Consider the following 1,115,061-nt stretch of genomic DNA (forward strand, 5'->3'; position numbering starts at 1 on the left):
TGACTCCATCATGTTTAGAAAATCCTAGAAAATAAATGTAGCAGATCTTGCTTTTTAAAATATTTCCATAATGAGCATATGTACAATAAATAGCAACAATAAGGGTATTTTAAAAAAAAATCTATAACCTTTTATAAAATGGAAGTATAGTTGATTTACAGTGTTGTGTTAGTTTCTGGTGTACAGCAAACTGATTGTTATACATGTATATGCATGTTATTTTTTCGTATTCTTTTCCATTATGGTTTATTACAGGATATTGAATATAGTTCCCTGTGCTATGTACAAAAGGACCTTGTTGTTTATTCCAGTTTTTAATTTAATTTTTATTTTAGAGTATAGTTGATTTACAATGTTGTGTTAGTTTCACTTTATGTATAGCAAAGTGATTCAGTTATCTATTTTAGGTATAGTAGTGTGTATCTGAAGAAGGAAATGGCAACCCACTCCAGGATCCTTGCCTGGAGAATCCTACTGATAGAGGAGGCTGGTGGGCTACAGTCCATAGGGTCACAAAGAGTCGGACACAACTGAAGTGACTTAGCAGCAGCAGCAGTGTGTATCTGCTAATCCCAAACTTCTAATTTATCCCTTCTCCACACTCCCGTTTGGTAACCATAAGTTTGTTTTCTCTGTCTGTGATTCTGTTTTGTAAATAAGGTTTTTTGAAAATCATTAACAATAAGGGTTTTTTAAATGACCTGTTGGCTAACACATAACAAGATATAGAAACTTTGATGCTGTGTGTTCTAGTTGAATTGAAACTGGTGTGAGTCTAGGTCATCAGCTCAAACCAAAAGTGGCCACAGGCAAGTCTTTCCCAGAATGAAAAAAGTCAAAGGAAACTGGGATAGAGGATGAGTTTCAGGTTCAAGTCATTATGGGGTAAATCTTCTTCATAGTTAAGATGCAGCTAATATGATTGTCTTCTACCAAAATAAGAAAAAAATTCACTGTCTGTGGTTACTTATCTCTGTCACTACCCACTGGATGTCTGCGTGGAAGATAGGGGAAGCAGCAGGACTAAGAGAGAGGTTCCCAAAAGCATATATTTATAATCGCAGCTATGTTCTAATGGTTCTGGCTGTTTCTCTCTGCATGTATGACCAAAAGAACAGGCTTGCATCACAGGCTAGCATTTAGGGTGTCATTGTATTAATTTTCACTAGTGCTAAGGTATAAGCTTGGACTTCCCTGGTGGTCCAGTGGTTAAGAGTTCGCCTTCCAGTGCAGGAGACAGACAGAGGTTTGATCCTGGTCAGGCAACTAAGATCCCATATGCTGCAAGGCAACTAAGCCCAAGCTCTGGAGCCTGTGCCCTACAGGAAGAGAAGCCTGTGCACCACGACGAAGACCTAGTGCAGCCAAAAAAAAAGATATGAGAAATCTAATGTTTGGGCTCCAAAACATTAAACCCTGACGATGAGCGATCCCTGTCCAATTCCAGTGCTGATAGTGTGCCAGGTGCTAGGAATACAATGGTGAATAAGATACTGTTCTTACCCTTAAGGAGCCAGGGTAGGGGTAATACCTAGTGAGAAGAGAAATGAGAAAACAGATTATAACAAAATATGGGACTTCCCTGGCAGTCCAGTGGTAGAGTATCTGCCTGCCCATGCAGGGGACACAGGTTCAATCCTTTCTCCAGGAGGATTCCACATGCCGCAGAGCAACTAAGCCAGTGCATCGCAACTACTGAAGCCCATATGCCTCGAGTCCGTGTTCTGCAGCAAGAGGAGCCTCCACAGTAAGAAACCTGTGCACTGCAACTAGAGAGCAGCCCCTGCTCCTCGCAACCAGAGAAAGCCTGTGTGCAGCAGCTAAGACCCAGCATAGCCAAAAATAGATAAATAATTTAACCTGTATTAACATTAGAAAAACACAATATAGATGACAGTTACATGGTGCTATGGCAATATAGAAAGGTAGCACATTCCAGCCTGAAAGGGTGGGGGGATTAGAGCCAGGGAATGCTTTCCAAAGACAAGCCTTGAGCCATGTAGCAGTTGTATGAACAAAGCTGGGATAGTGAGGTTGAGAGGAAGGTAAAAGAGGCAGCACCAAGAGTCTGAACAGTAAGAGCGCTGTAAGTGGCAGAATGGAAGCGTGTGGACCCAGGTGGACCTTCTTTATAACTGGGATGTCAACAGACAGAGAAGATATGGCGGGGGGGTGCAGTTTGTGAGGTACACAGTGTCAGATTCTAGCTGTATGAAGAAGCAGCTAATGGAAGAATTACATCATATGTATAATAAATATTAATAGAAAAAAATGAAAATCAGAAAAAAGCAAGACAATGGAGAAAGTGATGGCAAAGTTTTTTTCCTCCCTAGGTTGCTGATGTATCCAGGAATAAGAGAGAACAGTTTTGCTAACTTTTCCTGAGATCCAGTTCAGTTTAGTTCAGTCACGCAGTTGTGCCCGACTCTTTGCGACCCCGTGGACTGCAGCATGCCAGGCCTCCCTGTCCATCACCAATTCCCAGAGCTTACTCAAACTCATGTCCGTCAAGTCAGTGATGCCATCCAACCATCTCATCCTCTGTCATCCCCTTCTCCTTCTGCCTTCAATCTTTCCCAGCATCAGGGTCTTTTCCAGTGAGTCAGTTCTTTGCATCAGGTGGCCAAAGTATTGGAGTTTCAGCTTCAGCATCAGTCCTTCCGATAAATATTCAGGACTGATTTCCTTTACAATTGACTGGTTTGATCTCCTTGCAGTCAAAGGGACTTTCCTGAGATAGCAAGTTTAAATGTGAATCAGAGATTGAGGCTCTTTTCATTGGAAAATCCTAAAAATGTGGACAAAGATCAGGAAATGAGAAAAGCTGTATGTAGTGTAATATCCTAAAAATCATTATTATTACAATTTATTTCTCCATCTTAGTCTTCCAATTAGGTGACAAATGACTTTTCACATAAATATTAGGGCAAGGTCTTTCCTCTCCCTCTATTAAACTTACTTAGAGAGTTCCACACCAAGTCATGCCCAGTGAAGCATCAGCACATCCTAGGAAGATCCTGTGTTTATGCGCTCCCAAGCATATTTAATTGCACATTCCTACTCCCTCAGATTAGCCTTTTGGCAAAGTGAGCTCATTTCATTTCCAATGAATAAGATTACCATGGTCCATTGTTGAGCAAAAAGGGATGAAGATCAGCTGGAAACTCAGTCAAGAAGTTTCAAGAGTACTCTGCAAATCTAGGAGTAACACAAGGAAGTCTACTACCATTACCCAGGTCAAGGCAGATGAATTTTAAACAGAGGGTGTTTAAAACTTGAATGCCTTCCAACAACACATGGTGATTAAAGGAATTCTGACATCTGCTTGTACACGGTAGGCACAATGGTAATATTCAATAAATTTATAAAATTTATTCAAATATGAGTGTCAGATTGGACCAACAAGTATTTATTGAGTATCTACTATGTTGGAAATAGAGAAGTGAAATAGACATAATTCTTTCTCTTTGTCAAAGAATTCCCACTTTGGGACCAGGTACTTAAGATCATTGTCCAAGAAAGATAAGTGAGAAGACTTATAACTAAACCATGGAATGATAGAACTTGTTTGTGTACATAATTATTGACATCCAAGGAAATCTCAGCCTACCCTAAAGCTGATTATAATTTTCATAATTTCTGCTCTATATATTCTTTTTCTCTCTTTAAACATCAAATCCAAATATGATTAGTAAGGTCATAAATAACCTCCAAAATCACTGCAGATGGTGACTGCAGCCATGAAATTAAAAGACGCTTGCTCCTTGGAAGAAAAGCTATGAACATCCTAGACAGCATATTAAAAAGCAGAGACATTACTTTACCAACAAAGGTCTGTCTAGTCAAAGCTATGGTTTTTCCAGTAGTCATGTATGGATGTGAGAATTGGACTATAAGGAAAGCTGAGCACCAAAGAATTGATGCTTTTGAACTGTGGTGTTGGAGAAGACTCTTGAGAGTCTCTTGGACTGCAAAGAGATCCAACCATTCCATCCTAAAGGAAATTAGTCCTGAATATTCACTGGAAGGACTGATGCTGAAGCTGAAACTCCAATACTTTGGCCACCTGATGCAAAGAACTGACTCATTGGAAAAGACCCTGATGCTGGGAAAGATTGAAGGTGGGAGGAGAAGGGGACGACAGAGGATGAGATGGTTGGATGGCATCACCGACTCAACGGACATGAGTTTGAGTAAACTCTGGGAGTTGGTGATGGACAGGGAGGCCTGGCATGCTGCAGTCCATGGGGTCACAAATAGTCGGACACAACTGAGCAACTGAACTCAACTTGCCAGCCTAATGCTATTTTATAGCCCTTTCTTCATCACTGCAGTCAAAAAGCTTACTTAGTTTTAATGTCACACTGGACATCATTGGATGGTCCCTGTGATTAAGAACTTACCTGTAACTAGTTCTTCTCTTAATCACCATACTGTCCAAAGAGCACAGGCTCCTCTCTCACAGGAAGACAGTGATTGATTACATCTGGGGCTCACATACAGGAGTATTTTCCAGAAGATATCTAGTAGGATGGGTCCTAGAGTAGGTATGAGTTGTTGGAGGGTGAATTTAGGATCACAACATGAATACAGAATAAAGCAAGACTTCAAGGTCTGAGATCACTGAAAGAGAAGGACATGCAGTGCCTGGGCACTGGAACACGTCTCTTACATGTCAACTTCCTAATATCAATAAGGAGGTTTAAATCTGCAGAATGATGAAAATGGACATTCCATGGCAAAATCTAGAAAACACAAGGAAGTGATAGTCCTGGCCTTTGAGGAACATATCTTACAAGAGTTGTTCTTAACCTCATTTTCATATCCTCACTAGTATGTAGTGTTTTTGAGACCCTGACAGAGCAGAGATGCAAAATAAGAAATTCCCTTCCTCCTTTAACTAGTTTTTCTGGTCTAAAAAGAAGCAATCATTAAATGAGGATAAGGGCTTTTACTAACTCTCATAATTACCCCAGTGTCTCCATACCAGAATATTCAAAGGTGAAATGGAGAAGCAAAAAGTACAGTCCACAACTTCAGTTCTTAATCTGACCCACATCTCTAACCACTGCAGATTTCTCTTATGAAACTAGGATCCAGCACTACTGAGTGCTGCTCCAAAGGCACAGAATTAATGTTACTGACAAAACTCTTAAGTGTTCTAATGACTAGAGCTTGAGAAATGAGTAAGTCCTTAACTGAGTATGATGCATGTATAGGGTCAGAGGTGGAGGGCATGCTTAATCTGATAATCACACAGAAAATGTGGATAATTCCTCTGGGGAGAACAAGCCCAATTACTCATAATGCGCCATACTGGGTAGCGCTTGAGGGACTAGGCATCACTGGTAATTTTGGTCTGGCACACAGCCATGTTTTCCTGACATCCCCCCACTCCAACACTCCCCGCTCCCCCAGAGCTCTGTATTGCCCAAAAGTGATGGTAATAATGATGGTTGATTGGTACCATCTAAAAGGCAGCATAATGGAAGGCATTTCTGGGACTTTGGCGTTATTTCTAGTTTCAAATTCTGGTACTAACTGCTACATAGCTGAGAACAATTTCATCAATGTTCTGCTTTGACCTGCTTCTGAAAGCTGGAGTTAGGCTTGTGGCGAACTTAGAAATAGTAAATACACAGCAGCCTTTTCCCTTTCTGGTCACAGTCCTGCCAAGTTATTAACACTAGTACCCAGTCCACCGACAGCCTTGTCAGATGCCTAGCCATGGTAAGCCCTTTGTTTCTCAGGACTCACTAGTAACTTCCCCTGAAAGGGCTCTGCAGTCTCAGGGAAGCTGAAGTTAGAAGATAACACTTTCTTCAGCTTGTCTTCTCCTGAGAGCCTTCATGTAACAGAGCCGACAATGCCCTCTGTGCACTAGGCTTGTGTTTGCTAGTTGGTTCTCATAGATTACTTTATATATGAAGTTGTTAATAGAAATATTTAGGGGAAAAGGATTGTAGGTCATACTAAGTCCATCAAGATGTTAACATTGATAGTACTTGTAGAATCTCAAGTTAAATTATTAAGATTTCAAAGATTGAAGACAAACAATACTGAAGTGGTATTTTTGAGACATGAATTCACAAGGTATACACAATTTTGATGACAAACTAAGGCTCAAGTTTTAAGAATGAATACCTAAGATGTTCTACGGATCTCAGAAGGCTCACCGGGAAAAATGGTTCATCTAAAGGAGGAAATTGAGGAGAGTTTAATGAAGATACTAATTAAAAAGGGATGAGCAGGGTTAGGTAAACCAAGTCAAAATGGTGAAGTACCTCAGTGGAGTCCAGATCTTTCTGCAGTGATGGAAATGTTCTACATCTGCAGTCGAATTCTCTAACAATTAGTCACATGTGGCTATTGGACACTTAGGATGTGGTTAATGCAACAAAGATGCTGAATTCTTTGGAGGGATGCCAAGTCAACTTATGGCTGTGGCTTTTGACTGAAGAATGCAGCTGCTGCCAACTTACAGCCTGGGAGGGGAAACACTGGGAATACCCTCACTCTTCCTGTCGAACCATCCTTCTCTGGTACTTCTGACTGATGGAACTCTCCAGGAACCAGAGAACAAGAAAACTCATTGATGCAGTTCGGAAAGGTTGACCTCCTGGGGCACAGAACATAGTGAAGCATAGATATGGAGCAAATCATTTTCATACCCATGTACAAACTGAGAAATAAACCGTTTTATTATCATTTATAAATATAAATAAGTATGGAACTAGTGGCAAAAAAAATTGAACAAAGCATGTGTCTCAATAAAGTCATATAAATGTCTTATTAAAGCTATCTGAAGCTCTCTGCTGAGCTAAGTGCTACAGTGCTTTAATCAAACTGCAACTGGGTTCATTTCAGGTTTTGTACATGAAGAATGAGGTCAAAACCATGCCCCTTCACCTATATTCAACCTTATGTTCTTAGCAAGGATCTATGTGAAACTTTTTCCAAGGTCCCATCTAAAATCATAAACCCTGGGAGTGGGAAATTTTTCACTTTACTTAGGTGAAAGGTCATTGTAACTCTGTAACTGGGTAAACTCAGATTAGAAAGTGGGAAGAATACCAAGAAATTAAGATACAGGGACCCAAAGGCCCCCAAATTCGACTCTAGAACTATATGACCACTCTGTTTTTGTACTATCCCTTGGAATTTTGGTGTGTTTAAAAAACATTTTTTTTTTCCACTTTCTGCACTGAATAGCAGTACTAAGGAAAAACCAAAAACAAATAAAGGAGTGGGAAGGGGGAGTGGTACTATCCAAAGCCAGAGTCAAATCCTATTTTGGAAAGCTTCACTGTCCATTCTAGTGGGTCCTGAATATATAGGAAGTCCAGTCTTTAAGTACCAGTCTTTACTGTCTAGCACTTAAAGGAGAAAGGTCTAATGCCACTGTATGGGGGTTGAAGTAGGTGCCAAAGGAAAAGCAGTTCCCACCACCTCCAAGGAGCAGGAGCTGTTGCTCTTCAGGGAAGAGGATGCTGGTATGATTGTGTAACATTAATGGCCATGGCACACGTGTTGTGTCAATCTGATACTCAAAGCTCAATCCTGTAGACAAATCAATAACTGTCACTCCAGGAACTGCAGCGGAATGAATCCAGACGCCTCCAACCAACAAAAGCTTCCCATTGACTACATGAGCTGTGTGGGAGTACCTTGGGGTAATGGGAGGCTGGATGGCTATGGATTCCCAGAGGAATCCACTAGTGATTGGTTTCAGAAAGAATACAGAGCTCAGTGGCTCCTCAGAAGCACCCAGACCTCCAGCAATGAGGGCTCCCCCTTGCCAGCTGCAGGCACTGTGGGAATGCCGACCTTCAGGTCCTTCTCCCTCCACTGGGATCGTAACCCAAGTCATTTTCCCCACATGAAGGAAATGCCAGTCACTTAGTACAGGTTCTGTCACACTGCGGCCCCCATACACAACCAAATATTTCTGATTCTCACAGGACACTTCTGTTGTTGAATGGCGCCAACGTGACAAGGTGGAATCTTCTGGACCAAACTTCGTGACTGTTACATTTGGGTCCTCAGCGCTATTATCCTCATTTTCATAAGAAAGTTGGAGTATCCCCAAGGCTGGAGTTACTGGGGACAGTCTCCCTCCTAGAACCAGAACCTGAGTATCTGAAAGTCTTGTCATGGTGTGATAAAGGCGTCCATCCCATTGGGCTTCAGTTCCCCAACTGCCTATCTGGTTGCCTTTCCATTCAAAGTCACCGTATCTTAACAGCATGTGAAACTTGCTCACTCGGCAATGTCGCCCCTCCTGCTCTCCAAATCCTCCTGCACTGAGAATAACGCCTGGGCTCAAAAGGACAGAGGCGTGGCCATATCGCTTAAGGCCCAGGCCCTGGGTGTCCCCAGTGACTACACTGGCAGGGAAGACTCCTGAAGGGGAAGCAGGATCTATCCGAGGAAACGTCTCTGAGGGTGGAAACACGAGAGTCTGGGACAAGCTGTCTCCCTGAGAAGCGGCTAGAATAAAATAGTGGGCACACTTCAGATGCCACTCCTCAAACTCATCAAAAGGTTCAAGATTTTCCATGCGTCGGCGTTCTTCTGCGGGGAGAAAGCAGCGATAGAATTCATTCAGGTCCATGGCGCGACAGGCAGTCCAGCCAGCCTGAAGGAAGCGCTGCTGCTGGGCCTCCGCGTCGGGAAAGCGGTCCAAGCCATGAAGGGGAGAATTCAGGTGCCGAAAATGTTGCTGCATGAACTCGCCAAAGGCGTCCTGAGGCCTCATCTGCTCGTAGACGACGAAAATGGCATTAGAAAACCGCTGGGCGGCCCAGGAGATGAGGGCCGCGGCATCATCCGGCTCGAGGTAGGTGAGCACGGCCTCAGCCAGGAGCAGAGTCGGGGCGGCCGCGTCAAGACCCGCGGCGGCAAGGGCCTGGTCCAGCTGCTGCAGCTGCCGCAGGTCCAGGCCCAGGATGCGGTAGTCCGAGCTCTCAAAGCACAGCGTGGACCCGGGGTCTCCGCTCTGGAAAGGCCGGGTTAACGCGCACAGATCCGGCGTATCTCGAATCCTCTGCGCTTTGCGCTCGGCCACGTCCGGAAAATCCACCTCCCAGACAGCAGCCCCGGCCAGGCGGCCCGCAGTTTTGAGGCGAAAATACAGTGAGTCTGAGCCGGCGCCCAACGACAGAATCTGCGAGGGCGGGGTGCCGGGGGCCGCGCACGTCCGCTCTACGAAGGCGCGCACGCAGTGCCGCACGGCGCGTGCGCGCACGTAGTAGCCGCGGTGGATGAGCGGCGCACGGCGCGCCGTCCCCGGAACCAGCAAGGCAGCGAAGGCGTCGTGCACGTACCCGCGCGCGGCCAGGGAGCTCTTGCTGAGCGCGCTGCTGTCGTTGGTGCTCTGCACTGCCTCAGCCCGACGTTCACGGTTGCGTGAGCCCATGGTCAGGGGAGTCAGGAGCGGCGGTCCGTCGGGGTGGTGAGCTGCCCTCCGGTCCCGTAGTATCCTGTACCCGCAAGTACAGCTCCCGGACTCGGTACTGGGTGGGGCGGGAGGGGGTGGGAAACTACGCTTCGTTACATCTCTTCCTCGGATAGGCAGGCGTCACTTCCGGGAAGGGCGCGCCTCGCCAATCAGGTTTGAGTAGGCTGCAGCTGGCGTTGACAGTCGGCTGTGATTGACATTTCTTTGATTTTCTATGACCGAGGTTTCGCGGGAGGACTGACGGCTGCGGCTTTTTGTGGACACGTGGACTGTGTCGGGGAAGCGCGGATTGTCACTTTTCTACAAACCTTCCTGGCTGAAACGAAAATTTATCTCAAGTTTTCATAAGCTGACTCACTGTTGACAGAAATCTTTCAGAGGTGAGTGTGTGGGTACTGACAACCCAGAACTCCTTGGACTGCAGCGCCTGCATTGAGTGTCTGATAGGGACAAAACAGGATTAGGACCACTAATTTTAGGGGGCAAGGAGAAGGAACGGTCTTTCCTTGGATGCTAACTACGAATACTTACGAAGAGATCCCATTTAAGTCTGAAAACAAATCAGTGAGGCCAGGTACAAAATGAAGAAACCTTTACAGAAGTTGTGACTCACTCAGTCAGTGTTTCCCCACAAATGTATAATGTTGATTCCCTTGTATCCCAGGCTCTGTGCTAAGCTTACAGTAAGTAAACCATTCAGCCTCTTTCTCAGCTGTAAAGTGATACTCCCCTCCACGTTCAAAGTTCTGTCTTCTTGGATTGAATTGAATATGTCTGCGAAAGAGGGAATCACAGAAGAGAGGTGATTATTCTTTCTGAGTCTTGGCAGTTTAAAAGAATCATCAAATTTCTGCTTTGAGTGTTTGGGAGTCATCACCAGTAGGAAATCACTTGCAAAGATACTTGGATTTGTAACTTATTAATTGGAATTTGGTGACTGTGGGAGCCTAGATGGAGAAGGAAATCAGGATGACTCTTAAGTATGGTTACCTTGAAGCAGTATGGCATAATGGTGAAGGGCATGAGTTTTGGAGTCCAGCTGATTTGGATACTGGAACTGTGTCATTTAGATTTGGTGTTAAAGAGCTCTTAGTGACTTTCACTTCAGTTCAGTCGCTCAGTGTCCGACTCTTTGTGACCTCATGGACTGCAGCACGCCAGGCCTCCCTGTCCATCAACAACTCCCAGAGTTGACTCAGACTCATGTCCTTGGAGTCAGTGATGCCATCCAGCCATCTCATCCTCTGTCGTCCCCTTCTTCTCCCACCTTCAATCTTTCCCAGCATCAGGGTCTTTTCAAATGAGTCAGCCCTTCCCATCAAGTGGCCAAAGTATTGGAGTTTCAGCTTCAGCATCAGTCCTTCCAATGAATATTCAGGATTGATTTTCTTTAGGATGGACTGGTTGGCTCTCCTTGTAGTCCAAGAGACTCTCAAGAGTCTTCTCCAACACCATAGTTCAAAAGCATCAATTCTTCAGCGCTCGGCTTTCTTTATAGTCCAACTCTCACATCCATACATGACTACTGGAAAAACCATAGCTATGACTAGACGGACCTTTGTTGGCAAAGTAACATCTCTGCTTTTTAATATGCTGTCTAGGTTGGTCATAACTTTTCTCCCAAGAAGTAAGCGTCTTAATTCCATGGCTGCAGTCACCATCTGCAGTGATTTTGGAGCCCAAAAAAATAAAGTCTGACACTGTTTCCACTGTTTCCCCATCTATTTCCCATGAAGTGATGGGACCAGATGCCATGATCTTCGTTTTCTGAATGTTGAGCTTTAAGCCAACTTTTTCACTCTCCTCTTTCACTTTCATCAAGAGGCTCTTTAGTTTTTCTTCACTTTCTGCCATAAGGATTGTGTCATCTGCATATCTGAGGTTATTGATATTTCTCCTGGCAATCTTGATTCCAGCTTGTGCTTCATCCAGCCCAGTGTTTCTCATGATGTACTCTGCATATAAGTTAAATAAGCAGGGTGACAATATACAGCCTTGACATACTCCTTTTCCTATTTGGAACCAGTCTGTTGTTCCATGTCCAGTTCTAACTGTTGCTTCCTGGCCTTCATACAGGTTTCTCAAGAGGCAGGTCAGGTGGTCTGGTATTCCCATCTCTCAGAATTTTCCACAGTTGATTGTGATCCACACAGTCAAAGGCTTTGGCATAGTCAACAAAGCAGAAATAGATGTTTTTCTGGAACTCTCTTGCTTTTTCCATGATCCAGCGGATATTGGCAATTTGATCTCTGGTTCCTCTGCCTTTTCTAAAACCAGCTTGAACATCTGGAAGTTCACGGTTCACGTATTGTTGAAGCCTGGCTTGCAGAATTTTGAGCATTGCTTCACTAGCGTGTGAGACTTAGTGACTTTAGGGAGAGCAATTTCTTTGAAAACGTAAGGGCAGAATCCATGTTTCGGTGAATGGGAGATAAGTAAATGGAGGCAGCTCAAGGAGTGTAGCTTGGAAGGAAAGAAGAGATGGGTCAGTAAAGAAGAATGGGGGATAACAGAAAGTTTTTTGTTTTGTTTTTTTAAGATGGAAGCAAGTACTGTAGTTGCGTGGTGGTTCCCTAGGAGAAATTAGCAAGTGGAGAGAGGTTGACTTGCAGAAAAGTGAGAAGATTAACTAGTGAAATAATGACTTGGAATAGATAAGAAGGAATGGAATATTGGGTATAGATTAGTCTTGGGAACAGGAGACTGAATCCTCTTTCTCTGACTCATGGAGGAAGAAGGGGTATAGATACAGATAAGATTAAGTGTGAGGGAGGGCAGAGAGAAATACAGGAAATTCATGCATAAAGGCTTTTGTTGTCTCTGTAAAGCTAGTGACTGAGTTGTAAAGTTGAGTGTGAGGCAGCTGGGTCTAGCTCTTGAGGAGTTTAAAATTGCCCCTGAAGGAAATGGGAGAAGGACTTCCCTGAGGTTGCTGGGCTTTGAGATGTTCATTTCTAAAATGAGTGCATTATGTGAAGTGTCTCAGGGTTGACTGAGAGAAAAAAAGAGGAATGTTGGACTTTGGACAACATGTATAGCACTGTAGAAATAAATTTTTATATGACAAGTTAATCAATGTGCATGATATATTAGAAATACTATATTTTTGGTGAAGAACATATCAAAAAAAGTGATTTAAGAAGAAAGAGAATGGAGCAGAATTTGTGAATTGGGTACCTCACAGTTGTTTTCTGGTGTGTGTGTATGTTTCAGCTGCACCGCAGGTGTCTCCTGGAATCTTAGTTCCCTGGCCAGGGATTGAACCCATGCCCTTGCAGTGAAAGCACAGAGAATTCCCTCCAGTTATTTTTCCCCCCCTCAGGTTATTTTTTAAAAATCTGTATATTTTTCTGTAAAATGGGACAGTAATATCTCATAGATTTAATGAGAATTAAGTACAGCTGCCAATTAAGACATTTAGCAGAACATCTGGCTCATACTGAGTGCTTAAATAGTAGCGAGTGTTTTTATCCTGAGTTCCCTTTGGGGGGCAAGGACAGAGGGTGGAGAGGAAAAAAATTCCCTGGGAAAAGAGAAGATCTGATTCTGGCTCTGCTCTAATTTGATAAAATATTATCACAAATGGATTCTGAACCACTGGACCGCAAGGAATGTCTGCATTGTGATTTTCTCAGGGTATATGCCCAGTAGTGGAATTGCTGGATCATATGGTAGTGATCCAGGTAAGCTGCTTACCTGGTGTTAGGATTTACTGACGCTCAGGTCCTTTTGTCTCATTGCAGAAAGATTTCAGCGAGAGGCAGAGTGGCAGGCAAAAAATGAGTGTATTTCTCACACTTGTGAGAAATGCAAATGGGCGGATGAAAAGGCTCTGCTCCAGGACCACCTTCTTCCTCATTCATGGGCAGATGTCAAGACTTACATCATTAGTTTCTCCTTTGGTTTTCTATGGTCTAAATGGGACCGTCATGGTGTTTAAATCATATGTGTATTAGCAGAAGGGTGGTGACATATACTAAAATATGGTAATGCAGCTCAGGTTTCAGTGTAATGTCTCCTCTCACCTGGTTCGTTTCTCCTTTCACCTATGTTTCTGTCTTGGCTGTGTGCAGAAATGCTGTTCTCCAAGGACTATTAACTGCCTGACTTTGTATAACAAGATTCAGACCCCAGGTCTATGGTCTTGTGTTTGTAACTGTCAGGGTCTCTGGCTTGAGTGTGTCCGGCACTTGGATGCCCCTAGTCTTCCTTCAAGGTAGATTGTTACCAGGTTACTGGATTCTTTTCTTGAGTGGTCTTTAGCTTACAACAGTCTCCCAAACTCCCTTAAAATTCCCTTTCTGTTTTTAATAATCCCCTAGTGGGATTTTTTGAAGAAGGCAATGGCACCCCACTCCAGTACTCTTGCCTGGAAAATCCCATGGATGGGGGAGCCTGGTAGGCTGCAGTACATGGGGTCCCTGAGAGTTGGACGCCACTCAGTGACTTCACTTTCACTTTTCACTTTCATGCATTGGAGAAGGAAATGGCAACCCACTCCAGTGTTCTTGCTTGGAGAATCCCAGCGACGGTGGAGCCTGGTGGGCTGCCGTCTGTGGGGTCGCACAGAGTCGGACACGACTGAAGAAACTTAGCAGTGGGATTTTTAAACTATTTAATTATCCTGCTCTATCCCTGGAGCGTCCCAGGTGATGGCACTGGCAAAGAATCCGCCTGCCAATGCCGATGATACAGGAGACACAGGTTTGATCCCTGGATCGGGAAGATCCCCTCAAGGAGGAAATGACAACCTTCTTCAGTATTCCTTCCTGGAAAATCCCATGGACAGAGGAGCCTGGCGGGCTGCAGAACATGGGGTCGCAAAGAGTCAGACATGACTGAGCATGCACGCACTCACCATATCCCCTATCAGGTGCTGGGGAGGTAGTATAAGCCATAGTCCCTGTTTTTAGGAAGTTTATGTAGTTCTGGTGAGGGAGACAGACAAATCAGTGATGTAGATACAGTGTGATAAAATGCTGACTTAGACATGCTCACTGGGTTCTCTAGGAGGATAGAGGAGGTGAGTTTAAGTTACTTTATTAATCCTCACAGCTACTCTGCTTTCTTTCTTTCTTTCTTTTTTTTTTTGAAGGATAATTACTTTACAACGTTGTGGCGGTCTCAGACTTACATCACTGTGAATCTGTCATAATTGTATATATATCTCCTCTCCTCTTGAGCCTCCCTCCCCCAACACCATCCTAGTCCCTTGAAGTCTTCACAGAGCGCCAGGCTGGGCTCCCTGTGTTATGGAGCAGCTTCCTGCTGGTTATCTATTTCACACATGATAGTGTATATATCCTGAGTGTTCATTGGAAGGACTGATGTTAAAGCTGAAACTCCAAATCTTTGGCCACTTGATGTGAAGAGCTGAGTCATTTGAAAAGACCCTGATGCTGGGAAAGACTGAAGGCGGGAGAAGGGGACGACAGAGGATGAGATGGTTGGATGGCATCACTGACTCAATGGAGATGAGTCAGCTCTGGGAGTTGTTGATGGACAGGGAGGCCTGGCGTGCTGTGCTCCATGGGGTCGCGAAGAGTCAGACACGACAGAGCAACTGAACTGAACTGAAGTGTATATATGGCAGTGCTACTTTCTCAGCTTCTCCTAGCCTCTCCTTTCCCCAGCTGTGTCCACAAGGTCTTTCTCTACATCTGTGTCTCCATTTCTTCAGTGTAAATAGGTTCATCAGTACTGTGTTTCTGGATTCCGTATATATGCATTAATACATGATGTTTGTTCTTCTCTTTCTGACTGACTTCACTCTGTGTAACAGGCTCTAGATTCATCTACTCTGCATTTTTATTGAATTTTTATCCCATTTTTTAATCCCGTTTCTACAGTTAAGGAAACTGAAGCCTGGAGTTGAAAGTGACTCAGGAGAAAAAAAAAAAAGTGACTCAGGACCACACACCTACTAAAGGGCAGAACTGGTACAAGGATTATCCTAGGTCCATCTGATTCCGTTGCCTCTATTCTTACTTTATATATTTTAAACAGTTTGAAAATGTGAACGTTTGAACCCAAAGTAGATCTTATAAATTTCTAGTTTTAGAGATAGTTTTGTAGAAAGTGCTAATAGGTAAAAGTATATACCCTATTTGTAAAGGTATACATCTTCCTGGGTCGGGAAGGTCCCCTGGAGAAGGAAGTGGCAACCCACTCCAGTATTCTTGGCTGGAGAGTCCCTGGACAGAAGAACCTGGCGGGTACAGTCCATGGGGTCACAAAGAGTTGGACACGACTGAGTGAGTAATCCTTAATCCTAAACACCCTACTAAATTTCAGATTTTAATTTCCCTCTTATCAGCTTGAAGACTTCTTATTTCTAATTCAGGTTGTCGGGTCACTTAAATTATTAATAGCTTTGGAGAGCTTTTGTCTTTAGAGGAATAAATGAACAGAACCTGTTTCTTTGCTTTTGTGTCAACATCTAAACATGTCCACATTTGTTTACATAGGTGAAACTGAGCCCAGAACTACGTATACTGTTAATCTTATCAAAACGGGTGGAAATAAAGCAGTCTGAAGGAAATTCAAGGCCACCAAACTTACTGACTGAACTGCTTTTAGTATTCATGCTGAGAATAAGTGGCTGGGGAAAGACCTTGCTATTCTGCTAAATGATGATGGAGGCAGAAGAACAGCCCCGGAAGACAGCCTTTTACTCAAAATTACCTAAAGTGGTAAGAATTCAACCACAAAATTCTGGAGTGTTGCTAAGTATAATGACTTCTGTGTTGTTTCTTTTCATAAAAAGAGAAATAAATTTTATACGTAGAATTTGTAAACTTTGTACATTTTAAAAGTTACATAGCTGCATCTGTTAGGCCGTTTGCCTAGCGCAGTCTACCAACATCAAGCACCTGCTACAATGCTGTGACTCTCGTGGACTTGAGAAGATTTTTACTGATTGTATTCTCTTATTTTAGGAACTTCATGCCCACTTGAATGGATCCATTAGTTCCAATACCATAAAGAAATTAATAGCCAAGAAACCAGATCTTAAAATCCACGGTCAGATGACTATGATTGACAAAGGAAAGAAAAGAACTTTAGAAGAGTGAGTTCGGGGGAGTTTGTGGACACACTTCTTTTTTTTTCTCTATTTTGCAATTGTAAATAGTATGTAAGGATTCAGATTTTTGTAGTTAAAGGAATAAGGTAGCCGTCTGGTATGGAGAGTATAACTTGGCAAACAGTATTTTTTCCAGCTGTCAGACTGTTGACAAATTTTAGTGATTTGTATTGTTCGTGAAATTATACTATATTGGAATATTCTTTAGACTTGGAAATATAGACTTCTTGATTTTTTTTCCCCCTGTTTCCTACTTCCACTTGAGATAGGGGTTGTGGAGGTGAAGAAGGGAAACTGTTGTTTTCCACTTAAAAGTAACATTTAATTTTCAGTCATTTGATGATCTGTCCAGATCAGTGTAATTTTTGAGAAGCCTGTTCTGTTGTTCCTTATAAATATATAATTACTACTAGCCTAAAATCAATTAATTTAGTGAAGTTTTTGATGACTGAAGTATGTTAAAACTTTTCATATTGCAGGTGCCTCCACATGTTTCAAATAATTCATCTACTTACTACTAGCCCTGAAGATGTTCTAATGGTGAGAAATGAAGCATTTTTAGACTGGTTTAAACATTAGTAAGTAATTGATGCCCTTCTGTTGTTGCACATGACTCAAGAGTCTAATGAAAATTATTTTTTTGCTTTTTTTATGGTAACTTGAAAAACAATCTTGAGACATTTGCCTAACAGCTAATAGACTCTATTAATTGTAAACTATATGAGGAAAGAACCAAGATCAAAATCTTCTGTTAGGTAGAAAATTGGACAGTGCGGAGGAGAAAAGCTTGTCCTTTTTTCATATATGTATAAACTCTGTATACAAACGTATCATATGAAATATCTGACCACAGGCTTTACCTGAATTGCTCGGGATACTTTGAAGTTTCTGGGTGGACAGTATAGAGAATGAAGACGTTCAAGAGCTGCTTAGAGATTGAATGATTAATCCTTAGGGAAACTGCCTTCCCTCTGGAGATGAAGGGCTAGAGGACTCCACTGTGTTCCCTTAGCTGGATGACTGGCTTTATATCAGATTTGTATCATTGATCTGATTAGGATGGCATTTTTAAATGTTCTCTTTCTAATTGGAGAGAAGCAGAATCCTATCAGTGTTTTTAACCCTTAGGGAAAAAGTGCAAAGTAAGACGTATAATGTGTTTTTGGAGAGGTGACATTTGACTGGTCAAGAAAGAATTTTCTCCTTGGCTGAGACTGATCTTCTTGATAATTATTAAGTAAATTAATCACCTTTTGGAGGAAGGTTAACTCTTAAGAGTTTAGTTTAGCAGAAGTTGACAGAGTGTCCCCAGTGTTCCAGGCACTCTGCTAGGACCGAGAGATAAAAAGATCGACATGGTCCCTGCCCCTCAGGAATCCATAGTCAGGTTGGAGAGACAGACCCATAAGAGGATAAATCCAACATCAAGAGGTAAGCTCTGTGTTGGAGACATGGACAGGGGTTTTTAGGAACCCTAGGGAGCATTTGTTGTCTTATCAGCCACTCAGCAGGTCCTGTTGAACCCTGCTAGGGACATCCACCACAGGAGGCTTTGTCTCATTTTCTGTTGTTGAGTGGAACAGAGCAAAACTGATTACATTTTAGATTCTGAGAGTTCTGTGGGTATAATATGCCATACTCATTGTTTCTTTTTTTTTAAAGTTGCTAAGAAGCTTTAATAAATGAACCTTGTGTGGGAATAAGTCAAGGGATTGTTTATAGATATGGGACTGAGTGTATTAGGATCGCTTAACAGTCTCATCAGAGTAACTGAGTGTAATCTCAAAAAGACAAGATTGAAATGTATCTGAAAAAAACATTAACTATTGCATGTGCTAGATTCTGTGCTCATCATGACTTTTCTGAAGTGGTCATTTTTATTGCTCCCTTTTTGCAGATGAAAAAAGCTGAGGCCTAAAGAGGTTAAATATAACTTGTTCAAGGTCACTCACCATGAGTAAAGTGGCGGAATTGGCCGTTTTGTCTGATTCCAGAGTCCTTGTCCTTTCTTATTTGAGATGTGCAGTCTTACCATCCCTGGAGTAAGCGGGAACTTAATTGTGAGGTACTCTTATCTGAAGACAGAACTTGAGTCGATTATCTCAGTCCAGAGCGTAGGAGAACAAAGCCCAAAGAGCCAGGAGCTGACTGCAGTACCTGTTGCTGCCTGGAGCAGAAAGGACTGAATCTGGTTGACACGGGAAGGGAAGTCACTCCCTAGAGAAGTGTTCTTGGATATGAGCTAGAGATGATTCCACAGGTCTCACTGTGGCCTAGGAAGTCTTCCTTCCACTGCTTTCAATCAGTACTTGCCAGCAACCTTCTGTTGTTCCTTTAGGTTTCACAGGTGCCTCACCGCCAGGAAAAGGGATGCCCTGGATAGTAGATATGCTCACTTCACACCTTCCCTTCACCCTCGTCGTCAGTCCACACATTATAGGCGGGCTTCTGCATTAGTCTCCTGTGAGCTGGGGTAGGAGGAGTCGGTCTTTCTGGATCTGCTTAGTTAAGGAGTGAAGATAAGATCTGAGTTCCTCACACCTGCAGAGACAAGGACTGTGCTGTGGTAATGGCAGTGGCAGCAACGTGGGGTTTCTGGAACACCAGCGCTACAGGGTGGTCTAGCGCCTTTGATGATAGTACAGAGGCTGCAGGCTCGTGCCTAGTGGTGGAGGAAGCAATAGTGTCTTGCTTGGTCCAAGGGTGTCACGTGATTTTGAATGCTTTTGTGTCATCCTTGTTACTGAGGCCAACCTCTCTCTGCTTGCCACACAGCAGGCCAATAAATTCAAGAGATGAGGTGTTGAGGCAAGGAATATGACTTTATTGGGAAAGCTGGCAGATGGAGAAGATGGCAGACTAACGTCTCAAAATAACCATCTTATTGGAGTCTGGATGCCAGTTTCTTTTACAGAAAAAAGATGGGGAGAGGTGAGGGATTAAGGTTAAAGATGCTGTTAATCTTACAAATGTCTTCTGGAATGGCCAGCCTCCACAAGAGGATATATTAATTTTTTCCTTCCTGTAGCCATCCACAGGTGGACAAAGTCCTGAACAAAGGCATTTTGGTTTGACATTAAGGCAGAGGGGAGCAGGGTTCTCCGAGGCAGGCCATTTTGTACGCTTATAATGATAAAAGCAACAGAAAGCAAAGGTTAAAGTCAAAGAAACAGATCCAGCATGGAGTCAAAATTGAGTCTTGCCTATAACATCCTGAGCTATGTGATCTCTAAGGCTGATTCTTCAGACCTCCTGGTGAATCTGAGCCACCTGTTATATGCATGTTGTAATAAGTTCCATTTTGGCTTTAGTATGAAGAAAAAAGATGAGGCCCAGACCTTAGCTTGCAGTGAATCCACCAAGGTGGTGCCTCCCTGTTAAGCACTGTCTGTACAGCCAGCCAGCCTTGTTTCTCTGCCAGGACACTGCATCTGTGTGCCCATGTGCATGTGGGCAAAGCACACAGATGCAAGAGTCGGATACCAACTGTAAGAACTAACTAGGGCTGGTTGTCACAGCATTTCTAACCTGGTCCTTTTTCCTCCTAGGTTTTTACATTTTAGGTAATGGCAATGAGGGAAAACATGCCTTCAGCCTTTAGATATCATTTATCTTGGTCGTTGAGTAATGTTTGGATTGTTGAGTTTTCTATTAGATTGAATACAGTTTTCTAACTCAAATTTATCACCCATTTTCTTTGCCTAAAAGAATCTTCCTAAGTACATTTGGGGAGAGTTTAAACCTGCCAAAAGAAATTCTTGCAAAGTTCAACTTATCCCTAAATAACGTGAATAAGAACCTTAAGCCATGACTCTATTTTTTAATATATATTTTTCATTGAAGGATTGTTGCTTTACAATATTGTTTTGGTTTCTGCCATACATAAACATGAATCAGCCATCAGCATACATATGTCCCCTCCCTCTTGGGCTTCCCTCCCACCTCCCACCTCATCCCACCCCTCTAGCTTGTTACAGAGCTCTGGTTTGAGTTCCCTGAGTCACACAGCCAATTCCCATTGGCAGTATATTTTATATATGGCAATGTATACGTCTCTTTGCTACTCTCCCCATTCGACCCACCCTCTCCTCCTCCCCACTCCCCCACCCCGTGTCCATAAATCTTGTTCTTTATGTCTGCATCTCCATTGCTGGCCTGCAAATAGGTTCATCAGTACCATCTTTCAGGATACCACATATATGCATAAATACATGATATTTGTTTTAGTTCCAGACTTACTTCATTCTGTATAATAGGCGCTAGGGTCATCCACCTCATTAGAACTGACTCAGATGCATTCCTTTTTATGTCTGAGTAATATTCCATTGTATATATGTTCCACAACTTCTTTATCCCTTCATCTGTCAACAGACATATAGGCTGCTTCCATGCCCTGGCTATTGTAAATAGCACTGCATTGAACATTGGGGTGCATGTGTCTTTTTCAGTTTGGGTTTCCTCAGGGTGTATGCCTGCTAGTGGGATTGCTGGGTCATGTGCTAGTTTTATTTCCTAGTTTTTTAAGGACTCTCCATACTGTCTTCCATAGTGACTGTATCAGTTTACATTCCCACCAGCAGTACAAGAGGGTTCCTTTTTCTCCACACCCTCTCCAGCATTTATTGTTTGGTAGATTTTTTGATGATGATGGCCATTCTGACTGGTTTGAGGTAATATCTCATTGTAGTTTTGATTTACGTTTCTCTAATAATGAGTGATGTTGAGCATCTTTTTGTTGGTTTATTAGCCGTCTGTATGTCTTCATTGGAGAAATGTCTGTTTAGGTCTTTTGCTCACTTTTGGTTTGGGTTGTTTGTTTTTCTTATATTGAGTTGTATGATCTGCTTATATATTTTGGAAATTAGTCCTTTATCAGTTGTTTCATTTGCTATTATTTTCTCCCATTATGAGGGTTGTCTTTTCACCTTGTCTAGTTTCCTTTGGTGTGCAAAAGCTTTCCAGTTTAATTAGGTCCCACGTGTTTATTTTTGTTTTTATTTCCATTACTCTGGGAGGTGGGTCTTAGAGGGTCTTGCTGTGATTTATATCACACACTGTTCTGCCGATGTTTTCCTCTATGAGAAGCCATGGCATTAAATGGTACATCAGTACTGCCTAATCATTTTACCTGCTTATTTCTATATGTAACTTTCCAGTACTATACACTCATAGATGGTTTACTGGTTTTAGTTTTGCCTCATTTCTCTGTTTTATCAGTCTGCTGTTCTCTAGGAAATAGAGAAATGGTTAAAAGGGAAGAAGAGAAACAAAAGGTGGCGGGGGGTTGTGCAGACTTGGATTTAATGTGACAGTGAGGGGGGTAAGGGGAGCTGTTGGAAACATGGTAGTTTTGTCACAGCTGTCACTAGGGGTGTGAAAAGCAGGGCGCTTCACCATGTGGGAGACTCCCCCACTCCTTGCGAGTCATTTAACGCGTGGAATAGAGCTATAGCAGGTGGCATTTTCATGGAGCCCCTTACACTAATGTTATCAGTATTGTGAGCATTGCTTTCATTATCAGGTGACGAAAGATGTCATTAAAGAATTTGCAGATGACGGTGTCAAGTATCTGGAACTAAGGAGCACACCCAGAGGAGAAAATACTACAGGTAAAATCTAACTCCTGATACTTCTCAGCATATGTCTATCTTTTTCCTCACGTGCTTTGATCATCCATATGCCTGCAAAGTTGAGACTATGCAGCATTTACCATTACACTGTTGTAAAAGTAGGGTCAAAGGTCCATATCTTCCGATGTACTTTAATGACATGTTATTAATGAGTCAGTCAATTATTTATAAGTTAAAATACCAGGTCAGGTATTATCTGTTGAAGGGAAATTAAAAGGGCTGCAAAAATTTCATTTATTCTTGTTTGCTCTTCTCTGAAAAAAGAACACTTGTTCCCTATAGCTGTGTTCTTAAATAGACATTAGTTCATGTTCCCTGCATCAAGTGCTTGTGACACAGTGCTCCTGAGTGGATGTGGAATCGCGTTTCATGACAGTCACTGAAATGAAGTTATTCAGTCTCTTCTCGGGGACTGATGGTGTCAGGCCAGGAGCCAGCTGTGATGTGGTTAAACCTCTCTGGATGGAGATGAGCAGATCTGGATATGGTCTGGAGAAGCTTCCTAGGGCCCTCTTTCTGCTGATAAGAGCAGCATCAGGAGGTATTCTATGATGTGCTTGGGTCCTGCTTAGCATTTTGTGACCAGATCATCTTGTGCCTGGATAACGTGTAGCCAGCATCATTCAGGGGGTGAAATTTTAAACTACATATAGTAAAGTACGTGTTGAAATGAGATAAGCAGGAGATTCTTTTTTTGTTTTTGATTTTTATTAGAACATAGTTGACTTACAATGTCATGTTAGTTCTGCTGAACAGCAAAGTGAATCAGTTATACATATATATCCACCCTTTTTTAGATTCTTTCCCATGCAGGTCATTACAGAGTATTGAGAAGAGCTCCCTTTGCTGTATAGTGGGTCCTTTTTAGTTATCTACTTTATATATAATCGTGTGTATGTGTCAATCCCAATCTCCCAATTATCCCTCCCCCTGAACAGAAGATTCTCATTTCACATTTTTAAACTTTAGGATCAGTTCCAAGTTATGCTGGTGAGGATAGTGAAAGGGAAGGAGAAAAGCAATCTGTAGATTATTAGTGCTAGTTGACCCTTCAAATGGAGATTCAAAGGGAAATGCTAACTTAAGTGTGCAGAATAGGGGAATAGTTAAAGTTTAATGGAATATTTGGTAACCATTAAAAATATTTGCAAAGACACTTTAATGACATGAAGACATGCTCAGAGTACAGTGTTAAATGAATGACTGTGATACACATACACCTAGCATCTCATCTGTTCAGAATTGTATTTTTGTTGTTGTTCGGTCGCCAAGTCATATCACTCTGTGTGTGTGTGTGTGAATTTGTTGTTGTTCAGCTGCTCAGTTGTGTCTCTTTGCTACCCCATGGACTACAGCACACCAGACTTCCCTGTCTTTCACCAACTCCCAGAAGTCTGCTCAAACTCATGTCTGTTGAGTCAGTGATGCCATGCAACTATCTCATCCTCTCTTGCCCCCTTCCCCTGAACCAGGGTCGAACTCAGGTCTCCTGCATTGCAGGCAGATTCCTTACCGTCTGAGCTGCCAGGGAAGCTCCTTAAGTACAAATGGCATTTACTAAAGCCTGCATATGCAAGAGGTACAGATTCGACCCCTGTGTCAGGAAGATCCCTGGAAGAGGAATCCACCCACTCCAGTATTCTTGCCTAGAGAATCCCATGGACATAGGAGCGTGGCGGGCTGCAGTCCATGGGGTTGCAGAGTCTGACATGACTGAGTGTGCACACACATCCATAACTCATCTGTAACCATACACTTATCACACAGAAAGCGAAGTGTAATTGTTCATATAGGAATATGATTGTTGAAGGATGAAGTTGTTGATGATCTCTTTACAGATGTTTTATTTGTGTCCTTTCCAGGAATGACTAAAAAGACTTATGTGGAATCTATACTTGAGGGTATAAAACAGTCCAAAGAAGAAAACGTAGACATTGATGTTAGGTAAGAAACATTGTGCCTTAGTGGTCACCACTGAAAATACTAGAAGGTGACAGTTTTACTCTTTTGAGCATGAGTATAACAGATTCTTATAAATCAACCAATAACTGACTTTTATTTTATAATAGAAAAAAGGTCAAGAACTTCATTGTTTAAAGTTGAGAATACAGTTTTGAATATTTTTTTCCTGTGGCAGTAAAGTTCTGAGTCCTGTTGCTGTAGTGAAGTGTGGCTTCCCATGGCTCTTAAACAAAAATCCAGACTTCTTCTTGGGGCCTGCAAGGTCACATGTGCGGCCTTTCTCACTTCAGCAGCCTCGTGTGTTCCACTGGTCACTCACCACGCACTGACCTTCCCCCTATTCCTCAAATAGGCCAAGACTGTCGTCCCACGTCAGCACTTTTGTGCTTCCTGTTGCTTCTGCCTAGAGCACTCTGCCATATCCTCGCATGGCTGGCTGCTTGTTACTCAGGTCTCATGTGCCTGTCACTTCCTCAGAGAGGCCTTCCTTGACCACCTTATCTAATATGCCTCCCCACATCTTCTAGTTACTCCATTTATTTCCTTTATGACACTCCTCTTAACAAAATCAGAAATTTTCTTGTTTTATTTATACATATACACATTCACCCACTAGAGTGTAAGTTCAGTGAGGCCAGGGACGTTGTCTTTTGATTCTCAGCACTTAGAGCTGGCACATAATTAGGGCTCAGTAAGTCCTTGATGGAGGAAAATAAAGAAAGCTAGCTGGCTTTCTGGCTATAAAATCTGTCTATAACGTCTCTCAGTTATGCTTAACTGGACTGATACCCTAATTAAAAAACAAAAACAGGCAAAAGACAAGGATTCAGAAGAGAAAACATAGAAATGGCCAATAAATGTATAGAAAACTGTTTAACGTCAATAATCAGATAATTTTGTTTATTTTTTAATATGTTAATAAAATTTGTATCAGCTTTGGGTACATGTTAGAATATTACCAGTCTTGTAACCCTCAAATAGCTATGAAAAGAAGAGAGGTGAAAAGCAAAGGAGAAAAGGAAAGATATAAGTATCTTAATGCAGAGTTCCAAAGAATAGCAAGAAGAGGTAAGAAAGCCTTCTTCAGCGATCAATGCAGAGAAATAGAGGAAAACAACAGAATGGGAAAGACTAGAGAGCTCTTCAAGAAAATTAGAGATACCAAGGGAACATTTCATGCAAGGATGGGCTCGATAAAGGACAGAAATGGTCTGGACCTAACAGAAGCAGAAGATATTAAGAAGAGGTGGCAAGAATACATGGAAGAACTGTACAAAAAAGATCTTCACGACCCAGATAATCATGATGATGTGATCACTCATCTAGAGCCAGACATCTTGGAATGTGAAGTCAAGTGGGCCTTAGAAAACATCATTCCAGTTGAGCTGTTTCAAATCCTGAAAGATGATGCTGTGAAAGTGCTGCACTCAATATGCCAGCAAATTTGGAAAACTCAGCAGTGGCCACAGGACTGGAAAAGGTCAGTTTTCATTCCAATTCCAAAGAAAGGCAATGCAAAAGAATGATCAAACTACCACACAATTGCACTCATCTCACATGCTAGTAAAGTAATGCTCCAAATTCTCCAAGCCAGGCTTCAGCAATATGTGAACCATGAACTCCCTGATGTTCAAGCTGGTTTTAGAAAAGGCAGAGGAACCAGAGATCAAATTGCCAACATCCGCTGGATCATGGAAAAAGCAAGAGAGTTCCAGAAAAACATCTATTTCTGCTTTATTGACTATGCCAAAGCCTTTGATTGTGTGGATCACAATAAACTGTGGACAATTTTGAAAAAGATGGAAATACCAGACCACCTAACCTGCCTCTTGAGAAATCTGTATGCAGGTCAGGAAGCAACAGTTAGAACTGGACATGGAACAACAGACTGGTTCCAAATAGGAAAAGGAGTATGTCAAGGCTGTATATTGTCACCCTGCTTATTTAACTTATATGCAGAGTACATCATGAGAAACGCTGGACTGGAAGAAACACGAGCTGGAATCAAGATTGCTGGGAGAAATATCAGTAACCTCAGATATGCAGATGACACCACCCTTATGGCAGAAAGTGAAGAGGAGCTGAAAAGCCTCTTGATGAAAGTGAAAGAGGAGAGTGAAAAAGTTGGCTTAAAGCTCAACATTCAGAAAACGAAGATCATGGCATCTGGTCCCATCACTGCATAGGAAATAGATGGGGAAACAGTGGAAAGAGTGTCAGACTTTATTTTGGGGGCTCCAAAATCACTGCAGATGGTGATTGCAGCCATAGAATTAAAAGACGCTTACTCCTTGGAAGAAAAGTTATGACCAACCTAGATAGTATATTCAAAAGCAGAGACATTACTTTGCCAACTAAGGTCCATCTAGTCAAGGCTATGGTTTTTCCTGTGGTCATGTATGGATGTGAGAGTTGGACTGTGAAGAAAGCTGAGCGCCGAAGAATTGATGCTTTTGAACTGTGGTGTTGGAGAAGACTCTTGAGAGTCCCTTGGACTGCAAGGCGATCCAACCAGTCCATTCTGCAGGAGATCAGCCCTGGGATTTCTTTGGAAGGAATGATGCTAAAGCTGAAACTCCAGTATTTTGGCCACCTCATGCTAAGAGTTGACTCATTGGAAAAGACTCTGATGCTGGGAGGGATTGGGGGCAGGAAGAGAAGGGGATGACAGAGGATGAGATGGCTGGATGGCATCACTGACTCGATGGACATGAGTCTGAGTGAACTCCGGGAGTTGGTGATGGACAGGGAGGCCTGGTGTGCTGCGATTCATGGGGTCACAAAGAGTCGGACACAACTGAGCGACTGAACTGAACTGAACCCTTAATGAAATAACAGATCTAAGCCTTCTGATGAAGGAACCACCACCTATTAATTCCTCTTGCCTCAGTATTGAATCTGATGTGACTAAGCCTCTAGACTGGATCCAGTTTCCAATTCGTAGGAAATACAAGAGACAGGAGAACAGGTTAGCAACATAGGGATTCAGTCAGCAAAATCAAACTGTGGGAAACTCTACAGAACAAATGATCTGGTTTCTTCAACAAATAAATTCAAGAAAAGAGGCTGGGGAGAGGTGTGAGGTAGAGGGTGGGAGAGAGGGGCGGGAAGTAGCTGTAGATTAAAAGCAACTTGAGACACATTGACCAAAACAATGTGTGGACCTTAGTTTGATTCTGAACCAAACAGACTAAAAACCAAATACATGAACAACAACAAAATAAAGCCATGAAATAATCAGAAGTTTGAGCAGTAACTAGATATCTGGTGGTGTTGAGAAATTTATGTTTCCCTCCCTCTGGCAAAGTAAGCTGTCAAGTCAGTCAGGCTGTACTTCTGCAGTAAGATACATCGCAAGTAGCTTGCCATACGTCTCTGGCCTTCCCCAGAGTTGTCTTTTTCATCTTTACAATCTGCATTCGTTTTCAACTGTGTTCTTCTTGCATTGAAGGTATTTGATATCAATTGACAGAAGAGGTGGCCCTTCAGCAGCCAAGGAGGCTGTTAAACTTGCTGAAGAGTTCTTCCTTTCTGCAGAGGATACAGTTCTTGGCCTTGACCTCAGTGGAGACCCTGCAGTAAGTTATTTTTCCAAAATATGTTTTATTTCTAAAAGGTAGAATCAGTTTGTGGGATAAGGATTAGGTTGGGGCACCTTGCGTTCTCCAGAGGTTCAGCAGACACCCTGTGTGTACAAAGCCCTATTCTGCCCTGGATGACCAGAATGTCCACAGCAACTGCTCTCCAGGTTTCAGTGAAAGAGTTAAACCCTCTAAAAAAAAAAGAAAAAAAAAAAGATTTGTATGACAGTATGATTATTTTCTTCATTTTTCTAAAGATGGTACCCAACTAGTACCATTCCACATACATAGAGAGAATTGATTTATTACAGTCCATGTCTAATGCTTTGACTTGACTAGACGTATCAAATCAAAGCTCCAGGAGATGGTGATGGACAGGGAGGCCTGGCGTGCTGTGATTCAGGGGCTCGCAAAGAGTCGGACACGACTGAGCGACTGATCTGAACTGAACTGAACTGATGTCTAATGCTTAATTAATGCTTAACTGTGGGTAGGGCTTAATTATCTCACAGAAGCCCCATTTGAAAAAGGCTGGCCTAGAGCTTCTTGAAGGTCATATTCAAACAGGGTGTCTCAGCTGTGGCACTACTGACATCTTGGGCCAAAGAATTTTTATTGTAGGAGAATGTCATGTGTATTTTAAGATGTTTAGCAGCATCCCTGACCTCTTCCCAATAGATCCCAGCACCTTGTTAGTTGTAACAACCAAAAATGTTTGTAGACATCACCACATGTCCCTTGAGGGGCAGAATCACCTCTGTTGAAAATCATTGAATTAGAGTCCTATGAACCTGGTTCTTTACAGCTTTAATGAAACCGGGGCTGTTCTGGCCTTGTTTCATCATCCGTTTGATAGAAGCTTTCTTTACCCGTCATACTTATTCCTAAAGCTCTAGATACCTAGATAACCGTCTAGAAATAAAATTTGGTGACTGTTATATCTAGCTTAGCTGATTCACCTGAGGTTCACTGATACTTGAGATTGTCGAGGGCAAGGACAGTGGCTTTTCCAGCTTTGAATTCCCTAATTTTGCTTTATAAACAAAATGTACAAATGAGTCCATCTGCCACTTTATTTCCTGCCATTATTCCTTTGTTATTGAGACAGAGTACTCAGTTCTTCAGTTTGCCTAGACTCATATATCCTCATCTTAACTTTTATCTTCAAGGCAGGACAAGCAAAAGACTTCTTAGAACCTCTTTTAGAAGCTAAAAAATCTGGTCTGAAGTTGGCACTTCATCTTTCAGAGGTAAATAATACTGTAAAATTAGGCTGGAGAGGGTAGATTACATGGAAAATCATTAACAGAAAATAATAAGCACTTGTACAGGGCTAAAGATAAACCTGGCTTGGGAAAACACGTTTAGAGAGAAAATGGAAATATTTTTGTGTAAGTTATAATGATAAAGGCATAACTTGCCATAGGCCCTGGAGTTTTGGTTTCTATGTTGTTATAGTTCCTGGGCTTGGCTGTTGACTTGCGCCACAGTTGTATCCTTAGAACAGTTCGACAACAGCTTGTTGGAGAAAATGCATGAATTTTAGTCAGCAGCCTTGTTATCAGCAAACCAACACTGAGAAAAGCCTGAGTTTGCCTCTCTTGTCCTTGCAGGGAGGGGATCGGAATATATCACATACCCTGGCAAGAAAGAAAGTAGCTCATCATCGTGTTATAAGGCCCAGAGGGAGATCGGGTGCCCCTGTGGGCCCCAACTTGACAGCAAGAGCGCAGGGCAGTTCATGCATGGAAGTAGCTGGAGAACAGTCACTTCCCTGGTCGGCACGTCCCTGAGAGGCAAACGAGGGCTCTTCTGCACTTTTCCATTTTATGGATAGATTTGCTGTCTTACCTCAGTACTTCTACCTCCTTAATGCTTTCTTTTATTAACATACGAAAAGCTGTAAATAATAATTAAGGTATGCAACTTGATAAATTTGGATTTAATTGTTTCTTGAATGCAGGAAATATCACCTGCTTACTGCACATGATTATTTTGAGTATTAGATGAGGTCATGATATAAAAATTGAGGCAAAAATTGGAGCTTCTTGTCAGTACTGAGTGTTTTTCATGTCTACAAACAGAGAGTCAGTCATCTAGTAGCAGAACTTAAGGTCTAGGATCTATGTTTCCACTCGGATCCAAAAGACCCTTCACACACAGGACACCCTCTAGTTGACCTAACCGATGCCAGACTGAGGCCGTCGGGCAGGGTAACAGAACAGCCAGCGTGAGGCCGGTTACCTCTGGTCTCTGCACAGCATAAGAACCTGCCCTTTAGTTTCTGTTCTCTTATTTGATCCGTGGGGTGGGAAACATTTCATTTCGACGTGTTATGGTCGTTTGTCTTTTAGTCTGTCTAAGAGATGGAGAGCACAGCCTGACACACGCTTTCGTGGTGCTTGCGGCATGCTCATAGGCAGCCTTGTCAAGACAGAACATGAATGCCCTGTGTGTGGGTGGAGTCTAGGCCCCAGAGTCAGACAGAGCCAGGTTTCACCCTCATCTCTACGATTATGCTAGCTCTGTGAGCTTGGACAGCTTTTCTTTAAAATGCTTTATATTTTTAGCTACGAAAGTTTTATGTACCTGAAGAAAATGGAAGAGTAGAGAAATAGTATAAAGTAGAAGTAAATAAATAAAAAATGGAAGGTCCCCTTCAGTTCTGCTCCTGAGTTGATCCTGTTAAGTTTTGCATTTATGTTTTCCCAGTTCTTTTTCTAATATGTGTGAAGACATGTACACAACACAGAAGACACGTATGCATACAGAGTTGTGGGATTTTGTTATTGAGCACTTACTTTTTCAGTTTTGATTTCTTTGTCTTAATACTTTGTATAATTCTTGTGAAGTTTAAAGCAGAATGTATGTGAAAAGTCAGTAACTGTTGGCTCTCTAGTTATTATTATCATTGAAAGGAATCCAGAAGAATATTGGGAAATGAACGGGAAGATCAAAGGCAAAGAAGTACTTTTAAGAATCACTGAAGGAGGTTATTGATGCCCTCTTCTCCCCTTCTTTTTTTTGAGATTCCAAACCGAAAAACAGAAACACAAGTACTCCTGAACCTGTTTCCTGACCGAATCGGGCATGGGACATTTCTCAGCTCCTCCGAGGAAGGATCCTCGGATCTGGTGGACTTTGTGAGGCAACATCAGATACCGCTCGGTAAGGCGTCAGGTCCTCCAGGCAACTGTCTGACCCTTCCTCCCCGCCTGCAGCTTGCCACCCGTATATAGAGAAGCACTGTTCTAAATACATAGATATCATTTAGAAATGAAGTGATGCTTTCTCAACCTTATTGAAGGAACAGGAAAGTTTATTAATAGCTCCCATTAGAGTATAAAAGCTCCATGAGAGCAGGGCCCTCATCTGTCTTGCTCACTGCTGCATTCCCCAGTTCCTGGAACTCAGTATTATATTGAAGTAATAGGGTCATCTATCATTTTGGAATTACTTTAACCTGTTTACTTATGAAAATGTATAACATATATTTAGAGATTAAGACATCTGCAGAATTTCAAGTGTACTTTTATATGTCTGTTAACATCACATACTTGTCTACATATATATACCAGGAGCTATTTTTATTTAGCAACAAATATTTATGAAGTGCCTACTCTCTTCCAGTCGCTATTCCAATTGCTGGGAATAGAGCAGTAAAAAAATAGACAATGTTTCTTTCTCAAGGAACTTATATTCTAGCATGGGTAAGAGAGACAGTAAGCAAATACACAAGAAAATATCAGTGATAAGTTCTTTTCAGAAAATTAAACAGGCTGGTAGAATAGTGATAAGCTAACCACTTTTGATTGGATGGTTGGGGAAGGCCTTTTTGATGAGAGGAAAAAGCGGGTGGCTGAAAACCTTTTTACTGAATGATGAATTCACCGAACTTACAAATTTAACAGTTTGTAGTAACACTTTTGTGGGTGTGCTTTTTTGACTAATTTATAGAGTTTTTCAGCAATTCATAATGGGTGAGATTTTTTTTTCTTTTTAATAAAGAAATGTTTAAACAGCCACAAAAGTAAAGAATCTAGGAAACCACTTGCCTAGTGGTCTTACTTGGAGTGGTGTCCTGGCTCCGCAGTCAGCAGGGGCAGGTTGGGTTTGCCATTCCTGGGACTGCGTGGCCTGGCTTGCAGCCGCCTCACTCAGAGGAACGGATGCCATCAGTCAAGTCAGCGAAGCATTTCACTCTGGCTGGAGAGCCGGGCATAGCATCTCAGGCAGGGGTTTTGTAATCATAGAAGTCATTCTTAAGATAGACTTCTTTGCAGGAGGCAGTGAATGGAAGGAGTTGAGACATTTTCCTTCTTTTCATGGAAAAGGTCCATTTCCACTCTTGGAGTTTTATAACATGCAGCCCTCAAGCATTGCTCCTGTTTCCTAAGCTTTGCTTCAGCCTGTGGAAGAAGTGCAGCAGCCCTGTGAAGATTCCGTCTACTCCCCTCTCACGCTTCCCTGTGCTTGTCACGGTGACTGGCTTATCATTCTCCTCTTTCCTCTCCTTTTTCGTAAAAGAAAGAGGGAAGCACATGATTGTGAAGGGGACACTAATTCCCCGCCTGGTACAGTCGCTGCTGTAAACCGCAGCACATGGCAGTTTTCGCATGTAAGAAAAGGCCAACTACTAAAAATGAGCATAGCTTGGAAAGATTTCCCATGTATCTACTAATAGGTCTTTTAATTAGAAGCTTCTTCCTTTCCCCCCTCGTTCTAGAACTTTGTTTGACCTCGAACATCAAAAGTCAGACAGTTCCATCTTACGACCAACATCACTTTGGATTCTGGTACAGCATTGCCCATCCTGCCGTGATCTGTGTAAGGCGTTTTGCTCCCTTTTAGTCCCAGAGTTGCCGTAGGTCAGACGTTCACTGTCTAGCTGGCTGCGTTGCACACCAGGGGTGGTGCCCAAGTGGAGGAGTGAGAGAGGAGAGGAGTGTGAGAGGCTGCAAAGGTGTGACTGTGGTTTGGCTCTGGAGGGGAAGGTCCTGGACAGGACCTGGGGAACGACAATACCGATGCCCAACACCCACCTCTTGAGATAATGCTTTCATTGATCAGGGCTGAGCCCTGGGCACAGATGCATTTTAAAAGCTCCCTTGGTGATTTGCACGTGCAGCCATGGTTGAGAGCCACTACTCTGGTGGTTTATGTTCTTAAAAAGGATAAACAAGACTGTTCAGTAACAAATGTGCCTGGATATATTTGTAGGCCCCCGTTTAGACTCTTAAAAGCATGGTAAATAAGAAAATACTCTCAGCAAAAGTTGAGAGTTGTTATTTTCTTTTAAACAGTCATTTCCTCGTTCATTTTGAAACTTTCTTACGTTGACAGACTGATGATAAGGGTGTTTTTGCAACACGCCTTTCTCAAGAGTACCAGCTGGCGGCTGAAACATTTCATCTGACCCAGTCTCAGGTGTGGGATCTGTCTTATGAGTCCATCAACTACATCTTTGCTTCTGACAGCACCAAGGCTGACCTGAGGAAGAAGTGGAGTCATCTGAAGCCCCATTTTTAAGCTGTAACGAGGTGAACTACTTTTGAGTATGTATTACAACCTAGATCTCCTCGCCACATCCCGGTTAGTAAGCCGCTCCTCCCTTGGAACCATAGCAGCCGAGTGCTGCGGACTCCGACCGCAGCACCTTTCCCATGGTGGGTGCTCAGTAAGTCTGTCTTAAACCGCCTGAAGGCTCTGAGGTCGTCCATGGCTTACCTCCATGCTGCTTTCAGGAAGGGACCTGAATGCCGCTGCACACTGAGCTCCCCATTCTAGCGGTGGTTTTGCCTTAACAGTCCCTCTTCGCTAGAGATCATGAAACTGCAAGAAAATCAAAGTCGGTTCTCATCAGGAAAAGTTTTGGAATTGCTAGTCTAAATAAGGTGAGAAGGGAATACAGATTGTTACCAAAGCCTTTAACCTGTCTAGCTTGTGATGACAGCTCTGTTTTGTTGTGCCTACTTTAATCAGACTCCCTGAAGTATTCCCCAGGACTGTGGCCTCCAGGCTGCACTGCATACCATGTATTTTTGTGAATCCCAGTAGCCAGGATGAACCTCCTCTGGGTGACGCTCGTGACAGATCAAGCTAGCTGCTGAGATCTGCCTTTGCCCTTCTCATGATTAATCCTTCTGGAGTCAAGATACATTTTAGATTTTGAGTTGAATAATGGCGAGAGAATTGATCCATTTTTGTGCTCATATCTCATCTTCCCTTCCTTCCTTTGTCACCATAAAAAATAGTTCTTTATAGAGCTGACAGGACAGCCATATACTCGGGTTACAGTAAGAGAGAAATGGCAGTGTTCTCTATATATATGTATGTATACACACACATTTATGTATATATGTATATATATGAACCTATGTATGAAGTGAAGTCACTCAGTCGTGTCCGACTCTTTGCGACCCCATGGACGGTAGCCTACCAGGCTCCTCCCTCCATGGGATTCTCCAGGCAAGAGTACTGAAGTGGGTTGCCATTTCCTTCTCCAGGGGATCTTCCCGACCCAGGGATCGAACCCGGGTCTCCCTCATTCCAGGCAGAAGCTTTAACCTCTGAGCCACCGGGGAACCTATGTATATGTGTGTATTAAGTTGTATGGCACTGGCCATAGAGAATAAACAATAAAGGGAAGAAGGGAGAGCATGGGGAGAAAAAAAGAATAGCATTAGGAAAACAACTGATGAGAACAGACATGACTGTCCAGCTCCTGCCAAGATATTCTTGCTTTCTCTGCTGCACGTGCCACCCAGTCTGTCCTCAAGGTCTTACAGGAATTAAAGGGAGGGGTGCACAGATCCTCTTGCTCCCCCAGCAGCAGGCTTGGCTTCTCTTAGAATGTCAGAAGGCTATGTATTATTTCTTGCTTCTTCCATCCCCAGGAGTGGCAGACAATGGTTTGTGAGTTAGTTTGAGATACGGTTGGGTTTTCCCAGGGAAGAATTCTGCTTTTGTCTTATTCATTTTGCACATTTTCTTCATCTGGAGATTGGAGGGCTGGTCCTGGGTCTTTTAAGATAGACTCATTCTCCATGCCCAATTATAATGGGTCCCAATGGATTGTCCTAAAGGATATGGATACAGATACTAAGGAAGAATTTTCATTCTGATTGGTCTTTTACCAATTCTGATTTGTTTTTCAGCCTGGAACATAAAGATTTAGACAGGCATACTTGTAGCAGCCCCACACAGGGAGCCAAAAAAAGCAAGTAAAGATTTATCTTTTCTTCCCAGGAATGACTTAATCATAATTTGCATATATACATTTAAAGAAAAAGCACTTGAAGAACCACTGGGCACTTTATAATTTTTATTAACTTGGTATCCCTGAGAGGCAAATTAAGGTGTAAACATTGTTCTGCTTTACACAAAGGGAAATGGAGGCAGGGTGACTTACATGTAAGACATCTGGAACCAGAATTCATATCTGTTGATACCACAACCAGTGCTTTTTCCACAAGACTATACACAGATATACTGAACACAGTACTCTCATGTTTTAAAAACATTACAGCACACTGCCTAAATTATCTCAGATCCTGAGGCATTGCTTTACACTGGTATTTCTTGTTATCTCCCTGTCTGTTTAGGCAACATAACTGAGATACCACCTCCCCTTAATTCCTAAGACTTAGGAAATTCCCTCAGCACCAGAACTCCAGTTCATCATTGGTAGACATCATTACTGTCTATCATTGCTTTACACTGGTATTTCTTGTTATCTCCCTGTCTGTTTAGGCAACATAACTGAGATACCACCTCCCCTTAATTCCTAAGACTTAGGAAATTCCCTCAGCACCAGAACTCCAGTTCATCATTGGTAGACATCATTACTGTCTATCACAGTAAGCTGTGGATTTTAGAATATCCTATCTCCCCATTTCTCTCCCAGATCTCATTCCTATCTGAGCGCTCATTAATGTGACTGTGACACGGCTACTTATCTCAGACCTTAGCCATTGGGCATCTTCTTTCCTTTGACCTGCCATTCGAAATATCTTCTCTCAGGATACTGGTTCCCGACCTTTGTCTCCCATAGGAGCTAGTCCCCTAAAACTGCTCATCTTTCTTACCCAGTGCCACTCAGCAAGTGCAGCACAGGCCCTGATATACTAATATTCTGGCGTATGGAAGCCCGTCTGTGGTGTTCCTGGCCCTCCACGTTTCAGCTGAAGCAAGTCCCTCTCTGCCCCCTGCACAGCCTTACTGTGCCCCCTCAAATTTGTGCTCCTCTGAGCATTGGCTCACCTTCCTTACAGTCTGTCCTTTGCCCTCTGCTCCCTTGCTCCCCAGTTTTCCCATTTCTCACCCATTCAGCATGCAGTTTTACAGTTTTGGAAAGTTCATCTTGCCCAGTAAACCTTCCCTCTGAGCACTTCCTGCTTCATGAAATCTTCATGATTAAAGAGAAGAAAATACCTCTCATTTTTTCCCCAAACTCTAATGCTTTAGACCTTAACTTTTATGCCTAGTGTTACTACCTAGCTTTCTAAATTTCTCTAAAATCATTGTAGCTGTACGTATTTGTTCATGTCAGTGTCATCTGTTGTAGGTTGTAAGGACAAGGATGGGGTCTGTTTAACTTGTGCTGTACAGGCTCATACTACTGCGAATATGTGGGCAGTTAATTCAATACCATCTCTATGATATCAGAATCACACTTGTTTGAAGAGCTGCTTTTAAAAATAGATGTATACAGTTGAATGTGTGTGCGTGTGTGTAAGTATTGTAAGCTCCACTGACCAAAGATAGTTTGTCCCCTTACCATTAGGGTAAAGAGTTGCTGGCACAAAGTGGTCTGTTTTCCCAGTCTGTGGGAGCATGGCCAGTGGCTTCTGCTCATCGCACGTTAGTATTGTGTCCACAGGGTGTGTGACACTCACCCCGGTGTTAGGGTGTGTGGATTATGGCAGTCCCTCTGGCAGTTCTAACTGCTTTCCGTATTACTGCATCCCCTTGCCTTCCTCTTTGGGCTTCTGGACAAGGGACAGACAAAATTTAGATGAGACAGACCAGAAAAAAAATCACAATAGATGCTGTAAATACAGTGTTACTCTATTCCAAAGCTTCTGGGGCTTTGAAGACAGTAAGAAATCCACCTCACCGTTTATATGAGGTTTACACTGTTCCCCCATATAAGCACACCTAGATTCCTGACAAAATGGTTTATAGGTCAGAACCAGACTGGACACTTAAAGGCTCCTTAAGGTAAAGGAGTGTGTGTGATAAGTATATCATTCTGAGCACAGACTTAAGTGAGCAGGAAAAAAAAATCATTTTTTGCATTTCCATTACTGTACAAAGAGCTAGACCCATTCAGTGAGAATCCTCACTACTTCTCCATGAAACGCTGCAGTGTGGGTTTTTCTAGTTGAAATGCAACTGAGTAATGTGATGAGTAAAGGGAACACATCAAATTTCACAGGATCTGCTACTGTGTCCTCTCTGTTAGCGGAAACAACACAGGCTCTGAGAGGAAAGGGTGTTACCGTCAACACAAGCAAGGAGAGGGAACGAATCTTCCTTTCATTCTTACTCTAGATCCAAGAGAAACACAGGAACAAGCAGTGGGGTAAATTCTAGACTGTTTCCTTTACTAGTTGGGCACAGATTAGAAGATGGATCTCACTACTGGAGAACTATTTCCAAACAATCTCAATACATGTAATGAGGCTGGTTTTCTCATAGATCCTCAAGGGCTTACTTAGGTGCTGGCTGTGACAGAAGTTTCTCTCGTGTGTGGATCTCTCGGTGCTTATTAAGAGCGGAACTTTTACTGAAGCACTTGCCACAGTCCTGACACCCGTAGGGCTTCTCTCCAGTGTGGGTTCTGTGGTGTGCACGTAAGTCAGAACTCTTGCTGAAGCTCTTCCCACAGTCGGGACACACGTGGGGTCTCTCTCCTGTGTGTATCCTCCGATGTGCACTGAAATGAGAGCTGTTATTGAAACTCTTCCCGCACTCTTCACACTGATAGGGCTTTTCTCCTGTGTGGGTTCTCTGGTGAATGATAAGGCTTGAGCTCTGATTGAAGCGTTTTCCACACTCACCACACTCATATGGTTTCTCTCCTGTGTGGATTCTTCTGTGGGTGATGAAATTTGAGCTGTCACGGAAACTTTTCCCACAGTCAAGACATTGGTAAGGTTTCTCTCCAGTGTGGATCCTCCGGTGTCTAATGAGGCGAGCGCTCCGACTGAAGCTTTTCCCGCAATCAGCACATTTATATGGATTTTCCACTTGATGGGCTAGCTGATGCATAGGGTGGGAGTTTGGACCAAAGCTTTTGCCGTATCTCAGATATTTATAGGGTCTCTCTCCCAAGTAAGGTCTCTGATGACTTGGAACTTTACCTAAACTCCTTTCAGGGAATGTTGGTTTTCCTTTTTTCTCACCCGGGGTGTTTTCCCACTGTCTTCCAGATCTGCATTCACTCTCACTGCCTTTACTTTGATTAAGATGCTGGGGAATTTTCCTTTCAGACCTTGCAAGTAATGTCTTATGTAGTTTTACTTCCTCAGAAATATCCCGTTTTAGATTTGCTTCATTCTCAAATCCAGCCTCAAAACCTAACATAAGAATAGAAATTTAAAAGTTACCCATTTTCTCAGTTATTATGTGTGAGTATAAAGTATCACATTAGATGACTTAACATAAAAATCAGGGAGCTCTAGATCCTAAATAACTACTGTCTATTAAAACCTTCTATTTCGTAATCTGTCACATGCTTCTCATCTACAGGGGATCTGATGAATATGTTCTTTTAACTCTTTTTCCTGGATATCTGGGATCTTCAGAAAATCCTCTCAGTATACCAAGAAAAAACCTGCCAGATTTAAGATAAAACCATCACTATGATTATCCAGGAAAGACACTTTCTAATGCTGTATTTTAGCCTCATCTCAGGCCTGTCACGGTTTACATTCCTTGCCAGTAACTAAAGGGATAAGAAAGGAATGCCCAGGGAAACTGGGGAACTTCTATATTGAGGAAGAACGACATGAGTCCTTTTCACTCTCAAATTCCATGTGTTGAGAATAAAAACAGGGTAGAAAGATTCCTGTTGTCTTTCAAAGAACAAAAGGCCTTCTGAGAGAAATTTTGGTAGGTGCTATCTCTTTCAAACTTTCTTTGCCCATGGACAAATAACCACTAGATGTTCCAAAGCACTACTCTAATGCCCAAACTAAGCTTTAATATTCTTCTAAGAGCCAAATGCCAGGCTTCCCAGGCCTAGGCTATGAGAATTTGTAGATACTTGGAAAGTTTCAGTTTGCAAATTTAGTTTGAATTTGTAGAATTTTCAGGTTTCAGATAAACTCTGGATCCCAGCTCCCTGGACTAAATTTGAGAACATGTACCCCTTAAATCTACCCAGAAGTCGTGTTAGGATTAGACCCATGAAATGGAGGTTCATTATATTAACTGAAATCTCAGAAACTTAAATATATGACTATAAATTATGAGCCTCTGAAAGGGGTACTTAGCATTTCCTAAACCTAGAAGCTGTTATCTAGCAGAATGTGTTAACAGCTTCACGGAGTTGATGCTCTGTGGAGCACACTTGGAGAATGCAGATCTAAAGAATATTTTGGAAAAGAAAACTGCTGTTTATCAAATGCCCAAGTAGTGTGCTAGGTGCCTCACTGTGGTACTTCAGTTACATCAATCTTGTGAGGCCGGTCTTAATATATAAGCAAAATTACAGGGCTAAGTAACTTGCTTTAAGGTACTCAACTAGTAACACAGTGCATATTCATATACATATATATGTATGACTCCAAAAACAGAATTCTTCGTGCAAGGAGGGAAGCCATAATGATTTTTTTTTTTCCCTTTCTTAAACAGTAAATAAGATTGAAAGGGTCAATTCCCTCAGAAATTTCAGACTTTGGGTAAGTGTGTCTGAAGAAAGATTATCAGGTTTTCATATATATGAATAAAGCAGGCATACAGATAATATATAAGCTGAAACTAGAAGAAAACAGCAGAAATGAGAATGAACTTTAAAAAACCAACTTCATGTACCATGTGTACATGACATACTGTTTGGGAAATGTTAGCTTTCAGAGTCCCTGCTAGGTATGTGGGCTAGTAACTGAGCAGCTCACGTGCAGATGATGGCACATTTACAAAGTCTGCAGCCATCTCAGATTGATGCTATAGTGTGAGGAAGCAAGTCAAGTGGAAAGCTGCCTACACAGACAGGAAACCTGGAGAAAAGAGAAGAATCCCTGAGTACTGGGTGTACAGGCCAGTTCTCCTGGTTCTCAATCTGATAATTTTTCTCCTAGATGCCACTGCCTTCCCTTTGCTATTTCTACCTAAGAAGAGGACCTTACCACTGGGGCTCTGAAATAAGACTGGAGCACGGGTCAGTGCCTCTGGAGGTATCTCGGGATCCTCTTCATCATCTTCAGAATCATCTTCTATGGCCTCGACTGCCTGCTCGGCTTGCTTTTCAGCTTCAGCCTCACTGGTCTCCTGCATGGGGCATAAGGCTATCTCTTCTTCCTGGCCGTTACTAGGCCGGGCAGCCACCCGGGCATTCACCAAAGCGTCCATCTCTTCAAAGAAGGGACAGGTCTCTGGTGCTTGGCCATTCTTGACTTTCCGATAGCTGGTCTGTAGGCTCTTAAACTTGGTCCGACACTGCTCCGGTGTCCTGAGGAAGCCATATTCCCATAACCGTTCAGCCACAGCTCCATACAACTGGCTGTTGCGGTGACAGTTCCGAAGGGCTTCGTAAAACTGAGTCTCACTAAGAATTGCAAGGTAGGTCTTTGTCTCTTCATAGCCCCAGTGCACACCTGCCACCAGAAGAGAAGTTTTAACAGCACTTAATGCAGGGCTTTATAGCTGCAATCCCTCAGTCCTAGCATTTGCATCATGAAAAGTCACCTAAGCTTGAGCTCCAGGTGAGAAGGCATGAACAGCTCATGTTTCCAAATCAATGCAGACTCTCAGGATGTTCTGCTTCTCTGACCCATATCAGTTTCAGAGACCTTGATTCCCACATTCAATTTAAAAGGCCTTTTCACCTGATCACAGTCGTGATCATTATGCACACTGAGGCAAGTGTACAGAAGGCATTTCCCCATTCTTCTAGCAGTTCTGGAGTTCTGATCCTAACTGGAAAATAACTGGTTAGAAAACCTACAGTCAGTCACTGTCAGCCAGGAGCCATCCTTACATTCTCTGATCAATCTTTTCCTACCAGCCCTACTTCCTTATAAATTAAGTCTCCCAAAGAATGTCTCAAAATCCCAAGGAACAGTCTCTTTCAGATTCATACTGCTGCCTAATGCACTCCCTTTTATGGCCCTTCTTCACCTGGCCACAGTCTCAAAAAGCCAGCCCAACAATAGCAAAGCCTGAAGGGTACAAGATAAGAACCTGTGGTCATGCACCTTCTCCTTAGTAGCAGAGGACTGGCAGAGCCAGGAGGAAGGAAGCAGAGCATAAAGCACCTCCTGGTCCCCAACATGGGCAGAACTTCATCAGGATGACTGGAGACTCTGCTCCCTGAAGGTCCCTCAAGCTAAAGGGAAGGGAGATTCCAAGAGCCTTCCTCCCACTTGAGAGCCAGGTGGCGATGACATTGCTTCCATTATCCTCCACTCTCTGCCAGGGAAGCAAAAGGGAAATAATTGGAAGACAGAGAAAAAGCAGTGGAAAAAGACAAAAAGAACAGAGATAAAGTAATAGCAGGTAACACATGGGCCATGTTTGTGATTTACCTAAATTTATTCAGTGATAAAAAGGGAAAGAGAATTATTTTTTTTTAAAGGAAAAAGTGCAAGACAAGAAGACCAGAACAGAAGTAACAACACATAATAAAACATGGACAGAACAGATAACTGTTCCCAGTAGAACTGCAGCTTTGGAGTTAGCTCTGTCTGTACCTTACAGTTGAAGACACAAACTGAGAAATGTTCCCTAGCTGATGAGTGGGCAGGATTAGAAACAAAGCCTCCTGCTTCATATGTGGTGTTTTTCCCATAACAGCATAGTTGTATAGATTACATCAGTAATAACATGATATTTAAAGATGGTTCCATAGGCAAATAATATTTCAATGGAGTGTTAAGATTTCTTGCTGCAAAACTGGGTCCTGTTAAAATGCCAATATGTGATGCAAATCTCATAGAGGAAACATAGAAAATGTTTTCCCAACTTGAGGCAGTCCTTCACTATGCTCTTTTAAGTAAAAAGGAACACATAATAAACTGAGTTTGGAGGGTAAAAATAAAACACCAGTTCATATAAGGCACTCAACAGATAAACTGTTTCTCCTTAAAGATACTATACTGCCAAGATTTTCTCAGCCTTCAGTGATTTTATAATCAGGAAAATATATTTTAAGAAAGAAACGGAATGGTACTCCTTTCCAGGACTCACCTGAATTTTGAGTGTATTTCTTTATAATATCTAATATCTTTCTTTACTTACTATTAACTCACTGGTTTTCCCACAAGAGAATGAAATACATAAAGAACTGAGAAATGCCTCTGTTCTCTTAAGTGACAAAGCTGGCAAGTGACAGTAAGTTTACTGACTCCACACCCAACCTCATAATTTGTCAGTCTAATCCTAAAATGCCAAGAAGAAAAGCTTACCACTTGGGCTACGGAAAAGGACAGGTGTGGTGGAGCTGTCAGGGTCCTGGGGGGTGGCCTCTTGGCCCACTTCGTCACTGTCGGACTCTTCAGCTGTGGCCTCCTCTCCCTCTTCATGGTGCCAGCCCTCTTGCTCTGGCTCCTCGGTCTCAGCATCACTGCCTCCCAGGCCAGAGTGAGAGGCTGCCTCCTCCAGGCCATTACTGGGCAGGGCAATGACCTGGGCACTCATCAGGGCTTCCATCTCTTCAAAAAAGGGACAGGTCTCAGGTGGGTGGCCACTCTTGACTTTTCGATAGTTCTTCTGGAGACCTTTGAACTTGGTCCTACACTGCTCCAGGGTCCGGAGGAACCCAAACTCCCGGAGCCGCTCTGCCACAGCCCCATACACTTGGCTGTTCCGATGACAGTTTCGGAGAGCTTCATAAAACTCAGGCTGACTGAGAATTGCAAGGAGAGTTCTGGTCTCTTCATGGCCCCAGTGCACACCTGCCACCTTCTCATCTTCAAAGCCCCGGTGATCCTGGTCCACCCAGCTGCTTCTCTCTCTTCTGGACAGTAACAGATCAGCAGGCATTCGTCTGTCTTCTGTGTGACTGCCTCTTGGGAGTTCCTTCTCCTTGGAGCCCAGATCTGGGATCCATGGCTCTCCTTGCTCCAAGCTGGAGACCATGCTGGATTTAGAACATGGAAATCCTGCTTGCAGGGAAGCAAACAAAGGATATCATAGTTTGGAATCATCATAAAAAAGTATCTCTGAGTTCAGACTTGCTTTTTTTTAATCCAAGAAGCTTATAAAGAAAAGTAAGAAAATGTTTTCAGAAAGATCAGTGGGTTGAAGAATGTGAGGAAAATACATAAAACCTCAAACAATGAGAAATACTTTCCAGAGCAGGGTGACAGAGGAAAGCATCCTCTTGTGTGTTCAGAGCAGATAATTCTGCTCCAAGTTACTGCTTAGCTCTCCTGACTACTTGTATGCAGGTCCTGGCACTGCTGAAAACAGTCACTTCCTGCCTCCTAGAGAGCTGACTCTTCAACGACGGGGGCGGGGAGGGGGGGGTGTTAATCCGAGTAGAGCTCACAGTAGGCCCTCTGTATCCACGTTCCTCCACATCTGTAGACTTAACCAACTACAGTACTGTAGTAATTACTATGAAAAGATAGCTGTGTATAAGTGGACCTGTGCAGTTCAAACTTATGTTGTTCAAGGGTCAGCTGTGGTTCTCTACTTGGGACTAGAGAATTAAACTCAAGAGTGATTGCAAGGAAGAGACTGTCTTCAGCTGTTTCATTTCTCTCACACTTGGTCAGTAACTTCTAGAGGCTTTTCCCTCAGTATATCCTTTATTCCTACTGCCACCATCTAAGTCTAGACCTCTTATTTTCCTTCACCTGGGTTATGCAGCAGTCACTGCTCTACCTAACTCCGGGCTCTTGCTTCATCAGCTCACATGCTATTTGTACTGCCAAACCTTAACCTGAGTGCCTGACAGGCACAGCACATTCAGACCAGACTCCTCTCTCCAGAACGCAGCACACATTCACCACTCTGCCTTGCCTTGCCTTTAACTCCCTCCTTTCTATGCAAATTTAACCCATTAGTGCCCCCCCCAAGCCTTCCATACAGCCCTCCCTCATCTCCTACTCTACCAACCCCTATTGTACTCACACAACTAACAAGTCATGGTTTGGCACTGTTTGAATACAGTTCAATTCACATATTTATGTTAACTCTAATATTCTCAATCATATTGTAGACTCTTTGAGAGGCACCGTTCCTCGTTCCAAGGACCCTGCATGATGTTGAGCATGTTGGTAGGTGTTCAAAAACAGATCAGTTTTGCAAGTGGGATTGAGGGACTGCATCTGGATGATTAGACAGAGACCACTACCAGCCTGGCTGAGAAGGCTGGTGTCTGGGATGATAACATCAGAATTCAAAACCACCTCAACAAGTTAAAGAAGTGTTCAAGGAAAACAACATACAACATGGAGCTCAGCAGAGCACAAAGAAGAAGAACAAGTCCCACAAAACCAAGTTTAAGAACCAGGCACAAAGACAATCAGGAAGAGACCTGGGAGTATCAAGTGAATGATAATCATTAGTTGAGTTATACTGAAAGAAAGTATAATGAAATTCTGAAGTAAAATTCTTAGTCTGCCTCTACCTGCCAGACCCTCACTGGAATAATATATATAATTTAATTCTCCACAATTAATGTGATGTTTGAAGAATTTTCCAAAGGAGAGTAACAAAAACTTAGTAGGTCTGAAGAATGGAGCTTCTGGGGAAAAGCTTAAAGAAACAAATCTAGTTTAATATGGAGAAAGAAAATGACTAAAGGGAAGATAAGCCAAGTATAGAAAAGAATTTTTATCTAGAAAATTCAAACTTAGTGTCATTACCAGGAGAAAAGAAATTCCAAGTCCTGGTAAAAACTATAGAGAGCCATTCTCTGGCAGACTTATCAAAAGAGGAAGTATAAGAATACTTATTGCAACAGAGAGCTAAGCTACTTGCCTTCAGGAGGTCCCCAACAGCTGCATGCTCCATTTCCACTCATTCCTGAAATCCCTTTCCCACTCACTGCTCCCAACCCTACTTCCCAACTTAGAACGGCATCCTATCTTCCCAGATGAATCTACTCCTCACCGCTCCTTTGAAAAGGTCTGAGCTTCTCCTTTGGGTTCATCTGCTCCTGTGGTCCCAGGTCTGGGCTTCTTGCCCTCTCTTTCTTGGGTACACCCCTGGGCTGGGGTTCCACTGACTCCTGCCGAATACTTAATAACTCTCGTGATGATTTCAGGGGTGTCATCTTCTCCAAGCGCACTTCCTGCCCCTTCACAGAGACTGTGACCTGGAAACAACCCCCATGAATTGTCACTGCAAGGTCATAATGAGGGGTATTCCCAGAGGAGTCTAGTTAATATCCCAAAAGAGATCATCCTTTTGGGACATGGCTAGGGTTGGGGTGGTGGTGGGGGGCTGGTTAATAGAACAAGGGTCTTTCTTACTCCATTACTGTTAGCTTAGAGCAGCTGGAACTCCAGAACAAAATAGTAAACCCAATTCCACACTAAAAAAGAATTCCCCTCTCATTATGTCAAAAAGTTACATTCAGGTGGCATCTCCCAATAAGCTGTCTGAAAAAGTTACCTTTTGTAGGAGCTTTGCTAATAGAGACTGTGCCTTAATTTGGCCTTTTATCTTGCCCCTTCCCAGTCACATACTTCTGAATTCCCCCTCCCTGCTCACCGAACGTCCAGGTCTTCCAGGCTCTCTTTCTAAGTCTTCCACCAGAGTCACTGCCTCCTCTCCACTTTCTGGACATTGCTTTTGTACCCAGTTCTGGATCTCCCCAGGTAAGACGGTCAGGAACTGCTCTAGCACCAACAATTCTACAATCTGCTCCTTGGTGCGCACCTCTGGCCTTAGCCAACGACAGCAGAGTTCCCAGAGTTGGCTGAAAGCCTCCCGGGGCCCAGCCACCTCCTGATAATGAAACTTCCTGAAGCGCTGTCGGAAGGCCTCAGAGTTAGAGCCATTCCCTCTCAGGGTGGGTTTGGCCATGGTTCACAGCAGGAAGCAGCTTCCCTTCACTTAAAGGTCTAGGTTCCAGGGCTTACGCCCATCTTCCCACGTCCTTGGGGAATCACCTGCAGATGAGTCTGTCTCTGTAAGCAGTCTCCTCCTAGGGCAGAGAGAGATGGCACTATCAGAAGGAATATATGTCTAGGGTCTTGCCAGAGCTGGCCTGACTGCCCATATGCTCCAAGTGGTCATCTAAGGTAGCACCAGCTTCAGGTCAGGAAGTCAAAACAGCGTGAAGGTGAGAGGCCATTCAAAGGCTGCATCCCTGGCCGACATCCAGGACAGCCCGGAGAAGCAGCAAAGGATAAAAGTACTGTCTACTCGTCCGCCGCCCCCAAATCTGACCCATTGAGCTCCCCTAACCAGTGAGTTCGAACCATTTGGGAGACCTGGAGCTCGGAAGGTTCTAAAGGCAGGTCACCATTCTGCTGAAGGTAACAAAGCCTCTGTCCAGCGGGTAGCAAGCTGCTCTCCACTGTCCTTCCCCAGGCCCTCACAGCCCGCCCCGCTCCCTGAGACTCCACCACTACCAATTCCCACCCCAAACAAAAATCAAGTGCTAAATACTGGGTCTCTGTTTTCCCTCACAGCAGAAGTAAGCGCTCAGTAAACATCCGGGAACTACTGACGGGAAACCTCGCGCACTGAGAGAAGTTGATTTTGGCTCCTGAAGCGAGGTCCGAGTGGGTTTGGGGAGAGTCACACTGAGTTGGTGGAGAGAGGAATTCCGAAGGGGCAGTAGTCATGGGTCTCCTGAGGACGAGTTCGGGTGGTGGGCAGGCGCTCCGAGGCCTGCGAGGTTCGCGAGCGCGGAGCTCAGGTCTAGGAGCGGCGGGTGCGGGGTTCCGGCCTCTTTGTCTTCGTTCCCTCCGGCCAGGTCACTCGGAGCCGTCATGAATCCCTCCGGAGGCCTCCGACCGGACTAAGGCGCCCTGAGAGCACCCTGTGGCCCACACCTGAGAGCTTCTCCCACTCAGGCTATCGCTCAACCCGCTCGCATCTCTGCCCACCGGCCAGCCTCACCCAGTCAGGGTCTGGCTCCAGCCCGGGCTCGCCAGCCTCCCAGTCCAGCTTCCAAACCGGAAGTCCGAGCGGGTGCCTCGGGAGCCAAAGGCGCATGCGCAAGGGCAGCTCCCGCGACTCTTGCGGGGCACCGGCTGCAGCCGGCAAGGGGGCCCAGCCGAGCGCGGCGCACTTCCGGGACGCGGCGCGCCGGCTGCTTTCCGTCCGGTCTCCCCTGCAGTTGTCTCGGCGGGTAAAGTCAAGAGGAACAGTGCGTCCCGGAGACCTGTGCGCGCATAGAGAAGGGAGCGCTCGCCTCCTTGGTCGCCAGCTGAGGCCCTGGAGGAGGGCGCGACGGATATAGGGACTTGAGGTCCGCCGTGGGAATGATCCACGAACTGCTCTTGGCTCTGAGCGGGTACCCAGGGTCCATTTTCACCTGGAACAAGCGGAGTGGCCTCCAGGTACTGTCCGGCTCGGAGCGCGGGAACTGGCGAGCTCGGAATGGGTGGACCCGAGCCAGCCCTTGGGAGGAGGAGTCTGAGGGAGCAAGAAGGCGGGGCTGGCAAGGACCAAGGCGGGGAGGGGGGGCGTATCCCTGGACGGGTAACCTGAGGGCTGTGCCCTAGGGGCTTAGGGATGGTTTAGACACCTGGAGAGGGTTGGGCCTAGGCGGAAAGCGAAGGGTGGATCCGTATTGGTTCTGCCTTAGGGGAGGAGGGAATCCCGACCAGGCCTAAGGTTGAAGTGTCTGGGCGAGAGTTGCTAGAGAACTAGCTGTAAAACTGAGAGAGACCCTTTCTCCCATCTTCATGCTTGCACAACGTTTTAAACTGAGTTTTGAAAGCTAGACCAAATACACAGTGCCTAATATACAATCAGTTCAGTTCAGTCGCTCAGTCGTGTCCGACTCTGCGATCCCATGAATCGCACCACGCCAGGCCACCCTGTTCATCACCATCTCCCGGAGTTCACTCAGACTCACGTCCATCGAGTCCGTGATGCCATCCAGCCATCACATCCTCGGTCGTCCCCTTCTCCTCCTGCCCCCAATCCCTCCCAGCATCAGAGTCTTTTCCAATGAGTCAACTCTTCGCATGAGGTGGCCAAAGTACTGGAGTTTCAGCTTGAGCATCATTCCTTCCAAAGAAATCCCAGGGTTGATCTTCAGAATGGACTGGTTGGATCTCCTTGCAGTCCAAGGGACTCTCAAGAGTCTTCTCCAACACCACAGTTCAAAAGCATCAATTCTTCCGCGCTCAGCCTTCTTCACAGTCCAACTCTCACATCCATATATGACCACAGGAAAAACCATAGCCTTGACTAGACGGACCTTAGTTGGCAAAGTAATGTCTCTGCTTTTGAATATACTCTCTAGGTTGCTCATAACTTTTCTTCCAAGGAGTAAGCGTCTTTTAATTTCATAGCTGCAGTCACCATCCGCAGTGATTTTGGAGCCCAAAAGATAAAGTCTGACACTCTTTCCACTGTTTCCCCATCTATTTCCCATGGAGTGATGGGACCGGATGCCATGATCTTTGTTTTCTGAATGTTGAGCTTTAAGCCAACTTTTTCACTCTCCTCTTTCACTTTCATCAAGAGGCTTTTTAGCTCCTCTTCACTTTCTGCCATAAGGGTGGTGTCATCTACATATCTGAGGTTATTGATATTTCTCCCAGCAATCTTGATTCCAGCTTGTGTTTCTTCCAGCCCAGCGTTTGTCATGATGTACTCTGCATATAAGTTAAATAAGCAGGGTGACAATATACAGCCTTGACATACTCCTTTTCCTGTTTGGAACCAGTCTGTTGTTCCATGTCCAGTTCTAACTGTTGCTTCCTGACCTGCATACAGATTTCTCAAGAGGCAGGTTAGGTGGTCTGGTATTCCCATCTCTTTCAGAATTTTCCACAGTTTATTGTGATCCACACAATCAAAGGCTTTGGCATAGTCAATAAAGCAGAAACATGTTTTTCTGGAACTCTCTTGCTTTTTCCATTATCCAGCGGATGTTGGCAATTTGATCTCTGGTTCCTCTGACTTTTCTAAAACCAGCTTGAACATCAGGGAGTTCACGGTTCACATATTGCTGAAGCCTGGCTTTGAGTATTTTGAGCATTACTTTACTAGCATGTGAGATGAGTGCAATTGTGTGGTAGTTTGAGCATTCTTTTGCATTTCCTTTCTTTGGAATTGGAATGAAAACTGACCTTTTCCAGTCCTGTGGCCACTGCTGAGTTTTCCAAATTTGCTGGCATATTGAGTGCAGCACTTTCACAGCATCATCTTTCAGGATTGGAAACAGCTCAACTGGAATTCCATCATCTCCACTAGCTTTGTTTGTAGTGATGCTTTCTAAGGCCCACTTGACTTCACATTCCAAGATGTCTGGCTCTAGATGAGTGATCACATCATCATGATTATCTGGGTCGTGAAGATCTTTTTTGTATAGTTCTTCCGTGTATTCTTGCCACCTCTTCTTAATATCTTCTGCTTCTGTTAGGTCCAGACCATTTCTGTCCTTTATCGAGCCCATCCTTGCATGAAATGTTCCCTTGGTATCTCTAATTTTCTTGAATAGATTTCTAGTCTTTCCCAATCTGTTGTTATCCTCTATTTCTTTGCATTGATCGCTGAAGAAGGCTTTCTTACCTCTTCTTGCTATTCTTTGGAACTCTGCATTCAGATGCTTATATCTTTCCTTTTCTCCTTTGCTTTTCGCCTCTCTTCTTTTCACAGCTATTTGTAAGGGCTCCCCAGACAGCCATTTTGCTTTTTTGTATTTCTTTTCCATGGGGATGGTCTTGATCCCTGTTTCCTGTACAGAGTCACGAACCTCATTCCATAGTTCATCAGGCACTCTATCTATCAGATCTAGGCCCTTAAATCTATTTCTCATTTCCACTGTATAATCATAAGGGATTTGATTTAGGTCATACCTGAATGGTCTTGCGTTTTCCCTACTTTCAATTTAAGTCTGAATTTGGCAATAAGGAGTTCATGATCTGAGCCACAGTCAGCTCCTGGTCTTGTTTTTGTTGACTGTATAGAGCTTCTCCATCTTTGGCTGCATAGAATATAATCAATCTGATTTCGGTGTCGACCATCTGGTGATGTCCATGTGTAGAGTCTTCTCTTGTGTTGTTGGAAGAGGGTGTTTGCTATGACCAGTGCATTTTCTTGGCAAAACTCTATTAGTCTTTGCCCTGCTTCATTCCGCATTCCATGGCCAAATTTGCCTGTTACTCCAGGTGTTTCTTGACTTCCTACTTTTGCATTCCAGTCTCCTAGAATGAAAAGGATATCTTTTTTGGGTGTTAGTTCTAAAAGGTCTTGTAGGTCTTCATAAAACCGTTCAACTTCAGCTTCTTTAGCATTGCTGGTTGGTATAGACTTGGATAACTGTGATATTGAATGGTTTGCCTTGGAGACGAACAGAGATCATTCTGTCGTTTTTGAGATTGCATCCAGGTACTGCATTTCGGACTCTTTTATTGACCATGAGGGCTACTCCATTTCTTCTGAGGGATTCCTGCCTGCAGTAGTAGATATGATGGTCATCTGAGTTAAATTCACCCATTCCAGTCCATTTTAGTTCGCTGATTCCTAGAATGTCGACGTTCACCCTTGCCATCTCTTGGCCAATTTGCCTTGATTCATGGACCTGACATTCCAGGTTCCTATGCAATATTGCTCTTTACAGCATCGGATCTTGCTTCTATCACCAGTCACATCCACAACTGGGTATTGTTTTTGCTTTCGCTCCATCCCTTCATTCTATCTGGAGTTATTTCTCCACTGATCTCCAGTAGCATATTGGGCACCTAATGACCTGGGGAGTTCCTCTTTTGGTATCCTATCATTTTGCCTTTTTATACTGTTCATGGGGTTCTCATGGCAGGAATACTGAAGTGGCTTGCCATTCCCTTCTCCAGTGGAACACGCTCTGTCAGACCTCTCCACCATGACCTGCCCGTCTTGGGTTGCCCCGCAGGCATGGCAATACACAATATGGAGAAGGAAATGGCAACCCACTCCAGTATTCTTGCCTGGAGAATCCCGTGGATGGAGACTGGTAGGCTGCAGTCCACGGGGTCGTAGAGCCGGGCACGACTGAGACTTCATTTTCACTTTACAATAAGGATTCAGCCAGTTTTGTTGAATGAAAAAGTGGGTGTGTTCCTTATTATTCCTTGCCGGAAAATTTTCTGCACTCAGAGAAGTTGGAGCAGGGGAGGCCTTTCGTGTATCCAGGGATGTTCAAGGGGGTTATGTATACACTATATATATGGTTTACCTGTATGCTTTGATCTTCACAACCACCTATCTTCATATCAGAGATTAATTCCCGGTGTCAGGGATTAATAGAGAATAATAAGTTTAGGATCTTGAACCCAGGTCTGACTGACTTCAGTGTTTGAACCACTCTTTTCTACTTCTGCTTCCAGTAATATTATCTAATCATTTCCATAACTTAGTAACTTATGTATTGTTGGCCCCAGTTTACAAAAGAGCAAACTGGAACTCAGAGGACTTTATGGTGGCTAGTCTTAAAAAGGCAAGATTTGAATCTAGCTCTGTCTGATCACAAAGTCATGCCTGTTTGTGTGAGAATCGGTAGTATGAGCTGTGGAGGAGCAGAAGAATTACATTCTTGGTTTTTACAACTTATAAGTCAAACAGATTCCTTCTATTGTTTATTTGCACCTGTAAAACTAGCACAGTGCAGGCATGTAGAAGGAAAAGGCTCAGGAAGCGATTGCGTGCGCTCGACTATGAGGCAGAAAGAGACAACAGAAGATGGGAACAGTAGCTGTGTTCCTGTTTTTCTTAAAAAAAGCCTCATTTGGATATTTTCCTCTTTAAGTTCTCAGTTTTAAAGTTACCGTCTAAGAAAAACTTTAACCACCTCTTTAAGTATACTTCTAATGCCTTTATTTTCCATCACAGCAACTTATTTCCCTTGGAGGACATCATAATTCATATGATTGATTGTTGTTACCTACATATATAGTCTTTCTCTCACATAGGTTGCCGATGGGGGCAAAGGCCCTAGTGGTCTTCACAGATGTTGCAGAAGCACCTAACAGTTTCTGCCACATACTGGTATTAAGATATTTGTGAGGGACTTCCCTGATGGTCCATGCAGGGAGCCTGGGTTCAATCCATGGTCAGGGAACTCTATCCCACATGCCACAACTAAGAGTTTGCATGTCGAAGCTAAGATCCAGCACAGCCAAATACATTTTTTTTTTTTATTAAAAAGACACTTACGAAAGAAAAAAATTTACCCAAACCAGCAAATATTGCATACTTTCTTCAGAACAGTGTTTTTCACATTTGGATAAAGGGTAAAATTGTCATGAATGTTCTGTGTTGATAAAAATAATTTTATTGTAATATAGAATATGTTCACACATTAAGCTAAGTATAAACTCAAGCATATTGTTCTTGAATAACTGTAAACCCAATTATTTTTACAAAGTAAATAATGCTACCAAATTGATAAATTCACATTGACAATCTGACGCAGCCTCTCAGTGTTGGCACTGTTGACATTTTGGACTGGATAATTCTTTGTTGTGGGGACTGTCCTGTGCATTATAGAATGTTCAGCAGCATCTGTGATCTGTACTCACTAGATGCCGATAAGGACCCCTGACAACCAAAAATACCTCCAGACATTACCCTATCCCTCGGGGGCAAAATTGCCCCAATTGAGAACCATTGAGCTAATGCAGCATATACTTTTGTTTTGCTAAACCTAAATTGTCAACACTTGAGTTTAATAGTAGAATGATTTTGCTGCAGATCTGGCTATTTCCTGTTTTGACTTCAGTAACTCTGTTCATATAAGTAGGTTATACTAAACAGTACCAATAACTTTAAGGTATCATTTGCTGTTTCAGAATAACCAGACCTTGAACTTTTCTAAAATTCCTGCAACATTGCACAAATGCCAATTTTAATAGTAATATCACTTAATAACTGAATAGAGCTCTCCTAATAATAAAAAATATTACTCATTTGAAAAGACCCTGATGCTAGGAAAGATTGAGGGCAGGAGGAGAAGGGGACGACAGAGGATGAGATAGATGGATGGCTTCACCAACTCAATGGACATGGGTTTGAGTGGACTCTGGGAGTTGGTGATGGACAGGGAGGCCTGGTGCGCTGTGGTTCATGGGGTCGCAAAGAGTTGGACACGACTGAGTGACTGAAATGAATAATAAGAAATTGTTGACATGTATTGAGCACTTGGCTATGTGCTTGGCACATGTGATTTACATATTTAATTCTCAAAATTATTATCTCTACTTTATAGGTATGAAAGATGAGGCACAGAGGGGTATTGCTTGCCTAAGATTTCAAGGAAGTAAGAGGTGACTCAGGGATTCAAACCCAAGCATTCTGACTCCAGAGACCAGGTTCTTAAGCACTATGTCATGCTGCCTCTTAAAGTTATTAACTTGAAGATATGGTTAACATTGTGTCATTAAGTCTGCTTTAAATGGATTCTTAATCAAATTATTGTGGAATCAATAACAGAAAAGTTCTTTTTTGCCTATTTATTACATTTACTATCATATAAAAATGGCTTCCACAAAATATAATACATTATGAATATGAAATATTCTGAGTTCCTTGTGAGTAGTAAATATATCTGACTTTGCTCCTTATTTATGGAAAGTTAGCACAGTGCCTGGGATAAGTAGGTGGTCACTAAAAGTTGGTTGATTCTCCAAAGAAAATATTCAATGGCCAATAAACAAATGAAAAGATGATCAGTAGCATGATTCTTTAGGAAAATGCACAATGCAATATCATTTTATATCCTTTAGGATGGTTATTACCAAAAGAACAGAAAATAACAAGTGTTGGTGGGAATGTAGAGAAATTAGAACCTTCGTGCATTGCTGGTGGAAATGTAAAATGGTGAGGTCCCTGAGGAAAAAGATATGGCAACTCCCCCAAAACTTAAACAGAGAATTACCAAATGATCCAGCAGTTTTATTCCTAGGTATATAACCAAAAGAAGTGAAAGCAGAGACTCTGGTAGATATTTCTACACCATGTACATAGCAGCATTATTCACAATAGCCAAAAGGTAGAAGCAGTTTGTCCGTAGACAAAGGAAGTGATTAAACAAAGTGCAACACATATCAATGGAATGTTGTTGTTTAGTCTGAGTTGTGTTTGACTCTTTTTGCGACCCCGTGGACTGTAGCTCACCAGGCTCCCCTATCCATGGGACTTCCCAGGCAAGAATACTGGAGTGGGTTGCCATTCCCTCCTCTAGGGAATCTTCCCAGCCCAGGGATGCAACCTGCATCTCAGCATTGGCAGGCGGATCCTTTAACACTGAGCCACCTGGGAAGCCCACAGTGAAATATGATTCCAGCTTAAAAAGGAGAGAGATTCCAACATGTGCTACAACGTAGATGAACCTTGACAACACTATGCTAAGTGAAATAAGCTAGTCACAAAAGAATCAAGATTGTAAAGCAGTCAGATTCATGGAGACAGAATCGGAAGGGCACTTGGCAGGGTCTGCGGGTTAAGGAACAATGGAGAGTCATAGGCACAGAGTTTTCATCTGGAAGGATGAAAGTTCTGGAGATGCTGGTGGTGATGGCTGCCCAACAGTGTGAATGCAGGTAATGCCACCAGACTGTACACTGGATAATGGCTGAACTGATAACTTTTGTGCATATTTTGCCATGAATTTCTTTTTAGGTTGATTGAATGAATATATTCTCTCACTACTATTTTTCTGCTTGAACTGCTGTGAAATCTTTGTATACCATACTAAGTTATCATTTGGCCATGATTTAAATTAAAAATATGAATGAAAATATGGACTGTAAATTATATGTCAAGTTTTAAGGTGCTCTTGTAGATTATAATATGCTACATTAACTTTCCTTTTTTGTTCTTTTCTTTTAAGCTTTACATTTTTACTGAAATGAAAACAAAATTTAAAATTTCAGAGAGAATTTTTAAATCCTCTGAGTATGTTTGAGAAACCTCTGGAGTGTGCAGATCCAAGTTAGAGCAGTATTGCTCAAGAGACTTTGTTGCAACCAGGTCAAAAACCCCTAGTATCCTTATAGATCATCCCAGGAAGAAACATTTCATGAGAAATAGGTAACATGCTCAGCCACGAAAAAGAATGAAATCTTGCCGTTTGTGACAGCGTGGATGAGCCTGGGGTATTATGCGTAGTGAAATCAGGCAAAGACAAATACTGTATGAAATCACTTACATATGGAATATAGAAAACAAAATGAACCAACATAGCAAGACAGAAACAGATGCGTAGATACAGAGAACAAAAGGCCATTTCCAAAAGGAAGAGGGGTAGGGTGAGGGATGAGATAGGTGAAGGGTATTAAGTACAAACTACCAATTATAAATAAGTCACAGGCTTGTAATGTACAGCACAGGAATATAGTCAGCCTTTTGTAATAACTTTGTACAGTGTGTAGTCTTTCAAAATACTGAATCACTACATGGTACATCTGAAACCAATATAATATTTATACTTCAATTAGCAAAAAAAGAAATAGGTGGTAGTGGCTGCCTCTGAGGAGATTGACTTATTTTTCATGTACACCATTTTGTATTGTTCAAATCTTCACCATGCGTTACCCCCCTTTTGTTATCCAGAACTTATCGCTCTTAAACAGGCATCTGTGAAGGGAGACAGCAGTTGCAGCGAGCAGTGAGTAGCAGGCATCAGCGTTCTCAGCATTGTTCTCCTCCTCCAGGTGTCACAGGACTTCCCGTTTCTTCATCCCAGTGAAACCAGTGTCTTGAATCGCCTCTGCCGGCTGGGCACGGACTACATTCGCTTCACCGAGTTCATTGAACAGTACACGGGCCATGTGCAGCAGCAGGTAGGTTTCTGTTTTCTGAGAATCTACACCTCCTGTGGGCAGGGGCTAAGTCAAACTTTCAGTGATTTCCATTGGTAATTCATGTGACATAAGTGTTAAGAAGTAATGAATGTCTCACCACTGGAATTATTCAAGAGAAGGGTAAGGTGACTCTACCGCCAACAAGGGGAAAATATACGTGGGGACCAATTTAGGCAGATTGAGAAAGTATGCTTTGCCCAAGTTTTAGGAACCTAAATTAAATCAGTTTGAATTGGATCAGAGTTCCAATTCCAGAGGTGAAAACACAAAGCATCATTTCCAATTCCTTTGTTGCTTTGCTTCTTCTAACTACAGTAGTCACATCGAGGCAGGCAATTCAAATCTTCAGGCTTCAGTTTTTTTATTTGTAAATAAAGTTAAACTGGAGAAGGTTCTTGGCATGTGGTGAAACTTAATAAATATTGTTCATTAATATGAATTGGAAGTCAATGCTTTATAGTGTAGAAGCCAAAGATTCATGTCCTTTCCATCCCTTACTGACCATAGACTGCTCAGCAGCAACCTGAGGCTCAGTTTCCTCACCTATAAAATGGGGATAATAGATGGTACCTATCTCACTGGGTTGTGGGGATTCAACAAGGTAGTTCATGTGAAGTGCCTAGTGTACAGCAGACCCACAAATAATCTTTAAGAGAAGTTTTAAAGTTCTCTCTTATTTTTAACAGTCTGCAGTTCTGTCAGTGATGAGTAACAAGATTGCTGCATTGTGTGACTGATTCAGTGATGACTGTTTCCCAGTGGAAAGATTGATTCTGGTCGAAGAGAACGGCTTCTCTTCTAGAATGGGAAAGGAAGGGTGCTTTTCTGAAACAAATGCAGTCAGTACCATCTGCCTCTTCTTCTGTAAGCACTTGTCAGGCCCTTGGTGGTTTTCTATGGGGCAAAGATGTTGGAGGATAATGCCTGTAAATGTTCATTTCTGGGACAGGGATTCTGGTTCTATCAAAGAGATTTTGTTGAGAGAAAGTACATAAGCTAAACTTGAATTCAAAATCTAATCAATGCTAGTTTGCTATGAAGACATAATAAAAATAAGACAACAATTAAATTTGAAACCTGTGTATATCCTGATATAGATGAAAAGGGCTCTAATTTTAAGTGTTTGTAACTTTGGGGTTTCTGTAGTGGCTCAGCAATAAACAATCTGCCTATAATGCAGGAGAGTGAAAAAGTTGGCTTAAAACTCAGCATTCAGAAAACTAAGATCATGGCATCCGGTCCCATCACTTCATGGCAAGTAGATGGGGAAACAATGGAAACAGTGACAGACTTTATTTTGGGGGGCTCCAAAATCACTGAAGATGGTGACTGCAGCCATAAAATTAAAAGACACTTGCTCCTTGGAAGAAACGTTATGACCAAGCTAGATAACGTATTAAAAAGCAGAGACATTACTTTGCCAACAAAGGTCTGTCTAGTCAAGGCTATGGTTTTTCCTGTGGTCATGTATGGATGTGAGAGTTGGACTGTGAAGAAAGCTGAGCACCAAAGAATTGATGCTTTCGAACTGTGGTGTTGGAGAAGACTTGAGAGTTCCTTGGACAGCAAAGAGATCCAACCTGTCCATCCTAAGGGAAATCAGTCCTGAATATTCATTGGAAGGACTGATGCTAAAGCAGAAGCGCCAACACTTTGGCCACCTGATGCAAAGAACTGACTCATTTGAAAAGACCCTGATGCTGGGAAAGATTGAAGGTGGGAGGAGAAGGGGATGACAGAGGATGAGATGGTTGGATGGCATCACCGACTCGGAGGGGCATGAGTTTGAGTAAACTCCAGGCGTTGGTGATGGACAGGGAGGCCTGGCATGCTGCAGTCCATGGGGTTACAAAGAGTTGGACATGACTGAGTGATTGAACTCAACTCACAATGCAGGAGACGCAGATTCCATCCCTGGGTTGGGTAGATCCCCTAGAGAGGAAATGGTGGCCTGCTTCAATATTTTTGACCCGGGAAATCCCATGGACAGAGGAGCCTTGCAGGCTACAATCCATGGGGTCGCAAAAGAGTCAGACATGACTTAGTGACTAACAACAACAATAGATCACTTTAAGAAAAGCTAACCTCTTCTATATTCATGTGACTGCATGGATTTTATATGTGAATTCCTACTTCTCCAGTTGCTAAAGCTATTTGCAGTACCATTTATTTATTTATTTATTTATTTTTGAAAAATAAAAAGCAATTTCTCTTTCATTTTGTGATAAATGAAGACATTCTGTTCTCTGGAATGATACAAGATAGAAAAAAAAAAACAACTGCCTGCTTGTAAGCCAGTCTGGTCTGTTTCACCCTATGCCCATGTTCTTATTAGAGCTGTGAACATTTATCTCCAGGAACTGCTAGTATCCTTTGTGGCATCCTCTGGCTACACTGTGCCTTATAACCCCTGAGCCCAAGCTTCCTACCACATTTTTTGCTTAATTCTCCTATGGTATCTACTGCTGCCAGAGCCTGACCACCCAGAAAGGCTAGTCATCATGGCCTCTAGTCAGCTGTTAGTTGCAATTCCCCCATGTAAAAGAAGAAGAATGCTTTTATAGAAAAACTGCAGCTTTCTTGAAAGATAAGCCATATTTGTGAATAGCCTCTTGGTGAGCATCTTCTAACTTCCCGTGTTGACTATCAGATTTGCTAATGAATTGCCACGTGAGATAGGAGAAGGGTTGTTAGGAGGAGAACTGAGGTCATTTTATTTATTCAGTAAATAGTCACCCTCTCTTCAAAGAACTGTGCTAGGAAATGAAATGCAAAGATGGGCAAAGTGTGAGCCCTTGCTTCTTGAAGCTGTTGGTCTAGTGAGGGAACAAATAATCAAAAGTTCAATTCCAGCACTGAATAGAGATGTTATAAAAGCAACAGAGGGGAGCTATTAATTCTCTGGGGAGAGTTAGAAAGGGCTTTGCAGGGAAAAGATGCTTGAGTTGGGTCCCGCAGGAAGAGTAGGTTTTGTCACAAGCATGGGCACACAGTTATAAGCAGAAGACACTCAGATTCATGGAGGTGCGCGATAGAAATAAGGCACATTCGGGGAATGTTGATTAATTTGGAAATGATGATGTGAAGTTGAAAGCAGTGAAAGATAATTTTGGAGAGAGGGTAAGGGCCAGAATACAGAAGTCACTGTATGCTGTGTAGAGGAGTTTAGATATTATTCTTGGGTAAGAGGAAGCCACCAAAGGAATTTAAGCCAGAAGTTACAAGGTTAGAACTGAGTTACTGAAAAATCTCTAAGGGTCAGTGTGGAAGAATACCCAGTTTGTAAAATCTCAGCCACTTGGAAAATTAAAACATTATCACATTTTAAAAGGTCAGGACTCAAAATCTGTCTCTTCAGTCAGATTTTCCTCTCATGGAAACACTACTTTGATCGGAAATTATTTAAGCAAAAATAATGCCATTAATAAAGGATAATGTCTTCCTCGGGTTTCAGGCTGTGAGCTGAAAAGCTGACCTCTCTTTGTTGATTTCAGGATCACCATCCATCTCAGCAGGGCCAAGGTGGGTCACATGGAATCTACCTCAGGGCCTTCTGCACGGGGCTGGATTCAGTTTTGCAGCCTTACCGCCAAGCTCTACTTGATTTGGAACAAGAGGTGAGAAGAGACGTGGGAAGCCACACCTCTGGGGCTGCAGATGAGGGCACATTCGTGATCTGAAATGCCCTCTGATATGATCAGGTCGCTAAGAGTGAGCTATTTGCTGCGTGGCTGGAGGGTAAGTTTGCTCTCTGTGACTGTCCAAGCCATGGTCAGAGTGGCAGGTGGATCACGGCCGAGGTTCCTGAGTGAGTTTAGAAGAGCCCTAGCTTTGGTTTTGTTATCGTCGAAAAATCAGAATTAATTATCTTCTGTAAATGATCAATTCTCAGTACCCTAAAATGAACCCTAAGCCTCCTCTCAGATTCCCTTCTAGTTTTCACAGATGAAATAGACTCAAGATATTATATATGGAGCCCTAATCACAGTGTTTTTTGTTGCAGTTCCTGGCTGACCCCCATCTCTCCATATCACATGTCAATTACTCCTTAGATCAGGTAACAAAATGCTTTGGAATCTGTTGATATCATTGGAATACTCTAACTCAGGATACTATTTTTGAGAACTTTTTTCATTCTGGTTTCAGAGCCCAGCATTTGTTATTTCATATGTTTTCCTAGATCAGAACTGTTTGAAGAGTTCCACATTTAATGAAAACTTACTGTCTGATGTTAATGCTCTCCATTGGCCTCAGTATTAACAATTATGTGCCTCAGACATGGAAACTGCTTGTGTCTGCCGATCTCTTTCTATCTACAGCCAACCCCCACATCAGATTGCCTTAGGATCTTGGCTCTTCTGTGGTATTGCCATCTTTATAATAAATGGGACTGGTTAGAAACAAAGGCATTTCCTGAGTTAATTTTTTTTCCTTGTGCTTGGATATATACCATCCTAATCATTCTCTACTTTGTAGTTCCAGCTCCTTTTCCCCTCTGTGATGGTTGTAGTAGAACAAATTAAAAGTCAAAAGGTGAGTCCTTATTCCTTTTGCTGGGGTGAGCACCAAGGACATAATCATAATTCATTTTCCTTTACATTCCTTTTTGAAGACCCTAGTTTTCAGTAGTTTTTATTAATTAATTCATTCATTCATTCAGCAATATCTGCTTGGGTATCATGCTAAGTATCAGCAAAGCAAAAGTAAGTTATGACCCTGCCCTTAAGCACCTCCTGGTCCAAAAGCTGGGGGAAATAGTAACAGATGTCCCCAAGAATGCTGCTGGGTAGAGGATAAAGCTATGGATACTTGAAAGTGAGAGTTTTGTACACTAAGGATTCAGAATTTTTGGATATGGAACTTGAGGAGATGTAGAAAGTTAATCCTTAGAAAGAAGGTAATAGGTTTATTATTAGGGTGTCGGCAGCTTTCTGAGCATTGTTTAGTCATTGGGTGAAACCCAGCTGTTCATTAGTTAAATATGCCTCTTATCACAAGCTTTTATCATATGCATGAGAAGAGGGTCTCCAGTGTCCAGAGAATGTCTTTTCTGAGTAGTATTAATAATTCTGAGATGCTTTGAGATTTTACATTAGAGAATCTGCTGGTTCATAATTGGATCAGAAAGGACAAGTGGATTAAATATGTTTAGTTAATTCCTGTTTTTAAGCTGGTATATTTGTGCCTTGAATATAACTAGTTAACTAGTCAGTTTGCCAGATTGCTACTTCTCTTTTTTTTTTTTTGCTGTATGCGTCTAGAAACTTACACTCTGCTGCATTCATTCTGTGGCAGCAAAGTCAGTGGGGACGGTGCCCTCTGACCCTGCAAAGCTAGTTGCCCTCATCAGATAACATCAAGCTTTGTTGTGCACTTGTTGTATACCAGGCACTGTGCTTCACATGTGCTTCACATGTATTATCAAGGTCAGTCTCCTAAGGAATCAAGTAGGCTAAGGAATGTAATTAGTCACACGTGCATGCGTGCATGCATGCTCAGTTGCTCAGTCACGTCCAACTCTTCGTAACCCCATGGACTGTAGCCTGCCAGGCTCCTCTGTCCATGAAATTTCCCAGGCACGAATACTGGAGTGGGTTGCCATTTCCTCCACCAGGGGACCTTCCCAACCCAGGGATCAAACCTGTCTCTTGCTTTTCCTACATTGGCCGTCAGATTCTTTACCTCTGCACCACCTGGGAAGCCCCTTAGGATCATACAGAAGGTAATAAACGATACAACTAGGATATAAACCCAGGGCTGTGCTCTTAACTACTCTACTAAACTGTCTCCCAAAGCTAGAGGGGACCTTCTAGGTAAGTGGGGTTAGCGCAAGAGTCCATGCCTGGCTGCACATCTCAGTTGACCCTGAGCTTCCACTGGCCCCAGGAAGGAGAGTGGAAAACGAGTAGAGGGATTGCAGATGGGCGAACCTTCCTTCCTGCCGGGGAGGGGGTAGGAGGCTGAGTGCTGAGGCTCTAAATAAATGAGGCTGTGGGTGAGAACGGGAGTGCACAGAGGCACAGGGGGTCCTTTTAGAGTGCTGGGAATGTTATAGCCCTGGATCATGTTGATGGTTGCACAGTGCTGTAAATTTACTAAAAGTTGTTGAAAGTACACTTAAATTAGATGAATTTTATGGTGTATAACGTATACCTCAGTAAAGCTGTTTAAAAAAAATAGAGGCAAAAGGACATTGAGAGAGGAAGCAGGTTTTTAGAAAAGTGTGTACCTTATAAGTAGTCTGAATTAGGCCTTAATCTGAAGTAAAGAGCTTTCTTTTACTTATTTTCTTGGAATTTCGAAATGATTCTGGTTTCCATAGTGCAGTAGTTCTCAAACTTCATTGTGCATTAGAATCACCTGGAGCTGATTGTTAAAAACAGATTGCTGGGCCGCACCCCAGAGATCCTGATTCAGCAGGTCTGGAACAAGGTCCAAGAATTTGTAGCTCTTAAAAGTTTCCAGATGATGCAGATGCTGCTGGGGGATGGTGTGGGCTAGGAAAGGACAGGGAGGTGGAGGGTCCGTACTTAAGAACAACTATTGTGATGATGTGATTTATAATAAGAAAAATAGATTTGGTCTTTGTACCATTTCTGGCGCAGAGCTCCTAACACTCAGAATTTCCTAAGTAATAAGAGCAATAAAGACATCTTGATATGCATAGCAAACCCCTATTTACCACACCTGAGCTTGTTAACCAGGTGATTTTGGGAAAACACTGAAATATGGGCTGGTTGCCAGGGGAACCAACCCTGTGATTGGAAGGTTAGAACTTGCAGTCCCACGTTTCCCACCTGACCTTTGGCAAGAAAAGTGGGCAGAGGGCAGAGAGCTGGGAAGGCTCCATAGAAACCCGAAAGGATGGAGTTTGGAGAGCTTCCAGATTGGTGAATCAGAGTGCTTGTGTGTGTCACTGTGCCCCGCAGAAGCTCGTTTGTTTGGGACCTCGCTGTATGTATCCTTTCATCTGGGTGTTGATTCGTATCCTGGCGTATCCTTCCTAATAAATTGATAATCTAGTGGATAAATGGGTTTCCTGAGTTCTGTGAGCTGCTTTAGCAAATTAGTGGAACCCAGGGATTGAGTTAGATTGCAGGACCCCCAGCTGGTGTCAGAGAGTTGCTTGGTGGTGTGGGGGAACACACCACCCCCCGACACACACTGGAATTGGAGTCAGAAGTGGAACTGTGCATAGATCCTAAGAGTTTATCCTCACTCTCTGTGGATTTTGCCCTCTGGATTGAATATAGAATATGAGATTGTGTTACCTGAACTATTAAAATGGAATTCAGCTTGACAAGGCTGTATTTTCCACAGGTTCATGGTTGTCAAGTCCTGGAAACAGTATACAAACACAGCTGTGGGGGGTTGCCTCCTGTCCGCAGCGCACTAGAAAGGTAAGTCATGGCTTCACTGGCGTAGTGGGGGAGGGGGTGGCCAAGTGGCCTGACTTGGCCCACGTGCTGTTTCTAGGTTATCTCGGGTTTCCCTCTGTGGACAGTTGTCCTGTGAGTACAGGAGCCCGTGTCAGCCTTACAGTGACTCAGAAACCACAGAAAAGGGGATTCTAGGGTGTTGAGCGTCCAGGCTAGGACCTAGCTGCCTAGATGATCTTGAGGCAATCCTTCATTTTTGAATCTCATTATCCTTGGAGAATTTCCATGAAATATTCCAGATTATGCTTAGCTGTGTCTAAACATGTGTATTTTGAGTAGCTTTATAATCCTCTTAAGAATTTAACTGTAACAAAATTATCCAAAAGAAGAAAATAACCATATACACAATCATTATTCATTGCAATGTTGTCTGCTATATTAAGAGCAATAAAGACATCTTGATATGCATAGGAAACCCATATTTACCACACCTGAGCTTGTTAATCAGGTGATTTTTAGAAAATTACCAGTAATAGAATGCTGAATAAAGATATATTCACTTGATAGACTATAAAGCAATTAAAATTACAAATTCTGAAACATGTAAAAATATTTTTATAATACTAACTGAAAAAAGGACACAAAATTATATGTATCTTATGATTGCAACTATTAAATGTGAAATATGATCAAAGGCTTCTTGGAGAATACTCTGCAGTCTGGATTTTTCTGATTATTTCCTCATGAGTAGATTCAGATTGAACATTTTTGGCAAGGATACTGCCTAGGTCATATTATTTCGTGTTAGAGCATATCAGAATGCACACAGAGCAAGTCTGTCCCATTCTGGTGTAAAGGTTCGTCACTAGGGTTAGGTGTTTCCCACCAGATCTGTTTTAGAGGAACATTTTCCACTTTGTCATTGATATGTTTTCTGAGGTGTGATCCCTTGAGACTGTGTAACTATCCCATTCTCCAACAACCTTTCTGCATTTTGTTGGATAATACTTTTTCAGGTATATCTGCCTCTGACATACTGGATCTACTCTCCTTATGTGATTCCAACAAAAGCAAAAAGTTAATACTGTGTTAGCCAAAAAGAGACTCCTATAAGTCCATTTAATTTTAACAGGAATCATCCAGTTTGAAACTTATTTTACTCAAAAGGAGGGAAGAAGTGTGCTTCTTCTAAAAGATGATCAGAACCTTTACTGAGCATTTCAGACTACAGGTTTGGAAATCTAACCACTTAGTTCATCTGCAGAGATTGAAGTTAAAATAGCACAATAATTTTTACCTTAATTGGGCCTTTCCCTCCTGACTGACCAAACTCTCAGGCCTCTGTTTATCCAGTTTAAAGCACACCCTCTGCGCTGTTGTCCTCTGAGTGAACTTCTAAGGCTCTTGCTGTCCTCTCCACTCAGGATCCTGGCCGTGTGTCACGGGGTCATGTATAAGCAGCTCTCAGCCTGGATGTTACATGGACTCCTCTTGGATCAGCACGAAGAGTTCTTTATCAAACAGGGTCCATCTTCCGGGAATGTCAGCGCCCAGCCAGAAGAGGATGAGGAGGATCTGGGCATTGGGGGACTGACAGGAAAACAACTGAGAGAACTCCAGGACTTGGTGAGAGCCCAGCAAGAAGCCTAGCCCACTCCTGGCAGAAGCTGGGCAAGTCGACATCTAGACGACCTTCCGGTGACTTGCCCCCAGCTCCTCAAGGCCTGGGCATGTTCCATAAATTCTGTAGATGTAGACAGTTGGCTTAGCTTAATACTCAAGCTTAATGCCCAACAGTGAGACTCTAAAGTAGAAATAAATTTGTAAGATTCCTTTTGTTTCCCCTTTTCCTGGTATATGCATTGAGGAGAGTAATAATAAGTCTTATCCCTTTAGGTAGTCTTGTGGGTACCCAGAGCTTTTACATTACAGGTTAGTTTTGATTAGGCTCCCCAAAGTCCTGTGTTGTTCTTATCCATTCATTTATCCTATTACATTTTATTGAATGCCTGTTATATGCCAGGCACAACTGTTCCAGGTGCCACAATGCATAAACAAATAAAAGGTAGTAGTCCCTGTCCTTAATTAGCTTACAGTTAGTGGAAGACATATTACAATATACTAAGTGCTCTGGACCAGTGAGTCTGGGTATTCTGGGGACATGAACTAGAGTGGAATATATATCTTAAGTGCAAAGAGTTTGGGAGAATGACTTTCCTGGTGGTTCAGTTGTTAAGACTGAGCTTCCAATGCAGGGGGTGGAGGTTTGATCCCTAGTCCGGGAGCTTGGATCCCATATGCCACACGGCCCCCAAAAAAAAAAAATTCCAGGCAGAGGGAAGGACTGTGTACGGTACAGAGGCCATGACGGACATGGATCATTTGGAGAACCATTAGTAATTCAGTTGAGATGATCAAGTAAGTAAAGACTGAAATATAGAGTGTAAGGGACAGCTGGAGGGGACGTGGGAAGTGGCAGTCAGTGAAGCTTTTGAGATGAGCAGAGGTAAGATCATGAAAGCCCTTGTAAATAATGGGAAGGAATTTGGACTTGAGCTTGGAAAGAGCTGGGAACCACAAAGAATTTTAGGCAACAGGTTAACACACCTCTGTATGTTATGACTTTATGATAGATCACTCTAGAAACTGCAGGAAAACGTTTTTTAAAAAATTAAGATTAGCCGCAAGTACAATAGTTAGGAGACTATTTGGGACATTATATATGCTCAGTTGCTTCAGTCGTGTCCTACTCTTTGTGACCCCCATGGACTGTAGCCTGCAAGGCTTCTCTGTCCATGGGATTCTCCAGACAAGAATACTGGAGTGAGTTGCCATTTCCTCCTCCAGGGGAGTTTCCTGACCCAGGGATCAAACCCAAGGCTCCAGCGTCTCTTGCATTGCAAGCAGATTCTTTACTGTTTGAGCCATCGGTGAAGCCTTTTGGGGACATTAGCTGAAAAATAATGGTGGCCTGCACCAAGGATGGGAACAGTAAATATGGTGAAGAAGAAAGAGGCTTCAGTGATATTTAGGAGGTGGAACAGGCAGGTCGTGGTGATTGATTGGCTAAGGGCCCAGAGGGAAGCATCAAGGATGATGCCCAAGTCTCTGCCTTTAGTGACAGGCGAATGGTGATGATAAGGAATGTGGGCTGCTGATGGGAGAGGGTGGGGGGAGAAGATGTATCTAACTCTGGACACACTGAGATGCTTGTAGGAAATAACCAGTGGGCTGAGCCTGGAGCTGATGAGAGCAGTCTGGGTTAAAGATAAAAGTTTTAGGAGTTATCAGCATATGAAAGTTTTTAATCTTGGGGTTCCTTATCTATACCCTGGATAAGGGTCAAATTAGCAGCAAGTCAGGGACCTGGTTGGCTAGACGGCAAGAATCTGGGGCTTCACGGTCTAGATTAGTGGTTGTCAGACTGTAGAGTGCCCAGAATCGCCTGGAGAGCTTATTAAAACATGGACTGCTGGACCTCACCCCCCAGGTTTTCTGTAGCTCTGGGGACAGGCTTGAAATTTTGCATTTCTAACAAGCTCCCATGTGAGGCCAATGGTGCTGGCCCAGGAGTCAGGTTATGAGAACCACATGGCAATATGACTCAGGCCTCTGTAAAGAGCTGGGCAGAGCAGACATGCCCAAGATAGTAAATTATAGATATGCAGACCTGGAAACAAAACAGATCGGTTATTCCACGGTACAAACAAGAAAACTGAGTTCCAGACCTACTGCACAAGTTTTTACACAGTGGTCAAGGCAGAGTGAGAATGAAAATCCTAATGTTAATAAAACCACTGTTATTTCCACCGTGCTATCTTTCTGTCTAAAAATGGAATGTCTTTCTCTAGCGCTGGTGATTTAATAATTATGCAAGTTCAGATTTAAAGTCCCTGCTTCCAGAAACTGTAAATCGTGGGTTGGGAGAGCTGCCGGATATTCCCTTGTTTCCCCTTTCTCACTTCATACGTTATCTCTGATGTGGGTTTTTTCCTTGCCCAGCGCCTGATAGAGGAGGAGAACATGCTGGCGCCATCTCTCAAACAGTTTTCTCTGCGAGTGGAGATTTTGCCATCCTACATTCCAGTGAGGGTTGCTGAAAAAATCCTCTTTGTGGGAGAATCTGTCCAGATGTTCGAAAATCAAAATGTAAACCTGACCAGAAAAGGTAGGAATATCCTTGCCTGGGGTAACCCCATCCTCAAAGGCATATTTGACATCATGCTGGCCCCAAAGTCAGCCTGGGCAGAGTGGGTGGCTAGGGACCTTCATGTTCCCAGCAGCCCCAGAAAGAGAGCCCCTTGCCTGTGCGGGTTTCCTGTCTCCTGCTGACCGTGAGTGCTTTCCTGTCCTACAGGATCCATTCTGAAGAACCAGGAGGACACTTTTGCAGCAGAGTTGCATCGTCTCAAGCAGCAGCCCCTCTTCAGCCTGGTGGACTTTGAGCAGGTGGTGGATCGTATTCGCAGTACGGTGGCTGAGGTTCGTCTTTCTCAATATACATATAGTTTATTTTATTTATTTAATTGACTGCACTCGGTCGTCGTCGTGATGCATGAGTTCTTCGTTGCTGCACTCGGGCTTTCTCTAGCTGCGGTGAGCAGGGAGTACTTTCTTGTGGAGCCCAGGCTCTGGGGCTCTTGGGCTTCAATAGTTGTGGCTACCTAGGGGCACACAGCTAGTCAGGGGCTTCGTTGCCCCGATGCCAGTGGCATCTTCGTTCCTTGCATTGGCAGGCAGATTCTTAACCACTGGGCCACCAGGGAGGCCCCTCGTAGTATATTTTCTTTGGAAGAAAATAGACTAGTTTCCTAGAAATTGAGTACTTGATTTATTTCCTCTTGGTGTGATTAGAACTTAACTTGCAGGGAAGTGTTTGAGAGAGTTGAAGGGCAGGAAGTAGAAAATAAAAGCATTCCGTTCTAATAATAGAGGCGGAACTGCCTTAGCCTTTTCCCACCTGACAGGAGTTTGATTGTTAGCTAGTCAGTTAATTAGTAATAAAGGAAGATTTTGGTTTATTTCAGATAGACAGCCTTTTGAGTCCATTGTGTAGTTGGCAGTGACTCCAGGGGACCCACTGTTTCTGACTAAGTTTAGTGCCTTACTTATGATTTTAGTAACAGCCTTAGGATAATCGATCGTAGGAAGGCAGAACAAATAATATTTTTCCATTCCTTTTTTTTTTTTGCACTCCAGCATTTAAAAAAATTTTTAATTGGAAGATAATTGCTCTACAATGTTGTGTGAGTTTCTGTCCTATAACAGCAAGAATCAGCCATAATTGTATACATCCCTTCCCCCTTGAGCCGCTCTCTCGGCCTCCTCTCCCGCTCGCCAGGCGATGGCAGAGCGCCAGGCTGGGCTCCCTGTGTCATGTGGCAGCTTCCCACTAGCTCTGTTTTACACGTGGTGCTGTGTGCACGTCGGTGCTTCTTCCTCACTTCGTCCTACCCTCTCCGTTCCCCACTGTGTCCCCAAGTCCATGCTCTCTGTCTGGGTCTCCATTTCTTCTCTAAAAATAGGTTCATCAGTGCTGCTTTTCTAGATTCCATATATATGCATTAATACATATTTTTCTCTTTCTGACTCACTTCAACCTGTATAACGGGCTCTAGGCTCATCCACTTCAATACAGCTGACTCAAACTCATTCTTTTTATGGCTGAGGAATATTCCATTGTATATATGTACTATATCTTCTTTATTCATTCATCTGTCGATGGACATCTAGGTTGCTTCCATGTCCTGAAAATTGTAAATAGTGCTTCTATAAACATTGGGACAACTGTGTCATTTAGAATCATGGTTTTCTCAGGGTATATGCCCAGTAGTAGGATTGCTGGGTCATGTGGTAGCTTTATTCCTAGATTTTTAAGGAATCTCCATAGTGTTCGCCATAGTGGCTGTATCAATTTACATTCCCATCAACAGTGCATTAGGGCTTGTTTTTCTCTACACCTTCTTCATTTCAGTAGTTCAGTCGCTCAGTCGTGTCTGACTCTTTGTAACCCCATGGGCTGCAGCATGCTAGGCCTCCCTGTCCATCACCAACTCCTAGAATTTACTCAAAACTCCTGTCCATTGAATTGGTGACACCATAGAACCATCTCATCCTCTGTCATCCCCTTCTCCTCCTGCCTTCAATCTTTCCCAGCATCAGGGTCTTTTCCAATGAGTCAGTTCTTCGCATCAAGTAGCCAAAGTTTTGGAGTTTCAGCTTCAGCATGAATCCTTCCAATGAATATTTAGGACCGATTTCCTTTAGGATGTACTGGTTGGATCTCCTTGCAGTCCAAGGAACTCTCGAGAGTCTTCTCCAACACCACAGTTCAAAAGCATCAATTCTTTGGAGCTCAGCTTTCTTTATAGTCCAACTCTCACATCCATGCATGACTATTGGAGAAACCATAGCTTTGACTAGACAAACCTTTGTTGGCAGAGTACTGTCTCTGCTTTTTAATATGCTGTCTAGGTTGGTCACAGCTTTCCTTCCAAGCAGCAACCGTCTTTTAATTTCATGGCTGCAGTCACCATCTGCAGTGATTTTGGAGCCCCGCAAAATAAAGTCTCTCACTGTTTCCATTGTTTCCCATCTATTTGCCATGAAGTGATGGGACTGGATGCCATGATCTTAGGTTTCTGAATGTTGAGTTTTAAGCCAGCTTTTCCACTCTCCTCTTTCACTTTCATCAAGAGGCTCTTTAGTTCTTTGCTTTCTGTCATAAGGGTGGCGTCATCTGCATGTCTGAGATTATTGATATTTCTCCCAGCAATCTTGATTCCAGCTTATGCTTCATCCAGCCCAGCATTTCTCATGATGTACTCTGCATATAAGTTAAATAAGCACGGTGACAATACACAGCCTTGACATACTCCTTTTCCTATTTGGAATCAGTCTGTTGTTCCATGTCCAGTTCTAACTTGCTTCTTGATATGTGTACAGATTTCTCAGGAGGCAGGTCAGGTGGTCTGATATTCCCATCTGTTGAAGAATTTTCCACAGTTTGTTGTGATCCACACAGTGAAAGGCTTTGGTGTAGTCAATAAAGCAGAAGTAGATGTTTTTTTGGAATTCTCTTGCTTTTTCAATGATCCAGTGGATTTTGGCAATTTGATCTCTGGTTCCTCTGCCTTTTGAAATCCAGCTTGAACATCTGGAAGTTCATGGTTCACATACTGTTGAAGCCTGGCTTGGAGAATTTTGAGCATTACTTTGCTAGCATGTGAGATGAGTGCAATTGTGCAGTAGTTTGAACATTCTCTGGCATTGCCTTTCTTTGGGATTGCAATGAAAACTGACCTTTTCCAGTCCTGTGGCCACTGCTGAGTCTTCCAAATATGCTGGCATATTGAGTGCAGCACTTTCACAGCATCATCTTTCAGGATTTGAACTGGCTCAACTGGCATTCATCACCTTCCACTAGCTTTGTTTGTAGTGATGCTTCCTAAGGCCCACTTGACTTCGCATTCTAGGATGTCTGGCTGTAGGTGAGTGATCACACCATCATGATTATCTGGGTCATGAAGATCTTTTTAGTATAGTTCTTCTGTGTATTCTTGCCACCTCTTCTTAATATCGTCTTCTGTTAGGTCTATACCATTTCTGTCCTTTATTGTGCCCATCTTTGCATGAAATGTTCCCTTGGTATCTCTAATTTTCTTGAAGAGATCTCTGGTCTTTCCCATTCTATTGTTTTCCTGTTTCTTTGCATTGATCACTGAGGAATGCTTTCTTATCTCTTCTTGCTGTTCTTTGGAACTCTAGATTCAAATGGGTATATCTTTCCTTTTCTCCTTTGCCTTTAGCTTCTCTTCTTTTCTCAGCTATTTGTAAGGCCTCCTCAGACAACCACTTTTCTTTTTGCATTTCTCTTTCTTGGGGATGGCCTTGATCACTGCCTCCTGTACAATGTCACAAACCTCCGTCCATGGTTCTTCAGGCACTTTGTCTATCAGATCTAATCCCTTAAATCTATTTCTCACTTCTACTGTATAATTGTAAGGGATTTGATTTAGGTCATATTTGAATGGTCTAGTGGTTTTTTCCCTACTTTCTTCAATGTAAGTCTGAATTTGGCAATAAGGAGTTCATGATCTGAGCCACAGTCAGGTCCTGGTCTTGTTTTTGCTGACTGTATAGAGCTTCTCCATCTTTGGCTGCAAAGAATATAATCAGTCTGATTTCTGTATTGACCATCTGGTGATGTCCACGTGTAGAGTCTTCTCTTGTGTTGTTGGAAGAGGGTGATTTGTTTGAAAGAGGGTGTTCTGTAGGTAAGTTCATTTGTATCATTTCTTTTTAGACTCCACATATGATGGATATCATATGGCGTTTCTCCTTCTCTGACCTCCTGCACTCAGTGTGACACACTCTGGGCCCATCCATGCTGCTTTGGATGGCCTCACCTCACTCTTCTTAACGGCTGAGTAATCGTCCCGTGTGTGTGTGTGCCACATCTGTATCCATTCCTGCCGACAGACATCTAGGTTGCTTCCATGTCTTGTCTATTGTAAACAGTGCCACAGTGAACACTGGGGTGCGTGTATTCTGGGGGCCATGCTTTTCTCTGGATATATGCCCAGGAGTGGGATTGCACAGTCATATGGCAACTCTCTTCTTGGTGTTCTAAGGAACTGCCATACTGTTCTCCATAGTGGCTGTACCGACTTGCATTCCCACCAACAGTGCAGGAGCGTTCCCGTCTCTCTACTCCCTCTCCAATGTTCATTGTTTGTGGATTTTTTGAGGATTGCCATCCTGACTGGTGTGAGGTCATATCTAATTATAGTTTTGGTTTGCGTCTCTCTAATAACTCATCATGCTGGACCTGTTGACCACCTGTGTGTCCTCTTCGCGATGTCTCTTCTGGTCTTCTGCCCATTTTTTGAGTGGGTTGTTTTTATTCTATTAAGTGTCATAAGCTGTTTGGAAATTTTGGAGACTAATCCTTTATCAGTCATATCATTTGAAAAATATTTTTCCCAGTCTGTGGGTTGTCTTTTGTTTTTTGTTTCCTTCGCTGTGCAAACGCTTTTTGAGTTTAAGTAGGTCCCATTTTGTTTCTTTTTGCTTTTATTTCCACAATTCTGGGAGATAGATTAAAAAAGATGTTGCTGTGATTTATGTCAGAGAGTGTTCTGCATATGTTTTCTTGTAAGAGTTTGATAGTGTCCAGTCTAACATTTAGGTCTTTAATTCATTTTGAGCTTATTCTTATGTATGGAATTAAGGAATGGTCTAACTTCTTTTTTTTTAACATGTGGCTGTCCAGTTTTCCCAGCACCATTTGCTGAAGAGACTGTCTTTCCAGCATTGCGTGGTCTTGCCTCCTTTGTCATAGATTAACTGCCTATAGGTGCATGGGCTTATTTCGGGGTTTTCTATCTGTTCTATGGATCTGTATTTCTATTTTTGTGCCACTACCATTCTGTTTTGATGACTGTAGCTTTGTAGTATAGTGTGAAGTCAAGGAGCCTGATTCCTACAGCTCTGGTTTTATCAAAATTGTTTTGGCTGTTTGGGGTATATTTGGCTATTTTGTGTCTCCATATAAGTTTTGAAAATTTTTTGTTCTAGTTCTGTGAAAAATACCATTGGTAATTTGAAAGGGATTACATTGAATCTGTAGATTACCTTGGGTAGTAGAGTCATTTTGACAATATTGATTCTTCCGATTCACAAACATGGTATATCTTTCCATCTGTTTATGTCTTCTTTGATTTCTTTCATCAGCATCTTATAGCAAAAGAGGAATACATGTCTTTTGTCTCCTTAGGTAAGTTTGTTCCTATGTATTTTATTCTTTTTTGATGCAGTGATAAATGGAATTGCTTCTTGAATTTTTTTTTTAATCGTTTGTTGTTAGCGTATAGAAATGCAACTGACTTCTGTGTTTGATTTTGTTACCTGCAACTTCACCAAATTCATTTATGAGCTCTAGTAGTTTTCTGGTAACATCTTTAGGATCTTCAGTGTATAGTGTAATGTCATCTGCAAACAGTGGCAGTTTAACTTCTTTTCTAATTTGGATTCCCTTTACTTTTTTTCTTCTTTGATTGCTGTAGCTAGGACTTCCAAAATTATGTTAAATAAAAGTGGTCAGTGGGCATCCTTATCTTGTGACTTTCTCCATTTGAGTGTGACACCAGCTGTAGGTCTGTTATACATGGCCCTTTTATTTTTAATATATGTATTTTATTGGGGTAGAGTTGACAGTATTTCAGGTGCACAGCAAGGTTATTCAGTTACACAAATACACACGTATTCATGTAGTATTTGGGAAATTATTTTCTACCATAGGTAATTACAACATACTGACTATAGTCCCAGTGCTATACAGTGAACCTTTTTTGCTTGTTGCAATCTGATTTTTAATTAGAAATCTGGCATTCTATTCATACTAAGTCAAGTAGAATCAAAATGTCATAATTTTTTTAGTTAGGCAAAAATTCATAAGTTTTCTAAAATATATATATATCATACATATTTATATATATGTACACAAAAGCTTCTACTACACTTGATGAAGGCTTGAGAAAGAACATAAAAAAAAAGAGATGGAGAAATTTAAGTACATAAACTGAATGAAATGAGAGCACTGAGTATGAAATATAAAAAGTGAAACCAACTAGATAAAAGTAAAAGATCATCACTTGTTTTTAAACATGACTGCTCATTAGAAATCTATCTAGACCTCTGGAGAAAAAAAAATTTTTTTCCAAAAATTCCAAGATAATTCTGATATGCATCTGGATTTTAAAAAGTGATTATAGGTTTTTCTATTAGATCCTAGTTTTGGTGATATAGAGTTCTATTATTTTTCTCTTACCAATCATGATACAATGGTATTAAGTGAGTAACAGTTCAGTTCAGTTCAGTCACTCAGTTGTGTCCAACTCTTTGCAACCCCATGAACTGCAGCACACCAGGCCTCCCTGTCCATTGCCAACTCCCGGAGTTTACTCAAATTCATGTCCATAGACTTGGTGATGCCATGCAACCATCTCATCCTCTGTCATCCCCTTCTCTTCCCACCTTCAATCTTTCCCAGCATCAGGGTCTTTTCCAATGAGTCAGTTCTTCACATCAAGTGGCCAAAGTTTTGGAGTTTCAGCTTCAGCATCAGTCCTTCCAATGAATATTCAGGACTGGTTTCCTTTAGGATGGAATGGTTGGATCTCCTTGCAGTCCAAGAGACTCTCAAGAGTCCTCTCCAACACTACAGTTCAAAAGCATCAATTCTTTGGTGCTCAGCTTTCTTTATAGTCCAACTCTCACATCCATGCATGACTACTGGAAAAACCATAGCTTTGACTAGACAGACCTTTGACAGACCTTTGTTGGCAGAGTAATGTCTCTGCTTTTTAATATGCTGTCTAGGTTGGTCATAGCTTTCCTTCCAAGCAGCAACTGTCTTTTAATTTCATGGCTGCAGTCACCATCTGCAGTGATTTTGGAGCCCCGCAAAATAAAGTCTCTCACTGTTTCCATTGTTTCCCATCTATTTGCCATGAAGTGATGGGACTGGATGCCATGATCTTAGGTTTCTGAATGTTGAGTTTTAAGCCAGCTTTTCCACTCTCCTCTTTCACTTTCATCAAGAGGCTTTTTTAGTTCTTCTTCGCTTTCTGTCATAAGGGTGGCGTCATCTGCATGTCTGAGATTATTGATATTTCTCCCAGCAATCTTGATTCCAGCTTACGCTTCATCCAGCCCAGCATTTCTCATGATGTACTCTGCATATAAGTTAAATAAGCATGGTGACAATACACAGCCTTGACATACTCCTTTTCCTATTTGGAACCAGTCTGTTGTTCCACGTCCAGTTCTAAGTGTTGCTTCTTGACCTGCATACAGATTTCTCAGGAGGCAGGTCGGGTGGTCTGGTATTCCCATCTGTTGAAGAATTTTCCACAGTTTGTTGTGATCCACACAGTCAAAGGCTTTGGTGTAGTCAATAATGGAGATGTTTTTCTGGAACTTTCTTGGTTTTTCGATGTCACCATAGTAAAAATGTTTATTGATTTTCACAATCAATAGCCATAGAAAAAATAAAAGATAATTACAATTTCAAGCCATAATGAAAACATGATTAATTTAACAATATAAAATAATTATATACAACCTGTGGGGGTCAAGCAGGGTGATGCAGTAAGTAGAAGTGCAGACATACATGTTTTCATCCACCCAACCAGTCTGTGTCTCTGGTGCGTTTAATCCATTTACATTTAAGGTAATTATCAGTATGTATGATCCTAAAGCATCTGCCTACAATGCAGGAAACCCAGGTTCAATCCCTGGGTCAGGAAGATCTCCTGGAGAAGGAAATGGCAACCCACTCCAGTATTCTTCCCTGGAAAATCCCATGGACAGAGGAGCCTGGTAGGCTATACAGTCCATGGGGTTGCAAAGAGTCGGATACGACTGAGCGACTTCACTATGATCCTATTACCATTTTCTTAATTGTTCGGGGTTTATTTTCTGTAGGTCTTTTCCTTTTCTTGTGTTTCTTGCCTATAGTTCTTTTAGCATGTGTTGTAAAACTGGTTTGGTGGTGCTGAATTCTCTTAACTTTTGCTTGTCTGGAAAGCCTTTGATTTCTCCATCAAATCTGAAGGAGAGTCTTGCTGGGTAGAGTATTCTTGATTGTACGTTTTCCCCCTTCATCACTTTATTTTTTATTTTTTTAAATCATTTTATCATAGTTAAAGTGAAAGTCACTCAGTCGCGTCTGACTCTTTGTGACCCAATTCTCCAGGCCAGAATTCTGGAGTGGCTAGCCTTTCCCTTCTCCAGGGGATCTTCCCAACCCAGGGATTGAACCCAGGTCTCCCGCACTGCAGGCAGATTCTTTACCAGCTGAACCCCAAGGGATGCCCCCCCTCATCACTTTAAATATGTCATGGCATTCCCTTCTGGCTTGGAGTTTCTGTTGAGAAATCAGCTGGCAGCCTGATGGGAGTTCCCTTTTATGTTGGCATTCCCCTTGTTGTTTTTATGTTATCTCTATCTTTAATTTTTGTCAGTTTGATTACTATGTGTGTTTGGTGTGTTCCTTCTTGGTTTTATCCTGCCTGGGACTCTGCTTCCTGGACGTAGTTGACTATTTCCTTTCCCATGTTAGGGAAGTTTTCAGCTATTATTTCTTCAAGTATTTTCCTCTGTCCTTTCTCTCTCTTCTCATTCTGGGACCTGTATAATGCAAATACTGTTGTGTTTAATGTTGTCCCAGAGGTCTCTTAGGCTGTCTTCATTTCTTTTCATCCTTTTTTCTATATTCTGTTCTGCAGCAGTGATTGCCACTATTCTGCCCTCCAGGTCATTTGTTCATTCTTCTGCCTCAGTTATTCTGCTGTTGATTCCTTCGAGTGTATTATTCATGTTTGTTTTTTCTTTAGTTATTCTAGGTCTTTAGTAAACATTTCTTTCATCTTTCTCAGTCTTTGCCTCCATTCTTTTTCCGAGATCCTTGATCATCTTCCCTGTCATTATTCTGAATCATTTTTCTGGAAGGTTGCCTAGCTCCGTTTCATCTAGCTGTTTTTCTGGGGTTTTATCTTGTCCCTTCATCTGGGACGTAACTTTCCGTTTTTTCATCGTGATTAACTTTCTGTAATGTGGTTTTTGTTTTAGCCACTGTGAGACTGTGCTGCTGCTTGCTTCTTCTGTCTGCCCTCTGACGGAGGAGACTAAATGGCTTCTACAGTCTTCCTGATGGGAGGGACTGGTGGTGGGGAAACCTGGGTCTTGCTCTGGTTGGCTGGGCCTCACTCAGCAAAGCTCTGACCCAGCTGTGTGCTGACTGACTGGGCCGCACCCCCTCCCTGGTACCCTGGTAGTTGTGTGGCCCGAGGCGGCCCTGCCCTGGGGTCTGCAGGCGCTATGGTAGGGGCAATGGCGAGCTCCGAGAGTATTTTCGCCCAGGGGGACCTTCCAGTGCCCCTGTCCCTGTGGTGAGGCCCTGCCGGCTGACCCTGCACAGGAGGCCCTCCACGACTGGAGTCTGTTTCCCCTAGTCCTTTGGAAGTTCTATAATCAAATCCCCCTGGCCCTCAAGGCCAGATTCCCTGGGGATTCCCAGTCCCTTTGTTGGATCCCCAGGCTGGGAAGCCTGACGTCATAAACTTCACAACAGTGGGAGAACTTCTTTGATACCACTGTTCTCCAGTTTGTGGGTCAGCTACCCAGTGGATGTGGGGTTTGATTTTATCGTGACTGTGCCCCTCCTACTGTCTCTCTGCGGCTTGTCTTTGGACGTGGGGTATCTTTTCCTGGTGGGCTCCAGCATCCTCCTGTGGATCGCTGTTCAACAGCTAGGTGCAGTTTTGGTGCTCTCGCAGGAGATGAGCTCCCATCCTTCTACTCCACCATCTTGAACTGGAAGCCTGAAATTTTTTTCATTTCTCTATTTGTCATCCATATATTTTCTTGGAAGTCTCCAAACCTTTTTTCCATTTTTTATTGGAAAAACTTTACTTTTTTACTATTGAGTTTTGAGTCATTTTGGATTTGTAAGTCCTTTATCAGATACGTGACTTACAAATATTTTTTCCCTGTGACTTGTCTTTTCATTTTCTTAACAGAGTCTTTCAAAGAGCAAAAGGTGTTGATTTTGATTAAGTCTAGTTTATCAATTTCTGTGTATTTTGTGGTTCATGCTTCTGGTGGTGTGACTGAGAAAACTTTGCATAACCCAGTGTCACAAAAATTTTCTATTTTCTTTTAGAAAACTTATAGTTTTTAGTTTCAATTAGGTTCATAATCATTTCTAATTAATTTTGTATGTGGTACAAGGTATAGATCAAGTTTTAAATTTTTGTGTATGGATATTCAGTTGATCCAACATCTTGGTTCTTTTTATGATTTATTTTTATTTATATTCCTGTTATCCTTGCCTCTTAAACATATTTATAAAGAGTATTTTAAATTTGGGGGAAAAGCAAGAGGAGGGTTGCTGGAGACCTAGTGGTTAGGATTCCAGAGCAAATAAACTGTGATGCAGTGGCAGCAGAAGCCTTGGCCAGTCTTATGGAGAGTTCTGAAGCTAGAGTGGCCCTTCCAGAGATGTCCCAAATTGAGACTAGAGGGCTAGGCCATTGTACCTCCACATCTATCAGAAATTGGTTCCTCAGGAGGGAACCATGGGCACAGTAGCTCCCTTTAGCCAAAAGCACCAGTAACAGATAGTACTCTGAACAGCTGGCGTACGGAATGTCTCGGTCTTACTGGGGAGATCTGGGCGGCTAACTATGCTACCCCCTGAGGCAGTTCTGAAACTTCCCCAGTGTTACCTGCTGCTGCTGTTTAGTCGCTCAGTCGTGTCCAGCTCTTTGTGACCCTCTGAACTGTAGCCCACCAGTCTCCTCTGTCCATGGGACTCTCCAGGCAAGAATATTGGAGTGGGTTGCCATTTCTTTGTTCAAGGGATCTCCTGACCCGGGGATTGAAGCCACGTCTTCTGCATTAGCAGGCAGATTCTTTACAACTGAGCCACCTGGGAAGGCCGTGTATATCTAGTCTGTTGAACCTCTTTTACACCTCCCATGCCTAATTATTTTGACCTGTGTGCTTACATTCCCCTGGGGAGGTCAGCTGTTTTGTCTAGCATCGTGTATTGGAGAAGGGCCAAAGGCCAGTTCCTAGTCTGTGTCAATTCCTGAGAGAGGGCAGAGAGTAGGAACACCCAGGTAGAGATTCCAGGCACACTGAATCAACACCGATCACTTCACTGGGCAAATCCTAGTCAGGATCCTTTGATGCGGTAATGGCTATGTAGTGGATTTTTTTATATTCATCATCAAGCTTGCCAAATTCTCTTGCTAGTTCTAATAGTTTATGTCAGTTCTCTTGGACTTTCTGTGCAGGTAGTGATATTATCTGACAATAGTAACAGTTTTGTTTCTTCCTTTGCAATTATTATTTTTTTTCCCCATATTGGCAAGTCTTTAGTACAATGTTGAATGACTTTAAAGGAATTTCTTCTAATGTTTTGCTGTGAAATAGGTTGTTTGCTGTGGGATTTTGGTATATACCCTTTATCAGAATAAAAAGATTTCCTTCTAATCTTTGCTTTCTAGAATCATTAACAGATGTTTTATCAGATGCTTTTTCTGCATCTATTGAGGCAATCATGGTTTTTCTTTTTTAATCTTTAATATAGTTATTAAAGTTATTAACTTTAATAAGTTATATTCATATTAAATTTTTTTGAGATTGAAAACACACATCAAAGTTAAACATTTGAGCCATTTAAAAATAGGCAGGTTCACTTTTTTTTTTTAATGTTCACAGTGTTGTACAACCATCACCACTGTCTAATTCCAGAGTATTTCCATCTCGTATTTTCTTACCTTTTAAACATTTATTCCTGGGATTAACCCAGTGTGGTCATGTATACCTTTTTCAATACATTGCTGGATTTTCACAGAACCGTTCTTTGTAATGAACCTTTGACCCTGTATTGTTGGTCCTTCTCACAGCATCTCTGGAAGCTGATGGTGGAAGAGTCAGATTTACTGGGTCAGCTGAAGGTAATAGCTTACCTCTTCTTTTACCTCTTAAAATGATGCTGGTGGACAATGCCTTTACTCTCCAGCCTCTCCTGAGGGCGCTGGTTGCCTATCCCGACTTCTAGAGTGGCTTTTTATGTCCTCATCCAGGTGGGCAAACTCCATCTAACACTACAGATTTACTCTAGCACAAAGCTTTGGCTGTTTACTTTCTTCTGGCATAATTGTGTTTTTGTTGAATAAATAATATCAAAGACATGCCAGTCACCCATTACCAAGTATGCTCCTTTAAAATGCCAAAACCCTATTTCCTTTTGTAAGCTGGACTGAAACAGATGAAATTATATGCCTAAATCTCTTAGGATAGTGAAGAGCTCCTGGCCTTGCTGGTTTACTGAATTAAAAATTGAAATTCTTTCTGCAGATCATTAAAGACTTTTACCTTCTGGGACGTGGAGAACTGTTTCAGGCCTTCATTGATACAGCCCAACACATGTTAAAAACACCACCCACTGCAGTAACTGAACATGGTAATCACCCTGGGGCCTGAGAATTAACCAGCTTACTGAAGTCCCAGGGCTGTAGGGATGGCTTGGCCTGCTGCTGAACCATTTAGACCTGGTCCACATTTAAAGTAGCCTGGTTAGTTAGAGTGTTTCCAAAGACAGAAGGCTGCTCAGGTATGCTCACAGTGTTGTCACTGGGAACAGCCTCAGCTTGTGACTCTTCCTGGAAGAGGTAGTAGAAGCCTTCAAACGAGTTGTTTATCTCATCAGATTATAGCCATATATTTCGTTAAGTCTGTATTGAATTTGTGACAATATTGCTTCTGTTTACGTTTTAGTTTTTTGGCCAGGAGGCATATGGGATCTGAGCTCCCTGACTGGGGATCAAACCTGCATCCCCTGCATTGGAAGATAAAGTCTTAACCACTGGGCCACTGGGGAAGTCCCTGTAGCCATATCTCTCTTAAGGGATATATTAGGACGTTTTGTTTTGTTTTGGCTGAGCCATGCAGCATGCTGAAACTTAGTTCCCTGACCAAGGACTGATTGAACCCCTTGGTCCCTTCACTGGGAATGCACAGTCTTAACCACTGAACCACCCGGGAAGTCTCCATATTGGGACTTATTGCCCCTTGTTGTATTAGAACTCTATAGGTTGTCAATGATGGAAAACCACCTCAGTAGAAGGGGGGAATTTATTTGCTACTGTATCTGTAACTCCAGTGGGATAGGGATATTTGTTGTTTTAATTGCTAAGTCATGTCTCTTTTGAGACTCCATGAACTGTAGCCCACCAGGTTCCTCTGTCCAAGGGATTTTCCAGGCAGGAATACTGGAGTGGGTTGCCATTTCCTTCTCCAGGGGATCTATCTGACCCAGGGCTCAAACCAGCATCTCCTGCATTGAAAGGCACATTCTTTACTGCCAGGCCAATGGGGAAGCCCATGGGGATGTAGCTGGGCCTAAGAACCAGGGACTGCTAGGGTCCTCTCACTGCTAGGGTCCTCTCACTGCTAGGGTCCTCTCACTGCTGGGACCCTCTCACTGCTAGGATTCTCTCACTGCTAGGATCGTCTGTGCCTCTTGTGTGTTCTTTGGTGGCCGTCCAGTCCCATTTGGCCACATGGCCACCAGCAGCTCCCAGGAACATACCTCACAGCATCTGCTGGGGGAGTCAACCCTGGTCTCTCTGGTAGCAGGTTAAAGGATTCCAGGGAAGGGGTTTTGATTAGTCCAACTAGATTGTATACCTGTCCCTGTATCAAAGAGGTCAGACATGAAGAGCTGTTTATTTGGGGACTTCCCTGCGGTCCAGTGGTTAGGATTCCAAGCTTCCACTGCAGGGCTTACTGGTTTGATCCCTGGGGAACTAAAATCCCACATGGCTCACGGTGCAGCCAAAGAAAATGCCTACTTCAATTAAGTGTTCACCCTTGACTAACAGGAAGGATAACCATTCCCATCCGAACTACATGAGAGTTAGGTAAGGCGGAGTGTCAACAAAGGTGTGGGAGAGGTAGGAGAGAAAATAGTTACCATTTTTCTAGCTCTATGAAACAGTAGATGTCCACTGTACTTACATAGGACTTTCTAGGTTGCAGATGTCAGAAAACTAAATTCAAATCCCATCCACTTCCAATTCAAATTCACTTAAGCAAAGGGAAAAAGATAATTGAAAAGGCCACAGGTATGATGGCTCTAGGCAGTTTGCTCCAAGGCTCACCTGACGCCTTCAGGGCTTGGTGTCATTCCATCTTTCGCCTCTGCCTTTTCTTCTGAGCAGGCCTCCTGTATGGTAGCAAGATGGCCTGTAACCAAGTTCACATCTTACTGACTCCATTTATCTAAAAAAAAAAGAAAAGAGCTGCCCTCTTTCAGAATCTGAATAGAACCTCTGGATTGGGTCATATTCATATCCCTAAACAATATAATGTAACAAGGTAGATCACTCCTGGGTCACCAGCCCCTGGTGGAACTACATGGATTGTTCTGGGCCGGGGTGATTCTCCAGGGAAAACCAGGATGCTCTTATTAGCGAGAAGGAATGCTTGCTAGTCAGGCAAAAGCAACTGCTGTTGGAGATGGGCGGGCTGGGGAGAGGTGAAAAGCCAGAGGAGCTGGGATGTGTGGCAGAGCCAGGCCTCCACTCGGCCCGTGTGTCCTCCTCCGCAGACGTGAACGTGGCCTTCCAGCAGTCAGCGCACAAGGTGCTGCTGGATGACGACAACCTGCTCCCTCTGCTGCACCTGACGATCGAGTATCACGGCAAGGAGCACAAAGGTCTGCCTTGCTTTCACGTGTCTTCTCTGCTGCTGCTGGTTGCTGTCTCTTCTGCTTCCATCTACTTCTGCAGAAACCATATAAGTTTGTACCTCAGAAATCACCTAAACCAGCGCCCTAATTTTACACAAAAGGGAGGTCAAGAGATGCTAAGAGACAGCCAGGCCAAGGTTTTGTTTTCGTCATGCTGCTGGAATGGTCTGTTTATTTATAGCCGCCATTCTTTGCGGCTGAAAAAATAACCTCTGACAGATCTGCGAGAACCCCGCACGGGCGTCTCCTTGCCTCCAAGTCCTTTTGTGTCCCCTTTCTGCTTCTCACACTGTCGGCTCAAGTGAACGCTCATCTCATGACTGTTCTCACCTTGTTGAAACCCTGGTTCTAGATGAGCAAAGTCATCTTCTCTGTTCTTAACAGATGCTACTCAGGCAAGAGAAGGGCCTTCTCGGGAAACTTCTCCGCGAGAAGCCCCTGCATCCGGCTGGGCGGCCCTGGGTCTTTCCTACAAAGTGCAGTGGCCACTACACATTCTCTTCACCCCTGCTGTCCTGGAAAAGTGAGTATTTCTGAGTTTCTCATAGGTAATGATTATCCAACTTACTTCCACGGAAGAAAGTATCAGGAGTAGAAGACTCTTCTGATTTACAGAACAGTCTGTAAATCAGAGGCTGCGAACTCGGATGCCTTCAGGGGCCAGAGACAACACTAGTAAGTGAAGCTGTGCGTGTGAGACGGCAGTGAATGCTGCAATGACTGGGAGGGTCAAACCCTTAAAACCTTTTTTTTTTCAATTGCAAAGGAGCAATTTGGGCTTCCCAGGTAGTGCAGTGATAAAAGAATTCACCTGCCAAAGCAGGAGACATGGGTTCAATCCTGGGTTGGGAAGATCCCCTGGATGAGGAAATGGCAGCCCACTCTGGTATTCTTGCCAGGGAAATCCCATGAACGGAGGAGCCTGGCAGGCAACAGCCCACAGGGTCACAAAGAGTCAGACATGACTGAGCACGCACACAAGGAGCAATTTACAGGCTGTCAGTATGTGGCCTCTCCTCCCCATCCCTGTACACAAGCCTCAACTTTTGGGGGCAGAGCAGCCTAGGGTATGAGACACTATAGACATACACTGCAAAGACAGAGCTGGTTCAGGGAGAAGACAGAGCCACAGCCCACCTAAGTGAGCTGCCCGGACTCTGAGAGCATCTGTAGGTCCCAGTCCACTCTTCTCCTCACTTCATAGGCTCCTAACACCCTTGAAGAAACCAAGCTCAGAAGTATTTCTTAAACATTTTATTATGAAAATTCCCAAATGTAAACAAAAGTATGGACTGTAACCAACTCCCAGGGACACAGCGTCCGTCTCCAGTAACCAGCCATGTCATGCTGTTGGGTTCATTGCCTCTTTCTGGCCAGAGCCTCCTAAAGCAGATCCCAGTCATTTCACTCCACCACTAAGCAATTCGAAAAAGGAACATTTTTAAACACAACTACAATGCCATTATTACACCCAGTAAAAGTAACAATATTCCATATTGAAGTTTCCCGTATTACCTAAAAGATATCTATGGTTGGATTTGTTCAAATCAGAATCCAAACAAGGTGTATGTACTATTTTCAGTACATTGTTCCATTAGAAATAAACTTTTTTTAAAGCCAGATGGAATCAGGTCCTTACGCAAGCCTCCCTAAGAATAGGTAAATAAGCCTGTTTCCACCAGGAACTGGCTGCTCTTCCCATGCGTCTTCTCAATACAGGACTCAACATCAGGCAGCTACTTTGAGCTCAGTGAGGGGAGGCCTTGTTTTTTTTTCAACTGAAGTATGGTTGGTTTACAATGTTGTGTTAGTTGCAAATGTACAGCAGTGATTCATATTTTTCATACTTTCCCAGTATAGGTTTTTAAGATACTGAATGTAGTCTCCTGTACTATACAGGAGGACCTTGTTGTCTATTTTATATACAGTAGTGAGTATCTGTTAATCCTAACCTCCTAATTTATTCCCCCCTCCCCAGGGAGCCCTTAATTTTCTCTCTGGTCTTCAGGGAGAGAGAATCACAGTAACCAAAATCCTTGGTTCCCAACATGTTCTTATTGGTCCATGCAAGGCCCTCCTGCCCTCCTTCTTATACACACACCATAAAACCACTTCTAGACCCTAATGTCTACCTACCTGTGTGAACCTTCTCAGCCCTGCTCCCTTGCCTCCCTCAGCCCTAAGTGACCACTATCCTAAATCCCATTTTTATAACATCTAAATATGTTCCCCCAGAGTATTCTTTTTTCTACTTAGTTGTTTTAAGCATTACCAAAAAGATATCAGGCTATATGTAGTCTTTGCAGTTTCCCTTTTTTATTCACGATCACATCACTTGGAGTCATTTTGTAATATTGTACAGCTAAAGTTTTTTTCATGATGGCTGTGCAATTTTCCATCATAGAAATAAACCAGCTTACCTGTTCACATTTCTAGCCATTCTGATGTCCTTCCTGCCTTTTAGGGGACAGGTGGGTGGCACACAGTCCTAGGGTCTGTCGTGGGCGGAGGTGGGGGGGGTGACGTTTTATCTTGAATGGTCTGGTGTCCCTGTCCAGGTACAATGTTGTTTTCAAGTACTTGCTGAGCGTGCGCCGGGTGCAAGCTGAGCTGCAGCACTGCTGGGCCCTACAGATGCAGCGCAAGCACCTCAAGTCCAACCAGAGCGATGCAGTCAAGTGGCGCCTCAGAAACCGCATGGCATTCTTAGTGGATAACCTGCAGTACTACCTCCAGGTCTGTGTGGCGGGAGAAGGAAGGGGTAAGGAAAAAACCCAGGTTGGCAGGAGTCACTGAAGAATCCTGCAGTTGGTGAAAAACTGGAGTCTGAAAATCCATGGATTATATCACTAGGTCTGTTTCTTGGGCAGCATTTTAGAGGAAAGTAGAAATAAGGACCTTGAGTCCTCCTTCTCCTTCATCCACTCAGCAGTCATGCTGTACATGCCCATGGAACCTAGTTTGCTGTAACTTCTGGGATCAGGACTTAACCAAGTCAATCAGTGGAAGGAATGAGCGATAGGAGGGATCTGCCAAGACACTGGAGGTTGGTAGGGACAAAGGATTTCCATTTCATCGCTCAGGCACCTTAATGTCCTTGAGTCCCTAGACTGAGCAAGGTACTAAAATGATTTGTGTAACTGTCTCAAGGTAGATGTGCTGGAGTCTCAGTTCTCACAGCTGCTTCATCAAATCAATTCAACCCGAGACTTTGAAAGCATCCGATTGGCTCACGACCACTTCCTGAGCAATCTGCTGGCCCAGTCCTTTATCTTGTTGAAACCTGTAAGTAGAGCTGGCTGCTTCCTCAGACTGCTTCTAGCCTGACTGATCACTTAGACACTCTGACTTCGCCAGGATAGGGGGAACTATCGTTCAGCAGCTATTCGGTCTGTCTTTAAACATTTTTAACAATCTACAATGGACAAAAACTAACGGAATACTAAAAAGGAACTTAAAATGTCTTTGAATTTCTGAAATATTATACCATAGGACCTGGTGAGCAGCTATAGATAATATATGCTTACCCCTCAGAAGGAAGGATTTTTGTTTCTTGTGGCATGTGGGATCTTAGTTCCCCAACCAGAGATCAAACCTGTGCCCCCACTGTGGTGGAAGTGCAAAGTCCTAACCACTGGCCTGCCAGGGAAGTCCCAAGAAAGAAGAATTTAAAGAAATTTTTAAAAAGCTTTTATGATACCATAGAAAGACTAATGGAAAGCACATAGTTTACTTTCTTAGCAATCTTTCGGATCAGGATGGACCAGTTTGGAACTTGTTTTCAGATAGCTAGTGTCGTGTCTCCTATGTATGTGTCTGTGTGCCTGTGTACATACATATATCGTATATCTCCTTTAGGGAGGTTATTCTCAACCTTGGCTCCACATGAGAATCATCTGGGAGCTTTTAAAAAGAAATCTAGGCCCCAGAGCACTTACATTAGTAGAACCCAGGCTCCAGTTGGCACCAGTCTTAGCGCACAAACTGATTCCAGTTCAAGGATAAAAAAGGCAAAATGATTAAAAGGACCCCTGGTAGTGTTTTGTTTTGTTGTTTTCCTAGTACTTTCTGATAGCATAGTTATGCCTTATCTCTGACAGGAGCTAATCGTTACTCCTCAGTCACACTCTTTTGTTCTGGCATTTGGGGCCATTTCTAAAGGAGAGTGAGCTCTATAGATAGATGCCACTCTGGAGGGTTCTGTGAGTTGGAAACACCGAGAACCCCTGTGACAGGGAGACTGTCCTTACGCGGTATGAGCGTCCTTGCGGAAAAGCAGAGTATCGGAGCAGGTGCTCATCAACAAATATTTATTGAGTGCTTACTGTATGCAAGGCACTGGGGATACAAAGAGGTATAAGTCATGGCTCTGCCCTTAAGGAGCTCACAATCTAGTTGGAGAAACAGGACTTACATACATCACAGATCATTACCACCACACAGGGCCTGAACAAATGCCAAGTGAACAGTACACACAATACAGAGAGGGAGGCAAGGGGTTGCTCAAGGCTCCAGTGGGGAAGGGGGCACCGCGGGGACAGGTACAAGGAAAGTGCCCCAGGCACAGGGAGCAGCACCGAAAGCGAAGCTCAGCGTGGGCGCACTTGGTGGGTCCGAGAGACGACGACTGTTTATTGTGGCGCGGGTGGAGGTTTTGTGCAGGGCCTTTGCCCACAAGGTGGGAACAGGTTAGCTCTTACTTTCCCGAATCTTTCACAGATGTGTCTTCCTTTTTCTCCTAATGCCAACTGTTTCCTGGGTAGGTGTTTCACTGCCTGAATGAAATCTTAGATCTCTGCCACGGCTTCTGCTCACTGGTCAGTCAGAACCTGGGCCCACTGGATGAACGTGGGGCTGCCCAGCTCAGCATCCTGGTAAAGGTGAGTCAGCCTGGCCACTGGCCGGGTGCAGCCCCATCCAAGGGACACAGGTGGTTCTGCACGTGGGGGATCATGGTCTTTTCCCCAGTACACATACACACAAATAACAAGATACAAAGGTAAAAAATGTTTTATCAGTTTTTGAAGCAGGTAAGTATGTGCTGCTTTGGTGTTCAAATGCAGTTAAGCCCCAAATGGTTTACTAAGCCAGCAAATACACACTGGCTTTGTTCCTGCTTTCTAACATCCAACCTCCTAACTTCCTTGAACTGAACCCCCTATTTCACCGAGATTATAATTATCTGCCTGTAACACAGGCAGGTCTATGTTATCTGAAAACACAGGTTCTCGCCAGCCCAGTACACAGCAGAATATACTCATTAAAAGCTGGCTGCTAAATTCCTACTGAGAATAAGAGTACTTTCATGGGAAATTCTGTGTTCTGTGGACTCGGTACAAAGAAGTCATTTTTGGAGTCAGGAGAAATGGGACTGTCGGAAGGCCAGTTGGTGCTGTGGAATTTTCAGGGAGACTTTCCCCTCTGCCCCTTCCCTCCACATGGGTAGCTGGCAGATCTAAGAGGAATGACACAGCCTGAGTCCTCCTTTCTGCAGGGCTTTAGCCGTCAGTCGTCCCTCCTATTCAAGATCCTCTCCAGTGTTCGCAATCATCAGATCAACTCGGATTTGGCTCAGCTACTCCTACGACTAGATTATAACAAATATTACACCCAGGCTGGTGGCACTCTGGGCAGGTAAGAACAACCGCCTCTAGGGCGTTCAATGGATTGTGTGTGGCTATTTAACAAATTGTAGAATTCCAGAGTTGGAAGGAGACTTTAGCCATCATCTAGTCCAAACAAAGAAAGCAAGGCTTGGAGAAGAAAAAGGCTGTGTCTGATCATCAGCGAAGATTATTTTCCAGTAGAAGTTTAAGTAAATACTTAAATTCCTGACGCCGAGATGGACTTTAAATTCTTGGCTAAGTTGCGCACTGCTCTGCTGGGAGGCAGCATGGCTTCAGTTCCCAGTTCTGACATGAGCCAGCTGCTCAGCCTTAATGCCCCTTACCCCCAGCCTCCTTGACCCTCAGAGCTTTTGCTTCTGAAAGGAGGGAACCACTGCTTCACACTCTAAACTTTTAAAAAATCTAATAGTGTTAAAAAAAATCTAATAGATTCAGTCGTAGGTGGCTTCTCCAATGTCTGTCTCATTCAAAAAAGCACTTACTCTTCTTTTGCTCTCTGAAATGTCAGGCAGAGTCCTCCTAAGTGATTTTAGCAAAAAGAGTTTTAATGAGATTGTCTAGATCACAGGTGGCCCCAATTCGTACTTTTTTGAAGAAAATCTCGGGAATGCATGATATTTTGATCCAGCTCTTTTTTTCTTTCTGTAGTTTCGGGATGTGAGAATTTCTGGTCCACAACCTGAAATAATCCCACTGCATTGTGACAGAAGATTCAAAACAAACATCCCCTTTCTCTCGCCGGCCTCCGTACATCTGCAGCTACTGGAAAAGCTCTGACTTCTCTCCAGAAGCCATTACTGAACATCCACGGGTACAAGTCCTTCCCCTGGTTCCTGTGTGGGAGGGGCCTCTGCCCCACCCCCGCAGAGTTCTCAACTCACCACGGAGGACTTGTTGCTTCGGCCCACCGCCGACCAGGCAAGGTCTGTTACGTTGGGAACATTTGTTGGAGGTTACCTACTACATGCCTAAGTACTGTTCAAGCTTCGAGAGACACAGCTGTAAGTTACACAGCTCAGAACATTATATGGCTCATGTGAGAAAGGAATTATAAACAGGTCGAATGCTGGATGTTACCACTGAGCAAGAAAAACACCAGGTAAGCTAGGTTTGCCCACAGACCTCCTTTCCTCTTTCAGAAATTGAAATGGAGAGTCTCCCATCCTTAAGGGTCTTCAACTGTGACTGAAGAATTCTACCAGTAACTTCCAGTTATTTCAGACTGTTAAGAATGTATTTTCTTTTTAACAAAGAGAAAAGGGTCCTTATGGGGGAAAAAACAAAAAACTTAAGATTTCAAATACTCAAAGATGCAGGTCTGATTATCCCTTATTAGATGAACCACAGGAGTAATATGCCCAGCCATCACTGATAACCATCAATCTTCATATCAGTATGAGCCAAAATAAAATATGCATTGGACAACTGCCTCCAAACTGAAAGATAATTCTGGCTTCACTCAATCTGGCCCTTGTCCATCCTACCACATATAGACGTCTATCCCCTGTAATTGTTAGCTAAAGATGACCCTTCCACTGCTGCCTCTGAAGCAGAGGTTAGCATTACTATGGCCAGCCTGTTTTTGTAAATAAAGTTTTATTGGCACACAGCCACACTCATTTGCTTACCTATTGTCTACGGTTGCTCTCATGCCATCATAGCAAAGATGAGTAGTAGTGACACACCAAATGGCCCACAAAGCCTAAAATATTTACTATTTGGCAGGAGGAAAAGAAGGTATTAGAGATTTAAGCCTTGATTTAGAGAATGAGAGGACATTTAACAGGGATGATGCTAGGAGTAGAAAAGGAACAGCTTCCGACTGTGACAGTAATAAAATTCTGACCTCTGACTAGAGCTGCTAACATTTTCAAGTGTTATCACTGTTTCTCATGTTTATCCTTGCAGCAAGTCATCAAGTTTACAGTCACCAGCCATTCACAACAACTGGTCCTTTTTAGCTCTGAGAGTATAGCACCCACAAGTCAGCTGTAAGTTCAACTCTAAAGAGATTTGTTTTTCACTGCCAGAAAACTAAGATATGTGCCCAATTCGACTCAGCTTTTGGGACAACTATAATCTGGGCCTATTATAAAATCAGATTTTGCGAAGTACTGAATTTTAGACAACCCAGATTAATCTTCTGACAGTGATACCACAGAAAACTATAAAAAATTCACTGTCTTACTTTCCTTGGCCCCGCTGTCCTACAGCAACCAAGTCCACTGAAAACTGCAGAGAACTTACTGTGTTTGTCTTGCTATTTGTTCTGAGATTAAGCTCAAAGAAATGGATGAAGAAATCCCAGTTACTACAACCAAAGAGATTCAACATTTATTTTATCATAAAAGTCCAGCAAATAAAACTATATACAAGATCCATGCAAGGAATCCAGTTACACACAAGACACATTTAAAACCTGGTTAAAACACAATCGCCACAACAGCAGGGAATAAAACCGGTAAGACCAAGTATCCTTAATGAGAAACATAATCGTGTTTATATTTTGGATGCTGCTTGAATCCAATCCTCTCCCCAACAATGAGGCACTGGATCACCCACTCTTGTGACACCACAGGCAGCTGCAACGCTTCAGCACACTTCAGCACAGAGGCTGGGCACGAGGGGTCCGTCACCACCACGTCAAACACCCCTAAAGCAATATCTGCAGGGGAAGGTGGACGAGGAAAGGAGACTCCATTTAGCCCTCCAGTAAAAAGACAGGTAAGCCTTCTCACCAGTATATCCCACTCTGCCCAAATTAAAGCCCTTCAAGTCAAACACAGTGCCACTGATCACAAGCAAAGTGGAAAGCTGTGCTCACTATATGCTGGCCTTCTATTCAGCAAGTACCCAGCGGACACCGAGAGAAGCACAGACAGCCCACTACTTCACTCATGGTGGCTCACCTTGTGAAAGCACCATTTTTCTTCTCTTAGACTGACCTTATGTGTGTTTCTATCAGGCCTGAGACTTAGAGCGCCAGGCCTAAGAGCTACGGACATCCTTGGCTCAGTAACACCACACACACTTTCCAGGTACCTTTGTTATGGGCACTTGAATGGTGCTGCTTCACAGAGGCTGCCCCCCCAGTCATGAGGATCTCGGACCAGAGCTCCAGGAAATTCTGCTGTTGGTCTGATACCAAAAGTACCTTCAGATTCTGGAAAGGGTTTTCACGGGGTTGCCTACGGAGGAGTCAGAAAAACAGCATGATAAATAATATCCAACAACAGCCTTTCTGCAGAGAGACTCGGGTACATCTGAATGCTTTCAAAAGCACTGCTGAGGGCATCACCCCCTTCCCTCTTTCTTTGAATGAGGTGTCTTCTCTGGGATCCTGACCTCCTAATCTGCCCCTTCTGATTTCCAGATTTATCCTGAGCCCCCAAATCAGTCAAATCACATTCCTGGGTCTATATTTTTAAATGTCTTGCTTAAACCTTAGTCCCCTCACCTGACAAGTTGAGAATATTGAATCTACATGAAAATCTCACACGTTTTTAGAAAGGTCCCTAACCATAGGTCCGTAACTCTAGGAGAACAAACTAAATTGCAAAAATAATCTCAAACCCAAATTCTGTCATGTATCCCATGACTGTTCCAGCTTCTAGAAATACTTACTCTCCCACTGAGATTCTTTCCCTCTGGAAGCTTGCTGTCTTCCTGTCTGCTGTTCTAGACAGGCGCTCAACTACTCACCAATCCAGAATCCTTTGCTCCTCAAGGCTATACCCAGCTGGCAGCAGGTAATTGCGGTAATTCTGGAGCTGGTTGGCATGGCAGCTGTCATGGACCCAGACATGAGACACACAAGGAATCCCACTGGCAAGGCACAGGAAGTATTTCCGGGTTCGACAATGCTGATCCGCAATTAGGAGACACTGGTAGGCTGTGTTACACTGGAAGAAAAGGCACAAAACCAGTGGGTCTGGTGATGACTATGGAAAGCTGCTTAATAGCTTCCTTAATGAGTCACAGGAAACAGTTGAACACCTCCAGATACTATCCAAAACGTGACTGAGTCCGTTGTCCTACCCAAAGCCTCTTCTCTCACCCAAGCAGCTTCCCTAGATCATCTCCCTGCCTCACCTGCAGCTTTCTGGGGGTCTAAGTCCTCAAGGGACAACCACACCCCATGCATTTAGCCAGTACCGTGAAAAAGATTTCCGTTAAACACAAATTTTAATCTGCTTTTGTCCCAGCAACAGAACCAATCCTCTTAAATGTAACCCAAGGTTCTGACTTCTCTTCCTTGTACATAGTAAAAGTTCTATTTTATGCAACAACATTTTGGCAGCGTCTCAGTTCCCAAAATCTCTACCAACTCTATCCAGCCGTTTCTTGGTCCAGCAAGTGGACTTGCATTACTGCCTCCCCTGGGAAGCTACACAAAAGAACGCCTTACCTGGGCTTCATTGAAGTCTTCAAGAATGTAGCCAGCTCCTGCTCGAAGCTGGCATTCTGTGTACTGCTTGTTGAAAGGAGGAATTTCTAAATATTCTATTAAAAAACATAACCAAGTTAATAATCACTACCAGTTGGTTCATTTGCCACTTTATGCCTGCTTCTTACTGTTCTCTTTCCTACTCCCCAGTTATCTCCAAAATACTGTATCCCCAAAACAGTATTCCCCATGGGCCAGAAAGATCTGTCACGAGGCCTATGAAATGCTGCCCAAAAAGGGATAGGAGGAGGAAGGGTGGGGAAGATGAGAAATGGAGGCAGATCCTAGGCCCGAGAACAGCGGAGGTTTCTGCACTGAGAACGTGCCCAGGGCCTGCGCCCGGGGACTGACGCACCCACTTCCCAAACTGCAGCCCTCCAGCCTGAGTAGCCCTTACCATCTGCCCTAATCCTTCTATCTGCCCTAATCTCTCTTGCAGACTAAGCCTATTCCTCTAATTCTGCCTTCTGTGTAGATGAAGAATGGCCAATTAGCACTAATAAAGCCTTCAAATGTGCCCTTCATCCGCATTTTACTCCCTATCCAGTAAAACTCTGATAAACCAAAATGCTCAAAGAAAATGGGGTTTCTAAAATATAATTAACTGGAGGTTAGCCAGAAGGCCCTAACTCAACCTTTTACTGCAAACTATCTACCTTTGACGATCGTGAAGTAGCTCAGGACACTGAACATCAGTGACTGCTCTACATTCTTGAGGGTGAAGCAGAAGTTATGAGAGATGAGGCTGAAGCTGTAATGACCCTAGGCAATTAGAAATTGCTTCTTTTGACCAATATCTAATTTGAGACGTCTCTTGTCATCTGCTCCTCTCATATATAAATAACACATTTTTTAAAAAAAAGAAAAAAGACATTAGAGATTTTACTGAATTAGGAGAGTTCGGAGAAATTAAGTTCTAATGGACTTATCACAAAAAACCCCAGAAAGTTCAGTGCCAGGACCACTCCCTCCCCTCACTCATACCCAAAGGAGAACCTGCTGGAACAGACCCTCCCCCACAAGGCCGCCCCCACCGTTTGGCGCCCTCCCTGCCGGAGCTGCTTAGACAATGTTGGGGCCCCAAACCCAAGCCTCTGCTCAGGTCTGACTGATCAGCCTATGTGCTTTCATTGCTCTTTTCTTGATTCAGCATTCTCTATATTCTTCTCAGAATGAAAACTCAAACTAGAAACTAACTGGCCCTAAGAAACTCAGAATCCAGCAAGACTGTTCCTCAGTTTTGCCCTGGCATCCTTGGCCCTTATCAATCATGTCACACTTTTTGGCACCAACACTCTACTGCTGAGTCACTGCCAAGACCCCCAAGGTCCTTTATTTTTCTCAAGACTCCTATTTTATGTCTACTTATCCAGAACTGTTTCTAGTCCTGACCTATTTAGCTTTTAATCCCCATCTATATTTCCTGCATTTGTGTAATCAAATATTACCCTACCTCGGCAGTCCATGTCTAACTTTTCTCAGTTTGGATTTAATTTCATTTCTGACTTCATGAGTGGCCCTGGTCAATCAGAGGCTAAAATGAACAGATGCAGTCATCGTTTAAATCAAGGATGAAGGGACCTAACTCTGAAGTCAATCCCTGTGGCTGATGGGCCCCTGATAATGTGCCACCTAACGAGATCAGATGCCATATTCTTAATTCATTACTAAACATGTCTCACACGATGGATTGAAATATTTTACTGAGCTCCTGATACAAATAAAAGAGATTCCTGGCTATCTGCAAGACATCACATCGTTTCTTAAAAGCTAATTAGTAAAGGACAGTTCTAATACAAATGTCCCCTGCTTCCTGAGATCGTGGAACCTCTAAAATATACTATATACCAAAAATATCAAAGATTCTGGTACTGCTGGAGCAACGTGCAAGGATGAAGGAGCAACATAAAGCAGACATTCATCGTAACTACATCTGCCACAATGAACATGGCCTGCTCCCTCTAAAAAAAAGGTCCAAATTCCTCCTCACTTGAGACAAAACCTATCCCTCACTCATGCTTATAAGAATGAGATTAAAAATATTTGATATATCTGCAAGAGGGGATGGAAGGAATTCTCAGGTTTGTAAGCTCTCACACAGGCTCACAGATTTTTAAGGAATCTGACAATCTCATCTCATACCAAAACAAGTTTTCTTAGGCATTCTGTATCAACAAAACATCTAGAGAGCTGCACTGTGAAGTCCTAGTCTAGGAAAGGGCTAGGAGCGTACTGGAGAATGAAGACTAGAGTCCAGCAATATTGTGAAAACAAAAGAAACTAAGACCACAACATGGTTCTGATACCTTTATACCCAATCACTTATGACCCAAATCAAGCTACATCCTTGGCTAGGAAACCCCTCACATACCTGAATTCTTTCTGAAAAACTAGACCTGGATCACACTTACTCTTGAAACCCCTCCACTGAACACCTGCTCCCACACCTTAAAGCCTCAATATTGATAACCATTTATGTATCTCCAATAGGATACACTTCAACCGCAATTCCCTGACCACCCTCCCCATGTCCCCATACAGATCTCCACAGAGCTGTGGCTGGTGAGATACAGTTTTGGTTAATTAGGAAAATCAGCCACACACCTGAAGTGCCAATCCCAGATCTGCTGGTGCTGTTTTCTGATAACCATGTGCCCCAATTCGATTTCCCTCCTGCGAGGCCCCGCGTTAGTGAGAGGGCTGACTTGTAGAGCATCCTTCCACTTGGAGTGGGCCTCAGCAGGCACACATGGACACTGCGCTGCTGTGGCTTAATTACAAGGTATGTTTGTACCTGCCCAGTTTTCTCACCTAGATCACATACTCTTGAGACAGTTTAAATAATTTTTACCTCTCCCCACTGCAGCCTTCACTCAGACCCTAAGAGACAACACAGAAATGCAATATATAAGGTTGAAGAGACGTACAAGAGGTGAAAAGGCCTAGAGGCTGCTTCTCTGAAATCAGCCGGGACCCTGAGCCCAGCCTTCCTGGTCTGACACACAGACTCAAGAGAAGGAACTTCATTCCCACGTATGTCGTCTTGGGCCCAGAGAACAGCAATGAGAAGCGGGGCAGGGCATTCAGAAACCTGACTGTACTGGACAAAATGGAGTTCTAAGTCCCAAGTCCACCATTACTGTCGATAAAAAGCAATTATTTGACCGCTCCTAGCTTGTTTTCTCATCTGTAAAATGGATAAGACCTATCTCCCATCTGTCTCACAAGGACTATTTTGAGGAAATGCTAACAGAAATTCTGTGAGAGTAGTCTGTAAACCACAAAGCAAGCAGGGCTGAACTAGCTCTCCCTGACCCTGACTCCAGCTGCCACAGGCCCTGCCTCCTCGACATGGTTCATAAAGTGAACGGAAAGGGCACATGGGTGTGAGAGCCCCCAGGGCTTCTTAGGGCCTTACCCTCCTCTTCCTCGCTGCTTCCTGTAGGACCATCTGGCAATTTGGAGCGGCTAGCCAACTTGTCGCTTGTTGTGGCCATGGTGAGGAGGAAGGCATAGCCCAGAAACAAGGTCTTGTTGAGGGGCAGAGGCCCTCTCTGCTCTTCCAGGGCAGAGGGCTCACCCAGGTTGTCGCCACTCTCACAGGGGCTCACAAACTCTCCTGCGCCCACCGCACCTGGGAAGGACAGAGGCACAGGGTACAGACCATGGCCTGGGCACAACAGGGTGGGCAGGCAATGTCCTGCGGAACTTTTCTGAGCTATTAACCAAAGACCCATCCTATGGGCAACCACCACTGGCAGTCCAGTGGTTAGGACTCCACGACTTCACTGCCAAGAGCCAGGTTTCAATCCCTGGTTGGGGAACTAAGATCCCGCAAGCCATGCCACTTGGCTCAGAAAAAAAAAAAAAATTTTTTTTAACAGTGCAGAGGAAGTCTATATATTTAAATTTTACAGTCATAATGTATACACTGTTTTCACAACTAGCATTGTTTTTATAAAACCAAATCAAAAATTTCTGAAGTCACCTGAAGAAAAGGTGATTCTAACACAAAGTAAAAGTGAAAAATGATTGGAAACCTTCAGCCCACATTCCCAGCCTAGTGCTATTTTGAGGCAGCCTTTAAAAAAGTGGGTTCACCAAGAAATGTCCCCAGCAGATACTTTCCCCGTCCCTGACCCTCACCAGAACAGTGCACAGAATCCTTGGTAATAAAGTGCTTTTACGTGTTGACAGAACCATATCGAAACAGCCTGCTTCACCTGCCCCAGTTTCCAACACCTGGGAGTGGGAAGTGAACCAGCCAGTCCAGGACTCCCAGAACACCCATGCTTGGAGTGGCCCAGTAAGTCCTTGAGGAAAAAAGCAAATACCTGGCATGGAGAAGCTGAATCCTGGCTCATTGGGAGGCTAAGATGACAGTCAGGTTATGCCTCCCTAAAATAAAACCAGCAGCAAGAGAACAGTCTGATGTAGCATGCACAAGCCTGGACTTCACAGTCAGAATGCCTAAGTCTGATTTCTGGATGACTGTGTCACCTTGGGAAGTAAACCAACATTCTGCCTTAGATTCTTCAACTAGAAAACAAATTCTAGCACCTGTAACTCACAGAGACTGTATAAGGTAAAATGTATGAAGCACTGAATTCCATGCTTTACATACCCTGAAACACAGCAGAGATATTAAACAGATACGGAGAAGACACAGGAAACAAAAGTGCCAGGTGCCAGGACATGCGACGACAACCAACTTCCTCAGTTTGCTAGACTAAGACAGCGCCCTGGGGCAGACAGCGAAGACTCTGCCTGTGTCTTCGGCATCCACAGAGGCCGCGGCTGGGTCACAGCATGGACCCAGTAAACAACAGATGGACGGAACCTCTATAAACATGCAGCCTGAGGGACCGGAAAGGGGCTGTTTGGGGGTCAGTATGGAAAGGGGAGATACAGGCTAAGGTACCAGTTTTCAACAGGACATGTGGGAAAGCCAAGGGGTCCTGAGCACAAGGGAGGGGGCAGCAGAGCTTCCAGAGGAAGACGGTGCCAGATAAAGGAAGAAGTCCAAGAAAAACTGCACCTTCTGTGAGTCTGCCTAAAATCCATTACATTTCCTCCCTCCCAGAACCGACACAGGCATTGAGGGATGTTTCCCATCAAAGCCTGCCTTCCTTCCTGGCACCCGACTGGGCTCTGCTGGGAGATGGAGAGGTGGGCTTGTGCGGGCGCCAACTCAGTAATCAGGAAGGAGCCCCCGCTCATGCCAGGCTCCACCTCTCCAGCAGCTAACCGTGCATTCCGCCGAGGTCTGGGGGAGAAGGGGGTAAAAGGGAGCACTCACCAGGTTTCACAGTGGCAGATTTCCGGCCTCGCTTGGCAGGGGACCGCTCCTCTTCAGAAGTGACAAGCTTTCTTTTACCCGAGGGGACCCCCGTGGCGGCACGAGGGCTCTCTGTGACCTTTCGGGTCGGGGTTGTACTGCTGCTGCTGGAAGTGGTGGGGGTGGCTGGGGAGCTGATGTTACTTCGCCGTTTCCGTTTCCCTTCCACCAAATTGTCTGCGATACAATGAGCCAAAGGCAAGTCATCTCCCATGGTCTGAGGCCCTGGCCTCTAAGAAGCTGATCACAGCCTGATTTAAAAACCGCCACACCCTCTCCTTCACTTCCCACATGGGCAGGAAGCCTCTTCCAAGGCCACCATATCTTCTGTTTCAGCTTCTGCCATGACTAAAGTGTGTTTGGTCCTTTATACAACTGGGGAGGCCAGAAAAATCTGAGGACTTACTATTGGGTCCTGGCAAGAAAACAAGAGACATGCAGTGGCTCCTGATATATGGGAGTTCATTTCCATCTCATAAACCACAAAGGAGTAAGACTGAGGGAAGCTTTACTAACTACTCTAAAGGCACCACTCTGCCCACAAGCAGGCCAGGGGTCCGCTGGCAGTAGTTCAGGAAGCCAAGGTCTTACCTAAGCTGATATCTGCTGCCTTGGTGAGAGGCGTTACTGCCTCATACGGGCCCAGGCCATACTGCTCTCTCAGCCTGTTTCCTTGCTCCAAGGACAGGATGACAGCCATCCGCTTATACCACTTCCTTTGGCCTTCCTTTTCAATGCTGTAGTACAGCTCTCCAGACTCCTTCCTGTGCCCTTTTACCACTCCTGGGTGGGGAAAAACACACATGAAAGCAGCTTCTTTAGGCTGCTCGACATCTACTGAGAGCAGGCCTGAATCAGGGAGTTATAGGAGGTCCAAGAGAGGACGGAGGTTAGGACTGAGCAAACTCCTAGCCATCAGGCCCACACACCACCACCACACAGGATGCATGCAGACACCATCCAGGGATTGGAACATGAAGGTTCCCGGCAGCAGGGACCCTCTAGTTATAAAATTAAGCTTCCTAAAGCCAGCCTTTATGGCTTGTTAGCAATTCAAATGGTTCTCAAAATGAAATGCATGTGGTTTCTTAATGGTCCCATTATAACTTACTAAACCTTCCCTTCTTCGTTTGTTTGGAGGCTGGATGATAATTCTTAAGTCACACATGAAAGATGACATCATTTCAAGAGAAAGCATGTCTGTGCAGCAAAAGCGAAGCAGAAATACAGAGCAGAGAAAGGAAGGAAATAAATCCTGCCTCTCCCCGCTAAGCTTCCCTCTGTATTATCTGCTTCTCTGATCTCACTCTGATTCAGGACCTAAAGACAAGGCCTCCAGATTAAAAGGAATTCAGTGTGGGGCACAAAAGCACACTGGGCTAAAATTCAGGAGATCTGAGTCTAGGCTGGATTCTGTTGCCACCAAGCTGTGTAATCGTGGGCAAGACCTGTTTCCAATGCTATGAAAAAGATGCCTATGTAAAGATAAATACAAATATAAAAACAGGGCACTAATGGGAATACTTTCTCATTTGTATGAAAAGAAAAATCAATGTATTCTTTCCTGTTGGCCAGTGCTTGAAAGAAGGGCTAATAGAAACCCAGAACATGTACCAAGGGGAAAAAAAAAGGAGAAAGCAGGCCTTGGTTCTCTCTTTATCTCTGCCAGAGTCACTCTCTCTCCCCTTGCTTGTTCATCTCCTGGCTTAAATCTCTATCACCACACTAAATCCTCAAGAGCACAAAGAAGGCCAAGGTCAAGAATACCCTTCACACTAATGAAGAGGTCTAGTCTAACATCAGTAGACAGCCTCAATAAATGGGACCCAGAGTCCCCTTCCCCTGAATGCCACAATTCACGGAGGGTAGAAAACCAGCTCTGTCTTAAGAGGGAAAGAGGAACAAATGCATTTGACACAAACAATCTAAGTCACAGGTCATAAAAGATCTCAATCCATGTGTCACTGATGCTAAGTGAAGCTAAGTGTTACCCAGAACTAGAAGGGGAGGTGGTTCATTTAACAATAAATAAAGCGGCAGACAGCAAACTACTGAGGAGTCCAAACACAACAAAGTCTGAAGAGGCTTCAACTGATGCATTTTTGCCTACTGTGCCCCATCACTATTCCCCAAAACCCCATTAAAGAAGCTTTTAAATGGCGAACTCAATGAAACATGTATCTCCAAATCACCTCACAGAAAAGAGGCAATACATTCAAAGAATGGACACATGAGACAGTCGTGACAGACAGAAATCTCTCACCATCACCAGTACAGGGTACTGGATGGTTTAGTTTAAAAAAAAAAGCATGATTTTTCCAAACCAGAGAGTAAGTGGTGAGTGTGCAGACATACAAATGCAGCACTAACAACATTTTCCCAAGCACAAAGATCTTAATATATCTGCCGCTCTCACCAACTTAAGGTTCCCACCAAGAAAGGCAGGAAGTTTACAAGTCAGAGTTGAAAGAACAGAAAATGGCAAAGGAAAAACACTAACTGGAGAAAGCTGGCGAACGTCACCCTCACCGCCGATGAAGGTGGACATCGCCAGAGGTGCCCTGGCCGTCGCCTACCCCCTCCCACACACAGTGCCGTGAGAGGAGCCTGCACTGCTGCAGCATGCTTTCCAGAAACTCACTAACGCCAACCTAGCCAAGAGAAAACAGGAGACAAACCCAAACTGAAGGACAGGCAAAAAATACCTGGCCAGTATGTACTCCTCAAAACCATCAGGGTCATGAAAAACAAGAAAAGGTTCAGAGAGTGTTACAGATCCGAAACCAAGAGACGTGTGAGGGCTAAAGGCAGTACAGAAATCCTGAACTGGATCCTGGAACAGAAAAAGGACGCGGAAAAGCTGCAGAAATCCACGTCAGGAACTGAGTTACTGGTAAAGTGCCAAGGCAGATTCTCATCCTGACACAGGTCCCAGGCTAACGTAAAATGTTGACAATAGCTGGCTGAGGGGCACAGGGGCCGTCTCTATGCTATCAGTACTCTGCGTGTTGCAGATGCTGTGTGTCTATACATTCTTTCCAAACTAAGAAGTTTATTCAAAAATTAACAAGGGGAACAAAGAACAGCAAAGCAGCCAGGGGTGAGAGCGTACAGTGTCGGGAATGAAATTCCTGACTAGAGGGCACAGGAGAGCAGAGGCTGGAGGGAGTGCTGCTGGTGGTGGAGGGCCGCGGAGATGCTAGGAGGGCTCTGGCTGCTTCCAGTACCTGCACTGAAATACTCATCCTCCGAGAGGGCGGTCACTTCCGTGTCCAGGGGGATAGGGTCACACAGCAGGATGTCTTTGCCCAATACGTCACACTCGTACCCATCGTCAAAGAGCAACTTATACTTCCCAGCTCCGACATCTCGTGTGATTTTTCCAGAGTAAAAATAGCCATTGGATGACCACTTGGCTACAACACGGAGCCCTACAAAGCTGTTCCCTGGAGAGGAGGCATCTAAGCCATCTGAAGGGCCAGCAGCAGTCTGGAATGGAATCTCAGGAGAGTCGCTTCGACGCAAAGCACCAGCACCCGTGTCTGCCCGTCTGCTGGAGTCTGGCGCTCGAGGCACGATACGGGTGAAGGATTTATCGTCCGGTGACATGCTAGGTGAAATGTCCTCTATGCCCAAGGGGCCAGGCACAGCTGTTTCCCTAAAGTGAGATAAGAGACAGGCGAAGGCAGTGAGAAGGAGCCAAGAGCAGTACAGATCTATCAATCTTCCCACTCCCCTGGCCATGAGTGCCCAGCCCGTTCGCTGCTAACCCCATCGCAGGCAGAAGCCTGGTGTCTCAGGGGCCTCACTCTGATCCCGGCCCACTCCCCAGTCAGTGTGGGCCCCTCTTCTCCCTCCTGACACCCCACATACTCTCTGCTCCCCTCTCTTCTCGCTACTCCCTTTTTTCTGAACAAGTCACAGACTAGTGTATCTCACACTACCCGGGTACCTGGTTCCAGTGGTCCGAGAAGGCGGGCGGCCCCTTCGCCCGCGCCCACGAGGCGTGACTGGAGCCTTCCCTGCCTGTCTGATGCCAAGGCCCGCATCACCATCCTCCTCACACACTGGCGTCCCTGTCTGACTGACCCCTTTTCTAGGACTAGAGAATGAAGACAGGTTAGTCTGAGAGCGCTTGCTACTGGATCCTTTCTTCACAGCCTCCCCTTGGTCCTCAGACTACGTGCCAGGCCACCGAGGGCTGAGCCTCCAGGGCAGCAGGAAGCTGGTCCACACACCCACCACCAAATGAGCTGGGAGCGGGAGTTAGGACAACAAGTAAAGGGCGTCCTTCTACATGCCAGTCTAGACCCTCCTGACAAAGCTTCCTACTGCTGCCCTCAAAGACAGCACATCCACTCCTGCCCTGCCTTCGCTTGTACTTCAGGCTCTGGGTACCTGTAGAGGAAAACAAAAAGCTAGGGAACGTGTCAGGTTGGGGCCACTACCCCGAACTTCCTGTGCTCCCAACCAAAGCACCCACAGGCTGCAGAAAGTGGGGGGCGAGGGGCAGGAGCCTGGGCCAGCATTCCCAAGGTCCCCTCACCTGTTTTCCAGTTGCTCAGGAAGTCTACCTCCCACAGGGCTCCACCCTACCTCCCATGCAAACCCCAAACAGGAGAGGAATGAAAAGGGGAGGAAGAGGAGCTGATCGATCCTAGGAGGATGGGGGGGACTTCCGGTGACTCCCCTTTTCCCGTGATATTAACACGTCAGCAACCCTGCCCCTGCAGTGGCTCTCTCTCTGGAGACCCTGTCTGCACCTCAGCTTTCCTGGGCCTCCTCGGGAGCTGGGCAAGGCAAACTCGGCAGGTTCTGTCCCGCTGGTTTTCCCTTTGAGTTGTCCGGCTCCTCTCCCCGAGCTGCCGCTGCTGTGCATGGCAGACAGGCTCGTCCCACTTGACGTGCGGTGTAAGCTGGAGGCCTTGGAGGAGAAGGAGCTGACGTCCCCCAGGTCACCCGAGGAGCCGCCAGTCTGTGAAGGGGAGACTTCCGTCTCACACTCCTGACACTCTACGATCGGCTCTTCGGTCTCCTGCAAGGAAGAAAGGGTACAACGGCTTAGAAACGCCACAAGAACATAATGCTACTGTGATGACTGGACAGTCCTAGAGGGCGAGAAATTTCAGTTTAGAGTTGGGAATTAGGAAGGAACTTTCTGGAATAATGGAAATGTTCTGTATCTTGCTTTCAGTAGTGGTGACACTGTCAAAACCACTGAACTGAACATTTAAGACCTGTGCATTCTATAGGGAATATATACTTCAACAGAATAAGTAAATGAAGGTGGTACTAGATCAGGAGGAGGGGACCTCTATTACTGGAGCTAAGTTAAATTATCTTTTTACTGGACAAGTTCACAACCTTTGGCTGCTGAGATGCCAGCAAGGATTCCAACACAGAGAAGAGAGGTAACGCTCTAGGTGAAGGAAGGCAGGGAAGCAGGCAGGTTAGAGGGGGAGAAAAAGTGGACAGGAGCCCTATGGGTACCTGATTACAGCAGTGGGTGGCCTGACAAGCTGTTTGAAATTAGGTATTTCAATACACGATTAAGGAAATGAAAAATCACAGGCAAAAACTGATATATAATGGTATTACTGTTTATAAAAATGAAGACCAAAAAGATAGTAAGCAAAATATTTGAATTTCTGATACCTACAGAGGAGAGGAATATCAAACTGACTCTATCTCACTCCCGTGCCTGCTTTGATGGACTGGTAGTGATTGCCTGGAGCTCAGTCTGAAGCACCCTCTGAAGCTAATGCCCAGGCTTAATAAGGAAAGGTTCTAGAATTGACCAGCAGTGTCCTCTCTGGGCACAGAACTGAGAGATTACAGGGCAGCTGCTGCCCATCTGCCTTCCTTCTCTAGACTGTCCGTGCAGGACCATGCTGGCTGCCAGAGAGAAGATGGGAGAGACAAGCAGAGGACAGACCCCCGCTCAGAGAGTGCACTTTCTCTCTGGGAGACGGTACTCAACGTGCACAGGCACACACATTTAAATACTACTGCTGATTAAATGATGATGTTTGACTCCTCCTTTCTTGAAAATCTCTTCTCTAAAATCTATAAAGTCACTCTTCCTTCTTTTCATTCTACCTGTTTGGCTAGCTCTACTTATACTTGTTTTTGGCTCCTCTTCCTCAGCCTATTCATTTTAAATTAGTATTTCCCAGGAGTCTGTTCTCACTTCTCTCCTCACTCTTCGTGTTTTCCTTGGCCAGTCTTACACGACTTATTCTGACCTGTCTACCAACAACACAATGATGACTCAGCTCTAAGCTCTCAGATACAAATGCCTACTGAACTCTTACCCTTGGATATACCAGGGACACATGTATCTTAACCCTTCTAAAACTCAAACTCCTCTCCACTTCCTTGCCTTCAATGAATCCTGGACATCCCCAGTGCCTCTCTCATCCCTTGCAGCTCTCTTTAGCAGGGGCTGATTTTCCTTAACCAAACCTCAACCCCTGATTGGGGAACTGGATCCCACACACCGCAGCTAAGAGTTCACATGCCACAGCTAAAGATCCTGTGTGCAGCAACTAAGACTCAGCACAGCTAAACAGATAAATAGAAATAAATATTCAAAAAAAAAAAGAATTTGGAGATGAGAGGCCTCCTTGCTCCCCATTGCCATTAACAGATCATTTCTACCTCCCTACTTCTTGCTCCTACCAAACAAACCATTATCTGTCGTTCCATTAAACTCTCTCCTTAGCTCACCCACACCCTCCCAATCCCTCTCATGCATGAATACCTTACACCTGGTTCACAGCCTCCCTGTCTCCCCCTATTTTCATGATCATTTTTGAGGCTAACCACCAACAGATGACCCATCCAGCAACAAGCTTTCCCGATCTAATCACACCATCAACCTTTTCCTCTCGTCTACCCCAGCATCTTCATTCACCAGCGTTATTACCAGAACCTGCACCATCTCCAGAAATCTCACCCCTCTCCACTCACCATCTCCTATAATTTATCTCCTACTCTAGCCAGATCTGAATCAGCATCATCTGCCAAGGTCACTGAACTAAAGCATGTGTTGGGAGCCCAGAACTTAAGTCAACTCCTCGTGAACATAGCAAGCGAGCAGGGGCAAGACCAGCCCAGTGGGCTGGGACTCCAGGTGGCTTCTCAGTTGGAAAAGAGACCCAAAGAGCAGCAGCGACCTACACCTGCTTTTGCAACTGTTTAGTGTTAGGTAAAGACGACCAGGACCCTGAAAAGAGTGTCTAACAGGCTTTTTAATGGCGAAGCAATCCCGGGTGGGGTTCCCGGACCCGAACGAGGCAGGTCGAGGAAGTCCACGCCCAGACCGTGTTGTGGGTGGCTTTTATATGCTCGTTGGAGGGATGGTCAGGCTAGATGGACGGGGGTTCGGATAGGTCGCGGGCTGACAGGTCCTTCTACGTGGCTGGGGTGGGGCGGCTTTAGCTGGCAAAGTGTGCTGTCATTGGTCCCCGAGATCTGGGAGGCGCCTTCCGTTAGAGACCTCCCCCCCGCCCACCCCTGGTGGGGGAGAGAAAGGGCGGCCCATCATGACCCCCCGGGGTCCGACCTTACATTTAGAAGTTCAGGCCTTGTTCTTATAATGACTTGGGTCCAGGCTCCAAGTTGGCCTGTTAAGATCTTTTTAATGTATTTGCTTATTCTTTTTCCTATGTGTCCTTCTTCCTAAATACACAGGCCACAGTAAGACAGAGTAGCAACCATCTTCTTTCCTGGATTTATCCTCCAAATAGCACAGTGCCTGCCACAAAAGTTGCTCTAAATAAATATTTACTGAAGGAAGGATCTTCTCTCATAAACCTGTGTCCTATTTATATTCTCCCAGTAAATGGTACCAGGAGAAGGCAATGGCACCCTACTCCAGTGCTCTTGCCTGGAAAATCCCATGGACGGCGGAGCCTGGAAAGCTGCGGTCCATGGGGTTGCTGAGGGTTGGACACGACTGAGTAACTTCACTTTCATGCATTGGAGAAGGAAATGGCAACCCACTCCAGTGTTCTTGCCTGGAGAATCCTACAGACAGGGGAGCCTGGTGGGCTGTCGTCTACGGGGTCGCAGAGTCGGACACGACTGAAGTGACTTAGCAGTAGCAGTAGCAGTAAATGGTACCACCATCTATCTGGCTTCCCTAATGGTTCAGTGGGTGAAGAATCTGCCTACAATGCAGGAGACAGAGGAGACGTGGGTTCGATCCCTGGTCAGGCAGGTTCCTGGAAGCGGAAATGGCAACCCACTCCTGTATTCTTGCCAAAAAAATCCCACGGACAGAGGAGCCTGGTGGGCTACAGTCCAAATGGCTGCAAAGAGTAGGACGTGACTGAGCAACTGAGCACACATCTATCTGCCCTAGCAGAAAGCCCAGGCATCATATATGGTCCCTCCCTCTGCCATAATCCCTGCGGTCAGGAATTCAGCAGCCCATCAATTTCACCTTCTGTATGTTCTTTATGTATTTTACATCTGCTTCACTCCTCTCAATCCCTGCTGCTACTGCCCAAATTCGACACTCGCTGCCTCTGGTCTGAACTTTGCCTCTAACCTCTCCTGTTCCAATCAACTGTTCCACTGCTCCAATCAGACCTTCCCAGGATGCAAATCTGAGTATATCATTCCTTTCCCCCAAATTTTTTAAAGGCTCTCCATCACATAAAAGATAAAAATCTTAAAAAAAAAAAAAATCAAAGATAAAAATCGAAACTCTGGTATACAACCATGGTATACAAAGCCTTGTGCTCTGGACCCTGAGCAACCTTAAGAGCATCCTCTCTCCTCAGTCCCCACCCTTTTGTTCTCGCTGCATCCTGAATACTCATTAAGCACGCCACGGAGTCTACAACACGGGCAAGCGTCTTCACTCTGCCTGCAGCATCCTCCGCCCCTGCCCCTTCTCTGCCCCACTCCTGAGCACACATCTGCTGTGAGGCCTCTCAGCCGCCTTCAGGTCCACTCACAGGCTCTACGCCCTCTTTCTAACACAGCTTTCCCACCTCTCTACTGCAGCGACCACAGTTCTGGATTGCTTGCACGCCAAGTGTAAGCTCCTAAGAGAATAGGGACCCTGTCTTTTAATCTTCATAGTAGTGCTAGGAACACAGCAACAGAGAAGTTGCTGGTAAATAAATGAATAAAAGATGATAATCAAAGGCTACAAGAGATGAGGGTAAGTTCCCAGAATCCTCTGACCTCGACCTGTCCACCTTCACATCTTTAGCCTGGCTACCAACTGGACTGTTCCCACCTGTGTTCTCTTTACTTTCTGCCTCTATGCCTTTGCCCGCCAAGGCTTCTTTTTAAATGGAATGTCCTTTTCCCTGAATCTCTCAATATCTAAAACCTTCAATGTTGAACTAAATTACTTTCTGGTCCTTACCCAAAGGATTTGTCAAAATTCCCTTCAAATGAGTTTCTTCCTCTTCTCAACTCCTACACAGACCTTCTTTTTGACACACGCCCCTTTCACTCTTAAGAGACTGCACATTGCAGCAGTCAGGAAGGCAGGCTCTGGAATCACTGCCGGGAATAAATGCCACTTCCTCTGTTCATTAGCTATATAGCATTAAGCAAGTGAGTTTAACTTGCTATGCCTCAGTTTCTTGAATGTAAAATGAGAATAATATCTACTTCATACCTTAGTTGTGAGAATTAAATTAAGGTAAATCACTTAAAAGTCCTTAGAATAGTGCCAGGCATATAGCCAGTGACCAATAAATGTTCAGTTCAGTTAGTTCAGTCACTCAGTCGTGTCCGATTCTTTGTGACCCCATGGACTGCAGCATACCAGGCCTCCCTGTCCATCACCAACTGCAATAAATGTTAGCTGCTATTATTATTTTATTTAATTACAGCAGTGTTTCCCAAACTATGTAACACAGGGATATAACAAACATTACTGTAAAAAGTGTTCAATGGTCAAGTAAGTTTGGGAAGTTCTAGGTTACACAATAAAATAAGTATCTTTACTGTAAGACTTCTTAAGGTCTTTAATGTAATATGCATTGTGAATTCCCACAATGGGGGAAGGGATGGTTACAGTTCTTGGTGTTTTCTCAAACTTAATATTTACGACCATGGAATTTTTTTCCCTCTCAGAATATCTAACAAGCCTACTGTTTCCAGATATATACTTTAAAAAGCCTCATAAATGAAATAATGAAGTAATATGTGTAACACTTAAAACAGCACCTGGCACAGACTTCAGAGTAGACTACAACAGCTACAAAACCTTGTCATGAAAGCAAACTGTTTTTCTGTAAAGCTGCTAAGTTAGTAATTTCTCCAAAATGGTAATAACATTGAAAACAATTTTGTAAACATAAAATTGAAGGTAGTGTTCCAGTTCAAGATGGTGGAGTAGAGGAACATGCACTCATCTCCTGCAAGAGCACCAAAATCACAACTAGCTGTTGAACAACCATAGACAGGAGGACGCTGGAACCCACCAGAAAAAGATACCCCATGTCCAAAGACAACGAAGAAGCCGCAAAGAGACGGTAGGAGGGGCACACTCACTAAAAAATCAAACCTCATACCCACCGGGTAGGTGACCCACAGACTGCAGAATGGTAATACCAGAGAAGTTCTCCCACTGTTGTGAAATTTCTGAACCCCACGTCAGGCTTCCCAGCCTGGGGATCCAACAAAGGGACTGAGAATCCCCAGGGAATCTGACCTTGAAGGCCAGTGGCACTTGATTATAAAGACTTCCACAGGACTGGAGGAAACAGACACTCCAGCCTTAGAGAGCACAAACAAACCCTTCTGTGCATCAAGGCTCAGAGCAAAGGAGCAGTGAGCCCACAGGAAACTGAACCAAAGCTACCTGTTAGTGTGGTAGGGTCTCCTGTGGAGGTGTGGGTCAGCAGGGGCTCACCACAGGGACAGGGGGGACTGGCAGCAGCTGTCTGGGAAGGTCCCCTTTGGTATAAACCCTCTTGGAGGTCGCCATTAATCCTACTACCATAGAGCCCAAGGCTGGGTCACCTCAGGCCAAACACCTATCAAGGACTCAACCCCACCCATCAGCAGATAACTGGATTAAAGCTTTACTGAGCAAGGCACTGCCCACCAGAGCAAGACCCAAGTGTTTCCATCACCAGTCCCTCCCATCAGGAAGCTTACACAAGCCTCTTAGCCTCCTCCGTCAGAGGACAGACAGAAAGGCAAGAATAACCACAATCACACAGTGAGTAAAACAAAACCACATTACAGAAAGTTAATCAGCATGAAAAAGCAGAAAGTTATGTCCCAGATGAAGGGACAAGATAAAACCCCAGAAAAACAAATAAATGAAGTGGAGATAGGCAAGGCTCCAGAAAAAGAACTCAGAATAATGATAGTGAATATGATTCAGGATCTCAGAAAAAGAATGGAGGCAAAGCTTGAAGAGATGCAAAAAACATTTACCAAAGACCTAGAAAGAAACAAAGTGAAGTCGCTCAGTCGTGTCCGACTCTTTGCGACCCCACGGACTGCAGCCCACCAGGCTCCTCCGTCCATGGGATTTTCCAGGCAAGAGTACTGGAGTGGGTTGCCATTTCCTTCTCCAGGGGATCTTCCTGACCCAGGGATCGAACCTGGGTCTCCCACATTGTAGACAGAGACGCTTTACCATCTGAGCCACCGGGGAAGCCTAAAGACCTAGAAGAACTAAAGAAAAAACAAACAGATGAATAATACACCAGAAGGAATCGACAGCAGAATAACTAAGGCAGAAGAACAGATAAATGATCTGGAGGACAGAAAGGTGGGAATCACTGCCACAGAACAGAATACAGAAAAAGGAATGAAAAGAAATGAAGACAGCCTAAGAGACCTCTGGGACAACATTAAATGCACCAATATTCTCATTATACAGATCCCAGAAGGAGAAGAGAGAGAAAGGATCAGAGGAAAATATTTGAAGAAATAATAGCTGAAAACTTCCCAAACATGGAAAAGGAAACAAACAAACCAAGTCCAAGAAGCAGACTCCCAGGCAGGATAAACCCAAGGAGGAACACACTGAGACACACAGTAATCAAACTGACAAAAATTAAAGACAGATAAATATTAAAAGCAACAATAGAAAAATGACAATATACAAGGGAACTCCCACCAGGCTATCAGCTGGTTTCTCAACAGAAACTCTACAAGCCAGAAGGGAAAGGCATGATATATTTAAAGTGATGAAGGGGAAAAACCTACAACCAAGACGACTCCACCCAGCAAGACTCTCTTTCAGATTTGATGGAGAAATCAAAAGCTTTCCAGACAAGCAAAGTTAAGAAAATCCAGCACCACCAAACCAGCTTTATAACAAATGCTAAAGGAATTTCTCTAGGCAAGAAACACAGAAGAAGGAAAAGACCTACAGAAAATAAACCCCAAACAATTAAGAAAATGGTAATAGGATCATACATATTGATAATTACCTTAATTGTAAATGGATTAAATGCAACAACCAAAGACACAGACTGGCTGAGCAGATGAAAACATGTGCCTGTATGCATTTCCACTTACTTACACATCACTCTGCTTGACCTCCCCCCCAAACTGTATGTAATTATTTTATATTTACAGTTACTCATGTTCCCATTGGAGAAGGCAATGACAACCCACTCCATTACTCTTGCCTGGAAAATCCCATGGACAGAGGAGCCTGGTAGGCTGCATGGTCCATGGGGTCACGAAGAGTCAGACATGACTGAGAGACTTAACTCTCACTTTTCACTTTCCTGCATTGGAGAAGGAAATGACAACCCACTCCAGTGTTCTTGCCTGGAGAATCTCAGGGACAAGGGAGCCTGGTGAGCTGCCGTCTATGGAGTCGCACAGAGTCGGACACGACTGAAGCGACTTAGCAGCAGCCATGTTACCATTATGGCTTTCAACTGTAATTATATTTTATTTTTTATAATTATCTTTTGATTATGAAAAATGATAAACATCTTTTACTACTGTGATTATGTAACTATTACTCATCTAATACCACTGTATCATGATTGGTCAACAGAAAAATTATGTAATTCTGTATCACCTAAACTACCATTTAATAGAAAAACCTATAATCACTTTTTAAGATCCATATGCATATCAGAATTACCTTGAACTATTTTGAAAACTACAAATATCCAGGTATTGCTTTTTTTTTTTTTTTTGCCAGAGGTCCAGATATGTTTCTAATGGGCAGCCACATTTAAAAATGACTGGACTATATGAGGATCTTTTATCTAGTTTGTTTCACTTTTTCTGTTTCATATTTCGTGCTCTTATTTCATCCAGTTTATGTTTTCCAATTTCTCCATCTCCATTTTTTGATGTTCTTTCTCAAGCCTTTATCAAGCACAGCAGAAAAGCTTTTGTATACATATATGTAATATATATATTTTATAAAACGTATGAATTTTTGCCTAACTAAAAACTTTATGACATTTTGATTCCACCTGTTTGATTTAGCATGACTAGAATGCTAGATTTCTAATTTTAAAAAACAGATATACAACAAGCAACAAAGGTTTACTTTATAGCACAGGGAACCTAGTCAATATCTTGCAATAACCTATAACGGAAAATAATTTCAAAAATGACAAATGTGTATAAGTGAATCACACACACAAAAAAGAATTCTACTTTCTGAAATTTAGTAATGTTTATCTTGTCAATTTTTCTAAATGTCCTATGGACATCTAAATAACAATGCATGAGATACAAAATTTTAAATATATTTCTGTAGGACATGCTTAATATAAATTATATTTAAATTATTGACATCAAAGATGCTCTTATTTTTTCTGCATATGTCTATGATTATGTATTTTTTCTTTTCCCTTATATTTCTTCTGATATTTGCTTTATGTATCTTTCTTTCTTATTAAAAGTGTCTAATGGTTTATGATGTCTATCTTCTTTGTGAAACTGTACCTTTTATCATTAAAAATATTCATCTTTGTTTCATTTAAAATAAATTTTTTAAAAATTGAAGGTAAACCAGCATTTTAAAAGAAATATTTCTGTCATCTGGTGTATAATAAAGAATATAAGACAATTTCTCAAACTAAAATTAAATACTTTCTGACATGAGGGCCATAATGGCCCATTAATGAACAGCAGCAATAATATGTTCCACTTAAACTATTTACCAGTTTAATTCTCCCAGAGCGCAATCGCCTATATGGCCAGCTGCCAGAATTAAAAAAGTGCTTGACTAAGGAATAAAATAGCTATGTCTCTTGTCAATTAGTAAAATGGTTCCTGCAGGAACTTCCCCAGTGTTTCAGGGGTTAAGAATCCACCTGCCAGTGCAGGGGACCCGGGTTCCAACCCTGATCCTGGAGGATCCCACATGCTACAGAGCAACAAAGCCTGCAAGCCACAACTGAGACCGCACTGTAGAGCCCTAAGCTGCAACTGCTAAAGCCCACATGCCCTAGGGCCCATGCTCTGCAGTAAGAGAAACCGCAACATCTAAGAGTAGCCTCCACATGCCACAACCAGAGAAAGCCCACGAGCAGCAACAAAGGCCCCGTGCATCACATAAATGAACACTGAAAACGTAAAATATAATATTTTATCAGCGTATGCACCAAGATATTAACATATGTGGGCTTCCCTGGTAGCTTAGTGGTAAAAAAATCCACCTGCCAACACAGATGGGTTCGATCCCTGGATCAAGAAGACCCCCTGGGGAAGGAAATTTCAACCCACTCCAATATTCTTGCCTGGGAAATTTCATGGATAGAGGAGCCTGGCGGGCTACAGTCCATGGGGTTGCACAAGAGTCAGACATAAGTAAGCGATTAAATAAGAACATTAACATATGTACCGGATATCAACATATGTACCAAGAAAAAAAGTGCCAGATCTTTAATTCTAGAAAATCTAACCTCAGCCACTGTTGGAGAAGGCAATGGCACCCCACTCCAGTACTCTTGCCTGGAAAATCCCATGGACGAAGGAGCCTGGTGGGCTGCAGTCCATGGGGTCACTAAGAGTCGACACGACTGAGCGACTTCACTTTGACTTTTCACTTTCATGCATTGGAGAAGGAAATGGCAACCCACTCCAGTGTTCTTGCCTGGAGAATCCCAGGGATGGGGGAGCCTGGTGGGCTGCCGTCTCTGGGGTCCCACAGAGTCGGACACGACTGAAGTGACTTAGCAGCAGCAGCCACTGTTAGATCTAAACAAAGTAGCATACAACACTGTCCACTGTACCAGTCAATAAACATCAATATTCCACTGACACTGGGAATGAGTTCATAGTGAATCCTACTAAAAAATAAAGGTACACTTCCTACTATAGGCTCATAACCACACATGGATGGAGACCAAGATCAATGAGTAAAAAATGATAACATGTGAGAAAACAGTAAGAAACAATGAGAAAATACATGCTGCTAAGCTGGAGATTCTAAACTTCATTAGTTTCCAAGAATTAAAAATAACACATAAAATCTTTATACCTGACAGACTCACCACTGTTCTGGGACTGGTTAAATAACTGACCAAAGGTCAGACAGCAAACCCATGGTTGGGAAAAACAGAACTCTAACCCAGTTCTTAAATCTTTCTCACAGGAGGAGGAAGGAAAACGAAGCGTTAGCAGCTAGCTGCATAGGGAAGAGGGATGGAGGCGGAAAACCAGGGTAATTTTTCTACGGAAAGAAATCTGCCACATAGACCCCAGTATGTATTACCTCAGTTACTTTTCTTTCTACTTCTGTCCCGTCCACATAATACACATCTGTGATGACACGAGTGACAAGCGTGCGGACCTCACGGATCGTTCTCATATGGCGATGCAAGACGTGGCCGTGCGGGGGCTGAGGCATATCAAACTCTTCCTCTCCCTACAACAGAAAACAGAGAGCACAGGCATGAGCCTCCCTGCAAACTGGCAGACTCACAAGTCAACTTCTTCACGGTGAGCACTGTTCAGAGGTTCCATGAATCTCGAGTGATGGAATTTTCCAGCTGCTGTTTCTATTCACTTATGGGTAACACTAGAGATGGGCCAGCTGTCTAGTGAGAGGAGTTTTTATCAGTTTCACCTAAAAACCTATTTCAGTCTAAATCAAAATCATAACATCTAGCACTTATATCTAGGATTTTTAAGTGAAATGTTGATCCCCTAAAAGCACATTAGAGATTATAATTCTTCTGATTCTGTTGCTGACTTATCAATCAGCATAAAATTTACACTTGCAAGAGGTCTTCAGATAAAAGGAAGGCATTTTTTAGAACTTTATATAAAACAGAATAAGATCTGAAAATCTCAGTGCAGTCTGTTTTTCTTGCATTCGTAAGTGAAAACTATGGTATATTTATTCCTGGAGCAAGACACATTGATTTCTCCCAGAATTAAATATGAAATAGTTAATGTATTTCAAATAATAGACTGTAACTAAAGAGTTGAGCTAGTGTCCAGAAATAGAGGACATTAGCAAATTAGGATTTTGTATCTAGCTGTATCATAAAGAATAGTCAGTTACATAGTTTAAATCAGACCCTACATTTTTATGACAACTATTACATACATGTTTTCTCATAACATCTGTATCATATTTATCCACATCCACAACCCCACCCCTTCTGCCCCACAGCTCTATAACTGTGAAAGGAAACGCATGCTTTTTTCTCCCACCTGATTTCCCCTACAGTAGACAGATACTACTTTCTGCAATCAGTGTCAAGGTCAGTGACAGTGTCAAGCATCTTTCAGAAGAGTTATATGTATCACCGCAATAATGGTGAGCCTGGTTTTTCATTACAGTGTGGCAATATTTACCTAAAGTAATTTACCTGAAGAATTCCCAGCCCAACTTCATGTTAGGGTGAAATATCTACGAAAATTATGTGAATAAATACAAATAAAGTGCATGGAAACTTATTCAACCAATTCCTTACAATAACTCTGTCTATGCAAACAACTCTGGTTAATGAATGGTCAAGGTACTCGTCTGTCACACACCAGTTACCAGGGTGCCCCTGCCTAAGAACCACAGCAGCCTGGACCTGCTAGCTGCACACACGGTGATCAGATCCTCAGTCACAGAAGTCTAAAAGCTTTTGGTGTGCTTTACGTATATCCTTAAAATGCAGCCAAAAGCCTCCCTGTAGTCTTCCATTACAACAGCCAGGTAAATGATCACAAAAAAAATACCTAAATAAACATCTCTGATAGAGTAAGAAAGAAGAGAAGGGAAAGAAGGCAGATAAAAACAAAGTTAGGCTTACTCTCTTCAAGCAGTATTCTGAAAGGAGGTTTCTGTAAAGATACGTAACTTGAGGATCTTGTTATAATTAAGGGAAGATAAAATGAAAATAAAGCCACACTTTCACTTCACAGAAAACCTGGCTCCAGGCCCACCTGACACACAAATGGAAATTTATGGAATGTCAAAGGTAGGCTGCCTATGCTTTTTCTCTGAGCCTGACCTGAGTCCTACCCAGACTGCAGGAGATAAAAAAGCACCAACATTCAGAAGATGTCCATAGAGCCTTATCATTTTCTAATCACTCTTCAAAAGATGGCATACCAATCCCAATTTCTGTTACAGTACCCATCATTTATATTTTTTTTATTGTGGTAAAATATACTTAACATAAAAATTACTGACTTTAACCACTTTTAAATAGACAGTTGGTAGCATTATGTACATTCACACTCTCATAAACATCACTGTACTCACTTCTCTATAGCTCTTTTCATCTTTCCCAACTGAAACTCTGTGCCCGTTCACTCTTTACTCTTTTGAGCACTTTTCTTTCCTTGGCAGGAGGAACTAGCTTTTAAATGTGCTATTTCACTCTGCATGACATAGCAGTAGTGCAGCGTAAGTGATGGCTGTGTTGCTAACAGCTGCAGTAGTGGCATTTAAAACAATAATCAATAGGTCGCAACAGCAGCCAGTATATACTGAGCATTTACTGTGTGTCACACCCAGCACTAAGGGCTTTGCAAACTTCATCTCATTCAACTTTCAAGACATCTAGATGACGTCTGACTCCAAAGCCTGGGCCTTAACTAACATTCTGGCTCACTCACTGGCTCCTCATCGTCACGACACAGGAGCAGGAATTATTTCCCTAGTTGACAGAGGGAGAATATGAGGGAGTAAAGCAAGACACAATCTAGTGGCATTCAAGTGACTGCTGTCTTTAAGATACAAGTTTTAACCCTTGTTATAAAGGCAGAGAAACCAAATTATTATGTGGCAGAATACAAGCACTTTAAGAGTAAAATAAACAGCTGCAAAATAGGGTCTGATGTGCTACAGCTCCTATATCCAAAAGGCTGTTATTTTGAATCTGTATGAATTGATAAGGTCCTAGGTCTCAGAGAGTGTTAGTATAAAAGGCTAATATAAACAGAATTTTTGGAGAGGCATGGATAAACAGAACAAGACTACACAAGCTATGATTAAAAAATAGAAAAGCAACATAGCATAATGAAAAGAATACCGATTCTGAAGTCAGATATGCTGAGTTCAAATTCCAGTTCTGCCACCTACTGATGGCAAAATCTTGGGCAAGTTACTTAACCTCTCTTCAGCTTGGTTTCTTTACCTGTGAAATGGGAATAACAATACCAACCTCATGGGTTGTCTTGAGCACAGTGCTGATATACTGTAGGTGTTCAATAAATAGGAACTATATTATTTTTATAAAACAAACAACCTGGACCATTCAAATGAGAGGTACATCACTAGGTAAAGCTTTCCTAGGCAGATTTCAAGTGATGATGCTTTACTGAAAAGGCAATTTAACCACGGTTACTAATGAAATTTTATGAACTTCCTCTTGTTAGCATGTACATTTACCCCCTCAATTTTCACTAGTTCCTACACATCCCTACTCTATTTCTAAAAACCTGGTCTTCCAGCCTCACATTCATCAGCCCCAAAACTCTTCTTCCCACTGTATCTACTCTCGGCCTCTTTCTGCAGTCCCTGGTTACCTGGGAACTCTCCCTGTTACTGCTGTTTCCAATGCTGTGATACACTATCCTTCACACTTCTACTCCTGCTGGGAACCATAGTGAAGTCAACTTGCGGGAGAAGCAATTGGCTCTGATGGTTATAAAGGAGAATGAAAAATGGCGGCAGAAGACTGAATGCAGAAAAGCACCACAGGACCCAAACCGCACTCCTGGCTTTCTCATCCAGTGACGACCTACTGGACAAACTTAGCACCGAAGACTGTAGAAACAGCCTTTCGCTATAGCTATTCAGGATTTCCACCACCCTGTCTCTTATCCTGGATAAACTGTTTTTGTCTTTTAACCACTGGTCTGTATAAAACGGTCAAGAATTACTGTTAAGTAGAAGCAGCACAACTTAAATCCTCTGGGAATCCAGAAAGGTGAAAACAGGGCCCCTGAGGTACCCTACGTGCTCGCTCACCTGGCTATGGAGCGACTCTGTATCATCCCCAGGAGCACTGACTGCTCTCTCACCAGTCCCCTTCTCAGTCTGAACTGTGGCATCTTGTCTTCCAGAGTTCTGGTCCACTGTACTGGTCCCTTGTTCACACACATTCTGTACAGTCTGAGTTGCTGCTGAAACAGTTTCTGGGACCCACAAGGAATGTTCTATGGTCTGGATCCCTACGTTATTTTGGCTGGGCCTTTCAATCAAGGCCTTACTAGGTTTCTCCTGACTGGTACTCCACTCTCCTTTCTGGCCTTCTGGCATATCTATCTCCATTGCTTCCCCTTGAGGACTGGATGGCTCCTGTGTGGCCATCTGCTGGGAGGTAGGAGCAGCAGGCTCTTTGACAGGACTACTGGGCTTCATGGGCTGTTGACTCTGCCTGGTCCCTTGGTCACCTTCGAACTTTCCCTTCTCCTCATCGTCTTGAGTACTCGGAAAATGGAGCAAGCTTCCCCTGCGAATGAAGCACATAAAGAAACCATGTTAAAAAAAAAAAAAAAAACACAAAAAAACCTATCAAGTAAGTATGTGTGTGTCAAGTGGGAAATCATAATTTGATGATCTGAGAAATGTGGGGAAGGGTGAAAATAAGGTGACTAGGTATATCACCTTACAAGATTTCTCATCATAATTTCCTTCCTGTGAAAAAATAATGGTACACAGGATTAGTCCACTACGACAGTAGAATAGCCACAAAACTTCTCCTCTCCATTAGCTATGAACTCTGAAACCTGACAGGAAAATAAGGTCAACAAAAGATGTAAACCATTATTGAAGCCATAGACAATGACGGCAATTTAGGGATCTACTTTAAAAGAGATCACCTAGGTCGAGACGTCTCATTTGGCTTTATTAATGGTTCTAACATTCCTTTAATGACTCCCAGCATTCTAGATACTGTTCATTACCCTCTTGACTAATAATTTTAGGAAAAGAAACCCAATTTTTGAAGGAAAGAGTTGTACGTGAGATTCTAGTTTTGCTAGCTATATGGGCAGTATCTACAACAAACCATTTCAGAATGATTTGGTTCTTCAGAGTATTCCTTTTCATTAATCTTCCCATTTGGCTATCAGTGATTTATTTATGTGTCCCACAAGCATTTGATAAATGTCTCCTACAAACCAGATACCATGAAGCCCTGAGGTGTAAAGTAAGTGCTTAATAAATTCACTTTCAACAAAAGAATGTTCTTGCAATCAGTTAATTGCAAAAATCTACTTACAGACTAAATAAACTAATTATATTTAATGTAACTGTGTTCATGTAGAAAATGTACATGTCTTTTTAATAAATCCTAAGTTCAGACTCTATGACATAAATAACAGCAAGAACCTCTATGATCGACCTCCTAGAGTAATGGAAATGAAAACAAAAATAAATAAGTGGGGCCTAATTAAACTTAAAAGCTTTTGCACAGCAAAGAAAACTATAAACAAGGTAAAAAGACAACCTTCAGAATGGGAAAAAATAATAGTAAATGAAACAACTGACAAAGGATTTACAAAATATATAAGCAACTCATACAACTCATATCAGAAAACCAAACAACCCAATCAAAAAGTAGGAAAAAGACCCAAGCAGACATTTCTCCAAAGAAGACATACAGATGGCTAATGAACACCTGAAAAGATGCTCAACATTACTCATTACTAGAGAAATGCAAATCAAAACTACAATGAGATATCACCTCACACCAGTCAGAATGGCCAACATCAAAAAATCTACAAACAATATATGCTGGAGAGGATGTGGAGAAATGGGAACCCTCTTTTGCACTGTTGGTGGGAAAGATATAGCCACTATGGAGAACAGTGTGGAGATTCCTTAGAAAATTAGGAATAAAACTACCATATGGACCCAGCAGTCCCTCTAAGGCATACACCCTGAGGAAGCCAAAACTAAAAAAGAAACGTGTACCCCAATGTTCACTGCAGCACTATCTACAATAGCTAGAACATGGAAGCAACCTAGATGCCCAAAGACAGATGAATGGCTAAAGAGGCTGTGGTACATACGTACAATAGAATATTACTCAGCCATAAAAAGGAACACATTTGAGTCAGTTCTAATGAGGTCGATGAACCTAGAGCCTATTATACAGAGTGAATTAAGTTAGAAAGAGAAAAATAAATATTGTATATTAACGCATATACATGGAATCCAGAACGGTGGTACTGATGAAATTATTTGCAGGGCAGCAATGGAGATGCAGACATAGAGAACAGACTTATGGACACGGGGTGCAGGGAGGGAGGAGAGGATGGGATGTACAGAGACAGCAACATGGAAACTTTCGTTACCACATGTAAAATAGATAGCCAGTGGAATTTGCTGTATGACTCAGGGAACTCAAATTGGGGCTCTGTGACAACCTAGAGGGGTGGGGTGGGGAGGCAGGTGGAAGGGACGGGACATATGTATACCTATGGCTGATTCAAGTTGATGTTAGGCAGAAACTAACACAATTCTGTAAAGCAGTTATCCTTCAATTAAAACATAAATTTAAAATCAAAAAATAATAAATCATAAGTCCAGTGAGTTACTGTACCATGAAAAACTACATACTGATGTATTTTTAGATTGCATTCAATATACAGTAACCACAGGCTTCCCTGGTGGCTCAGTGGTAAAGAATCCCCCTGCCAATGCAGGGGACACAGTTTCTATTCCTGGTCCAGAAAGATCCCACATGCCATGCAGCAACTAAACCCATGAGCCCCATGCTCCGCAACTAGAGAAGCCACTGCAGTAAGAAGCCCACACGTAAGAGCAGCCCCTGCTGACTGCACCTAGAGAAAGCCCGTGAGCAGCAACAAGGACCATACGCGCACACACACACGCACACGTGTGAGCACATACACCAGATTAAGGGCTTTCCTCGTGGCTCAGACAATAAGAACCTGCTTGCAATGCAGGAGACCTGGGTTCAGTCTTTGGGTTGGGAAGATCCACTGCCAGCACAAAGACAAAAAGAATCCATTCTGAACTAATCATGGAAAGACATCTGGAATGTTTCAGGCTGCCATGTCTGACAAAGCATAAACTGAGATATACCCAGAAGATAAATTCAGGGTGACAAACAGTCTAGAAACTATGTATCTTGCTGCTCTAAGTGTTTGGCCACAGAAAGACAGAGCTAGCCATTTGGAAAGAAAAAGCTGTCTCCAACTTGGGAGGCGCTCTCACCCTAAGAAGCTGAACAGACCTGGGCAGACAGAAAAAGGAAGTATGAAGAGTTCTTTAGTGCTTGCTCTGCATCTTGGAGAAGGGAAAAGGAGACATTTCTGAAGTTTCTATCTTGTATAGCACAGCTTACCACAACAGGAGACTAAAGCACAGTTTACAAGAGAGTTCTGGCCAAAGAGAGCCTGGTATATTCAATGCAAATGGTTAAGAGCTTGGGTCCTATCTGTCAGGAACCTCAACTCAATGAGGATATAGGTAAGAGGAAAGAACAGGTAAGAGTAAAATCACCAGAAGACTAATGAGGAACACCAACCTGGTTTATAAGTGATCATACATACAAATTACTTAGCAGAGTACTAGATACACAGCAGATGCTCCATCAGTATTACTTGCATAAGACAAAGCATGGACTGAATACACATTTGAATCTTTAAGAATCTAACGTATCAACACCTAAGCAATAATAAAAGTGAGACAAAAGCTAGAAGGGACAGGATTTGATTTACCATTTTAAGAATTGTTCCCACCCTTAAACAAGCCTAGACATTTTACCTCAGTTCAGTTCAGTTCACTCACTCAGTCACGTCTGACTCTTTGCAACCCCATGAACCACAGCACACCAGGCTTCCCTGTCCATCACCAACTCCCGGAGTCCACCCAAACCCATGTCCATTGAGTTGGTGATGCCATCCAACCATCTCATCCTCTGTCATCCCCTTCTCCTCCTGCCTTCAATCTTTCCCAGCATTTGGCATCAGGTGACCAAAGTATTGGAGTTTCAGCTTCAACAACAGTCCTAACAATGAACACCCAGGACTGATCTCCTTTAGGATGGACTGGTTGGATCTCCTTGCAGTCCAAGGGACTCTCCAACACCACAGTTCAAAAGCATCAATTCTTTGGCGCTCAGCTTTCTTTATAGCCCAACTCTCACATCCATACAAGACTACTGGAAAAACCATTTACCTCATAAACTATTTAGGGCATAACTTCTGAATGGAATTTCAGTTTTAAAACAAAATTTCATTTTATTTTTTACTTTTTAATTCCTAATTTGACAAATAACAGGCTGCCTTTTCCCCCAAAACTGTTTTCAGAACAATTCCTATCTCTCTAAAGACCAAAGGTATCTCATTGCAACAGCAGCAACATTCAGCAAGTTCCAGTCAAATATCAGAATTTTGCTACTTCTCTTTCTCCTGTTAGCATCAAATAAAGGATATGCAAATCACACTTTGCTCCAAGAAACATCTATCACAAAGATGTGTACATTAAATCTCTCACAAAGCAATAAAGAAGGAAATTTTAGCACCAGAAAAGAGACAGACAAAAGAAATTCAATAATTTTAAGAAGGACCATACTTCCCTTTCTTCATTAGTTTAGGCTACACAATTCTACTCTGGTCACTATACGTTAGGTTTAGAAACTCATGCCAAAAAAAGCAAATATTAGCAGAAAAAGCCTGGGTAAAATTAATCCAAAGTGAAATGTGGAAGAATAAACCTCCATATTTAATAAATGTCTAACCACTCTGTTCTGAGCGTAGGTAGGTCTGTCTGAGGGGGAACTGGAATCAACATCACCGGAATTCTCAGGCCCTTCTTCCATTAAGGTTAAACAAAAATCACCAGCATCCTAGTCTATTATAAACCATCTGATAAAATAGGAAGGCAATACAATGCAATCAATAAATTTCCTAATTGCTTGGCCAAGACCACACTACTTTTGAAAACATACAAGGTGGTACTTCACCTAACAGGTTTCCTGATACAACAAAGGATGTGGTCTGGACTACCTGATTCCCAAGAATACCAACAAGTTCACATGCTATCATCAGAATGTTTAGTAAAAGCACTGATGTGCTTCTGTTAAATATTTCTACCAATAAGGAACACAGAAATTATCTTGCAGGGTATTAGGACTCGAGTGCCAAGAGTCTAGGTTCAATCCCTGGTTGGAGAACTGAGACCCCTCGGCAAGTTAAGACAGCCAAAAAAAAAAATTATGTTGCAAATAACACTATTAAGAATATACCTGATGACAAAACATTATTCTATTCCCTAATTACAAATTACTGAATTCTAGAGATATAAGATTCCTAATGAAGATATAAACTTATTCCACTGCCATTACTTATTTCTCCTACACTAATATAAGAATCACATATTCCAAACAAGATACTTTTCTAATACAGAGGAAATACTTTGTAACTCAAAAAATTTTTCCAAACTTCACAGTTGTTCTAAGAGATAACGGAGTAAAGAAATTACTGGAAAACTTAACCTGCATCAAGTCTGATAAATTTTAAATTTAAGCTGTCAAACATCTCATTTTGCTGTATGGGAAACTAATGGAAAATAAAAATTCTGTTAAAAGTAAACATGTCCAAAACTAAGCAAAAGAGAATAATCTTAGAAATTCAGGATGATATATTTTTATAAGTTATGAAGACTGAATCATTTTAAATTGATAGAACTGGCAGAGAAAGACAAAAATCTATAAAATATTTAATAAAACTTCTCATGACATCTCATTTATAAATCTACCTAGAATATGTCACAGTCCCTCAAATAAAACAGTAAGCTCAAGCTCACAAAACAGTAACAGTATATTCTAGATTTTGTTACCAATCATTTTGTGAATCCATATAGCCCAAAAGATGCTATGAAAATAATGCTCGCCTGATGGGTGCAGAGGAAGAATTCTGACTTCGAGCCTCATCCTCTTGCCCAGCTTCACAGACACAGCTAAACACAGACATGGTCTTCTGGGAACTAAGAAATAAATTAAAGCAATACACTGTTAATTGTGAAAGGAAAAGTACCTCTGAAAATTATCCTTTTAGGTACAGAGAGGATAACATTCTTTCTCTGAATATGAAAAATCGGAATACCAAATATTTGATGACATTAGGAATCAATGCCAATTTTAAAAGCATGGTAATAGCTATGAAAGTGAAGTCACTCAGTCGTGTCCAACCCTTTGCGACCCCACGGACCCCAGGCTCCTCCGTCCATGGGATTTTCTAGGCAAGAGTACTGAAGTGGATTGCCATTTCCTTCTCCAAGGAACTTCCCAACCCAGGTCTCCCACATTGTAGACAGACACTTTACTGTCTGAGCCACCAGGGAAGTCAATAGTACTGTGGTTAAGTTGAAATTAAAGAATTCTTATCTTTTAGAGATAGCACTGAAATATTTAAAGATAAAAATGATACAATACTAGAATTAGCTTTAAAAAAATTGAGTGGAGTAGAGAGTGTGGGCAGCATTTATAAATGAATCAAGACTAGCTGTAAGTTGGTAATTTTTGACCCTGGGTGATGAATACATGGCAGTTCACAATACTATTCTCTTTACTTTTGTATATTCATGAAATCTTCAATAATGAAATGTATGAGAGAGACAAGACGGAAGCAAGTAATCTGAACAGTGTCCAGCTACAGACAACACTTAAAAACAGTGGTACTGCTTCACCTAAACACAGAGAGAGCATTTAAACTACTCTAACAGGGTCCATCACCAACTCGGACATGAGTTTGAGCAAGCTCTGGGAGTTGGTGATGGACAGGGAAGCTTGGCGTGCTACAGTCCATGGGGTCGCAAAGAGTCGGACACAACTGAATGATTGAACTGAACTGAACAGCGCTTACTTTAAACGATTACCTATGGTGAACCCAATGGTAAAGTCAAAGATTCTTGAAATCTGGATTCTCCTATATAAAATTTGTTTCACAACAGTATCAGTGAATCTCATTCTGTGATCCTCCAATCCAACCCTCTGCTTCAGGTTTTTCCCTATTTTTCTATCCCTACATTCCATCCAAAGGGTCCAGAAAGTTTCAGCAGCATATACTGTTCCCTCTTAACAAGTACATGTACAAAGTGATAACAGGTTGTGCTGGATTTTAACAATTTTGTTTAAACCGAAAGATCAAGTATAAACTCCATTTTCTCCAACACAACATTAAAGAGTTTTCAACTAATAAGGAATCAAAGGTACTTATCTTTCAAATTAAATATGTAAAAAAAGAGAAAATAATTAACTTCTCTAGACATAGCTTGACACAAATCAAAGGATTTAGATGGATCACTTACAACTGAGGATCAAATTTAGTCCAAAGACAACTTAGTCAACAACAATTTTAGATGACCCACCAAGCAGGAAATTTTATTTTTAAAAATTCAGATTTCTCTTTAAAAATTTTAAAGATTTCGCAACAGTAAGTCTGCATGGTAATGACTGGCTGGAAATGAATACTGGCTACCCTCCTTTAAAACGAGACACACGATCAGTTGGCCATCGTCGTCAACATTTCACACTCTTGCACCTAGACTGCTTTACTTATTTATAGCACCTGTCTAGACTGATTTAAGAATCCTCACCTATACTTCAACAACCACTGCTAGTATTTTCATACTGGATGACTCACACAAGAAACCAATGAACAATTCTATTCTCATGGCCACCAGATGGCAAAGCTTACCACCAGAGCCTCAGGATGGGGTCATATTCAAACTATGACAGCATTCGTGACAAAGCAAAAACAACAGGACTGTAGCTAATTTGGCAGCAGAAGAGAATACGGCCTGAGGCTAGGGCTGGCAAGCGCAGACCTCAGGAAGAATAAGGTCCATGGCTACCTCTGTTAACTTCCGTTTCCTCACCAAAGAAAAAAGGCACTCTCACATCAATGAAAGGAAGAAAGGGAAACACCATTAAATATCTTAGTTCTAAATACAGCAAAAGCTTTATTAAAGTATTAATAAGAAAGCCGACGGTTAGATTCAACACACTGCTACACGGTTTCTGCTCAAGTTTCATTTCAAATTTTTTTCCTTTCTTGATGAATTATCCTCCCCTTATTACCAGTGGCTTTGTATATTAAACTCCTCTAAATAGCAACCAGCTCTGGTTACCTGGCAACAGCCTCAGCAACAGCAGTAGATCCATTTTTCCTTTCACCAGTTGCTGGCTCTGAATAAAAACAAAAGAAAGGAAAGAGAAACAGAACTCAGTATCACACCTTAAGACCTCTTAAAAACCTGCTCAGCCCCAATGATACTCTAAAATAATGCTTGAATTTCTGAAGCTATTGAAGGCCTCTTTTCACCATGACATTTTTAAAAATGTAAAAATAAAACCCTGATCTACTAGTATTTGCAACAAATAATAAAAAAGGAAATAAGAATAAAAAGTGAACATGAAAAGATTTATCATTTAATGACATGTCCTTCTCACTTCCACCGATTTTCTTTCAAACTCCCTACAGAAGACTATTCAGTTTCTCCAGAAATACAATATAATGAATTACTAAGAAAATTTAAAAGTGAAAGTGAAATTTCTGAATTTCAATTCACCTCTTCTCATACAAGTAAAAAAATCATGTAGTAAAAAAAAATTCTATTTAAAAATTTCAAAACAAATTTAAAGAAACTTCTGAGAAAGTTTATAAATGTGAAACTAACACAACATTGTAATTCATCTCTATTTCAATAAAATGTTTTTTAAAAGAAAAAACTTTAGTAATTATGCAGGAAAATTGCACAAATTTTAAATAGTGTTACGAGAACCCACACACAGAAGATACTCAAATTCTTTCCAAAGAGCTTTTGGGACAGATATTTGAAAAATAAAACACATTTTCAAGAAAGAACCGGTAGTAAAAAATTAAAGGTCATACTGAAAAGAATTCCATATTCTCAAAGCAATGCCACAGGATTAAAATGTGTTCATTTACCATTAATTCTAGCCTTAGAAAAAATGAAAAATACTTTAAAACATTTCTAAAACATTCATAACCCAATGTAATTTGAACAGTTCATCAAGGAGGCAGCTGAAGCTTGGTGGTCAGAGGCCTGGCTCTGAAACAGAGAAACCTGGCTGAGGCCCCGGCTCCAGCACTTAAAGGTCCAAGCTGGGGATAAACTTCATCTTGAGTCAGTTTCCTCATCTATAAAATAAAGACAAAATAGAACCAACCCAGGGACTCCCTAGGCGTCTAGTGGTTAAGACTGCACTTCCACTGCTGTGGACTGGGGTTCAACCCATGGTCTGGAAACTAAGATCCCACAAGCTACATGACCAACCCTCATAGGTTTGTTGTGAGGACAAAATGGGGAAAACTATTAGTATGGTGCCCGATTATCAGGAAAGGTAGTAAAATTTAGTAATACGGTCATCTTTTAACATTTAGCTCCATTTAAGGTCTTCCCAATTTTAACTTCAAATCTAAAGATTCAAAGCTATCGTGTACTCTCTTGCTAAGAGAAGATGACAATAATGATGAAAATATGTTATACTTTATTTCTACTGAGGTTCTAAATTTTCAAATCAATAACCACTGAGAAGCAGAACTGACCAGACTTCTGGCTCTTGGAACTACTTTGAATTCAGGCTGCTTCATTTACTAGCTGTGTGACTCTCGGGAACATGCTCAACCTTTCTGTGCTTCAGTTTCCTTACCTATAAAACGAGGATAACAACTGGATCTACTTTACAGGTTTTGTTATCAGATTTAATGAGTTTTACATGTATGGCATATATATGTGGCATATAGTAAGAACTCAAAATACATAGCTGAAATTTCTTTTCTTCAATCTCATAGAATCAGAGTTCTTATCAGCTCCACCCACTCTATCTGCAGTCTTTGAAAACTCCCCTTTCATCCCTCTTTCTCAAGAATCTCATTTTTAACCCATTTCCCCTTTGGAGATTTCCTTTTAATCTCTAAACCTCCTTAGGTATCCCTCAGCCTGGGGAAAAAAAAAAAAAAAACTTCAGTTCTATATTCCCCTCTAACCTGTTATTTTCTCTTCCTTTCTTACCTAAACTTCTCAAAAGTAGAATACATTTGCTGCCTCTTCTCCCCTTTACTCCCCAGTTACCATCAGTACAGGTCCCACCCAAACCACTGTACTGAAATAGTTCTTTCTAGAGTCACCCAATGGATCCTAACTGCCAAGTCTAATGTACATTTCCAGATACATCTTTCTAGACCTCACTTCTGCATGTGACATTTTCTTTTAACTCTCCTCCTCACAGGCTTCCATGGCTTTATACTCTCCTAGCCCTCTTATCTCGGAGAAGGCAATGGCACCCCACTCCAGTACTCTTGCCTGGAAAATCCCATGGACGGAGGAGCCTGGTAGGCTGCAGTCCATGGGGTCGCTAAGAGTCAGATACGACTGAGCGACTTCACTTTCACTTTTCACTTTTCTGCATTGGAGAAGGAAATGGCAACCCACTCCAGTGTTCTTGCCTGGAGAATCCCAGGGACGGGAGAGCCTGGTGGGCTGCCATCTATGGGGTCGCACAGAGTCGGACTGAAGCAACTTAGCAGCTTAGCAGCAGCCTTCTTATCTAGGAATATTCCTAAGGAATATTCTCCTTATCTAGAGGAATATTCCTTTACAATCTCCTTGATAAAACTTTTTCCTCTCCTAACTCCATTAAACCCCGTTTACAAACTTACTAGTGGACGAATTACAAGCTTCAAAGTCAGATGGATCTGATTCAAACTCCTGCTCCACCTCTTACCAATTACTCTAACAGTAGGTTTAAAACCTCTCTTAGTCTCAGTTTTCTCATCAACAAAATGGAAACAAGATTTACTACAGAGTGCTATCATGAAAACAAAATGTGGATGTAAAGTCATTCTATATTTTTTCTTGTATTATTTCCATAGTTAACTGGTCCCAAGATCCCCTCTATGCCACTATTCATCTCTCAAATTCATCCCCTCATCTCTGTCCCACTACTAATGATCCCACTTCCTGGTTAAAGACTGCATTTGCCAGGCAGCAGAACAGAAAATGGGCAAGGAAAGGAATGATGCACAAATTTTTCAATCAATCAACTGATCCTTTAAAAGAAGCAAATCTGACCATATCACTCCCCAGCTTAAAATTCTTCAGCTTTTCAGCATGATGTAAAAGGCCTTTCAGAATCCAGTCCTGACTTTGCAGCCATTCCCTTGCACTTTCTCTGTATTCCAGCTATACCAAACAACTTGCAATTAATGTGGGAAAGTCAACTTAAACCTACAACCTGAATCCACAATCCTACATTTTCTAGTCACTTCTGAACTCAGACATTTCTGACTATGAAAACCAATTACTTTATATAGGCACAAGTTTAATACAGAGATACAAGCAGCACCATAGAGATTATAAAATGGAGCATCTTCAGGAACATGACAGTGACTAGCAAAAATGAAGAATTAAAATTCATGAGAATAAGACTTTACAAATAACATTTCTAAAAGTTTCAATCATTAAAACCAGAAGAAAATAAATAATTCCAGAAGATCTGGAGCCACTAGTTACCCAAGATTAACATAAATAAAACTTACTTTCCAGGCTAAACTGCAAAGACTCTTCACTTGCCTCAGTCTCAGGACTGACCAATTTCATTCTCAGACACAACTGATCACCCACTTCTGGGGCAGCCCCAGAATCTCCTTTTTCATTCCCAGGTATGGGATCGTTGGTCTCCACCATGCTTTCTGACATGACATCACTGGTTGTTATGGTGCTTTCTGGATAGTTGCTAATACCTGAAAGAAGGGAGGCAGGGGGAAGAAAGAACACTAAAATACAAACATGAAAAATAACAATTCAAAGTCATCAATTTGTCTGTTTGGCTCCACAGCTCTGCAGGATTGAAGAGGATTCCTAGGATAGATCCTGTCACAAGTATCAACAACTACACACTAGTACTGACACCTGGTCTTAAGAAGAGCAACAGGATTCAGTTCCACTTCTGCATCTGGACAAAGGATGCTGCATGAGCCCTCAGCCAACCCACATCTGCCAGCATCAGGCATAGGTAGCAGGAGACTCCAGACGGCATGACTGTTACCTCCCAGCACTGACTGGAGAAAACAAATAGGTTAATGTAGAAGACTACTAGCTGCTTCAGGGAAGGAGGATCTAAATTTTCTTGCCCTGTCAAGCAGCAGCAGACTGATTAGCCAGGGTCCTGAGTAAACAGTGCTCCTACCCTACCTGCTCTCCCTTCCTTATAATAACAGCTCTAAACCACTGTTTAACACCCAGGTACTAGGGCCTTGCAAGTAACAGAATAAAATCTTCATAGATATTCTTCCTTCCTTCCTTCACTGTCTCCTTTCTTTCCTTCCTCTCATCACTGCTCACATTTCCTGGGAGTTATCTCATGGAATCAAACACCATAACCCTATTCTTCTTAAGACAAAAATCAATCTCATCAGCAGGCCCAACTCCTCAGATATAAAAGAATCACTGGCATACAGAATGGTATCTCAGAAATTCTGCTTTAAACATCATTACATTTAATCACTCACCAATAGGAGTACTGTGTCTCTTGGGCTCCAATTTTAGGTGCCCAATAAGAGGTGGAGTTGCACCAGTCAATGGTGGAATAATATCACCTTCTTTAGGCAAAGTAAAATGAAATGGAGTTTCTGGAGAAAGCAAGAAACAAACAAACAAACAACAACAAAAAAAAACCAATGATAAACAAAAAGGAAATCAAAACATAAGTACAAGGCAAAAGTGAGGAGAACTGCAAGAAATATCTCAATTATTCTTTTCCTTTGCTCCCCAATTCTGCCTCATTCCCAACCCCCCTCCCTCATCAGGCCTCTCAGCCAACATCCTACTGTTCTCTCTCGCTCATCAACAGAACTGGCACAAAGCAGACAACTAGGGAACAGGCAAACAGAGGAAGCCCTGAAGTTCAGAGGCCCTGAGGAACATGGGGTCACAAGGAACACAGACACATCTGAGCCCCAAGACAGCAGTAAGCTGGATAGTTTCAAATCTAGACATCTTAATTTTATGTAATGTTATCTCAAGGAGTTCATTTATAAGCTTTAGCAATCTGTAGGATTTCTCTATGTTAAAGTTTAAGAGCAGACAAAGGATTTCATGAGCTAAAAGGACTTCAAAATACTCATTGGTTCTAGAAGAAATACACAGGTTTCACAATTCAGCAGTACTGACCAGTTCTAGGCCACAGCAGTGCAATGGTAAATCTCACATATATGAGCATTCCCATCGTAGACATATTGGTCATTAACGAACATTTGTCTAGAAACAAAACCTTATTTTTTAACTAGGTCTCCATTCCAAATTTCTAATCAGAATTAGCAAATGGCCAAAATCATATTTTCCGAATTCCTATTTATCTCTTTTCATAAAGTGACTAAGTTTGGGGAAAAAAAAAGAATTATGCCAAACTGCTGTTCTTAAATCTGACATGTGAAAAGTTGTATTTAAGTTTCCTGGAATGGCTCAGAATAACTGTAATATGGCTTACCCAGTCACTATTCCTTATGAAAATTGTCTAATGTCCTTTCCACATCACCAAGCAATTCTCTGATTCCCAGGGGACATTTAGGGGGTGCCGTACAAAGGTAATTCTGACACTGTCTACCCAGTTAGTGTTAGTCACTCAGTTGTGTCTGACTCTTTGCAGCCCCATGGACTATGGCCCACCAGGCTTCTACGCATGGAATTCTCCAGGGAAGAACGCTGGAGTGGGTAGCCATTCCCTTCTCCAGGGGATCTTCCCGACCCAGGAATCCAACCCAGGTCTTCTGCATTGCAGGCAAATTCTTTACCAACTGAGCCAACAGGGAAACACAGAGATAGCATCAAATCCCACAAATTAAAGGCTCAGGCCCACAAGACTGCCCCCACTTCAGACACCAATCAGCAGTCCAGGCTTCTAAGCAACCAGCTCTGCATCACAGGTTCCCACAAGGATGGAAAGTTCCCATGTGCTGCTAAACTGTGAAGAGCAGAAGTGGAAAGTCTCAACGTCCCATCTAACTGGCCAAGAATTCCACCATAGTTACAGCAAAATGAAATGGGCTGGTAGGTAAGCATTCATTCTCTGGCAACTCTTTAAAAAGTAAGTCCTTCAAATTAATAAAGAACTTATAGAAATTAAAAAACAAATATACCTCACAAAGCGTCATACACTCTGAAGACTATTTTACATAATTTTCATTCCCAGAACCACCATCTGATCTCCCTCTTGACAGGAACTATCCTTCACATTATGATCAACCATTCAGACTTTTTGAAAATCTGTATAAAATTTTTAAGTAGAGCCTTCTACATGACAAACCACAATATGCGAATATAATATGCAAGCATTAATTACAGAAAATTATTTATAAACTTAACTTAGCACTACTGATCCAAAGCATCACTACAACCTAACAGATATTGGCTTATATGGGTAGCAGTGCCATTATCTGGTCTTCAAAGCCTCATTTCTGGATTATTACAAGAGCCTATCAATTACTTTGCCTGCCTGAAGTCTTCCTCTTTCCCCAACCCACAATTCTTTCTGTACAACAACTAAAGCACCCTTCCTACAAAACATGACTTAGATTGATAACAGTACTTAGAAAGGAAACTATAAAAGTCTTTAATAATGTAGAATACTAGGTCTTCAGACAGTTCTTTGCCATAACTCAGCAGAATTAGAGAAACGGTATCATACAGTTTGAGGCTTCCCTGGTGGCTCAGACGGTAAACAAGTTGCCTGCAATGCGGGAGACCTGGGTTCCATCCCTGGGTTGGGAAAATTCCTCTAGAGGAGAAAATGGCACCACTCCAGTATTCTTGCCTGGAGAATCTCCATGGACAAGAGGAGCCTGGCAGGCTACAGTCCATGGGGTCTCAGAGTTGGACACGACTGAACGACGAAGGAACTATCATACGGTTTTTACAGGAAGAGCACAGACTTAGGAATCAGGAGACCGAGGTTCTAGTCCCACTTCAATCATTAACTAACCACATGACTTTAGGAAGAAGAGACTGAACCCAACACCCCCTAACCTCCTTTTCAGCTCCTTTTCATTTCTTGTTCTAAAATGGAAAAAAAAAAAAAATGAACATCAAATCTAATAAAAGGGAGCAATTTTGAGATGAAAAAAGTACTAACAATCACTCCTAGACAAGAGGTATAAATTAGAACCAGGAACATCAAAAGGTATCATCACCCATACTAGCAGCCATGATGCTACCTAAACATTGCTTATCATTTCCATTATCTTTAGAAACTTGCTTTCTTAAGTCTGTATTTTGGTTTTTTGGTTTGTTTTGTTTTTAAATTATACTGACTTCGGGCATTCAGAAAGTTTGAATTCTTTTCAGCTAATGTCAGACATGATATTCTAGAAATATTTCAAAAATAAGCTATTATTCTCATTCTAGACTGTATAAAATAGATAAAGGGACTTCCCTGGTGGTCCAGCGGTTAAGAATCTGCCTGCAATGCAGGGGACACGGGTTCAATCCCGGGTCTGGGAAGATTCCACATGCTGCGGAGCAACTAGGCCCATGCAACACAACTATTGAGCCCACGGGCCAAAACTACTGAAACCCAAGTAACCTAGAGCCAGTGCTTTGCAACAAGAGAAGCCGCCACAATGAGAAGCCTGCTCACCACAACTACAGAAAGCCCAGCAAAGCAACAAAGACCCAGCACAGCCAAAAGTAAATGAAACTTTTAAAAAATAAAATAGATAAAGCACACAAACTAAAACTTTCCCAGTTAAAGGTTTAAGATGTATATACGTTGAACCAATGGTAGAAACTGAATCTCCATAAGAAGAGACCACCACACTTTTTTTGAACATGATTTAACTGCATAAGGTAATCAAAAAAGGTCCCTGTACTTCAAGGCCACTGTCCAAATATAAAAACACGGAGCAAGGCTGAGACTTAAGTAGAAAATACCAGATTGGTACAATTTTCTAAATACTTAGAAAATTCATGCTAGTTACACCTGAGTTCTAAAGCTGATAAAAACCTCAAATGAGCTCTGATTCCACAAATAATTAAAGCTACAGAAGAAAAAAACCCATATTTTAATTATTGGCTGCTCACAAACATAAATCCAAATTCATTTTCAGCCCTGATGTAACAAGTATGCAGTTCTCCCCTACCTTCCATTCCAAATCATACTTTGGTTGGAAACATAGAACAATTTACAATCACACTTACCACTAGAGCTTTCACAGAAGCTTTGTGAAGCCTGGGCAGAGGCTTTCTCCAGTTGCTGGGCCTCTACACCTGAGTCCACGTGCTCTGCATTAGCCACTTTTGAGTCTTCCCTTAATGTGCTATCGGTTCTCTCTCGTGGTTGGGTCTGCTGCATTTCCTGCTCAGGTCCTGGAGTACCAGCTGCTCTCACTAAGGTCAAAGGAGGCTGTGGAGAGTCTGCCTCTACAGGTTCTTTTTCTGCAGTCACTGATTTCCGATCTCCTTCACACTCTGCACTCTTTTCTTCTTGGATATCTGCTCTATTCTCAGCACATGGTTCTATTTCTGGAGCATCATCCTCCCATGACTGAGAATCTGAGCATTTCTCCACTCCCTCTAAAGGTTCAGAAGAGACATCAACTCTGGGAGATGGTTCCTTCACATCTACGATGACAACACTCGAGTCCTCTGAAGTAGCTTCTTCCCATGCTTCCTGATCCTTATGTTCCAATTCCTGTTCAAGCACTGGAAGCTTCTGGGGAGAATCAATACTTATCACACTGGTTTCCACTTCCATAGCTTCCTGGCATTCTTGTTTGGGGACTTCCTTCCGAAGACCCAGCCCTTGCGACTGAGTCTCAGTCAGAGAGAGATGCAATGTGACACTCTCCAGGTTTTCTTCTTTGGGCTCCTCTCCTTGACTTTCACAAGGAGTCTCAGGGATTTCTTCCACCTCAGACCCTGAAGACCCCTCCTCTGGATGATGTTCCTTAATTTCTATAGCTTCCTCCTGATCTAACACACTTGAGAGTGCCTCAGATCGAGTAGCTGGAGAGGGCACTGCCTGACTACCTGAATCACAAGTGAGATCAATACAAACGTCTTCCGCTACAGGTTCTTCTCTGCCTTTGCAACCAGCAGATAAAATACTAATGTCATCCCTGGTTCCTGTGTTGTCCCCCTTTGCTTTATCATCATTCTGATTCAGTTCTACTTGGCCCTCTTGTGCAGGATCAATCAGGATACTATCATTTTCAGCAGGAACAAGTTTAGAATTGAGAACAGGAGACATGGGCTCAGTATCCTCAATCTGTGTGTTCTCTCCATCTTCATCAAGCCTGTGAGAACTCAAGCTCTCTATCTTTGGGGACTGGCTATACTCACTTGTAGACAGCATTAACTTACAAGAATCCCCTGTCAAAGAAAGTCCCAGATCCTCAGTGGAATTCTTTGGTTCAGTCTCTGAAGCTTTAGAACACTCAACAGTCAAAGATGAACTATGCAAATCTCTACCTTTCTTCTCATCATTTGATCGTTCTTCCAAACTTGGAGATGGAATGAAGATATCCTTAAGAACAAAAACAGACAAATAATCATTTCTTCATAATCATATTTCTTTTATATCTAGTCCTTCAATTCTAAAATTTCTAAATCAATTACACAAGAATTTTAAAACTCCAGGGCCATAACCTCAGAAATACAAGCCATAACCATCACTTTTTTCATCAATACAAGTCAATATTTAATGCTTTTCTTGTGAATCACTGATCTAGAATAAGCACAATCCAAACAAAAACCTCTAAGTATTCAAGTAGGTACAAAAACACTTAAATTTACTGCATATCACTACTTAAATCATGTCATACGCTGCATGATGGGCCGTCAATTATACAAGAATCACATGAACATAAGCCCACACAGTCCACTTCAGTTCTCACAAAGTGGGAACACATACAGGCATAACTCAGAGATACTGCAGGTTCAGTTCCAGATCACCACAATAAAGCAAGTCACACAAGTTTTTAGGTTTCTCAGTGTACGTAAATGCTTAAACTATGTAGTCTAAGTGTGCAATAGCACTGTGTCTTTAAAAGATGTACATACCTTAATTAAAAAAAAAATTTTTTTTTTAATCCTAAACATTGACTGACAATTCTGGATTGCCACAACTCTATCTGTAAAAAAAACAAATTATCTGCACAACACAATGAAATAAGGTATGCCTGTTCTTATTTCATGTTCCACTATTTCAAAACGTGCTGGCACTCACAAAGCAAATGTTAAAATTCAAAGTTTATGATAATCACATTAGTCAACAGATACCACTACACACCAATATGAAAGGCTGAAGGCTTAGTAGGAAGATTACATCATGTTGGTAAAGACGTGGAACAACTACAACTGTCATAAACTGCTGGTGGCAATGCAAAAGCTACCACCACTTAGGAAGACAGTCTGGTTCTATCTTACAAAGCATACATTAGTGTTACAATAGGATCCAGAAATGTATTTGTAGATATTAACCCAAAAGAAATAAAATCATAAGTCCACACAAAGATGTGTACGCAAATATTCACAGCAGTATCAAACATCCAAAAACTAGAAGCAACCCAAATGTTCATCAAGAGGTGAATAAGTATCCTTATCACAGAATAGTACTCAACAATAAAAAGGATTGAAATATTAATACATGCCAGAATGTGAATGAACCTCAAAAATTAGCTAGGCTAAAATAGTCAAACACAAAACATCATACACTTATCATTCCAACTGTAAGAAATTCTTGAAAAGATAAAACTGTAGTGACAGAAGGCAGATGACTGGTTGCCCAGGGTAGAAGGCGGGGTGGGGGGGTGTGAGAGGTGAGGAGGGATCAATTGTAAAGGATTATGAAGAAGCTTTTTAGGGTGACGAAACTGCTCCATACTTCGATGGTGATGATGGTTATACATTTGTATACAACTACCAAAATTCATCAAACTATACACTTAAAATGGCAGTCTCATTTTATGTAAATAACATCTTAAAAAAATTTAACTCAAAGTTTAATGTTTTTATGTAAGAATTTACATTTAGGGTGTTGTTTTGCTCAACATAAATTCTATAAAGCTCTAGACATAGCTGGTAAGGCATTCATTTCCTATGATTTTTAAGAGAATGAGGAATCAATATGTTGCCAAACATTCTGTGCATTCATTAACTTCTAATATTTCAATGTTTGGTCTTACTGTTTACCCTTTCAGATTATAAAAACAGTAATAAATTTTATCTGCTCATATACTCCCAGGCATGACTGCATAAAATTGGTTCAACATTTCTAATGGCAATTTGACAATACACAACAGCCTTATGTATTCCTTAGTCAAATAATTCCATTTCCAGGAAATTATTTGATGAAAATACACTGAGATTTAGCTACAATGCTGTTCAATACTAAAACTATTTAGAAAAGGAAACAATATGATATATCCTAAATATCTAAAGATAGGAGATTCATTTAAAAATTACGATATACCTAACACAATGGAAGACTTTATAACTGACATATAATTGTGCATGAGTATTAAAAAAATTATAGAAAAACAGGCTATGCATTAAATAAACATTTTCTAGTTAAAGAAGTTTATGAATATATATTTCATTGTGGTCTATACATTTTTACATAAATTTCCATGTTTTTTAAGTTATTAATAATACATAAATACCATTACAAAGTTACAAGCAGTTATTTGAGATAGGATAACTGATAACCTTAGTCTCACTTATTTGTATGTTACATACATTTTATAAGAAATTATGTATTTTTTAATAAAAAGTAAGTCAATTCACAAAGGCTTATAGATAAGACATTGCTAATAAAATTATAAGTAACAGTTGTTTTTTAAAGTCAAACTCATATAAAAATAACCACCTCAAAGTGAGCATTTACAATGTGCAACCACCACCTCTATCTACTCTGAAAACATCTTCATTACTCCAAAAGGAAATCTCATACCCATTAAGCAGTTGCCCCATTCTGAATATGCTGTAAGAGTTATCAAGGTAAATATTTATATGATTTTTTACAGAATTTTTTCAATATATATATAATTTCTGTCAGCAAAATAAAATTTCAGGGGCTAACCAGCCTAACAATAAACTTTATTTCTTAAAAGGCTTCCTGGCTCTAGTATCTGGCCCCTAATAATCTCTGAAGGCTTAGTCAGAATAATAAAGTTAAGTGGGGGAAAAAAAAAACCCTCAGGGCTCTGGATAAAGACTAATGAAGAATTATCAGGACTTCCATCAATGAGTCAACCAGTCTAGACTCAATACAGACCTAAATCCATAGTATTCAAGGAGTCAAAAACTGGTCTCACACACAGTTTAAAAGCCACTAATAAAATCATCTATATGTGTATCAAGAATGAGAAAGTTTTAAATATCAAACTATTTTCTACTAATCCTCTCCTCAGCCCTCACACCCTGGTGAAGGATCAAAAAGGCTATGCAATTAACAAATATATTAGGGAAAAAAAGAAAGAAATACATGAAGTTACCTTTATCTTAGTTTTCTCTTGATTAGTAATGATTTTATTATAAATAAACAGATCTCACAACATCAAAATTAGGTTGACTTGGACTCCCGTAACCAATGTAAAGAAAAAAAAAAAAAAAACACACAGATGTACAAAGGTGAGCCATTAAGAATAACATAAGGAGTTTGTTACACAATGAAAAAGTATGGAGATTCCAAATAAAAACAACAGATTTAATAGACACATTTACTTTAACTTTTTTCCAAAATCCCACTAAGGAATGGTACAGCAATTAAAACAAAAAGTGAATTTTCAAGAAAAAGAACACAAAGAAAAGATAACCACAATAAAATTTCAGAAGAGTGGTCATCTATTCAGCAGACTAGTGAAAACTGAATTCCTAAGACAGCAGTGGAGAAAGCCAAGATGTAACCCAAATTACACCTCAGAATCACCATGCCCCAAAAAAGATTCAGGACTTGGCAGCAGCCCAGGTAACTCCGGAAGTGGTGATGAGGGCAGAGTTAAAATCAGGAGGATTGACTGGCTGGAAATCTATTTCAGAAGCAGTTTAATCCCCAGATCCTCTCTCCCTGACCCTCCGTCCTCCCTGGAGAGAGTAAAACATAACATCCCTGAACTGGAGGACAGGGGGCACAGTTACCAGAAAGTACCATATTGGAAATAGGGAGATTAAATGAACATTTACATTGAATAGAACCTGCCCCTGTCTCTCAACACCCACAGTCCTCTTTCAGCATAGATTTCTAAAGTAATGGCAGACAAGAGGGAACCTGAACAAGATGAGATAAATCAAGATACTGACATTAGGAGACCCCAGGAATGGCCCTACATATCATATCACAGTAAATACCAGAAACAAGAAGCACCAACCACTAATTCAGAACTTCTAATCTGTTTTCTAGGATTTCTCCTCTTAAAGGAGGCAGGCAATCAAGGATTTACCATCACACTCTTAAATTAGAGGAAAGCCTCTAATTCAAAAGTGAAACACACAACTAACAAAACTAAAACGTATTTGAAGAAATACTGACCATTACAGGGAGAAAACGTTCTCAAAAACTAATATTAATATTATTAGGGACATAAGATAGTATTTGGAAAACTCAGCAGTGGCCACAGGACTGGAAAAGATCAGTCTCCATTCCAATCCCAAAGAAAGGCAATGCCAAAGAATGCTTAAACTACCGCACAACTGCACTCATCTCACACGCTAGTAAAGTAATGCTCAAAATTCTCCAAGCCAGGCTTCAGCAATACGTGAATCATGAACTTCCAGATGTTCAAGCTGGTTTTAGAAAAGGCAAAGGAACCAGAGATCAAATTGCCAACATCCACTGGATCATCAAAAAAGCAAGAGAGTTCCAGAAAAAGAATTTCTGCTTTACTGACTATGCCAAAACCTTTGTCTGTGTGGATCACAATAAACTGACCACCTGACCTACCTCTTGAGAAACCTATATGCAGTTCAGGATGCAACAGTTAGAACTGGACATGGAACAACAGACTGGTTCCAAATAGGAAAAGGAGTACGTCAAGGCTGTATATTGTCACCCTGCTTATTTAACTTACATGAGACACGCTGGGCTGGAAGAAGCACAAGCTGGAATCAAGATTGCCGGAAGAAATATAAAAAACCTCAGGTATGCAGATGACACCACCCTTATGGCAGAAAGTGAAGAGGAACTAAAAAGCCTCTTGATGAAAGTGAAAGAGGAGAGTGAAAAAGTTGGCTTAAAGCTCAACATTCAGAAAACTAAGATCATGGCATCCGGTCCTATCACTCCATGGGAAATAGATGGGGAAACAGTGGAAACAGTGTCAGACTTTATTTTGGGGGGCTCTAAAATCACTGCAGATGGTGACTGCAGCCATGAAATTAAAAGACACTTACTCCTTGGAAGAAAAGTTATGACCAACCTAGATAGTATATTCAAAAGCAGAGACATTACTTTGCCAACTAAGGTCCGTCTAGTCAAGGCTATGGTTTTTCCAATGGTCATGTATGGATGTGAGAGGTGGACTGTGAAGAAAGCTGAGCACCAAAGAATTGATGCTTTTGAACTGTGGTGTTGGAGAAGATTCTTGAGAGTCCCCCGGACTACAAGGAGATCCAACCAGTCCATCCTAAAAGAGATCAGTCCTGGGTGTTCATTGGAAGGACTGATACTAAACCTGAAACTCCAATACTTTGGCCACCTCATGTGAAGAGTTGACTCATTGGAAAAGACTCTGATGCTGGGAGGGATTGGGGCCAAGAGGAGAAGGGGACGACAGAGGATGAGATGGCTGGATGGCATCACCAACTCGATGGACGTGAGTCTGAGTGAACTCCGGGAGTTGGTGATGGACAGGGAGGCCTGGCTTGCTGCAATTCATGGGGTCGCAAAGAGTCAGACACGACTGAGCAACTGAACTGAAGATAGTATACCTATAAAATGACAAAATGCTGATCTTTTTTTAAAAGGGAGAACATTTGAGAAAAAAAAAGTATAGAAATTTAAAACCCAAGAGTAGAAATTAATAGCTCAGAGAAAGGTTAAAAGATGGTTAAACCTAGTAATTGCACTCCTAATTATATATAATGAGAGAAATAAATTATGATTACATATAATAGATATAACACACATTCACAGAGAAACTTGTGCATGAATGTACACAGCATTATTTATAATAACCAAAAAGGGGGGAAATAACCCAAATGTCCATCAACCGATAAATGGATAAATAAAATATAATATGTACACGCACAGTATTATTCAAAATAAAGAGGAATAAAGTTCTAATACATACCACAACATACATGAGCTGTGAAAACATTCCACTGAAGAACCAATCACAAATTGTATAATTCCACTTACTGTATATGAAATACCCAGAACAGGCAAAATCATGAAGAGACAAGGTAGATTAGTGATTGACTAGGGCTGAGAGTAGGGGAAATGGAAATGTCGGTTAATAAGCATGGGGTCTTTTGATTGGAGGGGCTGTGTGTGATGAAAATGTTCTAAAATTGGACTGTCATGAATAACTACACAATTTATACTAAAAGCCACCTGACCGTACACTTTAAAAGGCTGAACAATATGGTGCGTGAGTTAAACCTCAATAAAGTGGAGCTTTTTAATTAAAAAAAAAAAAGTTGAGGAAATCATCCAGTAAGTTAAACAAGAGGAGAGAGAGAGATGGAAGTAGGGCACAAAACAATAAAAATAAAACTACAAGACTATTCTAGGAGTTTGAATATCCAAAACAATAGGTATTCCATTAAAAAAAGAAGAACAAAGAGGAAGAAATTAAATAATTGAATGTCCCTGAACTGAACAACTTGACTTTCTAGATTGAGAGAACCAACGAATACAAAATAAAAACAGACTTATGTCAAGGATCTGGAAGTTTCAGAACACTGAGGATAAAGAGAAAATTCTACAAGATTCCAGTAAGGAAAAATAACAGCTCACATATTAAGGATCAAAATCAAGGACAGGGACATGGCTGGTGGTTGAGTGATTAAGAATCTTCCTTGTAATGCAGGGGATTCAAGTTCAATCCCTGGTTGGAGAACTAAGATGCCATATGCTGCAGGGCAACTAAACTCATGTGCCACCATATAGATCCCATGTGCAACTAAGACCCAATGCAGTCAAATAAATCAATAAATACTAAAAAATCAAACTGGCCACACTTCTCAACAGCAACATTGGAACTTTGAAGATGGTGAAGCTATGCTTTCAAGAAGTTTAAAGGAAAATTATTTCCAACATAAAATTCTATACTCCTACAAACTATGAATCAAGTATGAGAGTAGAAAGTCTGCCACTAAAGAATGTCCTCCACCAAAATGAGGGCATAAATCAAGCACGAAGACATGGAGCCCAAGAGGAATCCAACACAAAGACAGGTAAGGACCATCTCCAGACAGTGAAAGGGAGGTGACAATTCTACACCGGGAATAGAAGGCAATAGCACAGATTAGAAATCAGGAGGCTCCCAAAAGTGGGTTCTCCAAAAAGAAGTTTGAGGCCCTTAAACATCTTGAAAAGAAATTTTCATTAATAACAACTGGTAGAAAGCCTAGGGTTGATTTAGTGAGAAGTTCGTGGCGTTAAGGTAGAATAATGATTAATGCTGCCTTTCAATTTCAAAGTAACATTTCAAGAAGTTTAAAGACATAGTACAAAATTTAAACATAAACAGTACATCAGACATGAGGTGACTCTGGACAGGTTCTAAAACCAGACCATGACAGGCGCCCAAGTCCACTGCTATTGTTCAGTCACTCAGCTGCGTCTGACTCTGCAACCCCATGCACTGCAGCATGCCAGGCTTCCCTGTCCTTCACCACCTTCCACAAGCATATAAATTTACTAAAATATCACTAAACCGCACACAAAATGGGTGAGTTTTACGGTTTGTAAATTATACCTTAATGCTGCTGCTAAGTCGCTTCAGTCGTGTCCGACTCTGTGCGACCCCACAGATGGCAGCCCACCAGGCTCCCCCGTCCCTGGGATTCTCCAGGCAAGAACACTGGAGTGGGTTGCCATTTCCTTCTCCAATGCATGAAAGCAAAAAGCGAAAGTGAAGTCGCTCAGTCGTGTCTGACTCTTAGTGACCCCATAGACTGCAGCCTTCCAGGCTCCTCTGTCCATGGAATTTTCCAGGCAAGAGTACTGGAGTGGGGGGCCATTGCCTTCTCCATACCTCAATACAGTTGCTTAAAAAAAAAAAAAGACATTAGGAGGAAAAAACTTATTCTACAATACTCACATGAGAAAACTCAGGCTGGGACGGAATATGAAGTGAACCAGGAGTGAAGACTGGTGTGCTCTGAGATACTGGTGTCGAGGCTTGTGGTGATATACTGGGCTCAGCAGGGAGAGGGGGGTTTTCCATCTCTGCTGGCTCATCACCTTGGAGTTTCTTCTGAAAAGACTCTCCTCCTTCAGATAACACTGACATATCCATTGGCTCATCTAGTTTAAAATAGGGAAAACAAATTGAGAAAGAAGCACTCATCAGTACTATTCATGTTCCAATACCACTAATCATATTCAGAGATTTTCATTCCTAAAAAAAAAAAAAAAAAAAACAGTGACTTGATTTTTAGAAAAATTGATAGGTTAATAGAAGACTGGGTCCTAGAAATCTAGCAATACTTTATTCCCCTAAGGGAGGGAAGTCCACACTCCTAAAATACTCAGATATAAATTAAAACAGGGTTCATCTAGGGACACCCATCCATCTACATGAGAGCAACTTAACTTGGTTCTTCTGAGCCCCTTTCCTGATTATAGCTCGGTTTTCATACTTTGCTCAGCAACACCCAGATTAATGGCATCTAATTTAACCACAGGCCTTGAAAGGCAGTGAACTTGCTCACCACTCTAAGTACACATCGAGAGAGGTATGAACTCATTTTACTTGTATTAACAACTGTTAACTGCAGCGGTGGATGCTATGACAAATAAAGGAGGGGAAAAAAAATATATTAATGTCAGTCAGTAATGATTTATCAAAGAACTAAATACAGGACACTAAGCCTGGGACAAACTGCTCAGGAGGGAGGGAAACGAAACACAAATACTGCCTTCCCACAGCATTCTATCCACCTATAGGCTAACAGGACCTTCCTCAGAGTTAGCCTAGCCAGCTAGGCATTTGATTCATCAACGCTTTTTCCCCTACCTTACAACTTGAAGCCCCCAAGCAGGCTTCCCTTTAGACCACTCTCACATACTACCCACACCATTTAGTTTTTCCCTATAATCAAGCTACCAGCTCCCCACAACCTCAATGCCTATCTATCCCGGCTGCTTCGCTTGGTGTCACACGCACACTCCAATCTAGACAAGTTTGGGAACGGGTGCTATAGACCTTTATTACACTACCACAGCTGTGTTAATCAATTTCTTTGTATCTTTTGATCTTTATCACCATGACAAAGCACTTATATAAGGACTGTTTTAAGCGCTACATATAAAAAGGCTTTAGGTTAATATTCCTAGACATTAAAAACAAATACAAAAAGCATACACAGTCCCACAATTATTCACATATTAAGCAAATACATTAAATCTAAAATATAATTGACAAGGGAGAATACAATATGTTACATGAAAAAAAAGAACACAGAATCATATACGTAACATTATCCCAACTGTGTAAACATACTTCTTTATATTCATGTATAGAAAAACTCTGAAAGGAAATAAGCATATCAAATACTAATTACACCTGGGTTGTGGTATCACAGGTGATTTTTATTCTCTTCTCATTACTTTCCCATATGCTTTCCAAACTTTCTACTGTAAGTAGTATGTTTACAGTCAGGGAGAAAGCATTTTTAATATATTTTTTATGTATCTTCAGTGTTCACACTACAGATAGAAAAAAATAAGATCAAGGATAAACCAAATTTAATTTGCATTAACAGTATTTTTTGCATCAACAGAATGGATTCACTTTTATTTTTCACTGATCTAATCCCATTATACTTAGAATGGTATTAGTACCCTTGGATACACCTACATTGATTTCAAGAGAAACTAACCAGACACAAACTCTTTGACAGAAGAAAAGTCTATGATTAAATTTTGTCACAGGTAAATTAAAACCCATTAACACAGGCTTTGGTGGTAGGTGCCCAAGTTCAAATCCTGCCTCTGTGACTTAGCTGTGAAATCTCTCTGTGCCTCCATTTTGTCATCTATAAAATGGGGATAAAAGTAACACCTACTTCTCAGAACTGTTGTGAGAATTTTTTAAAAAAAACACAAAGAGAAGCACCTAGAACTGAAGAGAAACACAAAGAACAGTGCCTGGCATAAAGTAAGCATTCAGTAAATATTAGCTATTGTGCTATTACTGCTATGTGAAAGAAGGGGAAGGGAAAAAATCAAGGAATTCACTGGAAAAGGCTTTGTATAGCAGGAGGAATTTGAAATATCTTGAGTGACTAGAACAGGGCAAAAGAGGTTTAGATAATGACACAGGTAAAAAGGAAATCTCTCCTATCAATAAAGTAATATAAAATCACTAGGTCCTCAAAGGAGGAAAGGAATGAAATCAAAATTTCTACCACCTGCCCCTAATCACTCTGGCTAAAACTGCTTTGATAATAGCAAAATAACCTATAAGGAACAAAAGAAACAACTTTTGGGTCCCTCTGACTAGGAACATGTGACCATGTTGTTGGAAACCAGTAGGCCAATAGTAACAAAATTCTTCACTATATTAATTCATCTGAGTTCAACTTTAATAATTTTCCCTTAAGGGTCTTTTCAAAAATTAAGTTGTCAATACAGAACTCAGAAAAAATCAGTGCGAGAAGAGCAAAAAACTGAGGCGAGCACTTCCCACTAGGCCACAACGTGGAAGGTTAGACTTGAGTCCTAGTGAAGTTCCGGTCTCAGTGTTCTGACACAGAAAGACACACACGCTGCAGGGCAGAGATGCTGCTCCACTGCTAATCAGAGATCGACAGAGAGATCAAGAGAGCTCACCTTTTCTCCCTTCTTGCTCTGTCGGACTGCTAGGGACGATAAAGGGGGTGGATCGGAAAGCATCCGGGGAAGGAGATACAAGATCTGAGGAATTCCTTTATGTAAAGAGAATCACAGGTTATTTCACCAGAGCCACAGTTTTCCATTTGTTTTCTACTTCTCGATAACAAAAATATCTAAGTCAGTCAAACAATACTTATTAGTATTTCTCTCAAACAGCTGAGATTGGTAAAAGAGCCATGGGTAATACTTCAGTAACTATTTCTCATACCAGACACATCCAAACTGAGACTAAAAAAATTAAAAAAAGATTATGGGAAAAGCCATATAATTACAAAAGAAAGTAACTGATTGGATACAAGGACGTTATGACTGAAAAGCACGATGAGAAAGTGCTAAAAAAAAAAAAAAACACCATTCAACTGCAGATGTGAGATAAATATTCACTCCTGCACACAGATAAAGAAATCCACTTATTATCAACTCTAGCATAACCCCTTCTACACCCCTATTCCATTAAATGGGAAGAACTGTTAGTCAAATGGAGCAGCAAGCAGCTTATTTTAGACATGTAAGAGTCTCTAAATAACTGGGCGATTTCTTCCCTGGTGAAACCTTTGGGCTCCAAATGGGAAAGCAGATCTACCTGTCTTCAATAATTCCACTAAGTTCTTATTCACCCAAATTCTTAACCCTAGAGTTTACTTCTTTGCTTCAAAAGACTTCTGGACTACCAATTTTAGCTCTTTCAATCTTAGCCTTACGACCATAAGGCCCATGTTTCCCTGAAAGGACTATTTTCAGCTTACTCACGTGGAAAGACTCTCCTGAACAAGGGATCTCTGACCAGAGAGCTGCAGGAGGTGCAAAGTGGTAGCAGGTGTGGAGGCCAGAGAACATGCACCTTCCTCCCTTAAAGGAGCACAGCAACCATCAGAAGACACTGAGAAAAAAAAATCCAGTTGCATTTACTTCTCATATTGACATTACTGAACTGCCAAAAAACAAAAAACACTCAGTACTACAAAAAGAGTAATATTCATATATCCACCCATGTGGATAGGTGGCTGCCACAAAGGCAACAACTATTTTCTAACTGCAGTCCAATTAATGAATGCAAAGAATCTGCCTGCAATGCAGACCAGGGTTCAATCCCTGAGTGGCGAAGATTCCCCTGGAGACGGGAATGGCTACCAACTCCGGTATTCTTGCCTGGAGAATTCCATGGACAGAGGAGCCTGGTGGGCTACAGCCCGTGGGGCCACAGAGTCAGACACAACTGAGCAACTGACAAAACGGAATGGCATTCTAACATAAATCTTGAGTAACCATTAAACACCCGCCTCCCTAATAAATTATGAATTTCCTTAAAAAAGAATTGACAAAAAGAACTCCTTAGTCCTTTCCATCATGATCGAAGCTTGAAGAGGAAAAGCCAGAACCCTTAAACCTCTCCTTGGCTGCTCTTTCTTGTGACATTTCTATTGCAGTAAGCAAGTCTTCTATTTCAAGTTCTACCTAAGGTGAAGTAAAGTTCATGCCATGATGCAGATGAGAGAAATCAGAACAATACGCATGATACCTGATAATATGAATGCAGCAATTTTCATGATTAGAACCTGAGCTCCTCAAAGGAGAGAAAAAATGCTAATGCCTAAGTAAAAGGATATATGAGCAGCTATTAGTGATTTATACTATGAAGAGTCTCCTGCGGGTCCCTTCTCTTTAGCAATAAATTGCGTATCTGCTGTTTTAATTGCAAAAATAAAGAAATTTCTTAAACACAACCTTGTAACTTTAGTGAAAGACCAGAAAAGGCTTCATGGTAACCCTCTGTATGTCCTGCACACATTCACAACACAGTAAAGGAACATAACCTTCTCTTCTTTCCTACTTACAACCAATACATCATAATTTGCTGATTGTGACTAAAGCTTTTTGGCCCTGTGAAGTTGCAGAACAGGGCATTGGTGGGGGTTAACAAAATCTGAAACAAATACCAGTCTACTTCTGAAAGTATTATGTTCTTTCTGCTAGATCATAACTTCCTATTTGTGGTATATGAACTAATAAACAGATGAATAAGTAGACTGTTACCCAGGTGAATATAAAAATCTTCACTTAATTATCATATTAAGATTTGAAGACTTATGATAACAGAAATAGCTACTCAGTCCGTAACATTAAATCTGCTATATTATTATAATTCAATATCTCCATTTCCAAAAGAGAAAGAAAATTATGCTAAAATGTTAAATAGCAATCATTTCCAAAAAAGCCCTTCTCATTAATCAGCTAGAAATATACTTTCCTTCTGTTATCACAAACAAGTCTGCATACCTACAAAGTGCCTAACTTAAAATCAGTAGCCTCAGAACAGAAATAAAACTTCAGACCTTCAGAAAAGAAGAGCTACAGCAACTAATTATTCTTTGTACCTGTTTTATTGCTCTGATCAAACAAGTCTTCCTGAGTTGACAATATCTCAGGCTCCGGTGACTTCTGAACCTGCATCCCACCTTCTGGAAGTTCTTGAGCAGATGTCTGTTCTTTTGCTTCCACAGCAGCAGACACTTTGGGACTAGAAGGCATGTCCTCTGACCTAGGAAATCGTATCACCAGAAGAAATTTCAAAGGCTTTCATCTTTGAACTAAGAAGCTTTTCCTATTCTGTTTTCCTTTATTAATTTCAAAACCTTCAAAAACTATCTGTTAAAAGTGAAATAAGCTACTCTTTATAATGATGCAAAGCTCTCAGCCTCTTTCAGAGTGTGTCTCAGTCTCTCACACAGCCAAATCTCTTTCTCCACGCTGCTCACTGCAGCGCTGCATGCTGTCCAAGATTTCTGATCAGTGGTTTAGGGATTTCTACTACTCGTGTTGTTAGCTAGATGTGCATGAAGGTGTGTGATCAAGGGCACAACAATGCCAGAAGGAACAACAACATTCCACAGAAAGGGCCTGAATGTAAATTATCCTCTGTATCATCCACACACGTTATCTTCTGCTGACCTTTTTCTCTTTTTTAGTATTTGTTTGCTTGTGTCAGGCCTTTGTTGCGTCATGAAGAATCTTTAGCTGCAGCATGTAGGATCTAGTTCCCTGACTAGGGATCAAACCCAGGCCCCCTGCATTGGGAGCATGGAGTCTTAGCCAATGGACCATCAGGAAGCCTCTGCTGACCTTTTTGATTTGATCTACTCAACCTAGGGCCCAAATCAAAACTCTCACCACAAATACTACTTACATGTGTAAGACACTCACTGCTGGCTCCTTTCCAGAGACTTACGAGGTTTACCTACTCAGCCATTCCCCAGAGTAAATAGGATAGCAAAATGAGCTAAAAAGCAATTTCCTAAAGAAGAGTGGGAAAAGTCAGCTGCAGTTTAGCTGGGTGTTTTGCATTAGAAAGCTGACCTCTCTTTATTTTTTTTAAACATAAATCTGTTTATTTTAATTGGAGGTTAATTACTTTACAATATTGTATTGGTTTTGCCCTACATCAGCATGAATCTGCCACAGAAAGCTGACCTCTCTTTATATTCAACTTTCCCTAACCCTAACCCGTATTTCCCACTGTTTCTAACTGAAGGAAGAAACAACAGGATACTAAATCTTTATTCATTCCCTCCTCCAAAATGGAAACATCCCACTTGTCCTCTGCCATATCTAAACCTGAACTACTGACCAGAGATAATGCTGTTTGGGATACAGCACTCACCACAGGCAGAACAGAGATCAACTGGTCATTCCTACCAAGTTAAGAGACTAAAGGACATGCGGAAAGAACACTTCCCTATTTATCTTATACATAAACTACAGGATGCAGGATACCTGAGGACACAGAGCAATCTGGGTATTCCCCAGGTATAAAAACAGTGGACTTTCAATACAATAGTCCTGTTACTCCTATAATAGAGACGCTAGAAAGACATCCCACAGAGACATGGTGCCTCTGCAGACAAAGAACAGAGAGGAGTAACAACCAAGAATAAAGGGGTCATCCTCACAATTACAACAGCAATAAATTGGATTTTTAATTGCCTAAAGATAAGGACATAATAAAAATTCATAAACAATAAATGTTTCTACTGAACCAAAAATATGCCCAGGGAAAGGGGGAAAAAAAGAAAATCAAGAATTTCTAAAAATGTTTCCCCCTGGCCAAGTGAAATAAGTACAACTCGATAGTAAATGCCCAAAAACACTTTCTAGGAAGCAGCTGGTTTACCTTGCAGGTGGTGAATTTTGCTCTTCCACCACAGGGACATCCTTGCTGGGCTGTTCTGCCATGGGGATATCTTCATTAGACTGTTCTTCATGCTTCATTGCTTCAAGTTTTAGAAGAAGATAGGACGGAGATATTTAATTTTTCAAAATACTAGAAGTAGTCCCAGATGCTTTTTAAAGGGCAAAGATTTTAAAGAAAGAAATACAAACTGAAAATATAGACAGGTATATCATTCCAAAAAGGAAAACAGCCTTTACCCACTTACCAAAAACCTTAGCACGCAAGCCATCAACTGACACGTATTTGCCAGACAACTCTGCAACTTTACTATACTTAGATTACCTTAACTTAGATAGCCAGAAAATACATCAAGGAAAACACAACTAGCATGGGGGAAAATACTTATAAACAATTCTAAATGCCAGAACACACATTACATACCAATATTAGCATCCACATCAGGTAGCCGACTATATCCAGAGTTGGTGGTTACTGAGTGTAGAGGCTCTCTGTCTATTTCATATGGCACAGTTTGTTCTTCAATATCCTGGCTCTGGGAGAGTTCCAGAACCCCAAAGCCCAACTGTGATGAGGCAGGATCTAGGAAGAAAACCCCAAGAAATCAGGAATCATCCCATATTATGCGCTATGCAAGGTGCTACCCTTCAGCAAAAGAAGCCCATACTAAGTCCTTCACATCAAAGCCCTGCCCCACCTCTGCAAGTTTTTTCAAAATAAAACTAAGAATAAAAGCACTGAAAGCAAAGGGGAGAAATGCATAATGAAGCAAAAACCTGTGTACTATAAAACCTTACAAATACCTAATAAAGGCAGACTATGTCTACTTTCTAAAGAAATACGTAAGCGCCACACACACACACACACACACTCACACACACACACTCACACACTCACACACTCACACGGCAGTGCAGTTCAGACTGTGATTCCACCCTACCAGGCATACAGCTCCCAGATACCTGAAAAACGAATGAATACAAAAGGAGGAGGAAGCAATATGCAGAAAGGAAGCCAAACAATGAGCTAAAAACTCCTGAACAACAAATTAGGTGGAATATCTTAGACTACTAGCAAATTTCCTAATGACTATACTTACTTTAATGATGAGATATCTACAGCCTGATAAGGAGAATTTGAGGCATTTGCAATGTTCATGTTAAAGGGGCTAGACCACTCTACTATTCTGAAAAAGGCATAAAGCTACCTTCAGCACTAAGGGAGTGTGTGGTATCATCTGGAATATCTTCTTCCTTTTCCTCCTTCTCCTTCTCTTCCACCTCTTCTTCCTTCTCTTCACTTACAGGAGGGGCAGATTCCACTGACATTCCCAAAACACTACACAGCAAAAAGACACAATCATGTATTCCCAGATAGGATGGGATACCCTGCTCAAAGAACTCTGAATTTTTCTGTGACTCCCCACACATCATACCACTTTTTAAGTAAATGTGAAAAAGTTAAAAAACCTCACCCCATTACTGCTTCTTTCTACAGAAAGCACCTAAAAGGTTGACAACTCAAAACACTGTACAGAATTAATACAAACATGAGTCAGAAGGAGGAAACAAACATACTTCATTTTTATCTTTCTCTGAAAAAAACATGAGCAGGGACAGAAAAATCTCACACTCAAGAGAATTAATGACAAAGAAGATGCGCATTAGATGTGCAGAGAAGGGGCTCTAAAATACAGCTGTTAAACAGAACACAATTAACAAAGGCATTTTTGCAAAAATTTTTACAAGACATAACATAGACCCACACAGCGTTTGAGGAAAAAATTCAGGTTAACATCACAGGTCAAAAAATGATAAATAAAAGTATAAGACATAAACAATCAGGAAAAAATATCTGCAACAATATAACAAAAGAATCATCTTCATAAAATACAGGGAATTTATAAGAAGCCTAAGATATAAATGCACAACGAAAGAGACAACTCACCAAAAAAACAGAAATACAAGTATCTTTAAACATGTAAGAAGTCAGAGAAACCATTAGTTGCCAATCAAATTAGGAAAAAAAAAAAGTAAATATTGTCCTACTATTCAGTGCTGTTGAAGTAAGATTAGCATTATTACATACTCTTCATGAGAGTATAAACTAAATAGAACTTTCTGAAGAACTAGAAAATATGTATCAAGAGCTCTAAAAAATTTTCATACCTAGTAATTTCAATTATAAGAAATAGCTTAAAATATGAAAAGATCCTTGTACAAACTCACTTTCAAAGTTCACTGTGACTAATAACCCACTGTAAGCCCAACAGTAGGTAAATAACTAATTTCATAATCCATAAAATGGAATTTATGCAGCTGCTAAATATGTTCAAAACCACCAAATACAATGTGTAAATTGTATATCTGGACTAGATACTGGACAAAACAGATACATATAATCCAAACAAAACAAAAAATTTATGTATATACAATAAAGACATCTTTGAGACAACTGGGAAAATATGAACACAAACTATATTATTAGGTATTATGGAATCGATATTAGGTGTGCTAAGGGTATTATGATTATATAGGATAATGTATTTTTCTTAAGGGATGAATTCTAAAGTATTTGAGGGGAACTATGATTTCTGCAACTTAGTTTCAAATAATCCAGCCCCCCAAAACAGTATATTTTATACACACACAGAAAAAAATGCATAACTTTTACAACAAAAATCATGGGGCAAATGTTAGTAAAAGCTTTAATTGTCAGGGAAAATTAACTGCTCGTGTTGACAAGCAAAAAGGTCAAGAAACACAAACTTTCACCTTCCACATCTCAACTATGTAAATCAAGTGCACACACACAAAAAGAGAGAAAATAAGCCAAATATTTACAGGAATTAGCCTCTGGGTGGCAGAATTACAGATGACATTTTTTGTTTCCTTTTAACTTTCTATCCATTTAACATTTCACATGAAGACCATTAAACGTAAGTTTAAGAAGCATGAAAGAGATGAAAACATGGATTTGCAAAGTTGGGAACCATGATCCAAGGAAAAGAAGAAGGACTGAGTAAAGACTTTCACAAAATAAAATAGAACATTACCTACACAACTGGGAGGACCAGATGCAAGACCATGGGAAACAGGGAAAGAAAGTCAAGAGCGTGTATGACAAAAAAGTAGAAGAGCGAAAAAAAAAAAAAGACAGCACTAATCACACACCCTGGATCTTCTTCAGCCTCTTTTGGTGGTTTTCTTCACATCCCTAACCTCTAAATGCTGCTGGGCACAATGAGTCCTTGAACCTCTTCTTCACCTATACTCATCCCTTTAGTGATCTTATCCATACTCATGGCCTTGAATACCATCCATACGCTTATGACTCCACAATTTTTAATCTCCAGCTTAGATCTTCCTCCTGAGCTCTAGACTTTCACATCATCAACTGCCTCCAACTGGCAACTGAAAAGGCAACTCAACTAACAAGCCTGTAAGTGACCTTCCTGTTCGATCTTCTCCATCTCAATCAACAGCAACTCCATTCTTCTAGTTCCCAAACCAAAAATGTGGAACCACCATTACCTCCTTCATTTCCCTCATATTTAACATCCAATCTGACTTTGAATCCTAATTTCAAAAACCCAGAAGCTCACACTTCTCATCCTACTTCTACACTGGTCCAGCCACTGTCACATTTCGCCTAAATTATTTCAAGAGTCTCCTAGTTGGTCTTTCTGCCTCTGCCCTTGCTCTCCCTTCAGATTTTATTTTTAAATTTAACTTGAATAGCTTAATTTTTATTTTTCCCAGCTTTATCCAGGTATTAGTCTATTCTTGATCCAGCAGCCAGAGTGATGCTGTTCAAATCTAAGTAACAGCATGTCATTCCTCTGATCAAAGCTATTAAACACCTTCCTATCTCACTAAGGAGAAGGCAATGGCACCCCACTCCAGTATTCTTGCCTGGAAAGTCCCATGGACGGAGGAGCCTGGTAGGCTGCAGTCCATGGGATCGCCAAGAGTCGGCAGGACTAAGCGACTTCACTTTCGCTTTTCACTTTCATGCACTGGAGAAGGCAATGGCACCCCACTCCAGTATTCTTGCCTGGAGAATCCCAGGGATGGGGGAGCCTAGTGGGCTGCCATCTATGGGGTCGCACAGAGTCGGACACGACTGCAACGACTTAGCAGTAGCAGTATCTCACTAAAAGTAACAGCCAAATGCCTCACAATGATCCATAAGGGCCTTATATATTCTGGAAAGGGCCTTATATATTCTGGTTCCCCCCTTACTTCTCTGACCTCTTTTCCCACTCCTCTCCAGCACTCCAAGGCAGCCACACTAACCCTGTCATCATTTCTCAAATATTCCAACATACTCTTCCCTCAGGGCCTTTGCATTTGCTGTTCTCTATGTGCAGATTACATTTATCCAAATAACAGCAGAGATCACTTACTCAAGATTTTTAGTCAAATGTCACATCAGGGAAGCACCCCCTAAGTCACCTTGTCTAAACTTGCAACTGCACTGATGTTTTCCATCCAATTCTCCACTTTATTTTTCTCTGTGGCCCTATCAGAGTGTAAGACACTATAGATTTTTACATATTTATCAGATAACTGCTATATCCCATAAAAGAACATAAGCTACATTAAGGTGTAAAGTTTCTTATCTCTTCTGATCACTCTGTATCTCCAAAACTCAAAAGTGATTGGCATATAGGAAATACGCAATAAATATTTGTAGAATGATTAGGTGAATCAGAGCAGATCTGAAATAAATCAGATTTTGTCCACTATCCAAAACTGATGGAAAAAGAAAACAAATGTTTAAATATACCATTTAGAAATATAAATCTAGCCAATAAAAAAACTAACACAATTATTATCAAAAGTTAGAGGAGTATGCTGGGATTTCCCTGGTGGTACAACGGTTAGGAATCCGCCTCCCAATGCATGGGGTGCACGTTCAATCCTCACCAGGGAACTAAGATTCCATACGCCACAACTACAGAGCCCACACCAGAACAAAGGCCCTACGCAGCCATACATAAATAAATATTTATTTTTTTAAATTAGAAAAGTGTTGTTGTGAGTTAAACCCTCATCTTTCATTACAGAACTCAAATGTCTTAATCTGATTAAACAAGAAATGGCAATACTGTAGTGTTACTTAGTTTTACAACAATATTAAAAGCTAAAAAGATAACCTCCCAGAGAAGTAAAAACACAGACACTTAAAAAGGGTTACCTCTTTGGTAGAAAGGATTACTTCTGTGAAAGGGAGCCAACAGTGGGAATGGACTCTGATTTTTATTATAAGTTGTTTTTAAAATAATCTATGCATTTATATTTCTCTGTTAAAAGCATTTAACAGACCTCATCAAAATTAAAAACATGCTCCATGAAAAAAAACCTCTTAACGAAAAGATAAGCCAGAGAGAAAAAAATATTTGCAAACCACATATCCTACCAAGAACTAGTACACAGAATATAAGAATTCTCAAAACACAAAATAAAACCCAATTACAAAACAGGCAAAAGATATGAGTAGACATTTCCTTGAAGAGGATGTACAGATGCAAAGAAGCATGTGAAAAGATGTTCAACATCATTAGCCACTACGGAAACGCAAACTGAAACCACAATGAGGGCTTCCCTGGTGGCTCAGTGGTAAAGAATCCACCTGCCAATGCAGGAGTGAAGTTGCTCAGTCGGGTCCGACTCTTTGCGACCCCATGGACTGTAGCCTATCAGGCTCCTCCGTCCGTGGGATTTTCCAGGCAAGAGTGCCGGAGTAGATTGCCATTTCCTTCTCCAGGGGATCTTCCCGACCCAGGAATTGAACCCGGTCTCCTGCATTGCAGGCAGACGCTTTACTGTCTGAGCCACCAGGGAAGCCCAAGTTCAATCCCTGATCCGGGAAGATCCCACGTGCCTCGGAGCAACTAATGCCCTGTGCCACAACTACTGAGCCTGTGCTCTAGAGCTCTGGAACCACAACTACTGAAGCCTGCGCGCCTAGAGTCCAGGCTCTGCAACGAGAAGCCCACTCACCGCAACTAGAGAAAGCCTGCACAGCAACAAAGATCCAGCACAGCCAAAAATACGTAAATAAATAAAATTGTTTAAAAAAACAAACACACACACAATAAGAGATCACCACACACTATCAGAATGGCTAAAAGAGTGACAACACCAAATGCTGGTGAGAATGGACAGAAACTGGATGTCTCATACACTGCCAGTGGGACTGTAAAATGATACAACCACTCTAGAAAACAGATCAGCATTTTCTTAAAACAAAAACAAACTAAACGTGCAACTACCATGTGACCTAGCAACTGTCCCCCTGGCCAGTTATCCTAGAGATATGAAGACTTATAAAAACCTGTAGGCAAATGTTCATAGCAGCTTTATTTATTCTAGCCAAAAACTAAAATCAACCCAGATTTCCTTCAATGGGTAAATGGTTAAACAAATTGTGGTACATCCATACCATGAAACACTACTCAGCAATAAAACAAACCACTGATACATGCAACAACTCAGACAGATCTCTAGTATGTAGTTTGAAAAAATCCAACCTTCAAAGATTATATAGTATATGATCTTATTTATTTTAAGTGACGAAAGTGTACCAATAGAGGATGGTCTTTAATTTTTTTTGGCTGCTCCTTGCAGCACGTAGGATCTCAGTTTCCCGACTAGAGATCAAACTTGTAGCCCCAGGATTGAAAGCACGGAGTTTTAACCGCTGGACCACCAGGGAAATCCCGAGGATGGTGCTAATTACTGGTTGCCAGGGGTTCAAGTGCAGGTGAAGGGGATGGATGTGGTTGTAAAAGGGCAACACTAGAGCTCCTTGGAGGGTTGGAACTGTTAGCATCTTGGTCACAGTGGTGGATAAACCTATACAGACAATTGAGCAGTATAAAAATTATACACACATGAGTACAAGTAGAACTAGAGAACTCTGGATAATTTCACTGAATTTTAGCAATGCTGATATTCTGGTTGTGAAATTATACTATAGTTCTACAAAATGGTACCACTGGGGAAAACTGGGAAAAGTATACAAAAAAAAATCTCTGCACTATTTCTTACAAAAGCACATGAATCTACACTCATCCTGGGAATTCTCTGGCGGTCCAATGGCTATGACTCCACACTCCCAATGCAGCGGACCCAGGTCCACTCCTTGGTCAGGGAACTGGGTCCCGCAAGCTGCAACTGAGAGCTTGCACACCACAACTAAAGATCCCGCACACCACCACAAAGATCGAAGATCCTGCGTGCCACAGCCCTGACGCAACCAAGACCCAGCGTGCCCGAATAAATATAAATAAATATTCATCATCATCTCAATTTTTTAAGCGTTTAACAGAAATAAAAATATATTCGGCATATTTTACAACGCTTCATGTTTAGGACCAAAGGTTTACATCAGCAAGACAACAGATAAAGAGAGGAAGATCTTTTGGAATTTTATGATGTATAAAACTCACAAGCAGCTTTTCAAAATGTCTGCTGTAACGAATAAAGACAACATAAAGAGATCAGTACACATGTGTTTTCTAGAGTTTTCATTCTTTTGTAATCAACCCCACATTCTTTGCAGTTTCGTGGCCTTTTCACATGCTGTTCCCTGTGTCTGGAAAGTTCCTCCTCCCACATGCCACACTTCTCCCCATCCCTTCAACTATGCCTAACAAATGTGTATTTATAATTTACATCATCTTCTCAAAAAGGTTTTCCCTTATCCCCAAGATTAGGTCATATATCCTATTTTTTCCCCTCTTTACAATGATCACAATTTCCACTGAATAACTATTTATGTAATTATTCAACATATGTCTCTCCTATTAAAGTGTAAGCTCTATGATGGCAAAGATGATTTAAAACACCCGCCACAGTGCTTGCACGTTTACTGAATGTAAGCATTCAAGTTTTGTTTTTTTTTTTTTTAAGAAAAAGCAACATGTTCATGCAAAAAGGGAAAAGAAGTAGCATGAGAATTCTCAAAACAGTACCATCCATTTATAACAACGGGTACGCACGCATTCTGTCCCCAGTGGTTCAAACCCGGGTCCTGAGCCACAAAAACATAGATAAGCCTGGCACGTGGATCCTAAAGAGGTATCAGAAAAACTTAAACGCCTACAAAAAGCAAAGAAAGGTAACATAAATGATTGAAGTGGTTGGGTTTAAGAACAAAAGCACAAACCTTAGGAAAATGAAAAAAAAAGAACAGCTGGCCTCAGTGTCCAGGTACAACAGTGAGTTACAGGCACTATGACAGACCACAGCACTCATGTCCCATCTAAGCAGAGATTGGCTGCTACTCACAGCTCTAGCCAACTGTTGCCAATAATACAGCAGTTGCATTACTTCTTAACTAGTAATCCCAGAAACAGGAAACTTAAGTTCCATGTGAAATGTCTCTATTTTTAAATTCTATCAATTAATTCAAATATATTTTAACAACCATGTATGGGCCAACTAGAACCCACCTGCAGGCCAAAGTAACTCCACCAATTTGCGGATTGTTCTAAAGTGTCCAATTGATGATTTGAGAGAAAAATTTTGAGTGCAAACACAGAGTATTAAATAGAACACATACACACACAAAAAATATTTATTTTTGAGATAAAAATCATAGTCTTTCACCCCAAACTAACATTCTCCTAACAACCTCCCTTTTCTATTCCGCCACTCTAAGACTCCTGCGTTCTTCCTTGATCTTAGAAGAATTTGGGCGCTGAATAATCATAGAGAGGCACTTGAGTTACAAGGACTCAAAACCCAGGTCTGCCACTTGCTAGCAATGTATTCTAGTGTAAGGTTTTTAACTTTTTTGCCTGTCACTCCCCCCTACTAAGTAACATGAATGATTGAAGTGGTTGGGTCTAAGAACAAAAGCACTAAGTAACAGAAGTAATGTAATGTGTTCATTATACAGCTTCTTTAAGGATGAAATTAAATGGCAGTATATATCAAACAACCGATCTAGTACCTAACAGAGAAGATAAATTCACAGACGGGCAATGTTAAAGATTTACAAGAGACAAAGTAAAAAGTGAATACTGTTAAGAGTATGAATTAAACATTCTGGGTCTAAAACTGGTGAAGATTCTTTGGTTGGTAGGTAGAAACCATGCCTAACTTTTGATAACGTATCTTAATATTTTTTATTTTTCCTATTAATAAGTCATATCCAAGCTAAGAATGAGGAATTCTTATTTTGTTTCACACGCACAAGACAGATCACAATTTAAATAATATGGGTGCAAAAAAGTTGCTATCTTCACAAAAGAGATTCCAGCTTAAGTACCAATAGAATGCTAGTTAAAACAATCCTCACATCAAATTTCCTGCTCCACAAAAATAAATCCTTTTATCCTTAGGGCAAGACAACAGGCACAGATAAAAGAACTGATCCATTAATACATTTAAATAAATTCCTCCGAACACTAATATACCTGCTTTTCCTATTTGGCTGAGGTAACTGTTCAATGACCTGACTGATGGAACCACGTGTGTCCAAATGAGAAGAATCCATAGAGTCTGAAAAAAAAACCTGGATATTAGCACAAAAGGCATTTACCATCAAACTTTAATACAAATTCAGGAATGTGGACAATACCAATCTAATCAGCTGTATTAGAAAACCAACCTTTTGCATACCTACTACACACCAGACATTGTGCTAGACTTCCTTACATACCTCACCACAATTACATAATATTTAAATCTACCCAACTCCAATAAGAGCACCCTTGCAAAAGAGTCTCACCTGCGGCTTTGTTTTCTTTCCGATGCTCATTGACGCCACTATTATTGTCTCCTTGTTCTTCTTCAGCTGTTTGCTCGGTATTGGACTCAACATCCTAAAAAATATACATGCACAATATACCCACTATGTATGAGATAATCCAAAATGAGATATATTTTTGTGAAAATACAGATTTCATTTTCCAACCAACTTTACTCAAAGATAGTGATCTCCTAAGTACTTACCTTTGCAGGCTGGTCTAGATTAGGGGTGGGGTGGGGAATCATTTCCAAGCACTCACTCACTCACCAACACAGGGTTCTCTTTGTGTGTCTGAAGATTAGGCAGGTGTCGAGCTAGCACACTGAAGTGAGAACCAGAATCATCTTCTAGAACCTGGCTTTCAGGCTGAGAATCTTCAATTATCAGGCAAGGAGTGTCTTGCTGAGAGAAATCTGAATCCAACTGACTTCCTGTAGGGTCCATCTGCTCCCCTGGAATGGAATAACAAAAGATCAGTTCCGTGTAACCTACTAGCCTTCCTCACGCAGTCTGAGCTGAAAATAATGAGGCAGTTAAGTACGAGACTTGGAAAGGGGGACGAGTGTAGGACTCTTCCTATTACAACACTGTACCTAAGCACTTTTCTGTCATACCTGCCACGGCCCGATTTCCTCCTGCTTACAATCAGCCTGCCTATCCTTCTCTCCCCTTCCATCACCTTCGCGTAGACACCCTTTCCCCTCCTTCCTAACCTCTACTCTCCCCGCCCCTTTTTTCCATCCCCCACAACTCTCCCTACGTCCTTCAGGCGCCTCTACCGCTCTCCAAAAAGCACCTTTGGAAAACCTCTGATCGTCTGAACCCCTACAGCCGTTCCTGCTTCCTCACGACCACCCGGGTCTTCCTAGCGAGTGCTACCCCACCCCCTCCTTGGGGCCCTCCAACCCTTCCCCCGTCACCGCCGCCATGCTTGCCACCCCGCCCCCTCCGGTTTGCCACCCCTTCAGACGCGAAGCCCAAGCCCTCAGAGGCGACTACTCCCCCACTTTTCCCCACACGGTACCAGGCATCCCGGCGGGAGGTCCCTCGCGCTCGTCCTAGAGGTTTCCGCACGCTCCCCAGGTCCCTCCAGCTCTATCCCCAGGTCGCCGCTGTAGCCACCGCCGCCACCGGCCGCGAACTCCCCCTTTCCCATCGCGTCACGCAGCATCGGCTCGCTCATTCGCTGCTGCTGCCCGCCACTCAAGAAAGGCTGTGGGTAACTGGCGACTGAGTCGGAGTGCCCCGCCCCACGTAAGAAAAAGGAACACGGCGGCGTGTTTCCATGGCAGCCTGGACTTTGCAGGCCCTCCCTCTAGTATAGCTGGAGAATGACAGTATCCTTGAACCGAAGGGACCTTGAGAGGGCATGAAATATAGTCCGCTGCCTCTCCAGGACGGTTGTCTGTACCACTGCTCAGACATAAGATAACAGACAATTTTTTTTGTTGTTCAAGTACCATAAGGCCCTACTCTCACCCTCTTCCGTGGAAAAGGTTTCCTGGCTTTCTAATAAAAGGGCAAAGAAGGAAGGCTAGAATTTCAGAGCTCGTGAAACTGAAGAGAGAGAGGACTCTTCGGGGTTTGCCAGGTCAACCAGGATTCCCTTCTTAGGCCTCTACTTGAATTCAAGGGCACACATTAAATACGTCTCCGCCAGTTCTTAATTTTTTTTTTTTTTCTATTTACATTGTCAGAGGGCCCTCGTAAGCCATATTTTCCCCCCATTGCCCTTTCCAGTCTGGGACGTAGTTCAAGCTTCACGTTGCGTATCGGTGACCTATCTTTTGTGGAATTGCAGCCTACACAGACCATGGCCCCAGACATTTTTTGCACCTCCGTTTGAGATAACTGAGCACAGTAACTGTCGGTGGTGAAGAGAACAGCTGCTGCCCTTTAACTAAATGACCTCAAAGATCCCTCCAAGCCCTGAGAGTCTATTATCCTAATTATGGTGCCAGGGTCTTATAGAGGGTGTGGCAGCTGTGACTTGTATTATTGAAGGAGGTCCCATGAGGAATATATTGTTTTGGGGAGGGTATTTTTGTTTTTTGTTTTTAATTTAAAAGGTGGTTGGATCTGAGATGGAATTCTAGCCAGAGCATCTGTCAATAGGGAAAGCACCCAGCACCCTGCCAGGTATATACATAGTAGGTATTCAATAGGAAGTAGTTTTCTCTCTCTCTACCCCAGACTCAGAATGACTTAAGCACAGTCCAACCATGATTCTCTAATTCTGGAAAATACCCAACACTTGATATAGGCTAAGCTGAAGTGGAGCTTCATATCAACCAATCGTCTCCCCGCTGTTATAAATTACATTGATCGTATTTTCCAAACAAAAATCAAAGCATGTCATCTGAGTATATGTTACTTGTGGGAACAAAAGGACAGACTCTTTGTAATGAAACTGTCCTGAAAAATCTAGAATCTACTGTTGCTATAACTATAATATAATTAGGGTCCCCAGAATGTTTTATTAGTGGAACAAAAATGGAAAGGAGCATACAGAGACATATCTCACTTCTTAATCCTCAAATCCTTTATAACCGACTCTTGTCTTCCCTCCTACTCCTAGTGTAGCAGAAGACCAGTGACCAAATAACTGCAGTCCTACAAGAACCAGGTAAGGTCAATATTGACTACACTAGATAGACAAAGTGAATTCATCTGCTTGATTTGAGAGGACACAAACAATCATGTCCTGTTGTATGCAAATTTTGACCGTGATTCCCATAAAAATTCTCCATAGTCACTATATTTTGGGTCTTTTCTGTCCTGCTGTTGCATCTTCCATCTCCAAGCAGGACCTAAATAGGTAGACTTTCTTGATTATTTGACAAACAACTGTATGTGTTTGTCAAAACTTACAAAACTGTACTAAAAAGGGTAAATTAAACTTCAATAAGCATGGCTTCTCAGGTGACCCAGTGGTAAAGAATTTGCCTGCCAATGAAGGAGATGCAAGAGATATGGGTGTGATCCCTGCAGAAGGAAATGGAACCCCACTCCAGTATTCTTGCCTATAAAATTCCATGAACAAGGAGCCTCCTGGGCTACACCCCATGTGGTTGCAAAGAGTCTAACACAACTGAGCACAAACATGGCTAAAAATAGATAGATAAATGAGCCTGAGCCATTCCCATTACTAAATAAAACAAGAGCTTTTTTAAAAGAGAACTGTGAATTCCTTGTTAAGCAGGAAGATAATTAAATTAATCATTAAATTGCCCAAACAGATCAGAAAATGCAGGCAGGATGATTACCCACTGAGGCTGTGACTGATCACAGTTAGGTGAGCCAAAGGCCTTTATTGACTCTCAGGACCATCAGCATATCTGCCTGTCTACAGGTACATCTTTACCTAAGCTACCCCCAAGAAATCTAATCTACTAAAGTTCTCCCAGACAAGAAAATTCCATCAAACCCCATGTTAGCTCACTTTGAAGTTTAACAAACCTCATTGTCAGAAATTTTTCTTGTAATCATCAATCTAAATTCTTTATTCTAGAACTTGGAGCCATTTTCACTCATATTGTCCTTAAGTGGTAATTTTAAAACCCGAACAAATTCTCCTAAGACTAGGATCATCTTAGCTCTCCCAATAATTCTATCAATCAAACAATGAACATAAATGCTACATAATGAGCTCGATAGTCTTTTCCTGAGGTCTCCTCACAGACTTCTCTAAGCAAAAGAACCCTAGATGGTTTAATCCTACCTCACAGACACTATTCACCAGCCTTTATATTTGCCTCATGGTTTTCCCTGAAGCTCAGCAGCAAAGAACTTTACTGAAGATGAGTAAATTTAATGATAAACTAAAACATATCCCTTTTAAGCTGCAATATTAAATTATTACAAACTTACATTTAACATGTAATTGATTCTGACCTCTAGGCTGTCTTCTGTTGCACGTGGACCTATACAATCATACCCAGGCATAGACCAATAATATTGATATAATTAATAACTGTATTACATTTTTACTGTGTGTCAGGTATGTGCTCTGTTTTACATTCACTATCTCACCTAAAAGCTTCATAACTCTGAGGGTTACAGATGAGGACACTCAGAATTAGAGAGATAACATAATTTGCACGATGTCTCACAATCTGTGAGAACCCAGTCTAACCTCAGAGGTTTTATATATCTGATTTACATATATATATTTTATATATGTCTGATTTATATATACATGATTGAGGAGGAACAATTAACAGAGAAATGGCAAAAGAGTTGATATAAAACTTTTTCATTTTAGAATGTATTTTTGAGTGCTAAATATGGGTGTCCCTAGTGTCCTAGAAATTCATAATAATTAAAATAATATGAAGAGAAAAATAATATGGAGAAAAATGAAAAGTTGTCAACTCCTCACCCTTATGAAGAAATTAAGTCAACAAAGAGGTGATGATCAAAATGTGAAAGCAAATTGCCTAAAGTAGTCAATAATTGCCTCTGATATATTAACTTCTTAACAGCAGGCTGATATGCTTAGTAGGGCCCTGCAACCCCTGCAGTGGAAGCAATCTTAACTGGTCTGTATCATCTCTACAGAAAGTCCTCCTGTTAATTTTAAGGAAGGTTTTGTTTTTTTTTTTTAAGTTTAGACCAGCAGAAAAGTTACAAAAAGAGTATAATTGAAAAATAACAGTATAATGGTCTCTCATAAACCCTTTCACCTAGATTCACATTTTGTAAATATTTTGCCACATGGCTCCTATTTATTTTTTTAATTGTTAAAATATGCATAGCATGAAATTTACCACTTTAACCACTTTTAAAGGTACAGTTTAGTGACATTAAGTACACTGATGTACAACCATCACCACCATCCATCTCCAGAACTTCTTTAGCCTCCCAAACTGAAACTCTTATCCATCCAACACTTATTTCCCCCTTCCCCTCTCCCTCCAGCCCTTGGCAACCACCATTCTACTTTCTGTCTCTATGAATCTGACTACTCTAGATACCTCATACAAATGGAATCATACAATATTTGTCTTTTTCTGTCTTATTTCACTTAGCAAAATATCCTCAATGTATATCCATGTTGTAATTTTAATAGCAGGTGTTAGAATTTCCTTCCTTCTTAAGCCTGAATAATATTCCATTGTAGGTATGTATAACATTTTATCTTCCTTGTTCATTTTAAGCCACTTTTCAAACTTTTCCAGAACTCCAACTTTGCCACACCCAAGTACAGATGATGCCCTGAAGGCACATTAGCAGACTCTCACCAAGGCAGCCACCTCTTCCAGGTTGCTTAATTTTCCCGCTGACCAGTTAGCTGTAGGCGCTCGTACTGGCCTGAATCTCTCAAACACACAATATTAAGCACACTTGTGACTTCAGAATTAGCTGCAATTTCCTCCCTTCCACCTTTTCAAATGTTTAACCCAAAATGCCTAATTCCACCAGAAGCTGCTTACCTGGAAACAGAGAGGTAGCTGTGGGAAACAGGAAGCTGTGGGATGAGGGGGGAACAAAATGGAATCCTCGCCTACTTGAACACTGACAGGGCTTGCCATGCTCCCTTCTCTGGCCTATTCCCTCTCCTTATAGAAGTATTCAAATCACCACATCCTGGAAGCACCTCCCCTCTACTCTTCTATCAAGCTCCAGACTTTTCTTCTCTCCTTTCCCTCCAAATTCCACTTTCACCATACTTATGACTCCATAATCCTTTACAATCTGGGTTTAATCCCCACAGATCTAGTGCCTGGAACAAAGCAGTTACTCTAAAACTGTGAATAACTGATTCTGAAATTTTCTTGTCAAGTCACCTCATTAGCTTTGGTCTCTATCATGTTTGATGGTGTTGCTGATTCCCTCCTCTTTAAAATTCTCATCCTGTAAACAACCTAAATGCAAACTAACAATGGATGGATGGATAATTTTAAAAAAAAAGTGAGGTAGACAGAGAGAGAGAATGGAGTACTACTCAGCCACTGAAGAAAAGATGCAATCTTGCCATTTAAGACTACAAGGATAGACCTTGAGGGTATTATGATAAGTGAAGTAAGTCAGATGAAGAAAGACAAATACCATATGATTTTAGTCATATGTGGGATAAATAAAAAATAAGTGAACAAATTAACAAATCAAACAAACACGTAAATACAGAGAACAGAATAGTGGTCACCACAGGGGAAGGGATTGGGTGAAGACAGAGTGGCTAAGAGGGTCATCTCTATAATGATAGATGGAAACTAGCTTCCCTGGTGGCTCAGACAGTGAAGAATCTGCCTGCAGTGCAGGAGACCTGTGTTTGATCCCTGGGTTGGGAAGATCCCCTTGGAGGAGGCCATGGCAACCCACTTCAGTATTCTTGCCTGGAGAATCGCCATGGACAGAGGAGCCCAGGAAATAGTCTCTGTTCATGGGATTTCCCAGACAAGAATACTGGAGTGGGTTGCCATGCCCTCCTCCAGGGGATCTTTCCAACCCAGGGATTGAACCCAGGTCTTTCACACTGCATGCAGATTCTTTACCATCTGAGCCACCAGGGAAGCCCAAATTAACTATTTTCAAAAGCAAGTTACTACAGCAAAAACCGAAGCCCCAAAATGGCAGAATGCTAAATGTTGTCTTATCCTAAAGAGCTCAATAACTATGGTGAAGTGAAGTGAAGTCGCTCAGTCGTGTCTGACTCTTTGCGACCCCGTGGACTGTAGCCCACCAGGCTCCTCCATCCATGGGATTCTCCAGGCAAGAATACTGGAGTGGGTTGCCATTTCCTTCTCCAGGGGATCTTCCCAACCCAGGGATCGAACCCGGGTCTCCAGCATTGCAGGCAGACGCTTTAACCTCTGAACTACCAGGGAAGCCCATCAATAACTATAAGACACAATAAAAGTGCCATAGGAAGGCATAGGAAGGAGAAATCAAAAGAAAGAATTTTAGTCATTTGGTTATAATGAAGATTTAGTGAGCATTTACTGTATTCTAGGAGCCTGGCAGGCTATGGTCCATGGGGTTGCAAAGAGTCAGACACAAATGAAGCGACAGCACACACACACAAGCTCTGTTTATTCTCACTCCTTGCTTTATTTCATCCAGTCTCATAGTGTAACTACCATTTATATACCAATGACTCTCAAGTTTATATCTCCAGCCCAGACCTCTTTCCCAAATCCTGAACCTACACCTAACAGCCTAGTCAATATCTCCATTTAGATTCCAATTGACTCTACATGCTTAAACTGAATGCTTAAACTCGACATGCTTAAAACTGAATTCATCGTTGATGACATTTGGGTTGCTTCCATGTCTTTACTATTGTACATAGTGCAGCAGTGAACATTGAGGTTCATGTGTCTTTTTGAATTATAGTTTTGTGCAGATATATGCCCAGGAGTGAGACTGCAGGATCATATGGCAACTCTACTTTTAGTTTTTTGAGGAAACTCCATACTGTTTTTCATAGTGGCTTCCACACTTTATATTTCCACCAACAGTGTAGGAGGGTTCCCTTTTCTCCACGCCCTCTCCAGCAATAAATGCTCAATCTTTTCAACTATATCCCCACCCACTTATGCCCCAAAATTTCATGCATAAATATTTGTATGTGTGTTACAGAGAATCTTTTAAACATAACAACATAATTAACATACCCAAAGAAAATTAACAGTAATTTTTTAATGTTATCAAATATATAGTGTTTAAGTTTCTCCAATTGTCTCATAATCTTTTTTTTACAATTCCAAGCAAGATTTGTACATTGCATTTGGATGACACTACCTTAGGCCTCTTTTAATCTGTATGTTTTTCTCTTTCTTATTTCCTGCAATTTATTTGTTGATGAAACCATATCATTTGTTCTATAAACTTTCCAACTTTGTGGATTTTTCTTAATCCCTGTGATGTCATTTACAGTCTTTTTTCTTTTTTATAAATGGGCAGAGAGGTATGCCTGTTCATATTTATGTTCCTTTTTTGGCAAGAATAACTGGTATTATAAACTTCCTATTGCATCTCATCAAGAAGTATATATTAATAACATTTGGTTTAATGTATTTTTGTTCTGTTACAATTGACCATCAGGTTCAAATATTACCACCTTTTTAGGATAGTTTAACAGTCATTGATAATTATAACCAAGGTGAATTATTTCACTAGGGGCTGTAAAAAAGTGATATTCTAATATTAACATACTACCTTCATTTATTAGCTGGAATTCTTCTATAATAAGAACTTATAGAATAGTCAAGTATTTGAACATTTACAATAGTCAAGTATTTGATTAGTGAGGGAAAGGCAGGGCTTCCCTCATAGCTCAGTTGATAAAGAATCTGCCTGCAATGCAGGAGACCCCGGTTTGATTCCTGAATCAGGAAGATTCCCTGGAAAAGGGATAGGATACCTGCTCCAGTATTCTTAGGCTTCTCTTGTGGCTCAGCTGGTAAAGAATCTGCCCACAACGTGGGAGACCTGAGTTTGATCCCTGGGTTGGGAAGATACCCCGGAGAAGGGAAAGGCTACCTACTCTAGTATTTTGGCCTGGAGAATTCCATGGACTACAGTCCATGGGGTCACAAAGAGTCGGACATGACTGAGCGACTCACTTCACTTCAGGGAAAGGCAGGACAAATGTTTCTTTCCTTTGATTTACTAAATAGTAAGTTGAGATTCTTCATATAACACAGAATAGTTCTCTAAATAATGGGGTTCTCCAGCATACCCCACAGATTACTTCAGAGTTTTGTTTTTAGTATCACTATGAACTGTGGGTTTTAACACATTTGGTGTGCTTCAAACCACTGCAATTATTGTTCATTTTGAAATGCATACTGTCCCATCTATGGACCATGTAAGTCCTCTCAGATTAGCTCCGAAGTTCTTTTGACACGATTTCAGTACTCTTGGATGGCTTTGTTGCTTTCTGGTATAACAAGATGTTCCAGGTTCACCTTGTTTATTTCCTGCCACAAATCTAGAATCAGATGTTTCTCTAAGAAGCCTTGGATCATTTAGTAAATGGTATTTAAAGACTACAATTTGGATAGTTGGAATACTTACTGCTACTGAGTTGATCATTGTTTGGCTTTATCTAACTAAATCTTAGGGTTTCAGGGATTTTATCAACTCTTTTGATTCTATATCTGTATCTCTTTTTAGCATAATCAACAACTTGATTACTAATAACATTCAGTTCAGTTCAGTTCAGTCGCTCAGTTGGATCCGACTCTTTGTGACCCCATGAATCGCAGCACGCCAGGCCTCCCTGTCCATCACTAACTCCCAGAGTTCACTCAAACTTACTTTCTTTGAGTCGGTGATGCGATCCAGCCATCTCATCCTCGGTTGTCCCCTTCTCCTCCTGCCCCCAGTCCCTCCCAGCATCAGAGTCTTTTCCAATGAGTCAACTCTTCACATGAGGTGGCCAAAGTACTGGAGTTTCAGCTTTAGCATCATTCCTTCCAAAGAAATCCCAGAGTTTATCTCCTTCAGAATGGACTGGTTGGATCTCCTTGCAGTCCAAGGAACTCTCAAGAGTCTTCTCCAACACCATAGTTCAAAAGCATCAATTCTTTGGTGCTCCGCTTTCTTCACAGTCCAACTCTCACATCCATACATGACCACTGGAAAAACCATAGCCTTGACGAGACAGACCTTTTTTGCCAAAGTAATGTCTCTGCTTTTCAATATGGTATCTAAATGTCTCTGCTTTTCAATATGGTATCTAGGTTGGCCATACCTTTCCTTCCAAAGAGTAAGCGTCTTTTAATTTCATGGCTGCAATCACCATCTGCAGTGATTTTGGAGCCCAAAAAAATAAAGTCTGACACTGTTTCCACTGTTTCCCCATCTATTTCCCATTAAGTGATGGGACCAGATGCCATGATCTTCGTTTTCTGAATGTTGAGCTTTAAGCCAACTTTCTCACTCTCCACTTTCACTTTCATCAGGAGGCTTTTTAGTTCCTCTTCACTTTCTGCCATAAGGGTGGTGCCATCTGCATATCTGAGGTTACTGATATTTCCCCTGGCAATCTTGATTCCAGCTTGTGCTTCTTCCAGCCCAGTGTTTCTCATGATGTACTCTGCATATAAGTTAAATAAGCAGGGTGACAATATACAGCCTTGACATACTCCTTTTCCTATTTGGAACCAGTCTGTTGTTCTATGTCCAGTTCTAACTGTTGCTTCCTGACCTGCATGTCGGTTTCCCAAGAGGCAGGTCAGGTGTTCTGGTATTCCCATCTCTTGAAGAATTTCCCACATTAGCACAATTTATTTTATTCCATTACATATATAAAACTGTTTCCAAAAAACTCCCAATATTATTACTAATAAGATGACTAATAAAAACAGTTTAACATTTTTGCAGTGTATTTCTTTCCTTAGGGTATATCCCATAAAAATGTATACTTAAGATATATGCTACAACATGGATGAATCCTGAGGACATTATGCTAAGTGACATAAGACAGTCACAAAAAAACAAAATACTGTGTGATTCCACTTATACAAGGCATTTAGAATAGTCAAAATCAGAGACACAGAAAGTCAAACGGTGGTTATACAGTGGAAGTGAGAAATAGATTTAATAGATCTGATAGAGTGCCTGATGAACTATGGAATGAGGTTTGTGACATTGTACAGGAGACAGGGATCAAGACCATTCCCATGGAAAAGAAATGCAAAAAAGCAAAATAGCTGTCTGGGGAAGCCTTACAAATAGCTGTGAAAAGAAGAGAAGCGAAAAGCCAAGGAGAAAAGGAAAGATATAAGCATCTGAATGCAGAGTTTCAAAGAATAGCAAGAAGAGATAAGAAAACCTTCTTCAGCAATCAATGCAAAGAAATAGAGGAAAACAACAGAATGGGAAAGATTAGAGATCTCTTCAAGAAAATTAGAGATACCAAGGGAACATTTCATGCAAAGATGGGCTCGATAAAGGACAGAAATGATATGGACCTAACAAGCAGAAGATATTAAGAAGAGGTGGCAAGAATACACAGAAGAACTGTACAAAAAGGATCTTCATGACCCAGATAATCACGATGGTGTGATCACTCATCTAGAGCCAGACATCCTGGAATGTGAAGTCAAGTGGGCCTTAGAAAGCATCACTGCAAACAAAGCTAGTGGAGGTGATGGAATTCCAGGGGAGCTATTTCAAATCCTGAAAGATGATGCTGTGAAAGTGCTGCACTCAAAATGCCAGCAAATTTGGAAAACTCAGCAGTGGCCACAGGACTGGAAAAGGTCAGCTTTCATTCCAGTCCCAAAGAAAGGAAATGCCAAAGGATGCTCAAACTACCGCACAATTGCACTCATCTCACGTGCTAGTAAAGTAATGCTCAAAATTCTCCAAGCCAGGCTTCAGCAGTATGTGAACCATGAACTTCCAGATGTTCAAGCTGGTTTTAGAAAAGGCAGAGGAACCAGAGATCAAATTGCCAACATCCGCTGGATCATGGAAAAAGCAAGAGAGTTCCAGAAAAACATCTATTTCTGCTTTATTGACTATGCCAAAGCCTTTGACTGTGTGGATCACAATCAATTGTGGTAAATTCTGAAAGAGATGGGAATACCAGACCACCTAACCTGCCTCTTGAGAAATCTGTATGCAGGTCAGGAAGCAACAGTTAGAGCTGGACATGGAACAACAGACTGGTTCCAAATAGGAAAAGGAGTACGTCAAGGCTATATATTGTCACCCTGCTTATTTAACTTATATGCAGAGTACATCATGAGAAACGCTGGACTGGAAGAAACACAAGCCAGAATCAAGATTGCCGGGAGAAATATTAATAACCTCACATATGCAGATGACACCACCCTTATGGCAGAAAGTGAAGAGGAACTAAAAAGCCTCTTGATGAAAGTGAAAGAGGAGAGTGAAAAAGTTGGCTTAAAGCTCAACATTCAGAAAACGAAGATCATGGCATCTGGTCCCATCACTTAATGGGAAATAGATGGGGAAACAGTGGAAACAGTGTCAGACTTTATTTTGGGGGGCTCTAAAATCACTGCAGATGGTGACTGCAGCCATGAAATTAAAAGACGCTTACTCCTTGGAAGAAAAGTTACGAGCAACCTAGATAGTATATTCAAAAGCAGAGACATTACTTTGCCGACTAAGGTCCGTCTAGTCAAGGCTATGGTTTTTCCTGTGGTCATGTATGGATGTGAGAGTTGGACTGTGAAGAAGGCTGAGCGCCGAAGAATTGATGCTTTTGAACTGTGGTGTTGGAGAAGACTCTTGAGAGTCCCTTGGACTGCAAGGAGATCCAACCAGTCCATTGTAAAGGAGATCAACCCTGGGATTTCTTTGGAAGGAATGATGCTAAAGCTGAAACTCCAGTACTTTGGCCACCTCATGTGAAGAGTTGACTCATTGGAAAAGACTCTGATGCTGGGAGGGATTGGGGGCAGGAGAAGGGGACGATCCAGGATGAGATGGCTGGATGGCATCACTGACTCAATGGACACGACTCTGACTGAACTCCGGGAGTTAGTGATGGACAGGGAGGCCTGGCATGCTGCGATTCATGGGGTCACAAAGAGTTGGACACGACTGAGTGACTGAACCAAACTGAAGTGAACTGAGGGGGTATGGAGGAGAATTGGGAGTTATTATTTAATGAGTATATTGAGTTTCAGTTTTACAAGATAAAAAGAAGTATGGAGGCTATGGCCATACCCTCCTGAGTGTGCCTGATCTCATCTGATTCAGTAGCTAAGCAGGGTTGGATCTGGTTAACATATGGATGGGAGAATACCTGGGACTACTGACTACTGTAGGTTTAAAAAAAGGTGGGGCTATGGAGATGGATGATGGTGATAGTTCCACAACATTATGAACATATTTAATATCACTGAACTATACAATTAAAATGATTAAAATAGTAAATTCTACATGTATTTTACCACAATAAAAATTTTTGAAAAAACATGCAGTTAAACTACCATATTTTAAAGTCATCTGAAAGAATTCCACCAATTTAATACAGAGGTTAATTTATTTCACTTTGATTTTTATTTTTAGTGACTTCTTTATTTTTTTTAATGAGGTAAAATTTAAATACAGTGAAATGCAAAGCTCTGTTTTTGCAAAGCTCTTAGTTGTATAATTTGATGTGTTTTGATAAACATATATATCTATTAAACTTACATACCAATCAAGATATAAAAATATCTTCCTCACTCCAGAGAGTTTTCTCATGGCAAATATATTCTAATTTCTATCACTATGTATTAGTTTCGCCTGCTCAACAATTTTACATAAAGGTAATCACACAGGGAAGGGCTCCCCTGGTGGCTCAGACTGTAAAGAATCCACCTGCAATGTGGGAGACCTGGGTTCAATCCCTGGGTTGGGAAGATCCCCTGGAGGAGGGCATGGCAACCCACTCCAGTATTCTTGCTTGGAGAATGCCCAAGGACAGAGGAGATGCCTAGCAGGCTACAGTCCATGGGGTTGCAAAGAGTCGGACACGACTGAGAGACTAATCAAACAATCACACAGCATGTGGTCTTTTGCATGCATCTTCTTTGATCAATACACCATATCTGAGATTCATACGTATTGCTGCACAAATCCGCTCTGCAGTATTCTACTGTATACCTGTTCCACAATTTATCAATTTGCCTGTTGATGGATCTTTGAGTCATTTGGACCATTATAAATAAAGCTCCTGTGAACACTCATAAATAAGTCTTTTTGGGAACATACATTTTCATTTCTCTTGGGCTGATATCCAGGAGTGGAACGGTTGCAGTTAAACAAACAGCATTTCTTTAACTTTTAAGAGAGAAATGACAAACAGCTTTCCAAAATGGTTGTATAATTTTATACTCCCACTAACAACATATCAGAGTTTCAGGTGCTGCACATTCTCACTAATGTTTGGTATAGGTAATGTGAAGTGGTATCTCTCTGTTTTTCAGTAAATTTTATATATTATTTATTCTTTTTCCTTATGTTCAACAAAGTGTACCTGTTTTAAGTGTAGAGTTTGATGAGCTCAACAAATGTATATACGTGCATAACCACTACCATAATCAAGTACAGAACATTTTCATCACCCCAAAAGTTTCTTTGTGGCCCCTTTGCAATTGATTCCCATCCCCTCCCCAGCATCAGGAAACACTTATTTGCCTTCTTTCACTGTAGATAAGCTTTGCCCATTCTAGAACTTCACAAAAACTTATTCATGCAGTGTGTACTCATAGTGACCATGACTATGCACTATTGAAACCTCTCAGAGAGTATATTTGGTTGATGAACCCCCCTGCTGCCACTCTGGATCTACTCCCACATTTGCACCAAAGCCACACTTCCTTAGGCTGATCCCAGCCAATGCCAGAGAAGAGCAGGGCTACAAAGGCAGGCCTAATCCTGTGATTAAAAAGATTCTTCCAACAGGTCCTTTGACTTCAAGACTCTTCATCAGCCTGACCAAACCTTTCTTGAACCTATGCTACAGGACAAAACTCATTTCCAGTCCTCATTCTTTTCCTCTCTCCTTCCACTATATCTCGGTCTGAGGCTCTCTCTGCCTTCCACTGATCTCTCCATGTGGTGATTTAAAATATATCCACAAATTCATTGACACATCCTTCAAAAGGTAGAGTCAAATTTCCTTCCTCTTGAGAGTAGACTAGACTCAGTGACTTGCTTCTGTATATAAATAAAATAAAAGAAAGCAGAAATGATGATACCTAACTTCAAACACTGTGTCATTAAAAGGCACTGTAGCTCCCTCCTTGCTTTCTGGCTTTTGCCATGTTATAAGGATACTCAAGTAGACCGATGGAGAGTCCTACATGGTGAGGAGTTGAGGTTTCCTACAAATAGCCATTTGAATGAGCCATCTTGGAAGCAGATCATCCAGTCTCAGTCAAGCCTTCAGATTACTATAACCCCAATTGACATCTTGACTACAACCTCATGGTTGTAGGACTACTATCCTAAGCCAAAACCACTCACCTAATTTGCTCCTTAATTTCAGATCCTTAAAGACTCTGTGAGCGCTACCTTGGTGGTCTAGTGGTTAAGAATCCACCTGCCAATGCAAGGGACACAAGTTTGATCCCTGGTCCCGGAAGATCCCACATGTGCAGAGCAACTAAGCCCGTGTGCCACAACTACTGAGCCTGTGCTCTAGATCCTGTGCTCTGCAACAAGAGAAATCACTGCAATCAGAAATCCGGGCACAGCAATAAAAAGTAGACTGCTCCCACCTCTCCCCTGCTCACTGCAACTAGAGAGAAAACACGCAGGCAGCAACAAAGACCCAGCGCAGCCAAAAATAAATAATCTTAAAAAAAAAAAAGAAAAACCATGTTAGATAATACATATTTGTTAGTTTAGGCTGCTGAATTTTAGAGTAATCAGTTTCAAAACAATAGATAACTAATATTGTTGTTTAGTCACTCAATCCTGTCCAACTCTTTTGCCATGCCATGGACTGTAGCCCACTAGGCTCCTCTGTCCATGGTATTTCCCAGGCAAGAATACTGGAGTAGGTTGCCATTTCCTTCTCCAGCGGATCTTCCCAACCCCTGGAGAACTGAACCTGTGTCTCCTGCCTGACAAGATAACCAATATACTCCCCTAATAAATCTCTTGCACAACTAACCACATCTTGGTATCTACTTCTCAGGAGACCAACTCAACATTCTTATGTTTTCTTTTGTTTCAACATAATGTATTTTTTATTTTTCACCTATGTTGTAGTTTCTTTTTATAGCTGAGTAGTATTCTATTGCATGAAGGTAACACAATTTGTTTATCCATTTTTGAATTGATGACTGTGTTGTTTCCAGGTTTTGGCTGTTATGAATAAAGTTGCTATGAAAAATGAATCTCTTCGTGAACATATAGGTGTTAATTTTTCTGGGGTAAATGCTTAGGAGTGGAATTTCTAGGTTATGAAGGTTTAGATTTATATAAAGCTCCAAATATTTTTTATAAAGAAATTATAACATTTTACACTACTATTAGCCATATGAGAGTTCTACATCCTTTCTAACATTTGGTGTTATTGGATTTTTAATTACTGCCATTTTGTGAATAAGTAATAGGAAAAGGAGTACGTCAAGGCTGTGTATTGTCACCCTGCTTATTTAACTTATATGCAGAGTACATCATAAGAAACGCTGGACTGGAAGAAACACAAGCTGGAATCAAGATTGCCGGGAGAAATATTAATAACCTCACATATGCAGATGACACCACCCTTATGGCAGAAAGTGAAGAGGATCTAAAAAGCCTCTTGATGAAAGTGAAAGTGGAGAGTGAAAAAGTTGGCTTAAAGCTCATCATTCAGAAAATGAAGATCATGGCATCTGGTCCCATCACTTAATGGGAAATAGATGGGGAAACAGTGGAAACAGTGTCAGACTTTATTTGGGGGGGCTCCAAAATCACTGCAGATGGTGACTGCAGCCATGAAATTAAAAGACGCTTACTCCTTGGAAGAAAAGTTATGACCAACCTAGATAGCATATTCAAAAGCAGAGACATTACTTTGCCGACTAAGGTCCGTCTAGTCAAGGCTATGGTTTTTCCAGTGGTCATGTATGGATGTGAGAGTTGGACTGTGAAGAAGGCTGAGTGCCGAAGAATTGATGCTTTTGAACTGTGGTGTTGGAGAAGACTCTTGAGAGTCCCTTGGACTGCAAGGAGATCCAACCAGTCCATTCTGAAGGAGATCAGCCCTGGGATTTCTTTGGAAGGAATGATGCTAAAGCTGAAACTCCAGTACTTTGGCCACCTCATGCGAAGAGTTGACTCATTGGAAAAGACTCTGATGCTGGGAGGGATTGGGGGCAGGAGGAGAAGGGGACGACAGAGGATGAGATGGCTGGATGGCATCACGGACTCGATGGATGTGAGTCTGAGTGAACTCCGGGAGATGGTGATGGACAGGGAGGCCTGGCGTGCTGCGATTCATGGGATGGCAGAGAGTCGGACATGACTGAGCGACTGAACTGAACTGAATGTTACACTGTAGCTTTATATATATATATATATATATATATATACACACATATATGTATGTATGTATATATTTTGTCATGCCACGAGGCTTGTGGGATCTCAGTTCCCCAATCAGGTATTGAATCCAGGGAAAGCCTGAAACCTAACCGCTGGGCCACAAGGGGACTGCCCACTGTGGTTTTAATTTGCATTTCCTTGGGACTAATGATGTTAAATGGTTTTTCCTATATTTATTGGTCATTTGTATACCATCTCTTGTGAAAATCCATTCAAATTCCTTGTCCATTTTATAGCTGGGTTGACCTTTTGTCTTTTTTGGGCTGATTTGTAGATTTTTTAAAAAATATATTCTGGAATAGGTTATTTGTCAGATTGGTCATTTTGATTTAATTTTGTTTTACAGTTATGTAAAACATTCATATGATTCTAATGTCAAATTTACAAAATAAGATAAATTTTAAAAATCTACCTTCCATCCTTGGCTGCCTTACTATCTGTTTCTCTTTCCTCCTAGAGGTAATTTTTTAGTTTTTGGTTTATCTTTGGAGTCACTATTTACCTTTTCTCTCTCACTTCCCATTTGATAAGGCAGGAAATCAGATTGGCTCTAGCTTTAAAATACTGTGTGTCTAACATCCCACCATCTCCACTGACCCTGCTCTGATCTGAGCTACATCATTGCTCATCTAGGTTACTGCAAGTTGCTTGACTGGTTTCCCACTTTATTATTTTTAACCAGGGCCCCTCAGACCCCCAGGTGTCAAAGGTCCTGGGGTGATCAAAATCCAGGACTGGTCATGAAGAGAGTGGTTTCCCACTTTAAACCTTACAACCTTTACAGTCTATTCTCAGTACAGCAGCCAAAGTGATACTATAAAAATCTGTCAAATGATACCACTCCTCTGTTTAAATGCCTGCATATAGGACTTCCCTGGTGGTCCAGTGGTTAAGAATCTACCTGCCAATTCAGGGAATACTGGTTCAACCCCTGCTCTGGGAAGATACCACATGCAGTCGGGCAGTTAAGCCCGTGTGCCACAACTACTCTGCCCAAAGCCCATGCTCTGCAACAAGAGAAGTGCCACAACTAGAGAGGAGTCCCCATAAGTCATTGCTTGTGGCAACTAGAGAAAGCCAGCGCACAGCAACGAAGACCCAGCACAGCTTTAAAAAAAAAAAAAAAAAGCCAACATATGCTTCCTACTTCACTCAGAGTAAAAACCTAACAATAACTCACAATGCCAACAAGGCCCCACGTGATCTGCCTCTATCATTACCAATCTCATCTCCTATTTCTCTTTCACTCCTCTGCTCCAGGCACAGTGGGCTCCAGCTATGCCTTGAATGTACCAGGCATACTGCTACTTAGGGCCTTTGAATTGGCTATCTTCTCAGCCTACAAGACTCTCTACCACATAGCCAAATGACCAAACCCCCTTGCTTCCTTTAAGTCTGCTCTAGTCTCATCTTAATAAGGCCCACTCTAACCAGCCCCTTTCAAATTGCAACCTTTCCTGCCACTTCACCATTCTTCCCCATCACCACACCCTGCTCCAGCATTCTCAGTCACCCTTATCATGATGTTTTCTTTTTTGCCACAGTACTAATCACTTTCTGACATTCAGTTCAGTTCAGTTCAGTCGCTCAGTCATGTCCAACTCTTTGCGACCCCATGAATCGCAGCACGCCAGGCCTCCCTGTCCATCACCATCTCCCGGAGTTCACTCAGACTGACGTCCATTGAGTCAGTGATGCCATCCAGCCATCTCATCCTCTGTCGTCCCCTTCTCCTCCTGCCCCCAATCCCTCCCAGAATCAGAGTCTTTTCCAATGAGTCAACTCTTCGCATGAGGTGGCCAAAGTACTGGAGTTTCAGCTTTAGCATCATTCCTTCCAAAGAAATCCCAGGGCTGATCTCCTTCAGAATGGACTGGTTGGATCTCCTTGCAGTCCAAGGGACTCTCAAGAGTCTTCTCCAACACCACAGTTCAAAAGCATCAATTCTTCGGCACTCAGCCTTCTTCACAGTCCAACTCTCACATCCATACATGACCACTGGAAAAACCATAGCCTTGACTAGACGGACCTTAGTCGGCAAAGTAATGTCTCTGCTTTTGAATATGCTATCTAGGTTGGTCATAACTTTTCTTCCAAGGAGTAAGCGTCTTTTAATTTCATGGCTGCAGTCACCATCTGCAGTGATTTTGGAGCCCCCCCAAATAAAGTCTGACACTGTTTCCACTGTTTCCCCATCTATTTCCCATGGAGTGATGGGACCGGATGCCATGATCTTCATTTTCTGAATGTTGAGTGTTGGAGATTACGAGTGAAATGACACAGAACAAGACACACAAGAGACAGACAACATGCACACTCCAGCTGGAGGAACAGAACTGGGCAAAAAACTAATTGCCATTTATTATAAAAGCCCCCTAGGCAGAATTCCAGACTGCATGAATAAGCCTTTTCAGCACAGCGTAGGTGCATACATGTTATCATATAGCAAAGGGGAGTAAAATCCTAGTCTACTGCAGAGTCTATACAAAGCCCTCTGTTCCTTCTTTATCACAAGAAGGGAATGCTTCCTCGTTTGCAAGGGACCATTAAACTCAAGGCTGTGTCCATACTCTTTGGCAGAATGCCTCGTTTGCAAGGACGTCCAGCCCTAGCAGAGAGGCCTGTTTGCAGGCACATCTCTGCTACCCTATTAACCCTTCAGTTGAGCTTTAAGCCAACTTTTTCACTCTCCACTTTCACTTTCACCAAGAGGCTTTTTAGTTCCTCTTCACTTTCTGCCATAAGGGTGGTGTCATCTGCATATCCGAGGTTATTGATATTTCTCCCGGCAATTTTGATTCCAGCTTGTGCTTCTTCCAGACCAGCATTTCTCATGATGTACTCTGCATATAAGTTAAACAAGCAGGGTGACAATATACAGCCTCGACGTACCCCTTTTCCTATTTGGAACCAGTCTGTTGTTCCATGTCCAGTTCTAACTGTTGCTTCCTGACCTGAGCACAGATTTCTCAAGAGGCAGGTTAGGTGGTCTGGTATTCCCATCTCTTTCAGAATTTTCCACATTATTATTTATTATCTGTTCCTCCCCACTAGAACATAAGCTCCACAAGAGCAGGGACCTCTGTTTCATTTGCTGGCACACAGTAAGTGCTTAATACACATCACTGAATGAATGACTTAAAAATGAATTCTGGGCATTCTGAGGGGGAAAGAGACAACCTGAAGAGAAAGTGTAAGAATGACTGAGGGAAAGGCAAGTGGTTCAGACTGACTAAATGAAGGGGTTAATGCAAGATATTTGGAGGAAGTATTGTTAGAAAAGGAAGTTAAGACATATGATGAAGGATCAAGAAGTGATAAGGAATTCCCTGATGGCCTATACGTTAAGAATCTGCCTCCCAGTGCAAAGGACATGGGTTAAATCCCTGGTCTGGGAAGATACCACATGCCACAGGGCAACTAAGCCTGTGTTGCACAACTACTGAGCTCACAGGCCTAGAGGCCGTGAGCCGCAACTACTGAAGCCACCGCAGTGAGAAGCCCACCCACTGCAATGAAGAGTAGCCCCTGTTCACACCAACTAGAGAAAGCCCAAGTGCAACAACAAAGACCCAGTACAACCAAAATCAAAAGGAAAGAGAACTGATGAGAAGACAAACTATTTCTGAGTTAATTTATATGCAAAGTACATCATGAGAAAAGCTGGGCTGGGTGAAGCACAAGCTGGCATGAAGATTGCCAGGAGAAATATCAATAACCTCAGATATGCAGATGATACCACCCTCATGGCAGAAAGAGAAGAACTAAAGAACCTCTTGATGAAAGTGGAAGAGGAGAGTGAAAAAGTTGGCTTAAAACTCAACATCCAGAAAACTAAGATCATGGCATCTGGTCCCATCACTTCATGGCAAATAGATGGGGAAACAGTGGAAACAGTGAAAGACTTTATTTTGGGGGGCTCCAAAATCACTGCACATGGTGACTGCAGCTATGAAATTAAAAGACACTTGCTCCTTCGAAGAAAATTTATGACCAATCTAGTGAAAGTGACCAATCTAGGCAGCATATTAACAAGCAGAGACATTACTTTGCCAACAAAGGTCCATCTAGTCAAAGCTACAGTTTTTCTAGTAGTCATGTATGGATATGAGAGTTGAACTATAAAGAAAGCTGAGCACTGAAGAATTGATGCTTTTGAACTGTGGTGTTGGAGAAGACTCTTGATCCTAAAGGAAATCAGTCCTGAACATTCATTGGAAGGAATGATGCTGAAGCTGAAACTCCAATACTTTGGCCATCTGATGTGAAGAACTGACTCATTTGAAAAGACCCCGATGCTGGGAAAGACTGAAGGTGGGAAAAGAAGGGGACGACAGAGGATGAGATGGTTGGATGGCATGACCGACTCAATGGACATGAGTTTTGAGTAAACTCTGGGAGTTGGTGATGGACACGGAGGCCTGGTGTGCTGCAGTCTATGGGGTCGCAGAGTCGGACACAACTGAGCAACTGAACTGTACTGAACTGAATGTTGTAAAGGTAACAATATTTCTGCAACCCAAGTAAATACTCCTTGAAGGAAAGTGACTCTATGATATGAAATCTTGAAAAAAATGATGCAAAATTTAACTCACACATAGGCATGGCCTCAAAACTAAGTAATACATTTTGTGCCTCTTTACCACCATCCTCTTCATCATCACATGAAAATCCTTAGAGATTCCTATAGTAAGAGCAACTTCGTTTAGACTAAACGAAAAGGTGGTTATCAGAGACCACAGCCAAACACTGACTTTCATTTCAGACACTAATCAAACAGAAAAGAGAAAATAATATCCATAAATGTTTCTTTTTTACTTTTGGAAATGACTTTAAGAGAAGAGTGTGGATAGCGAGGGAAGAAAAAGTTTCTTTATTGTCCGTTTCAATGCTCTGCACAGGGAGGGGAAACCCAGTGCCCTGATCCTCCCATTACTTAGTGAATAAATAATAATTAGGACAATTATGCAACAAATGTTTATTGTGGGCTTCTTCTGTGTGGAAGATAGAGTAGTAATAAATGCAGACTTCTTCCCCATCTCAAACTTTTTAGAGATTACTTTTATTCAGTGCCTCATTAGAGGTTATTTCACTCAGATAAACCATGCAGATAAACCATGCCTTTGCAGATAAACCATGCAAAGAGGTGACCTTATGGTTGCTGGTGTGTATTATGATCCTAGTATTCTCCCCAAAAGCCAAGGATAAGCTTCTGACACAGCAATCCTGTAATTCAACACACCTCTCTCTTTGTAAAGAATGCTTTAATAGGCACAACTGAGTACAGGGTAGGAATGTGAGCTGCATACAGCTCCTTTTGTATATCTTGGTTGATAAGACCATGCAATCCAGCACAGCCAGCTGGAATTCTGCCAAATGAGCTGAGATCCCCATAAAACTGACATTCATTGGACTAGCGGGGAGGAGCCAGTACATTTTCTTTACGAATTATCAGAGCTAGCCTAAGTCCTATGGAGACCCTAAGTATTCAAAGGATGATGGCGCCTTCCTCTCTCACACATACACAATTCTAGATGAAAGTAGTTCATTCCAATAAATTTCTCATTTTCTCATGAGGATAACTTTAATAATATAAATAACAAAAATGACATTATTTCAAAAAAAAACATAGAAATGCCCCTCCTACTTTGTTAAGTATCTGTATAATTTACCTGTTGCATATTTATCACTATACATTATGAACTGACAAAGGTCTGGGTGCTGAGAATCCCTTAAGTGGCTTAAACTTAGCTAAGGCTACAATTACCTTTCAAACCATTTACGATCTGTAATATCTTTTGCCTTGTGCCCACTCCCATGCATACCCAAGCAAAGAGCCTGTAATAGTGTCTTCCTTTGAAATCTACGCTAACTTCCTTTTTCAGTGATAGATCCTTAGAGACCCCTTTCACAATTCAAGGGTCCTTCATCACAAAATAGTTTGGAAAGCAGATTGTAACCACTATATTTGCCAATGCTATAGGACAAGAATGTGGAAGAAACTATAGAAGAGCAGAATTTCCAAAAGATCATACCTGGTCAGTTTGAGGGGTAAACAGTTAAATGAAACATTACAGCAGGCTCTATCACCATCACACACTACTGAACATGCTTCACAATCACGTATATCTTAGGTTCTCAGTTGGATGGGTCTTTGAATGCTCCTGCCACAGCAAACTATTCCTAAACACAAAATAGGGTTTTAAATACTTTGCAATTCATATATAAATGTATTTCTTTAAAATCTTTATCCAGCTTTCTATGCCTTGTACATATATGCAATCTGTTTTCTGTCTGCAGTTGCAACATTCTGGCACACAGATACTAACATTCCAGGTTATTTTTAGTCCCATCACAGTCTGTATTTAGGGACTTCCCTGGTGGTTCAGACAGTAAAGAATCCACCTACAATGAAGGAGACTCAAGTTCAATCCCTGGGTCGGAAAGATCCCCTGGAGAAGGGCATGGCAACCCACTCCAGTATTCTTGCCTGGAAAATCCTATGGTCAGAGGAGCCTGGCAGGCTATAGTCTATGGGGTCAGGACACAACTGAGCAACTAACAGTTTCACTTTCCTTTACCAGTCTGTATTTGCAGCTCTAATTAATAAAAAAAGCCAATTCTAGCAGGGTCTGACATCACAGGCCTGAATTGCTGCCCCTACCATCTGATCAGTGTGCGGTCCTTCCTTACAGAATTCAGATCTATTGTCTAATCTCTTTGTCAAAACTGATGAAAGCAGAGCCTGTGCTTAACTGCAGATGACCGTTATACTGAGGCCCTGTGCTAGTTAAAGGCCCATCTTTACAGTTGCTATGGTAACTGTCCCCTTCCTCTCTCTACAACCTATTCTGGCTCTGCTTCCACGTGGCACTCTTTTCCGACTGCAGAAACGGGGAGGCTTGCACATCCATTTGTGCTCTTTGCCAGACTGAGATCTGCAAATGGGGGGCGGGTGGGTAGAGAAGAGCACTGTCTCATGTGTCAAATAGGGTGAGGCATCCCCACCATTTTATATTCCACTGGTACTATTTCTGTTACACAAAGGATTTTCAGGGCCCTGTCCATGGTTGTTTTTTTTTAATTTGAGGTGTAACTGACATATAACACTATGTTAGTTTCAGATAGGGCCATATCCAAATTGCAGAATGGATGTTTTGCTAGTAACAAATGCTTCATGATAAGAACCAGGGCTTCTGTGAGGTACTTAAAATGCAGACACTGTCCAACCCTCGTCAAGGCCTCCAGAGAGGAGGTGAATCAGAAGGTGGCTCACAGCCGTGCTGAATCAAGCACTGTGCTCCTTTTTTCCCTGTACCATCCGGAAAGTGTATGGCACAGGGAACCCACAAAAGTACTGCTGGAGTCCTAGGGCGGAAGGCAAGCTCTGCTCTGTGTGATACACATACAGAATGACTCAGTATCCTGGGTAAAAGAAGACACAGGAGTGCAGAGTAGGTGGTGGGGACAGGCTGAGGAAAGGAGGAGGGGGTGTGGATTAGGCTTTTAGCACCACACCATTTTCACAAGGATGTTCCAGGCAATCATAAAACAGTGCCAGCCTCCTTAGTCCTCTTTCACATCCTCTGGTTTTGGCTCTTTTTTTTTTTTTTTTGGAAGGGCCAATCTCTTCCCTTGTTCAAACACTGTCCCTTCAGTTTTGAGAATTCCCTGGGAGAACTAATACCATTGTCTCCCAAGGTTACCCAACTCACTGTGTCACAAGTAGTTGGGAAGGACTTTTCTGGGTTTTACTCAAATCCCCCTTGCTGCAGTCTGAGCTCATTGCACTCAGTAGAGATGGAGACAAGCCAACCACTATGTTCGGAATAACAACTCACCAGGGACTCAGGGCCGGAAGGTCATTCTGTCCGTCCTGATACTGCACAGCCTTCCAGAGCACACCCAGGGCCTGGGGCAATGAGGACAGAAAAACCGAGGACGGAATCTAGGACCCTGGCAGGCAGTGACAGGAGGGAAGGGAAAAAAAAAAAAAAAACACCTCCAAACCACGATAATACAGACACACCGACTGAAGGATACACCAAACTCAAGCAGAGAGGGACAAGATGGCTCCCCTCAGTACTGTCGAGGCTGCGGAACTGCCAGACAGCACTTATTCGGGAAACAGACTACCTAGAAGCTTCTTCTGGCGCGGAGGCAAAAGACTCGCCCCTCCACCCGGCCCGCAGAGCCCCCACCCCTACTCTAGTCCGAGTACCAGCTCCCCCTGGAAAATGAGTGACGACGGAGGGGGAAAGCCAATCCCCCCACCTCGGTACCCGCCCCCCACGCCCAGCGACACCGCAGAGCCGGAGCGTCGCGGCCGCAGCCCCGCCCCTGCGGCGCCAGTGCTCCGCCCCCTGACAGGCAGCAGCCAATGAACGACTTCTGCTGCCGGCCTTTAAGAACCGCGCGCACTCTCCCCGCAGCGGACGCGGCTGGCCTAGCGCGCCAACGGAGTTTCCATGGAGACCGAGGCTGGGCCCGGGCGGCCTCGCGGCGTTGCCATGGAGACAAGTCCCGGGCTAGGGCTCCGCAGCCCCGGCTCTCCGCCGGCTCAGAACCCCGCGGAGCCGCTGCGTGAGGCCGGAGCCGTGGTGGCGGCGGCACGCTGGGACCTGCGGAAGCACTCTTTGCTCATCGTGATCGGAGATATCGCTACAGAGAGTCAGCTGAGGGCCGTTCGGGCCCACCTTGAACAAGGTGAGCTGCTGTCCTGGCTGGGCCCGGGACATCCTCCATCCCGTGCTTCTCTGCCGTCTGCATCCTCTATCCCTAGTGTGCATTTCCTGAGATCTGCGCGCCCTGTTAATCTGAATCGTCAGCCCCTGTCACCTGCATCTTCTATGTCACGCGTTCGTATCCTCCCAAACTGCCAGCATCTCACAACCCCATCCTCGCCTCACGCCCCACGGCGTTCCGCAATCTCCCTGAGGCAGGGGTGGGGGTAGGGGTGGGGGAGCTGGCACTGCCTGGGTGGGGATGCCCTCGGTTATACCCCTCTCTCCCGCAGTGTCTTGGGCCAGAGGTCCTGAAAGTCCTCACCATCCCATGCAGAGTCCATGTCCCTACCTTAGTTTCTTCTTTAGAGTTCCTGAACAGGCACAGTGTGCTTTCTGAATGCTGCAGACAGATCTCAAATATCCCAGTGCTAGCGGCCAATCTGAAAGAGTGACCTTCGTGGCCACAAGCTCTTCAGCCCTCCACTGCCTGTGGCGCAATGCTGCGGAGCCACCTGCGGGTGGAAGCAAGCCACGGAGGAGTGGAGGCAAGGAGGGGGCCACAGGAGGAAAGTCCAGGATCCTACTTAGCTGTATTGGGAAGGCAGCCCCTAGTATCTGGAAATGGGCCCTTGGGTGTCACTTCTATCACAACTGGGCAACTCTGTAAGAAAATTCCTACATACAAATTCACCAATGACCAAATTTAGCCTAAACTGCCCTCCTTCCCCTAGCTCAAGCAAAGTCCAAGAATGGTACAGGACAGGAGCTAGACATAGGACTGGCCACCTTTCTTAAATACATTAGTGAGGCTGATCATGACAACCATCCTTATCCCCTCCCTCTCCTTACCCCTTCTGTGAGCTTGGAAATGCTCCCTGAAGTCCAGTCCCTCTGACCTTACCTGGGTCTCTGTTTCTTTTTCTCTCACAGGCATTCTCTCCTGGAACATTGATTTATCATCCATTGACTTGAACCAACAATTGAGACTCTTCATTACCCGGCATCTAGCTCACTTCTCATCAGAGGTCAAAGGTTAGGACTAGTGTCATTTGTCTCGGTGCTATGGGTGAGGGATGGTCACAGAAGAGCAGAGGTCCAGTCTCTCTGGCAGAACTGACCTTGTGGGAAGTTTGGGTTGGGGAGAAGGGAGGGGTTCCTGAGGGGAATGCTGTAGAGCTCTATAGCGATCTCCACATACCCAGGTCACTTCACAGACAAATGGTATGATGGTGGAGGAAGCCTGGAGAATGTAATTTCTACCTGATAAGGGGTGGTTTATGGACAGCCAACATGCACTAAGGGAATGAGGTACCTCTTGAGTGATTAATCATCTCCTATGTAAAAGTTCACTCTCTTTTTTGTGTTCCCCTTTCTGTATACCCTGGGCTCCTTGCTTCCCTTTACAGGGACCCTTGAACTCCCCCACTCACCTTTCCAGATCCTTGCTTAGCACTTTCCCTCAGGCTGCACAGCCTATCCTCCAGCCTCTAGGGTTTCTGGTTCCTCCTTTGGCTCAGTCAGCAGATGTTCAGAACAGAGCAGAAACCTTGACCCAAAGGCTGATGAGCACCATCAAATGCAAAGTGGAAGCAGGGTTTCCTGGGTTCACTGCTGCAAGAGCTAGCCATACTTTGAGATTTGGCTCTGAGATCAAAGTTTGCAGGATGCAGTTTCCCATTCTGCTGTGTGGGAGAAATGGTCAGGAATTTGAGAAAAGTAACATTTTAGAAGCTATTATTCCATGACAGTACCTATGGGAAGACTTACAGAAAGCTCTACATCGCATTATAAAAATGCTTGGGCATCTGGTCATGTTACTGGTAAATGTCGGCAAACCAATTCATACACCAGTGTCTCTATGGAATATAAATCCACCCAGTTCAACAGTCCTTACCATCAAATGACTGAATTCGTATCTTATGCAGATGATTCTCAATTATCCATTATATTAGACAGTCACTTCCCCTTCTTGTTCTGCTCCTCCTGCTAACTGCCACATCGTTGGTCATTGCCCTGATCACCTATCCCTCTAGAGCTGCTCCTGGAGAGAGAAGATAAGTTTAATGTGACTAATGCTATATTATCTTAGAACTATGTGCAGCATTTTGAAAATGCTGTGGCCCAGCTCCTTCTAGAGGCTGGCATCTTCTTGATGTGACTGGCTTCCTATGAAGCTAACCAGTCACTGTTTTGAGACTTCCTTCTGTTTAGTATACGTATGCCATGGCTTCCTCCATTAGCTCTAACAATGTGAAAATCGACAGTTTTACCACTTTATTAATCCTAGGAGCTTTGGTGCAAGGCTGGAGAAAGGGATGACAGCAGATGAAATTAATGACTCAATTGAAGTTTGGGAAGTATCTGCTGATTGTTATTAATTCACGCTGAATTTTCAAACCTTGTCTTTTTGGACATGGATGTGAGAGAAGAATGCTTCTGGAATGATGTAAGAATGAAAAGAACTTGAAGCAAAAAACTTAGCCATTCTTCAGATGAAGATTTGGGGATGCTTGGGAAAATACTTACAGGGAGATGCATAGTTACTCTCAGGGACCTCTCAGACTGATATACAAAGACCTACCAGATCTTTTCAATGGAAGAGTTTTAGCATGGTGTCCTCAAGGAGCTTAGGGAAATTATACCCAATATCAAGGCTTACTTCTGAATTTTTTTAGGTTTGGACATTTTTCATGGTGGCCTGTCTCTGTCGCTGGAGAATAGTGGATAATTTCCTGGAAAAACCTACATGGCTCAAGACAGCCACAGCCCCACCCCTGCTGGCTCCTCATTCAGCTGTCCCCACAAACAACAGTCAGCCCAGAGCAGCTGCAGACACTGCCCCTCCCTTCAGCTTCCATTAGTGGGGAGGCCAAGGGAACCAGTCTGCTGGGATGAGCTCCATGGCATAAGCTAGTAGCTTACTATTTTATCTGTTCTGCCCACCCCACAGGCTGGGCCACCATCTCTCTCACCTCTCCTCGAGCCCTAGGTCAAAATGCTGAAAAGGGGGGACAAAAATGTATCTTGTAATGATAGAGTACAATCATTCCTGCTACCACCCTTTACACACACACACACACACCACACACACACACATAGGGAGAGTACAATCATTCCTTCCACCACCCTTTACACATACACATACACACACACACAGAAAGGAAGGAGATCTTTTGATGGAGAGTCACACACACACACAGAAAGGAAGGGGACCCTTTGATGGAGAGTCAGTGGCCCAGCTCCTTCTAGTGGTCAAATGTGGTAAAGGCTTTCCAAGGTGAATTTTGTACCACTTTGGTCTCCAGTGGTGACTTGGAAGCTTCCTTTCTAACTCCTGCAAAAAAAAAAAAAACTCTGGAGTTTCCAAGCATTTTAAAACAAACCCCAAAACAATTAGAACACTGTGATACTGCTTCTACTATTGAGCACATATAGGAAGGAAGAGGGTTTCGTAATTTATAATTCATGATTGATATTCTGGGACTAAAACAGACACAGGCTCAAGGGCCAGTTTGGAAGCCTTCTTTCTGATGCTGCATCACCACTGATGTGCTCAGGAAGTGTTAGTTCTGTTCCTTCTGCAAACATGAAGCCTATTCTGAACTGATATAGCAGCTCATTGGCCCCTAGAACTGGGGTTCGCACCGATGTCAGAAATGGGAAAGGAGGGACATGAAGAGTACGTGAAGTCCCTTCTGACAGGCACTTTGAGTCATGGCTTTAGCTGGGAGCTAAATTAATCTAGGGTTGAGATATTCTGGTTTAGGAGTTCCTGATCACCTAGGTGACCTCTCATAAATCTTCCACAAGAGGGAGACAGACTTCCAGTGGCATTTGTGCATTATGGGTTTAAGGTTCTAGGAATGAAGCACTTTTTCATCTTTTATGTCATTTACTCCTTGTGGCGCTATTGGAGGGTGGTACTAATATTATACTCATTTTGGAATTCAGGAAGTCATCTTTCAGAAACCTTAAGTGGCTTGTTTAAAAACATGATTAGTAAAATGGCAGAGTCAGATCTCAGATCCAGGACTTCTGATCTCACTTTGTGTCTGAGCTCGGGCCTCTCTTCCTTGGCATCTCACCATTGCATTGCAGCAGAGCCAAGGAACACAGCGGATGGAGGTGTGGTTGTGGTGGGTAGGCTGTTCAGATGGTGAGGGCTGAAGGAAAACTCCATTGTGAGTTGGAACCTTGCCCAGGGTGTGGCCCTTGGGGGTGATAGCTGAGAATAAGGGTGGGCTCTGCAATGGTCTGGGAAATGTTATTTTGTTCTCAAGCCACATGTCTACTCAAGTTTCCCTCTTAGTACACTCCAGAGAGCTCTAGAAAGCAGGGAGGAGAGAGAAGGTTCGAGGTGGGAGAAAATAAGAACTATGAAGTTGCAGAAAGGAAGTGTCTCCCCTTTGTGATGCTCGGAACTCAGCCTGGTTTGTGTTGTACGTCTCTGCAGATGGCCTCCTCTATCCAAATGGGGCCGTTGCCATGTTACTGCTTTGCATCCCCGGATCTGAGCAAAGATTCCTCCCCCTCTTTAGTCCCCCCCCCTCCCCACTGGTGACTCAGCTCCTCCTCTCCTCTCCAGTTTACGGGGGATGGGGATACTGAGAGCAGAGACTATTTTGGCTTCTCTGACCTTCAAAAGCAGCTCTTGGCAGCCAGGGGCAAGGGTGGAGCCGGTGCTAGGGAAGAGTGAGTGGATGTCACTGGGAGGAAGCAGGAGGAATTGCCCAGGACTGGGGAGGGTTGATGGGAGGGAAGAGGGCAGGGAAGGACCCTGTAGGAACTTGAAGCATCACCGGTTGGAACTCAGTGCTAGAGCTCCCTGGGTCCTCTCTTTGAGTCCTAGAGCATGTCACCAAATCTGAGACAGAAGAGGCTAAGGGAAACAGGACCAATGTTAAAAGGATTAAGACCCTATAAAATGAAGACATCAGAGAGACATAGCAAAGTACAGAGACAAGAACAGGGACCCAACACCCTACAAAGTCATTATAAGATCTTTTTAGTCCAAAGTGTACTTTATGTGACATTTAATAATTGGTCTATAGAAAGAAACTCTTATAGGCCTGGGGCCCTGCTGATCTTCCTTCATCCCTTTAACTATTTCACTGAAAGGTAGAATGTGCCCTCAAACTTCAGAAAATGCCTCTTCATACTCAAAGAACAAGAATTCCAAGTATCAGTGCCTGTGTGGTTGCTGTGCTGTGCTGCACTGGCACAGAATTGTAGGCAGTCTTAGGGCCCCTGTGCCCCACCCCAGACGGGCTAGAGATGGACTAGGGACTGTGTGTCCACTCCAGAATTTCAAACTACCCCCCAACCTAAAATGACTTCTTTCTGCCCCATTCCCTCCCTGAATGTCTACAGCTGTGGCTTGGAAGACAGCAGAGCTCAGCGCAACTGCCTCTTTTCTGTCATCCCTAGCCTTCTCAAGTAGTCCCTTCACTCCTACCCTAAGCTTTTAGACCCCCAGCCTCTTTGTCTCCTGCTCCTCCAGGGACTGAAGGTCATTCCCCCAGTCTGAGGGGAGAGGCAGCAGATGGTTCCTGAGAGAAAGGGGAGGGCCCAACCTCCTATATCCCCGGCAACGTGTAGCACAGAGTTTGGGTCTTTGGCTAACACTAAAAGAATGTATCTTAACTAAGCAGGGTTGGGGGAGAAGGACCCCCGCCCCGTAGGCCACTAGAGACCACCCTGACTCTTTGAGCTGCTAGACGACTCCTCAGCCACCAACCAAGCAGAAGCACTAGAGCGCTGACACTGTGAAGGCAAAGAAACAGTTAAGTCTCTAGAGCCTCGTCATGGACCAGCCCCTCTTCCCCGCCCTGGCGCCGCCCTCACCATCAAGCGCCCCCCTCCCCCCCCACCCAACTCCCACCCCAGTGCCGCAGACTCTTCTCTGAAGCTGCCGGCTGAGGCCGGAGCAGCAGCCTCCATGAGGGTCTCCCCCCAACATCCCGGGTAAGAACCTAACCGGGCCAAAGGACTTGGCATGCGGCCGTGGGGGATGCTGTGATGAGGAGGTGGGATGCGGGTAATAGGAAAGGGAGTTGATAACATAATCTGCTGTGTCTGGAACTAGCCTGGCGGGGGTGGGCAGGGTGGGGAGCCGAGAAGATGAACTGACTGTGGGGCCAGCCTGGACCCAGAACCAGGCGGAGGCCAGTGGGGCCAGCACTGTGACAGGCCACCGCGCGAGCTGGGCTGAGCTGGGCTGAGCTGGGTGCAGCCGCCCAGGGGCAGCCGCAGAGGGTGGTGTCACCGGCTCTGCCCAGCGGCCTGGGGCTCAGACGGAGTTAGAGACGGGCTGTGTCTTTGGCAGAGACAGAAGAATTAGAGGGAAAGGCGAATGTTGTGGGAATGCACCGAATGGGAGAGTCTCTGTGTGTCAGCTGCTGGATTGCTCAGCTGCTCCGATGCAGGGGGGTGAATGGGACCGCGAGTTTTTGCCAAGTAAGGGAAGGTGGGGGACACTTTGGAAAAGAAGGGAGGAAAGGGTCGTTAAGACGTGGCACGAGCCTCTTCACAGACCAGCCGGTGTGCGGTGTGCTCCCCACACCCATTCCCGGCAACCTTCGAGCTTGAAACTTGGACTCGAAGCCCCCTCTTTCTGGCTGCCTCCGGGGATGGAGAGGCCGTCTCGGAGACGGGGAGCGCTTGCTCCCCAGCAGCTGCCCCGCATTCCCAGGGCTGTCAACCCGGCTGGCTCCCAGTCACGGCCCCACCCCCATCGCCGCTTCTCTTCCCAAGATGGGGGCTCCGAAGAGAGGAGCCGGTTTCTTCTCCTCTCGGCGTCCCCCCCTTTCCCTCCCCACCCCCCATGCAGAGGCAGCCAAGAAAATGACTTGTCATGCTGGGGTGGGGGCGGGGGCGGAGCCGGAGCCGGAGCTCAGCGCGCACACTCACACACTGCGGCACACTGCAGCTGCCCGGCCCCCTCCCGCCCGCCTCACTGCGGAGACACCTGCCCTCCCGGCTCCGCACCCGCAGCCACCCCCGCCCCCACTAACCCCATCCCTGGCCTGGGGATGTGCCCCTGACTCAAAGCAGTCCTCTCCGAAGAAAGCGGCAAAACAAGTCCGTGGCCTTCAGTGGGATTGCGAGGGGAGCTGAAGAGAGGCAGAGGGCTTCCTCCCGGCCCCGAAAAGGAGGGGCGTGGGATACAAACCATGGAGTAGTGGCCAGTCACAGCCAGAGCGCCCAGGGTGAGCCATAGGGTCTTACGCCAAGACCGGAATTGGTGGTTACAAACCAGTCTAGGGGGCCTGGGTTGGGGGTGATGGCAGACTGGGGGGGAACAGAGGCAGTGGAGAGAAAGCAAATTGGACTGTATCACAGATGTTTCCTTTTCTGATCCTCCTAGCTCAAGTGTGTTGACCTTGGGCATTTGTGCTGGGGTTGCAGGAGGTGGTGGAGCTGCCCTTCCAAATCTAAACTACTTAGAGCCCGCCTTGGGCTGGCTGCTCCCTGAATCCTTGAAGTCCCTCATCCCTCACCTGCCCAAGCCCTGCCCCCTGCTGACTCCGAGGTGGTTCTCATCCTCTGAACTGACCTCAAAGGGTCCCTCAGTTCCCAAGTTAACAGAAGAGAACCCTTGAACTCCGCATGGGCCCCGCCCACCCTGCGTGGGCCTTGGTCTTCCGACACCATGGGCAGTTCATTTCCCTGCAGCTGCCAGATCTGCCAGATCCTGGCACCATCGCTCTTCCGCTTAACAAAGGCCCTGGCCCCGGGGTCCTCTTGTCTGAGCCCCAGAGAGAGGAGAGAGCGCTGGGTCACAGAAGAGGGTCTGGGGGACAGGTTATGAGTCCTCCCACCAGTATCCTCCAGACAGCCCACTTCCACACCGACCACCTATTCAGTCGGTAAGGGCGAGAGGAGCCAGGGCTGGCAGCACCCTTCTTCGGGATCTCCTCTCTAACCTAGCACTTTCTTTCCTGCATTGCTTGGTGTGTATTCTGTCCCCCACCCCACCCCCGTAGCCTGGGGAACGAGCTGAACCTCTCCTATCTTAACTGTTTCTTGTTTGTGCACCCCAGACTCCCCTCCCTATGACAGAAGGCCCATAGGAGAGGCACAGGAGTGAGAGGAGAAACTGTTGTTCTCTCGGAGAGGTCAGGTTGTGGGGAGTGAACCAGGAGCCTTGGGGACGTGGAGCTGAGGTGGGAGACGGAAACCTTTAGTGGTGGGAACAGGATGACTGTGTTTGTGAGTGCAGGCTTGGCCTCTGAGGAACCAGAAAACAGATTAAGAGGTCCTATTTCTCCTCTGCATTGTAACTCCCTAGGGTTTAGATAGCTCAGACTGCTCTGAGACCTTTGGAATGGGATGTTGGGCCTCGGACGTACCCACTGCCGTTTCCTTATTTCCAGGCACTCTGGCAAGAAAGCCCTGGGCAGAGGCAAGCTAGTGAGCAGAAAGCTGAGTGAGGATCAACGTCGCAGAAGCCCCTCCTCCAGCTGAGCCCCCCCATCCCCAGGCAGCACCAGGAGCTTAGTGCTCCAGAGCGACAGAGAGGGACAAAAGGTTCTTGTCAGCAGGGCAGCCTGAGGCGGGAGTTCCAGGCAGAGGGGGTGTTAGATGAGGGGAGGGAGCAGACAGCCAGTGCAAAAGGAGGAAACCCTGGAAGGGAAGGACGGCAGCCGGAGCCAGTCCCCAGACCTTACTCAGCAGGTCCCAAAGTGGCAGGATCAAGGAGAGCCAGGCTCCTCTTTCCCCCAGCCTCATTTTCTGATAGTGCAGTTTTTCCTCTCCTGCCCTACACAGTGCCTCTCCACTTTAGTCTCTACCCACTTCCCTCAATACAAATTCCTGCATCTCTCCCTCAGGCCAGAGGACCCTCTGCCACCAGAGTGAGATCCTAGAGACTGTCATCCTCGTAAACCCCAGTGCCGACAGCATCAGCTCTGAGGTAAGGCCAGGGCCTGAAGCCACACTGGCCTCAAGGGCCTGCTGAAAGTGCCATAACCCACCCCAGCCAGTGCCAAGAATCCCCAGGCTTGGCTTTGAACCACGCCCTCTCTGCCATCTAAGCTGCCTCACAATTCCAGCCCCACCTGGAGGTGCTGTGGGGCTCCCAGTGGGGAGCGTGTCCTTGCCGTGCTGAGGGGGACCTGGAACCTTCAGTGCCCTTTCCTGGGCTTCCTCCATCGTGACCAATCCTCTGTTTCTGCTGTAGGTTCACCACCTCCTCAGCAGCCCATCAGCTCACAAACTGCTGATCTTGAGTGGGCAGAGTTTAGAGCCTGGGGGAGACCTCATCCTACAGAGTGGCACCTATTCCTATCAAAATTTTGCCCAGGTCCTTCACAACCCAGAGGTGAGTCCTATGTCCCAGTGTCTAGGAGGAATAGAACATGGGGTGTGCCTAGAGCTGTGGGGAGGGATCCAAGGAAGGGAAAATCCTATGGCCCTTGACCACCGGGGATGCTGGCAGAATGGTAGGAGATCACCTCAGAGAGAGATGGAGACTAGCAGGTTAAATCTGAGTCGGGTTGAGACAACCCCAGAGACCTGATCAGGCCTTTTGTCTCCCATTCCTCCAGATTGCCCAACTACTCAGCAACAGAGACCCTGGGATCCAGGCTTTCCTCACCGTGTCCTGCTTAGGGGAGGGCGACTGGAGCCACCTGGGACTATCCAGTTCCCAAGAGACCCTGCACCTCCGACTAAACCCTGAGCCCACGCTGCCCACCATGGACGGCGTGGCTGAATTTTCCGAGTACGTCTCTGAGACTGTGGATGTGCCGTCCCCCTTCGACCTGCTGGAGCCCCCCACCTCAGGCGGCTTCCTCAAGCTCTCCAAGCCTTGCTGCTACATCTTCCCTGGCGGCCGCGGGGACTCGGCCCTCTTTGCCGTTAATGGTTTCAACATCCTGGTGGACGGTGGCTCTGACCGCAAGTCCTGCTTCTGGAAGCTAGTGCGGCATCTGGACCGCATCGACTCGGTGCTGCTCACCCACATCGGGGCCGACAACCTGCCAGGCATCAACGGGCTTCTGCAGCGCAAAGTGGCAGAACTGGAAGAGGAGCAGTCCCAGGGCTCCAGCAGCTACAGCGACTGGGTGAAGAACCTCATCTCCCCCGAGCTGGGGGTTGTCTTCTTCAACGTGCCCGATAAGCTGCGGCTGCCGGATGCCTCGCGCAAGGCCAAGCGCAGCATTGAGGAGGCCTGCCTCACTCTGCAGCACTTAAACCGCCTGGGCATCCAGGCTGAGCCCCTGTACCGCGTGGTCAGCAACACCATAGAACCTCTCACCCTCTTCCACAAGATGGGTGTGGGCCGCCTGGACATGTACGTCCTCAACCCTGTCAAGGACAGCAAGGAGATGCAGTTCCTCATGCAGAAGTGGGCGGGCAACAGTAAAGCCAAGACGGGCATCGTGCTGGCTAATGGGAAGGAGGCTGAGATCTCGGTGCCCTACCTGACCTCCATCACCGCTCTGGTGGTCTGGTTGCCAGCCAACCCCACTGAGAAGATCGTGCGCGTCCTTTTCCCAGGGAATGCCCCCCAGAACAAGATCTTGGAGGGCCTGGAAAAGCTTCGACACCTGGACTTCCTGCGCTACCCTGTGGCCACACAGAAGGACCTGGCCACTGGGGCTGTGCCTGCCAACCTCAAACCCAGCAAAATCAAACAGCGAGCTGACAGCAGAGAGAGCCTCAAGGCCACGACCAAGACACCCGTGGGCAAGCTGGCCAAACGGGAGGAGGTGGCCGAAGAGGGAGCCAAGGAGGCTCGCTCAGAACTGGCCAAAGAGTTAGCCAAGACCGAAAAGAAAGCAAAAGAGTCGTCTGAGAAGCCCCCAGAGAAGCCCGCCAAGCCCGAGAGGGTGAAGACAGAGTCGAGCGAGGCACTGAAGGCAGAGAAGCGAAAGCTGATCAAAGACAAAGTGGGGAAGAAGCACCTGAAAGAAAAGATATCAAAGCTGGAAGAGAAAAAAGACAAAGAGAAAAAAGAGATCAAGAAGGAGAGGAAGGAGCTCAAGAAGGATGAAGGAAGGAAGGAGGAAAAGAAGGATGCCAAGAAGGAGGAGAAGAAGAAAGACACCAAACCTGAGGGCAAGAAGATTTCCAAGCCAGACCTGAAGCCCTTTACACCTGAGGTGCGGAAGACCCTCTACAAAGCCAAGGCCCCCGGCAGAGTCAAAGTGGACAAGAGCCGGGCTACCCGTGGGGAGAAGGAGCTGTCCTCCGAGCCCCGCACACCCCCGGCCCAGAAGGGGTCCGCACCCCTCCCAGCAAGGGAGCTGGCCTTGTCTTCACCAGAAGACCTTACACAGGACTTTGAGGAGTTGAAACGTGAGGAGAGGGAGTTGCTGACCGAACAAAGGGACGCAAGACTAGGCGAGCAACCGCTCCCCCCGGACACTGCCGAGGAGGGACTCCCGAGCACAGCGGCTCAGGTGGCACCACCCTCTGTCCCCGGGCTGGAAGCAGAAGTGCCTGTGATGGAGGAGAAAGAGGTTGTCCCAGACGTCCCTGAGGAACGAGGCAGCAAGGACAGAGGCCCAGACTCTGGGGCAGAAACAGAGGAAGAGAAAGATACCTGGGAGGAAAAGAAGCCAAAGGAAGCCGAGGGGCTCCCTGACAGAACAGAAGCCCGAGAGGAAAGTGAACCTGAGGTAAAGGAAGATGTGATAGAGAAGGCCGAGTTAGAGGAGATGGAGGAGCTGCCCCCTTCTGATGAGGAGGAAGAAGAGGAGACAAAGGCAGAGGGTTTTTACCAAAAGCACATGCAAGAAGCCTTGAAGGTGACGCCAAGGGGCAAAGAGGCTCTCGGCGGCCGGGAACCGGGACTCCAAGGCAAGGCCCCGGAGAAGGAGACCTCGTCATTCCTAAGCAGCCTGGCCACCCCAGCAGGAGCCACTGAGCACGTGTCTTACATCCAGGACGAGACGATCCCTGGCTACTCCGAGACCGAGCAGACCATCTCGGATGAAGAGATCCATGACGAGCCTGAGGAGCGCGCGGCCCCACCTAGGTTTCCGACAGGAACCTATGACCTCCCTGGGCCTGAAGGTCCCGGCCCCTTTGAGGCCAGCCAGCCTGCTGACACCGCTGTTCCCGCCACCGCCAGCAAGGCCTACGGAGCACCAGAGACGGAACTCACCTACCCCCCCAACATGGTGGCCGCCCCTCTGGCAGAAGAGGAGCACGTGTCCTCGGCCACCTCGATCACTGAGTGTGACAAGCTCTCTTCCTTTGCCACGTCCGTGGCCGAGGACCAGTCCGTGGCTTCACTCACGGCCCCACAGACAGAGGAGACGGGCAAGAGCTCCCTGCTGCTTGACACGGTCACGAGCATCCCCTCATCCCGCACCGAAGCCACTCAGGGCCTGGACTACGTGCCATCGGCCGGCACCATCTCACCCACCTCCTCACTGGAAGAAGACAAAGGCTTCAAGTCACCACCCTATGAGGACTTCTCTGTGACTGGGGAGTCAGAGAAGAGAGGAGAGATGGTAGGGAGAGGCTTATCTGGAGAGAGGGCCCTGGAGGAGGAAGAGAAAGAGGAGACTGCCAATGTACAGATGTCAGAGAAACTGCATGGTCAGTATGGACCCCCGATGTTTGCCGCCCCCGGGCACGCCCTCCACCCAGGGGAACCAGCCCTTGGAGAGGCGGAGGAGCGCTGCCTCAGCCCAGATGACAGCACAGTGAAGATGGCCTCTCCGCCACCATCTGGCCCACCCAGTGCCACCCACACGCCCTTTCATCAGTCCCCAGTGGAGGAAAAGTCTGAGCCCCAAGACTTTCAGGAAGCAGACTCCTGGGGAGATACCAAGAGTATCCCAGGTGTGGGCAAGGAAGTTGCTGCAGAAGAGACCGCCAAGCCAGGGCCTGACAAGGGCGCACTGGAGGAGGAAGAGAAGGCGCCTCCTCCCAGGAGCCCCCAGGCCCAGGAGGTACCCATCAGCATAGCTGGGGGACAGGCCGGCCGCACCATCCAGCTGCTGCCAGAACAGGACAAAGCCATCGTCCTCGAGACTATGGAGGTGGGAGAGCCCGCAGGCCCAGTTCAAGAAACAGAAGCCCTACCCGAAGACTTGAGAACCTCACTCCAAGAACTTGGGGAACCTCAGAAAGAGGAGGTGCTCCGAATTCCTGACCGAGGCCTCTCCCCTGAAGAGGCAGAGTCCCTCTCTGTCCTCAGCGTGGTCTCCCCAGATGCTGCCAAAAAGCAAGATGCCACCCCGAGGTCTCCCTGTGGCCTGACGGAGCAGCGCCTCCACACAGACCTGTGGCCGCAGGGATCGCCAGAAGACACCCGGTCACTGTCTTTCTCAGAGGAGAGTCCCAGCAAGGAGACCTCGCTGGACATCTCTTCCAAGCAGCTGTCTCCAGAAAGCCTTGGCACCCTCCAGTTTGGGGAACTAAGCCTTGGAAAGGAAGAAAAGGGGCCCCTGATACAGGCTGAGGACACCGCTCTCCACCTAGCCCCTGTGTCTATTCCAGAAGCCCAGGCAGCCACAGCGTCACCTCCCACAGATGGGACCAGTGGATACTCCGCACGGGCAGACATCACAGATGAGAGCCCTGATGGAAAATTACCCGCCAGTTCCTTCTCTCCCACTGCGCTGCTAGGCGATGGGAGGCGCTCACCCGGAGTGATCACAAGCTTGGGTGAACACATTCTCACACCTGATAGCTCCCTCACCAAGAGCCCTGAGTCCTTGCCAAGCCCTGCCATGGAGGATATTGTCATGGAGTGGGAAGGCAAAGTTCCAAAGTTGAAAGACAGACCCCCAGAGCAGAAGGAGAAGGGACCTGAGCCCACGGATGAAGCCCTTCAGCAGCAGAGCCAAACCCTGGAACAGAGGGACACTGTCATGGAGCAGAGGGACACAGCCATCTGTCGGAAAGATGAGGTTCTGGAGGAGAAGGACAAGGCTGGGGAGCCACAGGATCAGGCTGTGGAACAAAAAGGCAGAGACTCAGAACACAAGGACACAGTCCCGGATCAGAAGGCCCAGGCCCCGGAAGGAAAAGACAAAGACTTAGAACCTAAAGACAGAGGCTTAGAACACAAGGACACAGCCCCGGATCAGAAGGCCCAGGCCCCGGAAGGAAAAGACAAAGACTTAGAACCTAAAGACAGAGGCTTAGAACATAGGGACACAGCCCCGGATCAGAAGGCCCAGGCCCCGGAAGGAAAAGATAAAGACTTAGGACCTAAAGACAGAGGCTTAGAACACAAGGACACAGTCCCAGATCAGAAGGCCCAGGCCCCGGAAGGAAAAGATAAAGACTTAGAACCTAAAGACAGAGGCTTAGAAGCAAAAGACAAGGCCCTAGAACAGGAGGACAAGGTCCCAGAAGAGAAAGATAAAATCTTAGAACAAAAAATCAGAGACTTGGAACATAAAGACACTGTTCCAGAAGACACGGTCCCTGAACTGAAGGGCAAGGCCTTAGAACAGAAAGATGAAGCCTCTGAACAGGACAAGGCCCCAGAAGAGAAGGACAAGGCCCAGAAGGACCAGGCCCCAGAACAGAAGGACCAGGCCTTAGCTCAAAAATACTGGGCTCTCGAACAAAAGGCTGAAGCACTTGAACAAACGATTAAGGCCACTGAACAAAAAGATAAATTTCTGGAAGAGAAGGACAAAACTCAGGAGCAGGAGAGCCCTGTGCAGGAGGATAAAATCATGGCACCGAAGGAGAAGATCCTAGAGGAAAAATCTCCAGAAAAAGTCAAGGCTGTGGAACAGAAAGAAGCTGTGCTGGAGAAGAGGAAAACTCTGGGGCTGGAAGAGAGCCCAGTGCAGGAGGACAAGGCCTGGGAGCAGGAGAAGTACCAGAAGGAGCAGGATGTGGTCCAGGAGTGGCGAGAAACACCTCCAAGCAGCAGAGAACCGGCTGGAGATCAGAAAGAGCCTGCCCGGACGTGGGAGGACACATCTGAGCAGGAAGACACGTACTGGAGGGGCAGAGAGGATGTGGTCCTAGAGCAGGACACTTACTGGCAGGAGCTGAGCTGCGAGCGGAAGGTCTGGTTCCCTCATGAGCTGGGGGGCCCGGGGGCCCGGCCACGGTACACAGAAGAGCGGGAGAGCACCTTCCTCGATGAGGCGCCGGACGATGAGCAGGAAGTGCCCCCCTTGGAGCACACACCCCAGAGTCCCTGGGCCTCAGACTTCAAGGGCTTTCAGGAGCCCGCACCACAGAAGGGGCTGGAGGTGGAGCGCTGGCTTGCGGAGTCACCAGTTGGGCTGCCACCAGAGGAAGAGGACAAGCTGACCCGCTCCCCCTTTGAGATCATCTCTCCTCCGGCCTCCCCGCCTGAGATGGCTGCACAGAGGGTTCTGCCGGCCCTGGAGCAAGAGAGCCCCATCCCAGATCCTAAGCTCCTGCCACCCATGAGGGATGAACCCACTACCCGCTCCTGGCTGGCTGACATCCCACCATGGGTGCCCAAGGACAGACCCCTGCCCCCTGCACCCCTCTCCCCAGCTCCTGCTCCCCCGACGCCTGCCCCAGAGCCACACACTCGTGCACCCTTCTCCTGGGACACAGCTGAGGATGATGGTGTGGTGGCTGCAGTGCAGGAGGGGGCAGCTGAGCTGGAAGGCGGGCCATACTCCCCACTAGGGAAGGACTACCGCAAGGCCGAAGAGGAAAGGGAAGAAGAAGTGGGGGTTCCTGACCACAGCCCCCAGAGCTCACAGGTCCCCAAGGCCAGTGAAAGCCATGCCTCTGAGGAGCCTGAGCAGACCGAGCCAGAGCAGAGAGAGCCCACTCCCTATCCGGATGAGCGGAGCTTCCAGTACGCAGACATCTACGAGCAGATGATGCTCACAGGGCTGGGTCCTGCCTGCCCCACTAGAGAGCCTCCGCTTGGAGCTGCTGGGGACTGGCCCCCCCACATCTCAACCAAGGAGGAAGCTGCTGGCCGAGACACACCTGCAGAGAAGGAGCTTTCATCTCCTGTCTCACCCCATCGTCTCCAATTCGACACTCCGGCCTTCAGCTATGCAGCTCTGGCAGGACCCGCTGTGCCCCCCAGGCAGGAGCCTGAGCCAGGGCTAGGCATGGACCCCAGCCTCACCCCACCTGCGGTACCCCCCCGTGCTCCTATCCCCCAGAGCCAAGGCCCAAGCCCGCCACTGAATGGTCACATCCTGAGCTGCAGTCCAGATCGGAGAACCCCCTCCCCCAAGGAACCAGGACGAGGTCCCTGGGATGACAGCCCCAGTGACTCGGAGCTGGAAAAGGGGGCTCGGGAGCAACCCGAAAAAGAGGCCCAGTCCCCAAGTCCCCCGTATCCCACGCCTGCTGGCCCCTCTGCCTTGTGGCCCGAAAGCGAGGCACATACCAGCCCTTCCTTGGACTCACACCTGGGTCCTGCCCGACCCAGCCTGGACTTCCCTGCATCAGCCTTTGGCTTCTCCTCACTGCAGCCGGCGCCTCCACAGCTGCCCTCCCCAGCAGAACCCCGCTCAGCACCCTGTGGGTCACTTGCCTTCTCTGGGGACCGGGCTTTGGCTCTGGCTCCAGGGCCCCCCGCCAGAGCCCGGCATGATGAGTACCTTGAAGTGACCAAGGCCCCCAGCCTGGACTCGTCGCTGCCCCAGCTCCCATCACCTGGATCTCCCGGCGCCCCTCTCCTCTCCAGTCTGCCGAGGCCCGCCTCTCCCGTGCTGTCTGAAGGCTCCTCCTCAGAGGCCACCACCCCTGTGATTTCAAGTGTGGCTGAGGGCTTCCCTCCGGGTCTGGGAGCTGCAGAACCAGGGTCCATAGAGCTGGTCCCAGGAATGGAAGCCACTGCCCACGGCCTCTGGGACCTCGCTTCTGTGAGCCCAGCACCTCCAGCGTCTCTGGACTTGGCCCCAGCTCCGGCTCCGAGCCTGCCCAGGGACATGGATGAAGGCACCCTGCCCTGTCGCCTGGAGTGCTCAGGAGCGGCTGCCAAGAAGCCGAGCCCCTCCCAGGGTCCCTCCCGAGATGGTGCCACCAATGGTCCAACTGAAACCAGCCCCAAGCCCCCGGGCCCTGCTCCAGCCGAGGCTGAGGCCTGCCCTGCCTGGGAGCGTGGGGCCTGGCCTGAGGGAGCCGAGAGGAGCCCCCGGCCTGACACACTGCTCTCCCCTGAGCAGCCGCTGTGCCCTGAAGCAGCCCCTGGAGACCAGCCTAGAAGCGGCTCCCCCGAGACGGAGGCTGGGCCCCAGGGATGTGCCACTGAACCCCGGCCCCACCGCGGGGAGCTCTCCCCCTCCTTCCTGAACCCTCCTCTCCCTCGGTCCACGGATGACAGTGACCCCTCAACTGAGGAGGCTCGGCTAGTAGGGAGAGGGGGGCGGCGCCGGGCAGGAGCCCCAGGGGCCACAGGGGGCCCATGCCCCGTGGCAGATGAGACACCCCCAACGTCAGCCAGTGACTCAGGCTCCTCACAGTCAGATTCTGACGTTCCTCCAGAAACTGAGGAGTGTCCATCCATCACAGCTGAGGCAGCCCTCGACTCGGATGAAGATGGGGACTTCCTGCCTGTGGACAAAGCTGGTGGGGTCAGTGGGACTCACCATCCCAGGCCCGGCCATGACCCGCCCCCGCTCCCCCAGCCAGACCCTCGGCCAGCCCCTCCCCGTCCTGACGTGTGCATGGCTGACCCCGAGGGGCTCAGCTCAGAGTCTGGAAGGGTAGAGAGGCTACGGGAGAAGGAAAAGGCACAGGGGAGAGTTGGCCGCAGGGCCCCGGGTAGGGCTAAGCCAGCGTCTCCTGCCCGCCGTCTGGATCTTCGGGGAAAACGCTCACCCACCCCTGGTAAAGGGACTGCAGATCGAGCCTCCCGGGTCCCACCCCGACCACGCAGCACTGCAAGCCAGGTCACCCCAGCAGAGGAAAAGGATGGACACAGCCCCATGTCCAAAGGCTTAGTCAATGGACTCAAGGCAGGACCAAGTAAGTATAACGTGGAGAGTGGGAGACTGGTTTGGGTCTGGGTGTGGGCTGGTTAGGGGCTCCAGTGGGAGGAAGGAAGACGGTTGCCACAAGAATTCTCCTCTCCCTCTACAATGAGTCCTGTGTTGTCTCTACAGCAGCCTTGGGTTCCAAGGGCGGCTCTGGTGCCCCTGTCTATGTGGATCTCGCTTACATCCCAAATCACTGCAGCGGCAAGACTGCTGACCTTGACTTCTTCCGACGAGTGCGTGCATCCTACTATGTGGTCAGTGGGAACGACCCTGCCAATGGCGAGCCGAGCAGGGCTGTGCTGGATGCCCTGCTGGAGGGCAAGGCCCAGTGGGGGGAGAATCTTCAGGTGAGTGGCAAGGAACACCAGGGAGGAGGTCTGGTCAGAGTTTGCTCAGAGCAACAGTGAACACAGTCTCTGTTCATGAAAGGAGGATGGAGCCTTTGCTCTGGTCCTTCCTGAACCATCAGGTGCCCATCTCCCAACTTCCCTTCCCTCCGCATTCTCACCTCAGGCTGTCTTGTCTCCTACCCAGGTGACTCTGATCCCTACTCATGACACAGAGGTGACGCGTGAGTGGTACCAGCAGACCCATGAGCAGCAGCAGCAGCTGAACGTTCTAGTCCTGGCCAGCAGCAGCACCGTGGTCATGCAGGACGAGTCCTTCCCTGCCTGCAAGATTGAGTTCTGAAAGAGCCACTCTCCCTTCCCTGAGGATCCGCTCCCCCAGCTCCCCTAGACGATGGCTACTGCTGAGTCCTTTGGGGTTGAGGGACATGGGAGTTGGAGGAGGGGGTGGGGTGGACAGGATGTCTCGTGGGAACTTAGGCTGGGCTTAACAGGAGGGGTCATCCTTCCCCCTCATCCACGTCTGAAAGGAGTCTCCAAACCAAAGGTAACCAGGATTAGGATAGGGAGAGAATGCAAAATTAGGACACAAGATCATCTGATGCTTGAGGACCCTGGAGTGACACCCTCTCTTAGCACTGCCCAATGCTGGTGATGGAGTGGAGAGTGAGGATGGGCCTCAGCGAGCAGCCTCCTCCCTCATGGAGGGAGGTCATATCCCCAGCCCCAGGGACCTCTTCATCTATATAATTTAGCATCCCACAGAAGGACTTCCAGTAGTAATTTATGTGACCTGGGGGCAGGATACTGTCAGTGAGGTGTTCAGAGCTGCGCCCTTCGGTCCATCTCCCATTCCCTTCCCCGTCAGAGTCTGGGTTCTGGCAGGGATCTGGGGGTACGCCACTGCTACACTGTCCCACTGCTTGCCTCCGTGTCTGAATGTCTCAATCCAAAACCTGAAGCTCTTTTTTGACCAACAGATAGGTGAGAAGAAAGGAGCTTATCCTCCTAGCCCCTGCTTCATACCATTCACATCCCAGAGCCATGCCCAGACCAGGCCTGCTGGGCAGCACAAAGGAGCAAGGAGAGCCCGGCATCACTTACGGAATCTTTCCAAGCTCCCTGACCTTCGGAGATTTTCACCCACCCATTCCAACTCTCCTGATCCCTTCTCATACTTGCTTGGCTTATCTGCATGTGGTCACCTGCTGTGGCCTGGTGTGTAATGGGTTAAAAGCCACTGCCTGACATCCCAACACTTGACACCCCAGCAATGTGTGACTCCCCCAACATTCCATTCTGCCATCCTGCAGCTGAAATGGGGACGCTGGCTGCCTTTCCAGCTCCACACCCTGGGACAGAGGATCTGGGAGGCGGAGGCCATGCCAGAGGACTTGGGGATAAGGAGAGGGAGGAAGGCAAGAGGGAGAGGAAGCTGAGCTAAGGCTGAACTCTGACTGAGGGAGATGAAAACAGGCTGAAAATACCACCCCAGGAGAGGACCTCACCCCAAGCAAGCCAATAAGAGCTCTGCCAGACTGCTGCGGGACTGAGAAATCCAGACGCTCTTGTCAGGACTCGGCTTCTCTGCCAAATGACTGTGTGGAAACCAGATCGAGCCCGCCTGTGTTCTTCCAGCTCCCACTCTCCCGTGCTGCTGTGCTCTGCTCCTCCCCACTCTTCCCTGCTCTAGTTCCCAGCTGCTGTAACGGAGCAGCCTCCAACTCTAACAATAAATCCAGTTCATTACAGATGTTCCAGTGAGGCTTAGGCTTTTTCTGACTACACATTGCTCAGTTGCTGGGCCCTGGCTTCTGCCTGTCTGCTTCTACCAGTATTGTCATTTACCTCAGTGCCTTTGATGACTGGAGGCAGTTCCAAGACCCAGGCAGGCCTAAGAATACAGGGTGAGTGGAGGGCGAAAAAGTTACGGGGAGCCAGCACTCTAAAAACCGGTGAGAGTGCCCAAGGATGGGGAATAGGAACTGAGCGTAGGGACACACGTTTGGTTTGGGGGAGGGGAGAGAAGCCGGAGGGGGTGGGGGCAGTGTCTCTGAAGAAGGGGAACTGCGTACCATGGGGTCAAGAGCTTAGGGCCGAAAAATCAGCATCAGACACCTTGCACAAGGTGAAGTCGCTCAGTAGTGTCTGAATCCGACTCTGTGGACTGTAGCCTTCCAGGCTCCTCCATCCGTGGGAATCTCCAGGCAAGAATACTGGAGTGGGTTGCCATTTCCTTCTCCAGGGGACCTTCCTGACCCAGGGATTGAACCCGGGTCTCCCACATTTGCAGGCAGATGCTTCACCCTCTGAGCCACCAGGGAAGCCCCAGAACCTTGCACAGGAGAACATCAAAGAGGCAAGGAGTTGAGGGGGCTCTATGAGATCCAGAGCCTATTGAGATTATAAACAGCTTTCAGGATTTCCAGCAAGTAAACTGTTGGATTTTCCCCTGCAGTGAAACCCTTTATAGTCCTGGGTATGTCAGGAGAGGCCACATTATAAGTGTGAATACATGGGGAGGGGGATATCCCAGTCTTCCTAGTGTTCCCGGCTCTCCCAGTGTAAAGACGTCAAGGGGGTAAAGAAAGAGCATAACCCCTATGTATCAACACCTCCTGACACTCCCAAGCATCAGAGTTAAAATGAGAATGATTCCAACAATCTGGCGAGAAGGCACTGTACCTTTGGCGCTTCACAGAGAGAACCTCTCTTCCTGGTAACATGACTTATTTAAGAAATGTTGGGACAGTGGGCTGACAGTCATAAGGACTTCCTGGGATGCCTGATCTCCATATTTTTATTGCCCATTCCTGCTCAACTACAATAGCTTCTGACTGGTTCAGATTAATTCAGTCAACAGACATGCTTGATCTACATTCATAATCATTCTTGAATTCACAAGGACATCATCACCACCACTATGATTCTTATTATTTCTTATTTATTGAGCACTCATAATGTTCCAGCCCTCCCCTCCAACCTCTCTTACTCATCTCCATTCCCAACCCCAGGTCTTTGGGAAAAGCTTCATAATCACACCTGGCCCTAAAGACATAATATAAGGACAAATCTCTTGGGGACCCTGGAGTATTTGGTCTTTGGCCAGTCTGTCCCTGGCGCGACTACAGAAATATATATATATATATAATCTTTGCTCATGTCTGTACAATATTGATCTCTGCTGATTGCTTAAAATAGAACCTGATTTTCTCTACTAAAACATTTCCTAAGCCATATAGCCTCTCAACAAAAGGAGGCCCAGCTTTACAGATTAGCCAAGAACCCCACTGCATTTTAAGTAGGTTACTCTGAAATTTTCACAGCAATCTAATACCTGTTTTTCCCTAGAGCTACTGCCCAGAGGAATAGTACTAGGGCCGAGAGGGTGCTTGGGGATGATAAGGAAACACCCATAAGCCCAATCTAAAAATTAGTGGTCATGATGGATGTTTGCTGGGGAAAGGAGCTCTCTTTTTTTCCCAGACGTTTCAGACAACCATCCTGGGCCCACCTGAGGATGCTAACAAAGACAAGTGTCCCCCAAATGCACATATAGTCTAAGGGTACCTTGAAAAGTTGTAAATACTTCCCAGAAAAGTGGAGACCTTGGAGTCCCTTTTGTACCCGTAGATGGTGTCTTCAGCAGTTAAGTGGTATTTCCTTTACCAGTCTTGGATTTCCTGGGATGATCAGAGGATGTTAGGTAATGATAGACCCGTCTAACCCTTGAAGGAAATCGTATTCAAGTCTGATGGCTGGATGAGAAGTCAATGGCTGCTTTGAACATGAAATTGGCTCCTCCCCAAGCCCAGCCCTGGCACAGATGTGCTTCAATGCCAAGAGGACTGCTTCCTCAGACACCTCTGGTGAGATTCAAGGCCTTAATGCTGGCAGGTGAGTTAGGCAACAGAACAAGTTGCTAGCTCAAATGGCTGGTATAGTGTGACACCACTAATAAGAAAATGATGACTCATATGTTGCTGGTGGAAGGGGGGTGTTCTGGTCAGGGGCTAGAGACTCGCTCTGAGGGTTTGCATTGCTAGGTGGACACTGGACTTGGGGAACTTCCTCTCCGGACAGCTGGTCAATCAGCTCAGGGACCACATAGGACTGCTGCTGATTCACCCACTCTGAGACCTCCTGGGCCTGCAGAGCACCCTCCCCAGGGAATTCTAGGGGAGGGTTATCAATCTCAGGTGTGTCCCGAGACAACAAATTGATTGCAGAAGCCTCTTGGGCCAGCCTGCCAATGTCCACAGAGAATTCCTGGCATGATTGGCTGAGCTCTTCAGGGATCTTTTGGGTGGGCCTGCCAACTTCCCCAAGGACTTTCTGGGCCAGGCCACCAACCCCTACAGGGAACCCATGGACCAGCCTGCCAATCTCTACAGGGACCCCCTGGCATGGCTGGTTGACCTCCTCAGAGTTCTGGCAAAGTTCACAAGCTTCCCTGGAGACTTTCTGGTACAGCTGGCTGGCATCCTGGCATGGCTGGCTGATTTGAGGGACCTCCTGGCACGTCTGGTTAACATCATCATGGTTCTCCTCACATGGCTGGCAGATGTCAGGGACCTGCTGGCATGGCTGGTTGACCTCTTCAGGGATGTCCTGGCATGGTTGGCTGACCTCCTCAGCAACTGCCTGGCATGGCTGGTTGGTTTCCACAGGTGGTTCCTGTGGGGACTGGTTTTGTTCAAAAGGCTCTTGCTGCCCTTCTAAAGGGGGCTCTCGTGTGCCACTCCCAGGGGCCTCCTGGAGCAGCCCAAAGCCTTGATATTCTTCAGTCACATGTGAGCTTACGGAGGGCTGATCACTGAAGCCAAAAGGGCAGTTACCATCCACTGCAGTAGGAGAGGAAGGACCAGCACTGGACACAGTGCTGGAAGGGCCGCTGCTGTCTGCAAAGCAAAGCCAGGAGACCAAGTCAGACAAGCTGGAAGTACTGGCTCTACTCTGTGTAGTTCAAATGCCAGAACAGATGGTCTTTATTACTCATGTCTTGGGGAATGAGGGTCTGAATTCTTCCTAAGTTATGCAGAGACTCCTAAGTTAGCCTAGCCCAGGAACTGTTGCTCTGGCCTAATGTGTACTACTGGAGTAACACTAAGGGACAGCTAAGATTTCAGAGTGAGTACTGAGGCCCACTTCATCCAGTTCTTTCATAAATGTACACCCATTCCAACTCCAAATTCCCATGATAACCTCATTCCTACTTTGGAAGCATATGAACACTTCATATCAGTGGTTCATAATTAGGGTTACATACCAAAATTATGGGAAATTTTTAAAAAATACATATTTCCAGGTTCTATCTTCAGAAATCCTAATTCTGTAGACAGACACAAAGGTGTGGGATGTTAAAACACTCCCAGTTAAATCTGACATACATCTTTCATTAAGAATTGTTTCTTTAAAGCTTATTTCTGGGGCAGAGGTAATCATTGTTTACTACCCAAGGAACAAGTAAGCAGGAAAACGTAGAAAAACTTTGTGAATCAGAGCATTAGGAAGGAAAGTGATTTACTCAAAGATGGCAGACTGCCATAGAACAGCAGCAGTTCTTAATTAACCTTTCTGGAGGTCACTGACCCCTTTGAAATTCTAATGAAAATCATGGACTATCTTCCCAGAAAAATGTGCATATGGATATCCTCGCTAATGTTTACATATAATTCCTAGAGTTTGTAGACTTTACCCTGAAATCCATCCACAGATCCAGGTTAGGACCCTCTAAGTTTTGGGACACACAGTGTTCCAGGTTTATGGATATTATATAATATAAAATATAAAAATGAATTTCCTAGATTCTGACAGTAGTAAAATGAAAGACTTAAGTCTTTAATTACACTGTGGGACAACTCCTACCCCAACCTCTACTTCTTCATTGATCCTTACAGGGAACTAATTTACCTTTCCTTTTGTAAATATTGTATTTATTGATGGTACTATAGCTTTATATTTAAACCACTCTAATATCAACAATGATAGATTTTGGAAATAAAGGATGCCTGAATATATTGCCATCAGGAGAACTGGGAGAGTTTGTAAGCCTGAGTCTGAAAACTCAATGATTCATTAATCTTTGAGTTTAAGGAATGCCAGCTATCTCTTTTCTGGAAAGGATCATAGGAGGCATGCTTCAAGCAGAAAAAAAGAGATGAATGTGGTTTGGGATCAACAAGGCCTATTGAGGGCAGACAGACCCCAAAGGAAATGTTTATAAGTGAACTACACATCTGATACTGAGATTTTAGAAAAAGAAGAAAAAAGATGTAAGCTGAGTTCACCCAAAGATGATGAAACAGTAGCCTTAATATTCAGCTAGTAGTTTGATTCAGACAAATCAAAGAATTCAGACAGAAAACAGAAGTTGAAGAAAGGTAGGATTTCTAGGGCACAGGACCTATAAACACTCACTACTGGACAGAGAAAAAGCCTCAATGGCAAGGTGAGTATAGAATAATCTGAAATTCAGGGGAAGAATTCTTGGTGTCAGGAAGGAAAGTTTCTTCTGCATAAAGGGTGTCAGAAGCGTACAATTCTACAAGCTTACTCCAATGCTAAAATACGAATCTTTGCTTCAGTTCTATCCAAGTAAAATAATAAAAGCCATGTTTGATTTTAGATAGTCCCTGGAGGACTCTTCCACTGCCAGTGTCCCTGCCCATAATCGCCCAGAGATCACCACTGATCTCCCTACCTACAATTACCCTAAGAATTCCTTGTGGTTCCACTGTTCACCCTGTTACCAAGGATAAATAGTGATAGGCTGAGATTATGAAGAAGAGATGGGAAAAAGCAGCACCTGAACTTGAACTAACAAATGAAAACAGACAACTGGAAAGGAAGGACATGTAGAGAGCAGTAACTGATTCTAGTTTCTTTCTCCCAGATTTTCTATATATCCAGGGTCCCTCCCAAGTCACTTTTACTTGAGAAGGCTATGGACAACCAAATGGGGATCTAAGGAGAACGCAGCCTTCATCTTTTCTTCCCCAAAGGACCCCCTCGGCCACTATCATTTAGGAGCCCCTCCAGTGAGATAAAGAATCCACCTGCAATGCAGGAGACCTGGGTTCAGCTCCTGGGTTGGGAAGATCTCCTGGAGAAGGGAAATGACTACCCACCCCAGTATTCTTGCCTGGTGAATTCCACAGACAGAGGAGCCTGGCAGGCAACAGTCCATAGGTTGCAAAGAGTCAGACACGACTGAGCAACTAACGCTTTCACTCTCTTCCCAGTAAAACAGAGGGGATGTGGAGGACAGAGGTGATGGACGAGAGAGAGGAAACAGATGTGCCCTTCATCCTGGAAGCAGCGAGTGTGACTGCCTTCTTGCCTGATTAGTCCTGGTCTTTCAGCCCTCACCTCTGTTTCCCTCCTGGGGTGAGCCTCTCATTCGCTGATCCCTCCACTCCCCCCATTCCCTCTCAGCCTTGTCTACGCAGTTCCAAGAGAATTACTTACACCAAGGGGGCTTTTCAGAGCGCTGTTGGAGTTGTAGGGTAGGTGAGTGAAGAGTGCGAGGTGGAGAAAACGGGCTGTCAGAGGCTTGGTTGCTGTGCATAGAGTCAAAGAGGGCTGGACAGGTGAGGGAGAGAAAGGGAAGGAAAAAAAAGCCCATGAAGAAGAATTCAACAGCCACAGGTTCTAAATATAAGTCAAATCTGACTTACACTTCCTTAGGCTGAGAAGTAGCATCTCCTAGGGATCCTTCATACAAACCATTTTTAATATTTTAAACTGTATGTTATGAATATTTTCAAACATTTAAAAAAATACTTGAAAGACTAGTACAGTCAATACCTATGTATTCATCTTCTTTATTTAACATGTTAACATTTTGCCATATTTGTTTCATCTATTTCTTCATGCTTAAGTTTTTTAAAATAAATGACAAACATTATGAAACATTTCACCTGTAATACTTCAGTATTCATTTCTAAAGTATTAGACATTTTTCCTATATAGCCATATACCAGATAAACTTTAAAAATACCCTAATATCGTCTAAATACCCAATCTATATTCAAATTTCCCCCAATTATTCCCAAAATGTCTTTCATAGTAAGATCCAAACATGGACCATGCATTCCATTTTATTATGTCTTCAAAGTCTCTTTTAATCTAGAATACAGCTTTCCCCTATTTATTTTTTTCACAGTGACTTTTGAAAAGAACAAGCCAGCTGTCTCATAGAATGTCATAGTCCACTCTCTGGATTTGTCTGATTGCTTCCTCATAGAATCATTTAACTTGTTTCACTATCCCTATAAACTGGAGGTCAGATATAAAAGGCTTGATTCCATGATTCAGGTGCTTTTCTTTTCTGTAGTATAAAAATGAATGCTTACATTTTAAATGTTTTTTTAGGTTTTGATAATTTTTTTAAAAATTGAAGCATAGTTCACTTATAATGTTATATACAATAAAGGTATACAGCAAAGTGATTCAGTCACAGAATATAAATATATATTCTTTTTCAGATTCATTTCCACTGGAAGTAGAAGTGGATATTTGTACTTCCACTGTGGATGTACTGTAATTCAATATTACAAGATTTTGAATATAATTCCCTGTGCTATACAGTAGGTCCCTGTTGGTTATCTACTTCATATATTGTAGTATGTATACGTTAATAACAAATTTCTAATTTATCCCTCTTCCCCCTTTCCCCTTTGGTAACCATAAGTTTGTTTTCTACATCTATGAGTCTATTCCTGTTTTATAAGTAAGTTCACCTGTATCATGCTTTAGATTCCACATATAAGCGACAGCATATGATATTTATCTTTGACTTACTTCACTTAGTATGATAATCTCTAGGTCCATCCATGTTGCTGCAAATGGCATTATTTATCCTTTTTATGACTGAGTAATATTCATATATATATATATATATATATGTGCACCACATATTCTTCATCCATTTATCTGATGAACATTTAGTTGCTTCCATATCTTGGCTACTGCAAATAGTGCTGCCATGAATCCTGGGGTGCATGTATCTTTTCGAATTATGGTTTTCTCTGGATATATGCCCAAAAGTGGGATTTCTGGATCATATGGTAGTTTTATTCCTAGTTTCTTAAGGAGCCTCCATACTGTTCTCCAGAGTGGCTGCACCAATTTGCATTCCTACCAACAGTGAAGGAGGCCTCCCTTTTCTCCACACTCTCCCCAGCATTTATTATTTGTAGACTTTGAAGATTGGCACTCTGACATTGCAGGCAGATTCTTTACCTTCTGAACCACCAGGGAAGCCCCTTGGCAAGAATACTCAAAGAATATTCTTGAATATGTCCATCATCTTGGAGGCACATAATGTCTCATTATCCCACTACGTTACTACTAAGTTGGCGTGCGTGCATGCTCAATCATGTCCAACGCTTTGCAACCCCATAGATTGTAGCCTGCCAGGCTCCTCTGTCCATGGGATTTTCCAGGCAAGAATGCTGGAGTGGGTTGCCATTTCCTTCTCCAGGGGATCTTCCCAACCCAGGGGTCAAAACAGTGTCTCCTGTATCTCCTAAAATCGGTAGGTGAGGCTAAGTTTACTAATGAGGTTTAAATAGGGCTCACAAGATCTCACCATTGAAAAGGTTTCCCCTTCTGATTATAGATGATCCTTTGGCACTGTGGAACCTGATTGACATTTCTTTGTGTTAGTATCCACTGATGATCCTTAATTATTTTATTAGGAGTGTCAAGTGGTGATTTTCTAATTCTATCAAGTATTCTATATTTATTAACTGGCATATTTTCTCTCTTCAACTGGCACCATTTGATTACATTAAAACTGCAGTTCTTACTGAACAGGTAGGATAAGGGTTTATTTCCCTTTAATTAGTTTTCAGAAGAAAGAGTTGGTAAAAGGTATTCACCAACAGTGGCAGATGATTATTATTTTTGTTCTCTTTCTTGTAAGATTCATTATGAGCTTGTGGATGTTCACATGTTTAGTGCACTTTAATTGATTATAGTAAATTATTCTTTTTAATGCTAAAATAATCCAGTTCTGGTCAGTGGGAGCCTCTTCAGGCTTGAGTGCTACTTTGTTTTTGTTACAGCGTGCCTCAGGATCACCTTGAGCTTTCCGTGCCCTAGATAATGCATCCTCAATAAAACTGGTTCTTGGTGAAAGTGAAAAAACTTAGATATTTCATTGGTTTGTAATCCCTCACATGGCGACATTACATTAACAGATATAAAGTAATCTGTACTATTAAAATTTCATGTGGTAGGGAGTGATTGGAGGGAAAAAGTCTAAAAATACTCTATAGGATAGGATTTGATTTAAAAAAAAAAAAGAAAAGGTTAAAAAACATGGACCTAGACCAAGAATACAACCATGGAATCCTGGTTGCTTCTAGTGGGGGATGATATGTGGAAACCAAAATCTAGGCACTAAGAGAGCTCACTGATACTGTTTGTAATGCATTAAGTTACAAAAAGCATTAAAAAACAGAATTTATATTGATATTATCAATTCAAATTTAATATTCTAGTACTTTAAAAATATCTTTGAATTTTTACTTGTATCTTATTTATCTAACTTTGAAAATTCTTATTCCTAATAGGAACATAATTACTTATTTGCATTACTCTATTATATGTGTGTGTGTGCATATGACATATATGCTACAAAATGGTATCAACCTCACTAACAAACCACTGAATGAGGATTATAATTATTTTATAATCCTCATTTTTTTTCCACTAAAAGATTTATAGTCAAAGCACAGTACTTCAAACTTATTTGAAAAGTGATTTTCCCTATGTGATTATATTACTATTTTGATATACAGTTAGGGTAAATTCTTTCTTTTTCTTTTTCAGTTTTAGGATTTGCTTCTTTTGATTTAGTTTTACATTCTGAAAAACATTTACAGGTTCACAAGTCAAAGATTTATAAAAAGGCATACTCAGAGGAAGTTGCTTTTTCTTCATGCCTTCTGTTCCATTTCTGTTGCTCTCCAGTGGTAAACATTTTTATTAGTTTCTGGTATTTACTTTTAGAATTTCTTTTTGCAAATATGTATATTTTCCCTTTACTTTCCCTCCTTATAAAATAGGTAATGTACTATCAACACTCCTCTACACTTTTTTTTTAAGTTAACAATATATCCTGGAGATTACTTCATATCAAGACACATATACCTCCCCCAAAAAACAAACCTTCCTCATTAGTTTTAACAGAGGCACAGCACTCATTTGAGTGGACACGCCACTGTTTATTCAACCATTCTTGCACTGAAGAACCTTTGCATTGTTTCCAAAAATAATAATAAACAGCATAAATAATGTCCCAATGACTCTATATAAATGTTATTTAAACTTTGTGAACAATACCTTCAGAATAAATTCCTAAAATTGTATTATTAGAAAAGGAAGTAACTGTATCTATAATTCTCTGAGATATTACAAAATACCTTCATAGGGGTTGTACCATTTTGCACTCCCACCAACAGTGTATGGAACTGCCTCTCTTGCAACAGACTTGTCAAGAGATTGTGTTATTAAACTTTGGGATTTTTTTCCAAATTAATAGGTGAGATATGATATCTCAGTGTAGTTTTAGTTTGCACATTTCTTATGACCAAGGTTAAGCATCATTTCATAAATGTAATGGCCACTTGCATTTCTTTCCTTATAAACTATCCTTTAAAAAAAAATCACACTTTTGGACTTTTCCTTCTGACATATAAGAGTTCTCTGTATTTTAGGATGATTAAGCCTAAATGTGATATAAACTGCAGAAAAAATTTCTTCTTTGCTTATGATGCTGCTACTGGCTTGCAACATTTAAAAAAATGTTTATATGACTTCAACATCATAAGTTTATATGACTTATTAATCTTTTCCTACTGTTTCCCAAATTTGAGTTTGAGTCACAATTAGGCTCTCTTTATTTTCCAGTGATAAAGGAATCTACCACCATCACCCTTGCTTACTTTTAGTACTTGCATGATTTATTTCTATTATTATTGAAGTGAAGGCCACATAACATAAAGGTTTTAGCACATCCACAATGTGCAATTGCTACCTGTATCTAGTTCCAAAACATTTTCATCACAGTTCCACAACAATTTCATCATCCCTCCCCGCAAAAAAACAGAAAACCCATATCTATTAAGAAGTCACTCCTCATTCTACCCTACTTTCAATCCCTGGAAACCACCAATTTGCTCTCTGTCTCTGTTCTGGATCTTTCATATAAATGGAATCATACAATATGTGACTTCTTCTGTCTGGTTTCTTTCACTTGGCATGTTTTTGAGGTTCATCCATATGGCAACATGTATCAGTACTTCACTCCTTCTTATGGTTCAGTACTATGAGATTATATGCGTATACCACATTTTGTTTATCCATTCATGTACACTTCAGTCGTTTCCACCTTTTGACTATTACAAATAGTGTTACCATAAACTTTCGTGTGTAAATGTTTGTTACAGTACCTGTTTTCAGTTCTTTTGAATGTGGGAGGGGAACTTCTGAGTCAAACAGTAATACTATATTTAGGTTTTTGAGGAACTGTGAAACTGTTTTCCACAGAGGTTGCACCCTTTTACATTTCCACCAGCAATGTACAAAAATTCTAATTTGTTCATGCCATTATCGACATTTATTTTCTGCTTGCTTTTATTCTATTTCTCTCGTTTTTAAAATTATAGCTATCCTAGTGGGTGTGACTTTGATCTGCATATCCCTAATGATTACTGAGGGTGAGCAGTATTTCATGTGTTTCTTGGCTATTTGTATATCTTTTCTGAAGAAGTGTCTACTTGAGTCCTTTGCCCACTTTTAAGTTGGGTTGTCTTTTTAATTAACTAATTTTTGGCTGTGTTGGGCCTTCATTGCTGCACAGGCTTTCGTGTTGTGGTGAGTGGGGGCTACCCTCCATCGAGGTATGCAGGCTTCTCGTTGTGATGACTTCTCTGGTTGTGGAGCATGGGCTCTAGAGCATGGGTTCAGTAGCTGTGGTGCATGGGCTTTATTCCACGCAGCACGTGGAATCTTCCCAGACCAAGGACTGAATCTGCGTCTCCTACTTTGGCAGGCAGATTCTTATCTACTGTGCCACCAGGGAAGTCTCTGCTTGTCTTTTTGTTGTTGAAGTGTTATATTCTGGATCTTTATCAGATATGTGATTTGCAAGTATTTTCTCCTTTTCTAGAGGCTGTCTTTTCACTTCCTTTTTTTCCCCCATTTTTATTTACTTATTACTTTTGGCTGTGGTGGGTCTTCATTGCTACATGCAAGCTTTCTCTAGTTGCAGTGACCAGGGGTTATACTCTAGTTGCAGTGCATGGGCTTCCCATTGCAGTGGCTTCTCTTGTTGGAGAGCACGGGCTCTAGAGTGCATGGGCTCATTAGTTGTGGCCCATGGGCTTAGCTGCCCCATGACATGTGGGATCTTCCTGGACCAAGGATTGAACCTGTGTCCCCTGCATTGGCAGGAGGATTCTTAACCACTGAACCACCAGAGAAGTTTGCATGGTTTAATTTTTACTTGCAGATCTCTGATCCCTATGGAGTTTATCCTGGTATATAACATGAAGTATGTATTCAGTTTTAATTTTTGTCAAATGACTATTCAATTGTCCCAACTCTATTCCTTAAATTCTATCTTTCCTCTAGTATTTTGAAATGCTAACTTCAACTATTTCTGGACTTACTATTTCTTTGCTTGGTCTCTGTCCATTCATGTACTGATACCACTCTATTTTCACTATAGACGTTTTATAAAATGTTTTAAAATCTGGTAAGGCCAACATGCCTTCATTGCTCTTCTGTTCAAGATTTCCTTGGCTATTCTTATTTGTTTGTTTTATGAGCACTTCAAATTCAGTTTGTCTGACGTTAGAAAAACAATAGTATTTTTGTTGAGATCATATTAAATTTATAAATTAACTTTGGAAGGAGTGATAGTTCTATGCTTTTGAGTTGACCTATGCAATTAAACATTTTTTTCAAGTCTACTTTTTCAGAGTGCCTATCTTTTTAACTTACCACTCAAGCTCTGGGGAGCATGGGAGTGAGGGCAGAGATAGTGGTTCAAGATAAGAGGATTCTCTATACCTGCAGACGCCTGTGCTTGGGCCTCAGTGTGGCGCTGGCAGACTCTACTCAAGAATTCACTCACTTGACGCAAGGAAAGGGCATTATGCAGTGTTTCCAGGGGGTAAATAGTAGGCACCATGGAGCACCCCTCAAATCCTGTTAGAAAAGAGATGGGCAAAGTCAGCATTATTCCTGCTGGATATACTCCAACTGGCCAAGGAAGCATGGAGAGTCCCTGAGAACCATCAGGAGTGTCTGTTACTTTTGGAGTGTGGGATATCCAAGAGTCTCAGGAGAGGGAACTCTAGAGCCCCTCCAGATTTCCTAAAAATTTCCCAACTCTGGGTGAGTGAAATCACCTCTCACCCTACCTATGGAAAGCCTGCAATGTCCCATGGAAAAATCAACACAATCCCAATAATTTAAGCACCCATACTCTTCTTATACTTTGGGGGGCAGAGGGGGATGTGGATGGGGAACAGAACAAAGGTCCAGAGGGAAGGGGTGCAATCGTAGGTCTGAATGAGATGTAGGGAGTCATGAAGCTGGGAAGAAACAGCAGATTTCAGGGATCACATACTAGAGAACCAGATTAAGGAGAAGGGTTTGGAATCTGAGGAGGGGTTCATGCAGATTTCGGATGTGGGTAGAAAGGCTAGGATATTTGGAAACTGGAGGGCATGCAATACACGTGAAGCTCAGCTCAGGAAAACCACATGCATGAACAGGTTGGGGGATGGAAGTTCTTTCTTGGTTATTTCCATCACATCAAAGCTTCTTTCCTCTGCTCTCACTGCAGACCCCAGACTTGCTAGGATTTCTCTATTCCTTCAGGAAAATGAGGCAAACCCCCTAGAAAAAAGAATAAATACTGATTCTCTGCTCTGAACCCAACAATTCCAATGTAGATCTACATTGTAGGGTGAAGGGTAAACCAACTCCAATCTCAGGGTCTGCTGATGGGAAAAAATATCCCCATTAGAGAATCAAGAAGCATACATCTCAACCACTTTTTCAGTCCCTCATCTTTCCTATGTTTCCTTTATAGCTCTTTAGAGGGACTAAGGGTAGGCAGGACCGCAACATTTATGCAAGACATAGTCTAGAGTCTGACAATGACTGAAACCTACATAACTCAAAAGGATTATACCTGACCATCTTCTAACCTTGGGTCCTTGGTCGATTCAAGGATGCAGCTGAGACCTCTGTGCCTCCATCAGTGGCAGAAGGGCAGGAGAGGTACAGTCCCCAGCTGCTCAGGGCAGCTAGAGAAACATCTGGATTTGAAGAAGGTGGTCACAGAGATAAGAATAGATTCCAGGGCAAGAGACTGCTCTGGAACCGAATAGCACCGGGAATAGGAAACATTAGGAGGCAGTGAGGAAGGAGAGTGGGAACAGGATGAGCAGCCAGCACTCCAGCCACCAGGCAGCCTGGCCCCGACCCCATCCAAGCAACTAAATGCAAGTCGCATAACCTCAGGGCAGAGAGGAGACGGGGGCAGGTGGGCGCTCCCGCCAGAAGTGCAAGAAGCAAAGCAGTCAGGCCCAGCCAGGGCAGTGCGGCAGCCCGCCTGGCGGCAGGGGTACCGTAGAGGCACTCGGGGTCATCCCGGCCTGAGCGCAGCCAGTTCCGGAAGAGGCGCAGGTGGTAGGAGCACTGGTGCAGGTGATGCGCCAGCGCGGCGTCCAGCGACACCGGCCGGCCCCCCGTGCAGTCGGAGGAGACACTGCGCAGCAGCCGGACCACAGGGTGCTGGTCATCCAGCAGCTCTGGAGGGGCTGGGGGCCCCAGCGGGACGCACGGAGACAGAGAGAGAAGAGGGAGAGACAGTGAGCGGGGCGCCGGATGGCAGAGGCACTCCGGGGAGGCAGGGCCATTCAGCTCCAAGGTGAGCCAAGAGTGGGGCAGAGGCACCAGGGCCACGGCCAGAGCCACGGGGCAGCCCTCGCGGCGGGAAGAGCACTGGCATCATGCTAAGAGAAGTCTGGAAGAGGCGAGCGAGTCTCAAAGAATTGGTCAGTGAGACCCCCTCATGCAGCAGTCCCGCCCCCGTGTCTGGCTGTGCAGAGTTCCCTCAGTGCTTACAGACTGCAGTCACATCTTTCTGGACCGGGTGAGCTGGCCATTCTGTAGCTGGGAACTCCAGTGTCCCTGATCGCTCTTGGACAAACCCTAGTTAGGGCTCGCTTCTCAGATGAATGTATTGGCAAGGTTGGGATAGAGATGAAAAGATTCAAAGTCACTGGGAGAAGAGGGTCAAGAATGGCATAGGTGATCGAGATAAAGCCTGAAGCTAAAAGGCTCCTGAAGACTCAGACCGGGTCCTCTGGACCAGACTCTAAGCCAGCCACAGACAAGGCTGGTGTTAGGCAGCTGACACAGATGAGCAGCAATGAGCAGCAAACCAGGTAACCTTTAAAACAGCATGTAAAAAAATGGAATCAATATGTGAAAAGGCCGATACTGATTAATCATCCTTCACTCTTGTTCAAATACACAGCCTTTAAAGAGGTACAGGGTCTTATAAACTGATGACAAGATCTAGAGAAAGTAGGATCAAGGATGCTGAGAACGACTGCTCACAACTCCCAGGCCAGGGGTGGGTTCCACAGGGTGACCCATGTGACTATGCTTCCCAAAGACCCTAGTTTGGACGTCAAGAGATTTCTGTATCCATGGTCACACAACTGTCTGGGTCCCTAGAAGAGAAAGAGCTGGGCAGATCTGGTGGGCACACTGACGCTCTGGATGAAGGAGAGCCACAGTCTCTTTCCGACTATATTAGTTCACCTTGGTAAGTTCAACGTGCAGTTTAGTAAGGGGCCATACTTCCATACTTGAGGCAGGCAGAGGATGTGACGGCAGCTTACCAGGAATACAGGCAGGGATGGGCAGAGGGATGTCTCCTAACAAAGCAAGGAAGAGCAGTGCCTGGCCTCCTTCTCAAAGCCAGGTCCAGTTTCTCCAGCTGCTATTTCAAAGCCACGTGTCATGGCAAAGAGATGGTAATGATGGGCACTAGGTTGGCACACTGTTGTGCACTAAGCTGCTGCAAGCCACTGCAGACAGAGCATCCACTCTGTAATTGCTGGGTCGGTCCAGTCACATTTGGCCATGGGGTAGAGCCCTCTAGCCCCATTTGTCTTCAGGGCCAAATTAAATCTAGATAATCTCCAGCAAGAGACATAAGAACTTCAAGTCTATTTCTCCTAGATCCCAGATTCTGGTTTCTCAGGCACTTTAGCCTTCAAGCTCAAGTGCAAGAACAAAGGCCAGCAGAACCCTGAGGATGCATGCAGGGTATTGGAGGGGATCTTGAAATTACTCTCCTGCATGGTAATTGTCCAGGTCTTTCTTCCTCTCCTCCTTTTGGTAGAATTAATTCTTTTCTTCAATTGGTAAAGCTGCTAACCAAGGCTTCAGGAAACTAGAGATACATACAGAAGCTTAAGGATCTATTTGGGGAATTTGGATCTTTTCTCACAAATGACTTAGGAGAATTGTGATTTAGCTCTGAGGTCAGGGGCCCAAGTTCCTAGTACTATCTTCTGTACCTCCCTAAGTAACAAGCCTCCAAGTCCAAATCCCAGGCTGTAGTGTTGGTGCATGAGGTTATATTCTGGAGATGACTGCGGCAAGAAGGCCAGAAGAGCTTGAGGTCAACCACACAGTCAGGCCACTCAGAATGGGAAGATCCTGTCACAGGCACAAATGGGAGCGGGGGACGGGGGTAGGGTGTAAATTGAAAATGTACAGACTATCAGAATAGGGAGACCCCAGCAGTGCCGAGTGGAGAGGCATGGCCTGAACTGGCTGAGATCCAGCAGCTGCCACTGGCTACGGAGCAGGTGATCAGCACCTGGAGTTTCTTCTAGCCAGGAGGCCAGGCTAACTTTCACCTCCCTCAGAGAGTCTTAGCTCTTGAACAGAAGAAAATCATATCAAACAAAATTGGATTTACCTTGAAGATAAGATACAATAGCAGAGAGAAACTAAGGATACAAAGGATAAAACAAAGGGGAAGTCCTGGGCTCCTCACCACACCCTACAAATGAGACCACAGCCCTTCAGTCTGGGTTTACACAGATCTCTAAACTCTCCCACCTTAGAGTGGGCAGACCCTGTTCTTCAGTATTTTTGAAATACGACTTATTCCTAAGCTCCCTCCAGAATCCCCAGTAGACATCTCTATTCTTTACCTCCCCTTCTATGAGGCCACAGTGCTACAGAGAGGCTGGGGCTACATGGAAACCACGTGTAAACCCTCAAGGCACAATTCTTTTTCCTGAACCTACCACCTCCTACTCCTCTCTTTCTCGGTTTTATCCCAAAGCAATCTGGGCTCCTATTTTGTAGGCCCAGGCCCTAGGTTAGTAGTAACATAAAGCAGATGTCAGGAGCACAAGAGCCACACAAAATACACACAATGGCGGGAGACAAGAATACAGAGATGGAACACAATATGCTCAAGACTAATGCCCTTTATGAGTAGGCTTGGGAACTGGGAACCACAGCATTGTTCCACAAGCAAATTAGTCGTCCACTCCAACAAAAGGACTGGTGAAAAAAATAGGAAGGTCAAAATTATATAAGCGCAGGAGTTGGGGGAAAAAAGAGAAAAGAAATGGGGATGATATAGGAGATACTACTCTCTTCCTAAGGGAAACCAGTATCATGTTTGTACAAAGCCTGGCAGTCATGTGATGGGAAAGGAAGAGGCGTAACTCGTTTTGGTGACAATGCTGAAAAAAAGAGACACAGTGGTGATGAAGGTGACCACAGAAATAAGACCTCAAGTTGCCCCAGGGATCGGGCAGCCAGGCTGTGGCTGAGGCTAAGGTCTGTCGCAACAAGGGATGTACCCCAGAAGGGACAATTAGTGAGTGGTTCATTCAGAGACAGCAGGGTGTCAACACAGTGCAGGGAGAGGGAAGTCAGTGTCAGAACTCGGAGGTTAAGTGTCTGGTGGTGACATGGTGAGGAGGAATGACGTTGAGTCAGAAGCAAACGTACCGTTAGTCGGATGCTTTGCAAACGACACAGAAAATCGTTTTACGGCCGGGACAAACAAGAGCTCTGGGGAGAAAAGACATCACGGGGATTATACCCACCGCGGTCCCCGCCCTCTGCTCTGGAATTTGTTCACAACATACTCCTTACTGTTAGTAACAATCTGCTCCCACCCCCACCCTGTAGGTCCCTGTCTACTGTATTTCAATCTTTTCCTTTGGTTAATCTCCTCTCAGGAATCCGTGTGTCATCTCTACCACAATAAGGCCCCACAAACAGCCCTAACCTCACCACCACATCCTCTTTTTGGTCATTCAGAAATAAAAACCTCTGCAGAAACTCTCATCCCTTCCCCCGATCTCTTCCCAGATTGTTTTTCCTGCCTTGGCTAAACAACTTCCCCATCCCTGACCTCCTAGATTTTCAAGGTACCACTGCATTCTTCCTGACCATGGGTCGCCCTCTTTGGTCCTTACCCCTACAGGCCAGAATCCAGGAAAGAATACAAAGGTGGAGTAAACCGATGCGGCAGGGCTGTATGTGGGAGATTATGAAGGGATAAGCATAACTAAGTAGTATTCGTATGGCGAGAGGGAATGCGAATGGAGGGGTGGTGGGGGTCCTGGTTCTTTCTCCCCTCGGTAACTGATGCAGGAAACTTGTCATAAGGCCAGTGTCAGTGCCATTTAAGCATGAATTGCTCTTGAGCTGTGTCTTTGCTGGCGGACGCACGAAGAAAAGTGTTGCCCCCCCCAAACCCACCCACATACCATCTCGGTGCTTCAGACTGGCGGGTGGTAGCTTTTTGCCTTGGCTGCGGGCGTAGTCCTGAAGATTCGGGGCGCTGGAGGAGCCACCCAGCACTGTGGTGCTGAACAGCCCCGTGCACTGTGAGCCTGCAAGGCCGGGAGTGTGTTAGTAGCCACACAAAGCTGCAATTACCGCACAGAAGTACACACGACTTCACATGACAACATCAGGACACACATACACATAATCATTCAGAGCAACCACCCAGAGGCCACCTCACACAACCACAGGCAGCTATCACTATGGTCCACAGCCACTCTGGGCAAGCAGTGAGGAGTCTCCCGAAAGTCTGCTTGGCGGATACAAGAGGCCACTACGAATACAGGGTTAGTCATATTAGGGGAGTCAAAGAGCTACTCAGAGGGATAAACTGTGCTCACTAGGTGGCTCCCAGAAATGTTTGAAGAACAGGTGGACTCCTCTTGCTCTCCCTAGACATAATTCAGTGCTCCTTATGCTCGAAATAGGGTTAGAAGAACCCAGAGATCGAGTCCCTTATATGTGTGAAAGGAAAGAACTTTGATTGGAACTAGAGACCAAGTTTCGAGTAGTCAACTCAAATACCAAGTTCTCATAAGTTCCAATTCCCCTGTTTTTCATCCAACATTCCCTCCCTTCTGTTCTCCTTTAGCCTTTTTACCTTTCCCAAGAAAGTATGAGACTCACTAAATTTTTAAAGCTGGCATGGATTTAAAGATTGTTCAGTTCAACCTCTTGATTTTAGAGATGAGGAAACTGAGATGCAAAAAGGATGTCATTTGCTCAAGGTCATACAGTTTGTTCAGAGCTAAGCTGGACTAGAATCCAGGTCTCCTAATTCTTAGGATCAACTGTGTTGTTAGAAAGGAAATAATTTTTTTCACTGGGAAGAAACAGAGCATTGTTTCTGAAGTGAAAATAGACACAGATTGAAAGGCATGTGAGGGCTCAGGTGATTTATGTAGGACATGCCTACTAACCGCTGAGCACCCTACTCAGGAAAACCTGATGAGCAGAAAAACAGCAAGAATCACATGTTTTTTCTGCTCTTGAAAGTTTGCTGTCTTGTAAGTCCTATGCTCAATGCCAGATGCTCACAATGTAAGTTCAAAGAAAGCAAAGAGACCTCTTGCCAATAAGAGGAGTAAATAAAACTAGAAAAACCCCTGAAGCAAGTAAATCAAGTGAGTCATGTCTCAAATCAAGAGTAGGGTTGGGCCCCTCCATGGTCCCCTCTCCTACTTACTACAGCCCCCAAAGAGACAACGGGCAGGAGGAAACAAGATTAACATCGCAGTTTGTGGGATCTTCTCCTCCACGTCTAGATCCATCTTAGCCAAGACCCCAGGTTCGGTGTGGGAACTTGACATTCATATGGGAAATGGACAGAGGGAGAGGAGGTCAGTTTCCTTTGAGCCCATAGAGAACGGATTTGCTCTCAGGGGCCCCAACACTTCGGGGTCATCACAGATATCAACAAGTTCAGATGGCTAGTAACTTCTACCCTGGAACCGAGCACCTGTATGTGTCATCTCCTACATTCATGTGCCAACCACCTCCAGGACAGAGCTCAAGAGAGAGACAAAGACTGCCAAATGTCTGCTCTTCTTCAGAGAAGCTGAAACTGGCTGGCTCTAGCCCAGACCACCCCCAGGCTTTGTTCTACATTCGCTTCCTCCACTGGGGATTTTTCTGGTGTAGTCCTCCCAGTGCTGTACTGCTCAATGTTGGACCGTCTCTGTGGGTAGTCTTTACCTGACCGCCACCATCTGTCCACCACACTCAGATCTCTGCCTTGTTCTTGACAGCACTGCCCCTTAACTGGGCCAGACATACCCATCCTCTTTCCCAGCCTACCTGAAACCCAGTCTTTTCTGGGACTTCTGGGGGAAAGAATTCCATAGCACAGATCTAGACACTAGTCATTTATTTTTCATGCACCAAACCATCTACCTCTTTCTAGGGCTCCAGAAGACAATCTACTCCCGTATAATTAGCCTGGAAAGCTCCCCCAAACCCTTCTTTCTCCTTGCTGGTCCAAATGCTGGCCGTTTGGGGGCCAGGAAATTAGGTGCCAAAGAGAAAAGTAACAGAAAAATGAAAGCAGCATAATGGGACAAGATAGGAAAAAACAGAGTCTAGACCCCACAACATGTGTCTAACTGCCAGGTCTGGGTACTGGCTCACGGGCACTGTCCAAAGATAGCCCCTCCCAAGGACCACTCCCCACCCCCGAAGAATACAATACCCTCTTAGGCTTGGTCCTTCCTGTAGTCTGTGTTCTTAGGAAAGGTTGAATGATGTTCTCCACCCCTCTCCAGGAATCAAAAAAATCAAGACATTCCCTCAAAGTCCTGAGAGAAGCCTCTGCCACTACACCAGTCTCAGATTTGTCCCTCAATTTTCAGGAAGGAAGGAAAAAAAATTACAGGATTAGGAGAGGATGAAGGGGAGGGCGTGGAGGTAGGAGGGGCCAGAGCAGGGATGTAATAAACACAGGTCTCAAAGGAAGACATAGCGCAAGTTTTCCAAATGAGGCACATGACCCCTGTGGAGGTGGGGGTTGGGGGAGGGGGCTCACAAGTACATCTGTTTATAGCTTTGTCTCTGATGACTCTGAACCGTCACTGTCTCTATGGACCCTTCATGTCTGGGCTAGACTGAAGGGACAGATAAGGAATAAGAAGTGAAGCCAGAAAAATGCCCTCAGTCAAAGAAATGGGGGTCAGTGTAGAAAACCAAAACACAAACACCATCCTGGAATGGAGACAATCATCTGGGGTCAAAGTTCACATCTGAATATAGTTTCTCCCACTACATCCTCCCCAGCCCCATCCAACAACTCCACCAACTAGATGACCCCAACCCCCATGACTACGGTTTCCCACAATAAAACTCTAAAGAACAGACAGACACCCCTTCCCAACAATGGTCAGAGATGCTGGAAAGCCATACCTAGGCCGCTCTGCTTCATCTCTGTCGGTGGCCGTGAAGATGAAAAGAGTCGGTACCCACCAGGCCTTGAGGAGGAAGTCTCAGAAAGCACCTGGGGAAAGAAGACTCTGTATGACCACTGAGACTCTTCAGTGGAGAAGTCTAAAACCCAGGTCCTGAATTCCTGCCCTTGTGAAACCACGCAATGTCATAAAGTTTAAGAACCAGAGTACTTTTATGGGAAAGAAGAATACAAAGTCTAAGAATGCATTTTACAGAGGAAACTGCCCAGGGAACCCTTCTATACTAGAAAGTACTTCTGTTTCCAAGATGTCTGTCCCTGCAGCCCTCCAATCCCAAATATGAGAAATCATTAGTCAACCATTCTCAGTTCTCAGCAGAGCACGGTTCCTTCATCTTTATATCCCTCCACAGAACTCAGAAAGCCAATCACAATAGCTCAGCCACAGTAAGAAGTAAAGCCCGGCCATGCCCACTCCTTTCCACAGGACAGTTGTGGTTACAGCAACGATACTTAATTTCTTCCTTTAAAAAAAAAATTACTTATTTGGTTTCACTGCATCTTAGTTGCATCATGCTAGGTCTTCAATCTTCATTGCAGCATGTGGGATCTACTTCTGTGACCAGGGATTGAACTCTAGCCCCCTGCACTGGGAGCATGGAGTCTTAGCCACTGGACCATCAGAAGTCCCCATACTGAGTTTCTTATCTGAACCAGAAGCCCTCGCTTCCACTCCTAGAGACATGAAATGAATTTCCAAAAAGCCTACAAGGGCTCAGTCACACAACCCCCAACACACACCCTCCTCAGCAGCGTTCTGAGTCCCTAAGTCCCAGAAGGCAAAGACAAAGGCAATCAAGGAAGACGAAGTACATGGGGACACCTGTGTGCAGGGAGCCAGGTGCAAGGTGGACACAGCCCAGGGCTGTAGGCTGATGGTGGGGGAAGTCCAGGGGAGGTCCCCTGACCTCTGGTGGTGCCCTCCCCTCAAGGGGATTAGGTCCAGGCTCCCGTGCACTGAATGTTCATGACCTGCAATCAGGCTGGGTGGAAAACCGGTCATGGCTCCTCACACCCCAAGCTCTCCAAAGCCCTAATGCCCACTGGGTAGAGGCAGTTGTAGGGCCGGAGAGGATGATCACCTAGGGCATGGCTGCAAAGGTCACAGGTTTTTAAATTCTAAACCAGTCCAAACACATAAGAAAAGAAGGCATGGAGAGAAGGGTCGTAGTTGATAAGAATAAGACTACTGATGCCTATATTTATAAAATAAGGAGAGGAACTATTAATATGAAAAGGCTGCATGAACAAGCAACAGAGAGAAGATTTTCTTGCAAAGCTGAGGAGCATATCTTGGGCAACCATCGGCCTGCAGAGCCATGGTACAAGCAGTACCAGTAACTGAGAGATAGAAATCTGATGACAAGAGAAAGCTTCCTGTAAGCCTGAAAGAAAGAAATCAATCTCATCAAGTCGGGAAGATAATACACTGGGAGCTCTGCTTTGCCTATGTCTCTTGACTGCTTAAATCAGAAGAAAAGGGGGTCCAGCACAACAGTGCCAGAGAGGCTGATGTGAATGGAGAAGACACTGGATATGGAGGAGAAGTCTATTACTGGACAATTACATGTCATTCTGTCCACGTGGTCTACCCACATGAGTAGGCAGGGTTCTAATGTACTGTAGATACTAAGCTAACTTATATCTTAAAGAGTGAATGATACATACCCCATCTAAAGAAACTCTGAGTATTCATGACCTCAAATCCACCTTAACGTAATCAGGAAGAAAAAGATGAGTCTAGAACAGAGGCTGTAGTTTGTCTTCTCCAAAATCTGAACCATGAACCTTTGGCTGAACCTACGTAAGCTAATCACAGATTCTTCTGACATACTTCAAAATGGAAAGACCAGTTCCTCTAAGACAGAGAACTTGTACCAAACCAAGTGAACAGATTCATCTGTCAAAGCAGGACCCACACCAATCATGGTCCTGAGACAGGGCTAAATCATGGGGTCAATGAGTGTCAATGAGCCAAAGAAGGAAAGGATCTCTCCAGGAAGAAAAGACCAGAATTCTGGTTTTTACCCCAGGATAAAATGTAAGATTTACAAAAATCCTTTCTTCTAGGCTAGAACCAGGGCTAGACACAAACTCCAAGCACAGCAGAACACAGGCCCACGTTGATAAACCTCATCCGAACAAAGGGGAGACAGACAGACCTCCAGGCTTGATTCCCTTTCTGGAATCAGAGTATAGATAACTCTAAAGGGGTTAAATGAAAGTGCCATTTTTAGTAAAGTGATATTTACTACTATTAGAACCATAATATTTGCCCAAGACAACAAGAAGATAGAGAGGGCTTGGCCTTTAATGAACTGTATTGTCCTCATTGCCAACTGTTTACTGAGCATCTATATGATGAGTATTACTTGTATTCATATATTAGATGAAAAAAATTGAGGCTTGGAGAAGCTGCCTGTCCGAGGTCACACAGCATCTATCAAACGAGATTTAAGCCCAGAGTTCATGCTGTTTCTATTACATTCTCTTCATTTTCTTTCAAGTGAAGTCGCTTAGTCGTGTCCGACTCTTTGCGACCCCATGGATGGTAACCTACCAGGCTCTGCAGTCCATGGGATTTTCCAGGCAAGAATACTGGAGTGGGCTGCCATTTCCTTCTCCAGGGGATCTTCCCAACCCAGGGATTGAACCCTGGTCTCCTGCATTGCAGACAGATGCTTTACCATCTGAGCCTTTTCAAATGCATCCAGAGTCCTCCTCCTCAATCTCATCTCTTGAAGCCCTTGTCTCTCAGATGGCCCTCACCAGCATCTCAGAAGGAGCCTCCAGCTTAAAGGAGCTTTATGGGGAGACCAGCTGTGAAAGTGACATTATGGGTTACATATACATCAGGGGCAGGAGGACTCTGCTTAAGGTCCTGAGAATTCCACTGAAGGGATTCAGAGATTCACAGATATTGTCCTATGAGCATGTCTACCACTTCCTTCTCCCAGGCCCCTCCCATTACCTCCATGGAGCCGGCTTTGCGGTTACGAATGAGGGGTGATCTCTTTGGGAGGCCGGGGCCCTCAGAGGGCAGGGGCGAGGTCTGCAATGCTCGGTCTGGCTCATCTGATGCCTTCCCAGGGCACAGGTCCTCCACGCTGCCTTGGTCTGCTTTCCTCTCCTCATTCTACCCAACAGCAGGCACAGAAGGGAGAGGTGTTAACGGCCTCCAGCCTCCTACTCCAGTCTCTCCAATCCTTTCAACTTCCCTGTACTGTTTCTGAGTTTCCCACCACTTGGTTCCTAAATCCTCCTTTCCCAAATCCCAGCGCTCTGACCCACCTCAGAAGAGGCTGGACGGAATCCACAGCCAGTCGGGGCACTGCCTTCTTCCTCGACGCCTTTCACTCCAGGGCTGAAGTGCAATTCCACGTGGAACCGCTCCTCCGACAAGGGATCCTACAGGGCATCACCAGAGGAAGGGGAAGTTGGTGAAGCTGAGTATGGTGGTGGAAGACCAGGCAGGGATGATGGAGAAACTCAAGAGGTCACATCCTCCCAGGGAGGGCTGAGGTTTCAGTGTCTCACCCTCCTCTACAGTAGCAGCTCCCCACAGTCTAGTCTCATGGGATCCTCAGGTCCTCACGTGACTTTCCAACTTCCAGTTCTACAATGGAAGTAGAATGGGGAACCCCCCCAACCATCTCCTGCAGGAATTCAGCTTTGCTAAAGTACCCACAGCAGCACATTTAAAGGTATCTTTGGGGAGCCAGATGAAGAAGGTATATGTGTAACAGTATTTGAGAGGAGAAACATTATTTTTCTCATTATAACACCATTCAATTTCCATGCTCTCCCTAATGTCAGAGCTCTGTTCTCTGGTATCTCTCTGACTTAGCATCAACCCAGATCATGTCTTTCATTCTAGGGGGAACCTCCTGGACACGCTCTGCGTGCTGCACTTAGATACCACACATAACTGGATTCCACAGATTCTAAGGATAAGAAAGTTTTTCCCTAAAAGGGGTTGGAGGAGAAAGAAGGGGCCCTCTCCTCGTCCTGCCCTTTTAGCTCCTCACCTGGGTGTTGTCCTCATAGAGCATGATGACAATCTGGGTCATGTAGTTGAGCTCTGAGATGGCACTGAGATAAGCCAAAGCTCGCTGCCACTGTGTATCCTTGGTTTCCTGCCAAATGCGAGAAGAGGTGGGCCAGTGCCCAAGGATGAGGGCGTCAGCAAATAGGCAGGGAGACATGGAGACTAGAGGAAGCTTGCAGTGAAAAGAAGAACGAGGAGGAGAGTAAAAGAACGCTGGGACAGGAAGCTCATGGGCTGAGGGAAGAAGGAAGATCCTTACATCCAGAAGTCCCCCATAGCGGAAGACACTCAGTAGGGAGTGCACATGGCTTTCACTGGTAAAGTAGAGACGGGTTCGAACGTGGCGGCCTGGAGAGAGCACCCCTCGGGAGTACCTGAGACAACAGCCGGGTCACTCACGCTGTCAGCCCATTGTCCTCCCGGCCCACCACAAACTCCCTCCTCCCGCCTCAAAGCCTCTCTCCTTTCCATCCCAGAACCCCCTTCCATTCTTGGTTCCCCAAGCAGTCCCGGCCTGGCTTCCCCCAGAGTTCCCTGACACGACCCCTCCCTCCATCCAGCACGCCGCCCAGCCCTCCCTCACAGGGGATGCAGCTTGTTGACAGACTCATCCTCGTGGGTTCTCTGCAGGTCAAGCAGTATCTTCCGCAACAGTGGGAGACAGAAGCCCACGGCAATTTCCAGTTTCTCCTCCCGGCTGATCCCGTATTCCTAGGGGCCACAGGCCAGGAATAAGCACCTCGACAAATCTCTTTTTCCTCTCGCCTCATACTCCCAGGCCCAAGGTCATGCTTGTCTTCAACTCAGATCTTGGGTTTCTTCCCAGTTAGCCACATTCTTCCTCCCTAGGTTTCTCCCCAGTTAGCCTCTTCAGCTTCCTCAGAGCCAGGATTATAGCAACTCAACTAATTCCTTCTCTAGCTTCCTTCCCCTGGTTCCCATAGCATGCTTCATTTCTGCCTTTTCTCTCCTTCCTGCCCAGCACCCCTGGCCCCAGACTCGATCCCTTCCATGAGACACACCTGGGGAATGACTACATCGGCCAACGCCTTAGAGAGACGGAGCAGCTCTGCCGTGCCTTGAAGTCCCAGACTCCCATTGTGCTGTACATCATACTTGACACAGTCGTAGATGTCAGGGATCTTACTGATGTCATAGCGCCCACTCTTCTGCCGGAAGTCACGCTCCAGCTTGCTCCAACGCTGCAGCATCAGCTCTAGTGTCTCGCTGTGGTAGAGCTGCAGGTCTGGAAGGCAGACAGACAGTCAGAGAGAACCAGAGGCTTTACCTCTAACCGAAGGCCCTGGCACATCTGAAGCAGAGCCAGAGAGATGAGGATGACTTGTCTCAGACACGTAGGAGAGGGCACGCAGTGGCCTGAGAACCCATCCACACCCAAAACCCTGAAAAGAAGACAGTAGTGTTCGAACCCACCTACAGACTTGGGGTCCTGCATCCGTTCCCGGATCTGATGAGTGAGGTTTTCAATCAGGTCAAATACCTGGTCACAGACCTTCACAGGATTCTGGATAACAGCCATGGAGCTGAGGAGGGAAGTGCTTCCAGTGGGAGCCAGCTGTGGAGAATGGAGAGATGGAGAGCAAGACAAACTCAGTGCCAACTGCCCAGGCTCCTGTGTGCTCGTCACAGAGACTGCCAGCAAACCGGCTCTGTCTGTCGGCTCGCTCCCACAACCATTCTCAGGCTTCTGGGAACACTAGCAGTTCCAGTGAGGGGACTGGCCTAGCACAAGGCTACCTGAGAATGGGTCATCTTAAAAGTTTTGAAGTCCAGAGGAAATAAAACAGATCTAGGTCTTCTTGGGGGGTCTAAAATACTCAGAGAAAATGCTGGGGAATAAAGATTCAACCCAAATCCCCACAGAATGTTTTCATGAGTGGATAATAGAAATGACATTATGTTATTCCTCTAAACAAGATGCTAGCTTGAACCTAGAGCAGAGGTGCCGCCTCAGAACTAAGTCCAACTCAAGCATGTAGGATGGTCCCAGTCAGTGAAGAACGGGGTGGGGGAGAGGAGACCGCAGGTGGAATGCACTCATTCTACCTCGCTCCTCACAGGTTCCATTCTTGCTGGCCAAGGGTAGCAAGGGAAAAAGGAAAAGATGCCTTAGCATTTTTTGATTTGACATTGAGCAATGACTTGGAAAATTAAGGTAGTAAGGTCCTGGCCCTTTATTGAGGCCTGCTCAGAGAAGAACACAGAAAATGCTATGCTCTAAAATAGACGCTAAGCATCTGGGCAACTTAAAGAAAGACCCTAAGCAAGACCAGTTGAGCCTAGAATGGTGAGTGAGAAGATAAAAATGGTTTTTGTCTTAAGTTACTGAGTTTGGGGTGGTTTTTAATACAGCAGTAGACAAATTAAAAAATTCTTTTATTGAAAATCCTTGGGATCAGCTGTGTTTTGGAACTGAGAATTTTTTGGACTTTAAGAAGTTAATACATGGGACTTCCCTGGTGGTCCAATGGTTAAGATTCTGAGCTCCCAGTGCAGAGGGCCCAGGTTTGAGCCTTGGTCGGGGAACTAGATCCCACATACTGCAACCAAGAGTTTGCATGCCGCAGCTAGAGCCAAATAAATAAATATTAAAAAAAAAAAAAGAAGTTAATACAGAGCATATACCATATGTTAGATAATACCTCCAGCAGGGCCTAGGGCATAACCAAACACTGCTCTATTTCTGTAGCAAAATGTATATGACTATTTTACACAGGTGAGGTGAGGTGAAGTCGCTCAGTCGTGTCCGACTCTTTGCGACCCCGTAGACTGTAACCTACTAGGCTTCTCCGTCCATGGGATTCTCCAGGCAAGAATACTGGAGTGGATTGCCATTTCCTTCTCCAGGGGATCTTCCTGACCCAGGGATCAAACCCGGGTCTCCCGCATTGGAGGCAGACGCTTTAACCTCTGAGCCAGAAATAATCCTATTTTAGGGATTAGAAAGAGTCTTATCATGTTGGGTTTTACTGCCAAAGGAATCTCTTCGTTTTTATTTCCTTTTGGCTGTTCTGGGTCTCTGTTGCTGGGCTTTCTCTAGTTGTAGTGAGTGGGGTCTACTCTCTGGCTGTGATGCACGGGCTTCTCACTGCAGTGGCTTCTAAGTTTCAGAGCACAGGCTCGAGGGCATGCAGGCTTTAACAGCCGCGGCACTCAGGCTCAGGAGTTGCAGTTCCCTGACTCTAGAGCATGGGCTCAGCAGTAGTGACACATGGATTTAGCAGCTCTGAGGCTTATGGGATCTTCCTGGATCAGAGACTGAATCTGTGTCCCCTGCATTGGCAGGCGGATTCTTAACCACTGGACCACCAGGCTTCCCTGCCAAATGAATCTCGGTGGCAAGGTTATAAAAATCTTTTTTGACTTTCAAAATTCTAGATGACAGATTGTGGACCCATACTTACCTCAAAGGGTGGGTAAGGATTAAATGGCTGAATGTATGGAAAGCATGTGAAACAGTGCCTGGCACATCGTAAGCACCATTACTGATTGCTACTATTTAAAATTCTAGGAATTTGGGAGTGGGGTGTATTGGGCACAAAGATAGGGACAGCCTGACCTGATCGTAATCCTCAGGGCCAAAGGGCGCATCCTGCTGCAGAATGTGATGTAGCCGAGCCTTCACACGGCGCTGGCAGCTGCTCAGGGAATCCCCATCGCTGTCCAAGAGCCCGTTCATGTTGGCACTCTTCACCATTTGTACCAAAATGGGTGTCAACTCCCCTTCTAGAGCCAGAAGGCCCTGGAGGGAAAGCACGAAGTCTATCAAGTTCTCCTTCTACTCCACTTCCCCTAGGCTTTGACAGTCCCAGAGATCAAATGAGAGCCGGCTTGGGAGAGCTGGGGTGCAGATCAAGGGGCCCACCCCATTAATTATTCTCAGTAGCACAGGATGTAGTCATACACAAGCAGAAACTCCTCTGAGTTGGCACACAAATCCTCTGAAATTTCCTGACTAGTTCTCCAAACTCTGCTTCTCTACCTAATGGAAGCTGGAACTGTGGGAGAACCAGAGTGAGCACCTTAGCAAAGGCTGCGGCAGTCATCTGGACACGGCCCTCATCAGAGGCATAAATCTTGAGATCGTGGCGGAAAGTGCTATGGAGACGAAGCAGCCCACAGCCGGGAAAGCCAGCATAGTCACCTGGGGCCAAAGGGGAAGACCAGAAATGGACGGCTATACACATCCAAGAATGCTCATTTCCCCTTTAACCTCCCCAACACCTCTGTCCCTTTGTTTCCTCAACTTACTCTCTAATCATCTTATCTCAGCCCTGCTATGTGACACCTCCCCACCCCGCCCCCAAACACTCACCCTGTCCTCCAGGGTACATGCAGCGGAAAGCTCGCCCCAGCTCCTCAGCCTGAACACGGCCAGCCGGGGTCAGTTCTCCACCCCACTTCAGTACCAGCAAGAGGGATGGGGCCAGAGCCTCCCGCTGTGTATCTGCAGGAATAAGAGGGAGTGAACAGGTCTAGACCTAAGGAAAACAGTGTGTGCTTAGTCGCTCAGTGGTGTCTGACTCTTACAACCCCATGCGCTGCAGCCCACTAGGCTCCTCTGTCCATGGGATTTCCCAGGCAAGAATACTGGAGTGGGCTCCCATTTCCTCCTCCAGGGGATCTTCCCAACCCAGGGATCGAACCGGCATCTCCTGCATTGCAGGCAGATTCTTTACTGTTGAGAAAGTGGGGAAGCACAAGGAAAACAGTGGGGACATCTAAATGTTGTATCTTCTGAGGAGCCCAGGAAGGTAATTTGGGAGAGAGGTCATCTAAGGGTTCAAGAATAAAAGATGTGAGTGGTAAAGGAAAGAAGTGTTATGTCTCACCTTGCCCCTCATTAGAAGCTTTTACTCCATGAGGGTAGTAAGTCAGCTGCACCTTCCGGTTGATGCCTGAGAAGTGACCGTACCTGCAGGATAAACTCGCAGTTTGCTTTCTACCCCAGCACCCAATTCTTATGGCTATTGACACCCTTTTTCCTATTCCCTTTCTCACATCTCCAGCACGGATTTTAACTGCTCCAATTTCCCCGTCTTCTCCTCGATCTCACCACCTGGTTCTTTCTCCAGTTCAGCCAATAGCAGCCGTGTGATGTCCAGCACCTCCTGGAGGAAATAATAGTGTGTCCACGCAGGAGGCCAAGTCCTGGCTGGCTAGGCTTTCATCCTGGCCTCTGTCTTTTCATAGCACTGCTCCTGCCAGCCAGATTCATCATCTTACCTGTAGCTGCTCTGGCCGCTTCAGTTTTAATTTCCCTGTCTTGTAGCCACCATGTTTTTCGAATAGACTAAAAAATCTGAAGAAAGGAAGAGAAGCTTCAGTATGGGTTGAGAAAGGCAAAAACCTCTGGGAGATGCCCCTCCCCATTTCCCTCACAAAAACGTATTTGTCTAGATTAGAACACTCGGCTTTTTACCTTGGGTGTGTCACCTCCATCTTCATCTTCTGCTTGGGTGTACGATCCCCATGACGAATGATTGCGATGACACAACGAAGTTCCATCCTAAGATAGGGAATCCTGTTAGAGCCGCTTCCCCATCCCACCCCACACCGCCACCCATTTCATCCTACTCGCCATGTGAAAGAACACAGGAAAGACTATCTGAGATGAGGAATACAGGTAGGCTCCACCGGTCAGACGGCACAGGGGCAGGAAGTGACCACCGGTCTAAGATATCTTAAGTGGTTACTCCAGATTGTTAACTTTTACTTTTGCTCACATAGTGCCGGAAGTGGTAGGGACAATGGGAATGTCCTCAGCCTCCATGGGGATGGACCACGGGATCTGGAACTGCGGGGCAAGCTCCCGCATTATGGTGTTCCTAGAAGGAGAAACATGAAGAACCCACATGAACATGAATGAACCAGAACTACCCATCTGAATGAAGTTCAAAAAAACTAACGATATGTTAATATAAAGTCCAAAGACATGCAAAAAAATCCCTGTATTTGTAATAAAGACTGTGTTTACCTCTGGGTGGGAGGAGAGGGGATGTTATTAGTAAGGGTTATGTAGAGGCTTCAGTTCTATGTGCTTGCTTTTTTTTTTTTTGGTTGCACCACACAGCTTGTAAGATTTTAGTTCTGTGACCAGGTATTGAACCTGAGCCCTCCGCAGTGAAAGCGCCAAGTCCTAACCCCTGGGCTGCCAGGGAATTCCCTCAACTATATTCTTAATAATTTATTTCTTAAGCTCAATGGTGAATATACCAATACTCACCATAGCCATCATTCCTTAAACATTTTTGAATGTTTTACATACTAAAAAGTCAAGTTGAAAGACAGTGTTATGGTATGATCACATTTAGTACAATAAATAGTCTGTTTATATACAGAAAAAAAGACATATTGTTATGTCTAAAACAGTTAACAGTAATTCCCTCTGGGGAGAGCCATGTTGGGAAGGCAAGAGAGTTGAGGAGCCCTTTCTCTACTTTTCTTTTTCACTTTTAAATCATTTTTACAGCATTTAAAGTACAGGCAGACCTCAGGGACATTGAGAGTTCAGGTCTAGACCATTGCAATATAGTGAATATCTCTATAAAGTGAGTCACAGGAGTTTTCTTGTTCGGCAGTGCATATGAAAGTTACCGTAGTCTAGTAAGCGTGCAATAGTGTTATGTCTAAAAAGACAATATACATACCTTAATTAAAATATACTTTACTGCTAAAAAGTGCTAACCATTATCTGAGCCTTCAGCAAGTTCTAATCTTTTTGCAACAGTAACATCAAAGATCACTGATCACAGATCATTATGACAAGCATAATAACAATGAAAAAGCCGGAAATACTGTGAGAATTACCAAAATGTCACACAGAGACATGAAGTTAGGAAATGCTGTTGGAAAAATGGTGAAAATAGACTTGCTCAAAGGTTGCCACAAACCTTCAAAATGTGAAAAAACACAATACCTGCAAAGTTCAACAAAACAAGGTGTCTTTAAAGTAAAAACTTTGCTATTCTCCTCTTTAAGCCCATTTTCCCCAGCCCAGACCACTGTGTCCCTTACCCTAGAATCTTGGCACAATCATCATAGTATTTCATCGAATTCTTGACAAAACTGAAGCCATTGACATCACACACAAAGGAGTGACCATTGGCACGGAGAAGATCAAAACCACAAACTGTTTGCTGCAAGGGGAAGAAGGGAAGATGAGAACAAGAGAGAAGGGAAGATGAGAACACGCTTCCTCCTCAGCTTCACCTGCCAACCTCTCCCTCATGCCACAGCCCCTCCCCTGCACCGCTCCTGCTCCTGCACAACCTCCCTACCAAGGGGCCTCCCTTCACCTTAAAAGCTACGCAGACTTTCCTGGCCACCAGCTTTTCCATGGCGGTCAGCATGACTGGATATCGAATCTCTTTCCCCTCACTGTCTCGTTCAACCTTCCCATCCAAAGCTGGAGATTTTCTGGCTTCAGCATGGGCATAGTCTGGCCCCACTGTGTACACCTGCAGGTACATAGCATCACTGAGTATGCCCACAGCTCACCCTGTGTATGAGAAGGCAATATGAGCGTCATGTCTGTAGGCTAGTTTCCCAGTAAACATAAAGAAAACAAACAAATCCCCTGAGTATTAAGAACAAGAAGACTGACTTTTTTTTTTTTTTTTTTACTGAGATGGAACTTCAGTATCATTATGAAAGTTTCTCCATGGGACTCTAAAACTATCATCTAGTCCTTACTAAGAAATAACTTACCAACATTATTCCATTTTCCACATTACCCTTGCTCTCACTCTGATAGTGACAATATAAATACCTACTTCCCCAATCCTTATCTTCACCTGCATATGAAAGCCAATCCCACTCACACTTTATTTTCTATACCTGCTTCCCTACACTTCTACTTGCTTCACAAGCACCCCACCCCACTCAGACATTTATAACCTCTTAAATCCCCGTATCCACCATAACCTTGACATCTGTGCCATCTGTGGGCATAAACTCCTCATAGATGTATGAGCCTGTCTTTCGGACGCTGCTCTCTGGAGAGTAAACACTGCTTCGGCTGCCAATCTTCAGGAGAAAAAGGAAGGGGGAGAAAAAAAAGGTTGCCTCTAACTTGTCCCCAAGTCTCCCAGCTTCCCTTCCCACAACTTCATTCTTGCTCGTCTACTTCTCTGCCTCCCCAGATGTCTCTCACACCTTACGGAAGAGGCGCTGGCTTCCTCCTCCAGCTGAGCTGGGGTAGTAGATGTAAACGTTGTGGTCCTCTGCACTCACAGGCTTCTCCACAAAGGGCTTGGGAAAGACGGCTCCATTTACCTCCACCTGGTCTTCACCCTCTATCAGGTTGCACTCTGAAAGGTAGGTGTGTGGTCATTCCTAGGGCCCAAGAATGCTTCCAACTCCCAACTTCTCTGAGTTTTAATCTCCATCACCCTCAAATTTCTATGACCATACTTTAATAATAGATATGGTAACTAACATCTATATAAGAGGTCTCAGATTCTGTCCAAAGACCCACAGCTCTAGCTCTACCCATAGTCCAGTAACCAACGCCTCACAGAGACAGGCGGCACATAGCTGTCTAGAGAATGGAGAACTGGGCTCAGTCACAGAAAGCAGGGCAGGGCAGGAGTGGACGAGGCCAGGTACTCACCCTCAGGCCGGGCAGGGTCACGGTTGAGCACAGCGTATCGAGGCAGGTCAATACCCTCCTCCTGCAGGATCCGGTACACCTCCCTCCTGTTACCCCCGAATAAATTAGCTGGGAGAGGTGGGGGCAGGTGATGAGGGGAGAGGCTAGGGATTTCATTCACACAGGAATTGGGAGACACCCGTGTACAGAACTCAAGAGGGTTTGGTACAACAATTCGGCATGTTTGTTTGACTCTGCCCCTCCCAGAGTGGGTTCTCTAAAACAGGCGTGATCTCGGGGCCACCCATCCCCCCAGTCAACAGAAAGCTGTACCTATCCTGGATGTAATACTGCATAGCCAGGTCATTGATAAGAAAAGGGTTTCGAAGCTTGGAGTAAGCAACAGCTTTGTCCAGGGGAAAGCCTGGGATGGAGAGAGGAAATAGAGAGGTGAAAGAAAGAAAGAGAGAAACAGTGAGAAAACAGCGAGAGAAACAGAGAAACGTGTTAAAGCTATTCGTTGCCACTGAGCTCCACAACCCGTCCAACCCAGCACTCATCCTCCTGCCCAACTTCGCAAGTCTAGAAAATTCATCAGGAAAAAAGCCAAACAGAAACTACTTGTAGGGTCCTTCCAGAGACCAATTGTGTCAGAGATCCGAAGAACCTTAGAGCTGTCCTGAGGTTTGAATATGGGCTTTAAACTAACCCCAGCAACTTCTCCAAGATGTAGGAAAAGCAAATCCCTTTGCACTGTTCTCTAGCATCGGGAAGAGAGGACGACTTATTTGTCTTATTTGACAGTGAGAGCCTTATTTCCCAGTCCAGCATTCCCAACACCACTCCTTCCCATTTTTCTTCACAGACACCAACCTTTGGAGTGGAAGGAGATGAGGCAGTGGCAGGATGGCCAGTTTTCCACAGGTTCATTGAGGATCACGTCTTCTCCCAGGATGATAACAGTCAGGTAGTCAAACCTGCAGAGTCGCTCTAGGATCTGGGTCATTGGCTTGGACTTGGATTTCTTGGTCATAGCACAGATGCCAACAATGATCTGAGGTTCAGGAGGCTACCAGGAGGAAGTGCCGTCAGGAACTTCTCACCTGAACCACCTTTATCAGGGAACACTGCCTCATCATCTCCTTAGGGCAGAGTTTCTTGTCAGGACTTTGGACTTGGGGGTTCAGGCTGTCTCCTAACTCAGGCCTAGACTGGGGTTCCTGCAGGAACTCCTCCTGCCACAGTGGGATATGTGTACTCAGGCAGAAGAGTCAGAGAAGCAATAATCATGAGCCAACAGGAGGCGGGCACAAGCAGAGGGCCTTTAAGGAGAGGCAGTCTAACCAGTCTTCACCGCCCTTCCCTTGCATCAAGAGGGCCTGTTTGTGACCGGGAGTCTAAGCCTTTGGGAAGACTGGGAGGAGGTGTCTCAATCCTATGGAATCTCCACTATGGCGGGGGTCCCAGCACCAAGTGACATCATGTCCCCGTCTTACCACTTCATCCTCCTCATCCTCAAGGAGCTCGCTGTCACTCTCTTCCGGCCTCATGCCGAGTCCACGGGTGCCCAGCCCCTCATCTCCAGCTCCGAGGAAGAAGTGGGCTGTGGCACTCTCGCCCTCACTGGCCGGCAGTGACCACATCCCCGCCGGGGCACCCACTCATCCCGCCCTGAAATGGAGGGGATCCCCGTTAGCTCAGAACCCAAGTCCCACAGTAGTGGGTGGGGGTGGGGGGTAGGGGATGAGAAAATAAGAGGGAACTACAAGGGGAAACAGGAAACAAAGCTACAGTGATCAACAGGGAAGGAGGCACGTGGGCTGTGACTGGCAATGACTATAAAGATCCCCGAGAGAAAATCAAGGTTTCCCTTTTCCTCCCTGCTCACTCCACCCCCAACCATGAGCCTAGGATGAGAATTACTGGATTAACCCTTACCGTGCTGGCATGTCCCTGATTCTGCAGGAAAAATCATTAACTCCAGCAGGAAAAATCATTAACTCCAGCAGCAAATGGGAAAGGCAGTTCTTCATGGAGGGCCACTGTTGATTCCTACCAGAAAAGAAGGTTAGAATGGCATTTCAACTTCGGATTCATTCGAAATCTTCCCAGCCTTCCTCTACCTCCCAATGGCAAAAAGCAGAGACATCGGTTTGCTGACAAAGATCGGTCAAATCAAAGCTATGGTTTTTCCAGGAGTCATATATGGACGTGAGAGTTGGACCATAAAGAAAGCTGAGCATCAAAGAATTGATGCTTTTGAATTGTGGTGCTGGAGAAGACTCTTGGGAGTCCCTTGGACTGCAAGGAGATCAAAATAGTCAATCCTAAAGGAAATCAACATTCATTGGAAGGACTGATGCTAAAGCTGAAGCATGCTGAAACTAAGCTCCAATACCTTGGCTACCTGATGCGAAGAGCTGACTCGCTGGAAAAGACCCTGATGCTGGGAAAGACTGAGGGCAGGAGGAGAAGTAGGTAACAGAGGATGAGATGGTTGCATGGCATCACCAACTCATTGGATATGATTTTGTGCAATCTCCGGGAGATAGTGAAGGACAGGGAAGCCTGGCATGCTTCAGTCCAGGGGGGTCACAAAGAGTTGGAAATGACTTAGCAACTGAACAACAACAGTTCAAGAGCAGAGGAATGAGAGAGCTCAGTTGCTTTTGCTCTTCACCTCTATCTTCTGATTGATTGATTGATTGGGGGCACCATATGTTCTAAGCATTGTATAAGAACATTAAAATCCCTTTGCCCTGACTCTCCTTCATCTACTTACCTTAAAAGAAAGACACCCAATTCCGGAAAATCTGTTCAAGAAAAAAGGGCTAGTGCTAGTTTGGAAATTGAGGATACAGGCATCCCTACAACAGGCCCCAACCTATTCTCAAACTGAAATTTCAGTTTTCTCTCTGCTGTCACAGGGTACACAGACACAAGGCTGGTCTAGGCCAAGGTCCTTCGTAACAGAAGTTACAATGAGGAAAAAAAAAAAACCTACCTAGAGCCATTATCAGTGAGAATATTTTTTTTTTAATAATTTTATTTATCTGTTTTTGGCTGTGTTGGGTCTTCCTTGCTGAGAGGGCTTTTCTCTAGCTGCGCCAAGTGGGGGCTACTCTCTAGTTGCAGTTCAAGCTTCTCAATGCAGAGGTGTTTCTTGTCATGGAGCATGGGCTCTACGGCACAAGGGTTTCAGTAGCTGCAGCATGTGGGCTCTGCAGGTGCAGCTCCTGGGCTCTAGAGCACAAGGTCAGTTGTGACGGGCGGGCTTTGTCGCTCCGTGGCATGTGGGATCTTCCCAGATCAGGGATCGAACCCGTGTCTCCTGCATTGGCAGGCAGATTCTTTGCCACTGAGCCACCTGGGAAGCTCTGGTAATATCTTAAGAGTTAAAATTGAATTAGAACAACCTGGAAGTTCCACTTTTGTACACATATAGAAGTAGTGGTTCTTAACTAACTGTGATTATACTGTGCAAGAAACAATTGTCAGGAGACACTTTTGGTTATCACAACTCGGCAGGTGCTATTGGCATCTACTGAGTAGAGGCCAAGGATGCTGCCAGACATTCTAAAGGGCATAGCATATACCTCCACAACAAAGAATTGTCCAGTCCAAAATGTGAGTGGTGCCGAGGCTGAGAAACCCCCTGTAGAGAAATTTTCCCACGTAAGAAGACACGTGCAAGAATATTCATGACCTACTGTTGGTAAGGGTAAAACCTAAGAACAATTCAGACGTCACAAGTTAAAGAATGATAAATATAAGGTAGTATATACAAATGGTTGACTAATAGCAATTATTAAAAATGAATCAGGGGCAGGGTTCTATGGTGGTCTAGTGGTTAAGAATCCATCTGCCAAAGCAGGAGACTTGGGTTCAATCCCTAATCCAGGAAGATCCCACGTGACTCAGAGCAGCTGAGCCTGTGGGCCACAACTATTGAGCCCGTGCTCTAGAGTCTGGGAACCGCAACTACCGAGCCCATGGGCCACAACTGTGGAAGCCCGTGTGCTGTAGAACCCGTGCTCTGCAACAAGAGAAGCCATCACACTGCAACCAGAGACAAGCTCCCACTCTCCACAACTAGAGAAAAGCAAAGAAAACCCAGCCCTGCCTCCCCACAAAAAAAGAGAAAATTGGGGGATAAATTAGGAGCTTTAAGATTAAGATATACACACTACTGCTGCTTCGCTGCTAAGTCACTTCAGTTGTGTCCGACTCTGTGCAACCCCATAGAAGGCAGCCCACCAGGCTCCGCCGTCCCTGGGATTCTCCAAGCAAGAACACTGGAATGGGTTGCCATTTCCTTCTCCAATGCATGAAAGTGAAAAGTGAAGTCGCTCAGTCATGTCCAACTCCTAGTGACCCCATGGACTGCAGCCTTCCAGGCTCCTCCGTCCATGGGATTTTCCAAGCAAGAGTACTGGAGTGGGGTGCCATTGCCTTCTCCATACACACTACTATATATTAAATAACTAAACAACAAGGACCAACTGCGTAGTACAGGGAACTATACTCAATATCTTGTAATAAGCTATAATGAAGGGACTTTCCTGGTGGGTCAGTGCCTAAGACCCTGTGCTTGCAATGCAAGTAGCCCAGGACTGATCCCTGGTCAGGGAACTAGATCCCACAACTAAAGATTCCGAGTGCTGCAACTAAGACCTGGTGCAGCCAAAAAAGAAACAAATTAAAAAACCTATAATGGCAAAGAATCTGAAAAAAGTATATATGTGTGTGTGTGTATGTGTGTATATATATATCTGGATCATTTTGCTGTACACCTGAACCTAACACAACATTGTCAATGAACTATCCTTCAAGTTTTTAAAAATGAATCAAAGCTATATAAAACATGAATAACTTCCAAATGCAAACTGCAGAAATATACATGAAGGACAATTTTACTTGTACAAATAAAAATGCTACAAATGTTTATGACTGCATACATAATTAGACACATCTGTTAGCACTAAATCGTGGGAATACAAGTACCTGTTATTCTTTTCTCCCAAAATGAAATTGAGTCATATCAGCAATTTTCTACATTCTGCAAAAGCTCTCAGAAATACTGACCAATGGATCTAGTGAAAGCCACAAACTCCGTAAGTAAACGGAATGACTTATAGACTTGTACAGTAGTCTTCAATAACTCCTTTCTGTATTTTTATTTTAAATCCTTACACTTCAAGTGAACTCTGAAGCTTTGATTAGAAAGTCACAGCTAATCTTTATACAGATCCTGACCTTTCTAGTCTTCACCACCTGCTTTTTTCTGTTGTTCCACCACCAGACAATGCTCTCCTTAGACTTAACATTTTCAGTTGTGCACCACTGGTCTTACACATACACACCCCTCCTGATTACAGGCTATTTCTTTGAATTCCGTTCTAGTGACCTGACCCAGTTTCCATGACTTGTGACATTCTCAAGGTCCCTGTACAGTTTAAGCAAGCCAAAGTTTGTGGCAGGCTTTATCCTTTCTCTGAAGCACAGCTTTTTCTGTGTCTAAGATTCCTAACCCTTCACACTTCCTGCCACCAAGCCCTTCCTGGTTTGCTACTGAATGTACACTATCACATTCTTGAAATTCTATTTTAACTTTATAACAAGAGATGGTAATAGAATAGCAAAGGAAAATGTGTTCACAAATGTGGAGCTGAAGGAACATGAAAGGTCTAAATTCATAGTTAACAAAGCAAAAATAGAACCCTGACAGAAATAGCTATGAAATAAGCCGGGATTTATTTAGATGTACCTCTGGGAGAAGCTGGGCTTTAACTTGGTGTTCCAACAGCCACCACTGGTTTCCCTGCTCTTCTCCCCCTCCTCCTCTCTCTTTCCTAATACTTTGTTGCAAAAGAAAACTTCAGATTCTGCAGTTGCCTAAAGGGCAAGCCTTACTAGGGCAAAGTGGAAGGGAGCAAGGGAGGGAGGGAGACAGAAGGTAAGGAGAGGGAGGGGCAGGGGCACAATCTCCTCAGGAACATCTATGTTAAACTGGATCTAGAGAAGGGATGTGGTTTCCCTGGAGGCTCAGATGTTGAAGAATCTGCCTGCAACACAGAAGACCCAGGTTTTAAGAGAAGGGATAGAAGGGAGGGTGCTGTGCTATGCTTAGTCGCTTCTGACTCTTTGTGACCCTATGGACTGTAGCCTGCCAGGCTCCTCCATCCGTGGAATTCTCCAGGCAAGAATACTGGAGGGGATACTCTATCCCTTCTCCAGGGGAATCTTCCTGCGTTGCAGGCAGATTCTTTACCAGCTGAGCTACCAGGGAAGCCCAGAAGGGAGGGTAAGTGGTTTAGTCGCCAAGTCATGTCCAACTCTTTGTGACTCCATGGACTGTAGCCTGCCAGGCTCCTCTGTCCATGGGATTTCCCAGCCAAGAATACTGGAGTGGGTTGCCATTTCCTTCTGCCAGGGATCTTCCTGACCCAGGAATCAAACCCAGGTCTCCTGAATTGTGAGCAGATTCTTTACCGACTGAGGGAGGGTAAACTGTGTTAATTTCTTTCTCCCTTAGAATTTAGGGCTGCTTGCCTAGTCCCCTAATTTCTTTAACCACCACGCACTTGCTGTAGGGCCCCATTAGTGGTGAAAGAGAAAAGTCAGTACAGAGTCCAGGCAGAAATATTTCCAACACAGTTAAAACTCCTCAGACCATCAACATTGTCTCCTTCAACAGTGGACCCCTTAGTTCTTACTTGATGCAGTGTTTTTTGTTGTTGTTTGGTTGTTGTTGTTGTTGTTGTTTTTGGATGCAGACTTGAATGATTCATACATACCCTTTTTCTGCCACCGATGAAATGTGTTGACTTGTTCTCCGTATCAACTCCCTCATTTCGCTTTCTTTTCCCTACTTGCTAAAATGACTCTTCCTTGACTCCCTGAACTACCGCGCTCTCCTCCCTCACTGATCAACTGATCCAATGAACAATCCGACTAATCCTCTCCCTCACTGTCTCCCCAGCCTTAGGTAGTGGTTCAGACCCCGATGAGTCACCGCTCTTGGTAACAAATTTACTTGGAACCCTCAGCGCTTTCCACCCCCCACCCCCACAGGCTGTCTGTGGGCCACTCTCCCCACGCGCCCTCCCTCCAGGCTCACCTCTCTCCCAAAACCCCCTTCCTCCAGCCGACTCTCCCGTCCGACTCCACTCCCACCTCGCCCCATGCGGACCTGCCCAGTCTGACCCTCTCCCCTGCAGACGCCCTGGCTCGGCAGGACCCCTCTTCCTCACGCAGACCTCACGCGCCCATCTCTTCTCTCGCGGACCCCCCTCCTCTGCGCTCTCCTCACTCGGCTCCCTGTCCCGATTACCACCGCCCATCCTGACTCCTCTAGCCTTTGCCCGCCCCCGCCTTCCCCGCCTCACTCTCCCTTCGCTGACATTGAGGCCTCTGCGATGCCTCCCTTCCCAGAGCGGCCCCCCGGCCACTACCAACCAGGGCCCTCAGCACCAACGGAGCCCACTCCACCCAGCCCACCCCCTCAGATACCGCCCCCAGCCCCCAGCCACTCCCCCACCGCCCCGGGCCCTCACTCACCCGCCTCCCTGCGCTCGCGCAGCCGAACCTGCCGGCAGCGACACCTGACAGCGGCCCAATCAAAGCGCAACTTCTCTTCGGCGCCACCAATCAGCGGAGGGCGCGCACCGGCTGCGGAGTCAGGCTGCGTTGGCCGGCGCTTCTGCGCGGAGGCGGGTGGCCTCTAGTGGCCCTAGGGAGGAAGTGCAACCTGACGTTCTTTCTCCGATTTCTAACTGCGTCGCCACCGTCCATATGCTTGGTCTAGACAGAGACTTTCCAGTGAGACGAAGTGGGGGGTGGGGGGGTAGGGGGAGCGGGGAGAAGCAAGATGCAGAGAAAAAGGCAGTCTGTTGCCATTGCACCTCCTTGAGGACAAAACCAGGTCTTCTGTTAGATGTAGTGGTGGTTGTTGTTCACGCCCAGTCGTGTCCAGTTCTTTGTGCCCCCAAGGACTGCAGCATGCCAGGTCTCCCTGCCCCTCACCATCTCCTGGAGTTTGCCCAAGTTCATGTCCATTGCATCGGTGATGCCCGCCCTCTTCTCCTTCTGCCTTCAGTTTTCCCCAACATCAGGGGCTTTTTCAGTGAATTGTCTGTTAGCATCAGATGACCAAAATACTGGAGCTTCAGCTTCAGTGTCAGTCCTTCCAGTGAATATTGAGCGTTGATCTCCCTTAAGATTGACTGGTTTGCTCTCCTTACTGTCCAAGGGACTTTCAGGAGTCCTCCAGCACCACAGTTCAAAGGCATCAATTCTTTGGCATTCTGCCTTCTTTATGGTCCAGCTGTCACAATCATATGTGACCACTGGGAAGACCATAGCCTTAACTATACGGACTTTTGTCAGCAAAGGAATGTCTCTGATTTTCAACACACTAGGGATCCAATAAATGTACATTGCAAATATTAACAGAAGAGTCAAAATGGTTCTGGAGACAAAAACAGAAACAGAAACAAATCAGAAATTTGAGAGATGGACAAGAGACTTACTTATGAAGGAGACAATAAAATGGACAGACTTGGAAGTCTGAACAAGTCAACTCCTATCTCCACACATTGCTTGCTCTCTTGCCTTTGGTAGCTGTACAGCCTTGGACAAGTCACTGAATTTCCCTCAGCCTTTCTTTTCTCACTTGTGAGAGAGTAGGACTGGAAACTCTAACGCACAGGGTACTGATTATATGAAAGCCTTTTGCATGTGTTTGTATTGTTATCTTTGCATCCTCACTCAGGTTTCCCTGGTCAAGACAATTCCAAGTTCCTTTACAAAGCAAGTTTGTGTGCTGGAAGCTCTGTGAGGCCAAACTGAAAGGCCAGAGATTGGAACAGAGAAAGGTTTATTGCTGCTGCTGCTGCTGCTGCTGCGTTGCTTCAGTCATGTCCAACTCTGTGCAACCCCATAGACGGCAGCTCACCAGGATCCCCCATCCCTGGGATTCTCCAGGCAGGAATACTGGAGTGGGTTGCCATTTCCTTCTCCAATGCATGAAACTGAAAAGTCAAAGTGAAGTCGCTCAGTCGTGTCCGACTCTTAGCGACCCCGTGGACTGCAGCCTACCAGGCTCCTCCATCCATGGGATTTTCCAGGCAAGAGTACTGGAGTGGGGTGCCATTGCCTTCTCCAAGGTTTATTGCAAGGCCAAGCAAAGAGAACAGGTGACATGTGCCCCCAAACCCCAAACGCTTCGAAGGTTTTTTGGGGGAAAAGGTTTTATAGGCAAAATTCCGGGTGAGGGCTGCAGACATGCTACTTTCCTCTGATTGGTGTGGTGAGGTAATAGGACAGTGCTCCAGGAATCTGTTATTCAGCCTGAAGTTACCATCTTCCACCTGGGGGCGGGGTTGGGAGGTGGCTTGTGTGTGTACTCGGTCACTCAGTTGTGTCCAATTCTTTGCAACCCCATGGACTGTAGCCCACCAGGCTGCTCTGTCCATGGGATTTTCCTGGCACGAATACTGGAGTGGGTTGCCATTTCCTCCTCCAGGAGATCTTCCCAACCAGGGAAGATCAAACCCATGTCTCCAGCATTGGCAGGCAGATTCATTGAGTCCAGTGTAATCAACTTGCCACTAGGTAACCGGCAAGGGAGGAGGCTTTGTTCCTGTAGAACTAAGCATATTGTTATGTATATTCCTTAAGGAAGAACCAGGATCCTACTTTAACTGCACTATAGTTTATATATATATAATTTTAAAAAATTTTATTTGGCTGTGCTGGGTCATCGTTGCTATGTGGATTTTTCTCTAGTTGTGGTGTGCAGGCTTCTCATTGTAGTGGCCTCTCTTGTGGGGTCACCAGGGAATGGTGGCTCAGCAGTAAAGAATCCAATGAGGGTTTAATCCCTGGGTCGGGAAGATGCCCTAGAGGAGGAAATGGCAACCCACTCCAATATTCTTTCCTGGGAAATCCCATGGACAAAGGAGCCTGACAGGTTACAAGTTACATGGGGTTGTACCTAAGGGTCAGTTATGACTTAGCGACTAAACCCCCACCCCTACCACCTCTTGCTGTGAGCACAGGCTCTAAAGCATCTGGGCTTCAGTAGCTGCAGCTCCTGGGCTTAGCTGTCCCGCAGCATGTGGAATCTTCACAGATCAGGGATCTTCCACCTGGCGGATGGGACCTTCCACCCATGTCTCCTGCATTTGCAGGCAGATGCTTTGCCACTGAGCCACCAGGGAAGCCCCTGCGAAACAGAAGGGAAGGAGGCAGGGCACAACCTTTAAAGAATGACAGAGCCTGAGGTCATAACATAAACTGATTAGAATCAACTGCCTAAGACCGGGACTGAGACCTGGACTGCCTGCTCTGAGACCTGGACCTTGATCCTCAGTATACACTCCCTCATTGTAACACATCAGCAAGCTAAATGACACACCCAGAGGTGCCATGACAGTTGCAAGGTCAACCATCAAAGATCAAAAGTGGGTGGCAGCCCAGTGACTGGAAATCTCCACCCCCTCCCCCGAAATAGTTGGAATAATCCTCTCATTCATTAGCCTTTGAAATTACCCAGCCCATAAAAGCTAACCAGGGGGGTGCTCCCCTGGTGGCTCAGATGGTAAAGAATCGGCCTGCAGTGTGGGAGACTTGGGTTCGATCCCTGGGTTGGGAAGATCCTCTGGAGAAGGAAATGGCTACCCACTCCAGTACTCTTGCCTGGAAAATTCCATGGACAGAGGATCCTGGCAGGCTGCAGTCCAAGGGGTCGCAAAGAGTCGACACAACTGAGCGACTAACACTTAAAAGCTAATGACACTACATTTTGAGGCTTCACTCGCCCTCTTCCGAAGGCCCACACTCAATGGACTGTGTTTCTCTCTGAATAAATCCACTTCTTATCACTTTGTTTCTCCCTGAATTCTTTCTGTGATAAGACATCAAGAATCTGAGCCTCATTAAGTGCTGAAACCAGTTCTGTGACTTCAGTCGGAAGACCATGGATTTTGGCTGTGTTTGGATCCCGGCCATGTGGGTTCAAGTCCCAGACTGGCTTTTGGCTACATTTGAGTCCTGGTACAATCTGAGGTAAACTGTTTCACCTGCACTATAGTTTTTTTTTATTGTTCCTCCTTTGTTTCTGCTTCCCCTCCATTCCTTGACTAGCAACTATTTGGATCTACCCTTTGGAACCCAGGGAATTTCTTGGGGGCTGAAGCCTGTTTACAACAATCAAGAAAAGGGGGACACAGTAAGACTTCCATGCCCAGGACCCCTACCTCGGGTCCTGCTTGGTCTCACCTCTTTATGAGTATACAAGTATCCATAGCTTAAAAATTCACCAACTTTGCCGTTTGGGGAGACACTGCTTTGGGAGAGATACCCAGGGTTCCACTTACTTGCAGCAAGTAATAATAAGTCCTTCCTTCTTCTGTTTTTTACCTTGGTTGTGTCTAATGGCTTGATACCCACCAAAAGGTGAACCCAGTGCTAGGTAACACAACTGCAGAACTCCATCTCGTCCTGATAATTACTCTCTTAGCAGGAGAAGGAATTGATGGACCGAGAACAGAGGCGATTAGCTTCTAAGGATACCCACAGACGAGGAAGGCAGGAAAAGGAGCACTAGGGAAGCCTGAGAGGAATGAATGAAATGAGAGTAAAAGGATGGAATGGGGTCTCATCAGTGAGGCCAGAGGACAAGGTGAAGGGGATTTCTTTTTCTCAAAAACTCTTAAGATGAACAAATTTCTTACTGTCTTATGGGTACATCAAGATAGCTGAAAGACTGGACTAATGCCCCCATGCCTACCCCACCTTAACTGAGCCTCCATACTGAAGCTCACACTTCTATTTCAGTTCCAAGCATTCATTCTCCTGCCAGGACAAAAGTCAAGTCACACCCAAGTCATACTTGGAGATAAAGAACAAAACCCTCTCAAATCTGAATATGCACCATGTGAGGAGAGAGGAGGAGAAGGGACCAGGAGGAAGGCAGAGAGTCCTTGGTGACCCTTTGCCCTTGGACACCCCTCCTCCTTACACTCTGGATTAAACAGCATTAGGGAGCCAAGAGAGGAAACACATGTGGTGGTTAGAGACCTGTTCCTGCCTGTTCCCTTCCTACACCCCGTCATCTCACCACACCCTTCACCTCTCCTTACACTCCCCTTCAGTTCAGGAACTGGGAGCTACAGAGAGGAGGGGAGAAGGAGGAAGAGGAAACAAAATTCCCTGCCCAACTCCAGCCCCACGCCCAGCACAAACAGGAGGTAGGCAAGCCTGCGGAGAATACTCAGAGGGAGTCCTGTGATCAGCAAATAGGTCCCAGCCTGGAAAATTCTCTGAGAAGAGATCAAAGGTGAAGTAAGAGATGGAGAGGAGGATGGAGGAGGGGGGAAAGGTGGGAGATCCTGAGACGTGGAGGAAGGACACAGCAGGGCTTCAGACTTGGGGGCAAGGTGGGGTGGGGGCGGGGAAAGCAGCACAGATGGAGTAAGAGCTGGTGTTTCCCTGATGTCTCTCAGGGAATCTTTCCATAACCTTGTAAGGAGACTGGCACAGGTGTGACAGGGAGGCGCCTTGGTGCTCTTCCTGGTTCTCAGGAAGGGGTGACCTTGAGCCAGCAGACTGTCTTTCTCAGTATCTGCCGTTGTGCTTTCTCTGTGTGTCTTCCCCTGGTATCTGTTTATGCCACGGGTTCCCCGAGGCCACCTCCCCTGGGGAGACAGGTTGCAGGGGCAGGCCGAAAAAAAACGAGAGCAGGTTGGGCAATGTCCCCCTCTTCCACCCAACGGGGCGACGAATGGAGGGTTCCGATGAAACCGAGAGGCTTAGGGGAAGGGTGTTTGGGTTTCGCCGGTCCCCTTGGGTGCTGTCCTCCACTTGGTGCTGAAATCTGGGCGGCCTCACCTCAGGTGGGCCCATTCCCGGGCCTAAGGCTGCAAATCGCCAGTCTCCCTAATCTACCTGCAGGAGTCGGGGGTGGTGCCTACCTCTGCCCCCGCACACCTAGCGCGGTGGCAGGCGGGAAGGCGGGGCCTGCACGAGCCCCACCCCTGGAGACTGCAGCGCTGCCTTCTCCTGCGCCCGCCTGCCGCTAGCTCATTGCGCCTCTCCTGCAGTCTGATCGGCACCGGCTTTCACTCCCGCTCCAGCCTCCACTCCAGCTCCCATTTCGGCTCCAGCCTCGCACTCAGCTCCGGCTCTCAGCCTGTCTGCATCGCCCCCCTCCTCGCGGCTCCTGCCCTGAGCCAGCAGCTCCTGCCCTGAGATTCCGTAGGCAGACCCTCAAGCCATGGCTGGTCCCTTCTCTCGTCTGCTGTCTGCCCGCCCCGGGCTCAGGCTCCTGGCTTTGGCTGGAGCTGGGTCTCTCGCCGCTGGGTTTCTGCTCCGATCGGAACCTGTTCGAGCCGCCAGTGAACGAAGGAGGCTGTATCCCCCGAGGTATCAGTGTCTCAGGCGCTCCGGGGGACGGGGGGAGTGGGGAAGGTCAGGCAGGTGGTGATAGGGGTGGAGATGAGAATCTGGGCAATAGAGAAGGGGTATAATCACGAAAGGTTCTGGAGTGGGGCGCTGTGCAGTCTGGAAACCTCACTGGGGTGGCGGTGGGGGGAGGACAAAAGCATTAGGTGAAAGCATTCCTGGGAACTTGGAATCCGCAGTTCCCGCCCCCAAGGCCAGCTCTGGCTCTGCGAGTTCTGGCTGCACCTACTCTGCTCAAATTCCTAATTGAGAGACCAGGAACTATCCTTTCCGTTCTCCTCCATCTCCCTTTCCTGCTGTTCTCTCCGGTTTCCTGAATTCCCCTCCTTAGTCTTTCCCCTCCCCCATTCCTAATGCTGCTTCCATGGGAGAAAAGAACCGAGCAGATATGGGAGAACTGAGCCTCCAGCCAGAGGAAGCTAGAACTCTTGGGAAAGAATAGATCCTGAAAGTCCCTAATGAGATTACCAAGGTTTAGTCCCGCTCTAGCCTCCCCTCCTCCCAAGGAGCAAAGCCAAGCATGCTCCTAGCTGAGTGCACTGGGTCCAGGCCCCCTGTGCCCTCCCTCCATGGTTACTGGGTACCCCCTCCCTAGTGCTGAGTACCCAGACCTCCGAAAGCACAACAACTGCATGGCCAGTCACCTGACCCCAGCAGTCTATGCCCGGCTCTGCGACAAGACCACACCCACTGGCTGGACGCTAGATCAGTGTATCCAGACTGGCGTGGACAACCCTGGCCACCCCTTCATCAAGACTGTGGGCATGGTAGCTGGTGATGAGGAGACCTATGAGGTAGGGGGCCCCAGAGTTTCCCGGTAAAATCCTGTTCATATTCCCAGCAATCCCAGTTCCTTCCCCCGAAGCCCCTCACTTTCCCTTAAGACTGGACCATCCATACTCGTGGTTTCCGACCCGGTGAAATCAATCCACAATGAAAGCCTGGGAAGGAGTTCTCTCTCCTTAACCACCTTCTCCCTCTCAACTCCCCCGCAGGTATTTGCTGAGCTGTTTGACCCTGTGATCCAAGAGCGACACAATGGGTATGACCCCCGAACGATGAAACATACCACCGACCTGGATGCCAGCAAGGTAGGTCAAATATCCCACTTCTGATTTGCATTGCCTTTTGTACAACATACTGTTTTTTCTGGTCCCTTCAACCATAATTATTCCCTGACTCATAGTCATTATACTGCTGAGCTTTCAAGTCTCAGTGTGGGGAAAGATTTGTATGTTAAGGAGCAGCCGCTGTGGAGAGGAGCGGGCGTTGAGAACAGCCACACCCCAAGATGGGCAGTGTGGGGGAGGGTTCATAATGAATGCCCCTTCAGTTGGTGTGCTTGCCCAATGGGCTGTCCTTCCAGTGCAGGCAATGAAGACTCCTCTAGTCCTTATGGTCTCTCCTTCCTAAGGCCCTCAGCTCCCCTCCACCTTGTTTCTGTGACTTACCTTAATTTCTACTATTCCCCAGATCCGTTCTGGCTACTTTGATGAGAGGTATGTATTGTCCTCGAGAGTCAGAACTGGTCGAAGTATCCGGGGACTCAGCCTGCCTCCAGCCTGTACTCGGGCAGAGCGACGAGAAGTGGAACGTGTCGTCGTGGATGCACTAAGTGGCCTGAAGGGTGACCTGGCTGGACGCTACTATCGGCTCAGTGAGATGACAGAGGCTGAGCAGCAGCAGCTAATTGATGTGAGAGGCTTTGAGAGGGAGCTGGGCAGGAGGGGCAGATGGAAAGACAAGAGAATCAAAGGAGGCTGGGCCAGATGAGGTAGATGGGCTCTGAGAAGCCCGGGGGCTACTGCATTGATTCTTAACCCTAGTCCCTTTAACCCTCCTCAGGACCACTTCCTGTTTGATAAGCCTGTATCCCCATTATTGACCGCAGCAGGAATGGCTCGAGACTGGCCGGATGCGCGTGGAATCTGGTATGAGGCTTAGCGTACCCCAGGCTCCTATAAATGCCCCTTTTTTCTCTATCTCTCCCTTGCTCTGCCTCTTAATTCCAGTCCCTGCCTCTCTCCTGCCTTCAGGCACAACAATGAAAAGAGCTTCTTGATCTGGGTGAATGAGGAGGATCATACACGGGTCATCTCCATGGAGAAGGGTGGCAACATGAAGAAAGTGTTTGAAAGATTCTGCCGAGGCCTCAAAGAGGTTGGAGAAGAATGTATAAGGGAACTAGGTGGGAGGACTTAAGGAAGAAACTAGAATATGTAGATGGAGGATATAATTTATCAACCAACCCAGGACACTTTTCATAGTGAAAGAGATTACCACCAATCACTCTAGTAGGACAATAGGTATAAGTCAGAACTGTCCAGGGTATATGGTCCTGGTATATACGGACCAGGTATACATAAACCTGGGTATATGGTCATCCTAAGAATAGGAAGAGAGAATGTCAGGAATCTAAGGAAGTAAATAAAGCAGTTGCCAAATAATGCAAAGAAGGAATTGAGACAGTGAGTCAGTGCCTGGGGGCTATGTTGTGGAATGTGCAGATATAAGGGGAAGGTTTAAGCTTGGACAGATATAGGGAGTGAGGGGTTGGTATGTTCATGATTCTCATGTAACCACCCATTTCTGAGCCAAGGTAGGCCTTTACTCTAGATTCTGTCGTTCTTTCTAAAGTAGCGTGTCTAGATTTTAAGCTGAATGGGAGGGAAAACAGAAGGTGGAAGATGGAATGGTTTAAGTTCCAGACTGGGTGACTCTACATAAGGGGTTGAACTGAATCCTCAGTCCTATAGGAATTCGGTCTCCACATTTGAGTCTAGATTGGAAATTTCCATGAATCCAATCCTTATTGTATGGCCTCATATATACAGTTCTGTTTTGGACTTGTAAAGGGAAAGAATTCTCCTTCCTTTAGAATCTTTGCTGGGAGTTTCCTATTATTTTTAGCAGGTAATGGGTAACATATCTTGACTTTAGTAACATATCTTTGACCCACTGAAGTGGGTAGGGAAGTACTTTCTACACATCTTAGTATTCTCATCTGTAAAACTGGGGTAAGAAAACTTCCTACATTTAAGTGGTGGGAATTAAGTGAGATAACGCATATAAAGCGTGTGGCCCGTAGTAAAAGTTCACAAGTGTTAGCTGTTGTTATTCTAGATGGAAGGATTTCCTCTTGTTCAGCATTATAATATCCCCCATGCCATGGTTCTTTCTGAACTATGAACAGGGTCCCCCTTAGGTTATGTAGTGGTCTTCACGAACATTACCCTGGCAGGTCTCCAGTCTCTTCAACTCTAGTAGTCATCTTCATGATTGGGATGTTTAAGTGGAACAAGAACACGCTTCCCACACTCCTCCCCCACCCTCCACAAGTATGAGTCCAGCTCTTCTCCATTTTCACCTTTCTGCTTTCTCTTTTTCCACAGCTAACAGGCTCTCTTGCCTCTTCCTGTTGCAAAGCCTACACCCTCATTTTCTGGCTGAAAGAATTCTTCCAAGCTCTAGCTCATTAGCAAAGTAAAGATGTCAATGCATGCAGAACTCCCTGAATAATCAATCCTTTCTCAGTTCAGTTTACCACCTCCGTTCATCTCCCCAGATCATCCTTAGCACATCATTCCCTGAAGTTTCTCTTCTTCCACACAGGATATTTTTGCACAATCTCATCATGATGGGCTTGCAACATCAAAAATATCTTTTATGCATGATAATAATGAGCCATTTCCACCAAAAAAAAAAAAAAAAGCAGTGTCATTCTTTCACATCCCAAATCTTTGGTTTTAGACATATTTCTAGAGCTCCTATGGCTCCAGCTAAGGGAGGGTTTGCACAGCTCTAACGTGTCACTAACGGCTTTGTGCACGCAGGTGGAGCGGCTGATCCAGGAGCGTGGCTGGGAGTTCATGTGGAATGAGCGTCTGGGATACATCTTGACCTGTCCGTCTAACCTGGGCACTGGACTTCGTGCAGGAGTGCACATCAAACTGCCCCTGCTGAGCAAAGTAAAGGAGTTGTGGGGCTAGAGAGGAGTGTGAGGGAGGAAGTGGCCATGTGGGGTGGGAGAGGGAGTGTGTGCTTTGGGAAGGAGCAGGCATTGTAGCTCAAGAGTCAAGGGAAAGAGCTCTGGGCAGCTTCAGGGCTCTTTCCAGGAGGACCAATCTCAGCCTCTATTGACCCTGCCCCCAAATCTCTATCTCCCCTCTAGGATAGCCGCTTCCCAAAGATCCTCGAGAACCTCAGACTCCAAAAACGTGGAACTGGAGGAGTAGACACAGCTGCCACAGGCAGTGTCTTTGACATCTCTAATTTGGACCGACTGGGCAAGTCAGAGGTGAGATTCTCAGGGATTATGGATAGGTCTGTGGGGGGGGGGGTGATTTGACAAGGAGTGAGCCTCGAGAATGTAACAGAATCTGAAATGAAACTCAGGTTGACTAAGGGAAAACTGGCAATGAGTTCCCAGAGCAGGCAAATCAGTGCTAAAGAGAGTCAGGTTGTGGGAAGCAGAGATCAAGGGTCAGTATCATCCAGGTGGAGCTGGTGCAGCTGGTCATCGATGGAGTAAACTACCTGATTGACTGTGAACGGCGTCTGGAGAGAGGCCAGGATATCCGCATCCCTCCACCTCTCCCCAACAAGCATTAACTCCCGTCCCCAGCGGATGGCTCCCAGGACCTCTGCCGTTCCAGTGGCAGCCCCTTCTCCTTGCCCTGGGTGCCACCATCAACCCACACCCCCCTGTCCTAGTAAAGGCTCCATGCTATGCTTCAGTTGTCTGTGTTATTTCTAATGCTGGGATGGGGAGGAACTAGGAGAAAAAAAAAAAAAGGCAATGGGATTATTTATGATGAAAAGAGACTCCAGATATGGCATGCCAGGAACACTGATTCTCAGGTGGGTGGAAAGCATTAACATTCTACCCATATTCCATCAGCTTCCTAGGATAATTAAATTGCACTTCCATTTGTACTTTATTCATTTTACTTCAAATGTTTTTCCCAACAAATCTCTTAACTGCAGAGACAGGCTCATAGCAGATTGCCAAGGAAGCAGATGGTCAATGCCAGGGCCCAGGAGGGCTGTGACCAGTCCTGGAGACCCCAGGCTGTGCTTCGACCTGTAATGAGACAGAGAATGGAAGGAATATCACAACTCTGTTCCCCAGGAGCCACTGATACTTGGAGACTATTTGCCTCTAGAGTCCTTCACTCTCAGATCTCCCTGAGTTAGGGCTCTGATTCCGGGCCAGGAGTTCGGGAGTCAGTTTGTGCAGTTAGGGACTCACCTTCCTGCTCCAGGCTCTCCATCCCCTCATACTGGGCCCATGCAACTGCTCGTCGCTGCTCGGGACTCAGAAAGGCCATCTGCTCGGGAGTGACAGCCACGGCCTGAACACTGGTGAGACTAGAGAGCTGGGTGGGGCTGAACACCACCTGGGGATGGGAGCAGGCATCAGGGCATCCATTCTGGCCCTCTTCTGTGGTCACTCAGACCCCATCCCATCAGTGCTTACAGCAAATTTAGGAGCAGGGATGACAGAAATGGCCAGAGGGGTAAGGCCCTGGATCTGTCCTCGCAGCAGTGCGGAGAGAGCCAGGTCTGGGATTCCAGCTGTCAAGGCAAGTGGGATGGGCCTCCAGATGTTATCCTACCCTGGCCTTCTCTAACTACTCCCAAAATACTCTTCCTCAGACCTTCCCCAGCATGTCTCTAACCTCTTATCTAGGTGCCTTAGACTCCCACCTTAAGATTTCAGAGAAGTCCTCCACCCAGTCAATTCACAATGTGGAAACTGGCCCCTGACACCCAGCCCCAGCAGTGGCCCAGTCTCCCTATACCTGCTATTGTGCCAATTTCAGTGAAGATCTCGGGCCCCCAGTTACTGACTGGGCCAAAGCCACCAGGCAGCACCAGGAGCTGGGCCAGAACCTCCAGTTGCTCTTCAGAACATGGGAGACGCAGGTGGCCCAGGAAGAGAGCTGCTTGGCTGTGGAAGAGTGGGAAGAGAAGGGAGGAGGATTCAGCCCCAGTGACAGGGTCCGTGGTCATGAGTTGGCGGTAGCGATGACTTTAAGCAAGATTGCTTCTTCCACGGGGTCACTCCTGCATGATCCTTCCCCAGTGAGCCCACCTTCCCCACAGGACCACAGCCCACACCCTCCTCTACGTGTGACCTAAACTCCCAACTGCTGATATGCTGCAGCTCCTCAGGCCGAAGTCCACAGACTGTGTAGCCCAGTGCAGTCAGGTGGAGGAAATCCAGGTGGCTCACGTGTCGACCACTCTGCCGCAGGAAACTGGAGACCACCACCCGGAGCTGGAGTCGGGGTGGAGATCACAGGATAAGGAGAAAAGTCATGAGGAATTCATGGATGGGGAACTAGCTGCTTAGGGAAAGGACAAGCGCTACTGGGTTTTTCTATTAGTAAGACCTGAAGAGCCAGCGCTGTGCTGTGCTTAGTCACCCATTCGTGTCTGACTCTGCAACCCCACAGACTGTAGCCCTCCAGGCTTCTCTGTCCATGGGATTCTCCAGGCGAGAATACTGGAGTGGGTTGCCATTTCCTTCTCCAGGGGATCTTCCCAACCCAGGGATTGAACCCAGGTCTCCTGCACTGCAAGCAGATTCTTCACCATCTGAGCCACCAGGGTAGCCCAGAGAGCCAACAACCATGGGGAAGTTTGAGGATCAAAAAAAGAGGACAGGAAAATAGGAGGCCAAAGGGAAAGGAGGCAGGAGGAAGTATTATGTGTCCAGGGCCTCAGTGAATAAATCACTGCTCTAACTTCCTACTAGCATGGAGTATTAAGAAAAGATAGAAAGCATGGCCAGGTATGGTCACGAGACAGAAATTCCTTGGGCTTTAGATGGCCTGGAGGCATTCGGAAGGTGGTAGAGAGGAGGGAGATGTTACCTGGCTGGAGCTCCAGCCATCTATCTGCCCCAGGGTGCTCAGCACGCCCCAGTCCACCAGGCTCAGCTCCTGGAGTTCCCGTTCTCCTAGACCTATTAAAAGCCGACCCAGCTGCAGGATCTGCTCAGGACGGAATTCCCGGGGGGGACCCCACAACTGGAGAAAGAGAGGAATGGTGTGATTGGGAAAAGCACGGAATTAGGAGTCAGAATGCCGAGGGTCAGTCTTGCCTCCGACCTGAACTGTGTAACTCGAAGCAAATCCCTTGCATTCTCTGGGTCTTTAGTTTCTTCAACCATAAAATGAGAGGATAGGGTGAAGGTTCCTCTGACTAAGGTGTTATTGAAAGACTCTAGAGTCTCAGTAGGAAAGAATAGCAGATTCTAGTCTATGAGTTCCAATGTGCACCAGACATGGGGTGGGGGTAGCAGGGGCAAGATATAGATGCCCAGACCTGATCCTCAGAGAACCTTTCTTCAGTAAGTCTACAACGGGATCCTCAAGCATTTCAAACACCTGCTCCCCAGATGATTCTTTTTTAAATACTTTTTTCCCCAGATGATTTTGATACCTGCTAATGTTGGTAACTTCTAGTCCCTCTAACCATTTCACTAGCTTCCTGTCCTCAGTATCCATCCCCTCTGACTTCCTACTCAGGATCCAAAACTTTTCATTCTTTTATGTCCTATGTCCCCTCTCTCTCATGCAGCTATCCGTTTCCATGTGTCCCATACGACACCCAACCAGCTTCCTACGTTCAATCTCCAACCCTGACTGGACTCTCCATCACTAACCTGTTTTGCCTTGCCCATTGCTGCCCGGAGTTCCTCAGGCCCAAGTCCTGGGTCTCCTGCAAATAGTGCGAGGCAGTCCTCAAAGTCCAAGAGCTCCATCTCTGCGATCTGGGTTGCAGACCAGGCTGATGGGAATGTCCCTCGTACATCTGCACAGTTTGGCACCGGTTCTGAAGGAGGAAGGCAGGGTCAGGCGGTCAGTGCAGTACTAAAGCACGCCAGTGGTCAGGGCCAGGGGCATGAAGGGTGGGGGCCATGATGGGTGGGTGCCTCCTCTCAAAAAAAAAAAAAAAATCCCAGAGAGATATCTGTAGATGGAACGACCCATCCAACCTTTAAAGGACAGGCCAATATGGGCAGTATGGCTCAAGGGATTACTGTAGTGTGAGATTCGTAGGACTCAAAGATATTAGAACGGGTGACTGGGGAGGAAGAGCCCCTCATTGTATAGATGGAAGGGCTTGCCCAGGGACTGAGTGGCTGATCTAGGTTGAAACCCAGGTTCCTAGCCCCACAGTGTCACCTTCCTCCATCCTAAGCATCGTTCCAGCAGAGAGCACCACACTTATCCAAGCCTAGAGTTGAGTCAGCTGTTAACAGTGCTAAGAGAGCAGGGAAAGGGGAGTCCTGGGCTAAAAACTTAATGAGTGATAAATTCACAGAGGTATAGAACCCTACAACTGGAAGAGTCCTTGAAGATCATCCCTCACTGCTCTGGGCTTTATAGATTAGAAAACCCCAGCCTGGAGTGACGCTGTACAAATCTGCTAAAAACAGTCTGATTGCGTGGTTGAATACTTCCTGTACCCCTTGCGTGGTTGAATACTTCTTCCTGTACCCCTTGCTGGAAGTATGGGCATCTGGGCCGTCTCACCTGGGAGGTTCTCTGCAGCAGGCCGCACAAGCCCAGCTACCAGCGCTGCTTTCTTGGGAGCGAGCTGTGGCCCCGCACACAGCTGTCCAGCTCTGCTCTGATCCCAGCTCTGCTGCTTCTCGAGGAGTCGCTCCAGGGTCTCTGGGCCCAAGGCCTCCTGGAAGAGAAGGTGGAGGGAGGGTGGGCAGCTCCAAGCACATCAGGAGCAGCTGCTACAGCTGTAATTCCGAAATCCTGTCTCTTTTCAGCTTCCTCCCCCAGATTTGGGCTTCACATCCTTTGCCTTCAACTTCCTTGGCCTTAGCGCCCCTCTGAACTAGCTCCCCAGTCCCCTCTCTGCTCTCACTCCCTCCTGTGCTCCTTCACCTCACCCTGGGGATCAAGGAAATAGCCTCAGGAGACAGAGTGAATACTAGGCGTCCTGCTTGCTCAACTTCATCCTGGCTCCATAACTCTGGTTTCCTGAGGGACAGAAAGAAGATCAGGATGCTGAATGGGCTGTGAGGAAGAGGAAAGACACGCTGAGAGAGGGGACTCAGGGCTCCAAGGGCTTCTGGCATACTGAATGGGCTGCCACTGAGGAGGGTGGTTGAGAGGGTGGGTGAGGATGAGTTAGAATTTGGACTTCCCGGAGGCCCATACCCAAGAACAGGCTCCTGCAGCAGCAGCCGTCCCAGCTCTGTGGCAAACGGCCCTCCGAGGCAGAAGACTTGCAGCTGACTGAGGTGGGCCAGCAGGATCTGCAGGGGGATCCGCCGTGTGCTCTCTATGCCCAGGAATCCAACCAGGGGCCCCAAGGTCTCCAGCACTTCCCTTGACACTGTTGTCTCCTTTGGGGCCTGGAGGGGGATCAGACCTTGGGACGACACACCTCTGACTCAGAGGACCAGTCTCTTTGATCAAGACACAAAGACGTGGTCTCCCTCTAGCCCCTGATCCAAGATCCTATGAAGCTTATTGCCACTGTCCACTTCTCTAAACTATGAGCCCAAACAGGAGCGGGTGGAAAGATTGGGAGGTGGACTAAGGAATTTTTAATACTCCAAGGGATGTGGACAAGAAACATGAAGCAGACCATCAATGAATGGAACCCAAAGGCAGACCTAGGGCCCTGCAGCAAACATTTGAGTCTGGGCCTAGAAGACAGAGCATTGTCTGAGTGGTGACAAAGGCCCAGGCCACTGTTCTGAGTCTGGTGGGGGGACCCTTACCAGGTTTTGTAGTGCCCGCTCTGCCAGGGCTGCCCGGTGGAGTGGGGTCAGGGCCAGCAGCTGCTCTGGAGCGCCTCGTACCAGTTCCACCACTAACATGATGGATTCATTGGACAGTCTATCCATCAACTTGACTCTGTAGGAATTTGACAACAGGAGGACTTGGAACTGAGCCAAGTTGAGAAGGGAACCACAGAATGCCCCATTCCCCAGACAAGAGGTAACACCAGACCAAACCCTGTGGCCCTGGATAGGAACTGATATTTAACAGACCCAGATCCAATTTCCACCTCAGTACTTATAGGGAGAGAACAACGGGAGAGACCTATTTCCAGTCTTCTTGAGAAGAATGACGAACAATCCTACCTGATCTAATAGAATAAAAAAGCCCAGATGTTAAATATCATTAAATCCCCTCCCCCATTTTATGGATTAAAAAATATGTTCATATGGACTTTCCTCGTGGTCCAGTGGTTAAGAATCCACTTTGTGACGCAGGGGACGTGAGTGTGATCTCTGATTGAGGAACTAAGATAATGCCACAGGGCAACTACTGAGCTCGTGTGCTCTGGAGCCTGAGAGTCACAACTAGAGAGTCCGTGCACCACAAAGGAAGATTCCACTCGACCCAGTGAAGATCTTGAGTGCTGCAACTAAGAACCGACACAGCCAAATTAATTAATTAATTAGAAAAGAAGAATCCACCTTCCAACACAGGGGTTCAATCCCTGGTCAGGGAACTAAGATCGCACAGGCCACGAGCTGAAATGAGGACCCAGCACAGTGAAAAAAAATTTTCTTTAATTTAAAATAAATAAATAAAATAAAAAATTAAAACAGATTCACAGAGAGGGGTCTTGCTCTCAATTCCTATTTCCCACAGGACCACCCTTCCTCTATTTATTGTGAGAAGGTCCCCTCTGATTTGTATAGTACTATACAATTGACCCGGGAGGAGGGCATGGCAACCCATTTCAGCATTCTTGCCTGGAGAATTTCATGGACAGAGGAGTCTAGCAGGCTACAGCCCACAGGGTTGCAAAGAGTCAGACATGACTGAAGTGGCTTAGCACTCATGCACCAAAGTTCTTTTAGTGTTATCTCATTTGATTTTCACAGCAAAACCTGGGGGTAAGAGGTATTTTAGAGAAGGAAATGGCAACCCACTCCAGTACTCTTGCCTGGAGAATTCAATGGACAAAGGAGCCTGGCAGGCTATACTGTCCATGGGGTCACAAGAGTCGGACATGACTTACTGACTAAACCACCATCACCACTAAGAGGTAATTGCCTCATCTCTCTTTCATAGACAGATTTGAATGGCATTTTTAAAAAGACTTTTTGCAGAAAAATCAGAGTGGTACTCTATACTCTACCTAAGGTTGCCAAGTCTGGAACTGGGCCAAGTAATACAAAAGCCCAAATCTGTGGAAAGACCTTTAAAAATGTAAGGATAGAGTCAGCTTCTTCCCAGAAAGACTGACTGGAGTCAGCCTTTTCCTTCTCTGATTTACAGTTCAGTTGGCAATGGGGTGGGGATGGAGATGATATGGGGGAAAAAAAGCCTGTGAGTTAGATACTCATAAACTCCAAGTCTCTAGTTTAGGAGGAGCCATGGAGAAGGAAATGGCAACCCACTCCAGTATTCTTGCCTGGAGAATCCCATGGACGGAGGAGTTTGGTGGGCTACAGTCCAGGGGTAGCAAAGAGTCGGACACGACTGAGCGACTTCACTTTCACTTTCACTTTGGGTTCATCAGTCATCTCTCTCCTCACCCATACTTCAATCTGCTCTGTAACCTTCTTGCTGTGGGGCCATCCAGACTAGGCTTGACTAGCTCAATGACAAGAACTCACCACCACAATCTTCCTCATATTGTGCAAAACTCTGATTTTCATTCACTGGTGCTAGTCCTGCCCAATGGGGTCATTCAGAAACATGCCGATCTGTTTTCTATTTGATGGCTCCTGGGGTATTTGAACACATTTATCACATGTTTCAGAGGAGCCTGTAGGCTACAGTCCATGGAGCCACAGAGTCAGACACGACTGAGCGACTTCACTTTCACTTTCACTTTTTCTCACACGCTTCATTCATTTTCCCTTTATCTACTCCTCTGAACATACTGAGAACACAGTGCCCTAAGGAGACCACAGTCCTGTGGGGGCAAGATTGAACCATTACTTCCCTCATTTTATATATTTAATTTTAATGACTTTTTTGGGCTACCCCACACAGCTTGTGGGATCTCATTTCCCCAACCAAGGACTGAACCCAGGCCACGGCAATAGAAGCCCAGAATCCTAACCGCTAAGCCACCAGGGAACTCTCACTTCCCTCATTTTACATATTCTACCACTATTAATAGGGCCTAGGTTATATTAAGACTGCTTGGCAGGTCACGTCACAATATTGCCACCTTCTGCTGCCCCATTTTGGGGGTCTTGTTGGGGGAGCCAGTCAACACCTAGAGCAACTTTGAATAGCATCCTTCACTTTAGGCTGTAACTGATGGGAACAACCAGACAGAAAAGCACCACCTCTGTGGCGTTTCCTAAGGGCAGATCTTCCACCCCAGGCTGAGCCTTCTGAGAATCCAGTATCTCCAGTTGTAGCCTTACGGTAAGTCCAGGAGGAGCTTGGTGTCCAGCCCACTCAGCTCTGGCCCCAGGGTTGCCAGCTCTGGCTCTGGCATTGCCATCCTCCGCTGTAGCTCTGCCCAGATACAGGTCCTCTGTGGGGCAGAGTAGGGAGGCAGGTTCAGGACAGAGGTGAACAGCGAGCCTCGGTTCTCTACCCGGGGTTCCTGCCTCCCTGCTCCCACTAATGCCCAAGCACCCGTCTCACCAGGCTCCCTCGGACCCCAGTGGGCAGTTGATAGATCATGTGTACCACTTCAAGGAAGTCTGCCATCCAGTTGATCTGCTGCAGAAACTCACAGGACATGCCCCCTGCCAGCGTACCCAGAGCCCTGGAGGTGTGTGAGTAGGCACATGCTCATTCAACACATGCCACAGCCTGTCTGCTCCTTATATCAACATTCTCAACACAAGGACAGATGCTCATTTATGGTAATTTGCAGTTTGAGAAATATCTTTCCCATAGATATTCTCATTGGTCTCCGACACCATTATTGTTTATCGAGTGACAGTCTAATATCATCCTACTAGAAATGTGGTCAACTGAGGCTAGAACCACATCTTCAGAAGCCCATGGGTTTTTAGCTGGGGGGTGGAGGTAAGGTGATCCTTGTTCCTGTTAATTCCTGCTTGGTCAGTGGCTCTGAGGGGTTAATCAGCAAATATCTATCAGAAGCTTACACTGGGCCAGGCACTGTGTTAGGTACCTTATATGCCTTATCTTGTTTAATCTTTACAACTACTTATGAGGTAGGTACCATTTCAATACTTATTCTAAAGAAGGGGAAAATGAGGCTTAGAGAGGTTGAACGTCTTGCTCAAGATCACGAAGAGGAGACAGGGCTAGGACCTGAATCTGAGTCTTCTCAAAATCCCTGAGATCCACTCAGGATGGATGCTGTGCTCTAGAAGGGCAGGAGGGTCAGGAGAAGAGGAACCAGGAGAAGACCCACAGGCTGACCTACAGGTCACTGATCCTCATACACCTCCCACCCCCACCCCCGGATATCACATGGTGCCTGGCACACCGTAAGCGCTCAAAAAAATGTTAGTTGAATTAAACTCACAGCTCATTACAAGTTACTCACTGCAGATTCCTGAGGGTCAGGTTTGTGGGCACTTGCATCTTCTCCCAGAGAAACTGTGCCTACAAGAGAAAGAAAGAAGAGCCGCTTCCCAGCAGAGATATTGCCCAGGAACCTAGGATGCCTTGGACCCAGGGCTGCCACTTCACCCTGTGGGTCCCATCAGCCTCCTACTATCCCCAGTGCCCACTCCCTGGGAAAGAGAGACAAATGGGGGGAAAGGGGAGGAGGGAAAAGCATCCTAAGGGCTGCTGGGAGTAAGGTGCCCAATCTGGGGCTGAGGGATGGGTAAAGGAGGTGGAAAATGTTGAGAGAAGGGAGTTCTAGGCTAGTGGGAAGAATCACCTGCTGCTCAGACCAGGGCAGCTCCCGATAGCGCCTTCGGTCTGCCAGCAGAGCAGCAGAGTCCAGCTGTAGCAGCTTTAGTGGGAGCAGGGGCAGCAGGCAGTCTGGCCAGATGGTGGGGATAGGCTGCCGGAGGGGTAAAGTGCAGCAGTGTGGTGATAGGTGAGACAGTCTGGACTCAGGCCTCAGGGAAGAAGGGGATCTACGACGGCAGGAAGGGACCGGAAACTAGGAGAAGGGTGGAGTGGCAGGTGCCAGACTAGCAGGGCACACTCTAGAGCCCTCGCGGCTGAGGCCAAGGGTCCCTGCCGTCTAGGCACCTGACGGACTAAACTCCCTTAGTCGCTCTGAGCCTCGGTCTCTTTGTCTGAAAGCAGGGTGACTGCCCTGGAGGATTCCTCAGACCCTCGGGGCTTTGACGTTCTAGGACATTATGCCACCCTGCGTTGGGACTGGGAGAGCTGCTAAGGTCTTAGGGGACACAGAGCTAATGTAGACACTCGGGCCATTTGCAGGGGGAGAACGTGAGGCAGTGCCAGCTGTGTGAGACAGCCCTGGGATGGGGAGAGGAGCTTAGTTGGCAGAAACCACACACACACACTCACACACACGCACCTGTCCGGGGATGCACACAGCTGCACCGGCTCCTGCTGCACCCGTATTTTTAACACCATCTTTCACCTGCGTGAGAATTGGCTGTGTATGTGCATGTAAAAAGTGGGGAGGTTTGGGGGTCCTTCCCTGGCCATAGGGAAGGTGACCCCTCCCAACCAGAGCCCTCCTTCTGGTCGGCGTCTCCCTGCTGCTCTCGTACGCGGAAGGTCTGCAGCAGGGCCGCGGTCTGGCAGGCTGAGAGGCGCGCCAGTTCAGGGGCCAGGCAAGAGCAGGCCCTCAGCAGAACTCGCCTCGGGATGGCCTGGAGCGTCTGGGAGCTGAGGCCTGGAAGCAGAGGGTGCAAGGAGCAGAGTTCCTCCAAGGACAGCTGGGGGGCGAGAGAGACAAGAGGCCTGAAGAAGACAGGCCAGATTGCAGGGAAGGGGACAATCACTGTGGAGAGAGGCAGCAGGGGTGAGAGGGAGCGAGGGAGGAGGGGGATGAAGAGCTCGGGCCGTGCAGAAGAATTGCTGCCACTCACATCATGCCTCGGGAGGAGCCGTCCAAGCAGCAGGACAGCCTAAGGCGGGAGGGGACAGGAAAAAACAGCGCTGAGGCCCTGGCAGCCGGGTCCTGAACAGGTCCCTAGGGCCCGACCTCCCAGACTCCCAGCTCCCGCTCCACCAGCCTGGCTCTGGGCTCTTCCTCATCTGAGGAAGAGGGATGAGGGCGTTCTTGGGACAGAGGAAAAGGAGGCTTGGGGGGGTGGGGTGGGATCAGGTAACAGCATCCTTGAATGTAATTGTCTTGACTGAGGTGCCGGGGATGGAAGACGGAAGCCAGGGAGTGGGATAGGCCCACCTGGGCAGGGGTGACCCGGGCTCCTCGCAGGGCGGGAAGCATGGCCCTCAGCTGCGGCTCTGACAGCTCCTGCAGGAAGCGGAGCCCCAGCTGAGGGAAGAGAGGAGCCCAGACCCGGAGCTCCCGGGGGCTCAGCACCGCTCCTCCGGATGAGCGCAGTACCCCCAGAAGTTCATAGGCTACCTGTAACCAAAGAAGGTTTGGGTCTGAAAAGAAAAGACAGGCGAACCTAAAGCCTCCTCTCTAATCCCACATCTGGATATTCCAGGGCCTGGGCTGCGGCTTGGAACCAAGGATAGGACAGAAGCAGATTGGGCTCAAGTCAGCAAAGGAAATGCTGGAGATGTCGTGGACCAGATGGAGTAGAGTCAGGAAGAGGTGCTAACAGGTATGGGTGGCTAAGGAGTAAGGAGATTAAGAACGAAGCTGCATGCGGTGGGATGAGGGCTGGCTCCAACTGTGCTCCAGCTTGGCTGAGGTGACCGGGCACATCCTCCACACAGACCACCCCCCACGGGAAGCCTGGAGTTCTTGAGGGCCCGGGCCAGGGGGCTCACCCGTCCTTGTGGGCTGAGGGTCCCATTGGCTGCACATTCCAGCAGCCCCCGTTCTACCGGCCCCATTGGATCATTCAGGGGAACCAGGCTCTGCAGCTCCTCGGGGGTCAGGAAACAGGCGAGGGGCCCCAGCCTGAGGAGGGCACGAAGCTGGCCTTCACGTGGTCACTGAGGCTGCTACTGAGGCAGGGACTGTGTGGGTACAGGGAGCAGCACTCTGACCGCTAAACTAGGAAACGTGGGTGCCACAAACAGGCCTCTCTCGCAGGGCCCTGTGATGCCCAGGCCATGCTCCTCTGGGCCCTTCCCTCCTGGACCCAGCCTGCCTGCACCTGCCTCTCGGCCGCTCTGACCCCACAGGCACTCACCTGCGCACCTGCTCCTCTCCATCCTGGACACTCTGGTTCACCAGGCTGCGCAACACATGTCGGGCGTGTCCTGGCCCAAGACCTGCCGCTGGCCAGCTGTCCTCCAGGGCCTGGATCTCGGGTGGGGAAGGTCAGCTCATGTTGGGATCACTGTGGGACACTTGTGGGGAGGGGCTAACTAGGAGACAGGTCACTGATGCCATCCCACCTGGCCGAAAGCTTGCTAGTCAAATAAATGAATCGTTCTCATACCTGGTGAGGACTGAGCTGCAGAAAGTTCTCCAGAGGGAGATGGGGTAGCAGGGGCAGTGCTGCCCAGAGCAGTTCCTGGGGCCAGGCGGGCACTTCCCCAAACAGCTCAGGGGCCAGCAGTCTCCTTGCTAGAGCCTCTTTCTGTTCAGGCCTCATTCCAGGGCTGTAATCCCGGATGGCAGCCAGGCTGGGGAGAGAGTGGGTCTCACCCCTTCGCCCTGTCCCCTGGCTCTGTGTAGCCCTGCTGTCATGGACAAGAAGGACTCCCTAGTTTTAATAGAAAGTACTGTTCTGGGTGCGTGGGCTTCCCGGGTGGCTCAGCTGATAAAGAATCTGCCTGCAATGCAGGAGACCTGGGGTCAGTCTCTGGGTTGGGAAGGTCTCCTGGAGAAGGGAATGGCAACCCACTCCAGTATTCTTGCCTGGAGAATCCCCACGGATAGAGGAGCCTTGTGGGCTTAAAGTCCATGGGGTTGCAAAAACTTGGACATGACTGAGTGACCCAGCATAGCACAGCTCTGGGTGGGTGGGGTTGACCCTGTCATGATCGGGAGGAGTAGTACAGAGTCCTTACACACTGTCGTTGGCCAACAGGGATGGTGGGAAGCGCATCAGGTCAGAGACAGCCAGAAAGGGGATGAGTGGTGAGAGGTCAATGAAGAGCTGGGAGGTGAGGCGTGGGTACCGCTGCAACAGCAAGGCTGTCAGGCGACCCAGGGCCTGCTCCTCAGATGGTGGCACCTGTGGGGGCATGGGAACAGATGCCAGCTCTGGAGATGCCCACTCTCCTGGCCCCGGCTCCTCTTGCATCCCTCCTTCCGCTGGAGCAAGCCTGCTGCCTGCCTGGTTCCAGGTGCTCTTGATGCCCAGACCTCCCCCGCCACCCTTGTCCCCCTCTCCCTCCATGCCCACCTGCAGCTGAGCCCAGGAGCGGTGCATGAGTGTCAGGAAGCCCTGAGCAGCCTCCCTCTCTGCTGAAAGCACCAGCTGCTGGAGGTTTTCTGGCGGCATGTTCAGGTATGCCTGGGCACGGGAGGTCATGGTGGTTATGGCCTCAGTGGGCACGGATCACCCAGCCCGCCCACACACCCTGCCCCCATCTATTACCTGCACTAGAATCTGCAGGGCCCAAACACTCTTCTCTCTCTGCAGCAGATCCCACAGCACGGGCTGGTGGGGAGACAGACAAGATGCCAGGAGAGTTGTCCCCTCTGTCCCTCCCGCAGCTTCCCCAGGTCCACTCACTAGGATGCTTGTTCTTTTTCTGAAGCTGTGTGTGTGTCTCCTTTAGGTCAGGGACCACATTCTCTAACTTCTTCTATAGCCTTTGCCATAGCTGGCTCAGTAAATATTTGGAGATATGAACCAAATTTGGAGGAGGGCATGGCAACCCACTCCAGGATTCTTACCTGGAGAATCCTATGGACAGAGGAGCCTGGAGGGCTACAGTCCATAGAGTCGAAAAGAGCCAGACAGGACTGAAGCGACTTACCACGCACGCACATGAACCAAATTATTACATTTCACTGGTCCCAGGAATTGAGAAAGGTGGGCCCTACCATGGAGTAAGGATTCTTTACATTCCCCACAGCATCTAGCAAAGTGCTTTACATATAACAGGAAGTCAATGAATGAACTATGGTATTCACATATTCCAGCCCCTTCACTCTACAGAGAAAAAACAAAGCCCAGGAAAATCAAAGTAAATTGGCTTATGACCACGCCTGTGTTATAGTCAAACCTAAAACTTCTGATCTGTAGTCACCCTGAATTTTTCTCATTTCTGCCTTTATTTTGCCAGTTTCCAATTCTCACTCTCTAGGGACAGAATTAGAGCCCTCTAACTTGATCCCTTTCCTTTCTGAAGCAGAAAGGAGGTAAATCAAAGAGTCAGGAAGAATAATGAGATAACATTTATTATATATTGTTTGTATATCATATACTAGCACTAAGCCTACGGCCGGTGTCATCTGATGTAACCCTTATAGCCACCCTAAAAAGAGTGGCACCATTATTTTCCACCGTTTGTTTTTTCTTTTTTTTTTTTCTGAGACTTTTTTTTTTGGCTGTGCCACACGAATGTGGGATCTTAGTTTCCCAACAAGAGGTTGAGCCGGTGCCCTTGGAATGGAAGTGTGGAGTCTTAACCACTGGACGGTCAGTAAAATACCTCCACCATTCATTTATAAATGACAAAAGTATTGTTCAGAGAGGCTGAAAACTTGTCCAGGGTTGATCACAGAACTAAGATGTGAACCCAAGCTTGGATGACTCAGAGCTGTGAGCTTAACCACTGCACTGCTGTCTCTCAGTGAGATTGTAGAGAATTCCCATGGAGACCCTTCCCTCTGCTCCGGGAACTTTCACCTTGGCGAATCACTCACGCTGAAGCAGGCCAGAAGCTCCATCTTGCTTAAAGCGGGGCTGGAGCTGTCAGTGGGGTCAAAGCCTGGGGTTGGCTGCTCCTCCTGTTCCAGGAACTCCCCGACCGTCCGCAGCACACTGCGCCGGCCCTCTGGGCGGAAGGCATCCCAGAAGGAGCAGTTGTCTGGGAGACTGGAGAGCATCAGGGCCTGACCCAGCATTCCCTGGGCCTCGTTCCCTCCGGCCCCCGGCCCCAGGAGGAAGGTCAGCAGGCGCAAGAGATAGTGTAGGCGTGTGGGGTGGGCAAGGGCTGGCACGGAGGACTGACAGCGTGGCAGCTGGGACAGCATGCCAAGCAGGAAGGGGCCCGGGGCCAGGCAGAGTGGGGACGGTCCCAGTGGTGGCAGAGAGGGCAGAAGAGGGCCCAGTAACCCCTCCAGGAAGCAGGTGTCATTTCCCCCACGACTTATCCGGCACTGGCCGGCTAGCCAAGGCCAGGAGGGCACCAGGGCCTCGTACATGGTGTCATTGGCACAGACCATCAGCAGGAAGCTGCCCCCATCTGGGCAGCGTTCCCCACACGGTCCGATGTAGCAAGGGGGGAAGGCTGTGACATCCGGGGTGGGGCCCTGGCACACGTGCTGAACCCAAGCCTGGTTGCTGGGGGGCACAGCCTGCAGACTCGCCTCCCCACAGAGCCGCTCGGCCCACAGAGTCTCATTCTCCAAGAAGCAGCCCCAGAAGATCTCTGGGGTCAGAGGGACGGGGGGCAGGCCTTCAGGGCAGCTGGTGGGGGGTGGGAGCAGGCCGGCACAGAGCCGCTTTACCAGGCGGCGGTTGGGGCCCGAGAGGGTGGAAAAGGAGAGGTTGCCACAGATGGCGTCTAGGAACTGCTCAGGAAACTGGTCGTGGCAGGCCTGGAGCCAGCCTTGGGCACCCGGCGCCCATGAGACTGCATACCACACAGCTGTCTGGCAGATGGCAGCGGTGCTGGGAGGGGGCTGCGGGGTGACAGGCTTGGCGTGCTGGCAGAGCAAATGGATGGAGAAGTTGGAGATGCTGTAGGGTGGTGCCGGGCCTGAGAGGTTCTCACAGAGGGCCTCCACAGAGATGGCCCGCCGCTGGCGAGGGCTGATGTGGGCTGAGGGCTGGGAAGTCCTAGGCAGAGGCACCCCTGTGCTCAGGCAGTGGAGGAGGGCAGGGGGCGGGGGTGGCGATCCAGACAGAAAGCCCAGTGCCCGGACATCCCAGGAGAGGTTGTGCCGGATGCCCCTGGGAGCAGAGGGAGAAGCAGGCAAGCAGCTGGTCAGTTTGCATTTCCTCCACTTAAGGTTTCTGGCCCTGGCCCAGAGCCCTGCAGGGAGGGTGACAAGCATAGGCTTTTCCAAAAGTGAGGTCCCTGGGAGTGACAGTGCTACTGGTTTAAATGTTGGGATGGGGGAGGGGAGAGAGATCTGTCCCGCCAAGGCACAAAGTCACCTGGAGTTACCCAGGCAGAGCCCCTCTTCTTTCTCCTTTCTGCACACCCTTTTAGGTAGCTTAAATAAAACCTTTGGCTGGCCTCAGATCAGGGCATGTGCCCAGCGACTGAATATGGCCCCTGTGCTCTGGTACTGCTGTACCCAAACAGTAAGGGGTGGAGGAATCAAACCTTGCCCTCTCTTCTCATACTCTATCTTTATTAGTTAACATTTATCAAGCACTATGTGCCAGGCACGGGCTTCACAGGTGGCGCTAATGGTAAAGAACTCGCCTGCCAATGCAGGAGACGTAAGAGACGCGGTTCGATCCCTGTGTTGGGAAGATCCCCGGAGGAGGGCATGGTAACCCACTCCAGTATCCTTGCCTGGAGAATCCCATGGACAGAGGAGCCTGGCAGGCTACGGTCCATAGGGTCACCAAGAGTCAGACGTGACTGAAGCACCTTGGCATGCACGCACTTCTTCTAGGTGGTTGACATATACAGTATCAACTCATTTAATCCCTTGCGAAAACTCCGAGGCAGTTAATATTACCCACAGTTCTTGAGCGAGGAAACTGAGGCATAGAATGATACTCTAACCTGCCCAAGGTCACATGGCTAGGAGGAGGTGAAGCTGGGGCACCAACCACCAACAGTCACCCTCCCAAACCACGAAACCACATTCCCAGGCCCTGCCCCTCAGAACTCCTCTCTCCTTACTCACCACAAGAGCAGCTGCTGAAGGTTGCCTAGGAGGGAAACAGAAAGGAAGAGGACTAACCCAGTCTCAACCTTGCTGGCCCTGCCACAGCCCAGCCCTGGACCTGGTGGCACTCACCTCCCTGGCACTGCCCATTGGCATCAGGCTCTGGCTGCCCCAGAATGGAAAAGACCTCATCCTGCAGGGAGTCAGTGATGCGCAGCAGTCCCTCCTGGAAAGTAGCATAAAGGGGGGCCCCCACTGTGCGCAGCAGACCCCCCCAAAGAGCCTCCTCAGAGCCCAGCTCCCCCACTGGGATGAGCAAACCCAGCAGACCCTGCAAGAGGTGGGGGGCTGGCTCCCTCCCATTGAGGCCCGTGGCATTGGCGGGGTCCATGCTGGGCTGTACCCGCACCAGGGCCTGCCAGCGCGTGCCCTCTAATAGCAGCAGCAGAGAAGGCAACCAGTCAGCCACCAGAACGCAGTCAGAGGGCCCATCACGGGTGCAGGGGGGCCGGGTTGGGGTAGGGGGTCCCCCGGGAACTAAGGCTCCCAGCAGCACCTCTGCAAGTCCACTCAGCACACCTGCCTGGTGCCCCAGGAAGTCCCGGGGGGTCTGCTCCTGTCCCAGCAGGGCCAGCACGTCCCCTAGCAGCCCTAGCATTGGCTCCCAGTCTGGGCTGCCCCTCAGCGTCACTAAGAAATCGTGGAGCCGGAGGGCAGGGGGCTGGAGAGGTGGGGGCTCTCCCACCGGTCCCTCCCCCATTCTCCCAGGCTCAAAGGAAGAAGAAATGTTGGCCAAGAAGGCAGAGAACCGTGAGCGGCTGAGGGAGCCCTGGGGAGCCTGGTCCAGAGCAGAAAGCGCTGACTTCAGGAGGGAGAGACCTGAGTCCAGGGACTGAGACCCAGTAGGGACCAGAGTCACTGTAAGGAAAAAAACCGGAAATCACCATGGGGGGAAAGGCCTGGGACCCAAATTCAGCCCTGGCCTGGAGCCCAGTCCCTGCCTGGATGCGTTGCAAAAGATGGTGAGCTGAGTCCCTTTCAACAACTCACATTAAGTCTTGGCCTGGTTTCTTAACCTTCGTTTATTTTTTTCTCTAACCAGTTAATCTCTGCATTCTTAAGTCTCTTTCCAGCAACCATCCCCATCATGCCCAGCCCAGCTCACTGTCCCCCTCACCTGCACAGGACAGCAGCAGCAGGGGCCGGAGGCTCAGAGCCATGTTTCCAGAAGAGTGCAGGTACTAGAGGTGAGTTCTGGTTATTCTTACCTTGTGTGGGAGAGCCAGGTGAGGACAGGACACGGCAGGCAGCCCGAGCTCCGCTGACACCGTAGTGCGGCCTTTCAGGAAACAATATCTGTAACCTGACAGCAGATTTGTCACCTGAGCCACTGACTACCTGATCCTTCGGCTTCGGAGAAGGAGTGCCCCTGTCCGAGGGACCAGTGATAGCGGATCCCAGGGGACCCTGGGAAGAATCCGAGGATATAGCTCCAGTTAGGAGCCAGGGTGCAGATAAGAGGAGGCAGACAGAGATGGAGCAGTTCTGGAGATCAGGAATGTAATCTAGAAGGGTCTGTAGAAATATACATAAATAGCATTAAATAAACAATAATATCAGAAATATAAGGGGGGGGGAAGGGCCCAAGGGAGCTAAAAAGCAAGTAGAATTCAAGGGAATTGAGGAAGAAAGGGGGCCAGGAGAAAGGACCTGAGCACTCAGGTGCATACAGAGAAGAGGAAGGAAGACAAAGTTCTGGTCCAAGGATGGAATGCTTGGGAAGAGAGGGGCTTTTGATTCAGTACCCAGAGCCACAAAATGTTAAGAGTTGGGCAGGACTTCAGAGATCACACAGACCAAATCTCTCATGCCATGGATAAGAAAACAGACCCAGAGAGGAGTGACTTGCCCATTCGGTCACTCCAGGGTTTGGATTTGTCCTCTGGCCTTCTTCTGGTGGCCCAGGTGAAAGCCCTTAGAAAATTCTGAGGTGAGATAAGAAAGAAAGAAACCAGGTTCAATTACTACGCAAAGGGGCTACTCCTCACACACACATGTGTATGCACACAGAGAGAGGGGAAAAGAGACACTGCTCTTAGATCAGAGAGATCCATCTCTCTGATCTGGTCAGGGTGAGAAGGTTTGTCTGCCCTCCGTTTATATATCCCCAAGGCCTTCATTTGACACCAGCTCTAAAGAGTAATTCAACACCAAGGCTTCACTCAAACCATATTATCTTCTTCTTTCCTTAGAACTCTTCTTTATTGTATCACCCAAACCCTTATGTTCAAATCCATTACTACTGCACCTCTGTCCTAGAAGTTTCACTTGAGATCATAGAATTTTAGAACCGAAAAAGACTTGAGGAATCCTCTGGTAAAAACTTCTCATCTTATGGATGAGGAAATGGAGGCCCAAAGAAACAGAATAACTTGGCCCACGGCAATCAAAGGAGGTGAGGGCGGTGCTGGGATTTTCCAAAATGAGTCAAAAAGTTAGAACCAGTGAAATGGTCTATTGCCTCACTGTGCCAATATTTTCTCTTTGCTCATCAAAGTTACCACATCTAGTCTGAAAAACAGAAGAATCAGGGGAAGCATACGGCCTGGGTTCCCAACAGTTTTCTACTCCTGGTTCCAACCCATCCTGCAATCCACTTAAATTTCTGCCCTTCATTCTGTAACAACCCTCTTAAAAGAAATTCTCCCTTTTGCTGATAAGGTAGCAAAATATGACTTGACTGGATTCAAATCCTGGCTCCCACAGATACTGGCAGTGTGTCCTGGGCAGTTTCTAAACTTCTCTGTGTCGGTGTTCTTTTCTGCCAAAATAAGAAATACTAGCATGGAGTTGTCATGAGTATTAAATTTGAAAAGACATTTAAAGTATTCAGCACAGTGCCTGGCATTCATTAAAAAATAATAATAATAACTACCTATCATGTGCCAGGCACTGTACAGAATAAACATTCACTAAATGTGACTATTATTATTAGTCTAGCTCAATGTGATTCTTTTATCTGAAGCTACAGAGTCATAATTAATACAGAAATTGTTACCAAGAGGTAGTGTCTTGAGTGAAAGACCTTTAGAACAAGTATGGAACTAGCTGAGTCAAGCAGAGAAGGGAACAATGAGGACTTCCTCAAACCAGAAGGGGAAATTCTTGGCAGTCCCCCAGACGATGAAGCCGAATAACAGTCCTGTTGCTGCCAAGGATTCAGACTATGTGCCAACTGAGGGTGAAGTGCTTAGGGTGTATAGCAAATATGTCAGCCTTATTCAATATAAGCAAGTTACTGCTTATAGTCTGGTAAAAGTTCAACAAAAGCAAGACAAGTTCCAATCCATGGATAAGCAAATGGTAAGAGCAATCCAGAACCAACAGACTGAAGTGACAGGGGTCCAGAGCAGGTAATTAATCATGTGTTTTGCTTAAATGGGTTAAATTGGTGTGGTGATGACTATGCTCTGTGATCTGGCAACTGGAATGGAGATACTTGGGAGAAGCCAAGGGAGCTGAGAGATCTGAAACATCCTCAATTCCCCAAACCAACCACAGGGCGCTTTCTGATTAGAACACAGGCTTCCCTTTGTAAAGCATTTGGGATCTTAGTTCCCCGACCGACCCGGGATTGAGCCTGTGTCCCCACCAGTGGAAGCTCGGCCTCTTAGCCACTGGACTGCAGGGAAGTCCCATTTTCCTCCCTTTCCAGTTTGCCTTTTATAACTGAAATATAGATACATACTACTCACTAAGGACCCAAGCAACCCCCAGATCTCTTGCAGTTAGGTGGAGTCAGGTGATTAGTCTTGGCTAATGGATAGTAAATGACCAAAGAGCTTAAGAGTGAGTGAGTGATGCTGTTGAGGTAACCTGGAAACCACACGTTGAGACAGCAGTGTCATAAGGCCAATTAGCCCCGATTTATCACGCAGCATTTAGAGTCAATTCTTATCTGTGAATTCTGTCTTTGCGGATTCCTCTGCTCACTAAAGTGTATTTGTGACCCCAAAATCAGTATCCGTGGCAGTCTCACAGTCATTCACAGACATGTGCAGAGTGGTGAAAAATCTGAGTCGCTTGATGTGTACATCCCTAGCTGAGGTCAAACAAGGCAGTACTCGCCGGTGCCCACACTACCCTGAATGTGCCTCATCTCGTCTGATCTCGGGAGCTAAGCAGGGCCGGGCCTGCTTGGCACTTGGACGGAAACAAGGCAATACTCTACCTTCTTCTCACACTGTAATGTCCTTTTCACCATCTATCTAGTGCCACGATTTTAGTATTTTTGTGCTTTTTGTTAGTAATTTCACTGTTTAAAATGGTTTCCCAGCTTCATGCTCCTAAGCACAGGAAGGCTGTGATGCACCTTTCAAGAAAACGTGTATATGATAAACATCATTCAAGCCTGAGTTATAGTACTGTGGAAAGAGGCCAATGCTACTGAATCAACAACATATTATGATTAAGCAAGGTGTCTTTAAACAGAAACATCTTACAAAAAACATCTTACAGGAGGGAAGGGGAGTCTGGGGGAGAATGGATACATGTATATGTATGGCTGAGCCCCTGTGATGTCCACCTGGAACTGTCACAACGTTACTAATCAGCTATAACTCCAATATAAAATAAAGTTTAAAATAAAAACACCATAGATGAAACAAAGCTATGTATCCATCCATTGATATTTGAAAATGTGAGGGATAATTGGAGATCAAATGGGGAAACTATGGTCTAAAATTAAAGCTTATTACAAACCATATGCAAAAAAAATTTTAATTACATCACAACAGTATCTAAATCCTAATTTCTCTTCCAAAATGCTCTTAAGGAACCATCATAGTTACCTGGCATAGAGTTTGAATCTCTTCCTTGACTCAAGGATAGTTATAGATGGACTTCCCTTGTGGCTCAGCTGGTAAAGAATCCGCCTGCAATGTGGGAGACCAGGGTTCATTCCCTGGGTTGGGAAGATCCCCTGGAGAAGGGAAAGGCTATCCACTCCAGTATTCTGGCCTAGAGAATTCCATGGACTGTATTGTCCATGGGGTCACAAAGAGTCCGACACGACTGAGCGACTTTTACTCACTAATGGCAGGGATACCAGGTCAGGGCAAGGATAAAAAGGGAGCTGGAGGAGTAATGGACTCATTGCCAGTGGGGCTTGATCCTTAGACCCTGAAATATTTTTATTTCGTCAGAAAAATTTTTTTTGGTCGTGCCTGTGGGGCTTGTGGAATGTAGGATCTTAGTTCCGCACCCAGGGATTGAACCTGGGCCCTCAGCAGTGAGTGTGTGGAGTCCTGGGCACTGAACTTCCAGGGAATTCCCTGAGCAGCATCTCTGAGTAGTTTTTCTCAGAGTAGGGTCTGAGGACCAGCAGAACTGGCTTCACTTGTTGACGTGTTATAAAGTACAGAATCTCAGGTCCCATCCTCTGGGACTATTGAATCAGGTGTTATGTACACACATTAAAATTCCAAAAGCACATTATAGCTATATGATGACTGATTCCCCTTCTGGCTTTTTATACCTAACCTTCTTAAATGAATGGCCTGTGCTTACTACCTCATTTTTCTAACTCCTTCTTTTATATATAAGTGTCTATATATATAATTTATTTATGTATTTGGCTGCACCAGGCCTTAGTTGCAGCATGTGGAATCTCTTAGTTGTGGCATGTGGGATCTACGTCCCTGACCAGAGCTCAAACCTGGGCTCCCTGCATTGGGAGTGTGGAGTCTTAGCCACTGGACCACCAGGGAAGTCTCCCTCCCAGACTTCTTCCTGGCTCCTCTTTCTCCTCCTATCCTTCAAACGTTCCTGTTTCCCAGGCTTCTGACCCACGTTTCTTCCGTTTGCACTAAATGGAAATCTTTTGTTATCTCTGATTCTGGTTGATCCCTTTGAGGTTGCTAGGTGTTGCATCTGTAGCTCTTGGTTCCAAATATTGACACCATGTTTCTTACTGTACGATTTTATACTTTTCTTTAGGTGCTTTTGGTTGTGCTGGCCCTTCACTGCTGCTTGGGCTTTTCTCTAGTTGTGGTGAGTGGGGGCCGCTCTCCAGTGGAGGTGCTCAGGCTTCTCACTGTGGTGACTTCTCTTGTAGCAGAACATGGGCTCAATAGTTGCGGTGCATGGGCCTAGCTGCTCTGTGACAAGTGGGATTGTCCCAGACCAAGGGCTGAACCCATGTCTTCCGCACTGGCAGGTGGATTCTTTACCACCGAGCCACCAGGGAAGTCCACTATTACAAGATTTTAAATACAACACTGACGTGTATTTTTCAAACATTTGTGTTTTCTTCCATATTTTATGGGAAATGACTGCAATGTTTTTCCTTGAAACATAATGTTAGTTCTTCGTTTTAGATAATCTTTACTTACTTTATTTTAAAATTTGAGAATTCATATAATATAAAGTTTACCATTTTAGAGTATATAATTTAGTGTTTCAAGTATTCCTCATACATACATATGTTCATACTTGTTAACACTCAACAAGTGATAGAATTTTTAATAATAAACATTTCTAAAGATTTGAGTCATCCAACAGGATCCTCTCTAGATAATGTTATCAGTAACTAGAAACATCAAACATTGGATAACCCCCTTTCAGTGATGTTCTGTAAAGTGTTGCTACTTTGACGGGAGACAGATTAACTCTGAGGTCCCTTCTAACACTAAAAATCTGTGGGACATACTGATTTGCCCCGCCCCCTACAGAGTGGACTCAATGCCCTCAGAAATAGCGATGGAAAAAAGGGATGCAGTTTTGGCCCAGAAACAGGTGAAAGCACTTTGATTAAAACCTTGATTAAAGTTAACGGTGCACAGGAGAAGCAATGTTCTTAGAGTAGCAATGGGAACTGTCGTTGCCGTTCAGTTGCTATGTCCAGCTCTTTTCGACCCCATGGACTGCAGCACACCAGGCTTCCCTGTCCACTGTCTCCCAGTTTGCTCAAATTCATGTCCTTTGAGTCAGTGATGCTATCTAACCATCTCATCCTCTGTCGCCCCCTTCTTTTGCCTTCAGTCTTGCCCAGCATCAGAGTCTTTTTCCAGTGAGTTGGCTCTTCGAATCAGGTGGCCAAAGTAATGGCAACAAGAGTTCTCAATTAGTTACACTCACATCTTCTGGGGTCTTCCCACCCCCAGCCCCCAGGGACCTGTACTCACTAGTGAGGTAAATTAGGACTCTAGCAGGAAGTAGATGCTTCAGAAAAGATAGGGGCTATAGTGACAAGGCCAAGGGAAAAGTGAGACTCAGGAGCTGTGGAAAGGGTAGAAAGCCAAGGACCGAGGCCCCCAGTGGCATCTGAACCAACTTTCACCTGATCTTGTTATCTTTCAGTATCCCCTCTGTCTCCAAGACAGATCACTGCACAATTATCAACAGGATTTATTAGACTTTGAATTCTACATTTCCAGCTATTTCCTTCATTTATGTTAGCCAAAAACAGTGAAGCCATCCAGTGTCAGCTTTACTTGTCTTCAAAGTTCATCAGTGCCTGCACTGTAAAGAAACAGACTGTGAGGCTGGAGACCTAAGAACATTCGGAACATACAAGTGTTTGGTGAAGATCCTGCTTCTCTGGGTTCTAGGTTCACATCTTTACTAATCTTTACTCTAAATTAAGCTGTATGAGTCTGTCCTCTTTGCCACAGATGAATTAATCAGTATTTAAAGAAACCACCTTGCTACCTCTACCTCCCTTTCACCCTGTTCTCCCCAGAACACATGGGGAGGCAGGGCCAGGACAACTGGAAAAAATGCACCATTTTGAAGTAGGCAAAACCTGTCTGACATCCTGCTCTCAATTCCATGTTTCAGTGCTACAAACTGTGCCCACCTCTGGGGGGCACATTCCTCTTCCCCCATTGATATTTTCACTTTGGGTTGATTTTAGCCAGGTATTAGGGGGATAACACTAATAAAATGCTAATAAAAGGAGGTCAGGTATTAGGAGGATAACACTAATAAAAGTGCCCCTAACTCTTCTAGTTTTTTTATTTTTAGAGGAAAAATTCATTGATCCAAATTAATCTCCAGGTAGTGAAATCTCAAGTGAGAAATTTAGGAAAGATAATTTTGAGTAGGTAGTTCTCAGCTTAAATCAAACTCTGCTATTTCAATCACATATTGTCTCTGCATCAGTTGACTCTAGAAAGGACTGAAAGGAAGAGAATTCATAAATCTGTTTAGGACAGTGGGCTCTTGAGAGCTTTCTGCCAACTATCCAATCCTCACAGCTATCAAACTTGAGCCTGAGGCCCTTACTGCCTGGGTCTGAAAGGTGACCTTCAAAGAGAGAGAGGAAACATGCATTTCAAAAGGGGGTGGGCTGCCCAAACATAGCAAAAGCCCACCTTACTATCCTAATTCCCAACAGCTGGAACTGGATACTTTTCTCTTGGGAAATCAGCTCTCAGACATCACAGGATTTGTGTCCCCTACCAGGGAGATTCCCACGTGGCACAGTGGAAAAGAACCTGCCTGCCAATGCAGGAGGCGCAAGAGACACGGGTTTGACCCTTGGGTCGGGAAGATCCCCTGGAGAAGGGAACGGCAATCCACTCCAGTATTCTTGCCTGGGGAATCCCATGGACAGAGGAGCCTGATGGGCTAGGGTCCATGGGGTCACAAAGAGTCTCGTACGACTTAGCGACTAAACGACAACAACCAGAGAAGCAGAGTTGCCAGGTCCTCACTAGGTTAGAAGAAATCAGGACATACGCCCAGAAAGTGATATGCCAAATGCTGAATTTGCCTTTTTTAGGTGTGGGGTAGAAACAGAGGCTGAGATGCCACAACAGTGAACATACTCTGTTCTCCCCAGTTATATATGCTGCTCTGATGAACTTAACTACTAGCATCTATGGCATACCTGCAAATTCTTGTAACTGCTTACGCTCCTCCAGGTTATACTGAAGCTTTTCTAGCAACTCAAAATACCGGAAGAGTGAATCTCTAGGCCAGACAACACGTTCATCCTGATCCATGTCCATTAGCCCAGGCAGATTCTGGTGCACGTGAGTCTCCCAGTCCAGCTGACCTGGAAGGAGGAAAGCTTCTTAAAAATATATTGAGATTCATGGAGGTTGGATAAAAGCTGATAAATTCTATGGGGGTGGAGGTGGAGAAAGCAGGGATGAAAGAGGATGCGGGAAGGAGAGAAGGAAAAAATGTGTAGCACCAAGAAACCACTTTTACAGTAAACAAAGAAAGCCACAACCATACTTTTAAAAACTGCAGCAGAATCACAGAGGTGTGAAGAAAGTAATCAAGGCCAGAACATCGGACTGGTGGAGAAAATGGGGAAATATACACAGTGGGAGAACTCCTGTTAAGATTTTGGGATGTCTCATGGAAAAGAGGGGTCTGAATGCAACTGGAAGAAACCTTCTGCTTACCGATAGGGTCATAACATCTGGAGCTAGAAGCAGACGAGCAGGAGGAAAATGAAGAGGAGGAAGAAGAGAAGGAAGATGTAGACTTTCTCCTTTTGGACAAGGACTTTGTTCTTGACTTGGATGCTTTTGAACCCTTTTTAGTGGCACTCTGTTTAGACTCTTGTTGAGAAGTTTCTGTTAAGTCTGAAGCTCTCCCTTGTTGACTGGCATCTCTGTAAGTGAAAAGGGAAATTTCATTGCTTCAAACACATCCACACGATATGACTAGTTCTATCACTATTCTAGTCCTGGCCCTGGCCTAAAAGTAGAACTTAAAGCAATGAGGCATCTCTGTTGTGGCATCTCAGCCTCTGAATGTCTACCTCACACCTAAAACACTGCTGCCAAGATCTGAGTTTAAGCATATCCAACCTAACGTAACCAATGGGATGCACTCCTATTAGTTCCCTTCACTGTGTAACCTCTGTGCTCAGTCTTACCCAGGCTTTCACGTTCCACACTCCACCTTATCTTGCAGAGTTTTAGCCCCACCCACAGCCCTTGGCCCTATGTCTATTACACCACAACTATGCCCCCTGCACCCTCGATTCCATCTCATTATTAGAGGGACAGTGGGCTCAGGTCTGTATGTCTTCGCCATTTACGGTTGCTCCTTTAGGGATCTCATCTCCTGAGTTTAAATGCCTCCGAGAGCCCTGGTGGCTCAGATGACAAAGAATCGACACGCAGTGCAGGAGACCTGTGTTTGATCCCTGGGTCAGAAAGATCCCCTGGAGAAGGGAATGGCTACCCACTCCAGTATCCTCACCTGGAGAATTCCATGGACAGAGGAGCCTGGTAGGCTACAGTCCATGGGGTCACATCAGACATGACTGAGTGACTAACACTTTCACTTCAGGTGCAAATTTAAGCCCCTTGCCCACATCTCACTCCTTAAACCAAACTTGTATATATAACTTTTACTCATGTAGAAAGCTTGAATGTCCAATGGACATCTTAAATCCAATCAAAACTAAATTCTTTCCCCACCAATCTTCCATTCACAGTCTTCCCCATCTCAGCTAACTGACCCTTCCTGCTCAGGTCAGACTCTCATCCTTAATTCTTCTCTCACAACCTACATCCAACCCACCAAGAAATCCTGTTGACTCTACCTTCAAAATATATCTTTTCTCATTAGTATTGGTGCCACTCTGGCCTGAACCATCAACATCTCTTGTTTGGATAGCAGCATAGCCTAACTCATCTCTACGCTTCTCTTCTTGTTCTTCTTATAGTCCATCAGCAACACAGCAACCACACCAAATCCTTCTCTCTTGAAAAATATTTATTTATTTGGCTGCACTGGGTCTGAATTGCAGTGTGTGAGCTTAGTTGTCCCAAAACATGTGGGATCTTACTTCCCAGAGCAGGTATCAAACCTGCGTTTTCTGCATTGCAAGGTATATTCCTAACCACTGGACCACCAGGGAAGTCCCCAGACTAATCCTTCTTAAACATAAGTCATTACATGTCGTTACTCTGCTATGTTCCCCTTTTCACCCAAAATCAAAGCCTAAGTCCTTACAGCGGTCCCCCCAGCCCTACAGGATCAGGTCCCCGTTGTCTTTCTGACCTCATCTCCTATCACTCTCCCCACTGCTCACTCTGCTTCAGTCACAATAGTGTCCTTGCCATGTCTCAAACACCACCAGGCATGCTTCTTGTTTAGGACTTTTGTACTAGCTGTTCCCTCTGCCGATAACACTCCTCCCATAGATATCCATGTAGTAATGCCCTCACGTCCTCCAAGTCTTTGCTCAAATGTCACCTTCTCAATAAGGCCACTCTGTTTAAAATTAAAACCTATAATGAATCCCCACCCTATACTCCAATCCCCCTTAACGTGTTCTACATTTTACTTTTTCATAATGCTTATCATATTTTTAAATTTTTTAATTGAAGTATAGTTGATTTGCAATGTTGGGTTAATTTCTGCTGAACAGCAGTGACTCAATTATACACATATATACTTTGTATATTAAATGCTTATGATATTTTAACATATTAATTTTCTTTTTAATATGTTCATTGTTTATTCTCTTTCCTCCTCCTACTTTATATAAGCTCTATGAGAACCGGGATTATTGTCTATTTTGTTCACTGATATGTTCCAAGCAACTAATAAGTATTCAATAATTATTAGTTGATGCATTTCTTCTCTTTTTTTCTGCTCTCTTGTCTACTGCTGAACACTCATGGCTTTGAATAGCATCTGTTGCATGGAAGGTACTTTTACTAGTTTCCTATGGTTGGGATAACAAATTACCACAAACTTGGTAGCCTAAAACAACAGAAATTTATTCTCTCACAATTCTGGAAGCTGGAAATCTGAAACTGACATGTCAACAGGGCCGTGCTCCCTTTGGGAGCTCAAAGACAGAAGGCTCCTCGCTTCTTCCAGCTTCCGGTAGCTGCCTGGCACCCACTGGCTTCCTTTGGCTTGTGGTTGCTTCACTCCAATCTGTGTCTCTGTCTTGACAGCTTCTCCTATTCCATGTCTATGTCTTCTCTCCCATATCTTATGAGGCTCCTAGTCACTGGACTTATGGCCCACCTGGATAACCCAGGGTGATCACACCTCAAGATCCGTAATTTATTTGCATCTGCAAAGACCCTTTTTCCAAATAAAGTCATGTTCACAGGTTCCGGGGGTTAGGACATGGACATATCTTCTCGGAGGCCACTGTTCAACCCGATACAATAAGTAGTTATTGAAGGAATAGAATCCTCTCTCAAAGCCAGTCTTCACCTTTGGTTTTCTACCTCTTTCCCGTGTGTGCATCCCACTTCACATATACACTCCTAACCTGGTGTCCAGTTTGCTAATGCTTGACCTCTGTGCCTCAGGGAGTAGGTTTTGTCTCCTGCAAAGAAAAAAAAAAAAAAAGCAAAACAGTGAAGAGAGTTATGCTGAAGCAGGAGGGTAGTAAGGAAAAAATAAAAAAATTCTGATCATTAAGTGAAGTAAACTGGATGAGGAGAACAAGCTGTAGTAAAGGGTTAGGGTTAGGGTTAGGGTTAGGGTTAGGGTTAGGAGTTAGGGTTAGGGTTAGGGTTAGGGGTTAGGGATTAGGGTTAGGGTTAGGGAGTAGAGGAGCCCTGAAAGTGGATAAAGGTCCGGGCAATAATTCAGAGCTGGGGAATTCTAACTCTGAGGCAAATCTGTCACACAGCGGGAAACGGGATGAAGGCCAAGGAGCAGAAACAGAGGGTGGGATCGGGAAGCCCTCGAGAACTGAAGGTGTGTGTGAAGATCTGGCAGCGACCTCTGGATAATCTGCCGCTTGAATATGTCGGCTTTGTGCTGGACCTCCAGTTGTGTCATCTCCTTGTTCAGCTCATTCCTGATGTTCTGGAAGTTAGTTACTGCCCCAAAGGGCCATTAGCAGTCGGAAGGCGGCGGTGACTAGACCTGGGGAGACCGCTTGGGTGGCGAGAAACCAAGTGAAATACCCATTCCAGGGCCCACACTTTCCTGTTACATCAGATTCTCTCCCTCTGTAATCTAGCGAACCTGGCTTTCACTCTAGCTTCTTCCCAGCACCCCCTCCCACCAAGTTGCACCTCTGCTATGCTTACCCATCATGGCTACTATGATATTTCGAAAGATGATGGAACCAAGTAACAACCAGAGGATGACATAGATGCTGCTGAAGGCGCGACTGACCTCAGGCACCTTCCAGGTGTCCTGAAGCAGTGCATACCAGTGATCCAGGGTGAAGAGAATGAACACGGTTACTATGGAATTCAGTAGGTCCCTAAAGAAAAAGGAGATGTGTGCACAGAGGGAGCTAATTCTCTAAGAAACACTATCACTCATACTCTCACAGCAACATAAGAGCACTTTGCAGTTTGCTCTGATTTTGGCTCCTTTCTACCATACTGTTTTTTTTTTTTTTTTTTTTAACCTAATCTTCAGTTTGAGATTGTTTTACTTGCTTTTCCTTTGTTATGAATAATCTATGAATATCTCTCAGTATTCCATCAGTGCCTGGGGCACAGTAGGTGCTCAATACATAGATATTAACTGAATGTTTAAAAACTGAATCACCAGGGAGGGGGTTTCAGGATGGGGAACACACATACACTCATGGCTGATTCATGTGAATGTATGGCAAAAACCACCACAATATTGTAAAGTAATTAGCCTCCAATTAAAATAAATAAATTTAAAAAAATTGAATCACCAACTACACATTATTTTTGCAAGTTCATTCTACACTGTCCTGCGGACTTCACCTGGTAGAGTCACAAATTTAGCAAACATCATGCCTACTTGGTTTGCTGCATGAATTGATAGCCAAGTAAGTGGACGGACATGTGGCATAAACATGTGATTCCAAATAATGAATGGTGATGAATATATCACAAAAGATCTCAGAAGATATCTAAATTTTCCCTCTTATCCCTCCATATACAAATTATTAAAAACATCAGAGCCTGAATAGAATGAATTCTATGACTTCCCTAAATCAATACTCTTATAAAACCACCTGTTAGTCTAAGATAGAGACCTGAGAAGTGCTGATAAGATTGGATTCCAATTCATAAATAACTTTGTATCCTCTAAATTCAAATAGACTTTCTACTAGGTTACTAGTAGAAAGAGTTCTCTAGACAGAGATTACTAGGATTTTACTTTTGAAAGAATGTAAGTGTGTAATTTCTACACTGAGAGATTGCAGTAAAACCAGTGACCAAGCTTGAGAGTCATGGTAACATTTACTGATGTGCGTGAAATGTGTGAAATGCTGTGTAAGTGCTTAAATAAATTACATCATTTATCCCTATACTCATGAAGTTATGCTACTTTTAATCCCATTTTTCAAAAGAGGTAACTGAAGCATAGAAACCAGGGCTTAACCACTAGAGTATACTGCTTTTTAAAGATAGTTGATAAGGATAAGTTTGAATTTGTAAAACCCAGAGCAAACCAGGAACTAGCTGCCCTATTCTCAAAACTGGAGCTAATACCACTCACTATTCTTTGCTTTCTCCTTCCCTCTCCCTACTGGGTTCTGGTCCCATTTCTTACAATAGACTGTACTTGTATTACTGCACTTTGGATTTGCTTCCCAGTCTCATGTCCAGATTCTCTCCCCCACCCCCCCAGGTTCCCCGTGGTCCTGCCTACGAGAAGAACTCATGATAATCCAGGTCCTGGCGAGTTGAACGGGTGTAATTCTCGAAGAAGTAGACACCAGCCACAGCAAAAATGTAGAAGAAGATGAGCAGCAACATCAAGAGGAAGGTCATGCTCTAAAGGCCATGACCTTGAGTCAGAGCTGGGCCAGACTAGGCTGATTTCCACCTACAGCCCAGTCAGGCCCACCCTGGAAATCCCCCACCAGACCCTCACTTCTAGCCTGAGCCCAGTCATCTCTAGAGCACAGTGGCTTGTCCCTAGCCCTTTTTCATGGACAACATTTCACAGGGTCTCTTATTGCCTTCTTTCACCCACCCAGACTGTTTCATGTTATACCCCCATGTTTTTCCACTTTGCCCACTTGATAGAGCTGCAATAGTCAAATTACCTTGAGGGCCCTGACCAGGGCCAAAATGATGACTCGAACTTGACGGAATCGTGCAAAGAGTTTAAGAGACCTGAGTACCCGGCAGATCCTCAGCAACTGGAGCCATACAGGTTTGCTTGTTACCCCTGCCAGCACCACAATCTCAGGAATCAGGGACTGTAGGAAACACAGATCGTGAGTTAAATATACCTCTCAAAGCACCCAGTACAGCTGCCCCTTTTTTATCTCTTCTTTTTCATAGTTCTTTGGTCATTATCCTTTGAATAGCATTTTCTGGGGACTGTTTCCTATTCTGTCTTCCCATAAAAAATTTACTTAAACTCTGCATTTCAACTTATTCAGATGTAAAAAGGGGATAAATGCAGTGCTTGTCTCACTGGATTACTGTGGAGCTCAAATGAAAAAAAAAAAGCAAGTAAAACAGGATAGTTCCTGACATTTAACAAGTGCCTAGTAACTGACAGAAGTTATTGCTGAGGTTAATGTGATTAGATTCTTCCTTGCTTCTAATAACAACTCCTGCAATGCCTGACTTTTAGTTTTATTAGAGAAAAAACAACCAAAATAAGGAAGTTGGGTACATTTCTATTTGTTTCTTCCTATACTGTAATTCGGAGAAGGCAATGGCACCCCACTCCAGTACTCTTGCCTGGAAAATCCCATGGACAGAGGAGCCTGGTAGGCTGCAGTCCACGGGGTTGCTAAGAGTCGGGCAAGACCAAGCGACTTCACTTTCACTTTTCACTTTCATGCACTGGAGAAGGAAATGGCAACCCACTCCAGTGTTCTTGCCTGGAGAATCCCAGGGGTGGGGAAGTCTGGTGGGCTGCCGTCTATGAGGTCATACAGAGTCGGACACTACTGAAGTGACTTAGCAGCAGCAGCAGCAGCAGCATACAATAATTATCTTAACTTCATTTGTCTTTTATTCACCTAGGCACATTTCTCAGTCCAGTAAATTAATCTTCAGGATATCTATCTATCCTTACCAATACTGTGACCACAAAGTCAAAGACGTTCCAGGCATTCTTCCAGAAGAGGAAAAAGCTGGATAGCCACATAAGAAGGATCTCCAAGATGAAGACAAGCAAGATGAACCAAGCTGCCACCTCCAGAGTCAGCTTCAGTGGCTCCAATCGGGTATTTGCAGATTCAAGCAATTCTGTGAGAATAGAGCAAAGGATGAATAGAGCTTAAAGAAGAGGGAAGTTGAATGATTAGCAACTGCTAAAAAGGCACAGTTGTGCCCACTGCTATGCCATTTTTCTTTTGGAAAATTAAGGAGTTTCTCTCCTTAATACTGTTGTTGATTCAACCTATGAAACAGAACTGAACATGAAAAATAGCTTCGAGTCATCTCCTGTTGGTACTGGTACGTGTTAACAGCTACAAGTTACTGCCTTTTCACTCTGGGGTCAGAAAGTCACCAAGGAATTGCTTAATGACCGCCAATGCTGTCTGCTGTCTATTGTTTGGTGTTACCGGAACACCAAACTTCACAGAGCAGCAACGGGCCTTCAGAAAAGAATGCAAATGTAGGGCCATGCTATGGAAAGTGTTTTATAAAATATCTAGGAACAAGAAACCAAATTCATGGGATGTATTAGGCTATAACAAGAAATTACCTGGTTGTTATTTTTATTTCTTTGGCTGTCTTGAGTCTTCATTGGGGCATGTGGGCAGCACACAGGCTTCCCAGCACAGGGGCTTCTCTCTGGTTGTGGTGCGTGGGTGGGTTTGGTCTTGCAGGTGAGTTTACCTGCCTCTCAGCATGTGGGATCTTAGGCTCAGACCAGGGACTGAACCTATGTTCCCTGTATTAGAAGGCAGATCCTTAACCTACTGGATCACTAGGAAAGTCCTTTTGTTAGTTTTAAAACTTTCCCTTTCTATTTTGTCTAAAATTGATTTTATTCCGCAAACTGAATCCAAATTGAACCCTCTATAGAACCTATCTATTTGCTAACTTTGATTTCTTAACTCATCTTTCAACCCTCTTCACCTCTTCTATACATTTAATAGATGTATATCATGCTGTAGAAAAAAAATTAAGATCAAAATAGGTTTAAAAGCTAAATAATAATTTGTTTCTCTTTGAAACAGAATAACCTGAGAACCTCCAAAGGCATTATGACTGATAAGCCTGGCAGTTAATAGAGACAAAAAGAGAATAATCAATCACCCTGAAAGACAAAAACTGCTGTGTAATTTTGATACATACTCAGTTTTAAATTGTTATTGTTTTTAGCAATGTTTTGGCTAATTACATCTATTATGAAGTAAGGAACACTGACATAGAAATACAACTTCATGGAGAGCAAAAGAATAATTCTGCAAGTTTATTTTAAGACAATCTTCATCAGATTTTATAAATTGAGTTTATCTGATAGAAAATTTTTATTTAGCACATAAAGATATCTCTAGAACCTCAAAAATCATGGTTAAAATTATGTTATACTCAAGTTTTCTTTTTGTTGGAAATAAGGACTATTCACACTCATGATGTGTTATTTTCAGAGAAGGGCTTGCAAATAAGCCAAATCTTTCTTTTCTCACTCTCACCATTTAGAAGCAAAATATGAAAAGTATAAAAATAAGCCAATTGGTGTCTGAAGTGCAAAGAATTACCAATATCATTCTAGAAGGAGATTAGTTCCTATTTTTTTTATGCCCGAACACAGAATTAAATTTTCACCTACACTTTAACATCAATAACATGTATTTAACATATAATACACAATGTTGTAAACCTAAAACTAGTATATATCTAAATTTTTTGAAAGAAACAAAAACTATACAAATATAACACATAGGGAATTCCTTGGTGACCCAGAGTCCAGTGGTTAGGAGGCACTTTCACTGCCATGGGCCAGGGTTTGATCCCTGGTCAGAGAACAAAGATCTTGTTAGCCATCCAACACAGCAAAAAAAAAACAACAACAACAATAAAAAAACAATAAAGTAAATATATCTGCTACCCAAACCAAACTTAATATATGTTGTTGTTCTTCAGTTGCTAAGTCATGTCTAACTCTTTGTGACCCCAAGCCAGGCTCCCCTGTCCTTTACTATCTCCCGAAGTTTGCTCAAACTCATGTTCATTGAGTTGGTGATACCATCCAACCATCCCATCCTCTGCCTCCTCCTTCTCTTTTGCCTTCGATCTTTCCCAGTATCAGGGTCTTTTCCAATGAGTCAGCTCTTCACATCAGATGGCCAAAGTATTGGAGCTTCAGCTTCAGCATCAGTCCTTCCAATGAATATTCAGGGTTGACATCCTTTAGGATTGATTGGTTTGATCTCCTTGCTGTCCAAGGGATTCTCAAGAGTCTTCTCCAACACTACAGTTCAAAAGCATCAATTCTTTGTTGCTCAGCTTCTTTATGACCCAACTGTTACATCCATACATGACCACTGGAAAAACCATAGCTTTGATTATATGGACCTTTGTTGGCAAAGTGACGTCTTTGATTTTTAATACACTGTCTAGTTTTGTCATAGCCTTCCCTCCAAGGAGCAGTGAAAGTCGCTCAGACTCTTTGTGACCCCATGGACTGTATAGTCCATGGAATTCTCTATGCCAGAATACTGGAGTGGGTAGCCTTTCCCTTCTTCAGGGGATCTTCCTGTTCCAGGAATTGAACCAGGATCTCCTGCATTGCAGGTGGATTCTTTACTAACTGAGCTATCAAGGAAGTATAGGAGCAAGCGTCTCTTAATTTCATGGCTACAGTCACTGTCTGCAGTGATTCTGGAGCCCAAGAAAACAAACTCAGTCACTGCTTCCACTTTTTCCCCTTCTATTTGCCCTTAAGTGATGGGTCCAGATGCCACGATCTTAGTTTTTTATGTATTTTGTTGTTGTTTTAATTTTGTACTTTGTAGTGATCTTAGTGTTTTTGAATGTTGAGTTTTAAGCCAGCTTTTTCACTCTTCTCTTTCACCCTCATCAAGAGGCTTTAGTTCTTGTTCACTTTCTGCCACTAGAGTGATATCATCTACAAATCTGAGGTTGTTGATATTTCTCCCAGCAGTCTTGATTCCAGTTTGTGATTCATCCAGCTGAGCATTTCGCATGATGTACTCTGCATATAGATTTATAATCAGAGTGACAATATACAGCCTTGTATTCCTTTCCCAATTTGGAACCTGTCAGTTGTTGGGTTCTAACTGTTGCTTCTTTGCTGGCATACAGATTTCTATGGAGAGAGGCAAGGAAGTTACCTGTTTGTTGTGATATACACAGTCAAAGATTTTAGCATAGTCAATGAAGCAGATGTTTTTCTGTAATTCCTTTGCTTTCTCTGTGATCCAACAAATGTTGGCAATTTGATCTCTGATTCCTCTGCCTTTTCTAAACCCAGCTTGTACATCTGGAAGTTCTTGGTTCATGTACTACTGAAACCTAGCTTGAAGGATTTTGAGTATAACCTTCCTAGTGTGTGAAATGAGTGCAACTGCACTGTAGTTTAACATTTTTTGGCATTGCCCTTCTTTGGGATTGGAATAAAATTGACCTTTCCCAGCTCTGAGGCCACTGCTGAGTTTTCCAAATTTGCGGAAATATTGAGTGCATCACTTTAACAGCATCATCTTTTAGGATCTTAAATAGCTTAATTGGAATTCCATCACCTCCACTAGCTTTGTTGACTCAATATATAATGCCACATAAAAATTCATTTCTAGACAAATAATATGCTTTTAAAAAAGCATGATCATTTATAAAATGGAAAAAGTATAAATTTACTCATTTTATTATTAAAATTATATAACACTAAAATAACATAGTAACTTTACTGTAAAATATTTTTACTTCAATTTACTTCTCCATATCACAGAAAAAAACGTAATAAAATAGAAGGATAATTACTGAGAAGGCTTTTAAAGTTATATATGTTTTCCTGGGAAACAAAGTCATAGGACAGCAAAGATTGGGGAGCTTTGATCTAGAGAACTGTTACTTACATTACTATTTTTCCCCCTATCTCCAACAGTAATATTTATGATCTGGAAAACTGCTTTTAAAAATCTAACAAAGTCTTAATGTTTATCACACGAATTAGTCTATTCAAAAAGACTGTTAGTCACAAATTATTTTCCTCTGCAAAATCCCTCCTGCCTTTCTATCATGCGTGCATGCTAAGTTGCTTCAGTCCTATCCAACTCTTTGCAACTCTGTGGACTATAGCCTGCCAGGCTCCTCTGTCCATGAGATTCTCCAGGCAAGGATATTGAAGTAGGTTGCCATGCCCTCCTTCAGGGGATCCTCCCAACTCAGGGATTAAACCCTCATCTCTTATGTCTCCTGCATTGGCAGGCGGGTTCTTTCCATGAGGAGGTATTTAATGTTCTTGCCAGGTGGTTGCCACACAGGCAGTCCACCCTTCCTCTGGCATAATAATCATACTTCATATTCAGCTATTTTACCAAAAAGAATGGTTAGTGTTGTTCTATTTCGATTTGCCCATTAGATCCAAGGAATTCCATATATTTACTGCTCATTAGATCCAGGGAATCGCATATATTTACTTTATTCTAAGGCTTAAGTCTATATCCCTAATCCTACAAGGTAAACACTTGCCAATTATCATGATTAACAACAAATAGGAAATGTGGGTAAAATCCTCACCACTGTGGGGAGGAAATAAAAGAGTGCAAAGCATATAGTATACTGGAGTTGGTCAATGACATCAATTACTGTTGTGTCTTAAAATACTTTTGACCTGACTGCATTAAAAGACTACTGTTAAGGTGGGAAACTTCCCCGAAATAGTGATGAAACAAGGAAGTGAGTACTTCTACTCTTTCTGAGTGGTTTGAGAGGTAATCAAATGAGTTCATTGATTTTCCAAACATTCTTTTGCTTTTAATACATTTCATAAAATTTATGACTGGTTTTAGAGTCATTTGCTTTTTAAGTCATTCTTCTGGCTCATCTAACATCTTAGTTGTACCTTTACATACATTGTGAGCTTTCTTTTTTTTTTTTTTTTGAGCTTTCTTATTTGTACTTAAATAATCTTTCTAAATCTATTTGTAAAAATGTAAATGTTGGATCACCTGCTGATAGGCACTCAGTATCTCTATTGGGAGATTCATTATATAAAAACAAAAACAAAAACAAAACACCAGTATGTCCCCTACACATGAACCTTCATGTTGCAAACTTTCAAAGATGCCAATGTGCGTTCACACATCCAATCACATAAGTTAGCTCATGTGTCTGGTGTACATGGTCACGTGTGTGCACCCTCTACAAGTGCTTTTGTGTACTTTACTGTACAGTACCACACAGAGTACAGTATCTTTATTTCAAGACCAGGATGTCCAGAAGCAAGTGTAAAAACAGTGGTGATGTAGCTGGTATTGCTAAAAGGCACCAGAAATTGGAAGTCCAGAGAAAGGAATGAGAAGAGACAAGAGAAAGAAGTAACTGGAGAACCAGAGAGAGTCACAACGCAGGAAATGGCGAGGGGATTTTCTTTATTTGAGATACTATTAGCTTTTGAGGCTCAGAACCCAAACATAGAACAGTACACAAAGGTTGCAGCAGCCGTTTAGAACACAATCCAGTGCCCCCGTGTCATTTAGGATAAGAAAAAAAAAAAAAAAAGAGCTACGACCCAGACATCACTGGTTTCTTTCATGAGCATAGATAGAATTGAATTCAGCAAGGAACCAGAACCTGTTCAACACCTGCCATCAACATCAGGCATGAATGAAACTGCAGCTTGCCCTCCATCTCCTATGGTTAATGATGCTTTAGCTCTGCCATCATCTCCCACCTCCTCTCCCTCCTCCAGTCAGTACCTCTTCTTGCTTGTTCACTCGATGCCAACTGCTGTGTGCCAAATCTTGTAGTGTACCTTTCAGGGTACTGTACTGTGAGATTTAAAATGTTTTTTTTTTTTCAGTTTTTAAATTTTTAAAATTTATTTTTGGCTGTGCTGGGTCTTTGTTGTTGCATGGGCTTTCTCTAATTGTGACAAACAGTGACACTTTCTAGTTGAGGTGTACAGGCTTCTCGCTGTGGTGGCTTCTCTTGCTTCTCTTTGCTCCTGCAAAGCACAGGCTCTAGGGAACACAGGCTCCAGAGCACAGGCTCAGTAGTGGTGGCACACAGGATTATTGCTCCATGGCACGTGGTAGCCTCTTGGACCAGGGATCGAACCTGTGTCTCACGCGTTGGCAGATGGATTCTTTACCACTGCGCCATTAGGGAAGCCCTTATTTGTTTTTTCTTTACATATTATTTGTGTGAAAAGTATTATAAGCCTATTACAGTATGGTAGCACTATAGAGCAGATGGTGTTAGTTGCGTACCTTGACTAACTTTGCTGGACTTATGAATACACTCTCGGAATGACTCGTTCATATGTAGGGGACTTACTGTATTAGACTAAACTAACACAAGAAATTTAGTCTAATACAGTAAGTCCCCTACATATGAACAAGTCATTCCGAGAGTGTATTCATAAGTCCAAGGGGTCGCTAAGAGTTGGACACGACTGAGCGATAACTTCCCTTTCACTTTTCACTTTCATGCATTGGAGAAGGGGTCGCACGGAGTCAGACACGACTGAAGTGACTTAGCAGCAGCAACACAAGAAATACAGCTGGTTCTCCCATCTCCGATTCCTTAGGAGTCTGCTACCCCTACCTCTAAGTGTCTGCACTACCTTAGACTACTTTTGAGAGCCCTCCCAATGTTTCTAGGTCTTAGCAGTTGCACAAATCCAGGAAACTTAATATAATTGTCACTATCACAATTCAAATAACATTCACAAGTGTAAAATGATCAACTTTAAGGAACAATGACTCCCATCCCTTCATTCAATGAGTTCTCACCTATTTCAACCATCAGTACAATTGTATTCAAGAAGATGAGGAAGATGATAAAGTTTCTGAAGATAGGACCTGTCTTCTCTTAAGAAAACATACAGAATGAAGTTCTAATTTATGCAGGCAACACAATTAGGGCAATAGAACCCTAATGAGAAGAAAATGGAGTATGGGAAGGAAAAAATAAGTCCTTAGGCAGATGATGAGGCAAGAGTGAGTAAAATGGGATAAAAATGAGTGGCAAGAGGAACCTCCCCGGTGGCCCAGTGGTTAAGATTCTGCCTTCTAATGCAAGGGGTGTGGGTTTAATCCCTGGTCCGAGAACTAAGGTCCCACATGCCATGGGGTATAACCAAAAATTAAAACAAAACAAAACAAAACAAAACTCTTGTTGGGGGTGGGGAGAATGGGAGGAAGGGATAGTTAAGGAGTTTGGGATCGACATGTATACAATGTTTTTTTTTTTATCATCATGGAAAATGACATGTATACAATGTTATATTTAAAATGGACAACCAACAGGGACCTATTGCATAGCACAGGGAACTCTGCGCAGAGTTTTGTGGTAGCCTGGATGGGAGAGGAGCTTGGGAGAGAATGGATATATGTATATGCATGGCTGAGTCCCTTTGCTGTCTGCTATCACAACACTGTCAACTGGCCATAATCCAATAAAAAATAAAACTTAAAAAAAAAAAAATGGCATGAAAGGATACGCTCAAGGACCCATCCAGCCCATAAGGAAAGAGGTGGCCTCTCGCTGCATCTCACTCGAAGGGTGCTCATTAGCCTCTGGGCATGTGTAATCCGTTCTACATGACGAGGTTTTATGGAGAAGCGTACAAGCTGGTGTTGATCTCCCAACATAAGCTTCTTCTGACAGGAAGAATCTACATCAAAAATAAAAAAGGGACAGTGGATAAACATAAAAAGAAATCTTTGGGAGTATCAAGAGCAGGTAGGGTTGGGGGGCAGGAACACTTGTTAAGTAATGGACCCCCACACACCCTCGAGGGCTTACCTTGCTGTTCCTTCACACAGCAACTAATACTAGTTTGAAGTAAGAGCTAACCTATTGCTTATAACCAATACTGTTCATGCCCAAGATAAGTTACAGGTTCAACCCTTAAAGTTTTAAGTGTCTTTGGTAGAAACATCCAGGCCAGCCAGGGCTACTAGCTATCCGAGGCCTAAAAACGAGTGACATAGTTCTATCTCCTGGATTCAGAGCTTTATTTATTAAGTCTTTATCAAGTTTGGTGTAACTTTTTAAAGCTGCAACCAAACCAATCTCCCCTGAATTTTCCACCCTTAAAATTTTCTCTGCTTCCTACTCTTTGGAGAGTGTGGTTACATATGTGTGTGTGTTCAGTCACTCAGCTGTGTCCCACTCTGCAACCCCATGGACTGCATCTCCCCCCACCCCTCCCCCTCCCCCACCTCTCCCCTCCCCTCCCCCCCCAGCCATCACCCCCGCCCCTGGCGCCCACCCCCACCCCCCCACCCCCACCCCCCGCCCCGGGCTCCTCTGTCCATGGGATTTTCCAAGCAAGAATACTGGAGAAGGTTGCCATTTCCTCCTCCAGGAGATCTTCCCCACCCAGGGATGAAACCCGCATCTCCTGCATTGGCAGGCGGATTCTTTACCACTGTGCCACCTGGGAAGGGTGGGGATGGGAGCCTTAAATACATCTTAGTGAAGAAACAGGCTGCTGACCAAGTATCTCTCGGATGGTGTGCCGTGGCACAGCTTGGCTCAAGCCTTGCAGATGCTCGATGAGAGAGAAAGTATCAATGAGCCGGGAACGAATGGCATCAGCCCGGGGTAGTTGCATGTGTCCTGATGGGTGATAAGTGGCCATGTCTGTTAAGAAAACAAAAGTGTCATTTCATTTTTGGAGTTGCACCAAGGCTTACAGATTCTCTTCCCTTTCTCCCAAGGTCTTCGCCCTTAAGAGGACAAATACATTGTACTCGGACTCAAGGCCTTTTGAAACAAAAGGAGACGGGAGTCACTAAGGAATCTGCGTAGTTGACTAAGCGGCCAGGCGCATCTAGTTAAATGCAGCAGCCACAAAAGGTAGGAGTCCCGGGTTGGACAAAGAGGAATTCAAGCACCACCTGGACCTGAGGGAGTCAGGTAATGCAATGAGGTGGGACAGAGGGAGGGCTCAGGAACTGCCCCCGAAAAGAAAAGCCCAGTTCCACGAGGAACTGGATAAAAGGCAACGGCCTGACATTTTGAAAATGTGTCCGATCCCAAGCGTGACCACTCCAACGCGCTCCCTCGGGTGCCAGCTCCTTCTCTCAATTCCCGCTCCTGGGCCTCATCTCAGCCCAGGCTCTCTCCGCCCACTCAGCCCTGACTTCAACTCCTCCGCCTCCAGTTCTGGCGCCCCCTGAGCTCGGCTCTCCGCAGGAGGGACGAATTCAGGGTCGGCTCCCAGCTCCGCAGCGCCACACGTCCGGCTCCCGCCCGGTCCCGGGTTCCGGCTGGTCCCCGGACCCACCCCCAGCAGCAAGCAGCGACCCAGGCCCCGCTTCGCTGCCCCGGTCGCCCCGGCGCTCGCCGCCTCGGCCCCGCCCCGCGCTCCGGCCACTCGGCGGTTACCAGCTGGTCCCGCCCGCCCGACGCGGGCGCCGCACAGCCAATCGGCGGCTGCCACACTGCGGCCCGAGCCGGGCTGGGGGGTTGGGACCTCCGGCTGCAGGTCCGCCTGGGCCAGACGCGCGATCGCAGGCTGAGGGTGCGTGGTTGCCGGCCTGTCTCCGCAGTCCCTGCCGAGCCCCGACCCTCCTGGCCGCCCCCCGCCCCCCACGCCTTACCTCGTCGCCATGCGCCTCCGCCGCCTAGCGCTGTTCCCGGGCCTGGCGCTGCTCCTCGCCGCGGCCCGCCTCGCTGCTGCCTCCGATGTGCTGGAACTCACGGACGACAACTTCGAGAGTCGCATCACCGACACCGGCTCTTCTGGCCTCATGCTCGTCGAGTTCTTCGCCCCCTGGTGAGGCCACTCAGCCGGGGCGGGAGAGGGGCGGCCGGGTGGGCAGGGGGCGAAGGCGCGGGAACGGTTGGGCCTACGCAGCGTCGGCGCCCTCCATCATTCCGGAGAGCCGGGCTGCGGCCGGCAGGTTTTTCCGCCCACGGAGACCCGAGCTGCCTAGCCGAGAGCGGAGAAGTCGGTGCTGATCCTCCTGGAAGCGAGAGCTGAGAAGGAGAAAGCGAAGGCCCCTCTCGCGCAGGGCCACATCCTTACCTCGGTGCTCCTGCAGCACTTCCTATTTGCAGAGGGTTTAACCACCCCCTCCCCCCGCCAGCTTCGATGGTGCCTTTAGAGTTTCTGCGTGAGTCAGTGCTACTGTTTTCCATTCTACAGACTAGGCTTTGCGAAGCCTTAAATTGGAACCTAACGTTTCACCAAATGCAGAGACCCTGCGCCCCCAGGGTACTTCCTTTCTTCTTGCCCCAGGCAGCCGTTGGTTTCTAGCCAAGGTCACTCAAGTGGCTGCAGAATGGTCATTTGTGCTTTCTTAAGGCAGGCAGTTATTTTGTCCATCGCCTGGTGCACACTTTCTTCGTTCAACTGATGCTTCTCGGCACCAGCAGAATTCAGTTAGAAAGAGTAGATGAACAGAGGAATTCCACCAGAAGCTGTCTAAATGGTCAGTTTCAATTAGGATTTCTGGAAAATGCCAAAGAAGACCCCAGTGAGAAAGTAAGCAGTGTTGGAGAAATACTCCACTTAAGGGTGACTTAACTAGGGTGTAAGTTCCTTAGGATACAGCTGACTGGGGGTGGGGGTGGGGAGAGAGCAAATAGAATTTCTGGCCCAGGAAACCTGAATGTTGGCTTTTTTTTTTTTTAACCACAAGATATTTATCATAGCAAACAGTGATTATCTTAACTCTGGGGACGGCTCAATATAACCATGCTAATTACAGTACTTAATTTTTCTCCTGCCACAGTGACCCTTAATTAAAAAAACTATTTGTATTCAGAAGTCTAAGTAAAAGAAAGTTAGTGGCTAACTTGCATTTACTTCTGTCAGTAACTCTGGTCTTCACTCTACAGGGGCTCAGCCGACTTGAGGGTACACTAGAAATCCTGTAATGAAGACCACCTGAACCAGAAGGGTGTGCTTAGCAACACATTTTCAACTTCTGATAGACTTTGCATCTAGGGTGTTCCCACCACTAACTAGCAGTACTGGTTACACATCACAGGTGGTCTTTATAAATCTCTAGAACTCACATTCTCTCAGAAACAACTGGTCTCAATCAAATAACAATGCTGTTGACTTTGAGGGGGTGTTCCTGTAATTAGAACCGCTGTGTCAAAACTGGGAGGTGCCTCTGTGACTACAGGGGTCAATATGAAGTGAATTGCTGGAGAATTGTGGGCTATCAGACTGTTAGTTTAAAGGAGATTTTTATTTTTACAATTGAGGTGTTCTGTGTTACTTTAAGGGCTTCCCTGGGGGTGCTAGTGGTAAAGAGCTGGTCTGGCAGTGCAGGAGATAGGAGAGACTCGGGTTCGATCCTTGGGTCAGGAAGATTCCCAGGAGGAGGGCATGGCAACCCACTCCAGTATTCTTGCCTGGAGAATCCTTTGGACAGAGGAGCCTGGCGGACTATGGTCCATGGGGTTGCACAGAGTGGGACACGACTGAAGAGACTCAGCACGCATGCACGTGCTACTTTAAATTGTTGCATGTGCTTCCCTAAGAACTGCACAGCCCATTGTGCACTAAACTGTCCCTAAAGCTGGGTGGACCTCTGCTGTGGTGTCACCTTTTAACTGGTCTGGAAGGTAGAGAGTCACCCTCCATAATGCCTGCAGGAAGGATCAGTTTGCTGAATGAGTAATTTGGAATCAAGGAAGTCTGTTGATGATGTCCTTATTTCTTCACATTCAGCTATTTTTATTTATTAATATTTTAGCTGAAAATGTTTTCCAGCTGCTATTATTCCTTTGTACTCTTGTTACACGTGAGATAGGAACAGTTAAAGAATCCTTGTTAAGAGTAAAATGGACCTGTTTTGAGCAAGTTGTTTCTCTCATTTGTCTTAGGGTATTTTTTCCACTTTCGTTTTACAAGTGAAAGTGACAGATTTCTTTGCAGCTGATTCTGTAGCCTAATATTTCCATTATGGAGTCATCATCTATGTAATTTGGAAGAATGGGAGTATCTGAATTTCTTTGGGAATAAATAGAACTATCTAAACGTGATCATTTCTGAAAATTACTGGTCAGTGTGAAGTTTTAAGTCTTCAGCATCTGCGTGTGTTGTAGGTTTGTGCCCTGTCCTCTGGGGCAATAGTATTAATTAATGACACTTAATGCTATTCTTATAGATATAGAAAAAGACTACATGGATAGTATAAAGTGGAATAGTTAATATTTTTCTTATACTGATTTCTTTCCTTGGAATTGCTTCCCCCTCTCCCACCCCAACTTGGTCTTTTCAATAAGATTTAGCTCAGTAGTTAACTTCTCTGGACCACTAACTGGTTGCTCCCTCCGCTGCTGCTGCTAAGTCGCTTCAGTCGTGTCCGACTCTGTGCGACCGCATAGATGGCAGCCCACCAGGCTCCCCCGTCCCTGGGATTCTCCAGGCAAGAACACTGGAGTGGGTTGCCATTTCCTTCTCTAGTACATGAAAGTAAAAAGTGAAATTGAAGTCGCTCAGTCATGTCCAACTCTTAGCGACCCCATGGACTGCAGCCTACTAGGCTCATCTGTCCATGGGATTTTCCAGGCAAGAGTACTAGAGTGGGGTGCCATTGCCTTCTCTGTGAGACCCACTCATCTGGGCTAATTATTTTATACTATTCTCTTCAGATGTTTAAAGGTAGCTGAAGTAAAACTATTCATAAATCTGTTGCCTCATTATTTTTGGACAGTTACTACATATGTATTCAACAGAAATCTCTTAATACATATAACACATTTATTGTCTCTTATCAAAAAGAAAAAGCCCTTCATAGTTCTCTTGAATGAATCATTCTTACTGGTAATTTTATTTTTGCTCTACTATTCCCTTCTGTAAAATACCCTATCCTGTCTTATATGAAGCCTCAAATCTAAGACCCAGATCAGTTCCTTAACACATATTCATTTTTAACCTTTGCACCCATATTATGTTCCCAGAAGCCTAGATTTCTCAGCTAATTTGGTTATTTTATTAAATCGGTTGGGATTTGTGTATTTTTGTTACAACCCACGTGCATGAATTTTTTAATATATTATGGAATACAGAGGATATAATGAGTAATACCATATTTTATGTCTCACAAAGTGAGAAATGCTACCACTGAAACCATGATGTGATTGCAAGCCATATCCCAGTTTTTGATGTTCTAATGCAGTAAAATGTGCATCTGTGAAATACACTATAAGGAATACCATTAATTCACTACCTGCCCAGTCTAAAAAATAAAGCGAGTACAGTTGAAGTCTTCTGTGTGCCCTTTCCCCATGTTACACACTCCCTTGTCCTGAATTCGGTTTTTATCATTTGGTTTTTCTATACTTTTAGTAAATATATCTGTGACCCTAGTTCTGTTCAGTCACTCGGTCATGTCTGACTCTTTGCAACCCCATGGACTGCAGTACGCCAGGCTTCCCTGTCCTTCACCAACTCCCGGAGCTTCCTCAAACTCATGTCCATTGATTTGGTGATGCTATCCAACCATCTCATCCTCTGTTGTCCCTTTTCCTGCCTTCAATCTTTCCCAGCATCAGGGTCTTTTCCAGTGAGTCAGTTCTTCTCATCAGGTCGTCAAAGTATTGGAGCTTCAGCTTCAGCATCAGTTATTCCAATGAATATTCAGGGTTGATGTCCTTTAGGATTGACTGGTTTGATCTTGCAGTCAAAGGGATTCTCCAAGAGCCTTCTCCAACACCACAATTCAAAAGCATCAATTATTCAGCGATCCTGCTGCTGCTGAGTCACTTAAGTCATGTCCAACTCTGTGTGTGTCCCCATAGACGGCAGGCAACCAGGCTCCCCTGTCCCTGGGATTCTCCAGGCAAGAACACTGGAGTGGCTTGCCATTTCCTTCTCCAATGTGTAAAAGTGAAGTCGCTCAGTCGTGTCCAACTCTTAGCGACCCCATGGACTGCAGCCCACCAGGCTCCTACGTCCATGGGATTGTCCAGGCCAGAGTACTGGAGTGGGTTGCCACTGCCTTCTCTGTTAGCGACCCTAAGCAACATCTAATGTTATAGTTTTTTTTAATATTACTCTTTTTCGGTGTCAGCTTTCTGATGATTATTTTTGAGTAGGACTTCTACGGACCTTGAAGAATATAAATTCTTTATTTTGGTTTAAACAAGTTTTGGGGGGCAAAGTGTTTCAGAGTTACTTATTCATCCATTACTAAATAAAATGTGTGACTTTTGGCTATGAAATATGTCAGCTCAAATTTCTTCCTTGTTTCCTTCCGTATGTTTTCTAATTCTATTTTTGCTGTCTGTGGAGAGGTCGAAGAACTATGCACCTTCTCTAAGGGATCCCTCTGCAACCTGTTGGTTTTTGAAGAGATGATATATAGTGATGCTAGCTGTGTACTGATATACTGTTCCCCATGTTGCAAGTACAGTGCGCCTAAGGGACTGATAGGGCTTCTGGGCAGAGGAGCAGGTGTTATGATGGCCCTCTGGGAAAATACCCTAATTGACATAATGCTTTATCCTCATGAGTTGTTATAGTCAGGTGAACTGTGTAGGGCTTTGCTGGTGGTACAAAGGTTAAAGTGTCTGCCTGCAATGTGGGAGACCTGGGTTTGATCCCTGGGTTGGGAAGATCCCCTGGAGAAGGAAATGGCAACCCACTCCAGTATTCTTGCCTGGAGAATCCCCTGGATGGAGGAGCTTGGTGGGCTACAGTCCACGGGTCGCAAAGAGTCGGACACGGCTGAGTGACTTCACTTTCACTTTTACTTTCTCCTCATGAGCTGCTTTAGTCAGGGGAACTGTGTAGCCATAAAAAGCAGGCTTGCTTCTTAGGTACAGCTTTTAGATTCTTTCCCATTATAGGTTATTACAAGATGTTGAATATAGTTCCCTGTGCCATACAGTAAGCCCTTATTTACCATACAGTATTGTGTATATGTTAATTCCAGATGCCCAGTTTATCCCCCCACCCCCACTGCACTTTTAATTGAGAAGATAGATGCTGTTTTTCACTGAGTCAGTCCTATAGCGTAGATCACAGGCTTGAGATAATAGTACCTTTACTTCTCAGAGATCTGATTAACCTTATCAGTGCTGGAGGTTGTTCAGGTGATGTGTTTTCTTTTGGAAGCAGCTGTTAGTCAAAAGTAGTAGTATAATTTGAAGTCCTTCCTAGAGAAACAAAGTTAACAAACTTATAGGATATATAATCTTTTTCTTTAACATATTTACATAGGTGTGGACACTGCAAAAAGCTTGCCCCAGAGTATGAAGCTGCAGCTACCAGATTAAAAGGAATAGTCCCATTAGCAAAGGTGAGTATAGGCAAGTTCTTCATTAAAGGAAACAAAGTATTTTAAATAGTAATTGGTTAACAATTAACATTGATTTTCTTTGTTCATAATTGCTAAGAAGAGAGAAAGAGAGGTTCTGGGCAGATACACAACTGACTGTTGATTATGGGTTTGAAAGATTAAAAGTGGTAAAACTAAGGGAAATACTGGCGTAAGAAAAAAGATATATAGTAAATAAGAAGGGGCAAATATGGAAAGTAAACAAGGTTAGAGACAAGGTTAGAGAAAAATTATCATAGAATAAATGAGTTCCCTAAATTACTATATGCTAGTCACAGTGATGGGAATAGGAAGATGACAAGAGGATGTTAAGTGAGTAACTGGTCAACTGTAAACTTAGTATTTGCTTTTACAGTCAAATAATGTTTCCAGAATTTGTCATTGTTGTGTCGCAAACTCCTAGTTGCTCCAGTCTAAAAGTTCATATCTTACCAGCCTCAAGTAAATAATTCATACCTACCTATATGGGGCTGTTTTTGAAAACTGATTTTTTTTAAAAAATTTATTACTTTGGCTGCACTGGGTTTTAGCTGCAGCATGTTGGATCTAGTTCCCTGACAAGGGATTGAACCCAGGCCCCCAGCATTGGGAGCATGGACTCTTAGCTGCTGGACGACCGAGGAATTCCTGAAAGCTACTTTTAATCCTGATGTTCTATGGCAATTTGCCATAGAAAAGAGTTTGGTGCTCGCTTCAGCAGTACATATACTAAAATTGGAACGATACAGAGAAGATTAGCATGGCCCCTGTGCAAGGATGATGCCCAGATTCATGAAGCGTTCCCTATTTGTTTACATTACCATATGTAAAATGGATAGCCAACAGGAATTTGCTCTATGGCTCAGGAAACTCAAACGGGGGCTCTGTATCAACCTAGAGAGGTGGGATGGGGAGGGAGATGGGAGGGAGTTTCAAAAAGGAGGGGATACATGTATACCTATGGCTGATTCATGTTGAGGTTTGACAGAAAACAGCAAAATTCTGTAAAGCAGTTATCTTTCAATAAAAAATAAATTAATCTTAAAAAGAAAAAGTTTCTGTCATGATTTTGTTCCTGCCTCATGTAGCTGTCACCTATGTTACTATAGATACATTACTATTCTGAATTTCAGTTTATGTTAAGGCATTGGGATCATTCCTCAGAATCTTGTGTAGATTAAATGAGGTAATACATGCAAAGTGCTGGCTGCATTACCTTGCTTGGAAGAAGTGGTTAAATAAATGGAAAATTGCTTTTTGTCTTCCTGGTAGGTCTCACTAGATCTATCTGTCACGTTATAGTTTAGCCCAGATTCAGACTAGCTCAGGGAGCTTGTTTAAATATCAGTACCTTTGCTAATAACCATTTGTGACTTGCTAAATCAAATTATACCCCACCTGATGGTGATATATCAATCCATACATCCCATTGATGATAATCATTATCAAAGTAATCCACTATTACTAATTTAAGTGATTTATCTCTCGCATATTCTGAGGGATGGGGAAAGGGTGGAATAATTACTTTAGACAATAGAGACTCCCAGGGTAGAATTTAAATAGTCATTTGTGCATTTTATATGAGGCCCTGGAATCTAAATTTTAGAGTTCCTGTTAGGTGGTTCTGATGTAGCTAGACCAACACCAGTCTGCCTTTAAAAGCTAGTATCTGTGGGATGTGTGTCAAGAATTGCTTGATATTTTGATTTGACCGCTCTTCATGTTTTGGGAATGTGGGAAAAGCCTGCAGCAGATTTTTGGATAACAAATGGTTCGTGCATTTTCATCTTTAGGTGGATTGTACTGCCAACACGAACACCTGTAATAAGTATGGAGTGAGTGGGTATCCAACCCTGAAGATATTTAGAGATGGTGAAGAATCAGGTGCCTATGATGGGCCTAGGACTGCCGGTAAGGAACCTGAATTACATTTTGGAAATTGGAACTCTTTGGGTCCTCTGTTCTTTGTAGTGGAAACATGACATTTTCTATACAACATACTTAAAAATTCCTCATCTAAGAGGTCAATTTTGGACACTTGACAAAAGACTTTGCTAACTGAACAGATTATGTAAGTAATATAGAAAATACTTAAGGTTGATTTATAAGGTTTACCAGGCATTTTTTTATTTGACAGATATTTATTGAGTACTGACTCTGTGCCAGATACTATAGTATGGTGCCCAGAATTTATTGATGAATAAAGCAGCCATGGTTCTCACTCTTATGATGGTTATATTCTGGGCAGTGAAGGCAGCACACAGGTTTAAAAATATCATACATAGATAACCACATCACATCCATCAGGATAACTACTACTAAAAAAGAAAAGAACAGGTGTTGGCAAGGATGTGGCGAAATTAGAACTCTTGTGCAATGTTGATGTGAATTTGACATAAAATAGTGCATGCAGCCACTATGGAAAACAGCACAGCAGTTCCAAAAAAGATAAAAATACAATTACTGTATGATCCACCAGTTCCACTTCTGAGTATATACCTAAAAGAATTAAAAGCAGAGTCTAGAAGAATTATATATAAATTGTATTTAATACAGTGGAATATTACTCAGTCTTAAAAAGTTAGTTCTGATGTGCTGTGAAATGGTGAACCTTGAAAACATGCCAAGTGAGATAAGCCAGTCACTAAAAGACAAATACTATGTCATTCCACTTGTATGAGATTCCTTGAGTAGTAGTGTGTATGCTCTATTATTATACACATCAATAATCTATGTGGATAAGATAAATTCAGTTAGTTATAAGAGCATTAAAGAGGAGAAAAATAAAACTGTATGATGTGATAGTGATTGGGGGTGGCAGTACCACATTATTAAAATGGTGGTTAGGGAGGTAACCTTTGAGCTGAATGCTCAGAAGCAGCTAGCCATGAGAATATGTGGATCAGAGTTTTCCAGGCAGAGGGAAAACAGGTGGAAAAAGACCCTAAGACATCACTGAGCTTGATGTGTTCAAGGGACAGAAGGACCTTGTGGCTGGAATATAATTAGCAAGGATGACAGGAGAGGTTTGGGAGGTAAGTGGTCTGGCCCTGGTTGGTAGGGCCCATAATGGATGAGAAAATATATTTTGGACAGTTTTGTCTTGAGTCTTAACAATTAACTGGGCATATTTTAACAGCTAAGAGGAAGGTTCACTCAGTTTGGGCATTTTAGGTGACGTGGAATTTTTTCAGCGTGTGTGATTGTTACTTATACACAAAGCTCTATATAACATGGCCCCTGCCTAACTCGAATGTCACCTCAAGACTGTTTCACTTTAGGACCTTTGTCCTGATTGTCTTCACAGTCTGAGATAACCTTCCCCCATGTTTGCATGGCTGCTTTTTGTCATTCAGATCCTGGCTTAAATTTCACTTCCCAGGGAATTGCCTGGTGGTACACTGGTGCTTTCACTGCTGGGACCTGGGTTTAATCCCTGGTCGGGGAACTAAGATTTCACAAACTGGGTAGTATGCCATGCCCCAACCAAATTCTCTTTCTAACAGATTACCAAACCTGAGGTAGCCAGCCAGTCATACACTTAACAGCCTCTTCATTCTCTGCATAGCACTGGTTACTATCTGATAATATATATTTTAATATTCTTTATTTAATTAATTTGTTAGCTGTGCTGGATCTTAGTTGCAACTCGTGGACTTCTGAGTTGCAGGATGCATGCAGGATCTGGTTCCCCAACCAGGGATCGAACTCCCTGCATTGAGAGCCGGAGTCTTACCCACTGCACTACCAGGAAAGTCCCACTATCTGATATTTTAAATTGCTTACTTATTTGGGGATTTAGTTGGAGATTTACTTGTATTGTAAGCTCCAGGAGATCAGTAATAAACTGGTTGCTCAGCACTCCTGGTATACCTCTCAGAGAATTTTAAATACTCAGGGAAAAAAGTAACACTGTTCATCATACCCCTGAGGTAAAGTTCTTTATAATAATTTATATGGTGATATAGTAATTACTGTCCCCTTGCAGGCCAAAGATTTGTTACCTGATTCAATGTACCTATTTTTAGAACGCATTCCTTTACCTTCTGGTTGCTGCACACAGGCTTTTTCTGCCCAGCGCTGGGGTGCCTCTCTAGCTGTGGCACATGGGCCTCTCGGCACGTGAGCGCGGGGCCTACACACAGGGGCTCAGTAGCTGGGCTCTTGGCCCTCAAGCATGCAGGCTTTATTAGTAGTTGTGGTGCATGGGCTGACTTGCTCCTCAGCATGTGGGATCTTCCCGGACAAGGAACCAAGCCCGTGTCCCCTGCATCAGCAGGTGGATTCTCACCTACTCTGCCACCAGAAGATGACATTTTGAGTGAAGACCTAAAGGAGGAAGTGAGGAAGGAAGCCAGGTGGTTATCGGAAAGACTGAGGCAGAGAGCAGCGTGCTCAAGGGCATCATTTATGTGGCCGTAAACACTTCACTATATAACTGGTAGGGCGATAAATAAGTACTGTCTCTTTGGGAGCCAGTTAACAGTGATAAATGCATGTCCTCTTTTTGACCCAGTGAGTCCACTTTTAGGAAGTTACCCTACAGATAGACTCAATCATGTGTAAAAGGACATTAGTACAAGGTTGTTTATGGCAGTATCATAGCAGCAAGAAATTGGAAACAAACGTTCATCAATTGTGGCTGGTTAAATTATGTTACATCCATACAGTGAAATACTATGTGGCAATAAAGATTGAGATAACTCTGTATGTTTACTGATGTAATTATCTCTAAATTTTATTAAATGGCAAAAACAAAATACAGAACAGCGTATGTGTATGCTACCTTTAGAGGAGCAAAGAAAAGAAAGTATGTCTGGAGGGATATATAAAAAACTGACGTGTTATCCTATGAGGAGGAAACTGGGTAACTAGGGACAGGAAGAAAACGTCATTGTATATGTTTAACTTTTCCAACTTAAAACATGTGAATGGTTGGTTACTTTTCAAAAATTATAAATTTGTGTTGCTATAATCTTTTGTCTTTTAAGATGGAATTGTCAGCCACCTGAAGAAACAGGCTGGACCAGCTTCAGTTCCTCTCAAGTCTGAGGAAGAATTTGAAAAGTTCATTAATGATAAAGATGCTTCTGTGGTGGGTAAGTAGCAAGTTTGATTGTGCCACCAAATCGTCAACATGGTTTCAAAAGTCCTCTGAGTAAACAATCCGGTTAAAACTGTTTAGGAAGCCTTCTGGGCAGTTAAAAGACAACTCGCAAAACTAGGTCAGTGTTACTATTAATGTAATATGGGGGAAAAGTGGTTTTTAGTTGAGTGGCTTGGTATTCTTACACATGTAAAGATTTAATGTCAAAGAACTAAAATAGGAATAGCTTTAGTTTTTCCTGTTACTTCTTAAACTCCTGAGATTTAACTCAGATAATAAGACTGAAAATGGGATTTTAAAGGGGGAGGGTATAGGTAAGTGATAAACCTCTGTAGCTGCTACTTTCACAGTTGTAGAAGAATTTACAATTTAAGATTGAATTGCTGGCTTTGTGTGTATTTTTACAGCAGTCTTTGCTTTTTCAGATGTTATCATATCTCATTATTTTTAAAATAACTTCACCAGTTAAACACATTCTACATCTTGAGTGTTCTTTGTTTTGCTTTAAATGTGTTGTATAATACATTTGACTTAAATTTAAACATACAGCCTTGTGCTTCTCTTAATCTCCTTGTTATTGTAATAAAACTGACTTTCTGGCAGTAGAGGATGGTCTATCATTTAAGTTTGACTAAAAGTCACTTCTTATCCGGATTTTACTCATTCTGTGTATGTATGTGTGTTTTATTTATATAGGCTGTTCTCCGTCTGTGTTGCTATGCAGACTCTTCTCTAGTTGCAGGGGCTACTCTCTGGTTATGGTGCAAGGACTTCTCATTGCAGTGTCTTCTCTTATTGCAGAGCAAGGGGTCTAGGGCACTCGAGCTTTAGTAATTACAGTTCTCAGGCTCCAAAGTTCAGGCTCAGTAATTGTGGTGTGCAGGACTAGCTGCTCTGCGGCATGTGGGATCTTCCTGGCCTAAGGATCGAACCCGTGTCCCCTGCATTGTACGTGGATTCTTTACCTCTTTGCCACCTGGGAAGCCCTGAGTCTGTATTTTTTACAAGGAGTTAACCATAAGTAGACATTTAATAAACACTTTACTAGATTTGAAGTTCTAAAGATATAAGACATAGAAAAAATATGGTGAATTAATTTACATTTTATTTTGACATGCTGCCTTATTAACTCCTCTGACACCTAAAATAGTCCCTGAAGCTCTAAGGAGTTAAGCAATATGCTCAAATTTTTCAACTGTGAAAAACTAGAATTAAGACTTGAACCCTGACAAATTATCTCCCTCAGCTTCCTCAAGAACATTTTTTTTTAAGGGTAGAGAAAGAATTGTTATCCTAAATATTTTGTTGAATATCCTCAGTAGTCATGGCGAAGCAGAACTGATCCTCCCTATCTTGCTTTGCTTATCCATAATGAAGGCTTTGTAGAATAGAGGAGTTTTAAAGTTTTGAATATGTCTCAGCACTTACTGTTTCTTTCTTGTGTTTGACGTTTTCTGTATAGGTTTTTTCAAGGATTTATTCAGTGAAGCTCACTCTGAGTTTCTAAAAGCAGCCAGCAACTTGAGGGATAACTACCGGTTTGCACACACCAATATTGAATCTCTGGTGAACAAATACGATGATGATGGAGAGTAAGTAACTGAGTTGAATGCCCTTGTAGATATGCACCTTGACCGAGTACTATTGTGTGAACTGGTGTTGTGTTTCTTTTCTTTCTTTTTTTTTTTTAAGATTTAAAAAAATCTTTTGGCCACGCCTCGTGGCATATGGGATCTTAGTTTCCCAATCAGGGATCAAACCCAGCCCCCTGCATTGGAAGGTGGAATCCTAACCACTGGACTGGACTGAACTGGTGGTTTTTAAGCCTAATTTTTCCAAAAGCTTTACTGAGCACGTATTAGGCAGTAAGCTAAGTTCTGGAAACTGTTGCTGCCCTTGAGGGGCATCTAGTTAGCAGGAGATAGTAAATATATTTAAAAATACAAGTGTCAGTGAGCATTACAGGTATTCTGATAGAAATTAGGCAGAGTACCAGAAGTACATAGGAGGGATCAGGAGTAGTATCAGGGGGAAAAAAAATTCATAGAGAAAGTGACTCTTGAGGTGTATCTTGAAAGATAAATTTTTCTGGGCAGGTTATGGTAGGGGATAAAGATTATTCCATGTAGAACAGCAGGAGGGAAGGCCTTGAGATGTGAAATAACCTAGGTGTGTTGGAACCTGTATTACTGCTGAAGTATTGTTCATAGATGAGGTCATCGTGAAAGGTAAGGTTGGAGAGGTCAGCAGAGACCAAACTAGAGAAGACCTAAGTGCCATACAGAAAAATGTAGATTTTATCATTTAGACATTTGAGAGCCATTGAAAGACTTTGAGCTAGAGAGTAATGTGATGAATTTTGTGTTTCAGAGGAAAAGTCAGTGGCACTCATATAGTGGAGGTTTGAAAGGGGAGGGATGGCAAAGCGGTCAGGAGAGTCTCAGGGTGGCACACAAGCAGGTTAAGCTTTAGTCGCTATACGTGGCAGAACTAGGATAGAACCTGTGCTGCTAGACGATCTGGCTGCAAAGTTGTTGGGCTTTGCCATGAGGCCCTATGCTCATTAAGCACACCACATATCAGCCTGTTAACCTTAGATTTGTTCACTGTGTCCGCCTCTCACACTTGCCATTAAAGGCGGCAATCAGCCTCTGATCAGAAGTCTTATTTAGGAGACCTTGTAAGAAGGGTGTCCTAAGGCCTTCTTGTGTACCCCAATGCCATATCATCATTAAAGATCACATCTGGAACTGATTTCAATTTTTTGACAGCAGCTGCTCTGAAACTTGGTCAGTCAGTCAGTTCAGTAGCTCAGTCATGTCCAACTCTTTGTGACCCCATGAATTGCAGCACACCAGGCCTCCCTGTCCATCACCAACTCCCGGAATTCACCCGAACTCATGTCCATTGAGTCGGTGATGCCATCCAGCCATCTCATCCTCCATCGTCCCCTTTTCCTCTTGCCCCCAATCCCTCCCAGCATCAGAGTCTTTTCCAGTGAGTCAACTCTTTGCATGAGGTGGCCAAAGGATTGGGGCTTCAGCTTCAGCATCAGTCCTTCCAAAGAACACCCAGGACTGATCTCCTTTAGAATGGACTGGTTGAATCTCCTTGCAGTCCATGGGACTCTCAAGAGTCTTCTCCAACACCACAGTTCAAAAGCATCAATTCTTTGGCACTCAGCTTTCTTCACAGTCCAACTCTCAAATCCATACATGACCACTGGAGAAACCATAGCCTTGACTAGACGGACCTTTGTTGGCAAAGTAATGTCTCTGCTTTTGAATATGCTACCTAGGTTGGTCATAAGTTTCCTTCCAAGGAGTAAGCGTCTTTTGATTTCATGGCTGCAACCACCATCTGCAGTGATTTTGGGCTCCAAAAAAAGTCTGACACTGTTTCCACTGTTTCCCCATCTATTTCCCACAGAGTGATGGGACCAGATGCCGTGATCTTAGTTTTCTGAATGTTGAGCTTTAAGCCAACTTTTTCAATTTCCTCTTTCACTTTCATCAAGAGGCCAATGCTGCTTTAAAAAGTAAAAGTCTTAGATTTAGATTCTTGGTTGCCCAGCATGTTTGTATTAGGTCCTTTTTCGCTATGTAGTTTCCCTGTATGCTATGAAAATACCTGTGTTTTAAAATTGACATAAAGTTCATAGTTAATGTTGGAAGAGTTGAGAGGGGGCTATAAGGACTTGAAGATGCTGACACCTAGCCCCAAACAAGTGATATAACTGTATATGGGTGTGTATAGTATGGAGAGGAGGAATGAATGAAGGAGAAGTAAAAGCAAGAGGCAAGATACTAATGGTTAGAACAGTGATATTTTCTGGGAATGTTTGTATTAGATACAAATCAGTGACTCAGAACCAAATTGGGGTTCAGTGTTAGCTAAATAAAAGGCTAGAAAGTAAAAAGGAATTTCCTTCAAATGTTCAGTGGAATGAGGAAAACTTGGCTTAGGGAGAGAGGCAAAGTATTACCAGCAAGGGAAAGTTATGTAAACTGGGTTTACTGGGATAGAAAAATATAGAATCAAAAAATTTCTAATGAACTGAACCTAAACATTATCTATAATCATATAGAATTTCTATAACTGGAAGGGATCTTAACTATATTTTCTCTGTTGAAGTAATTTTCTTACTGTATGGGAAAGTTGAATTTTCAAGGAGAGTGTCAGGGCAAGGTAGCTTCCAATAAGAGCAAGTTCTACTTTCTCTTACTTGTACATATTGGGGCTTTGGGGTATGTTGGGTACTTTTTTCTGTTGTTTTTAAAGGTTTGGAAATTGTCTACTCTAACCCCCTTTCGTACTGATGTAAAAGCTGAAGCACTGAAGAATTAAACTGATAGCTGGCTGAAGATCTTTGAAGTTAGTTGGTAGAACAAGAATTAGAACTAAGGTCTCCTAACTTTCCAACCTAGGTTTATTAAAACCAATCATTGCACTTGAGATTAAAGTGGTAAGCTCCTTAGCGTTGATGAGAGGATCATGTTGTAGATAGTTTGAGCTTTAAATAATAAAAGATGGGAGATAGTTCTTCTGCTGTCAACCTACTAAATTTTTTTTTTTAAGGGGTATCACCTTGTTTCGTCCTTCCCATCTGACGAACAAGTTTGAAGACAGGACTGTGTCATATACAGAACAGAAAATGACCAGTGGGAAGATTAAAAGATTTATTCAGGAAAACATGTGAGTACATCTTTATACTTTTTTTGGCATTTCTTGGCTTCATTTTAGTTTTTTTAATCCTAGTTATTAAGCATACTATCAGTTACTTAATGTTAATTTCATAATATAGATAAAACCTTCCAAATTTGATAATGGATTTTGTCATTTCAGTTTTGGTATCTGCCCTCACATGACAGAAGACAATAAAGATTTACTACAGGGCAAGGATTTACTTATCGCTTACTATGATGTGGACTACGAAAAGAACGCTAAAGGTTCCAACTACTGGAGAAACAGGTAATAAGAATAACTTCTCCCCTTTGTAGACAAGTTTCCACAGTACGTAAACAGTTTCTTCTAACTATCCTGTTGCCATGTGTGATCAAGGACAAATAAACTATTTCCAAAAACTACTGGGCATATCTTCCACAGGTGTTCCTTTGCCTTATGACACAGCTGATTCCTGCCCTCCCAGAAAAGGTGCAAATGCCATCTAAAATGTCCTTTAACACGTTGTGCCTTGTTGCCCATTGAGACCCTCAGTGCACTTTATCCTTAGAGATTTTCATTCTGGGTTAGTTATTAATGCCTGCAGTATTTTGTAGTATATAATATGGCAGCATTCAGTGGGAATGGACTGTTTGCCTGAATATCACTGGTTTGGCAGTGAAGTTCAGTAGGACATTGGGGTACACCATAATCCTATGTCAGTGCACAAGAATACAAGTTCAGACTGATTCCAGAGGGCTGCAGGGACTCTTAAATGTTGCTTTCTACTTTCTTGCTTCTTGGTTTCAGAAGTGATTTACCATCCTGGTGTACTCTTGGCATAAATCTCCCTTGTTTCCCACAGAGTGATGATGGTGGCAAAGAAATTCCTGGATGCTGGAAAGAAACTCCATTTTGCTGTAGCTAGCCGCAAAACCTTTAGCCATGAACTTTCAGATTTTGGCTTGGAAAGCACTACTGGAGAGATTCCTGTTGTTGCTGTCAGAACCGCAAAAGGAGAGAAGTTTGTCATGCAGGAGGAGTTCTCGTGAGTTACAAGTTAGCGTGGGTTTGGGATTTGATTCTGCAAAGACGCCGTTAAAGCCTTTGACACTACTGAGGATGTATAAAGAAGAACACTGGAATGTGAAGCTAGGTTAAGACCCATGACTGTCATTTTTCTGAATTAATTAGTTATAGATATTTTAAGGATCATGATTCTTAATAAATTTTGAAAAGCAAAAAAGATGGCAGCTTGGAATTCTTACATGACTATTTCCACCCTGCCATTAAATATAGTAAATAGAGAACACTAGATAGCCTCTTTGAGACTGATGTAATTTCAGACTACACCAGTCCCCTCCCATCCCTACAGAATGTCTTTGTTCTTAGAATACCACATTGGCCTAAAGTAAACTCAGGAAATTGGAGACATCTTAAGACAAAACCAGACAGTTTTGACCATCACCTTCTGAGACTTTGGGAGATTAAAACAGGAGAAAATTTTCCTGTGAGTGAAGCCAGTAGAACAAGATACCATAAATAGGCACTGTTCTCCAGAGCAACAAAGTAAGACCTGGTTCTTTGGCAGAATTGAATTTCCAGAAGGACCAACGTGTTCTTCTTTCTCTGACCTTTCTAATCCACAAAGAACACTAGAGGTACAAGAAGGTGGTGGTTTCTCATTCAGTCTGTAGTTCTGCATATTGAGAAATGAGGACTCCCCCCCTCCCCCCCAGCTTTTTTTTTTTTTAAACTTCCAGTTACTTCCTAGGGTTGAAACTTAAGCTAAAACAGAAACAGTTAAGCTAAAGTGGAAACTTCTCTAAAAATTACCTTTAGTTCTCTTATTGGTGGGAGTATGTTAACAAGCTCATCTTTGTCTTTCTAATATCAGGCGTGATGGCAAGGCTCTCGAGAGATTCCTGGAGGATTACTTTGATGGCAACCTGAAGAGATACCTGAAGTCTGAGCCTATCCCAGAGAGCAATGATGGGCCTGTAAAGGTGAGGTGCTCACAGGGACCTCGAACCCCTACACAGCTGCCTCTCCTCATTTCTTTATTCCCAAAATGCTGGGTCTCAGTGAAGACAAGGTTGGCTATTGAGTTTCTGTTTTTGTTTGTCCTTACCTCTCTCATCATAAATTAAGCATTGGCAGAGCTCATAATGCTTAATAGGGGGATTTTATGATATTTGTATTAGGGCTCAGTGACTCTTTGGGACAGAACAAGCTAACCCTTAAGAGTAGTTGTAAGATTGTTGCTGTAAGATTATTTTAAGGAAGAGTTGGGTAGCACTTGTTTCCTGTGACTTCTTGAACTCAGTCTGACAGGTGACAGACATGGGAGTGAGTTGCTTTCTGGGGGGTGGTAATATCTTAATAAAGCCTGAAAATGCAAGTTGGGTGTCAATAATGTATTTCCAGTAGCAACACAACCAATTTGAGAGGGACTGAGTCCAGGAACAAATACAGCTCATGAGTGTATTCAACTGGCCTTACCAACTAGAGAATCTTCTGTGTTTTCCAGGTAGTGGTAGCAGAGAATTTTGATGAAATAGTGAATAATGAAGATAAAGATGTGCTGATTGAGTTTTATGCTCCTTGGTGTGGTCACTGTAAGAATCTGGAGCCTAAGTATAAAGAACTGGGAGAGAAGGTAAGTGTGAAGTATATTATAAATTGAATTTGAGTTGGAAGTTAGCATTGGCTATTGATTAATAGTTACCCTAATTAGTTCAGAACTTAGGCATTGGTGGATTTTCTTTCAGCTGTCTCCTGTGTACTGTCTCCTGACTGCACTCTGAGCCTACTCAGTGCCTTAGATACCTGCTTTAACTTTCCACTCCTCAGACTCCATCTAGATTATGATTAAAAGTACCTTGGCTTCTGAATTTGGTAATGGCTTATATGAATTCATTATATTCCTCCATCTTAAATCACTTGTCTTAGCTGATGTCTTCCTTAGGCCAGGTAATTTTGCAGGTGTCTGTATATAGTCTTAATATGTAGGAACCAAGAGAGAAAAGGGAAGTTTATGGGAAGTTTGATACTTCTGAAAGTATCACTACTCTTTCCGGCTCAGCAAAAAGACCTATCCAGCTGTTAATGTTTTTACGTCCTAAATTGACTGTGTCCCTCTTCACTGAAAACTTGAAACTTAAAGACCTAACCTTTTTATTAACAGCTCAGAAAAGATCCAAATATTGTCATAGCCAAGATGGATGCTACAGCCAACGATGTGCCTTCTCCATATGAAGTCAGAGGGTAAGTAGATTAAAAGCTAGTAAAAGTGTCTAGGCAATTGATAGGAAAAAATGAGCTTGTAAATCATTTTTATATTGGGCGTGGTTTGGAGAGTCCTCATATCCCAATTGAACACAGAACCACCAGTGCCTTCCTGGCTTCAAGTTTCTGCAGCCTGGGCCCTCATGACTGCCCCAGACCTTGTGAGCTTTCATATTCCTGTGTTCTAATAGGATGTAACCTCGTCACTGAAGGACAATAGTATCTTGTCAGATTAGAAATCATGAAGAAAAGTTATTCCTAGAAACAGTTATTAGGGAAGTGTACATTAGAGGTACTCTGAAATTTCATCAACTCTTTCTTCTTTTCCCAGTTTTCCTACCATCTACTTCTCTCCAGCCAACAAGAAGCAGAATCCAAAGAAATATGAAGTAAGTGCATTGTCTCATCTCCCCACAAATAGACACACACATACAGATCCAGTTCTTTAACTGAATTTATATAAGTGGAAACTCAACTCTAATGGTCAATATGGTTGCTAATGTACTTTTTAAAATACCAAAGGCTTCCTATTGAGGGGGGAGAAAATCCACAGTTTTTTAAAAGGTTAAATTTTCAGAGTTATCTTTCTGTTTTCAGGGTGGCCGTGAATTAAGTGATTTTATTAGCTATCTAAAGCGAGAGGCTACAAACCCCCCTGTAATTCAAGAAGAAAAACCCAAGAAGAAGAAGAAGGCACAGGAGGATCTCTAAAGCAGCAGCCAAACATCATACCACTCTGTCAAAGGACTTTTCCACCAGAGATGGGAAAACCAATGGGGAGGACTGGGACCCGTATGGAATTACTGCCTCTCAGGGCTGAGAGGGCAGAATGGTTATAATCTGAGTCCTGTTAAATTTTCTCTAAACTGTTTCTTAGCTGCACTGTTTATGAAAATACCAGAACCAGTTTATGTTTGTGGTTTTGGGAAAAATTATTTGTGTTGAGGGGAATGTTGTGGGGGTGGGGGGAATTGAGTTGGGGGGTTATTTTCTAATTTTTTTTGTACATTTGGAACAGTGACAATAAATGCGCCCCCTTTATACTGTCTTTTCTCCATGAGTTGGGGAAGAACCAAAGGTTCTCTAGACCAGCACTGTCCAGTAGAACTTTATGCTATGATAGAAATGTTCTATAATCTTCATTGCCTAATACCTATTGCTGTTGAGCATTTGAAATGTAGCTAGAACCATATTTTAGATTTTCATTAAATAGTTATGTGTAGGGCGAGTAACTACCATGATGGTCCATACAGCTGTCTGCACTGGGTCCATAATCACCTGCAAATCATTTCCAAATTTCATCTCCTTCTATTCTTATGTGTTTATTGCACAGGACCCTAGCCTGATGACTAGAACAGGTGAAGGACCTTTCTTGTTGGGCTGTTGCTGGCCTCCCATGCCCTAAGGTTGGGTTGCTATTTATCCTTGCCATGCAGCTGAGCATGTTTATACCTCCCAGGGGCTATTCTCTGCCCAGAAATGCCCTGTGTGGGTGTGGCACCAGGTTGGGGTTCATTCAAGCTGTTTCAGGAATTGCTGACACTGCTGGGTACAGCTCTCTCCCCCAAAGCCCAGGGTGTGGTTGTTAACTTCCTTCTCCAGGGGAAACGGGAAAGGCAGTGTCCTTCTTGGTTGTGAGTGAAATACCCACTTTCTTATGCAGCAGTGAGGAACAAAAAGGATAGGACTGGCAAAAGAATTGAACCATTTCCCTCTTCCTTTTTTTGGGTAAATCCAAATCCTATCTACAGTTATAGTTTTGAGTTATTGGATAATTCTAGATAGGACCCCTAGTTGTAGGTGATCCTCATTCTCCATGTTTGGAGAAAGAGGGTTTACTAACATTCCTAATGCAGAGGGCCCAGGTTTGATCTCCCTGTTCAGGGAACTAGGTCCCACATGCTGCAACTGAGAGTTCACATGCCACAACCAAGACTTGGCACAGCCAAATAAAATAATAAAAAACATATTTTTAAAAAAAGACCTGGGGTGGGATCTAAGGATCTAATTTTTTAGAGAGCCCCAGAAGTGGTTCATATACACAAGCGAGGGTGAGAACCACTACCTTGGAGGATTTAAGGAAAACATAAAACATTGACATAGAAGCATTCAGTTTTAATTTTTTTAGCCATGTTTGTAAAAGAATTCACTTCGAGTACATGGGTAACACCCAAGCCCTTTCCCATTATGTCCTGTTGTATTACAAGTTCCTTTAGTTCTGTTACCAAAGGTTTTTTCAGGGAAGCTACCAGGTAAATTCTAATGTTCTCAAGATATCTTGGAAATGGTGTCATTTCTCAGGATTTGAAAATGACTTGGCTGAACTAAAGGTGGAGAAGCCAAGCCTCTGCTACTTTGCCTAGTTTTCAGTTACGGGATAACTCCTGGCACAGCTGTGGAGTCTTGGCACTGTGCCAATGCCCTAAAAATTTAAATATGGTAATAATGAGAACCAAACCTCAAGAACCTAGAGCAGCTCTCCTACTTGCCATTATGGACTCAGCAAGACGAAGAGCAGACAACTGTCCTCTCAGTTAATAGCTGCTTTTTTCTTTCATATCACACTAGGGTAAAGAGCCATGTGTCAGCTTCAGCTGCCCCTGTTCTTTTCCTCAAACTCCAAGATGAGACCTTTGATGTGGGACAGTTTCTGATGCAAGTACTCACAGCGGCGCTTCTCTTCCCTGTAACCTGGGTACCGCTGCAGAGAAAAAGCACCCATGTCAAAAAAAAAAGTCAATTCTGCCTTCTTGCTACCATTCCCAGGCCCAGTCTTACCTTCCTGAACTTTTTATATTCCTGGACTATCTTTTCTTCCAGCACCTGAAACAGAAAATGTTAGCACCAAGTTTAATCTAGAGAAAAAAATCTCCAGCTCTCTTAGGGACTAAAGTAACTTCTCATTATACCAAATTAGGCAGACTAATTTTTCTCTCAAAACAGACTTGCTTCTCACTTTGGTCATTGAACAAACACACTTATGGGCAATTAGCAGGGAGTTTATGGCCAGCAGAACTTGAAAGCCAGCCTGGGTTCATCCAGTCCTTACCTTGTGTTCAGGAGTTCCTCGCTGAACATTGTTCATCTCAGCTGCCAGCTCTATGAACCTTTGGCTTGCAGCCCCAACACGAGCATGCAGGATGCGGTATTCGGCATAATCTGTTTCAAAGTCCTGCTCATAGGCATGTTGCTGTTCTGCACTGTGGATGGCCCTGTATTGCCTGCCAGGAGCAGAGTGTTGTCACTATCAGTATCATTGACCCCCAAAGCTTCCAGCTCCCAGGAATGCACAAGGCTTGATAAAATTGGAAATGGCAAGGGACTCACAGGAGGTAATCTGGTACTTCTTCAGGGCTTGGGGATTCAGAATCTAGAAAGGAAACAAGACATGAAGGTGATGATAACGCTTTTTTTTTTTTTCCCTCCCCACTATGGCAGTTTCACCCTCTCTTTAACTCACCTGCTTGAACTGAGGGACTGTGTTCCAGCCTGGGACCCATGTCTTCATCTTTATCTTCTTGCTCCCAATCTTCCTCCTGTAAGTCCTGACTGGGCAGTCCTTGTAGGGGACTTGGAGCTAGAGTTCTGAGCCTCTTTTGTTTTAATTCTACCGTAGCTGCAGGCGCTGAACGTTTCTGTTGGGAACATATCTCAGGAACATAAACAGTAATCCAGAAGCCTCCTATTCTACCCTTCTCTCAAAACTTACTTCCATATAATGAGCTCTGGGAGCATGAAAATGATAAGCTCTCAGTTTTAAAATGTTAGCCTCATGGGACACAACTCTTAGAAAAACCCTTGCTATTACAACTTACCTTGTCCACGTGTTTCTGGCTAGCAGAGGGAGGCAGTGCCTGATCAGGATCTCTGTTTGGAAGAAGGGTCTGGTTCCTAGGAGAGGGAATAGGAGAGATCAAGCCCAGGGTAGAAAGTAGGGCTCCATCTCTTATCACAGCAGTTAGAGTGGCAATTAGAGAATTCCGGAGCCTCCTGGGTTAGTCCCACCCTGCCCCAAGTACCTCACTTCCCACTGTGCCACGTGTTCCCTCGAGGATCCTGGGAGTGACTGTCCTTGGCTGCTTGCCAGTGGGTCTGGCACCTGGCAGGGAAAGTGGCAGGGGCACATGGCTTCAGGCTTTGCCCCACTTTATCCTAACTCCCTGCACTTTCTGGCCTCACCTCTTCTAGTGCCATCTGTGACTGTGAAATTGTGTTTCCTTCAGGATAGTCTCCCACATTCTGCCAGCTCTTACGATCCCTGGCATCTTCAGTCCAGTTGTGTCTCTGAACTGCAGATGGAGCTGGGATAGAATCCATAGCTGCCCAAATCGTGAGGCGCCCCCTGAGTGGACCCAGGCAGTGGAGGCGGTTAGGACCAGACCTGGGAAAAGGTGGTTAAAAAAAAACAACACATAAAACAGGAGGGTGGAGAACTTTTAAGGAACTGTGGACATCCCCTTTCCTGACCTACCACAAATTCTTACCTGCTACCCATTTTCCTTACCTGCCTAGGCGCTGGCACACAAGGTCCAAGCCTGGACCACCAGGGCCCTCCTGGCCACACTGAGACACTATGAAGGAAAAGAGGCAGGACCAGTGGGGACCTGGGAGCCTCAGGTACTGTGGGTGAAAGGAGACAGTAAACCCCATGAAAGTCAGTTCCTCCTCCCAACCAGTGCTGTTCCTCCCTGAGCCAGCCGAAGACTGAAGATGGGTCCCATGGGGCTCGTTAGCACACGAGGTGCAGCTGGGCCTGAGTTCCTCAGGAGGTTAAGTCGCCGCAGTCTCTTTAACTGCAGCCTCTTGGGACCAACCCCAGCAGCCCCGATTTCCCCCATTTTGGGTTCAGTTCTCGAAACTTCATCAGACCGTGACTGCTCTCAGCCTCCCGCCCTGACGATCCCTTCGTGAAGCCCATGTCTGTTCTCCCTGCACTTCACCTCCGCACACCCCAGACCCGCGCTTACCCCTCGGTTGCCTTGGAAAGCAATCACTGGCCGAACCTGCGGGCAGAGCACAGACTTGAGCCAAGAGCAGCAGAAACGGCGTCCCCAGGATCCGGCGTCGGGAGCCCGGGGTGGGGGGACTTGCCTAGCCGGCTTCACTTGGAGAGTTGGGGAGGCCAGAGCCCGAGGACGCTGCTCTCCATCCCCAGGTTCCTTCGCCGGGGTCGCCGGCTGAGACCCGACCTCCGGACAGGCAGGGGATAGAGAGGAGGGGGCCCGGGCCAGCCGTACCTGTTGCTGATGACACTCTTGCAGCGCTCGCAGCGCTGCATCGTTGAGCCTGAGCAGTAGGAGGCTGGTCCGGGCAGCCGGGGTGAAGCAGAGCTGGAGCTTCCCACTCAGAAGCTCCTGGGGTCCCTCCATAGCTGCGAGGTTCAGGGGCAGGTAGAGCGCGAGCCACAGACCCGGGCCACTACCACCTCGGCTGTGCAGGGCTAGGCTGGCACACCCTGGCGCCCAGGTAGGCCCCGCCCTCCGCCGGGACCCCACCCCGGCCCCACCCACAGCCGGCGCCACCCCAGGGATTTCCCAGTCGCCGGGGGCGGCACCTCGCTCTTCCCCAGATGTTAGCAGCACCAACCCCAGCGGTTTTTTCTTGCATGGGCGGGCAGCTCTTAGGGCTTTCGGAAGAGGCTCTCCCAATTCCGGAGAGAAAGTCTGCGGCCAACTTCAGACGCCTCACCCGAGTCCCCATTCCTGCCTGAGTTTTTCTACCTAACCTGAACTCAAGAGCTGCGGTCTCTAAGTGAAGCTGAACCTGCAACCCCCTAGAGGGTTTTACGTGCAGAAGGGCGAGAGATAGCTACTGGTTGCTGGGCGGGGCCAGCTCATCACGCCAAGAGCCCCAAGGAACCGGAGGAGGGCAGACCCGAGGGGCGATTCCGGAGGCCAGCACCTGGCGTAGCCCTTTGGCTTTTCCCAGCCAGCGGTACTGCTGCTGACCCGAAACCGGCTTCTAACTAAGAATGAAGAGGAAATCGGGCCAGGTGGGTGTGGCGGCAGGAGAGAAGCTTGACTTCTCAAGCTGGAGCGCTCCCCATCGATCCGCAGAGATGCGGGCAGTGGTTGATGGCAGGGGAGTCGCAAGACAGGCAAGAGACAGAACTCAGTCCCAGGTCTCCCTCGTGGTCTGTACATGGGAGATTGGTGGAGACTGCTGTGAAAGAGAGCTGGCTCACTCCCTCGGGAGGACCAAGAAGTGCCGCGAAGTTACCAGACATCCCAGAGGTGCAGGTCCTGCTTCAGTGAAACCTCAGGACCAATAATCTCCTGTCGGCCCTTTATGTTTCCACTTGGCCCTGTTTCCCAAAAGCCCTGGTGGTGTTCTCTTTCCTGGCCAGGATACCTCTGCTAAATCCCTGATGACCTTAATGCCCTTACATTTGTGAAAACTCATCAAATTGTACACTTAAAATGTATCTTTTAATGTCAGTAAATATACCTCAATAAAGTTTCTTTCTTTCTTTCTTTTTTCTAAGTGAAAGCTCAGAGTGGTGACTACCAGGGAACTCCCTAAAGTTGATTTTTGAATCTAACTTCCAACAACAAAACATTGACCTAGCCCTCTCCTCAGGCTGTCTGCTTCTCTGGGTAACAATTTCCTAATTTGATAAACAGTTGTGGCAGTGGATAGAGCTGGTTTCCCAGGGTCCTTTTTATTCTCAGATGATATCTGTGGCCTTTCGTTGGATTTTCCTAGATTTAAACTCAAAGGAGTGATTATAATGGTTAAAATGTCCAAAGAGGAGAGAAGAAGCAATGCTGTAAGAGGCAACTAGGGAAGACATTTGAGGAAGAGAGAAGGGAGGTGGGGATCTAACAGTGTGTCAGGATCTCTGTATGTTACTTAATCCCTACAGTAACTTTTTAGAGTGAGTATCATTATCCACATTTTTCGTTTATTCATTCAACAAATATTTACTGAGCACTTACTCTGTCCCTGATGCTGTACTAGATCCTTGGGATACATCAATGAACAGATTCTTGTTTTGGGAGAGCTTATATCCTAGAAGGGAAGGAGACACTAGATATGCATCAAAGAAATAAACATAAGAAATAAGGTGAATATTAGAAAAAAAGATAAAGAAAATTTTTTTTAATTTTTAAGTAAAAACAAAAAAAATATAGTATATGTTAAAAGGTAATAGCTATAGTAAAAAAAAAAAAGAAAGAAAAGAGAAAGAGAGAGAGCAAGGTAAAAGGTAGTAGGTTTAGAAATGGAGGAGGAAGAAGAGGAGGGTGGAGAGGGCTGACTGTATATTAAGTAAGATGATTCAAGAAGGCCTTCTGGAGAAAAGGAAATTTGAGCAATGTCTTTTTTTTTTTTTTTTTAATGGCCATGCTGCGTGGCTTGCAGAATCTTAGTTCCGCAACCAGGTTTTGAACCCAGGCCCTCAGCAGTGAAACCACTGAGTCCTAACCACTGGATCACTAAGGAATTCACCCCCTACACAGGCACCTTTTTTTCTAGTGGGAGCAATGTCTTAAAGGAAGTGAGGGGACTGGCCAAGCTACACAGTTGGAGGAACTGTTTTCTAGGCATAGGAACTAACTAGCCTGTGCAAACTCTGTAAGTCAGGAGTATGCGTGGATACTGTGAGGAATAGCCGAGGCCAGTGTAACAGGAACAAGGTAACTGAGGAAGACAGTAGTGAGAGATGAAGTCAGGAAGGTAAGAAGCAGGGGTAGGTCCTTGTGGGCCACTGTAAGGACTTTGGCTTTTACTTGGAGTGAAATGAGGAGTCAAAGTAGGGTTTTGAGCAGAGGAATCACATGAAGTCACTTCTATTTTTAAAGGCTCACTGTGGCTGCTGTTAAGAATAGACTGTAGGGGACAAGGACGAAAGCAGTATGACCTGTTAGGAGACTATTGAAGTAATCCAAGCTAGAGATGGTGGCAAATTGCACCAGGACCAGAGGTGGGAGAAGGGATAGGGTTCTGGACATATTGAGGGTAGAGCTGACAGGATTCCCTGATGGATTGAATGTGATGCATGTGATAGAGAAATGGCATCAAGAATAACTGGGATTTTGGGCTAGAACAACTAGAAGGATGAAATTGTCATCAACTGAGGTAGGAAACATTGCTGGTGGAATAGGGTTAGTTCTGAACACTTTGAGTTTGTTAGAATCCACATGGGGGTGTGGAGCATGAAGTTGTATAGATAAGTTTGGAGATGGTGAGGAATGACTGGGCTAGAAATGTAAACTTGGTAGCATTAAACAGATAAATGCTATTCAGTTCAGTTCAGTTCAGTTGCTCAGTCGTGTCCGACTCTTTGCGACCCCATGAATCGCAGCACACCAGGCCTCCCTGTCCATCACAACTCCCGGAGTTCACTCAGACTAGCGTCCATCGAGTCAGTGATGCTATCCAGCCATCTCATCCTCTGTCGTCCCCTTCTTCTCCTGCCCCCAATCCCTCCCAGCATCGAAGTCTTTTCCAATGAGTCAACTCTTCGCATGAGGTGGTTAGGTTGGTGTAAAAGTAATTGCAGTTTTGCATTGTTGAACTTCACCATTTGACACTGGAACCACCAATTGAGAGACTCACTGAAGCTGATCCTCTTACAACTACACGAGAAGTCGCTCAAGAACTCACTGTCGACCATTCTACAGTCATTGCATGAACAAATGAAAGTCGACATGATCATCATTTTGAAGTGTCATCTTCTCTTATTCTATTCAACAACAACGAACCATTTCTTGATTGGATTGTGATGTGCAACGAAAAATGGATTGTATATGACAAACAACAACTGGCAATGGCCAACTCAGTGGTCGGACCTAGAAGCAGCTCCAAAGCACTTCCCAAAGCCAAACTGGCACCAAAAAAAGGTCATGGTCATTGTTTAGTGGTCTGCTGCCAGTCTGATCCACTAGAGCTTTCTGAATCCCAGCGAATCTGTAAAGTATGTTCAGCAAATCGATGAGATGCACCAAAAACTGCCACACACTGCAGCTGGCATTGGTCAACAGAAAGGGCCCAGTTCTCCTCCACAGCAATGCCAGACCACATGGCTCACACGCTTCCAAAGCTGAACAAATTGGGGTTCAAAGTTTTGCCTCATCCGCCATATTCAACTGACCTCTTGCCAACCAACTACCACAACTTTTTTGCAGGGAAAATGTTTCCACAACCAGCAAGGAGGCAGAAAATGCTTTCCTAAAGTTCCTCAAATCCTGAAGCACATATCTTTATGCTACAGGGATAAACCAACTTATTTTTCATTGGCAAAAATGTGTTGATTGTAATGGTTCCTATTTTGATTAACAAAGATGTGTTTGGAGCCTAGTTACAATGATTTAAAATTCACAATTGAAAACCACAATTACATTTTCACCAACCTAATATTTAAAACCATAGGACAGGATTACTCATCCAAGAAGACAGATGAGACTAAAGGACAACACCCTAGGGTACTCCAATCTCTAGAAATAAGCCAGGGGGAAGAAAAGTCAAGGCGATAGAAAGGCAGGGAGAAAGGAGGGAAAAGAGAGTGTGATGTTCTGAAAGCCAAGGGAAAACCATGTTTCAAAGAAAAGAGAACTGTGTCAAATGCCATAAATAGGGACTTCCCTGGTGGTCCAGCGGCTAAGACTCCGAATTCCCAGTGCAAGGGGCCCCGGGTTGATCCCTGGCCAGGGAACTAGATCCTACATGCCATAACTAAAGAGCCCAAGTGCTACAACTAAGACCTGGTGTGGCCAAATAAATAAGAAATAAATTTTTTAGAATGCTACAGACAGGCCAAGTAAAATGAAGATTAAGAAATGACCATTGTGATGAAAATATTTTAAAACTGACAGTAGTGGTGGGTGCACACATCTGTGGATTATACTAAAACCCATAAAATTGCACGTACACTTCAAATGGGTTAACTGTATGATATGTGAATTATATTTCAACCATTACAGAAGAAAAAAAGAATTGATCACTGGGTTTAACAATGTGGATTCATTGGTAAACTTCATAAGAGCAGTTCTGGTGAAGTGGTAAGGTGAAAGCCTGATTGGAGAAGGTTTAAAGAGAATGGTAGATAAGGCATTTACAGAGGATATAAGGAACTTAAGCTTTGCTAGATACAGAGCAAAGAAATAGGGAGTCAATTGTTAGGGGAAATAGGATCAAGAGAAAGGTTTATGGTGGGAGAGAGTGCATATTTTTATGCTGGTGGGAATTATTTGGGGAATATTCCCCAAACTTTGAAGATGTAGGAAAGAGAAGAGGGTTGCTGAAGTGGGGTTCTTGAGTAGAATAGAGGTGGTGGGATCTATTCAGGATTGGCTTTCCAAAGGAGCATGGATGGGTCATCTATAGGAGAGGGCCACATGGACAGAGAAGGTAGGTGCAGGTGCAAAAGATTGGTAGAGGTCTGGATTTCCCTGGTGGCACAGTGGATAAAAATCTGCCTGCCAAGGCAGGGAACATGGGTTCAGTCCCTGGTCTGGGAAGATTTCATGTCCCATGGGGTAACTACTGAGCCTGTGTGCTACAACTATTGAAGCTCAAGTTCCTAGAGCCTGTGCTCTTGCAACAAGAGAAGCCACTGCAATGAGAGGCCCAAGCACCACCACGAAGAGTAGCCCCTGCTCACTGCAATTAGAGAAAGCCTGTGCAAAGCAACTAAGACCCAGTGCAGGCAAATATTAAAATAATAAATAAAATTATAAACAAAAAAGACTGGTGGGTGTGGAGAAAGTCTAGGGGAGTGCTCTTCTGATTGCTTCCGTCTTCTCTATGAAGCAGGAAGCAACTGAGAAAGAGTATGAGGATGAAGCAATAGAAGTTGAGGGATAAAAAGGGTGTGAAATAATTGCCTAGAAGGGTGAGTGAGTTAGGAATGTGCCCAATACTAAGGACTGAAAAGAAAACTGAAGTTTAGAGACGCTTACCCAGGGTCATGGAGCAGAGGTTCTAAAACTGTGTCTGCAGACCACAGAACTTAGGAATTCTGTGAACTTGGAAAGGGGACAATTACACCCTTTATTTTCACTAAGGCAATGGCACCCCACTCCAGTACTCCTGCCTGGAAAATCCCACGGACAGAGGAGCCTGGTAGGCTGCAGTCCATGGGGTTGCTCTGAGCGACTTCACTTTCACTTTTCACTTTCATGCATTGGAGAAGGAAATGGCAACCCACTCCAGTGTTCTTGCCTGGAGAATCCCAGGGACGGGAAAGCCTGATGGGCTGCTGTCTCTGGGGTCACACAGAGTCGGACATGACTGAAGTGACTTAGCAGCAGCAGCAACCCTAATAAAATGTAACATTTCTGTCAGTTATGAATGTAGGCTCAAACCACTTGTACTGGCAGTAATGATGTTCTCACAAAGAGAAATGAGAAGTATTTTCATTTCATATCACATTTGTTGGAGTGATATCTAAACCCCATTTGTGCTCATCACCACTTTATAATTACAATTGTTATTACCATTACAATTCTTATTGCCTCGATCTTTTATATTATGCATTGATAAAAATGCAGTTACTATACCAGAAGCATGTTAATATTTTGATAACTATATATGAATATAATCAATTATAATATTTATGATCCCATGTAGTCTTCATTTTTTATTTTAATTGTGGCAAAATACACATAATAAAATTTACCATCTTCCCCATTTTTAAATGTACAGCTCAGTAGTGTTAATAGTACAGTAGTGTTAGTAGTAGGGGTTCCTAAGTGGCTCAGTGGTACAGAAACTACATGTCAATACAGGAGACCCTGGAGACACAGGTTTGATCCCTGGGTCAGGAAGATCCCCTGGAGGAGGAAATGGCAACCCACTCCAGTATTTTTGACTGGAGTATCCTATGGACAGAGGAGCCTGGCAAGGTATACGGTCCATGAGGTTGCAAAGAGCTGGACATGACTTAGCAACTGAGCACACACACCGTGTTAGTTGTACAGAGCTTGCACATTGCTGTGCAACCAATCTTCAGAACTCTTTTCACCTTGTAAAACTGAAACTCTGTACTTGTTAAATAAGAACTCTTCATTTCCCCCTCCTCCCAGTTCCCACCAACAGAAAGTCCCTTCTCCTTCCTGTTTCACTGAATGTGACTACTCTAGATACCTCATAAGTGCAGTCATATAGTATTTGTCTTTTTGTGACTGGCTTATTTCACTTTGCATACTGTCTTCGAGGCTCATCCATATTGTAGCATCTGTCAGGATTTCCTTCCTTTTTAAGGCTGAATATGATTCCATTGTATGTATATCCTATATTTTCTATGACCATTAATCTGTCAGTAGACATCTGGGTTGCTTCTTATTGTTTGGCTATTGTGAATAATGCTGCTATGAATATGGATGTACCGATACCTTGGGTGTATTTTTAAAAATATTTATTTTATTTTTGGCTGTGCTGCATCTTCATTGCTGCCCTTGGGCTTCCTCTAGTTGTGAAGAGTGGGGGCTTCTCTTTAGTTGTGCGTGGGCTTCTGGTTGGGATGGCTCTTCTTGTTGCAGATCACAGGCTCTAGGGTGCTCAGTAGTTGAGGAGCACAGCTTTAGTTGCTCCACAGCATGTGGAATCTTCTTGGAGCAGGTATTGAACCCATGTCCCCACCATTGGCAGGTGGATTCTTAACCACTGGACCACCATGAAAGTCCCCCATTGGTGTATTTTAAACCTTTTTTTAGAAGGGATCCTTAAACTTCACCAGACTGCTTTTTTGCCTAATTTTCTGGACTATTTCTTCAACTTTTATCTTCCAACTCTTCTTCATATTTTTAATTTCCAAGAGCTGTTTATTCTCTTCATGTTTTTTTTTTTTCCTTCCTAGCTCCCCTGTTTTTGTTCAATATCCTTTTCACTTCTAAGGATACTAATTATAGTCCCCTCCCCCCACCCCTTTTTTTTTGTTCCTGGAATTGTTTTTAATCCTCTGAGAGTTTACTTTCTGTTTCTGTTTTGCTTTGACCTATTTTTATGTTGAGTGTTTTTTCTTTAGTGCTTGCTGATTCTCATCTCTCCAAGGCACTAAAATCTAACTAGAAGTTTAGTATGCATGGAGAGGACTGGCTGCACTTTACAATAAATTTACTGGATCATTTCATTATGTGATCCCTCCAATTAATTTAGTTATTCAAGCTTTTCCCCATCTCAGGGCCTTGGCATATGCTATTTCTATTGTTTGTATATTGCTTAAAAAGTATTTGGAGGAAGTAACAGAAATCCGACTCAAGACACTTTACTCAAAAAACAAATACGGTGGTTTTCATAGCAGGAAGCTCAGAGAGAGAACAAATGTTACAGTTGATTTATTCAGTGGCCCAAGAGCATCATCAAGGACCCAATTTCCTTCTGCCACTCACTTTGCTTCAACTTAAGGATTGTGCTTCAAAGTCAAAGAAGCCAAAAGCAGTTAAGGCCTATGTGAATGAACCCTTATTCAAGTCAATGAGAAAGAGCTCCACAGTGGAAAAAAAGTCCCTCCCTTTGGTCTTGTTACCAAAACCTAGGCCTCTCTGTACGCTGGTGGCAAATCAGATCCTTTAAACAGGGTTTCCCTTATGGTTCAGTGGTAAAAAATTCCTCAGCAATGCAGGAGATGCTAGGTCAGGAAGATCCTTTGCAGAAAGAAATGGCAACCCACTCCAGTAATCTTGCCTGGGAAATCCTATGGGCAGAGGAGCCTGGCAGGCTACAAGGGGTTGCAAAAGAGTCACACATGACTTAGTGACTTAAAAAACAGCAAGAACAACAAAAACAAATCTTGGAGACAGAGTTTTGGGGTTGATTTTGTAGATCTTTTTTTTCTTCTCTTGTATTTCTTGACTATATAAGTCCCTTTAACAGGACACAGAGTTTTGGATGAAGCAGAAAAGGATAGCCTTATTGATACACTGGGCTTCTCTCTTGAAAAACTGTCTCCACCCCAGAGAAGTTGGGGTCTGACAAGATTAGGGTGTGAGCAGGGCTTGCACGCCTTTAATATCCTCTCAGGTGGTTGATCTCCTAATCTTTTTAAAAACATCTTATTTATTGTTGACTGTGCTGGGTCTTCATTACTGGGTGGGCTTTTCTCTAGTGAGGCAGCTCTAGGGGCTAGTTTCAGCAGGTGGACTCAATAGTTGCAACTCCCAGGCTCTGGAGCACAGGCTCAATAGTTGTGGTGAACTAGTTGCTCCGAGGCATGTGGGATCTTCCTGGATCAGGGATTGAACCTGTGTCTCCTGCATCGGCATGTGCGTTCTTTTAACACTGAGCTACCAGGGAAGCCCCTCAATCTCCTGGTTTCTTGGCTTCTCCTCCCTCAATTATCAAGTGTTCCAAACACGGAGGCTGGAGTCTTGCCTACAAGGAATGGGGAACAGAAAGGCTTCCATCTTTGGGAACCCCAGAGGGCTCTGCTAAACCTAGCAGATCACTTCACTCTGATCAGACCTATTTAGGTAACATGCTAACTCCTGAACCAATAACTGTCAGCAGATGAATACCATGTGGGGTTTAGGGAGGGATTCCTGAGCTAATCAAAGCTAAGAGTGATGAATTTACTTTGATTGACCTAGTGATTCAGTTCCATCCTTGGAAATTAGGGAGGAAGGAAAGAAGTTCCTAAAACTATTGCTCTTCCTTGTTAAAGGGGATGTGTTAGAAATGTTAGGGATTCAGCTGCATGGCTGGAACCCTCTTCTACTTTCCCTACAACTGGCTCCAGGCCTCAGTTTAAAAGTGACCACAGGGAATTCCTTGGTGGTTCAGTGGTTAGGACTCCATGCTCTAACTGCAGAGGCCCCAGGTTTGATCCCTGGTTGGGAAACTAAGATGTCATAAGCTGCGTGGCACAGCCAAAACAAAACAAAACAAAACAAAACGTCAACACAGAAGTGGGTTTTTCCCATTATTCTTCATCCTTACACTTTTGTTTCTCTTTTAACACCTAAAGTAAGCTATAATTTCATATTCTTTGGTTTGGCTACTTGTAAACTGTTAAGTCTTCTCCACTAAAGTGTTGGGCTACCCTGCTGGCTCAGACGGTAAAGAACCTGCCTGCAATGCAGGAGACCTGCATTTGATCCCTGAGTCGGGAAGACCTAGAGAAGGGAAATGGCTACCCACTCCAGTATTCTTGCTTGGAGAATTCCATGAAGAATATGAATGAACCCAGGAATCGATAGTATCTTCCTCTCTAACTGAATCTCCAAATATATATATATATAAATATTTCCTTTTATTTATTCATTTGGCTCCAACGGGTCTTAGTTGTGGCACATAGGATCCTCAATCTTCATTGTGGCACGTGGGATCTTCAGGTATGTCACGCAAACTCTTAGTTGTGGCATGTAGGATCTAGGTGGTGAGTTCAGAGTCTTAGCCTCTTGGATCACCAGGGCAATTTCTCCAAAAATATATTCTGAAGCTGCACACTCTTGCCATTTCTGCTGACACCATTTCAGCCCAAGTGACTATCTCCTGTGCCCTGAGGTAATAGACATCTTTTTTATCTGTCTAGCATCCTCCTTTTCTGGGGAGGAAATTCTCTTTCTTTGATAAACCTGTTCCTTCCCCATACTAACCAAATGATTAGCAGAACCAAATGGTTCTGCTGGGGGCTGCTCTCATTATATTCTGCTTCACAACCACCTCCCCACCACAAAGGTGGGTACCTAAACCATCAGAGCTCTGACTCGGGTTTTAAACACTGAATTTAAGGAAGAGACTCAGGACTTCTCTCTTGGACATGGTGTGAAATTTGAGGGTAGGGACCATTTGTAGCCATTTGCTATCATGTCAAGGGATCTGGACCTGAGAAAACAGAGGAAAAATAAGAGACAGGGAGGCATCCCCCGTTATTGGTTTTAGTTTCCGCTACAATCATTCATGGGATTCCAGTTGAGCTATTCCAAATCCTGAAAGGTGATGCTGTGAAAGTGCTGCACTCAATATCCCAGCAAATTTGGAAAACTCAGCAGTGGCCACAGGACTGGAAAAGGTCAGTTTTCATTCCAGTCCCAAAGAAAGGCAATGCCAAAAAATGCTGAAACTACCGCACAATTGCACTCATCTCACACGCTAGTAAAGTAATGCTAAAAATTCTCCAAAGAAAGGCAACACCAAAGAATGCTCAAACTACTGCACAATTGCACTCATCTCACATGCTAGTAAAGTAATGCTCAAAATTCTCCAAGCCAGGCTTCAGCAATACATGAACCGTGAACTTCCAGATGTTCAAGCTGGTTTTAGAATAGGCAGAGGAACCAGAGATCAAATTGCCAACATTCGCTGGATCATTGAAAAAGCAAGAGAGTTCCAGAAAAACATCTATTTCTGTTTTACTGACTATGCCAAAGCCTTTGACTGTGTGGATCACAATAAACTGTGGAAAATTCTGAAAGAGATGGGAATACCAGACCACCTGACTTGCCTCTTGAGAAACCTATATGCAGGTCAGGAAGCAACAGTTAGAACTGGACATGGAACAACAGACTGGTTCCAAATAGGAAAAGGAGTATGTCAAGGCTGTATATTGTCACCCTGCTTATTTAACTTCTATGCAGAGTAGATCATGAGAAACGCTGGGCTGGAAGAAGCACAAGCTGGAATCAAGATTGTCGGGAGAAATATCAATAACCTCAGATATGCAGATGACACCACCCTTATGGCAGAAAGTGAAGAAGAACTAAAAAGCCTCTTGATGAAAGTGAAAGAGGAGAGTGAAAAAGTTGGCTTAAAGCTCAACATTCAGAAAACTAAGATCATGGCATCTGGTCCCATCACTTCATGGGAAATAGATGGGGAAATAGTGGAAACAGTGTCAGACTTTATTTTTTTGGGCTCCAAAATCACTGCAGATGGTGGTTGCAGCCATGAAATCAAAAGACGCTTACTCCTTGGAAGGAAAGTTATAAGCAACCCAGACAGCATATTCAAAAGCAGAGACATTACTTTGCCAACAAAGGTCCATCTAGTCAAGGCTATGGTTTTTCCAGTGGTCATGTATGGATGTGAGAGTTGGACTGTGAAGAAGGCTGAGCGCCGAAGAATTGATGCTTTTGAACTGTGGTGTTGGAGAAGACTCTTGAGAGTCCCATGGACTGCAAGGAGACCAACCAGTCTATTCTGAAGGAGATCAGTCCTGGGTGTTCTTTGGAAGGACTGATGTTAAAGCTGAAACTCCAGTACTTTGGCCACCTCATGTGAAGAGTTGACTCATTGGAAAAGACTCTGATGCTGGGAGGGATTGGGGGCAGGAGGAGAAGGAGAGAACAGAGGATGAGATGGCTGGATGGCATCACCGACTTGATGGACATGAGTTTGAGTAAACTCTGGGAGTTGGTGATGGACAGGGAGGCCTGGTGTGCTGCGATTCATGGGGTCGCAGAGTCGGACACGACTGAGAGACTGAACTGACTGACTGACTGACTGACAATCATTCACATTGCAGCCCATGGCCTAGTTTGGTTATATAAACCAACAAATTCCCCTTCATTTCAATGATCTGTTACCGAATTAGGCCTAGCATCCTGGATGTCTGTGAGAGTCTCCTGACTGGTCTTCCCATTTCCATTTATCTGTTCTAATCCACTTTTCTCCCACAGAGTGATCTCTTCAAAAACAAACAAGAAAATTACACCCTGATGAATATCAGGGGCTGGGTTAAACTCTCAGCCGCACCTTTTACTATCTGTGCTTCCTTGGGAAATTTATTTAACCTGACTGTGCCAAAATTTCTAAATCAGTAGAAAGGGGATCATGACACCTCAAAAGGTCATTGTAAGGTCCAAATAAGAAAAGTATACTTAATATACTTAATAAGCACTCACTTAATGTTAGCTATTAGTGGTATTAGCAGTAGTGACAGATCGTATAACTCCCCTGACTACTTCCTGACCTAGTTTCATACCATGCTCACCGGGCATCAGTTGGCTTGTCTATTACTTGTCTATACTATCTATTACCTATGGACTAACCCAGGTGGCATTAGTAGTAAAGAACCCACCTTCCAATGCAGGAGACATTGGGTTTACACAGGTTCGATTCCTGGGTTGGCATGCAACCTGATCCAGTATTCTTGTCTGGAGAATCCCATGGACAAAGAAGCCTTATGGGTTATGGTCCACAGGGTCACAAAGAATTGAACACAACTGAAGCAACTTAGCATGCACACATGCATACTTATATATGTATTATATATAGAGAGAGATCTTCTTCTTTATACTATATGTTCCATGAGTCTGGTGATACATATGTTTTGTTCATTACTGTAAACCTAGTGACTAATACAATAGATCTCTGGTTCCTCTGCCTTTTCTAAAACCAGCTTGAACATCTGGAAGTTCATGGTTCACATATTGCTGAAGCCTGGCTTGGAGAATTTTGAGCATTACTTTACTAGTGTGTGAGATGAGTGCAACTGTGCAGTAGTTTGAGCATTCTTTGGCATTGCCTTTCTTTGGGATTGGAATGAAAACTGACCTTTTCCAGTCCTGTGGCCACTGCTGAGTTTTCCAAATTTGCTGGCATATTGAGTGCAGCACTTTCACAGCATCATCTTTTAGGATTTGAAATAGCTCAACTGGAATTCCATCACCTCCACTAGCTTTGTTCGTAGCGAAGGCCCACTTGACTTCACATTCCAGGATGTCTGGCTCTAAGGTGAGTGATCACACCATCGTGACTATCTTGGTTGTGAAGATCTTTTTTGTACAGTTCTTCTCTGATTCTTGCCACCTCTTCTTAATATCTTCTGCTTCGCGTGCTGCAATTCATGGGGTCGCAAAGAGTCGGACACGACTGAGCAACTGAACTGAACTGAATACAATAGATGGTACATCCTTGGTGCTTAACACAATGAATATTTGTCCAAAGAATGAGTGACTTCTTTGGCAATTCCAGGAAAAGTTAGATTGGAAGGAGTTGTGGCAATCAGCCTAGGTTTTGTTAGGATTGGAAATAGACTCTTGAACAAGGGGATAGTGTTGGGTGAGTTAAATAAGAGGAGACTGGTCACAGGGTTGTTCTACTCTCTCTCTCTTCTGGAGCTGATAAAGAGGTAGCACGTGCCAAGAGAGAAATTGCTTCCTCATCCTGCACTATTTCACTCATCCTTGGCTAGCTAGGCTTTCTCCATGGGGCTGGTTCTGTAGTCTCTCTAAATGCACAGGGACCGTGGGAACCTGGGGCTAGGAAACCAGAGCATCCAAATTCTTTTTGTGAACCATGGTCAGTCTGTGGCTCTAGGTCTGTGATGCTGTCCCTATCTTTGAAGTCCAGTTTCCTCATTTACTCACTGTATATGTGGGATCCTTAAATCCCACCTCACCTCCTTCTCTGCTTCAGAGCCTTGGATCTCCATTTTCTCTAGTTTAGTCCCTAACTCTCAACTCCAACTCCCATCCTGAATTAAAGTGGAAATACTTTCTCTGCCCTCTGACTGTTGGCCAGTGACCATAGTTCTTCACCCCATGGGCCTCTCCTCCTGACATAGCAGCTGGCTCTCCATGAGCCAGTGATCCAAGAGAGAGAGGAAAAGCAAAAGTCACTGTGTTTTTTTAACATCAGAAGTGATGAATCACCAGATGCCCTTTTTTTTTTAAAATTTACTAAAGAAATATGAATTTTGCATTCTATCCTGCATTTGAAACTGATATGGGGAGTTCCCTGGTGGTCTTGTGGTAGGATTTGGTGCTTTCAGCCCAGGTTCAATCCCTGGTCAGGGAACTAAAACGTCCACAAGCCCTGCAGGGCAGCACAATCTGCCCTCCAAATACAAAAGTTTCAAGTAATAAATAGTAGTAGTTCAGGTGATACCTGGGGATGGCAAAAATTGTGTGGATAGTACTGAATGAGGTTTACTGCCCCCCTCCCCAGCCCAGTTTTATGTTGAGAGAGAAGACAGTTTGTAGTTTTAGCCTCATCTTGGTTTTACTGCGGGCACTAACTGGAGAGGATAAGTTGAAATTTACAACTAATCCTCTCCTGTGAGATTTCCTAAGCGTTTCTCCTTTATCCAGAGAAGGAAATGACAACCCACTCCAGTACTCTCGCTTGGAGAACCCCACGGACAGAGAGCCTGCTTGCTCCAGTCCGTGGGGTTGCAGAGCGAGAAATGACTGAACAACTAACACACTTCTCCTTTATCCAGTGAATTCCTCACGACTGGTGGGGAGTCTTGTAGACATATTAGTGAATCTGGGAATGAGAGGGAGAAATCTAAGTTTCCCGCCCTATTCAACTGCCAATTAAAACCAGGTGTTGCTGGTAGATAAAGTACAGTGGGGGCAAATGGCAAAGGAGAAATGAACATAGTATGTGCATCTCCCAGTCTCTGAGTCCCGGATACAAGGCCACAGTCTGTGGCTTTGGGGTCCTCAAATACTTCCAAGCTACATATTCAGAGCTTCTGTGGGCAAATGAGCAGGGCCATGATTTTTGTACATACTGGGTGTGGCGGCGAGTTTCTATATTGGAGTTTGGGATGGGCGAACAATATGTTGGAAGGGAGTTTGTTAAGTTGTTCTCGTACATGATTTTGTGCACTCAAGTGTTCAAATAGGTGGTTAGTTGGGAAGGATCCTAAGTAATACCGGCGTTTTGTTCTAGTCTTGGTAACAGCACCAGTCGGACCATCTCAGTCCCCGGGAAGCCTCCCCACTGTTCCCCCAGCGTTCCCTCTGGGTGAGTTTGTGTCCCAAACCGTCCCCGTATGAGGTCACTCTGCCAGGTCACGTGCCCAAGCCCGCGGGAGTGCCACATCGCCAGCCGCACCCCTCCATCCCCCGACCCGGATCACGTGACCTGGCCTACTTTCTCTCCACCCGACCTAACGACTTGCTCGGAAAGCCCCGCCCCACGCAGCGCGCTCGGCCTGCAAACCTCCCCTTCTCGTCCGCCGGAGTTCCAGCGTGGCCCGCGGGCACATGTGTTTCTTCCTGACCAATAGGAATCGGCTCCCGGGCGGGAAGGGGCGGGGAGGAAAAGACGACTTCGTTACGCCGCGAGAAAGGGGCGGGGCCTGTAACGTCGTACTGAACGAGGGGACGCAACGGAGGCAGGCCGGAGCCGTTGCCGTCGCCATGACCCGTGAGCATTGAGACCCCTTCTCTCCTTGCCCTTTTCTCCCCGTTTACCCTGAGCACGACTGCCGAACCTCGGCATTGACCTCCTCTTGGCTTCCCCAGGGAGACCTTTCTCTGGGAGCGCTTTTTAGCCACCCTCACACTCGGAGCCCGGAAATCGACCCTTTGCCCACCGCCACTTCTTGAGAACCTTCCCTCCAACCCCCCCGCTCCTCGGCAGGCAGAGGCCCTCCTCGATTCTCCGCGGTGTGGGAAGGGTTGCGCGCCTGTGATAGACCCAGGGCCCCCTCCTCCGGATCCCTGCCCATCCCCCACAGAGACCCAGACCGTCTGCAGACACCGCCACTACCTGTCTGGGTCCTCATGCTGCGCCGAAATTCGAAACACGCCTCCAGCAGGCTCCTCCGAACCGTCCTCTGCCCACTCTCCAGTTTGACCTGCCCCGTGGCAGCTCCCCCCCCTCACTTCCCCCGCCGAATCTGCAGCCCAGGCCCCGAAACGGGCCGGTGTCGGCGCCCCGGGAATGAAGTGTGGGAGCCTACTGGTGTCTGGTGAGGGGAGAGGGTCGCCGGTGTGCGGCCGGAAAGGCCCTCGCGTCTCACCTTTAATTTTTTTTCTCTAGGCGGTAACCAGCGCGAGCTCGCCCGCCAGAAGAATATGAAAAAGCAGAGCGACTCGGTTAAAGGAAAGCGCCGAGATGACGGGCTTTCTGCTGCCGCCCGCAAGCAGAGGTAGCCCCAGGGAGGGGAGGGGAGGGGAGGGTGGGGTGAGACCTGGATTTAGACCGAGGGTTGTACCTGGAAAAGTTAGCTCTGAGCTTATATCTGGACTAGCAGTGAGGGGCAGAGTGCATCGTTTCCTCTAGGGTTTTATTCCTCTCACCCTCTAAATTGTTAGTTCACAGCGATACAGGAAGGGACTGGGACGGGTGCTGCCCTCGGTCTGGTTTCTGAGTGCCCCCGGGTCTGACCTTAAGGGCAAGGGCAGGGAGTTTCACATTTCAAATGCAGTAGTGGTTATGACAGCCCCGTACTTTTGGCCCTCCTTGCTGTTCATTTGCCCTCCCTTCTCCCAACCTTCTCACTGGTGTGGCGGGGTGTGGTACTCGGCACAGAATAGCCTTGGGCCTGTGTGGCCAGACTTCTGACCCCTTGGGCAACAGCCAGATAGAGACTGATTGCCTTTTGAGCCTCAGCTCTCTTCCTCTTGTTCTCCTAGGGTGGGAATACAGCAGCCATATGCTGAATTTTGTCCCATCCACTTCCATCTTATCCTTTGTGCCCTTCATACCCCTGCATCTTGTCCTTTTTGCCCTCTGGTACCTCCCAGTGCCCCATCATCTCTACCCCTAGGGACTCGGAGATCATGCAGCAGAAGCAGAAAAAGGCAAACGAGAAGAAGGAGGAACCCAAGTAGCTTTGTGGCTTCGTGTCCAACCCTCTTGCCCTTCGCCTGTGTGCCTGGAGCCAGTCCCATCACGCTCGCGTTTTCTCCTGTAGTGCTCACAGGTCCCAGCACCGATGGCATTCCCTTTGCCCTGAGTCTGCAGCGGGTCCCTTTTGTGCTTCCTACCCCTCAGGTAGCCTCTCTCCCCCTGGGCCACTCCTGGGGGTGAGGGGGTTACCCTTTCCCAGTGTTTTTTATTCCTGTGGGGCTCACCCCAAAGTATTAAAAGTAGCTTTGTAATTCCTTGAGCGCCTGGTTTGACTGGGGATTTGGGGGGAAGGGGATGGAGGAATGGCTGCCCTTTCCCACCAAAAGGGAAGGGAATTTCATACTCTGAAAGGTTGTGAATATGTAGGTTAAGTTTAAACATCACAGAAAAATTCTTTATTGTACTGCAACAGACAGGTATTGGGTATGTGGTAGAGAAATCCTCTAAGAGCTATAGGGACTTCTTTTTTGTGGTTTTTGTCCCCCATTCAGACCTGGAACATCATCCTGAGGAAGGAGCTGAGGCCCTGAGAAGGAAGGCTGCAAGACCTAGATTTATGCTCCCTCTTCCTCATTCTTCCTCAGTTTGTGCCTAGGCTTGAAAGTTGGCCCAGACCCTGCTGCTGACAGAGTTCCCGTGGTTAGCTGCTCTCAAGTGTTCACATTCTCTTCTGTCATTCCTCATGGAATGAGAGTAGATGTTCTCTTCCCATTGCGTTTGACCTCAACATCAGGATTAAAACTTATGGTAGTCTCTGTGCGCCTTTCTTCCCATGCCCTGGTTTGTTCTAGGGTTCTGGGCTTCTTACATCCCTGTACCCAGGGGTGGACTCCTGTTTTCCTTTTTGTTGCCAAAGGCAGTGCCAAGTAAGTCTTTGGTCCCCTTTGGTCTTTCCCTGCCCCCCTCTCTACCATGAGAGCCAGGAATGAGCTGGTGCCACCCTGTCTGCTGGATTAGCAGTGATTCCTGAGCTGCTGACTTGGAATCAGGCTCTTGAGCTGGGTTGAAGAAGTAATGGTAGCTCCAGTGAGTCAGATACTCTGCCCAGGGAATTAGGGTGTGTGTGGCCACTTTTTTCAGTCAGACATACTACTGACTTCAACTTAAAGGGAGGTAACTTCCCATTGTGTCTTTGAGGAATCTGTTGGGCTGGACAGCTCCTGTGAGTTAAGACTAGGGATACATATTCAAGGGAACTCCAGTTTGTTTAAAGTACCTAGATTGGATACTTGTCATTTGGCAATACTGACACGATGACAGTGTCGCCTGAAGAGAGGATGCTGGGGGTCCGGGGTGGGGGACTGACAGAATGGTGCTAGTAGCAGCCCCAGATAGAGGAGTACACAGGCCCAGCATGAGGCAGCCTTGACCCAGAAGGTAGCCCAGCTACCTGTGATGAAGGTCTTTTCCAGCTCTGCTCCCTCATAGCTGTGGAACCAAAGTCTCTGGTTAGAGAGTCTGCAGGGCCGTGACTCAGAGCTTAGAGCTATCCTACTGCCCCACCAAAGAATACGGTAGACTCGTGTGTCTCGGGAGAACTCAGGACTGGCCTTGAAGTGCTCTTTTCCCTAAAACAACTAGGTTTTCGGAAGAGTATCCCAGGCCCCCCTCCATCCTACCTGAACCAGTTGGTGAGGGTAACCATGACATAAAGTGATGCAAGGAAGAAGACGAAGTGGAAAGCAGAATAGCTGTAGGAAAGCTGCTGGACTTGCATTGGAGGAGCTGGAGAGGTCTCTTGGTCAGCTGGTCTCACAGCCACACCTCTTGGCCCTGGAGAGAGAAAAGAACTGCTGGTAGCAGAGCTGCTGAAACACCTCTTCCCTTCCCCAGCCTCTTTCATGAAGGCATTTGCACCCTTTGGCATTCTGCAGAAATCTACACTTACGGATCCTCACTTGACACTCGCCTTCCTCTGGTGCCACTGTTTCAGGGCAGCAGAAGCAGAGTGAGGGCTTCTGTAAGATGAAAGGCAGCATGTTTTGGAAAAAGAATGTCTGGGAAATAGTACAGGAAACTCTTTAAAAAGATGGGTGTGGTGTGACAAGTGGAGGCACACCTGGGTTCAAATTCTAGCTCCAGTATATGACTGGCTATGGGAACTTTGGTAAGATGTTTAACCTTCTGTGCCTCAATTTCTCCATTTGTAAAATGGAGCAAACACCTACCTCACAGGGTTGTTGTGAGGATTAAATTAAATGAGATTGTGTATGTAAAGTATCTAGCACAGTGCCTAGCGTATTGTGGGTACTCAATAAAAGGTAACCGCAGCTAGAATCTGAGCATTTTGGGTAGAGGTTGATAGGATGTGTGTGTGTGTTGCTGTGTGTGAAGGGGGTTGGGGTATTGGGGATATTGAGCTATCCATCCTCACCTGGAACTCATAGCTGTAAACCTTGACGATCCACAAGGGCCCAAATACCTCAGCCAGGTAAGAAGCCTCATTGCTGAGAAGAGAGAGTTCTCAAGTTGATACAGTTAAATAGCAGGAAGATTACCTGATGGCATTTACTGCCAGAGGATCCATATTAGTAACTCAGGAGGGTAGTGATCTCCCAAAGCCCCTTTCCCCAAAAAATTTTGAAATTTTTTCATGTGAGGGCCCTGAAATCTTTTGTGGTTTTAGTTTCTCAAGTCATTTCCCCTGTCCACTTCGTCTCATACAGATCATCTGACGGGTGCTATTCTTAGAAATTGTTTTTGCTCATGGGGAGCTTTTCTCTTACCTTTAAAGTTTAAATAAACCATGGCCCCAGACTATCTCCTAACCATCCCTGTCCTTGTGAGCATCCTCCCTTCTCACACCTTTCCCTTGACACTTTTACGCACCAAGCAAAAAGCACGCAAGCATACATGATGCCAGCACTCATCATTGCCAGAGAAGTATCTGGTGTATGGGATTCCATTTTACTCGGGCCAGGCAGGCACAGAGTGTGATTCTGTCCTTGAAGGATTACTGAGAAAGGGCAAGGCAACAGAAGAGAAAGATGATGAGAACAAAGAGCTAGGTATTTGGCAGGAGCGAAAAAGGTTTTAGCCGGGGTAAACCTTATTAAGAATCCAGGTCCTTTCCTTACCCCTCTCTGGAGGACGGCTGGATAGTGCAGAGAATGTCAGGTACATGATATAGCAGCTGATGATAGAGGCTTGTAGAAGGCCAGAGCGAGGTTGCTCTGGGGAGAACAGAAATCATTACTTTAGCCTACTGGGTACTAGTTTCCTCAACTCCTACCCTAATCTGTGCTGCTGTCTCCCCCCCCTTTGGAGGAAGCAGAGAACGGTTGAGATTAGGGAAGCAAATGAAATTTGCTATTTGGGTTTCCCCAGTGGCTCCATGGTAAGTCTGCCATGGGAAAATCTCATGGACAGAGGAGCCTGGTGGGCTGTGGTCCATAGAGTTGCAAAGGGGTTGTAGAGAGAGATGACTGAAGTGACTGAGGATGGTGGAATTTGCTATTCTAAAGGCCCCCCAAATCTTGAATGCTGTAAGGCATGTACCCACTGAGGCGGATGCAGGGAGCGATGGAGAGGAAGGAGAGGAGGCCGCAGAAACAAAGGTGCAGGCTAAGCAGCATTTTGTTGAGCAGGCAGCCAGCTGGGTGCGTGTAGTGGCGGAACAGGAGTGCGGCTGCTGCCCCCGCCATGCTGTAGAATCCCAGGGTGGTCAGCAGCACAGCCAGGAACCAGCGGCAGTCTTGGGCTGCACCTGTTTGCCTAAAGGTGGGAAGTGGGCAGTGGCTTGGGGCTCCAACTCTTGTTTTTACCCATTATCAGCTATTTCCCCTCAGAAGACTGGTGAGACTTGCCTATCCCACCTGGCCTACAGCCATCATACTCCTGAGTTTTTCCATACTGCTTAACTGGAAGTTTTCGGATCATCAACCTGTCATGTCCTTTGCCCAACCTGAATGGGTCTAGTAATGTCAGATTTCCCAGGAAGCCTTCAGGGTTATGTGCTCCTTACCAGTTCTTGTTCCAGGAATGAGCAAAGGCAGTAATAAGCACCAACTGCAGCAGGATGAACGTGAAGCCGCCACATATTCCAATGTAATGCCAGGCTGCAAGTGAGGCACCAGTAGGAAAATGTAACTGATCGTATCATTACTCCTCGTCCTCTTCCTGCCTTTTTTTTTTTGGTTGTGCTGCAAGGCTTGTGGGTTCTTAGTTCCCCAAACAGGGATCAAATGCGCATCCCTTGCATTGGAAGCATTTGGACTGGCAGGGAAGATTTTTTCTTAGAACATCTTTTAACTTAGGATGAAATCTTTTAACTGATCAGGATGAAACAGAACGTACCTGGAAAGAGATGCTCATCAGGGATGCAGAAGGCAACAGCACAGAGACCTAGCAAGAATAGCAGCTTGAGGAGCCAGAAACTGGTTAAGAGGGAAAGAAAATGTCTCAGAAAAATAGGCAAAGGAGAAAGCAGAACTATAGGAAAGGGGAGAAAAGAGACTAAATAGAGGAAGGGAGGAACCGGCAGCTGATCACAGCCTATTCCAAATTCTGACCCTGATACCTAAATGACATCTGGACAGTGTTCTAGAGTTGACGGAGGGTTTGCATATAGTAACTCCACTGTTACCTCCATTTCAGGAAACTAGAAGATCAAAGAGGGTAGGTGTGTGGCTTGTGGTTACACAGCAAGTATAGTGGAAGCAGGGACTTAAACCTGTTCTCTGTCTTTTTACAGTGCTATGACTTCATCTGGAAATTTCCTTTACTCAGCTTGTGTCTACTTCCCTCCCTGTCCTCTCCCCACCCAAAGAGTACACACAGACCTATTATGTAGCTGTGCTCTTAGGCTGTTGCGGGAGTGGAGGTCGATCAGCAGCACAGCCTGCAGCAGGTGGAAGGTGGCAGTTCCTGCACATATGCGGTATACAGCCCCAGAGCCGCTCAGCACTGGGCAGTGAGAGTGGCCAAACAGATGGGTACACAGCCCTGAGGGCATCTGGATCTGAAGGGAAGGTACATGTGAGAAATGGCTGGACAAGTTGTTATGCACAGAGGAGTACCTACCCGTGGGTACGTCCACTCATCTGTCCCCTACCCTCAGTCCAAATCTCATTTACCTCAGACTTTCTCCTGTTATCCTTTCCCACTGCAGCCCAGCCTCTTCCCACGTACCCCATGTGCCTTGCCCCAGACTCTTTCCACCACTGTCCTTGACAGCAGGAGGCAGCAGACTGCTGAGGTCCCCACGTGGAGGAGGATGTAGAACAGGCGGCTACAGGGAGGCTCTGTGAGAGGGGGCCACCTCGAAGGGGAGCAGCAGGTACAGGGAACAGGCCCACAGCAAGACACCTGAGGGTAGAGCAGATGCAGGGCAGCAAGGGAGAGACTTGCTGAGGATATGCTTACATCAATATATTTGTGAGGTGAACCCATGAGGCTGAATTCCAAAATTTCCCCCTCCCCTCTCTTCTCATTTAGGAATTCTCAGACTGTCTGGTTCCAAGCTATTTAGGATTGCTTTCCATTGATGTCAGGTAGAGCTTTCATCATAAGAGCTTAACATAACTGGCAGAACTTCCTAAGAGCCTGCCACATCTGGCCTCTTAATCTTTCCCAAGACCTAAATATCTGGTACCAGGAACATGGGAGGAGAGGTTTAGACTCAAAGAAGCAGAAGGGCCTCAGCAGTAAATAGCAGATCTGCCATGTTTACCAGCTCCCGGGGTTTTCCTCCACAGCTTCAGCCACCATTCCCTTCCCCTTTTCAGCCAGCTCTTGCTCTGGGGAGTTCTCTGCCCACGTACCCTCTCACCTGATAGAAGGGAGGACTCACTATGACACTGCTGACTCCCCTGCGTTGCGGTGCCAGGCGGAGGGAGGTGTGGGGACTTGTGACCGCTTTTGCACCCACCATCCTTATCCCAGGGATTAAGCCCAGGTCCACCAGATGGAAGGCAGATGAGAAAGTAGAAGCTTTCTTTCGTCCTCAGCCCATTGGACTCCTGCAATCCCGGGCTGTTCACCCAGTTTAAGGCAGAATGAGGAGGGATACCAGGAAAAGAACACCCCCCGGGTCGTGGAAAATGCAGATATCCCTGTGAAACTACTTTCTTCCCAGGGCCCTTGGGCTACTCAGGCTGTTCTCCCCAGATTAGGGAGCAGTTTGCCTATCTGGTCTGTAGATTAGCATTCTTAATTGGTTTAGGATTACACGTCATTCATCTTGAACAGAGTTCCTTTGGTGTGTGGGCTGGACCTAGTTTAAGAAAGGTTGGGATGGTCTGCAGTGGTGACGGGTTAGGTCTGGGACACGGCCTGGCAGAAAACACTGTACAAGCCCGAAAGGAAGTCTGAGAGCCGAACTGCTTTGCTTGCTGAAGCTTCTAGAACCAGCGCACTAAAGAAGGTGTGGCCCAGGGCCAGCCCCGCCTCCCCCCATCCCCGCCTCCATTCCATCCCGGCGGAAGTTGTGAGGCAGTTGCCGGAAGTCCTTCTAAGGCGGGGCCGGGCCTGTGGGGCAGCGTGTGGGATCGATATGGCGACAGAGGGAGACGTAGAGCTGGAGTTGGAGACAGAGACGAGCGGTCCGGAGCGGCCTCCGGAGAAGCCACGGAAGCATGACAGTGGTGCGGCGGACCTGGAGCGAGTCACTGACTATGCGGAAGAGAAGGAGATCCAGAGTTCCAATCTGGAGACGGTGAGGTTGGCCGGGCAGCGTGTCTGGGCGGGATGAGAGCAGACGGGGCTCGGAGGCCGAAACGGCAAGCCTGGTTCCAGGAGGGGCCCCCATCCCGCTGGTGGGAGGCAGCGAGAGGGAAACTGAACCGTCACTGGGCCCCTCCGCTTGATGGAGATAGGGTTTAAAATGGGTCTCAAGTGCACAGAATTGAACTAAACGTAGGCCCGGGTTCTTGGTACGCTCGTCATTGTGAATCCACACCTCACTCGCTTGTTACTGGTATTTTAGATTGTTAGGAATTGTGAGTAGCAGAGCAGCAACTTGATCTGTCTTTCCCATAGGCCATGTCCGTGATTGGAGATAGACGGTCCAGGGAGCAGAAAGCCAAACAGGAGCGGTAAGTCTTACCTACCTGCCCTACTCCTTACCCCAGACAGAAAAAAGCCATTGTTAGGCTTTTGTACTTCGTACTGTTCAGCTCTATCACCAATTTCTGCAGACCTAAGATTTACAACTTTGCTGTTTTGTTGGTGGAAGGAAAGACCTCCTGGTAACACCTGCCTGCTATAAATATTCCAGGGGATGGGGTGGGATGGGATGTTAGGCAAGGGGGAGTCCTTTTGTGTTATCAGTCAGCAGTGTTTATCAAGTCATTTATTTGTAAGGCACAACTGGGAATGATCCTTTCTGGGAGTTTATAGTGGAGGTAGAAAGTGAGGACTAATGTACCTGAATATTTTCAGGGAGAAGGAACTGGCAAAAGTCACCATCAAGAAGGAAGATCTGGAGCTGATAGTGAGTAGTAATGCCTAACTACTCTGTGGGTGGGGAATATGTCTTTTGTTTCCTGGAACAAGTGGAGTCTTCAGGTTTTGCTGGCACCTTATTGACCAGGCGGCTTCGGTAAAATCATTGATCCTTTCCCTGCAGATGACAGAGATGGAGATCTCCCGAGCAGCAGCAGAACGGAGCTTGAGGGAACACATGGGCAACGTGGTGGAAGCTCTTATTGCCTTAACCAACTGATTTGGGTTTTCTCAGATCCATTGGATTAACTTATTTCAATAAAGATGTCTTTTAAGTTGCAGTTTTATCATTTTGGACCAAGTATATTTTATTTTACTGTGGGCAGTTTACATCTTGGAGACCCTTAATGAACCTATGTTGAGGATCAGTGTAGAAGAGTACCTCATGTTCAGATGTTAGGTAGCAGACCAGGCTCATTCATATGACTAATTCTCAGCAATATTCAAGGTGCACTAATACCCCATGGCATGTATCTCTAGGGTAGCTCACCAATAGCTGAAAGGCCAACACCTGTCTAGGAGCCACTGTATACAGATATGTCACCAATCCAGTTCATAAGCCACTGTGAGTTACAGTTTAGGTATTGAGGTGGGAACATGGTAACTTTCAATAAGAAATTATCAAAGGTTATGTCTTAGAATTAATTTCTGAAAAGATTTTAATTAATTCTGAACCACAGCACTTACACCTTAAGATTCCATTTTCTAACATAGAGAGAAAGCAGTTTAGAAGTTGATGAAGTTTGGCCAAGTCACCCTTGCTAAGCTTCTGTCTCCTCAGCTGTAAAACGATACATATCTGATAGATTGTTTTAAGAAGTGACAAGCAGGTGAGTAGCTCTGACTTGCATTTTGACTCTAGGATAATTCTTCGATTGTGTCTCCTGGCACATACAACAGTGACTTACGTACATCTTTGTATTTATTACTTCATAGTAATTATTTGCACTCATATTTTTATCCTAGGACATTTAGGGATTTATGAATGATTCTCCTAGTGGGGCATTTAAAGATTGTGAAAAGACCTTGCCCTTCTCATTTTTAAATGCAATATAGAACTAAGTCTTCCCACTGGTTAAATGTCATTCTTTATAACCCCTAGGGCTCCTAATATTCTCCCATATGCAGGGTGGTTATGTAGTACATATTAAATGAAAAACTTAACTCTGCCAGTGATAGCCAGCATGATGTCACTACATTGCAGCTCAAGAGCACTGTGCCCTCCTCGGTATATGAGCTGGGCAAGCGGGTACTGGTGTGCTGCTTGGATTCCGTGTTTTGTGTGTCCTGTTTTGATCTATATACAGCTACAATTTAGACAGCAATGACAATCACATATTTGCTCACAGAATAAATCTAGGTGCCACTTACAATATAGCTTATCTAGCATCTGTGCTTGTTCCTGAGGTGAAAGGGTATGATTAAAATGTGAAACATCCTTTGCCTGACAATTGCCTGCTGTCTTTTATCCTAGTTAATAGATATTTATCAGCTTGCACATTTTATTTCTGATATGCTAAAAAACCTCTTGGTGTATGATTTTTTTATTTCTTGACACTTGCACATAAATGGATCAAAAAGTATGTTTGCCTAGAAAAATTTACCCAAAAAAGCAAAACAGGTTTTCAATGACTTTAGATTTCCTGTAAGGCAGAAATACTACATTGTCCACTTACATGCCCATCCATGTTTCTAACCCAAGCTCAGAGCTGGTAAAAGAAACCTGGAACAGTCCCACGTGAATATGGGAAGCCGGAACAGTAATGACATTCAAGATTTCTCAGAAATAGTCCTAAGTGGGAGCCTCTAATCCTACCTGGACAGTGCTTTTTTTGCAGGCTTCTCAGCATGAGTCCAAACCTCACAAAGCACTTTCAGTGACTGGGTTTGCCCAGTGCCACAGGTATGGCAGTAGGTTCAGCAGGCTGGATACAGGGGCCATGTGAATAGCAGTAAAAACAAATGAAGGACCAGATGCTGAGATTTCCCCTTGTGTCCCACAGCTGCAAGAATAAGTAGTTGAACTCTAAGTAGTTTTCCGCTTTTTGGCAGATGGCCGTTCAAATACATCTCGTACTCCGGCTGCCTTTTGTTTAAAGAACTTGGTATTCTGGGCACTCTCTTGGCCCCATGCTGAGTCAAAGGAGGTGGTGTCTTGATCCACAAGGTGGGTGTATTTGGTACGACCAGAGCGTCCAAAGTTCTTGACCTGTATGGATAGATGATGAGTTATACCACCAGATTTATCATGGTCCAGCCTCAATACGTTACTTTTCTCTCATGTCATTAAGGTTGCCCATACCTGCATGACTTTGGGAAGAATGGTTTTGTTGAAATGATCCTCCAGGGTAGGCGCGCTGAAATCTCTCTTGTATACTTCTTCATCCTCATCCTGTAAAAAAGAGTCTTATCAATCTTGTAGTTTTATTTCTCATGTATCTCTCATTTTTTAAACCATTTAAAATTATTTTTTTTATTTATTTGGGCAGCATATGGGAGCTTAGTTCCCTGAACAGGGATCAAACCCACACCCCACCCTGCAGTTTAAGTGCAGAGTTGTAACCACTGGACCATCAGGGAAGTCCCTCAAACTACAAATTCATTAAAATTTACAATAAAGGATAAAAAGAAACCAGAGGGCATTGAACCTACTGAACCAAAAGCTTACATCAAGCTGAGGAGATGATACTCCTTTTTTTCCTTTGTGTTGTCTTTTTCTCTTAAATGTAGCTATTTCCTAAAGGTTGGCTATATTCTTTTCACTCAATATATTCATTCACTCATGATTTCAACTTCATACAGGCCTCTCAAATCTCTAATCCTGATTCTTCTACTGCCCAATATATATCTTAGGTATTGTTGGGATTTCAAACTCAAAACTAAAGTGAAAACCAGATCCCTGAAATTTTCCAAATCAGCCTCTTCCTGACTTAACTCCTGTAATAGGACCAAGATTCTCTCTAGATTCTTATTACTTTGGTTATTACAGTTTTTCTGTGCAATCAACCTTACACATTTCTTTAGATTAATGTGTTTCCTAAAACACAACCCTCATTATAACTTTGTCGTGCTCAAAAACTTTGAGAGGTTCTCTCTTTTATTAAATAAGCATAATTCCTCTGTGTACTGCTGCTGCTGCTAAGTCACTTCAGTCGTGTCTGACTCTCTGTGACCCTTAGCTTTATTATTAGATTGTAAGCCTTCTGAGGGCAAGGAGCCATGGCTGTGTTAATTAGTACTACCCTTCATACACTAAATGCTCAAAAGGTTTACTTAATGAACTGTATAAAACTATACAGAATAGTTTCAAACCAACATATAAATACGACTATAATGTGTATGATACAGACCATAAACATATGTACTGAAAGAATTAAAACAGCACCATCTTAAGGAAAGTTTCACGGAAGAGCTAAATAACAGTTTTGGGATACACTCTTCCCATCAGCTCTTGAAAGGCCCAATTTAAAGGTAGGCCTTTCATGAGACCCAACTTTTCTCCTTGTTAGAGCCTGAAAGTACCTCATTTAATCTCAAAGCCATTTCTACTTCACCCTCCTTGTCCAGATGAGAAGAGTTGATATTTTAGTATTGCACCAAAAGACTTTCACATGAACCTTTCCTTATGTATCTTAGGAATGCACTGGTTTTCTAAGGAGCTTGATTATTAAAACTGTTGAAATGCTAAAGCAATGATATTTTATGACTTTGAAGCAATCTAGGAAGTAATTAATAATCTCCATTGACTCCTATCTAGAAAGCTACATGGGCTGGAAAACTACATAATAAGCAAATATTTCCTGCTGACTAGATAGACTGATTTTGGTGGGAGAAGAATAAGGAATCCTTATTTAAAAAATTTTTTAAAGTTTTAGAATTTTACTGGTATCTACTTCCTTGGTGGCTCAGACGGTAAAGCGTCTCTCTACAATGCGGGAGACCTGGGTTCGATCCCTGGGTTGGTAAGATCCTCTGGAGAAGGAAATGGCAATACACTCCAGTACTATTGCCTGGAAAATCCCACGGACAGAGGAGCCTGGTAGGCTACAATCCATGGGGTCGCAAAGAGTCGGACACGACTGAGCGACTTCACTAAACTAAACAGCAAAAGGCAGGAATTTACCTGCAGTGGAGATACTTAAGGTTTGCTAAACAGCATCTGAAAAAGCTAGATTACTTTTTGATACAAACTTCTTTAATATCAGGAAATAATTTAACATACCACATGTCATTGGAGTAATAAATGTCATCAATTCCCCCATTTCCTTTCCTGCTATCTCTCTATTAAGGAATTATCACTAGTGCTAATCCAAATAATTTGGAAGCAGTCCTTTTCATTTTATACAGGGTTAACAGACAGCTGTTTTGACTTTGGTTTTTATATAAAGAACAAAGATCATGGCATTACAAATAATGGTTAGATAATTAGCATCTTTTGGGTCAGATTTAGTCACTTTCTGTCCGCTGAGAAGGAAGTGAATTAAACTTAAATCAGCCAAACATGAGTTAATGTAAAGCTCTTTGCAGAGCTTGGTTTTCTCATAAACAAAATCTCTCAGCTATGAAAAATTATATCTAAGTGATTTGAGGGACCTAAATAGTCTAGTCTAGTATAGATCACTCTCTCTTTCAGTTCCTCAATTCTGCTGTTACATCATTTCCTCCTGGGAGCTGAGGCCAAAAGGGAACAGTTGCTGCCATTTCTGAAATCCTGTTGCCAATGCTTTCCTCTGCTGCTGCTGCTAAGTCACTTCAGTTGTGTCTGACTCTGTGCAACTCTATAGACGGCAGCCCACCAAGCTCCCCCGTCTCTGGGATTCTCAGGCAAGAACACTGGAGTGGGTTGCCATTTCCTTCTCCAATGCATGAAAGTGAAAAGTGAAAGTGAAGTTGCTCAGTCATGTCCTACTCTTAGTGACCCCATGGACTGCAGCCCACCAGGCTCCTCCGTCCATGGGATTTTCCAGGCCAGAGTACTGGAGTGGGGTGCCATCACCTTCTCTGAATGCTTTCCTCTATTTGGTTTTATATTCTTCACAGGGAAAAAGCAAATGAGAAAGCTGACCATTGGTAAGTAGAAGTAACATTCCAGGACTAGGAAAATGGGAGGTTATTCCAGTCTCTTTTCACTTCTTACCATGAAGAAGGCACCCCGGTGATAATACTTCTGTAGGAACTTATATTTGCCCTTAACAGCTTTGTTGGTAATGACTTTGCCATTTGCCCGAAGCTCAGCTCGCCTCTCTTCCTCAGTTAGGTTTCTCATTCGTTCAATTTCTGCTTTCTCCTTCTCAAGTCTGTTCAGAGAATGAAAACTATTTATTAGTTTCATTTTAGTTTCATAAAGACCCAGTTATCTGAATATGACACAGTCCCACCTCCTTTTAAGCATTATTTATCTTCATAGATTCTAGTTACTATCTGTTAGGAATTAAGATCAGAAGTTTAATAAATAAAAAGGTCAGGTAGTCTTCATTACGCTCACAAGACCAGGTACTGCAAACTTCTGAAAGTTGATTCTGGTTTTTTTGAGGTTCAGACATACTACTACTGCTTGATTTTATAACATTACGAATTTCCCTTCCCTGAAGAGCCTTCTTTGTTTAAAAAAAAATCAATTTAATTCTGTATAAGACTTGACTGGTATTTTTTAAATAATGTGCTTACATACCACAAACCAAGGGTCACCATCATTAACTAGACTGCAGCAGTTTCAACCTTTTTTAGGGGTGGAGAGTCATAGGTCCCTTTTCTTCAAAAAAAAAAAAAGGCATTCCTAGTAGTTTTTAGGAATGGGTGGTACAGCTCCAAGATGATTTTGGTCTAACTGAGTGTGGTAGAGGAACTGCATAGCAACCTCCAAAATTGTGAGAAATAAATAATTGTTTTAAGTCACTTACTTTTGGGTTGGGTTGTTACGCAACAACAGAAAACTGATTACAGCAAGTAACCAGTTTGTGTCTACTAGGAAACTACTAGAGGGAGTATCAGCTGCACTCTTAGTGCGAGAAACACTGACAAAATGTGTTTCTCTTCCTTGATTCTATTACAATAAGCCACATTCCACTTATGGGGAACACACCGAGCCTAGGAACCCTAAAGAAAGCTAGAATGGAACTCACAGTAGGTGCGGAGCCCAAGAGCTACCCTACTAGGAATATGACCACCCAGTGGTGTTAAGCTCTAAGCTCATCCCATTACTCACGCTTCTCTGTCTTCTCTGTCCCTCTTGATTCTCTTTAACTCCCGAACTTTCCAGGCCTCATATTCCTCCTCATCATTTTCATCATCAGTATTGAGTGCATCCAGGGCAGCCAGAGACCGCTTGTTCTCCTCCAGCTCTTTCTTGGTTTCCTCCTCTACAATCTGGATAGGGAGAACAATTCAACTGTTGGACTTCCTCATTCTCCCTCAGACAGACCGAAACACACAACTCCTCACACTCAATCCTCACAGCCACGCCCAGCACCTTGAGTGTGTACTTGCGTCTCTCCTCAGCCATGTGTTTGGCCTCCTGCTCCAGCTCCTTCTGTTTCAATGCTTCAGCCTCACGTTCTTGAACCGTCACCCGGTCCTTCCTGCAGCACAGAGGTCCTGTTAATTGCCCAAAGTCCTGAGAGTAGTGCTCCTTGTTCCCTAAATCAAGTCTCATTCAAACCAGACAAAGCCAAATGGTCTCTGGCTCTATTATTTGCAAAGAGCTAAAAGTGGGAATCATTTCCGGTCTTTAGAACATCAAAATTCCATCATCTTTGAACTGCCTGAATATCAAGAAACCTGCTGGACTGTAGGATTTCTAGCCATTAGGAAAGGAATAGGAATTTGCTCTTAAGTTTGATTTTGTATTTAAAATAATATAAGACCTTGGCAGGTGTGTTTTCTTTAAGTGGGAAAGGAGATGTGAACACTAACTCAGACTGCCACCAAGATGCGTGTGTGCGTGCTCTGTCGCTTCACTTGTGTCTGACTCCTTGCGACCCCATGGACTGTAACCTGCCAGGCGCCTCTGTCCATGGGATTCTTCAGCAAGGATACTGGAGTGGGTCGCCATCCCCTCCTCCAGGGGATCTTCCCAATCCAGGGATCAAACCCATGGCTCCTGCAATGGCAGGTGGGTTCTTCACCCGCTGAGCCACTTGGGAAGCCCAATACCAAGATACTCCTCAGCAAACAGTCTGCTGAGCTGGGGCACTGGACAGAAGACTTTTACTTAGTGCCTACATTTCAGAAGGGCATGAGTGAGAAAAGAGGCTTCCGTCTTCAGACCCAGAAAGCAGTAATTATGTGGATTCAGGCCTGGTATGTGACATACTTACTTCCGAATGAAGACTGGCTTAAGGCGAGGCTCCATCTCATCCTCACTGTCTGTGTACTCCTCATACTCAGACTCTGATTCAGACTCCTCCCCAGAACGTCCCTCGTCTTCCACCTCCATGACCTCCAGCTCTTCATTTTTTCTCTCCTGTGCTCTTTGGCGCATCATGCCACGACGCCGTTCTATTTCCTATCAAGTTACATGTCCAGGCCAGTCAGCCAAATGGCCTGTGCACTGCAGTGGCTTTTTATTCTTACCTCATCAAGCTCAACAAATTCTGGTTGAGTATGTGCAACTTAGTACCACTCTATTTCAATCCTATCCAAAACAAGCAGGGAGCACTGGATCAGACTTCTGCCAAAAGCAGATATCTTGTGCTTCTAAGGCCTCAACAAAGGAGCACTGGCCCTAATTTCTTCTTCCACCCCAAAAGAACTTTCCACTTTCCTTAACCATACCTCTTCATCAATCTCTTCTTCCTCTTCCTCACTGCTATCTTCTCGTTCCATGCGCCAAGGATCCCCTTCTACTTCGGAGTCACTTTCTCCAACCACTTCCGGTTCCACTATTTTCCGATGTCGAGCCAATCTGAAAGACAGTGTCTGACTGTAAAACCAGCCTCACCAAAAGGACATTTCCTCAGTCACAGAGCGCCAGGACATGATGTTTCCTTTTACTAGCGCTGAAGCCTTGAGGTGAGGAAACTGAGGTGCAGATTAGAGAAACTAACTCCAAGTGTCAGAAGAAATAGTCAAGTTGGACCTAAACCATTACATGTATGCTGAGGCACGCTGGGGCACTGTGCCAAGCTTAGATGGGTGCACTGGGATATACTGTAAAGCTCAACGTAGTTGAGTTTTAACAGCAGATCACATTATGTTTCCTTTCAATGGCATCGTGACTTTATAAACCTTTTTTTGGGCTGCTGTGATAAAAAGCAAGTTCTGCATGAAAGTCAGTACAGAACAGGAAATGAGTGACTGTGCCAAGGTGACTCCAAGGTTTGAGAAGTTGGTAGTGCCCAAGAGGCACACAAACCCCAAAGCTAAGTAATTGTGGTTATGCAAACATGAAATAAAAATGGTTTTTCTTTTATAGGTATTAAAGTTTTTAAGTTCCTAAGTTGCTAGGACATAAATATTTATTAAATCATTTGGCTCTAACTACTTAATAAAATAAAGAGAATTGTTTGGGCCCAGAGGCTCTGTGAAAGAACTCCTGAGAACATGAACTGTGAAAGTTGGGAACCTCTGGCTACTCTGTAAGGTAATGTCTCAGTCAATACAAAATACACAAAATCCTTCGTTGGAAGGAGTCCCTTTCTGACATGAGACCACTCATCAGTCCTTTTCTCCTATTTTATCAGTATCATTTCTCCTCATTAGCTTTTAGAATAACTACCTGGAAAAGATCAATTTCTCAAACATCTCTGTGCGACAAAGACCCGACAACAAACCAACCAGCGATCTGTGCTTTCAATCCCCTTGAGTCATTTTCCAAACCCCACTCTGCTTTAGTTTCCTGGCTTGTAAAAATGGGGATAATCATAGCCTCATAAAGTCATTATGTGGATTACAACAATTAGTTAAAGTAATATACCAGGAACAGTGCCTGGTGCACAGCAGTGCGACTCAAGTATTAGCAGTTATTGCTGGGTTCACGCCCAGGATAACATAACCCTCGTCATTACCTCTCTTCCACATCTTCACTAATACGGTTCTGCAAACGCCGCAGCCGAGGGTCACTAGATGAATCCTCCTCCTGTTCCTCGGGCTCTGCTTCTTGTTCTTTGGCTTTCTTAATGAACTGAAACTCTTCATCCTCCTCATCTGAGGACTCCATAGGGGCATAGTCTGGCCTCTTTCCTGACACATAACGTTTCACCTTCACTTTTTCCATCGAAATTTCACCTGGGTAAGAAACAGAACTTACGTTTCAGTAACCTCTTTCCCAGTGTCCTTCAACCCTTGGCCTTTCCAGGTAAAAAAGCCCTGTATTCCTGGCAAACCAGGTCCAAGCAGGGGAAGGAGCCCTGACCCAACCATCTATTCAACTACATCTTTTTCCTACAAAGGCCAAGTCATGAGAAGGCATTCCTGTGAACACCAGAACTAATGATAATGAAGTTTAGCTTGGGTACAATGAGTGGAGGAAGGGTGGGCAGTGAAACAATACAAAGTCCTTCCTAATAGGGAGACTACATCCACCTTAACTATATGCTTAAGTGAATTATTTGTAACAGTGCCCAGCACACAGTAAGGGTGACTTAAGTGGGAATATAAAATTAAAATAGTGTTCATTCTTTTAGTTCCTCAAGATATTTCTCTGGCAGTCTTTATATAATCTATTACCACATAACTCCATCTTCTAATCTTTCTTTCTACCTTTTCTTTTAGCTTATGTGCTACCAAACCTGCAAGAGTAGATTATCCGTCTTTTACAACAGTTCCAATGAACAGAAAAACAGTGAAAACTAAGCAAAACATTTTCTAAGATGAATACAACTTGGATAACCAAGCTGGACAGTTCAAGGGAAAACTTTAGGTGGACTTCATTTACAAACATAGATACAGGCAACATAAAAACTAACCAAGAAGCCCCTCTAAGCTATAGGGACATAATTAAAATTTAGCCCAGGACTACAAGGATGGCTTAACCTTAGAAAATTAACAGGGGGAAAAGTAATGTACTTTTTAAAGTTTACATAATTACAGTCACACAATCTTAACAACAGATCCAGCAAACATTATATTTAATGATAAAATATTAGAAGCACTCCTTTAAAAAACAGTAGGCATCGTTAGGCTGTCCCTATCATACCTTCTGATCAACATTGTATTATGGTTTCAGGGCAATAAGAAAAGAAAGAGATAAAAGGTAAGAATTAAAAAGAAAGAAACTGCTACAATTTGCAACCAATACGATTACTTATGTCGAAAATACAAGATAACCAGAGAAGCTTAAAAAATTCAAGTAGAAAGGTGTATAAATGCTAGATAAAAATAAATGTACCTGTACATTGGCTACCTATAATTAGAAAATACAGAAAATTCTATTTACAATAGCAACTAATCTATAAGATACTAAGGAATAAATTCAACAAGTGATGTGTGAGGCTACAGGAGGAAAAATATAAAATATAATTGTTTTAAAGATATAAAAGATCAAAATAAATGAAGAAATGTACCATGTTCAAAGATGAGAAGAGGGCAACTGTGCCCGAGTAAATCAATAAATGAGAGTCTGTTGGACTGCAAGGAGATCCAACCAGTCCATTCTGAAGGAGATCAGCCCTGGGATTTCTTTGGAAGGAATGATGCTAAAGCTGAAGCTCCAGTACTTTGGCCACCTCATGTGAAGAGTTGACTCATTGGAAAAGACTCTGATGCTGGGAGGGATTGGGGGCAGGAGGAGAAGGGGACGACAGAGGATGAGATGGCTGGATGGCATCACGGACTTGATGGACATGAGTCTGAGTGAACGCCAGGAGATGGTGATGGACAGGGAAGCCTGGCGTGCTGCGATTCATGGGGTCGCAAAGAGTCGGACACGACTGAGCGACTGAACTGACCTGTGCTCTATAATTTTAATGTAATTTCATTAAAAGCTGTTCCCAGGCTGATTCTAAAATCATATGGAAGAACAGGAGGTCAAAAAGAGCCAAGACAATTCTGAAGAACAAGGTGAGGTAAAAGACCTTAACAGACACCTTGCCAAAGAAGATAAACAGATGGCAAATAAGTATGTGAAAAGATGGTCCACATTTTGTGTCTTCGTGCATGCTCTGTGGCTTAGTCGTGTCCGACTCTGCGACCCCATGGACTGTAGCCCGCCAGGCTCCTCCGTCCATGGGGATTCTCCAGGCAAGAATACTGGAGTGAGCTGCCATTTCCTCCTCCAGGGCCTCTTCCTCACCAAGGGATCAAACCTTTGTTTTCTTCATTGGCAGTATTTTTTTTAAACCACTGAGCCACCTGGGAAGCCCTTATATGTCTTCAGGGAATGCAAATTAAAAAAAAAAACAACAATGAGATGTTGCTACACACAGAATGGCCAAAATCTAGAGCTCTGACAATACCAAATGCTGGTAAGAATGTGGAGCAACAGGAACTCTGATTTATTGTTGGTGGGAATGCAAAATGGCACAACCACTTTGGAAGATAGTTTGGTGGTTTCATACAAAACTAAGCATACTCTTACCATATGATCTCATTTCTGCTCTTTGGTATTTATACAAAGGAGCAAAACACAAAAACCCGCACATGGATATCTATTGTAGCTTTGTTCATAATTGCCAAAACTTGTAAACAACCAAGCTGTCCTTCACGAGGTGAATGGATAAGTAAACTATGGTACATCCAGATGATGGAATATTACTCAGCAACAACAAAACAAAAAGAGCTATCAAGCCATGAAAATACATGCAGGAAACTTAAAATGCATATTACTAAGTGAAAATACTGTGTGATACCATAATGATGGATATATATCCCGATACATTTGTCCAAATCCATAGAATGTACATCAGAGTGAATCTTAATGCAAACTACCGACTGAATGATAAATGATGTGTCAACATAGATTCACACTACCCTAGTAGAAATTTTTACACAAGTGCACTAAAGAGACATATTTAAGCACTATTTGTAAAAGGGAAAAAAGTAACAAAATGACAACTAAATGTCCCTCAACAGGGATCAAACTGTGGTTTAATTATACAATGGAACTTATAAGCAGGTAAAGGGGCTTCTCTGGTGGCTCCGAGGTTAAGAATCCACCTGCCAATGAAGGAGACACCAGTTCTATCCCTGGGTAGGGAAGATCCCCTGGAGAAGGAAATGGCAACCCACTCCAGTAATCTTGCCTGGGAAATCCCAAGGACAGAGGAACCTGGTGGGTTACAGTCCCATGGAGTCCCAGAGTCAGACAGGACTTATCGACTAAACAAGCAGTTAAAGTGAAAGAGTAAGATCTTCAGGTATCCAAAGGACACTTCTCCAAAGTCATGCTGACTTAAGGAAAAAACAACAGCAAAAGGCAGAATGCACAAAGATAGATACTGTATATTTAAAAGATAAAAAGAACTGACATTACTTTCCAAATACTTTACTGAAAAAACTCGGACTTTCAGTCTGACACCCCAAACAAGTACAGTTTTCCTTCATCCATCTGCACTCATTAGAATCCTACCCATCCTTTAAAGATCAAGTTAAATATTCCAATCTGAAGAGATTATTCCTTCTCTGTCCTCCCAAAGCATTTCGTTTATATCACCTATGTGACAGGTTTTATAGGTGGGAAAGACCATAAACTTGTTCAGAATGTGCCTCTTTTTGCATGTCTCACATCTACAGACTATGAGTTCCTTACACCACTGTTTTACACCATTTTGTATTCAATTTAACAAATACAGTCACTACGATGGCTGAAAGGGATAAAAAGTTTTAAGATAGAGTTCTTGCCTCAAATAGGTTATTGATTTACGATGTAGTAGACGGAGGTGGACACGTAATTACAATGATACGAGTTATAAAAGCACCATAAACAGACAATGGACAACAAAATGTATGCCACACAACGCCATGCAAATAGCAGGCATTCACTATATTAGCTTAACTTATTGGTGGAGGAGAGAGCACACAGGTTCTACTAAGGAGATGAGTTCTAAGTAGCAACGCGATCGGATCCGAGTTTGACGGGGAAAGTCGAAGAAATAGGGGCAGGGTCTTAAGGATCGCTGGGGATAAGGTGGTGGACCCGGGGTAAGTTTGGAATATCCTGACGAAAGAGGTAAGATCCGACTGGAAAACCGCTCAACACAGTACCTTTCTCATTGCGAACCGGGACGGCCCCAGCCGTTGACTGAATGGGCGGTTGTTTCATGAGTGAGCTTGGGACCGACATGTTGACGACAGCGGCGGTGACTCCCGAAACTCGACTGATTTCAAAGTGAACAGCTACAACGTCAAGGAACAGATAAAACCCTCTTCTCCTAGGACCACTGGAAACTGCTGCGCGACTGATAGAAACACCACCTTCGACTGAGCTAGAAAAACCGGAAGTATACGACCAGAGGATTGTGGGATTGTGGAGGACTTCTAGACGCCTACGACTAGAAGGTGGAGTCTGTTACTGCGCATGTCCATAGGCTGCCCCGGCGTTCTCAGTCTCGCAGTGTTTGTACGCGTCTTCCCCGCGGGAAGTTGGTTCCACTGGGATTTGCTGTTAAGACCCTGCGACGAGGGAAGTCTCAAGTAAAGGTTTTGTTCGTTAGGTTGGTCTAAACCCAACTATTACAGGGTAGTGATGATTAATGAAACTCAGGAGATAATGAACTGCAGTTTGTAAAGATTGTCAAATTTGAAAGCTTAGAGTTTAATCGGAATAGAAATCCCGTTAACAGCACTTGATTAGCTCAGTTGATGAGGCTGAGCGGATTGTGGTGAGGTATTTTTTGGTCACTTGAGGGCAAGTGGTGGTAATTTAGGCCAGTGGCAAGAAAAAAAAAAATCCCCCAAGCAGCTTAGAATAGTGTCTGAAATCCGAACACTATTAAGCGTTCCAGTTCTGTCCATTTCTGGAGACTGCCTATTATAACATTCCTGGCTGGAATGTTTGTATATGAGTCCGTAAGTAATTATTAAGCACTGGTGTTTACATCACTTAGATCTCTTTTAGGAGTATGGAATATTGTTAAAAGGCTCGTGTCCTCCAGGAACTTGAATTTTATTTAGTAAGTCTTAATGGGAGGCCCGGAGAAGGCAATGGCACCCCACTCCAGTACTCTTTGCCTGGAAAATCCCATGGATGGAGAAGCCTGGTAGGCTGCAGTCCATGGGGTCGCAGAGTCGGACACGACTGAAGTGACTTAGCAACAGCAGCAGCAATGGGAGGCCTGGCGTGCTGCAATTTATGGGGTCGCAAACAGTCGGACAGGACTGAGCGACTGAACTGAACCGAAAAGGTTTATAATAGAATAGGAACAAATAGCCCCAATTTTCTAGGTGGATCGTGTTTAAAAACAAAAACAAAAAACAGGCTAGTTGGTAGAACACTGTAGAAAAGATTTTATAACTGCTGTGTACGGAGAGAAGGGACAGTGTGAGCAAAGTCTTGAAGTCCAGAAATATGGCACATATCAGGCGCTGTGAAAAGTGATTTTATCAGTAATTTTTGAGTCCAGGAGTGAAAATTGCTGAAGGGAACTTTCCTGAAGGTACTGTTAGTAGCATTACTTCTCAAATGGTTTCACCTGTTCTACAATTGGGCCTCAGCTGGGAGAAGAAATAAAATTGGGCAAGTCTCAATCAAAGAACAGTGCAGGACGCAAGTTTTGAGCTACGAAGGACTGTAAAAATAGAGTTGATAGAAATTTGTATTGTAAATTTATCAGCTCCAAAACTGTGCTATCCCGAGGGAGTAAATCTGACGGGAAGGCAATTCTTTCTGCTCTTGGCAACCCAGAAAATAGAAAACAACCACAACAAAACAGCTTTTAATATGGCAATGACTATAAGAAATACATTGTCCTAAAATCTTATTTATGATGATTTGTGATACAAAAGTTATTTAAAACTGTCCTCCTGTCCTTGGATTTTTTAAGGCCATCACTAGAATCTTAGTTAACTGGTGGGTGAAGTTTAAACCACCTTATCAGCTCTTGGGGGGGGCGGGGAATCAAAATACTTCCCTTCCTAGGAGAATACGACAGCCATAGGGCATAATTTTCTGGTGGCGGGGGCGGGGAATCATAAGGAACCATCGGGTCGAGGTAAAGCCTGCAGGTTGATTTCATTTCTTCTCTAGTTCATCTGGCAACTAAATGCCCCTAAATCTTTTCCAGGCTCACATTGCTAGGCGAGGTGGTTTTTCTTTAGGAGAAGCGTAAGTGTTTTTCAAAGTAAGATACAAGCATCAGCAGCGTCAAAAACCACCGGGATCCAAGGTAAAAATGGCGATTCGGTCCCTTCGCTTCCCTAAAGAATTTGAGTTTGGGGTGAGGCTAGCAAGCTTGCTACCTAGGCGAGAATGTAACGCCCCGTGCCCCTTCCCCCTCCCGTCGGCTGGGATCGGCGCCCGCCTTCGCTGGCGGAGCCGGAGCCTCCCGGGCGCAGGGCTCCCCCTCGCCCCTCCCATCTCCACTCTTCCCCGCCTCTCGCCGCAGTCTTGGCGGGAAGACGCCAGCGGCCGCGCTGCGGAAAGATGTCTGGGTCCCGCGCGGAGGCTGAGCAGAAGGGGGGCTCCAGACAGCGACTTCAGGTGAATGTGAGAAACGGCTTGTCCCTTTCGGGTGTGTTGCTCCCTCATTCTTCGTGAGGGATATGCCTGGCATAGGCCGGGGAGGACTTGCCAACCGGCACCGTCTCGCTGCAAAACTATTTCCTACTCTTTGGGGCATCTCTCAGTGTAACGGGTTTTGGGTTTTTCCGGGTGTTGCTTCAAAAGATAAGCGGGGATGCCTGTCCTGGTTTTCCTCTATGGAAACTGGGCCCTTAGCCCCAAGGAAGATGCCTGTCAGTAACCCCAGAAATAGTGTCAGGCTGGGATCAGGAAGTCTGTGTTTGTTTTTGCGGTCATTTTGGTCAGTTTCCCACGCTTTGGAACAATTCCAGTTACTCAGTTTCCTCAATAACAAATTGTAGTCGTTTTTATTATTGGTCTGGCAGACTCATGGGTCAGTGCCCAGTATAATAATTAATGTAATGAATTAGGTATTTAGATTTTGGAGGGAAAAAAGTTTCCTTACAGGCTGTCAGCTGGGATTTATGTTGTTATTATGAAATAGGAATTAGATTTATTTACGCAGATCTGTGGGACTTCACAGGTGGTGCTAGTGCTAAAGAACCTGCCTGAGAATGCGGGAGACAGAAGTGGGTTCAATCCCTGGGTTGGGAAGATAACCCTGGAGGAGGGCATGGCAACCCACTCCAGTGGTCTTGCCTGGAGAAACCCATGGATTGAGGAACCCAGTGGGCTGTAGTCTATGGGGTTGTAAAGAGTAAGAAAAGGCTAAGGACCTGGAATTTTAATTCTCTTTTTCTTTATTGACCTGAATAGGTGAATGAATATAAGGAAAACCAAAACATCGCTGATATATCTCTGAGACCGGTACAGACTACAGTTTTAGGAAAAACAGCTAAGGTGTATCTTGTCCCCTTTACACTCAGTAACTACAATACAGGCCAACTTAAGTGCCCCAAATCTCTATTAGATAAGAATTCTAACAATGAAGTGACATGTAAGAAATCTAAGAAAGCTGAAATAAAGAAAACTTGCAGAAGGATTTTAACTCCAAAGATGGAAGCCACATCTTCCAAGGAAGAATCCACTCTGCAAAAATCATCCTTGGATGTTCATGCTGAAAGCAAGTGGCAGTTCAAGAGCCCTTCAGATACAGTGGTTCTCAGTCCTGATACAGAAAGCAGCCAGGAAGGAGACAGCGATGAAGACACCACACCAGGCCTGGTAAGGATCTAATTACTAGCTTATTCAAATTTTCATGTTTAAAAATTTGGAGTTTTGTTAAGCTACGGTTATCAAGGGCCTCTGTAGCTTAAATTATTTTATTATCTAATTTATATTTAAGTGAAATTTTATTTTTTAAATGTACAACAGATAATTTCCTTGGTTTTATTTGTCTTTTTTTTTTTTTGCTGGGGGCTCTTGGTTTTGATTTATGAAGGAGAGGATTGACTTTGCTTCTCTTTCTTTCTCAGTTTGCTGCTCTTATTTTTGAGCTTACTCCTACTTAATGGTGTCTTGCTTGCCTTTACATGTTTATGCATAGTATACCAGAAGAAGTTGACTTGTAAAGGACATATGGTACTTGAGTAACTCTTGATGTTAAGGTGGGAAAATCACCATTAATTTACTGCTTTGATGTGCTGAATAATTCCCTTAATTACTTAAAGGAGACAAATGGTCGAGTAGAGAAGATACATGAAAAACACTAATTCTGTTTGAAATGATAGTTCGAGTCAGCTTAAGGAATTAAGCATCTAATTCTTTTAGCTCTTATTGCCTACCAGGAATGTTGTACCTCATTTAAAGTGACAAGTTTTATGACCCTGTCACATGGTAAGAAGTAGATGGAACTGGAACAGAAAATGATGGTAGGGAAAGGGAGATAGGATAATTGAGGCAGTGTTGTAATGAACTAGGACCTGTGGTGGGACAGTGTGGGCTAAGTCAGAAATGCATTGGGCTGGGGGTTGGAAGCCTAGGTTTTAGGCATGGCCACTCCTAAGAAACCTTGTACCTTTAAGCAAGTCACTTCTGTGATGAGGGAATTAGATAAGATTGGTAGGTCTCAAACTTTAGCCTGTATTAGAATTACCTGGGGGGCTTGTTAAAACCCTATTGCAGGGCTTCACCACCTGTTTCTGATTCAGAAGTTTTGAGTGAGTGTTGAATTTGAATGTCTAGAATAGCTTCCTAGAGACTGGTCCAGGACTGTACTTTGAGAGCCAGTGGACTGGATTGTCTGTTTTGCCTCTTAGACTCTAAGATTCTGAGTATTTGAGGCTTAATATAAAGCAGATTTTGTTTTGATGTAAAATAAATAGGGCTTCTCCCTACGGCTCAGCGGTAGAGAATCTGCTTGCCAATGCAGGACACTCGGGTTCAATACCTGGGTCGGGAAGATCCCCTGGAGAAGGAAATGGCAATCCACTTCAGTATTCTTGCCTGGAAAATCCCTTGGACAGAGAAGCCTGGCAGGCTACAGTTCATGGGGTCTCGAAAGAGTCAGACACGGTTTAGCAACTAAACAACAGCAACAAACAGGGTCAGAAATTAGAACATGAGATAGTGAATACTGGAGATAGTCAAACAGAGTCCTAAGTGCTCAGCATATTTTCTTACGACAAGCTGAAAGATCTCACATCTTTTTTAGAACATTTCATTCTCTTTTTCTCTTCCCTTTCATTAATTATCGTTTGGGGGTAAAAAATTATGGTACCATGCTTTAGGAACAGTATTTAGTTTATAAGCTTATTTCTTTCTAAATGAAGGATGGCTTTTGTCACATCAAAGACATACAATGACATATAATGTCCCTCAGTTTATTTTGTTGTTAAGTCAGTAGGTTGTGTCTGACCCTTTGTGACCCCATGGACTGTAGCCTGTCAGCCTCTTCTGTCCATGGGATTTCCCAGGCAAGAATTACTGGAGTGGGTTGCCATTACCTTTTCCAGGGGATCTTCCTGACCCAGGGATTGAACCCAAGTCTTCTCCTTTGGCAGTGGATTCTTTACCACTTAGCCACCTGGGAAGCCCTCAGTTTGGGTTTATCTGCTATTTTCTCATGATCAGATTAAGATTTTGCATTTTGGGGAAGGATACCACAGAAGAGAAGGTGCCCTCCTCAGTGTTTCATATCAGAGTGTACATGATGTTGTTGATATTTTACTGGTGATGTTGACCTTCATCATTTAGCTACAGTGGTGTCTGCCAGGATATTCCCGTGTAAACTTAGTATTTTTCCCTTGGTAATTACTGAATGCTTTGAGGAAGATACTTTGAGACTATGTAAATATCTGGTTTCTGTCATCAAGCATATATTTATTTATTAAGACAATTCACATAACATATACTAAAGTGTATAATTCAGTGTTTTTTGTATATATACATGAAGCTGTGTAGCCATCATCACTATCCATTTTCATAAATTTTTATCACTCCAAAAAGAAACTATATACCTGTCAGTAGTGACTATAAACACTTACCCCTCTCTCAGCCTTGGAAAACCACTTATCTACTTTCTATCTCTATATATTTGCCTATTCTGGACATTTCCTATAAGTAGAATTATACAATATATGGCTTTTTTGGTCTGGCTTCTTTCATTTAGCATGTTTTCAGGGTTCATTCATGTAGCATGTATTGGTACTTCATTTCCTTTCATGGCTAAATACTATTCCATTGGATGGATATACCACATTTTGTTTATGCATTCATCAGTTGATGGACATTTGAGTTGTTTTCACTTTTTTTTTTTTTTTTTTTTGCTGTTAACAATAATGCTGCCATGAGCATTTACTTGTGAGATTTTACATGATGTTTTCCATTCTATTGGGTACATACACACACCTTGGAGCGAAATAGGGTAACTGTGTTTAGCTTTTTGCGGCATTGTCAAATTGTTTTCCAAAGTGACTGCCCCATTTTTACATAACCAATAGCAATGTATATATAAAAAAAATCCAATCTCTGTATACCTTCAGCAATACTTATGTCTTTTGTAACATTTAAAATTTTTAATTGAAGTAAAATGCACAATGTAGAATTTACCTCTTTGCCATTTTTAAGTGTACAGTTCAGTAGTGTTATGTAAATGTACATAGCTGTAAAACCAGAACTCTCTTCATCTTGCAGAACTGAAACTTCACTCATAAGGGTTTCCCAGGTGCCACTAGTGGTGAAGAACCTGCCTGCCAGTGCAGGAGACGTAAGAAACGCAGGTTTGATCCCTGGGCTGGGAAGATCCCCTGGAGAAGAGCGTGGCAACCCATTCCAGTACTCTTGCCTGGGGAATCCCCAGGGACAGAGGCGCCTGGTGGGCTACAGTCCATAATGTCGCAGAGAGTCGGACACGACTGAAGCGACTTAGCACACGTGCCCATACCCATTAAAAGACTCCTCATTCCCCACCTCTTCAGCCCCTAACCAGTCTTCTTTCTGTCTCTATGGATTTGACTACTATAGGTACCATATATAAGTGGAATCATACAGTGTTTGTCTTTTTGTGACCGTTAATTTCACTTAACGTAATGTCCTTAACTATTTTGGTTATAGCCTTACTAGTGGATGTGAAGTGGCAGCTCATTGTGGTTTTGATCTGCATTTTTCTAATGACTAATGATGTTGAACATCTTTACATGTGCATACTTGCAATTTGTACTTTGGAAAAATGTCTATTTAAGTCCTTTGTCGATTTAAAAAATTAGGTCATGCGCATTTGAGTCAGTTCTAAAGAGGTGGATGAACCTAGAACCTATTATAGAGTGAAGTAAGTCAGAAATACAAATATTGTATACTGACGCCTATATATGGAATCTAGCAAGATGGCACTGATGAATTTATTTTCAGGGTGGCAATGGAGGAACAGACAGAGAAAACAGACCTATGGATATTGGGGGACGGGAGGAGGGAGAAGGTGAGATGTATGGAAAGAGCTACATGGAAATTTACAATACCATACGTAAAAAAGATAGTCAATGGGACTTTGCTGTGTGACTCAGGGAAGGCAGATGGACTCTGTGACAGGCTGAAGGGTGGGATGGGAGGGAGGTAGGAGGCAAGTTCAAGAGGGAGGGGACGTGGATGTACCTATGGCTGATTATTGTTGATGTATGGCAGGAAACCACAAAATTCTGTAAAGCAATTATTCTTCAGTTAAAAAATTAAAAAAGAATTAAGTTGTCCTTTTTTTTTTTTGTCTTTTTATTGTTGAATTGTAAGAGTTCTTTATATATTCTGGACACTGGATCTTTACTAGATATATTATTTGCAAATATTTTCTCCCATTCTGGGACTTTGTTTTCCCTTTCTTGACAGTGTCCTTTGTACAAACGCTTTGAATTTTAATTTAAATTTTTAAAAATTTATTTTTATTTTTGGCTGCTCTATGCGTTTTTGGTCTTCGTTGCTGTGCGTGGGCTTTCTCTGGTTGTGGCAGATGGCGACTACTCTTGGTTGTGTATGGGCTTCTCATTGTGGTTTCTCTTGTGGGGCGTCGGCTCTAGGCACACAGGCTTCCGTAGTTGTGTTGCATGGATCTGGTTGCTCCATGGCCTGGGGGATCCTCTTGAACTAGGGATCGAACCCATGTCCCCTGTACTGACAGACAGACTCCCAACCCCTGGACCACCAGGGAAGTCCTTAAATTTAATTGTTAGAAATGTTATCAGTAGTTTTAATCTGAGTCCAGTTTATTTTTTCTTTTGTTGCTGATGCTTTGATGTCATATCTAAGAAACCACTGCCAAATCCAGGTTGATGGAGATTTATACATATATTTTCTTCTGAGAGTTTTGTAGTTCTGGCTTTTAAATTTAAGTCTTTGATCCATTTTGAGTTAATTTTTATATATGACATGAGATAGGGATCCAAACTCATACTTTTGCATGTGGATATACATTTGTCCTAGAGCAATTTGTTGTCAGAACTCTTCTTTCCCATTGAATGGTCTGGACTTCCTTAATGAAAATTAATTCACCATAGGTGTATAGATTTATTTCTAGACTCAGATTTATTCAGTTGATCTATCTGCCTATCTGAATGCCAGTACCACACTCTTTTAAATACTGTTAATGTTCTTTAGTTGCTAAGTCGTGTCCAACTCTTTGCGACCCCATGAACTGCAGCACACCAGGCTTTTCCATCCAACACTTTCTTCCAGAGTTTGCTCAGACTCATGTCCATTGAGTCAGTGATGCCATCCAACTTCTCATCCTCTATCACCCCCTTCTCCTCTTGCCCTCAATCTTTCCCAGCATCAGGGTCTTTTCCAATGAGTCAGTTCTTTGCATCAGGTGGCCAAAGTACTGTAGCTTTGTACTAAGTTTTGAAATCAGGAAGTGTCTTGTAACTTGATTCTTTTCAAGATGGTTTGGCTATTATGGGTTCCTTTCATTTACGTATGAATTTTAGGATCAGCTTATCCATATCTGCAAAAATGACATTTAAAATTTTGACAGAGATTGTACTGAATCTATAGATCAGTTTGGGGAATATTGCCATTTAAAAAATATTAAGTATTTCAGTGTATGAACTGTCTTTCAACTTATTTAGATTTTCTTTAATTTCTTTCAATGTTTTATAATTTTCTGTGCACAGGTCTTTCACTTCTTTGGTTAAATTTGTGTCAAAGTATATTCTTTTTAAAAAATGTTTTATATATATTTGTGGCTGCACTGGGACTTTGTTGGCTGTGTATAGTTGTGGTGTATGGGCTTCCCATTGCAGTGGCTTCCTTTGTTATATCTTGAGGGCTTAGTTGCTCTGCAGCCTGTGGGATCTTCCTGGATGAGGGGTGGAACCCACATCCGTTTGGCAGGCAGACACCCAATCACTGGACCACCAGGGAAGTCCCCAAAATATATTATTCTTTTTGATACTATTATGGTATTTTTTTCTTAATTTCATTTTCTGATTGTTCATTGTTAATGTCCAGAAACGCAACTTATTTTTGTATATTGATCTTGTATCTTACAACTTTGCTGAGATTATTTACTCTCATTTTTTTTGTGTGTGGATTCTTTAAGATTTTCTACATATAAGATCACGTCATTGGCAGTAAAGATTGTTATATTTCTTCCTTTCCAATCTGGATGTCTTTTTATTTCCTTTTTTGCTTAATTGCCCTGGCTAGAACTTCCAGTACAGTGTTGAATAGAAGTGGTGAGAGCAGACGTATTTATCTTGTTCCTGAGTTTAGGGGAAAAGCTTTCAGTCTTTCACTGTTAAGTATGATGTTAGCTGAGAAACGTATATTTCTTAAGATTTTTATTTCAAAGTGCTTAACAGATTCATAGGAATTTGCAAAAATAGTACAGAGTGGTCTCATTTACCCTTCACCCAGTTTTTCCCCAATGAGTACATCTTATTTTATTTTTTATCAATTAATTAACTTTTTTGGCTGTGCTGCACAGCTTGTCTCATCTTAGTTCCCTGGCCATGAATTGAACCAGTGCAGTGACAGTGCAGAGTCCTAACCACTAGGCAACCAGGAAATTTCCCCCCGTGAGTACATCCTAAATAACTGCATTGCAGTGTCAAAACCTGGAAATTCATATTGGTACTAGGTGTGTGTCCCGTTCTATATCATTTTATCACCTGTGTAGATCCATGTAACCACCAGCACAATTGTGATACAGAACTGTTCCATCTCTGCGAAGATCTCCTTTAGACTACCCCATTATAATTAAGTCCATGGCCCTCCTTCCCACAAGCCTTAACCCCTGGCAACCACTGATTTGTTTTCCATCTCTACACTTTTATCATTTGGATAACATTATATATGTGTTCATACAGCTGGTAAATTTTTGGCATCAGCACATTTTTAATTCAAGTTATTTTTCTTCTTTTGTTTTCTAAAGGTAGCATTTTCCCTCTTATTTTATATAGGCAGTAACTGCTCAAGTGTCTCTGAAGATAAAACATTAATGGGATTAAAAACATTTCTGTTTTCTATAATATATTTACTTTGAGAGTCTGCTTTGATATTCTTTGCTTGGTCTTTGATGTTGCAAGTTCTGGAGGGACAGGTAATGGGTGAGAATAGTTGGAATGATGCATACCTCGAAGAAAGTCTGATTTTTCTTAATAAATTTTCTTATTTTTTCCTGTGGTAATAAGAATCATTTAAATTTTGTTCCTTTGATCTCCAAATGCAGCATTTTAAGATAGATTCTTAGGAAGTCCCTGATGACGATGGTGGTAATGTTTTCATCTGAGAGGCATTGTTCAAGGCAATGACAAAATAACCATTCACCTTTGCTGTCACTATTATGTGTGTGATAAAAATCTTCATTTTGGTCATAGTAAGTCATAATTCTGTATGTGTGTATATATATTTGTTGTTGTTCAGTTGTTCATGTCCGGCTCTTTGCAACCCCATGAACTGCAGCATGCTAGGATTCTCTGTCCTTAACTGTCTCCTGAAGTTTGCTCAGACTCATGTCCGTTGAGTCAGTGATGTGCTATTTAACCATCTCATTCTCTGCTGCCTGCTTCTCCTCCTGCCTTCAGTCTTTCCCAGAATCAGGGTCTTTTCCAGTGAGTCAGCTCTTTGCATCAGGTGGCCAAAGTATTGGAGCTTCAGCATCAGTCCTTCCAGTGACTATTCAGAGTTGATTTCCTTTAGGATGGACTAGATTGATCTCCTTGCAGTCCAAAGGACTCTCAAGAGTCTTCTCCAGCACCGCAGTTTGAAAGCATCAAGTTTTCAGTGCTCAGCCTTCTTTATGGTCCTACTCTTACATCTGTACATGACTACTGGAAAAACCATAGCTTTTACTATATGGACCTTTGTCGGCAAAGTAATGTCTCTGCTTTTTAATACGATGTCTAGGTTTGTCATAGCTTTTCTTCCAAGGAGCAAGAGTCTTTTAATTTCATGGTTATAGTCACCATCCACAGTGATTTTAGAGACCAAGAAAATAGAATCTGTCACTGTTTCCACTTTTTTCACCATCTGTTTGCCATGAAGTGTTGGGACTGGATGCCATGACCTTAGTTTCACACAAAGGTAATTCCATATGTGGTGGTTGTTGAGTTGCGGTGTCATGTCCAGCTCTTTGTGACCGCATGGACTGTAGCCTGCCAGGCTCCTCTGTCCATGGGATTTTTTCAGGTAAGGATACTGGAGTGGGTTGCCTTTTCCTTCTCCAGGTGATCTTCCCAGCCCAAGGATTGAACCTGGGTCTCTTGCATCTGCTGCATTGGCAGGTGGATTTTTCAACACTCGCACCACCTGGGCAGCCCGACAGATTGTTTGCATGTCTGAAAAAGTCTGTATGCTTTACATTTGATTGTTGGCATTATTGGATTTAGAATTGTAAGTTGAAAATAATTTTTCCTTAACATTTTTAACATATTCTTCCTTTGTCTTCTAGCTTCCTGGATATTGTGACGTTATCATTCTTGGTTCTTTGTGGTCTGTTTTTCCCTCTGCAAACTTTTGGGATCTTCTCTTTATTTCACTCATCTTCAGGTATTGACAAATTTTGTGATGATATGCCTGGGCTTGAGTCTTGTTTTCATTCATTGTGTTGTATACACGTTGGGCCCTTTTAATCTGGAAGCTCATTTCTTCCATTTTGAGAAGCTTTCTTGTGTTATTTCTCTAATGATTTTCTCTCCTCCATTTTCTCTGTTCCTTCCCCTCCCCCCGCCCACAGTAACTATTTTAGTTGGATATTGGACCTCTAAGCTTCTCTAGTTTAAAACTGTCTTTTCTGCTCATGTGATTCTCTTTTTTATTGAATTTCTTTAATCATCTCAGTGAATTTTAAAATTTCTGGTTTTGAGTTCTTTCTTGTTTTGTTTAATAAAAAGGTCACTTTGTGAAACAATACAGTTAAGGGCCTGTAGAAAGTAATGTGCTATTGGGCTATCCTACTTGACTTCTGATATCAGATCGCTTGTTATTTAATTGGGAAGCAGTGCATATATCCTGCAATTATCCCAAACCCAAACTCTTTGTATCAGTATCCAATGCGGCAAAGTTTATATGCTGTTCGGTAAGGTAACATAAAATAACCATAGTAGGTGCAATTTGAAGGAACATATACAGGTGGAGAATACAACAACTAGTTTTGTGAGGTATTTCTGCTGTGGATTATGTAAATAACAGAATCTTTTTGGTGTGATTTTATAGGATGATTTTTCAGAACTGTCACCGTACGAAAGGAAGAGACTGAAGAACATATCAGAAAATGCAAACTTTTTTGCTTCTCTTCAGTTGTCTGAGGTTTGTTTGAAGTTTCTAATCTGAACTGAGATACTATTCCTCTTGCTAGTAGGTCAATAAAATACTCATAGTATCAAGTTTCATAGTGTCAAATGAGGGTGGGTAAAATTAGCAAGATTTACACTTAATACAGTTTGCTGTATTTTATTGATTCCAAAGACTTTTTTTTTTTTTTTTAAACTGTTGTATTAAAGCTGTAATTGGAAGCTTCCCCTCACTCCTTTCTATCCCTGGTCAGGGAGCTAAGACCCCACACTCCTCGAGGCCAGGCCAAAATTGAAAAAAAGAATAGAGAATATGGTTAGTATTGGAAGCTTTAAGGGTTAATGGCCATAAGTATGCTAATGTTTTCTAATCATTATTACTAAAGGTATAATTTACATTGGAGGTCTTCACACTGCGGTCAAGCTTCTGTGTGTGTGCGAAGAGCTGTACAGGAGGGTGTGTGATGTTTCCCCCCAAAATACATTAAACCCTTGGCTTTACTAAATAGTTTCTGGGCATACCGGATTCCTAAATATTCAGTGTGTATTTGCATCTTGAGGAGGGAGGGTGAGTTAATATAAGGCACTAAATTGCTGAGTCACTCACTAACAGTTGAAAATTCATCAGAAATGGAGACAAAAGTATCTCTGATTTTGACTTTAGTTAACAGAAATTACTATTGATTTATGGAAGTATAACCTGTAACTTTTCTGGAAAACACCCACAAAGGGTTGCCTGAAGTAGAAGTTAAACTTGGAAATTTGTAATAGTATATTTAATAAATGTTTACTTATGTAAACTTGTTAGTAGCCTGGGCCCAGGAATCAGAATGTCAGTACTTTAGATAGTATTATATACTTCTCTTTATTATTGATAGTGTATTTGTCTCATGTCTACTGCCAGGAGCAGTTGTCACATCTCAAGGTTCTTTACTTCCTGTATAGATCTTGGCTTAGTGTGCATATAGTAGCAGATACTCAAATGTTTTAGAAGGTAAGCTATGTAGTTACAGTATTTTTTTTTATATGATAGTATTTTTACATGTATTATGTTTTGTGTATTTTATAGTCAGCTGCAAGGCTCCGAGAAATGATAAAGAAGAGACAGCCTCCTGAATCCAAAAGGTAAAAGATGGGGTTTACATTTCCTATACCATGATATTATTGCTGAGTTGTTTTATAATTTGAAAAAATGGTTCTACATAGTACAATAAGTAGCAGATCAGAAACAGTAGTTTGGTTTAATCGTTTATATCTCTGAGGGAATACTACCTTTTAATAACTCTAAAGTTCTCATCGTCATCAAAGGACTGTAGAGGAAATAAAATCTTGAGGACTGAATTTTATTTATATTTATTACGCTGCTAATGGAGGGAAATCTTTTTTTAAAAATAGTTATAATATTTTTGGGTTGTACTGGGTCTTCATTGCCACGTGGGCTTTCTCTAATTGTGGCAAGCACGGGCTATTCCCTAGGTGCAGTGCATGAGTGTTTCATTGCAGTGGCGTCTCTTGTTGCAGAACATGGGTACCAGGCACACAGGCTTCAGTAGTTGTGGCGCCCGGGCTTTGGTTACTCCATGGCATGCGGAATCTTCTTGGACCAGGGATCGAACCCATGTCCCCTGCGTTGGCAGGTGGATTCTTATCCACTGTACCACCAGGGAACTCTGAGATAAATCTTTTTTTACCACTAAATTGTTGTTATTTTTCCCTAAAAAAACTGTTTTTAAAGATTCCTCTACTTTATTTTTTTGTTTTTTTCTTTCCCATTCCTAGAATATAGGAAGGAAATGAACATTTGTTGCACATCTGTGAAATACCATGCATGCATGCTAAGTCGCTTCAGTCGTGCCCCAGTCTTTGCGACCCCAGGGACACAGGCTTTGCTGTCTGGGAGTCTCCAGGCAAGAATACTGAAGTGGGTTGCCATTTCCTTCTCTGAAATACAATGCAGTGACCTAAAATTTTTTTAGGTCCTATATTATCTATAGGACCTAACATCCTATATTATCTCATTTAAATCTGGCAAAAATTTTGTGAGATATAAAACAGACTCAAAGAGGTAAAGTCATTTGCTCAAGGTCAGAGTAGCTCTTAAAGACTTCCCCAGCAGTCCAGTGGTTAAGAACCTCCCCATTTCCAATGCGGGGGGTGCTGGTTCGATCCCTGATTGGGGAACTAATAGCCCACATCCCATGTGGCGTGGCCAAAAAATAAAAAGGTTAAAAAAAAATCAGCTTTGAAGTGGAAGCTTCAGGATTTGACCTCCACGGTGCCTTAGGTTCTCTTCTCTGCATTTTAATACTTATGTATAAATGAAGAAACTGAAAATCTTGGCATCATTAAATCATTGTTTTAGTACTAGATGCTAATGTAACATCATTTAATTGATTTGATTCTGGTATAGGTCAACTAGCTTGAGAAAACCTGAACCTTTAATTATGACCAGGTATTTGCAAGTGTGAAAAATTGTTACAAGAGGAACAAACAAGTGTTTGACACTGAAAGATAATAGCAGCTGTGCTGTTGTCAGTTGATCATTAGCTTTATATTTGCATACATCTGTATATTTTTGGCTGCTGCTCACTGTGGCATGTGGGATCTGACTTCCCTTTGTATATTATTTTATAAGCAAAGATGAGTGATTTTTTTTCCCTAAATCACCTAAGTCACAAAGTTCCAGCACTTAGTAGTTGTATAAAGAGTAGTATCCAGCAGCTAGAGCAGCAGTTACATAGAAAAAAGAGCATAACTTTTGAAATTTGGCAAACTTGATTTCAAGTTTCAATTTAGCAACTTATAACTGTGGTATTAACTTTGGACAGTTTATATAATCTTTCTTTCCTTATCTGTAAAGTTGACGTTTCTCTTACCTTGGGCATGGGGTATCTCTTCACGGCTGCTCCAGCAAAGCACAGCCACTGCTCCTTACCTTGGACGAGGGGTATCTCCTTACCATTGCCCTTCCTGACCTTCAATGTGGGATAGCTCCTCTAGGCCCTCCTGCGCCGGCCACCGCCCTTGGCCTCAGGCGCTGCCACTGGCCTCCAGCTTCGGGGTGGCTCCTCCTGGCCGCTGCCCCTGGCCTTGGGCACGGGGTGGCTCTTCAGGGCCACCGCCCCTGGCCTCCGGCGCGAGGTGGCTTCTACCCGGCCACCCCTGACCTCGGACGCAGGGTAGCTCCTCTTGGCCGCCTCCCCTGGCCTCAGACGTAGGGTAGCTCCTCTCGGCTGCCGCCCCTGACCTTGGAGTTGGGGTGTCTCCTCCCAGCCGCCACTGACCTCAGATGTGGGGTAGCTTCTCTCAGCCGCCGCCCCTGGCCTCGGACGTGGGGTAGCTCGATAAAGGACAGAAATGGTCTGGACCTAACAGAAGCAGAAGATATTAAGAAGAGGTGGCAAGAATACACAGAAGAACTGTACAAAAAAGATCTTCACGACCCAGATAATCATGACGATGTGATCACTCATCTAGAGCCAGACATTGGAATGTGAAGTCAAGTGGGCCTTGGAAAGCATCCCTACGAACAAAGCTAGTGGAGGTGATGGAATTTCAGTTGAGCTGTTTCAGTTCCTGAAAGATGATGCTGTTAAAGTGCTGCACTCAATGTGCCAGCAAATTTGGAAAACTCAGCAGTGGCCACAGGACTGTAAAAGGTCAGTTTTCATTCCAATCCCAAAGAAAGGCAATGCCAGAGAATGCTCAAACTACTGCACAATTGCACTCATCTCACATGCTAGTAAAGTAATGCTCAAAATTCTCCAAGCCAGGCTTCAGCAATACATGAACCGTGAAGTTCCAGATGTTCAAGCTGGTTTTAGAAAAGGCAGAGGAACCAGATATCAAATTGCCAACATCCGCTGGATCATGGAAAAAGCAAGAGAGTTCCAGAAAAACATTTATTTCTGCTTTAGTGACTATGCCAAAGCCTTTGACTGTGTGGATCACAATAAACTGTGGAAAATTCTGAAAGAGATGGGAATACCAGACCACCTGACCTACCTCTTGAGAAATCTGTATGCAGGTCAGGAAGCAACAGTTAGAACTGGACATGGAACAACAGACTGGTTCCAAATAGGACAAGGAGTACGTCAAGGCTGTATATTGTCACCCTGCTTATTTAACTTCTATGCAGAGTAGATCATGAGAAACGCTGGACTGGAAGAAACACAAGCTGGAATCAAGATTGCCAGGAGAAATATCAATCACCTCAGATATGCAGATGATACCACCCTTATGACAGAAAGTGAAGAGGAACTAAAAAGCCTCTTGGTGAAAGTGAAAGAGGAGAGTGAAAAAGTTGGCCTAAAGCTCAACATTCAGAAAACTAAGCTCATGGCATCTGGTCCCATCACTTCATGGGAAATAGATGGGGAAACAATGGAAACAGTGTCAGACTTTATTTTAGGGGGCTCCAAAATCACTGCAGATCGTGATTGCAGCCATGAAATTAAAAGATGCTTCCTCCTTGGAAGAAAAGTTATGACCAACCTAGATAGTATATTCAAAAGCAAAGACATTGCTGACTAAGGTCTGTCTAGTCAAGGCTATGGTTTTTCCTGTGGTCATGTATGGATGTAAGAGTTGGACTGTGAAGAAGGCTGAGTGCCGAAGAATTGATGCTTTTGAACTGTGGTGTTGGAGAAGACTCTTGAGAGTCCCTTGGACTGCAAGGAGATCCAGCCAGTCCATTCTGAAGGAGGTCAGCCCTGGGAATTCTTTGGAAGGAATGATGCTAAAGCTGAAACTCTAGTACTTTGGCCACCTCATGCGAAGAGTTGACTTATTGGAAAAGACTGATGCTGGGAGCGATTGGGGGCAGGAGGAGAAGGGGACGACAGAGGATGAGATGGCTGGATGGCATCACTGACTCCATGGACGTGAGTCTGAGTGAACTCTGGGAGTTGGTGATGGACAGGGAGGCCTGGCCTGCTGCGATTCATGGTGTCGCAACGAGTTGGACACGACTGAGCAACTGAACGGAAAGGCTGTGTATTGTCATCTTGCTTATATAACTTATATGCAGAGTACGTAATGCAAAATGCTGGGCTGAATGAAGCACAAGCTGGAATCAAGATTGCCAGGAGAAATATCAATAACCTCACATACGCAGATGACACCACCCTTATGGCAGAATGTGAAGAAGAATTAAAGAGCCTCTTGATGAAAGTGAAAAAGGAGAGTGAAAAAGCTGGCTTAAAACTCAACATTCAAAAAATGAAGATCATGGCATCTGGTCTCATCACTTCACGGCAAATAGATGGGGAAACAATGGAAACAGTAAGAGACTATTTTTTGGGGCTCCAAAATCACTGCAGATGGTGACTGCAGCTATGAAATTAAAAGATGCTTGCTTCTTGGAAGAAAAGTTATGACCAACCTAGACTACATATTCAAAAGCAGAGACATTACTTTGCCAACAAAGTTTCGTCTAGTCAAGGCTATGTTTTTCCAGTAGTCATGTATAGGTGTGAGAGTTGGACTGTGAAGAAAGCTGAGCGACGAAGAATTGATGCTTTTGAAATGTGATATTGGAGAAGATTCTTGAGAGTCCCTTGGACAGCAAGGAGATTAAAGCAGTCAATCCTAAAGGACATCGACCCTAGATATTCATTGGAAGGACTGGTGCTGAAATTCCAATGCTTTGGCCACCTGATGCGAAGAACTGACTCACTGGAAAAGATCCTGATGCTGGGAAAGATTGAAGGCAGTAGGAGAAGGGGACAACAGAGGATGAGATAGGTGAATGGCATCACTGAGTTGATGGACGTGAGTTTGAGCAAGCTCCGGGAGTTGGTGATGGACAGGGAAGCCTGGTGTGCTACAGTCAGTGGGGTCGCAAAGAGTTGGACACTGACTGACTGAACTGAATTTTCTGTTGTCTGGAAATACCCCAGTTTATTTGTCCATTGGTCTGTTGAAGGATATCTTGGTTGCTTCCCAGTCTGGCAAGTTGTGAGCAAAGCTCCTATAAACATATGTGTAGGTTTTTGTGTGGACCACCCTGGTTTGTTTTTGTTTGTTCTGTGGCATATCTTTTTTAAAATTATTTTTATTTTTAATTAAAAAATAGAGGTATAGTTTATTTACAGTATTAGTTTCAGGTGTACAACATAGTCATTTAAAATTCTTATAGATTATACTCCTTTTATAGTTATTATAAAATATTGGCTCTATTTCCTGTGCTATAAATATATGCTTACAGCTTAATTTTTACAAAGTCGTTTCTACCTCTTACTCCCGTACCCTTATATTCCTCCTCCTCTCTTCCTTCTCCTTACCAGTAACCAGTAATTTGTTCTCTGTATCTGTCAGTGTGTTTCTGTTTTGTTATATTCATTCATTTTATGTTTTAAATTCCATGTGTAAGTGATAACACACAGTATTTGTCTTTTTCTGTCTGATTTATTTCATCAAGCATACTACCCTCCAGATTCAGTCATGTTGCAAATGGCAAAACTTTGTTCTTTTTCATGGCTAAGTAGTATTCGTGTGTGTGTGTGTGTGTGTGTATCCACTCATCTGTTGATGGACCTTTAGGTTGCTTTCATAACTGGGCTGTTATAAAAAATGCTACTATGAATGTTGGGGTGCATGTATCTTTTTGAACTAGTGTTTTTGTTTTCTTTGCATAAGTACCTAGAAGTGGAATTGCTGGATCATATGGTAGTTCTGATCTTTTAATTTATGCTTGTTGACCATCTGTATTTCTCCCTTGGAAAAATGCCTGTTCAGATCCTCTGCCTATTGTTTAATCAGATTTTTTAAAATATATTAAATTGTGTAAGCTGTTCATATATTTTGGAAATTAACCTTTTTATTTGACTGTGCCCTATGGCATGCAGGATCTTAGTTCCCCAAGGGATTGAACCTATGTCCCTTGCAATGGAAGCTTGGAGTCTTAACCAACTACTGGACTGCTAGGGAAGTCCCCACATATTAACCGTTTATATCATTTTCAAAAATCTTTCCTTCAGTCGGTTGCATTTTCATTTTGTTGGTTTCCTTTGCTGTGTAAAAGCTTTTAAGTTTCATTAGGTTGCATTTTATTTTTTGCTTTTGCTGCCCTTGCCTGAGGAGACATATCTAAAAAATATTTCCAAGACCACTGTCAAAGAGTGTACTACCTATGTTTTCATCTAGGAGTTTTATGGTTTCAGGTCTTATATTAAAGTCTTTAATCCATTTTGAGTCTATTTTTGTATATGGTTATGACAAAATGTTCTAATTTCATAATTTTATCTGTAGCTGTCTAGTTTTCCCCGGAGTTTGTCTTTTGGTTTTTAAAAATACTTATTTTATTTTTATTATTTAATTGGCTGCACTGGATCTTAGTTGTCCATGTGGGATCTTTTAGTTGTGGTGTGTGGATTCTCATTCCCTGACCAGGGACTGAACCTTGGCCCCATATATTGGGAGCGTGGAGTCTTAGCCTTGGAACTGGAATTTGTAACTCTTAGTAGTTTAGGCATGTGGGCTCTTGATAAGTGGGCTTCAGTAGTTGCGGCAAGGGGGCTCAGTAGTTGTGGCTCACAGGCTTAGTTGCTCTGGAGTCTTCCTGGAGTCGGGATTGAACCCATGTTCCCTGCATTGGGAGGAACATTCTTATCTGCTGAACCACAAGGGACGTCCAAAAGCACATTGTTTTTATTTCATGATTGCAGCATGTTGTCTATTTATTTTATTTATTATTTACTTATGACTCTGCTGGATGTTTGTTTCTTTGCCCTGGCTTTTTTGGGTCTAGTTTCTGAGAGCGGGGGCTACTCTCTAGTTGTGGTGCGTGATCTTATCATTGCATTGGCTTCTGTTGTTGCAGAATTTGGGCTGTTGGTCACGCTGGCTCAGGAGCTGTGGCACGTGGGCTTAGTTGTTGGAACTCCGGCTCTAGAGCGAGAGCTTCAGGAGTGACAGCACGTGGGCTTACTTGTTCCGTGGCATGTTGACTCTTCCCAGACCAGGGATGGAACCCGTGTGCCCTTGTTTGGCAGATGGATTCTTAACCAGTGTATCACCAGAGTAGTTCTTTTTTTTTTTTTTTTTAATTTAACAAAGCTTTATTTTTCAAAATGTACAGCTGGTGGGACCTGTTCATGCATCTTCACCAGCAGCTGGGGCATCTCCACCCTTGGTGTTTCTGGTGTAAATCACTTGAGCTCTGTGCTTTGAAACCAGTTGAATAAGTCCTTTACTAAGGAGTTCCTGAAGGGCCACTCTGGCCAGGGAACCACGAATCTTCAGTCTCTCAGAGACCACACCTGGAGTTACAAGCTTATAGTTGGGAACTTCTTTACAGAGTTTGTCATATGTTGCTTTGTCAAACAAGACTAGGTTATTGAGCTTGTCCTGAACTTAGCCTTTGGATCACTTCTTTTTGGCCTTGCCCCCAGCTTTGTTCACTGGATCTTTGTCTTTCTTGGCCGACTTTCCGGCATCTTTCTTCTTGTCGTCCTTGGGTGGCATAGCGAAGCCCGGAGAGCAGCTGCAACCACTGCTGCCTTGCTAAGATGTCGGACAAAAAGGCACCAGGGTAGTTCTGAACTGTTTTTAAAAATTAACTTTGGCTGGTGATACTTATTTTTTCATAGTTTTATTTAGTCTATTTACTTCTGGCTGTGCTGGGTCTTTGTTGCTGGGCAGGCTTTTTTCCAGTTGCTGTGAGTAGGGTCTGTTCTTTGCTGTGGTGTGTGTGCGTCTGTTTGTGGTGGCTTCTCTTGTGGAGCCTAGACTTTTGGCAAGCAGGCTCCAGTAGTTGCGGCACGTGGGCTCAGTAGTTGTGGCACACAGGCTTAGTTTCTTTCTCTGCGGCGTGAAATCTCCCTTGAGCAGGGATCCAACCCGTATACCCTGTGTTGTCAGGAGGAATTCTTACCCACTGTACCTCTAGGGAAGTCCAAAAGCACATTGTTTTTATTTCATAATTGCTTAATTTTAATTTTATTTATTTATTCATTTATTGGCCGTGCTGGGTCTTTGTTGTGCACAGGTTTTTTTTTTTCTCTTGTTACAGAGCATGTATTTTGGAGTACGTGAGTTCAGTTGTCTTGGTTCATGAGTTCAGTAATTGCAATTAACAGGCTCTAGGCTGTGAGCTTTAATAGTTGCAGGACACAGGCTTGGTTGTTGCATAGCAGGTGGAATCTTCCCAAACCAGGGATTGAACCTCCGTCCCTGCATTGGCATGTGTATTCCCCACCACTGAGTCAACCATGGAAGCCTCTGAACTACTTTTTTAAATGAAAAAATAATAAAAAGTAGGGTATCTATGATTTTACAAGGTAAACTGTATGGAAGCAAATGCAATGAAATAGTTGTCTTTTTTTTTTTTTTTTTGTAAGTTTGGACCTTAGTTCTCCACCCTTCTTCCTAGAGTAATCCACTGTTAATATTTTCATGGATATTCTTCCATTGGTAATCTCACCAGTTACAAATGTACATGTATGTATTTTGTGAAAAAGCAAATGTAACCATATTCAACATACACTGTACCTTCTCTTTTGCATCTTATATCTTAGGGTTCATGTCGTCGCACATAGAGATCTATTTCATTCTTTTTTATGGCTGCTTAATAGTTGACTAAATATGTATGTCTTAATTTAATATCCCTTACCTCCTCATAGTGAATAGTTACGTGTTTCCAAACTTTAAATTAAAATTAGTGTAGGTATGTATATATATCTTTGCAGTGTTTGACTATATGTGTGAGATACACTACTAGAAGTTTTTTCCTTGGTAGTAATAAATACATATAACTCATTTATGAGTATAACATGGTTTTCCTTCCACTCCTTAGGAAGAAACCCAAGAAAAAAGAAAATGGAACTGGATGTAGAAGGTCAATGCGATTACTAAAAGTTGATCCTTCAGGAGTCCCATTGCCAGCAGCCCCAACCCAGACCGAATTAGAAGTAGATGAAAATGTAAGAAAGAGTGCAAATATAATATATTAAATCAATAAAATACTGAAAAATTTGAAGTGTTTGAAAATAGAGTAAAAAGTCAGTAAAGTATGTTTAATTTGTACTTCATTAATACTTGACTGTTATATGGTTTAACATGGTTGGATGGCATCACCAACTCAATGGACATGGGTTTGGGTGGACTCCAGGAGTTGGTGATGGACAGGGAGGCCTGGCGTGCTGCAGTTCATGGGGTCACAAAGAGTCGGACACGACTGAGTGACTGAACTAACTAACTAATATGGTTTAATGAGTAAGATTTCAAACTCATGAAAGACCAGATTATATACTTCTGCAGACTTACCTATGTCGGATTGTGGGTAAATGGCTTAGCCATTCTGAGCCCCAGTTTCCCTATTTTTAAAATAGCAACAATAACAGAAACCTCTCACAAGGGGTAGTATGAGGGATAAAGGTTCTTACATTATATTGAATGTATTATATTACTTACTAAGCAATAAATGGTAATATTAATAATATGTGATAATAATGATGGAGGTCCTATGTTGTGGTTTAATTTATGCTGTCAGTGACTGGAAAGAGTTTTATTTACCAAATTTATTGTCTGAGTAAGATTATTTTTTATTCAGGAGCATCTACTTTTTAAATACTTTATATCTAAGTGCTTAATTATAACTTGGAAGATAGTACTCATTAGCCTGGTGCTTTGAGAGCTAATTGGAAATTAAGTTGCTACGGAGAGAGTAGCTCATTTTTTGAAGCCTTTATGCATCCATGATAAGAAATAACTTACATTGAATCCACTCTGTGTGCACGTATGCGCGCGCGCACACACACACACAAAACTGAAACAAACCTTTTGTGAAATGATACTTAACCCTTACTACATATGATGTACTTTTGTATTTTCTGGTCTATTCTTTTCTCATTCAATAAAGCACACTGTTGGTTATAACATATCCCTGATATAAAAAATGATACAGAGTAATAACTTGAGTAATGAAATTGAACTGATTTGAATCAATTCCAAGCAACTCTATTTATGGGCAGTGTAACTTTGGACAAATTAACTTCTCTGTTTCATTCCACTGTCTTTGAAATGTGATATCTCATTCACTGGATTGTTAAGGGAATTAAATGAGATAATACATGTTTTTACTTTACAGGATATTTGGCATTCATTCACTGAACAACTGTTTTTGATTGCTAACTATATGTCACCCCTTAGTGGATATTGAAAGTAAAGAGAAACCTCAAGCTTGAATTCTAAGGCAGAGTGACAACCAAGTTTTTTTTTCTTTTCTTATTTTTTATAACAGCCTTTGATACCTCCTGGGCCTTTAGAAATGACTCCTGAAAATCGAGATGATGACAATGAACTATTCAAAGGATTTTTGCAGGCTTGGGCAGAAATGAGCAAGGTATCACTTGGGAGGGTAAATCCAAGCTTTTAAGCAAATTTCAGTACGTATGTTAATTTGGTACTTTGGTTTCTCCCGTTGTTTCAGACAAGAAGTAAAAACACTAAGAAAGAATTATCTAACATTAAAAGGTGAGTTAAAATCCCTTGCCTTTGTTTTACATTTCCTGAGATCTTTAAATTATAAAGACTATATACTATTGGCAGAAATTTGAAAATGAGGTGAAAAGAATTATCCATCATGTTTCTACCCTAACAGCTGTTGATTTTGTGTATTTCCTTTCAAATATTGCTGTATACAAAACCACTGGGACAACAAGCTTCATGAATGCATGAATTTTATCTCAATAACCAGAAAAGTGCATGGTGCATAATATACATTTGTTCAGTGTTTAATACGGAGAAGGCAGTGGCACCCCACTCCAGTACTCTTGCCTGGAAAATCCCATGGACAGAGGAGCCTGGTAGGCTCCAGTCCATGGGGTCGCTAAGGGTCGGACACGACTGAGCGACTTCCCTTTCACTTTTCACTTTCATGCATTGGAGAAGGAAATGGCAACCCACTCCAGTGTTCTTGCCTGGAGAATCCCAGGGGTGGGGGAGCCTGGTGGGCTGCCGTCTATGGGTCACACAGAGTTGGCCATGACTGAAGTGACTTAGCAGCAGTGTTTAATAAATGAGTATAATTACATACATTTTTGCTTCATTATGTTTTAATATATGTACAGTTTTGCATTATGCTTTTCTGTTAACATTGTGGTTGGATGTTACTAGAGTCTTTAAATTTATGGAATAATTGAGTAATATTTCATTCAGTAGATGAAATTTGCTTAACCTCTTGGTATTTAGAGTTGTTTTCTGTTTACAGCGTTTGTGTATGTGTATCTGTTAGTTTATATTGTAATAATGGATTATTTTCTTAGAATAGATTCCAGAAGTGAGGTCAAATATTATGGATGTTTTTATAGCCTTTCAGTTCAGTCACTCAGTTGTGTCCGACTCTTTGTGACCCCATGGATCACAGCACACCAGACCTCCCTGTCCTTCACCAACTCCCGGAGTTTACCCAAACTCATGTCCATTGAGTCAGTGATGCCATCCAACCATCTCATCTTCTGCTGTCCCCTTCTCCTCCTGCCTTCAATCTTTCCCAGCATCAGGGTCTTTTCAAACAAGTCAGCCTCTTTGCATCAGGTGACCAAAGTATTGGAGTTTCAGCTTCAACATCAGTCCTTCCAATGAACACTCAGCATTGATCTCCTTTAGGATGGACTGGTTGGATCTCCTTTCAGTCCAGGGGACTCTCAAGAGTCTTCTCCAACTCCACAGTTCAAAAGCATCAATTCTTTGGCGCTCAGCTTTCTTCACAGTCCAACTCTCACATCCATACATGACTACTGGAAAAACCATAGCCTTGACTAGATGGACCTTTGCTGGCAAAGTAATGTCTCTGCTTTTTAATATGCTGTCTAGATTGGTCATAACTTTCCTTCCAAGGAGTAAGTGTCTTTTAATTTCATGGCTGCAGTCACCATCTGCAGTGATTTTGGAGCCCCCTAAAATAAAGTCTGACGCTGTTTCCATTGTTTCCCCATCTATTTCCCATGAAGTGATGGGACCGGATGCCATGATCTTAGTTTTTTGAATGTTGAGCTTTAAGCCAACCTTTTTACTCTCCTCTTTCACTTTAATCAAGAGACTCTTTAGTTCCTCTTCACTTTCTGCCATAAGGGTGGTATGTCATCTGCATATCTGAGGTTATTGATATTTCTCCCGGCAATCTTGATTCCAGCTTGTGCTTCCTCCAACGCAGCATTGTGCATGATGTGCTCTGCATAGAAGTTAAATAAGCAGGGTGACAATATACAGCCTTGACGTACTCCTTTTCCTATTTGGAGCCAGTCTGTTGTTCCATGTCCAGTTCTAACTGTTGCTTCCTGACCTGCATACAGGTTTCTCAAGAGGCAGGTCAGGTGGTCTGGTGTTCCCATCTCTTTCAGAATTTTCCACAGTTTATTGTGATCCACACAGTCAAAGGCTTTGGCATAGTCACTAAAGCAGAAATAAATGTTTTTCTGGAACTCTCTTGCTTTTTCGATGATCCAGCGGATGTTGGCAATTTGATCTCTGGTTCCTCTGCCTTTTCTAAAACCAGCTTCAACATCTGGAAGTTCATGGTTCATGTATTGCTGAAGTCTGGCTTGGAAAAATTTGAGCATTAATTTGCTAGTATGTGAGATGAATGCAATTGTGTGGTAGTTTGAGCATTCTTTGGCATTTCCTTTCTTTGGGATTGGAATGAAAACTGACCTTTTCCAGTCCTGTGGCCACTGCTGAGTTTCCCATATATGCTGGCATTGAGTGTAGCACTTTTCACAGCATCATCATTTAGGATTTGAAATAGCTCAACTGGAATTCCATCACCTCCACTAACTTTGTAGTGATGCTTCCTAAGGCCCGCTTGACTTCATATTCCAGGATGTCTGACTCTAGGTGAGTGATCACACCATCGTGGTTATCTGGGTTCCCCTTTAGGACATGCCAAATTGTTTTCCAAAATCTTTTTTTTTTAATTTCTGAAAATTGTATATGAATTTACTCTGCTGTTAGTATATATGAATGTTTAACTATAGCCTACTGACTTTTACGAGTGAAAAATCGTACCCTGTTGTTTAATTTGATATCTTTGGTTGCCAGGAAGTTGAATATTTTTCCCCATTTATTGTGACTTTTCTTTTTTGAATCACCTTTTATTGTTTTGACCGTTGAATTTGGTTTTACTTCTAAAAGTTTAACTTTTTAATGTTCTCAGCTACAAAGTCAATTTAAATGGCATGGTCATTAGTGAAGATACTGTCTGTAAAGTTACCAGAGGCTCAGTTTCCTCAATGGCCATCCACCCATCGGAAATGAGAACTTTGGTGGCAGCTGGTGCCAAATCTGGGCAAGTTGGACTTTGGGATTTGGTAAGTTATTATTAATTTTTTGAAGCTACTGAAATTCGATTAAAGGAAATAGTCTGTGAAAGAATGCCTAAATCCATGTGTTTCTAGATGTTACTTGAGATACATAGTTTTGTGCTTTGTGATTTCAAATTTTAGAAACTTACAGGAATTTAAATTTACTTTATAAAACTTCTAACATTTTTAGCTTGAATATCATTAGTCATCTGGGCATAAATTCCTGCCAGGAAACTTTATTACAGCTTTAAATGTATATATGAAAAGATCACAGCAAGTTCTTAGTTTTCTAATTATGTTTGAAATACAATTTTCAAACTGGATCAAAATGTCTTCCCAAGGATCTTCTTACGATGATCCTAGTCATTTTTTGATGAGTCAGAAACTGATATTAAATTTCATTCATTGCATATATAATAATACATTGATTGCTTTTAGTGGTTACAAAATTGAAGAAAGCCAAGTTAATATTCTCTGAATTTATTTATTTTTGGCTTTGCTGGGTCTTTGTTGCTATTCGGACTTTTCTCCAGTCTCGGTGAGCAGGGGCGACTCTGTAGTTGCGGTGCTCAGGTTTCCTATTTCGGTGGCTTGCCTTGTTGCAGAGCATGGGCTCCAGGGCGCTCAGGTTTCAGTATCTGTGGCACATGGCTCAGTAGCTGTAGCTACTAGAGCTCTAGAGCACAGGCTGAGCAGTTGCGGTACACTGGCTTAGTTGCTCTGCAGCATATGGGATCTTCCCAGATCAGAGATCGAACCCATGTCTCCTGCATTGGCAGACCGCTGAGCCACCAGGGAAGCCCTGAATTTATTTTCTAATTGGGAAAGTAGAACAAAGACATGAAAAATGCCTAAAGGACGATTAATGGAGATGGAGAAGCCATTGTGACTTGTCGAGGGTTGGGGTTAATAAATGATTTTTGTGAGAAGAAAAGAAATAAAAACCAAGTTCTCCTTTGAGTGCATAGGTTCTTGCTTATTTTGATAAGATGTTAGTAGGGGTAGGAGGCGAAAGGATTTGGTAAAGAAAACAGAAGCAGGGAAGTGGGAAGAGGACCAGAAATAGTATAAGGTTGTATAAGCTAAGAGATGAATTTCAAGCATGGGAGCCTGACAGGGCTTTTTTTTAAGAGGAGTTATGAAGAATGGGCAGCTTCCCTTGTAGATCCGTTGGTAAAGAATCCACCTGCAGTGTAGGAGACCTGGGTTTGATTCCTGGGTTGGAAAGATCCCCTGGAGAAGGAAATGGCAACCCACTCCAGTATTCTTGCGTGGAGAATCCCATGTACAGAGGAGCCTGGAGGGCTATCGTCCATGGGGTCACAAGAGTTGGACATGACTTAGTGACTAAACGACCACCAAAAAGAATGGGAACAGAAAAAAGGGGTGTTAGTTTTGACATAGGGTATGGTTAGTGAGTTGAGAGAATAGCTTCAACGATAAGGTAAGGAAGGAACGGAGCCTTTTAGGAGATTAAAAAAGTATGGGGTCGGGGACTTCCCAGGTGGTGCAGTGGATGAGAATCTGCGTGCCAATGCAGGGAACATGGGTTCGATCCCTGTTCCAGGAAGAGTCCACATGCTGTGGAGTAACTAAGGCTGTGAGCCAGAACTACTGAAGCCTGAGTACCTAGAGCTTGTGCTCTGCAACAAGAAAAGCCACGGTGAGAAGAAGCTTGAGCATCCTGATCAAGAGTATCCCCCACTCAGTGCACTAGAGACGCCCACATGCAGCAGTGAAGACCCAGTGCAGCCAAAAGTAAAGAAAACAAAAATTTTTAGAAAGTATGAAGTAGAGGAGGAAATGAAAACAGTGGATAGACTGTTTGTTGAAGAACTTAGAAAAGGAATAATAGAGAATTAGCATAGTCGAGTGAGTATCTTTTCAGGGTGGATGTTGATACATAGCAGAGTTGAAGACATGTGGAACAGTCCATTTGTCATGTCTTTTCTGATGACTCCAAAAACCTTTTTTACTGGAAGTCTGCAGTCCAGTGTTTTTATCAACTTTCTAGCTTTTCAGGACACCTGGTTATCTCAACAGACTGAGCAAGTCTAAAGCCAGTGTCTTAGCTATCCTGTTCTCACTCCCCAACTTCCTAATTTTTTTTTTTTAATATTTATTTTTATTATTTAACTGTGCTGAGTCTTTGATGTCAGCTGTGGAACGCGGGATCTTTCGTTGAAACATGTGAACTCTTAGTTTTGCCCTGTGGAATCTGGTTTCCTGACCAGGGAACAAACCCGAGCATCCCTGCACTGGACAGCCAGGCGAGTCCTCCCCTAGTTTTTTTTTTTTTTTAAATTAGTTTTGTTGAGGTCTAATGCATATTTTATAAAATCCACACATTTAAAGTGTACAATTTAGTAATTTTTAGTAAGTTTATTGAGTTGTATAACTATCATGATTCAGTTTTAGAACATTTTCATCATTCCTGTAAGATTCCTCATGGCTATTTATGTTTAATCCCTGTTTCTACCCTTATCTCCAGGCAAATCTCTACAAATTTGCATTTTTTAGATACATTTCGTATAAATAGAATCACAGAATACATGGTCTTTTATGTTGGTGTTTTTCTTTGAGTATGGTTTTAACGTGTATCTGTGTTATTATAACATGCTAGTAGATGCTAATCTGTCAGCACCTCTCTTATTGTTGAACAGTATTTCCTTGTTTGATTATACATTTTGTTTATGCATTTATCACTTGGTAGACATTTGGGTTGTTTCCACTTCCTGGCTGTTGTGAATAATTCGATTTTAAATATTTGTATACACATTTTTGTGTGGAAATGTGTTGTCATTTCTTTTGAGTGGGTACCTGGGAATAGAATTGCTAGGTCATATGGAAACTAGTTAACATTTGAGGAGCTGCCAAACTGCTTTCCAAAGGGTTTGCACCATCTTCTATTCCCATCAGCAATATATGAAGGTTCCAGTTTTCCTCCGTGCTCACCAACATTTATTATTGTCTGTCTGTCTGATTATAGTCTTTCAAGTGGCTGTATTTTCCTAGTGAAGGTGTATCTTCCTAGTGAAGTTTTATCTCCCTGTGGTTTTGATTTGCATTTGTCTAGTGAATAAGGTGGAGAAGGCGATAGCACCCCACTCCAGCACTCTTGCCTGGAAAATCCCATGGACAGAGGAGCATGGTAGGCTGCAGTCCATGGGGTCGCTAAGAGTTGGACACAGCTGAGCGACTTCACTTTGACTTTTCACTTTCATGCATTGGAGAAGGATATGGCAACCCACTCCAGTGTTCTTGCCTGGAGAATCCCAGGGACAGGGGAGCCTGGTGGGCTGCCGTCTATGGGGTCGCACAGAGTCGGACACGGCTGAAGTGACTTAGCAGCAGTGAATAATGATGTTGAGGCTCTTATCCTGCCATTTGGATGTCTTTGGTGAAATGTCTATTCAGATCTTTTGTCAGTTTTTCTATTGGATTGTTTTCTTGCTGAGTTGTAAGAGTTCCTTGTATACTCTAGATGCGCATCCTTATCAGATACTTGATTTACAAGTATTTCTCCTTTTCATTTTCTTAATGCTATGGAAGTGCAAAAGTTTTGAGTTTTGATGAGGTCCAATTTATCAAATTTTTAGTGGATTGTGTTTTTGGTGTCATCTAAGAAATCTTCCGTGTAGCCCAAAGTCAGAAAGTTTTTCTCCTATGTATTTTTCTAAATATTTTTATAGTTTAAGCTTTTGCATTTAGTTCACTGATCGACCTTGAGTTAGTATTAGTATTACAATCTTTGAATTGTTTCTGTATGTGCTCTGAGGTAAGGGCCCCGGTTTGTCTTTTCATATGTGTATATCCAGTTGTCCCAGCACTGTCTTTTGAAAAGACTCCGTTGCCGCATTGAATTGCCTTGGTATGCCCTCAGTTTTCCACTTAACTTTTGGTAAGATTCCTAGTCTCTCCTAGGGTCAAAAGTTGCATTGTCATTCATTTGGTCACCCATGTACCCATTCATTCAGTCCACACTTACTGAGTGTTTTGTGTTAAGTACTCTTCTAATGATACCCCAGCCATATTTGTGAGGAAAGACTGTTCATGTTCTCATAGGGTTTGGAATTTAGTGGCAAAAGCAGCATGAATGAAGTAATTATATAAATTATACAATTTGATAAATGGAGTGAATTATATGCTCTGATTAATGGAGTGAAGGAAGGGTGGTATTATCACGTAATAGGTAGACTGGCCTGATTTGGAGGATCAGGGAAGACTTCCCTGAAGAAGGGAGAATTGAGTTGAGATTTGAAAGCTAAGTAGGAATAAACCAAGCAAAGAAAGGGAAAAGAGCATTTCAGGCAAGAGGAACAGCATGTCAAGGACCTTAGGCAGTAGGATGCTGGCTTGATACATTCAAAGACCTGAAAAAAATGCCTGTGTGGCTGGAGCATGGACAACAAAGGCAGAGATGGAAGGGATGAGAGGAGTAGGGGGGAAATATAGAGGTGGGAAGAGGTCAGATGTATATCTTGATAAATTTTGTTGAGAACTTTGCTTTTTATCCTAAAAGCAAGAGGAAGCCATGGAAGAGTTAGGTTGTCCCTTCATTCCTTGTGTGTAGTAAAGTCCTGTAATGATTTTGCCCTCTCTTTCCTCTCCTGGCTAACAGCAGACTAGTGAGGGCTCCATTTTCTTTTTTGGGATCACTGTAATTGTCTTTACTGGTGCTTGTACTTGCAGTTTTCATATTCCAATCCATTGTGTACAGCAGTCATTTCTAGGCTCAAAACAAACTGGTCCTGGACTCATTTTGGTCGTTAGATGCACACTTAACTTGGTATTTTCGGACTGAAATGGGATTTGGACTACAGGTTTCCTTCCTTATCCAGAGTGAAAGTGAAGTCACTCAGTCGTGTCTGACTCTTTGTGGCCCCACGGACTGTAGCCTACCAGGTTCCTCCTTCCGTGGGATTTTCCAGGCAAGAATACTGGAGTGGGTTGCCATTTCCTTCTCCACCTTATCCAACAGTAGAGTATTACTGTGAAACCGTTTGTAAGCTCAAATGGTGTAATGCAAGAAGCAATTACCTTAAGGTGTCTTGCTAATAAATGCACAGAATAAATCAAGATAAAGTACAGATGCTGTCAGACACAGTTCAGAGCTAAGAGTGGCTTCATGCCGAGATACTGAATGTAAGTTCCCTGGGACAGAGCTTGGTGGTGCCACTCTTGCTGCTTGGGGTGCGCTGCCTCTGTAACAGCTTCCTGCAAAACAAATGCTGAATACTATTTTCATTTTTCACCTTTTCTCCTAAAAACGAAAATCCTTTTGGATTCCCTTCAGTTAGCGAAAATAGATGTTAACATAGGTGTTTTGTAAGAGCGAAGTGGTATAAAGCAAAAAGCAAGCTTTTGAAAAGCAAGGTTACCTGTGTTTATTTTTAAAGTAATTAAAATAGAAAATTCAGTTCTTCAGTTCTACCAGGCACGTTTCAAGTGCTTAATAGCCACACATGAATAGTGGAGTCCATATTGGACAGTGCATGCATATTTCATTTTTGTCATTTCAGTAAGTTCTTTTGGACAGTGATGCTGTGGAGCAAGTTAATAACAGCATTAATTTTGGTAAAATGAGGCTCAGATAAGATAACAAACAACGTAATGAAGGAGACAGCAAAACTAAGGAAACAAATCAGTGAAACTAATAAATTAGAAGGAACAGAATAGACATTGCTGAAAATAAAATTACTGATATTAAAGGAAAGATTTAAGGTTATCTTAAACACAGATGAAAAAAGTTTTAAGGGAAAAGCCAGAATTGGATTGGCACATTTGAAAATGTATGCCATGCTCTCAGAAACTTTAGAGCTTAAAGGACAAAGAATTCTTCAGGTAGGAAAAACAAATTAGGTTCAAGGGGAGAAGCCAGGCTTGCCTCAGTTTTCTACAACATTTCGTGTAATGTCTACAAAGTTCTGAGGGAAGGAAGTGTGACCTGGAATACATAGGTAGCCCAAGATATTATTCTTATGTAAAGGCAGCAGGGTAGGTATTTTCACATGTGAAAAAATTCAAGAAATTCAAGACCTGTGAGTTCATCTGGAAAAACTGCTTGATAGAAAATCTCAGCCAGTTAAAAGTAAGTCAAAATTAAGAATTCACAAGTGAAGAAGCTTGACAGAAGAATCGATGAGTATTGAATCCATTTAAATGAAGAACTAATATTAAACGGCAATATGAATTATGGTTACAGAATTAAATATGAATGTTGTTAACCTGGACAAAATAAAAATAAATATAGAGATGGAAAAAGGGGAGATTGGGAGCGGGATAGGAAATAGTGTCCTCAATCAATAGAAATTTAAAATTGAGACATTCATAGTTAAATTTAAAAATAAAGCTTAATGACTGTAAGGGCTTTATGCTTTATACTTTTTCCTTCTTAGATAACTAGATAACCCTTGTAAAGAATCACTTGAAATTCAAAAATTCCTTCAGCTTGCTTTTCTTTTATTATTTTAAAGTATAGTTAAATTTAATACTATTAAAAGTGGCCTTCCCCATCCCACCCCCCCAAATTTCTTCTCTGTCCTTCTATCTATATAAGTAACTACATGTAAAGACATCTATAATGATTGCTTAATATTTCAGTGATAATTTTGGTCAACTTTGGATTTTGAATGATTTTTCAGAAGTTTTGTCTGGAGAGTATTGTTTTTCTAAAAAAAATATATGCTATGGACAAAGATGCCAAAGTGTTAACAGTGGTTAACTCTGGGTAAGAGAAGGAGTTTGTGTGATTGTAATTTTTTTCCTTTTTTTAAAAGAAATTTTTCTTTCTTTCCTTTAAAATTTTTTTGTCTTTAAAAACTTAAAAAAGACAAAAACAATGCTTGAGTATTTCAGAGCAGACTAAGCTAGATTTGGAGATGATAGTTGTTGGTTCATAGTATAACATGTGGTATAGGAATATAGCATGGAAATTCGAAACACGATGATTTCAGAGTTGATAATCCAGTAGTGAAAGGATAGTCTTTAGAAGCAGTAATATTACTACAGAAATTCAAATACATGCATTTTTCATGGGGTATTTAGGGAATTTGGTTTTTTTTCAGTTGCTAAGTCGTGTCTGACTCTGTGATTCCACAGACTGCAACATGCCAGGCATCCCTGTCCTTCAGTATCTCCTGGAGTTTGCTCAAACTCACGTCTGTTGAGTCAGTGACGCTATCTAACCATCTCATCCTCTGCCGTCCCCTTCTCCTCTTTGTCCTCACTCTGCCGCCCCCTTCTCCTCTTGCCCTCAATCTTTTCCAGTATCAGGGTCTTGTCCAACGAGCCAGCTCTTCGCATCAGGTGGCCAGAGTATTTAGGGGATAAAATATTTTAAAAACTATCATTTTGTGTCAGAATCAAACAACTTAGGAAAATTGTGCTCAGGATGATATACCATAGAGAAGCATACTTAGCAAGCAAAGTAGAAGTAACACTGATGTATTTTAGTAGGAAGGAATTATCCTGTATGTGCAATAAAAAGTAAATCTCACATTTCCTGAGGATTTCATGAAATGAAGTCAGAATAAGCAGTAGTTATTTCCCCTCTGCATTATGAAAAACTAGTTGTCTAGTGGGAAAAAACTGGAAACTGTTAAAATAAATGAGACTTAGTTCTGTTGGATTGAAAATTAGGAAAATAATGTCGTGAGAGTGTTAAGTTTCTAGTTCTGACTTTCTAATTGGGAGGTTGCGTATAATAGTAGACTGAGAAAAGACTGAATATAATACAGACAAAAATATTTTAATGACTTAATGACATAGAATATATTACTACTTCTCACCAGTTTTTGTCTCTCTCCCTACCCCTAACTCTCTTCCAGACTCACCAACCTAAAGAGGATGGAGTTTATCTTTTTCAGCCCCACAGTCAACCGGTCAGCTGTCTTTACTTCTCACCGGCCAATCCGGCTCACCTACTGTCACTGAGCTATGATGGCACATTACGCTGTGGGGATTTTCCCAGGGCTGTTTTTGAAGAGGTAAATGTTAGTGTGTTTACATATTGACCTTAGATGATATTCTAGATTCTTTGTGAAATGCCACATGAATGATTATTATACAGTCAGACTGGATGAGATGGTATGGAACAGGGACTTTAGAACTATTCTGCCTAAATTCATATCCCGTCTGGCACTATTTGTGTGACCTTGACAAGTTCCTTTACCTCTTTGTGTCTCAGTTTCCTTAGTTTTGAAATGAAACAGTAATAATATTTACCTTACAGGGTTGTCACGAGGATTAGATGAGTTAATGTAGATACAGTACTTAAAACTTTTGCAAAATTTTTTAAAGACAATAACCTATTCTGTTTTAAGGCTTAAAACTTGTCTTTTATTCAGGAAAAATATTAGAATATTATATTTTTGTTTATTATTTCTAGCCTTTACAGATATGAATTTTGTGAGGTTGATTCTTAGATGTGATAGAAAAGACTATAGAGAAATTCATCACATAACAAATAGTACTATAGCACATTGTATCTAAAACATATGGCCAGTCTACATTAACTCACTTAATGTATCACAGAAACTATAAAATTTGTTTTTTTGTCTTCTAGCTAAGATTTATCATGTCTTACATGCCATATATATATATCTGATAATAGATTAGCTCAGCTATTTTTATCTGGTGAAGTTAGAATGAAATACTGCAATTGGATGTGATAAAATTGTACTCTGGCAAGAAATGGACACCCAGGCGATTTCATTCAGAACATCTTAGGCCAGGTTTATTCGTAACCACCTGTTGAGGATAAGGTCTTTTCCTGGGCTAATCTAGCCCCTATGAGGTCAGATTAAGTTGAAGTCTGTTTAAGAATAGTTGAAAGATGTTAGGCTCATACTTGTGACTATCCATCTGCCGAAAGATACTCTGCTAAGATAAATAGCCTTTACCCCTTGAAGGTTTTCTAATCCATTTGATATCTGGTTGGGTAGACCAGAAGCTTCCAAAGGCCTGAGGAATCCTCACAATATATGATCCCAGTGATTACATTTGGTCTCCTACTTAAATATCTGCTACTTAATGCTTACAACAAACATGTCATTTCAGGTGAGCTTTCACATTTGCTTATTAACCATATTAGATTTCCTCATTAAGAGAGTTCTTATAAATTAAACCCTTTTTCAATGTGAATTTTAATCTTTATGAAGTTCAGGATGGTTTAGATGTAGGTTTCTACCCTTTAACTTATTTTGAATGAAATTTTGAAGTTTTTAGACATCCTCAGTATAAGGGCAATTTTATGTGTGAAACAATGAAGAAAACATGATATCATCACTTATGATTTATTGTCATAAATACTAATTTAATTGATCTAATTTTATGTATGCCTTAATTTTTTATGTAAACCAGTACTCAAAATTAACACATTTTGATGTCTTTGTAATTATTCTAATATTCTGTGTACAGATTATTTATAATTACTTATAGGAGTTTTTCTTAATACATGTATTTATTGAAGTATAGTTGACTTACAATGTTTGAGGTGCACAGAAAGGTGATTCAGTTATACATATTATTTTTCAGATTATTTTCCATTATAGGTTATTAAAAAATATTGACTATAGGTCTCTGTAAACCTTTGCTACTTGTTGCATCTATTTTTTTAAATTAGAAATCTACCATTCTCTTCATACTAAGTCAAACAAGTGGAATCAAAATGTCATAAATTTTTTAGTTAGGTGAAAATTCATAAGTTTTCTAAAATACATATATTATGCATAACATATATATATATACAAAAGTGTTTCTGCTATGCTTGGTAAAGGCTTGAGAGAGAACATAAAAAACATAGATGGAGAAATTGGAAAACCTAAACTGAATGAAATGGAGCACTGAGTATGAAGAAAAAATGAAACAAACTAGATGAAAGTAAAAGATCATCATATAGTCCAGTTGGTTTTAAACATGGCTGCTCATTAGAAACATATCTGGAGCTTTGGACAAAAAAAGCAGTACCTAGGCATTTGTAATTCTGATATGCATCTGGATTTTTAAAAGTGATTATAGGTTTTCTTATTAAATAGTAGCTTTGGTGATAGAGAATTCTATTATTTTTCTGTTGATAAGCATGATACAATGGTATTAAGTGAGTAATAGTTCAGTTCAGTTGCTCACTTGTGTCCAGCTCTTTGTGACCCCATGGACTGCAGCACACCAGGTTTCCCTGTCCATCCCACCAACTCCTGGAACTTACTCAAACTCATGTCCATTGAGTCAGTGATGCCATCCAACCATCTCATCTTCTGTCGTCCCCTTCTCCTCCTGCCTTTGATCTTTCCTAGCATCAGGGTCTTTTCCAATGAGTCTGTTCTTCACATCAGGTGGCCAAAGTATTGGAGCTTCAGCATCAGTCCTTCCAATGAATATTCAGGATTGATTTCCTTTAGAATGGACTGGTTTGATCTCTTTGCAGTCCACCCTGTCCAGCCTTCAGCCTTTCCCAGAATCAGGATCTTTTCCAGTGAGTCATCTCTTTGCATCAGATAGCCAAAGTATTGGAGCTTCTGCTTCAGCATCAGTTCTTCCAATGAATATATACAGGGTTAATTTCCTTTTGGATTCACTGATTTGATCTCCTTGCAGTCTAAGGGATTCCCAAAAGTCTTCTCCAGTACCACAGTTTGAAAGCATCAGTTCTTCAGTACTCAGCCTTCTTTATGGTCCAGCTCTCACATTTGTACATGATTACTGGAAAAACCATATCTTTGACTATACAGATCTTTGTCGGCCAAGTGATGTCTCTGCTTTTTAATGTACTGTCTAGGTTTGTCATAGCTTTTCTTCCAAGGAGCAAGCGTCTTTTAAATTCATGGCCGCTGTCATCGTCTACAGTGATTTTGGAGGGCAAGTAAATAAAATCTGTCACTACTTCCACTTTTTCCCCTTCTGCTTGCCATGAAGTGATGGGACCGGATGCCATGATTTTAGTTTTGGATGTTGAGTTTCAGGCCAGCTTTTTCACTCTCCTCTTGCAGCCTCATCAAGAGGCTCATTAGTTCCTTTTTACTTTCTGCCATTAGAGTGGTATTATCTGCATGTCTGAGGTTGTTGATACCTCTCCTGGCAATCTTGATTCCAGCTTGTGCCTTATCCAGTCTGGCATTTTGCATGATATACTGTGCATATAAGTCAAATAAGTAGGGTAACAGTATAAGCCTTGTCATCCTCCTTTCCTAATTTAGAACCAGTAAGTTGTTCCATGTCTGGTTCTTACTGATGGCTTCTTGACTCTCATACAGGTTTCTCAGGAGAGAAACCATCTCTTTAAGAATTTTCCATAGTTTGTTGTGATCCAAACAGTCAAAGACTTCACTGTGGTCAGTAAAACAGAAGTAGTTGTTTTTTGGAAATTCTCTTGCTTTCTCTATGATCCAGCAAATGTTGGCAATTTGATCTCTGATTCCTCTGCCTTTTCTAAACCCAGCTTGTACATCTGAAAGTTCTCTATTCATATACTGCTGAAGCCTAGCTTGAAGGATTTTGAGCATAACTTTACTAGCATGTGAAATGAGTGCAGTTGTACAGTAGTCTGAACATTCTTTGTCATTGCCCTTCTTTGGGATTGGAATGAAAACTAACCTTTTGCAGTCCTGTGGTCACTGCTGACATATTTTCCAACTTTGCTGACATATTGAGCGCAGCACTTTAACACCATCATTTAGGATTTTAAATAACTCAGCTGGAATTCTGTCACCTCCACTAGCTTGTAAGTAATGCTTTCTAAGGCCGCTTGACTTCACATACTAGGATGTCTGGCTCTAGGTGAGTGACCGTACCATTTTGGTTACCTGGGTCATTAAGACTTTTTTTTTGTACAGTTCTTCTGTGTATTCTTACCACCTCTTCTTAATCTCCTCTGCTTCCGTTAGGTCTGTATTGCTTCCGTCCTTTATTGTGCCCATCCTTGAATGAAATGTTCCCTTGATATCTTCAGTTTTCTTGAAGAGATCTTTAGTCTTTCCTATTCTGTTGGCTTCCTCTACTTCTTTGCATTGTTCATTTAAAAAGGCCTTTTTATCTCTCCTTGCTGTTCTCTGGAACTCTGTATTCACTTGGGTATATCTTTCCCTTTCTCCCTTGGTTTTTGCTTCTCTTCTTTCCTCAGCTATATGTAAAGCCTCCTCAGACAACAATTTTGCCTTTTTGCATTTCTTTTTCTTTTGGATGGTTTTGGTAACTGTCTCCTGTACAGTGTTACAAACCTCTGTCCATAATTTGAAGAACTGTGGCACTCTGTCTGCCAGATGGAATACCTTGAATCTATCCTTCACCTCCCCTGTATAATCATACGGGATTTATTTAGGTCATACCTGAATGGTCTAGTGGTTTTCCCTACTTTCTTCAATTTAAGTCTGAATTTTGCAATAAGGAACTGATGATCTGAGCCACAGTCAGCTCCAGGTCTTGTTTTTGCTGACTATATAGAGCTTCTCCATCTTTGTCTGCAAAGAATATAATCAGTCTGATTGCAGTATTGACTACCTGGTGATGTCCATGTGTAGAATGGTCTATTGTATTGTTGGAAGAGGGTGTTTGCTATGACCAGTGCATTCTCTTGGCAAAACTCTATTGGCCTTGCACTGCTTCATTTTGTACTCCAAGGCCAAACTTGCTTGTTACTTTAGGTATCTCTTGACTTCCTACTTTTGCATTCCAGTCCTCTGTGATGAAAAAGACATCTTTTTTTTTTCGGTGTCAAATCTATAAGTTCTTGTACGTTTTCATAGAACTGTTCTGCTTCTTTGGCATAAGTGGTTGGGGCATAGACTCAGATTATTGTGCTGACATATTTTCCAAATTTGCTGACATATTGAGTGCAGCACTTTACACCATCATTTAGGATTTTAAATAACTCAGCTGGTTTGCCTTGGAAATGAACCAAGATTATTCTTTCATTTTTGAGATTGTACCCAAGTACTGCATTTTGGACTCTCTTGTTGACTATGAGGGCTACTTCTTTTCTTCTAAGGGATTCTTGCCCACAGTAGTAGATACAGTGGTCATCTGAATTAAATTTGCCCATTCCTGTCCATTTTAGTTCATTGATTCCTAAGTTGTCCTAAGATGATTTTTTTTAAATGTCAGTGTTGTGAATTAAGTCATAGTTTAAAAAACATGGTGAGAGTGAAGTTTATGGTATAGGAAATACTACATCTCAGTAAAACTGTAAAAAGAAATTAAGAAGGGGAAAAAAGAAATAGTGAACCAAACCAAACCCACGTGCAGACTCGATTCTGTCAACAGATAGCTGTTAGACGCCTTGAAGCTGAGGTAGAGGTGTCAATAACTAAAGCTTTAGGCTCCTGGTTTGTGGTCTAGCAAAATGGTGTTGAGGATAAATAACATCATTTTTGGGATTCTCGATCTGTAGCTCAGTCTTGCCATCTCCTGCTTGAGTGTGTCCAATTTACCTTGATTCATGGCCTAGCATTCCAGGTTCCTATGCACTACTGTTCTTTATAGCGTTGGACTTTACTTTCACCACCAGACACATCCAAAACTAAGCATCATTTCTGCTTTGGCCCAGCTGCTCCATTCTTTTTGGAGCTATTAGTAATTGCTCTCTGCTCTTCCCTCATAGCATGTCGGACCCTTTCCGATTTGGAGGAGGTCGGTGTGCATCTTCTGGTGTTCTATCTTTTTGCCTTTTTATACTGTTCATGAGGTTTTCCTGACAAGAATACTAGCATGGGTTGCCATTTCCTTCTCCAGTGGACCATATTTTGTCAGAACTCTTCAGTGTGACCTGTCTTGGGTGGCCCTGCACAGCATCACTCATAGTGTCATTGAGTTAAACAAGCCCCTTTGCCTTGACAAGGCTGTTGTTCATGATGGGGATTTGCTTGTTAGTAATTATTGTAATTATTTAAAGAAATGTCTCTTGGGATCTTTGCCTATTTTTACTGGGGTTATCTGTATTTTTAGTATTGAGTTGTCAAAGTTCTCCACTTATTTATTTTTTTAAAAGTCAGGCTTATTGAGGTATACAATACATACTATAAAACTTACCTATTTTAGGTGTGCAGTTTTATGAATCTTGGCAAACTTATGTAACCACCACTGCAATCAAGATATAGAAAGTTTCCATCACCTGAAAAAAATTACCTCATGACCCCCTGCAGTTAGTCCTCTCCTCCTTCCCAAGCCCCTGGAAACCAGTGATGTGATTACTGCCCATATAATTAAAAAAATTTTTATTGGAGTATAGTGGATTTACAGTGTTATGTTTCAAGTGTACAGCACAGTGAATCAGTTACACATATTATCCACAAGATTCTTTTCCCATATAGACCTTTACAGAGTATTGAGGACAGTTCTGTGTACTATATAGCAGGTTCTTATTAGTTATCTATTTTATATATATTAGTGTGTATATGTCAGTCCCAGTTTATCCACCCCTCCCCCATCTTCTGGTAAACACAGTTTATTTTCTACATTTGTGACTCGACTTCTGTTTTGTTATTTGTACCCTTTTTTCAGGTTCCACATGTAAGCAATATATGATATTTATCTGTATCTGATTTACTTCACTCAGAATGACAATCTCTAGGTCCATGCATGTTTCTGCAAATAGCATTAGTTTGTTATTTTTTGTGGCTGACATTCCATCAGGGTGTTCCTGGTGGCTTAGATGGTAAAAAATCTGCCTGCAGTGTGGGAGACCTGGGTTCAATTCCTGGGTTGGGAAGAACCCCTGGAGAAGGGAATGGCTACCCACTCCAGTATTCTGGCCTGGAGAATTCCATGGACTCTGTAGCCCATGGGGACATGACTGAGCGGCTTTTACTGAAACTGAGTATCCCATCGTACATGTGCACCACTCCACTGTGGATGCACCCTTTAGGTTGCCTCCATGTCTCGGCTATTGTAAATAGTGCTGCTGTGAACATTGGGGTGCATATAGCTTTTTGAGTTTCAATTTGTATTTCAATTGAGTAGAATTCAGATTCAATCTATTTCCAGTTAAGTTTCAGGGTAGATCTGCAACTGAGGTTTATTGGATTTACGAGATTTGGGATGTAGCCCCAGCATGGATGGATGGGCTGTTTGATTGCAGGCAAGTCTTGGGGTTGATCAGTCAGTGCTTTCGATTCCATCTCTGCAAAAGAGGATGACCATTTTGTCCTGTGCTTCTTGTGGGGATGATGGGAGGATAAATGAGGTATTTGGGGTAAAGTGTTATATTACTTTTTTAACAAAGAATTTATGCATTGGCTTTTTTTTTAAAAGAAGAGCATTACTTAAGTTGATTGTTCCTTATATCCTTAGGTATATAGAGATGAAACAAGAAGCTTTTCCTCCTTTGACTTCTTGACAGAAGATGCCTCCACTTTAATAGTAGGTCACTGGGATGGAAGTATGTCACTAGTGGATAGGCGGACTCCTGGAACGTCTTGTGAGAAACTTATCAAATCATCTTTGAGCAAAATAAGAACTGTTCATGTGCACCCAGTGCATAGACAGTATTTTATCACTGCAGGATTAAGGTATGTTCTTCATAAAATTTTATGATACAGATGTTTTAACATTAGGAATAATGTTTTAGTTTGATTGACAAAGACTTTTTTGTGATACCCACAGACCAAATAATTTTCCTTTCTAGGCTAATTTAAGGGTGTTTTTCTTTCTTTCTTTCTTTTTTTTTTTTTTTTAGTTTTTTTGTGATTCTTTAAAATGAGATTTAATACATAGTGAAAATATTGAAACAAATATACATTTTTGTTTTCCCTGGTCTTGTGCATTTACTTCAGTCTTTTGAGAAAATCTGTAAAAAATACAAGTTAAATGGGACCTAAAATTTCTTAGTCTGTGTTAACTTTTTTCTTGAGGCGATGAGAAAGCCAGCTAGAATCTTGTCTCTCTGTACCCACCTGGTTACATATATATGCTATAATTTTGGAATTTTTCTAATTTTTAATCTATACCAGTGTTTTTAAAATTAATACAGGAGATCAGAGGGGCCTGTCTTAACTGTTCTTCAATGTAGTGTGTATTTGAGTGTCTAATTTATGTTCCGTGCTATTGTAGAGGCTTACTCTGTGTACTGTGATAACACTGAGAATCATTCCTCCTGTTACAGGGACATTCATATTTATGATGCAAGATGCCTGAAGCCCAGTAGAAATCAGCCTTTGATTTCTTTAACTGAACACACAAAGAGCATCGCTTCAGCCTATTTTTCACCTCTTACTGGTAACAGAGTAGTAACCACATGTGCTGATTGTAAGCTGAGGTAAATTGGGAAGACGGAAATACATTGTTAAGAGTCTGTAATTACTGTGTTCGTTAACCAGTAGCTTTGTTTACTATTACTTCTTATTAAATCACTAGCGTTACTTGTTTTGTAGCCATGTCTAGGTTCCCAAAGATCAATGACTTGTACTTAATATCATTTCAGCAGTTTTGGAATCTGTAAATTTTCTTGAGATTGGCAAGGAAGGTCTGTAACTACCCTGGGGAATGATGTCAGGCTTTCCTTTTAGCCCTGAAATCTGATGAAATCAGGCTTGTGATATCTTGTGTGAAAGTCGCTCAGTTGTGTCCAGCCCTGTGACCCCATGGATTGTAACCTGTCAGGCTCCTCTGTCTGTGGAATTCTCCAGGCCACAATACTGGAGTGGGTAGCCGTTCAGGGGATCTTCCCAACCCAGGGACTGAACCCAGGTCTCCCGCATTGCAGGTGGATTCCTCACCATCTGAGCCACCAGGGAAGCCTAAGAACACTGGAATGGGTAACCTATCCCTCCTCCAGTAGATCTTCCCGACCCAGCATCGAACCGTGGTCTCCCGCATTGCAGGTGGATTCTTTACCACCTGAGCTGCCAGGGAAGCCCTTCTGTGTGACATCTTGGGCAGAAGATAATTTTAGCATAGGAAGAAGCTCTTACTCTGGGGATAGTGGGATCCCTCCCACAAGTCAAGTGCCGAATTGAAGTTGCAGAGCCCTTGGCCATGGGCAGGCAGAAAAGATAGCAAAAACTGGGTCTCTGTACAAACTATTGTATAAAATTTTATGATTTTAGCTTTGGTATTGTTCTATAGCTACTACCTAAAAATGGATTTTAAAATGTAATATAAGCCAGTTGAACAAAAATAGAAAATAATGCCAATTTTTAAAAATGTGGAGAATGTTAATGCAACAATGAAGGAAATAATTTTATTCTCATTTAAAAGCCACAGTTTTGCTTAACATTGCAATTCTCAATTTATGAGACTTTTACCTTAAATGATTTTGGAATGTGTTCATTATTCACTCAACAAGTATCTGTTGAATGTATACTATGGGCTGGGCTCTAGAAAATCACCTAATTTATGTTTAGACCCATATATTAGGAAGAACATGGTTTATATGTGTGTGAGAGGTGCCCTGTTAATTCCTTGTAAAGTCTGTGAGCATTGCCAGGTAGTACATTAAGAGATTTCATCACTGGGCAATCACAGCCCAGTGTCCCCTTTCCACCCATGCAGTTTTCTTTGTGTTAAGGACCACTTGTCCCATTCCTGTTCATTTGCACTGCAGACTTTACTCTTGTGATTTGGCTTTCTGGTAATCTAATTAGAGTTCTAGTGCCAAGAAATGGCGGTGGGATAGCTAGGCACAAGGAGAAGGGCGAGGTGGTGATGACATGGCTACTTTCTGCCAGGGTGCCTGGTGGAGGCTTCTGAGCTCCTGCAGTTGCCCCACACAGTTCCTCCCCTTAATTACTGGCCAGCCAGTCTTGCCAGAGCCTGGAAGTGACAGTATGACGCCTTCAATCGATAGGTCTCATGGGGAACTTGCTCTTGATACATGCCTGCACTTTAGGTTATTTGTGCATTTTCAGACGACATCCGTTATGTATGACCTGTATTACTGTGGATCTGATTATAGAGTCTGGATTATCACTGTAGAATGTACATTTAAGTTTGGAATAATAGTGTTTAGTTTCCAAACTAAACCCTAAGAACTGAATTTTACGATATTCTTTGTAACTTTTATAAATATATTAGCTAGCTGAGGTTTGTTAGAACCTGATCCTATATATTTTAAAACAACAACCATTTCATTATCATGAACCAGTGAAAAACTTGTTAAATACCCTGATGATATTTCAGAAAAATCTCAAACAATAAAAAGAGTGTGCTTCTTTATTCTTGCTGTTTATTTTGCAGAATCTTTGACAGCAGCTGTATATCCTCGAAGATTCCTCTTCTTACCACCATCAGGTCAGTGCCCATATGCCAAATAATGTGGACCCTGGATTACAATGAGCTCTTTGTTGGACTGCATACGTTAGACATCTGATTATCAAAGAGATGTATAGGTCTGATTTTATATTACAGTGTTCCTGGTTACTTGTTCCTGTCCCATCCAGAAGAGTTCTTGTTTCCAGGTTGCCGGTGTCTACAAAGAGGTTCTGTTTCTTTTAGTCTGTAGCTATTCCCTGCTTCTGAGTGGTTATATTTTGGTTAAGGTGAATGACTTTTCAAAAACTAAATTAGTCATGCTATCATATTGAGGCTGACTTGCTTGAGAGGCTAGCTGAAGCACTCTTTATTTGCGCCTGTTTCTTCTGGGCTTAGCTTCCCCATCTCCTATTTCTTTGTTTGGTTATCCTCTTTTTGCATCTGCTACCTTTAATATATGTATTTTACATCAAACTTTACTCAGTGTCTACTTCCTACACATACTTTTTTATCAGCGTTTATTAAGTTGGGGACAGGGCATGCAATATATGTTAACTGTTGCTTCATGAGTTTTATAGTCTATAGAGGCTATATTTAATATGCTTATTTTCTTTTTCACAGAATTTCCCCTCTTCATTTCCTTTTTCAAACTTTATTAACTGTAGTTAGTTTGTTGACTTCTAGTGTGTATTTTTAAAAAATTATCTAGGGTGATGATTCTGGGGTCAGTAGAGATAAGGTCATTGAATGGCAGTGAGAAATGTGGTTCTCCATTGTTCATCCTTCTTTAATAAGAAAGGGCTGTTGGTGGTGTTGCAATGTAGAGAATACAAGGGCAGTGCTTTTGTTCTTTGCTTTGGAGAGCAGTGAAGAGCCCCACATATATTTAAATTGTTTTTTACCTTATTTTTAGTTGTGATTGTAAACACATAACAGTAAGTCAGCCACCTTAACTATTTATACAGTTCAGTAGTGTTAGGTGTGATCACGTTGTGCAACAGTTCTAGAATTTTCTATCTTGCAAAACTGAACCTGGCCCATGAGACATTAATTCCTCTCTCTTTTCCAGATTGTGGCAGCCATCTGTCTAGTTTGCGTTTCTATGATTTTTACTACTTTACGTATTTCATATGAGTGAAATCATAGAGCATTTGTTTTTTTGTGATGGGTTTATTTCACTTAGCATAATGTCCTTGATGTTCATCCATGTTCTAGCATGTAACAGGATCTTCTCCCTTTTTAAAGGCTGCATAATAATTCCATTGCATGTATGTGCCATATTTTCTTTATCCGTTCACCTCTTGATCGACATTTGGGTTGTTTCTACCTCTTGACTATTGTGAAAAAGCCTACAGTGAACAAATGGGTGTAAAGGTATCTCTTCAAGATCCTGTTTTGAATTCTTTTGGATAATACCCAGAAAGGAGATTTTAATGGATCATCTGATAATTTTATTTTCAAATTTTTGAGGAACCTCTATACTGTTTTTCCATAGCTGCCAAACCGTTTTACATTCCAGGAGTGCACCAGAGTTCTAATTTCTCTTTTTATATATGTATCAATACTTATCCTGATGATTGTGAGGTAATATATCATTGTGATTCTGATTTGCATTTCTCTAATGATCAGTGATGCTAAACATCTTTTCATATGCTTATTGACCATTTGTCTATCTTCTTTAGAGAATTGTCTGTTTAGGTCTTTTGTTTTGAATTGCATCATGTTTGTTATTGAGTTATAGAAATTCCTTACATATTCTGCATTATCAAATATATGATTTTCAAATGTTTTCTACCATTTTGTGGGTTGCCTTCTCAGTCTGTTGATTGTTTCCTTTGCACAGTTTATAAGTATGATGTAGATTTGTCTATTTTTGCTTTTGTTGCCTGTACTTTTGGTGTCATATCCAGAAAATCATTGCTAAATCCAGTGTACTGAAACTTTCCCCTGTGTTTTCTTCTGTGTTTTATTAAGAGTTCCAAGTCTTAGGTATAGGTCTTTAATCAACTTTGAGTTGATTTTAGTATATAGTATGAGGTTATGGTGGTTTAGTCACTACATCACCTATGACTCTTGCGACCCTGTGGACTGTAGCCCGTCAGGCTTCTCTGTCCATGGGATTTTCAGGCAAGAATATTGGAGTGGGTTGCCATTTGCTCCTCCAGGGGATCTTTCCGACCCAGGGATGAAAAACCCCCATCTCCTACATCGCAGGCAGATTCTTCACCACTGAGCCATCAGGGTTACTGTCCAATATTATTCTTTTGCATGCGGATATCCGGTTTTGCCAGAAGCATTTTTTGAAGGGACTCTCCTTTCCCCGTTTTGTGGCCTTGGCACCCTTGTTGAGTGTCATTTGACCGGGAGCGTGGGCGTTTCCTTATGGGCTCTGTTCTGTCCCGCTGGTCCATAGCGTCTGTCTCTATACCAGTACCGCGCTGTCATGGTTTCTGTTGCTTTGTGTAGTATATTTTGAAATCAGGATATATGAGGCCCCCAACTTTGTTCTTCTTTTTAAAGATTATTTTGGCTGTTTGTAAAATCCCTTGAGCTTTCGTATTAATTTTAGGATGTTTTTTTTCTATTTCTGTAAAACGTGCCCTTGGGATTGATTGCATTGGTTGAATTCTATAGATCACTTTGGGTAGTACAGACATTTTAACAATATTGAGTTTTCTAATCCACAGGCAATTTATTTGTGTCTTTATTTGTTTGTGTCTTATTTGTGTCTTTTGTTAGTTTCAGTAATGCTTTGTAGTTTTCAGTGTACAAATCTTTCATATCTTTGGTTAAATTTATTCCAAAATATTTTATTCTTGTTGATGTTATTACAAATGGGATTTAAAGAAATATATTTATTTGTTTTTGACTCTGCTGGGTTTCTGTTGCTGTGTGTCAGGCTTTCTCCAGCTGTGGTAAGCGGAGCTACCCTTCATTGGGGTGCGTGGGCTTCTTATTGTGGCAGCCTCTCTAGTTGAGGAGCATGGGTTCTAGAGCACAAGCCCAGCAGCTGTGGTGCACATTCTCTGTTGCCCCGTGGCATGTGTCATCTTCCCAGACCAGGAATCGAGCCCATGTCCCCCGCATTGGCAGGTGGCTTCTAACCACTGGACCACCAGGGAAGTCCTGGGGTTGTTTTCTTATTTTCCTTTCTGGATTGGTCATTGTTAGTGTGTAGAAATGCAGCTGATTTTTGTGTGTTGATTATATCCTGCAAATTTGCTGAGATTTCATTTATAACTGTGTGTGTGTAGTCTTTAATCCTACCCAGTTTTCTAATTCTACCAAATTTCCAGTGTTAAATATGTTGAATAGATGGCAAGAAAGGCATCCTTGCCTTTTACCAGATCTTACAGGAAAAGCTTTTAGTCTTTCATCATTGAGTATAATGTTAGCTGTGGGCCTTTAATATATGACCCCTAGTTTATTATGTTGAGATCGTTTCTGTCTGTTCCTGGTTTGTTGAGTGTTTGTCATGAAAGGGTATTGAATTTTGTCAGATGGTTTTTCAGTACCAGTTGAGAGGATCTTATGATTTTTGTCCTTCATTCTGTTTAGGTGGTATGTCAATTAGTTGGGTTTTGTGTTTTGAACCTTCCTTGCATTCCAGGTATAAATTCAACTTGGTCATGGTGTATAACCCTTTTAATGTGCTGTTTGAATTTTTTTGCTGGTATTTTGTTGAGAATTTTATACCAATATTCATCAGGAATATTCGTCTGTAGGGCTTTTTGCTTTTTTTCTCCCAATAGGGTCTTTGTCTGGCTTTGGTATTAGAGGTGTTTGCCTCATAGAATGAATTCCTCTTCAGCTGTTTGGAAGAGTTTGAGGAGCATTTGGTGTTAATTCTTACTTAAATGTTACGTAGAAATCTTTAGTGAAGCCATCTGGTCCGGGGCTTTCTTTGATGGGAAGTTTTTGGTTATTGTTTTAATCCCCTTACTAGTTACAGTTCTGGTTAGATTTTCTATTTCTTTTTGATTCAGTCTTGGTAAATTTTATGTGTTTGGGAATGTATTCATTTCTTCTGGATTGTCCAGTTTATTGGTGTATGGTTGTTCATAGTATTATAATCCTTTTTATTTCTGTAACATAAGTTGTCCCAGTTTCATTTCTTATTTTAGTTATCTGCACTTTCTGTTTTCTTAATCTAGCTTGCCGGTTTTGTTCTCTTAAAAAAACCAGCTCTTAGTTAATTTTTCCTATTGTTTTTGTATTCTCTAATTCTTTTATCTCTAATCTTTATTTCCTTCTGCTAACTTTTGGTTTTGATTATTCTTCTTTTTCTAGTTCCTTGAGATGTAGTTAGATTGTTGATTTTGATATCTTTCTTCTTTTTTGATGTTTATTGTTAAAAATTTCCCTCTTAGTATTGCTTTCATAGCATCCCATAGATTTTGGTAGTTGTATTTTTATTTGTGTACAGATATCTTCTAATTTCCCTTGTGATTTTTTTTCTTTGAGCCCCCAAAGTACTTTTTACCTATGGTTGTATAGGTTATATAAAATGATTTCAGGGTTTGGTTATTAGGGGAATACAAATATGGGAAATAGATTCTGTTAAACAGCAGTAACTTAGATTGTGTATGTCTTTATTCTAGGTCTTGTGTTTGCATGTGCTAAAAAAAAGGAGGGGAGTGTATTGAGTTAGGAAGCCAAACAAAAATGTTGCCATTTCAGTATGTTCAGTGACCATGCACTGAGCACAAACCACTGTACTCAGCACTGGAGATTCAAAAATGCAGACATCATCTCTCTCCTGGGTTTCAGTCTTGTAGGAAGGATAAGATTAGGTCGTTGATGACTCAGTAACTTGAAACTTGGCAGAGAAAACCAGCATTTAGGAGCAGTGCCATCTTTACCCTCTGCCCATGCTATTTTGAGTTATTTAACACTTACTGTCTTTCAAAAAATTGTTTCATTAGGCACAACACCATCACCGGGCGATGGCTGACCAGGTTCCAGGCCGTGTGGGACCCTAAGCAGGAAGACTGTGTCATAGTTGGCAGCATGGCCCAGCCACGGCGAGTGGAGATCTTCCATGAGACAGGAAAGTGGGTGCACTCTTTTCTGGGTGGAGAATGCCTTGCCTCTGTGTGTTCCATCAATGCTATGCACCCAACTCGGTATATTTTGGCTGGAGGTAATTCCAGTGGGAGGGTACATGTTTTTATGAACTAAGAAAGTTGTGGACTTTTGGGTTTGGAAACACCAATTTGTTCAAATTAATCTGTCTAAGGAGCCTAGTAATTCGTGTGGCTTAGTCTGTTTACTTGGTAATATGTACTATTTAGCGAATATAAATTTGCTTTGTAAATAAGAATTATGAGCAGAATGTACTTTTAGGAAGAGAGAGGCCTTGGAAGTTGTTTCTGTAGGATGTGGAGGGCATTGGAGGGGAGACTGTGATGCTTTCAGCACTTTTAACCAGGCAGAATGTGGAGAAATTCCAGCATTATAAATTACAAAGCTTTGAGTGATCAGTGTTTTGGTTGTTTTTGTCGCCTTGATTCTATAGTCATATATAGATTTGTGGTTTACTTTACAGTTTGAAATACATATTTATTTCTAGACTTAAATACACTGGAAGGGATCCTGAAAGGTTATCTCATCTGAGTGATTTTGAAACTTTTAATTTTTTTAACTGAGCACTTTTTCCCCCTTGCCTCTAAATTAAATCTTATATGAAATCCCAAGATAATTGCTGAGAGGCTGTGGTTCACTTGGGCAAGGCCTGGGTCCTTGTGTTGACCTTCTCCTCACTCCTCTCCATGGCTCCTGAGACACAGCCAGGGAGTCCCAGGGCTTGTAGGCACAGGGTTGGAATATACTAATCCCTGCCACCCAGTGTGAGATTACTTTTAGACCACTGTTTCCCAGACTGGGTTGCAGCTATTGACGTGACTTAAGTGACCATGACCAGTGTCTAAAAAAATGAAAAGGAGACAAATAGTAAAGAATAGCAAACAAAATTAGAACAAATATTCTTTTGTGAAACTTAGTTCCATGCATACATAGCTGTAGGTATACATGCATATGTATTTTATGATGTAAAATGTATTTCTTTATCACTGTGGTCATGGTTAAAGAAGTAGGAGCTCCTACCCTAGAAGGTCCCAGCCAGCTTTATGTGTCCTTGTCTTTTAAACTCTCCAGAGGAGATTTAGTAGCCTGGGAAAGTGTTATGGAATTCCATTTCTGGCGTTTATTCATTAAAAATACTTGTTTTCAGAAGCTGTGGCAACTTGAATGTGTCTGTTGTTGGACCCTACTAAATCAGCAACTGAGATTACTGTGTGTTATTATTGATTCAACTTTTTCTGTTGTTCATTGCCAAATGACTACTGAAAGACTGTTCTAAATAGTTTCAGCAATATGCCTGATTTCTAAGAGGAAATATGATTTTTCCAGAATGGTATGTCACAGAAATAAAGTGATATATATAATTTCCTTGAATAACATTTTTTTCTTTTTTAAAATTTATTCATTTGGCTGGGCCATGTCTTAGTTGTGGCATGCAGGATCCTCAGTCTTTGTTGCAGTATGCAGGATTTTAGCTGCAGTATGTGGGATCCAGTTCCCTGACCAGGGATTGAACCTGGACCCCTGCATTGAGAGCACAGTGTCTTAACCACTGGACCACCAGGGAAGTTCCTCCAACATTTTGCTTAAATAATTTCCTTCTCTGTAATTAAAGACTAAACAAATATTGAAGCTTATTAAAAGGTTGTGGGTATTTATAAGGAATAGGGTTTCTCTTGTTTTCTTGGTGCTGGAATACAGGAATTGATAAGCAAGGTGGAAATACGAATTTATGAAATACAAAATAAGGCTATGTGAAGTTGTACAGGTGCACGTGCTTAACTGCTCAGTTCTGTCCGACTCTTTGTGATCCCGTGGACTGTAGCCTGCCAGGCTCCTCTGTCCATGGGATTCTCTCAGCAAGAATACTGGAGTGGGTTGCCATTTTCTCCTCCAGCGGATCTTCCTGACCCAGGGATCGAACTAGAACTCGCACCTCTTATGTCTCCCGCATTGGCGCCCCCTGGGAAGCCCTGTGTGAGGTCGAGGTATGTTATAAACTGTTCTGGAAATAGTTAAAGGAAGACTTTAGGCTCCCTTTTCCACACCACTTAATTTTATCGGTTCTAGTCGTGGCCGGTTCTGTGGGAACTGTTATTTTTCTTAACATGTTGTAAAACTACTCTTAATCAAATTAGTACTGTCATTTAAGCCTTGAATACTTCGTGGTAATTGCCTGGCTTCTGCTATGTTAGAACATTCTTGATGTGTCTCACTTTTGTGGTCTCTTGCCATTGTAGCTTCATAAGCTGTGCTATTTATGTCCATTCAAGAGTTCTCTCTTCTTGAGGCAGTATAGGAGGGAGAGTGAGTAGGGGGCTTGTTTCTTCATGGTAAGCTCTACAGTGAAACAGTTGTTTAAATCTAGAAAGCACATAAAGGACAATTGTCTCCCTTACGACATCCTTAAACTGTACTCTGTTGTGAAAGGCACTTTTCCCAGAGACTTGCTTAAAGCCATGTGGCTTCTGTAATTATGTGTGTGTTATGTTTGCACTCTCTCCTTCCTGGATAAACTTTTTGTGTTAGTTGGCCTTTATAATATCTCATAACCATGTAAGCTCTGAATTCTACTGGTGTTATTTTCTTTGAGATGCCTTTTTTTTTTTTTAATGTGACATTAAGGAGGAAGAAGATGATCTCGTTTGGGGTGGATGGAGACTTGGTCAGACTAAGAGAAACTGCAAATGATTAGGGACTGATAGAATCTTACTTGCTTAAGACCTGTTTTAGTATTCTGGCTTTTGAGTTACCTTTCCACAGAGAAGACTTTGCAAAGGCACTTCTCCAGGAAAGCAGAGAGCTTTAGGGCTGTGGTTCAAAGATTTAAGTATTTTCAGCCAGTGTACAGGGGACGAGGAGGAGGGCAGAGAAGCGCCTTCTGTATCAGACTTGAAGGAAAAAATAGAAAGGATGTGCACACAGTTGAGTCCTCGTCAGTTATCCAAGAAGGGCGGCAGCTGTGAATCTGTAGCGTCATGGGAAACCACTCTCATCCAGTGGTTCTCATGCTTTTTCCTCTTCAGCTCACTTTAAGCAAAGATTTTTGTTGATTAGGAAAAAAAAAAAACTTTACTGGGGACAGAACACTGGATATCATTTTAAAGCTAATAGGACTCTCTTAAAATGTGGAGGTAACTGCTTTCGGAAGATTATCTGGTGGCAGAATGGAGGGTTGGAGGACAGGTAGAATTGAAAACAAGATTGGGTAATAAGTAGCACAGTGGACCTTAGTTTCACCTTTTATGCTCATGGAATTTAGAAGACCGTTACCAAGCCTGTAGTCATAGAGTGGTTACAGAATGAGATGAGATAGTGTTAAAGGAATGGATGCTGAAAGTACTTGTGAGCACGAGGTTTGTCACTGTGGTGGTGAGGTCATCCTGTTCCCTCTATAGGAGGTGTTTTCTGTTCTTTTTCTTCAGTTCAGTTGAGTCGCTCAGTCGAGTCTTGACTCTTTGCAACCCCATGAATCGCAGCACGCCAGGCCTCCCCATCCATCACCAACTCCCAGAGTTCACCCAAACTCATGTCCATCGAGTCATTGATGCCATCCAGCCATCTCATCCTCTGTCATCCCCTTCTCCCCCTGCCCCCAATCCCTCCCAGCATCAGTCTTTTCCAATGAGTCAGCTCTTCTCATGAGGTGGCCAAAGTACTGGAGTTTCAGCTTTAGCATCATTCCTTCCAAAGAACACTCAAGACTGATCTCCTTTAGAATGGACTGGTTGGATCTCCTTGCAGTCCAAGGGACTCTCAAGAGTCTTCTCCAACACCACAGTTCAAAAGCATTAATTCTTCGGCGCTCAGCTTTCTTCACAGTCCAACTTTCACATCCATACATGACTACTGGAAAAATCATAGCCTTGACTAGACGGACCTTTATTGGCAAAGTAATGTCTCTGCTTTTAAATATGTTATCTAGGTTGGTCACAACTTTCCTTCCAAGGAGTAAGCGTCTTTTAATTTCATGGCTGCAGTCACCATCTGCAGTGATTTTGGAGCCCCCCAAAATAAAGTCTGACACTGTTTCTTACTCCAGGCTTAATACCAGTTCAGAAGTTGGACCATCTAGGTTCTCCTCTGGGTGCTAAGACTGTGTAACCTTGGGGAAATAATTTGTTTTTTCCTCATCAGAAAAACGAGGTCCAATTCATATTTAAAAATCATTCCACACTTATAGCTTCTTTTTTTTTTAAATTTATTTTTTAATTGAAGGATAATCGCTGGTACAGAATTTTGTTGCTTTCTATCAAACCTCAACATGAATCAGCCATGGGTATACATTTGTCCCTAAGTTCTTAATAGTATTTATCGGGTGTGGGGGGAGGGGAGAAGTAAAGATAATAGGTGACTCTAAGCAAAGTGATTCTTTTAAATAATTTCATTCACAGACAGCAGTCAGCTGTGTAAACCCCACTGGTGTCCTTTTATCTATGGGCTGTTAACTTTAAGGAGGAGAAAGTGAGACCGGCTGCCAGTTAAAAAGAAAAAAAGAAAGAGTCCACTCTCTTCTATGATATTTAAATATTTATTTAAGTTTAAAAATAATTTTCATGGCACCAGCGATTTTATGCTAACTACATACTGCATATGTAGAAAAAAGTACATTGCTTTGAAGGAAAATGTAACTTAGAATTTTTGGCACACGAAAGGTTAACAACTATATATATATATATATATTTTAATGAAACTAAGAAATTCACATTTGCAGGTAGTTTACCTTCTACTGCTTAAAGATGCAGTACACTATTCTTCAGTAAGAGTTTTATTTCCTCTGATAGATGAAGCTATGGAAACCATTGCTTTTTCTACAATGAGATCAAACTAATTTTGAGAGAAAATAGACATAGTGGAACACAGTAAAACTAGGTTAAAAAACGTGAACAACTTTTAATGATGGGGGAGATAGCAAAAAAGACTAGTCACCAACAGAGGAGGTTTGTTATTCAAGCATTATGTGAAAAGCAAATTGAAGGAGACTCTTCTATCTATCTGTATTTTGTAGGTAGGATAAGCTCTGGAAAAAAAATAACCCACAAGTTTCTGTTCAGAGAGCAGATCCCGCTGTTGGAAGTCGTGTGGACTATTGTACTGTTGGAACTCTAGATACAAGTAACATACCAAGATATGGAATACTGCATCTTTCGTTAATGTGAATATGAAAGGTCAGAGTTCAGGCTCTCACTGCATAGAAACACCATATTCTACAGACTGAGGTAGGAACACTACACTAAAAGGTAATCTGCTATGTTGCATAAGACAGTAGATATCCAGGGTAAAACAGCCCCGAGTCTCCTGACAGCCTTGTCCTCTTTGAGTCTGCTTTTCACTGAAGTCCTCTGCTAGTAAAGCCTTTCCTGTGTAGATGACAAGTGGCAGTGGCTGTCTGGTTCTGAGTGATCCCTAATCTTGACTAGGATCTCCCTCAGGTTTTGTCTTGTCACTTGGAAAACAGATGTTTGTAATTCTGCCCAAATTGTTGCTGGTATGGAAATGATCAGACAGCCCCTCCTCTTCTAGGCTTCGATTCTGGCTGCGTATTAGCATTACGGTACTTGATCTTGCTCATCGTGGCATCAGGTATCTCTTTGCTGGTTGGTTGTTTGAGCACCCTTTAAACAAGCCAGCCCAGCGCCTCTACTAGGAAATGATCCTGGATCTTTACCTGTCAGGAATCACAGCAGAGCTGGCCCTCCTGCTCACACACTGGTAAGAAACAGTTCTGTTGTCTAGATTGAGGTTGGCAAATTCTGGCCTGTGGGTCAAATTCAGCTCACCATCTGTTTTTATAAATAAAAACTGCATAAAGGAGCAAGGCTCTGTTCCAATACATTACCTGTGGCTGTTTTTGAACTCAGACAGCAGAGTGGAGTAGTTGCCACAGAGTACGGCCTTCAAAACCTAAAATTTAAAAATATTTACTACTTGGCACTTCACAGAAGAAGTTTGCCGACCCTTGATCTAGATAAAAGGGCGTTTAAAATTTCGCAATGCCCACCTTAAAAAGGAACTGTCTATTCCATGGCTGTTGTATTCTGTACGTGGATATGGTTCTGCCACCTCAGAGGACACACTAGGGCAAGGCAGACCTGCACACGACTCTCTCTGCCCTGCGCGCCCCAGGAATCTGTCCACGGACCATCCTACCCACGTCCTCCAGCCCCACATGACTTGGAAATCTCTCCCTGAGATGAAAACAAGTTCTTGTGTGTGAGCGGCTGTAAGTGTTGCGGAGCTTGGGCCGTGGACCCCACACTCACCCTTCACGCTTCCGCCTGCTTCCACGGCTCTCAGCCAGGACAGCCAGCGTTTTCCTACAGCTTTCATCTTCCTGGTGCAGAGGATGACCCTAGGGGGCAGTGTTTCTACAGCTAAGTGTTGGTCTCTGCCACGTTCACCTTCTTTTGGAGGCATCTGTTAGAACTCTTATTTAAAGAGATTCTTTTCCTGGTCCCTTCCAAGGCTGTTTTGGTTGATCTTGGAATTCTATTTTCTGAAGCTTTTCATTCTCAGGATCAGTTTCTTTCTTGCATCTTTTAAGTTCATCAGGCTCTATTTTTCTTACTCCATAAAGTAAAAACAAAAGGTGAATTGATAAGAAAATAATATTTTGTTTGTTAAAATATAAATTGAAATAGTCTTTTCTAGAGGGAGAGGGGTGTACAAAATAAGTACTGCTGTGTGATCTCAACAGTCTCTCCGGTACCTTAGCTCTGGTTTCTGTTAACTGTACTTAGTCCAACGTCTGACAGTGCTGTCTACCCCTGGCACCACTGAATTTACCTATTGCTTCTGGAGCACTGTAAAAGTCTTGAGGTCCTTAGAAAAAAGTCACAGGAGTCTAAGTTCATGATACAGAACTCATGGTGATGCTCCCTAGGATCTAGTCTAAGGGGACAGACTTACCCTACCCCTGCTGCTGCTGCTGCTGCTGTAGCAGTGGTCGTTTCAGATGCCCACTCTGCTCAGATTTGAAAGAAATGAAAAGAAAATCCAACTCAGACCGTCATAAGAAGCAACTTTCCATTTAATCATTCTACATGGATGTTTACTTTTTTTTTTAAAAGCTCTGTCTGGGAAGAAAACCTAGACAGCCCCCATTGTCCAGGCCCCTGACCTGCCCCGCTGAGGCTGCAGTGATGTGTCTGCCAGGCCCCCCGCAGGGAAGCTCCTGCAGTAAACAGAAGACGACAGCCCTCTAGTCTTCAACTAGTGTCTTGTCTGCTGGGTGACACTACTGTGAGAATCAGTAATAACAAAATAAATTATTTTTGATATCTTCAAAATAATACACATCTATGAAAAATCAAAATCCAGAACCAAAAATTATCCTGCAAATTGGGAGGATGAGAAACGGAGTTGCTGAGCCTTTCTTGAGAGAACCTCTGAAGGAAATGAGTTTTCCCAGTTAGTTTAGACAAGGCGTGTGCCTATCCCCTTTCTTCTTCTAGGAAACGACCCTCCTAGGCTGTAGACTTTCTGAGTCATGAGAGGAGGACTTGGAACATGTGCCGATGGTTCCGCGATGGGCCCCATTGCTGGGAATGGGTAGCCGGGCTCCTTGGTCCACCTGGCTAGTTATTGGGAGGATTCATGCCTTCTCAGGTGTCAATGAGCAGGCTCACCACTGAGCGGATTTTGCAGGCAAACCATCGCCTGAGGGGACAAAAGTATTGATAGTGGAATTGTTCAAACTCGGGGGTCTGGCGGATATCGCGGAAAAAGGCAATGTCAAGGTCAGACTCAGTAAGGATGATCAGGAGGAGGAGCAAAACAAAGAGGAGTCCCATGGTCACAAGGAGCAAACGGAGGACACTTAAAACAAACTTATTCACCTGTTCCTCCTCCGGCCTGCTGTGCCCCTGACACAGGGCCCTCAGCTCGCCCCCGAGGGCCTCCAGCTCAGTGGCAGTCGGGGTGCTGGCCTCAGACTCCTTCTCCTCCTCGATGCTGCAGGTCGCCCCGTTGATCTGCCGGGAGAGCAGCATCAGCTCCAGGCTGTGCTCGGCCACGGGGGTGGGCAGCACGCTGTCCGCAGGGCTGTAAGCCTCGTCTGCAATCACGGCGACTCGCTCGTTGCTGTCTGCCCGGCTGCTTCTCACGTGAGGCAGGAACGTGTCCCCGTGGGAGGAGGCACGTACCGGAGTGGAGTGGGCACTGTCCCGCAGGGACTCCAGGCCTGGAAAGACAAAGGGGAAGTGAGCAGGCTTCTGTGTACCGGCGCACACTTTGTCTGGTGGAGGCAGCCCTGTTCTGTTTGGTCGCTGAAGTCTTAGGAAGGCCCTCTGCAGCCCCACGTGACCAGCCGCTGCCAACCCTGCGCATCAAGAATAGGACCAGAGAAGCAGCAGGAATCAGGGTGTCACTGGTTGTAAGTTTCTGTTTTGTTTTTTTTCTTTCTTTGCTTAGAGTTTTGGCCATATTCATTACAGATTCTGCCTTTCCTGCCTTTGGTGTCCTGGCTCAGCCCAACCTGAAAGAGAATTGCAAAGTATCTCTGACCCAGAGGTGGGGTCTTGGTTCAGGGAGCTGAGGATCTTGAGAGGCAGGAATGAAGAGGAGACTGTTTTGCCCAACGGGGCCTCATCAATTACCTAGTCTGGAGCTGAGTTTCCTCCTGACACCCGAACACCCTGCTCCTTGAACTCGTGAGCTCATCTTTTGGACTTCTGCAGTTGCTGTCAGTCTCTTCAGCCTCCACTTTTAGCTGTACTGACCTAGAGTGGGGTGAAAACCCAACCTGCTCTTCCTAAGTGCTCGCCCTCTCTTTTCACCTTCGATTGAGCCGGGTTCAGAATAGGTAAAACCAGGGGAGCTGTCAGCCCGGAGTACAGAGTGGTCTCCGAGAAGAGGACCAGTGGGAAATTCTCTTAACGTTTGTTAGGAGGAGGGTCTTCTGGCCCTAAAACCGCTCATTATTCTGTTAGAACATTTCTGTCTTTCCAGAGCTCAAGCTCTGGTAGGGAAAAACAGGATCTGGTTACTTCCCTCAACCAAACAGCCGCCACCCAGGCCTGAGGATGTGGACTCAGACTGGCCGAGTGTGGCCCCTGTCACCGTGCTCCCAAGAAAAAGGCTCCTTGTTTCAGATTCAGTGTCTGCATTTCCCACTCCTGTACATACTGGTGGTGCCGGAGTGGCTCTCCCTACTTTTGTGGTCCACATTGAGAACCTTGTCCCTTTCTGTTGCTCTGAAATTGACCTTGACTGCCCGAGACTGAACCAGATTCCCAGGTAGTAAAGATCTGACCTAACCAGGGCTGCTTAGGGAGTTTTCTGGCTCAGGGTTAGCTTCTTTTAAAAGGTGCCAGTCACCTTTCAGAAGTAGTGTGTCTCATCTTCGTTAGCTTCCTTGTAGGGTAGCCAGTTGCAGCCAGGCCGCCTGCCTGCCCAGGCTGCTTTAGCCGTTCTCAGCATATCCACAGTTACAGGTTCTCCAGAGGAACAAACGAGTGGGTGGGGGAGATGGCAGCCCCCCGTTCTCCGCCTCTGCTCCCCATCACATCACCATTAGTGTACTTGCCACAGCTCTCAGCTCCTGCTTTCAGAAGCTTCATGGTCCTGGCTGTATTTCTTGTCCCTACGCTCTAGACTCTTAAATCTTTATAATGTTTTAAACATTTCAAAGCACTTTCATCTTTCAGCATTCATGAAGTAGAGAGGGCAAGTGTTTACAGAACTTGCCAGAGTCATGTGGTTGGTTGTTACTGGCAAAGGCGATGGTAGCGTCCTAGCATCTTTCACTCCCCGGTGCTGACGACCATCCAGCTGGATTCCGGGGAGTGGAACAGCGGGCCAGGATGAATTAAGTGAACAGCCTGCACCTGCCTTAGTTTTAAGTTGCCCAAGAAACCGTCATGAAAGAAGGTAAAATTAAGCGCCTGTCCCTTGTTGCAGCGCCTTCGATGCTCCTCTGCTCTCGGTTCCTCCCTTCTACCCCCGCTGCACATGTAACAGGAGAAACATGTGCCTGCGAGTGTGAAGTGGGCTCCTGATGAACAGAAGCCTCTTCAGGCCCTGACTGCGCATGGTGCTGGCTCAGCTCCTTCCCAAACCCTCTGTGGCTCTCTGTTCTCTGGGGCCTGCACCTCACAAGGACAGCTTTGATGGCAGACTTTCCAGCATATGACCAGATTAGCTGCCAGAAGCCACTTCACTGCAATCTCAGCTTGGCCTACAGTTCAGCTCTGAGCTTGCTGAGGAAGGTGAGAGGCAAAGGCCATGACAGGAGAAAGCACAATCGGAGGGACTGCAGAAGCCACATCATCGTGAGTTGTTGGTGCTCTCAGTAAGCAAGATACTGGCTACACATGCGTTTTTCCCCTAAGGACAGCGTCCGACAGACAGAGTTATTCAGTAAATATTAGTCTTCTATTCCCCCAACAGCAGGCTTCCCTGGTGGCTCAGATGGTAAAGATTCCACCTGCAATGCAGGAGGCCCAGGTTCGCTCCCTGGAGAAGGGAATGGCCACCCACTCTCAGACCCACCTGTAAGGTGATCTTAAATCACCACTCCTGTGCCACGGTAGTCCTGTACAGAGCTGCAGGTTTCAGTAAAGATCATCACTCGCCTCAAACCTGTAGTTCTGGGATGGCTCAGGTGGGCGACACAGCAAGATAGAGGGTGTCTCTTTACCTTGGAGGCGCTCCAGTTGATCGCCTTGCCTGGAGTTGGCTCCCGGTGGGCTGGGGGGCACAGCGGTCAGGAGCCTCCCCTGAAGCCGGGGCCCCAGCCTCAGGATGCGTACGCTCAGGGGCCGGAGGCAGTGATTAGTCAGCCGGAGCTGAACTCGGACTCGCGTGTGAATCTTAATCAGGCTCTTCCCCATGGTGGCCCAGGAAGGCAGGCACGTCTTCAGTGGAAACCAGCTGGTCTCCTCATGGGACCGGCCAGGAAGAGAAGGTGCAGGGGGCACAGATGGAAACCCAACCAGGGACGCAGGCTTTTTCACTGGTCACACGCCACGGCAGCCCCTTCACAGTGCCTCCCGTGCTGGAGACAGCAGAGCGGCTCTGAGAGGCCAAGCTTATCAGGGCCCTGGATTCAGTTAGAAGCACTTAGACCCATAAAAAGTAATGTTTTCCCAGCCTGTAGAGCTGGTTCCCTGAGGCCTGTTATCAGGGCCCCAGGCCTCTCAGAGGGGAGGGGAAGCGGGACTGCCCCAGAAAACCCAGGATGTGAAGCCGCAGAGGCAGGGGGCCTTGTGGTGTGAGGCTCTGATGGGGGAGGAGGGGCTCTGCGGCTGGAAATGGGCCCTCTCCTCCGGTGGGCTCTGTGCAGTCTGGTTGCTGACTGGTGCCCCCGGGGGTACAGTGAGTGATGGGAACGGGCATCCCTGAGAGCAGAGGGCAGGGCCAACCAGTGCAGGCTTCTGTTTAAAGCTCAGTGAGATTACATGGTTTCATTCAAACTGTAATGTTAACGTTTTTGCAGTTTACCCCCATTTTTGGAGAAAAACAAAGCTTTCCCCTGGAAAAGGCAGGTTTCTGTGATAACAATTTCTATGGTGTATGGACTGCAGGAAAGGACGACCCCTGACGGAGCATGAACCCATTTCAAATGCCCATAACTTCCTGGGAGTTGTGATGGTTTGTGCCCTTCCTCTGAGGCCCCCATCACATCCCTCCCGCCCTTCCCTGCCTGGTTGGGTGGACAGTGGGGATCAGCCATGTTAGGTGCTTTAAAGGCAAAACCTCCCCTCAGAGATGATGCAGCTGAACTCTCTCCTCCTGAAACGATCCACTCTGTATTTCACTAGGCTTCCTGACCCCTGTACTTCCTAGGCGGCACAGTGGTGAAGAATCTGCCTGCCAGTGCAGGAAACATGAGATGTGGGTTCGATCCCTGGGTCGGGCACTAGCCCATGGGGTTGCAAAGAGTCAGATGTCACTGCGTTACTAAGCACATGGCACATACCTCTCTTCGACTCTGTTTAAGGAGCCATTTACTTTCTGGGCTTCCCAGGTGGTAAAGAACCAGTGCCAATGAAGGAGACATGAGAGACGTGGGTTTGATCCCTGGGTCAGGAGGATCCTCTGGAGAAGGAAATGGCAACCCACTCCAGTATTCTTGCCTGGAGAACCCCATGGACAGAGGAGCCTGGCAGGCCATGGTCCATAGGGTCGCAGAGAGTCGGACACGACTGAAGCAACTAAGCACGCACTGGTAAGAGCCACTTAACTGCTCAGGTCTTGTCTTTTTTCCAAGGCCTCTTCTCACCCTGACTTTCATTCTGCCTGTGAGTTTATTCCCGCTGGGGCAGTTCTGAGCTGCCTACTCCCTCCTGGGTCTAAATGGGCCCCGAGGTGTGAGGAGCAGGGTGGCTTGGGGAGAAGCACTGGGATGGAGGCCTGCTGGGCTATCATCGGCCAGGTGTCAAGTTCTGAGGCTGAGCTTTTGAGGCCAGGCCCTGGCCCTGCGGGGCGAGGGGGTTCTCTGCTCTAACGGCCCTCTGCATCCTCCTCGGCCATTTTGCAAGCGCAGGTGACTTTTGGATGTTGAGGAGCTGCTGCTATGATGGGAGGAGGCTGAAGGCAGATCCAGTGCTGGCTGGGAGCCGAGGAGCCCCATTGCTCGTCTTGGGGAAGCTTGAGAACAGTGTCCCCACCCCTGGGGTGTTGCTAACCCTGCTTGCAGCTACTCCTGCTGACTTCCGTCTCCACCTGGATGGCCCCAGTCTTCCCTCTTCTGGGACTGCTGGTTTTCTTCATATTCTTCCCTATACTGGGGAGCAGTAATGCCCGAGGCTGCTCTGTGATACCTGTATTAGTGCCAGCTCCCCCTGGGGGTGCCCTTCTCTGTGGGAGGACAGCTGTCCCGACTTCCTGCAGGAGTCCTGGGATGGACCTGATGGCAAGAAGGGCCTCAGAGGGGAGGAAGATATGTATCCTCAAAAGATGAGAGGACATTCCACTTTCCTGAGATGCACATCCCAGAATAAGAGAGCCAGGCTCAGTTCTCCACTAAAGAGGCAGATAGGAGGGAAAACCCGGGGGCAGTGTCCGATGACAGCCAGAACTCAGCAGTCCATACCTTGCATCACAGTTATGCTCGGCAGTTTACAAGGCCACCCCACCCTCGACACCCGTCCCCCCTCTACAGTGGGGTCGACAGCCTCAGAGAGGTTAGCAAGCTGCCCCAGAACATGCACGGCAGAGCTCCCGTGCTGACCTCATCTTTATCTCCGGACCAGGGCTCTTTGCACTGTGCTTGCTGCTGCCCAGTCAGTGCTTTCATCTCTTCAAAGTACTTGCACAGGGGCTTCCCTGGTGGTCCAGTGCTTGAGAATCCGCCTGCCAATGCAGGGGCCATGGGTTCGCTCGTCAGAGCAACTAAACCTGGGCTCCACAACAGGAGACCACCACACGGAGGTGCTCGAGCACTGCCACAACTGGAGAAAGCCCTCACGCAACAAGAAAGACCTGGTGCCACCAAAAATCATAAAATAATAAAGTACTTGCACATACACCAGCTTCTTCACAGCCCCATGGAGTTTTATAAATGGAGCACTATGTACTCCCGTAATTAAGGCAGTTGACGGTGGTTGCCCAGCCAGGGTTCTTACCCCTAGCCTATTTGTAGTTCTGTGCCATACTCGGTGATGCAGTCACTGACACATCATTAGATTTTAAGCACAAGCCAGGGATCCTCCCAGAGGAGCAGCAGAACAATGTCCCTCCTAACCTAAGGGATTCTCCATTTTCATTAACAAACAGCATTCCCGCAGAAAGGGCAGAGGGCCTTCCCTCCCCAGCCTCCAGGACAGAGAGGTATGAAGCAGTCATATTCTGTGTCCTGGTCCTTAAGACCTTCTGAGGCCTACAAAACGTCATCTTCAGGAAGGAAAGCACTCGGCTTCATACCCGTATCAGGCCTGTGGGGCAACCCGGGTCAGTAACCACTGCTGAGAGCAAGAGTCCTAGAGTTTCCTCATGGTACTAACAGTCCAGAGACTGGAGGGGTATTGGCCTCAGCTACTGGGGTGTCTGGTTTGGTGAAGATACGTAGACTTTGTCTTCCTGCCTCCACCAAGAGGACAGATTTCTACAAAAGGAGAAGGTGGTGGCAGCTACTGGAATGCTTCAGGACCAAGCAAATGGGTTTTCATTTCCTGGTGAACTGCCTCACCCACCTTGATCCTTTAGGCTGTAGAGACCAGGTATCAGATCTGGAACATAAGTGAAAGTCTGCGATGTGGAGGGACCCTGGGTCACCTCCAGAGCTCGGGCTCACCTTCCATGATGGAGATGTGAACAGCTCTCCTGCGGGTCCTGGGGACACTGCTCAGCCTTGGGCCATGGGTTATGGAGGGACAGCTGCGGCTGGGGACCATCCCCGCTCTGAGGTTAAAGAAAAAGACAACTCTTGACTCAGTGCACAGACAGATGTAGAGTTGACTAGTTGTATTCTAGTTACATAGAATTGCCTGGCTGTGTTAAGTTTTGTTTTTTAAAATCATTATTGCCTTTAGTTCCTGGATCCCAGTCAGAGATACTACTTCAAGCCTGTCAACCTCCTAACATCCCAGACCCACCAGAACCCTTCTTTAGTGTGGCAACAGTGCCACCAGTCCCTGGGCAGGGCTGTCGGGGAGGTAGAGCCCAGGATATGCGGCACTCCTAAAAATGTGCCGAAGACCGATTCTGCAGCGCCTCCTGACTTCCCACAGGGGCTGCTGGTGGCTGTGGCTCCGTGTGAAGACAGGAGTAATGACCTCTCCCATTCGCAGAGGTCAGGCTGGCGGCAGCCCAGCCCCCTTGGCCAATCGTCTTCTCCCCGGGTCTCGTCAGGGTCTAGGAGATACACTCCTGGACATGCCTGATTTACACCTACACATAAAGCACGGATCCTGAAACTCGTTCAGACCTAGTGTGACTGACGTCCTTTCATGGATTATTTACAGAACCCATGAAATCTTGCTGCTTGGGCGTGTCCTCTGAGGTCTGTGACTAATTTGAGGACTTGGGATCACATAGAGAATTACCCAGGAAGGCGGCCCCTGGGTCCCATCTATTGTCTGGGCTGCATTCAGCCACTTGCCCGCATTCTCCATCAGGGCTCAGGGAACCAGGGTCAGCCTGTTCCCCAGGCCTTTGGCTGAGACTGGTCTCTTCCGCTTCCTGCCTGGTTTGGGAGCTGTCATGGCCAGAATCTTCATAGCGCTCGACCTCCTGAGATCTGACCTGGGACCTGGCTGGGGGTAAGCCCCTGGCAGCCTACCTGTGTATTTCTGGCGGCTCCCGCTTGATCTTGGCACTGGACTCCATTACTTCTTTTGCAACTCGGCCGCTGTAAGTAGTAAAATAAAACATGCGGCAGGAAGTGAGACAGTGTTCCAGGGCACGCTTCTCTCTACGATCTCAGATAACTCTGGCTGCACTGGGAAGTAGCCTCTTTGGCCTACCCCATCCCAATGTTCAGGCCACTAAGAAGGGCTTGCTTGTGGGGGTAAAGAGCCCTAAGGCATCCTGACAGCTCTCTATCTGGAGTCTTTGGGATCTTCCGTTCTCATTTAAGAATGATTCTTCATTGTCCAGCATGTTCCAAAAATATTGCCTCAAAAAAAGATCTTTAGGCAAAAATGAGAGGCACCACTGTTCTTATTTTGCTGCTTTTATAAGAGCAGGAGAAGAAGATACATATTGTCAAGCCCTACAGGCAAAACAGCTGCAGAGAAGGAAATAGTCAAAGGGTTAGGAGATAGGAGAACCAGATGGAAACCACAGGCTTTTCTGGAGGTTCCCAGCATCTCTGTTCTCAAGGGTAAGGACCACCGAGCCACTGTGCTCCAGGGAAGGGTCTGAAAATAGGTCCGTAGTGGTTACTTACTGTCACTATTTACCTGTATCGGAACCGGCTCCCTTTAAAGAATAAATTGCTGCTGGACACTGTGCGCACTTGGCTTGACTTCTCCAGCCTGCAGCAAGGCAAAGTCCAGTGTGACAGATGGCCTGCAAGGCCTTACAGCCTAAGGCAGCGCACCCCCAGCTCCTTCCAAAGCCTACTTGAGGAAACCCTTTGGGAAAAGGCCCTTCACAGCCCCGCTTGTCTCTGACTCTCCGTTGGCCCCTTAGGGCCACACTCTGGGCCTCAGTGCTGGGGGCGGGCAGGCTGCAACCTGCTTCCATATCAGGAGTGTACGGGCTCCCCAGGGGGACCAAGAGAATAAACATTAGGGCCAGGGGCTGGCCGAGTAAGAGAATGCCACTCGCTGAATCTCAGCCAGGTCTCTGGTTAGCAGTGTGCCCCGGGCAGGTGTCTCTTTCCTCTCCCATTCTTCTCTATAAAAGAGTGGAGCTGGGACTGCTTGACCTCAGGAGTCCCTTCCAGACCCAGCATCTGAGAGTCCATGTGGATATCTGGGTAACTGGGTGGAGAAGAGAGGAGAGTCTGCCTTCCTATTCTGTCTCCTCCTCGGAGAGAACCTACAGTGTGGTATCACTTTAGAGACTCTGAAAAGCCCTGAAATGAAGAAACTAGCTGAACTTTAGTACAAGTTCCACCATTTATTTGAACTTGGACCCATTCGCCCTCTCTCAGAATACCTATTAACACTGCTGCCGAGGCTGTGGACAGTGGAGGCGGAGACTCTGGACAGCCTATCTATCCTCTTGAGTGACCTCTTTAGTCCTCTCACACTTAGACAAGGAAGCTTGGGCAGAGCTCCCCAGACTGAATCTCCTAAGACCCAACTCCACCCACAACATGCCCTGGGTGCATGTCGTACTAACCCAGCTGGGAACCCATCTGGTCCAAAGTCTGTCCTGAGTGGTCAGTGAACATTTAGGGAGGCGTCCCTATATCCAGGAACAGCAGTTCCTGGGCACACCATCCCCACCTGTGTCAGGGCTCCACGAGCCTGAGCCTACCTGCCCTCCTGCATAAGCACATTCTTTTTTTTTTTTTTGCTTCAAAATATTTAATACGTGTCAGATACGTAGTTATATTTTTATCTGAACATGTTCTTGAGTCTGACCCAGCGCCTTGTAAAACCCTAGGCCAGACGCAAGGCAGGGATCTGAGCGCATGGCAGATGCTGAGTGAAGCCAGAGCTAGAGACTGGGCACAAATGGGGATCGGACCCAGGATGCAGGCTTCTAATACTTAGTCTGTAGTCAGTGGAAAACAGTGGCAAGCAGGCCTGGTTTCCACTGTGGATGCTGTCAGGGTGTGGAGATCAATTCACGAAAGACTCAGAAACTTGAGTTTGGTCACAGGTTCAGACCATGGCACAGAGGGAAAAGCAAAGGCAGGCCTCCAAAAATGATGCTGAGACGTTCTCCTGGCTTTCCTTGGACAGCCAGGGATTGAATAGGAGGGAAACGGGACCACATGAAAATCCGCGTGCCTTCTCCATGAGAAGAAAGAAGCCCACTCAGGTGAGAGTTCAGGCTGCCAACTCAGTTCCTCCCCCCAATTCTGCTATCAAATGCACAGATGTTATTACGCAGCTCAGAAAACCTGCCCAAGGAACAGCCTCGGGCCCCGGTAACAGGGAGGAGACATCCCACAGCAGGCAGCAGAGTTCTTGGAGTGGCGGGGATGGGGCCCCCGACCCCCTCCAGCCCCCTTCCCCTGACAGGGAGAACTGTGGCCTGTCAGGAGGTAAATACTACACATTCTGTCTTTATTGTTCTGATCAAGATGCAGCTTATTAAGGGATAAATCATTACATTCAGTTTTAAAAACAAGATCAAGAGTTTTAGCGAAACATACTTTTTCTGGCATCATCTCAGTTTCTTGATGGGCTATTTCTTTGCTTCCTGATGCTTTTATAACCACTTTCTTAAAACTGGGCACGAAAGCCTCAGTATAACTTGACAAAATAATTTGGTAAGCTGTGTTCTTGCCTTTGACCCAAAGCTGGTATCTCAGTAACAGACAAGTCCTTGCTCCCTCCAGCTACCCCAACGCCGGGCTCCTGGGTACTTGGCCTGTCACTGGCAACATCTCTGTCAGTGACACACCAGGAAGGGCTGGGCATCAGCTCTAGCTCAGCAGCAGGCCACCCACTGGGGAGTGGGCCCCAGAGTCTCTCCAAGACTTAGGAAACTGTTCTGGGTTGTGACTGCTCCTTCATGGAGCTCTTGTATTCTGGGCCGCCCAGGCCTCTGAATGGCTCCACAGGGCTAGCTTACAGTCAGATACCCATGGGCTTTCTCTGGCCCAAGCCTTCCCCTAGGAAGGCACAGAAGTGCTCTGCCACGGGGGATTGGGGGGCGGGCGGCTGTCCAAGGACATCACTTGGGCAGCTCTGCTGAGGCACTTTCCCAGATCTCAGCTTTGACCCTCCAGCCGGTACAGTCACCTGGAAAGGACTCTGGGTTTTATAAGGAAGCCCAGCTTTGTCATCTCGTGTTCGCCTTTGTCAGTTTCTTGGTTTCCTGCCCATCACTGCTCTAAAAGTTGATTCTCTGACTCGCCCTGATCAAGGCAGTCCCCACCCCAGGTATCCACTCACTTGTAGAAGGCTTGGTTCTCAATTCCACATTTCCAGAGGTGCTTGCAGGCTTCTGGAGTTGGAGCAAAATATGTGAGAATAATTTTCTTTTCCTACAAAAAATCCCACATAGGAACAGCTGAGTGTGGATGGAGACGCGAAGGGCGAAGTGGGCCAGGACACTGACCCTCGGGCTGTCTGAGGGTTCCCTACCGCTCCCAGGGACCGGCTTCAGGTGGGGAGAGAAGCCTCAGCACCCGCGGGCAGAGCTCAGGTCAGTGTGCAAGGGCACACCTGGCAGTCGGGTCCCATCCGAGTGAGTCTCCGCTGGCCTAGCGTGAACGAGACGAGCCCTCCCCAGAGAAAGTGGCAGTCTCATCTGGAATTTTCCTCTTTTGGGGGGTATTTATTATCTTCCTGGAATTTTCACATGGAATCAAAAGAATCTTACTTAGGTATGGAACCTTAGGGGTCACCAGCATCCCTGATGAAGTACCTGTGCTCCAGGGCCTAGCCACCTCCACTCCTCACCTCCATATCTTGCCCTTGCTCCTGACTTAGCCTGCAGGGGGCTTAGCTCTACCTTGGTGGACCACCTTGGTTCAGCCCCAGCCCTCCCTGAAGAGAAGGAAACAAGCACTCACCTCTTTCTGACTTACGTATAAATAAAAGGTCTTTCCTTCAAATTTCAGCTTGGTCACCTCATTCCTAGAAGCACAAAGAGAGTGCCCGTCAGCTCGCTGTGGGCTGCCTGTTCACAGCTAAGTCTTGTAGATGCACAGCCCACCCCGACTGGAAGGGGCTCCAGGCACAGACACAGTTTTAGCCAAAACTAGAACCGAAACAAGACAGCAGCGCAGGGGCCTTAGAGAACAGTTGCTGAAACAGTTCAATCCACAGTTTTCTGGTCAATCACTCTATCATAATAGGGTGATAGGAGGATTTCGGGCTCATCAACAGTGGCTGTAAAAGGGAAATGTCTGCACGGGCAGTGAGTCTAGGTAGAGTGGTCCTGGGCCATTTCAGGATTTGGTTCATAACACAGGTGCATTATCTAGGTGGGACTGTCAAATGTAAGATGCCACAGGTAGCTGATGAGGCCAAAGTTCAAGATAACAGCAAATAATGAGAAACAATGCAACCGGGTTCTGAGGGAGCTGAGTCTTTCAGGTGACGGTGCCACTGGATGGAGAATGCAGTCTAATGCAGACAAATGTCAGACGATCTCGGGGAGGGGGCAGGGCAACATACCAGAGAGAGGACAGATTACATGGAACAGTCATGCAGCGTACTGACCAGGAAAGGGGCTTAGGGGTTTGTGTAGAAAAATCCTTGAAGCCACCAGCCCAGTGAATGGCTGCAGTAAAAGAGGCAAACAGGATACTGGGGTACATCGCCCGCAGGACAGACACAAATCAGAAGAAGTGACATGGTTACTGTACATGGCACGGCTTCGACCTCACCTCCACATCCTGCTCTCAGCCTTGGTGACATTTACAAAGTGGAAAAACGGACCGGGGTCTTAGCTTAGGTGGTTGTCCCTGAGAGCCAGAGGACCAGGCCTCCGCGTCGACCAAGGCCTCAACTTCCCTTCCGCTGATCTGCCTGACAGCTTCCCTGTGGAGCCCGAAGGCCCCCTCCTACCTCACTGGGGCAGAGTCTGTATTTTTCTACCCTCTCCCCCCGCAGGGAGGTCTGACCATGCATATCTGCCTCCACTTGGCTTCTTCCTCTGCGATTTCTAGGGAGCTCTCCTCAACATCCTAGAAAGGCAGCAGAAAGGTGGTGAGAACAGTGTACCCGGCTTACTCCTGGACAAAACTCGTGGGGCAGAGGAAGGCCACTTGTTCCCTGGAAGCCACGGCCGGGTCAGGATGAGAGCTCGCACCTCTGGCCACCAGTTCCGAGCTCATATGAGCCACATGGGGTTCCTTCTCTGTAAGGCTCCCTCCCAGGCAATCCACCTCTCACACACGTACAGAATACCGTACTTATCAATCGACTGATAACATAAGCACATGGATCATCTCAGCTTCAACAAGCAAGGTAGGAAAGTAGAAAATTTTCTGTTGGGAGTCAGATTGAAGTTGACATCTGTTACTCTGACATTGAGAGAGATGAAGAGCCTTCCTGAAGAAGTGGGCTGTGAGAGAAGCCAGAGAAGGAAGAGGGTCTGGGGCATCCTGGAGAGCTGCAGTCGAGCTTCTGGAGGGTGAGGGTCCTTTAGGGACCACCGGCCCCGGTAACAGGCGAGTCCTCCATGGTTTTAGCTAAAATGTCCCCTACCAGTTGCCTCATGTGACAGCTGGCCTGGTTGGAGTGTGGCCAGGATGCGGGTGCTCTGGGAACATCAGACCACCCAGAGGCTCCACGCGGCAAGTGCCCCTCACGAGGAGAGCACTGCCTGACTCTGCTCAATGTCTGAAAAGATCTGGTTGGACAGAAGACCCTGAACCCTCACCATCTTCACCTAGAGAGTGCAGTGAGTGAGTGAGGCCAACTTGGGAAGGTCGGGAAACGGGAGTGTTGGGGTGCACCCCAGTTAGTGCAGTGCAGCAGGCCCACCCTGGGAAGGGGTTTTCTGGGGAATGTGGCCTGGTCGGGCACATCTGGGGAGCAGTTTCGCGAGCACTCTCATGATGACTGTGTCTCCAAGCTTCATGAAAGTCATGAGGGTTGGAAAGGGGGTGTCTGGCCTGCAGCACCCCTGGCAGAAAGCTCGCCAGGGAGAGCTCTGCGCTTGGGTTTCCCACCAGCTCTTCTGGAGAAGGCCAAGGGGATGAGCCAGGAGTGGGATTCCGTGGCTAGCCCTGCTGGGCCAAGGAAAGCTGCTTGTCCAAGCCCCTGAGGAGCAGACCAGCTTAGACCTCTCAGCCTAAAGGGAGGTTCAGGGGTCGCAGGGGCCAAGGAGAATGTGCAGCACAGTCTGATGAGGCTGCACGATGTCTGCATGTGCCTGAAAAAGTCTCTTGGAGAGCCACATGTCCATCAACAAACTAGAGTCTGCGGCTTCAGCTCACAGAGCCCTGCTGCAGAACAGACCCCGGCAGATGGGCAGGGAGGGAGCGGTCAGTGCAGCTGCAGTGGGGGCTCCTGCCTGCTGGAGACAGGAGTGGGAGGGGACAAAGGGTAGGCATGTGACTTCTAGAGGCCGAGGACCCCTAAGCCCTGAAAGGGGATGGGATACAGCACCATCTGTTCCCACAGGCAGTGCCCACTGAGGGGTTCAGTCTGAGGAGGGTGTTTTGCAGAGCACCAGGGTAACTTCTGTCTGCCCCAGGGGTCACTGCAAGCCCTCCTTTGTTAGGAGAGTGGGTAAGAAGTGACCCTCCCTGAGATGCTATGGCCCCCAGTGGAGGTCAGTCCCAAGGACTCGGTTCTCATGGGAACTTTGCTTCCCTGACACTGGCTCCAGCTCTAGACCTCTCATCCTACACAGGAACCAAGTATCCACACCCTTTCTCTGGAGAGGCTGATGGCTCTCAGGAACACCCCTTTGGAAGAATAGGATCCCTAGAAGAGACCACTACCTTCACCAGTTACCATCATGGACGCAAGGCTTAGGAGAGGGTTCAGAACCAGAACTCGCCCACTCACAGACAAAGGACATGGGAACCACAGCCCTCCCCAGCTGGTGAGGGGTAAAAAGCCTGTTTTGGAAATGAAGATACTCACCATTTAATGAAGTGGACTCTCTTGTTTCCTTGCAGAACAACAAACCCAAAAGGAGTGAAGGCCAGAAACGCAGCATTTCCTGACACGTCCTGTAACATAAAGATTTCCCATCAGGGTGGTGCAGGCATAGAGGTAAAGGGTGAAGAGCACAGCTGTCCTCTGAGGATACAAGGTTAATACTTGGCAACTGGTCACAGAGGGAAGAGCTTGGCATTTGCAAGTAACAGGCAAGTTTCTTACCTTTCCTGAGCCTCAGTGGCCTTAATTTAAGTTGTAGATTATAATACCAGTCTTAGAAAGCTGTCACAAATATCCAGAGAACACATTGCTGGGGGGGACTGTAAAATGGTCCAGTCACTTTGGAAAGCAGTTTGGGCGTTCTTTCAGATTGTTAAATGTAGAGTTACCGTATGACCAAGCAATTCCACTCCTAGGTTATGTACCCAAGAGAACCGAAAACATACGTTCACACAGAAACTTGTGCATGAACATTCAGAGCAGGATTATTCATAGCAGCTGCAAAGTGGAAATAACCTCAGTGTCCATCAGCTGACAGATGAATAAACAAAACGTGGCACGTCCGTACAATGGAATATTATTTGGCAGCAAAAAGGAATGAACAACAGATGAAGCTTGGAAATGCTGTGCTAAGTGAAAGAAGCCAGTAATCCAAGAGCACACGGCATATGCTTACATTTATATGACATGTCCAGGCAAATCCACGGACAAAAAGTGTGTTTCCGGTTGCCAGAGGCTGCAGGGAAATGGGGATGGGGAATGACAGCTAAGAGGTACAGGGTTTCTTTGGATGACGGAAATGCCCTAAAATTCAATCATTGTGATGGTTTCACAACTGTTAACGGGCTAAAAACCATCGAACTGCATGCTTTGAATAGGATGGATTGTTTTGATGTGTGAATTATATTTTGAGAAAGCAGCTCTGAGTGAGTGAGAATAGCAGTAATCAGTATCATGACGGCCTAACACACTGGACTCCCTCAGGAAAGTTTAGCTGAAGAAAATATAAAAAGCAACCAGCCAAGTGGAACAGCTACCACCAGCCCTGTGTCGCCTGAACCCACAAAGAGATCACCTGTCACTCTGAGCTGGTAAACAGGAGGCTTGAGGCTCTGCTGGGCAGAAAGGGGAGAAGGTGCGGCAGAAGCTGTAGGTCCTGGTTCCCTCCTGTGGGAAGCGGACTCCAGAAGGCCCAGGCCTTTTCGAGGCTGGGACGGGACCCAGAACGCTGGATGCTGGGGTACATCCTCTCAGAGGTGCTTCCTTCCTAATAATGGCCACAGGTGAGCATCTGTCCTGCTGGGGGTTGAGGGCATGCAGGGGCCCAGAAATCATGCCTGGATGCTGACTGAATGGGACTGCAGGACACTCATCTGAGACACAACTCAGATGGTGCCACAGGGTTGGAGTCGGGTCCCTGGTGTGAAGCGTGCAAATAGGGGCTGTGGCTGCGGGACTCTCCTAGCTGCTCCCACCTCCCAGCTTTGCCTCACTGGTGCAGACCTTCAGCCTGATCAGTCCTGAGAACAGTGGGGGCTCTGCAGGGCCTCATGGGCCTTGCCTCAAGAAAAAAGTACAGTTTTGCCCTAAAACTGTCTTTTCAAGCCAGGGTTACAGGCGTGAACAATGGATCCAGGGAATAAACCAAGAGTACATTTTGCAAACATTTGAATGAGTGCACAGCTGCTACTGTCCTTTTCTCTTGGTCTGTTGTGAACCCAACACCTGGCTGCAAACACAGCATCGTTCAACCCATGGGCACAGCAAAAAGCTGTTTTAAAAATAACCTGAATGGAGATACTGGGAGGCCATGGGGCTGGGCCTCCCCCTGCCTGTCACCAGGGCTTGGTGGTGGGAGCAAACGGCTGAACGTCAGCACTGCACGCAATGCAGAGTGTGCCAGGGGGCCCAGCACTAACTGGGCGGGCTGGAGGAGTCAGACCTCTGTGAGGATCACTGTGGTGACAGTGAAGGGAAGGGCAGGTCCTCCCATGAACTGGGTTCCTTGGTTGGCACTGGTCACTGCACCATCCAGATACCCCAGGGCTGGCCTCCGAGTGAAGGATGTGTTGGATTTAGTCTCTCCTGACCAGACTGGCTGACTAGGAACAGGGAGCAAACATGCTAAGAAACCCCAATTAAACGCCGGTAAATATTACTTATTCCAATAAATAATAAAGCACCTGTGCTATATCCCCATTCATCCTCTCATTTGAAGAGAGCAATTATCCAGACTGCTTCTGATGCAACAGCTGCAGACAAAGCTGCTGCAAGGCCCTGGCACCTGGCACCCACTGGGCAGGGGCCAGGCAGCTGGGAGGTTTGCTACTTGTCTCTGCACGTGAGGAGTGGGACTGGATTAGAGCATGAAACCTCACACCTGGACCAGCGTGAAAACACACAGGCGGCCACACCGACACCGTCTCTGGAAGCTTCCTGGTTTCCTTCCTCTAATGAGCCGTTCTCCTTGTGAGTCTACCCCTGGGGTTTCTATGTGAAAGGACAAGTTACTGACAAGAGAAGGCGATGAGGACAGGGAGAGAAGTGACAGGCGGCCACACCCTGTCTCCCAGGCTCCCATCTCAGCCATCTTTCCTGCCTGTCCCCTCCATGGTGGCGCAATCAGCACCCCTGGGACTGCGCCATTAGTGACCTGGGAAGTGGAGTAAACACCCAGGTCTTGCCAGCCACACAGCAGTTACCACCAGCCCTGCTCTACAGCCATCCTGCTCCTCAGCCCTGTGGAAGGAGCTTCAGTCCTGGTTCAGGACACCAGCGATGCTTAATTTGCTCCGTAACCTCCTTGCTCCTCTGGGCCTCAGTTTCCTCATCTTACAGATGAGGACTACCATACAGACTTGAAGAAATACTACTTTCAGGACTTCCCTGGTGGCCTAGTGCCTAAGACTCCTCGCTCCCAATGCAAAGGCCCAGGTTCCATCCCTGGTCAGGGAACTAGAGCCCACAGGCTGTAACTGAGAGTTCACACGCTGTAACTGAGAGTTCACACGCCGTAACTAAAGATCTTGCACACTACAGCGAAGATTAAAGATCCCATGTGCCGCAACTAAGACCCAGCACAGCCAAATAATTTAAAAAATCATTAAAAAAGGAAAAAAGAAATATTTCTGTATGATTTTAGGAAGATGGCCTAAATGACGTACTGCCAGGACAAGGCCAACGGTGTTTTGGGGAGGGGATGGATTTGCAGAGTCATTCACGTGTTCATATGGAACCCACCATGAGACCTAACCTGCATCCATCAGTCATCAGCTGTTCACCCTGAGATGATCACTCTGCCCAGAAAGAATTTTTGGAAATCAGTCCTGACAGGTTCTTGGAAATCGGGACACTGGGCCACCTTTGCTCAGACCCACCTCTGAATACAGTGAAATAGGCTCTGTCTGCCACCCGCCCCGCACCCCCCCCCACCCCCCGCCCGCCGAGGACATCCTGGGGGTGACTGGGTCAGGACCACAGCATTCTCAGTTGTTAATGCCGCTTAAGGTCACACAGTTCTTCCTCTGGACCTGACCGAAACTAATTCAGTCTGGGTGGATGAAGCCTCTATTATTCTTAAAAAAACAAAGAAACAGAAAAAACCTTAGGAAAGAGGATTGCATATGCTCTTCCAGACAGTGATGCCCATTCCTGAAAGAGCTTAGAGCTGGGGGACCTTCACACTAAGCCAGTCATGAGAGTCAGCCAGTTTCAACATACTTAAACACAGTCATGGTACTTTCCTGCTGGTTCAGTGGTTAAGACTACACTCCACTGCAGGAGGTATGGGTTTGAGTCCTGGTTGGAGGACTAAGGTCCTCCAAGCCATGAGGCATGTCCCCCCAAAAAGAGAAGTCTGAACAAACAAACAAAAAACACGGCCACAAGAATGTACAGTGGCGATAAGGAGAGCAGGCAGCCCCCTCCAAGAGGCCTGGCATGCAGCCGTGAGAGCTCAGAAATGCACACCTTGGCAGGAACCTGCCACTGAAGTGACTTCGGTCAAGCCTTCCATTTGGGCAGGAAACCTAACATTCCCTGCATGGCAGCCAAGAGGGGCCAACCTGAGGGCGAGGCGAGTCAGCACTGATCCCTCTTGTTCTGCTTCTCTGAGGTAGGGGAGCGATGTGTCAAGATGCGGGGTGGCTTTACTTAGAGAGGAGCCTACGCAGCTGGATTATGAAAGTAAAAGATCCCACTTTAAGAGCAAGGAAACGGCACAACCTTGCATTTGTGTGGTTGATCTAATCTAGATCCTGCTGAAGTCAACTTTTTTCTTGGTCTGTACAGAACAGGCATAAAGCCACCTCATCAATTTCTGTTACATTTTTCTACGATGATTTCAAAAGTCTCATAGGCCTTTTTGTCCTCTCTTGATCAGAGGTGGCTGTGAGACCCGCTTTGTTCCTAAATAAATGCCATCTCTCCAAGGTGGAAGACCATGAACGACCACTGAAAGAGGACAACACAGAGACATCGAAGCTTCACGTCCCAGTACCGTCCTTGCCAGTAACCCTGGACATGTTAGTTCCTCAAAGCTCAGTGTTCTTATATTAAAGAGAAGACAAGAATGTCTTCTTAGCAGAGTTGTAAAGATGAAATGAGATACTGTGTGTACGTGCCTGGCATGTGCCGGCTCTCAATCAATGGTCCCTTCAAGACTCATGATAAGAAGGGGCTCATGTGATGGGTTCGGCCAGCCCATGAACCTCAGCAGGGCAGGGGGCCACAGTCTGGAGACCAGGGCAGAGCACCAGGCTCAGGCTCCCTGAAAGGAGCAAGATGGTGTCCCCTGATGTTGGAGAGATGTCAGGATGGGGGCCAGGCACAAGGCTGGGCCATCAGTGGTTTGCTCCATTTTTCTCCTCCAGCAGCTGTAGGCTTGGTCTGCTGGGGGCTTCTGCCGGGAGCTGGGGGCCAGGGGAATGGCAGAGAGCTCAGGATAGCTTTTGCGAATTCAGGGTTCGTGTATTAGTGTAAGACAGCTAGCTAGAGAGGAGCCCTCTGGCTGTTCCACCCAGAGTTGGTAGGATCTCCTCTTCCTAGTCCCAGGGCCAGGCAAGGACATCCTGGTCAGAAAGAAACCATCAGCATGGACAGGAAGAACAGCAGCTTCTTAATCAGTCCAGGAGAACAGAGCCCAGCCGAAGCCTTGTTCTGCTCTCATTTAATTATCGAAACGATTCTTCTTCTTCTGTCCTCCCTAGGGCTGCGTGCCCCAGATTCCCAGGGCCCAGTAATTGCCTCTCTGTTAATAGAAATCATCAGTATTTATTACACTGAGCGCTCCAGCTTCTTTTGGCTCCCCTTGTAGCAACGTCAAGGCGAGTGCTTGGTAGCCTATCACCAAAGTGACTCTACTTAGTGGCAAGAGTAAAAGGCTCCCAGACTGTTCTCCTTGCCCAGGAGGGCTGAGGAGATCCTGAGCTGGAGCCCAAGGAGATGAGCTGTGGGGCCTGCAGCAGGGCCCTGCACCAGCAAGAAGTATGGAGCCCAGGAACACGGGAGTGGAAGCCCAGCGAGGTGACTGCTCCCACCTACTTCACAAGGAAGTCTGGGCGCTTCTGCTCCTGAGATATGCACAACAAGAAGGGACCTTAGTTCATATTCCTGCTCTGCCACTCAGAGCCTTGCGCACTGTGGCCTGCCGGAACCTTCAGCTCTTTGTCTATAAATCAGGAAGAATAATATCCACACCCCAGTGCTGGCATGAGGATTAAATGAGAAAATAATGTGAAAGCGTTCCAGCGGGCCTGCCCGGGAAGGCATGCCACAAGCCTCTCCTCCCTCCCTGCTTCTTGGAGTTGATGCCGCGGGGGTGAAATGATGTGATACATGGGACTGGGCCTTGTGCAGTGCCTGGTATGAACGCTGGTTCCTTCACCTCTGTCTGATGGTGGACAGGCTCAAAGACAGGGCTGACCAGAAGCCCCCCAGTCCCAGGGTGCATGTGGATTTGGGCTGCACACCAAGCGGGCTGCTCCTTGGCTTCCAGATCTCCGGAGACAACAGGAGAGACCTTCACCCATCCCACTCAGTTGTCATGCTCAGGTTACACGCCACCTGGTGACGGCCCTACCCAGGGACCCTCCTCTCCTCAAAGGGACCAAACAGATGGGTCACATGCAGAGGTGACCTGGCATCTTTGGTTGACCTTATTCATCTTTAGGCAGCTAGGTCTTTTTTTCCCCCCAACAAAAGGCCTCACGTGTTTATTACTAAGCCAGAAGCACTAGTGCAGAAACACTTGACAGAAAGAAAAATCATTTTGCCAATAAAACATACCCAGCAGGTCAGACAGTATGTGCTCGCAAAGTGATAATGATAAGATGCAAGTGACCTTGACACAGCCTAATGTGTGCCGCTTCACATGCGAGATTCTGAAAGACCCAGCTTGGTGCTTCTCCAGTGTCTTCTCCTGAAGTTGTACCTGATTTTATTACCATTTTTCATTTGAATCCATTGGAAAACGGGACGATTCTGCTTTTGCTTCTTGGCGAGCAAATCGCTCCATCCTGAAAGTCTTGTGAGAAGACGTGGAGCAAATTCAGCCATGCACAGGGTGGCGGAGAAGAAAAGAAGGCAGCGGTGTCTCCTAAGGTCTTGAAGTGACTCAGGGGTATCTACTGAGGGCTTTCACACCGACAAGGCAAGGGAAGCTCAGAGAAGCCTCTGAAGGCCCCAGTAAGGAGGGCCCAGCACTAAAGCCAAGGCCGGTTGACCCCAAAGCTCTCTTTGGTTCTCTGTAGCCCTCTGCCATTGGTATCCAAGCAATCGATGCAAGTTAAACTGTGCTGGTGGTGCAGAAGGCATTATTCAGGAAGCTTTGCTAATTCATTTGCACATACCCGTATGTCATTTTTTTGGGGGGTATAAACTGGCATGAATGTGTTTTCTGACAGTGTTGGCCCTCAAGAACACGGGTTATCTGTCAGCAGGCTGTGCTGGTGGACAGGGAACCGTCGAGCTGGGAGGGTGGCCAGGTTTCTGAGTGCCAGAATGTTCTCAAAGTTAACTGAAGTTTGGCATTTAATCCTATGCAAGAGCATCTCCTCACCAAGGGGCCACGAGAAAGGTAATTCTGGCTTCTTTGGTTTCTGTTCTGTTCTTTCTTGTTGGAAGCCTACACTGCCCCTCACTTTTTAGGAATGAGAGGTCAACATTCAGGGTCAGTTTTACTGGGGTTTCTCCGGTAGTGGAGAGAAAGAGGCACAGATCTGGAGGACTGAGGCAGAGACCAGAAGCGTCAGAGCTGGAATGAGATGACGTGCGGGGATCCAGCCACAGAGAGACAGGGAGAGAGGGCCACGGTCTCCACCTCTCTCCTCAGTGTCCGCAGCTGCCCAAGCTCATCTCCCAAGTGCCAGACGCATGTGAGTAATTACAGAGGGTTTCTCTGGACAGAGCCTCGCGGGCTGGTTGGTCCCTGTCCCGCTCACAGGCGCATAATGGAATTAAGTGCGACTCCACTGCTGCTCTACAGTCAATAAAACCCACTCCTGGACAGAAACTAGATTACGGGTCAGGGAAGGGTGGGCCGTGCGCTGAGCTGCCTCTGATCATTCCCTGGGAGGGGCGGGGCTCCCACATTCCGCCTCTCCTCAGTTCCACCGAATTACCCACGGCTCCCAAAGGGGGGCCCTGGTTTCAGATTTGTTATTTAGACTGTGCCTGTATGCTTCAGCTCTGACGCGGCACAAGATTCCGCAGCATGGAATCCAGAGGAGTTTTCACAATGAGACGTTTTCTCTGCCCTCTGTCACTAATGAAGTCAGTCATCTCAGTACTGAAGGGCAGGGTGGCGGTGGGGGGGGCGGGGTGCAGGCATGAGGTCCCTCCCTGCCTGTCATCCTCTGGTGGGCGGGGGGCAAAATTGGTGTAGTCTCCAGCCACAGGGGTGCCTTACCTTACATGGGTGGGGGTCCACTCCGTACGTCTCCAATGTCTGCGCTTTCCTTAAAAAGTTCAGCTCTGAAGTTGCTGGTGTTTGACCACTGGAATAAAGAAAATGAAGCGATTCAGGATTTCCTGTTTCTATAGGTTTCCCTGAGATGAACTCAATTAAGAAGTGCCCAGGGTCTCTCACGCTCCTATTTTTTCATGGGGTGTGCTCCCGGCTCTGTCCTAGGACTGACTTCACAGACCCTTTTCTAGGGTCAAACCCTCAGATGTCTTCAGAGTGAGGCAGGCAGTGTGATGAATGACATGGGCTGAGTGTAACACCATAGGGAGTGGTGGGGACTATGGCAAACTGGGCATGCCGCCCCATCTAAAGAAGGAAGCTGCTCTCCAGCTCCAAGATGGTAGTGTTGGAAAGCAGGGCCCAGCATTGCTAGGTGTGATTTTTAAAGAGAATTCAGACACACTGATTTTTATGTGGCATTTCTCAGTTTTAAATATGATGGGGGCAGGAAAAAATACATCTGTAGGCTGGCTGCAGGCCATCTGATCTGGACTGAGACACTAAGACAGGACCTGTGTATCTTGTTGCCTAACCCTCTTCCTTTACCAGAAGGGCACATGGGACTGGGGAAAAGAGACGCAGTGAGAGCCGCTGCTGAGCTCCCCAGACTCCGCAATAGCTCTGTCTGCCCACAAGGTGATGACTATGAAGAGGAAACAAACAGAAAAAGAAACCAGTGCTGGCACCAAGCCCTCTGAAGGAGGAGCCTTGAGCATCGTCCCCTTCCTGCTGGCTCCTCAGCAGGAAGAGGTGTGGACAAGCTCCGAATAGGACCAGGGCAGGCAGGGTCACACGGGGTCTCAGTGTCCAGCACCCTGGCAAGCTGATGTCCTTCTCTGACGTGGGGGAGGGCTTCAGGGACAGGAGGGGGGGGTAGTTTGTGCAGCCAACAACTCAGACAGCTGCTGGACAGGACTGCAACTCTCTAAGTTCATCATCTGCCTCAAGTCCTATGGCAGGGCAGGAAGACAAGCCCGCCCAAGGAGGAGCAGCCCCAGATTCCAGCCCGTGTCTGTGGAGAGGCAGCAATCCATCAACACCCCAGCAGCCTTTGGGCGGCCAGGTGTGAAACACACCATAGAATGTAATGCACAGCCGGGGCCCTCAAGGATCTCAGAGCCGGAAAGAGGAAATGCAGACCAGTTTTGCGTGATGAAGATGAGGCTGAGCCTGTGTGAGCAGTGAGGGTTCTGTGCGTACCTCCACCAGTGCACCCGAGACACGGGGAAGGCGTTGGGAAAACGCCAGCACAGCAGGCAGAAAGCCAGGCGCCAGAGGCGCTGCTCCCTGGCCGGAGGCTGCCCGGCTTCCCTGGGCTCCATTCACCCCTGGAGTCAGCCCAACCCTCTGGAGTCCTCCAAGTGGGCATCGTTTCCTGGGGGATCCCCCTGACTTCTGTTAGGTTTCTGGAGGACTGTCCCCACTGCTCTGACGTCTCTTAAAACCTTTCTGGCAGCGCCTCCAGGGAGCCCCAGCACACCCCGGGTCTCTGAATGAGCCACGCGCCCTCATGATCTGTGTCTATTTTGACTTTTACCACAAGGGGCCGCTATTCGCCAAGAGTGATGGGAGGAGCCGTGGGAGGGGCTGGGATTCCACCTCTGACGGGGGTCTCCATTCCTCTAGGCGGGGTGGGGTCCAATATGGCCACACACAGCGGCCAGGAGGTCTGTTTATAAAAGTAAGGAGGCTTTGCGGACATATTTCTTGGTAAAATTTTTGAGTGAAGGTGCAGGATTTTTTTTTTTTTTTGGGGGGGGAAGGGCATCAGTTAGGAACTAGTTTAAGCTTAATATTATCATTAGGAATATTTTCCCCCCCCTCCCCCGAGCACTGTCCTACCCCAGAAAGGTAAGTTACAAAAATATGTTAAAAGATTTAAAAAAATTGTACTGTATTAATATGCTGTATTGTATGTAAATTTTTTCTACAGTTGAGCAGTTGAGTGTCTGCTCCAGCATGCCATACAAAGTAGAGCCTAAATACCCCTTTGTTTTGTTTTTTTTTAAATAAAAAAATCAACCTTTGTAGAAAACCCTATTTCATATGGGTGAAAGGATGCATTGATACTATTTTTATGGACTTGGGTATATCTGGGTGAACTAGGACAATCTGAGGAGGGCAGTTACCTCCTGCTTCTGGCTGCATCTCCCCTTCTTCCCTGGGTACAGCGGTGTGGGGTCGAGGGAGGCAATGTGAAAGTCACATCCCCTGAACCAGGAATCTCCCTGCGCCCAGAGCATCTGGCCCTGCTCAGTCCTATCTGCTGACCTAGAAGTCACAGACCAGGGGTGGAGGTGTGCCCATCTTCCTAACCCCTCCTCTCCGTTCTCTTTTGCTATTTCTTTTGTTTTCCTTTTCCCCAGTTCATGCTTCTGCTCCACATCCCTCTACTGCCCTCCCCCGACCTCCCCCCCAACCCGGTCCGATCCCGGTCTCTCTCCGTTTATCTTAGTGAAGCAAATACCTTTCAGAGGCAAATCCTTCTCTGTTTTCCTTACAATATAGCATCTCTCTTGCCTTTAAGCCTCAGCCTACACCACTGTTCTTGAAGAGGGAGCCTTAGGGTTGTACGGGCAGTGGATCACCGAGATTGGAACATGGTTACATCCTGGAGTGAGGAGGGCTCGGTCTACCGGAGCAGACAACGTGTGCTTGGGCCGTGGGGGAGACAGTGGCCTGGCCTGAACCGCGGGACACGCACCTGAGCTCTGTCCTGTGAATCTCAGCAATCTTCCTTTCCAGCTTCTCTGAATGTTTAGGGAAAAACTGGAACTTGGAGCTGTAGCCTTCGGGGTGTTTTCCTGGGTCATAATCCCCAATCTCCGCTTGCAAAAGGAAAGCAGAGGAAACAATTGTGGAGACAGGTAAATCATCACTGGCAACACAACAGGAGACTAACACGCAGAGCAGAAGGCAAAGTCTGCACCACATTTGCCACGAACAGTGGGTCCTGAGCACGACTGTGGGCGGGGCGGAGGGCAGGACTCAGGAGCAGGCCCGGCTTTGTTTCCCCTCCTGTGTCCATTGGCTGTGTTGGTTTCAAGACCACGTGGAGAGAGTGGAGCTGAGCCTGTGTCCTGAGACCACCACAGGTAAACCTACTGTGAAAGAGCAGCCCCTGCCCCATGCCCACATCCATTCAGCCACGAGGAGAGAGCCTGGGAGCGAAGGAAACTGTGAGCTGGATCAGGAGATCAGAGCCTTCTGGGCCTCGGCCACATCTGAAATTTAAGTCTCATTCTGAGGATTTTAGCAGGGACACAGCCCGATGATGACTGAGTCACGACCCACACTCAGAACTCAGCTCTGGGTCCAAATCAGATCAAGTGAACATATTTGAGTAACTACTCACTGAGGGCTGACCAGGTGCCAGGCCCCTTGGAGAAGCCTGCAGAGCGGGAAGACTGGCTGTAACCAGAGAGTGCCACGGAGTTCAGGGGCATCGGGTCCCAAGGCTGACTTCTCCGTTCCCTGTGGGGGTGGGGCTGGGCTTTCTCCCCCTGAAAATTTAGAGTCCATCCCCTAACTGCTGAGACCTCAGATCAGTGAACTTCACGGGGTCACTGGGCCCACACTACTCCTCACAGTGTGTCTCCAGGTCAGAACCCAGCCTTCTCCACACGGAGCATTCCACAGGGAACGCTGTGTGTGCGTTAGGAGGAAGGGTGTTGAGCAGTTCAGCCGCTGTGTGCTTGTCTCTTCTCCTTCCCTAGTGAGACCCACAGCCAGTGCAGGTGAGAAGTCTTGAGTGAGGAGTAAATATTAAGGAAAAAAATGTGCCCTTTTTTCACAACTGAGTATTGTTCTGTGGCACCAGTCTCCTGATACTATCTTCCAAATTACTTGGGAATTTCTACCATTTAGAAAGAGACTATGGCACCCAACTCCAGCCCTCTTGCCTGGAAAATCCCATGGACGAAGGAGCCTGGTAGGCTGCAGTCCATGGGGTCGCTAAGAGTTGGACACGACTGAGCGACTTCACTTTCACGTTTCACTTTCATGCACTGGAGAAGGAAATGGCAACCCACTCCAGTGTTCTTGCCTGGAGAATCCCAGGGACAGGGGAGCCTCATGGGCTGCCGTCTATGGGGTCACACAGAGTCGGACACAACTGAAGCGACTTAGCAGCAGCAGAAAGAGACTAAAGGTTTCCTGGGGCTTAATGTCTGAAATATCCTTGTGCCATGGGGTCATTTATTATAATTTTACTTAGAAAGCTCCCAGTGGGAAACATCAGTGTTGGATATCAGTGACTTCTTTTAAAACAAACAAACAAATTTCAATATAGCCGTCAGGGTAAAACTAAAGAAAAGACCAGAGTTTAAAATTTCACTTAGATGGGACCAGGTTTTCCTTTAAAAATGAAAGGGATCTCTGTGGGTCCCTTAAAGCTAGCAAGCACCTTCTAGACTTCCTACTTGGGTGTTTTTTTAAAACAGGAGTCTCAGAAGTCAAAGTTGCAATAGAATGACTTCTACATTCATAACGCAGCTGTGACATTTTTCTTGCCGGAAGAACTTTAGTTTCTTATTGGCAAGCATTTTTTTTTTTTTTTTTTTAGGTTCTATTCACAAAGTAGCTTCCTGGAGTGCACAGATTTCCGATTACAAGTTCAGTTTCTTTGGGAGAAACTTCACGATGTTAGCGCTGTGGCCCAAAATAACCCAGTGACAGTGTCAGGCTGAAGGACTAAGAGAAGTCCAGGAAGTGGCACTTAGGAGTCTCCTGCATCTCACGAAAGGAGAAGGGATGACATATAAGGAGTGCAAACCTTTCCCTCTGTTTTGCAGAAAACCAAAAAGCCAGTCTGGGTATTGGCTGGGTACAGCCCCAACTCTTATTTGTGTGTAGAAAATGGGTTTGTAACTTGGAAACATTTTCAACTTTGAGCAATTGGAATGGGAAAGTCTCTGAAACTGACACCAGAATCCCAAGGCGCTTCACATCATTGAGATTTGCACAAAAGGGCAGAAAAAGACCAAAACAAACAGATTCGGATTACTCTCCAGAGGCTTAGTAACTTTATCAACCAAGGGTGCAGGGAAACACTCCCTACCGCCCCATCCCCGCCACCCAAACAGAGTCTGAATGACTTGAAGGGGCTTCCAGAAAGACCTGAGGTACAGACAACTTGAGGCTGAGTGGTCTGAGCTTCTTGGATCAAGGGAGTCCAGGCAAAGTCCTTTAACTTGGACTCTGTTTCAAGTTAGATACTGTTTATATCCAAGAAGTAGTCATCTGTGGTAACTGAAATAATGTAATCAGTACTTAGCATGAAACGCAAATTTATCCTGTCAAAAGTCATTACCTTGAAGGATATAAGCTGCTAACAAGGCAGCATCTGATGTTTTACAGAGGAGGCGGCCGTGGTAGAGATCCCTTTTGATCTGCAGGAAGACTAAATACCTGGAGAGAAAACAGAGAATGAACTATAAAGGATTTCTTTGATTGCTTTAAAGACATAAATATGTAATATCAGCCTATCAAAATCTGTCAGGACACTTTTACTACATTAAAACAAAAATCTCAAAACATGTCCCAGAACAAATACATTTTTCATATCCCTGAGGACTAGACTCTTTCAAGCACTTTGCCCTGAACTGATTTTGAGGTTCAATTCCAAACAACCTGTGAGTTTCCTCCTGCAGCTCAAAACAGAAATGGTATCTCCCGGTTAAAAGCACTGTGCCCAGAGCTGGGCTCTGGAAGGAGCCAACTCCAGTCTCAGCACCTACAAAGCAACCTGTGTCGTAAGAGAGGGGCTGACAGAGCCGCCCTCTTCCTCGGACTCTCGCTGTTGTCTCTTAAGAAGCAAGGGGCTTCCCTAGTGATTCAGTGGCTAAGACTTGGTGCTCCTCATGTAGGAGGCCCAGGTTCGATCCCTGGTCGGGCACCAGATCCCATGTGCCGCAACTAAAGGTCCCATATGTCATAACAAACACTGAAGATCCTGCATGCTGCAACTAAGACCCAGTGCAGGTAGGTAGACAGGTAAGTAAGTAACCAATGAACAAATAAGCAGAAATGTGGGGAAGGAATGAGCCCGTGGGAGGGATCTGCCTCTGTTTGCCAGTGGACCTGTCCTTATGTGAAACAGCCCTCGTTATGGGCAGAGGTCAACCAGATCTCTCAGAATTTGAATAAGGTGTAAGAAGAGGCACTGGTGAGGGATGGACAGAAAACTGTGGCAAGTATTTCTTCAACCACAGGGAGCTCTCACCTCAGGTGGAAGCAGGCTGACTCTCAAGAACAACTCATAGCAGCTGATGTGTATTGAGCACTTACCATCTGCCATTCCAGGGATTGTAGAGTTTACTGCAGCCTCTCAGCTAATTTGCACACACCACTCTGAGAACAGATACTGTTACTGTCCCCTTTTTATAAGATAAACTGAGGCTTCAGCAATTTTCTCACGGGCATATAACTGGAAGATGGCAGAGCCAGGATTCAAGTTCAAGACGGAGGTCGGCTCTTCATCACCACGTTATTCCTCCCTCTCGGCGCTGTGCTACGGCTGCTTCATATTCTCACAAGTAGTTGGGTGGACCCTGTGACCACAGAATTATTGAGGCTCCAGTTTGAAAGATCTTTTCAAGGAGTGGAGTCTCTGATGTACACTGCATCACAGATCCCCTGAGAAGAGCGGAAGCCAGGGCTATCAATCCCTTACGTGAGTCAGCCACCACAGCAGTTCTTTGGCCGGGGGGCATCTGTGGTGGTTTCAAAACATGTCCACAGGGAATTCCCTGGTGGTCCAGTGGTTAGGACTCAATGCTTTTACTGCTAAGGGGGCGGGTTCAACCCCTGGTTGGGGAACTAAGATCCCACAAGCCATGCGGTGAGGCAAAACACACAAAAAAGTCAAGAAATTCCCTGATACTCCGCATTTCCAGAGGTAGAGCTTAATTTGCTCCATCTGAGTGTGGGCTGGACTCCGTGGCTTGCTTCAAACAAGCAGAATAAAGCAGAAGTGGTAATGTCTGACATCTGAGACCAGGTCATAACATCCCTACAGCTTCCTCCTCATTCTCTCTCTCTCTCGGATCACTCATTCTGCTCGAGGACACTTAAGCAGTCCTACAGAAAGGTCCATGTGGTGAGGAACTGAGGCCTTCTGCCAACAGCTAGAAGTGAACTGAAGCTTTCTGCCACGTGAGTACACCATGGTGGAAGTGAATCAGTCAAGACTTCAGATGACCACAGGCCCAGCACACCTCTTGGCTTCAACCCCAAGAGAGACCCTGAGCTGGAGCCACCTAGCTAAACTGCTCCTGAATTCCTGACCCACAGACACTCAGAGATGAGAAATACTGGTGATTTTAAACAGTCATAGATAACTACAGCATCCCTACAGGAGTAACAGGAATATAGTGAAAAGGAAAGTGAAAGTTAGTCATGTCCGACCCTTTGCAACCCCATGGACTATCCAGTCCATGGAATTCTCCAGGCCAGAATACTGGAGTGGGTAGCCCTTCCCTTCTCCAGGGGATCTTTCCAACCCAGAGACCAGCTGAGCCACAAGGGAAGCCCTGGGAATATAGTAAAATTCCCTTAAATTCCATCAGCTTGAACCAAAAGAAATCCAGCTCTTCCTGGACAACTCGAGGTTTTCATTGCTTCTGTTTTCAGGCTGAAGAATAACACCGAGGAGTCCATGCCCACCGGATCATGTGAAAATGCTCAAAAGAAAGCAGACCAGTGACGGCACAACTTCTAGGGTGAGGAGGGTCACCAGCAGGTGGCTCAGAGCCCGGGGCTTGGTGATTCAAGTAATTAAATAGAAACAGAGTAATCTTCATTCTCTTCTAAGCCCTGCTACCCGAAGTGTAGCCCACCTTACAGAGGTATCAGCAGCAGGTGGGAGCTTGGTGGAAATGGAGGATCAAGCCCATGTGAGACCTAATGAATTACTGTAACAAGATCCGCAGGTGATCTGGACATATATTAAAATCTATGAAGCACTGTCCCTAAGAAATTCAAAAGCATTCTTCTAACCACATTAGGGTGGACCACCCTCTTCAAACCAAAGGGAATGTGACTGCTGTAGTGTGGAAAGTAGTAAGAATTCCCCTCCTTTTCCCACCTACCATACCCCCAATCGACCCAATATTTGCCAAGGAAAACCAAAGGAAAATTACATCACATCATGCAGTGAATAGTAATTTTTTCAACTGAATCTAGCAAATCAACCCAGAATATTCATTGCAAAGAGTGATGCTGAAGCTCCAATACTTTGGCCACCTGATGTAAAGAGCCGACTCACTGCAAAAGACCCTGATGCTGGGAAAGATTGAAGGTAGGAGAAGGGGGTGACGGAGGATGAGATGGTTGGATGGCATCACTGACTCAATGGATGCGAGTCTGAGCAAACTCTGGGAGATACTGAAGGACAGGAAGCCTGGCATGCTCCAGTCCACGGGGTCGCAAAGAGTCAGACATGAGTGAGCAAGTGAACAACCACCACCACCAAATCCAGTTTGTCTACACCCTGCTTCCCATGGTGGAATGTCACAAGATGTGTGGAAGGGAGGGGCTGAGCCCTTCCCTTCCTCTCGCCCCTCCGGCCCCACCTGCCACAGGCTTTGGGAGGACGTGATAGCAAGCCTTTGGCCTCCTGCTCCCGGATCACTTCCTGGACCTGATCTCACGCATCACTCTGCCCACCCTCCTCTGCTTGTCTGGGTCCAGCATTCAGGGACAGCACATACTGGACTGAAGGAGAGGTTCCAGAGGCTCTGGGCAGCGATCCTCAATGTGGTGGTGCGGAGAACATCCCCCGGGGGAGTGGGGAGCATGCGAGAGAGAGTTTGCGTATGAGTGGTCCTGGGTTTGAAAAGGCTTCTCCAGAGCTTCTGATTTGCTCCCCAAGGGGGACACGACCCTCCTCACAGCGAGAACCACGATCGATGCATGACAGGGACCTCGGGTGAGCTGGAGCGGAAACATGGCTTTCCACTGCTGGGCGGGCTTCAGCCTCTGAAGGTAGAACAGCTACAGGGAGCTCAAGGGGAAGGCTGTGGGAACATGGTCTGGTGATGGCATGATCACAGGACGGCAGGGTCGAGTCAACATCCTAAAGCAGCACACTGCAGCCTTCATAGGACAAGGAGAGACAGGCTCATGAAAGAACCAAATGATGGCTCCAGGGAACGGAGTTCCACAGGGGTGCCCCCCTTCCTTTTCTGCCCCAGCGGCTTCCATCAAGCTTTGTGTTTTGTTCATTTGAGAAGGTAACCAGTGACTCAGTGTTGTCGGTCATGAAATCCATCCCACATGACTCATAGCATCCTTACACCTATCCCCAAGATGCTGTGACACGTTCTCCCCTGCCACACAAGGGCCTAAGGAAGACTGTCTCGTTGCCGGGGGCACTGCCACCAGGGCCGCTGTGCTGCCAGGCAAGGGGTCAGCCTGCTGGGCTGCCAAGACCAGCTGTTCATGACGAGCAGGCAGGTTGGGGTACCCAGGCTCAGAATCTCATAGGAGGGGTCACAGAGCCTAATTCCCACATTGTATAGCTGAGGAAACAGAACTTTTTTCTACCTGATACTTTTTCTACCCTTGCGGTAATCCAGTGAGCTATGGTTAGGGAGAGAAAGGTCCTAAATGAAGTCAGGGGAACTCCTTGTCATCAGAGAGAAATTCTCACTGGAAAAAAGAGAAATCAGCTTTAGATCAGATTTAAGACAGAAAGGCTTGCTCTTTACCACCCGTTTTTGGCTGAACTCTGCCTCTCTCCTGTTTTGCTTCAAAGAGGCTTTGCCTCATGTCAATTTCGTTTAGATGCCAAGCTGTCCTAAACGGACGGAGGACCATGCAAAGGCAGAATGTGCAAGAGCCTAAGCGATGACGGAGGAGAACCCGAGCGTTTCTGGAACGCGCACATCCAAGGTACTGGCGTTGGCACTGTGATTTCTGACATCGGAGGGTAAGGATGAATCCAGAGTATTCCCACAGTTAGAGGTTCTGAACTCTGGAAAGCACTGGTGGCCCCTGAAGAGTTTCTTCCAGAAGACCCTTTGGCCCTGTCTTCCTCTCTGCCCCTGGCTTCCTCTATTTTCTGCCCTTCTTTTCCCTGACTGTGATCAAGTTTAGTACATCTTCCTCCCCAGTACTAGATTGTGGGCTCCTTGGAATTAGAGATTCATGTTTCATTACCTTTAATATTCTTCTAGAGAGCCTATGACTTCCCTGGTGGCTCAGACCGTAAGGCGTCTGCCTGCAATGTGGGGACCTGGGTTGGGAAGATCCCCTGGAGAAGGAAATGGCAACCCTCTCCAGTATTCTTGCCTGGAAAATCCCGTGGACAGAGGAGCCTGGTGGGCTACAGTCCATGGGGTCACAAAGAGTCGACACGGCTGAGCGACTTCACTTTCACTTTCGGAGAGCTTATACATCCTGTGTCTCTTCACCTTCCCTCCCTCCCACCCACCCATCCAGCTCTGAGCACACGCGTGTGCCAGGCACTGCCACAGCGGCTGGGAATACAGCAGAGAACCAACCAGAGTCCTCCTTCTATGGAGCTGACATTCCAGTGATTTACTCAGGTTTTCCTGTCGTCTTTCGGATAGGCTGCGTGCCGTTCAACATGCACTCTTTCATTTAATCCTCACAGCAGCTCTGTAAGGTGACTACTGGTTTCATCCCTGTCTCATACGCGAGGAGAGGGAATGATCAGAGGCAGTGTTGCTTGCTTTGTCACATATCCAGCTAAAGAACGATCTGGGATTTGAACTCAGGTCTTCTTGATTCCTTCGCCCAGGACTGGCAAACTAAGCCTGCCACCAGAGTCCCCAGTGAGATAAAATAACTTTTGATTGGAACACAGCCATGCTCATTCACATATGTGCTGTCTACGGCTGGCTTTGCATTATAATGGCAGAACAGGGTAGTTGCGACGGCGACCCTATGGCCCACAAAGCCTAAAATACTCACTATCTGGCCTTTTCCGGAAAAAGTTTGCCAACCCATCTTAGCCTAAGCTAAGCTCAAGTGATACTCACTGTTGGAATAAATTACCTATATGCTTTATTAACATTTTTTTTTAAATGGCCTAAAAAAATCTATTAACATTTTTTGAGCACCTGTTCAAACATGTGTCAGGCTGTTTGCTTCCTGGGAAGGTGGGGCCCCATTTGCACTGAATCTCCTTCTATCACTTGATCTTTCAACCAGTTCGAACACCTGCAGCCGTTGTTAAAGGCTAAATCTGGTGCCTAATCCCCATTTTCTCTGCCTTGTCTCTAGCTCAGACAAGAAAATCTATTTATTACTTTAAAAAATGACAAAAGAGATTAATCAGGATTTGGCAACTAAATTTATCATCTGGGAAGAATCCAAGAGATAAACTGAAGCACAGTTCTTTACTCCCCACTTCATCCCTCCTCTTGGCTTTATGGGGACAGCCGAGCGGCGGTGAAATTTAGGACCAATAATGCCCGGAAAAATCACACTGACGGCTAAATTAGTCTGGCAGGAAGGTGGGGTGCAGGGCTCAAAGCCAGGAGTGAACTGTGGGCATTGAGTGAGGCGAGGGCAGGCACCCACTTAGATGCAGCTAAGCCCAGGCCTCCCCAGAATGCCTCAGGGAGCGGGGACACAGACTCCAAAGCAGACCCAGGCACCCTGACAGCCACGCTCCTGGCAACACCTGGAAAAAATGTGCCCGAGGGAAGGAGGGCTGCTGAGGCAGAGAGCAGGGGGAGAACAGCAGAGCGGCGGGCCCCGGCCTTTTTGGCAGCAGGAGCTGGTTTCATGAAAGACGATTTTTCCATAGACCAGGGAGGGTGGGGGGTGATGGTTTCTGGATGATTCAAGCTATCACCTTTCTTATGCACCTTACTTCTGGTATTATTACCTGAGCTCCACCTCAGATCATCAGGCATCAGATCCTGGAGGCTGGGGGCCCCTGTGGAGGACGGTGGGCGTGGATGTGTGCAGACAGGGGTGGAGCTCACACTCTTGCCAGTGTCTTTAAAGTCTGCTGACTTGGAGAGAAGCCTGACCTTGGCTTTCTCAGGCCTCAGCTGCTTAAGTGTCAGGACGCTAGCTGGGACAGAAGAGGAGTGGGGGTTATGACATCAACAAGGGAGCAAAGCCAGAACCAAGTGGACTGTGCCCTCTGCAGAGCCGCTGGGGTCCACAGGCCATGTGATTGACCTGGCAATGATCTTGAGCCTGGCTCAATGCTCCCTGGGGGTGCATTAAGAAGTACAAGACCCTGTGTAGTGGTTAATCCTCCCGACAAAGCCGTGAGGTACTATTACCATCCTCATTTTATAAATAAGGAACCTGAAGGTCAGAGAAGTCAAGGATTTTATGCTCAAGGCCACGCAGAAGTAACAGAACAGGACCTGAGCCCCCAGGTCTCTGCTGCCTTTAGTGGGCGGGGGCACATTATATTATGCAGTGACATGTGCTTTAGAAGAGTCTATGGTTAAGACCTCCTCCTAACGGCCGAGAGAGCCGTGTATTTTTGTCCTTCAATCAAATCAGAAGGCCATGTGTCTGCCGTGCTCTCGCAGGCAGCCCTCTGGGTTGTTAGACCAATCCTTCTCATCCTCTCTGTTAATCCGGGGAGGTGTGGACAAGGTGATCCTAATGCTGGGTGTTAGAAGGCGGGGAGTCAGGCTCTCAACAAAGATGTGTTAAATGTTTCTGACACGTGGACAGGAGCCTCGTCTTCAGGGTTGGCCCTGGCCTCCTCACCTCTTTCCAGAGAGAATGGGGAGGGAGGGAGGAGAGGGAAGTGGGTAGGGGGAGAAGGGGGAGGGAGGGGCAGGGCTACGGCAAACTCTGGGAAGTCACAAGCAGGGCGCGCTCAGTCACTTCAGCTGTAGCCCGCCAGGCCACTCTGCCCACAGGATTCTCCAGGCAAGAATACTGGAGTGGTTGCCATTCCCTTCTCCAGAGGGATCTTCCCAATTCAGGGATCGAACCTGTGTCTCTTGCGTCCCCTGCCTTGGCAGGCAGGTTCTTTATCACTAGTGCCCCCTGAGCAGGGCAGGCCAGTGCTTTGCCCAAACTCTTCCCTGCTTAAGTGGTTAAACATCGTGGTTCTCCCCTTACTCTCCTGTCTGAAGCTACAGGCTTGCTCCTGAACATGGATGAGCTTGGTTTTCAAAAGCCAAGTGGGAGCCACGCCCACTTCCGTGTGGATGAGCAGGGCCTGCACTTTGCAGGCGCCCAGTTCTGGAGCACGAGATTTGGTTCTAACTGCACAGGGCACTGTCCTCAGCGCTTCAGGCTGGGCGGGTTCAGGGTTTAGAAACAGGTCTCAAGGCCTTAGAGGACAAGCAGTCTCTGCACTGGCAATGGCCTCGTCCAGTCTTGGCTGTCTCTAAGGTTTTTTGGCTTTGTTTTTCGCTGCACCACTCTGTATGTGGGATCTTAGTTCCCCGACTGGGGATTGAACCCATGCCTCCTGCAGGGGACCACTTGGGAAGTCCCTGTTGTCTCTAAGACTTTAGGGAAGGGGTTGGGAGCTGGCGGAGCCATCTCCTCCTCCACTCTAGGACTTCCTGGCATCACATCTTTACCAAGGGCTCCACCCTTCACAGGGAAATGTCAAGGTTTTGCTAATGTCAAAATCAGATCTTTCTAATATAAAAATTAAGAGTCCTAGTTCAGAGAGTGCCTTAACCTTTGAGGTAAGACTTTCAGAGTGAATTCGGCTCACATGTACCAAGCCCTCGAGGAAGTGGTGCCTCTCCTGTTCACTGAGCCTCTTGTAGCATGGCGTGGGCACAGAGGCTTTTTCTCATCCTCAAGTGGTGCTGGATGAGACGCGGTTCATGCCATGCAGCTGCCTGCCTTCCCTGCAACATGATCCCCACAATGAAGAGTTTATCACGAGCCTGGGCCATCAGCACCCTGGAGGTCACCCACTTGAATTCAAAATCTTCAGTGTTTCCCGGCTTGTTTTCCAGTTTCCTGCTTTGCCATTTAGGTTGCTGGAGTCTATTTCAAGCCCCCCAATAAGCAGCAACACAGCCCTCTCCCAAAACATCCCTGGTGGCCACATCACTGGTGAAAGAACAAAATGCTTTTGAGTAACTCTACTCCAGCCACATTTGCAGATGCTCAGATTAAGGTGAAGTATTCACACTTCTTGAAGGGAAGAACCTCACTCTGTTGCAGTTCTACTGAGATGAGCAAAGAGAGCATGCGGAAGTGAAACGCAGAAGTAAGGCTATATTTAGGAAGAATTTTTGCCTAGCTGAGTTAGCAGCTTTCCAAACAGAGGACCTAAGAAGTTACGGCCCCTCTTTCCTATCCTTCCCAGCAGGTCTTGGAGGCTGAGGGATGTAATAACCAGCCTTACCTGGTTATTTCTTCTTTCAGGGCCGCAGGGTCTGCAGGATAAAACTTCACACGGAAACACATGGTGAACGGAGGCTGGGCTGCACAGAAAAAGAGGTGTCCATCAGCAAAGACCCTCCCCGGAAGACGACGGGACTCCCTGCCCCACTGGATGCTCAGGACTCTGAACCATCAGAAAATCCTCTCATGTTAAGGGCCAACTTCCGTTCAGAACAATGGAAGGTTCCTAAGACACACTACAAGGGTGAGGTTTCCTCCCGCCCTCCCCAGGGCTGAGGCTTCTATCTTTTCATGGACAGTACTTACATCTCAATTGCTTCACCACAGACTTTGTAAACTCCAACCAATGCTGAAACAGAGAACACAGACCAAGAAAACCCTAATGAGAAGCAGTGTCAAATATATCTAGCTGTATTCGACTTAAATAGCTAGACAGACTGTAGCCCAGGGTGAACGCGGCTCAGAAGCCTGTGATATGTAAGTTTGGAGAGTAGACAGTGATAGGATTTTCTGAAATAAGCTCCCCATGGAACCAGCTGTGAAGGGGGGAAGAGTTCCAGCTTCAGATGCCATTTCTGGGGCTCTCTGGCAATGTTGCCTTCCAAGATGGGGTGCCAGAGTTCTGAGCCATGTTTCTGGTGTACTGATGGGCAGGAGTGAATACACGGATGTGTGCTGGGGACAGAACTCCGCTTGGCTTGAGTGGCGAATGGCTCCCTTTAATGGGTTGTGTGTGTCTGTGTGATGTGGTGGGGTCGTGAGGACATGATGACACAGAGGCTATTGGGAGCAGCTCTCGAAAGCACTGGCAGGTGGAATTTCATGAATGGTGAGAAGGCAGGGATGGCTGGTGTATGTTTCATTTTTGTTTGAGCAACCCATTGCCAGCCCTTGTGTAAGGGAATACATACTCAGAATTCCTTGGCATCCAGGGATGTTTAAAATTTACGTCTTGTAAGATACTCAACCACAACTAATGTAGTATCCTGTTTTCCCTGGATTTTCACAGAGGGTGGGCACAGAAGCAACACATTCCCCCCTCCACCAGCCCCCCACGGTACTTATGTTTGGGTAAGGAAGGAAGGAGATGGTTCTCTATCATTTTCCCACTTCTACATGGATGTCTTATAAAATGCATTATTGATGTTTGCTGCTTTTGTGCTAATCAGGAAACTTGACAATTTGCAGAGAGCTAGAATAGCTGATATCTGGGGCTTGGTTATCGGGAAGCAGCTTAAAAGCACTGACCATAAGCTCTGGGAGGGCAGGAGATTCTGCCTGTTTCCCACTGTGTCCCTGGTGACCAGCTCAGCATTCAAGGTTCAGCTGTAAGACGGATGGAGGAGCTAGTCCTCACTTCCCTCTTTTCTGGCGACTTTTGCTCAGTACAGTGGAGCTTCTTGGCAGAGTCCTCTCTCTGGCAGGAGAGCAGCCGGGGCCGTGCAGACACATCCTGGCCTCCCTCGGTGCTCAGCTCTCACCTTCTGGGCTGGGCCACGGTTCGTGCAGTTAATGGACCCACTAAGAGCCAGTTCACCCATCAGCTCCACACGGATAATCTGAGCTGACACTCTGCTCTCTTGCTTCCCTCTGATCTGAGTTCCCACGAGGCTGGCAACTCATTATAGCCACTCAATGTGGTTAAGAGGTCCTTCTCACATTACACGGCCCACCGCGGTGTGGCTTCCCAGGGAAGGAAAGGCAAGGGATGAAATTGCACGGAAATGACTGGGGTTCCAGGCTGTACCTGGGAAGGCGGAGGAGGCTGGCCTGTGCAGAGCACACCGGGATTGTGGACGGTAAGATGAACACAGCACATGTCTGAGGCTCAGAAGACAGAACGCCCTGGGGTACTGGACCCATAGATTAAAATGAACAAAGGGAGACAGACTGGGCAGTGGGCTGCCCCGGTGGCCCAGATGGTAAAGAATCTCCCTGCAATGCAGGAGTCCTGTGTTCGATCCCTGTGTTGGAAAAATCCCCTGGAGGAGGGCATGGCAATCCACTCCAGTATTCTTGCCTGGAGAATTCCATGGGCAGAGGAGCCTGGTGGACTACAGTCCATGGGGTCACAGAGTCGGACACGACTGAGCGGCTGACACAACAGCGACGACACAGCTAAGTGCAGCGACAGCTCCCCTAGCAGCAGAAGGCAGGGAGGCTGAATGCAAAAGGCTGTATCCCTCTTGGCAATAGTGGAGAGGAGTTTGTACTGGAGTGAGACTCCTGAAAGAAGTGAGGCTGGAGGAGACTCAGAGGGGTGGGCAGGCAGTGGAAAGCTTGTCTAAGACACTTCAAGGGTCTGGCAGAAAAATCTTGAGAGCATCCTCCCAAATATGGTGAGGGCCAGGGTGACCTTTTGCAGCTGTCTGGCTAAATCCAGGTCCAGAATCACTAGCAAATTGATAACACTGGCTTGGGGACGTGGGGTTAGAAGAAGAGTAAAAAGAAGGTTCAGACATGGGAGCTTCCACCTGTATTTGGGTGAGTGGACCGGTGTGGTGCAGTCTTCAGATTCGGGAGGCTTGAAGGACAGGCTGAGGTCAGGATGAGCCCAGGGCCTGAGGCGCAAAAGGGGATGGGGAGTGAGGGCAGATCGTCCAAGAGTGGCTTAGAGGAATCCCAGACCCTACAGAGACCCCTGAAGAGTGGGCAGGGATGGCATGGGTGTGAGTGCCAGGTTCTGCCTCCCTGGTGCTCAGGGGAAGAGGTCTAGGGGGAGCCGGGGAGCTCACCTCCTCCATCTCTACTGTGATCAGTAGATATAGAAGGACAATTCTCTACTGGTCCATTTCCTCACAATGCTCAAGGACCCTTGCAAGCCTCCCTGCCCGGCTTAAACCCTCAACAAAGGCATGGAATCAGGTCACTTTAGAGGCCATAGGGCGGGAATTCAGCATGGAACCCCAGAAACCACACAGGCTCTGGCATCAGGCAGGTCTGAGCAGGAGACCGGCTTTGTCACTTGCCTTGGGCCAGTTAGGTAACCTGTCGGGAGGACTGTTCACTCGTCTGGAGAGTGGATGGTCAACTGCTGGTACGCATCTCATTCATGGGAAGGATCCAATAACTTATGTGAAGCTCTCAGCTTCATGCATGATAACACCTCAGCACTCAACATCCATCGGCTCAAAGGTCTAGGTGTGTGCCCAGCGTGGAGCCTGGCACACGGCAGCCACTCCATCAAAGTTTACTTCTCCTTTTCCTTATTTTCCTCTGTTTCCTTTGGCTTTAAATCTCTGTAATCTCAACATCAGAGAAGGCGATGGCACCCCACTCCAGTACGCTTGCCTAGAAAATCCCATGGACGGAGGAGCCTGGTAGGCTGCAGTCCATGGGGTTGTGAAGAGTCAGACATGACTGAGCGACTTCACTTTCACTTTTCACTTTCATGCATTGGAGAAGGAAATGGCAACCCAGCCCAGTGTTCTTGCCTGGAGAATCCCAGGGATGGAGGAGCCTGGTGGGCTGCCGTCCATGGGGTCGCAGAGAGTCGGACACGACTGAAGTGACTTAGTAGCAGCAGCAATCTCAACATACTCTCTTATTCTCCTCAAACACATTCTAAGTGAAAAACAATGGACAGGACACACTTCACCCTTGAACAGGATATGTTTTACCCTTTTTTCGTCACACGCCACTGTCTTTGGAAGGTGAAGAAGAACTGCAAGATTTGCAAGGGCCAAAAAGCCTGTGTCAGTGGGGCTCCACCTCTGTCCTGCCCGGAGAGGGTTGCTGTGGCACTCAGGCGAGGCCCCTCCTAACCAGACCAAGGCAAGCATGCCCATTTACCAGGGAAGGGGCAGGACAGTCTCAGCCTGTGACCTGGGCTCTGGGGCCACCACATCAGCCCAGCCTCTCTCCCTCTAACTGGGCAGCTTTGGGCAAATCTCTTCAGCTCTCATGCATATTAAAAAGCAGAGATATCATTTTGCTGACAAAAGTCTGTATAGTCAAAGCTATGGTTTTTCCATTTGTTGTGTATGGATGTGAGAGCTGGACCATAAAGAAGGCTGAACACCAAAGAATTGATGCTTTCAAACTGCGGTGCTGGAGAAGACTTCTGAGAGTCCCTTGGACAGCAAGGAGATCAAACCAGTCAATCCTAAAGGAAATGAACCCTGAATATTCCCTGGGAGGACTGATGCTAAAGCTGAAGCTTCAATACTTTGGCCCCCTGATGCAAAGTGCTGACTCACTGGAAAAGACCCTGATGCTGGGAAAGACTGAGGGCAAGAGGAGAAGGGTCAACAGAGGACAAGATGGTTGGATGATCACTGACTCAATGGACGTGAGTTTGAGCAAACTCCGGGAGATAGTGAAGAACAGGGAAGCCTGGTGTGCTGCAGTCCAAGGGGTCGCAAAGAGTCGGACACGACTGAGCAATTGAACAACAACAACAACTTCAGCTCTCCAGGTTGCCATTTCAGTGTCTAGCAATCGATGGACCATACCAGGTGAGCTTTGTTGCAGGGTGTTCCAGGTCTCACAATATGAGCCGAAGAGATGATGTCCAACTGCAGGGTCCAGTTGGCTCCCTGACTCCTGAGACTAAGCTCTGAACATGAATGACAGTGCCTCAGGCTTACCGACCGACCCTCTCCCCAGTCCGTGCTTTGAATACAGACTTACCCGCTGCTTATCAGGGTCCACAAAGCGGATCCCAAAATAGTCTTTCTCCAGTAGATTCAGGTGGTGGCAGAGAAGGTCAAACAGGTATTGGCCTTTGGCATCTCTCTGCAAAGAAAGCAAGCTCCACTGAGAAACGGAGTGTAACTGTGTTTTGATGGTCATTAAAGGTCACTTGTGACAGTTGCGTGAGGATATGAAAGGGATACATGTCCATAACCGTGTCCTCCACGTTGTGATGGATTCAACATTCTTGGGAATTTTGAAGCTTTTAACACCTGGAAGGAGCCCAAGAACCCTTCCTTCCACAAAGATAAGGCAGATAGAGTCAGGCAGGCCCAGTGCCCACCTCTAATGCACACAGTTTTCCTTGCGACTGTTGGGCGGAACGTGCTGAGTCTAGCTTGTATCCATCTCCATCACCAAGGCCACAGGTGAAGCCACCACCATCTCTCACCGCAGCCCCGGCCAGAGCCTTCTAGCTGGTCCTCTGTTTCTGGGCTCGCCCTCGCTCCACATGGTGGCCAGGGTGACCACCATTTAGACAAACATTTTTTTTTTTTTAGCTGAATAAGTAATGCAGGCACATAGTAAGATATTCAACCACACAAAAGCATATACTCCGAAGAGGAAGTCTCCCTTGGACCTCACTCACACTGTGCTACGGTTCCCCACCCCAGGAGCAACCCCTCACCAGCTTCTTGGGTATCTTTTTTTTTTTTTTGGTTTTGACTTTTTTCTTTTTAATTTGAAGAGCATTATCTGGAAGAGAAGCCTGATGAGGAAACTAAGACAGAAGTAAAGAAAACTTAGTGAAAAATCACTAAGTCACGTTTCTTAACTTTTCCACCATGAAAATCCTTAAGATATATTTCTCAAACATTCTCAACTGTAACACTTAGTTTAAAACATTTTATACTGCAAGCCAACACATGTACGCATATGTACATGAATGTGTGTACATGTCATTTATATGCATGTACATGCGTTATGTATCTACACACATAAATAATTAAAACAACTTGCACAAAATGCTCTCCTTACTATGCAAGATGTAGGTTGATATTTTAAGTGCTGTCTGTGACTTCACTTAGGTAATTTCAGAACCTCTCCTGAGTTGTGACCTACAATTTGAAATACACTATGTTAGAAGTTCTCGTCCCAAAAGTTCATCTCAAACTTGGATCCTCTTTCTTCTTTTCTTTTGTATCCTTAATGTAGTTATATTTTATACCCAGACAAGCCTATATATACATATACATCTTCTCTTTTAAAAAAACATCAGCGGCATATTTTATACTATGTTCTGTTTCTTGGGATTTTTCCCCACGTAGGGTCTCTTATGACTCTTCCTATAGCAGCACATATACATAAGCCTCACAGTTTTGAACTGCAGTGAGGACACTGTGATCTTTAATTACATTATCGCTCCTGCATAACGCTGTCAGCAAGGGGCCTGTCTTGCTCTCAGAAGAAAATCCAAACTGACCGTGGCCTCAAGGCCCTGCATAACCTGGTTCCGGCCTCCTTTCTGAACTCCCCCAAACCATTCTCCCTCCTCTCTGGCTACAGTCTCTCTGCTCTTGAGCTGAGGCTCTTCTGCATCTTTGCGTCCTCTGTGCCTGGGATGCCCTCCCTCCACTCCTCATCTCCGAGGTCTCAGCTCAGATGTCTCTGGTGCAGAGAAGTCTTTCCCCTAAAGAATGCCCCCTCCTCGTCTCTTTATAGGTCCTTTGTTTATCCTGTTTATTTCCTTCATGGTACTGACCAGCCTGTCAGTGTATTGTTCATTATTTGTTTACTGATTTATCATCTGCTCCCTTTCTAGACTACAGTTTCCATGAGGGCAGAAGCCATCCCCCAGAATCCAGCACAGGGCTTGGCATATGGCAGGGACGTCCTCAATGCTTATTTGCTGAATCAATGAATAGCAGGTGGAGGGGTGGCCAGAAGGTTTTACAGACTGTCAGGAAATTAGATCCCTCGCTTCTAAACCCATAACTTTCTTCTTCAGGGACCTGCCTGGAATGAGCTGGGAGGAGAATGGCTTGCAGGTGAGTGTCAGGACAGCGGGAGCTCTGCAAGTCAGTGTCTCCGGGCCTCTCCCCAGTGGTCTCCGCAGCTCAGCCAAGATGGATCTGTGGATCTCTGGTGGATCTGTGTTTAGTGCTGCATCGAAATCAAGGTGGTCTTGTAAGATCTGAACCATCTCACCTGGGACAAGGCCCAAGGCCATGGGGCGTTATGGGAGGGCCTGGCCCTGCTCCAAGAATGGGCATTCAAGACCTCTTCAGAAGATTTACCCCTCAGGGACTTCCCTGATCGTCCCATGGCTAAGACTCCATGCTCCCAATGCATGGGGACCAGGTTCGATCCCTAGACGGGGAACTAGACTCCACATGCTGCATCTAAGACCCAGCACAGCCAAATAAATAAAAATACATTTTAAAAATATAAAGGAAAACGGTCTACCCCTCACTATTTCCCTTCTGCCAGCTCACCCAATACTTGTCAAAAATAACTAGGGCAGGATAACAAATCTCTCAGCGTGTATATTAAGAAGCTTATCCTTGCAGGACTGGAAGGATGAGTGAGGGGACAGCTCAGCTAAGGAAGGTGGTATCACGTGGGCACCTCTCCCACCTCTTCTGCGGGCCTCGTGCTCCCTCCCACGACACAGCCCTGAGGCAGCGGTCCCCATTCTTATACCCTTGGGTCTCCCACCAGAAAAAGCTACTCTCACAACAGAGCCTTGTCGTGAATCACCCTGGAACTTCAGCGAGACGGGCCGTAAAACCAGGTCTTTCAAAGGACTAAGAACAATGGTCACTGTGGGCAGGGCTGTCAACTCTTACTGATCCACCTGACGGTGAGAAGAGCTTAAACTCATTTTTAAACGGAGGAAATAGGCTTAACCCTATCTCAAGCAGCACGTCCTGTTCTTATTCTCTCTCTCAAAGCAACTGAAATGGAATACTAAGAGACAGTGCATATGATGAACATTTTTCTCTACCAATTTTCCTTTGTACCAAGCTGGCTACTACACTGTGATCAGCTGGGGGTGAAGTTTCTTTTCTTTTTAAATCAAAGTATAGTTGATTTATAAGATTATGTTAGTTTCAGGTGAACAGCAGAGTGATTCAGCATTTTGGCAGGTTATACTTCATGATAGGTTATTACAAGGTAATGGGTATAATTCTCTGCATGATATAATATATCCCTGTTGCTTACCTATTTTATATACGGTGGTGGTCTAGTCGCTAAGTCATGTCTGAGTCTTGCAACCCCGTGGACTGTAGCCTGCCAGACTCTGCTGTCCATGGGAATTCTCCAGGCCAGAATACCGGAGTGGGTTGCTATTTCCTTCTCCAGGGGATCTTCCTGACCTAGGAATCGAACCAGGGTCTCCTGCGTTGCAGGCGGATTCTTTACCAACTGAGCTATGAGGAAAGCCCTACAGTCGTCTATTAATCCCACACCCCTAATCTGTCTATCCTGGGGTGAGTTTTTTAGATTTATTATTTATTTTGGCTGGGCTGGGTCTTCACTGCTGCGCTTGGGCTTTCTCTAGCTGCAGGTTTCTCATTGTGGTGGCTTCTCTTGTTGTGGAGCTGGGCTCTAGGGTGCGTGCGCTCAGCAGTCATGGCAGACAGGTTTAGCTGGCCCTCGGCGTGTGGCATCTTCCTGGACCAGGGATGGAACCTGTGTCTTCTGCACTGGCAGGCGGATTCTTAACTCCCTGGCCCACCAGGAAGTGCCCCGGGGGGAGTTCTAATAGCTGAAGAAGTTGGCTGTCTTGCACACAACAACCATATTAGCAGGAGCCCGAGGCAGCCATGGGGAAATCGTGCTTCTGTGATAGAAATCACATGGACTTTTAAATAAGAAACATGTCCGCCGTAAAAACAACTTACTCTCATGAGTTGATGGCTGAGATACACTTGGGTGGCTCTTAGCTGGTAAGAACGTTAAGTTCAGTAGATCCAACCTCGGAGTTGTTCCACTTCACAGGAAGAAAAAGGAGGCACTGGCTTTTCTCCAGGGAGTCACAAACAACAACAACAACAGCCGCACAAGTACATCCTTTGTATCAGTACCAAAGGGTCTTTTTCTATTTCCCAGCATCTGGTGAAAAGCCTGCTCCCCACCATGAAGTGAGCATTCTCGCAGGTTCCTGCCTACCCTACCTGTGGTGGACGCATGGCTTTGAGCTACTCGTGCAGACTAATGAAGACAAGCATCTCCCTTGCTGCGTCTCCAAGGCTGGAGGGGAGAGGGGAAGGGAGGCGTGGGCAGAGCTCCTCCTCAGAGCAGAACCCCACGGAGTTTAAATTCCCAGCAGAGACACAAAGGCAGCACTGGGGCACCTGCCACGCAGGCCTGCAGTCACCCCTCCCTTGGAGCACGGGCCTGTGGCTGGTGGCCGGGCCCCAGGCGGCCTTTGGGGGAAGTCACATTCAGGTGGAGCTCGTGGTGGGCTCCCACAACAGGCCTCCGGCAGGGCCTAGCGTTTGGAGATTGAAAACTTCCTGGCTTGCACCGACAGATGCCCGCCGTGTCCTAGGAGTCCCTCTCTGCGGTCTCCCCGCCTTAAGCTGGGGCTTTCTGGACTACTCTCTGGCAGCCAGCCTTCTCCTCTGGTGGGACGGCAAAGCCCAGTGAGCCCACCTCCTTTCCCCTTGGCCGCAGTCGCCCTGGCGCTCCTCTCACCCGGGTGCTCTGAGCTGGATGTTGTGCCATTGATTACACTGGGGAAACAGGCGCTCACGCTGACAGGTGATTACTGTTTAGTCACAGAGTCGGGGCTCCAAGCCCAAGGCCGTTTATCTTCGGGACAAGCGAGCCGAGGCAGAGCACCTGAATCCAGCTAAATCTCGGAGGTTATTCTCCTCACAAGGACATGAGTAAGGGCAAAACAGCGTATGAAGCACCCATCTAAAACATAAATTTACATTTTATGAACCATAGTAGTACCTACACACATATTTAAAAATGGTAGTGCATAGACAGGCAACCTCTTAATTCTGTCTAGACGGTGCCCAGAATGATGCATGAGCCCCTCAGAACCGCTCTGCAGCTCTGAGGTCTGGAGAATTCACGCGCCTTCCTGGAGCACCTGGTCTGGCTCTCCGCAGTTTGTCCATTCTCAGTGAAGGCATTGAGGCAGGAGGCAGGCTTGGGCCAGTGACCTAACCTGTTCAAGGTTCATCACATTTTCTGCCTCACAATCAATACCCCGGGGCAGGAGAACAGCATTTTTTTTTTTTTTTAAACTCATCACAGGGTTGATCCCAGGGACTCTGGCCTGGTGCACCCTGATCAGAGGGGCTAACATGTAGAAAGCCCCCTACTCACTGGGCCTCACCATGTGCAATGCCACTTACCTGGAAGGCAGGCAGACTGTAAGTGCCAACTACCTGAGTCATGAAGAGGGCAAGAGACACCACAACCTCCTCAGATCCTGGGTCCCAGGCAGCTAAGGGGAGCTGCCATGGCTTCATGGCCCTTCGAGGAGGCAGAGGGGAGATGGAGGGTTGCAGAAGGTGGCACCAGCTCCCCCGTCCCCAAAACACAAGAGTCCAGGGGTGTGGAAAGGTCATGCCAGGATGGAGGGAACAAGAGTGGAATGAGTTGTCCTTGGGGGTCTCAGAGGGATGAGGCAAGAGGGGTGGGACGAAACCCCTGCCTCTGTCCTGGCCTAACTTTACACTTCTTGTGGGCCCAAGACTGGCTTTCTCATCTGTGTCCTCCAAGGGCATGCAGGCGCCGCCAGCTGCCAGGTTCAGGAGCAGATGCTGAGAGAAAGCACTTTAATGTCACAGGGGGACAGCCACGTTAGCTCATCTTCTCAGGGCCGGGGCACGAGCACGTGGGGCGGGAAGTGTGAATCAGCTCCCGGGGCGCCGTCCTGCCCTGCTGTTCGCACACTACAGTGGCCGGGCCTTCTGGGGCACAGATGCGACCAGCAGGGCACTGGATTTCTTCACCGCTGCACTCTCCATTTTCTTTGAAGGGCCCGAACTCCTGCCAAGCTCTGGGCCCAGGAGCCCACTTTTCTTGCTTAGCTGTAAACCAACAAAATCTGTCCAGGAACTGCTGAGGCTGCAGCTAGACAAGCATCCGGCTCCCTCCAGGAGGAGATGGGGGTGGGGGCAGATGTTCAACTCCATGGAGAAATGCCGGGCAGCTCAGCACAGGGCCGGAGAGGAGCCCTCGCTCCTGACTCTCAGCGGAGACAGACTCCAGGGCTTGGCAGCAAGGCTGGGGCCCATGCAGGCACTTGGTATCTAGACTGCAGCACCAGGAGGTCTCAGCACTGCACTGGCACCAGTGGCTATGTGGCTCCTGGGGGGAGAGACCGGGGCCTAAGGAGGGAACTCGGAGTTCAGATGGAGAAGGAATGGCACGCACCTGGACTCCTGCAGCCACCTGCCCGGCTAGTCCTTAATAAACGCAGCACCTTCTCGAACCAATAGCCTGCCCCTCCCCACTCAACAGGCAGGACTGAGAGAGTCGGGGTGCTTTCCATGATGCGAAGAGCTATCTGAGGTTCCGATGCCAGGCGTGGAGCCTCAGGGAGCCCCACTGGCAGTCCTCACTCAGGTCCGAGAACTGGCCGAGCTTGGTGCCACATGGTGTGGTGGGCAGAAGACTTGCACACCGGGCAGGGCAAACACATTCCACCTGCAACACGGAGGTCACCGTGCCCAAGTCAGCATCACGGGAGGGAGGGCTACATGTTCTGTCAGCACAGATGGCCCAAGCCAGACTCCACAGGGGCGACTGAGATCCTCTGAGCAGACCCCTCAAAGCGGCTGTCAGCTCGTAAGAGCAGGGCTAAGGAGAGGGCTAGACTTATTGAGTTATCAGTGATGATGTTTCCACAGCCAAGGCGCCCCTGCTCCTGTGCAGATTCCTTGTACTTGGGGAAGTTACCAGAAAGAAAAAAAAACAAAACTGAGCTGAGCCTGAAGAAGAACAAGCGCGTCCATCTTTCCTACAGTGAGGCCACCTTTATAGTAAAGTGTCATTGTTTCTTGCTGCTGATTGAATAAGTTTCAGTTGTATTTTTCCAGCCAGTATTGAATATCTCAGTGGACTAGTCATGTCACAGTTATGGAATTACGAAAACTCAGCCAAGCTTGTTGGGGGGAAGAAAACAACAACTCAGCATTATGTGTGAAGCTCATATTCTCTCTTTCTTATACACACACACACACACTCTCTCTCATAAAACTATGCCTTCTCTACAACATGACGTCAGATGTCAGATAATTTGTAAGGAAAGCCCAGCATTTGGGGGGGCAAACAAACACTCCCTTGGAACGTAAACTGGTACAGCCACTACAGAAAAGAGTACGGAAGTTCTTCAAAAAACTAAAAATAGGGTCTTCTTTGTTGGTCCAGCGGTTAAGAATTCACCTTGCAATGCAGGGGACATGGGTTTGAGAAACTTAGCCCTCATGCCGCAGCTGCTGAAGCCCATGCGCCGTAACTGGAGTCTGCACACAGCAGTGAAAGACCCTGCACGCTGCAACTAAGACCAACACAGCCAAATACATAAATTAATGTAAAACACCGAAAAACCTAAAAGTAGAGTTGCCATGTGATCTAGCAATCCCACTCCTGGGCATATATCCGTACAAAACTACAACTTAAAAGACGGTAAAGAATCTGCCTGCAATGCTGGAGATCTGAGTTTGATCCCTGGGTTGGGAAGATCTCCTGGAGGAGGGCATGGAAACCCACTCCAGTATTCTTCCCTGGAGGAGAATCCCCATGGACAGAGGGACCTGGTGGGCTATAGTCCCTGGGGTCGCAGAGTTGGACATGACTGAGCGACTAGGCACACATAATTCAAGAAGATAACACGCACCCCAACACTCACAGCAGCACTATTCACAACAGTCAAGACATGGAAACCTAAATGTCTGCTGACCCATGAATGGGTAAAGAGGACATGCTACATATACACAATGGAACGCTACTCAAGCATAAAAGGAGGAGATTCTGCCACTTCAGCTGCATGGATGGATCTAGAGATGATCATATTAAGTGGAGTCAGAGAAAGACAAATACCATACAATATCACTTTCATGTGAAATCTAAAACATGGCATAAATGAACTTATCTATGAAACAGAAACAAACTCACAGACAGAACAGACTTGTGGTTGCCAAGGGTGAGGGAGGAGGGGGAATGGATTGGGAGCTTGGCATTAGCAGATGCAAACTATTATATACAGGATGGATAAACACCAGGTCCTACTGTATAGCACAGGGAACTATATTCAATATCTTGTGATAAACCATAATGGAAAATAATATGATTAGAATGTATATGTGCATAACTGAATCACTATGCTATACAGTAGAAATTAGCACAACATTGCAAATCAACTATACTTCAAGAAAACAAATTAAAACAACAAATTACTTTAAAAAAAAACAGACATCCCCTTGCACCCAACCCTAAAGATAGTAAACTGACAATACATTTTATTGTCTTTTTTTCCCCAAAGGACAAATGCACATGCTCTTTGTCAAGCCCAGGAATTTCTGGGGTTAAGGGGAGTGGCCTGTGTGGCCAGGGTCAGGAGCGCTGTGTCAAGCTCAGCATCCTCACTGGTTCTCATAATCCTGCCGCCTTTCCCTCAGCCTCTCTGACCCTCAGTGGGAAACTGTTTATTGGCCACTACCAACAAACGTGGTGAATTCTGAGTGGGACACATCCCGTGATGAAAGAGGCCAGGATTTCTGAGTCCTGGTACAATCTCCTTTTCAATTATCCTATCAGGTCACTTGTATTCCCTTGGAGTTGAGGTGGAGGCAAAGAGAGCAGAGAGGGGAAGGGCCCTGGGAAGGTTCACTGAGGATAAGCCCTGGGCTTGGAGCCAAAGCTCTGCTCTGGCAGTCCTCAGCTTGTGACCTTGGACCTGTCCCTTAATCTATCTGAGCTTCTGTTTCTTTAGCTACAAACCAAGGTTAACACTACATCTCTCAAAGGATTACTATGAGGATCAAAACCAGAGACATAACGGGCATAAGGACCCTGTGCATTTTTCCAACTAACTTCCTCTGCCTCCTGTAACCTCTTCTTCCTTTAGGCTGAATGGACTTGTACATGACAAGGCCTTAGTGACCAGGCTGTGTTCTCCCTGGACAAGAACACTCAGGTGGAGCCTGGCTACATGCCCACCTTTGCAGCACCCCTGAGCTGGTGGGGATGACCACCACTTTGGAAATGTTCTCCATGGGGCCTTCAAGGCACAGATTTGCATCTTCTCCTTATCCCAAAGTTATTTTTCCCAGACAAGGTCAGAAGTAGAAAATATCAAATATCTGCAATTAACCCAAACCCTTCAGAGGCTTGGCAGAACAAATAAAACTCACAGTTGGTAGAAGGAAAGAAATCATGAAGATCAGAATAGAAAGAAAGTAGAGATGAAGAAAACAACAGAATGGATCAATGAAACGAAAATCTGGTTCTTAAAAAAGATAAACAAAATTGATAAAACTAACCAGACTCCTCAAGAAAAAAAGAGAGAGAGAGGTCTCAAATCAAGAAAATTAGAAACAAAAAAGGTACAGGGGAAGCACAGAAATACGAAAGATCATGAGAGAGAGATTACTACAAGCAACTACAGGCCAATAAAATGGAAAACCTCGAAGAAATGCACAAATTCTTAGGAAGGTACAAACTTTCAAGACGAAAGCAGGAAGAAATAGCAAATATGAACATTCCAATCACAAGCACTAAAATTGAAACTGTAATTTAAAAACTCCCTCAAAAAACAAAAGTCTAGGACCAGATGGCTTCACAGGTGAGTTCTAGCAAACTTATCCTCAGTGAACCTTAAAGAAGAGTTAACATCCATCCTTATGAAGGTCTTCCAAAAAATTACTAAGGAAGTAACACTTCCAAGCTCATTCTTCAAGGCACCATTACCCTGATACCAAAACAAAAGATATCACAAAAAAGAAAATTATAAGGCAATATCACTAATGAAAACAGACATAAAAATCTTTAACAAAATACTATCAAACCAAATCCAACAACAGATTTAAAGGATCATAAACCATGATCAAGTGGGATTTATTCGAAGGATGCAAGGACTCTTTCAGTTCAGTTCAGTCGCTCAGTCACGTCCGACTCTTTGTGACCCCAGGAACCGCAGCACGCCAGGCCTCCCTGTCCATCACCAACTCCCGGAGTTTATCCAAACTCATGTCCATAAGGACTCTTTAATATATGCAAATCAATCAATGAGATATACTGCATTAACCAACTGAAGAATAAAAACTGAAGAATAAATATGATCATCTCAATAGATGCAGAAAAAGCTTCTGATAAAATTCAGCATCCATTTATGTTAAAAACTCCCCAGAAAGTGGGTGTAGAGGTTTCTCCATAAATCTACCACAACATAATAAAAGCCACATACAACAAACTGACAGCTAACATTTTCAACAGTGAAAAACTGAAAGCATTTCCTCTAAGTTTAGGAATAAGACAAGGGTGCTCATTCTCACCACTTTTATTCAACATAGTTTTGAAAGCCCTAGCCATGGCAGTCAGATTAAGAAAACAAAAAGAAAGAAAAGGAATCCAAATAGGAAAATAAGTAAAACTATTAACTATTTGCAGATGACATGACACTGTACATAGAAAATCCTAAAGACACGACCAGAAAACTACTAGAACTCAATGAATTCAGTAAAGTTGCGGATACAGAATTAACACACAGAAATCTCTGACATTCCTATACACTAACAGTGAAAGATCAGAGAGAGAAATCAAGGAAACAATTCCATTTAACAGTGCATCAAAAAGAATAAAACACCTAGAAATAAGCCCAAGGAAGCAAAAGACCTGTATGCAGAAACTAAGATGCTGATGAAAGAAATCAAAGATGATACAAACAGATGGAGAGCTATACCTTGCTTTAGAATTGGAAGAATCAATATTGCCAAAATGACTGCACTACCCAAAGCAACACACAGATTCAATGTATTATCTATCAAATTACCAGTGGCATTTTTCACAGAATTAGAACATTTTACAATTTGTATGGAAACACGAAAGACTCCAAACAGCCAAAGCAATCTTAAGAAAGAAAAAAATGAAGCTGGAGGAATCAGGCTCCCTGACTTCAGACTATACTATAAAACTACAGTGATCAGAGCAGTTTGGTACTGGCATAAAAACAGAAATATAGACCAATGGAACAGGATAGACAGTCCAGAGATAAGCCCACATACCTATGGTCAACTAATCTATGACAAAGGAGGCAAGAATATACAGTCTCTTCAATAAGTGGTGCTGGGAAAAATTGTAAAAAAAAATTGCAAAAACACTGTAAAAAAAAGAAAATTATAAAAAATATGTAAAAAAGGAAAATTAGAACACTGTAACTCCATGCAAACAAAAAATTCAAAATGGATTAAAGACCTAAATGTAAGGCCAGACACTATAAAACTCTTAAAGGAAAACATAGGCAGAACATTCTCTGACACAATTTTGCAGCAGTATCTTTTTTTTTTTTTCAGCAGTATCTTTTTTTGATCCACTGCCTAATGAAAATAAAGACAAAAATAAACACATGGGACCTAATTAAACTTAAAATTTTTTGCACAGCAAAGAAAGCCATAATCAAAATGAAAAGACAACCCATAGAAGGGGAGAAATATTTGCAAAGGAAGTGACCAACAAGGGATTAATATCCAAAATATACAAACAGCTCATGCAGCTCAATATCAAAAAAAACAAACAACTCAAGCAAAAATCTCTGATGAAGGTGAAAGAGGAGAGTGAAAACGGTGGCTTAAAACTCAGTATTAAAAAATCTAGGCTCATGGCATATGGTCCCATCACTTCATGGAAAATAGATGGGGAAAAAAATGGAAACAAGGGCAGATTTTATTTTCTTGGGCTCCAAAATCACTGCAGATGGTGACTGCTGCCATGAAATTAAGACACTTGCTCCTTGAAGAAAAGCTATGACCAACCTAGACAGCAGATTAAAAAGCAGAGATGTTACTTTGCCAACAAAGGTCCATATAGTCACAGCTATGATTTTTTCAGTATTCACATATGGATATGAGATTTAGACCACAAAGAAGGCTAAGCACTAAAGAACTGATGCTTTCTAACGATGGTGCTGGAGAAAACTCTTGAGAGAGCCTTGGACAGCAAGGAGATCAAACCAGTCAATCCTAAATTATTCACTGGAAGAACTGATACAGAAGCTGAAGCTCCCAATACTTTGGCCACCTGAAGTGAAGAGCTGATTCATTGATCAAGACCCTGATTCTGGGAAAGATTGAGGAAAGAAGGAGAAGGGAGCAACAGAGGATGAGATGGTTGGATGGCCTCACTGAATTAGTGGATATGAGTTGGAGCAAACTCTGGGAGATTGTGAAGGACAGGGAAGCCTGGCGTGCTGCAGTCCATGGGGTCGCAAAGAGTCAGACATGACTCAGTGACTGAACAACAACGAAGCAGGCAGAAGATCTAAACAGATATTTCTCCAAAGACACTCAGATGGCCAAAAACACATGAGAAATGCTCAATAATCGCTAATTATTAGAGAAATGCAAATCAAAACTACTATAACTTTGCCATTCTGACTCATACCGGTCAGAATGGCAAAGAAACCTACAAACAATAAATGCTGGAGAGGGTGTAGAGAAGAGGGAACCCTCCTACACCGTTTGTGGGAATGTAAATGGATACAACCATTATGGAGAACAGTATGGAGGTTCCTTAGAAAACCAAATATAGAACTGCCATATGATCACAATCCTACTCCTGAGCATATATCCAGAGAAAACCATAGTTTCAGAAGATAATGCACCCCAGTGTTCACTGCAGCACTGCTTTCAGCAGCCAGGACATAGAAGCGACCTACGTGTCCACTGACAGAGGCGTGGATAAAGGAGGTGTGGTACATGTATACAGCAGAGTAGTACTCAGCCACAAAGAAGAACAAAATAATGCCATCTGCAGCAACACGGATGGACCTCGAGATTCTCATACTGAGTGAAGCCAGTCAGACAGAGAAAGACAAATATCATGTGGTATTGCTTATATGTGGAATCTAAAAAACAATGGTACAGATGAACTGATTTACAAAACAGAAACTGAGTCACAGACGTGGAAAACTAACTTATGGTTATCTGGGGGGAAAGGGATAAACTGGGAGATTGGGACTGATATATACACGTTACTATATATGAAACAGACAACTAAGAAGGACCTTCTGTACGGCATAGGGAATTCCACTCTATACTCTCTAATAACCTACACGGGAAAAGAATCCAGTGGACTTCCTCCTGGAGTCCGCAGATGACTGCCCATCCTCATGGCAGGTGAAGGGCGAAGAAGGGACAAGTAGAGCTTATGGCTCCCAGTTTGGATGCCCAAGTTCCCCAGAGCTCACCCGGTCACTCACAGCTGCTGGCGTCCTTAGCTAGGACCAGACTGGTCATTCTCACTGCTTCTCCTGAGTAGGACAGCCAGGGCCTCCCTTGAAAAGTCTCTCCTCAGAGCAGACAGGACTCTGAGGGCGGGCTCCAGGGCCAGCTCTTGCCCTATGGTCCCACTGATGGATGCCCTACGCCCTTTCCCAGCACTAAGTGGAGACAACCTCATTGCAACAACAAAACTGAAGTCCCAGGAGAGGAGTGAGACAGCTGGGGCCAGAAGACAAGCAGATGGGAAGATGGTTTACTGTGCAAGTGCTGAGGCCTGGGGAAGCAATAGGGCAAACCCCAAATCTCCCAACAGCAGCTACGTCAGTGGTGCAGCAGGGTGGAGAGGAGAGGTGAGGTCGGAGGCAACGGCTCGCTCTCTTGAAAACTGAGTTTCCTTAATAAATTCAGCACCATACCATGCTCTGGACCACTGCTGCCAACTGGAGCCTGCACTGGAATCACCTGGAAAGTTGTTAAAACAGAATGCTGTTTTAGACTCTTCTGGACTATCTGGTTCTGTGGGTCTGGAGGGGGCCTAATGAGATCCAGCGATGCCAAAGCTGACGGCCTCACAGGACTAGATCCACCCTTCTCCAGCACCTGTGGGTCACCAGCAGCTTACAGGGCAAAGCCTGCAGGAGTATGGGGGAGAGAAAGTAGGTATTTGAACTCCAAGACAATCCAGCTCTGTTGGTACAATTCTCACTTTTATTTATCTTTCACGTTCTCTTATACCAAGAGTACCAACTTCAGTGCCCTTGGCTTGGGAATTCAATACTACAGAGGAGCTCTGTCTCTCCCCGCCAGGTTTCCCAATTCTGCCTTTCACTCCAGCGGGCAGCTGCCCAATTCTGGCTGCAGAGTTCAAGTCCCCAATTACCATCTACTTTCAATGGCTAAGTAGCACAAAATTCACTGCCCTTTTGCCATGAACTAAATCATCAGAAAATAAAGCTGGCAGGTAGCATCAAACCCAATTCTGAGAAAGCTGCCTTCTTGCCTCAGTTCTGCCAGTGGCCAAAGTCTGTTGCAGAACATTTCTCTGCTGGCCTCCAGGATCTCTTGTCTAGGAGGTGGGCTGGGAGCCGCCCCAGACCTCTGCCTGCACCCGCCGCTGCCCGGATCTGTGCTCCTCCAGCTTCTCAGTCCCGCCCTCTGTCTGGGCTGTCGTGACCAATCGGTCTTCTCCTTCCTCTTTGCTGGGCGAGGATACAGATGCACCTCTATCAAGGGATGGGCAAGTGGATGGGTATGAGATGGGTTCCAAGCCAGGGAGGCAAGTCTTCTGTGTCCAGCTTTGAGCAGGGAGCTGGGGGATGGGGGAGTAAGGAAAGGCGAATCCTGAGCGCCATCTCTTGGGCAAGTCATCTCTCTCTCTGAGTCTCAGTTTCTGTCTAAATGATTTCATGTCCCCTTGTGGCCCAGAGTCTTTGATTCTCTTTTCAGTTGACCAGAGTTATCACACTCCAGGTTTGCCTTAAGTGAGGATTAAAAAAGAAAGTGGGAAAAAAAGGGTAAATCCAGTAATTTTACAAAGTAATGTTTATTAAGACATTTATCGCTAGTGTAATTAATTTTAAAAAACTCAGGGCCATTGCTCAAAGTAAATGGGAAGAGTAACTAAACAGAATTCATTCAATTCTGGAAACTGCCTCTAGCAGGTCTGAGACAGTGAAGACCATTTACGTCAAACTGTTAGAACACAATGAGTCTGGTCATTTTACATTCCGCTGTGAACTACGGAAAAGTCCTCGTAGACCCTTCCAGGGAAAGGGAAACACAGCTCTGCTTCCAGGAAGGTATCTAGCTGGGTCCCTGCCATTGGAAAAGGAATTAAAAGTTCAATACTGGAAAAGACTAATCATTACATCTGCGTAATTATATTGATGTGAATCTCAGAGCCAAGTTCCTTTCAGGGAGCTGATGTTGGAAAACACTGCCCTGCTCCTAGGATCACGGGGAATAGGATTAGGATGTTTTTAATTTCTGGAAATTATCAGACATCTTCCTATGGGCAACTTTCACGTTTCTAGGTGTTTCTTCTTTCTCTCACAGTTTTTCTGATGCTCTGCCTGTCTTTCTGAAACACTTCCTGACACCTGGCCAAGATGCCCAGGATCTTTGGGCTTCAGATCAACAGGTGATAAATAACACAGGATTGGATACCTGCCTGATCAGTTGTCACAGGTTACACAGGAAGTGGCTCTGGAATAGGGTTTAGCACACAGGATGTTTTAAGGAGTGCTCGTGAAATTGACACTCATGGCAAGAAAGCTGGACTAGGCAGAGGGAGAAGGCAAAGTGTGATGCAGGCCTGGTGTCAACCTGGCTGAACCACATTGAGTTCTGGAGCTAGAATGGTCCTTCAGAACCAAAACAGCCAGGCCTTGTATACCCGTCCCTGGGCAACCGTGGGATATGGACTGCTGCCAATGGCAGCACCCCCTGGGGGATTGGGTGGGACATCAGAATCCATTATGTCACTCTCAACACAAAACCAAAATCATAACTACTGTTTCTTAAGAGAAATGTGCAAAACATTCTACAAACATTCTCTCTAATGTTAACAATCCCGTTTGAAAGGGTTCTATTAATCTTATTTTACAAGAGAGGAAACCAAGGCCTAATGAGTTAAATGACATATCTAGGACCATACAACTAGTATACGGGGCTCAAATTCAGGCCTGCCTTGCCCCAGAGTTCACATGCTTCCATTACGCTGGACTCCCGTCTATCGATTTTTCTCATGTGGTCCCTGTGGAAGGAACCTATGGCTCCATCCTTCCATGCACTTTGGGGTGGGATTTATAATTCTTGGACTTTATGTCCAAATGCATAGCTAAAGCCCACTGCTTGAAATTTTTTATGACTCTCAGACCTGGGCACTATTGGCCTGCTTCAAGCAGAAAACCACTCCTGAGACCTGCCCTGATGGCCCCGTAGTTAAGAATCCAGTTTCCAATGCAGGGGACATGGGTTTGAGCCCTGGTCGGGGAACTAAGATCCCACATGCTGTGGGGAAACTAAGACTGTGTGCCACAACGAAGACCCAGTGCAACCAAAATTACAAAAAAAGAGAAAGCCATTCCTGTTGGAAAAAGCGATGCCAGGCTTTTCCGTGAGGCTAAGCAAAGGGGGGAAACCCTTCAAAACCTAACAGGAAACCAATAACTTAGTCAACAATGTTTGAAAATGATGAATAAGAAATAAGTAGCATTTAAAGCCAGATTTCTTATGTTTTTTTCTTTTAGATTTTTTTTTTTTTTGAGGGGATCAGAACATTTTCAAATCTTTATACACAGGAGGTTAGAGATCGGCTGGTAATGAACCCTGAATCCCCTAGATGGGGGAGCTGAGCCAGGGGCTGGGTGTCACACGAGAGGTCACACGCGCTCTTTCCATCCCCCTAAAGGCTGTTATCAATCCTGGTATTCCTCTGTACACTCCAGATAGCCTTAATCTTTAATACAAGTATAGGTCAGAGGAAGTTTTCAGCTCATGACAAGACATGTTGCTGCCCCAGAAAAATGATGCATCAATGGCAAGTTTATTGGGCTCTGTGGGTCTTTCTCCTCAGGTAGAGCATCTAATGTTGTTCTCCAAGGTGTTCTTTTTAACTTATCAACGGTGCCTACCTAGGAAAGCATGTGACATCAGACTGGAAGAGGACAGAGCCAATGGAATGGGGTCTAAGCAGCCTCTCTGTGTGTTCAAGTCCTTCCTGCACCTCATGTAAGAATTCTTTTGAAGCTGTATGTTTGATACCTCACCTCCCTGCCCAGGAGGACTCCAGAGATGAAGAGTGAAGGGGTGATCCTCTCCATTTTCCTTTCACTAGGGGTGAACCTTTGGAGAAGGAAATGGCAACCCAGTCCAGTATTCTTGCCTAGAGAATCCCAGGGATGGGGGAGCCTGGTGGGCTGCCATCTGTGGGGTCGCACAGAGTCGGACACGACTGAAGCGACTTAGCAGCAGCAGCAGCAGCAGAGGTGAACCTTATTTTGGCGAGGGGAAGAGTTTCTCACACATTATAGTGAGCAGATCAATTTCATAACAGAGGTATGTGCAGGGAAAGTGGGACGGAATGAGACTACCAGAAAGATCTCACAAGGAAGGGAGTGACACGGCGAGTCCTGTAGGACGCACAGAGCTTGCCAGCCCACGAGTGGGAGAAATGCACAGGGAACGACATGTCCAGAGCAGCGCATGTTCTAGGAATTTTACCACCTGCCAAGGCCAAGGTCTGTTGCAGGAGATCAAGGTGAAATACAGAGAGGCACATAAGGGTCAGGTGCTGAATGGCTGCATATACTATGCTAAGGGCTTTATTCTGTCAGTGATGGCAAGGGGAGCCAAGATTTTAAGTGGGAATAAGATGTAAGCGGGTTTCATGTTGGTGGAGGATTAGAAGATGGTAAGACTCTAAGGGAGTGAAGTAAGTCAGAAAGAGAAAAATGAATATTGTATATTAAAGCTTAATATAGAATGTAAAAAATGGTATAGATTATCTTATTTACAAAACAGCAATAGAGACACAGAGAACAAGTGTAAGGACACCAAAGAGGGAAGGGGTTGGGGTGGGAGGAATCGGGAGATTGGGATTGACCTGTATACACTATTGATACTATGTATAAAACGTAACTAATGAGAACCGTCTGTATAATTCAGGGAACTCAACTCAGTGCTCTGTGGTGACCCAAATGAGAAGGAAATCCAAAAAAAGAGGGGATATATGTATATGTATAGCTGATTTACTTTGCTGTACAGTAGAAACGAACAATATTGTAAAGCATCTACACTCCAACAAAAATTCATTTAAAAACAAGAACATGACTCCATGTTTCGAAAGGGAAGATCAGATAGAAAGTCACTGTGACAATCCACATGAGCTTTTTTTTTTTTTTCTTAAATTATTTCCAAGTTTTTGTGGGCTGTGCTGCCCAGCATGTAAGATCTTAGCTCCCCATGCAGGGATCAAACCCATGCCCCCTGCAGTGGAATCACAGAGTCCTAGCTACTGGATGGCCAGGGAAGTCCCCAGATGAGCTCTGATGGACACACAGACTAAGACAATGATGACGAGGATAAAAATGGGATAGATCAAAGAAATATTTAGGTGGCAGAATACACAGTGTTTCAGTGACAAATCCGAAGAGAGGTAGGCGTGACTGAGAAGCAGAACTGGAAGACAAGGTCCACAATTTCAGGTCAGTAAGGAGGCTGGGAGAAGAGGTTGAAAGTTATCTTTAAATTGAGCATTATCACAGTGACTTTGGTGAGTGGGTCATTAATTCTTCCAAGACCCGACTACTGAATTAATTAAGGAAATAATTAAGATTTCCCAGATCAGCCATTACATTGATTTATTTTTAGAGCACAGTGGTTTTGGCAAATCTTATTTAAAAAAAAAAAAAAGTTTACTAGAATACATTTCCTCCTTACAGGTAACACTGTTGAATTCAATTATTAAGGCATAGAAGTCATGTTTGTATGAACAAAGCTTTGTACACTTCTTTAAAGTTAGCTTTAGATGCTCTCCTGTGATCTTCCATAGTATTGGGGACATACTACCCCTCTCAAGATGTTGTAATGATCTACTAATTTGTCATGGAGGCAGGGTGGGGGGACAGGGACCTTGTCTTATTCCTTTGGCATGCCTAATTCTTGAAACACAGCAGGCACTCAAGAAAAGAAATCTTGACTGAATAAAAGCTGTAAAAACTAAAAGTAGTAAAGTATATCTAACAAATCCCATTAAGAGTGCCTTTTCCTTAGACTGGCCTCAGCAGAACTGAGACTAATTGTGCACAAAATCCTGTGGGGATGCTCCTCTTGCGCCAGCAGCTGAGACTCAGCACCAATTTCAAGTGTTATGTCAGTGATCACTTTCACACCAAGGAGAGCCGATTTCAGGCGCAGGAAGATACAAAAACACATCTCACGATTTAGCCCATCGGCAGGCACTCTGGAGGCCATGTTTTTCTCGTCACTAAGATTCTTATTCAAGAAATATATTAAGAGAATGGCTGGTGCTTATATTTATCGTCGAATTAGCCATGACAACTGCAAAATGTTTTCACTTTCAGTTGAATCTCAAAAGCTTCATTTGCATTTTCTCTGACTCAGGGATATTGTTAAGAAAATGCCAGGGTGGCTGGCATAGGGGTGGACCGGGGCGGGGGGTGGGGGTGACAGAGGATATTTCCTCCTTGGTTCTTCTAAATTGATTTAAATATTTTAAATCAGTCATCTCTGACCTGTCATTAGGTCACTTGTCCATATACTTTTTTTTCCCCCAATTCAGTTCAGTTGCTCAGTCGTGTCTGACTCTTTGCAACCCCATGAATCGCAGCACGCCAGGCCTCCCTGTCCATCACCATCTCCCAGAGTTCACTCAAACTCACGTCCATCAAGTTGGTGATGCCATTACAGCTGCTATGAATTTACAATTTAAGAATCTGTGAAGGTCAAAAACATGGAATTCCAACTAATCTCTGAAATGATAGCCTCAAAGACAAGAGTCCCTCACTGCCCCCTCCCTCTCCGGGAGCAATCTAGTGCGATCTAGTACAAGGGCCACCACTGAGATGCAGGCATTTCCAAATGCAGCAACACTGAAACTCATTATAAGTTTTAACAACTAACTTTTCAGTCTATGGGGCTTTGACAGCCTAAATTTAGGTCTCCTTAATGGAATAGCTTTGCTTTAGAGAACAGATGATGTCAAGGGCTTTATAACCCTATTCTCCCCCAAATTCATTTAACTTTACTCATTTGGAACGATGGAAGAGAGAAATAGCCAGGAGAAGGCCAGAATTACTTAGCAGAGTCTCAATTTTAAATGTTAATGATAAAATTAAACTGTTTTTACTTCTAATGACAACATATATAAAAGTTAAAATATAGATGAGTCATGAGTAATTAGGTATTCATCATCATAACACACAATAAATACACTTTCCTGAAAAACAGAATTTCATGAGATAGAGAGAGTACTTCAATATTTAAGGATTATTTAGACCCAGAACTTAAAGTTCTGGATATTTCATAATACTTTTTATTCACCTCTGTACTGAGTAGAAAAGTGTCCTCTTACCCCCTAAAAAACTTATGTCTAATTAAGAACCTCAGAGGGTTTCTCAGGTGGCTCACTGGTGAAGAATCTGCCTGCCAAGCAGTAGACACGGGTTCAATCCCAGGGTCAGGAAGAACCCCTAGAGGAGGAAACGGCTACCCACTCCAGTATTCTCACCTGGAGAATCCCATGAAATGAGGAGCCAGGTGGGCTACAGTCCATGGGGTTGCAAAGAGTCGGATATGACTTAGTGACCAACCACTACCACCAAGAACCTCAGAATGTGACCTTATCTGGAAAGCAGGTCTTTGCAACTAGTTAAGATGATGTCATCCTGGATTAGGGTGCGCCCTGAATTCAATGGATTGTGTCCTTGTAAGAAGGCCACGTGGAGACAGATGCGTAGACAGGAGAGCTAGCTGAAGATGGAGGCAGGGCTGCTAGTAACCGCTAGAAGCTAGGAATAGGAAAGGAAGGATTCTTCTGAGACTTCAGAGGGAGCAAGACCCAGCTGACACCTTAATTTCAAACTTCCAGTCTCTAGAACTGTGAGAAAGTAAACTTCTGTTGTTTCCAGACACTCAGTCTGGGATTATTTGTTATAGCAGTCCTCGGAAACGAATACCACTCTTTCAGGGCAAAGTCCCACTTTGTGCATGACAGACCTTTGGCCCTGAATGTGGCCTGTGTTGTTTCATGTTTTCACATATACATCCTTGTTATGGTTTCATGGGTGTATGGAATTTCACTAATATCTGAAATGACGGTCTCAAAGTCAAATTTCAACCATACTTAACTTGGCCCAGCACACAGCTGCACACCAAACCAAGAGCTCAATAAACCAAGAATTTACTTGCATCATTTAAAAAAGGAGATGCTACCTAGAGAAGATATAAACTTCTGAGTTTTTAAGGCTTAGATGGGCTCCTGGGAGTCTGTCCCAGGCATGCATAGTCAAGGGTCAGCCAGAGATTTGGGGAGAATTTGTGCACAGAATCTGGGGTTCCCTTATCTGTTGTCTCTCCTTACTAGAATTTTCTTCTCCACTTTCCAGCTGCTGTGGTTATCCCAAACTATGACCTCTGTGGGTTTGATAGAAACCGTGGGTTTCTGTGAGTTTTTTCTGCCTTACATGACAGCAAATGGGACATAACCCTCAAGCTAAAAGCCGTAAAATAATGGGAAGATCCCCCACTGCTGTTTCCTCCCCACCAAAGTAGACCCTCCTTGAGTTCCTGCTGCTTTCCAATCATGCCCTGGTGGCTTGAAGTGGTTATGTTTTATACTTTGTCCAGCATCTATAGTTGTTATTTGTGGTGAGTTAGTCCAACAGGAAGTACTTGGCCATTAAAGGAGGCAGAAACTTTTCCTAAAAATGTTGATGCTTTTTTTTTTTTTTTTAATAAAAAATTTTCCTGAAGGGCGTGCCTGGTGGCTCAGTACTAAAGAATCTGCCTGCCAATGCAGGAGGCACGGGTTCAATTCCTGGTCTGGGAAGATCCCACATGCCCCGGAGCAACTGGGCTCGTGCGCCACAACCACTGAGCCTGTGCTCTGGAGCCTGGGAACCACAGCTACGGAAGCATGTGCCCCGCAACGAGAAGCCACTGCAACGAGAAGTCCACAACGAGAGAGGAGCCCCGCTTGCCACACCCAGAGGAAAGCCCGTGCAGCGATGAAGACCCAGCACAAAAGCAAAAAATATATGTTGCTTCTGAACCCAAAGAATAAGAAAGAGTGCGATACAAAAGCCAAAGCCATTGCCACTTGCAAGCAGAGGGGAACTGATTTAAATTTAAATTGAGACTGATGACTCAATGTTTTAAAAAATATGAACTTAGATTTTCCTATAACAATAAATATCAGTAGGAAGGGAAGAGGCTGCTGAAACCTGAGCCTTTGATGCCTCCCGCTGCTGTTTTGTGCCCACCGTGAGGACACCGATACCAAAAATACCTTCAGCGTCAACTACAGGCACCCAGCTCCAAACATCCTGGAGGGTAACACAGCCCCCTTGTGAACATTTCTTAGGGAGTGGAGTAGGGGCTATACAGCACGACAGAGAGTAAAGCTTTCCCCAAGTCTTCTCCCAAGTCTCACTTACACAGGCAGCTAACTCAAATCCTCCCCTCTCACATCTCCCTCTTCCAGGTCCCATCCAGCCCCCTTTCCCTTCTCTCTCTTTCAGGGATAAAGCTCTCAACTGCTTCAGATCTGCAGCTCTATCCAGTTCTCTACTCATCACAACAAAGACAGTGCAGTCGAGCTTTGCAATGGCAGGGTGCTCTTCCTCATGGTGTGGTGGGGTGTGTCTATGTGTGGGCGTGTAGCATGACTGTAAACAGTTATCATTTCATAGCTTTCTCCTGGCACAGCTGCATATTCAAAGACATGTGGAAAGAACAGGAGGGAAAGGGGAGCATTTTAGGGCGACAGAGTCTGAGCTAACCGTGTGCCAGGCACTGTACGCACACACCGTTTCTAATCCTCTCCATCTTTCAGATGAGGAACTGCAGGCTCAGAGCCCCTGTTCGTTCTCCTTTGTCCTAGCCCACAGCCTCTCCAATGTCACTAATGTGTTAATGTAAGATGCAAAAGAAAACGTGAAAGGTTCGTGTGGGAGCTGGTGGGAAGGGGAAACGGAGGAGAGGCTGGGTTGTCCTGGGCTCCGAAGGATGTCTAGGGGCTGGGGCAGCAGAGGGAAGAGGGTTTTTAAAGGGAGAGTCCTGCTCCATGAGGCAGGGGCGGAGGGGCTGACGGGGCTCTTGGGTTCATCCTGTTCTCCTCGCTCCCCTTCGTGCCCACAGGGTGGTCACACAGCCTCCTCTCTGTGCCTCAAACTCTCTCCCAGCTCGTTTTTAAAGACAGAGGTACTCTGGATGGTGACTTGATTAATTTACGCACTAAAGCTAATTAAAGTAGATACTTTGGAAGTCTCATAGGAAATTTCGGTCTTTCAAATACTGAAAGACACCATTTCAAATGGTAGTTAAACTACTTCTCCTGGTTCACCATGTGCTAAAGAGGACAAGTTTTTAGATTTCTAAGCATCTTGTCAATTTGGGGTGAACAAGTCCAAAAGAAAACAAAAACTATCTATAGAAGTGACTGCTTTTAAATGTATCACTTGAGTAGAATTTAATGAACACTGGTACTTAAGTGACTTCTGTTTTATTGTATGATATCCTTTAAAATCTAAATTTCCTGGCATAAATGTCTTGAATGATTCATTTTTAGCAAGCCTTCCACAGGGATGGCTGCTAGATATTTATCTTGGATCTGAGCATATGTGTGAAAAATATTAGCTTGGAAATATACTACTGGTAGATTACAAAAAGCCACGCATGGCTACAAAAATTTCCATTTATACCGTGTTCCAAGCTCCACATATTTAAAAGCTGTCATCTCGATTTCATGCTGACAACTTCAAGTTGGGCAAAATATGACAGTCGGAACTGCTTTCCCATAGAGTTTAGGTGTTGCATGCTCAGAAGCAATTTACAAAAGAAAATCCATTCGAAATTTAAAACTCTGATTTTAAAACGATGGTTTTTATGATCTCTGGTTTTAAGGAGGTTTCAAGGAATGAAGAAGGCATGAAAAAGAGGAAGAAGAATAAACAAATGATGAAGGATGATGGAGATGGAGTCAAGGGAACTGGTGAGCTGAATCAGTTACAGAGCGATTCAGAAAGGCAGGGCCAGCACAGACCTCAGATCCAGGGAGAAAGCTCAGTGGCACGTTGTGCCAGAGAGAGAGAGTCGTCCTGGGAAAGTTGAAGTTCTTGATAAATTAAATTCTCCTGTTGATGAGGCAGAGGCAGCTGGGATAGTTGAAAACTAAGAGACAACTCAAACCCGAACCACATTTCAAAGCCCTTGACCCCAGCTGTCAGCAAAAGCGAAAAAGCAGCCAGGCTGATGCTCTTCAAATAGCCGCCATCTCGTTTTTATCCTCCTGCAGGTGGATACGTAAGAGAGGCGGGGAGGGAAGCACAAAGCCAGCTCGGACCGAGCGCTATGTGTCAGGCCCCGCATTAAGCATTTCACAAGTACTGCTTCATCGTCATGGCAACCGTAAGAGACAGGCATTATTATCAAGCCCATTGAACAGACGGAAAAGCTAAGGCACAGGGAAGGTTGGTAATGTGATAATTAGTACACAGTCAGTAACTGAGCTGGTAGCTGCAATCAGGCAGTTTAACTATAGAACCCAAATACATAATCACCGTGCCATATGGCATTTTCTAAAATAACCAAAAATTGGTTGACAGGCTAAAAAGGGACTGAGAATGTGTGGTACTTTAACACCTGGCTGCCACCTGGGAAATCTGTTAGGACATCATGGTAGAAGTCCTGAGTCCTCCTGGAGGTGAGTCTCTGACCCCCACCATTATTTTTAAGTCAAGGAAAAAAAAATAGAAGTCTACTGGAAGCTCTTCTTCCTTCTAAAGTCAAGTATGAATAAGTGAAAGAATTTAAAATGTTTGAATTTTTGACATATTCACTTCAGTCCATTAAAATTTCTACAAAATGTCAAATACTCCTTGAGGGTTTGGTGGTTGAATCATGTAGCAATTATAAGCCTAACTTCTAAAGCAATTTCCAGAAAGAGGGTATCATTTTTTTTTGAAGTATGCATAAATACACACACATACCAATACTTTCTCCCTATAAGACATCTTCAAGCCAAGTTTCCGTTTCTTCAGGTTCTATTTATGTGCAAGCAGTTCTAAGAATTCTCAGCAAAGGACAGGCCCGACACTGTCCCTTCACTAACATCCCTTAGAGCGAGAGTCCTCATCCATTCTTCAGGCATGACCCATTTGAAGGGTTCGGACTCTGTGATGAGTCACATGCATATCCTCTAAAGGCTCTGGACGGGCTGCAAATGAGATGAAATGAAAATGACTGAAATGTTCAGAGTCAGCGACCTTAGTTTCCTTCCTATTGCCATCTGCCCACAGATCATTAGGTTCAAATCACATTTTTGTAAATAAGTATCTAGAATTTGGGGACCCTCCTCTGGCTTCACAGCCTTACAGGCCCAGAGCAGCAGCAAGCAGCTGCAGGGCTGCAGCGCTGGGAGCAAAGCCTGCAGGGCAAGAACTCCAGGAGGCTCACAGATGGGGCGCCGCCGGCCCGAGTGAGCTCACCTCCTCATGCTTGTGTGGGTGACTCAGGCCCCGCACAGCCCCCACAGGGCTTCTGACAAACTCTGTGTAACTTGCTTGCTCCCGGTAGCTGCAAGCTCCTTACTCCCTGCCTTCTTCCCTTCAGGCCCATCCACACACTCATGGTCCACGTGAGGCCCCTTCACAATGGCCTTTCCCTCTTTCTTCTAAATCAGTCTTAAGGTCCTCCTTCTCACCTTCTACCCAGTGCTGAAACTATTCATAAACATATTCCATGTCCCACTAGACTGTAAGCTCCCTTTAGAAGGGCCCACATCCATCCCCTTTCTACAACTCGTGGGGCCTTGTCCAGTGGATGTTCAGTAAATACTGAATTAAACAAATGGTTCTGCAAACTGAGAAGACACTGCAGCTCAGTGGAAATCATAGCTCTGGATGGGCATCATTTGAGTTTCAGGATGCTCAATCCTGGTACAAGGCTGGAGGTGCGGGATTACTCTGCACACGCTGATGGCGTCTTCTGTACGTCTGTTTTGAATACTCACTCGTGTCCCAAAGGTGAAACAGTCCGATTAGGCAATGACTGTTTAAACATACGTGAATCATGCATTAGGAGTCCTAAATTAAATACGTGATACACAAGGAAAATAGCTTGGACATAAGGATCCATTACAGACAAGTGATCGCTCACATCCTGATGTGTACATGTTTGGAAAGTGAGTGCACTTCAGGGAGCTCTGCTTACTTGTAAGAAAAACAAGGATGAGAAAAGAAAGAATACAGCTGCATGCTGCATGGAGACCACAGCTTGGCAGGGAGGCCCAGGCGCTCTGGAACTTGTATTGGCCATTGTGACGATGAGCTGCTCCACGTGAGGATGTCTCTAACCGCTTCCTTCTTCCCCTCTGGTGTGAAGAGGGCTAGCAGGTCATCTTACACTGCAGGTTCTGATGACCAACACCCCCACAGCTCAGGGGTCTCAACTCTTCCTGCAGAGGTAGCAGCAGCTGATGCAGCCCCTGCAGAAACCCCCTCAGATCTCCATGAGCACACAGGGTCCAGAACCTTCTGCAGGACAGGGAGGCTGGAGGGGTGAGGGCAGGAGGAGCACGTGACCAGAGGAGCACATCCTCCTTGAATGAGTTCCTACACCCACTCCTGTTCTCAAGAAAAAGGAAAGCAGGTCTTCTTAGTCTGGGGACAGACATTGGCTTCACCCTTTAAAAGATGCATCCGTGCAGATGAACAGCTATGCCTGAACTACACCAGGACAGAAGCTGACGACAGGTCCCTGGTGATGGATCTGTGCCCTCTCTCTCAGCTGTCTCAAGCATGCCTGGGGACAGACATGTGCAGGCGCGTGCGCGCGCTCACACACACACCCCCCTCTTGGCAGGGTCACAGTAAGAGAGGCATCAACTGTGCTTCTTTCTTAGCCTCAGTTTCACCTGCAGCTCCTAAATGACAGAAGCAGAGGCCAAGCATTTCCATATGATGGAGCTGAGTCCCGCCCCCTCCCCGCCATCTGAGGGAGCTCAGCTTGGAATCTGGCATCCTGAGATGATGAAGAGATCTTGACCAACAGGCACAGCTGGGGCATCCATGCCAGCGACAGCCAACGCCAGATTCTCGATGGTTCTCTCCAGTTGCCTTGCTCCATTATTTTCATAACCAGAGAGGGGAGCTGGGTGCTTAACCGAGTGCTCCCCTAACTGCCTTTTTGGTACTTTGATTAGGGACCAAGCGACACTGATTTTGAACAAGAGGGATATACATGCTATGATATAATACTCTTCATATAAACAGAGACTGAGTAACCTTAGTTTCTTTCCTTTAAACATGGCATGTGACCAGATAAAATTCAAGTGGGGCCATCTGGCGACCTGTGCAGGGGAAACGCACTTAACAACATAGAGCAGTTTGATTATGATTACATGAACAAGAACGAAGATGAAAACAGACTAGAAGGAAATAAGAGCAAATTATATCAGTATTTTATGATGTTGAGGTTGAGAGCTTTCCTTATAATTTCTAAATGTTCCATGAGGTTGACTTTTTGTGTGATGAAAAATATTTAAAGTAAAAGAATTCATAGTGCTCTCAGACTTCAGGTATTAGATGGTTTGGGGCCCTGGATAATTAAACACAGGTGACTCAATTCTTAAAGCATGTCACACACAGGAGGGGGTACAAATGTATCGGATATTGTTGCTCCTCACTGCTTTCGAGTATTAGGCTGCTGTATCAGAAAACTCTTTAGAATAGCTCTTTTTACACTCATGGTTGATTCAAGTCAATGTATGGCAAAACCAATACAATACTGTAAAGTAAAATTAATTAATTAAATGAAAAAAATTTATCTGGGGCTGTGTTGGGTCTTTGTTGCTGCACACGGGCTTTCTCTAGTTGTGATCGAACCCATGTCCCCTGCATCAGCAGGTGGATTCCTAACCACTGGATCACCAGGGAGGTCCTAGAACCGCTCTTGTTTGTTATGGTGAGTGGTATTCAGTAGGGGTAATTCACAGGCCATCAACCAAGAATCAGTTTAGTTCAGTTGCTCAGTCACGTCCGACTCTTTGCAACCCCATGAATCGCAGCACACCAGGCCTCCCTGTCCATCACCAACTCCCGGAGTTCACTCAGACTCATGCCCATCGAGTAGGTGATGCCATCCAGCCATCTCATCCTCTGTCGTCCCCTTCTCCTCCTACCCCCAATGCCTCCCAGCATCAAAGTCTTTTCCAATGAGTCAACTCTTCACATGAGGTGGCCAAAGTACTGGAGTTTCAGCTTTAGCATCATTCCTTCCAAAGAACACCCAGGGTTGATCTCCTTGCAGTCCAAGGGACTCTCAAGAGTCTTCTCCAACACCACAGTTCAAAAGCATCAGTTCTTTGGCGCTCAGCCTTCTTCACAGTCCAACTCTCACATCCATACATGACCACAGGAAAAACCATAGCCTTGACTAGATGGACCTTAGTCGGCAAAGTAATGTCTCTGCTTTTGAATATGCTGTCTAGGTTGGTCATAACTTTTCTTCCAAGGAGTAAGCGTCTCTTAATTTCATGGCTGCAGTCACCATCTGCAGTGATTTTGGAGCCCCCAAAATAAAGTCTCTCACTGTTTCCCCATCTATTTCCCATGAAGTGATCGGACCAGATGCCATGATCTTCGTTTTCTAAATGTTGAGCTTTAAGCCAACTTTTTCACTCTCCTCTTTCACTTTCATCAAGAGGCTTTTTAGTTCCTCTTCACTTTCTGCCATAAGGATGGTGCCATCTGCATATCTGAGGTTATTGATATTTCTCCCAGCAATCTTGATTCCAGCTTGTGTTTCTTCCAGTCCAGCGTTTCTCATGATGTACTCTGCACAGAAGTTAAATAAGCAGGGTGACAATATACAGCCTTGACGTACTCCTTTTCCTATTTGAAACCAGTCTGTTGTTCCATGTCCAGTTCTAACTGTTGCTTGCTGGCCTGCATACATATTTCTCAAGAGGCAGGTCAGGTGGTCTGGTATTCCCATCTCTTTCAGGATTTTTCACAGTTTATTGTGATCCACACAGTCAAAGGCTTTGGCATAGTCAATAAAGCAGAAATAGATGTTTTTCTGGAACTTTCTTGCCTTTTCCATGACCCAGTGGATGTTGGCAATTTGATCTCTGGTTCCTCTGCCTTTTCTAAAACCAGCTTGAACATCAAGAAGTTCACGGTTCATGTATTGCTGAAGCCTGGCTTGGAGAATTTTGAGCATTACTTTACTAGCATGTGAGATGAGTGCAACTGTGCAGTAGTTTGAGCATTCTTTGGCATTGCCTTTCTTTGGAATTGGAATGAAAACTGACCTTTTCCAGTCCTGTGGCCACTGCTGAGTTTTCCAAATTTGCAGTACTTTCACAGCATCATCTTTCAGGATTTGAAATAGCTCCACTGGAATTCCATCACCTCCACTAGCTTTGTTTGTAGTGATGCTTTCTAAGGCCCACCTGACTTCACATTCCAGGATGTCTGGCTCTAGATGAGTGATCACACCATTGTGATTATCTGGGTCATGAAGATCTTTTTTGTACAGTTCTTCTGTGTATTCTTGCCACCTCTTCTTAATATCTTCTGCTTCTGTTAGGTCCATATCATTTCTGTCCTTTATCAAGCCCATCTTTGCATGAAATGTTCCCTTGGTATCTCTAATTTTCTTGAAGAGATCTCTAGTCTTTCCCATTCTGTTCTTTCCCTCTATTTCTTTGCATTGATAGCTGAAGAAGGCTTTCTTATCTCTTTTTGCTATTCTTTGGAACTCTGCATTCAGATGCTTATATCTTTCCTTTTCTCCTTGGCTTTTCGCTTCTCTTCTTTTCACAGCTATTTGTAAGGCCTCCCAGACAGCCATTTTGCTTTTTTGCATTTCTTTTCCATGGGGATGGTCTTGATTCCTGTCTCCTGTACAATGTCATGAACCTCATTCCATAGTTCATCAGGCACTCTATCTATCAGATCTAGGCCCTTAAATCTATTTCTCACTTCCACTGTTTAATCATAAGGGATTTGATTTAGGACATACCTGAATGGTCTAGCGGTTTTCCCTACTTTCTTCAATTTGAGTCTGAATTTGGTAATAAGGAGTTCATGATCTGAGCCACAGTCAGCTCCTGGTCTTGTTTTTGTTGACTGTATAGAGCTTCTCCATCTTTGGCTGCAAAGAATATAATCAATCTGATTTCAGTGTTGACCATCTGGTGATGTCCATGTGTAGAGTCTTCTCTTGTGTTGTTGGAAGAGGGTGTTTGCTATGACCAGTGCATTTTCTTGGCAAAACTCTATTAGTTTTTGCCCTGCTTCATTCCGCATTCCAAGGCCAAATTTGCCTGTTACTCCAGGTGTTTCTTGACTTCCTACTTTTGCATTCCAGTCCCCTATAATGAAAAGGACATCTTTTGGGGGTGTTAGTTCTAAAAGGTCTTGTAGGTCTTCATAAAACCGTTCAACTTCAGCTTCTTCAGTGTTACTGGTTGGGGCATAGTCTTGGATTACTGTGATATTGAATGGTTTGCCTTGGAAACGAACAGAGATCATTCTGTCGTTTTTGAGATTGCATCCAAGTACTGCATTTTGGACTCTTTTGTTGACCATGATGGCTACTTCCTTTCTTCTGAGGGATTCCTGCCTGCAGTAGTAGATATAATGGTCATCTGAGTTAAATTCACCCATTCCAGTCCATTTTAGTTCGCTCATTCTTAGAATGTCGACGTTCACTCTTGCCATCTCCTGTTTGACCACTTCCAATTTGCCTTGATTCATGGACCTGACATTCCAGGTTCCTATGCAGTATTGCTCTTTACAGCATCGGACCTTGCTTCTATCACCAGTCACATCCACAGCTGGGTATCGTTTTTGCTTTGGCTCCATCCCTTCCTTCTTTCTGGAGTTATTTCTCCACTGATCTCCAGTAGTATATTGGGCACCTACTGACCTGGGGAGTTCCTCTTTCAGTATCCTATCATTTTGCCTTTTCATACTGTTCATGGGGTTCTCAGGTCAAGAATACTGAAGTGGTTTGCCATTCCCTTCTCCAGTGGACCACATTCTGTCAGACCTCTCCACCGTGACATGCTCGTCTTGGGTTGCCCTTGTACTACAAAAGAGCCTGCCCACTATACCTCTTTGAAAATCAACACTAACCTGTGACGGATTCTCTCCTGGCCAGGCCTCTCCCCCATCCTAGAGGGAAGGCTGAACTGCGACGGCGGCACACTCATCCAGGCCCAAGTCCGTCAGGGCATCCGTCCGTGCGTGTGAATGGTTCAGAGCCGCTGCGTGGTCGTCCCATCCCAGCTGGCCGAGCGGCTCCAAGGGGAGGAGGAGGATCAAGCAACAATCTGCTCAGCACAGCGAGTGACTTCCTCCCCAGGTGGGAAAATCTGACTCTCTCTCATGCCCCACATAGGCATGAGCTGCACTAAATATATATTCCAAAGACATTTCATCAGGAAGCCAGAGAAACATCGGCATCCGTGCTCAGGCTAATGCTCTATTACATGGATCAGAGTCAACTGGAATAAAACGAATATTCCCCACCACAACTCAATTGTTCTTTATACGGCTTTTTTTTTTTTTTTTAAATGAGACTGCACCCAGTACCACAGCAGTACTTATGTAATGACTCTATATAACTTGGCCAGCAAGGAGGGAATGAAATCTCCTTATCCGGGTATGGCAAACTAAAACCACCTCAGCAGACTGTCTCTCTCTGTGTACTGCTGCATTTCGGATGGTCTGGGAGTGCAGCCATCATGCAGAGGGAACGCCTGGTGACCCAGGCTTCAGCACTACAGAAAAGCTTTCAGGGATGAGGACTGCACTTTCCTGAAATGCCTCAGGAAAATGTTCTATGCAAATAAAGGGAGGCTGCAACCTCTGAGCTGGGTCCTCTTTCATCAGGATGGTCAAAGGGACACATGGGGCAGGGTGCACCTCAGCTGGAGGCTGCTGCAGGCAGCTGGAACCTGGACAATCCATCAGGGAAGGGGGGGTGACCGGAAGTGGATGGAGTTGAAAAAGAGTTTATTTGCCTCCTTGAGGAAAACTGGAGGTCAGTAGAAAGCAGAATGAAGAAAGAAAGGGCCGCTGAGAAGCATGTTAAATCTGGTCTTGGGAAGTCACCTAGATCAGGAAGATGGGTCTCTGCCTGCCGCTGCTGCGGAACCCCGGAAGCCAGGGGCTAGACCCTGAGAAGTTCCATGGAGCCTCTGGCCTGTGGTCTCAGGAATGACTTTCTTCTCTACTGCTGTTCTGCTCTGGGCCACGAGGCAGAGCCCGGTCTCGGTTTCTGCTAAAGCATTCTCGGAGCATTCCCAGCGAAGCACAGCTCCGGACCCTGCCGAGGTTGAGTAAGGGAGAAGGGGTGGGACGGCGGCATTAAAAGCCCTCGCTCCGTGCCTTCCCTTGTGGTCCAGCAGTTAAGAATCCGCCTTCCGATGCAGGGGACACAGGTTCGATCCCTGGCCTGGGGACTAAGATCCCACGTGCTGTGGTGCAACTAGAGAACCCGTGTGCTGCAACAGAGGGCCCTCGTGCCAAAACAAAGACCCAGCAAAGCACCCCTACTCCCTACAAAAGTCCTCGCTCCTGCTTTTCTGGGCTTTTCTGCTTCTCTCTGGTAGCATCGCCCCGACCCCCATCCAAGTAAGACCCAGTCCTTGGTGGCAGAGGCAAGCACACCTAGGAAGCAAGTGCCGCTTCTACGCCACAACCTAAAGAGCAGCAGTGAGAAGGCTTGGTCAGAGAGCAACAGGGAACCACAAAAGGAGAATCTCTACTTCTTTGGTCTACAGTGCAGACACTCTGCTCTACGCGATTGACGTCCCTCATCAACACCACAGACCACGCTGCTCACTAAGCCTTGTAGATCCTTCTTTGCTTCCTACGCCCCTGCTCTTCACACCCATTTCCCTCCCATTTCATCTTCAACTTTCCCTGCCAATAACAACAAGAACCTCACACCTTAGTTACAATTTACACTCCTGTGTAAACAGAAAGACAGCTTAGCAAGTTTCCACATTGTACCTTTCATTTGTTACCTGCATGGGTGGTATTATTCGCACTTAGGTGTGTTAACAGTAAGACTCCAGTAACAGTAATATTCAGCACATATTTAACCTTTCAAAGGGCATTCTCAGCTATTATGTGGTTTTACAGTCTCATGGAAAAATTCATGGCGACTGGCAAGGTGGGCATTCTTCCTAATTTATAAATGAAGAAAATGTAATTGACAGAAATTAAGTGACTTGGGCTCAGGTGGTAAAGGGTCTGCCTGCAATGCAGGAGACCTGGGTTTGATCCCTGGGCCAGGAAGACCCCATGGAGAAGGGAATGGCTACCCACTCTAGTATTCTTGTCTGGAGAATTCCATGGACAGAGGAAACTGGCAGGCTACAGTCCATGGGGTCACAAACCGTCAGACACAACCAAGCAACTATTACTTTCTACAGTTTGTGACATGATTGAAATCGGTTTCCAGGTTTCTTGATCCTCACCCAAGGACGCGTTCTCTGAAAAAGTTTCGTGCTACCTCAGTGGAAAGATCGTTACAGAAGCAATCTGGCACAGCTCAGCGGCTCGCGATGCGAAGAAAGCTCCTCAGCCAAGCCTGCTTAGTGCCCAGATTCAATTAAATTTCACCAGGAAGAGGACTATTCAGCTTGTTCACTTCTTATCCCTTCCTGCTCATGACAATGGGGATGGGCACAGAACCACACAGACGGTGATCCAGGGCCTTCTTCTGGGACAGAGACACCTCTGTCTGTCCACTGCTGAGGAGATGGAGGTCTGCTGGGGGCTGAAGCCCAAGGCAGATGAGCAAGATCACCAACATAAACGGCATGGCCCCTGGCTTACTCAAGCACCGTGGGAGACAGTGACTCAATGGTTGCCTTACAGACCCCAAATTATTCAGCTGCCCCATGTGATTCCTTATCCCAAACACAGGGGCTGAGCAAGAGGACGAAGAGAGAATCTGGGGGCCAAAGTAAGATGAGTAATATTAAAGGGTAGGCCAAAGAATGATTCCCAAAGGTACACAGTGCTGCTTTTTACCCACCCCGACGCCATCCCAAAATATGTGCTGGGTGACACTGTGTGTGGGGAAGGGGAGGTGACTCATCCTGGCTTGCCATATCTGAACAACAACTATGACATTTTACTTTGTATTTCTGGAGCACCTCTTTTCTATTGAGCTTGGCACCGGCCACATCCGCCTTCCCTTGGCTAGATGAAATAGGCTTGTCTAGCAGGGTCCTGTTAACAAGACTGTTCCTACCATCTTGCTAGGCCTAACATGAATTTACCCTTCTTCATGAAGTCTTTTCAAATTCCTTCCAATTATCAATCATATTTCCTTCCTTTAAAGGCTCAAAACATTTGTCTCTAAACTCACGTATATATATATATTTTTTGGACAGACATTCATGCGGTAGGCTCATTACCCCACAAGGAATAATCATTAAATTATGTGTCTTGGGGGTGGGGACTGTGTCCCACTCACTGTTTGCCCACCCTAAGGCCTGGAAGTAAGCCCTGACCATGGCGAGTGCTCTGTGAATGCTGTGCAAGAGACACGGGTTAATTTTATCTCATCCACGCTGGACCCTCTCTCAGCATTCCGCCGCTATCCTCCCAGGCAGTCTCGACCACACTGAGCTCAGCTGTACGGCAGTGAGTAAGCAGATGCAGAGTGCTCCCGTCTCAGGGGCATGGTGTAAGCAGAGCTGGACACACTCGTCAGGAGTCAGGAGTAGATGACTGCTGAAGCTCCTTCTAGTGATGAAACAATAAATCTAAAATGTTGGCTAAATGAAAACAGGAGCTCAGTGAATGCAGAGGGGGGATAATAAATATCGAAATAATGCATAAATGAAAAAGGAGTTGTGTATGTTGTAGGGCTTCCCTGGAGGGTCAGACAGTAAAGAATCTGCGGGCAACTGTTTCTAATAGCCAGGACATGGAAGCACCCTAGATGTCCATCAGCAGATGAATGGATAAGAAAGCTGTGGTACATATACACAATGGAGTATTACTCAGCCATTAAAAAGAATACATTTGAATCAGTTCTAATGAGGTGGATGAAACTGGAGCCTATTATACAGAGTGAAGTAAGCCAAAAAGAAAAACACCAATACAGTATACTAACACATATATATGAAATTTAGAAAGATGGTAATGATAACCCTGTATGCGAGACAGCAAAAGAGACACAGATGTTTAGAATGGACTTTTGGACTCTGTGGGAGAGGGAGAGGGTGGGATGATTTGGGAGAATGGCATTGAAACATGTATACTATCATGTAAGAAATGAATCGCCAGTCTATGTTTGATACAGGATACAGGATGCTTGGGGCTGGTGCATGGGGATGATCCAGAGAGATGATATGGAGTGGGAGGTGGGAGGGGGGTTCAGGATTGGGAACTCATGTACACCCATGGCTGATTCATGTCAATGTATGGCAAAACCAATATAGTATTGTAAAGCAAAATAAAGTAAAAATAAAAATTAAAAAAAAAGAATCTGCGTGCAATGCAGGAGACCCGGGTTCAATCCTTGGGTCTGGAAGATCCCTTGGAGAAGGAAAGGGCAACCCGCTCCAGTATTCTTGCCTGGGAAATCCCACACACAGAGTAGTCTGGCAGGCTACAGTTCATGGGGTTGCAAAGAGTCGGACACAAGTGAGTGACTAATAGTAACAGTTCAGTATGTTGTAGGCTCAGGGAAAATACAACTCAGGAAAGATGTTCTGGGATAACACAATTTAAGATGCTCCACAAATAATGGGAAGAACAATTCCCAGAAGAAGGGGGGAGTTTCTCGTACAACAGGGTCTGGTTCAGGGAATGTCTTGAAATGAGATTAAATGCTTACAAAATAGTGTTGAGTAAATCTGACAAGGAGAGTACAGGAAAGGCAACAAGACAGTCTGAAACACGACAATCTGAAAAGATAGTGAACTCAGACACTCTGTGTGTGTGTGTGTCTGTGTGTGAATGCACACGTGTAGGTAGGTAGGTAGATGTGATACATTAAGTATAGGTTTTGGAGTCAGATCAGTGTGGAATTCTGGCTGCCATGCTCAGTAGCTGTGTGACAGTGGGTAAACTGTCTAAATGAAGTTTCAGTGTCTTTTATGTTTATCATGAAGATATATATGCATCTTCATGTGAAATTAAATGTGACAAATTATATAAAGTACTTAGCATAGCACCTAGCACTCATTCATTTAACAGACATTAATTGAGAATCTTATATGTATTAGGTAGCTTGCTAAGCATTTTACATGAGAAATCATCAGAAAATTGAAGCTATAATTGTTTTCAGCTAAGGGGACAATGGCACCCCACTCCAGTACTCTTGCCTGGCAAATCCCATGGATGGACGAGCCTGGTGGGCTGCAGTCCATGGGGTCGCTAGGAGTTGGACACAACTGAGCGACTTCACTTTCACTTTTCACTTTCACGCATTGGAGAAGGAAATGGCAACCCACTCCAGTGTTCTTGCCTGGAGTGTCCCAGGGACGGGGGAGCCTGGTGGGCTGCCATCTCTGGGGGTGCACAGAGTTGGACACGACTGAAGTGAATTTAGTAGCAGCAGCAGCAGCAGCAAGGGGATTATGCCTCCTCCTCCTGCATCTCCTGCTGCAAATCATGTCCCTGTTGATTCTGGAACTGAGAAGAAAAAAAATGTCATTTTATTGTATATGAGAATCCACTTCTTTGTCTTTGGTATATTTTGCTTAAAAATAAAAAAATCCAAAATTTTATCCCAAGCTTTAGGTGCACTGTAAATGCAAAATAAGTAATAAGAATTTTCTTAAAATCTCAAATTTTTAACTCGGTCTCTCCTTTGCGCACAGAGGCGTAAAAAAAAAAAAAAAAAAAAAACAACAAACCCAAACACAGAGCCTTCCCTCCTCTTGGAAAGTTACTTCCTGACATGGTCCCAAAGAGACATCTTGAAAGAGACGTGCATGGTTATGCGTCCCCTCTCAGGGGACAGTCTTCTCCCGTGGATATAAAACAGGCTTTGGCAGCTGCTCAGTATCATTAGATGAAGGGCAAGTCAACTGCTCTCTCAGGCTTAAAATAAAGTTATCATCGCAACCAAAAATGCCAGGCATTTGACCAAGCAGAGAAAGCCAATGAGATTCAGTTATCAGGAGGGATTTTCTGTTGATCTTATGAGCTTTCAGTGACTGGCTGAAAGTCTGATTTCTATTTTTGTACGTATGTACATAACATATGTATGTACATAGAGCGATATGGAAAAATTGCTGAAGGGACCTGCTCTGCAAAAGGGGCTGTTTTTGTGCGTAGATCAGCAAACCATGAAGCTTAAGTGAGGTTTGTCTTGCTCAGCATACAATTTCTTAATATATTTTGCAAGCAATCAATCTCTAGGAAAAATATATTAGTTTCCAGTAAAGGAACATATTATTTTTCTGTTCTATATGTTGCTTGTTTTCCAATGGGCTGTATCTACTCTGGTTATAACCAAGAATAAGGTGGCAACTTCAAAGACTGTTTTCCTGAGGTCTTGGATATATGAGAGAATCCAAATGTTTTCAGAATTTCAGATGGATAACTTGAGGTTCATTTGGAGTTTGTGTATTTTGGGGGTAAGTTCTCGACAAAGAAACCAAAGATATAAGGAAAAGTAACTGGTACATGCAAACAACGAGTCTTCACAAAGTCACTTGCAGCTACACTCACTCAAGTTTTAGATAAGAACAGAGGGCACACACTCACTATTTCATTTAATAATTTGAATATGATCCCATCACACTTAGGGCAGATCTATTTCCAAACTAATGCTTGGTTTTCTCTAACCCCTGTTTATTCTTATTTGACACAATAATCTCTAGCTAGGGTAAGGTATTTTCTCTCATAAATTTATAAACCTTTACAAAGGAAATTACTTTGGGGAAATTACTTCAAATGTCAAATAACTCAAGAGACTTAAGTTTTGGAATTTATGTTTCTATTTTTAATGTTTTAATCCAGACACATTTTTTCCCCCTTAATACTTGAAGGGACTGAATCAGCTCTTATACAAAGAGCTCATCAGAAGGGAAATCAGAATTTTCCTCCTCATTTTTAGTTCTTTTAAATTCAGCTGTTTTGTGTAAAAAAAAAAAATTAAATGAAATCAAACCAATTAAAATACACATGATGTGAGATGACATTTTCTGCTCCTAAGTTTTCAGCATCTCAGTTACTTAGAAACATCTGCTCAACTAAGAAAAATAGATGGAACGAAGGAATCTCAAGAAGCCATTCAATCTATGATACCATTCCTGGGTCACATGTCAACTAAAACATTCCCAAATATAACTGCCTATCTTATGGTCTCTGAACCTGAACTTTGCAACATTCCAAAGCATCAGATAAAATGAATTTGAAATCATTTTCATTTGTTAAAGATGCTATATAGCACTTGTGTGTGTTTGTCTCCTTCCCCAAAAGCTAGAAATTATGAATCTATGAATTTTACGAGAGGTACAAGCAAAACTCATTCATCACTGTCCACTGTTTGTATAACTTTATATTTAGGCCTTTTCTCTTTTGTATCTTCAACACTAACTATACTATTATCCATTCATTTCTTTCACACTCCCCTCTATGAAAACAAGAACTGCCATCATCTACTCCTTATCTGTTCTTTTACCTGTAATATCAGGAAGGAGTTTAGTCAGCCTTTCTGGGGGAGAGTAAATATCTTCCCCCATTATCTCCTTAAAAAGTGATTCATATAGTGCTTTGCAATTTACAAAGTGCATATTTATAGAAATTATCAGAGATCTAAAAATTATCCTTAATCTTTATAGATATGAAAATTAAGTGAGATTGTGTGTTGCCTATTAAAGCATTTGTGATAATTTCTAGTTTGCTGCTGTTGTTTAGTTGGTGAGTCATGTCTGATTCTTTTGCAACCCCATGGACTGTAGCCCACCAGGTTCCTCTGTCCGTGGGATTTCCTAGGCAAGAATACTGGAGTGGGTTGCCATTTCCTTCTCCAGAGGAGCTTCCCAACTTAGGGACTGAACCCACATTTCTTGCATTGTAGGAATCCAGATTACCCCTGAGCCACCTCAAGTGCCTAGAGAGTGCCGAGCAGGCGTTCACATCCAGGATTTCTATGCCAAGTCTCTGATTCTCTCCACTGTGCCTTATGGACCTTCCAGAAGCCGCACAGGCATTTGTATAACTTGATTTAGTTCACTCAGGGCTTTAAAGGCTTGTAGCTCCAAACCGAACTAACACCCCAGTGATGTACAGTCACAGCATGACCACCTGATGCCGAATGCCACGTTCTTGCCAAACATCCTTTAAAAATAGCCTCTTCACACTGATTATTAATACCACTACCAGTCTGCCTTGATTCCTTATCATTTTCCCCATGTTTCCTGTGCTAGCGAGCAAGTAGACATCACCACCCGCTTACTTTACTTTTCTTTCTAAACACAGGAAAGATTTACTGAATCCTTACTGTGAGCGAGACACTGTGCTTAAAACATTCTTGTGTAACTCCATGGGGTATATAGTATTATCCTATTTTATAGGTGAAGAAACTAAGGCTATTTGTGATCATTTCTAGAATATGTCTAAGAGGATTGGAAATTTTTATCTGAGTTTTCGTCACTCCATTTATGACACAATGTATGTTCCTTTTTTCCTTAGATAAATTAAACAAGCACCAAATGCCACTCCAAAGAATGACTCACTTGTGCACACACTAGATTCAGACTATTAGAGGGATATTCAATTAGCCAGACTCATGTTAATCAAGGCTGGCACACAGATGCTGAATAATGTACTGAGTGCTGCTCATGCTTGAGTACCACTGATGTACCTAAGTAAGAAGGTAAGGAAAAGTAATCTTGGAAGGCAAAAAAAGAGGAAAAGGCAAAAGCAAGAGGAAGCAGGGGAGAGGTTCTGCACGTTTCTGTTGCCTCTGACGTGATGCTTTCTAAAAGCAGGTTTTGTCGGTTCACACTATTACCGAGTTCTTATTGACACCACTGTTGCTTGAGGGCCTGTTCTTTCCTGTGTGGTGGTCTCTGTGCCTAAGGATTTGCCGAATGACAGACTCAGCAGACTGGAGAAGGCGATGGCACCCCACTCCAGTACTCTTGCCTGGAAAATCCCATGGATGGAGGAGCCTGGTGGGCTGCAGCCCATGGGGTTGCTAAGAGTCGGACACGGCTGAGCGACTTCACTTTCACTTTTCACTTGCATGCATTGGAGAAGGAAATGGCAACCCACTCCAGTGTTCTTGCCTGGCGAGTCCCAGGGACGGGGGAGCCTGGTGGGCTGCCGTCTATGGGGTCACACAGAGTCGGACATGACTGAAGTGACTTAGCAGCAGCAGACTCAGTAGACACAGAATATCCTAGTTGCTGGACTTTGTGTCTCTCTGCTTGCCACTCATGTTAATCCAAGTCACACTGGGCATGCCAGCAACACTGCTGTCAACCCTTCCATCCATTCTCTGAACAGAGTGGAGATGAGGAGGCCTTCTTTACCCTAGTACACAGTCCACTCCCCACCATCACAGAAGACTGCTTTCTTACAAATTCAAACAACTTCTAGTGACTAATTATGTAAGAAGTCTCTCTCCTTGGACCTCATAGCGCACTACCTCAGTTCCTCTCAACGGAGCCATCTGTTAGCCAAGGACTCAACATCAAAACATTCTTTGATGAGTCACAATTAATGACAAGTACAATGTGAGTACTGCCAGGATGATAAATTTAACACTATTCAAATATTCATCATGGACTAAATAAAGAGCATTTTAGGTTTTGAAAACGAAGTATTTTAAGGTTTAAAAAACTGCTTGGCTTTAAAAATAAACCAAATACAGTCCTGGCAGTTCCAAAGAAATCAATTGATATTGAGGTAGTGTTAGCAAAACTGCCATTATGTGCCTGAAAATAATTGCAATGGACTTACTTAATTGTTGGAACGGAAAGCTTTGCAAATAGAGCAGTGGGATGGATGCAGGGTGAGCTGGGATAGGAGACCCAAGGGTTCTTAACTCTGGCTGGGACACCAACTAGTTTATGTCTAAACCAGACGATGACCAAAGTCCCTACCAGGACTAACACTCCATCATTCTAGGGGTGTGTTTAGATCCATAGACATACGGCTGCCTTTTGGCTTCCCAGGGGACCTCACTGATAGTAATACTGTGTGTTGAGATTCCTGGCAATCCTCTAAAATTTTTTTCTGGACCTTTTTGCTTGTTAAAAGACCAGCAAAATACAGTGAATGGAACTTAAGTTCAATATTTCTCTTCTCTTTGAATGGGTTCTAGTTGGCAAGACCCATTACTTGGTACTAATGAAAGAGCAAGTTATTTCTATCCACACTCACTAAAATTCTCCAATAAGATGATTATTTTTTAAAAATGAGGTCCATATAATGGAAAACAACAGTTTTCCTTTGCTCTGTCTTACAATCAATAAAAGATGAGTAAAAAATGATCAGTGATAATGAGCAGTAGAAAAACAACATAACTTAGAATCTGAGTCCCTTTTTATGACTCAAGACTAAGTAGCCAAAGTGGACAAATTAAAGGCTAATCTTGTATCTGACAAAAATGCAACCTATTTTTAAAACTGCCCTTTTAAAAGCATTTGTGAATGCAACTTCTGTTATAACCATAGATTAAATAAGATGACCACTTGCTGGTTATAGATCAATTTTAAATAGATTAGCCACAAGGGATCCATCTCAGAAATGCACTCCACACAATGGGTGGGACTCAACAATCAAAAGCCCTTATGTATCATAACATGATCCTCTTATGATTCGATTTTCCCTGTTCATTTCTTTGATAACTAATGTGTCTATGGCCATTTTTCCTAAACTTTTTTTTTTTTGGTTTGTTTGTTTCCAAGCATGAAAATAATATAGTATTACATGTTTTTTAAATTTTCCATAATAACAGAATCCTGATATTCACAAGGTTTTTCAATTATGGCATATTAGATTTTGGCCTTTTCCACATACTGATGCTTTTTCATATGTGTAAGCAAGCACGTATCCAGAAGTATGCTCTCAAAGGAGAGAGCATGGCCAATTTCAGATTATGCTAATTCTCTCTTGACCTTGTATTCTGCTAGTTTTATATCCACAAGTATAGACAATATTGTGCTTTATGGCTGAAGACTGTCTATATCATTGTTGCGGGTCTTGTCTAGAAGAAGCAACCCTGGATCACTAAATAAATGAAAACATGATGATTTACAGCCCATGGTTCAGACTGAGAGCTGGCAAACCTAATATAACTGCAGGTAGAAGAATGCATGAAAACTAAGTATGATTGTGGTTGCTATGAAATACAAGAGCAAGCAAAAAAAAGAGGGTATAACTGAGCTATGGTTTGGGTTGAGGGGGTGCCTCCAAATAAGCACTAAGGGAACTCACCTGCTACAGAATGGGATGAAAAATGGTCTGGGGACCTAGGACTTTTTAAATTGACAATTAGGGATTCCAGCTATATTTAGCCCATAATCCTTAGGGCTGAGGATGCGCAAGTGCAAACAGAGAGCATGGAGGCAAGGCTTGGAGAAGTGGGTGGAGGCTTTTTCTGACTCTGTTCTATATTTGCTGCATCCTAACCCACAAGAGTTAGATACAACCATGATCTTTCACTTTGACAATCTATCAAAACCAGATGATGTACACTAAGATATTATCTGTCTTTTACTGGCCAGGCACTGTACACTTATTGTGCTCAATTGTGCAAAGAAAGTATTGCTATTGTTTCCACTTTATGACTGAGGAAGATAAGGAATAAAAAGGTCTTGTAAGTTGCCGGGATTTCACATAGCTAATGTGTCTAGGTTGGACTTGAATTTAGATCTGTGGAACACGTAAGACTGAACTTTCCGCTACAACTCTACTCTATAAGGTAGAACACAATTTTTTTTAAATTGAGGTCATTTTTAAGATCCAAAAAAAAATACAAATGAGGGCAGTATTAATACGCTAACTACTGGCCACACCAGGGACTATACAATTCTACTTTAGTTCAAGTGATATTTAAAACTGTTAAACAAAGTACCTGCTACATGGAAAGCACACGGTCTTGACGCAGACACAAAAGTCTTAATTCTTGCCTTCTATGAGTTTGTAATCTAACTGAACAGGCTAGGAAGAAAGTTAAATAACAGCAGGTATAACTATTTAATATAACAATGAAAGTGATATCATGAAAGAATACACAATTAATTGCCAAAGCAAACATATTTTAGACTGTGAAAAAGGAGAAATCACATGGTCTCAAAAGGTTTAGGAAGACCTCCTGGAGGAAGAAGGATTTAGGCTGACTCTTACGGATTTGATAAAATCTGGGCGGAATACACAAACATAAACTCAAAATGGATTAAAGACCTAAATGTAAGACCAGAAACTATAAAACTCTTGGAGGAAAACATAGGCGAAACAGTCTACAACATAATCACAGCAAGATCTCCTACAACCCACCTCCTGCTGCTGCTGCTGCTGCTAAGTCGCTTCAGTCGTGTCCGACTGTGCGACCCCATAGACGGCAGCCCACCAGGCTCCCCCGTCCCTGGGATTCTCCAGGCAAGGACACTGGAGTGGGCTGCCATTTCCTTCTCCAATGCATGAAAGTGAAAAGTGAAAGTGAAGTCGCTCAGTCATGTCCGACTCTTAGCGACCCCATGGACTGCAGCCCACCAGGCTCCTCCATCCGTGGGATTTTTCAGGCAAGAGTACTGGAGTGGGGTGCCATTGCCTTCTCCGGACCCACCTCCTAGAGTAATGGAAATAAAAACAAAAACAAGAGGGACCTAATTAAACTTAAAAGCTTCTGCACAGCAAAGGAAACTATAAACAAGATGAAAAGATGGGAGAAAATAATAGCAAATGAAATAAATGACAAAGGAATAATTTCAAAAATATATAAGCAGCTCATACAACTCAATACCAGAAAAACAAACAACCCAATCAAAAAATGGACAAAAGACCTGAACAGACATTTCTCCAAAGAAGACATATAGATGGCTAATAAACACGTGAAAAGATGCTTAACATCACTCATTGTTAGAGAAATGCAAATCAAAACTACAATGAAATATCACCAGTCAGAATGGCCATTATCAAAAAATCTACAAACAATAAATGCTGGAGAGGGTGTGGAGAAAAGGGAACTCCCTTGCACTGTTGGTGGGAATGTAAATTGATATACCAATCTGGAAGACGGTATGGAGATTTCTTAAAAAGCTAGGAATAAAACCACCATGTAACCCAGAAATTCCACTACTAGGCATATACCTTGAGGAAACCAAAATAAAAGACACATATACCTCAATGTTCATTGCAGCACTATTTATAACAGCTAGGATATGGAAGCAACCTAGATGTCCACTGACAGATGAATGGATAAAGAAGCTGTAGTACATATATATAATGGAATATTATTCAACCATGAAAAGGAATGCATTTGAGTCAGTTCTAATGAGGTGGATGAACCTAAAGCCTGTTATACAGAGTAAGTCAGAAAAAGAAAAATTAAGATCATATATTAATGCATATATACGGAATCTAGAAAGATGGTACTGATGAACTTATTTGCAGGGCAGCAGACATAGAGAACAGACTTACAGACACAGTAGGCTGGGGAGGAAGGAGAGGGTGGGATGTATGGAGAGAGTAACATGGAAACATATGCATTACCATTTGTAAAATAGATAGCCAATGGGAATTTGCTGTGTGATTCAGGTAACTCCACCGGGGCTCTGCAACAATCTACAATGGTGGGATGGGGGAGGGAGGTTCAAGAGGGAGGGGATATAGGTAAACCTATGGCTGATTCATGTTGATGTCTGGCAGAAACCAACCCAATACTGTAAAGCAATTATCCTTCAATTAAAAATAAATACATTTAATTATAAAGAAAGTAAAGAGAAGATTAATGCATCCAAAGGAAAAAAAAATCTGGGCCAACAGTGAGGAAAAGGGTACTGCATTCCAAGAAGAGAAATGAGGAACAGAAATACCACAGAGAAAGCCTGTTGCTTGGAGCTGAAGGTTAAGAGAACATGAGCAATGTGAGGCAGCTGGAAAGGGAAGTTAGAGTCCAAATGCTGGAAACTTTGAGAGGGTGGTTAGGTAAACTGGATTTAATCCTAAGGGGCAGTGGGGATCCAGGAATATTTCTGAGCAAGGAAATCACATGATCTAAGTGGTGTTCTAGGAGGACTTCTCTGCCAGTAGATCTCAGGAAGATTGCAGAGGGGCAGAAGGAAAGCAGGAAGATCAGTTAGGAGTTGGCTAGAGCAACAACTCAGGAGCTTCCCAGGGGGTGGGAGTGGTAAAGAACCTGCTTGCCAATGCAGGCGATTTAAGAGACACAGATGGGATCCCTGGGTCGGGAAGATCCCTTGAAGGAAGGCATGGCACCCCACTCCATTATTCTTGCCTGGAGAATCCCACTGAGAGAGGAGCCTGGTGGGCTATGGTCCATAGCATCACAAAGAGTTGGACACAACTGAAGCGACTCAGCAGGCATGCATGCAGAACAACAGTTCAGATCTCTGACAGAAACAGAGGGAAAGAAGAGACTTCAGTTTTGTTCTGCTGCTCTAGATGTAGAAAAACTTGAGCTTGGTTCTGGATGGAACTGGTTTAATTAAATCTAAATTTGGGGAAAGTAATGCACAAATAACTTTGGATGGGTTTATAGTTCTATTAAGAATTATTTAACTTTACAGTTTTGGATAAATTTGCAAGTTACATAGTATTTTTAGAAATATTCATTCATTTATCCTTATGACACCCCATGAGCTAGGTAAGTTTTTCAGATGTTGAAACCATGGTTTGGAGACCTGAAGTAACAAACCCAAGGTCACACTGTTAGTATTGATACACTTTGGGGCTGATAACTGCAAAAGAAGTACTGGGCTTCTGATTCCATATTCCAGGTACCTGCTATTTACCATGCTAATCTCAACAATTTTTTTTTTTATTTTGGAGGATTAATGTTTAGGTTTTTTAATGCAAAATTTCAAACATATACAAAAGTAGAGAGACTAGTACAATTAACTCCTATATGCGTATCACCCAGCTTCATCAATAATAAACTCACAACCATTCTAGTCTCATCTACAGTCTCCCATTCCTGATGATTTGCAGCAAATCCTTCAAATCACATTGTGATTCTTTTATGTTTAAGGCCCAGCTGATGTTTTAAGGAAGAACTCAAAATTGGTTGTATTCCTTACAGTGGAATATTTTCTATCTTTAACTGAAAAACTGAGGAGGATGTATGCTGTCTTGCAGAGCACTTTTCTTACCGAGATGTGAGAAAGTGAGGAGCAAAGCAATTGACCCCTTTCTCAGAGGAATTTCCTGGGAATTTCATTTTTTTCCAAGCCTCTGGTACATGAAATTTATTTCTTTTGTTCTCCTGACTCCCATTCTACTCTGTATGTTTCTCATTCCAAGCTGGAATGATGACAATCCATTTACTATACATAAAGCGCTTGCAGCTTTCCTAAAGGTGGTTTTAATAGAATGCCTTGGATCCATCCACATTATTCTACTGTGAATGGATATGGAAGATGCAGGGTAATCTTAGGGACTAAAGGAAGCTGTTTTTCTTTCTGTACTCTGAGTGAAAAATATATTTCTATGTTTAACAAGTTTTTCCTAAAATTGCAAAAAGATTTCCTTTGCTGAGGGCATAATAACTTCATAATCATTTATTCTTACATTGCTCAGGAAAAATCCTATTTAGAATTTTAAAGTTAATAACTGAATGACACTGAAAAATCTTTGCTTTCATCCCAAATCCTGTTAGTTGTCTTTTTATTCTGAATCGGTACCTAAAGTAACATTACTTTATGCTACCAGGGGTAAGACAGGACTGTGGGTGAATAAGAACTAATCAATTTTATCCAGAGGCCTTAATACAGATTTAGAGGGAAGGATATACTTTGTTAAAGACACCCCAAAAAAGAGGTTTAAATTGCTTTGATTCTTTATTTGGAATTTGATAGCCTTGCAGATTCATTCATTCATTCAATCCACATCTACTGGGCCCAGGTTCTGTATGAGATTCTGAGGATACAGATAAAGAACAAGACAGATATGGTCCTTCCCCCTAGGTGGCATTTCTCCATATAAATTAGTGGAATTTCTACAAATACATATTGCAATCTTTTGATTGCAATCTACAAATACAAACTGTCTCGTATATTCAAAAACACTGAAAGGCCTTCTTTAAAGGGGCTCATTTCAAATGTCTTAGCCAATAAATCACTGTAACTAGGACTGAGAGGATTGTATGTGGCCTGTAACCAAATCCATAAGACTTTCCAGATGGAACGTATGCCACTGATAAGCCTGTGACTCTGGGAATAGGAAGGGCCTATACTAGTTAACTGGATGTTTCCCTGGTTAAGAAAAGATGAATGACACTAACGCTCTCTGCTAAGATTTTCTGGAGGTAAGAGCTATAATGGTTACAGATAGGTTTTTGTTGGAGCAAGGTAATTTCATTTCTTCTGCTTTCTAACAGCACTACCTCCTCTCTCAGATGGGGCCTTTCATCATGAAACCTGCCAACTGGCTTTAATTATTGCCAGCTTTTCTGTCCCTTCCCCACAGTGAGGGTCCTTTTTCAGTGGGAATCAGTAGGAACTTGTGGCAAAATCTCTGTCTTGGCAGTGTGTCAGCTACTGGAACAATCCCTGTAGCTGGCGAGGCCCCTGGATCACACACAAGAATGAAGTCAAAGCAGACTGCTGCACACACACAGAGTCACAAGAGTGTCCTGACTGACACACAAACTGCATTTGACAAAATGCAAATCATAAAAGGGAGAGTAAGAGAAAAGGGGGAAATTGGATTCTATGCTTAAATTTTCTACAATTACTCCACTGTAACGTGATTGATGAACCAGATAAAGAGAGTTCTAAAATTAAAATGGGAACTAGAAGGAGATTTAAGATAAACCTCTATTCCCAGAAACATCACAGACAACCCGGGTTGCTAGCCTGATGCTCCTGCCCTATCTGCTGCCAGCACTTCTGACAATTCACTCTCGCTAAACTGCTTCATGCTTCCCTTCTTTGTCTTTGAAATGCTCCTCTTCCCGCGCTGGACTGGAGACGGAACACAGCTTAGGAGTCCAAAGCACTGCAACGAATGTTTGTTTTCAGCTTACGCCTTCTCCTGCTTCAACATGTATGGTGTCTAGGGAAACTCACTCTTCTTGGATGTACCATTTTACCCCGTCTGTTTCTGAAGCTCATTTTCAGGAGCATTTCCTCAGTCGATGAGGTGTCTTTTTCTCTCAAAGATTTTAATTGCACTTCCTTTTGGTAGTATGCGGTAGTAACGCAATCAAAGAAATGAGAATGTAGAAGGTGTGAATCCCATTGGTGAGTAATCTTCTCACAGGGTGGGCGGGTGAAACCAAAATCAAATTCTGATGTGCTAGTGAGATAATTTAACTATAATTCAACGATCAGTCTAGACATTCCAACCAACCCAATCCACCAACTCAGTATAACGGAAAAGTTTGGGTGGGTCATGGAAAGTTGAAAAAGAGAACATTTTTTCTCTTTAAATATCATATGTGGAGACACAGGGTGAAATGAAATGTTTCAGTGTATAGTTTTCAAAGTGAAAGAAAAATTGTTTCAAAGTATTTGTTTTTTGTTTACAAAATACATAAATCTCACCCATTATTCCATCCTGCAGAGAGTAGATCTCTGTTACTATTTTGTTGTTTTGGTTCAAGAAAATTTCTATGCAACAGAGTTGAAGTGATATTATATGTACAATTTTATATCCTGCTTTTAAAAGTTTACACTTAAATATAAGAATTTTTAGCAGGGAACATTTGAATGGTGCTTCATCTCCAAAGAAAGACATGACCTGGCACTGGGTATGCCTCAAACATAGCAGAGCTCACACCTTGTTATTGGGAGCACTTACTAAGCATGGCCAACCATCCAGCTCCATCCTTCTCATCCCCTCCTGCACAGCACACCAAAGATGCTCATGGGGAGAGAGTCAAGGAGACCTTCGAATGAATCAACATTTGAAAAGTATAATTAAATTATGCTCTTTGGGGTTAAATGAAAACTTTGCTTTTCTTTTTTTTAACTTTTTCTTAAAAGTAAAAGTTATCAAAGAGTTAGCAGTTACTAATGGCACCCCACTCCAGTCCTCTTGCCTGGAAAATCCCATGGATGGAGGAGCCTGGAAGGCTGCAGTCCATGGGGTTGTGAAGAGTTGAACATGACTGGTCAACTTCACTTTCACTGTTCACTTTCATGCATTGGAGAAGGAAATGGCAACCCACTCCAGTGTTCTTGCCTGGAGAATCCCAGGGACGGCGGAGCCTGGTGGGCTGCCGTCTATGGGGTCGCACAGAGTCGGACACGACTGAAGCAACTTAGCAGCAGCAGCAATCTGTTCTCTTACCCGATGAGGAAATCTTTCCGTATCTGCTAGATGTGGAGTATCTTTTGATGAACTATATAAAGATGCCTCTTCCTCTAGGGGACCGAGGCCAGGACACATGATGTAACCACTGCAACACTGCCTGGATGTCAGCCTTAGCTGCCCCCTTGGCCAGCTGTCCTGTGCACTAACCAACCTGCACGACCGTACAGCTCGGCTCTCAGGGTGCTTTCCAGTCTCTCCTGGGAGACAGAGAAATCATCACCTCACATACTAGTCCACTGCATCTCTGAACAGTGTTGACTGTGGCAAGTTCTTGACAATGAGAAGAAATGCTTTCTTGTAAGTTCTATCCACCGATCCTAGTACTGCTTCTAAAGGTATAGAAATATGCTCTACTCAGGCTTCTACAAGATTGCCCTTCAGATACTATACTATAGCACGTCTTCCCTTCCCCAGGCTGAATACCTAATTCTTGTAACTGGATCTTCACAGGACTTATTTCTAGGTCTTGGTGAATATCCCATGTTATTTTCTAGTTTGCTCATGTTCTTCAACTAAGAAGATCATACTGAACATGATACTCCAAGAATATTAACAACTTTCTAATACATTGTACAGGAGACAGGGATCAAGACCATCCCCATGGAAAAGAAATGCAAAAAAGCAAAATGGCTGTCTGGGGAAGCCTTACAAATAGCTGTGAACAGAAGAGAAGCGAAAAGCCAAGGAGAAAAGGAAAGATATAAGCATCTGAATGCAGAGTTCCAAAGAGTAGCAAGAAGAGATAAGAAAGCCTTCTTCAGCTATCAATGCAAAGAAATAGAAGAAAAGAACAGAATGGGAAAGACTAGAGATCTCTTCAAGAAAATTAGAGATACCAAGGGAACATTTCATGCAAAGATGGGCTCGATAAAGGACAGAAATGGTATGGACCTAACAGAAGCAGAAGATATTAAGAAGAGGTGGCAAGAATACACAGAAGAACTGTACAAAAAGGATCTTCACGACGCGGATAATCACGATGGTGTGATCACTCATCTAGAGCCAAACATCTTGGAGTGTGAAGTCAAGTGGGCCTTAGAAAGCATCACTACAAACAAAGCTAGTGGAGGTGATGGAATTCCAGGGGAGCTATTTCAAATCCTGAAAGATGATGCTGTGAAAGTGCTGCACTCAATATGCCAGCAAATTTGGAAAACTCAGCAGTGGCCACAGGACTGGAAAAGGTCAGTTTTCATTCCAATTCCAAAGAAAGGCAATGCCAAAGAATGCTCAAACTACCGCACAGTTGCACTCATCTCACATGCTAGTAAAGTAATGCTCAAAATTCTCCAAGCCAGGCTTCAGCAATACGTGAACCGTCAACTCCCTGATGTTCAAGCTGGTTTTAGAAAAGGCAGAGGAACCAGAGATCAAATTGCCAACATCCGCTGGATCATGGAAAAAGCAAGAGAGTTCCAGAAAAACATCTACTTCTGCTTTAGTGACTATGCCAAAGCCTTTGACTGTGTGGATCACAATAAACTGTGGAAAATTCTGAAAGAGATGGGAATACCAGACCACCTGACCTGCCTCTTGAGAAATCTGTATGCAGGTCAGGAAGCAGCAGTTAGAACTGGACATGGAACAACAGACTGGTTCCAAATAGGAAAAGGAGTACATCAAGGCTGTATATTGTCACCCTGCTTATTTAACTTATATGCAGAGTACATCATGAGAAACACTGGACTGGAAGAAACACAAGCTGGAAGCAAGATGGCCGGGAGAAATATCAATAACCTCAGATATACAGATGACACCATCCTTATGGCAGAAAGTGAAGAGGAACTAAAAAGCCTCTTGATGAAAGTGAAAGAGGAGAGTGAAAAAGTTGGCTTAAAGCTCAACATTCAGAAAACGAAGATCAGGGCATCTGGTCCCATCACTTCATGGGAAATAGATGGAGAAACAGTGGGGGCTCCAAAATCACTGCAGATGGTGACTGCAGCCATGAAATTAAAAGACGCTTACTCCTTGGAAGAAAAGTTATGACCAACCTAGATAGCTTATTCAAAAGCAGAGACATTACTTTGCCGACTAAGGTCCGTCTAGTCAAGGCTATGGTTTTTCCTGTGGTCATGTATGGATGTGAGAGTTGGACTGTGAAGAAAGCTGAGCGCCAAAGAATTGATGCTTTTGAACTGTGGTGTTGGAGAAGACTCTTGAGAGTTCCTTGGACTGCAAGGAGATCCAACGAGTCCATTCTGAAGGAGATCAGTCCCGGGATTTCTTTGGAAGGAATGATGCTAAAGCTGAAACTCCAGTACTTTGGCCACCTCATGCGAAGAGTTGACTCATTGGAAAAAACTTTGATGTTGGGAGGGATAGGGGGCAGGAGGAGAAAGGGACGACAGAGGATGAGATGGCTGGATAGCATCACTGACTCGATGGACGTGAGTCTGAGTGAACTCCAGGAGTTGGTGATGGACAGGGAGGCCTGGTGTGCTGCGATTCATGGGGTCGCAAAGAGTCGGACATGACTGAGCGACTGAACTGAACTAAGAACCCCGTTTCAAGCATTCCTTTAGTAAGCCAGACACTCCCAATCTGTGATTTGTGCAGTTAATTGCTAGAACTAAATATGGGGCTTATTATGCCTAGTACACTTCTTTACGTGGATGTTAGCCTACTGTTTCAGTATATTAGGATTCTGTTGAAACATATCAAATTAACTTTTTTTGGGAAGTCACTCCACAGCTCAGCCACAGAAAGGTCATAGCTATGGTGAATCAGGCTTTGAACAAAGCATGTCACCAAGATAGAGAGTCATCTCTCACGTGAGTTTGATTTATAGCCATTTGAACAATGATTTTCTAAAAGGTGCTGCTTAATAGAGCAAGTAGATCTAGAGAGGAGCTCTATGTTTTAATCCCATCTCTTCCAGTAGTCCCTTCACTTAGGTAACGACAGAAGGCACCAGCCTACTCTCCAGGAGAGACCGTAATTCCCAGGACATGTAGGACAGAACCAGGCACATAATCGGCTCTGTCTTTTCTTAATTGAAGAATATTTGATTTATATAATAGTATTAGTGCACAGAATCAATTTTTGATAACTCTTGCCAAGTCTTTAACCTGGACTGTGGAGGAGACGGGGACCAATACCAATCAGAAGCAAAGAGAAAATGAGATCCTCCTGCACTTACCGATGCTCCCTAATGGTATCTGTCCCCCTAGTTTCAGTCCCCTCAGCCTTATTGTTGTCTTTAGCCTTTTTCTTTCTTTGGGCTAAACACTCTCCTTCACCACCCTTCATCTGTTCATCATTATCCAAGTACTTATCACATAGTTCACTGTTTTTTCATGTCTTCATCAGAGATCTAATGAGTGCCTGCCACAGGCCTTACGCAGCGCTAGGCACAGCACGGTACAATACGACGGTGAGCAAGGCGTGTGTGTGGTCTGCTGGGAGGAGACACGCAAATAAGAGGCCCCTTTGATGGAGCGTGGTAAATGGAACAGGGAGGGCATATGGTAGGGGGCTATGAAAGCACAGAAGAGAGTCCCCTAGCTGAGGTGGGAAGTAAGCAGGAAAGCCTTCCCAAAGGAAAGAAAATCTCAGATGAGTCCTTAAGGAGGGGTGGGAGTTGGCCAAACGGAAAGGGTCACAGAAAACCTTCTAGGAAGAAAAGAGTGTGAGCAAGTGTGTCTGGGAGCACAGAAATCTGACTGCCAGCTTCTTTCAACGTCTCCTTTTTGGTCTCCAGTCCAGTTGTCCAGAAACCACATGTTGCAGGTATTCATCTGACTCCCTAGAGCTATTCTTTCCGACCAAGTTTCTATAAGTAAAAACTGCTTGCTTTTTGTGTCTTAGAATGGCACTACCCCTCCCTTTACCTTCCCTTTTCTTCCTCTGAGAAAGCACTAGAGTTAATTTCTGCCTACATTCTGGCATCAGTAAGCTAGAAGGACCATCCTGTCTTCATCCTGATAGCGCAGGTCCCTGACACACTGCTTGGCACACACTAAGTGCTCAACAAATGTTTGACGTATTGAAAAGCAAAACTTACCGATTTATAAGCTGTAATTCACATAAAGAATATTCTGTAAGACACCACCAGATCCAGGTAGCACTGATTTAGAAATCACAGAATGCCTCTTTTATAGCCTACGGAAACCAAACTTTTAAATCAAAATCAATCAACCAATGTTGGGCAATTTATAATTCTGTAAAGCAATTATCCTTCAATTAAAAAATAAATTTAAAAAATCAATCAACAAATTTTTCTTGACTAATTAGTAAGGGCAGATCCCTTCCGCTGCTAAAAGCATGTTCACAGAACAATGACTGAGGCTCTTGTGCCTTCCGACAATCATCACCCAGAGTCGCTGAGCAAGCTGCCAAGGTGCCTGTTGCCTCAAAGGTGAGAACCCCAGGCTACCCAAGTTCTGCCCACAATTGTCTCTGTCTTTTAACGTGCTCAGTTGGAACACAGACTGTCCCGAGCAGTGAACCATGAGGAATGAACAGATTAGCTGAGCAAAGAGATAAACTAGGCATCGCCCAAGGGACGCTGACAAGTGAAGTGACCTCCTGCTTTGCTTTCAAATCAGAGTTCTCAAAAGTTATCTGAGCTAGAACATCTAGGACACAGGAGAAAGACTGAACTGGCAGAAAGTAGGAGAGGATAAAATTAATAAGGAATGAAAAGATGTCAAGAGGTATTTGCAACCTAAGCCTAAATTACTGTATCAGAATTGAGAGCTAAACAACAATAACAAAAAATTAAACTATCAATAAAAACAAAAAAATAGTTGAAAAACAGGAGACTCTAAAAATACCCAAATGGAGATATTCTTGCTAAATACCATGTAGGGTCAACATGAAAGCAATCCAAAGAGGAAACCTGAAGGGCCAATAACCACTCAAAAGATGCTTGATCCCAGTGGCGATCAGGGACCTCCACTAAAACCTAAATGAGATAACATTTCACATGCAAGTGATTAGCAATATTAAAAACTCTAACAATTACACCGAAACCAACAAAACTTCACTGAGAGAAATTAACAAGGTCTGAAAAAATGCAGGGATGTGTTACCTGGGCTTTAAGTCTCAGTATTGTTAGGATATCAATTCTCTCCAGATAGATCCAAAGATTCGGTGTGCAAAGATTCAGTGTGATTGCTATCAAAATCTCAGCAGGCTTTCTGAAGAATAACAAACCAATTCTAAAATTCATGTGGCAATACAAAGGACCTAAAATAGTTTTGCATACGAAGAACAAATTTGGAAGACTAATACTACCTGATTCCAAAATGTATTATAAAGCTATATTAATCAGGACAGTGTGGTTCTGACAAAAACAAACACAGCAGAACAAAGAGCCCAGAAATAGACCCACACATTTTTCCTAGGTTGCTTTCAGCTTGCATCCTCCTGATTCATACATTGTTTGTTCATCACACTCTTTCTAAACCACCTTTGGAGGGAGAAAGCTAATTATGACTTCAGCCTTGTGGAGGTGGGAGAAAATTATTCTCCCCACATTAAATACACAATTAGTTTTACTAGATGAAATCTGTGATTGGTTTGTACAGTGCTGTGGGCCTGTAATGATAAGGTTGATGAACAGAGATTGTCATTCTTGTTGGTGCCCGTAATCCTGCCAGTCAGCAGGGAGAGCCTTTTCCTTACCAGCAATCAACTGAGATTGTCCTGGGAGTGTACAAGGAATGGTACTGTTCTTTTAGCCATGGCTGTGAGCACCCCCAGCCTCTCCTCATCTCTGTGGACAATGGACAATTACTGCTTTCTTAAAGCATTCTTCCATGTCGACTTCTAGGATAGTATTCTGGCTGGTGTGTTTCCTGCGTGTTTCCTTATTTCAGGCTCTTTCTCTTTTTCACCCCTTAAAGGTTGCTGCTGTCCATGGTTTCTTCTTCTAATCTCTTTCTCTTTCCTTATTCTCTGAAGTCAGAGATTTCCCATCCACTTCTTTTCATTTTGGTCCCACTGTGCGGCTTGTGGGATCTGAGTTCCCGACCAGGGATTGAACCTGGGCCTTGGCAATGGGAGTCGAGTCCTAACCCACTGGACTGCCAGGGAATTCCCTCCCATCCACTTCTGTAGCTTCAGCTGCCCCTGTAAAGAGACGCCCCTGAACTCCAATTTAATTAATACCATCTCAGCAGCGTTTTCCTCATTCTATACATTCTTCAAAAAGAAATTAAAAATTTTTTCATCATAAAAGTAAAACACATTTACTGCTAAAGGATTAATAAAGAAAAGAAAAACCTGTCCACAATTCCCACAATTTATCTTATCATACAATTTTTCCAACTTAAAACATTTTCGTCTTTTCCTTTCTCCTCTTACTCTTCACTCAGCTTGTAAACACAAAGATGATCCAAATTACAGCTGTAAGAATAAGATCTAGTTATATGCTGGTTTCAGTAAACATGGAAGTGACATAATTTGAAGAAAGGATAAATGAAATGTTGGTGAGTCGTGTATACAGCCTCTGAAAATGTCCAAAAGGCTACTTCAAAATCACTGTAAGACTTTCCATCAACTTCCATATTAGCCTCTGATAATGTGATTTTCACTAAGCACCACATTCAAAACTTTAAAAACCTGTATTATTCAATACTGGATTTCATTTTTTTTTTTTTTTAACAAACTGTCCTGTAACTACTTGCATTTCTGCTGGTTTTCATTACAAAAAATACTGTTCATTAGTCATCCTATGAGTTCAATGATATTTTGTGGGCTAACCTAAAAACCCCATAACCATTTACAATATTACATCTTTGGAATAATCTAGGTTTCTATAATATGAACCAATTTAGAATAAAGTTTTGGAATACACCCTATGTGTAAATGGGGGAAGTCCCTGTTCTTTCATAGGCTGTAGAAAATGATAGTATTTATTATTATATCTAATTTCATTTAAAAACTTTTATATGATCCCAACTGAAAGTTTCAGGGACTATCCTTTATATAATTAGCCCTATCCAAACTACTTATTTGATGATATTTATGTCTCCTCTATAATTTATACTGATAATCCACCTTTGAGCTGGGGTATGGGAATGTTTGCAATGACCACATTCTGATTCCTAATCCTATCTTTCATCTACCGTTTACTCCTTCTCTAAGATTTACACTTTCTAGAATTCAGAGGCTAAGCAAACTGAGATGTGGTTGGATGTGACACCATCTCCTTTCCTTTCTCTCTCCTTTTACCCTCACGTAGCCACACTAACTAATATATAAATGAAGATGTGTTTCTGTGTCGCTTAAGACTTTCTTCTTTAGATTTTTCCTTCTCTTCTTTTCCTTTTTGGAGACAGTCATTCATACCTATTGGGGGGTGCCCTTCACACGCCCATATAAACAAAGCAAGCAAATGGCTTAGGCTATTTTCCATGAATTTCAAGAGTAACGGCAACATGTCTCACTCTACAAATGGGAAAGATAAGTGGACTTAAGGTGTGCCCTCTTTTATATAACATTTTCCTGAAAGAATTTTAAGTTAATCAGAAATTAACTGAATAATTTAAAATGCACCGAGAAAAACGGACACGATTCATAGTTCTAACAAGGTGCATGAACCCACAGCCTATTACACAGAGTGAAGCCAGAAAGAGAAAAACAAGTATCATATATTAACATATATATATGGAATCTGGAAAGATGGTAATGATGAACCTATCTGCAGGCAGCAGCGGAGACACAGGCAGGGAGAGCAGACTTGTGGACACAGTAGGGAAAGAAGAGAGTGGGATGAACTGAGAGAGGAGCACGGAAACATACATGTCACCACACGTAATATCAGGCAGCCAGTGGGAATTTGCTGCTATGATGTAGGGAGCTCAAATCTGCTGCTCTGTGACAACCTAGAGGGGTGGGATGGGGTGGGAGGTTCAAGAGCAAGGGGACAAAGGGATACCTATGGCTAATTCTTGTTCATGTGTGGCAGAAACCAAGACAACATTGTAAGGCAATTATCCTCCCATTAAAAATAAATTCAAATTTAAAAAAGAAAATCATAAAAAGAAAACAACAAAAAAATGGACACGGCTCAAATATAGTGTCTAGGAATGCACACTGGGGTGAAAAGATGATAAAAATGCAAGGGAAAGTGATACTTATCAGGAAAGGAAAGGGCTATGATTGAGTGAGGGCATACGGATGGGGACATGGACTGGGTGACCTGGATGGTTGTTTTGGCCAGCTCAGGCTGCTGTAGTAAAGTTCTGGCCTACACAACAGACGTTTTATTGCTCACAGTTCTGGAGGCTGGGAAACCCAAGGTCAGGGTACCAGGGTGGCTAGGAAGTGGCGAGAGCTCACTGGTTTATAGATGGGTGTCTCCTTTCTGTGTCCCTACATGGCAGAGCCAGGCCATTTTTCTGTGTCTCTTCTTATAAGGGTCCCAGTCCCATTCATGAGGACCTTCCCCTCATGGCCTGATTATCTCCCAAGGGCCCCACTCCAAATACCATCATATAGGGGATGGGAGCTTCAATCTATGGATTTGGGGGAGGATAAACATTCAGTCTAAAGTGGTGGTGTTCACCTTATAATAATTTATTACGCTATACATTTGGTTCACATGGCCTTCCATGTCTGTTTTATTTTATAATAAAAGAGTTTTAAAGACTATACCAGGAAATTTTATTTTTAGATGAAACCTTTGCTAACTTTAAAACAAAAAGGTCTTTAACCTTCACTATTGAATAAGCATAGTTTTCACATATGAAGTTTGCTTAAAGGAATATCAAAGTACTGTTCCCTGAACTGCCAATAAATAAGCCTGTGCTTTCGAGGGCAACACACACTATTTCTGACACTGTAGAAACTGCTTCCACAAAGGGTTCAATTTATTTCCCATGGCATGTTCATGCAGCTTCTATAATCCTTGTTGCTGCTCTTGTTCAGTCGCTAAGTCATGTCCGACTCTTTGTGACCCCTGGAGTGCAGCACACCAGGCTTCTCTGTCCTTCACTATCTCCCAGGGTTTGCTTTATAATCCTGGGCTTTTATAGACATATCCTGACCCATAATGACTTGGATTCTATTCCCAGGAGAAGGGACAGACACTAGAGTCAAGGAACTGGGAATTAAACTCAGCCTTTCATGGCTGAAAAGAGGTAACCTCCTTCTGGATTCAAAATAGTTTATTCCACATGGGTTGGGGCAGCGGTCAGGGGAGGGACAGCAAACCTGCAAACATCACCACCACTACCGACCAGAAAGAAACCTAGACAGTGACACACAAAACTGCGGGTGGCTTTGTTCTCTTGGTCCCCAAGGTCCAAACGGATTGTCATGAGGCATTAGCGGAGGTGCTGTGAGTATTTTGCATATTTCCTGTTTCATTAAGAATTTATGCAGTGATCTCTGCTTATATTTACCCACTGTTCTTCACAAATGTTAGGTAAGTCTGGAAAATATCCCAGAATGATAAAATAGTGAGATAAGGCAGAATATTTCTTATCCAACAACATAAGAATTGGGCAATGATGTAAAAACCAAGACTGAGAAACAACACTAACCTCCAACTGGAGGACAGAGTATTTAGGATAAGGGGACCGGGAAATATCAGCTTATGGTTGAATTCAAAGTCCATTTCAGTGCTCAGAATCTCAGATGTTCCATTTGAATTCCTCCAGTTGCCACTTGGAAATAGTAGTCTATAAATTTAATTGATTATTAGCATGATTTCCCAAGATACTTGTTTATTCCTTTTATGTAGCATTATATTTAGCAAAGTAATACCTTTACATCTCACAGGCTAACAAAATAATGCTCAAAATTCTCCAAGCCAGGCTTCAGCAGTACGTGAACTGTGAACTTTCAGATGTTCAAGCTGGATTTAGAAAAGGCAGAGGACCAGTGACCAAATTGCCAACATCTGCTGGATCATGGAAAAAGCAAGAGAGTTCCAGAAAAACATCTATGTCTGCTCTATTGACTATGCCAAAGCCTTTGACTGTGTGGATCACAACAAACTGTGGAAAATTCTTTAAGAGATGGGAATACCAGACCACCTGACGTGCCTCTGAGAAACCTGTATGCAGGTCAAGAAGCAACAGTTAGAACTGGACATGGAACAACAGACTGCTTCCAAATAGGAAAAGAAGTATGTCAAGGCTGTATACTGTCACCCTGCTTATTTAACTTATATGCAGAGTACATCATGAGAAATGCCAGGCTGGATGAAGCACAAGCTGGAATCAAGATTTCCAGGAGAAGTATCAATAACCTCAGATATGCAGATGACACCACCCTTAAGGCAGAAAGCAAAGAACTAAAAAGCCTCTTGATGAAAGAGAAGACCGAAAAAGTTGGCTTAAAACTCAGCATTCAGAAAACGAAGATCATGGCATCTGGACCCATCACTTCTTGGGAAATAGATGGGGAAACAGAGGAAACAGTGACAGACTTTATTTTTGGGGGCTCCCAAATCACTGCAGATGGTGACTGCAGCCATGAAATTAAAAGACGCTTGCTCCTTGGAAGAAAAGCTATGAGCAACCTAGACAGCATATTAAAAAGGAGAGACATTACTTTGCCAACAAAGGTCCATCTAGTCAAAGCTATGGTTTTTCCGGTAGTCTTGTATGGATATGAGAGTTGGACTATAAAGAAAGCTAAGTAGCAAAGAATTGATGCTTTTGAACTGTGGTGTTGGAGAGGACTCTTAAGAGTCCCTTGGACTGTAAGAATATCTAACCAGTCCATCCTAAAGGAAATCAGTCCTAAATATTCATTGGAAGGACTGATGCTGAAGCTGAAACTCCAATACTTTGGCCATCTGATGTGAAGAACTCACTTACTGGAAAAGACCCTGATGCTAGGACAGATTGAAGGCAGGAGGTGAAGGGGACGACAGAGGATGAGATGGTTGGATGGCATCACTGACGCAATGGACATGAGTTTGAGTAAACTCTGGGAGTTGGTGATGGACAGGGAGGCCTGGTGTGCTGCAGTCCATGGGGGTCTCAAAGAGTCGGACATGACTGAGTGACCAAAGTGAACTGAACTGATTAAGTGTAACTAGGACTCAATGGTCTCAGCTCCTGTAACAGAACGTTCTGCCTTCCACTTGTGCAGAAGTCCTTCAGAAAATAGACAGTACTGTTTGGGTATAAGAGATTCAATCTTTAGATTATTGGCATTAGAAAAGCAATTGTGCCCCTCTTTAGGAAGACCTACTGTAAGTGAAAATAACCTATTCTTTACCACAGTATCCTCCATAAGTCTTTACCATTTCCCTAGTCACCTCCTAATGTCTCTTCTGTTACCACTGAAGTTGTTTTGGTCCCTTAAAATCAGAGTCAAGAAAGCACTCAATTAGAACCTGCCCTGGCAGCCTTCCTGGTGGCTCAGTGGTAAAGAGTCTGCCTTCCAGTACAGGAGGCATGTATTCAATTCCTGATTCGGAAAGCGCCCCCCCACCCCATGCCGTGGTGCAGCTAAGCCCATGCACCACAACTGTCGAGCATGTGCTCTGGAGCCTGGGAGTCGTAAGTGCTGTAACCACTGAGTGGCCTAGAGCACTTTGCAACAAGAGAAGCCGCGGCAACAAGAAGCCTGTACACTGCAACTAGAGAGTGGCCTCCGCTTGCTGCAACTAGAGAAAAGCCCATGCAGCAATGGAAACCCAGCACAGCCATAAATAAACAAAACTGTTTTTTAAAAAAACCACCTTCCCTAGCTCTCTCTCAATGCTCCCGGTTTATGGTGTTCCACTCTGACACCTCTCTAATCTTTTGACTTGTTTCCCTCTTACATGTGAAACAAAGTAATCATGTAAACATATAAACACCCAAACATCCAAACCATGTATCAGAAATCAGAGTCTTCTTCATCTTAAGACTGGTTCCCGGGACTTCCCTGATTGTCCAGTGGTTAAGACTCGGTGCTTCCAATGCAGGGACCCAGGTTTGATCCCTGGTCAGGCAACTAGATCCCACAGGCTGCAACTGAGTTCGTATGCCACAATTAAAGATCCTGCCTACTGCAACTAAGACTCAGTACAGCCAAATAAATTAATAAAAAATATAAGATTGGCTCTCAGTTGCAGGCACTCTAGGAAACTGAAGATATATGTTATTTTAATGAAGGAAAGGGGTTTCCCTGGTGGCTCAGAAGGTAAAGAATCTGCCTGCAGTGCAGGAGACCTGGGTTTGATCCCTGGGTTGGGAAGATCCCCTGGAGAAGGAAATGGCAACTCACTCCAGTATTTTTGCCTTGGAAATCCCATGGGCAGAGGAGCCTGGTAGCCTACAATCAGTCCATGGAGTCAAAAAGAGTCAGACATGATTGAGTGGCTAACACCTTCACTTTCAGTGAATGAAAGGGTTGTGTTAAGGTTAAGATTGGAGCTGACCCTGGCCAGATGCCGTGGGTGCTCATTTCATGTATTCATCATATATATACTATATGTAAAAGGCATTTATTTATTCAAAAACATTGATTCAGCACCTATCCTGACAGGTACTGTGCTTGTGGCTGCAAACAGAATAATAAGCAAAATGGTGTAACCTCTGGTGTAACTGTTATTACAGTAATAATGCACAGGTCTACAGATCCTCAAATCTACTACGAAAGTTTCATGCTGGAAAACTACAGGGACAACAGAAGAGAAGTAATGAGGGAGACCTGACTTGGTCTGAGGTTTAGGGAAGTCTTTGAGGAAAAGCTTTAATGTGAAGGATGTATGGAAGATACCCCAGAGAAAGGAGAATGGTGAGAAGAGCGCTCCAGGCATAAAGAACAGATGTGCAAAGAGTTTGAATAGAAAAACAATGAGGTACATTCAAGGAGATGGAAGAGAGGATGGTTGAGCCCTGAGTGGGGCAGATGTGGAAGGAGAGATAGAGGTCAGGTGCTCCAGAGCCTTGGAGACAATGTTAAGGATCTGAGTTACTACCCTAAGAACAAAAGAAAGCCCTGAAGAGTTTTTAAGTAAAGGAGTTGATAGGTTCAGACTATGAGTGATCACAAAGGAACAAGATTATGGAGTCTAGTTAGGAGGCTCTTTTAGGTGGTGCAGAGGTAAAGAATCTGCCTCCCAGAGCAGGAGATGCAAGAGATTTAGGTTCAACTCCTGGGTCAGGAAGATCCCTTGGAGTAGGAAATGGTAACCCACTATGGTGTTCTTGCTTGGAAAATTCCATGGACAGAGGAGCGTGGTGGAGGACAGTCTATGGGATTGCAAGAGTCAGACACGACTAAGCATGCACGCCATCCATCTATTCAACGGCTCTGGCAAAAGGTGAGAAGTAGGCAGATTTGACAGTTCTTTAGGAACTAAAATGGATAGGACTTGGTGATGGAAGGATCATGAGAGGAGATGGGGAGATGGAAGGTCCATTTATTGAGATAGAGCTTGCCTCAGGATACTTCTATCGAGACGGGGGAAAGTACAACTTCATTCTATAAAACTTATACAACAAGCCTTAATAAATATCTATATTCTACATTGGGTGAGTTCCTAGAACCATCTTGTATTCCAGAGAAGAAACAGAAAAATATCTCACAGTAGTAGAAAAATTATCTGATAAGCATGTCAGAGAACTTTATAAAATGCCATATAATCTACTGCATTAAAGAAAGCATGGATTTCAAAGCATGGATAAACAAGAATTTTAAAGTAGAGAAGAAAAGGGCTTACTTGTAGAAAAATTAAATGCTTTTATGTAGGATGAAGCCAGGACACTACAGCTTTTAATCTTTTTTTTTTTTTTCCCATGATCATTTTTCTTTGGAGAAAATTTTAAAGACGCACTGGAAGACCTATAAAGGTATCTTACTTTAAAGCTTCTCTGGAGACATCGCTTCCAGGAAAATCCCAGGCTTCCCAGGTGGTGCTAGTGGTAAAGAACCCGCCTACCAATGGAGGAGATGTGAGACATGGGTTCGATGTCTGGGTCAGGAAGCTTCCCTAGAGGAGGAGGGCATGGCAACTCACTCCAGAAAATCCCATGGACAGAGGAGCTTGGTGGGCTATAGCCCACAGAGTTGGAAAAAGTCACACACGACTGAAGTGACTTAGTCATGCACGCATGACTTAGCATGCTAAGTTTTGTAACTCTTGAACTAGTGATCAGCTAAAAATACCAAACAGACTGGATTGGTCTCCACTGCTGCAAAGTCAGGGACTAGAAAGATACAGAAAACTTCAGCTGTCTAAATATAGCACAGACATGGCAGGACTGCTGAGAACTAGACAGCATTCATAGAACGGGGTGAAAATACCTGGTTCTATATACAGTATAGACTCTCTCTCTCTCAAAGTATATGCTATATATTTTGCTTTCTGTTTAGAGTTTTCATACTTCACTGGGAAAGAAATGGCGCTTCAGGAATCTGACTAGAAGCTCTTCAGTTCAGTTCAGTTCAGTCGCTCAGTCGTGTCCAACTCTTTGCGACCCCATGAATCGCAGCACACCAGGCCTCCCTGTCCATCACCAACTCCCGGAGTTCACTCAGACTCACGTCCATCGAGTGAGTGATGCCATCCAGAACACTTTATTGTTGTTGAGTCACGAAGTCATGTCCCACTCTTTTGTGACCCCATGGACTGTAGCAAGCCAGGCTGCATGGGATTTCCAAGGCAATAATATGGACTGGGTAGCCGTTTCCTTCTGCAAGGGATCTTCTTGGACCAGGGAGCAAACCTATGTCTCCTGTGCTGGCAGGTGGAATGTCTACCACTGAGCCACCAGGGAAACCCCAAAGAACACTGTGACTACTCACAAATTACACTGAAAAGCTTTGAAAGAAAATAGAAAAGAAAATTATTACCTAGAATCAACTGCTGGTATGATTCCCAAAGAACAGAAGGTAATGTTTCTTTGTTTATGAGGGTATATGACTTCATGTTAAAAATATTTATTAGTTGATGCTAACCTTTACTGGGAAAGAGAAAACTGAGCATTCACTTGCAAAATTAAATTTCCCTAGGTTTCTTTTTCAAATCTTCTAGCTTTTTAAGATGTTTCCTTCTCATCATCCCAGGATTGGATGCATCTACATATAATCAAAATAGATGTTTCTGTATATTTTGGTCTGTCTTCAGGGTGAGCTGTAACTTAAATAAGTAGTGGAATCTTTTCTACAACTTCTCAGTAGGGCCTGTGAATATTTTTAAAAGAGTATGCTATTATGAAGGGGGCTTCCCAGAGGGGGCTCGTGGTAAAGAATCCATCTGTCAATGCAGGAGATGTGGGTTTGATCCCTGGGGTGGGAAGATCCCTACAGAAGGAAACGGCAATCCACTCCTGTATTCTTCCCTGGGAAATCCCATGGACAGAGGAACCTGGCAGGCTATAGTCCATGGGGTCACAAGTAGTCAGATACAACTGAGTGACTGAGCACACACACATACATGTGCGCACACACACGTGCGTTACTGTGAAAGGTACTCATGGATAATTCCTTATGGTTCCAAGAACTTTCTGGAAAAAGCTGAGTCACATAAAAGAATGTGGAGGGTAGAGTCTGCCACCTTAATAGTTTCAGCCTGCAATACTATCTGAGCTGGTAATGTCAGAATAAGTCAGAGGTGGAACACACCAGGGACGGGGAGGAGATGACATTCCAGAACTAATTCTCCCAAGAACCAAGCAAGGGCAATGGCAGTCTGTACAGGGAACCCACCCTCAGGGAAGCTGGGCATGCTTTTAGAAGCTGAATGGTGTTTATACATCAGTTCAGGAGGAGATAGGGAAAGACAAAAACAATTTAAAAGGGGGAAAATCACCATCACCAAGGAATACTCAATGAATTCAAACCTGATTTGCTTGCAAAACCAATCCCAGAAACATTACATTTTGGGTAAATACCTCCACCTAGAATCAGTTGGATACTGAAGAACATTATTCCTAATGTCCCGTTCCTAAGCTTCCTGCTTTGCCTCTTGAACGTTCTAAGCGGACTTATCCTCAAGTTCCTTTCATATTGTTCTGTCATCTGTCGGTTCTTGGGTCGGTTCCTGGTTTTGTCTGCAGATGGGTGTTGTTTTTTCTGTGAGCTCATCTCCAGGGAGAGCTGCCTTGGGAAAGAATCCTTCTGGTGCCCTGAGTTGAAAAGTCATCTCAGTGGAGAGGCTGGGGCCATGGCTGTTTTTTGTTTCCTCCTTTCGTCTTTGGACGAGTTTGCATATTAGTTTCCTTGGCTTGGGGCTTCTGTGCTTTACAAGTAGCCTAACTCTGGGCCCCACCCCGAGTGAAGGGACCCTTACCAGAAACTGGACAGTCCCTTCTGGCCCCTGGCTTTAGGCAAGGAGCCCAGGTCCATCTCCCAGACAGCAGGGGCCTCATGTCTAGTCACATAGGACACTTTCCAAATTCCATCTTCTATTCAGTAGAAAAGTACTGATCTGGTTTCTCCAGCTGTAGGAATGCAGTCCCATCTCCTCTAAAAGTCTGTCATAGAGACCAAAACTCACAACTGCCAAATCACTAGGATTCTGTATTTAAAGAAGCCTGAAAAATGTGTCTTATTATGTACAATACGATGCAGTCAAAACCACACTGGCCTGGGAGTTGGGAGCCCTGCACCAGATGCTAGTCAGGTCCAGCTCCAAACGTCACGTGGTTGTGGCCAAGTCGGTTGACCCCTTGGCCTCTCGGGAGAGAAAACTAAGAATCTGGAATTGAAACACAATGCCTCTTCCAGCTCTAAAGTGCCATGGTTCAATGAAATACTGTCTTTTATCCTCTGGGGTCTAGCGGGAAGCTGGGGTGGGGGCAGCATATGCTTGAGAGAAGGTAAGAAAAAGTAGAAGCAAGGCCCTGGATTTCAGCTTCACAGGGATAAGCAGCAACTGCTTCTTTAAAATGGCTACCAGACACATTAACATTTCAAACGCTGTTGCCTCTGACAGGGGAGCTCAGGGAGATTAGGAGGTAGACAAATGTTTTTGTTTTTGTTTTTTTTCCATCCCAGGCTTAGAATGTAAACATTAACTGTTCCTACACTCTCTTCAGCAATCCCCATTCATTTTTCATGAACTCATAAAACCTATCAAAGGGATATATGCTTGACTCCTTAGTTCTCTCAGAATGAACAGACAGACTCAATTTCCTCTGTCAGCAAACCTGAAGGCTGGAGTCTTAGTTTAGCTGTAAGAATGTCGCGTGGAAATAGAAGAAGCTTCACAGAGTGGGACATCCCCACCTCACCCCGCGTTGCTCCTCTCCTGTCAGGCGGTGTCGGTAGTTACACAAACAGCCTCTGGAAACAAACGCTGTGCACAACTCAAGCAGATATCTAAGCACATCCGAGGCAGAAGGCTGGGCGCCAGCGGGCAGGCACACGGCAGACAGGGTACAAGCCCCAGAGCCTGACGGAACCGAGGCCCCCAGAGCTTCTCCAGGGGCCCCAGCACCCGTGAGCGAAAAATCCCGACCTCCACCCCGCCCATCCATAACAGAGAACCTTAGTTAAGCACCTCTCCTCAGAAGCTAATACAGAGACTCACTCATACCAAGAAAAAAAAAATTACCACAGCAGAGCTTGAAGATGATAGCCAATGATTCTGATTGTGACCCCCCTGATGGAAATCAGGGAGAAAGTACTGAATTCAGAGTCTGGAAACATGGGTTGCAGGCCCCACTCAGTCTATAACTACGAGACCGTGGCCAAGGCATCTGGCGTCTCTGTTTCCTACTTTTCTCACTTCTAAAATGAGTAGGTCTGACAAAATGATCTCTAATGTGTGTGTGTCAATTCTATTAGTTTATGATAAGGTTACTAAGAACTAGGAAGACATGCTTTATACTATAGACCAAACCTACCTAATTACACGGGAGCACACAGACTCCCAGATCCTTCCCCAGACCCTCAAAGGGCTTGGGGAGCTGTTTGTAAAATTCCTTGGAAGATCCTATTGCAGAACGATAACCGGGAACCACTGGCCTTGAGCTCAGAGAACTGACTGAACCGCATGACCAAAAGGATAACTGAGCTGGCCGAGTCAATCTGGGGAGGTAATAAGGAGCTGACATTCTGTGAGGGTTGTTAGTGCTCACGTTAATGAGTGGGGAAACGTCTAATTTGCAAATGCTAGGAATCTTGGGAGGGGAATCAATTCCAAAAAACTTCAGAGACAGAAGGAGTGCTCCCTAGTGGAAACAAAAGTATGAAATCAAAGCGGAAAGACCTAATGGAATATCCCTGGTGAGAAAAGGAAACGTCACTATGATGAAGTTGGCAGGGTTGTATGTCAGAAAAAGACCTTAAGTGTCAGCATGGATAACAAACACCGGGAACCAGAACATCAGCACCGACCTGGGGTACATGTAGGAACTGAATAAGGCCATTCTTATTTTGTGTGGTTCTAAAATGCCAGAATTTCAGTTACAGTAGTTTAGCTAAATAACACAAGTCCTCCAAGAACAGGGTTCAAATGTCAGTGGCCAAGGGACAGTAGCTGGACTTGAGAAGGTAACAAATTTCACCGCTTGCTCTTCAGTTCACGTATCACAACATAAGCAACGAATATGTGTCATGATTGGTGACAAATCACTTCTCTTCTTCCAAAGTCTGTTGGTGACTGGTCACTGTGGGTCTTTCACTCACAAACAACAGAGTGTCTCATGGGCTGTCTCCTTGCCTCCCAGTGATGAACTCGACAATGGAAAAACAGAACTGGTCAACAAAGATGAACGTGTAGCGAAGAATAAAAAAAGTGGTGACTTCCCTGGTAGCCCAGTGCCTGAGACTCAGCACTTCCTCTGCGGGGGGCCTGGGTTCGGTCCTTGGTCGGGGAATCAGATCCCACATGTGGCAACTAAGAGTTCACATGCCACAGGTAAGCTCTGGTACAGCCAAAATAAATAAACAAATGCACGTTAAAAATAAAGACGAGAAAAGTGATAATGCTGGAATGTAACCGGAGTTATAGAAGAGGGAGCTAAGTGGGAGCTGTTGACACTGCTGCATGAGATACTAGAGACACGCACCACAGGAACTGAGGGGAGGCAAACCAATCAACGTAAGTGAGCAAAGTGGCTGTGATGAGAAGTAGAAGATGTCCCGGAGGAAGCGAAGCTGGCAAAAAACTTCACATTAAAACAGCTCTTGGAGCTATTTCATGACACTGAGAGCACATAGGAAAACAAATGTTGGAAGTTGATCCAAACTTAGGAAGGAGGGTAACAAATTGCCAAAGCATGCAAAGGATGTGTGCCCAGTGTGTAAGCCATACGACAAGGCGGCAAGCACTATTCAAACTACTCTGGATATGTTTTTTGGGGTTTGTTTGGTTTTGCCTCTTCCAGGATTTTTTCATCTTGGCCCTATTTATTTATTTGAATTTAAAAAAAATTTTGGCCTCGCCGCTCAGAATGTGGGATCTTAGTTCCGCAACCAAGGATCAAACTCGCACCCCCTTCAGGGGAAGTGCGGAGTCTTAACCACCGAACTGCCGGGGAAGTCCCAGGAAAAGTCTTTCACATAGAAGTGAAACACTTGAATTTTTAATGTGTTAAATTACAGTATCTTAATACTCGGAGAAGGAAACAGCAACCCGCTCCAGTATTCTTGCCTGGAGAATCCCAGGGATGGCAGAGCCTTATGGGCTGCCGTCTATGATGTCGCAGAGTCAGATACGCCTGAAGCGACTTACCAGCAGCAGCAGCAGCAGCGTCTTACTACTAGTTAGACCACGGTTTTTTAATTTCTCTGTACATATATAACCAACAGCAACAGTTTATTTTTTTTAAAGGTTTCAACACACATTTATGTATCAATTTTCCCACCAGTTATTAAAACCACACTATCCAGTCTCAAACTGCGTGGTCATTCTTACTGTCTCACACTACTGTGCAAAGCAATAATCTCTGGTATTTAGGAACTGGAGGTGAGTTTCTTAATATACTATGTACTTGTCAGATATTTCTACGCACTGGATTCAGTTCAGACATTACAACCAAAGACTGACAAGGAGAACTTGAAGGAGAAGATGAAAACAATAATTAGTAAGAGGCTAAAAGGCCGTCAGAAAATATGTAAAGAAATCGAGATTTCTGCCTGAAAAGAAGATTGAAGTGCTAATTTACCTGTGGCTGATCTTTAGGGACTTTGTCATAAGGGATCCTGACTAGTCATTATACATCTGCAGGAAAGAACGAACCAATAAAAACCAGTTTTAACTGCAACAGGACTGATCTGGATTCACTGAAGAATGAACTTACAAACTGTGAGAAACGTACTACGTATCAGAACATTTTCCACAGGGAGCTGTGTCATTTTCTTCCTGGAGGGCCTACATTGCACAATCGGTTCTTATCCATCTAGAATGGTTTAAGTTTTGAAGACAGGCAAATGGAAGATGGTCTGTATGACCTTTCAAGGTCTCTGCCAGAGCTAAGATGCTATGATTTTTACCATTATGGGACTTTATCTTACCCTAAGTGGCCAATTATTTCTGAGCACTGTACTTAAATTGTTCTGTGCTCTGTACATCCAGGGCTCTTTCTCCCAGATCCTCTCTGGTTAAAGGGTGCTAGGTTATGAGGTGGGACTCTGATGGGAAAGCAAAGCTGCAGAACAATCCTGTTTCCACGAGGCTCTATGATGGGGACTGCAGTAGCTTTGATGTATGCAGCTCCCAGAGCATCCATACAAATGAGCCCTGAGTGCCTGGGACAGGTCCTTCCCGCTGCATTCTGTGCGCTCAATCCAGCACTGCTTCAGAGCCCTGGGATGGGTTTGAAGCACAGACATTCACAAAAACCGATTCCCAAGGCAGGCTTATAAACGCCCTCCTGGGACAAAGCATTCACAGTCAAGACAAAAGCAGACCTTTTGCGCTCTCTTCAGTTCTGACAATTCTTGAACTATAACCCAGACAACTGTTGCCACAAGAAACACAATCTCTTCCCCTCTAAGAGTGATCAGGCCTACCAGGTGAGGGAAGACTTGGTATTTTTAAACAGGACACTGAGTTGTTCTTCATTGTCCCATTCTCTGATCTCCATTTAAAGGTCAGCTCTGCTAAAACTTGAGATCTACTCCAGTATGCTTCAGGAGATGGCTCGATAATAAAATCTCTAATACAGTGTAATGTTCTAGCCGTGCAACTTTCTTCCAATTACTGGATTTCCAGGGGGAAAACAAGTGATAGACAAAATCCAAACTCTGACTGCCCATAGCTCCCAACAAGATGAAGTATGAGAGACACAGAACTTCATTAATCATGAGCTACTTGAAAATAAAGTGTCTTTGATTTAAAAATATATTTATAATTGGAAGTAGAATACTTGCTTTCTGTTATAAATTTTGATTCAGAAATACTATAAATATTCTTCATTCTGGAGTCTCACACCAGAATTGAAATTGCTCTTTCAGCAGACTTCTAAAGGGAGGTTTTTCTGAGTTTGCTTTTGTTTAATTTGATGCGTAGTTTCAGACTTGAGCAGTGGTCCCCAACCTTTTTGGCACCAAGGACAGGTTTCATGGAGAACAATTCTTCTACAGACTGGGGGGTAGTGGATGGTTTCAGGATGATTCAAGTGCATTACATTTATTGTGTACTTTATTTCTATTATTATTATCAGCTCCTCCTCAGGTCATCAGGCATTGAATCCTGGAGGCTGAGGACCGCTGGACTTGAGGATAGTCCCCACAGCAGAAACAATCCAATTTTGGCTGGACATGACCTGAGTATGACTGATTGGCTATTTGAAGAGAACGTTGTAAATTCGTAAAAGAAAAAATTTTAAATTATAAAATTACTTTTTCTTTTAAATTTAATGTTGACATGGCACCAAACACTTAGAGTTTAACAGACAGATGTTTTAGCCACATCCTATCACACGTGTACAAACCTTGCTTCAACTTCTAACACAGGTATCTCTATTTATAAAGACTGGACAGCACTGATCAACCAATGTATTTTTTACAAGCTCACAGAACATTCTACTAGGAGATGGGAGAAAAGGGTTGTCTGAAAACGACTATTATAAACTAGAAAAGTTTATCTGGCCTCTTTTTGGATGAAATTTGATCTTATTAAAATGAAGAAAACAGAATGCAACAGTTTTAGAAATAAGAGCACTTCTATTTTCAGACTATTTGTTGTATAGAGCTGCTTTAGAGTTTTCAGTTCTGCGTTAATGGAAATGTTTTACATCTGCACTATCTAAACCACTAACCACTTTGTGGCTTGATGCAACTTGAAATGTGGCTAATGGAACTGAGAAACTGAATTTTTTGTCTAAGTTAATTTTAATTTAAATACCCACAAGTGGTTAGTGGTTAGTGGCTGGTATCAACGCACATTTGGGCCTTCCCTGGTGGCGCAGTGGTAAAGAACCCACCTGCCACTGCAGGAGATGTGGGTTTGATCTTTGGCTCAGGAAGATCCCCTGGAATAGGAAATGGCAACCCACTCCAGTCTTCCTTCCTGGGAAATCCCATGGACAGAGGATCCTGGCAGGCTATAATCCATGGAGTTGCAGAAGTGTCAGGCATGACTTGGTGCCCAAACAATGACACAATGCAGATTTAGAATGAAGGGTCCCATATTGAGTTATAGAGTGGAATCAGAAGGTTCCCATATTTAGTTACAGAGTGGTGGAATCACTAGGGGAGCCTAAAAAATATCCATGCTTGATAGACGCTATCTCCTATTGATTCTGACTTCATAAGTCTGAGTAGGGACCATTATTGGTCTGTTTTCTAAATTCACCAGATGATTTTATAAATTTTTACAGCAGTTTTAGATTCATAGAAGAATTAAGACTAATATGTAGAAATTTCCCATATTCCTCCTGCTCTCCAGTAAGCACAGACTCTCCCATTATCAATATCCCCCAGCAGACTGGCACACAATTACAATTGATGAACTTATGCTGATACATCATAATCACCCCAGACCTATAGTTTACAGAATCCAGGATTGTTTCTCTTTTTCTGTAATGTGAAAATGATGACTAAGTGTAGTCTTTTCTGCATTTGTCTTGCTTGGTGTTCCCTAAGCTTCCTTGATCTTTGTTTTGGCATTAATTTGGGACAAATTTTCAGTCATTATCATTTCAAATATTTCCTTTATTCCTTTTTCTTTTTCCACTTGTTACTACCATTGTGTGTGTAGCACCTTTTGTAGCTGTCCGAAAGTCCTTAGATACACTTTTTTTTTCCTCTTTGCTTTTCAGTTTTGGAGGTTTCTATTGAGAAATCCTCAAGTTCAGAGAATCTTTCCTTAGCCATGTCTAGTCTGCTAATAAACCCTTCAAAGGCATTCTTCATTTATGCTATAGTGGTTTTTATCTCTAGTATTCCTTTTTGGCTCTTAGGATTTCTTTTGCTTTGCTTTCAATGCCCATCCATTCTTGCATGGGTCTGTTTTATCCATTAGAGCCCTTAGCAAAATAATCAGTTGTTTTAAATTTCCAGTATGATAATTCCAACAACTACTATGTCTGGTTCTGAAGCTTGCTCTCTCTCTTAAAATTGTGTTATTTGTCTTTCAGAATGCCTTGTATTTTCTTTTTTAATTGATTCTAGACATGAGGTACTGGGTACAGGGAACTGTTAAATAAGTTTTTAGTAATATGATAAGGCACGTGTGAGGGGAAGCATACTAAATTCCTATACTAGATCTCAATCTATTTGTGACCCTGTGCCTCTGGACTGTGAACTTCGGAAGTATTTCTCAGCTTTTTCCTCCCCCTGTTTAGGTGGGATAGGATGGCTAGAGTGGGTTGCAGCTGGATATCTTCTTTCCCTAGGTCAGTTAGGCTCTGATAATATCTGAGTAGGATGCACGCGTGAGTGCTCCCTCATTCAGTCGTGGCCGACTCTTTGGACCCCATGGACTGCAGCCCACCAGGCTCCTCTGTCCATGGGATTTCCCAGACAAGAATCCTGGAGTGGGTTGCCATTTCCTATTCCAGGGGATCTTCCCGACCCAGGGATCGAACCTGTGTCTCCAGCAGTGGCAGGTGGGGGTTCTTTACCACTGAGGCACCAAGGAAGCTCCATCTGAGGGTGTTGCTCTGGTTAATTAGCTTCTCTTAGGGTCAGCTTTATTAAGAAGAATAGAGTGCTCTGGTATATGTAAAAATGGTCCCTTTTCTCATCCCACTTTTACCCCTCGGGCCCGCCTGCAGGAAACATGAGGGAATTTTTCTCTGATATTTATTGTGTGAGCCTGGAGCAGCTCCAAGTGGCTAATCTCACAGTGTTGTGGGAAACCTTATGTATTGGTCCCCTAGAGTTTAACTCTCATAGTTGTCCATACTCAACTTTCTGCAATTTGTCAATTATAGTTCAGATTTTTCTACTAGGACACTGGTCCCTTTGGCAGTTTCTGCTTTGCTAAGTTGTGACTCCCTATATTCACTGGTCTCTCCAGTCTTGGGGTGGGGGCACTGATTTGCCCTGTATCCTCTCTTCTCTTTTGGATCCAAGAAGAGTGATTACATTTTCAGACTATTCAGGCTTTTTTTTTTTTAAACTTTCAGGACAGGATACTAGAAGTCTCTCCAGGTGATCTTGTTACTTGTTACTTGTCAAATTCTTGTGACCAGAATTTGAGAATCCCTGTTGCAGAATATTGCTACTCAAAGTGTTCTGTAACACCTGGTAGCTTGTTAAAAATGCAGAAGCTCAGGCTCTAGGCTGGATCTACTGAAACCAGAAACTTCCGTTTAACAAGATCCCTAGATGACTCGCTTGCACATCAAAGCTTGAGAATCACTGCTCTTGAACAGAATTCTTCACTTTGGCTACACATTAGGATCATGTGGAGAGCTCTTTAAAAAATAATACATACATCAGTATTTCTTTAAAGCTCCCAATGATTTCAGTGTGGAGTTAAAGTGAGAGACACTGTGCTAGAAAGCACAAACACAGATAAGAACTGCTTGGGTATACTCTGGTCAGGGTGGGTCCAAGGAAAAGAGAGAAGGTTGAGACCCCACTTTCAAGGGGTGAAACACAGGGGACCTATCTTATGAGAAGAATGTTGCTGGTACCAGAAGGCGAAGGAGCAAACAGACAGAGCTGGACTCCAAGTTAGGCCAGGCTGCGAACATTAGGCTACACACATGGTCACCCTCCCAGTGGACTCTGAACTTTGTGCCTGGTGTCTATAGAAACGGCAAACCAATGGAAAACCAGACACCCCCCTACCCCACCAATAAAAGAGCCTCAGCCCTTGTACTTGGACTCTTTGTTGCCTAAAACAATATGCTAATTATCTCTGATATCAATAATCTCTGATATGCAGATGACACCACCCTTATGGCAGAAAGTGAAGAGGAACTAAAAAGCCTCTTGATGAAAGTAAAAATGGAAAGTGAAAAAGCTGGCCTAAAGCTCAACATTCAGAAAATGAAGATCATGACATCCGGTCCCATCACTTCATGGGAAATTGATGGGGAAACAGTGGCAGACTTTATTTTGGGGGGCTCCAAAATCACTGCAGATGGTGATTGCAGCCATGAAATTAAAAGATGCTTACTCCTTGGAAGAAAAGTTACGACCAACCTAGATAGCTTATTCAAAAACAGAGACATTACTTTGCCGACTAAGGTCCATCTAGTCAAGGCTATGGTTTTTCCAGTAGTCATGTATGGATGTAAGAGTTGGACTGTGAAGAAGGCTGAGCGCCGAAGAACTGATGCTTTTGAACTGTGGTGTTGGAGAAGACTCTTGAGAGTCCCTTGGACTGCAAGGAGATCCAACCAGTCCATTCTGAAGGAGATCAGCCCTGGGATTTCTTTGGAAGGAATGATGCTAAAGCTGAAGCTCCAGTACTTTGGCCACCTCATGCGAAGAGTTGACTCATTGGAAAAGACCCTGATGCTGGGAGGGATTGGGGGCAGGAGGAGAAGGGGACGACCAAGGATGGGATGGCTGGATGGCATCACCGAGAACTCTGGGAGTTGGTGATGGACAGGGAGGCCTGGCGTGCTGCGATTCATGGGGTTGCAAAGAGTCAGACACAACTGAGCGACTGAACTGAATCCACTGAATTATCTCTGTAACAGAACAAAGTGGTAAACTCCATTATGTTTATCAGGATATGACCACATGCCTATTGATAAATATCCACTGTTTATCTAGTCTTGTGACACATGAATCATGGGTTAACGCTGACTGTACCTCTCTTTTACCTTGTCCAGACTAGTTTCAAGGAATTTGGGGAGATGGGTTTGAGCAAGTACACTTAGGGTATATAAGGTTTTCACAAAAACTGGTTGGGGTCCTTGGCTAAGAGGAGACTCTGCCTTGGGCCCGCCGGTGTAATAAACTGCACTCCACTATCTGCATTGTCCTTCTGAGTGAGTTTGTTTCCCAGAACGCATGGCTACAACAAAGAAAAATGATCTTTGTGATGATAAAGGCCGGGACAGGGTCTCTCAAGTTTTATCTGGTTTTCACCAAAAATGGTGTATTTCACAGCATCTTTGCTCTACATCTCTACATCATTTGCCCAGGTGTTTGCTCCTCTCCCCAAACCACACTCAAAGAGTACTCTTGACATTTCTCAAGAAAACATATTTCTGGCTCTAGGAAAGCAGAATGGATCACAGTTGAAATTCCTCATTCTTTACAGTAAGGCTGTAAAGGATATATTCTTACCAATGCATTCTCTTGTATCGTTCATCACATCCCCTTCAGCGTGTCTATTAGCAACAACCCAGGATGCCAGAACCGCTGATGCAACCTAGTCTTTCTCCATATAAGAAATTCTCTTCTTGCCTACAGTCTCCCTTCCCCTGCACTTTCTTGATACAGCTCTGCTGCCCAAGTGAATGACTATATTCCCTGGGCTTGAGCTCCAGTGATAAGTCTTTATAATGCTGAAGTCTAACAATGATAGTATTCTCCCTATAATTTAGAGGATACTTGCCAACAAGACAAGAAAACATCTCCATTCTTTCAGGAAAAATCAGGATGGTCATATACAACACACACAACAATCATTTCAGTTCATATGATTCTGTTGCCTCCAAACAACAACAAAAGATACATTTCTCAAGTTTCACAAGACTGAGAAGTTCCATCCGTCTCCAGTAGGTCTTTAAAAGCTTTTTCTCCTCGATGTTGCTGTTTTAGAAAATTAATTTTTGTTGGAGTATACCTGCTTTACAACTTTGTGATAGGGAGTATAGCTGTAGTAGTATCTGCTGCTGCTGCTGCTGCTAAGTCGTTTCAGTCATGTCCGAATCTGTGTGACCCCATGGACAGCAGCCCAACAGGCTCCCCTGTCCCTGGGATTCTCCAGGCAAGAACATGGGAGTGGGTTGCCATACCCTTGTGCAGTGCATGAAAGTGAAAAGTGAAGTCGCTCATTCGTGTCTGACTCTTAGCGACCCCATGGACTGCAGCCCACCAGGCTCCTCCGTCCATGGGATTTTCCAGGCAAGTGTACTGGAGTGGGGTGCCATTGTAACTACTGTACCACAAAACAAATCACGGCACGTACACATATATCCCCTTTCTTAGATTTCCTTCCCATTTAGGTCACCACAGAGCACTGAGTTCCCTGAGTGATACAGTAGGTTCTCATCAGTGATCTATTTCATACATAGTCTCAATAATGTGTGTATGTCGCTCTCCCCTATATGTTCTGTATGAGATATTTCCTCCATCACACTGGAGAGACTTTATTAGATAATGCGATTAATAAAACTGTATTTCCTCAACTGGTTCCATGTGGAAACTCAGATACATTCTATACCAATCCACCAGGGAAAAGAGTCACAGCTGCTTACTGATGGTATAGGATCTTAGCTATGTTTCTTTCTCTATAAAATGGGGATAAGGCTCTCTCTAGTTCTGTTGTCAAGATTAGATGAGACAATGGATGTACAAGGGCTTGTAAGTTACCAAGTGCTGTATGAGATTTATGCTTATGATTGATTGGGTGGAAAGAATGATGTTTCCTGGAAGATAAGCACAGAAACATTTTCCAGGGCACAGTAAAGGTATCAAAGGAGAGACAGAGGTTCCTCTGATGGAAAATCTTTGGGCTGGTGAACAAAGGGTTTATTTCTAGTTTCTTGTCAAAAATTAGTGCCAACACTACACATTGCCTTTGACATTAGTTTCAAACAAGCATACCGATCAGAGACAGTGTATACGTGACCCAGCAGTGGGCGGGAAGGATATCTGTCAGGACTGTTAGGGTCACTGGTTCACTCACTTTAAGTACAGCCCCCCAAATTCCACTGCCATTCACAGCGGCAGACACTGAGGTTTGCACACTAAAGCGGAAACAAGGGGGTGCTCTTTCAGATCTAATCATGGCCAGCTGCTGGTTTCTATCTGCTGCGGCACAGCCGCTTTCTACCGGGAAACTGACGAGAGGAACTTGTGTGAGGAGGGCTGATTTCAGCATCCCAAAGTTTGCCTGTGATTTCTGAATGGAAGACTGTTTGCATCCCCAAGTTCTGCCCTGCTGTGAGACAGGCAGGCCTGTTGCTACCCAGCTGCCATTCACCATGCAAGATGACACTGTTTTCTAGAACACAGATAATCTCTGTGGACAACCTGCTGGTAATCAGGCACCAAAACATCTGCAGAAAAAACTGAGCTGGGGGTCACTGAATACTGCAGATAGGAAGGAAACACACAGTAATTCCATTCTGCAGCTGTTAACAGTGTTCCTTTCAGGTTTACAACTGCCTTTTAGACAAATCCCAAGTTCTTCATCTCTGACAACGAACTAAAAGTGAAGTAAAGAGCATTATTGGAGGGAAATATAAATTATTTAATTGTTCCAGGACTCAGTCCTTGGTTCTGGTCTACCTCAACTTAATCCCTTGGTAGTCTTGTTAATTCTCATAGCCTTCAGTTCAGTTACTCAGTCGTGTCTGACTCTTTGCGACCCCATGAAATGCAGCACGCCAGGCCTCCCTGTCCATCATCAACTCCCAGAGTCCACCTAAACCCATGTCCACTGTGTCGGTGATGCCATCCAACCATCTCATCCTCCATCGTCCCCTTCTCCTCCTGCCCTCAATCCTTCCCAGCATCAGGGTCTTTTCAAATGAGTCAGCTCTCTGCATCAGGTGGCCAAAGTATTTGCATTTCAGCTTCAACATCAGCTCTTCCAATGAACACCCAGGACTGATCTCCTTTAGGATGGACTGGTTGGATCTCCTTGCAGTCCAAGGGACTCTCAAGAGTCTTCTCCAACACCACAGTTCAAAAATATCAATTCTTTGGCACTCAGCTTTCTTGATAGTCCAACTCTCACATCCATACATGACCATTGAAAAACCATAGCCTCGACTAGACAGACATTTGCTGGCAAAGTAATGTCTCTGCTTTTAATATGCTGTCTAGGTTGGGCATAACTTTCCTTCCAAGGAGTAAGCGTCTTTTAATTTCATGGCTGCAGTCACCATCTGCAGTGATTTTGGAGCCCAGAAAAATAAAGTCAGCTACTGTTTCCACTGTTTCCCCATCTATTTGCCATGAAATGATGGGACCAGATGCCATGATCTTAGTTTTCTGAATGTTGAGTTTTAAACCAACTTTTTCACTCTCTTTCACTTTTATCAAGAGGATCTTTAGTTCTTCTTCACTTTCTGCCAGAAGGGTGGTATCATCTGCGTATCTGAGGTTACTGATATTTCTCCCAGCAATCTTGATTTCAGCTTGTGCTTCATCCAGCCCAGCATTTCTCATGATGTACTCTGCATATAAGTTAAATAAGCAGGGTGACAATATACAGCCTTGACATACTCCTTTAGCATTAAACTCCATTTATAATGGAGACCCCTCAATTGTTCATCTTCAGCCCAAACCTTTATCTCAAACTCCAGGATATGGTACTGTCTGTGTGACATCTCCATTTGGATGTCTACTACTCTAACTCCGTATGTCCAACACCGAACTTCTCTTTGTAATTTTTTGTTTTGAAATGATTTCAGATTTACAGAAAACTTGCAAGAATAATATTAAGAAATCCTCTATCCCCTTCACCAAGATTCCCTGTTGACATTTTTCCATATTTACTTAAGCATTCTTTCTCTACCCATATATGTGGTGATATATATCAGTGTTATTTTCTGAGCCATTCGAGAGTAAGTTGCAGACATGATGGCTCGTTACTCCCCCAATGCTTGTGATGTTTCCTAAGAACCAGGACATTCTTCAACATAACCACAGTGCAATTATCCAAATCAGGAAAGTAACATTGATACAATAATATTATCTTATCTACACGTCTTATTCATATTTAAGCTAATGCTATAGTCCCAGATTTGGCCAGTGGAATCCTTTCAAGTTTGTTCCTGTGTCTTCTCAACATGCCTGTATTATTATTATGAGTGCTTTCTTACTTCCTGGCACAGTAAGATGTCCTGGGCTCATCTACCCTTTCTATGACCCAGTCTGGAATTAGCTATTTCTCCAGAGTACCGGATTTCTCTAGTGGAGAATGATATTTAAAAACCTACATGTAGGTGTTGTGTGCTCATTGTTTGTGGAATGCTATTCCTTTCCAGTCTTTTCAATGATGGAGTTAAGAAAATATGTTTGAGAGTGTGTATTTATATCCATTTCTATACCTATGTATCTATATATTAAAAACAGTGAGTTCATACCGATAATTACAATTCTAATCCAACATCACATGGTCCATTCCAGTCTTCCCTCTTTCCACACTTGTAACTCCGTTTTCTGACAGGGAGAGACCTGGCTCCTATTAGTCTCACCTTTACTTATGAGCTTAATCCCAGATGCAACAAAAGTAGTTTGAGAATTCCCAAGTGATGTAACACTGGGAAATTAAACTCTAGCTCTTTCATTCCAAATGGGCTCCACCCACAACCTTTTCCATTTCAGTTGATGGCAACTCTATCCTTCTAGTAGCTCAGGACAAAATCTTGTATTCATCCCTGACTCTTCCTCTCTCTCTCTCTCTCACATCAGTTCAGTTCAATTCAGTGGCTTAGTCATGTCCAGCTCTTTGTGATCTCATGGACTGCAGCACACCAGGCTTCCCTGTCTATCACCAATTCCTGGAGCTTACTCAAACTCATGTCTGTCAAGTTGGTGATGTCATCTAACCATCTCATCCTCTGTCATCCCCTTCTCCTCCAGCCTTCAATCTTTTCCAGCATCAGGGTCTTTTCCAAGGAGTCAGTTCTTTGCATCAGGTGGCTAAAGTATTGGAGTTTCAGCCTCAGCATCAGTCCATGCAATGAATATTCAGCACTGATTTACTTTAGGATGGACTGGTTGGATCTCCTTGCAGTCCAAGGGACTCTCAAGAGTCTTCTCCAATACCACAATTCAAAAGCATCAATTCTTCAGTGCTCAGATTTCTTGATAGTCCAACTCTCACATCCATGCATGACCACTGGATAAACCATAACTTTGACTAGATGGGACCTTTGTTGGCAAAGTAATGTCTCTGCTTTTTAATATGCTATCTAGGTTGTTCATAGCTTTTCTTCTAAGGAGTAAGCGTCTTTTAATTTCATGGCTGCAATCACCATCGCAGTGATTATGGAGCCCCCCAAAATAAAGTCTGTCACTGTTTCCATTGTTTCCCCATCTATGTGCCATGAAGTGATGGGACTGGATGCCATGATCATAGTTTTCTGAATGCTGAGTTTTAAGTCAGCTTTTTCACTCTCCTCTTTCACTTTCTTCAAGAGGCTCTTTAGTTCTCCTTCACTTTCTGCCATAAGGGTGGTGTCATCTGTGTATCGGAGGTTATTGATATTTTCTCCTGGCAGTCCTGATTCCAGCCTGTGCTTCATCCAGCCTGACATTACACCCTGTATCGAATATGACAGGAAACCTCGTCACTTCTGCCTTCAAAATACATTCAGAATCTACTCCTTCCCTACACCTCCACTTTTACCAGCCATGCTGATCCAAGCCCCCACCACTATCCTGGGCTTAGACTTCTCCCACTTGCCCTCCTCGCTTCTTAGTCTTATGTCAACACAGGAGCGAGAGTTGTCCTTTTAAAATGTAAGTCAACCCACTCCAGTGTTCTTGCCTGGAGAATCCCAGGGACGGGGGAGCCTGGTGGGCTGTCGTCTATGGGGTCGCACAGAGTCGGACACGACTGAAGTGACTTAGCAGTAGCAGTACTTGTCAATCCCAGTCTTCCAACTTATCCCTCCCCACTTTCTCCCCTGGTAACCATAAATTTGTTTTATGCATCTGTGACTCTATTTCTGTTTTGTAAATAAATTGACCTTTTTTTTTTTAGATTTCACATACAAGCAATATAATATGATAATTGTCTTTTTTTTATCTGACTTACTTCACTCATAACTAATAAGGACCTATTCTTAGCACAGGGAACTCTCAATACTGTGTGATGACCTACATGGGAAAAGAAGCTAAGAAATAGTGGATACGTGTACATACATACATAACTGACACACTTTGCTGCACAGCAGAAGCTAGCACAACATTGTAAATCAACTCTAATAAAGTTTCTTTTTTAAAGAAAATAAAATGTAAATCACTCTTCTGCTAAAACCCTGTAATGGCTAGCTACCTATTTTACCCGGAGTAAAAGCCAAAGTCAACGGCTTCAAATGGCCCTACATGATCTAACAGCCTTCATTTCTCACTTTCGTCTCAATCATCTTAGTCCAGACATGCTAGACTCTTTGCTGTCTGTCATACACTCCCATTTAAGGCCTCTGCTCTGCAAAAAACAATTCCTCATTTTCTTCAAGTGCTGGATCTCACTTTCTCAATGAGGCCCACACTGACTCCTGGGTTTGAGACTACACCTCACCCACCAGGGCTATCCTCCTTATGCTGCCCTAAGGTTTTTTCTTCTCTAACAACAGGCACCTTCTCACATATCATATAATTTATTCATTCATTATGTTAATTATTTATCATCCACTCCTGGCTGTCAGCCGGAATTTTAGCTCCCTGAGAGCATGAATTCTTGTCTGTTTTGTTCACTGATGTACTCCACATGTCCAGCATGATGCCTAGCATGCAGTGGACATTCAACAAACATTTGGTGATGCTGAATGAATAAATTAGTGAGGTTCCAGGCCCAGGAATTACTTCGTCTCCTATTCTGGCAGTATAGCTTGATTATAGATTTTCTGTAAGCCACAATTTGATTTTTAATGCATAACAGCAGTTTGGGTCAATGATTCTCAAATCCACACTTCAAACTAATATTCTCCCCCAAGAAGGAAGGTGTTCTCACCAGGAATTTAGTACGTAATATACCCATACCAGTGGTTCAAGGGGCTTCAAATAAACACCAAATAAGAGTTCCAGAGAAAACTGGATCACTTTTATATAACTTGTGTGAATCTACATATGAGGCTTTCTGCTTTTAATTTCTATGATAGTGTGAGGGCCTAGAATTTCATTTGGAGTTAATGTACACATTTGATGCATTTTCTCCTCTTGAGAGCACTATTTAAAATACCTTCCGGTTCTCTGTCTGCTGATGAAATTGGAGAGTAACATCCTAACACGCTGCATTTCCGAGCACCTATAAGACCAGATTTTTTTTTAAATTCATTTTTAATTGGGGGATAATTGTTTTACAATATTGTGTTGGTTTCTGCCATACAACATGAATCGGCCAGAAGTACATTCCCTCCCTCCTGAACCTCCTCTCCACCCCACCCCCACCCCACTTCTCTAAGTTGTCAGAGAACGCCAGCCTGTGTTCCCTGTGCTATACAGCAACTCCCCACTAGCTAGCTATTTTACATATGGTAAGGAAGGCCAGATATTTTTCACATGGGGTACATCAGTGGTTTTTGTAGTCAAAATTTTGTATGTATCTATTTTCAGTGGTGGAAGGAGAAGCTCATAATCTCATTAAATTCTCAAAGGAGGGGTTTTCCCTGGTGGTCCAGTGGTTGAGAAGCTGCCTTGTAATACAGGGGACATGGGTTCAATCCCTGGTCAGGGAACTAAGATCCCACATACTGCAGAACAATGAAGTCTGCATGTCGCACCTAGAGAGTCCATGCATTGCAATGAAAGATCCTACATGACACAGTGAAGATATTGTGATCCAATGCAGCCAAATAAACAGACAAATATTTTAAACATTCTCACAGGAGTCTCTGACCTAAAAAAAGTTCAGAAACGTTACCTTTGACTATTTAGTGGCCCTCTTCCACTAACAGTAAGTTTTCTGAGGGCAGGAACCATGTCTTTCCCATCCTCAGACCTCAGTGCCTGCTGCTGCTGCTGCTGCTAAGTCACTTCAGTCGTGTCCGACTCTGTGTGACCCCAGAGATGGCAGCCCACCAGGCTCCCCCGTCCCTGGGATTCTCCAGGCAAGAACACTGGAGTGGGTTGCCATTTCCATCTCCAATGCATGAAAGTGAAAAGTGAAAGTGAAGTCGCTCAGTCGTGTCCGACTTTTAGCGACCCCATGGACTGCAGCCCACCAGGCTCCTCCGTGCATGGGATTTTCCAGGCAAGAGTGCTGGAGTGGGGTGCCATTGCCTTCTCCGACCTCAGTGCCTAGCAAATAGTAAATAACATGCTTGTTGAACAAAAAGGAGTGAATAAGTAAAGAATAAGTGAATGAGTCAGGGCCGCCTCGGCTCCCACTCTCTCTCCTTTCTCCAGGTTTCTGAGGAGACGAACCGTAGCAGCACATCAAGGACATCTAAGTGATAATGTTAGCAAGAGTAAGAACTAGCCCCAGAAGTTATCACCAAGTTTGAGTGGGCAACCTTCATAGCAGTTGAAAAGAAATCACAAAGATGGGAGAGACATTTATCTCTCTGTAGCTCTTTAAAGTTATGTGTTTTTTTGGGGGGCGGGCAATGGCCTCCTAGGGACCTCGAGGTACTAAGACCCAGAGTATAGTTTGCAAGGACTTGTTTCAGGTTTTAGGTTTAAGGGGAAAAGGTGATAGATAATATGTTTACGTTCCTTTCTAAGTCATTCATCGGGATAGGAAAGAAGGCAGAAATTCAAATAAGAACCCTGTCCAGGAATAAACACTGGATTTATGATGCATTGTTTTAGAACCTGAATATATTAGTCATGGTAAACAGGCTATTCCTCTAATAGCATACCCTGAACTTCGAAGGGACTTTGAAATATTTATTATACAATTTATGCACCATGTTGGCCACAAGGGTTCATTTCTATTTATAAGAGAGCTATCCATGAAGATTGATCAGATTCAATCTCTGGAATTGGCTGCATCTGTTCTGCCAAGGGAACTTTCTGCCATGGATGGCTTGGCTATGAATTACCCAAAATACTCCAGAGGGCAGCAAGTCGCCTTCTGTTCCCACTTTACACTCAGCAATAGACCAAAGTGGCTGCAGAACACGGTGGGTTGCCTGGAAATAATCATGACAGAGGCGCTACTTGGCTTCAGTGATGCCTAACCTCATAGAGGAAGCTGTGCAAGAACCTGCCCCCCAGCATCAGACCCCACAAACCATCTTCCTGACAGAGGCAAAGAAAGAGGCAACAGACGTAAACCTAAGCCACATACAATGGCGAAATCTTCCATTTACCCTTTATGCTGAGCAAAAGAGCAGTAACGGGGGCAGGTGCAGGCAAGGTCACACTTCTTTACTCAACACTTCGGTGAGTATCAGTTCAGTTCAGTTCAGTTCACTGGAAAAGACTTTGGCCGTGAGTATCTACTAGGCGTTAAAGCACAGTGCTGGGTACAGTGGGGGCACTGGGTGAACAAGATGAGAGCCCATGATCTCTCATAGTAGGGAGAAACACAAATGCTAATAACTGAAATGCAAGTGAGAGATACCCAGACACACATGTGTTCAGAGAGGTCATGAGAGTGTGTGGCCAGTGGCAGCAGAGGTCTGTTGCTTGTGCCTGGTGGACCAAGGAAGGAAGGAAGGCTGGGGTCTTGGGTGCTCAGTTAAGGAGGCCTCGTCTCCTTTCTTTCTTTCCTCCCTCCCTTCATTTCCTTCTTCTTAATACTTTATGTCCTTTAAAGTTTTGACTAGAGAGTTAATGATGCTCAGAGCTACTCTCTGGAGAGATTAACCCGGTCATAATGAAGTTTGTGGGAATGGAAATTAAGTGACAGAGGCAATGGCTATTTAGGACATACAGTCAACAGGTCCAGACTGCTGACTACTGTCGGGATGCGCAAGAGAGACGAGTCAAAGGTCACTTGGAGAATGCTGATGTCTTTCAAGAATAGGGTCCCCAGGAGAGAAACAGGAGGCTTGAGAGAACAGATGATGTGTGGTTTTGGATATACTGAAGTGCTAGTCACAAAGTCGGACACAACTGAGTGACTGAACTGAACTGACTGAAGCTACCTGACAGGCTGTTGGAAACGTGGGACTAAAGCCCTGGGGAGAGGTCTGGATTGCTGAAGCTACAGATGAGAGCGCATCCTGCATACAAACGGGAGCTGACATCATGAAAACGGATGAGAGCTACCAGGGAGAGAGTTTACAAGGAGGAGAGACGAGGGTCAAGGGCAGAACCTGAGGGGATGCCTGCATACAGGATGAGAACAAGGGCCGGAGGAGGAAACAAAAAGAGCAGTCTTCAGGACAATAATTGGAGACTCAGCAGACTGTCACAGGAAATAACCGAGGCAAGAGGCTCGGGAAGCAGTGGGAGGTCACAACCGGAAGGGCACAGCGGGACGAGAGGACAGGACTTGGGGAAATGCTGGTGGGCCGGCGAGGAGCAGTTTCCCTGGACGTGGGGTAGGGTCACAAGTCAGGTTTCAACTCCAAGGGTTAAAGAGGGAATGATGGCTACCTAGTTTCTATACAGGAGTGTACGTACGTGAATCCCAAACTCCTAATTTATCCCCCTTCCCCCACATTTCCCCTCTGGTAACCACATATTTGTTCTCTAAATCTGTGAGTCTGTGTTTTGTAAGTAAGCTGTATCATTTTTATAACTAGATTCTACATAGGAGTGGACCTACTGTATAGCACAGGGAACCGATATTCTGTAATAACCTATACGGGTAAAGAATTCGAAAAAGACTGAATATTCGTATATGCAGAAATGAATCACTTTGCAGTACATCTGAAACACAGCACTGTAAATCAGCTATCCTCCAATAATTTTTTTTTTTAAAGAGGGAACAAATGAGTTGTTCAATTCATATTTGTGAGTATCCATCTGTCTTTACTGCTTGCCTCTTGTTTTCCCTCCCTGAACTCACCATCTGTCCACCTCCACAGTTATGTGCAAGTTTCTAAAGCCTCTTCCTATTAAGCATTCAATAGATACTGACAAACATTGACAAAATGAATGAATAAGTCCCTCTGGGAATCCCCAGGCTCCTAGAAGGTTATTGCTTATCTAGACTTTTGTCCCCCCAGGCAAAGAAACACCGAAGACAAAGGAAATGTAGTTGTTTATTTTCACGGGCTGTGAGTCAAACAGGTCTGGATTTAAATCTTTGCAGCCCTACCACTTACTACCTGTGTAATTTCACTGAGTGTCAAGTGAAAAACAAGGATGTCATCAGAGTTCTCATTTCATGGAGTTGATGGGAGGACTGAACAGGATAATGTACATGGTGCCTAATACAGAGTAAGGGCTCAATAAATTCTATCACTATTATGTCCCTGGGTATTACTAAGGGCTACTTACTGAATAAGTATTTATTATTGATAGAGACAATAAGGAACACAAAAGAAGCATTTGAAATCCTTTCTGGCCTCACAGGGGTTTATGATCTCATTAGATGACTCAAGGTTGACACAGAATAGAAAACACAGGAACACCACCTGATAAGTGTGGTAATGTCTATAAGTGAAATAGAAAATGAGGGTGAGGTGGAGATCACCGGAAATTCAAAACAGAGGTGGGATGCTTTTGATAGGCTATGGAGAGAGAGAACATGAGAAAGAAAGAGACAGACAGAGAAAGTAGTCCAGAGGATGGGTGAACGCGTTAAAGCAGAAATGCCTGAGCAGGGACTGGGGTCACTTATGACCAGCTTCCTGTACATGGAAGGTAAGTGATGAGGAGTAATCAGACATGAAACTGGTTACGGCAGGATGGAGCCTGTTAAGATCTTAGTACCACAGTTCTTGGTGTTTGGTGGCTATTGTTGGGAGGTCCACGCAAGTCTATGCGGAGGTGGGCAGAAAGACCCGGGAGGGAGAGCAGCCTCACTTGGTGGAGTCAGGCAGGCAGACTAAAGTCTGATGCTCATGCCAGGCTCCAGAGGATTAAATGCTTTTTTGAACGCCAGCCAGGATTGGAAGCAAAAGACTCATTCCAGACTGGACTTCCTCTTCATGAAGCAGTAAATCTGGATTTTGAGCCTTTTGGATAAGAGGGCGCATCACGGGTGCTAGGAAAGGCAGAGATCAATGCCACAATAAGCATGCATGTGTGCACAAGTGAATTAATGATCGCGTGAGTGCAAATTTCCACAGTCTTCCTGGGTATTGCACAGACTCTAAATCTCCCTCAAGATTGCAGAGAGCATCGTTCTTTGGACACCTTTAGGTTTTGCAAAGTTACACACTTTTAATTACATTTAGTGAGGAACCATCTTAGAATTTAAGTGTATTTAATCGTTTCAAGTCTGTCACAGAAAATGGTATGAAATGATAAAGCTTCCCTACCAAATTAAACATGCCTAGCCATCCTATTTATAGATGTAAGAAAAACATAACACAGATACACCTCTTTCAAATTCAGTGACCAATTTCCCAAACATCTGCGCTGAAAAGATATGATGTTAAGAAGCGTTGGGGGAAAGAATCACAGTACATGCCACTAGTGTCATTCACTGATCTCAATTAATAGGATGACACTGGCCGGGGAGATAAATTAACCCAGGTTTAACATGATCATCTTTGGGGTTTACCTAAAATACTACTCCGGAGACAGAGTGTGGGCAAAGGTGAGAGGTCCCCGGGTACAGGCTGTCAGTTTTTATAGGAGTGGGTAATTTCATAGGTTAATAAGTGGGAAGATTATTTCAACTATTTGGGGGAAGCAGGGCATTTTCTGAAATTGGGCCACCACCCACTTTTGGGCCTTTTGTGGTCTGCCTTGGAACTGTCATAGCGCCTGTGGGTGTGTCATTTAGCTAATATATTGCAATGAGCATATAATGAGACTCAGGTTTAGTGGAAGTCAACTTGTCCACCATTAGACCTAGCTGGTCCGTTTTAACTAGCTTGTGTTGTGTCCTCCTGGGCTACATCATTCTTTAAACAGTTGTGCCCTGCCCTCTTCCTGCCTCATTCCCCACCTCAGAGATTTTGTAACAGTTTGTTCCCCAATGAAAGCACACATTGATTTCTGAAAGTCAATATTTTGCAGTTTGCATTTCTAACTTTTAAATTTTTCTCAAATACCAGAAGTTAAAACTATCATTACTGGAAATATCTAAATTATGAAAAAGGTATATTCCCAGAGTTTATCAGTGCTTCTCTCATAAATAACCAATTGTGCTGTGACCACTGTTTTCAACTCAAAAAAAAAAAAAAAAAATCTGTGCCAAATTTTCACCTAAACACCAATACAGTATACTAACACATATATATGGAATTCAGGAAGATGGCAATGACGACCCTGTATGCAAGACAGGAAAAAAGACACAGATGTGTATAATGGACTTTTGGACTCAGAGGGAGAGGGAGAGGGTGGGATGATTTGGGAGAATGGCATTCTAACATGTATACTATCATGTAAGAATTGAATCGCCAGTCTATGTCTGACGCAGGATACAGCATGCTTGGGGCTGGTGCATGGGGATGACCCAGAGAGATGTTATGGGGAGGGAGGTGGGAGGGGGGTTCATGTTTGGGAACGCATGTAAGAATTAAAGATTTTAAAATTTAAAAAATAAAAAACTAAAAAAAAAAATGGCATTATGAGGTTCTCAGTGAGAACCAAGCAAGTCCTACTGAGACTATTTTAGGAGTGTATTTTCTTCTGATAACAAAAAATATAAAATACAACTCTCACTCTCATTTTTTTTGACAGCATTACACTATGAACAACTACTCCAAATGGGCTCCATTAAAGAGTTCCTTTCATTTCACTAAGTGAAATAAGGTCATCCTTTTTAATTTTGGAAATGTCTTTGCCCAGGCAAATGACAAATGTCACTTAAACCCCTGGCACATAAACTGCAATAATTTTTTAGACACAAACTTCAGGGTTCAACTGCCAAGTCTACATGCTTCCTTTCATGGTGTGCCAGCACAAAGAGTTACTAGGGGAAAATGTTTGTTAGATGAAAAAGGTTACATCATATCGAAGGACTGTGTGCTTAGGAATGGTTTCCTTTCGCCCGGTATTCGAAGATCAGAGTAGATGTAATTTCCTCCTTTACTGCAGGATTATCCTTTTAAGTAAATGAAAGGTTGATTCATATGTGCGTTACCCTTATTATCTTGCCAGAGAACAGAAAAAGGTTTAGAATGCAACATTCGGGTCTAGGAAGCGACGAGATGTGAAGAAATTCCTTGTTGAGAGTCTGACAGAAGAGACGAGCCAGCTCACAGGACCCAAAGCAGCCGTGCTCTCTGCTTTTCAGCTATGCTAGCAGTCCTCACCACTATCTCATTCTCTACAGAGCAACTGCATTAAACAACATCATCTGCAAACCCAAAGTGATGACAAAACGTGGCAGACCTGATCAGAGAGGGGAAAATACTAACAACCACTAAAATGGCTTAGAACACAGACCAACAAGTACTGAGCTGTGAAACAGGAATTTGTTATGCTAATGAAGTGTTTTACCAAGAAATCATTATAGTCTTTATATAAGACAGTTAATGTTTTTATATGCAAATACTGTATTTCTTCAATATACACTGAAATAGGTGATATTCCAATGCTTGCTTCTTTGAAGAAAAGCTGTGACCAACCTAGACAGCATATTGAAAAGCAGAGACATTACTTTGCCAACAAAGATCCATCTAGTCAAGGCTATGGTTTTTCCAGTAGTCATGCATGGATGTGAGAGTTGGACTATAAAGAAAGCTGAGAGTCGAAGAATTGATGCTTTTGAACTGTGGTGTTTGAGAAGACTCTTGAGAGTCTCTTGGACTGCAAGGAGATCAAACCAGTCAATCCTAAAAGAAATCAGTCCTAAATATTCATTGGAAGGACTGATGCGGAAGCTGAAGTTCCAATATTTTGGCCACCTGAGGTGAAGAACTGACTCATTTGAAAAGACTCTGATGCTGGGAAAGATTGAAGGTGGGAGCAGAAAGGGACAACAGAGGATGAGATGATTGAATGGCATCACCAACTTGATGGACATGAGTTTTAGCAAGCTCTAGGGGTTGGTGATGGACAGGCAAGCCTGGCATATTGCAGTCCATAGGGTCACAAAGAGCTGGACACGACTGAGTGGCTGAATTGACTGAGGTAATACCGACACAGCATGGCATTATGGAAACTGCACAGGCCCTGGAGTGTGATGACTTGGGTTCAAGTGTAGCTCATTAGAAACAGGGGGGCCTTGGATAAAACGGGATGATAATCATACCTGCTGTATTGACTTCACAGGATTTTGGAGGGGCTCAAACAGGATCATGTATGTGCAAGTACTCTCTAAACTGTTAAGACCTTTCAGATCCAGTTCTTTATTATCATGATTATATTTGCCTGCTTACTTACTATATTAATCAGTATGGATCACAGGGTATACTGTAAATCAGGCAACATAGGTATCAAGTACTGATTTTGGCAAGTCATTGATCTAATAGCATGAAGCCTTTTTTGGGAAGTTAAATACAGCTCTCAAATCCTGCTGCAGGCTGCAGAGCAAGTCCCACTGTCTAGAAAGGCTACATGTTCATCCTTTTTTGTGTAGAAGGAAAGAGCAATAAGCAAATAGAACCTTGTATATCTATATTAGCATTTAAATCAATATTTTATCTGAGAATATATTAGACAACAGGATTATTTAGGTTAATGTTATCTACTTGAAATATTTGTTCAAAGCACAGGCTGCCATCAAAGTATTTAATGTGGTTTAGATCAAGGGATTAGACTTTGAGGATTAATGGAAATAAACTTCAAAAGACCTTTTCACAAAAGTTAATATAAATAGAATATATAAATATAAAATATCATTTCTGTCTCAAAGAAACAGTTAAGCAGTAAACACAAATCTGTTTGTTCCATGTCTCGGATTTAGATTTTTAAAAAGGGGAGGGCCAACTCCTTTAACGTGGAGCTACTCTTACTACCTGTCTGTATAAAGTGATGAGGGATAATTTGATTAAGGTCAGGCATGTGGGTAAATAACCCTTAGCAGGAAAATCTGACTGAGGTCTGTGCATATGGAACCTTGAAAAGAAAGAATACAAGTTTGGGGCATATCATTAAAAATGTCCTGTCACTTAACTTCTCAAATTATGCACTTGTTTAATACCAAGACCACAACCACCAGCCAGGGACTGTACCCTTAAGAGTTATAGTCTGATTTTAAGGGGTGAGACAAAGTATACAGGGGTGGAGGACAGAGTCCTAGCTTCCTCAACCCTAATCCTCTTCTTTTCCATTTTATTTTCTCATATAGAAAATACAGAGCTTTTCGCCCTGTACATCCCTTGGCCCCCCACGTTTTGGTCCTCCTGACACAGATAACTTATTCCAGGGAAATAATTTTTGGTAGAGTAAGACAGACAGACTGTTAAGAGGCAGAGAGGTGGCTAATAGTATGTGTGGATATATATTTCTAATGCTTCTCTGCTGTCTATTTTTATTCTCTAACAGACTGTATTTCACCCAACTCTGTAAATCATAACATTGACATTCTCATTAGCACAGTGAGAGCACACAGTGATCACCTATTAACTGCTTACTGGTGATAACCAAACACCAGCATTCAAGATGCTCTGGACAAGAAAGCCTATGCTACTTCAGAGGTATTGCAAAGAGCTTTTATAACCAGAAAAATTATACTATCCACAGTATCTTTAGCATCTTATTAAGGGAAAAAGAAAAAAGAATACACATTAAAATCCTTGGCAGAGTGCCTAATACCAAACATTTATTACTTAATTTTTTTCTGTTCTCCAGGTTAGTTAATGTAAATTATCATTATAAGCAGATTATATACCCATTCAGGGCAAGGAATATATTTCTCCGGTATTTTCTAGAGCACCTAGAGCTGAACCAGGCAAAAGAAAAAGTTGCCAAGTATTCAGAGAAATAAAGTGAGTAACACGTGTTTTCTTTGGTTGAAACAAATGATCTGTATAAAAATCCTTATTTCATTAAAGAGTCCTTTAACCAACACAGAAAGAAAATATACGCTCAACGTGTATTATCATATCACATCGTATCTTAATAACACTTCTTTCCATTTGTTTACTGCTGCTTGTTTATAGAGCACTTTCCTCTGTATTATCACCTTGGCTTTTCCCTCACCCCCGTGTGACAGTAGCTTAGGAACATTGTCCTTCATTTACAGGTGAGAAACTGAGACACTGAGAAGTTAAAGGTCTTCATTTGTTCAACAAGTCAGGTATTTTCTAGGTTCCCTGTTTATAGTGATGAGCAGGACAGAGTTCCTGCTCTTATGGAGCCTACTCAGTGGTGTCTGTCAATAAGGAACAGCCAGCTCTTTGAGTGTAAGTTCACCATGAAGGTACCATTTAACATTTTCCTCCACTTTCATGAATATGACAACATTGAAATAGCAAAGTCCCATGTTGGAATGTCTCAATAATCGGAGTGACTTCTTTGCTAAATTAATAGTTTTCAAATGTTAGAAGAATCAGTTCAGTTCAGTCGCTCAGTCATGTCCGACTCTTTGCGACCGCATGAATTGCAGCACGCCAGGCCTCCCTGTCCATCACCAACTCCCGGAGTTCATTCAGACTCGCGTCCATCGAGTCAGTGATGCCATCCAGCCATCTCATCCTCGGTTGTCCCCTTCTCCTCCTGCCCCCAATCCCTCCCAGCATCAGAGTCTTTTCCAATGAGTCAACTCTTCACATGAGGTGGCCAAAGTACTGGAGTTGCAGCTTTAGCATCATTCCTTCCAAAGAAATCCCAGGGTTGATCTCCTTCAGAATGGACTGGTTGGATCTCTTTGCAGTCCAAGGGACTCTCAAGAGTCTTCTCCAACACCACAGGTCAAAAGCATCAATTCTTCGGCGCTCAGCCTTCTTCACAGTCCAACTCTCACATCCATACATGACCACAGGAAAAACCATAGCCTTGACTAGACGGCAAAGTAATGTCTCTGCTTTTCAATATCAGGACCAATTTTATGCTATCAGTAACAAAGTCACTGAACTCAGAGTTGGGAAAAAAAGCACAAGAGCACTCCACTGTAAAGAACTTTCACCACTCAGATACAGTAGATGTAAGCACACGCAAGAGCACAGAGAACCAGAAAATGGTAAGTTTTGAGCATTTTCTATTTTTAAAATATGTTAATTTTAAGCTTATATAATTTAATTTGTAATAGCTTCCATGGTGGTAGTGGTGGTGTTTTGTTTTTGTTTTTTTGTAAAAAGGCAATGCACAGGAGAAAACATCGGCAAATCACATATCAGATAAGGGGTTAATATCTAGAATATGTAAAGAACTCCTAAAACTCAACAACAAAAAAGCAAACAATCCTAGTAAATAATGGACAAGGGGTCTGAATAGAGATTTCTCCAAAGAAGATACACACATGGCCACTGGGCACATGAGAGGGTGCCCACTATCACTGACCATCAGGGAAATGCAGGTCAGACCCACGTGGAGACATCACGTCACATCCACTAGGATAACTCTTGGTACACAAAAAACTCAAAACAGAAACAACCAGAAATAACAAGCGCTGGCAAGGGTACAGAGAAACTGCAACTCTCACACAGTGTAAACAGCAGTGTAAAATGGTTTAACTGTAATGGAGAACAGTATGGTGGTCCTCCAAAAGTTAAACAAAGAACTGTCATATGACCTAGCAATTCCACTTCTAGCCATATACCCAAGAGAACTGAACAATATTTGAACCAGCGTTCTTGGGAGCAGTATTTGCAGTACTCAAAAAGTGGAACAATGGGGAAACAATGGAAACGGTGAGAAAGTTCATTTTGGGGGGCTCCAAAATCACTGCAGATGGTGACCTCAGCCACAAAATTAAAAGACGCTTGCTCCTTGGAAGAAGAGTTATGACCAACCTAGACAGCACATTAAAAAGCAGAGACACTACTTTGTCAACAAAGGTCCATCTAGCCTAAGCTATGGTTTTTCTAGTAGTCATGTATGGATGTGCTGCTGTTGCTGCTGCTAAGTCGCTTCAGTCGTGTCTGACTCTGTGCGACCTCACAGACAGCAGCCCACCAGGGTTCCCCGTCCCTGGGATTCTCCAGGCAAGAACATTGGAGTGGGTTGCCATTTCCTTCTCCAGTGCATGAAAGTGAAAAGTGAAAGTGAAGTCACTCAGTCGTATCCGACTCAACGACCCCAGGGACTGTAGCCAGCCAGGCTCCTCCATCCATGGGATTTTCCAGGCAAGAGTACTGGAGTGGGGTGCCATTGCCTTCTCCATGGATGTGAGAGTTGGACTATAAAGGAAGCTGAGCACTGAAGAACTGATGCTTTTGAACTGTGGTTGGAGAAGGCCCTTGAGAGTCCCCTGGACTGCATGGAGATCAAACCAGTCAGTCCTAAAAGAAATCAGTCCTGAATATTCACTGGAAGGACTGATGCTGAAGCTCCATTACTTTGGCCACCTGATGCGAAGAACTGACTCATTTGAAAAGACCCTGATGCTGAGAAAGATTGAAGGCAGGAGAAGAAGGGGACGACAGAGGATAAGATGGTTAGACGGCATCACCAACTCGATGAACGTGAGTTTGAGTAAACTCTGGGAGTTGGTGATGGACAGGGAAGCCTGGTGTGCTGTAGTCTATGGGGTCACAAAGAGTCAGACATGACTGAGCCAGTGAACTGAACTGAAAAGTGGAAACCTGGAGGGGCGGGATGGGGTGGAAGGTGGGGAGGGAGGTTCAAGAGGGAGGGGCATGTATATACCTATAGTTGATTCATGGTTATGTATGGCAGAAATGAACACAGCATTATTAATTATTAATTATAATTGTAAAGCAATTATCATCCAATTAAAAATAAACTGATTTTTTAAAAAAGAAAGTAGCATAAATGTTACCAGGGGCTCAGGGGAAGGGAGAAGGGGAATTATTGTTCAATGAATACAGAGTTTCAGTTCAAGATAATGAAAAGTCTCTGGAGCTGGAAAGTGGTAATGGTTGTTCAATAATGTGAATATACTTAATGTCACAGACTTAAAAATTATTAAAATAAAAAATTTTATGTATTATATATATATAAAGTTCAACACAATTTTAAAAAGAACAAGAAATAAAATAAGGAATATTCTGATGTCTGAATAATTAAAAAAAAAAAAGCAACAGCTGACAATGTTACTGAAAATTTAACAATCAGATTTTGTGGGCCAGGACAGGCTGGTGCCAGCATACCAATGAGCTTGCCTTCCTTCTGATAGGGAGGCGTAAAAGAGACTGGCTCAGGGTCATACATGAAATTGAAGATCCAGTCCAACTCTAGATCCTTCAGTGGTCTAGCCCTATTTCTACAGTAGCAAAAGACCCTAATGCCAGGAAAGATCGAAGGCAAAAGAAAAGAGGGTGGCAGAGGATGAGATGGTTAGATAGCATCACCCACTCAGTGGACATGAATCTGAGCAAACTGCAGGAGATAGTGAAGGACAGGGGAGTCCGGTGCCTTGCAGTCCCTGAGGTCGAAAGAGTCCAACACAACTCAGTGACTGAACAACAACATACTGTTTTCCATATAAGCAAGTAACTATCAGATTAGTATCAGAAAGTTCCAAGGTATATCTGTTTTAGAATGGCTGCATGGAGATCAGAAAAAAATGCCTCAAAGGTAAAGATGGTGAATTTGGGAAAGAGGATGCAGCAAGTTCTGGAGAGAATAAAGATGGGAGAGTAGACCAGAAGGAGTCAGTAGGTCTAGTAGCTGCTCGATTTGCAGATATGCAGGAATGTTGCAGTGGGGAGAAGGAAGGAGCCCCCTTCTAAATGGGTTCTGATTAACTCAAAAGGAAAAAAAAATTATAGCACAGCCAAGGAAACCATCAACAAAACAAAAAGACAACCTAAAGAATGGGAAAGGGACTTCCCTGGCGGTCCAGTGGTCAAGAATCGCCTTCCAATGGAGGGGGCACGGGTTCGATCCCTTGTTGAAGAACTAAGACCATGCACCACAACCAGAGAACCCCTGTGCCGTGATTCAAGAGGAGCAATGTGGATGGACCTGGAGATTATCACACTAAGTGAAGGGAGTCACATGGAGAAAGACAAATATGTGCTATCCCTCATATGTGGAATCTAATTTTTAAAAAGTGATGCAAATGAACTTATTTACAAAACAGAAATACAGACGTAGAGAATGAACTTATGGTTACCAGGGAGAAAGGGTGTGGGGGGTATAGATTGGGAGCTTGGGACTGACATATACACACTACTTTATCTAATTAATTTTTTGGCCACACTGCACAGCATGTGGGATCTTAGTTCCCCGGTCAGGGATCGAACCTGTGCTCTCTGCAGAAGAAGCATAGAGTCCTAACCACTGGACCACCAGGAAATCCCCCATATTACTATATTTAAAACAGATAACCAAGAAGGATCTACTGTATAGCCCTTGTCTCAATATTCTACAATAACCTAAATGGGAAAAGAATTTTAAAAAGAATGGATACCTATATAGATATAACTGTATCACTCTGCTGTAAACTGTAACTAACACAACATTGTTAATCAATTATATTCCAATATAAAATAAAAATTAAAAAAAAGACATACAGATGGCCAAAAAGCACACGAAAAGACACTCAACATCACTAATTATCAGAGGAATGCAAATGAAAACTGTAATGATATAATACCTCACCCCATCAGAATGGCCATCATTAAAAAATCTATAAACAATAAATGCTAGAGAGGGTGTGGAGAAAAGGGAACCCTCTTACACTGTTGGTAGGTATGTAAACTGGTACAGTCACAATGGAGAACAGTATGGAGGTTTCTTCAGAAACTAAAAATATAATCAAGTTACCATATGACCCAGCAATCCCACTCCTGGACATCTATGTAGACAAAACTGTAATTCCAAAAATATGTGCACCTCAATGTTCAATGCAACACTATTTACAACGACCAAGACATGAACGCAACCTAAATGTCCATCGACAGAGGAATGAAGAAAGAAAATGTGGTACATATTTACAACGTAATATTATTCAACCATAAAAAAGAATCAAATAATGCCATTTCCAGCAACATGGATGGACCTACAGATTATTATATTAAGTGAAGTCAAGTCAGACAAAGACAAATGCCACATGGTATCACTCATATGTGGAATGTAAATTTTTTTTTAAAGTGATATAAGTGAACTTATTCAAAAAACAGAAACAGACTTACAGATATTGGAAACAAACTAATGGTTACCAAAGGGGATGAACCTTCACACACTACTGTATATAAGATAAGATAACCAACAAAGACGTACTATGTACCACAGGGAACCCCATTCAATATTCTGTGACAACCTACATGAGAAAAGGGTCTAAAAAAAGAATGAATATATGTATAATTGAATCACTTTGCTGTACATCTGAAACTTACACACCATTGCAAATCAGATAGACTCCAATTTAAAAAAAAACCAATTAAAAAATGGGCAGAAAATCTGAATATTTTTCCAAAACAGACAGACAGATGGCTAAGAGACTTACAGATGGCTAATGAAAAGATGCTCAACATCACTATTTATTAGGGAAATGCAAATCAAAACTACAATGAGAAATCACCTCAGACCTGTCAGAATGGCTATCATCAAAAGTCTACAAATAACAAACACTGGAGATGGTGTTAAGAGTAGGGTGCCCTTGTACACTGCTGGCGGGGATGTAATTGATGCAGCCACTGTGGAAAACAGTCTGGAGGCTTCTTTAAAAACTAAACATATAACTACCACATGACCTAGCAATTCCATTGCAGGGTATATATCTAGGAAAAAAAAAAAAACACTAATTTTAAAAGAAATATGTACCCCAATGTTCATTGTACTATATACTATGAAAGTGAAAGTCGTTTAGTCATGTCTGACTCTTTGCGATCCCATGGACTATACAGTCCATGGAATTCTCCAGGCCAGAATACTGGAGTGGGTAGCCTTTCCCTTTTCCAGGGGATTTTCCCAACCCAGGGATCGAACCCAGGCCTCCTGCATTGCAGGTGGATTCTTCACCAGCTGAGCCACAAGGGAAGCCCAAGAATACTGGAGTGGGTAGCCTATCCCTTCTCCAGCGGATCGTACTGACCCATTGAACTGGGTTTTCCTGCATTGAAGGCAAATTCTTTACCAACTGAGCTACCGGGGAAGCCCACTATATACTATGGAAGCAACCCAAATATGCCTTGACAGGAGTTCATTTAGAAGACGTCTCTGTCTGTCTCTGTCTCTCTCTCTCTCACACACACACACACACACACACTCTGGATATTATTCAACCATAAAAGATCAAATACTGCCATATGTAGCAGTGTGGATGGATCCAAAGAATATTATGCTAAGTGAAATAAGTTGGAGAAAGACAAATACTGTATGATATCACTTACATGTGGGCTCTAAATATAATACAAATGAATATACATGCAAAAATGTAGACTCACAGATATAGAAAACAAACTTGTGATTTTAATTACTTGTGGTTACCAGAGGGGAGAAGGAAGCGGGGGGAGAGACAAATTAGGGGTAGTAAAATGACAGGTACAAACTACTATATATAAAATAGATAAGCAACACGGGTTTACTGCATAGCACAAGGAGCTACACTTATTATCTTTTAATAACTAATAATGGAGTATAGTCCGCAAAAATACTGAATCACTATGCCGTACACCTGAAACTAACACAATATTATTAATCAACTAAACTTCAATTTTTTTAAAAAGCCCCTTTCTTCGGTCTTCACCAATTATGTACACTCCTAGGATTTTCTGATCAAGGATTTTCTGAGAGATGTCCCTGCCTTGTCAATGTAGCTACTACCAAGGATATCAAGACATCCTAAATGTCCTCAGGCCCCCCAGTACCTCCTATCTGGAGGGTGTCTTAGGAAATGCTGCAAATGAGGCATTACCAGTGATAGCCTGATGCGATGATGTTGAGAAAAAACATTCTGTTCAGAGAAAACGGTATGTACAAAGGCTCAGAGGCAAGAACAAGAAAGCCAAGGGCGTTGGATAGAAAATAGCTTTGCCAGAACAGGGAGATAGCAACAGGCAGACCACTGCAAAGCACTCTGAACCTTGTGCTGAAGAAGATGTCTTCTTGTGAGAAAGAGGTTGTTTTAGCACATTTTTTCATCTATTTTCTGTAGGAAATAAGTCCCTCTCTCAACATTTGTTTACATCTAGACTTAAAAAACTGTAGACTGAATTTTGAAAACCCTCTTTAAAGGAAGTTGGACTTATTTATGGTCCACACACTCCCAACAAAGCAGTGATCCTTCCAAGGAAGGATAAAAGGAAAATGAAGTTATAAGGGGGATTAACAAATATGAAAGTCTTTGAGAATATAACATTGGCAGCATTTGAATTTCACTTTTTACTAATATTAAACTAGGCTCTTCTGAGAGATCAAGTTATTTGCTGATTAAAAAAATATGGAACATTAATGCTTTCAATATACAAAGGTAATACTTAGTGCATTTCTGAGAATCAGCATGATCAAAAAAGAAGACATATTTTTCTTCCCTGGCCTCATTTACTAGCTGGTCTAACAATGCCTGCATTGTAGGGTTGTTGGAAAAACAGAGTGTGAAGTATATATAGCACCTAGGAATAAGCAAGCATTCAGTATACTGTGACTGCTGTTAACCCCGTGCACACACGTTTAATGCAAAAAACAATTATTAGGTGTTACAATATACAAAACTTGGCCTAAAATCTAAGTTTTGTTTCATCTTTTATTCTGTTATAAAATATTTCAATCATAGGGAAAAAAAAAAAAAGAAAGAAGAACCCTCCAGATATCTGGCACACCATTTGTTTTCACTCCCTATGATTTTCAACTTTATGACAATACTACAATTTATCCAATTCCCCAAATAATACTGGCACTGAACATGCCTCCTAGGAGAAACTCTCTAGGGGATAGATCTGAAGGTAGAATTGCTGGTCACAGGGTATGATCATCTTCCTACCACAAACTGCTCTCCAGATTGACAGATTATCCTCTTCTGCATCCAACATTATAGGAGCATTTTCATTCACCAACACTAGATGTCAGGCGTTTTAATATTTGCCAGTACTATGGGTATGAAGTAGTATCTCATTGCTTTAACTTACATTTCCCTAATTATTAAAGAGGTTGAATATCATTTCCTGTGTTTTTGTCTGTTATAGGGTTCTCCTTCAGTAAAGTTCCTGTTCCTCTTTTTAACTAGGAAGTTGGTCTTTTCCTTACTGATTATATTCTGGCTCTCAATTCTTTCCCAGTTACACGTACCATAAATATCTTTCAAAGTCTATTCCCTGACTTTTTAGCTTTGTTCATTGTGAACTATAATCATCTACAAATGGAGAAGATAACATGACCTCATATGATAACGTACCTGAGAGCTCCGACTTAAGCATCAGGTACAGATTAAATATTTAGTAAAAGCTGAGTTTCCTCTATTCTCTCTCAGCTCCCAATCTTAAGAAGCTCATAGCTTAGTAACAGAGGAGTGATTATAAGCACTGATTCTGGAGTTGAAGAGACTTTCCTATATTTAGCTCTATGATCTTGGCCCACCTTACTTAAGCTCTTTTAGGCTTAATTTCCTCATCTGTAAAAGTGAGATGATAATATACTTAACTCACAGAGTTATTGTGAGGTCTAAGGGCTTCCTGGGTGGCAGAGTGGTAAAGAATTTGCCTGCTAACGCAGGAGACGCAGGAGACACAGGCTCAATCCCTGGGTCAGGAAGATTCCATGGAGCAGGAAACGGCAACTCACTCCGATATTCTTGCCTGGAAAATTCCATGGGCAGAGGAATCTGGCAGGCTCTTGTTCATGGGATCGCAGAGTCAGACATGACTAAACACACCCGTTATATAAAGTGTTAGCCCAGGGGCTGGCAAAGAGAAAGGTGTCAGCATATGGGAGCTGCTATCACCATCAACACTATGAGGAGAGATACACAATGAACGCAGATAACTGTAATATAGAGCCAAATATCACTAACATTTCTATGAGAAAAACAGTGACTCAGTGCTAGCAGAATGCAGAGATAAGAGTGATAACATCCAGCTGGGGTTCAGAAGAAGTGACAAAGGCTCCACAGAGAAATGGTGTGTGAACAGGCCTTGGAGGAAGACAGAAATGAAAGAGAAGGACATGCCAGCAAACAAAGCAGAGGCGTGGAAATTAGAAACATCTGTCTCCAGTCTGCCAAGATATAGGGACAACTGACTCAGGAAGTGAGCATTCACTTTTCTGGTTATCAGAGTATTCTATGCACTAAAAGGTAATTCATGGCTTAGGTATATTTCTGAGTATAAACATGGAATACTGTTGGCTTTGGAATAAAATATGGTACACAAGACTCAGTGGAAGAATTACTCAGAGAAAGGTGGGTTAGGAGACTAGGAGACAGAGCATCTGACGGGTACAGAGGCAGCAAACAGATGCAGATGGCAAATGAGTGACAGGCAAGGGGACCGCTGGTCTAGAGTGCCAGGTTTGGTGGCTGCTCACTTGCTGACTTTCTGGGGATCAGCAAGGTATGATTTTCTTTGTTAAACTAGGTACGTTCTGAAATTTGACCCAGAAAAAATACAGCCTTTTCCCATGGCCTTTGCTTATATAGGCCCAGGCGATCATTCCCAGTCTAATTTTTTTTTAATGACACAAATTTCATTAAGTATGTTTTGCTTTGAATAAAATGTGCTCCACTTATACTTTTATCTACTTATAATTTAAAACAGCATTTGACTATACTGGAATATACCAGAATATCTATTACTATATTTCTCAAGAGATAGTTTTTTTCTTTCCAAATTCATAGCACATGATCAATTATTTTAGAAACGATTAGGCCTTACTTTATTCTTTTCTTAAGTTTATAATTTAGTTACTCATAAGATTTGTAGGTCAGTTATCAGATCCAGCTGTAAACTTTGTCCAGCACAACAAAGTATCTGAAGTTGGACCTCAAAAATATTAGGACTGTTATTTTTGTTGTCGAACCTAAGTTTGTGTGCCTGATGCATAGTGGGACCACACAGATAGAAATGTTGGAGTTTGGAGCAGAGAAAGGTTTATTGCAAGAACCCAGCAAGGACCATGGGTGGCTCAGGTTCAGAAGACCCGAACTCCCTGACTGTTTTCAGGAAAGAGTTTTAAAAGGCAATATTTGGGGTGGGGGCTGCAAGGATGTGACTTTCTTCTGACTGGCTGATGGTGAGGTAACAGGGTGGAGTCTCCAGAATCCTAACCTTCTAGTTCCAGCCTCTCTGGGGTCTGCGTGCTTGTGGTCAGCATGCAATCACCGTTCTCCACCTGGGTGGGGGTCTTAGTTTCCACAGAATAACTCAGAGATATTCATCAGATTGCGATCTATATCCCTTCAGGAGGAACTAGGGGTCCAGTGACTTTGCTATCTTGTCAATGGTTGAGTCTGCTCTCTGGAACTCACCGAAGGCCTAAAAGAGGGTCTTAAAAACATTTTTTTTTTCCTACAAACAAGAAACAGGGAACACAGAGGGGTTTTGGTATCCAGGAGGGCCCCAGTCAGTTTCCCCCTTTTTTCTGTTCTTATCAAATCCCAGGTTTGAACATGGAGAAATTATTTTCCTCAAACAAAAAATGGTGGGCAGTTCTGTATGCAAAGCCAGAAATGAACCACAGCAGCAGGGAAATCTTCTGATCACTCAAACCCAGCAGAACCCTATGCATTTCTAAAGGAAAAAGCTACTACGTTTTTCTCCCTTTTCCAAAATTTGTCTGCTCGAGGTGATTACTGCGTGTGCACAGATGCAGCCAAAATAATCACTGTGGGACCAACAGTTCTTTCCTCATTGTCTCCCAGTTCGTCTGTCTGTCTCTACCATAAGTAAACAAACAGCAGGTGTGTTCACCACTAAGTTAGTCCTACCTGCTTGCAAATCCCTAAAATACAATAGAATGAAAAATGGCAAGAAGAATCCTTGCTGTTTGTTGGAATCTGAGCTCAATCAAACAATAAAGACAGAAGGATCCTGTGGTTCGTCACAAACCGTGGACTATAACTCTAAGACCATAGCCCAGAAGTTACCTGCCACTGTATGAGGTTTGGAGAAGGAAATGGCAGCCCACTCCAGTATTCTTGCCTGGAAAATTCCACGGGCAGAGGAGCCTGGCAGGCTATAGCCCATGGAATCACAAAGTCAGACACAGCTGAGCATGTGCACACTGTATGAGGTTAACACCCTCTTCTACATATTACTACTCTGTAACAATATCATAACCTCAAAATGTTATTTTCTATCTTTTTATAACCACTTTCTAATTGTTGCCTGCATGCGCTGTAAGCACAGAATATACCATCATGTATGTATGGTGTGTGTATGTATATATATATATATATACACACAGTGGTGATTACGTCTTTCTTTCGGAGCAAACAACCCCCAAAGCAGAACACACACAAAATCAAAACAAACAAAACCCAAAATATCACAGTTTGTTTTCCATATGAAGTTTCTCTCTTTATGTAACCTGGCAATATTTTGAAAAGAATTCAGATGGTTTATTCTTTTGCCTTTCTGAATGCATAACTAACCTTCACCCTTTCTAGCTCAAGGCGTCCATCTGCTTGGGGAGAGATAACAATTTATTAGAGAAGGAATATAAATAGAAAGAAGGAAGTGACATTTGGCTTTTGATATGCAAAACTTTATGGAGTATATTAGTCAGCTTTGCTATATAGCAACAACCCCAAATCTCAGGGGCTGAAAGCAACAAAATTTTCTTTCCTACTTGCATTAGAGCCTGGCCATAGGCCAGGGTCAGCCTGTTCTGTGACCCAGGCTGACGAAGAAGCTCGTGTTTTGAGGGTGCCACCCTCACGGAAGAAGGAACAGAACAAGGGGGCTGGTGGAAACGTGCAGGGACTCTCAAGGCTTCTGCTCAGATGTGGCGCCTATTATATCCGCTCACATGCCATTGACCAGTGAAAGCACTTGTCTCCGCCCCACATCAATGGGGCAAGGCTATGTACTCCTCTCATAGGAGGTGCTGCCAGTCACATGGCAACAGGAGCAGAGGATGAACAATGGCACACAACAACAGAATGGACAACATGCCTCAAGACGGCAGCCTTGCAAGCCCAGCTGGCTTGCAAGAGGATTTTCCAAAATCCTTTACCTCTCGGTTTGCTTTATTAACCAACAAGCCTACTGGAAAAGAGAATGTAGAGAAGATATCCCATCCAGCTCTTCAGCCACAGTAGGTCTATGGAGGGAGGAGGATATAATGTCAGAGAAAGCCCTGTCCTTGCAGAGCCTGGGAGATTTGGGGAAGGGCCTCAAGGCAGCTCTGATTTCCCTATCCTGCAGGGCCTGTTAAGTGAGGAGGAAACCAGTGGCTGAGTGCCTGCTCTCTTCCTGTTTGAGACTCTAGGACAAGATCAATGCTCAGGTGGCCTCCACTACCACATGGGGCACAGACCCGGCAAGTCAGTGTCACAGCAGGGCTGGCAGAGAAGAGCCTGATGCTTAGGTGTCCTGAGATCCCATAAGTCCCCTGAGGCTCAGAGCCTGAGAGATGACAAGAGGAGGAAGACTCAGGGGTATGCAACCAGTAGAAATCCAGGTGAAGCCCAGCTAGCCGGAGTGAGCTGGGCAGGGTTCTGAGCAGGCAGCCGCCAGCCACACTGCCAGCCACGATGCCCGCAGAGCAGGCAGCACTGAAGGGGATAAGGCAAGGTGCTCCCAGGTCCCAGAGACCGACAGGCTTGTCATCTGTGTGACACAACCTCAAGGGACTGTTGGAATCATTGTGTCAAAGCTGAAGCTTTAAAGTGGACTGGATATGTAGGTGGTTTGTCTTCCCTGCCAATCAGCGGTAGAAGCTCAGAAGGATGGACATCGTGATACTGACAAAATAATGAAGCTACTTTTTTCTCCCGGGAAGGCTCAAAGAAATAAGCTGAACAACTTCTACTCTGTCCACTGTTACATCCACAGCCCTAACACAGTGCCCGATGTAAGGATTCAATAAATATTCACTGAATGAAGGAATGAGAGGCCACACATGAGAGGAAATGGATTAACAGGTAACGCTGTCAGCCAGGCAGACTGAATTAAGAAGACAATGCCAGTTTCTTCTTGGCATCAAGCCAATGCAACCCCCCCCCCCCCCGCCACTTCATTCCTGAAACAAGCTTATAAATCTTTATGACATGGCTCCTACCACCATATTTAACTTACATCTGCTTCCCTGTTTCAAAGCCCTATGGATAACTGCTGCACCTTTTGCCTCAAGGGAAAAACAAAACAAAACAAAACATGAATAGCTATGTAGGATTCAACCTCGAAGTCACAACAGGAGAGCAATGAGTGTTATGGAACCTGAATGGGTGATGTCTGAACCAAGAAACTGACTTTGACATTTCGTGGCAACTTGATTTTACCTGCCCGAAGATAATTTCAGTGCTGGAGCTACTGAGCCTGTAGACACCATCGTGGCTAGGATTCACACGCAGAACATCACAAGGAATAACAGAGAAAACATGGTAAATAAAATCCAAGGTTACACAGGATTGAGGTGGGGATGTGTGTTGACCAAAACAATCAACTACCACAACGAACTCTGCTTCTCAGGATTGTAGCTGCACACCAGAATCACCTGTGAAGCTTAAAAATCAAACAGAGGCCTGGCAGTTCTGACTATGTAGGGTGGGGCCTGAGCAATACTAATTTTTAAAAGCCCTACAGGTCATTCTGACCAGAGTGTTCTGCAAGTGAGAACGCCTGAGAACATGATCAGCAAGGACTGCATTTATGAATGCAAGGACTGCATTTATGAATGAATGAAAAAGCTCCTTGGGATTATAAATTCTTTGTGCGTATGGACTATGTCTTATTTTTTTGTGTGCTAACCTCCAATGTGTCTTGTAATGAATGAATAAATGGATGAATGAGTCACAGATACTCTGCCTTGGTAACCTGATCTCTCAGGCAATTCTGAACATGGGAAACAAATAAAAAAATTGATAGCAGATATATACTGTATATACTTCCTAACAGAATTCCTAGCAGAATATTAGATAGACTAAATGAGGATGAGCATATGTGATCATGTTTCATTCTCACAGATAGTCGGACACGAACACACACACATGTGCTCATTACAACAGTAATTTTAAAAAAATTAAATGAAATGAATTTTTGTTTAACTTGCAGGGTTAAGGGAGGGGAACCAAGGAAATTGGTGTTTTGATAAGATTTGCATAACGCAGTCCTACACTGGGGTATGACAGAGTAGAATCACAAAGCTGCCTCATTCTATCATTTGTTTATTTTTCTATTTACTTCCCCTGGGACAGCAGTGTAAGGTACAGTTGAAAATACCTGGTGTTACTGATATGATTTACGATATAAGGACCAGTGCTTTTAGAAATGTTTGATGTGTTAATGACTCCAGAGCCCTGGATGAGTGAAGCAAACCCAGATGGGCTCACTGCAGTTTTGAGCTCCTTGTTGCTTTATGCTCAAGCTTTGTGGTAACAGAAGCCTATGCTGGGAAAAAGCAGTACGTTTCACTTTCTAAGCCTTCCTAGTTAGATGCTAAATCACAGGCATTGCTGCCTGTTAGCAAAGCTCAGCCACACCACGGATCCCACTCTGTCCCCCCCAAAAGGAGGAGGTGAAGGAGGAGGCTGAGGAGAGGCTGGCACGGTGTGACCCGGGGGAAAGTCTGAGGGCGGCTCTGCAGTCTGTCACACTGAGCTTACACGGAAGGGATGAGGGATGCCGAACAAAAGAAGGTGAAGTCTGAGGCAGGCCAGCGAGAGAAGAAAGGCTTGGAACTGAAGCGGGAGGAGAAATCTATTCTCGGCCAATACAACAGGAGCTTTCTGACTACAAGTTTTTTCCAAAAGGGGAGGAAAGGAGAAGCCCTGAGCGTGCAGGTGGGCTGTTAGTTTGACTGAGTGTCCTAATCAGAAGGCCTGGCAGAGTGATTAGACCCCCACGTGCTCTGGGCCCTGCCTGCCTGGTGGCACACGCGGCTACCTACCCTAGCTGACAAAAGCAATTACGCAAGGCAGTGCACGTGAAGGCTGTCTTTGAATTCCTTGAAATAAGCAAGAATGGAAGACTGCCTGGGGCCCCTCGTCCTCAGGAACACAAACTGTGGATATGACAGCTATTCCATTATTTCCCATGAAAATACAGAAACAAAATCAGTAACGTCAGTGCTCTTTTGTTCTTTTTCGTGTACGCCAGTATTTGGCGGCTGTATCTGTGGTCTTCCTCAACCACTGTACACCTTCTTCCGTATTAACTTTAAGATTACCTGAATGTTTCAAAGACATTAGAGAAACTAAAGACAGGGACGTCTTCTTTTGTTTTTCTCAACTGATGACTCTGCTCCTGTTCTACAGATAATATGGCCAGAAGCAGGCTGTATACTAACCAGGTCAGTCACTTGAGAAGCTTTTAAAATATTCCAGCAGGCCAGAAAATAGACTATTAAAGCTTCTCAAACTGACAATAAAGGACAAATTCTCTTCTAAGTGTCTCAACAAATATACCACAAATGATAGTTTTCACACAAGCCTCTTTTTTGATACTGCATTAGTGAGCTCTATGCTTAATATTTTCATGTGTTATAATTTGCACTGTGTATATTCAATAGAGGTTTTCATTTATCCCATTATTTCCTTTCGCTTTGTGAGATTTTTCTTTTCCCCCTCAGTAAACTACATAGCTAAACATTTCCAATATTTAAAAAATGGTTTTAGTTCTGACTTAATTTCAGAAGTAGAGAGATGAAAGGCAATGGAATACAATGATTAAAATCACAGGCACTGCTGTCAACCTCCTTGAGTTCAGATTTTGGTTCTTTTACTAACTTGGTGACTTTGGGCAAGTTATTTGATCTAAGTCTAGCTTTCTCTATAACATAGGGAAAATGGTTTGTCCCTAAAGATTTTAAAAAATTAAACAAGATCATTCATGTTCGGGGCTTAACACAGTATCCCATATCGAGTAAATGTTCAGTAAATGGTGATTTTGGTTCATTTGCACCTGCTCGATCTAGAGTATAAATTTTCCCTGCAGCATTCACAACATACAGGAAAACACAGAAGGCCACAGATACAGCGTATCTGAAGTTGGTGGTTAGAACGATTTCAGGAGTATGCCTGGTCACACAGGATTCTGGAATTTAGCCAGGCTGCAGAGTCAAAGTCTCTGCTCTTGCTTCCTTGGCAATAGTCTGGGTGTGAAAAAGATTCCAATTTTGATAATCAAAAGTCAATGAAAATATACTTTTCAGGCAGGTGTCTAATTGAATCTGGTTTACTTGAAAAGAACAGTGATAGAATTTGTCACAATAGGATCTTAAAGGTCATGCAGGGAAGACTACTGTTCATTCAACCCTCCTTCTCCAGCCAAGTAATTTAGGTTCTCAGGTCTTCCAGTTAGAATGATCAGACTAGTGACTTAAATGCTTTGTTAGCCTGACCAAGTAATGTCTGTATTTTCCTTGGAGGCCCGCTGGCCTATGCTCAAGTTCACAAACTTCTATAGACAGGTAAATGGAGACGTGTTGCCCTCATGTACCACCTGCCTGAGCACCTGTTTCGGCATCAATTTCACAGTAAGGAATTAGAGAGAGAAAGCCGTATTCCCTTTCTTACTCCTTTGGGTGTTAATGGGCTTATGTGTGTGTCTATCTCAGAGAAAGTATTTTCCCCTTAGTTAGCACTGTTTGGGGTAGGGAGATACAGGGCTTGCCTACTTCCATGTCCTTCCACCCTGGCCTCAATCTCCACACCAAATCCTCAGAAACATCAGCTATCTCAAATCTAGCTCTTTCTCCAGGGTTTGGGACAGTCTGAAATTTGGGAGCTGAGAGGCAAGAGATTTAAGAAGCCCTATTCAAAGGGCAGGAATGGAAGTGCAGAGGGAGAGAACAGGCGAGTGGATATGGTGTGGGGGGGGGGGAGGACGAATCGAGAGTAGCACTGATATACACACTACCATGCATGCAACAGACAGCTCGTGTATGCACAGCCGCCTGCAGCGCAAAGGGCTCAGCTCGGTGCTCCGCGATGCCATGGGGGGTGGGGTGGAAGGGAGGCTCAGGAGGGAGGGGATATATGTACACATATAGCTGACCCACATTATCGTACAGCAGAAACTAACACTGTAAAGCAATTATATTCCAATCATCATCATAATAAAAAGCAGCCCTGGTTCAATACTAACGTTCTGTTATCAGGCTCAGTCGAGCTCTAACCTAGCAGGTGGCTGCCTGTAATCAGGCGTCCATTTTCCCTGAACCCAAGTTACAGAGCCTATCTCCCCCTCATCCGCCTGTGCACCTATCCCCTCTTTTGGTGATTTCTGGCCCTGAAGATGACTCCCTGAAACACTGAATGATGCTTGCTTACTCCAAGAGTCCCCATAGCCACTGCTTTATCCTGATGCCACTTGCTCGAATCCTCCTCTTCGCCCCTGTCCATTTTTGCCAAAGACCTGACCTACCTCTAGAAGGGCCGAATTCCTCCCAGCACACGCAACAGGTTCCAGACTCCATTCCATGCCCCGAGGAGCCGGCAGCCATGCTGCCACCGGAGGCTCTTCTTGTAACTGGCTGAGTTACAAGATACAGTGCCCATCCCCAGAGGACGCGCTCCATAAACCCACAGTTTATATTTTTTTGTTGTTGTCTTGCCATGGCAAGCTGACAGAAGGCCACAGAGACTTTTATAATCACTAAGCAATGACATCATCCCTGGAACAGGTTGTACACCACCAAGGCTTGGTCTGAGTTCAAGCTTGAATGCGTACTACACCTGGAATGCGGTCCTCACTGCCACCCCGGTGGTGTCAAGGAGGACCCCTTAGTCTGTACATGTGCCTGCCTGGCTGTGAGCCAAGCACACAACCTCCTGGCTGACTGAGATGCTGGCATTTGCTGGAATGTCTTCTGCCAAATTCTTCTGGCGTTTGCTTGGAGGTGTCAAAATGTGTTGTGTCTCCTGAAGGATATTTTACTTTCTCATCCAAAGAAGGTCTGTTGATTATTATCTGCCTACTAGTGTTGTTAGCCCACAGAAGTAGCCGGATTTGGAGACTCCTTGCCATCTACACCACCAGTGATGTGCAATTGTGCGGCTGCTTCCCTCGTTAGAGCCTGGTGCCTTACTCTATTTTCCTTCGACCCAGCTGCCAATTGAACAAGGCTGAGCCTAAGTCGAAAGATCTATTTCCTGTCTATGTATCGCAAACCTGAGAAGCTCTGGTGCCATCTCAGGAAGTTGAGGTCAGTCTGGTATTTCTTATTCATCGGCCGAGAGGCTCTTACTCTGTCCTAGAGCCATCTAAACAGAATGACTCAAAAATGTCACATGGGTGTCCCTGACGGACCTTCCCCATAGTAAACCCTCTCTGAAGGCGCTGCTTGGCTGAACTAAGTGAGAAATGTGTGCTGACCTGAGAGAAGCCGCTGGCGAGAGCAGCTGAGTCACACGTCACAAAAATTACAGGCAAAGCTCCTAACACAGCACTGCCCTTCATAGCCGGTCAGAGAGCGCTCGTCAGCGGGGTAGGGCACCACCAGAAGCGCCTTCCTCCAGACTCCACAGTTTGCTCAGACAGCACCACTCTTGACCGAGTGTCAACGGAGGATACATCCTTTCTCCCCACCAAGGTCGAATGTGACCTGAGGTTCTTCTTTTTTAAAAAAAAATCTCATTTTTTTTCTGTCTCCTTCAGACCTAAGTTTCATTAATCGGGCTCTCTCATCCCCATCACTCACACGCTCACTCAACATTCACCTATCTCTTAAAAAAAATAAAAGAAAAAAACTCAGAAAAACTCCTTATATCCTGGGTCTCTTCTAACTCCTCTGTCCCTTGTCTTTGAGGACAGTGGGGAGCAGTGATTCAGAGTTTGGGTCCTGCAGCTGGACAAGCCTGGACTCAAGTCCTCTTACCCATGTGGCTGGGTGACTGTGCTAGTTACTTAACCTCTGTAACACCACTACCTTATCAATAGAATAGGGATGATCACTGTACTTCAGTGTAGTTACTAAGAGGAATGAACAAGATAAATACATGCCAAGGACGTGGAAGGAAAATCAAACTCTGATTTTTATATATTCTTGTACTCAGTAGTTGGTAGAGTCTCTTGGATTTTTCCAGTAGAAAAAAGAAAAATGGCATCGTCTGTACCAATGTTATTTTGGCTTCTTTCTAAGCCTTACACTTTTCTGTTTTTGCTTTATTCATGGGCTTCCAGCGAGGAGAAGCAGTGCTGTTCAGAATCCTCAGATACTAACTCTTCTCCTCACTCCTGTGTTTTAATGAGGACCCCTGCCCCACGAGGTTACTAAAAGGTTCTGACGAAGGCCATCAACATCCTCCTTGCTGTTAAATCCAACAGGCACATTTCAATCATCATGTTCCCTGTTAAGTATCATGCAACATTGATGACTACAGCTTTTTTTCTTTTTAAACTCTTGCTTCCTTTACTTCCCATGAACACATGCCCTGCGTTCATCTTCTACTTCTGAATATTCTGTCTCAAACTCCTCTGATGACTACACTTCCTCTGACTGTTGCTTAAACATAACCTACAACACACAGCAGCTCAAAGTGCAACTCAGATTTGGAAAGAAAAACAAAATTCCTTTATTTTGCTTAGAACTAATCTGACTTTCCTTCCAAGCCTACACTCACTGGTTAGTGGGAAAAATTAGTTGAACTATCCAATTCAGTTCGCAGTCTTACAATTTATAAAATCCTATACCTCGGAGAGGGCAGGCCCTCACCTTGGGCTTCCACTGTGGCTCAGCTGGTAAAGAATCCGTCTGCAATGCGGAAGACCTGGTTCAATCCCTGGGTTGGGAAGATCCCCTGGAGAAAGGAATGGCTACCCACTCCAGCATTCTGGCCTGGAGAATTCCATGGACTGTGTAGTCCATGGGATCACAAAGAGTCGGACATGACTGAGTGACTTTCACTCACTCCCCAGGTAGTTAGAATTCAGTCTCTCTAGGATTAGACTGATGTGTCCAGGAAGGCAACTGTTCTTCCCCAGGAGGATTAGAAGTGGCATTACTGCGTAATTAGCAAACCTCATCATTTTTTCCTAGATATTTCTCAATTTAACCTTAGATTTTTAGGAATGGCATTGACGGCAAGGACTCATTCTCCTGTCACGCATCTTTTCTAGCAGAAGAGAGATGGCTAACACGTTATGACAGATTCACTCCCCCCTCTGGTGTATATCTTGTATTCTGACTATGCTTAAATGATTCATACCAAAAGACTGCTCAACCCACATCAACAGTAGTTAAAACAATTTAAAATGGTAAAAGAGAATGGGAAAATAGAAAAAAAAAAGTGGATTATGTTTATGTACATATTTATCTACATGTCCTTTAAGCTCAACACAGAAAACCAGACAATTTCTTCAGAAATATCAGTGATAATAAAGCTAGTAATATAGACTATTCTTCAATAGACAGTATATAGGTAGGAGGGGAAATGAAGTCAAGATAGGAAAGGTCAGAAAGGACGTTTAGAGGATAAGAAGAGGGCAGAAGGAGAAGAGCAGAAAGGAGAAATACAGGGTTTGTCATCCACTCTCTTTGATATATGAATACAACGCTGTTATATCCTGGCTAGGAGAACAGCTGGCTTTAACACCAGGGCAAAGCACTATCTCACCCCTGGGAAATGCAGTCTTTCTTCAGCTCATGATTGGGGCCTGAGCAGGGTCTGCGGCCATTTGTCACTCTGTCACAGAGAGTTCAATGGAATTATCTATTTCTCTCACCTACAACAGCCTTGTCTCTTTGCTGCTACCATCATTCACAGCACTGTGATGTTACATTAAACCACGTTGCAGAGTTCAGCTTTGTAGTAATCTCCTTGCCTATTGTTAGAAAAACCTGCAGCCTAGCCTAATGCCTGAATGGTCTAGTGGTTCTCCCTACTTTCTTCAAATTCAGTCTCAATTTGGCAATAAGGAGTTCATGATCTGAGCCACCGGAGAAGGCAATGGCACCCCACTCCAGTACTCTTGCCTGGAAAATCCCATGGATGGAGGAGCCTGGTGGGCTGCAGTCCATGGGGTCGCTAGGAGTCGGACATGACTGAGCAACTTCACTTTCACGTTTCACTTTCATGCATTGGAGAAGGAAATGGCAACCCACTCCAGTGTTCTTGCCTGGAGAATCCCAAGGACGGGGAAGCCTGGTGGGCTGCCGTCTATGGGGTCACACAGAGTCGGACACGACTGAAGCGACTTAGCAACAGCAGCAGCAGCAGATCTGAGCCACAGTCAGCTCCCAGTCTTGATTTTGCTGACTGTATAGAGCTTCTCCATCTTTGGCTGCAAAGAATATAATCAATCTGATTTCGGTGTTGACCATCTGGTAATGTCCATGTGTAGAGTCTTCTCTTGTGTTGTTGGAAGAAGACATTTGCTATGACCAGCGCGTTCTCTTGGCAAAACTCTATTAGCTTTTGCCCTGCTTCATTCTGTACTCCAAGGCCAAATTTGCCTGTTACTCCAGGTGTTTCTTGACTTCCTACTTTTGCATTCCAGTCCCCTATAATGAAAAAGACATCTTTTTTGGGTGTTAGTTCTAAAAGGTCTTGTAGGTCTTCATAGAACCGTTCAACTTCAGCTTCTTCAGCATTACTGGTCAGGGCATAGACTTGGATTACTGTGATATTGAATGGTTTGCCTAGGAAACCAACAGAGATCATTCTGTCGTTTTTGAGAGTGCATCCAAGTACTGCATTTTGGACTCTTTTGTTGACTATGATGGCTACTCCATTTCTTCTAAGGGATTCTTGCCCACAGTAGTAGATACAATGGTCATCTGAGTTAAATTCACCCATTCCAGTTCATTTTAGTTCACTGATTGCTAAAATGTCGATGTTCACTCTTGCCATCTCCTGTTTTGCACACTTCCAATTTGCCTTGATTCATGAACCTAACATTTCAGGTTCTTATGCAATATTGCTTTTTACTTCCATCACCAGTCACATCCACAGTTGGGTGTTGGTTTTGCCTTGGCTCCATTTCTTTACTCTTTCTGGAGTTATTTCTCCACTGGTCTCCAGTAGTATATTGGGCACCTACAGACCTAGGGAGTTCATCTTTCAGTGTCCTATCTTTTTGCCTTTTCAAACTGTTCATGGAGTTCTCAAGGCAAGAATACTGAAGTGGTTCACCATTCCCTTCTTCAATGGACCACATTTTGTCAGAACTCTCCATCATGACCTGTCCATCGTGGGTGGCCCTACATGGTACGGCTCATAGTTTCACTGAGTTAGACAAAGCTGTGGTCCATGTGATCAGATTGGTTAGTTTTCTGTGATTGTGGTTTTCAGTCTGTCTGCCCCCTGATGGAGAAGAATAAGAGGCTTACGGAAGCTTCCTAATGGGGGAGACTGACTGAGGGGGAAACTGGGTCTTGTTCTGATGGGTGGGGCCATGCTCAGTTCAATTGCTCAGTCATGTCTGACTCTTTGTGACCCCCTGGACTGCAGCACACCAGGCCTCCCTGTCCATCCCCAAATCCCGGAGTCCACTCAAACTCATCGAGTCATGATGCCATCCAACCGTCTCATCCTCTGTCATCCCCTTCTCCTGCCTTCAATCTTTCCCAGCATCAGGGTCTTTTCAAAAGAGTCAATTCTTTGCATCAGGTGGCCAAAGTATTGGAGTTTCAGCTTCAGTCCTTTCAGTGAATATTCAGGACTGATTCCTTTAGGATGGACTGGTTGGATCTCCTTGCACTCCAGGGGACTCTCAAGAGTCTTCTCCAACACCACAGGTCAAAAGCATCAGTTCTTTGGCACTCAGCTTTCTTTATAGTCCAACTCTCACATCCACACATGACTACTGAAAAACCATAGCTTTGACTAGATGGACCTCTGTCTGCAAAGTAATGTCTCTGCTTTTTAATATGCTGTCTAGGTTGGTCATAACTTTCTTCCAAGGAGTAAGCGTCTTTTAATTTCATGGCTGCAGTCACCATCTGCAGTGATTTTGGAGCCCCCAAGAATAAAGTCTGTCACTGTTTCCACTGTTGCCCCATCTGTTTGCCATGAAGTGATAGGGTCATGCTCAGTAAATCTTCAACCCAATTTTCTGTTGATGGGTGGGGCTGTGTTCCCTCTCTGTTATTTGCCTGGGGCCAAACTATGGTGGAGGTAATGAAGATAATGGCAACCTCCTTCAAAAGGTCCGATGCAGGCACTGCTACACTCAGTGCCCCTAACCCTGCAGCAGGCCACTGCCAACCCACACCTCCGCCGGAGACTCCTGGACACTCACGGGCAAGTCTGAGTCAGTCTCTTGTGGGGTCACTGCTCCTTTCTCTTGGGTCCAGGTGCGCACAAGGTTCTGTTTGTGTCCTCCAAGAGTCAGTTTTCCCAGTCCTGTGTAAGTTCTGGTAGCTCTATAGTGGAGTTAATGATGACTTCCTCCAAGAGGGCTTATACCGTACCCAAGTTTGCTGCACCCAGAGCCCCTGTCCCTGCGACAGTCCACTGTTGACCTGGACCTCTGCAGGAGACACTCAAACACAGTTCTATCTCAGTCTCTGTGGGGTCTCTGGGTTCTGGTGCACACAAGGTTTGTTTGAGCCCTCTGAGCGTATCTGGCAGGTATGGGGTTTGATTCTAAACATGATTTCACCCCTTGTACCATCTTCCTGGGGCTTCCCCTTTGTTTTTGGACGTGGTGTATGCTCCAGTGCCTACCATCTTGCTGGGCTTCTCTGCCCTTGGATGTGGGGTATCTCCTCCGTGGAAGTGAGAAATAGATTTAAGGGATTAGATCTGATAGAGTGCCTCAAGAACTACGGATGGAGGTTCATGACATTGTACAGGAGGCAGGGATCAAGACCATTCCCAAGGAAAAGAAATACAAAAAGGCCAAATGGTTGTCTGAGGAAGCCTTACAAAAACTGAGAAAAGAAGAGAAGTGAAAGGAAAACGAGAAAAGGAAAGATGTACCCATTTGAATGCAGAGTGCCAAAGAACATCAAGGAGAGACAAGAAAGCCTTCCTCAGAGATCAATGCAAAGAAACAGAGGAAAATAACAGAATTGGAAAGACTATAGATTTCTTCAAGAAAATTAGAGATTTTTTCAAGGGAACATTTCATGCAAAGATGGGCACAATAAAGGACAGAAATGGTATGGACCTAACAGAAGCAGAAGATATTAAGAAGAGGTGGTAAGAATACACGGAAGAACTATATAAAAAAGATCTTCATGATCCAGATAACCACAATGGTATGATCACTCACCTAGAGCCAGACATCCTGGAATGCAAAGTCAAGTGGGCCTTAGGAAGCCTCACTATAAACAAACAAAGCTAGTGGAGGTGATGGAATTCCACTTGAGGTATTTCAAATCCTAAAAGATGATGCTGTGAAAATGCTGCACTCAGTATGGCAGCAAATTTGGAAAACTCAGCAGTGGCCACAGGACTCGAAAAGGTCAGTTTTCATTTCAATCCCAAAGAAAGGAAATGTCAAAGAATGTTCAAACTACTGCACAATTGAAACTAATCTCACACACTAGTAAAGTAATGCTCAAAATTCTCCAAGCCAGGCTTCAACAGTACATGACTGTGAACTTTGAGATGTTCAAGCTGGATTTAGAAAAGGCAGAGGAACCAGAGATCAAATTGCCAACATCTGCTGGATCAACAAAAAAGCAAGAGAGTTCCAGAAAAACAGCTACTTCTGATCTATTGACTATTCCAAAGCCTTTGACTGCGTGGATCACAATAAACTGTGGAAAATTCTGAAAGAGATGGGAATACCAGACCACCTGACCTGCCTCTTTAGAAACCTGTATGCAGGTCAGAAAGCAACAGTTAGAACTGGACATGGAACAACAGATTGGTTCCAAATTGGGAAAGGAGTACATCAAGGCTGTATATTGTCACCGTGCTTATTTAATTTATATGTAGAGCACATCATGAGAAACACATGGGCTGGATAAAGCACAAGCTGGAATCAAGATTGCTGGGAGAAATATCAATCACCTCAGATATGCAGATGACACCACCCTTATGGCAGAAAAGTGAAGAGGAACTAAAAAGCCTCTTGATGAAAGGGAAAGAGGAGAGTGAAAAAGTTGGCTTAATGCTCAACATTCAGAAAACTAAGATCATGGCATCTGGTCTCATCACTTCATGGCAAATAGATGGGGAAGCAATGGAAATAGTAACAAACTTCATTTTTGGGGAGGCTCCAAAATCATTGCAGATAGTGATGCAGCCACGAAATTAAAAGACGCTCCTTGGAAGAAAAGTTATGACCAACCTAGACAGCATATTAAAAAGCTCTGACATTACTTTGCCGACAAACGTCCATCTAGTCAAAGCCATGGTTTTTCCAGTAGTCATGTATGGATGTGAGAGTTGGACTATAAAGAAAGCTGAGCACCAAAGAATTGATGCATTTGAACTGTGGTGTTGGAGAAGACTCTTGAGAGTCCCTTAAACTGCAAGGAGATCCAGCCAGAAAGGAAATCAGTGCTGAATATTCATTGGAAGGGCTGATGCTGAAGCTGAAACTCCAGTACTTTGGCCACCTGATGCAAAGAACTGACTCATTGGCAAAGACCCTGATGCCGGGAAACATTGAAGGCGGGAGGAGAAGGGGACGACAGAGGATGAGATGGTTGAATGGCATCACCGACTCAATGCACATGAGTTTGAGTAAACTCCAAGAGTTGGTGATGGACAGGGAAGCCTGGAGTACTGCAGTCCTTGGTGTCACAAAGAGTCAGACATGACTGAGAGATCTAACTGAACTGACTGAGCCTAATGCCTTGCAAAGAGCAGACATGCAAAAACAATTCCTGAATGAATGAATGAATGAATGAATGAGGATCTCCTTTCACTGAAGAAGGGAGAGGTGTTTCATTGTTCTCTTCTTCAATGTTCTACAAAAGGAAAAGCTTTTGGCATGTTTAATTTAGCTCTGAATAGAGACCAAAGTAGGAGAGAAGTCAAAGAAAATAAAAAGAGGAAAAAATAACAAATAGTTACAAATGTACTATTACATTATATTAAAAATGGAAGTAGGCAAATCATACATCCAGCATAAATAATGTTTGAAGACACATGATGGAAAATGTATTATGAGCTTTATTGCTACAAGGATATTGTCAATATAGTATGCATTTCCACCTGTTTCCTTAATTCAACATCTAATTACCAAAGTCAATTCAAGGCAAATAGAAAAGCACAATGGACCACATACAAAAGTACTGACTCAAGAGGCTAATATTAATTTAATTTCCTAATTTTCCTTCCTAGCAGCTTTCCTAGCATTTGCAAGGTTGCTTGACATAGTTTCTGTTGGCTTTGGAACTGAAATACAATGTTGGTATAATTACTTTTCTAAGAATAGCAATGGTCACTACAATGTTTCTAAGCAGCTCCTAACCTTTTCACATTTTTTGGAATTTGCTAATTCTTGGAAACTACACAGTGTATAAATTTAATACATTTGAAAGCTGTATTAAGGTTAGCCAAATTCAATTTTCCTTAATTCTAAAATTCAAGAAGTAGTAGGCTAAGAAAGGGCTGCCCTGTAACTTTTGCACACCAATACTGGATGCAAGCATTTTAAAGAAAACATTTATTTAGAGTTAGCTGTACGTGTCCAGCATGCCAGTACTGTCTCTATGCTGAGAACAACCGCTTTATGGACAGACGCGCTTCACAAACGTTGTGCGTGCTTCATTGCTCAGTCATGTCCGACTCTTTGCGACTCCATGGACTGTAGCCTGCCAGGCTCTTCAGTCCATGGGGATTCTCCAGGCAAGAACACTGGAGGGGGTTGCCATGCCCTCCTCATAAAACCCAGGTCTCCCGTATTGCAGGTTGATTCTTTAATTCCCCATATAAAGTATATAATTAAGTGGTATTTAGTATATTCACAAGATTGTACAACCACCATCAGGATCTAATTTTAGAACATTTTTGTCTCCCCTAAAAGAAACCCCATATCCATTAACAGCTAATTCTCTTTCCTCCCAATAACTACCAGCCCCTTTGAATCTCTATGGAGTTGCCTATTCTGGACATTTCATATAAATGGAATCGTATAACACATGACCTTTTGGGGGGGGGTCTGGCTTCTTTTCACTTATGTTTTTGAGGTTCATCCATGTTGCAGAATGCATGAGTACTTTCTTTTTAGTGACAGACAATATTCTACTACATGGCTATGCCACATTCAGTTTAACTACTTCTCAGCTGATAGACATTTGGGTGGTTTCCACTTTGAGGCTATTATGAATAATGTTGCTATGAACATTTGTGTACAAGTTTTTGTGTGGACATATGCTTTCATTTCACTTGGGCATGTACTTATGAGTTGTATAGCTGGATCATATTGTAACTTTCTAGATATTTAACTTTTTGAGGAACTGCCAGACTGTTTTCCAAAATGGCTGTACCTTTTTTTATTCTCACCAATCATACGGAAGGGTTCCAGTTACCCCACACCCTCACAAGGCTTGTATTATTTCTCTTTGTTATTATTATATCCATCCGAGGGAGTGTGAAACAGCATCTCATTCTGGTTTTGATTTGATTTTAATTTCCCTAAGTCTAATGATACATAGCACTTTTTCATGTGCTTACTGGCCATTTGTACGTCTTATTTGGAAAACTTTCTTGATGGTATCATTTATACCACAAAGGTTTCTTAATGAAGTCTAAGTGCATGTGTGCTCAGCCGTGTCTGACTCTTTGTAACCTCATGGACTGCAGCCCTAGAGGCTCCTCTGTCCATGGAATTTTCCAGGCAAGAACACTAGAGTGAGTTGCCATTTCCCACTCCAAGGGATCTTCTTGACCCAGGAATTGAACCCACATCTCTTGTGTCTCCTGCATTGGCAGGCAGGTTCTTCAACACTGCGCTACCTGGGAAGAAGCCCAATGAAGTCTAACGTACCTATCTTTTATTTTGTAACTTTTGGTTTTGGTGTTTTATCTACGCTAGTTGTTATTATAGCTGTACCCCTAGAAATCTACCATTAAAGTACTTTGTATTTCTTGGGGGAAAGGCAGGATGCATTATTGTTACTACTTGTAGATTAAAAACTTGGATTACTTAAAAAAACCCCACTAAATTACAATAGTGCAATGATGGAAAACCTCTTAAAAATGGCTGAGATAGCTATCAGCTACCTCTTAAAAATCCATAGAAATGAGAGAAAGAACCCATATAACTGAAATCCACAGATGACACACAATGTGTACTTTAGGTAGTTGTAATCTCCTTCACCAGAACCCTGATCAGAGTTACTTAGAAGCAGATGACTCATTTGATTTTTATTTTTCTCCCTGAATCTGTACCACTATGGTAGAGAGTTCCACAAGCCTTAAAGTAGTCCAAAGACAAAAGGCAAACAAAAGTATAAGTAGCCTGAATAAATCTCAGCCTGTGCAGTGGGCTCCTAAAAAACAGAACCCTCTGATTGAATAGAGGACTGGCTCTGCTCCTCCACTCCATATCCTTGTGACTATAAAAACCTTTGCAAATAATGTATTTGTAAATAATATATTTGTTGAGATGCAAGAATGGAAAGTGACAAAATCAAATTAACTAATTTGTTAACTAAAGAATCAACTTGGCAAAGAAAAAATAAGATACACAGAGACACTGGGCTCCTATCACTTTGTTAGAAGCAACAGGCAGGACTATAAGGTCTTTCCTTCCTCCCATCTCTGCACTTACAAAGTCTTCAGTCATCCAACAAATGTTATTGAATACCTACTATGTGCAAGATGTACACAAATTAATAATACATAACCTCTGCTTTAGTGGAGTCTGCAATTATTTAAGACCAAGTCAAACTACTATTTCTTTCATGAGTCCTATTTGGAGGAACCTCTCTTTCACTAATTATCTTGGACAGCACTTTATCTACACCTTTATTGGAAAGTTACAAACTTCTACTCAAGAATATAGTTGCTGATAAGCATATCTTGTCTCCAGCACTAAATGATAAAACTCTTTGTGAGCAGGATCTGTGTATAAGTCACATTCCTGACCACCATATCACCCTGTATATGAACACACAATCAACTTTAGTTGAGTGAATGGAGTTTTTAAAATATCAAATTTAGAAACACCAGTAGAAGATTAATATAAACCACATTTTCACAAAAAATTACATCCATGAATTGTTAATGCTGAAGCTTATTACCTTAGTCTGAAATACCAGCTATTCTAGTTTCCATATAAATGGTTTCTTCTCAACTTCAGCAGAGTGCCAAAAAGGGGGTGGTTACATTTTTAGACTTTTTCAGCTCATGTGAAAAAAACTCAAAACGCTAGAAACAGAAAATTATGGGTGAGTTATACTTGAAGGATATCTGATGAATAAAGAGTATTTTCCTTTAAGAAAAACTTTCCCCAAATCTACCCCAAGTGGGCCACAGACAAACCTACAAAGCAAACAATTAGATCCTAAACTGATGATTTCTTATTGACCCTGAAATTCAGTGTTCTCTAACTCTTCCCCATCTTTCATCTCCTAATTAGTTTATATATTCAGCTACATTTAAAAAAGAACACTTAAATAATTTAAAACATTTTTAGAACAGTTTTAGAGCTACAGAAATTTGCAAAAACAGTGCGTTTATCCTGTACCCAGTTTCTTCTCCCATTAAACCATTCTACATTAGTACAGCACATTTATCACGATTAACGAACAAATATAGATATATTATTTTTAACCAAAAATCTACATTCTATTCATATTTTCCTAGTTTTAACCTAATGTCCTTTTTTCTGTTCCAGAACCCCATCCAAGGAACCATTCTACATTTTGTAGTCATGTCTCCTTAAGTGCCTCTTGGCTGCAACAATTTTTTTAAGATTTTCCTTGTTTTCTATGATCTTCCTATTTGTAGGAATATTGGCCAGGTATTTTGCAGAATGTCTCTAGCAATTGGGATTTGTCTAAAGTCTTCCTCATGATCACCCTGGGGTTACAGATGTGGGGGAGGAAAACCACAGAGACAGTGCCATTCTCATCACACCACATCACATCACATCTACCAAAGTGCATATTATGAACACTACCGGTCACTGTTGATTCTAATCTTTATCACCTGGCAAAGGTGGTGTTTGTCAAGGTTCCATACTAATAAAGTTACTCTTTCCCTCCCTCCCATTCTGTGCTGTACCCTTTGGAAGGAAATCACTATAAACAACACACCCTAAGTAAGTGTGGGAGTGGGGATTTTTGCTCCATCTCCTTGACAGCAAAGGAGATACATAAATTACTTGGGCTCTCCTGAATGGGAGATTTGTCATTTCATCATCATTTATTTATTACAGATTTTTCTATTTTCTCCCATTTGTTGAGGTATTCATTTATTTGTATCAGTATCAGTTCAGTTCAGTTCAGTCTCTCAGTCGTGTCCAACTCTTTGCGACCCCATGAATCGCAGCACACCAGGCCTCCCTGTCCATCACTAGACTCATGTATATTTATTTCATACCTTGGGTTACGATCCAATACTACTTTACTTTGCTGCTCAAGCTGACCATTAGGAACTCATTGCATTGGCTACTGTGTCCCTTTAATCGATATCACCGATGAGTTTCTCTCGAGCACTTTCTTATTCTCCAGCACGAAAAGATGCTCCAGGCTCATCTTGTAAATTTCCTGCACCAGTCCTGGAATCAGCCATTTCTCCAAGGATCTTTGGTGCTGGAGAAAGGATTAGCCTCCAAAAACTGTGTGCTAGTCACACTTGTTGCTCCTTAGTGTCCTTGTTTCTACAGTCACTTCTTTTTATACATTTCTCTCCATTTTCAGAATCAGAATGTTCAGGGCACCCTGTGATAGAGTCTAGGAATGATGTTAGAGACCAATACGCCTTCTCCTCTGATCTCTAGGAAGCCTCACTCCCATAGATCAGTTTCCATCTCAACAAAAGATACTGTTACCATTTCTTACAAAGGGTGAACAATTAGACTTCAGCAATACTTACCTAGCAGCATACTTCTCTGCCTCTTACAGAATCCTAGGATGTAAGGACCAGAAAAGGCTTTAGAAAGGATGTATCAAATTCCCTAGGTCACTCATTTACAAATACATATGAAGGACCTACTATGTGCTGGGCACAATCCTAGATGTGCTGATATAACAGTACACAAAACCAGATACAGTCTGTGATATGAAGCTCATGGTCTGGTGAGAATGATGAATATTAATTTAAAAATATCACACAAGTATAGAACTGCAACTGTGCTAGGTACATGCGTGCATGCTAAGTCACTTCAGTCATGTCCAATTCTTTGTGAGCTTATGGACTGTAACCTTCCAGGCTCTTCTGTCCGTGGGATTCTCCACGCAAGAATACAGGAGCGGGTTGCCATGCCCTCCTCCAGGGGATCTTCTTGACCTGGGAATCGAGTCTCTTATGTCTCCTGCATTGGCAGGCAGGTACTTTTTTTTTTTTTTTTTTTTTTTTTTTTACCACTAGCACCATCTGCGAAGCCCATGTAGTCAGGTACATGGGAAGAGAAAGAAGATAGTATGAGAAGGTATTGTAGGGAGTCTGGATCTGCTGGGAATTTAGGATTCACGGTACTAAAACCAGGTAGAGTAGCAGGTGACTAGGTGACAGGCAGCAAGAAGACAAATCCAAAGGGAAAGCATGGACACTGGTCAGTGGCGGGGGGGAATGTGGTCTATGAAAAAGCCCAGAGAAGAGCGCTCAGGAACCTGGCAAAAGAGGAGGACGGAAGGGAAGCAGGGACTAGATCACAAGCCCTTACCAGATAAAGGTTTGGTCTCTATTTGAAGAGGAAAGAGAACTTCCTGAACTAGAACTCATTAGGGTTTTAAGCAGGGAGGAGGTAGGTAGTGACATTTTGAGATTTGTGTTTTATAAAGATCATTCTGGATGTTGTGTGGAGAATATATTACGGGTGGGCAAGAAGCTCTAGTATGAGGTGAACAATTATGAAGCTGCTGGAGCAGGATGAAGAAATAATGCTGGCGAGCTTGGACCGGAGGAATGACAGTGGAAACCCAGGGAAGTGGGCATACTTGAGGACTGCATAGGAAGCAACATTGAAAGAACTGTGACATTCTGGGTATGAGGCAAGAGAAAGAACAGTTCCAGGGCAAGAACTGAGTTTCTGGTTTTGCACAATTGGATGGTGGATGCTGTCATTCACTAATAAGGAAAATATTGGAAGAGGAGCAGGTTTGACAGGGAGGCCATGAGTTCAGTTTTGGATTTGTTGAACGTGAGGTATTTATGAGACATCCAAGTAGAGAGGCCAAAAATATCACTGGATTAAAAAAAATCTAGAGCTCAGGGTTAGTGATATAAAATTGATACAGTTGGGTGATAACTAAAGCCGTGAACACAGACAAAATAGCGTAGCAAAGGATACTGTATGGGAGAGAAGCAGCACTGGGCAACTCAAGTTACAAAAGGAGATTAATAATAATTCCTGTTTCACAGTCTTGCAGTCAGGATTAAATGGCATCGCTTATGTAAAAGCAAATGGCAAACCATAAGCCCCAACTATGCTAGTTATTACTATTAATATTCTGTGTTTCATATAAAACACTCCAATGGGATACGTGTACTGGTGTTTACCTCCTTGTGCCTTAACAAGACATAAAGTGTATACCATTACTCATTACTTGAAAAACACAAAACCTCTGGTAGTTATGGTAAAGGACTAACAGCTATTAATGATATTAAGAATAATATTGGTTTAATGTCATCTCGTTTTCCTACTTACTGACTTATAGTTAGAAAATGAGGCATTGAGGGAAGAAAGAATTAAGGTGCAGGAACAGCCCACATCCCAGGCTCCATATTCTCTTCCCTACAATTGTCTGCTCTCCAGAGACATTTGAAACCACAAAAATCTGAAACTCTGCAACTTGGAAAGATTGCCAGATTTTACCTAAATTCTATTCAAATACATATTAACTAACTAAACATAAGTGACCAAGTAACATCTTCTTTATAGAAACTGATTTGAATGAATGAGAAAACATTTAGTACAAAGAATTATAGAGAACTGGACATAGTTTTAAAAATTGGATTCTACCCATATTTAATGAGATGCAAACTCTTTAGGATACAATTTTAACATGTTTCATAAAGATAATCCCAGAATCACAAAGGTTGCTGGTACTGCTAAGTCGCTTCAGTCGTGTCCGACTCCATAGACGGAAGCCCACCAGGTTCCCCTGTCCCTGGGATTCTCCAGGCAAGAACACTGGAGTGGGTTGCCATTTCCTTCTCCAATGCATGAAAGTGAAAAGTGAAAGTGAAGTCGCTCAGTCGTGTCCGATTCTTAGCGACCCCTTGGACTGCAGCCCACCAGGCTCCTCCATCCATGGGATTTTCCAGGCAAGAGTACTGGAGTGGGGTGCCATTGCCTTCTCCTCACAAAGGTTAAGGGTACACAAAAATGTTGAGCTGCCTCCAAAAACACTGAGCTGTCTCCCAAGACTCCACAGTTTGTGAATTGCCCAAGGCACCTGGTGATGGGGGTCTGAAATTCAGCCCATGTTCCTCTCATAAAGTCTTGTGACCAGGGAAGGGCTAGGATAGCTTGAATAAAGATAGGGTGTGTGTTGTGGGAAGAGAGCAGGAGAGGCATTTTATTTTGTTTGGCCCAGAATTGATGCCATTGACACCAACACGCTATAGAAGCATTGCAGAAGGATCATACAAGAGCAGCTGCTTGAACTCCAGACAAGTATCTTTAAGATCAGATCTGGGTTTACATATGGTCTTAAATAGAAGCTTATGAGAAAAACAACCATTAAAATTCTTTTATTAAACTATTAAGCTATGAAGTTGGCTTTGTTAAACTATTAAGCTATGAAGTTGGCTTGATTTTCTTGAGGAAGCCTTTCCATTGATACTACACTGTTAGTATGAAGTCGTTATACAAATTCTAAGCTTTCATGCCCAAATGTATTTGGAGACATTAAAAGTAAATAAAGGGCTTCCCTGGTGGCTCAGTGGTAAAGAATCCTCCTGCCAATGCCGGAGACACAGGTTCCATCCCTGGTCCAGGAAGATTCCCACATGATGTGGAGCAACTAACCCATGTGCCACGAACTACTGAGCCTGTGCTCGAGCCCACGCACTGCAGCCACTGAAGCCCATGTGCCCAGAGCACACGCTCCGCCACAAGACGAGCCGCCACAGTGAGAAGACCGCATACCACAACTACAGGGAAGCCCACACCACAGCCAAGATCCACCCCCGCCAAAACACACAAACAAAATGTTACAATAAATGAAAGTAAGTAAAAAGTCAAATGCCTTCAATGTTACCAAGTACAGTGGTACAAAGAAAACAAAACCACCGAAGAGTAAAAATTCCTTTGTAGAAGTTTTTAGGAAAAGAAGTGTGCAACATTCTTAAGAGGAGATGCGGTACTTTGTGGTACAAAGCAGCTGTGGAACAACCATCAGCCTGAGAACTGATTTCAAACCTTGGCTCTGAGCCTGTTGTTCGGTCTTAAGTCACTCAACCTCTTTCAGCCTCATTTTCTTCACTTGCATAAGGTGGATTGAACTAAATTATTTCTAAAGCCTCCTCCAGCTCTGAAATTCTCTAATTCTGCAAGTGTTATTGTTACAAAAATCTCCTTTTCTTTGTGATCTTCATTTTCTATACCACAGTCATCATTTAACCACTGTTTTTGGCCTCCTTGTCAAGGTATTTCTTACCATTTGTTCCCACACTGAAATAACCTCCTCTTTTATTCATTAATTAATGTATGATCCTCTCCTCTCCAAACCTTTCCAAGCTCACTTTAAATTTTTCATTAGCTATTTTTCACTGAAAAGCTGAAAGATTTAATCATCGCTTTGTCCACTGTCAAGATTCTGCTGGACAATTTAGCCCAAACCTAGTATTCCAACCCATGTTTAGACAGTCAACAAGCATTTTTAACTCTAGGCAGCAGGAGAATTTATAAAAAGCAAATGACATTTAGGGTGAAAATTAGCATAGAATCAAACTAGGAGAGAATAAATCTGAAGTGATATATAAATGAGAGAAAGCAGGGTAAATATAGTGAAAGCAAATTTTAAGAGGGCAGAGCAGAAGAAATCTCAGTATAGGTTGGAGAAGAATAAGAATTTAACTGGCAGAGGAAATCTCTCCGTGTGGAACAACCTATATAGAAACCTAGGTACTGAGCAATTATAATTATGAGAAGCCTTTCCAGGTATTTCTGTACTGTAGAGAAGAGAGGTGGTCAATAGTACAAGTTTCCTAACTAAAGGTTTTTGTTACAGGTTTCTAAATATTCAATACTCTGAAGAGTCTCAACCACAGCAACATGAAAAAACATCTTGTTAGAACAAAGATGGTCATTGTCAATCTAAATAAATCCTTCAGATGTATTAGCTCATGAATGACTTCAGGAGCCTAAGCTAGGAAGGATATTATCTTGCCAAGATATAAAAGATAACTTCTGTTGTGTGTTGTGTTAGTTGCTGAGTCATGTCTAAGACTCTTTGCGATCCCATGGACTGCAGCCCGCCAGGCTCCTCTGTCCATGGGATTCTTCAGGCAAGAATACTGGACTGGGTTGCCATTCTTTTCTCCAGGGGATCTTTCTGACCCAGGGATCAAACCCAGGTCTCCTGCATTGCAGGCAGATTCTTTACCAATTGAGCCACTGGCTTCTGCACCTCCTCAATTCTCCTCCAGACCACTGGCTCATTGTCCCTGAAGCCAACCAGGGACACTGTCGGGGACGGAAGATCCTCCACATTGACTGCTAACTAGCCATGTGCTCCAAGTTTCTAGATTCTCCTACCACTTCCGAAGTTGGATAAAATTCTACGTGAGGGCATGGAATCTGGCTTTCCAAGTGATTATCAGTGAGGCAGGATGACACAACTCAGAACCATGAATTAACTCACCACAAGGCGACCTCTGATAGTCAGAAACAACAGCAGAAAGGGTCCAGGCAGATACACACCCTCTCCCTCCCTGCTCCCACGAACTGTCCATCTACCCTGTCTGGAGACACCACGTAAGGTTGAGCATATGCGCTTGCTGAACAACCAGTGTAATCCCTTTAAGGCCATCAGGACACAGCGCAATCCAATCACTTTCCTGTGTTTCTCAAAGCTTCTCCCTTCTCATTGCTTTTCCCTTACTCTCACTGCTCTGGGATTGTACCTCCAAATAAATCTTCATTTAATTCCTGACCTCAGGCTCTGGCTTCTAGAGAACCCAGGCTAAAACAGCAGTCAGGCCAAAAAGAAGTAAAAGAAAGAACCTTGGATTAGTAACTGAGATACACAGGTTCTAATCTTGCTATAACTGGCTCTATTAATTAACTAGTTGACCTTCTGAGATCTGTTAACATTCTGAGACCTGTGAAATGGGATAGGAGTCAGAGAAAGAGAGATTAAACCAAGTGACCGCTGGGTCACTTCCAGCTCCAGCGCTTTATGCTCCTTAGGATTACACAGTCCAAAGCCTCAAATAGCCCATTAGAACATGGGTCAGTGTGAAAACCACTGAGTCCTATTGTATCCCAATTCATTTGATCACAGCAATAGTGTGAAGCAGACTGATGAAATATAACTTTAACTGAATCTTGGGCAAGATTCTCTTGGCTCTGAAACAGGGCCATCTTCAATACCATCAGCAGTCAGTGTTATTTGATGTGTGACAGTATATTTTGCAACTTAACCAAATATCACAAATCCAATAAAAGTAGGCCACAGAAGGAGTTATGAGTGTTATAAGACCACATCTGTTTTGTGGAAAGTTATAAATACAAGAGTCTTTTTAAAAATCAGTAGTATCAAGAGAAAAAAGTCAGTCGCAAAAGACCACATATAGTATGATTCCATTTACATGGGATGTCTGCATAGGCACGTCTACAGAGACAGAAAATAGATTCTAGATCACCTTGAGCTGGAAGCTGGGGAAATGAAGAATGACTGACAATGGGCATGGGAATTCTTTTGGAGATGATGAAAATATCCTAAAATTAGTTTATGGGGATGGTTGCACAAGTCTGTGAATATAATAAAAAACAAGGAATTATTTACTTTAAATGTGTGAACTGTGTAGCATGTGAACTATACCTCAATAAGGCTATTTAAAAAGTAGTGGGCCTGTTTTACTGTGGGGAGTGCACTGGCTCAGAGACAAAAAAAAAAATTGTGTGAAGAACAAATGAGCATTTATCCATAAGGACAGAGATCTGTAAAGAACTTATTTATATCTTTAAAAAGGCCGTAGAAGAGGACATACAGAGTAGCTTTATCTGGTTTCTATTTGACACTAAGTTCCCCTAAGCAGCAAGACAGCCAGACTCTTTGGAGATAAGAGTGTAGGAAGAATTTAGGAATTTGGGCAACTGGCAGAGGAGATTCAGTGTGAGCAAGTGAGAAATGACACAGATGGGAGAGGCCCTCAGCTAGCATCAGGCTCAAACTACAAAAGGCACCTGGGAGGCAGAGTGGGTTATTCACTTCAACAGAACAGTTTGGGGACAGCTATTAGATACAAGGCACTGTTTTAAGAGCAGTAGTAAATTAAAAAATGACACCAGCAGATACCCATTCTTTCCTCTTCAAAGAGCCCCTAACATGGTAAGAGACAACAGGCATACTGTGAAGCCAGGTGACTAAATGCTGTGATAGAGTCTGAACAGACACTAGGAAAGTTTAGCAAGACTCCACGGAAGAGCTGGGTCTTTTCACTGGGCCTCAAACATTTGAGAATATCAATCCAATATGCTGCCATACTTTGAAAAACTAAACAAATAATGGAATCCATTCAAGGGTTAAGAAACATAAACACCAAATTAGTCTACCTTGTTAAAACAAAAGATACACTCTAGGATGACCACACTTCGCAAGACATAGAGTAAAATTTCATTTCTATGGAGACAAGTCTCTTGATAAGTCCGTGGCTTCAAGTTCAGAAGCATCTTTTTTTCTTAACGTATTTAATGTTCAGAGGCTACAAAAACTTGGCTACAAAAACAGGCCAAAGTGCTAAAGAGCTGCAGGCTGATCAGATGGCTATTTGTAGGAAAAGCCTTTCTCTGATTTACTGACAATGTCATGAGCACAAAGGAGAAGAGAAAGGATCGGAAAAGATAAGAAGTGAAGGGGAAAGAGCTGTCAGACAGCTACAGGGACTGGAAGCAGAAGCAGAGATGGCAAACAATGACAGGTTAGGCGGCAGGGCTGCAAGTGGCAGGCACTGGCACAGAAGAAAGCCAGTTACAGAAAGAGGCACAAACGGAATTCATTCTTCAGTCTAAGCCAACAAAGAGTTACCAGCTCACCAACAGCCCGGGAAGGCAGGGGAGAAAGAGAAAGCACACGCACATCCATCCAGAAGCCTGTCAACCAAGGCAGTTCAAGGGGCCCTGGGGAAAAGGGGCTGTTCACGGGCAGAGCTCTGTTGTTAAGTTGCTAAGTCGCGTCTGACTCTTTTGTGACCCCATGGACTGTAGTCCGCTGGGTTCCTCTGTCCGTGGGATTTCTCAGGCAAGAATACGAGAGTGGGTTGCCAGGGGATCTTCCCAACCCAGGGGTCGAACCCACGTCTCCTGCTTGGCAGGTGGATTCTTTACCACTAAGGTCCACCTGGGAAGCCCGCAGAGCTTGGTAGCTGCAAATTAAATCAATCAGCTCCATGCCCCATAGATATGCACAGCACAAAACACTGACACTCCTAAACGTGACCCTGAGTCAAGAAGAGATCAAGTCAGGATAAACACTTTCTGTTTAGGGACCTCCCTGGTGGTCCAGTGATTAAAACTCTGTGCTTCCTGGCCAGGGAACTAAGATCTCACATAACTTTTGGCCAAAAAGACCTCTTTGTTTAAAAAGGCACCTCTTAGAAATAATTTCATTCGAAATTCAAGTAAAAAACTGGGAACATAAATCATCAAATCCTCAACTATAGAGCAAACTTATTTTTTTTAGGCCCCGAACTGCTTATTCCCTAATGACCTGGCACAATGGAAATTTCATTCCATAACAGAATAAGAAGAAAGAAATGATCATTCTGTGAGGAGGAGGAAAAGAAGCAGGAAATGGGAACCGACTCCAGTATTTCTGCCTGGAAAATTCCATGGACAGAGGAGCCCGGCAGGCTGCAGCCCATAGGGTCGCAAAGAGGAGAAAACGACTGAAGCGGCTTAACATGCATGTATTCTATGAGGCCGATCTTAAAAAAGCCACAGTTGGAAGACATGTAACTACACAAAATATGAAAAAAAAAAAAATCCCTGGAATACTAACTTATTCTCCAAATCTGAATCTCAGATTTGGTTTAACAGCCTGTGCTCTACAGAAGATGAGACAGGCTCCTTTGTGAAAACATTTTACATCCCTTTAAAAACATAAGCTCAGTAAAGGAAGGAACTATCTGGTGTTTCTCTCTGTCGTCCATAGTTCTTGGACATACCGTCTTGCATGTAATATAACTTTCCAAACTGCAACACTCTTCCCTGCATTTAACAACTGAAGCTTTCACTATGTACTAGCTACTGCTTTTGATTAGCTCAGAAGAGTACAACAGTATCCTCCCACATTGTCAGCTCTTGACTCAAAGATACATCAATGGGGAAATCCCACATCTCTCACCTCTCTCCTCCATGCACTTTACAAATGTGATTTTATCATAGTGCTCTTTTCTCGCAACTCCCAAACATGCCAGCTTCTCTCAACATCACAGTGACTTAACTCTGACTCCTCCGCAGTCAAAATCTAGGGGCAGATGTTGGGGACAGGTTTCAAGCCATTTGAGAGAGTTTGTGGTATCAGTCTGGATCTAAGAAGGCAAACTGTCATGCCCCTGGATACTCCCAGAGGCTCAGTCCTAAAGAGAAGTTGTGGGGTAATCCCAGGCTTCACCAAGCTAAAAAGCAGTCAAGCGTCTGCCACTATCAGTCTCACCCTTTGTAGAGTATTATCCCCCGTACTCTGAATTGTCTAAGACCTCTGCCAGGTCATAAATGTGTGATCATTCATCCCGGCTGTCCCCCACCCCAGTTTATACCTGCCATCAGGGAATTCCAGAGAGTCTGATATTTGAATTAGAGAATCTGCTTTTCAAAAAGTATTATTTTTTCACCACAATAAACTAAGCTTGGATAGGCTGCGACAGGTGTAGTAGGCTCTTTGTTTTGAACTCTGCAGCCTCTTCCATGGTCTTGTCAAGGGGTAAGATACATTTTCTGTATGTTGTTTAACCTGCAAGGCGATCAGAAATCATTTTGCACCATCCTTTCCTGATACAAACAACTAACTTTGCCCTTTCAGAGACATCATGCAAGGTACCTGCTGGTAAAATGAAATGTGCAGGAACACAGCGGCTAGGCACAACTCATCCTTTCCTGTCTTGATGGTCACAGGAGAAGTATTTGATGCTGCTGCCCTCTGCCATCCACCTGGTATACCAGCCAATCATGCTGTAACCCATGCCATCCATGTGTTATGAGATACACAAAGTTGCTAGGCTTCCAGAGTCAGTGGGAAATACAATAAGTCACAGGCTAGATATACGTGAAGAAAACACAGTCTAAGTCCCATTGTAAAGTATTTAAACAGTAGAGCATTCCTTCTACAGTGCTTATGTCACCGTTAATTTTCCTGGAGTAAACAAAGACTGTATTTTACTGTTTGGGGGTGCTCTTTCATTTTGCAATAAGCCCTTTCAGCAGCAATGAGCTTTTAAAATGTGCATGCTTAAGTCCCAAGTTGCTTTCTCAAGTAAGTGGATTATGAGCAGGCACCCTAACAAAAATATTTGTTGACATCTTCCATCTACCAGAGGTGGGGGATAGAGATATCACTGCCCAAACTAAAACTAGAAGATATAATCTTTATGAAGAACTATTGGCATTTATCTCAAAAGTTAGTAGCCACACATACAGAGGAGTCGAGTGAATAAGTAAATGAATGGTGGATGGTGGGATCCAGGTTTCCTATTATTAGAAAGGAAGCAAGGGAGGCAGGCCAAAGTAAGCCATGTAGTACTAAGTCAGAGGTGAAAATATTATAAATATTATCAGAGTCAAAGACATGAGTGTAAACTCATGTTCAGCTAAATATATATGAAGATAGATACAGAATAATAATAGATATGTCTTAGACATTTCCTAGCTCTGTTTGGAGAAGGCAATGGCACCTCACTCCAGTACGCTTGCCTGGAAAATCCCATGGATGGAGGAGCCTGGTGGGCTGCAGTCCATGGGGTCGCTAAGTAAGAGTCGGGCACGATTGAGCGACTTCCCTTTCACTTTTCACTTTCACTTTTCACTTTCATGCATTGGAGAAGGAAATGGCAACCCACTCCAGTATTCTTGCCTGGAGAATCCCAGGGACAGAGGAGCCTAGTGGGCTGCCGTCTATGGGGTCGCACAGAGTCGGACACGACTGAAGTGACTTAGCAGCAGCAGCAGCAGCAGCTCTGTTTGCTGAGAGATCCTAGGAGCAGTCACACCCTACTACAGTAGGCACACCTAGTGCCCAGATCTTGGTTTTTAAATACCATTCTGTGATAAAAGAAACCAGAGTTCCTTGGTTAAATAAATGAGTCTAAGGCTGGGGCAAAAATGCAAGATAAGCCCAGAGCAAATAGTAGTACCATAAGGTAAGGAAGTACTTAACAAAACAAAAGGACAGGGGCACGTCAAAGGAATTTGGAGCCAACCTGAAAGAATGACTACAGTTGAAACAATCTGAGCAATAAATAACACAGTTTGGTTTCCAACACAAAGTAGAATATAAATAGGCCTGAGTCGATACTGACACAAATAGATGAATAAATAAATAAATGAGAGAGGGAAGATAAGTCTTCCTTACAAAAGAACTCTAAATAATTTACAGAGATACTGACCTCCCCCCCCCCCAGCCCCCGCCCAACCCCGTCCACTGCAGGAGGTACAGCTTCATTCTTCACTCCTCCCTCTTGAGTGTGAGCTGGACTTAGTGAGTGACTTGGTTCCAAAGAAGCACGACAAATAGTAGTGGTAGACTGGGGTGGGGGGTGGGGGGCGGGCTGGCAGACAGGGAGGGGGCAGGTGACTAGTTTTATATCATGCTGATAGCATGTATACACCTTTAAGTTATTTAATAAGAACATTTCATTTCTGGGTGGTCTTCCCCCTCCCCAGCTTTACTGAGATATTACTGACGTAGAACATTTATCAGTTTAGGGCATACACTGTGAAGATTTCTAAAATATATATACATATATATGTGTGTGTACTGGAGTGGGGTGCCATTGCCTTCTCCGGTATATATATATATATATATGCACAGTTAACTGATTACCATAATGAAGTTAGTTAACACATCCATTCCCTCACACAATTACATGTGCATGCAATTAGTTATCTTTAACAACTTTAAAGTATATAATATAGCATTGTTAATCAGTCACCACTCTGTACATTCAGTTCAGTCGCTCAGTCATGTCTGACTCTTTGCAACTCTACGGACTGCAACACGCCAGCCTTCCGTGTCCATCACCAGCTCCTGGAGCTGACTCAAACTCAAGTCCATCGAGTTGGTGAGGCCATCCAACCATCTTACCCTCTGTCGTCCCCATCTCCTCCTGCCTTCAATTCTTCCCAGCATCAGGGTCTTTTCCAATTGGTCAGTTCTTTGCATAAGGTGAGTTTCAGCCTCAGCATCAGTCATTCCAATGAATATTCAGGACTGATTTCCTTTAGGACAGACTGGCTGGATCTCCTTGCAGTTCAAGGGACTCTCAAGAGTCTTCTCCAACACCCCAGTTCAAAAGCATCAATTTTCAGTGCTCAGCTTTCTCTATAGTCCAATTCTCACATCAATACATGACTACTGGAAAAACCATAGCTTTGACTAGATAGACCTTTATTGGCAAAGTAACGTCTCTGCTTTTTAATATGATGTCTAGGTTGGTCATAGTTTTTCTTTCAAGGAGCAAGTGTCTTTTAATTTCATGGCTGCAGTCACCATCTGTAGTGATTTTGGAGCCCAAAATCACCTGAGTTGTTCCCAACTCAGGGATCAAACCCAGGTTTCCTGCATTGAAGAAATATTCTTTACCATCTGAGTCACCAGGGAAGACAAGCCACCAGCTACTAGCCAACAAGTTAGCAGCCACTGTTAAAACAAACAAAGAAAAAAAAACTTGTGCCTGAAAAAAATTAGTGCAGCTGCAGAAGATATATAAGATACATAATATTCTGTGATGCATGATTTTTCAGTTAGATCAATGACTATTCTAAATTAATTTTGCTCATTTTGAATAGTGAAATTATTTTTATTCACTTCAGTTCTGGACAGAAAATCAGTTAATTCCAATAATGGAAGTTTGTTCTCAAGTGTGTTGAAAAATCTCAACTTGTGGGAAGAATCTTTCGCTGGTACCCCTAATTTTAATTGGATCAATTTATGTTCTGCACTAGAACAGAATAAAATTGAAAAAGTATATAGTTTCACAGCATCTAAATTAAACATTAAAAAGAATCATAGATACAGCTTATTTATTTTTGTAATAACATTTGTCTAAGAAGGGGTTCTGAATGGAGACAAAAAGACAATGTTTATGAAAATATTTGGGCTGAAATATTTCTACTTTTAAAGTTCTATAGGTGTAGTTTATTTAAAATAATATTTCACACCTCAATAATATTGATGTATACATTCAATGAGTTGTGACTCACTGTATACAGTCATGTAACAATCATCACAATTAAGATATACAGCCTTCACAACACTCCAGAAAGTTCTCTTGTATCCTTTGAGTCAATCCTCTCACCAATCTCCAGTCCCTGGCAACCGCTACTGTGTTCCATGTCCTTATGGTTTTGCCTTTTCTAGAATTTCATAGTAATTGGATAGTACAGTATACGATCCTTTGTTTCTGGCTTCTTTTGTCATAATGCTTTTGCAATTCATCCATGCTGTAGCCTTTATCAGGAGTTTCTGCCTTAGTAACTGCTGAGTAGTATTCTACTATATGAATTTACTGCAGTTTACCTGCTGAAAAACATTTGGGCTATTTCCATTTTGGGGCTATCACGAATAAAGCTGCTTTGCACTGAACAGAACTGATGCCCATTTAAATATAAATCTTTATAGAGACATACATTAGCAGCAGAGACTGCAAAGTCATATCTCAAGAGTATGTTTACCTTTATAAGAAATGGCCAAACTGCTTTCCAAAGACGGTGTATCATACCGCCCTCCTGCCAGCAGCATATGATAACTGTACTTGCTCCAGATTATCAACAACATTCGATATTATAAATCTTTAATCATAGTCATTCTAGTGGGTGTGTATTGCTGTATCATTTGGTTTTAATGTGCATCTGCCTGATGACTAACAACACTGAAGATCTTTTCAAGTGGGTACTGGCCATTTGTGTATCTCCACTGGTAAAGTGTTTAAATTTTCTGTGTCTTTGAAAAACTGAGCTTACAGTCTTACTGATTTGTGCTATCGATATATTCTGGACATAAGTCCATTATCAGACATATGTTTTATAAAGTTTCCTCTGCCTGTGGCTTGTCTTTTCATTTTCTAAACAGTGTATTTCAAAGCGCAAAAGTTACCATTTTAATTGAGTTCAATTTATTAATTTTTTTCCTTTTATGATGTGTGCCTTTTATGTCCTTTCAAAGAATTCTCTGCCTAACCCATCATCATGAAGATTTTCTCCTATATTCTCTTCCACAAATTTTAGCTCTTACGTTTAGGTCTATGATCCATTTTGAAGTAATTCTGTATAAGGAGTGTGATAAGGTTGTAATTAGATATCCAATTGTTTCACGGTACCTTTGTTGAAAATCAAATGATTGTTTTGTGTGGGTCCATTCTAGACTCTGGACTCTGTATCATTGATGTATATATTGATATTTATCCTGAAGTCTAAAGCATATCATCTTGATTAACTGTAGCTTTATGTTAAGTCTTAAAATCAAGTAGTATAAGACCTCCGTCTCCATTGTTCCTTCTCAAAATCGTTTTGGCTATTCCTGGCTCTTTGCATTTCCAAACAACTTTTAGCATCAGTTTGTCAGTTTCATTTTTTAAAAAGCCACCCAGGAAGAGTTTGTATACAACTGTAAAATTTATCACTATATCTATCTAGGACTAGATTTTCTTTTTCTTTTTTTTTTTCTGGTTTCAAGATTTTTAACCATCAGTTGAATTTCTTTAAAAGATGTGAGGCTACTTCAGTTATTTCTTCCTGGATGTCTCAAGAAATCTGCCATCTCATTTACGTTGTCAAACTCAGTGGCAAGAATTTCTTCATGTACTTATACACTTGAAGACAAAACCAAAACCAAAAATAGTTCCCATTTAACAGAATTTGTTTTGAGTTTATCAAGTACCTCAGCACCTTTGAGGAAGTATTTTTTTCAGTTAATAATATTGTGGTTTATATAGAAGAGTCAATAATGTTACATTTATGAGCCATACAATGCAACTGCAAAAACAATCATGAGCAATTTTGTAAAAACACTAGAAACAATAATGTCATTTAAAATATATTCTTCAGAAAAAGACCAACGACATGCTAGTAGATACAGATAGAGTTAAAGTTATTAGAGTAGGTTTGCCAAGAATAACTGCTTTGATTCTTACTTCTGCAAGTTCAGATAATCAGCACATAGCTTTAAAAATTTATTTTACTGTATACGTATTATACGTTTTAGAAAAAAATATTTTGGGAAAATGGTTTTTGAACAGGTTATCTTACAGTCCAATGTAATAAAACCAATTTTCAGTCAAGAAGTAAGTATTTTGAAAATTATGTAACTTTAATTATCTTAAGAATCCATTTTCATTCTCAAAAATGAATTAGGATGATAAATTATATTGTCAATGTAGGCATAACCCACTGCCTCAAAATCAGTATCAGGATGACTTTCTAAGCTTTTTCTATCACCTTAGTGATCTTGATAATCATCTTCAACAATCCTAAAAAAAAAAAAGCGCAACATAAACAAACAGGTATGGTCCTTGGCATATGACAGAGGGAAGACTTCAAAGAGTCAGAGAAAGGATGAATTGTTGAGATATGGATGCCATAACAGGCTTTTCATTTGCAAACTCACACACAAAGTTATATGTGTTATAATTAGAGCCCTACCCTATATTCTACACAAAAATAAATACCAAATAGGTAGAAGGGCCTAAATTTGAGGTATAAAACTTTCAGACTAGTATAGGAAAATCTTTACTCAGAATTGACTCCTTAAATGGATTTCTTAAATAAGGCATATTTTAAAAGGTTTATAACGTTGATCATATTAAATGTATAAATTTTTATACAACCAATTTACATCAAAAATGAAGTTAAAAAGATAAGCAATATAAACAAGGACCTACTATACAGTTCAGGGAACTAAACTCAATATCTTGCAACAACCTATAATGGAAAAGAGTCTGCAAAAGAATATGTGTGTGTGTATAATTTCTACACACATATAACTGAATCACCTTGTTGTGCACTTGAAACAATTTACTATACCTCAATGAAAAAAAGAAAGAAAGATAAGGAATAAACTGGGAGAAATCATTTGCAAGATATATAACAAAGAATTAATATCCAGACTTTGTGATGAACTACCACAAATCAACAAGAAAATTAAGTTATTCATGGAAGATGGAACTCATGTGGCCAGTAAACATGAAAAGATGATCAGCCTCATTCGTAATTAGAGAACTGCAAATTAAATCCACCATACCAGACTGGCAAATGTTAAAAAAGCTTGACAATTTTTAATTGCAGGTAAAAAAAAATAGAAATAAAAGGAATCTCTGTATATGCTTGGTGGAAGAATAAACTAGCATAATCATTTTGAAGAGTAATTTGGCAATATAGCTGACCCTTGAATAATATGGAGGTTAAGGTCCCTGACCCACTGCACAGTGACAAACGTATAGACTTCCCTGTTCCTCTATATCCAAGGTTCTACCATTCTGAGGATGGTGTAGTACTGCAGTATCTTTTTGGTTTTATTATTTATTTTCTTTTTGGTTGTGCCACATGGCTTGCAGGATCTTAGTTCCCTGACCAGGTATTGAATGTAGGCCCACTGGACCAGCAGGGAATTTCTCATTATTGAAAAAACCCCACACATAAGTGGACCCATGGCTCAAAACCCAAGTTGTTCAAGGGTCAACTGTATCTAGCAAAGTTGAAAATGAGTATATCCTATATGCAAAAAGAATCTAAAAAAAAGAGTGGCTATATGTATGTGTGTAACTGATTCACTTTGCTATACAGCAGAAACACAGTGCAAATCAACTATACTCCAGTAAAAACTTAAAAATAAAGTAAGTTTGAGAGATAAGGCCCCAAAGCAGAATTTCTCAAACAGTGTGATGTGGCAAGATGGTCCTGGTGTGCTTAAATAATGACTCCTTCAGCCATTGGGATGGCGCTTGGGCTTAGCCAGAGACCCTGCCATTTACCTCTCTGCCATGCAAAAATTCTCTTTGACGTGACAGACAAAACGTTTGGGAAGCCCTGACCTAGAAAACCTCTCACATGGGTACATAAAGAGATGGGTACATAAAGGATGTCCACTGAAGAACCATCCATAGGAGATGAAAAAATGAGGGGAGCATCTAATTGTGGAAGGTGACATAAATTGTGATATATTCACATTACTGGATACAATATATATTCCTCCCTCAGTATCTGTGGGCGATTGATTCCAGGACCACAAGGATACCAAAATCTGTGGAAGTTCATTTCCCTTGTACAAAATGACATAATCTTTGCACATAATCTACACATACCCTCTCGTACACTTTGAATCATCTCTAGATTACTTGTAATACCTAATACAATGTAAATGATTAAAAAAAAAAGAGCTGTATATACAAAGTAAAAGGTATGCAAATAGTTGTAAGAGCAAGGCAAATTCAAGTTGTACTTGCTGAAACTTTCTAGAAAATTGTTTTCCCAAAATGTTTTTGATCTGTAGCTGGTAGGATAAGCAGATATGAAACCCACAGAAATGGAGGGCCCACCGCAGTACTAAAAATGTTTTAACTAGACCTGAAGATATTGGCATGGCCAGGTACTGATGCCAGTTGTTAACCTCAGGGAGGAAAACAAAGTAATAGAATTGGGAAGAGAACACAGGTGACTTCAACTATATAATTTTAGTTTTTTAAAATTTCTAAAGTATGAGGAAAAAATGCATATTTCTTTATTTTGGATTAATGGTATATGGGAGTATGTTTTATTATGTTTGTATTTTTTTTGTATTCAGACAGTTATTTTTTAAGAAAAACAAACCCACTGCAACCAAAACAGAATTAAAAGCACATATAATTTCAGATAGAATAGAAATATATAGAATTTAAAAGTTCTACTTCATTCCTTCCCCCATCTCAGTCTTTTTGCTAGAGTTAACTGTAGTTGAGAGCTTGGTGTATATTTTTCCAAATAATTTTCTATACAGTTACAAATATACTTTCTATATATTAATAGGGGAGAAGGCAATGGCAACCCACTCCAGTACTCTTGCCTGGAAAATCCCATGGGCAGAGGAGCCTGGGAGGCTGTGGTCCATGGAGTAAAAGGAAAGAATAATTAACATATTGCTGGGACTTGCTCTTTTTACACTAGTAAACTGCATTCTGGACATCCTTCCTTGTGAGAACATATCTATTTAGCCCATTCTTTTTAATTGCTACTTATTATTTCCTATACAGATACTTATAATGTATTTAAAACTAGTGGTAGAAAATTGGATAGCACTTTTACCTGAAGATAAAGCAAAGCTTAAGAGTCTTTAAAATTACATTTATTTTTCTCCCGTCCTATATAAGTTTGATATAAAGAAAATCTGAAAATTGCCTCTACCCCTCCCTTTAGAGAGCCATAAGTAGATAAGCAACTGAGACGAAATCAAACCGAAATAGCATACTATACCATTACTTTCATTTCAAATCCAACTTTTAAAAAAAGAACTATTTTGGGTCTTCAAATAACAAATATATTTTAAGCCCCAGAATTTAAAGATCACTGAATAATGAAAATTATGTAATGCCTTGTACCCAGGATGCTCTGGAAATTATTTCTGAATTCCCACACCATTATCATTAATGGACACCAGCTGTGGGCTCACAGTATCCTGGGTACATTACACAATAAAAACATAGACAGGATGTCACTGCACATATGCCGTGTGCACAGCGTGGTTCTAATTAGCATCACTGCGAACACATACTTATTGCAGAAAATGGTGCGGTGGTTGCAAGCACAGACCCTGGAGTCAGACTGCCTGGGTTCCAGTCTTGGCTCAGCCACCTTTGTAACATGTGACCTTGAGCAAACTACTGAAGCATCATCTTCTCCTTTGAAAAAAGAAGAAAGTATCTCACAAACTTGCTACGAGAATTAAAAGGGATAATAAGTACACATTGTTTAGGAAAGTGTCCTTAGCAAGCACTCAATAGATAATAGGGATTGTCATGATTAGTATTATTGAATAATGGCAATACCAAAGGAGTTCTGTTAGGGAAAAGGTTAGCAAAAAAAAAAAAAAAGAATGAAACAGTTTCCTGGATTTCAATAGCTTACAATTTAGAAACAAATTGGAATATTTCAAAAAGATACAGTAAGAAAAGTATCACATTCCTATTTAGCCCTAAAAATGTAAACAAAATCACCTCTCAGTTATCCTATCCAAAGAGGTAAATATTTAATCAATTTACCTTATTGGAATACCTAATAGATACTATTAGAAAGCTAATATTCTGCATATAAAAGAGGTGTGAATACATTCTAGTGTATGGGTTGACCTAAAAGTTTTTCAGTATAAAAATTTGAAATTAGGTTTATCCTTGAGTACACACTGATTTTGATCATATTGATTTCATGACCCACAAATTCATTAAGAGTTGCTTCAAAAGGCAGTTGAGAGACCACCACTACCCACCAACTTAGTAGCATATAAAACTGACCCACACTTTGTAGGAAATACTTTTAAACATTTAAAGGTAAATTTATATATATATTACTTTATAGGTTACAAAGTTCCTGCAATTCACTACTTCCTTTCTCCATAATCGAGAAGTGACCGTGACATCCTTCATAACAATCCAGGGCCATGATTCTGAACAGATGATTCAACTTGTCACATAAGGTGACTACATCATTCTCTACTCAGTTGGTTCTGGGGTGTGTGGGTGTGGGTGTGGGTGTGTGTGGGTGTGTGTGGGTGTGTGTGGGTGTGGTGTGGGTGTGGGTGTGTGTGGGTGTGTGTGGGTGTGTGGGTGTGTGTGGGTGTGTGTGGGTGTGTGTGGGTGGGTGTGTGTGTGTGTGTGGTGGGTGGGTGGGTGGTGGTGTGTGTGTGTGTGTGTGGGTGGGTGGGTGTGTGTGTGTGTGTGGGTGTGTGTGTGTGGGTGTGTGTGTGTGGGTGTTCTACCCTTGGGGTTTTGAAAATAAAGAATACATCCACTAAGCAACAATTAGTTTTAAACCCGACACTCAGAAAAATGCGGTTCTGAGTTTGTATTCTGATTCGCTGCAGAGCTAAAGCATAAATTACCCGCTCAGCTTCACCAGTCTACCTGGTGTCTTCTGCCTTAGCTTTTCCAGGTTTTTCTCCAAGGATGTGGATGGCCCTGGTTCTTGTTTCCAACTCAAATTTCATCAGTGCAAGAGATACTTACTGAGTACCTACTAGCTCAAAAGCTCTGTCTGGTTACTAGAGGAGATCCAGAGATAGACAAGCTACTGGTCTCTGCTTACAATCCATTTTTAAAAACATTTTTTATTTTGTATGGGGGTATAGCCGATTAACGACGTTGTGATAGTTTCAAGTGAACAGCGAATGGACTCAGCCATACATTTACATGTATCTATTCTCCCTCAAATCCCCCTCCCATCCAGGCTGTTACATAACATTGAGCAGAGTTTCATGTGCTATACAGTAGGTAATAAGGGCCACACAGAACTTTGCAATGCGGTAGGGTTTAAAGATTAGAGAGTGCCCTCTGGTGGAAGGGGGAGGAGATGTTGAAAAAAGGCACTCAAGTAAAGACAGAATTTTCATAGGAAGAGAGTAAGGAAAACAGGCATTCTGCAGAGCAGACATGAGACAGGAAACTAAAGGGCTATGTTCAGGGCAGGGGTGAGAGGATATTACAAAGACTCTGAATTAAATTAGTCTGAGGAGTCCTGGGGATAACTCGGTATTAAATGAGTCATCAAAAGTTTTTAGACTGGAGAGTTAGGTGAGACGAACTTCATTTGGGGAAGATTTATTTGATGTAAAGTGTGTACAACGAGTCAGAGTCGGAGACTAGGGACTTGGAGACCGCTGAAAAGGTTATTGCAATATTTCAAATGAGGTGAGACAGCTCCTTCAAGGTGAAAAGGAAAAGCCAAAGAGGTTGTTAGGTTTAAGGAAAAATAAAACTTGCGCATGTTCCCCTCCCTATTTTTCTTTAAAGGGGAAACAGGGAGCTGAGGCTATATGAAGGGAGGAAAGAAAGAAGAGTAGAGGAGAGATTATTGATGCTAGAAGGGAAAGAAAGGCCAGTCATTGAATCCAAGTCTAAGAAAAGGGGATGAAATAAATAGCCCAGATGGAGGTGTTCATCTTAACAAGGAAAAGCAAAACTTTTCTCTCCAAAAGAGGATGTGACAAGAGGAGGGAAAACGAAAAGTAGAAACTTAAGAAGTTGGGACCAAGGAAGCTGGGGAATTTATGGCAGGTAATCACAGCCTTCTCAGAAAGTAGGAGGCAAGTTCATCTGCATCGACTAAAGGAACCAGGGGGAGACTAAGTATTTACTGTGAATGGGGGGCACCTGGAAAAGATCAAAGTGGGCATAATAGAGTAAAAGAACACTGTTCAAAAACTGCTTAAGATGCAAAAGCAACCAAAGGAGAAATAGTTAAAATGACCTTATTAAAAATTAACAACCTTTGCGATTCCAAGGAACATCAGTAAGAAAGTGAAAATACAAGCTACAGAATGGGAGAAAATATTTGTAAATCCTCTATTTGATAAAGATCTAGCATCCGGAATATAAATATAAAACTTTTACAATTCAACAAGTTAAAAATGGTCAAAGGATATGAATAAACATTTCTCCAAAGTAATACAAATATCCAATAAGCACATGAAAAATATTCAACATCATTAGTCATTCAGTTCAGTTCAGTTCAATCACTCAGTCGTGTCCGACTCTTTGCGACCCCATGAATCACAGCACGCCAGGCCTCCCTGTCCATCACCATCTCCTGGAGTTCACTCAAACTCACGTCCATGGAGTCGGTGATGCCATCCAGCCATCTCATCCTCTGTCATCCCCTTTTCCTCCTGCCCCCAATCTCCCCCAGCATCAGAGTCTTTGGAAATGCAAATCACAATGGTACCATCTCACACCCATTAGAATAATGATAGATTCATGTTGATGTTTGGCAGAAACCAACACAATTCTGTAAAGCAATTATCCTTTAATGAAAAAATAAATAAATTTAAAAAAATTTTAAATGGCTATAATAAAAATAACAAGTTATTGGTGAAAGTGAATAGAAATATACTGTTGGAGGGCATGTCAAATGGTCATGCCCTCATGGTCTCAATGGTCCATGGTCTCAATGGCCCAATGGTCTCAGCCATTTTGAGAAAGTTTAGCATTTTCTCAAACAGTTAAACATAAGAATTACCATATGACATAGCAATTTCATTCCTAGGTATATCTCAAAAGAAGTGAAAATATATATCTACACAAAAATTTATATACAATATCCATAGCAGCCTTCTTTATGATAGACAAAGAGTGGAAATATTAACTGATCAATGGCTAAACAAAATGTGGGATAGCCATATAACAGAGTATATGTCATGAAAAGGAATGACACTAATATCAGCTACAACATGGACGAACCTTGAAAGGAAAGGGAAGTCGCTCAGTCGTGTCCGACTCTTTGCGACCCCATGGATTGTAGCCTACCAGGCTCCTCTGTCCATAGATTTTCCAGGCAACAGCACTGGAGTGGATTGCCATTTCCCCCTCCCCATGTTATGCTAATTGAGAGGCTGGACACAGAGCGCACATACTGTCTGACTGATTTATATTAAACGTTCAGAATAGGTCAATCCACAGGGACAGATAGGAAGATTAGTGGTTTCCAGGAACTGGAGGAATGGGAGAATAGGGGAATTCAGAGAGACTGTAATAGGAACAAGGTTCCTTTCTTGCAGTGATGAAAATATCCTGGAATTACACGGCGTAATGTTTGTACAACTTTGGGGATATACTAGAAATCAATGATTTGTACAATTTAAACAAGTGAATTTTATGACATGTGAATTGTATCTAAGAGAAAAGATTGTTAGGCAGCTGTAAATACAGACGACCTGTAATTTGTTCTGCATCTATTCAGAATGGACTCGTGACTTTTCTAGGCTCTAAAAAGTCACACAAGCCAGACCATGGAAGTTACCCTGAGCAGGGAATTGGCAAGGCAGGTTTGACAGAAGGAATGAAGAGCACATTGTTGAAATGGAAATCTCTATAAAAACTCAGGGTCTTCCAAACCCAACAGTAAAAATGCAAACAATCTAATCAGGAAATGGAGGAGGGGGAAGAACAGACATTTCACTGAAGAGAATTCACATGTGGCAAATAAGCATATGAAAGGATTTTCAACGTCATTAGCCACGAGGGAAATGTAAATTAAAACCACAGTGAGCTATCACTACACGTCTGTTAGAATAAAATAAATGATAATGACAACACCAAATGCTGGCGAGGATGCAAAGAACAGGGCTATTTATACTTTGTTGATAGGATTATAAAATAGTACAGTCACTGTAATAAACAGTTGGGCAGTTTCTTATCAAACAAAATATCAAGCTATCATATAACCTAGCAATTGCACTCATAGACATTTATCTCAGAGAAATTTTTTTTTAAGTTTACTCAAATGTTTATAACAGCCTTATTCAGTAACTGAAAGCTAGAGACAACCCAGATGTCCTTCATCAGTTAACGGTTAAACAGCTGAGTTATACCATGGATATTTCCAGGCAACAGTACTGGAGTGGATTGCCATTTCCTCCTCCTTAATAAAAAGAAAACTACTGTTAATCTACAACAACCTGGATGAATCTCCAAGGAATTTATGCGGAGTGAAGGGAAATAATGCCAAAAGGTTATATACGGTATGATTTCACTTACATGAGATTCTTAAAGTAACAAAAAGTATAGAAGTGAAGAATAGATTAGTGGTTGTCAGAGCAAGGGATAGGAGGGTGAAAGAGGACAGTACAATAAAAAGGGCTTAATAAGAGGGATCCCTGAGGTAACGGAAACGTTCTGTATCTTGACTATATCCCTGCCAATACCCTCCTTGTGATACTGTGTTATAAGTAGAGAGTACATTGGACATCTCTTATTATTTTTTAAAACTGCCTATGAATCTACAACTGTGTCAAAATAAAAAGTTGAATTAAAAAATTGTTCAGTTTGTTCAGTTTTGATCAAAATTTATATACAATTTTCACACTTATAATACAGGGATTAGAACACCTACTAAGGAGAATTTTTTTAAAATACATATAAAGTGAGTAGATTCTGGAATAAGAGTTCTCTTAATGATAAACAGGTAGTTTAATATCACGTTGACCATTCCTGAAATGGCTCAGAAATTGCATATGGCTGTCCATTTCCAGAGGATTTATTGTCAAGGACCATGAATGCACACAAGGCTTGCAGGGCACATTCATGACACCTAAATCCCACAAGAAACCAGACCCTCAAATGCAAGCTCGGCCCTCTCACTGCAAGATTCCTTCTGTTCAAAAATGTTCTAAGTCATGAAAGAAAGGACTTAAATGGATCTAATACATATTTATGTGAGTTAGAGAACTGCAGTTAAGGGTCAGCTGCAGCACAGAAATTAGCAAAAACTGGCTCTGGAGGCAGACCGCCCTGGATTTGAATCCCACCTCACCAGTTACTAACCACATGACCATAGGCAAAAAAAAAAAACCAAGTGGTCCTCTGGGTCTTGGCCTCCTCATGTATTGTAAGAATCAAAGAGGTATTACATATACGCCACTTCAGCATAGCACTTCATAAGCACTCAATAAATGTTAGTTCTTATTCACAATTAAAAGTGGCTACAATGATGAACTAGTGGAACCCAACCCTTCCTGCACAGAAGGAATCACCTCTACATTCCCAGCCTTTGCTTGAACACATCTAGTGATGGACAGCTCACTGTTCTTCAAGGCAGTCTATTTCAATTTTAGGCAGGTGCAATCACTAAGAAGTTGTTGCTTCTATTTTTATTTCAAATCTTTCCTTCAACTTCCAAATATTGGTCTTGCTTCTGACTTTTCAAGCCAAGAAAGACATGGGCGCCCTTCCACACAGCAGGTCACGTGCCGGGCACCTGCTCTCATCATGCAGCACTTTCGGAAACCAGTCTGTTCCTGTCTGTCCCTGTGACCCAGGACAGCTGCCTCATGTCAAAAGTAAGAGTCCCAGATTAAATAATCTCTAGGGGGTCGCAAAGAGTCAGACACGACTGAGCGACTGAACTGAGGGGTTTTTCCCGCAGAGGCAAGAACCATGATTTTCCTTATGCTTTTGCCCAGTTATTCTGATTCAGTCTCTCAGGCACTTTTTAGTCCCCTTATTACCTTGCCACCATCCTTCCAGTCTGCCTCAGTTGGTCAACACCCTCCTTAAAATGTAACCTCCAGAATGGAACACAAAACTAAAGTTCTGATGATAACACTCGAGGTACTGTAAAACTCTCCTCCCTATTTGATGCAACTTAATATAAGCATTTGAGGCTAATGTCTTACTACTTTGCTTTACAACGAGCTTGTTATAATTAACTAAAATCTCTTGGGGGAAGGGTTAGCCATAAAATGCTATTGTCTCCATCTTGATAGAGTTGATTTTTGGAACCTAAGTTCAGGATTTTATATTTATTTCTGCTTAAGCATCTGTTTAAGCATCTCTTTAAGCTTTGTTCCATCATTTCAGCCAATCAAGTTTTATTTGAATCTGTGTCATGCACTGTGTCTTAATGAAGGTACACTAATCATATTCCTAATAATCAGAAACATTTAAAAAATCTTTTAATATTCCACTACACATACACAAGTGCTTATATGCAAAAACTGCATCTTTACTATAAATGCTGGATTTTCTTTTTAACTTCAAGATATTTCTTAAGAGTTGACTGTACAAATAGTCAGAAAACATGTTTCCGACTTATTAACTTCATCAGTCCTCTTTTAATGATTCTAAAACCTAGCAGTTCTATGTGTGACATAAAACAGTCAGAGCAAAGAGCGGGGCATGGCTCGCAATGTGTGGGAACTGCCTGGTGGAAAAGGAGCCCAGTCCACCCCACCTTGCAAACATTTGCACCTTTGTGCTACTTGTCACAGCACTGCCTGCAAGACTTTCCTTTGTTAATTAAATACAGGAATTTGAAACAAGCTAGACCATCTTGTCCTTCAGAGGTGAGAAAGGTAAAAATTATTATGAAAACTTGCTGTCATAGACAATTTAACTAGATCGAAAAAGCTTAGAATTGGTGACTGCTAACATCCATTATAAAAACTTTCAGTGAGAAGCTCCCATGTTTGCTTTTGTAGGACTCCAGAATTTGCCAGGTTATATTTCTTTTTGTCATACTAACGTCCAAATGACAACGCTCAGGTTGGAAGAGGTTCAGTTCACTAATTGGACTATGATTCTGGATGTTAGATACTGTCTCTTTCAAAGATAACACTGTCCCCAATTTTTCCTAGCAAAAAAAATGATAACCTATGCTTTTTACTGTCTATAAATTATAGTTCAGTAACATTTTAAAACATGAAAATTGTAAAAATTTCATCTCTCAGGTAAATTTTGGTATTCGTCTCCCCACTGTATGATTTCCTCTCTATTCTCTGCATAAATAGGGACTTGTGATTAACATTTTTGATACTCTAGCTTTACTGACCATCTATTAATATGTTGACATGTGAATATGTAACAGTAAAAATGCAAAACAACACAGACACTAGAATCTTGACCCACTCCAAATCCTTGATATTGCTTCATGGTATAGGTTCACTCCTGGTTTTCTCTGCAGGCTTTATGTAAAGGCCCACGCCACAGTTCTCGAGTCGATCTGTGCTGGGGCCACCATCCCATTCAAGTTGATGACATGTTCCCTCAAGCAAGTCCCTCTCCTGGAGCCATAAGGGGGTGTTCCTGCATCCTTCTCAGACAAAATGGGTCCTCTATGACACCTATTCAAATGAATTATTTTTAACCTTATAGAATGTTGGATCCATAACAATGAAACATTAGTATGAACTATGAGCTAGATCATGGGGATATGCAATTACATTACATGCAACTAAGTGTGAGACAATAAAGTATGTATTAAAATGGGATTTTATTTGTAATCTATTCTAATCAGCACAATCCAAACAGTATTCAGAAAAGAGAACCAGGAGCTTAAGCCTTCATGCTAGAATATCTTCTCTAAGCCCTAGCCTATAAACCCACTAGATGCTTCACACTGGGAAATGGGAATCAATTAGTCTGACTTTGCCAATAAATCATTGCACCCTAACTCCTTACACTTTAGCAAGTTTATAAGATAAGTAGGTTAGACTAAATCATTAATTTTTAGTCTAGATGCTCAGACTCACAGGAGACTTCCAAAAAGTAATACTGGGCTGGAAGATATTTTTATTTTGAAAAGTTTATTTGCTACATCATCTAAATAAAATGTCAAATTTCTTTTTTTCTGAGCTAGAACTACAGTCCTAACTAACCATAATTTTCTCATGTAGACTAGAAATTCTGGTTGGCTTCGGTCAATAAAATCAGAAAACAAATCAATTATAACTTAATCAAGGCAGGCAGGATATCTTTTAAATTTTGGAGGCCATGGAAACAAAGTTAATTTAAAAGATCTTTGGCAAAGAAAAAAAATGCAAATCACAGAGCTAGGTCACTGAATTATTCTTTCAGCCAATATTCACTGTATATTTACCTGAGCCAGGTTTTCCTCTAGGCCCTAGTATTACAGGATTAACACTGAGAAGTCCACGGTCACAGTCCAATAAAGGAGTTAGTCTATTAGGTGCCTTCCAACTGCTGTATGCAAAGTCTATTTATCTGTTAATGGGGAAGTTGGTTGTTGGTGGTGTGGTATTTTAATTTATGATTTCCCCCTTAACTGTAGTTAGGATATAAGAAAATTTCAACTTTCTCACAAAATGCACAACACCTGCCCACTTTTCATAATGATGTCAACTTTCATGCACTCACCAGGCATTTCTAGGTGTACATTTCAGAAATCTAGAGCTTATACCTCAAACACAAAGAAATGGAGCATTGAGGGGTCCCTCATGAGGCTCCAGTCTAAACTTAAGCAAGGACTGAGGCAGTTCAGGATGACGACCAGCCAGCTTTTCTGTGTCTAGGCCTCAGTACAGGTGAATCCTGAGGGAAGAGGGTGATTCTTAGGTCCTAAATAGTATAAAACAGAACCTGCTTGCTTCTTCCCTCTACATAATAAATCTCTGAAAAATCACAGACACAGACCTTGGAATGTTCCTAGATATTGATGGTTTGGTAGAGAGCCATCATATGTAGGCCCAGAAAACGTCATTTCCCTGGCTTGGAGAGCAACAATTTTAAAGTGCTGGGTGGAAATGTGGTCTTAGCCAAGTAGACCCCAAATTGCAAATTCTAAGTGGTATCCATTTTAATGGAAAATAAATTGCTTCCAACAAGACGCTGCTCAACCCTTGAATGGTCAGAGTTTACTACATATATTAAAGGATCGAAGTTTCTTAATCCTCTATTTCCAAATACAGAGTTTAAGCATCATAAAAGAACACGTTTCCCCTCCTAAGTGAGTTTTGATCCAATATGCTTTCTGAAACTTATAATGAAAAACAGGGACAAATCCTCAAATGAAGATATGACTATAGAACGCTATCCTCTTACTTTAGACAGTATGTTCCTTTTACATAGGTTCTAACGTATCAAAGAAAACAAACATGTATGTATCCATGTAAGCACTCAGAGTTGCTTCCCCTGTACATCCTCTATTTGACCCATTTCCTCTACATAAGTTCCATATGGAAAGTCATGATCCCATTCAAAAAACCAACTCTCTAAATTCAGTCATTCCTTTCCCTGGTGAGAGGACAGGAATTTGTGAGAATGTAAGTCCTGACAGGCAGAGGAAAATGCTCTGAAAAATGACAAACTCTATGAACAAGAATAGAAGGTTCCTGGACTCTGAGTGTAAAACAATCCCCCTTCTAGTCATCTCCCAGTCTGAGATGTCCAGATGTGGGTCTCTGATAGAGGCCCACGGTTGTCAGCAGAAATCTCAATTCCAGACATCACATATACTCAGAAATGTTGGCTTCATCTGCTTGGCTGGCAGAGATTTGCTCTTGGATATAGACTGCTGGAGGGAAAAGTTGTGACGTCTGAAATCACAACACTCTTGCCCTGATTCTTTCCCCAGAAAACATTTCTTTTGCCCACTGTCCTGGAATGTTTCCCCTGGGGAGCTCTGTAAGCCAAGCATGACAGATTGCAGCACATCCATGTCAACAGTAACTGAACACAGTGTAAAGAGTAAACTGTCATTACCTATCATGGCTTAGCGTTTATGTAAATCAAAGAAGCCACCTTCTACTTAACACACACACACAATTATTTTTCCTTTTCTTCTCAGGAATGATGGTGTACCACTCTGGGAGAGGAGATATTACTAGAGCAGCTAAGGTTTTGCTTGAGAAAAATTATTACAAAGGAATGGGAAATACAAAGAATACTTTTACATACAAAGAATATTTTAAATATTCTTTAAAATATTCTTAAATATAGAAGAAAAATGTTCAATTCTGATACAGCAAAAAAAATAAATAAATAAATCGTAACTATAAGAGACTGTAAAAATAAATAGCAAAAGACCATTTTGACATACTGGATTGGCAAAGTTTAGAAAGCCAACACTGTTCTTGGGACAACTTTTATACTGGGCATTTTGGCTATATGTTTCAAAACTTATCGCTGACTCAGTAATTCTACTTAGGAGCATTTACTTTAAAGAAATGATTAGATACATACATAAAGACTTATAAATACAAATGTTTACCTGAAGGATTACTGTAATAGAAAAATCTTTCTATTTTTTATAGGGATAGGGAGTTGGCTAAATAAAATGTGGTATAGCTATGAGAGAATATTATGCAACTATTTTTTAAAGGATATATTCTAAATTTAAAGGATATATTCTATAAATTTAAAGTTTCATCTTGATTTCCAAGACTTCCAAAAGAAGGCATACTGCTTTTATATGTAGAAGAAACAATGAATCACAATAGTAACAAAAGTCAAATTTAATTGAATACTCATTTTGCGCCAGATTGAATAAATAAGCATTTTTCAGTAATTATCTCATTTAATTCTCACCAAAATTTTATGAGACTATAAGCATTCCCATTTTGAAACTACAGTAGTGGCAGAGTTTGGACTTGAACACAGGTCTGACTTCAAAGTTGTATCCTTGACTACCGTTAATCACTAAGGGACAACACATTTCTGAGTTAACTTTCCTGGAAGCAAGTTTTCCAAAAAGCACTAACTATCACACTCAGTCTCAACTAGAAAGAGAAAAATAGAAAATAAAAGAGTTTCTGGAATTTCTCTGTGCTGAAAGGACAAGGATCGTACATTAATGGCTATATATGGAATCAAGAAAGATGGTACTGATGAACATATCTGCAAGACAGCAATGGAGATGCAGACTTAGACACCAGACTTATGGACACGGCGAGGTGGGGAGGGAGAGGGTGGGGCTCAGAGAGACTAGCATGAGAACATACTCACCACCATATATAGCCAGTGGGAATTTGCTGTATGGCTCTGGGAACTCGAACTGGGGCTCTGGGACAGCCTAGAAGCATGGGATGGGGTGGGAGGTTGCGGGGAAGTTCAAGAGGGAGGGGACATATGTACCCTCGTGGCTGATTCACGTTGATGTATGGCAGAAACTGTAAAGCAATTTTAAAATTTTAATTAAAAAAAATTTTTTAAAGGTCAAGGAATCCTTTTATAGGCTAAATTTTGGTAGCCGACAATTTTGTAAGCCCATGATAATAATGAAACTAGCTATCTAAATTCACCAAGCAACTCAGACGAGTGCTCCAGGAATCTCTACAGTACAGTCTGTATGCGCTTAGTTCTCTTGCCTTACATATTATTGATGGTAAATAAATAGAAATTGTTGATGATGATGATAAAGGAAATTTCAGCGACACAAACCACAGTTCATTTGGGTTTTGCTAAAATTGGAAAATGTCCATGATCCAGAAGATTGGACCAAGCCTCAAGCAGTGTCAGCCCAGTCAGTGTGCACTCAGCAGGTCTTTTAAGGCCTCTGATTTAGGGGAAAGACCACAGTTTTACATGGATGAGCCATCCTAGACATCTAAAATGTACATTTTAGGGACCACTTCACATATTTTGAAGGAGGCATTCACACCTTTAAAAATCTACACATTGATTTTTCACTGAATATTTTTAAATGTTTTTTTTTTTAAAAACCTTAAGTAAACACATGTATTTAAACATGTGTCTTTTCATTTAAAGAAGTATTTTATGTTTCTTGTATCCAGATCATAGCTTTATAGCACAGTAAAGCAAATAATTTCCCATTAATGTTTGTCTTTTTTCCGCTGCTGCTGTAGCCAAACTGGATCAACCACGCAGTGAGACCAGTTACTCTGCAATAACTCATTATAATTGAAAAAATTCAAATGGTCAAATTGGACTCATAGATAACAACCTGTCTTAAATATGCAAATTACACAGTATCTATTAAAATACCCACAAAATTTTGAACTTACTGGAAACTAATTAGGTAAAATTGATGTGGTTGCCACCTTTAATGAGCAAACTAAATTCCTCAGTATTTTGAAAGCTGGCAAGATCTCCACAATCTCTAATTGTGAGTGAGGTAAATGGATGGTCAGGCTTATTCCAAAAAGAGGACACCATGACCTGAATGGTAGAGAAGATACCAGTAAAATGGGTAGAGACACTCCAGATTTCCCCAGCATAGATCTGGTCTTACACTACCTGCTGAAGAGGATGCAAAGAACGTCTTACATGTATTATGATCAGATAATGATTATAAATGATCAGATAAGTAACAACAAAATTTAAAAAGACCTGCAGCATGCTGAAGTTCAAAGCCAAAAGAAATTTGACAATTTAAATAAATTGACAGGGAAATATAAACTTCTCACTTTTTACCAAAGTGATTAAACAAGTGTCCAGAATACTCAAAAACATGATCACTAACGAATAAGTACTTTTCCTTTGAACAGGGAAGAGAGAAAACTAGACATATTGAATAACTTAAGTCTGCAAAGTTCTTTCAAACACTGCCTATTATTGGACAGGATAAAATAGATGTGAATTTTTTTAAATTTCATTGAAAAACAATTAACAAACACCTGTTTTAGAAAATAACTATGTAGACTTCATGAAGGTTATGAAGATGAGAGGAATTTATCCAAAAGTTGTCAGGAGCTTCCCTGGTGACTCAGGGGTTAAAGGGTCTGCCTGCAATGCGGGAGATCTGGGTCCGATCCCTGGGTAGGGAAGATCCCCTGGAGAAGGAAATGGCAACCCACCTCAGTATTCTTGCCTGGAGAATCCCATGGACAGAGGAACCTGGTAGGCTACAGTCCATGGGGTCGCAAAGAGCTGGGCATGACTGAGCAACTTCACTTTCACTTTCAAACAACAAAAGGTAACCCCTAAAGATTTAGGTAATTTTTCATAGCTTGCATATTACATACATGTGTTATAGACTGTTATAGAAAAATCTCCCAATCTCACCCATTTGAGAAGTAAAAAATAAGATTACTGAGAAAACAGGGTAGAGGGAGGGGAACAGATCTAAATTTTCCTCTCAGGGCAAATGCTAAGTATTTTCTAACTAGAGCTGTTTTTCTTTTTTAAGTCACCAAAGACATGTTAACCTCTTCTTCAATGTGTTTTTCTCTAGAAAGGAAAGATATTTTCCAAATCCTATATCCTGTAACCCTTTTCTTCTAAGGGCTTAAAGAATACCATACAGCCCTATATTGGCTTAAGTCATCAAACCTTGCCATACTTTAAACTCAGATAAGCAGGAGAGGATTACCTCAAAAGGAAATTTATATAAAAATGTCAAAGAAGACTTTCTATAAAATATTTCAAAGACCATAAGGAAAAGCACGTCACAATCTTAAAATTCATATGGAAGCTCAAGGAAACTGGAATAACTAAAACAATCCGGAAAAAGAATAAAGGCTCCACATTTCCAAATTTAAAACTTACTATGGGTGGCGCTAGTGGTAGAATCTGCCTGCCAATGCAGAAGACAAAGGACATGCAGGTTCAATCCCTGGGTCAGGAAGATCCCCTAGAGAAGAGCAAGGCAACCCACTCCAGTATTCTTGCCATGGACAGAGGAGACTGGCAGGCAACAGTCCTTAAGGTTGCAAAGAATTGGACACAGCCTAGCATGCACGTGTAGCTATACGCTACATGCAGATCAGGAAGCAACAGTTAGAACTGGACATGGAACAACAAACTGGTTCCAAATCGGGAAAGGAGTACATCAAGGCTATATATTGTCACCTTGCTTATTTAACTTATATGCAGAGGACATCATGAGAAACGCTGGGCTGGATGAAGCACAAGCTGGAATCAAGATCGCTGGGAGAAATATCAATAACCTCAGATGTGCAGATGACACCACCCTAATGACAGAAAGTGAAGAAGAACTAAAGAGCGTCTTGATGAAAGTGAAAGAGGACAGTGAAAAGTTGGCTTAAAGCTCAACATTCAGAAAACTTTAAGATGATGGCATTTGGTCCCATCACTTCATGGCAAATAGATGGGGAAACAATGGAAACAGTGAAGACTTTATTTTTGGAGGCTCCAAAATCACTGCAGATGGTGATTGCAGCCATGAATTTAAAAGACACTTGTTCCTTAGAAGAAAAGTGATGACCAACCTAGACTACATATTAAAAAGCAGAGACATTACTTTGTCAACAAACGTCCATCTAGTCAAAGCTATGTTCTCCTATAGTCATGTATGGATGTGAGAGTTGGACTATAAAGAAAGCTGAGTGCCAAAGAATTGATTCCTTTGAACTGTGGTGTTGGAGAAGACTCTTAAGAATCTCTTGAACTGCAAGGAGATCCAATCAGTCCATCCTAAAGGAAATCAGTCCTAAATATTCATTGGAAGGACTGATGCTGAAGCTGAAACTCCAATATTTTGGCCACCTGATGCGAAGAACTGACTCATTTGAAAGGATCTTGATTGGGAAAGATTGAAGACAGGAGGAGAAGAGGACAACAGAGGATGAGATGGTTGGATGGCATCACCGACTCAATGGACATGAGTTTGAGCAAAATCTGGGAGTTGGCGATAGACAGTGCTGCAGTCCATGGGGTCGCAAAGAGTCAGACACGACTGAGTGACTGAACTGAACTGAACTGATAGCGACAGTACAAGATCAAAACAGTGTGGTATTTGCGTAAGGAACAGACCAATGGAACACAATAAAGAGCCCAAAAATGAACCCTGGCATATATGGTAAAATAATTTACAACAAAGGTGCCAAGACTGTTCAGTGGGAAATGGATAAACAAATGATGCCGAGATATTTGTGGGTAAAAGAATGACATCGGACCCTTATCTTACACCATACACAAAAGACAATTCAAAATAGATCAAAGACCTAAGTATGAGAGATAAAACTATAAAAGTCTAAGAAAAAAACATGGGGGAAAAGCTTATGACATTGGATTTGGCAATAATTTCTTGGTTAGAACAATCAAAAGTTCAGGCAACAAAAGCAAAAATAGATAAATTTGACTTCATCAAAACGTAAAACTTTTGTGCATCAAAAAACACTATAAATGGATTGAAAAGGTAACCCACAAAATGGGAGAAAATATTTGCAAGTCATATCTAAGAAAGGATTAATATCCAGAATATATAGAGAACTCCAACAACTCAACAACAAAAAATAATCCAATTTAAAAATGGGAACAAGACTTGAGTAGACATTTCTGCAAAAAACAAAACAAAACAGACGGCTCAGCAACACTTATCACTGAAAGGGAAGTCACTCAGTTGTGTCCGACTCTGCGACCCCATGGACTGTAGCCTACCAGGCTCCTCCATCCATGGGATTCTCCAGGCAAGAGTACTCGAGCGGGTTGCCATTTCCTTCTCCGGACACTTATCACTAGGGAAATGCAAATCAAAACCACAATGAGATGACTTCCCTGGTGGCGCAGTGGATAAGAATCTGCCTGCCAGTGCAAGGGACACAGGTTCTTACCTGGTCTGGGAAGATTCCACATGCCCCAGAGCAGCTAAGCCCACAAGCCACAGCCACTGAGCCATGTGCGACAACCGCTGAAGCCCACGCACCCAGGGTCTGTGCTCTGCACCGAGAAGCCAGCCCTACGCAGTGAAGTAAGCCCTCACTCGCTGCAACGAGAGAAAGCCCATGCACAGCAACAAAGACTCACTGCAACCAAAAATACATAAATTATACTTAAAAAACCACAGTGAGCTAGCACTTCACACCTATTAGAATGGCTATTAGCCAAACATCAGGAAATAAAAAGCAGAGGCAAGAACATGGAGAAATTGGAGCCCTTTTCATTGGTCATGGCAATGCAAGATGGGCAGTCACTCTGAAAAAAATACGGTTTTTTCCTAAACAAACACAGAATTATGATGCGATCCAGCAATTCTATTTCTAGATATATACCCAAAGGAATTAAAAAACCAGGGACTTGAACAGATATTTGTATACTCATTATTCAAAATAGCCAAAAGCTGGAAGCAAACCAAATGTCCATAAATAGATGAATGGGTAAACAAAATGTGGTATTTACATACAAGGGAATATCATTCTGACACATGCTGCAACACAGAAGAAACTTTAAGACATTATGCTAAGTGAAATAAGCCAATCACAAAAGAAAAAATACTATATGATTCTACTTATATGGGGTACTTGGAGGAATCAAATTCAGAGAGACAGAAGACAGAATCAGTTCAGTTCAGTTCAGTCGCTCAGTCGTGTCCGACTCTTTGCGACCCCATGAATCGCAGCACGCCAAGCCTCCCTGTCCATCATCAATTCCCGGAGTTCACTCAGACTCATGTCCATCGAGTCAGTGATGCCATCCAGCCATCTCATCCTCTGTCGTCCCCTTCTCCTCCTGCCCCCAATCCCTCCCAGCATCAGAGTCTTTTCCAGTGAGTCAACTCTTCGCATGAGGTGGCCAAAGTACTGGAGTTTCAGCTTTAGCATCATTCCTTCCAAAGAAATCCCAGTGTTGATCTCCTTCAGAATGGACTGGTTGGATCTCCTTGCAGTCCAAGGGACTCTCAAGAGAAGACAGAATGGAGAATTATTTAATAGGTACAGAGTTTCAGTTTGGGAAGGTGAAAAAGTTCTCAAGATGGACAGTGGTGATGTTGTCATAATATTGTGAATGTACTTAGTGGAACTTAGCTACACCCCTAAGTAATTAAAATGGCATGTGTGTTTTACCACAGTTTAAAAAATGCAAAGCGTGTGTCTTAGTATGTTTGGACCGCTGTAAAAAGATACCATTAACTGAGTAGCTTATAAACAATATAAATTTATTTCTCACAGTTTTGGAGGCTAGGTATTTCCAGATCAAGACGCCAGCAGATCTGGTTTCTGGTGAGGGCCTAATTTCTGGTTCACAGACTACTGTCTTCTGTGTCCTCACATGACAGAAGGGGCAAGGGAGCTCCCAAGGGTATCTTTTATAAAGGCACTAATCTCACTCACGAAGACTTCACTCTCATGACGTAATCATCTCCCAAAGGCCCTATACTCTCACACTGGGGATTGGGTTTCAACGTAAGAATTTGGGAAGGACACAAACCTTCAGTCTATAATAGCATGTCTCTGAGATCACAAGCAAACAAAATTTTGTAAATCTTTTATTTATAAAATTTTGTATGTAATTCCAAACATAACTTTTAAATTAAGAGTTCATATATGCACTGTTTATCTTTCCAAACTTGAGAGTATTTTAAAGAGTCTGTCCTTTTCATTAAGGATTTGTGTGTATAGGAGATTATGTAAGTATATTTGTTGATGTTTAGTCACTAAGTTGTGTCCAACTCCTTGCGACCCCATGAACTGCAGCACGCCATGCTTCCCTTTCCTTCACTATCTTCTGGTGTGTGTTAGTCACTCAGTCGTGCCTGACTCTTTGCGACCCCATGAACTGTAGCCCACCAGCTTCCTCTGTCCGTGGAATTCCCCAGGCAGGAATACTGGAGTAGGTTGCCATTTACTTCTCCAGGGAATTTTCCAGACCCAGGGAACAAACCTGGGTCTCCTGCATTGCAGGCGGATGCCTTACCATCTGAGCTATTAGGGAAGCCATTATTTCCTGGAGTTTGCTCAAACTCATGTCCATTGAGTCAATGATGCTGTCCAACCATCTCATCCTCTGTTGACCCCTTCTTTTCCTGCCCTCAATCTTTCCCAGCATCTGGGTCTTTTCCAATGAGAAAGACCTTTGCATCAGGTGGCCAAAGTACTGGAGCTTCAGCATCGGTCTTTACAATGAATATTCAAGGTTGATTTCCTTTAGGATTGACTGGTTTGGTCTCTTTGCTGTTCAAGGGACTCTTAAGAGTCTTCTCAAGTACCACAATTTGAAGCGTAAATTCTTTGGTGCTTAGCCCTATTTATGGTAAAACTCTCATATCTGTACTCCAGGGGATCTTCCTAACCCAGGAATCAAACCTGGGTCTACCATCTGAGCCATCAGGGAAGCCCATATGTATATTTAATAAATATAATTTCCCATGGATTCCCAAAAGTTTTAAATTCTATATTTACTACCCAAATAAACAAGAGCTTTGAGGAAACAAACCGCTTGTGTGTGTGTTTTTCTAGGTTTCTAACTACCTCTGATGTAACCAGAAAATAAAAGTTTACATTTCTTTCCCTGCTCAAAAGTTAATGGCATCCACAGATGAATGGCTAAGTAAACATGGTATATATATACAGCAGAATATTCAGTTCACTTCAGTTTTGTCTGGCTCTTTGTGACCCCCTGGACTGCAGCACGCCAGGCTTCCCTGTCCATCACCAACTCCTGGAGCCTACTCAAACTCATGTCCATCATATTGGTGATGCCATCCAACCATCTCATCTTTTGTCATCTCCTTCTCCTCCCATCTTCAATCTTTCCCAGCATCAGGGTCTTTTCAAATGAGTCGGTTCTCCGCATCAGGTGGCGAAAGTATTGGAGTTTCAGCTTCAACATCAGTCCTTCCAATGAACACTCAGGATTGAACTCCTTTAGGATGGACTGGTTGGATCTCCTTGCAGTCCAAGGGACTTTCAAGAGTCTTCTCCAGCACCACAGTTCAAAAGCATCAGTTCTTCAGGGCTCAGCTTTCTTTGTAGTCCAACTCTCATATCCACACATGACTACTGGAAAAACCACAGCTTTGATTAGACAGACTTTGACTAGATTACTTTGTTGGCAAAGTAATGTCTCTGCTTTTTAATATGCTATCTAGGTTGGTCATAGCTTTTTCTTCCAAGGAGTAAGCGTCTTTTAATTTCATGGCTGCAGTCACCATCTGCAGTGATTTTGGAGCCCCCAAAATAAAGTCTCTCACTGTTTCCATTGTTTCCCCATCTATTTGCCATGAAGGGATGAGACTGGATGTCACGATCTTAGTTTTCTGAATGTTGAGCTTTAATCCAACTTTTTCATTCTCCTCTTTCACTTTCATCAAGAGGCTCTTTAGTTCTTCTTTGCTTTCTGCCATAAGAGAGGTTTCATCTGCATATCTGAGGTTATTTCTCCCAGCAATCTTGATTTCAGCTTGTGCTTTATCCAGTCCAGCATTTTGCATGATGTACTCTGCATATACGTTAAAAAAGCAGGGTGACAATATACAGCCTTGACATACTCCTTTCCCTATTTGGAACCAGTCTGTTGTTCCATGTCCAGTTCTAACTGTTGCTTCTTGACCTGCATACAGATTTCCAGGAGGCAGGTTAGGTGGTCTGATATTCCCATCTCTTTCAGAATTTTCCACAGTTTCTTGTGATCCACACAGTCAAAGGCTTTGGTGTAGTCAATAAAGCAAAAGTAGATGGTTTTCTGGAACTCTCTTGCTTTTTTCATGATCCAGAGGATGTTGGCAATTGGATCTCTGGTCCCTCTGCCTTTTCTAAATCCAACTTAAACATCTGGAAGTTCACGGTTCACATACTGTTGAAGTCTGGCTTGAATATTATTCAGTCTTAATAGGGAAGGAAATTCTGACACATGCTATGAACATGGGTGAATCTTGATGACATTATGATAAGTGAAAGAAGCCAGTCACAAAAAGGGAAATACTGTATGATTCCACTTACATGAGGTATTTAGAATAGTCAAATTCATAGAGACAGAAAGTAGAATGGCAGTTGCCAGGGTGGCAGGAGGAAAAAGTAGGAAGTTATTGTTAAGCAGGTAATGGAGATGGATGGTGGTGATGGTTGTACCATAGTACCAATGTATTTAATACCACTAAACTGTACATTTGAAAATGGCTAAGATGGTAAGTTTTAAGTTGCACATATTTTACCGTAATTTTAAAAACTGGAGGAAAAGCTGAAGGGAGAAGTCCAAAAGGCAGTGGACCCTTCCGATCTGGGGCTCAAGAACGAAGACAAGACTAGAGACAAGTATGTAGGAGTCTTTTGTCACAGGGCTTCCCTGGTGGCTCAGAGGTTAAAGCGTCTGCCTCCAATGCAGGAAACCTGGGTTCGATCCCTGGGTAGGGAAGATCCCCTGGAGGAGGAAACGGTAGCCCACTCCAGTATTCTTGCCTGGAGGATCCCATGGATGGAGAAGCCTGGTAGGGTACAGTCCACAGGGTCGCAAAGAGTCGGACACGACTGAGCGACTTCACTTTCACTTTGTCACTGGAGTATCATTTTGTACCTCTGCCTGGTATATTGTGCACTTGTCTCAGCCTCCATAATTGCTGCTGCTGCTGCTGCTAAGTCGCTTTAGTTGTGTCCAACCCTGTACAACCCCATAGACAGCAGCCCACCAGGCTCCCCCATCCCTGGGATTCTCCAGGCAAGAACACTGGAGTGGGTCGCCATTTCCTTTTCCAATGCATGAGAGTGAAAAGTGAAAGTAAAGTCGCTCAGTCGTGTCTGACTCTTCACGACCCCATGGACTGTAGCCTACCAGGTTCCTCCATCCATGGGATTTTCCAGGCAAGAGTACTGGAGTGGGCTGCCATTTCCTTCTCCACGTAATACACTGGAAACTCTTAAAGGGCAATGGAACGAACACCTTGCTTAGCTCTTTGTCCCAGGCAGCATTAGCACATCACCAGAAAAGGGGTTCAATAAATATTTAAAAGAATTTAACCTTGTCTGAGCAATAGATAGAATCTATAGTCTTTCTCCATCTGGTCTACCTAGACCTGAAATATACAGATTTCTTCTAGATCCTGGCTAATCATTCTGGGCCATTTGTAAATAGAAGGTCAGAGGTTTACACCTGGACCATAATGTCTTATTTCACAATCCATTTTACTACGTGAACATCATTGGGTAAAAAGTACAAACCAGAACCTTCCCTTTTTGGATTCATTTGGCTCCAGACTCTCCTTGTATGTCCATATCTTCTTGAGAATATTGGCACAGGTTTTCACAGCCAAAAATAAGGCACAAGGTCAAGCATATCCTTCTGCAGAGAGGATACTCCCTCCCTTCCTTCTGGAAACACTTCAACTAACCTTGTTTTAGTTTGGCTGCTTTGCCTCATTTCAAAAATATTTCATTATACTCCATAGCCCTTCCCTTGATGCCCTAGTTAATTAAGTTTACATAATTTCCTACTGATTGGTTTTGAACAGCTTGCTCTGGATTTTCTCTCCTTTAATTTTCTGCCTTTACTGACTGCTTAAAATCCTCCACTATGAACCTGGAAAAGTATTTGTAGCTGCAAAATTCACTGTTCTACACAATGTAAAGCAAATCCGCATTGTGATTCTTTAAGACATCTGAGATCATCTTTCCAGGAAAGACACTGTTAGGTGGAAACCAGCAATAAGTCAGTAATAATAAACACGAAGAAGTCACTAGTTATAATCTTTCATGTACAAAAACGAACCATGGCTCATTTCTTTATTTATAATGTATATAATGGGCTTCCCTGGTGGCTCAGACAGTAAAGAATCTGCCTGCAATGCAGGAGACCTGGCTTTGATCCCTGCGTTAGGAAGATCCCTTGGAGGATGGCATGGCAACCCACTCCAATATTCTTGCCTGGAGAATCCCCATGGATAGAGGAGCCTAGTGGGCTACAGTCCATGGGGTTGCAAAGGGTTGGACACAACTGAGCAACTAAGCATAGCACATAATTTATTTCACATTTACCAAGATCCTTTGAGATTCCTTCTCTGTGCTTAGGAACTCAGAGGATTAATAAAAAAATTATTAGTATGTGTTTAAAAATTATTGCTCAAGCTGATTTATGTCCCTTCTCAAATAAAACTCTGAACTGACATTTCTGTGTTTTTGTGCCATAACTGAATGGCTTATAAGGTGTTGAAAAATCCATTTATTTTGGCCATCTTAGTGGCTGCTGTGAACTGCAGCACAACCAATGAAAGTTTCCAATATGGAACACGGTCAAAATTAATGGGTCAGCTGTGCCACAAGCTGGTCCATCTGCTGCATATACACAGCCTCGGAGGACAATGAGGAGGGAAAGTGAACCCGGAACATCACCACCAACATCCTAAGATCTTTCACAACCACAGCAGGCTTTGAAATTACTCTGAACCTTGCTTTTTCCATGGGAATAATGTGGGGACAATAAGACGATTCATTTTCATATTTTGGTCATTCTGAACACTGATCTAAGTTTAATGCAATTTTCTTCTTGCTCATGTTAACTCTGGAAAACAAAGTCAAGGGCCCCTTCCTCCACTAGCTCGTAGAATAAGTCTGAAATGGCAAAACCAAACAAATGCATTGTTTTGAAAGTCCTCTCAGGTGACTTTTCTGGTGTGAGATCGCCCCACCCTCCCCTCACCCCAGAGTCTGACCCATGCTGGGTCAGCCAGGATTCCTGCCGAGTGACAACCCGTCCTCCTCCCTGGAGGGATCAGTGCTTTATCTCTGGTGATCTTCTCTGTAACAGACAGTCAACTGTGTTGACTTCTCAGAAACATGTTTGTACAAATCTCATTCCAGTATCTTATTTCTGTTGAAGAGTATCTTGTTTCATACGCCAAGAAACATTAAGATGGGAGTTTTCTTTAAAAATTAAAAAAAAAAAAATCAGTTTCCACATACAGCCTGAATATTTTTTTTACCCAGACATTAATAATCACTTCCTGAAAGCACAGCTGAAGGTCATATTATGCGGTGATGAGATGTCAAGCAAAGGAATACATACATTTCAATTTACAAGCTCACAAACAAGTGTCGTACTTGGAGGGAAAAAATTCATAGGCGTGGGAATGAAAGATAAGATATGGAACACTGGCTAATTGGTTAATTCACAAGGATAGCTTCTCCTTGGAACAAGCATAATTCCCATTATGATAAGCACTTTGCAGGTGTGCTGAAAGGAGGCGAGATAAAGTTTGGCAATTAAGTTAGTGTTTTCCCCAGTGAATTCTGACTCCAACGAATGGTACCAAAGGAGTGTGATGCAATTATGAAACAAAATTTCTCAGGATTTTGTGGCTGAGGATACTCTGTCAACAATTTACTGAAAACACTCATAACTCATGACAGGCTTCTCAAACACTTTCTGATCATACTCTTTTTCTTAAAGCATTTTTAGGCATTGCTTTATGATTTTAGCACTTATTTTGGCTGTGCTGGGCTTTTCTCCTGTTGCCACAAGCAGGGGCTACTCTCTAGTTGTGCTGGGCGGGCTTCTCACTGTGGCGGCTTCTCTTATCATGAAGCAGGGGCTCTCGGGTGTACAGGCTTCGAAGTTGCGGCACGTGGGCTCAGTAGCTGGGGCTCCAGGGCTCCAGGGCACAGACTCAGCAGTTGTGGTTTACGGGCTTAGTTGCCCCATGGCACGTGGGATCTTCCCGGTCAGGGATCAAACCTCCATTGGCAGGCGTATCTTTACCACTGAGCCACCAGGGAAGCCCTCGTCATGCTCTTTAAGGGAGAGATCAAGATGCCTTTCTTTTTACCTTTGGACCTCAGGGGACATACGTTAAGTACCACAAGGTATTTTATATGATAACAAAACCGTGAAAAGAAAACTAGAAATATGCAAACTAATACTCTCTTTAGGATGCTATGGGGGAGATGAAGATACGCAGTCGCAGAGAAAAGAGCAGGAGGGAATCAAGATGTCCTCAAGATCCTAAACAGCATCCATTTTAAGGGATAAAACTTATCTGATAAACTCCTCTTAAAATATTCAAAATAATGACCAAGATTCGATTTCATTTTTCATGCCAGTCTTACATGGCTCCTAATTGTTACAATATCTTCAGGCTTTGTGCCTAAATTGGGGAGGCAGAACTGCCGTCTATTCACAGTCTGGCACAGCTGAGTGTGACCTGACCACTTCGGTGGTCCTGCACAGGCCTCCCAACTGGCTGGCTAGCTCCTAGCAGGGTTTCCACTGAGCGCAGGATTGTTTCCCCCACTGTTTTTATTTCATTGCTCTTGAATGCTTCACTGTTTTTTCCTGCTATCAGGGTTAGAAGTTTTGAATCCTTTGCTGTTCAGTGTATTTGTTGTGTGTGTTAACACTTAAGACACTCAGATAAAGGTGAACCTAGAATAAAACAAGATCCACAGGATCAAACTATGAAAATAATAGGACGTTCAAAAACAATGCTGAAGGCAAAGACAGAAAAAACACATACAGACACAGCACAGTTTAGACGGCCACACCATGTCAGATCAATGGTTCATTCAGTTCAATATCTTCTGGCAGCGGCAGCAGGGTGAGTTTTGTGGTAAAGCTTGTCATTCACGCTCTTTGATTTTGCCCTCAAAAGGTTAGAAAGACATCCTGAACATATCTAACTTTCATTAATAATACATTAAGGATCTGGTCATAACCAGATCCTTGGATCCATTTGTATTTCTATCCAGTAAGTCATTTGTGCTTTCTCTAACTGTTGACATGACTAATTCTTTTATTTATTTTAAAACAGCATGGATCCTAGTCCAGACTCTGCCAGTCACTGAGCATTTGACCTTGGGTAAGGTGAATAAAGGAGAAGGCAACAGCAACCCACTCCAGCACTCTTGTCTGGAGGAGCCTGGTAGGCTGCAGTCCATGGGGTCTCGAAGACTCAGACACGACTGAGCGACTTCACTCTCATGCATTGGAGAAGGAAATGGCAACCCACTCCAGTGTTCTTGCCTGGAGAATCCCAGGATCGGGGGAGCCTGGTGGGCTGCCGTCTCTGGGGTAACAGAGTCGGACATGACTGAAGTGACTTAGCAGCAGCAGCAGCAAGGTGAATAAACTCTGTATCTGTATCCCCATCTATATAATAAGGGGGCATGCTACTGCTGCTAAGTCACTTCAGTCGTGTCCAACTCTGTGCGACCCCATAGACGGCAGCCCACCAGGCTCCCCCGTCCCTGGGATTCTCCAGGCAAGAACACTGGAGTGGGTTGCCATTTCCATAGGCAAAGTGATTAATGAGGTCCCTCACTACTCTAAAATTTAATGATTTGGCTACCAAATTTCAAGAGGATGATCACGCACCCATCTTTACCTTACACACGCCCACTGCTTTCCAGGCGGAAGTTAGCTTCCTCCACCTTTGTTTCCTCCAGACGTCAAAACAGCAGTTTCTTGTGGTTGAAAGGAACCTCAAAAATCATCTAGTACAACTCACAGGATGCTGAATCACTTGAATAGAATTCCCTACTAGCAGTCATCTTGCTCCTGTTTGGATACTATTATTGATGGAGAATTATACGATTTCCCAAGGCGGCCCAATTCATTTTCAACTAACTCCAACTGTCAGAAATTATTCTGATATGAAATCAGATATAAATATTGGAACACATCCATCTCCTCGTAACTTCCTGCTTCTTCCCTTTGGAACAAGACAGCCCATCTCTAAACCTTTCTTTCCTATAGGATCTACATGATAGATATTCTAATACGAAAGAAGCTACCACATTCTTCTAAGTCTTCTCTCCAGACCAATCACTGGAGAATATAACCTTTATTCCTATTTCATGGTGTTCAAGCCTTTCATTGGCCGCTCTTTTCTGAACAAACTCTAGGTTGACAGTGTCTGTCTTAATGTACCTCATCCTAGATGGAAACTAGTATTTTAGCCATGGGACAGTTAAGTAGTGAGGACAAATGCATTATATCTTCCCTTGTTTCAAACACCTATTTAGATGTTTTTGTTAACATAACTAAGATCATGTAACTTATGAGACTGACACTTTTTAATATTTTTAATGCATTGCTATCCAGCTCTATGTCCCCCACCCCTCTATTCAGTGACTCATGGCCACTACAGGTGTTAGAAGACACAACCTTTATTAGCTGTGTAACCACTGGCAAACAAGTTTAATTTCCTGTGCCTCAGTTTTCTCATTTCTAAAATGGAGAGAACAATTCTAAATATCTAAGACATGATAAAAATAAGCCAGTAGATATAAGTATTATTTTCTTAAATTAAAAGAACCATGAAAAAACAATCTGGCAGCTCCTAAAATGGTTAAACATAGAGGTATCATATGACCCAAGCATATACACGAGAGAAATGAAAATATACATCCATCAAAAAATCCCCTTGTATACAAATGTTCTGTGAAAAGTTCTGAAAAAGATGGGCATACTAGACCACCTGACCTGCCTCTTGAGAAACCTGTATGCAGGTCAGGAGGCAACAGTTAGAACTGTACATGGAACAACAGACTGGTTCCAAATAGGAAAAGGAGTACGTCAAGGCTCTATATTGTCACCCTGCTTATTTAACTTATATGCAGAGTACATCATGAGAAACGCTGGACTGGAAGAAACACAAGCTGGAATCAAGATTGCCAGGAGAAATATCAATAACCTCAGATATGCAGATGACACCACCCTTATGGCAGAAAGTGAAGAGGAACTAAAAAAGCCTCTTGATGAAAGTGAAAGAGGAGAGTGAAAAAGTTGGCTTAAAGCTCAACATTCAGAAAATGAAGATCATGGCATCTGGTCCCATCACTTCATGGCAAATAGATGGGGAAACAGTGGAAATAGTGGCTGACTTTATTTTTCTGGGCTCCAAAATCACTGCAGATGGTGATTGCAGCCATGAAATTAAAAGATGCTTACTCCTTCAAAGGGAAGTTATGACCAACTTAGATAGCATATTAAAAAGCAGAGACATTACTTTGCCAACAAAGATCTGTCTAGTCAAGGCTATGGTTTTTCCAGTGGTCAGGTATGGATGTGAGAGTATGGATATGTGAGAGTATGTATGGATAAAGAAAGCTGAGCACCGAAGAATTGATGCCTTTGAACTGTGGTGTTGGAGAAGACTCTTGAGAGTCCCTTGGACTGCAAGGAGATCCAAACAGTCCATCCTAAAGGAGATCAGTCCTGGGTGTTCACTGGATGGACTGATGTTGAAGCTACAACTCCAATACTTTGGCCACCTGGTGCAAAGAGCTGACTCACTGGAAAAGACCCTGATGCTGGGAAGGATTGAGGGCAGGAGGAGAAGGGGACAACAGAGGATAAGATGGTTGTATGGCATCACTGACTTGATGGACATGGGTTTGGGTGGACTCCGGGAATTGGTGATGTACAGGGAGGCCTGGCGTGCTGCAATTCATGGGGTCGCAGAGTCAGACACGACTAAGTGACTGAACTGAACTGAATTGAAACAAATGTTCATAGCAGCATTACTTATATTAGCTAAAAGTAGAAACAACAGCAGCCAGCAATGGATGAACGGATAAACTCCATGTGGAATATTCATACAATGGAATATTATTTAGCCTGTAAAAGGAACTGACACATACAACATGGATGACCCTCAAACATGCTAAGTAAAATAAGCCAGACACAAACTACATTTTGCATAAATTCATTTCATGAAATGTCCACAACAGGCAAATTCATACAGACGTGAAGTAGATTAGTGGTGGCCAGGCTGAGGGAAGAGGAAACCAGGAAATGACTTAAATACAAGGGGAGCATAAAATGTTCTGAAACTGATTGGGAGGATGGTTGTACAACTCAGTGGATCTGAGACACTGAATGTACACTTTAAATGCATGAATTGTATGGTATATGTGTTATACCTCAATAGAGTTTTTTTTAAAGAACTATGGAAATGTAAGACATTATTTTAATTATTATGTCTCTAGCGAGTAACTGACAGCAACTCTAAAGGTACCTCCCTGAATATAAAACTCCGAGGCCATCACTCACATGGGAATTATATTTATAATTCTGAACAATTGTGACTACAGTACGCAGTCTGGGGAAGCATCATATGTGAACCACATCCAGGGATCAGGCTACATAAATGCCTGTGATCTGAGTACAAAGACATCTACCCTCGGAAATCTAATACGGCCCCTGGGAAATGTTCCCATATGCACAAACTTCACTTAGCAGCTGGCATTTATATAGATCGTTATTTAACAACTACGGCTAGTAGATTGTTGTGAATTTTTAAAAGTGAACAAGCCTTCCAAATAAACATTGTAGCCTGGAGAATACTCATTAATTCACTAAACATATTATATAACAGTTCCAGATAGGAATATCAAGATGAATTGACCCCAGTTTCAGCCCCAAAGGAGTCCTGTATGAAGGCAAAGGGAAAAGATAGGAAATGTGATGAGAGCTATAAAAAGGACTTTTTATTTATGACAATAGAGGGCATCTGAAAAGCTTCCTTGAAACTATCTCAGTGAAACTCAGAATAAAATACACTGAAGATTCTTTTAAATACATAGCCAAGTTTTCAAGGAAATAATCGAATTCCGCACAGACCAAAATAAAACATTAAGTTTTTAAAAAAAACCAGAAGAGTAAACAAATGCCTTGATGCTAAGGAAGCCCTGTGGCTTGTGGGTGTATAAACATGGTCATGAAAATATAAGGGTCCACAGAGGACAGGGGAAACCAAATAAGAGGGTCTTGGATTAAGTTAAGGAGTCTGAACTTTGTCTGGAAGACAGAGAGAGTTTTAAAAGGACACAAAGTAATAGTTGTCAAATTATAGCTCAGTAAACCCAAAAACGGGCTTCCCTGGTGGCTCAGATGGTAAAGCGTCTGCCTGCAATGTGGAAGACCCGGGTTTGATCCCTGGGTCGGGAAGATACCCTGGAGAAGGAAATGGCAACCCATTCCAGTACTCTTGCCTGGAGAATCCCATGGACAGAGGAGCCTGGTAGGCTGCAGTGCATAGGGTTGCACAGAGTTGGACACAACTGAAGTGACTTAGCACGTACTCACGTACTAACCAATTAGCTCTAGGAAAGAAAGGAAGGTATTTAATTATAAGCAGCAATATCATATATGTAACATTACAGAAGGGATATTGAAAATTCTTCAATAAACTAAATATAAAATAACCATTTGACACAGCAATTCCACATCTAGGCATATACGCAAATGAACTAAAAAGAGGTTCAAACAAATACTTCGACACAAATGCTCATAGGAGCTCTAGTCACAACAGCCAAAACGTGAAAAGAATTCAAGTGCCTATCAACAGATGAATGGATAAACAAAATGTGGTATATTCATACAGGGGCATATCATTCAGTTATAAAAAGGAATGATGTACTAATATAAGCCACAAGGTGGATGAATCTTAAAAACATTATGCAAAGTGAAAGATACCAGACACCCAAGGCAACATATTGTATGTTTCCATTATATGAAATATCCAAGATGGATGAATCTACAGAGACAGAAAGGAAATTGATTAGTGGTTGCCTGGGTAGGAGAGAACAGGAAGGGACAGCTTAATAAGGAGTATCCTTTTGGGGTGACAAAAATGTTCTACAACTACATAGTGGTGATGGTGGTGGTGGTGGTTACACAACATTGTAAATGTACTTAATTGCACATTTAAAAATTATCACAATGGTAAATTTTATATGTATCTTACCACAATTTTTTAAAAGGAGGACTGGCCTATTGAGGGAACACTTCCATAAAGATATTTAAAAGGTAGAGAACTGGTAGGGGTGAGGGAGGATGGGAGTGTCATTAAAAAAGCAGTGATTATAACTTTTAAGAAACATTCGTATTACAAGAGGGATAGTGGCCTTCCAAGAGCGCTACTCTGGAGAGGATTTCCATTCATTGTACAAAATCAGCATTCGCAGTACTGACAATATAAGGGCCACACAGGGTCAGGGTTAGACAGAGATAAAGTGCTAGTCCCCACCCCACAGGTTTCAAAATCAAACTTAGTAAGCAGGATTCACAGAAAATAATAATATACTAATGAAAAATAACCTAAGATAAAATTTAAGAACATGTAATCGACACATACCATGAATTCAGAGGGGGAAGTACTCAGGACACAGGACAGCTCTTCTGAAATAAGCAAAGTGAAATGTAAGAAACAACTTGATGCAATAGTTAAAAGTGTGGGTTTTTAGGTGGCACACAGAGGATTTTTCGGAGAAGGCAATGGCAACCCACTTCAGTACTCTTGCCTGGAAAATCCCATGGACGAAGGAGCCTGGTAGGCTGCAGTTCATGGGGTTGCTAAGAGTTGGGCACAACTGAGAGACTTCACTTTCCCTTTTCACTTTCATGCATTGGAGAAGGAAATGGCTACCCACTCCAGTGTTCTTGCCTAGAGAATCCCAGGGATGGTGGAGCCCAGGGGCCTGCCGTCTATGGGGTCGCACAGAGTCAGACATGACTGAAGCGACTTAGCAGCAGCAGCAGATTTTTAGGGCAGTGAGACAACTATGTTTGATACTTCAATGATGGAAATATATCCTTATACATCTGTCCAAAGCTACAGAATGTCCAGTATCAACAGTGAACCTTAATACATACTATGGGCTTTGGATAGCAATGATGTGTCCTATAGGTTCACTAATTGCTAATAGACGTTCCATTCTGTACAGTATGATACTGTAGATAAACCTTCATATTAATCCTATTTTTTAATATACTGACATTAAAAACTCAGAATTCTAGAGAAAGTTAAAAGCTGGCTGGCTGATATAACAAAAAGAATGTATCAACAAAGGACAGAAAGGCAGTGACTCTGGTCTCCAGATCTACCTATATTTCCCAGGTTTATTTTTGCCCTCAGCGCTAACCTACTTCACAGTATCAGACAGGCTTTGAAATTTTTCTCTGTGGGTCCAATCTTCTAAGTAAAATATGAAGAAAGCCGACATAAAGCTATTACAAGGGTTTTAAGTATATATATATAATGTGGAACTGCCACTTCTTGTCAATACCAGGGATCCCAGGTGATAAACAAGCATGGTCCTGTTTGTCCTTTAAAAAGTTGATCACCTTCTAACAGGTGGCATTTTATTGGCGTAGATCTCAACAGTCAGAGCAAGCAGAAGCAAATAATTGTGATGGTCAGGAACTTAACACTTTCATTGGAGGATGTTCACAGTACATGCAGCCAGCTAAGTCAAGACAACAGAACTGCATATTATAAGGCTGGAGAGATGAGAAAGCAGATGATTAGATCTAAGGGCCTGGTAACGTTTTCTCTTCGACCCTTCCTCCTCTAAAGAGAGAGCAAAGACTGCCAACACTGTCCCTCAGTAATGTACGCACGAATGTGTTTTGCACACACACACACTCAATGCACACTCACTTTACTTGAACTAAATTTGTGAGTTAGGGAACTCCTACTCCAGCCTCCATCTCCATGTGAAACTCCGCGATTCTGGAGTTAAAGCCAGAGGCAGACTACGGTGATGGCAGGAATCTAAAAACCTGTGGTATTGGTCAATGTCAGCTACATCAGGGTACAACTTTAGACCGCACTTCTGAGCTGCAGGGCCATATAAGCAAGTTAACTCCTCTCTTACAGCTTCAGAAGACTCACCTGTGAAATTACTGAGCTCACACAAATAAAATACCTAGTGAGTACTTCTCACTTTAGACACCCACATATGTTACCAACTCTAATTATGTGTATTACAGCCAGATTCTACATTCTGATGTGTAACTCTATTTCAGCACATACAATATTTAGCCACAACAGCCAGCTTAGCCAGCTCAAGATACTTTTTTACTAAAGATAAAATGCAGCGGAAGCCTTCTGTGAATTACCGGAGAGATGAATAACCGCAATTTTCCCCTGAAGATGTGAGTCTTTAAATTAAGTCTTATTATACTCATTTCCAAAGAAAAGGCTATATTTTAATCACTCTACCTTCCTTGTTTTGAATCTTCAAAAAGAGCACTGTGAATCCCTAGCACAACTACTAAATTCTTTCCATTGCTACAGATGGCAAATACGCAATCTGAGAAAATAGGCAATTTGAGACTGTCTACCACAACCAGCGCGGGGACTCTGCACAAAGGGCGCTGTAACTATGGAAACACTTGGCAATGGAGTTACAACATGAATCAAAGAACCTGTTTCATTATTCACGTACCAAGCAACTGAGATCAATTTATAGCAACTGTAAACTATTAATAATTGTATTCTATTTAATTTGTCAAACATGATTTTCTCTCTCAATGAGATCTGTAGGAAATCCTTAAGTGCTTTCCTTAAGGAGAAGAAAATGATAAATTAAATCCACTTAAGTGGTGCGGTGTACCTGACTGGTGGTTTCGATCCATTTATGAAGCAAATGCTAGGAAAACAGGCTTATTTGGCACATAGCATATACTCTGTAATATTATTTACCTCATATATGTATGTTTTTCTGTTTCCTCAACCGGAATTATAAATTCCTCAAGTGCAAGAAAACTGAACTGACTTCTCATTACTAGTACCTAGCAGAGGGTACTACAATCCCTACAATCCTTAATGAATGCTTTGCTTAGTCATTATCCTCCTCCTCCTTAAACACAAGTGGCTTTGAAAGAAGATAAATCACAGCACATGAATGTAAGCAAGACTTCATGAGGGGGAAAAACGGGAATCGGGGACTGAGAGCACCCTACCATACTACGTTCCAGAAGGTTATCTTTAGGAGATTTACAATCTATACCCTTACAAAAAGGGTGGCTGCTTCATTAAAAACTCATCTTTTCCACAAACATTTTTGTTGTTATTGGAGAAAGGAAGTGGTAGGCCAGTTCCAACTCTTATCCTAAGTTCCTTCTGCATACAGCAAGTTTTTTTAACTGACAGTTTTTGTTTTTCTTTAGAACAGTGCGCTGCCTGAGCCCTTCCTTCCCTTTCTCCTGTTCCCCCCCTCAGTCAAGAGAAGAAGGGGAAAATACAGAGAGTGCCCATGTATGAAAGAATTTTAGGAAAAAGTTCGGGCCTGACATCCTCCACGGAACATCGAGGGAGAGACTTACTCTATGACGACACAGGACCACAGGCACGCAGACTTTGAAGTATACATTTTAAAACAATTGCTTCCGGAATTTCCCTGGTGGGCCAGGGGCCAAGATTCTACACTCCCATTGCAGAGGGGCCAAGGTTTGATCCCTGATCAGGGAAAGAGATCTGGCACGGCACAAAAAAAAAAAAAAAAAGATTTCATGGGCCAAAGCTACGAACCCAGCACGGCCAAATTTTTTGTTTTAAATCACTTGGTTGATCTAGGTTAAATGTTCTCAACTTTTAAAAAGTCAGGTGACTACAGTATTTCCTATTTTTCTCTCATAAAGCAATAATTTGCAGGTTTTGCAATAGTCCTCACTCTCTTTAGGAACCCAGGGCCCTTAACTGAAGAGGTCTCTTCCCTCTGGTGTGTCTGGCGCTTCAGATTCTACCTCCATGATATCTTGCAGGCAGCCTCCATCCTTTCTGTTCTAGCTGAGAGGCTTTCATCAGTTCTCATCCAAACTAGTGTACTCATCTCCACATTGCTCTTGGAGTTTCCAATCTTCCCCTGTAACTCACTCTATCTGGTGCTGCTATATCAATGTTGCTAAAAAATGGTTTTGATCATTCATGGTGTCACGAATACTTTTTTTTTTTTTACGAATACTTGTTAAGCACACATTCTTTATATCGGATGCAATGGCAGATACTAAAAATTCAGAGAAAAGGGCACGCTGGTTTTTGACCTTACAGAGCTTACATTCTAATGATATATTTCTTCTATCCAAAATCTGTCAATGGCGCCCTACTGCCAATGGAATTAACTGTAATTTCCTCACTCTGTGCAACTCAGATTGGGACTTGAACCCACGGTCTTTTCAATGAGATCTCACACCTGGTCTCAGGATTCAATGAAGCTCAGGTTCTTAATGTCTCATTGAGGAAAAAATTCAGTGAGAGACAAAGTGATAGGTAGTAGTGGATTTATTTATAGAAAAAAAACATTCCACAGACAGAGCGTGGGTCATTTTATAGGCTGAGTAATTTCATAGGCTAAGGAATGGGAGGATTATTCTATTTCAGGGAAGGGGTGGGGGTTTCCAGGAATTGGGCCACTGACCACTTTTTGACCTTTTAAGGTCAGCCTCAGAACTGTCACGGTGCTAGTGGGTGTGTCATTTTACCGTGAAAGCAACACAATGAGTGTATAATGAGACTCAGGGGCCACAGGAGGTGGAATATTCTGCCATCTTGGCCCTAGTTGGCTCTAACCAGTTTTTGTCATATCCTATGACTATGTCCTTTTTTAAAGGTTGTGCCCTGCCCCCTTCCCTCCTATTTCAACTCTGCCCAAAGAAGGATACCCTAAGTGACCTTTTCTAGATTATTCTCCAAATGCACCTTTACCCTCTGTTCTAGTGAAACGAATTTTGCACACCTTGAATTCAGATACATCTATGCTTCTATTTATTCCAACTTCTGTAACTAGGATCCTCTCTCTGTTGCCACTTCAACCTCCAGAAAGTCAACTTGTATTTCAAGGTCTGTCTCGAGCAAAATCCCCTTCATAGAGACTTCCAATGACCCCATATCCTTATGTTGTCTCCTATACCATTCTTCTGGAACTCCGATTTTGCTTTATATTATAGTAATTGTTGGGCTTCCTTGGTGGCTCAGCAGTAAAGAATTTGCCTGCCAAACAGGAGATCTGGGTTCAATCCCTGGGTCGGGAAGATTCCCGGGAGAAGAAATGGCAACCCTCTCTCTTCAGTATTCTTGCCTGGGAAATCTCAAGGACAGAGGAGCCTGGTGGGCTACAATCTATGGGGTTGCAAAGAGTCAGACACGACTTTGAGACTAAATGACAACAATAGTAATTGTGCATTTGTTCAAGCTCTGTCTTGCTCTTTTATCAGCATGCAAATTTGTATAAATTAGGAAGTATAAACCCTAGGGTTCATTTTCAAGGATATGCACATTTCTAAACTCTTTTTCCTTTCCTCCTTCAATCCAAAAATACTTCATCTCATCAGGGATAAGGGAAAGGAAGGACATATGTACAAGCAAGGAAAACTGACTGATGAGTTCTTCTCCTAAGAAGAGTCACTTAATCTGGAACATGAACAGGGATCAGTCAGAGGAAGAAAGGCAGGAATGACAAAATCTGTTAGTATACGAAAAAGGACAGAGAAGCTATACCGTGGGGATAAAACACTGCCACCATGCTGATATCTTAATGGAGAAATTCAATTTAGTTCCATTGGGAAAAGGAAAGTCACAGAAATCTTCAGCAATTTATATCACAGTAGCTGTGTTCTGAGATGAGGAGATCACCTCACAAGGATCCTCCTTTCTCAGGGATCACATCTCCACCTCCCATTCTGTATTTCCAGAGACATATGGACTCTGGCAGCCCTGTATCTACCATGAGCCCAGGGAGGCACCCTGACTCAAGCCAGGCCCATTAGACTTCCTCTCCTGAGAGTGTGGAGCAAGAACCGCAAGAAAGTCAAGGAAGGTCTCCATGAGGCTGGAACTGTAACAGGGCTGACATAGTAACTTAAGTACCATCGGGGTACTTATTTTTGTACCAAGCGGATGGTGGTGCAGAGAAACAAATCTATACACAGATAAGAAGCAGATGTGCAAACAAAACATAGGAAGAAGGGGCACAAGAACCAGAGGTCTCTGCTGGCTTCCTATTTGTCCCCTAGTTGCGGTATCTCTCTAAGGCCCAGCTCCTCTCTTGTTTTTGCTCTGCCAACACCTATATCCTTATCACAAACCCCTCCTTCTGCTAAGACTTGCTCAAGTTTCTTTCAAATACCTAGAGCCAGCTATTCCTAAGATATAAACAGCATACTGAGCCACAAAATTCCTTCTTACCAGTGTGTTGGAAACTCTCCACTGTTGATCAAGCCACTACAACTCGTAAGTTATCTACCATCAGTGTATCGAACTCTAAGAGATTTATTTTCCATTCTATTTAGCCCAAAGCCTAGGATTCTTGTTTCATTTTATAGTGTTCACTCAGAGGTGCTGATATAGGGACATGAATATTCTGAAAGACATTTTGGAAGATGAAGGGGCAATGAGTTCAGAGAAGTCATCTTTCCTGTCTTTAATCAGATCAAGTTCATCTAACAAATTTCAAGTGGGCTGATAAACAGTTCTAGGAAAACTCATTGAGGGACACATTGAATTGGCCTCTCTGGAAAGCATCAGAGGAATTATCACATCTATTGATTTAATATTACCATGATGCAGTGATTCACTGTTCATCACTCACTGGACCCCTGAAGAGCCAGCCAAGCCAGCCATCTAACAAAATAAACGCAGTCTAGCTGCAGTGTTTCCCCAAATTACCCAGTCCTAAGACCCACCTGGACAACTGGTAAACACAGATTTCAGGTGCAGCTCTCAGATCAATGAGTCAGAATTTCTGAGGAACAGGCCGAGGACGCTACACTGAGGATCCCCAGAGGACTCCGTTTCTCCAAATGGTTGAGTGTGACTTTAAGAACGACCCCTGACTTCACATCCAAGAGAAAGCCCCTGTCAGATGTGGCTGAACCGGGCTCTGACTCCCCTGTACTTCATCTTCTCTCTAGCTCATGCTTTCTGACCTTCGTTAAACCCTCTGGCCCCTCTCCAAGCACACCCTCCTGCAGCAAGGCTCTGGAGCTTTCCCAGAGTTCAGCGACCTTGTTTCTCCTGGTCTGCCTGACTGGAAAACCCAGTAATGAAGGACCTGCCCCTTTATTCTTTCCCCTTCTTGCCAGAGCCCCTCCGACTGTATGCTGCCCTCAAGGCAGCCCTGACGGGGTATGGCCTGGCCTTGACAGCCCACCTTGATGCAAAACAGACCCCAGGAAGGCTGCACAACATGCCATCCGTACACGTGAGAGTAAACGATGTCCGTCGTTCCCATTCAAAGTGATCTATTTGATCACATAAGCAGCACTCTTCCTGCACACTTTAAAAATACTGACTGAAGCAAATTCCCCAGCATACCACTGAAGAACTGATTTAGTAGTATGTTTCTTTGAAATAAATTTTGTAGACAGGAGTTTTCAAAGGGCACTCCTTGGTCAGCCCATTTCATAAACCACAAATGTGCTTAAGGTCACTGTGCAAACAGTCAGGACTGTTTTCCACATGTCCACTACTCACTGGGGCACAATACAGGCAAGAAGAGAGGCAGTGAGAAGGAGGGGTGGCAGTGAGTGACCCTCGTCGCATCTGATTAGGCGCTCCGGACCACAAGCTGTGGGGTCTGCTTTGGAAAGTGCAAAAAACACGATAGCTGAGTCAGCCGCCAAAAATTAGAGGATGGATATCAAGAGAAGTTTATTCACAGACTCATTGATACTGGGTAGTTAAATCATGTAAATTTTTATGCCATGTTAGTTTATGGAGCACAGGATTTTCTTTCTCTCCACAAAAGATAGGGAGAGAACAAGAAGGCCAAAAAACCGCCCCATTGTCTAAGACGGGATTTCTGATGGTAAAATCCACTTTGGCAGGATTGACAAGCGAGAAGGCTTCCTTGGTGGCGCGGTCAGTAAAGAACCCACCTGCGATGCAGGAGACCCAGGTTTGATTCCTAGGTCGGGAAGACCCCCATAGAGAAGGAAATGGCAAACCCACTCCACTATTTTTGCTGGGAAATCCCACGGACGAAGAGCCCAGCAGGCTACAGTCCACAGGGTCACAAGAGTAGGACACGGCTTAGTGACTAAACCACCACCATCCACGGGGAGAAAAGGACTAGCTGTTCTTACCTGGCCAGGAACTACAGGCTTAATGACAAATCCTAAGGTGTCAATCTCCTCTGATACTGTGCTGTCTGGAGGACACTGGGGAGGCAGTCTGGGCTGCAAGACTTACTTGAGCCCAGATTGCAATAGCCTGAATGATGTGGCCACACAAGCAAGAAGCAGAGCACCAGCAGCCTGACATGGATACTAACCTTGGAAGAAATATAAGCTGCTGCCAGTGCCACCTACAGAGAGGCTCTCTGAAGAAAGCAAGGCAGCCCAAGGGAGGCTCTGTCTTCAGTGCTCTATAGTGATAGTACACAAGTGTGTATACAGACAAATACACCTGTGGGAATGATCTGTGTGTGTCCTGGAGATTCAGACTAGCAACTTGTCAACTGAGTGCAAACTCCTTCTGTGGACAGAAGGACTGCTTATGTGTGTCCAGATGGGTATAAGAACAAATTATGCTTGCCCAACTTCAGAGAAATCATGCCAAATATTTCCCCCAAACCACTGATTTTAGCTTGTTCTTGTTTTCCTTCAACAACAGCCTAACACACTGTTTCAGACAGGCATTTGACTTTTCAAATATTTGCATGCAACCACGGCAAACTCAGTGAGTCCCTGTGTTCTGGGAGCTGCAGAATGGCCTTTGAATGGCATGTGTCCTGCATCCTGATGTAAAGGTCATCTTCTTAAAGGACGGGAGGAAGGCCCAGCAGCAGCCCAGACCTGGAATGACCCTGTGGGATGCGCATCCGTGGAAGCCAGATGCCTAAAGCAGCCAAAAAAGAAATGTCATACTCCCCAAAGTTCAGAGTAACAAAAAAAAAAAAAACAAACCGAATCAAAAGTCTAAGCTTCAGTGTCAATTCATGTGAGCCTCCACTGAACAGAAAGCATACTCTCTATAAAAGGAGACAAAAACAGAAAAACAATACAGGAGGGAGCTTCTGCCCAGCCTTGGGTCTCCTTCCACTCACAGGGTTGGATGACTGTGAACCCCAAATGTAAACGTACCACTTCCCCACCAATCAATTCAGTTCAGTTGCTCAGTCGTGTCCGACTCTTTGCGACCCCATGAATCACAGCACACCAGGCCTCCCTGTCCATCACCAACTCCTGGAGTTCACTCAGACTCATGTCCATCGAGTCAGTGATGCCATCCAGCTATCTCATCCTCTGTCATCCCCTTCTCCTGCCCCCAATCCCTCCCAGCATCAGAGTCTTTCCCAATGATGCTGGGAGCCAGCGTGAGGAATCCCACCCATAGCAAAGGTCATGAGGAAGGAAGCCCGACAAAACGCAAAGGCGTGATCTGGCTTCACGGGTTCCCCCTGAGTTTTCCTGAACATCTACCTCCAAAAACCAGAGTCTGCCTGCCTTATTGTACTGTGCTTTTCCACTCTTCTGACACTCTCTGGAAAAAGTTGACTTAGGGCTTCAGTCTTCTGCATTTGAAAGGAATGTTTCAGCTCAAACCCCCTCTGATGGCTCTCTAACTTGCCTGACAGGTTCCCCCGGACTTTTTGCAGCTTGTGAATTGCTTACAGCCCCCCAACCTCAAGAGGCACAAAGCTTAAAGCATCTTAAAGATACAGAACCTTTTCTAAAGAGCTAAAAATTATACTGGTGACAGGTTTTCACTGTTGACTCAATGAGTGCTGCCAGGCCTCCATATTCTTTATCTTTTAGGCACCTGAAGGATATTAATCAATGTAATTACGATATAGAAATAGGAATATAGTAGTTTTGATGTTAGCAACACTAGACTTTTGAGTTAATTACTTTTCTTTGTTATATATCACTGCACTCCTCTTGTGTCCTTGCTATGTAAGAATGTAATGTTACTTAGTGCTTTCTGAGAGTGGCACCAGACTTTGGGAAGAACAACATAAATAAGTCTTCTGGTTGACAAACCCTTATCAGAAAAGGGCAGTAAAATGCTAATTGGCCTTCTGGCCAGAAGATGATGTAAATCACCTAAGACTTGTGTATACAACTAGGTGTGCAGAGAGAAAAGCCTGGTCTAGATAAGAGTCAGGGCCGCTGACGCTGCATAATTTTATATTATCCACTGATGTCTATGTACAAAAAAAAAAGGTATAAAAGGCCTTTCTGGACAATAGGGGATGGGCCAGTCACGGGGGACTGGTTTCCCCCGTGTCTTTACTCTATTTTCTGGCTGAATTCCCATCTGGGGCATGGAGGCTCACCATGTCTACTTACTTGCCCCAGCTTCAAGATCCGTGAGAGAGGGAGCCCAAAGGCGGGGCACCCTCCGATATTCAAACGGACGCCGGTGGCCTAATGTAGATGGTGCAAACTTCTCGTCCTGAAGTTTTATTGGCTTTCCACGTAAACCAAGTTATTCAGCCTCTTTTCTCCACTAAATTTTCCTACTATACTATTTCTTCTTAATTTCTTTTACATTTCTAAACAAGTTTTTCCTCGTCACGCTGTCCCCACTTCGAATTATCCTGGATCCACCGGGGCTGGACCCTGGCACAATGAGTCAACTCTTCGCAGGAGGTGGCCAAAGTACTGGAATTTCAGCTTTAGCATCATTCCTTCCAAAGAAATCCCAGCGTTGATCTCCTTCAGAATGGACTGGTTGGATCGCCTTGCAGTCCAAGGGACCCTCAAGAGTCTTCTCCAACACCACAGTTCAAAAGCATCAATTCTTCGGCGCTCAGCCTTCTTCACAGTCCAACTCTCACATCCATACATGACTACTGGAAAAACCATAGCCTTGACTAGACGGACCTTAGTCGGCAAAGTAATATGTCTGCTTTTGAATATGCTGTGTAGGTTGGACATAACTTTTCTTCCAAGGAGTAAGTGTCTTTTAATATCATGGCTGCAGTCACCACCTGCAGTGATTTTGGAGCCCACAAAAATAAAGTTTGATACTGTTTCCACTGTTTCCCCATCTATTTCCCATGAAGTGATGGGACCGGATGCCATGATCTTTGTTTTCTGAATGTTGAGCTTTAAGACAACTTTTTCACCTCCTCTTTCACTTTCATCAAGAGGCTTTTTAGCTCCTCTTCACTTTCTGCCATAAGGGTGGTGTCATCTCCATATCTGAGGTGATTGATATTTCTCCTGGCAATCTTGATTCCAGCTTGTGTTTCTTCCAGTCCAGCATTTCTCATGATGTACTCTGCATAGAAGTTAAATAAGCAGGGTGACAATATACAGCCTTGACGTACTCCTTTTCCTATTTGGAACCAGTCTGTTGTTCCATGTTCAGTTCTAACTATTGCTTCCTGACCTGCATATACATTTCTTAAGAGGCAGGTCAGGTGGTCTGGTATTCCCATCTCTCTCAGAATTTTCCACAGTGTATTGTGAACCACACAGTCAAAGGCTTTGGCATAGTCAATAAAGCAGAAATAGATGTTTTTCTGGAACTCTCTTGCTTTTTCCATGATCCAGCGGATGTTGGCAATTTGATCTCTGGTTCCTCTGCCTTTTCCAAAACCAGCTTGAACATCAGAGAGTTCACGGTTCACGTATTGCTGAAGCCTGGCTTGGAGAATTTTGAGCATTACTTTACTAGCATGTGAGATGAGTGCAATTGTGCAGTAGTTTGAGCATTCTTTGGCATTGCCTTTCTTTGGGATTGTAATGAAAACTGACCTTTTCCAGTCCTGTGGCCATTGATGAGTTTTCCAAATGTGCATAGTCATCTGATATTTCTGATGCCTCATAAAGAGATCCTATCACACCCGTGGGCTTCCCTGGTGGCTCAGTTGGTACAGAATCCGCCTGCAATGCAGGAGACCCAGGTTCAGTCCCTGGGTTGGGAAGATCCCTTGGAGAAGGAAATGGCAACCCAGTCTAGTATTCTGGCCTGGAGAATTATATGGACAGAGGAGCCTGGTGGACTACACGAATGTGACCTAAAGTGAGCCCCTACTCCTTATCTTACTGCCCACATTTTTTTACACTCATTTAATTCCTTTAGAAATCATATATTACAGTACTTAGATATATGCATCAGGCATAATTAAAGGTGGCAAAAGCCACCTTTTGCCAACAAATTACATACTTAGTGCAGAACAAGACCTTATATAAAAATTATCTTTCATGTTTCTAAAATCAACTATTTGCTAAAGTAAAGATGCTTGCTTTGCAGATGAAGAACAGGGAACTGCTTTCCACTTTCTCAATATATCAAAGTAGAGCAGGATATCCAAAATATGACATTATCCTTCGGGTTCCCAAATTAAGGGCTGTATCATCAGCAACAGTTTATGCTGGGTGTTACATGGCTTCTGCATGGAAGCCAACCACTCCCACATATAAACACTTCCCTCACATCAATATGTTGTAGTTCCAGTAAGTTCTGGCAAGATCACAGACACTTCAATGATCAAAAGAGGTTGGAAAGTAGCATGTTCATGATCAATAAAATAAGTACTAGCCATAATTCTCTATGTCAGTACTTCTCAAACTTCAACATGCATACAAATCATTGGGAGATTTTTCTTTCCATTTTTTTTTGCCACACCAAACAGCATATGGGATCTTAATTCCCTGCCAAGGAATTGAACCCATGCATGCCCCTTTCGTTGGAAGCTCGGAGGCTTAACCACTAAACTGCCAGGGAAGTCCTGAGTATCTTTTTAAACTACAGATTCTGATTCAGTGGGTCTGGGAAGGGGATTATAAGTGAATAAGTGAATAAGTGAAGTCACTCAGTCGTGTCTGACCCATTGTGACCCCATGGACTGTAGCCTACCAGGCTCCTCCATCCATGGAATTTTCCAGGCAAGAGTACTAGAGTGGGTTGCCATTTCAAATTCCCCGGTGCTGACAGTGCTGCTAGGATGTGGACCACATTTTGAGGACAAACCAAGGTCTTCTACCATGCCCCCTCTTGGGAGACCAATGTAATTTCTCTGGCCCACAGGAATTTCGATCATGTGACTGTCGGAAGAAAAAAAGGCGTGCTAAACAAAGTGTAGTCCAGTTCTAGAGAACAGCAGAAAGAGGCAAAGTTGGGATCTCGGGCTCTATTTTGACTCATACTGTCATCCTATTTTCCTTCCTCAAAATTGGCTGGGCAGCCTGACTCCCTTAGGAGAGATGGAGACTGTTTGTTGCCCAAGCTCACCAGTATCCAAGATACAAAAGCACTGTCTTTTGTCGTCTACTTGCAACTACTACAAAGAGGCTAGCCCTGGGATGGCCTCTGGCTTGCCAGGAAAGCAGCGGTAAGACTATCTCTGGCGTTAAACACACATCTAAACATCCCTGAATTCTCAATAAAGAACCACAGAGTTCTACAACATTTAAAAGGATGACCTTGTGTGAGTTTAACCAAACTATTGTGATTAAGCGATTTTTGCTGGTTTTGCCTCTTGGTGCCTTAAAGCATATTTAATACTCTGAAACTTGCCCTAAATTCTGAGTCTAGCCACAGTAGGAACACAACATCAGAGGATATACAAGAGTCTCATTTTAAAAGATAGAGGACTGAGGGGAAAAGTTTACATTTTATTCACTAGAGCTGAAACCCAGTCACCCTGACTGTATCTGATGCCTCCTTAATTACTATTTTGCATCCCAAACATCCACATTGTCACCTAGCAGCATGTGGAATCCAAAGTACTAGAAATAATTAGGGCACATCAGAGCACTCATAGAGGCATGAAAGTCACTAATAATGAAGCACATGCCCCTATGAACACAATATACTTCCTCCCAGTACAACTTTTAAAAATACAAGCTGTTGACAAGTTGCTCCTCGGAACTAAAAACCACCTACATTATTAATTTTACTGACCTCACACCACACCCAAGGCCTCTAGTAACCAAAAAAAGCAACAACTATGTCAATGAGACAGCAAATGAGGAGCTGATATCTCCTAAGACAGATGGGAGCCACAGGCAGCCTCACTTTTGAGCTTGAGATTCTGCCTCCCGAAGAAGGTGCCATAGAGAAAGAATTCTGATTTTTTCTGGAGTCTTTCTACTTGTTGGACTAAAAGGTCTAGACCAGAGAACTAGCTCTTGTGGTTATAAATAAGCTAGCCCTTCAGGCTTTGCAGCGCCACGCTGGAGAAGCCAGCTTTGTGACCCGGCAGCTATTCATATAACTCTGTGGGACTTTCCCCCAGAAACGGGGAGCAAAGAGAAAGCTTGCAGATAGCAGGCAGTGTACAAAATCAAACCAAATCAAGTCAGAATGTTAGAGGATATACATTTCCCCCCAAACGCAGGCATAGTGGAGTATCTTAAACAATCTGAAACAACACTAACACCATAACCTCATTAACTAACCTACTTACTATATATTTCTTGCTGCTAATTCCCGTGGGTGCCTCTGGATTCCAGGCCTTGTACAGATGATTCTGAAACTCCTGTGAGGGCAGAAATAGACCAATAGAACTGGTCTGCCTGCTTCCGTTAGATCTTCACTATAAAGAATGGTAAGGGATATATTTGTTCCCAGAGCGAAGATGAACAAATACAAGGTGATGAAAGCTGTGTTATTTCAGAAATAGATACATTCCAGGTCCTAGGCAATTTATACCATATTTTACAAATTACCATTAGTTTTTCCTTATTCCCTAGGGATGTAGCCTATAACTAAGTGAAGTGAGGTGAAAGTCACTCAGTCGTGTCTGACTTTTTGCGACCCCTGGACTATACAGTCCATGGGATTCTCCAGGCCAGAATTCTGGAGTAGGTAGCCTTTTCCCTTCTCCAGGGGATCTTCCCAATCCACGGATCGAATCCAGGTCTCCCACATTGCAGGTGGATTCTTTACTAGCTGAGCCACAAGGGAAGCCCAGTTTATAACTAAAGAAAAGGGGATTGTAATACTCTTGGCTCTGAGAGTGATAAATGGAACAACTACATTAGAATCATTTGGATTTTTTTTTTAAATTCAAATTCATGGGCCCCATTCAAGAGACCATGAGTCGCAGGTTTGGAGGGAGTCCAGAATTCTATTTTAAACCATTACCTTTCGTTACTCTGCACTCTCTAGAGAGCCCTGACTTAAGGTGTTACAGGGCTGAGCGGCTCTACAATACTGACAATTTGAAAAGCCTTGTTAATTGATTTTTATAGTGATTGCCACATGAAACACAATGGCAGGAGCAGTCCACTTGGCACCATTATCCTTAAAAAAAAATTTCTTTTTTACTGTGGTAAAAGTCACATAATATAAAACATACTATTTCAACCATATTTAACCGTACAGTTTACTGGCACCAAGTACATTCGCATCATTGCGCAACTCTCACCATCATTCATCTCCGGAGTTTTTCACTTTCCTAAACTGAACTGTCCCCGTTAAACACAAAGTCCTCATTCCCCATCCTCCCACCCCCAGCCCCTAGCATCTACCAGTGTACTTTCGACTCCGTGAATTTGACTGTTCTATACACCTCTAACAAGTGGAGTCAAACAGTATTTGCTTGCACTTGCTATGTATACTCGGAGAAGGCAATGGGACCCCACTGCAGTACTCTTGCCTGGAAAATCCCATGGATGGAGGAGCCTGGTGGGCTGCAGTCCATGGGGTCGCTAAGAGTCGGACACAACTGAGCGACTTCACTTTTACTTTTCACTTTTATGCACTGGAGAAGGAAATGGCAACCCACTCCAGTGTTCTTGTCTGGAGAATCCCAGGGACGGGGGAGCCTGGTGGGCTGCCGTCTATGGGGCCGCACAGAGTCGGACACGACTGAAGCGACTTAGCAGCAGCAGCAGCTACATACACTGGAGTGCATGTTTAAAGTCTGTACGGAATTTGTGACAATATTGCTCCTGTTTTATGTTTTGGTTTTTCGGCTGGGAGGTATGTGGGATCACAGCTCCCTGACCAGGGACCAAGCCCTCAGCCCCTGCACTGGAAAGTGATGGTCTTAACCACTGGACTGCCAGGGAAGTCCCTGGAGTGCATTTTTAAGGTTAACTTAATACCAATACCCATTATTTGCAGGTATCTTCAACCTGTTGGACATAGGTACCCTGGACCACAAGGTCTAGATATATACAAGAGGCAGTTGGTCATGCACCCATACGTAGAGCCTTAAGAGAATACTCTAATTAGGGGATGAGAGTTCATTGCAAGAGACAAAGATGGATCAGTTGAAAGAAGTAAGCCTTGGTGCCTTAGTGTAAGAAAAGGTTGAATTCACTAAGCATCAGTTGAGTTCCAGTCAAAGGAAGAGCAAGTTCTGAGAAGGAGAGAGTGGTCTGGAGCATTATTACCAATGTTAAGTAGAATGCAGACTGGGGATTTGGGCTTGAAGGAGGTCCTCAGTTTATAAGAGTGTTATTTTCAGTAAACAAATCTGGCAAATCAATAGAAATGAAAGCTAAATTGAAAGAGCCATGGATAAATCAGGGTAAGAAAATGAAGACTACTCTTTGATAGGAAAAGGAAAGGAAGAAATTGACCTCACTTGAAATGAAATGTAGTTTTTATTTATTTGCTTGATTGTTTGAAGATAACAGACTTGCCAGAAATTCCCAAGCAATCTTCCATTCTGTCTTGCAGACAAAAAAGAATCCCAAGGTAACTCCTGTATGAGTTCAGAAAGTTTTCCAGTCCAATCTACCCACCCCACTAATCAAATGGATGGGGGGCAATGGATGGGGATCACTTAGACAAGCAACAAGACACCCTGGCTGGGTTCCCAGCTGTCCACTGTGTGTGCCTGAAAGAGTGAACGAGTCAGAAAAGCTCACCAGTCACAATCTTTTGGTGCAAGGCTTAGGAGCCCTAAAAAGAATGAAGAAGGGAAATGGACAAAAGGAGATGATGACTTCAGAACAAAACTTACGTCTACCCTCATACCCTGGGAGACTAGAGAGGGATAGAAAAGAATTCCAGCAGATGTGGTTGGAAGATTTTCCTTCTGTTATCCAAGAAAGAGAGACCTGGCAAGGACAAGAAGACACATATGGTCAATCAAAGGAAAACCTCCTTGTGGACAATAGGTTGGCTACCTTGTCCTCATGTCATTTGCCCAAACCTAAATATAGCTTTGGGAGCAAAGCCAGGTCAGGTGTCCATGGCCGCAACAGTGCAAGTCTCTGAGACCTTGGTGGATCGATACAGACCTGCCAGGGTTCAAAGTTTCTCCAGAAGGAGCAAAAAAAACAGGAATTAAATATTAACAAAATGACCACACAATATAGGGGCTTTTAACCTTCCATGGGGAAAATTTCTATTCAAATTACGAAGCAGTTTTATGGAATAATTTTGATGAGACATACTCCAAACTATATAGTTTTTAGCTTTCAAAACATGCATTTTCAAACCCTTCAGTCTTCAAATTATCAATCTAACTGTTGAGAGAAGAGAGAGATGGATAGATAGATCAAATCGCTTTATTTAGATATAACTCACACTTCCCTGGTGGCTCATATGGTTAAGAATCTGCCCACAATGCAGGAGACCCACCCAGGATCTTCCTGGGTCACGAAGATCCACTGGAGAAGAGAATGGCAACCCACTCCAGTATTCTTGCCTGGAGAATTTCAAGGACAGAGGAGCCTCGAGGGCCATAGTCCATCATGTCACGAAGAGGCAAACACGAATGAGTGACTAACACTCTTCAGTTTCATACTAATTCACTCGTTTAAAGCATATATAATTCAACGAGTTTAAGTATATATACAGGATTGTGCAAATTTTGCCACAATCAGTTTTAGGACATTTTTATCATCCCAAAAGAAGCCCCACACCATTACTACTGATTTCCCAACTTCACCCTGCCTCCGCCCCAGATAACTAGTAATTGACTTCCTGAATCTACTTCCTATCTCCATGATTTGCCTATTCTGGACATTTCATAGAAATGGAGTCATAAAGTATGCAATCTTCTGTGACTGGCTTCCTTCTCTCAGCATGATGTTTTCAACGCTCATCCATGCTGCAACGTATATTTCTTTTTATTGCCAAATAATATTCCATTGTATGGATTTGCCACATTTTCTTCACCTAGTTTCCCAGTGGATGGACATTTAGGTTGGTTCTACTTGACTATATGAATAATGTTGCTAAAACATTCATAACAGTACCTTATTAGAAGTCAAGAGCCTATCACTCAAATTTTTAAAAATATTTTAAAATATTTATTTTGGCTGTGCCAGGTCTTAGGTGTGGCACATGGGATCTTTAGTTGTGGCATGCACACTCTTAGCTGTGACATACAAAATCTTCGTTGCAGTATGTGGGATCTAGTTCCCTGGCCAGGGATGCAACCCAGGCCCTCTGCATTGGAATCGTGGAGTCTTAGCCACTGGACCACCAGGGAAGTCCCGCCTATCACTCAAATTATTTCCAAGTTCAGAAAAGCAAAATGTCCTAAAAATAAATGTGCTAGTTGTAAGAAACTGTCAGAGTTAGACTTAAATGGCTGCTAAAACAAAACAAAACAAAAAGATACAGATGTGCTAACATGTTCTGTCATCTATTGCTGAGCTGAGTTTGAGAATTTAAAGATTGGCTCATCTGTTCACTATTTATGTGTCACTTATCACTCTTTCTTTCCTGGATATCCTATTTAGCTCTAGCAGTTCTCAATCTAGCCTTTCAAAAATGGGAAATAACTTTTACATTCATTAGGTTGAACAAGAAAATACATCATCATTACTGCCCATTAGAACTAAACGGATGGTGAATATCTACCACACGATCCCTTCCTATTAAGTTCATCACTGTGTTTTTAAAGTTGTGGTTAAATTTATTTCATAGAAAAATAAAGTTAAATGCTTTCCAAGGAAAAACCACAAACTTTCAAAAGTGTTTTTCAATTTGGAGTAAAACAACTGTATCCTAAAGCTTATTTTTCTGCCTATTGTTTCAAGGTATCACAGAGCCTATGAGGAACCAATATGTACGAACAAACATTAAAAGACATTAAGCCCTTGACTTTAAAACAAAAATATAAACCCACACACAGACAACACAAAGCAGAGAATGCACTAGACGGTCATTGGTAGAAAAGTGAACAGAAAGACAAAGTCACGATATGGAAGAAGCTTATTTCATACACATTCACTGCAGAAATCTTTGAATGGCCACATACGCCAAGTAAAGGTTATGGCCCAGTTTACACATATATCTTCATTACCCCACATCTGAAGCTTCCAAGGGGTTATTTTCACAGAAGCCTATTAAGATCCCATTTGTTAAATGTCTATCAACAAATGTTAATAGAAGGGCTTTATTGTCAGAATATAAGCCAGAGACTTACTTTTATTATCTGAGTTGTACCTATAAAAGCTCTGTGCATCTCAACACAAGGATCTTCCTTAATGAGGTATAACTCACACAACCAGAAATGTCACCCCTTCAAACTGCACACTTCAGTATTTTCCAGCACATTCACAGAGCTAGTTTTCATTTTTGAGAACAGTTTTGTAACTAGCCGTTCACCTCTCAGACCTTTCTCCTTCCCTTTTGTATGAGAGGTGTTATGGCATACTGGTGAAGAGTGCTGATTCTGGAGGAGGGCTGCCTGCACTTAAAAATCATTTCACCCTCCAGATGGCTACACATCCTTAACCTCTTTGAGCTTTCATTCTCTCATATGTAAAATGAGGATGACTACAAAGTATTGATATGTGTGAAATATTTAGAAGTTAATCTGACACTCATTAGCTCTTATTATTTTAATAAACCAAATTCTTCAAGTATAGAAAAAAGCATTAAAACTGAATATGCGCTTGAAAAAATTTAAAAAGTCCTTTTCTTTCTAGGACATCCTTCCATCCTGAAAGGCCCAAAATGGCTACGGTCTCTTTAGCCTCCAGCTGCCACCTCTCTAACCTCGGCTCCATCCTCCTCGAGACCCACCTGACACACAGTAATACTGACTGACTGTGTTTGCCTGCACACACTGCACTCTGCTCTTCATGCTTTGGTTTCTGCTGCTTCTTTGAGAATGTTGATCATGTCCTCCACCTAGCTAACTTGTTCTGATTTTTAAAATCAGTGGTTCGGTGGTCAACTCCTCTGGGAAGCCTTAGCAGATGTGGTTCTAACTTCTCACTGATCCCTTCTACTACCATTACTAAAATCACAATTAGCTACGTGTCCTCTCTGGATTCTCATGATATATGAATCTGTACTTACTGCCTCCAACTATACTTATTCTTTGAAGAGTCTGTCTTCTCCACTAAACTGTGACAGTTTCTTTTTTTTTTTCAGCTTTACTGAAATATCAGTATAATGAACATATAAAATTATTAGCTGTTTAATTAAAGTGTACATAGGGCTGATTTGATATAGACATATACTACGAAAGGATGCCCCATCTAATTAACACACCACGCCTACCACCTTACTTTTTGAATGTTTGTGAGAGAACACTTATGTTCTACTCTCTTAGCAGATTTATACTTCTAAAGCCATTTACACTGCTTAAAAATTATTAAGGATTTTAAAAGCTTTTGTTTATATGGAATACCAATAAATAACTACCATATTAGAAGTTAAAACTGATAAACTTGGAAAACATACATTAATTCAAGACATAAGTAACTCTTAGCATTACTATGAAAATAACTGACTCCCAGGACTCTCTGAAAGGGTCTCAGGATCCCCAAGGGCCCAGACCATAATATATGGTATAGTGAAGTTTTTCTTAAATTATAAATGTATCTTAATTGATATAATAGTTACAGTATTTGAGAGGAGTGAGGGGCAAATGAAAAGATCTAAGACGGGAAGGAAGAGACAACCTTATCACAGTTGGGGGAAATTACTGGAGACAAGGCGGCAAAGAAAAGGAAGAGAAATAATAAAGTATAATACATCAGCACCAGTCTTCGGAGAAATAATAAAGAAGCTATAAGTAACTGCACAAACAAAACCAAAAACAGGAACAATGCTGCAGGCCAAAAGTTGAACAAAAGCTTAAATAAAAATGGATCTTTCAGGTATGAAATGCACCATTTTGACTATTCCATCTCACCCCATTTTCACTTCTTTGTCATTCTCAATCCTCATGTGCTCTCTTTTACAGGACTCCTCTCTGTGGAACTCTGTTCTCTCTTGCCTCACAGTCACTGGCTGAAAAATGCTGTTCAAATGTTATATGCTTGGTGGGGGAAAAAGTGCGACAGCTCTGATGAAACTCCATGATTGGAATCCAACTGATAAAATTTTTAACATTCTATTAGATCATAAAAATGGTAAGAGTTTAAAATAGAAAGGCTGAAGTTATTTTTGCATGCTGAAAACGCATTAAAAATTAGTGTCCTTAAAATAAGCTACATGAAGGCCAGGACTGGAAAGTAATACGGACTTGGTTATGCTGCTTTTTCATTAACGTTGTGATATTATCCTTTCTACAGCAACAAAAGCCGTGGAAGTAGGACAATTAGTTTTCAACTTAACATTTTGCTTTTCGTCTTTTATACAAACTTTTCAGGGATATACAACTGGTCTGAATTTTGTTAAGCAGTCTTATGTGCAGAGGTCAAACACTCAAGGTCAAGACCAGATACAGGCCAAATACAGACCCAGGCCAAATTCAGCCTGCAGACTGTTTTTGTGTAGTCCTCAGGCTAAGAATAGTTTTCACATTTTAAAAAGTATGCAAAAACAAAACAAACTCAAACAAACAAAAACCAAAGAGTAATATGCAAAAGAAATTGCATGTGACCTGCAAAGCCAAAACTATTTTCCGTCCACTACAAAAAAGTTTGTGAATGCATTCTTCACAGTGTCTGGTTCATAACACACGCTAAATAAATGTTAGTTACTAGAGGAACCCGGTGGGCTACGGTCCATGGGGTCACAAAGAGTCGGACATGACTGAGCGACTAACACTTTAATTTTCACTATTCTTCTTAGTTTTGATGTTGTTATTCCTGTAATTTATTATCTTTAATAAGTATGCTCCTTGAGTAATTTTAACTTCTCAATACTGAAAACATGGCTTGAACCTTATTTAATCACATGAACCATGAAGTATTGCTGTCACTAATTTTTTTCATTCTTTTCATTCTGCCTATTCTTGAAAAATGTTGATTTCTCTTTTTTTCTTAAACTGTGGTAAAATATACATGTAAAAAATTACCAATTTTTCCTTTAAATTTTAATTGTGATAAGAACACTCAACATGAGATCTACCTTCTTAAATTTTTAAGTGCACGATATAGTACTGATCATAGGTACAATGTTGTCCAGAAGATCTCTAGAATTTACTAATCTTGCTTATGCAAGACTATATATCCATTGATTAGTAACTCCCCATGTCTCCTTTCCCCTAGCCTCTGGCACCCACTGTTTCACTTTTTGTTTCTACGAATTTTACTATTTCAGATATATCATTTTAGCGGAATCATGCGGTATTTATCTCTTGCAGCTTATTTTACTCAACATAATGTCCTTAAGATTCATCCATGTTGTTAATATTGCAGAATTTCCTTCTTTTTAAAGTATGAATAATAATCCATTATGGTCTTCCCAAGTGGCTCAGTGACAAAGAACTCACCAGCCAATACAGGAGACGCAAGAGACAGCGGGTTCAATCCCTGGGTTGGGAAGATCCTCTAGGGTAGGAAACGGCAACTCACGACAGTGTTCTTGCCTGGAAAATTCTATGGACAGAGGAGCCTGGCAGGTTACAGTCCATGGGATCAAAAACAGCTGGACACTGCTGAGAGACTCAGCACATACACACACAGTAATCCACTGGATGTATATAACACATTTTCTTTAACTATTAACATTTATCTGTTGATGGGTAGTTAGATTATTTCCAAGTCACAGCTACTGGAAATAGTGCTGTAATGAACACAAGAGTGCCAGCATCTCTTTGAGATCCTGATTTCAATTCTTATGAGTAAATACCCAGAAGTGGGACTGTTGAATCATATAGTAGCTCTATTTTTAATTTTTCAAAGACTCTCCATACTGTTTTCCATAGTGATTGCACCATTTTGCATTCCTACCAACACTGCACAAGGGTTCCAAATTCTTCACAGTCTCATCAACGCTTGTTGTCTTTTGCTGCTCTTTTTATAATAGCCATCCTGACATCTTATTACGGTTTTGATTTGCATCTCTCTGACAATTAGTGATGGTTTACATTTTTTTAAATGTATCTATTAGCCATGTGCATGTCTTCTTCGGAGCAATGTCTATTTAAATCCTTAACTAATTTTTAATTGGGTTATTAGGTGTCTTTTTTTCCTGCTATTGAGTTGTTGGAGTTTCTTACATATTTTGGAAATTAAACTCTTATTAGATATATGATTTGCAAATATTTCCTGCCATTCCATAGGTTTCCTTTTCACTATGTTGCTTCTTTTGCTGTGTAGAAGCGTTTTTTTTTAGTTTGATATAGTTCCATTTGTTTATTTTTGTTTTTGCTATCTGTCCTCTTGGTGTCATAGCCATGAAATCATTGCTGAGACCAACCTCATGAAACTCTTCTCCTATGTTTTTCTTCCAAGAGTTTATTTATAGTTTCAGGTCTTAAGTTTAAGACTTTAATCCATTTTGTGTTGCATCTGCATAAGGGTGTTGAATTTTATTCAATTTTCCTGCATCTATTGAGATGATCATACGGTTTTTATCCTGTATTCTGTTAATATATTGCATTACATTAACTGATTTTTGCATGTTGAATCATCTTCACATTGCAGGGATGAATCCCATTTGTTCATGCTATGTGATCCTTTTAACATACTGTTGGATCTAGTTTGCTGCTATTTTGTTGAAGACTTTTTCACCAGTATTCATCAGGGATGTTGGCTTTTGGTTTTCTTTCCTTACGGTTGTAACCTAACATGTGATCTGCCCTGGAGAAAGTTCTATGTGCTCTTGAGAAAAATGTATATTCTTCTGCCATTGGATGGAATGTTCTGTATATGACCTTATTTCCAAGACGAGTTGGAAACTATTCTTCTTTAAATATTTGGTAGAATTCACTAATAGATGGAGAAATATACCATGTTCATGGATCGGAAGAATCAAAATAGTGAAAATGAGTATACTACCCAAAGCAATTTACAAATTCAATGCAATCCCTATCAAGCTACCAGCCACATTTTTCACAGAACTAGAACAAATAATTTCAAGATTTGTATGGAAATACAAAAAACCTCGAATAGCCAAAGCAATCTTGAGAAAGAAGAATGGAACTGGAGGAATCAACTTGCCTGACTTCAGGCTCTACTACAAAGCCACAGTCATCAAGACAGTATGGTACTGGCACAAAGACAGACATATAGATCAGTGGAACAAAATAGAAAGCCCAGAGATAAATCCACACACATATGGACACCTTATCTTTGACAAAGGAGGCAAGAATATACAATGGAGTAAAGACAATCTCTTTAACAAGTGGTGCTGGGAAAACTGGTCAGCCACTTGTAAAAGAATGAAACTAGATCACTTTCTAACACCACACACAAAAATAAACTCAAAATGGATTAAAGATCTAAATGTAAGATCAGAAACTATAAAACTCCTAGAGGAGAACATAGGCAAAACACTCTCAGACATAAATCACAGCAGGATCCTCTATGATCCACCTCCCAGAATTCTGGAAATAAAAGCAAAAATAAACAAATGGGATCTAATTAAAATTAAAAGCTTCTGCACAACAAAGGAAAATATAAGCAAGGTGAAAAGACAGCCTTCTGAATGGGAGAAAATAATAGCAAATGAAGCAACTGACAAACAACTAATCTCAAAAATATACAAGCAACTCCTGCAGCTCAATTCCAGAAAAATAAACGACCCAATCAAAAAATGGGCCAAAGAACTAAATAGACATTTCTCCAAAGAAGACATACGGATGGCTAACAAACACATGAAAAGATGCTCAACATCACTCATTATCAGAGAAATGCAAATCAAAACCACAATGAGGTACCACTTCACACCAGTCAGAATGGCTGCGATCCAAAAGTCTGCAAGCAATAAATGCTGGAGAGGGTGTGGAGAAAAGGGAACCCTCCTACACTGTTGGTGGGAGTGCAAACTAGTACAGCCACTATGGAGAACAGTGTGGAGATTCCTTAAAAAATTGCAAATAGAACTACCTTATGACCCAGAAATCCCACTGCTGGGCATACACACTGAGGAAACCAGAATTGAAAGAGACACATGTACCCCAATGTTCATCACAGCACTGTTTATAATAGCCAGGACATGGAAACAACCTAGATGTCCATCAGCAGATGAATGGATAAGAAAGCTGTGGTACATATACACAATGGAGTATTACTCAGCCATGAAAAAGAATTCATTTGAATCAGTTCTGATGAGATGGATGAAACTGGAGCCGATTATACAGAGTGAAGTAAGCCAGAAAGAAAAACACCAATACGGTATACTAACACATATATATGGAATTTAGGAAGATGGCAATGACGACCCTGTATGCAAGACAGGAAAAAAGACACAGATGTGTATACCGGACTTTTGGACTCAGAGGGAGAGGGAGAGGGTGGGATGATTTGGGAGAATGGCATTCTAACATGTATACTATCATGTAAGAATTGAATCGCCAGTCTATGTCTGACGCAGGATACAGCATGCTTGGGGCTGGTGCATGGGGATGACCCAGAGAGATGTTATGGGGAGGGAGGTGGGAGGGGGGTTCATGTTTGGGAACGCATGTAAGAATTAAAGATTTTAAAATTAAAAAAAAAAAAAACTAAAAAATAAAAATAAAAAGGAAAATAAATAAATAAATATTTGGTAGAATTCACCAGTGAAGGCATCTGATCCTGTGCTTCTCTTTGTTGGGAGGTTCTGGATTCTTGATTCAATCTCCACAGTAGTTGTAGGTTTGTTCAGACTTTCTATTTCTTCATGCTTAGTCTTGATAGGTTGCATGTTTCTAGGAAGTCATCCAATTGTTATAAGTTATCTAGTTTTTTTGCCATGTAATTGTTCATAGTAATCTCTTATCCTTTTTATTTCTGTGGCATAATTGTCATGCCTCTTCTTTCATTTTGGACATTATTGACTGTTCTCTGCATTTTTCTTAGCTAGTCTAGCTGAGAGTTTGTCAACTTTTTTTAAACCAACTCTTGGTTTCATTGATTTTTTTTTCTATTGTCTGTTTTCTATTTTATTTGTTTCTGCTCTAACCTGTGTCATTTTCTTCCTTCTGCTAACTTTGAGTTCAGTCTGTCCTAAAGACTAAGGAGTCTAAGAATCTTTCTACCTCTAAAAAGTATAAAGTTGTGTTGTTTGAGATTTTCTTTTTTTAATGTAGGCATGTATCACAAACTTCCTTCTCAGTACTGCTTTTGCTATTGCTATGTTGTGTTTTGCTTTCATTTATGCTGGGTATTTTCTAATTTTCTTTTTTTCTTCACCCACTAGTTGTTCAAGAGTATGTTATTTAATTTACACAGATTTGTGAATTTTCAAGTTTTCATTCTGCTACTGAATTCCAGTTTCATTCCATTTGATTAGAATAAATACTTGGTTGATTTCAGTCTTAACTATTTGAAGACTTGATTTATAACCTAATATGCTATCTATCCTGAAGAAAGTTCTGCATGCCCTTGAGAAGAATGAATATTCTGCTTCTGTTGGATGGAATGTTCTGTATATGACCTTATTTCCATTGCAATCCAAATCTAATGTTTCCTTACTGATTTTCTATCTGAATATTCTATCCATTATTGAAAGCAGAATACTGACGTCCTCCGCTGTTATTATATTGTTGTCTATTTCTCTCTTCAGTTCTGTCAATGTTTGCTTTACATATTTAGGTGTCCTGACGTTAGGTGTGTAAACAATTTTTCTTTCTTCCTAGAGGCCTGACCCTTTATTATTTAATATCCTTTTTGTTTCTTGTATCAGTTTTTTTTTTTTTTCTCTCAGCATTTTAAAGATGTCATTCATCGTCCTCTGGCTTGCCAAGTTTCTGACTAGAAGTCTGCTCTAATTAATATCTCTGCTTCTGCATATAATGTGCCTTTTTTCTTTGGCTGCCTTCAAGATTTTCACTTCATCTTTGGTTTTCAGAAATTTGAATATGATACGTCTGGCTAGGATGTGTGTATTCTATTTGGCATTTATCCGACTTGGGATTCTTTGAGCTTTTTGGAGCCATGGTTTAACGTCCTCCATTTCATTATTTTTGGGAAACACTCAACCGTATGTCTTCTAATATTTCTTCTGCCCATTCTCTGTCTTTTTCTTCTGGGATTCCAAGTATGTGGCAAATTTAAATGTTAGACCATCTGACATTGTCCTTGCGCTCTTGCACGCTCTGTTCTGTTTTGGGGTGTTTCTTCCCCATTCTTTTTTCTCTTTCTGTTTTTGAGTAATTTCTGTTGATTATCTTCAAGTTCACTGATTCTTTCCTCAGCTGTGGAAAGTCTACTGAGAGATCGTGAAGACGTTCATTACTGTGACTGTGTTTTTAATGTTTACTATTGCCCTTTGATTCTTTCTTAGAGCTTCCATCTCTGTGATGAAACTCCTGACTTACTCATGTATGTTGTCCATCTTTTCCATAAGATCCTTTAACCTATCAATCACAGTTATTTTAAATTCCCTGTATAATTAATAAAACATCTAGGTCATTTCTAAGTCTTGTTCTGTTGATTGCTTTGTCTCTTGAAAGTGGGCTGTTTTTTATTTTTCTTGCCTTTTTGTGTATTTCATAATTTTTTGTATTGAATATATCATGTAGAAGACTTTTAATGGTCTGGGTCCCAGATTCCCCCTTATCTCTTTTTCCCTCATAGTTACAAGATATTTTATTTGCTTTCTCCCCAACCACAGGGGTTTCTACCTGTCCACTGGGACAAACAGATGAAGGCCTTTTTTTTTTTTTCTTCTTAGAGAAGGGTATGAGTCGAGTTTTGCATCTTTTTCGCAGCAGCAGCTGCTTCCCTCCCCAGTCCTGCAGATCTGAGGCAATATTTCTCTGGTCTGCCACCCCTGCTCCCAAACTTTCCAAAGAATATACAAAAGAAGATCCTGATGTGAACTGTAAGTAGGCACAAACACCCTTTGTGTCTGCAACTTTTAGGTGTTCTATATGCTCATCCTAGCCCACACTCCACCTTCAAATTTGTCAAAATTTATAGCTGAGTTCTTATTCCCTCCTGTGGTGGTCCTATCCTCTTTCCATGCTCTGCCACAGGTAAGCCAGTGCTGGCATCCTGTCCCTCCTTGGAGGTACCTGTATATCCCTAGATTTAAGACTAGTTGATTGCTCACAACCTCAGCTCTCTAATAGGTTCAAGAAAAGTTGTGGTTTTGTATATTATCTGACTTTTGGTTGGTGGTATGAGAGCAACACTCTTTCTAGTTTTCTACATACTAGACCCATCTACATGTCTGTCCCATCTTATTCCTGAATACTCTAGTTATGAACAGCTCATAGACATTTATAATTACCTTCGCTCTTCTATTTTACAGATATACTGAATGTCATTGTGCACCAAGAGCAAATCTGTACCATGGAGTACACATCCTATTGCAATAATAAGCAGGTATTTATTCATTATGATGCCCCAAGCTATTTTTTAAGTTGCTACTATTACTATCCAGGCAAAGCAAAATCTTTCATGTTACTTATGTTTCTAACAATTTCATATATTTCACAACTAGTACAGACAGTCCTCAATTTACTGCCATTCTGCTAAGTAAATCACTTATACAACCCCCTGGGAAAGACATCCCATTATTGCTTTCAAACCAGCACAAGCACAGACCATTTCTCCTTTTCCATTATAATCCATCTAGCCTCAGTTTTTTTCATTGCTCCTTACACCTCTCTCTGAAACTCTCAAGGAGTAAGCATTTCCTAATCCCTTTAATGAAACCATGCTGTAGTGCTTCCTGGCCCTATGGTCTTCCTCAGATTATTGAACCTCTCCAAACTTCAGTCTGCTCATTTGCAAAATGAAGATAACAATGTGAGAAATTAAATGAGAAAATGTGTTATCTTTGAAAAGTGACTGGCCATCATTATTATAGTTTTCTATCATTAATAGCTGATTAAGTATTACAGTTATAGCCAATTGTATAAAGACTCAGGCATGTCTCCTCTAGTCAAGCATATAACCCTTATAATAATGTTACTGTAAAAAGAAAACTAAATTAAAATAAAAAATCATTTCCACTTAAAATGTCTTTTCCAGGAATGCAACCCACTGCAAATATAAGGTCTTCTTACACACTACATAATATTTTTTCTTTCTTAACTCTCATATATGGGCTTCCCCGGTGGCTCAGTGGTAGACAGTCTGCCTGCCAATGCAGGAGATGCAGGTTCAAGCCCTGGGTTGGGAAGATCTCCTGGAAAAGGAAATGGCAACCCACTCCAATATTCTTGTCTGGGAAATACCACAGGCAGAGGAGACTGGAAGGCTACAGTCTGTGGGGTCACAAAGAATCGGACATGACTGAGCATGCATGCAAACATATACATATATATATATATATATATATACACACACACACACATATATATGTAGCACATACATGTGTTTCTATATATGAGCCTGATGATTGGCAACTGAGTGTCCCTGCTCATCTGGCCTTCCATCTGCATCAAAGACAGTGCCAGGCTCAGTGCTTAGCTCATTTTTTCTTGGACAGACTCCATTACCCACTCATATATTTCACTGACTCTAAAAGAACCAAGCAAATGATCTGATGGTTTTGGTAATTAAAAAACTTCCTGCCAGCATGCATTTTCAGAAATTGCCAAAGGTATTGCAGAGTGATAAATTGTTCCTGCAAGGGCTTGATCAGTTTTTTTTCTCTTGATCTTCAGATTTCATCTTATCTATAAACAAAGTCCCTATGAATATTTTGATCCAGCAGCTAGCAGTATCCTTGAGATACTGAGTGTGTATTCTTTCATGACGGTAATCCCAAGACTAAAAGACTATTAAAAATAAGATCTCTAGATCTAAAAATATAAAGCATTTTTAATGTCCATAGGACACTGCTTATTTATGAAGACATGTCTATTTGTCCTAGTATCATCTGGAAATGCATTTGGTAACATTTGCAGATTATTTGAAGGTTTTTCCCCTTAAAATAACTTGCATGTCAAAAAGTTCCACAAGTTTGAAGGTAGTCTCAAATTTTTACTAAAGCTAAAGTATATACAAAGCTAGTAATCATTTCAGACTTCATGGACAACAAATTTTCCATCCCTACAAAGGTTTCAGCCACCAAGATTAGAATGACGATCTTGCTGCAGTAGAGATTAGTAGACTTGTAATTCTGATTTATATATACGTGCTGGAAATGAACTAATTCAGCTATACATTTCAAAGATTTCAAATACATACCAATCAATAAAGACATACAGTTTAAGCTTCTCAATCTCAAGGTCACTAGGCCTACAGGAGCTAGACTCCAACTTTATTTCAACTCTAATAAAATATTTAGTGATTCTTAATCACTCATTCTAACATGTTGAAAAAGTAAAACAAGCATCTTGTTTCTAATCTCTACAAAAGAAATAGATGCTACTTCAGTGCTCCCTCCATTCTTAGTCATTTAGGGTGTAATAAAAAACTAGGAAATATATTCACCAACTTGGAAATCCATATGCCATAAAAATGATTTGTTGAATACTTCTTCCTCCCTTTTCACAGAAAAATGCCAGAGGTCCCTGGAGACAGAAATATATATCATTTTTATATTTAAAGGTTTTGCTATAATGACTATCTTAAGTGTACAGGAATTAGAATGAATTCATAATAAAATTAGTTTTATACAAAAATCTTTCTATAATTTTAGAAATAATGTTAAGAGAATAAAAAGCCTAAAGGGAATATAGGCATTCTTATACTAGGCTTATTGTTCATTATTTTAAAATTCATAACTCAATCTTCTCAGTATCTTGAAAAAAATTTTTAATGAGTAAAGAATCCCCCATCTACCATCCCATCCTTTTTGATTCGTCCCTTCTGTCTTATCTCTAAATCATCTTTTAAAGTAAAAGTGCTTCAGGGACAAGTGACGCTTTACTAGTGACTATCTTTGTGTCTAGCCAGAAAAGAGGGTCTTTGCAGAAATGATTCTGTAAAAAAATCTCTCTTCAGCTTTCGTCCTGCAGCTGCTCTGATAGGACCAGAGGTACCTAATATGCAAGACTCTCACCAACAGATTGCAGCTACCTCCCTGAGAACCCCTTGTGTAGTGTTCTTACCACTTATATTCAATCCAGAGAAGCCTGCTGTCACCACGGGAGCACAAAAGACCTACAAATTAACAATCTGCACTTTAGGGTCACAGCTCCTTATAGTTTCTGAATCACTGAGGTCACTGTCTGATTCTACTTGATCTTCTGGACTCCTTTAGGAAACAAGGACTTGAAATGAGATAATCATGGTGTGGGGCTTCCCTGGTGGCTCAGCTGGTAAAGAATCTGCCTGCAATTCAGGAGACCCTAGTTCGATTTCTGGGTCAGAAAGATCTGCTGGAGAAAGGATAGGCTACCCACTCCAGTCTTCTTGGGTCTCCCTGGTGGCTCAGCTGGTAAAGAATCCGCCTACAATGCGGGAGACCTGGGTTCAATCCCTGGGCTGGAAAGATCTCCTGGAGAAAGGAATGGCTACCCACTCCAGTATTCTGGCTGGAGAATTCCATGGACTGTATAATCATGGTATAATTCCCAAAGCCACTGCATACTAGTTTTTTGACCTTAAGCAAGTCACTTACATGTTCTGATCATCAACTTCTTCATTTTCAAAAATGGGGATCATCATACTCTGAGGACTGACACAGGGACTGAAAAGGATAAAATAATAATGCTGGTTTAATCAGCACATAAGAACAAATCTACACAGAGCTTGGAAGATGAAAACTGAACACAAATCTAGAAAGGGTAAACATAAATGGACGGCATTAGTCCTGTGTAGAAGCGATCCATCATAAAAACGCCATTTGGGCCCCTTTACTCCAAGTCCAATAAGATGATTAGGAAGCTCAGCAAAAATGATTTATTTAAAATAAAGTTGTAACCTAATGTTATTGAAATCTGTATGAAGAAAGAATGTGTTAAAAGAAGACGGCAGGGACTTTCTTCGTGGTCCAGTGGCTAGGACTCTGTGCTTCCAGGACAGGAGCCTCGAGTTTGATCCCTGGTTAGGAACCTAGATTCCCCAGGCCGCAGCTAAAGATCCCACATTCCACAACTGCTCTTGTCGTTGTTTAGTTGCTAAGTGGTGTCTGACCCTTTATGACCCCATGGACTATAGCCTGCCAGTCTCCTCTGACTTTGGGATTTTCCAGGCAGGAAATACCACAGTGGGTTGCCATTTCCTTCTCCAAAGGATCTTCCCGACCCAGGGATCGAACCCACATCTCCAGCTTGGCAGGCAGATTCTTTTTCTTTATCATGAGCCACCTGAGAAGCCATGGTACAACTAGGACCAAATAAATAAATTTTTTAAAAAAGACGATGGCAGTATAAGTGGATTTTCTAGAAAGGTGAGGGAGGTGTTACGAAGAAGAGTATGGCAGTACTTACCCTGCCTTGACTAAGGGAAATGGACAGTGACTCAGCAGGCATTATGATTGTGGGACAGATGTTCTATATTATAAAGCAATTTTAACATGTCAGTTTCCACTGAAATATAATGTAATGTGCTTTCAAGACTACTTGGAGACTCACATACTTTCAAAACAAACTTATTGGTTACCAAAGGGGAAAGAAAGGTGAAGAGGGTGATAAGTTAGGAGTTTAGGATTAACAAATACACATTATTATACATAAACAGATAAAAGGTCCTACAGCAAAGTACGGGGAATTCTACTGAATATTCTGTAATAACACACATGGGAAAAGAATCTGAAAAAGAATGGATATATGTGTATGTATAAATGAACCACTTTGCTGTACATCTGTAACTAACAAAACATTGTTAGTCAACTATATAATCCCATATAAAATAAAAATTAAATAAATTTAAAAAAACTACTTGCAGTCCTTTATTCTGATTCTATGTTCACCAAGCTATCTTTTGGTTACTAACTGGATCAATAAAAGTAGAAACCGGAATTAAACTGATGTGATGCCCACCAGGACATGGTGGGTGAGAAGCCAGCCTTTCTCCTGACTTCTCTGTTGGCTCCTCTTTCTAATTTCAACATTGGCTAACTTTGTTCAGGAGATCCTTATGTATTTATCAAGAGCTATATAACTGTTTTCATTTTTCTGGATCCATACTTTTGCTTCTAGGGTATAATGCCAACATGGAAAAAATACATTTACTAAGTTGAAAATCATAGAATTATATACACTTAAAAAAAAGAAAGGAAACTGATAATTATAGTATACTTACTCTACAGATATTTCATAATAATTTAAAACAATGGTTACAAAGACTACATAGAGCAGGGGTCACAAACTCAAATGCCCACAGGACCAGGAAAGAAAAGATAAAAATAGAAGCAGATTGATTAAGAGACAACAGAGAATGATGAAGACTGTGGTGAACTCCTAGCTAACAAGCAGCCACCACTGCCACTCATTCACTGTCATGGGGGAAGGAGGATCCAATGCTGCCAAATCTTGGAAGTCAAAATCTCTTTGAAATATTTTGACATTCACACACTGACAATTAATTCAATCTAAAAAAAAAAAAAAAAACCACACACACACAAAACATTGAGTGAGCCAATAAATGAGAGCCAAACAAACATAAGTACAACCTAGATTTGGCCTGGAGTCTGCCACTTTGAACCCTGCCCTGCAACTTGGAAAAATGCTTGTGTTATAATGTTTAAAAGCACAAAATGCTAGAACATAAGCCAAATTACACAAGTGAAATGTATTCTTCCCATAAACAGATCTATCCTAACACTGTCCATGTGTCACATGGACTATAAATCAGGAAAAGGGCCTCCCTGGAGGCTCAGTGGTGGAGAGTCCACCGGCCAATGCAAGAGATGCAGGTCTGATCCCTGATCCAGGAAGATTCCACGTGCCACGGGGCAACTAAGCCCGTGCACCACTCCTGTGCTCTCGAGCCCGGAAGATACAACTATGGGAGCCCAAGTGCCCTAGTGCCCATGACTGGCAGCAAGAGAATCCAGGGCAATGAGAATCCTGCACGCTGCAACTAGATAGCAGTCCCTGCTAGCTGCAACTTGAGAGTAGCCCCTAAAAGCCACAACTAGAGAAAAAGCCCGCACAGTAACAAAGACTCAGCACAGCCAAATATAAATAAATTTGTAAAATCTTTAAATCAGGAAGACACTTTGTTATCAACATCAACTTTTATCTCCATGAAAACAGTAGTCATTTGCTCTACTCTCCACCACTGAGCCACCAGGGAAGCCCTTTTCCTGATTTATATTCCATGAAGGATAGATCTGTTTATGGGAAGAATACATTTCATTTGTATAATTTGGCTTATACAGTAGACATTTATGTCACGCTGCACTTTATTCTTTTAAATCTAGGACTGGCTTACAAAATCAACTTAACATATTCCATACATTTTAATATACTTGAGCTGGAAATGTGTTCCTTTCCAGCAAAGAAAACTATAAATAATGTTCAGATTTTTAATAATGTTTTCAGTCAATCACACATAGAGGGTAACATTAAGCAAAGCCATGGAAATGTATGTAAAATAATAAAAACTAAGACTGGAGTGAGATAACAGACCTTACCACACATCAAAACTAAACCCCTTTCTATTCGAAAGCCAATGAGATGAAAGAAAATACTTTAAAAGAATGAATTCAGAATTCCAGTGAAAGCAAGGAAGAGTGCTAAGCAGATCACAAATTTGGAGGCTTTCTTAAAGGATAGGAAGCAGGTGGACTCAGATCAGAGAAACAAGATCAGAGGAAAGCTGAGTTCTAAACACTTGCAGGAAAAAAAAAGAAAAAAAAAAAACCTGCTGTGAAGGTAGGTGCAGTTTCAGGGGGCTTCAAACTTAAGAGTCAACTGAATAAGGAGCAGATAGAGGTCGGAGGCAATCATCATGATGAAAAAGTACACCAGGTACAGTAAGACAAGGTCTTTCCTTCTCTGGATTATGCTAATAAGATGACTGATCAGAGCAGCTATTATGATCATTGAAGTCTCAGCTATTGCTTGTCGCCAGTTCAGGTCCTCTCCCATCACTTGCATCTGCCTTCTTCAATGTGTGACGTAATATATATGTGCTGCCCAGGGGAAGTGGTGGGGATAAAGAAGAGAAGGAAAGATGATTTATTTGGGAATATGAAAGAATATTTCGATATATGTTTATTTTTTCTTAACTGGCAGAGCCTGCACCCTGACTATGAGGCTTAACAGCCAGAGGATCTGAATGTGTCAGTTAGATGTGACTCTGCCAGCATAATAGACTTCTGTTAACCAGCTCAAGGGTTAAAGAAGGAACCTGTTCCTAGCAACTGAATAGGGTGGGAGAAAGGGACAACAAGCTAGCATTAGCTGCTGTATGCTCCCAGTTCCCCTGCTGCTGGTTACTGCTCTCTTCTGTCTGCATCCTTCCTCCCTTGGACTCAGAAAATAGAATTCCTGGATCCTCAAAGCAACTTATATAACCACGACAAGATTTATTAAAGTGCGAACGCACTCCTCAGAGAAGGAGGACACGACAAAATGCATTTTGTCTCCATCCATTCAACCCTCACCCCTTTCACAACCACCTAAGGAAAGCTCTGTTTTGTACTGCCCACTTTGCCAGGACTTATAGTGATTCAGAATCACAAGAATGAACAGAGAAGGGCAGAACTGGAGAGGAAATAAGAGAACCATTTCTGCCTATTCTGTTAGTTTCTGGATTTATCTTTTTTGTGGACAATGTAGAGAATGTAACATATTGGACAAGGAATGGAGAAAAATAATTAAAGAAGCTAGAAAGACTAAGTCTGCCTATCTAATAAAGAGTGTAGAGACTCCCTGATAACAAAAAGAATCAGGTTGAGAAACAGCTCAGTCTTTTAGTAAGGGAGGGCTGTCCAAGCAGCCCTGAGGTGAAAGATCTGGAGAAAAGAATTGACAGGACTGCGAGAAACAGAACTAGATTTTTATTTCATATTCTTTGAGAGAAGCAAGACAAGACTGAGATCGCTTTTTAATTCCTCCTGGTTGCTGGACTGTGCTTCCATGTATGCAACTCTGCAGAGATGGTCCAGCAGTGCCTATTTCATGAAGAGGAGGGACTTGGCGTGGCCAGGACAGATGCAAAGGAAAATGATGTAGGTACAGTCAGGAGTTCTAGCAGCTATTTGTACTTCTTGCCCAAGATACTTATGTTGCAAACATTAAAATTAAAAGGCATTTCTAAATGTAGCAGCAGTTTCAATCACTAATATGTTTTCTACCTTCTTCTTCCAATGCGCTCACAGCTTAAACGGTCTGCTTCGAGGAATTAGAGAAGGAATCAATAATGGATTCCATTTCAATTTTTTTTGTCACTGTTCTTTGCAGAAACAAATATCTCAAAGATTAATGAAACTTGCTAGGGTTAGTGATTGAGGAGGCTTCATATATTCTAGTAGTTCTCCGCTTGTGATTTAGAATAAAACTATGAGGAAGAAATTAAAGAAACAATTATGAAAACTTCTTTAATAGGTCCCAGGTAATTCCATATTATTAACAGTACATAACTCCAGAGCAAGGTCTACCCTAAGCCAGATTTCAAGGTAGACCAAGTTAGTCAACAAAGAGCCTAAGTTTTTTCCTTTCTATATATATTTGCATTGCCCAAGGCCAAACACGTTTAAAAGAATGGCCTAGTAAACGGAAATTATACTCTAAGGCAGAGGGACATGTCTTTCTGAAGCTCCGAAAAATCCAAAACATTTTGATGGTCTCCTCCTCTGACCACTGCAAGGCCAACTTTGCTTAATATTCTTTATTATTTTATCATAGGTGGTTCATTTACCATTTCTGCAATATCTTATCTTCATATTCAATCACCTTCTTGCCGCTCCCCATACTAACTTTCCCAAAAACCTCTCTTTTCTTCCTTTTCTACCCTTTTTTCACTTTACTGAACTCTTACCTCCATTAATCAGCTTATTTATTTCTCTTATTCAAAATCGAATTCAAACCCAAACCCCAAGCAGAAAATCTTCATAAACTAGGCAGTCACAAGCTCAGAATCAATCAGATACCCAATGGGATACATAAAGGTGTTACAGAGAACTGTGTACAGAGCCTGTCCTCTAAAAATAGTTCTAAAATATTATTGTTGATTTATCATTTATTAGATTTATATGGCACGTTTACTACCCAATGGCTTACCAACCTTCCCAAGATTCAAGAAAAGAAAGTAAACAGTATTTTTGTCCCTAGTTGACCACTAGGAATAAAGAAGCAGTATGAATGGGCTCAAGGTTCTCACGAAATAAGTCACGATGTTAAAAACTGAAGGCCACTGACTTCAGATTCAGAGTGATTACATCTTAACCTAACTGGTTCTATTTCAGGATGCCGTTTTCTTTTTTCATTTTTTCAGTTTTAACAGTACTGAAAAATGCAGATTGCCCCCAAATTTAAACTTGATTTTAAGCAATTTGATGCAAGTATAAGGTTTCTCTGGCCTTTTTGGAATGGAATATTCCTGGGAGGGATGGTACTTAAACTCTCATTTTTACCCTCTATAAAAGGAGTACGTTTCCGTTCCTTTCATGAGAACAGGTTTTGATAATGGATGAGAGAGAGGGCAATTTACGCATTAGCAGTGATGCTGTCTCCTGGGGAGGATATGAGAAGAAAGGCCCTGGATAGATATGTCAGAATCACGGAGGCTAACTTCCTCTACTTCAAACTGAATTTAAGAAAAAGTTGGTTTCTTTCTTTTTTTTTTTTTAAAGGATAAGACATTGCAAAAGGACAAAAGCACCTAACGCAGTTCTAGTTCTACCAGAATGTGAAGCTCCATGAGGGCAGAGATTCTGGTCTGTTTTATTCATTACTATCTCTGACATCTGAAACATGCCTAGCACACAACAGGCAGTAAAAAATACTGAATGAATGAAAGAGCTTCTCCAAGGATGTGAGTAAGTAAAGAGGAGGAAGCATATCTCCAGGGAACAGAATGTGCAGACGCAAAGTAGGAATAGTCAAGAGATGTACAGATAATTCAATATGGCTGGAGCACAGAAGACCTGCCAGGGAAGGCCAGGAGACAATGTGGACAGGTATGGAAGACTCCAATCATTAAGGGACCTATGGATCATGCTAAGGAGTCTGTGCTTTATTCTGACAATAATAAAACCATTAAAGGACTACCAAGAAGAAGAATGACATTAGCATACTGAGTTTTAGGAAGACCTCTCTGGAATCCCTGTATAGGTTAATTAGGAAACACCTGTCTAGAGGCAAGCAGCCGAGGTAAGAGGCTACTGAACTTCAGGCATGAATGATGAAGACCTGAAATAAAACAGCAGCAAGGAGGGTAGGGTGGGTGGGCCAAGTTTAAGAGAGATTTGAAGAAGAAACACAGAATGTGGTAACAGGTTGATGCCTAAGTGAGACAGAAAGATTATAGGATAAGTTATACATTTGGCTTAGGTAACTAGATAGACAATAAAGACATTCTCTCAAAACAGTGATTATGTCAGTGCAGCAGATCTTGAAGGCATGATGAGTTCAATTTGGACGTGCGGAGTTCAAGTGTACATGTCTTGTGCTTAGGAACACAACCTGAACTCAATCAACTTACAGGTCAGGTAGTCATCAGTGTCTTAAGTGGTAGTGGAAACTGAGGCCAAGGGGAAGGTTACCCAGAAAGAAAATAAAGACTGAGAAACAGAAATTCAAGTACAGACCTCTGTGAATTTCCAACATGTAGAAAGTAAAAAGAACTTGCAAAAAAAAAAAAAAAAAAAAAACAACAACTCAGAGAAGAGGAAAAGGATGAACAGAAAAAGAGAAATGTTTAGACTGATTTAGGGAAAAGCATCAAAGAAGAAATAGTTAGCTGTGTCACATGTTGCAAAAAGGCCAATTAGGATAAGGGTTGGAAAGTATCTTCAGCATCCAGTAGTTAGAAGATCACTGGTGACATTAACTCGGGCTTTTATGGAGAGTGGGGGCAAAAGCCAGATGTCAGTGGGTGTGAAGTGAATAAATGCCAAAGAAGTAAAAACAACAAAAGAAGGTGGCATTTTTCAAATTGGCTATGGAAGAAAGAACAACAAACAACTATTAGAGGGAGAAAAGCACTTTCACAAAGTGGGAAAGGCCACTAAAACAGTTATTGCCACACTAGTGTTGAAATATCAATCTGGTTTCAACCTTCAAGCCAATAATCGTTGGTCTAAATGTAGTAGGACTAAGTCTAGGAGTCTCCAATAGGTGGACAAGAGTCCAACCACCAAGTCTCTAAGGCTTGTTTCTTAACTTCTTGTTCCCTGCCCTCTTTGCCTTCTGCCAGACCCTTTTCTGGTTAAATTCTATAACTTACTGTATCTTCCCTGAATGTCTCCAGGCTTCATGGGAGAAGATTCTTAAAAAATATTCTTTATATGATGGTTAAAATAGTCTAGACAATAACATACTTTTCATTATAAGATATAAAATAAATGTATTCAAATTACATTTCTGATTTATAGTAACATGTAACTAAAAGATGTAGAGAAAAATAAAAATTCATTAACAAAAGGTAAAAACATTTAACAAAATTTAAGATATTTAAGGAAAGAGATTGTTTATGGCAGAATACAAGACATTAATTAGTAAAAAGTTATACTTCAAGCTGATAAGGCTAATAAGCATTGCAAAGATAATAAAGCTCCTAAATTAAAAATAAGTTTATGAGGTGGATGAAACTGGAGCCTATTATACAGAGTGAAGTAAGCCAGAAAGAAAAATACCAGTACAGTATACTAACGCATATATATGGAATTTAGAAAGATGGTAACAATAACCCTGTATGTGAGACAGCAAAAGAGACACAGATGTATAGAATAATCTTTTGGACTCTGTGGGAGAGGGAGAGGGTGGGATGATTTGGGAGAATGGCACTGAAACATGTATAATATCATATATGAAATGAGTCGCCATTCCAGGTTTGATGCATGATACTGGATGCTTGGGGCTGGTGCACTGAGACGACCCAGAGGAATGGTACGGGGAGGGAGGAGGGAGAGGGGTTCAGGATGGGGAACACGTGTATACCTGTGGCGGATTCATGTTGATATATGGCAAAACAAATACAATATTGTAATTAACCTCCGATTAAAATAAATAAATTTATTTTTTTTTAAAGTTAAGTTTAATACCAGTTAAAATATTTTTGTGTTTTCATGGCATGGAAATAAGATGGCAAGAAGTATTTATGGGAAAAAAAATTATGGATACAATGAAGTAAACATTAATCAAAAGGATATGAAACAGACTTAGTAAGTGATCCACAAAATGGGGCAGATTCATTTGATATTATTTATTTAATATAGAACAAGTGAGAAATCAACAGCAACTCATCATTTGGGAAAAGAAATCACCACTTAAATGTTGGAATAACTGAATATTAATACAATTAGTACAAAAAATTTGGAGACACATCTTGCCTAGTATATTGGTATATTTGTATGAATATTTTTTTTAATAATAAAATAAACCAGAAAATCTTTTGTGGTGATTAAGAACACATCTCAAAGAAAAAAAATTTTTTAAAACACATCACTTTACTAAACTATAACAGTGAGATACAGAAAGGAATACAAATTAAGAAAAAGTAGTAAACATTTCTTGTCCATAAATGTAGATGAAATATACAATAAGGGCAAAACAGAAACCACAAGCGGTCAAAGAAAAAAATTTTTGAAAAGGAAAATACAAATGGGAAAGTAATCATGTGGGAAAATACATCGACAGAAATTAAAGAAATGCTCATTAAAATAGGCTGTAAATACTACTGCTTTACTAACAAAATAGAAATTATAGAAGTCTGATGCTGAATAAATTGTTTCAGACTTAGTGGCATCATTTGTTAGCTCCATCTTTCTGAAAATAATCAGTAACAGGTAATCAGTAAGAATTATAAAATGGTTCACATTTTATGATCCAATAATTCCAGGTGGCAATATAAAGAATGTAAAGAAATATTCAGTACCCTAAAAAAAGAAAGAAGGGAGGAAGAAATGAGAGCAGGAAGAAAGGAAGAATAAAGAAAATACAGTTGGCTCTCAAGACGTGCAAACGCAGAACTCACAGACATGGAGGGTCAACCACACAACTGTACTATGCCATTTCATACAAAGCAGTTGAGCATCGACGGGTTCTGGTGTGAGATAGAATCCATGAGACAGACTACTTCATCTGTGTCTACGGGTCTTGCGTCCTGTTATAGAGCAGGAAATGGATCTGACATGACTGATTTTTCAGTCATTTTGATGATTGTGTTCTTGTAAGTGACAGACGATTTGTTCAGTTTCTTTCTAAATGCTGAGGTTAAGCTGACTTTTTAAAATTCCTCCACTTTCCTTCGAGGCCTTTGGAACTGAGGATGAAGCTGCAGCTATTAACTTCTGAGATCTTAAAATTCTCAGACATGAAAAGGGAGAAGGGTGGTCTGATGAATACTAACTACTTTCGATTTGACATTCAGATGAAATAAAAGCTCTTTTCTTCTAAAGAAAGTAAAAGAGTACGAAGATGATAAAATCTCACTCTTTCTCATCAAGCTTCAAAATCCCACCATCATCTTTGTGACCTCTTTCGTGTGTCAGTGATCACCGGATAAAGCGCTGGCCGCCAATCGTGCCATAGAGATTCTAGTTTTGCTTTCATTTAGAACTGACTCACTGCTACACTGCCACCACTGACTACAGGGTAAGCACAGTAACAGTGGAGCCCTGGACATCCTGGCTTTTCCTGTGTGTATCTAAAAGCAACAGGAAGCTTTTTAAAATATAAGTGGTCTTATCAGTAAGTTCCATAAATTACCTTTCACTTGAAGAAATTCCCACAGAGTTGTAATCAGATGCTATCAAAAAACCAATATAAGTCAGGTCAGCTACTGCAATGATTTTGTGTATCATAAGGACACCAAAGTCTCATTAAAAGTTCACCTCTCTTAACCTGCTTCCCAGCGATAATCAGTACCAGGATCACTTTGTCCTTTTACCTGAGATATATGTTACTGTGTTAAAATGATACAATCCAGCTTGGTCAGTTCAAAAAAAGTATTTCAAGAAATATGGCTCCAACTGACAGCTCTGAAAACCAGGCTGAGTGTTAAAGATAACAGTATTTCCTTATGATGGGTTTTACTTTCTACAAATTTGGATTTCTCCTTCTTCTTTACTATAATAAACACTTTAAACACTGTGATAAAAACTAAAATGCATAAATTAATACAATAAATCCTTGAAATAACCTAAGTCTGTCTGTGATGGTATCGTAGCATGCCATCTGAGACTGTATGTCACAATTTTAGAGACTATAATGTATTCAAGGAAGTGTCATATAGCTCCTAATAAAATGTGGAAGTCAAAAAAAAATAATAACACACACACAGCTTCTTTTTCCTCTACACTGGTGAGATCCTTTCATATACTTTTGCAGGAGCATCATATTATCCTATTGACCAGGAACCAACTCCTTCATCTGGGTTTCACATTCCTGTCACTGTACTTCAAGGACCCTCATCTCTTCTCACTCTCCTATAGACTCTTTTCCTTGTTAAAATGTATTTAAACCTCACCTTCTTCACCAGTCCATCATTTTATCCTGTCTCTTGGCTGTCTCACACACTATGGCCCTCCTACTCTGAGCTGACCAACCCTTCAACCAGCCATCACTTAAATCACTGTGGAAATCAGTCTTCTTTACAAAAATGTGTCCAAGTAACAAGGAGTGAAGGAAACAGCCAGCTGCTAGACTGTTAAACTAATAAAATTCCCTCAGACCAGTCACTGGGGACGACTGCATTCATGCATTATAAACACTTTAAGTAGCTATATGATGTTTGATCCTAATGAGTGTTCATGCCGTGATTGCTCACTTTAAAACACAAACACCCAGAAAGGAGCACTCTCCATATAGCACAAAACACAACATGTTCACATACAGTCATTTAATAAATGCTTTTTTATTATGGAAGTCATAAGAGCGAAATATCCAAATCCCAATCTGGTGTGTTCAGTGATCATTCCCAAAACTGAAAAGCACTGCCTAACCATCACCACCTCCCATTTCCATGACTACTGAATGCTCCCAACCTCACTGTTGGCTCTTTTTTCCCTTAAATGAGACCCATTAATAAAAATAACCCACCAGATGTTATTATCATTTTAAGAGAACTTTACGACTATGAAGGAGGCAGCTGGAGGAATCTGGCTTTCCCACTCTGCCTCCATTTTTAATTACACTTCAACTTTTAATTAATTTCTTCAGCAGCTGTGCCAAGGTACAAGAAAAGGTAATTTCACCCCCAATGTACAGATGGAATCATTGCAGTCATATTTTAATGATTCCCCTGAGGGAAAAAAAGGGTAATCATCCCAAATTGCCCAAGATGGACAGCTATTTTTAATAACTATTTAGTACTAAAGAATTAAGAAATTAATTTTCACAAAGAAGTACCATTGAAAAAAAGAACAGGATTATAAAACTAAGACATAGAAGTAGAATGTTAGTCAAGCTCTAACACTCTTACAGAGATAAACGTCAACAGTATTGGGCATAAAACATTTCTACATTATAAAAAAATCTCAAACAAGTTTTGTTTTGAGAAAGATAACACAAATGAGACTACAGGCTAACACTAATCCAAATAGTCCTGAAGGATCAAGGTCAATTATACTGGAAAAATGTGCAATCTAAAATGAACAAACAGATGCCTACTTACATGCCATTTTAAAAAGTCAGGGCTGGTCCACTGAGATGACCCTGAGGGATGGGATGGGGAGGGAGGTGGGAGTGGAGTTCAGGATGGGGAACACATGCACACCCGTGGCTGATTCATGCCAATGTATGGCAAAACCCACTACAATACTGTAAAGTAATCGGCCTCCAATTAAAATAAATAAATTAAAAAAAAATAAAAAGTCAATTCAAGGGAGAGAGGCCCAAGAGGGAGGGTGTATATATATATATACTTACGGCTAATTCACATTGTTGTACTGCCGAAACCAACACAACATTGTAAAGCAATTATCCTCCAATTAAAAAGACTTTAAAAAAAATCAATTCAAGAAACTCCATCTAGTAAAAAGCAATTTTGTGTCTAAAGTAAAAACTCCAATTTTTGTACACTTTAATAACCACTTCATAAGCTTGGAACCTAAACATTTTGATTTACCAGAAGTCAAACTCTACAAGTGCAAGAATCATTGTCCCAAAAATGTAATAAGCAAAGGAATCACAGACATTATCCCTAGGGCTATGGAACTTTAGCAACAACTCTGGGCTGTGACTAAAGAATCCAGTGAGGAGTGACAGCAATTCCTGTAATTGTGTCTTTATCCTGCCATCCATACCTCAAAGGCATTTTTTTTATTTATTTAAAATAAACAAAAAGTGAAAGTAATCCTTAGAGATTGCCTGCAGTCCCCAGATGACAATATAACTCAATTTCCTCCTCGATATCCCACATTAGCTCCAAACAAGGAGAGACAGCTTAAAGTCATTTCCAAGGACATCAAGAGATTCTGCAGGATAAGCTTAAAGGATAAAGCTCCTCACAACAGTCCACACCACAAAAATAGACCTAACTAGAGCCCAGAACCTTTTCCTCTCCGATTTTCCCAGCACTGCTCTTCCTGCAGCAGGAAGGTCAGTCTAGAAGCTCTGACTTGCAGCATTTCCCCACGTGAGGGTCTAGGATCCTTCTGGCAAGGGAACAAATGAGCCATGGATAACATAAATGACTCAGCAAACTTCTATAATAGATGTTCCTTGAGGAACCCAGCTTGGGGAGCTCAACGAAGGATTCTCAATGTCAGTGTCCTAGGGCGTGGGTGCTCTCTCCCACACAAATCCTGCCCTTCCCCATGAAGCTGATGGGATGGCTTGGGCCTTGCTAGATAATTAGTATGATCGCCCCTCCTGCAGCCAAATGTGTGTCTATATAACATCAAACGTTGTTGTTTAGTTGCTAAGTCATGTCTGACTCTTTTGTGACCCATGGACTGTAGCCCACCAGGCTTCTCTGTCCATGGGATTTCCCAGGCAAGAATACTGGAGTAGATTGACATTTCCTTTTCCAGGGGATCTTCCCCAACCAGGGATCGAACCCACGTCTCCTGCATTGGCAGGTGGGTTCTTTTTCCCACTGAGCCACAGGAGCCCTAGTATCAAACTTCGTATTGTGTTCTATTTGTTATATCGTTAGGAATTTTTGTCTGCTTGGTTTGTCATTTTCTGATAGTGGAATGTTAATCTCACAATTGTAGTTTTGTTACTTTATCCTTGTTAACTGAATATGTTTTCATTTCCTGTACATTTTGAAGAGACTGTATAATTAACTGTACAAGTCCATTTTATCTTTGTAGAATATCTTTTATCATTATATAAGCTCTTTTGTTCTTATTTTGTTTTTATTATTTTTAAGTTCTATTTTGTCTGTTAAGGTTGTTTTGCCAGCTTTCCTTTCTTTAATATTTACCTGATAAATTTTTTCACCATCTATCTTCAAATTTTTCTGGGTCATTTTGCTTTAGATATGTCATTAGTTGGATTTGTTAAGTAGTCTGATAGACTGTCTTTTAATAGATGAGCATGTGTGTAGAGAGAATTGAACTCCTTTTGCTATTTTTTATTTTCTCTTTTTTTCTTAATTTCTTTTTGTACTACTCTTGAAATTTAAATTTATAAAATTGTCAGTATCTTTTTTTTGGTTCCCCCACTGATTTTAGAAGCGTAGGTGGATTTCTGTTTTTGTATGATCATTCCTAAGTTTTTTTTTTTTTTTTAATTTTTAAATTGAAGGATAATTGTTTTACAATGTTGGGTTGGTTTCTGCCAAACATCAACATGAATCAGCCATAGATATACATCTGTCCCCTCCCTCTTGAACCTCCCTCCCACCTCCCTCCCACCCCTCTAGGTTGTTACAGAGCCCCAGTTTGAGTTCCCTGTGTCATACAGCAAATTCCCATTGACTATTTTACATAGGTAGTGTATGTTTCCATGTTGCTCTCTCCATGCACCCCACCGTCTCCTTTCTCCTGCCCCACGCTGGCCCCCACCATGTCCGTAAGTCTGTTCTCTGTGTCTCCATTGCTCCTCTGCAAATAGTTTTCATCAGTACCGTCTTTCTAGATTCCATATATATGCATTAGTATACGATATTTCTTTTTCTCTTTCTGACTTACTTCACTCTGTATAACAGGCTCTAGGTCCATCTGCCTCATTAGAACTCACTCAAATGCGTTCCTTTTTGTGGCTGAGTAATATTCCATTGTGTGTATGTACCACAGCTTCTTTATCCATTCATCTGTCGATGGACATCTAGGTTGCTTCCATGCTCTAGCTATTGTAAATAGTGCTAAATGAATATTGGGATATGTGGGTCTTTTTCAGTTTTGGTTTCCTCAGGTTATATGCCTAGTAGTGTGATTGCTGGGTCATATGGTGGTTTTATTCCTAGTTTTTTAAGGAAATCTACATGCTGTCTTCCATAGTGGCTATCTCAATTTACATTCCCACCAACAGTGCAAGAGGGTTCCCTTTTCTCCACACCCTTTCCAGCATTCATTGTTTATAGACTTTTTGATGATGGCCATTCTGACTGGTGTGAGGTGATATCTCATTGTAGTTTTGATATGCATTCTCTAATAATGAGCGATGTTGAGCATCCTTTAATATTCACACGTAAGTACAGAATTTTATATCAGAGTTTAAAAGGATCTTGGTATACTTGAACATCTCCTCCTTTTCTAGTTCCACTTGTAAAAACTGCTTAAGGTATAATTTGCATATCTTCCAATTCATACATTTAAATGTACAATTCAGTGTTTTTTTAGTTTATTCATAGGGTTGTTCAGCCTTCTCCATGATCTAATTTTATAACACTTCTGTCCCCCTTAAGAGAAATTCTGTTCCCTAGCCTACTCTCCATTCCCTCTTCTGTCCTCCCAATCCAGGCAACGGCTAATTTACTTTCTCTTTAGATATACCTATTCTGAACATTTCATATAATTGGAATTATATAATACATGATTTTGTTTCTTACTGGCTTCTTTTATATAGCCTATTTTCAAAGGTTCATTCACATTAGCACTTTTTTAATCATGAAAAAATAGTTATTTTGTTTATAATCTATAATTAGATACATTTGATGAAGCATTTTATCAGTTTGTGGGACCATCAGCATATCTTGCTTCCTTCTTTGAGCTCTTCTTTCTGACGTACATCCTAAAATCTATCAATTGCTTACTGAGAATCTGTTAGTGGAAAACTCAGAGTCTCAAAATGTCTTTATTTTGCCCTCATTCTTATGAACATTACCGGGGCATTGGAGTCTAGCTTGAGTGTTCTTTTAACACTTTGAACATATAATTCCATTTTCTTCAAAGGCATCTATTATTGCTGATAAAGTATCTGCTATCAGTCTAATTGTTATTTTTGAGTAGGTAATATTTTTTATGGCACCTTGATGTTCTGCGGTTTCATGATGATATGTCTCAGTGTGGATTTATTTGTGTTTGTCCTGATTGGTACTGAGACTACACTTTGAATGTTTGTGTTTTATGGCTGTTTTTCCTACCTTATCTCTTTGAGGATCCTGATATTTTAAGGTCATTTCAGATTGTTTTATTATTTTCATTTTGTCCTGAGTGAATTAATTTCTCAATAGTTGATTTTGTTGGTAATTGCAATGTCAGTTTTCTTCATGTATTTTGAAATTTTGCTTTGAGATCTTAACTTGAGTCAGTATTATTATCCATCTTCACCTTACTGAGTCCAACCTACTGCTTTTGTGGATACCTCCATCTGGTCCCACTACGTAACTCTGGATTCCTGATCTTCATAATAACGGTGATAATGTACAACAGCCACCGAGCAAGCAAGTGGCTGGCTTGGATCCTGCCTCTCTTGGTGTAGAGTTTTACATAAACTGCTTTATTCCCTTCAGTCTCATTTCTGGAGTTCTGCCCACTCCCTAGTTTTAAGCAATGAGCCTGGCTCCACTTCCATGCCTTAAGTGAGGCACTTTTAATTCTCATTAACCTACAGAAGCTGAATTCTTGGCCCTCTTTCCATTGCTTCTGGACCGGTGAGCTCATTAGACCTCACTTACTGCTTTGTGTTTCTGTTCCATTTATAGTCCCTGGAAATATTTTGTGTATTCATTTTTTACTTTTTGGCTTGTGCCGTGCAACACGTAGGAATCTTAGTTCACCAACCAGAGATTGAACCCATTGCCCTCTGCAGTGGAAGCACTGAGTCCCAACTGCTGAATCTCAAGGGAAATCCCTGAAAATATTTATTTTAACTAATGTATTACAATAGACCATAAAGAAAGCTGAGCACTGAAGAACTGATGCTTTTGGACTGTGCGTGTTGGAGAAGACTCTGGGAGAGTCCCTTGGACAGCAAGGAGATCAAACCAGTCAACAACTGGAACAACAGCAACAATTACAATAGAATTTAATAAGATTTACTGTCATATCCCTAGGCATGGCTTTGGCATGTCTTCAGTTCAGTCACTCAGTTGTGTCTGACTCTTTGCGGCCCCATGGACTGCAGCACAGCAGGCTTCCCTGTCCATCACCAACTCCCAGAGCTTGCTCAAACTCATGTCCATCAAGTCAGTGATGCCATCCTCCAACCATCTCATCCTCTGTTGTCCCGTTCTTCCTCCTGCTTTCAATCTTTCCCAGCATCAGGGTCTTTTCCAATCAGATTGCCAAAGTACTGAAGGTTTCAGCTTCAGCATTAGTCCTTGAATTAATATTTTAGGACTGATTTCCTTGAGGATGAACTGGTTGGTATCTCCTTTCATTCCAAGGAACTCTCAACAGTCTTCTCCAAATACCACAGTCCAAAAAGCATCAATTCTTCTGGTGCTCAGCTTTCTTTATAGTCCAACTCTCTCACATCCATACATGACTACTGGAAAAGCCACCGCTTTGACTAGATGGACCTTTTGTTGGCAAAGTGGTCTCTGGCTTTTTAATAAGCTGTCTATGTTCAGTTTCAGTTCAGTCGCTCAGTCCCGTCCGGCTCTTTGGCGACGCCATGAATTGCAGCACGCCAGGCCTCCCTGTCCATCATCATCTCCCAGAGTTCACTCAGACTCACGTCCATCGAGTCCGTGATGCCATCCAGCCATCTCATCCCTCTGTCGTCCCCTTCTCCTCCTGCCCCCAATCCGCTCCCAGCATCAGAGTCTTTTCCAGTGAGTCAACTCTTTGCATCAGGTGGCCAAAGTACTGGAGCTTCAGCTTTAGCATCATTCCTTCAAAGGAAATCCCAGGGTTGATCTCCTTCAGAATGGACTGGTTGGATCTCCTTGCAGTCCAAGGGACTCTGAAGAGTCTTCCTCCAATACCAACAGTTCAAAAGCATCAATTCTTCGGTGCTCAGCCTTCTTCACAGTCCAACTCTCACATCCATACATGACCACAGGAAAAACCATAGCCTTGGACTAGATGGACCTTAGTTGGCCAAAGTAATGTCTCTGCTTTTGAATAAGCTATCTAGGTTGGTCATAAAGCTTTTCTTCCAAGGAGTAAGCGTCTTTTAATTTCATGGGCTGCAATCACCATCTGCCAGTGATTTTGGAGCCCCCAAAGATAAAAGTCAGCCACTCTTTCCACTGTTTCCCCATCTATTTGCCATGAAGTGATGGGACAGATGCCATGATGTTAGTTTTCTGAATGTTGAGCTTCAAGCCAACTTTTTTCACTCTCCCTCATTCACTTTCATCAAGAGGCTTTTTAGCTCCTCTTCACTTTCTGCCATAAGAGTGGTGTCATCTGCATATCTGAGGTTATTGATATTTCTCCCGGCAATCTTGATTCCAGCTTGTGTTTCTTCCAGTCCAGCGTTTCTCATGATGTACTCTGCATAGAAGTTAAATAAGCAGGTAATAATATACAGCCTTGACATACTCCTTTTCCTATTTGGAACCAGTCTGTTGTTCCATGTCCAGTTCTAACTGTTGCTTCTGACCTGTTACAGATTTCTCCAGGTCAGGTGGTCTGGTATTCCCATCTCTCTCAGCTCAGTTCAGAATTTTCCACAGTTTATTGTGATCCACACAGTCAAAGGCTTTGCATAGTCAATAAAGCAGAAATAGATGTTTTTCTGGAACTCCCTGATGTTCAAGCTGGTTTTAGAAAAGGCAGTGGAACCAGAGATCAAATTGCCAACATCCGATGGATCGTGGAAAAAGCAAGAGAGTTCCAGAAAAACATCTATTTCTGCTTTATTGACTATGCCAAAGCCTTTGACTGTGTGGATCACAATAAACTGTGGAAAATTCTGAGAGAGATGGGAATACCAGACCACCTGACCTGCTTCTCGAGAAATCTGTACGCAGGTCAAGAAGCAACAGTTAGAACTGGACATGGAACAACAGACTGGTTCCAAATAGGAAAAGGAGTATGTCAAGGCTGTATATTATTACCCTGCTTATTTAACTTCTATGCAGAGTACATCATGAGAAACGCTGGACTGGAAGAAACACAAGCTGGAATCAAGATTGCCAGGAGAAATGTCAATCACCTCAGATATGCAGATGACACCACCCTTATGGCAGAAAGTGAAGAGGAGCTAAAAAGCCTCTTGATGAAAGTGAATGAGGAGAGTGAAAAAGTTGGCTTGAAGCTCAACATTCAGAAAACTAACATCATGGCATCTGGTCCCATCACTTCATGGCAAATAGATGGGGAAACAGTGGAAAGAGTGGCTGACTTTATCTTTGGGGGCTCCAAAATCACTGCAGATGGTGATTGCAGCCATGAAATTAAAAGACGCTTACTCCTTGGAAGAAAAGTTATGACCAACCTAGATAGCTTATTCAAAAGCAGAGACATTACTTTGCCAACTAAGGTCCATCTAGTCAAGGCTATGGTTTTTCCTGTGGTCATGTATGGATGTGAGAGTTGGACTGTGACGAAGGCTGAGCACCGAAGAATTGATGCTTTTGAACTGTGGTATTGGAGAAGACTCTTCAGAGTCCCTTGGACTGCAAGGAGATCCAACCAGTCCATTCTGAAGGAGATCAACCCTGGGATTTCCTTGAAGGAATGATGCTAAAGCTGAAGCTCCAGTACTTTGGCCACCTGATGCAAAGAGTTGACTCACTGGAAAAGACTCTGATGCTGGGAGGGATTGGGGGCAGGAGGAGAAGGGGACGACAGAGGATGAGATGGCTGGATGGCATCACGGACTCGATGGACTTGAGTCTGAGTGAACTCTGGGAGATGATGATGGACAGGGAGGCCTGGCGTGCTGCAATTCATGGCGTCGCAAAGAGCCGGACGGGACTGAGCGACTGAACTGAACTGAACATAGACAGCTTATTAAAAAGCAGAGACCACTTTGCCAACAAAGGTCCATCTAGTCAAAGCGGTGGCTTTTCCAGTAGTCATGTATGGATGTGAGAGTTGGACTATAAAGAAAGCTGAGCACCGAAGAATTGATGCTTTTGGACTGTGGTATTGGAGAAGACTGTTGAGAGTTCCTTGGAATGAAAGGAGATCCAACCAGTTCATCCTCAAGGAAATCAGTCCTAAATATTAATTCAAGGACTAATGCTGAAGCTGAAACTTCAGTACTTTGGCAATCTGATTGGAAAAGACCCTGATGCTGGGAAAGATTGAAAGCAGGAGGAGAACGGGACAACAGAGGATGAGATGGTTGGAGGATGGCATCACTGACTTGATGGACATGAGTTTGAGCAAGCTCTGGGAGTTGGTGATGGACAGGGAAGCCTGCTGTGCTGCAGTCCATGGGGTCGCAAAGAGTCAGACACAACTGAGTGACTGAACTGAAGACATGCCAAAGCCATGCCTAGGGATATGACAGTAAATCTTATTAAATTCTATTGTAATTGTTGCTGTTGTTCAGTTGTTGACTGGTTTGATCTCCTTGCTGTCCAAGGGACTCTCCAGAGTCTTCTCCAACACCACAGTCCAAAAGCATCAGTTCTTCAGTGCTCAGCTTTCTTTATGGTCTATTGTAATACATTAGTTAAAATAAATATTTTCAGGGATTTCCCTTGAGATTCAGCAGTTGGGACTCAGTGCTTCCACTGCAGAGGGCATGGGTTCAATCTCTGGTTGGTGAACTAAGATCCTACGTGTTGCACGGCACAGCCAAAAAGTAAAAAATGAATACACAAATATTTCCAGGGACTATAAATGGAACAGAAACACAAAGCAGTAAGTGAGGTCTAATGAGCTCCCGGTCCAGAAGCAAGGAAAGAGGGCCAGGAATTCAGCTTCTGTAGGTTAATGAGAATTAAAAGTGCCTCACTTAAGGCATGGAAGTGGAGCCAGGCTCATTGCTTAAAACTAGGGAGTGGGCAGAACTCCAGAAATGAGACTGAAGGGAATAAAGCAGTTTATGTAAAACTCTACACCAAGAGAGGCAGGATCCAAGCCAGCCACCTGCTTGCTCGGTGGCTGTTGTACATTATCACCGTTATTATGAAGATCAGGAATCCAGAGTTACGTAGTGGGACCAGATGGAGGTATCCACAAAAGCAGTAGGTTGGACTCAGTAAGGTGAAGATGGATAATAATACTGACTCAAGTTAAGATCTCAAAGCAAAATTTCAAAATACATGAAGAAAACTGACATTGCAATTACCAACAAAATCAACTATTGAGAAATTAATTCACTCAGGACAAAATGAAAATAATAGAACAATCTGAAATGACCTTAAAATATCAGGATCCTCAAAGAGATAAGGTAGGAAAAACAGCCATAAAACACAAACATTCAAAGTGTAGTCTCAGTACCAATTAGGATAAACACAAATAAATCCACACTGAGACATATCATCATGAAACCGCAGAACATCAAGGTGCCATAAAAAATATTACCTACTCAAAAATAACAATTAGACTGATAGCAGATACTTTATCAGCAATAATAGATGCCTTGAAGAAAATGGAATTATATGTTCAAAGTGTTAAAAGAACACTCAAGCTAGACTCCAATGCCCCGGTAATGTTCATAAGAATGAGGGCAAAATAAAGACATTTTGAGACTCTGAGTTTTCCACTAACAGATTCTCAGTAAGGAATTGATAGATTTTAGGATGTACGTCAGAAAGAAGAGCTCAAAGAAGGAAGCAAGATATGCTGATGGTCCCACAAACTGATAAAATGCTTCATCAAATGTATCTAATTATAGATTATAAACAAAATAACTATTTTTTCATGATTAAAAAAGTGCTAATGTGAATGAACCTTTGAAAATAGGCTATATAAAAGAAGCCAGTAAGAAACAAAATCATGTATTATATAATTCCAATTATATGAAATGTTCAGAATAGGTATATCTAAAGAGAAAGTAAATTAGCCGTTGCCTGGATTGGGAGGACAGAAGAGGGAATGGAGAGTAGGCTAGGGAACAGAATTTCTCTTAAGGGGGACAGAAGTGTTATAAAATTAGATCATGGAGAAGGCTGAACAACCCTATGAATAAACTAAAAAAACACTGAATTGTACATTTAAATGTATGAATTGGAAGATATGCAAATTATACCTTAAGCAGTTTTTACAAGTGGAACTAGAAAAGGAGGAGATGTTCAAGTATACCAAGATCCTTTTAAACTCTGATATAAAATTCTGTACTTACGTGTGAATATTAAAGGATGCTCAACATCGCTCATTATTAGAGAAATGCATATCAAAACTACAATGAGATATCACCTCACACCAGTCAGAATGGCCATCATCAAAAAGTCTATAAACAATGAATGCTGGAAAGGGTGTGGAGAAAAGGGAACCCTCTTGCACTGTTGGTGGGAATGTAAATTGAGATAGCCACTATGGAAGACAGCATGTAGATTTCCTTAAAAAACTAGGAATAAAACCACCATATGACCCAGCAATCACACTACTAGGCATATAACCTGAGGAAACCAAAACTGAAAAAGACCCACATATCCCAATATTCATTTAGCACTATTTACAATAGCTAGAGCATGGAAGCAACCTAGATGTCCATCGACAGATGAATGGATAAAGAAGCTGTGGTACATACACACAATGGAATATTACTCAGCCACAAAAAGGAACGCATTTGAGTGAGTTCTAATGAGGCAGATGGACCTAGAGCCTGTTATACAGAGTGAAGTAAGTCAGAAAGAGAAAAAGAAATATCGTATACTAATGCATATATATGGAATCTAGAAAGACGGTACTGATGAAAACTATTTGCAGAGGAGCAATGGAGACACAGAGAACAGACTTACGGACATGGTGGGGGCCAGCGTGGGGCAGGAGAAAGGAGACGGTGGGGTGCATGGAGAGAGCAACATGGAAACATACACTACCTATGTAAAATAGATAGTCAATGGGAATTTGCTGTATGACACAGGGAACTCAAACTGGGGCTCTGTAACAACCTAGGGAGGTGGGAGGGAGGTTCAAGAGGGAGGGGACAGATGTATATCTATGGCTGATTCATGCTGATGTTTGGCAGAAACCAACCCAACATTGTAAAACAATTATCCTTCAATTTAAAAATTAAAAAAAAAAAAAACAACTTAGGAATGATCATACAAAAACAGAAATCCCACCTACGGCTTCTAAAATCAGTGGGGGAACCAAAAAAAAGATACTGACAATTTTATAAATCTAAATTTCAAGAGTAGTACAAAAGAAATTAAGAAAATAAAAGAGAAAATAAAAATAGCAAAAGGAGTTCAATTCTCTCTACACACATGCTCATCTATTAAAAGACAGTCTATCAGACTACTTAACAAATCCAACTAATGACATATCTAAAGCAAAATGACCCAGAAAAATTTGAAGATAGATGGTGAAAAAATTTATCAGGTAAATATTAAAGAAAGGAAAGCTGGCAAAACAACCTTAACAGACAAAATAGAACTTAAAATATAAAACAAAAATAAGAACAAAAGAGCTTATATAATGATAAAAGATATTCTACAAAGATAAAATGGACTTGTACAGTTAATTATACAGTCTCTTCAAATGTACAGGAAATGAAAACATATTCAGTTAACAAGGATAAAGTAACAAAACTACAATTGTGAGATTAACATTCCACTATCAGAAAATGACAAGCCAAGCAGACAAAAATTCCCTAACGATATAACAAATAGAACACAATACGAAGTTTGATACTAGGGCTCCTGGTGGCTCAGTGGGAAAGAACCCACCTGCCAATGCAGGAGACGTGGGTTCGATCCCTGGGTTGGGAAGATCCCCTGGAAAAGGAAATGTCAATCTACTCCAGTATTCTTTCCTGGGAAATCCCATGGACAGAGAAGCCTGGTGGGCTACAGTCCATGGGGTCACAAAAGAGTCAGACATGACTTAGCAACTAAACAACAACGTTTGATGTTATATAGACACACATACACACAACCAAACACCAAACAGAAAAAGAATAAACACATGCATAAGACATTTAATATTGGTCTATGAATTAGGTTTCAAAGGTAGCATCAACTAATTTCTAAGAATAAATCTCATACTAATCACATTCCTCAAGTACAATATGGATAATCAAAAACACAAACAGTAAATAAAGAACAATCATCTGTTTAGAAAATTTTAAATGTGCTCAGAAATAAATTATACCCATAAATAAAATGGACTCATAGGGATGAAATCAAAATAGAAATTATGAAATACTAGAACTGAACAATAATGAAAGTAGTCCATATCAAACTTTGTAAAAATGCAGCTAAAGGAGTAAAGAGAGAGAATCGAGAATGACAATGTCTGTTACCACCACTTCTAGCCAACATTGTTTTGAAGATCCCAGACAGTAATGAAGAAAAAATACAAGATAAGAGAATTTAAAAGGAAATGTCAAAGCTGTCATTATTTGCATGTTATCACCACTCTCATAAAAAACAATCCAAGCGAATTAGTAATCAGAATTAACAGAGAATTCAGTAAGGTTGCTGAGTATGTAATCAACTTCCAAAAATTGACTGTTCTGGCTTTCCCCTGTGGCACAGGAGATAGCAATCCACCTGCCAATCATGGGGACATGAGTTCGATCCTTGGTCCGAGAAGATTCCACATGCCATGGAGTAACTAAGCCCCTGAGCCACAATTGCTGAGCCTGCATGTTCCAACAACTGAAGCCCATGTGTCTAGATTCTGAACTCTGAAACAAGAGAAGCCACCGAAATAAGAAGCCTGTGCATCGCAATGAAGAGTAGCCCCGGCCTCTGCAACTAGAGAAAGCCCTCATGCAACAATGAAGACCCAGTGCAACCAAAACTTAGCTCATTAAAAAACTGATGGTGTTCTTAAATACCAGTAGTAACTAATTAAAAATGTAATTTTGAAAAATCAAGTATAACAGCAATAAACACTATAAGGCAATTGGAAATAAATTCAACAAACTATGTGTATGAATCTGACAAAGCATAAAACTGTATTAAAGACTCAAACGTGGAACTAAATAAAGAAATATACAATGTACATAAACAGGAATACCTGAAGGAATCGTTATCAATTCTCAAATTACTCCATTTTTAAAAATCAACACAATTCCAGCAAAAATTCTAATAGGGAATTTTTAAAGAACTTAATAAGCTCATCTAAAATTCACATGTTAGAAGGAAAGCCAACGATAGCCAAGACAATTTTGAAGAAAACTGTCAAATAATCAAAATCATGAGATACTAGCCCAAGGACAGACAGGCAAACCAACAGAAAGATGCTCAAGTGTGTACACTGAAACGATATTGGACAGTGATGACATTCCAAATTGAGGGGGGAAATAGATTATTCAATAAAAGGTGCTGGACTAACTGGCAATTAATGTCAAATTAGATCCCTACCATACAGCCAAGTAAAACTGATGGAAAGAAAAAAAAATTAAATGTGAAAAGCAGAACCAGAGAACTTCCAAAAGGAGTTACAGCATTGCGGGTCCTTTGACTGTCTCTCCTGATTCCGTTTCTAAACTCTCAACAGTCCTAGTTGCTCCCCTCGAGGGCACTCTGTGCTCACACTGAATTCTCCTTGTAATTTGGAAGCTGTAGGGATGGAGCATCACTTTCCCAGTCCTGTTTGTTACTAGACTGCTGGTAACACAGCCTACCTAAGACCACACAAGCTTTACTTGGTTACTACAGTATAGGACTGATGGAGGCTGTACGTGCCATCTGTCAATATTAAACTTCTAAATCATTTTCATGCCTGCTACACTTAAGCAAATTGCTCCACCGGGGGTTCATTTGCATAGGGTTTTTTGTTTCTTCCACATGCAAGGCTTTATTCTTAAATCTATTTAATGCTATCATTAATTCAGTTGTCTTTGTCTGTGGTGACCTTTTCTATATCTTCCTATGTCATCCAATGCATTCATTACCCTTTTCCATACTGTCATCCATAAAAATCTACAAGCATGCCTTTTAAGGATGGTTTCATCCAAAGAACTAATAAAAATGGTGATCAAGAAGTTCTAAACAGAGAACCCTATAGGTATGATAACAGAAAATTTCCTCCATTGACTCATTAATACTAATCCGCCTATTTACATTAGCAGTCTGTATTTTTCTATCTCGCCTTAAAAACATTATGACATGTGGGTACATGTTCTACTGAGTTTTACAGAAACTGTTCTTACTGCATTGCCATGATCTTTCTTTTTTATTTATTTTAGTTGGAGACTAATTACTTTACAAATCCATGATCTTTCAACCTACTAAACCTTTCTGAAAAGTAACATGAATTCTGACATAACTTGGTTTTGGTGAACCATAGTAGCATCAAATAACTTGTACTGCTTCTCTCAGATGCTCATAATTTATTAAGAATTTCATAAGCATATTCATTAGAAATTAGCATAAATTACAAAAGACCAAATTATGAGGACTCCACAGTGTTATAACATAGTTACCATAATCTCTATGGAAGACATAATAAAGTGAAGTCGCTCAGTTGTGTCCGACTCTTTGCGACCAGTGGACTGAAGTCCACCAGGCTCCTCCGCCCATGGAATTCTCTGGACAAGAATACTGGAGGGGGTTGCCATTTCGTTCTCCAATGCATGAAAGTGAAAAGTGAAAGTGAAGTCGCTCAGTCATGCCCGACTCTTAGTGACCCCATGGACTGCAGCCTACCAGGCTCCTCCATCCATGGGATTTTCCAGGCAAGAGTACTGGAGTGGGGTGCCATTGCCTTCTCCGACCATAATCTCTGTGGAAGACATAATAAAGTGAAGTCGCTCAGTCGTGTCCGACTCTGCGACCCGTGGACTGTAGCCCACCAGGCTCCTCCATCCATGGGATTTTCCAGGCAAGAAAACTGGAGTTGGTTGCCATTTCCTTCTCCAGGGGATCTTCCTGACCCAGGGATTGAACCTAGGTCTCCTGCATTCCAGGCAGACGCTTTAACCTCTGAGCCACCAGGGAAGCCCATGGAAGACATGATGTATCTCGCCAAATGTACAGGCCAGAATCACATAATGATAACTTTAAACTAGCAACTCTAAGAAATGGAGCCGTGAGGAGTAGGAAGAGTATGGCGAGTGTGATAATATAAAAGGGTAACTAGTGGACTTCCTTGGCGGTACACCGGGTGAGAATCCGCCAGCCAGTGCAGGGGACGTGCGTTCGATCCCTGGTCCAGGAAGATTTCACATGCTGCAGAGCAATTAAACCTGTGTGCCACACTACGGAGCCAGCACTCCAGACCCCACGAGCTGCAACTACTGAAGCCGGTCAGCCTCGAGCCCGTGCTCCACAGCAAGAGAAGCCACCATAATGGGAAGCTCATGCACTGCAACAAAGAGTGGCCTCTGCTTGCCATAACTATAAGCGCATGCACAGCAACCAAGACTCAGCACGACAACAATACAAATAAGTAAAATAAAAAGATAATTAAGAATTACTTTGACTATTTAAATTAGGAGACGGTACACTAGATACGACTGGGCAAATTCTGTACTTCTTCCTACGTGGAGGGTAAATGATGTGTCCCAATCCAGAAAGAGCTAGAAAACTCAGCTCCAAGATAACAGCAAATGCCCTGCCTGACCACAGAGAAAGCGTCACTCATACTGCACCCCAAACACTGAAACTGGAGATCAGAAAATACTCTGCCATCCTCATACATCCCCCAACTTTAAACCACTTCTCATTTGATCTTCCTGTTGAGTTCACACATGAGCACTTAAGAGATTTACTTCCAGGTAGCTTTCTGGGCATCTCCAAATAGACTTGTCCACTCTGGGACTGAGAAATCAGTTGTCTATAAAGATACTGTGTATATAGAGAGGGACACACAATCAAAAGTTTTCACTTTCCATAAAGTGAGTTAGAATAAATTAGTTAAAATAAATATTTTGTTACTTAAAGCACCTTCTCAGGGGCTCCATTAATAATCAAGATGTTATCAGAGAATTATTAGAGGACAAGCAAGATATTGTTAATCAAGATATTGTTAGGGAATTATTAACTGAAAAAAACAATTCTGGAGACAAAGAAATAAGGATTTCCCAACAAACTATACCAGAGGGATCTAGTACAATACTGGATTGGAGACCGTGTTACCTTTGCATAAAGCTCTTTTTCTTGATTGTGAATGAATCACAATCTTGATTGTGAAATGGAAATAGAGAAGCCCTAAAGCTAACCACAATAGCCAGTTACTAAATGGTAACGCACTCCAGTACTCTTGCCTGGAAAATCCCACTGACGGAGGAGCGTAGTAAGCTACAGTCCATGGGGTTGCACAGAGTCAGAGACGACTGAGCGACTTCACTTCACTTCATGCATAATTATGGAAGTCTCCCAGAGCCTGCTAGTGTCTGATGCCACAGGCATTCATAGTGTTGTACTTTGTTTGCTTCTGTGCAGCCAGTTCCTTTCCACCAGGAGCTAAGCAAAATCACTGCAGATGGTGACTGCAGCTACGAAATTAAAAGACGCTTGCTCCTTGGAAGAAAAGCTATGACCAACCTACACAGTGTATTAAAAAGCAGAGACATTACTTTGCTGACAAAGGTCAGTCTAGTCAAAACTATGATTTTTCCACTAGTCATGTGTGGATGTGAAAGTTGGACCATAAAGAAAGCTGACTGCTAAAGAATTGATGCTTTTGAACTGTGGTGCTGGAGAAGACTCTTGAGAGTCCCTTGGACTGCAGGGAGATCCAACCAGTCCATAAAGGAAATCAGTCCTGAATACTCATTGGAAGGTCTGATGCTGAAGCTCCAATACTTTGGCCACCTGTTGATAAGAGCTGACTCATTGGAAAAGACCCTGAAAAGATTGAAGGCAGGAGGAGAAGGGGATGACAGAGGATGAGATGGCTGGATGGCATCACTGACTCGATGGACATGAGTTTGAGCAAGCTCTGGGAGTTGGTGATGGACAGGGAAGCCTGGTGTGCTGCAGTCCATGCGGTCACAACATGACTGAGTGACTGAACTGAACTGTGCAGCAATTTCTTTGATACCAGAAGCTAAACAAGGAAGACTGAATCATTTAGATGTCATGATTACCACACAACACTTAGTTTCTTAGAGATATCAGTAGAATCTGAGAACAGAAGGATAATCTAGAAGCCGCCTAATGTAACCAACTAAACTTTAAAGAGGAAACAAAAGACCCAAAGAATTTGAGAGCCCGAAGTCTCATGATTACTTCATAACAGAACTGGAGCCAGAACCCAGGTCACGAGGCTCCACTGTCAGAAGCACAGTCTTGGTTTTCCAGGGTCTCACTCTTTTCGTAGGACTCATTCTTTTTCATCTTCTCAAGCTTCACTGGCCATCATCAGACAATGCAATGACATTTCACAAACCGTTACAGCTCTAGGAAGGTGCAGAGTACACTGGGCTCTATGGTCATAGTATCTGGGAACTAGAGGAATCTGTAGATTGTCCCTCCATCTCTCTGCCTCTTACACATAAACAAACAGAGTTTAAGGGGTTGGTACAGGCTCCCAATGTGGAACACAAAATCAGAATTAAAAACTAACTGTACTGATTCCCAGGTCAGTGTTCTTCACACCTCATTGCAGGGCTTCTCTTCTCTTTGCTTTCCGTTAAAAAAAGAAAGAAAAAAAAAAAACCCAGCAAAACAAAACACAAAAAAACATAGCTTCTGCTTAAGAACAAGAGCTCTGTATGTTGAGGATATATAGAAAGTAGTATTGTTTTTATAAATATCTCTTTTTAATAAAAAAAGTAAAACCCTTCTGGAAAAGGAGCTTGTAAATAAACAAACAAGGCCCACTCAGCCTCTGATTCTATCAGCCTTTGGGCTGACTGCTCACTGCCTCTTATCCAGCTAGACGTGGACAGTGGGCAGTGCTGACACATGGGAGAGACAAAAGTCTGGCAATGAATCAGTGAGCAGAGGCAAGAACGTGCTTAGGAGTCTCTACTGCTTCACTCAGGGGACTTCGTGTGATGCAAAACTAAACTATCAAGTGTCTTGGACCCAGAGGACTTGGTGGTTCAGGCACCCGAAAGGATTCTGGATGATAACAACTTCTCTTCGCAGGTACATCCTGAGCTAAATGGTTTCCGTGGATTAGCTTGAAAATGTAACCACCTTTTAGCACAAATCTATTTCAAACACATCTTCCCATAAGCAGCTTGACATTTGAATGCTTGCATAATTCATAAATATTCGACAGCTATATTTAAGACATTTCATTCGTTTTCTCCAAACAAAATCCTTCTAGAAGGGAGAACTTGCAACGTAGTGCATCAAGTTCATATGACATCTAAGCCTTCTAAACTCTGAGAAGACTGAGGAAGCCCATGCTGTTCCCTTACACGTGTGTGTGTGTGTGAGTGTGTCCAACTCTGCGACCATCTGGACTATAGCCGGCCAGGCTCCTCTGTCCATGAAATTCTCTAGGCAAGAATACTGGAGTGGGTTGCCATCTCCCCCTCCGGGGGATCTTCCTGACTCAGGGATCAAACTCACAGCTCTTGCGTCTCCTGCACTGGCGGGCAGGTTCTTCATTACTGTGCCACCTGGGAAGCCCTCCCTTATTGTGCCAGGCTGCAAAGAAAGTTGGTGTTTGGTGGAAGACAAGAGAGGAAAGAGTTCTAGCTGAAACCTGACCAGAGTCACAGCATCACAGACTTATGAATTTATCCTGGTAAGTTGTTCTGGAAGCAGAAAGCTCTTACTCTTTTCAGTTTACTAAGATTTACAACAAAAATGTCTGGTGTAGACTCCCATGAGGTTATATAAGCCACAGCAGTTCCCTTCTCTGTTACTGCCGCGTCACTGACTCTGGTTGACAGACCTACCCGTCCTCCTGCAAACATCTGTCCTGCAGCCCTAATGCCCCAGGCCAGCAGAGAGCTGGCAGATAGCAAGGCTGTACAGAACCGAATGCACCAGCTACTCCCCACAGGCTAAGGTGGGAACGAGAAACAATCATCTGTTATGTCACCATCACCTTTTGTGCCCATTAACACTTAACTCTCTCAAATCTAACATCTCTTTAAAATCATTGTTTCAGTTAGTATATTACTTCTCACGATGGTAGTTGCTTGAACTTGAATGAAAGTTTCATAAAGGTTGGGCTGGTAAAGCATCTGCCTGGAAGGCAGGAGACCTGGGTCGGGAAGATCCCCTGGAGAAGGGAATGGCTTCCCACTCCAGTATTCTTGCCTGGAGAATTTCATGAACAGACGAGGCTGGCAGTCTACAGCCCACGTGGTCACATAGAGTGAGACACGACTGAGCGACTAACACTTCATACTGTATTTGTTTGAGCAAAAGTTTCATAGATGGAGTTTTCTTATACCACTAAACCTACCAGGGCTTAGTTGCTGGTAAGAGTTTAGAATAAGGTTTGTCAGGACAAGGTAAGTGGAAATGTACGCTACCAAACAGAAAATCTGGGAGTGAAATTCATTTCAGTGAACATTTATCTGAACAGGACTCCAGTTCTAAGAAACCCAACCCTAGACGTCACTACTGAGAGTCTGGGATTCGTCAGCATGTTGCTCAGTTCCAGTTCTGATCATCCGCTAGCGGTCCAATGATGTTTAATAAGCAGCAGGGACACATGGTTACCAAGGATAATTCTGCCAAACTGAACGGGAAAGTTCAAGATTTAATACATGTAATGTAGTGAACACATTTGGCCACTAATATAAGTGGCCTCTTGTCTTTCATTTTAATCATCTTTATTAGAAAAAAATGTATATCATACTAAAGGAGTTCACCATATGGAAATGGCAACTTAAAATTTAATGCTCTATTACCATGTAGAAAATTAATACATTATGATTTTTCATAATGAGAATGGAATCGAATTATCACTTTGATGCAAACTTAACTTGAAATAATTTTGTCTTTTAATATGACTTAGAAAATGGGTGTCAAGAACAGACCAACCAATTCAGTACCCAAATTTTTGGTTTTCCCTAATTACCACGTTACTTCTTTATCTGTTTACATGTTGGTTACTTAGGGAACCAAAAGCTTTTTCTTTGAGATTAATTCAGGTTTCAGTCCTACTCAATAGTATAAAAGAGTATTTATGATTTATAATCAGAGCACATTTATAAGAGGCTTCTGAGTGAAAATGGCTTGGTATATACTGCTAATTAAGTTTTAGGGAACTGTTTTCACTGCAAAACAGGCAACACTTTATGGATAAAGCCTTTATCGCAACCAATATATAATGTCTTTTCTATCTGTCCTGATAATTCATACTCTGATACATTATAAAAAAGGGCCTGTATCAAGCAAATTCTATAAAGTTATGACAGCTTTACAAGATGAAGAGCCCTAAATATCTCACAGAAAAATTACAGAAATCACAGTTCTTTGCTAATTGTTTCTTAGATCTTTTGGCTTCTAGAAAATCCTTATTTACCCTCAATCCCATTCCAAGAGATAACACCACTCAGTATTGACTATGGTTCCTTCAACAATGAAATTCAAACTGAAATATATTCTGTGAAATGAGAATCCAATGCTTAGCACTTATCACTCACTGATTCTTGGTTCTCATCTTTCTTGTCTTCACATCCCATTATACTGAAGAGCATGACCACTTAGAAATCTTCCTCAAACTGTTCCTTGAAACAACGGTATGCCACAAGAATGTGTGTTCAACATGATAGGCGTTAGCAGTGTTTAAGTTTTATTTTAAATATATATCTAATCAAAAGAGTGAATACCTTTACAGAGTGATTGCTGAATGGAAATCTTTTAAGAAATAATGCACAACCCATGAGAAACAAAACCTGTTCTGGCACACAGAAACTTATAGACTGATGCTCATAGCAGCATAATTCATAATAGCCAAAAAGCGAAAACAACCCAAATGCCCATCAATGTTTTAAAAAAAGAAGACAGTATATCCATAAAACAGAATATTATTCAGCAATTAAAAAGTACTGATACATGATGAAATATAGATGAACCTCAAAATCCTTATGCGGCGTGAAAGAAGCCCATCACAGAGGACTTCATACTGTCTGACTCCACTTATAGGAAATGTCCAACAGGCAAATCTAGAGAGACAGAAAGCAGATTGGTGGTTGCCATGGGTCCAGGACGGGCAGGGAGGAGGGTGCTGAGAAGGAAGGGTTGGAAGTGACAGCTAAGGAGTGCAAGGTTTCTTTCAGGCACAAAGAAAAATTCTAAAATTGATGTGGTGAAGAATGCACAATTCTGTGAATATACTAAAAGCCACTGAATTGTACCCTTTAAATGTGTGACTAGTATAGTATGTGAATTATGCCTCAGGAAAGCTACATGTAAAAAGAAAAAAAAGTATTTGAACAGATACTTCACTAAAAGGACATCCAAAAAACCATCCATAAACACATGGAAAAGGTGCCCAAACTTAGTAGGTATCAGAGAAATACAAAATTAACACCAAAATGAGACACCACCACAGACTTGACAGAACTAAAATAAAAGATGGATAATATCATGTGTTGGTGAGACTGTAGTACAGCAGACATATTCTACTGAAAAACATTTAAGTGGTAAAGCCACATACGAAAGCTATTTGGTAGGATCTATTAAAGTTGAATATAAATATACTGTCTGTCCTGGCAATTCTATTCCTAGATATATATATACCATGCATACATACATAAAAAAACATGCATAAGAACGTCCATAGCAGAATTATTTTAATAGTTTGAAACTGAGAACAAAAGTTCATTATAAACTATGGTATATTTATACACTGGAATATAACGGTAATTAAGATAAACTACCAACATATACAGCAGCACAGATAAATTGGATTAATAATATGTTGAGGAAAAAACAGATACAAAAGAACATATAATAAAGTAATTTAAAATGGGCAAAAGCAACGTGTCACTATTAGGACAGTGATTACCTTTTGGCAGGAAAAGAGGTAGTAATCAGGAGAAGGGTTAGTCATGAGGGAGGCTGCTGGGGTGTTAAGTTTTATTTCTTGATCTGGGTGCTAGTTACATGGACATGTTTACTTTGTGATAACTCTTCTAGTTACACATATATTATCTGCATTTTCCTTTATAAATATGTGGCCATAAAAATACTATATTTTGGTTTAAAAGTTTATTTTTAAAAAGTGAGGGAAAAAGAAACGGTATACAAAAGCACAATACTTGACAATGCCAAGAAAGTGTGACCAATCATTTACCCAGAAAGTTTCCAACAAACGGTTACACAGAACATGTATAGCCACTTCAGTAAATGCTGGTCTGTGCTGTGAATCGTGTCATTCTGTTTCAGCATATATTTATGGTATTTTATATTGAATATTTATACCACATAGACCTATGGCTAGTTCATAATCCATATATGATGACCCAAGTGGCCAAAAAGCCAGAACACTTTAAGGTGACATTAATAATCACAGCACTTGGTGTGAAGTGCTACTGCTAAGTCATTGTATCATAAACCATAAATCTGCAATACCACTAGTTCTACAATATGAAAATGTACCATCTAATTTCACTTTATTCTCACTTCCTTTTTCCGCTAGACACCAAACAGGAAAGAAAATGAGAGTATAATTCAAGAGTTGAAAGAAAAAGGAAATGCAGGAAACTCAATCAGATCTGCATGACTCATGTGTCAACTGCGAATTTCTAATTTCAAGCCTTTAAAAAAAGAAGCTTCAAGGACCCTTCAAATTATGTTCAAGTCAGATGCCTGATTAGACAATTGAATCACTTTACTGGACTACATTTTTCTTGATTCAGATCTCCTCTCTTGCTGCCACAAATATGTTTGTTCAATGTAAATGGAGTGATGAAGATTGACCTTTCTAGCCAAGCAGCTGGCTGAACAGGATTTTAAATGATATGCTTAGGATTTTACTCCACTCAATTTAAAGCAAAAGGAAGTGCAATAAAAGTGCATGGATGATAGACCCACATATCTAAGTTTTACTCTAAGAATTTTAGAGCCTCTGTCCCTCTCCTTCTGTCAGTCAGAATTCCACATCAGGGTGAGGTTATAAACAGAAGTGAAACACTGAACTACTACCATGAAAAGTTCAGGGCTCCAGAACAGAATCGGTAGTGGCTGTCTTTTAAGAACTGTCCCTATCTATTTTCCGGTTCTTGAGAGTAAAAACTGAACAGAAGGGAAAAAAGCAATTGCTGTGCCCTTAAGCCCTGCCTACTATCTTGACTCATTCCAATGTCTTTTTTCTGAATTTCCATCCAATAGCACCAAAGTAAGATGCCCATTTCTGGAGGAAGGCATGGCAATCCACTCCAGTATTCTTGCCTGGAGAATCCTCATGGACAGAGGAGCCCAGAGGGCTACAGTCCCTAGGGTCGGATGCAGTCAGACGTGACTGCAGCGACTTAGCACGCACACAAGATGCCCATTTCCTTCTTTCATACTTCAAAACTCGACAGAACAGTAGTCTTGGAAACTCACTCTTCTTTTTTTCAAACATTAAACTTTTATCTTCTATTAGGGTATAGCTGATTAACGATGGTGTGGTAGTTTCAGGTGAAGAATGAAAGGACTCAGCCATACATATAATACATGTATCCATTCTCCCCCAAATCCCTCCTCCCACCCACGTTGGCGCATAACGTTGAGCAGGGTTCCCTGTGCTTTACAGTGGGTCCTTGCTGGTTATCCATTTTGAACGTAGCAGTGTGTACATGGGAGAAGGCAGTGGTACCCCACTCCAGTACTATTGCCTGGAAAATCCCATGGATGGAGGAGCCTGGTGGGCTGCAGTCCATGGGGTCACTAAGAGTCGGACACAACTGAGCGACTTCACTTTCATTTTTCACTTTCATACATCGGAGAAGGAAATGGCAACCCACTCCAGTGTTCTTGCCTGGAAAATCCCAGAGACGGGGTAGCCTGGTGGGCTGCCGTCTATGGGGTCGCAAAGAGTCGGACACGACTGAACCAACTTAGCAGCAGCAGCAGCAGTGTGTACATGACCTTCCCAAATTCTCTAAGTACCCCTTCCCCCCAGCAACCATCAGTTTGTTTTCTGTGAGTCTCTTTCTGGGAAACTCACTCTTCTGGATACGGAAGACCACACATACTTGCAGCATTTTGTAAAATTTTTATTCCCCCTAATTCTTAGCACCGCCCCCCCGCCCCCGCCCCCGCCACCCACTTACTGTTTACTCCTAACTCAGCCCATCACTTTCTAAAATCATCAACAGGAGATTGTGTGCAACTGCCTGAGAAATTACCTACTCAAAGCAGCCCTCAGAAACAAATTTCCATGAATAGCTAATGGAAAGGAGAAAGAGCCTATATTTATGAAATTTCTTTTAGACCTGCTACCTGACTTTCATTCAAAGATAGCATGTGAGCAAGTGCTAATCTGCATAGCTGATAGGAAGCTGAGTCCAATCATTTATTCACAGCAGGCACAGTGCTGGAAGCTAAGGATGCAGAGATAAAAGACTCTTCATTCAAAGTCAGACTTGTCATGCAAAGAACTCAAAGTTCTAGTGGAAAAGAACCTCAGTCAGCAATCATAATATCACAGGTGTGTCACGACAGGTGTATGTCCAGAGTGGCACGGGAAGACAAAAAAGCAAGCACCAAACTCAAGTGTAAAGAACTGGGGTAAGTTTCTCAGATGAGGTGGCATTAGATTTAAGTGTGGAGAGATACAGAGAAGGAATCTAGGTGGGAATGGTGGGGACAGGCCATCCCACCTGGAGGAAGCCAGCATGTAAAAGTCACAGCAGTTCAGGGAATTCTCCGGCAGTGCAGTGGTTCAGTTCAGTTCAGTCGCTCAGTCGTGTCCAACTCCTCGCGACCCCATGAATCTCAGCATGCCAAGCCTCCCTGTCCATCACCATCTCCCGGAGCTCACTCAGACTCACATCCATCGAGTCAGTGATGCCATCCAGCCATCTCATCCTCAGTCGTCCCCTTCTCCTCCTGCCTCCAATCCCTCCCAGCATCACAGTCTTTTCCAATGAGTCAACTCTTCGCATGAGGTGGCCAAAGTACTGGAGCTTCAAGCTTTAGCATCATTCCTTCCAAGGAAATCCCAGGGTTGATCTCCCTCAGTATGGACTGGTTGGATCTCCTTGCAGTCCAAGGGACCCTCAAGAGTCTTCTCCAACACCACAGTTCAAAAGCATCAATTCTTCGGCGCTCAGCCTTCTTCACAGTCCAGCTCTCACATCCATACATGACTACTGGAAAAACCATAGCCTTGACTAGACGGACCTTAGTGGCAAAGTAATGTCTCTGCTTTTGAATATACTATCTAGGTTGGTCATAACTTTTCTTCCAAGGAGTAAGCGTCTTTTAATTTCATGGCTGCAGTCACCATCTGCAGTGATTTTGGAGCCCCCCAAAATAAAGTCTGACACTGTTTCCACTGTTTCCCCATCTATTTCCCATGAAGTGATGGGACCGGATGCCATGATCTTCGTTTTCTGAATGTTGAGCTTTAAGCCAACTTTTTCACTCTCCTCTTTCACTTTCATCAAGAGGCTTTTTAGCTCCTCTTCACTTTCTGCCATAAGGGTAGTGTCATCTGCATATCTGAGGTGATTGATATTTCTCCGGGCAATCTTGATTCCAGCTTGTGTTTCTTGCAGTCCAGCGTTTCTCATGATGTACTCTGCATATAAGTTAAATAAGCTCCGCATTTCCACTGCAGGGGGACGGGTTCCATCCCTGGTCAGGGAACAAAGAGCTTGCATGCCATGCATCGAGGCAAAAAAAGACATAACAGTTCTGTTTGGGATGATGATAAAAGGACCTGGAAATGGACAGTGGTGATGGTTACCCAATATTGTGAATGTACTTGATGCCACTGAATTGTACATTTTTTAAATGGTAAAGAAAAATTATGTATGTCTTTCCACAATAACACACACACACACAGACAGACACACACACACACACAGACACACACACAGACACACACACAGACACACACACACAGACACAGACACACAGACACAGACACAGACACACACACACAGACACACACACACAGACACACAGACACACACACACAGACACACAGACACACACACACAGACACACACACACAGACACACACACACAGACACACACACACACACACACAGACACACACACACACAGACACACACACACACACACACAGACACACACACACACACACACACACACACACACAGACACACACAGACACACACACACACACACACACACACACACACAGACACACACACACACACACACACACACACACACACACACACACACACACACACACACACACACACACACACACACACACACACACAACACACACACACCACACCACACACACACACACCACACACACACCACACACACACACACACACACACACACACACACACACACACACACACACACACACACACGGGGCTTCCTTGGTAAAGGAACTGCCTACCAGTGCAGGAGACACAGATTTGCTCTCTGAGCTGGGAAGATCCCACATGCTGTAATGCAACTAAGCCTGTGTGCTACGACCATTGAGCCTGTGCTCAAGAGCCCAGGAGCCACAATTACTGAAGCGTGAGTACCCTGGAGCCCGTGCTCTGCAACAAGAGGAGCCACCACGAGAAGACCACACACTGCAACTAGAGAGCCTCCCTCTGCAACTAAAGAAAAGCCCCCACAACAAGGAAGACCCAGCACAGCCAAGTTCAATTTTAAAAAGCTAAAAAATAAATAAAGACAGATGTCTGAGTGTGTAGAAACACCAAATAAGATATCTATAGAGAAGATTGAGTGGCAGGAAAAATGATGGAGCTGTACCAAGGCTAGACCGAAAAATGAGAATGAAAGTCGCTCAGTCATGTCCCACTCTTTGCAACCCCACTGCACTGCCAGAGAATTCCCTGAACTGCTGTGTCTTTTACATGCTGGCTTCCTCCAGGTATATGTATAGTCCGTGGGATTCTCCAGGCCAGAATACTGGAGTGGGTAACCTTTTCCTTCTCCAGGGGATCTTCCCAACCCAGGGATCGAACCCAGGTCTCCCACATTGCAGGTGGATCCTTACCAGCTGAGCCACAACGGAAGCCCTGGGCTAGACCATAAAGGGCTATATATTCCATGCTAATGGAGTATAAAAGATAACCAGAAAGGGAGGAAGATTGGAAGATTCATGAGTGATTCGGAGGCTATTAATATAGCCCAGAGGAAAAATCAAAGTCTGAACTCTGGAGAGGCAGTGGAGACAAAAAGAATGAACAGATTTCCAAGACTGAACAACAGAAGAATAAAGTAAACTTGGAGGCTAAATGTGAAGGAGTGGGAGGAGTCTGGAATGCCTCTCGGGTTTGTGGCTGGAGCAAAGGCACTCTCTGATGCCCTTCACTCAGAGAGTGAAAGCAGGTGGACTGGGGAGCATGGTAATTTCTGGTCAGTCTTCCCAGTTTGAACCCTTGTGAATGAAGGATGAAGACCAGCAGTTAGAGGAACTGCAGGATTTCTTAAGTGCGTCTGGGGACTTCTACATCAAAGTCCAGCTCTGTGGTGAAAGCCACTTTTCCACATCTCTGAACAGAACTCAGCACCTCTCCGTCATGCCAAAATTAAGGGCTTTGATAGACTCATGCGGATAGAGGCATCTGTTAAGGCCCTGAGGTTCTCAGCAGTACCTTCAGGGAGGCTCATCAAAGACAGACAACAAGGCTGCCACTTCATGGTGCCCACAGTCACATTCAGGACTCGAAATAACCGGGAAGTTTCACAAGGATAGACAGGAATTTCACAGGTTGGGAAGGAAAGGCCAAGATGAGTTATTGTCATTGGGAGAATCCAGGTGGCGCTAGTGGTAAAGAACCCACCTCCCGGAGCAGGAGATCTAAGAGATGGGGGTTCAGTCCCGGAGTCAGGAAGTTCCCCTGGAAGAGGGCATAACAGCCACTCCAGTATTCTTGCCTGGAGAATCCCACAGATAGAGGAGCCTGGAGGGCTACAGCCCATAGGGTTGCAAAGAGTTGGACCCGACTTAGCACATAGCATAACAAGTACAGAACATAAAAAGGACCTGTTTTATTCTTCCCAGCTACTGAGGCCTGTGTATCAATTAACACACATTTTAGAAAAGTGATACGATGCTATTCACTAACCCCTTTGTAGGCTACTCTTGGACATTTAGCAACATGGTGAGCATCTATGTCATAACGCTCATCTATAACTTCATACTTAGGGCTAAACAGTATCTCATTATATGCCATGATTTATTCAATCAATCCCCTATTGTTGGACATTTAGGTTTGAGTAGAGCTTTTCAAACTATTAAGCATTCAATCCATCACCTCCAATTAAGCACATTTTCATGACAACTAGGAATATCTAACCATTTTATTGAAGATTCTTTGTCCGTGAAATTCTCTCTGGATTTTTGTTTAAAATAAAAAAAGAACCTATATAACTGGCTAAAAAGAATACATAGCAATTTACAAGGCCTGATTTTATAAGAAGAAAGTAAACTGCTCACTTGTTGCAGGTGTGTTAATTTGATCAAGCCACTAGTGTACCATATTGTACAATGGAAGAGGCAGGTAATTCACTAAATGACCCCCTGGTGGAACAAAAGAATAAATGCATCTCCAGTAAGTGAACCATGTGCTCTCTGTCAGCAGGATCAAAGGTATTGTTTTTTATGTCCTTTCCTATCTCATGGATGCTTACTGAGTTGGCCTTCCTGAGTTAGCGATGCTTGCATGCTAAGTGGCTTTAGTCATATCCAACTCTTTGCAACCCTATAGACTGTAGTCTCTGTCCATGGGATTCTTCAGGCAAAAATAGAGAAGTGGGTTGCCATGCCCTCCTCCAAGGGACCTTCTCTACCCACGTATCAGACCCATGTCTCTTATGTCTCCTGCACTGGCAGGAGGGTTCTTTACTAGTGCCACCTGGGAAGCCCAAGTTGGCCATACATGTAGGCAAAGATGCCTCCATCTGTGTCCATGCCATTCCATCTATCTGTAATGTCCTTCAGCTCCCTCAATTTCTGTGCTCAACCAGCTCTTACTTATTATTTGAGACATTTCAACTGTTATTTATTCTAGAAAGCCTACCCTGATCACTCCATCCTGAGCCAAGTGTTCCCCAAGTATCCTGTTTATACCTCTGAATACTCAGCACAGTTTATTAGGGTGATTTGATATTCACTCACCTGATTATAAGCCTTTTTAGGCTGAAACCTCGGCTTTCACTGTAATACTCAGGGTCCAGCACATTGCTTCATTAAATGATTGCTTAAAAAAATGCTACGATTTAAAAAGTGCCACAAAGTCTCACCTGAATATCAACATTCTAACCCACCAGTAATACTTTCTATTGAGAATAACTGGGCAACATGCCTAACTATGAAGGTTAAGTACAGTTTTCTAATAAAATAAAATGTAACAATACTTTGACAGTGCATAATCATTGATGTGATGCATAGTAACTAAGCAAACAATAAGTGACTGTATAAATTACTACCATTGGTAATTTCCTGGAAGGCTTTGGGATGGCATACTTCCATTGGTTGGTGGTGATCAACTTCTCTCTCCATCAAAGATGGGACTCATCTTAACTAGTTCTGCTTCTATTTCAATGGCCCCTCAAAATAAAATAAATGTCCCAAACTCCAAAACTGCTCCCTACTCCAACATACCGTTCCCACCTTCTACACACTCTCCACTAAAATCATTATTTTCTCTGGAAACGAGGTTCAGCTGAAAGACTTTTATGGGCTTTATGATCTGCCATTCTTTCCTGGGATTTTTAGGTAGAGACACTTCCTTAAAGAGTTATAAGAGCCTCAGACTCCTTTACTTTCCTACTTCAAGTATCTTTTTTAAATAAAGAGGTGCAGTAGGTTGAGTGGTATGAATGAAGAAAACCTGACCTGCCTCAAAATCTCTCCTTTACTCTGCATTTCCATCATTTACAGTTTCATTCAGGTTCACGCACATGCACGCACACATAGACACACACACGCATGCATGCGTACACACACACGCATGTATGCGTGCACACACAGACACACCCACACCCACACCCACTCCCACACCCACACTCACCCCTGAACAAAGAAAACCTGTCCTGCCTCAAAATCTCTTTTAGATTACTCTGCATTTCCATCATTTACAGTTTCATTCAGGTTAACACACACACACGCACGCGCACGCACACGCACACACACACACACACCCTGCCACCAAAAAGCAAACAAACTAAGCAAGATAGGTTTGTCGGTCACTTAGGTGGTTGAAATATGCTGAAATTCATCATATCGGGGCAGAGTTTCGAGGGAAAGTGAGGAAGAGCAGCACATGGAACTGCTGTCATAAAGCTCTGGTGATGAGAGAAGGAATGACAACAGAAAGGGGAATGAAACCGGGTGAAGCCCAAAAATTAACTTTAAATATCAATCTATAGCTGCCCGAGCATCCCTCCTTTCTTCCCCTCTTTTCTAAAACCCAACTTCCAGGAATTCTCTCGTTGTCCAATGGTTAGGACTCTGCGCTTTTGCACTGCAGGGCGCATGGGTCTGAGCCCTGTTCAGGAATCCCAAAGGCACACAGTGCGGCCAAAACAAATCAAACCCAATTTCTATCCCCTGAACTTGCCGTGTGAAGAGACCTTTTAACTTTCATTGGTCTTAACTGTTATATTCATTTACTTTTCACAACAAATACGTAGAGCTACACAAAGTCTTCTCATCTCCAAAATGGGGATAATACCACCTGCTCACAGGCCAAGAGAAGCAGGTGATTGCCCAGGAACACATTAACATTATCCCATCAGTCTAACAGATGTGCTTAAAACACGAGTACAAAGTTCATTCTTCCTCATCATGACTGAAGTATTTCAGATTGAAAGTAAATTCTAGTACACAAATGTTCACAGCAGAACATAACAGCCAAAAAGTGGAAATGATCCAGTGTCCACCAAATGATGACTGGGTGAACAAAATGTGCTATGTCCATACAGTGGACTATTATTCAGCAAAATAAAAAAAGGGATGAAGTACAACAATCTGAATGTACCCAATGCCACGGAACTGAACATTCAAAAGTATTAAGATGCTAAACCTTGTATTATGTATGTTTTACAATTCTTTTTTAAAGAAAATGAAGTATTGATACATGCTACAAGTAGGTGAACTTTGGAAACATTATGCTAGTAAAAAGCCTTTCACAAAAGGTTAATCTTATATTAACCAAAAAATTAATATATGATTCTATTTATATGAAATGTCCCCAAACAGGCAAATTCATAGAAATGGAAAATAGATTAGTGGTTGCCAGGATCTGGTAATAGGAGGGAATGGGTTGTGACAGCTAACAGGTAAAGGATTTCTTTTGGGGGTGGCAAAAATAAAAATATGAAGTGGAAACAGACTTAACGATTGTGTGAACATTCTAAAAACCAGTGAACTGTACTCCTTCAAAGGGTGAAATATACAGAAACTAAATGTCTCATATTTTTCCTTTTACGAGACAAATGCTGGTACACAAAGTGTGCTGATATATATCTGGGACATTTAAGAACATTTAGAAAGTCAGAATGAAGGTAAGGCCTCAGAAACTGCATAAGTGATCTATTTGTATATAGGAAACAGCCATAAGGTCCAAAGCACCACCTCGACCACCATCATGAAACTAACAACAAATACTGATATATCATTTAGAAAAATAAGACTTCCAAGATGATAACCACACCTGCATGAAATACCCAAGTGTTCCTTCTTTACCAGATCTGAAAGAGAAGAAAGCAAATGTCTAGCGAGTAACAACTTTTGCAGGGTCTCACGTAAGGGTAAAAAGCTGCTCTGCCTCCCTCTCCTCTCCGCTGTGCTGGGATTTTTAACCAGGCCACCTCTCTTGCTGCATGAGGAGGCTGTGCGGCTGATTAGAGGCCCTGAAGGCTGCCTAGTCAAGTGCCTCCACTTCAAGTCGTAAGAGCCAAATTAAATGCTGACAGACATCATCATCCAGTTTTAACCCCACCTTCTCTACCTCCGCCTTTCTTCTAACAAGAAGTCTCTCAAATCTGTGTGCTCCATTTTATGCTGCTCCTTGGCCTCTGCACCATCTCCTAGGAGAGCAAGACAAGAGGCTTCTCTACCTCCTGCTCCTCACTGTCCGCTCCACTCTTCATTTCCGCAGCCTCACTTCCTCCGCAACAGCATCTACCCACCCCCATCGTGTACTCTTCAGTTTTCCTGAATATCCTTACTTACTAGTGCCTGTGGTGATTATCTTAGCAAATCCCTAGAAGACAAGGCCAAGAGTTCTCTCAATTCATCTTTTGATACAATAGTCTACTAATGCTTTTCCAAATGATAATCTATCTTGAGATTCCACCAATTGATCGTGGTACATTCCTTTTGTGTACTGATTATTTTTGTATTTTTAAGCACATTTTTTGGTTATAAGAAAAACATATTCTTTCTAACTTTTATGGATTTGTTTAACAATATTTACTGACTAGGTGGCGCTAGCAGTAAAGAATCTGCCTGCCAATGTAGGAGATGCAAGAGATGTGGGTTCAACCCCTGGGTCAGGAAGATCCCCTGGAGAAAAAAAATGACAACCCACTCCAGTATTCTTGCCTGGAAAATTCCATGGACAGAGCAGCCTGGTGGGCAGTCCATGGAGTTGGAAAGAGTTGGACACAACTGAGTGTGCACGCACATGCACACACACACTGACTACTTACCATGTTCAAAGCATGTATTATTGGTCATTCTTTGCAGATTCAGAACTATGCTTTAAAATCAGTCCATATTATCAGAAAAGCAAGAAATAAGTGTTTGTGAGGATGTAGAGAAAAGGGAACCGTCATGCACTGTTGGTAAGAATGCAAATTGGTACAGCCACTGTGAAAAATAACACAGCAATTCCTCCAAAAATTAAGGACAGAACTACCATAGGACCCAGTTATTCCACTTCTGGGTATTTATCTGAAGAATATGAAAAAATATTCAAAAAGATACATGCACTCCTATGCTCATGGTAGCACTGTTTATAATACCAAGATACGGAGACAACTAAATGTCCATCAACAGATGAATGGATAAATAAGATGTGGTGCGTGTGTATATAAATATGCAATAGAATACCACTCAGCCATAAAAAAAGATAAAATCTTGCCATTTGTGATGATGTGAATGAATTTTGAGGGTATTATGCTAAGTGAGAGAAGTCAGATGGAGAAAGACAAATATATGACTTCACTTGTACACAGGGTGTAAAAAATAAGTAAAAAATAAATGAACAACAAAAAAAAACCAAACACATACATACAAAGAACAGAGTAGTGATTACCAGGGGGGATGGGACATCAGAGGAGAGAGAGAGACTGGTAAGGGGGATCAACGGTATGGTGACAGACGAAAACTAGACTTCTGGTGGTGAGCACACCGTATAATGTTCAAATATAATGTTGTGCACATGAAACTTAATATAATGTTATAAACCAATATTGCCTCAACAAATAAAATTTTAAAAGAAAAAAAAATTAGCCTTAATAATGGAGAAAGCTACACGTTTATGGGAAATCCCTCTACCTTCCACTCAATTTTGCCATAAGCCTAAAACTGCTCTAAGATAAAAATAATAGAGGCTTTCAAAAATTAGCTTATAAATCAGAGATCATATACGAAACCGGACTGCAGCATACTCAAAAAGAGCATACAATAATAAAAATTAACAGAATGTTAGCCTATTCACTAGCAGAATAAGGGCTACAGAAAGTAAAGTTTAAAACTTACCCCATATTTTGACGGATGCATAGACATAGAAGATTTTTTCTGCCTTCTAACTTTATGAGTCTTGGTGTGGGATACTGTAGAAACTGAAAATGCCAGATCTCACTTTCTTAGCCTTCCTTGTAGCTAGAATAGAGCAGATGACTTCCACTTGGCCAACCAGACACTTCTGCCCTGGACCTTGACTCTGAAGCTATGACAGCGAAGCAGCAGGGACCAAGAACACATTTTTGTGGCAGATTCCGGCAGCTAAGAAGGTTGTGGCACCAATATCGAGTGTACAGGGGCAGAAGTGGCAGCAATGTGGCTCTGGTACCTAGCTTCAGTACCCTGGTGACAGCGGGGCAAGTTGTGGCGTCACAGACAGAGGCAGCAGGGTCCTCTCCAGGCAGCCTCGATGGTGTTATTCTTGGTTCTGGGTGCTGCCTACCCTGCCTTGCTGCTGTCCATTTTCCAAACCTGCTTTGCAGGTTTCTTGTAGAAATTGTCTGAGCTAACCAATGTCTTTTCACTATATTTCTCTCTGTTCAAATCAGCCAAAGTCAGTTCTGTTGCTTGCAACTAAAAACTTTGACACCGTGGGCTAATGGTTAACAGGTAGCAGACATTAAGCGCAGTAATTTTTTTTTTTTTTTTTGAGGACCCACTTATAACTCTTTTTCGGTCAGATTTTTTTTTTACAAAAAGTAAAAGTCACCTTTTTAAAGTAGTATGTTTTGACAAATGTTATAGTCATATAGTCACCAGCACAATCAAGATATAGAACGTTTTCCATCATCTAAAAAAGTTGCCATGTCAGTTTGTAGACAATTTCTTCTCTCTGTCCCAAATCCCTGGTAATCCCTGATGTGAATTCTGTCCCTATATTTTTGCTGTTTCCAGAATGTCATATCATGTAGTTATGTAGCATGTAACCCTTTTGTATCTGGCTTCTTTCACTTAGCAGAATGCATTTGAAATTCATCACGCTGCTGCATAATCAATGGTTAGTTATTTTCTATTGCTAAGCACTATTCCATTTTATTCCACAGGTTGCTTATCCATTCACTAGTTGATGGATATTTGAGCTCTCTCCTACAGGAGAGAGGAGAAAATTATTTTGATAAATTTCTATGTTTTTATCAAAATAGTTATACTCTACCATCTGGAAGCTTAAATGGTAGGAATCTTAAGGCAATACAAAGGAGAAAAGGTACTGTCTCCAGGATAAAACATTTTTTCAAGCATAAAACATTTTAAAGACTGATATATGCTCAGATATATATATTTAATTTTTCTTCAAGTATCCCCTGTGGCACATTTGTAAAAATAAAGACAGCATCCCTCTCAATTTCACAAGAAAATTATAAGAAAAATTGTGCAAGAAAAAATGCAATAAATATATATAAGTTCATTTTTTTTAATTGAATATTATTTTATTTTTTTTTTAGTTTATTTTTTAAATTTTAAAATCTTTAATTCTTACATGCGTTCCCAAACATGAACCCCCCTCCCACCTCCCTCCCCATAACATCTCTCTGGGTCATCCCCATGCACCAGCCCCAAGCATGCTGTGTTTCTCCTTTGCCAGCAGTATCATTATGGCAGGATACAATGAAAAGCAGAATGCTACTTCAGCAGTACCTTCTCTCTTAAATTAACTAGGTTCCTAACTCAACAGCAACTCCAAGCTGCAACTAGTTTTCGTCTTGTGGTAATTCATTCTACAGGAGAAAAATCATTCTCCAAACCTATTTTCATGACTCTCAAGTTTATAAAAACATAGCCAAGGGCTGTTCCAATCCATTCAGCCTCTAAGTAGTTGGAGAGGTAAAGCTAAGATGCATGTTTCAATGTGCAGAAAAAATGCTAGCTCAGAAAAAAATCTTAATACTTGGGTGAAATACAGAATTCTAATTCTAACTCTGCTGACACAGTTTGAGCATGAAAGGTCAACCTCTGCACTTCTGCTTCCCTCTGGTCATACTAAAAGTAAGCGTCCTTGTCCTGTCAAAATGCTAGTATCTTTTGCAAGACCTGTTGAAGTTTTCAAAATTACAGATTTGCTTAACCCTATTATTTTGTGGTCATTTCGCAAGCATGTTTCCCAAGTATTAACACATGAATTCCAGTCTAAGGCACTGACCATAATTAAATGTAATTTAACGCTTAAAGTAATATTAAAATTCCCAGTCATTCATACCCATACTATTTATACCCATATAAAGGAAAGTCAACTTAAAATAGCTAGAGTTGGTGAAATAATACTATTTTAATGGTGAATAATACTATCCACTTAAAATAGCTAGAGTTGGTGAAGTAGCACTATTCTGGATAAATTATGGAGATATTATCCAATATGCATGAAATGAGGGGAAGCTAGATACTGCAGCCTATAACAAACCTCACAAATGAAATCTTGAACTTGGTTATATCACACTTACTGTTTGAGGCAGGAAATCTTCCTGCTCTATTACAACTCTACTGTAAAATGTAACACAAATGAAATACTTGTTAAATTTTATATTTGTTATATGTGACTTGTCAATGGCCACCTTGACATTTAACAAAGAAAAATAACCTAAAGAATCAAAATCCACTCTCTACCTCACAAGCTAATCATTTTTTATGTAGTCTCAAACCTAATATTAAAGCTCCCCCTCATTTTCTTTACTTCTTAAAAAAAGGCCCAAGGGAAGTCAAGGGAGGAAAAAACAGCTGGGTTTCATCAAAGTGGCAACAGTAGCAATATTAGTAATAGAAATCTTCAGCTAGATGGGAAAAATTTCAACCTTCTAGCAACCTGGGGTACCTAACTCCAGCATGATCCTGGAAATGAATGAAGATACCTTCAAGAAGTAACAAATCTGAGCAGAAATGAATAGGTCAGAATCTATTTGCACCTATGGTTATAAACACAGCTGAGTTTCCTGTCTTTTGGTCCTAAAATTTCACCACATTGCTACCTGTCCATCAAAATGAAATGGAACACTTGTTTCTTTCTAAAGTTAGAAGACAGTTTAAGCAAAATTAAAAGTGAGTTGAAGATGAAAGGTAAATTGGGGTACCTCATAATATAAAAACAGAAATTCTAAATGATATCCAAAAGTTAAAGGATACTGATAAAAGCAGAGATGGTTTTATCAAAGATGAAAAAACTTACAAGTTTAATTTTTGATTCAACAGTTAATTTTGTAGGTAATATTCATACTACACTTCCTTAAGAAAGAGAAGAATAATTAAAAAACCTACTAAAAACATTTTAAGAAATAAATTCTAAGGGTGTTCTTAACCTAGAGTTCTTAGAACATTTAGGAATAAAGATGTTAATTAAAGACACTCCAGCAAAGATAATATTAGTGATAATCTATGACGTATTTTCAATATTTCAAAGAGCCCAATGGAAATTCTATATTGACTCAAGCTTTCTTTTGATTTGGTTATTCATAATAATTAGAAATTCTAGTTGACATGTACATATGTCCTTCATTAATTAAAATGGTAAAATCAATTATTACTAAATATGGTTTAGCATTAGAAAGTCTTTAAAAAGCAATCCATGGGAGGCCAAATAATAATGGAGTTCTGTTTAACTGCTTTGATAGGGTACAACTTCCAAATCAAACCATCATAAAATTGAAGGGGAAAAGAGTCACACTTTTAATATTTTTAAATCCCTTCTGAACCTCCAAGTAGAGTGACCTGATAGTCAAAGAATTCAAAAAGTTTAAATCCTATCTGGTTCAGTTTAAGAGAAGCTCATGGAGTTAATATTTCCCTGAGCCTTCCTGGAAGACAAGGGTATAAGAAATAAAAATTAAATCCTCCATAATCACAACACCCAGAGATAAAAGCCATTAAAATTTTGATGTGTAACCTTCTGTAATAGGCTGAATAATTGCCCCGAAAGATATCAGTTCTAATCCCTGGAACCAGAAAATGTTACTTTATTTGGAAAAGGTCTTTATAGATGTGATTAAGTCACATTCAGGAGATTATTCTGAATTTTCCAAGTGGGCCTTGAATGCATAAAACACAAGTGTCCTTATGTAAGAGAGGCAAAGGGAGGTTTCACGCGGAAGAAGAGACTAAGGCAATATACTGGACTGCAGTATTGCAGCCACAAGCTAAGGAATGCTGGCAGAGGCAAGGGGCAGATTCTCCCCTAGGGGCTCTGAAGGGAGATACAGACTGGCCAGCATCTTGATTTCAGCCCAGTGATACTAATTTTGGATCTCTGGCCTCCAGAACTTGATAGAATAAAGGTTTACTATTTTCAATCACCAAGTTTTTGGTAACAACAACAGTTAACAGAAAATTAATATATCTTTATATATTTTCTGACTTATTTTCTACAGTTCAGATTATAATACACATTTAAATTTTCCTTAAATTATCTTCTGAATTATCAGGTTTTTGCAAATATGATTCAGTTCAGTTGCTCAGTCATGTCAGACTCTGTGACCCCATGAACTGCAGCACACCAGGCCTCCCTGTCCATCACCAACTCCCAGAGTCCACCCAAACCTATGTCCATCGAGTTGGTGATGCCATCCAACCATCTCATTCTTTTTCATCCCTTCTCCTCCTGCCCTCAATCTTTCCCAGCATCAGGGTCTTTTCAAATGAGTCAGCTCTTTGCATCAGGTGGCCAAAGTACTGGAGTTTCATCTTCAACATCAGTCCTTCCAATGAACACCCAGGACTGATCTCCTTTAGGATGGACTGGTTGGATCTCCTTGCAGTCCAAGGGATTCTCAAGAGTCTTCTCCAACACCACACTTCAAAAGCATCAATTCTTTGGCGCTCAGCTTTCTTTATAGTATGGATGTGAGAGTTGGACATGACCACTGGAAAAACCATAGCCTTGACTAGACGGACCTTTGTTGACAAAGTAATGTCTCTGCTTTTTAATATGCTGTCTAGGTTGGTCATAACTTTCCTTCCAAGGAGTAAGCATCTTTTAATTTCATGGCTGCAATCTCCCAATATATCAGCAAATTTTGAAAACTCAGCAGTGGCCACAGGACTGGAAAAGGTCAGTTTTCATTCCAATCCCAAAGAAAGGAACTGCCAAATGCTCAAACTACTGCACTATTGCACTCATCTCACATGCTAGTAAAGTAATGCTCAAAATTCTCCAAGCCAGGCTTCAGCAATAAGTGAACCGTGTACTTCCAGATGTTCAAGCTGGTTTTCGAAAAGGCAGAGGAACCAGAGATCAAATTGCCAACATCCGCTGGATCATCGAAAAAGCAAGAGTTCCAGAAAAACATCTATTTCTGTTTTATTGACTATGCCAAAGCCTTTGACTGTGTGGATCACAGTAAACTGGAAAATTCTAAATTTTTGCTTACCGTTTAGCTTTTGATGCTTCTGACATCATGAAATCTTTAATTTTCATGTGATTCATCTTTTGATCTCTTCCCTTTTAACTTCCTCCGTTATCTTTCTGCTTGGAAAGTTTTCCCTATGCTAAGATTAAACAAATACTTCTAATTTCTTCTAGTGACTCCTATTACTGCTAATTTAGAAATTAAAGTTTATCCAAAGTGAGAAATTGCCTTCTGAGTTTGCTTTCAGTAAACTTTGTCACTTTGCTTCTGAGTAAACTCATTGATATTTCTGAAAGTCAATGAATCATCCCAAGTGATACAAAGACCAAAGATTTAATATCTTTTGGCCTCTTTCAGGCCAGTTTACTCCATAATTTGTAACATTTTTCTAATAAAACAGTCCTTAACAATTGGGCTTTTCAATATAATAATAGCCAAAAGGGCCAACAGGTTGCACTGCCAAGCAACTGGTTTGGGCTGCCTAGTGCACTGGGTTAAGAAAAGTGCTCAGCAGCAGAGAGTACTCGCATTACTAACAATGGTCCAAAAAGGAGCGACAGCAACAAGGCTCTCTCCCACAGACACCTGGATCCTGGTGACCCTGACTTCCTTCCTTCTTCATCCTCTGTACTTGGCCTAGTGTCTGGCATATCAGAGATATTTATTGGGTATCTTACGGGTGACTACATGATATTCATTCCAAGACCCTTCTCTCTGAGGCTTTGTAAGCAATCTAATAAGGCTCTGTACTAATAAAATTTAACTTCAAATTTATAGTGAAATCACTGAAAGTCCATGTTCAACAAAGCAGAACACCAAAGCTATTTAACCTCTGTTCTAAGAAATCTGATGCTAATATCAATGAATAGTTCAATCTTCTAATCAAGTAACTAGAAACTCTACTGCCAATTAAAAATAGATAAACAATCTTTCATTGAAAGGGGGGTAATTTATTTAACTACTAGGACAACTGCTAGAATAAACCAAATTGTTTACACTGAGAAAGCATACCTCTTGCAGCAAGCGATTACACTGAAAAGAAAGGAACATGACGTAGTCTATACAGCTGTTTAACCATAAGTCTCAGGCTGACTGATTCCTTAAGAGGAAATTAATGTTCTTATTCAATTAATACCATTTTTCAATCTCCAAAACTCTGAAGCCAGACCACATTGTGTATAAGGGTCCTTCCGAGTTTAAAGTTCTTTCACACATAGATCAAGCACTTAATTAAGTTCTCACAAGGACTGGTAGGAAAATCACGTGCATACAAACTTGCTCACTGCCAAATTCAAAGAAATTTCAGAATTCTTGTGTTTGATTTTTGTGTGTTACAGCCAGTTTTATTTTTGGTGGTAAACGCTACTGAAACAACAGTAGTTATGACAAGAACAGTTATTTGGTGTAAAACCTTTTTTTGTGAACAGCTCTACTACCTGATAATGAACATAAACTATATTTTTCCTGCCCAATGAGAATCCAGGAATCGATTTAAATGTATTAATATATGGGAGTTAATAAGAGTTAAAATTTAGACACACTTATATTTGGAGGCTGGGACAATACAAAGAATTGGAATTGACTAGTTTCCCGAAGACACTTCATTTTTGATGGTCCAGGTTTTATACCGAATCCACCTCTACCCACCCTTTATCTGATTCCCTCCTAGGTGCTGATCTTAATACCCTAGTTTCTCTTCTGCCAAGCCGACTAAATAAGTGCTATTCCATCATGCACTCACCTGCTGCTACAGGCCTCCTTTACTTGAAAGGTTTCTTTTCTCCCTGTTGTTCAACGATCGATATCATGTCAGGATCTCCTAGGCTACTCCTCCCCATCACTTACTATTTCAAATTGCTCTGTTTGATCTCTCCTGTGCTCATGTGCAATCACTGGCCAGAGAATTCACATGGAAAACACACAAGCCCTGGATGAGGGGACTTTAAAATTATTCAATAGAAATTGATAAGTATAAAACATATGCACCTAATAAAACACTTATTTCTGTGTTACAGTTGAATCTACTCCCTTCATCTCCAATTACTCCAGGCTTCCTGTAAGGCTTTAATCATCTCTTAACACTCACTGCACCTGTAATCCTTCAGGACATGCAACATCCTTTGTCTTCCATCAGGAAAATAAAAAATTATCTCCGAGATTCTCCTCCATTCCTCCAGACCCTACATGAAGATTGCTGCTGCTGCTGCTGCTGCTAAGTCGCTTCAGTCATGTCCGACTCTGTGCGACCCCATAGACTGCAGCCCACCAGGTCCCCCATCCCTGGGATTCTCCAAGCAAGAACACTGGAGTGGGTTGCCATTTCCTTCTCTGGTGCATGAAAGTGAAAAGAGAAAGTGAAGTCGCTCAGTTGTGTCCGACTCTTAGCGACCGCATGGACTGCAGCCCACCAGGCCCCTCCGTCCACGGGATTTTCCAGGCAAGAGTACTTAACCTTTAACTAAATGACTCCTTTGGAACTGGAATCCCCCCAAAAATATTTTGAGGAGGACAGACTTTTTTTTTTTTTAAATCTCTGAGACCTAAGATCACCAAGTGGAATGGGAGTTTAGAGAAATCAAATTTCTGAGAAAATAGAGTTGAAAGGAAGGAAAGGAACTGGCAGGGAGCTGCTGAGAACAGTTATCCTGAAAATACTCAAGTTCACATCTCTTTCAAGGAAATGCAAGCGTCACATGAAGCCACCCCAGGACCTGCTCAGTCAGTTTTATAGGGACTTACCTGACAGCAGGAGATTGCTGGAGACCCTTGCTTCATCACCACGCATCAAAATACGTGAATGTCAACATGACACAAAGACAAAATGAGGAATTTCTTGGCCACAAGTATGGTAGCTATTTATATATAATTTTTGCTAATGCCAAATTTAGATTATCTGAATATACTCATTAAAAATATGGTAACTATAACTATTTCCCTGTTTATAGACAGTACTAAAACTCCTTTCCATACAGAAGTAATGCTACAGAAAAGTAATCCTGTCATTACTGAAACCCCTGCAGAGGTAGGATATCCAGTCTTTCGCCTACTGCCTCGCATACAGCAGCTGCATGCCCCTTTATGCCTGCAGAGAAGACAGGATCAGTGCATAAACTGTTCCTTCTGATCTTTAAATATTACTTTTACACGTTTTCCCCTCAAATATAGCATTTTCCAAAACTTACTTTTCCCACCATTTTTTAAAACTACCTAAATGTTCTCAGCTATCTCTTTAAACATGGAAATAAATCTCCATTTTCCCAAGATTTTTCCCTTTTGGTAGAGGTGGGAGTCCTTACACTTACTCGTTTTCTTTTTTGGCCCCCAAAGCATTTCAAGGCCCAGGAGCACTGGCAAACAAATCAGGCTCTCTGTCTGACCCCTGCCAGCAACTTCTGATGGAGCTTATGCCCTTAGATAAGCTACTGGCTTTTGTCTGCTATTCCAAAAAGAGTTATCTCACCTAGCTGGTTATACAACACCTAGACCATGAAAACTAGGTTGAGCTATATTTTATATATGATTTTTCATTTAGCTACAGGATTTGCTATAGATTTTCGTGAATAGTTCATTTAAAAATGCTTCCATTTACAATCAGTTTTTTTTTAAGTCATCTATTCTGTGGCTCAAGATATACTTACATTAGTTGACATATCCCATTCATGTTGCTATGTTTAAAACACACACACAACTATTAAAATCTACAGTACTCACAGCTCGGTTACAAGACACATGCCTATAATCAGAATTTCTTTTAAGAGCTCACAGAGATGCCCTATAGTCCTAAGCAGAAGAACCTGCTCTTCTTACATTGTTAGTGCACACTTTTTTTTTTTTTGCATAAAACATCTAAATACAAAATACACTGTTACCACAAAACGGTGACACTTTTAGAATACAATTTAATGTATAGATTAGGGGAAAACATTAAAGCCATGTTATAATTCCCACCATAACTAAGCCTAAGTGATATTTTAGAGAAGTCATTCTATCGGCAACCAAACTACTGATCAAGCTGTTCAAACTGCCCGATTTTACTGGTTATGAATTTCTCTGATCTACTTAGTATTCAAAACTGTGAGCTTTTGGTTATAATTAAAAGGCTGTATTTTGGGATCCAGCATTTCTGGTTTTGTTTTTTATACACTATGGAGCATACAATAATGCATACTGAGAATGCTGCCTCTGTAGTATTTTTAGAAATTAGATTTCTCCAGGCCAAGATATAATTTTCCCCTAAATATGAATGATGAAAGCATATGCCAACCTTTGAATCCCCAATGAGGAATTCAACTGGCACAGGCACCTTCATCTACTTCATCGCAGGCTCTGTCTTCCCAATCCTCAAGAAAGACTGCTGTGAACAAGATGACCCAGAACATCACCACCGAAGAGAATACTGCTACCTGCTGCCTTCTAACACAGTATGCCTACGTATCATTTTTCTTGTTACTAAAGTACAGATGATTTACAATGCTGCATTAATTTCAGGTGTACAGCGAATTAATTCAGTTTCACAGATATCTGTTCTTTTCCAGGTTCTTTTCTGTTAGTTATTACAAAATACTGACTATAGTTCCCCGTGCTATAAAGTAGGTCCTTGCTATTTATTTTATATATAGTATAAGTCCTTGTTGTTTATCTATTTTATATATAGTAGTGTGTTAATCTCAAACTCCTAACCTATAAATCCTTTTAAGTATATAAATGGTGTTTTCTAAAACACAAAGTGTAACATAACCCAATAGTCATTCAAAATAAATTATGAATACACTAGTATTTCTATTCCTTTTCTTTTAAATTTAAATTCACTTAAAAAAAATTAGCCTCTAATTTTAAAAAATGATGTGTTATTTTAAAATTACTTCAAATGATGATGGCAAACCTAAGAAAGTAGTGTAAATAAATATCACAATGAAACAGTATTTTAATAATATTTAAATTATACAACTTTTTAAAAATTAACTTGAATAAAAAGAAATTAATAAATCTATGGCCGATTCATGTTGATGGATGGCAAAAACCATCACAATATTGTAATTATCCTCCAATTAAAATAACTTAATTTTTAAAAAAGAAATTAATAAGACAGACAGTGAGTAGCGCTCAAAATGACTTTGAAAATTCTCAGGTAAAATTTTTCTCTTAACCAGGAGGGAAAAGAAAGAACACTATGATTGACAACTTCATCAGCTCAGATATCAGAAATGGAAGATACTTCCATTTCACCAACAGAGCAGACAGCTGTTTCCAGGGTCTACAGTTTCTGAAGACTGACAAAGACCCTTAACTCCATCTAAGACAGAGGAGCCAGATCAGAAAATGAAATCTCTCTTTGACAGTACTGGGGGAGTGGAAATGTATGATTCCACCATTCATGTCCACAAAGTAAATCTTGATAAGGTATCTGACTACTATTATGAACCAGAAAATGGACTTAACCAAGGTAAAGGTATACTAGGTGTCAAACACACCTTAAGGGAGCAGAGAGCCCAGAAGGAACGCAGCGGTACAAGAAACTCTACAACCATGAGGGAGGGAAATTCAACACCAAATTTTAAAAATCTACATGCAGCTGATAGCTTTAATACTTCAGCCAAGCTGGTTAAGCAAAATATCTGTACAAAATAAAAAACAGGTCATCTTTTCCTTAAGACGAAACTAACACAGTCATCACTTCTAATAGACAGCAATGAGGAAGGGTATTCTATTTGAAAGAAAAAGAGGAGGACTAAGGAGGCGGAGCTGGCCTGTGAAGAAAGCTGAGTGCTGAAGAATTGATGCGTTTGAACTGTGGTGTTGGAGAAGACTCTTGAGAGTCCCTTGGACTGCAAGGAGATCCAGCCAGTCCATTCTGAAGGAGATCAGTCCTGGGTGTTCTTTGGAGGGAATGATGCTGAAGCTGAAACTCTAGTACTTTGGCCACCTCATGCGAAGAACTGACTCACTGGAAAAGTCTCTGATGCTGGGAGGGATTGAGGGCAGGAGGAGAAGGGGACGACAGAAGATAAGATGGCTGGATGGCATCACTGACTTAATGGACGTGAGTCTGAGTGAACTCTGGGAGTTGGTGATGGACAGGGAGGCCTGGCGTGCTGCGATTCATGGGGTCGCAAAGAGTCGGACACGACTGAGCTGAACTGAACTGAAGGAGGCGGAAAACTTCCCATAGAAACTAAAGGCATGAGACAGAGGCAAAAAGAATCTAAGTATTATAATAAACAAATAGAACCTAAAAGTATTATAATAAACAAATAGAACCTAAAAGTATTATAATAAACAAATAGAACCTAACTAAACCTAAAAGTTTTTGCATGGCAAAGGAAACTATAAACAAAATGAAAAGACAACCTATGGAATGGGATAAAATATTTATGAATGATTTGACCGACAAGAGATTAATTTCCAAAATAAGCAAATTAGTGCAGAACTATGGGAAACATGGAGGTTCCTCAAAGAAACTAAAAAACAGAGCTACCATATGATCCACCAATCCCACTTCTGGGCATTATCTGGAAAAGATGAAAACTAATTTGAAAGATACATGCACCCATATGTTCATAGAAGCACTGTTTGCAAAAGCCAAGACAAGGAAGGAATCTAACTGTCCATGAACAAAAGAATGGATAAAGAAGACATAGTATGTATGTGCGTGTATATACACACACACATATACACAAAATGTGTGTATACACACACACACATATATACATACACACACATATACACAAAATGTGTGTATATACACACACACATATATACAAAATGGAATATTACTCGGCCATAAAAAAGAACAAAATAATGCAATTTGCAGCAACAAGGATGGCCCTAAAGATTTATACTAAGTGAAGTAAGTTAAAGACAAATATCATATGCTCTCACTTACATATGGAAGTTTAAAAAATGACAAATGAACTTATTTACAAAACAGAAGTGGACTCACAGGTGTAGAAAACAAATTTATGGTTAGCAGGGGCATAAATCAGGAGTTTTGGATTAACAGATACATACTACTATAGATGAATAACAAGGACCCACTGTACTCAGAATCTTACAATAATCTATAACGGAAAAGAATCTGAAAAAGAATGATATATATGAAACAATCACTTTGCTGTACACCTGATATAACAACACTGTAATTCCGTACTTCAATTAAAAAAAAAATGCAAGTAACTTACGGCCAAATATCAGGAAGAAAAACCATTTAAAAATCCTGCATGTATCACAATTCTAAAAGTTTTGATAATAACACTACATCTGAATAATACTTTAAAATTTACAAAGTACTTTCATATTTTTTATTTTTTTTCTCTCCTTATACAACTATGAAAAATAGGCTGGGTGGATATCACTGTCATTCCTTATAAATGAATTAAAAAATAAAACATGAAAAAGTCACAGAAATAACTCATTCAAGGTCACAAATGTGATATGAAGCAGAACTAAGATGTGACTTTTAAGTTTTCTGAGTCCAAATATGATGCACCTTTAACAACACCTTTAGTAAATAAAACTTCTACTCAAATCCACCGAAAGCATTCTAATAAAATTCTGCTCAATCTAATCCTACACTGCTTACTCATCAGTCCTGAAGCCAATCTCAGACTGTCAGCATAGAAGTGCTTTCACACTCTAGTAATTTCTGGAAAAATCTCAATAAAGGAAGGATTTCAGAACTGAACCCTTCTTCTAAAACATAACTTATTCTAACCATTATGATTGCACCTAATGAATTCAATTTTACCCTTTCAACATTGATGAGCCACTGCCGGTATTTGTCAAAACTGATAACAAAATATAATGTCTGTTTCCCCAAGGTAAATCCCTTCTTGTTCCCTCACCTATTTTCATAATGTATTGTCATTTATAACCTCTGACAGTTGTGCCACATTTTCAACACCACTTAGAAACTAAGCACAATGATTTTAAAAGGTTTTGTACTAGAAATTGGTTTCCTAAAGGAAGAAGAAGAAAAAAAACATTTTGAGTGCAGCTAACTCATGAAAGATGACTTAGTTTTGATGTACTATTTTTCAGTATAAGAGAAACCTGTTTTTTAAATATTTATGATTTTAACAAATCTTAATGAGGCTTCATAATTCTTCCTCAAGCCAATAAATACTAGAATTTCAGAGTCATGACAAGATAATACTTTGCAAAATAAAGATCACTGGATTATGAGCCTACTCCAGACTGACTATATGATCTTAAGTCAGTGTACCTCTCTGGGTCTCAGTTTTGTCCTCTAGAAAAAGAATTCTCTGGCTTTCAAACATTTTTTTTTTTTTCCCACAGAGGTATCTTTTTTCTAATAACGTATTACATGGGCATTCAATATAAAAATGGGAAAAGCAGAGCTCTTCTGGGCAGGGAGCTCAGATCCACACCCACTCAGAATGCTCCCCAACCTCCTAGCCCAGCCTCAGACAGCCCATGAAATATGTCTGAGGAACACAACATAAAAACCAAGAATGAACTCTTTGATGTCTATTCCGACTCCAAAAGTTTAGGATTTCATGAATCTTATGATCCATAGCATATATCATTAGAGAAATTAAAATTAAAATTTCAATGAAACACCACAACAACAACAACTAATAATACCAAGTGCTGGTGAGGACTTGGAGCAAGGAAACTCACGTATTGCAGGTGGGAATGCAAAATCGTATAACTACTTTGGAAAACAGTTTGGCAGTTTCTTATAAAGGTACACATATACTTATGCACAACCAGCAGTTTCATTTTTAGGTATTTACTTAAATGAAATGAAAACGCGTTTAAATAAAAACCTACATGTGAATATCATTGACAGTTTTATTCATAATTGCCAAAAAAAAAAAAACAGAATTAACCCAAACGTCCATCAATTGGTTAACGGATAAACAAACGGCGATATAATCCATAAAATGGACAAAATGCCGACATATGCACTACCATGAAGATATCTCAAAAGCACTTTGCTTACACTGAGAGACCACCAAAACATTTTTAAAAAATCAAAATAAATTGAAATACACCCCATGTTTATATATTAGAAGACTTAACCCTGTTAAGGTTATGGCAACACTCCCCAAATTGATCTACAGGTTCAGTACAAAATTCTACCTGGATTTTTTTTTTTTGGCAGAAATTGACAAGCAAATCCTAAAATTCATAAAGAAATGCAATGGACTAAGAAGAGTCAAAATAATCTTTAAAAATAACAAAGTTGATGGATTCACATTTCCCAATTTCAAAACTTACCACAAAGCCAAAGCAACCCAAACAGTGAGACGGTGTGGTACTGGCATAAAGATAGATGAATGGAATACAAGAATCCAGATATAAACACATAGACTTATGGTCTTACTGAGCCTTAGCCAAAGGGACCGAGACAATCTGATGGGGAAAGAATAGTCTCTCCAACCAAAACTAGTGGACAATTGGATGTCAACATGTAAAAGTATAAATTTAGGCCCCTACTTCACATTACACATAAAAATTAACTCAAAGTAGACCACAGATCCAAATGTAACAGTTAACACCACAAAACTCTTAGAAGAAAATACAGGAGTAAACCCTGATCTGGAGTTAGGTCAGCGATTTCTTAAATATGATACCCAACGCACAAGCAATAAAAAAGATTTAAGTTGGACTTCATCAAAATTAAAACCTCTGGGTCTTCCCTGGAGGTCGAATGGTTAAGACTCTGCGCTCCCAATGCAGGGAGCCCAGGTTTAATCCCTGGTCAGGGAACTATGTCCCGCATGCCACAACTAAGGCCCAGTGCAGGCAAATAAATTCAGTTAAATAAATTAAAACCTTTTAAGCTTCAAAGGATATCATCGAGAAAATAAAAGACAACCCACAAAACAGGACAAAATATCTGCAGATCATCTATCTGATAAAGGACTCGTATCCATAATGAACTCTTACAACTCAATAACAAAGACAACCCATTTAAAAAATGGGCAAAAGAGATGAATAGACATTTCTCAGAAAGACACGCAAATGGCTAATAAGCACATGAAAAGATATTCCGCATCTTTAGTCATCGGGGAAGTGCAAATTAAAACCACAATGAGATCCTACTTCCTCATAGAATGGCTATAATCAAAAAGACAATAGTGAGTGGAAAGGATGTGGAGAAATCGGATCTCTTATGCAGTCACTCTGAAAAACCGCTTGGCAATTCCTCAAATATTAAACATCAAGTCACCACAGAACCCAGTAACTCCACTCCGAGGTATCTATCCAAGAGAAATAAAAACATATTTCCACAAAAGAACTTGTATATAAATTCATATCCAAGAGGAATGAAAACATACAAACACACAAAAACGTGTACATAAATGATCATAGCATTTCTTTTTTATAAAAGCCAAAAAGAATACAAATTTCCATCAACCAATGAATGAGAAAAGAAAATGTGATACGTCCATACAATGGAAAATCATTTGGTGATAAAAAAGAAATACCTATATAAGTTACTACTTGGATGAGCCTCCAAAACATTATGCCAAGTGAAAGAAGTCAGTTATAAAAGACCATATATAGAGTGATACCATCTAGTTGAAATGTCCAGAATCTATAGACAGAAAGGAGATTGGTGTTTGCCAAGGGCAGAGAGTTGGGAGGAGGAAACCAGAAATAAGGATGACAGCTAATCGGAAGTGATATCAATGCTCTAAAATTAGACTATGCTGATGATCTCTGTGAATATGCTAAAAATTGTTTAATTGTATCCCTTAAACAGACTAACTTTATGATATATAATTTGTATTGAGATCTCAAAAAAGCATTATACTAAGTGAAAGGGAAAAAAAAAGTGAAAGTCACTCATTCATGTCTGAGTCTTTGTGACCCCATAGACTTGTAGTCCACTCGGCTCCTCTGTCCATGGAATTTTCCAGGCAAGAGTACTGGAGTGGGTTGCCATTTCCTTTCCCAGGGGATCTTCCTGAACCAGGGATCAAACCTGGGTCTTCTGCATTGCAGGCAGGTTCTTTACCATGTCAGATTCCGAAGATTATATATTGTATGATCCTATTTATACAACATTGTGGAAGAGGCAGAACTATAAGGACAGAAACCCAATTAGTGCATGACAGAGATCCAGGGAAGTGGGAGGGAAGAGACCATAAAAGGGCATGAGTGGAAATATTCTATATATGTTGGTTATACTACTGTATATATTTGTTAAAATTCAAAGAACTGTACACCCATAAAAGAGTGAATTTTTACTCTATGTAAAGTGTATCCCAATAATCTGACTTTTTAAAAAGGCAACTTTATATTGTAGGCAAAGTGGAAAACAGTATCTGGAAACTTGAGAGCAAATAAAATAGTGGAAACCTCTAAAACACACCAGAATTTACTGTTAATTTCCACACATATGTGGAGTATGCCTCCTATGGATATCATTGAGATTACATAGACTGTAGCCTACTTGGCTCCTCTGTCCATGGAATTCTCCATACCACTCTGTATGACAGAGTGGTATTTGAGGACTATGGCAGAATTCCCCCCTTAACATTTGAGATCAGTTTTTTAAAAAGGCCTCCTTCTGAAAGACAAACATAAAATCAATTTCTCTGGCCAAGTCGACTAACTTAGGAGGGAAAAATGGCATTTCAGGTAGAGTCTTAAGAAACATCCAAACAGAATATCATCTAGGATATATCTCAAAAAAACTTTAAAAAACACTTATTACATTATTAAAAAAACTTTAAAAAACACTTATTAACTTATTACATTATTAACATATGTACAATAATCGACATGAAGTGGGCAGAAGTGGGCAAAGGGTTAAAGAGAAGACTATGAGCATTCAGTAGGCACCATTCAAGGGAGACAGAAAAGCTGATTCTGGTAGATACATAAATACTACAACCCTACTATGGAGCAGAGACAGCTTACAAGGGCTTTGGCACAACCTAGAATAATGTCCCTCAAAATCATCTGATTTTCTCTGCCTTCCAAAATAGCTTCTAATTTGGGTTTCAAAAGTCTCTGATCCAAAAAGAAGTATCTTCAATGACAGAAACTAGTTTCCAGTACTCTACTATATAATTAACAGATTCTGGATTACTGAAAAAGCTTCTTATGACTTGATGAGCATAAGTCAATCCCCTAGAATGTAATTGTTGAATGAGTAGAGAAAACCATATTTTGTGTTCTGCAAAACATAGGGCCAGAACATAGACTGCAGCAGTCACCAAGCTCTTTTTTGACATCTCTTTCTTTAAAAGGAATATCTGCATTTATAAAGAATATCCTTCACAGAGAGAACATGAAGAAAAACACCACTGAGCCATGGACTAATGTTTGTGCAAAAAGAGACTTGAGGGGTTTTCTATTTGAGTCTCATTTTGCAAATAAGAGGCTCAGTTGCATCTTAAAGCTTAAGTTACCTGTTCAAGGCCTCAGAGTAAATCAGTGAGAGTCAGGCATTTAACACAGGGCTCCTGACTCCCCCATATCAGTGTTTTTCCCACTGGACTATACTACTTGCTTCATCATACAGCAGTGAGTAAGAACAACTCTGAGATCAGAGACACAAGTTCAAATCCCAGCTCCTGGGCGACGACTAGCTACGTAACACTGGGCGAGTTATTTAACACCTCTAAGCCTTATTGTACTCATCTGTAATTAGGAGCAATAATATTTTCTATTAAATATGTACGAGTAAATGAAAGAATGCATATCAAGTGCTCATCACAGAGCCCAGAACACAGTAAGTACTCAATAAAATTTTAAATGGATCAATTAACACATATTACAATTAAGGTCCATAATATGGACACTATATCAAGTAACTCTCTAACACATAAGAATGGTACCATGTTATCATATGCATAATTTGTCAGTACATTCATTTTAATTGTAATTAATCATGTCACAAAAAAATAAAGAGAGGAACAGAAGATCATATGGAAAAAAGGATGCAAAAAAACTACTGAGATATCATTTCTAAGCCCTTAATTTGTCTTATTAGAATATAATTGAAAACATTTTATTTTCAGGTGTCGTACGACAAAATGTATCTATCTGCTTATTAAAACCTCTACATAATTTTGAAAAGTAACTGGATCCTAATCAAGCGAGGAAACTTTCTAGTCATTCTAAACCATAAATCCTAACTAAACAATAAATATATTTGCTCAGGAAAACTAATTTAATCACTACAAAACTTTTTATTATATCATGATAGAAAAAATTGTAAGGACAGTATAAAGATGTCCCATGTGTCCTTCACCCAACTTCCCCTCAATGGTAACATTTTGTATAACTATAGTAAATTGTAAGAAGTTGACATGTGAATTGAGATGAAATTCACATCATAAGATTACCATTTTAAAGTGTACAATTCAGTGGCTTTTAGTATATATTCAGCGTTGTGCAGCTATCATCACTAAATAACCACCTTTTAAAGTCACCAGAACATATCTCTAAAGACCAGAAAATCTGTTCATTTTTAAAAATCTATTTAGTTCAAGTCAGAGATAACCTTACATTTGCATTATTAATAATCCCCTTTATCAGAGCTAACATTTTCATTCATGCATATCTATTATCAATATTTATTGGACCCCAAGGTGAGACTTTACATACTAACTGTACAAAGATATAACCTCTGCCCTTCTAACAGTTCAGTCTAGTGAGAGGAAGATGTGTGAGTGAACATTCACATTTTAGTGTGGTAGGTCTGCAATAAGGTCCCCTCAAGGCACTACCGAGCAACACTGGCTATCTACCCTGGAATAGGAGGTGATGAGAGACCGATTCGGGCAGTAGGAGAAAATGCACATGGAGGATGGCAGGCGACAAGGCTGGACAAGTGGCAGCAGCGAGGTGACAGAAGGCCTCCTACGCCGTGCCAAAGGCCTAACTAAATAATACACCAGTAGGCAGTGGGAAAAGCTCAAGGGATTTGATCAGAGTTGCATCTGGAAGCACTTTCACCCTCCGTAGGAGGGTGAAACCTAGACCTTTAAGACCCTGTATCTGACAAGCACAAACGGAGAGCCAGGAAAGACAATCGAGGGGCCCTAATTCCTGTCATCACTGAGGCTACAGTCCAAAGAGAAAGGCTGAATTCATCCAGAGCACTATCATGCCTCAAAACCCAGAGCTCCTGCGGGTTCTTGGAAGTTCCAATCTCATCCCACCTAACAGAAGAAGCCTGAGGGGGTGAGGAGTGAATTCAGCTTGGCATGCTATCAATAAGACCTTGCTAATCACAAAAATGTTGAAATCTCTCTCTAGCAGTTAACAAATAGCCACTGTCCTGAGCGGCTTCTCCTTTCTTCCCTGGGACCAACCTCAACCCCACCTCCCATGATTCAGCACTAAATATTTACTGTCTGGACCCAGCAGAGGACCCTAGACCCAACTTCAGTGCTCTTTAGCAGAGTCTTGGTCAGGGAGGTAGACATCTTAAATATCACCTCTACACGGGGGCCAAGCCCAGAAGCCTCCTTTAAACCATCAAGCCTCTTCTCACATTCAGCTGCAACAACCAAAAAACAGATCTCCAACATGCTTTCATTATCCCCATCCTGCTTCCCCAGATTCTCCCTCCAAATTCTGACCAGGTATTTCTGCTTAAGGCTCACCTTGCTCTATCCCAATAGTTTCTCTGGTTTTAATCTTTTGTTTCTCCCTTTAGTCAACAATTTTAACTCTCTCTCCAGTTTCACCGACTTTAGCTGTCCAGTATAAAGACTTTCCTGCCCATGGACAGCCCTACCATGTCCATCCAGTCTTCAAGAACCAGACCTGAAGTTACAGTAGACAGAGTCTCATTGGGTCTATTAATCCATTGTGAGTGTGTGAGTGTGTGTGTGTGTGTGTGTGTGAGTGACACTCAGTCACGTTCAACTCTTTGCGATCCTATAGACTGTAGCCCCTGAGGCTCCTCTGTCCATGGAATTTTCCAAGCAAGAATACTGGAGTGGGTAACCATTCTCTTCTCCAGGGGATCTTCGCGATTCAGGGATCAAACCCAGGTCTCCTGTGTTGCAGGCAGATTCTTTACCATCTCAGCCACCAGGGAAGCCCATTAACTACAAATAATTGCAAAAAATTAATAGAAAATCTAAACATACAATATTCAGTCCAGCCTCAAATATCACTTTATACAATACAATTTTCATTTGTTTGCACTGTCTCAAATTCTAATTAACCAACCTACAACATTTTTGTGTTAAACAACAAAATTAAAGGATATGGATCACATTATGTTTCAGTGTATATTTACATACATTACAATCACACTCTTTTTCCCTAACACCTCCCACCACCAATAGAAGGTATGGCCACCACACAAAGAATCTGACCATAAGCAAAGGTATAACTTGTCAGTGATGCCAATTAAAAGTGGTGATAAGAGAATGTATTAAATGAATGGCCTAGAGTATAAATTAGCATAAAACAAAGAACATAATAAGAGATGGACAGAAGAACTATCATGTCAGAAAAGATGGAAGGAAAATTGTGGAAATCAAGAAGTGAAGACAAAAGTTCGATTTCTTTTTCCATTTTCTTCTGACCAGAAGCTAAAGGGATCTTATATGAGACACATTATTAGTAGAAATAGTTCATAATCTTTTATGACACTAAGAAGATACAATTTGCAGCAAGACAATATAATATCATTATATCTGTCTCTTTCAAATAATCAGACTGTCTAGTACCAATATCAAAAACTGGAATACAGGTAATATGTATTCTCCTTTCCCATAAAATTATTAGAAAACAATTCCTACATGTGCTTTCTGTACTACAGCTATTCATTTAAAGAAGCTAAATTACCTAAATTACCCAAGGTATATCTAAAAATAAGCAAAGGAAATGTTGATCAGCTATTCTGCTCATAAAATCTGACATGACAACAGTTAGCTCAGTAACTTATGTCCCGTAGTTACAGCAAGCAAATGCCCACTTTTTTTTAACCTACTTCACATGTACTAGAATCTGAAACTGGGCATAGATTGAAGATTTAGATTTTTGCTTATGGCCAAATTCTTTGTGTGACCACACCTCCTGTTGGTGGAGGGAAGTGTTAAAAAAAAAAAAAAGGTGTGATTGTAATGTATGTAAATATACACTGAAGCATAATGTAATCCACATCCTTTAATCTATGGAACTACCTTACGTTTTGATCGGACCTTTTTTCTCTCACAGGCAGATTCCTTCTGAGTGGTCTCCCAAAGTGCTGATGGGATATTCTATGGTACAGATGAGTGTGTACTGCAAAACTGCAGATTCAAGGTAACATCCCAGGCATCATTGCCAGTCCATAGGTCCTTCTGACCTATGAACTTCTAATTCCAAAACAACCTCAGGGAGTTTTAGACTAGAGGCAAAAATCTGAAAGAGGGCAGGCTGGGAGTCTTCTCCAGCCTTAGTCATCCCCTAGACGTACTTGAGATCCTTCAGTGAACTGATTATTCCTGCTTCCTTGTCTGGTGATCAATGTTCTCACTTACCTGCTTGGCTCTTGTGTGACAAAATAAGAATCTTCTAACACCTCCTGCCTAGAGTATCTGGAATCCTCTGGGACTCCTGGAGTCAACTCTTTCACTTAGGTGTCCTCAGAATTAGGCTAGGGCCCAGACTAGAGGCCCCTGAGTTAAAATCAGGCTACAGAGAAATAGGCTCTGCATCTGTTTGGAGGCAAAGGATAATTTGCCAAACTTTGGAGTGCCGGAATGGAGTACCAGACTAAGAGGGTTCGGCTGAATACCGAGGAATTGATGCTTTTGAACTGCGGTGCTGGAGATGACTGCAAGGAGATCAAACCAGTCCATCCTAAAAGAAATCAGTCCTGAATATTCGTTGGAAGGACTGATGCTGAAGCTGAAACTCCAATACTTTGGCCACCTGAGGCAAAGAACTGACTCATTTGAAAAGACCCTGATGCTGGCAAAGATTGAAGGCAGGAAGAGAAGGCGACGACAGAGGATGAGATGGTTGAATGGCATCACCGACTCAATGGACATGAGTCTGAGTAAACTCTGGGAGTTGGTGATGAACAGGGAGGCCTAGCGTGCTGCAGTCCATGGAGCTGCAAAGAGTCGGACGCAACTGAACTGAATGATCTGGCTTTTCCTACCACAAATTCAATGAAAACGGCCAGACATCTGAGTGTGCCCTAGGGCATGCTGTTTTGAGACACCACTATTCCTTTCAGGTCTTGGGCCCATGGGCTTTTGCTAATTTATCTGGCTCCCGTAACACCACTTCACAGCAAGCCTCCTTAATCTCTCCAATAATATGCAGTGCTCATATTGTCAGTCATTCCCCTATTCATCAGCCTGTAGACTATCCCTCCTTTTTCTCCTCTTCCAGAGCAAAATAACCGATTAGCATTGGCATTCTGCCGAACATTGATTGCCCAAATGCCAAACAGTGCTTTCTTGGAGGTTCCCATCCCCGAAGCTCCAGCCTGGCATTGTGCTGAGTGCTAAAAGTGCAGCCTGTGTAGGGCTGGGAACTTCGGAGCTGGCAGGCAGGGGCGCATGGGAGAATCCAGGGAAGTACTCGGCTGTCCTCTAGAAAAGCTATTTGGGGTGGCCACTTGGGTTAGAAATGCTGAAAAAAAAAAAGTGCCTCTTAGGGCTCCATGGGTCACATTTCCAGGCTCTTAATACACGATCTAGGCTATACTGTATCAGCCAGAGGATTTTCAAACATTAGCTGCATGTTAGAATTTGATTTCAGAGAAGGCAATGGCACCCCACTCCAATACTCTTGTCTGGAAAATCCCATGGACAGAGGAGCCTGGTAAGCTGCAGTCCATGGGGTCGAACAGAGTCGGACACAACTGAGCGACTTCACTTTCACTTTTCACCTTCATGCACTGGAGAAGGAAATGGCAACCCACTCGTGTTCTTGCCTGGAGAATCCCAGGGACGGGGGAGCCTGGTGGGCTGCTGTCTATGGGGTCGCACAGAGTCAGACATGACTGAAGCGACTTAGCAGCAGCAGAATTTGATACCCTCCTTTTTTGTCAGGTAACAGATTGATGCCAAAGAAGACATTTCTTGAAAATAAAATTCACATGCGCTTGCTGCAGCCACAGAATTAAGATTGCTATCCCAATGCACGTTTTCTTTATATGATGCCATCGCTTTATGGGGAATCTTAATTTGTGTTACAGTTTTGGAATTAGATTTAATTCAATGCCAGCTTTATGCATTTATTTTTAGTTTAGACTCACTCCTCTGAGCACATCAAGAATGATTGAAATTCACTGACAGTAATTTTTCCTAGGCAAGTAGATTCCTGTTGTTTGACTCAACTGTACCAGAGCAAGTCAGATCAACATAGTAAAAGAAAGACTAAGTATATTTGGCTTTACACTTTTAGCTTTTCTGCCTAGAGGCAGCCTGCTGCTACCTCAGCCTGGAATGCCCTTTACCCATCCCCATAGCCCATTTTCTGCTTTTGGCAACTTTTCATGACCCAGTTCAAACCTCACCTCCTTTGAAAAATATTTATTAGTCTCAAGTCCCCCACATTTCCACTGTCACAGCATACCACCTTGTGTAAGCCCTGAATTTTGTGATGTTTTATAGTTCACTGTTTACATGTTTGCAATCCCTGTCTAGACTGTAAGCCCTTGGATGACAGGGACCTTTACAACTCCTGTCCCCCTAGTGCTTTAAGTTGTGAAGATTTCTTTGAAAAACAGTATACAAATATGAAATAATCATATTGTTTGTAAGTCAGAGAAGATGAATAATAATCTATAATATAAGAGCATCAAATTGGAATTAAGACCCATCTTTAGACTCCTGCCCACTTGAAAATGGGTATGCATATCTGCAAATAACCTTTTACTTTTCAAAATTAGAGAATCAGTTAAGGCCATTCAGAAAGAGAAAGTTAGAAATATGAGATTCACTCTTGGCTTCTCGTTCTCCTGCACTTTTAATCTCCAATCAATCAACAATACTTATCAATGTTCCCTCCTAAATATCTGTGTGACTCGGGAGGGATTCTCAATCCTCAGCAAGCTAAGTGTCAGCTGGAAGGCTTGTTAAAACAAACAGCTAAGCTCCAGCCCCCAACTTTCTGACTCTCTGGATCTGCAGCAGAGCCAATACTTTGCATTTCTAACTAGCACCCAGGTGAAACTGATGCTGCTCATCCAGGAACCACACTTTGAGAACCACTGCTTTAAACCACCCACTCTATTCTCCTTACTTTTAACAAGGTTCACGATCTCTACAAAAAGAAGAGAGCCCCTGAGTTGTGACACAGTAAGACAGCTCAAATAAGGTAGGATAGCTAGGTTTGGTCCTTATCCTGGGTCCTGGCTTCCTTGGGTAGGCAGTGGTTACCTAACTTGAAATGATCTTTAACATATGAGAACAAGTCCTAAAGCATTTCTGGAGTGGTCCAGAGTGCCTCTAAATACAGAGCAACAGATGAGGTCATGGTAACGCAGGGAGTCAGAAGTAGAGGAGGGGGGGACAAAAGCTATAATCACTTGTCAAAGGGGTGTTTTCTGTAGACAAGTGAATGGAGCTATTGTACACAAACTCAGCGGTTGCCAAGCATGTGGCCCAATTATTTTGCCTGTATGAGCATGGCACGGAAGGATCTCCTTAGAGGACTTCACACAAGCTGATGTTTAGTCTGGCAGTAGCAAGCAAAAGCCTGGAGAATCTGAACCTAAGAATCTTCTCAAGTTCCTACCTGCCAAATCTAGGATATGATACAACGAAGCTGGAAGGACCACAAAAGTAAAACACCTGAAAATAGTACAGCAATTGTAATTGGTGAAAGACCGAAAAGGGGCCTATCTTGTTCAGAATATTGACAATAATGAGAATCACATGGTTGCCTTGGGAGGCAAGAGGTCCATAATTTAAATCTGGGGATTATCCTCCCAGAGAAACTGCTCACCCCAGTCTACTTCTGGCTCTACCCAAATGTAAAATGTCTGTCAAAGTTCAAAATGACCTATTGGCCACCGCGGTTTAGGGTCTTAAAAGAATGGCAGGCCTGCTGCAGTAGCTAGAATGGACATACGACAAGGTGTTTTGCTTTCTTAGGAGAAACACCATTCACTCTACGACATAGGATGGAGATGCTTGGTATGTGCTAAGTCGTTTCAGTCGTGTCTGACCCTTCAAGACAGCATGGACTGTAGCTCATCAGGTTCCTCAAAGGAATCCTCCAGGCAAGAATACTGGAGTGGTTGCCATTTCCTTCTCTATGGGATCTTCCCGACCCAGGGATCGAACCTGCGTCTCCTATGTCCCCTGCAATGGCAGGCAGGTTCTTTACCACTAGCACCACCTGGATAGAGATGCTTTAGTACTCTTCAAATTTCTCCACTGCATGAGAAAACCATTCAGGTGGTTGGCTTGAGCCCCAGAGATCAAGACCATAAAGCAAAGGAGCAACAACTGCCACTTGGCCTCCGAGAGAGCAGCACCCTCCTCCCTGAGCACCACGCAGGTGAGATACAGAAGCTGTAAGGCATTCCCATCTCTTGTACAAGCTCTGGCTAGGCACAGCTGAGGGAGAGTGACCCACAGGAAGCTGCTCCGGGAAAAAGCCGCTGCAGAGTCCGACAGAATGTTACAGATGAGCCCATCAGAGAGAACATGAATTCAACTTGAAATAGACATAATTAGAAACAGATTGGCAAGCATGGTTCACTTCCTGTCCGGGCAAGAGGTTAGAAAATGAGACTGTGAGGAGGTTGTTTTATGCGGTGATGACTTCGGGGAAAGGAGTGAAGGAGATTTCTGTGGCTGTGGTGATACCTATACTCAATATCCAAATTTTACCAGACCTCTATTCATGTACACTGTACTACACCCGTGTACACTGTACTACACCCGTGTACACTGTACTACACCGTATTCATTTGATGCAAGCCTTCTAAACCTGCAGAGATGGGGGAAGTGAGGGCACCTGAAAGGCTTGACATCCTAAGAGACAAAGGAAAAAAATTATAGTGGTTTTGGACTGAAGCCCACTAATTCCACAAAGGATAATGACAAAAAGTTATCAGGCTTCATAAAATACCACATTTATATACTGTATTTCTCATCAGAAAGGGGGCTACACAGCAAAATGGTTTGCAATGGAATGGGTTGAAACTACAGAAAGGGTTACATTGATACAATTGTTAAAAAATGTCCATTGTTTTCAGGTATAATAACTTTTATAGCGTTTTAGTTAACACAGCAGTCCCATAGCACAAATTAGAAAAAGTACTTACTGAACTAAAACTATATAAGGCACTGAACTAGGTGCTGTAATTCTCAGGGTTTAAGACTTATAGCCTCCACTTACTCTCTCCTTTGTAAATTAGTCTAAAGGGTGATCTATCAGAAAATAAATTTCTTAAAATAAACCAAAATATTTTAATATATCATTGGTAAATTGCCTCTAAAATAACGTCATGCTTCTTGTTACGGGTTACACATTTTAAGATCTACACATAAATCACTACAAACATGAAAAAGTACTGTTTTTGCCCCAGGTTGATTTTATTTTGGCAAACACTTCCTTTTTTAAAGTATGACATTAATATCACAGACATGATATGTTGTCTCTGGACAATGTAACAGAGGACTCAAAAACCACATTATATTTTATTACACACTATAGTGAATTGCCTCATCTAACATACTCATTCCAAGCTTTTAACAAAATGAAAATTCATACAAATACCCTTGAGTAAAATCTTCTGTAGTGATTGCTTCTAGGTTCCTCTTGGATGAACACTGACACTTCCTTAAACAGGATTTCTTCAAAATCAAAAAGAATGAAAGCATAAATGCATGTCTAGAATTTACCTTCTGTACCAAACTGACTTGCATTCTTTTATACAATAAATGTTTTAATACGCTAATTAAGAAACAGAATACACGTGCTTTTAGGATCCTAGAAGGCTCACTTTGGAACTTAGTTTTAAGAATTAGATTCTAACTGACTTGCTATCATAACAGAAATCCTGAGACCGCATAATTCCTTTTTAAAATAAAGTTTTAAAAAAACAATATTCGTGAAAAGACAACCGCTCTGTGTTTTCGTCTGTTAAGAAAATTACCCTGATTCTCTAAGAACATCCCTTTTGCATTAATGAAACCAAGGATTCCACTTACCAAGAAGTTCTTAGAAAAGACAAGCCACGGTTCAAGCAACAAACGTCCCTCTAAAGCCAAAGAGCTCATAGATAGAAGGAAAGCAGACCTGAGCTCTTGATTTTAAAGAAGAGTTCTAAGAAAGATTTCACTTGTGCCAGCACAGGATTTTACAACTTTATTGAAATCAGTCAGAAATCATTTTAAAAGCACTTACAGCTTGAAAGTGAAGTCACTCAGTCGTGTCCGACTCTTTGCGACCCCATGGACTGTAGCCTACCAGGCTCCTCGGTCCACGGGATTTTCCAGGCATGAATACTGGAGTGGGTTGCCATCTCCTTCTCCAACTTACAGCTTAAGTTCATTTAGTTTTCTAAAACAGTAAAACATTTCTCAATTCTATTTCTGAATTGAATAGACTAAAGCATAATGTAAGTACAGCAGTCTATTTAAATGTTCTTTATTATTTGTAGTAATTTTCCAAGTAACTTTGTCTTTACTGTGATGTAAGCATTAAATTTCCATTTTATAGATGAAGAAATTAAGGTACAGACGGGTGAAGTGCCATAAGGAGTCAGAATGGAGAGAGGGAACAAAGATGGGATTTAGAAACAAAAGGACTGGGGTTTAAATACAGTACAGCCACCTACTAGCTTTGAGCAAGTCCCTTCATCTGGGATTTTCATCTGTAAAATAAGGACAATACCACCTACCTCTCAGTGGTTGATGTAAGGTAGAAGCAAAGCGCCTGGCAGGAAACTAGTACACAGTTAGCCATTCAACAAATACAGGCTCTCCCATCAACCCACAATCCCATTTTCTTTAGCTGGTACAATGAGTCTATAATCAATCCCTAACACTGATGTGAGGAAAATGAGATAATAATACACAAAGTACCTGGCAGGTGCAAGGATCAACACGTTTGTTCTCCCCCTCAACATTCCCTTCCTTACTCCAGGTCCCACAGTTACTAAGTGGCTGAGCCACAATCAAACCCGCATCCTGGTTCCACTTTAGAACTGCCTCTGCATGTACATTTCATTTATGGTTGCACCTTATTTAACTGGAAAAACTAATCTACCCTAACTGCTTAATCAGTTGTTATTTTAGTATGTTCCCAGTAAAATCAGATTCATTTCTCCGGTAGCTTTACTTTTCAGCAATAACCAAAAAAGGTGATTAATATTTCTGACTTGGCAACATATATTTTTGATACATACTTCTACTGGCATTTCTGCAATAGTTGTTAATATTTTATAAACTATTATAACCTGGAAGATAGTTTAAAAATCTATTCTTCAGGATATTACATGCCTAAGTATGTAAATGACTCCATTTGGGGAGTTCAAAAATACTAGGTAGCCTTTTCATTTTTCCTATTTTCTCCCAAACAAAATAATAAAGTAAGGTAGTAAATGTGATAACTAAATAAATATGTGATTAAGTAGAAGAAATATGTGCAAAATATGGATCAGATGTGCATTGATGAAGCAATGACCTTCAAAACTGGCAGGGAACTCTTAACAATGTTCTTCACAGGGAGGCAATTATACTACAACCCTTCTATGTATACTTTCATTTCTCATGGTCCACAAATACAACTGCATATCAGAAAGAGTAAAAGAACAGCCCGGTAACTGTGGCAACCTTCATTGAGAGGATATAAGGAATTTTTATTACCTTAATAATCACATCATAAATGCCAGATCAGTATAACTGCTGCAATACAAAAGGCTAGACCAACACTTCCACAGAATTTCCTACAAACTGAAATTTACCAAATGTAACTCTAAGCCAATGATACATTTCTGGTTCTGTAATACCCTGTGTGGTCTCTGATCACCTCAAGAAGCATTGAAATTTAGATACCTTATTTTCAAGAAAAACACTGGCATACAATACTTTTAGGGAAAGGAGTTTAAACTATCACCAATTTTTTTAATATAATATATGGTACTGTAATTCTTAAATGATGTAAATATTGCTTTAATTTAATAAGTGACGCAGATTGATTTAAAAAAAAGACCCTGTGCCCAGTGTTTTGACAAATAAGCACATGTGTGTGCTCTCTCTCTCTCTCTCTCTCTCACACACACACACATAATATAAATATACAAGGGGGAAAAGTTGCTAAGAAAAGCTCAATCTCTAAATGCTCAAAAAAGGTATATGCTCAAAATATTAATTTCACATAAAATACTGTCTTATCTAAATTTCCTCACATGGGTAAAAACAAAAGCAATTCACAGTAGTAGCACCAAAGAATGACAATAATGCATATACTTTAGAATTCCTGTGTTTTTAAATTTTCATAAAAGAAACACAATGCACAATCATTGAAACATCTAGATTGTGAACACTTACAGTATGGGCATATTACACCAGGCTTAATTTTTAAGCGGCCTAAATTTTTATAACATATTAAATTGTAACAATGTAAAATTAAGACCAGCAGGAAAATAAACACAACCACAGTAGTGCATAGAAAGCATAAATCCAATAACTCCTGCTCAACTTAAAAATATTTTCCTCAACAGTAATAAAAACTACCCACAAGTATAACACCAATCTGCCAGCTGGGTTTTCCACTAACTGGGAAAAATAACTAGTTGCCTTGTTGTGATACCTTAAAACCACAAGGTTATCACTAAATGGAGAAGTGTTTTATTTGTACCTTATATCTCAGCAAAAGTTAATAATCTGCCCCAGAAATTTTATTTCACCATATACCCCAAAAGTATTTTTAAGACTCATGAATTCTAAATCTCACACTGCCCTTGATATGCTATTGTGTAAATGCTTTAAATTTTAAAATAAAGATTTTTAAAAGCTCTACACAATGTATTCAAATAGTAAACATGTCAACTCAATCCATGTTTTCTCGGTTCCCCCCACTCCCACCAAAAACAAAAAACTTGTACATGACACATAAAGATACAATAGAAACAAAAAGTAGCATGTCACTCATTCAGTAAGGATATAATACACAACATCTCTCTATCATATTCTACTACAAAAATCCTTTCACTTTATGGCTAGCATCTTTATGACTGCTTAATCTGTATTTAAGGGGCCTGAAGAAGAGATTTTGTTCTCTTTCCCTACCCTCATAAATCTTTGGCAGAGGTCAGCACTTATGCCTAGAGCTGGGTTTTGGAGGTGGGAGAAAAAGGAAAGTGGAGAGAAGGCAGAACTGAGCACGGAGTCAGCAGACAGCAGCTGCTCTCATATACTACCCAGCGTCTTTCTCACACACCGCTATTTTCCGCTATTGAGCATTGTCAGCAAAAAAAAAAAAAAATTAATGGGGGCTGGAGGGAGGCGGGGAGGGAGACAAAGAGAGTAGGACCCGGGCCGACGGTTCTTGCCTGCTACATCTGAGATGAGAAGCCCTCTCGGGTTTTTGCTGCAGAGGCAAGTGATCAGGTGAGACCCTCCGGGTCCAACTCAATTTGCTTCTCCAGAAAGAGCAGCTTGGGGCAGGTGAGTACAGGACCCTCTTGACTGTGAACTACACTGGAGCATTGTCAGCGGTTTCTATTTCTGACTTCATAAAGGAGGAGAGAGGGCTGCGACTGCATTCCTGGGCAAGACTACTACTCCTGACGTGCCACACAGCAGGAGGTTGTAAAAATCCCTTCAGAAACACCAGGTTCCGAGGAAATGCTGTGCAGCATTACCGTATTGTTGGCGTTTTTTTCTTTCTTTTTTTTTTTTTTTTGTAAGTCACCGATTCTCGCCAATGCCATCCCTCAAATCACTGGGACTTGTTGCTAAATCTTTACCTCGCGCCCCCAGAACTGCCCAGCTGAATAAGATTTGAGGAGCGAAAAGCCGGGGGGAGAGGGGGGTCTAAGTCTTCAAAGCCCAAGGGGCTGGGTTCCCTTCAATAGGCCACTCTGCATGGGCTACGCGTTCAATTCTACCTTCGGAGAGCCCTGACTCACAAATGCTGGGGGGGCAGATTATGACATACACCATCATCCTTCCAGCCAAAGAGATAGGGGGAAAGCCGCCAGCCGTCCTTGCCCGGCCAGAAAGCCAAAGCCTGCACCGCGCCCTCCACACCCCCGCCCCCCGACGGGGCGGCCAAGGAAAGAGCCTCCACCCTCTCCGGACACCCGCGGAAGGTGCTCCCCATATCGGCGGGTTCGAGGAGCCAGGATGGGGCGCCCTCACCTCGGGAGAGCGAAGGGGACAAGCTGGGGGGTCCAGGACGCCGGAACTCGCGCCGCAGCTGCGCCGAGCTCCGGGTACCCAACCCCGGACCTGCACCAGCGGGGCCATCCGCCGCAGGCAGCGGCGGACAAAGCGCTGGCGTCTGGAGCGACCCCCGGGAGGCGGTCGCGGGTCAAGCTGGCCAGACTCGGGGAACAAGGGGCTCCCGCGGGCGGGGCGGCGCGGCGCGGCACTGACCTGGATGGTGCAGGTGTACTCGCTGTCGTCCAGCAGCCGCACGGTGCAGCTGTACTCGCGCTCCAGGCTCCTGCTGCTGCCGCTCATCAACCTGCTCAGCATCTTCCCGCCCGCCCGCCCGCCTCCGGGAGAGACGCGGCGGCGCTGCGGACCCCGGACCAGGCGCCCCTCAGCCGGGCAGCTCCGCGCCGGCCCCAAGCACCTGCACCATCACCCCAGCGCGATCGCCGCCGCTGCCTCCTGCCGGCCCGGCTCCTCCTCCTTTTCCGCCACCGCCTTCCCCCAGCCCAGAGCAAACGCCGGACTCTCTCTGCTCCGCGCCCGACTGCCCGTGTCCTGCTCGTGGGGCGGGGACTCGGCCAGAGGGAGGCCAATGGGGGTCAGCGCGGCGGAACCGAGTGGCAGACGGAAGAGCCAATAGAAACAGAACACTGCGATGATAGACAGGTCAGGGAAGCAATCGCGGCAAAGCAGTCGCACCGAGCCAAGTCAGACCCGCCCTCTGGCGTCCCAAACCAGGGGCTCCTTTTCTCTCTGCGGTTCGGATAGATGGTGTTTTTCCCTCCCCCGGGCCAGGTGCGGGCAATCGGTTTGATCAATGTCAGCTGTTTGGAATATATTTGGCCTCCTCTTCAGGGCCCAAGTCGCACGCTCTGCAACGCCGCGGCTCCCGCCTCTCTGGTGCCTGAGCGCTGAGAGCTCACAGTCCCTGCACCTGCAGAATGCAGGCACCTTCGGCTCTGGACCAGGCGGCTGCCCCGACCTGCGCTGCTGTACCCCCCGACAGTTGGACGGTCTTCTCTGGTCCACTCCTCTTATTTTGGAGAGCATCTGTTTTACAGGAGCTACTTGAGTAAAAGCTGCAGGGTTCGCGGAGGGGCTGAAGCACCAGGGTTTAACCCCTAGAAACCCTCCACTCAAACACCGTTTGCCTCCTCCTCTTATTTTCACAAGACAAAAGGAAGAGACTGAGACGTGGTCCTTCAGCCGATATAACGCAGAGGAAACGATGGATCCATTATCTACACCTTTAGAACTAGAATTATCATGTCTTCATACTTCCTCAACAAAACAGCAGAGAATGTAAGGAGGTACACATCACAAAGGAAAAATATTATCTCCTGCCTTCTCTGACCTCATATCTAAAGACTTCATGTTCTTTACAAAAATTTCACTGAGACAGTATTCTCCCAAAATATTTTGGGAGGAAATGTTACAAAAGGATCAAATCAACAAATAACATTAATAAACATATTAATTGAAAAATAATGAAATACAATAATTTCCTGTTATTTTCAATTATGTTATTGTTTGTAGGTATAGCATAACAATAATAAAACCCTACATTAACCAAGAAAAATGTTCAACCATTAAAGTATGCTTCTTCTCTAGTATCTTTGGACTCCAGGATTTATTCCCCCACCCCCACCCCCACCTTTTTTTTGCATGTGACCGACCCTGTCCTCCTTTGTATCTTGGATTACTCTCCTCATTAGTAGCATTCTCCCTAATGGCATACAGGTGCTGTAAGAGGAGGTTCTTAGTGCAATTCTGGAAGCATTAGTTTAGAAACTAGAACCAGTAAGCCAAGTAGTCTATCCATAAAACCAGGTGTGAGCTCTTCTATTTTGTAGCTCCAGCAGATACCCTAGCGCCTGCAGCATAATATTAATATTCAATAAATGTTTTTTAAATGAAGTAAATGGAATTAATAGATATTTTACAGCATCTAAATCCCAAGAGAAGAAACTAAGAGAATCTCAGAAATTTCAAGTTCAATTGTTAAAGCATCAAAGTGATATTCTATAGAGTTCAACTTTGTTGTGTAGTTGGGAGAAGATGATGAAGATCTTCAGACGGGCAAACTTTTATTGAAGGGAAAGTTTCTATTTGATGTCAAATCTACACAAGCAAGAAAAAAATGTCCAAAAAGCTAGAGGAAGACCCGTAGTGTGATGATAGGAAAGCATCTTTAACAAGTTATGCAAATAAGCAGCTGTTAGAATAGAAAGCGGAGAAGGCAATGGCACCCCACTCCAGTACTCTTGCCTGGAAAATCTCATGGATGGAGGAGCCTGGTGGGCTGCAGTCCATGGGGTCGCTAAGAGTCGGACACGACTGAGTGACTTCACTTTCACTTTTCACTTTCATGCATTGGAGAAGGAAATGGTAACCCACTCCAGTGTTCTTGCCTGGAGAATCCCAGGGACGGGGGGAGCCTGGTGGGCTGCCGTCTTATGGGGTCACACAGAGTTGGACACGACTGAAGCGACTTAGCAGCAGCAGTAGCAGAATAAAAAGACAAAGCACCATGAATCCAGAAAAGCTCTACAGAGCTGAATGCAGTCTGTTTCAAAGTATGACCATAAATGCAATCGACAGGGATGAGACTGTGATTGCTATACCAGTGCATTAAGTAACATTCCTGCCTAGCCTAAGAAAACCATGTCAGCTCACCTCATTGAAAGACCAGTCAGATACTCATCATGCTTATGCATAATATCCAGAAAAAACTTAAAACCCTCCCTTACTCTCTGATACAGAACATTTTGTGAAGAAAGCAGAGGATGAAAAAATAATGGAAGAAAAGTGAGAGTCCTTCAGTTCGTTTCTGGTTTCTTCTATGCCTCTACAAAAAGGCTCAAGAACCAAAACCTAAGAGGAACAAAAAAAGAAAGGGCTCATGTAAAGTCAAACGGAGGAGTACTTTATTTACCTTTGTATTTCTCAGGCCTATCGAGCAGGATGCCCAGAATGGAAAGGGTTTGCTCAATAAACGGCCTTGTATGCCCTTGAGAATCAGAGTATCATAGTGTTCATGAATTTTCGACTATGAAGGAAGTCATATTTAAAATAAAATTCCCCTCAAAAATATCCCCAGCTACAATAGCTCTGAGTTCCCACCTTTCAAATTACCAGGATGTCAGTCCACTCCCTTTGGAGTTTCCCTCCCTTCTCTACTGCAGAGGAGTCCGTAGGAGAGGTGCTGGCACCCACGTATTCCTGAAATAACTGAACTATTCTTGCCTCTGCTTCAGATGTCCCACACCCTGACGTTCTGGGACATTGAGCTCTCTCCAGCCAATGCCATCTTCAGCATTGCCTTGGGATTTGGCAGGAAGGGGCACTGCCCTCTCTTCACCAGGACATCACGAACGGGTATGATATGGCTGCTCTCAGAGCCCTATGGACTATATCAGGCCTGCCTTACTGTTGAGTTTCCAGCCTGGGTCCATATGTCTGGGTCCATGCAGCTCCCCTCTCAATCAAGAGTTCCCCTAGCCATGTCTGGAGCATCCACACCCAACCTCTCTAAAGCTCAGAGAAGAAAACAACCCTCTTCACCCAGTTTAAGGTCCACTTTCAAAGGCCCATTTTCTGTTTCTTTCAAAGGAAACCCCATCCTCCAGCCCCAGGACTGTGACCTTGACCTCTGACCCAACTGGGCTATCACCTTACAACACAGCAGTCCAACAATAGCGAATTTCTCACAAAGATTGACTTAGTCTTTGTAGATAGAGTCTCACCAAAGCCAGTTTGGTACCATGCATAATTGTTTCTCCAAGAAGTGGTAGGGATCATGCCTGTCTTTGCTTTTATGTATCCTTTAGACCTCAGCTTCTGTTCTCCTAGATGGTGGGCTCAAGCAAGGATATCCATATCTCTATAGAAACAACAATATATTGACACATGAGTGAGAGAGTTAAAGTCGCTCAGTCTTGTCCATCTCTTTGCTACCCCATGGACTATACAGTACACGGAATTCTCCAGGCCAGAATACTGGAGTGGGTAGCCTTTCCCTTCTCCAGGGGATCTTCCCAACCCAGGGATCAAACCCAGGTCTCCCGCATTACAGGCGGAATCTTTACCAGCTGAGCCACAAGGGAAGCCCAAGAACACTGGAGTGGGTAGCCTATCCCTTCTCTAAGGGATCTTCCTGACCCAGGAATCGGACCGAGGTCTTCTGCATTGCAGATGGATTCTTTACCAACTGAGCTATCAGGGAAACTCATATTGACACATATATGGTCTAAATCAACAGAGGGAAGAAACAGTTCTGTTCTTGTCTGCATCAGTGTCTGGGGAAGCAGGCTTCTTCTCCACACCCAAAGATTTGCATATCCAAATGGAGCACTGCTTTTCAGTGTAAAGCATCTCCAATCAGGGTAATGGTTACTTTATAGTTTTCCAAGAGTAATACACATATACTTGCTTTAATTTCGAGCTAAACAACTCACAGAGTTTTCCCAGAGCAGTCTACCTCTAGAGATTTCTCTTTTATCAGGACAGAAAACCACAGCTTAAGAGACAGCTTTTCCATCTTCTACAAGCCCTTAGGATTTTCAGTTTAGCCCTCATTACTTAAAATAATTATTTTTACATGGAAATGTAAGCAATGCATGTACTTTTTAAATTCCAAGCTACAGACATCCATCAAACATTTATTATATGTCAGGCACATTCTCTGTGACAGCTTTCTAGAATACATAAGGCACAGCCCAAAGAATATGGGGAAAGGAAATGTACAAACCAAGAAGATCATGAGCGAGGAGACAGTGTTTGATATATGTACAATTAGCTATAATACAATAAATGGAGGGGCTTTCCTGGTGGCTCAAAGGTAAAATATCCACCTGCCAATGCAGGAGTTGCAGGCTTTATCCTTGGGTTGGGAAGATCCCCTGGAGAAGGAAATGGCAACCGACTCCAGTATTCTTGCCTGGGAAATCCCATGGATAGAGGAGCCTAGCGGGCTACAGTCCATGGGTTGCGAATAGTCAGACATGACTTAGTGACTACATAATACAATAAATGGAGCGTGAGCAAAGTACTACAAAAAAATGACAGGGACGTCCCTGGTGGTTCTGTGGTTAAGAATCTGCCCTCTAATGCAGAGGACTCAGGTTCAATCCTCTGTCCAGGAACTAAGATGCCATGCACTACGGGGAAACTTCCCCCTTCAGGGAAGCTACTGAGCCTTCGCTTTCTAGAGCCCATGCTCTGCAACTAGAGAACGCCTAAGCACCACAATGAAGACCCAGCACAGTCAAAACTTTTAGAATATAATAGAATGAAAGAAGAACCACAAACAGTACAGTTATTTGAGCATGGGAGACAGCAAAGCCTAACAGAGAAAGTAATGGAGTTGGGTTCTAAGGAAAGGAGTAGTATCATGATGGTTGCTGACAGCAAGAAAAGAGAAGGATATGGGATGAAAAATGACATTTTTAAGTAGCGGGAACAACATGAGCAAAGATATAGAAGCACAAATGTATATCAGTCAGTCAGTCAGTCAGTTCAGTCACTCAGTCGTGTCCCACTCTGCGAGCCCATGAACCACAGCACACCAGGCCTCCCTGTCCATCACCAACTCCTGGAGTCCACCCAAACCCATGTCCATTGAGTCAGTGATGCCATCCAACCATCTCATCCTCGTATATAGCATGTTTCAAAACTTGCAAGTACTCCTGAATGGATAACATGTGAGGGGCATTGGCTTGCAAGAGATGAACTGAGGCTAGATCACATAGGACCTTCAGTGCTATGCACAGGAGTTTGGATTCTGTTTTGTAGCTAGTAGGGGAGCATAGGAGGTTTTTAAGCAGAGAAGTGACAGGATCAGAGCTGAGTTTGGAAATGATCATTCTGAAAGCTGTATGAATGATTAAATTAGAGTGAGCAGAGATTATTTACTGGGGGAAAGTGCATTCTGAAAACAATAGAATGTCTTTAATGAGGCATCAGGAACATTTATAATAGGTCTCTCCGATGTGGGTGACAGGCTTTATCATATTCTCCAATTACGGTTCATTTTCCTTATATTTCCAGCGAGCCATTGTTCTAGCAACAAAATGTATATGAAACAAAGCAAATTAATTCGTTTATTCAAAAAAATTTACTGATGATCTACTGTATGCAAGTTTCTATGCCAGGTGCTGAGAGAATTCAAAGATGAATAAAACATATTCCCAATCTTCAAGAATTTACAGTCCCATGAAGTCTGCAAAATTGCCTCAACAACATTTATTAAGTATTCAGTTTATGTAGATTGATATTCAATGCATATTGGTTTAAAAAAGGATATAAAAGGGAGCAGCAGCAAAGATATGAAAAATGGCCAAAAAATATGGGCAATGAAAATACATTAAAAAAAATCAGAACAGCCCATATTTCCTGATTAATAGTGTCAATTGACTATTTGCTCAGCAAAATGAGGTAATTAACATTATTATACTTCCTCCCACCCTCTGTACTTCAACTCCCAACTTTTGTGGTTTATATGGTTTCTATTTTGTCAGGGTTTATAACATTTACAGCTTTTGGCAACCGTGTTTAGTTGTTTAGTCTCACTTCTGTATTCAAATGGATTCAGCGCTTACCACCAGTTCTTTTATCTTAGTATCATCATTCCTGGGTTTTTAATTTTTTATTCACGTCCTGAATGGGTGGGATTTCTTTGCTAGTTTTTTCAAGAATGGTTAATGGCCACATTCCCTGAGTTCTTTTTTGTCTGCATGTTGCCTTGAGCAAATACTTGAACAGAAATACTACTGGTGGCTCACATTTTCTTCACCTTCCTTTTCTCAAAATTTTGTAGCCATGGCTCTTGTGTCTTTTTTTTCCCCTGACATTTGCTCTGAAGAAGTCTGAGTTGAGTCAAAATTTTTCTATTATAGGTGATTTTCTTTTCTTCCAAGATTCCTGAAAGCTATATACAGTTAACCCTAAAGTTCAAGAACTCAATGAGAATATAATGTATCTTTATGTTAATTATCACAGAATTAACCTGGAAAATCCCATGGACGGAGGAGCCTGATAGGCTGCAGTCCACGGGGTCGCAAAGGGTCAGACACGACTGAGAGACTTCCCTTTCACTTTTCACTTTCATGCATTGGAGAAGGAAATAGCAACCCACTCCAGTGTTCTTGCCTGGAGAATCACAGGGACAGCGGAGCCTGGTGGGCTGCCTTCTATGGGGTTGAACAGAGTCGGACACGACTGAAGCGACTTAGCAGCAGCAACAGCTATGTTAATTGTTCTAAATCAATTTTCCCTCGTGTAGATGGTGGGGGTTTTGGTATAATACCTCTTATTATTTTGAATTTGTTGAGTTCTCTTCCTCTGAGACACCAATTAGCCCTGTATTGGATTATATTTGACTATATCTTTCATTTCTTTCAAATTCTTAAATCTCTATGCCTTTCACTCTTTATTCACTGTGATTGCCCCATGTCTTTCCTCCATGGTATTAACCTTATTAGTTCTGCTCTCTTATGAGATTTAGTAAAATGGTCAGTCCCAGCCCAGTATAACCAAGCAGGGGTGTATTATACTCTTGAGTATTTTGTATCAGTTCTTCTGCTCAACTTGGTTACCTGGGGAGTAGAAAGCTCTAGAGGCCTTTATAATCTCTGCTGAGGTACCATGGTGGTTTATGGAGACTTCCATTCTAAAACAATTTTCTTGTATACCCCCATTTTTTCACTCATCCCCTTGTCTACACCCTCAGAATTCTTCACAAATTAGTGAAGGCATGAGAGAGAACCTCAGAATGTTGTCAGATGCCCTACCCTCAGGGGGAGGGATAAATTGGGAGATTGTGACTGCCACATACACAATACTATATATAAAATAGGTAACTGACAAGGACCTGCTCTATAGCACAGGGAGCTGGACTCAGTACTCTGTAATGACCTGTATGGGAATGGAATCTAAAAACAGTGGGTACATACATACACACACACACATACACACACACATACACACACACACACACACATACACACACACACAGGATGAGATGGTTGGATGGCATCGCTGACTCAATGGACAGGAGTCTGAGCAAACTCTGGGAGATAATAAAAGACAAGGAAGCTTCAGTTCAGTTCAGTCACTCAGTCGTGTCCGACTCTCTGCGACCCCATGAATTGCAGCACACCAGGCCTTCCTGTCCATCACCAACTCCCGGAGTTCACTCAAACTCAAGTCCGTCAAGTTGGTGAGGCCATCCAGCCATCTCATCCTCTGTTTTCCCCTTCTCCTCCTGCCCCTAATCCCTCCCAGCATCAGAGTCTTTTCCAATGAGTCAACTCTTCACATCAGGTGGCCAAAATACTGGAGTTTCAGCTTTAGCACCATTCCTTCCAAAGAACACCCAGGGCTGATCTCCTTTAGAATGGACTGGTTGGATCTCCTTGCAGTCCAAGGGACTCTCAAGAGTTTTCTCCAAAACCACAGTTCAAAAGCATCAATTCGTCATTAGAGTGCTGCAGTCCATAGCGTTGCAAAGAGATGGACAGGAGTTAGGGACTGAACAATGACAACAACAACACACACTCACACATATATCTGACTCACGGTGCTTTACAGCAAAAACTAACACAACATTGTAATCAACTATACTCCAATAAAAAATTAATTTCAAAAAACTCACACTTTTTTCCTCTTGTTCTTCTTCTGAGGAATAGGGACAGAGTGAGAAGCCACACCTGACTGCACCAGAATACTCTGTTTCTCTTATCAGTAATTTATAACATCTGTTTCATTTATGAGCAAGGTTTCATTCTTTAACTTGTTTTAGCTGCTGGTGAATTTGGGGCTTTGTAAATGCGTTTGGTTGCTGTTAATTATGTTGATGGATAGAAAAATCTGTGACCCTGTCCAATTCTTCTATCCTTACTCAGAAATTTGTCATCTAAGCTCAACTAGTTTTGGAGTAGATATTAATCAAAGATGTTTTCATTAAGAGGTTCAAATAGAAGAGAAAGGAAGAATAAACATTCCACGGTGCACATGCTAATTATTCAGTAAATGTCTGCAGAATTAATTTAAAAGTTTCCCTGAACATAGTTCAGTTAATTAAAACTGCAAATCATTATTATATCTTATCATTTCAATTTTTCCATTATAGTAATAAGGGAGCACTCACTATATGCCAGAAGCTCTGCTGAGTACTTTACATATATTATCTAATTGAATCCTCAAAACACTGTCTTGAGGTTGTGCTATTGATATCATCCCCATTTTATTAAAATTCCAATGAAGAATTTTCACTGTAGTGAGACTAAACAATCTGTCAAAAGAATACAGCTATCAAGAGGCAAAACCTGGACTCATATCCACATCTCTGGTGCCAAAGATTGTGCTTTTAACAACGACATTATACAGACTTCTTTTTTAGGAATTTAGTGGAAAGAGCATTGAACCTGGAGTAAAATGACCAGAATGAATACAAGCCCTAGATCCAGCATTATACCCTGTGTAATCCTGACAAGTCATTTGAATTTTGTTTCTTCTTTAAAAAAAAAAATGGGGGTAATAATGTCTTCCCTGGTTGTTTGCAGAGTCATAAGACATTTGCTTAAAAATAGTAGGTTGAGCACATGCATTTACCTCTACTTTCATTCCAGATTTATTAAAACCATAGTAAGGGATTTTTTAAAAGTGTAAACCTACAAGACCAATGTGAAATGAGGGGAGCCGCAGTAATACCATTCTGGGAACCAGAAGGCATATGGATGAGTTAATAATTGAGCACACCCAAGAAAGTTGGACCCAAATCTAGCCAGGAGAAGGCTGAGAAGCAATTTGATTTGCATGTAGAACTCACAAAATATTTAGAAACTGATGCAACAGGTGTTTTAGGAAGCGGAGACAAAACTGAAAACAGGAAGATTGTTTGAAAGTCCATTTAAGAAACCATTCTCTACCCTACTCTGTTCAGCCAAGAGACTTCCTTTCTCCGCTTGCTGGAAAATAATTTTCTGAAAAAGGCAAAATAGCATTTCTGAACTAGGGGTGGGATCACCAGAAATTTAAGGAGTTAAAGTAATTACTCTAACATAAAATACAGGAGCCAAAACATAAAAGGGACAGGCAACTTGAAAGATGAAGAGACTAAGCAGGAAAAAGGAAATGCTCAAAAAGCAAATTATTAGTAAATATCCTAATAGAGGGGCTTCCCACATAGCTAAGTGGTCAAGAATCTGCCTACAGAGTAGGAGCCACAGGAGACGCAGGTTTCATCCCTGGTTTGGGAAGATACCCTGGAGGAAAACATGCCAACCCACTCCAATATTCTTGCCTGGAGAATCCCCATGGACAGAGAATCCTGGAGAGCTACAGTCCATGGGATTGCAGAGTCGGACACGACTGACGCAACTGAGCATGAGCGCAAGTATCCTAATAAAGACAGGAGAAGGCATTGCATTTTAAATAAGTATCAAATGCCATTTAGAAAAAAACACATTCAGATTATTAAAAAGAGCTTTTCTAAGTATAAAATAAGATAGAAGACATGAAAATAGTGTGAATAGACACAGGGGTAAAACGGTGGAGGGCAGGGAATTATCAAAGGTATCAGTTCAGTTCAGTTGCTCAGTCATATCCAACTCCTTGTGACCCCATGAACCACAGCACGCCAAGCCTTCCCGTCCATCAACTCCCAGAGTTCACCCAAACCCATGTCCATTGAGTCAGTGATGCCATCCAACCATCTCATCCTCTGTCGTTCCCTTCTCCTCCTGCCTTCACTCTTTCCCAGCATCAGGGTCTTTTCCAATGAGTCACGTCTTCGCATCAGGTGACAAAGTATTGGAGTTTCAGCCTCAGCATCAGTCCTTCCAATGAACACCCAGGACTGGTCTCCTTTAGAATGGACTGGTTGGATCTCCTTGCAGTCCAAGGGGCTCTCAAGAGTCTTCTCCAACACCACACTTCAAAAGCATCAATTCTTTGGTGCTCAGCTTTCTTCATAGTCCAACTCTCACATCCATACATGACTACTGGAAAAACCGTAGCCTTGACTAGATGGACCTTTGTTGACAAAGTAATGTCTCTGCTTTTCAATATGCTGTCTATGTTGGTCATAAGTTTCCTTCCAAGGAGTAAGCGTCTTTTAATTTCATGGCTGCAATCACCATCTGCAGTGATTTTGGAGCCCACAAAAATAAAGTCAGCCACTGTTTCCACTGTTTCCCCATCTATTTCCCATGAAGTAATAGAACCGGATGCCATGATCTTAGTTTTCTGAATGTTGAGCTTTAAGCCAACTTTTTCACTCTCCTCTTTCACTTTCATCAAGAGGCTCTTTAGTTCTTCTTCACTTTCTGCCATAAGGGTGGTATCATCTGAATATCTAAGGTGATTGATATTTCTTCCGGCAGTCTTGATTCCAGCTTGTGTTTCTTCCAGTCCAACGTTTCTCATGATGTACTCTGCATAGAAGTTAAATAAGCAGGGTGACAATATATAGGCTTGATGTACTCCTTTTCCTATTTGGAACCAGTCTGTTGTTCCATGTCTAGTTCTAACTGTTGCTTCCTGACCTGCATACAGGTTTCTCAAGAGGCAGGTCAGGTGGTCTGGTATTCCCATCTCTAAAGAATTTTCCACAGTTTATTGTGATCCACACAGTCAAAGGCTTTGGCATAGTCAATAAAGCAGAAATAGATGTTTTTCTGGTACTTTCTTGCTTTTTTCCATGATCCATCAGATGTTGGCAATTTGATCTACGGTTCCTCTGCCTTTTCTAAAACCAGCTTGAACAATGGATGTTCACGGTTCACATATTGCCGAAGCCTGGATTGGATAATTTTGACCATTATTTTACTAGCGTGTGAGATGAGTGCAATTGTGTGGTAGTTTGAGCATTCTTTGGCATTGCCTGGATGAAGGAATTGCCTTTCTTTGGGATTGGAATGAAAACCAACCTTTTCCAGTCCTGTGGCCACTGCTGAGTTTTCCAAATTTGCTGGCATATTGAGTGCAGCACTTTCACAGCATCATCTTTCAGGACTTGAAATAGCTCAACTGGAATTCCATCAGCTTTGTTCCACTAGCTTTGTTTGTAGTGGTGCTTTCTAAGGCCCATTTGGCTTCACATTACAGGATGTCTGGCTCTAGGTGAGTGATCACACCATCATGATTATCTGGGTCATGAAGATCTTTTTTGAACAATTCTGTGTATTCTTGTCACATCTTCTTAATATCTTCTGCTTCTGTTAAATCCCTACCATTTCTGTCCTTTATCAAGCCCATCTTTGCATGAAATGTTCCCTTGGTGTCTCTAATTTTCTTGAAGAGATCTCTAGTCTTTCCCATTCTTTTGTTTTCCTCTATTTCTTTGCATTGATTGCTGAGGAAGGCTTTCTTATCTCTCCTTGCTATTCTTTGGAACTCTGCATTCAAATGGGTATATCTTTCCTTTTCTCCTTTCCTTTTTGCTTCCCTTCTTTTCATGTATATACATATCAAAGGTATCGTTCAAGAAAAATTTCCAAACTGAAGGACATAAATTTCCAAATGTAGAGGGTCTGTCAAGTATCCAGCACAATGGATGGAAACAAATCCACACTGACATACCACTGTGAAATTTCAGATCAGTGGGAACAAAAATAAACTTCCAGAAGGAAAAAAGGTTATAAACAAGCATTAGGGTTACATTGGACTTCTAAAGAGCAACACTGGAATCAAGAAGACAGCAAAGCAATACCCATAAATTCTGAGAAAAAAAAATCATTTCCAAAAAAAAATCATTTCAATCTAAAATTCTATATCTAAATTAGCTGTTAACTGGGTAAAAGGGATATTTTAGACATTCAGGATCTCAACAAATTTAGCTCTTATGCACCCTTTTTCAGAAAGCTTTTGGAGGATGGCTATCCAAAAATGTGGGAGCAAGTGAAGGGGAACACATAGCAGATTGTGTTATGTGTTCAGAATATTCCCTGCCCTTCTCCATCAGGATTACAATTCTATTATATTTCCCCTCCCAACGACATCAAACTTGGCTATTGCTTTGCTTTGAACAATTAAATGCAAATGGGAATTATGGATATCCTTGCTCTTTTCCTTCCCAAATAGTGGGTGTGGGTCAGATCAGGACCGCTCCTGGATCCTGGAAAGAAGCTAACATGGAGCAGAGCTGCAGCCAACATACAGAGGATATCTACTGAAAGTGAGGAAAAAAAAAAAAACACCCTTTTTTATTATTAGCCCCTGAAATGTTGGAATCATCAGTGGAAAAAAAGAAGATGAAAGAAAGAAAGAACATCAAAAGCTAAGACATGTAGGGCTCTGGAAATGAGACCTGACACAAGAGAGAGACACGTAGACTCTCAGAATAGTGGCGAAGTTTGATCCCAGAATGACAGCTGTGAAGCAAGTCTAGAGAAGCATCAAAGTCAAAATGGTGAAAACCAGAAGGCTCTCACGTGTTTCAAAGAAGGCGAAGTTGATAGACTACCTAATGTGTCTGACTACATTGAAGAGAAATACACCTTTGGGGGAGGATTTGGCTATGAGCTAGGGATAACTGAAATGAAGTGAAAAGTAAAAGCTAAGTGTGTGTTTATAACTCTGTGTGTTGGCACTCAGTCGCTTCAGCCATGTCTGACTCTTTGACCCCGTGGACTGCAGCCCACCAGACTCCTCTGTCCATGGGATTCTCCAGGCAAGAATACTGGAGTGAGTTGCCATGCTCTCCTCCAGGGGATCTTTCTGAACCAGGGATTGAACCCACGTCTCCTGCTTTGCAGGTGGATTCTTTACCACTGAGCCCCCAGAGATGCCCCATCTATAACTCCATGAAAAACAAAAAAGAAAGGTAATCAGAGTATGTAGGCATTTACATAGTGATAATAACATACATATTGATTTGACTTAACCAACAAAATGATAGAACTGTATTGGCAGAGTGGATAGAAAAGTGCGTAAGTATGCAATTGGAGTAGGCTGGGGTTGAGGTAGTTGAAAGTAGCAATATAAGCATAGCATTTAGAAATGTGAAACAAATGCTAAAAGAAACAGCTGAAGGAGCTGACAGTTATTGGCTCTGGGGAAGGGGGCTGAGAAAGTCGGGGCCTAGGGAACTGCTGTTTCCTTTAACAGACCTTGCAGAACTTTCTGACACATTGCGGCACAGGCATCTTGAGGCTTAAGAATGCAAACGATACAAGGAGAAAATTAATGTAATAAACCAATGTGGAACACGTTTATACACACACACACACACACGCACACACACACACACACAGGAAGAAAGTAGGAAGGGAGGGAAGGAGGAAGAGGGAGTATGAAAGCATTTGTAAAATATAAAGCACTGGGGAAATTGGGTCATTTGTAGAGACATGATAGACCTAGAGACTGTGATACAAAGTGAAGCAAGTCAGAAAAACAAATATCAGGTATTAATGAATATATGTGGAATCTGAAAAAAATTGTTATAGATGATCCTGTTTACAAAACAGAAATAGAGACACAGAGAACAAATGTATGGATACCAAGGGGGAAAGTAGGGATGCGATGAATTGGGAAATTGGGATTGACATACATGCACCATTGATACAGTACACAAAATAGGTAACTAATGAGAACTGTATAGCGCAGGGAACTCTACTCGACGCTCTGTGGTGACCTAAGTGGGAAGGAAATCCAAAAAAAGAGGGCATAAATGAATATGTATAGCTGATGTACTTTGCTGTCCAGCAGCAGCTAACACAAAGTTGTAAAGCACCTCTACTCCAGTAAAATTTCTTCTAAAACTATAAAGTACTGGGAACATTCACAGTGACTGGAATCAAGTTAGAAGTCTGAGTAGCGTGGAAGCAGGAAGGTGTAATGGTGAGAGCATACTCTAGTTTCAGACAGCCCATGGTTCAAATTCTAGCTCTGCTCCATACTACCTCTGTGACCATGAGACTACTGCTAAACCTCGGTTTTTCTCACCTGTAAAACAAGGATAATAGACCTTCTCTTACAGAGTTACTGTAAGAATGAAATATAGAAAACACTAGGAAACTTTTCGCTGACATTAATCTTTTGTTCCCTCATCTTCCCTATGGATTAACAGACATTAAATGGATGACTAAAGGGCAATCAGTAGGAGGGGACATTTGAAGCAAAAGTCTGAAGTGATATGCAAACTGGAGAACCAACTTCAGAATAATTAAAACCAGTGTATTGTGGTCGCTTCAGCAGCAGTAATTGTCATGCCAGCTGCCTTAGAGCTACAGCTGTTTCTTTCCCTGTCTTTCCCTTTCCTTTTCCTCCTTCATTTCTAACCATTGTCATCGCCATTATCTTGTAGTGCACACTGAATATCTCATTCATTCAGCAAATGTTAATTGACTACCGAGTACATGCCTTAGAGTCTCTGATTTCCAAATGCTCAGTTTATCTGCCTACATAATTTAGACAACAGATTACGATTGCAGGTATGAAAAGGAATTCTTTTCTGCAACAAGAAATAGTTATGATCAATGATAGTTAGGGAGACTCATTAACTTTAGAGCGACCACAATGATATTTGAGCAGTATTCACCTCTCATAGTTGGAGAAGGGGGCAACAGAGGATGAGATGGTTGGATAGCATCACCGACTCAATGGACTTGAGTTTGCGCAAACTCTGGGAGGTAGCGAAGGACAGAAGCGTGGTGTGCTGCAGTCCATGGGGTCACAGAGAGTTGGACATGACTGAGTGACTGGACAACAACAACAACTCTCATAGAAGATCAGTTTCCTTTGCAACTAATGCAATTCTGATTCCAAAAGCCATTGTGCTTCCCTAATCTTGGTAATCAAAAAAATGTGAATTTTCAAAGTAGATTTTTATGTCATGCTAAATAAGCCTGTATGGATGTGAGAGTTGGACTGTGAAGAAGGCTGAGCACCGAAGAATTGATGCTTTTGAACTGTGGTGTTGGAGAAGACTCTTGAGAGTCCCTTGGACTGCAAGGAGATCCAACCAATCCATTCTGAAGGAGATCAGCCCTGGGATTTCTTTGGAAGGAATGATGCTAAAGCTGAAACTCCAGTACTTTGGCCACCTCATGTGAAGCTTTGACTCATTGAAAAAGACCCTGATGCTCGGAGGGATTGAGGGCAGGAGGAGAAGGGGACGACAGAGGATGAGATGGCTGGATGGCATCACGGACTTGATGAACGTGAGTCTGAGTGAACTCCAGGAGTTGGTGATGGATAGGGAGGCCTGGTGTGCTGCAATTCATGGGGTCGCAAAGCGTCAGACACGACTGAGTAACTGAACTGAACTGAACTGAAATAAGCCTAGTTCTTCCTTGCATGTTAAGAAGCAGTGTTTTCCTGGACATAAGAGAAAGGGAGAGAGAGAAGGAAGCTTTCAATCTCTTAGAGTTTACTGCCTGGAAAAATCTAATAATTCTGTAAGAGCATAGTTCTTTTTATTTTTTTTTTCTCATACCTATCACTCAGACATATTGCCCGGACTGATGTAAGGTCCTCTTAAAGATCACCATTCCTTCACTGAGAAAATGTCCAGAAGATCAATGATGCTTTCTGTTCCACAAAGTTTAGAAGATGAAAGAAACTACTTAAAGGACTACCTCACTCCTTCATAAACATCCTGGTATTCTTTTCTTCCTCCCCCTTCCAGTTGGACATGAAGGTTCTACACAAACCACCCCTAGGACCATCCTAACCAATCTTTACCCCAACATCCAGTGTAATTTGCCATTGCTGCTGTGGTTCTAGTAACATGCTCCGATTCTGACACAGATTATCTGGATTACCTAAACACAATTTAGGTAAACTCTCTAACCAGAGTTATTTCTCCTTGTCATCAACTGCTTCCCCAGGACACCCTCACTTCCCTATTTCCGTGTCCTTCCAATATGTATCAGCGAGGCAAGGATTTCCTCCCAGAACCTGCAGTGGGGTCCACCTTGTCCTATCTTGACGCAGTGTACCTTGTCCACTTACTGTTAACCAGAAGGTGCTGGCCCTGTCTCAAGATAACACAGTCATTCAGCCAACCTACTGGGAAGGATGTGTACTCATAAGAAAGTACGAAGCCTGATCTTTGAGATCAGGCAGCATATACATGCATGACTGTATACCCCTCCTTACCCGTACTGGTCTGCCTGTAAAAAGGCAGACATATGTTTATTTCCATACTTTGAGTCACTAACTGGGTTTGACAGGATATTGCACTAATTGGAATAATTAGTTCCACTGGCTGAAATTTTAGGAAAATAATATGATTTTGCATTTTGGGGGTGTAATAATGACTAACGATACTTTATGTCTGTACACATACTGTACGCATGTGTGCATGTGTGTATACTGTATGCATGTGTGCATGTGTGTATACTGTATGTATGTATGTATTGTATGTATGTATGTTCTGTGTGTTTGTCACTCAGTCATGGCCGACTCTTTTTGACCCCATGGACTGTAACAGCCCACCAGGCTCCTCTGTCCATGGAAATTTCCAGGCAAGAATACTGGAGTGGGTAGCCTATCCCTTCTCCAGGGGGTCTTCCCAACCCAGGAATGAAACCGGGTTTCCTGCACTGCAGGCAGATTCTGTACTGTCTGAGCCACTAGGCAAGCTAGGCACCATCTTGAGTGCTATAAACTAACTCATTTAATCCTCACAACTAGCCACTGAAGTAGGCACTGTTTTATCCCCACTTCACAAATGAGAAGATTAAAGCACAGAGAGGTCAAGTAACTTACAAGGTCACACAGCTGGTGGAACTGGGTGTTAAACCAAGCAATCCTCAAGGTCCACCAAGCCCTACCGCCCCGAGGAAACTAAGACAGGGATCTTTAGATCTTCCTTCAAAATGGTCTTTGTAATCCTTAAAATAAAGTCCAAAATGATTTCTCTCAGTGAATCAAGCAACTCCTAGTGCATCTGACTTCATCTTTACAATACATTTGCTAATGTAAACAGGAAAGCAGCCAACTACTACTAAAGTGTGTATTGTATTTATTAACAATACTATAAAATTCTGATGAAAACCCCTATTGTAATTCAGACTTGTGGGTTTTTTTTGTTGGCGTTCAGAAACTGGTCCAGCTGTTTCTCCAGCTGCCTGGTAATTCGACAGGAACAAAATCAGTGAATCCGTTCAAATTCGAAATTTTGAAAAGGACAATGCATTTCCTTTTGTCTTCGTAAAACACCTACATTTAAATTATAATGCAAAAGCAACCAGACACTGTGTGAACACATTTGCATAATTGGTGTCAGGGGTCTAAAGCAGAAGCAAAAGGGGGCCAGAAATTAATGGAACTGATAGAGCTGATTTTTCTATCCACCTTAGCATCTTTTCAAACCCTTTATAATGGAGACATTACATTGCTATGCAAATCTCCTTTAAATCTAGCTATATTATTAAGGGCTTAATTAGTTTAAAGAAGGAAAAATGCAACCATAAGGTTTTGCATGTTTGGATCTTTGCCTTTTTGTTTCGAACATGTATGATAAAACGTGTGCCCATTGCTGCAAAGATTTCATGCCATTCAGCACTTCTTTCTGACCCGTTTGCTCACAAAGCCTGCCACATCTGTTACAACAAACAGCCAGTTCATCGACCAGAAGGCTAACGTGGATAATTTAAAGCAAAATTTTAAGAAGCTGAACGTCTGCAGTAAATGTGGCCTATGTCCTTCATAGATTTTAGCTGTTCGTTGTGAAGAACACTCGTAATCAGGGATAATTGCTCGAAAGGAACGGAGACCCACTGAAATTAGCTCAAGCACAAGGAGTAATGATTAAAAGGATACAGGAGAATCTTGTAGAACCAAAGATGGTGGGACAACCAGATCTGGACATGGAACTTCACATGTCAAGGGACTTGAAAGCCATGGACTAAAGGTAGTCTTTTCATCTCTTCTAAGCTCAGTAATATCTTTTTTTTTTCTCTTGAAGATTGGCTTTCTCTGCTGCAGTCCCTTGGTAGAAAACAGCAGTCTAGCCCCAGCTCTTTGTCACTTAATAGCTCCACTGCCCAAGATAAACTATATAGAGATAATATCCTAATTCCAAATATCCAGGAGAGAGAATATAATTAGCCCAACCTCACTCAGGACAAGATTCTACTTCTTGCCCAGTGAGCTATGCTTTTGGGAGCAGCATCATATGACACTCAGTTGCTCTCCTCCCTTTTGTGAGTGGGGCCCATTGGCATTTTGAAAAGGATTCATTATAACATAATGTTGCCCTTCTTGTGGAATTAGATGAATCTAATTCATGAGTTAGCTTCTAAGCTTTCTTAGATTCCCATTTTATCCCTCTCTGCATCTATCCACCCTTGTCTCTATAGGTAACCTGAAACACTTGATTTTCTCATTTCTGCATTTACCGAAATCATCAACAGTGTTGACAAGCTAGTTGTGAGCATTTATCAACTTGCACAACCGATGCTGACTCTCTCCTTCTCATGAAGAATTTCCTAGAAATTTTGCTTTCCAGCTTCAAGAAATTTCACAAGTAATGCCTGCAAATATCTCCACCCTTGCCCTTAAACTAAGTGCTCTGTGACCAAAAATAACAACAAGAAAGACAATCTACACCTTTTAGTCAGAACCTCCAAAAAAGTGAGACCAGTGTAAATGCCATCTCTTGTGAAGATATATAAAAGGAAAATATAAAATGATATCCTTTTTAATCAACACATATAATTTTGAATTCCTGGCTGGAAATGGAGTCACTTCATTAAAATACAGACATATCACTGTCAATTCCAAGTGACATTTCAGGAAAGAATAAGTGATGGTACATCTAATGACTAAATTCGGTCATGATAATCCTTTGCCACTGTCATTTAGCTACCAAGATCCCTTTCTAAGAAGAAGAAAGGGCTTTATCTTCTCAATTAAAAAAAATTATGTAAGTTTTAATTTTCACAATGTATGTGAAAGTGTTCCCCTGGCATCTAGAGTTCCCATGGGTATAGAGGATAAAGAAGATTCCATGCTGAATAGCTTTTTAACTCAGTAAGAATTTAAAATTTTAGGAGCTGAAGATAGAGATGATTTCTAAATTGCGTCTATGCAGAAAATGCTGACTATGGGTACTAACCCAGGAATAACTACAGCCATATTTTTTCCCTTCTTGTGTTTTCCAAATGAGTCATAAAAGACCCTCTGCATTCAAATAGTGTGTCATGAAATGGGAAAGATAAGATACAGAAATTGGACATTGCTCTTTCTCCCTGATGAATCCAGCTTTTTGTTACCTGGTGTGAGGCCAGAATAGCCCTTCTAAAATAGAAGTGAGTTGTACTCCGCGCCAGCCATTTCCAGTACACTGTGCTATTTCTCTGCTATTTATGTGGCACCTCTCCCAGGGGAAGCAATGCTGCTTTGCCTTGGAGAATGTCTGGTCCAGTGGTTCTTAAGCCCAAGTGAGAATTAGGATTACCTGGGACCTTTTAAAAAATACCAAAATGTGGATTCTACCAGTTAAATTAGAATCTCTGAGAACCACACTGGGATATCAGTATTTTTAAAAAGCTCTCCAGAAGTTTCAAATATGCTACCAGAGTTGCGAATCTCTGGATTAGACTCTTTAAAGATAGGCTGACCATTACTTTTTGCCAACAGACCAATGTTTCTCAACCCTTATTTCATTATTGTATCCCAATGAGCATTTTTAGACATTTTTTTCCCTAGTTCTCCACCCCATGTGTTAGTTGCTCAGTCATGTCTGACTCTTTGCAACCCCACAGACTAGCCCTCCAGGCTCCTCTGTCCATGGGAATTCTCCAGGCAAGAATACTGGAATGGGTTGCCATGCCCTCCTGCAGGGAATCTTCCCAACCCAGTGATTGAACCCAGGTCTCTTGCATTGCAGGCAGATTCCTTACTGTTCGAGCCACCAGAAAAGCCACTAGGGAAGCCCAGTTCCCCACCCCTAGCCCCGTGAAAATTTAATACCACACATATATTGTATATTTGTTATGTATTATATGTAATCTCTGCTTTATACATAAGAGTAAGGCTCTTCTGTCCTCCAAGAATCAACTTTTGCCCCATTGGGGGCAATATTCTTTCCACTGAGAATGCATGTAGTAGGCTGAACAGATCAGTCCAGCTGGAAGGGCCAGTTGTGCTGCAATGACAAGCAACCCCCAAATTTCAGTGGCTTGAAACAATAAAAGTTCACATCTTGTTCGCACAACACGGGCAATAGAGGCCAAGAAAGGAGACTGCATCACAAACCTTTAATCCAGCACCCAGGCTGATGGAGCAACTTCTATCTGCAATATTACTGGTAATCATGGCAGAGGAAAAAGGGAGCTTGAAAAAAGCCTGCTTATGCCAGAGGAGCCCCCAAAGCCTCCACTCACATATCAAAGGCCAGAGTAAGACATGGAGACGTCTGAGTTCATGAGGATGGGTAAATGTGATCCTCCCACAAGCAGGGGAACCAGATATTGATGAGCAATCTACCAAGCAGGAAATCTTCTCAGACAATGAATCATACATGCTCTTATTGGTCACTAAGAGCATCTTTCTTGGTTACTGTGCACTTGGCTCCAGAGCAAAGAAGGGCATGACAGGACTCTGGCACAGCTTTTCCCTTCTTGGTTTTTACACTGATCTTTTACTTGAATTCAGGTGAAATTAAGAAAACACAGTGGTCTTTTTAAAAATATTTTTTCACAGTTCTACTAACTCTGTAGTAATGATCATGGCATTCTGCCTGCATTATTGACAAGATTCCTTTCACCAGCCTCTCCTTATAGTGTCTTGGAGCACATTGAGTTTTCCTCAGTGACTTCTGATCAGGTTTCATATTTCCAATTCGAGGTTTGGGAGGACTCATTACCTACATTATATACCCTGTGCAAAACTTATTGTAGCTTCAAACCCAGAAAATGCAAGTCAACGTCTCATTTCTTTTAGCAGTCAAATTTCTGCCAGTACTAGGCAGAAATCAAGATTTCTAAGCCTCATGAAGGAAATGGTCAGAATTATAAGCCATGATGACAGGACACATTGCCAACTGCCCTAACATAGAATGAAGTTTGGATACCGAATACCAAAAAAAAAAAAAAAAGAACGTAACTTCATGGTTGAAATCAGGCACATCATTTGCTGCTGCTGCTGCTAAGTCGCTTCAGTCGTGTCTGACTCTGTGCGACCCCATAGACGGCAGCCCACCAGGCTCCCCCGTCCCTGGGATTCTCCAGGCAAGAACACTGGAGTGGGTTGTCATTTCCTTCTCCAATGCATGAAAGTGAAAAGTGAAAGTGAAGTCACTCAGTCGTTTCCAACTCTTCACAACCCCATGGTCTGCAGCCTACCAGCCTCCTCCGTCCATGGGATTCTCCAGGCAAGAGTACTGGAGTGGGATGCCATTGCCTTCTCTGACGAAATCACTAGGGCGCCCTAAATATTGTGAGTCTCATAACGTCAATTCAACTCTTCCCTGCCAAAGAATCTGCCTGCCAGTGCTGGAGATGCAGGAGACATGGGTTTGATCCCTGGGTCAGGAACATCCCCTGGAGGAGGGCACGGCAGCCCACTCCAGTATTCTTGCTTGGAGAATCCCATGGACAGAGGAGCCTGATGTGCTACAGTCCATGGGGTCATGAAGAATTGGAAGCAACTTAGCAACTCAACAAGAACAACAGGGGGTCCTAAAAAGAAAAATGCCTGTCAAAAGTAAGGATTTAAACTTGAATTGACGTTATCACTCACAATATTTAATATGATGTCTATCTTGTTTCTTGTTGCAGTTAGGCACAGCAACTGCCACTGGTTACCAAAAGACCTTTTGAACTATAAGTTGATCTAAAAGCTTGGAAGGTTTTAGAGAGTTCTTTGATTCGGAAAAGCAAAAACTGAGTTTTTGGTCCTTGCTCTATGTTCTGTGTTAGAGAATAAACCCTTTACTCCAAAGGATCCCAAACAGATCACTATAGTTCAAAGTTATTAGAGCTTTATCTGGCAAAGTCCATCATGTGTTTCTCACATATCTGTTTTACTCTGGTTTGCCTGGGTTCTCTTTGGGGATAGAATTTCCCTTCCATACCCCTTCTCACTCATATTCCATTCCATGCCCCAGGTCCCATCCCTGCTTCAATAATCTCAGGCTTTGAAGACATTAAAAAGAGTTTTCTTCCTAAGATCTGATCATGTTATGACTTTCTTCAGTTGCATCCCCTCCTAGGTCATGGAGAAGCCTATTTCTGAACATCACAAAGATGGGGCATCCTCTTCAAAGATGTCGCCAGTTATAAACTTTTCATTCTAGAAGATACATTTTATTACATAGAAAGTCTAAAAATTATTCTCCTTATGTCTGTAGAATTTAGTGACAACAACTAGAACACGTTTATGTATCATCTGTTTCCGTCTGGGAATATACAAGGTTTGAGAAACCCAAACATGATCCCCTCAACACATTTTACAAGGGCACTATCAAAAGATCCAGGCTGTTTTCTAGCAGCCCACATCCTCTTGGAGCCACAGGGACACCACAGAAGCCCTTAACCATGTCCTACAGCCTCAGATCAGTCTGTTGCAAACGGAAATTTTTGTGCATGACAGAGTTGGATGCACATTTTCACAAAACTGGACCCAGCCCTTTATGCCTCCACAGAGAGGGGTATCCCATAGGTTTCAGAAAGCACCTTGCCTTGTGCTTCCACTGGTTGCCTCAGACCTTGATCTATGCCTACTGTTTGTCCATACAGTTACAGCTCTGCCTGGCATAGTTCTTTATTCACTTCTGGTTTTCATCCTGGATCAGGAATCTTTCATGGGGCATTTTAGTAAAAGGGCCTGATTCTTCTCTGGGAGGGCCTGAGTCTTCAAAGGCCACCCTGGATAATTAGGGAAGTATAGCTGGTGTGACTCAAACATTAAAGAATCTGCCTGCAATGCAGGAGACCTGGATTCAATCCCAGGGTCAGTTAGATCCCCTGGAGAGGGAAATGGCAGCCCACTCTTGCCTGGAGAATTTCGTGGACAGAGGAGCCTGGCAGGCTGCACAGTCCAGGGGATCTTAAATAGTCAGACACAACTGAGTGACATTATTTTTTGCATCAGGCCTTGGGGAGACTGTTGAAGAGTAAGCAATACTGCCGCCTTGTGGAAGATAATGGTTATACTCTTTGTGGAGAAAAATTTTAAAAAGCAACCTTTGAAAGTGAGATTTGAAGTGGTTTTGGAGATTTGCTTGTCATTTTATATCTTTGTGCATTGCTTGGACGTTTGTCACTTATATAATGAATCATATTCTAAAGTGAGTTTAGTCCATTGTGTGCGTTAGTCGCTCAGTCATGTCTGACTCTTGAGACCTCCATGGACTGTCGCCCGCCAGGCTCCTCTGTCTATGGGATTCTCCAGGCAAGAATACTGGTGTGGGTAGCCATTCCTGTTTCCCAGGGATCTTCCCGACACAGGGATCCAACCCTCATCTTCTGCACTGCAGGCAGATTCTTTACCATCTGAGCCATTAGTCCATCAATAAGTGAATTAAATTTCAAAAAGTGAAAAAAGTAGGGTATTTTAAAATATCCAATTATTCGTCATTTAAAGTTTGTCCTGGCTCTATCTCTGTGTAACTTAAATAATTTGAGTCTCTTTCCTCATTAATAAAATGTGGGATTTGGCTTTGATGACACAATAATTATTATTACTAGTATTATACATAATTACTATAATAATAAATAATTATTTGGGCTTCCCTCTATTATCTTTCAATTAATTTTTTTCCTAGTCTTCTTTTTACCAGATATAGTACACATAAGTTGATGTGTTTGAAACTCACATAACAGAAAAATGGAAATTTTTTAGTATTGAAAGTTAAATCAAGAAAGTCATTTTAACCTGGTGGTTTCAAACCTAATATGCTAGCTACATATTAGAATCCTTCTGGGAAGCTTTAAAAATGTTAATACCTGGGTCCCAGTTCAGTTCAGTCACTCAGTTGTGTCTGACTCTTTGCAACCCCATGAAATGCCAGGCCTCCCTGTCCATCACCAACTCCCAGAATTCACTCAAACTCACGTCCATTGAGTCGGTGATGCCATCCAGCCATCTCATCCTCTGTCATCCCCTTCTCCTCCTGTCCCCAATCCCTCCCAGCATCAGAGTCTTTTCCAATGAGTCAACTTTTCTCATCAGGTGGCCAAAGTACTGGAGTTTCAGCTTTAGCATCATTCTTTCCAAAGAACACCCAGGGCTGATCTCCTTTAGAATGGACTGGTTGGATCTCCTTGCAGTCCAAGGGACTCTCAAGCATCTTCTCCAACACCGCAGTTCGAAAGCATCAATTCTTTGGTGCTCCGCTTTCTTCACAGTCCAACTCTCACATCCATACATGACCACAGGAAAAACCTTAGCCTTGACTAGACGGACCTTTGTTGGCAAAGTAATATCTCTGCTTTTGAATATGATATCTAGGTTGGTCATAACTTTCCTTCCAAGGAGTAAGGGTCTTTTAATTTCATGGCTGCAGTCACCATCTGCAGTGATTTTGGAGCCCCCCAAAATAAAGTCTGACACTGTTTCCACTGTTTCCCCATCTATTTCCCATGAAGTGATGGGACTGGATGCCATGATGTTAGTTTTCTGAATGTTGAGCTTTAAGCCAACTTTTTCACTGTACTCTTTCACTTTCATCCCACTGTGTACCAGTCATATTAGAATCTCTGAAAGTGGGGTCTTTGCGATAGACATCTTTTAAAAGCTTGATTCTAACGTGCAACTAAGACCGAGAACTACCGCTTTCAGTTTTTGTTTAGTCACTAAGTAACATCTGACGCTTTGGGACCCCATGGACTGTAGCCTGCCAGCCTCCTCTGTCCATGGGATTTCCAAGGGAAGAATACTGGAGTGGGCTGGCATTTCCTTTTCCAGGGGTCTTCCCAAACCAAGGATTGGACCCATGTCAACTCACGTCTCCTGCATGACAGGAGATTCTTTACCGCTGAGCCACCAGGAAAGCCCACCAGGCAAAATTGTTCCCCGACCTAAAAAACATCTCCTTTACAGAGTTTAAAATTCCACTACCAAGTCACAAGTTAGATGAATGATTATCCTGTTTTCAAAGTAAATATACCCAGAAAGACAAAATTAAGTAAATGCTTCAATTCAAATTAGCTTAGTAAGAGTATTTTCTTCCTAACACCTAGCTAAGGTCAGTCCCATGAAAAGGTTGAGAGTTTAAATAAGTTTGCTGCTGCTGCTGCTAAGTCAACTTCAGTCGTGTCCGACTCTGTGGGACCCCATAGACGGCAGCCCACCAGGTCCCCCATCCTTGGGATTCTCCAGGCAAGAATACTAGAGTGGGTTGCCATTTCCTTCTCCTTAAATAAGGTTAGAGGAAAAGAAAACTCAATATATCATGCAATACCTTGGGAGAGATTAGGTCTGAAAAGACTGCGCAGAAAAGTGAATCAAAGACTAATTGCAATTGCTTAAAAATTTGTCTAAGTCAAAGGGTGCAAACTTACAGTTATAAGATTAATAAGTTCTGGGAGTCTAAGTGTAGAGCTTGGAGATTATATTTAATAATACCATGTTATATACTTGTAAGTTGCTAAGAGAGATGATATTAAATGTTCTCATAAGAAAAAAGAAGTGGTAATTACGTGACATGATGATACTTTTGGCTAAAGCTACATTCCTTTGCTGACAAAGGTCTGTCTGGTCAAAGCTATGGTTTTTGTAGTCATGTATGGATGGGAAAGTTGGACTATAAAAGAAGGCTGAGTGCCTAAGAATTGATGCTTTTGAACTGTGGTGTTGGAGAAGACTCTTGAGAGTCCCTTGGACTGCAGGGAGATCCAACCAGTCCATCCTAAAGGAGATCAATCCTGGGTGTTCATTGGAAGGACTGATGCTGAAGCTGAAACTCCAATACTTTGGCCACCTAGTATTGCGAAGAGCTGACTCATTTGAAAAGACCCTGATGCTAGGAAAGATTGACGGAAGGAGGAGAAGGGGACGACAGAGGATGAGATGGTTGAATGGCATCACCGACTCAATGGACATGAGTTTGAGACAGCTCCGGGAATTGGTGATGGACAGGGAAGCCTGGTGTGCTGCAGTCCTTGGGGTTGGAAAGAGTCAGACATGACTGAGCAACTGAACCAGACTGAACTGAAGGCAATAATCATTATGCGATATATACATACATCAGTCAACATATAGACACTTTAAATTTACAACGTTATATATTCAATTATATTTCAGTAAAGCTGGAAAATTTTTATCTAAAAATTTCCCTTAATCCAATCTGTAATGTAATCATTTGTTTAATAATATCAAATCTTTCAGGTTGAATAGAGGAGATTAGCTATGCAAAGCTAGTATTCAGAGCATCTTAGTATGATTTCTATATATTATTTCATTAGTCAAATATTTATGTACTTTTTTAATATAACATTTAAAAAATTTAATCTGTACAATTTCATGAAGTACATATTATTATCCCCACTTTACAGATGAGAACACTGGGTTTAAAGGAAATGGGATCAACCTTTTTGTTTTGTCACAGTGAAAAGAAGCTTGGTCGAAAGGTAATTATATGGCTTCCCTGGTGGCTCAGTGGTAAAGAATCCGCCTGCCAACGCAGCAGGAGCAACTAAGCCCTCCCCTACCCCGTGCAACGTGACTGTGGAGCCCGTGCTCTAGAGGCTGGGAGGCATAAGAGAAGACGAAGCTCTGTGACTAGAGAGTAGCCCCTGCTCACCGCAACTAGAGAAATGCCCACGCAGCAATGAAGACCAAGCACAGCCAAAAATAAACAAAATTATTTTTTGAAGTAATTATATTGTAATATTTGGTAACTGAAAGCATATGGATATAGATACAGGTATACCTACCAGCCACCCTGGATAATTATGCCTTGGATAACTTGCTGTTTCCCTCTGCTCATTGTTTTAAAAAATATTCAAAACATTTTCTAATACATTGTAATTATGTTCATTTCAAGGTAAAAATGTGGCAAAGAAGAAATTATCCTTGACTTTTCTTCTCGAACCACATCTATGCATACCCATTACATGCTTCCCTTTTTCAAGATAAATGATTATCTTGAAATTTAAAAAATTACTAAGATGCAAAATAATCAAATTTCACACCTGGAATATGATTTTCTACCTTCACAAAAGGTGAAAAGCATAGGCGTTGTTTTTATGTAGTAAGCTAAGGGAGAGATTTTATTTGCATATTTTGAAACATTAGCAACCAAAGCAAAGGAGCTAGCTAATGAGAAAGTATGTGCTTCCTTCCTCAAAGCTGAAAGGAATGTCATCTCCACCAGTACCTAACAACTGACCTTTGCAGGGGCATTTCCCATAAAATGTGGCTGGCAGTAGTTTTAGCTACAGCAATTTCTTCCTGATATGGAATCTCCAGGAATCATCTAAATAAATAAAGTCTGCTCATCAGACCCTGGGACTCACAGACCTCAGGAGGTCACCGGGAAAAGAATGCCTGACTGTTTGAAAGGCCTTCCTGACATTGCCTTGTGATTTACATGTGATGTGTCAATTAACGTACTTTAGTTCAAGAAGCATTTATGTAACTAACTATACTGGACACACGGAGAAGGCAATGGCACCCCACTCTAGTACTCTTGCCTGGAAAATTCCATGGACAGAGGAACCTGGAAGGCTGCAGTTCATGGGGTCGCTGAGGGTCGGACACGACTGAGCGACTTCACTCTCACTTTTCCCTTTCATGCATTGGAGAAGGAAATGGCAACCCACTCCAGTGTTCTTGCCTGGAGAACCCCAGGGACAGGGGAGCCTGGTGGGCTGCCGTCTATGGGGTCGCACAGAGTCGGACACGACTGAAGTGACTTAGCAGCAGCATACTGGACACAAGCACTTGTACTCAACATTGTGGGACATACGAAGATCTAATGATTTAAATCACTATTGTCTCTTATCTGCATTATTACCAAAAAACAAACAAATAAAACCAATCCCAACCTCTCCTCTCCCCATCAAAAAAACCCCTAAACAACTGACATTCCCACATCTACTCATGGCTCCGATCTGTTCCTCACATTGCCGTCACGTGCGCTGTTAACAACATAATTCTGATCTCCTCAATTCCCTGATTAAAAACTCCAGGATCCTGTTCCCCACAGGATAAAATAATAAATTATTAGGACTGCATGAGCTAGCCCCTGCCTACTTCTATAAGCCTCACATCAAGTGAGGCTGACTTTTTCCAGTACTTAGAACATATCATTATTTCTGAAGTCTTGTATTTCTTAGATACTGTTCTCATGCACTTTTTCAATTTCCTTCCCACTCTCACCTAGCTATTTCCTACTCTCTGTTAGAATTTGCTATAAACATTATTTCTTCCAGGAAACATTCCCTAATTCCCCAGGCTGAATTTTATCCCCACATTATATGCTCTTGCCAAAATCAGTGTTTCTGGGACTTCCCTGGTGGTCTGTCTGCCAGTGCAGGGGTCATGGGTTCAATCCCCAGTCTGGGAAGATCCCAGATGCCATGCAGCAACAAAGGTCATGTACCCTACAGTCCGCGCTCCATGAAAAGAGGAGCAGCTGGAGTAAGAAGCCTGCGCAGCACAACAGAGTGCCCCACCTCACTCATCGCAACTAGAGAAAGTCCGCGTGCAGCAGCAAAGATCCAGGGCAGCCAAAAATTTTAAAAATGAGTAAAAATGTAATAAATATTTTTTTTAATCTGCATTTCTTCATCATTATGCTCAACATACTTGTAATTATTGGTTCATGTCTGGCTTTTCTGATTGACCAGAAATTTCATGAGTGCATTTAAGACAGAGGCTACCCCCATTCATTATTGCATGAATAAAATGAAATAAAAATTGGTTCACTGCTCTCAGTAACCCACAGTGTAGTTGAGCAAACACGCATATACACATGACTCTTAATTTTAATACAAGATAAACTAAGTGTAGGCGGGACACAATATGCAATGATAATGGTAGAAAAATAAAGAAGGGAGACATTAGCTCTTAGTAAGAAGATGTAAAACAGCAGTACTTGATGGGAGGAATGCCATCAGAAGGACAATGGCAAAGGACTCCACAAGGAAGGAGGAAGCAAGGTACAGGTACATTTGGGCAAAGGCAAGCACTCTGCTGCGACTGAGGAATGGCATCTTTGGAAGGGTGTGGTGCAAGATAAAGCTGGAAATTTAGGCTTGCTTTATCAAACTGAATATCAGACTGAGCTATTTGTACGTGATTCCACAGGCAGGAGTATCAGATCTGGCTTTGAAAAGGATATTCTCCGTAGTGTAGAATTAAATTTCTTAGGGACTATCTAGAGGTCTAGTTCCAGTAGACAGCAGTCTCTCCACACTCTCCATATGTCTGTAAACATTTCAAACATACAAACAATAAAGAAGCCTCCGTTCTATTGTACATAAGCATTTCCAGGGAAATACAGGTCATCCTATGGATACTACAGATGAGAATTCCAGGAGAAGGAAGGATCTAGTCAGCTCAATTGATGCTGAGAGGTGCAGGTTGCAATGTTCGAATGGTTTTCTCAGGTTCTTATTTTTTTCTGCTTATTGATAGAGAACTGACAACGTTGTAATGTATTTTAAGTGTGCATTGTAATGGTTTAATGTGTATACGTGTACACATTGTTAAAGAATTCCCTCCAAAGAATAAATGGACATATCCATCACCTCACCTATTTGTCTCTTTTTGGGTCTGAGAATATCCAAGTTCCACTCTCTCAGCAAATTTCAGTTATACAATACAGTATTATCAACTGTAGCCACGATGCTCTATTTTAGCTTCTCAGGCCTTATTCATCTTATAACTGAAAAAAAGTTTGTACCGTTTTACAAAATTTTCCTTGTTCCCCCACCCAGCAAGCCCTGCCAACCACTTTTCTACTCTCATATTCTATAAGTTTGACCTTTTTAAAAAAATTTTAGATTCTTCATATAAGTGATACCACATAGTATTTGAAACAGATGTGGGTTTTTCTGGCCATACCGCACACTCTGTGGGATCTTAGTTCCCCAACCAGGGATCAAACTCGAATCCCTTGCATTGGAAGCACTGAGTCTTAACCTGTAGACCACCAGGGAAGTCCCCAAACAGATTTTTATCAGAGCTAAATAATATTATCTCCAGTAACAGTGTTGGTCTTTCATTTAGAGAACAAAATGTAAAGAAAAGAAGCTGATCTGGCTTTTGAGAACAAAAGTAATAGTAGAGAGTCGAAACTCCCTATTTCAGGAAAATGAATTCTCATATGCAGCTGGTATAACCACAATCTACCCAAAAAATCAATTTGGCAATGTTTCCTACAAGCAAAAGACAGTTGGTAATATTTCCATTCTCTATGACACAGTGCCTTATGCATGAATCCATAACACAAGCCTCTCACGAGTTTGAAATTTCTTGTATCTTTCCCAAAGAATTTGACTCTTCTTCTTACTTTCAAGTGCTTTGTTTGGTGTGATGGGCATTCCTTTTGCATGAATGTCAATGACAGAATGCAACACAGCTTTACTTATTGGGGGGGTCTTTATTTCCGAGGTCCTTATAAAGTATTTGTGAGAAACTATGAAATTGTATTTCTTTCGAGGATGAATATGGCTTCATCTATATAAAATGTATGTTTCACTGCTTTACTGCAGATAGAATAAGCTTTTATTTCAGTTCTGAATCATGATGTAATTATGATTAATTTTAAATGGCAATTAAACTTAATATATTGGAGTAAGAAATGGCAACTCACTCCAGTATTCTTGCGTGAAAAATTCCATGGACAGAGGAGCCTGGTGGGGTACAGTCCATGGGGTCTCAGAGTCAGACACAACTAAACACACTCAAAAACTTAATATATGTATTTCGAATAATACCTATAATTAAAGCATCAGTAATATGAAAACGGTATGACGAAGGTCATACACGCATGCACAAGCGTTGGCAACTAAGATAGGCTGCCATTTGGCTGAGAACAGTTTTATGACAATAACTTGATTTCAGAGATACATCCTGATTTCAGAGCTACTAATATGTGGGGAAAAGGAAGTAGATTGCCGAGTCAATGAAATATGGTAAGTTCTGCCTCCCCAACTAGATTATGTTTTTCAAAGTTGGAACCTGCATCCAAGTGGAATGTTCTCTGTAAGTATTATAATCTCACCTTGATTCAAACTGACCTAATAAGAAAGTAGATGGGTTCACAAAACTGGAAAGCCAGAGTGATGTGGGAGAATCTTTCAGGGTTGGTTAACCCCGTGGAAAATTATGTGATCAAGGACTCTAGTTTTTTCCATGCGTCTGCTTGCCTTCCTTAATAACAGCTTCATTCTCAGGCTACCCTCTCTTCTTCTTCAGTGGTCTTAAGATGTTTGTCAGTAGCTTTTGAGGCTACATTCTACTTCTTCACATCCTGCCAGATCAATGAATTTCCATTTCCAGAAGCTTCCACAAACACCTATGACTTGTTAAAATTGGTTCACAAACCTCTTTTTAAGTCAATTACATGAATAGGGGAGGGATTATCCTGATTGGGCTTCCGTTATAGCTCAGTTGAGAAAGAATCTGGCTGCAGTGCAGGAGACCCAGGTTCAATTCCTGGGGTGGGAAGATCCCCTGGAGAAGGAAATGGCAACCCACTCCGGTATTCTTGCCTAGAGAATCTCATGGATAGGGGAGCCTGGCAGGCTACAGTCCATGGGGTTGCAAGAGTTGGACACGACTTAGTGACTAAACCACCACCTATCTTGATGAATTAGGTTAGTTAATTTATTTAATTAATTAATTAGATTAATCAAGTATCCAACATAGATTGAATTTCTTTCTCCTGAGGCATATGGAAGAATGAACTCTTGGTCAAAATCAGAGTTCTGTTAGTAAGGAAAAGCAGGATAGTAATCTGTCTACTCCAGAACCCTCCTGAATACTTTTGTATCTAGAGACTGCTAGTCTCTAGAATGTGACACAGTAATGGTAATTTCTTTAAGACCAAGGACTGTGCCTTATTTATCTTTTCTACCATCTTTAACTTCCTGCACATTGTTGATGCATAATGAATTTACTATTATTGTGTGTAATAGTGGTTATGTTCCTTGCCAAAAGAATCTTGAAGTGACATATAGTTTCCTTTGCTTTTTCTATTCAGTGGTAAGGCCCTGTATCAATAGAAAGAAAACAAAAATTTTGCTTAAAAAATCTAGCCCAGTGAAATTCTTGATATTCTCAAGAATATCATGGACACAGAAGATTATACATGAAAGCAAAGTTGAAGGTTGTAATAGATACAGAGTGAAACTTAAAGAAAAAAAAAAACAAGATAAATTCAGCAAAGCTGTTTATCAAGAACTTTAGACAAGATTCAGGAAAGAAACTTCCCTGGTGGTCCATTGGTTAAGATGTCCCCTTGCAATGCAGGGGACATGGGCTCCATCCTTGGTCTGGGAACAAAGGTCTCACATGCTACGAAGCAACGAAGCCCAGATTCCACAGTTCAGCCAAATAAATAAACATTTAAAAAAAAGAAAAAAATCTTAAAGAAAAGATTCAGGGGAAGGTAAACTTATGTCCACATCAAAAGATTGCCTTTGTAGAACTCTACTCCAAGGAAGACAGAAAGAGTGGGTAGTCTAGCTTTGCTTTGCTTTTTATTCTGATTCTACTCCAATATGAATCATTTCCTGTTCTATTCTGTTCTAAATTATTCATTTGATACCTCAGATCTGATGACTAAAAATAGGTAAGATCTGTTTGGCTAGCTAATCCTTTTCTCGTAAGTACACAGTTCAGTTCAGTTCAGTCGCTCAGTCGTGTCAGACTTTTTGCGACCCCATGAATCGCACCATGCCAGGCCTCCCTGTCCATCACCAACTCCTGGAGTTCACTCAGACTCACATCCATCGAATCAATGATGCCATCCAGCCATCTCATCCTCTGTCGTCCCCTTCTCCTCCTGCCCCCAATCCCTCCCAGCATCAGAGTCTTTTCCAATGAATCAACTCTTCGCATGAGGTGGCCAAAGTACTGGAGTTTCAGCTTTAGCATCATTCCTTCCAAAGAAATCCCAGGGCTGATCTCCTTCAGAATGGACTGGTTGGATCTCCTTGCAGTCCAAGGGACTCTCAAGAGTCTTCTCCAACACCACAGTTCAAAAGCATCAATTCTTCGGCACTCAGCCTTCTTCACAGTCCAACTCTCACATCCATACATGACTACTGGAAAAACCACAGCCTTGACTAGACAGACCTTAGTTGGCAAAGCAATGTCTCTGCTTTTGAATATGATATCTAGGTTGGTCATAACTTTTCTTCCAAGGAGTAAGTGTCTTTTAATTTCATGGCTGCAGTCACCATCTGCAGTGATTTTGGAGCCCAGAAAAATAAGGTCTGACACTGTTTCCACTGTTTCCCCATCTATTTCCCATGACGTGATGGGACCGGATGTCATGATCTTCATTTTCTGAATGTTGAGCTTTAAGCCAACTTTTTCACTCTCCTCTTTCACTTTCATCAAGAGGCTTTTTAGTTCCTGTTCACTTTCTGCCATAAGGGTGGTGTCATCTGTATATCTGAGGTTATTGATATTTCTCCCGGCAATCTTGATTCCAGCTTGTGAGCTTCATGCTTTAGAGGCTTTTTCCTCCTATTTTTACCATTTTAAGTGTCTCAAAGACACCAGAACGTGAGCTCCACAAAGGCAGGGACTTTGTATTGTTCCAGTATCTGCAGTTCCTACTATTGGGCCAAAGAAGGTGCTCACTAATTTTTAAAATAATGCAATAAATGAATGAGAAGAATGCCATTAAGAAGAAGAAATGATGCCACTATATAACGAAGAGTGGAATAGTGATACTATATTGTATTTTCCACCTAGGAAATTCTGTTAGAATTTTCATGAGAGATGTTTGGAAAATGTACAATTAGAAATTTCATGGTAATCATTTCCCTATAGAAAAATTTTTTTAATATAAATTTATTTATTTTAATTGGAGGCTAATTACTTTACAATATCATATTGGTTTTGCCATACATCAACATGAATCCGCCACAAGTGTACACGTGCTCCCCATCCTGCACCCCTCTCCCGCCTCCCTCCCCATACCATCCCTCTGGGTCATCCCAGTGCACCAGCGCCAAGTATCCTGTATCATTCATCGAACCTGGACTGGTGATTCATTTCATATATGATATTATACATGTTTCAATGCCATTCTCCCAAATCATCCCACCCTCTCCCTCTCCCACAGAGTCCCAAGGCACAGATCTGGAAAAACTCCAAATCTTGATTTTCAACAAAGTAGAGATGGATAACTCAGTTTTACATGCGGTTTATAAAAAGATCTTAGAATTAAATTAGCAAAATTTCTTGCACAAAGGGGGCATTTCAGTGACTACCTTAATCACATTGTCCTATAAATTAAGTGGTAAGAGGTCAAGAGACAAGTAGATGATTTGTTAAAAAGACACTGGCATGCTGAACTGGAGAGTTTTCCTGCTGAAATGGCTCTGGTTACTCTGTTTCAACCATGTACAGCTAATGCTGCCAAACCCCTAGAGGGATTATTACGTACGCAGCACTTAGCACTTGGGAACAGACAGCAAATAAAAGGCGAACATGTTGGAAGGGGACACTCATCAGTTTCATTAGCCAAAAAAATCTAATTACAATTTTAAGGAAAAGGCTTGGTACTTAACAATAGTCCCAAAGTGATTTCTAGACTCTGGGAATGGCAAAGTCTATCAGATGCTCTTATAGCCATAATCTCATATACCTTCTGACACCCACAGAAGGAAAACATCTACTTCTGTGCTACTTATTATGATGCTTGAAGAAACCTTTTTAAAAATTGCTTGTTTATTTATTTTTGGCTGTGCTGGGTCTTTGTTGTTGTATGGGCTTTCTTTAGATGTGGTGCACAGGCTTCTCATTTTTGTGGCTTCTTTTGTGGCTAAGAACTGGCTCCAGGGCTCAGGGCTTTAGTAGGTGCAACACGTGGGCTCAGTAGTTGCGGCTCCCGGAATTTAGAGCACAGGCTCAGCAGGAGTGGTGCACGTGCTCAGCTGCTCCTCGGCATGTGGGTTGAAATCACTGCAGATGATGACTGCAGCCCTGAAAATAAAAGACGCTTGCTCCTTGGAAGGAAAGTTATGACCAACCTAGATAGTGTATTAAAAAGCAGAGACATTGCTTTGCCAACAAAGGTCTGTCTAGTCAAGGCTATGGTTTTTCCAGTAGTCATGTATGGAAGTGAGAGTTGGACTATAAAGCTGAGCGCCAAAGAATTGATGCTTTTGAACTGTGGTGTTGGAGAAGACTCTTGAGAGTCCCTTGGACTGCAAGGAGATCCAACCAGTCCATCCTATGGGAGTTCAGTCCTGAGTGTTCGTTGGAAGGACTGATGTTGAAGCTGAAACTCCAATACTTTGGCCACCTGATGTGAAGAGCTGACTCATTAGAAAAGACCCTGATGCTGGGAAAGATTGAAGGCAGGAGGAGAAGGGGACAACAGAGGATGAGATGCTTGGATGGTATCACCGACTCAATGGACATGAGTTTGGGTCAGCTGTGGGAGATGTGATGATAGGGAGGCCTGGTGTGCAGTGGTCTATGGGGTCAAAAAGAGTCGGACACGACTGAGAGACTGAACTGAACTGATGTGGGATCTTCCCAAATCAGGGATCGGCTGTGTTTCCTGAATCGGCAGGCAGATTCTTTACCTCTGAGCTACAGGGAAGCCCTTGAAGGAAGATTTTGAAAGAGGATAACCAACTCCTTTCAGTTTGCTAAGACTTTCCCAATTATACAAGTCATGTGTCCCAAGGAATTCCTCAGTCTCAGGAAAACCAGGACAGTTGATCATGCTACTTTGAAAACTCCTTTTAAAAAATAACAGAAGACTTACTTGGACCTATGCAGGTTTCCTAATGCACCTTTCTCCTTCCTGTCTTTTCCCAATTGCTCTATTACAAGCCTAAAATGTTTCTCCTTTACGCCTCTGCTGACTTGTTCCCCTTCAACTCATCATGGCCTTACAAGCCAAAGTTTTGGTGTATAGCTTAATATCTATTATATTTATTAACTTCTGTTGTTGCCTGGAGAATCCCAGGGACGGGGGAGCCTGGTGGGCTGCTGTCTCTGGGGTCGCACAGAGTCAGACACGACTGATGCAACTTAGTAGGAGCAACAGCAGCAAGTAGTTAGATGACCTCCATGAATTGAGTTTTCAAAAAAGGAGATGTACCTACACTAAACTACTTCCTTTGTTAGCCCAAGGCCTTCTAATGAGGAATCCTAGAATAAAAAAAACCAACAAAACTGTGCTTTATGGATTTAAAAATACAAGTGTATGACAATCTTTAATGGCATACAGATACCTCTTATTTGGGGATTCTCTCTCAGTTTTTTAAAAAAGTGATTCAACTTAAATTTTCTTCTAGCCTAGTATATCCCAACCTGGGGATACACTGGAGATAATTTTAAGTGATATGCGGTGATGCCATCTTAACTAACTTGGGTAATGAGAAAATTTTTTCCCTTTCACCTCTCTTATGATAATACTGGTTTTGACAAGAAAAAAAAATCTCATTTTAACATTATGTCTTAACACCTCCCTAACATCTACCAATCTGCTTCAATAACACAGGGTGAGCCAAGTAGGGCTCGGAGAGCAAAAGTATCTAGCTGGAATTTGATGAGAAGGTTTTGCTGTTGTTACATTTATATTCATGGCTACATTTTACTTATGGCAACAGAAATGGGATTTTTCTATTTTCAGGAGTAATATAGAGACATTTTTCCTTTTAGGTAAATGTATGTAAATAAAAGCAATCAATTTAAAGGAAAAACAGTTGGCTAAAACCATGGAGGTGAGATAAGAATTACTTAAACACAGGTACCTTTGCCCAGCGAGCTTCACATATACTCAAGGAGTGATAGAGGATCGCGTGGAAGAGGGCGGCGTCTCAGGCTCCCTTTCCCCTAGACACACACAAGCCAGAGGTTTCAGAAAAAGAGATGTGAGCTACTCCCCAGGGAGAACAAAATAAAGCAGTGTAGCATGCTATGTCAAGGCACAACCTCAGATTTCCACCAGGATTTGAAAGGGAAACACTATAGTCTTGGTATCTTTTTCTCATAGCAGAATGCCCTTCTTAGCATTTAACACAGCGAGCACTGCAGTTGGACCTACCAGATTTCTCTACATTTTCAGGTCTTGGCATGTCTGGAACCTGGACGCAGCGTGTGGGAGAGCAGCCACGCACTTTCCGTGGTATTAATGTCAGAAGGATTGAAATGAACATCTTTGAGCTTACTTGTTCTGTGGTACTAATGTTGGAAGGATTGAAATGAACATCTTTGAGCTTACTTGTGGAGCTGGCATTTAGAAAGAGAAACTTTAGGTGTTGTCTGGTTTCTGTAATTTCGCATTCTCTTTTACTAACCTTTTTTTTTTAATCACACTCAAATAAGACAAATATAAATCTGGAAGAGAGATTTCATCAATGGCAAACATCATATTCAAATAAATGATACTGAGACATTAGTCAAGGACACAGACAATACAATCTGACATTTGATTAAGTTATTTGGAAATATTACAGGTCTTATCTTGGATCAAGATTTGAAAAAGCTGTGTTTCCCAAAACACCAACTTCATCAAGTTAGCTTCAACAGTAGAAATCAACCAAGTGTTTTTGAGCTTCTATTATGTCCTCAGCTCACTTAGACACAGAAGAACATACAGACTTGTAACTCGTGTAGTCTTCTCTTAACGATATATGATACAGATAGGGAGACTATACTGACTAACCCACATAAAATAATGGTATAGTAATAAACTGGAGTAGATACTTACATGGTAAGTAGGATAATAAAGATTTTATATGGAAGTTATATAAGTTTACAAGGGAGTTACATGAAGAAGACAGAAATAAACGAAGTTTCAAAAGTCCAAGGAAGTTTCAAAAGTCCAAGAAATTTTCATGACGGGATTCTGTTTTCTTTTTAGAAGATAGGGAGAGGCTTCCCTGGTGATCCAATGGCTAGAGCTCTGTGCTCCCAATGCAGGGAGGCTGCGTGTGGTCCCTGGTGAGGGAACTAGATCCCCTGTGTTACAACTCAAAGGTCACATGCTGCAGCTAGGACCCAGCACAGCCAAATAAATAAAGTAAATATATTTTTTTAAAAGATGGGGAAACTTTGAAAGTAAAAAAAAAATACAGAAGTGTTTCATGATTGAGACCTTCATTGACACAGGTTTTGGCATAACATCAGGAGTGGTATAAAGGTGTTTCATGATTGAGACCGTCACTGACACAGGGTTTGGGATAGTATCGGGAGTGGGTATGAAGCAAAATATGTAGAGCTAGTGCTACCAGCTCAGAGTGAAGCATGGAGTTTGTGAGGGGTATTGATGAGAGAAAATACTGGCATAAGTAGAGTGAGACCAGACCGAGAAGACTGAAAACTAGTCTCAGAGGGTAAACTGCTACTTGTAAAGTCCACAGCTAACAAAAGCACCACAGACTGTAGAGAAATCACCCTCCTAGCACTTTGGTAAGAATTAAATGAGGTAGTATTTGGGCTGTGCTTTGCTGGACCAACCGTGAAGAGATACCCCACAACCAAGGTAAGACAAACCCAAGTAAGATGGTAGGCACTGAGAGAGGGCATCAGAGGGCACACAGACTGAAACCACAATCGTAGACAACTAGCCAATCTGATCACACGGACCACAGATTGTCTAACTCAGTGAAACCAAGCCACACTGTGTGGGGCCACCCAAGACGGAGGGGTCACGGTGGAGAGGTCGAACAGAATGTGGTCCACTGGAGAAGGGAATGGCAAACCACTTCAATATTCTTGCCTTGAGAACTCCATGAACAGTATGAAAAGGCAAAAAGATAGTACATTGAAAGATGAACTCCCCAGGTCAGTATGTGCCCAATAGGCTACCGGAGATAAGTAGAGAAATAACTCCAGAAAGAATGAAGGGATGGAGCCAAAGCAAAAACAACACCAAGTTGTGGATGGGACTGGTAATAGAAGCAAGGTCCGATGCTGTAAAGAGCAATATTGCATAGGAACCTGGAATGTCAGGTCCGTGAATCAAGGCAAATTGGAAGTGGTCAAACAGGAGATGACAAGAGTGAACGTCAACATTCTAGGAATCACTGAACTAAGATGGACCGGAATGGGTGAATTTAACTCAGATGACCATTATATCTACTACTGCGGGCAGGAATCCCTTAGAAGAAATGGAGTAGCCGTCATGGTCAACAGAAGAGTCCAAAATGCAGTACTTGGATTACAGCCTCAAAAATGACAGAATGATCTCTGTTCATTTCCAAGGCAAATCATTCAATATTACAATAATCCAAGTCTATGCCCCAACCAGTAACGCTGAAGAAGCTGAAGTTGAACAGGTCTATGAAGACCTACAAGACCTTCTAGAACTAACGCCCAAAAAAGATGTCCTTTTCATTACAGGGAACTGGAATGCAAAAGTAGGAAGTCAAGAAGAAACACCTGGGCAGTGAACAGGCAAGGCAAAATTTGGCCTTGCCCCTTCCCCAGGAGCTACAGAATGAAGACAGGAACGGCAAAGGAGACTAAACAGACAGAGTGTCTGCCAATGAGAACATCACTGATCACAGCAAAACCACCCTTCATTCCAACAACACCAAAGAGAAGAAGACTCTATACATCACTATGGGACATCACCAGGATGGATCGACCATCCCCGAGAAATCAGGACGTCTGAGGCTAGCTGTGAAAAGAAGAGAAGCGAAAAGCAAAGGAGAAAAGGAAAGATATAAGCATCTGAATGCAGAGTTCCAAAGAATAGCAAGAAGAGATAAGAAAGCCTTCCTCAGCGATCAATGCAAGGAAATAGAGGAAAACAATAGACTGGGAAAGACTAGAGATCTCTTCGAGAAAATTAGAGATATCGAGGGAACATTTTATGCAAAGATGGGCTCAATAAAGGACAGAAATGGTAGGGACCTAGCAGAAGCAGAAGATATTAAGAAGAAGTGGCAAGAATACATAGAACAGCATTAAAAAGATCTTCATGACCCAGATAATCATGATGGTGTGATCACTCATCTAGAGCCAGACATCCTGGAATGTGAAGTCAAGTGGGCCTTAGGAAGCGTCACTATGAACAAAGCTAGTGGAGGTGATGGAATTCCAGTTGAGCTGTTTCAAATCCTGGAAGATGATGCTGTGAAAGTGCTGCACTCAATATGGCAGCAAATTTGGAAAACTCAGCAGTGGCCACAGGAGTGGAAAAAGTCAGTTTTCATTCCAATCCCAAAGGAAGGCAATGTCAAAGAATGTTCAAACTACCGCACAATTGCACTCATCTCACACACTAGTAAAGTAATGCTTAAAAATCTCCAAGCCTGGCTTCAGCAATACATGAACTGTGAGCTTCCAGATGCTCAAGCTGGTTTTAGAAAAGACAGAGAGGAACTAGAGATCAAATTGCCAACATCCGCTGGATCATGGAAAAAGCAAGAGAGTTCCAGAAAAACATCTATTTCTGCTTTATTGACTATGCCAAAGTCTTTGACTGTGTGGATCACAATAAACTGTGGAAAATTCTGAAAGAGATGGGAATACCAGACCACCTGATCTGCCTCTTGAGAAATCTGTATGCAGGTCAGGAAGCAACAGTAAGAACTGGACAAACAGACTGGTTCCAAATAGGAAAAGGAGTACATCAAGGCTGTATATTGTCACCCTGCTTATTTAACTTATATGCAGAATACATCATGAGAAACGCTGGGCTGGAGGAAGCACAAGCTGGAATCAAGATTGCCGGGAGAAATATCAATAACCTCAGATATGCAGATGACACCACCCTTATGGCAGAAAGTGAAGAAGAACTATAGAGCCTCTTGATGAAAGTGAAAGAGGAGAGTGAAAAAGTTGGCTTAAAACTCAACATTCAGAAAACTAAGATCATGGCATCCGATCCCATCACTTTATGGCAAATAGATAGGGTAACAGTGGAAGCAGTGTCAGACTTTATTTTGGGGGGCTCCAAAATCACTGCAGATGGTGATTGCAGCCATGAAATTAAAAGACGCTTACTCCTTGAAAGAAAAGTAACGAACAACCTAGATAGCATATTCAAAAGCAGAGACATTACTTTGCCAACAAACATCCATCTAGTCAAGGCTATGGTTTTTCCAGTGGTCATGTATGGATTGAGAGTTGGATTGTGAAGGAAGCTGAGTGCCAAAGAATTGATGTTTTTGTACTGTGGTGTTGGAGAAGACTCTTGGGAGTCCCTTGGACTGCAAGGAGATCTAACCAGTCCATTCTAAAGGAGATCAGTCCTGGGTGTTCATTGGAGGGACTCATGTTGAAGCTGAAACTCCAATACTTTAGCCACCTGATGCGAAGAGGTGATTCATTTGAAAAGACCCTGATGCCAGGAGGGATTGAGGGCAGGAGGAGAAGGGGATGACAGAGGATGAGATGGTTGGATGGCATCACTGACTCGATGGACACAGGTGAGTGAACTCCGGGAGCTGGTGATGGGAGGCCAACACACTAGGGAGGCCTGGTGTGCTGCGGTCTATGGGGTGGCAAAGAGTCAGACACGATTGAGGGACTGAACTGAACTGAACAGTTACAGGTACCATTCTATGCATATTACATGAGTTTACTTAATCCTTCAATAATCCAATGAAGTTAAGTTCTATTATTATTCCCATTTTATATACAGGAAATTAGGGGACACTGGCAGGTAGTAGAAGAGCCAGGATTTGAACTCAGACATTCTGACACTAGAATCCATGCTTTTAACCAGCACACCATTGTGCCTTTTGAATTAAGCAAGGTTAAAAGTTAAGTCTTAGAACTTGGGAGGAGAAGATACAGAGGAAATAGGAAGGCACAAAAAATGAACAAGAGAATAAATACAAAGTCAGGTCAAGGACACCGCTTTAGAGTCATACACAAGTGGGGACATAAAAGGGAGAGGCAGGCTGACAAAGGCAATAATGAAGAACCATGAAAAGACTCTAAAGGAGAGGTTTGTCCATCAGAGAAAGTGGTCATAAGAATATGTGCTGAAAAGAGACTATGAGCTAAATAAAATGGACAGAGAAGAAGAACACTGGTTGTCTTATAGAAAGCCCTCTCAAGGATGGAAGTCAAAGTTCAAGAAGAGACTAAGAGGATGGGAGAGGAGGAGTCAGGGGCAGTGAGCGTGGACCACACATTTTATTTTTTTCTTTGGAATTTAATTGCTTTTTAGTTTCTGATGTACAGCAAAGGGGATCAACTTTATGTATACATGTGTCCCCTCCCTCTTGGGTCTTCCTCCCACATATCTCACACATTTTAGGAGTTGACAGTGGAAGGAGAGAGAGAAAAGGCCTGAGCTGATGGCGTTAGCAAGATCAGTTCACTCTGCTGCCCTTAGGGACCTGACCATAGACAGTTACCCCACTTCTTCCAACCGTAAGTTGGAAGAGAATGTCCAGAGAAGTTCCTTCTTTAATAAGTCAGGTGGAAGCCATGCATTAGTAAAGGGACAAACAGGACCTCGTTGTGAGCTCCTCTGATCCTTTCAGGGCAACTCTGTTCTGCACTCCTCATTCTGGCCCTTGTTCATATACTCTTTTCAGTTGTAGCTGATAATAAGATACTGCTACAAGTAGGCTGTTTCATGGCTTTGAGCTTTTCCACTTATTTATCTGTTTATATTCTCCGAGGCTTATCTCTAATGTCACAGCCTTTTGGAGGCCCTCTCTGACCTCAGTCTGCATGAGACTACATCCCCCCACTGAACCCTCTTCCCACCCTATCATAGCACTTGCTGCATTTCCCTGTTAACTGTTAGCGTTTTTATTGGTCTGCTAATACAGATGACAAGCTCTTGTGGGAAGAGAGCGAGGTTTTCATTGCAGGCTTCCCAGTGCCAAACACAGGCCAGACATAAAATAGGCACTTGTAAATGTTCATTGAACAAAGGAGGAAAGAAAGGAAAGAAGGATGAGAAAGCATTAAGTACAGCTTCATTCGGCCATCAGTCATCCTAGCTGATAACTGACAGGCTCAGCACTGGGCTTCTAGTAGGCATTTGACTTTTTAAATTTTTTAAAAATAATTTTGTTAATTTATTGGCTATGCTGGGTCTTCACTGCTGCTTGGGCTTTTCTCTAGCTGCAGAGAGCAGCGGCTACTCGCTAGGCTTCTCCCTTCAGTGGTTTCTCTTGCTGCAGAGCACAGCTTCTCCAACACAGGCTCAAAAGTTGTGGCGCACAGGCTTAGTCGCTTCTCGGCCTGTGGGAGCTTCCCGAGCCAGGGATTGAACCGATGTCTCCTGCATTAGCAGGTGGAGTCTTTACCACTGACCATCAGGGAAGCCTAACTTTAGTAATTTTTAATTTAATTTAATATTTTCTTGAAGTATAGTTAATTTACAATAATACATTAGTTTCAGGTGTAATCATAGTGATTCAATATTTTTACAGATTGTCCTTTACTAAAAGATTCTGTAAAATAGAAAGGAGATCAAACCAATCAATCCGAGAGGAAATCAACCATGAATATTCATTGGAAGGACTGATGCTGAAGCTGAAGCTCCAGTATGTTGGCCACCTGATAGGAAGAGCTGACTCTTTGGAAAAAGACCCTGATGCTGGGAAAGAGTGAAGGCAGGAGGAGAAGGGGACTCAGAGGAGGAGACAGTTGGATGGCATCGCTGACTCAATGGACATGAGTTTCAGCAAGCTCCAGGAGATAATGAAGGACAGGGAAGCCAGGCATGCTGCAGTTCATGGGGTTTCAGAGTCGGACACGAGTTAGAGACTGAACAAGTCTGTACCTCTTAATCCTTTACCCCTATCTTGCCCCTACCCCCCTTTTTCCCCCACTAGTAACCACCGGTTTGTACTCTGTATCTGTAAGTTTATTTCTGTTTTGTTATATTCATTTGTTTGCTTTGTTTTTTAGATGCCACGTGCATTTGGCTTTATAGTGGCGTATCCTACCAAGTTCCTCACACATAAGATAAAGTCTTCTTAGTCCCGAGAAACTGAAAAATTGGGATTTTTAAACCTTGTAACTTCCTTTCACCATGTCTCTGAGACAGAATGGAGGTGGAACTAAGCATTCTCACTCTCTGTCACAGACAAGGAGAGTAAGGCAGAAAGCAGTAGAGTAGCTGCAAGTAGCTCATCTCCTGTACACTTAGGACCTCAGTGTCTCTCAAGAATTAGGTAGCTTGCGCAGTCTGTGCTGCTTCTAGATGAGACTGGCCTGCGACTCTTTCTCTTCCTCCTCCACCAGTCACCTCAACAGTCATCATCACCCCACGACTGGCGCCTACTCCTACAACCCAATATTCTGCCCTGGGCAAATCTGTCCCAATGTCAGTTACATAGTTGCTTGCAAAAGCATCACACAAACATTCTCATCAGTCTTCCTATTAGCCAGGGCTCTTCCCCAAATGGGCCCATTCTTGTCTTGCAGATTGGAATCTGAGTCACCAAAGGCGAGGCCCTTGCCATGCAGAAGTCTGCAACAAAGGGTAGAGCGAATGGGACTTGTGATGTGCAAACAATTGAGTGAGTTTGTGCTTATCTGACCCATTTTCTTTAATCCATGGGCGATGAGCTAAACAAATTGTTCACCTGATATCTGTTCCCTGAGGCTTGGGCATTCAAATATACTAAATAAATGATTCACCATAAAACTGCAGTCTGTCCATTTGTAAACCCCACAGAAAACTTAGTGAGCTGTGCTCTTTGCTGATTTGAAAGTTTTAAGGCAGTTGGGTGTCTGGCTCCACTTAGTGCTGAAATGCAATAGTGCAGCCTGGTTACAGTTCCACAGCCATAAAAATCAAGGAAGGGGTGAACTATCGACCACTTTTCTGTTTTAGGCAGGTATGTGGTGATCATATTCAATTTGAGAAGTTGAAATTCAAAGCCGTCAGAGTTTGTGCTGAAAACAATAAAAAAAAAAAATTGGGGCAAGAGATATGAGGCCAGAGTTGGGATCAAGAGGAGAGGCTCTGGCTACTATGTGGTAAACCAGTTTGGGTTCCTGATCTGTGTTCTTTGCTTTCTTGATAATGCTGCAGTTCCTTTCAAAATCACTGTTTTAATGCCATTGCTAAGACTTCATTGTTCAGTTGCTTAGTCCTGTCCGACTGTTTGTGACCCATGGACTGCAGGAAACCAGGCCTCTCTGTCCTTCACCATCTCCTGGAGCTTGCTCAAACTCATGTTCATTGAGTGGGTGATGCCATCCAACCATCTGGTCCTCTGTCTTCCCCTTCTCCTCCTGCCTTCAATCTTTCCCAGCATCAGGGTCTTTTCTAATGAGTCAGTTCTTCGCATCAGGTGGCCAAACTATTGGAGCTTCAGCTTCAGCATCAGTCCTTCCAATGAATACTCAGGGCTGATTTCCTTTAGGACTGACTGGTTTCATCTCTTGAAGTCCAAGGGATTCTCAAGACTTCATGGGGGAGGGAAAAGGGCCCAGAGCAAGACTAGAATCAGAAGCTGTAAGTTTTCAATAGTATCACTCTATTAGCCACAATTTTTAGGTTATTATACACAAAAGATTAGATGGTATATTACCGGGTTATTTTAGATTTGCTAAACCATAAAGGGGCACCATGTGCTGCTAACAAACATTTTTTGAAGGATTAATAATGTTCTCTGTCAAATTTCTTTCAAACATTGTACCATAAAACACTTATTTGATCTTCAGAGTCATTCTCTGTCTATCAAGAATTGGGTCAAGTCAAACATTAGGGTTTGAAGTAGGCAATAAGACATTGAATAAAAAAAAAGAAAGGAGAGGGGCTTCCCTGGCAGCCCAGCAGTTAAGCCTTCCATTGCCAGGGTGTGGGTTCCATCCCTAGTTGCAGAGCTAAGATCCCACACGTCTTGGGGCCAAAAAATTAGAACATAAACAACAGAAGCAATAGTGTAACAAATTCAATAAAGACTTCAAAAAGAAAAAAGAGAGGGGAACAAGAAAAGGGGCCATAAAAAAAGAGAAAACAAAGCACTTCTCGATTGATCTTGGTTTCTGGGTCACTCTGTCTTTTCCTGGATCCCGTGTAAGTTTCTCTGTAGTCACATTGTATGTATTCTCTTAAGCTTTCGATTCCAACTTGATTTGAGAAAGCCCCATCAGAACTATTTCCGTCTTCAGCTTCAAGCTCCAGAAACGATGGGTAGGTTTCACTCCGGCCAAGGGCAGCTACAACTGATGCTGCCTCTTGGGTGCTTGCCTGCAGCAGGTGTTCTTTGTATGTTTCAGGTGCTCCATTAATCTCACCAGCTGATGAACAAGGCAGGGGTGATCGCTCTGAGCAAACAACCAGACTCCCCAACTTGAACTGTTTCCATATGATGGTTTCTATTTGTTGAGTGAACATATTGCATGGCTTTGGGAAAAAAAAAATAATAATTTGATCCTGACATAGTTTTATTTTAATAAGGACAAGGGATTCATTTTATGTCTGAAAAACAGAGGGGTCATGCTTATTACTAGCATGCTCCTTGGGTTTTCTGAATGAATAGAGTTATAGACGTGAAACAGCATCTGAGTAAATACTTTAATCTGGTTCCAGGCTCTTTTTTTTTTTCTTTGGCTAGCACAATTTCAATTGTTCATTATTCTCCCTTGAATGAACCTCTCTGTGTAATCATAAAAACATTTTCTTAACAACCAGTACCAAATAATTGAAAGGATAGGATACAGAGCTCTTGTACTATGATATAGAGATAACTTGAGATAACTCTATAACTTTTATATAAAACTTTATTAATAACAGGATACTTTTAAAATCTTATGACATTTATCTAATCTTTATGACTTCACAAAGCAAATATTATTACTATCATCACTATTTTATAGATGAGTAAACTAAGACTTAGAGAGGCTAGGCAACTTGCCCATGGCCATAAATAAACAAAGGAATAGGAAAGCAAGCCCTGTCCACATAGATCTTATTCTCTTTCCCTTCTCAGTATATTTTCCACACTTTGACATTTCAGTGTGATTTGGGATATTCATAATGTTTGAATGATAAGAGTAAGGAAAGAAAAAAAAAAGGTTAAAATGTCAACCAGGAAGAAAATAATAAGAATTTCATGAAAAGATAACCTCCTAAATGACAGTGTCTATTAGGTTTATGTAAAAATCATATACGCAGTGCCAGAAAGTAAGGAAGGGCTCCCTCACTGAAAAAAGGAAAAGAGATAGAAGCATGTCAAAAGGACACAGAAGTGAACTGAAAGTGCTCCCAGTGGCCAGAGCTAGAATAATTTATAGTCAATAAAGTAAAAATTTATAACATTACATTAGGGCTTCCCAGGCGGCTCCGTAACAGAAGGGAAAGGGGCAGGGCACAACTTTTGAAAGAATGACATAGTCCAGGGACACAGCATAAACAGATTAGAATCAAATAGGACTAAGATGGCAGACAAGACTAGACCTTAATCCTCAACAAGTGAAATGACACACCCAAGGTGCCATGACAGTTCCCATGTTAAAAAAGCAAGGAGTGGGCACTGGCCCAAATCCTAGAAATCTCCACCCCTTCCCAAAAATAGTTGGAATAATCCTCCCACTCATTAGCATGTGAAATTAGCCAGCCTATAGAAACTAACCGCACCCAGTTGTGCTGCTGCATTCGCCCCCTGCCAAGGCCCACACTTTGTCGCTGGAGTGTGCTTCTGTCTGTATCTGAATAAATCCACTTCTTACCTATCACTTTGCCTGTCACTTAATTCTTTCTGTGATGAGACATCAAGAACCCGAGCCTCTGAAACCAGGTACTGTGGGTTTTGGCTGGGTTCAAGTCCCAAACAAGGTTTCGGCTGGGTTTGAGTCCCAGCCATGTGGGTTCGAGTCCCAGTCTGAGGTAAGTGATTTCTGCGCTAGTGGTAAAGAATCCACCTGCCAACGCAGGAGACGCCAGAGACCCAGGTTTGATCTGTGGGTTGGGAAGATCTCCTGGAGTAGGAAAGGGTAGCCTGCTCCAATATTCTTGCCTGGAAAATCCCATGGACAGAGGAGCCTGGTGGGTTGCAAAGAGTTAGACACAACTGAGCACACCACAGAATTATAACCTGAAGAATAGAATAAATGTCCATGAGGACACACAGATATACATAAATGATTAGATAAACAAATAAATGGGGGAGAAGGAACAGCTCTTCCTTTCAGCACTTTCAGTTCACTTCTATGTCCTTTTGACATGCTTCTATCTCTTTTCCTTTTTTCAGTGAGGGAGCCCTTCCTTACTTTCTGGCACTGTGTATATGATTTATACATAAACCTAATGGACACTGTCATTTAGGAGGTTATCTTTTCATGAAATTCTTATTATTTTCTTCCTGGTTGGTTATTCCAGTTAATTATGTTTAAAAAATGAGGGAAATAGAAAATCACCATTAGAACACCACAGTAAGAATTGCTATAGGCAAGATCATCAAATGTTAAAATCATTGACTGAAATAGTAAAACCGAAATGAAGCATAGAGCTTATTCAACAATAACGTATCAATGCTGGCTCAATAGCTGTGATAAATGTATATGTAGGGAGTGAAAAAATAGCAGGAAATGAGTGAGGGGTATATAGAAACCCTATACACTATCTTTGCAACCTTTCTGTAAATTTTAAATTATTCTTAACTATTGTGGAACATTACAAAGACAAAATTCCAATTCTCAATTACAAAGAGAAAAAAATAGTAACCTTGCAGTAGAGAAACCTGGCAGACAGCACCTTAACCAAATAATCAAGGTTGATATTGCCAGTAATTAGACATGACAGTATCACGTGACCCTGATAAGGGATGCTCTGAGAAGGACATTGCCTCTGTGAGGTTTTTCTCCAAAATTTATAACATCAATCTAATAATGAGAGAGCATCATACAAACCTAAATTGAGGGATAGTTTACAAAATTTCTGATTAGTACTACTCAAAAGGGTCAAGGTCGTGAAAGACAAAGAAGGATTTAAGAACTGTCAGAGATTAGAGGAGACTAAGAGACATGACAGCTAAATGTAATGTAGGCGCCTTGACTGGATCCTGGATCAGAAAAGGTATACTAGTGGAAAATTGCTGATATCCTGATTACATCTATGTTCAGGTAAAACTATGTATGAATGTTAATATCCCAGTTTTGAAAAATGTACCATGGCTACATGCAAACATTAGGGGAACCTAGGAAGAAGGTATATAGGAATTTCTGTGTAGGTGTATAGGAAGGGTGTAAGAAATATAGATCTGTGCTATCTTTGCAACTCTTCTATAAGCCTAAAATTATTTTTTGTTTAATTAAAAAACTAAAAACTGTATGTAAATAATACACAAATTAGTTTTCTTCCTACGACTGACCTGTGTCTTCTGGAAAGTCCTGTTAGGTTTTAATACTCTGTGGCATAACTTAATGAACATAATCCCTAAATATAAAATCTTCTCTTCAGAAAGACAAATACTGTTAGATCATCAGCTCCTTGAGAGCAGGGACCATATTTTATTTATCCTGCGTGCTTGATGCCTGACACATAGTAAGTGCTGAATACTTAATAAATGCCTATTGAATTGAACTGCACTCTCTGGTCCCATCACTTCACGGGAAATAGATGGGGAAACAGTGGAAACAGTGTCAGACTTTATTTTTTTGGGCTCCAAAATCACTGCAGATGGTGACTGCAGCCATGAAATTAAAAGACGCTTACTCCTTGGAAGGAAAGTTATGACCAACCTAGACAGCATATTAAAAAGCAGAGACATTACTTTGCCAGCAAAGGTCCATCTAGTCGAGGCTATGGTTTTTCCAGTAATCGTGTATGGATGTGAGAGTTGGACTATAAAGAAAGCTGAGCGCTGAAGAATTGATGCTTTTGAACTGTGGTGTTGGAGAAGACTCTTGAGAGTCCCTTGGACTGCCAGGAGATCCAACCAGTCCATTCTAAAGGAGATCAGTCCTGGGTGTTCTTTGGAAGGAATGATGCTAAAGCTGAAACTCCAGTACTTTGGCCACCTCATGCAAAGAGTTAACTCATTGGAAAATACTCTGATGCTGGGAGGGATTGGGGGCAGGAGGAGAAGGGGACAACAGAGGATGAGATGGCTGGATGGCATCACCGACTTGATGGACATGAGTTTGGGTAAACTCCGGGAGTTGGTGATGGACAGGGAGGCCTGGTGTGCTGCAATTCATGGGGCTGCAAAGAGTCAGACATGACTGAGCGACTAAACTGAACTGAACTGATATAGACATGGTGGGTGTGGTTTAGTCGCTCAGTCGTGTCTGACTTTTGCGACCCCATAGACTTTAGCCTGCCAGTCTTCTCTGTCCATAGGATTTCCCAGGCAAGAAGACTGGAGTGGGTTGCCATTTCCTTCTCCAGGGGATCTTTCTGACCCAAGGATTGAACTCACATCTCCTGCACTGCAGGGGGATTTTTTTTTTTTACTGCTGAGCCAGGAGGGAAGCCCATATAGATACACATATAGATGTATATTATATGTATACACAAATACATGTGTATATCAAGCTAAGAGGGAAGTAAAAGATTACAGCCATAAAGATGTGTGTTCCTGAAACTGAAGAGCCAAAAATAATTCCCATGAATTAAATGAGCATGTTGTATAAGCTCTGACGCTATAAACCCATCAGTCTTCCTCTCTGATAAGCTTTTGGGCTACTTGACAGAAAACATTTTCCTGTGCCACCTGGTGACAGGAAGGCAGTAATCGCCCTGGCTGACAGCCTCTCTGCTTTGCTCCTGTGAGACTCCTCCCACAAAATGTTCAGCGTTCCCTGCATCACCTAAAGGAGCATCTCTTGATGGCCCCTGTCAGCTGACAGCAACATGGAGTGACTGAGAAGGGAAATGCTGCTGTGGGAAATGATGAGCTGCCTCTTTGCTCACCCTCTTTGTCTCTTACCCAGCATGAACAAAAGAATAGGGACTAAAAGAGGGAAATGAGTAAGACTGAATATTTTACCCAATTTTTCAGCAATAGGTAGAAAGGACAGATGGTGGATGGATCAGATGGAAGTTGTTTTTATCTTTTTTTCCCTAAATCCTTTTCCTGTGTGTATATGTGTGTGAGAGAAAGAGAGATACAGAGAAAGGGGAAAAACTGAGATTTGTTTCTGAATGTGTGTAAGAAGCCATATGCAGCCACAGTTATATACAGACACTTAGAGGTGTAGATAGAATCGGAGACAAAATCGCTTGCCTGCCAATTTTTCTAAATAAATATGTTCACAGATTTCATAGCATTAATGAGCTGAAAAAATAATCACATATTGAAGCTGGATGCAGCTGTCTATACTAAATTGAAGAATACTTTAAGTGAGTATTAAACAAACAATATAAATGAGAGGCCAAATTATCAGAGATGCTTGAATAAGGTGCCAGTTAGCATGACAGAGGAGGAGTACATGGTTTGGATATCAGATGTTAGATCCATGGGTATTCATTATAACTTTATAATTTCCATATAAGATACTGTGTTTTATGAGTTAAAATGTATATCCTGAGAGTATGATATAAAGATAATAAGAAAAGAATTTTAATTGGTTTATAAGCATCTCAAAACGTTTCAGATTCAAAAGCTGAGGCACAAGCTACAGTTACGCTGCACGAGTAATGATACTGACTGATCGTTATGTTATGATCAGTGATGTTGACTGATACAATGTCTGCACATTGTTGTGATAGCTTGGACACATTCCTAAGCAGGGCTGAGAAATATCCCTTATGATGTCAACATACCTGTGTAGGGCAGAATTTTAATATTAATTTTAGTAATAAAGATATTCTTGTTACTGCGGACTAGAAGTAACAGATGGCTGATCAAGACAGACAAAAACTAGCCCAGATTCTTCTAATAGCCCAACTGATAGAAAATGTCAGAAATAAACTCCAATTCAAATCTGACTCCACAGCCCATGTTTTCCCCACTATATTATATCCTTTCAAAGTACTAGTGCCAGTAAATGTGCTGTGTTTAGTCGCTTAGTCGTGTCTGACTCTTTGTGACCCCATGGACTGGAGCCCACCAGGCTTATCTTTCAATGGAGATTATCCAGGCAACAATAGTAGAGTGGGTTGCCATGCCCTCCTCCAGGGGTCTTCCCAACCCAGGGATTGAACCAAGGTCTCCCGCATTGCTGGCAGATTTTTTACCAACTGAGCCACCAGGGAAGCCCAGTGCTAGTAAAGTTCTCACTAAACATCATCCTAGAGAAGCTTAGCTGAAAGTCAGCCTTAGGAGAGAGATAAAAGCACCACTTGACACACTGATTCTAAAAGTTAAGTAGAAATGCAAAGTAGCAAAAGCAACCAAGACCCTTGTAAAGAACCAGAAAAGAGAATTTATTCTCCCGGATATAAGACAGTATAAAAAACTATAAGAATTAAAGACAGTGTGGTGTTGGTACAAGGACAGACAAATGGAATGGAATACAGAGCTTGCGCATTGATAAACATCTGATTTTCACAAAGATGGTAGTGCAGACAAGTGCAGATTGAACAGTCTTTTCAATAAATAATGCTAGAATCTTAGAAAAAAAGAAGCTTAATCTTTAACTCATACCATACGTAAAGATCAGGGCTTCCCAGGTGGCGCTAGTGGTAAAGAACCTGCCTGCCAATGCAGGAGCCTAAGAGAGTCCATCCTAAAGGAAATCAGTCCTGGGTGTTCACTGGAAGGACTTATGTTGAAGCTGAAACCCCAACATTATGGCCACCTGATGTGAAGAGCTGACTCATTTGAAAAGACCCTGATGTTGGGAAAGATTGAAGGCAGGAGGAGAAGGGGACAACAGAGAATGAGATGGTTAGATGGCATCATTGACTCAATGGACATAAGTTTGGATAAACTCTGGGAGTTAGTAATGGACAGGGAGGCCTGGCGTGCTGTGGTTCATGGGGTCACAAAGAGTCGGACACAACTGAGCGAATGAATTGAACTGAAGAGGGCCTAGTTCGATCCCTAGGTAAGGAAGATCCCCTGGGGGAGGGCATGGCAGTTCTCTCCAGTATCATTGCCTGGAGAATCCCATGGACAGAGGAGCCTAGTGGGCTACAGTCCATAGGGTTGCATAGCGTCAGACATGACTGAAGAGACTTAGCATACATAAAGATTAATTCAAGATGGATTGTAGATCTAAATTTAAAAGATAAAGAAAAAAAATTCCTAGAGAATAATACAGAACATTTTCATGATTTTGGTGTAAGAAAACATCAAAAACATGACATATACATTTAAATATAAATTTGAAAGTTGGAAACTTTGGAAAGTTGAAAAGTTGGAAAATTTGACTCAAGTTGATATTAAGAACTTCTATTCATCAGGACAGGGAAGCCTGGCATGCTGCAGTCCATGGGGTTGCAAAGGGTCAGACATGACTGAGTGAGTGACTGAACTGACTGAACTGATTCATTACAAGACATTATTAAGAGAATGAAAAGTCAAGCAATAAAAAGATAACAGAAATGTATAATATATATCACTGACAGAGGGCTTGAATCCAGAGTATATGACTACTAGAAATCAATTAAAAAAAAAGGGTAAACAATCCGTTTGAAAAATATGCAAGAGATTTGAACAGGCATTTCACAAAAAGCATGTAAAATAGCCAATAAGCATATTAAATTTGCCCAGGCTCATTAGTAATCAGGGAACTGCAAATTAAAACTGCAATTGGATAATACTACATATTCACTAGTATAGTTAAACTTAAATAGATTAACCATAACAATGGTTGGTAAGGAGGTGAAGCCCTGGGGATTTTCATACTCTGCTGGCAGAAGTAATAACAACCACAATCTGACTTTATTAAAGTTAAGGACATATCCCATGATCCAGCAATTCAACTCTCTGACATGCAATAGAAATGTATGCACATATATACCAAAGAGACATGTACATAAATGTTCATGAAAGTATTATCTGTAATCTCTCCAAACTGGAAACAACCCAAATATGACATCAACAGTGGAATGAGTAAATATGTAAAGTGATGTATTCATTTAATAGAAAGATATATAGCAAATTAAAATGAACAGATTATAACCTACATTATGGATAAATCTCACAAACATAAAGATGAATAAAAGAAACTACTACCAAAGAATACATTATACTTTATTCCATTTGTAGAAAGTTTTTTGAAAAAAACAGACAAGTCTGAACAACAGTGTTTTAGAGCACATGCTTGGAGAAGTCAGGAAAATGGTTACCCTTGGGAGAACAAAGGAGACAATAATTGAGAGAGGCTTGCTGGTGATGTTCTTTTTTCTTGAGCTGGACAGTGGTTACATGGAACTTTGCTTTGGGATAACTTGCTGAGCTATTCATTTTTGTATTGTGCACTTGGCTAAATGAAAGTCCTATTTCACAACAAAAGAAGGTTGTTTTTTTTTTTTTTTTTTTTTTTTAAGAGCAGAATCTTTTTATCCCCATTATATTCTACAGCAGGGAGGAAAGTATTGACTACTTCCATGTTAGGTTTGGTGCTCCTCTAGTGACACCAAGGGGAGGATAGGATTTAAAGACGCATGTCCACAGTCCGTTCTCCATGTTTGCATCGCCATTGCTGTCCTGCAAATAGGTTCATCAGTACTTCTTTTCTAGATGCCGTACACATGTGGGGAAGGGAGAAGGCGGGATGAACTGAGAGAGTAGCATGGAAACAGACGCATTGCCATATGTAAAACAGATAGCCAGTGGGAATTAGCTGTGTGACACAGGGAGCTCAACCCAGTGCTCTGTGACAACCTAGAGGGGTGGGGTGGGGTGGGAGATGGGAGAGAGGTTCAAAGGGAGGGGACATATGATACCCGTGACTGATTCCTGTTGATATATGGCAGAAACCAGCACAATATTGCACAGCAATTCAGTTCAGTCACTCAGTCATGTCCGACTCTTTGCAACCCCATGGACTGTAGCACACCAGGCCTCTCTGTCCTTCACCAGCTCCTGGAGATTGCTCAAACCCATGTCCATTGAGTCAGTGATGCTATCCAACCATCTCATCCTCTGTTGTTCCCTTCTCCTCCTGCCTTCAATCTTGCCCAGCATTAGGGTCTTTTTCAGTGAGTCAGTTCTTCCCATCAGGTGGCAAAGTATTGGAGTTTCAGCTTCAGCATCAGTCCTTCCAATGAATATTCAGGACTGATTTCCTTTAGGATGGACTGGTTGGATCTCCTTGCAGTCTAAGGGACTCTCAAGAGTCTTCTCCAACACCACAGTTCAAAAGCATCAATTCTTCGGCACTCAGCTTTCTTTTTGCACTCTCACATCCATATGTGACAACTGGAAAAATGATAGCTTTGACTAGATGGAACTTTGTTGGCAATGTCTCTGGTTTTTAATATGCTGTCTAGGTTGGTCACAGCTTTTCTTCCAAGGAGTAAGCGTCTTTTAATTTCATGGCTGCAGTCACCATCTGCAGTGATTTTGAAGCCCCCCGAAATAAAGTCTGTCACTATTTCCATTGTTTCCTCATCTATTTGTCATGAAGTGATTGGACCAGAGGTCATGATCTTAGTTTTCTGAATGTTGAATTTTAAGCCAACTTTTTCATTCTCCTCTTTCACTTTCATCAAGAGGCTCTTTAGTTCCTCTTCACTTTCTGCCATAAGGGTGGTATCATCTGCATATCTGAGGTTATTGATATTTCTCTCAGCAGTCTTGGTTCCAGCTTGTGCTTCATCTAGCCTGGCATTTCACACGATGTAAGCAGGGTGACAATACACAGCCTTGATGTACTCCTTTCCCAATTTGGAACCAGTCTATTGTTCCATGTCATCCTCCAATAAAAAATTTTAGAAAGAAGATGCACATCATGATTCCTGTCCTCGAAAAACTTACAATCTTAAAAAGATGAGAGATACACAAAGCATTACAAGGTAAGATTAAATGAGCAACAGATAAAGATACTATTTTGCTATTTGCATTAGTTGGGTTCCTACTAAATGTTACATTATCTAAAAATTGCATTATAAAAGTACCTCTACTCCTGTTTACATATCTGATTAATATTACTCACTCAGTCCTGTCCAACTCTTTGAGACCCCATGGATTGTAGCCAGCCAGGCTCCTCTGTTCATGGGATTCTCCAGGTAACAATACTGGGGTGGGTTGCCATTTCCTTCTCCAGGGGATCTTCCCATCCTGGAATCCAACCCAGATCTCCCACATTGCAGGCAGATTCTTTATCGTCCGAGCCATGAGGGAAGTCCAGGGATGTATATCTGAAAAAGACTAATTTGAAAAGATACATGTACTCCAGTGTTCATAGCAGCATTATTGACAATTGCCAAGATATAAAAGCAATCTAAGTGTCCACCAACAGATGTATGGACAAGGAAGATATGGTGTGTGTATATATATATATATATATATATATACACAACAGAATACTACTCAGCTGTATAAAAGAATGAAATTATGCTATTTGCAGCAGCATGTATGGACTTGGAGGGTATCAAGCTAAATGAAAGAAGTCAGAAAGAGAAAGACAAATACTATATAATATCACATCTATGTGGTTTCTAAAAAATATAAACTAGTGAATATAACGAGAAAGAAATAGACACAGATATATCAAACTAGTGGTTACCAGTGGGGAAAGGGAAAAGGGAAGAGGAAATATAGGAGAAGGAGATTATGAGGTACAAATTATTATGTATAAAGTAAGTTTTAAGGATATAGGGTATCACATGGGGAATAGAGCCAATATTTTATAATAACTATACATGGAGTAAAACCTTTAAAAATTGTAAATCACTATATTGTATGCATGTAATTTATATAATAGTTTACATCAACTGTATGCCAATAAAAAATATTTAAGTGGTTGTTTCAATGGGAAGAATTGAGATTTTCAGTAATGAAGATGTTTTTGTTATTATGTTTTTGAAGATGTTTTGTTATTATGTTAAAAATAACAAATTGGTTGATTAAAACAGAAAACATAAAATAAAAACAAGCCTAAAGGACCTTCTCATGGCCCTTTAACTTCACACACTGAAGCTTTTAAATTTCTGGTATCATCTTTGGCCCTGAAGTTTTCCAAGCACTTATGTTCCAGAAAGATAATTTTTTAAACTCTTGTTAACATTTATTCTAATGATATGAATCCAGTGCTCTAATGACATTGCATATCTTTTCAAAGATCCTATTACCCTTGACTTTTGCATAAGTCATGGCCTTTATTTTCCTAGCTCTACACAATATTATCATTAACCCAGCACTTTAATACACACTGTTATCACTTTTATTACCCATTGTGATGAAAGATATAACACATAAGTGAAATAAGAGGCAAAACAAATTCCAGTCCAGTTCACGAGCTGAGCCGCCAGCCATTCATTCAGCCATACATTTCTACAGCAACACAAGCAGCAGCAGTTTCCCAGCTGCCAGGAACCTGCAGCTAGCCTAGGCACTGCAATTCATATTCCCTTCATATTGAATTGCATCTAGTTTGAAGTATGAAAGCCAGTTGTAGGTGAAATGTCTATGTATGTAAGTTGCTATGGAAACAGAGAGAGGGAAATGTTTAATTCCTTCTTGGAGGGAAATTGAAGTCCAGGGTAGTTTTCACATTTGATCTGTGTTTTAGGTAAAGAAAACGGTGTCTGCAGGTGTTGAAGCCAAATAGGCACCTCCAGATCAGGATGTAGTGGGAACCACGGCAGGAAATGTATGTTCGAAAGCACAGAGAACAGGTATTAAAATGCACGGTTGAAATAGGGTTTTTTGAAAACAAGTCTTCAAAATCTTTTAAAGCAATACAAATGCATATCCATCTCATTTGTAGAACTAGTATATCTTATTTCTGCACAATAGATGCTGTTGCTCCTCAGTCATTTCTCAAGGACTTATTTATTTAGTTGCTCTCGCTCCAGTTAATCTGCATTCATTTTCTTCCCATTAGACATTTCCCCTTTATAAAAATGACTATAATTCAAAAAGAGCATCAGCAGTCTCTGATAAAAATATATCTTTATGGACAGGCTTTGCTGCTGCTGCTGCTGCTAAGTCACTTCAGTCGTGTCCAACTCTGTGCGACCCCATAGACGGCAGCCCACCAGGCTCCCCCGTCCCTGGGATTCTCCAGGCAAGAACACTGGACAAGCTTTAGAATGATTTATTTAGCAACATGAATACCAAACTCTGAGTAGGATATCTTGGTCCTGGTCCTGGTACATCCTTCAGGGAACTCTGTGATCTTGGTCAAGTCATAAAACCTGTTTTGACCTCAACTTGGGCTTCCTTGATGGCTTGGGTTTACTGTCTGATGGCTCAGGCTTACTGTCTGATGGCTCAGACGGTAAAGAGTTTGCCTGCAATGCCGGAAACCTGGGTTCAGTTCCCAGGTTGGGAAGATCCCCTGGAGAAGGAAATGGCAACCCACTCCGGTATTCTTGCCTGGAGAATCCCATGGACAGAGGAGCCTGATGGGCTACAGTCCATGGGGTCACAAAGAGTCGGACATGACTGAATAAGACTTAATCCTTATACACTTGGAAAACAAGATATCCAAGATCCCCTTCTTTTTCTTTTTTTGGCTGTGCGGAGTCTTCGTTGCTGCATTTGGGCTTTCTCTAGCTGTGGCGAACAGGCGCTACCGTTTAGTTGCGATGCGCAGGTTCTCTCACTGTGGTGGTTTCTACTATTGCAGAGCACGGGCTCTAGGGTGCCCGGGCTTCAGTGTTGCTGTGTGGGGGCTCAGTTCCAAGATCCCTTCTGTTATAACGTTCCTTATAATGGTGAGCCGTGAGCTAAATCAGCAGCCCAATGTCCTAATCTGAGGCTAGGAGGTCCGCCTCAAAACAGAAATTAAAATATTTGCTGGCACAGAACAGAAATTAAAATATTTGCTTCCTAAGAAATGGACTTTCAAATAGAGCCCCTTAGACAGTGCTAAGGGAAGGGAAAGAATCTCACTCTAGGTACATGACACTATAGTAGTCATGCTCATTTCACTACTGTCATTGAAGTTTCGCTAAATTAGATTCAGAAATCTCTATTCTTGCCCAATACTATGCTTTTGAAAATAATTGTAGTAACATATACAAAACATGAAGTTTACCTTTTTAACCATTGTTGAGTGAGCGATTCAGTGGCATGATACACATTATCAATGTGGAATAACCATTACAACTGTTTATTAAATGCTATAATTTTGTGTTTTTCTCCACTCCCCCCCTCCCCAAATTTCCTTGCCTGCATGCTCAGTTGCGTCCTACTCTATCTGACTCCATGAACTGTAGCCCTCCAGGCTCCTCTGTCCATGGGATTCTCCAGGCAAGAATACTGGAGTAGGTTGCCATTTCCTCCTCCAGGGGATCTTTCCAACCCAGGGAATGAACCCGTGTATTCTGCATCTCTTGCATTGCAGGCGGATGCTTTACCACTGAGCCGCTAGGGAAGTCCTTAGCTTTTATTTTAAATACACTTTCTCTTTCTCTAAACAGAGTTAAAAGATAAAAGACATTTCATGCCTCTTTTGCAGTGGTACTAATTTAGGGGTTATTTTACCCCTCAAGGGATATTTGGCAATGTCTAGAGACATTTTTTATTGTCACAATGAGGGGAGGGGATCCTATTTACATTTAATGGGTACAGGCTAGGAATATATGCACAGGACAACCCCCCACAGAGACTTAATACCCTCAAATGTCAAGCAGTCAGTTCAGTTCAGTCATTCAGTCGTGTCTGACTCTTTGCGACCCCATGAATCGCAGCACACCAGGCCTCCCTGTCCATCACCAACTCCCAGAGTTCCCTCAGATTCATGTCCATCGAGTCAGTGATGTCATCCAGCCATCTCATCCTCTGTCATCCCCTTCTCCTCCTGCCCCAAATCCCTCCCAGCATCAGAGTCTTTTCCAATGAGTCAACTCTTCGCATGAGGTGGCCAAAGTACTGGAGTTTCAGCTTTAGCATCAGTCCTTCCAAAGAACACCAGGGCTGATCTCTTTTAGAATGGACTGGTTGGATCTCCTTGAAGTTCGAGGGACTCTCAAGAGTCTTCTCCAACACCACAGTTCAAAAGCATCAATTCTTCAGCGCTCAGCTTTCTTCACAGTCCAACTCTCACATCCATACATGACTACTGGAAAAACCACAGCCTTGACTAGATGGACTTTTGTTGGCAAAGTAATGCTTCTGCTTTTCAATATGCTGTCTAGGTTGGTCATAACTTTCCTTCCAAGGAGTAAGTGTCTTTTAATTTCATGGCTGCAGTCACCATCTGCAGTGATTTTGGAGCCCCCTAAAATAAAGTCTGACACTGTTTCCACTGTTTCTCCATCTATTTCCCATGAAGTGAAGGGACCGGATGCCATGATCTTTGTTTTCTGAATGTTGAGCTTTAAGCCAACTTTTTCACTCTCCTCTTTCACTTTCATCAAGAGGCTTTTTAGTTCCTCTTCACTTTCTGCCATAAGAGTGGTGTCATCTGCATATCTGAGGTTACTGATATTTCTCCCGGCAATCTTGATTCCAGCTTGTGTTTCTTCCAGTCCAGCATTTCTCATGATGTACTCTGCATATAAGTTAAATAAGCAGGCTGACAATATACAGCCTTGACGTACTCCTTTTCCTATTTGGAACCAGTCTGTTGTTCCATGTCCAGTTCTAACTGTTGCTTCCTGACCTGCAGAGAGATTTCTCAAGAGGCAGGTCAGGTGGTCTGGTATTCCCATCTCTTTCAGAATTTTCCACAGTTTCTTGTGATCCACACAGTCAAAGGCTTTGGCATAGTCAATAAAGCAGAAATAGATGTTTTTCTGGAACTCTCTTGCTTTTTCCATGATCCAGCGGATGTTGGCAATTTGATCTCTGGTTCCTCTGCCTTTTCTGAACCCAGCTTGAACATCTGGAAGTTCACGGTTCACATATTGCTGAAGCCTGGCTTGGAGAATTTTGAGCATTACTTTACTAGCGTGTGAGATGAGTGCAATTGTGCAGTAGTTTGAACATTCTCTGGCACTGCCTTTCTTTGGGATTGGAATGAAAACTGACCTTTTCCAGTCCTGTGGCCACTGCTGAGTTTTCCAAATTTGCTGGCATATTGACCATAGGACTTTCACAGCATTATCTTTCAGGATTTGAAATAGCTCAACTGGAATTCCATCACCTCCACTAGCTTTGTTCGTAGGGATGCTTTCTAAGGCCCACTTGACTTCACATTCCAAGATGTCTGCCTCTAGATTAGTGATCACATCATCATGATTATCTGGGTCATGAAGAGCTTTTTTGTACAGTTCTTCTATGTATTCTTGCCACCTTTTCTTAATATCTTCTGCTTCTGTTAGGTCCATACCATTTCTGTCCTTTATGGAGCCCATCTTTGCATGAAATGTTCCCTTGGTATCTCTAATTTTCTTGAAGAGAGCTCTAGTCTTTCCCATTCTGTTGTTTTCCTCTATTTCTTTGCATTGATCGTTGAAGAAGGCTTTCTTATCTCTTCTAGCTATTCTTTGGAACTCTGCATTCAGATGCTTATATCTTTCCTTTTCTCCTTTGCTTTTCGCTTCTCTTCTTTTCACAGCCTCAGACGTCCTCAAAAACAAAAACTCTCATGAGGGCCTAGACCGTGGGTCAAGGGCATTCACCAGGTAAAAGCCCAAGAAATTCCGGTTCAGGTACAAGAGCTAACCCAGAAAGCCAAACAGACCACACACTTCCACACAGAGATAAATCGCGCGAGATAAGACTGAGAGGAGCGAGACAAGTCCACTTTCTAGCGAGAAGAGGAGGCTTCGACAGCTCAGTTCGGTTCCGTCACTAAGTCATGCACAGCTCTTTGCAACCCCATGGACTACAGCATGCCAGGCTTCCCTGTCCATCACCAACTCCTGGAGTTTACTCAAATTCACGTCCACCCAGTTGGTGATGCTATCCAGCTATCTCATCCTCTGTCGTCCCCTTCTCCTCCCGCCTTCAGTCTTTCCTAGCTTCAGGATCTTTTCCAATGAGTCAGTTCTTCACATCAGGTGGCCAAAGTATTGGAGTTTCAGCTTCAGCATCAGTCCTTCCAAAGAACACCCAGGGCTGATCTTCTTTAGAATGGATTGGTTGGATCTCCTTGCAGTCCAAGGGACTCTCAAGAGTCTTCTCCAACACCACAGCTCAAAAGCATCAATTCTTTGGTGCTTGGCTTTCTTTATAGTCCAGCTCTCACATCCATACATGACCACTGGAAAAACCATAGCTTGACTAGATGGACCTTTGTCCTGCTATTTAGTATGCTGTCTAGGTTGATGATAGTTTTTCTTCCAACGAGCAAGCATCTTTTAATTTCATGGCTACAGTCACCATCTGCAGTGATTTTGCTGCTGCTGCTAAGTCGCTTCAGTCGTGTCTGACTCTGTGTGACCCCATAGATAGCAGCCCACTAGGCTCCTCTGTCCGTGGGATTCTCCAGGCAAGAATACTGGAGTGGCTTGTCATTTACTTCTCCAATGCATGAAAGTGAAAAGTGAAAGTGAAGTTGCTCAGTTGAGCTCGACTCTTAGCGACCCCATGGACTGCAGCCTACCAGGCTCCTCCGTCTATGGGATTTTCCAGGCAAGAGTACTGGAGTGGGTCGCCATTGTCTTCTCTCTGAGTAATTTTTGCAGTAATTTTGGAGCCCCCCCAAAATAAAGTCTGTCACTGTTTCCATTGTTTCCCCATCTATTTGCCATGAAGTGATGGGACCTGATGCCATGATCTTCGTTTTCTGAATGTTGAGCTTTAAGCCAACTTTTTCACTCTCCTCTTTCATTTTCATCCAGAGGCTCTTTAGTTCTTCTTCACTTTCTGCCATAAATGTGGTGTCATCTGCATATCTGAGGTTATTTATATTTCTCCCAGTGATCTTGATTCCAGCTTATGCTTCATCCACCCCAGCATTTCTCATGATGTACCCTGCATAGAAGTTAAATAAGCAGGGTGACAATATACAGCTTTGACGTACTCCTTTCTCAATTTGGAACCAGTCTGTTCTTCCGTGTCCAGTTCTAACTGTTGCTCTTGACCTACATACAGATTTCTTAGGAGGCAGGTAAGGTGGCCTGGTATTTCCATCTCTTGAAGAATTTTCCAGTTTGTTGTGATCTACACAGTCAAAGGCTTTGGCATAATCAATAAAGCAGAGGTAGATATTTTTCTGGTATTCTCTTGCTTTTTCCATGATCCAACATATGTTGGCAATTTGATCCCTGGTTCCTCTGCCTTTTCTAAATCCAGCTTGAACATCTGGAAGTTCATGGTTCATGTCCTGTTGAAGCCTGGCTTGGAGAATTTTGAACATTACTTTGCGAGCGTGTAAGATGAGTGCAATTGTGCAGTAGTTTGAACATTCTCTGGCACTGCCTTTCTTTGGGATTGGAATGAAAACTGACCTTTTCCAGTCCTGTGGCCACTGCTGAGTTTTCCAAATTTGCTGGCATATTGACCGCAGGACTTTCACAGCATCATCTTTTAGGACTTGAAATAGCTCAACTGAAATTTCATCACCTCCACTAGTTCTGTTCGTAGAGAGGCTTCCTAAGGCCCACTTGACCTCACCTTCCAAGATGTCTGGCTCTAGGTGGGTGATCACACCATCCTGATTATCTGAGTCGTGAAGATCTTTTTTATACACTTCTTCTGTGTATTCTTGCCACCTCTTGTTAATATCTTCTGCTTCTGTTAGGTCCCTACAATTTCTATCCTTTATTAAGCCCATCTTTGCATAGAATGTTCCCTTGGTATCTGTAATTTTCTTGACTATATCTCGTCTTTCCTACTCTATCATTTTCTTCTATTTCTTTGCATTGATCACCAAGGAAGGCTTTCTTATCTCTCCTTGCTATTCTTTGGAACTCTGCATTCAGATGGGTATATCTTTCTTTTTCTCCTCTGCCTTTAGCTTCTCTTCTTTTCTCAACTATTTGTAAGGCCTCCTCAGACAACCATTCTGCCCTTTTGTATTTCTTTTTCTTGGAGGTGGTCTTGATCACTGCCTCTTGTACAATGTAACGAACCTCCATCCATAGTTCTTCAGGCACTTTGTCTATCAGATCTAATCCCTTGAATCCATTTGTCACTTCCACTGTTTAATCGTAAGTGATTTTATTTAGGTCATAACCTGAATGGTCTAGTGGTTTCCCCTACTTTCTTCAATTTAAGTCTGAATTTGACAATAAGAAGTTCACGATGTGAGCCACAGTCAGGGAAACCTAGGAAACGGCTCCCTTGGCGACCCGGACCCAGCCAATGGGCGGGGCCAGAATTAAGCCCACCCCCTTCCGGCTTCTTTCCCCGCCTCCTAACCCTGAGGTGTTGGGCCTGGGGTACGAGCTGCCGGGTTCTCCTGGTTCCGCCCAGCTGGTGCAGGGTCTAGTTGAAAGCCTAGGTAACGCTCTTTGGCAGGATTTGAAGGAGGGGACGGGCAGGGGCCTACGGCTTGCGGCCCCGCCCCCTTCTCCGGTTCGCCGGCAGGCGGATCCACCGGCCTCCAGCTTCAGTGGGCTCTGGATCCGCGTCCCCGAGGCAACTCATCATCCGTGGCATGAGTTTCTGCCCGCCGGTGTTGTCGCCTGGGCACCGGGGCACAGCCTGGTTCGGCCCCATGATGGGCTTCTGGGCGAACCGGCGGGCCGGCCGCCTTGCCCTCCGTTCTGGTGGTCCTGCTGGTGGTGATCGCGGTCCCCGCCTTCAGTTACTGGAGCATCTCCTCCCGCTACGTCCTGCTTCAGGAGGAGGTGGCAGAACTGCAGGGCCGGGTCCTGCGCACCGAAGTGGGCCGCGGGCGCCAGGAAAACCCAATTCGGACCTCCTGCTCTTGGTGGACTTGCACAAGAAACAGATTGACCAGAAAGAGGCCGATTACCGCCGCCTCAAGCAGCCGGCTGCAGACCAGAGAGGGCCTGGGGAAAAGATGTGAAGATGACAGGGTAAGGACGAACCTTTTCTATCAACCCCCATAGCTTCTTTCAGCTCCATGGTGGGGGTGTTTGCCTGGCCGTGGCTGCCTATGCCTTCCAGAATTGCAGCCGTGGAACCTCCCTTTACTGCTAACAACCCTATTTCTGTCGAACTTCAACTGGTTTACCACTGCCATTTTCCGCTTCCTGCTAGACGAAACTACAAGTTTTTAGCTCTCAAGAGTGGCCTCTACGTGGATTCTGCCTTTTCTCCAAGCTCATCTGCTGATCATCTCTCCTATGTGGCCGGTCGCCTTACCGTTACAGATACACAGATCTGGAGACCGCCAGATTTGGTGTGAGTATTGTTGCCTTATACTTTATTCCGTGCACACTGAGCATTGTTGATTTCTTTATTTAAAGAATGTGGCCTCCTCTAACCCTTCTGCTAATGGCGATGACCATATTTTTTAAGCAGTCCAACTGCTCTTAAATCTCTATAGGGCTATGTATTAAGCAGTTAAAGAATCAGAATTACTGCCTTTTTTTGTGATCAAAATATTTTTATAGGTGGGCTGTGGAGCCATATATGAGCCACACTTGTGACTTGGATATAGGTAATTCAAAATTATGTACTCAGTTTGAATTAGCCCAAAAGAATCTAAAAATGCATTCTAAGCAACAGAATCTCATATCATTGTCCTAACTGATCTCAAAAGGAAATAAAAATGCAGTTTTGTATGCTTAACTTTTAGGGTTAGTGTTGGGAAGCCATACTAGGTTTAAATTGTGAAAGTTTAAGGCTAGACTGTAGCTAGACCCATGCTGAGTAGTCTTTGTTCTCACCAGCATATTGGGAACTATATTTTGTTAACTTATGACCTATGTAATTTTTGTTGATATACCAGACCTGTGAAAATTTCTGGATGGGCTAAGTATAATAGATACCTTTCTTTCTGGCCCTTCTTTTGGTAATCTTTACATTCTTTTTGTGTGTGTTCCCATTATAAGTTTTTATTTTGTATGTCAATTATTCATAGTTAATCATTATGAATTAAAATCTCCTGAGCTCCCAACTTCCTTACTGTCACCAACCTCCACCTTGTTTCTTATTTCATGAAGACTGAGGCCCTCAGGTAAGTGCTTTTCAATAGCGTACACCTTCACCATAACATAGCTTCTGAAAGGAGCAACAAATTGGCAAATTATACTACATACTGAAATTCTCTTGGGTGGAATAAGCAGAAATCCAAGAAATTTTGGAGTATTAACAGGAGATCTTCAGACTTGGATGGTTAGGCATTCAGTTCAGTTCAGTTCAGTCCAGTTCAGTTCAGTCGATCAGTCGTGTCCGACTCTTTGCGACTCCGTGAAATGCAGCACACCAGGCCTCCCTGTCCATCACCAACTCCCGGAGTTCACCCAAACTCATGTCCATTGAGTTGCTGATGCCATCCAGCCATCTCATCCTCTGTCGTCCCCTTCTCCTCCTGCCTCCAATCCCTCCCAGCATCACAGTCTTTTCCAATGAGTCAACTCTTCGCATGAGGTGGCCAAAGTATTGGAGTTTCAGCTTTAGCATCATTCCTTCCAAAGAACACCCAGGACTGATCTCTTTCAGAATGGACTGGTTGGATCTCCTTGCAGTCCAAGGGACTCTCAAGAGTCTTCTTCAACACCACAGTTCAAAAGCATCAATTCTTCAGCATTCAGCTTTCTTTTTTTTTTTTTCATCCCGGCCCAGACCCGCATTCAGCTTTCTTCACAGTCCAACTTTCATATCCATACATGACCACTGGAAAAACCATAGCCTTGACTAGACAGACCTTTGTTGGCAAAATAATGTCTCTGCTTCTGAATATGCTATCTAGGTTGGTCATAACTTTTCTTCTAAGGAGTAAGCGTCTTTTAATTTCATGGCTGCAATCACCATCTGCAGTGATTTTGGAGCCCCCAAAAATAAAGTCTGACACTGTTTCCACTGTTTCCCCATCTATTTCCTATGAAGTGATGGGACCAGATGCCATGATCTTTGTTTTCTGAATGTTGAGCTTTAAGCCAACTTTTTCACCCTCCTCTTTCACTTTCACCAAGAGGCTTTTTAGTTCCTCTTCACTTTCTGCCATAAGGGTGGTGTCATCTGCATATCTGAGGTTATTGATATTTCTCCCGGCAATCTTGATTCCAGCTTGTGCTTCCTCCAGACCAGCGTTTCTCATGATATACTCTGCATAGAAGTTAAATAAGCAGGGGGACAATATACAGCCTTGACGTACTCCTTTTCCTATTTGGAACCAGTCTGTTGTGCCATGTCCAGTTCTAACTGTTGCTTCCTGACCTGCAGAGAGATTTCTCAAGAGGCAGGTCAGGTGGTCTGGTATTCCCATCTCTTTCAGAATTTTCCGCAGTTTATTGTGATCCACACAGTCAAAGGCTTTGGCATAGTCAATAAAGCAGAAATAGATGTGTTTCTGGAACTCTCTTGCTTTTTCCATGATCCAGCGGATGTTGGCAATTTGATCTCTGGTTCCTCTGCCTTTTCTAAAACCAGCTTGAACATCTGGAAGTTCACAGTTCACGTGTTGCTGAAGCGTGGCTTGGAGAATTTTGAGCATTATTTTATTAGCGTGTGAGATGAGTGCAGTTGTGCAGTAGTTTGAGCATTCTCTGACATTGCCTTTCTTTGGGATTGGAATGAACACTGACCTTTTCCAGTCCTGTGGCCACTGCTGAGTTTTCCAAATTTGCTGGCATATTGAGTGCAGCACTTTCACAGCATCATCTTCCAGGATATGAAACAGCGCAACTGGAATTCCATCACCTCCACTAGCTTTGTTCATAGTGATGCTTTCTAAGGCCCACTTGACTTCACATTCCAGGATGTCTGGTTCTAGGTGAGTGATCATACCATCGTGATTATCTGGGTCGTGAAGATCTTTTTTGTACAGTTCTTCTGTGTATTCTTGTCACCTCTTCTTAATATCTTCTGCTTCTGCTAGGTCCCTACCATTTCTGTCCTTTATGAGCCCATCTTTGCATGAAATGTTCCCTTGGTAGCTCTGATTTTCTTGAAGAGATCTCTAGTCTTTCCCATTCTGTTCTTTTCCTCTATTTCTATTCAAATTCTCTACAATCTGTAAAGAACGATAAGCCTTTTCTAGTTGTTTATACTCTGGATTCCATTTCTTCCATCTGCTGGACTGTGATTATCTGTTTCTTTCAGTAGGTTTTCACTTTTACCTTCAACCATATGTAGGTGTTCTCTGTTCTAACATTTTTTGTATTCTTCTGTATACTCCATTCTCCCAATCAACCAATGTCTTTGTTTTTACTTTCACTGCTAAACTCTAGTTATTGATTGGTGGTCTATAAATGTTTCAGGTATTTCTTTTTTCATCCCCATCCTAATTTTTTTCATTCTGTATACCGTCCTTCTTTCGTCCTCTTTTCTGAAGCTATTTTCTTGAAGGTCACAAATGGCAGTCTTCCTGGTCAAATCAAAAAACATTTTTATTCTTTTTTTTTTTTTTTCACTTTCTCCATTGATTGTCTCTAGCGACTTCACTTTGACTTTTCACTTTCATGCATTGGAGAAGGAAATGGCAACCCACTGCAGTATTTTTGCCTAGAGAATCCCAGAGATAGAGGAGCCTATTGGGCTGCCGTCTATGGGGTTTCACAGAGTTGGACACGACTTAAGCGACTTAGCAGCAACAGCAGCAGCATTTTGGAAACTATCTCCTTTCTTGCTTCTTTATCATTGACTTCTCTGGATTTGCTTCTTACCTTTTTCACTACACTTATTCTTTTCTGGATATCCCCCTACCCCTGCAACTGTCTAATAATGATTGGGTCTTGGGTCTTTGTTTTCCCCTTACACCAGTATTTCTCAAGGTCGTGTTAAGCAGAATACTGTCCTAGAAATTGTTCGTAGATGCTCAGGACGAAAAAGGAAAACTTTCTTTTTGGAGAAAAATGTTGAACGGTGTAAGTAGTATATCCTCCTCTTGGAATTTATAATCCTGCTAGCATGTAAAGGCTCTGAGAAATATGTTAGTAAAGAAGCCTACTTGATTTTGTTTAACAGACGATGATTTTCATGGCCTGCTTGTTACCATGGTACAGAAGAATGTAGCAAAGCACACTAGTCTGAGAAATGTTGCCCTAGGTATCTGGATGATGCATAGACGAACTTTGTCTTTTAGAGGTGTTTCCTTTATTCCTGCTGCTCCCTCAAGAGCTGAGAAGAGAGATTTATCATGTGTAAATGATCTAAAATCCTTCTGGATGGTGATAATGTTGGAGAAAGAAGTAAATTTGACAATTAAAAATGTCTTTCTTTTTAAACTAGACTTGTTTTAATGTTTAATCATGTTAATGTAGTCTCTTCAAAGTAAAGGCTCTCTCTGCCTTTCAGGGTTTTTACATATAGCACGCACTGGTGCTGACCCCTTCAGTAGTCATTTGTACCCCTTTGGTTTTGTATGTATCCTTCCTGTTGACTCAGGGCTATGTCTTGATTGGTCTAAACTGCTGCTGCTGCTACTGCTGCTAAGTCACTTCAGTTGTATCCGACTCTGTGCGACCCCATAGACGGCAGCCCACCAGGTCCCCCGTCCCTGGGATTCTCCAGGCAAGAACACTGGAGTGGGTTGCCATTTCCTTCTCCAATGCATGAAAGTGAAAAGTCAAAGTGAAGTCGCTCAGTCGTGTCTGACTCCTACAAGGCTCCTCCATCCATGGGATTTTCCAGGCAAGAATACTGGAGTGGGGTGCTATTGCTGATAACAGTAATTTCATTATTCCCAGTGGTTAGTTTAGGAAGGGGCTGGCTAGTGAGTTGTGAGCGGAAGCTTCCTTGCTCCTTAAAAGAGTCGTACTTGCACCTCTGTGATATTCTTCCCCCAAATCAAAAATCTCCAGTCTAATCATAAGAAAGCATCAGACAAACTCACATTCAGGGACATTCTACAAAGTACCTGAGAAGTACTCTTCAAAGAGTCACACTTGAAGAGGCAGTCTTTTCTGCCAGAGGTTGTTGCTTCACCACGTGACACCTGATATTAGGGTAACCAGAGTGCCAGAAAAGTTAGCTAAGGAATGGCTGAGGCACTGAAGATGAAGATGGCAGAGTGGAGTGTTATAATAGCGTACTGGCACAAATAAAGAGAAATTCCCGGGGCCTTCCCTGGTGGCTCAGTGGTACACAGTCTGCCTGCCAATGCAGGAGACATGGGTTCAGTGCATGACCTGGGAACATCCCACATGCTTTGGAGCAACTAAGCCCGTGCAACCACAACTACTGAGCCTGTCTTCTAAAGCCCAGGAGTTGCAACTGCTGAGCCCACATGCTGCAGCGACTGAAGCTGGCGCATCCTGGACCCTGAACTCTGCAGTAGGAGAAGCCGCCGCAGTGAGAAGCCCGAGCACTGCAGTGAGAAAGTAGCCCTGCTTGCCGCAACTAGAGAAAAGCCAGGGAGCAGCACTGAAGACCCAGCACAGCCAAAAATAAACAAAATTAAATAAACAAAATTTTAAAAAAATTCCTGTTGTGTAAGCCAGTCATATTGAGAGTTCCTTAGTTACAGCCTAACTAAGGTATCCTGACTATTAAGATTCTCATTGTCACAGTGGTGTCTGAGATGTAGGTTAAATCTTCTATATTCCCAGGCAGTGGGGGCAGTGGCCTCAAATCTACATGTGGTTTGAGTGTTCCTCAATGGACTTTATCTTAAGATCAATAGTGGTGTTTGGATGCCTGACTCAGTACTTGCTTCACAGTCTTTTGGAGATCAGGATCCTTAGGTGGCATCACCTCCCTATATACCCTTCCCTTCTCCATGGATGTTCCAAGCAAAAACTCCCTTTGCCCTGATGAGATAGCTGCCTTAGGTATGATGTGTGTGTAGGGAGTTTTGGCAAGGCCGCCCTTGTTTAAGTTACATTTTTAAAAAAAGTTATTTTAGAACGTTTAAGATCTATGGGATTATTGCAAAGATAGTACAGACAGTTTCCTCATACCCCACGCCTAGTTTTTCCTGTTTTCACGTTAACATGGCACATTTGTCATAATTAATCAACCCCTATTGATGCATTCAAAAAACTAAGATCATGGCATCGGTTCCCATCACTTCATGGCAAATAGATGGGGAAACAATGGAAACAGTGGAAGACTTTATTTTCTTGGGCTCCAAGATCACTGCAGATGGTGACTGCAGCCATGAAATTAAAAGACGCTTGCTCCTTGGAAGAAAAGCTGTGACCAACCTAGACAGCATATTAAAAAGCAGAGGCATCACTTTGCCAACAAAGGTCCAAATAGTCAAAGCTATGGTTTTTCCAGCATGCATGTACAGATATGAAAGTTGGACCATAAAGAAGGCTAAGCACTGAAGAATTGATGCTTTCGAACTGTGGTGTTGGAGAAGACTCTTGAGAGTCCCTTGGACTGCAAGGAGATCAAACCAGTCAATCCAAAAGGAAATCAACCCTGAATACTCATTGGAAGGACTAATGCTGAAGCTGAAGCTCCAATGCTTTGGCCGCCTCATGCGAACAGCTGACTCGTTGGAAAAGACCATAATGCTGGGAAAGATTGAAGGCAGGAGGAAAAGGGGACGATGGAGGGTGAGATGGTTGGATGGCATCACCCATTCAATGGACATGAATTTAAGCAAACTCTGGGAGATAGTGAAGGACAGAGGAGCCTGGCGTGCTGCAGTTCATGGGGTGGCAAATAGTCGGACATGACTGAGTGACTGAACACCACAATTGATACATTATTAATAATTGAAGTCCATACTTTATTTAGATTTTCTCAGTTTTTCCCTAATGCCCTTTTTCTGTTCCAGAATCCCATCTGATTCCACATTACATTTAGTTGTCATGTCTCTTTAGGCTTCTTTTAGTTTTTTTCAGACTTTATTTTTTATGATCTTGACAGTTTTGTTTTTCATAATCTTTGTGTATTTAGTTAGTTGTTTTTGGCTGTGCTGGGTCTTTGTTGCTGCAAGAGCTTTTCTCTAGTTGCCGCGAGTGGGGCTACTGTCTCATTGCAGTGCTGGGACTGCTCATTGCAATGGCTCCTCTTATTGTGGACCGCGGGCTCTAGGGTGTGTGGCTTCATTAGTTGCAGCACGTGGGCTTAGTAACTGTGGCTTCCAGACTCTGGAGCTCAGGCTTAGTCGCTCCGTGGCATGTGGGATCTTCCTGGATCAGGGATCAAATCTACATCTCCTGCTTTGGCAGGCGGATTCTTTCCTATTGAGCCACTAGCGAAGGTATGATCTTGATAGTTTTGACGATTATGGGTTAGGTGTTTTGTAGAATGCCACTGTATTGGGATTTGTTTGATGCTTTTCTCAGGATTAGACTCAGGTTATGGTTTGGGGGAGGAAGATGGCAGAGTAAGGTACAATTCTCATCATATCAAGAGAACATCTCTCAAAATGACTTATGTCTCAATGTTGACCTTGATCGCCTGACTTGAGGTAGTGTTTGTCAGGTTTCTTCACTGTAAAGTTACTCTTTTTTCCTCCTTTTCCGTGCTGTACTCTTTGAAAGGAGATTGCTATGTGCAGCCAATGCTTAATGAGTTGGGAGTTAAATTCTGTCTCCTTAAGGGCAGAGTATGTATGTAAATTACTTGCAATTTTTCTGCATGGACCTTTGTCTCTTCTCCCTTATTTATTATTCAGTTCTTTATTTATATCAGTATCAACTCATGGATATTTATTTTACACTTTAGTTTAGAATCAACTGCTACATTATTTTGTTGCTCAAATTGTTCCAGCTTTGGCCCCTGGGAGCTCTTTCGTTTGCCTCCAGACAGAGTACCCCATCATTGTCACAAAACCCCTTCCTTAGTTTCTGTCACTACAAGATGCTCTGGCTTATCTTGTGTACTTCCTGCCCTAGTCCTAGAATCCTTCTCCACAGAGCTCTAGTTCCTTTTATTGGAAAACAGTATTAGAGACCAAAGTCCAGGTGCAAGATGTATTGATTGCTACTATCAGACTATCTTTGGAAATCTTGAAATTCCTGCTCCGTAGATACCAGGAAGGTGACACTGGATATCTTCCAATTTATTATTCTGTCTTGCCATTTTCAGTTTGTTACCCGGGCTGTTAGAACACAGAAGTTCTTTCTTTTTTCCTACACTTTGAACTTTTTATTTTGTGTTGAGGTATAGCCAATTAACAGTGTTGTAATAGTTTCAGGTGAACAGTGAAGGGACTCAGCCATACACATATGTGTATCCATTCTTCCTCCATCCTCCCCTCAATCCAGGCTGCCACATAACATTGAGCAGTTTCCTGGGCTCTGTAGTAGGTCCTTTTTGGTTATCCATTTTAAATACAGCAGCATGTACATGACCATCCCAAACTCTCTAACTCTCCCTTCCCTCTAGCAATCATAAGAACACAGAAATTCTTTAAGGAAGCCTGAAATTGTCCTTGAAAGTGAGAAACAAGGTCCACTTCTCTGGGATCCCCCCATATTTACCTTGTTTGTTTTTGTTTAAACTTCCTCCCTAAAGGGTTTCAGTCTAGAGGAGTGTGTTAGTTGTCAACAGCTACCATACAAAACACTACAGAGTGGTTGGCTAAAAACAGCAGAAATTTGTGTTCTGATGGTCCTGGAGTCTAGAAACCCAAGGCTGACATACTGGCAGGTCGGTTTCTTCTGGAGCCTCTCTCCTTGGCTTGCGGATGGCCTCCTTCTTGCGGCTTTGTCATCACGTGGCAATGCTTCTGCGCTCCTGCACAGAAGAGGAAGAACTCCTCTTCTTATAAGGGTACTAGGCATATTGGATTAGGGTCCCACCCTAATGGCCTCATTTTAACTTAATTACCTCTTTAAAGACCTTATTTCCAAATAGGTCACCTTCCGAGGTACTGGATGTTGAGACTTCATTGTGTGGGTTTGCGGGAACACAGTTCAGCCCATGACAAGAGGGAATCTATGATACACACGCTGCTTTTTCTTTCCTCTTTCTGTGAGACAGACCCTTTCTTCTGATTCCTAGGTGTGGGCTATTTCTCCTATCCTAACTTGAATTCTTCCTGCCTGTATCTTGTACCACAGTTATGGTGGGCCAGGGCAAGCTCTTGATAAATCAAAGCTGTTCGAATATAGAAAAAGTCCTTCCCAAAACTGTTGTTTCGTTACAGATGGAAAAAAAGAAAATCAGTTTTGAGGTTTGAATTTGAACAGTAAATGACCTCTTTTCCCCCTAACAACCATAATCCTCCTTCAGGCAGTACATACGTTTGCTTGAACAGGGGAAAGGTCATGTGCCAGACAGGAGGGTGGGAAGCATATTGCTTTTTTGTTTTTTAATACCCTCATTGTGTATATATGTACACAATGCTCATATACATAACAAATACATATATGTAAAAACCATGGCATGGAATAAGTGTTCATTACCATGATCTCAAGTCCTGACTATGCCATTTAGTATGTGTAGAACCTTGGGCAAGTCACTTAACTTCTCTGTGCCTTGGATCCACATCTGTAAAATGAGGACAATAACAGTTACCTCTCTCATTCTTGTGAAGTTTAAATGAATGAATTCATTTAAATGCTTTGAACAGTGAGTACCACATTGTTAAAAAAAAAAAAAGAAAGAAAGAAATGTTTAGTAAGTGTTATGTTAGCTATTATTCCACAACTACTTCCTTATTTCTGACCTGCCTTCTTCCCAGGATGGAATTCTATCTGTGTTCCTGCTTAAGATCTGGTCCCAGTTCTAGCCAGCCTGCCTTTCCCTTTGCTCCTAGTTGTCTGACTCTCCTCTTGCCACCTTTCCTGGTCCATTTCTAAATAGGCATAGTTGACTCCTCTCATTCTTGTCTCAGCTGACTCCCCAACACCTGCCTTTTTGTTGTTGCTTAGTCACAAAGTGTCCACCTCTTTGTGACCCCATGGACTGTGGTCCACCAGGCTCCACTCTCCATGGGATTTCCCAGACAAGAATACTGGAGTGGGTTGCCGTTTCCTCCTCCACTGATGCCTGCCTCTATGATTTGAAGATCAGCCGAATGCAATTCCTCTAACACTCTGCACATGGAAACTCCTGCCTTTGCCGCCTCGGTCATCACCTGGCCAAATTCCAGCTGTCATTTAATTGCTGCTTCAGATTTACTCGTAAACCATACAGAGCTCATGACTCCTTTCTAGACTGCATCCCTTTCCTACCTCCTTGGTCCCTCTAATGTAATGTATTGAGACTGAGGTTAGACATTTTGGTATCATCTTTGATTACTTGAGCATCTCAGACTCTGTGATCAACATACAGAGCAGTTACTTGATCAGATTGAGTTTTTTAAAAAAATTCACTCTGGCTGCAGAATAGAGAATTGATCGGAAAGGAAGCAGGAGCTTCCTAACTAGTCTCCTTGCCCTGAGCTCTATTTCTTTCAGTTAGTCCTGCCCCCTTAAGCAAACCAGATCTCGCTCCAACCTTACTTTCAGAGTTGTATCACTCACTGTGTCAAGTCAGAATTCTGCTGTCTAGCCTTTAGGGTCTCCCATGGAGGCCCTCCGTCTGTTTTTGTTGCCCACTGTCTCCTGACACAAACTGTTCCGGATGTGTTGCTTTGCTGACCTTTGTCTCCTCGCCTGCCTTTCTGCGTCATGTCAGTTCCTGTTTCTGCACTTCTGTTCCTATTATTTGACTCATAGCTTCTTGCCTCTTTTCTGTTATACCAGACTTTCAGTGCATCGACCATGAAGCCCTCTGACTTCTGACCTGGCATGTGCATTTTTTAATATACAGTTAACATTTATTGTTTGAACCACACTAAATTATTTTGTTTTTCATTTTTCACTGATAGCTTCTTAGATGTTAACTTTGTCTTCTCAACAAAATTTTAAATTCCTTGAGGAAGGACCATATTTAAAATTTTTTCCAGTGAGTTCTTGATCATTCTTAGTGCCAGTACCAAGTGTTATGGGTTACAGGATTAGAGTGGACTCTAATCCAGTCTGTGTCCTTATAAGAAGAGGAAATTTGGATACATAAAGAGACATGGGGAAGAAGGAAGGCCACATGGAGATGGAGGCCTTGACTGGAGAGATGCATTTATAGGCCAAGGAATGCCAAGGATTGTTAGCAACCACTAGAAGCTAAGAAAAAGGCAAAGAAGAATCCTCCCTTAGGGCCTTCAAATAGAGAGCATGGTCCTATAGACAACTTAATTTTAGACTTCTAGACTCCAGAACTGTGAGAGAATATTTTTGGTTGTTCTAGTCGCTGGACTTGTGGCTTGTTTGGTTGTTGTTTAGTTGCTAAGTAGTGTCCAACTCTTTTTTGACCCCACGACTATGAACTGTAGGACTGTAGACCCCCCAGGCTCCTCTGTCCACTGGTTTTCCCGGGCAGGAATCCTGGTACTTTGCTATAATGGCTCTAGGAAACTAATAAAAGATTCAGTAAAAACTCTGGCAGACTTTTGAAAGTTATTTTATTTTTGTAGAAATTGACAAGCTGATTCTAGAATATATGGCAGTGCAAATAACCTAGAATAGCCATAACAATTTTAAAAAGAACAAAGTAGGAGAACGTAATACTCCCTGATTTCAAGGCTTATTATGTAGTAATTTAATACTATATAGACACAGTAACAAGACTGTGGAGTTATTGAAGACAAGAGGCATATATATCACTGGGATGGAATGGAGTGCACAAATAGACCCACAGATACGTGGTCAATTAACTTTTGGTGAAAAGTGCCAAGGCAGTTTAATGGGGAAAGGGAAGTCTTTTCAACAAAAGACGCTAAAGCAACTGGATATCTTTATGGTGGTGGGGTGGGTGGTGCTGTTATATAACTTGTGCTACTTCACAACATAAAATTAACTTGGATCATGAACCTAAATATAAAAGGTAAAGCTATAAATCTTCTAGAAGACAAAACAGGAGAAAATATTTGTGACTTTGGATTGGCATGGGTTTTTGAGGACACAAAAAGCTTGAACCATAAAGAGAAAAATAGATAAATTTGGCTATCAAAATTAAAACCTTTGCTCCTCAAAAGGCACTACTTAAAAAAAAAAAGATAGAAAAAGCAAGTCATGGGTTGAAAGACATATTCAGAATACATCTATCAGATAGGAGAATTGTATCAGTGCAGCCCCCTATACCAGGACCCAGCCCACCTACCAACAGGCCAGCACCAGCCCTAATACCCCCTTGGCCCCGGCCCTACTGAGCATCAGGCCAGCTCTAAGACCCCAGGGCTGGACAATCAGAGACCCAGGAACCATGCTCAGCCTACCAGCATGTTATCACTAGCCCCTGGGACCTCTTGGGCCCCAAACTCACCTACCAGCAGGCCAATACCACTTCAACCCCTTAGCTAGCTATCCTAGTATCCAGCCCCACTCACTAGTGGCCCAGCACCAGCTTTGAGACACCCTAGACCCTGCAACCTGCTGTGTCAGGAATTGGTCCCACCCAGCAGTGGGCCAACACTATCCCTAGGATCCCAGGCCCCTCAGCCAGTAGCCTGTGACCCAGCCTCACCAACCAGGGGCCAGCAGCCACCATGCAAGGAAAGGCCTGGTAACCAATGGAACAGGCTGTACCTATCAGACTGCCCACAGTAGACCACCAACAACAGAAGGACCCACGCGGCCCAGGTAGGAGGCTCCCCTAGAGCATGTAACTCTGATGACCAAAGGGGAGTGTGCTGTTGGGATGCATAGGACATCTACAAAGCCCACTTTCCCAAGGTTGGGAAATGAAATCAACCTACCAGATACTTAGAAATGAAAACAGTAAATTAGGCAAAATGAGGCAGCAGAAGAGTATCTTCCAAATGAAGGAGCAAGATAAAACCCCAAAAGAGCTCAGTGAAGTGGAGATGGGCAATCTGCCCATCTCTGTAGATAGTTCACACTAATGAGCATAAAGATGTTCAGAGAACTCAGGAGAAGATTGAATGAGCAGAGTGATAAGTTAGTTTTTAACAAAGAATGAGAAAATTAAAAAAAAAAGAACCGAACAGATGAAGAATACAATAACTGAAATGAAAAATACACTAGAAGGAATCAACAGTAGATTAGATGATATAGTAGATTAGATGAATGAATCAGTGAGCTGGAAGGCAGAATAGTGGAAATCACTGAAGCTGAACAGAAAACGGAAAACACTTAAGAGAAACTTACAGCATCGTGAGAAATTAAAATCACTGCATGCCTTGCCTGTGCCAAGAGAAACACAAACTTTAGTCAAAGGGAACGTTAATTCTCCTACAAAGAAGCAGCCAAAATGCGGAAACCTTTGGTCTTCATTCACAAAAAATAGTTCCTTGCTTGATGAAGTTACAGTTCAAGTATTCCCTATTGCATCAGAGGACATATACCACATCACCACACTATATGAATTGCTTCTTTTCTTCTGTGGAATGGGTGGAAGGAATCTCCTTGAATGTTCTTTTAGGTTTTTCTGTTTAAATTGTAGCCAACATTTTTCAAGAATCAGTTTTGCGATCTTCATGGAACTTCCTGAGATTACTCTGACCTTATCATGGGAGCAAGAAGAAGCAGAGAAATAAGGAAATGACAAAGGAAGACAGAAAAGTGGATACATATGTCTAAGATCTTTGTAGTAGGAGTACATTAACCTCTGGGAGGTTGCCCATGGATCTCACATGGCTGACAGGTGACTGAGTTGGAATTTGAACTCAAGTTCTTTCTGACTCCAGAGACCGGAATAAATGCTCAGTTATGAAGGGGCTTCTCAGGTGGCGCTAGTGGTAAAGAACTGGGCGGCCAATGCAAGAGACATAACAGACAAGGGTTTGATCCCTGGTTGGGGAAGATCCCCTGGAGGAGGCATTCACTCCATACTGGAGGCAACCCACTCCACTATTCTGGCCTGGAGAATCCCAAGGACAGAGGAGGCTTGCAGGCTATAGTCCATGGGGTCATAAAAAGTTGGACAAGACTGAAGTGACTTAGCACAGACGGTGACCTTGAATTAGGGGAAACCTTCCTTGGAGATCTTTGGCCTTGTGGATCCCTTCCCAAAGAGAATGTCCAGTGCTCCCGGCAGACTGCCTGATCGCTGTTGTTGGAATGAACACAGATCCTTTCTTGGGTCACCTGTGTAGACCAATGGCACCACCCCTCTCCCCTCTTGCCCACCTCTTTCCCCCTCCCCCAATACCTGAACAAGCCCTAGAGGAGTCATTTCCTGTGTGAGCTCCCCTCCACCCACAGGAATTGAATATCTGCAGTGAGTAGAGAGTAAACTTCCTGGAACCTCGGGACACATTCCCCCCAAGATGATGCAGATGCCGATAGCAAGCCTTTTATTTTTTTAAAGGCCATCTCCAACATGGAAACTGGCAATGCAAAAGGTCCATGTGAGCATTCTTAAGGTACCACAGCAGCTTCGGGAGAAGATGACTGCAGGGACGTGGACTCCCTGCTTTCCTTTATGTCCTGTTTTTAGCCCATGTTTTTCAGAGCGAGTAGGTGCCATGGTGATAGGTACCATAGAAATAGATGGAGCACAGCACCCAGTGCGGGGCGATGGAGCTGGCTGTTCCCATGGAAACGCATCACCAGTGGGGAGAACCTGGGACTAGAACCTGTTCTAGCTACAGTGCAGGGCAGGCCCCCTGAAGGACCAACTCCTGACCTGTCACCCTTGTAGCCAGGGGAGAAGATGCTGCTTTAGGGTGGCTCCTTGAGGCTTCCAACATTCTTCTCATGATTGTCTGAGCTCCCTGACTGCACACCTCCCTCCAAGGGCACCTGAGGGGCCTCTCTCTGAATCGACCCAGAGACTGCTTATGTAGCTCTGGCTTTCATCTGGGCCAATTGTGCAGTGCCCAGTTGCTCAGTCATGTCCAACTCTTTGCGACCCCATGGACTGTAGCCCACCAGGCTCCTCTGTCCATGGGATTCTTCAGGCAAGAATACTGGAGTGGATTGCCATTTCATCCTCCAGGAGATCTTCCTGACCCATGGATCAAACCCATATCCTCTGAGTCTGCTGCCATTGGTAGGCGAATTCTTTACCACTGAGCCACTGCAAAGCAATCTGGGCCAATAGTGACCTGTAAACTAACCCTGCCAAGGTTCCCATCCCCACTGATGGGAGCGCCCTGTTCCCATCCTGACTGGATGGGGGACAGTGCCTCGTTTTATGCAATGGTAATAAAGAGCTTTTACAACTGGGATCGAATCCAAGGCATTTGGTGGCCAGGAATACTCATAAAATGAAATCTCAGAGGATCTCACCCAGAAAGCAGAGTGGAGAGGGGTAACATCTCTGTTAGGGACCAAAAGACGGGCTCTAGGACCTGAGTCATGTTTACCAGAAAAAGACAGGACATGTGCTCATCCTGCCTGGCCAATCATGTAACACCAGCTACTCCTGTAACTGAGACAAAGGACTGCCTGTATATAAGCCGCCATACTCCTCTGTTCGGGGCTCTTGTTGGATTCCACTGTGCTGGAAGAGACTTGGGCCCTAGCGTGCTAGAAATAAACTCCCTTCTTGCCTTTGCATTACTGTGGTGGACTTGCTCTCTCGGTTGGTTCGGAAATACAGGCTCAGTGCATAACATTTGGGGGCTCGTCCAGGATCTCCATCCCACCGGGGAGGACAACTCTCCTGGTAGAAGGGAGTAACCTCGTTAGGTGATAAGAGCTCTGAGCACTGGTGCTAATGTTGCAGAAGCCCAGATTAAGTCCGGGACCCAGTATCGTACTGGGGAGGCATCTGAGTGTAAAGTGCAGAGGCAACTACAGCGTAAGGCCGAGGCCCGGTAGTGTGCCGGGGAGGCAGCTGGCTCTGGTTACTGGATTAAGTCCAGTGTAAGGCCGGGGCCTGGTTTTGTGCTGGGGAGGTGGCTGGCTCTGGTTACTGGATTAAGTACAGCGTAAGGCCGGGGCCTGGTTTCGTGCTGGGAAGGCGGCTGGCTCTGTAAACATCCTGCAGGTAAGATTGAGTGCATTGTCAGTGGCCACCTTGCGTTTGTTATCTGTTTGTCTATTCATGGTATCTGCGTTGCTCTTTGTGTGCTCTGTTGGCTCCCAGTGTGCTTTTCTGTGATCATGGGACAAACAACTTCTACTCCTTTATCTCTTATGATTAACCACTTCTCTGATTTTAAGTCTAGAGCACAGAATCTATCATTGCTGGTAAAGAAAAGCAAGTTAGTAACTTTTTGTTCTGCCAAGTGGCCTGCTTTTGATGTCGGCTGGCCACAAGAAGGCACCTTCAGCCTGCCTACTATTCGAGCGGTCAAAGAGAAGGTGCTCACCCCCTACCCTTCGGGGCACCCAGCCAGACCAAACTCCATACATTTTGGTCTGGCAGGACCTGGTGGAAAACCCCCTGGCCTGGCTAAAATCTTTTGTTTTTCAGCCCCTCACTTCCCTTCCCTCTTCCCCGCCCTCAGAAGATCCTTTTCACCCATAACCCCACCTGGGATGACTGTCAACAGTTGTTACAAGTGCTCTTTACTACAGAGAAACGCGAACAGATCTTGTCAAAAGCACAAAAGAATGTGCCGGGGGTAGATGGGAGACCCACTACACAGCCTAACCTGATTGATGAGGGATTTCCCCTGACGCGGCCCTGCTGGGACTTCGAACACGCTGAAGGTAGGGAGCGTCTCCAAGTGTACCGCCAGACTCTTATGGCCAGCCTTAGAGCGGCCGCCAAGAAGCCAACTAATTTGGCCAAAATAAATTCAGTGAGGCAAGAGCCAAATGAGAGCCCAGCAGCCTTCCTTGAAAGGATAATAAAAGCTTTTAGACAGTATACCCCTATGGACCCACAGGCAGATGAGTCACGAGCGGCAGTTATGTTAGCATTTGTAAATCAAGCAGCCCCCGATATTAAACAAAAGTTACAAAAGATAGAGAGGTTAAATGAACAATCCTTGCAAGATCTAGTGAGGGCAGCCGAGAGAGTTTTTAATCATAGAGAGACCCCAGAAGAGAGAGAGGACCACATTAAAAAATAAAAATTTAGAGCTAAAGAAAACCGTAAAAATCAAAAAGAGCTGGCCCAGATATTTTTTTGCTGGGGTTGAAAACAAAAACAGGTTCCAAAAAGGGAAAAAATTGGACTCAAAAACTGAAGAAAAAACGACAAGGCGTAAGCTTGAAAAAAACCAATGTGCATTTTGTAAAGAGTTTGGACATTGAAAAGATAAATGCCCCAAGAAAAATCTAAAAGAGGGGCCCAAGAACCCCAAGAACGAGACTCCCTCTCCAGACAGTCATATCCCCTACGTGGGTGAAGATAGAGACTAGGGGGGTCAGGGCTCAAACCTCTCCCCGAGTCCTGGGTAACCATAAATGTGGAGGGGAAACCGGTTGGCTTCATGGTGGACACGGGAGCCCAGTACTCAGTCTTAAACCAAAAAGATGGACCCATGTCTAAGAAAGGTAGCTGGGTGCAGGGAGCAACCGGACTAAACGATATGGATGGACTACAAAACGGCATGTAAACTTGGGGGCCCACCAGGTAACCCATTCTTTTCTGGTGATACCTGAGTGTCCAGCGCCCTTGTTGGGAAGGGATTTACTGTCTAAAGTGAATGCCCAAATTCATTTCGACCACGGACAAGTGTCGGTTTTAGATGGGACCGGGCATCCTCTTCAGGTACTATCTCTGGCATTAAAAGATGAATACAGACTCTACTTGCCAGAGGCCCCAGTGACAATAAGCCCCGAAGTACAACCATGGGTTCAAAGATACCCTCAGGCCTGGGCTAAAACAGCAGGAATGGGATTGGCCAAACAGAGGCCCCCTATCATTGTGGAACTGAAAGCCAGTGCTTCCCCGGTGAGGGTACGGCACTATCCCATGAGTGAAGAGGCTCGACAAGGAATTACTCCTCATATACAACACCCATAGACACTGGGGTCCTAAAAGGTGCCAGTCCCCATAGAACACTCCCCTGTTGCCTGTGAAAAAGCCTGGGGGAACTGATTTTAGACCGGTTCAAGATCCACGAGAAGTCAACAAACGGGTGAGTGATATTCATCCTATGGTTCCTAACCCTTATACATTGCTAAGCAACTTGCCTCCAAACTACATTTGGTATACTGTTTTAGATTTAAAAGATGCCTTTTTCAGTTTGCCTCTTGCCCCCGCAAGCCAAGAGATATGGCAGGAAGACAGTGGTCAGACCCCTGTGCAGCTGACATGGACTCGCTTACCACAGGGTTTCAAAAACTCGCCCATGTTATTTAACGAGGCCCTGGAGGAAGACCTCTCCGTGAGTATCAGGTTGAACACCCTACCATTGTTTTATTACAATATGTTGATGACCTTATGCTGGCAGCGGCTACAGAGAAAGAGTGCCAAGAGGCAACAGGTGACCTTCTCCAAACCTTGGGGACTTTAGGTTACAGGGCCAGTGCCAAAAAGGCCCAGATTGCCAGACAAGAGGTTACATACCTCGGTTATAAGATAAAACAGGGCCAGAGGTGGCTAACACAGGCTATGAAAGAAACCATCCTCCAGATCCCTGAGCCGGCTAACCCTAGACAAGTGAAAAAATTTCTGGGAACTGTGGGATATTGCCGGTTATGGATCTTGGGGTTTGCAAAAAAGGCCAGGCCCCTATATGAAGGGACCAAAAAAAAACAAGGACTGGAAATGGACTGAGCCAATGAAAGAGGCCTTTCAAGAGCTCAGGCGAGCCTTGCTAGAAGCTCCTGCCCTTGCCCTCCCTGATCCATCTAAGCCTTTCCAATTATTTGTAGATGAAAAGCGGGGGATAGGAAAAGGGGTGCTAATACAGAGATGGGGACCATGGAAGCGACCTGTAGCTTACCTTTCCAAGAGACTAGACCCAGTGGCAGCCAGATGGCCTCCTGGCCTCCGTATCATTGCGGCCACCACGCTCTTAGTCCACGATGCTGATAAACTGACTTATGGACAGAGACTCTTGGTCTACACTCCTCATGCCATAGAGAGAGTTTTAAGGCAGCCCCCAGGTAAATGGATTTCTAATGCCCGCTTGACGCACTACCAGGTCTTGCTACTTGACACCCCACGGATTCATTTCCAAACACCCTGCACTCTAAATCTGGCCACTCTTTTGCCCAATCCAGAGGAAAATAGCCCCCTCCATGATTGTGATGAGATACTGGCCGGGGTACAGCAATACGAAAGGACTTAACCGATACTCCACTGGATAACAGTGAGCTAAAATGGTTCACAGATGGCAGCAGTTATGTGAAAGATGGACAGAGACAGGCGGGAGCTGCAGTAGTAGATGACTCTGGACAGACGATATGGGCAGAGGCCCTTCCCCCGGATACCTCAGCACAAAAGGCAGAGTTAATTGCCCTGATTCAAGCACTAGAGAGAGCCAAAGAAAAAAGAATAACTATTTTCACTGACAATCACTATGCTTTTGGCACGGTACACATCCAGAGCCCAATATATCGGGAACGGGGGTTTTTGACAGCTGAAGAAAAAGAAATTAAAAATTTGCCTGAAATCCGTAGACTTTTAGAGGCGGTACAGATGCCTCGGGCTGTGTCAATAGTACACGTACCTGGACATCAGAAGGGTGACAGCCCCACGGCACGAGGGAATCGTGCCGCAGACCTGGCAGCTCAAAAAGTAGCTGATGAAGATTTCATCACCCCTGTGTTGGCGATCGGACTTCCACCTCCAGGTATGGGAACTCTGCCCCCAACCCCTGAGTATTCATCCACAGACCTTGCTTGGATCCAAGAACACACCAACCTTCAAAAAGGTAAAGATGGATGGTACCGAGACTCAGACGGCTACTTGATACTCCCTGCTCAGTTGGGACGGCAACTCTGTGAGCATCTGCACTTGTCTACTCATCTAGGAGAAAAGAAGACTCTGATGCTCTTTCAAACTGCGCGCCTGCGATTTCCCCGGCACCAGACAACTGTAAAGAACATAGTGCATGCTTGTAAGGCGTGTCAACAGATGAGGCCAGGAAAAGGACAACATGCAGGACTGAGGTATCTGGGAGAAGGACCAGGGCAATGCTGGGAAATAGATTTCACCGAGGTAAGGCCAGGCAAGTATGGTTACCGGTACTTGTTAGTGCTGGTGGATACCTTCTCAAGGTGGGTAGAGGCTTTTCCTACAAAGGGAGAGACTGAGATGATAGTGGCAAAAAAGATTAAAAAAAAAATAGTTCCCAGGTTTGGCCTGCCGGTGACCATCGGCTCTGATAATGGGCCTGCTTTTGTGAGTCAAATAGTTCAGAGCCTTGCCCTAGCCCTGGGGACTAAGTGGAAGTTACATTGTAAATACAGTCCACAGAGCTCAGGGCAAGTAAAAAGAATAAATCGGACCCTAAAAAACTTTAACTAAATTGGCTATAGAGACTGGCGGGGACTGGGTGACCCTCCTTCCCTTCGCCCTCTTCCGTGCGCATAATACTCCTTATCAATTTAATCTGACCCCATTTGAAATTCTGTATGGGAGACCTCCCCCTATGTGTCCAATATTTAAAGAAAAGAAATTAACGCCTCCCACGTTGGGACAATTCCAAGAGGCCTTGATGGCCTTAAGCAAGGTGCACTCTCATGTCTGGAAACTGCTCCGGGAAATACATGTGGGTCAAAATAAGGGAACTATTCCCTCACGTGACATTGGCCCAGGAGATTGGGTATGGGTCAAAAGGCACCAAACCAAGGCACTAGAACCCAAGTGGAAGGGTCCTTATGTTGTTCTTCTTACCACCTCAACTGCCCTAAAGGTCAATGGTATCGGGCCTTGGGTGCATTGCAACCACGTACGCCCAGCTACTTCAGCAGAGCAAGAAGACACTAAAAAAGAATGGGAAGCGTCTCTGCACCCGTCCAACCCCCTGAGGCTGAAGCTCTGGCACTGTCAACAGGACCAAGACAACTCGTCTGGACCATCTTATGGATGACCATGTTACTCTGCTCCGAAGCTGCCAGCGTAAACCCGCACCAACCCATCAGAATAACCTGGAAACTGCAAAATGGACTAACACGTGAGATGCTTAACTCCACCACCGCAGTACATCCACCAAATACTTGGTGGCCAGACTTATACTTTGACCTTAAGCCAGTGGTAAATGTACCCTGGAAGAGGGGCAAGCTCCAAAATCATGCATTCTGGGCATGTCCAGGTGCGCCCAGGCATAACTGGAAGATCTGTGGGGGGATACAGAGGGGACTCTGTGCTGCCCTAGGAAAAGAGTGTTGTTTTTATGCTGATCACACAAAAATAGTTAAAAAATCTATGGCCAAAGTAAGAGACTAGCCCAACGTAAACAAAAATGTGAGGCTCAACAAAGATGGTTTGAGTCTTGGTTTCAACATTCCCCTTGGTTGACCACCCTAATCTCCACTTTGCTGGGACCCCTGCTAGTACTTCTACCGATGCTTACCTTTGGCCCATGTATTATCAATAGACTTGTAGCCTTTGTAAAGGAACGCATAAATACAGTACAGCTGTTTGTGCTTCGGCAACAATATCAAACTGTGTCTCAGGACCGAGAGGAAGATTCCTCTATATGATCTAAGGACAGGGGGGAATGTTAGGGACCAAACGACGGGCTCTAGGACCTGAGTCATGTTTACCAGAAAAAGACAGGACATGTGCTCATCCTGCCTGGCCAATCATGTAACGCCAGCTACTCCTGTAACTGAGACAAAGAACTGCCTGTATATAAGCCGCCATACTCCTTTGTTCGGGGCTCTTGTCGGATTCCACTGTGCTGGAAGAGACTTGGGCCCTAGCGCGCTAGAAACAAACTCCCTTCTTGCCTTTGCATTATCGTGGTGGACTTGCTCTCTCGGTCGGTTCGGAGATACGGGCTCGGTGCATAACAGTCTCAGGTTGTGCTTTCAGTTTGTGAACCCTCCCTCGGGCAATACAGATTCAGGCCAGGTCTCAGCTGTTTCTGGAGGCACTGAAACACCCTTTGAAAGAACTGGTTGAGCCATCCTGTAGAATCTATATAACCATCTCGGCATCCCTGTCTGTGAGGTACACACTGAGTTGCTTCAGTTGTCTCCAACTCTTTGAAACCCCGTGGACTGTAGCCTGCCAGGCTCCTCTTTCCATTGGATTCTCCAGGCAAGAACACTGGAATGGGTTGCCATTCCCTTCTCCAGGGGATCCTCCCATCCCAGGGATCTAACCCCCTTCTCCTGTGGCTCCTGAGCTGTTGGGGAAGCCCATCGCTGTCTATAGATGTATGTAAATGATCCTTTTGGAACTCAGCTTGTTTTTGTTTGGATTTAGGGCAATTATACAAATTCTGAAATATAACCCATATGTACACATGCCCTTTAAACCGAACTGTCTTATATTAGACCTGGTATAAGAGGATTAAGTTTAAAAGACATATGTTATATGTGTCCTATCATATATTCTTCTGCAATAGGGCTCTATTATATATGTTTGTTTCCATACATTTACACTGTCAGATGGCATACGTCCTTCAGGGCAGCATGACTATAATTTTGGATTAAAGTATACTTCTGAGACTAGTCATTCTAAGTAATGACCAATTCAAGATAATCTTACTCTCAGTTAAAGAAACACACACATACTCTTAACAAGTCAATTTTTTAAATTGATAATCATAGCACCATCAACTCACGAATTACTGCCTTGGTAGTTACAGATTATGAAAATCATAGCACTGGGGGACTTCCCTGGTGGCTCAGCAGTTAAGACCTCCACTCCCAAAGCAGGGAGCACAGGTTCGATCCCTGGTCAGGGAACTAAGATCCCACATGCCAAACAAACAAAGAGAAAATCATAGCATTGGAAGGCTCTAAAGCAGTGTCTATCCTGGTGTATCTGGGAGGCTGAGCCCAGTGACTTGAAGTGCTTGGCTATTTAGCTCAGCATATCTTCTGTGGATGCAGGCAATGTGTCTGGTCATTTTCACTCGGCCAGTCCTTTCCCAAGCAGTGGACATGCATGGAGGCTTCCGCTCCTCCAGCTAGCCAGTGATGACCTTGAAGGAGGCTTGTAGGTCATGCCATTGGTGGAGCTGTGCAGTGAAAGAGTAGTCAGACATTAAAGCAATTTCCTGGTTTATCCCTAGGACTCATCCATGAAACCACGTGACTCCACACTCACTGTTAGTAACAGCATACATGTAAACTGCCTCTGGGTCCCCTGTGTCCTGTTTCGTGGTTACAGGAATTTGGTGTGACCGAGCACTGCAGAATCTCTGAACTAAATAAGCAAACATGCGTGCTGTGGCTTTTCAGGCCAAGCAAACTGTGAAACAGACAGGCTTGCCTTTCTCGCCCATAGCACTGTCATACCTTGGAGTTCTGCCACCGGGTGGGATTGCTTTTTTTTTTGGCTTAGTAACTACAAGCAGATTTGCTTTGAAGAACAAGGCTCTCAAATCTTCTGTAACTCTCTAAGAATGGACATTCACAGTCAGGTTTGGCAGAAAGTGTTTTCCCTGATTTTCGGAGTGATAAAGTTAATGTTTGGCCATGTGAAACATAAACACAGAAACCTTCCTTTCCAAGATAAGATTCTTTCTATGATGTTGGAACAGGAAGCCTGAGTTAGAGACTATTTAATTCAAGACACACATAAACTCAGGTGTCACTTTTCCCACCAACAGTTTGAAACTAAACATTTAATGTGAATGTAACTTAGTGATTGGTTTCCCTTTTTAATTTTTATTGCGGGGAAATATATATATATATAACACAAAACTTAGCATCTTAACCAGTTTTACGTGTACAGTTCAGTGACACTGAGTACACACACATTATACAACCATCCCCACCATCCACCTCCAGATCTTTTTCTACATCCCTGTCTTAAAATCCATCCCCATTAAGCACTAATTCCCCATTCCCCTGTCCCCCCAGCTCTATGTTACCAACCAGAGCTCTTGGCCTTCCTCAGTCAGTAGAAATTGACTATGGGGAAAAAGTGGAAACAATAACATTTTATTTTCTTGGACTGCAAAATCACTGCCGATGGTGACTACAGTCATGAAATTAAAAGACACGTGCTCCTTGGAAGAAAAGCTATGATAAGTCTAGATGGCATATTAAAAAGCAGAGATATCACTTTGCCAACAAAAGTCTGTAAAGTCAAAGCTATGGTTTTTCCAAAAGTCATGGACAGATGTGAGTTGGACCATAAAGAAGGCTGAGTGCCAAAGAACTGATGCTTTTGAACTGTGGTGTTGGAGAAGACTCTTGGGAGTTCCTTGGACTGCAAGGAGGTCCAACCAATCAATCCTAAAGGAAATCAGTCCTAAATATTTATTGGAAGGACTGATCCTAAAGCTGAAACTCCAGTACCTTGGCCACCTGATGCTAAGAACCGACTCATTGGAAAAGACCCTGATGCTGGGAAAGATTGAAGGCAGGAGAAGGGGATGACAGAGGATGAGATGGTTGGATGGCATCACTGACTCAATGGACATGAGTTTGAGTGAGCTGTGGCAGATAGTGAAGGACAGGGAAGCCTGGCATGTTGCAGTCTATGAGGTCACAGAGTTGGACACGAGTCAGTGATTGAACAACAGAGGCCAGATAAGAAATTGACTAGAGGCCAAGAAAGGCTTTATTGGGGCTCCTGCTGCAGCAGGAGGAAGTGAGAACAAACAACAGGATCCCTTGATTGCTTGCTCCCTGAGGGGTGGGTGAGCTGGTTCTTTATATGGAATGAGGGCAGGGGAGTGTCCAGGGGTCCAGGAGGAGGGGCAGCTTAGGCATTTTGCCTACCCCTTGGGTGGTGTTGAGTGCAGGGGGCATGCGCAATACCCTGTTTTAGCTCCCAACATCCTGTTTTTGTCGGAAGCTCTTCAGAAGTAGCAGGTGGGGTTTTTTGTTCCTTGTCTCTTTGTATCTTTTTGGGTTCAGAATTTGCCCAAACTGCATATGCATGAAGTTACTTTTAGTCTAATAATTGTTTTGTATTTTGTTGCTCTAGAACAGGTGTGTCCAGGGGCAAGCACTGCCGCACTGCTGCAGAGAGGCCCATGTCCCAAGCCTGTCTCCCCTTGGCAGCCACTCTTCGGTTTTCTGTCTCTGTGAGTTTGGCTGTTCTCGTACCCCATATAAATAGAAGCACATGGTGCTTGTCCTTTTGTGACTGACTTATTTCACTTATTTCACTAGGGCTTCCCTTGTGGCTCAGCTGGTACAGAATCTGCCTGCAATGCGGGAGACATGTGGGTTCGATCCCTGGGGTGGGATCCTGCCCACTCCAGGATTCTGGCCTGGAGAATTCCATGAACTGTATGGTCCATGGGGTCACAAAGAGTCAGACACGACTAAACGACTTTCACCTGCTCACCTGCTATTTCACTTAGCATAATGTCCTCCAAATTCACCCATGTTGTCTCATGTGACGGGGTTGCCTTCCTTTTAAAGGCTAAATAATATTCCATTGTATGTATATACCACATTTTGTTTACCTACCATTTAAATTTTCTGTATTTCTTTCTTTTTTAAAAAAATATTTATTTATTTGTTTATTCATTTGACGGCCTCGAGTCTTAGCTGTGGTATGTGGGACCTAGTTCCCTGACCAGGGATTGAACCCTGGCCCCCTTGCACTGGGACCACGGAATCTCAGCCACTAGACCACCAGGGAAGTCCCCTGTATTTATTTCTTATCATTTAAAAATTTTGAAGCAGTCGCCAAGTGACAGAAAAATTGCAAGGACAGTTTGAGAATAAGAAACCCTGATCCTCATCATCTTTTCATACTTTCTTGTGTTTTTCTATAAACAAAAATACTCTCCCGCCTCATCAAACAACCACCAACACCAGGAAGCTCACACAGATTCATAGCCACCATGGAAGCCTCAGACTCCATCCAGGGTTTGTCAGTTATTGCAATGGTGTCTTTTATCACAAAAGGATCCAACTCAGAACCACTCTTGCATGAAGTGATATCTTTTGGTCTCCTGCAGGTTGGAAGAACAGCCCCCCAGTCTCTCCTTGACTTTTATGACCTTGACATTTTGAAGATCACAGACTTAGTAGAATGTCTTTCTAAGGTTTCCTCTTGGTCAGATTCAGGTGACGCCTCTCTGGCAGAAATGTCACAGCAGTGGCACTGCATTCTTCTTCTGACACCCTGCTAAGAGGTTCAGTGGTTTGATTTGTCCCTATACTAATGATGAGCACTTTGATCCCATGACTTAAGGTGGTGTCTACCAGGGTTCTCCATTATAAAGTTAGTCTTTACCTCTTCATAATTAATAGGTATTTCATGGGGAGATACTTGGAACCTAGGTACATATCCCATGCCTCATCAACTTTATTTTTTATATCCATATGGACTAATGGATTCCTATATTAGTGAGTTATACTCCATTCCCATCATTATTTATTTTAAAGCTCACTTTGTTCCCAATTTGACTAGTAAGAGAACCTTTGATCTGCGCCCTTCCTACATGGACCCCATCATTCATTGAGCATATACGTACTTTCTGGCATGACAAGATGTTATAGGCTCATCTTTCGTCTTTGTCCCAGTTCTGGAATCAGCCATTTCTCCAAGGAGACTTAATTCACTTAAAAAAATTTCTGACATGTATGCATTGCTATATTTATTTAAAAAATTTTTTGGCTGCATGTGGCCTTTCTCTAGTTGCAGACAGTGGGGGTCACTCTCTAGTTGCAGGGCAGGGGCTTCTCATTGCAGTGGCTTCTCTTGTTGCAGAGCACAGGCTCTTGGCCCATGGGCTTCAGTAACTGCAACTTGCTGGCTCTAGGGTACGTGGGCTTCGGGAGTTGTCGTGCCTGGGCTTAGTTGCTCCATAGCTTGTGGAATCTTCCGGATGGGAGATTGAACCTGTGCCCCCAGGATTGACAGGCAGATTGTTATCTACTGAGCCACAGAGGAAGTTCCACGTTTTAATGGAAAATGGTATTTAGAATCCAAAATCTGGACAGTAGATGTGCTCATTCCTATTGAGATGTTACTGCTCCCAGGCAAACCTAAGGAATATACATTACCCTGTGTACACTTATATACACAGATACACGCCTTACCCTCTGATATCACATTCCAGACTACCATTCCTCAGCCTTCTGAAGAATCCCCCCTTTACCCTGGTCAGCTGGTGATACCACAGGCCAGGCCACCCTCCCTGCGTAAGTCCTCCTTGTCACTTGGGCTCTGACCCCCGCTTTGGGCCTTCATGACTTCCTGCCCTCCATCTCCACCATGAACTGCTACCTCTCTGCTCCACCTAGTGACTTTAGCACTGAATTGTTTAGGAGAAAGAAGTCAAAGGGACCACTACTGACTTTGGCTCAAAGTATTGATACTTGTTATTGTTAACAGTCGTTTGCATATTGGGTGTACTTGCATCTGACCTATTAATTAGACAATACTAATCATGACTGGCAGCATTTCCCCAATCCTTTGTCTCTGCTATTGTACTGAAAAAAATTTTATGAAATATTTATACAGCTAGGGTGCCGTCTTCCTTACAGCAACATCTATTTTGCAAATTCGCAGTTGTATTTAGGCAACTCCCGGCAAACACTGAGCAAGTCCTACCTCAAGAATTAATGAGTGAAGACAAGGTCTGTAAACCTATTTATTCCATGCATTCATTATCACGTTATAGGACTCTGGTGAAGTGATCCAAGGGACAGCTACAGAAGTCAGAAATAGAGTTTTGTAATACTATGATAGGGCTTCCCTGATGGCTCAGACAGTAAAGCGTCTTCTTTACCCCGCAATGTGGAAGACCCGGGTTTGATCCCTGGATTGGGAAGATCCCCTGGAGGAAGGAAATGGCAACCCACTCCACTACTCTTGCCTGGAAAATTCCATGGACAGAAAAGCCTGGTAGGCTACAGTCCATGGGGTCTCAAAGAGTCGGACACGACTAAGCAACTTCACTTTCTTCTTTTTCTTTCGGTACTGTGAACTATGTTGTGAATAACAAGATCTTCCTGACTAGACGGTGAACATCAAGGAAATGGGCTGTGTCTTCTACTATTTTTGTACCCCTCAAGGTCAGGTCTGAAATAGGATCTGTACACATATGTATGTGACGCTCCCTGTCTTGTTGGCTGACAAAGCTGTGACAACATTGTTACGGTAGTAGAATTACAAAACCTGATGGACGCCTATTGGACTTTACCCTCCCTCTTTTCTATTTGGCTGTGCTGGGACTTTGTTATGGCAAGCAGGCCTGTTTAGTTTCAGCAAGAGGCTTCTCTAGTTGGGGTGCATGGGCTCTAGAGTGCAGGCTCAGTAATTACAACGTTCGGGCTTAGTTGCCTTGTGGGATCTTAGTTCCCTGACCAGGGATCGAACTATTGTTCCCTGCATTGGAAGGCAGATTCTTAGTGACTGGACTGCCAGGAAAGGTTTTATCCTCCTTGTACTTTATGACCACAAATCGCTCCTTGAAGTACTTGCTTGTTTGGCTGCTGAGCCATATGGTTTATCTCCTGCCTCCCTGGATGCATCCTCCTGATTGCCCTTGTACATCCTATTTACTCTGGCCATCCCCACCTCCCCGACGGTGAGCATTTATCGGGTGTCTTCAATGTGCCAGGCTCTGTTGCTGGCACTGGAGATACAGCAAGGAATAAAACAGACCAAAAGGCCTGTCCTGGCAGAACTGAAGGGAAACAGAAAGCCTTCTCCCTTGTGTGTGTACGATCCCTGGTCCCCACTTCACAGGAGTAACCTCCGCTGAGCACGGGCCGGTCCAGCAGGGCACACAAAGGGGTTAAGGCAGCCTCTGTCCTGCAAGGTTCTTTTCTAGGAGGGAGACTTTCTAGATGCTCATCTCTCTGACCTGGCACCCTCCCTCATCTGCATGCTTCCAGCTTTGCCCACCCTGCAGTCAATCTGCTACCTGCAGTCAGAACCATCTTCATAAAAGGCAAGTCTTACCAAGTCACTCTGTTGCTGAAAACCTTTGTGAGTTCCCATTGCTCTGGGGATAAATCCAAATTCCTTCACGAGCCGGCCTCTGCTTACCCTTCCAGCCTCTGCTCCCAGCACCTCCTCCCTTGCATCATACACTCCAACAGCACCAGAAGCTAGTTCCCTCCACGTGCTTCCCTGCCTTGGCTCCAGCTGTGCCCTGGTCTAGAACACCCTTCCTCCCCACCCTTCTGCTAGTCGAACCCCAACTCTTCCTTTAGGCTCAGCCATTTTTCCTCCTCCACCTGCAGTCCTTATGGCCCAGGAGTGCTCAGCGGTGATAGTTACCTATTTATTTTTCTGTCTCTCCTTTGGAGACAGACACAATGGTAATGATGTGTTTAATGTCTGCCTCCAGGGATGGTAAACCCTCTGTGCGTGTGGGCTGTGGCTGCCTCATTCCTGCTGTATCTGTAGCATGCTGGGCTGGGTGAGGAGTAATAAACACACACGATACTTGCACGGTGAGCCCAGCCAGGAATTGTTCTAAGAACCTCACAAGTGTCAGCTAATTTCATCCTTACAACAAGTCAGTAAGGAACAAACTGTTGTTAGTCCCTGTTTATAGATGACAAAATAGGCACAGAGGGTTAAAGATCCTCTCTTAAGTGGAGAGGCAGGCTTAGCATCTAGTCAGCCCTGAAACTGTGCTCTGGACCACAATACCTGTTGCATGGACCCTGGGCTCCCAGCAGGCGCTCAGTGAGTGATGGCTGCTGATATTCACACTCCCAGGCATACATGCCCTTTTACTCACCTCTGTGTACTCAACATACCCTGCATGGTCAGGGCTAAATCAGTATTTCCTGAATGAATGAAAAAAAAATAAGTGAATCCTCAGAAGTATAAGGAATAACTTATTTTATCATTATGACCTGAGTACCTTCCGAGCATAAGTTTAAATTTAAATTTCATTTTTTTATTAGGTAATACTTACGTGTTGTGCTAGTCAAGGTTGCAGAGTCCTTTTTCCACCAGAACCGTCTCATGGCACAACTCTAGAGGGAGCCATTCACAAAAAAACAGTGTGGCAGCGACTACTCCTGCTCAGGCCCCCATCCACCCAATTTCCCTCCCTGCAGCCACCACTGATACCAAACTTCTCCACCCTTCCAGAGCTGGTCTCCGTGCATTTGAATTGATCGATTGTGTGGGTGTTATTCAACATGGACTTCTTCGTCTTGCCTTGTTCACTTTACACCTTTGGGAGATTGTTTCATTTGAGGTGTATAGAGTAGGCTCATTCTTTAAATTATTAACTTGCATATTATCTATGTATGGTATGGACGGATAGCATGGATGTAACAAAATTTAATTATTCCTCTCTTTAACCAGTCCTCCATGTATTTAATCATCCTCTATTTGTTGTTTCTAAATTGTTTTTACTACAAATAGTGCTGCCACTTGCTATTATTATCCCATCCACTTTTTGAACACATCTGAAGGTTATATTTGCAGAATTGGATTGCTTGGGTAAAGCAGAGGAATGACTTTCTAACAGTAGAATTTCAGTCATCTGTGACAGGCATGGATGAGATATATTTACATTGGGGCTTTGAGTATGTCAGATTCTGCTAGGAATTGATTGTTCATCCCCCTGCTTCCATATATTCCATGCTGGGGAATGATATTTGTGGATTTGATGGTTTGTTATCCATTAAAGAAAAAAGAGAGATCTCACAGAAAGCCGCAGAAAGGTGGCTTCTTGGAGTCAGACCAAGGCCCACTGGTTGGATCCCATCCTACCTCACTTCTAGAGAAAGACCTTGCTAGACAACACAGCACCTGTGCCACTGAGCAGTGAGTTCACCGGAGGTCCTGAGAAGCCTGAGTTCAGGGATCGTTCCACAAAGAAACATGTTTGAACTCTGGCCCCAGAGTCACCTTGTAGGGAAGAAGGAGAAGGTCATTGCTGTTCCTGAGACTCTGAGGATGTGATTCCTATTAACACCACAGGATAGATGATGGATAGGTGGATGAATGGATGGATGGGAGGTGGGATGGACACATAGATGCAGATATAGAAAAGTAGATATCGATCAAGTAAGCATGAACTTAGACTTGTCTTGAATTTGTGCTCTGTAATTTCCTCTTTATGTGACTTTCAGTAACTTCTTTGATTTCTCTGAGCTCCAATTTCCTTGTTTATAGTGGGATTATCTTCTTTGTGAAGCAGCGCCAATGGTTATAAACCAATGAGGATAAATGGCCTAGCACAGTGCCTGGCCCACAGTGGTCTCCTCTATGTGGTTGTAGTTGCTATAATTTATTTTATGACTGGACAGTCTCTGGATGGTGTATTGAGGGCATCTCTTTGGCAGGAGTCAATGAGCACGTACTTCATGCTCTGTTTGGCCCCTGCCTTCAAAGGAATGAACCCGTAGGGTGTGGTTCTTGGCCTTCTTTCCGTCTTAGCATGCTTGGCCTATGACATTCAAGTGCCTGGCACTCTCCCAGCATGCATTGTACAGAGCAGGATTTCTAACTACACTCAACCATCTCCAGGCTAGGAAAGTAATGCTATTACAAGAATTACCCAGATCCTCTGAAATTTATGTTAAAATGATAAATAAATAAAGGAAAGGCAGTTACCCTTAGATTTGGGTCTCCTGGCTACAATTTATTTGCAAAACAACATTAAGCTTGCACCTGCTGCCTTATAGAACAATGATGGGGGGTGACGGCTAACAGATGCTTGTGGGGTGTCTCCTTCCATTGGGTTTGGGTAAACTCCATTCACTCTCCAGATGTGAAGTAAGGTCGGTTATCACTGGGGTCCAGCCACTGTTCCCACATGTCTATTGAATGGTTCTCTCTTGTAAGAAGTCACTTGGCTGAGTGTCTGACTTGAGGTGCTAACCCCCCACCCCCTACAGGGACCTCAGGGAACCACAGACATCAGGGCCTTAGCTGGTGCCTTGGCTGTTTGGGTAAAGGTCAGGTTTGCCAGGCCTGCCAGGCCCAGGTGGGCTCTCTCAGTCCAGCAGGTAAACACAGGCTTGGCCTGCCAAAGAAGCTGCTTTAAGCCCCTGTATCATAACTAGGTTATGGAAACCAACTTCACCTGACCCTCCCAGTACCCCTACCCCAGCCCATGGGGACCTACTGTTCTCTCCTCTAGGCCCTCACAGCATGTTGTTCCTGCAGCTATTAAAACACCTGCTGTAAGTTTTAAATACATCTCTACATCACTTTGCCGACAAAGGTCTGTAAAGTGAAAGCTATGGTTTTTCCAGTAGTCATGTATGGATGCGAGAGTTGGACTGTGAAGAAGGCTGAGTGCCGAAGAATTGATGCTTTTGAACTGTGGTGTTGGAGAAGACTCTTGAGAGTCCCTTGGACAGAAAGGAGATCAAATCAGTCAATCCTAAAGGAAATCCGCCCTGAAAATTCTTTGGAAGGACTAGTGCTGACCCTGAAGCTCCAATATTTTGACCACCTGATGCGAAGAGCTAACTCATTGGAAAAGACCCTGATGCTGGGAAAGACTGAAGGAAGAGGAGAAGGGGATGACAGAATGAGATGGTTGAATGGCATCATCAATTCAACGGACACGAGTTTGAGCAAACTCTGAGAGATGATGAAGGACAGGGAAGCCTGGCGTGCTGCGGTCCATGGGGTCTTGAAGAGTCAGACATGACTGAGCGACTGAACAACACCACCTTTCAAGGCAGTGAAAGAGGAGAGTGAAAAAGTTGGCTTAAAACTCAGCATTCAGAAAAGGAAGATCTTGGCATCTGGCCCCATAGCAAATAGATAGGGAAACAATGGAAACAGTGACAGACTTTATTTTTGGGCTCCAAAATCACTGCAGATGGTGATTTCAGCCATGAAATTAAAAGATGCTTACTCCTTGGAAGGAAAGTTATGAACAACCTAGATACCATATTAGCACCTTCCACCTTTGGCCAACAACACCTTCCAATATTTTTAATATTTTGTTTGTTAGAGATTTTATAAAATCTTGAATTCTTCATGAAAATGGCCATGATCTCTCTGGGAGGTTAGAGCTGAAAACAACAAATTGGTGATTTGGAATTCCATTGGGCTCTTCTCTGTAGATAAAAAGAATTGTGGGAAATCAAGGTTGTACAGCTTCATTATGAACCTTCACTATGAACACTGCTCTTGAATCCCATTTTCATCCATTCTGCAGTTAATCAATCATTCAACAAACACCTATCAACTCTCACTTTTGTGCCAGACACTATGCTAGGCATATGGTATAATTATATGAGAAAGACATGGGCTGCACCTTGGCAGCCAACGCAGTGTGGCTATCTGGCCCTAAATTTTGCTAACACATTGACACCTCTTCCCAGAGTACAAGAAGTCAATTTATAGAATTGCTTTTGGAGCATAATTTCCTGGAGCTTTGAGACTATCTATTTTTAAATTTACAGTATGTATTCATTCACCAAAAATCTGTGTAAGACACTGTGTCTATAGTCGTGGTGAGAGGAGGATATAAAGAAGAAAACATAAAATCTCTACTTTCTAGGACCCAAATCTAAATAACAGAAGTAATATGTAGGCAGAAAATCCAGCCTGTTAATTCCTTTGCGATTGCATGTGGCATTGACTCATTTCTTCATTTTCTCATAAGTATATTTGGTGTGTGCTGTGTGCTGAAGCTGTGATAAGGGCCCATGGAAGAGTTCTAAAATGTAGTCTTGCCCTCTAGGCACTCTGGGGTCTCCCCAGGAGAGAGAAATGAGATTCAGATTCAGGTAGAACATCCGGCCAACTGTACCTGCAGACCAAGATCAGTGGCTCAAAAAATGCTTTGGTGGCAAGGCAGCCCAGCACCAGCCAGTGTGAGCCTGTTGGATGCTTTGTGGGGGCAGAAGATTCTGAACCAGTTCTGAGGAATGGAAAGGCCTTCAGGAGAGAGTCAGGGAGGACATTTCAGGGAAGGGCAAGGGCAAAAGCAGGGCTCTTGAAATGTCAGGAATTTCTCTTTAGAAACGAAGACATGAAGGGATAGGGTGGGGGGAAAACTTGTTCCAAACAGTAGCCCATCCCAGAGCAGTGCCAGGAGCAGTCCTGGGCAGGTTGGGAGGCGGTCCTGATGCTGAATCTGCCCCCTTACGGGGAGCTGTGAGTTCTCATCTATTCCTCTCTGTCCATTCCTCAGGTCCTCTGTGGCCCACTCAGGGATGGCATAATGTTCTTCACATTCCACCGAAGTCTGCCTTCCCTCTGCCTTAAGGAGTTTGATTCTACAAAAGAAACCAAACACCAGAAACATGTCCAGCATGAGTAGGGTTGAGTGGTGCTCAGTGTTAAAAAAAATTCCCTGGAAATACCAGCCATGTCCATTCCCAGAAACTCTCAAGACTCCCAGCTTCTAACTGGGAGACAGAAAGTCAGAGCAGAAGGAGATTCTCCTTGGTCATTGCTTAATTTTCTAGAAGGAACTGCTGCCTTAGACCAGACTCAGGTGTGAAGTCTAGTACGACCCAGCTCTGCTTGGTACCCACAGATCCACAGGGAGAATCACCAATGACCTCTGATGATGAAAAGGCTTTCCCTCCTGGGAGAAGTTTCCCCAGATTTTGCTACATTTTAGTTTAGTTTTGATTGAGACCAGGTTTCCCCGCGTGGGCTGGTCTTTTCTGGGTGGCACCCATCCCTACACTATCTCCCAGGAGTGACACCCAAGGCTCCAAAAGGTCCTGAAAGAGAAAACAGGTATCCATGTTGTCGCCAACCTAAATCCCAGCAAAATTTCACAATAACAAAGACATTTCTGGTTATGGTGGAATCACCAGCAACATAGACTAGAGCACTAAAGCAGGACAATTTTCATTGTTTTTGGACATATCTGTCCTCTGTTGCCATTTGTGGGCCAACAGTTATCTATTGTTGCCCATCAAAGCACCCCCAAACTTGGTGGCTTAAACCATAATTCTCATAATCTACACTGAGGCCAGGCTCAGCAGGGTGGTTCTCCCGCTCCACGTGGTGTCTCCTGGGCTAGCCCACCAAGCCGGTATCTTCCTCACATGTCTGGAGTGTCCACTGACATGGCTGGAAACACTGGGACCAGGCTCACCTTTCTCTCTAGGAAGCCGCTCCATCAGTGGAGGCCAGAATTCTTTACAGAGTAGCTCAGGCCTCCGTGGGAGATATTCTAGGAGAACAAGCCCTAATGCACATATCCAGCCTCTGCTTGCTTTATATTCCTAAAGTCCTGTTAGTAAAGCAAGTCATGTGGCCCAGGCCAGTGTCAAGGTGGAGAGGACTGCCAGTTGTGAATACTGGGAAGGATGCTTTATAGTCAGCACATAACAGTGGACCACAGCCCTTCATTTACATGATGGATCAGCAAGCACCAGCTTCACCAGATCGACCTCCACTCACTAGAACCTGGGGGAGAGGGATCAAGGGAATAGTGTGGCTCCTTACTGGCCATCTCTGGGGGCAGACTGTGTGATCTCTGTAAGCCTCACCTGTTAGAAAGCAACCACAGAATCTTGCCCAAGGAGCTGACATAGGTGAGGTGCTGGACCCACATTAGCTGCCACCAATAACCTCAGATATGCAGATGATACCACCCTTATGGCAGAAAGTGAAAAGGAACTAAAAAGCCTCTTGATGAAAGAGGAGAGTGAAAAAGTTGACTTAAAGCTCAACATTCAGAAAACTAACATGGCGTCTGGTCCCATCACTTCATGAGAAATAGAGGGGAAACAGTGGAAACAGTGTCAAACTTTATTTCTGGGGCTCCAAAATCACTGCAGATGGTGATTGCAGCCATCTGCATGAAATTAAAAGACGCTTACTTCTTGAAAGGAAAGTTATGACCAACCTAGACAGCATATTAGAAAGCAAAGACATTACTTTGCCAACAAAGGTCCATCTAGTCAAGGCTATGGTTTTTCCAGTGGTCATGTATGGATGTGAGAGTTGGACTGTGAAGAAAGCTGAGTGCCGAAGAATTGATGCCTTTGAACTGTGGTGTTGGAGAAGACTCTTGAGAGTCCCTTGGACTGCAAGGATATCCAGCCAGTCCATTCTAAGGGAGATCAGTGCTGGGTGTTCTTTAGAAGGACTGATGCTGAAGCTGAAACTCCAATACTTTGGCCACCTCATGCGAAGAGCTGACTCATTGCAAAAGACCCTGATGCTGGGAGGGACTGGGGGCAGGAGGAGAAGAGGACGACAGGATGAGATGGCTGGATGGCATCACCAACTCGATGGACATGAGTTTGGGTAAACTCTGGGAGTTGGTGATGGACAGGGAGGCCTGGCGTGCTGTGGTTCATGGGGTAGCAAAGAGTCGGACACGATTGAGCGACTGAACTGAACTGAACTGATGGTAGGTTCTCCACAAGGAAAGCGGCTCTTTCTGTGGGCCAGCTGGAGCTCTCCAGCTTGGAGAGCTGTCTTCCAGGGCTTTAAATCAAATTAGGACTGTTAAAAGGCTTTTGCATCTTCTTTTTCTCTCTTTCTCTCATTATTAAGTTAAAAAAAAAAAAGGAAAAACATTGCTCTTTGGGTAAAAGGACTCAGAGGACTCATTTCATAATGAGTACCGTAAAGTACCCCTGCCTTATGTGTCCACAGCCCCTTCCAAAAGGGCACCACGGAGGCCTCTATTCCATGTCCCGTTACTGTTGAGGATGCTGTGGAGATTTTCTGTGACTGGCGGTAGAGGTGAACAATACCAAAACACAAAGCCTTCAGAAGTGCACTTAATTAAAAAGGAAACAGAGAAGCTTTGTGTGCGTAATACCTCATGATTTATAGTAGTCATCCAGTTTGCTCTGGAAACAGGCCTCAGAGGTAAGAGAGGGGTGGCTAGGGGCTGGGAGGCCTCCAGGCTGGCTGAATTCCCTTCCACTCACTCTAAATTATTTTTGAAACATGCTGGGCTTGCTCGAGCCATGCCCAGCTTCCTTGGGCTTTCGGCAGCAGGGGGTGTCCAGTTTTTCCTCCTTGGGAAAGTCTGTAGTGTTGGCAGGCACTATAGGCTTTGAAATAATGAATTCCAGACAGTTTGAGTGGAGACCAGTCCCAGACTTCCCCTGCAGAGGACTGTGTCTGCCTCATTGCTCTATTCCCGAGAAGGAAGGTGCTGAAGGTAGTGATGGACCCATCCTGGTTGTGGGGGAAGGCCATTCCTGCAGCCCAGTGGTGACCTGAGAGGACCTCAGGGGTCACCTGTCTGAGGCTTGACTCTTGACTGTGCCACATACCAGCTGTGTAACCCTGGAAAAGTCACTCCATCTCTCTGAGCCTCATTCTACTTGCCTCTTGTATAAAGTACAGATGATTCCACACATAGATTTCTGAGCACAGAGAGTCTGGCATATAATAAGCATTCAGAAAAATATTAACTGATAAATATTACTACAAAAAAGAAATGTCCACATGTTGGTAGAGCAAGTCTGGCATTTAGGAGATTTGTCACCAAGGTTATTTCTCCAAAAGAGTACAATTATGTTTTTCTTTGGGATGATCTTCTTTTTAAAGGAAATCGCCATTTTTTTTTTGAAACATAACTTGTTTGTTTTTCCTTCAGTTACAGACTGATACCTGTTTATTGCATAATTTTTAGCATATTAAGGAAACCATAAAAAAGAAAATTAAAATCACCCATAATCTTGTCAGTAGAGATCACCATGTTGAACATGAAGATATGCTTCCTTCTGGTTCTTTTTTAAAAACTAATTTATTTTTCATTGAAAAATAATGGCTTAATAGAATTTTGTTGTTTTCTGTCAAACCTCAACATGAATCAGCCATAGGTATGCATATATCCCCTCCGTTTTGAACCTCCCTCCCATCTCGCACACCATCCCACCCTAGGTTGATACAGAGCCCTTGTTTGATTTCCTGAGCCATACAGCAAATTCCCGTTGGCTATGTATTTTACATATGGTAATGTAAGTGTACGTGTTACTCTCTCCATACATCTCACCCTCTCTTCCCCTCTCCCCATGTCCATAAGTCTATTCTCTATGTCTGTTTCTCCACTGCTGCCCTGTAGATTAGTACCATTCTTCTAGATTCCATATATATGCGTTGCTGCTGCTGCTGCTAAGTTGCTTCAGTCGTGTCTGACTTTGTGTGACCCCATAGATGGCAGCCCACTAGGCTCCTCTGTCCCTGGGATTCTCCAGGCAAGAAGACTGGAGTGGGTTACCATTTGCTTCTCCAATGCATGAAGGTGAAAAGTGAAAGTGAAGTCACTCAGTCGAGCTCGACTCTTAGCGACCCCATGGACTGCAGCCTACCAGGCTCCTCCGTCCATGGGATTTTCCAGGCAAGAGTACTGGAGTGGCCGTATATATGCGTTAGAATACAATATTTATCTTTCTCTTTCTGACTTACTTCACTCTGTATAATAGGTTCTAGATTCATCTACCTCATTAGGACTGACTCAAATGCATTCCTTTTTATAGCTGAGTAATATTCTATTGTGTATATGTACTTCTTTATCTATTCATCTGTTGATGGACATCTAGGTTGCTTCCATGTTCTAACTATTGTAAATAGTGCTGCAATGAACAAGGGATACATGTGTCTTTTTCAATTTTGGTTTCCTCAGGGTATATGCCTAGGAGTGGGATTGCTGGGTCATATGGTGGTTTTATTCCTAGTTTTTAAGGAATCTCCATACCATCTTTCATAGTGGCTTTACCAGTTTCCATTCCCACCAACAGTGCAAGAGGGTCCCTTTTCTCCACACCCTCTCCAGCATTTATTGTTTGTAGACTTTTTGATGATGGCCATTCTGACCGATGTGAGGTGATAATCTCATTGTAGTTTTGATTTGCATTTCACTAATAATGAGTCATGTTGAGCATCTTTACGTGTGTTTGTTAGCCATCTATATGTCTTCTTTGGAGAAATGTCTGTTTAGGTCTTTTCCCCACGTTTTGATTGGGTTGTTTGTTTTTCTGATATTGAGTTGTATGAGCTGCTTATATATTTTAGAAATTAGTCCTTTGTCAGTTTCATTTGCTATTATTTTCTCCCATTCTGAGGGTTGTCTTTTCACCTTGCTTATAGTTTCCTTTGCTTTGCAAAAGCTTTTAAGTTTAATCAGGTCCCACTTGTTTACTTTTGTTTGTATTTCCATTACTCTAGGAGGTGGGCCATAGAGGATCTTGCCTTGATTTATGTCATCAAGTGTTCTGCCTATGTTTTCCTCTAAGAGTTCTATAGTTTCTGGTCTTACATTTAGGTCTTTAATCCATTTTGAGTTTATCTTTGGGTATGGTGTTAAGAAGTGTTCTAATTTCATTATTTTACATGTAGCTCTCCAGTTTTCCCAGTGCCATTATTGAAGAGTCTGTCTTTGCCCCATTGTATATTCTTGCCTCCTCTGTCAAAAATAAGGTACCCATAGGTGCATGGTTTCATTTCTGGGCTTTCTATCTTGTTCCATTGGTCTATATTTCTGTTTTTGTGCCAGTACCTGCTGTCTTGATGACTGTAGCTTTGTAGTATGATCTAAAGTCAGGAAGGTTGATTCCTCCAGCTCCATTCTTTCTCAAGACTGCTTTGGCTGTTCAGAGTCTTTTGTGTTTCCATATGAATTGTGAAGTTTTTTGTTCTAGTTTTGTGAAAAATGTCTGCTAATTTGATAGGGATCACATTGAATCTGTAGATTGTGTTTGGTAGTATAGTCATTTTCACAATATTGATTCTTCCTACCCATGAGCATGGAGTATCTTCCCATCTGTTTATGTCATCTTTGATTTCTTTCATTAGTATCTTATAATTTTCTGTGTACAGTTCTTTTGTGTCCTTAGGTAAGTTTATTCCTAGATATTTAATTATTTTTGTTGCAATGGTGAATGGGATTGATTCCTTAATTTCTTTTGCTGATTTTTCATTGTTAGTATATAGAAATGCAAGTGATTTCTGTGTATTGATTTTGTATCCTGCAACTTTGCTAAATTCACTGACTAGCTCTAGTGATTTTCTGACACTATCTTTAGGGTTTTCTATGTACAGTATGTCATCTGCAAACAGTGAGATCTTTGCTTCTTCTTTTCCAATCTGGATTCCTTTTATTTCTTTTTCTTCTCTGGTTGCTATAGCTAGGACTTCCAGAACTATGTTGAATAATAGTGGTGAAAGTGGACACACTTGTCTTGTTCTTGATCTTAGGGGAATGCTTTCAGTTTTTTCACCATTGAGAAAAATGTTTGCTGTAGGTTTATCATATATGGCCTTTATTATGTTGAGGTAGGTTCCTTCTATGCCCATTTTTTAATCATAAATGGGTGTTGAATTTTGTCAAAGGCTTTTTCTGCATGTGTTGAGATTTCATATGGTTTTTATCTTTCAATTTGTTAATATAGTGTATCACATTGATTGATTTGTCTATACTGAAGAATCCTTGCATCCCTGGAATAAACCCAACTTAATCATGGTGTATGAGCTTTTTGACGTGTTGCTAAATTCTGTTTGCTAAAATTTGGTTGAGGATTTTTACATCTATTTCATCAGTGATATTGGCCTTAGTTTCCTTTTTTTGTGTTGTCTTTGTCTGGTTTTGTTATCGGAGTGATGGTGGCCTCGTAGAATGAGTTTGGAAGTGTTCCTTCCTCTGCAATTGTTTGAAAGAGTTTTAGAAGGATAGACATTAGCTCTTCTCTAAATGTTTGATAGATTTCTCCTGTGAAGCCATCTGGTCCTGGGCTTTTGTCTTTTGGGAGATTTTTGATCACTGCTTAAATTCAGTGCTTGTAATTGGGTTGTTCATAATTTCTATTTCTTCCTGGTTCAGTCTTGGAAGATTGAATTTTCCTAAGAATCTTTCTATTTTTCCAGTTTATCCAGTTTATTTCCATTTTAACAGCTGATTTTTCAGTAGAAACTCTGCAGGCCAGAAGGGAATGGCAGGATATATTTAAAGTACTGAAAGGGAAATATTGACAACCAAGATTACGGTACCCAGCAAGGATCTCATGCAAAATTGATTGAGAAATAAAAAGCTTTTCAGACACGTAAAAGTTAAAGGAATTCAGTACCACCAAACTGTTATGCCCAGAGTCTGAGTCCCCAAAACTGAGATAATAAGACATCCACAGCAATCCAAAAGCATAAAGGGATTTTATTTCTAGCTCGAGCCAGGGCTCCCATCTCATCCAGTGCAGTGGAGTCTTGACGAGAGCCCCGAGCCCTGGATTACAGCAGTATTTATAGGTTTAGGACAAAGACAGAGAGTTGGCAAGGGCTTATTGGCTGCAGGAGTTTCCTGGTCTTTACTGATTGGCCAGTTATCATCCTTCTGATTGGCCAAAGTTATCATCCCCGGAAGCCCGGGAAGCATGACTCAGGGATTATTTTTGGCCTAGGGCACCTCTCTGAGCCTGTCATGGCTCTGGTGAAGTTGTAGCACAAACCAGCTTTACAACAAATGTTAAATGGACTTACATAGACAAGAAATATAAGAGAAGAAAAAAGATCTACAAAATCAACCCTAAACAATTAAGAAAATGGCAATAGGAACATATGTATCAATAATTACTTTAATGTAAATGGATTAATTGCTCCAACCAAAAGACACAGACTAGCTGAATGGATACAAAAACAAGACCCATATATATGCTGTCTATAAGAAACCCACTTCAGACCTAAAGACACATATAGACTGAAAGTGAGAGGATGGAAAAATATATTCCATTCAAATGGGAAGCAAAAGAAAGCTGGAGTAGCAATCCTCATATCAGACAAAATAGACCTTAAAATAAAGAAGATTACAAGAGATCAGGAAGGACATTACATAATGATCAAGGGATCAATCCAAGAGGAAGATATAACAATTGTATATATCTATGCACCCAACATAGGAGCACCTCAATACATAAGACAAACACTAACAGATATAAAAGGAGAAATTGACAGTAACACCATAATAGTAGGAGTCTTTAACACCCCACTCACACCAATGGACAGATCATCAAAACAGAAAATTAATAAGGAATGTCTTAAATGATACATTAGACAAGATGGATCTCATTGATATCTTCAGGACATTCCATCCAAATGCAGAAGAATACACCTTCTTCTCAAGTGCACATGGAACATTCTCCAGGATAAATCACATCTTGGGTCACAAATCAAACCTCAGTAAATTTAAGAAAATTGGAATCATATCAAGCATCTTCTCCAACCACAATGCTATGAGACTAGATATCAATTACAAGGGAAAAAAAACTGTAAGAAACAGAAGCACATGGAGATTAAGCAATATGTTTCTAAGTAACCAACAGGTTACTGAAGAAATCAAAAGGGAAATGAAAAAGTTTCTAGAAGCAAATGACAACGAAAACATGACAACTCAAAACCTATGGGATGCAGCAAAAGCAGTTCTAAGAGGGAAGTTTATAGCAGTACAATCCTGTCTCAAGAAAAAAGAAAAGCATTCAATAGACAACCTAACTTTACACCTAAAACAGCTGGAAAAAGTAGAAGAAAAAAAATTAGTAGAAGGAAAGAAATCATAAAGATCTGAGCTGAAATAGATGAAAAAGAAATGAAAGAAGCAATAGTAAGATTAATAAAACTAAGTGCTGGTTCTTTGAGAAGATAAGCAAAATTGACAAACCTTTAGCCAGACTCATCAAGAAAAAAAGAAGAATCAAATCAACAAAATTAGAAATGAAAAAGGAGAGGTTACAACAGACAATACAGAAATACAAAGGTTATGAGACTATTGTGAACAACTATATGGCAGTAAAATGCATATCCTTCTAGTTCTTTCTTTTATCTTCTTTAAAAAGCAGAATATGCTGAGAATACTGTTTTCTTACCTAGTAATGTTCCTTTAATGATACATCCCAAACATCTTTTAATATCATTAAATACTTCATCTTTACCATAATCTTATTTTATCTTGTTGGCCATGCTCTGTGGCATGTGGGATCTTAGTTCCCTGAGTGGGGATCAAACCTGCACCCCCTTTATTGGAACCACTGGATCCCCAGGAAAATCCTTGTACAATAATTTTAAATGTCCTCACAAGATTCACTGGATGAATGTAACTCCAACCCCTACTTCCTGAGCACCCATGTGTTGGGTAATTCACATATAGGAAAGGACTCACAGAGTTCTCTTTGAGGTATGTATGATTTCTATCATCTAATCCATGGCAAAAGCAAGCCCGGGGTCATAGCACTGGTCAGAGGCAGAACTGGGATTCAAACCTGGTTTGTTTGCCTCTAGAACCAAAGGACTTCCCATTCCAGAGACGGGCTGGTTGCCCCCAGAGGAGAATGTGGCCTGCAAGTGGTAGGCATGGCAGGGTGATCTTCCTCTAAAACTATCTCTTTGGAGGGAGTCAAGGATTCCTTGAGCCTGCTCAGTTAAGAACCTGCTCATACAAAAAATGTGAACCGTCTCTTTCCCAAAAAGGATACCTAAATGGGCAATAAAACATACAAAAAGGCACTCATTTGCATTACTCATAGGGCAATGCAAATTAAAATCCCCATTTGATGCCACTGGAAAGCCTGGAATGAAAAAGGCAGGCAATACCAAGTGTTGAAGAGGATACGGAGCAACCAAGAGCTCACACGCCCCTGTTGGGTATGTCAGTCCGTGAAACAGACAGAGTGGGGCCTAGGCCCCTGTGCTGTAGCGCTGGACTGCTTGCACCTGGACAATCAACTCCTAAAGCAACAATACGCAAAGAAACTACATGGGAATAAGAACAGCTGCATGCATGCGCAACTGGGGTAAATTCTGGGCAAAAAATACAAAAAAGACCAAAACACCCAACTGCCACTTCTAAAGAGCTGGGAGCAAAAATTGTGTGTCGGGAGCAAAAGCAGGGTACTGCACATGCCCCTTGCACTCAACACCATAAAGAGGTGGGCAAAACACTGAAGCCGCTGTCCTGCCTGACTCCTGAACACACCCCTACTCTCACCCCATATAAGGAACCAGCTCACCCAGCCTCAGGGAGTGAGCCAAGGGACCTGTTACTTGGTTTTGCTCCCTCCTGCAACCACAGAACACCAGTGAAGCCTTGCCTGAGTGTCTTGGCCTGGCCTCTTATTAATTTCTTTTGACTGGGGAAGGCCAAGAACACTGGTCAATATCACAACCACTTTGGAACCTGCTTAGCAGTATTGGCTCAGACGATAAAGTGTCTGCCTGCAATGCAGGAGACCTGGGTTTGATCCCTGGGTCAGGAAGATCCCCTGGAGAAGGAAATGGCAACCCACTCCAGTACTCTTGCCTGGAAAATCCCATGGACAAAGGAGCCTGGAATGCTACAGTTCACGGGGTCGCAAAGAGTCGGACATGAATGAGTGACTTCACTTTCACTAAAGCTGAGCAAATGTGTTTCCTACAATCGTAGCTGTGTGCCAAACAGCACTGGGCATGTGTGTGCCCAAAACGAATGTACTAAAGTGTTCCTGGTGGCACCACTGGTAACAGCCCTACATTGGGAAGGATTCCAATGTCCATCAGCAATAGTTTGGGATAAAAGCAGTATGGTAATGAGTGTACCTAAAGAAAATCAACCCTGAATATTCACTGGAAGAACTGATGCTGATGCTGAAGCTGAAGCTTCAATACTTTGGCCACCTGATGCAAAGAGCTGACTCATTGGAAAAGACCGTCATGATGGGAAAGATTGAAGGTAACAAGAGAAGGGGACAACAGAGGATGAGATGGTTGGATGACATCATTGACTCCACGGACATGAGTTTGAGCAAACTCCGGGAGACAGTGAAGGACAGGGAAGCCTGGTGTGCTGCGGTCCATGGGGTCACAAAGAGTTGCACACGACTGAGCGACTGAACAACAAGGAGTGTACCACACATCTGCAAGAATGAACCCAGTATTGGTGAGCAAAGAAAGATAGCCTCAAAAGACACATACTGTATGATTCACAGGAAAAACATGTATGAAGAACAGGCAAACGTGATCTGTGGTGTTAGAAGTCAGGGTAGTGGTCACCCTTATGAGGGGTGTGCAGGGGGCTGACTGGAAGGGGCATGGGGGGCAGAATCCTGGGATGCTGGTAATACTCTGTGTTTTACCAGGATGCTGGTTCCACAGGTCTGTTCATCTCATGAAAGTTCATTAAGCTGTACATGTAGGTGCATTTTTCTCTGTGTTATGCTTCAATAAAAAGTTGAATTATAAAGGCTCTACAAGAAGGAATAGACCACATTCTTCCCTTTTCTCAGCAAACCCAGGGCTCTAGCCACCCAGTTTGGTGGTCCCGCCCAGGCCCCTTGCTCTGGCCTCTGAAAAGTTCTGCTAGGCTTTCCAGGTGGTACTAGTGGTAAAGAACCCACCTGCCAATGCAGGAGACATAAGAGATGCGGGTTCGATCCCTGGCTTGGGAAGATTCCCTGGAGGAGGGCATGGCAACCCACTTCAGTATTTTTGCCTGGAGAATCCCATGGACACATGAGCCTGGCCGGCTACAGTCCATGGGATCGCAAAGAGTCAGACATGACTTGGCACACATGCCAGGCCAACAGCGGCCCTCTGCCGCTGCTGGGCCAAAGTAAGCGAGACAAATGGACATCATCCACCCTGGCCACTGTTCCAGGCACCAGGTAAAACACCTGAGTTTTGGGGTTAAAGCGTGGGAGTGGCCAGATGCTGCAGCCGGGTGCATCTGTCACAAGGGGTCGCTCTGTCCTGCCTTGGGGACCGCGTGGTGCCCGGCACGGAGCCTCACTCATGACTTGTGCAGGAAGGAGCTACCCTCCCCATGTTCCCACTCTGACCCCTGTCCTCTGCCAGGTCAAGAAATTCAGGCAAGGCTTTATTAGGACTGAGAGACTAAGCACACTGTCAACATCCAGAGATGAACATTGTTGATATTGTCATGAATGCTCTCCCGGCCTTTTTTAACAAAATAGCTAAGTTTGTTTATTTTTGGCTGTGCTGCGGGGGCATTTCCTCCAGTTGTGGAGCACGGGGAGAGCTTCTCATCGCAGTGGCTTTTCTTGTTTGTGGAGCACTGGCACCAGGGTGTGTGGCTCCCGGGCTCTAGGGCACAGGCTGAACAGTTGTGATACAGGGGCTTAGTGCTCCGTGGCGCGTAGGATCTTCCCAGACCAGGGATGGAACCCCTGTCTCCTGCATTGGCAGGCAGATTCTTTACCTCAGAGCCACCAGGAAAGTCCTCTCCCAGGCTTTTAAAATACAGCCTCTGGAATAAACGGCCCCACTGACCCTGCTGCCACGGTAGTGCTCCGGGGAGCCGTTTCTCTGGGCCTCCTGGCTCAGGCTCACATCCCTCTCCCTAAACTCCTAGGACATCTTAACTGTTCTCCTGGTGCCACTTACTCCCTCCTCCTCTCCCCCCGCCACCCCCCATTCCCATCTGCTTGTCTCCCACTGGAGTGACTTTGTCCACATCTGATCACGTGACTTCCTCATTTAAAGTTCTTCGGCGCCTTCTCGTCCTTTACCCAGTATCAGGCCAGTGTTAGGGACCAAACGACAGGCTCTAGGACCTGAGTCATGTTTACCAGAAAGAGACAGGACATGCGCTTATCCTGCCTGGCCAATCATGTAACGCCAGCTACTCCTGTAACTGAGACAAAGAACTGCCTGTATATAAGCCGCCATACTCCTTTGTTCGGGGCTCTTGTCGGATTCCACTGTGCTGGATGAGACTTGGGCCCTAGCGAGCTAGAAATAAACTCCCTTCTTGCCTTTGCATTACTGTGGTGGACTTGCTCTCTCAGTCAGTTCGGAGATACAGGCTCGGTGCATAACAGCCGGTAGTGACCACGCCCTGGCACTCCAGTCACACCTAACACTCTCCCCATAGAGAAGCCCCAGGAGCATTCTTCTGTTATCATTTGTGGATTCCAGGAGTCGGAGGGTCCTTCAGAGCCCCCACATAAGTCCAACGTCAGCTCCTTGACTCGTCCCTCCCACACTGCCATCTCAGGGGCTCCTCGGGTCTCAATGCCTCCATGCTTTTTACACGCTGCTTCCTTTGCCTAGGATATGCTTTCTTTCTCCTCCAGCTGGTGAACTCTTCATCCTTCAGAACCCCATCCATTTGTGGGAGAGAATGGATTTCTCCCTTCTCTGAGTCATTCCTCTATCTAGGCAGTTGGCACTCAGTGCTCTGTATTGCAAGCATCTGATTTCAATGGCATCACAACTGCCGATGTAGGATTTCAAGCTTCTGAAAGGCTGGCTAGTGTCCTGTCCATCCTTATAGTCGTCATCTGACCTGTGTCGGGCAAGGTGGGATGACTCAGCAAAATGGTTTTAGAGTGAATGAAGAATAGGCTTGTAACCAAAGACTTTCAACCCTGCAGAGTTTTTCTGAGAAACAGAAGGTCTTTCCACTGCTGGCACTGAGAGCTTCCTCATCCCTTTGGTCTGTGGGTCCTGCCTCCATGACATAGAGGGCACCATTGTGTTTTTCTTGCTGGTTTGGCTGATTTCTGGTCCAGGTTCCAGGAAATATAATACAGTGGAGACAGGAGCAGCATTATCTTCACGCTGATTTAATAGTTTCCAATCTGGCAAGATTTGAAAGATACTAACAAGGCCCTCTGCTCAACCCTGTGCTCCCCGCCTTGATGCTGGTACCTGAAATTTCAGACCCGGACGTCCTCTTCTCTTTGCCCAGCTCTTTTTAAAAATGCATTATCCAGTATTGTGTGATTCCGCTTCCATGAGGTTCCAGGAAGAGGCAAATTCATAGACAGGAAGTAGAACTGAGGTTACCAGGAGCCAGGGAGGGTGGCGCAATTGGAGAGTTCTTGTTTAAGCACAGAGTTTCTGTCTGGGATGATGAAAGTTTTGGAAATGAATGGTGATGACAGTTGCACAATTTTGTGAATGTAATTAATGCTACAGAATTGTATAAAATGGTTAAAATGGTGAATTTCATGATATATATATATATATATATATATACACACACATATTGCCACAATTTTTTTTTAATGCTTTCATCTGATAAATTAAAAAAATGCATTTTCAGAGTCTATATTGAGTCTGGGGCCTACGAGCTTTCCTTTGTGTCCCCAGGACAGGCTGTCCCCAGTTTGGGGAGTGTGAGTTCAGCATGTACACGGGTAGCCTGCCCTCGCTGGAGGAGTCCTCGGAGCAGCTGAAGGACACGGTGACCTTCCTCCTGGGGGGCAGCTTCTCCCTGGGAGGGGTCTGGGAGGATGCGGGCCTCCCCGCATACAAGGTAGGGACTGGTCCATGGGAGCAAACTGACTTGAAAATGTGGATTATCTTATATTTTCCTGCGGCGGGGAGAACACTGTCACAGGAGGAAGGAGACCTGAGCTCTGGCCCCTTCCCAGCTGTGCAACCCAGGACAAGCAGTGAGCCTCTCTGAACTTGTTTCCTCCTCTGCAAAATGGGACCACCAGCCTCTCCCCTGCCCACCGCTGGGTCTGTTATGAGCACCCAGCCTGCCCCTGAGCGTGGGGGTCCAGCCCTTCTGGACAGATCACTGTGCTGTGTAAACCAAGCCTGCTGGGAATTTGTCCAGCTCCTTTGACTTCAGGCATCGCAGTGAGATTTCTGAAAAAGCTCCCTGGCGTCAGGGAGATGTGCCTGGCTGGGTAAAAGCCCAGGGATTTGTGGTGGGGCCTTGGGCAGGCTGCTCACTGCTGGGTGATGTTTGTCAAGGAAGCTGGGCATATTGTTGGCCGGAGGCAGCTGCTGGTGGTCACAAGCATAGCGTGGCCGTGTCTCCAGGCCTTGCCTGCCATGGGGCCACCTCCCTGCTGTGTCCCTGAGGTTTCATTCCCAGCCACTGCCTGTCATGGTGGGGAGAGAACTAGGTCCCTCATTCCGGTGACCCCTTCTGGACACTCGTGTGAAGTCTGGGAATTCACTCTGCTTCTGAATGGATGGACAGCCAGGGTCAACAGCCAGCCCCAGGTTTCTTTCTTCCTTTTTTGACATCTTTGCCACACCTCGTGGCACGTGGGATCTTATTTCACCGACCAGGGAATCAAACCCGCACTCCTTGCATTGGAAGAGCAGAGTCTTAACCACTGGGGCAACCAGGAGGCACCCAGGATTTTTCATGGAGGTCTCAGATTGGAGATTTTATCTTGGGTCCAAGACATTTATTAAAGCTTGCCTGGAGAATTCCCTGACTAGGGTCCCATAAGCTGTGTACCGTGGCCAACAAATAAACAAAATGAAACAAAAACAAAACCTATTGAGATCAAAAATAAAGAAATGAAAATGAAACTCGCTGGGTTTGGGCTCCTGCCGGAAGGGCCCCAGCTGCCTTTAATGAGGAACAAGTCTGCCCACGGTGTGCGCTGCTTTTCACGTGTGGAAACTGTGTCTGAGCGGTTTTCTTGAAGGTTGGGAAGGATGGGGGCAGAACCACAGCTGCTGGCTGGGCCTGGGAACATACCACTGTTTGTAGCAGGTAGGAGCTGAAAGGGGCTCGAGGTTCATTGTGGGTGGCCTTTCATTTTATTTTATTATTTATTAATTTATTTAATAAATAAATAAATTTATATTTTATTTTAATTGGAGGATAACTACTTTACAATATTGAGATTTTTTTGCCATACATCAATATGAACCAGCTGTAGGGGTACATGTATCCCGCCCCATCCTGAATGCCCCTCCCACCTCCCTCCCCACCCTATCCCTCCAGGTGTCACAGAGCATCGGCTTTGGGTGCCCTGCTTCACACATCAAACTCACACTGGCCTTTCATTTTAGATGCAGAAACGGAGGCTCGAGAGAGAAAGGAACCTGCCCAAATCCCAAAGTCAGGCTGGAACCCAGGACTCCTGGCTCCCATCTGCAGAATGCCCAGAGTGGAGGTGTGATGATTACCAAGATGCTTTGCACGGAGGTGTCCGTCGCTACCCACAGGAAGTACTTGGTAGAGCATGGCTTAGCCACACCTCAGTTCAGCACTTACCAGGTAGCTTTCTGTTTAACGCTGACTCCTCTGCTGGGAGAAATGGCCAGGCTGCCATGTGGATTCAGTTGATAGCCTTGAGGGGATGCAGTGAGCACCCCCCCCCCCCCCGCAAGGAGGTTCCTTGGCCTCAGGGAGCGCTGCCTGTCTCCTGTGAGTTTCCCTGGCCTGTGCCCTTCCCAGATGCTGTTAGTCAGACCCGAGCCTGGCAAGCATGCCAAGGTTTCATCCTGCTGCTGACAGGGTGCTCACAGCAAGCCCTTCAGGTGGCTGCCAGGACTGTCCCAGTGGTTTAGCCTCCTGGCCATGTACTAAATCTTTCATAAGCCCCACTACAGGGACCAGAAACCGTTCAGGGAGAAAAAACAACCTCATCAGTGAAAGTCACACAGGTCACCCTGGGCAGCTTCTGCTGAGGCAAGAGGAGTGAGCAGGGGTCTGTGGACGCAGGAGGGCAGAGGAGACCCTGGGTCCCCTTTGGAGGTTCCCACTCCCTATGGACTCTCTGCCTCTGATTCTCCAGAGGCCTTCATGGGACCCTTGAGGTCTATGGAGAAAATTCAGAGGATCCATGAAACTGAGTGGGAAAAATTTTTGCTTTTTAATTTTCATAGCTTCAAACTAAAATTGAACTTTCCCTTTCATTATGAATGCAGTGAAAATGCTGCACCATGTCAACAAACCCGGTGATTTTTTGGCTGTCCAGAGAAATCAGGCATTTTCATGTCACACTGAAGTTCCTTTCTGATATCTCAGAAATATCTTATACACAGATCACTACTTCAAAATTCCAGGCAGAGGTCTGCCATTTTGTTCCTTGAGTTGCTAATGAAGACACATATGAATTGCCATATCACACTTTTTTCATAATTTGATAACTGCATTGTCACCCTGCTTATTTAACTTCTATGAAGAGTACATCATGAGAAACGCTGGGCTGGAAGAAGCACAAGCTAGAATCAAGATTGCCAGGAGACTTATTAATAACCCCAGACATGCAGATGACACCACCCCTATGGCAGAAAGTGAAGAGGAACTAAAAAGCCTCTTGATGAAAGTGAAAGAGGAAAGTGAAAAAGTTGGCTTAAAGCTCAACATTCAGAAAACAAAGATCATGGCATCTGGTCCCATCACTTCATGGGAAATAGATGGAGAAACAGTAGAAACAGTGTCAGACTTAATTTTGGGGGGCTTCAAAATCACTGCAGATGGTGACTGCAGCCATGAAATTAAAAGATGCTTACTCCTTGGAAGGAAAGTTATGACCAACGTAGATAGTATATTGAAAAGCAGAGACATTACTTTGCCAACTAAGGTCCGTCTAGTCAAAGCTATGGTTTTTCCAGTAGTTATGTATGGATGTGAGAGTTGGACTGTGAAGAAGGCTGAGTGCCGAAGAATTGATGCTTTTGAACTGTGGTGTTGGAGAAGACTCTTGAGAGTCCCTTGGATTGCAAGGAGATCCAACCAGTCCATTCTGAAGGAGATCAACCCTGGGATTTCTTTGGAAGGACTGATGCTAAAGCTGAAGCTCCAGTACTTTGGCCACCTCATGGGAAGAGTTGACTCATTGGAAAAGACTCTGATGCTGGGAGGGATTGGGGGCAGGAGGAGAAGGGGACGACAGAGGATGAGATGGTTGGATGGCATCACTGACTCGATGGATGTGAGTCTGAGTGAACTCCGGGAGTTGGTCATGGACAGGGAGGCCTGGCGTGCTGCGATTCATGGAGTCGCAAAGAGTTGGACACGATTGAGCGACTGAACTGAACTAAACTGATAACTGCATTTGCAACATAGTTGATTTCCTTTGTAATCCTATGCATTTCCTTTTATGCAGTTAAAAATATGACTTCCATAGCTGCATTAGACTACCAAAGGGGTCCAGGGCACATACAATGTTAAGATTCTGTTTTAGACAGATAATTACCAGCAATCTTCCTCATCTTGACATCACATAAAGTAGAAACTGTGTTCTCATTGATAGCTTCTTGGACTTCTTCCTTCATCCTGCTGCCTTGAACTCAGTGCTCAGGGCTTTGGTCTGTGCTGAATCTTTATATATATATATTTATTTCACTTGATTTCTTGGCAGACAGCTGTGTCTTGCGCCAGCATCACTGCCTTTTGGTGCCCTCTTGTGGTCACAATGATGCCTGCTCCCAAGGACAAGCTGGGAAGGCTGGTGCAGGCCACTTGGTCCATGCCGGGGTGAGCAAGAACAAACCCAGTTCACAGTGGTGATCCAGGTCAGTGTCCACTCTCGTTCATGGTTCTGACAGCTGCACTTGGACTTCAGCCCAAGAATACAGGAATTTGCTATGTTCCTGAATTCCCCTGATTTGTCCTCATCTTTCTCAGAGGTCGCAGGAGCTAAGGTCCTGGACAAGACCCAGATTCCGACAGCGGTACTAGGGCTGGGCTTACAGATGCCCTTCAGGTTTGAAGGCGATGCCCTTGGTTGTAGAGCCAGCCTCATCCATTAGTCCCTGTGAATGTCAAATGAAGCTGGGGTAGGGGAAGTAGGTGGTAGGGAATGTCAGCTGAGTTGTTTGTCTTGAGATTTGAAATCATAGTAACCACTAATCTAGGCTATTGTTTGGTGGCGTATTTGAGCAGAGGACGGCTCCTTCCAAATGTTAACTTGAAGTGAAAGCCATTGATCCCCAGTGTATTAACTCAGTCTGACAGCAAGTGAACAACAGATCCAAGTGTGGAATCTTCCCAGGCCTCTTGGAGGCTCTCAGAGGCCTGATGAGAGCTTGGGATTTGGGCCTTGGGTGAGAGTCAGAATTCAGCATAATTGAACTCCTCAGTTGCATAACAAAATCAGACAAAGCCCGCATTCTATAAAAATGCAGTTGGCACTTGCCAACTTGCTCACAGAAAGATGGTTTCAGGACCACCCAAAGCAAAGGGTCTGCTGAGTTGTTTTATCATTGGTGGATGGATGGTACCCAACACACCCGTCTTTGCTGTCCTTTTTGAGTACTGATGGCCAGCCATTGGTAGTGACTGTTGGTGGTCAAGCCACAGAGTTTCTGTCTGGGTCATGTGACAGTCTGTAGCAAGATAAACTCAAAATCCCTGGCTTTGTTAGCAATCTGTATGATAGCAATGCTGAGCAAAAATTGCCCCCATATCTGCCCCAGAAATCATACTAGGCATTTAAGACTCCATGCTCTGAAACTGGGGCTTCCCTGGTGGCTCAGACAGTAAAGAATCTGCCTGCATTGCAGGACACCGGGGTTCGATCCCTGGGTCGGGAAGATCCCCTGGAGAAGGGAATGCCAACCCACTCCAGTATTCTTGGCTGGAGAATCCTATGAACAGAGGAGCCTGGTGGGCTACAGTCAGAACTATTCTTCTCAAAATGGATTAGAAGTCAGCACGCATCCTGGGCTGTTAAAGTCCTGACTTCTGGCTTCCTCCTCATCCTTCTCCAATACAATTTACAGCAATTCTGTGACTGGAATTCCTCTTGGAGAAAGAACCATAAGCTACTCAATGGGTCCAAATTGGATTGTATCAGCCAGTACCAAACCCTGTGGGATTCACTTTCTTTTTCCATCAGAAGACCTGTTGGGCATCAGAGATCTTTCCAAGCCTGACTACAGGGAGGTTGTGGTGTGTCAGCTTGGGTGTGTTCCAGAACACTGGACCAGTCTCAAAGCTGTCGGCAGCTGCATTATGTCTGGGCTTAAGCGGGCTGTTACTCTGACCTAGGGGAGAATTGGGTGGGTCTCCAGTTCCTGAGTGAATAAGGCTTATGGTGCAATGACTTAAGGGGCTTCCCTGGTGGCTCAGATGGTAAAGAATCTGCCTGAAATTCAGGAGACAAGTTCGATCCCTGGGTAGGGAAGATCCTCTGGAGAAGGGGATGGCAACCCACTCCAGTATTCTTGCCTGGAGAATCCTGTGGACAGAGGAACCTGGTGAGCTTCAGTCCGTGAGGTCACAAAGGGTTGGACGTGACGGAGTGGCTCAGCACAGCAATGACTTAAGAAATAAAGTCATAAAACACAGGAGTGCAGCCCACAGTGAAGATCTGTTTTCATTCTTTTCATCCCAGTGCTGGGCCCCACCATAGAAGACTGACTTTCAGCTCAAATATGGGGTTGGTTTTTTTTCCTTTTTCTTTTTTTTAAACTGAAATATAGTTGATTTATTGGGTTGGCCAAAAAGTTTGTTTGGGTTTTTCATACCATCTTTCAGAACCAAATGCAAAGTTTTTGGCCAGCCCCATACAAGATCGTATTAGTTTCTGGTATATTTCTATCAGCAAAGGCTAACAGCCCATTCTAACAGAAGGACCAAAGTGTTGCTTGACCTTTGGAGACATTTTTGGATGTTGGTGGAGCTTTGAAAGCCAAAGTGAAGACAAGCAAGTAAACGAAGCATTTCTCATGGTGTTTGTCAGATACTGGTCAGTCCGTTTGTTCGAAGGCTGAGGGTGATATTACAATAAAGTGACACACGAGGGCGCCCTAGTTAGCACACAGGTAGGGATGTGACAGAAACATTAAAAATAACTGTGGCAGCCCATTGTCGTAGACAGACGAAAATTCTAGCCAGGTCAGCCTGGCTTGCATTACAAATAACAGAACTTAGTGCTACTTTCAATTTACTTTTCAAGCGTTCATGGAAGCTTGGCTATCGGAATGGCCTCATGGGAGGGGAAGATTATCTCTAAAATGGTGACGAGGCATAAACACCAAGATCCACAGGATTCTATTCATTTGTTTATTTCATGTAAACATATTGGAAACCTACTGTGTGCCCAGATCTTGGGAATGAGATGCTGGAGACAGGATGTAGTCCTCAGGGAGCTTGTGGTCGTTTCCGTGTGTACTCACATGTATACACACATCCACCCAGTGGCAGTAAATATCCTCCCACATGTTGGTCTCAGCCCTCTCCTTCCCCCTGCCAGGGCAACGCCCTGCAGAAGGGCTCTCACTGCAGCCACTATCCCAGCACATGGTAACCCTTCAGTTCTGGCTTTCAATAGCATATTTGATTGTAAATGAGCACATATGACATCATTGATCAGGGGTCACCTTGAATCTTCCTGCTGTTGTTGTTCAGGCGCTAAGTCGTGTGCAACTCTTTGCGACCCCTTGACTGCAGCATGCCAGGCTTCCCTGTCCTCCACTATCTCCTGGAATTTGCTCAGACTCATGTCTGCTGAGTCGGTGATGCCATCCATCTCGTCCTCTGTTGTCCCCTTCTCCTTCTGTCTTCAATCTTTCCCAGCATCAGGGTCTTTTCCAAGGAGTCAGTTCTTCACATCAAGTGGCCAAAGTATTGGAGTTTCATTGTCAGTCCTTCCAATGAATATTCAGGGTTGATTTCCTTTAGAACTGACTAGTTTGAAATCCTTGCTGTCCAAGGGACTTTCAAGAAAAATCCTGCTCAGACTTCAGTATTTAAACTTTTATCAGCAATAGATTAAGTGCTACACGTCTCACAACTGATGGATCAAAACCCAGTGTCATACTCTGAACTGATTGTTCTAATGTGTGATGGCTTTAGAGTGACCAATTTTAGGTTCTGTCCAAAACACATAAAACCAAGGATTGGATTCATCAAAATCCTTAGTCCTTATCCTTTACATCAAGGCTAAAAATTAAGTTAGAACGCTTGATGGATCTGTCAATAGGTTTTCCTCCTAAAGTTGCGTGATTTTGGCTTTCTGTTAGGTCTGAGAAATTTTACTGTTTTCTGTGAGATCCAAGATGCTGTTACTTGCTCAGTTCATATCTGCATTCACTGAGCAGTTGTGGTGTACACTTGTGAGACGAAAAGGCAATGGTCCTTCTTCCCTGGAAACATACAGAGCAGTGGAGATGGAGTGCTCAAGGATAATAATGACGCTGAAGAAAGCAGAAGGTCTAAATGAAGCATAGTGAGGATTAAGCACCTAACAGGCCAGGGTCAAGGACATGAGAATGAATAAGATACAGCTTGTGGTTCAGTGATACAAACCATCACTTCCCGAGGGCTTACACTGGACCAGGCACTTTGTTAAACATTTCACGTGCCTTCTCCAGCTCAGTTCTTACAACAACCATATGAGGCATTATCATTTTATAGTTAAGGAGGCAGGTTTAGAGAGGACAAAGTCACATCTCAAGCTCAAGTGTGTTCGCCACGCTAAAGCCATGTTCTTAATAACTACGCTACAGTGTATCACACTGCCTGGGATCTAGTAGGGCAGAATTTTCAAAAGGACAAAATTAGCATAAACCAAAGCAAAATATATGGGATATGAGAAAAATAGAAGCTGTGTTCAAAGAGAGTTGTGTGTGTGTGTGCTAAGTCATTTCAGTCGTGTCCAACTCTTTGTGACCCTATGGACTGTAGCCCACCAAGCTTCTCTGTCCATGGACTTCTCCAGGCAAGAATACTGGAGTGGGTGACCATTCCCCTCTCCAGGGGATCTTCCCGACCCAAGGATCGAACCCACATTTCCTGCGGCTCCTGCGTTGCACGTGGATTCTTTACCACTTTGAGGGGAAGCCCTCAGAGAAAGCTGCTGCTGCTGCTGCTGCTGCTAAGTCACTTCAGTCATGTCCGACTCTGTGTGACCCCATAGATGGCAGCCCACCAGGCCCCCCCGTCCCTGGGATTCTCCAGGCAAGAACACTGGAGTGGGTTGCCATCTCCTTCTCCAATGCATGAAAGTTAAAAGTGAAAGTGAAGTTGCTCAGTCATGTTTGACCCTCAGCGACCCCATGGACTGCAGCCTTCCAGGCTCCTCCGTCTATGGGATTTTCCAGGCAAGAGTACTGGGATGGGGTGCCATTGCCTTCTCCGCAGAGAAAGCTCCTTGTTAGCAAATCTAACATCTGCTGCAAAGTAAAGTTAGATTGCTTGAAGGGTTCAGCAATTGTAAGGGTAAGGGTAACTAAGGGTTCAGCAGGTCCTTTCTTTCATGGGATTGCACTGAAAGAAACTAGAGCCCCAGCTGTGGCGGTGGGTACCTCATTTCTTTCCGCACATTTAACATATCATCACTTTCCTGAAACTTGAGCTCCCCTGTTAAAATGAAACTTGATTCAACCATAAGCCAACTTGTTCTGCCCTGGTGCCAGTAACGGTGTAAGGAGTGCTAATGGGTGAGTCCAGGCGTGGGCGCCATCTTTTCCCATCACCTTGATGGAACGGGCAGGTTTGATGAAATAGTCTGGGCTCAGTCACTCCTGTTGTGTGCCTTAGAGACCCCTCTGGCTTTCACCAGCACACCAAGGTGGCACAGTTACGACCAACCTGAAGGGTACAGCAACCCCAACCAGACATCTCACCTCTGAGGGAGTTCCAGAGGTCCATCACATTTCCTGGGATCCTTTGCACTACAGCATGGCATCAGCTGCAGCCATTCAGAGAATCAGCGAACGGAAGATGATACTTGCCATCGACCCAGGTAACAAGCCAGTCACAGAACAGAGAACAGCAGACACAGAGAACAGACTTGTAGACACAGACGGGGAAGGAGAGGATGGGACGAAACTGAGAGAGTAGCATTGAAACACATATATTACCATATGTAAAATTAGACAGCCAGGGGAACTTTGCTGTAGGACACAGGGAGCTCAAATCCGGTGCTCTGTGACAACCTAGAGGGGTGGGATGGGGTGAAAGGTGGGAGGGAGGCTCAAGAGGTAGGGGACGTATGTATTCCTATGGCTGATTCATGTTGTATGGCAGAAACCAGCATAATATTTTAAAGCAATTATCCTCCAATTAAAAGTAAATAAATTAAAAAAAAAAAAAAAACAGAAACCAAGCAGTCATACCTTAGAGACCTAGAGAAATTCATCAATGATGTAATGTTCAGGGGGAAAAGCAGCATGCAAACTCTATCTACAGTATGATTTTTTAATGCTAATATTATGTATGGATCCTGAAAAGAGGTTAAATACACCAAAATACTAATGATGGTGATTGTGATTGTGGATGATTTTTGTTTTCTTCTAATGTTTTTCTCCCAAATTTTCAACACTAAACATATGAGAGTTTGAGAGATGGGCACATTCCCATCCAGAACTAAACTGGGGTTGAATAGGGAGGAAAAGGGGAGAAATGTTTCCTACATAGTCAACTGCCACCGTTTACCCAGTGGCATCAGTTATATAATATTGTCCCTAGTTTTTCTATTTTGTCTTTGTCCAGGGTTGGTGTAGACCAGATTTTGTGTACCAAGCAGCTGAGACAGGACTGGAGGGTTGAGTTTCTTCTTGGGGGATCCTGGTGGGGCGGGACCCTGCAGAGACAGCATCACAACAGTTTGCAGCCAACATGTATACTGTTTGTGGTGCCTCGGAGGACAGTCCTTTGAAAACTTCTGACTTTCTAGACATGATATAGCATTGGTGGAGTCCAGTAGGGGTCTGCTGGTTCCAGTTAGGAGGAGGTATGCTGAGAGCTGGTTGAGGGGCTTTGAACTCCCAGCAGCATCATTTAAGAGCTGAATTGCTAATCCCAGATGGCCAGCAGAGGGCGCCATTGTGCACAGAAAAATTCAATCTGCCTGCTGGCAAAGGCTCAGGAAAGAAAGAAGGTGTGGACCTCACAGCCACTCCCCACCTGTTTACTCATCAGTGTAACAGGGGTAATGAAAATTGTTCCTCCTTCTTGAGGTTGTAATAGGCAATAAGAATAATAGGTATCATCTAATCAGTTTCACTCTAGGCCAGGCATATGCTTAAAATATTTACATGTTTCAACTTATTATACTGTCTCAGTGACTTGATGAGGCAGCTATTATTAACCTCCTTTAACAGATAAGGAAACTAAGGCATATAAGACTAAGAAATTTACCCAAGTCCACATACCTGGATGGTTGAGGCAGAACTTGAACCCACGCCCTCTGACTCCAAGGCCCATGATCAGTAGGTATCGGATATTGCATATTAAAAAGCAAAGAACCACAATGAGGTACCACTTCACACCAGTCAGAATGGCTGCGATCCAAAAATCTGCAAGCAATAAATGCTGGAGAGGGTGTGGAGAAAAGGGAACCCTCCTACACTGTTGGTGGGAATGCAAACTAGTACAGCCTCTATGGAGAACAGTGTGGAGATTCCTTAAAAAATTGCAAATAGAACTACCTTATGACCCAGCAATCCCACTGCTGGGCATACACACTGAGGAAACCAGAATTGAAAGAGACACATGTACCCCAATGTTCATCGCAGCACTGTTTATAATAGCCAGGACATGGAAACAACCTAGATGTCCATCACCAGATGAATGGATAAGAAAGCTGTGGTACATATACACAATAGAGTATTACTCAGCCGTTAAAAAGAATTCATTTGAATCAGTTCTGATGAGATGGATGAAACTGGAGCCGATTATACAGAGTGAAGTAAGCCAGAAAGAAAAACACCAATACAGTATACTAACACATATATATGGAATTTAGGAAGATGGCAATGACGACCCTGTATGCAAGACAGGAAAAAAGACACAGATGTGTATAACGGACTTTTGGACTCAGAGGGAGAGGGAGAGGGGGGATGATTTGGGAGAATGGGAATTCTAACATGTATACGGTCATGTAAGAATTGAATCGCCAGTCCATGTCTGACGTAGGGTGCAGCATGCTTGGGGCTGGTGCATGGGGATGACCCAGAGAGATGTTGTGGGGAGGGAGGTGGGAGGGGGGTTCATGTTTGGGAATGCATGTAAGAATTAAAGATTTTAAAATTTAAAAAATAAAAAAAAATGGTTACAAATTGATTTAAAAAAATAAAAAAATAAAATAAAATATAGGTACGGAAAAAAAATTACTTTTCTTAGTGTTTCCTGAAAATCATATATTTTAATAAACAGATTTATTTATTCCCAGGTTAAAAAAAAATGTATGATTGAAGTGGCTGGTCTTTTGCTGAAATTCTGTCTGAGATCATATGATTCCACCAATCCTTCCATATATCTGCCAAAAATAAAAGATTCCAGAAAGGAAGTTCTGTACAAAAAAAAAAAAATAAACAAAAATAAATAAATAAATAAAAATAAAAAGCAAAGACATCCCTTTGCTGACAAAGGCCCATCTAGTCAAAGCTATGGTTTTTCCAGTAGTCACGTACAAATGTGAGAGTTGAACCGTAAAGCTGAGCACCAAAGAACTGATGCTTTTGAACTGTGGTGTTGGAGAAGACTCTTGAGAGTCCCTTTCTTGGACAGCAAGGAGATCAAACCAGTCAATCCTAAAGGAAATTAGTCCTGAATATTCATTGGAAGGACTGATCCTGAAGCTGAAGCTCCAGTACTTTGGCCACCTGATACAAAGAGCCGACACATTGGAAAAGACCCTGATGCTGGGAAAGATCGAAAGCAAAAGGAAAAAAGGGCGGCAGAGGATGAGATGCTTCGACAGCATCACCGACTGAATGGGCATGAGTTTGAGCAAACTCTGGGAGATGGTGAAGGACAGGGAAGCCTGGCATGCTACAGTTCATGGGTCTCAAAGAGTTGGACCCAACTTAGAGATTGAAGTGTTCTTGGAACACAACATTGGAATCTAAGTCTAAACGCTGTGTCACCGTGTACCCCAATGTTCACCGCAGCACTGTTTATAATAGCCAGGACATGGAAGCAACCTAGATGTCCATCAGCAGATGAATGGATAAGAAAGCTGTGGTACATATACACAATGGAGTATTACTCAGCCATTAAAAAGAATACATTTGAATCAGTTCTAATGAGGTGGATGAAACTGGAGCTGATTATACAGAGTGAAGTAAGCCAGAAAGAAAAACACTAATACAGTATACTAATGTATATATATGGAATTTAGAAAAATAGTAATGATAACCCTGTATGAGAGACAGCAAAAGAGACACAGATGTATAGAACAGTCTTTTGGACTCCGTGGGAGAGGGAGAGGGTGGGATGATTTGGGGGAATGGTGTGGAAACATGTATGATATCATATAAGAAACGAATCGCCAGTCCAGGTTCGATGCAGGATGCTTGGGGCTGGTGCACTGGGACAACTGGGAGGGATGGTACAGGGAGGGAGGTGGGAGGGGTGTTCAGGATGGGGAATATGTGTACACCCGTGGCGGATTCATGTTGATGTGTGGCAGAACCAATACAATATTGTAAAGTAATTAGCCTCCAATTAAATAAATTTAAATTAAAAAAATAATAATATAATAAATGCTGTGTCAGTCTCGCCTGGGCAGTGAAAAGAATCCTCTTGGCTTACACTTCATTTCCTCTTCTGCACCTTCTTGTGGGCTGTGGTTCCAGAACTGCGAGGTCTTTGCACTTTGAATGTTTGGAGAAGGCACTGGGGACCTCCCTGCTGGCCCACCTGACACCTGTTTCCGAGCAGATACATGCTTGATGGTGGCGAGGGCCCTGTGCAGAGCAGAGAGGTGAAGCCGGCTGGGGAATTTGATCATCCAGGCCAGGCTCCCAGGACCCAGGCAGAGCCGACCATGGTGATGTTAGGGTGGCAGCCACTTAGAGAGAGCATGCGTATGCCGGCCTGTGGAGCGGTCAGCCTGGGTGCCCTTTGCTGTTGGCCAGCACTCGCCCAGAATCCGACGGTGCAGGTCAGCCTTAAAAATGTCTGCTCTCTAGAGAGCAGACTTGTGGACACAGTGGGGGAAAAAGAGGGTAGGACGGATTGAGAGAGTAGCACTGAAACATGTTCGTTACCATATGTGAAATTAGACAGCCAGGGGAAATTTGCTGTATGACGCAGGAGCTCAAATCCTGGGCTGTATGACAACCTAGAGGGGTGGGGTGGGGTGGGGTGGGAGGTGGGAGGGAGGCTCAAGAGAGAGGGGACATATGTATACCTCTGGCTGATTCATGTCTATATATGGCAGAAACCAACCCAATATTGTAAGGCAATTACCCTCCAATTAAAAATAAATAAAATTTAAATTTTAAAAACTAAGACCAAAAAAATTAGGTATCTGCTCTCTTCTCTGGGCCTGGAAGCAAAGGTTGCCCCCACCCTCCCAGTTACAAGGGGTCTGCAGTAACAAAGCTTCCTGTGAAGTCACAGGACATAGTTTTTTTCTTGTCCATTGGTTAGGTGGTTCATTCATTCATTCTGCAGAGAACAGTTTCCCTTACATGCTAAAGCACAGTAAATTTGGGATACGTGCCCAACAAATCACACCTTTCAGGACTTACGCATACAGAGAGGTGACTGCTCCTGTCTGCGTAGACACAGAGTATCTGACATAGTTGGCCTTCTGGGTGAATACATTTAGAAAATCTGCAACACTTGCTCTCTCACCCGCATTCTCATCCAAGCTGACAGCCCTCCCACTAGTACAAGTGTCATGAGGGAAGATGTATTCCAGATTCTGCCATTGGCTCAGATTATTAAAAGAAAGTAGCTGGGAAGTAAATTCACCGCAGACCCAGGGCTCCGGCTGTTTAATACAAATGATCCAGGAGGTCGTCCACAGCAACCCCTCAGTGCTTGTGCAGACGGTGTGTCAAGGCCTGAGGGAGGCTCGGGGGAGAGGCAGATTAATGACTGTCCGGATATGCCAATATTGACTTTTAAGGAACATCTTTAATCCTCAAAAACAACAGAGCCTCCTGATTCCCCCTGTATTAAATACGCAGACGTAAGATTGATGGCCGTGTACTGAACACTAGTCACTCGGCATAATAATAGAGCCACTCAGTCATTTTTGAGAGGACATTGGCTGGCACTTGAGGTGTCTGGAGAAGATGAAGTGCCGGGTTGATCATCGTGATGTTTGTATTAATAATAACATCATCATAGGTGGAGGGACTGCTTTCAAGCTGACAAGTTTCAAGTTCCCTATTCTCTCTGTTGGCGCTCACCACATCCTATGAAATGGGTTATGTTCCCATTTTTTCCCCTTAAAATGTTATATTCTTCACCCCACTTATCAACAGTGGAGAGAAACTTTAATCCATGTTTATTGTAGAAATATCAGAACCATGAAAGAAACGAGGCAACAAAGATTACTAGGATCCCATCACAGTTAATCATTATTAGCATTATTATTTGTTAATAGTAACCATTAAATAACCATTATTTCATGTTTGTCCTTAAAATCTTTTTCTTCAGTCTTGATCCTACAAGACTGAGTATGTATATGTGTTGTGTGTTAGGCACTCAGTCGTGTCTGAGTCTTTGTGACCCCATGGAATGCAGCCTGCCAGGCTCCTCTGTCCAGGGGATTTCCCAGGCAAGAATACTGGAGTAGATAGCCATTTCCTTCCCCAGGGGATCTTCGTTACCCAGGAATTGAGCCCAGGTCTCCTGTATTGCAGACAAATTCTTTACCATCTGAGCCACCAGGAAAGCAGTATATGTATGTGTGTCTGTGTATATATGTATGAATCATTGTTGTTATTGTTTAGTCACTAGGTCGTGTCTAACTCTTTGGGACCCCATGGACTGCAGCCCACTAGGCTCCTCTGTCCATGGGATTTCCCAGGCAAGAACACTGGAGTGAGCTGCCATTTCCTTCTCCCATAGTGGAATCATACTGTGATCCTATTTTAGAACTTGCTTCTATCCCTTTTAAATATATTTTAAACATCCTTCTGTATCATTAAGTAGTCTCCACAACATCCTTCATAATGTTGGCAAAGAATTCTATTTCATGAATGTTCTACCATTTGATTAATAGCAGATTGTTTGACACCACAAACAGTGCTGCCGAGAACAACTTTATGACCACATTTGCAGACCCATGAGCACTTTATTAGAATAAATACCCATGAGCACTTTAGTAGGATAAATTCCTGGAAGTGAATTGCTGGCTCCAGTGGAATGTACACTCTAAGGTACAAATCACCCTCCAGGAAAATGTTCCTGTTTCCACTCCCTCGGGCAGTATGTGAGGGGCCCTGGCCTCTCAGCCTTCCTTCACCTGGAGCACTCTCTAGCTCCATGTAGGAAAACCAACGTTCAGAGCAGTCAAAGGAGGAGGCCAGGGTCCCACAGCTGCCCAGGGACGAGGCCAGGGTCACAGAGCTTGGACTTGTATGTGTGAGTTTCCAGATGCTGAACTTGGAGCTGCGGCTCTATAGCCAGGATCCACACCCTGTGCGCCTCCACGTTGTCCAGGCACCTCGAATGCAAGCCCACTGGGTTCCTCAGGCAGGGGCCTTTCTATCAGCTGCTGCTGGGGTGGGTGGGAGTTCTAAATCACATTGCCCCTTCCACGGCACAGATATGCCCCGAGGTGCCCTGAGCATAGACAAAGGCTCCGTGGTGTGTGATGAGCCTCTGGAGGCTGTGCTGCCTTCTGGGACTGGCTTGGGAGCCACGGTGACACCTGTAAGATGCAGCTGGTGCTCCGCCCGAACCCCCAGGGTCACTGCAGCTGCAGTGGGTGCTCCCAGCATGTGGACTTCCCACCTGGGCCTCAGGTCTCTCTGCTCCTCCAGTAGGGCAGGCGCAGCCGAAAAAGCCGGGCATCCACACCCCAACAGGCAGCCTTCACCCAGCAGCGATGGAGGCCGTGCATACAGCCCAGTCTCCCTGTCAGCTGGCAGGACCATCCCCAAGGACCGGCTAAGGCACCACAGTTTCTTAGAAGATCCCAAGCAGGATCAAGCCCCAGTTGCCTTCAGAGTTAACTCACTCACACATCCTTCGGTGGCTTTTCACCTTCTTCCACCTTCTGACTTCTTTCCTGGGCTCACTCTCCACCAGAATTCATGCCCTCAAGCCCTTGTCTTAGGGTCTGCTTTGGGGGACTCCCCAGCTGAGACAGCCCTAGTTCCCTTCCTCCTTCTGTGTTCCCTGTACGGATGGTTGTTGTTAGTCGTTCAGTCGTGTCTGACGTTTTTGTAACCCCGTGGACTGTAACACACCAGGCTCCTCTGTCCACAGACTTTCCCAGGCAAGAATACTGGAGTGGGTTGCCGTTTCCTCCCCCAGAGGATCTTCCTGACCCAAGGAGTGAACCTGCATCTCGTGCATTGCGGGCGGATGCTTTTCCACTGAGCCACCTGGGAAGCCACCTGTATGGGTCACAGTTTGCTAAACTGCTCTAACAAATGATCCCAAGAGGCTTTGTGAAAACACAGCAGAAATGTGTGTCTCTCACACAAGAGTCCAGGGCGGGTCCTCCAGGGTGAGTCTTCCAGGGTGAGTGTTCTAGCTCAGCAGGAAGGGGATCTGATTCCCGGTCACTCGGGGACCCAGCAGCTCTGCATCTCGTCCTGAAACCCCCAGGGGGCGCTAGTTGTCAACATCCCAGCCCCTGGAAGTGGCGGGAGCTTGGAGGAGTGCCTGGAACTGTGTGCGTGGCCAGGCAGGGAGGAGGCCACATGACTCTACCCATGCCCCCTTCCCACAGCTCTCTTGAGTGTCTCCAGGAGAGAACCTGGTCTTGAAGCTGTGCATACATGCTAAGTCTCTTCAGTGGTGTCTGACTTTTTTCGACCCTATGCACTGTAGCCCACCAGGCTCCTCTGTCCATGGGGATTCTCCAGGCAAGAATAATGGAGTGGATTGCCATGCCCTCCTCCAGGGCATCTTCCCAACCCAGGGAGCAAAACCACCTCTCTTAGGTCTCCTGCATTAGGCAGGCAGGGTCTTTACCACCAGCGCCACCTGGGAATCCCAGTCTCGAGGCCACACTTAACTAAAAAAGAGGCCGGTGGGCCCCTTACCCAGTGATCAATCTCGACTGGACCAGGAGGGGTCTGCCACACCCCCAAATCCACTTCACAAACAAAGAAAAAACCCGAATGAGTGTTCACAGAAAATTCTACTTGAAACACAGTTGCGTGACTTAGTGATTTTACAGGAAGTCTCCTACATACGAACAAGTTCTGTTCCAAGAGTGTGCTCACAAGTTCAATTTGTAAGTCCAACAGCGTTAGCCTAGGTACCCAGTTAACACGACCAGCTACTCAGTACTGTACTGTGATAGATTTATAATACTTTTCACATGAGAAATACATAAAAAAATAAAAATAAACATTTTTAATCTTACTGTACACTAGTCCTGTACAACAGCTGGCATACAGGGGTTGGCATCGAGTGAACAGGCAAGAAGAGGTACTGACTGAGGAGGAAGAGGAGGCGGGAGATGGTAGAGCTGAAGGATCATCAACAATAGGAGACGGAGGGCCAGCTGCAATGTCACTCACGCCTAACATAGATGCAATATGCGTCTGTGTCTTTGAAAGTTTGCAACTATAATGTTCAATTGTAGGGGACATACTGTATTTCGTTTTTGTGTAATTTCAGGCAGCGGGGAGATGGGTGAGCTGTCTAGACGAGCTGCTGCAGGCCTCCCTGGCATGGTCCCATGCCCACTCTATGCTCCTCACCACCGGCTTCCCCATGTATTTCAACTACCAGCCTCCAGACCACTTGCCAGGAGCCGTGGCCCTGGCCGCCTTCCTACAGGCTTTGGAGAAAGGGGCCTCCATGGTTGTTGACCAGAGAGACAAGTGTACACAAGAAGCTTGTTGATGAGGCTACCGAGCAGGTGAAGTGAGAGAACGGGGTCCCTCTACACAGACAAGCCTTTGTGGGTGGAGGTGAAAGGAATCAGCATTTGTGGAACTTCCGCCCGGCACCAGGCACAGTGCTATGCACTTGATATGGAGTGTTTTCCTTAACACTCAGAACACCTGTTTGATATAAGCTGTATTATCCCATTTGGGGCTTCCCACATGGCACTAGTAGTAAAGAACCCGCTTGCCAATGCAGGAGACATAAGAGACCCGGGTTCAATCCCTGGGTCGGGAAGAGCCCCTGGAGGAGGGCATGGCAACCTACTGCAGTGTTTTTGCCTGGAGAATCCAATGGACAGAGGAGCCTGGCGGGCTACAGTCCATGAGGTCATTGAGAGACAAGAGTGAAGCGACTTTCACTTCACTTTCATCCCCATTTTACAGATGAAGAGACTGAGACTCTGAGCAGTCCAGGTGATTTACCCAGGTGGGGATGATGAGCTGGAATTTGAACCCGGGTCCGCCAGGCTCTGTGATCCCACCTGTGCATGTGCCGCCCTATGACAGGCAGGGGTGACCTGCAGAGGACACTCAGCAACCCGGGACAACTCTAGGCCCCCAAGTTAGGTGGTAGAGTAGTCAAGAATACAGGAGTCGAAAGGCTGAGACAGCCAGGGCCACAAGGCCCAAATAGGGGGGTTGCCCCAAGCTGCCCAGGTTCCTGGAGCACCCAGGTGGGCGTCTGGGCCGAGAGTACCACCCATGTGAGGCTGGGATGCTGGTGTCTGTGTGCTGGGACCACCTTGGCTGCAGGGTGGACAGCTGCCCCTCATCACTCTTTGTTCTGTGGTGATGCTTGGGCAGCAGCTGGGGGCCTGGTGACTCCAACCTGCTTCCCACTGCCTGTCTCTCTGTGTCCATTCAAAACGCATCCTTCAGACTTAGCCTCTAAAAAGGACTCCCACCCGTTAGGCACATCCTGAAGCACCTGCTACATTCATTGTTGTTGTTTTTGTTCAGTCGCTCAGTCATATCCGACTCTTTTTGATCCCATGGACTGTGGCACACCAGGCTTCCCTGTCCTTCACCATCTCCCAGAGTTTGCTCAAACTCATGTCCATTAAGTCAGTGATACCATCCAACCATCTCATCCTCTGTTGTTCCCTTCTCCTCCTGCCTTCAATCTTTCTCACATCAGGGTCCTTTCTAATGAGTCAGCTCTTTGCATCATGGAGCTTCAGCTTCAGCAACAGTCTTTCCAATGAGTATTCAGGACTGATTTCCTTTAGGATTGACTGGTTTGGTCTCCTTTTACCTGCTACATTAGAAGCTGCAAAAAGGCTGTGTCTGGTCGTACAGAGTCCATTTCATACAACAAGTGTGTATTGAGTACCTACTATGTGCCAGGCACTATTTAAGGCTCTTGAGACCCCTGGCTGAACCAGACTGTGCTGTATTCTTTATGGTCTCCATTAGAATATATACTCCATGAAGGCTTCAGCATAGGAAAAGAATACAGTACATACATAGTGTGTTGAAAGTTGAGACACTGCGGGGGGACGTGGACCAGGATCAGGAGAATGGGGATCAACGGGCCAGGGGGTGGGACTCGGGGGTGGGCTGCTGTCTTAAGCAAGAGGGTCCGGGAAGACCTCCTGGAGAGGGTGCATCCTTGCAGGGGATGCAGGAGCGAGGCCTGGGCTGGCTGCAGGAAGAGCGTCCCTGGGTGTGACAGTGGCCGTCAGGGGGAGTAGAGGCCTGGCAGGCCTAAGACAAGACAGCAGGCAGACGACTGGCCTGGAGTGGAAGAGGAGGAGAGGAGTGGATGGAGGGCAGAGGTCACAGGGTCAGATGGGGGAGGGACTTGAGGGCCGCTGTAAATAGCTCGGCTGCTCTGGGAGCCACAGAGTGGAGGAGGGTGGTGCCAGCTTAGGTTCTAAAGGATCCCCGGTGGCAGCAGGGCCAAGGGGAGGGACAGGGGATGGGCCGGGTTATTGCAGGCGGGAGATGACAGTGGTGCCCTGTGGCCAGGCCTTCTGTTCCCTGGTGATTTCAGCCACAGCTGCTCTGGAAGCTCTGAGTCACACAGACCTGACCAGGCCCGTGCCCTTGGGGGATTCACCCAGCCAGGAAGTATGGGGGCTAATGCCTCCAGGGCCCCCTCAACCTGTGGAGGGTGGGTGCTAATGACTCGCCTCCCTGACTTTTGGAACTGAGAACCCGTTGCCTGGAGCAGTGAGCTTGAAAAGGCATGAACTCTCCTGTAGGCTTTTCCTCCTTCCTGCCCTCGTGGTCCCTGCTCCCTCCTGGGCTCTCTCAAATAAACCACCTGCACCCATGTCTTTGTCTCAGACTCTGGCTTCAGGGGACCCCAGAGAGACGAACGGTGTGGGTGGAGGTGGTGAGAAGTAGTCGCATTGGTCTCTGTTTTTTGAAGGTAGGCTTGTGATTTCTAGGTGGATTGGAGGCAGGGGTGAGACTGGAGCCGAGATTGCTCCGAGGTTTGGGCAGGGTTACTGAGAGGATGGCGTTGCTGTGAACCGGGTCGGGGAAGACTGCGGAGCAAGCCTGAACTTGTGCCGTGTTGGTGGGGGTGTGAAAAGGGGCGGCCGCTGTGGAAAACAGTATGGCAGTTCCTCCAAAAATTAAAAATAGAAAATACCGTATGATTCAGTAACTCCTCTTCTGGGTATGCACCCACAAGAACAGAAAGCAGGGACTCAAGTAGACATTTCCACACCCATTTGCACACCCAGCTATAGTGTTCACAATAGACAAAAGGTGGAAATGACCCAAGCGTCCATTAACAAATGTATAGACCATTAACAATTGGTCTGTACATACAGTGGACTATTAGGCAGCCTGAATAAGGAAGGGACTTCTCTGGTGGTCCAGTGGTCAAGATTGTGCTCACAATGCAAAGAGTTCAGTCCCTGGTCAGGGAACTAATATCTCACAAGTTATGTGGCTCAGCCAAAAAACAAAAACAAAAACAAGTTGAAAAAAAAGGGAAATAAATGTTTTTTAAAAAAGGAAGGAAATTCTGACACATGGGCACGATGAACCTTGAGGATATTGTTGTTAGTCGCTCAGTTGTGTCAGACTCTTTGGGACCCCATGGACTGTGGCCCACCAGGCTCCTCTGTCCATGGGATTTCTCAGGCAAGGATAATGGAGTGGGTTGCCATTTCCTTCTCCAGGGGGTCTTCCTGACCCAGGGATTGAACCTGGGTCTCCCACATTGCAGGCAGATTCTTTACCCTCTGGACCCCCAGGGAAGCCCACACAGAGTGATTAAAACCACAGGGACAAAACGTGGAATGGCGGATGCTGGGGACTGGGGGTGGGGCGCGGGAGGTGGTTAGTGGGTTCAGGGCTTCAGTTTGGGAAGATGTGAAAGTTCTGGGGATCGATGATGGCGATACTTGCACAATGATGTGGAAGTCCTTAATGCCAGAGAACGCACTCTTACAAATAGATGAGATGGTAAATTACATGCTATGTATTTTACCACAATTATAATTTAAAAAAATTTTTTAAGAGTGCAAGTTGAGCTCAGGTAGCTGTAAGTGTGGGTACCTATTAGACTTGCAAGCGGGAAAGGCAGCAGGCAGTCAGATCTACGAGTCAGGCTCAGGAGAGCCGTCTGGGCTGAAAAGAAAAACTGGAGAGCGGTTGGCATATTGATGGTTTCAAAGTCAAGACGCTGGATGAGATCATGGAGGAAATGAGTGGAGACTGAGAGCAGGACCCTGATGGCATCCTGGGACACTCCATGCGCGGGGTCGAGAGTAAGAGAGGGGGGCCCTCCTCTGAGAAGCACTGAAGAAGGAGGAAAAGTAAGGACCCTGTTGTCACCAAGGAGAAGGGCCGGCCGGGGTTGGGGGGCCGTCTCTACCATCTGGCAGGGGGTTTCAGCTGCCCACTGTCTAAGATGTCACTCTGCCTTCCTGTTCACCTGACCGCCGAGGCTCAAGCTGGACGTCAGCTCAGAACTGGGTCTTGCCCAATAGCAAGACCAAAGTTGCTTCGAACTTGGAATTGACTGTATTAGATTTTGCAGGTTTCATGTGGATGGAGAAAGTGGACGCAATTTGAGCTTTTAATGACAATGATTTCCTATCTTTTTAGAACTGACGCCTGGGAAATGTTTAAAGAAGAAAGCTGAGTCATTGCTTCCCAGCTTGGAGATAAAGGGATACATCGATTCTTTGCAGCTTAGGTGCAGGGTCTTCCTTGCCCAGGGTTCTTTATCTCTGTGTGGCCCCCTTGGGGATATGCTATGTTCCCATCCTGTGCAGCTCCCTGATGCCCTGTCTTACTAGTGTCCTGTATCCTCTGTTCAATGTCAAAGAAATGAAGAGCCAGGCTTTACTCAGCACCTGCTTTTTGCCAGGCCCCCAGCCCAGTGCTTCACACACACACACAGCTGGGTCCACAGCAGTCCTGGGAGGGAGCATGATAAACCCCATTCTGCCGAGGGGGAGCCAAAGCGCAGAGAGGTTCCATGACTTGCCCAAGCTCACACAGTCAGGAACTGTTGTTTGGCTCTGCTCAGCCCCCTTGCCAGGCCAACAGGCTCCCCCTCACAGCGGGATGGGGTGGGGTGCTGCAGAGGGGGTACTTCAGGATCTCTGACAGTGATCTGACTCCTCACCCTCAGCTTGTCCCATCGACTCACTGGAGTGGCAGCAACAGCTCCCAAATGGCTTGAGGTGATGACATGGGGAAGCTGGGGTGGGAAGCAGCTGTCTCAAGGCCAGATGGGTTTTTCTATATAATTTTTATTTGTTTTTTTGTCTGTGCTGGGTCTTTGTTGCTTTGCTCTGGTTTTTCTCTAGTTGCGGTGAGCGGGGCTACGCTCTCTCTAGTTGTGTGTGGGCTTTTTATTGCATTGACTTCTTTTGTTGCAGAGCCCAGGCTCTAGAGTGCGCGGGCGTCAGTAGTCGTGGCTCCTGGGCACTAGAGAACAGGCTCAAGAGTTGTGGCGCACGGGCTTAGCTGGTCTGCAGCACGTGGGATCTTCCTGGATCGGGAGTTGAACTGGTGTCTCTTGCACTGGCAGATGGATTCTCTGCCACTGAGCCACCAAGGAAGTCCCAGCCACATGGTTTAACATAGACAACATGCTTATTTGGGTTGGTTTTATGTGAGGAGGTGAGGGGCTGGTGATGGAGCTTATGGGGGTGACCAGATCTCCCCCAAACTGCCCCTTGGCACCACTGATGGGCCATGGAGCAGTCCAGGAGCTCCTGTAGAACCAACGGGACCATGAGTACTGGGTCCACTCTCCCATCCCAGGCCCTGCCAAGCTCGAGCCGGACAAGACTTTATCCTGGGCCAGCAAATGCACAGAGATCCTGCCCCAAACAGCTATGAGGGGTTTAGTGAACGAAAACCCTATCTACTTTATTTTGGGATTTCTCTGTGTGTTCTACAACCATATGTCTTATTATTATTATTAGAAAGTGTGCTATTTTTAAGAGTCAAGTTCACTTTGGAAATCACTTTGATGCCAGTAGGTAACGCAATAGACTTTTCCTCTATTTTCTTGAACTTGCCTGAAGGTAGTCAGGGGGTAGGGGTGTGGAGCAGATGAGAACTTATGTTGGGATCTAAAGTCATGACACCAACCTACATACTTGACTTTGCTCAAATTATTTAGCATTTCTGAGCCTCAGTTTTCCTCCTCTGTAAAATGAGGGAAATAATGATTCTTATACATAATTGTTGTGAAAATTAATCGGGAGCATGGATGTCACATACTTAGTAGAGGGCTGGCTCTTGGTCACCATCGGCACCTAAACGTGTCCCTGGCACTCACGACAGCAGGAGGTCAGAACAGACCTCTGGTCACATGGCTCTCTGGACGTCTGTATGCAGCATCTTTGCTCGTTCACAAGACTGAAAACACTAGCCTGACTCCACTTACATGCTGGCCAATTCTAGGGTTTACTCAGGACTAAAAGTAAATGTTTATGAGCCAACTCATTGGGAGAAAACCCTGATGCTGGGAAAGATTGGGGGCAGGAAGAGACAGGGGCAACAGAGATTAAGATGCTTGGATGGACTCATCGATTCAATGGAGATGAGTTTGAGCAAACTCAGGAGATAGTGAAGGTCAGGGAAGCCTGGCGTGCTGCAGTCCATGGGGTCGCAAAGAGTCGGACACGACTGAGTGACTGACCAACAAGAAAAGAAACTAAGTATTCTCCGTGTCCAATCTTGGCTTACCTAGCAAAGTATTCTACAGGTTGACGTCATTCAGTAATAGTAATGATGCTTTCTGAAGAAGCTCTTGAAAAGCCAGCGTGAGTTCCCCAAAAGCAACACTAGCGCTGATGGGTCCACGCTTTGCCTTTATTTCCAAGGCGTTCCGAAGACGTCAACCCCAATATTAACTTACCAGGGCAGATCAGTAGGAGCTGCTCAGGTGTTTCTGTGCAGAGAGGGGAACCCCAAGTCACCCAGGTCTGTATGTCTCATCCCAGTTTAAACGAGTGACAGTGGAGAAGCCCAGGTGCTATTAACTTCGACAACAGAATATCTGCACACCTCAGCCCTCCAGAGAGGGCAGAGCCAGGAGCCCTGGGTTCTGATGGGCCGGCCTCGCCAATGAGGCAGCGGGGGAGCAGGGGTGGGGGGTGTTCAAGGTGTCTAGAGGCTTTGCAGAGGATCTCTGGAAATCGCAAGTCTCTGAAAGGTGGCATATATTGCTAATAAAGGGAGAAGATATGAAAATTATTTTTAAAAAAAGACTAGCAGTTTCTCAAACTGAGTTATGACCCATTAGAGAGAGAAGTAAAATCATTTCAGTGGGGGTTAACCAGCATTTTCGGAAAATAGAAACATCGTTGTATTGCTTGTATAGTAATGGTAAGTACTCTCTGGTGAAACTGTGTGTGTGTATTTTTTCACTGTGCAGCGGCCAAACATTTTGAAAAATATGTCTTAATTATATGCTCTCTCCTGTGTGCGCGTGTGTGCTCACTTGTGTCCGACTCTTTGCAGTCCCAGGGACTGTAGCCCACCAGGCTCCTCTGTCCATGGGATTTTCCAGGTAGGAATACTGGAGCAGGTTGCCATTTCCATCCTCAGGGGATCTTCTCAACCCAGGGACCAAACCCACGTCTCCTGCATTGGCAGGTGGGTTCTTTACCACCAGTGCCACCTGGGAAGCCCGTGATGGATATTAGAAATGCTTATATTCTCCAATTGTTGGCATACAAACAAAGCTCTGGCAACTCAGAGAGAAACTAGAGAATTCTCCTGGGTGGGACCCCTGATGCCAGATAACACTGATGGTGTTCTGTTTGCAGAGTGGAGGGAGGTGAGCCTGATCTGATAGTGGGGAGAGAAGATTTTGCTGTTTTTGGATAAGATGCATGAACTCTTCCCAGGGAGCAGGCTTCCCAGGACTTGATTACTTCCCACTGTAGTTAAATGGACCCTTATGGCCTAAAAACATCACTCCACCTTCACGTGGTATGAAATGAGTTCCCCGAAGGGAAAGTCCAGAACAGAAGATATATTCATCTCGACTGGAGCTCTTGCTCGGAACTGCCTTTTCATCACCATTGATGTTAGTCTAGCCGGAATTCAGGGTCAGAGCTCCTTCCTCTTCCTGGTTCTGCTTCTCAGAAAAAGGGGCTGCCTTTTCTGACACTGCACATGTAGCCTCAGGACCACATTGAGGTGGTAACACCTACTCAGTGGCCTGCCATCTAAGCATACGTGACACATCATCTTCCAGCACAACAAGAGGACATGGACAGGCATGTAGATTTTGTCTGTGTATTTTTTTAGTGGCTGTGCTGGGTCTTCGTTGCTCAAGAGCCTTTGGTAGTCACAGGGCCTGGAGGCTACTGTCCAGTTGCGGAGCAGGGGCTTTTCACTGCAGTGGTTTCTCCTCTTGCAGAGGTGCCCAGGCTTCAGTAGCTGCGGCTCACGGGCAGAGTGTCTTGCGGCATGTGGGATCTTCCTGGACCAGGGATAGAACCTGTGTCCCCTGCAATTGGAAGGCGGATTCTTTACCACTGAGCCACCACCAGGGGAGCCCAATTTTGTTCTTTTAAACATATCCAGAGAAAAGCACTCAGAGTGCAGACTTTTCTATATTGTGTTACTAATGAAACATGCATAACGTAAATTTTTAACCATTTTTTAGTGTGTGATTCAGTGATAATAAGGTATATTCGCATTGTTGTGAACTATCACCACCATCCATCTCTTGAACTTTTCCATCTTCCCAAACAGGAACTCTGTCCCCATTAAAGAATATCGCCCCTCCCACCAGTCCCTGGCAACCACCATCCTACTTTGTGTCTTTAAGAATTTGACTGTTTTAGTCTCCCACATAAGTGAAATCATTCAGTGTTTGTCCCTTTGGTGACTCGCTTATTTCACTTAGCATAATATCCTCAAAATTCATGTATGTTACACCTTACCTGCCTCCTGGGAAAGCTGTATGCAGGTCAAGAAGCAACAGTTAGAACCAGACATGGAAGAACAGACTGGTTCCAAATTGGGAAAGGAGTGTGTCAAGGCTGTATATTGTCAACCTGCTTATTTAACCTATATGAAGAGTACATTATGCAAAATGCTGGATTGGATGAAGCACAAGCTGGAATCAAGATTGCCAGACCTCAGACATGCAGATAACACCATGCTTATGGCAGAAAGCAAAGAGGAACTGAAGAGCCTCTTGATGAGAGTGAAAAAGCTGACTTAAAACTTTCACCAATCAAAAAAACAAAGATAATGGCATCTGGTCCCATCACCTCATGGCAAATAGATGAGAAACAATGGAAACAGTGACAGACTTTATTTTCTTGGGCTTCAAAATCACTGCAGATGGTGACTGCAGCCATGAAATTAAAAAACACTTGCTCCTTAGAAGAAAAGCTATGACCAACCTAGACAGCATATTAAATAGGAGAGACATTACTTTGCCAACAAAGGTCTGTCTAGTCAAAGCTATGGTTTTTCCAGTAGTCTTGTATGGATGTGAGAGTTGGACTATAAAGAAAGATGAGCGCTGAAGAATTGATGCTTTTGAATTGTGGTGTTGGGGAAGACTGTTGAGAGTTCCTTAGATTGCAAGGAGATCCAACTAGTCAATCCTAAAGGAAATCAGTCTGAATAGTCATTGGAAGGACTGATGCTGAAGCTGAAGCTCCAATACTTTGGCCACCTGATGCAAATAACTGACTCCTTGGAAAAGACCCTGATACTGGGAAGCATTGAAGGCAGGAGTAGAAGGGAACAACAGAGGATGAGATGGTTGGATGGCATCACCGACGCAATGGACATGAGTTTGAGCAAGCTCCGGGAGTTGGTGATGGACAGGGAAGCCTGGTGTGCTACAGTCCATGGGGTCACAAAGAGTTGGACACGACTGAGTGACTGAATTGAACTGAACTGAACTGAATGACATGTCAGAATTTCCTTCCTCTTTAAGGCTGAATAATGGTCCTTTGTATGTACAGACCAATTCTGCTTATTTGTTCATCCATCAGTGTACATGTGGGTAGCATCCACCTTCTGCTTAATGTGAATCATGCTGCTACAGGTGCATAAATACTTCTTTGAAACTCAGCTTTCAATTCTTTGAGGTTTCAAAGAATACTCTGGCTTCTGTACCCAGAAGTGGAACTGTTGGATCATATGGGTTGTTTAGTAATCTCTGTACCATTTTCCATAGCAGTTAAGATATTAAAGAATTCCATCATGGGGGTATTTAAAGAGATATAAAAGTGCAGTTGTCATGTTCTTAGATGATTAAAACAGTATTTCTCCTAATCGTGATAGAAGCCACAACCACTAACACTGAGCCCTGAGTAGGTGTGGAGGTCTAAGCTTTCATACATTTTCTCACTTAACCCTTTCGACACTGTATGAGGCAGGTACTATTGTTAGGTCATCTTACGTATGCAGAAACTGAAGTTTCAAGGGTTTAACTACTCACCCAAGGCCAGCAGCGTCAGGACCTAGAACGTACACAATCTGATTCCACAACCCACTTTCTTAACCACTGCCACATCTGTGCCCCTTCTTTCTCTCTCTCCTGTCTAAAAAAGTTTATCTGTGTTACAGTCATCTGTCTTCCATTTCAGTTCCTTCTTAGCCTGTTTGGAGGGCTTCCCAGGTGGCACTAGTAATAGAGAAACTGCCTGCCAATTCAGGAGATGTAAGAGATGCAGGTATGATCCTTGGGTCAGGAAGATCCCCTAGAGTAGGGCAGGGCAACCAACTCCAGTATTCTTGCCTGGAGAATCCCATGGACAGAGGAACCTGGCGGGCTATGGTCCATAAGGTCACAAAGAATCAGACATGACTGAGATAATTTAGTCTGTTTTGTGTCTGTAAAGTGAACAAGATCCTGGAAGAGGGCAACATTGGGCCAGTAGCAGCCAACACTCACCCCACTGGGTTTTGGCTGCCCTGCTGGTTAACAGAGACCTGGGTGGGCTACCAGCAGCATCCACCACAGTGACCCGACCGCCGGCCTCCCTGCTCTCGCAGCCTCTGACTCTAACACAGCACTAAAGATTCTGATGCCATTTCTCAAATTGATCTGATAGGGTAGCCCCCAGCACAGGCTCTGGCACACAGTGGATGGTCAACCAAGTTCTGCAGGAATAAAAAAAAGAAAGAAGGGTCCTTCACTCACAAACACAGGAAAGTGTGATCCTGCCAGGCCCCTGGCTCTCCACAAGGACCCTGTGCCCTCGCCCCCTGGCAGGTTTGACCATCTGGTGGCGATCGAGCATGCGGAAAGGGCTGCCACTGCTACAACGCGAGGAAAGGAACGTCGAGCACTTGGGGGACCCTATTGATGACCTCCTCCTTGGTGCACACAAGGTTCCTGGAATCTCGTCAACTGGCAAGCAAGGAGCACTGAAAGTTCCACAAGAAAATGTCAGCACGAAATGCCTTTTTTATTGACTACTGGACAAATGACAGGAAGGAGTTATATGGGACCATTGTTTTCCACTCCAGAAATGGTCTTTGTTTATTCTGGTCGATATAGGCAATAACGACTCTGAAATCCAGTGTTTACAAGAGCAGGAAAGGGAAATGACGTTTAACCTATCATATTCTAAGTGTCCAACTCTAAAACATCAAAACTAAGAGTAATGACCTCTAAAATCAAGGCCTGGCATATTATTTTGGTCATACAAGATGAATGCACCATATGTGTTCTGTGTCATGAAGTATATTAATTTTAAGTATATTTTAAACATGATCAGTGTGATATTTTGATAGCTAATAATGTGATCATTTGTGTTTATATAGAACTTTATAGTATTCAAAGAGGTTTCATAAAAATTATATTGATTAATCCACTTTTAAAACCTATATGGGACTTCCCTCGTGGTCCAGTGGTTAAGAGTTTGCCTTTCAATGCAGGGGGTGAGTTTGATCCCTGGTTGGGGAGCTAAGACCCCACATGCCTCATGGCCAGAAAACCAAAATGTGAAAGAGAAACAATATTGTAACAAATTCAATAAGAATTTTAAAAATGGTCCACATCAAAAAAATCTTCAAATACTTATTTAACAAAATAAATAAATACATAAATCTGTAGGTAAGGAAGGTATAGTTTCCGTAAGTGAGGCCTAGGGTGGTGTCTCGCGGTTCCCTAGTTAATTAGGAGTAGAGGTCAGACTCCCGGGGTCTCACCTGGCATACTTCATGAGATCGGGTTACTTTTACGAATTTCTGAAAGGCTTGATGTAACTGGAACACCAGCCTGCCTCCCCTGAGGGGGAAATCAGCCTGTGGGGGCAATTAAGGCATGTTTTTCGTTCCATATTTACTTGTTCTCTGCATTCAAACAGTTCTGAGTGTTTCCCAGACTCATTAGTTGCCTTTGGCTTTTTGAGGTTTTGATGAGACAATGAAAGCCTTCCTGTCTGCGTAGAAAATTTCTGCCAATCTCCTGGGTCTTTCCCAGAAGAGGCCTTGGGTGTGGTGCCCACAGGGAAACTGGCTTCCTCCTTTCCTGCCTCTTGGGGCTGGGTGGGCGGGGACCTGAGGCCTGGGGGGAAGCCTCCCAAGGTAGGATGCGGGCAAGGAGATTCTGCATTGGAAGGGGCCCATAGGGTCCAAAGGAACCCTCACTTAATGGCCCCCGGACCTGTGGGATTCCCCCTAACGAAGCCCTGAAGATCCTGGAGGAAGCAGGTGGAGCCAGCAGTTGGTGCCCTCAAGCTACTGACTTTGTGGACCCTTCTCTTGGCCTCAGGATCCCTGGCCCCTCCTGTGGCTGCCCAGCCCCCTGCTCGGCCCACTACCCCTCCCGGGGTGCTCCTCTCTCTCCTCCACTCCATCAGCATCCCGATTCCTCAGCCCCACAGGCAGTTGCCTTGTCGCAGAATCGCACTCAACTGAGAATCAGGACACCCACCTCCCGCTCACTACCTGGGCCCTGTCCTTCTCAGAGACCCCGTGAAGTGAGGAGAGCAAGGGCACCGATGGGACAGACCTCAGGAGTGAGCAAGATGAGTTTAAGATGCTGAAGGGCACAGACAGAAACAGACGAGCTACCGATGCTGTGTCGTTATTTTCTTTCATTCAATGGGCTGTCTTGGATCTAGAAAATGGTTCTGAGAAAATTCCTCAGAGTGTGGACCTGAGGCGCCTGGCCATTCACAATGAGCACAAAGCACCAGGTCTCTGAAGCCCCCGGTGAGTTGGCTCCAGAACTCTCTCCACCATCACAAAGTGAAATCTCGCCTCTGGTGGTTTTTCCACATAGCTGTAGAAACAGACACCAAAACCATCCTACAACATTCTGCAGGCTGGGGGGTGGGAGGGGGTGCAGGGGGGACCATCTGTCCTTGGGGCACTGGTGTAACCAGGAAGGGTTAATTTTGAATTTATGCTGGATCTGTGTGTTTAGTCGTGTCCGACTCTTTGTGAGCCCATCGACTGTAGCTCGCCAGGCTCCTTCATCCATAGAATTTTCCAGGCAAGAATACTGGAGTGGGTTGCCATTGACTTCTCTAGGGGATCTTCTCAACCCAGGAACTGAACCCAGGTTGCTTCATTGTGGGCAGATTCCTTACCATCTGAGCCACAAGCACCTTGGTGAACGGTTAGCTAGAGACAGCTGCAACCACCTTCTGGAGGCAGGATCAGCTGACCTCTAGTCTACAAAATCCTCCAGAAATACCTGGACGCAGAACCAGATGGTGTTCCTAGGGCGCCACCTGAAAGGGTACAGGCTACAGGGCTTGTTATTAATAGATTTTAAAATTTTCTGGCAAAAGTGGCATTGCCTGGTAATTATTTTTAGTCAATTGTTATTAGCCAATTATGTTTATCCAACAATTATTTTTAGCCAATTCACCTATCTTGAATATCATTTATTTCACCAATGAATTAAATAATTTCTAACACTTACTTATTCTGACATATTTATTCTAGCATTTATTATGCTAATTAACAAACCTTCTGGTGCCTATCAGATGGGTCTTTCAATTGTGGTCTCTTTCAAATGCTAACCGGCCACCCATGGGGTGTGAATTTCTGATCAGGCTCCTTTACATATTAACCAGGCACCCATCTGGTGTAAATTAAAATTAACTGACACACATACATTTCACATACTTGAGACAGAAGGCTTTTAATTACAGAATTGACTTTAACAACCTATGCCAGTTCCCCTCTGCAAATGGAATGCTGTCTGGTCAAACTAATGGCACTCAGGGTTTTGTGGCCACACCCTGTGCAGGAGCCACTGGAAAGGAGACCAAGTCCTGGGTGTCACCATCTCCCATGGACCTGGCACCTTCAGCATAGAGGGCACTCCATCTGTGGCTGGAGAATGTGCTCTAAAAGGGGATACAGCTACACTGTTGAGTTCCAAACCTCTACTCATTTTTTAAAATTAATTAATGTATTTATATTGGGCTGTGCTAGGGTCTTGCTGTGCGCGGGCTTTATCTAGTTGCGGTGAGCAGGGGCTGCTCTCCAGTTACCGGTGTGTGAGTTTCTCATTCAGTGGCTCCTCGTTACTGAGCGCAGGCTCTAGTGGTGCAGGCTTCAGTAGTTGGTGCTCAGGCTTAGAAGCTGTGGCACAAGCACTTAGTTGCCCTGAGGCATGTGGAATCTTCCCAGACCAGGTTTCGAACCCATGTTGCCTGCATTCAGGTGGATTCTTAACCACTGGACACCAGGGCAGACCATCAACTTGTTTTTGTTTAATTCTTAATCGAAGGGCAATTGCTTGACATTACTGTGTTGGTTTCTGCTGTACATCACCATGAGTCAGCCATCAGTTCAGTGCAGTTCAGTCGCTCACTCGTGTCCGACTCTTTGCGACCCCATGAATCGCAGCACACCAGGCCTCCCTGTCCATCACCAACTCCCGGAGTTCACTCAGACCCACGTCCATTGAGTCAGTGATGCCATCCAGCCATCTCATCCTCTGTCATCCCCTTCTCCTCCTGCCCTCAATCCCTCCCAGCATCAGAGTCTCTTCCAATGAGTCAACTCTTCGCATGAGGTGGCCAAAGTACTGGAGTTTCAGCTTTAGCATCATTCTTTCCAAAGAACACCCAGGAATGATCTCCTCTAGAATGGACTGGTTGGATCTCCTTGCAGTCCAAGGGACTCTCAAGAGTCTTCTCCAACACCACAGTTCAAAAGCATCAATTCTTCGGCGCTCAGCCTTCTTCACAGTCCAACTCTCACATCCATACATGACTACTGGAAAAACCATAGCCTTGACTAGATGGACCTTTGTTGGCAAAGTAATGTCTCTGCTTTTGAATATGCTATCTAGGTTGGTCATAACTTCCCTTTCAAGGATTAAGCACCTTTTAATTTCATGACTGCAATCACCATCTGCAGTGATTTTGGAGCCCAAAAAAATAAAGTCTGACACTGTTTCCACTGTTTCCCCATCTATTTGCCATGAAGTGATGGGACCAGATGCCATGATGTTAGTTTTCTGAATGTTGAGCTTTAAGCCAACTTTTTCACTCTCCTCTTTCACTTTCATCAAGAGGCTTTTTAGTTCCTCTTCACTTTCTGCCATAAGGGTGGTGTCATCTGCATATCTGAGGTTATTGATATTTCTCCGGCAATCTTGATTCCAGCTCGTGCTTCTTCCAGCCCAACGTTTCTTATGATGTATTCTGCATAGAAGTTAAATAAGCAGGGTGACAATATACAGCCTTGACATACTCCTTTTCCTATTTGGAACCAGTTTGTTGTTCCATGTCCAGTTCCAACTGTTGTTTCCTGACCTGCATACAGGTTTCTCAAGAGGCATGTCAGGTGGTCTGGTATTCCCATCTCTTGAAGAATTTTCCACCATTTATTGTGATCCACACAGTCAAAGGCTTTGGCATAGTCAATAAAGCAGAAATAGATTTTCTCTGGAACTCTCTTGCTTTTTCCATGATCCAGCGGATGTTGGCAATTTGATCTCTGGTTCCTCTACCTTTTCTAAAACCAGCTTGAACATCAGGAAGTTCACGGTTCACGTATTGCTGAAGCCCGGCTTGGAGAATTTTGAGCATTACTTTACTAGTGTGTGAGATTGGTGCAAGTGTGCGGTAGTTTGAGCATTCTTTGGCATTGCCTTTCTTTGGGATTGGAATGAAAACTGACCTTTTCCAGTCCTGTGACCACTGCTGAGTTTTCCAAATTTGCTGGCATATTGAGTGCAGCACTTTCACAGCATCATGTTTCAGGATTTGAAATAGCTCAACTGGAATGCCATCACCTTCACTACCTTTGTTCATAGTGATGCTTTCTAAGGCCCACTTGACTTCACATTCCAAGATTCTGGCTCTAGGTGAGTGATTACACCATAGTGCTTATCTTGGTCGTGAAGATCTTTTTTGTACAGTTCTTCTGTGTATTCTTGCCACCTCTTCTTAATATCTTCTGCTTCTGTTAGGTCCATCCCATTTCTGTCCTTTATCGAGCCCATCTTTGCATGAAATGTTCCCTTGGTATCTCTAATTTTCTTAAAGAGATCTCTAGTCTTTCCCATTTTGTTGTTTGCCTCTATTTCTTTGCATTGATCACTGAGGAAGGCTTTCTTATCTCTTCTTGCTAGTCTTCGGAACTCTGCATTCAGATGCTTATATCTTTCCTTTTCTCCTTTGCTTTTCACTTCTTTTCACAGCTATTTGTAAGGCCTCCCCAGACAGCCATTTTGCTTTTTGCATTTCTTTTCCATGGGGATAGTCTTGATCCCTGTCTCCTGTACAATGTCACAAACCTCAGTCCATAGTTCATCAGACACTCTATCTATCAGATCTAGTCTCTTAAATCTATTTCTCACTTCCACTGTATAATCATAAGGGATTTGATTTAGGTCATACCTGAATTTTCTAATGGTTTCCCCTACTTTCTTCAATTTAAGTCTGAATTTGGCAATAAGGAGTTCATGATCTGAGCCACAGTCAGCTCCTGGTCTTGTTTTTGCTGACTGTATAAAGCTTCTCCAGCTTTGGCTGTGAAGAATATAATCAGTCTGATTTCGGTGTTGACCATCTGGTGATGTCCATGTGTAGAGTCTTCTCTTGTGTTGTTGGAAGAGGGTGTTTGCTATGACCAGTGTGTTCTCTTGGCAAAACTCTATTAGCCTTTGCCCTGCTTCATTCTGCATTCCAAGGCCAAACTTGCCTGTTACTCCAGGTGTTTCTTGACTTCCTACTTTTGCATTCCAGTCCCCTACAATGAAAGGGACATCTTTTTTTGGGTGTTAGTTCTAAAAGGTCTTGTAGGTCTTCATAGAACTGTTCAACTTCAGCTTCTTCAGTGTTACTGATTAGGGCATAGGGTTGGATTACTGTGATGTTGAATGGTTTGCCTTGGAAACGAACAGAGATCATTCTGTCGTTTTTGAGATTGCATCCAAGTACTGCATTTCGGAGTCTTTTGTTGACCAAGATGGCTACTCCATTTCTTCTCTGGGATTCCTGCCTGCAGTAGTAGATACAATGGTCATCTGAGTTAAATTCACCCATTCCAGTCCATTTTAGTTCACTGATTCCTAGAATGTCGATGTTCACTCTTGCCATCTCCTATTTCACCACTTCCAATTTGCCTTGATTCATCGACCTAACATTCCAGGTTCCTATGCAATATTGTTCTTCACAGCATTGGACTTTACTTCCATCACCCACACCTGGGCATTGTTTTTGCTTTGGCTCTGTCTCTTCATTCTTTCTGGAGTTAATTCTCCACTCTACTCCAGTAGAATACTGGGCACCTACCGACCTGGGGAGTTCCTCTTTCAGTATCCTATCATTTTACCTTTTCATACTGTTCATGGGGTTCTCAAGGCAAGATACTGAAGTGGTTTGCCATTTCCTTCACCAGTGGACCACATTCTGTCAGACCTCTCCGCCGTGGCCCACCCATCCTGAGTGGCCCCACATGGCATGGCTTAGTTTCATTGAGTTAGACAAGGCTGTGGTCCATGTGGTTAGATTGGCTAGTTTTCTGTGATTGTGGTTTCAGTGTGTCTGCCCTCTGATGCCCTTTCTCAACACTTGCCATCTTACTTGGGTTTCTCTTATCTTGGACGTGGGTTATCTCTTCACGGTTGCTCCAGGAAAGAGCAACTGCTGCTCCTTACCTTGGACAAGGGGTATCTCCTCACGACCGCCCCTCCTGACCTTGAACATGGAGTAGCTCCTCTCGGCCCTCCTGCGCCTGTGCAGCCACTGCTCCTTGGACATGGGGTTGCTCCTCCCGGCCGCCGCCCCTGACCTCGGGGTGGGGGTAGCTCCTCTCGGCCACGCTTCAGCGAGGTCTGTCGCAGACAGCAGGCTTCACAGCAGTCTCTGTTCTTCCCTTCTGCGATCTGACCCCTTGTGGTCTGAGGTTTGAGGTGACTGAATCAGCCATAGGTATATAAATATGTCCTTTCCCTCTTAAACCTCCCTCCCACCTCCTACCCCATCCTGTTACTGGCCCAAATCTTGGCTTTCTCTGCCCACCGAAGCCAAGTAAAAATTACGGAGACAGAGTTTGGAGGAAATAGAAAGGTGGCTTTAATTCTCAGCTGGTGGAGAGGGGAACCCAGTAGGCTCATGCCTCCAGAACTGTGCCCCACCATCACCACCACGAGGAGTCTAGGGGCTGATATAAGATGAGGGCTCGCAGTCAGGAGTTGGTGATGAGCAATCAAGGTGTTAGGGTCTTGGTTTCGTTCTCTTGCGTTGTTTCAAAGACAGTCATAGGCTGGAATCAGTCACCCAGTAACTGAGGCTGGCAGGCCGGTGGCTCTGTGGCTTTCCTTCTGATACATAACTACGAGGGGAAGGGTGTTGTAAGGGTAAACATCAGAGGCAAGATGTATCTAGCATAGAGTTGAAGGAAAAGTAGGTGCAAAATGTAGCTCCTACAGAGTCAGGGGGCAGAAAAGCTAACTTAGTTACAGACATGAAGAGTTAGGAGCAGTTAAAGTTGGAAAAAAAATCCCAAAAAACTAGGACCGTTCAGTCCTGCTCACTCACTGTTCTCTATCCTCTTTGTTCTTAGGAAAGGGAAAGAGAAAACTCATTCTTCTTTTTTCTTTTCCACTGCAACAATTCCACCCCTCTTGGTTGTCACTGAGCCTTCAACTTGTCTTTAACTAGAGAAGTTTCTAGAATACCGGAGGAAGTACAGCATCACCTGGTTGTCTGAAATGTATCCAGGCCAACCCCTTTTCTCACCCTGAGGCATGTGGGTAGGAGCTGTCCTGCCCCACAACTACCCTTCATTTTGCCTAATCCTGTTCCCTGACTTGGTTCCCTTCCCTCCAGGAGTCGGCGACAAAGGCAACAAGCTTGGGATGGACAAAGTCAAGGAGGCCGTGGAGAGGCACGTACGAAATGGGGACATCATCACCTGTGACATGGAGGCTGACTTTGCGGTCATTGAAGCTAAGTTTTCAGATGGTCAGCCAGTCAGGGAAGGCTGCCCAGGGGGAGGGACCTGGCTTGGAGCCTGTCTAGCCGGAAACTCATCTCCTCCATGAGTGGAGTCTTGAGGCACCAGGGGAGAAGGGGACCTGGTTCTTAGCCTCTGGCCTCTCATTCAGTCATTCAACAAACATTTACTGTATGCTAGGCATTGCTCTGTGTGCTGAGGTAGGAGCAGCTCCCTGCTCCACAGAGCATCTGCTCCAGTTTTGGGAGATGGACAATGAATCCTAAGAAACAAATACACCAGAGTGTGCTAAATGGGTTTCCCTGGTGGCTCAGACAGTAAAGAATCTGCATGCCATGCGGGAGACCCAGGTTCTATCCCTGGGTGGGGAAGATCCAGAAGAACCTGGTGGGCTACAGTCCATAGGGTCACAAAGAGTCAGACACGGTTGAGCAACTAACACTCACACACACACATTGTGCTAAACAGTGATGAGAGGTACAGGTCGAGGAGAGACAGGCCACTTTAGATGAGCGGTCAGGAAAGCCTCTCTGAGGAGGGGTCATCTCTGCTTTTATTTGTGCTTCCTGCGTGATGGAAAGTAAAAGAGCAATGCAGCAAATGTTTGGAGGAGGCAAGAGGCTCCGGTTCTGCGGTTCTGCTTTCACTTTCCTCTGCCTCCGCTGCCCCTCCCCTCCCAGCAGCTGTCCTTCCCATCTGGTCCAACCTTTCCTGTGTCTGGGTCCTTCCAGGCCCCACCCTTCCTCTTTGACGGCTTTACAAGTTTCAGGAATTTTGACTGATACCTGAGAACAGCCCTCTCCCTTTTCATCATCAAAAACAGCCCCCGAGATGAGCAGAAACCTCTGAGGGGACCAGTGCTGGGGTAAGAAAACCTGAACTGTAATCAACAAATTGCTGAAAGCTTTGTGTGGGCAAGTCTGAGAGTTAGAAGATCCAGGGGGACCTACTCATAGGGGGTTCCCACACTTCCATGAGCGTTACCTCCAGGGACTCTGCCAGGTCCATGCTGAATACTAGAGAAAAGTCCCCTCATGCTTTAGGTAGAGCGGGGGGAAGGAGCCACTTGAAGCACACCAGAGCACTCTTTTCTGAACAAAGCCTGCCCTCAGAAGAAATTATTTCACCAGTGCCTAGCCTGCTAGTGGTAGCACTAGTGGTAAAGAAACTGCCTGTGCAGGAGATGTAAGTAAGAAACGCCGGTTCAATCCCTGGGTCAGGAAATTCCCTGGAGGAGGGCATGGCACCCCCCTCCAATGTTCATGCCTGGAGAACTCCATGCACAGAGGAGCCTGGCGGGCTATGGTCCGTAGGGTTACAAAGAGTCGGACACAATTTAGCAACTAAACAACAACAACGTCAACTACATGTGAATAAAACTGAAGGGAAAAAATTTAACACTTCTGCTCTGCAAAGGACCATGTCAAGAGGACAAATAGACAAGGCATAGACTGGAAGAAAACATTTACAAAGGAAGTTTTTGATGAAAGACTGTAACCCAAAATATACAAAGAACCCTTAGATCTCACCAATAATAAAATAAATGGCCCAATTAAAAAATGGACAAAAGACCTAAACAGACCCCTCACCAAAGAAGATGTACATATGGCAAGTAAGGATGTGAAGATACGTTCAACATCCTTTGTTTCTGGTCTCCCACCCTGGATTAGTTATTTGATTGGGTCACCCAGACGATCCCCACCCTCAGGCCCCTCGAGCTTGTTTTCTTATTACAAACACCTGAAGATGTTTGGGTCTACTAGAAACATGGCTCATACCACATTGAGAAAAAGAGAAATTATGCTATGAGGAAATGTATGTTTCTAGAAACAGATTATTTCTAATCATACATGTAAAAATACATTATACATTATGAAATGTATTTGAAAATGCTGGTATAACAGTTTACAATTGCTTACTTCTTTGTTTTCACTAGAAATTAAGGTTTCTAAGGCTTCCCTGTTGGCTCAGCTGGTCAAAGAATCTGCCTGCAGTGCAGGAGACCTGGGTTCGATCCCTGGGTCAGGAAGATCCCCTGGAGAAGGAAATGGCTACTCGCTGCAGTATTCTTACCTGGGAAACCCCATGGACAAAAAAAAAAGAAAGAAATCCCATGGACAGAGGAGCCTGGCCAGGCCATAGTCCATGGGGTCACAAAGAGTTGGACACAACTGAGTGACTTCCACTTTCACTTTCAAAAGTTAAGAATTCTAATTAACATACTATTAAAAAAAGTAAAACTAAAGTTAGTTGTGCAGGCAGATTCTTTATTGTCTGAGCCACCAGGGAAGCCCCATATGTACCATAAAACTACTAAAATAAATAAGGAAATCATCTTCATATGTAAAGAGAAAATTTTAAAAGTATGAGTGGGAATGCATTTTAAGGGAAAATAAAGTAAAAAGGTTAAAAAAGGAGGGAAAGCATAGGATAAAGTCTGAATATTGGGGGTGAGGGGCAGGGAAAGGGAGTTATAGAAAGTTTATGGGAAAGGAATCATGAGAAAAGAGTTCTCTCTGTGTGATCAGGACTGGCGAAGATTAGAGTATATTTAATCAGACTTCCCTGGTGGTCCAGTGGCTAAAAACCTGCCTGTCAATGCAGGGGACAGGGATGCGAGTCCTGGTCCGGGAAGATCCCACGTGCTGTGGGGCAGCTAAGCCCATGTGCCATGACTACTGAAGCCCGCAGTCTAAAGCCTGTGCAGCAAGAGAAGGCGCTGCAATGAGAAGCTCATGCGCCGCAACTAGAGAGTAACCCCTGCTCACCGCAGAGAAAGCCTGTGCAGCAACGAAGACCCAGCGCAGCTAAAAATAAAATAGAATGCTAAAAATTGTAAAAAGTAAGCTGATACAAAATTAGAATTCTGTTTCCTCTCTATGTTAAAAAGACAAAAGTCTGCTCTTGACAAAGAATAAAATGTGTTTCTTTACTTTTGGGTAGCCTGTCTAAAAAGAAGTGACTTTATGTTTCATCAAAACAGTTTCCTATATTGTTTTTATTAGGTCTTTGATCATTTGTTTGGTCCCAAACCAGTGCTCCCCAAAATCCATTTTTCTTTAGCTGAAGGTGGTATTGTATGTAAGGTGAGGGCTTCAGCGGTTTTTGGTGCAGCCCTCCTTTTCAGTTCTTCCAGCTTTCTCCCGTGTATACATCTTATTAAACTTTTGTTTGATTTTCTCCTGTTACTCTATCGCGTATCAGTTTAATTGTTAGACCAGTCAGGAGCACCTAGAAGAGTAGAGGAATATTTCTTCCTCTAAGGCAAGCTATATGACCTTTCCAATCCTGTGATGAAATCTTTTCTTGTTCTAGGTGATTCTAACTGGGGAGGTCATTATGCCTTGACCTGTACTTTCTGAGCTCGTGTGAGGTCCACAGGTGTCACCTGAGGAACGTGACGGGGCCCTTCAGACGCCTGGGGAACAGAACTGTCACTAAGGTAACGCAGCCCAGCAAACCACTCTCGTGGATGTAGCTTTTCCCCTGGATGAAGAGTGGACATGGTATTTTAAGCCGTAAGCCAGGGACCAGCACTTCTGGAAATCAGGAACCAGGTCTTTCTTATCTGCTTTCCCCAGCAACCATTGGAGGGAAACCCGGTGCTTGGTAAATCCTTTTTGAATGAAGGAATACAGTGCTTTATTAGAGCGGTGATTCTTCCAACTCTAGAGGCATCAGAATTGCCTCAGGGGCATCTTAAGCCGCCCAGGGTCGGGGGCAGGTGGGGATCAGGGCTCCTGATTCAGGCAATCTGAGTAGGGCTGGAGAGTCTGCATCTCTGACGAGTTCCCAGTTGCTGCCTCTCCTGCCTTGGGGACCACCCTTTGAGACCCTGGACTAGAAGGTTGGTTCCCAGTGTCGTGGAAGAGGCTGGTGCGGGGAGATGGGAAGGCAAATCAGGAGGCCGGAAGGTTCCTGAGCGTGGAGCCTGGAGACAGCAGCTGAGATGGGCTGGTGCTTTGCAGGTCCTCCAGCCAGCAGCTGAGGCCCTGGAGCCCCTCACCGGTGAGAAGTGATAGCATCCAGAGGCCCTGGCTGCCTCCTTCCTGTCCTGCCTTTACACTGTCTTGTACCTTTTCTGCTCCCTTTTTCCTTCCACCTGTCTTTTTACTCTCTCTCTCCCCCCCTCCTGTGTGTGTGTGTGTGTGCACATGCTAAGTCGCTTGAGTCTTGTCCTATTTGTAACCCTAATGGACTTCAGCCCACCAGACTCCTCTGTGAATGGAATTTCCCAGGCAAGAATGCTGGAGTGGGTTTCCATGCCCTCCTTCCCGACACAGGGATCGAACCTGCGTCTCCTTAGTCTCCTGCATTGGCAGGTGGATTCTTTACCATTGAACCACTGGGGAAGCCCCTCCCTGCTACACCTGCCCTAATTTCTCTCCAACACCTCCCTGGACTGGCTTGTTATCCCCATTTTACAGAGGAGGGGCTGAGGCACAGAGAGGGAAGGTGGCGTGCTCAAAGCCACCCAACTAAGAAGCAGAGCCGAGATCTGGGTCTGGACCTCTGACTCCATACTCTGGGTCCTTCCCAAAGAGGTGCAGAAGTTTCCAGTTCCTGGCAGTGCCAGGGTGTGGGGTGGAGGGGCGAGGAGTCAGGTGGCTGAAGTGACATTTTCAGGGGAAATGCTCTGCTCTAAAGGGGCCCAGGGAGCCTTCTCTGCTTTCTCTGCACTTCCTGGATCGGAACTGGAAAAAAGCTCTCAGAGAGCCATCTCGCACATGATTTCTGATTCACACAGACACAGAAGACTGAACCCAGCCAAGCGAGCTCACGCAGCCCCACACTTATCCTCTGGGGATGGAAATTCTCCTTCCGCATTTCCACCCAGTCTTTCATAAATATATTAATAATGCACCACCCTTGAAAAGAAAAGGAAACATCATTATAGCAAAATTACAAACACAGTTTCATATAGCCCCTTCTCTGGGCCAGGCCTGGGCTTGCTCTGGAGACAACAATGGAGGGGTACAGAACTCATGGTCCATGAAGGGAGGTGATTTCAGGAGCTGGCGTAGAAGTATGCACGTTGCTCGTGAGTTCACAGAGAATAGGTGCTTGGTTTGTTCCATGAGCTCAAGCAAGCCTGCCTCTAAGAGGTGGCTCTGGACTGGGTCTTGGAGAGTGAGTAGGATTTAAGAGCCAGGTGAGGAAGGGTAGGAAGGACTTTTCAGACAGCAAGACACACAGAAGCAAAGGTGCAGAGACATGAAGCAGCGCACGGGATAACTGGAGACGTCATACTGGAGTTCTGGGGGTCACTCCGTGGGGACCCCAGGGTCATCAAGAGATGCCAGACAGAGCTGTGGCCTGAGCTTTGGTGAAGCCTGGCTGGTTAGATGCAGAAGAGTCTCTCATCTCTCTTCTTGTGTTGCTTATAAGAAGGCCCTCCCATACTCAGGGGATCTTATCGTGACTGTAGCAGGAGTGGGCACCATGTTGAAGAGCCCGAGGTAGGGGGCCACCACCATCCAGGGCACACCCTGCCCCCTCTGGCCCTTGACTGTGCCCCAGGGGTTTTACTTGGGGGCAAAACACGTGGTTGGAAGGCATTTCCCAGAGCTTGTCAGGAACCAAGAGCTGACTGATGATGTCTTACAGGAAGGACTAAGAAAGGAAGGCAGGATGGATGAATGGATAGATGGACAGACTGCTGGTGAGCTGGCTAGCTGGATGAATGGATAGATGAATAGCCTGATGGATGAATGGATAATGGATGGATGGATGATGCAGAAAGGCAGGAATGTGACCTCTGGCTCTCATTCTCTTCTGGCACTTTCATCCCACTCTACTTTAAATCTTTTTTTTTTTAAATTGAGATATAACTAGCAACGTGCATAACCTTAAGTATACAGTGGGTGAATTTTTACACATGTATACACCTGCGCAGCCACCAGCAAGGTCACAATGTAGAACAGTTCAGCTTCCCAGGAGGCCCCTGTCTCCCTTCTCTCCACCCGAGTCTGAACAGCAATATCACCTAACCATGAGCATCAGCCCGTTATGCTCCAAGCCTGAATCAATAGTGACCACCCACGTTCTCAGCCTCCAAGCCCAAAAGTCATCCTGGGGCCTCATCACCCACCCACAATTAACCATGCCCTGGATCCAGTCCACTCTGCCCACTTGAGCCCTCTGTCCCCCGGCTCCCACCCCTCTGTCTCAGTCTGGACTGGTGTGGAAGCCCCCAACTCTCTGCCTCCAGCCACTCCTGGTCAGTTCTCCTCCTGCACCCACCCACCTGCTCTTGGCAGGGCCTCTTAAAGATGGTGTGGTCATTCAGGGATTCCCGGGAATTTGCAGGCCATCATGGTTGGTTCAGCTGGTCCACACAGCTCTTAGAGGCTGAATGCCAGCCAGTTCCTGAACTGTTTACTGATCACATGCACCCTGAGGATCCCCAGGGCCCTGTCTGGACCAGAAAAATGTGAATGGTGAGGGCAGGCAGGGTGTGGGAGGAAATGGTCCCATGGTCCCAGAAGCACTGACCTGTAAAGAGCAAATACAATCCAACGGAGAAGACAAATGGGAGAATAAAGTCCAAACAAATGACGGAAAATGCCAGTCTGGGCTGGGTACCCCTGGGAAGGGGCTCCTGGACAAAGGGCTTGCCTGGAAATGCTTTGGGGCCTCCCTCCCACCTTGGTCCCTTGGGAAGAATGGACATGCAGGTTCTCAGGCCGGTTGTGAGGAAAGACAGGTCCTGAGTGAAATTTGCCAACACTTGCCTCCTGTTTTGAAAAGTTTTCATGGGACTTCTCTGCTGGGCCAATGGCTGAGACTCCACACTCCCACTTCAGGGGGCCCAGGATTTGATCCCTGGTCCGGGGACTAGATCCTGCATGCCACAGTTTAAGATCTGACACAGCCAAATAAATTAACAAATAAAAATCTTTAAAAAGAAAAGCTTTCAGTGAGTGGCCTCCATGGCCCCTGGCTTGACACTCCTGCTTCTGTCACCTGTGGTCCTAGCCATCCCTCATCCAGAAAGTCTTTCTTGAGCCACTCCAATAAATTGGGTTGGGCGCCCCTGCTGTGTGCCATGATCCCCACGCACTGTGCTTGCCTGATCACTCATCTAGAATGTGATACCTCTGGGGGCAAGGTTGGGGGGCAGGGGGCTGTATCCCATTCACCACTGTATCCCTGCTTCAGGGCCTGGCACATAGGTGCTCAGTACAACTCTGATGGGTGATGGAATGAATGTGCAAATACCTGATTGGGAAGATGAGCCCCTTCCTCCCGTGTGTCCTGATTCTCCTGTTCTAGATCCCTTTATCCCCTTCCTTTGTTTGTAGAGGAGGAGGAGGGTGTACTTGATTTCTTCCCCTGGGGCACCTCTCTCCTATGTCTTTACCTAAGATCCTCCTTTCTCCGGGGAACCCTAACAGGGACAGACATGTTTAATAGCTTAGACAAGTGATTCTCTGGCACCTTATTTTTGAAGAGAGGTAGAAGGAAGCAAAGCAAATCACTTTTAAAAAAAAAATCAGCAAATAAGTCAAAGGAATAAAATTCTGGGCAGAAGGCCAGGGGCCCCAGCCGTGCCGACAATAATCCACCTCATTTCATGAGCACCTACTGTGTGCCAGGGACCATTGGAGGTGCTTTACTTGCATTATCTCATTTAATCTTCACAACAACCCTCCAAGGAGGCATTGTTATTATCATCCACCTCCCCATTATACAGATGAAGACACTGAAGCAGAGAGAGGTTGATACTTCTGCCAGGAAAGACCCAAGTCAGATCTGGCTGACTGCAAACCATTCTCCCTGCTGGGCCCAGGATGGGGCTGCGTTTTCTCCATGGTTCTGCTCCCTCAGCCACATGGGGGTAATACCTAGAAGGCGACGGCAGTGGGACCTGGTCCATCCCCCACTGGAGGCTAACAGTGGGGTTACAGGAGGAACAGGGGCCATCCTGGCACCAAAGCCACTGGCAGATAAGGCAGAGCTGGGCAGGGCTGGCTTGGCAGGAAATAGGCATGCTGCCCCTGCAGAAATGAATCTGTAGTGTCAAGAAAATGGAGATTTCCAGAAAAAGCATACTATTTAGTTGCATGAAAAAACAGCCCAAACTCTTCAAAGTGGCAGCTTCTGGGGAGTGGATCTGGGGGCCCACGAGGCGTGATGTAGGACATGTTTGTTTTTCACTATGAGTCTTCCAGTGGCATTAGTGTTTTAACCCAAAGCTTTATTTTTTAAAAAGAGACCATGTCAAGTCAAATGCTCTTTTTCCACTTATAAATGTATGTTGTGGTTTTTTCCATTTTTTTCTCCTCCTCCACTACTTTTATCTCTGTCCCATTTTTTTTTTTCCAGGAAGAAAAACTGCTGGGCATCCTGGTGCAGCACGGAGTCTGGAGCAGATTTCCGGGCACTCTGGGCACAGAGGTGGACAGGCTGCTCCTGCATGGCACTCATGCCCAGATGATCCAGAAGCTGATGGGCATCACCCTGCCATAAGGGTGACCATGCCCATTACAGGCGTGGGAGGTGGGTACCAGGTGGTCCCACCTGGTTCTAGGGAGGAGCTCCCTGAGGGTCCTGGTTTCCTTCCACAAGAGCCATGCAAATACACACTGGTTCTGGGTGAACAACGTGGTCCACGCAGTCCTGGGTCACTGCATGCTCACCTCCTGGGGACGTGGGGGTCATGCAAGCGATGAGGACTAAGGAAAACAGTTCTCTAGGGTTCCCAGTTTTTGCTTTTATTCCCAAGTTCTAGGAGGCCTTGATTCCAGCCTCCTCACCCCAGCTTTTTTAGGCCACCCATGTGTTCTGGAACTGTACACAATTAATTTATTATCAAATAATAAAATTTTATTATCAAATAATTGGTCTTCTGGCCAGTCACTAATGGGGATGCCAGCAAGCAATGAACTGCCAGGCAGACATAGAGGGCCCTGAATAATCCCTCTGGTTAATTAAGAAACAGAATATGTACAAACGGGTAGTGTACATTACAAAGTTCGAGGGTTCACTAAAGGTTTACTCATCACTACTGACAAAATATTTATACCTTGGAAATGCTCTCTTTTTCAAACAGCATTTCATTTATTTAGGCAAAAGATCCCTTGAAACTTACGTTTATCACCATCACCGCTCCTCTGCCCCTCCCTTTTCCTCACCCCTACACGTCCTGAGACTCCACCGTAGAGCCTGACACATCTCCCGCCTCCTCCCCATCTGTTCACCCCCCACCTCTGGAGCCAGACTCTTGCCTTCTTGCATAGGAGGGCAACCACATTTCCAGAGCCCAGGACTGAGTGGGTCAGGACCTTCCAGGGCTTAGATCACTCACAGAGTCCTGGACAACTCATCAGCTTGTCCTTATCTCTTGCACAACCTCCCACCGTACATTCCCCAAGAAAATCCAAAGCAGAGTCACTGACCACATCCCATTACGTTCACATATTGAATCAGTACAGTGTCTTGCATTGGCTCATCTAGGTGTGCTGGTGTAAGCAGTTGTTTGCAAGAAAGAGCTCTCTGCAAGAGGCCCCTTTTGTCTTGTCGCTTTAGCAAAACTATATTGTAAGTAAACTTAAACCAGGCACTCAACATTCTACTCATCTCTGCCCCAAGCACACCTTTCAGATCTTTTGCTCACACAATACCTTGCCTAAGCTCTTGGTTCTTCCCTAGATCAAAGAAGTAAACATGAAGAATAATTAATAGATGACCCGATCATTTCCCAGCTTCCCTTTGAGTAATCCTGAGAACAAACTGCGTCAATGAGATAGCATCTAAAGAAAGATCACAGGAGTTGGGAGCCTTCACGTAGTGGGAGATGTCTTATGAGTCTGATCCCTTATCTCAATGATTAACTGAAATTACTTTCCCTTTTCCCTTTAAAAACTTTCAATCCTGAGCAGCATCTTCAGTGTTGGTTTTGAGGACACTAGTCCACCTTCTCCCCAGACTGCAGGCTTTCAGATTAAAAGCAACATTTTGCATTTCTACCAACACTTGCCTGTCCAGTATTGATTTTTGAGCAATAAGCAGCCAGATTAGAATTCAGTAACAGTAGTCCTTTCCAGCGAGGGCCCCAAGTGTTTATTGTGTCTGTTTTATTTCCTTAAACATGTCAAGTCTGATTCTTTTAGGAGAATTAGTTGTAAAGCATGGAACACATACTGAAGAAATTGACTCTAAATTGTACACTGAACAGTAAACGCTAAGTGTAGAGTTCGGTGATCAGGGGTTAACTTGCAATGCTGTCTATGCAGGATGCGGTGAAGTCTTTGGCCAGGAGTAGCTGGGGTGGGGGCTGTCCTGATGTCCCTTTGTTATTCTGCTGGGGAGTCCCCACCTATGTGTCCGTGCTCCTGCAGGGGTGGCATCAGGGCCATTGTAATGTGCTCATAGTCCCTGTCCATCTGTGACTTCTCAGGTCAGTGGTCCCACCTCAGCTCTAAGCCTCACTGGCCAGGTCTCCAGTTACAATTTGCAGAGTCTGGGTCTGCAGAGCTCCATCTAATGGGGGCCTCTGACTGAGTGTGCACCCTGCTATTGTTGAAATCCTGATGGCTAGAGAGACAGGAAACATCATCAGCTAAGGCTGCCAGCATTCTACTGACTCATATTTTAGGGGAGTGCACTAATAGGCCTTTGGTTTTGCAAAAGTAATAGCAGAATTCTATTCTGCATAGAGAAGTTTGAGGCATGACTGTGTAATAGGTTATCTTCCCTGTGGGTAGAAGTTTATGGGGAGATAATTAAGTTGTTTGGGAAAGAGACTAAGACCTAGGTGGAGCCCAGAGAAGGCTGAGAGTACAGGTCCTAGGTCTGGAGTGAAGAATCCAAAGCCCCCACCCCCACCTCCCATGCAGGGAGAGACAGGCTTCTGGCTCTACAGTAGGGGCTAAGGTGGAAGGAAGGGCCAGGAGAAGACTTAGCATGATCCAGCCCAGGGACCATTGGAACGCTGAGTTCTAGGATCCAATTTTATGCTTTTCTGATCCACAATGTGATTCCTACTCTGGTCTTTAGTAAAGTTTTGCTCATTTCACCCTAGTCATCTTTTGTCCTTTGGGGAGGGACCTGTGTCCACATCTGAGGGGGCATGGTGAGAAAGGCTATGACCTGGAGAAGCTGGTTACAGGGGGATAAGAGGTGATCTACAGAAATGATGGGGAGGCCCAGGGTGAGGGATGAGCTAGGGTATCAACCAGTCAATCCTAAAGGAAATCAACCCTGAATATTCATTGGAAGGACTGATGCTGATACTGAAGCTCCAACACTTTGGCCACCTGATGTGAAGAGCCAATTCATTGGAAAAGACCCTGATGCTGGGAAAGATTGGAAGCAAAAGGAGAAGGGGGCAGCAGAGGGTGAGATGGTTGGATAGCATCACCGACTCAATGGACAAGAGTTTGAGCAAACTCTGGGAGATAGTGAAGGACAGGGAAGCCTGGTATGCTGCAGTTCAGGGGTCACAGGGAGTCAGACACAACTTAGCAACTGAACAACAGCAACAATCCACCAGGATGGATTCCTGGGCCATATGAGCATCCCTGGGCATTTGCAAGAGTATTGAGGGCAGATCCTGATAAGTAATACCTGGATCTCTGTGGGTCTTCAAGGGTAGGCTGGTGAACTTCAGACCTTGGGTACATTGAGGTGCACATGCCCCACAGACTCTGCAGGTGGGATTGGAAGATAAGCGAGCCAGGAAAGGGATCAGGGCTCTTTAGTCCCCTTGGCCATCCTCTGACCAAGTGCCACCCCATTGCTCCACTGAGCAAGGCAATCCTCTGAGGTCATTTCCTACCTTTCATTGCACAGGCTCTGCTGACCACCAGCCCCACTTTAGTCCAGCCCACTACATTCTACTACTCTCCACCTATTCCACGTGGGTTCCATTGGCTCCACAAAGTCTAACTTTCAGATCTAAAAGGCTACTGCTCAGAAATTCCCCAGAAGTCCAGTGGTTAGGACTTTTAGCACTCACTGCCAGGGGCCTGGGTTCGTACCTAGGTCAGGGAACTGCAAGCTGCACGGCACAGTGAAAAAATAAAACAAGACAGACCAACCAAAAAAGCACTGCTCACATAAACTCAGTATATTTCAGTGATGTGATGTGCTTGCCAGAAGCCATTGCATCAGTAGAAGCATAGTGAGGTAACTGATCTGTGTCTCCTCAGCACAGGTTGGACAGATCTAATCTAGCTTCAGATCCAAGCATCACATTTGAAGACGTGGGTGTTGTTCAGATGAGGTACAGGAAGGTGAATGCTTAAGGAGGTGTTAAGCGGAGCTGTTAAGCGGAGGTGGCTTGAAAAGCTGTATGTCTGTGACTGGCCAGATGCTCACAAATTCTGCTTCTTTCTTCACACACAGGAAAACCACATTTCCCAGCCTCCCTTGTAGTTATGTTGGGGCCATGTGACTGAGATCTGGCCAATAGAGTGTGAGTAGTGCGAATACTAACCACATTCAGATTTCCCATAACCCCCATGTGAGATTCTTTTCGTCCTTCTTTCCCTACCTGTGTGGATGGAAGAGGAAGACCCCAAGATGGTAGAATCTCTTAATGTAGGAATCCTGAATCACTGCCATCACTTGGGGGGGGGGAAAACACTCCAGAAAGTAGTTGCTCATCTGACTCTTGCATGAACAGGAGATAGATTTTTATTGTTTTAAGGCAGTATGATTTGGGGGTATATTTCTTATTGTAGTATAATCCAGCCTTGTCTAATACAAGCTTTGGAGATTTAACACTGAGAAGCAGGATGTGAGAGTTGTATCTAAAGTTACCTAAAGGGCTTCTCAGATGGTAAAGAATCTGCCTGCAATACAAAAGACCTGGGTTCAATCCCTGGGTTAGGAAAATACCCTGGTGAAGGGAATGGCTACCCACTCCAGTATTATTGCCTGGAGAATCTGATGGACAGAGGAGCCTGGAGGGCTACAGTCTATGGGGTCACAAAGAGTTGGACACAACTGAGCAACTAAGCGCACACACACCAGGACCTAAAGGGTCACTTGGCTCCAGAGGCCAGAATGAAGGCCAGTGAGAAAAGTGGTTCCACTTGGCTCACTCAGAGTTAAGGTTTTCTTCCCAGCCTTGGAATGACTTGTGTTGGATAGTAGTGAATTGGTATCCATGGTATTATTTGCAGAGAAACTGGGCTATCATTTTAGGGCAGATGGTGAAGCGAAGCCTGGCATGCTGCAGTCACTGGGGTCACAAAGAGTTGGACCCAACTTAGTGACTGAACAACAGGGGATAATTCACAGGGAAGGAACTGGAGCTCATGACCTCTGTGGGACTTTCCTACATTGTTATCTATGTTAGTCTACCAACGTCTTTCTTATATTTGTTGACCCACCATTTCCCCAGAACACTGGGCATCGCTGTGACCCCAGGGTTATTGTCATCAAAGACCATCATCTTGCCAGATGAATTCCTGGAAGCTGCAGGATCACCAGCTGCAAGAAGCACATTTTTCAAAAAAGGATTGAACCAAGAAGGGCCAGATTCTGGCTCTCTCTTGATTGTACCAGCCAGAGAAAAGCAGCAGATGGAATGTATTTTGTGCTGCAAATTTCTCCCACACTTGTCTAGCCAACCCACAGACCAGTGTGTGTAAACAGGAAGATGAGCCCTCATCTTGCTAAGCAACACTGGTGAATGAGAAAGGAATCTAATGGCTCTTGCCATCTCCAGTCGAAACCAGATGGACCTTTTCTCCCCTCCCCCACTTCTCTTAAGAGAGGAAGAAGTCTTAATCTCCAGTAATACCTTTAGTCTGTCTGAAGGATTGATTCTTCCAAAGCACTCCAGAACTCCAGGAATTTGACCCAGGAGGGATTAAGTGACTAAAACCAAATTTACTTTTTAACATGATGCATTTAATCCTGTATTAAACACGCAGCCCACCACTGTTGAAAAGATGCTCCAGCTTAAAAATGATGATGACTAAATGGGGGGCTCCTCAAACAAAATTCAGACTGTGAGGATAAGGCGAGCGCCCAAGAGGCGGGTACCACAGGTATTCCTGCTTTGGCAGTTTTCACTAGTGAGGAAAGGACAGTCTGATCCAGCTCTCTCTCACTGGATGCTGTACTCAGTCGCTTAGTCATGTCTGACTCTTTGCAGCCCCATGGACTGTAGCCCGCCACACTCCTCTGTCTATGGAATTTTCCAGGCAAGAATACTGGAGTGGGTTTCCATTCCCTATTCCTGGATCTTCCCGACCCAGGGGTTGAATCCACATCTCTTGCATCTCCTAAACTGGCAAGCAGATTCTTTACCACCAGGGCCACCTGGAGTAGGATAGAAGGGGGTTCTGTGTCCAAGGACAGGGAATGATAGTCTCCAAACTGCAGCACTGAGTTGCATCCCTAGAGTCAAGGGGTGACCAAGTTAAGTCCCACAGTGGATTTGCAACAATGTGCTGCAGTGTTTAGGACACTTCATGAATCTCAAGAGGACAGAGAAAAGCCTTCATTTTAAGGCTTCATCCTTCCTGGCCACTACTGGGTAATCAAGGGCAAATTCTCTGATTGACCTGTTTGAATTTTCTCTGAGAAAGTCAATCCCTGGACCTTTCTGACTCTGTTGGGTACTTCATGGACCCTCTAGATGTCCCTGGGGTTGGAAGACCCTCCCTCCCTACATGAACGGAAACACACTCCAACTGTGGCTGGTTAGGTTGCTTTATTTGCAGACTCAAGTTTGCTACATAAATCCACTGCATGGTCCAACACACGTATACTTGGCATAAAAGAAAGAACAATACAAAAATACAACTCTTGATAATAAATGAAATTGCCTTCAGCTCATGCCAGTTTATCCCAGTGGGAATGCCCATGTTTAAGATCAAAATAGGAGGAAATTTGAAATGAGGAGGCATGGAGGGCTCAACCAGTACCACTGCCTCTGTAAGATCCTGGGTTTTCTTGGCTGTATGGTCATTTTTTCCACCTTCAGACCTGGTCACTTCCTCCTCTATGAAGGGGAAGAGAACCTCCCCAGGTTATGGAAGAACCTCCAGAAGGAGCAGGAGCAGGGATTACACACAGTCAGAATCAAGTATAGACTTAGAACCCCACTTCCTTAGGGCACATCCAGCCTGGGCTATCAGCCTCTGGATGCCTCTGAAGAGAGGGTTAAGAAACTCAGGGTGGATCTGTCTCTGGGAGAGGGGAAGAGAGACACAAGGAGAGACTGAAGATGTTCTCTGTGGTCCCTCTTCAGCAGATTCCAGAAATGTCCCACTGATACCAGTTTCTATCTTCCTATCCCTGGTCCCTCCCCAGGCTTGAGCCCACCAAGATCCTTGGCTGTAAGAGCTCAGATTCCGGGTCTCTAAGGGAAGTCAGAACTGGTGCTGGTCCACTCCAGGAAATCTAAAGGGCTAGCATTTCTGAAAGGTGGGCAGGTCCCTGGAGTAGCAAGATGCTCTTCTGGTCCTTGGTATATTCCTCAGGCAGAAGCTTAACAAGACTGGGTGGGAAGCTTCAGGAGAGATGAGCCCTGTAACCAGTCTACTAGGACAAAACAAGAGACATGTAGCCAGTGGGCCATCCCGTCACTCTCCAGGTGGCTGAGGGGAACACTTGGGCAGAGGAGTGGAGATGGAGGACCAAGGAGGCAAGACAAGCCCAGGGCTTTTTCCTCTCTTTGTCACAGGGGCTATTTAAACCACAGTGGAGCTTCACCCCAGCCCTTTGGGGTAAAAGATGCCAGAGAATTCATCTCTTGTGTTTGTTTTGCTCCATCTAAGAACTCGGGGAGAATGCCATGCTCTTCTCAAAGACTGCTAGGCACTCCAGTCTGTGTATGTGGCGGCAAACACTATCTGCAGTCCGATGACCTTAGTTAGCCTTAGTGTCTTGGAGCAGAGCTGTCATGGAGACCCTGGCATTTTAACCACGGACACACATGCACACACAGAGCCCCAGACTTCTGGGTCTCGTATACTTTGGGGCAGATAGCAACAGAAGTTGAATTGGGAGGAATCTGTCAGGAATTCAGTTGAACACACTGCTTTAGGCCTCTGACCTGACACTTGAACTTCAGTGCTGACTTTAAAGGATCACAGACATCACCTGCCAGAGCCCCACGGAGCCCTAGGATTTGTGCATTAGTGCTGGGGCTTGGAGAATCTGCTCAAATCTCCTTGCTGGTGAAAACTGTGAGTTGCCTGGATCTGGGGTCTCTCCTCTGCCTGTCTCTCCCCCACTGTCCCGCCACACACACGCTCAGTGCCTCAACCCCTCCCCACATTCCTTCTCCCCATCCAACCTCCACGGGGTGGGGCTCAAGTGGTAAGGATGACAGCACACATTCCCGCGTCATCTTCTCAGGTAACACCAGGGCATTTGGACAAGGGTCACCTCTGGCACTGGAAGGCCCTGGCAGGTGAGCACCTGGGTGCCTGCCTCCTCTCCCAGGCCCCTCGCTCCACGTCCTCACACTCTGTCCCCTCACGAGCTTCTCTGAAAACCTCCTGGAGGTGAGTCTTCTTCCCACCAGCAGCCCAGCTGGCAGCAGATGACCCCCATGTGCTGTCGGTGCTTATCCCCACACTCAGCTAGCAGCCCCGTCAGACTCAGCAGTCACAGCAGGCTCCCTGGAAATCAGAGAGGTCCTGTTATGGCCCAGACCTAGGGGCCCGCGGCCCCAGCCCATCGTCTCCTCCAGCAGCAAGAGGCAGCTGCCTTGGCCAAAGGGGCAGCAGCCATGGAGCAGGCTCAGGCCTTGCTCTGCCCTGCATGTGGGTGATGGGGTGACCCGGCTAGGACAGCCCGCCTGCAGGGGACCCTCCCACTCCAGGCGGGTGGGGGGTCTGGAAGGCCGGGTGGAGCCTTGTCAGGACCTCGGGATCCTCGCTCTTCCCGGAGGCCTCAGGGGCGCCCAGCGGGTAGGCCTCCCGGGCCCGGCCGGTCCTGGCACAGGTGAGGAAGGCCAGGCAGGCCCCGCGGAGGCGGGCCAGGTCCCTGTGCGTGGTCTCGCTGACGAAGCAGTAGAGCACGGGGTCGGCCACGCAGTTGAAGCTGGTGAGGAGCAGGGAGAAGTGGTAGGCATTGAAGATGCCCTTGGCGAAGTCGCAGCTGGACTCCCAGAGGCTGCGCACCAGCAGCAGCACGTGGTAGGGCAGGAAGCAGGCCAGGAAGATGACCACGGTGCTGAGCACTAGCCGCTGGATCTGGTCCTTGCGGCTCTTCTGGGTCCCGTGGCTGCGGCGCACAGCTCGCAGGATGCCCCGGTAGGAGGCCAGCAGCAGGCAGATGGGGAAGAGGAAGCCCACCAGGAAGCGGTAGTAGTTGATGCCGCGCTGGCGCGGCTCCAGCGGATAATGCTCGAAGCAGACACGGTGCCGGTCGGCGTCTTCCACCACCTCCTCGTGCATGAGGAAGTAGATGCTGGTCAGCAGCTCCTTGGCCCAGATGAGCGCACTGACGCCCATGGCGGCCTTCAAGGTGCGGAACTGGTGGAAGCGGAAGGGGTGGGCCACGGCCAGGTAGCGGTCGATGGAGATGCAGCAGAGGAAGCCCACGCTGATGTAGATGTTCTCGTAGAGCAGGATCCCGCACACCTGGCAGGACAGGTCATCGTGGGACCAGTGGTCGTGCTGCAGCACGTACTGCAGCCAGAAGGGGAGGGAGCAGATGTAGAAGAGGTCGGCCACCGTCAGGTTGCACAGGTACACGCCCAGCTCGTTCCGGGCCTTAATCTGCAGGTAGCCGTAGTAGAGGGACAGGCAGTTGGCCGGGAAGCCCACCACCAGCACCATGACGTAGACCACCGGGGCCAGCGTCTGGTGGATGGTGTGGTCGATGTCACAGTTCATCGAGGTGTTGTCTGCCGTGATGTTCCCCATCTTCGGGCCTGCCGGGGCCTCACCCCCCATATGCTCAGGAAGACGCCAGTCTCTCTATGGCCATCTTGCTTCTAGGATGTGGTTCAAGCTGCGGCGAAGGCTTGGCCTCACTGGTGATGCGTAAGCCCCTGAAAGTCAAAGGCAGAAAGGCTTAGGATAATAGAAGCTAACATTTATATAGCACCTACCGTGTGTCAGGCACTGCTCCAAGTGCCTCACTTAATTTTTTTCCCTAATGATTATCTTGATGCACACAGTCTTAACATCAATTCCTTTGATATTTTTTTGCTTGTTCTGAAAAGGACACATTCATCCAAATTCCATTCAAGCATTCTTTTTCCTATTAAAAGGTACTTCTCTTTGAGATAGGCGATATTGTCATTTCTGTGCAAAACAAAACACAACTCATACTTTGTTTAGTGAGGAGCTATTTGGGCATCATATGCAGATAAAGAGTAAACCTTAGGACAGTATAACCTAGACAGTGCTTGAAATAACAGTCGTCCTACTGAGCTTCAATAATGGTGACAGAACAAGCGTTAGCCAGGCAGAGAAAAAAGAAACTCAAGCTGACAGCTCATTCGTGTCGCTGGATCCATCGCTCATTTCAGGGCAGAAGGCAGTTGAGTGGTCATGCTTGTGCCTTTCACATTGGTGTAGAGCCTCAAAATTTAGAAGATGACCCAGCCCACGAACTCCAGCTCAGCTGCACTGAATATACAGAATGCACAGACCAAGACACCGACATGCGGTTTCTGTCTCCCCATCCTCCTTCCCTGGCCTCCTGTCCCTTATTTATTTTCCTGGTCCCTCAGTCCAGCAAGCAAGGCCTGGAGCTCTTGTGAACACCATCCCATCCCGAGCTGGCTCTCCAAGGTGAAGATCAAATTCAACCCACAAAACAGCACAGGCCCCAGACACTCTCTTCTGCCAACATTCAGCACCATCCACATGTTTCCTTCTTGCTCACAGGAATGTACCAGATCAGTCAACACTGAGGCCACAGCCCGTCCTGGGAGCTTCTTCAGACAGCACAAAAGAGACCCAACTTTGTTCACATCCTGCTGTGCAGTGACAGACTTTATTTTCTTGGGCTCCCAAATCGCTGCAGATGGTGACAGCAGCCATGAAATTAAAAGACGCTTGCTCCTTGGAAGAAAAGCTATGACCAGCCTAGACAGCATATTAAAAAGCAGAGACACTACTTTCCGACAAAGGTCAGTCTAGTCAAAGCTATGGTTTTTCCAGTAGTCATGTATGGTTGTGAGTTGAACCATAAAGACAGCTGAGTGCTGAAGAATTGAGGCTTTTGAACTGTGGTGTTGGAGGGGACTCTTCAGAGTCCCTTGGACTGCAGGGAGATCAAACCAGTCAATCTGAAAGGAAATCAGTCCTGAATAGTCAGAGGAAGGACTGATGCTGAAGCTGAAGCTCCAATACTTTGGTCACCTGAGGTGAAGAATTGACTAACTCATTGGAAAAGACCCTAATGCTGGGAAAGATTGAAGGCAGGAAGAGAAAAGAACAACAGAGGATAAGATGTTTGGATGGCATCACCGACGCGATGGACATGAGTTTGAGCAAGCTCCGGGAGTTGGTGATGGACAGGGAAGCCTGGAGTGCCGCAGTCCATGGGGTGACAAAGAGTCGGACACAACTGAGCAACTGAACTGAACTACTGTGCTCTGGCAAGAAAACAGGCCAAGCTTCCCACAGGGCAGTGCTACTTCTCCTCCATGGAATCAGGAACCCAGTACAGGGCACAAGGCATCGAGACATGAGCACCAGGCTAGAGTCAGCAGCTCACAGGCTGTGCAAGTCTTTACCCTTCCTTAGCTTCAGTTTCCTCATCTATAAAATGGGGATAAAGACACTTGCCCTCAGGGTCAAGATCAGGGCCACATAAGATATGTCAAAACACATGGCATTCTTTCTCCAGAGGCAAAGAAGCAGAATAAAAGATGATCGTCTTACTTGCAGTAGTGAAAAGTTCATATTGTTGAGAATTTAACTAAGAAAATGCTATTGCTGGGCTTCCCTAGTGGTCCAGTGGTTGAGAAACTGCCTGCCAATGCATGGGACACAAGTTCAACCCGTGGTCTGGGGAGATCCCACATGCTGCAGGGCAACTGAGCCCTTGCACCACAACTACTGAGCCTGCGGCCTAGAACCCATTCTCCACAACAAGAGAGGTCACCGCAATGAGAAGCCCGTGCACCACAGTGCAGAGCAGCCCCCGCTTGCTGCAGCTAGAGAAAGCTGAGCACAGCAATGAAGATGCAGAGCAACCCAAAACACAACAATTTAAAAAAGAGAATAAAAGAAAATGCTGTTGCTATATATACAAATGCATTTGAACAAGAGAGAATAAAAAAATTTTGTTGTAGGCCTACCTTATAGATTGGGCTTCCCTGGTGGCTCAGCTGGTAAAGAATCTGCCTGCAATGCAGCCGACCTGGGTTTGATCCCTGGGTTGGGATGATCCCTTGGGAAAAAGGCTACCCATGCCAGTAGTCTGGCCTGAAGAATTCCTTGGACTGCAGAGTCCATTCGGTCAAAAAGAGTCAGACACAAAGACTGAGCGACTTTCACTTTCACTTTACCGTTTAGATTAATATACCAGAATGAAAAGCCTGCGCAGTTCTATCGATTTAAGACTCCTGGCTCAGACGAAAAACATCACTGTGTCTAAATCAACCTTGTTGTTGTTCATAATCATCCTCCCAAGGAGATTTTTTAGACATAGTTTTTTTCCTAATCACCTGCCCCCCATGGTGCATAAACAGATATTCTTATGTATAGAATATCTGTTTTTGCACCATGGCCTTTTGGAGGGTGACAGATGACTAAATAAGATTATTTTCACCCCACCGAAGAACCAATCTTCCCCCACCCTCCTGAGAATGTATGGTCTATACGGCTGCAAATTCCAAGTGAACAGAGTCTGCATCAAGCTGTTTTGTAGTTTTAGCAGATCAGTCTTGCCCTTTGCTCTCTCTTCACCATACATAGTCAAGCTGGGACTCACGGACCAGGAAGGAAACCCCTGCTACAACTGACAATGTCTCATCACCCTCCCTCCTGTGGGCTCCTAACTGGCCTGTGGGCACCGGAGCCAGGGCTCAGCCTGAAAACTGACAGAGCCTGCTAGGAAGGGTCTCAGAGATATCCCAGCCCAGCAGTTCCAGTCCTGGGGCTCATGGAGGATAAACTTGAGGGGTTCCCCTGAAATCACATGCTCCATCTTGCAAATATTTAAGTATGTGCATTTTTCCTGGAAAAGGGTCCCATAGCATTCATAAGTCTCTAAAACAGACAAGAGATGGATCCAACCCAAAGCTGCACCCTCTTACCTGGATTCCCTGTGGCTCTCTCTGTGGCCAAGCCACCCCCACTCCTGTGCTTAAGTCACTCAGTCGTGTCTGACTCTTTGCGATCCCATGGACTGTAGCCCACCAGGCTCCACTGTTCTTGGGGATTCTCCAGGCAAGAACACTGGAATGGGTTGCCATGCCCTCCTCCAGGGTATCTTCCCAAACCAGGGAACGAACCAGGTCTCCTGCATTGAAGGCAGATTCTTTACCATCTGAGCCACCAGGGAACATCAAGAATACTGGAGTGGGTAGCCTATCCCTTCTCCAGGGGAATCTTCCTGACCCAGGAATAGAACCCAGGTCTCTTGCATTGAAGGCAGATTCTTTACCAGCTGAGCTACCAGGGAAGCTAAATCCCAGCATTCTCATTTTTCCCTGACCATTATTCCCCGGGGCAGCCACAGGGATCTTTCCAAAATCCAAACTGCATCCTCCTCTTCCTTGTTTAAAACCCACTGAGACAGTTTCACAGTGAGTTATCACATCCCCAGAAAACCCCCCAAACTCCTACAAGGCCCAGTGTGATCCGACCCCAGCTCCTCCTACCTTCCCGCCACCAACATGATGGCCAGCTTTCTGTGCCCTGGTCACCTGGCCTTGCTCCAGTTGCTCCAGGAGTGCAACTGCCCACCCCTCCCCTCCCCTCCTAGGGCAGGGCTGGCTCCTTTGCTGCCAGTTCTCAGCTTAAACACCACCGCTTTGTAGGCCCTCCCTGACCATCCCATTTGAGGGGCCCCCTCCCCCAGCACCATCGCTCCTTCCTAGGTGCCGGCTCTGCAGAGTCCCCATCAGTATCTGAGATTTGTTTGTTTGCTTGTCTGCTTGTTGCCGATCTGTCTCCTCCACGAGGATGCATTGGGTTGGCTAAAAAGTTCATTTGTTTTTTTCCGTAAGATGGTGCAGAAGAACCCAAATGAACTTTATGGCCAATTCAATAAATTCCAAGAGGGCCGTGTGCACCTTGAACAGTGCCTGGTGCATCACAGGCACTCCTGAGGACTTCTGGAAGGAATAAGTGGGTGCCACCTCCCCACCTTACAGATGAGGAAACAGAGGTTCAAACAGGGAAGTGATGAGCCCAAAGCCAGCCTGACAAAGGAAGTATGGGCATTTAGAATCCAGTCTTCTTGTTCCAAGCCCCTACCTCCCGCCACAACCAGTCCCCACCTAGCCTTGACCCCAAGCTTTCAGTCCCAGAAAATGAGGACCCACCTCTCCAACCTTTCAAGGATAGAGGCCTGGATTTCAGTGATGGTGGTGGAGGGAGGTGCTTCTTGGTGCCATTTTCAGTTGTGGTTTAATATACATGATGGAAGCTTCCCTGGTGGTTCAGATAGTAAAGAACCTGTCTGCAATGCAGGAGACCCAGGTTCAATCCCTGGGTGGGGAAGATCCCTGGAGAAGCGAATGGCTACCCACTCCAGTATTCTTGCCTGGAGAATTCCATGAACAGGAGGAGCCTGGAGGGCTACAGACCATGGGTGGCAGAGAGTTGGACATCACTGAGTGACTAATACTTTCACTCTCATACATAATATAAAATTTATCTTGTTAACCATTTTTAATGTACAATTCAGTGGTAATTAAGTACACTTAAACTGTCATGCAACCATAACCACCATCCACCTCCAGAACTTTTTCAGTTTCCCCAGCCGAAAATCTGTTCCCGTTAAACTCTAACTCCCCATCCTCCATTCACGCAGGCCATGGCAAACACCAGTCCACGGCAAACACCAGTCTACTGTCTGTCTCTGTGAATTTGACCACTCTAGATACCTCATGTACTTCCCTGGTGGCTCAGACGGTAAGCTGAGTGATACAGCATTTGTCTTTTTGTGTCTTATTTCACTTAGCATCATGTCTCCAAGATGTATCCATGTTGTAGAATGTTATCAGAAGCTCCTTCCTTTTTAAGGTATAATAATAGTCCATCATACATATATACTGCCTTTTATTTTTCCATTTGTCAGTGGACATTTGGGCGACTTCTACCTTCTGGCGATCATGAATAGCACTACTCTGAACATGTCAGGTCAGGAAGCAACAGTTAGAACTGGACATGGAACAACAGACTGGTTCCAAATAGGAGTACGTCAAGCCTGTATATTGTCACCCTGCTTATTTAACTTCTATGCAGAGTACATATGAGAAATGCTGGGCTGGAAGAAGCACAAGCTGGAATCAAGATTGCCCGGAGAAATATCAATAACCTCAGATATGCAGATGACACCACCCTTATGGCAGAAAGTGAAGAGCTAAAAAGCCTCTTGATGAAAGTGAAAGAGGAGAGAGAAAAAGTTGGCTCAACATTCAGAAAACGAAGATCATGGCATCCGGTCCCATCACTTCACGGGAAATAGATGGGGAAACAGTGGAAACAGTGTCAGACTTTATTTTGGGGGGCTCTAAAATCACTGCAGATGGTGATTGCAGCCATGAAATTAAAGATGCTCACTCCTTGGAAGGAAAGTTATGACCAACCTAGATAGCATATTAAAAAGCAGAGACATTAGTCTGCCAACAAAGGTTCGTCTAGTCAAGGCTATGGTTTTTCCAGCGGTCATGTATGGATGTGAGAGTTGGACTGTGAAGAAAGCTGAGTGCCAAAGAATTGATGCTTTTGAACTGTGGTGTTGGAGAAGACTCTTGAGAGTCCCTTGGACTGCAAGGAGATCCAACCAGTCCATCCTAAAGGAGACCAGTCCTGGGTGTTCATTGGAAGGACAGATGCTGAGGCTGAAACTCCAATACTTTGGCCACCTCATGCGAAGAGTTGACTCATTGGAAAAGACCCTGATGCTGGGAGAGATTGGGGGCAGGAGGAGAAGGGGACGACAGAGGATGAGATGGCTGGATGGCATCACTGACTTGATGGACGTGAGTTTGGGTGGACTCCGGGAGTTGGTGATGGACAGGGAGGCCTGGCATGCTGCAGTTCATGGGGTCGCAAAGAGTCGGACACGACTGAGCCGCTGAACTGAACTGAACATGGGTATACTACTTGAGTCCCTGCTTTCAGTTTTTTTGGGTATAGATCCAGAAGTGGAAACACTGGATCATATGGTAGTTCTATTTTTAATTTTTTGAGGAACTGCATTCTGTTTTTCCACAGTGGCTACACCATTTTACATTCCCACCGACAGTGCAGGGATGTTTTCTTGGTTTTTGCTTTTCATGTTTTGGTTTATATGTTTTGATGGTGAGATTCGGGGCAAAGGGGAAGCTGAGGACTGTGACCTCTAAACGTTGCACAGTCCCATGAGTCAAAATTTGGCTTCACTCCTCCTCTTCTTGCTAGCTCTCCTGTCCCTGACTCCCAGGCCCACACCTGAGGGTCCAAATGGTTCACCTGGCTCAAACGTGAGGAAGTCCCTGAGCGGTCCCCAGGGACACCGGCCCGGGATGTCCATTTCTCTGAATTTATCTGAGGTTCTCCACAGTTCACACAAAACTACCCTCAGGAAGATAAAAATTCATTCATCAGCACAGGCTCCCAGGCACCCACAAATATGGGCAAAAGAAACCAAGTGGAAAACACGTCCTGTCTGGTCTCAGGAATTTGTTGAGAATCACCTGGCCGAAGCCTATTGTTTGCAGGTGGTGAGTGTATGCATGTGTGGGACAGGCTGGGGTGACCATTGATAAGTTCCTATTTCCTAGGACAACAACAAGCAAATTCTGGCAACCAAAGTCAGAAACATTCAAGTCTGCAGAGCTACAGACGATGCTTAAGTGAAAGCACCTCCTATGTCCACTTTGGAGCCAAAAGAGGTTTAGGGGTATTCTAGAGCAGTTGTTCTTAAACTTAGGTACACCCGAGTCATCTGGAGGATCTGTTGAAACAGATCACAGAGCCCCACCTTCATAGTTCCTGACTCAGTGGGTCAGAGGCAGGGCTCGAGAACCGGCAGCCACCCGCCAGGTGGTGCTAGTGCTGCAGGGCCAGGGGCCACACTCTGAGAAGCAAAGCATCCACAGGTCTAGAGGCTCCGGAGGTTCACTCCTGGCTGAGTGCCATCCATGAGTTCCCAGGTCAAAGGACAGAATGGCTGGAAGGGGAACTTAAGACCCAGCAGAACTCGGTGGGCAGAACCACGACGCAGCCCTTGGGAGGTTAGCAGCCTGACTCAGGCCCTCAAGACAAGTGAGTGCGTCTCTTCGGTAATCACACTCGGTGTTTGCCAGATCTCCCACAGTTGACAGAGCATTTCACATCTGCTCTCCTGTCCCATGTTTGCAATAGCCCTACTGTTCCCCCATTTTAGGGACGAGGAAACTGAGGCCCAGAGGGATACAGTGGCTTGTCCAACAGTCTGGTACCTCCTGGTTTCATTCCACAAGTATCTCTGGAGCATTGGTTCACGGCCTCAGACTGGATATGGGGGACTTAGAGATAAAGAAGAAGAAATGGCTCCCACCCTCAGGGAGCCTCTGATCTTGAAAGGCAGGAACAAATCAGCACCACTCAAGGTCCCGTGTGGCGGGTGCTGGGGGCATCCCTCCCACTCACACTTAAAGCTGACTTGTTCTTTTCACTACACACACACACACACACACACACACACACCACACACTACCTCCTCCATGGTTTCGACCCCCCAGTACTGATGACTCCCAGATGTCCTCCCCACCCAAGGGGGAAGGCTTACAGAACCAGCTTCCTCCTGCCACACAGGGCATGCTCAGTCAGGCCACCCTGCTCCTGCCGTTTCCTCCACCAGTCTGTTCTTGGAGGTAGCATCTCCACCTGCCCAGTCTCTTGTGTTGGATGACTGTGTGGGTTGGTTGATCTTTATCATCATCCACAGCATCCACTCAATTACTCAGTTCTACCATTTCCAAATCTTAAATATTTCCCACATCCGTCTCCTCCTCTTTAGCTCCCTCCCCAGTTCCCCAGATTGGCTTGGTCAAGGCTTCCTCTCCAGAATCAATGCATGGTCTCCTGTGGGATTCCCTGTCTCCATCTCACCATCATCAAAGCCATCTTCTAAAACACAAATCTAAGCTAATCACTCCTGCTTCAAACCCTTCAGTGGCTCTCTAATCATCCCTCCACTCATCGACCACAGCAGATACTTACTGAGTGTCTATTATATGGAAGGCACTGCACTAGACACTGGCCCCTGGGGTAGCTCACGTTGCTTTTAGTCTTATGGGAGAGGGGAGAAGAAAGGAGAGGATTAGCTCCTAGGGAGAGTACAAGACATTAAGCTCTGAGTTCATAGGAGGTGACTTAGCCAGAAAAGCCTTTCTAAGCAGCATGATACTCTTAAGATCAGGAGAAGAGAGACAGGCAGCCAGGGAAGAAAGGAGCTTCTGCCTGTGGAAACACTACATTCAACAGGCCAAACGCCAGATAGAGAGTGAGCGAGCGAGCACCTGTAAGGAACTGAATGTGAGGAGGGTGTGACCAGAGAGGGGACAACAAGAAGCTACAGAAATGTTACCGAGTCCATGCTGGCTCTGCTCGCCACACGACAGGCCAATGAATCAGACATGAGGTGTAGAGACAAGGAATATGACTTTATTCAGAGACCTGGCTGACCGAGAAGATGGCAGACTAATGTCTCTAAACAACCATCTTGTCGGGGCCTGGATGCCAGTTTCTGATGGACAGGGAGGCCTGGTGTGCTGCGATTCATGGGGTTGCAAAGAGTCGGACGCGACTGAGCGACTGAACTGAACTGAGAGAGGGAAGGGCTGAGGAACTCAAGTCAAAAGGCAGAATAGAGAGGGAGAGGCAGTAAGAAAATAAAATAAAATGTGTCTTCAGTCTTGCAAAACATCTCTGGGAAGGGGTGTGTTAATCTCTTCTTTACTGCAGCCTTCAGAGGTGGGCAAGGTCAGATTATCTCCCTGTGAACTATAAAGGCACTATAGTTTAACAGTCAGGCAGAGGGACAGGGTCCTCTGAGGCAGGCCATTATGTATGATGATAATAACAAAAGCAATGATGATAATAACAAAAGCAATGAAAAGCAAGTCAAAGAAACAGTTCCATCGTGGAGTCAGAATTAGCTTCTCCCTGGAACAGGAACTGCTGACTAATTAGAAGGAGCTGAGGACAGTCAGGGACAAATCTGAGATGTATCTCAGTACTTGGTCCTCATAATTTCCCCTAAATTATTTGTTAAAATGGATGGATGCACGGAGAGGTAGGTGGGTTGGGTGGATGGATGGTGAGTAGGAGGATGAATAAGACGGGTAAATAGAAGGATAAGGGGGTAGGTAGACAGGTGGGTGAGTAATGGGTGGATAGATGGATGAATGGGTGGCTGCATGGGTGGATGCGTGGAGGGTTTTGAGGTCAGGTGCTGGGACAATGGAAATATCATTAACTCATTAACAGAAACACAAAAGTGAGGAGGAATCATTGTGGCCTCCGCTTCAGCCTGCGGCATCTGTTTAAGTTACCTGAGCTGGTTGCAGACAATCCTGCTTTGTCACCCAGGCCTCATCACAGCCAGCTCTCCCTTCTGCCACTCCCGGAGGAAAGGTACCCCTCCATGGAAACTGCATTTTGCCAGGAGTGTCCCCTCTCTACTTGCTCTCCACAGAAAGCCTGCTCCCCAAAATGAAAGGCACAGTGGGTGCATGGTGTTCTGTAAATGGGAACATGTGACTGGGACAGATGGACCAGGTCATGCCAGGTAAGAGCCCTCCACGTGCCAGGAACATTTCTACACATTCATTCTCTCTCTCACCAGCATCCACTTTCCAGATGAAAAAACTGAGGCTGCTCAAGATTCTAAAACCGTGTGCGGCCCTGTGGAGCTTGCAGGCACGAAAGCCTTTTTTTTGTTTCCCCCTTTCTTGTAGGCCAGACTCCAGCCTCCATAATCTTCCCTTAGGTCCGAAGGGCAGATTTGAACAGTTGCTAATCAAGAGAGGGGCAGCTGAGAAACCGCTTGAGGCAAGATTATATGGGAGGAGAGAAGCTCATCAACATTCAGAGACTGACCACCTGAGATGAAGTTAAGGGAGTGAAGGCAGGAGAAGAAGGGGACAACAGAAGAGATGGTTGGAAGGCATCACTGGCTCAATGGACATGAGTTTGAGTAAACTCTGGGAGATGGTGCAGGACAGGAAAGCCTGGCGTGTTGCAGTCCATGGGGTTGCAGAGAGTCGGACACAACTGAGCAACTGAGTGACTGAATGACTGAACAACGACAACAGGCCCTGCTCATACCTAATCTTATCAGAGACCTCACCCTTGAACCACTAATAAAAAACCCTTCATCAAATCCTCTGGGGCTGCGACACATAGTTTTTCAAGGTGAGAGCCCCCAGTGTCCCTCTTTGTCTGGCAAAGTAATACAGTTATCCGTTTGTGTGTGTGTGGTAGTCATTCAGTCGTGTCTAACTCTTTGCGACCCCATGGACTGTAGCCCGCCAGGCTCCTCTAATCATGGGATTTTTCAGGCAAGAATACTGTAGTGGATTGCCATTGCCTTCTCCAGGAGATCTTCCTGTCTCGGGGATCGAACCCAGGTCTCTTGCATTGCAGGCAGATGATTTACTGTCTGAGCCACCAGGGAAGCCCTTTATCCTTTTCTGCTTCACCCAAAACTCTGTCTCCAAGATTCAGTTCAGCACCAGTGTATACAGAAGTTGAGCTTTCAGCAATAATTACGTGATGTAAGCCAGGGCTTCCCTGGTGGCTCCGTGGTAAAGAATCCACCTGCAATGCACGACGTGCGGGTTCAATCCCTGGGTCGGGAAAATACCCTGGAGGAGCAAATGGCAACCCACTCCAGGATTCTTGCCTGGAAAATGCCATGGACAGAGGAGCCTGGAGGGCTACAGTCCATGGGGTTGCAGAGTCGAACTCAGCTTAGCAACTAAACAACAACAAATGACACAAGCCAGGTTTTGAGCTCAGATTGGTCCACGCTTTCCTTTACACCACACTTTCTGATCATCACAGTTGTTACAGAGCAACCACCCCCCACTTCCAGGCTTTGTTAGGCTCCAGTTCCCCCAGACGCCACCAGGAGGCCAACAGGCTTGGGCCTGGGCCAGCTCCACCACCACACACCGCCCCCCCCCCCCCCCACCGCCCCCGACCCCTACTGCACCTGGCATGTCAACCATTTTCTCACCACTCAAGAAGAACCTACTGTGTGACCAAGGCTTGGATCCCGAAGGTGGAGGGGATTGGGACAAAGAATCAAAACACAGAGCCGCTGTGTCTGCCTCACGCTACCGTTCAGCTAAGAAACTGAGGGGCTTCCCTGGTGTCTCAGTGGTTAAAAAACAAAAAAAACCCACCTGCCAAAGCAGGTTCGATTCCTGGGCTGGGAAGATTCCCTGGAGAAGGAAATGACACCCCACTCCAGTGTGCTTGCCTGGGAAATCCCACGGACAGAGAAGCCAGGCGGGCTACAGTCCATGGAGTCGCAAAAGAATCAACTGCCACTTAGTGACTAAACAAGAAACAGACACTACATGTGAAGCAACCCAACACCTAAGAGCAAACCTTCAGACAAATACCCATCAGCACAGAGGCCTCCAAGGACCTGAACATCCAAGAGCAGTTAAATCCCCAAGGGCAGGAAGGGACTCTGACTCGAGCTGGGAGCCCCATGCACGTTCTAGGTCAAAAGTGCTAGTGCTGCTGAGCTGGTGCATAAACAGCGGTCTAATCTGTCACCCGTCTCTTCTGAGTGGTGGCTTGATGGCACACACACAGTTACTCACGGGCTGGGCAGCTCTGCTCAGGCAGCCACCAGCACAGCGAGCTGGGGGATTTCCTGCGTGCCCAGCTTCTCTTCCCTTTGGCTGGTCAAACTTCCACCTGCTTTAAACACTTCCTAAAAGTGCCCTTTTCAGAGGTCGTTGATGTCTCCTTCTGGGGCAGGAGTAGAATCAGACTGCATTTTCCCCTTAGTCCCCAGCTTTTCCCTAAATAGCCTCACTCCAGCAAAAGCAGGGAGACAACCTCACTTCTAATACCCTCGACACTATTTCAACATTCAATTCCATCCCGAGCTCACAAAGGCACTGTGAGTCGATGGGGCCGGCACTGTGAACCTATTTCACAGAACCTGAAGCCCAGAGAGGCTAACCTAGTTGCTCACGTCCATACAGTAAGTTGGGTGGATCTGAATCTAGAACCCAGACCACTAGGCACCAACCCGCTGCCTTTGAGCTCTTTCCATAAATCACAGCAAGGAATGCGCGTGACACAGAGAGAGCAGAGACACATGGAGCCAGAGCAGTACTTACCTTATCACTGTGATGCACGCGGATCATTTCTACTCTATTTTGTTTTTCTAAGGGTCGTGAGCTGATAAACCGATTTCCTGACCTGCTGTTGTGTCAGGATCCCACTCCTGTCTGCCCAGGCTCCAGACCCCAGGAAGGGGACGGTCGCTGCTGCCAGGTGGGGAGGAGCAGACAGCGAGGCAGGGAGCGGCAGCCTCGGGAGATCTGGGTCCTCTCAGACTCTGCGGGCCCGCCTGAGCTCAGCCCTCAAACCTCCACCAGCCGTCTTCCTCCGGCGCTTGCAGAGGAAAGACCCCGCAGCCAGGACCCAAGCTCCCCCTCCTGCGATTTCCCGAAGGCCACGCCCCCGACAGGCCACGCCCCCCAGCTCAGTCTCGAAAATCCCAGCGGGAGGCTCTGCCCATTCCCGAGCTGAGGCAGGATCATGTGAACTCAGAGCTGGTGTCAGGCTGGGTGGCTGTGAGGAAAGCTCGCCCACCACAGGATGAAGGCGGCGGGACAGCTCCCTCCAGGCGCCCTGAGCCTGCCTTCCATACACCGCAGACATAGTGGGCGACCTTGCCGAGAATGCTAAAGCCTCCATTCGGGGCAGGGACCTCAAGGACTTGGGGGGATTCAGGAGGAGTCAGGTGTGCTAATTCTACCCACCCAATCACCTTTGAGCACCTGCAAGACAACAGGAGATTCAGGATGTTGAACCCCTGAGCCAGAGGTCTTGACTTGAGCCAGACAGGCTGACGCTCAGATAACTAGAAAGTATCAGTCTGCCAACGCAGGAGACTGGGGTTCAATCCCTGGGTTGGGAAGATCCCTTGGAGGAGGAAATGGCAACCCACTCCAGTATTCTTGCCCAGAAAACCCCATGGACAGAGGAGCCTGGTGGACTACAGTCCATGGGGTCGCAAAGACTCGGACATGATTGAACCATGAAACCACCACCACAGACACAAGAGCGAGAAGACAGCAGACACGGGCGGAGGAAGCTGACTGTTTCCACTCCACCCCCGGGCTGTCACCCTTCAGCAGCCAGCATCTGGGTCAGTGGGGCACAACTACATGAGCCAGAAACTGGGCAGCTTATAAAAAAATGACACCACTGCCCAGGCTCCACCCCAGACGAATTAAATCATATTTTCTGGAGATGAGGTACCAGCCTCAGTGTTTTTAAAAGCTCTCTGGGTGGTTCCAGGGCACAGTCAGGAGGAGAAGCACTGAGGTGGGAGCGAGGGGGGTAGGGGGTTGGGCGCGGGTAACTTGTTCTGCAGATCAACAGAAGGAGGGCATTGGAGGAAGCCTCTGGGTTGTGAGTAAGGTGGGCATCAATGTTTTGTTTTTGATATTTATTTATTTGGCTGTGCTAGGCTTCCCTGGTGGCTCAGATGGTAAACAATCTACCTGCAGTGCAGGAGACCAGGGTTCGATCCCTGGGTCGGGAAGATCCCTGGAGAAGGGAATGGCTACTCACTCCAGTATTCTTGCCTGGAGAATTCCACGGACAGAGGAGCCTGGCAGGCTACAGACCATGGGGTTGCAAAGAGTCTGACACGACTGAGCAACTAGCACTTCACTTCAGATCTTAGCTGAAGCACTCAAGATCTTCAATCTTCATGGTGGCATGTGGGATAGTCGAGGCATGCAGAGTCCAGTTCCCTGACTAGGGATTGAACCCGGGCTCCGGCTCACTGGAAAAGACCCTGATGCTTGGAAAGATTGAGGGAAGGAGGAAAAGGGGACGACAGAGGACGAGATGGTTGGATGGCATCACCGACTCAATGGACATGAGTTTGAGCAGACTTCAGGAGATTAGTGAAGGACAGGGAAGCCTGCAGGTGTGCTGAAGTCCATGGGATTGAAAAGAGTTGGACATGACTTGGCTACTGAACAACAACCCTGCACTGGGGGCCCAGAGTCTCTGGACCATCAGGGAATTCTTGAACATCCATGTTTTTAAACAGTGTGGCCCCGAGTAGGGAGCAAGCATGGGGCTCTGGCTTCATGGGGTCTTCTGGCTCTCAGGACCATTTCCTGAACTCCCTCAGCCCAGCAGAGCTAACAGGATCCATGGAGGTGACCTAGCCCAGACTCTTCCCTTTACAGATGGGGAAACTCAGGCCCATAGGGGCAAAGGCTCTAGATACGTCTTACTAAGTGACAGAGCCATGATTCTCCAAATGGTCTGCCGAGCTGTTTCAGTTTAACCTCCTCTCTCCGTGGTGTCTCCTTGGAAGCTGATTCAAGAACATTGCTGGGGCCAGAAAACCAATGTCCACCATGAACGGGGGACGTCGGGGGGCACTGAGGATGTGCATTCTCTATTTTGTTGGGGGTGATTTGTGATTTCATCTTCTCTAGGAAGTGAACTGGTATAGCCCTGCCGGGAGGCTGTACTGGTAGAGGGCCCAGCAAAAATGCCCCTCTCTGGGGCCTGGGCCTCCAAGCAAATGCTCCTCCTCTGTCCAGTACAGCAGAAGCCTTGTCACAGAGCAGCAGTGTGTGTGGACACAGAGTGCAGAAGTCTGTGGGCTCTTCCTGATGCCATATGAAAGGACAGGTGGGGAAGGAGTGCAGGATTGACCTAAGGGTGAAAGTCTGGCTACCCCCAGGACACACCCAGCAAGGAGAGCACCCCTGACTCTCTGTACAGGGTGGCCCAGCCTAACAGGATGCACACACACAGGCTGTCTATACCATCAGCATCCATACCTGCAAGACCACTGATGGCAGTGGGTACCCTGCTTTCGCCAGGGATCCCCCCCCCCACCTCCCTTCCTATTGGGCCTTTGGAACTGCAGATGGAAAGATGACGCTGACTTCAGATTAGTGAGCCCAGATCCTCTGTGAAATGCCCACTCAGGAAGAGAAAAAAGAACCTGTGTGTATTCTACTTTGGTGCTGATGTTGTTTTCTTTAATATAAAACAGGAAGGAAGGACTAGAAACCACGATGACATCAAGCACCAAGCAGTGGCCTGATGCATCCTGCAGACTCCATCGTACCCTCAGTCCCCCTGCAACTTCTCCAAGTAAACCCACAACCAAGTGAAAGCAGTGAACTTGTGATTAAACTATAACCTCAGGAGAAGCCCACCTCTCCCCATTCAGACTTCTCTCCTTAAGCCCAAAGTGGGCAGATGAGAGGCAGGCATCTGGTGAGGAGTGAGAATGCCTGAGTCCTCTGCGGTGCTAGGGCTGCCTCAGTGGCTCTTTCCTGCCTGCTGCTGCTGCTGCTAAGTCGCTTCAGTCATGTCCGACTCTGTGCGACCCCATAGACGGCAGCCCACCAGGCTCCCCCGTCCCTGGGATTCTCCAGGCAAGAACACTGGACTGGGTTGCCATTTCCTTCTCCAATGCATGAAACTGAAAAGTGAAAGTGAAGTCGCTCAGTCGTGTGTAACTCTTAGCGACCCCATGGACTGCAGCCTACCAGGCTCCTCTGTTCATGGGATTTTCCAGGCAAGAGTACTGGAGTGGGTTGCCATTGCCTTCTCCGTCTTTCCTGCCTAGAAAGACATAAGGGCCGAAATTGGGCCAGGCTTGCCACCTGAAATCATTTGCTCATTCTGCTCTTCCAGCCCCATGAGAGCAGTCTTAAAGCACTGCAGACCTACTGGGATGACAGCCCCAGAAACTTGGATGAGCCCCGTGCTGTGCTGTGCTTAGTCGCTCACTCTTTGTGACCCCATGGATTGTAGCCCAGCAGGCTCCTCTGTCCATGGGGATTCTCCAGGCAAGAATACTGGAGTGGGTTGCCATGCCCTCCTCCAGGGGATCTTCCCAAGCCAGGGATCGAGCCCAGGTTTCCTGCATTACAGATGGATTCTTAACCATCTGAGCCACCAGATGGTATCCCAATCCCCACCAGGGGGTACCCAAACCCTGGGTATCCCTATTGTGTCCTCAGGATAAACACCTGCTTCATGAACCTAGAGGCTTGGAAGGGCTGGTGGACTTTTCTGGGCTGCTCTAGAGGTCACCAAGAGTGCAACAGAGCCCCAGACCACAAGGCCTTTGGGCATCTACTGCTGCCCCCCTAGAGGTCCAGACAGCCTGGGAGTCATCAGAGGGAGGGTTCTGGAGTGGGCACTGAGCTGGCGACAGAATGCAAGTTCCTCCAGCACGTGACAGTTACACGGAGCGGTTAAGAACAGAAACTCTGGGCCAGACTGTGGAGGTTAAGTCCCCGTGCTGCTACTGTCTATGTGACCTTGAGAAACTCTGTTCCTGGATGACCAGCTGGCACTTGTGAGAATCAAAGATGAGGTCCAGCAAGTGCCTGGCACTTAGTAGGTCAGTGGCAGTGAGGATGCAGTGATGAATAGAATGGTGGCGGTGGTGGTGATGGTGATGGCCCCACTCCCTCGAGCTCCCACTGCCTCTCCATCTGAGTCTCCCTAGAGAGGGTGAAGGATGGGCAGGCCAACTTGGTAGGATGCTTGTCACGGCGTGTACCGTGTTCCCCGCAGGTACTCTACTGATTTGGGGCTAGTTGGGGTAAAGGTCTTGGAGGCTCCCCAAGGGCTCTGAAAAATGGAAGAAATGTCTATCATGAGATGTCTACTGTTTGACTGCAGGGGTGGTGACTTGTGCACTGAAAATTGGTCTTGGCCTTCCCAGCCTCACACTGCAGCACACACCGACATCAGAGGAGCTGATGCAAGGCTTCGCACTGCTGCAAGTTCCACGTGGCCAGGTACCAATTAGGATGGCTTCAAGGACCAAGAGAAGGACCAGCAGAGAACCTCCTGTAGTGCCTGGCTCTGCTGCCCTCCCTCATGGGGTCGGGAAAGAGGTGGGAGCAACTCAGGATCAGGGAGCACAGGAAGTGCCATTTGGGGAGCACGTGCTGAGTGCCTTCCAAATGTCTCCCGTTTAAGCTTCACCTCAACTCTCTTCAATAGGCAAGGCAACTGAGACTCAGAGGGGGCCAGCATCTTGCCCAGGGTCACACAGCAGGCAAAATGCAGAGTGGTTTGACTCCAAAGATAGGGCTCTAGACTAGCTTCCTGTTGCTGCTGAAACAAATTACCACAAACTTAGCTTAAGACAACACTCATTTCTTACTATCTGGTGGTCAAAGTGGGTCTTAAAAAAAAAATAAAAAGGGCTTCCCTGTTGGCTCAGTGGTGAAGAATCTGCCTGCCAAAGCAGGAGACATCAGTTCGATCCCTAGTCTGGGAGGATCTCACATACCTTTGAGCCACTAAGCCCATGAACCATACCTACTGAACTCTGGAGCCCAGGAGCCCCATGCTCTGCAACAAGAGAAGCTACTGCAATAAGAAGCCCCCACACCACAACTAGAGAGTGGCCTGCACAGCAACTGAAGACCCAGCACAGCCAAACAGACATAAATAAAATTATTCAAAAAATAAAAAAAGTTGGGACTTCCCTGGTGGTCCAGTGGTTAAGACTGTGCTTGGAAAATGCAGGGGAACTAAGGTCCCACATATTGCGAGGTGTGGTTAAAAAAAAAAAGGGGGTTTTGCTGGGCTAAAATCAAAGTGTCAGCAGGCCTGCCTTTCTTCTGGAGGGTATGGGGAAAACCCACTTCCTTGCCTTTTCCAGCTTCTAAAGGCTTCTGGCATCCTTTGGCCTGTGTCCCCTTCCGCTTTCAAAGCCAGCAGTGGCAGGCTGAGTGCATCTCACATCTTACCACACGGACCTCTGCTCCCATCTTCACATCTCCTTCTCTGCCCCCTCAGCCCCCTCTTCCTATTAAGGACCCTGTGATCGCACTGGGCCCACCTAGATAATCCAGGACAATCTCCCTATTTGAAGGTCAGCTGATTTGCAACCTTAATTCCACCTGCTGCCTTAATGTCCTTTTGCCATGTAAGGTAACATATTCACAGGCTTCAGGGACCAGCAACTGGACATCATTTGGGGGCCATTATTCTATCTACCACAACCCCCGTGTTGTATCTAAGGCCTTGTAAGCAGCACTTCACAAATGCCACTAAGTCTCGTCTGACTCTTTGTGACCCCATGAACTGCAGCCCAGTAGGCTCCTCTGTCCATGGGATTTCCCAGCCAAGAATACTGTAGTGGGTTGCCATTTCCTGCTCTAGGGGATCCTCCCCAACTGCATTGGCAAGCAGGTTCTTTACCACTGAGCCACCAGGGAAGCCCCTCCACACCGCCCCAAGAAGCTGTGCTGCTGCTGCTGCTAAGTTACTTCAGTCGTGTCCGACTCTGTGCGACCCCAGAGACGGCAGCCCACCAGGCTCCCCCATCCCTGGGATTCTCCAGGCAAGAATATTGGAGTGGGTTGCCATTTTCTTCTCCAATGCATGGAAGTGGAAAGTGAACGTGAAGTCTCTCAGCCGTGTCCGACTCTTAGCGATCCCATGGACTGTAGCCTACCAGGCTCCTCTGTCCATGGGACTTTCCAGGCAAGAGTACTGGAGTGGGGTGCCATTGCCTTCTCCGCAAGAAGCTGTAGTTTGAGCAATTCCCTTGGGTTTTCCTGACACACACCAATTTGAGAACCACTGTTTTAAGGGTGACTCAAATGCCACTTCCTCCACACAGCCCTCCCTGACACCCACGAGATGAGCAGACCTCCCTCCCCATCCCATCCCATGGCATTGGCCAGAGCCTCCCTGGGGTTCTTTTCATCCCTCCCTGGCCGACTTGCCTTTTGGAGTGGAGAGGCCTGGGTGTTTGGTCACTCTGGCTGCCAGGGAGCTAGGACCAGAGCTCCTCATACAGACAGAAGGTGGCCGGTGAGATCTGAAGGATAAATGGACATGAGGGCACTGGCGTGGGCGGTTACGTGCTTTGAGCTTATCACAACGTGCAAGGCACTGTGCTTCCATAAGGAGCCTTGACAATGCCACACAGCAACCCTGCCATGAAATTATTATTATCCCACCGAAGAGACCCAGGATTACCCGTCTGGCAAACGGGCAGCGCTGGGATTCAAGTCAAGGTCTGAATTAATTGTATTTTAATAATTCCCCAGGCAGTGCATGGGAATTTGTATGACTATGTCTTATGCCCACCTCTCCCTCCTGACAGCAAGCTCCGTGAGAAGGGAGGAGCTGGGTCTATTTTGTTTTCTGTCAGAGAGAAGATGGTTCAGTCCAAAAGAAAGAAAAGAAAGTGAAGTCACTCAGTTGTGTCCGACTCTTTGCGACCCCATGGTCTGTAGCCTACCAGGCTCCTCTGTCCATGGGATTTTCCAGGCAAGAATACCGGAGTGGGTCGCCATTTCCTTCTCCAGGGGATCTTCAGTTGAACCCAGGTCTCTGCATTGTAGGCAGATGCTTTACTGTCTGAGCCACCAGGAAAGTCCGAAAGGCACAACAAAAATGTGTTGAACGTTTGAATGAATAAATGAATCTAAACTCCGTTTCTTTCTGCAGTCCTCTTGGAAGGCCAGCGTGGCTGAAATTGAAGTTAGGAGCTAGCAAACTGGGGAAGGGAGTCAGGATATGGGATGGGGCAGCAGGAAGAAGGTTGGTTTTGACTCCTGGGGCGTGTGCGTGGGTTGGTGTGTGAAATGCATTACAACAGCAACCCGAAAGACAGACTCTGGTCTCTCTTTGGAGAATTTGTGGTCTGAGAAGGTCTGAGCTGTCTGGGCCATCCTTCCAGTTCTGAGGCCAGAGCACAAACCACAGGCCACAAGGTTGTCATGACAACCCTCCCTGCACCTGCCTCTCCCACCAGCTTCCTGCCTTTAGCCCCAGAGTGCGCCAACCCATCAATTAATAACCTAATAATGTCTGACAACAATCACTCCAAACACCCAGGCAGCAACCCTCTTGAGAAACAGGCTTCTCCAGGGAGCAAGAGCTACAAAGATGCTCATTACAGTCAGCCAGGGCCACCTGCTAAAATCTAGTTTTCTGAATTCAAATGACTCTCTCTCTGGCTTCTTCCTCTTGTTTTAAGGGCATGGGGTTGGTAGAGCTGATGACTGAAGCCTCAGAGGGTCCAGGGAAACAGACTCTAGAGAAGCTGCCGTGCAGCAGGCCTGCTCCCTCAGCCCAGAATCAGATCCAGAGAAACTGATCCTGACCAGATGGCCTCTGGGATAAGGCCCCAGTCATGGATGGTTGTATGCCTGCTGGTCTTCTCCTAGGAGAAGCCTATGTCTTCTGCAAAGATTAATTAATTTGTCACCATGGCACTCAGAAAAAACAACAAAACAAAGGAAAGACTTTCAAGTTGTGGTAGACTCAAGATGGTTAGAAATTATGTGATATTCTTCTCATGGAGAGAGATGTCAGTCCCCTCCCCTTGAATCTAGGTGGGCTCTGTGACTAGTGACCAATAAAATGATCCAGAAGCCACACTGTATCAGCTTCTGAGTCCAAGTCTAAAGAGACTGGGGGCTCCCTCTTCCTGTCTCTTGGGATAGTAGCTCTTGAAACCTAGGTGCCATGCTGTGAGAAAGCCCAAGTAGCCTCAGAGAGGCCCACTGAGAGGAGCCTAGACCCTGGGCGACAGACCCAGCTGACAGCCAGGATCAACTGGCTTTCCATACAAGTGTGTGATTTTTGGAAGAAGACCCCCTATCCCTAGCTGGGCCATCTTAGCTGATAATGCAAGGAGTAGAGATAAGCTATACCCACCAAGCTGTGACCAAATTGCAGATTCGTGAGCAAAACAGGCGAGTTATTTTAAGCCACTATCTTTTGAAGTGGTTTTTGATGTAACAAAAGATAAATGGAACACATCTTTTTTTTTTTTTCCCTGAAAATCATGAAAGGGCTTTTCACAGTGTGTGAGGTGGGCGTAATAATCTCCATTTTCCCCATTAGATACTAAGGCTCAGTTTGCTGACAAAGGTCCTATAGTCCAAGCTATGGTTTTTCCAGTAGTCATGTATGGATGTGAGAGTTGTACCATAAAGAAGGCTGAGGAAAAACTGATGCTTTTGAACTGTGGGGCTGGAGAAGACTCTTGAGTGTCCCTTGGAGAGCAAGGAGATCAAACCAGTCAATCCTAAAGGAAATCAACCCTGAATATTCACTGGAAGGACTGATGCTGAAGCTGAAGCTCCAATAGTTTGGCCACCTGATGCAAAGAGCTGACTCAGGGAAAGACGGAGGTGAAAAGACCCTGATGCTGCAAAAGACTTAGGACAGGAGGAGAAGGGGACGACAGAGGATGAGATGGTTGGATGGCATCACGGACTCGATGGGCATGAGTTTGAGTGAGCTGTGGGAGATGGTGAAGGGCAGGGAAGCCTGGTGTGCTGCTGTGCATGGGGTTGCAAAGAGTCAGACACGACTGAGAGACTGAACAACACAGGCTCAGAGAGCTAAGGCATCTTGTTTGAGACCAGCCTGACAAGAGGGATGAAACTGTCTTCCCCTCTTTATTTGCTGTTAGATGAGTCTTCTTTCTCTACAGCGTGTGCTGTACCCAGAAGGGTGCAATATAATAGTAATAACAAGAATACTCACAGTAAACAAGAATACTTCCTAGTGGTCCCGTGGTTAAGAATCTACCTTCCAATCAATGCAGGGAATATGGTTTTGACTCTTGGTCAGGGAATTAAGATCCCACATGTGGCAACTATGGAGCCTGTGCATGCTAGAGTCCACGCACTACAACCAGAGAGAAACCTGCATGCCCCAAGGGAGATCTCAAGTGCCACAACGAAGGCCTGATGCAGCCAAATAAATAAATATTTTAAAAGGAGGAGAAGAAGAATACTCAGAGCTAACATTTAGGGAGGACTGCAAGAAGGCAATGGCACCCCACTCCAGTACTCTTGGCTGGCAAATCCCATGGGTGGAGGAGCCTGGTAGGCTGCAGTCCATGGGGTCGCTAAGAGTCACACACGACTGAGCAACTTCACTTTCACTTTTCAGATTCATGCATTGGAGAAGGAAATGGCAACCCACTCCAGTGTTCTTGCCTGGAGAATCCCAGGGACAGGGGAGCCTGGTGGGCTGCCGTCTTTGGGGTCTCACAGAGTCGGACACGACTGAAGCAACTTAGCAGCAGCAGCGAAGCTTTCAAGGCAGGATCCTTACCTACATGATCTCATGCTCTAGGAAGTATACTTTATTATCATACCCATTTCACAGATGGTGCTACTGAGGCTTAAAAGGAGGGTATGTGACTTGTCCAAGGTAACAGCTCTAAGTGGAAGACTCCAGATTTGAACTCACAATGTCTCGTTCTGAATCTAGGCTCTTGTGGGCAGATATTCTCATCTGTACAGTCTAAAGCATCCACACTGCTCCAGCCCTGCTTCCTCTGTTAGGCTCATGAATTCTCTTCCCTCCTTCCTTCTTTGGAAACTCATGTGCATTGGTGGGCGTCAGGGGTGAAGCCAAACCCTAACCATATCATCTCAGCGTTGCAGAATTTCAAACCATTCCCATATCTTTATCCTCACAACCCTTCTGTGAAGTGGCAGCTAGTAGTCATCTCCAGTTTACAGAGGCCCAGCGACAGCAAGTGACCTTCCCAAAGCCACACAGCCTCTGGCTCCAAGTCAGTGCTCTTTCCTCGGTCCACTGCTAAACCCCAAAGAGCCTTCCCGCGGGCTGCGCCGTTCTCCAGCTCCAGGATAACTGGGCCGGCTACATCGCAGACCGCGGTCCAGGCCAACCAGCCACCCCCACTTGGCTTTTATTCGGCCAATCGCGGGCAGGTTTTCCCCTCCCTCGGTGGCAGGGGGGCTTATTCTGGCCCCTGTAATCCCGCCCTATGCTTGATGGAGAAGGCAATGGCACCCTACTCCAGTACTCTTGCCTGGAAAATCCCATGGCCAGAGGAGCCTGGTAGGCTGCAGTCCATGGGGTCGCTAAGAGTTGGACAAGACTGAGCGACTTCATTTTCACTTTTCACTTTCATGCACTGGAGAAGGAAATGGCAACCCAGTCCAGCGTTCTTGCCTGGAGAATCCCAGGGACGGGGGAGCCTGGTGGGCTGCCGTCTATGGGGTCGCACAGAGTCGGACACGACTGAAGCGACTTAGCAGCATGCTTGATGGAGCTGCCCATCGCGGGAGAGGAACCGCTCGTAGATTCGGGGCAAGGCAAGGAAAGCCTTTGTGGATCACCTGTGCCTTCCAGCTCTAGGAGGAGAAGGGTTAGCTGTCTTTTTTTTTTTTTTTTTCCTCGGGGGGGAGCGGGGAGGCGGCCGGGGAGGGCAGTAATTACCAGGTGGCCACGGAGCTAGCCCAGGGGGTGGCGGCAACCGCAGGCGGAGACATCCTGCCGGGCAGCCTCGCAGCTGCCGCGCCGGCCCGCCGCCGTCACGCACCCGCCGGGCCCCCGCTCTTGGCCTCCCCGCGCGCAGGTGGGGCCCGGTTGCCCCCCACCCTCTCCGCGCGATTGCGGGCCGCGCGGGGGGCGGCGCGGCGCTGGATGCCGGAACCCGGGGCGGCTGCTGCCCGCACGCGAGCCGGTGACCCCACCGCGGTGGCGGCGAGAGGAAGGGCTCCTGGGATGGGGGCACGTACCTGCGCTGCGAGAGGCCGGGGAGCAGTCATCCGCGTCCCTCTTACAGCCGGCGCGCGGCCAGCGGGGTGGACACTGCGTCGGGGGCTGCTGATGGGGGGTGGTCGCGGGAAGCCGGCGGCCCGCTTCCCGGCCAGACTCTCCTCCTCCTCGAATTTGGAGCCACAGCGTGCCCCGATCTCCCCTCCCCCAGCCCCTCCTCCCGCCCCCGTCGGGCACACCCAGCCTCGCCCCAGCTCCCTGCCTTTCTCTGCGACCACAGGCTTGGCGCCGGCCGGCAAGAGCCGCGGTCGGTCGCGCAGACTCGTCCTGGAGGCTCAGCTCTCTCCCACCCTCACTGGGGACAGACTCCCGAGCCGCCACCGGGGGGCTTACCCACCCTGGGCCCGGCTGTAAAAGCTCCAGGGTCCTTCTCCAGCCACACCAGGAAGCCCTAGGTAAGGAGAGTTCCCGAAACAACCTTTTGTGCTGTTCACCTCTGTGTCCCCAGCACCATGACATCAGAAGGCATTCAGTAGATTCAGGGTCTCCTGGCTGTCAAGGCCTCTCTCCACCGCGCAGGGACCTCAGAAATGAGGCCCAGACAGAAGGGTCGAAGGGTTGGAGGGGTCTGCCCTTAGGTTTGCTGTCTGGTGGATCCCTACACTGGTGCCTTAGACCGCCTGAGTGTGCCTGCAGGAGGGGGTGCCAGGGACAGCTCAGAGGACCTCCTACTGGTTTTGCTGAGAATGCAAGGAGGTTTCAGGGCCCTTTGCCCCACAAGCTCCCAGACAAAAACATTAATAGTCATAACTCTGGGCTTTTGAGTATTAATACTTACTGGGTGCCAAGCACTGCTGTAAGTACTTAAATGGATGAACTCATTTGATTCTCGCTGCTCTATGAGATAGACACTCTTATTTGTTCTTATTATCCCCATTTTATGCATGGGGGAATGAGGCACAGAGAGGTCAACTAACCTGCCAAAGGTCACTCAGTCAGTTCAGTCACTTAGTCGTGTCCCCAACTCTTTGTGACTCCATGGACTGCAGCACGCCAGGCTTCCCTGTCCATCACCAACTCCCAGAGCTTGCTCAAACTCATGTCCATTGAGTCGGTGGTACCATCCAACCATCTCATCCTCTGTCATCCCCTTCTCCTCCTGCCTTCAATCTTGCCCAGCATCAGGGTCTTTTCCAATGAGTCAGCTCTTCACCTCAGGTGGCTATAGTATTGGAGCTTCAGCATCAGTCCTTCCAATGAATATTCAGGGCTGATTTCCTTTAGGATTGACTGGTTTGATGTCCTTGCAGTCCAAGGGACTCTCAAGAGTCTTCTCCAACACCACAGTTCAAAAGCATCAATTCTTCGGCACTCAGCTTTCTGTATGGTCCAACTCTCACATCCATACATGACTACTGGAAAAACCATAGCTTTGACTAGACTGACTTTTGTTGACAAAATAATGTTTCTGATTTTTTAAGTAGAGGCAATGAAATCCAAACCTAGGCAGGTGGGTCCAGAGCCCTCATCACCACCTGCATCCTATCCCAAGCCACCCTTTGCTGGCCCCTCAGCATCTTCTGCTCTTTCACATCTGCGTACCTTACCTCCTGTGTCCTTGTCTGCTCGGAAGACCTCCTGCCCTCTCCTGGACTCTTGCCCCAGTTTTAAGACCGGAAATTCACCTGCCCTATCAGGTCTGCTTGGCTGTCCCAGGCAATTTGTGCTGAGTCCCTCTCCCTGCTCACTTGGCTCCCTTCCCAGCATCCCTTGCACTTCCCATTGGGGTCACTGGCCCACAGCCATCTCTCTGCAGGACCCTCATTCCCTGCCCTGTACCTGGCTGAGAGCAGGGCACTCTGTTTCTGTTTGTGAACCGAGTGTCTGGGACTGGTTGCTGCAGGAGTCCATAGAAGCTCGTGTGGTTGGTGGTCAGATGGATGGTTGGGGTTTAGGGATGGCGGGCAGTTGGAGTGCAGGCAGAGGAGGGATAGAGGCAGACTGATGGCTCACCTTCTGCTAACTGTTCTGGGGGCTCAAAGTTCCACACTTTGTAACTGAGCTGCTAGGTGAGGCCCTGGAAGGAAATGAACTGTGGGCAGGAGGGCAGAAGATACCCTGGCAGGGGAGCAGGGAGAGGCAGGCATTTTGCTTTTCCTGTTGGGCACATGCCCAGCAGGCTCTTCTGCTGGTCCTCATTTTGAAATTCCTCCTTCTTGTGAAATCTTCACAAATGGAGTCGTCTGGATTAACTACTCATGCCACAAAAATGCACAGATAAACTTTTTTAAAGATTGCCATACTGAAAGTGGTTGTTAAGAGTTTGGCTTGGAGAGCCAGAGTGCCTGAATTCCAGAGTGTGAATTCTGTCTCTGCACCTGTTAGTAGGGTGACCTCGGACAGATCCTTGGACTCCTCTGTACTGGGTTCCTGGTGTGTGAAATGGGGACGCAGCTTCAAAAGGAGGTTGAGGTGATTGCATGAGTTAAATCAAGCCCTTAGCTCAGTACCAGGCACATACTAGGGTTCAGTAGATGTTAGGTGTTATTGTTGTTCACTCCAAATACCCTCTTATATATAGCTGTTGTTATGGTCCATTCCAAATACCCTCTTGGTTCTTACCCTTTGAATACTGTGGTTTTATTCTCTGCCTTTTGCAGATCAGGAAACTGAGTTTCAGTGAATTGCCTAAGGCCACTCAGTTCTGGGTGTCTGAGCCTGGCTGTGAAGCTGCTTCCCGCAGCAATTACATTATGCCTCATCCTATCCCTCCTGGATAGAAGCAGGGTTTAAAGCCCATCATCAGTTGCTAGGTCCAGGGTTCTGACTCTCAGGGGTACAGTGCTGGTGATGTAGAAAGTTTATTGCAAAGAGAATCCTGCCAGGGCTGCCATATTGCCCATTTCCAGGGGTGGGAACACACTGTAATCTATCAGGTGGGGGCCTCTGGAGTGGGGCCGTATGGCAGTACTCGGTGATCCTGTCTCCCTGCTTCTCTTTTTCTAGCCTACAGTCTCTGTTTACAGATGTCCAGACATATCTGGAACCTTTCACAGTCTTCAATTAAAACAAACTCCATTTCAACTCACATTTCATTTTTTAGTGTGACAGAACAGCCCGGCACCTATGTCGTTGTGTTTAGTCGCTCAGTCGTGTCTGACTCTTTGTAACCCCATGGACTATAGCCTGCCAGGCTCCTCTGTCCATAAAAGTTTTCCCAGGCAAGAGTAATGGAGTGGGTTGCCACTGCCTTCTTCTGGGGATCTTCCCAACCCAGGGATCAAATCTGCCTCTGCTGCACTGGTAGGCAGATTCTTTACCGCTGAGCCACCAAGGGAAGCCTTCATGGTACCTACACCGCTTACTAAAAGATCTAGAATAGGCCTGTGGAATAGGGGGATGGGCACCTCTGGCTCTCCCTGAGAAAATGCTAGGTTTGGAGAAGCAAAGAGATTCATTGCACCGCCTGCAGAGTCAGTGGCTTTTGGCTAGACTTTACTGCGTTTCTTGGTGTCAAGATGTCCAGACCTTGGCAGGGTCAGCAGAATTTGTAAACAAAATCTGGCATTGGGAATATATAAACAACAAAGAGCCCATTTAGTTAAAATGAGGCATGTGTTGTTTTTCAGAACCTTTGGGGACCTAGAGAATGGTAAATTATGGCCCATGCTCTTGGAATGCTGATTTGAGATGCTGTGCTAATAACTGTCTTTCTTGCCCACAGAAATCCTCTCCCCCATTGGGCTGGGCTCCAGAGACGTGGTCAGAATTCCCCCATAGCTGGCGCGAGTAACGATTATGTCCATGGCTTCTTTTCCCGTCTGTCGTAGGTTTTTGGTCTTGGCACTGGGGTTTTCCGGTGTCAAGCCCAAGGAGGCATGTAGCAGGGGCTCAGAAATGGCAGCTGATGGCAAGCATGGAAGAGCTGGTCGCCTCAGGCTGGCAGTGGATGGAGGACTTTTTATTGGCCCGTGCAGATCCATTCTTCACCCTTCTCCATCCTACTCTACTGATTATATCACAGGGTTCCCTCACTCTCTGGCTTCTCTGTTGGGCTGGGCAAGCGGAAGCATTTACTGGGGTCAGAGGGTCACCGGAGACTGGGATCAGGGGAGTCAGGGTCACTTCAGACTGGCCACCCCCTCTTTACTGCAGTCATCAGCTCCTGTTGGAGTCTCTCTCCTGCGCTGTTCACCCCCTTCCTCCTCCAGGTCTGGGGACAGTAACAGTAACAGCTCCCCAGAGATGCTAGTCTTGGGGTGCTGCACCATCCTGCTTTGGTTCCCTTAACACTCCCCAATCCCTTGAAAACCGTCCCTGCATCACCCTCTCCCCAGCCACCCCGCCAGAGTGGCTTCTTCCTTCTGCCAAGACCCTGGCTGGTCTGGATGCGGGTTTCTAGATGTGTCGTCATGGTGAGCTCACGCTAATGGAAGGATGTGTGCCTATTTCGGAATGTGTACAGACTATTTACTTAAAAAAAAAAAAAAAAACTATACCGTTTTTCCAGTTCCTTCTTCCAATTAGCACAGCTGGCCAGCCTCAGAGGAGATCTCTCTTTATCCCCCAGATGACGGGACTGAGTCCCTAACTTCCTCACTTGGCTCCGACACCGGCTCATCTCCGCCCCAGGCCTCCTCTTGCAGACTCCCTTGCCCTGTGCTTCCTGTTGCTGGGAGCTTCCTAGCTCCTCCTTAAGGTGGGCAACTTTCCTTTCGAGAAATACTCGTCACTGCAGAATCCAGCAACTTCCAGGACGGTTTCAGGCAACAAGGGGCTGGTTTGTCTGAAAATGATCTTTCCTGGCATCACCCACACTCCAGGAGGCTCAGACCTGAGTTGATTAATCAGTCGACCAGCCTGATTAACGCCACAGTGTTGCCTCTGCTCCCACTCAGATCGTCTGTGGGCACTCAGAGTGTGACTAACCTGGACACCCGAAGGGAGGAAACTCTGAGCTCACGTCCAGTTGGAGCATTAGCACACACATCTGGAGAGCCGGGGAACCCGTGTCACCCTCCCGGCAAGGCTGTGGACTCCTGGAGGAGGCCTGCAGGCTGGGCTTGCTCAGGCTGAGTTGGGAGCATCTGAATGTCTGGGTTCAAATCCTAAATCTGTTGTGCTCTGGTTGTTAGAGCTCTGGCAAGTTACTCAGCCTCCCAGAGGTTCCATTTCTTCTTTATAATGGGGTTAATAATGAAGGTTGTTGTAAGAATGAAATATAATGGTGCTCTCAAGAAATCTGGTTGACCTAGGAAGTGGGAGCCTAGCCTCACAGGTGCAAAGGGAGCAGGTTACACTGAGACGGCAGAAGAGAGGACTCGGCTGACTGAAGCGGGGTGAGACAGGGCAGGCTGGGGTTGCCCAGCTTCTTGCTCATGGAGAATGGGTAAAATCCTGGCTCTTCACACTGGCCGTGTGACCTCAGAAACTGACATGACCTTTCTGTGCCTGTTTCCTCAGCTGTGAAATGGGGATAATAACACTACCTCACAGAGTTGTTCTATTAAATGAGTTAATAAGAAAAAATCCTTTGCAACCATGCTTACCTTTAGTGGGTGCTCAATAAATGTTAGGACACCCTCTTATCCAGTGCCTGTAGAAGGCTTAAGTGTGCCCCTCCGGTTCAGGTTCCACAAACTCTTCCAGACTTACCTGTCTGGAGTCCCTAAAAGGAACCCTTGGGAGTGTACTTCAACTTCCCTGGATAAGCTTAGGTGCCTCTGATGAGGGGTGTTAGGTTGGGGAGAAAGGGCTGAAATGAGAGAGAACTGGCAAAGAATTTATAGTCTGTGGTGTCTCACCCAGAAAATCTTGGTGAAAATTCTCAGTGTTGGGCTTCAGACCCAGCAGCCTGGGCTGCTCCCAGGCTGTCGACTCGTCTCCTGGGTTGATCACGGTGCCAGAGAAGGTAGCCTCAAAATTAGGAGATGCTTCCTGGAGCCAGACAGCCTGAGTTCAAACCCCAGCTCAGCCTCTTGCCAAGTTATTTAACCTCTTAGGGCTTCATCCATGAAATAAGGTGGATAAGAATGGCATCTTCCTCACAGAATATTGGGTGATGTGCTCTAAACAGCTCCTGGCCAAGCTTAAATGCTCGGCAAATGTCAGCTATTGGTAATATACCACCAACCGCTGTGTCCTCTGCCTACCAGGGGACAGCTGTTGTAGTAGCCAGAATAAGGGCCTCTTTCGAGGATGCCCAAGTCCTAATCCTCAGAACCTATAAATCTGTTGCCTTACATGGGGAAGGGGGCCATGCAGACGTGATAAAGTTAAGGATCTGGAGATGGGGAGGTTATTCGAGGCTATCTGGGTGAGCCCAATGCAATCACAAGGGTGAAAGATGGAAGAAAAACAGGGAGAATGTCAGAGTGGTGTGGGGTGGGAGAGACTGGACCAGCTGTTGTTGGCTTTGAGGATGAGAGCTGGCCAAGAGCCGGGAAATGCAGGCCACTTCTAGAAGGTGAAAAGGGCGATGGAATGGATTTTCTCCTATAGCCTCCACAATGGAACTCAGCCATGAATCCCATTTCTGATTTCTGGAGTTGTTAAGATAATCAGCTCGTGTTGTTGGACGTCACTGAGCTTGTGGTTAGTTTGTTACAGCAGCAATGGAGAAGTCTTACAGCCGCCGGGGCAGCTGCATCCTTGAAGGAGGCACCATGTGGAGTCATGCTGTGGTAGTTATTGAGCACCTGTGGCATCACCCCCTTCTTCTCGCCTTTAGGACATGCGGGGACACACTGGACTCTGGAAATGAACTTCCCCTGGGCATAGGCACTGCCAGGGATGGACTACTAAGAGGCAGGATTGCCTCCTGGGGAAGCAGAGCCCTCAGCAGGGCCTTGAAGGATACAGCATGCTGAGTTTGATAGGAGGAAGAGAAAGGCAAGGCAAGGCTGGAAGCAGCCCAGTGGGATCAAAGTCAAAGAGGTCAGCCTACTTATTCATTCATTATTCATTCATCTGTTCATTCACCGCTTGTGCTCCTGGCCCTGTGGGGGGTACCTGGATAGTGGGATGAGTCAGACAGACCTGGTGGAGGCCAATATGCCATTGCGATAAAACATGGCAAGCCTTACAGCAGAAGACTGCCTTGTAAAGGGAGCATATCTTTGGGCTCTGTGTGATACCCTGCACTCGGCAGGTGCTGACTGAGAGGAATCTAGCCATGTAAAGATTGCTATTCCCAGTCCAATTCTATCCTAATCCATTTTATTACACGAAGGAGAAAGCCTCAGGTGGGTGCCATTATGTCTCAAACACCACTTTAATTCTTGCTAAGCTTCCCACGTGGCTCAGTGGTGAAGAATCCGCCTGCCCATACAGGAGATGTGGGTTTGATCCCTGGTCAGGAGGATCCCCTGGAGAAGGACATGGCAACCCACTCCAGCATTGCCTGGGGAATCCCATGGATAGAGGAGCCTGGAGGGCTACAATCCATGGGTCCAAAGAGTCGGACACGGCTGAGCGACTAAACAGCAACAACAATCTCCCTTTCTAACCTAGAGAGTTAGCCTCAGGTGTATTCTGCAGGTAACAGGTGCTAATTCAAGTTTAATACCACTGTTTTTTATATAATTACCTTCCTTTTGTGGCCAGGGGCACTGATTTTCCACTTCTGGGAGAATACAACTTCTATTAAATTTTTCTTAAATGTAAAGTATAATTTCCCTGGTGGTCTAGTGGCTAAGACTCTGCACTCCCAACGCAGGGGGATAATAGTATTAACAATATAATAGAACCGTGAGTTGAGGGTTCTTTCTCTTGCCCTGGAGTTGACCACTGGGGTCCAGTTGAGGACAAAGAGGCACTAACTGTCCCTCAGCGATGGATCTGATCCTCCTTCAGAACCTCCCCATCCTAATCCCCACCCCTAACACTCGCACAGTCAGTACTGGGGAGGGCAGAGAAGGAACTGGGATCAGAGGTGAGCAGTGATTGGCTGTGAGATTCTCCAAAAGTCTCCTAGAGCTGGGGGTGGGGCTGCCACAGGGAGAGGAGCCCAGGGGACGTGGTCTGCTCTGGCAGGGGACACCCTAATCTGCTCAGGGTGCCTTTTGGGACAGGAAGAGAAGAAACCTGGAGAGAGACAAGAGGCGGCCCAGTGGACAGTGAGTGGCCTAACGCCCTCCAATAGTCATGCAAGGTTGTGTGGCTGAGTGGAAGAGGAGGAAAGGAGCTGACATCTCCCAGGAGAACTGTCTGACAGCAGGGTGGGAGCCAGGAGCCATGGAGGAGATGGTGCTGCAGCCGAGGCTCCCACATCAGGGATCTGGCCAGCAGGGAGGCCCCAGTGCACCTCTGAAGAACTCTAGTCTTGTCCCCTGATGGGGCAGCAGGGCCAGCGCAGGCTGGCCAGTGAGAAGAGATGACCAAGGGCAAGGGGACCTCGGGTGGCAGGCTGCATCATGGGACACAGACGCCTGTCCCTCTCTCTCCTGTCCCCAAGGCACTGAGGGAGCCAGGCCCTGGAGGACTGGAGAAGGGGGGGAGGCTGTCCTCCCTCTAGAATGTGGGTTCTTAGATCCTCTTCGTCCTCCGCTGGGGACCAGTTGCGGACCCTAGGCGTTATTCTGAGGTATCAGGATTTGGACCCAAGGTAACAAAAAAGTGATGGACTCTGCCCAAGGAACTGTGGAGGAGCACAGGGGAGATCTGAAAATAGAAATGGCAAGTTTCAAGTTTCTATTACTCTGAATAGAGGTTCTGCAGTAACCCAGTCTCCAGAGTAAACTACTCAAAGGAAAACAGCATAAGGGACTTCCCTGGTGGTCCAGTGGCTAAGACACCACACTCCCAGTGCAGGGGGCCCGGGTTAGGTTCCTGGTCAGGGAACTAGATCCCAAAAGGCGCCACTCAGAGTTCGCATGCCGCAACTAAAGATCCTGCATGCTACGACTAGGAAAAAAGAAGTTCAAAGGGAAAACATCACGCATATAATAACATGGAACTTGAAAGGCTGAATTTTCGAAACTCTGATTCAGAAGGGAAAACTGACACAGCAACTACAGTACTCTGATAACAGCTATGATTGGAGGGTGATGGGCAGGAGGAGCAGGATTTGTTCAAGAGGAGGCAGTCAGGGTAGCCTTCCTGGAACAGGTGTATTCTAAGCTGAAGCCTGCAAGAGGGGCTAGGAGGTATCTTGGGAGTTTTCCCAGGGACTGGTATGCGTGGTGCTGTGGATACAGAAGGGGCCCTTTGAGTATTGATGGTGGGGATGGGGGGTGGTTTCTAATCATTCCAGGGGTGTATTGTCGGGGACAGGTGTCCCTTAGTTAGCTTAGCCATCTGGGGCAAGAAGGAGAAGCAAGGTGTACCTCCCACCAGTCACTTCTTGAGTCTGTCTCCCCAGCTACAGTGTGAGTGGTCTAGGCAGGAACCAGCTCCCTCCACCTGGGGCTACCACCTAGCAGACAGCCAGTGTGCTGGACTAGAACAGATGGAGGATCATTTGAGACAGTTACAGGAGATGACGCCTCTGAAGCCAGGCACCAGCAGGCGTCACTAGATAGAAGTTGGCCCCTACTCCCCTCCCTCTTAGGAAAGCGCCCAGCCTGGGACTGGGTCCTTGGACTCCTCTCCCAGGGCTCAAACCGATCCCCTTCCCGGCCGCTCCCTCTCAGCTGCAGTTACCCAGGGTCGGGCCATGCCCCAAGGGAGCTGGGCAGTTGGACAGTGTTAGACTTCGAGATCAGCCTCCAGGGTCCCCGGGCAGGGCAACCCCCTCTGGCCCGCAGCACCCCAAACGCCACCCTCGCGGCACGCCCTCTGGGCGGTAGGACCCTGGACCCCGGACCCCGAAAGCACTATCAATTTGGACCCTGGAATGATTAGGACTTCCCTCCTGGCCTTTCTCCTCTCTCTACGCCTCCGGCGGCCCCCCTCCTCAGCCCCCAGGCCTTTGTCGGAGACTGGATTTTGCATTTCTTTCCAGGTGGGCGGCGGGGAGTGGGGGGTGGGGGACCGGCCTTGGTGAAGGTCGGTGGTCCCCTTGGCCGGGCGGCAGCCGCTGTCCCAGCCCCACCCGAGCCATCCGGGCGCACTCACCTCTCTCGGGTCCGGGCGCCGGAGGCCAGGCCGCGGGTCTGTCCCGCCCGGCTGGGCCCGACGCGGGCGGGCGGGAGGAAAGGACTGCCGCGCGGCTGCGGCGGCGGCGGGACCCGGGTCCGGCGGGGGCGTGGTGCGGCGGCCCTGCGCTCGGGCTCCGGCTCCCGCTCGCCCGCGCGCCGCGCCGCCACCTGGAGGCGGAGGAGGGGGCGGAGGCTCGCGGCGGCCGGGGCAGGGTGCGGCTTCCAGGAGGGCTCCTCAGGGCCATGGCTCTCCCGTGGGGAACGCGGAGGGGCCCCGGGGCTTCTTCTCCACCTGCTCATTTCGGGGCTCTTGCGGGGAGGGGCTGTGGGGAGCAGGTGGCCCGTTTGCTCCTGTCAGAGCTCAGCATGCGTGTGTCGTGTGACTTGGTGAACTTGACCTCGGTTGGCTGGGCCCCAAAGCCCGAGCTTGGGAAGGGGAGGGCATTTCTGAGCCCTGCCCCGACCCCCACCTCTTCCCTGGCCCCTGCCAGGCCCCTTCCTTTCCCCCACTCCCCACCCCAGGCTACCTGCCCGACTTTCTGTTGCCCACTCTGCCCCACTTTACAGATGGAGGGTCCCCCATGCTGTCAGCCTCCCCAGGCCCACTCCTCCTGCCCTATCTCCATGGAGAAGGGCAAGAAGAGAGAATGGAAGAAACGAGAAGCCGGAGGCAGCCTCCAGACTTGACCCGAGTGGCCTCTGTGTGCCCTTCTGCGGAGGGACACTGCGCACACCTGCGTCTGCCAGGACGCTCAGCTCTGCGCACCAGCTGCTCTGCTCTTGGATGTCCCTCCTTCTTGGCCCCTTCTCAGTTGTTCTGTCTCTTTGGCTTTTCAGCCCATCCCTTAAAGGCGGTGCTCCCAGTGGCGCGGTGCAGCCAACCTGTACTGACTTGTGAGAGCAGGTTAGTCAATTTCCCAGAATTTTCCAAGCCAGTTGTTAAACACGGCCATCATTAAAAATGAGTTTATGTAAATCTGCAAGTAATTTATGTTAAAAACCATAGTAGTAAACACTCAAAATGTGCCTCTTCTTAATCAGTTTACTTTGTTACCTGCGCTTTTCAGGTTATTTGCACCCGTTTCCATCTGCATAGAGGCAATACATTACGGGGTACACTGCACGTCTCCTTCCGCCTCTCTGGTTAGTAACTCCATGGCTGCAGCTTGAAATTGGCCATGGCCAGAGTATTTCCGCCCCACAAATTGGCGAGTGTTAGCAATCAGGGCTTGATTTATGTCTTCTGCAGTGTCTAGACTCTCTAGACTTGATTGAGAAAGTGATAGGGAAAATGTGAAGAGTGCAGATTAAATTTAGAGGTGTATCTTGGATGAATATAGTATGTAGATTATATTTCTATTTTTTTTTCCAATGTGCGATGTCTGTAAGCCATCACAATGTGAGCAGCACAAAAAAACTGAGGAAATTTGGCCAGCATTCAGCAACTATTACCTGAGTAAGCAATTGCTCATGCCATCAGTGAGTGAAGTTCTGATATCCATCTTTAGCTTGTTTCACTTTCATCTTACTTGCTAACATAAAACATCAACTGACATTCACATTGGAACGACATTCATCTCTTGCAGGCATAGACTGGCTATAAATACATAGGCTTGGCAAAAATCAGTGAGAGCATTCTAAGAGAATCCATTGACTCTATGGATTTTGTAATAAACGTATGTATTTTATAGATAGTTTATTTGTAAATTATGTCATAGTCCTTTATATCTGTAAATATGTGTGTGTGTATGTACATTCCCTCACCCTGGTTGGTTGATATATATTTTGGCTGGATGTTTAATGTTGGCTGGTGCTTCCCAAGTTTTGCCCTAGGCTTTCTCATTTTCTCACTTAAAGTGTATTCCACAGGGTAGCCCCTTGTCCCACGTGCACGTCATGCCCGATTCTTTGTGACCCTATGGACTGTAGCTCCTCTGTCCATGGGATTCTCCAGGAAAGAGTACTGGAGTGGGTTGCCATCCCCTCGTGTCTCCTGCATTTATCACTAGTGCCACCTGGGAGGGCCACAGACGATCCTGTCTCCCTCCAGGCAGCAGTGGGCATGAAAATCCAGTGGCCACTTGGATATTTCCCAGACACTGGGTCACATGTCTCCCAGGCTAGTGCAGAGAGAGTGGGGCCTAGGAGCACAGAAGCGTGATCTGGGGTGCCCCACTCAGCAACAGGGCCCAGGGTACCATCCAGAGAACCATCCCCTGGGGCTGGCTGTGTATGAGTGAGGTGTGGAGCCAACTGATGGAGTGATGGATAGGGCATGGGGAGGAGAGGGGGTCATCAAAGGCTGTCTGGAGGAACGAGATGGGGGGAGGACAGGGAATTGTGTGTTGAGCACTTTGAGTTGTCAGTGTCTTGGGACTTCCCAGCTGAGAACAGATCTGGAGGTTTCCAGCGAGAGGTTGGGGCTGGAGATAAGTTTGGAGCCTCTGCGAACAGATTGGAATGAAAGTCGTGGATGTGTATGAACTTGTCTGGGGCCAAAGGCGGGAGTGAGAAGAGGGCTGGGTGTGCCTTGAGGTGAGCCCAAGGGCCAACTAAACCACAAAGGGCTGGGTGTGGCAGGTGTGGAGGTCACCTGGGGTGAATGTCCTGAGGTGCTATGAGGGCTGAGCTGTCTGAGGCTGGCAGTCTAGTTGGCAGGCTCCCACCAACACCCAGGGTCAGGGGTGTGTGTGTGTGTGATCAAGGATGAGCATATCTGGCTAAGACGAGGACACCAGAGTGCACATGCACTCTCGGGTCCAGGATGTGAGCCATGAAACATGGGATGAGAAGAGACGAGGGGTCAGGCCCACATCACAGAGGGCTGTGCTCGTGTGACAGCTTGGTATTGCTGGAGGAGCCGGGGAGAGAAGTTGAGGAAGCCTGGTGTTCAGGCGGGGGCTCTGAGGGGCAGTCAGCGCTTGGAGTGGGGCAGGGGGCCAGCTCTGCAGAGGTTCAAGGGGGAAGAGGTCTGGAAGGCAGAACCTAGGACTTGGCACATAGGAAGCTTCCGATGAACCTCTGTGGAAGGAATAAGTAAATGAATGATGGGCTGGCAAGTCAGCGCTGAAGAGCCATACCACAGTGGGGAGAATTGGGAGACAGAGAGCGAGGATTCCAAGGGGTGATTGGCCAGGTGTCAAAACCTGCACAGGCCACACGGCATGAAGCCTGCAAGGTGGCCGCTTTTCATATGCTAGAGGGAGCTCCGCTGAGTGGTCAGATGCACAGATCACAGAGGCTGGGGGAAGAATGGGCAGAGAGATAAGAGGAGACCCTTTGCCTAATTTTATTTTTTGGCTACACCAAGAGGCATGTGGGTTCTTAGTTCCCTGAACAGGGATCGAACCTGCGGCCCCTGCATCGGACGCTAGGAGTCTTAACTACTGGACCGCTGGGGAAGTCCTGAGAGGAGATCCTCTTAAAGAAGTCTGGTGAAAAAGGAAAGGAGACACCGAGGCAGCAGCTGGACAGAAATCTGGAAGAAAGATTTTGATGTATGGATATTTATACGCCTTCCATCCTTCTGACTTCCACCAACCCTCTCCCCTGCCCCCACCCCCTTACATCCATCCATCTGATGTAAGCACCTGATCTGAGGCCTCCAAAGGTCTAAACTGAAGGTCTGATACTTTCTCGTTAGGTAGCTTTGGGAACATCCAAAGGACCCTTGTAAGCTGAGCTCCTGCCAGACACAAATCCCATATCAAAATAGGATTCAATTTACGCCAAGTAAAAATAAAATTCAAGTCTGGAAAAAAAAAAAAGGCTGCCATAAAGAGAAAAACCTTGCTCTCTACATTCTCTGACCTAGTGTCCAACGGAGCTGTGGATTCCAGTGGCCACTGCTAAGGCAGGAAGCCTGAGCTCCCAGCGCCTGGCCGATGATGCTATGATGAATGGTGAGGGAAACCAGGACTCAGTACTGGTCCATGTCCTTTTATTACAATCCTGTCCTGTGCTCCAGAATGAATGGCTTTTTAATACACAACCCGAAGCACTCTGAAAAGCGATCTTAACTTCCCATTTTTTTCTCAGTATATCCAATCTAAAGGGGAAAAAAAAAATCACCACGTTTAGGACATCCCAGGAAAAGCACCTTTACTAAACAACAGGAAACAAAACGTGCCAGGAATCTGACCAAAGAGATGAAGCAGCAGGTGAGATTCCCGATAGGAAAGAATGACTCCCAACGGAACATAAATAGATTCCCCTCAAAGTACATACATTTCACATGAGTGTGTACATACACAGGTAATATATTAAAGGAAATTTGGTTTCTACCATGAGAAGTTTACTCAGAAATAATAAATCAACATCTCACCTGAGATGGGGAGGTCGGGGCGCTGCAGCCACGGTATAAATTGAGGTGCACCTCACTGCTGCACACACCTCCCCTCTTTACACTATATACACTTGCTGGGTGGGGGACTGGGGCGGGGGTTTCTCCCTGCCCCTCCCGCCAGGACCAGCAGATCCAGTGTTTGTAGAAAAGTGAGCCAGGGAAGGCAGGTGGCTATAATGGCCCAGGACCCCACCCTGCAGAGCTCAGGAGCTGGCTCCAGCAGGGAAGGCAAATGCCCCAAGCCACCCCCACCTGCCTGGAGAGCCGCGTTGGCTCTGGGGTGAAGGGAAGCGCTCAGGACCCCAACAATGGCATGACAGCAAGCCTGCCTCTGGGGTCCACCCATGGCCTCCAGATTTTTGTAGTTTGGCCAGTGGGGGCTTCTCCTGGGATCAAACAGCTTTGGGGAATAGAGTTTCCAGACCTACCAGGACTCAGCCCTGGGAATGTGTGTACATGTGTGTACACACGCCCACATACACACATGCTTCAGTGGAGGTCAGCAAGTTGCAAACAAAAGTGTTCTACAGGGGCGCGCTCAGATAGTGTCTGCTTCAGGGGCTGCCTTGTCACTGCGTTCTGAGTGTCCCCATGGCAAAGTGGATTTGTTCAAAAGATATCGGTTGCTGGAGGCTACAGATACAGAAGACAGGTTGCATACCAGCGGGGCGCAACCCTCTCAGGGCTTGGCACAGCATTTTTAGCAACAGAACAGAAGACACTCACGGGAACCCTCTCTTCCTTCTCAGACCCATTCATTCCTGGCGCCGCAGGCAGACAGGGAAAAGGCCGTGGTGATCAGCAGGTGCGATCCAGGAGCTGCAGGCCAGGAGCCAGGTCACACACAGCCATACTCGTACCACACCGTCTGCTGGTCGCCACCCGGCTCGGGGGACGCTGGCGTGCTCTTGGAGCTGCTCCCACGCCCGAAGTCCTCTTGGGTCCGACTGCCCTGGGGCGCCAGGTCCGGAGACCTGCCTGGGACCTTTGCAGGGAGGCCCTCGCTGTGGTCCTGCCCTGGGACCCCGTCCCCTTCTGAGGGGCCAAGCCCCCCTCGGACGGGGGGGATGGTGGCCAACTCCCCCGGGTGCAGGGGGCCTTGGGGCTTAGTCCTGGCGGCCGGGGCTGCAGCGGGTGAGAAGTGCTGGAGCTGCGAACTGCTGCTGCCGCCGCTGCCACCGCCTCCAGTGGCAATGGCTGGGGATGTTGCGGACTGCTGCAGGGGGGTCGGCCTCTCCTCCTTCGGGGGAGCCAGTGAGAAGCGCCTCAGGTCCAGCGGCCGGCTTCGGGGGCTGGGGCCCTGACAGGAGCCGCCAGCCTTTCCCGCAAGCGGGGTCCGCTCGCGGGCCAGGCCATGGCAGCCAGGGGTGGTGGAGCTCTGCAGGTTGTGGCTGCCTGGGTCTCTGCCCCCCGAGGCTTCAGGACCCCCCAGCTCCTGTTTGCAGGCCTCTGGCCCGCTGGCCCGGAGGAGGTCAGCGGAGGCCAGGCTGAAGGCCCGGTTTAGGGATGCACTCCGGCTGGCCGGCGTGTGGGAAGCAGGGGGCATTGTGGCCTGCCGGGCTCTGCCCAGGGACAGGCTCTGGGGTGGCTGGGGCTGCCTCTGGGGGACACTGGGCATGGCCTCGGCCTCAGCGGCTCTGAAGTTCGGCTTTACATACTGCCCAGGCTTCAGCGGCTTTCCCTCAGAGGTGCAGACAGGCATCTTGATCGTGGGGGCCACAAAGCTGGTGGGCATCTTGGCCCCTTCTTTCCTGGGCGGTGGGCCTGGCTGGCCTCCAATGGACGGGAGATCACTGGCCTTTCTGAAGTAATCACTCAGCAGGTCATCCCGGCAACTGGGAGCATCCTACAGGCAAGAGAAGAACTGAATGAGTCCAGGGGCGGGGGGTGAGGGTGTGTGACTTGGAGGTCCCTCCTCCCACCCAGGATGCCCCCTGGGCTGCCCACACGGCCGGGACTGAAGTTCCTGGCTTGGCCTGTTGAGGGCCTAATGTCCCCACTGCACACACTGTCCTGGTCAGGTGCGGGGGTGGGGGTCAACGCGAAACGAGGGTCATTAGGGAGCCGACCCAGGTACCACTCAGTCGCCCCCTAACTTCACAAGCAAGAAAGCCGATTCAGAGAGGAAATGACTTCCCACAAAGCTCATCCGTTTTATGAAAGGATCAGGACAACCGTGTCGACCTGGGTCTCCTTTTCTACCAGGTGGCAGAAAGCTGATGGGCAGGACTGGACCTTCTTTGTCAGCCCACCAGGCTCAGACACGCTGCAAGCACCTTCCAGTGGGCCACAGAGAGGAAGACAAGGCCAGCTCCGCAGAAGCCAGAACCAATCACACACAGCATCCTCACTGCCTCTCAGATCTTTCTCCGGATTTTAGGAAGGGGAGAGGCAGGCACAAGGGGCAGAGGGAACCAGAAAGGCCCAGGAGAAGGGAGAGGCAGCCCAGTCCTCCAGACTTTCCCCTGTGCAGCCACCACCTGGCTGGGCTTCCCCTGGCCAGGAACCAGTGTCCTCTGTCACCATCCTGGGGGCGGGCGGAGCCCCTGGAGCCAGGCGGAGCCCCTGGAGCCAACAAGCTCGGTGGGCTTGTTCAGGTCAACTTCAGCCTTCTGCCAGCACCTCCCAGCCTCGAGGAGCCCAGCTAGAGGTTTCTCCCGAGGCTGGGGATGGAGGAGGGGAAAGGTCAGGGCTGAGAGCTGCTAGAATCAGACCCCAGCCAGCTGGGACCTGTCAGGAGGAGTTAGCCTGCAGGATGGGTCAGCAGCTCAGGAACCACCTGCCAACTCCTGGCCCCTCAAAACATTTGGATGCTCAACTTGACAGAGGCACACTCTGCTGTTTCATGTTAGCTTGAAGCCTTACTCTTGGGTGTGTGTGTGCAGTAAGAACCTGGGTCATCAATATGGACAAGAACCATTTATCAAGTACTTCCCACACGTCAGGCACCGTGCTAGGAACCAGGGGTGTAATCCAAAAAACTTAAATTTGAAAGCAACCTTGTGCAAGAGTTGTTTAAGGTTATATTAAAACATCACTTAATATGTAAGAAAGGACTTCCCAGGTGGTTCAGCGAGTGATGAAGAATCCGCCTGCCAATGCGGGCGATGTAGGTTGGATCCTTGGGATGCCCTGGAGTAGGAAATCGCAATCCGCTCCAGCATTCTTGCCTGGGAAACCCCATGGACAGAGGAGCCTGGCAGGCTACAGGCGATGGGGAGGCAAAGAGTTGGACACGACTTTGCGACTAAACAACAACAAATATGTAAGAAAACTGAGGTCACAAAGATTAGGCATCTGAAGAAGGGCAGACTGAGGATTAGAACCCACGGCTGTTTGACTCTGGAGCTGTCTGCTGTACCTCCTGGCCCCTTTCTGCACGCTTCTAATTAGCCTCTTCATCCCCACTTTCAGGAGGCTACCCAGGGAGCCCATTGTGTGACTCTGCTCTCCCAGCACCACCAGTACTCGGGGAGTGGAGGTGTGGGTGGCTTCTCTAGGCCTGATCGGGGGGAGGATGGAAGTGTCAGGTGGGGCTCGTGGGGTGAGCACCTGGGCCCATGGAGGGGGAAGAAGGTGGCTCTCAGAGGCTGAGCATCAGCTGCCAACAGAGACTGTTGCAGTGAGACAGCTTTGGGCTCATTTAGCCTGAAAAGGACATGTGCTGATAGTGGCCTGAGTGACAGTGTCTGTTAGGTCTAAGCTGAGTGCAGAGGGGCTGTGCCTCTTGTGAGCAAGGGGACCTGACCCCTGAGATCTGCCCAGGGATAGGAAACCCACTGGGACAGGCACACGATCAGAAATGGATTGAGGAGAAGAGCCATCCAATTGCAGGCACCCTCGATTTCTGGACTTTTCTCGTTTGCTCCATCAGGCCCGTGGTCCTCAGCCTGTGATGCCTGGACCCCTAGTGACAGTGACAGCACCATCTGGGAACTCGGCAGAGATGCAAAAATCTCAGAATCCCTGGGGTCCAGCCTGTGTCCTGCCAGGCGAGTCTGATGAATGCCAGAGTTTAAGAGCCACTGCATCAAGACCATAAACTTCTGGAGGGCAAGGTTTTGGTCCTTCTCAGCTTGGTTTCCCTAGATTCTAGCCCACAGTAAGTGTTTGATAGACAAATACATGAAGAGAGGGGAGGGGCCATGTTTTATAATTCTTTGGCACCAACCACAAGACCAAGCATCTAGCAAGTATGCTATAAAAACTGGCCCATTTGCTTTGTTTTCTGACAGCAGGCAACATACATATTGCCTAAGACACAGTAGCTGCTCAATAAATATCTCCAAGACAAATATTTTGTGTTCTCTGTGTCAATGTGACGCATTAATGTGGGTCACAGAGTTTACCATGTGGCTACAGAAAGTTCAACTGTATTTATTTAAGGGAAATGAGATGCCATCACTGAAGCACTAAACCTTAAAAGATCTCAATTATGGAGAAGACCCTGATGCTGGGAAACATTGAGGGCAAGAGGAGAAGGGGGCGACAGAGGATGAGATGGTTGGATGGCATCACCGACTCAATGGACGAGAGTTTGAGCAAACTCTGGGAGATAGTAAAGGACAGAGAAGCCCTGGTGTGCTGCAGTCCATGGGTTGCAAAGAGTTAGACGTGACTTAGTGACTAAACAAGAAGACAGTATATAAGCCATCTGTTCAGTAACCCAGTCGCTCATGGGACTGAATTTATACAGCATATATTAAAAGAAATGGCAACCCACTCCAGTATTCTTGCTGGGAAAATCCCATGGACAGAGGAGCCTGGCGGGCTACAGTCCCATAGGGTTGCAAAGAGTCAGACACAACTGATTATGCACATATATACATGTGAAAAAACAGATGTGCAGCTTCAGAAAAGCTAAATGGAGACACTGAAAAGGTGACATGGGAGGGAATCCTAATAATGGGGGTGTCTGGGGTTAGATCTGCAGAAGAGAGGTTAGCAAACCAGAGCTGTGGGCCAGGTCCAGTGTGCGGCCCCTTTTTGTATGGCCTGTGAGCTAAGAATAGTTTTTATACTTTTAAAATGATTGGAAAAAACTTTTTCTTAAAGAACAATCATTTGGGACACGAGACAACTGCATGAAATTCAAATGTCTATGTCCATAAGTCAAGTTTTCTTGGAACACAGTCATGCCGACTCATTGACAGATGGTTAGAGCTGCTTCCCTACTAAAATGGCAGTGTCGAGAGGCTGCAACAGAGACCGTCCTGCCAGGGAAGCCTCAAATATTTACTCTCTGGCTCTTTATAGAAGAAACTGATCTCTGCTGGTGAGGGCTCAGGGGAAGTGGGCACGCAGAGCTCTGCCTCAAAACCTGGTTGAGATGCCAAGCCCAGAATGGGTGCTGGGCACATCTCTCAAGAAGCCTGCAGCAGTGGGCACACACCATCCCCGCCCTCCATGCCAGCACCAGGACCTGCAGTCTCGTGGGCTTCCTCCCCATCTAAGGAGCCCCACAGGATGGAGTGCCCCCTGCTCCATCCCTGTATCTCTGCTGACAGTTTCTGCCTGCTATCCCAATCCAGGGAGTGTGCGAGGGATGACGGACCCGCTGTGTCCCTTTGAGCCCCAGGGCCACTCACGGGGGACGGGGAGTCCCGGTTGCTCTCCTCCAGGAACTCCTCCAGGGTGACCATCTCGCTGCTTGGGGATGTGGAGCAGGGTCGCACCCCACCATGGGGCTGGGCCGTGCTCCTCTTCTGCACACCCTCCTGGGGGAGAGGCCCATTCCGTGGTGGGGGGTACTCATGGCGGCCGAGGGCGGGGCGCCCCGGGGTGCTGGCATCCCGTGGCAGAGTGGCTGTGTCCCTGCTGGGGATCAGGTCTTCGCTGCTGAAGCTCTCGGATCTGCCGTGGAGCTGGTCAGAGGAACCTGGAGTCACGACACAGAGCACACATCAGACCGCCTCTGCCTCTAGTGGGCTCCGTGCTGCCTGCCGCTCACCTAGACAAGGATCCTGCCCGAGAACCCGGGGCACACTTCTCCCAGGCTTAGTACTACTAACAGTATGTGCTAAGCATCCCATACTCTGGGATGCTTAGAATTTGGAACAAAATAGTTTGAGATAAACGTGGAAAGTTTCTGCTAAAGTTCATACTGTTAGTAGTGCTAAGGTCCCTGGTGGCTCAGCTGGTAAAGAATCCACCTGCCATGCGGGAGACCTGGGTTCGATCCCTGGGTTGGGAAGATCCCTTGGAGAAGGGAACAGCTACCCACTCCAGCATTCTGGCCAGGAGAATTCCATGGACTTTATAGTCCATGGGGTTGCAAAGAGCTGGACACGACTGAGCGACTTTCACCACACTCGTTAGCTCTCATCCATTCATATTTTTAAAAGCTTTACTGAGCACTTGCTGTATGTCAGATGGTCACATGGATACCAAGAAGTGAAAAAAATCTGTGTAAGAGTTTATGGTCCCGGGACAGCAAACACATTCTTTTCAGACGTACAGGAAACATTCATTAAGACAGACTATATTTTGCACTATAAAATCAACTTTAAAAAACCCGAGACTCAAAGCCACTCTGTTCTCTGCCCACAGTGGAATGGAACTAAAGATGAAGTAACTCAGATTCAGAGGGTGGCTGACTCGCCTAGGTGCCCAGACTGTCAGTGGGGGTGAAGGGATTTGAAGTAAAATCCATTTACGCTCTCAGCCTGCACTTGAAATCACGTGATGTGGCCTTGGAATGCAATTAATATCGAATGCATGGAAGATCTTGGGGAACTGTATTTTAAAAATTACAAATATAATATAAACACAAAGACCCACAGACACTGCAAAGTGCCCAGGAGGAGGGCCGGCTCACCTTTGCGGTTAAGAGGTGAGCTGTCAATGGGTGCGTTTCTACTGCTCTCCAAGCTCCCCGGCCGGGACGCTGCAAGGCAATGCCAACATTCAATCTAAAGGCCCGTGACCAGGTCTAGCCTGGATCGAACCATCTAATCTGAGAAAAATTTTGGAACAAAGTCACTCTGCAGAAGTGGAGCTGAGCATGCCCCGGAAGGATGGGTTTCAGGACATCCCGTGTTCTCCCATGAGGGTGGCTAACTTCCTCGAGTGCCAGGTATGGGCGTCCAGAAAAAACAGTGTGAAGATTTTTGTTTTTTAAAGTTAGGTCTAGGGCTGTGGCTTCAAACAATTTTGTTAACGAAGAAACTCTCATGCAGAACTGAAAAAGCAGATGAAAAAAGGGCCGCTCCAGGTGAGCCAAGGGTTGGGTGCAGGTCCTCACCCCTATTCCTGCACAGATCTTCCTGGAACACGTGTGAAATCTCCTGCCTAGATGACAGTGCAGCTCGGTGAGGGCGGGAGCCAGGAAATGGTGGTGTGTGTTCACGTGCGTACATGTGTGCAACCTCAGTTCCCTGATCCCAGGAGGAGGAGCTGGGACCCTCAGCAGGACAGGGAGCACTTGCTTTTCCCAGCTGTCTGCTGTCCTTCAGCCCATCTGTCTCAAATTCACATCTGCCCTGGAGTGACCTTTATGGTGACGAGTGCTGGAGGGAACCAGGCCTTGGGGCTGCCGTCTGCACTGAGCATGTCTGTGGTGGCTCTTGGATCAGAGACTGAGTGCCAGGACCAGGGACATTGCCCCCCTGCCCTGCCAAGGGCAGGCTGTGCCTTCAAGTCCTGTAGGCCACCCCTCTGGGTCTCCTCCGCGGTTGTACCGGGCACCATCGCTCATACCAGCCTGCCCTGTATCAGTTTGTCCTGCTGGATGGCGAACCCCCGGGGGAAAGGCCGTGTTTCTGTCATCTCTACATCCTCCCAGCACACAGCTAGTGTTGAGCGCACTGAAAACGGAAGACACGCTGCTTACAAGCCACCTCCCCCCACCGCCTGCAAGTTTGCTCTTGTTCTTCTGGGTCTTTAGGGCACCTAGTTCCCAAGTGCTGATGTGTTCGCTGCAAATAGCATGCATCTGGAAAACACTTACTAGCAAACTGCATTTGGGGATGAGCCAAAAAATACACGTTTTTTTGGTGCATGGTATAAAAGCAAAATAAGTCCTCTTGTTGAGAAGGGAATTTTTGAAATTTAAAAATGCACATCCCTCTTTAGGAAAGAAAATTAAGTTTCATTAAAGAAAATTGTGATACAAATCAATGGGACCCAAAAGCACTTTTATCTAAGTGTTGCATCGAAAATCCCTTTCCCTTCTTTTTCCTGATAAGAGAAGCTCAAGGAATCAAATACTTAGGAAGAAAACCCTCCTGGTCAGCTGACAAGCATAAATCAGGCTACTCCAGTTTACCCAACGTTGCAGGAGATCCTTGCTATTGTGTTGCCCACCACTTGGTGCAAAGACCTAAGGGCTCCTTGTGTCAACCTGTGTCACCACAGAGCCTATAAACTGGGAACATCTGTATCTGTATCATAAAAGTTTTAAGATAGCTAGTTCCCACACACTGTTGATCAGAAGTAAACTGAAATAAATGTAAATTTTGAGTTTTTTTTTTAAGAATTATCTTCCAACCTTCCTATGACTTCTGTTTTGCAAAATTAAAAAAAAAATCCACTTTTAATTTTTTGAGAAAGTTAGTATAATTTTGGTTTCCCTTCCACAGAAATTTACAATATGCCTAACTCAAATGGCAAGTACTTTCAACAGTGTCTAAGACTAAATGTAACTTGGAGCCATTCTGCGAGTGAGGGTGGCAAGAGATCCTCCTGAAGTCAGTGCTCCCTGTGTGGGTCACTGGAACATCCTGGCAAACATGAGGGGTGCTTTAAGGCAAGGGAAATTAAAGTCTCCAGAAGTGGGATGCTTCCTAAGTAGTGAGTTCCTCGTCATTGGAGGTATATAAGCAGAAGTCAGATGCTCAGGCCCCTGGGGAGGGGAAGGAAGGAGCTTGGACGAACTGCGGACCTATCCCCACTTCATCCAACAACTCCATTTTCATCTGTTTTGTGTATTGGACTTCTGTGCAGGACTTAGCTTGAGGGAGAAGCACTATTGATGAGAACAAGACTGAGAATCCAGGTGGAAGGGTATGTCGCACTGACCACTCACCGTACTGCCTGGGGTGAAGGAACTCGAGCTCCAAGGACGGCTCGCAGAGACTGTCGTCGGAATTATAACCTGTGGTGAAAACAGGACAATGAGTCAGGGGTTCGGGAACTTCCATAGGGAAACTCAGGCCCTCTGCCAGACGGCCACCTCTGACCCTTGCCTGGCACCTGGGTCGTGGCAGCCCTTGGCTCTCGGGGTGAGGGAGGGGGGCATGGACCTGGCCTCTTCTGTGCCTCCTGCTGGTATAAGCCTCATACTCCTGACTCCTATTTAACTTTAAATCCCCTTTCCGCCTGTGCCGTGACTGGGCCTTGAAGGCTAAAGCAGTGATCTGGCCTAAGGATTAACACAGCAAAAGGAGCTGAATATTTAGGGCCCTGGGGACCACTTCCCAACCTCCAAGGCCAGGCCGTGCCGGCAGTTCTGGTCCGGGGGCCACACTGCTTTTGGGTCATAGGAGGAGGGCAAAGGAAAGATTCCAGCACCTGATGGGAGAGGCTGACTCCCTGGAGATAGCCCTGCCCTGGCAGCTCCAGAAATAGACCTGGAAGCACAGGCCAGCCATCCACGGCCCTCTCCGAGAGGGATTCAAATGCCCTGTGCCTCGGACTTGCGAGTTTCTTTCTGACAGTAGACCCTGGGTCCCTCCAAAGTGGCAAAAGGTTTCCAACCCACTCCTGACTCCAATTATAAAAATTCTGGTAGTGAGAGACACTCAAAGTTAGGTATGATCTTCACACTACTATAAATAACTATAGATAACTAATAAGGACCTACTGTATCGCACAGGCAACTCTTAATACTCTGTAATGGTCAATTTGGGAAAAGAATCTAAAAAAGAATGAATGTATGTATAACTGATTCATTCTGATGCGCTGCAGAAACGGACAAACACAACACTGTAAACCAACTATGCTCCAATAAATTGAAGTTAGATATGATCTAATGGCTTCCTCTACAGGTTCTGTCTCCCGGGAGATGACAGCAGGACTCCTTTCTTTAATTCACTGAAGGCAGGAGAATCCTACTTTTTGTGTTCTCCCTTAATGTCCAATGGGCTTCCCTGGTGGCTCAGTAGTAAAGACAGCGCCTGCCAATGCAGGAGACACAGGTTTGAACCCTGAGTTGGGAAGATCCCCTGGAGAAGGAAATTGGCAACCCACACCAGTAAACTCGCCTGGGAAATCCCATGCACTGAGGAGCCTGGTGGGCCACAGTCCATGGGGTCACAAAAAGAGTCGGACATGACTTAGCGACTAAACAACCTAATGCCCAACTCAAAGTAGCGGCTTAATTAAGACTTGCTGCTTTGATTACAATAGTAAAATATGGCTAGTGACACGTAGGCTCATTAAACCCGGCTAATTATCAGAATTTTCTGAAGAACCTTTAAAAAATATGGAATCGTATTTAGGAGAAGTATACTTGTATTTGCCTTTTGACTCAGCAATCCTAATTCCAGGAATCAACTCTGGGGACTGGTTGGCTGAATATCGTCATATCAACATTTTAATTATTGTGTGCTTATACAAAGAATGAGAAAGATCTCCATGATATATGTCTAAGTGAAAAAAAAAATTCCAAGATGCAATATTTTTATTTATTTTTTGCAAAAAGAAACACAAAGTATAAATAAGGAACTAAAAAAAAGGTTATCTATAAGGTGATTTTGGAATGTAATGGAGGAGAAAGGGAGAGACGTGAGGCTTAGAAATCTAAGCATGCCTTTTTATGTAATTTAGGTTTAAATTATGTAAATATTTTATGTAGTAAAAAACAGAATTTAAAAAAGAAAAAACTCTACAATTGAAGACAGAAACAAATAAACCTTAGTGTATATGAACCCACTAACATAATCCATAAAAGAAAAATTCCAGTGAATTAAGCACTAGAAGAATTACAAAGGAAATAAACATCACTTGGTGATTTTGTTAGTAGCAGTATCAGTATTAAAAGTTTTAACCATTACTGCATACTTTCAGGAAATATAAGTAAATGTGTTGAGAGAGAAGACGTCTGTGTAAGAAAAGGACACACACATGAAATCGAAGTGAAAACAAACCCCTGTAAGACTAAAATAGAACTGGAAAAAAAGAATTTCTTTACTGAAAGGGTGCAGAAGCAATGAGAACTCTGTCACGCCCAGATCTTGATTATTAAACTCCACTCTAAAAAGGAACTAGATTTACTTAGAGAAATCCTGGTCCCGGGGGGTGGGGGAGGGCAGTTTCCACTTTGATGATGGCTACACGGCCATCCGCAATGACTGCCCAGAATGTGAGAGCCAGGCTGCCAAGGAATTGCTGGGGGCAGTCCGGGGCCACCATTGGTGACAGGCCCTTGTGCTCGCTCTGCAGGCCAGTGAGATTCCAGGATGATTCCAGGCTTGGGCTCCGATGGGATGCAGGCTGAGATAGCCTGTGGGTCAGCCCAGAGGGCTGGATCTTGAACCACAGAGACCCCCAAAACCCTGAGGGGAGATGGTGTTCCCAGCTCTTCCCCAGGACCAGGCAGGGCCTCTGCACCCCAGAGCTCCAGAAACCAGGGGGGACTGATGGCTGTGGAAAACTGACACCCTTGCCAAGCGGGCTCAGGGCATGGCTCTCCCAGACAGCTCACGGCACAGCTCCACTGACGCCCAACAGTAAGTGACTGCCAGCAGTGGGGAGAGGCTGCCCACCTCTCCTGTGTCCACCCCACTCACCTTCTCCCCTGGGGGGCTTCCTACTTATAAGCAACTGGGACAAGGGCAGGGACCCTGTCTGTCTTTGCTTGTCAAACCAAGGTTGTGTAAGCCCCTGGTTTTAAGAGCAGAGTGGGTGCTATTACTGTGAAAAATAACAACCACTTATAGTTTTCCAACTTCTAACACCTCAGAGGCAATTACTTCCAGTCCTTTTAGCTGTTTCTTTGGATATCTCCTATTTTTAAATTATCAGCTGAAGGTCTTTCTTGGTTTTAAGCTTTACCTGTTCCTCCTGTTTGGGTATCTTAAATTTCCCAGTACTTCCCCCCTCTTAGCACCCTATCCTTGTTTCATGGGTGCAACAGCTTTGCTCATCTCTGACTACGTTAATGACGGGCATTGTAAAGCTTCCATCTCTGTGCTTATGTCTGTTTACTCCCATGATGTCTCACTGTTGCCTCTCACACTGGTTTTGGTCTCTGCTACTAGAGGCTCTAGAGAGGTTGCTGGGCTTCACCCGGCAAGATCTGATGGAGACATTCAGCTGGGATCTTCTTAAGTTGATCAGATGACTGGGACAATATTTTAATCTCATGTCTAAAGGTGTGAACACGCATAGCTACTGGCAACCTGGGAGACCGTCAGTTTGTAAATCCTTCCCTACAACCCCCTTGTTTTTCACTTGGGAAACTTGCCTTCCACTCTGTCAACACACCTCCGGTTCAGAGACCCTCTTGTGTATCCTCCACAGAGAAGGAACCTCCAGACTTCTACTAAGGTGGGCTGGAGAGGATGCCTCCTTTTAGCCCAGATGCTGGCTTACCTCCCTTCTAGATCTACTTGGTGCCACCAAGCTCTGCATGGTGGTGGTGGGAGTGGGTCCCGGGGCTTCCCCTCCAGTGGCTTGAGATCAGGCTTCTTATCTGTCCAGAGTCACCCACCCAGCTGGCAGGCGGGGCTGAAGTCTGAACTCATGTCTGGATGATGCCAGAGCCTGCCCACAACTTAACCACCCTGCTCACTACCTCTCAGCCTGGGACCTTTTCTCCCACTGAGAGCCTGGGGTCTTTAGGAAGGACCCTGAACCCCAGATGCTCAGCCCTCTTGTTTTTGGAGAGGCCCATGACTCACCTTTGGTGCGGCCTGGGTGCCGGGAGCTGGAGCTGGAGCTGGAAGGGGTTGTAGTGATGGCTGAGGTCGAACAGGGCCGGGGGCCCAGCTCCAGGGGCCAGGGCTTCACGGCTGGGTCAGCAGAGGCGTCCTTGTGGTCCAGGCTGCCTCGGTGCGGGGACCCTCGCTTTGGCTTTAGGTCCCCAGGGCCTGGGGCAGAAAAGGACATTGAGAGACGGGGCAGCAGAATCCTGGGCTCAGGCTGGGCGACCACACGGAGGCCTAGAAGCAAGGGCAGCAGGGCACACAGACCACAGGGACGAAAAGCTGAGTTGCCCCCTACCCACGCCCCACCTCCGAGCATCTGGGCTGAGCATCTGGGCTGTGGTTTAAACAGGAGGGCCCTGGCTACAGGCCTGTATCAGAGACCCCAGCTCCACTGATGGGCCATACTGCAAGCCCTGGAATTTTGGTTGGGAGACAATAAAGGAAAAACTCAGGAGAACAAAGAAACTATTGGTAGAAGTCCAACATATTAATTACAGGGCACGCCTGCCACCTAGCACTGTGCATCATACAAATCCCTGATGCAAAAAGATCCTGGCAGAAGAAAGTCCAAAAAAGAGGGGATATGTGTATACATACAGCTGATTCACTTTGCTGTACGGTAGAAACTAATACATTGTAAAGCAACTTTTCTCCAGTAAAAATTGAATCTGAAATTAAAATAAAAAAGATTCTGGTAGATGTCTGCTCAGGATCACTGCGACCTGAGGCTCTGAAGGTCCAGGATGTGCATCTTGCCAACTGGCTTCACTTATAAACTCAGGAAAAAGTTTGTTGTCACATTAACAATAATTTAAGAGATCTTTGATGTTTGCATGGTGAGACTACCAGAAGGATTTTTATCTTCTGTCTTATGCTTTTCTGCAATCTCGAAGTTTTCTACCATGAAGATATACTCTTGTCAAAGTTAAGTAAAATCCTATTTAAAAACATTCTTATACAACCCAACCCTCCACCTATCTCGTAGTAAGAAAAGGGATGGGCTCTCCAAATACGAGACAGAAATGAACGCAGCTGGAGTTCCTGTGAGCATTAGGACCATGCTGTCTCCCATGGCGTCTCACTCCAGGCACGCCAAGGCTGCAGACCCAGAGCCTTGCCCACTGTTGGGCTCTATGGCCCCTCCCCTCCCCTCTTCCATGGACCTGACCCTGCCGGCCCCTCGGCCACTCCAAGTCTGGATTCACGGTGAAGTTTTAATCGCCTACATCTTATCATGACTCGAAATCAAGGTAGAATTTGGATTCTGAAAGATAACCTTGATGAGAAGCAAGATTCAAGTCTGGTGGGATGCATGGGGCAGACAACCAACAGGTGAAGTTAAGAGGAGGAGCGGGTGGCGGGGAGGTGGAGATGACCAAACAGTTAGCACAAACAGCAGAGAAACAGCACCGTTCCAGCAGCAAGCTCAGAGGACGGGGGGCCGGGACCACAGCAGTCCAGGGTTCCCAAGGCGGCAAGCGAGAGAGGAAGTCGGTACCACATCAGCCAACTTCAGCATTTCAATACGTGTGGACTTATTTTTTTATATAGTTACCTTGTTTTTAATGGTACTGGCTCTCCATTTACAGTACAGGTAATAATCTATCCTTTGAGGATAAATTTAAGTGGAAATGGTAGGTCAGTTCAAGGGGAAGTATGTCAGTGACCACACAGGTGATGGACAGAGGTGGCAAAAATCATGAAGATGGATCAAGAATGACTGAAGACAGAAAGAAACTGCAGTAGCTAAAGGCCTGTCTCGACCAGCCTTTCTGCTGCTCTGGGCGTGACTGGCCTGCTGATGCTCTTTCTGCCCACTGCTGCTTTAACTTCAGCACCCGAGATGTTCAGGGAACGACAGCACAGTCATAAAGCTTCATTCTGGGCTGGCCTCTGGCTGGGCATCATCGATGCAATTATTCAAAACGCTTGAACGGAGCACAGTAAATCCTTCAAAAGATACAACACCTCTAGAAAGGACCCTATTTGGCAAAAGCCATCAATTCGGGGCTCTGACAAAGAAAGAGGAGAAAAGGGCAGCGGTTTTAAATTTAGCTGCTTCAAGATAAGCCTTAAGGAAAAAAAAAAGTCACTTGACAGAGGCTGTATATTTTAGGAAGCATAGCGACAACTGACCAGCTCTGCTTTATTTTCGAGCGTTGACAAAAAGCCTGCAGGCGCGAAGAGGGGCAGCACACAGCCACTGGACTTACTCAGCACGGACATCCCGGCCCCAGGACCTGGGCATGGATGTCCCGAGGCGCCCCTACAACTGTGCTGTGCTGGAGAAACGGTCCAGAGGGTGTGGCAACTCATCTTCTCTTTTGAAATCAGAATCCACGCTGGCTACTTTAAAGTCTGGCCTGGAATTGGGGTTGGGAGGAGGGGTCCGCTAGGGGTCATCTGGCCTTTAGGTACTGCTTTTTTTGTTTTTTGTTTTTTTTTTCTGTTTGTTTGAATTTCAGAAATGAAGGAGGATACACGATGAAGACACATGGTAAAGGAAAAGGATTAGAAGTCTCCAATTTCTGAAAAGGGGAGAGACTCGTTAGGAGAGGATGGGATGTCAGAGGAAGACCAGAACCGCAGGCGTTTAGAGAGAGCCGGCTGGGCCGTTGGAGACTTGTCTTTGTCCTTGCTTTTGCTTCTCAAAAAGGGACTCTTTTTGCGCTGAGTTGCTAAATCGTTATCCCCAGGATAACCCGAGAGAGAAAGGAAAAAAGAAAAAAAAAAAAAAACAACAACAAATAAATGAAATGAATAATAACACGTAACTCCAAATTAGTTCAATGTACTTTGGAAATCAGAATCCAGCCCAGGAAAGATGGAAACAAAAACCACAACAAGACTGGAATCAGGACTCAGTGAATCATTTATGCTCGGCCTCAATTTAATTAATTTAGCGGCATCTTAGTGCCAACACTTTACTCAGCACGTGAAGAGAATTACATATTACTCAAGGAGCCAAGGGCTTAAATGATTTTCAATTTCAATGTGTTAAATTATTAAATAAGAATGTTCATTAATTTAGGACCCAGCTTCTCTTACTCATCCATTTTAACGACCGACTCCTTGACAATTTGGCTCATGTGTTACTCTCATTCCTGTTCAAAGACCTTGGAAACAACACTTTTCTGGCCTGCTGTAATGAAACAGTCTACTGACTATTACTCACCAATAATTCTTATACATCTGGAATAATCTTTTTTGGCAGGATGAGTTAAAAAAAATAATGGAAATACCTCTTTTTCATACTCCAAAGCCCTCAACACTAAGAATTACTATACCCTTTCTCCAGTACTCTTCCCTAGAAAATCCCATGGATGGAGGAGCCTGGTGTCCACGGGGTTGCAAAGAGTTGGACACGACTGAGTGACTTCACTTTTTTTCACTTTTTTTCTTCTAATACATGACTTTTAAATGATTTCTAATTTTTATCAGAAATAAAAATTATTGGAGCAGACAATTGGTCTAACTTTTTGAACAGGTCATACAGAAACATAACCAATACATCCAATTTCTGACTTAGAATTAAATTTGGAACCAGAACCTCCATTGTTTCTTCCTCCATAGCGCCACCTGGTGGTCAATATTCACACCACAGGTAAGGGACTGATGTGATACTGGGGCCCTTAGCTCTGCTGGGGGGATGCCTAACATCTCTGTTAGGCGACATGTTTGATCAGCTTTCACTGCAGAATGTGCACTTGGTGGCAAAGAGCTCAGATTCCAGGGTTAATAGGCCTGTGTTCAAATCTAAGCTCCATCACTTATTACAGCAGCAAGTGTCTCACCTTGTTAAGCCTCGCTTTCTCAGCTCTGAAAGGGGGACGATTAATCATGCCTACCTCACAGGGCAGTTAGGACTAAATGAGGGAGATAAAGTAAATTAAAAAGGTGCTGACTGCCCCCAAAAAGGCATTCAGTGAATGGCTGCTGTTATTAATAATTATCGCTGACTTGCTCACTCATGGATTGGTACAAGCAATTTTTTCCCATGAATGTTTCCCTGACTCAGTCGGGCTGATTATGGAGGACTTCCCTGGTGGCTCAGTGGTAAAGAATCTGCCTGCAATGCAGGAGACGTGGGTTCAATCCCTGGGTGGGGAAGATCCCTTGGAGGAGGAAATGGCAACCCGCTCAGGTATAGTTCATTAAGCCAAGTTTAATACAAGTTGAGGTGATGAATGTCAAAATAATTAAATAGCCAATATGAACACTAGAGGCCAGAGAACCCGTCTAGATGAAAACAAACGTTACGTTTCATCATCACTGACCTGAACAAGAGCCTTTTACATAATCTGACCTCCTGCGAAGAATGGGAGTGCAAACGTTAGTCCCCAAACAAGGTGTGAAAACACTTGCTTCTGTGCATTTGAAAGTGACAAGACAGAACCTGAAGTGGTGAGCGCGGCCTCCTGAAAGGCCTGTGCCTGTCCCACTCAGCAGAGGGTGGCTTGTCACTGGCTGTTAGTGCTATAGGGTCAGCCCCTACCCCTGAGAACGTGGGGGGTCTCAGGCACAGGCCTGATCTTCAGAAAGTCCTGGTGTCTTTCATAAAAATTTACTCAGGATGTAGGTTCAGTATAAATAATCCGAGCAATGATATTTGAAAGTAAATTGGGAAGCTGAACAATGTTTGAAGTAACTGCCGTGTTTAATCAGTTCTAAGATGTACATCTTCCACCCCCAAATCTTAACATCACTGAAATCAGGGTGCAGCTCCCACAGTATCTTAGAGTCACCACTGCGGGAGGGGGGGGGATCCAGACGAAACGGTGACAAAATTGTTGCTGCCGCAACCAATATATTTTGTTTATATTTTCCTTTTATGTGTGTACAACAAAAATCTATCTAATTAAGTCCTTTAGAAGAGCTTGTCAACCAGAACATGGTAGAAGTTCTGAGCGGTAAAGTTCTGCATCATTGGATTGCCAGTGGCAGGTAAAGTAATTGTGCAGTTTATAATTGAAAGCCTCTTAGATTTGATGACATGAAGCATATTCAACGAGAAGTCCGTTTCAGAACCTCTGGCAAACTCATGACAGTCTTCATGGAAAGATTAAGCCAAGCGCCCTGGCTGGTAGGACCGAAGGCCAGGTCAGGCTGAGAAGAAAACCTGCCTGCCTTTCCAAGTTAAGAAAAGACTGAAACCACACACGGACTTGCTGAGATCTCATATGTGCCTATTACCCACGAAATGTGCCTGGGATGTCCCTACAGAGACAGCTTATTCTAAATTTCTAACCTGCACAAGGAAACCTCCAAGCCTATGCTACTGAGCTTGCTTCTGGTGCCTGTAGGGCCACTTGCGGCTTGAGTGCCTCTCATCATCTACGGGATTAGTGACGCTTCTTATGTGACATGGGTTTATACTTTCCTGGCTATTAACACACTCCTTTCAGGCTCTTACACACACATGGGCACATCTACAAGCCACCTCCCTCTACCCCGTCCAATGAGAGGGTCCCTTAGGCCCACCTCCGCCAGCCAGGTCAGCATACCTACCTTTTCCCAGGGGCCCGTTATGGGCGTCACGTTCGTCTGGGCAGTTTGAGCTCGATGGGGTGGACTCGGGGTTCTCGGGCTGAGATCTGAGCAGCTGAGAAGCAGATGGCAAGGTCGGGTCTGGGGACTCCAGCTGCCGGGGAGGGCTGTCTGTGGTTGACTTCAAGCGTTCTCTGGAACCCTCTTTCTTTGGTTTGATGAGTTTGACTAAGGCTTTGGCTCCAATCCAGTGGTTTTTCCTAATGAGTAGATTTTTAGGACACAGTCAACCCTCACTGCCTGCTCCAGCAGGTCACAGGGTACAGTGTCCTAACATGGGCTGGTGTCCCCATCACCAGCCTGGGAAGGTGGCCAGTAACGGGTTTAGAATATTGGCACTGTATTTGGGGCTCAGGAGACAGAATGGAATTCTCAATCAGGTACAGCTCAGGGATGGCAGAACCACGTATGGGTGCAGAAATCCACACTACTCTCTTGGAAAAACGGAACTTCAAGTGCGTCCATTAACCCTTTTTTTCTCTTTTTTTAATGTGGACCATTTTAAAAGTCTTTATCTGACTTTGTTTCAATATTGCTTCTGCGGTTTATGTTCTGGATTTTTGGCCAGGAGGTATGTAGGATCTTAGCTTCCCAACCAGGGACTGAACCCACAACCCCTGTATGGGAAGGCACCGGACCATAAGCGAAGTCGTCTAGTCGCTAAGTCGTGTCCATCTCTTTGTGGCCCCATAGACTGCCCCTGCCAGGCTCCTCTGTCCATGGGATTTCCCAGGTAAGAATACTGGAGTGGGTTGCCATTTCCTTCTCCAGGGGATCTTCTTGACCAGGGATCGAATCCCCATCTCCTGCATGGGCAGGCAGATTCTTTACCACTGAGCCACCTTGGAGAAGGAAATGGCAACCCACTCCAGTGTTCTTGCCTGGAGAATCCCAGGGACGAGGGAGCCTGGTGGGCTGCCGTCTATGGGGTCACATAGAGTCAGACACGACTGAAGTGACTTAGTAGCAGCAGCAGCTCATTAACTCTTGATTACCTCTGTGAAATAAAAGAAGTGCTCTGCTAATCTGATCTATCAGGTGGCCAGTTTTCTGCCAAAATGCCATTTTCAGCTTCACATTCCTCCTCATTCCCTGCTAAGGTTCACAGGAAGTATTAACAATAAGCTGGCATTCCCTGACCACTCCCGGCACCCAGGAGTCTGGGCGTGGTGGCAGAGGGCAGTGAAGAGCGGGCCGTGTAAATGAAAAACAGGGAATATAATGAGTAAGTGATAAAAGTTGTAGCTAACAGGAAACAGAGAAGGCTTCTGCTGTATCGAAAAGAGAACCACGTCCGGATTCTCCTCCTGCGCTGAACCGCACTGAACTGTGTTTACACAACTCGCTCCACTTCTGCATCTGGGCCTCAGTGTCCATCTGCCACCGGGAATGCTGAGACTGAGGTTCTGAACCTCTGTGCTTCTGTGACTTTAACAGAGAGGCCGTTAGGGATTACAGCGATTCTGACGTCAAGGCTGGGCTGGGCCAGGACTATCTGTAGGGCCCAACTCCTGGAGACCAGGCCCAGGGAAGTGGTGCTTGATGGAAGAGGCCAGTAGCCTTGGGGGACGGAGCCAGCCCTACAACCCAGCACAGGGCTGAAAGAAATTCTAAACTCTTCCCTCTGTGGGAGGGAGGTGCACAGAGGTGGCCTGCCAGCATGGAAGACACCGGCCCTACAGACCGGGCTGCTCCTGACAGCTAGTTTCCGCCCTGAGCGTGAATAAGGAATGCCGGCTGTTCTGTGTTTCAGCCCCTGAAGCTTAAGTCAACTCACTTCTTTGGAGCAGGATCATAGAATTTGTACTGATCCATGATTTTTTCTTCCAGCTTTTCCTTGTGTCTCCGTAACGCATTTAATTTGTCTCTGTGGAGAGAGGGGACAGACCATCAAGTCAGGTTTAAGTCAGACAAATGAAGTCACTCAGGTCGGCCTGGGACGTGGCCCAGCACACGTCACGTGGGCCACCCTGGGCACTGAGTCAGGAATATGTGAATGGAAACACGGGATACAGGCCCAGGAAGTCCTAATGCCTTGAGGCGGCCTGCGAGCTCCCAGGATCCAGCTGTGAGTGGCCTCAAGGAAGCAAACCCCTGACCGTCTGAAAACCCAGCTCAGAAGCAAGGACTTTCCGGCCTGGTCATTCAGGACATGGGACACCCCAGGGTCACACTCAGGGCCAGCTCGTGGGCGTGCATATCAACCAGACCTTGGTGGTGGGGTGAAGTGTGCCCTCAGATGCTAGGTGGGCATCAAGGTGGAAAAAGTCATCTTAGCAAAAGCAGACCTCTGACTCGGACCCATTCCAACATTGGGTTTCTGATTACACTTTTGTGGAGACAAACTTGAAAGCTTCCAGGGGCCAGAAAGAAAAGATGAGGAGCACAGTGAGCCTGGAAAGACCAGGGAGGGCGGGGTGGCCTGAAGCATGGTGAACCACCTGGGATTGCTGCCATGTAGGAATGATGCTGGAGAAGGCAATGGCAACCCACTCCAGTGTTCTTGCCTGGAGAATCCCAGGGACGGGGGAGCCTGGTGGGCTGCCGTCTATGGGGTCGCACAGAGTCGGACACGACTGAAGCGACTTAGCAGCAGCAGCAGGAATGAATGCAGACCTGGGTCGGGGGATGGGGTGGATCTTCTCATTTCCCAGAGAAGCCAGAAACTCAAGATCGTGAAGCAAAATCTCCCAGCTTGTACATGCTGGAAACCAGCTCCTATTTCAAAAAATGCAGAAAAGACCAGAAAGACACTTCTTGAGCCTCGGGCTGCCAGAGAGCACCTCTGCTTCCTGGGAGAGAGACGCTGGCCTTCCTGATTCACAGGGTGTGCTTTTATCTCAGGGAGCCCCGCGGGCGGACTCCATACAGCACTGCCCACAGGGCCACTGACTCCTGTCCCCTCCAGCCTCTCACCTCCTGGGTGGTCTCTTCACAGCTCGGACCCTCGGTTTTCTCACTGGAAAATGAGGCTTCTGGGCCAGAGGCAATGGCTCAGGATTGTTTCTGTCAAGGCGCTGCCAAGGTTCCACCCAAACCAGGGACTTTCCCAAGCGTTCCCCCACAAAGGGAGCTCCTCATGAAGAGAGGCAGCTTCTGGAACCACTGGGTCCTGACCACCAACCCCCAATCCCTCGCTGTTTGAGTCAGCCCCCTTGACTCGATGCCTGTGATCTGTTCCTCTGTCCTCACAGCCCTGCCGCGTGGCCTTAAGCCTGGAGGGCTTCTGTGGCTGGGTCCGCCCCCCACAGCTGCAGGCAAAGTCAGAGAGCAGGCCCAGGCCCCTCCCGGCCCCCGAAACAGTGCTCTGCTCTGCTCGAAGCAGCCTCTGGGAAGCCTGCCAATTCCTGGCCCTCCGCAGACACTCTCTAATGCAGAACTGTCATCCAACCATCCCCCTGGGGTCCAGGCGCCTCCTCTTCTAGTTAGCACCTGCCCGGCGTCTGCAGCGATTATCATCCACTGGATTACAGAGGGCCAACTTCAGGCAATGGTTGTTTCTACTCCCAAAATTATGGTGTGGTTTTTGATGCAAAGCATTTTCTGGTAGGTGGTGAGCCACCTCTGAACGTGGAGATGAAACCGGGAGGGTAACAAATAAGCCTCAGGGCACTTGAGAGCTGGGACGAGACCATGCCCCTCTACAACCGTCTCCTACCTTCCCCAAGCCGGCCAGGCGCTCCTGCCCACAGCAAGGATGGTCCAACCACAGCAGAGCGGTGGAAACCCCCTGAATCCATGGACCCATCCTGTGTTACTTCACGTCTGTACCACATCTCAGTACCAAGCCTCTTGAGCTCATCTCTGGCAGCTTCCTAGGTCTGGCTGGACCAGCATCCTGTGGCACTTCCTGGTGTATCCTGACTTGTGAGCCAGGCATCGGCGCCTCCTCTGCTGGGGCTGCTCCAGGTTCCCTGCACCCAGGCCCCTGCCATGCTCCACCTCCACATCCCCCCATCTGCCCTGCTGGTCCCCGTCCTGCATCAGCAGCACTAACCCCATCTCCTCCTTCTCCATCTCCCTGAAGCTCCTCTACCTCTGGTACGGACACAGCTCTAGTCATATCCCATCAGTCCCACCAGTTCCCGTTCACCAGATTGCTGTGCACCTCACAGGGCCCATGTAAAGCCGGGAGAAATAAATACTGTGGCACACTGGTCACCAACCCTCCAGACGCTCATCAAACACAGACATGAGTGACAAAGAGCCCTGCTCGGCCTTCGATGTGAATTCTTTCCCTGAGCTACTCCTCAGTGGCACGCTTGTATTTTTAGAAGTGCATTTAATTCCAAAAGCAGAGTAAGAAGCTTCTGGCGGTGGGCAGTGCCTTTAAAAAGCTAATGAAAGCCAACTGCCACTACCTGTAGAAACCCAGAACCACTCCAGGGCAAGAGAGAGGAGGACAGGCTGGTAAGCTGGCCTGCCCTTGCCCTTAGGACACTGACAGGCCCCGGGGCTGTTCTGGCCCAGAACGGGAAGCCAGGATCCCGGTGTCGACAGGCGCACCATCACCCGGGTCCCTTACATGTATTGCTTCTGTTCTTCGTGGTACTGCTCCTTGTTCTCCAGGTTCTGTTCTAGAAGCATCTGGTTCTGCTGGCTCAACAGCTGGATTTGGCTCAAGAGGTGATGGTTTTCTTCTTCCAAGTTCCCCTTGAGTCGGGACAGCAGCTGAAATACAGATCAACAGTCTTAAAAACGGTGTGACCCCGTGAGTCTGCTGCCGGGAGTCCAGCTTCTGAAAGAAGGAAAACGCCACGTGCACCAAGACGTCCATCTCGGGCCTCCCTGGTGGCTCAGCGGTAAGAGTCCGCCTGCCAATGCAGATCCCCGGTCCGGGAGGATCCCACATGCCGTGGAGCAACTGAGCCTGTGGGTCGCAACTACTCAGACCCCGGGAGCTGCAACTACTGAGCCAGCACGCCCTAGGGCCCGGGCTCCGCAGCAGGAGAAACCACCACAGTGAGAAGCCCGAGCACCGTAGGTGGAGAGCAGCCCCTGCTCACTGCAACTAGAGAAAAGCCAGAGCACCAGAGAAGACCCAGCACAGCCAAAAGAAAAAAAAGACAGACACCCATCTCAGTATTATCCAACTCGTGATAATTTGAAAGGACCCAAAGGGCCACTGCCCAGTCTGGCAGCTGTGGGCAACACGTGGCTGCTGAGCACTTAAAACATACCCAGAAAAACAAGCAAAAACAACATAGCTAGTCCTCGCCAAGACGAGCAGGGTGAATATAGCAGGTCCTAAAGACTTAACTAAAAACCGGATGTGAAATATCTCATTAATGAGATCTTTTTGCGGTTACATGTGGAAAGGATAATATTTTAGGTATACTGTGTGAACAAAATATATTACTTAGGATTAATCCCACCTGCTTCCTTTCTTTTTAAATGTGGCTAACTTGACGATTTTAAATTACCTCTGGTGGCCACATCATTATTTCTAGGGGACAACTCCGTTCTAGCTGAGGGTCAGCACACTTCTCTTATAAAGAGTCAGGGAGCAAATATTTCAGGCTTTCCAGGCCAGATGGTGGTCTTTGTTGCAACCACTCAACTCTGCTGTTGCAACAGGCGAGACAAGACCTACACGCACAGGTGTGCCTGTCCTCCAAGAAAACTTGACTTACAGACATTTAAGTGTCACAGCATTTGAAGTTGCCACACACACACAAAAAATTTTTTTTTTTTACTTTCTCAACCATTATAAAATGCAAAAATCATTCTGAGTTCACAGCCATATAGAACAGCTTTAGGGGCTGGACTTGAGTTTTGGGCTGAGGACGGCGAGCTCTTGCTCCAGAGTATGTCTATGATGGTTGGTGTACAGCAAGACGACCAGCTTTTTGGCTTCAGACAGCCTGGGTGGCAGCAGGCTCAGGCCTGAAGCCCCCACGGAGACCCTGAAGCACAGCCTGTGGTGGCGGGGCTCCCCAGGACAGTGCCTGCCTGTGTTGTGGCCCCCTCCTCCTCCACAGGCCCCAGTCCCAGCCCGGAGTGTCTTTGGGCGTCTTGGCACCCTGGCTTCTGCTTCCTCATCTACGATGCCCCGCAGGGCTACCGTGAGCTCAAAGGAGAAGACCCTCCGGAGTGTTTCTCAGCAAACAAAGGGCAAGAGGAGCTGTGTCCGGGGTCCTGGCTGTCTTGGCCATCCCGGGGCTGGGGCAGGACCCGGCCACGCCTCCCTGCCCTGTCTACTCTGTCTTACTGGCCCGGGGAGAGGTCTGCTGCTGAACACAGTACTTTCCACCCGAGTGCACCAGAAGGCAGGGCTCTGCTCCTTTGAGAACCGGGGGAATGCTTGTGTAAGCTCCAACCTGACCACGCCGGGATCAGGAGCCAGGCAGACAAACCCCAGCACAGGAAAAAAAAACAAGAAAAACCTGTGACATTTCTCTAGAAGAGTGCAGCTACTACATGAAAAGAAACGGAAGAGCAGCATGGACACAGCCAAGAGGGCAGGAGGAACACAGCACGCGGCTGTATTGCTGCACCTGCTCCGACCCTTTGCAAAAGGCAACGATCAGATGCAATGGTGCTTCTGCATGCATCCTGACCAGTCGAGGAGTCCATTCCCCACCCAGACAGCTCTGGCCTCCTCTCTGCCTCTGGACCACCTTTACACATGTCCTCAGAGCATACGCGCCAAGGAGGACCCATCTCGACCCTGCTGAGCCGGAAGGCTGTCACCCCAGGGGACAGGCTCTGGCGTCCCGGGGCCCTGCCGCCCAGCCCCAGGCCTCACCTCACAGTGGTTGTCCAACTTGGTCAGCGAGATGTCCATATTCTGGTGCTGCTCCTTCAGTTTATCGAACCGGGCCTGCCAGCGGTTCAGCTCCAGCTGTGAGCTGTTCAGCGAGGTCTTCAGCTCCTTGGTGTGGGTGTGCAGTTCCTCGTACTCCCCCTTCAGCTGGTGGTGCAGGAAATTGACCCTGGGGGTGGGGGTGCACAGAGAACCACAGGGCTCAGGGCCGAAGAGCACTCCCAGGCCTTGTCCCAGCTGTGCAACCTTAGACCAAACCACAACCTCTCTGGGCCTCAAACGAGGGAGTTGAACAAAACCAGTGGTTTTCAAGCTGGGTTCTCTGGGGTCCTATGAAGGTACCCCTGGTGCCCCCACCCTGCACCAGGGCAGACAGCACAGGCAGGCTCGGGCAACCACGCCGACAGAGCATCACTGTTATGATCTCTTCTGTATTAAGGCTCTGGCATATGTGCCTCCTTGGAAAAAAGGGTTCTGCTGTTCAAAGATTTTTTTAAACACTGAACCACAAGATGCTCTAAAACTCTTTGTCTCTGCTCAGCTCTTCTTCCCAGTTCCAAGCTCCTTTTCTAATTTCAACTCTCGAGATAAATAAAGTATGAGACGCTGGGGTATTATGTAAATCTGCTAAAATTATCATCATCATCATAACTATTATCTAACTGGGCTTTCTCAGGGGAGGATGTATAACAGAAAGCTCAAAGTACCAGGGGCTCATGGACTTGATTTTGACACAGATGAGTCGTTTGGCTCACTGATTAAATGAATTAGGGGGTTGACATTTAAAATTGTGAAAGTTTCACATCAACATTCAAACGTCCAACTTCTCTTAAGACACCAAGCACAAACAAAGGGATAATCTGGCAGCCCCAGGCCTGCCTCCCAGCTGACTACCTTGAGACCAAGTGGCTTCTCCATTTCACTGTCTGGTCTACAGCTGGCACTCACCACCATGTGCCTGACCTGCCTGGCACCCGAGCCCGCAGTCCTCTACTCATGAACACAAGGACGTGGGGAGGAAGCGGCATCACGTGGCCCTACCAGAGACAAGACCTGATTCAAATCCTGTCTCTGCCACTGACTACAAGCATCGGCCCCAGACGAGGCATTTAATCTCAGTCTGTTCCCTCATCTGTTTTTAAAAATGGATGATAATAATTCTGTGACGGTTAAGAACCTGCCTGCTATGCAGGAGACCTGGGTTCAATCCCTGGGTTGGGAAGGTCCCCTGGAGGAGGGCATGGCAACCCACTCCAGCATTCCTGCCTGGAGAATCCCATGGACAGAGGAGCCTGGCGGGCTACAGTCCATAGGGCCGCAAAGAGTTGAACACGACTCAGCGACTAACATACACGGTGATTCTGTAGATTCCTGTTACTCTCGGTGGTAACAGTCTAAGGTCCCTGAGACACTAAACCAGCTCTTACGGAGAAACGTGGGGGTGTGTTTCCGTGAATCTGGTCACATGTTTGTGTCAGCTGGTCAAGACACACCTTGTTCAGTGTGGCTTCTGCTTGTGATGTGCTCACAGCCACCAGCAGTGTACTCATGCCTGAAGGAAGCTTATCTACCACACCTGTATTCTCTGTAGTGTACATCACAGCCCCGCACTTGGGAACGTGAGAAGGCATCCCACCTGGGGGGCCATTCATATTATTGCCTGGGGGAGTTTTGCAGAAACTAATGCCTGTGGCTGGTGATTTGTTATGTAAGTGAATACTGAAACGTCTCTGATCAATAATGTTCAGGTAATGAAAGATGTTGAAAGTTGTTGAATGGCAAAACTGTCACCAAAAAGTACAAAACCACGAAAACCATGATTCTAAACAGGCCACGAAAAGGACGCTCATTTGCAGCATGGGCTGCTGGGACCGAATACCCTGGGCATCCTTAGCTGGATATGTGTGTGTCAGGCACCTCGAATGTCCCAGCACCCTGGGCATGTCCTCGAAAGCGCCACGAGTACTGATTGGGGGCTTACAGATGAATGTGAGCAAGCAGGTGAGTTCATAAACAGGGAACCCGTGAGATGAGGAATGTGCCTGTGGCTGACATAACCGTCATCTCGGGGTGGGAGGTGAGGACCGCCAGCTTACTGGATGCGCTGTCCCAGGTACCACACTGGTCCTTCCATCCCAGCACCATTCCCGGTGACCTCATTACCAACCAGCTGTTAGCATGATGGGCTGTAAAACACATGATGGCCAGGAACACCCTTGACCTCAGGGGGCGCTGAGTGGGTGAGATGCCGCTGCCCATGGGCAGGTGGGCCCTGGGGCCCCAGCGTTTACCTGTCCAGCTCCTCCTGCAGCCTCTGGTTCTCGCTCGCGGCCATGGCGCTCGTCCTCTGCTCCTGCTGCAGAGCCTCCCTCTCGGCCCTCAAAACCTTCTCCAGCTCGTCCAGCTCCGCCTTGTGCTTCAGCATGTCGCTGTGCCTGCGGGAGGGGACACCTTGCTGGCAGCCTGTTCCCCAGCCATCTGTCCCCACAGGTAACACACACCCCGGAAGATCTTGGAGCCTCCTCCGCGGGGAGCGAGGCTTAGATGGCAGGCAATCGCGAGGGTGGTGGCTGAGAAGCGTCCAAGCCAGCAGCCAGGGAGGCAGTGCCCGGGTGAGGTGGTTTGGGGGTCTCTTCCAGCCCCGGACCCAGGAGGTCCCTTCCTCCCACCCAACACGCCTCCACAGTCCCCTCGGTCCCCATAACCACAGCCTTCCTCCCTTGGGTCACCTGGAACTCCAGAACTATGTTCTCTGAACCCTACGCCCTTCTCTTAGGGATTATAAATAAGCTACCAGGTGGCTCACTAAGAAAGCGGTAGTCGCTCAGTCGTGTTCGACTCTCTGTGACTCCATGGACTGTAGCCTGCCAAGTTCTTCTGTCCGTGGGATTCTCCATGCAAGGATTCTGGAATGGGCAGCCATTCCCTTCTCCAGGGGATCTTCCCGACCCTGGGATCGAACCCCAACCTCCCGTACTGCAGACGGATTCTGTCTGAGCCACCTATTCAGCTAGGCTCACTAAACACAAATAGATTTAAAAGAAACCACAAAATAAACAGCTGGAGTCCAGTACACGTAACAGCTAATAAAGCAGCGAATCCCTGGAGACGGGGGTGGAGTGGGGAACCCTTCTCGCTGTCTAGCTTTGCCCTGGGTTCCGGGGACCAGAGGCTTCCCGGGGTAAGGTTAGCATCCAGGCAGCCACCAGAGGCCAGTTGTTCTCACACTCACACACCAGACACTCCCCTGACCCAGACTTCACCCTCTCCCTCCACGAGCCTCCTTGTACTTCCTCCTCTGTCTCTGCATAGGGCACACTGCACAGCCATCTCTGGAGCTCAGCAGAGCACAAGGACAGTTCCTGATAAGCCCCGGTTGCTCCTTCTACCTGCTGGAACCTTCTGAGCTCACAAAGACTCAAGAGTCCCCACATCCAGGCTTTTCCAGTCTTCGTCTCCAGACTGCCCACCCCCACCCCATCAGCGGTATGTGGACCGTGTGACTGGAGCCCAGACTTGTGCCTGTGTGGGAATCAAGCTCGAAATCTGCTTGGGCCGCTGTTGAGAGGCAGACATTTATGTGGCCTTTAGCTGCAAGGCAGAGGGTCCCTGATGCGGTGCTGGGCATGTGGCTCTGCCTGGCTTTCCGGGGTGATCTTTCTCAGGCAGGTTAATGATTCTGGGAAAAGTCATCCCAAGTCTGACAAATCAGGGCCATGGGCTGACCATTAGGATCCCCGGCTCCCACTTCCTTGTTGTAGCGTCTTGGGACAGCGCACTGATCCAGCATCTCTCTGACCGACAGTCACCACCCCACTGCAGGACAGGGCCCGGGCGAGTCTGGCTCATCACCAAGTCCCCAGTGGAAGGAGGCACCATGTTCAATAAATACGTGTTAAGAGAATGAACGAAGTGTCTGATTTTAGTGTCAAAGGAAATGAATGTAGAGCCTTTGTCCCTGTGTGCCAGGTACCCAGACTCCTGAACCTGGAGCGCTGCCGCAGACAGACCCAGGGGCCTCCAGCCTGTCCAACAAGCACTGGGTAACACAGTGGCTCCGTGCTGCATTGAGCCAAGGGCTATAGGAAAAGCAACAATGAACTCCCGTCCAAATTCCACCTGCAAAAGCCTTCCCCCGCTGAACACACATGAAGAATACCATAAGATATTATAACATATAACAGGAGAGGTGAGTGCTGGGCATTGTGCTAGCTTCAGAGTTGAGTGAACATTTCTCACGCCATGTTGTTAGTAAGTAGGGTGCCTCCCCTACCAGTCTAGACGCAGCACCAAGCACACTGCAGGTGTGTACAAAGGATCACATGTATATGGAAGGGTGCAGAGGAGGCCGAAGATGCTCAGTTTGGCTGGAAGGAGCAATCTTACAGGAGCAGACGTCTCAGCAGGCCCTCAAGGATGGCAATCTGGGTGGATCAAGCGAGCGGAGGACTCCAGACAGAGGCAAAAAGGAAGCACCAGGTGAGTGGATGAATGAATGCCATCACCCCAGGCCCACAGCACCATCAGGCACCCTCATGCAGCTTTGCTGGCTCAACACCCTCCCTTTGGTCTGTGATGAAACACCCCTGCACTGCAGCTTCACTGAGCATTGTAAGGCTGAGTCGAGGGAAGCAGAGCCAGCAGGGCCATCTCACAAGCAGATGACGAGGACAACTACTTCTGCACACGCACCCACCCACCCTCGCCAAGTGTTAGAGAGACTCTCCCTCCTGCATTAGAGCCACGTGCATATCACACCTGTCCCCAGGTGTGATGGGTCCTGCCACCCCTGCCCAGGAGCCTGGGACAGTCGCTGATCTGCCGGGGCAGGTGCTCAGGCGATGCTGGCTGACTGAATGTACACAAAACCCAGAACCCACGAGCTGTCAACAGCGCAAAGTGAAGACTTGTGCATTTCAATGTATGTAAATTCTATCTTAAAGTGTAGAGGGCTAGAGCGGGGAAAGTAAAGATGAAACAAAGGTGGCAAAATAGCGCTCACTGCCAAAGCTAGTCATGGGTCTACAGAGGCTTCACTATACCATTCTGTTTAATTTCTATATACTTAAGATTAAAAGTTGTTTTCAAACTATGGTGCTGGAGGAGACTCTTTAGAGTCTCTTTGACAGCAAGGAGAAAGGACATCAACCCTGAGTATTCACTGGAAGGATTCATGCTGAAGCTCCAATACTTTGGCCACCTGATGTGAAGAGCTGACTCACTGGTAAAGACTGTTGCTGGGAAAGATTGAGGAAAGGAAGAGAAGGGGGCAACAGAGGATGAGATGGTTGGATGGCATCACTGACTTAATGAACATGAGTTTGAGCAAGCTCCGGGAGATGGTGAAGGACAGGGAAGCCTGGAGTGCTGCAGTCCACGGGGTCACAAAGAGTTGGACAGGACTGAGCGACCCAACAACAAAAGTTTAAAAAAAAAATGCAGCTCAGACCCTGAAAGGCCAGAAAAGAACTGAGAAGGCGGGGTGAAGGGCATCAGTGTACATGAGCTGCTGTGGGGAACTTCCTCCTTATTCTTGGTTTGGAGAGAAGAGAGAGGGAAAAAGAGACTCCTCAGGGGAGCAGGGACCCCACACCAACAAGCAGTTTCCCTCAGCCGGGACTGGCCACGACACCCCTTCTTCCCTGGGGATCCCCTGGCCACCCGCTCTCCAGCTGCTCTCACTCCGAACCGCTGAGGGAGACTTTGATTTACTTCCCTTTGGGGAAAGTTCCAGTGCCCCAGATGGTCTGAAGCCGCAGGCCAAGAGGAGACTTGAGGGGCACGGAGGGACACAACCCGGGGGACCTGGCCCGCCGGCCCACCAGCGCGCACCTCTCGCCGAGCTCCTTGTGCTCCAGCTCCAGGTTGCGGTGCAGGGTCTTCAGGCAGCTGTGCTGGTGGATGAGGGCCTCGTACTCGGCGGACTGCCGCTCGTGCAGCGCCCCCAGGTGCTCGTGGTCCTGCAGCAGCGCCTGGTAGGCGGCCGTCAGCTGCTCCTGCTGCTTCTGCAGGCTCTCGTTCTCGCTCTCCTTGGCCGTCTGCTGGCTCTGCAGCAGTGCGTACTGGGCGCTGAGTGAGGCGCTCTGGGAGGTCAGCGTGGAGTTCTCCACCTGCCGAGAGGGAGACGGGGATGGAGGCTGACACGGAGGGAGCGGGGACCCCCCCTGGGGCAGGCAAAGACCCAGCTGGGACCGAGGACAGTCCTACCCGGACCTGAGGAATGGCTGGGGGAGGCCAGACAGTGCCATAGACTGTCACGTGGTGCTTGGTCCTGAAGCCTCTCCACAGATGTGACTTTCAGTGGCACATGAGGCCCTATCTATGAATAAGCTCCTTGGATACCATCTTTCAATACTCTTAAAAGCCTAGTTTTAAAACAGCATCACTGAGGATTCAGAATACCTGAACAACCTACCTTAACTTAATTGATAGCTTCAGAACACCCACCCAACATCCAAAATTATGAGGAACTGCAGAGAAGGAAACACTTCCTAACTCATTCTGAGGTCAGAATTAATTACCTTAACATGAACAAAGATATGACAGCCACAATCAAAAACCCCAACAAAACAAAACTACAAACCAATACCCTGTTTCTTTATTTTACTAGAGCAAATTCCAACATCTTTGCCAGTATCTTATCATCCCTGACCCATAAGTTACATACTTTCAAACCCCTTTCTCAGAAACGGCAACGAATAATTCTTAATTTTTTTCACAGTCTATTAACTATAAATAAAATATCCACATCTGAAAATGCACGGTCCAGAACTCTCATTTGGCTAGATGCTCTCAATAGACGATACTTCATTTCACTCGTGGAGATGAAAAATTCACATTTGCTTTAGAAAGACTCTACCAGGTCCTACGGTGAAGAAATGTGCTTGACTTGGTTGAACTCAACTTATTTGATTCCAGAATCTCTTTTCCCAAGAAATTCCTAAGAACATCTCAAGAAATAGATTTTGGGAAACAGATAAGACTGCAAGTAAAAGCAGGGAAATGAACTTTTTTTTAGCCTGGGCAGCCATGTGTTCAATCACTGAAAACCACTTTCAAAGATCCTGAGATTAGGAACCATGGTGTACAATGCATTTGCTAAAAAAAAAAAAAAAAAAAAAAAAGCCCCAAACTCTCCCTCTGCTTCGTCTTGCTGACTGGGAGTCGTGCGAGTGCTGGGCTGGTCTCTAGGAGACAAGGAGCATCCTTCCCGCGGGGCCCGCCCGCCCAGCCCTCACCTGCAGCTTGGCCGTCTGCGTCTGCAGTGTGGCGTTATGCTCCTGCAGGAAGCTGCTCTGCTTCTGCAGCGTCAGGATCTGGCTGCTGAAGGCCGTGTTCTGGGTCTCCAAGTGCTGCAGCTGTTCCTTGAGCAGCTGCTTCTCAGCCTGCAGGGCCGCATTCTGGGGGAGGGAAAAGCGTGGGACTGATCAGACGCCAGGTCCGTACCTGCTTCCCTTGTGGCTCACCTGGTAAAGAATCCTCCTGCAATGAGGGACACCTGGGTTTGATCCCTGGGTTGGGAAGATCCCCTGGAGAAGGGAAAGGCTACCCACTCTAGCATTGTGGCCTGGAGAATTCCATGGACTGTGTATAGTCTATGGGGTCGCAAAAAGTCGGACACGCCTGAGCACAACTTTCACTTCACTTCTGTACCTGCTAACTGGCAGCGGGGACCTGAGTTGTTGGGAATGAGAACCCTCAAGAGTTGATGCTATGGGGGCCAAAGCCAGAACCCATTAAGTAAGAGAAGTAACACTTTCCCTCTTAGAAAGACAATAGAATCAGAAAAAAAATTTTTTTGTCCATGTTTTCATGATAGGAATGAATACACATGATGGGGATCTTGCAAGGAACCCAAGCATGTGAGTGTGAGACGGGTGAGCGGCAGTTACAGCTGCTCTCTTTAAAGCTTTCTGTCTTTAATGCTTCTCTCTGTTTTCTGTCACTCACCCTGAGAATGCATGTCTGTGAGCTTGCACAGGACAGGAGTCAGGGCCTGTGGCCACAGCCTCATTCCACTCAGGGGTGACAGCAGGTAGGTTAAGGCGGTTCATGCTCTGCGAGGCAAATAAAGGCCAAGCAAAATACGCCACCGACTGGACTAGGACGTGTGGGTGGTGGTTGTGGCCTGTCCCTTACCAGTATAGGGCTTAGGGTCGAGTTTCTTACACTCTATCTCACCTTTTTCATCTATCAAATGAAAACCATCACTATCTACTTCATAAGGCCATTGGGGGACATCAAAGGACGTCAAGTGTTTAGACATGCATGGACAAGCTTGTTCTGTAAAGGGCCAGACAGCAAATATCTGGGGGTCTGCCGGCCGTGTGGTCTCTACCTCGACACTAACCCCCGCCATCCCCGCGGGAAGGCAGCCCCACACAACGTGGAAGCAGAGGGTGTGTCTGTGGGCCAATAACATCTTATTCATGAAAACAGGTGGGGGACCATGGGGACGGGCGGTTGACCCCCCGCAAAGCACTGAGACACAGAACCCCATGGAAACGGTGCAGGTATAGACGCTCCAGGCCCAGGGATGTGCTGGGACACAGAGAACGCGTCTTCAGGGAAGACATGCACACACCCTTTCAGTTAGAAAGTCCGAAGGGGGACCTCCCTGGTGGTCCAGTGGTTAAGAATCCGCCTTCCCAGGTAGGGGACACAGGTTCGATCCGTGGTCTGAGAATGAAGATCCCACGTGCTGCAGGGCAACTAAGCCATGTACCACCGCTACTGAGCCCGTGTGCAACGACTAACATCTGACATAGCCAGAAATAAATGAACAATTTAAAATAAATAAATAAAATGCTCACTTAAAAAAAAAAGAAAAAAAGGCTGAAGGGATCTCAAGTGGAAAGGAGCTCACAGGACCTGCCAGGAAATACAAGAAGTGGCTGATGAGACCTGTGTCAATCTCAACAGCTCCTGCTGCCCAGGGTCCTTCCTGGTGATGGGAATTCCCGTTCCACCTACGCGACGGTTCACGGACAGCCTCTCCCCACTCACATTGCGCTCCAGTTCAATGGCCCGGTCCTTCACACGCAGCAGCTCCATCGTGGCCTCCTTGTGGCTGGGCACCCAGGGCTCCTTCCCCGGGTGACCCTCGACCAACGTCTCCATGGGGTGTTTGAAAGAGTTCTGCGCCTGCGTCCCCCCTTCCTGGCTCTGCTTGAGGACCTCACACTCCTTCTTCAGCTGTGGGAACAGGAGAGCAGACTTGGGGCAGGAAGGGGCCCAGCTGGGGGCCCCCCGCACCAAACCATCCCCTCGCCCAGCACTGGGGTGGACCTGCCAGGCACCTGCCTTTCCTTTTGCGGGGAGCACACACAACCTCCATCCTGCGTGTTACCCCCTGCAGAGGGGACTGAAGGGCAGCGCCGGGACCCAGCCCCAACTTCAGCTACATGACTGTGGCCAGTCTCCTCCCTCCCCTGAGCCTTGGGTGTCCTCTCCACAAACACCTGCTCCAGGACACGGGCATCCAGGCCGCCCCTCTGCCACCCAGGTGGAGGGCCTGGGAAAGGTGAGGCGGGCATCTCACAGCCACGACCCTTGGCCCGTCTTGGGGCGGGTGGGGGGCACACTGCTCTTACCACCTGGATCTCGTTCTGCAGCTGGTGATTCAGGCTGGCTTTCTCTTCTACCTGCGCTTCTAAGAAAGCAATCTTTTCTTCTTTCATGGCGAGTGTTGTTTTTAAAGCTGTTTCATTTATGCTCTCCAAAATCTTGTATTTCCTGAAAAAATAAAAATACACGGTAGTATTTATCTGTCTCATCCTCCCACAAGCTCCCAGTCTCCCAGCTGCCCACAAGGTCCTCCTGCATTAAGCTGGTTTCTTCATCTCGTTGAAGGATGTGGCCCAGAAGGACCACAGGAGCCAAACACCGTCGCCCAGAGCCCTCCCCTGACTCCTGGTGTAGACACATCTGGGACACTTGTAAATGAAACGTCACGGCTATAGTGTTCCAGGCACCATCTTAGAGAAGTACTATTATGGCCATTTTACAGATGGGGCAACTGAGTCTCAGAAAGGTTAACGAATCCACCCATAGTGCTAGGTAAGTGGTAAATCTCTGTGGACTTGTAACCACACTAAAAGGACATCATGTTGGTTACAAGTCCAAGAAAAGTCCAAGATGCTGGATTTCCTGGAAAAGCGAGATCATTTAGGAACGCAGTGCAGGCAAAGAAGCAACAGCTCAACTTTCAAATCAAAGTGCTGGGCCCAGCGGTTAAGAACCCTCCCGCCAGTGCAAGGGACACCAGTTAGGTCCTTGGTTTGGGAAGATCTTCCATGCCGCGGGGGCAACTAAGCCCGTGGGCCACAACTACTGCAGCCTGCCTGCCCTAGAGCCCGTGCTCCACGAGGGAAGCCACCACACTGAGAAGCCCGCGCACGGCAGCTAGAGGGCAGCCCCTGTCCACTGCAGCTAGAGAAACCCCAGGAAAGGCCCAGCATGGGGGGCGGGGGGCAGAGAGCGAAAGAAAGAAGAGGAGAAGGAGGGGAGAGAAGGAGAGAGACAGAAAGAATTGCAGGCTGGTTTAAAAAAAAAAATCAAAGGGCTGGGGGAAGGAGAAGGGAACAAACGGGTGGAACACCCAGGATCCTTAGGGCAGTGAAAACACTCTGTAAGACCCCAGAGGGGTGGATACATGTTGTTATATATTTGTCAAAACCCACACAACGTGCAACACCAAGAGTGACTCCAATGTCACCTGTGAACCCTGGGTGATGACCTGTCAGCGTTAACGCATGTACCATTCTGGTGGAGGTTGGGGTGTTGACGGTCAGGAAGGGTATGCATGTCAGGGGGCAGGGGTCTACAGGAAATCTCTGTACCTGCCCCTCAGTTTTGTTGTGAATTTAAAACTGGCCTGAAAGAGCCTAACTAGAAAAAAAAATCAGGAAGCCTTTTTATTGGACAAAAGAAATCCCCTTCCACTCCCTGCTTGGAATCTCCAGGAAGGAGGCCTGGGATAGAAAGCCCCACTTGGGTGTGGAGAGAAAATGCAGCACTGGGGGGGTGGGGCGTGGAGCCTGCGGGGAGTGGGGTGCACGGACTCCTGCAGCCACCCGGGGAGGGGGAGTCCTCACGGGGGGGGGGGGGGGTGGGGGGTGGGGCGTGGAGACTGCGGGGAGCGGGGTGCACGGACTCCTGCAGCCACGGGGCGGGGGGAGGGGGGAGTCCTCATGGCGGGTGGGGCGTGGAGTCTGCGGGGAGTTGGGCGTGGAGCCTGCAGGGAACGGGGTGCACGGACTCCTGCAGCCGCCTGGGGAGGGGGGAGTCCTCATGGGGGTGGGACGTGGAGCCTGCGGGGAGTGGGGTGCACAGACTCCTGCAGCCACCTGGGGAGGGGGAGTCCTCACGGGGGGTGGGGCATGGAGCCTGCAGGGAGTGCGGTGCACGGACTCCTGCAGCCGCCCGGGGAGGGGGGAGTCCTCACGGGGGGTGGGGCATGGAGCCTGCGGGAGTGGGGTGCACAGACTCCTGCAGCCACCCGGGGAGGGGGAGTCCTCACGGGGGGTGGGGCATGGAGCCTGCGGGGAGTGGGGTGCACGGACTCCTGCAGCCGCCCGGGGAGGGGGGAGTCCTCACGGGGGGTGGGGCATGGAGCCTGCAGGGAGTGGGGTGCACGGACTCCTGCAGCCACCCGGGGAGGGGGGAGTCCTCACGGGGGGTGGGGCATGGAGCCTGCAGGGAGTGGGGTGCACGGACTCCTGCAGCCGCCCGGGGAGGGGGGAGTCCTCACGGGTCACCGTTGCTGCTGTCATCCTGCAGCAGCAGCTCCTTGTGGAGGCCGACCTTCTCCAGCTCCTGGCTCAGTTTGTCCAGCTCACTGCTCAGCTGCTGGCTCTTCAGCTTCTCCTGCACCAGGTCCTGTGGGGACAGTGAGGACAAGCGTGGGCCAGGAGCCCAGCAGATGCGGCAAGAGAGACAGACACAGGCCCATCTCAGGGCAGAGCAACCATCTTCTTGAGTCACAGCTGGCTCAGGTGTCTCGAGGGACAAGCGGGTGGTTCTGTGTGGACAGCGGACCCTGGGGATGTCTTGAAGGAAAGGGATGAACACACCTTCCCAGGCCCTGGGGTTCAGGACACCAGCAGTGTGTCCGGGAAGGACTGAACATGCTCCAAACACATCCAGAGACGCGTCCGAGATACCATTTATGGTGACCTTTGAGGAACAGGTTTGAATTCTTCCAACACAACTGCCTTTTCTATGAAGTGATGTAATTAAATGCCCATTGCAGGGAATTTAGAACATAAGAAAAAAGTATAAAGGGGAGAAAGATTTTACTTTTAGACTTAGGTTTTGATTTACTTTTCAAAAGTGGACATTGACCTCACCTAGGAGTTCACTTACTCTGGTCCACACCTCTGTAGCTTTCCAGGCAGCTACCAATTTCTGCCCGGTGACATAACTACATGCCCTCACATGGACCCCTACCACACCCCAAGGCCTGGAACCCCTACCACATTTGGTGATGTTTGCCGAACGTTCCGGGGTCGCTCCCCAGGTGTGGCACGGAAGGGCCGGTGCGTGACCTTCCAGCTGCCTCACCTCTGCTGTGGGAACCGCCCTAACCCCATGTTGAGATGGGGGAGCCATAAGGTCAAAGCAGACTGGACTACTGAGCCCCAGCACAGAGGACAGGCTCCCTGGAGAGTCGCCTGGACTCACACGAGAAACCAGCCTTGGATGGGATGAGCCCCTGAGACTCTGGGGTCGAGCGTTATTGCAGCAAACCCTAACCAATGCTTATGGAGGCAGGGGCTACTGCCTGAGTTGGTGTCTTGTATCTTCCCCACAGCATGGTGACCTGCTGCGCTGACAGTCAGTAATGTATACACATATGTATATATTTAACATGGAGACCTTTCTGAGTTCTCAAATTTCCTTTTCTTCCTTAGCACACAGCTAGAACGTTTCTCAGCCTCCCCAGCAGTTAGGTGCAACTCTGTGACCCAATTCTGCCCCAAGAAGTGTGGTCCTTCTTTTCGGCATCCACCTGCTTCAGGTAGGTCCACTGTGGGATGGCCGAGCCACAGGATGGAGGAAGCCGGGTGCCTGTGAATAGCCACAGTGAACTCCCACGCATGGGGAGACCCAGCTTCTGTGATGGGCCAGGCAGATGCTGAAGTCACTTCCCAGAGTGACTCACCCTAACACATGCAGGGAAGCCCACACGACCACGCAAAAAAATACCAGGGAGAAGTAAGACAGGTGTTCACCAACAGACTTAAAAATTTGGACCCTTTCAAGTGTAATTGCACTTCAAGGTGTATATCCTAAGAAAATAGGTATCTGTGGAGGTGTATGTTAGGATGTCCAGTGTTATTTAAAATAGTAGGAGGGACTTCCTTGGTGGTCTAGTGCAGGGGATGTGGCTTCCCTGGTTCCCGGCTCTGCCAGGTCAGGGAGCTAAGATCCACATGCTTCTCGGCCAAAGTACCAGGACACAAACAGAAACAATACTGTAATGAACTCGATAAAGACTTAAAAAAAATAAAACAAAACAGTGGGAAAACTCAGAAATAATCTGATTGTCCAAAAAAACGTGTGTTAGTTGCTCAGTCATGTCTGACTCCTTGCGACCCCATGGACTGCAGCCCACCAGGCTCCTCTGTCCATGGAACTCTCCAGGCAAGAATACTGGAGTGGGTCGCCATTCCCTTCTCCAGGGGATCTTCGTGACCCAGGGATTGAACCAAGGTCTCCTGCCTTGCAGGCAGATTCTTTACTGTCTGAGCAGCCAGGGAAGTAATCACAGTAAATCTACCTCACAGCCTTTAGAAATTGTGGCTTGAAAGCTGTTTAGTGTAATGAGAAAAGGTAAAGTAAGTGAAAACAGCACAGAGCTAAGGTGTACAAAGTGGGGTAGCAAGTGTGTGTATACACAAATGCCCAAGGAAGAGGATGGAATAAAATACCCCAGGCACTGGCTGTCTCTGGGCAGTTAGATCCTAACAGGTCACGTCTACTTCCTCTTCATGCTTTCAGGCGTCATTCTGGTTAGAAGCAGGGAGCACGGGCCAGGGGCCTCCCCCCGTCCCACCTCTATCTCACAGCGCACACGGTGTGGCCCGACGGCCCCGGCTCACCTCCCTCAGGGTGGTCAGCGTCCTCGTGTGTATGGTGACCTGCTTGGTGAGGTCCCTGTTGTCCTTTTCCAGCTCCTTGAGCTTGCCGGCCGCGTCCCGGCAGCGGGCCAGCTCCTTGTCCAGCGCGCGGCTCTCCCTCTCGGCGGCGGACAGCTTGGCGGAGCTGTCATCCAGGACGGCATCCTTGAGCTCCACCTGCTGCCACAGCCGCCGGGCTTCCTTCTCCAGCAGCTTCTTGTCCTTCTCCAGCTGGGCCACCTCCTGCTCCAGCGCCTTCCGCTCCTGCTCGGCCCGCTCGAGCTGCCGGTGGGCCAGCCGGAGGGCCTCCAGGTCCCGCCGCAGGCCCTGGTTCTCGGCCTCCAGCTGCCCCAGCTCCCGTTCCAGAGCCTGCGCCTTCTGGCCGCCGCTGTCCAGGCTCTGCTGCAGCCGCAGGTTCTCGGCGCTCAGGCTCTGGTAGCTGAGCTCCAGGCGCTCCGACTTCTTGCCCAGCGCCTTGAGCAGCTCCACGCTCTTCCTCAGCTCCTGCTTCTCGCGCTCCAGCTCCTGGTTCTCGCGCTCCATCTGGGCCACCTTGGCGCCCGTGAAGCGCATGGCCTCCACCATCCGGCGCAGCTCCAGGTTCTCCTCATCCAGCTGCCGGTTGTCCTGCTCCAGGCCGGCCAGCTGCACCGACACGTTCTGCAGGGCGTCCAGGGACTTGCGCAGCTGCCGGTTCTCCAGCGCCAGCCCGTGGCTCTCACGCTCCGCGGCCTCCGCCCGCTCGCCCGCCGCCTGTAGAGCGCTGGCCCTCTGCGCCAGCCGCCCTTTCTCCTCCTCCAGCCGCCCCAGCTCCCGCTCCAGCGCCTCGGCCCGGCCCGCCTTCTCCTGCGCCTGCTCCAGCGCCCGCTGCAGCTGCTGCTGCTCCAGCTCCAGTCTGCTCAGCCGGCCGCTGGTCTCTGCCACCGTCCTATGCAGGGCTTTGTTCTCCTGCTCCACGTCCTTGGCGCGGGCCTCGCTGCTGACCTGCGACCTCTCCCGCAGTGTCCACACCGCCTGGTTGAGGTGGTCCTTTTCTTGCTCAAGGTCCTTGATCTGGGGGAAAACACGATGGGAGAGACATTGGCTGTTGCATAAACATATTGTCATGATCTGGGGCTGAAGTCTGGTTTAATCTGGTGACCAAAGCCCAGGCCCTAAAAGGCCATTCCCCGCCGAAGTCCTAACGGTATTAGTGAACAGCACAGGGAACTATATCCAATAACTTGCAATAACCTACGATGGAAAAAGCATATGCATATATGTGTACATATATATTTTTATACACACACATGCACATATGGGCTCCCCTGGTGGCTCAGCGGTAAAGAATTCGCCTGTGACGCAAAAGACGCAGGAGACCCGGGTTTGATCCCTGGGTCGGGAAGATCCCCTGGAGGATGGCATAGCAACCCACTCCAGTATTCTCACCTGGAGAATCCCGTGGACAGAGGAGCCTGGCGGGGTATGGTTCACAGGGTTGCAGAGAGTTGGACATGACTAAAGCAACTGAGCGGAGACCCATGAACGCATGCACATATATATCTGAATCACTTTGCTGTATGCCAGCACTGAACTATAGTTCAATTGAAAAAACAAAAATCCCTAAAGTTCCTAGGGGCAAACATGGACACGAGGTGAAGAGCATGGAGACCCTTAGGAAGACACTTCAGGTTAAAATGCCTTCAGGGCAGCCAGGAAGATGTAGAAACAGAAACGCATCTCTCCCTCTTACTGAAAACAATGAAACTTGATTCCCTTAGTATGCTCGTCCTGGCCGCTTGCCTCTGTGGGCTCCCCTGAGGCCACTTCTCACCTGCAGACCCTGCACAGTCTTCCCTCTGCCCTGGATGGCCCTCCCCTGGCCTTCAGCATCCTGACTCCTCCCCATCCTCCAGGGCTCCACGTATGAATGGCAGCCCCTCAAGGACAGCCTTGCACCCCGACTCCTCAGCGCCTGCACCCAGCAGGATTCTCTCCGTTTACTCCCTCCAGAGCACACGTCTGGGATCGCCTTGCTTGTCATCTTCTGCCCTTCATGTAAGCCACATCCTGCCAGGGACCCTGCCTGTCTTTTATCCAAACATGGCACTATCCCATCCCCTCTTTTTTTTGCCCTAGCTCAGCGCCTGAAAAACTCAAATACTTGAAACCCCGGCCTCCCCTCGCAGGTAGGGGTTAGTCACGTGTTGAGTGTGACCAATGAATGTGACAGAAGGTCCCAGAGCGGAGGGGGGCTGTGGGGGGTGGCCCTCTGCTCTTCGCCCTCCAGTTCTTTCTCCCATTCCTTGAGGGCACGCGGCAGCCCCAGCTAAGACTGGCAGAGGAGGAGAGCCTGGCTCCTGCTCAGCATCACAGAGCCCTCGCACCAGCCTTGGACTGCCTCCCACCAATAAACCTCAGGGGCTTAGCATAGTGCTATGGACATCGGGAGCCGGATTGTTCTCGGTCACGTGGGGCTGTCCTGTGAGACGCTGGACATTTAGCTTCGCCCACAACACACCAAGAGCATCACCCGTCTTTAGGTGCTGCCAGTGTCCCCTCCTCACCACTGAACAAGAGCGGCTGGTTTGAGCTGCAGCTAGGCCAGATGCCTGGTCACCAGCGTTTCCCCTATAGACTCCCAGGAGATGGCTAAATCCTGGACTACTCTCCCTCCTGCAGGCAGGCGCTCCGGGATAGGCGCCCATTCCCAGAGGCCCTACCTGCCGGGCTCTGTCGGCCTTCAGGGTCTCCATGTCGCTCTGCAGCTGTTCCTTCTCTTTGATGAGCTCCTCACTCAGGACCTCCAAATCCTGGTTACTCTGCTTCTCTCTCTCCAGCTGGGTCTGTAACTTTTCAATCTGCGGAGCCAGAAGACCCAGACGGGCAGCAGTGAGCCTCACAAAGTGATCTATGTTTTAAAATCAACTCAAAACCCATCAGCCCCACCCAACATTTGAACGAGCCTTTTTCTCAAGGGAAAGCAGCCCGGCCTTGCTCTGAAGGGACCTCTGCACACCCTCGACCCTCAGCTCCCTCCCACTGTTTGCATTTTCAGTTCGTGGAAGTGGAAGGCCATGGGCACCATCGGTCAGCTTCTTTCAGCCCACCTCTCCTCATTCCCAATGCCATGGGTCCAAGTGCCCCCAGCTCCCATCTCAGGCCTTATCCACTGTCCTGAGGGTAAGACCACATGCCTGGGGCCACCATCACTGGACGCCCCGCAGACGTCGCTTAGTGACAACTCCAGTTCACCCAGATGCTCAGAGAGGTCTGCGGACGCGACCCTCCTTCCTCTTTCACCCTCCAGTAATTCTGTCTCCAAGCCCTGCCCTCTCTACCCAGGCTTCTTTATTGCCGCTGCCTTTCCGGGACTGGGCCACCTTCCCCGGACCTGGAAAACCACCCCATCACCTCCCTGACACCAAGCTCTTCTGCTGAGATCCACCAGCCTGACCTTCCTAAAACAGGAACTGGAATGGGCTTCCCTAGTGGCTTGGATGGTAAAGCGTCTGCAATGCAGGAGACCCAGGTTCGATCCCTGGGTTGGGAAGATCCTCTGCAGAAGGAAATGGCAGCCCACTCCAGTATTCTTGCCTGGAAAATCCCATGGACCGCGGAGCCTGGTAGGTTACCGTCCATGGGGTCGCAAAGAGTCAGACATGACTGAGCGACTTCACTTTCACTAAGGTGGTGGACGCAGATTCTGACTCAGTGGGTCCAGGGCAGCGCCTAAGACTGGGCTCCCAGGAGAAGCCCCTGCTACTGCCTGCACTGGGAGGGCATCCAGGCTGCTGGTCCCCTTCCCACCGACACCAAACCCCTCGGCAGGCGGGGGCTGGAGCTCAGCAGGAGGCATGACTCTGGTGCCACAGGGACAGGGTTCAGATTCCGGTCCCTCCCTACTAACGACGTGACCGCGAGCAAGTCTCTGTAACTGACGCAGGATCGGCAGTGAGCGTCCTCGTGAGCCTGTCACTGTATGGTGCTGGGCATGCGCTGGCAGGTAGCAAGTGCAGCAGTGCTCGCTGCCCCTTCCCGCGAAGAGTGCGGCCTCACCACCTACAGACCTTCTGTCTGCATTCTGACATGGTCCTAAAGGATCCTGGAGGAGGAAGTGGCAACCCACTCCAGGACTCAGGTCTGCGAAATCCCATGGACAGAGGAGCCTGGTGGGCTAGAGTCCACGGGGTCACACATAGCCGGACGTGACTGAGTGACTAACCAATAAGGGATCCCGATGTGCTGGTTTGGGACAGCTCTTCTAAAAAGATGGATCGCAAAGACCAGATGGGTCTCAAAACTTTGAAAGATCTTGGACCCCAGGCCATTAATCAGCCTCTGGGGTAAGACCCCGAGATGTCCAGTGACATTTGTGAGCAGCAGGCCTGGAGCTGCTGCAGTTCAGCCTGTCTGAGCTGGGGCCTTGCACGGAGAGGTGTCCAAAGCTCTTGGAAGGATCGCTGCCCGTGGGCAGGCTCTGTCTACTTGTCGTGCTTTCCTTCCTGGCTCATGGGTCTGGGAGCTCGCAAACCTCCACGGAGGGAGCAGCAGGCATGTTTCTTCCCCTACCAGTGGGGAGACTTGGGCTGAGTGGGGCTCACACTCATGTCGTCACATCCCCTCGTCAGTACCTCAGCCCCGTGCCCCAAGCCGGGGACCCCAGGACGGGGGAGCCTGGCCCAGCTGGGGCCGACAGGAAAATGCATCTGAGTCGTCCTCAAAAGAGTGTGGGGCAGCGGTCGACCTGGGGGGGTGTATTCCAGCCCTGCTATGTCCTCACTGTGAGGCTCAGGCAAGTCACTGAGCTCCTCTGGGCCTGTGACCTCCCAGGTGGGGAATGCGAGAGCCAGGCTGGCCCCCATGGGGCCTGGGGCTTCACCGATTGACTGAGGAGTGCCAGCTGGTGCCCAGACACACCGCATGGGAAGATCGGGACAGTGGGATGGCTGAGGCCACGGAAAGGAAATTCCGACAAACTGAACCAGATGAGGGTTCAAGGGGCCTGGGGGTGAGTCCTCCAGTCGGGGCTGTGGTGTCTGCCCATCCATCATCAGCGAGCACCTGTCAGTGCCGGACTCGGGGTGTGTGTGGGGGGAGGAGGAGAACGTGAAGCCACACTGCTGGGCCAGGACAGGGTCAGTCAGACGGAGGGCAGACTAAGTAAGATGGCAAGAGGTACTCTGGCGGGCAGAAGGCCGCCTCCCAGGGCTCCCAGCACCAGATATAGGATGGGTCTGGGAACTGTGGCACCTCCCTCCTGCCACGGACTCTGTGCAAAGCCCTGTCTCTTAAGGACTGTGGCAGGAGAGGGCTGGTGTCCCACCAGGGAACCGACCCCGGAGGAACCAGGAGGGTGGGACCCGAGAGGTGGGGGCTGAGGAGTACAGCCAGATGGGCATACCCACTGCCCCTCCTCTGTGCAGGGGTACAGGGCCGGGGTGGACCACGAGGGCTGGGAAAAACATTCTGGGTTGAGACATGGCATGAGATGGGGTGGGGGTTATCTATCGTCCTATGAAGCCAGGACAAAATATTTATTGGCCGAAATGCTGCAAGGCACACAAGGCTTCAAACGGATAAGAAGAGTGAGTAATCGAGCCTGGGGGGGGTCCCATGAGGGGGCTCCAGGCACCCAGTCACAGGAGGAGGGGCTGTCCCAAGCCTAGCCCAGAGATAAGGGACCAGCAGAGTCAGGCCCAGTGGTGCCCAGGTCTCTGCCTGTGGCTGGTGGCCCTCCCATTGCCTATGCGGCCTCAGTAAATGATGCTGGCAGGACTCACGGGCAGGTGGGACGGCTCAAAGCACCAGGCCTGCATGGTGGCTGGCAAGCAAGTGTGCTCACGCTCTCACCCTCAGCTGGACGCTGACAGCTACTGTACTCAATATGATTGCGCCAAGGCAGTGTGATGTACTGATGCCCACTGACCTGGAGTGGCCAAAGCCACGGAAGCCATCCCTAGCCTCTCAATGACCCTTCCTGTGCCTGAGACTGAATCCCCAGTGCAAATGGGGGTCCCTGTAACCACAGAACAAAGACCGGTCTGTAAGCCCCTGTCTGCCCTCCCACATGTCTGGGTTCTGCTGTGCTCCTGGGAAGACCCAGCAGCTGTCCCGAAAGGCAAATGCAGTTTGGCCCCCTCTTCTTCTCCATCCCATAAACCCAGAGGGAGGGGTGGGCACTGGTCCTGCTCACCATCAGCAGCACCCAAAAATGTCCACCAACAGTCCCTACGCCCCGTACATGTACGTGTGCACGGCCTACATCACTGCTTCCTCTCCCCTGTGCCCCATAATAGTCCACTGGTTTCTTCTCACTGAACACTTACTACATACCAGACCCCTCACATACACAAACCCATCGAGTCCTCGCAACATCTGTTAGACGGGAAGCCCACGAACCCCGTTTCAGAGATGAAGACAAGGAGGCAGAGGTCACACCTTCAAGGTTGGGCAGCCACAAGCCTGCTGTCTGCCGACTGCTCTCTACGACTGCTCGCTCCTCTGTTATAGTTAACTGCGGCTGCACTGGCTCCTGCTCTCCTCCCAGCTGCGCATCCTCACTTATACCTGCCCCCCTACCAGCCTCCAGACGGCAGACCAGGCCAGGGGAGGGGCATCCACCTGCCCGACACTCCCCCCACCCGGGTTACCTTCTTGCTGAGCTGCTGGTTCTCCTTCTGAAGCTCCCCGCACTTGAGGCTGCTCTCCTCCAGCGCCAGGGACGCATCGCGCAGGCCCTGGATGGTGCTCTGGAGGCTCTGGTTCTCCTTCTCCAGCTTCAGGATGCGGCTGGAGGCGCACTCATTCAGCTCGAACACAAACGACTTCCTGGAGGCTGAAGCACAGAGCCGAGTCAGCCCCGGGCTCCAGCTGCAAGCCAGGGGCATCTGGTGCCCCATGCCGTGGTTTGAGGGGCTGGGAGGGGGTCCCAGGGGCCGGCTGGGGGGTCTCCTCCACGGTACTGTCACAGTCAGTGCCTGAAAGTCCCTCAGACAGTGACAGTCCTCTATTAGCTCAGCTGGGCCCAGAGCTTCAGAGGAAAGCAGGTTGCAGTGAAGACGCCAGTGCAAAAGTTAAAGATCGCGTCAACTGCCGGGAACCATTTTTTACCAAGCGGCTCACGTGACCATACAACTCAAGGAGCTTAGAGACTAAGAGAGATGGAGAACAGACAACATTTTCTGTGCCAGCTCGGAGAGCAACGGGAGTCTGGGTGGCTCAGCAGGAGGGGCACGATAATCGACGAGTTATGTCTGCCACAGGTGGCAGAAGGCTCCGTGGGTACATATGCCCAGTATTTGCCATCCCTGGATAAGGTCCCCTGAATGGAGACTTCATTTTGTAATTTCATGATTACATTGGGGGAAGAAATGAGAGAGTGTATGTAAACTGCTTTAAAAATTCTAAGTGTAAGAAGGAAATCTAAAAAAGGGGGATATATGTATACGTATAGCTGGTTTATTGTATTGTACAGCAGAAACTATCACAACATTGGAAAGCAACTACATGCCAATAAAAATTTTAAAAATCTCACCCTTTATAAAAAATAAAATTAATGCAAATATTATTAATTTTACTTTCTACTTTTCTAGTGTAAGTTTCCTTCCACAAACTGATACACCCATAGTACCAATTTTCTACGTATGATTCAGTTGCTTCCTAATCTCTATTTCGTTTTTTTCTTTGATCAAGGGGTTTCTTAAGGGTATATTAATTGATTTCCAAATATTTGGTTGTTTTCTAAAAAAAACCACAAAACCTAAATGTGATGAAAATACAAGCTAAAGCCAGAAAGAGGAAGATTATTTATTCCAGCTGTCCCCAACCTTTTTGGCACCGGGGACTGGTTTCATGGAAGACGATTTGTCCACAGACCAGGGTAGGGGAGGGGACGTGGACCAGTACCAGTCTGCGACCTGGGGGCGGGGGACCCCTGAGCGGGTTCCTTTCAAATAGCTCAGCATATGGAGAAGGGGGGCAGTGGGCACAAACCTGAGAGTCAGGAACGGGAGTTCTTAGCTTCTTCCTGCCACCAGCGGGTGCATGACTTTAGGTAAGCCACGGGATTTTAGGTAAGTCAGGGGACTTTTCCAGGAGGAGAAAGGAGTGTGAATGAAAGCCCTCGAAAGAAAGGGCTGGGTTTGTACTGTCCTCACTTGTCTCAACAGTGTCACATACTGAGCTCTGGGAGCCTGATCTGAAAACAGGGCTGCACCCTTACCTGCCTCTTACTCATCACCCCCAGGGGCAAGGATACAGGCAGGGCGATGGCGTCCCCCACATCGAACCGGACACAGACGTGTGTGTTCAGATCCTTTGGGCGGATATCCTAAGGTCTAAAAGGCATCTGCCACCCTCTCTGAGTTCTCATCTCCCACCAAGAACAGCAGTTCAGAACCCGCCAGCCTGAACGTCCTCAAGACCCCAAGCAACAACAGGCAGCACAGCAGGGGAGGTGGACAAAGGTCCGCAGCCCAGGTCCAGCGCTGACACACAGAAGCACATGCGCTCGCCACACACGAAACTATGCTACAAATAAAACAAACCTCAACTGAAACTCCACTAATTCAGAGCCTGTGATCATTTGGATGGTACTATGGCATTTGTGGAAAATGAACATTTTTCTATTGGGGTAAAACATTATAACATAAAATTCACCATTTTAAAGTGCACAGCTCTGTAGCATTAGATGCATTCCCAGTGATGTGCAACCATCTTTACTATCCCCCTCCACACCTTTTCATCATCCCAGACTGAAACTCTGTACCCATGGGGAATAATTCCTAAGGGTCTACGAGTTCAACAACACAGCTGACCACAAGCCTCCTCTCCTCTTCCATAAAAGCCAGTGCTTCACAGACGGTGATGATGACACAACAGTTCATTACTGAGTGCTATGCTCATTAGCACCCAAGCAGAGTAATGGCATCTATTTTAGTAAGACAGTGGCTGTAAGAACAGCATCCTTTACTGTGCCCGTGGGCCAGGCATGGCATCGAGCTTCACCACCGCCTCCTGTGAGGCAGCTTCGTTATCCCCACTTTGCAGATAAGGAAAGTGAGTTCTAAAAGAGGTCACCTAGCTAACAAGCGGAGGAGCCAGGACTTTAAGTCAGGTCTTTCTTGACTCAAAAAGCCACCAAACCACACATGAAAAAGTGCATTCAGGCTCTACTTGCATTATGTCTTCATTCAACCTAATGTTCAATAGCTCCTAGCTAAGGACTGGAAGAAACACAAGCTGGAATCAAGATTGCCGGGAGAAATATCAATCACCTCAGATATGCAGATGACACCACCCTTATGGCAGAAAGTGAAGAGGAACTAAAAAGCCTCTTGATGAAAGTGAAAGAGGAGAGTGAAAAAGTTGGCTTAAAGCTCAACATTCAGAAACTAAGATCATGGCATCTGGTCCCATCACTTCATGGCAAATAGATGGGGAGACAGTGGAAACAGTGTCAGACTTTATTTTTTTGGTCTCCAAAATCACTGCAGATGGTGATTACAGCCATGAAATTAAAAGACGCTTACTCCTTGGAAGAAAAGTTATGACCAACCTAGACAGCATATTCAAAAGCAGAGACATTGTTTTGCCGACTAAGGTCCATCTAGTCAAGGCTATGGTTTTTCCAGTAGTCATGTATGGATGTGAGAGTTGGACTGTGAAGAAGGCTGAGCGCCGAAGAATTGATGCTTTTGAACTGTGGTGTTGGAGAAGACTCTTGAGAGTCCCTTGGACTGCAAGGAGATCCAACCAGTCCATTCTAAAGGCGATCAGCCCTGGGATTTCTTTGGAAGGAATGATGCTAAAGCTGAAACTCCAGTACTTTGGGACCTCATGCAAAGAGTTAACTCATTGGAAAAGACTGATGCTGGGAGGAATTGGGGGCAGGAGGAGAAGGAGACAACAGAGGATGAGATGGCTGGATGGCATCACTGACTCGATGGACGTGAGTCTGAGTGAACTCCGGGAGATGGTGATGGACAGGGAGGCCTGGCACACTGCGATTCATGGGGTCGCAGAGTCGGACACGACTGAGTGACTGAACTGAACTGAACTGAACTGAAGCACTAGGAGTTGGGGACATTGAGAATAAATCACGCTCACTGATCTGAAAGGGCTCATACACTATACTGAGTAGTCTGAAAGAGCAAGGATTTCCAACCCCCATAGGCCACCCTGGTCTCTTACAGAAATACTCTCTCATTAGGTCTGGAACTGTCCCCGGCAGCCTGCACCACCTCTCTGCTCCACCAGGGGGCAGTGGTCCTCCCCAATGGACCTACTCTTCCCCGCAGGGCCAGGAATCAAAGAGATCCCGTCCTCAGACCCCAGCACAGGGTACAGGCCCCAAAGCACAGATAAAACTAACTCCCCTCACCGGCTGGTAGTTTAACAAACTGATGTTTGGTTTGGTACTGATGGGACACCCCTCGAAGAGAAGATGTTTTCCAGCTTTGTTCAACAAATTTTCTATTGTTTGGGGGATGCTTGTGGGAATTGAAAAAAGTGACTCCCAGCCCAGCCGAAAGCCCTGCCTCGTTCTGCGCAGCTCTAAGTAAACAATAACTGGCTCCATCACAGGCACGTGTGCTATTTCTGAACACAGGAACTGGCTTATTGTTTGCTGCGCACTGAAGCTTCCTGCTGCAGCGCGGACCGCTGCCCCACCCACCCTTCCCTGGCCGAGGCGCCCCGTCTGTCTCCAGCAGGGGCAGCGGTGCAAGCCAGAAGAGGCCTGGGTCCTGGGAGAAGCGGCCACTTAGCAGCCCCCGCCTGGGGAGACAGAGAACAGACTGCATCCGTCTTGCCCAATTATGCAAATGAACAAGAAAATAATGCCCAGGCTACACTCATAGCGGGGATGAGTGACCGCTGGGGATGTCTCCTGCCATGCAGGGCTTTCAACCGTCCACAGACAGGGCTCTGATGCCCTCTGGGTGTCAGCGCGAGCTAACCTGCAAGCTCCTGGGACTGTCCATATGGGAACTGGGAAAGCTGGCAACACTTAATTTGTGTTTCATGTCCTGACATCAAGGCTGCCAGACCCCTCCTGCTCTCCTTGGGGAGAAGGGTAATGAAACAGTTCCAAATGGCACTTGAAGGAAATCCTATTTACTCGGGGTGAATGGATGGCCTGACACGGAAGATTTAGAGCCCAGGGCTCGGCTCCCTGGATGAGGAAGCGGCCGCGGGCTGGGCGGCTCCTGGGCACCGGGCGCCCCCTACCGTCTGACAGGTCTGCGTTCTTGGACAGCTGCTCCAGCTCCCAGCCGAGGTGGGCCGACTCATTCATGCTCTGCTTCTGAGCAATCTCCAGGACCATGTTCTCCTCCAGCAGCTCCTCTATTCGCTTCTTATCCGTGTCCCGGTCCTAGTACGGGAAGAAAGACGGAGTGAGAATGTGGCTGGGGGACCCCTCTGGACAGGCCCTGGCCCCCGTGTATCCACCCCCACCCCCATTCCTGAAGGATGGAAGGCCTTCTAGGCACCTGCTCGCTTCCCCGAAGAGAAATGAGTCTAGCCCAGGGCCCAGCTGGGAGTTACGGCCACTGAAAGATACACTGGCTGGCAACGGAGGGTGATGGGAGCGCCCAGGTCTCTAACTGAATGCTGTCTGAACAAAGTGACTTATAACCCAGGGCTTTAGAGCAAGAACCCTGGTGACAGGTGGCTTCGTGGCTCTAGGGCACCTAATATGCCCCGAGAAGCCTGGAAAGGAACTCAGGGATCTCAGCTCAGACCTCACCATAAAAGCCAGCAGAGGCTCTTGCAAAAGACACACCCATGAGCTCATCCATACATGAGCAGTCCAGCATGGTAGTCCCATTCTGTCCATCTGTGGGCGCCCAGTGGGGCCCACCCCGGCCGCCGAGCTGAGCGAGCTACTCTCCGCAGTCAGCATGTCACCGTGTCGGCAGTGGCGCCAAAACCGTGACGGAAAAAATCAGAGAAGGACATGGCACAACCTGAAACCACCCCAATCTGTTTAGATAGGTCTGTGTGGCAGCAGCCTGCAATACCAATTCCAGGTCGTGAAGCTTCGATTTCAGCTGCAGGTTCTCTTTCTCCAGCTCATGAACTTTATCGCCCCGGGCCCGAGCAGCCGTCAGCTGTTCCTCCAGCATGGCCTTGGTTTCAATTAAAATGATATTATCTTCTCTCAGCTCCTGAGCAGCAAAAACATACATGAGAATCATCAGATAAAGGCACCTGCTTCGTGATGACAGCTCGTCCAGGTCTCTGGACCAAAACAAACAATCCAGGGAAAAGGTTGCTGCCTTGAGAGAGTTCTGTCCCCACTTTTGAGCATCGCCACCTTTTTCATCAGGTCAGGCCACATGGACTTTCTCAACTGAAAGAAAATATCCATGAATTATCTGACATGTGCACACACTGTTGCTGTTGCTTAGTCACTAAGTTGTATCCGATTCTTTTTCGACCTCATGGACTGTAGCCCGCCACACTCCTCTGGCCAAGGGATTCTCCAGGCAAGAACACTGGAGTGGGTTGCTGTTTCTGTCTCCAGGGGATCTTCCCAACCCAGGGATCGAACCAGTGCAGGATCGAACCCAGATCTTCTGCTTGGCAGGTGGATTCTTTGCTGCTGAACCACCAGGGAAGCCCAATATACACACTACCCAGTGTAAAACAGGGAGCTAGTGGGAAGTTGCTATATAGCAGGGAGCTCGGCTTGGTGCTCTATGATTACCCAGAGGGGTGGGATGTGCAGGTGGGAGGGAGGTCCAAGAGGGAGGGGACATATGTATACTTAATAGCTGATTCACTTTGTGGTTCAGCAGAAACTAACACAACACTGTAAAGCAATTATACTCCAGTTTAAAAAAATAATAACAAATGAAATCAATCCAGGAAGGTAACACTTTCTTTGCTGGCCACGGTGCACAGGTATATGACATCTATAACCTCACCTGGCTGGACAAGTGGACTCCACTGACAGCTCCGGGACCTTGCTGAGCCTCCATTTCCTTTACAAGGAAGGGTGGGGCTAAGAGTCTGTCCCAGTTCAAGGGCTAAGTCTAATCCTCTCAGCTCAACATTCATTCCATTGATCAGGATGTTGGGGAAGCTGTTCTTTCGTTCAATCAACAGCTTGTATGTAAGCATTTTACACATATTCTCTTGGAAAAACAACTGTTCTCAGCCGTTTCCTGGAAATGGGGAGTCTTTAAGATAGTGAAGTCACAAACAAACGTGAAACTCACAAATAAGTTCCGGGCACACACTGGGTGTGGAATACTATGGCTGCCCCCTTGCAGGGTAGTCCGTCATGCAGCCCAGCACCACTCAGCATCTCGGGGGGACCAAGAGCCCCCTGAATGCTTTCATCTCACAAACATGCACACAGGGGATGTTTCTCCCGGTGGGCAGTGTTCTAAGGCCCCACGTGTGGATTCTAACCATTGAGAGCTGGGCTGGGAGCTGTGTTACCCACTGCATGTCCACTCGCCTTGCACGGGCCAGAATCCAAGATTCCTGGTAGAGGGGAAACTGCAAGCCTTCTGGTCAGCGGACACGGTTCTGATCAAAGCCTGACAGCCATAAAAGGTATAATTATCAAAACTCTAAATTCCCCTGGGCACTCTCTCTGCTGGAGATGACATCCACCGTGCGGTCGGCCCTGCATCAGGGGCTCCCTGCCCCCGCCCCACTCACTATTCATCACAGTCAGGAGGGGGAGGAGAAAGAGGCCGATTTGGGTAAATTAAGGAATAAATTCCAAATCACAAAGCCAGCAAAGGGTGAAACTAGGATTCGAACATGGGCCAGAGAGCTCAGACTGCCTGCAACCCATCCTCAAGGGGCTCATGTGGGTAAGAAACTCAGACTACCAAAAAAAATGTGAAGTACAGCAAAAGAGGGATTTCAAGCAGGAAGAAGACCTGGTCCTCCTCTCTGACCACTGCCTCCACTATTCTCACCTGTATTCCAATAGGGTCTGCCCACGAGCACTCCCAGCCCTGAGTTCCAAAACACAGGCCATCCCTTCATCCTCACAACGAACTCCTATTCCACCCCCAAAGCCCAGCCTGAGTCGCCCCTTCTGAGAAGTGCTTGCAGATTCCCACTGTTCCACTGGTTGAGTCAGCTACCTGGGCTCCCAGAGCGCCCTGGGTACACTGTGCGACAACGGTGTGCTGGCCTGTCCTCCTTCTCCAGACTGCGCACTCCTCAGGGCAGGCCTATTCCACTTCTGCTCTTGTGGGCCCCACAGGAGTATTCAGCAAACACCTGTCAGCTGAATCATGTCACGCGGGGGGGGATCACAGGTGGCATTCCAGTTGGCCTTGATTTCTGACAGGCAGGGATAAACAAGGGCGACCAGGGGAGCAGAATACAGTACAGGATAACTTCTAACTATTACTCAAAAATGTCTCAATTTCCCGGTGGTAACCACTCAACCATACATTAGACGACAGAAATAACGAGCCTTGCGCACGTCCTAGCCTCAGAAGTGAGACGCCTGCAGGAAGCTAAGTCCACACTCACACAGCCCAGGGCTCGGCCCCCAGGCAGATGCTCGCCTCCCCACCTCTGGGGCAGCTGTCAAGGCCAGCCCGCTCCTGAGGACAGGACCCCAAGTGAAGCAGGCGGCCTGACCCGGCCCGGCACACAGCTGAGGGGCCAGGTTTAGGAAGCCACAGTCCAGGCCTGGGGTCGGGCCCCACGTGGCTCGAGAGCTGCCCCTGCCCGTCTGTGAGGTGACCAGCAACGTGGGCTGACGGCTCAGGTCCCTGGGCCGCCACGCGTCCTGCCAGCCATGGGGCCAGGAGCAGACTCCTTTCTCTCACCGCGGATCCCGCCTTCCTCTGCTGGACATGAGACAGGGCTGAGGTGGGGGTCAGCTAGGATAAGGCATGCGAAATGGTCTGTGCATGGTGTCTGGGGCCCAGTAAGCAGGCCAGCTGCTGATTACTGTCTCTTTATGCCCCCATGAAGTGCTGTTCAGGCTGGCACTCAGTGAACATCACCCAGCATCAAGCTAACAGTTGTTTCAGAGATGCCTTATGTCCCCACTCCCAAAAAGCACCAGAATCCAGAAGGAGGGGTAAAAACCAAAGCAACCACGAGCTTCTGCCCACTGCCCTCAGGACCACCCAATGGATCCCTAAGCACCCAACGGATCCCTAAGGTGTCCAGAGCAATGGAAAGCCAGCCCCGAGGGGTCCTCAGGGGAGGGAGCCCCGGGTTACCCTACTTGGGGCAAGCAGAGGCCTCCCACTCAGCAAGGACCACCCCTCGATAATCTCTGCCCACCCATCTCATTCCATTGGAGGCCCTGAGGCTTCACCGAGGACCTGCCTGCTTTTAAACTTTGCCCGACTCAGGAGCGTGGTGGGCTGAATCATAAAGCAAGCATCGGGTCTGTCCTGCGCTAACTTCTCCAGGCACCAAACCGTTAACACAACTCCCTGAAGTCATTAGGAAACAGAGTCCTGATGGGAACAAAGGGTCTGCCCTCATAACGTGATCTTAGTCCCCTGCATGGGGACAAGGCTTGCTCAACACCCAGCAAGCTGATGTGGCAGCTGCTCCAGCTGTGCACTATGTCTCCGCCTCTCAAGCTTCTGTTCATTTCAGTCAGCATGGACCAGGAAGCTACAAATCTCAGAGAGGAGCGGAGACAGGCCTGCCTGGTTTTCACCCTGCCCAGATGCATATGACACTATGCATCCGTCCTTGCTGTTGGGGATTTCAGACAATGAAACGTGGGACAACAGGAATCTCCCAGGCAATCTTTCTGCCTTTGTCCTCCTCCCACGTGGCCCTCTGGACAGCAACCCCTGGGCCCTGACGGCAGTGAGGCACCACCACCCTCTGCAAAAGCACTCAAGGGTCGCCCTGTGCATCCACCCCACACGCCCCACTGCACCTAGGGTGTGCTCCTCTCCTTGCTGTTTTAATCCTGACATAAATAGACTAGGACCCACATAAAAGCTAACAGAAGCTGAAAAACAAAACCTGGAAATTTGTGTTCCATATTGTTGCTTAGTTGCTCAGTCCGTGTCCGACTCATTGCGACCCCATGGACTGCAGCCCGCCAGGCTCCGCTGTCCATGAGATTCTCCAGGCAAGAATACTGGAGTGGGTTGCCACTCCCTTCTCCAGGGGATCTTCCCAACTGAGGTCTCCTGCCCTGTAGGCAGCTTCTTTATTATCTGAGCCATCACAGACCCACATAAAAGCAGACAGAAGTTGAAAAGCAAAACATGGAAATTTGTGTTCCATATTATTCTAACCAAAATTGACCTTGCCCTCGCCCTGAACTCCAGTTCTTTATGTTTCCGCCCATGTGGCACTAACACATTCTCTCCTCCGCGATGTCAAGCCCTTTCTCAGCGGTGAGACTAGACAGACGCCAGGGGAGGGCACCTGGCTGCCTGTTGCTGCCCCTGTGCCCAGAGAAGCATCCCCCTCGCATGGCAGCAGTCCACAGATGTGAGCTGGCTGGAGAGCATGACCATGCGCCGTCACACCTAATGCTGACTTATTCCAGAGACAAAAACTCATGCTTCTTCTCCATCCTTCTCCCCAGACCACAAGTCTGTTCCTTACTGAGCAATGGTTTTTCACTTGCCTTACACAGTGATTTCCAATTTCTCTGTGTGTGCCAGGCCCTGGGCACACAGTCAGGTAAGAGCCAGGCCCTGTCCTTAGGGCTCGTGGTCCACATGAAGCATCTGGCCATGCACGGCAGACGGCAGGTCTGCAGACGGCTCGCAAGGCCACTGCATCGACTCCAATTCAACGAGGCATGCACAGGTGCTCTTTTTCTCCATTCTTGAGACACCAACATTATGGGCATCCAAAAAGAGCACGGCTCATCCTCTCTCTAGCAGCCTGGACTCCCCGGACCAAGCCCTCTGCAGATTCACATGTGCCACTGCCTGCCCTCCAAAGAAGCATCCTACACAGACAGACACTACAGGACTTACTCTTGTGACAATGAACACATGCACCATTTGAGGCATTGCTAACCTCATGGTAAACTCTACTATGAAAACTGTTCATCAGTATGAAAATACTGGGGCTTCCCTGGTGGCTCAGTGGTAAAGAATCTGCGTGCCAATGCAGGAAGCATGGGTTCAATCCCTGATCTGGGAAGATCCCATGGGCCATGGAGCCGCTAAGCTCGTGTGCCACAACCTCTGAGCCTGTGCTGTAGAGCCTGGGAGTCCCAACGATCGAGCCCACGCATGAAAACTACCGAAGCCCGAGTGCCACGGAGCCCACGCTCCGCCACAAGAGAAACCACGGCAACGAGAAGCCCCTGCACGGCAACTGATGAGTCGAGCCCGTGCAACAATGAAGAGCCAGCACAGACGTAAATAAATTATAAAGTAAAACGGAAAACACTGCTGTCACCACACAGAGGCATAACATCTGAGAATACGGAAAAGGGGTTCCCATGTGAAACCAACCCCCCGCAAAAGGCAGGAAGCACCCTGAACGCAGAGAGCAAGTCTCATCCGTGCCCGGATCCCTTGCTCCTGGTGCAGGGCTTGGCCCCACACAGGCGCTGAGCCCCTGTGTCTGCTGAACCGAGCGAGGTTGCTCGGACAAGGCCAGGAATGAACACGAGACTAAAGACAGGACACCGAAGCCCATCCCCTCCGAGGCTGGTTGTGGGGGTGAGCTGTGGGAACCGCGCTCCATCCATGATCCCACTCGGGGGCTGCGTGAGGACCCCCGGTGCAGGCAGGGCTGGAGGGGCTGCTGGGGCAGCAGTCCGAGGATCTCACACATGACTGTCTCCGGCTCCCCTGAGGGCGGCATGTCCCGCCAGCCGTGGGAACCCTGCGATATGTCCTGGAACCTGTCTGTGCTGGGATTCATGCCTTTCAAACGCAGCAAGGCCAGTGGACCATCTCAGGACAAAGCCCAGAGCTGGTCTCCCACCCCTATCGTCACTGGGGCCAGGGCTGCCTTCCTGGAGCAGCCAGTGCCTGCCCCGTGTCACTGACAGTCGTCAGGGAACAGACATTCCCTGAGTAGGTCTGAGGAGCAAATGGGCCCTGGACCACAGGCTTCTCCATCCCACTTCCGTGCGCCCCAGGGACCCCAGGGCCTGTCTCCATGGTAGAGCAGGTTGGGGAAAAGAGCCGTCCCCATGCATGCTGGCCAGCAGCTCAGCAGGAGGCCATGGGCAGGGAGAGGGCAACACCGTTCTTGGCGGCAAGAAGAAACTTGAGGAACTTTTTGTACACGCTGACATTCAGATCTCACCCTGCTCGTTAAAGTGTTAGTCACTCAGTCGTGTCTGACACTTTGCAACCCCAAGGGCTGTGGCCTGCCAGGCTCCTCTGTCCACGGAAATCTCCAGACAAGAATACTGGAGTGGGTTGCCATTCCCTTCTCCAGGGGATCTTCCTGACCCAGGGATCAAACTCAGATCTCCCACATTGCAGGTAGATTCTTTACTGTCTGAGCCACCAGGGAAGCCCCTGCTCATTAAAACCACCTCTAAACACCAAGATTTAACGTGGGGGCAAAAACTCCTCAATTCTCAGAAAAGAGGGTTCTGGAAGCTGCTGCTGATGGAAGGCAGAAGAGTGAAGGGTGGGAGGTCAAAGCATCAATGACCCCACCTGGATCATGGTCTCTATTCCCCCTTCAGTCTCAATACCTTCCCTTGCAGCTCCCCACAACCTGGGTATCAAAGGAGGGCCCACCATGGAGGGCTTACTATGGCATCTGCTCAAACACCAGGCGTTTCACCTCTTTCATCGTAGAAGCCTCATGAAGTAGCACCACTGTCTCTACTTTATAGAGGAGAAAGGGGTTGGTGTTGGCAAGGTTTAGCCATAGAAACATGAGAGAAGTCTAAAAAAAGACAGGAAAACTGAAGCCCATCACTGTGACACGACATGGGAGAAAGAAAGAAATCAGGACCCTTTTGTTACAAATCACACTCCTTCCTCGCACCCATCTGACACCTCGAGATGGAGGAGAAGCAGAGCGGGAGGCCCCTGGGGAGGGACAGGCAGGTGAGGGGCAGGGACGGTGCCAGCTGCCGAAACCTGCTGGCTCCTCATCCCAAACCACCAGGACAGAGAATCAGCAGGTCATCCTCAGGACCGGTCCGGCGAGCCCGCCCCGAGGCTGGGCGCCTACCTCCATGCGGGCCTTGTAGAAGTCCACGTCATGCAGCTTCTCCCGGCAGCGCACCAGCTCCATCTCCAGCCTCTCCACGCGGTTCGCCTTCTCCCTCAGTGAGTCCAGCTCATCCCGGTAGGCGCGAGCAGACCGCGCGTCCGCCGCCAGCTGGATGTTCTGGGAGACAGGCAAAGACAGGGGAGCCTGGCATGGGGGCGCCCCTCTGGGGAGGGAAGACTCAGCCACGGCTCTGAAGTGCTGCGTCTCCAGGACATCCCGGTGGCTGAGGGGCTCTCCGTGCAGGCTACCACACGGGTGGTCCACCCGCTGCCACTAAGAAACAGTCACCCCCATGGCCGTTCTCAGGATGAGAATGTCAGCGTCACTTTGAGTGGGAAGGAAACAACAGCCGTTGCTGGGAGCTCCCAATGCTGTATTCCCGAGCCCCTGGGCCACAGTTACTGGGGCGTCCCAGCTGCCCTGCCCTTTCGGCATGCACGTGCGTGCGCGCACACACACACACACACACACAGATACACAGTTACTGGGGCATCCCAGCCACCCTGCTCTCTCGGCACGCACACACGCACACACACACACACACACACACACAGATACACAGTTACTGGGGCATCCCAGCCACCCTGCTCTCTCGGCACGCACACACGCACACACACACACACACACACACACACACACACACACACACACAGATACACAGTTACTGGGGCATCCCAGCCACCCTGCTCTCTCGGCACGCGCACACACACACACACACAGATACACAGTTACTGGGGCATCCCAGCCACCCTGCTCTCTCGGCACGCACACGCACATGCACACGCGCACACACACGCACACACACACACAGATACACAGTTACTGGGGCATCCCAGCCACCCTGCTCTCTCGGCATGCACACACGCACGCGCACACGCACACACACACACACACACACACACAGATACACAGTTACTGGGGCATCCCAGCCACCCTGCTCTCTCGGCACGGACACACACACACACACACACTCGGCGCGCACACACACACACACACACACAGATACACACAGTTACTGGGGCATCCCAGCCGCCCTGCTCTCTTGGCACACATGTACACACACACACACACAGATTCACACAGTTACTGGGGTGTCCCAGTCACCCCCTCTTGGCACGCGTGTATACACACACACACAAGCACAGGTATCCAGTTACTGGGGTGTCCCAGCCACCCTGCCCTCTTGGCACGCACACATACCACACATGCACGCACACACACCTCCTTGCTCACCTCCTGCTTGACCTTCTGCAGCTCCAGCACCAGCTGATCCACCTCATGCCTGGTGTCCACCAGCTGTTCTGTCTTCTCCTCCCTAGGGGGCGATCAGAGCGATCGGAAAACAGTAAGAGGGCCTGCCAGGCATGCAGCGGAGCAGCCCACCACCCCGCAAGACCCCAGCGGGAGAAGGAAAGGGAACTGGGTTTCTGGCGGCGGGGAGGGGTGAAACTGACACGTGATGTTTGCAAAAATGTTCCTGATTTCAGTTCTTTTCCATTTTTAAGTTTACAATGCCCACCACCCTCAAACGACCTCCATTGGGCACCCGGTGGGCTTCCCTCGGAGGGTACAGAAAGTTAAGGAGACACTGGGCACAGCGGCACCACCTCACTGCCAAGCAGGCAGCAGCGCCCACTGGTGAGAGGCAGGCAGTCCCCGAGACGATGGGCAAAGTGGCATTCCCCCGCTGCAGGAAAGGGGAACAGGCCCACTAGATGGGGCAAGCCACGTCCCCCCTCCAGCCCCAAACCATACCAGTGTGTGGTCACCTGAGTCCAGATGGGGCCTGGGTGTGGACTGGTAGGAGCCCTAACCTCTTGGGAGAACCCTTCCTTGTGCCGGCCCCGGGAGGCTAGCTGAGGGTGCTCAGTGTGGAGTCAGAGCCCTTCTGCTCCCTGCACCACACAAGCTGATAGAAACGTGTCCGCAGCCCACGGCACAAGAGCAGAACCAACAGCCCAGCCGACCGGAGGACTCACAGCTCCTGCCTGACACGGCGCAGCCTGGCCTTGGTGTCCGCCAGCTCCACGGCCAGATGCTGCTTGTCCTCACTGGAGAGGCTGCTGGTGGGGCTGGGAGTGGACTCGGTGCTGGAGGACTTGAGGGGGCTAGGGGGGTGCTGCGCCTGGAGGTAGTCCCGCTCCTGGGTGAGGTCCACGATCAGCTGCAGAAAGGGGGGTGGGCAGAAGAGGGAAGGGAGAGCTTACACCCGAACTCAGCGCACAATGGTCAGCAGACAAGAGGAGCTGGCCGAGAACCAGAAACCAGGAGGAAGCAGGAGGCACCGGATGTAAGTTTTCGAAAAAAAGATGAAGTATTGAGTGGGACAGAAACCAGGAGGGGCTCGGAGCTCTGCACTTTGATGAACTTCCCCCTACCCACGGGGGTCTCAGAAGTGGCTGTTCATTCACTGCAGGGCAAGCGCCGCGCCCCACCATCCCCACCAAAAACCAGACAGAGAGGACCAGGGGGGCCTCAGGTTGGAGACGAAGAGTCAGGATGAGGAGCTGTCCCTCCTGGACCCGCCAGGCCGCCTGCAGACGCACCTCCGTGCACTCGTCCCGCTCGTCGATGAGCCGCCGCAGGTGGAAGACCATGTTCCGAGACAGGGCCTCCAGCTCCTCCGGGGCCACGTCCGGGAGCTCCAGCCACTGCAGGTCGAACACGTTCTCCTGGTTCTGGGTCACCTGCGGGCATAGGTCAGGTGCTGCAGAGGCGGGCAGGGCATAGCTGGGGGTCCCGGGAGCAACCCCTTCCCATGACCAGGGGGCAGGGCCCCCGCTGACTGGTCCTCCGGACAGATCTCTCAGGGCTGTGCAGACGCCCCTTAGCCAAGCTCCACTAGTGAGTCAGGCCTGCTCTCAACACCAGCTCCTAGAGGACACAGACTTTTATATTTTTATTTTTTAAATAACAGAGAGCACACCGTACAACTCAGAAGAACTTCCCTAACAGAAACCATCCTCAGAGATTCTTACTGTAGCATCAATTAACAACATAAACAAAGTAAGTCCTAGGGATGCCAAGGGTCAAGAGAGGAATGGTGTGTTACTTCTTACAATCTAACGCAAGTACAGCATGCGTTAAAAATCTCATGTTGAAATGTTGAGTATGCAACAATCTTACATTGCTTTTTGGGAAATATTTCCTAATTTAAAACAATTTGTTGGTGGGGGTCGGGTGGGGGGTAACCTCCCTGGCAGACCAGTGGTTAAGATTCTGCTTCCATTGCAGGGGACACAGGTTCGAGCCCTGGTCGGGGAACTAAGATCCCACATGCTGCATGGGGCAGTCACACAAAACAAAACAATTTGCAGGTAAGCTTGTGTCTCATCCCCACAGGCTGCATAAGATTGGTGGTTTTTCCCTTTCTGTCAGGTGTGAGTGGAAACCCACAGCCAGGCCTACAATGGGCAGCCTCTTCAACCTTCAACTACTCTGCCAACCTGACCTTCTCAACCTGACACCCCCAAACCTGCCAAAGGAGGTAGAAGATCTATTTTGAGTCCCTACCCTCTCCATTTGGAAAGATAAGTGTTAGCACACTCAAGCCTCAACAGGGGAGAAAACAAAAAGAAACCAGGGGTTATGCACTCAGACAGGCACACCAAGTATTTATATTTTTCAGTAACAGAGAGAAGGAATGGTTCAAACACAAATCACAACAAAAAAAAAAAACAAAGACAGAGCCCTTCAGTTTCTCAAAAGACACCCGTTTTCTTACCCCTCCCCACCTTACAGGGAAAATTTGGGGATTTCCCTGGTGGTCCAGTGGCTAAGACTCTGAGTTCCCAAGGCAGGGGGCCTGGGTTCCATCCCTGTTCAGGGAACTAGACCCCATATGCTGCTGTCAAGAGTTTGGATGCCACGACGAAGACACAGCACAGCCAAATAAGTTAATTTAAAAAAATTGGGGATTCAGTGAGTCTCAGAGAATGAGGAAGAATCTTACCCCATAGTACAGGGCGTCCTAAAGTACGAACTGGGATTGAGAGGCTGGGTTCCAGGCCTGCTCTATACCAAGGCTATGGAAAGGCCTCTATAAAGGGGGTTCAGGGGTACAACCGCAGCCACACACCAGTAACCCCAGGAGCCTGTAATGAAAGGCTTATGTCTCTCCTCCCCATTCTGACACGGGGTTTCCCATGAGGCCGGGGCACCTGAATGTTTAAGAAACACCCGACTAATTCCAAAACCCAGTCCCCAGGCGAGCCACCGACTTTGATAATCATGCAGGACTCCTTTCTGGGCGCATACCTTTTTATCTTTAATATCCTGCTGGTGGGATGGGGGAGACAGTGAGCGGCAAAGTCCTAGCTAGTCTCCAGGACCTAGTCCTCACATATATTTTCAAAACACAGAGACACACAAGGAAAATCAAAAGGCAGAATGGTTCCATGGCTAGCAGGTCCCTGACACGAACGGCTGAGACTATTTCCTAGAACACTTGACTGGCTCTGCTGGCTGTCCTTCCCACAACAAGCCGCAGCCCTGTCTCCTGCATTCAAACCCTGACTCGGAGCTCGCCACCCACAGTGCCCCGGCCGGCGGCAGCTGCACCCCGCGAGGGGAGCTCCGTGCTCAGCTGCCTCTGCCAGTCACGCACCTGCTCCTACGTGCTTCTGCTCATGTCTTTTTCATGCATTTATCTCAGCTGTCCAATTAGACGGAAGGCTGAACTGTATCTCCTAAGATAATTAAAACACATAACGCTTCTTTTGCAGGAGGGTGGGGTGGAGGTCAGGGCAGTAAGTTTCCAGGGAAACTGTCCCCCTCAGTTGACACCACCTCTGCCAAGGTCAACGGCACAGGGGGTGCCCTCAGCACAGAGCCCCCCACTCCCAACCCCACCCAGGGGGGGTGGGTGTCTGGAGATAGCCCTTCTGGGACTCGCTGGTTTTCAACTTCCCAAGGGGTGGCGGTTGTTTCTCTGCCACATCACTGACAGGAGCAGCAACTCTCTCTCTCCATAAAGATCAGCCATTCGAAACGGGGTGACATTTGCCAGAATACATTTTCAGGGACTGTAAATCAAATTCTGAGCCTAAACTGCTTGACAGCTCTTAAAAATAGTCTGAGTCCATATTAGGCAAGAAGAAGAGGCAAAAGAAGACTTGATTGAAGTTTAAAAAAAAAAATTTTTTTTTTCTTTTTTCTTTTGTTTCAAACCCCCATTTTAGCTTGCTGACAGCTACCTTTCCAAACAGGATCCATTTGTCGATGGCGTCTGAAACCTTAAATTAGCAAAATCATTCATGGGTGATGTGTTCTTCAGCCTTTTCAGGGGGAGAGAACCTGCCTCCTGGGTGACCCAGGAACAATGGTCCACAGCTAAGCACCTCCCCAGAGCCTCCCACTTACCTCCTGAATATGAGCCACGATCCCCGCCTGGGTCTCAATGTCCAGCTGTTTGATCCTTTCAATAAACTCCTCTTTCCTCTCACACTGCGGAGGGTTACAAGTGTTAATGTAAGCATTTAACAATGAGGGCCACCTGAGGCCACCAGAGTCACAGAAATACAGTTTCAAAAGGAGCCCCACCCCTGACTCTATCTTTTATAACCGAGAATGCTCTGCACACCCCCCACCAGCCCTCACACTGATGTTTCTCTGTAAGTGGCTCAAACTACCTGTATCACAATCACCTGGCGGGGGAGGGGGGTGGGGTGCTGTCTTTAAAAACACCAGTGGGTGGGATACAGACAAGCTTTCTAGGGGGTTCTTAAACAAGTCAAGACCAAGAGCAGCTGGTTTAGGCCAGTGGGGGGTTGGGGAAGCAAATCTCATCTGTAAAGGGCCAGATGGTAAAAATCTTAGTCTGGAGAGGCCATCCATCTAAGCTCATGCCATAGGAAGAAAGCAGCCACAGGTCCTATGTAAAGGAATCAGCATGGCTGTGTCCCCATGAAACTGTGTTTACAAAAACAGGTGGCAAGTCAAATTTGGCCCACAGACTGTCTGCTGATCCTTGCTCTAGATGTCCCTACACTGGGGACAATTTGCTAAGGACACCTGGCCCCGGGGATCCCCACCTGACCTCTTGTCCAAGACGCCCAGGGCTAAAAATGGTTGCTACCTAAGATTCTGCACGTCGCTCACAGGAACCCTTTGACCTTCTGTCCCGCTGGGCTGAAAGTAGCTTCCTCCTCCATCACTGAAGCGGGGGCATCATCCCCACAAAGCAAACCCAAGAACAGCCCTCTCCACCCACCTGCCCGAGCCCTACCTGGACAGCACAGCCGAGTACCAGCAGCAGCACCTTCTTAATCTCCTCCATGCTCTTCCCTAGATCAAAAGAGCAACACAGTTAACTAAGCTCAACTGTCTGAAAAATTTCACCAGTGATGTACACACACCTACCTGCTGCGGGGGGAGCGGGGTGAAAATCAGATACGCTAAAACAAAGCTCTTTGCCCAATGATGTCCACTTAGGGTGTACACACTTCATCTGTTTTCTGCATGTGGGTTTGTTTATTTCTTAAACCAAATAAAAATTCTTGTTCCACACTACTTGGGGCCTTTTCCATTCAGATGTATCATAAACGCTTTGTGTGACGATCAGTGAATATGAGCATCCCTTTCTAGTGTGTGTGGTCAGCCAAGTACAATGGAAGAGAACCATCCCCCGGCAGGGAACACTCAGTCGACCCTGAAATAAAACTGGACTTAACCCTTCCCTTTCACCACACAAAATTTCCAACACACGAGGCAGAAGAGTAAAGTGAACCCTCCGCTCATCACCCACTTCACATCATCAACACTTTAAACATCTATTCCATCCTCCCGACCCCTGCCTTTGTTCTCAATGTCTGGCTGGAGCACTCCGCAAAGCAAGTCCCAGATACCACACACAGCATTTTTGATGGTCTCCTACTTTGTACAAAAGCCACGAATGAATTCAACTACCCCCTTTCCAGAGATCTGATTTTTTGATATTTTCATCTAAATGATTCTACAAAGAACATCTTCTGGCTAATTCTTTCATCCATACTTCCCTCTTTAGGATAAACTCGCCTTTCAAGGTTTTTCCGCTTTCACAGAGCCCTGCAGAAAGGCTCTGCCATTTTACTCCCTCACAACTAATATACGATAAGCCCCACATCCCCACAACCAGACAGTCTTACTGCTCTTCCTCAGCTTTGCCAATCAGGCCCCAAAAATCACATTTCATCATTTTACATCATGTCTCTTTCACTATGCTTGAGGCTGTTGACTTAAAAAACAGCTGCAACCTAAAAGCTGAAGAGTTACATTTTATCTGGTGGGAACTTTCAGGACTTCAAGCCTGGGAGACAGCATCTCAAGTGACCCTGAGAGAACTGCCCCAAGGAAGAGAGGGCAGGAGTCAGATCATATATAAGTCTGCAACAAAGGGGAGGCAGTCTGAACATCCAAAGTATTTTTTTGAATTAAAGAAAATCAGATATCTCAAGGGATCTAGCGCTTTTCTATGTATGGGAAGATGCAAGAGCCTGGGCTCACTGCAGTCATTGCTTTCAAATGCATCTCAGCTATCTGGGGCCAGTATCCTGTGTTTTTCACATCCTGAGTTTCTCAGTGCTCACTGTAGGGAGGGGCTGCAGTCTGAAAGCGTCAGACAGAGCAGGTATCCTAGCTGCCCTGGAGGGCTGGAATCGCTGATGACTATGACATCCTTGTTTGCCGATAAGACAGAAGAGAATCCATTTTTCAAGGCCAAGTGGGCCTTCATCTATCGTTTCAGTCGCTTAAACAGAGTCAGGATATAGACGCTCCAGACTTGATTTGTTCACCAGGAGGCCCTGTGATCCCAGCAAGCTGTACTCTCTTTCCCAGGCTCAGTTTCCACATCTGTGAAAGGAAGGCAGCCAGCCTGGGTGACTTACAGGGTGGTTTTCAAGTGGAAAATTCTACAGTTTTATGCCTTTCCCATTATATACTCTATTCTATTGATGGTTAGTGGAGAAGGAAATGGCAACCCACTCTAGTATTCCTGCCTGGAGAATCCCATGTACAGAGGAGCCTGGCGGGCTACAGTCTATGGGGTCTCAAGAGTTGGACACAACTTAGCGACTAAACCACCCCACCACTGATATTTAGGGGAGACGTGACATGCCAGAAAAAAGCATCATTTTCCTGAAAGACTTGCCAACACCCACTTACACTGGGCTAAAATGGTCCAAAGCATCATCAATAACCCCGGGATGAAGAAAACCAAACTCGTGTCCAAGAGCCAGTGCTGTGGTTCATTTCGGGTCCTGGGGTGTAAGGTATATACAGAGTAACCTGTGACCTCATCCTAATGCCTCTCAACTGAGACACAGCTCAAAACAGCTTTTCCTGAGATGATAGCATGATGGTCAAGTCTCACAAGCAGGGGCTGGGCATTCCTACCTCCCAAGCTGGAGGTGGGCAGGATGGGCTGGACCATGGGGTCCCTGCAGAGCACTCAGATACCACAAACCTATTGCAAAAAGCTTCTTTATTTATTCTGGCTGTGCTGGGTCTCCGTTGCTGTGTGCAAGCTTTCTCTAGTTGTGGCAAGGGGGGCTACTCTCTAGCTGCAGTGCTCACGCTTCTCACTGGTGGTGTTTGGTGGTGGTGTCTCTTATTGCGGAGCACAGGTCTAAGGTGCACAGGCTCAGCGGTTGTGGTGCACGGGCTTCGATGCCCTGAGGCATATGGGATCTTCCCGGACCAGGGACGGAACCGGTGTCCTCTGCACTGCAAGACGAATTCCTAACCACCGGACCACCTGGGAAGCCCAGACTTCACACTCTATAAAGAATCAGGTTTGGAGTTCCAGATCAATCATGATGACCAAATCTTCTCTTTGCTGGTAAGTGTAGAATTTCACCCATGTTTAAAATGAAAAAATTCTCAAAGACTTGTGTAGCTTTTTTTTTTTCACCTGAGGCCTTTAATTTGGCCTGAGAGACTCTAATCCATAGACACAAGTACATGGAACTCTACAGTGACTCACTATTAAAGCTGAGGTGGTGATCAGTCACGATTTTAGTTCTGATAAAAAAGAAAAGGAGACGCTCACCTGGGTATTAAAAACCCCCAAAGAGTCTCAACAAAATCTCCCCTGGCCTCAGTGCTCACACCAGCCCCTGCGGCTGTCCTCACCTCTGTGTCTTCAGGATCAGTCCCCAGAGGCCTGGCAACGGCCCCTCGTAAGCCCTTTGGTGGGTATAATAAGGACAGACCCCTTCCAGCCATCACGGGCTCCTCTTCCTGCATTAATTCAGCTTTCACAGGCCATGTACCTGGGGCTGAAGCCAGCGGAGCTGACACACAGGAAGAAAGCATTTTAAGAGCCTTGGAGCAGCTCAAACAGAAGTCAGGGTTCAGAGGATCTTTATATACTGTTCACAGCTAAGGCCCCAGAGGACCTAATTATATCATACTTTGGATAACTTAAACAACTTGGATGATCCATTCTCCCAGCCTACAGCAGATAAAAACGGCAAATTCAAAGTGGGCAGGAACGCGAGTCAGAACCACCGTGAGGAGCTACAGGGTAAGCTGGCTGTCTGAGAGCAAGGAAGAGACAGGAGGCGCTGCACACATCCACGAGCGCCACGGGCTGAGGCTGTTCAGGGAAAGGATGAGGCCTCTGCTCCCTCAGCCTCCTGCAGTGGCACACAATGGCAACTGTGACTGGCTCATTCCTCCCTTTCTTCAGTCACACCCATCACACACCAAGAAAAATCTCAATCTGATCCAGAGACCTATTGGGAGAGTACGGAATTCCAGTGGGCTAATTTTATAACAAAGGAAAAAAAAAAAGATCTTAAAAGTAGAGAATTCATTTCTTCATTTTAGAAATACAGTCAGGGAATAATTATTTAAAATAAGCTTTGGGGGGACTTTCCTGGGAGTCCAGTGACTAAGACTTCCTACTCTCATTGCAGGGGGCCCAGGTTTAATCCCTGCTCAGGAAACTAGATTCCACATGCTGCAACTTGAAGAAAAATAAAAAAAGATCTCATATGCCTCAATAATGATTAAAGATTCCATATGCTGCAACTAAGACCTGGCACAGCCAATAAAGTAATAAAATAAATTAAATTAGATAAGCATTTTGGTGGTGAGCAGGGCACTAGGGAAACTCACCCCTGCCCTCAGTCACAGGAAGCAGAGCTGTGCTCATTCTCACCAAGCTAAGTGAATAAAAACATTTGCTATCACAAATGTATCCTGTGATTTTTACCCCTACACAGATTTCCAGCAAACTTTAAAAAAAAGAAGAAGAAGAAGAAGAGAGTAACAGAGAAAAGCAGAAGTTCACTCATTTCTCATGGGAAGCTGATGCCCAATTTCTCTCAGGATTTCTGCTATTTTCAAAAGCTACCAGATTGTGGGTTTTGAATAGTTTCACAACATAACAGAGAAGACTCTCTGCTGGGTCCCTGCCAGCAAGGGCGGCTCTGTGACACAGTTATGCAGGCAAAGAAGGAGGAGCCCTACAGACAACTCCCTCCAAACACCTACTGGGTGCTGGGTCCTTGCTGAGCACATTCCATAGTCAACACAGTTCTCTGAGCTCAGCCCAAGTGTGATCCTCATGTCCAACTCTGTGACTCGATGGACTGGGGCCTGCCAGGCTTCTCTGCCCATGGAATTTTCCAGGCGAGAATACTGGAGCAGTTGCCATTGCCTACTCCAGGGGATCTTTGACCCAAGGATCAAACCCGCATCTCTTAGGTCTCTTGCACTGGCAGGCGGGTTCTTTTACCACCAGCGCCACCTGGGAAGCCCAAGAAAGCTTGGCTCAAACCAAGAAAACCGGCAATTTTAGAAGCTGATAAATGCTATGGGAACCCAAGGGAGGAACACCTCATTTGCAATAAGGATCAGGCAAGGCTCCTTGGAAGAAAAGCTATGACAAACCTAGACAACGTATTAAAAAGCAGAGACATTATTTTGCAGACAAAGGTCCATATAATCAAAGCTATGGTTTTTCCAGCAGTCATATATGGATGTGAGAGTTGGACCACAAAGAAGGCTGAGCCCTGAAGAATTGATGCTTTTGAAATGTGGGGCTGGAGAAGACTCTTGAGAGAGTCCTTTGGACAGCAAGGAGATCAAACCAGTCAATGTTAAAGGAAATCAACCCTGAATATTCACTGAAAGGACTGATGCTGAAGCTCCAATAGTCACATCACACCTGATGTGAAGAGTTGACTCACTGGAAAAGATTTCATGCTGGGAAAGACTGAGGGCAGGGGGAGAAGATGACGACAGAGGATGAGATGGCTGGATGGCATCACTGACCCAATGGACAAGAGTCTGAGCAAACTTTGGGAGACAATGAAGGACAGGGACGCCTGGCGTGCTGTAGTCCATGGGGTCGCAAACAGCTGGACACAACAGCAACTGAACAACAACAACAAGGCTTCCAAAAGGAAATGACTTCTGAGCTGAGACCCCAGGAAGAGGAGAGGTAGGTATGGGGGCTTTTCAGGGAACAGCATATGTAAAGGCCTAGATGTAAGAGAACGTGGTGCTTGTCAAGATATAAAAGCTTTGGTCTTAAGTTGGGGGTGGGTTTTCATGAGGAATGGGAGGCAGGGTAGGAAACAACCTGGTGAGTCATAAGCAACCAGTGGGTGGGGGAGGGGTCGAACACATCTCTGCATCAACCCACAAACCCAGGGGAAACCCCAGGACAGGCTGAGCTAACAGTTGAGTCTATGAAAAATCTTAACTTTACTACCTGCTTCCTGGAGTCCTGACACAGAGAAACTCCCTCCTGCCTTTCTTAGTAGAAACGAAATGCACGCAGGCTGACCTAAGCTATAAATAAAGCGGCAGATGTGTGTGCAGCCATCAGCTTCCAAAACAGAAGGGAAACTAGTACTGCACATGGGGTAAAGGTGGGCCTGGGGACAGAAATGCAGTGGAACGATTAAAGCACACCAACCTTTAAAATGTGGAGGCTGAATAAGAACAAGGTCGGAAAATCCCCTGACTTTCTAATCTCATGTCTGTGGCAGACATGACTAGTCAATCGCACTTTATTTATTTATTTTTTTTACCGAGCCTGGAAGGAAGCCTCAGAACCCTTCTGAACACAGCACTCTCCATACAGCCAGTGCCAATCAATAAACACTGGCACAGGAAATGAAACCTGCCTTCCGTGCCTGGTACCTAATTTCTAGGGTCCTTTTGGTGCCAGTCTTTGATGCCCCAAGATGCCGTCATTTGAACCTTCGTACATCCTCTGGCTATGGAAAACCAATCTTTTGTGTCAGTGATCACCTGGGTATGAAGACAGGGATTTAGATGAAGGAAGGCAAACAACCCCTTCCAAGAGCTAGTTCTTCCTGCTGCAAACTGCACACTGTCTTGCTGAGGCTGGAAGGTACAGTGACTTACCCACAAAGACCCCTGGGTCCGTGAGTCTTGAGCCAGGCTGAGGGCGGAACCCTTCACAACCTGGAAGGACTGGCCCACTGGAGTTAATCCTGACCTCCCCGTGTGCCCTCGCACCTACAGACCATTCCAGCCCTTTCATATAGCACTCTATCATTTGACTTAATCCCCAGAGCAATTCCCAAAGGCTGGTATTATCTGCATTTTACAAACAAGAAGAGGCTCAGACAGGCTGAGCTAGAGATCTGAGGTTTGGTCACCACCTGCTCGCTCCTAACTCGCTACCACCCCCTCCCCAAAACCGCTTCTATTTCTGTGCATGTCCTTGCAGAGCGGGGCTCCCTCTGGCTTAGCTTCTGATCCCAGTGCCACGGGGCAGGTATTTCAGCCAGGGTCTGCAGGTAACTGTCAACATCACGTCCGGGTAGAAGAATAAAAGGAACACAGCTTCCATTTGCTTTCTTGTTGGGATGGAGACCCCCCCCCCCAACACACATTTTTCTTAATAATTCTACATTCTATTCTCTCCTACTTTATATGCTGGGGTGAACCGCTCACTGCGCTTTCCCTGGTTTCTCAGTTTAAAACCAGTCATTTCATATGGATGATTATGGGGGCTGTCTCACTGATTTGAAAATAGCGCTGCACTCAACATGACCCTGCTTCTCTTCAAGGTAGTAATGACATCTCAAGACTCACCCACAAGGGCACAGCTCTGTGGGCCCTCCTGGGGGCTCTGCTTACACTGAGAAGACCTGTTATTACTTTAACAAGGCTACCTTGGGCTCCATAGGAATGGTATGGGCACATGAGGACCCTCCATTAATACCTGTCCTGGGTCATGGGGTAGGAGGAGACGGGCACCTCTACATACCACCTCACAGCCTGGAGGGCGACTCCTGCAAAACCCTCACTGAGATCTCTTACACCTGGAACATTACACTTGTGACGCCCATCAGGCATGCCCCCATTTATTAGTCATTCAACAAATGTTTATCATAGGTGGACTCTGCAGGCACTGAGTTGCACATCCATGTGAAATACTGCAGGAGTACTCCAGAGTGCACCCTGACCAGTGACCCCCCCTTATCCCCACGTCTCTCCTGCACCTGGCCCAAATCTGCCCCTATTCACAGGGATCCCCCCACCACCTCGTGTAGGTAACGAGAACCTCTGCCTGGGTTCCCTGGTCACAGAGACAATCCGAAACAGTCACATCAAGCCCCTCAGATCAGCACTGCCAGAAATGACTCCCGAGCCCAGCCTGCCTGGGGCACAGAAGCTGAGAGCTAATTCATTTCCCAGCACCAAACAACTGAGGATCAGAAAGGCAGAATGAACCCCAAGAAAGCAGAGTCTGCACTGGCTGGAGGTGAGGAGATGGCAGAGGCGATCAGAGAAAGGGTCCCCCCACCATGCACCAGGCGCAAACCACAAAGCCCAGATATCATCAGGGAACACAGAGACCTTTGACAAATAACAGCTCATCCCTCCTCCTCGGACGGCCACAGCCACAGAGAGCAGACCCGGTGGATGCCATGTGCGCTCACGCAGCCGGGGAGTCCCTCTCTGTGTACGGCCCATCGCTAGGAGGCGACCAAACAAAGTCTGGTTTCCAGGCAGGTCTTGCGGCTGCTCCAAAGGCCAGCATCTGGCCGCGCCTGAACGCTCGCTGGGCTTGGTAGTGTTAACTCAAGCACTTCACGTTCCTGGAAGAACCAAGTGCTGGCTCTCGGCTCCAGCGCCCAGCACCCCCTTGCTCTGGATGGACCGGAGGGAGACTCATTTCTGAGTCCAGCGGGCAGCACAGAGCTGAAGAAGCAGGCTGCGAGCCACACCACGTAAACTCGCGCGTGGGCACTTTTCTGAACCTGTTCCCTCAAGAATGAACAGGAAACACGAATAGGATGAAGGCCCACAAGATGAACTTTTATTTACTAACTTGTTCCCTCCTCATTTGCAGGACATATGTGTGTGCGTCAAATCACTCAGTTGTGTCCAACTTTCTGTGACCCCATGAACTGTAGCCCCCCAGGCTCCTCTGTCCATGGGATTCTCCAGGCAAGAACACTGGAGTGGGTAGCCATGCTCTCCTCCAGGGGATCTTCCCGACCCAGGGATCGAACCTGTATTTCACATCTCCTGCATTGGCAGGTGGGTTCTTTACCACTAGCGCCACCTGGGAAATCCTAAGGGACCTAAGGATTTTGCAAATGTAAACATAAAAATACACCCATGGGGTAAGAATTCAGGAGAACTAAACAAACAGCTCAAGTTTGGCAGAAAGAACACAAGAACTGCGCTGCTCGTTAGCCTCTAAGGGCAGACCCTTGAGTCCCCAGTGTTGCTTGGCAAGTAGGGTGCTGGGCGCAGGCCAGGGATGGTGGTGGCCGGGGAGGGAAGACAGCCGCCTGCTTTCTCAAAGAACAATCTCGGAGGCAGGAAGACTGCTCATAATCAACCAGACCTGGAGCCCTCTCCCTGTCGCAGGGCTGGAGGTGAGCCAGCCCCCTGGCGCACCGGCCCTCGGAGGTTCCAGCTTGTCATCAAAGGCAGAGCTGTGCCTTGAGGGAAGGTTTCTATGGGATCCGAGAAGCACTTCAAGGACGTCCTTGACAAGCGAGCAAGTAAACACTGAGAGGGTTAAATATTAAATTCCAAGGAGTCTCAGGAGTTCCGTTTCCCTCTGGCCTTTGAAACCTAAGCTTCAGCCGTGACAGAACGCTTCCTCCCTGCGCCCTGGGCTCGCTGCTCCTCCTGGGACTGCCGGCACATTCCCCCTCCTCCAAGCTCGTCCCACCTGCACACTCACGCTCCGCTGCTCTGTTCAGAGTTCCTTGAGGCTCTGCCACATACCGCCTCCTCCAGGAAGCCTTCCTGACCTGCAGGAAGCACACTCACACTCACACTACTTCTCGCCCTCGAGCAGGCTAGTGATGGACCCCATCTTCCTTCCCTCTTGCCCCAACGCAGACTGGGGGCACCATGAGCAGACACAGCCTGTTCATCTCCGCAGTCCCTGGACCCACAGCAGGCATTTTACAGGGAGAGCTTGAGGCGGGCTTGGGCTGAGCTCCTCTGAGCCTCTGGCCTAGGGGTGCCACTTGGAGGAGGAAGAAAGCAAGGGCGCTCTCATCTTCTATCTGGGAGGGTCAGAAATCGGCCTTCTGGTTCCTTCAGCTGGAGCAGCAGAAGAGAGGCCTGCATGAGCTGTGAAGGAAGCATGTTCACAGCATCGGTGGGCACAAACTCCCTGACTCCTCAAGGGGCTTCCCCTGTCTCTGGAAGCCCCTTCTGTAACTGTGGTGACAGCAAAAAGACTGAGGATGAGGACCAGATCTCTGAACAGCAAAGAATGGATTCCCCAAGGCTACCCTCCAAGGTCCCAGCTGTATTCACAGACAGGACCCTACAGGGTGCAAACACACGGTCAGCCCGTGAATTCGTGGGTCCCTGTTCTTGCCTGGCATTTAGAACTTGAGAAACACCGGGCAGAATAATGACGATGGCAGGTCAGATATAACCATCTGCATGACTTATGGTGATACACACATCTCTGCATCCCTTACCTATCGGACCGCCACGCTCTGTGCCTCTGAATGAGTTCCCTCCTCTCTCCGGGCTGGGTTTCTGTACCTACGTGGCTCCCGCCTTTCCATTCTAAACAGCTTGGGAGCGACCAGCAATTCACAAGTCTGAAACCCACTACTGCGCTTGGATACAAACCTTGGAAGACAACACAGTGCCCTCTTCCAGCACGACTGCTCTATGATTCATCACAGAAATTAATTTGCTAACACTCTGGCTTCTTGTCAGAGCAATCTAGTCTTTTTCATGTGCGTGGCACGGTGACAAGCCTGGCTGCAGAGAAATCAGGGCGTGGCGCGCTGGCAAGCACTTCACAGATGCTGCAGACCCTGGGGTCCCTTGGTTCTCATGTAGAATACACTCTTCAATACACCAGGTAAATATGTTTCACGGAAGCATAGCCAGTCAGGCAAGGGTGCGAGCAGCTTCCAGTGCAGCATCACCAGCCTAGGGCAGCCGCACACGTGGTGTTGAGCAGAGGTCGACTCTCATTTGACCCTGACTATTGACGCTTGACAGTTTTATCTGTGGGAGTGTGTGGCTAACATCAGTAAGGAGCACTAGCTTGATGGAAGAGGGAAGTGGGGACAGGACAGACAAGTAGATAAAGCCCGTTTCCAGTACTTATGCTCTATTTATTTGGCACCTACTGTGTGCCAGGCACTGCTCTAGATACTTAGAAGACACTGGCGGGGACTTCCCTGGCCCAGTGGCTGAGATTTTTGCATGGTGCAACAAAGATTGAAGATCACACATGCCACAACTAAGACATGGTAGAGCCAATCAATCAATCAATAAAAACTATTAAAAAAAAAACCCAAACCACACAAAACATTGGCAACAACAATAACAAATCCCCTAAGATTCCTGCCTTCATGACAGATTACATCCTAGAAGGGGAAAAAATAAGCAATGGGGGGAAAAAACAAGCAATGCAGCAGACAGGGAAAAATAAGTAAATGAGAGAGCATCATGGAGGGTGATAAATGTTATGAAAGATAAGAAGGCAAAGCAGGATGAGAGAACAGGAAGTCCCAGGGAGAAGGAGGATACAGCTACACACAGGGAGGTCATCAGGATGGGGTGCACTGAGAAGGTGACATTTGAGCAACGACTTGAAGGATCTATTTCTTTTTCCAGTAGTCACATGTGGATGTGAGAGCTGGACCATAAAGAAAGCTGAGCGCCAAAGAATTGATGCTTTTGAACTGTGGTGTTGGAGAAGACTCTTGAGAGCCCCTTGGACTGCAAGGAGATCCAACCAATCCATCCTAAAGGACATCAGTCCTGAATATTCATTGGAAAAACTGATGCTGAGGCTGAAACTCCAATACTTTGGCCACCTGATATAAAGAACTGACTCATTTGAAAAGACCCTGATGCTGAGAAAGATTGAAGGCGGGAAGGAAAGGGTACAAGAGAGGATGAGATGGTTGGATGGCATCATCGACTCAATGTACTTGAGTCTGAGTAAGCTCCAGGAGGTGGTGATGGACAGGGAAGCCTGGCGTGCTGCAGTCCATAGGGTTGCAGAGAGTGGGACACGACTGAGCGACTGAACTGAAGTGATTCCTGTGAATACCTGGGAAAAGCATTCCAGGCCAAGGGAACAGAGTTAGAAGACCACCCAGGTGCTAGCCAGGAGAAGGATAGTGGTGGCTGGAACCAGGGGGCAGCGGGGCAGGAGGAGAGAAGAGTGCGGCTCTGGTGCAGGTAGAGCCGGGACACCTGCCTGAGGGATGGGAGTGGGGTTGGAGAGAAGGATCAGACGTGGCCACCTGGAAACAAGACAAAGGACAGCCTGCAACACCAGTCCCGGCAGTCTGCGCTCGGCCCAGCCGCCGGGGAAGGCTCTTCTGCTGTGCACCTGTGGATGAACATGAGGGCTACAGCAGGGTCCATGGGACCCCAGGCCAGACTCCAAGAAGTGGGGTCTACAGTAATGAGGCGCCAGACAAGATGCTTCCCCAGGGACAGGTATCCAAGGAGATGGTAGCAAAATCATGCACAGTCAGAGAGGAAATCCAGAGATGATTCGAGGTACAAACAGGAACACAGAAAATGGGGACTGGAGGCCAGGAGGGCAGCCACCGAGGACAGATTTTAAATATATGAAGTGTTTTCTCATACTCACTGAACTGCCCTTGAATCCCACCTGAGGTAGGAAAAAAGAGAACATCTTTTGTCTGGTGGGTGTGGGATGACAGACATACAGAAACATCTCATAGTGTGAGTCGTGACATCTCCCTTTTTTAGGTCAGAGGGAGGGGGACAAGTGATTGGTGTTCTGGTCACTGTGTATGTGTCTCTGTCTGTCTGTCTCTCCATGAAGTGCATTTACCAAAACCAAAAAATAGCCCCAATCATTCATTCAGAGAGAGAGAGAGAGTGTCTGTGTGTGTGGAGGGAGGGAGGGAGAGAGAGAGAGAGAGAGAGAGAGAGAGAGAGAGAGAGAGGGAGAGAGGGAGAGAGAGAGAGAGAGTGTGTGTGTGTGTGTGTGTGTGTGTGACTATGTGTGTGTTTCTCCATTGAGGTGCATTTACCAAAACCAAAAAATAACCCCAATCATTCATTCAGAGAGAGAGAGAGAGAGAGAGAGAGAGAGAGAGAGAGAGAGAGAGAGAGAGAGAGAGAGAGAGTGTGTGTGTGTGTGGAGAGAGAGAGAGAGAGAGAGAGAGAGTGTGTGTGTGTGTGTGACTGTGTGTGTGTCTCTCCATTGAGGTGCATTTACCAAAACCAAAAATAACCCCAATCATTCAGTGTGTGTGTGTGTGTGTGTGTGTGTGTGTGTGAGAGAGAGAGAGACAGACTGTGTATGTGTCTCTCCATTGAGATGCATTTACCAAAACCAAAAAAATAACCACAAACTGAAATGTTATAAATGACGGTACAGTGTCACCATCAGCTGAAAAGAACACAGGTGTGCTCCTGAGCTGGGTGACAAAATTTGTTTTAAAAAAAAAGCCTCCCCATCCACCCCTTCTAGGCAACCACACAAGAAACCAACTTTGTTCTTTATTTTAAATGAAACCCCAAATGCTTTACCCACCTACTTCTAAAATTTAAAATAGAAAACACCATCCCACAAATGTGTCTCGGGCACTCATGTTTGTGTTTTCTTGCTGGTGCCTATCCCCTGACAACGTCCTTGCTCTCAGAGTCCCCTTGAGACTCTTGTCAAAACCTACCCATGCATGCTCCCAGCTCTCATCCCTTCAGCCTCGCTCAGGGGGAGGTGGCCCCTCGCCTCTTGGCAGAAGCCGCCGTCAGTCAGCCCTGCCTGCCCGGGGGCCCTCTGAGATGGCCGCACTGGCTGGAATTCTCGTCCTTAACTTTCCCAGAGGTCCCCGTCTCATCTTAACTTCTCCATCGAACTGGGGCCGGAACCTCTTTGACTGATATACATTGATTCCATACGGCCCTAGGGACTTGGAGACATCCCATTCACCTGTCAGTTTAAAGTGCTTCCCTGGTGGCTCAGACGGTAAAGAATCCGCCTGCAATGCAGGAGACCTGGGTTCCATCCCTGGGTCAGGAAGATCCCCTGGAGGAGAGCATGGCAACCCACTCCAGTATTGCCTGGAGAATCCCCATGGACAGAGGAGCCTGGTGGGCTACAGTCCATGGGGTCACAAAGAGTCAGACACGACTGAGTTTAAAATCCATTTAAATTTTAAACTAAGTTTAAAATCAGCTTCCTGAGAGTGTTCTCAAACTGGATTGTGAGGAAGGCTGCACCACTCTGTACATTTATGGGGGAAGAAAAATCACTAAACTGTATACTTAAAATAGGTGAATTTCGGTCTTCCCTGACGGTCCAGTAACTAAGATTTCACGCTCCCAAAACAGGGGGCACAGGTTTGATCCCCAGTGGGGGAAGATCCCACAAGCTATGTGGAGTGGCCAAAAAAAAAAAAGGTTAATTTCATGGTATGCAAATTATACCTTAATAAAGCTATTTAAAAATCACTGTCCACATCTTTGCAGGTGTTCACTGCCAGACCCGAGGTGGGACCTGGGTTCCCTGCATGTGGACAGTCTCTCTCCCCGTGTGGTTCAGAGAGGCTGGAACAGAGAGGCTCTGAAGGCAGGGCTGGAGCCAGGGTTCTGGTGAGCAGAGGTGCCTTCTGGAGAAGGGGCCCCCCGAGGGAAGGATTCCAGACAGCGTAGGAAGGGAGGGGCCGACGTAGGAAGGTGGCAAACCACACAGTGTGACGGGGTGTCGGGGTGACACAGTAGGGGAGCAAGACGTGCTTAGCATGAGCTGCTAAGTCGCTTCAGTTGTGTCCGACTCTGTGAGACCCCAGAGACGGCAGCCCACCACGCTCCCCTGTCCCTGGGACTCTCCAGGCAAGAACAGTGGAGTGGGTTGCCATTTCCTTCTCCAATGCATGAAAGTGAAAAGTGAAAGTGAAGTCGCTCAGTCGTGTCCGACTCCTAGTGACCCCATGGACTGTAGCCCACCAGGCTCCTCTGTCCATGCGGATTCTCCAGGCAAGATACTGGAGGGGGTTGCCATTCCCTTCTCCAGGGCATCTTCCCAACCCAGGGATCAAACCCGGTTTACCATCTGAGCCACCAGATTAACTCATACATCACTGTCATTTTTGTAGGTCACAATGGTTAAGCACTGGCAATTGCCTGACATTTGTTCATGTGTGATATGGACCAGAGCTCAGGCCCAGGGTTCAGCTGGAACAAACTCCCACTCAAACTCCTCTCTGCTCATGGGTTAAGTGGTTGAGGGCTTGTTCCTTCTACCCTGTGACCTGCCATTCTCTCATCTATAAATTCGACAGCACGGCCATACCCCAGAAGCACATTTTCACTTCCACTTTTAAATACATGTCCGGTGCCCAGCACATGCTGGGTCCCGAGGGTTCAAGCAGGGAGGGTCCTTCTTTCTTGCTCCTCTGCTTTCCTCTCCTCATCTGACAACGCTGTCTCTAGAGCAGCTGGAACAGCAGAACTACACCTGAACCATCAACCTCTCTGGGCGCCCCTCTCTCAATACCAGTGCCCCAAATAAGGCAGGACAAGCAGCACAGTTCTGCTAAGCAAAGCAGACCCTCATTTTCCTCATGCTACTACTGAAACACGAGAGAGTCCCAGCTGTCCCCGGTGCCCGGGGCTGCATCTGGCATCCCCTACCTGGCGGTTTAATCATAAGTCATGCCTGACTCTTGCAACCCCACGGACTGTAACCTGCCAGGCTCCTCTGTGCATGGGGTTCTCCAGGCAAGAATGCTGGAGTGGACTGCCATTTCCTTCTACCTGGGGGAACCATGAAATAAAGCCAGAAAACAAACGGTCCCAGGGCAGAGCCGGGGACAGCACAAACCAAGGGCTCCCTGTTACCAACACATCAAGTAGAGAAGGGCGTTACTGCCAGGGGCCGCCAGGGGGGCCTGGGTGTATCCTGAAGAGCCAACATGATGCTCACGGGCCCGTGGCACTGAAGAAGAACAGGAGATCAAAGAAACCCTTTCCTTGGGCTCTTGCAGAGAACAGGGGAGTGGGGGTCCAAGAAGGACCCCTCCCCACGAGCAAAGTGATTTCACGCTCAGCTTCCCTTGACCCAGCCCAGGGCCAGGGCTCCTCGATGAGGAACATCCTCGGCGGGGCACAAGGTGTACCGCTCCTCTGCGCTCCAGACGACCTGAGCTCCCGTGGACAGGCTCCCGTGAGAGCAGGGTGAGGAGGTACCCGCAGAGGCAAGCTTCCGCTCCTCCCGTGAAAGCCTCTCCTGGTGGGATCCTTCCTGCATGCCCTGACCCCACACCCAGTCCAGGAGGCTCCCAAGGTCTCCACGGGAACCAGGGGAGTCCCAGCCAGCAGGAACATCTGTCCCTGGGGCCCACAAGTTTCCATCCACGGGCCACAGGTGCAGGTGAACGCACAAGACCGTGGAGCGGAGGAAAGGCAGCACCCCGTTCAACTCACGGTGCGTTAACCCTCAGACTGGAGCTAAGCTCTGGCTTTCTGTAAGGTGTCCGGGAGGACATTTCAGTCTTTCAAAGTCATACCAAGTGTCCAAGACCAGGACTTAGGACCTTACCCACTCGGGCCCCAGAGACCAGTGGCAGATGTGAGAGTGGACGCACGACAGAGGGTCCCCGTGAAATGTGCATGGGCAAATTGAGCAGCACCGGATGCCAGCGGAAGGGACCTTAGTTCCCTCCAAAGATTCTCTCCCAGGCGGCTCAGAGGCTAAAGGATCTGCCTTTAAGACACGAGCCCTGGGTTCGATCCCTGGGTCGGGAAGATCCCCTGGAGGAGAGCATGGCAACCCAATCCAGTATTCTTGCCTGGAGAATCCCCATGGACAGAGGAGCCTGGTGGGCTACATTCCATGGGGTCGAAAAGAGTCAGACACGACTGAGCGACTAACACTTTCCCTTTCACAGATTTTTTCTTGTCAATAGGGACCACAGCCCATGATGGTATGAGGACAGACCCCTGGGTGGTGGTGGGGGGCACCATATTACTTAAGCCCCACAGACCAAGGAAGCAGTGGCTGCACCTGCCTTGGAACTCCCACCTGAGGGGTCATGAGGGTATATTCTTAAGGAAGAGACGTGCTCTTGGCGTAAAGCCTTGGGGTTATAAGCCCATCCTTTACAATCGTACCCAAATGAGCACATGTTTTCACTGTGCTGGCTCCAGGCTGGCAGCCAGAGCTCTGCCCCCAACAGCTGCCCTGGGCACAGCCCAGGCTCCACAGGGGGTGAGGGCGGCCTCCACTTACCAGACAGCGGGTCTTTGCCAATCATCAAGACATTAGGCAAATTCATGACGATCAGCTGCTGGAGAACTTCCTATGGAAACAAAGGGGAAAGGATGCCATTAAGAACAGAAAACAAAATAAAGGCTGATTAAGAAAATTACAGTGTAGCAAGCAACTGGAGGACTGTGCAGCCATTATGAAAACAGTTGCTATGAAAATACTATGTTATATAATAGGAAGGAAAATGTAAGATATAAATAAATGAAAAGTCAAACCAGCTAACTGTGCTTCTGCCTCGACTATTACTAAATAAAAATTATGTCTGCATATGTACAGAGACTTCGGGGGAAAAGAAGATATATTATAGAGTTTCTTTTAAAGGATGTCTTTATTTTTATTGTATGATTTGCTTGTGCAACTAAAAAATGCAGAATAAAGATAAAAAGCGCTTCCCTTGTGGCTCAGCTGGTAAAGAATCTGCCTGCAATGCGGGAGACCTGGGTTTGATCCCTGGGTTGGGAAGATCCCCTGGAGAAGGGAAAGGCTACCCACTCCGCAGAGTCGGACACCGCTGAGTGACTTTCACTTTCACTTTGAACCATTAAAAGTGATGTTACTGAGTCTTTACAAGCTGACAATTCAGGATTCTGGCACTCAGTAGGTCTTTGGTACGAGCTGTAAATAAAGAGACTTCTCTTTTTTCAGCAGTGACTTCCCTGTTGCTGTTGTTCGGTCACTCAGTCGTGTCCAACTCTCTGTGACCCCATGGACTGGAGCACCCAGTCCTTCCCTGGGGGAGGGATAAGTCAGAGCTAATCTGCAGCCCCCCAAACACACCCCCAGAGACGTGGCATGCAGGAGATGCCCGGCCTCCTGCCCTCACACCAAGGGCCCCTGAAGGAAGGCCCAGGCAACATGCCCCCTGTCTGGGGGTTTTAACAAGTTCTCCTCCGAGTGTGCTGGCCCTCTACTCACATTTCCCAGAGTATTTCTCAAGGCAGGTTGGTCCTCCCTGCCCAGATGTGCCTTGTTTCTCACAGAAAGATAAAACCCAGAAGATAAAACATCTAATTCTACAGAAGACAAGCAAGGCAGTAGGATTCAGTAATGTTCTTGGTCTTGCAAAAGTGGTCACCATAGAAACTCTTGACCAACAAAGCTCCGCTTATGCCTTTAAAAAAAAAATTGTTTCCATTGAGAGACGACTTTTTTCCAGCAGTCACTCTACTGCACGGCGTGAGGACTCTCTGAACTCAGGACACTGCCAACCAGCGCTGATGACTTAAAAGGGGACAGTGAACACAATCGGCTAATCCTGCAGGGCCCAGCTGATCACCTCAGAGCTCTCTGAGTCCTCAGATGGGAATGGCGGCCTTGGCAAGCTCGCCAGGAGAGGCCGACACCTTCACAGTGTCAGCTACACACTGGCCTTGCCATTGACCTCTACAAGGACTGAATCCCGTGCTGCTGCAGCTGCTGATTTCCAGCACGCCCTGAAAGGCGTTCGGGATGGAGGAGAAGGGAGGCACTCTGTGCTTGGGGGAAAAACTGGTTAGGTATTTTCAGGAGCTGATTTTCTGAGTCCAATTCTTGTATCTCCCCAGGTCTAGAAAAGCACAAAAATCCTTCACGGTAACAACTGTTCCTCGTGACTAACAGAAAGCTTCACCAGACTAGCAGAAGCCTTCTGGAAAAATATGTGCTTGACTGTGTGTACTCTGCCTTCACCCAAATCACACATACACTGATCTCCCCTGCAACCGCCCCGCCTCTTCGGAGCTGAGGTACTGTCTCCCGGGCTGCAGTCCTCACTCTGCCCCAAGAAAAAGTTAATTATCAGACTTAATGCGTGTTTTTAAAGTCGGCAACAGAATGTGAAAAATGAACTGCTCCACCCTCCTCATTATCTTTCCACGGCTCCCACAGCACCAGAAATTGAGGAGGTATACCCCACTCCCAACCACTCCAGGCCCCCCTGTGCTCAGTGCTGGAGGACACCTTTCTTTACTATCTGAGGTCACATGTCACTGCATCTGAGATGGCCAGTCACATGTCACTGCATCTGAGATGGCCAGTGCTTTCTCAAGCCAAGTCTCAGTGTTGGACAGAGTCTGAGTTGTGTAACAGCCTCAGCCTTCCTTCAGGGCTTGGAAAAGTCATTGCAGTCTCTCAACTGGATGTGCTCACCAAAGGATTCCGCAGCACCACCCTCGGGCAAAACACACACAGCCAGTAAAATCAGATAAATCCACTTCCAGCAAAAGGAAGGACTCCCAGCCAAGTCAGCCATTTGTCACGGCTTCCCTGGTGGCTCAGGCAGTAAAGAATCTGTCTGCAATGCCACAGCCCCAGTTCAACCTCTGAATCGGAAAGATCCCCTGGAGAAGGCAATGGCAACCCACTCCAGTATACAGTCCATGGGGTTGCCAAGAGTCAGACCAACTTAGGGACTAAACCACCAAGAACTTCTAAGTCACACCAAAACTAAGTCACTTTAACTTGGGGACATTCAATAAATAATAACATTGCTAGCAATGTCATGGAGACCCTATCCGGTCTCAATGCTAAACTCAAGTGTTCAGCCCAACTTCTAGAAGATTTCCTTGTTATCACTGTCAACCAACTACATTCCCTTCCAGAGTCTTGGCTGGTTTCTGCTCTGCTGTGGTGCAACTGTCTGGAGTACCAGCTCTATTATCAGGGTGCTTGAAGAAGGTACACATGTTTATAAAGGAAATTTGTTGTTCAGTCACTCAGTCGTGTCTGACTCTTCGTGACCCCATGGACTGCGGCACCCCAGGCTTCCCTGTCCTTCACTATTTCCCAGAGTTTGCTCAAACTCAGGTCCATTGAGTTGACGGTGCCATTCAACCATCTCATTATCTGTCGGCCCCTTTTCCTGCCTTCAATCTTTCCCTGCATCAGGGTCTTTTTCAATGAGTCGGCTCTTCGTATCAAGTGGCCAAAGTATTGGAGCTTTAGCTTCAGTCCTTCCAAAGAATATTTAGGAGTGATTTCCTTTAGTATTGGCTGGTTTGATCTCCCTACTGTCCAAGGGACTCTCAAGAGTCTTCTCCAACACCACAGTTCAAAAACAACATCCATTCTTTGGCATTCAGCCTTTTTTACGGTCCAACTCTCACATCCATACTTGACTACTGAATAAACCATAGCTTTGACTAGACAGACCTTTGTTGGCAAAATGATGTCTCTGCTTTTTAATAAGTTGTCTAGGTTGGTCATAACTTTTCTTCCAAGGAGCAAGAATCTTTTAATTTCATGGCTGCAGTCACCATCTGCAGTGATTTTGGAGCCCCCCCAAATTGAAGTCTGTCACTGTTTCCACTGTTTCCCCATTTATTAGCCATGAAGTGATGGGACTGGATGCCATGATCTCAGTTTTTTGAAGGCTGAGTTTTAAAGCAGCTTTTTCACTGTCCTCTTTCACCTTCATCAAGAGGATCTTTAGTTCCCCTTCACTTTCTGCCATTAGATTGGTGTCATCTGCATATCTGAAGTTACTGACATTTCTCCTGGCAATCCTGATTCTGGCTTGAGCTTCATGCAGCCTGGCATTCTGCATATAAGTTAAATAAATAGGGTGGCAATATACAGCCTTGACATACTCCTTTTCCGATTTGGAACCAGTCTGTTGTTCCATGTTCGGTTCTAACTGTTGCTTCTTGATCTACATACAGGTTTCTCAGGAGGCAGGTCTGGTGGTCTGGTATTCCCATCTCTTTAAGAATTTTCCACAGTTTGTTATGAAGCAGATACAGAAAGTGAAATCACCTTGAGGGTCTCTGCAATAATGTAAAGCTGGATTTTTATGTTAATGATAACCTAAGCAAAAGACTGCTGGAAACACTGCTGGAAAATACTGCTGGGAAATCCATGTATTCTCCTTCTAAAACTGGATGTTTAATTTTATCTAATCTGGGCTTTCTAATTTTCCCACAATATGTATCACTTGCACAGTTAGGAAGTAATGTTTCATGAACAATATTTTATTGACGTGTTCCTTTCAAAGCCTCATGGGTCTCCTAAGATTTAATCCTGTGGCCCAAAATACCTCTAAGATCTTAACTGTTCCCCCCGAAGGACCATTAATCGTATTCCAGCAAAAACAGCATCGACGGTTTGAGTACCACGGTGAGAATTGTCTAGCAGAAAGACACGAGAAATGTTCATTTCGAATGTTCTGTATACCTGAGGCTGATTCATGTTGATGTATGGCAGAGGCCAACACAATACTGTAAAGCTATTATCCCCCAATTTAAAAAAAGAAAAGTAAAAAGAAACAAGTGTTCAACCAACATTTCCAAAATATTATTGCTTCGCCACCAAATCAACATAAAACCCTGAAGGAGATGATTTCACACTTTTTTTCACACTAAGCCTTTGAAATCCACTGTGTAGTTTACACTCACAGCACATCGGAATTTGAATGCCAAACTGTCATTGGAAACACGATCTGAATAAGTAGATTCGCACACCCAAGTTGTTCCAAACACACTTGCAGTTCTTCCGATAACTGAATCCAGTATCGGCTTTTCAATCTAAGTAAATGAAAAATTCACTTCCTCTGTCACACACCAGCCACACGTGGCTAGTGGCCGTCATGCTCCACAACACCAGACAGGGGAGCTAAGCAAATGCGTCTCCTCGGGGTGGCGGGGCCTCCAGGGCAACGGGCCAGGCCCTCATCTAGTGGGGACGTGAGGAGGCTGCTGACGAATGGACCCTCCCGCCTGCTACTCAGAACAGAAGGCCACTGTGGAGGCCGCAGCTGACACTGGCCTGCTGGGCGGGCGATGGTCACCCCCCACTGGCTGCAGGGGTGGACGCGTATGGAGAAGTGCTCTGAGCAGTCCTCAGATTTGCCAACGAGCCTTCCTGGTGCCGCACGGGCTTCTGCGAAGGCAGAAACAAAGGCCACTGTCGCATCCTGAGGCCACGATGAGGGACGAGGGCACACACAAGCCTTGCGGCCTCTCATGTCACCCCGTCCTTCTTGTGGCCTGACAGCGGGAGGGAAGGGTCAGGCCTGGGGCGCCGCCATCACAGAGACCCCCTCCCTCCGCAGAGAACTGGGCTAGGGCCAGTGAAGGGGTAGGGTGCAGGGGAGGGGGATTTAAGCACCGAGATCCAGAGCAGAATTTGTACACCCCTCCCTTCTCTGCCCCGCATCTCCTTTAGATTTGGTCTGAGATGCTTGGATAAGATGTGAGGGAAACCCCAGATTTCCCTTTTCCTAAGTGAAACTGCACTAACTGCATCTTGGAAGGCCCCTGTTGCTAACCACTTTAAACAAACGAAAAGTCACAAAAGTAGGTCAGAAGAGGGCGGCAGCACTTGGATTCTCAGCAGCAAGAGGCTGGGCTAGAAAGGGCTTTGTAACGTAAAAGGGGAAAGAGCCCACTGGACCTCATCCAGGCTGCAAACCTAAAATTTAGGAGAAACTGATGGTTTTGAACAGTGGTGTTGGAGAAGACTCTTGAGAGTCCCTTGCACTGCAGGGAGATTCAACCAGTCCATCCTAAAGGAAATCAGTCCTGAATATTCATGGGAAGGACTGATGCTGAAGCTGAAACTCCAATACTTTGGCTACCTGACGCGAAGAACTGACTCACTGGAAAAGACCCTGATGGTGGAAAGATTGAAGGCAAGAGGAGAAGGGGATGCCAGAGGATGAGATGGTTGCATGGCATCACCGACTCAATGGACATGAGTTTGAGCGAGCTCCTGGAGTTGATGATGGACAGGGAAGCCTGGCATCCATGGCATCCATGCTGTAGTCCATGGGGTCGCAAAGAGTCAGACACGATTGAGCGACTGAACTGAACTGATCAACTCCGAAGCTCCTTCCAGGGCTGTGTCGACACAAACAAGGCCCAGCACCTGGGGGAAGGACCAACTGAGCAGGACGGCTTCCAGGAAGCGTCTGGCACCCCAGCTGGGGTCCCAGCGGCAGCATCTGGCTTCACACCATGGCAATAAGCTCAGAGACTCCAACTACCCTTGGACTGCTAGTTTCCTGATCAGAGACCACCTGGGGGGGATACAGGGAGTGACGAGGGGCCATCTGGAGGCCAGGGCACTGGCTCCCAAGGGTCACGGGTGAGAGAAGCTCTCAGAACAAGGAAGCCAAGGGGAAGGAAGACACTCCCTTCCTCCCAGAATCCTCTTAGGACAAGTACAGATGTACCCAGTGGGGAAAACCCAGGACACGAGAGGATGCCCCGCTCCAGGCTTCACAGGTGACAGGGCTCTGCCGTGTGGCAGGAAGGACGATACAAGACGGGGACGGCAGACTCCAGAGGCACCTGGCATGCACAGAACTCAGATGTGATCATAGCTATGCGAGTGGCCATGGCGGTGGTGGGACCTCCTGGCGTCCCCACAAGCAAATAAGACCAGCACCCGGGCTCATGGCTTCACTGAGCCCACGATGCCAAATGCTTGACCCCACGAGTGAACACTGCTCCCAACACAGGGCCCAGGCTGCCATTCCAGGCTGGCTCCAGGGATCACCTGAGCCCTCGTCATCCCTCCTGTCACCAGCCTTCACACGGGCCAGCGCTTCAAGTTACAAACGTCCTCCTTCCCAAACTTGCTCAAACCTCACTCCTCCCAAGGGAGCTTTGCAGTTTCCTGAATGCTGCACTTTACGGATGTCGGCGGTGCTAAGTCTTAGGATAACAAGATGGGGCTCCGTCATTGCCCTCTGGAGGAGGGGGGCTCTGAGACAGGTGGGGGTGGCAGAGGCGGAGGGGCAGCACAGCAGGGGCTTGGAGGGACCCCAGGGCAGGCCTGGATGCCTCAGTCTACCGGGTCTGTCCCTCGGGCCCAAGGTGACCGGTGGCTCCCGGAGCTGGTGTTCAGTGAAGCTCATTTCCAGCGCGTCACTCAGTGGGCTCCACCAGGTCCCTGTGGGGTCAGGCCTCCTAATTCCTTTCTAGCCAGTCTCTATCCAGAACTTATAAATAGTGCACCCACTCAGTCATGGCAGACGAACGTCTTGGAAGCCCTCAAAACACGAGCCTGTGCTTTTCTCCAGGATCTCATTCCTTGGCTTGGAACAGGAGGACTCAGCTCCACTCAGCTCCCCACCCCACAAAATGACCCCCTCGACTCACCTCTGAGAATGTGTGTACCCACAAACTCTTAGTAAGCTGTCTGCCATAAAACTGTCAACAGCAGAATAGTCAACAGAAGCTCTAAAATACCCCCATCAAAGCTTCACCCCCAAGCACGATGAGGGAGCCGCACTTTAATAATTAGGCCACAAACGGACACTGGGGAGTGGTTGGGTAATGGAAGATTCAGTGACTATCCTGGTTGGTAAGATGGCAGAAAATGCTTAAATGAATAAGACAATACCTAACTGGGTGCAGAAAATTAAAGATATGCCAAAGGGAAGAAATCTTCAAAGAAAAATATACCAAAATGACAGAACTCTCTTTATTAGAGTGGTCAGGCCAAGAGCAAGCTTTCCCAGCATTTTGAAAAGATTCTGGGATTTCCCTGGTGGCACAGAAGGTAAGAATCCACCTGCCAATGCAGGAGACAGGGGTTTGATCCCCGGTCCAGGAAGATCCCACATGGCACGGAGCAACTAAGCCACAACTACTGAGACTGTGCTCCAGGGCCCACAACTCACAGCTACCGAGGCCCAAATGCCTGCAGCCTGCGCCCTGCAGCAAGAGAAGCCACTGCGATAAGAAGCGTGTGCACCTAAACAAAGAGTATAGAGCCCAATCACTGCAGCTAGAGAAAGCTGGTGCAGCAATGAAGACCCAGCACAACCAGAAATGAATTAAAACAAAGGTTCCATAAATGCGGTTCTATCACCTTAAATCATTTTAACCCTGTGGCATGGCTTCCCACAAAGAATGTATGATCAGCAGTATCGCTTTATCAGTTATGGAAGTGTGAACAAGACAGATTCACCAAAAAAAATTATCCTTTCTCCTGAGACAATTCACAATGCAACATGAAAAATGATGCAGATTATTAGTTTCTTAAAAATCACCCACTCCAAATCAAGCAGTACCCCATCACCCCCCCATCAGGAAGTACAAAGCCTCCATCAGCTGGGAAGAGATATGAGCCAGAGGAACCCAGGGATGACGGCAGAGGCTGGCTGCAGCTCTGGTGCCTGTGCTGGGGCCAGAGGCAGGAAGCCCTGTGGGAAGGGAAGGGTGGGGTGGAGGATCAGCTCCGAGAGCATCAGGCCCTGGAAAAGAGGCTTCAAGAATCCCAGAGACTTTCACCCACCACCTGTGGCAACGTAGGGCCCTCACTGAAAAGGCTTAAAATGCTGCCAAGGCTCCTGTCAATCTCTGTGCGTGCTCAAATAGAAAGGTCACTTTCCCCGCTGGTGGAAGAAACAAAAGGTCCCAGAAAAGTTGCAGGGTGCAAACACTTTCCGTGTCTGCGGCAAAGGTTATCTTCAGTTTCCAGTGAGAACACTGGGATTATTGGATTGAGAACAATGATTTCATGAAGAAAGAAATCTTTTTCTCTTGCCAAATGAAAGAAACAATTTTATGGTCTGACATTTTGCCAGGAAGGAGAAACAAATGCTGCTAAATGCCATGAGTTTAGGTCCATGGAATGACCCTCCATGAGGGTTTGAAAAGGAGCCGTTAATTCAGAGCCAATAAGAGAGAGATCCCAGAGAAGTTAAGACAAACACTCCTGAGAGGCATCCAGGAGGAAGATGATGCTCATGGTTTCCAAGGAGACCAGGATGGTCCAGACAGCAAAATGTGCCTTCCACACAGCCAGAGAAACACAAAGACCTATCGAATACTGAGAATCAGAAACACGAGTGACGGCTGCTTTGAGTATGCATCCAGCATGTGCGTGTGCGCACACACAGAGCACACCGTAAGTCTTGGGTCCAAAACCACACATAGAGCACCCTGCCGTGCACTGACAGGTCACACAGCACAGCACCAGGTACACTGCCAAACTCTGCCCAGACAAGGCCGGGAAAACTCCCCAGAGGGGGGCCCTGGTGAGCTGGGCTGAGGACAATGCTCAGGAGTCCCACAGGGAAAGGTGGGAGCCGGGAAATGCATTAGCTACCACGTGTGGCCAGCGAGTCAAGCCGTTGGTTACCCTGTTCTGTGCACACTGTACATTTTCCACTGGGCGCTGTTTCTGCCTCACACAATGCCAGCCCCAGGTGCCACCAGATCAGAACCCTATCCATCCTCCAGAGCTCAGTGAAAATGCCACCTCCTCCAGGAAGCCTGCCTTGATGCCTTTAGTCACACATGACTGCCTTTCCCCTCAACTCTTAATGCTTCACCTGCCCACTCCTGCGGCACTTTCACATTTTGCCTCATCAGTCAGCTCCCCCCGTGAGGAGGCAGCAAAGAGGCAGCAGCTAAGTGACCGCTGACAAAATGAGACTGACTCAGCTTATGGCAATGTGCTTGGTTTTACTGTTTTTAAAATCTCTTTTTTTTGGAAGCGGTATCTTCTCTTTCTCACATGAACAAAGGGACCGAGTCCTGAAAAGCAACTACTTTGCTCCACTACCATGAGTTACTTTAGTCCCCTGTTGAGTTCCTTCCTATGCCTTCAAGTATTTTACCTGGCAAAATCGGCCACCACATGTCTGAAGATGCCACATTTAACATGCCGGTAGATGAAAACCAAAGTTACAAACACCTCACGGTGAATTTGTAATGCCGGCTTGAATACATCAGGCTTTCCAACTGTAAAATCCCAAATGTGATTGTTTTATGAGCAAGTGAAGAAAAGCAAGGGGAATTAAAAATTCCTCAACAGGGCTTCCCCTGTGGCTCAGTGGAAAAGAATCTACTTGCCAGTGAAGGAGACATGGGTCTGAACCCTGGTCCAGAGAGCCTACATGCATCAGAGCAACTAAGCCCATCTGCTAGAACTACCGAGCCTGTGCTCTAGGGCCCGTGCGCCACACCTACTGAGCCTGTGCTCTAGAGCCCGTGCGCCACACCTACCGAGCCTGTGCTCTAGGGCCCGTGCGCCACACCTACCGAGCCTGTGCTCTAGGGCCCGTGCGCCACACCCCCCGCCCCCGTGCGCCACACCTACCGAGCCTGTGCTCTAGGGCCCGTGCGCCACACCTACCGAGCCTGTGCTCTAGGCCCGTGCGCCACACCTACCGAGCCTGTGCTCTAGAGCCCGTGCGCCACACCTACCGAGCCTGTGCTCTAGAGCCCGTGCGCCACACCTACTGAGCCTGTGTGCTGCAGTGACTGAAGCTCAAGTGCCTAGAGCACGTGCTCAACAAGAGAGGAGCCCCCGTTTGCCTCAATAGAGAACAGCCTATGAAGCAAAGGAGACCCGGCATAATCAAAAATACAATTATTTTAAAAATTAAAACATAATAAAATTCCTAAACAAAAGAAGTGACTCAGACGGGAAAGGCCGCACACGTATTCAAGGACCCCAGCATCTATCCCAGGACCCCAAGAGAGGAGGCAAGAGTGCAAACCCCAGAGCCCTAACTCTTCCAGAAACCACACAGCTAAGGTTCACGCAAGTGAGGTGCCTCTGGGATCCGGAAAGGTTGAGACACTCACAGAGCACCCCATGGAGAGACCTAGGAAGTCAGGGCTAGTATTCCAGGCAGCCTCTGCACACATCGTGTGGGCTTATGCTCCTGCCATCAATTAGTGCTCCTCCAAAGCTCCCCCTTTGATAAGGCCAGGAGGGGTTCCCTTCAATAGCATCTTGGTCCAAACAAAAACTGCCTGACAACCCAGATGGCAAACACATACCCAAACACAGGGGAAGGTCCCCTCTCCCCTTCTCCTCCCTCCTCCTCACATCACATGAGGGGACCAGGACAAGAATTACCAGAATTTTCAACTGGAAAGAACTATGGCACCTGCTGTAACGGGGTTTAACAGCAGGATGCAGAGCAATGGCCAAGCTGGGCGCTCTGGGCTGGTGAGCTTTCCCTGAGACCCCAAACCAAGACAATTCTATGGTGATGCCTGTCTCATACCTTCCATAGTGACAGCCTGTTGACCCCATTCCCAACCAATCAAAACGCCCACGATGTCACCGCGTCTGATAGCAACAGGGACCGGATCCCCAACCCCCGTGGCGCTGCTCACTTTTGGTGACGTTACAGCCAGGAGAACGATTCTGTAAATTTAGCTACTGTGCAGAGACACAAGCCTGGTGAGTTATCCCCGGCCGCCTGTTCAGAGGCGGGCCGTCGGCCACGTGCCTGTGACTCCATCTGGACGGGGTAGGGGGACTCCCGTTTCGGCCACGTTCCCTCCGACTCAGGCAGGGAGCCCCGGCGGAAGGAGTGGGTAATGAAGTGCTTTTATGTTAAGAGGCTGTCACGTAAAGCTGCTGACAGACTCAATCCATCTGTTCCACCTCATTTCAATTAATCCCGGGGTCCCCGGTGCTTGAAACCAGCTCGGGTCTGCACAAGCCCAGGAGCACCAGCTCCCCTAATGAGGCCACACTGCGTCTCAGGACTCAGCAACTGAAGGCCACCAACCCAGTTCGCCTGCGGGTCCCAGACTGTCAGAAACCCCCACCCCTGAACACTTGGCAACTGCCTGTCCTCGTGGCTGTGTTCACAGAAATGAACCAAGCCCAGCCTTTGTTCTCAGAAAGGAAAACAAATATTTCCTTTGAGCTGACCCAGGAGGAGGGAAATCCGTGGGAGGGAGCACCTGGAAATGCAAACACCACCAAGAGAGGGCAAAGCTACTTGCTGTGTGACCTCAGGCAAGTCGCAGGCCCTCTCTGAGCCACACCATCTGTAAACAGAAGAGGATCATCTCTAAAGGATGTCTGGCTCCTTTAGGTGGAGGCTGGCACACAGACTCACAGCATATCGCTACAGTTACTAACTCAGGGCTGCCAACTCTGAAAACAGGCAAGTGCCCACACGTCCCTGAAGAACCCGGGGAAACCCGCAGGGGCAGGACTGGAGGACACCTCAAGTGTGCCCGAGAATGCCTGCCACCTTCCCACTGTGTTGCTCTGTGGGTGGACTTATCTGATGCTAGGAAGCACCTGTTCTGAGTCCCTGTACCAAGGAAAGTGGTAGGGGCAGCCCCAGGAGCACAGGCAGGGCGCTGCATTCAACTCTTCCGAGAAGAACTTCTGCCCACAAATGGTATCCCAGGAACCATATTACATGGCAGATACGAGCCCAGCCAGCAGCAGCTAAAGCTGGGCTCCAGGGCTGAATGTCTGCAGTGAGGCCACCAGCAGCCACAGGTGCAGTGAGGGGGCGGGGTGGGGGGCAAGTTGGACCAGTGCAGGAGATGGAAGAGACACGGGTTCCATCCCTGGGTTGGGAAGATCTCCTGGAGGAGGGCACGGCAACTCACTCCAGTATTCAGGTCTGAAGAATCCCATGGACAGAGGAGCCTGGTGAGCTACAGTCGCACAGAATCAGACACGACTGAAGCGACTTAGCACACACGCAACCAAGAAGGATTTAGGGGATTAGGCAGGCTGGGGAGGCAGGGGTGGTCCTGTTCTCGCACTTCAGTGCCTGGGGTGGCTCAGGGCCGCCTTGTCCTCTCTTCCCGGCAGAGCAGCAGCATCTGCGCTTGGGGGTGACGCAAAGAACCGTATTTTTATGGTGGCGAGGGATCGTGCAGCTGCAGAGTTCCTTTCTTTGGGCTTCTTGCAAAAGTCAACCTTTTTGGCGATGGGCAGGCAAGGGAGGGTGTGTGGCTCACAACAGCCAGAGCATCGCGTGCGGGATCACAGCAAGGGTGGGGACACCTGCGAAGCCACCAACACCAGGTTCCCCAGGTCCGTGGGCCCCAAACTGCTCCCTGCACCCTCGCCAGCTAGGGACTCTAGGCTGGCGCCCTGGCACCTTCTGCCCCGGGCACGCCCACAGAGCTCAGTGGGAGAGGCATGGCCATTCCCCGTCCCCTGCCCGCCCCAGTCCCGGCAAGCAGCTGGGCTGGGAGCACGTGTCTGGGCCACAGCTGTGCCCCCCAGTGCTCCACCCACCACTCAGGCCAGGCAGGGCCGGGGCGGGCGCCACCCTTGGCAGCCCCTCACCCGCTAGCTGCCAGTGCTGCTCCCACCAGGGGACACGTGGGAGCAGGTGGGGCCGAGTGTGCCTGGGAGCTACCCGCAGCAGGTGGCAGCCTGCTGGCATCTGTGAGGGCAGGGAGAGGCAGGCCGCCACAGGCCACAGGGCATCGCTGCTCCTGAGTCAGCCCGCCAGGCCTAACGCCCGTCTCCCCAGGGCAGGGAGCTGACGGGCAGGGAGAGCAGAAGGGCAGCCATTCACTTAGACTTACACCACAGTATTTCCCAGGAGGTGAACTTGAGCGAACTCTGGGAGATAAGTGAAGGACAGGGGAGCCTGGCGTGCTGCAGTCCATGGGGTCGCAAAGGGTCAGACATGACTGAGCAGCTGAACAGCCACCACAGGTAACTCCTGGGCACCTATGGGGTGTCAGGCGGTGTGCTGGTCAGGCGGAGAGGTAAACAGACAAGATCTGTGTCCTCAAATCTAAGAGATGCAGACAGACAGACAAGCTCAACAAAACCGAGAGGGAGCAGTAGGGTGTTGAGGGTGTGTGCGTGGGACAGGGCCTGGCCCTCAGGGAGCCCGCAGCCTGGCAGGAGACAGGCCTGTTGGCAAGTCTGATGCCCTTACAGAGGGGATGTGAGGCATCTGAGCTGGGGGTCAATGGGAGCATGTGGGAGGAATAATCCAGAAAGGCTTCCAGGAGGTGGCGCTGAGCTAAAATGGAAACAAAGCGCAGGTGCCGTCTGGGAGGCCACAAAGATGAAGGCAGCAGCAGAAGGCCCTCCTCCACCGCCTGTCTCCCACCCCAGGCGCTGGAATCACACCCCACCCCCATTGCAGCCTCAAGTGGAGAAGCAGGACCCCGCACAGGGAGGCGGGGCCTGGCACCCTCTCTGGGCTTATCTCGCCAGGGGCAGCAGTGGCTCTGGGGTCCCCCAGCCAGGTCCACCACAAGCCTGTCACTGCTTTGAGCCCTGCCAGGTGGCTGGGCAGGCAGGCATCACGCCTAACCCACAGGAGACAGCACGGCGCCTGGCACTACTCAGGCCTGCGGTGGGTGCTGCCCCAGACACGCTCAGGGAGAACACGCATGCCTGCCCCCGGCTTCAGGGGTCCCAACTTCGCACAGCCCTGCGGTGCACACAGGCAGGAGGCCTGCAGCGATCTGAAAGGGAAACTCATAAAGCAGATGGCCACAGCGACTGGGGTGTGGGGGCTTGCCCCAGAGGTCCCCAGGCCTGGGGAAATCCACCCTACCCTCAGGCCCACCCACGCCCATTTCCTGCCCTAACCCCTGGGGTTCAGAGCAAGACAGGAGGGGCTGTCTGGCCCCCCACACCACCTGCTTAAAACTCTTTTTCCTCTGGTCTCAGGAGAAGCACACACAGGACAGTTTGTACTGTGAAAGGTGACGGAGGTTTCAACTTCGAAGGGCTGGCGGGCCGCCAGGCTGAGAGCTCTAAGGGCAGGTTTGTGCTGGGGTGAGGTGGAGTGTGCACGGTTGACTAGCGATGCCTGCCTTGGGCACAGCGACAGCACTGGAGCCTGAGAAAAGGCTGGAAAGTGGGGGGCAAGTTCTGTGGGAGTGTGCAGGGAGCAGTGAAATCTTGGATAAATAAGCGAGCGAGGTTAGACTGTACTGCCGCCTCCTTCACTCCCACTTGATCCCCTGAAAAAGCTACGCATGAAATAAGCAAGCAAACAAGCCCTCCAAACCAGCTACTACTCATTGTCATGGGAGTTTGCAACAAATGATCAGACTGCACCCAGAGAGCAAGAAACTCTGGAGGGTTCTGCAGTTCTATCACCAATAACTTAATCCTCTAAGCAGGAAACGGGGGAGGGCAACTCAGGAGACAGTTGAAAAACCGAGGAGGAGGAAGGTTAAGAAATGACGCGTTTGTAATAACCACCATCTCAGCAGGAAGTGAGAGTCTCAACAGATGGTATCGACTCCAGGGCAGCTGTCCATGCTGGGGCTGGGGGGGATGCCCCTGACCCAATCCTAGCGCCCACCATGCCCACCCCCAGCACCTCCTTCCCTGCCCAAATCCCTTGGTTGGTAACAGTTACTGCATCTGTGCCCCCTGAGCCCTGGCACAGTGTACCCCATATTCGAGGTGACTAGGAACCTCAGGGTCCAGGCGTAGGCCCTGCCATGTGCTCGCATCTGAATCCCCTCACCCCTGGCCTCCGCGTGCGATGCCCACGGCAGACGCTCGCCAGCTGCCGGCTAAACAGAAACGCTGACCACAAGGAGGAAGGGTCGCGACTGAACACGCCCTGCCCCTCCTGCTAGAGTGCAAGGAGCCCTTTCTTTTGAATGATGATAAAGCAGAGCCTGGACGTGACACTCTGTACGATCTCATTCTTGTACTATCTCATTTAATCCTAACTGGAAGGGCTATGCCTGGCCCACTAGGATTTGCAACCACAAGATCCATTTGATCCACAAGTGTTTTTGATGGCTCGGGATGCCATAGTAAAGGAGAGAGACAAAGAGGTAAAAGAATATGTCGTGTGATGTACCAGGAAGTACGAAATGCTAACAAGAAAAATAAGGGTGGCTCGACCCAGGAGACAAGGAAAATGAAACTGTCACAGACAGGTGGTCAAAGAGGGTCCTCCGACTAAGGAACAGTTGAACAATCGTGCCGGGTGGACACGTGGAAGAAGACCGCCGGGCAGAGGGAGCAGCAAGGGGAAGGTCTGGGCCAGGAGAACGCTTTGCAGCCCCACGGAGCCCGGAACCGGGGGCGGCCCAGCCTAACCGCCGCCAGCAGTGCAGTGGGCCCCCCCGGTCAGACGGCCCATTCTGAAACAGGGAGCTCTCACACGAGTAACTCACCACGAGAGCAAGGGCTTAGGCCCAGGTGCCAGGCACAGGCTACTGGCAGAACTAACAGCCTCTGGAGTGCTGTGTTAGAAGGATTCTGAGGCCAGGTCTGGGCTCAGAGGCAGGGAAGCAGACACAGATTCGTGACGTCTGCCTGAGCCAGGATGTAAGCTTCGATGGCGCGCCCTCGGGTAACCCAGCGTGATAAGCGCTGCTAACATGTTTAGGGTATACAATGCTGCGAGGGTGTGAGGGAAGGACCAGCAACCCTCTGCCTCTAGTTATAAAGGTGCAGCCTCGGTGTCCTCTGCGAAGCCAGCTTCACTTTTCAAGTCTCCTGACCAGGCTGTGGGCTGCCCAGGGTGAGCACCTGGACTGTCCCCCTCCCCTTTGCCCCCCAGCGTCTGGCACAAGGAGGGGCTCACTTGGCATTTGTCAGACGAGCTAATGAAGGGCCAGGAGCCCCAGACTGGTGCGTGTGTTCACAGGGTGGACTTTAAATGTGGATCCAGTAACAACGCTCCACAGTTAGAACACAGGGCCCCTACTGGTGAGGCTCTGATCTGAAGATGGGGGGAAAAAAGTCACCCTTTATTTCTTTGGTTCTTTTTTTAAAAATTTTTATCCTCTTTCACTTATTTATCCTCTTTATCTTATCTCATTTATTTAAAATTTTTAATTTAAATTTTCTATTGAAGTACAATGTTATGCCAATCTCTGCTATACAGCAAAGTGAGTCAGTTACACACATAAACATTCTTTTTCATAATGGTTGATCACAGGATTTCTTTTTTAATTGTAACTTTTTAAAGTATCTAGCAATTATTTATGGCTTTGTTTATTTTTTGGCCGCACCATGCAGTGTGTGGGATCTTAGTTCCCCAAACAGGAATCAAACCCAGGCCCCCTGCACTGGAAGCACAGAGTCTTCACCACTGGACCACCAGGGAAGTCTCTATCGCAGGACAGTGAATAAAGTTCCCTGTGCTATCCAGGAGGACCTGATTGTTCATTCCTCCTGAACATAAAGTTTACACCTGCTAACTTGCATTTTTTTGAACAAAAGAAAAGAGAAGCTTTCCTTCAGATGTGAGCAAGGTGGGTGTGCGGACCGGCAGATTCAAAGAACACGCCAGAGAAGGCGGGAGAAAGAATGAAGGCATGCAGACCTGCCCCGGCACCTGGGCACAAGGCGGGCAGCTGCCCCGCCTCCCGCAGGGCCAGCTGACAACCCACACTTCAAGTAAATAACAGCCACCCTCACCAGCTGTCCCTGCGCCCAAACCGACACTCTGGGCCCCATCTCGCCACCACAGCGAGTGGACTCTTCCAAGCCAAGCCGAAAAAGAAGAGGCTCAACTCTGCACATCAAGTGAGCACACAGTCACGTGTAAGGTTCCGCGAGGCACTGGGGGGTCAGGTGTATGCATGAAGGACATCTCACTCCGGCCCGACACTCTCTGGCATGTCCACGTCATCTTGTGTCCAGCGGGGCAGCTGTCTGACTGAGGCCTAGCAATGCACTGAGATGTCCCATTGGACCTTGGGTCTGGTGGCAAATGATGAGCAAGCTGGGGCAGGAACCCAGGGAGTTCACAGCATGGTTGGCGAGAAGAGACACCGACATGGTGAGCCTGCAGCCCAAGGGCGTCCTCAGGGGGACCCCGAGGAGTTGGGAAGTGGAGCGGTCCCTGCAGGCTCCAGCCGCCAGGAAAGGCTTCGTGGGTCACTCAGGCCCCAGGAGAGGCTGTCGATAAACACATCAGGCTTCTCACCCTGAGCGACCTGTCCTGCCCTCTCAGAGCCTCAAAATACCTAAGTGCTTCCCTTAGGGCATTTGCACAGCTGGTCTTGGGGGGGCTTCTCTGTTTGCACCCATCTCCCCAAACTGAGCCATGATTCTCTGTACTCTCACAAACTGCCTTGATCTTATAATCACTCCTTCATTCATCCATACATTCAGTAAGTATTTACTTAAAACAAGCCCGGGAGCTTCCCAGGTGGCTTGGTGGTACAGAATCCACCTGCCAATGCAGGAGACACAGGTTTGATCCCTGGTCCGAGAAGATCCCACATGCTGCGGAGCAACTAAGCCCGTGCACCTCAAATACTGAAGCTGTCCTTTAGAGCCTGGGGGCCACAACTACGGAAGCCTGCACTCCACAAGAAGAGTAGCCACCGCAACGAGAAGCCTGAGCACTGCACCTACAGAGTAGCCCCCACTTGCGGCAACTAGAGAAAAGCTCATATAGCAGTGAAGACCCAACACAGCCAAAAGTGAACAGCTCAGCTCAGTTCAGTCACTCAGTCATGGGTCCGACTCTGCGATCCCATGGACTGCAGCACGCCAGGCTTCCCTGTCCATCACCAACGCCCGGAGCTTATTCAAACTCATGCACATTGAGTCAGTGATGCCATCCAACCATCTCATCCCGAATAAGTAAATAAGTAAACAAGCTTGGGTCTATTCCAGGCAGCGTGCGAGGAGTCAGGGGTGTGATGGTGCATGAAAGCATAGGACCTCTGCCCCTTGGAATTCAGATTTGTGGCGGAGACAGGCATTTATCCTCATTACTGAGCTCAGGAACGGGACTCTGGCCGGGCATGGGACAGGCTCTAAATACATGCTTCCTGAATGAATGCAAAGGAGAGAATGATTGCTGGAAAGCCAGCAGTTGGTTATCATAAATACGCTGGAGCAGACAGGAAAGATGCAGAAAACAGGGTACGTGGGGTGCCCTAGCTGGGGCCAGGAGCCGGGGTTTGGCCGTGGCCGCAGGATAAGCCACGGCTGATGGCCCACAGGCACCCCAGGTCTGCTGAGATAGGAAAGGCCTCTTCTGCTAACAGGCATACAGCCTGTCTCCTGGCCACTCAGACCCAGGAAATCAAAGCCGAATGCCAGACGTGGTACAGAACCTCTCTGGGCAGGCCTGGCTCTGGCCGGAGCTCCCGCACACATGAGCCCACGCACAAGACTGGCCCCCTCCACCCTCCGCTCACTGCTCACCTCTCACCAGCAGAGCCACCTCCCTAGGCCCCTGCAGAGAGTGGCTCTCACCCTGGGTCCACTGAGGGCAGCATGCTAGAGGAGAAAAACCAAAGTAAAGAGGAACAGAAGCTACAATAAAGCACCACCGGCTGAAAAAGCCAGCTCAGCTCATCGCAGACTGTCCACCCCGAGCTTCCTCCTGAAAGAGGGGTCACAGTGTCCCCTCCGAGGCAGAGGGACAGCAGCATCAGGCTGGGGACACCTTCAATAGGCACAGATGTGCCGTGGGGACCGCAAGTTTGTTCCTGGAAAGTGAGGCTGCTGCAGGGGGCAGGCCTCAAGGAGAGCTCACGAGCCTGTAGTAGAGATGACTGTGAAAATTACAGTGCGAGCCTTCAGTGTCTGGGGCACACGGCCCGGGACGGCTGACCATTGACTGGGTAGCTGACCATTCACGCTGCTTTAACTCTGTTGTCACGGGCAGGGTTCCCAACTCCCTGACCTAGTGAAGTTCAGAGGAGTTAGGTGACTTGCCCAGGTCACCCGCCGGTGAGCGGCGCACAGGACCTGACACCAACTCCTCAGAGTCCAGGTGCCCATTTTGGCACAGCTGACCTTTTTAATCCACAGGACTTGCGGAGCAAGCATTATGCACTCACAGTGCTCAGAACCACGGGGGCGGGTAGCTCACATGCTATACCCCTAAGAACTGTAGTTTCTGTGAGCAACAAAGACCTGGACATAGATAGGACCTCCCGAGGGGGCTAAGACATCAGAAGAAAAGCAGACCATGCAAGCCCCCACCCAAGGGTGTCAGGGACCTGGGCGCTGCACTCTGGGCAGCGGGAAGGAGGAAGGGGGAAGAAAGGCACGCTGCCACCTCCTCTTAGGAAGACTTGTCAGAAGTCGCGCTCGACAGTGCCACTGACGTCTCCCTGGGCAGCGAGGCCAGGCCCAGCTAGAGGGGAGGTTGGGGGCTCTTTGATTAAGGAAGACAGGGCGTGTGAATGGGAGCAGGGGAGTAATCTGCCACATCAGAGGAGATAAGATGTGACCCCTGGCCTGGGGGAAACTACCATCGCCTTAGAAAGATACACACATGTGGAACCGATTACTGGGTGAGGCCATTTATTACAAGGCACTGATTGTGTGACATGGATAGGAAGCAAGCGGTTAAGGACGAGCAAAGCCACAAGCTGGCAAAGGCCGCTCCAGCCGGCGGGCACCGTGGAGGAGGGAGGCTGGAGCTGGATGGACAGCCGGCCGACAGATAAGGCCAGGGGCTTGGGGAGGGTGGTGGGGATGTCAGCCACGGGAACGGAGGCTCAGTAAACACTGAGGCATCACAGCTTCTGCTGAAATAAACTTAGGGTGGGCATGGGGGCTTGTTGGACCTAAAATGCACAGAACTGGGTTAATTATTCACCACAGTCCTTGGCTCCTGACATTCATCTGTTGTCGCCCATGACTCACTTTCACTTACTTTTCACAATGTAATAACCACCGGCAAATTGCCCACCCCAAACAAAGGCTGGGCCCTGGACCAAAACCTGCATCTATCTAGATGGTGCCCATCCCATGCCCCACCCCTTTCCATCCAAGATACCCCCAACCTCAATCAGAAATGTACATTCTCTTGCCCCTTCCCACATTTCTTTTTTTTTTCCCCAGCTTTACTGCAGCTGTAAAACCTTCCTAAAAAGCACATTTATTTTAGCTCCTTCTGACTTCACAAAGAAAAGGATTAGTGCTGTATGTAATCTTTGGATGCACAGCCTCTTTTTAGCTAATATTTATGACATTGCTAAAATTCATCTACATCGTTGAGTGCTGCTGCAGTTAATTTGTTTGGACAGCTGTATAATATTCCATTGTGTGGTCACGTCTCAGCGTATTCATCCCTTCCCCTACTGATGGGCATCTGGGCTGCTTCCAGCCTTTTGCTGTTGTGCACAGAAATGCCGCGACCATTCTTGCACACGTCTCCCGGAGTCCACGCACAGGAGTTTCTCTTGGGTATACACTTCAGCGTGAAATCAGCTGGGCTGTCGGGCATGCAGGTGTGGGACTTCAGCCTTTAATGACAGACTGTCTCCCCAAATGCCTGCGTCAGTTTGCATTCCCACCGTGGTGGATGAGAAACGGAACAGTGAACGCTTGGGGCACACTAGCCACCAAGAGCTTCACTCCCTCTCCTCTCCCTGGGTCAGTGGCCCCTACACAGGGTGCAAACGATGACCCAGCACCACAAACTATTCTGTGCAGAAGCCGGATCTTGGCCCCCGGCCAATGTGACTCTCAAACCTGGCGCTTCTCCGACCGGGGCTGCCCACTCCACAGGCCGACTCTTGCTGGAGAGAGGGGGCTGGAAGGACAAGGATGACGTTGCAGTCAGAGGATTACATCAAGGACGACACCCCAGGAGAGTCAAGGGCTGAAGCACAGACACTCCAGGCCTGTCTGTGTACAGGATCCAGGATCCGGCCTTTGTTTCCTGGGGCCCACGGGATGAGCCACGGGGAGGTCTGACCTGGTCTCACATAGCCAGCACTCTCTCACTCGGTCCTTCACAGCCCCTGACTCCATCACCTCCTCGTATGGCTGGCACTTTCCCACTCCACCCTTCACAGCCCCTGACTCCATCACCTCCTCGAAGCGAGCCCATCTGAGCAGGATGCCAACGGCGGCCCCAAGAGTGGACTTGGTGAGTTCACCTCCTTCCACTCCCTTCCAGCACAGTCCCTCCTTGGCACCAAGTGCCCGCAATGGGGGCTTCCATGGACAGGTCTGCACCTATGCCAGCGCCTGTGCCTCCTATTAGACTGCCTTATGCCTTCCCCATTTCCACTGGGCCCACCTGAAACCAACATGAAAAAAAAATCAGCTTTCTCTGCCCCTGAGAAGTTTAATTACCGGAGAATGGGTTTAGCCTGAGAACAGGATGAGAAAACTTAACGCAAAGGGGCTTGCGTGTGGTTGAATATAGGTGTTACAGTCTATCAGTCAAGACAGAGTGAGGGGACTTCCTTGGTGGTCCAGTGGCTAAGACTCTGTGCTCCCAATGCAAGGGGCCTGGGTTTCATCCCTGCTCAAGGAACTGGATCCCACATGCCACAGATGAGAGTCCGCATGCTGCAACTAGGTGCCGCATGGCACACTAAAGATCAAAGATCCCATGGCCACAAGACCCGGCACAGCCAGATAAATACACACACAAATATTTTTAAAAATCTAATTGAGAAACCTATATGCAGGTCAGGAAGCAACAGTTAGAACTGGACATGGAACAACAGACTGGTTCCAAATAGGAAAAGGAGTACATCAAGGCTGTATATTGTCACCCTGCTTATTTAACTAATATGCAGAGTACATCATGAGAAACACTGGGCTGGAAGAAGCACAAGCTGGAATCAAGACTGCTGGGAGAAATATCAATAACCTCAGATATGCAGATGACACCACCCTATGGCAGAAAGTGAAGAACTAAAAAGCCTCTTGATGAAAGTGAAAGAGGAGAGTGAAAATGTTGGCTTAAAGCTCAACATTCAGAAAACGAAGATCATGGCATCCGGTCCCATCACTTCATGGGAAATAGATGGGGAAACAGTGGAAACAGTGTCTTTATTTTTGGAAACAGACTATTTTTGTGGGCTCCAAAATCACTGCAGATGGTGACTGCAGCCGTGAAATTAAAAGACGCTTACTCCTTGGAAGGAAAGTTATGACCAACCTAGACAGCATATGGAGAAGCGGAGACATTAGTCTGCCAACAAAGGTCTGTCTAGTCAAGGCTATGGTTTTTCCAGTGGTCACGTATAGATGTGAGAGTTGGATTGTGAAGAAAGCTGAGTGCCAAAGAATTGATGCTTTTGAACTGTGGTGTTGGATAAGACTCTTGAGAGTCCCCTGGACTGCAAGGAGATCCAACCAGTCCATTCTAAAGGAGATCATTCCTGGGTGTTCATTGGAAGGACTGATGCTAAAGCTGAAACTCCAATACTTTGGCCACTTCACGTGAAGAGTTGACTCATTGGAAAAGACTCTGATGCTGGGAGGGATTGGGGGCAGGAGGAGAAGGGGACGACAGAGGATGAGATGGCTGGATGGCATCACTGACTCGATGGACATGAGTTTGAGTGAACTCCGGGAGTTGGTGATGGACAGGGAGGCCTGGTGTGCTGCGATTCATGGGGTCGCAGAGAGTCAGACATGACTGAGAGACTGAACTGAATTAAAGTAATAAAGTGAGATATTGTGGCCTGGACCCACTGTGACCAAGCACCTTCCTGCTACGGCGTGAGTCCTAAAAGGACCTACAACTCCCAGCTCCTGGTTGACCTTGAGAGTGACAGGGCCCCTCCCGCACAACATTCATTTCCTCATATGCGTTCCGTCTTCATACGTAGATGCTCGATAAATGTCCATCCAGCAATAACAAAACTCACGCAACTATTTAGACAAGAATACCCCAAACCTCTGTAAAACGTTATTGACAGAGTTCTGGCCATGTTGGGGTGGCTGAATGTACTGCAACGTTTCAGAAAACATTACCCAAAGGAGCGCATTAGTTTCAACGAGCAGGAGGAAGCAGCAAGGGCCTGGAGGAAACCTGCCACATGTCAGTCGGACGCATCTCTAAGCAGGTTAAAGCAGTGTTACGAAGAGCACCAAAAATTAAACACAAAGTTCTCAGCAGAATCCTGTACACTTTAAACACTGTTAACGTGAAAAACTTCAGATGCACATAACAGGAGAGACAGTAGCACGATAACCCCCCACGACCGCACACGCCAGTTCGACAGTGAGCAAGATTTGCTTTGTCCATCTTTTTTTTTTTTCCCTTTGATGTAAAACCCAGAAAGGATTATAAAGCAAACTCTAGCACCTTGTCATCTCACCCCTCCATCAGAAGGCATCTCTGAAGAATACTGGGGTTTTTCTTACATAACCCACAATTACATGCTTTACATTTTTTTTCCCTATGTGCTTCTTAAAATGAAGTTCTCTGTACGCTTTTGGAGGCCAGCCCAGAAGTGGGAGAGAAGGGTAGTGGGGGAAGCTGGAGAAGGGGCGGGCAGGGCGTGAACACAGCATTCCCATTGGTGAACCTGCGGAGGCTCCAGGCAAGGCCTGTGATTTGCTCACCCTGAGCGGGTCTCTGTGACTCCAACCACTGGCCGAGGAGACCGTGAAATTGGCAGAATGATGACAGGCAAGAAGGAGTGGCTGGTGGGAAAAAAAAAAATCAAGCAACTCCTGTAAGAGCCAAACGGATTCCTCATCCAGCAAGAGAAATGAGCTAAGAACTAAGACATGAAGCAGTGTGCGTCTGGATCCACCCTTGGTTCAACCCGCTGACAGCAGCTGCTCCCATCACAGAAAATGCCACACCTGCATCACACAGTAGCTCCCAGAGAAGCACTGGCTGGCGGAAGTTCAAGGTGCAGGGGCTACTCCTTGGGGATTCTGCCCTGTGATGCGGGCTGTGACCCTCAAGACCCATCACACGCTGGCCAAGGGGCTGAGCGGGGAGCACACCCTAAGTCTAAACACCACCAGTGCACAGGCGCTGGGCACACAGCAGGTGCGACAAGCCAGCAAACGGCAAATGTGGAAAGAACCCTTGGATGTTAGGATTTCGTCTCCTCTGCATTCTCAATGCCCAGGCAGTCACCCCGTTCTTTCTGCTCCTGAAGGAAAGGGCTTTAAAACCTGACACATCGGGAGCTGAAGGTGGCGGCTTTTGTACTTTCTGCCCACAGCCTTCGGGGAAGCTCCTCACGGAGGGGTGTCAGAACTGCCTTTCACCCAAATCAGACCTTTTGTGCAAGACCCCACCCTCTCCTCTCTTCTGTCAAAGCCCATCTCTCTGCCTCCATGCTGATCTTTTCTATGGTGTATGGTGTGTTTTGTTTAAAGTTATTGACTTATTTTTGGCTGTGCTGGGTCTTCACTGCTGTGCACAAGCTTTCTCCAGTTGCAGTGAGCGGGGGCTACTCTCCAGCTGCCGTGAGTGGCCTTCACATCGCGATGCCTCCTCTTGTTGCAGAGCATGGCCTCTAGGGTGCACAGGCTTCAGCAATTACAGCAGGTGGGCTCACTGGCTCTTGGGCTGAGTTGTCCCGTGGCTTGTGGGATCTTCCCTGATCCCACTGGGGATCAAGTTTGTGTCCCCTGCGCTGGCAGGTGGATTCCCGACCAATGGACCACCAGGGAAGCCCATATGGTGTCTTTTCTGAGCAGCCCAATCTGATACTTGCTCCTCGCTGCTTCATGCTTGTTTGGCCTCTCACAAAGCTGGGCTTTTGAGCATCAGCGCCGTGGAAAGCACACTGGGTGGGAAGCAGCAGCCTCAGGTTCTGGTCCTGGACCCTCCAAACACACAGACAGGCCACAACTTCTCTGGGCCTCGGTTTCTTCATGTGTATACGCAGAGAGACACACACTGTGCACAGAACACCGCTCCCCTCCACTCCCCGCCTCCATGGCAGACAGCACTACCCACCCCTGCCCCCAGGTCCAGGGCAAGGCCTCCGAGCCCTTCTCAACACAGCACCCTGAGCAGCCACAACGAATCCACCTGCACCCAAGAGTACACCACCTGCCATTCCCTGGACTAGGTGGTTTCTATTGAAAAAGCAGAGACATCATTTTGCCAACAAAGGTCCATCTAGTCAAAGCTATGACTTTCCCAGTAGTCATGTATGGTTGTGAGAGTTGGACCATAAACAAGGCTGAGCACCAAAGAATTGATGCTTTCAAACTGTGGTGCTGGAGAAGACTCTTGAGAGTCCCTTGGGCAGCAGGGAGATCAAGCCAGTCAGTCCCAAAGAAAATCAACCCTGAATATTCACTGGAAGGACTGATGCGGAAACTAAAAGCTCCAATACTTTGGTCACCTGATGTGAAGAACCAACTCATTGGAAAAGACCCAGATGCTGGGAAAGATTGAGGGCAAGAGAAAGGGGCAACAGAGGATGCAATGGCTGGATGGCATCACTGACTCAATGGACATGAATTTGAGCAAACTCTGGGAGACAGTGGAAGAACAGGGAGGCGTGCGGCAGTCCATAAGGTCACAGAGGGTCGGACACGACTTAGTGATGGAACAACAACACTGTAAATACGGTGGCCCCAAAACAGCACCTAGAAGATGATGCAGAAAGGAACAGTTCATCCCTCTCAGGACTCGGAATTGGTTTTGGCGAACCAAGGTCCTTACAAAGCGGCGTCATCTCCAGCTCAGCCTCTGCTACATCCTGCAGTGTCTTAACCCTGAGCTCCTCCAGGGCCAGGAGGACATCTGCCCATCTCACCATCTCTCCTCGGGGCCCCAGGCCAAACTGATCCATGCTGGGCCCCGAGGAAGCCATCCAGCAGGTGAGAGAGAGAAGAGGGGGAAAGACACAGTTCCCAAGGTTGGGGAATAAAACCAAATCTGACTTCAGCCTGAGAAGTGGGTACAAGCTCAAGTGGGTGGTCCTTGGGTCCCGCACACTGTCTGGTCGCCTACAGGAAACTCAGGGGGAGAACACAGCCCTCCTGGACGTGAGGCTCAGACTCAGCCCTACCCTCCAAACCTGGCCCTGCCACCACCGGCTTTACATCCTGACCTACCCCACTCAGTCGGACCTACGCTTACTCCTTGGAAGGAAAGTTATGACCAACCTAGACAGCATATTAAAAAGCAGAGACACTACTTTGCCAACAAAGGTCCATCTAGTCCAGGCTGTGGTGTTTCCAGTAGTCATGCATGGATGTGAGAGTTGGACTATTTAGAAAGCTGAGCGCTTAGGAATTGATGCTTTTGAACTGTAGTGTTGGAGAAGACTCCTCAGAGTCCCTTGGACTGCAAGGAGAGCCAACCAGCCCATCCTAAAGGAGATCGGTCCTGAATGTTCATGGGAAGGACTGATGTTGAAGCTGAAACTCCATACTTTGGCCACTTGATGCGAAGAACTGACTCATTTGAAAAGACCCTGATGGCTGGGAAAGATTGAGAGCAGGAGGAGAAGGGGACGACGGAGGATGAGATGGTTAGATGGCATCACCGACTCAATGGACATGGGTTTGGGTGAACTAGGGAATTGGTGATGGACAGGGAGGCCTGGTGTGATGCAGTTCATGGGGTCACAAAGAGTCGGACATGACTGAGCGACTGAACTGAACACCACTCAGGACACACAGCATCCTCCAGACTGGGCCTCTCTAACACCCTGTGGTATACAGGCCTGTGGTCCCCCTTAAGCACTCTGGGAGAGGAGGCCCTGTCCCCTGAAACCCCTGCCCTGCCCCCTGCAAGGCTGGGGCTATCCTCTCTCCTCGCAGCCCCGTCAGATACTGACCACAGCCTCCAACGTGAGGCTGAGAGCCCCCTTGAAGGGCCCCAGGGGCTCTGGCTCCCGTACTCCACTGCAGTCCCTTCTCAGCACCTGTCAGGCTCCCGAACCCCAGGAGGGCCTTGCTGACAAACCAAGCAAAAACTAACGAGCCCACAGCCGCCAGCAGGAGCCTTCTCCTTGCCATCAGCTGCAGAGCTGGAGGTGGGAGTGAAACATTCCCCCCTGTGCCCAGAGCAGTCAAGTGGACAGATAGGCCCATCTCCCAAGGAGTCTGCTTAAGGCCCAGGCCCACCCTGCTCCAGTGGCGGGGCCGGGGAGGGTGTGGGGTGTCCAGCCAGGAACTTCAGGGGCCACAGTGAGCCCCAGGCAAGACTGGCTTTGTTTGATGGTGCGAGCCCTCCTCCCCACTCAGAGGTAAGGGGAGGCCGTTCCTCCTCCTGCTTGCCCATTCAAGCGTTAAGGAGCAGGAGGAGTGAGGAGCCAGGGCCACTGGGCCTCCTCAAAGGTCCGCCAGTAACTTATTAAGCCGCCCCATCCTTATTCACCCTGGATACCCGCCGAGGTATCGGTTTACTTGGTAAAACCAGTTCTTGCTGCTTAAGGACGGTGTGGGGCCTGGTGAATGGCAGGAGGAAACTGGACACCCCTGGGAACAGCACTGTTCTTAGGGAAATGCAGCGCTGGGAAAAGACACAAGCACTCCGGCGGGTTGTAAAGCATTTTATTGTCGGCTGCGTGCTGGGACAGGGAGCCGGAGTCACCAGTGGAGAGGACGCGCCCCCGAAATGTGATTGCCTCAAACTGCACAAGGCCCATTTTCCCCATGGCGAGGCAAACACGTTTCTCTGTGTGTAAACTTTTCCAGTAACAGGTGATGCTCTGAAACCAGCAGAAAAGCGTATCCCTCTCTCCAAACTATGAAGGCCAATTATGCATCCCGTGTGAAGGAAAGGCTTTCTGGAGAGCCACGCCTGGGGACCACAGCGCCCTGTGCATCCTGGGAAGACATCCCACACCTGGGGAGGATGTGCACTGGTGCATCCTGGGAAGACATTCCAAGGGCACCACACCTGGGGACCACAGCACTCTGTGCATTCTGGGAAGGCATCCCGCATCTGGGGACCACAGTGCCCTGTGCATCCTGGGAAGACATGCCACACTGGGGACTACATGCACTGGTGCATCCAGGAAGACTGAAGTGAGAGAATCAAAGCGTCAAAGCCCACGCCATGAGGCCATCCAAGTATCTTCCGGAGGAAAGACCCTGACTTTCACTACTATGCTGTGAACAGGGAAGAAGGTGGCTTCCCGCCACTGCACACCTCAGACCCCATCAGCCCATCTCTCCTGCACCTCTGGCTGCTCCACGAGCCCGCTGGTGACCTAGGCTGGTCAGTGTGGTGTTAAGAGCCAAATGCTGGACTCTGGGACCTGAGATCCTTGCTTTCCTGGTCACAGACAGCCCCTGGTAGAGCCAGGGCCACTCGTGCACCCCTGGTCACCAAAGGAGGACCCGTGGCTGCATCTGATGCTCTGAATCCTGTCCCTCAAATCCACAGCATGCGAGTGGCTCTTAGGTCACCATCCACCAGCAATGGACCGTACAGTCCCTACTCTCTTTTAGAGGAGGGACTCTAAAAAGACAAAATTTTTCTTTCAAAGTAACATCTCCCCAAAAAGCACTGCAATGTGGTCACCTAGACCCCAAAAAGCCTCTTCAAGTGTCCACACATCTTCCCTTTCTAACCCAGGAAAGGATCACCAGGACCACAGCACCCCAGGCTGATTTTGCTCTGCGGTTCAGGTTCACAGGTCAGTAGGACCCCAAAGCTCAGGAGCCTAGGCGAAAAGTGGAGGGTGTTGGCCAGGGATTTGATCCATAGGACTCCGGAGATTTCTAACAATCTTGGGAAATAAAGAAGTCTACCAACAAACGTCATCCAACCACAGACAGGGGCCAACACGCCTTTCCATCTCTCCCGTATTCAGAGTTCTGCTGTTCCGTGGAAACAAGGAACTTGAACAGGGGAAAAGACCCCAGGGCTGCATTCCTGTCACCCCCACCCCAGGGGCCCACAGCCCCCACCACCTCCAGTTCTGAAAGACAGTGGTACCCAGGCGCGCATCATGAAGGCAGGAACCTTCTGCAGACTCAACAAGCAAGTGAGCCAACAGGCAGGAACAAAACCTGCGCCTGGAGACAGACTTCATGTCACCAGGCGGTGGGTGGCCTTGAAGGCAGGGAGCTGTGCTCTTTCGGGGTACTCCAGGGTGTACCAAACAGGGGTCTGGATATTCTGGGGCTTTCAAATCCATCCGTGTTTGTTCTGCTTAAGGCACATCTCCATCACTTCCTCACCACCTAGAAAACTACCCACATGTGTTATTTCAGAGACTATCCGGTGCAGAAGAAAACACTGCACCAGGAGCAAAAAGGCCTGGGTGCCATGTTCAGGCCTGACACCCACTAGCTGCGTGTGACCCTGAGCAAGGCAGTTAACATCCCAGGGCCTCACTGCCTCATCTGACAAATGGGGGTAATAACACCTGAACCGTCTGCCTCATACTTTTTATAGGTCCTTGGATGTCTGAGCGTTCTCTCTTCTATGACGAACTGACAATTACTAAAGTAACTGCAGCAGCAGACTCCTGAAAGGACCACAGGGCCTGTGTCTCTCTGCACACGTGGGCAGACATGGGCACACATATACCCTCGTCGTGGTCACAGCAGGATTCCCACCCCCCCACCCAACCCTGCCTGGGAGGCTAACCAGCGTGCTTTCTGCCCATGCAGCCCCGGTGGCATGCTGTAGGCGTTCCGTGACACCCGCATCGTGGTGTGGGACATGACGGTTCAAATGGGAGGGAGTCCTCACTGATTCCTGAGGCCAGCAGCCTTCCTCCTCACGCCCAGAGGCGGGATGCCGAGGGATCCAGGGCTCTGCTGTCTGGGCTAGCCCCCTAGACCACCCAGGGGCCTGAAAAGCTACTAAGGCACCAGTCTTCAACAACAGCGTGTGTTTTCCGGCCTCCCTGATAGCTCAGTTGGTAAAGAATCTGCCTGCAATGGGCAGACACCAGTTCAATTCCTGGGTCGGGAAGATCCACTGGAGAAGGGACAGGCTACCCACTCCAGTATTCTTGAGGTTCCCTGGTGGCTCAGCTGCCCACAATGCGGGAGACCTGGGTTCAATCCCTGGGTTGGGAAGATCCCCTGGAGAAAGGAGAGGGGAAAGGCTGCCCACTCCAGTATTCTGGCCAGGAGAATTCCATGGACTACACAGTCCCGGGTTGCAGAGTCAGACACAACTAAGCGACTTTCACTTTTCCGTCCTCACTGCTGGAGGCTTGAGGATGGACCAGTCAGATTCAAAGGCCCAAGTTGAGAAGGTGAGCCCTTGGGGGTGGCTGTGGCGCGCCACACTTTCCTGACTGCCGCCGTGCTGGGAGCACCAGGCAGAAGGAGCCAGGTTCCAGCTCTGGGAGGCCTGGCCTGTGGGCTCCACAGGTTTTCTCCCAGCGACCCGCTCAGGCCCAGCCTCCAGGGCAACAAACATATCCTGTGTGCTCTCCCCAGAGTTCAAAGCCTGCTGCAAACAGAAAGCCCTGGGCTCTCCTGCCCCACTTGCCAGGCTGGTAAAGGCACCAGGAAGCAGATTCAGGTGTCCTCCGGGCCACCTGCTCACACCGGGCACACAAGCCAAAGCCCCTCCAGCGACTTTCCATAAGGTTTTCACAGCCACATGAAGATCCCTGGCCGATGTCTAGATGCTTGCCCTGGAGGCAAGGCCAGAAGCAGTGACCGCAGGGGCCAGGAGCCCAGCCCCCGGGTCCTAGACTCAGCTGCCTGCGACTTGGAATCACTGACAGGAACAAAGGAAACCCCTCAGCGGCCTTTCTCCTTTTCCATTTGTTAATGATGAACAAGTGGAGAAGGCAATGGCACCCCACTCCAGGACTCTTGCCTGGAAAATCCCATGGACGGGGGAGCCTGGTGGGCTGCCATCTATGGGGTCGCACAGAGTTGGATACGACTGAAGCGACTTAGCAGCAGCAGCAGCAGCAATGAGGAGCAAGAGGAAGTGGACGAGGGGTTCTCAGCCAGGCTGCACATCAGCATCATCTCATCAGAAGCACCTAAGAGAGCTTTCGGGCTTCCCTGACGGCTCAGCGGGAAGGAAACCACCCGCCACTGCAGGGGACGCGGGTTCGATCCCTGGGTCGGGAAGATTCCCTGGAGAAGGAAATGGCAACCCACTCCAGTATCCTTGCCTGGAGAATCCCACAGAAACAGAGGAGCCTGGAGGGCTACAGTCAATGGGGTCACAAAAGAGATGGACGTGACTGAGCAGCTAAACAGCAGCAACAGAGACCTTTTAAATGATGCCAGTATTCCAGCCCTTCAACCAGTTACATCAGAATCTCGCACTCTCTGGGAAGGGGGCCACGTGCTGCATGGAAGGAGCTCCTGGGGGTCTGGCTGGGGGGCTGAGAGGCTAGAACCACCCGACGGCCACTTCTTTAACATTCCACCAGCCACATGCCATCGGCTGAACCCTCCATTAGAGTCACCTGAGCCTTAACAACACAGAGGAACGTTTACCGAGCCCCAGGGATGTCCTAACTATGCCCCTGGCCAGCAAGAGGGAGAGGACCGAGCGGTAAATGAGCCCCAGCTATGACCAGATTTCTGTCACGTCGCATGAGAACTGGCTTCCAGCTCTGCTATTAACTCGCCATGTGGCCACAGCCCATCTCCCCATTCCCCCCACCGAATCCCCTCCCTGCAGCCCTGGGTCGCCTCAGCCCAGCTTTCCGCCTCTCTGGATGCCTGCTCTAACCCCCGGGGCCTCCTGCCCTCCGAGGTTCAGGAGCAGGTGGCACCTGTTCTAGAGACGCCCCAGGCCAGGGTGTCTCTAGACCCTGACCGAGGGCCACTGCAGTCTCGAAGAACAGCCCGAGACGGTGCCTGGGCTCAGGCTTGGCTCGGATGCTCACAGGAAGCCCTCAGATTGGTCTGTCAACAAAGGATACACACGGCAAAGTCGTCAGCCACTCATGGCACGCAGAAGCAAAACATCATGGAGCAAAACACTCCAACACGTGACGTTTCAGCCAAACGAAGGCAGAGATGTGTTCTCACAGAGGGCCGTGGCCCAGAAGCATGCTTGCGGCGGGGAGGAAGATGTGGACCCCACCCCTTCGGGGTCGGCGGAGGACTTCCTCAGGGTATTAATAGCCATCAGCTGTCCCCACAAAAGCCACAGATTCCCTTCCCAGGGAATGGCCACAGGCTCCAAAGGACACTGAACTATGAACCACTTTAATGTGCTGAGGTGGCAGGATGGAGGGGGATGCCGAACATGTGCCTTCTTTCTTCGGAGGTCAAGTTTGATCCTGATGACTATCATTTACGGGATAAAAACACGAGGCGGAAAAGAAAATATCCAGGTTCCTGATTCTGCAACTGTGGGCCAAGGACTCCTTCACGGGGCGGAGGAAGCTCATTTCCAGAGAGAGTACGACCTCTCCCCCAGCGACTGCTCAGCAGCCCGAGCAGGATATTAGTCGGGATGCCAGGACAGCACCAAATTCTAGGAAAACTGAGTGTGCAGGAAATGCTCCAGTCCTCAGCTTAGTTTTTTTTTTTTTTTTAACTGGAGGATAATTGCTTTACAACGTTGTAGTGGTCTCTGCCATACATCCACAAGAGTCAATCGTCATTATATAGAAGGGGACAGGAGAGGATAAGATGGCTGGAAGGCATCACTGACTCAATGGACATGAGTTTGAGCAAACTCTAAGAGATGGTGAAGGACAGGGAAGCCTGGCGTGCTGCAGCCCATGGGGTCACAAAGAGTAGGACACGCCTGAGCAACTGAACAACGATATCCCCTTCCTCTTGAGCCTCCCTCCATCCTCCATTCCACTGCATTTTACAGCCTCAGCAGCTAACAGTCATGTAGAGTGAGGCCTTTACAGGCCAGGTAGGGGTGGGTAAGGAGAAAGAAGCGCCTCCATCAGCCCTCCCTCGGAGTACAGACGCTAAAATGGGAACAGGGGCACTGAGCATCCTGACCTCTGCCACCGCCTTCCTCTTCGTCCTCCCCAGCTTCACCAGAGGCAAGTCATCACGTGCTCTTCTAGACAGATATGATTCCAAGTCCAAAGCTGACATTATTGACCTAGACCCAAAGACCTCAAGAAGAAAGGGATGCATCCGTGTATGCAGACAAAACTCTAATCCAAAAGAGATACAGGCCATCCCTGCGTTCATAGCAACTCTATTCACAAGAGCCAAGCTATGGAAACGACCCACATGTCCATTAACAAAGGAATGGTAAAGACGTGGCACATGTGTACAGAGGACTACTACTCAGCCATAAGAAGACGGGAACGGCGCCATCTGTGCCAACACGAATGCATCCCGAGATTCTCTCACTAAGTAAATCAGAAAGAAGAAGACAGACATCCCATGATATCACTTCCACATGGAATTTAAAACATGACACAAATGAGCACATCTATGAAACAGAAGCAAGGCCAGGGCCACAGAGAAGAGACTTGTGGTTGCCAAGGGGAAGGCATGGGGGAAGAGGAAAAAGGCTGGGATTAGCAGCTGTGAAGCATTATATATAGAGTGGATAAACGAAAAGGTCCTTCTGTATAGCACAGAGAATTATATTATGATTATCCTATGATAAACCATAATGGAAAAAACAGGGACACATCATTTTCGAGGCAGGAGCCTGCTGTGTGCCCCTTTGCCTGGCAAAGTGACAAAGCTATCCTTTTCTGCTTCATCCAAAAAAAGCATTAAAAAAGAGAGAGAGTGCGTGTGTGTGTGTGTGTATAATGGAATCACTGCTATACAGCAGAAATTAACACATTCTAAGTCAACTATAGTCGAATTAAAAAATTAAGTTTACTGAGCATTAAAAAAAAAGAGAGAGAGAGAGAAAGGGATGCTTCTGTTTCTGACAGTTTAATCCCGGTTTGATTTAAAGCATGAAACAGCTAAGAGGTCCTCATGCCCTAAGACTACCCTTCACCAACAGGAGTGTCCTGGTTGCTGGGACTTAAGTGCTTCATTGCGGAAAAACCTCTATGCTGACTCCAAGAGTGAAAAGGATTTTTCTTTAAAACAAACAAGCAAAAAGAGCAAAAAAAGAAAAAGGAGGAGAGGGGAAATGCTGAGTTATTCTGTCCAACTAGCCATGTATGGTCATTCAGCCACTAAGTGGGACAGACTCGCCACTTTTAAAGCTGGGGCTGGGGTTCCACGCCCTCACTGATTAACATCACGGACATTCTTACTGGATGCCCTTTTCATTCCTTAACAAAATACTCGAGACCAGCATTTGGCACACAGCCACGTGTGAGGGTTCAGTCCCTTTTTTGGGTAAAATTATGATAGAATACATATAACAGAAAACCAGATAAAATACACACTAGCATTTACAGTCCTAACCGATTTTAAGCGTGCGATTCAATGCATTCACATTACTGTACCAATCTCTAGAATTCTCTTTATCTTACAAAACTAAACTCCATCCCATTAACCAATAACTTTCCACTCCCTCCCCCAGCCCCTGGCAGTCACCATTCCACCTTCTTTCTCTCTGAATTTGACCTACGAACCTCACAGAAGTAGAACCTTCTAGGATTTGTCTTTTTGTGGCTGACTTATTTCACTCAGCATAATGTCCCCACAGTCCGTCTGTGTTGGAGCATGTGTGAGGATCCCCTTCCTCTTTAAGGCTGAATAATATTCCACTGTGTGCATGTACCACACTCATCCACAGACAGACACGCGCATGCTTCCACCTTTGGCTTCTGAATAGTAATGCTATGAACATGGCTGCAGTTCCTTTATTTTTAAAAGTCAAAGATGATTTCCACATCAGGCAGCTTCCTAAAAGACCAAAGTTAAGTTTTTGTAAGCATACCATATTCCTCTTTCCTTATCTATTTTTGGTCTACTCTGGAATAAAGTCTAGTTATCCCTCCTCACACTTTCTAAACTGTTTCCAACCAGATCTGAACATGCACTTGGATTTTAATAACACGTGGTGAATTCACCTCCCAACTCCACGTGTCTGCACCCAAGCCTTCCAGGACCTCTCAGGATGGCGGCCACTGAGGCCACCACAGCCGCTGTCCTGCAGACCCTATTCCCACCAACCTGGCCATCTCCTAGGGGTTCAAGCCCTCCCTTCCCAAGACTGTACCAAGGAGGAGTTCAGAACCACCTGGGAATTTAAATGATCTGTGAATGTAGGCACTGGATCACCCTTTTGCAAACATATCCCCCAAGTCACCCAAAAACCCAACCCAGTAACTCTGAGTTTGGGGATGGTCATGGACATGTGACTGCCAGGTCCTGACTTCAACCTCCCAGAGCAGGGGAGGATACTTCAGTCAGAACCAGAGGAGAACACCTCCAAAGGGAAGAACGAACAGAGGAAGGCTTCACTGTGCCAAGTCCAGTTACTTTCTATTCTTAAAAGGGTGAGATTAAAAGGCTAATAGTGGAAACAGTGACAGACTTCATTTTCTTGGGCTCCAAAATCACTGCAGACAGTGACTGCTGCCATGAAATTAAAAGACACCTGCTCCCGAGAAGAAAAGCTATGACAAACCTAGGATTGCCTAGGATCTGCCTGTATTAAAAAGCAGAGGCGGTACTTTGCTGACAAAGGTCTGTCTAGTCAAAGTACGGCTTTTCCAGTAGTCATGCAGAGATATGAGAGTTGGACCATAGAGAAGGCTGAGTACTGAAGAACTGATGCTTTCAAACTGTGGTGCTGGAGAAGACTCTTGAGAGTTCCCTGGACAGCAATGAGATCAAACCTGTCAATCCTAAGAGAAATCAACCCTGAATAAACACTGGAGGACTGATGCTGAAGCTCCAATACTTTGGCCACCTGATGTGAAGAGCTGACCCACTGGAAAATATCCTGATGCTAGGAAAGAGTGAAGATATGAGCAGGGGACGACAGAGGATGAGATGGTTGCATAGCATCACCAACTCGATGGATATGAGTTTGAGCAAGCTCCGGGAGATGGTGAAGGACAGGGAAGCCTGGCGTGCTGCAGTCCATGGGGTCGCAAAGAGTTGGACACGCTTTAGTGACGGAACAACAACAAAAGGCTAGGCTAATCAAAGTGTCTTTGCCTTAAGAAATCAATTTATCCCAGCTTTTGAACTCCAGCGTCGATAAAGACCCAGGGTTTCCATACAGGCAGTGCATTAAAGTAGGAACATTTGAGAGTTCAGCCCATCACATAAACTTGCCCCCGGGAGGACCCCCAGGCCAGACAGGCACAGCTGGGCCAGTCACACTCACCTCTTTCAGACCCTGGTAGCTCATCTGGTAAAGAATCCACCTGCAATGCAGGAGAGGAGACCCTGGTTCAATTCCTGGGTCAGGAAGAACCCCTGAAGAAGGGGTAGGCTGCCCACTCCAGTATCCGTGGGCTTCCTTGGTGATTCAGATGGTAAAGAATCCCCCTGCAATGCGAGAGACCTGGGTTCGATCCCTGGGTTGGGAACATCCCCTGGAGGCGGGCATGGCAACCCACTCCAGTATTCTTGCCTGAAGAATCCCCATGGACTGAGGAGTCTGGCAGGCTACAGTCCACGGGGTTGCAAAGAGCCGGACACGAGTGAGTGTCAAAGCACAACAAACAGCACCAGGGCAGCCCGTCAGCCTGCACTCCCTCTGCTCCGACCCTGGGAAGACAAAGGGCACCAGAGTCCCGGCCCTGAGGGAGCCTGCAAATCTGGTGCAGGACCCAGAGAAAGCAGAAGAGAGCTGAAAGGTGTGATGATGCCAACGATTAAACTCGGGTTCAGAACATCCCACAGGCTTCACAGAGGCAGACGAAGGGAAGGTGCTCAGGCGGGAGAAAGCACCCCAGCCTGATGGATGAGTGCAGAGGAAGGCAGAGCACACCCAGCACTGCAGCCCGGCAGCCAGCAGTGCCCACCGCACCAGCTCCAGCTCTGCAGTGCCCCCACGCCGGGCATTTCACATGCACGCTCTCTCTCTGGATCGTCACTACCCAGGGCATCATCTGTTATCACCCGTTAACCCCACTGGAGAAAGGAGGAGATAACTCGGAGGGGTCAGGCCGCTTGCCCCAGGTCATGGTGGTGTGCGTGGTACTGGGAGGGGCGGCGAGAGGACTGCAGGAGAAAGAGGAGCCCCTGGAGAGGCGGGCAGGCCAGGCGCCTGAGCGGTGGGCAGGACGCTGGCCCGAGGCACCCCGGGGCTGCAGCTGAGGAGCTGGCAAGGGGGAGGCAGCCCTAGATGAGTACTCCTTCCCGGGAAGAAACCAGGGTAAAGGTGGGTGAGGAGGAGAGAAGCAGGACAAACCCACGCACGGCCATCCTCCAAGGCGACCCACCCCTCGGTCCTCCTCCACTTTGCTCTAAAAGTCTGGACAAGCTTCAGTCTCAGGTGGGTCCAGACGAGCTTGGAGTTATCAGCAACCGCCAGTTCTCTCAGCACCTTGAGCTTAGGATGGCCTCGGCTGCGACTCAGTCCATTTCCATTGGAAAAGTCCAGTTTTGGAAGCTCTGTTCTATAGAGCTCAAATGTCACAAATTCTCACCCCAACAATGGCGGGAGGAGGTTGCTGAGAACAGGGGTCCCCTACCTCTGAGCCGGGGACCGGTATCCTATCAGGTCAGCTGGGGCATTATATTAGAAATAAAGCAGATGATTAAAGTGATGCGCTTGAATCTTCCCGAAACCGTTTCCCTACCCCTGGTCCGTGGAAAAATTGTCTCCCACGAAATCGGTCCCTGGTGCCAAAAAGGCTGGGGACCGCTGGTTGAGAAGACCAACTTTGCACAAAAATGCGAGAACTGCTTTAGAGTCTCTGCTATCTCATGCAGCCACAAGTTCACAATGAAAGGGGAAAAAACTGTCCTGACTGGTCCCAAGAACAGGACAGCCTGCTTGGTTACAGTGCTTTGGAAAAGGAGGCATTTATTTTTAAAGTTTTGAAGTCATTAAGCCAAAACACTGGCAAGCTCAAGGGAGCCAAGCTGGCTAGACAAAGTTGAAAACAATCAATTTAACTTCCACCCCCCAGGGACTGAGCCTCCTGGGTACCTGACATATGGCTTTTCCAGCAACAAAGCAAACACCACATGAAAAGCCTGCAGGTTGGCGTGAAAGCAGCGGGGGGGGGGGGGGGGGAGTTGGGGGGAGGGGGGAGAAGGGGGGAAGACCTCTGTAAGGGCGAGATTCAAAGGCTCCAGCCCTCCGCTTTGCCCTACATCTCCACCCTGGTTTGCCCCCACTGACCCCCTAAAACAAATCAGGTCCTGAGTCTCTGATACGTGTGTCAGGCACTCAAGGAACACAGACTGAGTAGAGGAGGGCCCTGTCCTCCAATTACTCAACTGTCTAGAAACAGGGAACAAGCCTAGGGTCTTTACAGGGTTATTTTAGCCTAGAGACAGGATCCTGGGCCCAGGCCAGTAATACACGCCCTGAGGGCAATGACTTATCCTCTCTGAACTACTCTGAGTCATGGCTTCTGCTGCCCTGTGTCTTGTCACTAACACACACTGACTCTGGCGGGCATGTCTCCATGCTGTTGGGGTGAGAGGTGAACAGAGAAAGAAATGCGGAACCTGCTTTTACAGAGTTTCATTGCTGGTGGGAGAGAAAAATCAAGAGGCTGCCACGAGACAGTGTGCCTAAGACACTCAGTTCACTGGAAGCGCACGGTATGCTTTAAATTAAAAAAAATCATACAGGAGGACGTCCCTGGTGGTACAGTGGTTAGGAATCCACCTGCCAATGCAGGAAACACGGGTTCGATCCTGGTCTGGAAAGATACCAAATGCTGTGGACCAACTAAGCCCGTGAACCACAACTGCTGAAGCCCGAGCACGCAGAGCCCATCCTCTGCAACAAAAGAAGCCACCACGATGAGAAGCGCTGAAACTAGAGCAGCCCCGGCTCTCCATAGCTAGAGAAAGCCTGCATGCAATGAAGACCCAGTGCAATCAAAATAGTTTCCAAAAATCTTACAGGAGAAAATGGGCAGGGCAAGAGTTAAGCATGTACGTGCACATGTACTGGATTAATCCAAGCAATTCAGAGTGTTACTCCTGGAAGGGCCCCTCTATAATCCGCTCAGTAATCAATGAAGTAACCATGGCCCAGAGAGGTGGGTCTGTGTAGAGACCCCCATGTCTACTAGACCATCTGGTGGGCATCTTATCAGTGCCAGCAGGAAAAGTCCAACACCCCTGATGCAATACTCAGGCCAACACTATTAACATGCCCACTTTTCAGGTAAAAAAAAGACTCTTGGAGATGAGACTGCCCAAGGCCACAGCTCTGAGAGGTGAGCTCAAAGGAGCTCACGACTCTTACCTTCTGCCTCTGCAGACAAAGGGGCCTGCAGCTGCTTTTCTTCCTCTCTTCCTATTTGTACTTGGATGTGTGTGTCTCCCATCCTCTGCCTACACAAGTGACATGGCCCCTCCACCTGCAGAGCGTGGACACACAGAACAGTCAGCCCTGCAAACTCAGCCCTCAGGACGAGCTAGTGTTATTACTGTGCTCTGCTGACTCAAAACCTAAGTGCGATTCTGAGTCCCATGCCAACCTGTAATATGGTGTTACCCATATTTTACAGGTGAAATCAAATGATACACCGAAGTCACACTGCTGGAATGATGACACATAAGTTTCTAGATCCTTGAAAGAATGAGAGGACTTGTCCTTCCTGCTGCCCTCTCACTTCCCATCTTGTTCTTCCTCCTCCGGCTTCACCTTCCTGACCTTCTACGGCAGCGGTACCCAAGGGACCGGTTTTGTGGAAGACAACTTTTCCATGGATGGGGCAGAGGTCGAGGGGGATGGTTTCGGGATGATTCAAGTGCATTACTTTATTTCTATTATTAATACACCGGTCCCACCTCAGATCACCAGACATTAGATCCCAGAGGTTGGGGACCTCTGGTCTTGGGAATTGGAGAAACCACTCAGCTCATCCTCTTCCACAGGGCAGTGGCGAAGCTCCTACCCCCAGCTGAGAAAGCAAACTCGACTTCTCCCTGCAAAGCTGGAGCCAAGGCCAGGGCCAGCCCCAGGGGATAGGCAGCGAGGGGGGCAATACCAGGTGTCTCCCTGAAGTTGCTCTGTACCCTCTCTTCCCATGGGGAGTCCCATACTCAGAGCACCTCTCCCCTAAATTTGCTGGAAAAGTGAAAGTGAAAGTGTTAGTCACTCAGGCATGTCTGACTCTTTCTGACCCCATGGACTGTAGCCCGCCAGGCTTCTCTGTCCATGGGACTTCCCAGATAAGAATACTGGAGTGGGTTGCCATTTCATCTGCCAGGGGATCTTTCGACCCAGAGATCGAACCTGGCTCTCCCGCACTGCATTACTTTATTTCTATTATTATTAATACACCAGTCCCACCTCAGATCACCAGACATTAGATCCTGGAGGTTGGGCACCTCTGTTCTTGGGAATTGGAGAAACCACCCAGCTCATCCTCTTCACCATCTGAGCCACTGGGGAAGCCTAACCTGATGAAACCCAATCCTAAATGAATGGAATCCTTGCAGCATTCAGCCGGCAGCCTCTTTACCCTTCTGAAACCTCCACCTCCTCTCAAAACATCACCAACAGACTCAGAACTGGGGGTCCAGGGTGCGGCCTCCTCAATAATTCTGGCTGAGCCCATCAACTTCAGACAAGTGCTTCCTCATCCTCATACTTCATCGTCCTCCTTCCTAGAAAAACAGGACTGAAGTTACACTGGAAAGGACCATGGCCCCGAATGCCACGGCAAAGGAGCAGAGAAGCTGCCTTTCCACAAAGAACAGGCTGAATAAGAAAGACTGTTATTAGCCCTGGACGCAGGCCACGCAGCCGGCTTTATGGAGCGCAGAGCCTGCCCAGGCAAGTTCTCCCATGAGTCCTTCTCACAAACTAGTTATAACATCAAACACGCTGATCTTGGCATTTAACCCCAAAACCTAAGGCAAGGGAGAGACTCCTTTTCTTTTTAAAAGTTTGAGAAATTCATTTCCCTCCTTTCTGTTGCCAAAGGACTTGGTACCTCTTACCACTTCCTACCTTTCTGCAGTTTGGAGTAGCCTGCGATAAGACGTGTTTCTAAACTCATTCATGCTCAACCCGTGATTCTCACACCCTGAACCATGCTGGTCCTGATTCTGTGACGAACAAAAAACGAGGCCGGGCACCTCCATCGGAAAGCAGTGTGGCTCTCTCTCGGCCTCGGAGGGCTGCACAAGGAGGTTTTCACTCCTTTTCTGCCAGAGGCACAGGCTTGGACCTCAGGCCCAACGACCAGGTGACCGCCCAGCTTTCCACCCTGACACAGACTCGCTCTCTGCGCATAGACCTTCCATGAAGGGCTTGAAAACTGAATACTTTAAGGAATGGCCATGGATTAAGATAAACGTCGAGCAAGCGATAAAAAAGTAAACACACGGTGAGAAAACACACATCAGAAACATTGAGAAAGTCTGTATCTGTAAGCCTGAGGAGGTCTTAGGGCCACTGTGAACGCGGCATCTGGGCTCAGCTCCATGCAGAACAGATCAAAGCCAGGCGGCAGCCCTCGGGAACCATCGCAGGCGCAAAGGGGAGACTCCAAGTGTACACTGCTTCCTTTCCTTCAAGGCAAAGGAGAGCCCAGCAGCTCAGAGATAGAAGGGAAACCCCAGCAATTCAAAGTCTGGACTCAAGGTCAGAAGGAGGAGCCCACGGAGCCCAGAAGGAGAAACGGGATTTCCCTGTTCACTCAGCGGTAAGGAATCCACCTGCATGCAGGAGATGCAGGTCAATCCCTGGGTTAGGAGGATCCCTGGGAGCAGGCAAGAGCAACACACTCCAGTACTTTTGCCTGGGAAATCCCATGGACAGGGAGCTCACAGGCTCCAGTACATGTGGTTGCAAGAGCTGGACACAAGAGTTGGACAGGACTTAGTGACTCAACAAAGAGAAATATATAAGGAGAAATATCCCAGGACATCCCTATGTGCAGAACCTAAAAAGAAATGATACAAATGAACTTATTTGCAAAACAAAACAGACTCACAGACTTAGAGAACAAACTTAAGGTTGCCAAGGGGGCTGAATGGGGGGCAGGCATAGTTAGGGAGTTTGGGACGGATGTGTATATACACTGCCATATTTTAAATGGATAACCAACAAGGACCTACTGTATATAGCACTCTGCTCAATGTTATATGGCAGCCTGGGTGGAAGGGGAGTTTGCAGGAGAATGGATACATGTGTAAAATATAGATGGGTCACTTTGCCATCCACCTGAAACTAGGCTTCAGCAATACATGAACCGTGAACTTCCAAATGTTCAAGCTTGTTTTAGAAAAGGCAGAGGAACCAGAGATCAAATTGCCAACATCCGCTGGATCATCGAAAAGGCAAGAGAGTTCCAGAAGAACATCTATTTCTGCTTTATTGACTATGCCAAAGCCTTTGACTGTGTGGATTACAATAAATGGTGGAAAATTCTTCAAGAGATGGGACTACCAGACCACCTGACCTGCCTCTTGAGAAACCTATATGCAAGTCAAGAAGCAACAGTTAGAACTGGACATGGAACAACAGACTGATTCCAAATAGGAAAAGGAGTACATCAAGGTTGTATATGGTCACCCTGCTTATTTAACTTATATGCAGAGTACATCATGAGAAACGCTGGGCTGGAAGAAGCACAAGCTGGAATCAAGATTGCCGGGAGAAATATCAATCACCTCAGACATGCAGATGACACCACCCTTATGGCAGAAAGTGAAGAGGAACTCAAAAGCCTCTTGATGAAAGTCAAAGAGGAGAGTGAAAAAGTTGGCTTAAAGCTCAACATGCAGAAAACGAACATCATGGCATCTGGTCCCATCACTTCATGGGAAATAGATGGGGAAACAGTGGAAACAGTGTCAGACTTTATTTTTCTGGGCTCCAAAATCACTGCAGATGGTGATTGCAGCCATGAAATTAAAAGACGCTTACTCCTTGGGAGTTATGACAAACCTAGATAGCACATTAAAAAGCAGAGATATTACTTTGCCAACAAAGGTCCATCTAGTCAAGGCTATGGTTTTTCCAGTGGTCATGTATGGATGTGAGAGTTGGACTGTGAAGAAAGCTGAGTGCCGAAGAATTGATGCTTTTGAACTGTGGTGTTGGAAAAGACTCTTCCAAGTCCCTTGGACTGTACGGAGAGCCAACCAGTCCTAAAGGAGCCCAGTCCTGGGTGTTCATTGGAAGGACTGATGCTGAGGCTGAAACTCCAATACTTTGGCCACCTCATGCGAAGAGCTGACTCACTGAAAAAGACCCTGATGATTGGAAGGGGATGACACAGGATGAGATGGCTGGATAGCATCACCAACTTGATGGACATGAGTTTGAGTGAACTCCGGGAGTTGGTGATGGACAGGGAGGCCTGGCGTGCTGCGATTCATGGGGTCGCAAAGAGTTGGACACGACTGAGTGACTGAACTGAAGTGAACTGAAACTATGACAACATTGTTAATCGGCTATACTCTAATACAAAATAAAAAGCAAAATAAAAAAAGAGAGAAAGACCGTCTTCACCCGTGTGTGCATATATATACACACACATACACACTCCTACCTCGTGGCCTCAAGCCTCCACGGCCTGGCCAAATTCCAGCTCTGCTAATTGCATCAGACCCACCTTTCACCCCTCCTCACCCTCTGCAATTAGCCCAGATTCTCTGCTTCCTGCTGCTCTGGGGGAAGAGGGGCGGGGGTGCAGGGTGAAGTCTGAGGCCAGCTGCTCCCTCAGTCCCACCCACAGCCCAACCCCGGAAGTGCTGGTTTCAGAAGGTGCCTGAAGCAGTACAGCCCCTTTCTCTGGGGCTCCCAGTGGGTGTAAAGTCAGCTTAACATGGGGGAGCCCAAGCAGGAGACCCTGGGGAAGCAGCACTCCCAGCCTGGCCCTCCCAGTGGAGGAGGCTTCTGGCTCAGGACCGTGGAATGGCCTGGCCCACCTGCACACACGGCTAGTCTGCCAACAGCAAGCCACCCCCCTCCAGGACTGCAGAAAGCAGCCAGTGACCACGAGAGCTTGAGCTCCACTAGCCTCACTTGCCTAATCTGTAAAATGGGGACAGCAGTTTCGTCCTCACAGTGACAGAGCTGAAAGCTCCTAGCGCAGTGCCAAGCTTATAGCCATCCAGCTATCTTCTCTCAGCCTTCTGACAGGGGCACAGGGCTGAGTCCCAAATTTCCTGCTTGCTATTCAATACGGCTCTATAGCATTTCTTCTAGAAGCGGAAGGGGAAAAAAGGAAAACCAAGTCCAACTGGCAGTTGGTCTCATGTGCTACAAAAACAAAACCCTGCCTCTGGGAAGACGTGGGGTTGCATGGCCCGTGACCAGGTGTCCACAGCCCTGTCAGCTCCATCCCTAGCAGCAGGTCAGGAGCACATGCTTTCTGCTTGGTGTGGAGAAAGGGAATTCAGGTGGACCTGAAGCAGCTGTCCTGCAGCCCCCATGCCCCACTTCCAGCCCCAGACAGGCTGACTCGGAGCCGCTGCCCTGGAGCCCGGGGGCCCAGCACTCTGCTGCAGGGCTCCGCTCTCCCAGGCCTGAGAAAGCATTTTATCCTCTTTCTGCTGTTCCCTCCGGGCAGGGGACCTAGCAACTGCCGCCCACAGCCCCCCGAGCCTCTTGGGCTTGTTCCCTCTCCCCTCTGCCCCAGCTTTGGTCCAGGCTTCCACGACCTGTCCTGACTCCCCAGCTCCCTTCTGAAGCCAACCCACGCTCAATATGAGTGTCAAAAGAGTTCTCTTTTTTTAAACTTTCCTCTTTCAAAAGGCTATAAACACTCCCAAGTCTCTCTGGGATGAAGTTCAAATTCGTGAGCCTGGCATCCACCCTTGGGAACCTCCCTACCTTTGGAGCCTCACCCATCACCACTCCCCACCGAAGCCCCAACATCCAGCCACTCAGAGGTGACTTGCTCAGCCCTCAGGCTGCTCTGTGCCTTCCTGGCTTTGCAAGCGCTGTAGCTCCCCCAGGACACCCCCCATGCACCCCATTTTCTGCCAGACTAGCTCCGTGCCCATCCTTCAGCACTCAGGCCAAGCACCACCCCGTTCGCAAAGCTCTCCTTAGGCACTGGCCTTCCCCTGGCTGGAGCACTCCTGCCCGTTTCCTGTGACATTCGTGTCCTGTGACATCCATGTCCTGTGCACGGGTGTTCCAGCGGCTGGTTTGCCTGGCTTGTCTCCCACCCCGCTAGACACGAGCCTCTCAGGCATGGAGATCGGCCTTAAGAAGGAGGAGGAGGAGCAGACACAAGAACCGGGGGACTCCTGGAGGGGCACACCCACCTCTCTGGGCCACCAGCGTTTCCACGTCCCATGTTTCATCACCCGATACCAGAAAGAACAGGGGACAGGAAGGCAGAGGAAGGAAAGAGGAAAGGAGGAGCCCCGGCAGACCACCGCCCTCCCCCGCAGACCACCGCCCTCCCCCGCAGACCACCGCCCTCCCCCGCCTCACTTCCCAACATGGTTTGGAAGTGTCTGCCTTAAACTTTAGACTGAGAGCAAACATTCACAGGGAAGTCGGTCATCTCCTGGGTCGAGTCCATGGCAGACAAAGGCTCTCAGCTCCGAAAGGGGGCTGGGGTGCTGGGACCCCTCTGATGAAGGCCTCCCAGGCTTGGGGCTGGACCGCCTGGCCTCACCACTGCATTTGGTCACCATGTCACAGCCCTGCTGGAGACTCCCAAGCCAGCATCCAGTGACACACCAACAAGGAAGTTTGCCCAGATGTCCGGTATAAATAATCTCAGACCTCCATTTGCACGGCAGAGAAACAGAAATCTTCAGCATTCAGCAGCAACACAGAACACAGCATTTTTCATGGGTGAAGGACACAAAGGGGCAATTCAGCAAAGAAAAACAAAAGGCCCATAAAGAAGGCAATTTTGGCAATAAGTAGCAAAAGTCCTCAAAATATTCATGCCCTCTGACCCGGGAATTCCATGCTAGGAATTTATCCTAAGGACGTAAAAACAGTTGTTGAGAGATTTATGGACCAAGGTTGTTCGTGGTGGTAATATTTATAATTCTAAGACAGAAATAACTCAGTATCAATGAGAGTGGGAGAGCCACATGACGAAGTGCCATGTAGACACTAAAATGCATTTATGAAAGATGGTGGGAAAGGATATGAGGAAATGCTCACTGCACAGTAAATGAAAAGAAAGGTTTCATGCAATCCACACCTTGAAACACACATAGGCACAGACACAAAGTTAGAAAGAATAAATATCAAAATGGCATGCCTAGGTGGTAAGGTAGTGCGCAGATTTAATTTTCTTTGCATTTCCCAGTCTGCAATCAGAAAACATAATCAAAAAAATTACCTTTAATTTCCTCAAAACATAGAGATAAGCTACATCAAGAATACCCACCTTCTAATAAGAAAAAATGCAAAAGAAAAAAAAAACCCATCTCACAGCCTTTCTCTTTTAAGAGTGGAGAGTCTGTCATACAGAGTAAAATGAATCAGGAAGAGAAAAACAAATATCGTATATTAGCGCATATATGTGGAATCTAGAAACACGGTATAGATGAGCCTATTTGCAGGGCAGGAATAGAGATGCAGATGTAGGGAACAGACCTGTGGGTAAGGGCAGGAAAGGGAGGGCGTGACGCACGGACATATACACACTAAAGACAGAAATAACTCAGTATCAATGAGAGTGGGAGAGCCACATGACGAAGTGCCATGTAGACACTAAAATGCATTTATGAAAGATCGTGGGAAAGGGCTTCCCTGGGGCTCGGCAGGAAAGAATCTGCCTGCAACGCAGAAGACCCAGGCTCGATCCCTGGCTCAGGATGATCCCCTGGAGGAGGAAAAGGCAACCCACTCCAGTATTCTTGCCTGGGAAATCCCATGGATAGAGGAGCCTGTTCATGGAGTCACAGAGTTGGACCATGTGTAAGATAGATAGCTAGTGGGAAACTGCTGTATAGCAGAGGGCTCAGCTTGGTGCTCTGTGATGACCTCTGTGATGAGTGGCGAGAGGGAAGTGGGTGGGAGGGAGGCTCAAGAGGAAGGGGATATATGTATACTTGTAGCTGATTCACTTTTGTACAGGCGAAACTAACACAACATTCTGAAGCATTTAGAGTGAAAAAGCTGGCTTAAAACTCAACATTCAAAAAACTAAGATCATGGCATCTGTTCCCATCACTTCATGGCAAATAGATGGGGAAACAACAGAAACAGTGACAGACTTTTTCTTGAGCTCCAAAATCACGGAAGATGGTGATTGCAGCCATGAAATTAAAAGACGCTTGCTCCTTGGAAGAAAAGCTATGACCAACCTGGACAGCTTATTAAAAAGCAGAGACATTACTTTGCCAACAAAGGTCCATATAGTCAAAACTAAGGTTTTTCCAATAGTCATGTATGGATGTGAGCATTGGACCATAAAGAAGGCTGACCACCGAGGAATTGATGCTTTTGAACTGTGGTGTTGGAAAAGACTCTTGAGAGTCCCTTGGACTGCAAGGAGACCCAACCAGTCCATCCTAAAGGAAATCAGTCCTGAATATTCACTGGAAGGACTGATGCTGAAGCTCAAGCTCCAATACTTCGGTCACCTGATGCGAAGAGATGACTCATCGGAAAAGACCTTGATGCTGGGAAAGACTGAGAGCAAGAGGAAAAGGGGTGGCAGAGGATGGGATGTCTCGATGGCATTACCGACTCCAGGGACATGAGTTTGAGCAAGCTCAGGAGATGGTGAAGGACAGGGAAGCCTGGTGTGCTGCCGTCCATGGGGTCACAAAGAGCCAGACACAACTGAGTGACTGAACAACAACAAATACTCCAATAATAAAATAGAGCGGAGAAAGCAATTTCTCCCTTACAAATTCAATACACTATTATTCATAAAGCAGATTCCCCTGGTACCTGTAGACAGGGCGTGAGCAGAGTTAAGTTCCCTTGAACACTGTCTCTATCCACCAAAGCACATCACATCTACCTAAAGAGACTTCACTTTATCTAAAAAGCCTCCAGACCACATGAATTAGAGTTCACTTTGTTCCCATCAACAGTGTCAAATATACATTTCCTTCTATTTTTACTTTTGATGAAAGTCTTTCATGTTTTCAAACTGTGCACATTTCTAAAGATAATTCTAGCAGTCAGCCCATGCTTATCTAATACAAATACCACAGAAAACCAACAGATCCCCAAAGTAAGGTGGAGTGGGCAAGAGGTACAGGCAGTAATATGGAGGTTTAATCTGAATATGTGACACAAAACCATAGGCACACACACAGAGAAATTAACCACAGGAATTACCTCCAGGGAGGCAGGTAAGAGATAACTGGATGAAGTAAGAGAAACACCGGGGACTTCAGTCAGAAAAATCCTCTTAGAAGAAAGGTCTGAGGCAAATATGAAAAATATTCACATATGTTCATATTTATTTTGAGCAGATACACAGGTGTCCCTTAAAACCATTTGTACTGTTTCATTTTTAATCTTTTCAAACCAATGAAGGAAAAGAGAGATTACAGAAGATATCACAACCCGGGACTGTTGCTTCTGCGACAAAGGCCAATACTGTGGGTCTGTTCTGGCCTTCCAGCCACGTGACAGACCAGAAGTCAGAAGAGCCAAGTTCCAAGAACTCGCAATAAGAACTTCCTCGAGGTGATCTGAAACTCTAAAATCTCTGGCCCCCATGCAACTGTGGAATCTCAGAACCACAAGGGCCCACCCTCTTCTGGACAGATGAACGCTCAGGAGGCCCACAGCAGGAAAGCTGCATGTCCCAGGGCTCGGCCAGCGAGGGGAGGCGCTCGGAGCAGCTCGGCCAATTCCCCATTTCGGAGTCAGCCCTGCGGGTGGGTTCCCACGTTCACCCGAGGGTGTGCATTTCAGGATCGACAGCCACATGGGACACAACAGTGAAGTCGTACATCATTCATCTCCACCAACACTCGCTGAACTCGTCTGGGCCGCGGTGTGGAGTACTTCCCACTTGCAGAAAGCCAAAGAAACCTCAGAAATTTCACGTGACAATTAGGCCCCAGGTGTCGTGAGAAGGCGCTGGCTCACAGGTGTCCAGGGCACGGGAGGGCCGTGGATACCACGCACAACCCCCAGAGGATAAACACGCATCAGCCACCTGCCGCGCCGGGATTTCTGCATCTACTACTGGCTGTGTTTTCCTACAGGTTCTGCGATCAAACGAACGTGCACTCGATGTCCACACTCAAGGCTCTGGATGTGACAAATGAACCATCCTATACATCCAAATTTCAACCTAAAAGGACTCAGACGAAAGAGTTTGGCTGTTGAGTGTATCAAACAAGCCTCATGTGATGCTCTGGAGAAGGAAATGGCAACCCACTCCAGTATTCTTGCCTGGAAAATCCCACGGACAGAGAAGCCTGGCGGGCAATAGTCCATGGGGTGGCAAAGAGTCGGACACGACTTAACAACTAAACAATAAAACAACACACGAGGCTGGGCTCAATGCTGACCAGCCCAGGGGCTCGAGGCAGCGTACGCGTCTGATCCAGGCCCGCCTTCCTTCCAGGTGTCTCTGCAGCTGAACCATTTGCGGATGCTCATCCTGATCCGCCTCTCCTTCTCTAAAATTCAGAGACTGACCCAGGTGCTGTCCCCAAGGGCTTGTCCAACTCTGGCTTGCTAGCAACCCCCTCAATGACACCCGTTCCCCCTGGTCATCTTCTCATCACTGCAGCCTCTCCTCCACCTGTGCTGGGGCAGACGAGACGCGCCTCTGTTTTATGTGATGGACAGGAGTCACCAAGTTCTCACTAAGCTCTCTCTGCCCCTGGAGGCCTGGCGGACGGGGCCTCTCCCTGACATCCCTAGAAAGGCCCTAAACCACTAGGTTCCCACGAGCATGCATCAGAATCACCTGGAGGGCTTGTTAAGCTGCAGACTGCCACACCTCCACAGAAGGTCCGGGTAAGAGGCCTGACCTGCACCTCTAACAAGTTCCCAGGTGACACGGATGCTGCTGGTCTGGGACCACACTGTGAGGACCACCTCTCTGGCCCACTGACTGCCCCTCCTGTTGGAAGGATCATAAGACTTAAAACAGCCTGGGAACTTCTGAAAAAGCAGATTCCAGGTGCCAACCCCAGAAGAGTCAGAGCAGCAGGTCAGAGGGAGGCCCCAGACACTGGAGGTCAGACTGAACTGGGCCACGCTGGTTCTCACTTACTGTCTGTCCTCTGCGCCAGAAGAAGGTCAAAGACCTTTTTTGGTCTCCGCAGGTTTTCGGGAACAAAACTTGAGTTTCCTTGTGAAAGAAGCGCATGCTATTGATGAGAGGCCCCCGTCCCTCCTGACTCTCCCTGCCCCATGTGGCTCAGAAAAGAAGGGGACAATCACCGCTGGGCAAACAAGACCCGGGGCTGGATTCGGCGACCTCGCCGTGTCTACTGAAAAGCCATGGAGATAGGAAGTCCCCGTCCCGGAAGGGGCACCTCCCACCCTCCCCAGGCACCCTGGCCAGAGTAAGAACCTCACTGGTCTCACGCCACCTCAAGCCCTCACAATCTGCAGGGCCTCTCTCAAAAGGGGACGCTGGGCAGTACTTCTTTTGGAAAACTTTCTTGAATGTCACTTGACAATAATAACCGATTATGTTTATGCTACAATTGTCAGGTGGGAGGGGGAAAAAGGCAGGATATGCAATTGTGTATAAGGCATGACTACCATGGAATAAAACACAAAAACTATTCATGCAAAAACTGGAAGGAAGCACTAAAAATGTTAATAGTGATTGTCTCTGGGTGCTGGGGTTCTGAGCAGTTCTTTTCTTCTTGCAACTTGTTTTCTAAGGGGTTGTTTATAAAGAACACATATTACTTACATAACCAGAACTAAGCTTTATTTTACAATAACTTGGAAGGAAAAAACAGCAGAACACTGCCCACACCTCAGCTGTGTCAGTGCAAAAGGGCAGGGTCCTGCCAGCTTCCTCCAAGTGCACAGGGCTGTCCGAGGGGCAGGGACGGCTCACGGCCTTCAGCAAGCGCTTTCAGCAAACACTGCTCCGGGCTGGGCTTGAGGCTGTCCACGCACACCAGCCCGGCCCTCAAAGAGCTAAGAGCTCAGAAACAGAACAAGGATGCAGGGTTCTTCTTTTCTACTATAAGTCCTTTGGGGCCCTGAGAACAGACTAGCGATCATCTCCTTCCAGAGACTGCTGCCCATCTTCTAGAACTTGGCTGAGTGACCCCAAGAGCAGCGAACTGCCTCCAAGTACTGGAGAGGGTCTCAAGCCCTTTGACCAACCCAGACTGGACTGTCAGAGCTGGCGGGCACCCCCGGCATGTGTGCTCCTGGGCCGGCAAGCCCGGAGAGCAGCACCTGCCAGGCCAAGCAGCCTGCAGTAAGCGCCCGAGCGCCGCAAGCTACACACAGACCCAGAAATCTCACCTCCATCCCAACCCTTCACCACGGCCATCAGGGAGGGCTACCACGTCCCAGCCACACCTGGGGCGGGAGACACACCTGTCCAGAGCTGGGGATCTCGTCTCCAACTGTTACGACCATCCACTTCCCCTGGCACTTGCACACATCATCGAAAGCACTGGTTGAGTGCTAAGTTGCTGCAGTCGTGTCCGACTCTGTGCGACCCTATGGACTGTAGCTCGCCAGGCTCTTCTGTCCATGGGATTCTCCAGGCAAGAGCACTGGAGTGGGTTGCCATGCCCTTCTCCAGGGGATCTTCCCGACCCAGGGATCGAACCTACATCTCTTACATCTACTGCCCGACAGCCAGTATGGCCACCAGACCGCCTGCTCCACGCCCAGGCCCAAGTTCATGGGCAGCAGCAGGTTCCGCAGAACGTGGCTGTCATGTGGGAAGCACTAGCTGAGACCCACTTGCTGACAGCATGCCTGGCCCTGGGCATGGCTCTCCTAGAGAGGAAACAAACCTCCGCCAGCCCCCAGATCCAGCTCGCGCAGGGCTCCCCCCAGCCCTTCCTCAGCACAGCTAGCATCTGTTACTAAAAGCATGGACCTGCTGCTCAGCCGCCCGAAGGCTGCTCAGAGTGCCCACGGTGCTGGGCTTCCAACAGACCCTGGAATGAGCACAGGGGGCTGGCTGAATTAGCCATAAAGCAAAGGCATCCAGCACCCCAACCCCAGAGGGAGGAAAATGGAAACTATCATCTCAGAAAACCCATGACATGTCCACTCCCTCCTTCACCCATCTCTCCTCAAACAGCAGCACCTACAGCCCTCTGCAGGAAGCGGACAAGCACACGGCCCGACGCCACAGCGCAAACTCCATCCGGCCGCCTGTCCAGTGACCTCAGTGACCTCAGAACCCCCACGGCTGCGCGAGGGCAGAGAGGGAAGCCACAGCTGGCCGGAGGGCTTCCTCATGGCGACAGGGACCTCATGGCTCTGAAGATGCTCCCAAGCCCCAGAACCGAGATGAAGTTACAGCCCAGGAAACTGAGGGCTAAGAGAGGTCTCGGAGGCAGAGGGCTCCGTGAAACCCCAGCACGAATCCGGAAGGGACGGGCTCTTGAGCAGTGATTCTCAAACTGTGCCCCCTGGGGTTCTGGGAAGCCCCCCAGAGATGCCCTGGAGGGCGAGGGGGGGGGCTGAGCAGAGGGCATTCAAGCCCCCAAGTCACTCAGAGTTGCCAGGGCTTCCCCTGGGGGCTCAAGAAAATTCACATGGGGCTAAAAAAGTTTCATGGCTAAGTCTGACAAGCCCGGGCTCCGAAGTGCACACTTTAAATCTTCCCATCAATGTCTCCATATAAAGATCATGAACATCAAAGATCCTTGCCCAACTGGCCCAAGGCTGGGATGGGGGTTTCACAGCCCTTTCCCCTTCGGGCCCTCTTGCCTGACCCACCCACCGGCAAGCTGAGATATGGGGAGCATTTCCATATCTCAGAATGTTAGGCAGACACCCCAGCCCTGAACCCTGGTGCTCCTGTGCGCCAGCTCGGGGCTGGTTGATTTCATATTTGGCCCGAACACAACCCCTCTGTGGTCCCTTCTCTCCCTCAACCCCTTGAATCGCTCCTGTACAGACTCGCCGAGCTGTGGGTGATAACCGTGCAGGGTGCCCCTCCCAGAGCCCTCACCAGCCAGGCCCCCTGCGACTGTGAGCTGGGGCTGCAGACCAAGGCTCGTCCCCGGGGCCCTCCTGGCACCAGGCACGCTGCGGTGCACATGGCTCAAAGGACGTTCCCTGGGCAGAGTAAAGCGATCCCACCTCTGACCCTTCTCACAATGCCAGAGGAGAGATGCGTGTGTAAACACGCCAAGTGTCAACAGGCAGCTAGCTGCCTGGCCACCACTTCCTCTCGGCTTCCTGTGGGGAAACCGTTCAAATGAAGGTATTGCCGACGCACAGCAGGACTCTGGAGGGGTGAGAGGGGGGAGGACCGCCTTACCTGGTAGTAGGTCTTGATGTTTCTCACCAAGATGGTCAGGTTCTGAATGCGAAGGTTCACATCGTTGTTGACGTGCTTGTTGATGCGCTGGTTTGTCGGCCTGGGATCTCTAGTGCGGGGCGGGGTGGGGGGTAAAAAACGATGAGAATGGAAATTGCACCTCCCAGCCCCTGCCACACCCCGTCCTACCCCCGAGTGCTGAGTCCTCGCCAAGCCTAGGTCACTATGCAGCTGTGGCTCAGGTCAAATCCTAAGTCTGCTACCGCCAAGTCGTGGAACCCTCAGGGGAGATGCATCACTTTCTGTTCTCCCTCCCCAAGCACCAAGCCCAGCACCTGCCCTTAATCAATATTATTGTTGTCCCCACTGCTGGTGGCGGCCATAAACGACCAAGTGTCAATGCAGACCCCAAAGTGACCCTGTATAAAAGCCAGCTTCTGTTGCTCAGTCTCCAAGTCGTGTCCAACTCTTTTGAGACTGTATAGCCTGGCAGGCCCCTCTGATCATGGGATTTCCCAGGCAAGAATACTGGAGCAGGTTGCCATTTCCTTCTCTAGGGGATCTTCCCAATCCAGGGATTGAACTCGTGTCTCCTAGCACTGGCAGGTGGATTTCTTTCTTTTTCTTTTTTTAACCACTGAGCCACCAATAACCTACCCCAAAATATATTTCAAGATTAAAGAGAACAGGACTTCCCTGGTGGTACAGTGGATAGGAGTCTGCCTGTCAGTGCAGGGGACATGGGTTTGATCCCCGTTCCGGGAAGATTCCACATGCCGCGGGCAACTAAAGCACCTGTGCCCCAACTCCTGAAGCCCGTGCACCTAGAGCCCCGTGCTCTGCAGCAAAAGTCAACACGTGAGAAGCCTGTGCACCCCCATGGAGGGCACCCCCCTGCTCACTGCAACCAGAGAAAGGCCGCGTGCAGCAACAGAGACCCAGCGCAACCAGAAATAAACAAATATTGTTAAAAAATCGAGAGAGCTAACTTATTAAATAAAAGATAAAAAAGGATTAAAAGCTAAAAGCCAAACAAAGCAAACTATGTGAAATACCAAGAAAGAGGGGAAAATGGTACATTTTCTGACTTCATAAAAGTCAGTAAAATCATCAATGTTCCACTTCACACGGGTCTCCTGTGTGTGTCACCGAGTGTTCACGCCTGTGATGGCTCAAAAAACCGCCACTGTGAGTCTGTGACACTATGTCGTGTATGCCACCCCCTACGAGAAATGCTAAGAGACACAGATAATTGATGTGGGAAATCCCCAAAGTGTCATTTCTTTTCCAAACTCAGGCAAAAGGCAGGTCTGGTTGTGATGAAATTAAAAATCTGAATCAAGTGATTTACAATATCACTCATCTACACACAGGACATTTCTCGAAAATTCTCAGCGTTAACGATGTTTCCTATTTGGAGAACAGACTCGACAAGAATGGGTTTTCGCTCCCCCGCCCCCCACGTACCACACACTGCTTTCTTTTCCTAACAAAGTCCTTCCGCCCATTCGACTGTCCCAAGACACCATGAAGGATGTCTCATTCAAATGAGGGCTGTGTTTATGGTTTTATCTGTCATGCGAGCCCTGTGATGAGGGTGCTGAGCCTCCTGGGGGCTGGTGTGATGGAAGAGAAACAGGTCTCTTCCTCCTTCCTTGGTACCCACGCCCCTCAATGATGATAGTGTGAGCACAGGAAGGGGAATTTGGGGGAGTAAAGCAAATCAATCTCAATGCCATTTGGCTCTTTCAAAGCCAATAATTTATACAAGATTAACCAATAGAAAAAAAAATCTACAAACCGAAATTATTTCAAATATCACTGCAGGCATAATTTCTTAATAACACAAGCTGTTTAAAATTCAACCATTAAGTAAATATTTGATATAAACACTATGAGTCCCGACACTGTATTGCGTGTGTGCAAACCCCTTTATGAATCACACTGCCATAATCAGCCATGGATTTTATTCAATCATCCTGCCTCCCCTAAAACAGTCATATGAGCACGTTGGGGCAACCAGAAGACCTCTTTGCAACTGTCCCAACTCTTTTCCTGGGACAACGTTTCTTACTGTCCCCACACAGTACAGAGTCCTGCCAAGCCATTTACATCTCTTCTGGAGCCATTCATTACTGAGAAAAATAAAGGTTAACAGTTGCGTGGAAATTAATTTTAGCCACAGAGGAGGCATTCAGAATTTAAACTACAAAGGCATTTTAGCTACAGAAGTGTACCTAGCATGACAAAATAATTGATCTTAAGGGTGCAATTCTCCTCCTTTTACTATAGAGACCTGAAGAGATGAGAGGCAATTTCATAAAGTGAGGAATGTGCTTCTTACAACAGGAGACCTTAGGGCTTCCCAGGTGGCTCAGCGGTAAAGAACCCGCCTGTCACTGCAGGAGACACAGGTTCGAACCCTAGGGAAGATCCCACACGCCGCAGGGCAATTAAAACCAAGCGCCACAACTACTGAGCCTGTGCCTTGGGGCCCAGGAGCTGAAACAAGAAAAGCTACTACAATGAGAAGCCTACGCATCACAACTAAGACCCAGCACCATTAATAAATACATATTTTTAAAAAACAGAACTGAGAGAAGATGCAGGTGCCAGTTTCCATTAAGTCAGACCACCTGAAGAGTAGCAGGAGCCAGAGGACTTTAGCAAACACGCGGATGTTCACTGCACGAACAAGGGCAAACACACACCCGAGGTCTGGGCCTGCAAAGCCGTCAGGTGACGGGGGAGCCTCTGACCATTTCCACTCTTGTTAACCTCCAGTTCTAGGAAGCAACAGCTAACGGAAACAACATTCCAAAAGCGCTCACGCTTAGTACATGAATAATTAGACTAATTATCATGATCATTATATTAGCACTCCTTCCTGTAACTATGGCTCTCAAGGTAAAGAGAGATTAAGGAAATAAATCGAACAGCAGTCAACTCTGGTTAAGAAAGGCCTATCCCCACTTGGCCCAGCATTGCATAACCCCCTCCTGTCCTGGAGCAGGAAATGGGTCAGAAGCCACTGACTCTGGTCTGGAAACAGGGCCCAGGATGGGCCAAAGTTCTCTAGCCCCCGTTAGGCTCATCTGCCAGGTGATCACAGGGCCCTTCCAGCCCTAAAACCCTACTGTTCTAGGAAGGCCAGGGCTGTACTGGCCAACGTGGTTCTTGATCCCAGCAAGATCACAGAACTACTGCAAGACTGTCTCCCTGAAAGCCTCAAAAGCAACAAGGATCTTCTTTACATGACAGTCCTAGAACAGAAAAGGCTGCCAGTCCCCCGCCGGGATGTGTGGGGCACAGAGGACAGGAGAGAGACACGGCGGCAAGGAAGTGTCTAGGAGCGCGTCCAAACTCGGAGACAAACAAGGCCAAAGTGCGGGGCCCTGCGGGCTTTCTTCTCGTTAAAAAAGAAAAAAATCACTCTCCCTAAAATTTCAAAGAGAACTGTAATTTAGACTTACAGTAACCTTGCCTCCCTCCTTTGAGAAAAGGTCAGCCCTGAACTTTTCATCATATTCCAATGACTCCTAAATTTAAAAGTGAATCCAGGAAAAAAAAAAAAAACTGAACCAAGAAACCATGTTTGGGGACTTCCGTGGCAGTCCAGTGGTTAGGACTCCATGCTTCCAAGGCAGGGTGCACAGGTTCAGTCCCTGGTCGGGGAACCAGGATCCCACATGCCACGTGGTGTGGCCAAAATATGTTAAAAATAAAGAAGAAATTATGTTTGATACAGATGATAGAGATACTGATAATCTATCATAGATTAAAAGAAAAGGTTGAGCCCAACTTTGTATAAAAATACATTAGGAAGATATATGTATATATCACAGATGACATCTGGGAGACACCAGAATATTAATACTACTACCTTGACATGGTCAGAGAAGGCAATGGCACCCCACTCCAGTACTCTTGCCTGGAGAATCCCATGGACGGAGGAGCCTGGTAAGCTACAGTCCATGGGGTCGCTAAGAGTCGGACATGACTGAGTGACTTCACTTTCACTTTTCACTTTCATGCATTGGAGAAGGAAATGGCAACCCACTCCAGTGTTCTTGCCTGGAGAATCCCAGAGACGGGGGAGCCTGGTGGGCTGCCGTCTATGGGGCCGTACAGAGTCGGACACGACTGATGCGACTTAGCAGCAGCAACCTTGACATGGTAAAATTATAGGCAATGTTTGCTTTGCTCATCTATATGTTCCTCCTGGAGGAGGAAATGGCAATCCACTCCAGTAGCCCCATAGACAGAGGAGGCTGGTGGGCTACAGCCCATGAGGTTGCAAAGAGGCAGACGTCACTGAGCATGCACACGCATCTATATGTTCCTACCTTCCTACTACAAACATTAATTTTTTCATTTAACTTTTACAGAATCAAGGCCCCATGAAGAGTGTCACATGCTGCAGCCATGAAAGAATATCACTTAAGTTCATGAGTAAAAACTCTTTTTGCCCCAAGACTTTAGCACCAACACAAACTCATTCAACTAACAAGTATCTGCCGCTTTATCCTCAGCTTTAATATCTGCAAAATGGGACCCCAACTCCTGGCATTCTAAGGAAAAAACTTATCCTTCAAGTGCTTTTTATCTTTCTTTTCTCCTCAGAAAAGCACTTTTTAAAAGATTTATTTATTTTTAATTGGAGGATAATTGCTTTACAATGTTGTGTTGGTTTCTGCCATACAGCAACATGAATCAGCCGTAGGTATGCATATATCCCCTCCCTCATGAACCTCCCTCCCACCTCCCATCCCACCCCATCCCTCTAGGTTGTCCCAGAGCACCAAGCTGAGCTCCCTGTGTCATACAGCAAATTCCCACTGGCTATCTGTTTCACATATGGTAATGTATGTGTGGCAATGCTACACTCTCAGTTCGCCCCAACCTTTCCTTCCCTTACATAAGGTAATGTGTATGTTTCAATGCTGCTCTCTCAATTCATCACACTCACTCCTCCCCACCCCACCCGGCTCCTGCTGTGTCCACGAGTCCGTTATCTATGTCTGTGTCTCTATTGCTGTCCCACAGATGGTCATCAGAACCATTTTTCTAGATTCCATATATATGCATTAATATACAATACTCCAAATGCTTTTTAGAAGCTTAAGAAACTCTTCCATTGGCCTGCGGATATTTCCAACTTCTGAATAATGAATATATTATTCGTAATTCTGCAGCTAGCACAAGGGGTTAGAAAGGAGTCTGAACAAAGCAAATAGTATTGGATTTAACGTCGGCCTTGCCTAGCTACAAGCTTTCAGTTCCAGTTTGCAACTGCACTCAACAGCCACTGGGTCAACGCAGGTGTCCACCCTCATGTGGACAGATGCACACCAGCACACACATGTGTCCACACACACAAAGCCAGCTTCAGGCCTAACAGTAAAGATGACTGACATGATTCACATTTGTTGGGCATTTCCTATACATGCATATTCATATTTAATCTTCCCTAAATCTATAAAATACCATCCCGCTTATTACAGATCAGGAAATTGAGGCTTAGACAGTTTAAGTAATTAGCGCAACGTAACAGAACCAGTATAGCAGAGGGAAGATTTGAATTTGTCTGCCTGATGCTAGAGTCAGAGCTCTCTTTTTTTGAGTATTTTCTTTCAGGCTTCCTTGATAGCTCAGTTGGTAAAGAACCTGCCTGCAATGCAGGAGACCCCGGTTTGATTCCTGGATCGGGAAGATCCCCTGGATAAGGGATAGTCTACCCACTCCAGTATTCTTGGGTTTCCCTTGTGACTCAGCTGATAAAGAATCTGCCTCCAATGTGGGAGACCTGGGTTCAATCCCTGGGTTGGGAAGACCCCCTGGAGAAGAGAAAGGGTACCCATTCCAGTATTCTGGCCTGGAGAATTCCATGGACTGTATAGTAAATGGGGTCGGGTCATAAAGAGTCAGACAGGACTGAGCGACTTTCACTTTAAAGTCTTTATTGAATTTGTTACAGTATTGCATCTGGTTTATGTTTTGGCTTTTTGGCTGTAAGACATGTGGGATCTCAGCTCCCTGACCAAGAATCGAACCTGCACTCCCTGCATTAGAAGGCAAAGTCTCAACCACTGGACCACCAGGGAAGTCCCTGGAGTTAGAGCTCTTAATTTTCCTAAGAGACTGTGAAAAGCATGTCCAAAGTGAATTAGACATCTTGTTTCCCCCTTGGGGACCAGTAGGTACCCAGGGAAAGTACATGCACAGAGGAGCTATTCAGCAAGTTTTCCAAGCCGCTCCATCCACACCACTCAATGCCTCACTTCATTCAGGAGTTCTCCTGGACCTGGGCCTCCCCTGAAAGCTGAGCCCACAGGGCTTTCCTGCTTTCAGGCACTGATGTCACCGAGAGGCCTGGCCGAGAGACTACCATTCCAGGCTTCTTCAGTTGCCGGAGACAATGCCCAGGTGCGGTCACGTGACCCCCAGCCAGCCTCCATATGGCTCTCAAGTGTTAGGTAAAACCCCTCTTGTATGAGCTCTGGCAACACATTAGCACACTGCTCTCTGCAATTTTCTCAGTTCCTACCAACCCGGAGAGAATTTATCAAAATAGGCGAACTGCACACAGTAGGGGCTACCAGCATGGGAGATAAGGCAGAACAGCCTTATCGCTTACCCACTAGTTAGCCTGACACTTGGCAGAAGTGAAAACAGGCTTGGCTTAACTACAGTGTTAGATGTGGGGCTAGGATGTGTGCCCTCCGTCTTGTTAGGAGAGGGCTAGAACTTAAGAATTATTAAGAGACTAAGAACATAGGGGGAAAGTAGACTAAAAAAAAAACAACAACTTTCAAGCAGTGACACAAATCCTTTCTGGATTAAGAAGGGAGACATAACTACGTAACTGACACCAACACTTACTAAGTGGCAGGCACTGTGTTAACTGCTAATACATCACTCATTTCATCCTCACAACCATCTTAAGGGAGGTACTCTCCTGCCCATTTTACAGATGAGGAAACTGACATGGTAGTGATGTGCCCAGCCGCACAGGGCTTGCATGAGACGTAGGGTTTGAACAAGCAGGTTACACAGGCTTTTGACACTAGGGCTAAAACTTTCTTTTTAAATTGAGGTCCTTTTTACCCAGGGTGAAACGCATGTATCTTAAGTTACAGCTTGATGAGTTTTGAAAACTGAAATATACCCCAGTCAATACATGGACCATTTCTACCACCCTTAGAAGTTCCCCTGTGGACCTCCCTGGTGGTCCAGTGGCTAAGACTCCATGCTCCCAATGCAGGGGGCTCGGGTTCGACCCCGGGGTCAGGGAACTAGATCTCACATGCCACAACCAAGACCTGGACAAGCCAGCCAAATAAATAAATAAATATTAAAGAAAAGAAGTCCCCTTGTGCCCCCTTTCCGATCAACCCCTACCTACTTCCAAGAGCAGACAATGCTGATTTGTCGCCTGGAGCAGGGTTATTTCGATCACCCACTCAGTAAACCGCATGCAAGTGGCACCTCTCCCTCCTTATGTCCTTCTAGAAAGCCACCCAGCTTCCCCACTGCTCTCTTTCTTGGTGCCTAACTCTGGCCAGAGGACCCAGAACCATTGCTTGAGGCCCGAGAGGCTGCAAACATACCAGTTCTCACTTGCAGGACCATTACTGTGGCATCACAGGGGAGAAAGGAACACTGAAAATTGTCAAGGGGAAGGGAGAAGCCCTTCAAACTGCATTTAGCTTCGGGGCCAAGTGTGAACAAGTGATGAGCTGGCATTTCTCAAAGGAATGGTCCAACAGGCTTTCCTGATTTACAAGCAAGTGGTAAACGCTTCAGGAATTCCAAAGGTCAGGGAAGAAAGAGAAACAGTCCCAGGGCTTTTGTTCTCCACCTCGCCTGGGTGTAAAACCCTGATGAAAAAGCCAGGGATACTGCTGGTTTTTTTAATTAAACAGGACAGGTTGAAATTTCACTGGTTGTTGCACCAATTGGAATCCAGCAATTTTGGGGGGTCTAACAGGATGAGGAGGGGAAATACATGCCAGAACTTGAATATGCCATGAGACAACCCCAGGAAAACTCCTTCTTGTGAACCAAGAAGTACTGCCAAGCTGACAAGAGAGTAGTCATTTTAGAATCTAATCAAACTCAAAACAGGTAACATTGGTAGCGTCTTAAAAAACATTAAGACTGAGATGTCTCTGCCACAGCATGACATCAAGTAACTTATTCCACAGGAGCAATGACCTCAGGAAATTGTTTAAAATAGATCTCTGTAGGTAGATCTATTTAAACCTCTTTCGGAATATACCAAAGCTGACTGCTCCTCCTCCCACAGGGGCCACAAATGCAGCTGATTCTCATCAGCTAATAAGTTTCTGGCTCAAGATGACAACTTGCTTAGTTGCAGGTGAGTAGGTGAGCACAGGGGCCTGATCCACAGAGAACATTTGCTCCAAGTGCCTGTGAATCATACAGACACTCAGTTCCAATATGTTCCCTGCACTTTCTGAGTTAAAAACAGAACGCAGTGGCAGGAGCCAACACCTACTTGCGGCAGGCTGTCAATCAGACAGGCGCGGCAGAATGCAGCAACAGGAAAGGATGCGGTCAAACGTGCTAGCAGGTGTAACCTCCACCAAAACTCCGTTTAAACCCACGCCTCAAGACAAACAGCACCAAAGCATCCTGGCTCTCCAGGCCCCTCCCAAACACAGTGACTTTTCAATCCAGTTTATAAGAAGGAACCTTAACCAATTGCACTTGCTCTGGGGCAACTGGAAACACAAGATGAAAGGGAGGCAGAAACACAGGCGTCCTGACCTCGAATGAAACTTTATAGTCACTCATGGATGCTCTGGTCCCACCCGACACTTCCTGTAACCAGACACTCTCCGTTACAGCTCCTTGCCCCCCAAAAGAAAGGTTTTTCTTTTTTTTTTCCTTGTCATTGTCAAACAACACTTAAGTCCCTAAGTTCCAAGTCAATTGCAACATGTGGATGACAGTCACTCAATTTCAAATTCCTTTCACCAAACATCTGACCAAACCACTGTCCTGGAGTTCTTCACACCCAACAAACCAGGAAGACACCATTAATACCGAAATACCAGTGGGCCCACATGCAGAGAACACTGCAACTTCACATTCCATTTCTACAACCGGATATTCGACTTTCCGAGGCATCATTCCTTCCTTCCTCCCGGAAGGTAACTCACATTTGCAACATGATTTGGTTCAGAAAGATGCCATCCGCTAAATCCATGTACATGGTCAGGTTGTCCTGGTTGCCGCTTCCGAATGGGCCAAAAGTTTTCACCTGCGGGGAGGGGAACGCGGAGAGTAAGGCAGTAAAAGTCACCCCCACGCGCTCAGTCTAAAGCTCTCCAGGCGGGCAGAGCCCCTGGGGGCAGAAGGGAGTCACCCACGGCCACCCACCCTTCCACAGCACGCTTCTCCCGGGCCTCGATCCCCCTCCCCGTGCCAGGCAACAGAAGAGAGACAGCAGAAAGAAAACTTCCTCGCCACTTTTTTGCGGCGTCTCAGAGTGGAAAGAAAATAAAATAAAGGGTACTTCTCAATAAATTTCTCACGTCTCAGATCTATTGGAAATCACAGCGCCCACCCTAGCCGTAAACGTTCTTACTCGAAACCCCCTAATCTCCACTGCTCTCCACCCGCTGGCCTCAGGGGTTCAGAAACTACACGAGGATATCTTAAGGGAGTGGGTCCTTTTTCCAAGCGGTCAAGCCATGCGCCCAGGGTGACCACTAGGACCCTGTCGCTCCAGGGCCGCCGGCCCAACGCCCTGGCGGGAACAGGTGTACCCACTCAGCACCCCCGCCCGGCCGAGAGCGAGGCGGGGTCCTGCACCCGGCGCGCCGTCTCCAGAGTTGGAAATAACCCCAGACCCCGGGACACCGACCCCGACCCTGGCTGGGGGTGGGGGGTGGGGGACGGAGGGCACTTGATGAGTCCTCTGGGTCTAGGGGCTACCCGGGGCCCCGGCTGGGTCGGGTTTAACTGCGATCGCCAGCGGGCGGGAGAGGAGCCGGTGCCCCAACAATGGGGCGGGGAGCCAGGCACACTCACCCAGGTCACCAGCGGGCTCTGCAGGAAGAGCTCCATGAGCTCCGAGACCGTCACGTCCATGCTGAGGCTGCGCCCGCCGGCTCCGCGCCCCGCGTCCCCGTCCCCCGCGCCGAGGCACAAAGCGGCTCTGGCAGCGACCGGCGGGCGCGGGGCTGCGGCGGCTCGCGCCCGGGAGACAAAGGCGGGGCGCGAGCCCACGTTCCGCGGCTTCGGCGGCCCCGCGCCCCGCCCGGGGCTGGGGGAAGGGGAGGGCCCGCCGCTCGGGGAGGAACAATGCGGGCGGCGGCCCCGCCCCTTGGCGGCCCTGGGGGATCGGCGCGCCGCCTCGCGGTGCTGGAGCCGGGAGTCCCGGCGCGGGCGCGGCGGCGCGGGGGCGCCGGGAGGGGGCAGCGGTCCGCACGTATGCAGGGGGAGGGGGCGTCCCGGCCGCCCGCACGTGGGGCTGCAGCCGCGCGCAGATGCAGAGAGCGCTGCCTCGGCGGGCTTGGGGCCCCAACACGTGGCTCCTCGCTGCGCGCGTGCGTCGGCCACCAGCCCGGGAGCCCGTTGCGGGCCCGAGAGCAAGAGAGCTTGGGTCCCGGCCTCTGCCTCCCCGGGTGCGCGTGTGGGAGACCGAAGGAGAGCGGAGCGCGCTGCCCACCCAGGTCGATTCGGGCACACCGCACGCTGGAGGCCCAGCGGAGCCCACCACCGCCAGGCTGGCGGCCCCCAAGCAGGTGCAGCCCATCGACCGCGCGGAGCCTCCCAGGTGCCGCCGAGGCCCCGCTCGGCTCCGTGACGACAGGCCCAAGCCCGCCAGCCTCAGGTGCTGGGATCGGCCTCGTGGGCAGGTGGGGCGCAGGCCCGGAAGTCAGAGGAGGAAAGTTGGTGCTGAGTTTAAGCCGTAGGAGCGCGACCTCTTGCGCCCCACCTTACCACCTCCCAGGCTGCTAGCCTTTTAGAAGTTCCCGCAGAAAAACAGGTGTTGTGGCCGCCCCGACCTGGACCCGGCCCAACTGGAACACCCCCTCCCTCCAACCCCAACACCACCGCCGCTTTGCCAAGAGTGAAGCCAGATTCCGGATTCCTACTTGGAGGACGTAGCGGCAGCTTGGTGGTAGGCGACAGGAAAGAGGACAAGTGCCCCAACTGGATGGAAAGCCAGCCCTGGGCCCAGACCCACAACCTCCCTGCTGAGACAGCTGCGGTGGATCGGGCGGTCTCTACCTCACCTTGGGCCGGTAATAATTTCACACTACGATTCAGTCATTGTTCAAAACATTTTACACAGTTAAACTAGTCGAATCCTCAAGAGTTTCCCAGGTGAGCCCACCGATGCTGTATTGGCCTGAAAGCGCCTAGCATAATTGGTGGCAAGTATACAGTAGGCGCTAAATGGCTGCTGGTTTGCATGTGAAAGTTGACTCTGTCAAGCGTTGGGGCTGCGGCATCTGCCGGTGAAATGTGGAATTGCAGCCGAGTTCCGTGGTACTTGAGCGGGTGAGGGGGTGAGATTGTGGCCCTGCCAGGCTCCTCTGTCCATGGAAATTCCCAAGAATACTGGAGTTGGTTGCATGTTTCCTCCTCCAGGAGGAAATCTTTCTGGGTCTTTCTGGGTCTCCTGCTTTGGCAGGCAGATATTTTACCACTGAGCCACCCGGGAAGTCAGCCAAGTCGACTGCTGGTGCTGCTGCTAAGTCACTTCAGTCGTGTCCGACTCTGAGCGACCCCATAGACGGCAGCCCACCAGGCTTCCCCATCGCTGGGATGGCTCCAGGCAAGAACACTAGAGTGGGTTGCCATTTCCTTCTCCAATGCAAGGCATCCCTAAAAAGAAGTGCCGAATTCAGGATGATGGAAGGGAAAATGGGAGACTGAGAAGAACTAAAATTTCGAGCTTATGTGGTTTCTTTGTGCACCAGAAATTCAATAATTCCTAATTGCCTATATCATGAAATCAGTTGGAAAATATATAAAATATGTATTTATGCCTACCTCTGTTTAAAAGGCCCCTGTTCTGTGCGGCTGGGATTTTTTTTTTTTTTTCATATTGATCCCAGCTATTCTGGAAAGACAAGGAGGCGATCTTTAAAATTATTAGATAAGCATAATCTTTCACACTAGGAAATACATTGGACAAATGCTTTTCTGACAGTTGTCGCTGAGGACACTGACACCTCCTGGGCCACAAATATGTCAGGAATTTCTGTTTGGGGGTCAGTTAGCTGCTGTGTTGGTTCATTGTCATTGATGTATCCGCAGTTCATTGGCTCAACCCCATTTTATTCCGTTGGGAGCGAGCTGACTGAGCATCCTTGTTTCCTGGGGGTGCAGGGTGTCAGGTAAACTGGATGGTGCCCAGGTTGCAGGAGTGGAAGGCTTCACAGGGTTGGATGAGCTGGACAAGTCACTTCTAGAAACCCTCTCACTCCGTAAGATCAGAGTAAGGAGTTTCCTGGGTGACTTTACAGGGTAATTTTGAAGTTCAGGTGATGGGGTGTAAAAAGGTCTATAAAGGAATCTTCCTCACTGTCTCCTCCTCATCTGTTGCCACTCCCCCCCGCCACCCCCATCTGCCATTATTTTAATAAGAATTGTTTCCCCTATGTCTCCATCGAGTTGGCCATAAACTTCAGGAAGCAAATACACAAACCGTCTATTAACCACTAAGCAGTAACCCTCCGTCCCCTGTCCATCCAGACCAACCCTTGGGTTTCACTCTTATCTGAAACTTAACTGCTGCTGCTGTTAAGTTGCTTCAGTCGCATCCGACTCTGTGCGACCCCACAGATGGCAGCCCACCAGGATCCCCCGTCCCTGGCATTCTCCAGGCAACAACGCTGGAGTGGGTTGCCATTTCCATCTCCAATGCATGAAAGTGAAGTTGCTCAGTCGTGTCTGATTCTTAGCGACCCCAGGGACTGCAGCCCACCAGGCTCCTCCGTCCATGGGATTTTCCAGGCAAGAGTACTGGAGTGGTTTGCCATTGCCTTTTCCAGAGACTTAACTATTTATTTACAATTTTTTTCTTGTTGATTTCTGCATGAAAAGTAATTGCTTTGTGCATTGCTTCCTAGACAGAAGCAGTACTTTAATTATGTTGTTCATTCTGATAAAGAAATTTCTCCGTTTCTCAGAAAATGCTGGCTCAGCTGTGTAATCTAATGGCATCTCTGTAATTTGATAGGAGTTTTAAATAATTCATACAACTTTAAGGAGGGGGGAGTGGCTATTTGTTAATGTCTTTGTAATTAACTTGTTATAAGGAGCATGTATTAATTTCATAATTAAATGTTTGTGTTAAAATACACATCACATAAAATTTACCATCTTAACATTTTTAAGTGTACAGTTCAATAGCATTAAGTACACTCACTTCGTTGTGCAGTCCTTGACACCATCCATCCCCGTAACTCTTTTCATCTTGTAAACCTGACAATACCTATAACTTTCCATTCTTCCCTGCTCTGGCCTCTGGCAAGCCTAATTCTATTTTCTGTCTTTATTATTTTGACTACTCTAAGTGGAATCATACAGTATTTGTCTTTTTGTAACTGGATTATTTCACTCAGTATCATGTCCTTAAGATTCACAGAATACCTTTCCTTTTTTAAAGCTGAATAATACTCGTGTGTGTGTGTGTGTGTGTGTGTGTGTGTTGAATTTTGCTTATCCATTCATCAGTGGATGGACTTTTGTGTTGCTTCCATGTTTTCGCTATTATGAATAATGCTACTGTGAATATGGGTGTACAGGTATCTCTGTAAGACCCTGCTTCTGATTCTTTTGGATACATAGCCGCAAGTGGGATTGCTTCATCATTTGCTTAATCTTTATTTTCTTGGAACCTCCGTACTATTTTGCATAGTGGCTCTCCCAGTTTACAGTCCCACGAACTGTGCGTGAGGGTCCTTTTCTTCATATCTTTGCCACCATTTGTTATCTCTTATCTTTCTAAGTTTCACCATTCTAACAGGTGTGATGTGATCACTTGGGTATTTTATTTCCTTTTCCCTAATGATGATAGTGATGTTGACCATCTTTTCGTGTACCTGTTGGCTATTCATATATCTTCTTTGGAAAAATGTCTGTTCAAGTCCTTTGCCCATTTTAAAAATTGGATTATGTGTTGCTTTTTCCTGTGAGTTGTGTGAGTTTATATATTATATATATAGGGTTTTAACCCCATTATCAGATATATCATTAGCAAGTATTTTCTCCCATTCTATAGGTTGCCTTTTATCTTGTTGATTTTCTTTACTGTGCCAAACCTTTTTAGCCTGAATTTTACTTTTTGTTGCCTGTGCTTTTGGTATCAGATCTAGAAAATCATGGCCAAGATTGATGTCAAGAACCATACATGGCAACATTTTCTTCTGAGAATCTTTTTGTTTTCAGGTGTTACATTCAACTAATCTATTCTGAGTTAATTTGTGTGGATGGTGTAAGAGAGGAGTTTAGTTTCATTCTTTTGCATGTAGCTGTTCAGTTTTCCCGACACCATTTATTGAAGAGGCTGTCCTTTCCTCATTGCATATTTTTGGCTCCTTTGTCATAAAATAATAGACCATATATGGGTGGGTTTATCTCTGCACTCTCTATTCTGTTGCATTGACATATGTGATGTTTTTATTCAATACCATTCTATTTTGATTACTACAGCATTGTAATATAGTTTGAAATCTGGAAGCATCATGCCTCCAGCTCTGTTGTTCTTTCTCAAGATTGCTTTAACTATTCCTGGTCTTCGTAGTTTCATATAAATTTTAGAAACTTTCCTATTTCTGTGGAAAGTGCCTTTGGAATTTTGACAGGCGTTCCGTTCAGTCTGTTCATTGCTTTGGGTAGTTTGGACATTTAAACAATATTAAATCTTGCAATCCATGAATATGGAATATCTTTCCATTTTATTTGTATCTTTGATTTCCCTCATCAATGTCTTAATAGTTTTCCAGCATTTAGGTCTTTCACTTCCTTGGTTAAATTTATTCCTAAGTATTTTTTTTTCTTTGGTTGCAGTTTTAAATGGGATCATTTCCTCAATTTATCTTTCTAATAGTTATTGAGGTATCGAAACGCAATGATTTTTATTTATTCTGTATCCTGCAGCTTCACTGAGTTTATTTATTGTTTTAATACTCTTTTGGTGGGATCTTTTGGATTTTCCATGTATGTCATCTGCCAACAGTAATGGTTTTACTTCTTCCTTTCTGATTTGGATACCTTTTTCTTTTTCTTGCCTAATTGTCCTGGCTAGGACTTCTAATACCATGTTGAAAAAAAGTGGTGAGAAAAGGCATCTCCTTGCTCATCTTTGGGGGAAAGCTTTCAGCTTTTCACCATTGAGTATGACGTTAGTTGTGGTCTTGTCATTGTGCTTGGTTGAATCTGGTTCTTTGCAACCCCATGGACTGTGGCCCGCCTGGCTCCTCTGTCCATGGGATTTCCCGGCAAGAATACTGGAGTGGGGTGCTGTTTCCTCCTCCAGGGGATCCTGCTCACCCAAGGATCTCGTGTCCCCCGCATTGGCAGGCAGATTCTTTCCCACTAGCGCCACCTGGGAAGCCCAGCCTTGTCATAGGTGGCCTTTATTATGTTGAGGGTTATTTCCTCTCTACCCTCTTTGTTGAGAGTGTTTTCATAAACAGATGTTGAATTTTGTCAAATGCTTTTTCTGCGCATATGATTTTGATCCTTCATTTTGTTAATGTGGCATATCACACTCATTGATTTGCAGACGCTGAACCGTGATTGCACCCCTGGAATGACCCCACTCAGTAATGGATATGATCCTCCCTTTGTTTCCTTGTGAGAACTCCATGGTTTTAGCCCTTACACTGAAGGCTTCAAGCCACTGTGAGTACATTTTTGTATGAGGTGAGGCACTTTCATTCTTCAGCATGTGGCTGTGTGTCATTTCAGCACCAGTTGTTGAAAAGACTGTCCTTTTCCCACTGAGTGATCTTGATGTCTATGTTAATCAAGGTTCTTCAGAGATCCAAACCAATAAGATGTGTGTGTGTCTACTTATGTCTGTAGTATATATAGAGACAAGGTGGGGAGAGAGAAAGGGAGAGAGAGATTTAAGGAATCGGCACATGCAGTTTGGGGGCCGGCAAGCCCAAATCTTCAGGGCGGGCCCGCAGACTTGAGACACAAAGGAGGGTTGATGTGGCAGCCTGGGTCCCAAGACAGACTGGAGGCAGAACTCCCTCTTCCTTGGAGGACCTCAGTCTGTTCTCTTAAGGGCTTCAATCCCACCCACACTGTAGAAGGTAATCTGCTTTACTCACAGTCAACTGATTTAAATATTAATCTCATCTAAAAAATATCATTGCAGCAACATTCAGACATTTCATGAAATCTCTGAGTACCTTGGCCTAGCTCAGTTGACACAATTAACCATCACAAATGTAACCCTTATCAACTTGGTGCCCAGACACATCTCCTTAAACCACACTTGATCTCTGAATAAAGACAATACCTAACATGCTAACAGTCACTCTGCATACAATCAAAAATGTACTATTTCCCCAGAAGAGGATGCAGAATTCTTGGGTGATATTCACTCTTCTCCTTGAAATCCTGTAACTTAAATACTACGATGCAAAAAAAAAAACAACAACAACAACACTATGATGCAGTTAATAACACTTAAAAGTCAGAATATCTTATGTGATAAGGAAATAACAAAAGGGAAAACACAGATAGTTGTGACAAATATATATATACACACATACATACAAACATTGTTGTTCAGTTGCTCAGTCATGTCCAACTCTTTGCCACCTCATGGACTACGTGCAGCATTCCAGGGTTCCCTATCCTCCACTGTCTCCCAGAGTTTGCTCAAGCTCATGTCCACTGAGTCAGTGATGCCATCCAGCCATCTCATTCTCAGTTGTCCCTTTCTCCTTCCGCCCTCAATCTTTCCTAGCATCAGAGTCTTTTCCAATGAGTCGGCTCTTTGCAGTTAGCCAGTACACACACCAACACACATATATCTATGTGTATATATACATGTATATTATATATGTGTGTGTATACACAAACATACACACACACGGATACACACTTAACAAAATAACGAAGGAGTAAATACTCATGGCCGTCACAGTCCTCGTTTTTGTAACTGATCACGTGGGCATAGCTGGTGTTTATAACTAGCTTCTTCCAGTACCGTTGCCTTTTGCTGTCAGCAAGTGCCTCCTTTGGCAGGGGCTCTTGGCCTTCATTAGTTGGGTGAAGCGACTCAAACCTTCATTCCTGAAGGACTCGGGCCTTTGGAAGTCCTGCCTGAATTGTGTGCTAGTAGTTTTCCATCAGCTTTAAGCACAGGGCACAGTAATACAACTAAGAGGTGCCTTAAGGGTTCTTCTTTATTCCAGATACCCTCTTCCTTACTTCCATTGTGGACAAATAATCCAGTTTCTCCCAGATAGTCAGGTTCAATCATCCCAGTCAGCACAAAACTTCATTCTTTACCTGTTGATCCAGAGGCATGAAGAGCCCAAAGTGGCCAAGTGGCAGGCTTAACAGTTTAACGGACTCCTCCTTCCTTTGAAACTAAGACCTAGCCGAGCATAAGGTTTTAGGAAGCTTTAGGAAGCAAAATTTTGCTGGTGAGTCACTAGCCCTTGATTGCTGGAGCCTTTAATCCTGGCTGTTGGAGAAACAGCAAGCATTCGGATTCAGAACATGTGTAGCTGTCTAGGGAGCTTTGCCCCACCCCTACTTGGTACTGTTACCTAGCTGATGCTGTAACTGAGTCTTCCAAAGGCCATTCCAGCATCTATCTAGCCAACTGCTTCAGGATGGTGGGGAACCTGGTCAGAGCACTGAACTCTGTGATTACAAACCCATGCATTTGAAGAAGACCAGAAGACTCACTGGAAAACACCCTGATGCTGGGAGATTAAAGGCAAAAGGAGAAAAGGGCGGCAGAGGATGAGATAGTTGGATGGCAATCACCAACTCAAAGGACATGAACTTGAGCAAACCCCTGGAGACAGTGGAGGACAGAGAAGCCTGGTGTGCTGCAGTGAATGGAGTGGCTAATAGTCGGACACGACTGAGCGACTGAAAACAGCAACACGCCTGTGCGTTTACTTCACCTGCTGAGAAGTGAGCTCCTTGATCAGAACAGTGTGTGTGGAGTCCCATGACCATGGATGAGGCATTCTGTAACCACAGATGGCAGTTTCGGCAGAAACATTGTGTGCAGGGAACACAAGTCTGTATCCAGAGTAAACGTCCATTCCAACAAGAAAAAGACATTGCCCCTTCCACGGTGGAAGCTGTCCAGAGAAGTTAACTGACTGCGAGGTAGTAGCTGGCTGATCATTCCAAGGAATGGTGCCTCTGTTCATCAGGGACTCACTGTTGGTCTCTGATTGGAGACACTCTGACAAATTGGACACTCAGAAGTGGCTGTAGCCAGGTTGACCTGGTGAGTAGACGTCCATGTTGCTGAGCCTGTACGTAACCCCTGCCCTGCCACGGTGACCACTTTGCTCATGAGCCCACTTGGTGATGACAGGGTTGACGGGGGAAGGAAGCTGACAGGCATCCACAGAATGTGAAAGTTGCTCAGTCATGTCTGGCTCTTTGCGACCCCATGGACTATACAATCCATGGAATTCACCAGGCCAGAATACTTAGCCTGAATAGGTAGCCTTTCCTTTCTCCAGGGGATCTTCCCAACCCAGGGACTGAACCCAGGTCTCCTGCATTGCAGACAGATTCTTTATCAGCTGAGCCACCAGGGAAGCCCAAGAATACTGGAATGGGTAGCCTATCCCTTCTCCAGAGGATCTTCCCAACCCAGGAATCGAACCGGGGTCTCCTGCATTGCAGGAGGATTCTTTATCAACTGAGCGAGCAGGGAAGCCCTATCCACAGAATAGGTCCTCCTATTCCCTTGATTACATCTCTCTCTGCTGAAGTCAGTCATTGGTGAACGTTCCCGGGGGAGACAAATATCCCTGTGGCTTTTGCTCATTCATAGAGGTTTGCTCAGGTCCCTCTCTGCAGACTTCCTTGTTGCCAGTACTCCAGTCATGTTCCTCTCAAGTGCCTGGCCATCCAGCCACACACTGGTTACAGAATGGACGGCTCGGTTCACTGCTCCAGGTTCTGTCCACTGTGGGGATTTCCCTTGGCCGCCACCACCCCGGGATCCAGTGACTCCTATTTCACTTAGATTGCCCATTTTAGTGGCAGCAGCTCCCACCAAAATTTCTGACCTACAGAAAAGAGTAAAGTCCTTGGATGTAGTATCATATCCACCCAGGGTGAGTGAGCAGATCTTTTTTAAAAATTCTAATATTTATTTATTTGGCTGTGTTAGGTCTTAGCTGTGATGCATGGACTCAGTATCTCTGTGACATGTGGGGTCTTGGTTCCCCAACCAGGGTTTGAACCCGTATCCCCTGCATTGGAAGGCAGATTCTTTTTCTTTTAATTTATTCATTTTTAGTTGAAGGATAATTGCTTTCCAGCACTGTGTTGCTTTCTGCCATACAGCAACATGGATCAGCCATATATGTCCTGTCCCTGTGAACCCCACTCCCACCCCATCCCACCCGTCTAGGTTGTCACAGAGCCCCGGTCTGAGTTCCCTGAGTCATACAGCAGATTCCCCCTGGGCTGTCGATTTTACATGCGGTCGTGTATATGTTTCCATTGTCCATTCGTCGCCCTCTCTCCTTCCCTGCCCCTCACCCACATGCCCAAGTCTGCTCTCTATGCCCGCGTCTCCACTGCTGCCTTGCAGATAGTCTCATCAGGACCATCTTGCTAGATTCCATGTATATGCATTAATAGACAATGTTTATATTTCTCTTCCTGGCTTTACGTCTCTCTGGATAATAAGCTCTAGGCTCACCCGCCTCATTAGCACTGACTCAAGTGTGTTCCTTTGAATGGCTGAGTGATATTCCATTGTATATATGTACCATGGCTTCTTTACCCATTCACCCGTCAGTGGACATCTAGGTTGCTTCCGTGTCCTATGGAAGGTGGATTCTTAACCACTGGACCACGAGGGAAGTCCCAAGTGAGCGGATTTTAAATGGCAAATGTCCCTGGCAGTCCTTTGGATCCTTTCCTCTATAGTATCTCAAGGCTGATCTGGCATTTCAGCTTCCCTTACTGTGGCTGCTTTTTGGTAGGGGTTTCAGCCAGCCAAACCATTAGAACCCTTTTTAATCCCCCTGCAGTACAACATTCAATTCAGAACCTCTGCCTAGCGGGCCCCTAGAGATAAATTCGGCTTGATTCAACTTGTTCCACCCGTTATCCCATACTCTAATATCCATTCCTATACACATTCCCAGATTCTGTATTTAAAAAATGTATGTGGCCCTTTTTGGAAGAGTGCACCTCATCACGGGCCACGCTTTTCCCTCCCCTTTAGGAGCCTGAAGGGCCTTATACCCTTAGAAGCAAAGGGAAGGTGGGCGGGGCACTGAGGTGAGGCTGCAGCGTCTTGCAAGGCAGTTACCCGAGGGAGGCAGTTACAGATTTCTCTTAGGGTTAATCTTAGATAGTCTGGCAGAGAAGACTCATCAGAACCAAGGGGTTCGCTGCTCCCAGCCTCGTTCAGATCTCTGCATATATCCCCACTCCAGCGCTCAGTGAAAATAAAAAGCAGCCTATAACAGGAATAGAAGGAAAGAGTTGTATTTGAGCCAAACTGAGGACTATGGGCTTCCCAAGCAGCGCTAGTGGTAAAGAACCTGCCTGCTAGTGCAGGAGACGAAAGAGACTTAGGTTCAATCCCTGAGTCAGGAAGATCCCCTGGAGGAGGGCATAGCAACCCACTCCAGTATTCTTGCCTAGATAATCCCACGGACAGAGGAGCCTGGTGGGCTACAGTCCATAAGGTGACAAAGTGTCAGACACGACTAAACGATTTAGCATACACGCACGCACACGAGGACTATAGCCTGGAAGACAGCCTCTCAGATGACTGAGGAATGCTCCAAAGAAGCACCGGTTCAGCAGTTTTATGTCTTGTCAGAACAAAGAACATCACACATGTCAAGGATACGTTCCTTCAGGGTTTCAAAGAAAAACACATCAGGGGACTTCCCTGGTGGTCCGGTGGCTAAGACCCTGTCCTGTCAATGCAGGGGACCCAGGTTCAATCCCTGGTCAGGGGGCTAGATCCCATATGCCGCAATTAAGACCCAGCACAGCCAAATAAGCAAAGGCACACACCCAAGTGTATCAGTGCGGCCTTGGCACCTGGGAAAGGGAGTCTCATCCTGGAAGGAGGGGCAGCATGGGCTTCTCAAGAATGGAGGCGTTTAATCTTTATTTTTAACATAGACATTCTTCTGCTCAGTGCCCCCTTTTCTTTAATAATTGAAGCAGAGGTCCAGGATGTGTTTGACAGGCCACAAACAGGCTGTTTTTGTCAGCGTAAAATTAAAGTTAACTCATGAGTGAGCCAGAATGACTTCCTCATACCTCAATATGTGAAAATATCTTTGATCACAGCTTTCAGAATCACATTCCTTCCCAGTTGTGTTCGTCTGCTCACGCTGCCATAACAAAAGAACACAGACTGGGTGGCTTAAATTGCAGAAATGTATTTTCCCACAGTTCTGGAGTCCAGAAGTCCAAGATCAAGACACCAAGGCAAATTTGATTTCTGGTGTGTGCTGACGCCTTCCCGGCTCACGGGTGGCCACGTGTCACTGTGGCCTCTCCTCTTCACACGTGCAGAGAGAGATCTACCATTTCCCCTTATAAAGACATCAGCCCAATCAGGTCAGGGACCTCCCCTAAGACTTCATTTCAGTATAATTACCTCCCTAGTTCCGAATGCAGTCACACTGGGGGTAAGGCTTTACCATGTGAATTTTGAGGGGAGACCATATAGTCTCCTTCCCTGGTGGCTCAGATGGTAAAGAATCTGCTTGCAATGCAGGAGTCGTAGGTTCAGTCCTTGGGTTGGGAAGATCCCCTGGAGGAGGGCATGGCAACCCACTCCAGGATTCTTGCCTGGAGAATCCCCATGGACAGAAGAGTCTGGCTGGCTACAGCCCATAGGGTTGCAAAGTGTCGGCCACGACTGAAGCAACTTCCACTTTATGTTACCTAATCTAACCTTCAACACCAATCAATGCTCAAGCTTTAATGGTATACGCTCTGTGAGGTTCAGAATTTAATCTGCATTGTAATTCAGCCTCTCACAGCACAAGGGTCTGGGTTTTATTTTCTGCAATGTTGGCTTTACAGATATAGGAGAAAATGATCTCTTTCAGGCAGACATAAAAGCATTTGAGCCACTTATGTGGAATTTGAACTGGAAATTTGAATTCCTGAGCTTAATTTTGTCTTTGCCTACTTTGTTCAGTGAAATTAGGAACAAACAGCCAATCTTCATGATATTTCTTCGTTTGACAGAAAATGTTCCAACCAAGGCATCATATACATGATTGCCCAGAACCTTGCCTCTTGTAAGTATGTGATTAGAAGTGTCCATTGGTGACATTTTGAAAATCTCCATGCCACCTCATACCATGGACTATTTGTGCATTCTTTACTTCTGGAAATTGAGTCATTAATGCCTTTAATCAGGTAAGAGAACCAATTCCAGAAATCTTAGAAGGATTAGATTAGAAAATGTATCCTTAAGATTCTGTTCTCTAGAATGACTCTTGCTACCAAAACCTTTATTAGTTTGCTAGCTCTGCCATGATGAAGTACCACAAATTAAGCGGCTTAAACACCAGAAATTTATTTTCTCACAGTCCTGGAGGCTTATGTCCAAGATCATAGTGTCAATAGGCTTGGTTCCTATTGAGGCCCCTCTTCTTGGCTTAAAGATAGTTCTCTTTCCTCTGTGTATATCTGTGTCCTAGTATTGTCTTCTTGCTGCTGCTAAGTCGCTTCAGTTGTGTCCAACTCTGTGCGACCCCATAGACGGCAGCCCACCAGGCTCCCAGATGCCAAATATGTTGGGTTAGTTGTTCAGTCACTCCGTTCTGTTTGATTCTTTGCAACCTTGTGGACAGAGGCACGCCAGGTTTCCCTGTCCTTCACTATCTCCCTAAGCTTGATCAAACTCAAGTCTGTTGAGTCAGTGATGCCATCCAACCATCTCATCCTCTGTCGTCCCCTTCTCCTGCTTTCAGTCTTTCCCAGCATCAGTGTCTTTTCCAGTGAGTCAGCTCTTCGCGTCAGGTGGCCAAAGTATTGGAGCTTCAGCATCAGTCCTTCCAATGAATATTCAGGATTGATTTCCTTTAGGATGGACTGGTTTGCTCTCCTTGCAGTCCAAGGGACTCTCAAGAGTCTTTTCCAACACCACAATTTGAAAGCATCAGTCCTTCAGTGCTCAGCCTTCTTTATGGTCCAACTCTCATATCCCTACATGACTACTGGAAAAACTGTAACTTTGACTAGAGAGACCTTTGTCAGCAAACTAATATCTCTGCCTTTTAATACATTGTCTAGGTTTGTCATAGCTTTTCTTCCAAGGAGTAAGCATCTTTTAATTTCATGCTACAGTCACCATCTGCAGTGATTTTGGAGCCCAAGAAAATAGTTTGTCGCTGTTTCCACTGTTTCCCCATCTATTTGCCATGGAGTGATGGGACCAGATGCCATGATCTTTTTTTTTTTCTAATGTTGAGTTTTAAGCCAGCTTTTTCACTCTCCTCTTTCACCTTCATCAAAAGGTTCCTTAGTTCCTCTTTGCTTTCTGCCATAAGAGTGGTATCATCTGCATATCTGAGATTACTGATATTTCTCCCAGCTTGTGCTTCATCCAGCCTTGCATTTCACATGATGTATTCTGTATAAAAGTTAAGTAAGCAGAGTGACAATATACAGCCTTGATGTACTCCTTTCCCAATTTGGAACCAGTCCATTGTTTCATGTCTGGTTCCAACTGTTGCTTTTTGACCTGCATACAGATTTCTCAGGAGGCAGGTAAGGTGGTCTGGTATTCCCATCTCTTTAAGAATTTTCCACAATTTGTTGTGATCCACACAGTCAAAGGCTTTAATATAGTCAAGAAGTAGATGTTTTTCTGGAATTATCTTGCTTCAACAGTACATGAACTGAGAACTTCCAGATGTACAAGCTGGATTTCGAAAAGCCAGAGGAACCAGATATTAAATCTTGTACATCTGGAAGTTCTCAGTTCATGTACTGTTGAAGCCTAGCTTAGAGAATTTTGAGCATTACTTTGCTAGCATGTGAAATGAGTGCAATTATTTGGGAATTTGAACTTTCTTTGGCGTTGCCCTTCTTTGGGATTGGAATGAAAACTGACCTTTTCCATCCTGTGGCCACTGCTGTTTTCCAAATTTGCTGGGATATTGAGTGCGGCACTTTCACAGCATCATCTTTTAGGATTTGAAATAGCTCAGCTGGAATTCCATCACTTCCACTAGCTTTGTTCATAGTGATGCTTCCTAAGGCCCACGTGACTTCTCTGTCTAAGATGTCTGGCTCTAGGTGAGTGATCACACCATCGTGGTTTTCTGGGTCATGAAGATGTTGTTTGTATAGTTCTCTGTGTTCTTGCCACCTCATTATTCTTAATATCTTCTCCTGCAAGAACATCGAAATAGCAACTAGCTACTGAACAACCATCAACAGGAGAATGTTGGATCCACCAAAAAAAGATGCCCCATGTCCACAGGCTGAGGTGAAGCCCCAACAAGATGGTAGGAGGGGCGCAATTGTATTTGAAATCAAATCTCAGACCCGCCAGAGACGCTTGGAGGGCACAAACAAAACCTTGTGAGCACCCAGGACCGAGAGAAAGGAGCAGTGACCCTGCCTTTGAGTGTCTTCTGCAGAGGCACAGGTTGGCAGTGACCTGCCGCGGGGACAGGGGCTCCGGCTGCAGCTAGACCTGGGAGGCGTGGCGTGTGGCCCAAGTCCTCTTGGAGGAGGTTTCCATTAGCCCCACCATAGAGCCACCAGCAGGTGACCCACAAACTGCAGAAAAATTATACCAAAGAAGTTCTCGCACTGTTGCGAGAAGTTCTGGGGCCCACAACAGATTACCTAACCTGGGGATCTGGCAAAGGGACTGAGAACCCCAAAGGAAACAGACTCTTGGAGGGCACAACAAAAACTTGTGCATATCAGGACCCAGGAGAAAGGAGCAGTGACCTCATAAGAGTCTCCAGCGAAGGCGTGGGTCAGTAGTGGCCTGCTGTGGGGTCAGGGACCTTGACTGCAGCCGTCCTGGGGAGTCATGACGTGCTGGCATAAGTCCTTGAGGAGCTGGATCATTACCCCTGCCAGAGTTTGGCCTCAGGCCAAAGTATGAGAGAACACAGCCCCACTCATCAGCAGAAAATTGGATTAAAGATTTACTGAGCATGGCCTTGTCCACCAGAGCAAGACCCAGTTTTACCCACAGCCAATTCCTCCCACCAGGAAGTTTCTGCAAGCCTCTTATCCTCACCCATCAGAGGGCAGACAGAATGAAAACCATAATCACAGAAAACTAACCAAACTGATCACATGGGTCACAGGCTTGTCTAACTCAGTGGAACCATGAGCCATGCCGTGTAGGGCCACCCAAGACAGATGGGTCTTGGTGGAGAGTTCTGACCAAAGATGGTCCACTGGAGAAGGGAATGGCAAACCACTTCAGCATTCTTGCCTTGAGAACCCCATGAACAGTATGAAAAGGCAAAAATAATATGTTGGGTTAGGACTCACCCTAAAACCTCATTTTAATTTAGTTATCTTTTGAAAGAGCCAGACAGCTGCAGTCTGAGATACTCGGGCTGAAGACTTTATTTTCCAGGTCTGGGGACCTTGGCTCAGCTAATGACAGTATCCTGGTTGAAAGTCAGTTGCCCATAGAGATATGGTTTTACTCCTCAACTCTTGGATCTCTTTCATTGATCTGTATTTCCATATATTGGAGAAGGAAATGGCAACCCACTCCAGTATTCTTGCCTGGAGAATCCCAGGGACAGAGGAGCCTAGTGGGCTGCCATCTATGGGGTCGCAGAGTCGGACACGACTGAAGTGACTTAGCAGCAGCAGTCCATATATTAATACCACACTCTCTTGATCATTGTTGCTTTCTAGTAAATTTTGAAATCTCAAAGTGTGTGTCCTCCTATTTTATTTTTTCTTTTTGAAGATTGCTTTAGCCATTTGGAGCTTCCCTGATGGCTCAAAGGGTAAAGAATCAGCCTGCAATGCAGGAGACAGAGGTTTGATCCCTGGTTCAGAAAGATCCCCTGGTGGAGGAAACGGGAACCCACTCCAGTATTCTTGCCTGGAAAATCCAATGGACAGAGGAGGCTGGCGGGTTCTAGTACAAAGGGTCACAGAGTCAGACACAACTAAGTGTGCACATTGGGTTGTGGTTAGCCAGTTAGGGTCCCCCGCAACTCCATATACATTTCACAAGCAGCTTTTCAGTTTCTATAAGGAAGTCAGATTGGGGATTCAGATGGGGATTGCATTGACTCTGTAGATCAGTTTGAAGAGTATTGCAGAATTTACAATGTTGCCTTTTAATTCTAAGTGTGAGAGGTTTCCCATTTATTTAGATCTTTCTTTCTTTGGTGTTTTTATAGTGTTCAGGTTATACACTCTGCCTTTCTTTTGTTAAATTTGCTCCTAATTTCATATACTGTGGTGAATGGAGTTGTTTCCTTTTGTACTGTTCATTGCAAATGTATTGAAATAACAGCTGATTTTGTCTGTTGGTTTTGTATCCTGAAACTTTGCTGAACCCACTTATTAGTTCAGCTTTATAGTGGACTCCTTAGTATTTTCCATATGTAATATTGTATCATCTGCAGATAGTTTTGCTTGCTTCTTACCAATCTGGATGCCTTTTATTTTCTCGCCTAATTGCCCTGGCTAGAACCTCAAGTACATGTTGAAGTAACAGAAACAGATGTCTGGGTCTTCTTTTTGATCTTAGAAGGAAAATATTCTTTCATCATTAAGTGAAAAATTAAGCTATATTTTTCTGTAGATGTCCTTTATCAGGTTAAGGAAGTTTCCTCTCCCCAGAGTGTCGAGGGTTTTTGTCATGAAAGTGGGTTGATTTTCCCCAAATGCTGTTTTTCTGCATCTGTGAAGAGGATCATGTAGGTTTTGTGTTTTGTCCTTTCGATGTGGTGTATTACACTGATTTTTCAAATGGTAAACCATCATGCATACCTTGGGTAAAGCCCCTTTAGTCGTGGTGTCGAGTTCTTTTTATTTATTGCTAGATTCATCTCTTAGTATTCTATTGAGAATTTTTATGACCATATGCGCAAGATACTGTTTTATAGTTTTCTGGTGATATCTTTGTCTGTATTTGGCCTTTATAAATACTGGCCTCATAGAATGAGTTGGGAAGTGATCCCTCTTCTTCTGTTTTTGGGAAGAATTTGTGAAAAATTGGAGAATTCAGTTTTGAAACCATTTGGGCCATATGACTTTTCTTTTATGGGTAGTCTTTTGATCACTAATCCAGTGTCTTCATGTATTAATATATAGATCTGTTCAAACAGTCTAGTGCTTTTCTATTATTGGTATAATGACACAGGACATTATATGAGTTTCAGGTATACGTCAGTTAAGTCGCTCAGTCATGCTATTGGAATTTTGGTAGGGATTAGAGTCTGTAGATTACTTTGGTAGTATGGACATTTTAACAATATTATTTATTCTGGTCCATGAACACGGCCTATCTTTCCATTCATTTGGGTCTTTAATTTCATATGCCAGTGGTGCCAGTTTACTTTCTGATTTGGATGGCTCTTACCTCTTTTCTTGCTTAATTGTTCTGGCTAGGACTTCCAATACTATATTGAATTAAAATGATTAGAGTGGGCATCCTTGTCTTGTTCCAGGTCTTAGAAGAAAAGCTTTCCGCTTTTACCATTGCGTATGAGGTTAACTGTGTACTTGTCATATATGGCCTTTATAATGATGAGGTACATTCCCTCTATATTCATTTTGTTGAGAGTTATCATAAATGGTGGGAGAAGGGGACGACAAAGGATGAGATGGTTGCATGGCATCACCGACTCAATGGACATGAGTTTGAGTAAACTCTGGGAGTTGGTGATAGGGAGGCCTGGTGTGCTGCAGTCCATGGGGTCGCAGAGTTGGACACGACTGAGGGACTAAACTGAACTGATCATAAATGGGCTTCTTAGGTGGCGCTAGTGGTAAAGAACCCACCTGCCAATGTAGAATACATAAGAGACGTGGGTTCAATCGCTGGATCTGAAAGATCCCCTGGAGAAGGGCACGGCAATCCACTCCAGTATTCCTGCATGGAGAATCTCATGGACAGTGGGCCCTGATGGGCTACAGTCCATAGGATCGCAAAGAGTCAAACATGACTGAAGCGACTTAGCACACAGCAGCCCAAGTTATAAATGGATGTTGAATTTTGTTAAATCCTTTTTCATCTGTTGAGATACTCTCATGATTTTTATCCTTCATTAATGTGACTTAACACATTTAATTACAGATGTTGAACCATTTGCACCTTAGGAATAAATCCCATTTGACCATGGATGTGATCCTTCTAATGCATTGTTGGATTTGGTTTGCTAATATTTTGTTGAGGGTTTTTGCATCTATGTTTATCAAGGATATGATCTATAATTTTCTTTTTGTGTGTGTGTGGATCCATCTCCGGTTTTGATATCAGGATAATGCTAGCCTCATAAAATGAATTAGAAATGTTTCCTCTTCTTCTAAACTTTGAACCAGTTTAAGAAAGAATGGTATTAATTTTTTAAAATGTGTTTGGTAGAATTCATTAGTGAACCCATCTGGGTTCACAAAAGTCCTGGACTTTTGCTGGGAAGTTTTTGATTACCTATTCAACCTACTTGCTAATAATTGGTCTGTTCAAATTTTTGTCTGATCTTCCTGAGTTTATGTCTTGCTATGATTTTGTCCATTATCCAGTCAGTTCAGTCGCTCAGTCACGGCTGACGCTTTGAGACCCCATGGACTGCAGCACACCAGGCTTCCCTGTCCATCACCAACTCCTGGAGCTTGCTCAAACTCAGGTCCATCGAGTCAGTGATGCCATCCAACCATCTCATCCTCTGTCGTCCCCTTCTCCTCCTGCCCTCAATCTTTCCCAGCATTAGAGTCTTTTCCAATGAGGCAGTTCTTTGCATCAGGTGACCAAAGTATTGGAGTTTCAGCTTCAGCATCAGTCCTTTCAATGAACATTCAGGACTGATTTCCTTTAGGATGGACTGGTTGGATCTCCTTGCCGTCCAAGGGACTCTCAAGAGTCTTCTCCAACACCATGGTTCAAAAGCATCAGTTCTTTGGTGTGCAGCTTTCTTCACAGTCCAACTCTCACATCCATACATGACCACTGGAAAAACCATAGCCTTGACTAGACGGACCTTTGTTGGCAAAGTAATGTCTCTGCTTTTTAGTATGCTGTCTAGGTTGGTCATAGCTTTTCTTCCAAGGAGCAAGCATCTTTTAATTTCATGGCTGCAGTTACCATCTGCAGTGATTTTGGAGCCCAAGAAAATAAAATCTGTCACTGTTTCCCCATCTATTTGCCATGAAGTGATGGGACCGGATGCCATGATCTTAGTTTTCTGAATGTTGAGTTTTAAGCCAACTGTTTCACTCTTCTCTTTCAGTTTCATCAAGAGGCTCTTTAGTTCTTCTTCACTTTCTGCCCTAAGTGTGGTATCAGCTGCATAGCTGATGTTATTGATATTTCTCCCAGCAAACTTGTTTTCAGCTTGTTCTTTATCCACCCCAGCATTTCTCATGATGTACTCTGCATAGAAGTTAAATAAGCTGGGTGACAATATAAAGCCTCAATGTACTCCTTTCCTGATTTGGAACCAGGCTTTTGTTCCATGTCGTTTTAACTGTTGCTTCTTGACCTGCATACAGGTTTCTCAAGAGGCAGGTCAGGTGGTCTGGTATTCCCATCTCTTTAAGAATTTTCCAGTTTGTTGTGATCCACACAGTCAAAGGCTTTGGCATAGTCAATAAAGCAGATGTTTTTGTAGAACTGTCTTGCTTTTTTGATGATCCAATGGATGTTGGTAATTATTCCTTTATAATCCTTTTCATTCCTATAACAATGTCCCAACCAAATATCTTGCATTTCTGATTTTTGTAATGTGAATCCTCTATCAAGCGTGTGTGTGTTTTTTCCTCCACTGTGATCAAGTTTGCCACTTCCGGTAGTGGAGCGGCTTGGTTTCACAGCTGTTCTGCATCGGTAGAGCCTCCTAGGTGGTTCAGCTGAGGGAGCAGAGAAAAGTGGGCATGGGAGCGACCCCAGGCCCAAACGTCAGACTCTCACTTTTTAATGTAAAGATTCCTGAATGAACTCGTCTCAATCTGTTATATGCCTTTGGCTAATTTCCAGAGTGCTGAAATAGTTGGTTTTGACAATTTTTAAATTGTCAGTTTTTACATACTTTGAACTTTTTAGATATTTAGTTTTTGAATTAGTTTTCATGGGGGAGATTTGCCAAGTTCATCATGTTGCCAGTGCTGAATGTATATTTGTACCCAATATTTTGGGTATTGACAAGCCCTGCCACTGTATAGACTGAATTGACTCATGAAAATGGATAGTTTTAAGTTTTAAAGACAAAAATCATCATAGCCATTTCCCTCCATTTTGGACTATATTAATATATTACATAGCTACCATCTAGTGAATATTGGGATAATTGCTTTATCTACACACACACACACACACACACACACACACACACACACACACACACACACTATACAGTCCTCACACTTGTAATGTTACTCACATCACAGACGGGGAAACCAAGCCTTGAGGAACTTGTCTAAGGTACTCAGTAGCGGAGAAAGAATTCACGCAGGCCATTCTGACTGTGCTGTTGCCATTATACCTGTTTCTGCAGTTGTTCACAACTTCCTCCGAGGAAATGTGTTCTTGGTATCAATTTGATTCAGTCAGTTCAGTCGCTCAGTTGTGTCTGACTCCTTGCGACCGCATGGGCCAGCACGCCGGGCTTTCCTGTCCATCACCAATTCCCGGAGCTTGCTCAAACTCATGTCCATCGAGTTGGTGATGTCATCCAACTATCTCATCCTCTGTCGTCCCCTTCTCCTCCTGCCTTCAAACGTTCCCTGCATCATTGTCTTTTCTAGTGAGTCAGTTCTTCACATCAGGTGGCCAGAGTATTGGAGCTTCAGCTTCAGCATCAGTCCTTCCAATGAGTATTCAGGACTGATTTCCTTTAGGATGGACTGGTTGGATCTCCTTGCAGTCCAAGGGACTCTCAAGAGTCTTCTCCAACACCACAGTTCAAAAGCAGCATTCTTCGGCACTCAGCTTTCTTTATAGTCCAACTCTCGCATCCATACATGACCACTGGAAAAACCATAGCCTTGACTAGACAGACCTTTGTTGGCAAAGTAATGTCTCTGCTTTTTAGTATGCTGTCTAGGTTGGTCATAGCTTTTCTTCCAAGGAGCAAGCGTCTTTTAATTT

General features: G+C 44.8%; 20 protein-coding genes, 1 non-coding gene and 2 pseudogenes across 49 annotated transcripts; 8 read left to right on the forward strand and 15 right to left on the reverse strand.

Moving 5' to 3' along the window:
• Positions 6,673-9,450, reverse strand: LCMT2 (leucine carboxyl methyltransferase 2). The gene has a single exon (XM_005709611.3). The coding sequence runs from the start codon at positions 9,416-9,418 to the stop codon at positions 7,364-7,366; it is 2,055 nt and encodes a 684-aa protein (XP_005709668.3). The 5' UTR covers positions 9,419-9,450; the 3' UTR covers positions 6,673-7,363.
• On the forward strand, positions 9,338-44,996 carry ADAL (adenosine deaminase like). 7 transcript variants are annotated; one of them, XR_001919837.1, is made up of 14 exons: positions 9,338-9,454; positions 9,684-9,840; positions 15,928-16,152; positions 16,399-16,529; positions 17,024-17,084; positions 22,066-22,153; positions 24,037-24,118; positions 27,588-27,714; positions 28,887-28,967; positions 30,747-30,885; positions 32,444-32,544; positions 33,061-33,257; positions 40,026-40,105; positions 44,111-44,996. XR_001919837.1 is itself a non-coding variant. In XM_018065961.1 (13 exons), exons 3-12 carry the CDS (start codon positions 16,090-16,092, stop codon positions 33,244-33,246), a joined length of 1,059 nt encoding a protein of 352 aa, XP_017921450.1. In that variant the 5' UTR covers positions 9,338-9,454; positions 9,684-9,840; positions 15,928-16,089; the 3' UTR covers positions 33,247-33,257; positions 44,111-44,996. The 7 variants fall into 7 exon arrangements, 6 of the variants coding, with proteins under 6 accessions (XP_017921450.1, XP_017921446.1, XP_017921449.1 ...); XM_018065961.1 differs by lacking the exon at positions 40,026-40,105; XM_018065957.1 differs by lacking the exons at positions 40,026-40,105; positions 44,111-44,996 and adding an exon at positions 34,875-34,958.
• On the reverse strand, positions 35,165-45,938 carry ZSCAN29 (zinc finger and SCAN domain containing 29). 2 transcript variants are annotated; one of them, XM_005695293.3, is made up of 5 exons: positions 45,610-45,938; positions 45,007-45,211; positions 42,351-43,046; positions 40,074-40,541; positions 35,165-38,300 (listed from the first exon to the last, which is right to left on the reverse strand). In XM_005695293.3, exons 1-5 carry the CDS (start codon positions 45,922-45,924, stop codon positions 37,432-37,434), a joined length of 2,553 nt encoding a protein of 850 aa, XP_005695350.2. In that variant the 5' UTR covers positions 45,925-45,938; the 3' UTR covers positions 35,165-37,431. The 2 variants fall into 2 exon arrangements, with proteins under 2 accessions (XP_005695350.2, XP_017921445.1); XM_018065956.1 differs by lacking the exon at positions 45,007-45,211 and having other exon boundaries at positions 45,610-45,798.
• Positions 47,118-89,812, forward strand: TUBGCP4 (tubulin gamma complex associated protein 4). Of its 2 annotated transcripts, XM_005695301.3 has the most exons (18): positions 47,118-47,411; positions 55,719-55,847; positions 59,363-59,485; positions 59,872-59,925; positions 60,345-60,401; positions 63,189-63,268; positions 64,672-64,873; positions 67,250-67,415; positions 67,605-67,729; positions 79,729-79,779; positions 80,183-80,288; positions 82,437-82,544; positions 82,962-83,100; positions 85,136-85,313; positions 85,728-85,862; positions 87,341-87,457; positions 88,072-88,211; positions 88,853-89,812. In XM_005695301.3, the coding sequence occupies exons 1-18, from the start codon at positions 47,334-47,336 to the stop codon at positions 88,863-88,865; spliced, it is 2,001 nt and encodes a 666-aa protein (XP_005695358.1). In that variant the 5' UTR covers positions 47,118-47,333; the 3' UTR covers positions 88,866-89,812. The 2 variants fall into 2 exon arrangements, 1 of the variants encoding a protein (XP_005695358.1); XR_001297045.2 differs by lacking the exon at positions 88,853-89,812 and having other exon boundaries at positions 47,310-47,411; positions 85,732-85,862.
• On the reverse strand, positions 90,513-160,576 carry TP53BP1 (tumor protein p53 binding protein 1). Of its 2 annotated transcripts, XM_018065953.1 has the most exons (28): positions 160,460-160,576; positions 159,703-159,887; positions 159,415-159,508; positions 159,101-159,185; positions 150,875-151,005; positions 150,091-150,249; positions 149,650-149,749; positions 147,857-148,020; positions 146,232-146,361; positions 145,419-145,513; positions 142,684-142,889; positions 133,616-134,942; positions 129,934-130,053; positions 128,962-129,165; positions 125,528-125,585; positions 123,290-123,382; positions 117,389-117,872; positions 113,681-113,833; positions 102,753-103,024; positions 101,942-102,091; positions 101,217-101,647; positions 98,581-98,772; positions 97,951-98,166; positions 96,070-96,285; positions 92,613-92,707; positions 91,907-92,106; positions 91,247-91,392; positions 90,513-90,869 (listed from the first exon to the last, which is right to left on the reverse strand). In XM_018065953.1, exons 1-28 carry the CDS (start codon positions 160,464-160,466, stop codon positions 90,682-90,684), a joined length of 5,901 nt encoding a protein of 1,966 aa, XP_017921442.1. In that variant the 5' UTR covers positions 160,467-160,576; the 3' UTR covers positions 90,513-90,681. The 2 variants fall into 2 exon arrangements, with proteins under 2 accessions (XP_017921442.1, XP_017921443.1); XM_018065954.1 differs by lacking the exon at positions 129,934-130,053.
• On the forward strand, positions 184,907-205,196 carry MAP1A (microtubule associated protein 1A). Of its 3 annotated transcripts, XM_018066327.1 has the most exons (7): positions 184,907-185,160; positions 186,111-186,212; positions 194,012-194,094; positions 194,362-194,502; positions 194,729-203,084; positions 203,222-203,442; positions 203,630-205,196. In XM_018066327.1, the coding sequence occupies exons 1-7, from the start codon at positions 184,923-184,925 to the stop codon at positions 203,783-203,785; spliced, it is 9,297 nt and encodes a 3,098-aa protein (XP_017921816.1). In that variant the 5' UTR covers positions 184,907-184,922; the 3' UTR covers positions 203,786-205,196. The 3 variants fall into 3 exon arrangements, with proteins under 3 accessions (XP_017921816.1, XP_017921817.1, XP_017921818.1); XM_018066328.1 differs by lacking the exons at positions 184,907-185,160; positions 186,111-186,212 and adding an exon at positions 191,045-191,144; XM_018066329.1 differs by lacking the exons at positions 184,907-185,160; positions 186,111-186,212 and adding an exon at positions 192,221-192,388.
• On the reverse strand, positions 206,365-246,620 carry PPIP5K1 (diphosphoinositol pentakisphosphate kinase 1). Of its 9 annotated transcripts, XM_018066241.1 has the most exons (33): positions 246,553-246,567; positions 241,775-241,805; positions 240,931-241,044; positions 240,489-240,663; positions 239,866-240,061; positions 239,326-239,416; positions 239,014-239,099; positions 238,557-238,711; positions 238,326-238,427; positions 237,698-237,859; positions 237,417-237,538; positions 236,126-236,227; positions 235,822-235,908; positions 235,626-235,701; positions 235,401-235,510; positions 235,232-235,314; positions 234,715-234,846; positions 234,422-234,543; positions 233,959-234,141; positions 231,813-231,954; positions 231,401-231,624; positions 230,962-231,089; positions 230,638-230,752; positions 230,359-230,466; positions 229,622-229,738; positions 229,302-229,466; positions 226,270-226,360; positions 223,296-223,421; positions 222,529-222,591; positions 219,102-219,293; positions 217,531-217,668; positions 210,913-211,026; positions 206,370-208,343 (listed from the first exon to the last, which is right to left on the reverse strand). In XM_018066241.1, exons 4-33 carry the CDS (start codon positions 240,633-240,635, stop codon positions 207,397-207,399), a joined length of 4,626 nt encoding a protein of 1,541 aa, XP_017921730.1. In that variant the 5' UTR covers positions 240,636-240,663; positions 240,931-241,044; positions 241,775-241,805; positions 246,553-246,567; the 3' UTR covers positions 206,370-207,396. The 9 variants fall into 9 exon arrangements, with proteins under 9 accessions (XP_017921735.1, XP_017921730.1, XP_017921732.1 ...); XM_018066243.1 differs by lacking the exon at positions 241,775-241,805 and having other exon boundaries at positions 230,986-231,089; positions 246,553-246,620; XM_018066240.1 differs by lacking the exon at positions 241,775-241,805 and having other exon boundaries at positions 246,553-246,620.
• CKMT1A (creatine kinase, mitochondrial 1A) lies at positions 250,933-257,195 on the forward strand. Of its 4 annotated transcripts, none has more exons than XM_018066415.1 (10): positions 250,933-251,335; positions 252,099-252,420; positions 253,055-253,253; positions 253,455-253,550; positions 253,933-254,154; positions 254,305-254,390; positions 254,496-254,619; positions 256,293-256,427; positions 256,631-256,756; positions 256,957-257,195. In XM_018066415.1, the coding sequence occupies exons 2-10, from the start codon at positions 252,272-252,274 to the stop codon at positions 257,068-257,070; spliced, it is 1,251 nt and encodes a 416-aa protein (XP_017921904.1). In that variant the 5' UTR covers positions 250,933-251,335; positions 252,099-252,271; the 3' UTR covers positions 257,071-257,195. The 4 variants fall into 4 exon arrangements, with proteins under 4 accessions (XP_017921904.1, XP_017921907.1, XP_005695362.1 ...); XM_018066418.1 differs by having other exon boundaries at positions 251,160-251,246; XM_005695305.3 differs by having other exon boundaries at positions 251,206-251,335; positions 252,132-252,420.
• Positions 257,396-274,673, reverse strand: STRC (stereocilin). The gene is made up of 29 exons (XM_018065927.1): positions 274,631-274,673; positions 273,586-274,371; positions 273,472-273,496; positions 271,306-272,557; positions 270,029-270,091; positions 269,834-269,944; positions 269,496-269,662; positions 268,922-269,108; positions 268,670-268,785; positions 268,302-268,434; positions 267,745-267,927; positions 267,425-267,463; positions 267,104-267,271; positions 266,905-266,970; positions 266,290-266,415; positions 265,948-266,006; positions 265,068-265,191; positions 264,842-264,954; positions 262,220-262,355; positions 261,651-261,847; positions 261,380-261,470; positions 261,009-261,165; positions 260,135-260,304; positions 259,341-259,496; positions 258,600-258,742; positions 258,264-258,412; positions 257,939-258,036; positions 257,711-257,858; positions 257,396-257,542 (listed from the first exon to the last, which is right to left on the reverse strand). Exons 1-29 carry the CDS (start codon positions 274,671-274,673, stop codon positions 257,454-257,456), a joined length of 5,295 nt encoding a protein of 1,764 aa, XP_017921416.1. The 3' UTR covers positions 257,396-257,453.
• On the reverse strand, positions 280,496-299,577 carry CATSPER2 (cation channel sperm associated 2). Its single transcript, XM_018065975.1, has 13 exons — positions 299,117-299,577; positions 298,008-298,154; positions 297,007-297,180; positions 296,297-296,365; positions 289,438-289,610; positions 288,449-288,604; positions 288,049-288,173; positions 286,494-286,672; positions 286,181-286,280; positions 285,722-285,778; positions 282,873-283,084; positions 282,347-282,514; positions 280,496-280,974 (listed from the first exon to the last, which is right to left on the reverse strand). Exons 2-13 carry the CDS (start codon positions 298,150-298,152, stop codon positions 280,943-280,945), a joined length of 1,590 nt encoding a protein of 529 aa, XP_017921464.1. The 5' UTR covers positions 298,153-298,154; positions 299,117-299,577; the 3' UTR covers positions 280,496-280,942.
• On the forward strand, positions 299,120-318,633 carry PDIA3 (protein disulfide isomerase family A member 3). The gene is given in 13 exon segments (NM_001285732.1): positions 299,120-299,292; positions 304,702-304,780; positions 306,592-306,709; positions 309,790-309,897; positions 311,368-311,497; positions 314,484-314,600; positions 314,751-314,876; positions 315,433-315,615; positions 316,465-316,573; positions 317,098-317,226; positions 317,755-317,834; positions 318,187-318,244; positions 318,453-318,633. Coding segments are annotated over 13 exon segments (1,518 nt in total). The 5' UTR covers positions 299,120-299,125; the 3' UTR covers positions 318,567-318,633.
• On the reverse strand, positions 319,950-324,308 carry ELL3 (elongation factor for RNA polymerase II 3). Of its 2 annotated transcripts, XM_018065974.1 has the most exons (11): positions 323,093-324,308; positions 322,823-322,858; positions 322,360-322,475; positions 322,035-322,236; positions 321,875-321,954; positions 321,671-321,746; positions 321,316-321,490; positions 321,183-321,225; positions 320,905-321,076; positions 320,634-320,678; positions 319,950-320,556 (listed from the first exon to the last, which is right to left on the reverse strand). In XM_018065974.1, the coding sequence occupies exons 1-11, from the start codon at positions 323,222-323,224 to the stop codon at positions 320,446-320,448; spliced, it is 1,188 nt and encodes a 395-aa protein (XP_017921463.1). In that variant the 5' UTR covers positions 323,225-324,308; the 3' UTR covers positions 319,950-320,445. The 2 variants fall into 2 exon arrangements, with proteins under 2 accessions (XP_017921463.1, XP_013828599.2); XM_013973145.2 differs by having other exon boundaries at positions 319,982-320,556; positions 322,823-324,308.
• SERF2 (small EDRK-rich factor 2) lies at positions 338,775-340,594 on the forward strand. Of its 2 annotated transcripts, none has more exons than NM_001286962.1 (3): positions 338,775-338,897; positions 339,516-339,624; positions 340,246-340,594. In NM_001286962.1, the coding sequence occupies exons 1-3, from the start codon at positions 338,891-338,893 to the stop codon at positions 340,307-340,309; spliced, it is 180 nt and encodes a 59-aa protein (NP_001273891.1). In that variant the 5' UTR covers positions 338,775-338,890; the 3' UTR covers positions 340,310-340,594. The 2 variants fall into 2 exon arrangements, with proteins under 2 accessions (NP_001273891.1, XP_013828583.2); XM_013973129.2 differs by having other exon boundaries at positions 338,781-338,897; positions 340,223-340,587.
• Positions 340,419-346,325, reverse strand: SERINC4 (serine incorporator 4). Its single transcript, XM_005695308.3, has 12 exons — positions 346,099-346,325; positions 345,459-345,635; positions 345,110-345,288; positions 344,625-344,704; positions 344,293-344,386; positions 343,831-344,042; positions 343,406-343,501; positions 343,158-343,284; positions 342,703-342,775; positions 342,238-342,286; positions 341,948-342,101; positions 340,419-341,756 (listed from the first exon to the last, which is right to left on the reverse strand). Exons 1-12 carry the CDS (start codon positions 346,198-346,200, stop codon positions 341,561-341,563), a joined length of 1,539 nt encoding a protein of 512 aa, XP_005695365.1. The 5' UTR covers positions 346,201-346,325; the 3' UTR covers positions 340,419-341,560.
• On the forward strand, positions 346,697-348,058 carry HYPK (huntingtin interacting protein K). Its single transcript, XM_005695312.3, has 4 exons — positions 346,697-346,983; positions 347,307-347,362; positions 347,709-347,760; positions 347,896-348,058. The coding sequence occupies exons 1-4, from the start codon at positions 346,822-346,824 to the stop codon at positions 347,989-347,991; spliced, it is 366 nt and encodes a 121-aa protein (XP_005695369.1). The 5' UTR covers positions 346,697-346,821; the 3' UTR covers positions 347,992-348,058.
• On the reverse strand, positions 348,413-361,166 carry MFAP1 (microfibrillar associated protein 1). Its single transcript, XM_005695313.3, has 9 exons — positions 360,912-361,166; positions 356,777-356,996; positions 355,545-355,674; positions 355,088-355,275; positions 354,241-354,349; positions 353,977-354,137; positions 352,909-353,068; positions 350,074-350,163; positions 348,413-349,980 (listed from the first exon to the last, which is right to left on the reverse strand). Exons 1-9 carry the CDS (start codon positions 360,988-360,990, stop codon positions 349,798-349,800), a joined length of 1,320 nt encoding a protein of 439 aa, XP_005695370.1. The 5' UTR covers positions 360,991-361,166; the 3' UTR covers positions 348,413-349,797.
• WDR76 (WD repeat domain 76) lies at positions 363,083-412,483 on the forward strand. Its single transcript, XM_013973146.2, has 13 exons — positions 363,083-363,345; positions 364,144-364,551; positions 373,468-373,560; positions 374,614-374,669; positions 383,341-383,467; positions 384,787-384,888; positions 384,976-385,019; positions 387,700-387,853; positions 395,677-395,835; positions 403,130-403,347; positions 403,941-404,093; positions 406,013-406,066; positions 410,953-412,483. The coding sequence occupies exons 1-13, from the start codon at positions 363,289-363,291 to the stop codon at positions 411,206-411,208; spliced, it is 1,881 nt and encodes a 626-aa protein (XP_013828600.1). The 5' UTR covers positions 363,083-363,288; the 3' UTR covers positions 411,209-412,483.
• LOC102186059 lies at positions 381,605-382,028 on the reverse strand (annotated as a pseudogene).
• TRNAE-CUC lies at positions 412,605-412,676 on the reverse strand. The gene has a single exon. It is a non-coding gene; the product is annotated as a tRNA-Glu (tRNA).
• FRMD5 (FERM domain containing 5) lies at positions 415,627-741,858 on the reverse strand. The gene is made up of 14 exons (XM_018066545.1): positions 741,552-741,858; positions 460,166-460,270; positions 455,840-455,882; positions 455,535-455,613; positions 446,520-446,617; positions 443,913-444,036; positions 441,152-441,239; positions 433,228-433,316; positions 430,197-430,260; positions 429,574-429,665; positions 426,955-427,029; positions 426,333-426,401; positions 425,346-425,452; positions 415,627-419,291 (listed from the first exon to the last, which is right to left on the reverse strand). Exons 1-14 carry the CDS (start codon positions 741,651-741,653, stop codon positions 418,714-418,716), a joined length of 1,713 nt encoding a protein of 570 aa, XP_017922034.1. The 5' UTR covers positions 741,654-741,858; the 3' UTR covers positions 415,627-418,713.
• LOC102179050 lies at positions 439,612-439,774 on the reverse strand (annotated as a pseudogene).
• GPR68 (G protein-coupled receptor 68) lies at positions 907,040-944,792 on the reverse strand. Of its 4 annotated transcripts, none has more exons than XM_018066127.1 (2): positions 944,302-944,792; positions 907,040-910,355 (listed from the first exon to the last, which is right to left on the reverse strand). In XM_018066127.1, the coding sequence occupies exon 2, from the start codon at positions 910,255-910,257 to the stop codon at positions 909,142-909,144; it is 1,116 nt and encodes a 371-aa protein (XP_017921616.1). In that variant the 5' UTR covers positions 910,258-910,355; positions 944,302-944,792; the 3' UTR covers positions 907,040-909,141. The 4 variants fall into 4 exon arrangements, with proteins under 4 accessions (XP_017921616.1, XP_017921617.1, XP_017921615.1 ...); XM_018066128.1 differs by lacking the exon at positions 944,302-944,792 and adding an exon at positions 934,266-934,425; XM_018066126.1 differs by lacking the exon at positions 944,302-944,792 and adding an exon at positions 922,833-923,266.
• On the reverse strand, positions 948,250-1,093,817 carry CCDC88C (coiled-coil domain containing 88C). Of its 2 annotated transcripts, XM_018066130.1 has the most exons (30): positions 1,093,596-1,093,817; positions 1,092,722-1,092,822; positions 1,083,534-1,083,642; positions 1,029,835-1,029,904; positions 1,013,362-1,013,420; positions 1,012,497-1,012,580; positions 1,009,682-1,009,822; positions 1,009,115-1,009,299; positions 1,008,369-1,008,450; positions 1,007,094-1,007,252; positions 999,980-1,000,126; positions 999,186-999,330; positions 994,607-994,791; positions 990,677-990,814; positions 987,957-989,027; positions 985,604-985,731; positions 983,445-983,586; positions 982,858-983,046; positions 981,090-981,251; positions 979,684-979,961; positions 976,143-976,286; positions 973,834-974,020; positions 971,611-971,756; positions 968,863-968,952; positions 967,047-967,285; positions 961,512-961,700; positions 957,695-957,763; positions 955,487-955,555; positions 954,258-954,547; positions 948,250-950,515 (listed from the first exon to the last, which is right to left on the reverse strand). In XM_018066130.1, exons 1-30 carry the CDS (start codon positions 1,093,653-1,093,655, stop codon positions 949,508-949,510), a joined length of 6,066 nt encoding a protein of 2,021 aa, XP_017921619.1. In that variant the 5' UTR covers positions 1,093,656-1,093,817; the 3' UTR covers positions 948,250-949,507. The 2 variants fall into 2 exon arrangements, with proteins under 2 accessions (XP_017921619.1, XP_017921620.1); XM_018066131.1 differs by lacking the exon at positions 955,487-955,555.

The sequence above is a fragment of the Capra hircus genome, chromosome 21 (genome assembly GCF_001704415.2).
Source record: "Capra hircus breed San Clemente chromosome 21, ASM170441v1, whole genome shotgun sequence".
Lineage (NCBI taxonomy): Eukaryota > Metazoa > Chordata > Mammalia > Artiodactyla > Bovidae > Capra > Capra hircus.

Excerpts from the sequence above, each read along its gene's own strand:
- WDR76 (XM_013973146.2), top strand. The coding sequence starts at position 363,289 with ATGTCTGGGTCCCGCGCGGAGGCTGAGCAGAAGGGGGGCTCCAGACAG. Across the intron at positions 364,552-373,467 it reads AAGACACCACACCAGGCCTG|GATGATTTTTCAGAACTGTC; the intron begins GTAAGGATCTAA and ends GTGATTTTATAG. Across the intron at positions 406,067-410,952 it reads CCTCTTCTTACCACCATCAG|GCACAACACCATCACCGGGC; the intron begins GTCAGTGCCCAT and ends TTGTTTCATTAG.
- FRMD5 (XM_018066545.1), bottom strand. The coding sequence starts at position 741,653 with ATGCTGAGCAGGTTGATGAGCGGCAGCAGCAGGAGCCTGGAGCGCGAG. Across the intron at positions 455,614-455,839 it reads TGTGGTGAAGCAATTGAGAT|CCCAGCCTCCGTTCACCATG; the intron begins GTAAGTACTGTC and ends TTTTCTGTGCAG. Across the intron at positions 433,317-441,151 it reads TGGACCCCCACCCATGTAAG|GACGTGTCAGGAAATGCTGC; the intron begins GTAAGGCACCCC and ends TTTATGTTACAG.
- MAP1A (XM_018066327.1), top strand. The coding sequence starts at position 184,923 with ATGGAGACCGAGGCTGGGCCCGGGCGGCCTCGCGGCGTTGCCATGGAG. Across the intron at positions 186,213-194,011 it reads CTTCTCATCAGAGGTCAAAG|GCCAGAGGACCCTCTGCCAC; the intron begins GTTAGGACTAGT and ends TCTCTCCCTCAG. Across the intron at positions 203,085-203,221 it reads TGGACTCAAGGCAGGACCAA|CAGCCTTGGGTTCCAAGGGC; the intron begins GTAAGTATAACG and ends TTGTCTCTACAG.
- ADAL (XM_018065961.1), top strand. The coding sequence starts at position 16,090 with ATGATGATGGAGGCAGAAGAACAGCCCCGGAAGACAGCCTTTTACTCA. Across the intron at positions 16,530-17,023 it reads AAGAAAAGAACTTTAGAAGA|GTGCCTCCACATGTTTCAAA; the intron begins GTGAGTTCGGGG and ends TTCATATTGCAG. Across the intron at positions 28,968-30,746 it reads TGGCACTTCATCTTTCAGAG|ATTCCAAACCGAAAAACAGA; the intron begins GTAAATAATACT and ends CTTTTTTTTGAG.
- TUBGCP4 (XM_005695301.3), top strand. The coding sequence starts at position 47,334 with ATGATCCACGAACTGCTCTTGGCTCTGAGCGGGTACCCAGGGTCCATT. Across the intron at positions 67,730-79,728 it reads TTCGCAGTACGGTGGCTGAG|CATCTCTGGAAGCTGATGGT; the intron begins GTTCGTCTTTCT and ends TCCTTCTCACAG. Across the intron at positions 83,101-85,135 it reads ACCCCTGCTGTCCTGGAAAA|GTACAATGTTGTTTTCAAGT; the intron begins GTGAGTATTTCT and ends GTCCCTGTCCAG.
- PPIP5K1 (XM_018066240.1), bottom strand. The coding sequence starts at position 240,635 with ATGTGGTCACTGCCGGCCAGTGAGGGCGAGAGTGCCACAGCCCACTTC. Across the intron at positions 226,361-229,301 it reads GCAAAGCCGGCTCCATGGAG|GTGCTTTCTGAGACTTCCTC; the intron begins GTAATGGGAGGG and ends TTCTTTCCCCAG. Across the intron at positions 211,027-217,530 it reads CCAAGCACAGGCGTCTGCAG|CCCTCTTTGACTCTATGCAC; the intron begins GTATAGAGAATC and ends TCACCTGTCCAG.
- SERINC4 (XM_005695308.3), bottom strand. The coding sequence starts at position 346,200 with ATGGTGGGTGCAAAAGCGGTCACAAGTCCCCACACCTCCCTCCGCCTG. Across the intron at positions 345,289-345,458 it reads TCTGGGGCAAGGCACATGGG|ATCCAGATGCCCTCAGGGCT; the intron begins GTACGTGGGAAG and ends CCTTCCCTTCAG. Across the intron at positions 344,705-345,109 it reads AGAGCACAGCTACATAATAG|TTTCTGGCTCCTCAAGCTGC; the intron begins GTCTGTGTGTAC and ends CCTCTTAACCAG.
- TP53BP1 (XM_018065953.1), bottom strand. Across the intron at positions 145,514-146,231 it reads GTTCAGGAGAGTCTTTCCAC|GAATTCCTCAGATCTTGTAT; the intron begins GTGAGTAAGCTG and ends CTTTACATAAAG. Across the intron at positions 103,025-113,680 it reads TAGAAAGAAAAGTAACTGAG|GAGACCGAAGAGCCGATCGT; the intron begins GTAATACATACT and ends TCTTCCTTGCAG.
- CCDC88C (XM_018066130.1), bottom strand. The coding sequence starts at position 1,093,655 with ATGGACGTGACGGTCTCGGAGCTCATGGAGCTCTTCCTGCAGAGCCCG. Across the intron at positions 1,029,905-1,083,533 it reads ACATCAAGACCTACTACCAG|GAAGTTCTCCAGCAGCTGAT; the intron begins GTAAGGCGGTCC and ends TTGTTTCCATAG. Across the intron at positions 983,047-983,444 it reads TGCAGAACGAGATCCAGGTG|CTGAAGAAGGAGTGTGAGGT; the intron begins GTAAGAGCAGTG and ends CTGTTCCCACAG.
- HYPK (XM_005695312.3), top strand. The coding sequence starts at position 346,822 with ATGGCGACAGAGGGAGACGTAGAGCTGGAGTTGGAGACAGAGACGAGC. Across the intron at positions 346,984-347,306 it reads AGAGTTCCAATCTGGAGACG|GCCATGTCCGTGATTGGAGA; the intron begins GTGAGGTTGGCC and ends TCTTTCCCATAG. Across the intron at positions 347,761-347,895 it reads AGGAAGATCTGGAGCTGATA|ATGACAGAGATGGAGATCTC; the intron begins GTGAGTAGTAAT and ends CTTTCCCTGCAG.
- SERF2 (XM_013973129.2), top strand. Across the intron at positions 339,625-340,222 it reads GCTGCCGCCCGCAAGCAGAG|TGCCCCATCATCTCTACCCC; the intron begins GTAGCCCCAGGG and ends GGTACCTCCCAG.
- CATSPER2 (XM_018065975.1), bottom strand. The coding sequence starts at position 298,152 with ATGGCCACTTATCACCCATCAGGACACATGCAACTACCCCGGGCTGAT. Across the intron at positions 288,174-288,448 it reads CCCTGGTCAGGGCCCTCAAG|AGCATGACCTTCCTCTTGAT; the intron begins GTAATTTGACTA and ends CATGGCCTTTAG. Across the intron at positions 286,673-288,048 it reads GATTATCATGAGTTCTTCTC|GGACCTACTGAATTCCATAG; the intron begins GTAGGCAGGACC and ends CTTTTTCTTTAG.
- LCMT2 (XM_005709611.3), bottom strand. The coding sequence starts at position 9,418 with ATGGGCTCACGCAACCGTGAACGTCGGGCTGAGGCAGTGCAGAGCACC.
- STRC (XM_018065927.1), bottom strand. The coding sequence starts at position 274,673 with ATGGCTCTGAGCCTCCGGCCCCTGCTGCTGCTGTCCTGTGCAG. Across the intron at positions 269,945-270,028 it reads CCCTGCAGATTCTAGTGCAG|GCATACCTGAACATGCCGCC; the intron begins GTAATAGATGGG and ends TCCCGTGCCCAG. Across the intron at positions 260,305-261,008 it reads TGCTGCAGAGAACCTCCCAG|AACCGGTGCCAAACTGTGCA; the intron begins GTGAGACGGCCC and ends TTCCTCCTTCAG.
- MFAP1 (XM_005695313.3), bottom strand. The coding sequence starts at position 360,990 with ATGTCGGTCCCAAGCTCACTCATGAAACAACCGCCCATTCAGTCAACG. Across the intron at positions 354,350-355,087 it reads AAGCCAGTCTTCATTCGGAA|GAAGGACCGGGTGACGGTTC; the intron begins GTAAGTATGTCA and ends TCTGTGCTGCAG. Across the intron at positions 349,981-350,073 it reads TTCTTCCCAAAGTCATGCAG|GTCAAGAACTTTGGACGCTC; the intron begins GTATGGGCAACC and ends CTATCCATACAG.
- CKMT1A (XM_018066415.1), top strand. The coding sequence starts at position 252,272 with ATGGCTGGTCCCTTCTCTCGTCTGCTGTCTGCCCGCCCCGGGCTCAGG. Across the intron at positions 254,155-254,304 it reads AGCAGCAGCAGCTAATTGAT|GACCACTTCCTGTTTGATAA; the intron begins GTGAGAGGCTTT and ends AACCCTCCTCAG. Across the intron at positions 254,391-254,495 it reads CCGGATGCGCGTGGAATCTG|GCACAACAATGAAAAGAGCT; the intron begins GTATGAGGCTTA and ends TCCTGCCTTCAG.
- GPR68 (XM_018066127.1), bottom strand. The coding sequence starts at position 910,257 with ATGGGGGGTGAGGCCCCGGCAGGCCCGAAGATGGGGAACATCACGGCA.
- ELL3 (XM_013973145.2), bottom strand. The coding sequence starts at position 323,224 with ATGGAGGGACCCCAGGAGCTTCTGAGTGGGAAGCTCCAGCTCTGCTTC. Across the intron at positions 322,237-322,359 it reads GTGTGCCAGCGCCTAGGCAG|GTCTGGTCCTAACCGCCTCC; the intron begins GTAAGGAAAATG and ends ACCTTTTCCCAG. Across the intron at positions 321,747-321,874 it reads GTGGCACAGTGGGAAGTGAG|GAACCAGACCCTTCTTCCAA; the intron begins GTACTTGGGGCA and ends TCCCTCTCCTAG.
- ZSCAN29 (XM_005695293.3), bottom strand. The coding sequence starts at position 45,924 with ATGGCCAAACCCACCCTGAGAGGGAATGGCTCTAACTCTGAGGCCTTC. Across the intron at positions 43,047-45,006 it reads CAGACCTTTTCAAAGGAGCG|GATTTCCATGTTCTAAATCC; the intron begins GTGAGGAGTAGA and ends CCCTGCAAGCAG. Across the intron at positions 38,301-40,073 it reads CTTATTTCAGAGCCCCAGTG|GTTTTGAGGCTGGATTTGAG; the intron begins GTAAGGTCCTCT and ends TTCTTATGTTAG.